General features: G+C 42.8%; 1 protein-coding gene and 4 long non-coding RNA genes across 13 annotated transcripts; 3 read left to right on the top strand and 2 right to left on the bottom strand.

The window, feature by feature from the left end:
• Positions 1-178767: 178767 nt before the first annotated feature.
• On the bottom strand, positions 178768-207275 carry LOC115075526. Of its 3 annotated transcripts, none has more exons than XR_003852548.1 (3): positions 207164-207275; positions 180933-181110; positions 178768-179233 (listed from the first exon to the last, which is right to left on the bottom strand). It is a non-coding gene; the product is annotated as an uncharacterized LOC115075526 (long non-coding RNA). The 3 variants fall into 3 exon arrangements; XR_003852547.1 differs by lacking the exon at positions 207164-207275 and adding an exon at positions 206980-207093; XR_003852546.1 differs by lacking the exon at positions 207164-207275 and adding an exon at positions 191452-191552.
• Positions 207276-289011: 81736 nt separating this feature from the next.
• On the top strand, positions 289012-310181 carry LOC115074671. 2 transcript variants are annotated; one of them, XR_003852309.1, is made up of 3 exons: positions 289012-289094; positions 292904-292982; positions 309803-310181. It is a non-coding gene; the product is annotated as an uncharacterized LOC115074671 (long non-coding RNA). The 2 variants fall into 2 exon arrangements; XR_003852310.1 differs by lacking the exon at positions 309803-310181 and adding an exon at positions 297320-297396.
• A 7705-nt stretch (positions 310182-317886) lies between these two features.
• On the bottom strand, positions 317887-867586 carry SEMA6D (semaphorin 6D). Of its 6 annotated transcripts, XM_029574820.1 has the most exons (21): positions 867517-867586; positions 672425-672505; positions 514723-514823; positions 340116-340273; positions 339638-339749; positions 338876-338936; positions 338724-338786; positions 338486-338587; positions 337041-337131; positions 333320-333439; positions 332733-332821; positions 331872-332089; positions 331612-331743; positions 330816-330971; positions 330564-330737; positions 325342-325482; positions 324912-324989; positions 324513-324571; positions 324093-324149; positions 323219-323386; positions 317887-321513 (listed from the first exon to the last, which is right to left on the bottom strand). In XM_029574820.1, the coding sequence occupies exons 4-21, from the start codon at positions 340222-340224 to the stop codon at positions 320198-320200; spliced, it is 3246 nt and encodes a 1081-aa protein (XP_029430680.1). In that variant the 5' UTR covers positions 340225-340273; positions 514723-514823; positions 672425-672505; positions 867517-867586; the 3' UTR covers positions 317887-320197. The 6 variants fall into 6 exon arrangements, with proteins under 6 accessions (XP_029430680.1, XP_029430681.1, XP_029430679.1 ...); XM_029574821.1 differs by lacking the exons at positions 514723-514823; positions 672425-672505; positions 867517-867586 and adding an exon at positions 367768-367789; XM_029574819.1 differs by lacking the exons at positions 514723-514823; positions 672425-672505; positions 867517-867586 and adding an exon at positions 367187-367485.
• LOC115074876 lies at positions 550737-589760 on the top strand. The gene is made up of 3 exons (XR_003852357.1): positions 550737-550810; positions 555078-555237; positions 588836-589760. It is a non-coding gene; the product is annotated as an uncharacterized LOC115074876 (long non-coding RNA).
• LOC115074875 lies at positions 862945-870344 on the top strand. Its single transcript, XR_003852356.1, has 2 exons — positions 862945-863090; positions 869333-870344. It is a non-coding gene; the product is annotated as an uncharacterized LOC115074875 (long non-coding RNA).
• Positions 870345-983606: the final 113262 nt, after the last annotated feature.

The raw sequence follows: 983606 nt of genomic DNA, 5'->3' as shown, positions 1-983606 counted from the left end.
CAGTATATAAAAACTGCAGATAGATAAATAAATAAATGTCACCCCTGCACACCATCTCTGACCGCAAATCCTTAGGTAAAGTTTCAGCTTCTCACACTGTAGTGTTGTTGGCTATAGTCCTGAATTTGAATTTGGATCTCCTGCTTCCAGACACTTTCCGCAGGCCTGAAGTGTTCCCCGTGAAGTAGATAGAAATGTTCACTTATTGCTTAGAACAAGGCCTTACATCAGTACTAGAAACTCGCGCATGCCGGCAGTCCCTTCCCCAGCACAGTGGCAAATGGCCACTGTACCGGCCGCCTCTATCCCTCCCCACCCCCCCCCCGGACTGTCCCTTTCCTTCAGCCCGGCGTAACGGGCCCCTTTGAAAATGTGCGCGGTGCGCGCAAGGCCCGGCCACACATTCAACTCCCGTGTTTTACGCGTGTGGCTGATTAAAAATTCGGCTGAAAGGTTCTACACGCTTTTGTGTCCCTGCGTTCAGTTCATTCTCTCTGTTCTATGCTTTGTCGTCACCTTTTTTCTCTCTCCCCCTCAGTATTTTATCATTCTTTCTTTCTGATCCTATATGCCATTTACTGTTATTTTCATTTTGCAAATTTTTTCACTAATATTTTACATAATTTATACATTTTCCAAACTGTTCACTTGTTGGCTTGAAAGGTGGAGAATGGTGAAATAAAAGCAACAAGTAGACTAGAGAAGTGGCAAAGGCAACTCATTTTTACCATTACTTATGTTTCATCAAAAACAAATGTTTTCCAGAATATAGCAAAGAAAGAATCTCTGCATCAGTGAAAGATGCAACACTCCAGCCAGGGTTTAATGCTGCTGGCAAGCCAACGCCATCATATAGCATCAAGAAGTACAGTGTGAAGCCCAGACTAACTTTCATTTAATAGATCAAACAATTCTTACCACATCCTTAATCCCAATGGACATGCCATTGCAGCTGAAATGCATGGGTTTTGTTTTTTTTAATGCAGTAATTATTATGTCAGAATCTAATTTGGGCTTTACCTCGTTCCTTATCAAAACTGTTCACTTTCAATTCTGTAACAAAAAAAAAAACCCAACTCCTAATATGGAACCAATCATCATGTAACTATAGCATGGGTTACTTTTCCCTATGTGCATCACCTTGCTCTTGTCCACGTTAAATTTCATCTGCCATTTGGATGCCCAGTCTTGAAAAGTTCTCCTGCAATTTATCTGCTTGTGATTTAACAACTCTGAATAATTTTGTGTCATCTGCAAATTTGATCTCCTCACTCGTCGCTCCCTTTTCCAGATCATATTTAAATATTTTAAAAAGCACCTGTTTACTCTTCTCCACTGAGAAAAATGACCATTTAGTCCTACTCTGCTATCTTTCAACCAGTTTGCAGTCCACAAAAGGCTATTGCCTTCTATCCCATGACTTTGTCAGATGTGTTCCGAAAATCCAAATTCACTAAATCTGCAGACTCACCTTTATCAATATGTTTATTAACCTCTTCAAAAAATGTAGAATGGTGAGGCAAGACTTCTCTTGTGTAAATCCATGCTAGCTTGTTCCATTAAACCATCTCTATCTATATTTTCTGGGCCGGATTTTAAAAGGGTTACGTGCATAAGTTATGCGCGTAACCCTTAAACCCCACCCACCCCCTGTGCGCCCCGAGCCTATTTTGCATAGGCTTGGCGGCGCGCGCAAGCCCCAGGACGCGCGTAAGTCCCGGAGTTTGCAAAAAGGGGTGGTCGGGGGCGTGGCCAGGGGGCATGGTGTTGGCTTGGGGGCATGTTCGGGGGCATGGGGGCGGTCTGGGGGCATGGCCGAGTGCCCCGACACAGCGGCCTGTGTCGGGGCCTGCCGCGACAGCAGACAGCCGGCGCGGGTAAGTTACGACTGCCCGGAGGCAGGCGTAGCTTCACGGATAAAGGTTAGTAAGGGGATTTAGGTAGGGCTGGGGGGTGGGTTAGATAGGGGAAGGGAGGGGAAGGTGGGGGAAGGTGGAAGGAAAGTTCCCTCCGAGGCTGCTCCGATTTTGGAGCGGCCTCGGAGGGAATGGGCAGCTCGCGCAGGGCTCGGTGCGCGCAAGTTGCACAAATGTGCACCCCCTTGCGTGCGCCGACCCCGTATCTTATAAAATCCGGTGTACTTTGTTTGCGCCTGGTGTGTGAACAAAAGTATGCATGCATGCTGTTTTTTAAAATGTACCCCTCTGTGATTTTGTTCTTTAGAATAGTTTCCACTATTTTCCCCCACACTAGTCAGGCTCATCAGTCTATAGTTTCCTGGATCACCCCTTGAGCCCTTTTTAAATATCAGGGTTATATTGGCCATCCAATCCTCAAGTGCAATGAACAAGTTTAATGATAGGTTGCAAATTATTAGTAATAGATCTGAAATTTCATTCTTATTTAATTCATATTTTTATATACTGACATTTGATCTCAATTGAGATATCACACCAGGTTACATTCAGGTACTGTAGGTATTTTTCTAACCCTAGAGGGCTTACAATCTAAGTTTGTACCTGAGGCAATGGAGGGTAAAGTGACTTGCCCAAGGTCACAAGGAGCAACAGCAGGACTCAAAGCCTGGTCTCCTGGTTTATAGTCCACTGCTCTAACCACTAGGCTATTCCTCCTCCCTTTCAAATCCTGGTGTGTATACCATCTGGTCTGGGCAATTTACCTTTGTTCAGTTTGTAAGTCTGCCCCACTACTACTTCCAGGTTCACCATGATTTGGTTTAATTCATCTGAATTATCACCCTTGAAAACTGTTTTTGGAACGGGTATCTCTCCAACATCCTCATTAGTAAACACCAAAGCAAAGAATTCATTTAGTCTTTCCCCAATGGCCTTAGCTTCTCTGAGTGCCCCTTTAACCCCTTGATCATCTAATGGTCCAACAATACAGGTGAAATTGAACTTAACAGCTCTTTGTGTGGATATCTTATATAGCAGCTAAACTTCAACAATTTATTACAGAGGTATTAAATTCTTTCCTTTCAGATTAATAGCAATTTACATATGTTATTGGAGAATACAGTAGTGGCTTTGTATGGCATAACTGGAAATGTTGCTTTTAGAATGTACATATGGTTGTGTTTATTAACAAAAAAATTAAAAAGTACTGCACTGTATAATCAAATTAGTTTGTTGACATCTAGGATTGTAATTCAGTAAATAGTGTGAATTAAAATCCACAAATGCTTTCATACAACAGGCAACATGCTCTGAGGGCACAAAAAAAGAATTATGTGGCAGATGGGAAACACCAATGAACCTTTCATTGGCCATCTGCCATCTTGAGAGTTGGCCAACAAGGTTTACTGCTGATACATAATGATTGAATACAAGGAGCAGCTCCACTTTGATTTTCTCTGCTTTTTTGCCATGTTTTCATGGACCTTTGAAATATTCATTGCTCTATTTCAATGCAGTATTCTCCTTTTGTGGTCCTTATAGGGGAGGCCCTAGCCAGGAATTATTTCTTCAAGCTCCCCTCAGTTTTGTATAACACAACAATGGCATTGCACATGTCCTATTAAAAGCAAGTCAGGTTTACTTGTTAACTGTTTTTTTTTTTTATTTTAGAAAGTCTTTTTCTATTTACAGCTGCAGGATATGGATTACTGATTGATTAACAGGAACACATTTGGGATTCTCTAGCATTCATCTTCGTAGCAAAAGTCATTGTGCATTTGTTCACACAGTCACTTGCAGCATGCTGATGTTATCTGCCTTTCTGTGTACAATATCGTGGTGTATTGCTACTGTTCAGAATGAAATGCGTCTGAGCTACCCTTTAACATTACTCCGTGTGTCTTTTTCTTCAAAAAGGACACACTAGTCAAGTGTCCTGAACTTTATATCATATCTGATTAAAAATCTTAACCAAGAGAGACTAAATGTGCTTCTAAATCTTACCCCTGAAGAGGGCATCTTGTACCTGTAGGTTGTGCTGGCGATAACTGGGGAGTATTTAAGGCTAACAGTATGTAAACAGTGACTGCCAAATGTAACAGGAGGTAGGGAAAACCATTCCGTGGTTGCGCCTAGAGAATACGTTTTAGTTTTGGTGCTGATAAATGCCTCGGGCTTCTTTCCTGGAAGTTGGTTTGGAGAGTCGTTGCACTTTGTGCCTGGGCTTGTTCAGACAGGCTAAGTTATTAATTAAAGCTAATTGGGTCATTAACTTTGTAACGTGAATTAGAATAGGTGAATCTTAATTTCTTTAACTCTAGTAAAAAAAAAAAAAAAAAAAAAGTGTCTAGGGTCCAAGTGCTATCGGAAATGCCTGAAGACATCTTGACTGCCCAGTCACACTCATTTACTTTTGGCAGGCCATCCTGTTGACCCTAGAGCCCACTATTACATTACGATGCTCACGGTCTGGCAGCGAGATGGAATACGATACTTTTGGCAGTTTACGTAATGAGGGAATAACATTAGTTGTGTGTTAATGTAATTTAGCCATTTGTACAATGTGCACGACCAACTTTTCTTAAGAATTGTATGATGATGAAAGGAAGGGCTCTGAGCTCAGCAAAATTCTGATTAACATTAAAGAGAACGGAGGGCAGAAGCGTAAGACAGTGTTGCGATTTTCCATGGTTTCGGAAGAAGCATCACACCTGAGCATTTTCTTTAGTACAGAAGTGTCACACTGCGATCCTCAAGGGCCACAGTGCACTGCCTCAGTTGAATGCAAATATATCTTGTGCACAGTCCTTATAGACTTCCTGAAGACCGGGCCAGTTTGTGGCCCTTGACGAATGCAGTTTGACGCCTTTGCTTTAATATGTTGCATGAATTAGTGGTTTTCCACCCAGTCCTTGAGTAACCCCTGGCTAGTCTGGTTTTCAGGATATCCACAATGAATATGGATGAAACAGATGTGCTTGTGTTGTCTCCATAGTATGAAAATATAATTACCTGGAGGCCCAATGGGGCTGCAGCAGACCCCATCGCACCATAGCCCGAGAAGGCGCAGAGCCTGGTGGGGTCCCAAAGAATGGGTCAGAAAGAGAGAGGAGGCCCTGAGAGAATGTTTGTGTGTATGAGTGTGTGAGAGAGCACCTGTGGGAGTGTGTGAGAGAGAGAGGGGTGCATGTGTATGTGAGAGTGAGAGCCTGTGTGTGTGAGAGAGAAAGAAGATGTGTCTATGTGTGAGCATGTATGTGTGTGAGAGAAAAACTGTGTGTGTGAGCATGTGTGTGTGTGTGTATGAAAAAGGGAAAAAGTATGTGCTTGAGAGCTTGGGTGTGTGCAAAGGACAGAGAGAGAGGGCGAGTTTGAGTAAGGAGGAAAGAACGTGTGTATAAGAGAGAGCATGTTCTTTTGAGTGAGTGTATGTGAGAGAAAACATGCTCCTGTGATTCAGCATGTGTGTGTGAGTGAGAGCATGTTCCTGTGATTGAGCATGTGTGTATAAGAGAGGTCATGTTCCTGTGATTGAGCGTGTGTATATGAGAGAGAGAGAATGGTTTTGTGACTGACCGTGTATATGTAGGTGTGTGTGTAAGGGAGAGAGAGCCTGTGTGTGTGAGAGAGAAAGCAGATGTGTTTGTGTGTGAGCATGTATGTGTGTGTGTATGAGAAAGGGAAAGAGTATGTGCTTGAGAGCTTGGGTGTGTGCGATAGAGAGAGGGTGTGTTTGGGTAAGGAGGAGAGAACATGTGTATGTAAGAGAGAGCATGTTCTTACGAGCGAGTGTATGTGAGTGGGTGTGAGAGAAAACATGCTCCTGTGATTCAACGTGTGTGTGAGCGAGAGCATGTTCCTGTGATTGAGCATGTGTGTATAAGAGAGGTCATGTTCCTGTGATTGAGCATGTGTATATGAGAGATAGAGCATGGTTCTGTGACTGACCATGTATATGTATGTATGTGTGTGTGTGTTTGAGAGAGAGAGAAAGAAAGAAGGAAGTTGGTGAGTAACAACCTTTACACGACAATCTTGGGCCATCTGGAAATCAAAATTTCCCAGGAATGGAGAGCAGAGAATTTTTTAAAATTCTTCATTAGTTTTAATTATTGGGTGTTATTTGTTGGGTCTGCAGTTTTGAAATATTTTATTGATTTTGGGAAATTATATTCATAAATATTTTTTCTTTCATTATTGGATGTACTACTCATCAATTGATTTGAAATATTCTTTATATTAGTATGGTTTTACTATTATGATTGGTGTTTTATATTTCTCGATTTTATTATTTTAAGGAATGGTGATGTTTTTGCATAGTTGCACTGCGTACAGAATCTGGTTTGTTGCAATTTCCAGTTCAGTTTTTGTCTGCATATTTCTATTTCTATTTTCTGGTCACTTTATTCTATATTTGATGAGGATCTGTCTGTGTTCTACATGTGTGACTGAGGTGAGGTATTCTGCTAGCCTATGGTTTCTGTGTACAGCTCTTAGCAGCCTGACTTCTGTTTTTGGAATGGGAGGTATATTGGTGTTTTAGGGCCTGGTGTAATATTTGCAGTTTTGCCTTTTCATAGGTAGGGTTTGCATGCTGGAAGTTAGTTCTTTTTCAGTATAGTAGGTTTACCAGATTGTAATGGTAATCCTGTTTCAAATCTCCTTGGATATGTTTGCACTATGTAAACCGTTATGATGGCTTTTCCGAATAACGGTATATAAAACTTTTCAAATAAATAAATAAATAAATAAACAAATTTACTCTTAACTTTCTGAGGGCCAAGTCTGCATCCAACTTGCTTTACAATAGGCCTAATACCATATGGGTTCCCAGAATCCTTTTTGCAGGGTTTTGTGGTTGGCATCACAGAAGTGCGTGTAAATATAATGTACATGTTGTAAATGATATTTTTACCTGAGATGACTGTACTTTGAATGTCCTTTTTCATGTAAGATTCCCTTTTTGGGCCAGAGAAGCAGTTAATATGAAATGTTAAAATAAATAAATGCATAATTATTAATTGTGTGTGAGTTGGGCTAGCCAGCTAGACTATAAGACTTGCCTAGGACACCTAATACCTTGTGCACCGACCCTGAGAGATTATGCCATCTCCCATTTCCCTCATCACCAGGGCGCAGATGCTGGGGGGAAGGTGGTAAGCAGGTGGTAGGGTTGCTGGGAGTGTGGCAAGATTGCCAGCTTCCTAGAAATATTATCACTGACACTCTATCTGACCCTCCTCTGGGTCCCCGATCTCTGTCTCCCCTAGGGGTTGTACCCTATAAAACCTTTGTCAGGCTTTCATTTTCAGTCTGGGAGTGGGACATTTCGGGTCCACCCCAGATCGTTTTTTAAAAAATTGTTTCCCGCCTTTCTTTTTTTTTTTTAATAAACCCCAGAACCTGCCCCAACCCTTCCCAGTTATTAAATATGGGACCCCCCCCCCCCCCCAGGACTCACCAAAAATCCCTGGGGGTCTTGTGTGGGACCTGGGAGCGACCTCCTGCTCCCAGGCCAGCGGCTGCCATGTGACAGAGGCAAAGGGCAGCCGGCGCCATTTTGACTAATGGCAGCCACAGGCCTGGGAGCAGGAGGTTGCTCCCGGGTCCCCTGCTAGACCCCCAGGGATTTTTGGTGAGTCCTGGGGGTCGGGAGGGGGGGGGGCTCCATATTTTAATTAATGGGAAGAATTGGGGTGGGTTCTGTTTTGGTTTTTTTAAGGTGCTTTTTTTTAAAACCCCTCAAAAAATGATAGGAAAAAACACATGAAATGTTGTGGTTTTTCCTTTTGGGTTTTTTAAATTCCCAAAATGCAATGAAATACAAAATATTGTTGGCAATTCCTATTTCATTGTAAACGAATTCCCACCCTTAGTGTCCCCCCTTTATTTTAAATAACTGGAAGGGCCAGACTTCATGGGAGCTCCCTCCCCTCCCCACTTGGCTCTCGTTTTGATTTGACCTACGTTGTACCTTGTGTCATCTCATCCCTCGCCTCAGGCAGCAGATTGCCTTGAGTCGCCCCTGCAGGGCAACACTAGCAGAGTTTACTAGTGTGGATGATTGAAGAAACAATAGTTGGAAACCTTTTGTGATCCTGCAAATGGAAGGTAAAGCATTTTATTGCCATCTGCTGTTGCTCTGGGGACCTTCTCTGTACTCTGCACATCTCTTCATAGCTACTTTAATAATGGTTCTAGTGGAATCACAATTCTTGATGTCAGTAGTAGCTACTTTATTTGACAGATATGGCTTTTGGAGTCTCATGGCAGAGAGAAGCCCAGGACCATTGTAATAATTTCTTGTTGCCAATTTCGTCCTGACAGTGATAATGATGTCCAGAAAAATACTGACCTCACTTGAGTGATCCATTTAGGCAGGGCTAGATTAAAGTGGAGAAAGGGTAATAGTTGAGGGTGTTTCAAATTCGAAAGGCAGTACAGTAGTAGGGCCTCATAACTTTAATACAGCTCTGCATTGAGAACAGTTGGCTGTCTCTGTGACCCCTCTGCTGGCACATATGACCACCATGAGAATTGAATGAAGTTAGTATCCATTGAAGAGGAACAAGAAATTTGATGAAATATTAAGAGAGAAAAAATGTCTGAAGACAAATGATTTTGGAATTTCCAATAAAAAAGCAGTCTACTTAGTTTAATAAAATGAAGCTACTCTGGTTGTCCCAAATTATAAAGGATATTTCAGTTGATATCAGGGCAGTAAGAACTCATCTAGGAATGTATGAGTTTTATGTAAAACTCATAATGTGGGTAATGGGCTGTTTTTATGCTGTATTCTTGTACTTTTTGATGCCAAAGAGATGCAGAGATTACAAGCATAGCACTCTCTGATATAACATATTATTATTCATTTTCTAAATGTGTGTTTTACAGATAAGGTATGTCGAGTGTTGTTGTTATAGCAAAAGAAACATGAATATATAATAATTATTTGGTCTTGATATTTTAATACATAGAAACATAGGAATATAATGGTACAAAAAGACTATACGGCCTATCTGTTCTGCCCATCCAAACAACTGCTCAACTGTACAATCTCTACCACTCCTTCAGAGATCCCCTGTATTTATTCCATGCTTTCTTGAATTCAGATACTGTCCTTGTCTCCACCACCTCCAGTGGGAGGCTGTTCCATGCATCTACCTCCTTTTCTATAAATGAATACTTCCTCATATTACTCCTGAGTTCATCCCCTTTCAACCCCATATCGTGACCCCCTTGTTCTAGAGTCTCCTTTCTCTTGAAGGAGGTCCACCTCTTGTGCATTAATCTCTTGGAGGAATTTAAATGTCTCTATCATATCTCCTGTATCTTGCTTGTCCTCTAAGATATAATTGTTTAGATCATTAAATCTGTCCCCATATGCTTTTTAACAAAGCCCACTGACCGTTTTAGTAGCCAACCTCTGGACCATGTCCATCTGGTTTATATCCTTTTGATGGTGCAGTCTCCAATATTGTGCACAGTATTCCAAGTGAGGTCTCACAAGGAACTTATACAGGACCATTTCTCTCCCTATGCACCCAAGCATCTGTCTGGCTTTTGCTGTTGCATTATTCAAACTGTTTGGCCACCTTGTGATCATCAGATACGATCACCTTCAGATCCCAGTCTTGCTTTATGCATAGAAGAATTTCCCCTCTTATACTGTACCATTTCCTTGGGTTATTGCAGCCCAAATTCATGATTTAGAAAAAAAAAATTTTTAATTTTTTATTTATGCATTTTTAATAAACAATTTTTCAAGAATTCACTTGAAAAGGAAATCAGAATAGACATGAGAACACAAATGAGAGACATTTAAATGAAGAAAATATTAACGTCATAATAAATCAAAGTCCTCAGACAATAGGAATCCAGACACTGTTCCAGGCAATTTTTAGAGTTTCAAAATGAAAACTCCAAATAATTAACAATGAAAAAAGCTTTCAAGGAACCATGTCTATTATAATAGCGTAATTCTTGCTAACTATGAAGTCAAACAGCTGTCGATGTAGGAGACATTTCTTCAGCAGGGGTCTGGTTGCTAAGAAAAAGAGAAAGCTGGGACAGTTGAAAAAATATACGAACTATCTCTATACTTTATAACATTTATATGGATATCACAAAAGAAAAAGACCACCCTGATTATAACACCCTAGGCCTCATTATAAGGAACTGCTTCCTCCTTTTCTGAGTTTGTCTGAAAACACTCTAACTTTAAATTGAAGAAAAGTTTCAGACCAATGCCTTAAAAACAATCTAAGCGTCCAGTCTCTGTCCGGTTCCAGCACAAAGGAGACAACCATAGTAATGCAGGTCTAGCCACGCACATCAAGAGGTCTCGAAAACTGCAGAAATACCCAAAGTGCTAGGTTCCATAATAAAGCTTGTTCTAGGACTTTCAAGACCTCCATTAAGTATCTTTTCCACATTCCCTTAGCGGAAGTAAGAGGAATTTGGTGGAAAATAATAGATCGTAATTTTCTGCTTCTAACAAGGTTCTCCAGATTTTCCACTCTGTTGGAAAGCATTTGATTTTCTTTCATTTAAGCTTCTTGCAGGAGCTTAATACTAACTACTCCTTGCTTCAGTATATCCATTTGTAGCCCTCAATTTACATTAACCATTTACAAAGTCTGCACACTAGTGTCCAAGTCAGAACATTTAAGAACCAAATGGTTCAACTGTGCAGTGATATTAGAATTTAAACTCTCACTTGCTTCCCAGATTGATTCCAAAGTGAAGGAAACTGGTCTTACCATTGGAGTACTCTTAGCAGCGTAAGAGCCCCCTGACTGAGCATGTCCCTCTTCAGGCTGCTACTGGCTTCTTTCGGTAAGAATAACCCCTGCACTGCTGGAGAACAACAAACTGGTTTTGGAGGCTACTTCTTGAGACACCGCGGTCTCTGCCTGGATCTCGGTGGCTTCGGCGTCATCGCCATGTGCCAGTTCCAATTGCGGGGTCTGGTCTTGAGCCTTTGCTGGATTAGCAAGGGCCATTCTCTCAGGCGGGGAGGCAGGAGAGAGAGTGAGTACTGCTTCCAGCGACTCCTCTCCCGATACCTTTGAAGTTACCCCAAGCACATGTGCATCCATCGGGCCAACATAGAAGTACTCCAGGAGGTCAGCAGAGACAACCCTCTCCTTGGCCTTTCATTTACAACTGGTATGAGGCATCATGAAGGTAATTATAGGAACAAACAGAAGTAGGAGTGCACCATGCAGGAATGCTCTGTCACCATCTTGGATTCCGATTCTGAATTTGTTTTAACGTTAAATCTTAATTCCAGACTTTTGATCATTCCTCAAGCTTTGCCAGATCCCTCCTTATATTTTCCACACCTTCTTGGATGTCTGCCTTTTTGGTATCATCTGCAAAAAAAACCAACCCTCTCCCAATTATCCTTCTGCAATATCACTTACAAAATTATTGCTGTCTTCTTTCTGAGTAATACATGAAGTTTAGAGAGTGCTGTATGTCAGACATCTTTATTTAGCAACTTTGAAAACTTCATCAACAGCACAAAAACAAATGCATGACTCAATATTCAACAATTTAGGAGCAGAAATAGGAAACGTATGTGCACCTACTATGTCTTATTTATTTATTTATTTATTTATTTATTTAACATTTTTCTATACCGGCATTCGTAGGACACATCATGTCGGTTTACAAGTAATTAAGAAAGGAAATTACAATGAACGGGGAAGGGGGCTAACTGGATAATATATAAAAGTACAGGTGAAGAGAGTCAACGAGCAGAGTTACAACTTTTGCATTCATGCTAGGGTTAGATATGCAAGTGAAATATATACAATGCTAAGGGGGCATGTGCACTTAAGAACTTAGCATATAGAACTTATTTACAGTATGAAGGAGGCAAGTGCACGTATGTACAGATAAATGCTGGTGCAGGGGGGAGGAAAAGAGGGAGGGAGCGGGAAGGGAGAGGAGAAAGGGAAAAGGAGCAGGGGGGTGTGGAGGGAAAACAGTGGTACAACTGAGCCAGGGTATTTTCAGGGAGAGCTTGCTTGTCTTGACTCTTGGATGTGCATTTCTTCAGAGAGGCACAGATATAGGAAGTCATATCTAGTGTATATTTTGAAAAGGAACAGATTGAGAAAAATCATGCTTCCACATTAGATACACTCTAAACTAGGGTGGGGAACTTTTTTTTTTCGATGATGTGGCCAGAGAAGGGAGTCGTCCTCCTTCGATGTAGCAAGGGTGGGTCCCTATCTAATGATGTGGCTGATCAATTATGTGAGAACCTCCAGTTGGAAGCTTCCACATCAGTCAGTTGCATCCAGAAGTGAGTGTGAGTGAAAGCACCCAGCGGGAATGAAAGCATAAGCTGAGTTAAATTATGCAATGAGCTGGAGGTACCACAGCCTTGTGTTAGACTATTGCAATATTGCATTCAGAAGCTAAAGGTGATAGAATGCAGACTTTGACTGACAGAATGAACAGACTATTTACCTCTCTCCTCTGGGAAAATTGACATTTCCTGCTATGCCATGTCTTTTTAATTTCCTTAGTTGTCAGTCAAATCCAGAAACACTTTATCAACTCACTCACCCTTTCCTTTGCTAAATCCATGCTGGCTTATCAAGTCCACATTACAATGGTCCGACATTGGCTTCAATACAATCATTCTAAGCTCTAAGCTTCAACAGCAAGAGGAAATGTGGAAAAAAGGATTCACACTCACAAAGAGGGGAGTAGCTGGCTTGTTACGGCGGTTACTACCCCAAATCAAATAAGCCTGATACTTCACTTTCAATGCATATACAGCATAGTTCTCTGATTCAACGGCAGGGGAGAAGAAAAGAGGGTTCGCACTCACAAAGCGGGGAGTAGCTGGCTTGTTACGGCGGTTACTACCCCAAACCAAATGTGCCTGATACTTCACTTTCGATGCACATCCAGCATGGCTCTCTGCTTCAACGGCATGGGAGAAGACTTATACGTCACGCATATCCAGCATAGCTCCCTGCTTCAACGGCAGGGGAGAAGAAAAACAACCAATAAGGGCTAATAACATAGTCTGGGTAAAACAAATAAGCATGGGTGCAGCTTGCTTATTGCGGCGGCTACTACCCCAAACTAATCAAGCTAGATATTTCACTTGGATGCAGCTCCATCACTGCTCTCTACATTAAAGGTGGGGATGGAAGGGAAATAGAACCAAGAGCTAAGAGAAACAGATAAGTATGAGAGAAAATATGTGTGAAGCTTGCTGGGCAGACTAGATGGGCCATTTGGTCTTCTTCTGCCGTCATTTCTATGTTTCTATGTTTCTATATTCTATCGCCAAATTAGAATTCTTTGTGATTTAACATATGCCATAGAGTAGAGGCAGGAATATATCCCTACAACTCCAACGGAGAAGCAATTTCATATCTTTAAATGGGAAACTGCCCAACCTAAAGGTTTGAATAAGGCCATCAAATGGGAAATGTTTTACTAGTGAGCTTTTTCTTTGAAGTTGTTCATTAGCATAATAAAGTTTCCAACATTTAATGGCCACATTTTAAAGGGAGTTTGCAGCTTCGTTCCGGATGTGACTTTAATATGGAGTTTTCTCTGGGTTCAGAAGGTACGATATAGCAGCAGCACTATGTTTGGGGTATTATTGCTTAAACTGATAAGTATAAATCTTTATAGCAATTTAGAATGATTATTCCATGGGATATTACTAATTCACAATTTTTGTTTTCTTGATAGTGGATTTTGGAAGCGTGCTGTTATAGAAACTTCAGTTGAAATAATGGACAATACTACCGTCTAAATGTTACTGTTTAAAGTCTGGTGAGTTTCATTGATATATTATGTATTTTATGCAAGTGTGAAAAAACGTTTTCATATCAAATTTTTGGGATCCTTTACAGATGGACAATATAGCATTGAGTTCATGATGTATGTTGGAAGATTCTTATAATTCAAATACAGCTACATGCTCACAAGCAATTGCTCTTACAAATAATAATAGCCCCTGATGAAGCCCGATGACAAAGGTCTTTGTTGGGACTACATGAAATTGAGTCAGGACAATTTGAAATTCACCTAAGACATACTACATGGTATTTTGTCAAGGAAAGCAGTGAGGAAGACTATTTATATTCTAAGCTTTGGTCTGTTGAAAATCTATTTTCTCTATTAAGGAGTGCAGTTGTATTCTTGAAGTTTGGATGGTCATTGAAAAGACAGTGCTGGGGAGGAGCCGGCTGTCGTGGTACACGTGGGCACCAACGACATAGGAAAATGTGGGAGGGAGGTTCTGGAAGCCAAATTTAGGCTCTTAGGTAGAAAGATTAAATCCAGAACCTCCAGGGTAGCATACTCTGAAATGCTCCCTGTTCCACGCGCAGGTCACCAGAGGCAGGCAGAGCTCCGGAGTCTCAATGCGTGGATGAGACGATGGTGCAAGGAAGAGGGATTCAGTTTTGTTAGGAACTGGGGAACCTTTTGGGGAAGGGGGAGTCTCTTCCGAAGGGATGGGCTCCACCTTAACTAGGGTGGAACCAGACTGCTGGCGCTAACCTTTAAAAAGGAGATAGAGCAGCTTTTAAACTAGAACAAAGGGGAAAGCCGACAGTCGCTCAGCAGCGCATGGTTCGGAGAGATGTATCTTTAAAGGATACTAATGATGCATTAGAATTAGGGCATCCCGACAGTGAGGTTCCAATAATTAGAAAAGTAGTCCAAGTGCCTGTAACTAAAAACTCACCTGAGCTAATAAATTCTAACTTATCCCTATCAATTAAAAAGCAGAATAAAAATACAAACAAAAAACAAACTTTGAAATGTTTGTATGCTAATGCCAGAAGTCTAAGAAGTAAGATGGGAGAATTAGAATGTATAGCAGTAAATGATGACATAGACTTAATTGGCATCTCAGAGACATGGTGGAAAGAGGATAACCAATGGGACAGTGCTATACCGGGGTACAAATTATATCGCAATGACAGAGAGGAGCAGTCGGGAGGAGGTGTGGCGCTTTATGTCCGGGATGGCATAGAGTCCAACAGGATAAACATCCTGCATGAGACTAAATACAAAATTGAATCTTTATGGGTAGAAATCCCTTGTGTATCAGGGAAGACTACAGTGATAGGGGTATACTACCGTCCACCTGGTCAAGATGGTGAGATGGACAGTGAAATGCTAAGAGAAATTAGGGAAGCTAACCAAATTGGTAGTGCAGTAATAATGGGAGACTTCAATTACCCCAATATAGACTGGGTAAATGTATCATCGGGTCACGCTAGAGAGATAACGTTCCTGGATGGAATAAATGATAGCTTTATGGAGCAATTGGTTCAGGAACCGACGAGAGAGGGAGCAATTTTAGATCTAATTCTCAGTGGAGCACAGGACTTGGTGAGAGAGGTAACAGTGGTGGGGCCGCTTGGCAATAGTGATCATAATATGATCAAATTTGATTTAATGACTGGAAAAGGAACAGTGTACAAATCCAAGGCTCTCGTGCTAAACTTTCAAAAGGGAAACTTTGATAAAATGAGAAAAATTGTTAGAAAAAAAACTGAAAGGAGCAGCTACAAAAGTAAAAAATGTCCAAGAGGCGTGGTCATTGTTAAAAAATACTATTCTAGAAGCACAGTCCAGATGTATTCCACACATTAAGAAAGGTGGAAAGAAGGCAAAACGATTAACGGCATGGTTAAAAGGGGAGGTGAAAGAAGCTATTTTAGCCAAAAGATCTTCATTCAAAAATTGGAAGAAGGATCCAACAGAAGAAAATAGGATAAAGCATAAACATTGGCAAGTTAAATGTAAGACATTGATAAGACAGGCTAAGAGAGAATTTGAAAAGAAGTTGGCTGTAGAGGCAAAAACTCACAGTAAAAACTTTTTTAAATATATCCGAAGCAGAAAGCCTGTGAGGGAGTCAGTTGGACCGTTAGATGATCGAGGGGTTAAAGGGGCACTTAGAGAAGATAAGGCCATCGCGGAAAGATTAAATGATTTCTTTGCTTCGGTGTTTACTGAAGAGGATGTTGGGGAGGTACCCGTAATGGAGAAGGTTTTCATGGGTAATGATTCAGATGGACTGAATCAAATCACGGTGAACCTAGAAGATGTGGTAGGCCTGATTGACAAACTGAAAAGTAGTAAATCACCTGGACCGGATGGTATACACCCCAGAGTTCTGAAGGAACTAAAAAATGAAATTTCAGACCTATTAGTAAAAATTTGTAACTTATCATTAAAATCATCCATTGTACCTGAAGACTGGAGGATAGCAAATGTAACCCCAATATTTAAAAAGGGCTCCAGGGGCGATCCGGGAAACTACAGACCGGTTAGCCTGACTTCAGTGCCAGGAAAAATAGTGGAAAGTGTTCTAAACATCAAAATCACAGAACATATAGAAAGACATGGTTTAATGGAACAAAGTCAGCATGGCTTTACCCAGGGCAAGTCTTGCCTCACAAATCTGCTTCACTTTTTTGAAGGAGTTAATAAACATGTGGATAAAGGTGAACCGGTAGATATAGTATACTTGGATTTTCAGAAGGCGTTTGACAAAGTTCCTCATGAGAGGCTTCTAGGAAAAGTAAAAAGTCATGGGATAGGTGGCGATGTCCTTTCGTGGATTGCAAACTGGCTAAAAGACAGGAAACAGAGAGTAGGATTAAATGGGCAATTTTCTCAGTGGAAGGGAGTGGACAGTGGAGTGCCTCAGGGATCTGTATTGGGACCCTTACTGTTCAATATATTTATAAATGATCTGGAAAGAAATACGACGAGTGAGATAATCAAATTTGCAGATGACACAAAATTGTTCAGAGTAGTTAAATCACAAGCAGATTGTGATAAATTACAGGAAGACCTTGTGAGACTGGAAAATTGGGCATCCAAATGGCAGATGAAATTTAATGTGGATAAGTGCAAGGTGATGCATATAGGGAAAAATAACCCATGCTATAATTACACGATGTTGGGTTCCATATTAGGTGCTACAACCCAAGAAAGAGATCTAGGTGTCATAGTGGATAACACATTGAAATCGTCGGTTCAGTGTGCTGCGGCAGTCAAAAAAGCAAACAGAATGTTGGGAATTATTAGAAAAGGAATGATGAATAAAACGGAAAATGTCATAATGCCTCTGTATCGCTCCATGGTGAGACCGCACCTTGAATACTGTGTACAATTCTGGTCGCCGCATCTCAAAAAAGATATAATTGCGATGGAGAAGGTACAGAGAAGGGCTACCAAAATGATAAGGGGAATGGAACGACTCCCCTATGAGGAAAGACTGAAGAGGTTAGGACTTTTCAGCTTGGAGAAGAGACGACTGAGGGGGGATATGATAGAGGTGTTTAAAATCATGAGAGGTCTAGAACGGGTAGATGTGAATCGGTTATTTACTCTTTCGGATAGTAGAAAGACTAGGGGACACTCCATGAAGTTAGCATGGGGCACATTTAAAACTAATCGGAGAAAGTTCTTTTTTACTCAACGCACAATTAAACTCTGGAATTTGTTGCCAGAGAATGTGGTTCGTGCAGTTAGTATAGCTGTGTTTAAAAAAGGATTGGATAAGTTCTTGGAGGAGAAGTCCATTACCTGCTATTAAGTTCACTTAGAGAATAGCCACTGCCATTAGCAATGGTTACATGGAATAGACTTAGTTTTTGGGTACTTGCCAGGTTCTTATGGCCTGGATTGGCCACTGTTGGAAACAGGATGCTGGGCTTGATGGACCCTTGGTCTGACCCAGTATGGCATTTTCTTATGTTCTTATGTTCTAAAGTATAGTCAAGAATATAATGTGAATACTGGCTATAATTCGAATCTGTATTTAGAGTGCGTTGGCATTGTATGTATGTGGTATGTATGAGTACATGTGTTTGGTTAAAGCATGTACAAGGTACAAGAAAAGCTTTAGTGATATAAGGGTGGAATCGTTCTGTTCAATATTAACATTTAAATTTGGGTACAATTGGAAATAAAATTGTATAATTTTCTGTGAATCTATAAGGTAAGCGCATTCTAGTTTATATTTTCTGCTTATCCACAGTTAGTGAGTAACGCAGTGTTCAGTATCTAATACAGTACTGTATGCCTATGACTATATATATATATATATATATATATATATATATATATATATATATGTGTGTAACTATCCTTTAGTGCTAGATAGAGCTCCTTGTCCTTTCAATGAGCTTCCTCTGCAGAGAAGAGAGTTAAGCTCTGTCAAATCTCCTGTTAGTGACCCTAGGAAGGTTACACAGTTAGCCTCCGGAATTCCCCTGTTATCCAGCTGGATTTTAGCTGGATAATGAGGTATCCAGCTAAACCTTAGTCAGATAAGTGCCCAAAATAGTCAAATGTTGGCATTTAGCCAGATAACTCACAAGTCATCTGACTAAATACTGCTGAATATGGACCACCAAGGTGCCCCCTACCACCAGTTCCACCTTCTCTTGTCATTTGACATATTTTGTACCCTGGTATCAGAGTGTCCCATTGGTTATCATCTTTCTGCTAGGTCTTTGAGATAGTAATTATGTCTGTATCTTCATTTAGTGGCATACAAGCTAACTAATCTTATTTTTCATACTTCGGGCATTTTGCATATAGACACCTAAATGTATTTTTGATATTCCTAGTTACTATCTACTCATTCTTAGCACTTGATCAGTTAATTTGGAATCATTCATATTTTTCTTCCTTGCATTTCTATTCACCTGAGCTCCCTCTGTTTTATCCGTACTCTATCAGAATACTCTATTTACCTAGATTTAATGCTATATTTATGAGATACCTCATTTCAAACCATGCAGTCTTCAGTGACTGTTGGCTTCTCCCAGGATCCAATTTAAAAACTGCTTTATTTCCCTTTTAATTGTTAGTGCCAGCAGCTGGGTCTCACTCTGGTTAAGTGGAGCCCAACCCTTCAGTACAGGCTCCTCCTTATTCAATGAGCTCCCTGGTTCCTGATAAAGCTAACACTCTCCTGTCTGCACCATTGTCTCATCGACATACTGAGATTCTAAAGCTCGGCCTGCCTTTGGGATTCTGCATGTGGACCTGGGAGCACTTCAGAGAATATTATCCTGGATGTTCTGGACTTTAGTCTTTTACCTAAGGGGGGGTCATTTATCAAAATGCAGTAAGGTGTTTTCACATGCGAAGCATATCCAAAAAAGAGGAGGAGGTAGGGGTTTGTGATGTCTCCTGAAAGGCCTGTTTTAGTAGGTTTGAAGCTGAGAGAGAGAGACTGACTGACTAGCCATAGTGTCCTCTCCCTAGATAGGTATATGTATCTCTATGGGAAGCCCACCTAGTAACTCGAGGTGAGGTTTAGGTATTAGTGTAGGGGGTTAGGGGCCACTTTGACATTCAACATGAGACGTACGAATAGAACAGTGGTCTCTTGTGAAGATTTGATGACCTTCGGAGAGAGGAAACTCACCCAAAGATGATATTTGTGCAAGGTTCTCTCAAACTAGCTTGATGGACACTCTACCTGGGTAACATCAAGCTCTTGATGGAGAGAACATTGCACAAATCTCATCTTTGGGTGAGTTTCCTCTCTCCGTAGGTCATCAAATCTTCACAAGAGACCACTGTTCTGTTCCTACATCTCACGTTGAATGTCAAAGTGGCCCCTAACCCCCTACACTAATACCTAAACCTCACCTCGAGTTACTAGGTGGGCCTTCCATAGGGATACAAATACCTATCTAGGGAGATGACAGTCTCGCTCTCGCCTGAGCTCTCTGGGACCATTAACAATGGTTCCCCAGTGGTTGAATGCAGGAAATACAACAGGTATGGCACTTATCACACAGTCTGAAAATGTTATCGCAATTTGCGCTAACTTAGCTCTTCACATAGGTAATTAGTGCAAATTGCAATAAACTATATTAGCAAAAAACACGCCCCTTCCCTATCGCATGCGATACTTATCACATTTTGATAAATCCAGGCCTAAATTTGGCATCCGGAACCTACCTTCTACATGTTTCTATGCTGTTGGTATCCACCACTCTTCCTTCTAAGCTGTGCGTGTGTGTGTGTGCTCACACACAGATCTTGAATCCTGTGCACATAGCAAAACATAGTGGGGCAGATTTTTAATCTTACGCGCGCGGGGTACATTTGTGCGCGCTACCCAGCGCGCACAAATGTACACCCAATTTTATAACATGCGCGCGCGCTATCGCGCGCATGTGATAAAATCCAGGGTCGGCACGTGCAAGGGGGTGCACACTTGTGCACCTTGCGTGCACCGAGCCCTAGGGGAGGCCCGATGGCTTTTCCTGTTCCCTCCGAGGCCGCTCCAAAATCCGAGCAGCCTCAGAGGGAACTTTCCTTTTGCTCCACCCCCTGCCCTATGTAAATCCCCCCCCTACCTTTATTGCAGGAGTTATGCCTGCCTCTGGCCGGCGCGCCAACCCCCAGCACAGCCGCTGTGCCGGAGGACTCGGGACCGCCCCCGGACCGCCGGCCCGGCCCCACCCCTGGCCCACCCCTTTTTCAAAGCCCCAGGACATATGCGCGTCCTGGGGCTTGCGCGCGCCCCCGAGCCTATGCAAAATAGACTCGGCGTGTGCAGGAGTAGGTTTTAAAGGGTTGCGCGCATAACCCTTTGAAAATCTACCCCAGTGTGTATAAGACATTCGGATGTTATTTGCATTATACTGGTTTGTAGTGCATGAATTTGAATTCAGCTTATAAAAGTTGCACAAAAGAGCATTTTTGTGCATATAGCCTTTCAAAAATTAGAGGCCACATGTACCACGACAGCTGTCTCTTCCCCCATCACTCTCTAAATCCTATCTAGGTGACATGTGAGGTTCATTACCTTTGCATCAGGCAAACGAGTTACCACATCCTCTCAGTCACCAGCAATCCAACAATCTACATTCCTGATGAATGTATCATCAATAAACACAACTGTCCTATCCCCATCCTATTGGCACATATCCCTGGAGATGCATCTTACTTGGAAGGCATGTCCTAGCTAGGGGATCATTTCCTGCCATTCCATTCTTGAAGACTTTGTCTGTCCAAAGCTGCCCAGAGGCTGCCAGACTGGAGGTGGATCTGCTCTGTTTTCCTGAAGGATTCCTCTATATTCTTCTCTGTCTGCCTCAGCTCCTCCAGGTTCACCATTCTAGCCTCTAAAGACCATGCTCATTCTCTGAGAGCTAGGAGCACTTTGCAGTGGTTGCACACATAAGACCTCACCCCAACAGGAGGATAATCATAAATGTGACACTCAGTGCAAAAGACCTGATAGCTTCCATTCCTCTGCTAGACTACTGTCTCCATCTTTTGTTTTTTTTTTTTTTTTCTTTAACGTGAGGGTGAATGCTTAGACTAAGCTTTTGATCCCTAAAATAACTGTGGGGCCTTAAAGTCAGGACTTTAACAATCTAAATGAATATAAAATGCTTGAAGTGGGGTTTGCCTACGGGGCCAGTGATGGTGAATACTTGCATGGCATCTGAATAGGCTGGAAGAAGGTCCAGGCACTGGCCTTCCAGCAGCGAGAAGAGAAGACGACAGAGAGGGCAACAGCTCACACAGGTCAGCACAGCCAGAAGACAGCAGCCCATGTAGGCTGGCAGACTGAGGAAAGAGCTGTGAAGGCTGCATCCATCTATATAGACTGGAGGAGGAACACAGCAGCAGTGGTAGGAGGGGGAAACAATAAGACGGGGGAGAGAGCTGAGGCTGGGCTGGAGGAAAGAGTACTGGGGTCATACTGGGAGGTGGGGAACAGAGTTGTAGGGTTTCAGCAGGTCGCAAAGAGGAGAGTGTGCTGGGGATTGGCCTGATGGGAGAGAGAAGAGAGTGCTGGGGTCAGGCTAGAGATAGGGGGAGCTGAGGGCAGATTGCTGGTCTTGGGCTGGTCAGAGGGGGAAGAGAGTCCTGGGGGTCAGGATTGAGGTGGGGGTGCAAGTATCCTTCATTAAATCTTCAGTGGGTCACCGCTAGCATGGATTGAATCTCACTAGCTTCCTATGGGTGCGGTACTGTTGGAATTCTACAGCTTAGAGCTTAACTTCAGGGCAGCTGCTGGGCAAAATGGTGCCATGGGGAAGGATTGCTTTTGGCACGTTCAGGGTGCATGATTCACAGAGTGATGTGGTGCACCTGGCTTGGTGGCCAGGGTTGGTCACCCTTCTTGCCCACCCCTTGCGATAGCATAGCCCCTCGAGCTTACTCCCTCTGACGCCAATCTCTTCTTGTAGCCCAACTCACAGCAGCTCAGTCTTCCTGAATATCTCCACTCAAGCAGGAGACTCTTGCACCGAGATATCAGTTTATACTATCAGATAGGCCTTAGTCCCTCCTACAGCCTGTCCTTTGAATGGGATTAAGTAACGCCCTCACACATCTCATAAAACAATCAGCAACAAACTCAAAACCTAGCTGAGGTACATGGTTTAACCTTTTTGTTAAAATCCTATGCAAAAGTAGCAAGCCCAGGCAAGCTCAAGCTTGTAATTCAAGCTAGCAAAACGTAATCTCTTATTTTAACCCTGGCTTTACATCCAAGCAAGAGAATAATGCTTTTCCTTTTAACTCTGGCTCTTCAAATCAATTGTAGGGAAACCTAACTTCTATGATCAAGTTAGAGAGCTGGAAGCCAAAAGAAGCAAAAGGAATCCTTAAATCCTCCTCCATATCCAGCTATTAATTCCAACCAGGGAAGTTTAACTTTTATGTGACGGGTCCCCTAAATCAGGTCCTGGTCCTTAGAAGTTTTTCTTGTGATAAATATTAACCTCTGCTTTTGTGTTATGGTGTTGTGTTATTGCGACAGAGGTTTATTACGAGGATTTGGTTTATATCTTTAAGGGGATTTTTAAAGGGAGACCTACAAGGCGGGAGCTTCCTTGTGGTTGTTTTGCAGATTTGCTAAATAACTGATTGGGAGTGGGTAGCTCTCGCCGCTTCTTGGTAGACAGCGGGTCTACAAGCTATGGAAAGCCGGTGAACCATTGTTGGGCTCTTGGGTAGTGCTCAGGGAAATGTGCAAAGCATACGACCTCATAAATCGGAACTCTTCTAGCTCAGTCCCCAAAGTCACCGCCTAAAATTGCTTTCCTCACTAGCAGGTACCACCTTATATCCTAAGGAATCTGTACAACTTGACAGAAATCTCACAATGGAACCCCAAATTTTAAAAGTAGTCAGGTTCTCCTTCCTGTATCTGTGTCAGATCTGCCAGCTACATAATTTCCTTGATAAACACAATCTGCTGTTGTAATCCATGCATTAATTACCAGCCGAATCGATTACTGCAATTCCTTATACAACCACATCTCACAATACAGTTTGAAGCGCATCCAGCTCCTACAGAGTACTGCAACCGATAAATATCAGGCCTATTCTACATCATCTTCACTGGCTCCCGGTAGGAAGCAGGATAAAATTTAAAACTCTGCGTTGTCTTCAAATGCTTGAATGAACAGGCCCCTGAATACCTCTCCCATCGTCTCTCCCCTTACACGTCCTCAAGGGAACTCTGGTCTGCCGAAATGGCTTTTCTTTCCTTTCCTCTCCTGACCACTGCCAGATTGTTCTGCTTTCGGCTGTTATGCACCAAATATTTGGAACAGGAACAAAGTTCCACTAACCCAGCGCCTGGAGCCAGGCGAGCTGAAGTTCAGGAAAGTAGCTAAGGCACGGCTTTTCAGACAGGCCTTCCTCCGAGGCCCACCTCTTCTACCCAACTTCCTGAGCCCCCAACAAGGGACTGTGTTATACACAACAGGGACACAACTGGGTCTTGAAACTATTCACAAATGGGTTATCTTATGCTGGAACTCAATGCTCCATTAACTGCAAATTCTGATTTGACTGTAAGCTGCTCTGTTTCCTCTGTTCATTTACATTTACTGTGTAATCCACCTTGAGATCAGCTTTGGGAAAAGGCAGAATATCAGATGCTCAGACATAATTATGACTGAAACGAATTCAGTGTGGGGAAGGAAGGAGGAGAGAGAGGAAGCCATTTTAATTCCATGAAGGAAGAGTATTTTCTTCTTCTTCTTGTAGCTATTAAATCAATGCTGGTAGGATCCGGTGAACCCTGATTAGGTCAGTGAGTTTTAATACTTTTTTATCTCTGACTGCTGGAAACCCCAGATTTAGAAAAGATGCACTTTCATGTTGACGCTGCCTTTGAGTGAGAGCCTCCTTTATCCCAAGGTGTGGGTTTCTGAAAGGCATCTATCAGCCACAGAAGAGAGGGGTTGAAGACTTTGGATTTAATGGGGTGCAGTCAGAGGGGGGTCTCGGGGGGGGGGGGGGGAGGGAAGAAATATGTTTAGTATTTAGTTCCATATCCAGCTTGGGAAATTCACTGCACAGAGGCGGGTGCGAGGCTGCAAAAGCAGCATCAGAGTCTCCATCAGTTTATGTGCCCCAAAGGGGGGGCTTCATTCTTAAAGCTTAGATAAACCTTGCTTTTATCTCCAGGTTGGAACAGTCACTAACACTGACGATAAAATATAGAAAGAGGGAGGAATTTAAGCAAGTTTGCCTTTGTTCACAGGAACCCAGCTCGCAGCTGCCAAAGCTGCCAGTGTCTCACTCCAGCAGAGGTGCTCGCCACTCAAGCAAAGAAACACTTCCTAGAACATGGAAGTTTATGATGCATAAATCTGAAGTTTTACAATTGGGAGCAAACTTTAAACTTCATTAATCCTTGCAAATGTAAAATCTTATCTGTGGGAAATCAGTATTTTTGGATAGCGACCAACTGGCTGTACTCCAGGGAGGCAGCTTTGGCAAGGCACCTGTAGATCCCAGTGTTATTCTTAATTCCAATTTGCAGCTCTGTAATTTCCAACTTTGCTAGCATTGCTTTAATAGACAAGCACTCTCAAGGCAAGGGAAGCTGACGAAGTAAAGTGTTTTTACAGATTTGCTTTTAATATTAATGTCTGTGCTCAGATATTATTGTACAGGATGCCTGTGTATAGGAGGCTGTTTATCGTACGCAGAGCTGATAGGTAGCAGTGAATGAACCACTATGTTAATGAGATCCAAAGTCATGGGAGTGTGGGCCTTTTACTGCATACATCACACTAACCAACTTAGGGGCCGATGCAATATCAAGCGCGGAAAGAGGACGCTGAAAAGTCAGTGCCCACTTTCCTAATGTGCGCATGGCGCCCGCAAGGGGGGGGGCGCCATGCAATACTCAAATTAGGGGGTCATGCTAGCAAGGAGGCGTTAGTTCGGCCGAGTTAAGCATCCATTTTCATTACTGGCAGACGGCATGTGATGAGCGCTACTACATTCACTCCGCGTCCGCGGGTTCAATAGGCGCTAATCCCCCTATTGCATTAGGGGGTGGATTAGCGCCTATTTAACCTGCGTTGGAGTGCGGGTTATACAGTGCACTGTATTGCATCGGCCCCTTAAAGTGCCAGTTAGCATGGAGAATACCTCTCCTCACCAACCCGATACCAAAAGAAATGGTCTCAGGGTACCACGTCCCCCAAAGACATGAAAGCCCCTCCAAGTCTTGCTGATCCACCTCCCTATCCAACCACCCCACCCAAAGATGTGAAATCCCCCTCTGATCCTCTCGCACCAAAAGAAAAAGCCAGCCGGCCCGCTCGAATGCTAACTCGTCACTCTGCTAGATACATTGAGAAACACCGCTAGGTGGTGCCATTTAGAGAGCAGCAGCACTGCTAACAGGCGGCTCTTGTATTCCCTCCTGCTCAAAGGCTGAGGGCACCTCTGGAACAAGGTAATCGATTGTACATAAGCTCAATGCACAATCAGGATTGCTTTCAGGGATCTTTTAGTCTTATAGTTAACCCTTCCCTTCCCTCCTAATTTGTAAATACTTCTCTGCCCATTCAAAATTTGTCTTTGCAGTCTGATCACCAGATTTGAATGCAAGTCCTGCATATGTTTTATGAAGACTGAGAAACAAACGGTGCAAATAACCAAACGACAATAAATAATATTGCTAGCCACTCTGCACAGACTTCGCTATTTGTTTGTGCTGTAGGTTAGGTACATGCAATTACTTTTCCCAAAATAAATGAAGCTGCAGAAAACTTATTAGCAGAAGGGACAGACTTAACATCTGGTCTGGTAGGGGTAATAGTTGTGTTCGCTGCTAATGTATTGTGTACAGTCTCTGGTACACTGATTCTGCAACCTTTTCCTTTTTCATACTTCTAATTCTACTGGGCCAATCTGTCCTTTTTTTGTTGTGGTATCATCTTTTTTTATTTCTCCTTAATGAAGATGTTTCTCCTGCTGCTGTGTTCTTATGTAAATGATAGGAGTTTTGGCACTTATGTTCATGCTCCATGCCTATTACTGCCTGCCATTTTTTTTGACACATTAGATTAACTTTCAGCCTCAGGCCAATCTGTCAGAGGAACCAGGGGATGTCTCCCGACGTGACAGGTTTGCCGGGGGGGGGGAGGGGGGGTGGTGCTGAGGTTTGAAACATGTTGGGTATTGAATCTAAGACAGAAGCAATATCTTCCCGCCGAAGAGAGCCACTACTGCTCCGGGTTGAACAGAAGTCACTGATGTAGGCTCAGATCGGAAAAATCTGCCCCAGTTGAAGTTGTGTTTGGTTGTAAATGATCTCACGCGGCACACAGGTGCTCCGTCATCTTTCCTGTCATGCAGCTTTCAGAAACTGAAGAGTCAAAGGAACAGCCTCTCCAAGAACATCAGAACATTAAGATTTTATAATGTTTCTTTTCACCGTGTTACTGGTCTGAGGACAGAAAACTGTTCTAATAATGACAACTGTTCTAATAATCTACTAGCAAACCGAAATTTCATCTTTCCTTGGGCAGGATGAAATGATATTTTGTAAAAATGGTAATGTTTTCTGCATTTCTAAGGTTGGTGAAGATCTGACTGTACCTGTAGGCTGAGAAACAGATAGTGGTCGTATTGAAGTAATCAACAAAGTCATAATTTATTTATTTTATTTAATTCTTTTCTATACTGACCTTCATGGTCATAACCATATCAGATCGGTTTACATAGAACAAGGGGGTATAACTTTAACAAACCATTTAACAACAAGGAGCAAAAAAAAAAAAAAAGTTACAATCAACAGGGTTGAATAACTTGGAGGCTAGAATAGCCAGAAAATAGGATAGGGGGACAGATGTTAACAAAGAACAATTGAGAATTAGGAGATTAAACGTATTAGGTACTTATTAGTAGGTTCCTGGTTGCATGATTGGCGAGGTATGGCTAAAGGCCATTTGTATGTTTCTGAGGGTTACGGGAAGGCTTGACGGAATAGCCAAGTCTTGAGTTTTTTCCTAAATGTTAGATGGCAGGGCTCCAGTCTAAGGTCTGTGGGGATGTTATTCCAGATGGTCGGGCCTGCTGTCAAGAACGCCCGGTCTTTAGTCGTAGTATGACGTGTAGCTTTGGTTGGAGGGGCTTGCAGGGTTCCTTTGTATGTTTCTCTGATGGGTCTGGTAGAGGTGTGGAGTCTGTGGGATTTCGAGGTCAAGCTGTAGTTGTTTGTGGACAGTTTTGTGTATTATGGTGAGGGATTTGTGTAGGATTCTGTAGTTTACTGGCAGCCAGTGTAGGTTCCGGAGGATTGGTGAGATGTGTTTTCCACGGTTGGTGTTCGTCAGGATTCTAGCCGCAGCGTTCTGCATCATCTGTAGAAGTTTGGTGGTAGAGGTGGGGAGTCCAAGGAGGAGGGCGTTACAATAGTCTGTTTTGGCAAAGAGCACGGATTGTAGGACTGTCCTGAAGTCATGGAAATAAAGGAGGGGTTTTAGCCTTTTTAAAACTTGAAGTTTATAGAAACAATCTTTGGTCGTGTTGTTGATAGCTTTCTTTAGGTTTAGGCGGTTGTCAAGGGTTACTCCGAGGTCTCTTACATGAGTGACCAGGATGTTGGGGGTGGGTCTGTGGGGGGAAGTTGTCGAGGTTGGAGGAGATGAGGAGGAGATGAGGAGGAGTTCGGTCTTGGCTGCATTAAGGACCAGGTTCAAACTGGTGAGAAGGTGGGTGATGGATTGAAGGCAGTTGTTCCAGAATGTGAGGGTTTTTGAGAAGGATTCAGTTATAGGAATCAGAATCTGCACGTCATCCACGTAGAGGCAGTGTATTAGGTTTAGATCTGTTAGCAGTTGGCAAAGGGGGAGGAGGTAAATATTGAGAAGGGTGGGTGATAAGGATGATCCTTGAGGTACACCTAGTGAAGATTTTATGATGGGTGATTCTTTATTGTTAATTTTGACTTTGAAACTTCTGTTGCTGAGGAAGGAGTTGAACCATCTGTGAACTGATCCTGAAAGGCCAATGTCTGAGAGGCAGTTAAGAAGGATGGTGTGGTTGACAGTGTCAAACGCCACCGAGATGTCTAGCAGGGCTAGTAAGAATGAGTGACCTTTGTCTAGGCCCATGAGGATATGGTCCGTTAGTGATATGAGGAGGGTTTCCGTGTTGCGAGATTTGCGGAAGCCGAATTGAGAAGGGTATAAGATTTTGTGTTCTTCCAGGTATTCTGAGAGCTGGGTATTGACCAGTTTCTCAGTGAGTTTGGCCAAAAACGGGAGATTGGAGATAGGGCGGAAGTTGGGTAGTTCTCTAGGATCTAAATTAGGTTTCTTGAGGAGGGGTTTGAGAGAAGCGGTTTTTAATCTGTCTGGGTAGATTCCTTGAGCTAGAGAGCAGTTTATGATGTTAGCCAATGGTCTGGAGATGGTGTCTGGGATAAGTAGCAGTAGTTTTGTTGGAATATTGTCTGCCGGGTGGCTGGATGGTTTCTGTTTCTTGAGTAAGGACTCAATCTCACTGGCTGATGTTAGTTCGAAAGTGTCGAAATTGGTTGTGTTGGAGGGAAGGAGAGCTAGGGTGTTCGATATCTTCTTCTGAAAGAATAGTGCAAGCTTGTTAGCCTTGGTTTGTGCCTGTTCGTCTGGGATAGTTGGGGGGGGGGGGGGTGTGTTTGTGATTTGGGAAACGTAAGAGAATAGCGCCTTGGCATCAAATTGGAGATCGTGGATTCTATTGGCATAGAAATCTCTTTATGACCGTAGAATGGAAGTCCTGTATAGGTGGAGGGTTCCTTTGTACGCTGATAGTGTTGCCGTGCTGGGGGCTTTGCGCCATTTGTTTTCATTGTGTCTGAGGTCTTGCTTCATCTGTTTAAGTTCAGGGGAGAACCAGGGTTGTTTTCCTTTTTGCGCTGGGTTAATTATTTTGATAACTGAGGGGCATAATTTATTTGCTGCTGCTTCTGTGATGTTGTGCCAGGATAGCAGGGCTGAGTTGGGGTTGGATACATCCAGGTTTGTAAGTTCCTTGGAAAAATGATCACTGAGCAAATTGGAAGCGCATGGTTTCCAAAAGTGTATGGTAGAATGGTGCCGTGGGGTGTTTGGGCGTTCTTTGGTGGTGAGGGTAGTGGATATCAGTGAGTGGTCAGATCAGGGGACTGGTGTGCAGTCCGGTGCAGTAGAGAGAGATAGGTTGGAGTTAATGAAAATAAGGTCTAGAGTATGTCCTGCTTTGTGGGTGGGTTTGTCGATGATTTGGTTAAGTCGCATAGCCCTGAGAGATGTGAGGAGGGCTTCACAGTTGGAGGAGCGAGGAGTGAGGAGTGGATGACTTTGCATATGTATTTTAGAGGTATTGGAGGTGGGAGCGGAATAAAGTGAGTTGGGGGGGGGGTGTTCCACCCTGCGCGTACTTTTAATCACACCTAGCGGATGCATTCCTGGGGGCATGCTTAGGTTGGGGGGAGGAAAATGACACCCATAGATTGCATCTGCAGCTCTCTTCTTGGTAGGGCCAATTTTTCTGCGTGGATTTTTTGGGCGCATATGGCAAAAACCAGTGGAAGCGAAGGATGTAATAATGGCAGTATATGCTAATTAAATACGTGCATAAAATACACACACACCAACCATACGCTCCAGTAATGCGCGCAGTAACTCGCACTAATGGCCCTATTAGTAAAACATGCAGACATCTGCGCAGAAACTCACGCAGACACCCATTGGCACGCGAACGCCTGCGATTGATTCTTGGGGCAAAAGCCTTTCTTTCTCAAAAAAATGAATAAATTAGTGGTCCAGAAGTTGATGTGAAGATGGGTAGAGCAATATCTAACTCCTTCATGATTGGACTCCGACCGCCGTCGAGCGCGTGACATGCAGATCGGTGATTCTGCCTCATTGAGAAGCTGCCTTCTCTCTATCCATTCCGTCCACCGCTTGGCTGACCTGCAACAGCATCAAAAGACCGGTCTCTACATCGACACTTTCACTTACCTCCTGCCCTGACCCAGGTGCTGAAAATCCCCGCACTAGCCTGATCTCCCTGCTAGCTGGCTCCCTGCATTGGCCATAAATAGATAATTGCCTTCGTTGCATGCCATTAACATGCACTCGCGCAGAAAAAATGCGGGTCTGTAAGCACACTTGTACGTGGTTTTTTTCCCCTTGCACAACACCTTTATTACATACCCATATAGGGCTTCGTGCGGGAAAATGCGCAAACAAACACATGCATAGGCATGCACAAACCCGTGGCAGCTTCAACACACCTTACTACGTCGGCCCTGATATTTTCCATGGATGAAGTCCTCGCACGAAAAGGAGGTGCAAAAGCACACCGGTGGCAAGTTTCCCAGGGCGAGCAAGCACGTCTGCTTTCACTTTCACACATGGTGCAAAGGCTGCAGATAAAAATGATTACAGCCGGGGACTTTGTGCCAGGACGAACCTGTTGGAAAATTGCCTCCCTAATGGGTTTGAAACTCAAATGGAATTCACTTCATGCTTGTTTGAGGGAGGGCAGGGACTGTACTCTTTAGAGCAGGGGTGGGCACTTCCGGTCCTCGAGGGCCACAAACCAGTCTGGTTTTCAGGATATCCCTAATGAACATGCATGAGAGAGATTTGCATGCACTCTGCCTCAGTTGTATGCAAATCTATGTCATGCATATTCATTAGGGATATCCTGAAAACCAGACTGGTTTGTGGCCCTCGAGGACCGGAAGTGCCCACCCCTGCTTTAGAGGATAAATAGCATTTGCACTTGGGCTAAACTAGACTGAAATACTGCTTTGAAATCACTATGACCAAGCTTTCCCTAATCTCAGAACTTGACAGCCGTAAGTCAGCGGAATATACGATTTTATTTAAATAAATAAATAAATAAAACCCCTCTTCCTCCACGGTGAATGACATGCTAGCATATAAATAATGGAGATAGTATAGCACTAAGATTTCACAGATCCTTGTGTTGAATGACCCCCCCCCAAAAAATTGAAGGTTTAGATCAAGCATTTCCACCTATTATTCATTATTTCTTAGAAAAAGGTTTCGGTCCCCTGACACAGACAGTGTTTCGCCACATGGACTGCGTCGGGAGGGACAGATGCCCGGAAAAACTGATATTAGTGTCAAGGGTGCTTAATGCATAAGTCAATGATCATATCCGGATATTCTAACAAGGGAAAACGTCGGAGTTGAAAAAGTGACGCTTCGCAGAGGGTTGTCCAAGAGACGAAAGCTTCCTGGTGCAGTGAACAAATGCTCACAAAGATTCCCGATAGGTTCTAATTATGAACGGCTTGCTGACCAGATCTGTTCACAGGGGGGAAACTCCAAAAAATTATTATATAATATGGAAGGCAACTGGAGCATGCACACACTGTGTCGTCGGCTTAAACCAAGAGCGAGATGCAAAAAATGCATGCCCACACTTCAGTCACCGCTCTGCCTCATTTTAGTATTGCTCCAAAGCATTCACAAAGCTCAACTCCATAGACTAGAAAGGAGAAAGAACAATATTCTTGTGCCACGATCAAGTGTGTTACATCTGCAGGCGTGGTGGAAAAGAAATGGAACGCTAGTTAGAGGAAAGCAAAGTAGCTTGGAAAGGAATATCCTCATTTGATAATTGTGCTCAGAACTCTTAAGGACTAATTAATGAGGACACCAAGAGGAGAAGATAAGTAGCCAACATGCAGCATCCATGAAAAACACCCTCAATCCAGGTTTCATTCAGAAAGCAGAGAGACCTTATCAATAAGCTACCACCTCTGAAGATTTCACAGGAAGCTAACGAACTGCTACCTGCACACACCTCACACCTGCTGCTTCAGGAAACCCAACTGATGACAGCCTGCGAGAGGCTCAAGCTCTCAAGCAGTGTCTATAGCTTTCACTGAGTGCATTGAAATGGTTTGTTTTTTTTTTTCTTTTTCTCTCCAAAACTGTTTGACATTTTAGGAGCCATTTTCAACACCATTTACATGCAGGAAACACTGGTTTATGGAGGTAAATAATGGGTTTAGGCACATAAAAAGCAGATCACCTGATTTCACACACAACTCTTATGTGCCCAGAAATAGGCATTTTGAGGGCAGAGTTGGCATGTACGCACATATTTAACTGGCACAAGTTCCATCCTGAAAACAGCAGGTGTAATTTTGTGTGAGTGAGCTTGCGCATCATTCAAAGCGGACTTGCATGCTTAAGTCCACTTTGAGAATTGGTGTAACTTGTGCGTATTTTTGCTGACTTCCTTATGTAGGCTGCATAAAAATGGTGCTTACATATTTTGTAGCTCCATGCTTTGCCAAGTTCAACAAACAAGTTGTAGGGGGCTCCCCTTTCATTGGGCTAGCTTAATCCATTTGTGGCTGGTTTTCGGGGTCGAGTGCTTAAAATAGCCAACTACGATTCACCTGCCTTTCTTAAGCTGATTTTCAGCTGCAGCCTAGGCGACTAGGGTAGGCTTACATCTAGCCAGCTAAATTTAGCAAACTAGATTTTAAGCCTGCAAAAGCTGTGCCTAGGGGGCCTCTTTACTAAAAGTTTTCTTCCATTCCATTCCTATGGCAAACATGCTTAGTAAATAGGGCCACTAGGTTTGGCCAATTAGTTGCCAAATGCTGGTGCTAACTTCCTTTCTCTGTTCCAGCCATGCCTACTTTCTAAAGTGACCACATGTGGCCTAGTGCAACTTAGGGGAAAGCAAAGTTTTACCCCATGGGATCTAGCCAGCTGACTAGATATCTTTGAGAACTAGCCATGTGTGATTAACTTTTGGAGAGCTGTGCTCCAGTGCCAAATAAGCCAGGGATGATGTTATCCCAATACTGAAGCAAATGGTAGGTGGCATTACACTGGCAGTGTGGAGGTGATTGTTTGCAAAACTGTAAAGAGCTGTATGCAAAACAATGAGGGGGCGAGGGGTGACACGATCCCAGAGAGACAGGGAATTAAAGGGAGACAAACTGCAGAATTTCCAGCTACAGATGTTTATGTATCTCTGGTAATGGGCAAGGAAATCACTCTTGAAAACTTGAATTGCATCCTTGCTTTCTTTTAAGACCAATTTGCTTGTTATTCAACTGTTTAAAAGCACTTTTCGAAAGCAACTTCATCTGTACTTTTTGACTCTTACAGCTATGAATGTTAGGATGATGCATGAGAAGTAATAGGGCTCCTTTGAAGTACAGAAAGACTCTGAGTATAAAGCCATCCAACAGTGTTGCTTTAGTAAACTATTTGTCAGCTGATAGCACTGCTGTAAGCAGGAAGACCTTCTGGGCTCATGAAAGCAATGCCGACGCTCGACTCGCAGGATCATGTGGGGCTTGTGAGCAAGATCAAGCCCAGCAGCTTGCAGGCTTTCCGCTGGATGCACAGGAATTATCTAAACTCCACATTCCTGCTAAACACAGAAAAAAAAAGTGCTAGGATGTAAGACCCAATGATCTTTTTCTGAGAGCTCCTCATGTGATTGTCTGCACTGTGAGAGAGTGTTACAGATGTGTGTGTAGGAGACACTAGCAGTACTGTTGCAAAACAGTGAAATTAAAAGAAACGTTTTAAAAATGGAACAGTCTCAACAGATCTCATATCCTATTTTAGTGTAGGCTCAGTCTTATCAAAACCAGAAATTAGAGTATCCCACATACTAAAAATTAAATGGTAGATAATTTTTAAACAAGAGGAGAAGTATTGAAGTTTGTGAAGTATTGTAATTGTATAAAGATCATCACTTCTCTAAATCCAAAGAGTGAAAGGGATTGAAATGGATAGAAAGCAAGTTTGCTTACCTATAAACAGGATTCTCTGAGAACAAGCAGCATAGTAGTCCTGACACATGGGTGACATCATCAGGTGGAGCCCAATGTGGAAAACTTAATCAGAGTTTCTAGAAACTTTGACTAGACACACTGGTCTGCTCCCTATCCAGGTCAGATGGCAAACCAGTCTCAGACTCCCTTGCCCATCATTGGAGCAAGGGTCTTCTGTATGCGTATCCTCTGATTCCCTTAGTGGTGAAGACTCTTTTGAAGCTTTGTGCGGACAGAGGGACACTAATTCTCATAGCCCCTCATTGGCCGAGACAGGTCTGGTTTCCACTCCTGCAAGAATTATCCATCCTGAAACTGATCAGTCTGGGGACTTCCCCGGATCTTATCACGCAAGATCAGGGCAGGCTGTGGCATCCCAGCCTCCAGGCCCTGTCGCTCACAGCCTGGATGTTGAAAGATGAATCCTGCAGCCACTTGATCTTTCTGAGGATGTGTCTCAGGTCCTGGTGGCTTCCAGAAAGCCTTCCACTAGAAAGTCCTATGGACTGAAGTGGAGGAGGTTTTCCGTGTGGTAAGAGCAGAAGGCCCTAGATCCATTTTCCTGTCGCATACAAAAGCTGCTTGACTACCTTCTATACCTTTCGAAGGCTGGCTTAAAAACCAACTTTGTCAGAGTTCATCTTAGTACGATTGGTTCATATCGCCACGGTGTAGATGGAATGCCTCTCTCTGTACAGCTTACAGTTGTACATTTCATGTGGGGCCTGCTTCAGTTGAAGCCGGAATCCCCTAGGGACTTCAGCGTGGTGTTGGCTCAGCTGATGAAAGCTCCTTTTGAGCTGCTGCGCACCTGTGACCTGAAGGTACCTGACCTGGAAGGTCATATTTTTGGTGGCGGCCACTTCAGCACGCTGGGTCAGCAAGCTCCAGGCCTTAGTGACTTATCCTCCTTATACTAAATTTTATCATGACAAGATGGTCTTGCGTACACACCCAAATTTCCTGCCTAAGGTGGTGATGGATTTCCATCTTAACCAGTCAATCATCCTACCAATTTTCTTTCCCAGGCCCCATTCACACCAAGGCGAATGCACACTGCACAGTTTGGACTACAAGTGAGCCTTAGCCTTCGACCTGGAGTGGACAGAAGCCTATAGACAGTCAACTAGCTTTTTATTTCTTTTGATAGGAATAGGATGGGCATTTCCATTGCCAGACACTATCCAATTGGCTAGCAGATTGCATCTTCTTCTATTATGCAGGCAGGACTGCATCTTGGGGGTCATGTCAAGGCTCATTCTGCCAGAGCCATGACAGTGTCGGTGGCCCACTTGCGAGCAGTTCCCGTGGAGGAAATCTGCAAGGCTGGGACATCACATCACATTACTGTCTGGAGAGGGATGGCCAACACAACAGTAGGTTCAGCCAGTCTGTGCTCCAGAGCCTGTTTGAGGTGAAGAACCCAACTCTTCCAACCTAAGACCATTGTTTGGGTTCAGGCTGTCTCTCCCTCTGTTACCATCAGCACTGGTGTTTTTGTGCCCGATGGCACCTGGTTAGGTGTTTGCTGGTCCCCTTTTGTGTTGGGAAGTAGCCTGCAGCTAAGGATTCACCCATGTGTGAGGACTACCATCCTGCTTGTCCTAGGAGAAAGCAGTGTTGCTTACCTATAACAGGTGTTCTCCAAGGACAGCAGGATGTTAGCCTTCACAAAACCTGCCCGCCACCCCATGAAGTTGGGTTTCTCCTATTTTTATTTTATCGTAATTCTATGTTATGAGACTGAAGAGGGGGGACCCCGTGTGGATGCGTTGTATAGGGCATACTCAGTGTGCCTAGTCAAAGTTTCTAGAAACTCTGCTTTCTCCATAGACAGCAGGATGAATTAGGCATTATGAGTGGGTGATGTCATCTGGCGGCGCTGACTTGGACCCAGCTCTCAGAGCTCAGTAAAGACTTTACTGAGCATGCACGGGAGTTCTACATGCACACACTGTCTTGTGAGCTCCACAGTTTCTACCAGAATCTTGTTTACAGGTAAGCAAACTTGTTTTCTCCGTTGACAAGCAGGCATGAATTAGTCGTTACCTGTGGAGATTCCCAAGCTGAGGGTTGTACAGCAGAAGCACTTACTAAGAAAACAACCCTGCCTCACCAGGTGGAGAGTTGTCTACTGGGTGAACAGGCTGTGCAGAGCTGCTTGTCCAAAATTGCTGTCTCCTCGGGACATGTCCAGACAGTAGTGGAATGTGAACAGACAACAAGTAGCAGCTTTGCAAACATCCTCGGTAGAAGTGGTCCTGAGATAAGCCACTAAAATCACTATGGCTCTCACTTCATGAACCTTGACAGAGTCTGTAATCTGTATGCCGGCCAGCATGTAATAGTGTGCTGTACAGTCCGCTAGCCAACTGAACAGAGTTTGTTTGGCAACTGCCCTTCCCAGTTTATTAGGATCCAATAACAGCAACAGTTGAGAAGCTTGATGCCAAGGTTGAGACCTTTTTAGGTAATACACCAGGGCTCTTTTACAGTTCAGTGAGTAGAGAGCCCATTTTCCTTTGTGCGTATATGGTCCTGGCATACTTATAGGAAGCACAATAGCTTGATTAATGTGAAACACTGATACCACTTTCGTAAAAAACTTTTTGTGAGTTTGTAGAAACCACAATTACAAAAAAAAATGAAGGTATGGTGAATATGAAACCAGAGCCTGTAGTTCACTTATTCTTTGTGCTGAATTGACAGGCACAGGAAACACTTTCCAGGTAAGAAGTTTCAAGTCTACTGACCCAAGAGTTACAAAAGAAGGTTTCATAAGTTGAGCTAGGACCACATCGAGGTCCCAAGGCACTGGGGGTTTTAAATGTCATAATCCTTTCATAAATTTTGATACCAGGATTTGGGGCGAGATTGGAGCTCCTTTCACATGCTGGTGGTATGCTGCAGTGGCATTGAGATGAATTGTGACAGAAGAGGTGTTAAAACCTGAGACCAAGAGGCAGAATAGTCAATGAAGCAAATCCCTGGGGAATATGAGATGAGAGGAAGGGGGTGAGAGAGGATCAGTTAGAGGATGCTAAAAGGGCTGTAGGAAATGAAAGACAGGCAATGGGCTGGGAAGGCTGAGAGAAGGAGGGGAGGAGGTAGAGAGAAAGATCAGCTGGAGTGTGGGGAGGGTGAGGAGGAGTGATTGTTGGAGGGGGTCTGCACACCTGATAATTTATTTTGTTCATCCTTTGGGAGTCAGGTGAATTTTCAAGTGCCAAAATGGGGCAACATTGGCTAAAAACTTGAAACCCTGATCTAGCTAGTGCTGCTGGTTTAACTTTTTTTTTTTTTTATGCTTTGTTATCATTTTGTCTCCCATTTGACTGAGTCCAAAGCCCCTGCTTATTCCATAGGCATTTTTGGAGGGATAAAATGTCAAAGAAGGAGCAACTTACAATGCAAGACGAGTCAAAATCTCTGTTCAGAAATGTGCTTATTGGAAGTTCTTCACTTTCTGACAGTTGCTGCCTGGTGCAGGCAGCAAATAAATATGAGCTCTTTTCATGGAGAGAAAAATAGGGCTGAGTAAATAATCCAGGAAACAGGTGGAAAATCGATTTCTGCACCTTCAAATAATTCTGCACCAATGAAATGAAAAACCACAGCAGAGAAGAACAAGCAGAACCCCTATCTCATTTTCTTTTTAATTAAATTATATATTCCTGATACATTTTTTAAGAAAATCAAGTTTTACATTTATTTAAATAGACTTTCAAATGTTTAAAGTTATTTAATATTTAATTTTTAATAATCTATTAAACTTGTGAATTATTTAAAATTAATTAAATATTCTGTGCAAATATGTGCAGATTTTAAATTGTCATAATTCTGATTTAATCTTTTCAGTTTTGCTAATTTAAAATACACATCTCTTCATTATGTACATATTTAATGCTAGTTTTTACTTTAAAAATTAGCTTAATTTTTTAAATAATTAAAATGTAGTTTATGGTTTGTTTTGCTTTTTCCACTTGGTTCTCTTAAAAACTGGCATTAAATTTTAAAGAATGCTTGTTTAGCAGAGTGAATTGAGAACTAATTGCCAAAGAGGTCAGATTATCACAGAATCCTAATGCTATGATAGGCGTTTGCATGGAACCATCGAGTCTCTTTAACTGCATTATTATTGCATAGAAAATTCTTGCCATGAATATTTCTGTGTTGAAGCTAGTGCTGGATCAACATTTGGCTTTGATTAACTGAAATCCAAATATTTGCCTTTGTCTGAATAGAAGTTTATATTTTGCATATGAAGTTAAATGCTCCTTAGGAAGATATAACTTTGAAAAATTGTCTGTGTTTTTTTGGGTGCCACACATGTTCCATTCTCAAAACATAGATTAAAAACAACGTATTTCTTTCTTCCTTTGATTTAAATTCTGCCTTTCAGGCACTTCAAGGTATCAGGTACTGGGTGGCATATTTGCATAGTAATAAAGGGGACAATGGGCAAATGGATCCATGGAAATATCCCTTTTGAAAATTGACCCTCTCTTATGTGCCTACAAAATACACGGGGTAAAGAATCCCCATGGCATCAGTCCCCCCAGGATTTTCAAAGGAAAACTCCTCTAAAACCTCAAAGATTACAGGTAACTGGAAAAAAAAAAAGAGAACTTGTTTCCTCATGAAGAAACTCTTTTCCTTTTTCTGTTCTCCTATACAACTCATTGACTTATTCCATAGTCACAGTGAGGACAAATTTTAAAGTCATTTATACAGGTAAATAGCAATGTATCCACATTAATTGGCTGTCTGAAAATGGCCTTCTTTTAATATGTCAGGGGTGGTAAAGATTGAACCTGTGGCCCCAGGTATTCAAGACTGGGAGAGCTTGTAGCAGAGCTACAAAGGCTGCTGGCTCAGTAGGGAATTGTCGTGCACTTATCGTTTGTATTAGAACGAGCTAGACACACCACTGCAAACTCCCATTGGACCAGTATTGGGTACGTCCCTAATTGAGGCTGGATATAAAGAGCCTTACACACCTTTGTTGGTCCAACAGTTTTCTTGGAGTTTGCTCTGAGAATTGTTTGTCTGGCTTGATTCCTGCCTGGTAAGTCCTGGTGGCCACTTGCACCCAAGGGCTCAACCTATGGGGAACGGTGGCTGCCGCAGGCCAAAGATCATAGTTTCTGTCTTCTGTGATACCTGGGCGCGTCAAAGCAAGCCTTGTGTCCAGGCTTGGTATCTTCCCAGCCTTGCCAAAGCAAGACCATGACACAATATAGCTAGAGTACATGTGTTGTTCAGCAATGCATTACTTATAGCTGCATTTAGAGGAGGAATTCCCAGGGCCATGATTTGGGTAGAATAAGAAAATGATGGATGTAATAAATGACTGCTTAATGGAGCAATTGGTTCAGGAACCAACAAGAGAGGGAGCTATTTTAGATTTAATTCTTAGTGGAACGCAGGATTTGATGAGACCGGTAACGGTGGTGGGGCCACTTGGCAACAGTGATCATAACATGATCAAATTTAAACTAATAACTGGAAGGGGGGGCAATAAGTAAATCTGCAGCTCTAACACTAAACTTTCAAAAGGGAAACTTTAATAAAATGAGGAAAATAGTTAGAAAAAAACTGAAAGGTGCAGCTGCAAAGGTTAAAAGTGTTCAACAGGCATGGACATTGTTTAAAATTACAATCCTAGAGGCGCAGTCCATATGTATTCCACACATTAAGAAAGGTGGAAGGAAGGCAAAACAATTACCGTCATGGTTAAAAGGTGAGGTGAAAGAGGCAATTTTAGCCAAAAAAATTCCTTCAAAAATTGGAAGAAGGATCCATCTGAAGAAAATAGGATAAAACATAAGCATTGTCAAGTTAAGTGTAAAACATTGATAAGACAGGTGAAGAGAGAATTTGAAATGAAGTTGGCCATAGAGGCAAAAACTCATAATAACAACTTTTTAAAATATATCTGAAGCAAGAAACCTGTGAGGGAGTCGGTTGGACCATTAGATGACCGAGGGGTTAAAGGGGCTCTTAGGGAAGATAAAGCCATTGCAGAAAGACTAAATGAATTCTTTGCTTCCGTGTTTACTAATGAGGATGTTGGGGAGATACCAGTTCTGGAGATGGTTTTCAGGGGTGATGAGTCAGACGAACTGAACAAAATCACTGTGTACCTGGAAGATGTAGTAGGCCAGATTGACAAACTAAAGAGTATCAAATCACCTGGACCAGATGGTATGCATCCTAGGGTACTGAAGGAACTAAAACATGAAATTTCTGATCTATTATTTAAAATTTGTAACCTGTCATTAAATCATCCATTGTACCTGAAGACTGGAGGGTGGCCAATGTAACCCCAATATTTAAAAAAGGCTCCAGGGGCGATCCGGGTAACTATAGACCAGTGAGCCTGACTTCAATGCCGGGAAAAATAGTGGAAACTATTCTCAAGATCAAAATCATAGCACATATAGAAAGACATGGTTTAATGGAACACAGTCAACATGGATTTACCCAAGGGAAGTCTTGCCTAACAAATCTTCTTCATTTTTTTGAAGGGGTTAATAAACATGTGGATAAAGGTGATCCGGTAGATGGTAGTGCATTTGGATTTTCAGAAGGCATTTGACAAAGTCCCTCATGAGAGGCTTTCTAAGAAAACTAAAAAGTCATGGGATAGGAGGCGATGTCCTTTCGTGGAATACAAACTGGTTAAAAGACAGGAAACAGAAAGTAGGATTAAATGGTCAATTTTCTCAGTGGAAAAGGGTAAACAGTGGAGTGCCTCAGGGATCTGTACTTGGACCAGTGCTTTTCAATATATATATAAATGATCTGGAAAGGAATACGTCGAGTGAGGTTATGAAATTTGCGGATGATACAAAATTATTCAGAGTAGTTAAATCGCAAGCGGATTGTAATACATTACAGGAGGACCTTGCAAGACTGGAAGATTGGGCATCCAAATGGCAGATGAAATTTAATGTGGACAAGTGCAAAGTGTTGCATATAGGGAAAAATAACCCTTGCTATAGTTACACGATGTTAGGTTCCATGTTAGCAACTACCACTCAGGAAAAAGATCTAGGCATCATAGTGGATAATACTTTAAAATCGTCAGCTCAGTGTGCTGCAACAGTCAAAAAAGCAAACAGAATGTTAGGAATTATTAGGAAGGGAATGGTTAATAAAACGGAAAATGTCATAATGCCTCTATATCACTCCATGGTGAGACCGCACCTTGAATACTGTGCACAGTTTTGGTCGCCGCATCTCAAAAAAGATATAGTTGCGATGGAGAAGGTACAGAGAAGGGCAACCAAAATGATAAAGGGGATGGAACAGATCCCCTATGAGGAAAGGCTGAAGAGGTTAGGGCTGTTCAGCTTGGAGAAGAGACGGCTGAGGGGGGATATGATAGAGGTCTTTAAGATCATGAGAGGTCTAGAACGAGTAGACGTGAATTGGTTATTTACACTTTCGAATAATAGAAGGACTAGGGGGCATTCCATGAAGTTAGCAAGTAGCACATTTAAGGCTAATCAGAGAAAATTATTTTTCACTCAATGCACAATAAAGCTCTGGAATTTGTTGCCAGAGGATGTGGTTAGTGCAGTTAGTGTAGCTGGGTTCAAAAGAGGTTTGGACAAGTTCTTGGAGGAGAAGTCCATTAATGGCTATTAATCAAGTTTACTTAGCCACTGCTATTAATTGCATCAGTAGCATGGGATCTTCTTAGTGTTTGGGTAATTGCCAAGTTCTTGTGGCCTGGATTGGCCACTGTTGGAAACAGGATGCTGGGCTTGATGGACCCTTGGTCTGACCCAGTATGGCATGTTCTTATGAAATGTATATGCAAACTTTCAATTTGGTGCAAAATCCATGGGTAAAAAAAAAAGTGTGTGTGTGTGAGGGGAGTTCAGCAAAAGATATTTCACTATTGGTTATGATTCACAGATAGGCTTTGAGAAATCAGCATTAATAGTTGGCCGCCATGGCCATAATTTGTCCCTTTCGACTGGTTACATTGTTTGTAAGTTAACATATATAAAAGTTAATTACAATGTTAAGAACTATTTACAATGTTAAATAAGACTATATTGATGTTATAATGTAAAACAGGAAGCGCCTTCTTCTTGAATACAGTTACAGTGTAAACCGATGTGATATTCCAAATTGAACACCGGTATATAAAAACTAATAAATAAAATAAATAAATAAACCTTATTTACTTGACACCTTTTGACTGAGAAAAAATGCGTATACATTATCCTTGCATATATTTCAAAATCCCGTGAGGGTGACGTGGACATGCTGAATTAAATTTGTGTTTTTGAAAGAAGATTTCTCCTGGTTAAGAGCAGATGTTACAATTCTGTTCCCTGTTGACATGAGAATGAGTCTTAAAAATACAAAACAACTTTTCTTTGATTCTGATGATGCAAAATTATTTATGAAGAAAACGTTGTCTGAAATGAATAATAATTTGTACTTCTCTGAAATCTCCTCAGAAACCTCTTTATTAGACTCGGTGCCAGATTAAATGATTTAATTAACATAACCTCAGTAGATATTTTAAAGAGTAAATAATTTGGGATATGTTAATGAAATTCTGCAGTTGTCTGCATGATGTGATATATGGCAGAAAGAATTTTCTCTTGCAAGAGCAACGCTTTTAAAATCTACCTGTAAGAGGAAAACTTTGAAACAGCCATGGGGACGCACATATATGTGCATATGCCAGCTCGTGTCCAGAGACACGTCCATTTCATAACTTAGGCTGGACGCGCGTACATGTACGCACAATTTTATATGGATGTGCACAGGTGCATGCAAATGCATCTACTGCGTAAGCTGGGGAAATTTTATAAGGGATGCGGGCCGACGCCATACCCTGTTTTCCCAGTTCGTTCCAAGTTCTCCCAGTTTAGGGATAGCACTTCCAACCCCCCCCCCTAATTTTATAGCCACCCTTCCCGCCTGTTAACTCCGACCCTTAAAACCCTGCTGCCTGGCCTTAAGTGTTTTTATTTTACTACTTACACATCCTCCATAGCAGAAGTAAAATTATGTGGCAGGGGACCCCGGCGCGTGCCTGTGCTTGTAAGTATTTGCATGCACGTATTTTGGCCGGGCTCTGACACCCCCACACTCCGCCTCTTTTTAGAAACTTTGTACTTGTGCATGCAGCGGGAGATATTCGCATCCATGGAAGGCTTATAAAATGTGCTCCGTGTGCGCCAGCCCAAATTGTGTGCATATCTTCTGCTTTTGGCGCCCGCAGGGCTTTTAAAATCTGCTTATTAGTATCCCAGGGCATGGGTTAAAGTTGGGTTGAATCAGAGGGCTCAGCAGAGGAGATACAGCCTTTGCCTCTTTACCATGCCTGCTACACTGTCTGCTTGGCTGTGTTTTTGTGTGTGGAACCCACAGAGACTGGTGCTTTGCTCACAAACTGGCATCAGACACTTTCTCATTCTGTGTGCCCCAAACGAGGGGTTACAATAAGAAAGAAAAAGGTGTTCCAGGAAAGAAAAGTACCTAAAAATGGTTTTGATTAGGCCAGGGGAAAGAAATTGGCCTAATGAGCATTAACATATAGCCTACCTAACCCACCAATATTAACTACACCACAAGATCTGTAATTAGCTTTATTGAAGGTGGGAGTTTATTATCGTCTTGCACACCATCACCAAAAAGTTAAGGGCCTCCACTACCTCCAACGCTCATCCCCCTAGTACTTTCCCCCTGATACTGCAAAAGCCTCCAGGATTTGTTGCCCTCACCCAATGGTACAGAAAAAGATTTTCAGGGCCTTTCCTCCCTCCCTAAGACCCAGGACTTGCTTTCCTTCTTGCCTGGCCTTGTGTTTTGAATTTGAATATTTTCCCCTTCTACTTGCCCCACAGTTTTGTGTAAATACAGTAGGTCTGGTGGTGGGGAGGGCAGTGCGTGGGGATAACAAAGCCCAGAGGACTTCTGTACCGGGTTGGAGAGGGGGGAAAAGGCCTGGCGGCCTGTAGTTGGATCAGTGACAGGGAAGTGGGCTGGTGTTCGGGCCCAGAGTCCCCCTTCTTTAGCGTCCTTTCACTTTGGGCCAGTTTACTGCAGGGAAGCCTGCACTGCTGAACACGGCAACGCTATCAAGGCCGTGCTCTCTTTAACTTGGGCTGTTTTTAACACCGCTGCATTCTGCATCTCATTAGTTTTGCACATTCCGCATTGAGATCTTCCGATAACGTCTGCAATCCACCGATTTGAATGCAGGCTAGAACACAGACCCCGAAATGCATCTAAAAAAAAAGTATATTTATTGCAAAATGATAGATATTTAGACTGAACTGTGTGAAGGAAAGCTATTTTGGTCCATCGTCTATAGCTTCTCCACTTGAGCTGGGATCAGTTGTATAAGATCGTTTGCGAGCTAGGACAAATCTGAGACATATACGACCTGACAAATGTGTCACATTTCGCTGGATGTCAATTGTAAAAGTATATTTGTCAGAGTTTTGAACTTCTTTTCTAAAAGCCTCAGCAGGAGGCCTTAGAAAGCCTTTCACCTAATGGCCTTTAATAAAGATTATCCGGCAGCCAAGATGCTACTAGCCCTGAAAGATTTAATAAATGCGTGGCTTATCTTCTGAGCTCTCATTCCCTCTCTCCACTAGTTTCTATATAAAAAAAAAAAAAAGCATCCTAACGTGACATTTTTTTTTTTAACCCTGTGTATCTGCTGGTGCATCATTTGGAAGGGAATGACAATATGAAATATCTAGTGGACAAATCTCACTGAACCTGTACTCAGGAACCTCTCAGCAACTTTAAAGGGAAGAACGCGTGCGGAATTATCTGCTGCGTTATAGACCCAAATGTTATGTCATCCCTGAATGTCATACCTTATTGTAACCGCACCCTGGTGTGCCTTGCTTGCATGGGTGGGGCCATAAAAGAATTTTTAAGTTCTTTGGGGCAGGGACCTTGGCTAGCTCTTCTTTGTGCCCCTTTTCCCAGGGTGTGGATCCTTTTGATTTGGGGAGAAATGTTTAGTTTCAGGGCCCGGTGTGGGGGTGACTGACTAACTTCCTTCCTGATATTGTGGAATTTTAGAAAGGCTAAGACCATCTAGTTATGGTTGTCTTGGGCCTATGTATCGGGTCAGCTACACAGAAGAGAGTATTACAGAACAGATAGCTGAGCTAAGCAATATGTGTTTTGTATCTGTCTATAGTCTGATTAAGAAATGAAAGATTAAATCATAACTGTCTGAAAATAAGAATTATTTTAAGCTTGCACCTGGGGTATTGGATCATAATGAAACTGCAATTGTTTCCCTTTTTGTAGGAGATAAAAATGTTTTTTTCTAGTTGAAAGAGTGAAAAACATCACATGATGCTCCATCTTGGATCTAAAATGGAGGATACGATCTAAGATGGAGAAAAGGGGCGTATTATAGCTTACATCATACTAATTACTAATTAGTATATTTTATATGAAGGAATAAATCTCCTGCCTGATTGGTTATATGAGGTGATGATGTCATAATAATATGATGCAAGGAAATGGGTAATTATGTATTCATTGGCTGTCTATGTGTTTAATGAAAATATAAAGTATATAACGAGTTGCCTGTGTAGGATAGGAAGAACAAACTGTTTTTTTAGATTTCTGTTAGAGTTGTTCATGAGACAAATACATCACCTAAAAGAGGAAGTTTTGGTTTCATGTCAGATTTTTTTGGTTAATGTCACTCTGCTAATTTAAGAGTTTGCTCCAAGACAAATTGGGACCTGGAGATCAGTTTTATTCTGAAGCCAGGAATTTGTAAAGGAAATAAGGGACTGGTTTCCTAATTCCTGCAATATATCCCTGGAGAGAGGGGTTAATTTCTGTCCTCGTGTAAGCTGCGTGCCCAAATAATCACAAGAACTCACTGTGGTGTTGTCCAAAATAAAGTCTTTACTGATCCAATGCTGATGGGTAATGACACAATAAAAATGATTCCAGCAACACAGGTTTCTCTGATTCTTTACAGTCTCTTTACCTCTATCTGTGCAGGAGTCTTACTTATAGGGCAGGGAGCTTACTGTCCACTCTCTTGGATTAGGTAAAATGGAGGTTCTAGAGGCAGAGTAACCTTAAACTGGTCAGGAACCCCTTCCATAAATGGCCAAAAATCCTGTCCATGCATAGAGAGTCCCAACCTCTCTCTCCCCAGAGTGAATACTCTGGATGGGCATCCTCGATGGTATTTACAGTTATTTTACTCATGATTAAAAGATCTTCAGGATCTTTCAGTTTCGCACAGTCCCAGTCTCTTCAAGATCCCTAGATGCAGGTAACGTACCCTGCTCCAAATGCAGGAAGGAAAGGGCAGCCAAAACAATCTTCCTCCTGGATCTTTAACTTAATTTTGGTTAAGGCAAAGGGACATTAACACTGGAGTTACTCCTCATAATGGGTCACCACTTCTGAAGGGCAGGTCTTTCCTATCCCTGGGTGTCCCAGACACAAGGTTCCCTGTGCCTTGAATCCAAGAAAGGTTCAGTGTCCAATAAGGCTCCTACCACAAAAAAGTCCAAAATGCCTGAAAACTGTGGGAGGGGGTGGAATCAAGATGGCTGCTTGCTAGGCTGCAGAGTTGCTGGTGTCTCTCATCTTGTTCAAACTTTTTCTTTACTATGGATCCGAAGAGGAAGGTGAAACCCAGGCAGTTCCTCTCCATACCTGCTGCTTGTCCTGTCAGCTGAATGTCAGAGACATGGAACGCAAGGTCCATTGTGGAGCCTAGCGAGGGAGCGCATGCACCATTGGATGTCAGTCTCAGCCCCATGGATCACGTCCCTCTACCTCAGCTGGGCAGTCTCGATGGAGCAGAATCGTAGCTGTGGCAGGAAAATGATGCAGCTGGATCTTCAATGGGGGGGCTGCTGCTGGAATAGTTTTGCTCGGTGTAGATTCCAGCAATATTGGAGGGATTACAGAGGCTTTACCATTAAGCCTCCCTATATCTGATACTGAGTCTGAGGTGATTTCTTCTGTTTCTTCCTCAAGTCGTCTCCCTCAACCCTTGGTAAGACCAGCTTTAATTACTATGAACTTGTTGTGGTCAGTGTTGGTGAGGGTGGAGTTAGCCGTTAATGCTTGAGCTCAGACATTAGTTTGCTTCAAGAAGTGCATTTCCAAAGACATCAAGGAATTGAGTTTAGAGTTGTGGTGGTTGAAAAACAAGTTGAAGAGATTCAACAATTGAGTACTGCTTTAATATAGGATAAAAACTTTATTCATAGGAAAATAGAACAACTCGAACATTTTTCAAGACGCCTAAATTTGCAGTTTCTAAGTTTCCCTAAAGTTCCTGGAATTCCTGTTAGAGATACACTCAAAAAGTATTTCATGGAAGTTCTTGGTTTGCCAGCTGATGCCTTTCCTCCGATTAATAAATCCTTCTTTCTACCTTTGCGTAGAAGAGATGAGAATGGCCATTTTATACCACCAGAAGCACCGTTTGGATGTTTCAGCTTTTTGGAGAGTTTAATGGAAGAGGCTGAGGACAGACAGACTCTGGTGGTGTCCTTCATTTTTGAACAGGGCTTGAATATGATTTTGAAACTATACTTTTGGAAAGCTAATGCTCTTTTTTATGGGAGCCGCATCTGGATATATCCAGACGTTGTCAAGTCTACTCAGGATAGAAGGAAACTTTTTCTTCAAATGCGTCAGGAAGTTTCTTTCTCTGGGTGCTACTTATTTACTTAGATGTGCATGCAAATGTATGGTAACATATGCTGGTAATAGATATCATTTCCTCCTTCCTGATCAGCTCCGATTTTTCTGGATCAGAAGAATCGCTCTCCTCAGTAATTAATGGTTGCGATCCTTAGTTAAATAATCCTATTATTGCAAGTTATAGCAAGTTTTCTTAAACAATTGTTTGCTTTGTAGCTCTCCCTTGCCTTACTGCTCCTCCCTCTCCACTTATTGTGGTCTCTGGCAATTGGAGGGGGACACGTCTTTTTCCTATTTTGATTTGTTTCTTATATTTTCATTAGATTTCTGTACGTCTGTCCTGCCTTTTCTTTGTCATGTTATAAAGCCTTTCTGGAGGACAGCTATTCCCAGACCCCCCCCACCACAAGAGGGTAGGGGCTGACATTTGAATGGTAACGCCCCCCCTCAAATGCTAACCTATCTTATCTGACATTTCCCAGGTCTTACTGATAACCGGACAGGATGGGCGGGTTATGTTATGCAGGCTGAAGCTTTTAAAGACTGCTGTGACAAAGAAAAATGCGGCATGCAGAATATAAAGTAATGAAATTACTTGAACTGCACTTTGATTATTGGGAGGTCCAGTACCGTCACTTTGTCAGAGAAGGTAGTTTATTCTCTTTATATAAAATATTGATATAAAAAATATAGATGAAATGCCAAGAATAGATACAGTATTATGCTCAGTGGAGTCTAGCAGGGATACCTATAAATAATATTCACCATCAATACTCTTCCTGGATAGGAATACAAAGTTATTTTTTCATATGTAACTGTTGATTTTAATGAACATCCATAGCAATGCTCATTTTGTTGTTGTCTTATTTGATTTTAATTTGACGTGATGCTCCTTTTCATTGTCAAGGGAGTGAGGAAAGTTGCTGTGTTGGAAATTACTATTTATTTGACATGAAATCAATGTGCTAATCACATTTCCAGATTGTTTGTAATACAATGTATATTCTTCATGATTAACTGCTTTTTATGTACTTTTTTCCCCTGACTGGGCCTTTACCAGTCAGTAATTTTTATGGGAGGACAGGGAATACTGTCTGGCTCATCTGAAATTCCAGCACTGCAGCACCAAACTGGATTAAAGATGATTTAAGACTTTTTCTCACACCGTCATAAAATCCCATACCATTATTTTATAGCACAACTTCCTCTAAACCATACTAGAAGAATCACATGTACCTGGCCTGATATCAATAACCCACAATTGTGTACATCTTTCATCCGATCACTGTAGGGTATACCTATGCTCAAAAATGATGCAGCTGCCAACTTCTAGAATCTGAGCACGCTAACTACCAACCAGCTGCAGTCATTTGGATGCAGAAGAGTAAGTACGCTCATTCTCCAAGTCAGCGGTTCTCAACCCGCTCCTCGAGGATCATCCCCCCTGAGAGATTTCCATGCACTGCCTCTACTGTATGCAAATGTATCTTAGGCATCTTCATTATAGATATCCAGAAAACCACACAAACTGAGTGGTGCCCACTGACCACTCGTCTAGGCCAAATCTCCCATTATTTTGCTATTTTGATGTATTGCCCACCTGTTTCAAAAAGAAATTTACCCAAGCTGGGATGCAGCATATTACGGTAGCTAAAGTATACAATCAGAGGTCCTATACGCAATACTATATTCTACAAATAAATCTTTTTTATTAAACACATTCAATATGAATCATCCTCCTCTAATACATAGGAACTCCTAGCTAGACAATAATTATTAAAAACCACTCACTCATTCGTTACCCCCAATCATACTTTCCACACACATACCATTCTCTAACTTATAAAATAATACCCCAACATGATTAATATATCAACAAATATCTTATGAGCATTTCACATAATAAACATCGCACTCCCTCTCAGTATATAATAGATAGAATATTATATGTCTATTTATATGTTCAATCACGGTAGCAGCATACAATCAAAGATCATTTATAGCAAAACAAATTCTAGTCAGAATGTGCACATGGAGGACCGGAAATAAACCTGCAGTAATGACTAAACGTAAAAAAGTAAATATCTCGCAAAACAGTAAGTTGCAGTAGCACATTTAAGGCAGTCAGGAAGGTGCCAGGCACTTTATCGCAGTCTGTTTAATTCTATTGCATGTGTAAGGGCAGATTTCAGCTGCTTTCTAGGGTGGAGGAAGTTATGGGTTTGGCATTAAAGGCCTGGTGGAATGGGGGTGGGTTTGGGGGCGTGGCCGAGTGCCCCGACGCGTGGCCGAGTGCCCCGACACAGCGGCCTGTGTAAGTTACAACTGCCCGGAGGCAGTAGTAACTTTTAAGATAAAGGTAGGGAGGGGGTTTAGATCGGGGGGGGGGGGGGAGTTCGGTAGGGGAACGGAGGGGAAGGTGCGAGGGGGTGAATGGAAAGTTCCCTCCGAAGCCGCTCCGATTTCGGAGCGGCCTCGGAGGGAACAGGCAGCACGCGCAGGGCTCGGCCCTCGCAAGGTGCACAAATGTGCACCCCCTTGCGCACGCCGGCCCCGGATTTTATAAGATACGTGCGGCTATGCACGTATCTTATAAAATCCCGCATACTTTTGTTTGCGCCTGGTGAGCGAACAAAAGTACGCATGCGCATAGATTTGTAAAATCTACCCCTAAGTGAACTTAATAGCAGGTAATGGACTTCTCCTCCAAGAACTTATCCAATCCTTTTTTAAACACAGCTATACTAACTGCACTAACCACATCCTCTGGCAACAAATTCCAAAGTTTAATTGTGCATTGAGTAAAAAAGAACTTTCTCCGATTAGTTTTAAATGTGCCCCATGCTAACTTCATGGAGTGCCCCCTAGTCTTTCTACTATCCAAAAGAGTAAATAACCGATTCACATCTACCCGTTCTAGACCTCTCATGATTTTAAACACCTCTATCATATCCCCCCTCAGCCGTCTCTTCTCCAAGCTGAAAAGTCCTAACCTCTTTAGTCTTTCCTCATAGGGGAGCTGTTTCATTCCCCTTATCATTTTGGTAGCTCTTCTCTGTACCTTCTCCATCGCAATTATATCTTTTTTGAGATGCGGCGACCAGAATTGTACAGAGTATTCAAGGTGTGGTGTCATCATGGGAGCGATACAGAGGCATTATGACATTTTCCGTTTTATTCACCATTCCCTTTCTAATAATTCCCAACATTCTGTTTGCTTTTTTGACTGCCGCAGCACACTGAACCGACGATTTCAATGTGTTATCCACTATGACGCCTAGATCTCTTTCTTGGGTTGTAGCACCTAATATGGAACCCAACATTGTGTAATTATAGTGTGGGTTATTTTTCCCTATATGCATCACCTTGCACTTATCCACATTAAATTTTATCTGCCATTTGGATGCCCAATTTTCCAGTCTCACAAGGTCTTCCTGCAATTTATCACAATCTGCTTGTTATTTAACTACTCTGAACAATTTTGTGTCATCTGCAAATTTGATTATCTCACTCGTCGTATTTCTTTCCAGATCATTTATACAAATCTTTGATTTTTCGCCTTGTAAGAACCCTTACCCTCTCATACTATCTCTACTTCCTTCCACTTAACTCTTCCCATTCTGTCCACCCTCTCTTTTTTCTCCCCTTTATCACCTTGAACCTTATCGCTTTAATTCCACAACCCTTACACTTTTAATTCTCTATTTTCATACCTCTTCACCTCCATTCTGACTTCTCTTTATTCTTAAACTAATATTCACTTTTTCTTAAGAAAGCCAAATTATATGATACTTACTATAGTTATGATATCTAATGATGTTCCTTATCACTCTGCTTTTGCTGAGATGTTAATTATAACACCAATGTTTTTACGTTTATATTCTGTTATTAAATGTTTTCATGTATGAAGTTGTTCAATGTACACCGGAGTGAAGGCTTCTCGCTATACTTCGGTATAAAAAAGAATCTAAATAAATAAAATAAATATTGAAAAGTAAGGGTCCCAATACAGATCCCTGAGGCACTCCACTGTCCACTCCCTTCCACTGAGAAAATTGTCCATTTAATCCTACTCTCTGTTTCCTGTCTTTTAGCCAGTTTGCAATCCACGAAAGGACATCGCCACCTATCCCATGACTTTTTACTTTTCCTAGAAGCCTCTCATGAGGAACTTTGTCAAACGCCTTCTGAAAATCCAAGTATACTACATCTACTGGTTCACCTTTATCCACATGTTTATTAACTCCTTCAAAAAAGTGAAGCAGATTTGTGAGGCAAGACTTGCCCTGGGTAAAGTCATGCTGACTTTGTTCCATTAAACCATGTCTTTCTATATGTTCTATGATTTTGATGTTTAGAACACTTTCCACTATTTTTCCTGGCACTGAAGTCAGGCTAACCAGTCTGTAGTTTCCTGGATCGCCCCTGGAGCCCTTTTTAAATTTTGGGGTTACATTTGCTAACTTCCAGTCTTCAGGTACAATGGATGATTTTAATGATAGGTTACAAATTTTTACTAATAGGTCTGAAATTTCATTTTTTAGTTCCTTCAGAACTCTGGGGTGTATACCATCCGGTCCAGGTGATTTACTACTCTTCAGTTTGTCAATCAGGCCTACCACATCTTCTAGGTTCACCGTGATTTGATTCAGTCCATTTGAATCATTACCCATGAAAACCTTCTCCATTATGGGTACCTCCCCAACATCTTCTTCAGTAAACACCGAAGCAAAGAAAGCATTTAATCTTTCTGCGATGTCTTATCTTCTCTAAGTGCCCCTTTAACCCCTCGATCATCTAACGGTCCAACTGACTCCCTCACAGGCTTTCTGCTTCGGATTTGGATTTAATGATTTGGATTTAATGCATATATATATATATATATATATATATAAGCGGATGTTGGGCCACAATCAGAAGGATGATGCTATGGCACATCTAAACAAATGTTTACGGGGGGGAGTGAATTGGTTGAGGGAGAATAGGTTGGTTTTAAACGCCTCAAAGACACAACTTTTGAAACTTGGGAATTGAGGAAATGAGGAGTGCCCTAAATTTAGGTCACTGGGAGTAACGTTAGATGAAAAATTGAACATGGAGAAGCAGATGGCACAAGTTGATAAAAGTACATTCTGGAAATTGAAAATGGTAAAACAATTGAAATCGTATTTGGATTTACAAGCCCTGTGCATAGTAGTATGTGCCTTAATGTTGAGTCATATAAACTACTGTAATGTCATCTATTTGGGATTACCAATTAAGTTAACACGAAAATTGCAGTTGATTCCAAATGCAGCGGAGAGGATAGTAACCAGGAGTTCGAGAAGGCCTCTAGCAATGCTATTACTTTGGTTGCCGGTGGAGGCATGATGCAAATTTAAACGTTTGAACCTGGCCTTTAAAATATTAAGAGGAAATGGTGCACTACTTTTGAAAAATAGTTTGAAATGGTACGAGGCAGGAAGAAATTTGCATTCTGTAGGGAACCATCCAGTGCAGTTGGTGCCATCTAAAAAGTTCTGTCATTTGGGACTGCTTAACAGATTTTTTTTTCAGCTACTGTTCCGATTTTGTGCCAGTCTTCCAATTGAAGCATAAATTGATACGAAATGATTCCGGAAGTGACTAAAAAAATGGATTATGTCTATAATATTTAATTGATCCCATAATGAGCATCTACAAACGGTTGATAAAATAGTTGCTAGAGTCTCCAAGTGCAATTTTTTAAAACAGTATTGAAGTGATTTGTTAGAAATAACTGTAACAAGTTTGAGAACGTAGGCACAGTAGTTGGCACAGATATGTAGTTGTTGTTTTATGTTATATTTTGTATTTTGCTTTATAATTGTACATCATTTTGGGCATTTTTAACAGTAAGGCGATTGCTAAATGCTATTAATAAATACATTTGTGAACTTTGTAGTTTCCTCAAGCTCGTATAATCTACAAATGTGACCTTAACTGCTTTAAAACTGGACATAAGAACATAAGAAATTGCCATGCTGGGTCAGACCAAGGGTCCATCAAGCCCAGCATCCTGTTTCCAACAGAGGCCAAAACCAGGCCACAAGAACCTGGCAATTACCCAAACACTAAGAAGATCCCATGCTACTGATGCAATTAATAGATAAATAAAAAAATAAATAAATAAATAAATAGCAGTGGCTATTCCCTAAGAAAACTTGATTAATAGCCGTTAATGGACTTCTTCTCCAAGAACTTATCCAAACCTTTTTTGAACCCAGCTACACTAACCACATCCTCTGGCAACAAATTCCAGAGCTTTATTGTGCGTTGAGTGAAAAATAATTTTCTCCGATTAGTCTTAAATGTGCTACTTGCTAACTTCATGGAATGCCCCCTAGTCCTTCTATTATTCGAAAGTGTAAATAACCGATTCACATCTACTCGTTCTAGACCTCTTATGATCTTAAAGACCTCAATCATATCCCCCCTCAGCCTTCTCTTCTCCAAGCTGAACAGCCCTAACCTCTTCAGCCTTTCCTCATAGGGGAGCTGTTCCATCCCCTTTATCATTTTGGTTGCCCTTCTCTCTACCTTCTCCATTGCAACTATATGTTTTTTGAGATGCGGCGACCAGAATTGTACACAGTATTCAAGGTGTGGTCTCCCCATGGAGCGATATAGAGGCATTATGACATTTTCCGTTTTATTAACCATTCCCTTCCTAATAATTCCTAACATTCTGTTTGCTTTTTTGACTGCTGCAGCACACTGAGCCGACGATTTTAAAGTATTATCCACTATGATGCCTAGATCTTTTTCCTGGGTGGTAGCTCCTAATATGGAACCTAACATCGTGTAACTACAGCAAGGGTTATTTTTCCCTATATGCAACACCTTGCAGTGTGACTGCAATCTGTATATAATGTATATATCTGTAAGATTCACAAATGTCTGTACGTCTTTTTGTGGGCACTTCTAGCTGCAATTAAGGGCTGAAATGTGGTGTACATATAGTAATGACGGCAGAAAAAGACCAAATGCCCAGCAAGTTTTTTATGGTAGTTACTGCCGCGCCATGCAGGTTACCCCCAAGCCTTATTTTAAGGGTAATAATATTAACAATCAAAACCAAGCAACTGTCAAACCCATAACAAAATTTCTGCTTGCATCATTTTTACAGGGTGAGCAGCCTTCCTGATCATTCAGACATTGCTGCTGCTTGAACATGCTTTGCTTTTGGATATGGCCATAGAAGCAGTCCTGTGCTTTTTTTCCTAACATCTTCATATCAGTACCCTGGACTGTAAAAGTCAGGGCCCAGTGTTGGCTGTCATCTGAATCTAATTCCCCTTTTTTTTTCTCCTGCCGTCAAAGCGGAGAGCGATGTTGCAGTAGCGTCAAAATCATGTAAGCTACTTGGTTAATGGTAGTAATCCTCATGCCGTTTGCTAGGGGTATTAGCTGCCGCTCCATTTAGGTTACCCCCATGCACTCTTTTCTTCATTTCCATCTCTAGCCTTTAGGGATCCACAGTGTTTGTCCCATGCCTTTTTGAATTCATTAATTATGGCCTAGTTTGATCTAAAATCTCAGAAAAGTGACATGGCTGGGGGTCCTGGGGTAATGTTCTCGCTATCATTTTCCCATCAGCAACAGAAAATATGAATTTGAAAAAGCTATGAGGTAGACAAATGAAAGGAAGAGCTTTGAATCCAGTCATAGCCGTCAGGGAGAGGGAAAGGAAAAGAAGACAGAAATCAAACAAGGAATATTGAAAGGAAGAACAATAAGGAGCCATTGAAGCACACAGACTTGCATGCACAAATGAAGCGTACAGAAGGGGAGAACAATAGAGAAACACAGAAGCATATTGTATTGTTAGGTAGCAAGGGTGAAGCTATTGTGGTCTATGGTATTTGAGATTTGATGATGTTAAGTCAATTCCTAGAAATAAAATTGTGTTTGATTAGTGTAATTTGCATGGCTAGGCTAGTTAACTAAAACATGTTTAAGTGAATTATTTAGCTGGGAGGTATCTCTGAGGATAAATTATAATGTAAAAGATAGCATGGAAACTTACTAGGCAATGCATGCAAACAAGCAGAGCATGGTTAGCCAGTGGGACTGTAGTTTGTGACTATCACTGTCGTAAGGCATTTTATAATTGACCAAACAATCAATTACTGCTGTACCAGAGAATGCTAAGAAGAAAAACAGACAGGGGCACGAAGAAAACCATATTCATCACAGAAATCCCCTGAAGAATGAAAGCCATTACAGAACTGTGTGTGGTGCTAGGGAGGACTATAATGGGCCTAGCAGATTAGTTCCCTGCACTGCATTTAGCTCTAATTTTCTTTAGGTTTGAAGAAATTCTCCCACATAAAATGACAATTACATATTTCTTCTTTATTATTTATTCTGTACATTATTCATTCAAACGATTTTACTTCTGGCACATTAATACCATTTGACAATGGTTGAATTATCTGAATTTCACTTTCATAATATTAGACTTTTTTCCATTAGTATTCATTTTTCTTCTCTTTCACGTTACTCCTTTATTCCTCAGTTTATTAAACTTAGTACATTATCTGCCATAGGAAATGTATGTTCCCAACTTGATTTTATAAATATTTCAGACAATTTTAAAATGAAAATTGTATTAGAAAGGTACAATACTGCTGGTACACCGAACTCTGCCAATATATTGCACAAATAGAATTCAAAAGGAAAGAAAAACCTCCCGAGGGGAAATGGCATGAGAGTGAGGCGCGCTGGAACTATACCGTCCACTCTTCATTTGAATGCATTGCAAATATAATGTTCATAATATTTTATTGCAATAAAAGGGCACAGCTGCTTCTACAGATGCATTATTTTTTTAAGCACAAAAGGCGTCTAAGAAAACCAAAAAGTCATGGATAGGAGGTGATGTTCTTATGTGGCTTGCAAACTGGTTAAAAGACAGGAAACAGAGAGTAGAATTAAATGGTCAGTTTTCTCAATGGAGAGAAGTAAACAGTGGGAGGGCCTCAGGGATCTGTACTTGGACCAGTGCTTTTCAATATATTTATAAATAATCTGGAAAGGGGTAAGACAAGTGAGGTGATCAAATTTGCGGATGACACAAAATTATTCAGATTAGTTAAATCTCAAGTGGGTTGTGATAAACTGCAGGAGGACTTTTAGGCCGATACAGTAAGGAGCGGTAGGAAGAGCTGCGTTAGTGCCGGGCGCACCCGCGGTTGCCGCACGCACAGTCCGGCTCACCTACCGCTCGATACTGTATTTAAATAGCTTGCAAATGCAAGCCGCGTCCAAGAAGCGTCCGTGAAGCGTTAGGCCCGTGCAACCCATTTTACTGTATAGAGCGCTATACAGTATCCTGGGTGCGCTGGCCTAACGCTTCACGGACACGCTGGTAGTGGACGGTTCTCATACGCTTGGGATTGCCAGTCCTCTCGCCCCTCCTCCCGAAGCAAGGCGCAGGGAGGAGGGGAGAGAGGACTGGTGAAACGACATGTAAAGTGTAAAGCAACGAAGCGACTTACTTTTCTTGCAGCCCTCCTCCGGAGATGGACATCGGCGAAGACGGACCGCGGTTCCCCTGCATCCCGGGGGCAGCCGGTGGCGAAAGTGGCCCCGCCGGTGAAGATGGACGCCTGCACGGGCGAAAGTGGCCCCTGTGCGTGCAATTGGGCCGCTCAAGGCGTGACATCACATGCCGTGACGCCAAACGTTGTGACGTCACGCCTTGAGCGGCCCAATTGCACGCACAGGGGCCGCTTTCGCCCGTGCAGGCATCCATCTTCGCCGGCAGCTGCCTCCGGGAGGCAGGGGAGCTGCGGTCCGTCTCCGCCGATGTCCGTCTTCGGAGGAGGAGGGCTGCAAGAAAAGTAAGTCGCTTCGTTGCTACTTTTTTCTTTTTTCGCTTTTTTTTTTCCGTTTTTCCGATTTTTTTTCCGCTTTCGTTGCTTCGGGAGGAGGGGAGAGAGGACTGGGGCTACCCCGGAGACCAGCACCCATGGACGCGGCCAGGGCAGGTGAGCGGGGACTGTGGGAAAGTTTGCCGCCTACCCTTACCCCTGCCTCTAACGCAGGGGTAAGGGTAGGCGGTAAGTTAGCAGGTTAAAAAAGCGATAGTCGGGGCGCCCGTTACTGTATGGGATGGAATAGCTAATTCGATCGTTTACATCTAATATACATGCTGCGGGTGGAAGGGGTTACCTGGTGATTTAAAGAGGCGGTAAGAATGGGTTAAAGGGGATAGTGTATCGCGGGTTGGACTAACGCGGCCGAAAAGTGAGTAGAAAGCGGGTTAGAAGCAGGGTAACCGCGGCCGCACTTTACTGTATTGACCTGTTTGTGAGGCTGGAAGATTGGGTGTCCAAATTGCAGATGAAATTTAATGTGGACAAGTGCAAGGTGTTGCATATAGGGAAAAATAGCCCATGCTGTAGTTACTCAATGTTAGGTTCCATATTAGGAGCGACCACCCAGGAAAAAGATCTAGGCGTCATAGTGGATAATACATTGAAATCATTGGCTCAGTGTGATGTGGTGATCAAAAAAGCAAACAGAATGTTAGGAATTATTAGGAAAGGAATGGAAAATGGTGGATGTCATAATGCCTCTGTATCGCCAAAAAGAGGCAATATTACCACAGCCATTGCTTACAACGGCTAAAATGCCATCTTGGTTTCTTAATCATTGCTTATTGAAGATAAGCAATCTGTTTGCACACAGAGATGTTCTGGAAGATGCTGCCCTGATTTCAAGGCACTCTGAATGGTGCAGGCTAAAATAAATGTTTGTTAGTAAAGAGATCATACATTTTTTTTTTCTTTAGGAATTTTCATTCTTGTTGTCATTTGAAGACAAACTCCCATGAAAGATATTTGTATTTTGATGGAGTTGTGTGCAACTTTTTGTAAATTTTGAAATGTATTCACCACTTTTTGTATTTATTAAGCATTGAATTTGTGAATTCTCCCCTGAAGAAGTTGTAATATGTGTAACATGTTGGGAGGAATATTTTTTATTTCTTTTTTTATGTGTGAGATTGGTGTTGTGTGTGGATGTGTATGTGTGGTGATTTTATGAGATTTGTGTATTCTTGATGGTTATTGGGTGCTTTAATTGGTGGATATAATTTTGTAGGTGGATATATTTTTGATACACTTGATATTTTTGTATAAACAAAATTTAATGTAAATTATTTTGTGTATATCGTTTCTTATATATGTTGATGTTGTATGATATATAATTTCTTTATTGCCATTTTTTTGAAAATGGATTTGCTCATGGATAGTGTACTCCATAGCAGTTAGAATCCTGTCAGTATAATAAGATCTTTCACCATGTGTTAATGCATAACAATCACATGGTATTTTATAGTCCTTCCATTCCTCACATCACTTGCTGATTTGCAGGCCACACTCGCCTGGTTGCAGGTCTCCTGAAATTGTATTAGCCTACAGATTCAAATTTTTATTCAGGTATTTTTCATAACCTCATTTTACTCTGACTGATATTAAACTGATCATTGATTTTTGCTGTGCTCAGCTGGCTGCAGTAGACTCGCTGGCAAGTTTTAGCAAAAAGAAGAGTTTGATTAAATATCTGCTTTAATCACCCTGGATAAAAGCAAGAAGAGGCTTTTGAGGAGAAGACATCTGACCCCTAACTCCCTCTATCTAAAGATAATAGCATACTCATATAAGAGCATTAGCCAACCTGATTTCTTCAGCCAAATCACATTTCTTTGTGATCTGCTCTTAAACTGAGATTTACTTCTACAGTTTGCTGGGACTGGGCCACTTGCAGTTTCCTGTCATGAGAATGGCCTTAGAATGTGGAGGCTTTTCTTCCTGCACGGCTCTATGGGGGACGCATCCTGCGCCTCTGAGAAGGACCTTCATAAGTTCTTCAGGGAAATGCGTGCGAGCAAGCCAACGCCATAAATAGGCTACCTGTCTGAGTCTTTCTGCACAATCCTCTGAAACATATCACTGCGAATCCCGTGTTCTCTTCAGATTTATTATTCTTCTGACTGATAAGGAACATTGCTTCTGTGAGTTTTCCCTGTGGCGGGAAAGATTTACTGATGCACTGAAAAACACACGAGCAGGTTGTCTTGCATTGGTGTGGCAGATGAACCTTGGATACCGGAGATAGCAACAATGATTCTGTAAAAAAAAAAAAAAAAACCACGAAGATGGCAGCACTCCAGGAATTTATAACCAAACAAAAACTGCTTTAGAATAATAATAATGATAGGGGTTTGAGTTAGGAAAGCTTCACCCATGTGATGCCAACGTGAAAAATGTTGTGAAAATGTATTCAGCTGGCTTGCATGTTTTGCAGTTTTATTAGTCACTGCTTCTGGTGCTTTCTCCACAGACTGCCGTGCCTCCTTTTCTGCTTTTTTGGTCACTGTGGGGGCAATGCTGAAGCCTTACTGGCAACCTGCAGGTTCGCGGGTACTTTATACTCATTCCAGCCGGTTTTCAGAGAGAGAGAGAGAGAGAGATGTTGCGAGTTTGGTGCTGTGTGGGGACCGCGGGTACGGAAATCCCCGTGGACTTTTTCACCTGCTTTTTATACCTGCGGAGGAATACGCGCCGAGATTACCGCATGCTTTGCTTTATTTGCCCTAACCCTGTCCCTGGCCCTTCCTCTCTTTCCCATGGTAAAAATGATACGGCTCTTTCTCGGCTCATTTCGGGGTAGTTTATAAAACGCGTGCGCACGGTTCCTGGCACACGCACACGGAAGTGCCGATTTTCTATGTGTGCATCGCTGCGCGCATGTTATAAAATACGATATCCATGTGCGTGTCCGATTTTTAATATCGGCGCACGTGCAGGCGGGGGAATTTTTTAAAGCGCGCGTAGCGATGCGATCAGGCCTTTGCCCAGTTCCCTCCCAGTCCGCTCCAATTAAGGAGCGGACTGAGAGGGAACTTCCCTACCCCCTAACTACCCTCCCTCCCTTTTCCACTCTCCACCATGACCCCTAAACCCCCACCTAACTACTCTTTTACTTTTTTTTTTCATTTTAAAACTTACCTGCTCCTTTGAGCAGAAGAAAGTTGCACACGCCATGCGCTTCCCCGCCCAGTCCCTTTTAAGGAGACCGGCATTTCGGCGCATATCGGGAGATACGCACGTGGCCGGGCCGGTTTTAAAATGCGCTCGGCCACACGCATATCCCCCCCCGGTTTTTGCGCACGATGAGCTTTGAAAGTTTGGGCTGATATGTTTCATTTTCGTTCTGGCTCCGCCCCCCCCCTCCCCCCACCCACACTGATGCAATTCACATGGATACTTCATCTTCCTAATTGTTTAACCGATGGTAAACACATGTTCGATATAAGAGAAAATCAAGAGAGGGCTCCAGCAGCCGTTTATAATGTAGATTTTTTTTTAACCGAGTCCTCTCTCCTGCGGCCTGCCTCGAGGAGCGGAGACGGCTGTTTGAATCTGACCTCGGTGCCTCTCGCCGCCTCCAGCGGCTCCTGCCTGCAGGGAAGGAGAGAACCCAGTTGTGTCCTGTGTGCTGAGAGGTAGGGGGTAAATGCTGGGATAGAGGGAGGGAGGGGGCAGGCCACAGGAAGAGGGCGCAGTTAATTTGCTGCAAGCAGGAGGAGGAAGGAGATCGAGCTTCTCCTAATCTTAGGTGGCCAACCTGAAAAGGAGGACCAAATGCAGGGTACAAATTTGTATCTATAATTAGCAGAAATTAATTTGAATGTGAAAACGTTTACATTACAAATGATTGCTATAATTTAAATCGAAAAACAACGTCCCATATTGGTAGAAGACTCTAACCAAGGAATGCAGATTACAACATATTTAGAATTCAGGTATGATAATTCCCTTCCTCAAAGAGCATTACCATCTGTGTGGGTTCCTTGCTCTATCTCCCTCCCTCCATAACCTTCTTACTAACCATGGAAGTAGGCTGCTCCTTCCTACCTCTCCCCCTCCCCTATTTGCCATTTCCTCTCTTCTCCCTTCTAAATCCCTCTCTCTCTCTCTTTCTCCCCTGCCCAGGTGAGAAAGGTGCCTCAACCACGCCCATCTCCAGCAGCAGATCCCCGCACCTCTCTCCCTGGCTAGCAGCAGGTGCAGGCCTCTCTCCCAGCACCAGGTCCCACTCTCCCAGCTGTCTCTCTATCCCCCTGCCCCAGCAGCAGATCCCCCACCCAGCACAGGTCGCTCTCTCTCTCTCTGACATACACTCACTTTCCCTCTGTTGTGTTGTTCCTCATGTAATCTTATCAGCAAGTACTGCCGCCTCGCCCCACCCTCCAGCCCACATCTGTAGCTTGCAAATTCTTACAGATAGTGACTTCCCCATCCCTCCTCTGTTACAATTCTCAGCAAAGAAGGTTTTCCCTGACTCAGCCCTCCCTTCCTGAGATTAAGCTTGCTTTCACCTTATTCATTCATTCATTCATTCATTCATTCATTCATTCAGGTCCACCTCCCTTTCCCATTGGCTGCCAGTGTCTCACACAGCCCTGCTGTCTTCCGGCCTTCCCACACACTGCCTGCCCTGAGGTGAGATTTTTTTTTGTTTTGACTGGGCAGGAGGGTAGGGCGCCGGACTCCCAGACAGGGGGGGGCAGAGAAAGGAGGTCACATGACCACCCTATCTCCACTGTCCTATACTCACAGCAGGACCTCAAGGGGGATGGACAGGAAGACTCACTCAGTCTTTGCTGATTGGCTATAGATAAGCAGGAAATGGAAGGTCTAGAGAAACAACAGTTGTCTATGGGAGGGAATAATGTCATACACAGCTGTGCTCCTGCACACTGTAGAGGGAACATTGACTACAATCAAGTGCAGGTTAAGTGTCAGGTCTAACTGCTGGTGGGTTTTGCAGTGGGGGCTGAAGTGTTCAGAGGAGAGAAGAGTGGGTGAGCTTGATTCCAGGGTCAGTAACTAGGCCCAGATTTAGGCATAGGCAACTGCCTAGGGTGCCAAAGTTTTGGGAAGAGGACCCTGATCTTGCTTACTTTTAAGGCCATGAGCTGGTGAGGTTTGGGGTCCTTCTGTGGCTCTCTGCCTATGGGTGCCAACATTTTAAATCTGGCCCTGCCAGTAGCACATCTGCAAGGAACCATTGAAAAGGGATTGCTGGAAACATGGAAGAATTCCTGCCTAACCATGCTCTGGCACCATCATGCTTCCTCTGCAACAAAATAGAAGCACTTTGCTTCAGAACTCAAACTGCTTGAGCTGCTTTTTGATGCCCTGACCTGACCTGTTGCTACTTCTAGACTGCACCTGAACCTCAGAAACCGAGATTATTCTTGGCCTCAAGCCCTGGGAGAGGCCAGTGTTTCTATGCCTTTGGGATTCCTGGTAACCTGACAGTAAATTAACTTGGGTCGGCTTTGAATTCCAACTTAATTTTGTTTTCTGCTTCGGAAACTGCCACATTTTGATTAAGTTTCTGTGAATATTGTTCATCATTTTTGTTCAGATTTTTTGTAATAAGGAAAATGAACTTGATTTTTCAAAATTAAGGGTCATTTAATAACATTTCTAGAAAAGATTGCAAATCAGATCATACAGGTTTTTTTTTCTGGGGATTAAAATGGACTGCTCTCACAGGGTAGGCAATGCTGGTCTTCCACAATGAATATGCATGAGGCAGTGCATGCAAATGCATATCATTAATGTTCAGTGTGAATATCTTGAAAATCTGACCATCTTGCAGCACTCAAGGGCCAGAGTTGCCTCTCCCTTTTCTATCAAGTGACCTTAGACCTCAGATTAGAAGTCACAGGTGGAGTGTCAAGTATTATATAAGAGCCTTCCTCTGTCTGTAGGTTCCCTTTGATTCCTATTTGCAAATGTTAGCAAGGTTCCTATGGTGATTATCCTAATTGACTCTGAGGGGTTTGAGCTGGCCAAATAAGAGTTGTTAGAGAGTCCTATTCTCTGTGGTTGAAGTGATCTTAGCTATGGAATAAGACAGACATCAAGTGGGAAGGTGTGGCAATTGGCATGGATATATGAATTAAATCCTTCTCAAATGTCAATATGGAAAGCCAGAATTCCCAGTATTAATAAATAATTCCATACTTGAACGGCAAGAACCAGATGATGTCTCAGGCCTTTTTTTCAACTGGGTCCCAAAGGCATAAAGAAGATAAAGTGACTTTGCCCAGTGGCAGAAGGGAATCTTGAACTCATGTCTAATGCCCTCCTCCTGAATCATAATTCAATACTGTTCCAGCAACAAAAGTTAGACACAACTTTTTCTGTCCCAAAACAGGTCTCCTGTATGAAGCAATTTAAATGAACTTACATGCTGCTCGGCATTACTTCCAACTTATCTGAACGTTGTTGAATAAACGACTTAGGTGATTCACATCTGTTATGCTCTACTCCTCAAGAAGGGAGGAGTTAGCAATCTGTTATGGATGTTGCTAGGGAGTAGCAATCTAGTTATGAACTGGCTGCTGAGGTGGGAGGAGTTAGCAATCTGTTATGCTCTACTCCTCAAGAAGGGAGGAGTTAACAATCTGTTAAGGTATAGACTGTGGAGTAGCAATCTGTTATGAATCTGTTGCTGAAGTCTCCTGATGGAGAAGGAGTAGCAATCTGTTACCAGCGGAGTGCTTGGAGAGGACACTCAGCTGTAGAGGAATGTAGAAAGGTGGATCCTTGGGCCAATGGCAGATGACTGCGCCCCCAGGAGGATATCCTGAGAGGGACCACCGGCTAGGCTTGGGTATGGAGACAGACACAGATAGTTCTTTTATTAGACAGGTTAGTAGAACCACCAGAGGTGGCAGTAGTGAGATGATATGCCCGGCAAGGCTGAAGTCCCTCAGGTACTGGAACAGCGATCCCAGGGTTGCTGAGCTGTAGAGAAACTATAGATAGTGAGTAGACAGGGTATGCTGTGTTCGTAGCCAGAACTAGATGACAAAACTCACAAAAGGTCTTAAGGAAGCTCAGTAGCTGGAAAGTGTTAGGCCCTCGAGGAGCGAGTACCTGGTTCCAGGGAAAGCTCTGAGAGAGCGATGGTAACGCACAAATGTCTGTATCTGCGATAGCATCCAGGCAGTAGAGAATCTTCAGAGTGTTCAGGAACATGGACCCTCGAGGAGCGAGTACCGGTTCTTATCTGCAATCTGAAATAAAGAAAAAGAGAGCGAGGCCCCAGAGGAACGGGTACCCCTGGTAAGTCCGAGGAGGCAGAGTAGCTTGGAACGAATCCGAATCCTTGCTAATTCGATTTGTTAGCAAATACTGAGACCTTTTATATTGGAAGCGAAAGACATCATCTCAGGTGGATGCCCCCGAGGTTCGCGCCCTTGCTGGTACATCAATTGGAGCACGATCGCACGCCCTACGTCATCAGGCAACATGGCGGATCCACAGCGTCGTGCCGGTCCGGGGATGCCGGAGGGAGACGGCATGAAGACGCCGCAGCAGCTAATTGTCCATCAGACCCGGAGGGAGTCGCCACAGAGGTAAAGAGGGCAGAGGACGTCGAGCAGCGACGGACGCAACAACGTCGTAGAAATCTCTTCTTGAAATGAAACTGTGTGTCCACCCTTGTGTCTGCCCCCACCCCTGCCAGTGTCTCGACACGCCGCGTCTGCTTCCGGGACCAGAGAGTTGTACGACGTAGTTTTCTTGTAGACGCCGCCTTGCTTGTCGACAGTGTTCAGATAAATTTGTGGGACAGAAACGTTTTTGTCTAACTTTTTGTGATTTTTAGACTTGTCACATACGTGTGTGACTGAAAAACTGTTTCTTTAAAAGAAAACTCATAAATAGAGCACTATATCACGGGCACGCATTTATAAATTCAAAGTGAAAACGGTACCTGCTTTCGTTGGAGTCTCAGCCATTATATGTGTGAGACCCTGTGCAGACACCAGAGTTTACTTAGCAACTCATCTGATCCCCAAGTTTGTATTCCCATATTCAAATCCAGCCTGAGACCCCACTTTTTTTTGAGGCTGCTCTTAAATCCTGAAGCTTGGTCTTCCACAATCATAGCCATGCTGGTTTTTCAACCACTTTTCTGTAGCAAATACATTTTCATAAGCATCTTCTTTGCCCTTTATGTGCATCTTTACTGGACTGTAAGAAGCAAGGAGCAATACCAGCAGTGCTATATAAATGATGAGTTCAATCTTTATATTAATGTAAAAAGAACAGTATAATAAAAATAAACAAGCAGAATATATAAATGTTAACTAGTAGTAGGAATGGTTTCTTGTGTCCCTTTTTAGGGTCAAAAACATAGTTACAAGGAATTGAACAGTCTAGGTTTTAGCTGTAATGTTAGTATGTAGACCTCTAGGTGGCAGCATCCCTCTGCTATATTTAAGACTGAAAGTCAAATTGTAGTTTCTGGAGTGGCTGGCAACTTAGATACAGTGATTGCCGGGAACCCTTTGCGCTTTTTTGGGGGGTGGGGGGAATGTATTATCTACTTAACAAGATGTTGTCAGAGTTGTAGAGTTCAACTTCCTAGTCGGCTGGCAATTTGTTCATATTTGCCTTCCAGGCATACAGAAACTAATTCTGAGTCCCACATGATACATGACATGTGGATAAGTCAATTGTTCCAGGGCACTACAGGCACCTGAGATGTACTCATGTCAGCCTGTTCTGTGAAGAGGAAGAAAAATCTCTTATCGCTTCATCAGTGATTTCAAATAACCTTTGAAACAATTGGACCTCGTCTGTGGTACTCTTTCATCACTGTCTCATTCATAAATTTATCTAACACCATCTAGACAAATTTTATATCTGTATATCCTGTAATATGTTCCCTTGAGGTTGTTCCATAGATTGATGATTTCTTTGAGGAAATAACAGTTTTAGCAATAACCTTGAATTTAACTTTTTTTTTTTGTGAGCTCTAGTTTTATCTTCCACTTAATTGATTTTGTTTGCTGCTATTGAATATTTTTGTCAGTATCAATCCTTCTTTAACGCTTTCCGTTAACCCTGTATATACCCAGCTTTCGTAGTCTTCTCTTATAGAGCTAATCAGCTGTCCAAGCAATAATTTTAGCTGCCCTTGGTCTCACGTTATGCCCTCTAGCACATCATTATATATTTTTCACAAGTATGTGAGGATAACTTTCAGATAACTATAGGCAATGGCATATACGCACGTATATGGCCACGTGTAGATCTACGATAGTATTTTATAACCCACTCATATAATATGCTCATGTAATATAAAATATGCAATTGATAAGACAGGCTAAGAGAGAATTTGAAAAGAAGTTGGCTGTAGAGGCAAAAACTCACAGTAAAAGTTGGCTGTAGAGGCAAAAACTCACAGTAAAAACTTTTTAAAATATATCCGAAGCAGAAAGCCTGTGAGGGAGTCAGTTGGACCGTTAGATGATCGAGGGGTTAAAGGGGCACTTAGAGAAGATAAGGCCATCGCGGACAGATTAAATGATTTCTTTGCTTCGGTGTTTACTGAAGAGGATGTTGGGGAGGTACCCGTAATGGAGAAGGTTTTCATGGGTAATGATTCAGATGGACTGAATCAAATCACGGTGAACCTAGAAGATGTGGTAGGCCTGATTGACAAACTGAAGAGTAGTAAATCACCTGGACTGGATGGTATACACCCCAGAGTTCTGAAGGAACTAAAAAATGAAATTTCAGACCTATTAGTAAAAATTTGTAACTTATCATTAAAATCATCCATTGTACCTGAAGACTGGAGGATAGCAAATGTAACCCCAATATTTAAAAAGGGCTCCAGGGGCGATCCGGGAAACTACAGACCGGTTAGCCTGACTTCAGTGCCAGGAAAAATAGTGGAAAGTGTTCTAAACATCAAAATCACAGAACATATAGAAAGACATGGTTTAATGGAACAAAGTCAGCATGGCTTTACCCAGGGCAAGTCTTGCCTCACAAATCTGCTTCACTTTTTTGAAGGAGTTAATAAACATGTGGATAAAGGTGAACCGGTAGATATAGTATACTTGGATTTTCAGAAGGCGTTTGACAAAGTTCCTCATGAGAGGCTTCTAGGAAAAGTAAAAAGTCATGGGATAGGTGGCGATGTCCTTTCGTGGATTGCAAACTGGCTAAAAGACAGGAAACAGAGAGTAGGATTAAATGGGCAATTTTCTCAGTGGAAGGGAGTGGACAGTGGAGTGCCTCAGGGATCTGTATTGGGACCCTTACTGTTCAATATATTTATAAATGATCTGGAAAGAAATACGACGAGTGAGATAATCAAATTTGCAGATGACACAAAATTGTTCAGAGTAGTTAAATCACAAGCAGATTGTGATAAATTGCAGGAAGACCTTGTGAGACTGGAAAATTGGGCATCCAAATGTCAGATGAAATTTAATGTGGATAAGTGCAAGGTGATGCATATAGGGAAAAATAACCCATGGTGTAGTTAGTCAATGTTAGGTTCCATATTAGGTGCTACAACCCAAGAAAGAGATCTAGGTGTCATAGTGGATAACACATTGAAATCGTCGGTTCAGTGTGCTGCGGCAGTCAAAAAAGCAAACAATGCTGGGAATTATTAGAAAGGGAATGGTGATTAAAACGGAAAATGTCATAATGCCTCTGTATCGCTCCATGGTGAGACCGCACCTTGAATACTGTGTACAATTCTGGTCGCCGCATCTCAAAAAAGATATAATTGCGATGGAGAAGGTACAGAGAAGGGCTACCAAAATGATAAGGGGAATGGAACAACTCCCCTATGAGGAAAGACTAAAGAGGTTAGGACTTTTCAGCTTGGAGAAGAGACGACTGAGGGGGGATATGATAGAGGTGTTTAAAATCATGAGAGGTCTAGAACAGGTAGATGTGAATCGGTTATTTACTCTTTTGGATAGTAGAAAGACTAGGGGACACTCCATGAAGTTAGCATGGGGCACATTTAAAACTAATCGGAGAAAGTTCTTTTTTACTCAACGCACAATTAAACTCTGGAATTTGTTGCCAGAGAATGTGGTTCGTGCAGTTAGTATAGCTGTGTTTAAAAAAGGATTGGATAAGTTCTTGGAGGAGAAGTCCATTACCTGCTATTAAGTTCACTTAGAGAATAGCCACTGCCATTAGCAATGGTTACATGGAATAGACTTAGTTTTTGGATACTTGCCAGGTTCTTATGGCCTGGATTGGCCACTGTTGGAAACAGGATGCTGGGCTTGATGGACCCTTGGTCTGACCCAGTATGGCATTTTCTTATGTTCTTATGCATATCTGTACCCTGGAATATAAGTATGTATGTATGCATATATGCAAATACAAGCAATGCTTTTCCTACCTGTTTTAAAAATATATGCACAGATATTGTATGAATGAAAATAAAGTAGGACTTATTCACATAATACCCGATTTATGCATGTAGGTTGGCCAATTTTAAAACATGCGTGCGTAATTGAAATTAACCAATTTACCAATTATTCCACCACTTGGCCCAATCCTCCAGGTCATCAAGAGCCTCCTAGTTCTTCAGCCTGAAGTGTCCCCAGTTCATTCAGACCTTCCACCCAGCTAGTGCTACACAATAAAAAAGTCTGATTATCAATTATTCAAGATAATTAGAAGGTGTAAAATCACATGAATAATTTGCCAAATGTATGCACATAAATATCTTTTAAAATAACAACTTACATGTGTAACTGTTGGGCCCGCCCTGGAGCACTCCTTCATCACCCCCTTTTTTACGCGCGTATATGTGCACGTGAAACATAAAGAACGTGTGCACATTTGACTTTTAGAAAATAGCGATAACGTGAGTATGGTCTACTTAAGCATGTCTGTGCTAATTTTTGTGCATGTAACGTTTTGAAAATTACCTCCTGAACTGCAAGCAACATTGCCCTGGGAGAGCCTGAACTCACCAGATCGTGGAAGATAAGCAGGGTCCGGCCTGGATAGTCCCTAGATGGCAAAATCCCCTGAAGATCAGGTGCTGTGCACTGCAGAACCCAGCAGCAAACCATTGCAGTTTCCTGCCAAGAATGCCATGATCGCCATGGTGGGGTTGTGATTGCTTGAGTCTGTAGCAAAGTACTTACTAGTGCAAGCTTCATTGTACCAGTGAAGATACTAAGTGCCTGAACTCTATTTTTTCCTTTCAGTTTTATTCCAGTATTATTTTACTCTTTATTTTTGAAATAGCAACATACAGTATAGACAAATCTTAAATAAAATAATTCTTAAGTGTGCACTCAAATACTAGATATAAAGAAGTGTATCTGGGGATAAAAAGTACAAGAGGTTCAAAGTGATAAAAAATGGTTGACCCGCGGTATGCGGGGAGGGCCCCCCTTAACCTGGCACTTGCTGGTGAGGGAGGCCCCCCTTCCCCCCCCACCCGACTTACCATATCGCCGCGGCAGCAGCGTTCCTGGAAGGAGGGGAGGCAATGACGCGCGTGCGGCACGCCGACGCTGGCTCGTCATCACATGGTGATGACGGCTTTGAGGGTATCGTGAGGCTGGGGTCACCAAGAAAAGCAGCGGCGAGCGCTGGGCCCGGCCTCTTTTCGCGGCCAGCGCTTGCATTTTGAGGAGCGAGGGGCTCATGAGGGGGATCGTGGAGGAGGCCCGAAACGCGATCCGAGCCGCCCAAGGACGATCCAGAGCCGGGAGAAGGCAGCAAAAATCGAGCAGGCACCTCAGAAGCCTACTAAGAGGACCCGGAGACCTGCACCAGAAATTTAAAGGCACAGGCAGCCTTTTGGAGCAACTTTCTATGCAGAGAGGAGCGGTAGCCCGGCGGCCACATGTGGAGCCCGAAACCATGATATTTACAAACTGTGAGTAAAAAAAAAAAAGTCCGTCATGCATTTTGTAGCAAGCATGGCAGGGGGAGGAGCAGCAAGAGCATGGGGGAGAGCAAGGCAGCAGAGGACCCCAGAAGCGCGGGAAACGCAGAAGGAACCATCCACAAACACGGGGGAGGGAGGAGGAAGAGCCGGAGGGAGACAGAGGCTGCAGGTCAGGAGCCAGAAGGGAGCAGGATCGGCTGTGAGGGCGCCGAAGGTGCAAAAAGGAAGGAATGGGAGCAGGCAGCAACCGACGTCAACCCCAAAGGAGCAAGGCAGCAATCAAGGAACAGCAGGAATGCAGTCGGAGGCGGGATGAGGGGGCCCACCACAGTGGGGTTGGCCCATGTGGCCCATGATGGGTCCAGGGGCCATGCCAGGCTCGGTCTTGGATTCGTCTGTGCAAGGTGGGCAGGAAGGAACCAGTACGATGCCCTGCCATGGCAAGCAGCAAGGTCACAGCCTTACCAGCAACATATGTACCCCCCATGGTGGCAGGTAATGCCGCCATGGTATACTGCAGCGCCTGGTGGAATGGCTTCACTGAGTGACAGAGACACTGGCACGGAGAGACTGAACGAGTCAGTGAGGAGAGGCAAACCAGTAAGGGCCGACAACCCAGAAGGAGAGTCGCTGTGAAGGGTAGTGACAGCGCCAAAACGGCACAGTAGATGGAAACTGGCGAAGAGGAAGCAAGTGCCGAGGAGGTCAGTGAAGTGGGAACACTCGGAGGCTCAGCGGGAATAGCGGCCGGGCCAGCGGCGGCAGCTGGAACGAGTGGAGGCGAGCAGAGAACAGACAGAGAAACAAAAGGCAAGGTTACTAAGAGGAAAAGGAAGGCAAGCGAAACCACCACTGGCTCGTCAGAGGATGACTCTGTCGGGAGCGAGACATCCAGGAGGACCTCGGTGCTACCCGAGCGAGTAGCAGGGAGCACGACAGCGGCAACAGCGCTGCCTACTTTAGCTGATTTATGGGAGAGTGTTGAGGGCATTGCGAAGCAAAATAAGGAGGAGAGAGTATATAGATATATTCTCAATATTGGAAGGCAGGAAAGGTGCAACAGAGAAAAAGAAAAAGGGAAAAAAGGAAAAAGGAGAAGTAAAGGTGCCTAAAAATATCATTAATTGGACCAGAGCGTATTTAAGAATGATTAGTGTCATAGGAAAGGAGGACCCGTCCCAGTACGCACCCATGCTTAGCTACGCAGACGCGATATTGGAGGCATGTAAAGAATATCAAGGCTGGTACTGGCTAAACTATGAAGAAACGTTTAGAGATAAGATGGAAGAAAAAAAAAACATGTCATGGGGGAGGACCTTGCAAGACTGGAAGATTGGGCATCCAAATGGCAGATGAAATTTAATGTGGACAAGTGCAAGGTGTTGCATATAGGGAAAAATAACCCTTGCTGTAGTTACACGATGTTAGGTTCCATATTAGGAGCTACCACCCAGGAAAAAGATCTAGGAGTCATAGTGGATAATACTTTAAAATCGTCAGCTCAGTGTGCTGCAGCAGTCAAAAAAGCAAATAGAATGTTAAGAATTATTAGGAAGGGAATGGTTAATAGAACGGAAAATGTCATAATGCCTCTGTATCGCACCATGGTGAGACCGCACCTTGAATACTGTGTACAATTCTGGTCGCCACAGATATAGTTGCGATGGAGAAGGCACAGAGAAGGGCAACCAAAATGATAAAGGGGATGGAACAGCTTCCCTATGAGGAAAGGCTGAAGAGGTTAGGGCTGTTCAGCTTGGAGAAGAGACGACTGAGGGGGGATATGATAGAGGTCTTTAAAATCATGAGAGGTCTTGAACGAGTAGATGTGACTCGGTTATTTACACTTTCAAATAATAGAAGGCTAGGGGCATTCCATGAAGTTAGCAAGTAGCACATTTAAGACTAATCGGAGAAAACTCTTTTTCACTCAACGCACAATAAAGCTATGGAATTTGTTGCCAGAGGATGTGGTTAGTGCAGTTAGTGTAGCTGGGTTCAAAAAAGGTTTGGATAAACCTTTTTTTCTTCCAGGGAGGAAGATTCAGAACCAATGTCAGGAAGTATTTCTTCACGGAGAGGGTGGTGGATGCCTGGAATGCCCTTCCGGAGGATGTGGTGAAGACCAGAACTGTGAAGGACTTCAAAGGGGCGTGGGATAAACACTGTGGATCCATAAAGTCAAGAAGCTGCCAATGAAGAGTGGGTGACTCGCCAGAATGATGGCTACTGCCTGGAGTCAATAACCTTATTAAATAAACATACACAGGCTTACGGTGACTCCAACATCGCTCTAAGCTTCAACAGCAAGAGGAAATGTGGAAAAAAGGATTCACACTCACAAAGAGGGGAGTAGCTGGCTTGTTACGGCGGTTACTACCCCAAATCAAATAAGCCTGATACTTCACTTTCAATGCATATACAGCAAAGTTCTCTGATTCAACGGCAGGGGAGAAGAAAAAAGGATTCACACTCACAAAGAGGGGAGTAGCTGGCTTGTTACGGCGGTTACTACCCCAAACCAAATGTGCCTGATACTTCACTTTCGATGCACATCCAGCATGGCTCTCTGCTTCAACGGCATGGGAGAAGACTTATACGTCACGCATATCCAGCATAGCTCCCTGCTTCAACGGCAGGGGAGAAGAAAAACAACCAATAAGGGCTAATAACATAGTCTGGGTAAAACAAATAAGCATGGGTGCAGCTTGCTTATTGCGGCGGCTACTACCCCTAACGAATCAAGCTAGATATTTCACTTGGATGCAGCTCCATCACTGCTCTCTACATTAAAGGTGGGGGTGGAAGGGAAATAGAACCAAGAGCTAAGAGAAACAGATAAGTATGAGAGAAAATATGTGTGAAGCTTGCTGGGCAGACTAGATGGGCCATTTGGTCTTCTTCTGCCGTCATTTCTATGTTTCTATGTTTCTATAAGTTCTTGGAGGAGAAGTCCATTAATGGCTATTAATCAATTTTACTTAGGGAATAGCCACTGCTATTAATTGCATCAGTAGCATGGGATCTTCTTAGTGTTTGGGTAATTGCCAGGTTCTTGTGGCCTGGTTTTGGCCTCTGTTGGAAACAGGATGCTGGGCTTGATGGACCCTTGGTTTGACCCAGCATGGCAATTTCTTATGTTCTTATGTTCTTACGGACACAGGATGTGGGTTTATGGTTGTGGCAGATGACCAGTAAGGCCATGGAAATAGGTGTGACACACAGAACAGGGAGGGCAGGTAATGGGCAATCAGCATCAGGGAGTAGTCAATGGGGGGAAAGTGGTAACAATAAGGTATGCTGGAGATTTAACAAGGCAGGATGCACCTTTCAAGAATGCAAATTTAAACATATCTGTTCCATGTGCGCCGCACCACACCCGGCAAGTAAGTGTACAAAGAAAGGCCCGGGGCCTGATGGGAGTTTCAGCGGAAGAGGAAAGCAATAAAGCTTTTGGCAAGGCACCTTCACCGGTGCAATTGGCAACTATCTCCAAATGGCTGGCAGAATACCCTAGACGAGCAGACGCTGCCAGGCTTAGGAAGGGTTTCCAATATGGTTTCAGCATACCCTTTCAGAAAAAAAATTAAGAACGCAAGCTTAGGAAATTCCTTTTCCGCAGTTAGGCACGCGGACATAGTTCGACAGAAGGTCAATAAAGAAATTGAAATGGGTAGAATGGCGGGTCCATTTGCGGACCCGCCGTTCCGGGATATGATGTTGTCACTGTTGGCGGTAGTGCCAAAGAAAGAACAGGGGGAGTTTAGACTGATACAGAACTTGTCATATCCACCGGGCGAGTCTGAGAATGATCATATGCTGGAAGAGGCATGTATGGTGCAATACGCATCCTTCGATGCGGCAATTGCTCTGGTATGGCAATGTGGGGAAGGAGCGTTAATGGCGAAGGCCGACATAAAGTCCGCTTTTAGATTGCTACCGGTGCAACCCGACAGTTTCCCACTATTAGGTTTCCAATTTGACGGTCGATACTACTTTGACAAATGTATGCCAATGGGATGTTCCGTATCTTGTGCATATTTCGAGATGTGTTATGAGCGCGACCTCCGTCAGCCGCTATGCTCTGAGGCACAGAGGTGCGGTCGTCTCTAAACAGGTTTGTGAGCCCTTGGGCCACGGCATGACCCAGGGAAGAACCCCAAGCCAAACCGTGGGAGGTGAGCTGGTGCGAGCATGGGTACATGGCAAGACATGGCAGATGCAAGGACTCGGGTGCAAGAGCTGACCCTCAACCGGACCTGCACACCCTGGACAACCAACAGCGCAATGTTGATTGATGAACAGTCCTCCGACCGTTCCAAGCCCTTTCGGACCTGCCGCTGGATAAGGCAATGGGCGGCAGGCCGGAACGAGGGTGAGGGCAGACAGAGTCCTTGGAACACAGAAGACTTGGGACTATGACTGATGCGAAGACATCACAGACGAGGGTCTGATGCAACTGCATCCCAAACAAGACGAGAAGCTGGGAAGGTAGACATTGGCACTGTCTCTCAGGGCGCCCTACATAGCCCATCTTCACAGGCGGACCCAATGGGCTGGTCACGGACCACCCCATCCCACTGTGAGCCTTACAAAGCCCGAGGAGGCTGGTCATGGACCACACTGGGAGCGGGACAAGTACATGAAGGAATCCAGCCAAGGCAGAACTTCGATGACGGAGCCGATGTCATCTGGAGAACCATAGGGGCTGGCAGGTCATGAAGCTCAGGAGCGCATGACAAGAGTCCACTGCTGGCATCTCCACAGCCAGAGACGTGTCACCCAGAGATCCACGGCCGGCAGACCAGAAGGCTCAAGAGCACAGGAGCAAAACATCAGGAAAGGCTGGAACACCAGGAAGGCTGAGACATGAGGAAGCCTGGACGAGGGACCTCTGGAACACGAAGACATGGAACACGAGAAGCATGGAGACAACAGTAGAGCAGAACATCAGGTACCGGGAACTTGAAGACATCTGAAGACAGAGGAACAAAGGACGTCAGGAACCTGAAGACGCTGAAGACCAGGACAATGAACATCTGGAACATGGAAACAGCTGAAGACAAAGACATCCGGACTCGGCCGACACCAGGACTGGAAACAAGGGACATGAAGACACTGAACATGAAGCCATCAAAGCAGAGGAAGACCTCGGAGGACCTGGACCGGTCTGAAGACACAGACGACTGTGGAACCCATTCTGAAGGCAACATCAGGACTGAGGAGAAGGAACATGAAGGCACTGAACACGAAGCCATCAATACAAGAGGAGACCACAGAGGACCTGGATCGATGGAGGAGCACAGACGACTGTGAGACTTAATCCGAAGGCAATAAGAGACTGACGAAGAATACCTTTTATAGGGCTGAAGCAGGAAGTCATCATTAGGTGGAGCCAGCAACACTTCCTGTGGCTGGCCCTTTAAATAGTATGAAGAGGCGCGCGTCGGGCCTAAAGGAAGGCTGGAGCAGAAAGCAGGACCCTGGACAGTGGCGCTCTCCTGCACTTCTCCGTGGAGACGGAGGAAACAGGCAGGCAGGCTTCAGGACTGCCTCCTGCCATCCAGCGAAAAACCCTAACATGACGATGCAGCTCCCTGCCGCGTAGGCCGACCCGGGGCGGCTCCAGGCCGTGAAGAGGAGGCAGGGAAGCACGGCCTCCAGGCCGCGGTTCTCAGCGGTGGCTCAGGGCCTCGGCAAGATGGCGCCGGCGGCGGCCCTGCCGCATAGGACCTGGCGTGATTATCGGGAAAGGCAGTTGCTCGGCGGGGCCGGTCCTGCCGAGCAGGATAGAAACTGCTGCGGCCTCCGGGCTGCAGGAGACGGGGTCAGCGGCGTCCTGCCGTGGGACGAGGCTCAGCTGGCAGCGTCCCCAGCTGCATGAAGAAAACCAGGTGAGATGCTTGCTCGCGGAGAGTAGCTCCGCGGGCAGGAATCATAACAGAGATGTTTAGCACATTCCTACATTGGGCACTCCAAAAAAGGGCGAGGAACAGCAATGTGGTCCATTACTTAGACGATTTTTTGTTCGTGGGACCGGCCAACAAGAACACTTGTGTGCGAACACTATCGACATTTCAAGAGATGGCAGAGGAGTTTGGGGGTCCTTTAGCACAGGAGAAGACAGAGGGCCCTGCGACTGTTTTGTCCTTTTTGGGAATAGAGATAGATACGCAGGCCATGACGTCGAGATTGCCAATTGAGAAAGTGCTCAAGTTACGGAACATACTCAGACAGACGTTAGCGTCAAAAAAGGTCACTTTAGCTAATATGCAATCAGCAATAGGAAGCATGAATTTCGCATGCCGGGTAATCCCCATGGGGAGGGCCTTTCTGAGGCAGTTAGCAGACACGACAAGGGGAGTGAGACGCCCTCACCACCATATTAGAATATCGCGACCAATAAGGGCAGAGATATTAATGTGGTTGGAGTTTTTGGACAGCTTTAATGGCATATCAATGTGGCAGGAAGAGACTGTTTCAAATCGGGACTTGGCCATATACATGGATGCGTCGGGAGGATGGGGGTTTGGGGCGTATTGTCAGGGCACCTGGTGCGCGGCCCCATGGCCGAAGGAATGGAGGGACAGGGGATTGGTAAAGAATATCACGTTCATGGAACTATTCCCTATACTGGTAGTGATCACAGTGTGGGCCCACAAGTTGCGCAACAAACGGATAGTGTTTTGGTGCGACAACCTGGCGGTAGTGACGGTGTTAAACAAACAGGCTGCCCGTTGTTCGCAGGTGGTGGAATTGTTGAGGGAAGTGGTGATACAAAGTCTGCGTTTGAACATGACCTTAAGGGCTAAGCACGTACCCAGTATCCATAATCAGGTGGCAGATTCACTTTCTAGGGCTAAGTGGGATCTTTTTCGCCAACAGGTGCCAGAGGCGGAACAGGAAGGAGTCCCAATACCAGACCATTTATGGCAGATTGGAACGAGACCGACCGGGGATTGCTGAGGGCATCCGTTGCCCCCGCGACATGGAAAGTCTACTGTAGGGGTTACGCAAGGGTGCAGGAATTCCTTCAGGGGCAAGGAGGAGCGATAGGGGTGATAGAAGCTAGACAGATAGTGTGGTTTATATCTGTTGGTACATAAGGATGCAGTCCCATTGACAAAGTTTCAGTTCGCAGCGGTCTTGCACAGGGTATTAGACAATATAGGGCTGGATCCTAAGGAGTATGGAATGCATTCGTTCAGAATAGGGGCCGCGACCAGCGCAGCGCAAGTGGGTCTGCCAATGGAAGCAATCCATAAGATTGGTAGATGGCAATCGGCAGTGGCCAATCGGTATGTGAGGCCGGAGTTTACGCAATTGGGTATCTAACTTGATTCGTTTCACCCGCAGGTCCGTGGAGGCAAAGGAAGATAGCATGGTTAAGAGGACATTCCTTCGTTCATTGGGCGGCCAGGAGGGTGCAGGAAAGACCATACAGCATGCATTTGGGCTTGGCTCCGTGGGGTGTCAGTCTGAAATGGATGGGAAGGTCAGGAATGAAATGGGAGCAGTTGTTATCGGATCTGTTGGGCAAATTGAGCACATTGCAACAGCCAGACGAAATAGTTATTCACCTAGGTGGTATCGATATAGGTGTGCATTCCGCCATGCAAATGGTAGAAATGATAAAGAGAGATCTCGCGATCCTGGGAGAGATGACTCCGGGAACAACCATAATATGGTTAGATATCATACCTAGGATTAAATGGCAGGGTAGTAAATTGTGGGCAGGGGCCGGAAAAAGATAAACAGGCAGGTCATCTTATGCGCCCAGAAGAAGGGTGTGCAACAAATAAGACACGAATGGGCAGATGAGCCATGTGTAGGCCTATATCGGTCGAATCAGATACTAGGGATGTGAATCGTTTTAGGACGATTAAAATTATCGTCCGATAATTTTAATATCGTCTTAAACCGTTATGGAACACAATACAATAGAGATTCTAACGATTTATCGTTATAAATCGTTAGAATCGTGAGCCGGCACACTAAAACCCCCTAAAACCCACCCCCGACCCTTTAAATTAAATCCCCCACCCTCCCGAACCCCCCCCCAATGACTTAAATAACCTGCGGGTCCAGCGGCGGTCCGGAACGGCAGCGGTCCGGAACGGGCTCCTGCTCCTGAATCTTGTTGTCTTCAGCCGGCGCCATTTTCCAAAATGGCGCCGAAAAATGGCGGCGGCCATAGACGAACACGATTGGACGGCAGGAGGTCCTTCCGGACCCCCGCTGGACTTTTGGCAAGTCTCGTGGGGGTCAGGAGGTCCCCCACAAGCTGGCCAAAAGTTCCTGGAGGTCCAGCGGGGGTCAGGGAGCGATTTCCCGCCGCGAATCGTTTTCGTACGGAAAATGGCGCCGGCAGGAGATCGACTGCAGGAGGTTGTTCAGCGAGGCGCCGGAACCCTCGCTGAACGACCTCCTGCAGTCGATCTCCTGCCGGCGCCATTTTCCGTACGAAAACGATTCGCGGCGGGAAATCGCTCCCTGACCCCCGCTGGACCTCCAGGAACTTTTGGCCAGCTTGTGGGGGGCCTCCTGACCCCCACGAGACTTGCCAAAAGTCCAGCGGGGGTCCGGAAGGACCTCCTGCCGTCCAATCGTGTTCGTCTATGGCCGCCGCCATTTTTCGGCGCCATTTTGGAAAATGGCGCCGGCTGAAGACAACAAGATTCAGGAGCAGGAGCCCGTTCCGGACCGCTGCCGTTCCGGACCGCCGCTGGACCCGCAGGTTATTTAAGTCATTTGGGGGGGTTCGGGAGGGTGGGGGATTTAATTTAAAGGGTCGGGGGTGGGTTTTAGGGGGTTTTAATGTGCCGGTTTTGCGATTTTTCGATTTTTCGATTTTTCACGATTTTTCATGATATTTTACCCCCCCAAACGGCAACAATACGATTCCCTCCCCCTCCCAGCCGAAATCGATCGTTAAGACGATCGAGGACACGATTCACATCCCTATCAGATACATCTATCCGGTGGGTTATGACTTATTCAACAACTCCAAATAGGAAGCGCCGAAGCGGGTATTCAATAAGTTTGGACCGCAGTAGTTGTGGAGGGTCTGGGACAAGTGAGGCACTGTCCCAGTCTGGTGGCGGGGGTTCCCGAGTCGCTAGGTAAATGGGAACCTTGAGGACGCGGTAAGGACAAACCGGAAGTCCTCAGGGAAGGAAGAGTGCGCATAGTTGGGCGTGGGCTGCCCGGAGGAATGGCCCCATGGCTTGAACACAGCGGGGGCCGGGAAGATGGTGGTGGACTGGCTTAACACGGCGGACGCTGGCACGAAGTCCGGATTACGATAGGGTTAAACGCACCCACGACTCGGGTACTGGTAATGTTTTATGTTAATGATTTAATAAATGCTGCGGCCTTGTTTTCACCAAACATAGAGTATGAGTAGTCTGTTGGGGATGTAAATTGGGACCAAGAGTCTGAGGGGGGGGGGAGGGGGAGTGGACACGAAGGTGCAAGCTGCCAATGTTAAAAATGGTCGACCTGCGGTATGTGGGGAGGGCCCCCCTTAACCTGGCGCTTGCCGACGAGGGAGGCCCCCCTTCCCCCCCCGACTTACCATATCGCTGCGGCGGCAGCATTCCTGGACCCCTCCCCTGGTAGGGGGAGGGGAGGCGATGACGTACGCTGCGTGGCGACACTGGCGCGTCATCGCGAGGCTGGGGTCACCAAGAAAAGCAGTGGCGAGCGCTGGGCCCAGCCTCTTTTCACGGCCAGCGCTCGCATTTCCTCCCTCCCACCCAACTAGGGAAAAGAGGAGTTACAAGGGGGAAGGGGGAAGGGGGAAGGGGCAAGGAAGGGCGGATGGGATTCATAGTTAGAAGTTAATGTTAGGAAGTAATAACATGAATGTATAATTTGTCGCAGATACAGGATGGCGGGGGTACCCAAGTCGCTAGGTAAATGGGAACCTTGAGGACGCAGTAAGGACAAACTGGAAGTCCTCAGGGAAGGAAGAGTGCGCATAGTTGGGCGTGGGCTGCCCGGAGGAATGGCCCCGTGGCTTGAACATGGCGGGGGGCTGGGAAGATGGTGGCGGACTGGCTTAACACGGCGGACACCGGCACAAAGCCTGGATTACAATAGGGTTAAACGCATCCACGACTCGGGTACTGGTAATGCTTTACGTTAATGATTTAATAAATGCTGCGGCCTTGTTTTCACCAAACATCGAGTATGAGTAGTCTGTTGAGGATGTAAATGGGGACCAAGAGTCCAAGGGGGGATGGGAAGGGGGAGCAGACACGAAGGCGCAAGCTGCCAATGTTAAGAGTAAATCTTTCACATCCTCTCCCAAGTTGTTCATATTTAAGGCAGTCTCCTTTGAGCAGATTTCTCTGTGCGAGCAATCTCAAAAAGCTGAGCGTGCCAGTTGGCAATAGTTTGTGAACTTTTCCAAAATTTAGCAAAAGTGAATCTAGTAACCAGCAGCATCTGAGAGATTAATATCTTCATTTTGACAGAGAAGCGTAGGCCTCCTCAATAATCTAGTAGTCCAAGCTCTGGAGATGGATCAGCCCTAAAACCAACTGAAAACTTTCTGAATGTAAACACTGGACAAGAGGACAGCACCTCCAGACATGTCTGGGAACCATGGAGCTCACATGTTTTTCAGCACAACGGACTGGCCCGATGATGAAAATTCTGAAAAACAGCAGGGAACCTATACATATGATGGAGATTATAAAATCCAAATGCCTGCGACATAGTGAAATTTGATGTGCTTCCTTCCATACTTGGTGCCGGTTATCAGTGTCAAGCTAGCTCAGGAGCTCTCTGTTCCATTTATCCGTAAGAGGTTCTATCTTGACAGTGACATAACGGTAGAACACAAGTGTCATCTGTTTATTCAATTTGCCCCATATATATTTGCAGAAATTGCTTTGTGTTTAAAGTTCCCTTTTCACAGGATTGTTTTTCCACTAAGTTTGGATTTTGATTTTGTCAGAGAATTTTTTATTTTTAGGTAGATTGGGAGGAAATTCTATACTTCCCATGTAAAGATAATCTAATTTGGTTAGAAGACAAAATTTGCCGTACATATTTTAAGACTGTTCTTCCCATTTACTTCCCATTTACTTCCCATCCTACTTGGCCTTCCCGCTTCATACACCAAACCGCTTCAGATGGTGCAAAATGCAGCTGCACGAATTCTGACAAATACCAGGAGAAGGGACCACATAACCCCTATTCTAAAGAACCTCCATTGGCTACCGATACACTTTAGAATAATATACAAGGCCATTCTCACCACATACAAAAACATCCACCAACTGGCTCCCATTGACCTACAGATCCCTCTCCGACTACACAATTCGTCAAGACCGACAAGAGATGCATACAAGGGTTCGCTACAGGTACCACCGCCCAAATCTACCAGACACAGCACACTAAGAGACCGAGCTTTCTCTACAGCCATCCCACCGTTATGGAACTCCATACCCTCAAATCTCAGAATAGAACCATGCATCTCAACCTTCAAAAAAAGACTAAAGACCTGGATATTCATACAAGCCTTCCCAGACGTCAATTGATCTAATACTTCCAAGCCACCCCTAATCTCCATCTACACTATGGTCGACCTTATCTCCTATCGTTTACTTGTGTAAATTAATAACCTGTCCTTTCTCTTCCTCTAAGCCAAGTTCTTATCACCTTGTTATATGTAACTGCCTTTTCAGCACCATTGTTATTGTTATGTTTACTTTGCACCCCTGTTTTATGTGAACCAGCATGATGTGACTGCTGTCTCGAATGCCGGTATATAAAAAAATCTAAATAAATAAATAAATAAATTTATTTAGTCATTTGTTAATCTAAATAAGGAGAATACAGAGATAATTTCAAACTACCTATTTGAACTGCTAGGCAGGTTGTAAATACAATTTAAAAACATACTGGGCCGGATTTTAAATGTCCTGCGCGAGTAAATCCGGCTGGATTTACGCGCACAGGGCCCTTGCGCGCCGGCGCGCCTATTTTGCATAGGCCGCCGGCGCGTGCAGAGCCCCGGGACACGCGTAAGTCCCGGGGCTTCGTAAAAGGGGTGTGTCGGGGGCGTTCCGAAAATTTCGCTGCATTTCGGGGGCGGGCCCGGAGGCGTGGTGCCGGCCCGGGGGCGTGGTCGAGGCCTCCGGACCAGCCCCCGGGTCGGGTGATGGCACGCCAACAGCCCGCTGGCGCGCGCAGATTTACGTCTGCTTTCAGCAGGCATAAATCTGCCAACAAAGGTAAGGGGGGGGGGGTTAGATAGGGCCGGGGGGGTGGGTTAGGTAGGGGAAGGTGGGGGGAGGGCAAAGGAAAGTTCCCTCTGAGGCCGCTCTGATTTCGGAGCGGCCTCGGAGGGAACAGGCAGCGCGCGCTGGGCTCGGCGCGCGCAGGTTGCACAAATGTGCACCCCCTTGCGTGCGCCGACCCCGGATTTTATAAGATACGCGTGGCTACGCGTGTATCTTATAAAATCCAGCGTACTTTTGTTCGCGCCAGGTGCGCGAACAAAAGTATGCGCTCGCGCAAAATTATAAAATCTACCCCACTTTGAATTGTCTGAATGAGAATGCTGAAAGTCTAAAAAATAAGATTGGAGACTTGGAATGTATGACATTGCACAAAGGTATAGAAATAATAGCCATCTAAGATACCTGGTGGAAGGAGGATAACCAATAGGACACTGGGATACCAAGGTACAAAATATATTGAAATGAAAGGCCAGATGAAATTGGTGGATAGATGATGATATATTTCTGGGATGGCATAGAGTCAAAAATGATAAAAGTTCTGTAGGAGATAAAATGTACTGTGGAATCTCTGTGGGTAGAAACTGCATGGGGTGTGATAGTGAAGAGTATAGCAGTGGGGGTTATTCTACCATCTGCCTGCCCAGGATGAAGAGACAGAAAGGGAAATGCTAACAGAAAGTTGGAAAACTAGCACATTAAGTCAAACAATAATAATAGGAGATTTCAATTACCCCATATTGATTGTGTCAGTGTCTCATCGGAACATGTTAGGGAGATAAAGTTTCTAGATGCTATAAATGACTTTTTCATGGAGCAGTTGTCCTGGAACCGATAAGAGGGGAAAATATTCAGGATCTCATTCTCACTGTAACACAGGATCTGGTGTGAGAGTTAACAGTAGTGGGGGTTACTTCACAATAGTGATCATAACAATCAAAGTTAACATGATCACTGAAGGGAGGACATTAAGGGAAGTTATTGCAGTAGTATTTAACTTTAAAAAGGGAAACTATTATAAAATGAGGAAATTAGAAAATACCCTAAAGGAGCAGTTGCAAAGTTTAAAAGTCTGTATGTAGCATAAATGGGTTTTAAAAACACCATCTAGAAAGCCCAGACTAGATGTATCCCATGCATTAAAAAAGGCAGAAAGACCAAATACCTGCCAACATGTTTAAATGGTGAGGTGAAAAAAGCTATTAAAGCCAAAAGGACATCTTTCAAAAACAGGAAGATGAATTCAAATGAAGAAAATAAGAAAGAGCATATGCTCTGGGAAGTTAGATATAAAGCATTATTACCAGTAATCTCTAACTTCTCATTCAGATCAGCTAATGTAACTGAGGATTGGAGGATGACCAACATAATGCTCAGTTTTAAAAAGGGCACCAGGGGTGTTCTGGGAAATTACAGACTGAAGAGCCTGATGTCGATGCCAGGCAAAAAGCTAGTCTAAAGAACATAAGAAATTGCCATGCTGGGTCAGACCAAGGGTCCATCAAGCCCAGCATCCTGTTTCCAACAGAGGCCAAACCAGGCCACATGAACCTGGCAATTACCCAAACACTAAGAAGATCCCATGCTACTGATGCAATTAATAGCAGTGGCTATTCCCTAAGTAAACTTGTTTAATAGCCATTAATGGACTTCTCCTCCAAGAACTTCTCCTCCAAGAACACAATTGCTAGCCATCTGGATAGACATAGACAAATGGGACAGAGCCAATATGGATTTAGCAAAGGGACGTCTTGCCTTATAAATCAGTTAGATTTTTTGGAAGGGGTTAATAAACATGGACAAAGGTGAGCCAGTTGATAAAGTATATCTGGATTTTATGAAGGCGTTTGACAGACTCGTGAAAGATTTATCAAGAAATTAAAAAGTCATGGTTTAGGAGTCCATGTCCTGTTGTGGATTTGTGACTGGATAAAGGATAGAAACAAAGTAGGACTGAATGGTCATTTCTCTGAGTGGGGAAAGGTAAACAGTGGCGTGTGTTAGGCTTTGTACTGGGATTGATCAAATTCACAGATGACACAAAATTATTCAGGATTGTCAGCTCACGAGCCAGCTGTGAGACTGGGGGACTGGTGTCTAAATAGCAGATGAAATTTAATGTGGACAAGTACAAAGTCATGCACATAGGGAGTAATAATCCAACCTATAGGTTTATGATGCTGGGTTTCATATTAGACTCCATACAGTAAAAGCAATCATTTGAAATCCTTGGCTCAGTGTGAGGCGGTGGTCAAAAAAGCAAATAGAATGTTAGGTATTGTTAGGAAAGGCGTAGAAAACGAAATGGGGGATATCATAATTGTCTCTGCATTGATCCATGGGGTGATCACACCTTGAGTATTGTGTATCGTTCTAGTTGCCCCAGCTCAGAAATGATATAAAGGAACTAGAAAAGGTGTAGAGGAAGGTGACCAAAATGATAAAGGGAATAAAACAGCACTCCTATGAGGAAAGGCTAAAAAGGTTAGGGCTTTTCAGCCTGGAGAAGTATAATAGAGGTCTATAAAATCTCAAGTGGGGTAGAAAGTTATTTACCCTTTCAAATAGTGTTAGGACCAGAAGACATTCTATGAAGTTAATAGGTAGCACAGTTAACACAAATTAGAGAAAATATTTTTTCATTCAGTGCACAATTAAACTGTGAAGTATGTTGCCAGAGGATGGGGTGAAAGCATTTACTGTAGTTAGGTTTGGGGCCAGTCAGTATGGTGGGATTACAGATTTAACTGAACAAATGGTGCGGAATATTGGCCTCCTAGTCTCTCTCAATCAGATATTTTCTTGAGCCTGTGTTTTCCATTTATTGTTATGTTTTTTAATTGGTTCACTTTTGTCACTCATGCATTAAAGACTTGGTTGAGTGGTTCCTATACCTGTCCTCGGGGACTCCCAGCCAGTCAGGTTTTCAGGATATCTGCCATTGTAACCTTCGAACATACATACATATTTCTATATATCCATGTGGTGTTTGCAGATTTTATAATGTTCAAGACTGCAAGCCCTTTCAGTTTCAGTCACTAATCCAATCAAGCATTAATATCGAAGTTACACAGCTCATTAACATATGGAATCATTCAGTTTTACTAGCATTGAATGGCTTAAGTTGCTCACAAAACACATAATCAGATAGATCACAGATTCATGCAATTGAGTTCATCTGCAATTTGCAAAGTGTGCTGAAATGTGTTATCAATATCAGCTCTAGTAAGTCCTTGCACAGCAAACAAAATCCTAACTCAAGTGTCCTACTTTGTTGCTGATGCAAAACATAAAATGATGAGGGAAGTTGTTGCTGCTGCTGCTTGTGTGGATGAGTCCCTTAAAAATCCTCTTGCCTCACTGGCACCATGCAAAACCAAAGTCCTTTTATACATTGCACCAGAGCAAAGTTAATTCTGGCGGGCTAGCAGGATCGGCAGACACCCCCTCCACATGCTCAGTACTAATTCATGTGAGATACACTGACTTAAACTTCATGAAGATAATTTTTAAACCTATTTGTGATAGAGCAGTTATGCATGGAAGTGGACATGCGGAGACTTACCCAAGTATTTTATATACTGTGCAGCGGGAGATGCACAGTTTTATAAAATAGCGCATAGTTCTGTTCTGAAAGTACACAAGTATATTTCAGTGCGCGCGAACATTTGCAATGCAATGAAAATGCATACTTTCTCTACCTATTTTATAAATATATGCATGTATATTATACGCAAAGAAAAAATATAACATGCACTGATATAAAAAAAAAATAAAAAGCTCTGATTTATATGCATAGGCAGGTATATTTTAAAAAATACATGCCTAGTTGAAATCACCAGTTTGCCAATACCTCTGTCAGTTCACCCAGTCCATCTCTAGTTCACCTGGACCAGGGCTTCTCAAACCTGTCCTGGGGACCCCACAGCCAGTCGGGTTTCCAGGATATCCGCAATGAATATGCATGCAATACATTTGCATACCATGGATACTCTGTATATGCAAATTTATCTCATGCATATTCATTGTGGATATCCTGAAAACCTGACTGGCTGTGGGGTCCCCAGGACAGGGTTGAGAAGCCCTGACCTAGACCCTCTAGTTCTTCACTCTGAATGTCACCAGTCAGGCCCAGTGCTACCAGATGTGCAAACCATGCAATTGCACAGTGCAGCACAATTGGTGGTGTAGCATTGGGAGCAGGGAGAGGCCCTTGGTGCTGCCGGTGGACCCGATCCCACCGACGGCAGAAGAAGCAGGAGACTTATGGTGCCGCTGGTGACCAGGCGGTATTCAGCACTTGCAGTGCTAGCACTTCCTGTATTCCCATCTTGTGTTGCACGAGATGGGAATACAGAAAGTGCTAGCACCACCAGAGTTGAATTACCGCGGGGCCAGCACATGAAGAGGAGATTCAGAATGGCTGTTCTCCACAAAGAAGAAGGTATGGGCTGGCAGCAGAAGTGGAGGAGGAATGACCCCTGGACCCTGACTGCCAGGTCTGCATGTGTGTGTGTGAGTGAATGGGAGGCTGCCTGTGATGGGTGTGTATGTGTGTGTGAATGGGAGGCTGCCTGAGATGGGTGTGTATGTGAATGGGAGGCTGCCTGGGAATAGTGTGTATGTGAATGGGAGCCTGCCTGGGATGGATATGTGTGTCTTTTTATGTGAATTGGGAGCCTTCCTGGGATGGGCAGTATGTGTGTGAGAATGGGAGCCTGCCTGGGGGGTGTATGTGTGTGTGTGTATGTGTGAGAGAGAGATGGGAGTCTGCTTATGTTGTGTGTATGTGTGTGTGTGTGTGTGTGTGTGCGAGAGAGAGAAACAGAGAGAGAAATAATGGGAATTGCCTGGGTTATGTGTGTTTGTGTGTGTGTATGAGAGAGAATGGGGGCTACAGATGGATTCTAGCCTGCCAGCAGCTGAAATGAAGTTGAAGGCCTAGGGCTGCTGGCAGATCCCAATCACAGAAGAGCTGGAGATGCCTGCGGGTTTGTCTGAGAGGGAGCATATGTGTGTATGAGTTTGTGTATGTGTATAAAAAAGATTGGAGAAAGTTTGTGCATCCCACTCCCACTAATCCACGACAATCTCAGCGTGACTGGAAATCAAAAGTTCTCAGGTATGGAGAGCGTGAATTTTTAAAATCCTTCTTAGTTTTATTTTTCAGGTGTTATTTGATGTGTCTGTTGTTTTGAAATATTTTATTGGTGTTTGGGACATTTTAAAAAACGTGTATATGAGTTTTTGATTATTTGATCTTTTATTCATCAGCTTTTTTTGAAATAATATTATTAGTATGTTTTTATTATTATGATTATGTATTTATTTTATTTCTTGATTTTATTGTTTGATGTTTGAGGAAAGGTGATGGTTCTGTTTTTCATTGTTGCACTGCATAGAGAATCTTGCTTCTTGCGGTTTCCTGATCAGTTTTTGTCTGTGTATTTGTATTTCTACTTTATCGTAGCTCTATTCTGTATTTGATGAGGGTCTGTTTCTGTTCTGCTTGTGTGATTGAGGTGAGGTATATTCCCAATAGGAAGTGTATTAGTGTATTCCGGCTTTCAGAGGCAGGAATACACTAATACACACCCAACACACATCACAATAGGCATAATACCATATGTGTTCCAAATGTCTTTTTTGCAGGTGTTTCTAGTTGGCATCACAGCAGTGCACATAAATATAATGTAAGTGATAATTTTACCCCAGAACACTGTACTTTGATATTTTTCATGTAAAATATAAATGCATAACTCTTAACTGTGTGTGTGGAATGGGGCTTGGGGGGGGGTGTTGTGCAAGGCTAAAAGGTTTGTCTACGGCACCTAATACCTTTGCACCAGCCATGGGTTTGGGGGGGGAGGTAGTGTCAGTTTTTAAAGTTTGTATCCCTGAAGAGAGCTGGGCTTTATTTTGGTGGACCTGGAACAGAGAATTGGGGGGGGGGGGGGGGGGGCAGCACAGGAATTTGCACGGAGCAGCAAAAAAGCTATCACCGGCCCTGCTTGTGATAGCTTTTTTGCTATCACAAGCAGGGCCGGTGTCAACCTCACCTGCAACCAAAATCTGCAGATGACAAACAAGTCTGCTTTCACTTGTGTTAGGTAATTAGCAGGTATAAAAGTGCACGAGTAAGTAGGGCTAATATATTCACATAAACCTCTTACAAATAGCAAGTTTGGCGTCTACCTCTTGACATCTTGACCCAGGGGAGAAAGACTGATACTTCACGCATATCCAGCATAGCTCTCTGCTTCAACAGCAGGGGTGAAAGTCTGATACTTCACTTTCAATGCATATCCAGCACAACTCTCTGCTTCAACGGCAGGGGGAATGAAGAAAGGTGGATCTATATACAGACAACAACCAACAAGGACTGAATTATTTAGTCTGGGTGGGCAGGTGGGTGTGGGTGTGGCTTGTTTATTGCGGCGGTTGCTACCCCTAACTAATTGAGCTAGATATTTCACTTAGATGCAGTTCCAACACTGCTCTCTCATTAATGATGGGGGTGGAAGGGAAATAGAACCAAAAGGTTACTAAGAGCCAAGAGTAACATAAGTATGAGGAAAAAAAAAAAGTGCAAAACTTGCTGGGCAGACTGGATGGACCGTTTGGTCTTCTTCTGCTGTCATTTCATTTTTTTTTTTTTAATTTTATTTTTAATCATTTATAATTACAGAGCAAGTCAACCAGCTCACTTACAGAGAAAATAGAAATGCTTTTATACATCCAAGTCAAAAGGAAATAAACCTAATAACAACAAATGATATCTTATCCTTTACAGTATAAAGCATTCCCCTTATTTAGAAATCTGATTCAGGGGGACAGAATATAGGAAGATATTAATACAACTAAACATTTGCAGAAACAGGCCATAATGTAGATAAATGACCATCCTTCTTATAAGATCCTGATTTATTTATTTATTTATTTTGGTTTTTTATATACCGGTCTTCTTGCATTAGATGCAAATCAAATCGGTTTACATTGAACAATTAAAACTTGCTTGAAAAAGCATTACATGTAACAAAGAACATCAAAACATGAAAACCTGTTGGAACAATAATAAAACACAGAGTTTGAATTGTTCATCTTTACCAGATGCCTTACAGGAAAACAAAAAATGGATTAAAAATTAAATAACATATGGAAGTATCGAGAGAAAATACTAAAAATCGAGAGAAAATACTAAAAAGTATCGAGAGAAAATACTAAAAACTAAAGACTAAAAACCTGGCTTTTCAAAAAAGCATTTCCAAGCATTGAATAAAACCTCCATTAAATAGCATAAACTCTTATTCTATAACTGGACCTAATACAAATCAACCAACCTTAAATTGACACTCATCAATACCTTCTGAGCTTTTATCATACCATTATCGTATTTATGCATCCGGTTATTTATGTACCGTCTCATAGTGATGTACCGCCACAGTTACTCACATATTCTGATTTAATCACTTTGCTACTCTATTACATTAATAGGCCAAAATGTAAATATTGCTCTGTACAATCTCTCCCCTTTTCCAGTTCCAAGTTGATTTCCCTGATTTTTTGTAACTTTCTCACATCCTTTATTTGATTCACTGTATTTATTCACTGTATTTAAAGTTCAAGGTTCTTATTGAGAACATTGTTTTAAGTTATGTTATGCTTTACACACTCTGTTAATTGTAAACCGGGTTGATGTGATGCCTGTCATGAAACTCGGTATAACAATAAATAAATAAATAAATAAATAAATAGATAGAGCATGGGAGCACTGAGTGAAAATTATGAGAGAGGAAGAGGAGAGGAGAGGTAAGGGGAAAAAGAACAGAGGGACCAGAAAGGTGGTTAAAAAAGGAAGGATTAGAGTGGGTGACTCGCCAGAATGATGGCTACTGCCTGGAGACAATACCTTTATTAAATAAACATACACATGCTTACTGTGACTCCAACATCGCTCTAAGCTTCAACAGCAAGAGGAAATGTGGAAAAAAGGATTCACACTCACAAAGAGGTGAGTAGCTGGCTTGTTACGGCGGTTACTTCCCCAAATCAAATAAGCCTGATACTTCACTTTCAATGCATATACAGCATAGTTCTCTGCTTCAACGGCAGGGGAGAAGAAAAACTGATACTTCACACATCCAGCAGAGCTCTCTGCTTCAACGGCAGGGGAGAAGAAAAGAGGGTTCGCACTCACAAAGCGGGGAGTAGCTGGCTTGTTACGGCGGTTACTACCCCAAACCAAATGTGCCTGATACTTCACTTTCGATGCATATCCAGCATGGCTCTCTGCTTCAACAGCATGGGAGAAGACTGATACTTCACGCATATCCAGCATAGCTCCCTGCTTCAACGGCAGGGGAGAAGAAAAACAACCAATAAGGGCTGTATAACATAGTCTAGGTAAAACAAATAAGCATGGGTGTAGCTTGCTTATTGGCAGGGGAGAAGAAAAACAACCGATAAGGGCTGTATAACATAGTCTGGGTAAAACAAATAAGCATGGGTGTAGCTTGCTTATTGCGGCAGCTACTACCCCTAACTAATCAAGCTAGATATTTCACTTGGATGCAGCTCCATCACTGCTCTCTACATTAAAGGTGGGGGTGGAAGGGAAATAGAACCAAGAGCTAAGAGAAACAGATAAGTGTGAGAGAAAAAATGTGTGAAGCTTGCTGGGCAGACTGGATGGGCCATTTGGTCTTCTTCTGCCGTCATTTCTATGTTTCTATGTTTCTATAAATTGTAAAAAGAAACAAGGGCTTTGATCCGGGGATAACTGTCACCTGTCTTGCATTCAAGAAGGATTTCAATTGCTCAGGATAAATAAAAATGTAACAATCTTTTGATGATTTTATAACACATTTACAGGGATATTTTAGTACATATGAGAAGCCAAGAGCAATTACATGAGATCTCATTGCGAGAAATGCCCGTCTCTTATCTTGAGTAACGGGAGCAAAATCTGGGAATGAACGAATCTTAGTTCCCCTAAATTGGAGATCAATATTTTTGAAATATCTTTTCATAATTTCCGTTATATCTTTCTCTATTATGAATAATACTAGAAGTGTAGCACATTCATAATACTCCGAGGCTGAATCTTCCAGAAACTTTGTCAAATTACCTTTTTCTGTATCAATTGGCTGTTTTTCTTTGTTTTTTGTAGATATAGGCAAAAAATATAATTTATTAACAGACGGTATTTCACCTTCCTTAAATTTCAACACCTCTTTAAAATAATTCTTGAGTGTAACATAAGGTAATCCGCCCACCATTTTCGGAAAATTTAAAAATCTTAAATTCAAATGTCTCGAGTAGTTCTCCATAAACTCTACTCTCCTGGAAATTACATTTAAATCCTTTATGATCTTCACATTACAATCTTGAATTTTTCCCGCCTCAATTTCAACTTTTTCCAGTCTTGGCTTCATCTCTTTAATCTGAGTGTCACAGACCACCAATTTGTGTTCCATTCCATCTAAATTATCTTGGAAATCCCCTATTGATTTTACCAAAGCCGTCATAATGTCCCAAATCGCCTCCAAAGTTATTTTGTCCAGCCTACCAGGCATCTGAAAATGGGGTCTCGAAATTGACTCACCCATTCCCTGCACTGGAGATAGTCCCGCCAGCATGACTTCCCTTCCAAGAGTATTCAGCACTCCTCCGGTTTCCTCCATCACCTCCTCCGAAATCGGAGTGGACGCCGGGGCCACAGCCAACGACTCATCGGCTCGTGCTGTCTCAAAGCCCGATGAGACTCGCTCCAGAGTGCTGGCGTCTTCTGCCCTCTGACCTCCTCCTGAATGGGTCGCATCTACCGCATCACAGCCCTGCGACTCGACTGCCAGGAGGCTCTTGGGAAGTGGAGTTATTCCAGGCTTATGCGGATCTGAGGGGGAGAGAGAAACTTCTCCAGGTAGAGCCAGTGCTTCCTCACCAAACTCCACAGTGGAGCCTTCACCTCCCATTTCAATAGTCCTTCCAGGTACGTATGAAGTTATTAATCGTTGAGTGGCCATAACTTCCGAATCTGAAGGAAAAATTCGGAGTTTGCCTTTTCTTTTTGCCGGCATAATAAGGAAATCTTAGAAACAAACGGAGCTCAACGAATACGTGTCTGGCTACGCCGCCATCTTGCCTCCTAGTAATCCAGCTGTCATTTCTATGTTTCTATGAATGCCCCTAGACTGCCCCTTTTCTTGAGCCAGTAAATGTGTGTGCAAAACCGAAAATACATGCATACTTTCAATGCTTATAAAATAGCATGTATGCATATACTTACCCCCGTAAATGCTAATTTTCTGTGCATAACCCGTTTGAAAATGTACTCACTTGAATGCATATTTTTTGTTAAACATATTCAACATTTAAACAATATAATTTGAAATGTTAAATGCCTAATAATAATAATAACTTGTGTTGACTCATTTTGCTCAAACAGCTACATAACAGTGGTTTGCATGACTTCAAATTCGAACAGCCTGCACTAATACAGAAACCTACAATATTGGTGGATATTCTCAATTGCAGTTTTCTGTAAAACAATTACAACTAATTCCCAGCTGAATTTTTAGTGACAGAAGATATGGAGGGCTGTGTACTTTAATAGCAAACAAATAATTTTTAGGTTTTGTGCCAGATTAGATGCCCCTGCATCTTAGGCTAGCAGGATCAGCAGACTCTTGCACATGCCTGGTGCTAGCCTGTAATTCCACAGCTCTTAAAATGACACAATTCAGTTTGCAGCCCTGCAGTGTCATGAGTAACACATCTTATGTAATTTTGTCTTGAATATGAATGAGATAAATTTGCATACAATGGAGGCAGTGTATGCAAATCCTTCATATGGCTATCATTGTGATTCTACCGATTGGATGGAGTTTCTCTAGGACAGGTTTGGTAATCACTGATTTAGGTTTAGTAGAGGGAGGTTAGAAATCAGAGCTCTGGAGACATGGATCTACTGACAAATAGTATCATTTTTCAATAGAACATTCTCAGTTCTAGCAATCAGAAGTCCTTATAGCATTGGTAGCCAACTCCGGTCCTCAAGTGCTACAGACAGGTCTGGTTTTCAGGTTGTTCACAATGAATATGCATGAGATAGATTTGCATGCCCTGCCTCTCTTGATTGCAAATCTATCTCATGTACATTTATTGTGGATATCCTGAAAACCCGGGTTGTTGTGGCTCTTGAGGCCCGGAGTTGGCCACTCCTGCTTTTATAGAGTATCTCATATTTTGTGACTGTTGGGGAATGAAATGCAGTGCTGATGGTAGGGTTGAGTGACAATTGCGATTGATCAAGTGTAAAGGAAAGAGGATTTAGAAATAATAGCAGCAAAAAAAAAAGTATCACTTTCCAAATCTCGGGGAGGGAAAGTATTGCTAATGTCTCATTAGTTGTAGAGGCTTTACTGGTACACAGCAGTCAGAGATTTATTTATTTATTTATTTATTTATTATTTTTGTTATACCGAGTTTCATGACAGATATCACATCAACCCGGTTTACAATTAACAATGTGTGTAAAGCATAGCGTAACGTATATTCCCAATAAACTGTGAAACTTTAAATACAGTGTATCAATACCGTGTGTGAGAAAGTTACAATAAAACAGGGAAAATTAACTTGGAGCTGGAATAGGGGGAAAAATTGAACAATGCAATATATACATTTCTTCCAATTAATGAAATAGTATAGTAGAGTAAATAAATAAGCCTATGTGGATACATGTGATGGTATATAAATAAGAGACGGTAAAATAAGTGATCAAGGGAATAAATAAGACACAGTAGTGCATGGAAAGATATGATAATAAAATGAAACGGTAGTGAGTAACCAAGAGAATAAATAAATAAGACACAGTAGTGCAAGGTAATGATATGATCATACTCAGCAGGTAAAGACGATAGTCCTCAGCAGGTAAAGATGAGTATAAGTTTATGGTAGGTGGATTCTTGATTAGATCCAGTTATTGTAAACAAGTTTATGAAGATGAGTAAGGGTTTTATTCAAGGCTTGGAAATGCTTTTTTAAAAAGCCAAGTTTTAAGTCTTTTCTTAAATGTTAGAGCGCATGGCTCCTGTCTCAAATCAGGAGGGATGGAGTTCCACAACGCTGGACCAGCTGACGAGAAGGCTCTGAGACTCAAGGCTTTATGTTGGAAGGTTTTGGCTTTTGGAATTTGGAGTGACTCTTTGTAGTATTCCCTGATGGGTCTGGTGGAGGTGTATTTTTTGAATGGTATTTGAGATGAGATGACCGGTTCAGATTTATGCTGTATTCTGCGCCAGTACCAACAGCGAGGCAAGAAGACTTTTGAACGATACTGTACTGTGAAGTTGACATAAATATTGGAGGATACGCAGGTTCTTTTACTTTCAAAGTGAATGGAAGGGGGAAAAAAAAGTAAAGGTGCTTTTTCTTTTTGTCACAACACAAGGCTTGATTTAATACTGATACACACATGTTAATTGCAGCAAGTTAAGGTCATTCATACTGCTCCTTAACTAAGAACTAACTGAACAGGAACAAAGAACTATACTCTGTAATCTTTTCTTAATGAAAGGTGCAGCCCTCTGTAATTGATGTCATGGAATGGAACATGTCGCCTTCTTGCTGTTCCAGCTTCTCCCCTAATTGTCGTCCTGTTAAGCAACCAAAGAAATCTTCCATCCATTGCTTCGTTCAATCTCTCTTTCTCTCTCTCTCAGTTTTGTTTGAGACTCATGGTACTGTTTTATCGCAGCGGTCTCCGTACTGGTGTTTTAGCCTTGACAATGTGTAGAAAGAAGGATGTTATTTTAGGGCTAGCAATAAGTGGCCGTCAGAGGTATAATGAAAACTGCGCAGGGCTCTCAATTGATCTCTCCACATATATTCTTTTTTTTTTTTTAACGCAACTTTCACATCAGCAAATGGATTTCTTTCTGTTCAGATAGAGTAGTCCGCTTTTTCATCTTAATTCTGCATCTCCTCAACATCTCAAACCAGTTCTACAGTATGCTAGCATCGCTGCACCCTTTCAAAATCCGAAGTTCTGAAATCGTGCGCTGTTTCCTGAGAGAAAGAGAGAAGAAAAGCATGTTTGTATGATTATCCCTGACTAAGCGGACAGATGTTTCTACTGGCAACACACATGGTAGCAGATATATGAATATTATTGCATTCTCTTATTAGGAAAGCCATGCTAGGATAAATGAAAGTCCTGTATCCTGTCTCCAGGTCCGTTGGAAGTACCCTTGCATATCCTAGGGGGGAGATTCAGTCCCTACTGATCATGCCGAAACCCTAATTGAACTACACTGGCTACCCATTGAACAAAGAATACAATACAAGATTTTATGCACCATACATAAATTAATACATGACGAAAAGGCAGAATGGCTGAACACAGCCCTTCACGTACACGTCCCTAATAGAAACCTGAGATCAGCAAACAAAGCACTGCTAACTATTCCCTCAGTAAAAACAGCTAGACTAACTCAAGTGAGGGATAGGGCCCTATCCCTAGCAGGACCTATAATATGGAACACCATGCCTTTAGAAATCAGAATGCAAAGAGACATCAAAGCATTCAGAAAAAGTTTAAAAACATGACTATTTAAGCAAGCATACCACAAAGGGAATGGAGAATAGGATCCAGGGAAATGTAGGATGCGGTCAGCAGAACTCCCCCCCCCACACACACACCCCATCTTACTCGAATTGTGTGTATTTTATTTTTATTATATTTCAACAACATAGGTCTAGATTTAAGTATTAATTTATCTTACAGCTGATATAGATAGAAGTAGACATGACTTATCACACCCACTAAGTAATATTTAATATGAAACAATGTTACAGTATTTGATGGCACCTGATTAGTTAATAGAATTTAACACATTTAAGCAACATGAAATTATGTGCCTTATTGTGAACCATTGTGACGGCATCTAGCTTAACGACGGAATAGAAAAGATTTTCAATAAATAAATAAATGCCCAGAAGTAAGAGGTGACAACCCTCCAAGTCTATCTGCCTAATAATTGTTAATGGATCTGTCCTCCAGAAACCTGAAGCATCTCTTATATGTGGATATATCTTCTAGCATCTCACTTGTGTGGAGACTAATGAAATGCTTCCCTAAATTTGTTTTAAATGTGCTACTAGTTTGTTTCATGTCATATTTCTTAGTCCTAGAATTATTTGAAAGAGTAAATAACTGTTCTTTATATACTTGTTTCACCTCCATCATCCCTACTCGGTCATCTCTTCCTCAGGCTGGAGATCCCTAACCTGTTGAGCCTTTCTTTATATGTGGACCCCTTTTATACCCTTTGTCATATCTGTTGCCCTTCTCTGTAAGGTACTTCTGCTAGCCCTGCTATATATTTTTTTGAGGTGGGAAGACCAGAACTGCACATAATACTCCAGAGACCATATGGTATCTGCAGTTTTGTTTTCTATTCCTTTCTGAATAATTTCCAACATTCTATTAGCTTTTTTGACCACTGAGGATTTCTGCGTGTTGACTCTTTCTTGAGTGCTAGCTCCTAATATAGAACCCCCACCCATGTCCTCACTAGGAAGGAGGGCACTGGGTGTGGGTCGATCTAGAGCAGGAGGGAAGATTCATTTCTAGGCCCTTGTTGTTTACACCTTTGGGCTCAAACAAGAGCAGTCTTCTTTTGATTGGTGTTACAACAAAAGTCTTTATCATAATAAAAACTTCTTCTGCCTTGATGATATGGCATGAGATACATTTGCAGTGAGACGAATCTGTGTTTTCCACTTATACACTCGCCACTCACCAGTCATACAAACATGATCCCCTTGCTTTTTTTTATGGCAGGATCTTGTGCTGGCTAGGCCTTGGGAGTCCCCGTGCCTCTCAGGAATTCCTGGTAGCCGTACTGCTCCTCCACAGGATTGCCGCCTCTCCTCTCCCTTTTGGGCAAGTACCATGTTGGTACGGATTCCTCATGTTGCATGGGCACCAGATTACACTGACTAGACAAACCAGTATAAAACTCATTCTCCCTGAAAACCTTTACTCCTTCTTGTCCTCAGCCTTAGGGCATTAATGTAGAAAGGGAACGGTAAACTTCAGACTTGCTTTATCCCCTGCGATTCTCTAGGAAGTAGAAAACCCACAGATGCCGGTAACTGGGTCCGCAATTGTTTCTGTGCCTCCCTGGCACAGAACCATACCACTGAGCCTTCTGGAAACTCTAGGGGAGAAGTCAATCCTCACAGGCACGATCTACTCTGGCACTCGCCAGGGGTGCTCTTACAAATGCATCGTACCACCTACTCTGTTCCAAACCATGTCCTTTAGTAAAAGGGTACAAGCAATCCTATGGGGTCCTGACATAGGAAGGGCAGTTTTCAAAGCCATTTCAATGGGCAAAAGGCGCTTTATTTGCAGAAATGGTCTTTTTGAAATTTGCTCATACAAAAAGTATGCGCATAGGGTGAGGTGTTACCTGGCATGGGGATAGGGAGGTGTAAATTTGCTCATGTAGTTTTTCTGGGATAATTTTCAAAGAGAGAGTATTCGAATGCCTTCCCTTTGAAAATCAGTGCTAAGTCTGTAGATAAAAGGCACCTGCAGACTTTGAACCAATGTGGACAATTTTAAAATTATCCCCATTGTTTGGATTATTTTTCCCTGTATATTCAGTATATATATTGATTATATTTGTCAATATTAAATTTCATCTGCAATTTAGATGCCAAGTTTCCCAGTCTCAGACGGGCATCCTGGAATTCCTCATAATCTGTTTGTGTTTTAACTACTTTGAATAATTTTGTGTAACTGCGGATTTTTGCCTTCTACAAGTTAGATCTCTCGCTTCTACAGATGTTGCTTAGCTTACTGCCTTAGAATTTTCTATGGGGTTAATATCCAGATAATTTGTCCTGAAGGGTTAGGGATTTAGCTGAAGAAACTGTGGGCTTTAAATTTCCCACCACTCTGACTGTCTCTGACTTATGCAGCTAACCATTTAGCTGGATAAAAGTTAGCTGGATAAGTTGGAGGCATTCCGTGATGGAGTTAAGTTAGCTGGATAATTTATCTGGTGAATTCCGATATTCAGTTAGCCAGATTAATTGACCCTGATTAACTCTGGTCATGCCAGAGAGCAGTCCTAAATTTAGATATGATACGTTGATATGGCTTATTAGGACTTTAGCCAGCTATTTTCAGTGCAGCTCTTAATCAAAAGGACTCCATTGAATATCTGCGACAATTTATCCAGATATCTGTATCCGGATAAATTATCCACTCACTGTGCTGCTGAATATTTACGTCAGTGACTTCTGACCTCAGTCAGGTCAATATTCAGTTGGCCGTTTAGTGGACAAGTTATCCGGCTAAAGTTATACTGGATATTCAGTGGGATAAATGTCCCATTGAATATCCTCGCTTAAATTTATCCAACTAACTATAGCCTTATAACTTTATACATAACCAGCGATATTCAAAAGAATATCTGGTTATGTTTAAAGTTATCCGGCTATGGTTAGCTAGATAACTTCATACTTAACCAACTATATTCACAAGAACATAAGAAGATAAGAATTGCCATACTGGGTCAGACCAAGGGTCCATCAAGCCCAGTATCCTGTTTCCAACAGTGGCCAATCCAGGTCACAAGTACCTGGCAAGTACCCAAGCATTAAATAAACCTCAAGCTACTATTGCTTATTAATTAACAGCAGCTTATGGATTTTTCCTCTGAAAACTTATTCAAACTTTTTTTTAAACCCAGTTACCCTAACTGCCATAATCATATCCTCTGGTAATGAATTCCAGAGCTTAACTACGCGCTGAGTGAAAAAGAATTTTCTTCGATTTGTTTTAACATAGCCGGTTAAATTACGTTCCTTTAAAAAACAAAACAAAACACATCGCAACCCCCGCCTCCCTCCCACCCAAGTTCCAAAGGCTCATTATGTCGAACTTGCCGCTCCCCTCCCCAAAACGGCCCATCTCACTGCTCCAAAAATGTTGGGGGGGGGCATGGGAATCCCCCCACCCCTCCTTTTATTTTAAGCGCACAATGTGCAGTCTCTATCCCCCCGCCCTACTGCCCACCCCAGCTCTTTCTCTTCTAGGCTCCCTCCTGCTCCCCCCCCCCCCCGTCCCTGTGCCTTTATTCATAGTAGCTGTTCTCCTGGTTATAGCAGTAGCCTCCTACCGTGATCTGGACCCGGCGCTTCCGTCATCGCTGTAGTACGCTTCTGCTGTTGCTAGGCTACTATGGTACACTTCCGTCAGAGTAACCTAAGCAGTGGCACGACGATGGAAGCAATTTTTCTGGGGTGGTGGTGGGGCAGGTGGGGGTTGGAGGAGACTGGGCAGGTCCCTGGTTGCCTTTCTTGGGGGATGGATGGTGCAGATGTTACGTGGCGGCCTCGAAAAGCCTTGCATTCTGTTAGAAACCAGTCGGAACGGCCTCTGAGGGCCTTGCATTCTGTTGAGAAGGGTTGTTTAGTGTGCCCTTGGGCCTCAGCCCGACCCCAGATGGATCCAGGACCGAACCGAGGGTTGACGCCATGTTCCACCATGGCTGACTGTCTTACCCTCTGCCAGGCCTGCAAGCTCCCAAGGCCAACAACAGGATGATGATGTTGGAATGTGAATGGTCCTCCGACCATTTCGAACCCTTTCGGACTTGCTGCCTGAAACAGCATGGAGCAGCAGGCCTGGCCTGAGGTCGAGGGCAGACGGGCCTTGACACGAAGACATGACAGCAGGATCGATGCAACGGAATCGTGGACGAAGACATGACACCAGGATCGATGCAACGGCATCGAGGATGAAGACATGACACCAGGATCGATGCAACGGCATTGCGGATGAAGACTTGACACCAAAGCTGATGCGAAGACATCACAGACCAGTGGTCGATGCGACGGCATCCGGGACCAGGCGATGCGATGACATCAGGAACAAGACATGATACCAAGAGTGATGCAACGGCATTCAGGATGAGACGAGGAACTGACGAAGTCCAGACTAGACGAGAAGCTGGGCGGAAGGACATTGGCACTGTCTCTCAGGGCGTCCTATTTAGCCCACCCGTGGGACTGAGTCGCGGACCACCCTGTCCCACTGCGCGCCCTACATAGCCCGAGGAGGCTGGTCATGGACCACGCTGGGAGCAGGACAAGCGCAGGGAAGGATCCAGTCAAAGCAGAACTCCAACAACGGAGCCGATGTCATCCGAAGCTCCACCAACGGCTGGCAGGACATGACGGCTCAGGAGCACAGGACACAAGTCCACCTGTAGGCTAGTCCACGCTCGGGCAAGACATCATCCGAGGGACCTCCGGCCTAACAGGTACCAGAAGGCTCAAGAGCACTGACGATGAAGACACAGGAGCAGGACATCAAGGAACCTGGAACATCAGGAAACGGAGGATCAAAGCGAGACACCAGGACACCTGGACAGGGACCTCAGGCAATGAAGACATAACTTGACATGGCGTGACAACAAGAACTCCATGGAGAAGACGAAGAAGACCTGACGGAGCTCTGGCAGGCAGGAGCCTCCAGAGTGAAGCAGCTCCGATGCAAGGCCAAGACTGACTGACGGAGCAGCCCTTTTATAGGGCTGGAGCAGGAAGTCCACTCCCTAGGTGGGGCCAGCATGCTTCCTGTGCCTGGCTCTTTAAATCTTGCAGAGAGGCCGGCACATAAGGAGCAGGAAGCAGGGCTGTGCAGGACCGTGGACAGCGGCCTGCACAGTGTCATCGTGTATAGAAGCAGGGCTGGCCTGAGGAGCAGGCCCGATGACCACAGCGGCTCCAGCCGCTGCAGGAGGCCCCGGGGGTGGCTCCAGCCGCTACTCGAGCCCGGGCTTGTGGCCTCTGTGCCGCGAAGAGGAGCTGATGTCGGTAGCGGCTCTGGCCGTGAAGAGGACGCTGGGAAGTCTGCGGCATCGGCCGCGGTGAAGATGACAACAGGGGTGAACTCCGGGCCGCGAGAGAGCAACAAAGTCCGCGACACCGGCCACATGGGCAGGCCCGACGGCGGCGTCCGTGCCGCGTCGGGGAAGAAGGAAAGCAGCGGCAGCATGGGGTGAGTGAGCCTGCTCGCGGGGGTACTCGGAGAAGGCCATTTTTAAAATGAAAACGCCTGACAATTTTCTGGTATTTTTGTTGAGTCCATTTTCAGTTTGTTTCATTTGGAATGAACTGAAAATGGCCTCATTCGTTGCATTTTTTTTGTATTCGCTTTTAAGGAGTGATATCCCTATTACTGCTACAGAATCCAAGGCTGGACTTACATTTGTCATGATTTGTAATCTGATTTAAAAGGCTTAGATTATTTCACCACCTCTCTATGAATTTTTACAGGTTTATCCCAGCAAACAGACTTTTTCTACCTTCAGCCAATCACAGTCACTTCTCACATTTCTTTCTTTTTTACTGTCTATTAAGAACATGAATTTGGGGATATTGTTTGTGTTACTTTCATGAATTCTTCCTGATGGGTATTAGGCTAGTCACATGAGGACTTAGCCATGTATCATTTTACCAGTAACATTTTTTTTTTAATTAATATTTTATTGACCATTAATATCCAGTAACATAACAATATAATATTACAATGCATAAATGGTTACAGATATAATAATATACATTGAACAGGTAAACAGGTAAGCAGTAACATTTTAACATTTTGTTTCTTCATTCTATGCTTGTTTGTCCTCCCTTTGCATGTCACACACTTCCTTACGTCCTTGTGTTCTTAGCTTTAAGATTTTGTGCAATCGAGGAACAAAAAAAGGAGTCTGGACTATCAGCTGGCAGGATTACGACACGCGATTTCCAGCTGGCTTCTAACTGTGGAGTAAGATTCTCCAAGCTGGTATCACATTGTTCCAAGTACCTACCATAAAGAAGCTTTTCCAAGTTATGAATTAAAGTCCAGGTGATTGGATAAACAAGCACTAACCAGTGCAGATTTATTCAGGGTTCAGCTAACGTGGGGAGACCACTGTGAGAGCAGTCCTATTCCTAGAAATCACTAAGGTTCCAGCCGGGCCTTTAAGGTGAAAGTGAAGTTCTTCTAAATCTTGTGCTGTTCCAGACTTACTTTCATGCCAGGCTTAGAGTCTATTAAATTTAAGTGCTGTCACACTATGTCTCTGCCAATGTACTTTACTGATTGAATGTTATTAGCACTAATGATAAAGTAGACATAATGAAAATGGTTATAATCGACACCTTTCTAAAAAAAAAAAAAAAATTATATCAAATGTAATCAAGGACTCCCTTTGCAGCCCAGCACCTCGCCTTACTAACACTCACACGCTTCTCTCGACACATGACATTTTTTCTGCTTCCTTTAGAACGGTAGATCTGGAAGCCTTAATGACAAAAATTATCTCTTGATTTCTCTATACAATCAAGTTTGTGAGAAATCAATTTCTTTTTCCTGGTAAAGTCCTTGAAAGGGCTTTATCCAAGTAATTTTTTTTTTTTCAATTTTAGTTGAGGTTTAAAAAAAATGAGGATATGGAACCAAATCGACTCTGAAAACAAGTGTTAGAGAAATGTCCAAATAGTTTTCTAAGTGTCCTTTGAGTTTCAGAGACCTAACAGGTGTGTTGTTAGATTGATGGCTGATGCATGTGTACGTGATCCTGTTTGATTTTGTAATAGCTACTAAATTGAGGAAGGCAGTATTCACAAACCATTTATGCAGTAAATGGCTGCTGACCCAGGTAAAAGGGCTTTTTGCAAACTGCCCGCCTTCCTCATGGATGAAAGTACACAATGCATGTACATTTACCCACATTAAGTGGAGGCGTTCCTAAGGGCTGGGCCGGCCTTTGCGTAGGACGAGCTGGGCTCTCACCCGGGGCACCGGAAGATAGGGCTGCCTCATACATTGTCAGCATCACCTGTTGGGCTAGTCAGTCAGTGGCCTAGGCACCAGCATTGATCATGGGCACCCAGTATAAGACAAGGTTTGAGGAAGCTAAGCTTCCCCAAAGCCTGGTTGGTTGATGATGCCTCTATGGGCCCCCTACCATGTGTACAGCTGTTAGGAGAAGTAGCTCTCAAGAGCAGGTCAGCTTCCTTTGTATAAGCCACAAGATTTTGGGATCTTGCAGTTAAAACCGAGCATCTGTTCCTTGCAGCAAAGGAAGCTGATGCGCTCTGTAGTGTCACTCCTGCCGGCTGTGATAGGCCTAAAAAAAAAGAGCGGGGATTACAGCCTCAGGGGAGAGGAAGACTGTGCATGCAGTGGTGAGAGGCAGGGAGAGAGAGATTGTAAATAAGGTGGAGGGAGAGACAAGACACAGGATAGGGGACATGAAGTGAGAGAGAGGATCCAGGATAGATGAATAGGCCTATATTGGGAGGAAGGGAAAGAGAGAAAGAGGACCACAGATACAAGGAGAGAGGACTAGAAAATGGAAAGGACTACAGTTGGTTGAACAGAGAGGGAGAGAGGACCATATTTGGGTGGAAGGAAGATTGAGACTCTGTAGAGGATTAGGGTTGGGGCAGGGAGAGTCAGAGGATAAGGGGATAGAGGGAGTTGGAGAGGGGATTAGGGATAGGAGAATGAAAACAAAGAAGGGACCTGAGATGGTAAAAGAAAGGGACTAGAGTCAGGAAAGAGAGTGACAGACAGGGAAGGAGCTTAATCTAGTGAGGGTAAGAGAGGCAGTAGCTGAGAGCAGGGGATGGCGTGATTACAGAGGATGGAGATGGGGGACTAGGGAGTTGGTGAAAGGCAGAAGAGGGAACTAGAAGACTGGGGAAGGAGTGAGAATGGGCAAATGGGGAGGAGATGAGAGAAGGGAAAAGGAGCTAGGATAGGGATGAGATTGGGAGACAGAAAGAAGGTAGGCAGGTGAGAGATGAAAACAGGAAGATTGTAAAGTCTGAGAAGGACAATGGGGTAAGAGATAGTGAGGTGTAACGGGAAGAAGGGAAGGAGGTGCAAACAAAAGATGCAAAGAAATGGCAAGGACAGAAGTAAAAAGATGGGTATAGGAGGGCTCAAAAGGAGATAGCTGGGGAGAGATTCAGCTCGGGGATAGTGGGGATGAGAGATTCAGAAAGGAGTCAGTAGTTGGGGGATAAGGACAATGAAGCTAGATCTTTGGAGATTGGTGAAGAGGGCTGAGAAGGGCAATGGAAGGGAGAGTTAGTGAGGTGAAAAGCTGGGGTGATGAGAACTGGAGAGAGAGAAGAATGGGTGAAATCTAGCTATGAATGAATAGCAAGGTAGGGAAATGAGATGAAATGAAAAGATCAGCCAGACATATAAGATTCTACCACTTCCACATGTAAAAATGTTATTACTAATGTAAATACCTATACCTAATGTTATTCTCTTTCTTTTCTTCTCTCCTCCCAGTTCTATTACCTTGTTATTTGTAACTGCTTCCTTCTACACAAATAGGTTATTGAATTGTTTACTGTACACCCCTGTTATATGTAAACCGGCATGATGTGTTTGCAACATGAATGCCGGTATATAAAAATTTTAAATAAATAAATAAATAAATAAATAAAATATATAGAGGAGGAAGGGAAGCAAACAGGAGGAGAAAGGGAAAAAACCAGAAAATTGAAAGGAGTCCCTGGAGAAGGAAAATAGAGAAGAGAAAAGCACTGAAAGCAGAAATAAAGACCAGGGTCAACCTAATTAGAAAAAATAAAATTCCCATATAGCAAAGGTAGAAAACAATTAATTTTAGATTTAGTGATTGGAATATATCAGCCTTGACATTTTTGATGTCTTTGTATTTTGCACAGTGTAGAAGAAATTGCATTTTTGTTTCTCTTTCTCCAGCAGTGCATTGCATACAGCTGGGTTTCCCAAACCTGTCTTGGGGACTCCACCTCCAGTTTGGTTGTCAGGATATCCACAATGAATATGCATGTGATAAATTAGCATATACTGGATTATATGTAGATTTATCTCATGCATATTCATTGTAGACATCCAGGAAACCATCCCAAGTACAAGTTTGTGAAACACTGCTGTATGCAGTGCACTACTGGAGAAATAAATAATGGAACAAAATAACCCTCCAGAAATGACCCAAAACAAACCAAATATTTTTTGCCTGCATACCCCTACTTATTTTACAGAGCTTAAGAAGTTTGCCAGGCTGAGGCCTACAGGCTTCAACATGCCCCCTATTCTTAACTAACATTAGGTGCTACAACCCAAGAAAGAGATCTAGGTGTCATAGTGGATAACACATTGAAATCGTCGGTGCAGTGTGCTGCGGCAGTCAAAAAAGCAAACAGAATGTTGGGAATTATTAGAAAAGGAATGGTGAATAAAACGGAAAATGTCATAATGCCTCTGTATCGCTCCATGGTGAGACCGCACCTTGAATACTGTGTACAATTCTGGTCGCCGCATCTCAAAAAAGATATAATTGCGATGGAGAAGGTACAGAGAAGGGCTACCAAAATGATAAGGGGAATGAAACAGCTCCCCTATGAGGAAAGACTAAAGAGGTTAGGACTTTTCAGCTTGGAGAAGAGACGGCTGAGGGGGGATATGATAGAGGTGTTTAAAATCATGAGAGGTCTAGAACGGGTAGATGTGAATCGGTTATTTACTCTTTCGGATAGTAGAAAGACTAGGGGGCACTCCATGAAGTTAGCATGGGGCACATTTAAAACTAATCGGAGAAAGTTCTTTTTTACTCAACGCACAATTAAACTCTGGAATTTGTTGCCAGAGGATGTGGTTAGTGCAGTTAGTATAGCTGTGTTTAAAAAAGGATTGGATAAGTTCTTGGAGGAGAAGTCCATTACCTGCTATTAAGTTCACTTAGAGAATAGCCACTGCCATTAGCAGTGGTTACATGGAATAGACTTAGTTTTTGGGTACTTGCCAGGTTCTTATGGCCTGGATTGGCCACTGTTGGAAACAGGATGCTAGGCTTGATGGACCCTTGGTCTGACCCAGTATGGCATTTTCTTATGTTCTTATGTTCTTATTTAGTATTTATAGTTTGCATACTTCCATAATATGATGTTTATTTTTCATATTTGGGCATGTATTGCTAATTTGTTTTTAGTCTGCCATTAAGTTATATTATATTTTTTTGCATTGATTTAAGTCAATAGTATATTGCATTACTCATATTTTGCCTTCATCTTCTGTAAAATCAATAAACACAAATAGCAAAATTGCATTTTAACATGGCAATTTTACCAGTACAGTTTATTGATTCATGCAAATAGATGAGTTAGGTTTAAGTTGGAGTCTGAAAAAGAGATTTCTTTTTTTTTTTTTACATTCATCTCAATATTTCTTTATTCCATTTTCTTAATGTCATGTTTATGTTGTGTCCATTTCATCTAAATTGGAATCAAAACAGAATCTGAGTGCACATGCTCCATGTCAAAAAAGAGAAAAGGCTTTCACCTAAAAAAGAATCCCATATGCCCTTGAAAAATGGAACCAAAACCTGCGAAGGAGGACAGTGGCTCTTATGTAATAATTTATTTATTTATTTATTTATTTTTAAATAAAACATCGTTTGCTTTTATCACTTGCTGTGGTCCCAGACTTTGGGGATTTTTTTTAAAATTTCATTTTGGCCTGGCGGTTTCATCTCTATTTGATATCCCACCTTCCACCTCACTTAGCCAAGTCATTGCAGCGGTAGCCTTCAGCTAGGAGGCACTCATCAGGGCTCCTGCCAGAAATCTGCACTGGTGGGATCCACTAGGGTTTTCCATTTTGAGATGACAGAGATTGCTGCCTCTGTGGTTTCCCCAGCCCTAGCTAACTTGGGGAGCATTTTTTTGGTTACTTTTGAGTCTCTGGCATCAGATGTTGCACCACTGTGCCCATATTTTTGTCAAGAATAACTGTTTAGTTTTGTTTGCCAGTTGGACATAAATTGGTTTCCTCTTGTATGAACAGTAGCTGAAACTTGAAAAGTATGTGTATATCTGAAATTGCTTGTATCCAGAATGTGTCACACTTAAATCATCTATATTTATCTATGTGGGCTAAATTTTGGGACTCATCTAGTGCAGCGGTGCTTTATACTAGATGAAATGACAGGATTTCACAGTCTGGCATGAGTTCAGGACAGCCGGGAGTGGAATCTGCATCTTACAGCAGCCTCTCTTACCCCTGTCAGCCACCTTTCTTTTCCCCTAATAGCCTCTCTCTCTTTCCTTCTTCCAGCTCCTCTCTCTTCTCTCAGCCTGACATCCTCCGACTGTCCCTTTCCCCCCTACTTATTGTCACTGCCACCCTGTCAGCCGCCATGGGCCAATCTTCTTGTCACCACCACCCCCATGTTGGCCCTGATATGCATTGTTGCATCCCCTGCGTGCACTACCGCCAGCCCACCAGCATCATGAGTGATCCTTTTCTGGGTGCATGGCAGGCAGGCAGACACTGGCTTTTATTATATCGGATTCTATTAAAAGAAAATGAAACCTGGAAGCGAGTTTGAGTTTATCTGTATGACCAATAAATTACATGCACTTAACCTTTGCACTGTTGCCAGTTGATGGAAACATAAGATGTCTTTTCTATTTAGCGCTGGTTACTTAGTATTTAAGGGATGTTTCATCTTATTTAAAAGTTGGATTTATTGAAAAATCCCTATGTGGGTGAGTGATGCTAAAACATATGCTATAAATAAAAAAGAAAATAGCTTCTTTAAAAGTTATAATGGTAATGTTTAAACAGGCACACAGGCACATAAGCACGCATTGGTTGGCCCATACCCAGGGACACGGCTAATTTATAACATATACATGTATATGTGTGCATGTTATAAAATAGCCTGGCCGCGCACACATGTGCATTGAATTTTAAGTGAGCGTGCACCTGTGTGCCCAAATCCTGCTTCTACCGTTTAAGTAGGGGCATTTTAAAAGGGACGTGTGCCAACGCATTTGCCAGTTTTACCTGTTCATTCCCAGTTCGCACAGTTAACAGTTCCAAATCCCCCTGGTTTGCTAGCCTGTACCCCCCTCCCCCCCCCCCCCCAGTTACCCCAGACTCTTTAAACCCCTCCAAAATAGCTTTTTTTTCTGTACTTACATGCCATCCATAGCAGAAGTAAAGTTACGTGGCAGGAGGCTTCAGCATGCGCCGAATCATGTAAGTATTTACGCACAAATTTCTGGTGAAAGTCCTGAAATGCCCATGTACAATCAATGGCCCACCCAGACTATGCCCCGCCCCTTTTTGAGAAGTTACGACATGTGTGTGCAGCAGCATTTATGCATGTATCTGTGTGGCTTTTAAAATCCGCTCAATGTGCGCGAGCCCAACATATTTGTGCATCCTCTATTTGGCATGTGCCAGGCTTTTAAAATTCACCTTTATTTGTTTTATGATATTAGCATTAACAGATCACAATAGCAGTCTTGTTCCTTCTCAAGAAGTGCTTGCAAGACTGGAAGATTGGGCATCAAAATGGCAGATGAAATTTAATGTGGACAAGTGCAAGGTGTTGCATATAGGGAAAAATAACCCTTGCTGTAGTTACACGATGTTAGGTTCCATATTAGGAGCTACCAACCAGGAAAATGATCTAGGCATCATAGTGGATAATACTTTAAAATTGTCGGCTCAGTGTGCTGCAGCAGTCAAAAAAGCAAACAGAATATTAGGAATTATTAGGAAGGGAATGGTTTAGAAAACGGAAAATGTCATAATGCCTCTATATCGCTCCATGGTGAGACCGCACCTTGAATACTGTGTACTATTCTGGTCGCCGCATCTCAAAAAAGATATAGTTACGATGGAGAAGGTACAGAGAAGGGCAACCAAAATGATAAAGGGGATAGAACAGCTCTCCTATGAGGAAAGGCTGAAGAGGTTAGGGCTGTTCAGCTTGGAGAAGAGATGGCTGAGGGGGGATATGATAGAGCTCTTTAAGATCATGAGAGGTTTTGAATGAGTAGATGTGAATTGGTTAATTACACTTTTGAATAATAGAAGGACTAGGGGTCATTCCATGAAGTTAGCAAGTAGCACATTTAAGACTAATCGGAGAAAATTCTTTTTCACTCAACGCACAATAAAGCTCTGGAATTTGTTGCCAGAGGATGTGGTTAGTGCAGTTGGTGTAGCTGGGTTCAAAAAAGGTTTGGATAAGTTATTGGAGAAGTCCATTAACGGCTATTTATCAAGTTTACTTAGGGAATAGCCACTGCTATTAATTGCATCAGTAGCATGGGATCTTCTTAGTGTTTGGGTAATTGCCAGGTTCTTGTGGCCTGGTTTGGCCTCTGTTGGAAATAGGATGCTGGGGTTGATGGACCCTTGGTCTGACCCAGCATGGCAATTTCTTATGTTCTTATGCTCTTAACTAGAGCTAGGTAAACTCTGGGAAAAAGTTCACAAACTGTGGGGCCAACGTGCTAAAACTGACCGTTAAGGTGGTGTTTATTACATATTCTAATGGCCAATGTCAATGCAAGCAAATAAGGCAGTCAGTAAAGTCCACTCAGGTATATTATGTAGTATGTAAATTAATCTGATATACAGTATATGGCACACAGAAATATCTGCAAGTGATATTAACTCTGCTGAAGTTTAAATGAGAATGTAGGAAAACCAGGGGAAATCTTAACAGTTCTAACAAGCAGATTCAATATCTGGACTTGTTTTTTATTCAGTAATGCACAAATTAATTTTACCTTTGAAAATATGGTTCTTAAATTAGGTAAGGCAAATAATCCTGTGATCAGGAATCGTAGTCTACAGCATGTGGTAAAAATAGGATCTTTTAAGTTAAGAAAACAACGTCATCTTAAGTATGTTTTAGAGCGTAACGACTTCAGATGCGTGAGCCAAGCCTTCATTTTTTCCATACTTGATTATTGCAATGCTCTCTACCTGGGTGCACCTAAATGTCAGTTAGGTGCTCTGCAGTTCTTACAGAATGCTGCAGCTCGTCTGCTCTCAGGCGCAATCATATTACACCCTTACTGAAATCTGTTCATTGGCGCCCAGCAACGTCCTGAGTGTAAAGCAGGTACGTTTGAAAGAAACCTGTAAGCGGGCCTTCTCTTTTGCTGCCCCAACCTCTGTAATAGCCTCCCCCTTTTTATTCATAGGACAGAGGATTTTAAGACTTTTAACAAGCTTTTAAAAACGTGCTTATTTCAGAAAGCATTTGCTAACTGTACATGAGAATTACCTAATGCTGTGCCTTGTACCCCCTATAATTTTCAGATGGTCCCTCACTGTTTTATGCATTGTTTACATGTTTGTGTCATTATTGTATTGTTTTACTTGTTATATTTTATGCCTTATTTACATGAATGTGTTTGTTATTGTGCTGTGTTTTATTTTGCTTTATTTTATGCTGATGGAATCCATCTAGAACAGTTTCTGGTAACAGGCGGAATACAAATTCTGCAAATAAATAGACAAAAAGCAACTTTTCCTGATATGGTATTGGAAGTAAATTGATGATAAAAAATATTCCATGTGTACATCAGTGTTAAAGAATATTTTTTTAAAAATTTAGTCTAGTTAAAAATCATTTAGTATTGTACTTTAAATTTTTGCATCAACATTTGTTTTACCATGACAATGCTTAGTTTATACGGTCCTTTTTTTTTGCCTCTCTTATAACTGACAAGCTTATTTGCTGTCTAATTGAAGCTTTACATTCATAACCACTGCACATTCCCTATGTGGCTATTCTGAACTCTCTACAGTTGCAATCTGTGGGAGAGATTGCCAAAAGGAGAGGGACTCTTCCAGACATTGTTAAGGTTAAGGGTGTTTTGGTGGATCCTTGGGTGCTGTGGGAGATGACCACACCCACGGGGAGGAGCCCCATGAGGAGCCACAGCACTGGGCTAGACTTGTAATGCACAAAACACAGTTAGTTCTTTATTAAACAGCTTGAAGAGAGCCACCAGAGTTGGCAGTAGTGAGGCAGTTTGGTAGTTGCAGTCTCATGAACCTCGGCAGAGGGAGCTCTTCTCTCCTTGATGATGATAGGAGGTTCCGCAGCAGGTTTCCCAGCTAGGAGATACTGTGGATGAGATAGACTGAGAGTTAGAGTACTCACTAGGGGTTTGCTGTTGGTATGCGATTCCACCAGGTATGTTGAAGAAGGTACAGGTACCAAGGCAGGGAGAGCAGGCCCTCGAGGAGCGAGAGCCTGTTCCCTGTAAGGCACCTGAAATAAAGCAGAGGGCCCCTGAGGAGCGGGTACCCAGCTTAGCAGTTACCCCAAAGGGCAGAGAGAAAGATTCCAGCGCCATCACGGAAGTGGCAGAGTAGCGTAGACAACGAATTCGAGTCCTTGCTAACTCAATGAGCTAGCAACCTAGTGAAGGTAAAATACCCGGATGGCGTGACGTCAGCATGAGGGAACGCCTTCAAGGTTTGCGCCAAGGGTGGTATAAAGACATGGGGTGCATGCACCCTAGTAGGTACCTGGGAGGAGCAATGGCGGAAGGCTGCACCATAGCCATTCCAGGGATGCCGGAGAGGTCGGCTTGTAGACGCTGTGGTAGCCATCTTTCCTAGGTAAGTGGGAGGAGCCGTGAATAAGGTGAGGCAAACGGGCGAAGCTGTCTAGCACCGACGAACGCAACAGACATATTTTGTCAAAATGTTAGTTTCATCTACACATTTGCATTATGGGCACATACAGTCAGCAGAAAATATACATTGAGAAACATGGATAGTAATTCGGCAAACTGGAATTGTTTTTCATTGTGAAGTGCAGGTTGTGATAGTATTTAAAGGGCCAACAGAAAATTGTAGTACATCAGTCACACAGATTCCCCCCACCCCACCCCTTTCAGATGTCACAAACCGTAGTCTAAACAAAACCTTATCGTGATTTGGGTATGAAATAGATCATGAGTGGCCAACTCCAGTTTTCAAGAGCCACACCCATGCCTGACTTTCAGGATATCCACAATGAATATGCATGAGATAAATTTGTATCGATGGAGGTAGTGCACGCAAATCTGTCTCATGCATATTCATTGTAGACATCCTGAAACCAGGACGGTTTGTGGCTCTTGAGGACCGGACTTGGCCATCCCTAAAATAAATCAATGAAACAGCTTAAAACTCTCCAGATGCGAAGGCACTTATGTGGTCTTTGGAGCTCATGTAGTATAAAAAAAACTTAAACATCTCACTTTCATAATGAGCTTCTACTAACCTTATTGATCCTGCAGAAAACTGGAGTCTTAGTAGGCTGAGAGAGTTTTTAAAGGGCCAACCAAAAAGATGTATTAGATTGTTCAGTTTTATAATTTCATTAATGCTTTCATTTATAATTGCAAGTGCATTCAAGGACTTGGAAGGGATTTTAGATGTAAAAATCCCAGACATTTCTATTAGTCATTCTAACTTTGAATCAGTATTCAACCAGAGAGGCAACTTCAGCCAGCTTCTGCTTTTATTGACTGTAATTTTATCTGCAGCCTGGGCTGCGGGTAATGTTCGCTGTGTCTCCTTTGATGTAATTTGAATTTGTCATTCCATTTAATACTTCATTTGCCACAGAGTAGGGACTGTTTAGATTACAGAGCTGTGTTTTCTGCTTTGTCGCAGAGGTGCGCCCCTGCTGTCTGACTTGGGTGGATGCACGCTTCTTCAAAGGGTGTTTTGCCGACATGAATTTCATCCTGTCTCACTTTGACGCCGGTGAAGCACAAAGTGACTTTCTTACCATTTCGGTCACATCATCTTTGGTGGCAGGTGGCTCCAGACCTGCCGCATCCTTCAGATCCATGGATACCACGTCCAGTGTTGTTCTTGCCTAGATTTCACAAGCTGGTTGAGCTCTGCCAAAAGAGTACCATGGAAGGATTGCTGTCTACTTCCAGACTAGACTGATTTATTTGCAAAACCTTTTAGTTTTCAATTAGATGGGAAAGTTGAAGCAAGGCCAAGTGGAGGAGCAAACTCCGATTTAGACAGTCCTACAAGACCCTCAATGCTATTTTATGTATTGTATGTCGCTGCCAGTCAGAGGATTTCATTAACTGTATACCTCTCTTTAGAATTTCTGTGATATTTTCATCATCAACCCACATCTATAAAAAATGTTTCTATCTTGCTTTTCAGAAACTTGGTTTACTCCTCAGATCGGTGGTCACGTACAATAAAACAAGTAAACTTTTGTCACAAATAAATGCAGAATTTTTCACTAAATGCATTTGTCTGTCTGGCATGTTAATCACTGATCTACCCATTTTCAAATTACTTTTCTGTTTTCACACATAACAACTGCCAGATTGTAATTAAATGCAGTGCAAGGTCATGCCATCTTAAGAAACACTGGTATACTTATTTGCATCTTATAATTGAGAAAATGCTTTGTGTAACATAACAAAGGACTCCAAAATAACATTCCTTCCACTTAATGTAATCATGTACGTTACAGGAGGCCATAGAGCCATCACCATGAAGTCACATGTCAGGGGTTATTTTCATAGGGATTTCATTGGGTAAAGTTGTGATTTTCCCACAGAAATGACCTATTAGAAAACTGTGTGACCAAGATGCATGCAAAAATTACAACACAGATGCACTATTTGTGATAATTTGTATGCCCATAGGGGAAAGGCATTCCAGAGGGTGGAATCTGGGCAGGGTTGGGACTTTACGTGCATGCCTTTGGATTTTAAAACAGATGCGCCTAAATTCTTTCAGCAAAGCTACATGCAATTCTATGTATGTAGCTTTGCTGAGATAATTTTCAAAGTGGATTGTATGTGCGTAAAAAAAAAAATCTGCTTTGGAAATTAGTGCAACTTATGTGCACATTTGTTGGTGTACTTAGGAATGATGTTACAAAATGACCCCGTAGGGCTGAATTTTCAAAGCTATTTATATGCGTATAAATGGCCGTTAGAAAATACTCTGGTACTCTACATGCATTACACGCAGGCTTTTACATAAATTGGTAGAGAGGAGTTCCTGGGAGGGGCAGAGTTAGAACTTAATGTCCATACTTTTATGATTTTAACAAGTTTGCATGCAAGCTTTTACCTGCACATGTTCTGCTCTCCGAAGAGGAGGTCTAACTGTAAGTAAGTTAATCGGTGTGCATACTGGGCAAGTTGTCTGAAAAATTTCAGAGCGGATTTATACGTGTCAGGTACACACAGATTTTACCTGAGCATGTGCAGGTGTAAAATTACCCTCCCTACATAAAATCCAGTCCACTTGAACTGGCGAGAATCCTCCTATTGAAGAAAGCGACCCACTAAAGCAGCAATACTCTTACGCTTTGCACTGATGCGTATTTACAGTATAGCTTAAAAAAAGTAACCAGGACAATATTGAAAAGTAAAATGAAATATGCTTTTGAATGTGAAAGTGCCTGCTGTTTGATTGCACGGTTCTGCTGTTCCGGGCTGGAATTACGCGCTTGATTAAAAAGCAGCAGCACCTTGTTAGCCAAAGAGCTTGCAGCAGGACTTTAAAAATTCCACACCGAGGCTTTCCTGTACAGATGCTGATTCGTGGGGTTTGGAATTGTGATGCCGTTCTCCAGCAATTATAGGCAGTCTGAGAAAAAACAGAAGCCTCCCTCTGAGAGAGCATGGATGGTTGTGGTTTGTGATGGATTGCACTTCTCGGATTGTGAAGCTTCGCACTCTGGGAGCCTGGGAAAACTGCTCTTAAGCAGGTACAGTTTCAAGACTTTTTTCCTGAGTCATTCCACCCACACCTGGGAGGAGAGCAGGCTCATTAAAAGGAGACCTGACAAGGGGATGTGGCAGACGGCTTCAAGGAGAAGGGAGAAATTGACTGCCAAGAACAAACTGTGGCAAGAAAGAAAAGCTGTTGCTTTCTGCCCTGCTTTCCTGCAGCTGGCACAGCCTCTCAGAGAGAACCTCGGTACGAGGGAGGCGTATCTTCAGACCAGCCTGCAGAGATGGCAACCTGTGCGCCTTGACGGACGCTTTTCCAGGTGGATATCCTGGTCAAAAGGGAAATGATTGACCAGTACCCTCTTTAGATAGGGTAAATCATGGATGAGCTGGAATTCGCCAGGCACAGTGAGGTCAAAGGGCTTCTGCTTAAAAGATCCAGGGACCCGGCTTGGTGAAATTTCCTTTGGGATGTTTTGGTAGGCATGCTCCCTGTATTTGGCCTGATAGAGACATTGTAGGGCAGGACTTCCCAAACATTTAGCCAGTGTGACCCCATTTTAGCAATTTAAAATTCACATGACCCCCCCCCCCCCCCAAAGGATTACCAAAACAAATGACCATGGGTGTGCTCCCTCTTCACCTTCTCACGCTCCCACGTTCCAGTTGATCCCCTCTCAACCCCCACCCTCTCTAGAGGTCCTCCTTTTAACCTCCTCTCCAGCAGACCCTCTTCTCTCAACTTCTGCTCCTCCCACCTCGCCAGCCCATCCCCTCTTTTCCATCCCCTCCAGCCATTTTCATATCCCCAGCTGATCTTCTCATTCATCTCCAATTCCTTTTTATAATCCCCAACTGTTCCTCTATCATCCCTTCTCTCTCACCTCATCCCGTCTTTCAAATCCCAACCTCACCTCCTCCCATCTTATATTCCCCTCAGCTGATTCTCTCTCCCCCTCTCTAACTCCTCTTACATTCCCCCAGTTGATTTTCTGTCAACCCCCCCTCTCTCACCCTCCACAGCCAGTCTCTCTCCATCTTATCGAATCCTCAAACCTCTCCTGCATCTCATCCCTCCCTTCAAATAACCCCTTCTCCAAACATCCCCCCCCTGCCTAGTCAGCAGTAATATTTCCCTTTGGGCACTGGGCCAAAGTGGATGATAACTGGTGGGAAGAGAGTGCAGGCTGATGAAAGGGGCAACATCTTTCTGTAGGATAGGTTCAGTGGTAGATGAGAAAAGAAAAGCAGTGGCTATCTCCACTAACCCATGCATACCCAGCCATCCCCTCCCCTCACGGTGATCTACAAGTGGCAGCAGCAATAGTAATGAAAGTCAGCCTGGGACTCTGGGTTTGTGCAAGCTCACGGGCCCTGCAGTGGCCCGATCCTTCCTCATGCAGGGCATCTTGTTACCAGAGGAACTCATGCAAGAGTAGTGACACTGAAGGCCTGTGAGTGTGTGCTGGCTCACAGGCTCTAGGCTGATTTCCACATTAATGCTGCTGAAGAGCACTGCCATTTGAGGTACTTTTGTGATCCCGTTTGAGGTCCCAACCCACAGTTTGTGAAGCCCTGTTCTAGGGCCATGGTGAAGAACGATGGACTCCCTGGGAAGCTAGACCAGATAATTTCAGCATCAGAGTGGCGATCATATTCCTACAATCAGGGTAACATTAAAGATATTTATTCAGACTTGTATTCCGCTACTTCCTCGATGTTCAAAGTGAAAAATAAAACACATACACAGATACCTTAATGCAGGGGTGGGCAATTCCGGTCCTCGAGGGCTGCAAACCAGTCAGGTTTTCAGGATATCCTTAATGAATATGCATGAGAGAGACCTGCATACACACTGCCTCAGTTGTATGCAAATCTATTTCATGCATATTCATTAGGGGTATCCTGAAAACCCGACTGGTTTGCAGCCCTCAAGGACCGGACTTGCCCACCCCTGCCTTAATGGGAAAGGGTGCCTGGGTCATCACTGGTCCTAGATGCTGGAAAGGCAGGCAGCTGGGATCTCCTGTCTGCTGAGTGCAGGAGACTAGAGAGTGTTGGGCATTGCAGCTGGAGCAGGCATGCCAAAAAAACAGCATTTTGCTCCCAAGTTGCAATGGCCAGCATTGTAAAGCCTGCAGACAGAGGGAATTGCCCTGGAGGGTTACTGTGACCTGGGGGGGGGGGGCTGTAAGATGAAAGCAGTTTATTTATTTATTTAAAAGTCTTATATACCGCTACCTACAAATATTGCTCAGAGCAGTTTACAGGGTGACATTCATAATTATCCATGGCAAAAATAAATCATATAATTACTGACTACTTGTAAAATGTACAGCTAATAAAATCAAAACAACTAATAAATAACACAATAATAAAACATTCATTGTCTGACACCATAGTCAAATAAGTTCCTGAGTAAGACGATCTTTCAAGTTAAAGCTGTAATAGCCAGGGAATATTAGGTGGAAAAGGCCTGTTTAAACAAATGAGTGTTTAAGTTTCTTTTAAATTCTTTTAAGGCAGGGCCATGTGCATAGACTCTGGCAGGGGATGCCAACGTTTTCTTCCAGCGATGGGGGGAAAAGCACGATTTTGGATTATATCACGCAGTTGCGCAGTGACATCATCAGCGTCTTTTTCCCAGAGCCATTCAGCTGTGTCCGTGCATTTCCTGGAAACTGTCTGAGCAGAGGCCATAATCTTTTTTTTTTTTTTTTTTTTTTTTTATTATAAAACTTGACATCGTACTGCAGCCAGGCTGAAGCCGATATTTTAAAGATCAGGAATTTTTTTTTTCGGGGGGAGGGAGGGGTTTGTCCTCTCGTCACTGTCCCTGGCCTTGTCCTGAGATATGACCGAAGTCTCGTCTTGCGCAGTGTCTAGGAGAGTGAATATCGAGGGGCTACCTGCACCCCACATCGTTTTCTTCCACTTCCTGTTAGTTGATGGAGCACAAGGGGGGGGGGGGTCATCTAAGCTTTTTCTTTTGTTTTTCAGCCTCCCCTTTTCTTTTTCTTTTTTTTTTGTGAGACCCACCCTTTGAGAGAGAGGGCTGGTATTTGTCTGTACCTCTCGAATCCTTGGACCGCACCCCATTTTCTGTCCTTCCTCATTTTTTTTCTCTCCCCCCCCCCTTCTTGTTTTTGAGACCCTTAAATGCAGAATGCACAAGTTTTAGAAACATTGGGATGCAGGAGCTGCATCCTGACTTGGGGGCTTGCTGGCCACACCAGTGGACCTGCTTTGCCCTCATGTGCACAGCATCGTTTGTTAAAAATTATATTTATTATTCATTAATGTTTTACTGTAAAAAAAAAAAAAAGCTAAAATAAAATTATATGAAGGAGAAGGAACTGGAGCAGCCTTTTTTTTTTTTTAAAGAAAATGATAACGCAGGTCCTATCCTTTTAAGAGGGAAGCTGGCCTCCCCCTTGTCCTTTTTATTTTATTTTATTTTTTTATTTTCATGGGCAGGCAGAAACGTGACTTGAAGTGCCACAGGCCCTATATACTCTTTAAAACATTTTTTTAGCAGGCGGGTGGCCAAAGAAGACGGAAGAGTCAGCCTTTTGTTTGGGGAGAGAAGATGCTGTGCTGATCTGTGGGCCAGGCTTTGCCACTCTTTTTTTCTTTTCTCTTTTTTTTTTTCTTTTTAGCTAGGGCTGAAGGAGCCGCAGGAAGTAAAGGATCAAGTCTGCTGGGGTTCTTGCAGTGCTGCAGGGGATGTTAAGCTGCGCGGGCCTGGACTGCCTCTCTTTTGTCCCAAGATTGCAGTTTGAAGCTGAAAATGGCTGCCAAGAACAAATAGCTGGAAGAAAGGAAGTTGGTTTTTTTTTTCTCCCTTTATCCCCGAGTTTGCCTTTCTGCAGCTACAACAACTTCATAGGGAGGGAGGTTTCTGGTGAGAAAAAGATTGCAACCTTTGTGCCTTCACTGGCTCCTATAAGTCTGAAAGAGCCCCGAGAGACTTATTGATATTGCTATACAGACTCTAGAAAGGGGAGAAACTGATTTATTTTCCAGTGGGGGATAATAGGATTTGTCTGACCCTTGGCAGTGAGAGACTAATGCTTCTATGTGCGTTAGTACTTGATTAGAATCAGGTTTTTATTCTGCTGCCTGGCTGTTGCATTTACATAAACCCTTCTATGGGATAATCCAAGATGGCCGCTGCATACTGCTAAGCCGAGCTTGGTTTAGATCCCAAACTTTGGCACATTCCTTCCTACGTGGTGAGGTTTTTATAGCCAGCCATATAGTCTCATGGAATAGCAGAAAGACAGGGTGAGAACTTACCTTCCTGTGTCTCCTTGCCAGTTTGAGATACTGTAGAGGCCTTTGCTATCCAGAAGGTAGCTGGTGCTGTGGGTTCCATGGATGTCCTACAGAGAGAATGAGATTAGTTCCTGCTTTTTCTGTTCCAGATTTTGAGACTTCAGCCTCTCTGGAGTTGCAAGTACCCAGGGATGATGCAAGGGTATTAGGCGCCCTAGGCAAACCTTCTGCCTTGTGTCGTCCTCCCCCACCCTCCCCAGTCCAGGCCCAGCTCCAGCCCCAACCTCATTCACTCTCAGGCCCCCTCTCTTACACACACTTAGGTTCCTTGTCTCATTCACGCACGTACCCTTACGCAGGCTCCCTCCCTCTCTCTCACACTATTGCACTCACATACACACACAAACAGGCGCCGCTCATGGTCCACCGAGTCTCTACTCATCTCAGCCGTGAGTAGAATGGGCTCTGCTTGCAGCCCCACTTGGCTGCTCTTTGTTGCCCCCTAATGGCTGGCGCCCTAGGCGACTGCCTAGTTTGCCTATTGGGATGCCCCAGCCCTGCAAGTAACCCTTAAATTGCTAGGTGCAGTAGCTTCTGGCACAATGTTAGCTGCGGCACTCTGTAGCAATGGAGAAAGTGCAAGTGGTTCCTGTTCTAAAGAGATGTGATAGAGCCCAGGATCCTGTCCATAGCAAGATCATTGGTTGGGACCAGTAATATTGGGGACACCCCTGCCTACTCAGTGTGGGCAACAGATGAGGGCAAGTGTATTCCTGAAGTGATGAAGACCACAAATGAGGATGTGATAAATGCATCTGATGTTCTTGATAGCTGAAGTGAGCTGGTGAAGACTATCCCTATGGTATCTGGAATTGTTGGAGCCAGGCAGACTTTGGTAATGTCCATGCTGCAGCACATTACGCCAGAAGAAACTTTGAAAGAAATTGACTAGACATGGATTTACATTGTGCTTATATTTTACTTCTTACCTGATGATTAATTTTAAGAATTTTGGTATTGTGTTTCATTGCCCATTTTAATCATTGTTATGGGTTTGCATTATGCTCATTTTTTCCATTCAATTATAATTTTAATTTACAACAAGAATAAACTTGTCAAGAAACAATATACAAAGAGGAAAAAACAGTTACACTTGATGTATGAAAAACATTAGCTCTCAATTCTAGGAAAGGAGAAAAACTAAACAAAATTGAAAGGAAATATAACATAAACTTATATAAGCAACAGTATAGTTTACAGAATCTGAAAAATCAATATCTCAGTGCCATATGCATATTTTAATTATTATTATTTTTTTTATGGTTACTTTTATTTCTAGCTGGTTTAGACTATTTGTGAATTTATTTTTATGATTTTTTTTTACCTTTTTCTATTTCTTTTTTTTTTTTTTTTTAATATATTTTCTGCTATTATTCTGCAGTGCCCCTATGTTCCCCCTTAAACCAGTGCAGGACCAGACTAGGTGCCTGTCCCCTTTAATTCCCCTTGTGAGAAAAAGCTCTGTAGGTGGGGCCCAACAGGGGAGGAATAAAAGCTGGGACCCAGGTGGGTTGGTTAGACCAGGCTCAGGTCTCCAGGAGGAAGGCAGCTCCTATAGAATACTGCTGTCCAAACACTGAGCTGTGCCAAAGTTGAACCATGAGTAATTGAGTACTCTGTTCTGAAGGGAAGAAAATCTACTAAACTGTAGATGACTGAAGATGTAATAAAAGGCTGGAGTCAGACTAGTTTGTGTCTCCAGGCCTGGGGACATATGGTGTAATGCATGGGATTTTTCTCCAGACCTAGACCAGAGGAAAACCCAGCCTCCAAAGAAAATTGTGTATGTGTGGCCTGCCAGAAGCAGTTTGGAGGCCAGTTGGTGGAAGAGAGAGGGAAATATCTGTTTGGAATACAGAAAGTTGGAAGAGGATCGGTGATTCTAAAATGAAGTACAGAGCACAGGAGTGCACAGAACATGGTTGCTTGTGAAAGGGTGTGGCTCAGAAGCTGCACTGAAGATTAAAAAAAGTTTCAGGTAGGGAGGAAACTGTGAATGGGCTTGGTTGCAGGGACAGCCAGAAAGTGGTAGGTTTGAACCGGTTCAAAAGAGAAGATTGCTGGAGGTAGATAGGGATTTAACAGTAGCAAGTTAATGTTGGCTATGCAGGCTTATTTTTAACCTTATCTTTTACATGAAAAAGAAAAGAGGAAGGAACACTGGTGCAGCAAGGCTGTGCTGAGCAAGGTGTGGCCCTGGAAAAGTTGTCAGAATGGGCTGTGAGTGTGATGAATGGGAACAGGGTGGAGCCCTCTTCCAGCAAGCAAGCTACTCTGCAGTTTGAGGTGTGCAGCCACAATAAAACCTGGAGTGAAGCAGCAACAGATGAAGCAAAAGCAGCCAGAATAATGGAGCAAGGGAACCCACTCCCAAGAGTCCAGGCCAGGCAAGAGAGTAAATACCTAGACTGGCTGGATAAGGAGTGCCACCAGTTCCTGGAGGAACTGGATGAATTGCTGGCAGAGATGTCCCATGAGGTGAGTGAGGTGTGGCAACAGTTTGAGATTTGTGCTATAGCTGGTCCTGAGGAAGACCATGTAGGGTGCCCAAACACTACCGGGAGTCCGGAGACAACTCTCATGAGAAGCCCAGAGAGAGAGGACATGTAAAGTGTGAAGGCTCACCGCCCGGGCTGTCCTGGTTGCCGTTCCTCTGTCTCTGGAACAGGCCTTTCCCAGAGCATAGATATCCCTGGAGTCCTTCAGCGGTCCGGAGCTCCCTGGGTTCCTGCCTCCACAGGCCCTGGTTTAGCTGGGCTTCTTGTGGTTCTCCTGGTATGGAGTTGGGGGGGAGAAGCAGTCCCCAAACCCCAAAGATGACAGAGAGAGAGAGAGATATTCCTCAAAGCATTTTATAAAGCAAAACAGCTAAATCCTTACATTTACATTCTTTACCTCCGGGGCTGAACAAATGACCCTGCCACCGCCCTCCAGCACTCCTGCTCCCTAACACACGTGCTGGAGCAAAGGTACCTTTTTAAGTCCCAAACCTCTCTGGTTCAACAGCAAACACCCCTGTCTTCCCGAGCACTTTTTCCCCTGTCTTCCTTTAGGGTACTCGGTATACGTTCCCCTTTTCTGTCTAGTCCGTATCCATGGGAGAGCTGGAAGATTCCTCTCCACCGGAACCTACCTCCATTTCCTCCTCCTCTTGCTCACTGGCCCTGGCTTTTTCTGGCCAGTCCCACCATGTAGGCACACCCTCTTCCTCTAGCTCCATAGGAGCACTTGTGTCTGACTCATTAGTCCCTGTGTCTGCCACCTGCTCGCCTCCAGCTCTCCCCATGGGTCAGGTGGTGGTTCTAAGAACCTGGGACTTGTAGTTTTTCTTAACCTCCACTGCACTCCCTGCTGTCTGGTCTTAGTATTACTTGCTGCCTTATGGTGTCTTGCCTGTTCCTGACCGCAGCAGTGCTGCACTGCATCACAAAAGGCAAGTGAGAGGTGCTGTGGAGGAGAACCCAAAGGAAGGAACCACGGAGTGCCAAGAGGGTGGAGCTGCGGAGACCTCAGCGAGTGAGGCTGTGGAGGAGCCAGCAACTGGTGTGGGCAAGTGGCTAGAGAGCACTGAGGAGACACCAGAGGAATCACCGATGGAGGGACCACAGCCAGTCCAAAAAGTTATGATGGGATGGAATTTGAACCTGGAGCCAGCAAGAGACTTAGTTAAAGGACTGGGGGTGAAGGTGGTACATTTGGGGGGGGGGGGGGTGGTAGGGTGAGCTGTGCTGACACTGAATTGTGAGTAATTGAGTACACTGTTCTGAAGGGAAGACAGTCTACTAAACTGTGTATGATTGAAAGTGTAATAAAGATAAGTATTGGAAATGTCAATAAAAATTGTTTAAACATAAAAGCTTGGAGTCAGACTAGTCTGTGTCTCCAGGCCTGGGGGATCACTGCTCATTCCCACATATACTTACTGATATCTGTCTTTGCAATTGTATCTTTTTTTATCCTTGATTTGTATCTTCTGTTTTCTGTTATGGTGGTGGTTTTTTTTAAATTTTATTTTATTGTTAGAATGTTTATTGCTGATCTATGTTTTATTGATTTTATGTTTTTATGTTCCTCACCCTAAGCTTTTTAAAGAAAAGCGTGTTAAACATAAATATTGATTAGTGAGACTGGAGCATAAGGAGATACTTTAAATAATAGAGATGTGATTCGGCCGAATCTTTTGGTTCTCCTTCGTTATCGGCCCGCCGCGGGAAATTTTGTTTCCCACGGTTTGGGCCAATTATTTTTCGGTTGTCCTGAACCAAAAAAACCCCCAAACACCCCAACCCTTCAGATTTAATTAATTACAATCCCCCCCCCCCCCAGACCCCCCCCCCCCAAAACTTGCCTAAAGTCCTTAGTGGTCCAGCAGGGGTCCCGGGAGCGATCTCCCGCTCTCGGGCCGTCAGCTGCCAGTAAACAAATGGCGCCGGTGGCCCTTTGCCCTTACCATGTGACAGGGGCTACGGTGCCATTGGCTGGTCTCTGTCACATGGTAGGAGCAATGGATGGCCAGCGCTATCTTAAAAAGGTGAAAGGAGATGCTATTCGGCGCATTACTGCAGACGATAATGTTAGTAATATTATCGCCGGCAGCAAAGACACCACCGACTCCTTCCCTCCCCCTAACTTGCATTCTATCGCATGTGAAAGGGCCCTTTTCACATGCGATAGAAACTTATCGCATGTGATACGGCCGTATCGTGTGTGATAAGCCTTTGATAAATGACCCCCTTAGTTTGCTATCTGAAAATATTGCAGGTGCAATAAATTTAACAAATGTTGCGCTGTCTCTGAAATTATCGTAATCCCAGGCCTTCTTCATGCAAAATGATAAATCTAGGTCTATAAGAGCACACATTCTGCTCCCAAGCTCCACAGTGGCCCCCACCTCCTCATGGCTTCTGTGTGGGAGGCAGGATCTGGGAGCAAAGTGCACACCCTCCAGGTTGTTGACACCACCACTGTTCAGTCTAGAAGCAGCCTTTCCTCCATAAGAAAACATCTGTGGTGGAGGGTGGCCTGCAGAAATGGTGGGGAGGAAGCTTTGCTGATGTGGAGGCTGGTGTTTGGCAGAATCCCAGGAATAATGTTGCAGTCTACAAGTCCTGACATCTGCTGGCTGCTGGCCTGCATTAATGAAAAGCGTCTAGGCCAGCCAAATATCAGGAAGTTGATAACTCTATACTCTGCAAAGAATGAGAAATAGGAAAAGCATTCTGTACAGCTGAGTTTCAAAAAGGTTTGAACAAGTTTCTGGAGGATGGGTCCATTAACAGTTATTAGACAGGCAAGTGTGGGGATTTCCACCTCTTATTTCTGGGAATAAATAACAAGGAAGGGATCTTGCATGTTACAAATACAGATAAATAAATAAGATCTGCTAGGTTATTACAGGATATGGGATTCGATGGACCATTGTTCTGTCACTGCATGCCATGTCTTCTTTTAAGCAGTTGGTGTAGAGGATGAAATTGAAAGGGAGTCTTCAGCAGACAAAATTGAATCCCAGCCCTTGCAGACTTATATACAGCTGTCAAATATCAAGCAGGTCCTGCCAGTACCTCATATAACTTCCTTAGGTGTCTTAGGCGAACCTTTATCGGGTACACTGCAAACCAGTGCAGAAAAAGGCTGTCATCAAAGACCAGGAGTAGCAGAGGCTCACCATTTTATAAGTCCTCAATAGGAATGTGAGAGGGAAGTCTGAATACTTCAGAGCACCATGGTGGAAGGGCAGCCTGTCTTAACCCAGAGAGGAGACAGCAAACCTGCAGCGACTGGCACCATCCAACTTTGATGAGGGACCTTGTCTGCATGGAATCCCAAACTATTGAGGCCCAGTGATCCCTGCTGAAAACTACCAATCCAACCCGTCATCTCAGCCCTCAAGAGGCACCCCAGAGGGTGTGGACCACAGCCCAGGGGACGGTTGGGCGACCCAGTAGGAGGGAGATCTATTTTGGGGAAGGAGAAGGAAGGCCACATCGACTCTGAAACCGACCTGCAGAGGCACAGGTTAAGGTTATAACTTTGCATGTTTGGGTGAAGGTTGCATGACCCTTTTCTGCAGACTTTACCCCAAATTTTCAAAGCAGACTTATGTTCATAAATTTTTGATTTGGAAATTCACAGGTAATTGCACCCGGTACATGCACAAATTAATTTGCAAAAAGTTTCACCTCCTCCTCAAGGCTGTTAACTTGTGTGGGAAACTTACTGGCAAACTTTAAAAATTCAAAATGTAGGTGCCTAAGTTTCAACCCTGCCCCTGGAACACCTCCCCCCAATTTGCATAAAAATAAGTGAGGACATTTACACACACACACACACACAGAGCCTGGCCTTTTTCTAACAGCCATTTATGTGCCAAAAATCTGGTTTTGTGGATATAAATGGCTTTCAAAATTCAGCCCCTGTCGGATTTTGTTTGGTTTTTTTTTTTCAATGTGCTGCTGCTTTGCAAGGCCCACTGCCTACCTCAGTCACATATATGGCTTTACCTCATGTCTTCAGTATATGATCTGCCTTGTCCTGACAAGTTTCAGTTATTGAGCAGCATTCGGTGTTCTTCCGTTGTCTTAACACTTTTTTATATGTAAAATGTTTCGTATATGTCTGCGCGGAAATAGTTAATTTTGCCTTTTTTTTCTTTCTGACTGAAATCTATTGTAATGGTTGCCAAAATAGTTTTCATAACTGACTTGTGCTCTATTTATAGATTTATTTATTTTTTAATTTAATTTATTTTATATTCCCTTGAAGCTAGGTAGAGAGTACAAATCAACTTCTCTTTTACCTTCTCTCTCTCTCTCGTGCTATTTAACACAGTCTGGATAACTTCTGAGTTATGTAGCTAAGGGCCAGATTTTCTAACCTACGCGCAGGCGAAGATTTATGCGTACAACCCGGCACGCACAAATCTATGCTCGATTTTATAACATGCGCGCGCATGTTATAAAATCCGGGGTCGGCACGCGCAAGGGGATGCACACTTGTGCACCTTGCACACGCCGAGCCCTAGGGGAGCCCTGATGGCTTTCCCTGTTCCCTCCAAGCCCCGGGACATATGCGCGTCCCGGGGCTTGCATGCGTCGCCAAGCCTATGCAAAATAGGCTCGGCGCGCGCAGGGAATGGGTTTTCGGGGTTACGCACGTAATATACGCATGTAACACTTTGAAAATCTGCCCCTAAATGTTTCTCAGTATGGACCTAAAAAATGGTTTTGCCTCTTAAATAAACATTTTATTTTGTTGTCGTCTGTGCATGACTTTTTTTTTTTTTTTTAAGTGAAGAAGCAACTTTTACTAAGTAGTTGCAGGTCATTTCTGGTCCACAAGATTTCCAAATATATCCTGCCCTCCTGAAGGTGCCCTTACAAATTTTAATCATTTCATCAAGGTAAACAGGGGCACCTGGCCACTGGATCCTGTAAAGAAAGTAAACATGAATCCATTAACCCAGCTCCACAACAACAACAAAAATGCATTAATAGAAAAACAAATCATCGCATATCCCTATGTACCTCTAGGTGTCATGATCTGCAAGCAAGGGCAGTCTCTCTCTCTGAAGACAATAGATCTGTGCTGGCTAGGCCCTAAATACCCTTCCTAGCTCTCATCCTGTCTGCCCATGGCAGGAGAGAGTTTCCGAGTTAAGTCTTTTTTTTTTTTTTTCCTCTCCTTTTCCTCCAGCAACCTGCTGTTTCTACTGCTGCAGCCCCAGCATGGCAGCTGCCTCCAGTCAGGTGAAAAAAGGGAACATTTTGAGATGTGGTCTTTTATACCTGCTGGGCCTCAGCGTGGAACGCCAGCCTTCAGATGGTGAGCAAAATTGTGCAATTAAATAAAAACCCCATGAAAACGATCATTTTTATTTTTTTTTCTTAGTGCAACTTAGTACCTACCAGAGGTATGTCTTGGCAGTTCATTATTTTTTTTTATTTATAAATATTTATATACCATCCTTCCAGAGTGATCAGGAAACGTACATAACAATTAAAAACATTCAAAATGACAGTAATACACCTTACTCAAGATACAGAAATAAACATCAATGAAAGTCTTGTTTAGTATCGAAGGCTAATTTAAACAGATGTGTTTTTAACTCACGTTTAAATGATTTAAAATCGGTAGTTAGCCTTCAGGCTTCCATAATTTAGGAGCAGCGACAGAAATAGCTCTGCCAAGAACCTCACTTAAGAGTGCACAGCGCAAAGACGGTATGTTATTAGACATTTTATTAAATGATTTCTGCAGTCTTTGTCGAACATATAAGTGTACAGCTGCTCCTAGCCTCTGTGTCATCATTAATGCTCTTATATATTACATAGAAACTTAGAAACATAGAAATGACGGCAGAAGAAGACCAAACAGCCCATCCAATCTGCCCAGCAAGTTTCGCACTTTTTGTTTCTCATACTTATCTGTTACTCTTGGCTCTTAGTAACCTTTTGGTTCTATTTCCCTTCCACCCCCACCATTAATGTAGAGAGCAGTGTTGGAACTGCATCTAAGTGAAATATCTAGCTTAATTAGTTAGGGGTAGTAACCGCTGCAATAAGCAAGCTATACCCATGCTTATTTGTTTACCCAGACTAAATAATTCAGTCCTTGTTGGTTGTTGTCTATATATAGATCCACTTTTCTTCATTCCCTCTGCTGTTGAAACAGAGTTATGCTGGATATGCATTGAAAGTGAAGTATCAGACTTTCTCCCCTGCCTTTGAAGCAGAGAGCTGTGCTGGATGTGTGTAAAGTATCAGACTTTCTCCCTGCCGTAGAAGCAGAGAGTTATGCTGGATATGCATTGTAAGTGAAGTATGAGACTTTCTCCCCTGCCGTTGAAGCAGAGAGCTATGCTGGATATGCATTGAAAGTGAAGTATCAGGCTTATTTGGTTTGAGGTAGTAACCGCCGTAACAAGCAAGCTACTCCCCGCTTTTTTGTGAATGCAATCCTTTTTTCCACGTTTCCTCTTGCCGTTGAAGCTTAGAGCAGTGTTGGAGTCGCATTAACCATGTGTATATTTATTGAATAAGGGTATTATCTCCAGGTAGTAGCCGTCATTCCCGCGAGCCACCCACTCTTCATTCATGTCCTCTAGACTTTATGGATCCACAGTGTTTATCCCACGCCCCTTTGAAGTCCTTCACAGATCTGGTCTTCACCACTTCCTCCGGAAGGGCATTCCAGGCATCCACCATCCTCTCCGTGAGTATTTTATATTGGATCCAATATTGTATAGGTAATCAGTGTAATGCAATTAACATTGGTGTGATCTGATCAAATTGGTTGCTACCAGTGAGAACACGAGCGGCTGCATTTTGCAGCAGTTGTGACCTTAAAGAACTAGCTGCTAATCTAAGAAATAAAGTGTTGCAGTAATCAATTTTTGGAAAGATGAATGTTTGTAAGACAGTTCAAAAGTCTTCAAATTCTAATATAGCCAGAAAGATGCTTGGCTGCATAGGGAGAAGAATGGTCAGCAGATAAAGGGAGGCAATATTGCCCCTGTGTAGATCCCTGGTGAGACCTCTCTTGGAATACTGTGCACAATTCTGGAGGCCGCACCTTTCGAAGGATATAAACTGGATTGAGTTGGACAAGAGGGTGTCTACTAAAATGGTTAGTGGTCTTCGTTCTAAAGCATATGGGGACAGACTTAAAGATCTAAACATGTATACCCTAGGGGAGAGGTGAGATAGAGGAGATATGATATAGATGTTCAAAATTAAAAGGTTTCCAAGCACAAGAGGTGAGCCTTTTTCAGTGGAAAGGAGGATTCATGAGATGAGGGTGAAAGGGGGTAGACTCAGGAATAATCTTAATAAATATTTCTTTACAGAGAGGGTGGTAGATGCATGGAACAGCCTCCCAGTGGAGGTGGTGGAGACAAAAACAGTAGCTGAATTCAAGAGAGCCTGGGATAAATACAGGGGATCTCTAAGGAAGTGATGCTAAATAGAGATGAGCTTCGTTTTTCTGGCTTGGGTCGGGTTTCGGTTCGGGCGCTTCATGGGAAAACTTGTTTTCCCACGGATCGTTTTTCACCAAAAACGAAACTGGAACCCGAACCCGAAACCAGAAAAATGAATAAAAAAAAACCAAGCCACGAATCAGGGAAAAAAAACCGCGAATCGGAAAAAAAAACCACACCAACCCTTCACATTTACTTTCTTATAACCCCCCCTCACCATCCTGATCCCTCCCCAAGACTTACTAGAAGTCCCTGGTGGTCCAGCGGGGTCCCGCAAGTGATCTCTCCCTCCATGCCGTCAGGCTGTCGGGCCTGCTATGACTCAAAATGGCGCCGATAGCCTTGCCCTTACAATATCACAGGGGCTACTGGTGCCATTGGTCAGCCCCTGTTACATGCTCCTGACCTCCCCAAGACTTGCCAAAAGTCCCTGGTGGTCCAGCGGGGGTCCGGAGCGAGATCCTGCACTCGGGCCGTCTGTTGCCGGTATTCAAAATGGCTCCATGTGACAGGGGCTGACCAATGGTGCTGGTAGCCCCTGTGACATCGTAAGGGCAAGGCTATCAGTGCCATTTTGAGTCATAGCAGGCCCGACAGCTCGACGGCATGGAGGGAGAGATTGCTCGCGGGACCCCGCTGGACCACCAGGGACTTTTATTAAGTCTTGGGGGGGGGGGGGGGTGTAAGAAAGTCAAATTTAAGGGTTGGGGTGGGTTTTTTTGTTTTGTTTTTTTTAAATAAATGTGCCCCTCCCCCCGCACTAACCCGAAAAATGAATTTTCCCCGAAGCTCGGGGAAAATCCGTTTCGTGGTTCAGGTTCCCCTGAACCACAACGAATTAGGCAATTTCAACGAAATTGCCTAATTCGTTATAAATGAATGTACATGTCTAATGCTAAACTAATTGGATGGATGGGCAGACTAGATGGGCCATATGGTCTTTTTCTGCCATCCTGTTTCTTTGTTTCTGTATTTCTATGTAAAGGTTTTAATCTGCTTTAATATATGCAATGTATAGTATTCAGATTTATTGTTCTAAAAGGTCAAGGGGGCGGGTTACTTATCATCTATAAAAATTCATGGAATATTAAATCTCAAAATGTTAGTGGGTCCTCACACCAGGAATTACTTTTGGTATATACTTCAGGTTTTTCTATCTGTTTGGTTTATTGTCCTCCCAAACTCTTACAGTCTAATCTTTCGTTGTTCTTTGAACAATTATTGTTAGCTAAGACTGATTTAAATAACATGTTGATTCTTGGTGACTTCAATTCACCTTTTAACCATGCTACTCAGTATAGTCAAGTTCAATTATTTCTTGACATCTTATCATCTTTAAGGTGGTCTCAATTGGTTGAAGCTTCTACTCAACGTATGGGGAATATATTAGATCTTGTTTTCATTAATACTTCAGCTAAGCTTTCAGCTTTGAATTCACTTAACATTAGTGATATACCCTGGTCTGACCATTCTTTAATTAAATTTATCGTGAAAAATTCTTCTGATGTAAGGAATTCTAGTAAGCCATTAACATATACAAAGCATCCATTCATAGATATTCTGAAATTTAAAGAGACTTTGGCTCCATTCTTTGATTCTCTTGTTTTTAATGATTTGGATTCCTATTTTGATAATTGGATGAAACATTTGATTTTTGTGCTTGATATCATAGCTCCTTTGAAACAGTTTACTTACAGAACAAATAAAGTCCAAACCATGGCTTACGTCATCACTACTTTCTTTACGCAAATTATTGTGAAGGAGCGAGCGAATTTGGGTTAAGAGACCTTCTTCTTTTAATGCAGCTGAATTTAGAACTTTGCTTAGAAAGTACCAGAATGAATCACTTAAGGCCAGAAAAGAATTTTTTGCTGTAAAAATCAAAGAACTAGAAAATCATCCTAAGGCCTTATTTCACTTAGTTCATAGATTAGTTCAGGATCATAAATCTGATATGACTTCTGTTGAATCTTTATCAGCGGACACTTTTGCCAAATACTTTTCTTTGAAAGTTGAGAACTTATCTCTGATCTTCAAGGATGTTAGTCCTTGGATTCATAATGCGATCGTGGACAAATTGTCAGTTTGGTCAACTTTTGAAGTTGTTTCCTCTTTGGAAATTTCCAACCTTGTTTCAAAGATGAATAATGTGTTTTGTCCACTAACTAATGTCTCTGTGTTAGTTTTCAAAGCTATCTTTGACATTTAAGTGTCTCTCTCTCATATATTGTTAATTCTTCACTTAGTACTGGTTTGCTTCCTAATTGTCTTAAAAAAGCTGTAGTTAAACCTTGGTTGAAAAAGCCTCAGTTAGACAGTTTTGATGTTGGAAATTATAGGCCTATTTCTTCCCTTCCCTTTGTAGCGAAAATTATTGAAAGCGCTGTTCTGCAACAACTTACAGACTTCCTGGGAAAAAACCAAAATTCTCATCAATTTGGTTTTCGCCAGTCTATGAGTACAGAATTGCTCCTCATCTTACTTATTGATACTCTAAAACGAGGACTCGATAATGGACAGCAATTTCTATTGGTTTCTCTGGACATCTCGTTGGCTTTCGACACTGTCGACCATGAGATCCTTCTTTTTCGAATGCGTGAATGTGGTATCAATGGCTCTGTTCTTGCTTGGTTTGCCAACTACCTTGAAGGTCTTTGTAATCCATTAGTTTCAATAATCAGCAGTTGTTAACCTGTCTGGAGTGCTGCAAGGTTTGGCGTTGTCCACTACGCTATTTAATATCTACTTTGCGCCTATTACTAAATTACTGACCAATGTTACAGATGGTTTTAAATTATATGCAGATGACATACAGTTTTTTTAAAATCAAAATCAGACCTTCTTGGCAAGAAACACTTGATCACCTTCATCTATGTTTAACTACTAACAAACAATGGCTAAATCAAAATAAGCTTTCTCTCAATACAAAAAAGACAGAGTTTTTACTCATACATCATCCTCATTCTGCACCTTACATAGACACCAATAGGTTGGATAATTCATCTTTTGTTTTGAAAAAACCTATTAAAAGTCTCGGCATCTTACTTGATGCTATGCTTTCATTCAAACCTCAGATTAAAGCCATTGTTAAATCTGGGTTTTTCAAATTACGTTTGCTTTCTGGTCTACGCCATTTGTTTAATTCTGATTTTCTTACCATAGTGCGAGCTATTATCTTTCCGCATTTAGACTATTGTAATAGTTTATTGTTAGGTCTACCTAAATCTAATCTTCAGCCATTACAATTACTACTTAACACTGCCGCTAGACTAGTGTCTTGTACTAAATGATTCAAATATATTACCCCTGTTCTGATTCACTTAAAATGGCTTTCAATTTCTGAACGTATTCATTATAAAATTGCAATGACTGTATATAAACTACTCAGTCCGGATTCTCCTCCCTGGGCAAATGCCCTTCTCAGGATTTACCAACCTACTCAGCAATTAAGATCATTACAACGTGGTTTACTAGATATGCCTTCTGTCCATCATGCCCATCTTGCTTTTACACAGGAAACCGCTTTCTCTGTAGCTGCTCCCTCTTTACCTTTTGAGGTTCGAATGCAGGAAAATCTGAAGAAATTTAGACTTTCCCTAAAAACTTCCTCCTTCAATGCTCTTGATGCAAGGTCTGGATTTCTATATGCTGATAGTTTCTGTTTTGTTTTAGAATCCAATGCTGTTGTATGTGATATTTTTGGTGTTTGTTTTTGATACTATTTTATGTATGTTTTATTGTAAATCGCCTAGGCAACAATTTTGTTGTGTTAAGCGATTAATACATTTTAATAAATGAAAATGAAATAATATGAGTGGACATTGATAATTTATTATCAAGGATTAATCCAAGATCTCAAACTGAATTAACCACAATGTTCTTGTTGGAAACAAAGCTGAAATCAGCGAACAGATGTTAATGTTTTCCTAGATAGAAATTAATAGGTCCATATTCAAATGCCATTTAGACGGATAACATAATATTATCCGTCTAAATGGCTTATCTGGGTACGTTGAGTGCTTATCTGGCTAAATTCTAGCCGGGTAACTAGTTTCCTGTCTAGAATTTAGCTGGATAAGATGGGCGCATTTTGGGAATGGTTAGGAGGTGTTCCGAGAGGAGCAGGGTTAGCCGCTTAAATTAACTGGCTGACTCCGATATCAGAATTAGCTGTTAATTTATGCGGCTAACTCTGGTTGGGCCATAGGGCTGTTCTAAAGTTAGCTTCTGGGGGAATTCTCTGAAAAAAATTTAAAATTCTGCACACAAAAACTTCAAAATTCTGCATACTTTATATTGGTTAAAATAACATTAATATACATGACAGTCTTTTAAGTAATTAATTTAAAATGTATTACAGAAAAAAGTTATTACTTAAAAAAGCAGAATTTTAAATATTTTGAGCAGAATTTCCATAGAAGTTCACTATAAGAGTGTCCCTTCCACTCTCTCCTTACTCCCCTGGCCACTTTGCCCTCTCAGGCCCCAACTCCTCCACCTGCCAGTATACCCCCCCCTCCCTCTCTAGGCTCAACTCCTTCCATGCTATCTCCACTCCCAGAGTTTGACCCCTCTCTCAGTACTGCCCCTCACACAGGCTCCCTCTGTCCTCACTCTCTCACACACACACCCTCATACAGGGTCCCTCTCTCTCTCGCACACATACATATTTGGTTATATACAGTGTATGTGTGTATATGTATATATATATATATATATATGATTATCCAGCAACTAGCCGAGCTGCTCAGCGTCTGAATATTGCCCCCATTATTTCAGTTTTGTTAACATTTTCCTCACTTCAGTGAGGAGTAACATATTATGGCATGGTATTTGCTATCATGGACACAGGGCCTTCATTTATCACATGTTTGATATGACAGGTCCTTAGTACACAGGTGATGTGTTTATCACATAGTAAACATGTTATTGCCTGGTTTGCCCTTACTGAGCTTTTAGAATTAAAGATATTAACCTGAATTACAGCGAAATGTATTTTTTTAGCCCTAATTTATTGGACTGGATGTGTTTCCTTGTCTGCCACCTGATAATTGTGTTCATTTACTAGCTGATTGTTGTTTCCACTGGCTGTTAATGGGGACGGTTTGTTTAGCCATTGGTGTCCAAGTGTAATTTTCAAGAACCGCAACCCAGTCTGTTTTTCAGGATTTCCACAATACACAAGATCTATTTGCATATAATGGAAGAAGTGCATGCAAATAGATCTCAAGCAATTCATAGTGGAAATACTGAAAACCTGGAGCTGGTATTACCATTAGGTGAACTTGGTGATTGCCGAGAGCACCAACATGGAGGGGGGCAGCAAAAATGCTGCATTGATGCAGGTGGAGTCATCTGGGGAATTTGGCTGGTGGGGTTTCTCAGGCCCCGCCAGCCAAAGATGAGTAGGAGCCCTGGCTTTAGAGTGGCGGGGATAGCAGGATTCTCCAGATCCACCAGCCAAAGCGGGGACAACTGCTCCCCACCATTCTACCTTCTCTGTGCCAGTATGCAAGCATGTTCAAAACTGAAAGCCGGCACTTCCTGATGCTGATCTTCTGCATCACGAAATCAGCAGCAAGAAGCGCCAGCCACAAGTCTTGAAAAAGGAATGCTCATGGTGTCTGTGGAGGGAAGCAGTGAGTTAGGCTTCTGCCACTTCTTTTCAGGCCGCAGCAATAGGATGAAGGGAAAGGGTGCAGAAGATTGGCTTCTGATGTGATGGGGCCCCAGAGCTATTGCTAGTAGGTAAGCTGTGGAGAGGAAGGCGCAAGGCTGAAGGTTCACCTCTAATGCCTACTACCCTGGCACCGGCCTTGAGGACCGAGTTTGTGCACTCTTGGTTAAACCCAACTCATGTAGACAGACGGGGCCAGATTTAAGATTTTTGGGACCTATGAATCTGTATCAGCAGGTAAGACCAGGCTTTTCTTTGGTGCTTTCAAAATTTGGCACATTAGTCAGTTGCCTTTGCCTAAATCCGGGCCTGCAGTCAATGTGCTTTTGGCTAGGATAAACTCTTACTAAAACAATAGTTTCAAAAGGGACTTTTTCCTTACAGTACATTTCACTTTAAGTATTGGTTGTTTTAAATTATTTCAATAGACATTTTGCAATCTAATTAAAAATAAGGTTACAAATAAAACAGAGGAACATCAGAAGACATAAGACATAAGAAAATGCCATACTGGGTCAGACCAAGGGTCCATCAAGCCCAGCATCCTGCTTCCAACAGTGGCCAATCCAGGCCACAAGAACCTGGCAAGTACCCAAAAACTAAGTCTATTCCATGTTACCATTGCTAATGGCAGTGGCTATTCTCTAAGTGAACTTAAACCACTACTAACTCAAAATGACTTCCGAACGATACTGCAGGCACTAATATTCTCCAGCACAGACTACTGCAATGCCCTTATGCTTGGACTACCAAATACGACACTAAGACGACTGCAAATACTACAGAACACAGCAGCTAGAATACTAACTGGAAAAAGAAGGCGGGACCATATAACTGAAACTCTAGCAGAGTTACATTGGCTACCAATTGAACACAGAATTAAATACAAAACCCTATGTATCATCCACAAACTAATTTATGATGAGAAATCAGATTGGCTAAACACAGCATTATGGGTACACACGCCACACAGGAATCTCCGATCAGCAAATAAAGCACTCCTAACCATTCCATCAGTTAAAACAGCAAGACTGACCCAAGTGAGAGAGAGAGCCCTATCACTAGCAGGACCCATAATCTGGAACACAATGCCTCCAGAGATCAGACTACAAAATAATCTAAAGACATTCAAGAAAAGTTTAAAAACATGGCTTTTTAAACAAGCATTTTACAAAGAGACAAAAGAATAGAGAGAAATTACTCAGGAAAAAACAGAAAGACACAGACACACAGTAAGTAGAACTTTACAATAGATTAGTCTATGAACTCTACACCACAACAAACATAACTATAATACTATGTGTGATAAAACTACCCGTGTAAGTACCTTGGTACAACTGGTCATGAACTATTTCGCGAAATGTCTATGTCTAATGATATATTGTAACCGAACCTTTAATGGCACCTGTTAGAATGTACTATAGTACGCTTTTCCCTTCATTAAATATGTGCCTACATGTAAACCGTTGCGATGGTATCTAACTTAGCAACGGTATAGAAATGTTTTTAAATAAATAAATAAATAAATAAATAAATAATAGCAGGTAATGGACTTCTCCTCCAAGAACTTATCCAATCCTTTTTTAAACACAGCTGTACTAACTGCACTAACCACATCCTCTGGCAACAAATTCCAGAGTTTAATTGTGCGTTGAGTAAAAAAGAACTTTCTCCGATTAGTTTTAAATGTGCCCCATGCTAACTTCATGGAGTGCCCCCTAGTCTTTCTACTATCCGAAAGAGTAAATAACCGATTCACATCTACCCGTTCTAGACCTCTCATGATTTTAAACACCTCTATCATATCCCCCCTCAGTCGTCTCTTCTCCAAGCTGAAAAGTCCCAACCTCTTAAGTCTTTCCTCATAGGGGAGTTGTTCCATTCCCCTTATCATTTTGGTAGCCCTTCTCTGTACCTTCTCCATCGCAATTATATCTTTTGGAGATGTGGCGACCAGAATTCAAGGTGCGGTCTCACAATGGAGCGATACAGAGGCATTATGACATTTTCCATTTTATTCACCATTCATGCTTGTCACTGATCCCATTATAATAGGCGCCCACACAGCAAAAACATACATGCACAATAAATCCTGATATTTGCATTATACTGGCTTATAGAGCACAAATGTGAACAGTTTATAAAAAGTTGCACAAAAGAAAATGTTTGTGCACAAAACCTGTCAAAAGTAGAGGGAAAATTGATGCTGTGTCAGACTAAGATCCATTGAATCCAACATCCTGTCTCTGACAGTGGCCAGTCCAGGTTGCAAGTACCCGGCAGATCCCAAAAAGTAGATCTATTTATTTCTTGTTACTTATTCCCAGGGATAGCAATAGCTTTCTTTAGTCTACCTGGCTAATAACGTGTTATGGACTTTACCTCCAGATCCTTGTCCGTGTCGTCTACAACAGACTCCACAGCCCGACAGTGCTCTGAGTGAAAAAGCACTTTCTATGTCTTGTTTTACGTCTGTTGGCTGTTAGTTTCATGGAGTGTCCCCTTGTTTTAGTCTTATTTGAAATGGAAAATAACCATCCTTTATTTATCCATTTCACCCCATTCAAGATTTTATAAACTTTGGTCATGTCCCCTCTCAGCCATCTCCTCTCCAAGCTGAAGAGTCCTAACCTGTGTAGCCTCTCATCACAGGAGAGCTTTTCCATCCCTTCCCAGTTTTGTCACCCTCCTCTGTGCCTTTTCTAGTTCTGCTATGTCTTTCTTGAGATGGGGCATCCAGAACCGCACATAATTACTCAAGGTGTGGTTACACCATGGCTCGATTCAGAAGCAATATGATATTTTCTGTTTTATTCTGCATTCCTTTTGGATTATTCCTAACATTCTATTTGATTTTTTTTGCCTGGCACCGCACACCGAGCTAAGGGTGTCACCGAATTGTCCATGAAGAGCCCAAATGTCCTTTTCCTGGGTGATGACTCCCAATACAGAACCCAGCATTCTGAACCTGTATTGGGAATTTTTTTCCCTATGTGCGTCACTTTGCACTTTTCCATATTGCATTTCATCTGGCATTCTGACGCCCAGTTTCTTAGTCTCACAAGGTCCTTCTGCATTGTTAACAATTTTGAGCAATTTTTTGTTTCATCTGCAAATCTGATCACTTCACTTGATCCCTTTTCCAGAACCCTGGGGTACTCCACTAATGACCATTTTTCCATTTGGAAACTGACCCTTTAGTTCTATGCTCCGTTTCCTGTCTTTTTAACCAGCTACCTATCCACAATCCTTCCATCCCATGACTTTTTAAAAATTTCCTGAGGAGTCTCTCTCTCTCATGGGGGGATTTTGTCAGATGCCTTCTGAAAATCCAGATGCGCTATATCCACAAGTTCAACTTTATCCACATGTTTGTTTGTTACCTTTACAAAATCTGAAAGATTGATAAGGCAAGATTACTATTTGCTAAAACTGTTGACCAGGAGTGGATTGGCCTACTGGGGCTTCGGGCACGCCCCTGTGGGCCGGTCAGAGCAGTCACGTGATAGTGGTGTTGATTGCAGCAGCCCCACGCCCACGGAGCCGCTGTGATTAGCACCCGGCCCGCAGCAGCTGTTCTGGCGGCGCAGGAGCCTCCACCGAGGCTCTCCGCTCATTTCAGCTTTTGTTTTCTTTTCCTGCGGCTGCAGCCTCAGGTCCATGGCTTCTCTCTTTTTTTTTCTTGTCTCCATGACCGCTGCCTGGCTGAATAGACCTGCATTTGTTTTTTAAATTTTTCCGCAGCATTGCTGAGCTCCTTGCTTCCCCCTCTTGCTACCACGGCAGCGGGAAATGCTCCCAAAGCCTTTCCTCACACCACCCTGTTGCTGTCTTTGCCTTGTGAGGCAGCCAGCAGAACTCTCACTGCTACATCACCTCAGCTGAAGGTCTCTGACTGATTTCTGCTGATAGCCCCCCCTTATGTTGGGTCCGTGGCAAAACAAATAGCCCTTCCCGCTGTATCGGGTCTTTTTACCTACCTCTTCCCAATTAGGCCATGTCTGTCTTTATGGCCAGTGATTTTATTTTTTTTTATGAATAGCTTCTACCATTTTGCCTGACACCAATATCTGGCTCACTGATCTAAAGTTTTTCAGATCACCCTTGGAGACCTTTTTAAAAACCAGTTTTACATTGGCCTTAGGAATTGTGATTATTTTCAAGGATAGACTACAGATTACTAGAAACACATTTACAGTTTCATATTTGAGTTCTTTTAGGACTCTGGGGTAGATGCCACCATTCCTGGTGAGTTTTAACTCTTTTTATATCTATGATATAACATCACAGCTATTTGTTTTAGTTGCTCGGAAAATAAAGCATAACATGCTGGGGTAGATTTTATAAATTTACGCAAGGGTGATCTAAAGTTTTTCAGATCACCCTTGGAGACCTTTTTAAAAACCAGTTTTACATTGGCCTTAGGAATTGTGATTATTTTCAAGGATAGACTACAGATTACTAGAAACACGTTTACAGTTTCATATTTGAGTTCTTTTAGGACTCTGGGGTAGATGCCACCATTCCTGGTGAGTTTTAACTCTTTTTATATCTATGATATAACATCACAGCACCAGGCGCAAACAAAAGTACGCTGGATTTTATAAAATCCAGGGTCGGCGTGCGCAAGTGGGTGCACATTTGTGCAACTTGCACGCGCCAAGCCCGGCGCGCGCTGCCTGTTCCCTCTGAGGCCACTCCGATTTGCGGCCTCGGAGGGAACTTTCTTTCCACCCCTCCGCACCTTCCCCTACCTAACCCAACCCCCCCAGCCGTATCTAAACCCCCCCTACCTTTGTTGGCAGATTTACGCCTGCAGAAAGCAGGTGTAAATCTGTGCGCGCCAGCAGGCTGCTGGCGCGCCATCACCCGACCCGGGGGCTGGTCCGGAGGCCTCGACCACGCCCCCGGGCCAGCGCCATGCCCCCGGTCCCACCCCAAACCGCCCCCGGACACGCCCCGGACACGCCCCATACCCCCGCCCCTTTTACGAAGCCCCAGGACTTACGCGCATCCCGGGGCTGTGCGCACGCCGGCGGCCTATGCAAAATAGGCGCGCTGGCACGCGAGTGCCCTGCGCGCGTAAATCCGGCCGGATTTACGGCCCTTAGGTTTGTCTGGTTTTATTAGCGAGGTGGCACTTCTTCCTGGAAAACAAAATGAATTCTAGATGGGAAACAATTAATAACAAATCTGCAGTTTCTACGGAGAACTTAAGTGTCATTATGAATATCAATAGAACTCAAGGTAGGAATTCCCAGACATCCAATCTAAATGTAATTTCTCTGTTTTTAAATGGCTCATACTTGTCTCCACGTTTAAATGCAACTTTTTGTAACTGTACCAGAGGACTAGGGAATATATTTTTTTTTTTAATGTTGCTTCTGAGATTTCTCATGTCCTGTTTAAAGTCTTCTGCATACATCTGTTTGCTCATATTTTCTGATCTCTTTATATGACCTATTCTGAACAAGGTAGTTAATAGCTATCTTTGTTTCTTTGTTACTTTGCTTATTTTAAGAGTTCAGTTTAATTAAAAATATGTGGACAAACTTCTTGAATGTATACATAGAGTGTGAACACTATTTCTCATTAAACCCAACAATGTAAATTATATAAGGTTTAAGTTATTTATACGAGGTAACCTTTTTTTGGGGGTGGGGGGGAGCATCGACCCCTTTTCAGTTTCCAAATGTTTTGCAGATCACCATGTGCTTCTGTTTAATTTTTACACACATTTATATGCTACATATGGCAAACTGATTAATGTAATAGCAAAGAAATAGAGGCATGTTCCAGAATCATTTTTGGGCGACATTAGTTGGTTGTGTTTGGTTTTTATACTACATCCCTTTGACTCTCAAGCAGTCTTTACAGAGTAACATGGCCCAGTTAGGTGGAGTATCTTCAATATTTAGATAATGTTCTACGTACTAATTTTCTTTTAGGCTGGCATGTATATTTTATGGTCCCTACTCAAGGTTGACATTACTAGTTCCCCTGTTTCTACAAGCTATTTATAAAGCTTTGCTCATTACAGTGTTTAAAAAAAAATTGAAAGTAATCCTTACTCTTAAAACAAATGGGTACAGGGATGGAGAAACATTTTTTTTTTAATCTAAACAGTTTCAAACTATTTGAGAAGCCAATATGTCTCCCTCTGTAACTATCTATCTATATCTAGCTACACAAACACACATACTCTAATATACACACACACACACACACACACTATATGTATATATATTTGGCCTGGTAGCTTCTTCCTGTTCCTTGGGGCTGCCGGTGGAATCAAAATCAGTCTTCCATGGGGCTGTGCTGCTATGAAGTTTTATTCTCTACTACCCCCCCCCCCCCTATTGTTATATCTCCTTCCCCACTCTACCCAGCCAGGGAGGGCAATAGCCTTTAACCCAGGGTCCACAAACCACAACTCCTTCTGGAACCTGAACCCTAAATCTGACTGTGAAGTGTTACCCTTGATGACTGACGAAGATCCTTTTCCCTAGAGGATGGGAGTGTTGCCTCCACAGCAGGCCCTGACAAGCCTAGGGAGCAGGAACGAGATCCGAGAATAGAACCAAAGTTTTCCCTCTGGCGACGCACAGCGGTCACCACTGGGCCAGAAGTGTGGCTACATGACTTCTTAATCATAGAAAATCCTCTTGTGAATATGACAAATTTCAAATTCATACAATGACATAATAAAAATGTAACACATAGTAAAATAGCTGCTGGCAGACTAAGGATCTCTCGCCTGCCTGTTTGCTCTTGCCTGCTCAGCCTGTCCTAGATCTCCAGTTACCTCCTTTTTATTTGTTTTTCTCTCTGTACTCTGTATCTGTCCCCAAAATGCTTGAAGTCTGTTTTTGTTTTTTTTGGTTTTTTTTATTGCTATCCTAGGAGCCAGCTCTGTGAACGTTTGAAAACCCCCAGTATTGTCTCTCCTGCACTCCTGGGGATCGGGAGCTGAAAGCTCCATGCTGCAGGGCTGCAAGAAAGAGGTGCAATCTGCTGGCTATATAATACACTGAGTTTGCTTTAAGTGCTAAGGCTTTTTTTCTTTACATTTACTATGCGTAAACAATTGTCCTTAGGAGCACCTTTTTCAAAATACATTTGAAGAAAATGCGTAACTTTTTTTTTACTGTTGATTCACATTGTTAATATACAAGTGCTGTAGCTGCTGCTTCTTGCCATTCTAACTGATAAGTGGCTAATAATTTTGTGCTCCAGATGTATGATTTTATTTTTTTTTGTTTTTACATTGAAGTGCAGTTTCCAAACCATTAACTGTTCTTCATTTTTTCAAGTCCCCTTTTCAGTTTTTCCACAGAGATCCAGGTTTGTAGCAAATACTTTTTGCAGAAATCATGCCATAACTTGGGTTAGTTAATAGGTACAGACAGTAATTTACTAATCAGAAGAAACAGCTTTATTACAGCAATTTTTTTTTAAATCTAGATTAAAACTTTTTAGCACAGCTAAAATAACCTAAGAAAAGACAGTGAGCCAGCCACAATTGTAAATGTGCTATTTGCATGTATGCTTTGTATGGTGATTACCTTCCATCTGCTCTGATTGAGGGCTCCTGAGGGCATGGAAAATAGAAATAACTGCAGTTAGCCACTGGCAATATGAAGTCTCACAAATAACACTGGGACCTCAATCATTTTTTTTTCTGAAGGAAAGGCAACATCAAAAAGGGCTTGAGATTTTGATATTTCTGAAAGAGAGCAAGTCCTTCCTTTCAAGGATTCTGTTGTATCATCTCCAATATATTAGCCGTGCATTGTCTCGAGATACATTTAGGAAGAGTCATTTGCTGTAATTAATTAGCAGAAATAGTGCCTGTTTTCCCCTTAGGCCTTCTTCATTTCAGAAGCGTGACCCTAGGTGGCCTTCTGCAGCTAAATATCTATGAAATATTGAAGCCTGATGGTCAAATTACTAAAATATCTTTTTTTGCTGGCTGACCTGCAGGATGATATATGCTTTCTCTTTTCCTACCACTATTTTGCTCTGAAAGTTGATCAGCAATTTTCATCCTTTTTTGTTCCCCCTCCATTTTTGCTGGGATGATATACGATTTTCCTATAAAACCAGAAGATTAGTATTTTTTTTTCTTTCTAAAGATGCCGCAAAGCATAACAGTGTTGGTGATCTGACATGCATGTAATGTGTTAGCTGCCTGAACTTATTTGGATGAGGATTGAATTTGCAGCATCGCACTGCTGAATCTGGAAGCCTCTGCTGGCTTTAGAGGCAGCATTCTGACTTCAAGTTATTAGCTTTTATGTATTCTCTCCCGTGGCCAGCTTTTCATAATCACATTTGCTGAATCTGGTATGCAGCATTGTTGGAGATCAAGACTGACATATGTGTTATTGTTGCATATGAGAAGTAATACATTTCTGTTCAAATCTTAAAGAAACAAAGATTTGCTAAATTTCCAAGCTTCCTTTGTCTAAAAGGTGCCGTTCTTAGACTCTGTAAAATATATGTAGCGGTTGTAACATTATCATGATTCTGTTAGCACTGATCTGCCACTTCATTTTTTGTGGATAGTAATGGCAACAGAATCCTCGGGGAGGCCACCGTGTTAATTTCTACCTATCTTTAATTCTGAGTTAACCCTGCTATATAGGACTACAGCCCTGGCTGCAACATAATATGGGCACACGTGACCACACTCGCTCGTCTCCCTTCACTCACGTCTCAATAACTTACCAACAGACAGAGTCGGGTTAAATAAGGCCGCAGCTTTATTAAATACACAGGCCCGAGCCATCAATTAACAATAAACATTAAACATTGCCTCCGGGTTTCAGCATCCGAGTACCCCGACATCCGCCGCTCCCCGGCAGGACGGTCGCTACCTGCCGTCCGGCTCACTGATCCGGCCTCACACCCCCGGTTCTCGCTCCCGCCGCTTGTTTGCAAGGAGCCGAACCCGGGTGGGCTCCCGCCGCCAGTCTTGCAAGGAGCCAGGCCCCCAGGGTCTCCCGCCACCATTGCTAGCAAGGAGCCCCCAACGTTGACAACGGCCCCCTGTTGTCAACCTCCGTCCCGTACTAGCTGAAACCCCATAGTCTAACAACAACAACAGTCTGGCTCGGGCCAACCGCCCCCCCCACTGCGACAACCAAAACAATGGCCCCACCCTTCCAACGCAGAGGGCGGGAGGGAGGGAACAAAATTCCCCAGCCACTCTCCGCCGCGCCGCCGCACGAGTCCGTTCGCCGCGCGCACGCCCCCTCGTTCCCCTAGCTTGTCCCCTCGTACGACTCCACCCCCCCCCTGCCGACCCAGCCCCTCATCCCCCTGGCAACCCTCCGATGTCCAATCCCCTGCCCTTCTCCGGCGTCCTTCCTAACGCCCCCCCCTCTCTGCCCGCATGCTGACCCTAACCTTATCGTGCCCCCGCTTACCCCCCCCCCTCTTCCCTTTCCTTTCCTCACCGTGGGCACGGGCCCACATTATCCCGCTCAACCGGAAACAAGTTCCGGTCGAGCTTCCATAATATGGGCACACGTGACCACACTCGCTCTTCTCCCTTCACTCACGTCTCAATAACTTACCAACAGACAGAGTCGGGTTAAATAAGGCCGCAGCTTTATTAAATACACAGGCCCGAGCCATCAATTAACAATAAACATTAAACATTGCCTCCGGGTTTCAGCATCCGAGTACCCCGACATCCGCCGCTCCCCGGCAGGACGGTCGCTACCTGCCGTCCGGCTCACTGATCCGGCCTCACACCCCCGGTTCTCGCTCCCGCCGCTTGTTTGCAAGGAGCCGAACCCGGGTGGGCTCCCGCCGCCAGTCTTGCAAGGAGCCAGGCCCCCAGAGTCTCCCGCCACCATTGCTAGCAAGGAGCCCCCAACGTTGACAACGGCCCCCTGTTGTCAACCTCCGTCCCGTACTAGCTGAAACCCCATAGTCTAACAACAACAACAGTCTGGCTCGGGCCAACTGCCATAGACACGGGCATCCCATGCCCGTGCCCCCCAAAGATGCGGCACCTAACACGGGAACAAGTCTTCAAGGACCTCCTGAATGGTTATCAGAAAGAGGTCAGTCCCCAGAAAGGACAGATGAACACCGTCCTCCCGGAACAACCCCGAGGCCTGCCCCCACGACCACTCGTGCCGGATATGCCGGCCCCCCAGACGGGCCAACCAGGACCCTATCTGCTGGTTGGCCTTCGACCGGCTCCTGCGCCACATGACCTGGTCCCCCAACGCCGGTCGCACAATAATGTCCGACCAACACAACACCGTGGTCGGCAGCAGAAGGGACACCGCCATCAAGTCCTTCCGGACTATACGAATGAAATGCCTCCCCGACATCGTACCCCAATCGTTGCCCCCCAAATGCACCACCAGGGCCCGCGGCGACCCCAGTCGCGCGCGCTCCCTGCGAACACAGGGGATCAACTCCCCCCAACTCATGCCCCGCCGCCCCAGCCAGTACACCCGCACCCCTCTGCTGGTCAAGTCCAAGTGTGGCCCGTAAGGTCGTCCGCAGGCATGTCTGTAGGCCCAGTGCACATACGAGTGCCCCAAGATCCATACGGACGTCCCTTCGGCCGCCGCACCTGCAAGGAAACAAGTGTTAGACTACTGCCAGGAGAACCCGGGCCCCGGGCGAATATACCCCTGGAACGCCTGCGACCTCCATCGCCCAATCCGCTGTATAACCCCCTCCTCCAGCCCCGCTTGCGCTGCCGCAGTGGCCGCTCCAATCCTGAAGGAATGCGTCCCAAACCTGCTCGCATCCAGCCCCACAACTCCCAAAGCCCGGCGCATTAACGCCTCGAACTGATAACGCGTCAACGGGCGCCGATCCTGGTGCACCAAAAATCCCGCCGGATCAAACGGTCGCACCTGGCAATAACTCACCGCGTTTGCCACCGGACACGTCCGCAAGCCGGGAACCGCCGAAAGCACCACCGCCATCCCCCTGCCCTGCTGGTCCGTTTTAGACCGCGGAATCCGGATCACCACCGAGCCACTGGTCACCACCACGTGACAGGCCAGCAATCCCAGGCTGTCCGCACTCCCCGCCGCCCTAGCCACCAACTCACTAACCCGAAAGGCGCCGAAAAAGGCGAACACAAACGCCACTCGAAACAGCAAGGTTTCGTACTCCGACGCACACAACCCCGCCAGCACATCCCAGAGCTGCACTAAAATATCATGCGTAATGGGTAATCTACCATCACAAGGGCGTCCCGCCATGCGCAACCAGCCCGCCAACATCCGCCGCACCACAAAGCGCCCTGAAGGGAACCCCCACCCATGAGCCCTCATAAAAAAGGAGAATCCCGCCAACTGTCTCCCCACGGCCGCCCGTGTGCGACCCCCCCCCTCCTGGCCCATACCACATAATGCGCCAAAGCCACGTCCGATACTGGTCCCCCCGTCCACCCCAATGTAGAAAAGAACCCCGCCACCCTTCTGGCGCCTCCTACATAACCTGACCATGTCGATGGGGCGAGCGAGGCCCGCAGCAAGTCCCATGCCTCAGGGCACCAAACCTCCAGAGGGAAGGCGGCACTGGAGCTCCACACAGGTCCGCCTCCGGCGCCAGTTCTCGGAACAACTCCCACTTGAAACGAGAAAGGGAGTCAGCCACACTATTGTCCACCCCCGGCACATGCCGGGCCCAAACAGTCACGTTGATCATCATGCAGCGTAATACCAGCTCCCGTAACAATTCGGACACCAACAAACACTGCGCCGCCCTCTTATTAATGACCTCAACAACTCCCTGATTATCGCACCAGAACACCACCCGCATGCCCCTAAGCCGCTCCCCCCAGACATGCAGGGCCACCACAATAGGAAACAATTCCAGAAACGTTATATTGCCCGTGACCCCCGCGATCGCCCAGTCTTCTGGCCAGCGGGCCGCACACCAAGCCCCTTGAAAGTACGCCCCGAACCCCACCGATCCCGCTGCGTCCGTCCACAACTCCAGCGTGTGATTGGACAGGGGACTCGACTGCCAAATGGCCTCCCCATTGAACCCTTGGAGAAACGTATCCCACAGCCGCAAGTCCACGCGCATTGGCGCCGTTATACGAATCCGATAGTGTCTCCGCCGAACCCCGGACATCGCGCGTGTCAGTCGCCGTAAAAACGCCCGACCCATCGGGATCACCCTACACGCGAAATTTAGACTCCCCACCAAAGACTGAAGTTCCACCAGCGACGTCTTAGACCGGTCCAGCACCGCTCGCACTGTCCCGCGCAACCTCTCCACCTTATCCCGCGGCAACCGCGACACCATCGCCTCGGGGTCTAGTTCTATCCCGAGGAACACCAGCCGAGTCCGAGGCCCCTCGGTCTTGTCCGCGGACAGCGGAATACCGAACTCCCGCGCCACCGACTGAAAGCATCCCAGGCTCCCCTGACACACACCCGACGACGCCCTCCCCACAAAAAGGAAGTCGTCCAAATAGTGCACGATATCCTCCGAACCCGTCCGCTGCGCCACCACCCAATGGAGGAAGGTACTGAACGCCTCGAAATACGCGCACGCAATCGAGCAGCCCATCGGCATGCACTTATCAAAGTAAAACTCACTTTGAAAGCGAAATCCCAGCAGATGAAAACTCCCCGGATGCACCGGCAGCAAACGAAACGCTGCTTCCACGTCAGCCTTCGCCATCAAAGCCCCACGGCCACAACGCCGCACCACCTGCACCGCCGAGTCGAAGGAAGAGTACCGCACCGCGCAGAACTCCCGCGGAATCCCGTCGTTCACCGAACGCCCCTCGGGGAACGAAAGGCTATGGATAAGCCGAAACTTCCCCACCTCCTTCTTGGGGATTATTGCCAACGGGGACAGCACCAGGTTAGGAAACGGCGCCTCCGCAAACGGCCCCGCGATCCGACCCAAATCGATCTCCCCCTGCAACTTCTCCCGTACCACCCGCACCAACCGCCGGACCGACGGACAATTCGCCCCCCCGCCCTCCACCCCCCCCTCTGGACACGGAATCCGGAAACCCGCTGTGAACCCCTCCCGCAACAAGGCAGCCACCCGCCCCTCCGGATACAATCTAAGCCAGGGGAGCATGGCCGCCACCCTCACAGGCGTGACGGCCAGCCGCGACAGACTACTTTCCGGAACCCTTAGCAGCGGGCGGGGGTCCCGCGCCCTCCGCTGGCCGCTTCCCACAGCGGACAGCGGGGTGACTCGCTCCGCAGATGGAACACGCATGCAAGTCCGGGAAGATGCAAGTGGTCCGGTTGTAACGCCAGCAAACATCGCTGCGTCCCGTACTCGGCCTGACCCCCCCCACCGCGGGCGTCCCGCTCCGAAAGGGCCGCGTCCCCCCTCCCCCCCCCCGCCGACACCCCCAGACCGGAAGCCCCCGGCGACACCTTGGCCGCCATCTGCGTGAGCCACAGCCCCACGTCCTGGGAACCCCAGGACGTGGGGCTGTTCTCCTCCATGCGATCGCGGAAGCGCTCGTCGTAGTTTAACCACGACCAGCCCTCGTACGTCTTACTCGCCGCCAAGATCCCATCCGCGTACGCCAGTAGCGGCCCGTACTGCGTAGGATCCCAATGCCCCACTACGCTGGCCAAGCGGAGGAACGAGCGCATCCAATTATGGATGTTGCGCGCCACCGCCTGCGAACCTCCCCCCGCCTGGGCACTCTTCTTGCGCCGCTTCTTCCCCTTTCGGCGCCCCCCTGCGCCCCTCCATCAATTGAAAAATATCTATGAATTGGCGCCGCCGGATCCGCCGCCGCAACGACCGAGGCACCTCCTCCCACAGTTCCGTAAGGGCCACAAGCGCAGGGGCGCCAGGCACCGCCGGCCCCTTGTCCGGAACAACCCCAGGCGCCCGCTCCCGCGAGGAGGACGAAGAGGACGACGACGAGGAACTGGACGACGACGAGTCCGAAGAGCTCCCCCGGTCCCGTCTCCGGCGCTTCCGACCCCTCCCCCTCCTACCCCCGCACCTCCCCCTGCGCCCCCCCATCCCCCCCGTGTCGGGAGCCACCCCTTCCCGCACGCCCCCAGGCAGACGCGGGAAAATAACAGACTCACCTGCCGCTCCGAGGTCCCCTAGGCCCGCTCCTGGCTCCGGGGTTCTCACCGCCGGTCCTGGCCGCCCGGCCCCAGGCGCCACGTTCCGCCAAGCCTCCCGACTGGACGACCCCGCTTCCGCAAGGTCCTCCTCCGCAGCCACCCCCTGTAACGACAGTACAGCCAGCGAGGGGGAGGGCGCCCAACCCGCCCCATCACTCCAGCCCTCTGCCGGACCGCAACCTGTCCCCCCCCCGCCCCCTGCCTGTAGAGCTATCCCCCCCAAGGCCCCCCCACTCTTCCCAACCAGCCCCCCTCAGCACCCCCGACCACCCCAAAACCCCAGAGTCATCCCCTGCACCCCCCGACCTGCTCCGGCCACCCCTCGCCCCCCCGCCCCCCGTAACACCCCCCCGCTGGGCTACCGCCCTCCTTTCCATGCCCCCACCCGCGGCCGCCACAACACGCTCTGCTGAGGCGACCGCCCCACTTGCACCTCCCCGGGTCCCCCGCCCCCGGCCTGCACCCGGCCGACCTACCCGCCGTCCGGGCCCTGGCCCCGCTCCCATACACACTCGTCCCGACCCCCGGCCACGCGGCTCCCCGCGCTCAATTGCCCCCCTCGCCCCCGCAGCTCCGACTCCACTCGGCCCGGCCAGGCCCCCCCGCTGCACCTCCTTGCCCCGGCCCCGCCCCCGCCCCCGCGATCGCGAGACCCGCGAACTGAGCCCACGGCCATGCCGTTCAGCCTCCGCCGCACCTCCCGGCCCCACGCCCCCACCGGCAGCAACGGCACCGGGGCGGTGCCCGCCGACTCCCCCACAGCACCCCGGGCCTCCGCAGCGGCGTCCCAGAAGCTCACCCGATCGAGCACCGCCAGGCCGTGCCGGTAAATCGCCAGACCGACGGACTCCTCCTCTGACTCCACGCCGGCCTCCTCCAGCTGTCCAGGTACCCACGCCGCCTCCTCGGACTCCGCGCCGCTCGGGTCATCGTCCGCTCGCTCCCGGGCCGCCATGTCACGCCGCTCCGCCGTAGCTCACTGCCGCGCCCCCAACACCGCCCGATTAGCGCCCCGGCCTACCCCCACGGACCGCAAATTCGCAACACCAACAAAATTCCCCAGCCACTCTCCGCTGCGCCGCCGCACGAGTCCGTTCGCCGCGCGCACGCCCCCTCGTTCCCCTAGCTTGTCCCCTCGTACGACTCCACCCCCCCCCCTGCCGACCCAGCCCCTCATCCCCCTGGCAACCCTCCGATGTCCAATCCCCTGCCCTTCTCCGGCGTCCTTCCTAACGCCCCCCCCTCTCTGCCCGCATGCTGACCCTAACCTTATCGTGCCCCCGCTTACCCCCCCCCCCTCTTCCCTTTCCTTTCCTCGCCGTGGGCACAGGCCCACATTATCCCGCTCAACCGGAAACAAGTTCCGGTCGAGCTTCCAAAACAATGATTAATATTTCCAGCAATTATTTCTTATTGACGTGTCAAGTCAATGGCAGGTTACAAAATTGTTTTGAAAATCTGATGGAAACATATTAATTGAAAATACAGATTCCACAGTGAAGGATGGGGGGCAACAGCTCACAAATATCAATACAGACTGCAAAGACACCAAATAAGACATTTGTACCGGTGTGGAACCAAAAGAGTCACTCGTTGTTAGCAGACTGGTGCTGGATGGCCATACACATCCCACTTCCAGGGAGATGGTTGAGCTGGGCAGCAGCAATCTGTTCAGATCCCAGAGGTGACCAAAACACAAATGGTCTCAGCACAAAACACACACTTCCGTTTTTGACAATTTATCTTATCTTGCCTGCTGTGCTCCTGCCTCAAGCGGGAATAAATATATTCTTGTCTGAGAGTTGCCAGAGGCCAATAAAAGGCAGGTACATATTTGGACAAATGAGTGCGTTTGTGGCCTGCCTATGGGGGGAGAGTGGGGTATTGGTGGGGCATCCTCTGCACAGTGCGGACCCTGACACACACACACACACACACACACACACACACACACGTGTATATATTTGTGTGTATATATATATACACACCGTATATTATGCTGCATCTGCTTTCACGACCATTTTTTCACCACTTGCTATTGTGGTTTTTGAGGCAAACGAATGCAACTGAAACTACCCTCACAAAGTAGAGTCATTTTTTGTGCATAGGTAAGCAAAATAAATCTTCCAGGGTTGTCATTTTTCCATTAATTTTGCAGCAGTTTTCAGCTGTGTGAAGGATTATATCTTTTTTGTGATACAAAGTTGCTACACTCAAAATTGTTTGTGCGGCTATTTACATCTTTTTTTTTTTTTTCTCTACTTCACTGGATGCGAGTAGGAATCCAGAACTGACATATCTCAAGCCCTTAGAATGCTAGGAAATGACAGATATATAGTTTGTTTCTACTCTTTTGCCATCTTCTTCCCTGTTAGCTAGTCAGACGGTAATTTCCATTTTTACAGGACTTTACATCCATTTTCTCATTTAATAATATAATTATGGAAAATAGATGAAGATATCTTAAATTACATAGTAACATAGTACATGAGTTCAGATAAAGAACCAACGGACCATTCAGTTTGCCCAGCAAGTTGCCTAGGGTAGCAACTGTTGCACCGTGCAGGTTATCCTATGCCTTCTGTTAAGGGTAGTAAGTGCTGCTCGGCGTTATATTACAATTTACTGTCTAATAACGCTTCAGGATTTTATTGGCAACTTGCAATACGATTGATTTGTGAATTTTTAAAATTCTAATTGCATTTTGACCATGAAGGTAAAACCACTGACCCAGACAACAGCATGCTGAAGAGCTGGCAGATGGGAACAGATTCTACCATTCCTAGAGCTGTAAAGTTCTGCGTAAGATGACCTATAAATAGCCCAGGATAGTTTTACAGAGACTGCAGCCAAGTTCAAGCTGGCATATTCCAGATGGAAAGATCATTGCATCTCAAGATAGTATAACAAAAGAGTTGGCAGTTCATAATAGTGTCCCTGCTGGGAGCAGGTGTCTTTAGTTTGACAAGACTGTATTTTATTCATTGGTGCTTGAAATGCACTTTGCTGTCAGTGGGTCATACAGTTCTGAATTTTTTTAAAGTGACTATTATAAGACTTTGGTAATGAGCTGGAGGTAGTGTGAACAATGACATGTGAAACTAATTGCTTATTTGCTTGTGTCACAATAATTCAACCATCTATCTTGACTGGAACCATACAGAGTCCATATATTTCCTGCCAATCCTCATTTCTATCCGGTGAAATGACTATATGAGCTCTGTTTGCTAAAGAACTCCAGAAGCACCATGTCGGTTAACTACTTCAGTCAGGTTGTGCCATGTACTCGGTGCAGCAGATGTAAGGGTTAAATTCGGTTGCAAGTGAGCCATGTCACCATGTGAGCAATCTGCCTTCACTTATTAGCATAAAGAGGTCTGCAAAATTGCAGTGCGGTTTATAATGCATCAAAAGAATTATTAATACCAACCAAAGTGCTGACTAGCCTCTTAAAATTAAATTAAGTCTAATGTGTTGTTAAAGTCTGTGCCTGTGGCTTACAAAGACCCAGATTGCAGACAGATGCCCAGGAGCCAGGGGGGCACAGGAAACCAGAAATGAATTTCTTGTTGAACTACATCCAGGCTGTTTTCAATTGCTTAGGCAATAAAAAATGTGACCTTGGCCACATAGGTAATGGGTTGAATTAGAAATTTGCTATCCTTGCATGACCTCATAAACTAGTCAAGCAGCGTATAACTACCCCTCGATGTGCATCTGATTTATCAGGCTTTTGGGTCGTGCTCTGCTTTCTTTAATCGATGAATCAGAAAGTGCTCATGGGATGAAGGGTATATTACTAGAATAAATAGGTTGCCTGTATATCTAATATGGCAGGAGTAAAAGTATTGACCAATTTCCTGTCTCTTGACCAGTAAAATAGAATATTGTTCGGAGAATTATCACTAATCATTGCATGAAGCTGATGTTACCTCTTGCCTCCTTCACGATTCTTCTTTCAGGCTGTGGGGAATATTTTCTGTTTTTTTTGCTTGAGTATCTCCTTTTACAACATTTGCTAGTAAGGATGCCCTTCTGAGGTCACAAAAAAGAATTCGGGTGAATTGATCCTTATTTGAATAAAGAAACAATATTTATTATTATATTGGCAAAGTCCAAAACAAAGAGCAAAAAAAAAAAAAAAAAAAAAGATTATTGCTGCAAATGAAAAAAAAGAAAACCCCCTAACAACTTATGGTGGAAAGTAATTATGAATTTAAAAAATAAAAAATAAAAAATGTGGCAAAACATGCATGGATTGAAGATGGTAAAACCCTATACTTCAGTGTGCACAGGGAAGTTTATTTATTTATTTGTTTGTTTATTTATTTATTTATTTATTTAAGTCTTTTCTATACCGTCGTTAAGTAGATTCCGTCACAACGGTTTACAATAGGGCACATAAAATAAGGATGCTGAAACATTAGTTTATACAGGTGCCATAACGGTCCGGTACATAGTTTTTTTAAAACAATATAATTGGTTTGTGATACAATACTGTCCGGAGTTTTTCTTTCGGAATTGAAAGCAATGCTAACTTTATAAGTGTCACTTTATCTTATAGTGATGGACGATAAGACAAAGTAATATAAAAATAAAATACAGCTGCACACATATTGATTGTGATGGTGTGTGTTGATTTTCATAATCAATGTTTTGGACACTAGCTTTGCTAGTTTTGGTTGCTATGTAGACATGGGGGTTTGGATTTAATGTTGTTTTTGTAAGAGTCATAAAGGAAAATGAAATGGCCTACTGCTGGCTGGAGGTAGCACAGGCCAGTATTTTACGTGGACTGTTATGGAGGGCAATGGTAGGAAAGGGATTGAAGGGTCAGGTAAAAGACGGGGAGGAGGTTAGAGGGGAAGCTGAGTTGAGTATGGGAATTTACATACTCCTCCACCTAAAGTGGAATAATTGCAGCTTGGCAGAATGGATAGGTCTTTTTCTGCTGTCCTTTACTATGTTACTTTGGATGTTGCTATGGTATAGTTTTGTATCTTTAGTGTGCTTGGTACTGCAGGTCTTATATAAAGCAATCAACTGAACATCAAAACGGCAATTTTCAGTGGCCTGTGGAGGGCTAAAGTCTGCAGGTATAAAACCTCTGATTTGTTTGTTTATTTGCAAACATTTAATATTTCTCTTTTTTCCAAGAACAGTCTCAAAGTGAATTACAATCAGTAGGAACTGGACTAACAGATACATTAGCAGTAACACGTATTATAGTGGCATGTGCATAAATGTGCTGGCACAGTGAATAGCACCACTCTATTAACAAGCAAGCTGGGAAAAGACCTGGTTGAACAAGCAAGCTTTTACTTTTTTTCTAGAAAGTGAGGTAGCACGGTTCAAGATGAAGGGGTAGTGGTTCCTCGTTCCAGACAAAGGCCTTTTGGGAAAACTGGAGATTTTTAGTGGTTGTGTAAGAAGTAAAAAAAAGAGAGAGAGGTATTCAGAGATCTGTGTATTCATATATCTGAAGACAAAGCAGAGGGCTTCAAATTTTATCCTGGTTTCTGTTGATAGCCAGTGCAATATGTATAGGATCGGCCTAATGTGATTGGTTGCTTTGGTCCTTTGACAGAATTCTGGCTTATTGGGCTTTTTTTGGCATGCCCTGATGGGCCAGTTAGGCTTGTCCTGGAGCAGGTGTCTGTTGCAGTGGCTCCATGCCCGCAGAGCCACTACAACTAGCACCAGCCCCAATAGTATCCCTTCTCCTACAGTGGGAGCCTCTCCCGAAGCTCTGTACCCACTGCTCTCCCCTTATTTTCCCCCCATCAGCTGCTGCGGTCTGCTTCTGCTGCTCTCTAGGCACCCTCTCCCTCCCACCATCACAGCAATGGCGGGAAACCACTTCTTCTCACCACCCTGCCTCTCTCTTGGCAGGAGTTAGCCAGCAAACCTTCCACTGCTGCCTCACCATCAGCTAAACGCCTTCCACTGCTCTCTGCCATTGGCCCCACCATCCTGTAGCTGTGGCAAAAACTTAAACCTCCTTGCCATAGCTTCAGGGTCTTCCAGCCCACCTCTTCCCATACCAAGGGATACCTTCTCCTGGAAACTGTGGAGCCCTGCCTGGATCCCCCCCGACTATGTAAGTAAAACATTTTAATTCAGATGTTATTGCTGCCACTAGTGTGTTACAGAAGGGGAGAAGAGTGTGCGAGGGAGTGAGTATATGTGCGAGCATGTTTGTGAGTGTGTGCAAGTGAGACAGTGGGAATGAATGTGAGCATATGTGTGAGCATAAGAGTATTTGATTCAGTGCACGTGTGCATGAGCATGAGTAAGTGTGAGTGAGTCAGTGAGTATTTGTATATGAAAGTGAGAGGGAGTTTGTGAGTGAATGAACGTTGTGAGTACGTGAGAGTGTAAGGGAATTATGTGTATGTTACTGTGTGTATATGAGAGAGGAGAAAGTTTGTGCACTCTTCCCGCTGCCCCTAGCTAATCCATGAGAATCTAAGGAAATAAAAAACTCCCAGGTACAGAGGGGGGGGGGGGGACTTTTTAAAATCTTCATTAGTTTTAATTATTGGGTAATATCATGTAGTTGCTGTTTTGAAATATTTTGTGGGTGTCTTGGAAATTTTTAAAAAAATTGCATTTTCAGTTCATCAGCTGTTTTGAAATATTTATTCCTTTTTTTTAGCATAGTTTTACTGTTATGATTGATGGTTTATATTTCTTAATTTTATTGTTTGTTTTATGATGAGTGGTGATGTTTCTGTTTTACCATTGCTGCACTGCATACTGAGCCTGGCTTGTGGTTTGCAGTTCAGTTTTTGTTTGCATATTTTTATTTTACGGCCTCTTTATTTTTTCTGTATTTGGTGAGGATCTGCTTGTGTTCTGCATGTGCGACTGAGATGAGGTATTCTGCTAGCGTATAGTTTCTGATAAGGGTTTATAGAAGCTTAGCTTGTTCTGTTTTCCCAATCAGAGGTGTATTGAGTTTTAGGGCCTGGTGTAATATTTGCAATGTTGCATTTTCATAGGTAGGGTTGTTACTGTTTGAATGCTGGCAGTTAGTGCTGTTTTGGCACACTACTTTACTGTATTATAATTGTGATCAGTGTACTCATGGCTTTCTGAACACCAAGCCCATACTCAACACACATTTCAAGAGGCCCAATACCATATGAGATCCAAGTGTCTTTTTTGCTTCCTTGCAGGGCTTTCTGTTTGGCATCATAGCAATGCATGCAAATATTATATACATGTTGATGTATCTGTTATTTTTACCTCAGAAGACTGAATGTCCTTTTAACGTAAAATCTGTTATTCTAAATGCATAATTTATGATTGTGTTTGTGGGGCCTGGGGGCACAAGGCTGTAAAGTTTGTCTAGGGTGCCTAACACCCTTGCACCAGCCCTGGCTGCATTGGTTCCACACGGGAAAGCAGGATTATATCTGGAGTTGTGCTGCTTTGGGGCAGTGGTTGGTCCCAGCCTTGGCTGCAGCAGTGATGTGTGCAGTCTTTGTCAGGGCTTAATTTTCTTCCTTTTAAGCCCTGAGGAAGCCAGCAGCATAGGTCTATTCTGGTCCCCCATCTTCTGGAGTACATATAAGGCAGAGCAGAGCCTGGGAAACCATAAATGCAGCAAACTCCACGTAGCGTACAGGAAATGGGAATGTGCCGTAGTGGAGGGATGGGAGGAGGATGCAGACGTGGAAGCAGGCTACCGACACAAAGTGGGAGGGGGGTGAGCCCAGAGGAAGTGCTTCTGCAGTGTTGGTGAGGCTCCTGTCTGAGCAGAGTCTTCTGGAGAATGAGAGAGTGACAAGAACGGGTGGGAATGGGAAAGGGAGGGGGCTGCTCGCAGGCTGGGGAAGGGCTAGCAACAAGCATTAACTTTACATAGTGATGAGGCACTGCTGGGGCGAGCACACGAGTCTCTCAGCACAACAGCAGAATGTATGAACCAGAATGTGACTGTGTGCATCTGAGAGAGTGTCTGTCAGTGTGTATGTGCCAATAAAGTTTCCCCAGTCTGAAAATGTGTGTGACTGCGCCTATGTGTATGCCAGTGTTAGACAGAGTGAGCATGTGTGTTCTGAGAGAGAGTCTGGCACACTGTGTGTAAGCCTGAGCCACTGGCTGGCCATGTGGTTGTCTCATTGCTCGGCAACTGGTTCAAGAGCTGATTGGTTAGCAAGAGACTTACACACCAGGCCAGTACTCCGGGATCTATCTAGCTCTGAGAAACGTAACCAAACTTGTAGGGAAGGGGTCCCCAACTGATTGCTTGGATGAAAGGAGGACTGCAGCTCTGTTTGCTCACCCCTGTTCTAGGGTATGCTGTACTTCTTAGTTATGTAGGTAAAATGTGAAATTCATGTTGGAGAATTTTTGATTCAGTTCTGCTAGACTCCAGGTCACATGATTGAGATGATGTAGTGGTCTTGGTGTGAGTCTGTGCATGAAAAATAGTCTTTCAGAATAAAGCTGGAACAGTTTGGAGCAGGACTGCACCTCCCTAGTCTGAGAGAGGTGGTGCAGGAAAGGCCTAAGTCAGAGGGAGATACGAGCAGCCCACTGCTAGTTCCCATGAAAGGAACCAGAGGTTAGCAGTTAGCGTGGAAGACACTCACTCACTCACTCACTCACTTTCCTGGGCTGACCATAGGAAGCAGTGCTGAAGAAGAGACAGTTTCAAATTTAATGTGGACAAGTGCAAGGTGTTGCATATAGGGAAAAATAACCCTAGCTATAGTTACACGATGTTAGGTTCCATATTAGGAGCTACACCCAGGAAAAAGATCTAGGCATCATAGTGGATAATACTTTAAAATCATCGGCTCAGGGTGCTGCAGCAGTCAAAAAAGCAAATAGAATGTTAAGAATTATTAGGAAGGGAATGGTTAATAGAACCGAAAATGTCATAATGCCTCTGTATCGCTCCATGGTGAGACCACACCTTGAATACTGTATACAATTCTGGTCGCCGCATCTCAAAAAAGATATAGTTGCGATGGAGAAGGTACAGAGAAGGGCAACCAAAATGATAAAGGGGATGGAACAGCTCCCCTATGAGGAAAGGCTGAAGAGGTTAGGGCTGTTCAGCTTGGAGAAGAGACGGCTGAGGGGGGATATGATAGAGGTCTTTAAGATCATGAGAAGTCTTGAACGAGTAGATGTGACTCGGTTATTTACACTTTCGAATAATAGAAGGACTAGGGAGCATTCCATGAAGTTAGCAAGTAGCACATTTAAGACTAATTGGTGAAAATTCTTTTTCACTCAAAGCACAATAAAGCTCTGGAATTTGTTGCCAGAGGATGTGGTTAGTGCAGTTAGTGTAGCTGGGTTCAAAAAAGGTTTGGATAAGTTCTTGGAGGAGAAGTCCATTAATGGCTATTAATCAATTTTACTTAGGGAATAGCCACTGCTATTAATTGCATCAGTAGTATGGGATCTTCTTAGTGTTTGGGTAATTGCCAGGTTCTTATGGCCTGGTTTGGCCTCTGTTGGAAACAGGATGCTGGGCTTGATGGACCCTTGTTCTGACCCAGCATGGCAATTTCTTATGTTCTTATGTTCAAAGAGAGGAGTTTGCTTCAAGTATAACTTTGAGGTTGTTGCCTAGAAATGTAAACCGATGTGATATGTAAAATTGAACACCGGTATATAAAAATAAATAAATAAATAAATAAATAGATAAATAAATAAATAAATAGAACTCAGTTTGAGGAGGGGCAAGCTCCTTATTAAAGGCAGCAGGAATGTAAGCCAAATACAGACATGTTAGGTGGAAGTTACCTTAATTGGCGTGGGTGTGGTTTCCACAAGCATTCATTGCTCACGGTTGGTGGGAAGCCTGGTTAGACTAGGATGGGAGATTGCTTGAAACTCTGACCTGGATTCTTCTCAAGCAATGTAAAAGAGCCCAGAGACAGCAGCGCAGTGGTTTGCACCTCTCTCTTCTTTGTGCCCAGGGCTGATGGGGGAAGCCCAGATGTTGAGCTGTCTAAAACTGTTGTCAGATGTAGGCTTCACACTGTGCTTAAGGGTTGAGTAATTAAAGAGAGAATGTTTTGAACTGAATTGCAACTTTCGGCGTGATTATTGGGTGCTGGAATGGTGCAAGGGTTTTGGAAACCTCAATAGGAGAACACAGTAAAGGGACAAGAGTCCAGTGCCAGGTTTTGTCTGGGTTTAAAGAGAGAACTAGTGGCACTGTGGTCAAGGACACAGTTAAGCTGAAAATATGGGAGTTCAGGCTCCTGCTCAGAGCCGCAGCTACTAAGGGAGGCCAGTGTTAGGCACAGGATAATAAGAATTAGCAGTGTGCCAAGGAATCCAAACCTCCCACCACCACCACCAGGCATTGTCACACCTGGAGTGTTTATCAAATAAGGGCAAATAGGAACTGGGATCCTTTTCCCCCTTAATCGTGTTGTGGGGAGTTCAAAGGCTCAAGAGTGAGAGAAGACCTTATGGATCCTAAGATCCACAGCATGAAAGTACCACTAACTCTAGAAATCAGCTCCACGGATGCCCTGAGACTTCACCCATCACAGTGATATATGTCTGAAGGGTTGGCTTGGCGTGTTTTGGGGAGTTGTCTAGGTATGTGCTGCACAGAAAACACACGGGGGAGTCAGATGCTCTGTGGGTCGGTTTCAAAAAAATCCCTTGGGCTGATATTTTCCTGCAATTCACCCCTGGTTGCAGCTGCTCCCAGGCACACTGTGAAAAATTGCTTAAATCGCGTAATCGGTTTTATGCATCTAAGTCCTTTTAAAAGTTATCCCCAAAGATTACCCTCAAATCACCAATAGCAGATGGTTATTAATGGTGAGTGTTTTTAACATAAATGTATTGTTTTGTGTTAAAACATTAAACCATCTCCCCAGAAATAGAAGTCAGTTTGTAAATCTGGCACCTTGGCAAGATTCATATTTCACTCTTTGCATTGCATACTAGATGTGTTCAGCTTAGTAATCTAATTCTGCATTGTCAACTTGATAAAAAAGATCAGTGGTGATTGCATCTTCAAAGATCATCACTGCCCATAGTTCAGGAATCAGAATGAGCTGTTTCTGTAGATTTTGTGATGTCTTAAGCAAATTATAAAATACAACTCAGTTTTCAGGAGCTCTGTTGATCCTCCAGGAATAAGCACAGTATAGTGCACATAACTTATTTTGATCTGCCAATGAGAAACAGACATGACATGCAAGCCAAAGAGAGAGCATGTGTGTGCATTAGTCTATTTTAAAATAGCAGCTTTGGCCCAGTGTTCCCTCATGCTGGCTACAAAATCCAAAGCTTCACTGAATATAGCATGATGTAATACCTATACTGTAGACAAGCTGAGGGCTCAGCTAATATCAGCAGTGCATGTTTAAGCAAGTCAAAGAAGGGCCACCAAGATGATGCATGAGAGACTGAGGGAGCTAAGGATGCACCCTTTAGATAGAAGAAGGGAAAGGTCAAATATGATACAAACAGTACCTAGCAGACTTCAATAAGGTACCAGAAGGTAGCATTTTCCATGTAATGAAAAAATCAGGGACAAGGGGGAAAGCTCAAAAGATACATGAAAATTGGCTTTTTCCCTGAGAGGGAACAGATCCTTGGAACAGACATCCAGCAGGGGTTCTAGGAGCTAAAACAGTAGCTGAATTCAAGCATTTATATGATAAACACAAAGGAACCTTAGAGTCAGCATGGAGGAGGGCAACCAAAATGATAAAGGGCATGGAACAGCTCCCCTATGAGGAAAGGCTAAAAAGATGAGGGCTGTTCAGCTTCAAAAAGAGACAGCTGAGGGGGGATATGATAGAGGTCTACAAAATCATGAAGGGACTTGAAGGGGTAAATGTGAATCAGTTATTTACTCTTTCAGATAATAGAAAGACTAGAGGGCACTCCATGAAGTTAGCAAGTAGCACATTTAAAACAAATCAGAGAAAATGTTTTTTACTCAATGCACACTTAAGCTCTGGAATTCATTGCCAGAAGATGTAGTTAATGCTTTTGGTATAGCTGGGTTTAAGAAAGGTTTGATATGTTTCTGGAGGAGAATTCTATAAACTGCTATTAATCAATAAGGAATAGCCACTGCTTGTTACCAGCATTAGTACCTTGGGATCTATTTAATGCTCGAGTACTTGCCAGGTTCTTATGTCTTGGATTAGACACGGTTGGAAACAGGATACTGGGCTTAATGGACCCTTGGTCTAACCCAGTATGGCATATCTTATGTTCCTAGGAAGACCACAGATCAATTAAGACCTGTGAAAAAAAGAGTAGGCAGGAACAAAGGATGAAGTGGGTGGACCAAGTAGTCCTTTTCTGCCAAAATCAGCTATGTTTTGGCAATGCTATTCATGCTGAAATAATTGAGGAAGTTAGCATAAACTTGTCTTGCATTATTTGGGAAGAATTCTTGGATTTTTTTTTCAGTTCATTCTCCATCCCCATTAAGGAGGAGTGGCCAAGTGGTAAGTGCAATGGGCTGAGAACAAGGAAAACACAGTTCAAATCTCATGTCCAACACTCACACTCCTTGTGACCATGGGTGAACATAAGAAATTGCCATGCTGGGTCAGACCAAGGGTCCATTAAGTCCAGCATCCTGTTTCCAACAGTGGCCAATCCAGGCTACAAGTACATGGCAAGTACCCAAACATTAAGCAGATTCAATGTTTCTAATGCCAGTAATAGCAGTGGCTATTCTCTAAGTCAGCATTATTAATAGCAGTTAATGGACTTCTCCTCCAAGAACTTATCCAAACCTGTTTTAAACCTAGCTTCACTAACTACTCTAACCACATCCTCTGGTAACAAATTCCAGAGCTTAATTGTGCATTGAGAGAATTTTCTCCAATTAGTTTTAAATGTGCTACTTGCTAACTTCATGGAGTGCCCCCCAGTCCTTCTATTATCCGACAGAGTAAATAACTGATTCACATTTACCCATTTTACACCTTTCATGATTTTATAGACCTCTATCGTATCCCCCCTCAGCCGTCTCTTCTCCAATCTGAACATCTCTAACCTCTTTGGCATTTCCTCATAGGTGAGCCATTCCATCCCCTTTATCATTTTGGTCAACCTTCTCTAGTGCAACTATATCTTTTTTTTTTTAGATGCAGCAACCAGAATTTACACAGTACTCAAGGTACAGTCTTACCATGGAGCAATACAGAGGCATTAAAAAATTTTCCATTTTATTCACCATTGCCTTCCTAATAATTCCTAACATTCTGTTTGCTTTTTTGCGGCACACTGAGCTAACGACTTCAATGTATTATCCACTAAAACGCTCAGTCAATATGCGTCTGCTTCCTTCAGATCATGACTGGAAGTCCTGAAATTTCATTTTTGAGTTCCTTCACAACCCTGAGGTGCATACCATCTGGTCCAGTTGATTTGCTACTCTTTAGTTTGTCAATCTGGCCTACTACATCTTCCAGGTTCACAGTGATTTGGTTCAGTTCATCTGACTCATCACCCCTGAAAACCATCTCTGGAACCAGTATCTCCCCAACATCTTCATTAGTAAACATAGAAGCAAAGAATTAATTTAAGGGCAGATTTTAAATGCTCGGCGCGCATAAATCCCGGCCTTTATGCACTTGGCAGGGCCTTACGCACGCCGGGCAAATCTTCCAAGAGACCCGGCCGCCCGCATAAAGGCCGGGACGCACTCAAGTGCCGGGGCTCTTGGAAGGGGTGGGCCGGAGGGCATGCTTTGGGTGGGGGGCAAGCCGGAGTGCACCATTGTTTGCTGTCCCGGAGCCTTGCATGCCGGCCAGGTGCTGGCGCATGTAAGTTACTTCAGGTTGGGCCCTGAAGTAGCTTGGAGAATCAAAGGTACAAAATTTAAAAAATTGATTCTAGAGGGTGGGGAGGAGAGGGGAAGGGAGGTTAGGGTAGGAAAGTTGCCTCCCAGTCCGCTCCTAAATTGGAGCGAACTGGGAGAGAACTGGGGAAGGCCCCGATGCGTCGCCGCATGAATGTCTACAAAAATGACCCCCTCCTTTGTGCGTGTTTCCACTGCCAATTTTATAACATGCGCGCACGGGCGCACGTATGTTATAAAATCACGCGTCCATGTGTGTGTGCAGTAGCACGCACACATGGACGCACGTGCATAGTTTTTAAAATTCTACCCCTTAGTCTTTCTGCAATGGCCTTATCTTCCCTAAGAGCCCCTTTAACCCCTCTGTCATCTAATGGTCCAACTGACTCCCTCACAAGTTTCCTGCTTTGAGTATATTTTTTAAAGTTTTTATTATGAGTTTTTGCCTCTATGGCCAACTTCATTTCAAATTCCCTCTTAGCCTGTCTTATCAATATTTTACACTTAACAATGCTTAGGCTTTTTCCTATTTTCTTCAGATGGATTCTTCCAATTTTTTAAGGATTTTTTTTTTTTTTTTGCTAAAATAGCTTCTTTCACGTCACCTTTTAACCATGCCAGTAATTGTTTTGTCTTCCTTTCACCTTTCTTAATGCATGGGATACATCTGGACTGCGTTTCTAAGATGGTAATTTTAAACAGTGTCCATGCCTGTTGTAGATTTTTAACCTTTACAGTTGCACTTTTCAGTTTTTTTCTATTTTACTCATTTTATCAAAGTTTCCCTTTTGAAAATTTAGTGTTAAAGCTGTAGATTTACAAATTGTCCCACTTCCAGTCATTAGATCAAATTTGATCATGTTATGATCACTATTGCTAAGTGGCCCCACCATTGTTACCTCTCTCACCTGTGTACCAATAAAAATTAGATCTAAAATTGCTCCCTCTCTTGTCTGTTCCTGAACCAGTTGCTGCAAGAAGCAGTTGTTTGTTCCATCCAGGAGCTTTACGTCTCTAGCATGTCCTGATGTTACATTTACCCAGTCAATATCTGGGTAATTGAAATCTCCCGTTATTTCTGCACTGCCAAATTGGTTAGCTTCCCTGATTTTTCTTAGCATTTTATCATCTGTCTCATCATTTTGGCCAGGTGAACGGTAGTATACGCCTATCACTATACTCTTATCCAACACACATGGGATATCTACCCATATAGATCTGCTGTGCATTTAGACTCTTGTATGATCATTATCCTGTTAGACTGTATGCCCTCCCAGACATAAAGCGCCAAACCCCACCAAGTTGATCCTCCCTATCATGGCGATATAGTTTGTACTCTGATCTAGCATCTTCCCATTGGTTATCCTTTAGGGATGTGCAGAGCAAAATTTTATGTTCATATTTTTTATGTCCGAAAGGGGGTCCCACTTGCGGCCAATATGGACATAAAAAAAATCCAATGAGTTGGGTATATGTACATATGTGCAAAAAAAAAAATTAAACCCCCTCACCCTCCTTAATCCCCCCCCCAGACTTACCACAACTCCCTGGTGATCGAGCGAGGAGTGAGGACGTCATTTCTGCAATCCTTGGCGAGAAGCATGTGACGTCGGTGGCACGTCGAGTGACGCGGCGTCACGTGATTCCCGGCTCGTTCGCGCCGGACGGCTCGTTCGGCCCAAAAAGAACTTTTGGCCAGCTTGGGGGGGCCTCCTGACTTTTTTAAGTCAACTTGCCGGGAATCACGTGACGTCGCGTCTGAGTGACGCGGCGCCACGTGATTCCCGGCTCGTTCGCGCCGGACGGCTCGTTCGGCCCAAAAAGAACTTTTGGCCAGCTTGGGGGGGCCTCCTGACCCCCTCAAGCTGGCCAAAAGTTCTTTTTGGGCCGAACGAGCCGTCCGGCGCGAACTTGCCGGGAATCACGTGACGTCGGCGTCACGTGATTCTCGGCTTGTTCGCGCCGAACGAGCCGTCCGGCGCGAACTTGCCGGGAATCACGTGACGTCGCGTCTGAGTGACGCGGCGCCACGTGATTCCCGGCTCGTTCGCGCCGGACGGCTCGTTCGGCCCAAAAAGAACTTTTGGCCAGCTTGGGGGGGTCAGGAGGCCCCCCCAAGCTGGCCAAAAGTTCTTTTTGGGCCGAACGAGCCGTCCGGCGCGAACGAGCCGGGAATCACGTGACGCCGGCGTCACTCGACGTGCCGCCGACGTCACATGCTTCTCGCCAAGGATTGCAGAAATGGCGTCCTCACTCCTCGCTCCATCACCAGGGAGTTGTGGTAAGTCGGGGGGGGGGGGGGATTAAGGAGGGTGAGGGGGTTTATATTTTTATTTTGGCTCAACAATCGCGATTTCCCACATATCGAACATATCTATGTTCGATATGTGGGAAATCCGATCGTTTATGTCGAATCAATTTTTTAAGTAAAAAAAAAATATGAGTTGCGTTTTACTAATGCGGTCAATCCGAATGCACACCCCTATTATCCTTCTCCCACCAGTCTATCTATCTCATCATTCACTGCTATACACTCTAACTCTCCCATCTTACTTCTTAGACTTCTGACATTGGCATACAGACATTTCAAAGTGTGTTTTTTGTTTGTGTTAACCTGCTTTTCAGTTGATAGGGATAATTTGAAATCCTTTAGCTCAGGTGATTCTTTACTTATAGGCACATGGACTAATTTTGCTTTTATTGGAACCTCTCTGTTAGGATGCCCTAACTCTCCTGTTTCATTGGTATCCTTCAAAGATACCTTCCTCCGAACCATGCACTGCTGAGTGACTGTTGGCTTTCCCCCTTGTTCTAGTTTAAAAGCTGCTCTACCTCCTTTTTAAAAGTTAGTGCTAGCTGCCTGGTTCCACTCTGGTTAAGGTAGAGCCCGTCCTTTCAGAAAAGTCTCCCCCTTCCCCAAAAGGTTGTCCACTTCCTTACAAAACTGAATCCCTCTTGCTTGCACCATCATCTCTTCCACACATTGAGACTCCAGAGCTCTGCCTGCCTCTGGGGACCTGTGCGTGGAACAGGAAGCATTTCAGAGAATGCCACCCTGGAGGTTCTGGATTTCAGCTTTCTACCAAAATCCTAATTCTGGCTTCCAGAACCTCCCTCCCACATTTTCCTGGGTCATTGGTACCCACATGTACCACGACAGCTGGCTCCTCCCCAGCACTGTCTAGAATCCTGTCTAGGTGACGCGTGAGGTCTGCCACTTTCACACAAGGCAGATGAGTGCTTGTTGGCTCGGGTACTCACTTAAAAGTGAATGGCTCGGGTACTCACTTAAAAGTGAATTTTTAAAGAGTTGCACATGTAGGGCCCGATATTGAAAGCACTTTTCGCGCTGGATAGCCGAATAGGTAGGCTATCCAATGCGCTACTTAGCCAGATAAGTTAATCGGATAAGTTAGATCAGCCAGAGAGCTGATCTAAGCTGGATTTAACTTATCTGCTAAGTAGCGCCTTGACCGCGGATATTCAGCGGCATAGCTTGTTGTTGTTGGCCTGTATTTGCCCAGTTTGATGGTCCTCCTCTTATAACTATGAGTTATACATTCAGCATAATACAATTAGGGGGTAATTTTCAAAAGGGTTACACATGTAAATGTAACTACTATTGTAGCAATTTTCAAAAGCCATTTACTGGAGTAAAGTGCACTTACACAAGTAAATCCTATGGACAATTCAATAGCATATATTATAGCAATTTTCAAAAGCCCACTTACTCAAGTAAAGTGCATTTACTCGAGTAAAACCCTGTTTTACTCGAGTAAATGCTTTTTAAAATCAGGCCCTTAATGATTAAAAAACTATTTGGAGATGGATTTTGATATTTTTATTTGAGCAGTGATCAATCCCATTCAACTTTGCTGTGTGGGTTTAATCTGTGACAGAATGCTCTAGAACGTGTTCCGGCTCCTTTTTGAAAACAAAGTGCTTGACTAGGACTGAAGTGGAGCAGCCAGTGCACTTGCCAGGATGGACTCTGCCTGCTGCTCCTCCTTAGTCTTCAGCCCCAGACTCAAGGCCTTCTCCTGATCCAGGAGACAATAACCTCCATAGGTTCCACCCATATCTGTGCCCCTCCCCCCTCCCCCCAAGGTCTTTCTATATATATTAAGCTAGGCTTCCCATACCTGATTTGGGGATCCCACAGTCAGTTGGGCTTTCAGGATATCCACAAAGAATATAGATGAGATATATTAGCATACATTGGAAACCCAATATTATGATTTATCTCAGGCATGTTCCTTGTAGATATCCTAAAAATCTGATTGGCTGTGGACAGGGCCATTGCAAGGGATAAGCAAGCAGGGCAACTGCCCTGGGCACTACACTGTCCTTTTGAGTCAATCTGAGAGTCAGCAAGCACAAATGCTCAAAAGAGAAGTGGGATGCTGAAAGCAACCCTTTCCCTGGGTAAAGATTTGTCCAATGGCTTTCCTGGCTGTGGGGTCCCCAGGATTGGCTGGAGAAGCCTTTCACATACATTGTGGCTGAATCATCCTCTTGGCAAATCCTCTAAATTTTGAGTGTGGTAAAAACTGGAACTGAAGCCAGATGGAGCTGGGGTTGTTTTTCACATCCATTTCATCTAGAAATTAAACCCTGCGTACCAGGTGTCATTTGTAGGCACATCTTGACATGCATTGAAATAAAGCTTTAACAGTAGCCATGATCCCTCTTAAAAGGAAACATAGTTTTGTTTCATTGTTAGCTTGTGTTTGGTGAATGTGAAATTATAGAATATGCTGGTTTGATGCCGTGTATTGCAATTTACATGCACGCTGATTGCTAAAACTGAAGGTGATTGCACACTGGAGCAGACAAGAGTTCTGCTGGTTGGTATCTTTCTCGTTATGCAGGTGTCATCTTTATTTCCTGTGGATAAAAAAAGCTACGGAGCAGGTGTGTGAACTAAGCTTTGATGACTAATGGGCTATAATTATTCTAATAATGAAAAATAAACATATTACGTCAAGAAGGAAGGGCCTGAGTTCAACCTCATTGACATATTTATTTGCAAAATTATGAAAACTATGAATAGATAATCATAATTATACTCCCTAAGCAGGCATGCCTGTTATGTGCCAAAGTTAAATCCAAGTGGGTTGATTAATATTTTCCAGTCAATCTTTGACATGCCGCACTGGACAGTTCAAGCAATTCAAAACAATAGCAATGTATGCATATTTTCTCCTTCTGAGCTCAAACTTTGGAGCTACCTGCAGAAAATAGGCAAAGTTTGATTATTTGTTTATGGCAGTCTTGTGGCTTTCATCATGACAATTTATTGAGAAGAGTGAATCACAAGGGAGATTTAGGGGCCTGTGTAATAAGCATTTTCCCCACAGATGTAAACTAGGGAAAACCCTTTGGTAAATCAGGTCCTTAGATTTGGGTGAAGGACATCTATCTGGAAGCAAAGGCAGGATGGTGCCTCTGTGTGAGAAGCATAACTCATATGATTTCAACATAATTAGATATAAAATACTAGGGTTAAGTTTGTCCTGTCCTTATATGGGGAATAAGCCTCTGGCCTACCATTTTCTTAACAACACACCAACATGCTTGACTATAACTCACTGGCAATGTCAATAGCAAATTGTAAATACTGGAGCCATGCCATCCTTACTTTTTTCTCCCAGTTACAGATTGCAGAGGTGTCATCTATCAGACTGTTGCTCAGCCGATTCTATGTCAGGTAGAACAGATTTATGCAGATTTGTTCTTCATTGAGAATTCTCCACACATCGCTGTATAATGCATACTTGTCTTCAGCGGCTGAGTTTTTTAGTTTGACGTAACCCACGCTGACTGCAGGTTTTATGCAAATTCACAGCTGGCATGTCACTTAGCTATCTTAATTCTTTTTTTTTTTTTTTTAATTTGAACATATTGATATGTATAGCACTTTAGTACAGTACTCAAGTGATTTTATTAATTATGTAATAACTAGGGTCACAACAGATTATGGCAGACGTGTTTGCTTACAGCAGATTTTGAATAGAGCAACCTTCAACAGATAGAATTTGTTTTAATTTAAAGCCTTTTGTAAATGTATTACACTCACCTTAGCAGGCCCTGTCTTCATTCTGACAGTCAATTTATTTAATTAGATTTCATCTGTAGGAATACTATGCATGTTTTTTTATTTCTAGAAAGTGTTGCTAACCCCCCAGGATCTTTTAAAACCAGATCAGTTATCTCATAGGGCCATCTCAGTGGTTGTGCATTTTTTAATATATAAAAAGAAATAAAAATAAGATTGTAAAGATCATTCAGCAAAACAGATTTTGTAACTAACAAAAAAAAAAATATCTGGGACCTAGGATTTAGCTCTATTCATTTTATAAACTTCAACTTTTTAATCCCAGGTCTGCAAACAGTCCAATTTCAAAAAAGGCACCTCTGAAGAAATGGGACTTGAGATGAGACGTAAAATCCAGCCCTAGGACACAACGAGATTCCAATACCCCATTCTCTACAAGAATGTTCTGTGTCATTGTCAGTGCACTGTCCCTAGCAGGGTTGCAAGGACATTTATTAATGGTCACTGAGAGCTGGGCGATGTTGTGCTTGTAAGAAGTAAAACAAGGAGAGAGACGAGATAGCAGCTCAATAATGATTGCATGATACAGGTATGATGTATTGCTGCTTGACCTTCACAAAGAAAACACCTTGGCAAAATCACACCTTCAGATACCTGAAAGGTATTAATGATACACAAACATCAAACCTTTTACCGCTGGAAAGGGAACTGTACAATTAGAGGTCATGATATGAAACTTTAAGGGGGATGATTCAGAACCAACATCAGGAAATATTTCTTCACAGAGAAAGTGGGTGGATGCATAGAATGCCCTCCCTGAAGAGGTGGTGAAGACAACAGTAATGGAAGTCAAAGGGCATGGGATAAACACTGCTGATCCCCAGGCTAGAGGATGGAAATGAAGACATGGGATACCTATGTTAACTTTAGGTTTAAAATGCTGCATGGGGGTAACCTGTATGGAGTGGTAGTTGCTACCGTAAGCAACTTGCTGGACAGGCTGGATGGACCGTTTGCTCTTTATCTGCCGTCATTTACTATGTTACACCCGTCTTGAAAGCCTTCTTGAAATTTCCGAATGCATTCATTTTGTACTTTAATTCCATGGGTTATGCTTAAGGCGGTTAAATGCCATGCAGTGATGCCCCAGTAATGCAGATGCTGTTGTTCCACATCCTCTAGATGGATGTGCTCTTCCGCTGCGGCGCAACGGTGCGTTCTCCGTATTCCATGCTGGATCTAAACGTAGTCACTTTGTCATTGGTGATTTTCTGCCGGGTCGTGGACCTGGAACCTTTTTCAGCTTGTTCTCTTTTCCCCATTGGGAAAAAGTGGAAGTGGGGTAGGCTGCCGCTGGCTCTGACCCGGTACTATTTGTTTTCTTTGAGTTTTTTTGTTTTTTTTTTTTGGGGGGGAGGTGTTTATAGAAAATTACCCCTGCATTTTATCATTACTGAACCCAGCTTGCATGGCTAATGCGTATGCCAGGATTATTATGTTTTTGTTTAGAAGCAGAAATGACCTGTCAGATGCCAGACATGAAGAATTTCTCTTGTTTTGTAAAGGGCTATTGTTAGAGCATTATTTATCATGTGGAGAGAAGCAGAGCGAAGGCTACCTCTTACGAACCATTGGAGATTTCCCAAGGGGAGGCCTTTAGTTACGTTTCAAATATTAACCTGCCTTGAGAAGCTGTTCTGCTTTAAAAATGGTCCTTCTTTCAAAGTACAAAATGCTTCTTGAACATCCAACAGTTAATTCTTTTTGTTAAAACAGACTCGGGCACTATGAGCATCTACAGCTGTGCGGATATGCAATCCTGTGTGGAGTTGTAGAGAGACAGATAGACAGATAAAATAAACTTGTCTGAAAAACATTTCATGTAGACATGACAGGTTAGCTACATGCCTGATAAAAGGATTATCCACTTCGTGTATCCCTTAGGCAACACTTACCATGCTAAGAATGGCTCTGGCATAATATTCCAGGGCAGACGAGGCCTCGCTAATGTACAGTTGCTCTGTGAGGATGAACAAAATTTGCATTTAATAGAGTGATTTACATCAAAAAGGGTGCAAAATGCATTTTTTGAACATCGGTTTTCTCCATTTCAGGTCTCTTTAAATCTTTTGTTCCATGTGAAAAGAGCCACTGAGGAGTGAAACACAAAATAAGAACGTGCAAAGAAATAATGCTTGGTTTTGGAGAAAATGGGAGCTTGACGAAGTGTTGTCAAGCCTACAATTTTGTGCGCAACAATTGCTGCTTTTTCATCGGTGTGTAATTAATTGGTGTGCTCTATGTCTGTTGAATCACTCACTGTCTCTTTCTTAACCAAAATGGCAGATATAGTGCCACACAGGTGTAGTTTCACGAGTGTTAGGAACTCAGCTGAAACACTCATATGCAAAGGCTCTAATAGTTATTTACAGTGTTTTCATTACAGGGAAAAATTAGGAAGACTATATTATCCGTACTATGGTAAATATGGCAGTGCAATCACTTACAGGTCGATACAGTAACGTGCGGTTGAAGATTTCCCGTCTGTAACGTGCTGGGAGCGCACAATACAGACGAGTAAGGCGATCCAGCGATACAGTCTACAGTTTCAAGCGTCCGTAGCGCTTCTTAAAATAGACACATAACCCTTTCCGCACGCAGCATGTATATGATGTGTAAATGAACGAATTAGCTGTATAATGAAGGAATTAGCTATTCCCCTCCGATACTGTAACGGGCGCTGATATTATCTCCTTAGTAACCCGCTGTTTTGCCGCGGCCTTAACGTGTTAGTTTACCGCCTCCCCCTAGTAGGTGTTAGGACTGTGAGTCTTGTAACAAATCCATCGACACCACTTAAGATACTCAAACACAATAAAAAACAATAAAAAAAAAAAAGCGATACAGAGATGATCGAGAAAATGTAATGCTGTGGGACACATAAAAACCTGTCAGAAAAAATTTTTTTTTTTAAATACCTGTCACTTTCCGAATCGTGCGGTCATCCAGGCAGCGGCGGGAGCCGGAGGGCCGCGTGGGTCCAGGCGGCCGGCGGCGGGAGCCGGGTGTTCGATCGAGGCCGCGGGCGGGTGGGCGCGTGTTCGATCGAGGCCGCGGGCGGGTGGGCGCCTGTTCATCCAGGCGGCAGGGGCGGGTGGGCGCGCGTTGGTTTCAGGCGGGCGGCAGCAGCGGCGGCGGGATCCGGTGGGCGGGTGGGCGCGTGTTCAATCGAGGCCGCGGGCGGGTGGGTGCCTGTTCATCCAGGCGGCGGGGGCGGGTGGGCGCGCGTTGGTTTCAGGCGGGCAGCGGCGGGATCCGGGGGGCGGGTGGGCGCGTGTTCAATCTAGGCCGCGGGCCGGGTCGCACAGGCGCGCATTCATTCAGGCGGAGGAAGCCGGCGGCGAAAGCGGCCTCCGGCAGCCCCCATCGGCAGTGAATGAATGCACGCCTGTGCGACCCGTGCGATTCGGTGCTCAAGGCAGTCACATGCCGTGACGTCACGCCTTGAGCGCCGAATCGCACGGGTCGCACAGGCGCGCATTCATTCACTGCCGGTGGGGCTGCCGGAGGCCGCTTTCGCCGCCGGCTTCCTCCGCCTGAATGAATGCGCGCCTGTGCGACCCGCCCGCGGCCTAGATTGAACACGGGCCCACCCGCCCCCCGGATCCCGCTGCCGCCGCCCGCCTGAAAACCAACGCGCGCCCACCCGCCCCCGCCGCCTGGATGAACAGGCGCCCACCCGCCCGCGGCCTCGATCGAACACACGCCCACCCGCACCCCCAGAATCCCCGCCGCCGCTGCCGCCGCCACGCCTAAAACCAACACGCGCCCACCCGCCCCCGCCGCCTGGATGAACAGGCGCCCACCCGCCCGCGGCCTCGATCGAACACCCGGCTCCCGCCGCCGGCCACCTGGACCCACGCGGCCCTCCGGCTCCCGCCGCTGCCTGGATGACCGCACGATTCGGAAAGTGACAGGTATTTAAAAATTTTTATTTTTTTTTATAACATTCAGGTTTTTACATATTTTTGGTTTTTGTTTTTTTACACTTGCTGGTGCCTGTCATTTGAAATGACATTTGAAATGACAGGTACCAGCGCACCCAGGTTACTGTATAGGCGCTGTATTAAGCGCCTATACAGTAAAATGGGTTGCGCGGGCCTAACTCTTCCCTAACGCTTCACAGCCGCGGCATGCATTTGCATGCAATTAGAAGAGAGTATCAGGCGCTAGGTCAAGAGAACTGTGCGTGCGGGGAGGAAGGGTGCGCCTGGCAATGCCGCACTCTTTCTGCCGCGGTTTTAGAGTATCGATCTGTTATTTAGCTTATGGTATTTACTGTTACAAGTTTAAGTGAGAGGGTTATAAGTAGTATTGTAAGAGGAATTAAAATGGCAGAGATATGTTGTGTTTTTTTATTTTTTTTTATGGTGGTGGTTGCCTGTTTCTGGCTGTTTGAGCTTCCAGGCCATTTGGAACTTTCCCCAACCCATTCATCTCCTTGCATAATAAGCAGGTTTTGAAGTTGAGGCACCTTAAACCTTTACTCATTAAAGCCAGGGGTTTTTTTTCTCTCCAACCGGGGACCCTCCTTCACCATCTATAAACTAGGCCATTGTTTTCTGTGCAACCTTAAACCCAACCATAGGTGTCCCTATTACACAACCCTCCCCCCCCCCCCCCCGAGATTTCCCCTATAAAGACAGTGACTGTGCAGCGCCCCAACCATTGTAAAACCCAAAGAGTAGAAACTGAACCTGGGGATCAAACTCAGGTTTTGTGGCAGGTCCAAGATCCGACAGTCATATAAAAAAAATCCTCCCCAAGAGCAAATACTCACTTATATGTGAGGGTTGATCATATGCAAATTAATAATTTATAAAGGTTTTTTTTACAGTAGACACTTTATACTACTTTTTTTAAATTTAGAAACTTCAGGAAATAATATTAAATAGTCTTGTGTATAAATTGACACTCTACATAAAATAAAAGATGGGATGGGATTAGCAATATGATTGGCTGGCTGCTTTCCAGCAGCCTTTTATAATTAATCAGATCCATCCCATGGCTCGGTATTTTTAGAAAATGAATGTATGTATTACCAACCCTGCAATCTGTAAATTATATGGTGCTATTCCTGACATCAGTGCATCTCTGTATAACTGTCTTATCTGCTGTGAATAAATACTTATGAAAATACTGTGACATTTTTATTGCAGTAACCATGCACAGTTAGAATAATGGATGCAAAGCTATTAATTACTAGCATATAAACTCTGAGATGAACCTACAGAAGTGTAATCACCACCGCTGCATCCGGTTTTTCAGACATTTTCTGCAGCTTTCATTGGAAAGTGTAAGTAACAGAAGTGAATGAGGAAAATAACAACATAAAATACCATTTAAACTATCATAAGCTAATAAATGTGTGTTAACAGAACTGCTATCGCATGTAAACAAGTTTGTGTCACGTTAACATTTGCGATACAATTAATGCACTTTAGCATATTGACCCCAGTGTCTTTATTTATTTGCTGAAGCCTGATATTTCACAGTTACACCATCAGCCCATTCTCTCAGGCACTAGGACAATCCAATCATATACACACCAGGCTGACCAAAACGCAATGTGACTCCTTCTGAGCTGTACAAGCTCAAGCTGCAAGCTCCCTAGGAAAAGGCTCTCCAGCTTTTACCTCTCAAGCTGGAATGGCAGCATTAAGCCTACCATGCTCTCCTTCTGATCGGCTACTGCTTCCACTCTGCGCCCTACCTGGCACTTTGGAACCCCGCCCCCTTTGGCAGTTCCTTGGCCCTTTGCTTATCAGTTCCTTCCCAACAGACATTTTTTCTGGTTAAACCACACTCTAATTGATTCTAGTTGTCTCCATAGCTTCCATTCCCTTGGAGCTACTTTACCTAACAGTCTTCTGATTACAGTGACATCACTTCCTGTCTCCTTTCCATTTTCCCCCTTTTCAGAATCTTCTGTTTCCCTGGTGGGCTCACTGCTCACATTTCAGAGGAGAAATATACGCTCCTTCACATTGAGTTACCCTTGCTATATCCTACATAGGGGTATCATATATATATATATATATATATATATATATATATATGAGAAAAATTCTCCAAAGCTACAGTAAGCATGTGGGACAGGGGATGATACTCTTGCTATATCCTACATAGGGGTAACTCAATGTCTGTAAGAACTATATTAAAATTAGTCTTTTTAAAATAATTTTCTACAACTTTGAGGACAATGAAGATTTGCAAACTGAAAGGTCTATTTTAAAAGCCCTAAGCACACCAAAGCCAGGAGATATGCATGTGTCTCAGGCCATGCGGATATGCGTGCGAATATGGATGTATCTCCCAGTACACGCACAAATCAAAAACTTAAAAAAAAAAAAAAAAAAGGGGTGGGGCATGAGCATGGTCTGGGCGGGACATGAGCGTTCCCGGAAGTTACTTTGAAATGTGTGCGTATATACACGCACAAGCTCGCGCCGGGGTCCCCTACCATGTAACTTTACTTCTGCTATAGACATTGTATAAGTATTAAAATAATAAAAACTAGGCAAGTCAACGGGGTTTTAAGGGTCAAGGGTAAAAGGGAGGCTAAATAATGGGGGGGGGGGGAGGAGGTTAGGAAATCTGAACTGGAAGCAAATGGGGAAAAGGGCTATTGCGTCGGCACTCGTATCTAATAAAATCTAATCTAATAAAATCCCCCCACTTACGCGGTAGAGCTGGCATTTGAATGTGCATGTCCATCTAAAATTGTGTACATGCGTACAGCTGATTTTATATCATACGCACATATACGCTTATATGTTATAAAGTGGTCGCGTCTCGGAGCGAGCGCCGGCATACGTGCGTACGTGTTCGGCCACGCGGCTGTTTGAAAGTTACTGTCCCCAGGCCTCATTTCATCATTTTCCGCATAGACACAGAATGGGAGAAAAGCCTTAGTGAATCAGGCCCTAAAATTGTGTTAAAGAACATATTTCTATAAAGCCAACATTTCAAGCTATAACATAATATCTAACATATCCATAGTTACATAGCAATAAGGGGGAAAATGTGTATTTTCCTATAAGCACAAAAGTTCTGGAAAATATAAAAGATGGACCAACTGAAATCACATTCTTACATGGAGACAAATTGCTTTTTAGACTTTCCACCAATTCTTAGTGGTAAATTGTCCTTAAATGATGATACTTCTATTTCACCTATAACCCTAACAATTTATATTTTTGCAATATAAATCATATCAAATATAAGTTAAATCATTTACTTTAATAGCTCTAGTAGAGGATACCAGCACTGGAATGTAAAAAAAATGTTTCATTTTTTTCATTTTGTGGTTGGTTTTTTTTTATATGGGTTGTGGTTTGTTTAATGTTTATTTTGGTTCACTACATTTGCTGAACTGAAACAAACATATTAACACCTCCATGGAAAAAGCATAAATAAATGGTCCCCCCCCCAGCCCATGTTTTGACCTTTTTTTTATGGGGGGTGGGGTCTCTGATGCAGAAAGGGTAAAGAATGGTCTTCAATTGCTCTTGCCCTGTTTGGTCCTGGTTTGAAAATGGCTGTATTACAAAATGGCTGGCTGACACCATTTTTTAACAGGGAGCTGGTGGGCCAGGAGGGACTGGCATCACTCTTATCTCTTTCTGCAATGAAGAGTCCCAAAGAAGTGATAAGCATAGTCTTGGGGAAGGGGGAATTTCTCTTGTTGGGATTTTCTTTTCATTAACTTTCTCAGATGAAAATGTAGACCCTCCTCCCTTGCTGGCTGTGCCTGTCAGGAAGGAACAGCCAGGACACTAATGATTAGTGATGCTGAGACTCCACCCAAAACATGGCTGCCAGTGATTAATGATGCCGAGACTCCTGGAGACAACTATAACATGGCTGCTTCAACTATGTCACTGCACTATGCTTCCTATCACATGACTCTAAGATGCCAATGAATGGAAGAACAGGATTTTGCAAGTGAGCCCTGGCTTTGTGGTAAGAAGACAGAGCGAAGGACAGAAAAGCTGGCTCTGTCTCAGCTGAAAGACATGCTAATTTCTGCAGGGATCCTGGCAGTAAGTCTCCTACTTCGATCGGGCATCTAAGATAAAACAATGCAGGATGAGCTGCAGAAGGAATTGCTGAGTCCCTGCAGTGGTCTGCTGGAAGCTGCTGCTGCTCGATTGCATCATTTCTAGACAGAAGAGCAAGGATAAAGGCTCCTGAGTGAAGATCAGTAAACTATCCAGCAGTCCTTGGGAGTGTGAGTAACACATGCACACACACACCATTGTGCTCCAATATTGTCTGCCACCTTCAGAAAGTCAAGGGCATGTCATGTGTCTAACTCCTATGGGTTAAAGAACATTAAGCATTGCAGTGTACATCCTTGGAGAGCCGGGTGGACAATTATATTTGTTTGTACATGAATAATACTGGGCCCAGTGATTGGTGTAGTGATATACCCTCAAGGGGTAATTTAAAGGTATACAAGGTTTTGGTACTAGTAAATTCAAAGGCGTACAGTGTCCATGGCTGATTATTCTAAATTACTGTAAAACTATTTGTACAGATTTATGGATTTTGCACCTGTACATGTGTTTAAACTTTTTATGCACAACTTCTAATACAGTTTTGGTTCATGCAATAATAAAGCAGTGTTTTATTTCAGTGTGTCTTTTGGGTCAAAAGGACAATTCCCCTCAGACATCTATTCCCAGAGAGGGTGATCCATCACTACACAGGCCACACCCCTGGGTGTGGCTACAAAACCTACAGGGTCAAGAAATGAAAATCCATAGGGGAAGACTCAGAACCAACATAAGGAAATATCTTTTCATAGAGAGGGTGGTGGATGCCTGGAATGCCCTTCCAGAAGAAGTGGTGAGGACGAAAATGGTAAACAAATTCAAAAGGGTATTGAATAAACACTGTGGATCCCTAAAGGCTTGAGCAGATGAAGAAGGAGAAAAGGGTGCATGGAGATAACCTGCACGGAATGGCAGTTAGTACCCTTAACCAGAAGGCATGGAGCCATTACTACCCTTAACTGATTAGTCTTAATGATTTGGACACAACTGCAGCATCGCTTTCTGCTATGATAGCGGGGCAGGGAAAAAGGGTATTGAATTCTGAAGACAGCCAACACTGGGCCCCATCTTTTATGGTTTGGGGTACTGATATGCTAAGATTGGCAATAAAGCTTGTGCGGCCAGTCCAAAAGCAAAGAACGTTAAAACAGTACTGCTGGAATTATCAGGAAGGCTGCTTATCATGTAAACATGTTGTAGTAATTTTGTTATCGGTTTGACAGTTGCTTGGTCTTGCTTGAAAGATTATTGTTCTTAACATAAGGCATGGGGGTAACGTGCACGGAGCAGCAGTAACTGCCCTTGGTGGACATTTGAGGGGTAACCTGCATGGAGTGGCAGTTGCTGCTATGGGAAGCTTGCTGGGCAGACTGGATGGACCATTTGGTCTTTTCTACTGGCAATACTATGTAAAAGTCAATGAAAAAAAAATGAATTTTGTTCTTTTTAAATTAAATTAAATTAAATTAAATGCAAGTGTTTAAATCCATGTTTTTCATTTCATTAAAAAACAAATGCACACCCGTACACTGGATAAGTCAATTAAAAACTAACAATAATATGCAACATGGAAGTCAGTTGGCACTTAACAATAAAACTTCTTGATGTATATCAGCTACAGTTCTTCAGTTGCTTGTTCTTGTTTTGTTTTTCACAGATATTGCTTGCACTGTTTCTTAATTGCATGTTCTTCACTTCTGTAGCCTGTAAAATGTCAGTCACAGTAAAAATAATTTAAAAATTACAGCAACATGATTAGTCATGCTTGCGACCTGCAGTCAACTTTCTGTGTTTCTATAGCCAACACACTTATCTTAAAAACATGGTAAAGAAAATAAGACCTTTTTCTTTCACAGTTTAAGCTGTGCATTGCTTATTTAGACAAGTTTCTTTTGGGGTTTATTTCATAATTCATTACTGGATAAAGCCCGGTATCCTCCACAAAAGGAAGTTGATTATATGGTTACACCAAATCAAATCGAAGACGCTAAACATCGATACTGTTAGTGAGATTTATGAATCTCTGGTATCATACTTAAGGGGGTCATTTATCAAAATGAGTTAGGGCGTTATCCCGGGTGGTAGAACACCTGTGATAATGCCCTAGCGCATGCAATAAATAGTATACCACATCGCAAAACGCGTATGCAGATTTGAAAATTGTATTCAAGTGGGAGGAGTTTGGGTGGAGTAAATGGAAATGAAGGCTGGTTAACATTGCATGCGATAATGTAATGCACACTATCGCGGGATTTAACACCATCCAGTTTCGAGAGGAGGGGAGAGAATGTGCCTCTGCAGAGGCCCATTGATTTTTGAACTTTTTATACCACTGTAAGAAGGGGCACTAGTAACGCAGGGTGAGGGAGTTCTGGGGGGTAATTTTACATGCACAGTCATACGTACAAACAGCACACAGTTACCATCAGTGGAGATTTTATGTGATTTGGAGGGATGAAAGGTGAAAGAAGAGTAGATTTGTATCATGCTCTCTCTACCTAGCTTGATTGTAACTAGGTAAATAGCATGTTTTAAAGTAAATCGGGTTTTATGCAAGCAGCTCCTACCTATTTTTTGCACATTAAAATACACTCGCTTATATTTTTTAAAGTGGTAGGAAAAATACACACATTCAGTACATTGAAATACTCACTTTCAATGCATTCACGCATAAGCATGCACATATGCGCATATGTTGGGGCATAGACAAACACACATTTTATAAAACGCACCTATCTAATACATGCAGGTTATAAAATACTACAGCAGGTCTTGGCGCACCCATATACACATGTATTTGCGGCCGTGCAGAGTTGTTTGAAAGTTATCTTCTAAGATCTTAGGGGGCGCAATTTTATAATTGTGCATGTTTTGGTAAAGCCTCTGCATGCCTTTCACGCACAAAACGTTACTCCAACTTTTTATAGCAAACTTAAAGTTCACTATGAAAATGCCTGGGTAATTGGTCTGGCACATACATAAATTAATTCGCACAAACTTAAATCTCCCCTTCAGAGGGCATAACTTGTGCGGGTTAACTTTAATATGAAAAGGTATGCACATTTATTTCAACGCCTTTCCAGTTTGCTCAAAAGCACGTGCGTAATTTTACATGCATTAAGTACCTGCCAGTTTTAGAAAGCCATTTGCACGCATACAGCCGTGCTTTATGTGTGGAAATGGCTTGGAAAATTAACCTCTTACTAACTTTCACTGAATCACAAGGTATTCATTCTCCACTTCTGGTGGTGCCAAAATCTACCGGGAAATTGTGGATACAGTGGGTACATAAGAGTACAATACACAGTCACCCTAATGATAAGGAGATAAATATCATTCTCTCATATGTGAGAATGATAAGGGGGGGGGGGGGGCAGGAATGAAAAAAAGAATTTGTTGCTACCTGTGTAATATGTGCAATATTTGATCCATTCTACAGAAAGCACCGGGACAGCTCCCTCGAGAATCTTCTAAACATGTTCACATTGATTATGTTGGTCCTTTACCCAGAACCTCTAGGGGTAATATGTAGCTTTTGGCAGTTGTTGACTCTTTCAGTCATTGGGTAGAGGCGTTTCCATCTAAAACATAAACAGCAGAAACCACAGCCTCAGTTCTCATTTGTCAACTGTTTTGTCATTGGAGCATACCAAAGATTATTGATTTTGCACATGAAAGATCATTTGTGCCTAATGTTATCAAATTGCTGTCCATTCCAGGCAGCTGGACAAGTTGAATGAACAAACAAACAAACAATCAAAACAAAACTAGTTAAAAGTTTAAATAGATCTGCTCCCAACTGGGATGTAGTACTGCCATTGACACTAATAAGGATCAGAGCCATAGAAAACAAAAGAATTGGCTTTGCTCCGTATGAAACACTATTAAGAAGGTCTATGCTCAGATGGCAAAACCTATTCTTGCCATTTTCACCGGAGGATCAGACAATCATCCTCACAGCAGAGTGGATGAAAAATTGTACAGAACATATATGAATTGTCTAAAAAGTAGTCTCTGCAAATTATTTCTCTGGAAAGTTGGTCTGCCAGAAGATGTGTACAGCTAATGCTTATCTCTGGGAACTGTAAATAGGCCAAGAGGTCAAGGTTGTATTCCAAGACCTCATATCCTCTTTGAGAACAAAGCAAGAATGGACCTTATACTATAATAGATATACAAGGTCCCTCTCAACACTGTGAAATGACCAGATAGCATACACTGGCTTATCACTCAGCTGAAAGCATACGGTGTACGTGCATATGAAAAGAGAAAAAAAGATTCAGAAATTGATTCAAAGGAAAGAAAAGCAGCAGAAGGCCAACTTTTCCAAGTATTAGTAAGGAGAGCGGTGTGAAATAAATTGAAATGTTTAAAACTATAGGAGACTGGAGTCAAAGGAAGACAATGATCACCGAGGGGCATGGTTTCTTAGAAAAGAAGACAAATTGTACGATACGGATAACATTATTTTTAGGTCGGATATTGTAGGTATATCTCTTGGAACTCCTCTTACTTCTGGAATCAAAATTTCTTTGCTAGAGGAAAGCATCTTGAGACATGACATCTTGCTGTGTAGCTTCTTAGGACTAAAAGTACATGCGACAGAAGGATCATATGACTACAGGGAGCCTTCTACTTAAATCTTCAGTAAACAAAGAGTACTTGCAAAGCTGCTCAATGATCAGAATTACCTGTCTATATGCATTCTTGTCTGACTGCAGACATTTAGAAAAACAAGGGTTGAAATGGACTTTAAAACGCAAGATTCAAGAGAAAAAGAGCTAGGAATGAATAATATAGCTCTGATTATAATACATAATTCAGACTTTAAAAAGCTGATGCAAAGGCTTGGAAAAAAAAAAAAAAGACAGGGACAGGAAGAAAAGGGCACTTATTCACCATCACCCTTCTGTGGACATCTGAGCAAAGCCAATACAAAACCCTGAACTGATTCTGCTAGAAGCTGCATCACCACCTCTGCTGCCAAGAGAAGGAGACAAATTCTGCAGGAAACTGAACATGCTTCAGGCACACCATATTGCTGTCTTAAGGTTTGAGAATTATCCTAAATAATCTTGGGAATAGTTTAGTTTGTAAAGTAGATAAAGCTTTGTAAAAGTGTTTAATTCCAAAGTTAACCTGATGTCAATTCAAAGCTTGCCAAGAACTGTTTAGTTATATGCAGTAATTTCTAAATTTGTATTTTTGGAAACTTTGACAAATGTTGTGCTTAATTGATAAAATAAAACAAATATTTCTCTAATTCTAGACAAACGATTGCAATCCTTGTTCTAGAGAGAGAACATGAATACAAGTTTGAGACAGGGTCGGTAACTTTCAATCCGACATATGGGCGCTCTTTGGCTCATGTGCGTCGGCGTGCGCCCAGATACGTGGCCATTTTATAACTTGCGTGTGTAAATGCTCGCTTGTCATAGAATAGCCTGATCATGCACATGTGTGTGCCCAGTTTTAAGTGGGTGCGCCCCTATGCATGTAAATACCGCTTCCACCACACAGGTCAGGGAATTTTAAAAGGGGTGCGCGGACATTCCCAGTTTTACCACTTTATCCACCAGTTCATCCAGTTAACATCTAGGTCCTCCAAATCCCCCCCCCCCCTGGTTTGATAGTCTGCACTCCCCCCAGTTACCCAACCTCTGAGAAAAGGCTCTTTCTTTTTATTTTTTAACTTACCCCTCGTCCCTAGCAGAAGTAAACTTACACAGCAGGGGATAAGGGTGTGCACAAAGACGTACACATATTTACACTTACGTCTCTTGGCCACACCCTGAAATGTTCATGTCCTGCTCAAACCACACCTCACCCCTTTTTGAAAACTTTTGAGATGTCCGTGCAGCGGGAGATACGCATGTATCTGGGCAGCTTTTCACAATTTGGTGGCCACACTCAAGCCCAACTTGTATGCGTATCTCCCGATTTTGGTACAGGCCAGGCTTTTAAAATTCACTTCTTAATTTCTCAGAGCTATGAAAATGAAATTACAACATGGTATTCCTGACTGTCTCATGATCATTTATGGCTAAACAATATTTATTTATTAATAGGGCTCCTGTCATTTCAGAATCAAGACACATATCCAGTTTTATTCATTGCACATTATGGGCCAGATTTTATAACATGCGCACGGACGTAGATTTGTTCGCGCAACCTGGCGCGAACAAATCTACGCCCAATTTTATAACATGCATGCGCAGCTGCGCGTATGTTATAAAATCCAGGGTCGGCGAGCGCAAGGGGGTGCACAATTGTGCAACTTGCACGCGCCAAGCAGCCTTCCTCCGTTTCCTCCGAGGCCACTCCAAAATTGGAGCGGCCTCGGAAGGAAATTTCCTTCTGCCCCACCGCACCTTCCCCTCCCTTCCCCTATCTAACCCGCCCCCCAGCCCTAACTAACCTCCCCCCGACCTTTGTTGGAGAAGTTACGCCTGCTGGCTCTCCATCCCCCGGCCCGATGGCTGTTCCGGAGGCCTCGTTCCCGCCTCTGGAAAGCCCCCGGGCCGGTGCCCCACCTACGGCCCCGCCCCCGGGACACCCATTTTTTCAAGCCCTGGGACTTACGCATGTCCCGGGGCTTGTGCGCGCCGTCGAGCCTATGCAAGATAGGCTCGGCGCATGCAGGGGGAGGCAGGGGTAGGTTTTCCGGGGTTGCGCGCGTATCTTACGCGCGCAACCCTTTGAAAATCTACCCCTATTTGCATTACCACTAGGTATTTCTGAACATCTGAGAACCAATTTGGAAAATATTATATTACTACTCTGAGAAATCAGCTTGCAAATTTAAATAAAGTGCCCACTTAGCAAATAGAACTAATTCTTGAATGTGGAAAACTTGTTGGCTCAATTAACAAACCACAACTTGATGCCGTTACTTGGTGGGACATATTTTTCAGATATTCTCAGACTGCCTCTACAGTCTGATGTCTTTGTTTAGCCCATTGTTATTCTAATCCTATTGCAAATGATTCTATTTGTATTTATGATTTGGCTATGGTGCTACTTATGTAGTTGTATAATGACATGCACCACGTATATACTCATTATTTTTTTAGATGGAACAGAATTATGTGTGCATAATTGAAATGATCAGTTTTCCAATTCCCCTCCTCCAGGTCATCGAGACCCTCCAACTCCCCCCCCCCCCCCAGATCTCCCACCCAGCTAATGCTACACAATAAACACATTTGATATCAATTCCTCAAGATAATTAGCAGGTGTAAAATTACAAAAAAGTTACCAAATGTAGCAACTTATGTATGCAACACTTGGCTCAGCCCTGGAATGCTCCAAGTTTGCCCGATATTTTCATGTGTATATGTGCGCACGAACCTATGCATGCATTTTTGATGTTTATAACACAGATTATGCATGTACAAGCTACTTATGTACATATATGATAATTTTTGCACACATAACTCTTTGAAAATTCACCCCAGATTGCATAAATAGCCTTTATACCATAACATGTAATAATTCATCTTGCCTTCATTTCTGAGTTTCCCTCCTCAGCATTCTGAGTTCGTCATCTGACTCTTGTCTGGACTGTAGGTAGTTTGAAACATGGGATTTTTGCAATTAAGTTGTCACAGGTGACTCTGCATTAGGTGAACTACTAACCGCAGATTCTCAGCTAATGTTGAGTATATGTACACACATTTTAGACATGTCATCTGCAAATCTTTTGCTCTTAGTGGTTCCTCGTTCCTGTGGGCCTTTATCTTTACCAGGTGTATAGTAATCAATTTACTAGATTTCTTATTAAATTACTTTCACATTTCAGTCTGTTTAATTGAAGTACCATCAGTGGACATGAAATTGTTCTTAAACCACCAAACCAATATGTCAGAGTTGACATGGTTACAGGTGGGGTCTTGCCGTTTACTGCTAAAGTGTTTCTTTTTGATGTTTTTCCTAATGTTGAATTTGTGGATACCTATCAGAATGTGTGGATATGCAAGATATTGCTTATGGGTAGGAAATGCATTTGGCTTGCCATCGAGCCTCCAACGTTCATACTTTGGAAGAATCAAGTTCATCAGCTTAGCACGTTCGAGAAATACATTGAAAAAATGGATGTCTTCAGAAAGAAGAGGGTCTTTTTATGTGCATGGTTTACTTCTGAACGATTTATTATTCTTTTTTTTGGACATTGGATCTCTGTGACTGATAGTTCCCCTATTGCTATGGTTACTTGGGGGAAGGGGGAGGGAAGCTGTCTGGGGTATTTACAAATTAAGGATTGCTTGTTCTGGATGTTGGACAGAGTCCACCATTGATTGATCCACTGATATGTATTTTGCTTGAAATAATTAAAAAAAAAAGATTTAAACTATAAAATGCAGTCAGAATCTAGTACAGTTTTTAGATATTTGATTACCTCAAAATTCTCCATCAAACATGTCAGTAATGCAGCCAACTCACAATATTGTGCAGAATTGGATCCACAACTATTCTAATATTGGATTGTTGTCCTCTAAGAGAACAGCTGCAAGATCTGGCAGCCAGCAGCCATGAAGAACTTGAAAAATAGAATAATGTTCAGTGTGATAAAATATTTAGGTTGGTTGCAATGGATAAAATTTATGGGGTCAGTTTTTAAAGGGTTTAGGTGCCTACATTTGTGAGTTAAGATCTTAAATTAGCCCTTTTGAAAATTTGCTAAGTTCCTAAATTTAGGATTCTTGTTTCAATTTAGATACCTAAAAAAGTAGCTATAGGAGTGGATTTAAGAAAAAAGTTAGGTGCTTACCACTGATTTTCAGCACTAGCACCTAACTTACCCCAAGATTCATCAAGCCACAATGTTTTCTCCCAGGAGGGGTCCCACTGTCGTGGGGGGTGCATTCGCAATAGTGGAGCCCCTCCCCTCAAAACAAACAGCCAAACACCGCGACACAAGGAATGTGGTGAGCGGCCTTTAATGCGATGGTGGCCCCAACCTCACAGGACCACTATCATCTTAAAAGGCCGCTGGCTGCCAAAAAAAGAAACCACGGGCAAATGGGGAGGTTTCAAGTGGGGCCGCCGATGAAGGCGGCCCCAACCCCCCAAAATAAAAATACGTTTAAAATATGTGTGCAGTGGTGGCCCCCCCCCCCAATATTCAAGCCCTCCAACCCCTGCATAATCAAAGCACCCCTCCCTCCTCCATTCTGGCCCCCATGATAGGCAAAGCCCCCTCTCTCCACTCCCTCAGCCCCCCCAAAGGAGCAGTCTTCTCCCTGGCCCCCTGACAAGCAAAGCCCCCCACCCCAACCCTCCTCCAGAGACCCCCTTATCTTATCATTAATACTGAATCAGGGACAGGTGCACTTTCGCACCCGTCCCGGTTGACGCCATTTCCAAGATGGTGCTGCCCTCACCTTGCCCCAGTCATGTGTCCTGGGGGTAAGGTCCGGGGATCAAATTCAGGGACCGGGAGTGGAGGGCTTTGTCTGTCAGGGGGCCAGGGGACAGAGGAAGAGGGGCTGCTTCTTTCAGGAGGCCAGGGTGGGGCTTGGACATTGGGGAAGCAGCAATGACCCCTGTTTACCCATATTTTTATTCTCTTTTTTCCCTGCTGCTTTAAATGTGCAGCGGGAGCCTTGGGACCCACGTTAGGGTCCTGGGCCTCCCGACACACATCTGACAATTACCAGGGATGTGGTGTTATTTTATTGCGACTATCTTCTCGGTCAGCTGTGATAAAATATTTGCATTCATTTGCCTAGTAATGATCTTCTTTGCATGCATGCAATTTGCATGAAAAGAAGGTCATTGCAATAGGGGAGGGTATCTGGGTAGGGACATTCAAAATATCACTTATATTGTGTGCTATACGGGATACAAAGCGTGTTAGAACCCTAATACAGCTTGTTGAATGATGCTGTTAGGGTCCTAAATCTAGGCAAATTAATAGCAGTCGTAAATTTAGAATCCTAAGGGCCTGATTTTCAACAGCATTTACATGCTTAAAACTGGGTTTAACTTATGCAAATGCATTTTATCCATGTAAGTGGGCTTTTGAAAATTGCTCACCATATGCCATAGAATTGTCCATAGGACTTACCCCATGTTAAGTGCACTTAATGCCGGTAAATGGTTTTTGAAAATTGCTATGATAGTATGTTATATTTACATGCATAAGTCCTTTGAAAGTTCACTTGTTTGGTTTTGGCTCCTAAGTTTAAGTAAATTTTCATCCTAGGGTAAATTGCATCCTAGGGTTCTGAAGGAACTCAAAAATGAAATTTCTGATCTATTAGTTAAAATTTGTAACCTGTCATTAAAATCATCCATTGTACCTGAAGACTGGAGGTGGCCAATGTAACCCCAATATTTAAAAAGGGCTCCAGGAGCGATCCGGGAAACTATAGACCAGTGAGCCTGACTTCAGTGCCGGGAAAAATAGTGGAAACTATTCTCAAGATCAAAATCGTAGAGCATATAGAAAGACATGGTTTAATGGAACAAAGTCACCATGGATTTACCCAAGGGAAGTCTTGCCCAGCAAATCTGCTTCACTTTTTTGAAGGGGTTAATAAACATGTGGATAAAGGTGAACCAGTAGATGTAGTATACTTGGATTTTCAGAAGGCGTTTGACAAAGTCCCTCATGAGAGGCTTCTACAAAAACTAAAAAGTCATGGGATAGGAGGCGATGTCCTTTCGTGGATTACAAACTGGTTAAAAGACAGGAAACAGAGAGTAGGATTAAATGGTCAATTTTCTCAGTGGAAAAGGGTAAACAGTGGAGTGCCTCAGGGATCTGTACTTGGACCGGTGCTTTTCAATATATATATAAATGATCTGGAAAGGAATACGACGAGTGAGGTTATCAAATTTGCAGATACAAAATTATTCAGAGTAGTTAAATCACAAGCAGACTGTGATACATTGCAGGAGGACCTCGCAAGACTTGAAGATTGGGCATCCAAATGGCAGATGAAATTTAATGTGGACAAGTGCAAGGTGTTGCATATAGGGAAAAATAACCGTTGCTGTAGTTACACGATGTTAGGTTCCATATTAGGAGCTACCACCCAGGAAAAAGATCTAGGCATCATAGTGGATAATACTTTAAAATCGTCAGCTCAGTGTGCTGCAGCAGTCAAAAAAGCAAACAGAATGTTAGGAATTATTAGGAAGGGAATGTTTAATAGAACAGAAAATGTCATAATGTCTCTATATCGCTCCATGGTGAGACCACACCTTGAATACTGTGCACAATTCTGGTCGCCGCATCTCAAAAAAGATACAGTTGCGATGGAGAAGGTACAGAGAAAGGGCAACCAAAATGATAAATGGGATGGAACAGCTTCCCTATGAGGAAAGGCTGAAGGCTGTTCAGCTTGGAGAAGAGACGGCTGAGGGGGGATATGATAGAGGACTTTAAGATCATGAGAGGTCTTGAACAAGTAGATGTGACTCGGTTATTTTCACTTTCGAATAATAGAAGGACTAGGGGGCATTCCATGAAGTTAGCAAGTAGCACATTTAAGACTAATCGGAGAAAATTATTTTTCACTCAATGCACAATAAAGCTCTGGAATTTGTTGCCAGAGGATGTGGTTAGTGCAGTTAGTGTAGCTGGGTTCAAAAAGGTTTTGGATAAGTTCTTGGAGGAGAAGTCCATTAATGGCTATTAATCAATTTTACTTAGGGAATAGCCACTGCTATTAATTGCATCAGTGGCATGGGATCTTCTTAGTGTTTGGGTAATTGCCAGGTTCTTGTGGCCTGGTTTGGCCTCTGTTGGAAACAGGATGCTGGGCTTGATGGACCCTTGGTCTGACCCAGCATGGCAATTTCTTATGTTCTTATGTTCAGCAGAATAAGACCTTAAGTTTCACAGAAAAAGGTGGCTTAACTTAGGGTCCCACTTTACAGTCTCATTGAATAAGCTGTGTTAGGCCATTTAACCTTTTTTCGCGCATTAAATGGCCTAACATGGGAATAACACAAGATATTTCAAATATCTCACATTCTTCCAGGCTCGGCACCACATATATTTAATGAACTAATTTGCACACAAATATATGTTAATGAGTTCATTACTACCCTAATTTATGCTAATCAAGTAATGCAGCTTGCCGAAAAGATTGCAAGCCACATTATTTGAGTAGAAATTAGCTACAACTCCTGAGTTGTAGCTAATTTCCTCTGGACATTAACACACATTCTGAGGCACCAGCGACCTAGCCTTAAAGGGACCACTCATTCCTGAGAACAGTCCTCCATATAGGAAACCCCTTCTGGGGGGGTCCGCTTCTACCCCCTGTCCCACCCTTCCATTACCCCTGCACTCAGCCTGTAGTTGAGGAAAGTTAAAACACTTTTTTAATGAAAGGCAGAAGCCATGCTCCTCTCCCTCTAACCCGGCCCCTTCACAGAAAAATCCAATCTTTGGAGACTGGGAGCCAGGACCCCCCCCCTTCTCCCTAGAAACCCCTTTTGTAGAAAACCCAAGGCCTTGGTTTTCCAGGGGACCACCCAGACCCCCACACCCAGACCACCTTATAGAAAAAAAACAACTTCCCTGTTCATTTAGTGGCCACTGGACCCCCCCTTACTCGAAAAAAGGTCATCTGTGGTGCAGTGGGGTCCCAGATCCACCTCCTGGGCCCAGGCAGCGGCCATTTTCCAAAACAGCACCATCTGGCCTTTGCCCCCAACCCCTGGGAAAAATACCGCAGCTTAGTGAATGAAATTTAGGAGCTCAGGCTTTTACTTTTTTAATATTGGACTCAATATTTTCTGCCTGTAGCATGAGTCCAGTCAGTTCGGATCCTGCCCGGAGATAATTTTCCCTCTGCAGTCACTTACAGAGGAGCGTGATGGCTCACAATATAAATGTCCTCCCTTACAGAAATGTACTGAAGTTTAGTGCCAGGGTATGTTTTTCACGAACACCCCTTTCCATTTCCACGGTGCTCGTTAACCTAGATACAAAAAAAACTCCAGACAGTTCTCTTGCCCTGCTTTCTGAATTAGGACAGCTCCCATGGTAGCAGTTCCCATCACTAGATAAGTCTCATCTGGATATGCCAGCCCTGGAGCAGACATCAGTGCTCCTTTCAATTTCTTCACCACTTAGGTATGTTTCTCTGTTCAGCTGTAAACCTTACCCTTTAAGCGAGTATACAGAGGTGCAGCTATCTCAGCAAAATCCCATCAATTGAGGTAAGAACTGGGAAAGGGTTTATTCAGTAGGCAGTTGCAATTTGCCAAATAAAGTAACTCAGTGCTTGTCAATATTTCTACCAGCACCTTCAGCAAAGTATTGTGGTTTTTTTTTTAGTCCACTTCAATATGTAGAAATAAGGTTGTAGATATCTTTTTTATTGGACCAACAATACATCTGTGACTAGCTTTCAAGACATATCCTTCCTTCATTAGGCCAGTGACTGCCCTCTGAAATGGTCACATGCAACCATGTCAATTTGCAAAGGTGAACTTTTTAACCTGCAGTCGGTACAACTCAGAGGTCATCATAACGCTCACTTTCTGAGGTAGACTGAATAAAAATTGTATCTAGATAGTGAATTACCCTTTCTCAGCAGGGAACCTTGTCAGGCACAGTTTTTTTTAAATGTGGGTATGGAAAATAGATGGAGAGTCCCTTTTTACCCCTGCAGCGTACTAGATCTCGCATGCTGCTGGCCTTTCCATTTGCCGTAAATGTCAGATTCTGTGCCACAGGCTCGTTCAGGTCCCATGCAGGATTTATTTTTAAAGAAGGTTAAAGAAAAACCTACACGTATATAAGCTTTCTTCACCACAGGGATTCAGAATCCAAATGCAAGCTCTCACAGGGCAAAGAGCCGGGATAGTTCACAGTAACAAGTTCATTGTGTCAGAGGACTCACAACAGGTAAGGGACTTCGAAATAGTCATAAGCAGATTCCATTTACAGTACTCACAAACTGTGCCAGTTCAAGCAAGATCAGAATATCCTCGTACTCTCGGGACGCAGAACTCCAAATATCAAGTAATTCAGTTCTACACCAAGCTTCACAGATCACAGTATCCAAAGTTCTGCAGCATGGCTCAGTTAGTACTCAGATTTCTGGGAACAACTTCCCTGTTCCCAGCAGCCCCCTTTTCTAGTCTCCAGACCAACGTGGTTCATCAGCAGTAGAGCCTATGTCTCTGCCAGCAGACTCAATACAAGATTTACTCCTTCCTATCGGCTTACTTTAATTAAGTGCCCTCCAGTGGCTCAGAGGGTGATGCACTGGCCTTGTTGGCCAAGATATCAGTTTGACACCCACCAGCCCCAGAGCAAAGACTGGATGATATTGACACTTCTCTGCTAGAGGCAGATTTCAAAAGCCATTAGGAGTATCCAGAACACTGAAAAGTTTACTAGCAAGATTCAGTTTAGAAATAATTTCTGGGTATGAAGCAACTACAGGTACCACAGCATTCAGGACAGGATAATTGTCAGGCACCAGAGAAAGCTCTGGAATGAGGATAAAGGGGGAGACTCAGGAGGAAACAAAGGAACTATTTTTTTTTTTATCAAGAGGGAGATGGATGCATGGAACAGCTTCCTAGTGGAGGTGGTAGAGACAAGGACAGTATCTGAATTCAAGAAAGCCTGGAACAAGTGCAGGGGATCTCTGAGGGTGTGGTAGGGATTGTAGAGCTTTTCTGCCACTTCTGTGTATTATCAGGTTTAATTATGGATCAAACTGGAGATGAGAAAGTAGACATTTTGTTCATTTTTGTTTTGTTTCATTTGCATAACAAAAGAAAATGAAATAAGAAATGTTGACATTTCCTATTTCATTTAAAATGAAAGAAAATCACTTCAGATTGCTTAGTTTAGCCTGACAAATGCTGCTGAGACTCACCATGCAAATAGTATAAATCAGTCCCCATACAATTTGATCTCTCTTGTCTGTCCTTCCTAGGCTTCACATTTTATCTTCCTATCAAAGTCAATTTTTATATGTTTTATTGTCATTTTTTTAAATAAAAGGTAGAGCTTGCATTTGGTTTGAAGTAAAACAGGAAAGTTTAATGAAATTTCCTGTTTCAATATGTTTTTAAAACAAAATGAAAGAAAAATGAACAACATTTGATCCATTTTTCTTTGTTTCGTTTTAAAAAGTTTTCATGACAACAGTCCCCTCTTCTTATCCCCACCTCCACTTACCACATTTTGATTTTTTTCACAGGTAGGAGCGATCCACAGTCCCTGCTGCCCTACTAGTGACATGCTTAGAAATGATACCACCAGTCTGAGGCCTGCACATTGTTAACATTTCTTCTGTACAAAAGGGTAGATGCCAGTGGTGATGAACAATAATAAATACTAGACAAGTAAGCTAGGCAAGAAATAAATAATGAATAAATAAATAAACATATATACACACAAGAAAGGGGTAAAATATACTATGATATTAAATATTAAATATGCATATTGGAAAATGCAAGGCCCACATTTTAAAACATTAAGGCCTGACATGGCTCTGTTTCGGCATTAATGTCTGCATCAGAGGTCAGCAGTCACCTGGAAAAGGCAGTATTCATGGATTATTTTCAGGAGCCACTCCTCACCTTCCACCAGTCCGCCTTATTCTCTCTCATTAGGTATGCTGTGTATATTACTTGGTTTTAGTTGAGAATTACGAATTGTCATATTAATGTTTATCTGCTCAGCGAATTTACTTCTTATTATCTTTTATTTTTATAGGTGTAATGGTTATCTGAATTTCCTTAAAAATTTGTGTTTTTTTAAGTAATGTACGAGGGTAAGTCAGTAAGTAAGTCACAAATCTCTCTACTAAGGTAATAAAACATATATCTGTAATGTTGTCATATTCCATAGATGGCAGCACCCTAGAAGTGCTTATGTACATAAAAAGTTATTTAAACTGTGCATGCGCAGGGGCTGTGTACACAAGGAAAATGGCTGCCATGTTGACAGATTGTACGGTCGAAGAACAACGTGCTGTCGTCCGATTTTTATGGGCTAAGGGCTTAGTGGCAAAAGACATTTATAAAGAAATGTATCCAGTATATGGAGAGAAATGTCTCTCGCGTAAAGCAATTTATAACTGGACCAATAAATTTGCACAAGGACATGCCAACGTGAATGACGAAACCAGACCTGGTCGACCTGTAGAGATTGTGACAGAGGCAACTGTGAAGTAGGTTGAAGAGATGGTTCGCGCTAACCAGAGGGTAACAATTGACGAAGTTGCCAAAGAAATTGGGTGTTCTTAACGGATTAGCATATTCCTTAGTGCACGATGCATTGAACTTTCGCAAAGCCTGTGCAAGATGGGTTCCCAAACAGCTGACCGAAGACAATAAGAACAACTGGATGGGTGTCTGTTTGAAAAATCTCTGCCATTATGCAAACGAAGGTGAATCAATGATGGCACGTATTGTTACTGGTGACGAGTCGTGGGTGCACCACTAGCAACCAGAAGCGAAACGCGATTCCATGCAGTGGAAGCATCCACTATCACCGACACCGAGAAAGTTCAAGCTTGTGCCTTCTGCAGGAAAGGTGATGTTGACTGTATTTTGGGACCGAGATGGGATACTCTTAACCAGTTTTCAGAAGCGTGGTGAATCTGTTAATTCGGCTTCCTACTGTGCTACTCTGTTAAAGCTTAAAGGAGCTATTCGTAGAAAACGCCCAGATCTGGAAAAAAGAGAAGTGCTGATTCTTCACGATAATGCCAGACCACACACTTCGAATGAGACTCGTCAGACAATTGCGAACCTGCACTGGGAAGTTCTTGAACATCCACCATACAGTCCGGATTTGGCACCCAGCGATTTTCACTTGTTTGGCAAACTGAAAAGCCATCTCGGTGGTAAACATTTCACCAGCGATGAAGAAGTGGAACAAGAGGTGAAGCGCTGGTTACGATGCCAGCCAAAAGACTTTTACGCAGAAGGTTTTGACGGACTTTTCAAACGCTGGGACAAATGTATAAATGTTCGCGGCGATTACGTTGAAAAGTAGTTGGTTTTTCCAGAAAAACTGTTTGTGACTATATTCTGTATATTTCACAGTAAATAATTCATCTTTTGCATTAAAATAAATTTCATGAAAATTAATCCCATGTATGTTTGTGACTTACTTATTGACTTACCCTCGTATAATGAGGGGTTTTTTTTCCTACTTTTTATTAAAACTGTATAAATCACCTAATTCAAGGCACAGGTGACTGTTGACCCCTGATGCAGACATTAATGTTGAAACATGGCCATGTCGGGTCTCGTGTTTTAATATGTGGGCCTTACATTTTAATATATGCATACTAATTATTATTTAGTAAAGTAGAATATTTTACCCCTTTCTTGTATATTTTTATATAGAATTAGTTATATGTTTATTTATTATTTATTTCTTGCACTGTGTACTTGTCGATTTTTTTGGGGTTCATTACCGTTAGCATCTATCCTTGCATTTGTTTCCGGTTTTGTACTTCTTTCTGTGTTCCAGACACCTGGGACAACTTTTGCCAGCCCTGGTAACCTACTTCTCTAGGCAGCTGCCTGCGCTGCATGCACAGGGGCGCCAATCCTGACTGTGGATGGCTTTCACTGCCACTGTGAACAACTTTCATTGCTGCTTTGCCTGCAGCATGCAAAAATGGAAGGCTGCAAAGCCTAGTGCTGTGAATCTGTCACCTTTCAAAAGCGCTTAAATATGTATCAGTGAAAGAAAGAAGGTGATATGAAAGTAGAGCAATTCATGAGGTCACTAAAATGGAAAGTGAGTTTTAGAATGCATAAAAATTATGTTGATTGTTCACCATGCAGTTACAATTAGTTTTCTGCATATCCTATAGCTAACCTAATGGTTAGACTAATGCACGTCAAACACATCATGTGCAACACAACTGGGGATGAATATAAGTTAGCCTTGCACCTGGAATTGCTGCTAAAGAATACCCATGCCTCATTTTCATGGCTGCTTTTAGTGTTTTCTGCTTCAAGGCCAATGAGGATGCTTTGAAGGAGTACAAAACACTGTACTCCTTCTTTTCAAAATCAGTTACTGTCATGGGATGGATGCCATCATGTCAAAAAAAACAACCCAGAGGCTGGCTTTCTGTTCCAGTGTATCCTTTGACAATGCTGCCTTTATTTATGCATGCTTATTTAGAGACTGCTTTCCTGCTCTGAGGATCATTATATCAAGTATCAATCAAAACAGTATCAAAATTCACAAAGTGACATTGAAGACCTGAGACAAAGCATAATCCCAAGTTGCGAAGGAGACCTTGATGAGATTGAATATGATTTCTTCACTTTCTAGAGCATTCTCTGTTAAAGATATAGAAAGTAAAATGCATTCGGTTCAGCTGTACATAATATCAAATATTCATGTTCTGCAAATCCATGCTTCCCAAATGTCATTGAAGAAATGAATTTTTTCTTCAGTCCCTTCGTTAAGGAAGTACTCTAGTCAAACTGACAAAGTCTGCTGGGTTAAAATGCTATCTGTGGGCTCTTAGGGCTAAAATATAGACATCATCAGAAGAAGAAAATTGCTTTTAAACTGAAAGCTGTTTTCTCTAAAAAAAAACAAACAAACAAACAAACAAAAAACAACACAAGTCAGTGCTTTCTTCCATGGTAGGGTTGCCAACTAGCTCCATGTCATAATGAATGGGCTACTCAAATTGTGGTTTTATCCCATTGCCGCAGTGACTTGTAGCTCTGATTTCCCTAAGAAAATCCATGCATGCATGCATGCATGCATTGCTTCAGTGTTTACTGAAGAGGATGTTGGGGAGATACCCGTATCAGAGAAGGTTTTCATGGGTAATGATTCAGATGGACTGAACCAAATCACGGTGAACCTAGAAGATGTGGTAGGCCTGATTGACAAACTGAAGAGTAGTAAATCACCTGGACCGGATGGTATACACACCAGGGTTCTGAAGGAACTAAAAAATGAAGTTTCAGACCTATTAATAAAAATTTGTAACCTATCATTAAAATCATCCATTGTGCCTGAAGACTGGAGGGTGGCTAATGTAACCCCAATATTTAAAAAGGGCTCCAGGGGCGATCCGGGAAACTACAGACCATTAGCCTGACTTCAGTGCCAGGAAAAATAGTGGAAAGTATTCTAAACATCACAATTACAGAACATATAGAAAGACATGGTTTAATGGAACAAAGTCAGCATGGCTTTACCCAAGGCAAGTCTTGCCTCACAAATCTGCTTCACTTTTTTGAAGGAGTTAATAAACATGTGGATAAAGGTGAACCGGTAGATGTAGTATATTTGGATTTTCAGAAGGCGTTTGACAAAGTTCCTCATGAGAGGCTTCTAGGAAAAGTAAAAAGTCATGGGATAGGTGGCGATGTCCTTTCGTGGATTGCAAACTGGCTAAAAGACAGGAAACAGAGAGTAGGATTAAATGGACAATTTTCTCAGTGGAAGGGAGTGGGCAGTGGAGTGCCTCAGGGATCTGTATTGGGACCCGTACTTTTCAATATTTATAAATGATCTGGAAAGAAATACGACAAGTGAGGTAATCAAATTTGCAGATGACACAAAATTGTTCAGAGTAGTTAAATCACAAGCAGATTGTGATAAATTGCAGGAAGACCTTGTGAGACTGGAAAATTGGGCATCCAAATGGCAGATGAAATATAATGTGGATAAGTGCAAGGTGATGCATATAGGGATTAGGGAAAAATAACCTATGCTATAGTTACACAATGTTAGGTTCCATATTAGGAGCTACCACCCAAGAAAGAGATCTAGGCGTCATAGTGGATAACACATTGAAAGCATCGGCTCAGTGTGCTGTGGCAGTCAAAAATGCAAACAGAATGTTGGGAACTATTAGAAAGGGAATGGTGAATAAAACGGAAAATGTCATAATCCCTCTATCACTCCATGGTGAGACTGCACCTTGAATACTGTGTACAATTCTGGTCACTGCATCTCAAAAAAGATATTGTTGCGATGGAGAAGGTACAGAGAAGGGCGACTAAAATAATAAAGGGAATGGAACAGCTCCCCTATGAGGAAAGACTAAAGTGGTTAGGACTTTTCAGCTTGGAGAAGAGACGGCTGAGGAGGGATATGAGAGAGGTGTTTAAAATCATGAGAGGTCTAGAACAGGTTAATGTGAATCAGTTATTTACTCTTTCGGATAATAGAAAGACTAGGGGACACTCCATGAAGTTAGCATGTAGCACATTTAAAACTAATCTGAGAAAGTTCTTTTTTACTCAACACACAATTAAACTCTGGAATTTGTTGCCAGAGGATGTGGTTAGTGCAGTTAGTGTAGCTGTGTTTAAAAAAGAATTGGATAAGTTCTTGGAGGAGAAGTCCATTACCTGCTATTAATTAAGTTGACTTAGAAAATAGCCACTGCTATTGCTAGCAACAGTAGCATGGAATAGACTTAGTTTTTGGGTACTTGCCAGGTTCTTATGGCCTGGATTGGCCACTGTTGGAAACAGGATGCTGGGCTTGATGGATCCTTGGTCTGACCCAGTATGACATGTTCTTATGTTCTTAACAGGGTAAAGCTAGACATAGGCCCAGTGGCAGCCTGGCATACAGATGCATTACATAGGACACCCCAACAGATTCTAGAAGGGGCAGAACTCTCTTGGTATGTTCCTAGTTCTGAATTTGGGATAAAATAGCTTTTTATTTCAATTATTTTGTCTCATTTTAGAGTACACAGAGTTGTATTGTAATGTTGATAAATGATTAAAAAAAACACAAACTCCAGGGAACGTCTTCCGTAAATGTGGCTAAATATACGTGCATTGTGGAACACTGTGCGCATTTCTGGCTGTATTATAGGACAGCAATTGTCAGACAGCCAATTTACATAATATAAAATAAAGTTTTGTTCACTTTGGTAAATATGTAAGTGACTTGGTAACAGGGAAGAGACGTGAGGAAGGAAGATAGGAAGGAGAAATAAGTGATGGAGAACTGGAGAAAATAATAAACCAAAACTTCCTCAAATTGCATTGGCAATTATATTTAATTTCTGCAGCTGTGAATATTTCTTGAGTCATATTCAGATGTCTGCTCTAGGGAACACTTTTTATCCAACAAAGGTCTTTCATTTACAGCAATATATTCTGTTTGTCTCTTGGTATTATCATTTCATTTTGTTTTGTTCCTTAAGATATATTTTCCTTCAAATCATGATACAGTCAATTGACATTTTTTAAATGCATAAACCAAGCAGGTTTACTAAGATTATCACTTCTTTAATTTTTCTAGAAGCAATAACGCTTTTAAAAAAGCAGTTTTAATCAATTCTGAAGCTTTACCTCTTTTGCATATGAATAACTAAAATGTATTTACTAAGATGTATAGACCACATACATTTAGCAAATAACCTGCTCAAATGCTGCTGGCAGCAGTCGACTCTTAGTTGTTTAAGTCAACATTATGTGCAATTAAGATATAAAAGTTTTTGTTTTAACCTAAAACACTTTCTACATTCTTTATTGCATATATAGTTATAAAAGAGTCCAAATTTACAATGGACTTCAGTTTTCTTAGAATTCTAGCATGTGTAAACAGATGCAAATTTCTTTTCATTTTTGCTCAGCCCAGTTGTTACAGCATAGTGCATTTTAGTACAACAGAAAGCAGTAATATATCCAGACTGTAAGCTTGTCACACTATCCTTGTATATTTGCTTTCTCTTTCAGGACACATTTTCTTTCAGTTAGTAGGGATGAACATTTTGGTTTTAAATAAAATGAAAAACACGATAAAACATCTGCATTAAATTTTGCTTTGTTTAAAAATGAAATAGTATGGGCAGCCAGGACCCTATGGCCTCCTCCCGCACCCGTTCTCCTTGCAACTAATACCCATAGCAATCAATAAAGTCCAACACAAGTACTGGAATCAAAAAGGCCTCAGCTTTATTAGAAAACATAACCACCACCAAGATCTACCTGAGCATCACAATTATAACATAGCCAAAAACTGCCCCAGTGGGCATTCACTAGTACTACTCCCCAGCAAGATGCATCAACCCCATGCTATCTGGCCTGTAGGCTACCAGCAGTGCCAGCCAACTCCCTTATGAGGCTCCCATTACATCCTAGGAAGGAGCCTCACACTGGATAAGTGGATATAACTGCAACCATTCACACCAGATCCCACAAGGTTCATAGGAGTCAACCGTCTAACCCCCGCCCCCCCCTGGCCAATCAGTCAGCACTGCCCAACCCACAACCTGCTTGAATATTCTGCCATAGGCACATGATGTTAAAACCTACCACATGCCCTCCCCCCAAAAAATGTGGTTTAAGATTCCCTAAGCAGTACATCTTCCAAGGCCTGTTGAAAAGCATTATTTAGCAAATCTTGGCCAATATCAGAAATGCACTCCATCTGCCCTGAACAACCTTGCACATTCATCCCAAGACCAAGCTTGCCTTATGTGCCCCCACCTCCGCCAAAAGCACAGGTATTATCCAATTTGCTGATTTACCTTAGCCAGATCCCAGTCCAAAATCACCTCATCTGACAATGAAGATCTTGGAATAATGTCTGACCAATAAATCTTGGTGTTGGATAACCATAACAATAGATACATCTTTTGAACTGCACCAATTAACTGATGGCATGTCCATTTTCCAAAATTGTTCCCATTGAGGTGCAACAGCAGTACATCAGGCCAGGACCAATACTGTATCAGCAAAGTAAGGAATGATAGCATGTTATCCCAGCACATCCCTTGTTGCCCAAACCAGTGCACCTTCACAACATGAAGTGCCATTCCCAAATGCGATCCATAGGGACATTGTTGAGTATGCCTATGTGTCCATAAAACGTATGAATGACCAATGATCTAGACACTCCTGTCCCCACACTGATCTAGAAAATGGAAAGATATTACCTGCCTGCAAACTCAAGAACACCCCCCATCTGAAATTATGGCTCGAAAGCCTCAGATTTCCAGTTTCCAATGTGGTGAATAACTCCTGGCAAACTTGACACTGTGATGAAATCGCTGCACCAGTCCTGAAAGAGCGAGTCCCAAAATGACTCTCCTCCAATCCCAAAGTCCCTAAGGTCCTATGCAATACCACAAAGAATTGTTATTTTGTAAGAAAGCTTCCATTTTCATGAACCAAAAATTGTACATTCCTGAAAGGTCGCATCGCCAGATATGCAGTCATGTTCTTAACCAGGCATGTCACCAAACCCTCCATAGCCTTCAAGATTAACCAAGCACCTGTAGCAGATTGATCCGTCTTGGAATGTTGAATCATCAGGCAGACCTTATCCATTTTCAGCATCATGTGCTCAAACAACAGACCTGAAGGCATCTGAACAAGTGCTGCCTTATCCACTATTTTCCCAATTTGAAAAGCACAAAAAAAAAAAAAGGTCAGCACAAATGCCACCTGAAACAAGTCTTGTATGCAGAAAGACAAATGGCTGGCAGGGCATCCCAAATATTGAGCAACATATGTGGTGGGTAACCTACCATCTGGCATGGCCACCGAACCCTTAGACCATCTAGCCAACAAATGCCTAACGAGGAAGTGACCTGCTGGACACCCCCATCCATGAGCTTTAATAAAAGTTATATTAGAACCTCTGATTACTAAAATACAAGAGGTAATTATGGTAGCAGGAATTCAGTGGGTGGCAGTATCTTGAAGATGTTGCTATTTGCAGATGATAATTTACTATGTTTATCTAATGTATTGGAGATACTACCTCATGTTAAAGATTTTTTTCTCAGTACAGTCGAGTCTCTGGATTCAAACTGAACTTGGATAAGACAGAGGCTCTAGATGTATTGGAGACCTTGCATATTAACTGGCCTGATTTTCCATTGAAAAGGGCTAAAGATCAAATAAAATACTTAGGGTTAAATATCCATAAAAGTCCACAACAATGGTATGCTCTTAACATAAATCCTATTATCAAGAACTTTCGGGAGAAGCTGGACGGCTGGAGATTGCTACTCATGACCTTTCAGGAATGGATAGCATTAGTGAAGATGATATTGGTGCAAAAATTACTTTTGTTTTACAAATGCTTCCCCTGGCTTTGCTTATGAAAGATGTACATTGGATAAATAAGATCTTTGCAGATTTCTTTTGGAGGGGGAAATGGGCAAGACTTCCTTATTGTACTTTGTTGACCCTTTAGGAAGAAAGGTGTATGAGTGTTCCAAAGTTTAGATTCTATAATCTGGCAGCTCATTTGAGAATATTAGGCGACTGGTCATTGGTAAGAAATTCATATACAGATTTAGAGTTAGATAAAGAGGTGGTGGCCCCCTTAAATTTTAAATATGTGTTTTATATTTCTTGGAAAGACCTTCAGAGATGAAATCTTCCCTGCTGATCAGACCAGTGTGCACGACTTGGCTTTATTTAAAGAAATCTATGCATTTGTCAGAACTTTTTTTTGCAGGAAATCCACAGTTAAAAGGTTGGTTCCATCCCACATCAAACAAATTTACACCAGATTGGATATTTAAAGATTTTATTGACAAGGCCACTCAAAAATTTCATTCGTTACAGCATTGCTGAGAAAAACTGGGCTTTGCTCATTCTCATTTTCCACTATATTTGCAGATAAAAACATTTATTATTCAGCAGTTGCACAAAACTCAATTTCCAATAGTAGCTTTATCCTTTAATGCTCCAATACATTTATACACAATTAATATAGGTTCCTTGTCTCAACTATATTGTTTTTTTTACACAGTGATCAACATGGAGCAAAGATGTATCTCTGGAAATAGATACTGAAGCTCTTAAGGGGTGTTATGGTTTAATGTATCACATTTTAGTTGTTTAATGTATCACATAACAGTCAATGTGATCCTACGTGAATTGCAACTCCATATATTTCATAGAATAGTTTTTGCACCTGCTTGGGTGCACTTAATGGGATTAATCCCGTTGGACAATTGTGTGCTATGCTCCACATGCCATGTTTTTTTCACTGACTGTGGGATTGCTCTTGGAGCAAAAGTTTTGGGGATTTAATATTTCATTCTTTATTGCTTATGATGGGCAAACCAATGCACGTCTCCTGCATTTTGTCTTCTGGATTTACTACCAGCCAGATCCTTCATGGGAAAGGGTCAGAAGCAATTTGTAGTTAAGGTTTGCAGTATTGTAAAAAGACGTATTCTCCTAGTTTGGTTAAGTCCAGTTCCGCCTAGCTTGGAGACATGGAAATATCAAATGTTGGATATGTTCATAATGGAATATAGAACTGTATATCGTAAAAAAAAAAATTGAGGCAGAAGAGGTTAAAGGGTATTTGGGGATCTTATTATCATGCCCTGCCTTCACAGATACAACAGCAATATTGTTTGTAAGTAGCCAGGCTACAGCCAGATATTTACATATTAATCTTACTCATCGCACATTTGCAAATTTTCTTTTCATTTATGGTCTAAATGTGCAGTGTTAAGTTTCCCTATTTTTTAATTCATTCATGTTTTGTAAACTTGTAGTGGATGCAGAGGGAATATGATTCATTTATGGTCGATAGAATAAACACCCTTTTGTGAATTTGGGGATGTTAATGTTTGTGGGGTTTGGTTCAGTGGGATATATGAAAATCTTTGTATTGTTCTAAATTTATGATTTGTTTATATCATACAATAAAGAAGAGTTTGAAAAAAATCCCGAAATGTGACCAGACACAGTAGCCCTAGAAAAACCCGCTGCCTTCTTGTAAGTAGCATAGTCCATCAAAAACTCCTTGGATAAGGGAATCCAGGACCACCCCTTAGAAAATAAACATTTTAAAATCTTCCCACACTTGTTAGTATATGCCGCCCAAGTTGAAGGTGCTGATGAAGCGCACAGCAGCCTCCATGCTTTGGGGCACCAAACTTCCAATGGGAATCTGGCACCATCGCGCCATACTGATCTGCTCTGGGTGCCAGCATCTGGAACAGCGCTTACTTGCAATGAGAAAGAGAATCCATTATTGTGTTATTATACTTGGGACGTGACACTCCCAAAATGTCATTTTAGGCTGCAAACCATGCCAAACAAATTCTTGCAAGTCCACGACCAGGACACGCTTTCCAGATTGTCTGTTAATAACCTGCACTACACCCAAAGTGTTGCACCAAAAGGACACTCCTATTTTGCAGTTTGTCGCCCCATATTGCCAAGTTTTAGAGAAAAACTCCAAGAAGGTGATATTCCTGGTAGTGCCTGCAACTACCCATATCTTGGGCCAAGAAGCTGTAGACTACAAGCCCTGAAAGTAAACTCCAAAACCAACACCATCTCCCGCAGCATCAGAAAAGAATTCCAAGTCACGGTTAGAAACTTGTTCCTCCTGCCAAGCAGATACGCCATTGAAATGGACTAAAAATGCTTCCTGGACTCTCAAATCTTCCTTAAGAACATAAGAACATAAGAAATTGCCATGCTGGGTCAGACCAAGGGTCCATCAAGCCCAGCATCCTGTTTCCAACAGAGGCCAAACCAGGCCACAAGAACCTGGCAAGTACCCAAACACTAAGAAGATCCCATGCCACTGATGCAATTAATAGCAGTGGTTATTCCCTAAGTAAACTTGATTAATAGCCGTTAATGGACTTCTCCTCCAAGATCTTATCCAAACCTTTTTTGAACCCAGCTACTCTAACTGCACTAACCACATCCTCTGGCAACAAATTCCAGGGCTTTATTGTGCGTTGAGTGAAAAAGAATTTTCTCCGATTAGTCTTAAATGTGCTACTTGCTAACTTCATGGAATGCCCCCTAGTCCTTCTATTATTCGAAAATGTAAATAACTGATTCACATCTATTCGTTCAAGACCTCCTTAATACACCGCATGATCGAATATGAGAAGCACTCCAGACACCAGACATTGCAGCTGAAAAGTATCACAAAAATACCCTCCTACCCATCAGCACCACTCACCCGTGATTGCATTTGTTGCAGCATAATTTTCTTAGCCTCTGCCCCCCCCCCCCCCCCAACAAAGGCCCAGTCCACCAGCTCCCTCAGTTTAACTACCTTGTTCTCCGGTAAACGAGAGATCATCTCGACAGGACCAGCTCTACACCAAAAAAGACAAAATGATTAACAGGCCCCTCAATCTTCTTCTGAGCAATAAGAATACCAACATCCCTGCCACATAAAAGAAACATTTCTGAACACAAAAAAAACTCATCCAAATAATGCACAATACACGATCCTGACACCTGGGCCATCACCCAATGCACAAATGTACTAAACATTTTAAAATAAGTGCACGCAACAGAACAGCCCATTGGCATACACTTAACAAAAAAATACTTCCTTTTAAACTGAAAACCAAACAAAGGAAAACTATCAGGGTGAACAGGCAACAATCAAAAAGCCGATTCAATATCCACCTTTGCCATTAAGGTGCCCCTGCCACATTGCCTAACCAATAGCACAGCAGAATCAAAGGAGGTGTAATGCACAACACTCCCTAGGGACAAAATCAGTAACTGAGCTCCCCTCAGGAAAAGCTACATTTCGAATATAATGGACTTTGCTAGGCCCCTTTTTGTGTACCACAGCCAACGGTGAAATTATCATACTCTGAAATGGAAGGTCATCAAAAGAGCCTGCAACTCTACCTCGCCGCAGCTCTTACATGCATGGGTGCATTTTTACATGCTCAACCTTTTTAAAATTCTCCTTAAAATTTGCAAATTGCCTGCAGAAAAATGGAAAGCAAACTGAAAATAAAAACCTTTGATTTTTTTTCATTTCATTTTGTTTTTCATTTTGATTTTTTTTTCCAGTTCTGGTTTTTTCTGGTTTATTTGAAAAAAAAAACCAAAACAAAAAAAAAATAAATTGAAAGGAACAGGAAGTGAATGGTTCTCTTAACCCCACCAATACAATCCAGCACCCACACTGCCAAAATTACGAAAATTGAAGGCCTTCCCCATCCCACCTACGTAAGTTATGTTTAAATAAAGAAAACCCTTGTCCTGTCTGTGGATTTCAGTGACCAAATGTGGCAGGAATGATCTCCAGGTTCTCCTCGGGCCCTAAGGCTGGCACCATTTTCTTGTATGGAGTAATCTGTAAGGACTCCTCAGGGCCTGCTGGCACCATTTTTAAATACCAAGTCATTGGGATAGGAGTAATATGGGATTGCTCCAGCTCCATTTGGACAGCTGTATTTATTTATTTGTAAATGGACATTGCGCCTATGTACAATGCTAGGCGGGTTACGATATACATACAAAATTCACTCCAGCTGTAATCTACAGATGGAGGAACAAGAGTTCAGGGGGGGCCTGGGGTTTTGGTGGCACATTTGCTGGATAGTATTGGCAGAAGGGGAGAGGGCAGCTGGTGGCTATATTTGAAAATGAAACGAAAGAAAAATAAACACAATTTTGTTTGGTTTTCTTTCATTTCAGTTTCAAAATGAAATGAAATGATAGCACATGCCTAATAATGAGCTCCCCTTCTGTGCAGTGGTAGTATATTGTACACGAAATAGTTTTATCCTTTTTGTAATAAATGAATTGTTAGAAGGGTGAACAGATTTAATCTCCAACAAGTAAGACCAGCAACAGCTCTTTATCATCATTTACTGCCTAAGATTGACTCTTTATTGTCCATCGCCCTGTGACTTAAAGAGAAACAGCTAATAGAACAGCTTGTTTTAGACTAAAACTCTGTCCAAGTACCTTTTATTCATACAGTTATATTGCTCTACCCAGGGGTGTGACCTGTACCGTAATGGATTCCCCCTCTGTGAAGATACGTCTGAGGGGAAATGTCCCCAAAAACCAGCAAAAACACTGAAATGAAACAACACTGCTTTCATTTGGGAGGAGATGAACTGCATTAAGGGCTATGCATAAAAGGTTAAACACATATACACAATACATCATCTGTAAACAATGCAGTTTTAAAATATTATGCTTCACATAAATAAATCATAATGGATGTGGTGCATCTCTATAGTTTTCTAGTACCAAGGCCTGGTTATACCTTTGAATTGCCAGTGAGCTCACTATATCTCAGGGGAATAATACTGCACAGGTCACTGGACCCAGTATTGTTCATGCATAAGCAAAGGCAATTACCCCCCTTCCCCCCCAGTTCCACCCAAGTAGTTTCTACAGTGCTGTGTCCCTTAACACATAGAAGTTTGCAGCCACATTTCTGTGCCCTCTGATTTTCTGAAAGTGTCCATCAGTATTGAAGCAGAAGCTAGTGTAGCTGTGATGAACAAACTGATTCTCCTTTCACCCATAGGACACGTTGATGGGGACCGGGGACTCAAAGGATAATGTTTAATAGCTCAAAACTAGATTCATTTGTAATCCATGTGGCTTTAATGGTGAAACAGATAAACATTGCCTTTTGTGTAATGGAGAATGTCACAATAGCTAGCATCTCAGAAGTTAACCAGAGACTACTCTCCCTCCTGCGGGAGTGTGTGTATCCAAGTACTTACTCCTCCCCAAGGCCTCAGGGTAATCTGCAAATTTCCAATTCCAGATTCTGAAATCTCTCTGCAACTATGCTGCCTAGAGATTAAGCGAGTCGTAGCTTCTTGCACTGCAGTTCCTTAGCCCTCTCACACTGTCTGGTCCCAGCTCTAATGTCTGGAGAATCAGCAACAACTTCCAGCCACTTACTATTTGTTCTCTGTATTTATCTGCCCTGCCTTAGTAGATTCCAGTGGAGATTGGTAAATTTTTCTCAGCTGAAGCAGAACCAGTTTATGTCTCTTTGCTCCTGTCTCTCAACTCCTTTTCTTTAGAAACCCAACAGGCACACTGAAAAAAAACAACTTCTCCTCTTATTGGTTCATAAAGTCAGGTGGCCTGAAGCATGGTGCAAGCTTATGATGCAATGATAGGTTAGAGCAGCCATGTTTAGTGGGTCGGCAGCAGTGAAGCACTAGTGCTCTCACATTTCTTCTGTGACAAGATTACAGAGCAAGGTAGGAGGGTACTACAATTATAATATGGAACACAAACAATAACCTTAAAATATAGCGTCACATTAACCTAGAATTCAGTTATGTATAGTTCCTATATATACATCAACCAAATGTAACTGCAGTGTATTCTAAATAATTAATGTTCAGAGAGAAAAATATTATTTGAAACTACCTTAGACGGACTTTCATACCATCCTCTACAAGTGTCGGGACCACTTTTATTGGTTACCCAATTTCGTCGCGTTAGGGTCTTCTTTAATCATCGGTCCAATTTACACACTCAAAGGCAAAAAGAATTTTTTTAAAAAGTTTTTTAAAATTTAAAGTAAAATGGAGATACTTCCTCTGTTAGGGCACAGCCTGACGCGATATCCCATTTCGCTTTCACTGCCTCAGGGGCTATCCTTGTTAATTTTTAAAGCCAGGAAGAGCTAGAAAAACTGAAAGTGGACAAAGCCATGGGGGCCTGATGAGGTTCATCCCAGGATACTGAGGGAACTCAGAGATGTGCTGGCATGTGCTGGCATGTGCTGTTCAATAGATCCCTAGAAACGGGAGTGGTGCCAAGTGATTGGAGAAGAGCGGTGGTTGTCCCGCTTCACAAGAGTGGGAGCAGAAAGGAGGCTGGAAACTACAGGCCGGTTAGCCTCACCTCGGTGGTGGGAAAATTAATGGAGACTCTGCTGAAGGAAAGGATAGTGAACTATCTACCGTCAAGTAGATTGCTGGACCCGAGGCAGCATGGATTCTCCAGGGGAAGGTCATGTCAGACAAATCTGATTGATTTTTGTGATTGGGTGACTAAAGAATTGGATCAATGAAGAGCATTTGATAAGATCTACTTGGATTTCAGCAAAGCTTATGATACAGTCCCCCATAGGAGGCTTGTGAATAAAATGAGAAGCTTGGGAGTGAGCACCAAGGTGGTGGCATGGATTACAAACTGGTTGACGGATAGAAGACAGCGTGTGATGGTGAATGGAACCTCCTCTGAAGAGAGGACAGTGTTAAGCAGAGTGCCGCAAGGATCAGTGTTGGGACCAGTCCTGTTCAATATATTTGTGAGCGACATTACGAAAGGAATAGAAGGCAAAGTTTGTCTATTTGCGGATGATACTAAGATCTGCAACAGAGTGGACATGCCAGAAGGAGTAGAGAGAAAGAAACATGATTTAAGGAAACTTGAACAATGGTTGAAGATATGGCAGCTGGGATTCAATGCCAAGAAGTGCAGAGTTTTGCATCTGGGGTGTGGTAATCCAAAAGAGCTGTATGTGATGGGGGGGTGAAGGCCTGTTGTGTACGGAGCAAGAGAGGGATCTTGGGGTGATAGTGTCTAGCGATCTGAAGATGGGAAAGCAATGTGACAAGGCGATAGCAAAAGCCAGAATAATGCTGGGCTGCATTGAGAGTGGAATAACCAGTAAGAAAAAGAGGTGATAATCCCCTTGTACAGGTCCTTAGTGACACCTCATCTGGAGTACTGTGTTCATTTCTGGAGACCATATTTCAAAAGGGACAGAGAAAGGATGGAGGTGGTCCAGAGAAGGGCGACCAAAATGGGTGGGGGGGGGGGGAGGTTTTCCATCAAATGACTTATGAGGAGAGGTTAAAGGACCTAAATATGTATACCCTAGAGGGGAGAAGGTGCGTGGGAGATATGATACAGACCTTCAGATACCTGAAAGTTTTTAATGATGCACAATTGACAAACCTTTTCCGTTAGAAAGAAATCAGTAGAACTAGGGGTCATGAAATGAAACTCCAGGGAGGACAACTCAGAATGAATGTCAGGAAATATTTCTTCACAGAGGGTGGTAGATGCCTGGAATGCCCTTCTGGAGGAGGTGCTGAAGACAAAAACAGAAAAATATTTCAAAGGGGCATGGGATAAACACTGTGTATCCCTTAAGGCTAGAGGATGGGAATGAAGAAAAGAGTGCATGGGGGTAACTTGCTAGTGTGGTGTTTACTACACTTAACCAATAAGCCTTCGTGATGTTGATGCAATACCATCATTGCTCTCTGCTTCAACAGCAGGGGTAAAGAGGAAAAGGGGAATTAGATTCAGACAGCAACCAACAAGGACATTGAATTGTACAGTCTGGGAAAACAAATAAGCTTGGGGGTAACTTGCTGATGCAGCAGTTACTACCCTTAACCAATAAGCCTGATACTTTGATGTAATTCCAACATTGCTCTCAGTAAAGAGGTAACGGGAAACTGGACTCAAACAGCAACCATCAAGGGCCCTGACTTTGATGATCTGGGAAACTGATAATTATAAAGGTGACTTGTATGGTGCAGTAGATACTACCATAAGCTTGCTGGACAGACTGGATGGATTGATTGGTCCTTTTCTGCCATCATTTCTCTGTTTGTATGTGAAGAAATATTATGTGATTTTGCTCCTGAGTCAACCCCTTTTGAGCCTCGTACTGTGAACTCTTATTCTAGAACATTCTTACAGGTTTGCTTCTTATGTAGTTTGGTGTAGACCCTGTACCATTTTGGTAATCTCTTTAAAGACTACCTCCATCCTATCTCTATCCTTTTGGAGGTGTCTTCTTCAGAAGTTGGACGCAATATCTTAGATGAGGTCTTGCCAGTGACCTGGTCATTCTTCTCTCTATGCACCCCAGCATCTCTCTGGCTCTGGTCACCTCCTTTTCACACTGATTTGCTACCTTTAAATCATCAGATATGATTACCGAGGTCTCTTTCCTGTTGGTGCATGTCAATACCTTACCCCCATCATGTATTGCTTGTTTGAATTTTTGCACCTCAAATGCATGATTCTGTGCTTTTTTTTTTTTTCCATTGAATTGTATCCAGTCCTCAGACTTTCTTAGATCACGTCTCCTTCTCTGTACGCCCTCAAGGGTGTCTACTCTGTGTCTTGCAGATCGTAGTACCATCTGCAAAGAAGGCAAACATTTTCTTGTATCCCCTCTGCAGTATCACTCACAAAGTTATTGAACAGAACTGGCCCTGTAGCACTTCATTAATCACATCTAGAATATTACTTTTGTACAATTCATATAACAAAGCACTGAACTAGTCTAAATTAGATGCATTCCTAGTTGCTGATAATATCACTGGGCACTGAGATGATGAAGATCCAAATTATCAATGACTATGTAAAACACTCTGAAGTAGACTGAACATGATGAAGTACCAACTTTCTTCAGTCTTAAAAGTATGCAACTATGCAGTCAAATTACTGAATTATTCTTTAAGGTCTCATGGCCACTTTAAAGCATGAAATCTGTTTGCAGCACATAAAAAAAAAAAAATAGCAAAACTCCTATATTTAGAAGAAAAAAACAAAATCATTCCATATCCCTATCATCAGAGGATTCCACCTACGAAAACAGCATACACAGGATATTCTATGCTTATTTACTCTCGCTATAAAACCAAACAGGTGACAAAATGCCCAATTAATTTTTAATTTAAAGATATGATTCAATTAAGTGATAGGTTACTCTGAGCACTCCTTTGTATCTTCAGCTATTCTAGTAAAACTAAAACGATTGCATTCTGTAGTAAGCTACCGTGATTGATAAACTGCCTGAGAGAAAAGTAATTGCTATTGGCAACCAAGAAATCTCAAAAGGTTATAAGCCTGCTCTCATAGCTGCTCCTTTTCCTCCCTACCCATATTCTACCTTCGGCAACACCTAATATAAGAGAAAGCTACTCATTCATCAAAAGGAAATGTCTTTACTAAGGTATCCTTTTTTCTCACCATAGTATTTTGGCATTCTAATATGTTTTTGTATGCCCTTGTTTGCCTCACTGTTTATTTTAACATTTTCATTTCTTCCCTTTTCATTCTACTGTCATACACATTATTGGATGGTCAGTACACATACAGTACATTAATAGAAAAGAGATGTAAGTAAGAATGAGCAGGTAAAAAGTGACGCATTTGTAATTAGCCCCCTCTACTGGTCTGAACAAAATTACAGATAAGATAAAGGCATCTAATAGGAGTTAATATGTGCAATAGAAGGTGCCTCTTTTGGATCAATATCTTCAAGTGGGTTTGTCTTGCACATAACAGGCAAATATAGGGTGATAATAGGGCTACAGCGGCAAATGACAATGCACAGTACAAAAGGTGTTCCTCCAAGATAGGAAGGACAGGTCCAAGGAGAGTGCTTTCAGAAAAGTTTCTTCCAAAATGTATTTGCACAGTGTCGTGTTCTTAAACCTCGCTGTTAATAAGACGGGATGAAACGCAGGTCCCCCGACATGGCATCGTGTTTGGCAAACTGCTGCATCGGGGAGGACTCACCTCTAAATAAACAAAATCAAAATGGTGCAATCAAGTGAACCTGGACTTTAAATCAGCAAAAACGGCAGCTTACCCTAAACGGCATAACAGCGTATTTCTATAGGAGAGGCGCAGTGAAACGTCACTCTGAGGACAGGGTAGTGACGAACCAAACCTTCCCCCCCATCCACCCACCCTTTGTAATAGCCTCTGCTTATATAACATTGGATTAAGATATGTAACTCCTGTTATAGCTTTTTAGTTTCCTGGTTTTCTGTCCTGAATGTTATTGTGTTGTGATTTTTATCTCTCAGTGCCTTCTGTTTTTCCCCGATAGATCCTTCTATAATCACATGACATTTTGGCACCTTTTTCAAGTTATCTGTTGGGCTCTTCACCACCCGGTCCAGAGTTTGTGTAGGCTGACTTGATTGCATCGTTTTGATTTTATTCTATGTTGTTTATTTAGATGTGAGTCCTCCCCGACGCGGCAGTTTGCAAAACAAGGCTCCGTGTCAGGGGACCTGCGGTTCATCTTTTTTCTTATAAACAGCGATGTTTAAGAATAAAATAAGATAAGAAGATAAGAACATGCCATACTGGGTCATCAAGCCCAGCATCCTGTTTCCAACAGTGGCCAATCCAGGCCATAAGAACCTGGCAAGTATCCAAAAACGAAGTCTATTCCATGTTACCATTGCTAGTATGACACTGTGCAAATACATTTTGGAAGAAAAGTTTCTGAAAATACTCTCCTTGGGCTTGCCTCTTCTGTTTTCTGAGGAACACCTTTTATACTGTGTATTTTGTCCTGCACGTACCATGACAGGAATAGACTTTACCCCTATGTCAGGGAATGTTAGGTACAATGTCAAGTTCTCAAATTTACTGCTAGCCCTTTTTTATTTTTAATACTTGCACTGTGCCAAAGAGGGCTTCCTTTTGCAACTCATAAATATAGGGGCCGATATTCAGCTACTGTTGGGCTAACTCGGCAGCACCACTGAATATACTCATCTATTTCATAGTTAGATAAATTTATCGATAGGTAAGCCAAAGAGCAGTCCTAGACTTTTTGGCTAATTAAAGAGAGATTTATCAAGTTGTGATGGGACTGTAATGCGCATTAAACAGAGTGTATAGTGAGATATAGGCCTGTCATGGTGATATTCGCAATACCGCACATAATATATTTCCATAAAATCTGCCCATTACAATTAGCTGCTTTGCATGCATTTGCGTGCATAAAATTGCATAATGCATGCAAAGCATTGAATACATAGTCAATTCAATATCAATAAAATAATCCGGTGACTTTGAAAATGTTCAGCCGCATTATTTCTATCTACAGCTGTTGTGAAAACATTATTCTAGTGTGAGAGAAATGAGATCCTAACACAGGTCTCAATGCTCCCGTGCTAGAATAAAAGGGTCGTGCGGCCCAACTCGATCCCCCACCAGAAAGTCAATCAAAAGTCACCGAGAGTCTTACTGGACCTCCCACCCACCCCGGAGCTGTCATTCAAAGTGGCTCTGCAAAAAAAACATTTACAGGGAAGACCCCCCCCCTGCCTGAAACCCTCTCTGGGGCAATAGAAGGCCTCCTCCTCCATTCTTGAAACTCCCTCACCCCCAAGAACTGCCCTCATTTTCATAAATATGAAATACCAGAAGGCTTCCCCCAACCCCCAAGAATCACCTGGTGGCCTAATGCCCCCACCCTGGACACTTCCAACCCCCCCCCCTACTTCAAAAGGTGCCATTGGTGGACAATGGAGGGCCCAAGGTGCCCCCTACCTCTATCCTGGTTGGTGTCATTTTCCAAAATCCAATCAACCTTTTCCCCTACCACGTGGAAAATGTCACCAGGAGGGAGGGGCAAAGGCCAGTCAGCACCATTTTGGAACATGGCGCTGACCAGGCTCAGGGCTGGGGGCATCCTGGGCCCTCCATTGCCCACCAAGTGCACTTTTCAAGGTAGAGGCAAGGGAGTTCCGGAGTGGGGGCATTAGGCCACAAGGTGATTACTTGGGGGTTGGGGGGGGGGGGGGAACCCTACTGGCCTTTCATACTTATGGAAAAGGGAGAATGGGGGGACTTTGAGCAGCAGCTCTTGGGGGTGGGAGGTTTCATGAAAGAAGGGGGGATCTACTATTGCCCAGGGGGTTTTGGCAGGGAGGCAGAGCATCGCTGTGTGGCAGATTCTTTAATTTTTTAAACTTTCTCAAATGGTGACCCTGGGGTGGGTGGGGGTGCTTAGTAAGACCTCTTCCAACTTTCAGTTATTTTGGGGGGTACTCAATTTGAGCCGCATGGCCCTGTAAAATGATGGCGGCCCCATATGTTGGGGTCTGCCATTGCGCGTTTTCTGGGCCTCAGCCACTTTCATTTGTCTCAGGGACTTTTTCTGCGAGACAAAAAAATGTAGTGATACTGCCGTGATATTTTGTTGAGGAGGGGCAAAATATTGCAGGACCACCCCCTCTGCAATATTGGGCCCCTGCCATGATAAGAAAATCACAGATTAGTGACTCTAGGCTAAACCAGATAACACTGAATATCCAGTTGGGTTAGCCAGACAATTGTTCCTGGCCCAGAATGCCTTGTCCCACCCCTTACTTAGCCGGGTAATGTTTTAAGTAAGAAATTATCTGGCTTAAGTGGTGGCCACTGTTCATGCCCAGATATTCAAACAGCGCCACTTAGGGCTGGATTTACTAATTCCACAAGGCATAGTGAATTCGGCGGTAACGGGGGGGGGGGGGGGGGGGCGGTCCTGCGACAGCCAGCAGCGATCGCACCTCCGCGGTGCAATCGCTGCCGGCGTCGTGCCAAATAACTACACCATAAAAGGTGTAGTTATTCGGCGCGAAACTGGCAGCGAAAATGCAGCGTACCTTTCGCATGTCAGCAAAGTCTTCGCGGCGTCAGCCCCGGTGCCACCCCGACTCCTCCTCTTCCGGGGCCGATGCCACCCGATCTTGGTATCACACGCGATAAGGGACTTTTTGTGTGCAAAAAGTCCCTTATCGCGTGCGATCCGCTTGGAAAATGACCCCCTTAGCCAGTTACGTTTATACTTAATCGGCTAAGTAGCACTGAATTTCGGGCCCATAGGCAGCATATCAAAGTGCACTAAGTTAACATAAGAAAATGCCATACTGGGTCAGACCAAGGGTCCATCAAGCCCAGCATCCTGTTTCCAAGAGTGGCCAATCCAGGCCATAAGAACCTGGCACGTACCCAAAAACTAAGTCCATTCCATGTAACCATTGCTAATGGCAGTGGCTATTCTCTAAGTGAACTTAATAGCAGGTAATGGACTTCTCCTCCAAGAACTTATCCAATCCTTTTTTAAACACAGCTATACTAACTGCACTAACCACATCCTCTGGCAACAAATTCCAGAGTTTAATTGTGCGTTGAGTAAAAAAGAACTTTCTCCGATTAGTTTTAAATGTGCCCCATGCTAACTTCATGGAGTGCCCCCTAGTCTTTCTACTATCCGAAAGAGTAAATAACCGATTCACATCTACCCGTTCTAGACCTCTCATGATTTTAAACATCTCTATCATATCCCCCCTCAGCCGTCTCTTCTCCAAGCTGAAAAGTCCTAACCTCTTTAGTCTTTCCTCATAGGGGAGTTGTTCCATTCCCCTTATCATTTTGGTAGCCCTTCTCTGTACCTTCTCCATCTTTATCATCTTTATCATCAGTCCAGTGGTACCCAAAACAAGTGAGACTATTTATGTTATCGTTCTGCCATATTTTTTCAGTTTGTAATTGCATTTCTTGCTACTTCATATTCTTTTGTTTCTCCACATAGAAAAGTCAGTACAGAATAGTCGTTTGGTAGTGATACTTCTGTTTGCAGTGCCATTCTTGTTTTCTCTTTTTATTTCTATATATGATTTTCTAACATTGAGCTTTTTATTATTTGGTAAGGGAATATCCCATATAATCCCAACTTCATTCTCTGCAATTCTGTTGGGGTCATGATCCGGTGTGTTTCTCTGATACTACCTTGTTATAGTGTTGACATAGGTTTCCAGTGGATGAGCTGTGCTTCCTTATTGTGCTTTTCTGTATACAGGCCTTCTGACATCAACACGCTGTAAACAGCCAGAAGATGAGAAACTGTCTCCAGTTGTGCACTACAGAAACTGCATTTGTCTGTTTTTCCAGTTTTCCCTATGCCTACTGTGAACTATTGTATACAGTCCATTGTCCTGTGCCACAATTATCAATCTATCATCCTTTGCTGTGCAAGAGTGTTTATGTGCATGTGTTTGGCAAGAGGATTGTGTTCGGTGCCATGTGTGTACCAGTAACACTTTTCTACAATAGTAAGCACAGCAGGGGTCTGATTCCACTCAAATTATTTTGACTTTTGGTAGGAGAAGAATGGAATAAAAACCCCTAAGAGCAATTGTCATGAAAGTAGGCATTCAGCAATAAAACTAAAATTGTCATGTCCTACTAGCGGTATTAGTATTGGTCTCTGCGTGAAAGACGACCTTTAACTACTAGGCAGCAACAGTTTGAAGCAGGGGTTTAAGATGGTTATTCTATCAGGATCACATCTCCCATGTTCCTCGGCACCTAGCTTGAGATAGGTGGGGCAGGAAAGGGCTGAGTCAGAGGGAGGCACTATCAGCCCACCAATAGGCTGCTAGTTCCCATAAAAGGAATCGGAGAGGAACAGCAGGAATGGATGGCACCTTGGCTAACCATGGAGTACAGTGCCGACGAGGGAGAGAGAGAGAGAGAGCCAGCTGGACATTCCAGTTTCTAAAGCTAAGTCTTTTCCCTGGAAAACATCAGGGAAATTGTTGCTACTTTTCTTGGGAATTTGAGAACCTGTGTAGGAAACAGCAGGTTGTTAGACTTTGGATTGATGTAATAGAAACACTGCAGAATGCTGGCTTTGATACTGCACAGCTCATAAGAACGCCAGAGAGTGACAGATCTAAGAGAAGAAAAATAGATAAAAACAAGGACAGAAGAAAGAAGGTCTAGTGTCAGTTTACTCAAACAACAGGAGACTGTAATCAAGCCCGTAGCCAATTTCAAGGAGAGGAGTTTTTGCTTTAAGTTTAAAATTCTTGACTAGAACATAGTTTGCGAGAGACAAGCTCAGTATTAGGGGCAGCAGGAAAGCCGAACCATATACACCCAGACATTTTAGGCTGAAGCTACCTTAACCTGTGCTGCATGTGTGTTAATTCATTAATTTTGTGGTTTGAAACCTGTAACGTTTGGAATACTGAATTCACGTAGTTAAAAGTTCAGCACTTTAGAATGTTGATGCTGTAAACCGAGGTGATCTAGTGATTCTCGCTTGGAAGGAAGGTATATAAAACCTCTAAATAAATAAATAAAGCTTAATTCATTTTGCTTTAGGTTTTTGAGAATCTGTGGCATTGGAACATTCAGAACCTTCAAGTTTTTGAAATGTGCCATCATTAATTGCCTGTAACTTGTGCTACAAGCCACCTATTTAGGACTCCTGGCTCTAAGGGTTATGCTAGCCAATCCTTTGCAAACTCTGGCATGGAATCCCCTTGATTTATGTAAAGCAGCCCAGTTTTAGCAGGACTATGACTTGCACTTTTCTCCTAGTGATTGGGACTAATTGGGAACTTAGAGGCTGAGCTACCTTAAGCAGTGCCTGTTTCAAACTGTTGTTACTGCTATGGTCAGTGTTAGCAGTTAATGAATAAAAAAAGGAAATTTGGAATTGAATTGTGGTTTTCTTTTGAGTCATTGAGGGCTGGAATGGTGCAAGGATTTTGGGAAACCGTAGTACAACATTAAGGGGTACATTTTTTTAAAAAAGCGCGAGCGCGTACTTTTGTTCGCGCACCAGGCGCGAACAAAAGTACGCCGGATTTCAATAGATATGCGCGTAGCCGCGCGCATCTTTTAAAATCCGGGGTCGGCGCGCGCAAGGGGGTGCACATTTGTGCACCTTGCGCACGCCAAGCCCTGCGCACGCTGCCTGTTCCCTCCGAAATTGGAGCGGCCTCAGAGGGAACTTTCCTTCCGCGACCCCCCAGCCCTACCTAAATCCCCCTCCTAACCTTTATCCAGGAAGTTATGCCTGCCTCCAGGCAGTCGTAACTTGCGCACGCCGAATGTCTGCTGGCGCGGCAGGCCCCGACACAGGCCGCTGTGTCGGGGCACTTGGCCTTGCCCCCGGACTGCCTCCACGTCCCTGAACACGCCCCCGAGCCGACACCACGCCCCCTGGCCGTGCCCCCGAACCGCCCCTTTTTGCAAGCCCCGGGACATACGCGCGCCGCCGAGCCTATGCAAAATAGGCTCGGCACGCGCAAGGGCAGATTTCCTCAGGTTACGCGCGTAGCCTTTGCAAATCTGCCCATAAGAGAATTGCCACAGAGAAACAAGAGTCTAGTTGCAGATTTCTTTTTTTGGTTAAAAGGGGGGATCCCCACACGGTTGTCAAAGAAACAGTTAAGCTGTAAATATTAGAATTCAGTTTCTTTTGCATAGGGCCTTACTTACTGACTTACGACAGTGCTAAACTCGTGACACCTACAGATAGACTTCATGAAACATTATGCAACCTGAATACCTATCTGCTCTGCCCACAGACCTTTCTACAAACATTGGTTCATCCAAATACATATTGTACCCTTTCTTTGTTTCCAGCAGGCCTCAGTCAATATGCTTACTCCTACTCAATCCTGCCGTAAGTCTGGGCCAGAATGCTGCTGGAGCTGTTTTGCCTCCGCAGCAATAGTTGAAAGTATGTGTATATGTGTTTCTTTAGTACACTGCTGCTCATTGCTTAGCTTAGGTTCTCTACATATTGTAGAACTAAACCTCCTTATTGGTGGTTGTTTAACGCTGAGCTTCTGATTGGATCTGTTTCTGTTTCTCTGTCTATGTTCTCTTGCTTCTTCCTATTGGCTGTTTCCCCTTGGAACCCCTGGGAGACCTCACTTCCAGCTGAAAGTTCAGTTTGGAACTGGCTCTTGACCAGCTTGCAGCTCTCCTGGATTCCCTGCAGACTCTTAGAAGCACCGCTCTTTTCACCTTGCTTCCTTGTCTCCTTACTTCCTTTCCCCTCCATCTGCTGGCTTCTGCTATCTACTGGTATTTACCGCATCCTCTCCTGCTGCAGTTGTCTGCCTTTGACTGAGCTGTCTCATCACAGCTATATAAGGTCCACTGTCTGTGCAGCTATCTTCAATACCATGCCTTTCGCAGTGAGTGTCAAATTGTTTTATCATTCAATAAATGTTTTGGTATTAAGATCTGAGTTCTTTCTGACTTTGGAAGTTAAAAAAAACAAGAGACCCTCAAGGAAGAGGTTTAACTTTCTGTTTAGGCTTGAAAGATAGGTCGTCAGGAGCTGAGGACAGAATAAGAGCCATACAGCTCCTGTTTCTTCCTATGGAAGCTATATTTTGACACTTTTAAATCTTTTTATAGCACTTGAAGGGTAGGGAGGAATATGGAAAAGTTAGCTTGAACATAGCCTCTCCTTTTACTCTAAAATTCTGTTATTGTCATTCTAAAAGAATGGGTAAACTTTCCCAGGTAAAAGCTGCTTTTAAGGACCAGTTCCACTTTTTTAACTTGGGATCATGATAACTATGAAATTTTACTACTGCAAAGTGCAAATTTAATGAAAAATTTTGAAAATGTGGATTCTTGTGAAAACATTTTCATATTCTAGCATGTCAGGATCATAGCTTGATAAGGCATTTCATTTCATTTCATTAATTAAAATTTATTAATCGCCTAACACTTAGAAAGGCCTAGGCGATATACAAAAATACATACATATTAAAACAAAAAACCATACAATACAGACGACAATTATTAGTTTCACAGAAACCAATACAACAGTACCAGATGTTATTAGTACATATAGTGTTATAAACATCTCTGCAATTCTATAAATAAAATCTCAGTAATGATGTATCGTTTTTGCTACAAAAGGCAGAATGATAATATTCATACTGCTTATTTACCATTAAATGCAGATTGGGATAGTGGAAAAAGAGCTAAGAGTGAAAACTAAAAATTTAAAGGTGAAATTTAAAAGCCCGACGCATGCCAAATTCGGGAGATGCGTGCACATGTAGGGCTTACACGTACCCGCTGTATTTCAGAAGCTGCCGAGGGAGGCAAGATGGCGGCCTAGTAGACGTTGCGTTGTCTTGTTGCTCCAGCCTTTGTTTCTCATTTATTTTTCTCTGCTGGAAATGCCTCCTAAAAGAAAAGCAAAGGTACGGGTCTTCCCTCCAGACCCTTCTCCTTTATCGGGACAGCAGGTTATTACTGTTTAACGACCTCCAGGGCAGCTCTTCAGGGAGCTGAGGATCCTGAATGTGTTTCGTGGCATGGGAGAGCCGCAAACCCCGGCAGACGAGGCGTCCCTGAGCCTGGACCTACGAGCCCTGCCGCGATGCACAGCAATGACGTGCTTAGCATGCCCGCGGCGGAGGGGTTGCTCGTTCTGTCTCCACCGCTTTTGCAGCATCGATCTTCCTTGCTTGAGATCAGTGGTGAGGCAGCTGAGAGCTCCAACTGTGGCTGGTTCACTGAATTTGGAGCCGGTGGTGAGATCTTCCTTGGCTGGCCCATCCCGGGAAGTTCAGATTACTGAAAGTGGCGACTCCTTTTCTATTCCATCGCACCCAGAATTGGTGATGCTTGAGCCCATTTGGGATCTGGTTGCTGGATTCAGGAGCACCTTAAAATCACTTAACTCCAAGATGGACCTTTTTTTTAAATCAAATTGCCATAAAAAAAATCTGGAGAATTACAGGAGCAAGTAGTTTCAACTAATTAAAAAAATGTCCAAAGTTGAGGATGCCATAAAATCTATCCAGAAGTTTAATGCTACTACTGTGAAAAACCGGAACACTCTTTCTAGACGTATTGAATTTCAGGAAAATAATATGAGACACTTAAATCTGCATCTCTTTAATTTCCCCAAAGTTTTAGGCAAAATTCCATATGTGGCCTTGAGGTACTTTCAAGAGATACTAGGATTTACGGTTGAGCAAATGCCATTAGTAAGTACTTGTTGTTTTATTCCTAAAAGAAATTCTGGATTTCCCTAAATATTGAAATTCAGTCTAACTTGACCAATTTCCTGGAAAATTCTATGCTGGAAGGAAATAGATAGGGGTATTTTGTTGGTCTCCTTTATTTCATCTGTGAGTAATGTGTAATTCCTTTAGAAAGTTCTCTTGTTTTATGGTCAATCCGTTAGGATTTTTCCTGATCTTGCTCAAGCTACACAAGTTAAGAGGAAAGGTTTTTTAGCTTTAAGGTAGGAAATTGTATCTTTAGGTTTCTCTTTTTTATACTTCGTTATCCTTGTAAAGTGCATTATCAAGAGAGGTTATGAATGATTCATTTTTTTTTTTGCCTGAGCAATTGAAATCCTTTTTGGAAGCCCGAAGGCTGGTAACCTCTTCCCCAGTGCCTTAAGTAATATACTGCTGGATGATATATAGAACTGCTGCTTTTTATCTATGTTAAAGCCGTTTCTTCCAGTTTATTATCATCTTCTGGTGCTCCCTTGATTTCTTAGCCGCCCTCTATTTTTTTTTTTTTAATGCTTGGGAGGATTGCATTATATTTTGGATTCTTAGTAATTCTGTATTTCTCTGTCTCTTATTTTTTTCATGTTTATGATTAATGCTGGAGTCCCTGTGTTTCTAAGGCAAAGAATTTTATCTTTGTATATCGAAAATTTATAAAAAAAAAAAAAAAAAAAGCCCACCTACATGCACTCGTATCTCCTGCTGCGTGCACATCTCACTCAGAATCGAAAAGGGATGTGGAAGGGGGGATGGGCATGCTGAGGTGAGGCCAAGCGAAGTGCGTGTGCCCAGTTTTAGTGCCGTGTAACTTTACTTCTGCTGTGGGGGAGGTGCAAGTGTAAAAATACAAAAAAACCCAACAAGCCACTCCTGAGGGTTTAAAGGGTCTGGGGGTAACTGGGGGCAGTGCAGGCTACTAAACCAGAGGGGTTTGGATGACCAGGCACTATACTGAGTGAACTGGTGGACAAACTGGTGAAACTGGTCTGGTCATCGACATGCACAGGTCATGAAATTCCCTGACTTACGCTGCCGAAGCCCAATTTGTGCAGTTGGGTGCGCCTGCTTGCAAACTTAGGTGCACGCATATGTGTGCCAAGGCTATTTTTATAATGTATATTGCACGTATGTTATAAAATCACCATGACATTATGCACCCGCGCGCCCCCTAGTTTGCAATAAGTTAGTAAGGAAAGCAGAGCCCCAAAATAACAACAAATTCTCACTTTTATTTCAGTCAATGTGTTGAAGGATATTGTACTTTCAATATATTTTAAAATGATGAACTTAACATAACAAAGAATGCAGAAATTGTAGAAGTTAAGTATTTGAAGTAAAATAAAATGATATGGTTTTCTACATAGAGATGGATAGAAAACTCTAAATTGCTTCTTATCAATATATGCAATATACCCGTGTATGAGAATCCCACAATGACTTTATTATTCCTACAACAGAATTAAGTTAATTCATGGGCAATCAATAATAACACATCTCTAAGGCCTGGTTCTTACTGTTGTGCAATATAGATATATATATATATATATATATATATATATACTTTGTTATATATATATGATGTGAAACAAACCATTTGGAAAATTACATCATACCTGGACAACGTCAGCATTGCATTTGCACCGCTAGTATTAGAAGACCTTTTAATATTTTTCTTCCACAGTCTTAGGAGGACGGTCATTTTGTGTGGTAATGCTAAGGCATCAGCCCTACCTTTCATTCATGTTCACTGCTTCATTCAAAAAGAGGGTTTCACGACCTTCTGCATCACAAATTATACTGTAATTGATTTTCTTTATGTTAACATGTGAGGCTCCAGAGAATGTCCTTCGTCCAATCGACCAAGAGTGTGCTGTGGCACCATCGGTAAAAGATGTGAAAGCATTTCAAGGCATAAGATGTAGCATTAGGAGCTTTTTATTAGCAGTTTTCCATTAGCCATATTTAATTATTTAATAGTGGTTGGGAGTTAAAGCAAAAAGGGTGTTGCATGCCATGTGTTATTTATACACATTTTTCAATATAATATGACTCTATATATCTTAGTGCACACACAGAAAAGCAACCATATATACAAGTTTGAATTCATTTAATGGAGAAAATTGCAGAAATAACTTGTGAAGAACCACCAAAAGTATAATCATAGTCTCTCTTCTCAATAATATCCAACACACCCATAGTGCAAGTAAGAACTTTTAACATTTTCCTGTAAATAAATAAAACTTCCCTTATGCAGTCTTATACAGTCCACAGACAGTGTTCGACATAACCCTGTTTCAAAATTCTGCTGCAGGTGCACCACTTGGATATAGACTGCACAAAATTGGGAAAATGGCAGCCATTTTGAACGTCCCTGATGAATGAAAAAATGCAGTGTTTAAAAAGAAAAACCACATCAGCTCTATCCAACCCACTACCAAAAAAGAATCACATTATTATATCAAAGAATTCCATTCTAATTTTCTATTTATCCCATGAGGCTCTACCATGCATAATTTAAAAATCTAAAATTGTTCCCTGAAGTTCAAAATACTCTGAACATCTTCCTGCCAATGTATTTGTACTTGATCAATAATAAACCATTTCAAGTGGTCACATGTTGAAGACATTGTAGCATCAGCAGGCCTTCCAAATACATCTGTTTCAAATGACTGTGATGTTTTGTGAGTCTTATTTTAAAAGGTCTTCTCTGCAAGTTGTTTCTGCAGAGTTTTTCCCCACTATATGACATCCCTTGAAGAATTCAAAATTGTAATTTTGGCTGATTTTCTTTGTGTGTATATTTGAGTACTAGTCTCATAAGAATATAAATTGCCATACTGGATCAGACCAAGGGTCTCTCAAGCCAATAGTGGCCAATCCAGGATTTCTTTTGTTGAAATGCATATCTTAGTGCAATAAAACACTAGCGGGTCAATTTTCAGTAGCTAACTGGCCAACAAAATTATCCAAATAAATATAGCTGGGATATTCTGTGACATAAGTGCATCAGTGAATGAATATACTCCACTATGTAAAAGTTAGCTGAATAAGTTTATCCAACTAAATTTAGGGCTACTCTTCAGCAGACCTAAAGTTAGCTGGATAGAGCACAGTAATGCTGGGTTAAGTATGTTCCACCCTGGAAAACCCCTGGACCACTACTCTGCATCTGTGGATATTGGATGTCCATCACAGATTCTCATTCAGACCTAGATTCATAATTTTGCTATAAATTTCGCATGAATAGCGCCTGCAATTTAAAAAAAAAAAAAAAGGGGGAGTGGTTAGGGAAATTTGAGATACCGCAACATGCGCTATTTTACCACTTCGCATAGATATTTTACCGCAATGTGCATTAAATTTATCGCACCTGCAATATGTTCACATTTTGGGCTACAGAGAGAGACTCTTTTTATAAGGTTTTTATGTAAGTCAACTATTTATACCACTGTAGGAGAGTCAACTAGTAACTCGAGGTGAGGTTTTGATGTTGGTCTTGCACAGTTAGAGGTATGAACAGCACAGTACACATCAGTGAAGCTTTGATGTGATTTGGAGTAAGGAAAGGTACACAAAGAGGAGATTTGTACATTGTACTCTCGACCTAGTTTGATGCAGTCTCTATCTAGCAGCTATCAAGCTAGGGAGAGAGTACATTGTGGTATAAATAGTTGACTAAGATGTGTACCATCCCAGAGTCTCTCTTTCTCTCTCTTTGCCACTCCACTCCACTCCTCTCCCCTAAACTCCTCCTGCCCGAAACAAGATTTGCGATATTTATCGCAAATCCCATTTTAGTCATAATGCCAGGAAAAAAGGTGTAGTTTATTTCTGGCATTATAATGTGCATTACGCTATCGCATGCAATGTTAAACAACCCTCATTTTCATAAACTCCGCCCAAACTCCTCCCTTTGACTAAATTTTAAAAATTTGCATACGCATCTCGCGATGCGTTATAGCATGCGTTAGGGCCTGCCAGTAGGAAGTCTTCACACATCCTGTGCAGAGTATGCCATAACTGGTCATGGCTACAGGTACCACTGCAGTCCCAAGATCCCAATTGGCGCTGCTGGCATCAGTGTGACTTAGTAAAGAGGAGATGATATGGATCTCGGAAGAGGATATCTCACTTCCAACACAGAGAGTCTCTTAGCCAATGGGAGCCCAGCTGTTAGAAGAATTTCTTTGCCTCTGCCAAATAATCTGTCAGCAATACTCTGTCAAAGTAATGTGCTGGATACGCCGAGAGCTGGACACCTGTTCAGAATTTCCAGTAAGGAGTTTGGGGGTGGGGGGGGGGGGGGGGGGGGGGGGAGGAAGGAGGGAGTCCTCCTGATGGCTGAATATATGTATTGTCTTTTATCATGGAGGGGGGTCAAGGAAGGATTCTTCTTGGGCCTCAGGCCTGCAACAATACTTACTGTATATTTTTTGGGTGGATTGGGAGTGTGTATATGCTCCTTGGGACAGTCTTGCTTTTGCTGTGGTGGGTTGGTGGTTTAGGCCAGGAGGCCCAATCAGCAATTATTTTTTTTTTTAAATAGCACTGCTTCACCAGCTATATCTTTTTTGAATATAGCTCTTTATCTGGAGAACTTCCAAATTATCCAGAAAATGCTTTGGGGATACATTGCCTCCCTCCTTGACTTTGAAACGAATTAAATGAATGAACTTCTGAACTGAACAAAACGAATTAAACAGGAAACCAGACCAAGATTTTTTTTCAATGTACACCTCTCGTAAACAGAGGAAATGCGCAGTCTTGTTGTCTGTTCTAACTTGTAAAGCCAAGAAGAAAAAAAAATAGCACGTGTGGTTTCATTGACTCAGACTAGCCTAGACTCAACTACTTTCTAAATTTTCCCTCCAACCATGTTTAACTTTGGCAAACTGCTGGAGTAGAAAATGGATTGGATGCTTTGCAAAGGTCTGCCCTGAGGTCTTCATAAAAATTAGTGGAAAACCTAGAGAGTACTCTCATGCACATGCTATCCGGTAAGACTTATTATACAGAATCTTACAGAAAATAGGCTCTAATGGAATAAGAATGGAGCAGAACAAATTGCCTTATTTCATATAATTGTTTTTGTAGAAATGTTGTTTTTTTTCTTTGAACCAAAAAGGAAATAAAGAGAAAAGAAATCTAAGTAAGGTGGGCAAATCAGTACATTTTTTCTTTAGGCAGAATCCTTGCTTGATCAAAGCATGGTGTTTATGGATTGATAAGTATCAGGCTTGTAGTAGGCCAGAAAGAAGTTGAATATAGGAAAGCGACAGATCAGTGGCATAGCTATGGTTGGGCCTGGGTGGGCCATGGCCTACCCACTTTACACTCAGGCCCACCCAATTTCTATTGCCATTAAGTTTCCCAGCGATGCAGGGTCAATATGAGTGCGGCCAGCACTTGTATACAGCAAGCTTCTTCCTTCAGCAGCAGCAGAACAAGAAAGCTGATAGCAGCAGTTAAAATCAGCATTGCGAACTGCAGGGAGGATCAGCATGGCCTAGGCCAGGAGGCGGGGATCAGCTTTCCCTGCACGAGCGTTTTGCTTCTGTGACCTATGCGGAAAGGTTCTTGTGGTCTGTGAGACTTGGCCTCGTGCCAGCCACTCAGAGAAAGGGAACACTGGGCTATAGCTGGCTTGTAAGGTTCCCTGCCTCCAGCCCTAGTGCATCTCTCATTCGCTGGGAATCTAGTGATTGGTGGAAGCCCCTCCCCTAATGGGGATCCGCTGTGCTTGCAACGAGAGAGGAGGAGGCCTATGTACCCCCTGCTTCGGAGTCCTCTTCCTCCACCTGGCAGCATGGCACACAGAAGCTTGGTGCCTCCCTGAAGTAGCAGCAGAGCCCCGAGTCGGGTGCAACCTGTAGGTGAGGAGTGGGAGCTGGTTGTGTGCATGATTGGGGATGGGATTGCATCTATGCATGATGAGGAGGAGAAGAAGCAGGAAACAGGCTGGAGCTGATCTGTTCCTGAAAGGAGTGTATTCTAGCCAGAGGTGCCCCTACTCCTGGTGGAGCATGCTGTTTATCATAAACATGGCTCTTTAAAAAAGCCTTCACTAAAGAGTGTGGAGGGTAGAGAATGAATTTACTCAATCCTACATTTAAGAAGTAATATCTCAAAGAGATAGTAACTCAATAATATACCTGGACTTGACCAACATTACTCAAATAACGATTTTATTTATGAAATTGTAACCAAACTTTATTGGCACCTGTTAGAATGTACGAAATCCTACATTTATTTACCTTAGTCTATGTGCCTATTTGTAAACCATTGCGATGGTAGATAACTTAGCGACGGTATAGAAAAGTTTTTAAATAAATAAATAATATAATATAATTTAACAAGAGGGTCTTGAAAGTCCCTTCTAGCAAATCATTTGGTGTGAGGCTGAGGTAACATAGCAAAAAAAAAAAAAGAGTCCAACTTCTAAACCCCAGAAACACTATTTTCTTGTGCAGAAGTTGGTTTCTTTTTTTTCCCCCATTATACTTTAAATAATTTTGTACAAAACGGCTTTTGAGAACTAAGATGGCAACTCCACGGTGCTGGATGAGGGGGGGGAGGGGAGGGAGGTGGTCCAAGGGTGGGATGAGTGTGAAGCTGTGGGGAATAGGGGTAAGGGTGAAGCTGCGGGAGCGGAGGGATTTGGGAGGGGTATGAGTGAAAGCAATAATGATAGGGTTGAAATGGGGCAGGGTACAGAGGATGAGACTCATCTTCCATGTCCCTCCCTTTCGCCAGCAGTCTCTCAAGTCTCAACCCTCGACCTCCCCACTAGGCTGGTGGGGATCTGGGTGGATGAATGTGAGTTTGTGTGGGGTGGGGGTCAGGGGAATGAATGTGAGACTGTAAGGGGTGGGGGTGCAGAGAGGGATGAGTGTGAGGCTGTGGTGATGGGGGGTCTGGGGGTGTGATTGTAAGGCTGGGGGAATGAGCGATACTGATAGAGGGGGTGAAAGTGAGACTGTTTGGGATGGGGTAGGGGAGAAGGAATAAGACTCTCATCGCGCATGCCCCTTCCTATTCCCAGCAGTCTTTCAAGTCTCAACCCCCACCAGGCTCTCTCTCTCCCTGGGGGAAGGAGGAGCATTGAGAGAGACTCCTGGGGACAGAAACTGAGACTTGAGACAGTTTATGGTGAAGGTAACTTGATTGGCAGGACAATTTGTACATGTGTGGTCAAAGTAATACACAAACGGGCCGATACAGTAAAGGCCACTCTCCTGTGCGCACGATTCAGTATGCAAATTAGGCCCGGCGGTAAAACAGGTAAAAGGAGGCGCTAGGGACACTAGCGCGTCCCTAGCGCCTCCTTTTGGACCGGAGCGGCAGCTGTCAGCGGGTTTGACAGCCAACGCTCAATTTTGCCGGCATTGGTTCTCGAGCCCGCTGACAGCCATGGGTTCAGAAACCGGACGCCGGCAAAATTGAGCGTCCGGTTTTTGACGCGCGAGCCGCAGGCCGACTTCAAATTTATTTATTTTTTTTTACTTTTGGTAACTTTCGGGACCTCTGACTTAATATCGCCATGATATTAAGTCGGAGGGTGCACAGAATAGCAGTTTTTGCTGCTTTTCTGTGCACTTTCCCGGTGCCCGAAGAAATTAGCGCCTACCTTTGGGTAGGCGCTAATTTCTGAAAGTAAAATGTGTGGCTTGGCTGCACAATTTCCTTTCTGAATCGCGCGGGAATACCTAATAGGGCCATCAACATGCATTTGCATGTTGCGGGCGCTATTAGGTTCGGGGGATTGGACGTGCGTTATCGGCCCCTTACTGAATAAGGGGTAACGCTAGCGCATCAAACGCGCGTCCAATCGAGGGTTAACACAATTCCCAGGTTCTGGTGCTGTTCCAGAATGCATCTAATCAAGATCACGTTTATGGCCTAGTGGCAGGATACAACATATTTTACTGCTATAATTGCTGTTTCTACTGCTTTTGTAGTAGGGAATGGATGCACTTTTGTAAGATGTTTTGTTTATTTTTTGTTGATGTATTTTTAGTTATTTTTTGCTTAGGGTTGTACTTATTTTTTGTTGTAAACTGCCTTGAGTCTCCTTTTGGTGAGAGCGGCGGTATATAAAAGTAAATGTTATGTCCTCCCAGGAGTTTTTCCTCCTCATTCTTCCTTTGGAAATGATTCATTTTCTCTTTCACTTTGGAAAATGTGCATCTTTGATATTTGTGCATTTTGCAGAGTACAGGAGAGAATGCATTTCTCTCTCACTGGTGTTGCTGTGCTGGCAGATCCTGGCTTTTGGGGGTTTCCAGTTCATCTTTTGTCCGCATATTTCTAATTTCTGATCACCTATTCTATATTTAGTAGGGTCTATTTGTGTTTTGCATGTTTCTGTGTAGGGATCTGTAGCAGTCCAGTCTGTTCTGATTCCCAAGCTACATCTCCCAATAGGAAGGCATTGGTTATCAGCCTTTCATGACTACTGTACCCCTTTCAAGAGTTTGTCTTCTGTACCTTGGGGTCACATAAATTACAAATTCATAGCAAATACCTATTCAAAAAGGTGTGTTAAGTGTTAACCTATCAAACACTCATTATTTAGTGTAGGCCTCATTATTTTTAGTGTTTTTTGGTGCTCTCCATCTCCCCAATTCTTGGTGCTCTCCATCTCCCCAATTCTGTACTCTCTCCCACTGCAACTGAGGAATAGCAGCAAAACAACCCCCATAAGTCACAAGACTCCGCCTCCCCCCCCCCCCGGGTCGAGGGCCCGACTCCTTCCTCTTGGTTTTCTGGGCCGCGAGCAGCACACGGCCCGCAGAATCTCCACCCCTCTTTGCCGTCGGTGCTCTAGGCCCGGGCCTGACTCACCCTAGTGCTTCCACCGGCCCTGGAAACGGGCCGTTAGCTCTTGTGAAATTCCATGGCTTCGTCCATCAGCTCCATAGTTTGATTTACATAATTTTGATTTTCCTATGAAGAAACTCCCGATATAATTCCACATACTGGACCATGCACAAAGTTTGAATATAATTCAAAATATCTGTAATATACAGTTTTTAGTGCATGCAAACATAACATTGGAGAATTACTATAGTCCTCAGCTCACTTTCTCAGTAGCTAAAGCACAACAAAGGCACCTCTTTGAGATGGACTGTGTTTTGATCATACCTTAGTCACAGACTTTGCTCACTGCGGGTCTTGCATCATTTGTCTGACCAATACAGACCTAGTAGTAGACTCTAACTTTTATAGCATGATGGGATGGCCAACATGATAAAATCAGTTGTTTATGAATATGTGGCTTATCATTGATGAATTTCTGCAGCACGTCCTCTGAGTCCTCCAGTTTTCTACAAGCATTAGAAAGGTCTATTTTTTCAGCCCAGTCTGAAAATTTGTTTAGCATTTAGTTGTGAATGAAATCATCTCTTTCTACTAAACATAAAAAGCTCTTTTGTCCTATGCACTATCAATCAGGGACATACAGATGGAGCATTGCATTCTACAGTCCTATTAATACCATGCAGAATACAAGGAGGCCCACAGACCAGCAATAGGGCCATAGGCTCTCCAGCATTGGTCTGAAAATCTATGGCAGCAAAACCACAAGACGGGAGTTTTTAGCTGATGCACATATAATAAGTGAAAAAGCAGCATCCATAAACATTTCACAGTACTAAAAATGAGCATTAAAAATATATTTATAAAGGGAGCATCATCAGTAAGAAGAGTTAACACATTTCATCAGTTATTAAGGATGTTCACTGGCTACCTGGTCACGCTAGAGTCAAGTATAAGGTAGTAATATTGACACACAAACTATTGTCAATTGAGTCGCTATCTTGAGTGATCGCAATGTTGCAGGTTCATGACGCGATTAGAACTTTGCACTCCTTACAAAAGGCCCTTCTGAATGTTCCCTCAACAAAAGTGGCCAGGTTATCTGAGGCCAGAGGCTGTGTGCGTTTTCAATTGCTGCACCCACTTTGTGAATTCTTTGCCTCACAAGCTGAGAGAGGTGGAGTGCTCAAAGATGTTTAAAACTTTTAAAAACTGAGTTATTTAAACTGGTATTCTGTTAATTTTAGTATGAGGATGTCTATTTTTATATTTTGTAACTGCTAATTTGATATTGCTAGTGTTTTATTTTTTTATTGCTCCATTTATGACACTCATTATCCTTTTCTGAATATCTGTTGACATCACCAATATGTGGAATGAGGAGGGAGGATGCACACTGAGCATGCTCACGTCATGACATCAGCTTGAACTAAAGACAAGAAGATAGACAGGCTTGCCACCTCTTCATATCACTTACCTGTCTCTTTTAAATATGCGCCAAAACATGCACACAGCCCTACCCCTCAATAGGGAAAAAGGAAAATAGAACTCAATAATTCTGGGTGAGAAACACTTACATCATCAGAGACATATAGATGTTAGTGAAGGCGTGATGATGGTAAAAAATGTGTGAAGATAAATTGGAGAATTTTGTTGTGAATTAGACTTTAAGTGTTTTTGGTTACAGTTCATTTTTGGTGAACACCCCACCAGAGTGGCCAGCGTTGTTCATTCAGTCAGAGGTGCCCTAAAGCAAGGACGTCCTCAGTGTGAGTAATGTGGAGAAAGCAAACCCTAAAGGAATTGAGAGACTCTGAGTTGGTCCCCACCTCTGTGAGCCTAGGGCCCCGGAGGTTGAGTCCTCCTTCCTGCCAGAAAGAACCCTGGCACCCTGGGGCAAGTAGATGGCGATGGTATAGGAAGAGGGAGATCTGAGAGAAAGTGTGCCCCTGCATTCCAGGGGTTACAGAAATCATTCCCCACATCCAATAAATGAATGCCCTTGTTCCTAAACCGATCTGAACAGTTATTATTTGCCCAGTCATATTGAATTCTGAAACTGCTCTGCTACATAACCCAAGATCCCACTTGCTTATTTATCTTACTCACATGGGTCCCCAACCTATGATGTTTTTACTTAGACCTTGGAATCACCTTAACCTCAATTGAGGAAACATTTGTAAAAATGAAGCAAAATCTTTCCTAAATGCTGCTATAAATTGCTTGCAAGTCCAATGTTCTAAATTATTGCTCCCCAAGTGCACAATTAATGCTTCTGGTGGACATCTTCTAAATTCCTTCTGCTAAAGAGGCAATAATTCATGCCATTTCATTCCCGACTTTGCAAACCACTTGCTAATGAAACCTTCTATATGCAAAGTGAGATGAAGGCCGAATGTCCTTATACTGGATCTCCTATATGCCCAGTGAATATAAGAGTGGCCTGTGATCCAGACACAACCTTTATACCGCTGCCTCCCACCTCCACAGACTGGTACATAGACAAGGATATTCCATCCTCATGCACTAAAAACTGCCTTCCTCATGTGTGCCTTGCCCTCAAAAAAGCCCATGCTACCAGACATGACAGTTCATTGATTATTTTTTGCAACACAACCCACCGTCCTCTACCTTCCTGATCAATTTTTGATTTAGGAATGAATAAGCTCACCACTTCCCGCTCTAAATAAACATTTTCTATTAACAATCCCGAATCACCTGATGATCTCTTGGACTCCACAACCAACTCTCCTACCCTAAATGTCCCCAAAAATGCAAATGCAATGGCTACTGTAAATATGACTTAAAAACTTGTGGCCAATGAACCAATAATCTCTGAAACAATTCATATGTAATTGGGTGTCTAATCCCAATAGGTTTCCGGGCCCCTCCTCCCCCCTCCCCCGGCCAAACTACACATAATCTCTTTAACTATGAAACTTAATCCTGGGTTCCGCCAATCCAAAGTTTTAATGAAAAAGAAAACCGTAATAATTACCTTTTGTGCCACCCTGGATAACCCAAACACCTTTGCCTATAAAATATATTGCACTAGTAGCTCATCCATTACTGACCCCTTAACCTAACCCCTTAGTACACTTCTTCTTTACCATGTGTATGCTGCCCAAGCCAATCACTGGAATATATCCCACTTAGAACCAGAGAGATGGTCAGCAATTGCATTGCCTATCCCAGAAACATACCTAACTTTGGCTGTTACATTTAATTGCAAGCAAAGCAACAAGCTCTCTCAACAAATCAGAAACTCAAGGACATTTAGTTACCTGCTTATTTATGACCTGTACTGTGCACAAATTGTCACACCAAAATATTACCTTTCTGTTGCTCAACTTATCACTACATGTAGTGAAGGCCATCACCAATGGGAATAACTCAAAAAAATGGAATATTTCTGGCAATCCCCACGTACAGGCATGCAGGCGGCCACTCCTGCGTACACCAGGCCCCTTGGCAATATACTCCAAATTCAATTCTCTCAACTACATCTGAAAAAAGGTTTAAATCCCTGCTTGACACTGCCTCTTTTTGGAACAAAGAAACCTCAATAGACTCCTCCAAAAAATCCTGCCATATCTTCAAATCCTCCTTTTTTTGTAACCCAAATGAAATGTCAATTTCTTCTTGCCCCCTTCATAGCTATGAGCAATGTCCCCAAAAACACACTTCCCATTGGGATGGCTCTGCAGGCAAAACTAAGACTACAAGCCAATGACTGAATTTGCTAAAGTGTTAATTTTTTTGCTTTTTCCAGCCCATCCCAAGAACTCTTAACTGCAACTTTTCCTATGGCAATCTAGATAACCTCTCCAGTTCTTTCCCTAAAAAAGTTAGACGCATGCCCGGCCCTTCCATTTTTTTTAAATGTGCAGTCGGAACACCAAACACGTCCACTACTGCTAAAAACCATCCAGCAATTTCTAACAAGCATCTTCCTTCGCTGAACAAAAAAAACAGGAAATCATCCAGATAATTTATGATATAATCATCCCACACATTGCACTTTTGCTATTCAGTGTAAAAATGTACTGAGCTTCTCAAACTAGGCACTTGAAATAGAGCACCCCATTGGCATGTATCTAGCAAAATAATATTGTCCTACAAAAGCGAAGCCCAGCAGCGGAAAACTTTCTGGATGCACTGACAGCAAATGAATGGCAGACTGTCTGTTGTCACTATTAAAGCCCTTTTCTCTGCTCTTCTTACTAAAGCCACAGAAGGCTCAAATGACGCATACTTCACAGAGCATAACTGTCTGGAACCACCATCATTCATAGACTTCCCGTCCACGTGGGATAAATAATTAAGGATCAGATGATATTTCCCATGTACCTTTTTTGGAATCTCCTCGAATGGTGGCCCTGAGAAAGGATCCATTATCCTTCCTTTTTAGTTCCCTCATCAGCTTGGCTGACCTGGTATCGCCTATCTCCCCCCCCCCCCCCCCCCCCCCTCTTTTTGGTCCAACAAAAGAAATTCTAAAATTCTCAGAAAATCCTTCCTGTAATACTTGCACATTCTCCTGATTGGGATAAAACTGGGTAAGGTTGCAGGACCCAAGGCAGCATAGATTCACCAGGGGAAGATCCTGTCAAACAAATCTGATTTATTTTTTTTTTGATTGGGTGGACTAGAGAAATGGATTGAGGAAGAGGGCTCAATGTGATCTACTTGGATTTCAGGAAAGCTTTTGATATGGTTCCACATAGGAGGCTTTTGAATAAAATGAGAAGCTTGGAAGTAAGCACCAAGGTGATGGCATTGATTACAAACTGGTTGACTGATAGGAGACAGCGTGTAATGGTAAATGGAACTTACTCTGAAGACAAAACTATGTTAAGTGGAGTGCCACAAGGATTGGTGTTGGGATCAGTTCTGTTCAATATCTTTGTGAGCAACATTGAGGAAGGGATAGAAGGTAAAGTTTGCTATTTATGAATGATACTAAGATCTGCAATAGAGTAAAGAGAATGAAAAGTGATTTAAGAAAGCTTGGTCAAATTTGGCAGCTGGGATTCAATGCTAAGAAGTGCAGAGTCATGCATCTGGGGAGTGGTAATCCAAAAGAGCTGTATGTGTTGGGAAGGGGACAAAAGACTGATGTGCATTGACCAAAACAGGGATCTTGGGGTAATAGTATCTGGTAATCCGAAGATGGCGAAGCAATGTGACAAGGTGCTAGCTAAAGCCAGAAGATTGCTGGGCTGCATAGAGCGAGGAATAACCAGTAAGAAAAAGGAGGTGATGATGCCCTTGTACAGGTCCTTGGTGAGGCCTCACCTGGAATATTGTGTTCAGTACTTCAAAAAGGATAGAGGTGGTCCAGAGAAGGACGACCAAAATGGTGTGGGCCAGTACTGGAAGACTTATAAGGAGAGGCTGAAAGATCTAAATATGCATATCCTGGAAGAGAGGAGATGCAGGGAAGACATGATACAGACCTTCTGATACCTGAAAGGTTTTAATGATGCATGAACTTCAAACCTTTTGCATTGGAAAGGAAACAGTGGAACTAGCGGTCACAAAATGAAACAACAAGGGGGACGACTCAGAACCAACATCAGGAAATATTTCTTCACGGAGAGGGTGGTCAGTGCTTTGAATGCCCTTGCGGTGGAGGTGATGAAGACAAAAACAGTCTGCCCCACCTCACGCTCTAAAACTGTGCTATCCCCCCCTCATTCTCACAGCATGAATTAGTGTTGGACTCACCCCTCTGCACTATTTTTTAATCTGCAATGTGCAGAATTTGGTTTGAGTAACAATATGAATGCAATTAGTTTGATTGATGCTACATGACAATAACAGCAGATAGTCTTCTTTTCTGAAATGTGCTGTTTTCTCCATAAGAACATAAGAAATAGCCATGCTGGGCCAAACCAAGGGTCCATCAAGCCCAGCATGCTGTTTCCAACAGAGGCCAAACCAGGCCACAAGAACCTGGCAATTACCCAAACACTAAGAAGATCCCATGCCACTGATGCAATTAATAGCAGTGGCTATTCCCTAAATAAACTTGATTAATAGTAGTTAATGGACTCCTCTTCCAAGAACTTATCCAAACCTTTTTTGAACCCAGCTACACTAACTGCACCAACCACATCCTCTGGCAACAAATTCCAGAGTTTTCTGAATACACTATCAGAACCTTTATCCACTCTCTCTTCTCCCCCCATTTATACTATTGCAACCTGCTGCTCGCAGGTCTCCCGGCAAGCCATCGTTCTTCACTACAATCCATCCAAAATTCAGCTGTGTGACTTATCTCTTGCCAAAGAGGTATAGCCATACAACCCCTCCTTCTGAAATCACTGCATTGGCTCTCTATCCGTTCCCACATTGAGTTCCAGCTCTTCTTACTCACCTGCAAGAGTGCTCACTACCTCTCCTCTCTTATCTTTCCCTACACCCCTCCTCATGCACTCCACTTATCAGACAAGTCACTCCTATCTATGCCTTTCTCCTCTACCGCCAATTCCCAACTCTGTGCTTTCCAGCTAGCTGCACTATGTTCTTGGAATAGACTTCCTGAACTGGTGCGTCATGCTCCCTCACTCGCTTTGCTTAAATCCTGTCTAAAAACCCACCTTTTTGAGGCTGCTTTTAAATCTTCCTTCAGCCTCATTAACTAATTTTAACCATTGTCTTACTATATCAAACTCCCCAAGTCTCTTTTGCCCTATATGTTTGTCTTTATTAGATTGTAAGCTGTAATTGAGCAGGAACTGTCTCTTATTTGTTTGTACAGCACTACCTAGTTTGAGTAGTGCTACAGAAATATTAAGGAGTAGTAGTAATAGTAATAACTGTTAATGTACTATGAAGCTACAGAGCACGGTTGATGAGATTTTTTGCACACAACTGATATGCTTGTGCACACCACCAAAACAAGACAGATGCTGATATGGAAAAAAAAAAGATGAAATAAAATATTGAAATGTGCATGTTCTTCCAAGTAGGATTTACCCTCTCTTGCCAAGTCTGTGAAAGTCTTGTGCACCGAGTGTTCTGTTCTCAGCAGCATACTTTGTACCATTACAAGTGGTGATGTTTCATCCAAAATAAAAAGAAGTGAAATTCCCTGAAATGTTTAGAAGAAACCTCACTTGTTTCATATATTGGCTAGAAAGTCTGTTTTTCATAGGCTGGTAGTTGAGGTCATCCTGTCTATGGTGTCTGGATATCAGCTTTGTGCTGCTTTGAGCCTCAGGGTACAAATTTGAATTGTCACATTTAGTATGTCTCATACTGGCATCTTTTTTTTTTTTTCAGTGTAAGTGAAGAATAATGCAGGGCCTTGTGCGAAGGAAAAGAAAAAAAAAGGGGAGAAAATAAAACTGCCTTATCACTGGCCACAAAATCTGCTTGCGGGTTTTTGTTTTTTTTTGTTTTTTTTTAATTCTGGCTTGTTTTTCTTGATTATAACCTCTAATCAAGGGAAAATACAAAATTCATTCAAAAAACAATGGTTGGCAGTGTTGAGAATTATAATGCAGTTAATTATTCCTGATACAGTATCAGACCTCTGTGGAGGATGTAAATGTCTGCTAACAATAGTCTAACAATCCAGAGCCACCCCAAGGCTTTCCAGCAATGAATGCATCCTTTTCAGACCCCTCTTTAGCAAAGCCTACCACAGTTTGCCCTCTGCCCCTCTACATTGTAATGTGCCATATCTGTTATGGCAGAGTTGAGTGGGTAGCTTTTAACACTGTTTGTTTTAAAGCTGCTGGATCCATTCCATGTTAAATGATTTAAGCTCTCTGAAGAAGATACAGTAAAGTAGCCTATGATAGTGCAATATAAAATTAGTGCTCAGACACACAATACAGTGTAATGCCTAGTGCAGTTAATGGTGGGGATAAGAGGTTTTTTCCTGCAAAATCAATCTAGTTATTAGAGTGAAAATATAGTTACAGTAAATATTTATCTACAGTATCTAAAAAAGAAACACTCACAGGCAGAATATATATATATTTATGGATGTTCCCTCCTTTCATACCCATAAGGATATATAAAGATCACTATATCTATTTGTAGATATAGATAGTAAAGGGAAACTTTTAAGTGTTTAATATATTTAGCCAATATGTTTCCCTTTAAATATATTGTTTAAACATTTTAGCATTCTCTTAGTTGTTACATTTGATGTCAAAAATAAGTAAATAGCATTCTTTGTCATAAAAGACAGAGGATCTCAGCACCCTATTAGACATCAGAGAGTATCAGATTGTGGAAGACAGAAATCATGACATATATTTTTCATTGGTAAGTTTTCATTTTCTGTGAGCCATGTTTGTTTGTTTGTTTGTTTGTTTATTTATTTATTTATTGGTTTTTATATACCACCGCTCATCAAAGATATCAGGTCGGTGTACATAGAACAAGAACTAGAACATACGCCAGGGCGTTAGACATTGAACAAATTAAAACTTATATAACAAGAAAAAAACAAGGTATTTAGCAAGTTTAAACTTAAGCCACATTTAAATAACAATTCAAAGTGTGGATAAAGTATGGTGTGGCAATATATAGTAAGGTATAGAATAAAGACAAGAACATGTTATAAACGTGATAAAATATGAGCATGTGATGAAAGAAATCATCTGTATTGCATCATGTTATGAAGGAGTTCATATGTGTGGGAACAAGAGTCTGGGCAGAGAAAAACCTGATAGTTAATAGCAGCAGATACGATATCTATGAAAACGGAGTGTTGAGAAGGGATAGACAAGGGTAGGGGGAGTAGAAACTGAGGAGAGGGAGAAGAAGGAACAGCAGATGGACAATAGAGAAGGAGAAGTGAAGAGTGAAGATGTGAGGTGAGAGGATAGATATTAGGTGCGGGTGAGAGGGAGGATATTAGGTGTAAGTGAGAGGGTAGAAATCAGGTGTAAGCTTGAGTGAAAAGCCATGTTTTGAGTTTTTGCTTGAAGATTTTGGGAGACAATTCTAGATGCAGATCAGTGGGCATTGAGTTCCATAGCGTGGGACCAGCTAGCGAGAGGGCTCGTACCTTGGTGGATGCGTAATTGTGTGTGTGTGTATGTGAGATAGATATAGATCTTTTCTAAAAGGAATGTTCCAACTCACAATGGGAGAGCTCAGTGTTTAGTGTGGATTTGTAGCTGCCCCATGTAGGAGGTGGAAAATAGTGTGCTCCCATGCTATGTAAACCGTAGCCACCATTTTACTGTGTGGAATCTTGACTTGATCATGTCCATGGATGGTTTTATTTTTAAGGAGGAAGGCCTCTGGGGTCTATAGGGTTGAGATATGAGTTCAGAGAGGAGACAAAGAGCTTTTACTCAGTTAAGAACCATGTTTTGGAAAATGTTCTTTTCTCTTGAGAGGGGAGTTTTTTCCACCTTCTTCATTTCATACTTTTGGTTCCCCAATGTGTAAAGTTTTTTTTTTTTTCCTCTTTTTTGCTTTTACTGAGTATCCTTTACTTAGGGACTCAGGTTTTTGTTAAGTATGCAAAGGAGAGGTGCCTTTCACTAAGAGACCCAAAGGAACATCAAAGGAGGGATGACACTGGAGTCATCCAAGTGGAGGAGTGTATTTGGGAACAAGGAGACTCTGTGGACCTATGTTGAGGTTCACTTTCTTCTCAAAGGAGATAAGAGGTGAAATACAGGTGCCCATTAGGTACCATGAGTAGTAAGAAGAAGGAAGAAGAGCTATAAGGGAGGTAGGAGAATTGGAACTATGCTTTGAGTAGCATCTAAAATGGAGTAGATACTGTATTTACCAACTATGGGGCGGATTTTCAGAGCCCTGCTCGCCTAAATCCGCCCAAATCCGAGCGGATTTAGGCGAGCAGGGCCCTGCGCGCCGGTGAGTCTATTTTACATAGGCCTACCGGCGCACGCAGAGCCCCGGGACTCGCGTAAGTCCCGGGGTTCTCAGAGGGGGGCGTGTCGGGGGCGGGCCCGGTCGTCGCAGCGTTTAGGGGGTGTGTCGGCAGCGTTTTGGGGGCGGGTATGGGGGCGTGGCTACGGCCCGGGGCGGTCCGAGGGCGTGGCCGCGCCCTCCGTACCCACCCCCAGGTCGTGTCCCGGCGTGCAAGAGGCCCGCTGGCGCGCGGGGATTTACGCCTCCCTCCGGGAGGCGTAAATCCCCCGACAAAGGTAAGGGGGGGGGCTTAGACAGGGCCGGGCGGGTGGGTTAGGTAGGGGAAGGGAGGGGAAGGTGAGGGGAGGGCAAAAGGAAGTTCCCTCTGAAGCCGCTCTGATTTCGGAGCGGCCTCGGAGGGAACGGGGGTAGGCTGCGCGGCTTGGCGCGCGCCGGCTATACAAAATCAATAGCCTTGCGCGCGCCGATCCAGGTTTTTAGCAGATACGCGCGGCTCCGCGCGTATCTACTAAAATCCAGCGTACTTTTGCTGGCGCCTGATGCGCCAGCAAAAGTAGGCCAATTCGCGCTATTTGAAAATCTACCTCTAAATGGGAGAGAAGTTCTCCACGAGCTCTAAACCATATAAAGGGGAAGAAGTGACAAATACAATTGGAATTGGCTTTATTATCCAAACTATTTTAAAGGAAGGTAAAGTCACAAATCTATTAAGAACTGAGAATGTAATATCAAGTTATGGACAATGAGAACTGTAAAGAACTTTCATCAATTTTTCCATTCATCAGCAAAAAATATGTTGGAAACCATTACAGCTTCCAGTGTGATTATTGCTGTTGTCTGTACAGATGTGATCATCCGTGCTGTATTCAAGAACTTTACAGTGGAGTTTGATTTAAAAGGCCTAGAAGAATAATCTCCCCCCCCCCCCCCAGCTCAGGGAATCTTGGAAATTCAGATGAAGTAACAACATGGGAAGGTGTAAACATTTAAGAGACTGTGTTTGAGGTATTGGTCCTGGGACCTTATCTGGGATTTTCTGCCCAGGGGTTACTTTCATTATGTCTGTCTGACTCTCTCTCTCTCTCTCGGGCAGGTGCTAATTTCTGAGCATAAAATGTGTGGATGGAGCACACATATTTTTTTATGGTATCTGGGGTGAATTACTAATAGCCTCATCAACATGCATTTGCATGTGATGAGCACTATTAGTTTCGGGGGGGGGGGGGGGGTTTAAGATGCATATGGACACACTAAACCCCTTAAGGGTAGATTTTAAAAAAATACGCGTGTATGTTATAAAATCCAGGCCAGCGCGGGGGGTGGCTGGAGATTTGGCCAGTTTATGCACAGCAACAAGATCGGGCTTCCGCCAGTTCCCTCCCAGTCCGCTCCCTACCCCCCTACCTACCTCCCTCCCTCCCTTTTTCCCTCTCTTCCCCGAGCCTACCTTTTAGTTTTCGCACCTAGGCCAGCAGGCTGTTGGCGCAATCCCCCGGCCCAGCGGCCTCCAGCTCCGCCCCGCCCCCAGGACCGCCACTTGATAGAGGCCTGGGTCTTGTGCGTGTAACCCCTGTTTTCCCTGCGCACAGGGGATTTAAAATGTAGCAGTTATTGTATAAGGGGTTGTGGACGTGCGTCCAAAACGCACGTCCAACCGCGTGTTAAACAGTATGCTCATCTGAGAGCACTCTACAGGATCGGCCTGCAAGAGTTTCAGATTTCAAATAATAACAAAACCAGTACTTCTCCTGAGCTCTGGGTTAAGTCATTCTTTTTCCCAGTATGAGCTGAGCTGTCTTAGTTTATTTTGCTCTGAAATGGTAAAAATTTATAAAATTGAAAAAATTTCCCAAGCTGAAATTGACCTTTTTATTCTGAGCAACATGCTTTAGGTTTATGAACATTAAAACTGAATGAAAAAAAAAATTGGTTTGTTTGATGTTGATAATTTGGAAAAACCTTTCACTTGGTACATTTCAAATGTTTTCCTTTGTTGCAGATTTGGAAACTGCCACTGCTCCTGACCTTCTATTGTACAGGAATAATTTTGAAAACCATTTTTATGCACGCAAATCACTGGACTAAATAGCCCAAGGCTGATTGTATATAAACGAAGACACACAACCCAGTTACATGCGTACCTTTCTGTGAACTGAGTAGAGGCATTTCGGGGGTGGAGTTGAAGCGGAGTTGGCACTTAATGCGCATAGAGGATAACTTTCAAACATCCATGTGGTCGATATATAGCCGCGCAGAGATCTAAAGTAGCATTTTATAACCCACAACTGATATGTGTGTATTATCAAAGACACATATGTCTACCTCCATCACAGCACATATATGAATGCTTATGCGCGAACACAGGTAATGCATGGAAAGTGAATATTTCAATACATTAAACGCATGTAGGTTTTTTTTTTTTTTTTACCAATTTAAAAAATGTGTTTGTATATTTTACACTCAAAAAAAAAAAAAGTAGGGTTTAGTAAAAGACAATTTATGCAGGGAAGTTGGTATATTTTAAAACATGCATGTGTAATTGAATTACCAGTTTTCCAATTCTTCTATCAGTTGGCTAAGTCCTTCTCCAGCTTATGGAGTCTCTTTGTTCTTCCTGCCTGAACTCTCCCCAATTCATCCAAGCCTCCTATCCAACCAATAATACACAACAGACAAGTTTGATATCAATTACACAAGATAATTAGTAGGTGTAAAATTACACAACTAAGTTGCCAAATGTATGCATATAAGTCTCTAATAAAATAGCAGATTACCTGCGTACCAGCTGGCCCTGCCTCGGAATACCCTTCGACTGTTTCTTTTTTCATGCGTGCATGTGCACGCGAAACCTAAAGTACACACCTAGGGGTGAATTTTAAAAGCCTGGTGCACGCCAAAGCTGAGAGATATATGGAGAAGTTGGGCCGGCGCGCACCGTGCGGATTTTAAAAGGTGGCTGCGTACGCATGTATCTCCCGGTGCATGCACAAAAAGTTTTTTTTCTGAAAAAGGGGCAGGGTGTGGTCTGGGCAGGGCATGGACGTTCCAGTATTTAGGAATGAAACCAGCGCGTAGATACTTATGTGCATAAGCGTGCGCCGGGGGTTCCTTACCGCGTAACTTTACTTCTGCTATGGATGGTGTGTGAATCCTGAAACAAAAAAACCTAGGCTGGTCAGCAAGGTTTTAAGGGTAAGGGGCTAAAACAAGGTAAAAGGGAGGCCATTTAACTAGGGGGCGTAGGAAGTCTTATCCTTTGCCTGGGCGAGCTGGGAACGAATTGGGGAAACTGTTAATTGTGTCCCCCCCACTTATGTGGTAGAGGTGGCATTTGTGTACACATGCGCGCGTCCATATAAAATTGTGTGCACGTGTATGCGAGCATAGCTTATTTTATACGATGCGGGCATATACGCCCATACGTTTATAATATCGCCGCATCCTTTGGCACGAGGTGGCATGCACGCAAACATGTGCTCCTGTGTGGCTTTTTCAAAACTACCGTCCTTGTTTCAATGTCTATAAAATAGCGATTCCACAAGCACACATTACCTATGCATACATATATGATCATTTTTACACACGTAACTCTTTGAAAATTCACCCCATGTGCGTCACAAACGTTTTGCCTTCTGAAGAGAAAGTATAACTTTATGCGGTGACTGCGTGCACCTAGTTGGCCAGTTAGCTGAGTATTTTCAAAACAAATGTACACGCGCAAGTTTGCTTTGAAAATACTCGGTAAAGGCTGCTTGTGCAATGTAAAATGTACATTTAAAAATGATCCGCCCCATGAATATTTTTGGAAGTGTTCCACAGTTCCTAAAGCCATGTTAAGTTTCACCAATAGTTGTTTTTTTTTTTATGGGAGGAAGCTGCTGGTTGGAGGCAACTCCAGATGTCATTCATGCCGTTTTTGGAGACATTTTGCCAGTAGCACCTCAGTATGTGTTAGTCGTAGAGGGTTTAGCAATATCGTAGTCCTACAGGTCTTATATGCTGCTTCCTATAGTCATACTTACCTCATTTTACCATTACCCCTTACTTCCTATAACATTTTCTCAAGTATGCTATTATTCCTGCTGAGTTCATGGCCCATCCATTGAACTTATTATCTCTTCACTTTTGACAGGAATCTCTTCATCCAGATGGGCTCTGTAGCAGGCTCCTTCACTAGTAATGCAGTCCTTCAAACTGATATTAAGTTGTCTCATAAGATACTTCATTTCAAAAGCTTTCATCTTGCTCTCTGCTGTATCCCCATGGGCCCCAAATGCTTTATAACAATATAATACAATCAGTAATATGAATGACTGGTTCATCCTACGGTTCTTTTTTGTTTAGGTGTTGCCAGTTTTGCTGCTTGGGATACTAGATTTTTTTTTTTAAGTGTTAGCAAGTAGCAGCTGGTATTCAGATGAAATGGTGTGATCACATCAACAAATTACCGGTTCTTAATGAAAGGAACAGCTGTGTGAAGAGTAGGCGCTAGTTGTTTTTTTTCTGGTGATAGATTTAGGATTTTGGCGCCCCTGGACCCTGTTGGTGTGTTGCCCCCATCAGTCTCCTCTTCCCTCCTCCCCCCCCCAAGATTGGACAACAGTGGGACAGAAGGTCTAAGACATAGTTCCCCCTAGTTTCCTGTGGCAGCTCAGGGTTAGATCCTGTGGCAAAAATTACAAAATTCAGAAGCAAATTGACAAACATTTCCATCTTCTATATTATATTATGAAACCAAAGTAGTTTTATACTGTATTTATTAGTATAATTTATATTATTTTTATTGGAAGGTAGAAATCTTCAACTAGCCTGCTACCCCCCTCCCCGGTGTACCTATTGACAAATCCAGGCGTGTCTCTCTCTCTCTCTCTCTCACTCTCTTTCACTCTCACTCTCTCTCTCTCCCTTTTGTTGGAATGATACTAATATGCTGCACACAGAGCAATTTAGGAAGCTCTCGATGGGAGGCTGGTCATGTGCCGAACAGAGATAATTTGTTCAATAGATTCTGATTCAGAAAACTTTATTGGTATGGCAATTTGTGCATGTGGTGCCAAAGGTTAGGGGATAAAGTTGGCGTGTAACTTTTAGTTGCAGACTTTACCCTGCATTTTGAAAGCAAACTTAGACGCATAAGTTTGCTTTGAAAATTTCCAAGTAAGTGCCCTGGCACATATACAAACAACTCACCTGAATAAGGTTATGCCTATTGTATCTAGGTCGTAACTTGCATGGGTTAACTTATGTGCATGTTTTTAAAAATAAATCTATAAGGTAAATTTTCAAGAGTTGCACATGCACAAATTAGCCCATATTTGTGTAAAGGCTTCTTTATAACCTTAAAAATACACGTGCAAGAAATGGAGTGCAAATAAATTTGCTCTTATCAAAAAAGGGGCTGGCTAGGGGCATTCAGGGATGGGGGCCAACATTTATGCGCATAACTTGCTATTTTATAACCTGCTAATGCATCATGTGTGTATGTTATCTGCGTATAGTTACACCTATTTATTTGGTGTAAGTGAGAATACAATTCTTTATAGCCAAATACTGGTTGGGTGAGAGGTCAGAATAAATGAGGGAGTTCAGGCTGAAAAACAAGGAGGGTCTTGATGACCTAGAGGTGAACCGATTGGTAATTTCCTTCACGCGCTCATGTTACAAAACCTGATGACTTGCATGTATGTGTAAAATCCAACAAGGGTTAAAGAGAATGGGGGTCATTTTCAAAGGAGTTACGCATGTAAATGTGACATACTATCGTAGCAATTTTCAAAAGCTATTTACTCGAGTAAAGTGCACTTACTTGAGTAAATCCTATGGACAATTCAATGGCATATATTGTAGCAATTTTGAAAAGCCCACTTACTTGAGTAAAGTGTATTTACTCGAGCAAAAACCAGTTTTGCTCGAGTAAATGCTTTTTAAAATCTACCCCAATATGGGGTAGATTTTCAGAGCCCTGCTCGCCTAAATCCGCCCAAAACCGGGCGGATTTAGGCGAGCAGGGCCCTGCGCGCCGGGAAGCCTATTTTACATAGGCCTCCCGGCGCGCGCAGAGCCCCGGGACTCGCGTAAGTCCCGGGGTTCTCGGAGGGGGGCGTGTCGGGGGGCGGGCCCGGTCGTCGCGGCGTTCCGGGGGCGTGACGGCAGCGTTTTGGGGGCGGGTACGGGGCGTGGCTACGGCCCGGAGGCGTGGCCGCGCCCTCCGTACCCGCCCCCAGGTCGCGGCCCGGCGCGCAGCAGGCCCGCTGGCGCGCGGGGATTTACGTCTCCCTCCGGGAGGCGTAAATCCCCCGACAAAGGTAAGGGGGGGGTGTAGACAGGGCCGGGCGGGTGGGTTAGGTAGGGGAAGGGAGGGGAAGGTGAGGGGAGGGCAAAGGAAGTTCCCTCCAAGGCCGCTCCGATTTCGGAGCGGCCTTGGAGGGAACGGGGGGAGGCAGCGCGGCTCGGCGCGCGCAGGCTATACAAAATCGATAGCCTTGCGCGCGCCGATCCAGGATTTTAGTGGATACGCGCGGCTCCGCGCGTATCTACTAAAATCCAGCGTACTTTTGCTTGAGTCTGATGCGCAAGCAAAAGTAGGCTGATCGCGCTTCTTTTAAAATCTACCCCTATGTGCATTAAATCTGCACATGCAAATGATTAAAATTAGGAGCACAAATACACACATATAGGAGATTTGCAACACATATCCGGATGCATTTTGACTTCTCTGGGTAAGTGGCAGCTTTTTGGGTTGATTTAAGCAGGCGCGAACAAAAGTACGCTGGATTTTATAAGATACGCGCGTAGCCGCAAGTATCTTATAAAATCCGGGGTCGGCGCGCGCAAGGGGGTGCACATTTGTGCAACCTGCGTGCGCCGAGCCCAGCGCGGCCTGCCTGTTCCCTCCGAGGCCGCTCCGATTTCGGAGCGGCCTCGGACTGAACTTTTCTTCGCCCTCCCCCCACCTTCCCCTACCTAACCCACCCCCCCCCAGCCCTATCTAAGCCCTCCCCCTAACTTTGCGCGCTTCTGCCGGCAGCCCTGCTCCGTCCTCCGGTCCCGGGGGCTGGTCTGGAGACCTCGACCACGCCCCTGGGCCGGCGCCACGCCCCCGGGCCCACCCCGGAAACGCCGTGGCATGCCCCCGAAATGCTGCGTCGTTTCGGGAACGCCCCCGGACACGCCCCCTCCCTCCCCTTTTCGAAAGCCCCGGGACTTACGCGCGTCCCGGGGCTTTACGTGCACCGGCGGCCTATGCCCCATTCTGTATAGTGTGTACACATTTACACACACAATACAAAGTAGTGAGCAATTTGTGCATGTGCGCCTATCTACGTACATTCATCATCAGCATACTCGTGCACAGATTAGTTATCATTCATGTGCGCAACTTTCAACTCCAGCCTAATTGTACTCCCCAGAGCACATCTCCCCAGTGTTCACAAAAAGTATGTGTGAAATCAGATTACGTAAATAATTTTTCACACACTGAGCCCTGGGCTATTTTAGAGCAGCCATTTAGGTGCATAAAATTATTTTTTGTATGGAAATGGCATTGAAAATTCATCCCAAAATGATTTCAGTAAGAAAAACAGTTTCACTATAATCAGATCTTCAGCTACAACTAGCTCATTGCTGGTGTACAGATGGTGATGGGAGGGTCCTGTGGCGGGCAGAGGCTTTTTGCTCAATAATTTTGGTTGTAAACAACCCCTCAGGTGTGATCAAGCATTTATTAAGAAGGTGGCGCTAAGCTGGTCTAGGAAAGAGGAGGCATAACGGAGTTTATGCAGTCACTAGAAAGACAGAGGTAGAATTAGCTGAGAGTTACCGCTATAAAAAACATGAGTGAAGGGGTAGGACAGACATGTAAAAAAAAGCAGGAGGATAAAGGTGGGCCAGCTGATCCACTGTATGTGGGTTTTAAGACGGCATTTGATAAAGTCCCCCATGCGAGACGCCTCTGAAAATTAAAAAGTCAGGTTCAGGAATAGGAAGCAAACAGTAGGACTACACGGTCAGTTTATAATCAGTTTTCCCAATAGAGAGAAGTAAAAATAGTGGCGTGCCCCAGGGATCTGTAACTGGGACCAGTACGGTTTCACTTATTCATTAACGTTTTGGAAAAAGGATCAATGAGCAACGCAAAATCTGCAGATGACACCAAATTATTCAAAGTAATTAAAACACAGGCAAACTTTGTGGAATTGCAGGAGGACCTTGTGAGAATGGGGAACTGAGCATCTAAATGGTAGATAAAATTCGCTACGGGCAAATGCAAAGTGATTCACATAGGGAAACATAATTCTAACTATGGGGTAGATTTTAAAAAGCATTTACTCGAGCAAAACTGGTTTTTGCTTGAGTAAATACACTTTACTCAAGTAAGTGGGCTTTTCAAAATTGCTACAATATATGCCATTGAATTGTCCATAGGATTTACTCAAGTAAGTGCACTTTACTCGAGTAAATAGCTTTTGAAAATTGCTACGATAGTATGTCACATTTACAAGCGTAACTCCTTTGAAAATGACCCCCTATATATATAGTTCCAAATTAGTAGTTACAAACCAGAAAAAGAATCTTGGAGTAATTGCTGACAATACACTGAAATCCTCAGCTCAGTGTGTAGCAATGATGGCAAAAGCAAACAGAAAGATAAGAAATATTTGGAAAAGAACAGAGACTATTCTAATGCCTCTGTACAAACCTATGGTGTGACCAGTGAGTGCTGTGTTCAGTTCGTGTCACTCTCATCTCAAAACTGATGTAGCAGAACTAGGAAAAGGTACAGTGAAAGGCAATCCATGGGATGAAATAACTCCCCTATAAAAGGTTTGACAGGTTAGGGCTTTTCATGTTGGAGAAGAGGCTACTGATGGGGATATGACAGAGGTGTGTAAAACCATAGGTGGTGAGGAACAAGTTCATAGGGAATGCTTATTTACCCTTTCAAAGAGTACTAGGGCTAGGCCTAGGAGATATTCCATTAAACTAACTGGCAGCAGATTTAGAACAAATTTTAGAACAAAGTAATTTTCAGTCAATGCATAATTAAGCTGTGGAATTTGTTGCTGGAAGATGTTGCTGGGTTTAAAAAGAATTTTGGACAAGTTTCTGGAGGACAGATCCATTAGCAGTTGTTAGTCACAGAGAGTTGGGGACTGCCATCCCTTACTTCTGGAAGGTGCAACAGGAAAAGGACTTCACCTTTAGAATTTCCTGGACGCTTGCTCTTGACCATGATTGGACACTGTTGGAGACAAGATGGTAGGCTCGATGGACGAATGATGTGACCCAGTCTGCTATGTTCTAAAGGAGAGAAAAAGAGGGAAAAAGTTGGCAGGAGAAAAAGGGCACCCTGTCATGCCACTTATTTTGTGGCTCACCAGCTATTACTGGTCTAAGTTCATTTTTAATTCTAATACCCACATATGACCTTAGGCGTGGTACCCAGGTTCTTGAATCTGTCTATGTATTTGTTATGTGTGCATTGCACGGAGGTTGAACTAGTTATTTCCAGCATTGATCATCATCATTTATCGCAGATTGTTGCAGATCGCTGTCGGTCCATCCGCCTGCCTGGAACTCTTTTAAAGCACCACTTATGGGAATCTTCCATGTTCCATTCTTTCCTCGGATTGCTTTTGATATTGATTTATTTGTTTAAGATCTTGTATTCCGCATCTTCCTCGCAAATAGAGTTCAGTGCAGATAACATGAAAACATAACATAAAAACAGCATTTTATATAACATAAAATCCAAGCAAGCAAACAACAATAAGCGAACAGAAACAGTAAAATCAAACATTATCCAAATGCTTCCTGGAACAATATAGCTTTCCCGGAGTTTCTCATTCACAAGACAGATCCACAGAAGTCCATATTCAGTAGGCTGGCGAGCAGCACATTTTTCTGAATAGCTTTAGTCAAATGTTGAGTGGGACACGTCTCCAGCAGAATATACTTAGTTGAAGTTATGCGGTAAATTTACCCAGATTAACTTGAAATCCAACTGGCTATATGCTGATTATCTCTAGTTAAGTTTAAAAAAAAAACAAAAACTTTGCAGGTGTCAGGCTCCATCCCCAACCTCCCTCCACCTCCAAAATAGTTTAAAATTCATCAATGCTATAAGAACATTATCTGGCATATTTGTTCTCTAGATTTAAACCCCTGCTTCTTTTTATGACTCCCTTGTTTTATTGTAACTGCATTCCTTAGCCTTCTCTTGTTTTAATGTTTTTTACTATTATTATTATTATTATTATTACTAAGATCAATGTTATTTTTTGCCTATTGTTCCCTATCCACTTGTTAATTGTAAACCGACATGATGCGATATTCATCGCGAATGCCGGTATAGAAAAACTTAAAATAAATAAAAAGAAATAAATAAAAGAAATAAAGAATAAAAAAAAATGTCAGGGCATAGTCCCAGCCACCAAAGGAGTGGAGGAGGGGCCTCGTGGTTGGAGCCGTAGGCTGAGAACCGGGGAAGCCAGGGTTCAAATCCTGCTGTCGCTCCTTGTGACCGTGGGCAGAGTTGCTTCATCCCCCATTTCCTCAGGTACAAACTTAGGGCTCTATATTTACAAAACACTTTTCCCATCAACTCCAAATAGGAGAAAACCTTTAGGGGTTCAGCTTCAGTAGGACGTTTTAGTGGACAAGTTATCCGGCTACAGGGAGCCGAATAGCTTGTCCCGTACATTCAGCGGGATAAACGTCCCGCTGAATATTCCTGCTTAAAGTTATCCGACTAACCATAGCTGGATGACTTTAAACATAACCAGATATTCTTCTTGAACATCGCCGGATATCTTTATAAAGTTCTCCGGCCTCGTGGGCCCGAATACCTTTGGACTTAACCGGATGTATTCAAAAAAAGAATATTATCCGGTTACGTTGTGCTCCCTTGAAAAAATAAAATCGCGGCCTGTGCTTCGCCTTCCTTCCGCCACCTGAGTTGCCAAGGCCCTATGGGGCTGAACTAGCCACCCCCCAAAACGGGCCGTTTAATGCACAGATTGAAATGTTTTGCCACTGGGGAGACCCCTGCCGCTCCCCCACCCCCCCTGCTCCGACGTACCCTTACAACTGTAAAATTTAAAAATCGTGAGTTATCCATCTAAATGGCTTTTAGGAAACAGGCCCCTTAGACTGGAAGCCCTTTGGGGGTAGGGAAATACCTACAGTATCTGAACGTAATCTGCTCTGAAGTGTTATGAACGACGGAATGTAAATTTAAAACTTAGCAGGCCATCACGGCCGGCCCGAGGCCCCCTCATCGGTTATTAAAAGGGCTGGCTCAGGGGAGGCATGGATTGGGCCTACGGCCTGAGAGACATTTTGTTTTCTTTTTGCTTAACCGGCTCTTAAGGATATAGCCGGTTAAAGGTATCTGGGTAAACACACGCTGATGACTCTAGGAAGAACTGACATTCATTGCTACCCAGCTGAGGTCTTCTTGCTGTATTTTATTTTTATCCGGCAAAGTTTTAGCTGTGCAGTGGCATGCCCAAGGTAAAACCTATCCGGCGTGCAGGGGAAGGGGGAGGAGACGAGAGATTTAATCCCCAGATTTCTCTAGCTAAGTCCCAAACTGGGCCTCAGACAAATCCTTTTAAATATGGACCAATTAATTCTTTTCCTAGACCTTCATCTCTCGCCATTCTTGTCTATTGCATTCTTTAACCGATTCAAAAATGTCGCTTCTGATGCCTGAATTCTGGCAACATCTTTTTTTTTATGTTAACCCATTTTTCAGATCCGTTGGCATAACTTTGTAAAATTGAATTGTTTCTTTTCTTTTTCCCTTTAATGCTCTATGGATTGTACGTAGACTGGAACAGATGTAATTAATTTGCTATGTCATTGTCATAACTGAAAATAATATCACAACTACGGTAATTAAAATGCAAAACTTGTTCAAGAGCCTAGTTATCAATGACAACTTGAGTTCTAATAGGACATTTTCCTTTAAAAACCATTGTCTTTGTTTTCTTGCACAGCATAAATGGCACAGGAAATTCATCATCATGGCTTTCTTTTTGCTTATTATAGCTTTGATGCATAAGTTTGCCAACTGATTGCTTGATGAAAGCCCTGAGAGCCAAGAACTTAGCATGATGTTCCTAAGCCATTGTCCTGGATAAATAAGACTGGAATTACTTTATTTGTGTCATTCTGCAATAAGTCGTAGAGTAGCCAGCCATATGTATGCAACCTAGATTTCTACCTTTTGTCAGCTGAAAGTGACTTCACAGGCTTTCCTTTTTTAGTGACACTAAAAGAGATACATATATATTACTGCATAGTTGGGTTGTAGAAATATGATGGCAGATAAAGACCATGCAGCCCATCTAGTCTGCCCAGTTATTCTTGTACAAGCATATAGCCCAGCTGCCAGCCCTAATGTGGGACCACTTGTGGAATGTCACTTCTTATGTAAGACAGTATTTCTTTCTTCTTTCTTTGTGCTCTGCCCTCTTGATTAGCCTGCAAGGTTCACTATTTAGGTCATACCCAGCACCGGTTCATTCCCATGCCTAACCAGAAACCTTTGTAATTATCTAAATAGCTACCAGCAGGGGCGGCTCAAGGCAATCTGCTGCCTGAGGCAAAGGATGAAATGCGCCCCCCCCCCCCCCATGGCCCGATGCAGGTGAAATCACTGAGGGCCAGGGCAGGGGGAAGGCAATGGAGGGTGAAGTGACTTGCCCAAGGTCACAAGGAATGGCAATAGGATCTGAACCCTGGCTTCCCTTGTTTGCAGCCCAATGCTCTAACCACTCAGTTTTTGGGCCTGTTAATTTTTTGTTCTCAGTTTTTGGCATCTGGGGGCACCAGAGAAATGTTTAATGGGGTAGGGTTGCCTTTGACTGCCCCACCTCCTGGGTCTAGAAAAAGAACTCCTCCATTCCCTATTGCCTGCCTCCCACCCTTCTCCAGGATCTGCCCCCTGGGGGTGTGAGAGGTTGGTGAATGCTGGGAGTCTGTGTCTGTGTGACGCACTCTCTCTTAGGGTGTACAAGGGTATTAGATGCTCTAGACAAACCTTACAGCCTTTCATTCCCCCCTCCCCTCCCCACATAATTAAAACTTATGCATTCTTTTCCATTTTAAAATGTAGTAACTTCCCAAGCTAAAAAGGCAGATTGCGTACGGAAAATAGACATTCAAAGTACAATCTTCTGAAGTAAAAATATCATTCACAACAACAAATATATTATACAGGCATACACTGCAAAAAAACACATTTCAATAATAGTTTCATAGACTTAATAAACTACCTTTCTCGTTGTAATCAAGACAATTTAATGGATCCCATATGGTATTAGGCCTATGGTAAAGTGCACTGGGTGTGGACTTGGCCCACAGAAAGCCAGGAATAAATCATAACTGCTAGCACGCAACCTATGAAAAAGCCCTAAACACCAATACACCTCCTATTAGGAAAACAGATTAAAGCCAGGTTGTTGTAAATCCCTACGCAGAAACTACATGCTAGCAGAATACCTAAAGCCTCAGTCATGGATAGACTCTCACCAAATATAGAATAAAGAGATCATAAAATATAAATTGAAGCGTGCAGACAAAAACTGAACTGGAAATCACAAGAAGCCAAACTCTGTAAGCAATGCAAACCCAATCAAGAAATTTAAAACATTAAACATACCAATAAAAAGAATGTCAAATCTGCTGATAAATTCAGCCAATTAAAACACGTATAAAATGTTTAAAATATTACCAAACACTAATACAATATTTCAAAACACAGATACATCACAACCAATAATTAAAACTAACAAGGATAAAAAAACATCTCCCACTCTCCGTACCTGGGAACTTTAGATTTCCAGTCCTCTTGAGATTGTCATAGATTGGAGGAGGGTGCACAGACTTTAACCTCTCTCACACACATATATACAGGTACTCTCACATACGCACACGTGTGTACAAGAACACTCTCTCATAGACACAAACATATACATACACACACAAACACCCTCTCATACAGACACTCCCACTCTCCTTCTCAAACACACACTCTCTTATACAGACACTCCCACCCTTCCTCTCATACAGTAACACACCCTCTCATAAAGACATCCACCCACACCTACCCTCCATCTCATGCACACACATCCACCCTTTCATATATACATACACACCCACTCCCTGTGATACTCACAGTCTCTCTCACACACAGGTACTCACTCTCACATGACAAGTCTCTTTCACATACACATTTTGGACCTTTTCTCTGGCTGCACAGCAAGGCCTCTTCTGCCTCGGGCTACAGGGAAAACACTGACTGCACCTCAGGTCCTTTCCTGCCGCCGGCTGCGGGGAAAATTCTGGCGGCACTGCAGTGACTCTTCTTTGGCTGCTGGATCATCCTTTTCCTGGCAGGAAGTGGGAACCCTGCCAGCACATCACAATTCCATGCTGCCGTAGGACCTTTCTTTTGCTGGTGGGGAGTGGAAACCCCACCAGCATGTCGCTGCTCCACACCACCAGCACTGCAGGTTTTCCTGCCACCAGAGTTTGCCTGAATGAAGGGTGAGGCGGCTGTGGCAGAAGGTTTCAGGGGTCAATTTTGCCATCTCAAAATCTTTCCACCTGAAACGGCCGCCTCACCCTGCCTCATTATAGAACCGCCCCTGGCTACCAAGACCAGCATGGCTGTTACCTGAACATCTGGATTTCTAGATCCTCTTTGGCCTTTTTGGAAGGTACCTTGCTACCACTAACCTGCCACGCTGACCTGGTTGACATTAGGAGGATTATGTAACCTGCCAAACAGACCCAGCTGTGCAAATGCGTGCATTTCTGCTAGGACTTCTAACTATTGCAGCCTGCAAAACAGAAACTTTAACACAAGAGCCCACAGTCAACAGATATGACCAGAGACTCCCACATATCACTTGTGCCATATCGAACTTAACATTCTATTGCAGGGGTGACAACTTCGGTCCTCGAGAGCCACAAGCAGGCCAGATTTTCAGGATATCCTCCATTGTCTGCAAATCTATCTAATGCATCTTCATTGTAGATTTCCTGAAAATCTGGCCTCTCTGTGGCTCTTGAGGCCCAGAGTTGGCTACCCCTGTTCTATTGTATCTCCTGTTCTGCTCAGGAAGGCTTTTTCTTTCTTCTTTCTTTTGCATCTGATTCAGGATCAGAGTTTGCAGAAGCAAAAAGTATTTCACTAGAGACATGGAAGTCCATACGGAAAGCAGTTTGTCCGGCTAAATCCTGGATTTAGGTGGACACAGAAAAACTGCAAGATTTAAAATCCTGCCGGTCTCACTGCCCTAGACTTATCCTAGTCCAGGGCAGGGTGGGGACATTCTGGGCGGGGCCAGTTATCTGGCAAATCAGCCAGATAAACTTATCTAGCTTACTTTTACCCAGCTGAGTTCATTCATTGGCACAGCCGTGCCACTGAATATCCCAGCAAAGGTAGCTTAGGTAGCTGGTGGCTGAAAATGGAGCTTATGATTTTTCTTGTTTCTGGAATTGACTGCTCACTCATTTACTTCAAATAGAGCTCCCGGCATGATGTCACTCAGAGAGCTCTAAATCCAGCTACATGAAAGAACATTTTGTAGATGGGGAAAAAAAAAGTAAAAGGGAGGAAAATGTGTTCACACTTGGCAGATGAACGGATGACAGCTCAGATTCCTTTGGGTTATATATTTTTAAGAGTGCTAAGAAGTTTTACTGCGATGACACCATTTATAATAGCAAAATGTCCCTCCTCCATTCATAGGGAAGGGGAGAGATCCTTCCATCTTTCTGAATTCCACTCTTTAAGACCATCTGCTTAGCCCTCTGGGGTGGCCTGGTGTAATACTGTGATGCTGCTGTACCCGTCAAGTGACTTTATTTCTGCAGGGAGGATGCCTGGCAATTCCTTCGTTTTAACTGTAATGTGCATAAGGCATTGGGGGTATTTTACATTCTTGAAATGAGCTTAGTCCACAATATCATGAGGGTTCCAGAAATAAAGCCAAACAGAATTCTAGTACAGCAGACATTAATGATATACTAATTTCTATGGTATGGTATAGAAAATAAAGAGAGTTCTATTTGTTTTTATTGCATGAGGCAAGAGACGTTATCCTTTTGTTCAATAGCTGCTCAGATTAAAAAAAACTAAGCCAAACTCAGCTGTCTGATGTAGTTATAGCTTTGGAGTTGACCTAGCATTTCGACAAATGGGGGGGAAATTCACATTTGTGTTGATGCCATTGGCCAGTTTTTTGCCTGAGGGCTCAAAGAGACAGCTTTGTATTGATTTTCAGGGTGAAAGGTATCTGCAGAGACACTGATTTATGGTGAACAGATCTATAATCTAATTCTTGGTTCAACATTTTTAATTACGGGATTGCTTTCGGGGTCACTAATCAAATTTCCAGATTTTATTGTTTTAACATTTGTTTGTAGACCACATTTGAGGATACATGATTCCATTTGGTCAGCTAGTCAAAAATTAATTTCTGTATCCTCTTTCAAAGGCTCTCAGTTATTTCACTGTGGAATATGGGAAGTTATGAAAAGGTTGCCCTTCACGTCTTATCTGTAATCAAAATGTGCGTGATCTTGCTTATCAGTACTGTGGCAATACTGATTTATATTGTAATTCTGAGAGAAAGTGAAAAGTTGTGTTGTGTTTGAAATATGTAAGAACTATAAATATTAAAAAGATATCTGCAGAAATATATCAGTTTGTTACAAAGTAAACAGAGAACCAGGTTGGAAATTGCATTATTGTATCCTTAATAGCTAGTCCATTTTCTACAATTTCTCAATATGTTTTCTCAGAGGACAAGTAGGATGGAAGTCCTCACACATGTGTGACATCATCAGATGCAGCCCGGCATGGAACTTTGATCTCAAAGAATCTAGAACTTTCAAATATGCCCTACTGAGCATGTGCAGCTATAGTTATTACCCTGCCCCATAGGCAGAGTCCCTCAGTTTCTTTTTTTCCGAGGAGGCATATGGTCGCGGGAGCTGTGTGTGTCACGGCATTCAGCTTTATTCTCTCCTCACAGTTTTTGTAATTGATTTCTTTTCTAGAGCTGCAGCTGTTTTCTTTCCCTTACCTTACAGTAGTTTTATTTTCTTTTTCCTCTTCTTTCCATTGTCTGCCAGCCGCATGGCAGGCCTTAGTCACTGGGGAGCCTGGCAGAGTCTGATACTATCCTTTATTAAATAAATACTGCACCTGCAGTTTAGTATCTGTGACCTCTCCTTACTCTGTTTTTGTACCTTTGTCAGGTGCTGGCAGGACTGACAGAATGCATGTAGGCCACTGAGCCTGGGGACTCACCTGAGTTTTACACGGGTAGGAGTTCCATCTTGTTTCACCGATCGATCGGTAATGATGGAGATTTGGACAGTGAAGAGATACTGGACCACACCGTTCCTGGGGAGGGGGGGAGAGCTCATCCTCCCGATATTCAAAGGAACTATCTCCATGGCCAGGAGCCCTGAAAGATGTAGCCTCCCCTCCTGCTTGCTTGTGATGGCAGTTCAGCCTCTTTGTGAGAGTGAGCAGGAGCCTGGGCAAGCAGCATTGCTGCTACACCTTCGATGCCATGCCCAGTAACGGTTGCCTATGCATACCCATGCCAGTGCACCCATGGTCTGACACATTGATATCAGGACAGCATTGGGGACCAGGTATGCCACTGAGCATGCGGTGGCTGCCCTCAATGCTACTGAGGTGCAGGGCTGCCATGGAGGTCATTGGGAGTGTTAGCCAGCTATGCTATTTGTTGCCACTCTCGATGATGTCGAGCACCATTGACGAGGCACTGGGATTGCCACTGAGTGCCCTGGTCACCCTTGATCATTGACTGCCAGGGCTCCTAAGAGCCTTCAAGTTCCACTGAAACCCTCGAGTGATGGGTTTCAGACCTTGGAAAGCATTGGGGTTGCCATTGACCCAAGGCACCCTGAAGCGCCAAGACATACAGGCACAGTGGTCCGGTGCCCTCAAGGTTCCTTTGTGTTGTCCAAACGAGGCACCGAGAGGCATTGTGCTGTCCCATTCCAGATTTACTCTCCCTATCATACTAGGAGTCTCTTTGGGGTAGCTCCCTGGTGAAGATTAGGGTTTTTCCCATCTGGGAGTCACCTTTTGATACCTGCTGAACTCAATGGGCACTTTTTGTGGAGGAGCACTATTTCCAGTCATTCTCGCCTGTGGGACCCTACCTCAGTGAAGAGGGTTCTAGTCCTTCTAATTGGCAAGTATGCCTTTCAACCTCTCACCATATCCATGGCTGAGGGAGTTGGGGGACACGGGACCATGCAACAAAGGTGTTACTCTTTGGTTGCTATGGCTTGCAAGCTATACTTCCCAGTTAGGGATAATCCTGTCTGCGGACAGGAGAGTCATGGTTCATGCAATGCTTGTTCCATTTACTGGATTGCGTGCTTCCTTGGGGGAAGTATATGTAATCATGGCTGAGTATTAATACTTACAAGGGTTTGCACTTGTGGCATCCCTGCATCCTGTCTCTTGGTGGAGTGTGTCTGGATTTCTTCCTTAGGGGATTCGCTCTCAGAGTTCTCAGCCAGCTTGGAACAGCTGAAATTATCTTTGGGGGGTAACATCCTTCTGGAATTGCAGTGAATTATTTACTTGGGATTGAGATATACAACCTAGCAACTTGTTCTTACCCCTGCAGTCCAGCTGTCTGCCTCCTTGTGTTCTTCATTTTTTTCCGACTTCCAGTTAGAATGTCGAGGGGAAGGGAAAAAAAGCTAGGGCATTCGTAGTATATCTTAGTGTTTACCTACACGGAAAGATACACCAATTTTTCCCTATTTTTTGCCAAGTTCTGGCCAGTACTGCCTTTAGATTTTCTCACTTCACTGGGTGGTCCAGGTGCCTTCCTGCTCACCTCAACTATCATGTAGACAGGATGGATAGCCCTGCCCTTGACAAGGTACAGTATGGGTGAGCTTCAGGCCTAACTGATCTCCCTGCTTGAGGGTTTGGGCTAGCGATCCCATTCAGGGATTGCCCCTCGTCCTCAGAAACTCCTGATGCTGTCCTGTGTGGTCAGCTATGTCTGTCACAGACCCTGCTATAGTTGCTGATTATTCTTCCAAGTATTGCTTAGGTTTTTCTGTCTCTTGTGCCTATCAGCCAAACATGGGGCACAGTTCTGAAGATGCCAGTGGACCGCATTTTCTTTCTGGGGAGCTCTTGGGCCCTGTTTGGTTTTTTGGTTGCCTTGAAACACAGAAGGAAACCATGCAGTCTTTGTCCGAGAGTTCTTCTCTTGTTTGCATTTCTAGACTTTTTTTCTGGTATCCAGGAGGTTCTAGACCTACTATCATTGTCAGGGTTTACTGAAACAAAACCCTGCTTGTAATGTTTTCCATGATGCAGGATATGTTTTTTGCTGGAATTCGCATCACTCCCCTGCCTTAGGCACCTCTGCTATGCATTGGGGTTTTGTGTCTCAGTTTTTTTATATGGTTTCTCTTTGTAGAACCCAGCTCTTTTCCCACCTAGACCCCTTTGTGGGTTGGCTGCCTCACAGGCAAAAGGGAGAGAGGTGGTGCTTTCAGCATGGTGCAATTTCCCACTTTGTCCATCTCAGACAGCCTATAGCTTGGGAATCATCCTGCTTGTTCTCAGAGAAAGCAGAGTTGCTTACCTTTAACAGGTGTTCTCCGAGGACAGCAGGATGTTAATCCTTACATAACCCACCTTTCTCCCCGGGATTTGGTTTCTCCATGTATGAGCTATATCATGGACTGAGAGACTGCCTAGGGGGCAGGGTGATAACTACAGCTGCACATGCTCAGTAGGGCATGTTTGAAAGTTCTAGAATTATTGAAACCAAATTCCTGGACCGGGCTTCGTTTGATGTCACCCATGTGTGAGGACTAACTTCCTGCTGTCCTCTGAGAACACCTCTGCTTTCCTTAACATCTTGCATTCTTCTAGATGCTTCAAAAGTCTAAAAATAGTTAAATATTTTAGGAAATAAGGAGGACAGAGCAAAAGTTATTAAATATGTTAAAACTGTGCAAGTCAATTAAAAGTGAATTTTAAAAGCCCAGCACATGCCAAAATCGGGAGATGCGCACATAAGTCAGGCTTATGCATACCCACTGAACTAAAAAAGGTGCCCAGATGCCCACACATCTCGCTGAGATTAAAATAGGGACATGGTCTGGGTGGGGGGTGGGCATTTTGGGGCATGACCAAGAGATGTACATGTAAATACTTACGTGCCCTGGTCTACTGCCACATAACGTCTGCTATGGAAGAGGTGTAACAAAACATAAAAGAAATTAGCCATTTCTGCCAGGTTTAAAGGGTCTGGGTTAACTGAGGGGGTGCGGGGGGAGTGCAGGCTAACAAACAGGAGGTTGAGAGAACCTAGCTCTTAACTGAACGAACTGGTGAAACTGGCAATGGTGTGGGCGCGTGGCCTTTACAAAATACCCTGACTGACACGGAAGAATCAGGATTTGCATGCCCAGACTCACGCCACTTAAAACTGGCACACATGTGTGCAGCCAAGCTATTTTATAACGTGCACACAAGTTATATAATGGGTGCGTATCTGGGTACGCGCTAATGTATGCTCCAAAGTGCACGCGTGCGCCGGTTTGAAAGTTACCATCTTTAGTTCTATGGTACTGCAATGTCCTTATTCAGCATTCAGACTCACTGACTTTGGAAACCAACTCCAAACAAGGTGCAAAAATGAATTGTCTTTGGTCACCCAGTGAATGCATTTAAAATGGAGTTCAAGTCAATTACTGTGCAAAAGTGAACCGAAGATGATTCCATAGTTACACCGTTAATCTGCAAGAAATGTTGGTGTTCAGAATCTTCGCTGACTTATATTCTCAGTTGGGCTTTCTAATCACTCTTGCATAGGGCAACTCTGTGCGTAGGTTTTGATGTATTTGCTGACCTGTTCAATCAGCTGAGAAAGGATAGGTGCTCCATCACTAGACCTAATCAAATACATAACTCTTGTTTCTTTTCCAATGTTTTCTGTACCTCCTGATTTCTCTCTTTCCCAATTGCTTCACCATAATAGAATTACATGTAGATCAAGGGGCCATTTACTTTGTTTTCAATATTCCCATGCAGCATTGCCTTCAGCCTCTTTGCTTTTAATGTAATGCAATGGCACATTTGGAATCTGAAACATTCATTGCTTGACGGGCTTGGTTTTTCTCTATCACTGACTCGTGTTTTAGGGTTTTAATATCTCAGGCATGGTGGCCCAGGAAATTTTCGTAAATGCTGATACAACTCTAGCAATTTCCCCTAATTTGATCTTGACAAAGAATGCTCTCTGAGATGGAGTTGGCTTCCTTTCTTTTCATCCAAACACTGGTAAACACAATTAGCCTCATTAACCTCTGTTTCTGCTGCATGATTGAAAATTAGCCTACAATCACTGGTTTGCTGGAAAACATACTTGTAATTAGTTGCTAACAATCTGATATAAAAAATGTCTTTCAGTTCCCCCAGTATCTCGGTAGATGCAGGAGTGCGTCCTGTCTGTTTAACATAGGAGAAAGCAGGGGACATTCTTTTAAAAATTATCTTATAAGATATATTTAAACACATTTTCATCCAGTGCTCACAGGGTGTGTTGGTTTATAAAGATGCTATCAACAGTTCAGCAATGTTCTAGTGAGCTTAATTCTCCCTGACTTTTTAGTATAGATATGAAAGTGTTTTTTGAACCAAATATTGCACAGCATCGTTCAATATTACCAAACTTGGAATAACCAGTCACTTATTCTGTAATACAAATGTAGGTTATCTTTCAGTTGAATAAGGTGATCACATATTTCTTTAACAAAATTTCCCCTATGGTTTCTTTTTCATTATAAGTGACTATTCTTTTTCTAACTGAAATGCTGCTACATTACACTATGGGGGTAATTTGCATAGGGGATTCGCTGTATAAAAATAGCATATGCATGCGTAAGTAGCATATATGTCTATATCTGCTATTTTATAAGCGTTAAGGGTCCATCTGCATTTCGGTTTCACAAATATGTTTTACCAGGGGAGGGAGGGGAAGAAACAGGCTAGGGGTGTTCTGGGGTGTGGTTGTCAAGTATGTGTGGTAATTACTGCTTTGTAAGAAATGTACATGTTTATGTTACCATACACTTTTATGCCAGCTAATTGATTATCACAAGTGAAATCGGACTGTCTGCATACTTTCAGAGAAAAAATATGCTGCATTTTATAAATTGTGTAGTTCCCACCACACGATTTATAAAATGCTGGCATTAATCTCTGCACATCCACTTGCATGCCAACTGCTTTGACAATTAAAGGCCACATTTTCAAAGCCCAACGCACGTAAAAACTGGGGTTTACGTGTGTGGCTGGGCCTTGCTCGCACAGCGCGCATTTTATAACAGGCCCAGCCAAACACGTAAACCCCAGTATGTACACAAGTGCTGGGCCCTGAAAAAGAGACGGGCTGGGGGGGGGCGTGGCCTGTGCAGGGCGGTGCAGGATGGAGGCCAGCTCGGACAGCAGCCATTAGCTGCTGTTCTGGGCAAGCGTACACCAGCAGCCAGCCGACGCGCATAACTTGCTTCTGCTCCAGAAGAGCAGTAAGTAATAAAATTAAAAATTTAGGGAAAGGTAGGTTAGGTTTAGGGGAAGAGGGAGGAAATGTAGGGAACTGGGGAAGGCCCGTTTCACCGCCATATTTTATGAAAATTTGCCCTCCTGCACGCGTGACCATCCGATTTTATAAAATGCGCGCGCCGGTGCACACATGTTATAAAATTGGTGCGTCCATGTGCGCGTACCCTGCTTTGAAAATCTACCCATAAGTTTGCAAGTTGGGTTCCAAACTAGTATTTGTTGTTGTTAATATAATCTGAATCATGGAGGCCTTTAGAGGGCAGTTTAGAAATTGGTGCTTTGCTTCCAGGAGCATGAGCTTACAAGCTTACTTTCAAAAGGAAGCTCCCAGCAGAATTTACCTTTGAAAATTTAGGTCTGGCCAGCAACACAGTTCCTTCTGTAGACTTTGCATCTGTTTTGTAGCAGGTCAACACTATAAAACAGGCATGGAGACTTAATAAAAATAAAACCACCATGCACTGTCTGTCAGCTCCTCCTCCCTCCATCCATTTGTGTCTTAGGTAAAAGTAAAGCATGAGCACTTTTGCCCATTGAGAGGGAGGGCATTTTTCAACCAATTATTTTATAGGCTAACTGGTTAGTTACCTGGAGAAACAGAAATTATCCTCCCCAAGCTTTTGGGTATAGCAGGATTCCGAGCAGGAACCTAGCTGTCTTGCTGTATTGCTTACAAATGATTCAATCAATCCTGATAGGATTATGGGCCTTTCCAGTTTTCCACTACTACTTCAGAGTAGGACACAGTGGTGGAGGTTGAGTAAGTCACCTCTCTCTGCAGAGAGGAAGCGTGTTGGGGACAAGAAGAGAGGTTACGGATGGGTAAAAGCAAGGAAAACCAGAAGTAAAGTGAAAATGACCAAAAAGGTCAAAAGAAAGGAAAATGAATGAAACAGGCATACCAAAGAGAATCGGGAAAAAATATGGGCAGCTAGGGGAAACGTATTGTTGCTGGAACGGAAGTCTGTTCATGACAGGTACAAACATTGTGCCTAAATGAGTGAACCAAAATATTGCCATCATGCCTTGGCAATGGTGGCCTTGTGGTTAGAGCTCCGGGCCGGGAACCAGGGAAACGAGGGTTTAAATCCCACTTCTCCCGCTGCCTCAGGTACCCACTTAAAGGTGAATTTTAAAAGCCCAGCGCGCACCAAAACTGGGAGATAGGCGCACAGGTCGGGCTGGCGTGCGCTGCGTGGATTTTAAAAGCCGCTTGTGTACGCACGTACTTGCCACTGCGTGCACAAATGAAAAGTTAAAAAAAAGGGGTGGGGTGGGGATGTGGTCTGGGCAGTGCACGGGTGTTCCTGGATTTTAACTTGAAATTAGCGCATAAATTCTTATATGCACTGGCGCGCCCCGGAGACCCCTGCCACTCTGGATGATGTGTAAGTTATAAAATAAAGACAAATAGATAGAGGGTGGGAGTTTTAAGGGTCGGGGCTAACAGGGGAGAAGGGAGGCTATTAAACATCATGGGACCCATGTTTTAAAGATTTGTGTACACGCTAAGGTGATTTAACATGCACCGAGAATAGTGGGATCAACACTAAGGATGTAGAATGCACACAGCAGGTATGTACTATAATTAGCATGGAATCACATGTAAATTGGTTATTATGTGTAAGTCATCTAATGAGGTCCTATTCATTTTATTTTATTCTTGTTTTATCTATTGTATTTTAAATATTTTCTGTACAGCGCTTGCACCATCTCCAGCTCCCTCTCGGCCTATCCTGTAAAGTGCGGCCGTGTTTACCCTGCTCCTAAGCCGCTTCTAACTCACGTTTCGGCCGCGTTAGCCCTTCCTGCGATCCCGAATCCCCTTTAACCTACTCCTACCGCGTCCTAAATTCCCCGGGTAACCCCTTCCGCCCGCGGCATGCATATTGCATGCAAACGAGCGAATTAGCGCGATATTGCATGCAAACGAGCCAATTAGCTATTCCCCTAGCATCCCGTAACCCGCGCCCCGACTAACGCTACCTTTCCCTGCCGTTTTGTCGCGCGTTTAACCTGCAAACTTACCGCCTACCCTGACCCAGGCGGTAGAGGCAGGGGTAAGGGTAGGTGGCAAGCTTTCCCCCAGCCCCCGCTCACCTGCCCCGGCCGCGATCATGGGTGCCGGTCTCCGTGGCAGCCCCAGTCCTCTCCCCTCCTCCAGAAGCCAAAAAAAAAAAAAAAAAAAGCGAAAAAAACGTTGCAGCCCCCCTCCGATGTCCGGACTGGGGCTGCCACGGAGACTGCAACGGCAAAGCGAGTTTTCAGTGTCCCCCCCCCTCTCGGAGCAGGGCGCGAAAAGCAGCCTTGCTCCGGGAGGGGGGGGGACACTGACAGCGGCGAAGCTTTCCCCCAGCCCGGACACCGGCAAAACTTGCTGTTTTGCAGCCATGAGCCACGAGCAGGAACGCGAAGATCTGGCTCCGATAGCTCCTCCCGACAAGATGGCCGCCTGCACGGGGAAAGGGTACAATTGGCCGCTGAAGACGTGACATCACGACATCACGTCTTGAGCGGCCAATTGTACTCTTTCCCCGTGCAGGCGGCCATCTTGTCGGGAGGAGCTATCGGAGCCAGATCTTCGCGTTCCTGCTCGTGGCTCATGGCTGCAAAACAGCAAGTTTTGCCGGTGTCCGGGCTGGGGGAAAGCTTCGCCGCTGTCAGTGTCCCCCCCCCTCCCGGAGCAAGGCTGCTTTTCGCGCCCTGCTCCGAGAGGGGGGGGGGACACTGAAAAGTCGTTTCGCCGTTGCTTCTGCGTTGCTTCGCCGCCGTCAGTGTCCCCCCCCCCTCCCGGAGCAAGGCTGCTTTTCGCTCCCTGCTCCGAGAGGAGGGGGGGGGGGACACTGACAGCGGCGAAGCAACTTACTTTTGCACCCGATCGGACCAGACTTCCTGGTATCTGTCATTTCAAATGACATTTGAAATGACAGATACCAGCGTGGCGTGAAGCCTTAGGCCCGCGCACCCAGGATCCTGTATAGGCGCTCTATCCAGTATCCTGGGTTGCGCGGGACTAAGGCTTTTCGGACGCGGCTTACATTTACATATAATTAGGCTTCAGGATCGAGCGGTAGGTGAGCTGCACTGTGCGGGCGGTAACCGCGGGTGCCGTAGGCACTAACGCAGCTCTTCCTACCGCTCGGTACTGGATCACCCTGAAAGTAGGTAGTCAGGTTAAGGATGTTCCCCTTACGGCAAGCTGCCACTTCTCCAAACAGTGCTAAACCTGACTTTACCTCTTTTCTTAATTATATTTTTTGCTGTTTATGGAGCCTGATTTATAAAATCGTTCTATTATAAACACAAGGGGCCTGATTCATTAAAGGTATTCTCCCATTCTCTGCCCATGAGGTAAGACCTTGATGAATCACGCCCAAAACAGAATAAAGCAATTAATCATTTCCAGTGTGTGTGTAAGAAGTAAACTGGGGCTTAGTGCTCAAGGGTAGAGATCCTTTGGATGCCTACCAGGAACCAATATATGATATCATTAAACTACATTTTGTTCTGGGAGGAAACATAATAGTAGTGCGAGGGTATAGCTCCCCTATGTGGAAGATATAAATACTCAGACCACCATCTTAGAGTGTGGATTTTTCTGCTCCTGGTTTTTCTGTTATTTAAATTCTGTTGCCTTCATGGAGACTACTATTTTGGGTGGGAGTTTCTTTCTACCCTCCCTATCCTCTTTTCCTATTTTTCTATTGACTATTTGAGTTCTGAGTACCCGTTAAATATGGACTCAATTAATTTATTTTCTATGCTTCAATGGGGGGAAGGGGGGGGGGGGGTCTGTTCATTGGAAAGGAACCTGTGGATCAGAATACATCAGAGGGATGTTTTACAGACAACCAGAGGAGAAGGAGGAGAGGGGAGAAAAGAGTTGGGATGGACCCCTGTAGGGCCCATGAATATCTACTGGAGATTTGGAGAAGAGGAGTATTATTCTGATGCTGGAAGGGTGAAGAGAATACTTGTTGGCATTTGGGTACTAAGAGGAAACTGTTGTACAAAAAGAGAAAACTACGTGGAGAGGTAGGAGATAAATGGCTATGTAAATGGATTTCACCTTTAATACTTCACCAGCTTTGGGAGGGGAGCACTAACTTGCCCTATGCCATTGGAGTGGGATAAACATCAGATTAAAGATTGAATCAACTGGCTTTATCATATTAACCTTAAGCAAGACTGTGGGAAGTCACAAATTTATTTAAAGCATTTGTACCATTCAGAATAAGAGAAAATATTTTTTTTTACTCAATGCATATTTAAGCTCTGGAATTTGTTGCCAGAAGATGTCGTGAAAGCTGTTAGTATAGCTGCATTTAAAAAAATATTTGGACACGTTCCTGGAGGAAAAGTCCATTAACAATTAAGGGAGAGTTGCAGAAATCAACTGCTTATTCTGGGGATAAGCAGCTTGGAATCTGTCTAACCCTTGGGATCCTGCCAGGTACTTGTGACCTGGATTGGCCACTGTTGGAAACACAATACTGAGCCTGAAGGACCCTTGGTCTGACCCAGTATGGCAAGCCTTATGTTCGTATATGAAGTTTCAGTGTATGATAGGCATGTGTGTTGTTTTTAAATATGAGTGAGGCCTGTGATGTTTTTAGTGGATATTATATATTGTATATGTGCCTTGGCATATTGCCAATGCACATCTCAAGTAGTTGGGTTCATATGAAATACACACACACACACACACATACACATATATAGATATTAGACATTTTTTTTAAAGATTTGAATGGTAAAAAAACTGTAAAATTTGTTTGCTCTCTTTTTTTTTTTCATTTTGCCTTCACTGTTGAAAGGCCATCAGTAGAGGGAAGGTCCTGGGCCATCTTTCAAACCATGGTATGCTCCATGATTTGTAAAAACAACAGCTGAAAAAACAACATGAATAAAAAATGGCAGCTGAATTGAAATAACTAACCAAACCAAATGTTTTTCTATCTACCTCCTTAATAGGCACTATGAATGCTTATTGTTACTGTTTCTTTTCTTCTTGGTACAAATCTAGCCAGCATTAAAAGAGATTAATGTGCTGAACAACTACATTTACAAATGCAGAAATCAGATTTCTTTTGCTACAGTTTTCTTCATAACTTTTTTTGGCAATTAAGCATGGGAAGGTCAGCTTACTATATCTGCTTCAAGCTACCTCACAAATTCACTGGAAGAAAGACAAAAATTCATTAAATATACATGAAATAAGAACGAAAATGATCGCCTGATAGCTGCTGCTTCTGTTCGTAAGGCCCTTTTCTCATAGTCAGTGCCCCTGGGAAAACGTCAGCTCTCTGCACAAAAATCTCCCATTTATTTTGATTTTCTAAATAAAGGAACCCAAATGTGCAGACATCTACATTTTTCACAACATGTTTATATGTCAGCAGCTGCAACTATGGACCTTAAAAGAATTGCAAGCAGGATCAGAATGAGACAGCAATCCAGAAAGGATCTGTAGTGGATGGCCTTTTGAAGAAGATAAAAGCCAGAAGTGAAGTCAAGAGCCTGGCCATAATTCCCAACATAAATGTGTTCATTTTAAAAAATGCTGAATGGATTCTCAACTTATGTAGTTTTCAGCATGTTTTGTTAGGGAAAATAGGTTGACTGGAGTTCATTACCAGGGACATTATATTTTGGCTGGTATTGCAATCCAGTTCCCCTCCAAATTCCAGAATTACATTGCTAAATAAGTGAAATTTCTTGATTTCCTGTTTCAGAACTTCCTGTCACAGAGTCTTATACACCGGTGCGACTAATATGTGGTGTGTTTGCTTCTCTCTCTCTCTCTCGTCCGTGCCTCTCCTGCCTTACAATGCGTCCATGCCTCTCACTCCTCAGTGCGGCCTCCCAACAGCCGCTCGGCCCTCAACTAGAACTCCTTCCCCTGGCTGCCGGCATGCTCAGCAGTCGCCCAGTACGCCTGATCCTCTTACAGGCCATCGCCATGGTTACCCTACCCATATACCGGTACGATTTATCTGTTGACGTTTTCCTGAAAAGGGCTGTTTAGAGAGGGGTATGACTTATACAAATAAAACCAGACACTGGCTAGGTAACTTTTCCATGAAAATGAGTTGCAAGGCGCATACATCGAAAAATGTGTAAGATCCTTTGTTTTTTTTCAGGCAGCAACCTTGTACCTCCTCCTTTAGGCTTCTCTTTCAAGCTGGCAACATGCCTTGGATTTGATAAGTGCCTAGAGAGTTCCTCCCCCCCCATTCCTCATCTTATATCCCCTGCTAGTTGGGTAATTACAGCGACATTCCTTGGCTGAGGAAGATGTAATGCATTAGGGCTTCTTTAGGTGCCATGGCCATCCTGGGCCACCAGATCGCACCATTGCACAATGACTATGAAGCTCTCTGCCCCGGGAGGGGGGGTATGAGCGCCGCCTGCCGTAGCATCTCCAGCCCTGGCCGAGCAGGGAAATGAATCCAGGTCCTTCCACTTGGCAGTGTGCTGTCCGGCTAACCAACCGCCTGGATCTATATTCAGGCAGCAACCAACAAGGACTGAATTACATAGTCTGGATAAACAGATAAGCATGGGTGTAGCTTGCTTATTGCGGTGATTAATACCCCTAAATAATTAAGCTATTTCACTTAGATGCAGTTCCAACACTGTTCTCTACATTAATGGTGGGGGTGGAAGGGAAATAGAATAAAAAAAGGTTACTAAGAGCCAAGAGTAACAGATAAGTATGAGAGAAAAAAATAAGTGTGAAAGCTTGCTGGGCAGACTGGATGGGCCGTTTGGTCTTCTTCTGCCGTTATTTCTATGTTTCTATGATCCAGTATTTGATTTATTTCTTTTTTTTTTTAATAATTGTGACTGAAATGGACGTAGACAATAAACTATTTTTGATTAGCTGATAATATACAGAGTTATCAAATTCAATGAAACAAAAATGAAAGTAGTCCAAAGAATAATTCAGTACGCTAGTTTATAATACAGAAATGGGGTATTTTCTTTTACTGATGAGCTCAGTAGATTGGTGGCTATGGTTATTCTCTTTCTGCAGACAAAAATCACTTTTATTACAAGCAATAACTTGTTTACTCTGTGTTGATGAGAGTATGATGATATTTTACAATATAATTTGGGAAACCCATTAGATGTTTTTCTTATATTTGTTCTTTCGCAAGGCTAGAAAACATAATAATGAGTATGCATAATAATACTGAGTAATAAAGACTTTCTGGATACATTTCTTTCTATGCTAACAAGAGCCATTAAAATATGCATTCTGATATTTCTAGTTGAGGGTTTCTGATGCCCTGTATATTACAAATATCAAGCAATATGAAACTGATCTTGCCTTCTAGCATCATTTGAGGCATGCTTGATGGGAATGTCTTCTGTTTCAAAGCAATCAGAGATATGTGTAGATCATGTAGTAAATACAAAACCCAGAGGTAATTCTAATATTTTTAGACGCATTTTATTTCCAGCTGGCAGAAGGTGAGCAATGAGAAAATTTAGCTTTTAACTAATTAATCCGTCCTTGAGACTTGCAAGGGGACCCAACCTACACCATCTCTCCCCCCCATGATTGGCAGCCAGCGTGCATGCGTAGGTTGCTACTCTCCGGAGCCTTAGTGCCACCAATCTGACTGAGCTGTCGTGTGCTCGCAGTCCCCGCGGCAGCCCCTCCCTCTTCTTCCAATGGGTTTACCCATAGGAGACGGGCATGGCGCTACCCCAGGGACTGCGTGCCACGCTTGCGGCGATGTTGCTGGAAGTAATACTCCAGAGGGGAGGTGCCCTGTACTGCCAGCTGTTGTTCAGCTGGTGCATGGACATATTTCATGGGATGAAGGAGGGGACTGCAGTCTTAATTCAAGAATTCCACTTGGTGTTTTGTGAGATTGCAAGTGATGTTCCCGAGGGCTGAGTTAATACAACGGTGCAGTTGTAGAAGGTCAGCAAAGCTCTCCTTGCATTCTCTCCTTTCGTGCCTTCGTCCTTTACTGTTTGCCTTCACAGTCAGCAGCCACTTGTTCCTCTGGTCTGGTTTCTGGGAATATGTTCAGATGAAAATGATTCATTTGTGCTGTGAAAGACTGATTAGTTTAGCTTTTCCTTTTTTTTTGTGCATGCTAATACTTTTGTGAGAAGAATGAGTCCATGTTGTGCAGTGATTCACCCAAACCCCCCTTACAGTAATTGCATAAAGGCCTCAGTTCAAGCCTTTTCTTCAGAAAGTGACAGAAGAGGGTGGCAGATGCCAGGCAGCTTCTAGCATCGTCCTTCTCCGTTCCACTGAGTCACAGTGCGGAAGTGACGTGCCAAGACATTGCAAGCCCCACTCCCAACAAATCGGTGAATGCAAAGGCAACCCTGAGCGTGCTCACATCCTTTTCACTTAACTGTAGGCTAAAATATGCACCGACTTTGTTTGTTTGTTTGTAGTGTTGACATTACGAAAGCTTCCTTCTAGCTGGCCCACAGGGGGACAGTAGTAAAGAAATGCAGCCTTCCAGAGGATAATTGGCAGAAATCCTCTGCAAGCATAAATGAATTCAATGTCTCGAGGAGCAGAAGGGGAGAACAATCTCCCTGAAAAGCCAGATAGAAAACATAAAACTATCAAACAAATATATTTGGATGTGCTTCCCCTAACTGTCCTGCTCTTTCTTAGATTGAATACAAAATCACATCTTTTCTATGCCTTCTGACCATGCAAAGTGTTAGTTATGCCTGAGTACCCAAAGTACTTGCCATGCTGCTGAGAGAAAATGTCACAGCTGGGACTAGAACCAGCAGCCTTCAGGGCTGGCAGCAGCCCTACCAGCCAAACGGAAGACTTCTCCATCCAAGTTGTGCTAATTCTCTCATCTTTCCTCAGCCACAGTGGTTATCTCTCACCACTAAAGGGAGTTCGGAATAAGGCTTGGTCTTTTCTCTGATGGCTCTTAGTGAAAGGGCCAATCAGTGGCCAGCAGTGAAGTCAAGAAGTGAATGCTATTTCAGTACAGCTGCCGGGCAGGAGGAGGTAAGCCGGGGTTTGGGGGGTTGGGAAGGAATGCTGTCAGGAGTGTGGCTCACAGTGGCTGGGCAGGAGGGAGTTCTCCAGTCAACTCCTTCTGGTTTTTGGATGGGTAGGGGAGAGAGAGAGGGAGATTTGCCCCTCTCTCTAGCCTCTTCTCCCGGTGAACTGCAAGTGGTTGGGGGTGGGGGGTGGGGGGGTCAGGAGTGAATTTAGGGGATGTGGGATCCAGAGGGAACAGGTGCCTTGGCCCCAGCCATTGCTTGGGTGGGTGGGTGGGTCTTCACTGCTCAACCCTCCTCTCCAGCCCACCTCTTTATTTTTTTGGATAGACTGAAGGGAGAGGGGATTCGGCCACAGTACCGTGAGAAGTTGTAACTTCTGCTCCGACCCAGGAGTTAAATTTCCCCTAGTAAAATAATCCTCGCTATGGTGTCTATCCTTGCATTGCAGGGTAATAGCTAATAAGCCCATTACCCTGCAATCTTTATGGAGACGGGCTTATCCTAGTGCACCTTCTTATTCCTTTGGTTGTTTTTTTTGGCACTAAAACCCGTGTTACATACCAGGGTTGTGTTAATGCCGAAAAGCCTGCATTAAACCAGGAGTAAAAATATTGCTAGGGTCAGCACTGCTTATTACATCAGCACCAAGGTAAATTACAAATTCAGGTACCGTAGATAATATATCCCTGCCTCAGAGGATTTACATTCTAAGGCCTAGCTTTATTAAGCTTTTTCTTCAGGTAAATCCAGGCTCTGTTTGTACCCTAGGCAGTGGTGAGTAAAGAACTTGCCTAAGGTCACGAGGAGCAGCAGTGGGAGGTGAACCGTGCTTTCTCTGGTTCACCTCCCACTTGGCTATGCCTGGACCTAAATGTGGTTTTCTCTTCCAGGATATCAGTCCTTCTTGCAATGCACGTGCTCCTTTCTGTGCAGTTCCCTAGTAGTTTGATGTGAAGAAACCGAGTTTTAAGAGCTTGAATATATTATTAATGCTTTGCTTATTAGAACATGGAAACTGAAGCATGTGCTCCTGCTGATGTGTAAGGGGAGATGATTTCCAGACGGGCTGATTTAGAGAAAAGTCAGTGGGTACTTATCACCAATGGATTTTGCACTAAATTTCAGCGAGAATGTAAGTACATACTTTTCCCTTTGAAATTTAATGTGGATGCACAGCATCTGCTTACTTTTGGACCTGTCTTTTGTGTAAGTAGGTTTTCCATGGAAAATAATCTGCCTGGACATGAAACACAATTGGCGCATGTTATTTTCTGATACTGTCCATAACGCAGCCTGGGTAAACGCTTCCCCTTCATGTGGGGCACTGTGGAATCCCTCACATACTTTTAGTCGACTGAGGGAAGACCATTTTCGGACATCCAGTTTACACATGGAAATCGCTGTTTCTCCCATGTAAATCACCGGACAGTGTGGGTCCGTTTTTTGTTTTACAACACAGGTGGCGGTGATTCATTCAAAGGCGAGGGTTCTGGACTTTATTTATTTACTAATTTAGTTAAAATATTTGTCCGATGCCTATATTGGACATGGCGAAGTACAAGCCAGTTAAATACATGAATGTCATAAAGCGACACAAAATAAAACAGGATTAATACCCTGCAGTATTCCTTCTGGGAAACTTAATTTGGTTAAGATGGGGGGAAATCACCTCAAGGGAATCAGAAGAGCAGTGGGCACAATTAAAAGAGATATTGTAAAAGCAATAGGAAGGTAAATAAAGACGAGAGGAAAAAGAGGCCACTGTGATTTTCTAAAGAAGTGACAGGAAAGGTGAAAAGAGAAGAAGGTTAGTGATCATAAACCACGAGGTATCACAGAAAGAGGAAGACAGGCAAACAAGATCTGGAGACACTAATGGGAAAACTAGGAGAGTGAAGGCCCAAATGGGTTCTACTTTTCAAATGTGCCCAGTGGGCTATCTGTTTTTGGAGAAGGAGAGGAGACGGGGGCGGAGGGTGGGTGTGTATGGTTGACCAGCGTTGCAGCTTCCTTTCATAGGGTTGTCTATGTAAGTGTTGGTGGTTGAAATTGGATTTGGAAATGCTAATTAGTATTTTAGTAGTCTAAAATCCCCCCCAGCATTGCCTGCACGCTCGGATCAGGAGCTTCACGAGAGAAGGGAAGTGAGTCTGTGGTTTTCTGCACTGCTGTTTCTGAGGGACTTACATTCACTATCAAGATGTGTACTGTGCACAGGCCTCAAATTTTAGGATTTTGTTGGATTATTGTGGATTCAGTCAAATAGTTATTGGCTCTGAACTACTAACTGCACCAAATAACTTATATTGGAAGAAATCTGAATTAATACCTTGGTCGGACCATAGGGCAATTTTCTTTTTCTTTAATGGGAATAAAAGGAGGAAGATTAAAATGAAGGCGGGTATGATGGGATATTGGGGGTGGGGAAAGGTAGATGCTGAAGGGTTGAATTCTTGTTTGGGGGAGAAGTTTTAGGGGGATTGGAGGGGGATTTAGAGGAGCAACTGCAGGGTAGGAATGACTCAATAACTATATGGTTTTAGATGACATTGCTCCTAAAAAATGGAATGTAATTAATAACCTGTAATGCCTTTTACCTCCAAGTGCTTCTGACCTAGCATTCCACTCTGCAGCATCCAAGGGCTGTGTATAGCACTTCCTGCACCAGGAGCCCCCCTTATAGGCCCTGCTACCGGGGCCCTGGCTGATGTCATTGCATCCTATTTAGCTATATAAGTGAATCCTCTGCTTCTAGCTAGCGCCTCAGCAACAGGTCTCCTGCTGTGCTCTTCTCTGCAGTATGTGGTGCCTTGCTGTGGTCCTGCCTTTGTCCAGCCCTGCCCTGCCATGTTCCAGTCTTGCTTTGCTATTCTTCTGCCCTGCCCTGCCTTGCCTTGCATCTCCTGTCAGCCTTTCCTTGGACTGTTCTTCTGTTGCTTCCCTGGATTGCCTTCTAACCTTGATTGATCTCTGCCTGCCTTGACCTCTTCCTCACCACTGACCTTGCTGGATCTCAGCCTGCCCTGACCTTTTGCCTAGATGTCATGGATCTCCTCCCCAAGTCCTGCTATGCTTAGAGCCAAAAAGCTCAACCCATGGGGGAAGAGGCTGTTACAAGTGAAGTCACCCTCCTACCCAGTGGCGTAGCTAGACAATTTGGCGCCCGGGGCAAGAGACTTCTTCGGCGCCCCCCTCCCTCCATCAAGATTCCAGTCTTAGTCATTTAAAAATATACATTTTCTAAAGGCTTAAAAAAAATAGCAAAACCATTTCAGATTGGAACTATTCTAGTCTTCATGCTTAAATTATGCTAAAAAAAAAACAAAACCTGGCATCAGTATCTTAAATTTGTGATTTTGCTGAGATGAACATTTTAAATAGTTTAATTTTTTTTGCTTTAGTATTTGTCTCTACCCACTTTGCTAAATTTTATTTTCTAGAAGAGGGATGCTTAACATTCAGTAATTTAATCTTTCATCCAACTTTTCAAAAGTTGCACTACCAGCACAAATTTTTTTTTTAAACTGGCAGATTCCTCTCTCACATACATACCGTGTATACACATACAGAAGCACCATTCCTTTCTCATACACACACACCGCTCCTTTCTCACATACACACAGAAGCACCCTTCCAATCCAAGGTTGAACAGCTGGTCTCTGGCGGCAGTTAGCAGACCGGTGTTCACTTCTTCGGCCCCCGCCAGCCTCAATTTTAATGTCTTTGGTCCCGGCCTGCCTCGATTTTAATGTCTTCGGCCCTCTTGGTCTCCGGCAGGGGCCGAAGACATTAAAATCGAGGCTGGCGGGGGCCGAAGAAAGGAAGATGGGCGCCGCCCAGTCGGCCCCTGCTTGAGGCTGGCTGGGAGGCGCCCATCTTCTTTGCTTTGGCCTCCGCCGCCGCCGGCCTCGATTTTAATTTATTCGGCCCTCGCCGGCCTTCGGGGGCCGGCTGTCTCCGGCGGAGGCCGAAGAAATTAAAATCGAGGCCGGCGGCGGCCGAAGAAAAGAAGATGGGCGCCTCCCAGCCAGCCCCCGCTTGAGGCTGGCTGGAAGGCGCCCATCTTCTTTTCTTCAGCCGCCGCCGGCCTCGATTTTAATTTCTCCAGCGGGGGCTGGCTGGGAGGTTCCCATCTTCATTTTTTCGGCCCGCGCGCTGATAGCTCACCTGGCTGATCTTCTTTTCTTCGGCTCCCGCCGGCCTCGATTTGTATTTCTTTGGCCCCTGCCGGCTTGGCGAAGGCGTTGAGGCTGGGCTGAAGAAGAGCCACGCGGTCGAGACCAGGTAGACCGGCCCACCGGGGGATGCCCGATCCCCCGATAGGTCAATCCGCCCCTGACCATTACTATAAATCTCTCATAACAAAACAAAAAAAAAAGACGATCTGCCAGTATTCAACAACACTTACATCTGGGCTTAAAATACTAATTTCTTTTTTTATTTAAATAGCTTTTTGGCGCCCCCTTAGACCCGGCACCCGGGGTGGCCGCCCACTCCTCGCTACACCACTGCTCCTACCATTCCAGCCTGTGGCTTGTCTGTTGCTGCTTGCAGGGGCATTGGTCCGTGTTCCACAAACGGGGTAGTATCAACTCCGCAATAATGCAAGGGTTCACATTCCCCTGAGCATGACAACCAGCCTTTTAGATGGCATGGGGAGGAGTTATGTAAGTTACACCGGAAGGTTGGAGGGTTGAAGAGGAGATGGAAGAGGCTACAGACGGTTACAGTAGTTAGGGACTGGAAGAAAGTTGCTAATAGGTAGAGGGTGTTAGTGGTGTTATGTAAGAAGGAGGCATTTTCTTGTGCAATAAAATCAGCTGATAATGCTACTAAGGATCTGTTTAGGGTGGTAGATAAACTTTTGGGTCAGAAGAAGAGAGAGACCCCAGTGGGTATGCTTTAGAATTTGTGAATTATTTTAGGGGGGAGATGAGTAGCCAGATATCTTTAGGTAAGTACCTTCAGTGGAATGTTTGTGCCGCTGAATATCTGGGTCAAGTTATCTGTCTCATTTTAGCCGGATAATTTGTTCGCTCGACAGCTTTCTGAATATTAGCCTCAAAGTAACCTGTCTGGGCTTTTCTCTTTTCTTCCCTGCCAATAAATTACATCTTTCGATCTTCTTCTCACTATGATACTGATACTACATTATTTCCTACTGCGATTTCTTCTGGAGTGGGCTGGCAGCGCAGAAACTGTAAATCTTTTGCATTCCATTGCAAGTATTGCCATTTTCCAAGTCAGTATGAAGCATTTGACATGTGCACCCTGGAAAATAACTCCTCACGCCCACTGTGTGTTCATACTGGATGCAAAACACATGATCAAAAGCGCTGAGTGTAGGAGGGCAGTGCTTCAGTGTCCGGTGCCTCTGGACTGAATATGGCTGGGATTAATAGGTGATACAGTACATCGGAACAATATGTCAGATGTGCTAATGCCTTCTAATGGCTCCTAAAGTCATTGTTAAGTCCTAGAATGTAATATTTATATCTAACAAGGGATTTGATGTAAAGCTACTCAGTAACATTTTATTCACCAAAGCCTTATGAAAAAAAAAAAAATCAATATTTTGTTTATGAAAAATATATAAGAGGGCTCAGGCATTAAATAAGAGCCGAAGAATGCCAAATGAATGGCAAAATGTTTAATGTGTATAAAAAAAGAGCAAAATGCCATGATATAGCATTTTTATGTTCAGATTTCACTGCAGTTTAATTACATCAAAGCGAGATGACTGACTTGTACTTTATGAGCTGTGGCTTGCACTTACACTGAAGCTCTGCTTTGTTCTTTTTAAATAATAGAATATAGTCATCACAGCTGTGTTGCTGTAAAAATACCACATTAAAAAGCATGAGGAATTAATATCGTGTCTCTGGCTAGATGGGACACAGTTGCTGGGGTGGTGGTTGCCTTAGATGCTGAAAAGGCCTTTGATAGGCTGCAATGGCCATTTATGCTCCTAGTGCTGGAGAAGTTTGGTCTTCCAAGGGCTGTACCGTTGTCCCATGGCTTAGGGTGCTAACAAACGGTCAGCGAGCCGCATTGTTTCCCATTTTGTGAGTCACATGGCAAGAGTGTCCTTTCTCACCCCTACTCTTTGATCTGGCCATTGAAATATTGGCCCTGAAGGTACAACTGCATCCGTATCGGGCTTTCAAATGTGTGAGGAAGAGTATGTTACAGCTTTATATGCAGCTGACATTCTCCTATTCCTACCATCTCTTAAGCGTTCTGGCCAGCGAGTCCTCAGCATCATTATGGAATATAGTCAGATGTCAGGATATAATGTCAACTTTTCAACAGAGGCAAATATTCTTGAATGCTTTATGCCCTTTAAATTGGCCAAGGAGGGTATTACTTATTTAGGGATTAAAATGACTAGGCATTTTTCAGCTCTCGATAGGCAAAGCTATGCACCTGTTCTTGACAAGATCCAGAGAGACTTTTGTGATTGGGATGACCATTTGCTATCCTGGTCGGGAAGGATAAATACTATCAAGATGGACATGCTTCCCCATTTAATTTACCTCTTTCAGCATACTCCCTGTTACTTACCAGATACCTTCTTTGCCAACATTAATCGGCTAGTTTCTAAATTTTTCTGGCGAGGAAACCGCCCTTGTATTAGACTTAGGACCCTATGGAGGCCTAAACAGAGGGGAGGAATGAGTCTTCCTAACTTGCAGGGTTATTGTTGGGTGGTGGAGTTATACGGTGCGATGGTTTGGTTGCACAGGGATTGTAATTCAGCAGGTTTCCCCTGGAATTGTATCGAGCTGGGGGCCTGGATCTCTTTTGCTTGCTTATAAAGCTCTCTGACTCAATGCATGTTAGGAGGGCGAGTAGAACATGTATTACTATTTCTCATACACTGAAGATTAAGGAAGGCTGTGGGTAAGAGGTTTAACCTCTCTAAGGGTCCAGTTTCACCTATCTCACTGCTGCAAAGGAATCCCCTTCTTTCAGTACACATTTTTTGTAAGGAAGCCACTGATTGGTGGAAATTGGGTTTAAAATTTCTAGGTCAGTTGTGGGAGGAAGAGGGTACTACTTTTCAGTCCTTTAATGACCTTCATGAGCATGAATTGGATAGGGGATCTCAGGAATACTACAAGAAACTTGTGAAGGCAACTGGGAAACATAAGGGCGAATTTTAAAAGCCCTACGCTTGGCAACTCCGGGAGATATGCACATAACTGGGATGCGCACTGCACAGACTTTAAGAGGCCCGCAGCCACGTGTGTATCTCCCAGTACGCGCATTGGAAAGGATTTTGCAAAAAGAGGCAGGGCATGGGCGGGCCTGGACAGAGCCATTAAGTGAGAGACACGCACAGGCGCGCGCCAGGATCCGATGACCGTGTAACGTGCTGCTGGTATGGACTGCGGGTAAGAAGTAAAATAAAGAAATCTAGGGTAGTCAGTGGGGTTTTAGGGGTCAGGGCTAGTAGGGTAAAAGGGAGGCAGGTTAGGTAGGGGGTTTAGGAAGTCTGCTCCTTTACAGGGGTGAATTGAGAGGGAACAAGGAAGTGGGCCCTACTGTGTCACCGCGCGCATCTACTAAAATCCCCCCACTTATGCACGAGACGGCATTCGTGCACACATGCACGTGTCGCTATAAAATTGTGAATGCATGTGTGCATGGGTAGTGTATTTCATAACATGCGCGCATGTTATAAAATTGGTGTGTCCATCTGTGCGTGACTCTATAATGAGTGGGGATGTCTATCCATCTATCCTTGAGCAGGCCTTTCTAAAAGAGGATGTTCCCAGGAAATGTATTTCTGCACTATACAAGGCTATTATGGAAAGCTTAATAGCTGATGGACCTTCTCTTCCTTGTGTGACAAAGTGGAACAGAGACTTTAATTTGAGGCTGGGAGACACAGACTGGAAATATCTTTGGCAAAGGGCTCATAAATTATCAATTTGCTGTAGAAGGGTTTAACTAATGGTTAAGTTATTACACCGTACCTATCATTATCCTCTGTTTTATATCAAATTCTCTTCTGGGTCTTCTCGATTATGTTGGAGAGGATGTGGTTTTGAGGGCACTTACACATGTGGTGGCAGTGCCCTCTGGTGGCTGTTTTCTGGAGTGGGTAGTATCTAATATTCTGAGGCTAGATCTGGTCCCTACTCCGGAGCTATGTTTATTGGGGCTATGGGCTGATAGAGGCCGCCCAACTTCAAAGCGTATTCTCGCAGATCACTTATTACATGCTGGGAGGTTTACCATAGCGCTTCTCTGGAAACAAGCCCCTAGCCTTGAGGCATGGCACGAGCAGATTCTCAACATCGCCTTGCTAGAGCAGCCGACGTACAAATTGAAACATAAGGACATATTGTATGATAAGATATGGCAACGTGATTAGGAATATTGGGAAAGGATTCGCACATGATTCTGTTTGAATGTTTTATTTACTGACCAGGTTTGGGTAATGCGGGGAGCCTTTATGTGCTTTGTGGTTAAAAATGGAATGTGTTTTTGTTCGGATTTAGCATGTACCATGCTACATCGGTTGCAATGTTTTTCTATTCGTGTTGTGCTGACTTTTTGGAAAATAAACAGTTTGGAAAAAAAAAAAAAAAAAGCACGAGGAGCTATGATGCAGCAAATAAAGTTCACCTAAATATAAAGCCACCATCTCTATAGAATGGTTCTTTATTAGAGGGGCTGGGAAGCAGCAAGCTTGTTTGCAGTAAAGATATTTTGCTCTATCAGAATCTGAAGGCTGTGTCATATAGGGCCAGATTTTAAAAGGCCTGGTGACGCGCGTAAAGCCCCGGGATGCGTGTAAGTCCCGGGGCTTGCAAAAAGGGACAGTCCGGAGGTGGGGAATGGGCAGGGCGGTCCAGGGGCGAGGCCATTGCTGCTGTGTCGAAGGATTGCGTGTCGGCAGGCTACTGGCGACGCAACTTGCGCCTGTCCGGAGACGGGCGCAAAAGGCACAATAAAACTTTTGGGGGGGGTTAGAGTAGGGCTGGGGGGGGGGGGGAAATGTTAGGGGAAGGGGTGGGAAGGTTAGGTTAGGGGGAAGTGAAGTTCCCTCACAGGCAGCTCCGATTTCGGAGCGGCCTAGGAGGGAACAGAGGAAGGAAGTGTGGCTCAGCACGTGCAAGGTGCCCATTTGTGCACTCCCTTGCCCGCACCGACCCCTGATTTTATAACTTGCGCGCGAAAGTTATAAAATCGGGTGTACATGTGCGCGTGCCGGGTAGCGGGCGCACATGTACACCCATGCCGTGTTAGACTGACAGGAGGCATTGATTTCAGCTTGTTACAGTTTGTGTTGTCCTAACAAAGACTGAAACCCCACTTTACTAAGGTTGCACAGAACCGAAATCAAAACCTCAAAATACTGGCAAGATTGTAAGATTTATTGGCTCCAACAGATGGGTCCCTATTATAGTGAAAGATGATGAAGACTGGCTTTCTACCTTGCAGGCATCCGTAGTCAATACTCAGAAATTAATCATGACAATTAATATGGTGAGAAGGAGAGCTGACAGGGCAATGTTCAACGCCCAGCATAGTCAAAAGGGACTGAAAGATTTCCCCAGAAGAAAAGCTGGACCTCGGTCTGGCACATTGTGGTGGGCTGAATCTGCAAACCACCTGATTGCATCACATTTTAGAAGCAGTGGAAGCAAACTGATGCACTTACAGGAATCGCTTAGAACCACCAGATCTTTTTTTTTATTATTTTGCAATACTGGTCCATTTGCATGATATGAAAATGATTTTGTGGAATTTCTTTCTTTTTTTTTTTTTGCAGTAAAGTCTAAGCAAAATCATGCACTTTTATTGGAAAAATAAAGAAAATTAACTATACCTGTCTTAGGTATAGTTAACATTCTCAGAAAATCGTCACTTTATGTGATTTTCTGTGCTTAAGTTTGCTATACCAAAATCAGTTCATGAGCTAATTTGCATGAATTTTCAGCTTATTGGTGATATTACATAATTTTTTTGCAAATGGCTTTTCAAATCCATTCCAAATGTAGAAAAAATGCAAATATTCACATATTAGAAACCATAAATGCAGTTACATGCATTATTTTTGAATTTGTGAAGAAATTTGCATTTGAGTACATTGGCCTAAAAAATCTTTCCCTTTGGCTTCCTTACTTATTATTCTGCTTATAACGGATGCTGCAGCTGGTTATAGTAGGACAGTCGGTACTTCAAGAAATATATTTAACTGTGTAGGCCAGCGTTATGTTTAGGTCATGATCTTCCAAAGGCTTTCACATATTGTGCTGCGTTTTGTTAATAATCTTCTCTAGCCTTGAGTCCCTGAATTAAAAGTTCTCAGCATGAAGCAGTAACCCATTCAACTGCACTCTATTGTTCCACAGAAATTGCTCCTGACCTCAAGTTGCGATTAAGAGCATCAATGGCTGTCAGCCTCACACATTTTATGGAGCATTTTACATATTGTATGGTTAAGTTTTGGTAGAAAAAAATGCCAATGTGAAAAAAATAGAGTTGTGTATTGTCTGTGCGATGTTTTAATTTATCAAACAGCACTGCGCAAATATTAAATTTTAATGCCAAGGGGATGGAATGAATGAAGGATACACGGTAGAGGACAAAATGAGTCAGCACAAATTAGTTTAATATGGAATGCAAGATACTTCACAATCAAGGAAACAGAGAAAATGTCAGCAATGAGGACAACAAGGTATAATGTCTGTTCCTTTCTTTTATTTACATTTTATTTTTATAAAGAATTTCAAAACTACATAAGGAAATCTTGGTAACATAGTAGTGAAAGAAGATAAAGACCAAAGGGTCCATCTATTTGCTGCTCTGTGCAGGTAACCCCCAGGTTTCTGTTAAGGATAGTAATTGCAGCTCTGCACAGGTTACCCCCATGCTTCTGTTGGTAGTAACGTCCATTCCGTGCGGGTTACCCCCATGCTTCTGTTAAGGGTAGTAACTTCCATTCCGTGCGGGTTACCCCCATGCTTCTGTTAAGGGCAGCAACTGCCGCTCCGTGCAGGTTACCCCCATGCTTCTGTTAAGGGTAGTAACTTCCATTCCGTGCAGGTTAGCCCCATGCTTCTGTTAAGGGTAGTAACTTCCATTCCGTGCAGGTTACCCCCATGCTTCTGTTAAGGGTAGTAATTTCCATTCCGTGCAGGTTAGCCCCCTGCTTCTGTTAAGGGTATAACTTCCATTCCGTGCAGGTTACCCCCCTGCTTCTGTTAAGGGTAGTAACTTCCAGTCCGTGCAGGTTACCCCATGCTTCTGTTAAGGGTAGAAACTGCTGCTCTGTGCAGGTAATCCCCATGTGAAAATGTTACACCATCCCTTTTTTCAAGCCTTTAAGGATCCACAGTGTTTGCCCTATGCCCTTCTGAATTCATTAACTGTTCTCGTCTTAAGCACCCCCTCTGAGAGGGCATTCCAAGCATCTACTACTCTCTCTGTGAAGAAAGATTTCTTGACATTGGTTCTGAGTCATCCTCCTGGAGTTTCATTTCGTGACCCCTAGTTCTTCTGTTTCCTTTCCAACGGAAAAAGTTTGAAGTTTGTGCATCATTAAAACCTATCTGAAAGTCTGTATCGTATCTCTCCTTCACCTCCTTTCGTCCAGGGTAGACATAGTCAGATCCGTCAGCCTCTCCTCATAAGTCTTCAACTGAAGATCCCACACCATTTTGGTTGCCCTTCTTTGTACTGACTCCATCTTGTCTCTATCTCTTTTTAGATAAGTCTCCAGAACTGATCACAGTACTCCTTGTGAGGTTAAACCAAGGACCTGTACAAGGGCATCATCACTTCCTTTTTCTTACTGGTTATTCCTCTCTCTATCCAGCCCAGCATTCTCTGGCTTTAATTATAGCTTTGTCACATTGCTTCACTGCTTTTAGATCATCAGACACTATCACCCCAAGGTTCCTTTCTTGGTCCCCAATCGTTCACCACCCATCACATACAGCTCTTTTGGATTACCGCACCCCCCAATGCATGACTCTGCACTTTTTGGCATTGAATTCCAGCTGCAAAGTCTTTGATCACTCTTCAAACTTTTTTAAATCACTTTTCATTCTCTCTTCTCCTTCAGGTGTGTTCACTCTGTTGCAGATCGTAGTATCTTCCACAAATAGATATAGCTTAACTTCTATCCCTTCCACAATGTTGGTCACAAAGATAATGAACAGAACTGATCCCAACACCGATCCCTGTGGCACTCCACTTAGCATCTCATGGTAAATAGGAGACAACTTCAGAGTAGATTCTAGCAGTCAACCAGTTTGTAATCCATGCTACCACCTTGGCGCTCACTCCCAAGTTTCTCATTTTAATCATAAGTCTTCTCTGCTGGACCATATCAAAAGCTTTGCTGAAATCCAAGTAGATCACATTGAGCAGTCTTCCTCGATCCAATTCTTTAGTCATCCAATCAAAAAAATCTATTAGATTTGTCTGACAGGACCTTCCCTTGGTGAATCCATGCTGCCTTGGGTCCAGCAACCCACACGATTGTAGATAGTTCATCATCCTTTCCTTCGGCAGCATCTTCATTAGTTTCCCACCACTGAGGTGAGATTAACTGGCCTGTAGTTTCCATTATTGCTCTTAATATCAATGGCTCCAGCTACAGCATATGATAGTAACTTTCATAGCGGCGTGCAGGCGCACATGTGCGTGCATTTGTTAGCCCACACCCAGGGGCATGGCCATTTTATAACATACAAGCATATATGTAGGCATGTTATAAAATAGCCTGACTGTGCACAATTTTTAGTGGACTCGTGCCTGTGGGTGAAAATGCTGCTTCTACCGCATAAGTGGGGGGATTTTAAAAGCCACATGTGCTGACGACATTGGCTATTTTCCCACTTCGTTCTCAGTTTGCCCAGTTAAGGGCAAACTGGGAATGAACCCCCCCTAGTTTAATATCCTCCCCATTAGCCCTGATCTTTAAAACCCTGCTGATGTGTCTAGAATGTTTTGTTTTACAATGTACATATCATCCGTAGCAGAAGTAAAATTACACAGGAAGGGACTCCGGCATGTGCCTGTATAAGTAAGTATGTACACACTAATTTCAAGTTGAATGCCCATGCCCAGCCCCACCCATGCCCCGCTCCTTTTTTGAACTTTTCATTTGTATGCGCAGCAGCAAATTGTTGCACTTGATCAGCCGCGGGTCTACCCCGCCACTCTTAATAGGGACTCTGGGCAGCGGGAGGACCAGCGACGACCCCCTGGCTTCAGGTGCGGCAGGCCGCCGCACACAATAGACCACACCACACCGGTAACACCGCTCAGCTGTGCGAGCATCTCTAGGCATGCACGCTTGAGTCTCGCCTCAATTTAAAGGGCCCACGGCGGGAAATCTCCTGCGGCGTCTACTGATGTCACCTAGGCTCAGCTAGACCTGCATTAGACGCCTCAGCAGTAGGTCGAACTCCTTAGAGTAGCTGGTTGCTTGTTCCTGACTCCTACTCTTGTCTTGTCTTCCCTCCGGATTGCTTCTTTGGCTTTGACCTCAGACCTCTTCTAGACTTCGCTTGATCGCTGCCTGCCTTGACTCCCAATACATCTTCTGGACTTGGCTCAGTTGCTGCCTTGACTCTGCTTACCGCCTGCCGTACAACTGTGGATTTCTTCTCAGCTGCTTGTCTCAGTCGTCGTAAGGATCACTGCCATCATAGACCCGCACCTAAGTCCAGTGAGCCCCGACACCCAAGGGCTCAACCTGCGAGGAATGAAGGCTGGTATTGGTGAAGGTCCTGTTGGGTCTCCGCTCTGGCCAGTTCCGCCTGCTGATGACTAGGAACTGTAGGGCTCCTCCCTGCAGGTAGCGTCAACCTCGTCTCGGTCCAAAGGTCCACCTTTGGAACACAAATATGCGCGTATCTGGACGGCTTTTAAAATCCGCTTGGCACATGCTGACCGGACTTGTGCACATATCTCCCAGTTTTGGCACGCAACAGGCTTTTAAAATTCACCATTATGGTTGTAGCGGAGAGGCAACCACATCTAGATGTAATTGAGGCCCCCTCTCCACATATACTATACAGGCAGAGGATTTCGAATTTCAGGGCTGAAGGAACAATCAGTACTCTGAGATAACAATATAGCTTCAGACACTGACCTAACAAAAGAAGATACCCATTGTTCCATAGGCCCAAAAGCAGAGGTCTATGACTTCATAGATGCCGGATTTTTCCCTTTTCTTTTCATGCCCATCTAAGAGTAGGAGAAAAGTCTTAATCTAAAGGTTTGTCCAAACCTGGAAAACTCAAAGCTAATCCATTCCTCTCCAAGGGGCACAGCCTTTTGACTCATGCCTTAGGCTGCATGCCTTGTACCTGGGTTCTCGTGAGGATTCAGGTCCCAGAATGATAACATCACCGGGAGTACCCCTCCCCTCTCCTCCCCCCATTCCTGTAGGAAAGGCTGCAAATGATCTTCCACAGCAAATTCCTGCCTGCAGCAGGACCTTCCATCTGCTCATTTCTAATGCTGTAAAGCAAAAACGGTGCCAGCTTTTGGGCCCGCCAGCACCATTTTGCAGCTAAGACCTGGTAGGATAGGAGCAACTGGACATCATCAATTCTGCCCTATTTGGACTACTACAACCCTACATATGGGGCAAGCTACTGCTTGAAGGGAGGGAAAGGCTGGAGAGAGAGTTAAGTTCAAAATTATGGCTGCTCTTAGGGTTTTTTCCCAAAATGAAAAAAACCCTAAAACAAAATGAAACTTGATATTTTCATTACATATTTCATTTCATTTGTAAACAAATGCATACCCCTGATTTGTATTGTAAGGTACCTAAGGAATTCAAGGGTTCCCTTTTAAAAAGGTTTTGACATTTTCTGTGTCGATGATACAATTTCTTTTGGAAAATTATTTAGAAATGGGACAGAGCCAAACTGTAAAATTCATGCCCCATTTTTATTTTTGGTTGAGGCAAAAGTACTATTATTTGTGCAGACTGGGCAGAAGAAATGATTCTCTGCAAACATTTGAAAGAAAAATCGCTTGCAGGAAAAGGCAGGGTCATGCAATTTCCCCATTAACAAAAACTGTGTTAGGTCAACTTTTTGAAGGGCTGAATGTGAAAACTGCAAGATATTTCACCCAAAATAAGCATCTGTCACTTTTTTTTTCCTGTTTCCTTGTTTTCTCACCAGGAGTGCTTACAATAACAGTAATATAATTGGATGCACACTGCGTCTTTGGCCTCTAGAGGTGGAGATGCAGTGTTAGATGTTATCTGATACATTTTCTTACAGAGTTCCCTATTATTTTTAGAAAATATGCAATTTCTATATTTGGAGAAAACCAAAGAGAGGATTTGGGTTTGTTTTTCATTTTGCACTGAACGACTGAAAGCTAATTACAAATAAAAGAATTTAGTAAAAAAAAAAAAAATCACCTGTAACTGTCGATCTTGTTATTGTAATTTAATTCTCTATAAAAATTGTGCTGCATTTCCTAAACTGTGGGCAGAAAGTTGAAATGAATTTTTAACTTGTTAAACTAAGCATGCCTATTATCTTCATAAGACTAATAGAGTTTCTCTTGTAGTTCTATCTGCTAATTGATAAAAAATCTCACTTCCAATCCATCTTATCTATTCTGCCTCACTAATACCATATTAAACAACAACATTCAGTTTTTAGTTCACTTGATTGAGCCTTGTGTGTGTCAGGTGACTGTTTCATTAACTTTGTGAATGATGCACTACTAGGACTAGTGCTGTCTTGTTGTTTATTCATGTCTATGTTTATGATGTAGGTCGCTTAGCATGGTTTGTCCAATATAAGCGGAATATAAAAACTGTTAAACAAATAAGATCCTTGACTTTGTAATCAATAGAAAGGCATGAAACTTCAGCATCTCTAGGGCTATTAGAGAGGTGCTAGGCCAGGGTGCATGGGAGTTGGAGATAACATGGAAACCATGCTCCAAGGAAACTATCCCATCTCCTTCCTCTGTGTGGATTCAGAGTCTTTCTCCACTTCTCTGTGCTGTAACTTGACACCCTGATCAATGCAGACTGGCTGAGGGAATGGTGGGAGGCCAAGAGGAAGATGGGAAAAGAGACTGGCATGATGCAGAGATAATTAAGGAGGCATCCCTGCAGCAATCACCATCTTTTCCTGCTCTGCTTCAGTGTGTTTCCGTCTCCCTCTCTCTCTCTCTCTCTTGTATTGTTGAAAAGGGTGTCTGGGCCTACAAATTTAGGGGGTCATTTACTAAGCCACACTATTTTCTGCATGGTATTTCCTGCCATGGTAAAATACCGTGGAGAAAAATGCTGTGAGATAAAAGGCCCCGAAAGCCATGCGACAGCAGCCCTTTCACACAGGACCTCTATCTTCTTAATGGGCCATAGTGGCCCAACATGTGAAAAACCCTGCCGGGAGTCTTGTGAGATCCCTGGCCCCCATCTCCAGCCATCTCTAGAGATGGCCTCTACGTATTAATAGTAAAAATAAAAGGTCACGTGGCATCCGCCCTTCCCCTTCACAATAGCACCCCTTTAAGTATTTAGGACCCCCAGCATCCAGACCACCCGCCAAGGTCAACTTGGATCCCCCCCCACCAGACCTCTCCAGGCACCTGAATACCCACCTTTCCAGCTCAACTCTTCCTGATCATAACTAAAGTTTCTCTGTTGGTCTAGTGAGACCTGGAGTGCACCCTAAACTCGTGGCTGGCTGCATTATTACTTGTGCCCATTATTATCTCCTGAACCATTTCCAGCAGCTAAACAATATCCTTGGTTACCCAGCTTTGTTTAGGATATAATTAGTTGTGATATGCTGGTCTTGCTGACATCCAGCATCCTAATAATAGACAAGATACAAATACAGACAGAAAATTAGATAGACAAGAAGAAAGGGAAAAGAAGGCCTCCATTAATACTCGTTCATTAAATAATTTGGACCCCATGTTGCTGGGAATCCTATATATAAGGAAAGAAACCAGGACTCAGGAGACTTATGTTTGGATAATTTGGTAGCTAATGGGGGAATTCAGCCATAACCACCATTGCTAATCAAGTTGCCCCAGGAAAGTGTTATATTCTTGATCTCAAGAAGTCTATAGTCTGGTATCATCATGATCTTCGACTGTCAAAACAACATGTCAGACAAGCAGAAAAGAAATGGAGGAAAGGGCCATCACTGGTTAATAGAGATTAGTGTAGGCAGTGTCAGCGAGAATATAAGGAATTGGTAAGGAAACAGCAAAAGAATTATTTTCAAAAGGCTCTTTCACTAGCTAAGAACCAACCTAACGAGGTTTCTAAGATAATTACCAGGCTAACCATTCCATCTTCTTAAATGAATATAGTGAATGTATCATGTTTGTAAGTTTTTTTGAAGGAAAAATAAGAGGTGTTTATTTAGGGGCCAGTAGAAACTCAGAATAATAAGCCACTGAACAAAAATTGCCCATGATTAGAGGCAATTTCTCATGTATCTGATTCCTTGGGAGCATTGGAGATGTTCCCAAAGGGTGGGAGGAAAATTGAGAAGTTTAAAGCATGGAAGTAGAAAAAAAGCATTGCAGGTGATGAGGCCCACCACTTGTTCCTTGGATCCAGCTCCTTCTAAGATTGTCATTCTTCTAGCATACAAAGCTAGTATTGAACTGGCCCATATAGTAAATCAATCGTGCTGTCACGGGAGTTTCCATTAAATATTAAATTAGCGACGATATGACCTATTTTGAAAAAAAGGAGGGCTGGTTCACTTACTTTTTTTTAAGAAAGCTGATAGGAAACCTCTGTTACTTCCAGCTTCAGACATTTGCGGATTGCAGAGGGATACTACATGAACCTCAGTCAGATTTCTAAGCAAGAGAGAGTACTGAAACAATTCTGGTAAGTCTTCCAAATATCATTAGAAGATGGGCCAACACTGAGATTATTATAATTATTAATATTATTAGATCTAACTGCCGCTTTCAACACTTTAGACCATGCTTTCTTATTCAATTGGCTGAGACGGATTGCATTAGAGGGGTTAGTACTGCAATGGTTCCAAACTTGTCATTAGGACAGATTTCCTAGACTGCTGAAATATGGAGAACCATAGGGGATATGTTTTGGCACAATTGTTATTCAATCTGTATATGTTCCCAGTAGCTGACCTTATACGTTCACTTGGCATTGATTGTTGTTTATTTGACGATGACATTCAGCTTATGGCCCAAATTGGAGAGGACTAGACTGGAGCTATGGGCAAAATGAATGCTTGTTTGTTGGCCCTAGCAAACTGGTTTGAGCAAAATAAATTGTGTCTGAATTCGACAAAGTCGAAGGTACTCTGGTTTAGTTGGAAAGACAGGCCCTTAAAAATTCATCTGACTGAGATGTTTACTTATTCCAAAAGACACAGTACTGAGTCAGGGAGTAAGGCTAGACTGCAAGTTGAATATGAAGGCCCAGGTGTCAGCTGTGACCCATTCAGCCTTCTTCTATCTTTGACAGCTTAGGTAGTTGTGACCTTCTCTTGCTTTATTTGATTTCAAAACAGTAGTTTGTCAGCTGATCATAAGCAGGTTAGATTACTGTAATAGTATTTATTAGAACCTGTCAGGCATGATTTTATGATTGAAGTTGATTAGGAATACAGCTACTCATTTGCTAATAGTAGCTAGGAAACATGATCACAATTCACACATCTTCCATAATTTACATTGACTGCCTGTTGAGTTGCACATTCAATTTAAAATGTTGGTTTTGATGATTAAATGTACCCATCTGGGCTTACCACATTATCAAGACAGAGTCATAAAAAATTATGAGCCAACAAGATCTTTGCGTTCCTTACAAAATGCCCTTTTAACTTTACCTATCAGCTTGGAGAAGAGACGGCTGAGGGGGGATATGATAGAGGTCTTTAAGTTCATGAGAGGTCTTGAACGAGTAGATGTGACTCGGTTATTTACACTTTCGAATAATAGAAGGACTAGGGGGCATTCCATGAAGTTAGCAAGTAGCACATTTAAGACTAATCGGAGAAAATTCTTTTTCACTCAATGCACAATAAAGCTCTGGAATTTGTTGCCAGAGAATGTGGCATAAGAACATAAGAAATTGCCATGCTGGGTCAGACCAAGGGTCCATCAAGCCCAGCATCCTGGGTTCAAAAAAGGTTTGGATAAGTTCTTGGAGGAGAAGTCCATTAACAGCTGTTAATCAAGTTTACTTAGGGAATAGCCACTGCTATTAGTAGCATGGGATCTTCTTAGTGTTTGGGTAATTGCCAGGTTCTTGTGGCCTGGTTTGGCCTTGTTGGAAACAGGACGCTGGGCTTGATGGACCCTTGGTCTGACCCAGCATGGCAATTTCTTATGTTCTAATGTAAGACATATCTATCCAATATATGACTTTCAGTTACTATGGACTGAAATTTTTAGAACAATCTGCCACTGGAGATTTAGACTGGAACCTAACAGTTTTGAAATCAGTAAAAACATGTCTTTTTTTTCTTTGGTTAATTGAGGTTTGGCTTACGAGCTGAGTATTTTATCCTTTGCAATAGTAACGTAGAGATAGATGAAGCTATTCAGTTATACAAGATGGGAGAATTGGAGCAGATCGGGACAGCTTAAATGGTGTCAGTGGATGATTTGGGAAGGGATGTATTATTGGATCAGTAATATTGTTGTGGTCTTGTGTGGTTTAGAATTAAGTGGTAGGGTGGGATGGATGGTATAGTTGTGTTGATTATTTACATGGGTGGAATGGTTGGGATGATCTTATGAATTTTATTGTAACACTCTTTGATGTTTTTTGGTGAGAAGTGTGAAATTAAATCTTATTAAATAAAATCTCGTTCAGGTGGTAATTTTAAAAAGAGGACTGATAATCAAAGAACCAAAAAGTAATAAAATAGGATTATATAACATGCAGTAATGATCTCACTCTGATATGAAATATCTTGGAAAACGTCAAATAATTAACAATTTAATAGTTATGAGTGACCTTCCTACTGCACTTCTCAGGCATGAATATTTTTGAATTCCTGATAGAAAGATGTGCTAAAGTATAATCATTGTTCTCTGTGAATTGTTCCACTGTTGAGAAAATGCACCATCAATAGTGACATACTTTTAAATATATTTTCTTTTGCAATAGACTTGAGGCACTTGGGCATGCAGACATACTCAGTCTTCTGCCAAGCTATCCTTGAATTTACCCCGACATTGCAATGTTTCGGATAAACATCCTTTTTCAGAAGATGAAAAATTCCTTTTGCGTCTCTATATTATATATCTTAGTTTATGATAGCATACCAGGATTTTCACCAGCTCTAGAAATGAGTCAGGGATGCATTTTATTTTTACTTGCAAAAGAAAATATATTTTAAAAATCTGTCACTATTGATGGTTCACGTTCTCAACAGTGGGACAATTCACATTGACCAATGATTATACTTTAGCACATCTCTCTATCAGGAATTCGAAAATATTCGTGCCTGAGAAGTGCAGTATGAAGGTCACTCCTAACTTTTAAATTGTTAATTATGTGACATTTTCCAAGATATTTCATATTAGAGTGAGATCATTATTGCAACTTTTACAAGAGTGCATGTGCACCCATATATGGAAACGCAGTCACATATGCAGGAATCATTTAAGGTCCAAGCAAATGTGTGCATATTATATAAAATAAACCTAGCGCGTGTATTATATAACGTACACCTAACGCTCCCAATTTTAAGTATTTCCATGAGCAACTGCTAGTTGCATATTTTCCTTAGGAATTGTCAGCACTTACATGCACATGTGAAGGAAATGACCAATTTTACCAGTTAGTCCACCAGTTTGCCCAGTCTATCTGTAGGTCACCCAGACCTCCCTGGTTCTATGTCCTGCACTGACTCCAGTTTATCCAGACCCCTCTCGCAGTCTGTATTTGGCTATAAATAGTTTCATTCAGGCTTACACCTGATAAATAGCAGAAGTAAACGTGGCATATGAGCCATACACTCACCGTGTTCGCAGGAGATAAAATCGCAACTTCTACGCATATATGTTAGCCCCACCCTGGAACACCCCTGACCTGCCCCAAATCTGCCCCTTTTTTACGCTAGCAAATATTTTCTTGCATCAGTGCTTGTGTGCGTATGTGCGAGGTTTTCCCCAGCGCAAATAAGTGATGCTTGCGCGCGCGTGCATCTGCCGTTTTATGCATGCTCGCCTCTTTTAAAATTCACCTTTCATGGTTTTATGTAACCCAAGTGTGCTTTACTGTTCCCCATCGGGGATTTGTTTCTTTCTCTCTCTCTCTCTCTCCAGCTCTATTCCCACATCTCCTCGTCAGACTCCATCTTGTCTGCTAAGATGGCGACTGCATAGCTTAATTAGCTGCTTAGCTTTCCTGAAGCCTCCCATGAATCCAGATAATAACAGCTTCCTCCTCTTATTTTGTCTCTCGCCAATATACACTTTTGCTACAAAATGGCAATTATCTCATGACATAAACTTGACAAGAACAACAATTTGTGTTTATGGAAATTACATAAAAACATAGTCTAAAGTGTAGTCTCACGTCTGAGAGACCTGAGATATCTCCGCACTGATCAGTTTGGATGTTTCTGACACTTTCTTTTTACATAATTTACATTCTGACTCTTCAGTCTCTGTTTTATACTTTCAGATATTTTTCATTTATTATTGCAGTTAAACCCTCTCAGACCTGCAAGAATTCCTACCGTGTCAGCTTCAAGGAGGCGTTCAGCAGGTGTTCCCTCCTTGCCAGGTAAGCTGCCTGGATCGCAATTTGCCCTGAGTGGAGGCTAGGGCCATTGCTAATCTGCCCAGCTGGCAGATGGAACGGTACCGGTGGGCCCCCGGAGGGCTGTGGGGCGAGGGCTGTGCACAGCCTCATTGGATGAGGGCATTCCAGCTGCTCCCATAGCTCGCCTGAAGGTGGTGAGCAGAAGCTGCCCAAATGGTCCAATGCCTGGTAATACTGTCTTGGCAACCGCTTTGATAGTTTCGCATGCTTTGGCTAGGGCACACATGTTGTTTCATGGTTGAATCATGTAATAAAGCTGTGGCCTATTTATCTAAGCATTCTGTTCTGTTCAACGGTCTGTGACCGAGGGGATTTTTTTTTTTTGGGGGGGGGGGGGGGGGGGGGGGGGTGGCAGTATCACCGAGCAGGGATGTGCAATCATTGAAATGACATAGGAAATATGCATCTCTTATGTTAGTTCTTGTTTTGAAATGGAATGACAGAAAAAATGAAAAAAAAAATGTTTCCTGTGATTTTATGTAGGATCTGCTTCGCATGGCTTTTCTAATCTAGGCAACTTTAAATAAATAAAGTATTTGCAGCTAGCACACACTGAAAACAAAAAAAATGAATTAGAAAGAAAATAAAACAAAAATCATTGCTTAGGAAATATATCCAGAGCCTTCCATTCCAGGAACATTTCCGGAATGGGAGGGTAGTTTGGGTAGAAGGAAGCAGGAAGGCTGCTTCCATGATGCCCTGTGAGCAGCGACTGGAGTGGTTTAGGTATTTCTCTCTGGGACCCCATGGGGCAGCGAGGAGCCTGGGGCTTCACTTATCGGTCCGTGGAAGAGAGAGGATCTCTTCAACTCAAGAATTTCAGACCACCAGAACTTGAGCCAGCAGCTATTTGATGGGCAAGGTGAGGAATTTCAGGAAGGACTTTTTGAGGCCAATATTCAAAAAGGCCTAGAATGGCTACTATCCAGCTAAAGTTAGCAGGATAAGTTATCTTGGATATTCAGGCATTCTGTTATAAGCAGCTCATATGTACTTTTAATTAAATAAATTCATTAAGTAAATGTCCCTGAATAAAGTTACCTGGGCTACATTTTAGCCAGATGGCGTTACACCTAACCGGCTGTCTTTTGAATATTGCCAAGTAGGTTTAAAGTTATCTGCCTACACATAGCTGGGATAATTTTAGAGTTAACCGACTTACAGGCCGATACAGTAGCGCACTGTTAACCCGCGTTTGGACGCGCGTTTTCGAAGTGCTAGCTTTACCCCTTATTCATTAAGGAGTAATAGCGTCTCGAAAACGCGCGGCCAACCCTCCTGAAACTAATAGCTCCTGCAACATGCAAATGCATGTTGATGGCCCTATTAGTTATTCTCACACGATTCAGTAAGTAAAATGTGCAGCCAAGCCGCAGAAAGGTAGGCGTTAATTTCTGCCGGCACCGGGAAAGTGTACAGAAAAGCAGTTTTTACTGCTTTTACTGCTTTTCGGTACACCCTCTGACTAAATATCACGGCGATATTAAGTCGGAGGTCCCAAAAGTAAAAAATAATTAAAAATAATAAAAAAAAATTTTTTTATATCAGCCCGTGGCTTGCGGGTTGAAAACCAGACGCTCAATTTTGCTGGCGTCCGGTTTCCGAACCCGTGGCTGTCAGCTGGTTTGAGAACCGACGCCGGCAAAATTGAGCGCCGGCTGTCAAACTCGCTGACAGCCGCCGCTCCTATCAATAAAGAGGCGCTAGGGACGCGCTACTGTCCCTAGCTCCTCTTTTTACCGCGGGCCCTCATTTGAATACTGAATCGCGCGCACAGGAGAATGGGCGCTCGCTCGCTGTCCCGCGACTTTTACTGTATCGGCCTGTTATTGAAAAGAATATAGCCGGTTAAGTGGCACAGTGTGGAAAAAAAAAAGCGATTCATGGGTCTGTTAGGGTGAATCGTAGCCCTCGGAAGAGCTGGTGACCTGAAACAAGGGGAAGCAGCCGAGAAGAAAACTGCTTCAGGTAGGGCCCCCTCGCCAAAGTCACGCCTCCACGTATCAAGGGATTGGCGAGGAACAGAAAGTTGTGTCCGCAGCTACCCGAAGGCTGACTCGTCCTTTTGGATTTGCTACCTGCCGAGCCATGAATTCCCAGATTCTTTGTGTCAAGACGTTGGTTCCAGTCTGTCACTGCTATCTTGCAGGTCCAAGTCTTTCAGTTCCTTCCTGCAGTTCTACCAGTGTCAGTATTTACTAATTCTGCTACTGCATGGGACCTGGTTTCCTGACCTGCAGTTCTGCCCTGCTTCTAGTACCTTCTTCCAGCCTTGCAACCTGCCTGCTGATTCTCGTTCCTGGCCTGCAGCCAAATTCTGGATCCAGTTCCACTCCAGCTCGTGTTCCCGCCCACTCCAAGATCCAGGTCTCTGCTTACCTGAGGGAAACTATAGACTCCTAAGTGTGTCCCAGCTGTCTAGTTGTACCTGACTCCATCTGCGCGCCAACACCCAGGGGTCAATCCCACCCAAGCCCATAAGTACCTAAAGAATGGTGACCTGACACACACCCTCAATCAATGTGTAAAAATTTGGGTCCGTGCTGGGCTGTGCACCCTCACACTCCAAATTCCTGCAAGAGCACTTGTGAAATAAAACAGGTAGGGGGTGAACTGGATGGCATCCCACCTCCTGTCTGTTTTGGCAAAATCATCAAGCAATGTTTCTTGCTCCTTCCCCCCCCCACCCCACCTGATCCTTAACCCTCCGACCTACCCTGTACCTTCCCCTATCATTTTCTTCTGCGGGATCGCGGCATGCTTGTTCCACCATCCAGGTGGCTTTCAGCGTTGCTATCAGAACAGCAACGCTGAAAGCCGCCGGGATCACTGCTGTCCTGGCTAGGGTTGCCCACTGTATCCGGTCCTGACTTTACCCCACTAGCACCAGAGCTTGCTAGTCTGTGCAGGAAATACGGTAAAACCAGGACTGGATCGACCTGTCCTGAAAATCTGGAATCAGTTGGCAACCCTAATTCTGGCCTAAGAAAGGAGTTTTGTGGAGGTGCCAGATGGGTGAGAGAGTTAGGGTTTTGTTTCGTGTCTAATTTAGATTCTACCTGTCGTGACTGGTCAAAGTGGATTACATTCAGGTACTGTAGGTATCTCCTTGCCCCCAGGGAGCAGGGTTGCGGTGGGGGGGAGAGGGTCAGAGGGGGCATTGCTTGAAGATTTTGCTGAATTGGGGAGGGCGTGGGGGAGGTCACCCAGTGGATCCCTTACCTGGTTTATTTTAAAAGTGCTCTTGGAGAGGCTGCGGGTGGGGCTGCTTTGCCCAGCATGGCCCATTTTTTGCATAGTGGCTGGGGATTTGGGAATCAGGTGACGCTCCTGTGCATCACATTTTCTTCCCACGGTCCCTTAACCAGTGAATATAGCCAGTTAAATTTTAAAGTGATACAAGATCACGTTTCTGGATAACTTTAGACCTCTTCCTGGGGACAGCTAGAGTTAGGGGAAAAACTTATTTGGCTAACTCCTAATGTCAGAGTTAGCCAGATAAGTATTCTGGCTAACTTATTCCTGCTTCAGAACAACCCAAAATGCCCATCACTTAGGGGCAGATTTTCAAAGGGGTACGCGCGTACCCCCCGAAAACCTGCCCCAAGCTCCCCCTGCGCACGCCAAGCGCAAGCCCCGGGACGCGCGTAAGTCCCGGGGCTTTGCTAGGGGGGAGTGTCGGGGGGGGGGGGGGTGTCGGGGGGCGGTGCGACATTTGGGGGCGTTTCCGGGGGGCATGTCGGGGGGTGTTCCGGGGGCGTGACTGAGGCCTCTGGACCAGCCCCCGGGTCGGGTGATGGCGCGCCAGCAGCCCATCGACGGGCAGACGTAACTTTTCAGACAAAGGTGGGGGGGGGGGGGGGGTTAGGGAGGGGAAGGTGCAAAGGTGCAGGGGGGTGGAAGGAAAGTTCCCTCTGAGGCCGCTTCCGATTTCGGAGTGGCCTCAGAGGGAACGGAGGCAGGCTGCGCGGCTCGGCGCACGCAAGCTGACGATTTTGTACAGCCTTGCGTGCGCCGACCCTGGATTTTAAAAGATATGCGCGGCTACGCGCATATCTTTTAAAATCGGCGTACTCTTGTTTGTGCCGGTCACGTGAACAAAAGTACGCGCAGGCGTACTTTTATAAATCTGCCCCTTAGCTAATTTATAGACGGATAATGACATAACTGGCTAAAACGTTATCCAGATGCTTGCTGAGGAAATTGAAAACTCTGCATTTAGCTGGATAAATTGTGTGAATTATCTGGCTAAATGCATTTGAATATTGGTCTCTCTTTTTTTTTTTTTCCCCTGGAAGAAAGCAGCGAACGTGGAGGAAGCATGGGGTGACCAGCGATTTGAAAAGGCTGAAGTAGCATAAAACTTTGTCTGCAGAAATGACTTTGAGGTTTTTGAAAGACCTGTAAACTGTTTCCAATTTTTTCTTCTGTCTTGTGGCTCTGTTTTGTATCATTTCTGCTATCTATTGAAATTGTGGCCATCTTTTTTCAGAAAATCTATTCTCTGGAATACAACTTTTGGAGTGGACTATTTTATTTTTGTGCACAATGTGACCCTCGTAATGGTCCTGCAGGTGTCTCTCTGTCCCCAATTCACAGCACCTTTGTTCTCCACTTTGCTTTAACTGGTTCAGTATTCCACAGGACTGGAACGTGTGGGCCTCCTCCCCTGGGGAGAGGGAGAGGTTTACAGAAATGGAAATGAACAAAATGTAACAGAGTTAAAAAAAAAAAAATGCATTGCCTGAACCTCTGAAGAATGGATCTGGGAGTGAGATAGCCAAAGCTGCATTAGCTCTAAGAGAGAGCGCCTGTATCTTTTTGATTAATTTTTTTTGCTGACCTGTAGAGCCTTCTGCAGGAAGGAAATGTAAACATAAAAACCCTTGAAGAAAGAGAACAGGGGAGAAAAGTAAAGGAGCAGTTTTGTTGAGCAGTGCCCAAGCTTATTGATTCCTGCATGGGGGAAAGGAACCAGTTTGGAGACAGATTGGAGGCTTGGCGAGGACAGGAAGCAGATCAGTGTAGCTGTGGCTAGTGAGAAAGAAAGTGGTTATTTTGCCAGAGAGCAAAAGGAATTGTTTGACCAAAAGACCCTTGCTCCTGGACAGTCATGGGCTGTGTTCTAACCCAGTGGGATAGATCTGGTAGAAAACGGGAAGCTGTGAAGGGAAGGGTGAGGTGAGCAAAAGGAGAAATTTGTGTGCAAGGAAATTTAGTTAAAAGTTAGTTATCAGCAGAGATGTGTGGAAAATTGTAACCTGCTGTAGTTAAAAGTTTGAGTGAAGAAAAAGCTTGGGAGAATAGACCAAAGGATTTGTTCAATCAGAGGCTGGCATTAAACCCAGAAACTGTAAAAGCGGACTGAAATGCAGTTTCAAATACTGGCTCTGCCAAGTACCCTGGCAGAGTGAACTGGCACAAAGGGCAGTTTTGAGACCTGTACAGTTTGTTTTTGGACTGGAACTAAATTTACTAGTTGAGGAGAAAAATAATTAAGGAAGATTTTTCTGCTAACTAAAGCTCTTCTTTGCTAGAGCTGTATACTAGTAAAATTGACATGTATATAACCAGAGAAAGAAAAGTAAATTTAAGTAATTGACAAAAATTAGATAAGGACATACATGCTGAGGTAGATTTTAAAAACATACGCTCGTGCGTACTTTTGTTCGCGCACCAGGCGCGAACAAAAGTACGCTGGATTTTATAAGATACGCGCGTAGCCGCGCGTATCTTATAAAATCCGGGGTCGGTGCGCGCAAGGGGGTGCACATTTGTACAATTTGTGCGCGCCGAGCCCTGCGCGCGCTGCCCGTTCCCTCCGAGGCCGCTCCGAAATCGGAGCGGCCTCGGAGGGAACTTTTTCTACCCTCCCGCACCTTCCCTTCCCTTCCCCTACCCTACCTAACCTACCCCCCCGGCCCTATCTAGACCCCCCCCTACCTTTATCGGAGAAGTTACTACTGCCTCCGGGCAGTAGTAACTTACGCGCGCCGGCACGGCAGACCCCGACACAGGCCGCTGTGTTGGAGCACTCGGCCACGCCCCCGGACTGCCCACATGCCCCCGGACACGCCCCGATCCCTAACTGCGCCCTCCCTGGCCACGCCCCCGACCGCCCCTTTTTGCAAGCCCCGGGACTTACGCGCGTCCCGGGGCTTGCGCACGCTGCCAAGCCTATGCAAAATAGGCTCGGCACATGCAGGGGGGGTTTGGGGTAGGTTTTCGGGGGGTATGTGCGTATCTTACACTCGTACCCCTTTGAAAATCTACCCCTTTATGTTTATTTTTTGATTAGCTAGTACATGACTCAGTCCAGTGGTTCCAGCGAATGAGGCATGCGCATGCCTAGATTCTGCCGGAAGATAACTCATGAATAGTGGAGTCTCTCTTTTTGATTTTCTAGTGGTACATGGACCAGAGGAACCGAGGATCAGAGGAACCAAAGATTTCAAGAAGAAAGTGTGCCTATGCACTCCAGCCTCACCGGCAAAGACTGCCAAACTGTCAGCTGTATCTTACGCAGCTGTCACGTTTCAGGCCAGAACCAGAGGGAAGCACAGACACAAATACACACAGAAAGACTCACGGACACAGGGAAATTGATGCACAGAATGAGGCATAAAGACTGACACAAGTTTAGTGCCCTTACATCTTGAGGGCTGAAGATAATTTATACTTACCTGGAGATTTTCTGAATAAGAACTGGAACCTGCAAGAGACAAAAAAGAAAAATATTCTTGCTTTAAGAAATTTGTACTACAAGTTTTACGTTAACTATTTGAACTGAAACTTAGCTGATTATTGTTTCCGTTGGTGAATCCATGTACCTGCAAGATAAAAGAAAAGGGAAAGTTAATATTTGAAGTTCTTTGAAAAACCTTAAAAGGGGAAAAGAAAGTAGTTAGTAGTGAAATATACTTACTTAGCTGTTGAGTATTTCACTTGAAGCTGATAAAGGTGTTCCTGGAAAACATTTAAAGAAATTTTACTTGTTACCAAAAGAAATGCCTTCAATTAGTGTTCTTTTAAAAAATAAATTCTATCAAAGCTGAGAATTTGAGCCAAGGTATCTATTACCGTGAATTAGCACCTTTTATATTTCAGAATTTTATTACTTCTCTCCCTTCCGGGGGGAAATCACTGGTATTGCTAATAATCACAATTCAGAGAAGAATTGTTCTTTTATGTGTGACTGCCACTGGAGGAAAAGGAGGAGGATTATTCAGTTTGGCCCCCATGGCTGTTCAAAAGCTCTCCCATTCCTGTTCTGTCCTATTAGGGAGAGGCGGTGTCGGGAATATTACGGTTGCGTAGGCTTCCCTTTGAGAGACCATTCCATTTCCTGTTCCTTGTTGTTTTCTCGCGAAGGTCTTTCAGATATTGTGAGTATCCCTTTTCATGCTTCTTCTTCCTTACTCTGAATACTTTTAATCCTGAGCATACACTGTGATAACCTGGATTGGAGCCGTGCATTAACCTGGCACCCTTTTTGGTGGCTCCCTCTTCCATGGAGCTGCAGCTGTCACTGCATTCTCTGTTGCCGTGTTGTACATTTTGACCATTTGACTTGGTCTTCTGTTTGAGCTCTCAAGGCCTGATTTACCTTTTCCCTATTCTGTTTCAATGGGGATATGGAAGGACGTTTAGTAAATCCAGACCCTAACGCTCGAATTTTCAATGGGCCCCGCGTGCAAATACCAGGGGATACGCCCGTGGTTGGGCCCTGCGCGCCAAGCGCATTTTAGAAAGGGCCCAGCTCGGCCCGGCCCTGATAGGCACAAAAGTGCCGGGCCAATGAAAAGGGGCGGGCCTGGGGGCGGGGTCTGGGCGGGCCTGAGGCAGACTGGGACAGCAGCCATTAGGCCCTGTCCCGAGGAAGTGTGCACCGGCAGCCGACCGGCGCGTGGAAGTTACTTCTGCTCTGAAGGAGCAGTGAGTATAAAAACAAACAAAAAAAAAATATCCTAGATAGGGAGGGGTTAGGGGTCGGGGAGGAGAGGAGAATGAAAAAGGGAGGAAGGGTCGGTAGGGATATAGGAAAGTTCCCTCCTAGTCTGCTCCTTAATTGAAGCAGACTGGGAGGGAACTGGGAGAGGCCATATTGCGTTGCCGCGCATTTCTTTACAAAATCCCTCCCCACGTTGTGCGCATGAATGTGAACCTGCCCGCATATGTGCGCACCGGTTATAAAATCGACCGTGTATGTGCATGCGGATATCGTATTTTATAACATGTCGGGGAGCCACTGAGCATTGGGATTCAGCGCCACTTGGATAAGACTGCGCAGAAAAACAGCTGACAAACATCACCGGGATAACGTTAGCAGGGTAAGTCAGCAGAAGACTGACCTGGCTACGCTCTGCTGAATATCTGAACACCAAATGGATGTCACTTCATGACCACAGGAGGATAATATAGAGACCTTCATACAATTTAGTGATAATAAATTCGCTCAGCGTTGCTCCACATTTACATGAAACGGGAACACCTCACTGCATTTAATTCATGGGTCTCAAACTACCGCATTGAAACTTTTTTTTTATTTCTTTGCTGCATATAAAAATAACCATAAAGTAAATATACTTTGTTTATCCTAGATAATTTGCTTTACTTATCTTAATATTGAGAGACCTTTTTATTATTTTCCCTGCAGCAAATATGCAGCAATAACATTTTTTTTTTTAAATGTTTCAGTGCGGTAGTTTCTGAAACCCATGATTAAACACAGTGGGGTACATTTTATAAAAAAGCGCAGGCGCGTACTTTTGTTCGCGCACCAGGCGCAAACAAAAGTATGCTGCATTTTATAAGATACGCGCCTAGCCGCGCGTATCTTATAAAATCCGGGATCGGCGCACGCAAGGGGGTGCACATTTGTGCACCTTGCGCGCGCCGAACCCTGCGCACACTGCCCGTTCCCTTCGAGGCCGCTCCGAAATCGGAGCGGCCTCGAAGGGAACTTTCCTTCCGCCTCCCCCCACCTTCCAATCCCTTCCCCTACCTAACCCACCCCCCCAGCCCTATCTATACTCCCCCCCCCCACCTTTATTCCCAAAGTTACGCCTGCTCAAGGCAGGCATAACTCACGCACGTGGACCAGCTGCCGGCGTGCCAGGTTCCGGTTCGGGGGCTGGTCCGGAGGCCGCTGTCACGCCCCCTGGAACGCCCTCGGGCCAGAACCACGCCCACAGCCACGTCCCCGGAACGCCCCTGGATGACTCACTACCGCGACATGCCCCCCCCCCCCCCCAGGAAAGCCCCGGGACTTATGCGCGTCCCGGGGCTTGCGCTCGGCGTGTGCAGGGGGGGGGTTACGTGCGTAACCCTTTGAAAATCTACCCCAGTGAGTTGTAAACGCCTTTTTGTTCCCATTTCATGTAAATGTGGAGCAATGCTGAGCGACTTGTTTATCGCTCATGAACATGAAGGTTTCTATATTATCCTTCTGTGGTCATGAAGTGACATCCATTTGGTTTTTGGGGTTGTTATATATTAATCTACCATTGTGAATTATGTGGTAATGTTTGGGTGACTGCTGAATATCTGGGCAGGTCACTTTCCTGCTCTTTGACCTGTGGAATATCAAACTCTTAAGAGTTTGATTTATTCAGCTTCCCCCGCCCCCTCCCATCATAGAAACAAATGGGGGAAAAAAATCCTTAGTAAATCAGGCCCTTCGTTTCTATTCCTTGGTCATTTTATTTTCCACTAGCACCAACCACTAGGCCAGAGTCTGACACTTCAGACTGCATCTTTTCCCAGAGGACTCCTTTTTCTGATATAACTTACTGCCAAGCAGCCTTCACTGCCGTCCCTGTGATTGTTGTTGTAGGGTAGCGTCTGCACAGATTCTCCTCAGGGCTGCCTCTCTCCTTAAGACTCTGCACACTCTGCTTGTTCCATTAGCAGGTTCACTGCTGCTGAGTGCAGAATAACTGACAATGTACAACCTGCTTGAATTCCCTATTCCTTTCTCTGCCATTTGCTGCTTTCTATTCCACTGTAAAGCTCCTGAAAATTGCTTTATAATAGGTTTTTGCCAGCTGCTACCTTCTGCTGAGTGCTTCATACTTTTCTAGAATTTTCCGACTAATCTGTGTAGTGAAGTTCAATATATTATAGCCAGATTTGGCTAGCATATATTTATTCTTTTCATTTCCACTTTCTGACTGGATAAGTTTGGACATCCTCTACACGTGTTTACTATAATGTCCTTTGGGCAGAACTCCCTGTTAACTAGATATTTCTTCAGAGAGCACAAGCTTTGCCTATGGTTTTGTTCGATGCTACTTGGTCTCGATATGTTTTGGTTTTTTTTTTCTTTATCTTTATGGGGGGGGGGGGGGTTTGCCCATTTTCTGCCCTCAGGAATGGTGTCTCTGCTCCTTACAAACATGAATTTTGGGGCCTCAACTGATCTGAGTGCCTTCAGTGTGACAGAGCTCTCACTTGACCTGGCCTTGGTACGGTGCCAGTGTGTCAAGAAGGAATTTCCCACTCCCCACTGGGAGTAGTTCTAGGGAGGTATAAAAAAAAAGCCTTTGCAATGCCACTGGTGAGAGAGAGAGAGAGGTATTGGCTCTGTCCCTCCACAGAGAGGGTTCTGAGAGAAAAGGATTCTAGGGGAGGGAAGTTCCTGGAAGAGAGAGGGTCCTCAAGAGCTGGGGACGAGCGTACTGGGAGGTGCCAGAGGAGAGCCATTCTATTTGGGAAAGTCTACCAGAGTCAGAGACTGATTCAGCTGCCAGGAGAGAGAGAGAGGACAAGACAAGGAGGCTCCTAAAGAAAAAAAAATTCATCTACCCACAAGGAACTGGGAGGGTCCAGGCTAGAAGGGGATAACTTTCCCATAAGAGCTTGCTGTGAGGAACTTATTGTGACTTTTCTGGATTGGTTTACTGCTGTTGACACCAGTTTCTCAGTAAAGACTTTGTTTTTGAGCAAAACACAAAGGAGAAAGCGTGGTCTGGTGTGTGTGTGTGTGTGAAGCTGGTGTGCAGAAGAGCCCCAGAGACGTAAAAACCCTAAAGACCAAATTTTCAAAGGCCTACGTGTGTGGCCGTGCCTTGCACGCACAGCGTACGTTTTATAACAGGCCCTGCCATGCACATAAACCCAAGTGCCGGGCCCTGGAAAAGGGGTGGGCGGAGGCATGGTCTGGGCGTGGAGGGATGGGAAGGGATGGAGGCCAGAGGAAGTGTAGGAAGGAGGGTAGGGAAGTTCCCCTCCCAGTCCGCTCCTTAATTGGAGTGGACTGGGAGGCAACTTGGGAAGGCCCGATTGCGTCACTGCATGTATTTAATGAAAATTTGCCTCCCCTGTGTGTGTTGCTTGCACATGTGCGCGCCACAGACCAATCAGTCTGTGCAGTAACTGCTTTTAAGGTGGCTGCCTTGTTATGCCTCCTATTTTCCCACATTCATATAAATAATTTTCAAATAATCTACATGAAGCTAAATCTAAAGCTATGATCGTTTACCAGAGGATTTATATGTTCATGTTTACGATTGACATTGTGTTCTATAGAAATCCTTGCACGTAATAATCAAGAGGCTGATATTCAAAGTGATTTATCCAGACAAGTTTTGAATTATCCAGATAAATGCTAAGGCTTCAATATCGTTGCCACTTATCCAGATAGATTTTATCCAGTTAAGTCATTTTCCAGATAAAATTTCTCCATGTTACTTGGAGCATTTAGGTGTGGGCGGGGGGAATTGACTGAGTTGAATAATATCCGGCTAACTCCGATAAATACATTATCTGAATATTTATTATTATTTTTTATTTAACATTTTTTATATACCGCAGTTCTAGCAACAATGTTGCTAATCACTTCGGTTTACAAGTAACTTTGGGATGACAAAACATATGTGTGTCTTACAGAGAACAGGAATATGAACTGGGAATGGTTAAGATAAATATATATAACTTCCAAACATTAAACATTAGATTATTATATGACATTTTCAACAATGAGTATGAGTCTAACATAAATAGCGGATTGCTTATATGTTATTTGGCTAAGACTAGACATGGTCAAGAGCAGAATCAAAGTTTTCCAGAAGCATATTCATTGATAATTTCAACTTCCCAACATGTGATAATCAAAGAACAGAGCCGGTTAAGATGGATAAAAATTGTGAGGTCCATCAGACTGCTAGCCACCTCTCTCCTCGCATACACCATTCTGAAAATAGTTGTGTGTGTTCTTTGGCATCACCAGTTCACTGACAATGATGCCAGTTCATCTAGACTAATTCACCCTTCACTAGTGCACATAGACACACACTAGCTCCTGACTCTGAGCTCCCACAGTTCATTTCGATCTCCCGCACAAAAAGTGCAGACAAAAGTCCAATGTCAATTAACAGGTGTAAAAGTATTCGGACAAGTTCAGTAATTTATACATGTATACATCTTTCAAAAAGCATACTTAAGGCCTGATTTTAAAAAGCATTTACATGCTTAAAATTGTGTTTTACACGTGTAAATGCACTTTATCTAAGTAAGTGGGCTTTGGAAAATTGCTACATTGAATTGTCCATAGGATTCATCCACTTAAGTGCATTTTGCTACAATAGTAGTTATATTTACATGTGTAAATCCTTTTAAAAATTCATCTAATTCTTCAGAACATTACCCCAGGATACTCCTAAACCACTCCTTTTATTACCCATTAAAATGTATGCACGATACTGCAAGTATTCAAATACTCATAAGGTTTATAAAATACTAGCGAAAAGTGCCTAGCGGTACTCAGGTAGACTGATCTAGAACAACCTGTGTGTGTGTACCTGTATGTGTGCACCTATGTGTTTCTGCATGTATATATGTGCCTGTGGGCATGGAAGCCTGTGCGTGTAGTTGCCTCTCCCTGTGTATATGGATACCTCTGCCTGTGTGTGTTTGGGGGAACGTGTGTGTGTGTGTGTCTGCCTCTGCGAATATGTGTGTTTGGCAGAAGGCCTGTGTGTATGTGTGTGGCTGCACCTGTATGTGTCTGCCTGTGCATGCATGTGTGAGCCTGTGTGCACATGCAAGCCAGTATGCGCAAGCCTGTGCACTCTTGTGTGTGTTTCCTAAAGTTTCAGCAAGCTTGTGCATACTTGAATGAGCTTGTGCATGCATGTATGCACTTCTGCAAGCTTGTATGTGCCTATATTTTTTTGTCCCTGTGTGTGGGAGCATGAGAGACAGAGCTTTACAGAGAATATTAGTGAACAGTACCTGACAAAAGCTTGAATTGTTTGGTCAATAACAGCATGTATGTGTGCCTGTGCCTATATGTGTGTGTGTGTGTGTGCCTCTGTGTGTGTGGAGGAGCATGTTCCTGTGTGTGTGTGTGTGTGCGCCTCTGCCTGTTTGTGTCTGTGTTTGGGGGAACCTGTGTGTATATGCCTTGTGTCATGATTTGAAGCTCCAAGGAGGAAGACTCAGAACTAATGTCAGGAAGTATTTCTTCATGGAGAGGGTGGTGGATGCCTGGAACGCCCTTCCGGAGGAAGTGGTGAAGACCAAAACTGTGAAGGACTTCAAAGGGGCGTGCATTAAACACTGTAGATCCATAAAGTCTAGAGGATGTGAGTGAAGAGAGGGTGGCTTGCGGGAATGACAGCTAATACCTGGAGATAATACCCTTATTCAATAGACATATACATGGTTAATGCGACTTCAACAGAGCTCTATGCTTCAACGGCAAGAGGAAATGTGGAAAAAAGGATTTGCATTCACAAAAAAGCGGGGAGTAGTTTGCTTGTTACGGCGGTTACTACCCCAAACCAAAGAAGCCTGATACTTCACTTTCAATGTATATCCAGTGTAGCTTTCTGCTTCAACAGCAGGGGGGAATGAAGAAAAGATGATTTTATATTCAGACAACAAACAACAAGGACTGAATTACACAGTCTGGGTAAACAAATAAGTATGGGTTTAGCTTGCTTGTTACAGCGGTTACTACCCCGAATCAATTAAGCCTGATACTTCACTTTCAATACATATCCAGAGTAGCTCTCTGCTTCAACAGCAGGGGGGATGAAGAAAAGTGGATTTGTATTCAGCTAAAACCAACAAGGACTGAATTTCACAGGCTGGGTAAACAAATAAGCGTGGGAGGAGCTTGCTTATTGCGGCGGTTACTACCCCTAACCAATTAAGCTAGATGCATCACTTATAAGCAGTTCCAACACTGCTCTCTACATTAATGGCGGGGGTGGAAGGGAAATAGAACCAAAAGGTTACTAAAGGCCAAGAGTAACAGATAAGTATGAGAAAAAAAAAGTGTGAAAGCTTGCTGGGCAGACTGGATGGGCCATTTGGTCTTCTTCTCCCGTCATTTCTATGTTTCTATGTGTGTGTCCAACAGGGCTTTGCCAACAGAGCATATTGTCTTTGCACAGTGCACCTTCCACTGTACTGGCACCATCTGGTGGCCACAGACAGACATGACAGTGTAACCGACCGACCAACACATATAGATCACAAATAGATCATATAAGCATGTACATGCTACTTATGAGTGTATATGCTATTTTTACATGAGGAACCCCCACATAAGACTTTAAAAATTACCTCCAGAGAGGTTGATATTCAGCACCACTTAGCCAGACAAATAAGAACTTATTCAACTAAGTGGCAGCAACTGGATATCTGGCTGTGATACTGGCCACCAGTTATCCAGAGAAGTACTTTTCCAGCTAAGAGGGTGGTGGGAAATGGGCATTTCAGGGAGAAGTTACTTATTTGGATAACTTACCGGATAAGTGCCGATATTTGGGCTTATCTGGTTAAGTGAATTGGGTAAGTTAGACTTACCTGGCTAGTTAGTAATTTTGTTTTGTGATATTCAGCAGCATATTCAATCCTGAGGGAGCATTGAGAGCAGAAGATTTTGCTGGTGGCTGTAGAAAATCAGTGAGTATCGCTTTACTGGGTAATTTTTGGACTTAAAGTTTGGTAAGAATTAGATTATGGAGTAATCTAATCTTTAGTTTGTGTACATCATTAAAAAAGAAATGTAGGTAATTCTATGTGTGTCTGCCTGTTAAAAAGAAAAAAAAGGTAGGTAACTTGCTTTGAAAATGTGTGAGTGAAGAATTGCCATAGACATAGTGTTTCCAACAGTAGCCAATCCAAGTCACTAGTACCTGGCAAGTACCAAAACATTAAATAAATCTCAAGTTACTATTGCTTACTAATTAATAGCAGTTTATGGATTCTTCCTCTAGGAACTTATCCAAACCTTTTTTAAACCCAGTTACACCAAGGGCCATATTTTAGTTGGTATGCACGGGCGTAGATTTGTGCGCGCAACCCGGCGTGCACAAATCTATGTCCAATTTTATAACATGTGTGCGGAGCCGTGCGCATGTTATAAAATCCGGGGTTGGCGCGCGCAAGGGGGTGCACACTTGTGCACCTTGTGTGCACTGAGCCCTAGGGGAGCCCCGATGGCTTTCCCCGTTCCCTCCGAGGCCGCTCCGAAATCGAAGCGGCCTCGGAGAGAACTTTCCTCCCGCCCCCCAGCCCTACCTAAATCACCCCCTACCTTTATTTCATAAGTTGCGTCTGCCTATGGGCAGGTGTAGGTTGTGCGCGCCGGCAGAATGCCGGCGCGTGATCCCCCAGCACAACTACTGTGCTGGAGGCCTCGGTCCCGACCCACCCCCTCCCCGCCCCTTTTTTCAAGCCCCGGGACATACGCGCGTCCCGGGGCTTGCGCCCATCGCCGAGTCTATGCAAAATAGCTCGGCGCGCGCAGGAGAGGGTTTTAAAGGTTTACGTGCGTAACCCTTTTAAAATCCGCCCCTAACTGTTGTAACCACATCCTCTGGCAATGAATTCCAGAGCTTAACTATGTGCTGAGTGAAAAAGAATTTTCTTCGATGTCTTTTAAATGAGCTACTTGCTAACTTCATAGAGTTCCCCCTAGTCCTTCTATTATCTGAGACAGTAAATAACCAATTTACATTAACCTGTTCAAGTCCTTTCATGATTTTGTGGACCTCCATCATATCCGCCCTCAGTCATCTCTTCTCCAAACTGAACAGCCCTAACTTCCTTAGCCTTTCCTCATAGGGCAGCCATTCCATTCTCCTTATCATTTTGGTTGCCCTTCTCTGCACTTTTTCCAGTGCAACTATATCTTTTTTGAGATGTGGTGACCAGAATTGTACACAGTATTCAAGATGTGGTCTCACCATGGAGTGACACAGAGGCATTATGACATCCATCATTTTATTTGCCATTCTCTTCTTAATAATTTCTAATGTTCTGTTTGCTTTTTTGATCGCCACAGCACACTGGGCCGATGATTTCAATGTATTATCCACTTTGACACCTAGATCTCTCTCCAGGTTGGTAACTCCTAAGATAGAACCTAACATTGGGTAACTACAGCATGGGTTATTTTTCCCTATATGCAACACCTTGCACTTGTCCACATTAAATTTCATCTGCCATTTGGAAGCCCAATCTTCCAGCCTCACAAGGTCATCACCACAATCCGCTTGAGATTTAACTACTCTGCATAATTTTGTATCATCTGCAAATTTGATCACCTCACTTGTCATATCCCTTTCCAGATCATTTATAAATATATTAAAAAGCACTGATCCCTGAGGCACTCCACTGTTTACATTTTCCCACTGTGAAAACTGACTATTTAATCCTATTCTCTGTTTCCTGTCTTTTAACCAGCTTGCAATCCACAAAAGAACATCACCTCCTATCCCATGCCTTTTTAGTTTTCTTCCTAATTTTTAATTTTTGTTGCAAAGACTACAGCAGTGGATCTGGCCATCTGAAGGGAAGATCTGCCAGCAGAAGCAGCTACCATGCCCCAGCAGGAGTCCAACAGCCTGGAAGATCTTCACTAAGGATACACAGTAGGATGCTTCACTGGCAATGTTGTTTGCATTGAACTGAACTGACTGAGCAGAAAATAAAGTCACAGATTTTCTCAATTTAGTGTGTCCTTAAGCAGCATTTATCAAAGACTTAATCAGAGTTGTCTACAATTTATATTTTTCTTGTTCTGTATCTCATATCAGTGTTAATCTGTCTGTATAGATATATTGTATTTTATGTATGTATGTATATGTGTGTGTGTGTGTGTGTGTGTGTATATATATATATGTGTGTGGGTGTGTGCAAAGATTCAAAACCATGTTATTTTGCTATTTCAATAAAACATTGTATTGAAACAATAACTGAATGTCATTGCTGCAGAGTATCAAAACCACATTTTGTGATAGATGTTTTTTTTCTCAGTACAATATTGGCAGCCAAGTAAAATCTTGAAGAACCCTGAAGAAATGTATTGCTATTGAAAGATTTAATTGTTTTCAGCCCTCACCCATGTGGAGAGCTCTCTGGGAAGGTCAAGGGGGTTGTATGAGCAGAAGCTGTGGATGGGGGGGGGGGGAGGGTCTATCTACTGCCGTGTTCTGTGTTCCTAAGGTTTGGTGATTTCAATCTCTCTTGTGGTGGTTTCCTTCATTTTATCCATGATCTGGGGGGGAGGGAGGGAATGTTTTTAAATAAATACATTGCAGGAGAAAAGGTATTTATCAGATGTGACAGAATAATGCAAGTCCGGCAGAGTTATAAATAATTGTTGGCAAAGTAGGAGTGGTATACGGGGTTGGAAAGGTTAATATGGGTTCATAATTACTTCCTATGCATCAATGTTGCCAGGATTTTCTTTCTGTAGAAACATTAAGGGGTCCATATTTAGCTGCAGTGTGGCTGTGCTAGAGGTGTATTACTGGTGTACGAGCAGCCGCGCTGCTGAATATACACGGCTATGTTACACAGAACCGGCTAACTTTGGTCGGGCCGAAGGGCTGTCCTAGAGTTAGCCAGATAAGTTACCCGGCTAACTCTGAATATCGGAGCTTACTCTGCTCCTTTCCGCAATGCTCCTGCCCAAGCTGGCTAAATTCTAGCCGGGTAACTAGAGGTATAATGAGTGACCCAGCTAGAATTTTGCCAGATACGGGCTGAACATAGCCGGGTAAGCCATTTAGACAGATAACTATTACGTTATCAGTCTCCAGTGTGTTTGAATATGGACCTCTAAAGTCCCAGTACAAAATATTTTTAATGTAAAAACCTTTCACCAAAATCTCACTCCTTATGAGACGGCTGCACTGTACTTCTCTGTCCTGGAGGGGGACAGCAGCTGGGCACAGGGAAGGTGGGCGGGGCCTCTTATTTTGGCATTGGGCTGCAGGACATCAGGAAGAAGCGGTTGGGTCTTAAGATTTTTTTTTTTTTTTTTTTAATAATGTTTTCAGATTTAAGGCTCTTTTGCAGTACCCAAATTTGATTGATTAGGTTATTTATTTATTTATTTTTATTTATTTAAATCTTTTTCTATACCGTCGTTAAGGTGGGTACTGTCACAACGGTTTACATAAAGGCACATAAAGTAATGCTATTGTAATCTTACATTTTACATGGGTGCCATACGGATCGGTAACATTTTTTTAAGCAAGATTAAATATTAAATGAGGTTGAAAAAACATGTCTAGTTCAATTCTATAGCAGTTTGAGTACAGGACTCATTCTCTAATTGTAGCTTTATCCTTTACTGCAGAGTTCACTTAAAAACTATAGTAATTACTGTTGTGTGGTTGGGTGTTTCTTGTTCGTACCATGCACTTCCCTGGTTTCATTCTCCCTTCTCTTTTTGAAAAGCTTGTTTAAAGAGCCAGGTTTTTAGGTTTTTCCTAAATGTTTTGTTTTCTCTTTGTAATCTTAACTCCAAGGGCATGGAGTTCCATAGTATGGGACCTGCTAATGATAGCAGTGAAAATCAGCACTAGCCACCTAACTTCCTCCCCTTGCCCTAACACCTGCCGCAGGATCAACCAGGATCAACCTCCTGGTGAAAATTAGGTGGCACAATCTAGCCATTTCACCAGTCAATTTTTAAAGACTTTGATCTTGCTGGCTAGCACTTTTTCTAGTGATTTTTTCGGTTGCAGCATATTTGGACTTTTTGTTTTGTGAATTATAGCAATTTTCAAAGCCATTTCAATGAGTAAAAAGTGCTTATTACACAGAAATGGGATCTTTGAAAACTGCTTGCCCTATCTGTTATGTAAAAATATATATAGTGCCAGTACACAGATACATTTGCATGGTGACATAAAAAGTTTATATATAAAGTCCAATCCCCACCTGAACTCTCACCCCTGAAATGCCTCTTCAGTAGTCATGGAAAAATATGCAGGTATTTTACCCCCCTGGCAATTTTATAAAACTGCATTTTTACATGCATAAATACCTTTAATTCTAAAAATATAATTGTTCCTAAAAACAGTGGTTTCTCCAAAAGGATTATTTGATTTGTGTTAGAATACCATCTGTTTTTGTTATAGTCCTTAGATGTTTTTTTGGTAAAATCTCTCTGGTAATTAGATGATGTTTGTTTGTCATGATGATTTTTTAATAATGTTCTATGCTTTTTATTATGGTCTTACTATTTTGTTGCTTTTTATTTTGTATGTGTATTATTATTTTGTTTGTAAACATTATTTTAAATACTACTGTAGTGTACACAGCTTCGGACAGCCCCTTGGAATTGGCAAGGCGGTTAACAAATGTTTTTAATCAGAGGTCTCCAAAATTTTCAAGGGGTCACATAGCAAATTTCAAATTGCCCTCAGTCTGCTGAGTGTGGAAAGGAGCGGGGCATACCTGGCCTTTTGGATGATTTTAGATGCTTGGGACTGGGATCCTGGGAGAGTGATAATAACGAGGTCCTTAGTTCAGCAGCTGTGCGGCTCGGGCCAGATAAATTTATCCAGCTAATTTAGCTTACATGCCGCTGAATATATCCATCTATCTTAAAGTTAGCCTGGTAGGTTTATCCAGCTAACTTTAAGACATGTCTGTTGGCTGACCAGAGTCAGCTGGATGTGCTTTCCGGATAACACTGAATATCAGAGTTAGCCAGATACCATAGGCTAATTCAACTCCTTCCCATTACATCCCCAGAATGCCCCTACCTTATCTGGTCAAAGTTTAGCTGGATAAAAAGTTATCCAGCTATTTAGACGAATAAGTGCACAAATTTTCATTTATCTGGATAACTTCTGAGTTATCCAGCTAAGGGGGTAATTTTCGTAGTGTATCGCACGCGAAAAGGGACTTTTTGCGTGCGATAGCTAGATCGGGGCGGAGTCGGCTCCGGAAGAGGAGTCATCGGGGCGGACGCGGCGGAAACTTCACTGGCGGCGAAAAGGTAAGAACCCTTTTCGCTGCCAGTAGCGCGACCAATACCACCTTTTACGATGGCGCTATTGGGTGCAAAAGCTGGCAGCGATAGCACCGCGGAGGTGCGATCGCCGCTGGGTTTCGCAGACCCGCCCCCCGCTTTGCCCCCCCCACCCCCCGTTACCGCCGGATTCTCTAAGGTCTGTGACCTTAGAAAATCCAGGCCTAAAATGTCTTTCAATATGAACTTCAATATTTTTAGATTTCTTGGAAGTTGGCAACCCTGCTCCCTGGCTTCCCCTTTCTCTGCATCTGCCTCCTGCCGTGTATGTATATGTGGCACACCCCTTCTCCTCCTCCCCTCCCATGTCATTCATTCTCCACTCTTTACTCTCACCACTTCTGTCTTCCAACTTCCTTCCATCTCATTCCCTCCTATCCCTTCTTTTCTCTTTCACCTCCTCCCTTTCCTTCTCTCACTTCTCTCCGCTATGGAGCCAGACGTCCGTCAGTATCTTGTTACAGTCGTCCACACAGCAGTACATAGTTCTGCATTAGAAATTAGGCATCTACAGCCCCATTAAACTCAGAAAAATCCACCCATCCGTGTTTGTATTCTGCATATAACAGTCTGCAACTGTCTGAGAATTTTCATTTTGGAAATCCAAAGCACTATTAGTCTAACCTGACTTTTGAAAAGATTTAAAAAAAAAAAAAAAAAAAAGAACTCTTAAGGATAATTTTAATGATCATTTTCACCTTCAGCTTAGGTTTGGAAAGGCAAATAATCAAATCCAAAATCTAAATCCCCATCTCTAAATGGTCTATGCAGTTTTAAAAGAGGTTCTTCTATGTTCTGCCTACCGGAAAAAAAACACTTAAGTCTTGCAAATATGGACTTGTTACTGCAATTTATGTAGTTTTGCCCTTACATCCTAATACAGATCAAACAGTTCAGTGTAGTAATGCTTTATCCGATTACCTTTTTTAAACCAAAACTAAACCTAACAGGCCCTTACTTTCAACAGATTTTTGCCATAGATATAAAACAACAAAAAAAAAGCCTTTTGAAAATATAGCTGAATATGCCTACGTTCAGAGTCTGTTTTCAGGTGCCAATTTTCCATAGCCTATGGTGTTGCAAGAGATGCACAGACCTAGTGACTCTGCAGGCCATGGGGTAGCTGGATTGAAACCAGCAGGCTACAACACCCCAGAAACCACCTGCATTAATACAGGCAGGTTAGTGGTGGCCAGATACTGTCCTTAGGTCCACAGGGATATAAGTGGTTGGATGTTCAAGCAGCAGCCTCACTAGTTGTTTTGGTAGTTCTTTAAATTATTACAAAGCTTTGTGGTAAGGGGCTGGGTCCATGATTAATTTATATATGTTCATCTAGCCAGATCGTAAAGAAACACAACAAAAATTCACCTGGACAAGCAGTGCTATCCTACAAGAGGCAGCTGGGATATATCCTTAACAGCGTGGACTTTTATAAGGGGGCAGGCTGGGTAGCTCAATTAGTCTTTTATCTGCTATCATCTACTATAAGGCTCATGTAATAACTTGCAAAATCTTTTCTCACGAGGGGTTACGCACCGAAAAGTGTGCAGTTTCAGAGTTTTCACCCATGTTTTTGCACATGTAGCTTCTTTTAATTTATTCTCAGATTTACATAAAACACATTCGTAATTTAAAAGATCAGATGGAAAAGAAAGAGAAATAGCAAAACTCTTTCCTGCACTAGTGAAAATCACAACCGAGGCCCACAACAAATGCCTGGAGGAACAGGAAAGATTTTAGGAGCTTCTTAAAAAGTCGTGATACACGTCAGTCCACAGAACAAATGGTAAGGGAGTCCCAAAGGACTGGACCCTGCCACAGAAAATATCCTCTCACGTGATCCAGATAAACGAATGAGGTGGTCTGATGGCACCTCCAAGAACCCCCGCTGAGAGGAATGAAGATGCCCGAGTAGGACTGTGAATATGTAAAGTTTGCAAACATAGGGGGTCATTTTTCAAAATGCGATAAGCCCTTAACGCATACGAAAACGCCTTATCGCATGCGAAAACGTGTTTACCGCATGCGATCGCACCATATTGTATGGTGCGATGCAAATTCCAAAAAATAGGAGGAGTGGGCTAGCCTGTAGATAGATAGAGAGAGAGAGCACGACTGGCCATAATATCATGGCCCATAGGTAGGTATTTGTATCCCTATGGTAGGCCCACCTAGTAACTCGAGGTGAGTATTAGGTAAGAGTGTAGGGGGTTAGGGGCCACTTTGACATTCTACGTGATACCTACAAACAGAACAGTGGTCTCTTGTGAAGATTTGCTGGCCTTCAGAGTGAGGAAACTCACTCCAAGATGAGATTTGGGCAAGGTTCTCTCAACCTAGCTTGATGAGTCCATCAAGCTAGGTTGAGAGAACCTAGCTTGAGTCCTTCAAGCTAGGTTGAGAGAACCTTGCCCAAATCTCATCTTGGAGTGAGTTTCCTCACTCCGAAGGCCAGCAAATCTTCACAAGAGACCACTGTTCTGTTTGTAGGTATCACGTAGAATGTCAAAGTGGCCCCTAACCCCCTACGCTCTTACCTAATCCCCACCTCGAGTTACTAGGTGGGCCTACCATAGGGATACAAATACCTACCTATGGGCCATGATATTATGGCCAGTCTCAGTCTCTCTCTCTCTCTCATTAAAAATGGTCCCCCAGTGGTTGAATGCAGGAAATACAACAGGTCTGGCACTTATCACAGAATCTGAAATAAGAACATAAGAAAATGCCATACTGGGTCAGACCAAGGGTCCATCAAGCCCAGCATCCTGTTTCCAACAGTGGCCAATCCAGGCCATAAGAACCTGGCAAGTACCCAAATTGGTATCACAATTTGTGCTAACTTAGCTCTTCACACAGGTAATTATTGCAATAAATGCTATATTAGCATAAAACACACCCCTTTTGCTATCACATGCAGTACTTATCGCATTTTGATAAATCCACCCCATAGTCTGCTACATGCGAAAGTTTGTTTACATTCATAAAGAATGAATTGCTGCAATGCAAAACCAGACAGTACAGATCATAATTTATGAATCAGTAGAAAACTGGCCTACCAAAACATCTTCACATGCTGGCTTTCCTAAAAAAATGTTAACTACACCTCAGTGTTTTTTTGTTTTTTTTTTATTCAGTAATGACCCTATTAATATAGTCCAAGGATGGAGAAAAGATAACACAATGTAATCCTAGTCATTCCTCCAGAAAAATATGGGGTACATTTTAAAACATTGCACGCGTAAGTTTCCTCCCAGTCCGCTCCAATTAAGGAGCGGACTGGGAGGGAACCTCCCTTCCCCTATCCTATATCCCCCCCCCAAATTTCTTGTCCTACCTTTTGCTCCTGCTTCTGAGCAAAACCCGCCCCTTTTACTAACCTCGGGACTTACACGCATGGTTGGGCCCTTTGAAAATTGACCTGGCACGAGTAAGACCCGGGTTTCACGCACGTAAGTCTTTTAAAATCCGCCCTTATATGTGCCAAATGTATTATTATTATTAAACAATGTGCGACAGGCAGCATTTTATAATTTATAAGAACACTTTTTTTTTACTCATCACTTAATTGAACTCTGAGAGGATGTGGTGAAGGTTGATGGTGTAGTTGGGTTTGAAAAAGGCTGGAGGAAAAATTCATAAACTAATATTAAAGTGGACTTGGGGAAATCCACTGCTTATCCCTGGGATAAGAATGGAATCTATCTACGCTTTGGGATCCTGTCAGGACCTGGGTTGGCCACTATTTGAAAGAGGATACTGGGCTTGATAGTCTGATCCGGTATGGAAAATTTTATATTCTGATGAAATGTAGTTATCTTTTTTTCTGGTCATCCTAGGAACAAATTTTCATGTGAAGTAGTCACTAACCGTTGGGAAATCCTGTGGATTAGTATAGCAGCCCCTGTGTCATTGCATGCCACTTTTCTACTAATTCGTAAATAATGAGGTGCTTTGCATGTTTTTCATTATTTATGAATTTAAACAAACTTTCAAGTGTAGCTGACTACCCACGACTGTTCTCAAATTGCATAATTTTCCACAAGAGGAGCTATTTGCCCGAAAGCACCGACATGTCACAGGTTTTGAGCATATCAGGGCATTTTCTCATGTTTTTCTGCATGCAGCTCCTCTTATTAAAACATTTCACAAGTTAGCATATGGGCCTCAGTGTTACAATAAGCACTGCCAAACTATCTAATCAAGCTACTCAGTGCTGGCTTTAACAATGAACAAAAAGTTTATTCTGCAGTTGGGAGTCAACAAGTAATCCATTTCTTTAAAATAATAAAAACAGTCTTCAATATTTCACTAGGTACATGGTTTATCATATGAAGGTAAACATTGAGGGAACCAAAAAGATTTACTGGACAGAGTAACCCCCTACCTCCCAACACAAACTATTTGAATTAGAGGAAAAACATACTTTAGATCTATTTCACTAGATTGTAAAAGTCAGCAGCAAATCGTCTTCCATGAGAGCTTTTAATGTTTTCCTTCCTAGGAAGCCCTTTTTTTAGATTTGCGGGCAATTAATTTGTTTTAGTTAATGAATTCAGAAATGGGCACGAGTCACTTGAATATTTTATTATGACTTTACATGCGGTGTTAAAAACCCCAAAGTACATAATTATTTACACATCCACAATACAAGTTTACAAGATATCTATACATGTTAAAGTACTCTAAAGAACAGTATAGAGCAACTTCATTTGAGGGTTACTTTTATGCCGTACCATTAAAAAAGATACAATCTGCGTTTACCTTTGCACAAATGGATAAAGCATTTTATTAAATCTAGAGGGTAGAGACTAGATTGAATGTTAGAAATTTCAACATAAATACTGATAGACCTCACATTACAATCTACAAGGCAGCACAATGTTACAAAAGGTTATCAAGGGTCACATCATTTTATTGTTCAGTGTTCCACAAGTCTGCACTCGGCAGATCTTAGGTTTATTAATATTTGTAACATGAATTCAAATCAGCCTCTTGTTTTAAATTGGAGGACTGAGGATATTTATTTGAATTAATCTGTAGTGGTTTTAGTTGCAAGACAGCAGTGTTTAAAAACCTAGTTCATAACTTTGGGTCTGGAGACTGTGGGAACAGCGCTCCTTACAAATACCCTCTTTACAAAAGAATCATTCTAGCGTTGCTCTACATTCTGTAATGGTGCTCCGGGTCTTCGGTAGATGCCATTGTCATCTTGCATCGGAAATCTTCATTGCTGCAGAACACCAGCTGAAAGTTGGAAGAGAGGGAGGTTTGCCTTATTAATGCATAAAACGTTCCTTCGCCTTGATTACGTTCTGCATTATGCTCAACAACAAGGTGGCAACGTATCATTTCAGAGCGAAGAGAGCCATCTGTGTTGAACATTGGCTGCAAGCGGATACTGTAAAACCTTAGAAGTGGCGTATACAACTTTAGCAGGTGCCATATCACCCTAGAAAACACATTTTGATTTCACATTAGAGTTGTGTTGAGCCTTCAGGAAGCTGGAGTGGAATGCTTAGCACGGGAGGTGGTTTAACGTTGCTGTCTTCCTCTGATTGCAGGCTGCCTTGATTTAGCAGGAACTGGTTCTTGCGCTTCATCTTTAGGGATACTTGTTGGAAAAGTTTACATCTGGCACTCAGGAAATTTGATGTGCGACGCTGAGAGCAATTGACAAATCATTGGATGTTTTCTCAGTCTCATGAATAAGGCACAAAATGCACAGATTCGGGTAAACTTGCACAGGTTATTTACAGAGTATCGTCATTGCCTGCATGACTTCAGAAAACATTCTTACATTACACAACATAAACACATTGATTGCACTACTTTTGAGTCTTTGCACGCATACACATACACGCATCTATTTCTGCCAGGTTAGTCTCTGTTTTTCCCTTGCTCTTGGAAGAAGTTTTAACATAAGGGTAGGAAATAATAAATGTGACTAAAATTAACCAAAGATGCGCCCTAAATCATTTTACAATTCCTTGCTGCCCTTAGTTTGAATTCAGAGTTGCTGTATAGTTAAAATGACAGGGGACTGAGGAAAATGGGGAAGCACAGCAAGATCCTCAAAATAGTTTCTAGTAGAGATGCAAGTTGGATAAATAGCAGCACAGTGTTGCTTTAGACACATTACATGCTCTAATGGGGCTACTAGTTAAGTCAACGTCATGGTCTGGAAGGCTTGAAGAAACATCTCCATTTCTCTCACAGATCTGAACCCTGTAAACGACTGTAGGAAGTTAACCATTTGTTCAGTCATGCTCACTGTAAACAATTCCAAACCATAAAGATGCAAAATGAGAATCTATAAGTGCATCCTAGTGTGTAGAATACAAACACACACACACAACACACACACATAATTTATTTGTGGCATACACAAAATGCCACATATGAAAAATGCTACAGTTGGGCCAGAAACTGAATTTCAGCAAGTTGGCTGTTAACCCAGAAATACAATGAGACATTACCATTTTCTGACATTTGTGCAAGAGGCAAGGTGAATGCATACATATTAAAATGTTCACATTTAATGGGAAGACTACACACAACTGCAGTCTAAAATGAAACCCATTTTTCAAGTATTTGCTTACAGATTAATCGGCGTCCAGTATCAGCTCTTTATAATGGTAAAGTAGCCCCAATGTGCTACACTTCTCCTTAGCTACAAACAAAAGAAATGTAATGACCAGCATTTTCCTTTCTTTCTAGTATGTACTGTATCGTACGCCTTGCAAGACAAGAAAAGATGTTGCTGAAGTAAAGACAGTTTCTTTGGCCACTTTGTTTTTGTTCGCTTTAAATTACATGAGCAAATCTGTCTTTAAGTTTCCCCTACAACATCATTTCAACCTGTACACCTCCCCAAGCACGCTTAGTAGCTGTATTTGCTTGGTTGTCTGACTGAAGTATTTTGAGGAACAAATGAGGGCTTTGGTGGCACATCAGGTTTTAGGGATGGTGTCCTCTTTATTCCTGTACGAGGAAGTGTTCCATGGCCCGTACAACTGCTCTGTCTAGATAACGAAGGTTGCGGATGGACAGTGACAGGAGTTCCTTGCATATAGTCCATCCTTGGGCCTGAAGCTGGAGGCAAGTATCCACCTCGGCTAATACTAGGCTGTCTTGATAACAAGACACCATTTGGTGAGTTTATATTTTTAGGAAGGGCAGATATCGAATGCCTTTGTGATGAATTTCGGTGATAGCTCCGTTGTCTTTCTAAAGATGTCATCGGTATGCTTGGTGTTGTAGGAACATCCACTCTTTTTGTTGGGCTGTTTCTTGGAAGGGTAGAGGAGGGAGAGTAGAGCGATGCCTCCCTGTTGGGAACTTTAGGTGGGATTTCCGACATGTTTCCCATTGCATCAAGCATTAAAGTCTGATGACCATTCTGCTGAGCCACTTGAATATCACCCAAAATTGCTTTAGGACTATTACTTGTTTCACTTAAATGTTTTAGAATGTCATTCAAAGTATTTCTAGAATCAACAGATCGTCTGTGGTCTCTTTTGCTTGATGGTTTTGCAAGAGACTGATCAATGTTTTGAATTTTTTTATCTGTTTTATGTGCATTTGAATTTGAGAAAGAAGTATTATAGTCATGAGTAGCATTTGGAAGAACAACAGCACTAGGGATGTGTGCGTGACTTAAAGGAGAATGTGGTGGAGGACTGGTAGGGAAAAACTGTGGACTTTTTAGATGGGGCTCCTTTCTTGAAACATTTATGTTGTTGTGTGCTTTTTCCCACTGGTTTTTGATTGGATGCAGACTCTTTTGATGAAGTACTGGGGTTGATTCAGGAGTTGGGAGTGCAGCTAGCTCTGGTGGCTGCCCTTGGCTATCCATCATCATGGCTTTAGTGTCACCACTGGGCGGCAAGTCTTTTCTATTAGGCAATAAATTTGTATACAGTTTGGGTGAATCAATGTTCTGTTGATATTCTTTTACGGGGCTATCAAATAATCCATTTAGTTTGGCAAAGCTTCCACTCGAATCTGTACACGACTGAGCAGATTCTGCATCTTTATGTATTTTTCTTGATTTCCGTACAAAGATATCTCTGTAACAATATACTGCCACTCCTGCAATAAAGGCTCCCAGGACAAAAGCAGCCAGCACACAGGTGATTAAGACATTCATGTGAACCATTTGATTGGAATCTCCTGACTGGACTTCCCACCTCACACCTGGAACAAACACACAGTGCTATATATTAGAGCACACAGACCTTTCATTGAATGCAAATTAAATAAATGACAGTGTTAAATGTGTACAAACAGTAATTCTAAAAGATGTGGCTCTTGCAAGAACATTGTTGATTAACAGGAATTTTGCCACTCACTAATGTGAATGATATAACTAAAAAAACTTCTGATAGTATTTCCTCTCAAGCTTATCAATAAAAGGGGAGAGTCTAAGATAGACAGCTCGTCCTATATTTGATTCTTCAAATAACGCTGCCAATGGAGGCATCTTACCAAGAAAAGTACTGGCTATAATTATGCATGCCCTTGTTTGTCCAGACTTTTTCACTCTCCTCAAAAGCTACCTCCCCACCTCCCCCCCCCCCCCCCAACCCCGAGCAAAAATATCAAATCATTTATTTCCATTAATGACTGCTGCTGAAAATTGAGGTTAAAAAAGTGCAAGCAGCTTCTACTAGCAATTAATAACTCGGGAAAGGATTTGTCGCTCAATTTCCTTCTTAACTCATAATTCAGTATCAAAAGGAGGATAGGATTATGCAAATATTGCCTAAAACTGTACGATGCATGCATGGTATTACACAACCCTCTTAATGCTTTGGAATGATTATGAAGTTTTACAATCTTTTCCAAGCAGCATGAACTTGATTAAAATGTCTTTATCATTCAAGGATTTTTATATTTTGTTCATGTAGTTTGCTACTTATCCTGTTCCTTAGCTACTTTGAAACCTATGCCCAGTTGCATAATTATGCGAAAGTTATGTGTCTGAAAATGTGTATTTCATATTCTAAAGTCAACGTATCATACACAGCAAACCCCAACATTTTAGACTGAAGCTAGAAGAAGAATAAATATTGGGTTAGTATCTACCTTTTGTCTTAATAGTTGAAGATTATTTAGTCTGTAAGCAACCACAGACATTTTACAGTTAAAGAAAGATTGAGTCCAGCACAGACCTAGGTAATTTGTTAACAGCGCATGCACCGTTTCCAGCTACCCTCAGAATCTGTTAAAGTGAAGAACTGTTAAAGTTAGATTTTACAAGCATTGGCTTTTGTTAGAGGCAAGGCCTTTGAACATTGTAACTGTTAAATGTTCAGGGTTATTGGCGTCAATGGCATTGTGCAGAAAACAAAAAAGAAAGGCAACAGTGAATGAAGAGAAAGAATGTCAAAATATGCCAAAATAAATACGCAAATCAAAATTACATTAACAAAACTGAAATCAACAAAAAGGAAAATTAATATGCACTGCCATAATGGCTGAATGGAAACCTGATATGACTTTTAGAAGTGGGTAATAATTTGATAGGCTTTTCCTAGACTCCTAAGATTTGCAACAATCAACTATTTAACAAAAGAAAAATGCAAATGCTATGTTATTACAGTAACAATAATCAAAATGGGCTAATATATAAATGCCTGTAGCTTACTGATTTGATGTAGAAATACAGTCTAATACAAATACTACAGAAAATGTTAACATTAGAATGACCATTTTTACATTTCCAGATGAAATGGGAAAAATTATGAAGCCTAAAATACAGCAAGTACCAAACTGCGAGCTACCTGCTATTTAAGCAAAGTGGGTAAGCTCCAGGTAGCTCCTGACTGCAAATGCTGAATGCTTCAGCTGCTGTTCAGGTTTCCATTCAGCTATAATTTGTTCCCTTTGAAGGCCTTACCCTTTGGGACACCTGCTATTGGGTCAATATAATCAGAAGTGTTTGGGTCATCTTGAACTACAAATTTCCGAGAGCCAGTCACTTTAGGTTTCCAGGAAGCAATCACTTTGGGTGACATGACTGAGACACTTGCCATTGTAGTAACAGAAGATGAGGATAACTTCGTGTCTATGGTGGCAAACAGATTATTATTAACGTGTGTTCATTCAAAGCCTTCCTTGCTCGTTTCTGGCATTTATCAGCTACTTAAGTTTAGTACCTAACACTGAAGAGCATTTGGGGCACTACAACAAATCTAAACACTTTTTTTTTTCCTGTGACAAGATCAATTCAAGAATAATGCATGACATTCTTAAGCATGGGAGTGGTCTACTGCAGCTCACATTCAAGTACATATTGTGGGGCTAGAAGGAATATTTTTAAAAACAGAAAACAGATATTTAAAAAAAAACCAAACAAAAAAAACCAAAACACATTTCTAAACCTGCCCAAGATGAATTAATTTCACTACACAGGAGAAGGAAGGTGAAATTGTGCCATCCATCTACACTAGATGACAAACGGGGGCATTTGCAATGCATGGGTTGGGAAAAAGTAAAGCTTTAAGGACTAGCGTGCTGTGAAGATGTCACATGTTAATTAGGTGCTTTAATAAAAGATGGGTTTCAATAAATGATGAACTGTTAACATGCGGCCACACAGAGGTGAAGTGCTGAGCAGGAGGAGGCTGGCTGTCTCGTCTACCAGTGGGCACATGAGTCAAAGCACAAAAAATGAAAGACCGCCAACTGTGCAAAATAAGGAAAAAAGGTCTGAAAATGCTAAACTGAAGGAAAGAAAAGATAATTAATTCAAAAAATTAAAAAAAACTAACCAGATGTTGGATCGCCAAATATTTTGTAATCTGGTGTAGTTGTAGTAGGCAAAATTTCTAAAAGAATTAAAGGAACAAGTAATCAGTGAAAAGTAACCAAAAGAAAGCAAAAGGTTATAAAACTCCGAATAGTTCAAAATAATAATAAAAAGAAATATTGTAGATTATAAAAAGAGATTACTTTGCTGCGGAACCCAACGTACTTTTAAGATGCCAGAGAAGCAAAGCACAGAACTGTGACGGTCGCAGAAGACCAAGTAGCTGAGCTTCCTGTTGTGCAAGTTATACAGGTTGCACGTGTACTGAGAGTATTCAGAGAAGAAAAACTATACAGTCAGACAAAAGGGCTTCCAAAAGCAAAATGTAGCCCAAAATTGCTGCTGCTGTGTTTTTGACATAGCAATAATAACCAAGTCTTACCATGGCAGTCTCCAAGATGTGCCGTGCTCCCATACTCTACATCTTGCTCATATCCTGTGCTGCATTGATATAAAACAAACAACCCTTGATTAGAAGCATTAGTGGAGCGAGAAAATGATGCATCTGCATCCGGTGTGAATTGGGAATTACAATATATATATATTTTTTTTTTTAGCAAAGATTTGAAACGGAATGATATTGCAAGAAAAAAAAAAAAGCAATCCTTTGCTTATTCTTAGTATAGGCAAGAGATGTAGACAATTTAGATAGAAAGCACTTGTGCACAATGAAATCTGCTTTGGTTCTGCTAGGCAGTTCACTCTTAGAACAGTAACGAGCTATAGAAATTTGCCTGCATGATAAATGAAATTTAGCGGATTAAACACATTTTGTACTTACAATGTTCCAGGCTTTACTCTGCTACATGACCCATGGTTTACCCAACCACAGTGTGGGTCTCGTGAAGCAATACAAGACCTGTTGTTTAAAAAAAAAAATGCAAACAACATTAAGCAAGAATGCTCATTGTTTTTGTCTTGGCTTTTTCAACTCCTGTCTTCTTTATCCCTTCAAAAAATTGTAAATTTTAGATTTGGGGTGCAGTTTGGACAAATGCTACTTCTCTACCATGTGATGTACTTTGGCTCTGATTTATAGTACCCCCAGCTATTAAAAACTCTTGGCATTATAATAAGCAGAGGTTGCCAGCTAAGGTAAAATGCTGCACCTCTGGAGACCCAACAAACGTGGGCCCTGCCTTGCTACGAATAACGGAGATTGCAATGCCCTCAAATTACAGGGATGGTTGAGAGTGCAAAATCAAACCTACTTTTTACATGATCCATAGCGCTCACAGCGGCTGACCGGAAGTCTAATAACACAGCTGGAAAATGCCACAAACAAAGCATGGTGATCGCGGTCCAGCTGAAGAGCAAGGACCTTTCTGTCCTCTTCACTGTCTCCAATGCACCTGTTTTAATGGCAATGATTTGAAGTTTTAGGTTTGCAGCAAAGTAGAACAACTAGAATAGTCTATGCGTTGCAACAAATAAGTGACTTGTCCATTAATTGTTCACAGAGAATGAAAAATCTGCAGTGCAAGGCAAGCAAAGAGCAACAAAATGCAGCATAGCCTAAGGACCTAGACAGCGATGCACAAATAAAACCATCTTAAAAGGAGCAAAAGCCATGCCATAGAACAATCTTTCCAGGTTTCTGGTTCTGTCCTCAGTTAGCAACAGGGATTTTAAGAGACAAATGCTCCGCAAAATGCTTTAGACGAGAGTAACATAGTAACACAGTAATGAATGCAGATAAAGACCAAATGGTCCATCCAATCTGCCCAGCAATTTGCTTAAGGTAGTAACTGCCGCTCCGTGCAGGTTACCCCCATGCAGAAATGTTACACCATCCCTTTCTGTAAGAGTTTAGGGATCTGCAATGTTTGTCCCGTGCCTTTCTGAATTCATTAACTGTTCTGGTCTTCACCACTTCTGGGAGGGCATTCCAGGTATCCACCACCCTCTCTGTGAAGAAATATTTCCTGATGTTGGTTCTGAATCATCCTCCTGGCCTTTCATATCGTGACCCCTAGTTCTACTGTTTCCGGCAGAAAAGGTTTGAAGTTTCTGCATTGTTAATACCCATTAGTTATCTGAAGGTCTGCATCCTATCTCCCCTGTACCTCCTCTCCTGGGTATACATATTTAGATCCTTCAGCCTCTCCCCGTAAGTCTTCTGAAACAGTCCCCACACCATTTTGGTCGCCTTCTTCTGGAACATTTACATCCTGTCTCTATCCTTTTTTGAGATTCGGTCTCCAGAACTGAACACACTACTCCAGGTGAGGCCTCATCAAGGATCGGTACAAGGGCATTATCACTTCCCTTTTCCTGCTAGTTACTCCTCTCTCTATGCAGCACAGCATCTTTCTGGCTTTAGCTACTGCCTTGTCACATTGCTTCACTGCCTTCAAATCGCCAGACACAAATCACCCCAAGCTCCCTCTCCTGGTCCCCCCCGGTCACATACAGATCTTCTAGATTACTGCACCCCGGGTACATGACTCTGCACGTCTTGGCACTGAATACTAGCTGCCAAATCTATGACCACTCGTGACGTGAAAGCGCACCTAGTAGTCAACTCTAGAGTAGGAATTTGGCAAGGAGAAGTACAGATTTAGCAATCAGTAATTATGGAAGTAGACAGTAGAAAGGAGATCCGAGATGACATTCATTATTTGTTTAAATATGAGGGGCCCTATCTAAATATAACTAGGGTGACCATTGAAAAATGAGTTTGTTTTTTTTTAACTTAAACTTCAAATAATCTGAGGGCTTTTTAAACCAGGGCTTCCCAAACTGTCCTGGGGACTCCCATAGCAAATCGGGTTTTCAGAATATCCACAAGAAATATACATGAGATAAATCTGCCTGCACTGGAGACCCAGTATATGCAAATTTGTCTCATGTATATTCATTGTGGAGATCCTGAATATCTGGCTAGCGGTGGCGTCCCCAGGAGAGGTCTGGGAAGCCCTGCTTTAGGCTACAGAATGCTGTTTAAGCCATGATAATCGTATGTCACTACATAATTTACGGCCTGATTTTAAAAGGGACACAAGCATAAAAAACGGGTGTTACGCGCATTTTAGAACAGGCCCCGCCACACGTGTAACCCCGGATATGTGCCATTAGCCGCTGTCCCGGGGACGTATGCGGGTTAGGTTAGGGGTCGGGGAGGAGAAGGAATGAGGTAGGAAGGGTAGGGTAGGGATAGGGAACGGGGGGGGGGGGGGGGGAGCCCGATTGTGTCGCTGCACATATTTTGATAAAATCTCCCCCTTCCCCCGCGAGTCACAGGCCGCCCACACGGCCATTGGATTTGATAACATGCTCACGCTGGCGTGCGCATGTTATAAAATTGGCGCTTCCTTGTGCACGCGCCGGGAACCACGCACGGGTCTTAAAATCAACTCTTTAATTCTTAACACATAATGTAATTCCATTTAAAAATGGTTACAATATGCCAATGGCAAATTCAAGTATTTAAGGTCTGCACGATAGTAGTCCCTTTATTTCAGGGATAGGCAGGTTCATTCTTGAAGTTCCACAAACGCTTGTCCACAAGTTTTCAGGACATCCACAATGAATATGCATGAGATCGATTTGAGTACAATGGAGGCAGTGCATGCAAATCTAACTCATGCATAGTCCTACTCTGAAAAGCAGACCTGTTTGTGGCCTTCCAGGACTGGAGTTGGCTACCCCAACTCTAAGTCATGGCAGGAGGCAGAAGACCTATTATTCCATTTGTCTTTAAGATATGGGGAGGAGCAATAATAAAACTGCTTGCATTGATTTAAAGTCCATGGATACTTTTTACATGGGGGCTTTCATCAATAATCAAAGTAAAAATATGCACCAGGAAAGAGTGCTTGCAGAAATCTGCACCTACTTTTTTCTATGGGTACTGTTTTCCTCGGAAATAAGGTGTGTAGATTTAAAATGCCTCCACACAATTTGAGTAAAATTGTGTACGTTGTAGAACACCTCAGGACATGTTTTACCTGCAGATATAGCTTTAAACATTGCCCTCATTGTGTTTGCTGTGGGCGTGCGCCTCAAATCATCTGCTCCTAATTTTCTCCCATTTCGTGTCTAGCAACTCTTGCTATTTGTAACTTATTGTTGTCCCAGTCTATTTAATTACAAAATTCAAGTTTCAAGTTTATTTAGGCTTATTACCTGCTACTATACAAGTACTCTTAATGAAGTACGATAATAAATGCATATAACAGAAACATAATAAAAAACAGAAAATAAAAATGTAAAGAAATCAAACAACAAAGACTTTTGCAAAACATTAATACAATACAGAAAATAAAATAGAACCAGGAAAGAATAAATATCCCAGATATTTAAAACCAGGAAAATGCTTGAGTACATTTAAATTTTTATTTTTTTTTTACCAGTTTTCTAAATCATTGTAGTCAGATATTTTTTGGGTCTCTAAAAGCAAACGGGTCCAAAAATACGGGAAAAAGCAAGCTTACTGGTAAGAACTCAAACTGACAATTTTTAGGGATGGCTCTGCTAGCAGGCCAATCTGTGATTAACAGAGCTGCTAGCTAGGAATATATCTGATCTGATCATGTACTCCCACAGATAATTAGATCCCCAAACCTCAAATGGATTTAAACACTAAAAGGTGAATTTTAAAAGCCGTAGTAGCACCAAAGCTGGGAGATATGCAGAGAAGTCCGGCCGGTGCACACTGCGTGGACTTTAAAAAGCACGCGAGCACGCATGCATCTCCTAGTACGTTCACAAATTTTCTTTTCACAAAAAGGGGCGGGTGTGGGCATTCCTAGATTTCTCAATGAAATCTGCATGTAAATGTTTACACGCTGGGTCCCCTAGCATGTAAATTTACTTCTGCTATGCATGGCATATAAATCCTGAAACAAAAAAATACTAGGCTAATCAGTGGGGTTTTACGGATGGGGTGAACAGGATAAAAGGTAGGTAGTTAACTAGGAAGTCCTATGCTTTACTGGGTGAACTGGGAACGAACTGGGGAAACTGGTAATTATATCGGCGCGCGTGTCTACTAAAATCCCCTCACTCACACAGTAGAGGCGGCATTTATATGCACATGCGGGCATCTATATAAAATTGTGTGCACACGTACGCACATATAGTATTTTATACCATGCGCGCATATAGTGCATATGTTATAAATTGGCTGCGTCCGTTGGTGCAAGCCAGTATCCACGCGTACATGTGCGCCCACACGGCTGTTTAAAAGTTACCGCCCCACACATAATTTGAAATTGTAACCGAAATTCAATTGCCAATGCAATTTTTTCTTTTAATACTGGGGTCATCCAGTTCCTAAAACCACATCCCAAGACTGCAGACATGGCAGAATTTTGGAACAACTGTAAACATTTAATGTGCTTTTTTGATAAACCAATAAAAAGAGAATTAAAATAGTCAAGTCTTGTAACTACTAACACAAGATATATTTTAATCAAATCAGTATCACGCAAAAATAGTCTCAGTAATCGTAAATAAGCAAATCTATCAAGTTGTTGTATTAATGTCCCTTCATCATCAACCAAAACACTAAATTATGCACTGCCTTTTGAATTGCAATAGCTGGAACTTTAGGAAAAGAAAAATGATCCGGTTGTAGATTTGCTGGCTTACCTGTTTTCACCATCTCAGTCTTTGCTGAATTCAGTTCTAGAAGATTAATACTAAAATCCAGTGGCTAAATAGCCAATAAACAAGCAGTCCTATGGTCCCTACCCAATAGGACATAAAGCTGCAAACCTTTGGTGTAGAAAATGGATCTAATATTCTAAGCTTGAATCAACTTCCCTAACGATCTAATATGAATGTTAAATAAAGGCAATATAATGGAGTGTCGTGGGAGAGAAGAGCAGTCACCTGCTATCACAGTTTGTGATCTGCAAGAAACCAAATAAACCTTGCAGACCCAAACTAGAGAATCACTGCAATAAAATACTATAATCAACAGTCTCAAAGGTGGGAGACATTTCCAATAACTCTAAGAGGATATCAATATTCTGATCCAACTGAAGGTGAAGGTTGTCAAGTAAAGCCAAGAGAGCTGCCTCTGATTGAAAAGGCTCAAGAAGATCGTATTCATATGAGAAACCCCACAACTGGACAAGAATGGTTTTTCAATTACCTTACAAATAATAATTATTATTATATACAGTTATAGCATGGAGACCATTTCTCATGAAATGGATTAGCGAAGGTACCCTGTGGTAAAAGCAGACTACATTACAGATCAAAGAATGTAGATACGAATAGTCTCGCTCCCTGCAATGTAACAGTTTTTGTTGTCTACATTGGGAAATGATAAAACGTTTTGGTGAGGGCATTCAAAATATATTAAAAACGTATTCTTTGCACATGTGGGCAGGAAAAACAGGTACACAAATAAAAAAAAAAAATAAAGTACAGCAACGTCATGGCTATTCTGGAAATTTGTTCTTGCAAAATGAATACCTACTTTGCATGATTGTAAGTATCAATCTCTTCCAGTAATACACTGTCATTCAGAGAAAAGGGATTGGTCTTTGCCAAGATTTTAAGTACTATTCCAGCTTCTGAGCCAACAAATATGACGGTGTAGTTTAGGTTGGGTCCAGCTGAATGGTCCACAGCAACTGCAGTCAACCTGTACCTAAACAAACAAAGCCATTGTTAGTTTTCCATCAGGAAAAAGACCCAGGAGTGTTGCAGGTGTGTTGGGATGGCCTACCTGACCCGTGTCTTCGTGAACCAGGGCTCCTCCGTGACAGATGGAACGGCAAAATCCATCAAAGGGTGGGATTTGATGAAGGCGAGGGTTTCATCAGGAAAATCAGTGGAGGTTTTGTATGCCTCTGCCAGACCATGTCTCGCACAGCATCCAGGTCTGAAACACAGCAATGCATCTTTCTTGTTATCAGTAGTTTAGCTGAAGACCCGGGCCAAGTGTTTGGAAAGAACAATGTGTAGCCTGAAAGTGATTTATTTCTAGTGTGAACTTGTATTCACCTGGATTTTATTTCACCACCACAGTGACATAAAATGTTACTTTTTTTTTTTTTTTTGCAAGCTTCTCTAAATTAACCTTTCCTTTAACTGCACTTATGTTCTGTTCATCACTAGAAACTTATCCAGCACCACTATGATGTATATGAAGCATGAATATAATACAAACAGGTAAGAAATGACCACAGGGAAGGGATTATAAAAAAAAAAAAGAGAGATGGACATAGTAAATCATGCACAAATCAATAAATCTAAATCAAAAAATATCAAACGTATAGGAAGTTTTAGATTAAAGGAGCAAAATACAGATGTCATATTGGAAGACAAGAGCTCAGAAACTTGTTAAATAAAACTATACGGTTATATTGTATTTGCATCTCATTTTAAAGCTTTGAATTATACTTCAAATACTATTCTATTTTATTTACCAGCAAGGGTTTAAACATACATTTTTTTTTTTACAATTAGATTGTTTCTGAGGACATTCTTATTGAATCACAAGTTAAACTTTGTTTTTTTACCTTGGCTTTGGTACCTTATCTTCGGGTACAGCTGTCCAAACAGAGTCTGGTGTCTTTTGTTCTTTGAACCTTCCTTTGAATACTTTTTCAATGTCATCCATACTGAAAGCACAAACTGCGGAACCTGGGATGCTGTCAAATAAGAAAAAAAACAAATAAAAGCATCAGGATGAGGATGCAGGTGACGGCAGCAGCACGGATTTTAGTTGCCACAAGCAAGTGGAGAGCTGCTTTTGATGCTGGGCTGCTCCATCTCTTACCTGTTAAGCTGGGTGGTGAATACCCCAACAACAGTGGGGATGCCATTGATTTCTATTATGTCTGTGATAGACTGAAGGACATCAAAGTAGAAAAACGAATCCCCGGGAACAGAGCAGTTGAGCCGTGCCTTTACGAATGATGTCCAGTGTTTTTCCAGCACTCTCTGGGAGCCACCCATGTCATTTTTACATATACGCGCCACACGGGAGTGCACGGCCTGCAAAGCACACAAAAGAGCCAAGAGGAAAGAAAATGTATTTTTAGCGTGGCTGGTAGAAGATCGAGGGGAATTTGCTTGGGAAAGGAAGGCGGCCAGAGTTTGCCTGCTTCTCTGGCTGATCAAGCACAGCATTCCTAGCCTGGCCCCTGCCTTTTTCAAAATCCCATTGTTAGCAAGATTTAAAGTCTTTAATTAACCATGTGTAAACGGCTTAATAACTTACTATGGAATATCCACGTTGCAGCCCAAGTATCATAAACTGCAATAGCGTGATTAAAATATTCATTAAGCTGAGGCATTGGAGAACCTCTTGTCAATACATTTTCTTTTTGGTCAAAAATAGATTCTTTGCAAATCTCTAAGGAAGCATTGAAGCTGCAGTGCGAAAAGATATCTGTAGAGTACTGTCTATTCACAACAAGACAGAGAAAAGGAAAAAGGTATTGAGGCTGGTGGCTCAAGTTACCACTTCACGCATTAGTAGGTTTTCATTAATAATTACCAGAATGAAAGCACAAATTGCTCATCGGTAGGCTGCAGTGGGCCAGTGTGTTCACTCTATCATCAATATCATTTCATTGAAGTCTAGGAAAGCATCTTAAATCTGCATGGCTCAGCTTACCTAGGCCATTGTACTCACCTTGCCTAAATTATTATGCTCTACGGCAATTTCTCGAAAGAAGAAATAAACATAGTTTCCATATTCTATGGCATGGAGGAAGTGCGGCTCTGTAACAGATTGGAGACAAAGTGTGTCATCTCAAGGAAATAAAAAGTCTAGAAATGCACAGACTGAAATATAAAGGATCTGCTCTTTCATTTTCTCCATATGGACCCAAAAAAAAAATCCCTCAAAAAATCCAGCCTAAAAGGTTGCACTTTGCTGCATGCAAACCAAAAAGAAGTGCGATATTCAGGAGATTTTACAAAGTCCCAATATGAGTGCATTCAAGCTTAGATTAACTTGAAGTCTTTAATGTCAGCTAATGGACTGTAAAAAGCCTCAAAGGATTTGTATTACAGTCCAGGTCTTTGTTAATATAGATTCAATCATTAACCTATTTAACAGAAAAAAATAAAATGTTTCATTTTAAATAAGAACCGTGATTCATCAGCTCACAATATTGGTTTTCTCCTTAAACCAAAAGAATTCTCAGCACATAGGAAGAAACATTATACAGGATAATATCTTTACTGATAAATATGAATTGATACTTATACAATTACCTTTTAGCCATTTAGAATCATATTTAATTGTTCTTAGAGCAAATCCATCTCCCATACTGCGATAGATAACTGCATCACTAGCTTGAAAATCTGCCATAGTTGCAGAATATAATTTCCCATCTAAAAGAGAAACCAAAAACTTGTATTACCCGACCACCCTAAATGCAGTAACATCTGCTCGCATAGATTTTTATCACGGGCCGATGCAATACAATACAAAGTGATCTCAAGGCATTTAAGAAAAGTTTAAAAACATGGCTTTTTAAACAGGCATTTTACAAGGAGACGGGAGAATAGAAATTATTCAGGAATAAGCAGATAAGCACCGACACACAGTACTTAGGACGATACAGTAGAGGAGTCTATGAACCCCACATCACAACTAGCATATTGATAACACTATGTATGATAAATTTACCCGTAAAAGTACTTTCAGTACACTCGGTCATGACCCACTTCTCTAAAAATTATTTTGTCTAATGATATATTGTAACCGAACCTTTGACGGCACCTGTTAGAATGTACTATAGTACACTGTTACCTACATTAAATATGTGCCTACATGTAAACCGTTGCGATGGTGTATAACTTAGCGACGGTATAGAAAAGATTTTAAATAAATAAAAATAAAATACGGTGTGCTCAGCCGAGCGCACTGTATAACCCGCATTCTGATGCGGGTTAAATAGGTGCTAATCCACCCCCTCACGCAAATGCATGTGAATGAGGCTATTACTCATTCACTCCGCATGCAAAAAAATAAATGGGCGTCTCAGACGCACATTTATCGCTCAGCTATTAACGCCTGCCTGGAGCAGGCAGGCGTTAAAACCCAAAAACTCGGCAGTCCTCTGAGTTATGAAGACCGACGCCGGTAAACTCGGTGTCCGTTTTCATTACTTGGCAGACGGCCAGTTATGAAAATCTACGCGGAGTTTACCGGCGTCGGTCTTCATAACCGGCAGCCGCGGTGGGATCGCGATAGCAAGGAGGCGCTAAAGGCCGCGCAAGCAACCCTAGCGTGACCCCCTAATTTGGATATTGCATGGTGCCCCCCTTGCGGGCGCCATGCACATATATGGAAAGCGGGCACTGTTTCTGCGCTTTATATTGCATCGGCCCCTTTGTTCTCTTCTATCATGCACTTTTGTCATCAAGAAAAGCCTCGAAGTAACTGCACTAAGAATGCAAGTGAAACAGGTGCAGCCGAATCTGTGCAAGCCAGCCCCCTGGAGATCCACACCAATGTATTGTGCAACAACCTCATTCCATTGGTGTGGAATTATCAGGGGCTGGCTTGCACAGATTCGGCTGCACCTGTTTTGCTTTGCAGTTATGGCAGCTGCGATCCTCCCATTCTTGATGGCCACCTAAATATAATCATTAAAAAAAAAACCAAAACATGCCAATGAGCACAGGCCGCACATTCAGGCCGATCCCGTAAAGTGCGCTCAGCTGAGCACACTGTTTAACCCGGGTTGGACGCAAATCCACAACCCCCTATACGATAAGGGGTTTAGCACGTCCATAACGCACGTCCAAACCTTCCTGAAACTAATAGCGCTCATCACATGCAAATGCATGTTGATGAGGCTATTAGTCATTCACATCCCGTAAAAAAAAAAAAGTGCGCTCAATCCACACATTTTTTGCTCAGAAATGTGTACAAAAAAGCAGAAAATACTGTTTTACTGTACATCCTCAGACTTAATATCGTGGTGATATTAAGTCAGGGGAAACCAAAGGTTAAAAAGAAAAAAAAAAGTGTGCCGGCAGTTCAGGTTAGGAAAACGGGTGCTCGAAAAATTAAGCGTCTGTTTTCCTAACCCACCAACAGCCACCTCTCCTGGGCTAAGGAGGTGCTAGGGGCACGGCAATTTCCCTAGCATCTCCTTTTAGCACGACCCCTCATTTGAATGCTGTATTGTGCGCCCAGGAGAGGGGGCTGTGCGCGCATTGAAAGAGCAGGCGCCAAAAATGGACACGCTTTTTTTAGCGCGTCCGACTGTATTGGCCTAATTGGTTGTTGGTCAGAAACATATTTGCCACAAGACTCTGCCTTCAGCCATAAGCTTTGAAACTGGCACCTGTTCCCTCATACAGGGGTCTTGCCTGTTGGGGGAAAAAATGGGCCAATCTGATTGACCCAATTGACTTTCTGAGGTGTGAATATCAACTCTTTGCTGGAGTCATGTGTTGGCCATGACTGGTCAATCCAAGCCTCTAAAAGCAGATGCAAGGCCCATAGATTTAACTCCGTCTAATTCTGTTCATTTGTACTGGTAATCTGATTATGGCAAAAAGTAGATTAGTCAACAGGTGTCCAACTCTGATACTGCAGGGCCACATACTGGTCAGGTTTTCAGGAGACCCTTAATAAATATGCATAAGATAAATTTGCATGCACACCATCTCTACTGTATGCAAATCTATCTCATGCAGGTTCACTAGGGATAACCAACAAAAACTGAACAGTTTTGCAGCCCTTGAGGACCTAAGCTGGACCCCCATGGTTTAGATCATGAACTGAGAGCTAAAGAAACAATATTTTTCTTCCTTCAGTTTGGATATGCTCTCAGCCTACTACGTTTTCATAGGTACTGGATTACGTTATTCTCATGGGAGCATGCTGCAATAAGTGAAATAAAATAATACAACTTATTTCTCATTATTATTATTATGGGAACCAATTACAGCTCGGAATGCTAGAAACCTTAACTGTGACTTTTTAACATATTAATTAAAGCCCAGCTAGCAGAGCAGCTCATTGTTTTTGTAAATCTTATAGAAAAGAAAAAATCAAAAGAGAAATACTGAACTCAATGTTACCTTTAGTGTCTTAAGTTACTTGTTGCTTCTCCCAACAAGATTACTTACTTGTGGATTTACCAATTGAGAAATTATGATTGCCTATTTTTTTTAAATTAATTTTCATACATTTTATATTATAATGTAAGAGTGGACAACTCCGGTCCTCAAGAGTCACAAACAGGCCTGGTTTTCAGGATGTCCATAATGAATATGCAGGAGACAGATTTGCATGCACTGCCTCCACTGAATGCAAATCTCTATCATGCATATTTATTGTGAGTACCCTGAAAACCAGGCCTGTTTGTGGCTCTTTGCTGGCCACAACTGTTGTAATGTTTTAATGTCATTGGGTTTTCTGAGAATGTAAGCTGAACTAGGTAACACAACAGGAAAGGATTAGTGCAGTGAAACTAATGAGATGGCTCCAAATGACTCTACTGATGATGTTTGGGGGTGGGGGCAGGGTGGGTGCTTTTCGCAAGGCCTGGAACCTGACCGATGCTCTGAGCTGCTGGTAGCGCAGAGTTCCTTTCCTTGCTGCTCGATGGTGCCGTCCAGCAGTTTCCCAGTTGAAACCAGCGCACTGCTGCAGAAGGAAGCTGGTCCCCATCACTGTCGGGCTCTGAGCCTTGCTACATAACACCACCCCCAAACACCATCTGCCCTATCATGTTCCAGTGCTGATTCACTGAACCAACCCTCTCCCGCTCTGCTCTTAATTACAACAAATCATTCCATGTTTTTATTTGAACAGGGCATCTGTGTCTCAACACCTAGTCCAGGCCTTTAAAAACTATTTGTATAAGTGCTGTAGCCTGACATGCATACAATGCTCCTGTGTTTTCTTTAACAGCCCTCTGGCACTTTTGATGTTATTAGTGTTGTCATTCATCATTGCAAAAGTTCATACCTGCAAATAGGGCAACATTGGTTTGTTTTGCATCAAATGGGCATCTTGCCAAACCACTAATTTCTTCACCATCAGACTCTAAGGTATTCAGCTGAAGAAGAGAAATAGCATTAAGTTTTACTCTATTAGAAATGTAAACCACAATTCTACATGTCTGTCCCTGACATGTCATTATGCCGTTAGAATCTCATTAGAAACGCAACCAAAATAGTAATCCAGGGCTGGTAATTTAACTGTGGGGAATGAGGAAATAAAGCACAGGTATGGCATACGCCAGTGACAGCCAACAGCTAATTTGGAATGCAGCTTTCAAAATGAATTATCCACAGACATTTCATAAAAGCAAAATCAGCACTGCATACTGGGGAGTGCCTTCCACTGGCAGTGGGACACACCTGGAATACATGATAAGGCACCAGGACAAAGGCTGAGTGACTCAGACCACAGGACAGATGTTAACATTGAAATGGATGTAACAGGATGGAAAAGCCTTTGTTCTGCCATCTGATTTCTTGTTTGTATTTTTTTTTCACCTGGCTATCACACAGACAAAATATCTGAAACACAGTACTGCCCAACTGGGTCTATGGACAACCAACATCCAAAACTATATGATGGAACAGGGTCAAACCTGTAATAACTATAATAGGCCTCGCTAATGGGTACGTTGGCCCTTAAAAGCTTACATGGACCCAATGTATAGTTATTACTACAGCTAAAATGTGCAAAGCCTGGATTAATCTAATCTAATCATACTGAAACATCTCGCACATTTTAAGAGAAAAATATTACAGATGAAAAGATTATTTTTCTTTATGGACTAGAGTCAGAGAAGCTATGCTTATTGATAGCCCATGAATCACAATGTCTCAACACAGCAACAAATCAAGATATAATGATTTGTGTATCAGCACTTACTTTAAATTATTGTAGCCTGTGTGCTGAGTACAGGGACACACAGCTCAGTAGCTGCCTAGCACTCGTGCATTAAACACTCAAGAGTGCCCTAAGCACAGCCCAACAATGGTGCCCCCTCGGCCCTTCCACTGCTGAACTGACAAAACATTAAGGCTCAATAAGTGCTGAAGGTGAAATTAGAGATTACATTTTCAGTTTTCTTCCAGGCTAGACCCCACTACCGTATTAAATATAAACTTTTTTTCTTAATGTTATTTATTTAACACTAAATAGCAGCAAGCAATATATGCAAATTATTTACTTATAACTAGAGGGCAACAGAAGAAAATGCACATTTTCAACACTGTGCCCCCCCTTGCTGCCCTATGCACGTGCTTTTTTTGCTTCATGGTTAATCCATGGCTGTATTTATTGAATATATATGACATTAGTTGATATAATCACATATTTATGAGTAAACAGAAAATCCCAGCCTTATGCTAGGGTCAAACCACTGCCCTCAGTATACAGACAAGGAGTGCACTTACCCTGTAGTATCTGCACATGGGATTAAAGGCGTTTGTACCACAGACAAAAACCATCTCATCATTTCTTGGAACAAAGACTTTAATAAAATTGTGGCACTCCTCCTTCAACCGAAAAAAAAAAAAAAGAACAAAAAACAAAACAAAACACAGTTGCATTAACCACAGACTTCACACATGGTATGGCTGTTTTAGCATATCCCCTGCTGTACATTCAGATTCCCCGTACGGCTATACTTACTTTGTGTTTTCCTTTCATAGCACAGTTTTTTCTGTCTGCCGGCCCCGACCGCCATGTCAGTTTCTGTTTAAATCAAAGCAGAACATTTATTTCTCATGCTGGAAAAAAAAAAACTGAATAAGAAATTAAATCACCTTCACCGTCTTTCTTACCTTGCTTGGAGTAACTTCTGCCTTTGGAACTTCATTTAAGTTTACAGTGTAAACCTGATCCCTGTTGGAAACCAGAGACAATGACATAAAAGTGGAACACAGAAAACAGAAAAATAATGAAATAAAAAAATGTGGTTTCCGCTTTGTCACATACACTGTAAAAAGGTCTGGGTTTTTTTTTGTTTTTTTTTTTAAGAGACTTGCCAGACAAAGGACAAGTCATGAAGTCGTTATAGATTTTCCTTTCTCTAGCTAGAGGAGGTCAACCCAGGGCAGCTTTTTCAATCAGGGGTGATATTTTCGGATACTGAAGGTGTGTTTCCAGCAGGCTGTATTCCACTCTTTTTCCATTACCTATTTTCGGAGCCTGGCACCGTGCATTTTATTACAACTTCAGGATATACATAGCCACATCAATCAGTATGCAAATACTTCAGGTGTGCTTGTATTCCTTCAGTATGTCACTCCAAAGCAAGGGTGACCTGAACCAGATCTTATTCGTGCTAGAATACGAACCCCCCTCCCCCCCCACAAACCCCAGCATGTTTGCTAATAAGATTTAGAACAAAAGCAGCAGAAATATAGCGCTACACAACCTCTCTCACACTTATGCCTACCCCATTCTGTGTGCATCTCCTAAAGGCCTGGGTTTAATTCACTAAATATAGCCATACTTTTTTTTTGGTAATGACCTGCACGCATTAGCACAACCCATAAGAGAAAAAGAATCTGAATCTAATAATCAGATTAAAGGAAAATTACCTGCCAGCAATATAAAGTGTGTCTCGAATTTTCAGCATCAGTTGGAAGTCCAAGCTGTGCTGAGAATCATTGCCTGAAGGGCGTCCTCTAAATACTGGATATTGCCTTGAATCTGCAAGTAAAAATGGGCTACGCCATCACTCAGGATTACAGAGCGAAAAAAATCAATAGGCGGCATTGATTAGCTGTATATACTAGGTGTAGAAGGGTTTAAACTAAATTCCTCTAGTAATGTCTTGAATTTAAATGAATAAAAGATGTCCAATGTCAGCAAATGTTATTTTTTTCCCTTGCTGAACTTATGTCAGACGTCGCAGATAACCAGTTTTAAAATGACTTAAGTTGTCCACAGAAATACCCCCAAAACAAAAGCCACAGGTAATGGAATTTACATTTTTAAACAATCCATATTTACGTGCAGCAACAAAAAGGTTGCTTTTAACACATTCGGAGGCTTTCAATCTACAACATTACTTACAATGATAGTCGACAATATTAATGGGCTCGTCGTCCTCGGGAAAGCTGACTGCCAGCGACCGGGATTCAATTAATAGCATCGTACAGGCCCAAAGCAGAAGGTGCCTCATGGTTGGCAAAATCGTTAATACTTCCTTCTGGGAAATACAGCAAGCCTACCTAGGAAACAAATGCGTTCATGAGATGTCAGTTGTGCGGATATTAAAATGAAAACAATTGCTGTTTTAACAGGCATCTGTGTAGGCTGTGATATCTTTCAAAGGATCAACACAGGCTGTCAAGACCACACAAGTCCTATGTGGCCCTGAAAGCTGAAGTTCAACATCATCTGTTCTGTTGGTATTGCAACTAATCGTTGACTAAGGTATCGCAACGAATGCTCCTTTGACATTGTATGGGAGTCGGCCACCTGTGTTATAAACTATGGGACCCACGCGCCCTTTGTCATTCATACCGCAACAGCAGCATGCTCGATGGTTAGGATGTGAGTGGCAAACTCCCACACATTTTCCAGGGAACAATGATCCCAATCTCTTACCAAACAACACAATAATCTCCAGTAGCCTAGGAAAAACAACGAAGCTGCTTGAAGCACTTAACATTCTGCATCTACTACTCAAGCGATCCATTTGAAATATTATCCACCTCTGGTTCTGGACATGCTCGGTATCTGTGAGCGTAATCATGTCTTTTTATTTTCTTTGATCGGGGGGTGGGTGGGGGCAGGGGGGCATCCATGCTTCAACAAACTTTTGGATAGGTTCATTTAGCAATAAAGAGCCGTTTTTCAAATTTAGAATCAAATATGTGGCAAACTATCCACATTTGTAGAGGCAACAGAATCATTTAGGAAGGCAGTCATAATACTCCTCTGGCATGCCAAGCACAGACATAGGAGCAAACGTGTTACAGGTACACAACGAAAACCACTGCTCTTACCAAACAAGAATTAGAGATTCTAAATGGGTTCATGAGAAACCACTGAATGGTCTTATCAATACCTCAAGGGGAAAGCTGGCTGCCCTCTGGCTTAGGAGATAGATATCTATTTTGCATATACTGGACCCAGTCATTAACTTGGAGTACACTGACCATGCCTCATCATGCTTCTCATGCGAGATAATCATTTGTTTGGTGAACAGGGTTCTTTCTTAGTACTCCTATACCAAGGAGAGGGTTTTCTCTATCACAGCAAAGGGGAATTATTAAGCCTTCAAGACGAAAGTAGATATAGCAAAGAAACCAATGTGTTGGACAGTCCAGTGTGACAAAAAACCCACGCTGCCAGCTCCATGTCTAAGGCAACTCCAGAGTTATGAGAAGCTTCCTGCTCATGGAAAATGTTTCTGCTGTATTAAATTGCTCTCCAGATCCCATACATTAATATTCAAAGGGACACTTTCAATGTTGGTCATACAGGAATCTGTGTTGCAGCAGAAGAGAGGTGGAAATGAAATTGATGATGCGGGCTCGGGCTGCTGAGTCTCTGTGGCTGGCTTCAATCCGTGTATTTTTCTACTGCACCTTGACTGTAAACGAGTGTCAGCTAGTGCTCGAGTTTCACATTTTCATGAAAAGGTTATTTAAAAATAAGAGTCAAAAGGCTAAAAGAAACTCAAGAAATAAGCTAACTGGTAACAAGTAACAATGGGAATTTAAAAAAAAAATATTTTTCAAATTGTGAAATTCTCATTTTATTAACTGACAGTATCCCTTTATTTTCTTTTTGAATGAATAAAAATAACTCATTTCCCTAGTGCCTCAATGTTCTCCCATCTATGCCAAACTGCTGAGAGTGGTCAAGGGTTGGGAATACAGAAGCTCAAACTTTCTTCATGCAAAGAATGTATAACGGTGCCATATGAGAGCAGTTAATACGTCAGACTGTCGCTGTAAAAGAAATATGCTGAAATTAACATTAGGGTTTCTAAGAAAAGCGTGTGTTCACTGAACTGCAGTCACCTACGTGTCTTGGGTGTGATATGAGGCACAAGGCCAAACCCTGCGGAAGTTCAACAGCTCTGGAGCACCTCGCCATTGCTGTAGAACGAGTCTATGGTAAAAAAAAAAAAAAAATTGTTCCGCCTCTGTTCTAAAAGTTCTTTTAGACTCTTTGGTTCTGTGGCACAACCAAAGGGAAACTTCTGCTTAGAATTCCTGGTAACTTATTATGCAGACAGGTAAACGAGATCACCTTGCTGAATAGTACCTGTTAGAGGCTGGAGCACACTAACCTATACAAGGGGTCCTTTCAGGGCAAGGTTTAAAATCAGGTGCCCACAGGCACTTGCAGGTAAAGGGGGGGGGGGGGGGGGGGGGGGGTTCCCCGGAAATAACCGGAGGGTTTGGAGGGGAGAGGGAGGAAATCCCCAGAAATCATTGGCAGAAGAGGAGGGCCAATGGCCCCCGCATGCTCCTAAGAACATAAGGCTTGCCACGCGGATCAGAACAAGGGTCCATCAAGCCCAGTATCCTGTTTCCAACAGTGGCTAAGCCAGGTGACAAGTACCTGGCAGGATCCCAAGGGGTAGATAGAGTCCAAGCTGCTTATCATAAGAATAAGCAGTGGATTTCTGCAACTTAACCTTAATTGCTAATAGACTTTTCCTCCAGGAGCTTGACTAAACCTTTTTTAAACGCAGCTATACTAATAGCTTTCAACACATCCTCTGGTAATGAATTCCAGAGCTTAATTATGCATGGAGTAAAAAAAATATTTTCTCTTATTAGTTTTAAATGTATTATCCAGTAACTTCATTGTGTGACCCCCTGGTCTTTGTACTTTTCGAAAGAGTAAAACAACTGATTAACGTTTACTCGTTCCATTCCACTCATTATTTTAAAGACCTCTATTATATCTCTCCTCAGCCATCTCTTTTCCAAGCTGAAGAGTCATAACCTCTTTAGCCTTTCTTCATAGGGGAATTGTTCATCCCCTTTATCATTTTGGTTGCCCTTCTCTGTACCTTTTCTAATTCTGCTATATCTTTTTTGAGATGTGATTACCAGGACTGCACACAATATTCAAGTTAAGGTCGCACCATGAAGTGATACAGAAGATTTATGATATTCTCTGCTTTATTCTCCATTCCTTTCCTAATAATCCCTAGCATTCTATTTGCTTTCTTGCCTGCTGTGCACACTGAGCAGAAGATTCCAACATATAATCAATGATGATGCCTAGATCGTTTTCCTGAGTGGTGACTCCTAATGTGGAGCCTTGCATTGTGTAGCTATAATTTGGATTTAACTTCCCTAAGTGCATCACTTTGTATTTGTCTACATTAAATTATTTGCCATTTACAATCCCAGTCTCCCAGTTTTGCAATATCCTCTTGAAATGTCTCACAATCCTCTTGTGATTTGACAATTTGAACAATTTTGTGTCATCGGCAAATTTGATCACCTCACTTGTTGTTCCCATTTCCAGGTCATTTATACATATATTAAAAAGCATCTGTCTCAGAACAGATTCCTGGGGCACTCCATTATTCACCTTTTTCCATTGGGAAAATGTACCATTTAGCCCAACTTTCTATTTTCTATCTTTTAACCGGTTGGCAATCCACAATAGGATAGTCCCACCTATCCCATGACTTCCTAATTTCCTAAGATGTCTCTCATGAGGGACTTTGTCAAATGCTTTCTGGAAATCCAGATACAGTATATCAACTGGCTCACCTTTATCCAAATGTTTATTTACACCTTCAAAAAAAATGTAGCAAATTTGTGAGGCAAGACTTCCCTTGGGTAAATCCATGTTGGCTTTATCCCATTAAACTATGCTTTATGATAGTTTCTACCATTTTTCCTGGCACAGATGTCATACTCATTGGTCTGTAATTTTCTAGATCACCCCTTGATCCTTTTCCCTTTTTAAAAATTGGCATTACAATAGCAACCTTCCAGTCTTATTGATAATTTACAAATTTCCAATAGCAGGTCTGCAATTTCATTTCTCAGTTCTTTCAGCACTCTGAAATGTATACCATCTAGTCCAGGTGATTTGCTACTCTTTATCAAATCTCAGTGAATCTCTTCCAGGTTCACTGAGATTTGTTTCAGTTCTTCTGAATAATCACCTTCTTTGCTATGGCTTTGTCATCCCTTTTACCCCTTGATCATCTAATGGTCCAAATGACTCCCTCGCAGGCTTTTTACCTCAAATGTACCTGAAAGTTTTTATTATGACTTTTTGCTTCCATGGCAAGCTTCTTTTCAAATTCTCTTTTTGCTGTCCTTATCAATGCTTTGCATCTGACTTGCCAGTGCTTATGCTGTTTCCTTCATTTGGATCCCTTTTCCATTTCTTGAACTATGTTGTTTTAGATATTATAGCCTCTCTATCCTCACCTTTCAACCATGCCAGTAGTCATTTAGCCTTCTTTCCACCTTTTATAATGTGTGGAATACATCTGTTGTGGGCTTCCAAGATGGTATTTTTAAACAACATCCATGCCTGAGCTAAACTCTTAACTTTTGCAGTTGCTCCTTTCAGTTTTTTCCTGACCATTTTCCTTATTTTATCATAATCACCTTTTTGAAAGTTAAATGCTGTCATTGTAGATTTCTTTTTTGTGCTCTCTCCAGTTATTAAGTCAAATTTGATAATGTTGTAATCGCTATTGCCAAGCGGCTCCAACACTGTTACCTCTTGCACCAAATCCTGTGTCCCACTAAGGACTAGGTCTAAAATAGTTTCCCCTCTTGTTGGTTCTTGTACCAGCTACTCCATGAAGCATTTATTTCATCTAGGAACTTTGCCTCTCTAGAATTTCCCAATGTAACATTCATCCAGTCATTACTGGAGTAATTGAAATCACCCATTATTATGGTGCTGCTGATTTTGTTATCTTTGCTAATTTCTTTTAGCATTTCATTGTCTGTTAGTTCATTCTGGCCAAGTGGATGGTTATACACCCCCACTACTAGTTTATTTTCTTTTTCATCTGGAATTTCTATCCATAAAGATTCAGTATTGCATTTTCTTTCCTACAGAACTTGTATCCTGTTTGACTCAATGTTCTCTTTAACATATAGTGCCACCCTCCTCCAATTTGATCCATACTATCATTTTGATATAATGTGTACCCTAGTATCACAGTGTCCCATTGGTTATCCTCCTTCTACCAGGTCTGTGAGATGCCAATTATATCTACCTCTACATCCAGTGCTATACACTCTAATTCTCCCGTCTTATTTTTTTAGACTTCTAGCATTTGTATTCAGACATTTCGAGGTTTGTTTCTTGTTTGTATTAACAACCTGCTCATCAGTTGACAGGGGTAATTTGGTCTCTTTCTGCACTTTATTTAAAGAAACCTGGTTCCCTTTGGCATTTACTGCAACCTCTCTACTGGGATGCCCTATTTTCCCTGCTCTCTTAGTATCCTTCAAAGATACATCATTCCAAACCCTGCGCTTCGGAGCGACTATTGGCTTTCCCCCATTATCCAGTTTAAAAGTTGCGCGATTTCCTTTCTAAAGGTTAGTGCCAACAACCTGGTTCCACTCTTATTCCCTCCCAGGTCTTCCCTTTACCCTCCCACCTCCAGAGATCAAGCGGTGGGCCTGCTGCCAGTTCTCTTCTACCGGGCCTGCAACAGCCATATTAACAACTTTAAGGAAGCTTGGCGTGGGGGAACTTTGAGCTGGCATGCATGTCAGAGGCCCTGTGGCCTCAGTCTGGTTTTCTTGTTAGCACAAAACCCATGTATGAGGCAGGCCTGCCTCAGGGCCTCTGATGTCAGTGCCGTCTCACAGGCCCTGTGCAAAGTTTCCGTGAAGTTGTTAATACGGCTGCTGCAGGCCAAGAAGAAGAAAATAGGCGGCAGGTCCGGATGGTGGAAAAGCAGTAGCTGGAGGCAGTTGTTTTGCGCCTAAATCTGGGCCTGGGTCCTTTGCTGTTGCTGGATTCCTTCATTTTGTGCTTCGAACGCAGAGCAACTGATTCTGAAACTTACTGTTGAGAAACACGGGTCCTTACACCTTGGCTGAATATTAAGCCACAATTCAGGTTTACAACTAAGCATCCTCCTTTGAAAAGAAGAAACCCGGGTTGGCCTGCTGGCTATGTGGTATAGTGCTGTGCACCGCCATGCACAAAGATCTTGGGTTTAATTCCCAGGCCAGGCTTCAGTTCCCTGGGCTGGCTGGAGCTAGAGATACAATGGAGGCCGCATCCACAGCCCCCGGAAGAGGTCCCATCCATTGCTCAACGGCGACAGCTAGTGGCCAGACTGGGCTCCACATGAGCTGTCTTCCAGAGAGGGCTGCAGTTTGTTGCCCCTGATCCAGGACTCTTACTGGCTGGACTAAGCTTCAAAACATCTGAAAATAACAATATATTTTTCTGTTTAGATTCTGCCTTTCATGACACTTCAAAGCTTGGGGGGGGGGGGGGGGAGGGAGGGGGCAGGAAGCAAACCCTGGGTAGTTGTGAATGATGTTCATAGTGCTGTAACCTGACAGGGGCTAATTCTGATTGAACTGTGAGCCAAAAAAGGAAACTTCAGGGCCAAAAGAAAAGAAGAAGAAACTTGATAATTATGTCATGTAACAATCCATTAACTATTCAAAATCGTCCTTTCAAATTTTAAAATTGTAATTCATCTGAATCCCCCTCATTCCATTTAATCCTTCACAGCTACAAAGTTGCCTCCTCATTCAGCACTCCTGAAAAATGCCAAAATGTCCCCATGAAAAAATCAGCAAGACATATGAGAAAGTCCAGTGGTCCACCTACCTAACAGATTTAAGCTTGTGCCTTCAGAATGCTACCATGCAAACACTGTAACATCAAACAGGCCACCAAAATTCCTTGCATACACACAAACACACACAAATACTTAAGCATTGTCTTCTCATATATATTTGTGTTTCTTTCCTGCTATTAACCACTTGCTCTAGAATAACCTTTATTTAACTGTCAAGTACCTCAGTTGCACCTGTCAAGGTCCATCTTATCCCTCCTGTACACTGTGGCCTTATCCCCCTGGCTTAGGCCACAATGTGCAGGAGGCTCGAGGCTGAATCTCTGGCTTGATGGGGTCAGCAGGAGCACACACCACAGAGGTGATGCTCCCAGTCGGGTCGAGGGATGGGCAATGGCTTGTGCCATGGCAGGGAACACAGCTGGCTACAGAGTGGTGCTGAGGGCAAGTAATACAAATGAAAGGATCTGATGCTGAGACTAGAAGCTGGACCAACACGGCCAACTCATGACGACGATCAAACAGCCAGCAGGACTTTTTGTTAAGATCTTCAATCAGTGTGTTCAAAAAGTGCAATGTCACGTCTACAGAGCTATCCAGCCTGCTTGGTTATTATGATATATCCTTTTCCATACAATGTTATTCTTTCAAGAGTTTATAGGTTTTTAGGTTGAGTCCCAATGACAAAGAAAATGAAATTGGCAGTAGATACTTTGTCTAGCCAGAGAACAGTAAATCTGGAGAAGCGCTGACCCTCAGTGACCTTAATTCTGACCTGTCTCAGTAGCATCCCAGGTGGCAGTTATATTTGAGGGAAAAGAGTGAGAACTCCTGCCTACTAAGAGCTAAGTTGACAACCTGACACTCATTTCCCTTCAAATATCAACCCGGCCTTGAACCGCGAGACTCAGAAGTAAAAAGGCCAGCCATTTATCCATTAAGCTATCTAAACATTTGTCCAGTTACTTCTGGCATTTCATCCATCACCTTGCAATCTCCTTCAGCAGATAATAAAAACAGTCTTATTAAGTTAAACAAACATACAAACGAAAGGGAGGAGAATGACAGGAATAATGAAACAAAATAGTGGTTTAAATCTAGCTCAAACAATAGATCTTTTTTTTCATAAATGTTACAGCATATTTAAAAAAAAACCAAAACATTATCTGCTATGACTTTTGCATAATTAACAGCATCAGACAAAGAAGCTACCTGTATGTAAACCCAGCCAAAGGTTCATGCCAGATTAGAAATAAAACCTCAGCCCACTGGTAATGCAGCTGCTAATCGCCCCTGCATTATTGCATTCATCATTCTCTCTTAAACTGAAAGCATAAAGTAACACTGACGGTTTTAAGAGCTTTCAGAAGACCTTAACGTGCTCCCATTACACAATCCCAACCCCATCCCTCCCAGTTTAAAACAGCTGAAAGAACAGAGCATTATAATGAAGACAAGCCTTGGGAACAGGAAGAAAACTCCAACTTGCCCATCCTGCACTTCCACCGTGCCCTCTCTCCATCACAGCTTCCACTCCTAGAAAGAGAAGCTTAATACTCAGTACGCCGCCGAGCAGCAAATGTGTCCGGGTAAAGTTACGTGTGGAACGTTTTCTGCATATTCAGTAGGCCTTACCTACAGAAGTCTCTTGTTGAATATCTGTGGATAACATTATGTTGCGGAACTTGACCTGATAAATTTAGGGCAACTAGGCAGATGCATGTAACTGGAGCTGGGGAGTGCTAAATATGTGTGCCCGCCCCCAGAAGGCCTATACTGATGCCCATTTTTGTGCATACAAAATTTATGTGGAGAGTGGCGGAAATATTAAAAACTTGGTTTTTGTGCACATAACTCAAAGTTAGCCAAAGGTTTTGAATTTGTCGTCGTTTTGACTATGCATTGCGTGCAGATTTTGTGTGCGCTTAAAATTCTATTTTATGTGCTGAAGTAAAAAATTGGAAGCATTTCATGCATAAAGTCCCACTACTTCCTTACCTCCACCTCCTCAGGCCCACAGGTGCTGAAAAGAAAAAAAAGAGGCAGCACTAACTAAAGATGCCAACTTCCTGCTTTTGTCCCATGCAAGTAGCTCTAAAGGGGAAAAAAAAAAAAAGTCAGCATCACTGGCCCATGCAAAAGTAGGAGGGCACCCCTGGCCTGCGACTAGTCCCTCATCCTGCCCCCTTCTGCGACAGGCACAAACCAATGATGCCTCCTATATTCGTGCAGGCCAATGATGCAGACTTTTTTTGACCCTCTTCGGTGCCAGCCGTGCAGAACAAAAGCAAGAAAGCGGTGTTTTCGATTTAGGCTGCCTTTTCAGCACCGGTGTTAGAGGAGGTGTGGAAAGAGCCGCACGAGGCCTGGAGGTCATGGATTGCCGATCTGCATCCTTGCCTCTGAGAAAGGTTTGATTCTTGTGCCTTGCTCGTGCCTTTGAAGTTTCGGAACGTCTCTCATCAGACTCCTCTCCCACTTGGCTCCTTCAACGTCATCTCATATGGTTCCTGGGATGCGTCCTGCACCATTCTGGTCGCCTTTCTCTGGACCACTTCCAGACAGTCTGTATCGTTTTGGCGTTACGACTGTCACCTCACCCAGGTGTGCTGCCCGTTACTCTCTGGAATCTTCACGGCCAGGTGGGCATCGAGTGCGCTGCTGTCGGCCGGTGCCTGCTCACAGTTCCTCAAAGCAGCCTCATCCCCCTCCCCCCCCCCCCCCCCGCGCGTTTCCAGTGTGGTAAAGGAGGAAGAGGGGGGCCTGCTGCTCAGTTCTATTCTGATGCGCAGCGCCTCGCACATCCCCGCTGGAGTACCAACCAGCGAGGAGGGGCAAGTGGCAGCTAGGGCAGCCATGGCCCTGATGGCAGATCAAGAACACCACTTGCAATCTGTGAACTGGCCAGAGGTATTCTTGAGGGCTGAACGAAGAATCAAAAAAAAAAAAAGCGTAGGAGTGGTTTTCAAATCTTGTTACAACTATTTGAAAGGGGACCCATCATATAAATATTAAAATACCTAGCAGGCTTCAATAAAAGAGCAGAAGGAAACATCTTCCACAGGACGACAGGCTCAAGGTCCCGAGGTCACCGTATGAAGCAGAAGGGGAGGGGGGGGGGGAGGTTCCAGAGGAATGTGTGACCCTACTTTTTCACTGAGAGCACGACAAACACCTGAAACAGATCCTGTGGAGGTGACAGGAGCCACAACAGTGGCAGAAATCAAGCACAGGCGATTTTCAAATAGGGATGTGCAGCCATCTTTTTTTTTTGTTTCGTTTTAATTTTTATTTCTGTTTTCATTGGAATTTTTTGTTTTGTTTCTTTTTCATGTGCACTAATTTTTTAGGTGCACATTAATTGAAATGAAACAAACAAACAACAAAAAAAAAAAAGAATACACATTCCTAGTTTCAAACGATCGGATTGGGATAAGGATCGTACACACTCGTTGCACGCATGCCTTCACTTTGAAACTTGCCATGGGTACAAAGCACATCAGATCCCTTGCCCCTGCTGCGGGCAGATTTTTGCTGGAAAAGTACGCGCATAGGAGGTAATTTTCAAGGGAGTTAAGCATGTAAATGTAACATACTTATTGTAGCAATTTAAGTGCACTTAACGCAGGTATTGGCACTTCAATGGCGCATGTTGCAGCAATTTTCAAAAGCACATTTACACAGGGAAAGTGCACTTTTGCATGTGTAAAACTCACGTTTTATGCGTGCAAATCCTTTCGTGTACTCGTCCTCTCCCACCCCAAGCACGTTCCCCGAGAACACCTCTTTCCAGTGTGGCTAAAAGGACAAGGTCTGGACATTCAGTCAGACTGAGGGAGGGCCATTATCAGACGGCCGATTAGCGCGGGTGAAATGCTTTTTTTTTTTTTTTTAACCGGCGCAAATTGCTTTGAAAAAAAAAAAGTTTCCTCTCACGATCCGAGGGGAGCGGAGTGAGGAAGACCACCACAGATCCAGCGAGACCTGCGATGGCAGTGGGCCGGCAAAAATACATGGCCCGAGCAGCTCTTTCCTGACCACGTCTTCCTCGTTTCTGTGTTGCCCTGTCGTACGGTTAAGATCCTGGTTGAGCGACAATAAACTATTCCTCTAATGGAGAAGCGGTGTCAAGTACACTTGCTTCTCCTCTTTATGATCCATCATCTTGAAGGTGATACAGCTCTCTGTAGTTTTGTTCTGTTTGTGAGAAGCAGAAAATAAGGTAATTGATACATATTGTACTTTCTGGGCTGCATTACATGTGGATTTTTATCTTATTGCTGCCTGGCTCCTGCCAACCCTTTCTTCTCAAGTGCTGTGAAAACCAAAACACCTTCTTCTTTTATAGTGACTTGTTTCATCCGCTGATCCTGAGAAATTCAGAGAGCATTCTAGGACGTGACGCTAATTGATTGTGAAAGAACAAGCAGCAGCTCTGTCACTTTAAAAACACTGCTTGGCTTGTTTCAAAGATGCTGCATTAACACCTCTTGATCTGTGTCAAAGCAAAAAAAAAAAAAACCAGGTTCAGTATTAAAGTGATGAAACCCTACTACAGAATATCTCAGCTTTGATCTTAATTAGCTTCTGGTATGGCGAGTTACACTTCAGTTGTTTGTCAGCTCTCAATATTAGACTTATTTCCCTCCCCTCCCCCGCTAGAGCGCCCAGACAGGACGCTTGAAAAAAAAAAAAAATGGCTTTTAAGGATGCTAATGCCCAGTGCCTGATTGGAGCCACTTTGAGGACTCGAAATTGACTTTGCGCAATGTGTTTTCAGGCAGCAAATAGAGATAAGCTGCTGTCCAGAAATTCATGATCATTTTATTTCCCTCTGTTTATCCCAACTGATTCGTAATGGTTAATTTTACTTCAGCTTGTGGGTCCCCTTCACCGAAGCAGTTCATAAATGTCCTCCGGCTGAAAAAGCCCATCTTCCAGAGCTGTGCGCCCAGCATCAAAACTGTTTTCTATTTTCTGTAGCATTTCAGCTCCAGCCATGGTACTTACTTTTTAAGAAATAAATGCCGACAGCCAAGAATTAAATGGAATCCAAAGGTTTATATTAAGGGCAACGCTGAAGACGGTTTGAAAGCACCTCTTCAGTGTAGGTGTCCTCCTCTGTACTGAAATCTTCCCTGGCAGTAAATCCTTGGGGGCAAAATAATAATAAAAAAAAACAAAACATCTTTGGGGGATCTTTTCTGGGCACTGTGCGGCTGACTGATATCTGACCCCCTTCACAGGCCCGTTAATCAGCAGGTCTGATAGCCCAACTCCCAATAGATTTTAGGGCGAAATCAACGCCAAATCTCAGGGGGTACAGTACCTAAGTAAAACATGGACTTGCAATGAAAAGATTACATGTCAGGGATGTGCTGCCTCCGAAGAATCCTAAAAGATCAGCTGGAAGGGGCTTGATTTAAAATGAAAACACACACGGGATGATGGAAGGTGGAAGATCCCTGACCGATTCGGCCAACAGGAAAATGAGATTGGCCGATCATATACTCAAGATGTTCCAATGGTAAACTAGCAAAAGAGACAGAGGAAAAGTGGAGAGAAACTGGGGTGATGATGACATAAAAAAACCCAAAAAACAGTCAAGATCTGCAAACACAGGCAAAGAAAAGATCGCAGCAAAACCCAGAAAGAACTGGCACAACATTGTATCAAAGGCGGCACTTGATGACAACGATGATCAACTCCAAAATAGATAATTAAATTTAAAAAATGGTTTTATGAAAAAAAAAAAAAGGATTTTGGAAAATGCTGAGTTTGTGAGCGGTACCAGATTAAGAGTGCCAGAATCTGAAGTCTTCCATTTATCCACAGGTACAGGAGAGCAATAGCACCGCAAGCTTCTTCACCCTCTCTTGCCAAGATGCCCTCTGGAGGAAGCGCCTCAGGACCGAGAGGGCATGGCTGTCTCCATGCTCGGGCAATCACTGGCCTGCCGGCTGAGACTGCCAAAATTTGTCAAGTCGCGTCATCTTGTGATTTTTCTTGCTTAAAGATGTAAATTTCTAGGCGCCCAGAGCAGTGTGTCAACATATCTGACTTCAGAAAAGACATCTTGAATTTCTGTTTCAGACAGAACTCCAGATTTCTGATGGTTAATTTACTTGACTTGATTAATCGCTTTTCTTCCATTAGCGAACAAAGCGATGTACATTAAAACCAGTAAATTGGGACGGTAACCTTTAAAGGTGCACACGTACGCACGCAGGCCGGCTCGCACCAAAGGACGTGGCCATTTTATACCGTACGTGCGTTTATGCACGCAGAGTGTAAAATAGGCTGAACACACACGTCCATGAGTGCACAATTTCAAATGCCGCCTCTACCGCACAAGTGGTGGAATTTTATAAGGGACGCGCCAACACAATTACCAGTTTCCCCAGTTCATTCCCAGTTCACCCAGGTAATGGGTAGGACTTCCTATCCCCCCTAGTTAAACTGCCTCCCTTTAACCCCGTTGACCAGCCTATTTTTTATTTATTTTATTACTTGCACGCCATCCAGAGCAGTAATAAAGTTACGCGGCAGGGGACCCTGGGGCGCGCTTGTGCGTGTAAGTACTTCCTTACACATTTCATGTTAAAGTCCCGGAACGCCCATGTCCCGCCCATGCCTGCACCCTGCTCTTTTTTCAAATTCTTATTTGTGCACGTAGCGGGAGATACGCGCATACGCGGGCGCCTTCTAAAATCCGTGCGGCGCACCCTGGTCCAACTTCTGCATGTATCTCCTGCCTTTGGCATGCATAGTGCTTTTAAAATGCACCAATACAAATTATAATATACACATACAATTTAGACAATTATACAATAACAGTAATAATTAACTGGACGGTAAGGACAGTTACGCCTGAAACATTTCGTGTCATGTTATTTCTTGTCATTTTGAGTTTTTCCAGCATTTCCTTTTTCATTAGTTTTAGGTTTCAGAAATAGTGAACACTAAATAGAAGGAAAAACATGACATTTATGTAATTTCCCTATCATTTCATTTTGAAAACAACATGAAATGACAGACAATGTCATTGCCATTATCTATGTCATTTCCCACAAATGCACATCCCTAAAATACAAACAGTTCAGACTCTGACAATAAGTATAGTGAAATTAGACAATGGCTGATTAGGCCAAAAAAAAACGTGAACATAGCCAGGATTTCCGTATGGAAGGCGTATTTTGCACACTTAAAGGAATTGGCTTCAGTGTGTCAGGGGTTTTGAAAAAAAAATATGTTCTTTATTTTCTTCTATCAAAATCCAGTAGGTGGGCGTTACTGCCATAGGGGCTGATGCAATTGTGTGCGCTGAAAGCGGGCACTGACTTTTCAGCATCCGCTTTTTTAACGTACGCATGGCGCCCGCAAGGGGGGCACCATGCAATATGGAAATTAGGGGGCGTATTAGTACAGAAATATGAAATATATTAGTACAGAAAAAACGGCTTTTCTATACTTCTTTTTTTTAAAGTAAAAAAAAATAAAATAAAATAACTCGGCAGACCACAGTGTTATGAAGACCGACACCGGTAAACTCGGCGTGGGTTTTCAGTACTGGCAGACAGGCAGGTTATGAAAACCGATGCAGAGTTTATATCTGAGCGATAAATGTGCATCTGAGACGCACATTTCTTTTTTTGAATGCGGAGTGAATGAGTAATAGCCTCATTCACATGCATTTGCATGTGATGAGCGCTATCCCATTCACTCCGCGTCGGACATGCGTTAAATAGGCGCTAATCCACCCCCTATTACATTAGGGGGTGGATTAGCGCCTATTTAACCCGCGTCAGAGTGCGGGTTAAACAGTGCGCTCAGCTGAGCGCACTGTATTGCATCGGCCCCACAGTGACAGGTTCTGGGTCCTGTAGCCTGTGCTGGCATCCATCTACCTCCTTTACATATCTACATAATAGCAAACTTCCATTTACCTGTAACAGAAACCAACAGGCAGGCGTTACTGCAGCAGACCCGGTTCTGAGCCCTGTGCGAGCGTCAGGATTTTGTCTCACCAGCAACCAAGCACTCTTCCACTGGCTTCACGATGTTACACTCCTTACTGCTGTACCAGCAACTACCCCCAGATACTTCCCCCACTCCCGGCTGCCGCACAAACTTCCTCTGCGACTCTCAAAATTAAAACGTGTGTGGAGAAAATCCCTTTGTGGTGAAGTATATCCTTAATAAATTTCAAGGACTCCCTTCTCCCAGCAATCCCTGTGCAAAAGCAACAATTCAGCGCCGGGAAAAAAAAAAAACATTAGAAATAAGAAGGTCTAAAATCTCTGGATTACTAAAATTTGAATCAGCCAGGCCTGCCCATACTTGCAGCAGAACTGAGAAAGACGACAACAAGAGTTTGACTTGGCTACGTTGGGGAGATATGTGTTGGGAGCAAACGTCAGGAGATTCGGGGGTTTGGTGGGGGGTTTTTTCCTCGTGATCAGAAATGAATATTCTGCCTGAAATTGATGATGTTCGTTTCTTGGCATGCAAAAATATTTGGAGCAAGTCATGCCCTGCACAGTAACCCTTAACTGGAGGTCTCTCTTTCAAATTCAAAAGGATGTAAGTACCTGCCACCCAAACATCGCTGCTGGAGGTAAGAGTAAGTGCTCAGCCGTCAGGAGCAGTCACGCAACTCTATTGTAAATCAGTGGAAGCTGAGCATCTCCCATTTTCTCTTCCCCTTTTTCTTCTCCTACTTCCTCCCTCTATGTCTAATTCATTTCATAGAAACGACGGCAGAAAAGGACCAGATGGGTCCATCCAGTCTGCCCAGCAAGCTCATGGCAGCATCTGCTGTGCCATGCAGGTTACCCCCATACCGATAAAGTCAGGGCCCACATTGGTGGCTGAATGAATCCAATTCCCCTGCGGCTGAAGCAGAGAGAATGATGGAGTTGCATCAACACAGCATGAAGGCTTATTGGTTAAAGGTAGTAACCGCCATACCAGCAAGTCACCCCCGCCATTCCCTCTACTCTGTCTTAGCTTTAGGCAGCTCTCCCAGCCTGCTCCTTCTTCCAAGTTTCCCTGGCCCTCTCTCTCCTCCCCTCCCCTTTGCACAGCCTTTTTCTTCTGCCTGGGCTTTTCTTGCCTCTCTGACTTGGCCTGAAGTTACTCGAAGGCCCTACTGGCAGGATAAAGGACAACTTGCCATTTGCTGGGATGGAGTGGGAGGAAAATCTGTGAACTGTGTTTTGTCCTACGTGCCCGATCTTACTGCTGTGGTAGAGGGGTGTACGGTGTGGTGCTTTTCTCCTGTGAAGAGTGTGCATGGGCAAGAAGACAGCAAGAACAATTACGAATTGTATGAGATCTAAAAGATACTAATGACTTGAAGACTGATTAAGGTGGCGAAGCTAATTAGTAAAGGAGATCTGTTGTCATTTTTTATTTTGAGGTCCATATTCAGAAACAATTAACAAGATAACTCAAAGTTATCCAGCCAAATGAATATCTGGGCACTTATCCAACTAAATTCTAGCTGGATAATAAGTCATCCGGCTAGAATTTGGGCAGATAAGTTAGAGGTGCTCTGGGGTCATAACTGAGAGGAGTTGAGTTACCTGGATATTCAGAGTTAGCCGAATAACTTATCTGGCTAACTCTGGGCGGCTCGTAGACCTGTCCTAAAGTCAGCCAGATAAATTTATCAGTCTGACTTTAAGACAGTCAGATATATATTCAGTGGCATGGCCACTGAATATATGGGCTAAGTTCGCCAGATAAGTTTAGTCCAGCTAACTAGTGGAGGCGCACAGCAGCTGAATATGGACCTCCCTATGGTTATTTATGATGCGTTTTTCTATTTACCTTTTGTACACCACTTTGGTTAATTCTGACCATTCAGAAAGACAGTTTATAAGTGATTAAATTAAGTTTAATCATTGGGGATACGGAAAAAGATGAGAGCGGCTGAATGAAGATGGTAGGCATGTGAGGCAGGGCTGTCAAGAGAGCTGTGAGGCAGGTTTGTTTTTCAAACACAGTCACAGAAACTTGCTCAGGCGAGGTGTGCGGTACCCTTCTTTCGGTGGAAGGGGCAGTTATTTATTTATATTTCCAGCATGGGCAGTCACTTTCAGCGTCATTCTTCATGGTGACTTGAGAAGCTGGAGCCATGTACCACAAAACCCCCTTTTCTGGATGTGTGCTGCATCCAAAAAGGGATGAGAAAAAAAAAAAAAAAAAGCGAGAGCATGCAAAATAAGACCTAAAAAGCATTCGGCAGCATGGAGCAGGGGCAGGGGCTTTGTGACGTGGGGTCTGCGATACTCCATAACAGCCCTCTAATCCAATTTTTCAACACTTAGGGCTGAATTTTCAAAGCCATTTCGCACATAAAACCCGTGAACAGCTGCTATACAATTGCCAGGGGCTCGCTGTGCGCAAAGGGACACACGTAACCTGATTGTGTGCGTCCTTTCACACGCGCTGGGCAGAGGTGCTTGGGTCTGGGGGGAGGGAGAAGGCAGGCCTAGGACTTTGTATTTTAAAAAGAATGCCCTTAGCTTCATGCACGAAAAAGCCCGCGTAACTCTGTGCAAGTGGGTTTGTGCCCTTAGCGGCCCTCAAAGCAAACGTCTACGCAAAAGCTAGCGTTGAAATTCCAAGGAAAAGTCTGCGAGCAGAAGGTAAGCACAGACTTCACCCTTGGCCACACAGTTATAAAAATACCCTCCCTATGTCACTTTTGACTTCTCAAGTCACTGTCAAATGTCCCTATAAATAATTCTTGATATCCCACAGAATCTGACAGAAATGAACCCCAAATGTGAAGTAGCCAAAGGGAGAGGCAGATGGGAGGCTTTCTGACAATTTTTTTTTTTTTTTAGACAGAACATTAAGCCATTTTAATATTAGACACAATAATTCAAGGGTAGTAACCCCAGGAAAGGACGTGGGACGATTCAGACTTTGCCAGGAAGGGTGAATCTCCCATATGCAGGCATTCACATGCTGAGCAAGCAAATTCAGTTGAGCGACGCAGCCTTTTCGGATGCATAAATCCGTTCTAGGCGGGAGAAACAAAACTGGCTAGCAACCAGATGGTTAAATGAAAAACAAACCGAGTCTATGTTTATTGTAAACAGGTCCAAAGAGGCAGGCCCTGGAGGAACTAAAAGCCCAAGAGCCAGCGAAGTGACCTGAGAACGGGATTTGCTTTTCAGGACCATGCCTTGCAGCGATACAAAAGTTTACTCACAAAAGCAGGCGCCAAGGGGGTCCGATTCAGTTCTTTCATGTGGCAACCCTGTGCATGGGCATCTCCGCCGCTGGAAACGGCAGAATTGGACAATCAGCCTAATCACATTGCCTATCCCCGGATATAGAATGCATCCTATATAAAGTCTCAACCGGCAGCTTGGTGATTTAAATTATGGATGAGTGCGAGGGGCTGCTGCTTATAAATAAACTTAGAACAGGCGTGCGGAGGAGGGAAAAATAAGTGCCAAGTTCTGAAAATAGGTAATGGCGGAATGCCTAATCAGGAAACGGAACCGGGGTCTTGAGCTCAAATAAAGCACAGGTAAAGTCAGGGCAATGGCCTCCCTCTAATGGGGGGAGACCTCTGTCCTCAGCGAAATGCCCTGACCGGGTCTCAGCCGGTCAGGGCTACAGGAAGGCTAATGTAGGCGATACTGAAGCTTCCCCGCACCGCTCTGCCTAAGAACTTAGCCACGTTCCCATCAGCTCAATATGCTACGGCCTAAAAAAACAAAATAAAACAAAAAAAAAACAAAACACAAACCCAAAGGCGAGACTGCAATAAATAGCAGCCTTCTAAAACTAAACTACTGGGCGTTTCCAGGTAGACCTGTATATTTTAATAACCCTGGGCCAAGGAAATGCATATTCCCTACACTTGTGCTGTACCATAGAGGATTATGTATTTATGACTTCAATAACTATAAAGATAAGCTCTTTTATGACTGTCCCCTGTCCCAACAATATAGATTTATACCTTTTATCCAAACAAGATAACAGTGCGCTTCACTATTACAGCGTGTCAGACACATCAGTGCAGACGATCTAGGGGTGAATGGCACAGCAGTGCATTTTCTGATATCTGGACCACCCCACAGCTTCTAAATAACAGCCAGGAGAAGGAATGATGTGATTATTTAAGCAACAGTGCTCACAGCAGTAGGCATCCTCATGAGATAATTGCTCATTCTGATATCTAGATGCCCTGTCTTATCTTAATTCATTTGAGTCCATTTTATAACACTGAAAAACGGCTGGGTAAAAGAGATACAGGAATGTCCCCACGATCACACAGAACTGGAGGGGGAAGGGTTCAGAATCTGCTTCCAAAATGATGCCCAATACTTAGTTTCACTGGTCCAAACTTCCTTTACGTTCTTTATTAGGAATTTCAATAAGGATGCAGAAGTGAGGGCATAATGTGGATTTTTCTTACCTAAAAAGGGATGCACTGCCTCTCTGTCCATTAAGCTTATTTTCCTAAGAAGATCAGATTGCTTTTGTCACTTTTAATAACAGACCTTTTAAGATCTGTGAGCTGGACAAGCCTACATTTCTGTTTATCACCGCTGCTGCGTCTGACCCTTCAATGCTAATAAGGAGAGGTCTCGTGGGAAATATCTGAAAGCTGGAACCTGAAAGGTGAGCAATTCTGACATTCAAAGGACACACGTGAGACCAAGCTAATCAAACAGAAGACAATTATACAAATTTCTCCATTTACTGAGCAGGGACAAAATGTACTGGCTATAAACTTCTCCTCCTCCTCCCATAATCTGCTTTTGGGGGTGTGGGGTTAGCGGGAGTACATGGTTAGTGTAGTTTTCTCGCTGGAGACGGCCCATTCACTGCATTCTCTCAACGCAGCCCTCTCTCTCTCTCTTCTTCACTCCCATCCACCCATCCCACTCAGGTGCAGTCCTTTCTCATCACCCCCTCCCCATCTCAGGTACGGTCCTCTTTCTCTATTCCATCCCCTCCCCAGCACCCCTCATAATCTCCTCTCTCCTTCCACCTCTCTGTACTCTCAGTTCTGTGGGATGGCAGTGGTCCTGCCGCTGCATTGCCTCTTTCTTGGGCAGCTGAAGTGTTCCTCATGGCCTGACTTAGCCATGCCTCTGGCTTTCTCTTTCTATGGGTGGTTCATGCTCCTTACGGGCCCGCTCTGCCACTCCCATTTCAGTAGGGGGCGGAGGGGTAGGCCTCATGGCTCACCTTCTGCAGCTTCCTACTGGCAGCAGTGGGGGGTGTTTTTGGCAGTTCTCAACGGCTGTGAAACAACTGGAATTTGTCAGTCCCCTGCACACAGCTACCATTTTATTAGCAGGACACGACAAAAAAAAAACAGTAATGACAAGCGTTCAGCTCTTTTTAGGCCTCATGCAAGGTCACTGACGTGGATGTTTGGTGCGGAGGAAAGAATGAGAGTCACCCACTCAAAAGTGATGAAGGCGTCCCAAAAGCTGGGGCTTTCCTGCCAATCTAGGAAGCTGTTGGGAATGTCGACTCCTAGACAATGTCGCAGCTCTGGGCTCTGTGTGGTAGCGCTGAGTAGTTAGTGTGGATGGGCAGACTAGCTGGCCCTATGGGCATTTTCTGCCGTCATGTGTCTATGTTGGTCATTACCCCTATTCAACAGGCAGAGGGCATTCGTTTAGCACACAGCCTCCAGCCTTCATTTTTCTTCAGACGAGTACGGTAAAAATATGAAAATTCCATTTCACATAACCTGCTAAAGACAAACCAATTTATAGCCTATTCTGAACCATCCAGGGTTTTTCTTTCTTTTTTTTTTCTTTTGCAGCATTGCCCTCAAGTGTAAAATCTCTTGCAGTCTTCAAATTGCCTAATCAAATGCAGACACCGTTCCAGTCACGCAAAGCTTTCCCATAATGGCAGACTAGTATTTCTTTCCAGCCCAGGACTGAACATTTGGGTTAGATTTTCCACTCTTTTGTAGTCTGTGCGCCTGCTTGCCACATACATAGCCTGTACGGCGGTGTTGCCAGTAGCGAAGTAAAATGAATGATTTGTTAAATAAAAGCAACGTTGCTATAAATAACTGCAAAGCCCACTGCACTTATCAACCGACATGCTTCAGTCGGCAGAACATGGACACTCTCCCATTTCTTTTCCCTTCAGCTCAAATATCGATGCAGGCGTGCACGGTTTTGGCAACAGCTGTTGGCAAAACCAAGCCAAAAAAAGAGTCTGGTGACGATCCGATTCTGCCTATGTCCCCCCCCCCAACCGAGGATCTGTGTCTGGGCAGGGGGCATGGAGAATTTCAGGGTGAGCAAGAGCCAAGTGACTTTTCCTCTAACCAATCAGACTGGGGGAGGGGGACAGATGGGAGGAGCTTCCTGCCTGGGGGTGGGCCCTCACCCCCCCTCGTTTCCAACCACACAGAGCTCTGTCTAAGTCAGACTTCCCTGGGGCCAGAGTTTTCCCCCTTTCATGGTTAATTTTTAACTCTCTTGTTTTATATTATTATCCCTTCGCTAGCTTTCTTTTCGCCTGGAACCATTTCAGGGGCAGGCAGCCAGACCACTTGGCAGCCACTGCTACCTTTAAGGTTGCTGCACAAACGCCCACCCGCTTTCCTCCCACCTCTTACCTAAACTCTCCTATTCAGCCGAGAGACTTAAGCCTGCTAGGTTATAACCAGCTTGATCTTTCCAAACTAAAAGCACAAGTCTCTGCAAAGCACTTTCTCTCATCCACCGTACACTGGCGTGTCCTGGAATAATCTGAGCCTTCTGCAGAGGTTGAGTTCCGTGACTGCACAATCACAGTTTTGACACTAACAATGTGTCTTTAATTACATTTTACAGTCCTAAGCAGAGTATCAGTGGGAAGGGTTTAATATACAGCAGGGTCACTAAGGGACGCTGAACCTTGGCCCTTATCTCTGTTTCAGAGAACAAACACTAACTTTATCGATCTGATTAACTGACTTACTATAAAAGTATCATTTTCTACTTAAACCTATTAAAACTGGTGGGGGGAAAAAAGCATCTGAGGTCACTATTAGATACTGCGTGTATTCTTTCCTGTTGCGTGTCAAAATAAAAAAAAACCACCACTGCGAGGAAGCAAGGAACCTGCCAAGTGTTTTCTGAAATGTTTGGCACTTTGGATTGCAGGGCAACAGCTCATCTAATTTTAATGCATTTTACATGCTGCAGCCTCATTTTTTTCCCCTCTGTTTTATTTTTACCAAACATACCGTACCTGTTTAAGCACACATCGTCAACTTCAGATTCTCTCTCTCTCTCTCTCTGTGAAGGATGGATCAATACTCAGGCTAAACGGATCCCTGTCCGTGGTGAACCTTGACCCGGCAAGCTCTCTTTCATTCTGAGCGGCAGTTTTGTGAGCAAACTAACTTTCCTGCAGGTGTGCCCACTGAGCGAGATCAGAGCAGGCCTAAGCTTGCCAAACAAAAGAAAACTTCCCGTTCTGGATGTTAACTTTCGTTACCCGGCCAGACAATGGTGCCAGTGGTGTGGAAGAAAAAATTGCTGTAGCCAGCTGTGCTGTTCACAGTCGGATGAGTCCTGTGCAGCTCCACATAGTTGTGCAGCCAGTAGCCTGTTGTGGCCAAGGACAGAATGATGGATGAGTTACACACAGTGTCCAAGTGGAAAGAAAGGCAGAAGTTCACTGCAGGGTTGTTAAAATGCTAATCTAGGTTAGTTAACAAAAGCCTAATGGATCAGAAGAGCTAGAGGAATAAACACATCCTCACATGTTATGTATGTGCACACTGCCAATTTCATCTCTGTGGTTACTCAAACATTTGGGCCTTTCTGCAGGTGAGGCACTCTTTAACAGCTTGGATTAAACTGAAATCAAGTCGTGCCATTTTAACCACGCTGCGACCGCCACCAGGAGGGGGGACGAGGAGGAGCATGCCAAGACAGATAAGGCCACAAAGCTATCGTAAAAACGTCAGAAGGCTGGCAACGTGATTTTCACCAAACATTTCTGCCTTGTGATGTGGGAACAAATCAGAACACATTTTCTTTTGAACTTAAACCTGGCAGTTATTCAGAGAACAAGTAACAACTTTATGGATGGCTTATGCGGAGTTTAACTGTAATTGTAGTGGGTTATCTAATGCATTATAAAAACCCGCTCCTCTGTCCTAATAGCAGTTTTGATGAAAGCAACGTTTCAACCGTTTGAGGTTGCAATTACAAGCAGTATGGTTAACGCTAAAGCTGACAATAACATATTTTTTGCCTATGTAAATACCCTCCCTGCTACACTTTTGTTCACTACACTTGGAGCATGTTATTACCTTATCCAGGGCGAGAATGCATGTTTACACTTCTTATGGGAAGAAATAACTACCTTTAGCAAGTAAAAACATGATCCTTTCTCTCCCTTTTTTGCAGTTACAGTAATACTCAGTTAGGACAGCTGCCACCTTCTTGAATAAAGCAGCACGGTTACCATGGTCAGTTCATTTGGATACACGGAAATAAAGAATAACAAACAAGCTGGAGGCGATACTTTTTGTAACTGGACCAAACTGATAGGTACTTAACATCATCTTTTGGAAGCCAGGATGAAAAAAAAAGGGAAGAACGAGCACGGTGATGGAATATTCATTTACTAATTGGGTTTAGAAACCACCTTGCCGCAAGACACTCAAAGTTTGCCCGTTTTCCAGGTCTGGTTATGGACAGAAGGAACACCGATCTAAGCGGAACGAGCTCCTCGAGCTCACAGAGAAACAGACCCGGGTGGATCTTCATTTGATTTTCTTGTTATGCATCTGCAGTTCTCCTGTTTTTCAAGCGAATGGTGACGGAGCTTCTATTCTGGCATACTTATACAGACGCCGCTAAACAAGTGATGCAGATTAGTGAGCTGAAAGCGTCACTTGTGTTACTGCTGTAACTACTAACAATTGTAACAGACCCCAGCTGTTTGCAGGCCCTGTCTCTTTCCCATCATGTAATACATTTCAAGGCAGTCTGGTCCGATACAGGAAGTCACGCCGAGCTCCCTGGAATAGTAATCATAATAGTATGTTACGGTTATTCCGCCTCCCAGTGGGCTGACATGTCTGCTTCTACAGTTCACCTAGCGGCCCCAGATCATCCAGACAAAAAAAAAAAAAAAAGAGAAAAATGGCTGGTGGGTCAAGTTAAAGGGGTACTAGCAGGAGCTGCACACCTCAGTACAGCTGGTATGTGAAGCTGCGATAAAGATTCCTGGCACATTTCCCTGCATGTTTAGAAAATAATCTCTGTTGTATTTCCATGAGAAAACAAGCAGAAGCAGGAACAGACTACAGAATAAGTGTGTTGAAGAAGGGGGAGGTTGGCGGGAGATAGCTCTGCGCAGACGAAAGCACAGAATATGCCGTCTGCTAACAGATTTCAAAGCCTCCGGGTTATGCTTTTAGCTGTGATCTTGAAACCAAATTCCACCTCCTTCATCCAAAATGCTAATGTAGCCTCCATGTGCTTTTTTTTTTTTTTTTGCTGAGCAGTATATCATTAGGTACTCTAAACTTTTAACATCTAAAGGTTGTAGGGCTAGACTTGAGCAATCTACCCCGTGAATTCGGTTCAGCCAAGCCAGTATAAATGTTTGTGCAATGTCTGCCAACAGCAGAATCTCCATGTCGCTCACAACACTAAACGTGATTATGTACAGCTCAATTAGATCCATACTGCTCCAGATGTGGCTAGGTTTATAGTCCGTGTACAGAAGACTAAGAGCCCATTCTCTTCCACCACAAAAGTGACGGCACCATCTCATACTGCGCTTCCTGTGAGCTGGACTCATCAAGAATACAAACAAGGAAGCCTTGAAAAATCCTCTTTAACAGTCTTTTCACCAGGGTGCTACAGGAGGATTAAAAATTCATTACAGGAATAAGAAAGAAAGTCTACAGGACTAAAGAAGAATGGGCACAATTAAGACGTAAATCCAAAGGAAAGTTGTCTTCTCTCTGGGATGTGAACACTTAAGATGAGTAAACTGAGATCATTTTGGTGATATTTTAGCCCAGGGGTTGTCAATGTCTTTTGGCAAAGTGCCAAAAAATGAAGCCACTGTGATAAATACATTTCCTCTTACCTGGCTTGTCTGTGTGTCTGTAAGCTCTAAGGGGAAGGGACAGTCTCTCTTATGTATCTGTGCAGCACTGCATTTGTCTAGCAGCACTACAGAAATGATAAGCTGGAGTAGCAACATCTCTCAAGGACATGGTGGCAGGATGACCCTCCCTCCGTCCCGTCCCCCCCCCCACACTTCTCAGTGTGTTCTGAAGCCAGGGGCAGCATCTGCCTATGAAATCCCAAGTCTGCCAGCTTACCTGACATACCACCTGCATCCTCTCTGTAACTTTCCAAAACTCGCAGGCAAGCAGGAGATTAGCAGAGCCAGCCTGTGAATCCTGTGCTGCGGGCAGAGAGGTGTGTTCATGTGCCACCATGTGGCATACATGCAGGGGAGGGGGGCTTGCCAATTCACATTTTAGCATTTGTTTCTGGAAAATAATTTAAGAAACCACCAGCCCAGCCTCCAAACCTAAATGCCAAGAAGTACATTCTATACATACATACTGCATGCATAACTGGCCCACTCAGCCTGCCCAGTTGTCTTCATCTCTGGTTTTCTATCACTACAAGGAGCTTATCAATTCCCAGATGTAAATGAACATCGGATTCCCCACCTCCCCATGTCTTGTACTCAACCGTTCAACCCTTTTCCTATCCCTGTCCTCTATACCTGTTCCAAGCAGGTTTAAATTCCACCTCCTCATGAGCATATAGCAGAGAAAAGCTGTGCATACAAGATGGCATAAGATGCAAACCAAGAGACCGAATGTACAACTATAGCAAGAATAAAGCTGCACGCATGATTAATGATAACTTGGATTTTTATCTCGCCTTTCCAAATAATACTCAAGGCAGTTTACAGTTTTATTAGTAAGAATGGGTGCCTGAGTTCAGCAAGGGAGAGAAAAAGTGACTAAGCCTCAATCACAAGGGGTGTCAGGAGGGGAGGGGGATGAGATGCATCACTATCAGTATTTCTGCAAGTAAAATACTAAAGTCACTACTGTATTGCCTGCAAAGTTTTAACGCCTTAGACTCCAGTTAAAATGACTACGCTCTACCTCTTACACAGCAGCTACCTGATGTGAAATTAGGCGTTTGGCTTTTCTCTCTTTAACGGTTTTAGATAGTCCACACTAAAGTTGGCCAGCAAAAGATAATAAGATGATAAGTGGGCCACCTAGAAATATCTCTCTGACCTTTCTGGTCTATTCAGGGTTTATAAATAATAAAAGAGCTTTTAAACCCTGGCCAATCAATGTGTAAAAGCTGCTGTATCAGTTTCTTAGGGCTGAAACAAAAACACACCACACACACACACAAAAGTTTATTCACGCTAGCTTAGACAAAAACACTGCTTTCATCATCCGAAAGAGTGGCGAGGATGGACAGATTCCAGCTCATTGCAAAGAAATAAGCGAGAACTGGCTACCTTATTTGTTTTCATCCATAATGTATGAGCAGACTGTAATATAGCTCCCTCTGTATCTCCAAGCACGGCTATTCTCGAGTATCGGGGGGAAACCAGCAATATTTTGCTAGCATCCTTAAGTGAATCCTAGCTAGGCACTAAAGTTATGGAAAGTTACTGAGCGTAAAGGGCTCAACAGCCAATGATGCCTCTTATTCCTTTCTCTGCACAAGCCCTGTCTACAAAACGCTGGATACTAATCCCTCTTAGCACAGATGGGCGGAGATATTCGTGAGTTTCTCAATAAAAAAAAAACCAAAAAAACTTTTAATAGACAAACGGCCTCGGACAGATGGAACAGCTAGGTAGATGGAAATGCAAGGAACCTGTAGGCTTATTGTTGCGATTTACCCACCTAGAGCTGCCCCCCCCCCCCCCCCCTCGTTCATCCCGAAGTTCCTCGGATTCACGCTGAACTTCGCAGCCCTCCCACTGCACGGGATCCTCATCCAGCTGCAGGCTGAAAGCCCCCAGGACCCCCACAGCAAGGGGGAGGGGGGGGGGCGCCTTGGCTGCTCTCCCCCGTCCCGCTCGCTTTAAGACCCAGAGGAAAGCTTTCCGATCCTCCAAGCTGCAGGCTCCCATCAAAAGGCACAGACCGAAGACAGCTCCCCCCCCCCCCGCAAACAAACAACGGGGCTCCGAGTGGCTGCAACTTGTCGATGAAACCTCTCCGGGCACGGGGCGGACGAGAGAGAGAAATCCCTGCCTGGAGTCCGCGCGCCTCTGCGGAAAGCCGGGCTGGCAGCAGGGCAAAGCGCTCCCCGGGCGGCGGCGGCGGCGCTTCGCTTACCTCAGGCGGGGAGCGGCAGGGAAGTGCCCCGGAGAATCCCCGCGCTTCCCCGGCGGGAGCCCGCGACGCGTACGATCCCTTCCAGCAGCTGGGACGGCGCAGGAGAAAAACAAACTGGAGCACGGCGGAGGCTGTAATTCGATCCATCGCCAGTCAATCCGTCAAAGGGAGCAGGAGGCTGCTTACCAATAAGCCAGCGCCAGCCTCGGGTCCCACCCCCATCGCTCAGGCAGCGAGATTTGGGGGCTGCTCCGCTTCTCCCTCCCCTCCCCTCTTTTGCTTTCAGGCTTTTTTTTTTTTTTTCCCTTCTGCTCCTGTTGCTGAGGCCCTGGGCTCGCTCTGACCCTCCGATGGCCTCTCCTCCACTCCACCCCCTCACGCTACAACTCCCAACCCGGCCGCCTTCGCTGCAGCCGAAGCCCCAGCGATGCGGGAGCAGCCTCCGCTCTCGGGCGCTGCGGCTCCGGTTTCAGACCACGCCGAGGACAAAACCCGCGCTGCCAAAGAGATAGGGGCAGCCACGTGCTCAGCCAAGTTCGCCCCCCCCCGCCTCCCTCTTTACTACCAGGCTCCTGCTTTACCTTGGCGCAACCATGAAGCAACAACGGCGGGGAGAGGCACCGTCAAACTGGGTTAGGGGCTTGCCTTAAAAAAACAAAACAACAGTGATCCCGGGTACAATTCTCATTTTTTCTTTTTTTTTTTCTTTTAATGAAAGTCATTTGGGACAGTGTTACCTTGTAGGCTTAATAGGTTTACAGACAGCTTTTAAGGTGAAATATTGCCTTAAGAAAAAAAAAAAGTGATTCTCTTGAGGAGAAATCTATTTTTTCGTGATCTATGAAAAAAAAAAAAATGTTAGAAAACAAAGATGTAATCTTGGAAATGAATTCCACGAAACAGCTTTGATATCCATTTTTTGGGTGAAGAATAGCACCCGGGCGCTAAAATATTCTGTGAAAAATGACACTGCCTCTTTAAAGAGAATTATTGTTTGCAGTGCTAGATTTTTATTTGTGATGAGAAAACACAGACTGTCACCCTGTAAATAATTTCGACCTTTAAGCAATGCAGAGCAATTTATAAAAAAAAACTTACAGGCAAGTTTTTCAAAATACAACCGTATACCCAAGGGGTAAGCTAAAAATATCCAAAAAGGTGTTTCCCCTCTAAAAAACAAAACAAATCCCTGTATTTTGCATAGTTTATGTTTATACAGTGCTCCCATACATGCCAGCTGCTAATTGATAAACGGAAACCCAAATATATTTAGTTGTTTTAAAGAAGCTCAGCGGTAACAAAGCCTATTTTTCAGGACATGTGCAAGTCCATGCGTATGTGTGGATCCAAAAACCTGCTACCCCTGTCAGAGTCCGCCCTATCTCTCTGACATTAGGAATGTGCAGAGCAAATATTTTCTTATAGTTTAGTCTCTCATTTCATTGGGCAATTTTTCTTTCTTTTTGTTTTGTTTCGTTTTTGACAAAGGTGGGCGATGGGGGTTTCCCTACTTTTTAAACAAAAGGGTTGAGGGTGGGATATATGAACAAGGGTTTTCCACAAATATTATGCCAGAGATGGTGGGGGAGTTGTGTTATTTCCCAATACCTAAAAAAGGGAAAAAGCCCGAGTAAAACCCTGGAGATCCCCTGCCCCATCCTTTGCTGCCCCTGCAGATGGCCAGACTTCCCCCCCAAAAATGAAATATTTGGAGAAAACTGTTCAAATGCCCTGCCCTCACCCCTCCCTTTAGTTTAAAAAAAAAAATAGCCCCCCCCCCCCTCCAGCTGTCAGACCTCCCATTGTCCACCCTGCCGAACCCACCCTGGTGGGCCTGGCAATGGTTCCTCAGTTACCAGCAGCCGCCATTTTCCAAAATGGCACTGACCTTTTGCCCCTAACATGTGACAGGGCAGCTACTGGCTGTACCTCTCCCTATTCATCCAGGCAAACTTCTGGCTTTTGCGGTTGCCTTTAGGATCAATGGTCACCCTCAGATCCCACTCTCATTTTGTGCACAGAAGAACTTCACCCCCTATTCTGTATTGTTTCCTTGGGTTTTTACAACGCGTATGCACGCCCTTGCATTTAATAGCATTAAATCTGAGCTGCTAAACTGTGGACCAGGGCTTCCGAAACCTGTCCTAAGGACCCTACAGGATATCCACGATGAATGTGCATGAGATAAATTTGTATGTACTGAGTTTCCATGGTATGCAAATTTATCTCATGCATATTCATCGTGGATATCCTGAACACTGGGGGGTCCCCCAGGACAGGTTTGGGAAGCCCTGCTGTGGACCATTCTTCAAGTTTCATTAGATTTTCCACAACTTCCATTTGGAAGAAAAAAAAAAAGCAAACCTTAACTGATAACCCTTCTGCAATGTTGTGTATGAAAATGCTGGACATAACCAGACTGAGGACTGGTCCCTGAGGCACACCACTGGTAACCCCCACTTTCCTAGGAGTGACCTTAGGGTCCACATCCAGGGTGGTCAGTTTGTTTGGAAGTCGCCTATGAGGAACCATGTCATAGGCCTTGCTGAAATCCAAGAACACTACATCTAGCGCTCTCCCCTGATCCAGCTCTCTGATCACGAAATAGATTAGATTCACAGTAGTGCACGTTGCTTGCTCACTGCCATAGGAAGCAGAAAGAGGTGCACTAGCACTGCAAGACAAGACAGGGCAGTGTCACTGACTAATAGCGACTGAGGTCCCATGATGCTTTGTAACTGACCATCTTTTACAAATAAAAAAAAATAAATTGCAATTCTGAGTGCGAGAGAGGGAATCCTGAGCCAGAATGTATTTAAACAGCTGCACAATTTGAACTGCTAAGGAAAGAAAGCAAGCAATATTACAGCCGATGGCCCTCTTCTCATACTCTGTACTTACGGACAGACAAGGGACATCACAGTGAGCAGAGACTGGAAACCCGGTGGTGGATTGAAATCACATGCACAGGGTGTCGAGGATGCATGCACACCTGAATGACGAAGAATTACTGTAAACTAAGAAGATGCAGTAGAAAGAAGAAGACGGACAAAGTGCCAAAAACATTTGCTGATGACACTGGCAGGAATCACAACTGGTGCATCTTGGAGCTAATTATTTCCAGGAGACTCTGCTACTTTTCAGTTTGGCTTCGTACCACAAAGATAATTCAGGGAATTTGCATCAGCGCGAGTGCCAGGAAGTGCGGCCTATCCCCATCTAAAACATGTTCAATATCTGTTCACGTTCCAAAGGAAAGGATGTCTGTATAAAGGTCAGAGGGAATCCAGTATCTGGGGATTATTTTTTCAGATTGCCTAGACAGAACGTGACTCAGCATTGGCTGTTTTTAATTAATTTATTTAAAATTATTTTTATCCCACCCCCTGCAAGGTTCAGGGCGGGTAACAAGAGTACGAGCATAAAATACAGGCGTAAATGCAAGCACACATAAAAAAAATACATGTTAAGGTACACTGCAAGGACAAGACGGCAAATGGGCCAAAACAAAATTAAAACAAGATAACAAAAGCTACGGCCAATAATTGATCCAGCCAGATGTACCAATTAAAGGGGCTGGATTTAACAGAAGTGAGAATAGACTTGCAATAGAATTACTACTTTGAAAATCAATGAACAAAAAGGCATGTTTTTTTTTAAGAGACTGCATGATATATTGTGAATGTATGGCTTGCAATATCATAGAGAGAAATAGCAAATAATCTTACAAGTGGTAGAGGAGAATCTCTTTCTTAAAAGAATAATTCTGAAATATTATTGTCTGTGCAGAATTTGTAAGATTATTCATATTCCCTTCCCTACAGGTGATTGCGGCACTTAAGGGATTTATGTACTTAAGCCCTAAACATTTTAAACTCAGCCCCATGTGTTTAGCTCCCACATCTCTCAGTCAGGGGTGAGGGGGATAGGGAACGAGCGAGGGGATCAGGGCACGGAGGCCCTTTGTATTTGACTTGGGGGAATGGGAGTCTGGATCAGGGAGCCGAAGCCCCTGTGCCTTTCATTAGTGGGGGGGGGGAGGGTTTGGTCAGGGAATGGAGGGCCCGCATCTTTCACAGAGAAGGGGGATCGAACCCGGGAGGCCTCCCGCTTGCACTCCGAGAGGTTAGGGGGGGAGGAAGATCAGGGCATGGAAGCCTCATAGCTTTCACTTAGAGGAGGGAGGATCTCGAGCCATGGAGGTCCCATGTCTTTCATTTACAGGGAGGGGGATTGGGGCCTATGGATCTTGCGTTAGCCTTCCTAGGCTAACATAAAAACTTAATTGGCCTCGGAGAGGTGTAGTTTTCTGCAGTATCAGCAGGTTAATGTAAATTGTGTCACTTTGTGATATTTATACTAACTGCTTTTAGTTATTCAGGAGCTGCTTCCCATACATTTCCATTAGTCTGTGTCATATCTGTGTTCATGCTAATATGGTCTAACACAGGGTTTTTGTTAGGGATGTGTTTTGAGGGGTTTATTTGTTTGTATTTGGTTCATTTAATACTTTTTTCAGTTTGGTTCGTTTGCCAAACTGAAAAGGCATTAAACCAGAAAAACACCACAAAACAAAAAACCTCTCGCCACTAAAACAAAACAAAACAAAAAAGACAGGCTTCCGGTGGCCCTGGCTAGCCTTCGTGGGCAAAAAATCTGCTTCAAGCTGGTCCCGGTGGCTAATCTCTGGACAGGGCCCAGCACTGGGCCTAGTTTCAGGCAGTGCCAAGGCCTAGCCCTGAGCTGGGCCCAGTGTTGAGGCCTAGCCCTGTGCAAAGGCCTTGCCCCATTCTGGGCCCAACACAGGGCCTGCCTAGAGTGAGCTAAGGTCAGGTCCTTGTCATATGCCACGGGCGGGGATCTCTCGCCCTGGCCCCCTCTTACCCCATTCTTGGATCCAGCAGTGAAATGGGCAGGTGAGATGCTCAGTTACTATTGCTTGAGTCCTGACACTTTAAAAAGGGCGCCCTCTGCCTGGGGATGGTGCTGAAGTGATGAGGTTCTGGTGCGCTCAGCGCCATTTTGTTGTAAGGATGTACACTTCTATGGCCTCACAACAAAACGACGCTGGCTGGAATGGAGGGGAAGAAGGTCCCACTCACCGTGCAACATGGCCATTTAGTAGCTGACCTAAAGTGCACTTGTGCTGGATTCTAACAGTGGATCACGCTTCTCCACAGCCGAAAGGAAGTTTTTCTACTGTTCCTTTCATCTTTTTTTCTTTTGAAACTTGTTTATTTCCCATCTGATCCACTCAACCCGAGATAGACAGTGTCAGTGTCCACGTGACAAAATTCTTGGAGAAAACGAGAACTCATCCAGTATCCAGCAGAAGCAGGTTAGAGGGAGAAGATGTGCTACCTATACATAGCTTATACCTGGCTAGTATACACCAGAGAATCAAGGCGGTATTTAACCGGTGCAAAAGAGAAACAGAGGATTGGAAGAAAAAAATATCCAAGTAAGCTACAGCATTATTCAGGTACCATTCACAAAGAAGTCTAAACTGGAGGGGGTATCTGCTTGTACAGAGTCCTGATGGTCCCTAAATTCCAGCTGGAATAGCTACATTTCAGAAAAAAATTAAAGGGGGGGGGGGCAGTAATAAAAAGGAGGGACTACACAGTTGCTGAGTCAAGGGTTTATTTCTGGATTGTAGATTTACCAAAGAAAAAGTGTATTATGTGCCAAATTCCTTTCATTGCCCAAGTGCTTCAGTAAAGACCAATCAAGTGTCACACTGATTGATGCACTGGTCCCAGGAGGATATCAATGCCCCCCCATCCTACCTCTGAGTGGATTGTGACGATGTATGTGACTTAGCCCCAATATCACAAAAGTGTGCCTGTGTCCGTGTCTGGAGGGTCTTGTGTCTTTGTGTGTGTATGGATGCCTCTGCCTGCCTGTGGTGGTGCTTGCACTGCAGGTGTATGTGTGTGTGCATGTGGGGGAGGGCCTGTGACTGTGTGTGTGTGCTTGTGTGAGCCTGTGTGCATGTGTTAACCTGTATGCATGTGGGAAGCAGTGTGGGAGCCTGTGCATGCTTTTGGGAACTTATGTGCACTTCTGCATTCTTGTGCAAGGTTGTGTGTGTTTGTGCATGGTTATTTGTGCTTATGTGTGTGTGTATGTGTATGTGGGAGCATGAGAGACAGGGATTCGCAGACAGAGCATATTAGCGAACATATTTCAGGGTTGCTTGGGTTGCCTGCTCAATAACAGCAGGTGTGTGCATGCACCTGAGGATGTGGGTGCCTCTGCCTGTGGGTTTCTCGGAGCATGTCTCCTGCGTGTGAGTTTGGAGAATCGTGTGTGTGTGTGTGCCTGTGTCTGCATTTGCATGTCTGGGTGTGTGTGCACCTATGTGCACGCGCCTGTGCTTATGGAAGTGGGTGCTTCTGTCTGTGTGTGCGGGCGGGTACATGTGCCTATGTGTGTGTGCCTGTGTGAATGTGTTTCTGTCTTATATGTGTATTTGCTTGTGTGCATGTCTCTGCCTGCATGTGCCTGTGTATGTGTACCAGTTCCTGTGTGTGTTTGGGGATGCCTGTGTATGTGTGTGTGCCTGTGTGAGCATGTGTTTGCCTGTCTGTGTGTAGTGTGTATGTTTGCCTGTGCGTGCATGCTGTTCCTGTGGGTGTGGGGCCTGTGCCTGTGCATAGATACCTCTGCCTGTGTTGGTATGTTTTTGGGGGAGCCAGTGTTTGTGTGGGTGCCTGTGTTTGTGCCTGTGTATGTGCGTGTGTATGTGTGTGTGTGTGACAGGGCTTTGCAAACAGAGCATATTGACTTTGCAATTTGCACCTTCCACTTTTCTGGGTGCCACCTGGTAGCCACAGACAGATACAAAATTCTGACCAACATGACCGACCAATACAAGCCTTTTATATAGATATAGTTTTTATTTACATATAGAGCCCAATTTTATAACAACCTGCCTTGAAAATTAACGGGACAGTGTGCATTTTTATGCAGCATAGATGCACACATTTATGCTTGCTAGAGGGCAGGTGTAAATGTCCGTGCAAACATTTATATGCACCTGTTCAAAAATCAAAAGACACGTGTAAAGGATTTCCCTGCCCTCGGGAATGTCCTTTTTCATTAGGCATAAAAATACGTGTGAAATTGCTTCCGTGCGTAATTGTACATGTACAGCACCCAGGGCGATTTTCAAAAAGCCCATCTACATATGTAAAATACAGTTTTATGTATGTAAATGCTTTTGAAAATTACCCCTATAGTTCTTTTTACTCTTTTTTTCCCCCCCATATCCTAACATATTATGATCATTTAGGTTATGAGCTAAGCAACACATATTATAATCTGTAAAAATTCCAGGAGAATGAATTTTCTTTTTTGGTGTGTTTTTAATATAGCAAAAACACAATGTAAACGAGCTTAGTTATTTTGAACGGTGCTAAGGACAAGAAAAATAAGTTATATGCATACGCAAACCAGCGTTTGTAGAAAGGGAGCTTCAGTGCAAAAAGTTTTCACACAATTACTGATAAGACACGAAAAATGACTTAAGGCATGATAAATCATTCTAGATGTGATAAGAGCCCCAGCTTTGTCATTCCTTATTTATTAAACTACAGGAGATTTAAATCACACATGAGTTTGGTTGCGACAGAAACTTTTTGCCCTTTAGTAAATAAAACCCATTTATGCAATGACATTGAGAATTACAAAATAGGAGGCGGAATGCCTTGCTGACATCCTAGTACAAGGGTAGCCAACCTTTCACACAGAATTGGAATGCACATTTTCAAAAGGGGGTCCCACCAGTCTCTCTCTCGCTCATCCTGTCCTCACCAGTCTCCCTCAATCCCCCCAGTGATCTCTCTTGCTCAATCTCCCCACCCAGTTCTCTCGCTGTCTTTCTCCCATCCTGTTCTCTCTCTCTCTGTTCTGCCACCCTGTTCCCTCCAGATTCTCTCTCAATTCCCCCATCCTGTTCTCATTTTTCATTCCTTCCATTGGACTCACTCTCATCCTGTTCCCATTAGTTTATCTCTCAATCCCTCCACCTTGTACCTATCATTCTCTCTCTCAGTCCTCTCATCCTACTCTCACCAGACTCTCTTCCCCTCTGCAGTTCAAGCATAGCACCCTCAAGCCCCAAAATAACCATGCTGGGGGCTCAGTGGTCCCAACATTATAATTTCTGCCTCACATCTTCTTGCCTCATCCTATGTATGTCACTGTCACCCTCTCTTTTTCCCTGCCCCCACCCTCTCTCCCTTCTCCTCTACCCTATGCCTAGCACCAACACCCCAGTCTTGCCTCGTTCTATCTTTTGCCCTGCTTCTCCTCTGTCTCCCTCTCTTCTCTAGTTTCTTTTCAGTCTCTTGCTTCTACGCTCTCGGCCATCACCATTTCCACATCTCACACCCGTTCCTGTCATCACTTCTCTATTTGCATGTCTCTCTCAAACCTTCCACACTTCTGGCTCTCTGACTTCTTCACCCCCAACATACCTCTGGCTCTCATACTCTCTCTTCCCATTACTGCTTATAGAAACATAGAAATGACGGCAGAAGACCAAATGGCCCATCCAGTCTGCCCAGCAAGCTTTCACACTTTTTTTTTCTCTCTCACATACTTATCTGTTTTTCTTGGCTCTTAGTAACCTTTTTTTATTCTATTTCCCTTCCACCCCCACCATTAATGTAGAGAGCAGTGTAGGAACTGTATCTAAGTGAAATAGCTTAATTAGTTAGGGGTATTAACCACCGCAATAAGCAAGCTACACCCATGCTTATCTGTTTATCCAGAATATGTAATTCAGTTCTTGTTGGTTGTTGCCTGAATATAGATCCACCTTTCTTCATTCCCCCTTGCTGTTGAAGCAGAGAGCCATGCTGGCTATGCATTGAAAGTGAAGTATCAGTCTTGCTCCCCTGCCATTGAAGCAGAGAGCTATGCTGGATATGCGTGAAGTGTCAAACTTTCTCCCCTGCTGTTGAAGCAGAGAGCTATGCTGGCTTTGCATTGAAAGTGAAGTATCAGTCTTGCTCCCCTGCCGTTGAAGCAGAGAGCTATGCTGGATATGTGTGAAGTGTCAGACTTTCTCCCCTGCCATTGAAGCAGAGAGCTATGCTGGATATGCATTGAAATATCAGGCTTATTTGGTTTGGGGTAGTAACCGCCGTAACAAGCAAGCTACCTCCCGCTTTTTTGTGAATGCAAATCTTTTTTTCCACATTTCCTCATTGCCGCTGAAGCTTAGAGCAATGTTGGAGTCGCATTAACCGTGTGTATGTTTATTGAATAAGGGTATTATCATCAGGTAGTAGCCGTTGTTTCCGTGAGCCACCCACTCTTCATTCACATCCTCTAGACTTTATGGATCCACAGTGTTTATCTCATGCCCCTTTGAAGTCCTTTACAGTTTTGGTCTTCACCACTTCCTCCGGAGAAATACTTCCTGACATTGGTTCTGAGTCTTCCTCCTTGGAGTTTTAAATCATGACCCCTGGTTCTGCTGATTTTTTTTCCAACGGAAAAGGTTTGTCGTTGTCTTTGGATCATTAAAATCTTTCAAGTATCTGAAAGTCTGTATCAAATCACCTCTGCTCCTCCTTTCCTCCAGGGTGTACATATTTAGATTCTTCAATCTTTCCTCATAAGTTATTCGATGAAGACCCTCCACCTTTTTGGTCGCCCTTCTCTGGACCGCCTCCATCCTGTCTCTGTCTCTTCGGAGATACGGTCTCCAGAACTGAACACAGTACTCCAGGTGAGGCCTCACTAAGGACCATCATTACTTCCCTTTTCTTACTCGATATTCCTCTCTCTATGCTTCTAGGCTGTTACCCTCCCTCTGCCCCCCTTCCTTTATCTATGGCTTTCTGTCACCCAACAAAGCCACCCCCCCTCCCTCCCACACCACTTCTGCTCTGCAACTCTCCTTCCTCTTTTACCACCCCCCTCTCTCATACATACTTCATCACCACCTCTGTCCCACCACCCAACCTGACACCATTCTGCCTCTTCCACTACCACCACCCCCCCTCCATTTCCACCTCTGACTTGCTTACATATACATCTTCTCTCCCAAGCTTTCCAACACCTCTAATGCAAATTTCCTCAATTCTTTCAAATCCCATCCCAGGTTCTTTCATGTCCCCTCAATGTCACCCCCACTATTTCACATGCAGTCCCCCTTCCCATATGGCTTTCATGCAACTCCATATCCTGGCCCCCTCTTCCTTCTTTACCTCCACCCAAGCCCTGGTCCCCTCACGTCTGCTGCAGAAGACATGCCAGCTTGGACTTTGTGGAGGAATACATTTCCGGACAGTCCAATTTGCATTGCTGACTTTCATTTCCTCTTCACCTCCCCTAGAGCTTTCAGCTACTCCTTGTGCTCTCCCCCCCCCAGCAATCATCCCTTTCCTTAATTCTTCCAACATTCACCCTTTTTTAATGTCACTCCCCTCAAGAAGCATTTGGCCCTCCCTTCCCCAGGCATTCAACTCCTCTTGCACCAGTCTTTCCCCAAGCATTATCACCTCTCATCTACCCCCTACATTCACCACTTCTCATGTTCCACCCCCACACTAAAACATTCACCCCCTTTCCTGTCAGCTGAATCCCAAGTCCTCAGAACACAATGAGGTGCTGGGCCTGGGGCATTGTTCCCTCCAGACAGCAGAACAGAAAAGAGCCCAATCTCCAGGTAGCAGGTGGTGTGGGGGTGGAAAGGATGGGGAAGGCTTGATCATGGAGTTGACCGGCTTTTCTCTGCTGTCCTGTTAGCTCCAGCTTCACCCCCTCCTCTCCTGTCCTCCAGTGCTGTTACTGGTTGCAGACAAGAGGGGAGATAAGCAGAGGAAAGACTCTGCTCCTTGCTCCAGCCCTCCCTACTGTTTCCACTGCAGTCAGCCGCACTGGGGGGGAAGGAAGGGAGGGGCTGGAGCAGGGAGCATAAAGGCTCCTCTCTGCTTGGTTTTGCTGTATGTGCTTCCTGTTCCTGCCCCTCCCATCCCCTCATGTCCCCATGGTAACTGCATACAGTTGCCATGGGGACGTGAGGGCAAGAGCCACATTTTGCACATAAACGAGCCACATGTTGGCCAACCCTGTCTTAGTCCAATGATATATGTCAGATACTTCAGCAGCCTCTGCTCCCTATCTAGCCCCCACTACCATTCTCTCCCCAATTTTATTTCAACAAGAAGGTTAGGTCTTACTTATACCAATTTAATCAGTTTAATTTATAGAAAGAATGCATTTTCATTTGCTTCCTCATCTGGGCTTAGATGTGGGTTTCTAAAGACAGCCAGACAGTGCTGCTCACCAGTAGGATTTCAAACAAGCAGCCTCCAGTTCAGCTCAAGATAATATTTGTCAAATTTGTACATGTTCTAGGCTCCTGTCATGGAGAAGATGCTGGGCCTGATACAGCTTGGAGAGCAGAGAGAAAAGATGGGAAGGTAAAAATCCATGTTCTCTATATTATTAAAATTACTATAATGGTATGGGGGAACACGACTGTCTCTTTCTCTCATTCTCTCTGAATATTTGTAGATTTAGATGTATAATAGTTGGTGTTTCCCACACCAGTATAGTAATGGGACATTTAAGTAAATGTTTTCGTAAAATGTCTGCGTTGATCTCTTCAGTGAAAGCCTCCCACATCAAATACCCCAGACGTGCCCCCCGGTTCACACTAGAGCTGAAAGAATTAAAACAAATTGGCAGAAATCTTGAATAGCCATGGTGAAAATAAAAAAAAAATCACAGCCTGTAGATGGCACCAGGTTATCTACCGTAAGGTCATTATAAAAGAAGGCTTGCATGAGACAAACAAACAAGTGAAAAAACTCATCCAGAGAATTATTCCTGACAATCAACAAGCTCCTGGGAACTTCGCCTTCTGGACATTTGAGACATCCTGTAAACAACTATCAAAATTCTTCACTGATAAAATGACATACATCTAAACAGCTGGACAGGACTACAGTAAAAAGCCCAGCACAGAGACAAGAGATTCCACCCTCTCACTCTATCAATATCCTTCTTACCAACCTTCAACTCATCGGTACCCTACTTACCAACCTCAAAGCTACTGCTTGCCAGGAAGATCCTTGCCCCTCCTAGACAATCAAGCAAGCCAAATCGCCAGACCATTAGCAGAGACCCATCTATCAGATTGCTTAAAAGAAGCAATTGTGAGACCTACGTTAAAGAAACCCAACCTAGAGCCTTGTGAACTGAACAACTACTGCCCAGTCTCTAACCTTCCTTTCTTAGGCAAGCTTATCAAAAAGGCAATGCTATCACAGTTATCTGCTCACCACAAACTGCCTGGATCCATCTCAGTTTGGCTTCAGACCTCACTACAGTACTGAAACTACTTTAGTGAGCCTGCTCAATGAATTATGACCGTCTGGACCATGGGCAAGGAGCCCTGCTAATATTCTTAGAACTCTCAGCAGCATTCAGTATGGCAGAGTACAAACTCTTAATCACTCAACTAAATGACCTAGAATTAGCAGGCTCAGCACTGGTTTTATATTCTTTCTCCATAATCACATCCATACTGATTATCTTGGGTCAGCGCTATCAAAGCCTCGTGCTCTTTCCTGTGGAGTACCGTAAGGTCCTGTCCTCTCATCAACCCTGTCCAATATTTCCCTGGCCCCCCTGGGCAAACACATCAGAGAGTATCAGATTTTATACTCCTCTCATATGCTGATGACATTCAGCTGCTGGTCCCACCGGGCCTGAACCATGATAGGACAATTGCCAGCTGCTTAGGAAAGATCTCTGACTGGCTGTACCAAAACAAACTAAGCTTAAATCCTCAAAAAGACAGAAGTACCATGACGACAGCGTTTAAACCGGCACGCGGGCGCACCCAGAGATGCAGCCATTTTCTAACATACGCACGTATATGCGCGCAGGTTCTGAAACAGCCTGACCACGTGAACATGTGGTCAGGCTGTTTCACGTGAACATGCGCATGCAATTTTAAGTGGGCGTGAGCCTGTGCACGCAAACGCCACTTCTACCACGTAAGTGGGGGGGATTTAAAAAGACACGTGCACCAACGCCTTTGGCTGTTTTCCCAGTTCGTAGTTAGTTTGCCCACTTAAAGTATAGGACTTTCAAACCCCCTAGTTTAATAGCCTCCCTTCTCCCCCGTTAGCCCCGACGTTTAAAACCCCGCTGATCTGCCTATATGTTTTTGTTTCACTGCTTACACATCATCCATAGCAGAAGCAAAGTGACGCGGCAGGGGACCCCGGCGCGCGACAGTGCGCACAAGTATTTACATGCAAATTTCAAGTTTGAATCCAGGAACGCCCATGCCCCACCCAAACCACGCCCATGCCCCTCCTCTGTTTTGAACTTTTCCTTTCTGCGCCAGCGGCAGGTACGCATATATCCGGGCAGCTTTTAAAATCTGCTCGGCGTGCGCAACAAGCCCAGCATGTTCATGCCTTCCCGGTGTGCGTCGGGCTTTTAAGATTCACCTTTATGGGCTGGGGAAGAAGATCTCAGTCATCCACACCCAAAAGTGACCCTTGAAAGGATAACTCTGTCCCTCAGCCCCCAAATCCAGAACCTAGGCTTCGTACTGGACTCTCTACTTACCAGCAAAGCCTAAATTCAAGCAATAACCAAAGCAGCCTTCTTTCACAGGGCTGGTGCTTCCAGTAGGCAAATTGGTGGTCACCTAGAGTGCCAAACGTATGGGAGGTGAGCAAAGCTCCTCCAGCACAGGGCCTAGAGGGGTGCTGTGGCGGAGCTAATGCCAGAGAAGGCGCACCGTGCTGGAGCTCCCACCAATGGGGGCGAGAGGTACATGACCAAAGCTTTGCCTAAGGTGCTAAGTACTCTTGCACTGGCCCTGTTTCTGCATCTTCGCCACCATATCTGTCCTTTCCTGGGTGCCACTGCTGACACTACTAGTATTATCATCCATGCCTATGTGATCTCCTGCCTGGACTACTTTGACTCGCGCTATCTGCATCGGGATCCCTAACAAACTAAATCATCATCCACAACTGAATGTAAACAAATTTGACAGAATGACTCCAGTTTTAAAAGCCCTGCTTGTTTCCCAGCACTCTGCACATCAAGTTTAACATTTTAGTTCTGGCTTACAAGACCTCAAAAGCTGTGCGTCTGCCTACTCAGCAGACCTTCCTGCCCACGGCATTCATTACCTCAGGCCCACCGTGTCATTCCAGCCTCTAAGGAACTAGACCTCATGGCACCAAGTACAGCCTTCTTAGGATCTGTTCTAACCCTTTGGCATCCTCTAACCAACGCCTTGCATCAGACTAGCCCCAGCTCTCCTGTCTTTCAGAAAACTACTGAACTCTTAGCTCTATGGAGCAGTGTTCAGTCCACATCTATAACATGAGCCCCTGTTCAGAACCACTGCAACCTGGAACACACTGTACCCTGATATATATATGTATATATATATAAATATATATATATATATATATATATATATATATAAATATATATATATACTCTGCTCCAAGCAGACCAATAAATCAAGCCCTGCTGTGCTTCACTCCCTGTTAGCACACGCTTTCGTGCACAGCTGCCTTGTGCACTTGCCTAGTTGCCGTACTCCTGTATTGCTCTTCTTATGTACTATTGGTAGCACTGTCCTTCATAGTATTTTATATACTGTATCTCACTGGATTTACTTGTTGTAGTTTCTCCTTAGAATAAACCTTAAACCGTTGCAACAGTTTGCTCTGAACTGTATTTATGTACTGAAATTGGCATTTTATGTACCGAAAAAATTGTTTTAAACTGTAATTGACTGTTTATTTTCTACATGCCGTATCTATGACAGACCCTAACCTACTGTAACACGCTTTGAACTGTCTTGTTTTGAGATGTGAAATTTAAATAAATGATGATGATAATGGTGTGGGGAAGATCTTTATCCTCCCACTAGAAATGATTTTTCAAATTAAAACTAGGTTTTCTTATAAATTTTAGACAGATATTTTACAGAAAACGCTCAATTAAATGTTGCATACAATTAATAACACAAACAAATCAAAGCTCTATACATTAAACAATTTAACCTATTTGGCAAATAAGACAAGGCATAACAACCTGGACATGAATTCTTTTCCATGCAGCTGTTTTGCTAAAGATGGTAGGTTTCAGTCAAAACACAGAATAAAGTGATGTGGTAACTGTATGGGTAATTGTAACTGGCAGTGGTAATTTTATTAAAAAAAAATAAAAAATGAAGAGAAAAGAATAAAGTACCAGGCTGGGGTCAGTGACAGTCTTCCCCTTCCTGTCCAGCTGCACTGGAGAAAAGGAAGCGAGTTCAAACAAATTCCAGATTAGTGACCGGTCCTGACCTGGCAGAAAATGACTGCTGCTGGTTTGCAAGAGTTATCCCCACTCCATCGGACCACTATAAAATGAGGTAAGGGCAGGAATGCCTGAACACACAAGTGTCTTGTTGGTTGGATTACAATATCAGTGTTTGAGAATCATAAATAGATTTAAGCAAAAGGATGGGTGGACAGGGAAATTGGATATGCCCTGGACACGCCTGGATGCCTTCCCAGCCATTACATTTGATAATGTTTATTGGTTTTAACATACGAGAGGCACTGAGACGAGTGAGAAAGAAGTAAACAACAGAATCTGCAGGTACAAAAATAATTTGTTTAGTAATAAATAGTAATATGTGGAGCAAAGAGTAAGCCCCTCTGTGTTACAAAGTGTTCTATTATTTTGAGGTTAAATGTAAGTAGCAGTTGAAGAAAGTTACTTGTAAGGGCCCTGCCCAAAAGTTTTTTGTTTGATGTAAACCGATACGATGTGCGAACGGCTATCGGTATAGAAGAGACTTTAAATAAATAAATAAACAAATAAATAATTAATAAACCGCCAAGACAACTCCGCTCTATGGACAAAGGTCTGTTAGAAATTCCCTCAGTCAGAATAGTAAGCTTTATTCGTAGTAGGGAACAGAGCCATGCCGCGTTAGAGTTATAGAGGAGGTTATGAACAATGGACAGGATTTTGGATGCGATGCGATGGGTAATGGGGAGCCAGTGAAGCTGTTGGTGTATTATGTTCTTTTCGTGGTTTGTGCCCCCACACAGGCTTTCCCAAGTTCACCTGCAATGCCCAGAGTCCAAAGAGTGACAAGAGTGACCCCCAGATACTCCTGCCCCGCTGGTGCCATATTTCAAAATGGTGCCGGCTTCCCCAGTTCTATTTTTAACATATAGCACCTGTGGGGCAGGAGAGACTGGGAATTGCTCCTGCGCCTCTCTGGACCTGGACATTGCAGATAAACTCGGGGGAGGGGTTTGGGTGGGTCTGGGAGAGTTAAGAGGTGTGGCAGAAAGCCAAGGGGGGAGGGCTTTTTTTAAAACAGGAAATGGGGGTTTTGGTTGTAGTTCTTGCTATTTCAAAAATACCCTGTGCCAAATCAAGCAAACAAGAAAAAAAGGACACAAAACCAACCCCTCCCCCAATAAAAATGAAACAACAAACCAAAAGGAAACCCTGCATACCTTTAATGGTTGTAAGGTTTGAAATCCCACCCGGCTGCATATGAATGTTTACTGACCATGATTGGCTCTTTGATTACTTGCTGTACCTGAATGTAATCTGCTTTCAAGTGGCTGACCACTTTCAAGTGGCTGACAAAAAGTGGAATATAAATAAAAAACTAAAGAAGATAAATATTTGTTTTTGCAATCTAAAGCATCAATACATTTTTACCTTTTAATATGAAACCCTTTTCAAATGCATGTTTACCCAGTATTGAATTAGCAGAACAAAATGACCTCAATATGAGCTTGAATTTCAACTCACCATAATTCTTGTGTACACCAATAGAAACAAGTTTATTCTTGCTCAACGTGACTCAAATAACGTGGTACCTTTCGGAAGGCAAACAGATGAGCTTCAGTCTGCACTAACTCAATTGTATGCAAACTTGCTTTATTTTCCATTTCATGTGGAAATCTACCAATGTACATTACTCGTTTTCCAAAGCAGGCTTATTACTTGCTACCCTCTCTGATTTTGCAATTTTATTTGATGTTTGATTAATTACGGATTGCATCCAATGAGACAATTCTTAAAATATATCAAGCTTATAAATCCAGGTTGGATTTATTTGGGGTATCAGAGTACCAATACACACATGATTATTGAAGCCCTTCAATTGCTTTAAATTCAAGATCAATTAAAATGAAAATGAACATTGGGTTATATTATACAGAGAGCTTTAAAATATACGATATAATTTTTGTCACCCTTGTATTAAATGAATGTCATTTTTCATGACCTCATCTCTGAAAATATAGACATGACGGATTTTTGTGATTTAGAGATTTCAATCTGATCGGCACTAGAGAAAATAAAAAAATCCAGAAATAGTTGTTCATAACTCTCTGGACATTGTACTGAAAGGAAGAATCTTATTTTAAAGTGAAAATGTACCTCTAAACAAATTGTACATTTTTCATCTCTGGTGGAACATTTTTGCTCATTTTAAACATGAATTTTCATTTGGTATAAAGTATATTTATAAAAATAAAGGTCAGTAATTTTCTAAAGGATTTACTCGCATAAACCTGGGCTTTATGCTCATAAATGGATTTTTTTTTTAATACTGCTACTTTTACATGCTTAATTCCTTTGAAATTTCACTGAATTTTCAAAGGGTCTTACATGCATAAGTGGGCTTTTGAAAATTACTATGATATATGCTACTTTTATGAGCATGACTCCTTTGAATATTCACTCCATAGTATGAAAAACAGTATTTTAATTATTTCAAGCAGGACTAATAAAGTAGATGGATTATCTTAAAACATTTTTTAGCAGCATTGCTGAAATTTTTTCTGCATTTCATTCTAAAACAGGGGTAGCCATCTCCAGTCCTCAAGAGTGAAAACCAGGTGCATGCTTGAGATAAATCTGATTTAACTGCCTCTACTCTATGCAAATATGTTTCACACATTTTCATTGTGGATATCCTGACAAAGTTGGCCACCCGTTCTGGAACTTGTAAATTGGCTCAGATTGTTACAGGTGACAAATTGTCACATCCAAAATGCTGGGGGAGGGTAATTTTGTATCACCAAGGATAACATGTGGCAGGTACAGTTTTCAAAATGAAATATGTAGAAGTTTGTTTTGAAAGTAGGCAAAAGTACATTCATAAACTCACCACACAAAGTTACATCTGTTCTTTGTAATGCATTAATAAGAATTTAAGCATATACTTTTTTCAATCAAATGTATGGGGGTAAATGCTAATTCCACCCCTCCAAGAATGCTTCTTTCTTGTGTGCGTAAAAGTTTCCATGAAAACAGGTGTTGCACATAATAAAAGGTTAATAAAGTAAAGTTGGACCTTAAAGGCGGCAGATTTTTAATGTAGACAGTACTCTGAATCGATCCTACAAAAATTTACTTTCCTAAAATTTACTTCCTATAACATATAGGGGCAGATTTTAAAAGGAGTGTGCGCAGTGTAAATGTGCATGTGCTACCCAGTGCGCGCACATGTACACCCGATTTTATAATTTGTGTGCGTGGACGCGCGCAAGGGGTGCACAATTGTGCACCTTGCATGCGCCGAGCCGCGCTGCCTACCTCCATTCCCTTCCCACTAACCTAACCTTCCCACCCCTTCCCACTAACCTAACCTTCCCCCCCCCCAGCCCTACTTTAACCCCCCCAAAATGTTTATCTTACCTTTTGTGACTGCCTCTGGGCAGGCGCAAGTTGCGCGCACTGGCAGCCTGCCAGCACGCGATCCTTCGACACAGCAGCAATGGCCGCTGTGTCGGAGGTCTCTGGCCCCGCCCCTTCCCCGCCCCCGGACTGCCCCTTTAATAAAGCCCCGGGACTTAAACGCGTCCCAGGACTTTAAGCGCATCACTGGGCCTTTTTAAAATAGGCCCGATGCGCGTAACCTTTTGAAAATCCGGCCCATAGTGAATAATTTTGCTTGAAATATTTGACCAGGTGACTTTTTCTGTGGTACTGTATTGAAACCTTTTTAGTTCCTGGATTTCTTTTCAGTTTGGGCTAGTGTAATTGGATTGATTTGTCGCGCATTCGTTTACAAGCACAAACCCCCTTGCAATTTTATAATAAGCAACTTACAAGCATAAATCTGTGTTTTATGATGGTAACTTTTAAACACGTGCAGGAGTGTGCACGATTGCCGGCTTGCACCCAAGGACTCGGCCGTTTTATAATCTACGTGCATGCATATATGCATGCATGGTATATAATAGGCTGAACACGTGCACGTGTGCACAATTTTAAGTAGGTGCATGGCTATGCGCACAAATTCCACTTCTGCCACATAAGTGGTGGGGTTTTAGTAGTCATGCGTGCCGATGCAATTACCAGTTTTCCCAGTTCTTTCCCAGTTCACCCCGCTAAGGGATAGGACTTCCTAACCCCCCTAGTTAAATTGCCTTCCTTTTACCCTGTTAACCCTGACCTTTGAAACCTCACTCACCTCTTTACTTTTTTTTGTTTTCGGACTTACACGCCATCCATAGCGGAAATAAAGTTACGCGGTAGGGGACTTCGGCACACGCTTGTAAGTATGTATGCACTGGTTTCATTGAGAAATCCAGGAACACCCACACCCCACCCCTTTTTTGCGAAAATGTTTGCACATAGGAGATATGCACGTATTCAGGTGCCTTATAAAATCCACGCGGCATGCGCCAGCCCAACTTGTGCGTGCATCTCCTGGTTTTGACCTACTATTAAGCAGATCTAACTTATCTGGTTAACTTAACCGGCTAAGGGCCTCATTTTCCAATATCGCATTGGTAACGCATTAGGGGGTGTTACCAATGCAAATGAGGCTTCTTTCGTGCAGTGGGGAAACATCGCGTGCGGCGATGTTTTCGCCATTCGCGAAAACATTAGCACCGCACGCAATGTTTTCCCAGTGTGTGATGATTCTTTCCATGTTTCATCGCAGTGCACGATATTTGCCGGTTTTTGCACTTCAATCATCGTGGGCCACGATAGTCCCAGACAGCCTGGTTCAGGCGCGGGGGGGGGGGGGGGGGGGGGGGAGAGAGAGAGAGAGAGAGAGAGAAAGAGAGAGAGCCTTACTATAGTGCCTGTGCCCTAGACAGGTATTTTAATCCCTATGGGAGGGCCACCTACTAACTCGGGGTGGGGATTAGGTATCAGCGTCGGGGGTTGGGGGCCACTTTTGCATTCCACATGAGACCTACGGAAAGAACAGTGGTCTCTAGTGAAGATTTGCTGGCCGTCGGAGTGAGGAAACTCACTCCAAGAGGAGAATTGGGCAACGTTCTCTCCACCTAGCTTGCTGGACACTCTACCTGGGCAACAACAAGCTAGGTGGAGAGAACGTTGCCCAAATCTCCTCTTGGAGTGAGTTTCCTCACTCCGACGGCCAGCAAATCTTCACTAGAGACCACTGTTCTTTCCGTAGGTCTCATGTGGAATGCGAAAGTGGCCCCCAACCCCCGACGCTGATACCTAATCCCCACCCCGAGTTAGTAGGTGGCCCTCCCATAGGGATTAAAATACCTGTCTAGGGCACAGGCACTATAGTAAGGCACGCTCGCTCTCTCTCTCTCTCTCTCTCTCTCTCTCTCTCTCTCTCTCTCTCTCTCTCTCTCTCTCTCGTGGATGGCGATAATCCTTTTCTGGCCCGTAGCGCAGTCCATAACGCAAATTTGAGGGTTGTAGTTATTAGCCGTGATAGCAGCCGTGCTAACACTGCGGCTGTTTCGCCGCACACGATAAACAGGTTCCCGCTTTACATATGCTCCGCCCCAACTCCGCCCCCTGAATACCAAATAACTAATTCGCAAATCGCGTTAACAGCTGTTAACGCGATTTGCGAATTTATCGCACGCAGTAAAGTGCTTGGAAAATGAGGCCCTAAGTTTGAATATCTCCACTTATCTGCCTACGTTAGCCGGATAAGTAGCTCCTCCATGAAATGCTCATTTCCTTGTCCTCTACTTATCTAGCTAAGTTCTTATCCAGATAAGTGGCAGCCACTAAATGTAGCCAGATATTCAGCCGCTGCCACTGAGCCAGATGAGTCCTTACTTATCCGGCTAAGTGATGCTGAATATCGACCTCATTGTTTCAACATGAATAAATGCTGGAATAAAAACAGAAATGCAGAAACAGAGAATTTAGAGGTCCTTATTCAGACACAATCCGGCTAGCAAAGTTAGCCTGATGAACTTATCCGGCTAACTTTGGAGGCGTATTCATAGTAAAACTGCACTATAGAATATAGCCAGCTATCTTAAAAGTTAGCCAGCTAACTATAACCACTAACTTTAGGGCAGCTCTTTGGAGCAACCAGACTAAACCGGTTAAGTCATCTGGCTAACTCTGAATATTGGAGTTAGCTGGTTAACTTGGCCAGCTAACTCAACTCCTCTGAGTTATGCCCCCAGAATGCCCCTATAATAGCCGGCTAGATTCTAGCCACCTAACTTATTAGGAAGCTAGAATTTAGCCAGATTTGTGCCCAAATATTCATTTAGCTGGCTGACTTTTGAGTTAGCCGGCTAAATGTTTTTGAATATGGCCCTAATAATGGCAGATAAGATCCATTAGACCCATCTAATCTGTCCAACATCATTCCTGGCCCAATGCCATAGAACACAGTTGATCTCTGGCTTTCCTCTCACTTCTTTGCAAATTGATGATCATCTGTACCTGTCCCATATTTTCTTGAATTCTTTTCCCTACGTCTTCCACTAGGAGGCCATTCCATGCATCCACCACCTTTCTATGAAGAAATATTTCTGATGCTGCTCCTGAGTCTATCCCTTTGGAACGTCATAATCAAAATACTAAAATATAAATTTGACTTTAGGTAGTTCCAATCATTCTAGATCATTCTTTCCCATGGAAAAGATTAGCATCTAGTGCATAATTTATATTTTTGAGGTAACTGAATGTCCCTGTCATCTCCCCTCTATGATAAACATGTTTAGGTCATTATGTTTCATGTCATATGGCTTTTGCAGTAGGCAAACTGATAACTAAAAAGTGAACAATATTTATTTTTGGCTATCACCTTGTATCCTATTGTACTGCAGTGGTTTTGAGTTTTCAAATCATGTTTGTCTGCCAACTTAGAAATTATGAACCATTATTGAATTGTTCTTTGACATTTATTCCATTAATTAGGCACACAACTGTCAAGAAGTTTCCGTCCTCATCACTGATATTACGGTGGTCTCCATGCTCTTTCAAATCTTAAGTGATTGCTATCATTTACATTATTCATGGTGTCCGGATCAACCTTGTCTTGCATTTTCTGTAGGACTTACTGCTTCTGTAAGAACTTCAGCAGCTGGTATGATACATTTTCCCCTTCAGTACATTTTGATTACAGTTTTCCTTAGTTTGAGTCATCTACTGGATCCAGAGATCATATTGGTATTCTCTAGCCCATATCTGGACAAAAGAAAAGTACCATGAAGTCACCTCTAAATCAAAGTTTATCCAACACTGTTTCATTGTAGCATACAGTATGGGTCTTGTTACTGAAAACACACACATTGATGTTATTTTTATGAGATACAAATCATCAAACATTTTTACATAAAAATCCTTAATTCCTATTGGAGAGTCGGCGGAAGGAGAGCTGTACTCTCCCGGGGAAACATCACTAAGCCCTCCGGACCCTAGAACGCCGGCACGAGCTTTGCCCCCAACGGTCGCTGGAGAAGCTGATTTGCAAACCGAGGAGGTTCGATGCAATCAGCTGAGTGGATCAGAAGGCGCCCGGACGGCTGGAGAGTCAGGAGGGATCCTGCAACCCCGTGCAGCTGAGACGCCAGGGAGAGCAGAGGAAATGGCGGCGGCTGTCCCCAGTACATCGGGAGAGCTGGAGAAAAGCATTGGACATGGGGTAAGAAAATCGCTCACCCAGCAATTTACTAAACCGGCGATAATAACCCTAGATAATATCTGGGATCTCATGACGAGGATGTCTACTAAGCTAGACAATCAGTCCTTACAACTTGATGAAATTTCAGCCAAAGTGGGGACACTTGAGAAAGACACGAGTCAGAAATTTATAGAACAAGATAATTCCATAAAACAAATAAATGAAGAAATAAAAAGCCTCCAAGCTACAAACGCTTTAATTGTAGCAGAAAGAATTTCAACATTGAGGAGGTTGGAGTCCATAGAAAATCATATGAGACACTTGAACTTGAGACTTTTGAATTTCCCGATTTTAATGGGAGAAATCCCACTTCTTTCATTTAAGAAATATGCAATGGAAGCTTTAAAAATTCCTCAGCAAGAGATTCCACCAGTTAAGAAATTGTTCTTTCTACCAAAGAAAACTAGCACTCCTTCAGTTGTTCCCCAACAAGGGCCAGATTTGCAAAATCTGACCGATTACCTTGAAAATTCTAATGTAGAAATAATAGATCGTGCAGTTCTCTTTGTTTCTTTCTTTGATGAAAATGCTATTTCTAAGATTATGAGGAATTATTTCAAAAATATCACTGAATTGTTTTGTGGGGGTCTTATTCGAATTTACCCAGACTTGGCAAAGTCTACGCAACAGCGTAGAAAAGAATTTCTCCAGATGAGACCTGAGACCTTAGCATTGGGGGGTAGTTTTAAGCTACGCTACCCATGTAAATACATCATAAAACTGGCCAGGAACACATATATTTTTTTTATACCAGATCAATTGAAGGCCTTCTTGTCTGGCAGGAGAATCCCCGATGAGAATATAGGGACGATAGAGAATTAGATGTGACAAGGGCACCTTATTGTATTTGATTTCCTTGTAAACTCCTTTAAATATTTCCTTTCTCTCTATATTTCCTATGAAACAAGAGTGTTCTAAATATTATGTTATTTTTGGATGTTAAAAGCCTGTGGAGGAATAAGACTCTACAGACTATTTGTTATCTTCTGTATCTCTTTTTTTTTCTGATACAAATTTTATTTGTATATTTGTTAAAAGATTATAAATAAAGAAAAAAAAATCCTTAATTCTATTTACTATTTATAAAGAAATACATCATTCTAAGCAATAGTAAGCATTGAAACACTTCTCATATCCAGAGAGTAGGAAATCAATAGGCTGGATGGTCTTTTTCTGCTGTCATCTTTCTAAAACTCAAGGCAATAAGGGCTCGGTTTATTTATTTAGAAAATATTTAGCAATCGCCATTCCTAAAGTCATGGCGATTTACAATTCAATGAAACAAGATGCTGGGCTTGATGGACCCTTGGTTTGACCCAGTATGGCATGCTCTTATGTTCTTACCAGAAAAATTAAAAATACAATATCTCAAAACAAATAAAATCTAAATTTTGAATAGAGAAAAAAAAATTAAAATTAACAATTTAGTTAATAAAACACAGCCATAAAAGTCCTGCCAAGCTGCTTTAGCTACTGTTTTCATGAAATACCTGTTGAAATAACCAAGGTTTTAATAACTATTTAGAAGCTTTTACTCTCAGTCACTGAGTGTATGTAAACTGGCAAAGTATTTCACAAAAAAGGAGCTGTGATAGATACTGTGGCGCTCTCTCACTTCTTCTAAGTGTGCCTGTGCTAAGCTTGCAAGTACCAACAAACCCTTAAGCCCAGATTTTAAAAGCCCAGTGCGTGCAAATTTTGATGTTTACGTGCGTGGCCTGGCCTTGCGCGCGACACACGCATTTTCTAAAGGTCCCGGCTGCTCGCGTAAACACCGATACACGTGCCGGGCCCTGAAAAAGGGGCAGGCAGGGGGCATGGTCTGGGTGGGGAGGAGCGGGGCAGTGGCTGGCCAGGACAGTGACCATTAGCCGTTGTCCCGGGGAAGCGCGCGCCGGCAGTCGGCTGGTGCGCGTAACTTACTTCTGCTCCGAAGGAGCAGAAGTAAGTTACGAAACAAAATAGAAAAAAAGACTACTTATAGTTAGTATAGGGGTTAGGGAGGAGAGATGAAGGGGAAGGAAGATTAGGCAGGGGGATAGGGAAGACCCCTCCCAGTCCGCTCCTTAATTGGAGCAGACTGGGAAGGAACCGGAGAAAGGCCCAATTGCGTTGCTGCGCGTCATTTGTAAAACATTCACCCCTCTCCTGCACGTACGGATTGTAAAATCCGACGCACATGTGCATGTGGCCACCAGATTTTATAACATGCTCGCGCCGGCGCGTGTACGTTATAAAATCAGCACATCTTTTAAAATCTACCCCTTATTGCATGAACTTAGTGAATGCTGCTGGGCATACATAGGTAAAGTCACACCTAATCATAAGATATATCTTCATTATTTCTTGTTTTAGGAATACGTGTCAGCTCTAAATTGAATAGGCAACCAATGCACTGCTGACAATATTGGGGTTATCTATTTGTACTTAGGAGTACCTGTTCACGTAAAGATGTAAAAGTTGTATCACGTTCCATGATTTTGCTGTTATACAGTACAATCATTCTGACTGCGATGAGTTTGCTTTAAGTGATTTTTGTCTTTTTCATGGGACCTTTCCCTCCATCCCCATATTCCTTGTACAATGAATCCTTTTGTGACATTTTCCCCTCATCTCCATCTACCCACTCATGACCCACCCAGTTGCCAAAAAAAGCCTCTGGTCAACAGTAGCAGTGTCAGGATACCCCAGGAAGAAATCTTTTATTGTTATGGGAGCAGGAGCTTCGCCAACTGGCAGCCCGCCAGCTGCCCGAAATTCTGCAGCCTGAAAGGACTTTGCCTTCAATCAAAGTGAGAAGGGCATTGAAAAGTTTTTGTGACTAAAGATTTCTTGTTCAGAGGCATTGTTTTGATCCTTTTTATTTTTCCTTGAAGTTATTCAGGGGTCAGCATACTAGCAAGTGTTAAATCTGGCATGGTGACATGGGTTACCTGCTGGTTTTAACACTGGCAGAACATCAGGTTTTACTGCCCAATATACCAAATTAATGATACGCACAATGAATGCAGTAACATTACCATGGCCATGTTGTAGGTAGCTCAATCATAGTACTTCAGACCGTGACATAAGAACATAAGAACATAACATACTGGGTCAGACCAAGGGTCCATCAAGCCCAGCATCCTGTTTCCAACAGTGGCCAATCCAGGCCATAAGAACCTGGCAAGTACCCAAGAACCTGGCAAGGTTTCCCCATCTGGCAGATTTCCACATCTTACCTGGTCCAAAGTGAAAGGGTCAGTAGTTAGTACAGGGTTAACCTCTACACCCCAGGACCTTTGAGTCCTCCTCGTCTTCAAGAAGCAGCTTATGCCATCAGACATTTGGATTCCATCACACCATCACCCTCCAACCCCAAGGAAGAGGCTTGGGCTATCAATTCCCGCCCCCCCCCCCCCCCCCCCCCCGAAGATAACTGGGCTAATAGGTTCCCATCTCCACCAGAACAGATGAGGCATCAATCCTCCAAAAAGTCCTATACCACCTCAGAAGTCGCATAGAGCTCTGTAGCTTGCAAACCATTTCCAAGCCCCCTGAGATGCTCTCTTATTTTCAACTAACCAGCAGGAGGGAACTAGTTGACCTGGATGCTATTTAGCGTTACTACTTAATCAGGCCATTAGCCTAAATTTTGTTTTCTGTGTCAGTTGCATGCACACTGCTTTTTCCCCATGGGCATGCAAATAATACACGTTGAAGGTGTTAGGTAACACCTGCATCAATACACATTCATGCTTGATAAATGTGGGCATTATTTTATTTTAAAATGTTGGTCTGTTTGTGTTAAAATGTTGAATGTCCTGTTATCTGCTGTGATCAGTAATTTACTGGAAGGTTGCAGAAAGTGTGGCCTTTAGTATAGAGGCCCCATGGGGATTTAAAATCTCAGGAGTGCTCTCTCCATCTCCTCATGACAATTTGCAGTTTATGCGAGCGCTGTGATTTAGTGGGTAGACCAGGGACTTCATTTTCCCAGCTTGTCCATGTTGTTTCTCGGTGATGGATTAAGTCCTTTCTACTCTGTGCCTCCATATAATTGCCTCATAAGCATAATTTTTATCTCCCCCATTTTCCACTTCAGCATCGGTTGTACAATTAACATTTACTGGAAAGAAGGTGCCCGGCCATCTGCCTTAGGAGGCTCTGTACGCTTCAGAGGAGTAAATGGTTGGAAAGTGCTTTGCAGCCCTGTTTGAATGATAGGTGTATATAAAGCCACATTTAGACTATAGTATGATGATTATTTTCATGGTATCAGCTGGGCATGTGCTTGTGGAAACACCTGTCTGTGATCTTCCAGAACACAATATACTGCATGAAATGACATAAAACATAGACCATTCTTGGTGAAATAGCCTTGACAACTCACAAACTGCTATTTCTAAAATCCTAATGAAGAAGTTGAGTTAGGTAAAATAAGGTCAATGTTGAGCAGTTTGTACCAACTTGCTTTCAGCTTCATAACCTAAGTTTTTTTTTTTAATTTGATATTTAATGATAGTGCTGCTAAGATTATATATACAGTATGTATGGTATACTGCTTCTAGCAAGCAATGGTGTATGTATGGTATACTGCTTCTAGCAAGCAATGGTGTTATGACTTTTGCTTTGTGAGAAAAGTTGAAATGGTAAAGATTATTTCTTATTGCCACCATTTTTTGTAAAATAAATATAAATGTTGACGCAAAATAAGATGAGTTCAGTGTTTAATAGCCAAGACAGGTCTCATTTTTAATATGTAGATAATTCATTAAATTTAAGGAAATATATATAACTGACTTGGTTTTTCATTTATTGGTTTACATATTATATATATATGTTTGTGTTTATTTATTTAGAGACCACATGTCTCAGTGGATTGGTATAGAAATCCAGACTGCTTCACATCTTTATCATGGGTTCAAATCTGGCTCAGGGAGATCATGAACAAAGGCCCTTAGCTTTTGAAAGCTGTTCAGTGGTCTATGTTAAGAAGGTAAGTAGTCTGTCCAGGGTCAGTTTTTGTTTTGCTTTGTTTTTTGAAGAAAACAACAATTACAACTAGCTGATGGTTTCAGCTGAGAAGCCAAGTCATAAGATGACTGGGGCACATTGACCGGCAAGCCCGAAGGAAGAATAATTGAATAGAGTAAACATATATTGCCAAGTCTTGCTGAGTATCTTTCCATGATGACCTTGTCGTAGCACATCTAGACCAACTTTCACTAAAGTGACCCCTACTCCTGAAGTATGGAAGGAAGCAAAAAGAAAAATCCATTCTGGCCATATGCTGCCCAGGATAAAAAGGTGCCCATCCTTGACCTTGACCCTAGGGCTAACAATAAAAGGCGTGATAGTACAGAATCGTCAAGTGAAGACAACATATTCCGGGGTGGTTCTGTTCATGGACCCAGTGAGGCAGGAGATAAACCACAGAAGTTAATAACAATTTTAAGAAGACTACAGTTTGATGGATCCCTGAAGATAAAAAGGAGGTAATGGTTATATTTCTTTACTGAAATCTTCAATAATTTGTTTTTTAAAGGAGATAATATACTACTATTTATGCATTAAAGTGAATAACCATCACAGCTAGTCCTAGTTGATAGTTTCAGATGAGAAGCTAAGGACTGAATGGCCATAGAGATTAAGGGGCTCATTTACTCACCCACGGTGATAAAATATTATGGGAAAAATACTGCCTGTAGTGCCTTAAAGGGGCTGATCAGCCCCAGTAACATCCCCCTCACCACCCCTAGAGGTGGCCAAAGCCAAAAAATGTTTTCAATTTTAGAAACCCTGGGTGCAGGCCCTGTCTCCAACCTCAACTCCTCCCATCTGACAAAAAATCTCCCTGGAGGCCAGCCCCCCCTACCCTAGCCTACACTTCCGACCCACCTTGGATTTACCAAACTTGCTCTGGTGGTCTAGTGGGAGCCTAGAGTGCTTTCTAGGGTCTAGACCTGGTGGCAGCCATTTTCCAAAATGGTGCTGGTTGCACTTATCACACAATAGTGCAAGGGCTAGATATTGGCAAACTGGCAATATTTTGAAAAATGGCCACTGCTGGGTCTGGAGCCTAGGGGATGCTAGGCTCCAGACACTAAATCACCAGGGCAAGTTTGGTAAGTTGGAAGAGGATCAGGAGGGTGGTTGGCTGGACTCCGGGGGTGTGACATTTGTCAAAGGGGTGGAGCCCTTGCCTGAAAGTTCTAAAATTGAAAACATTTTTTGGCAGCTTCAGCTACCTCCAGGGATGATGTGAGTGAGACAGGGTGTCTGCAGAGATTCTCAGGGTCTTATCCACCCAAAGGGGGACAAATTACTTGGGACTGATTGGCTCGGCCCCAGGAGCATTGGGATGTCCATTAGCTTCCTAATCCTCCTGGGGAAAGTTAGCCTCAAAAATCACAAACAGTGTAATTGATTCCAAGTTAGCTAAACATTCTTGAGCTGTAGGTAACTCAGAATCAAGTAGCATGGTTTGCGATTTTTGAGGCAAGCCACGTTATTTGATTTGCATGTATTAAGCTAGTAATGAGCTGATTAGCATGCATGTGCATGCTAATCTTCTCATTAGCATATCGACGGTGCTGGGAGCAGAATAACATGCATTATTTTCAATACTGCGCATTATCGCTGTGCTGGCCTGTTTACTGTGTGGTAAATGCCTAATGTATCTTTGTAAATGAACTCCTAAATTTTCCTTTCTGGTGCTGGCAGAAAAGGGCTAGGGAGCAATGAACAGGGAGTGTGGGGAAGCTTGGGCTTCTGCTGCCTGGGCAGTACTTATTGTAGATCTAAATGGAAGAATTAGTTTCCCGTATTGTCAATCTGGCACCAGTAATGAGCCCAAAAGCAAATCACTAGAACGTTGACAGACACAGTTAAAAAAAAAAAAAATAGCAGGCTTGATGATAATAACTAGCTTTGAAGATAATAGTTAAATGTCTTCACAAATGATGAAAACTTGCTAGCTTGAAGCTTTTATTTTTTTTTTTGCAAGATGTTTATCATTTATTAGCAAACACTGACTACAGTGGCATGAAAGATTTGCTGCCGGTATAGATTCTAACGAATGATCGGGTGGAGTAAAAACAGTTCATCTTTTGTTGCATTCCTACAGTTACAGTTTCTGCCGTTCCATTTTGATGATCATACATCTGGGCTCACAGTGCTTAGACTTGGCCTTAGGTTTTTCTCATTGGCAGAATATTCTATCTTCATTAGTTCAGAAGTCACAGATGGAGACAAAAGAGAATTTTAACAAGACTAGGTATTTTTTGTGCCTTACCATTATTGTTCCATGCACACACAATATCATCTGTCTCGATCCTTAAGAAGTCATTTCATTGTGCCCAAATAAGTGCAGATTTACTTTTCTAAACAATGCAGGCCACAGATCCCCACCCAAGGCTAATCTAGAGCCATGATAAATATTTCTGTATTAAAGCAGTTTGTATGGTTTTTTTTTTTTTCCTGAACTCAAGGGTCCTTTCTGTTTCGTGGGGCTCAAGCCGCAGCAGCCCAGTTGTTGCTTGGCTGTTTCTAGAGGCTGAGTGATATGGACTATGGCTTTCTGGAGCTTTGCTTTCTTCTGACCAGTGGGTGTCAATGTAGAGTAATACAGGAGCATTTTTCTCTTAATGGCTGTGTGCAAAGCTCACAGCACTGGCGGCTGAAAACTCAGAAGTCAGATTCAGGAAATGTACACGGGTCTCCTGGATGACAGGGCACAGTACCATCTGGGGGCTTTCAAGCTGAGAAAATGCTAACAGAATGTTTGAACTCCTGGTTCTCATAGGGGTAGATTTTATAAAGTTGCGCACACGCGTACTTTTGTTCGTGCTCCAGGCGCGAACAAGAGTACATGGGATTTCAATAGATACGCGCGTAGCCATGTGTATCCATTAAAATCTGGGGTCGGCGCACGCAAGGCTGCCCAAAATCGGCAGCCTGCGCGCGCCGAGCCGCGCAGCCAGCCTCCATTCCCTCCGACATCCCCCCACCTTCCCCTCCCTAACCCCCCCCCCCCCCCCCCGGCCCTATCTACACCCCCCCTACCTTTGTCGCGAAAGTTACGCCTGCTCAAGGCAGGCATAACTTGTGCGTGCCGGGCCGGCTGCCGGCGCACCATGTTCCGGTCCGGGGCTGGTCCGGAGGCCGCGGCCACGCCCCGGAACACCCCCGGGCCGGAACCATGCCCATGGCCCCGTCCACGGACGATGCGCCGGCCGCGTCACGCCCCCCGACACGCCCCTGATGACGCAACTGTTGCAACACCCCCCCGACATGCACCCCCCAGGTAAGCCCCGGGACTTACGCATGTCCCGGGGCTTTGTGCGTGCCGGAAGCCTATGCAAGATAGGCTCGGCGCATGCAGGGGGGGTTTGGGGTAGGTTTTTGGGGGTTACGCGCATAACCCTCTGAAAATCTACCCCATATTGCATAGGTAATTTAAGACCTAATGGAACATATAAGAGATATTATATGAATTATACTGGAATTCCTAGCTGTGCAGGCATTCAGCACTATTACATACTGTACTGCTACACTGGATTTGTGAAAATATATTACATCTGTAATTCATGGGTAAAGCTAAGGATTCACAAACTATGGCCCAAGGACTAGATGTAACATAAGAGCATAAGAAGTTGCTATACTGGGTCAGACTGAGGGTCCATGAAGCCCAAAATCCTGTTTCCAAAAGTGGCCAATCCAGGTTACAAGCACCTGGCAAGTACCCAAACATTAAATAGATCCCATGCTACTAATGCCAGTAATTGTAGTGGCTATTCCCTAAGTCAACTTGTTTAATAGCAATTTATGAACTTCTCCACCAGGAACTTATCCAAACCTTTTTAAAACCCAGCTACACTAATTTCCCTAACCATACCTTCAGCAATGAATTCCTGAGCTTAATTGTGCGTTGAGTGAAAAAGAATTGTCTCTGATTTGTTTTAAATGTGCTATTTGCTAACTTCATGGAATGCCCTTTGGTCCTTCTATAATCTGAAAGATTAAATAATGAATTCACATTTACCTGTTCTAGTCCTCTCATAATTTTATAAACCTCTATCATATCCCCCTCAGCCATCTCTTTTCTAAGCTGAGCAGCTCTATCCTCTTTAGCCTTTCCTCATAGAGGAGCCATTCCATCCCCTTTATCATTTTGGTCACTCTTCTCTGAACCTTCTCTAGTGCAAGTATATCTTTTTTGAGATATGGTGACCAGAAGTGCACACAGTACTCACGATACGGTGGATTTCATCCAGTCCTCAGCATGAAAGAAAAGGAGCTTGATCTGGCCCTCAGCAGAGATGGCAGAAGGAGCTCAATTTGGCGATGATGATGGGAGCATATTCCACCACTGCATACTTGAAGTCAGAAGTGCAAGAGGCAGCACATCAGAGTGGAGTGGGCAGGGTAAGCATTTCTAGCATTAGCACTGCTTGCATAGGTGGAGCCATTTGGAGCAAAGATAGTCTGCAAGTTGCCAGGAGGAGTTTTTGGCTGTTGAGAAGGGTAGCGCAAGCCATTGGGAGGAAGGTGCTAGCAGTACCAAGCCATGAGTTCTCGGGGCTGCTAGGGGCAGCCAGGTAAGGATGGTGATTCCTGGATCACCCCACCGTGCTGCTATCTCTTTGGAGCTGTGGGGGAGAGGGCAAGGATATCATTCACTAAAAGTGCCAGCTTCGGAGGTGCACGGTACAGAGATCCTCATTATTATATAACCCACCCCACATTAGAATCTCCAGAGGGAGTTATTTTTGCTCCTTCCACAAACTTGACATGTGAGACAGGAAAGGAAAGAGAAGGGAGGGGAATGAGGGTAAAAGAGAGAAGGGATGAGAAAGGACAAGGAAGTAAAGAAGAAGCAAGAGTGCAAATGCGTGAGACAGAAGAACCCCTTCCTTCCATCCATTCATCCACCCACTGCCCTAGGAGGGCAGATATTGGGGAAGGCAGGGAAGCAGGGGACACGGCTAGTGGAAGGGTGGCAGGGTTGCCAACTTTGGAGTAATCTAGAAATGTTATTACTGACACTCTATCTACCAAAGCCTTGCACACCTGGAAACTTTGCTCCCTGTTTCCTGCCTTCTCCAGCATTTCCAGTCACTGGAAGGTCCGGACATGCTGCCGCCTGTATCTCTTAACAACTCTGAAGGGGCTCTCCCCATTCCTCTTTCCCCTCCCCCTCTGGTTTAGCAAACTCAGAGAGATTAGATTTTAAGGGGCCAATATTCAAAAAAGCTGAGCTCCTAAATTTAGGCCTCTAAATCAGGTGCTTAAATTAGGCACCTATTTTCAGCTGAATGTAGGTGCCGGAGTTTTCAGCTGAAAATTCACATAAATATAGGTGCCTAAAAGTTAGCCCTGCTATTTATTTTCCTAGATTTAGGGTCCTAAATTAGGTGCCTAGTTCTGAAAAGCAGTGCTAAGCTCCTGTTTCCCCACCCTAACTCCGCCGCCTGTATTCACCCAATTTTTAGGAGACTAAATTTAGGAGCCTAATTAAACTAGGAGCCTAAATTAGGCATTCAGACTTAGTAAATTTTCAAAAGGTCCAATTTAGGAGCCTAACTGTAAATGTTAGGAGCCTAAAGCCTTTGAAAATTAGCCCCAATATGTTCTATGACTTTCTCTTGAAAAGCTTGAAGACCCCAGGCAAACTTAATGAGTCTTCACCCTCGACTCTAATTTGACTTCTCCCTGGCCATATCATAGAACATTTAATGGAGAATTGGCTCACTAAAGGGCCCAGACAGAGGTCAAAGAGGTAAAAATATTCCCGATGCCCTTTACACTAAAAGCTACAAAATAAGTTGTTTATTTATTTGTAACTTAAAGGGTACAGATTGTCAATAGTGCTACATACTTGCAGGTAAGCGTTTTGTCATGTCTTTTTGACTGAGTTTATCATCCTGAACTGCCACATCTGAAAGAACCGCTATGTGTCCAGTCACAAAGATACTAATATAGGGACAGTTAGAGGTCATATGCCAGGGGGCTGAAAACATCATTTAATCACATATCTAATAGGTCTAAGAACTCTAATTTAATTAATTTAATCAGCATTGCAAGCATTCCAGATGACTATGAATCAAAATAAGATGACAGTCGGAAGTGAACCTCTGTATTTTTGTGAACTGTTTCCCTGCACTCTGACCTCTATTATTGTGGCCTAGCTTCTCTGCATGCCTTCAGAACTCTGCAGCTCGCTACCTTTCCTTCTAATGTACGGGCAACACCTATCATATCCATATAAATCTATTTTTATTTTTAATTTATATCTAGAGGTTTGTTCATTGCATTTGGACTATGTCTTATTAGCAATTGTAGTCTACTCTAACAACGTGTACACTGTATGTTTTTTTTTTTTCCCATGCACACTACAATTGTACTGTTCTGTGCTTATTTGGTTTATGAAATAAGCAAGACTGATGAATGCCATATAGAGCTTGGAATGAAAGTGATTGCTTCCCAGGGCCTCTTTCCTGGTTGCTGTTTGCTTTCAGTCCTCATGGGCAGCCCACTACAGCTCTCCTCTTCCTCATGCAGCGGCTGTGTGATGCTCTGCAATATTCGTGCCAAGGGCAAAGGTGAGGCACTTCTCTGATTCCACACTTCCTCTCTGAATACGCTCAAGAAAGCGATGACTAGTTCACAGTCGTCCCCCCCCCCCCAAAAAAAAAAACCCAGGGGCCCCCGTGCTTTGGATGATCACAAGCTTTTCTGCGCCATGTTGGCTAATTGTTGTCTTCTAATGGGCACCCATGTTTGACTCTGATTATGGCGCATGCTCTGAATTCAGTCGGGTACTGCGACAACCTCATGTGCCCTGGTGGGGTGTGTTCCACATTATTCTTGGTGGAAAAGCAGAGGCTCTGTTTTCAAAAGCGAGTAAAGCAAATACTTGAGCAATTGGCCAAGCCGTGAGCTTATGGCCACTATTTGTCTGCTTAATATTATTAAGGACCTGATTCAGTAAAGCTTTCTCCCCCCCCCCCTATTCTGTGTCTATGTGGAAAAAGCTTAGAAATTAGGTTCTAAAGTGTGCAATCTTACTAGTGTATCTGCCCGATTTAATTCAGAAATTATACACCTATCAAACAAGAGGTGTGCAAACGATGACCAAAATAAGGGCTGAATCTAGACAACTGTTCATGCATTTGATTTCCTTACTTTGAAAAGCAGTGCAATGATGATGCCATAAAAGTGGTGCCTGATCCAGTCTTCCACCCAGGGTGCATGGGCTCAGACCTCCCAATGCCCTCTTGGTGACCAAGCTGTAGTGGCTTCATTACAATCCAATTTAATGCAGTATTATGTACAGTGTGCTTTGTGTATTCAAAACGTTTTGCTAACTCTCAGTAAAAATTACTCTAACCTGATACAGCTAATGCTTATTAATTCAGGATATCTGATCCATATTTTCAAGGAGTATTTTTTTTCAGCAAATTGTAATGTAAATGTTAGCGAGTGGAGGAATAGTGGGCTACGACCCAGGGAAAGTGATATTCAAATCCCATCGTTACTCCTTGTGACCTTGGGCAAGTCACTTTACCCTCCGTTGTCTCAGGTACAAAATTAGATTGTAAGCCCTGTGGGGAGAGGGAAATACCTAAGGTACCTGAATGTAATCTGCTTTGATGTACACTCTGAAGTGCCGAAAAGCAGAATATAAAAATCTAAATAAAATAAGATAGAAAAGCTGGGGTGTACAGAATTCTGTGGTTATTGGGCATGGCCATTGCTTTGCAAATAAGCTTTTCTATAGATCAATTATTTCAAGCAGATAGGATAAAATAGAACTCAAATCAATTTTGCTTCTAGTCACTGGTTTCCAATCCCATACATACAGTGTTTCTGTTCCAACTGCATTATCACTGCAATGCCTCTGTTTTGCTGTAATCCAGTTACATTTTTTTTTAAATAATTGCCTGTATTGAACAGCAGATATTCATATTTTGCAAATGAAGTGGGGCTTTTCAGTGCATAATAAATATAGTATTTTATTTATTAGGGACGTGCATTTGGATGATCCAAATGTGAAAAATGAGATAGATTAGTCAATTTTCAGTTCAGTTCGGGTCCAACCAAAACCGAAAGCGCACAGTCCTACTGAAAAATCCAAATCCTTTTTGGCTCATTTGGCTCAGTCCCATGAATGTCTATGGGAGAAGCAAAGTAATGCTTTTTTTTTTTCAGCTTGAAGCCAGACAGAGCGAAGCTGGTCAGGAATGGAATAAAGAAGGAAGCAGGACCAATCATGTTTCAGCATTTTGTCAAACAACAAATAAGAAAAAACCACCACCAACAAAAATGAGGTGAGGGAGATCTTCATATACCCACAGCAAAGCGGGAAATTCAGAGCATTGCAACTTATATATGGAATAGTCACTTTCGCTTTCATCGCTATACATGCTATGACAGCTTATTTAGTCATCGGTCTCCACAGACAAAAAAAATAATTAATTGCAAATAAAAGTGAGCCTACACATAACCATATGTTGCATATGTTTGTGGGGAAGAACTTATCGTAGTTGAAGATACTGCAGTTTTCTTTTCATGTACTGCCTGACGCGATCCACATTTTGTTCCCTTCATCAGGGGCAAAGTCCATAGATAATATGTGTGGTTCTGTAGTAGCTGAGTCTTCTCGCTTAATCCATACCCCACTTCTCTTTTGACAGCATTCTGTCAGTCAGCCTATCCCAGCTGCATGTATTGACTTCATGGTTTTTTTTTTGTTGAAAGTGAGACTAAGAGCATTTTGAGCAGTCATCATTTTGTTCAGTCATTCCTATGTTGGATATCAAAGAAGGAAGGCAGAGATTCTGAAGCTCTTTACTTCAAACTTCAGAGTAACAGAAAAGCTTATAAAAACTATTAATTTACAGGAGAAAGCAAAGTGTGATGCTAGAATTACAAACTAACATTGTGCCTAGCTGGTTTGAGGTGCTACCTATTAGCAGGATAAAGTATGCAATCTCTGTGACAGGGTTACTGTGTACATCATTAGGGTAAGTACAGCTAGTACTGTGCCAGTGTAAGAAAGATACAGAGAGCAAGTTTGTCTGTTTCTTGCAGAATGTGCACTTCAGTGACTTTGAAGCAGCCTCCTGCTTTCTCTGTGTAAAAGAGTTAGTATGACAGCGTACTAATTCTTGTATGTGTGACTGTTTGACTTATTTTCTTAAATGGTAACTTTCAAACAGCCAGGCGGGCCTATATGTATGCGCGTATTCCGGCTCGTGCGAATGAACACAGCCATTTTATAACATACATTTGTAAATGCATGCAAATGTATAAGACCGGTACTATGAGCGTACATGTACGCCCAATTTTATATGGGCACGTGCATGTGCACGCAAATGCCGACTCTACCGTGTAAGTGGGGGATTTTATTAAAGAAGCATACCGATGCAATTAGAGCTTTCCCCTAGTCCGTTCCCAGTTTGCCAAGGTAAAGGCTAGGACCTCCTAAATAACCTGCCTCCCTATACCCTTTTAGCCCCAATCCGTCAATCCTCGCTAATCAGTCTAGTTTTTTTTCATTGTATTAGTTACACACCATTCATAGCAGAAATAAAGATACGCGGAGAGGGACCCGGCACATGCTTGTGGACATAAATAGTTATGCACTGTTTTAATACTAAAATCCAGGAATGCCCATGCACCGTCCCTGTTTCCCAAAAAAATGTTGTGCGCATACTGGGAGATATGGACATACTCGCACGTTTTAAAAAAATCCACGCGGCACGTGCCGAACTCTTAAAATGTACCCCTTAGTGTAGATAGTCACTAAGAAGCATTATCAGTTCGCTCACTGTGCTGTTTGTGACAAAGATGACTGTCTGGTCTGCTGAGTGGGTGTCCACATTGGGGTGCTGTAGTGGGTGGAATTCAGGTGTACTAACATTGTAACACTAAAAGCCCCTGCCCACTAGTGATCTAGTTTAATAAATTCCATCATGTCATTGGCAAGAAGCAAATGTGGCAATGGGAAAGGAACAGAGAATGCCCTTCCGTTCAGAGAGAGCTGGGTCAGATGAAGAGCATAGGGTGAGGACCAGTAGACCCTCCTATCAAGCTCAGGAGGGCTTTTTTTTTTTTTTTTAAGAGGGGAAAATGAACTAGAGAGACAGGGTTGACTGAGGAAGTGAGACAGCAGCCATCTCCACTGTTAGCACGGACCGGGGGCAGAAAACGGCAGTCTCGGTGGAGAGTTGCTGCAGTGGTCGGAGGTGCGCTAGGAGTAGCAGGGCTTCAGCCGAACCCGGCACAGTGCTCAGCGCTCCATTCTGCCCGGTGTCTGCGGCAGGTCTTTGAGGATGAATCATGTGAGGGGTTCGAGGAATCAGAGAGGAAGGGATGCTGAAAGTCTAGCAGCTGAGGAAGGCTTGGAGAACTTAGTTACTGGATCATACCACTGTGTTGGTGACCTTCACCCCTTTCTTTATGCCTCGAAGTGTTCATTTGCTGTTTTTGCCCCTTTTTTTGGTGCCTTGGTGTCGTCAGGGCACGTTTTGTGCACCTTTGCTCCTCTCTCGGTGCTGCGGGCATGCATTTCACTGTTGGTGCTCAGGATTGTTCAAGGCAAAAATTTTCCATTTTCATTTTTTTTCCCAGGATTCTGTTTGTTTCATGTTTATTTTGGCTTGGTTCATTTGCCAAACTTAAATAAAGATAAAATAAAAAAAAAACAACTAAAAAATAAACCAAACCAAAAAGAAAGAGCCGACCCCTGCTCCCCCACAGCTTCCACCATGGCCCCCTGCATTCAGCAGCTCTCTCAGGATGGATAGCAGTGATCCTCGATCTCTCCTGGCCCACTGGCTGGGGTTAAAAAATGACACTGGTCTCAGCGCCAGCTGGTGCCAAGTTGTTTTAAAGCTGTAACGAAACATGTCCATAAAACAACTTGGAGCCAGCTGGCCCTGAGACTGGCACCATTTTTAAATCAGAACCAGCGGGGCAGAAGCAATTGGGGATTGCCCCTTTCATCCTCCAAGAGCTATGGAACAAGTAAGGGGGCAGCGAGGGCAGCGGTGGGTGGCATAAGTTAACTTTACATTTCTTGGCAAGTAGTGGATGCTATTTGCTAACAGCTTGCACTATTTCTTCAAATGACAAACCTGAACATTTTGGGGTTTTTAGGAGGCACTAGGGATTTGTTTTGTTTGAACGGAACTGATCCAAAAAGGACCTTTTTTTGCATCGGATTCTGCCTTCTTTTCAAACAAATGCACCCAGCTACTGCTCTGTCCCTTTCACGGTGCCTTGGGGCGTTTCTGCACTGTTGGTGCTACTTTAGCCCTTTCACACTGCTCTGGACTATTCATACCTCTGTTATTAATGCTCTTTGCCCCTCTTTTGGTGCCTTAAGGGTCTTCATTCCACTGTAGTCTGTGCCTTTTGTCCCCTTTTTGGTGTCTTTCAGTTTTCATAAGAACATAAGAAAATGCCATACTGGGTCAGACCAAAGGTCCATCAAGCCCAGCATCCTGTTTCCAACAGTGGCCAATCCAGGCCACAAGAACCTGGCAAGTACCCAAAAACCAAGTCCATTCCATGTAACCATTGCTAATGGCAGTGGCTATTCTCTAAGTGAACTTAATAGCAGGTAATGGACTTCTCCTCCAAGAACTTATCCAATCCTTTTTTAAACACCGCTATACTAACTGCACGAACCACATTCTCTGGCAACAATGCCACTGTTGGTGCTGCTTTGCCTCTCTCGCCATTTTTTGGGGTATTCATGCCACTGCTGACACCATTTTACCGCATTCTTAGTGTCTTGAGGTACTGTGCCCTCTACTGCCGATGCCTGCCTGCAACTGCAAGGTTTACTAAAACCCAACAGCTCGATTTTAAAAGGAGCACACGCGTAAAAACAGCGGGGGAGGGGGGGGGGGAATGCATGTGGATGGGCCTTGTGCTCGCCACACGCATTTTTGAAAGGGCCTGGCCACATGCGTAAACCATTTGACGCTATCCTGGGGAAGCCCGCACCAACAGCCAGCCGGCGTGTGGAGATTACTTCTGCTCCCGAGGAGCAGTAAGAAATCAGGCAAAAAAAAGTAATTAGCTAGGAAGGGGTTAGGGGTGAGGAAGGAGAGGGGAAAGGGTAGGAAGGTTAGATAGGGGTATAGGGAACTGGGAACCGCGTGCACATAGACGCACGTATACTCCTTTTAAAATCGACTCCCAAATGTTGAAAATCCCAAATGTTAGAGCTGAAAATAGGATGCATTGCTTCCCCCATTAACTGCAAAGGAAATGAATGAAATGACAATGAATTAAACAAATGAAATTGGGAACTGAAACAAACAAAAGGAATAAAAATGGCAAGTGAACCGAAATTTTTTTCTGTGCGCCCCTATTATCTCTTGCTCTATATGTAAATTTGCTACTTGTGTTGGTCACTGTTAGTCATGCTCCAAATGAAATATTTCTGCTGCCTTTTCAGGACATTGAATGATTGATTTTGTTTCCTCAGGGTGTACTTTCCATTTTCTGTGAAAAATGATATCTTAATAACCTTAATTGAAGATGAAATACAATAAAAATGATATTTTTTTGCAATTATTGTTGTTGTGCTAGTAGACCCTTGGGCCTACGATTGGCCAACCTGCAGGGAGGAGTCCAGCAGGTTTCCACTGTCGGCAGGCGGATCTGGACGAGGCAGCTACCCAACTGGAGCTTCGCCTATACCAGCCCTCGTTCCTCTCAGGTTGATTCCTTGGGTACCAGGGCCAGGACTTAGGGGATCTCTACTGATGGTGAAGGTGGTTGTCCTGGATACTAGGGTCAGAGCAAGCGACAGTCAAGTGCATCCGGTAGCAGGCAGTGGTCGGGGAAAATTGAGGTCAAGTATCTAGTGGCAAGCTGAGGTTAAACCAGGTATTCGTCTGAAGAGAAAGAGTGGATGGATAGGCAGGAAGCATCAGGCAAGGGGAAGCACAGGCAGATGAGGAACACTGAGGACAAGGTTGGGCTGAAAACAAGACGCTGAAGCAAAACGCTCTTCTCCAGGAGTAGAGGCAGTGAGGGAAGGCCAGGATGAGCCCTTTGTAGGGCTTGGAATCTGTCATCAGTGGGCACCGTAGTGCTTTTCCCTTGGAAGGTCCTTTAAAAGTCAGGAGGTCAGGTGCACATGTGCCTAAGGACACATGCGACTGGATGGGCCCAGCGGTGTCTTGTTGTATGTAGTGCTGATGGTGTTGGATCACGCTGGAACATGGTGTCTTGCTAGCGGCATCTCACCATCAGGCGATACACGCGTCCAGTACAGTGCGCTCCGTTGGAGCGCACTGTACTGGACGCGTGTTTTCCCTTACCCCTTATTCAGTAAGGGGCCAAAAACGCGCGTCCAATCCGCCGAACCTAATAGCGCCTACAACATGCAAATGCATGTTGATGGCCCTATTAGGTATTCCCGCGCGATACAGAAACTAAAATGTGCAGCCAAGCCGCACATTTTACTTTCAGAAATTAGCGCCTACCCAAAGGTAGGCGCTAATTTCTTCGGGCACCGGGAAAGTGCACAGAAAAGCACTTAAGTTGGAGGTCCTGAAACTTTCCAAATGTAAAAAAAAATTTGAAGTCGGCCGGCGGCTGGCTCGAGAACTGACGCCGGCAAAATTAAGCGTCGGCTGTCAAACCCGCTGACAGCTACTGCTCCGGTCCAAAAGGAGGCGCTAGGGACGCGCTAGTGTCCCTAGCGCCTCCTTTTGCCCGTTTTTACCGCCGGGCCTCATTTAAATACAGAATCACGAGCACAGGAGAGTGGCCTGTGCGCGCGCTGGGAGAGCGGGCGTTCGTCCGCTCTCCCGCAGACTTTACTGAATCGGCCCGCATGTCGGGGAACGGCCTGGAGACTGAGGTGAGAGCGGTGGTTCATGGGGGGGTTAGCTGATGGACTGCAACAGTTATTTATGGGTCAAAGAATCTTGATTTTTCCAGACCTTGCTAGATCAACTCAGGAAAGGTGAAAGGTGTTTTTGTGTATGCGCCAGGAGGCTAGGGCCCTTGGTGCATATTTTATAGTTTCATGCACCTGTAAATGTGTTGTTAAGTTTCAAAGTTTGAAGTTTCCTTTGAGTCTGCTCAATGTAACATTTTTCTCGATGTAAAGAAGTTCACTGGCGCCAGAGCAGATGATGGGGTTGTTGGGTGATTTTCTATGTTCTTTTTTTTTTTTTTTAATTCTGAATGATCTTTGTGGTTCCCCTTTCTAATTATTTTTTAAAACTTTTCCTTATTTTGCTCCTACTAGTGCCTGCGTCCCTCCTCCCTCCATTTTGTGAGCGCACGTAAAAGACTATGCTATTTTTCTCGATGCTTGAGACTCGTAGGTTTTTTCTTATATGATTGGTCTGCCTCTTTTGCTTGATAATGTTTGTCAAATTCTATAAATAATATTAAAAAAAGAAACTATTTTCTCAAAGATGGCAAGTTTCTGCATGTTTCACGTGTTTACATGATCATTGCCCAAGCTTTGTGCATGAAAAAGCACAGAAGCTAGATCCTGGTTTCAGACAGGAGCTGCCTATTTGAAAGGAGTGCTCTATGCAGCAGTGTATTTGTGAGGGTTACTACATACAGTTATTAAATAAAAGAGCAGCAAATGCACTTTTACCCACTGGGCGAGGTGTGCGCCCTGACTCAGCACATGTTCATCTATCTGCTGGTTAAAGTACACACACACTGAGTAACAACGTGCATACTTGCAACTGAATAGAGGAATGTTTCCAAGGGTGGGGTAGGTTAGGGAAGTGAATGTATGCATGGATATATATATATTTTTTGCCATTTCTGATGGTTCCTTACACTAGTGTTCTAATATTTTTTGCTTATAAAGCTTTACTTATTTCTCCTTATGCAAAAATATAATACCAAGTATCTACATTGCTTTTGGACTTTGTGGCCACATAACTCTCCTTGACTTCTATAAAGTAACCTTGCATTCATCTTTGGACATGGGATATGTTTGCCCAATGGATCCCTTTGTGATGCAGACTTAAAGCATTTCTGCTTCTCAAACCAGCTACCAAAGAGATAAGTTTATTATTTATTTATTTATTTATTTATTTATTTATTGAGTTTTGTATACCGTCATTCGGTAGAGCCATCATAACGGTTCACAGATTATGTATAATTAGTAGTTAAGGGTTTACAGCTTATGTATAACTTAGTAGTTACATAACAGTAAAAAATCAAGTGAACAGTACATATTTTTTTTCACAGTTGTGAAACAGTAAACCAGTGTTAACAACAGTAGATATGAAAATGTTTCAAGTTCAGAAAGTATTACTAGGTTGGAAGGGAGGGAGAGGAGGTTCAGGGTGGGGAGCAGGGAAAGAGGTTTATATATGCGAGTTCAGTTGAGAGTTGGGATTGTCAGAGGTCTGAGAGCCAGTGAGGAATTTGCGGAACATGAAAGTTTTTAGATCCTTTTTGAATGTTTTCAGGTTGTGCTGGGTTCTTAGTGCCTTAGGAAGAGTGTTCCAGAGTTTAGGAGAGGCGATGGAAAAAGCTCTCTCTCTTGTAGTTGTTAGATGTGCATCTCTGATGGGGGGGATGCTTAAGTATCCTGTTATTAGGCATTCATTTGGAACTTATCAATCTAAACCTGAGTCTCAGGCAAACAGAGGTACAGTAAGTGGCATAAAGGCTATTTGTTGACCCTCTGAGAAGAGCATAAGCAAAGCTGTAGCTAGCCTATGGCCAATATGGCCATGGCCGTAGGTGCCATCCAGCATGGGGCGCCACCACTCTTACAATGGGACTGAGAAGCTGCCTTCCTTCCTCCTGATACAACCCTTGGTCCCCCATGGGGGGCAGGGGAGGAAAAGATGAACTGTTGCAGCTGTTCTTAGTGCCCCTCTTCTCTTCAGGGCCCTCCTTGTAAACTGGGGCAAAAATACTAACAATGCCATCCATTGCAGCACCCTCCCTCCCTCTCTAGTCAGGAGATACTTTTTAAAATAACTTCTCCATTTACGATCCTACTTCCTGAATTTTGGCTCCCCCGGCTTCAGTGCCTCCATCTGCTCATTTACAATAGCAGCTCTGGAGACCTGAGGACCTTACCGGCATTCGGATCGCAGCTTCGTTGGCTTCCGAGCTTCAGTAATTGAAATGTTTCAGCGGAGCAGCAGCAGACTCGGCACTTCCGCGGTCCCACGTGAAATTGAGCACAGCGGAGAGAGTGCATGTGTGTGTGTGTGTGAGATTGAGTGTAGAAGACAGCGAGTGCACGTGTGCATGAGATTGAGCATAGCAGTGTGCGAGTGCATGTGTGTGTGTGTGTGTGCATGAGGTTGAACATGTTAGAGAGCGAGTGCACACGTGTGTATGCATGAAATTGAGCAAAACAGTGTGCGAGGGCATGCATTTGTGTGCGTGAGGTTGAACATGGCAGAAGTGAGTGCGTGTGTGTGTGCATGAGATTGAACATAGCAGTATGTGAGTGCATGTGTGTGCGTGTGAGGTTGAATATGGCAGAGAGCAAATGCGCACGTGTGAATGCATGACACTGAGCACAGCAGAGAGGGAGTATGTGTGTGTGTGTGTGTGTGTGTGTTGTATGCGTGCATGTGAGACTGAGCATGGCAAAGACAGAGTGTGTGCATGCATGAGATTGAATATGGGAGAAAGAAAGAAGAAAGTTTGTGTGCAACAAACTCCCTACTCCCCCCCCCCCCCCATGTTAAATCATGACAATATCAGGGCATCTGGAAATCAAGTTTCCAGGTATGGAAAATGGGATAAAAAAAAAAATCCTTATTAATTTTAATTACTGGATGTTATTTGATGTATCTACTGTTTTGAAATATTTTATTGGTGTTTGGAAAAGTTTTATGAATTTTTAATTATTGGCTGTTCTATTCATCAGCTGTTTTGAAATGTTTATTCTTTTTATTAGTTTGGTTTTACTATTAACACTGATGTTTTATATTTCTTGATTTTATTGTTTGTTTTATGATGAATGATAATATACTGTTTCTGTTTTTCCATTGTTGCACTGCATACAGCCTTGCTTGTTGTGGTTTCCAGTATAGTGTTTGCACATTTCTATTTATACTTTATGGTCTCTTATTCTGTACTTGAGATAGTTGCTAGGTTCTGTTGGTATGACCGAGGTGAGGGATTCTGCTAACTTGTAGTTTCTAATAGGGATGTGCATTTGTTTCATACATTTCATACGTTTCCTATGAAACGAATGCACATCTAATTGGCATGTAATGGGAAATGTATGAAACAAATTAAACAAATGAAACAAATGCACATCCCTAGTTTCTATATAGGGATCATCTGTAGTAGCTTGGCTTTTTCTGTTTTCCTAATAGAAGGTGTATTGGTGTTCTAGGACCTGGTATAATATTTTGCAAGCCAAATATGAGTTCTCCTTGTCTCTTTGATTTGTTTGACTACAATCATGTCAGTTCATATTGATGAAATTTGCTGTCCCAAATCTAAGGAAGAATTTTCCAAAACTTGAACTTGCTTTTCCAAATCCGCATGATTATTATTATTTTTTTTTTATCAAAGAGGATAATTGCCCTGAAATATAGTTAGCCAAGTCCACTATGGCTTCCCAAATAGATTCAAGGGAAGAAGAACTATGTCTCACCACTGTCAGGGTTGGCTGGAGCTGCTGTTGTCATTTTCCAGTTATTGATAAGATGAAATTCATGACAGCCAGGTTACAGTAACATAAAGAAATAGATGCTACTAGTGCAAAATAAATTGAGCGCTTTGGTACAGTATGTGGCTTTTAGTCAGCAAGCTAGTAAGTCAGTTACTTGTTATTGCGTGAAGTTCCACAATTGAGACATACGACAGGTGAATGGTATTAAGGAAGGCAGGTATAGATCACATTGCAAGGGATGATTGTATGAACTGAACACCTTAAAATCTGGTGAAAGAGCTAGGACTCATCATCACTATTTATTTATAGCCAGGGAGTTCAAAGCAAGTCACAGTTAACAATTAGTTCCTGCCATGCACTGCAATGGATTACAGAATTTCTGCTCCATGAGCCACAATACAATAGCAGGTATGTAATGAGGTAGGGTATATCCTATGTTCTCGGCTAGTTGTGGCTAGTTGACTTGAGGTTTCCCCTATCCTCCCTTTTCACACTCTGATTTCCTTTCACAAGTTACCTTACCCCATGGTTTGTGTATTTCAACACACACTACAGATCCCATTGATGTTATATTCAATTGTGTCCTACTCATGTCAAACTCAGGGTCTTTACCACTGAACTAAAGAAGCCGGTTCCACTCAAACAAATGGGTGAATGCTATCAGCTTTTACCTGGTTGTTCATTTCCATCCTCTTATTTATTTTGAGTTATATTCCACCTTTCAGCTGCTTCAAAGTGGATTACATTCAGGTACTGTCACCTCCACTCACCAGCTTAATTGTTCACACCAGGAGACAAGACTCAAAGGGATAAAGAGAATGGAGCATGCCCTAAGAGCAAATCTTGACTTCTTCAAGCAGTGCTTCCTCTGAATTACCTAATCATGTAGTTGGTTTAGGTTGAAAGAGGACCAAAGGCTCTATTTAGTCCAGCATTCTGCAGATTGCCTATCAATTTTGTCCCTGTGGTCATCCATAGCTACCTCCCAATATCTGTACCAGCTCACAATAAATAGCAGTACCAAATCATGAAAGGTCATCCTCTGTGAAATAAAAGCAAAAAGTCACAAAAGGGACATACACTGGACAAGGTATCTATATTAGGGAAGTGCATTCATTTGAAATGACATAGACAATGTCATTTTCAAAATAAAACAATAAAAAAAACATAAAGGGGCAGATTTTCAAAGGGGTATGTGCATAAGATACGCACGTACCTCCCAAAAACCTGCCCCAAGTTCCACCCTGCACGCTCCGCACCTATGTTGAATAGGCTTGGTGGTGCGCGCAAGCCCCGGGACGCACGTAAGTCCCGGGGCTTTCCTGGGGGGCGTGTCGGGGGCGTGTCACAGTGGCATTCCAGGGGCGGTGCCGCAGGCGTGGTTCCGGCCCGGGGGCATGGCTGTGGCCTCTGGATCAGCCCCCGGATCGGAACATGGCGCACCGGCAGCCGGCCCGGTGCGCGCAAGTTACGCCTGCCTCGGGCAGGTGTAACTTTTGCAATATAGGTAGGGGGGTTTAGATAGGGCTGGGGGGGGGGGTGGAGGGAACGGAGGCAGGATGTGCGGCTCGGTGCACGCAGACTGCTGATTTTGGACAGCCTTGCGCGCGCCAACCCCATATTTTAAAGGCTACGCGCATATCTATTAAAATCCGGCATACTCTTGTTTGCGCCTGGTGCGCTAAAAGTACGCATGGGTGTACTTTTTAAAAATCTACCCCACAGTGTGTTTTTTGTGTGCACTATTTAGAAGCATAAAACAAACAAAAAATGGGAAAACATTAACAACCACAAAAATCGACCCCAAACGACAAGACACGGTAGGACAGGACATGACATTTTTTCTCCTGCACACCCCTAATCTATATTACTGTGATAAAGGTGGCAACTTAAAGCGATTGCAAAGTTCTCAGACTGAGACTAATATCATCATCAACAACACAGGACTAAGGAAAGGGGAAGAAAAGGAGCTTTCTTCTACACAACTGTGAGCATTCTTCTCTCAGGGATCTAAAATCTGCAACTTCCAAAACCTCACTGAGACTAAGGGACCAACCTGTAAAGGAATCGTGCTGGTGCAAGGGATCTCTTTTGCTGGGTGCCAGGGCTTAAAATTTGTGGTGCTGCATAAATGGGGACAAACACTGTTTGCATTCTGGTTCTAGCACTATATAGTGCCAACAATAAACAGAATGGAATTGCATGTGCTTTCATTATACTGGGAGCTATCTTTGAATCCCATGAGAAAATGTTTTGCTTTTTAATCTTATTTATAGAATTTTGCAAACATTACCAAGCAAAGGAAGAGGAAAAACCTACAAGTCACAATCATCAAGGAAAATAGCATAATCTTCTACATTAGCTCACTAAAAAAGGGGAAAGGGAATCCAGGCACTAGTCGGAGCAAAATAAGGAAAAAGTTTTAAACAGAAATATGAACCAGAGAGATTATTCAAAATTTAAAAACAACATCTGCTCTGGCACCTGTGAGGCTTTCAGACCCATGGGCACACTGTAGCTGTGGATCTGAAGCTGATTTTCAGAGGAAAACTCTCCATAGAGTTTCCTTTTGAAAATTCAGGCCAGGAGGGGAATGCAAATACTTCTTACCCATTTATTTTTCATGTGTAGGGTGAAAGGGAACTTGTGGGTCAGTTGGCACCATTTTGGATTCTGGTGCCGGCAAGGCAGGAATGGCTGCTCCTGCACCTGGAAGGTAACTGGCTCCTTAAAAAAACTGGATAAGTGGGGATCAGAGGTGGTGGCCTTAATTTTCAACATATGTTGAGGGGAATGGCTAGAAGAGGGGTGGAGCTGTCTTTTCAGCATGGGTGAGGACCTATAGTGTGGTGGAGCTTTGCCTTGGGGCTTATTGTGGCTTTAAAAATCACACTGGTGCTGCCAAGAGCAACAAACATCTCTGTGCAAGCATGGGATTTAGTAAACTACACTACTTACCACAGTTTAGTAAACCTCATTGGAATTAACTTGTGGTAATAAACAGAGTGTTGATGCGACATTTTACTACAGCTTAGTAAATAGACCTTGCTCCATATTACAGACAGAGAGTGAGCGAGAAAGAATGTAAGAGAGAGAGAGAGTGAAAGTGTATTTGTATATGTATAAGAGAGAGTGTGTGACAGAAAATCTATGCGTATAGAATATGGCCAATAGTCAGCAGAGCTGTTGGTTTATCTTGCGGTTTTCCAACCCAGCAATCTGAATGCATGTTCTTGTACATAAAGAAAAATGGTTAAGTCAAGAAGGGGAAAATATATATCCATCCCTTTTAGATCCACCCCAGTGTATTCCTGTACAGCTATTAGTTTTGCCATCCCTAGGTATTAAAATTTCAAAGGGTCACTAAATGCATATAGCTAGAAGGAAACGACATTAGTTACACATTACCAGAACAAAACTAAATTAAGAAACAGCTCATTTCCTTTGTACATCAATATTTTACTCAGCCATAGCCTCAATGCCCATGCTCATAAAGCAGAATTAATCATTCATGTGCTAATGTACATCCATTATTTTGAAATCATTTCTTAAATAATCTTTTTTTTTTTTTTTTTGTGTGTGCTTGCGTGTGTGCTCAGATGTGCGATGTCTGTTTATCAGAGAGCGGCTAAAGTCACCAGAAATCAAAATGAAACATAAAAGCGTGATTTTCGGTAAATCAGCATCAGGAAAATTATCTGGCCATCAGAGCAGCAAGGATGTGTGCAGAAGGTGTGGCGTTAATAGTGATGGAAAACTGTGTACCTGGGTATAAAATATATATGGGAAGCTAATATTTATTTTTCTTATATATTTGGCTAGGCAGAGGAACCCATTTTTACTGTTTATAAAAATTGGGCTACGGCGAGCTCTCTTGGTCTTGAAATTGCATTAGTAGCTAGGCACATCATTTTGTCGTTAGGCACATCATTTCTGCTGTTTGAAGCCTAGCGTGAGCATGGGATTAAACAGGATTCTGCCTGCCCTCTTCGGAGAATTACTGAGTGGGCTTTGGTTTCAGAGGCTGTTGGAAAATGTCTTCCTGTTCCTTTCTACCTCGCAGACCCTCTAAAAGTGGGCAAGAGACCTCCAGGTGGAGGAGCTTATGGTGGGGGCTCAAGGGGGAGGAGAGGAATTTTATTATTTTGGTGGCTCTCAGGGTTTTTTTGTTGTTGTTGTTGACTTAACAAAAGTCAGTGAAATAAAAACCATTTTGGAAGGATATTTTTTTCCATTTCGTTTTGAAATGAAATGAAATGTGGCTTTTTGGTTGCATTTTTCATTTTGTTGAAAGGTGAATGCACATCCCTAGGAAAAGGTATGTGCACTCTTTGTCCCAATACAGACCATATAAAATCTGCCCCCATAATCCTTAGGGATACAGGATCTCATTATAAGTCAAAGACAACGTTCTCATAAAGGTGACTGGGACTGAAATAATAAGTGTGCATCATGTCTCTCTCATGCATTGATGGGTTTGCAGTTTTTTTGAAAAAACAATATTTGCCTCATTTGTGATCTGGACTCTGAGAATTCACTTCAGCACTGAATTGCAATTTTAGATTGCAGATCCCCAAACTTGGATCAGTCCACCACCACTGAAATGTAGGCCAACTTTGGTGTGCACGGTAGTGTTTAGCTTGCCTCACTCTTTGACAAATGAAGTCATGGAATTACATCGATGGAAAGGAAACATAAGGCCCATTGACTAAAGAGTCATTTAGAATCCTTTCACGTCTTTGTTGGCCATTCTGTCTGTACCCCATATCATCAGATATGACTTATTTTTGCACCTTTTTGAATGTGGCACTGATATAATGACAATGTAAGAGCATAAGCTAAAAGTCTTTATAAAATAATAAAAAAAAAAATCTCTTGAAAGCAATTTAAGGATAGAAAGGAATAAAGGAAGAGAACAGCCAGACAATAATAAGTATACAGTCCCTAAGGTCTAATCCTCACATCAGGGAAAGGGAATGTAAAACTCCAAAGCCTGCCTCGTTATAGATGAGCATTCTGTTACTTTTATTTATTTATTTATTTTAAAAAACTTTTATACCATCTTCTTGATTAAAAGATCATTCAAAGCTGTGTACAACCAGCAATCACAAAAACACAATAAAAAGCTTAAAAAAGTAGCCCCCGTTAAACAATAAAAACAATCACGTTAGGCATCCCTTTTCTGGGTTTTGTATTCTGCAGCAGAATTCTAAGCAAAGAGAGGACGATAGCCATTGGTCTGGTAGTTGTTTAGGTGATTGCAATGCTTGATGGTAAGACATGGGAGTGGAGGGATGGGGTGTAGGCTTGGCTGTTGGATTAAGTATGGGAATTTGTATGCTCATCTACCCAGCATGCTAGAGAACCAACGTGGAAGACAACCAAAACTGACTTGGACAGGGCGTGACATCCTACAAGACAGCTGGGATAGATCCTTAGAGGCAAACTTTCAATCCTCTCCGAGGTACAGCATTTGCGTGTGTAAGAAGAGGCGCAGAGATGAATGCTAATATTTAATAAACTGTGCAAGACGGGAACCTCACAGTTTATGATATGCTGCCTGTTAGGGGTGTGCATTCGTTTTGAACGCATATGTAAAACGCAACTTATTTTTTTTTTAAACTTAAAAAAGTGATGATGCGCAACGCATCGCGATTTTCAACTTATTCAACATAGCTATGTTGAATACGTTGAACCTAAATAAACACTTAAACCCCCCACCCTCCTGACCCCCCCAAGACTTACCAAAACTCCCTGGTGGTCCAGCGGGGAGTCAGGAAGCCATCCCTATATTCCTTTGCGAGGAGCACGTGACGCGGACGTCACTCCGACGTGTCGCCGACGTCACGTGCTCCTCGCAAAGGAATACAGGGATGGCTTCCTGACTCCCCGCTGGACCACCAGGGAGTTTTGGTAAGTCTTGGGGGGGGGGGGGATTAAGGAGGGTGAGGGGTTTAAATTTTTATTTAGGGAACCGGTGAATGTATGGACAGACCCTCAACTTATGGAATTCTCCATATGTCCATATTGAATGAAATCGACCCTCAACTTCAACTTATCAACTTATCAACGCAAACTTTTTGTCTGCACATCCCTGTCTGTTTCTGTTCCAAAAGTACATGCATGTATTTCAGAACGCACATATTATTTCCAATGGCAGAAAACCCATATTTTCTCTACCCATTTTTTATATACATGGAGCAGGTATTTTATAAAGTGTGAGTGAGTACTTAGAATCAGCAGTTCCCCAATACCTCCACCAGTTCACCCAGTCCTTCTCCAGTTCAACTAGACCCTCTAGCACATCACCCTGAATCCCCACTAGTTCACCCATACTTCCCACCCAAAAACTGCACACAACAGACAAGTCTGATTTCACTTGCGCAAGTCAATTAGTAAGTGTAAAAGGTATGAATAAGTTTGGTAAGGTATTAGGGATGTGAATCGTGTCCTCGATCGTCTTAACGATCGATTTCGGCTGGGAGGGGGAGGGAATCGTATTGTTGCCGTTTGGGGGGGTAAAATATCGTGAAAAATCGTTAAAAATCGAAAAATCGAAAAATCGAAAAACCGGCACATTAAAACCCCCTAAAACCCACCCCCGACCCTTTAAATTAAATCCCCCACCCTCCCGAACCCCCCCCAAATAACTTAAATAACCTGCGGGTCCAGCGGCGGTCCGGAACGGCAGCGGTCCGGAACGGGCTCCTGCTCCTGAATCTTGTCGTCTTCAGCCGGCGCCATTTTCCAAAATGGCGCCGAAAAATGGCGGCGGCCATAGACGAAAAAGATTGGACGGCAGGAGGTCCTTCCGGACCCCCGCTGGACTTTTGGCAAGTCTCGTGGGGGTCAGGAGGCCCCCCACAAGCTGGCCAAAAGTTCCTGGAGGTCCAGCGGGGGTCAGGGAGCGATTTCCCGCCGCGAATCGTTTTCGTACGGAAAATGGCGCCGGCAGGAGATCGACTGCAGGAGGTCGTTCAGCGAGGCGCCGGAACCCTCGCTGAACGACCTCCTGCAGTCGATCTCCTGCCGGCGCCATTTTCCGTACGAAAACGATTCGCGGCGGGAAATCGCTCCCTGACCCCCGCTGGACCTCCAGGAACTTTTGGCCAGCTTGTGGGGGGCCTCCTGACCCCCACGAGACTTGCCAAAAGTCCAGCGGGTGTCCGGAAGGACCTCCTGCCGTCCAATCTTTTTCGTCTATGGCCGCTGCCATTTTTCGGCGCCATTTTGGAAAATGGCGCCGGCTGAAGACGACAAGATTCAGGAGCAGGAGCCCGTTCCGGACCGCTGCCGTTCCGGACCGCCGCTGGACCCGCAGGTTATTTAAGTTATTGGGGGGGGGGGGTTCGGGAGGGTGGGGGATTTAATTTAAAGGGTCGGGGGTGGGTTTTAGGGGGTTTTAGTGTGCCGGCTCACGATTCTAACGATTTATAACGATAAATCGTTAGAATCTGTATTGTATTGTGTTCCATAACGGTTTAAGACGATATTAAAATTATCGGACGATAATTTTAATCGTCCTAAAACGATTCACATCCCTAAGGTATGCATGTATCTCTCTTATAAAATAGCAATACTGTGTGCATACCTCTGAACCTGACCTCCTCCTTTTTCTCCCCTGGTAAAACGTACCTGCAAAACCAAAGATATGCTTTTCTATAAACATGGAGAGTGCACGTGTATGTACACGCATACATGCTACTTACATGTGTATATACCGTTCTTACGCTTGGAAACCCTTTGAAAATTCACTCATTGGAGTTCAATATTCTTCACAGGAAACCCAGAAGAGAGCTCAGAAAAGAGGCATTTGATACTTTTAACCTCAAATCTTTTTACCTTCTCCTACAAACAAATATTAAGGGTATAATCTTTACTGTTAATTGCTATTATTAGCAGTCATGGAAAGAATTTGAAGAACTTCATTAATCTGAACTGTAAATTTCCAATACACTTTATAATCAGAGCACTTCAGCCTCCTCTGAGATGCGTAGTTCATAAATGCTTTCAGTGCTTACGCACTGCATGGCACTTTTGGAAGAGAAGAGGGCTGGAGAAACAGTTATTATTACTCAATTACCAAATTACAAGCCATGAGTCACTTTTGTAAATATGCTACAATCAACTTTGCTGTTAGTGAGGTGGTAAAAGAAATTAAGCAATTTTCCTTCATTTTTGAAACACAGAATGCTCTTTTTTGAGGATTATATCATAATTAGAAACTTCAGTTATATCCATGAAGGTGTCTGGTTTAAAAACAGATTAAAATAAAATGTTTATTTTTCTTCTTCTATAGCCTTCCAATTGTTTCATAAAGGAATTTAGCCAGCTCAGGGGTATTTTAAGTGTATGGAAGCCTTTGGCTGGCTATGCATAGTCTTTGTGTGCAACATTGTAGTATGCCTTGCTACAATGATATCTCAGACTCATAAGAAGTCCTGTTCTTCTGTAGGATACATGAATGAACTTGCAATAAAACACCACTGAGGACTGCAAAGATGGAAGCTGTTACTGCAGCATGGTGCCTTTTCGTATTTCATAGCTTAGTTAGAGAAACAGATCAATATATACTGAATGTATATGTATATATATATATATATATATGTTTTAATTTGTAGGGGAGGGGCCTGGAATGGAGATCCATCATTTCTTTTCAGATTTTTCCTCTTCTGAAGTCACTGCATTGGCTCCCTATCTTCTCTCGCATACAGTTCTAGCTCCTCTTTCTCATCTACCAGTGTCTTCACGCTGCAGCACCTCACTACCTCTCCTCTCTTATCTCTCGCTACACCCCGCCTTGTGCACTCCGCTCCTCGGATAAGTCACTCCTATCTGTGCCCTTCTCTTCTACTGCCAATTCCAGACTCCGTGCTTTCCACCTAGTTGTGCCTTGTGCTTGGAATAGTCTTCCTGAACTGGTGCGTCCTGCTCCCTCTCTTGCCATGTTTAAATCCCATCTAAAGACCCATATTTTTGAAACCGCTTTTAAATCTTATGTCTGATTGTCTGCTACTAACTTTCTTTACTTTTTTTTGTTTTTAACCATTGTCTTGCTTTATGACATACCCCAAGTCGCTTGTCCTGTATGCTTGTCTTATTAGATTGTAAGCTCTATTGAGCAGGGACTTTCTTTTTGTATGTTTGTATACAGGCCCGATGTGACCGGGTATGCATACCGTGCATTTACATGGAGCAGCACACCTGGGGAGGTGGCGGGCTGGAGGCAGTAGAAGAGACTGCGGGCCGCCAGCAGAGCCTAACCAGCCGGCAGCCAAAGAAGGAGAAGGCGCCAACAACTAAAGGAGAGGCCCCTCTTCTGAGTATGAGAATGCGTGCATGCATGCTCTCACACAGCCTCTGCTCCCTCCCCCCACAAGCAGGAAGATCGGTGGGCCATACAGCCCGAAGATAGCAGGAAGCCCGCGGGGCCATGGTGGAGCTCATCTAAAAGAGCTCTTTTTATCACTTATAAGGTCAAACATTCTTTAATGATGTCAGTTTTACAATGGATACCTCTGAATATGTCTGAAACAACACTCCCCTAACCCCAACCCACCCACCAAAAACTCACCCTGAATCAAAGTGCCCCCTTACAGTGGTCCATATATTGACTGTCAGGCTGAACCTTATAAAGAGTCTTTCTCTCTCTCTGTCCCTCTGTACCTAACAAGGAGCTGTGGTAGACATGCAACCCCTATACATAAATCTATGAGCTATCATTAAAATAAGATGACCTATAGGGTTTTCTTTGCAATTATCTTCTATGTATTGACTTGTAAACAAGGGGAATGGTTTTGCAATAAATAAGTGGACAGCAGCATTTCTACATAGCCAAGTCAACATGTTTACTTGAGGGAGGAAAAACTGAAACATGAATTTGTCACCTGCCACATCCCAACATCAGTTTTCTCTATTCCCCATGGTGGCTGTTTAACCTCTACTGATTCCTGAGGAAGAGGTGGCATCTCATGAGCTGCTCTTGGGTAGGACCCAGCCTAGGTCTGAAGCCAAATGAGAGCTGACCAATCAGAACTTCCCAGAGAACGTACCTTTTAAAGGGTAGATGTGAATCGGCTATTTACTCTTTCGGATAATAGAAAGACTAGGGGGCACTCCATGAAGTTAGCATGTGGCACATTTAAAACTAATCGGAGGAAGTTCATTTTTACTCAACGCACAATTAAACTCTGGAATTTGTTGCCAGAGGATGTGGTTAGTGCAGTTAGTATAGCTGTGTTTAAAAAAGGATTGGATAAGTTCTTGGAGGAGAAGTCCATTACCTGCTATTAAGTTCACTTAGAGAATAGCCACTGCCATTAGCAACAGTAACATGGAATAGACTTAGTTTTTGGGTATTTGCCAGGTTCTTATGGCCTGGATTGGCCACTGTTGGAGACAGGATGCTGGGCTTGATGGACCCTTGGTCTGACCCAGTATGGCATGTTCTTATGTTCTAAGCACCATACAGAAGAGCTATGCACATGTTTCTGGGAAGCAGATTGTGTTGTGATTTGTTGAAATGCTACATGAGGATGCTGCTTCTTGAACAGGGGCTTACCAGACAAAAATCTGAAACTCACAAACGTACATGACTTCCTGTGAAGATTCTAAAACTCCTTTTCCTCTTCTACTCAGGTTCCTTTGATAGTTATATTCACCCTTAATATGATCATACACCCTGGGAGCAATTTTCATACCTGGGGATACTCCAGGTTTCATCTGGGGATTCCAGGATTTCAAATCTCCTGCTCTGTGGAGACATCCGGAAAATCTCTAGGGGCTGGCCCCTCTCCTCCTGTTTATTTTATTTTGTTTTTTCTTTCTTTTCATTTATTTAAAATAAAAAAAAAAAACAGAACAAAACAAACAAACAACAAAGGAAATTTAAAAAATGAAGAAAAGAATGGAAGGAAAAACATCGAAGAAGAAAAAATTCCCTCCCACCCCTCCAACACTTTTACCATATTTTTCTATCTGTATTGCCGGAAATGGTATTTGTGCTTAGAAATGGCACCAGCAGACCAAGGCTGGCATCATTGTTAATTTCTTCCATACAGAATGGCACTGCTCTGGGTCTTGGTCTAGTTGGTGCCATTTTATATGGAATAAATTAAAAATGCCATTTCTAAGCCTTCTGTCAGTGGGGCAGGAGCGACCAGGGTCACTCTTCTCCTGAGAAGAAAGAAAAATATGGAAAGAGGGCTCAGGGTAGATCTGAAGCTTTGTTTTTTTCTCTTCTTTTTTTTTAATCAGTGGAAGAAAGTTTTAATATAAAAAAAACACACTCTGTTTCTTTTTCTTTTAAAAACGAACTGGAATGAAACGGGGAAATTTCGTGAAAAGTTTGACATTTCGTTTCAAAGCAACGCATATCCCTATTGTGGCTGTCACAGTGATGATCCGTGTCTTCCATACCTCAGCTCTCAGACAGCTCTGACAATATGTCAGGGGCAATTCGATTAGGCTGCAATTTATAAAGGTGCTTTTAGCCTGCATACATTGCCGCAGACTTTCTAAGGGAAAGCATGTGCATGGTTTCCCTTTGCAAATTCTTAGCCACAAATTACGAGGGCTAAGAGTGGCTATGGGCTTTGCACCTGTTATTTGTGCAGGAGGTTGATGGGGGTGGGGGGAAGGAGGGTGAAGGAGAGGCAAAATAGCCTGCTACGTGTGCTGTTTTCCTCCCTCCTCCTAAGCATGCCACTGAGAATGCCTCTTTTTAACCCAGCTAAGAGTACTTGTGCTATGAAAGCCCACACCTTCTTTTAGCTGGGTAGAGGAGAGCCATTTTTCCCACAAGTAAAATGCTATTTATCCAGGTACATAGAATTGAAAATTGCCCTCATGATGTGGTGGACTTGCGATGATGCTTGGGAGCCATGCATACAGTTCGTATAAAGTGCACTGCCAAATTTACATGCACCACCTCACTTCCTGCCAAGCAGGTAATACCACAGATCAGCGTGAAGCCAGAAAGGATCTCTTCTACTCCCTGAGCCTCAGAATAATATCCACATCATTTGCTCTTTATTGTTATGCTGGCGGAATGGGCCCTTTGTCTGCATCGCACATTCCAGTCAAGCCTACTGGAATTCTTTCCTAGGTATGGCTTCAAGTCACTCATTCCTAACTTGCCCACTTACAAGCAGCAATTGGCCTACCTAATTAACAAGCACGCGCTGCCAGTCAGATTACTAAGTACTGCTGAAACAAAAAGAAAGGATCAGCTGCTTTAGGATTAAGAATTATTGCAGCAAGCTGAAAGGTCATTCCAATCTGCAGAAACGAAAACGCATACAGCAAGGTAGAACAAACAGAAATGTGACGCCATAAGGAGAAATGCATATTTTTAAACTCGGAATCCATTGCAATCATTTACTTTTTCCCCCATTGCTTTCTGCTTACTGGTGCTACAACATTACAATTCATTGACTTATATTTATTAACTCGGCGTTTCTTTTACCATTTGCCACTGTGGGTGGCACCAGATTTTTCTGAATAGGAAAAGCATTTGCTGTGGAGGTGGAAGAATGATGAGAATATGATATTGGGGGTTGGGAAGGGATCACTTTTTTTTTTTTTTCAACATTGTTTTCTTTAAAAAGACCTTGCATGGAACATATCACTGCTGCAGATGCATCCTCCAAACACTGCAAGATCAGGCAACTGAATTTATACCTATTACATTGTTTCTCCTTATGCTGGCTTCGATAATGTTTTAACTTTTTAGTGGGTGCATCTTTCAGTAGCCTGGGTTATGAGCAAAGGGCGCCATATGTGCCATGAGCTTGGATACCACTGCCAAACTACATGAGAAGGCAGTACATTAGTAGCTTAAACTCCCAAAACAAGGTCCAGTATGTGAAGCTGCATCCACTCTAACTGAGGTGGATAGCCTTGGGTAGCCATTGTGCTTGCTAAAAAGTAAGGGTGGACTAATATCCTGTGTCACCTCATAAGATGGAATAGCCTGATCAATTGCTAGTCTTATGAAATGGGGCCTTCAATTCCTTTACTAGGTCTATGCTCATAAGATATGCATACTGGGTCAGACTAAAGGTCCATCAAGCCCAGTATCCTGTTTCCAATAGTGCTGTCAGAGACCTGGCTGTCAGAGAAGCCTAGGAAAGGTACGAGACCTGGCTGTCAGAGAAGCCTAGGTATAGTATGAGACCTGGCTGTCAGAGAAGCCTAGGTATGGTACGAGACCTGGCTGTCAGAGAAGCCTAGGTATAGTATGAGACCTGGCTGTCAGAGAAGCCTAGGTATGGTATGAGACCTGGCTGTCAGAGAAGCCTAGGTATAGTATGAGACCTGGCTGTCAGAGAAGCCTAGGTATGGTATGAGACCTGGCTGTCAGAGAAGCCTAGGTATGATATGAGACCTGGCTGTCAGAGAAGCCTAGGTATGATATGAGACCTGGCTGTCAGAGAAGCCTAGGTATGGTACGAGACCTGGCTGTCAGAGAAGCCTAGGTATGGTATGAGACCTGGCTGTCAGAGAAGCCTAGGTATGGTACAAGACCTGGCTGTCAGAGAAGCCTAGGTATAGTATGAGACCTGGCTGTCAGAGAAGCCTAGGTATAGTATGAGACCTGGCTGTCAGAGAAGCCTAGGTATGGTATGAGACCTGGCTGTCAGAGAAGCCTAGGTATGATATGAGACCTGGCTGTCAGAGAAGCCTAGGTATGGTACGAGACCTGGCTGTCAGAGAAGCCTAGGTATGGTACGAGACCTGGCTGTCAGAGAAGCCTAGGTATGGTATGAGACCTGGCTGTCAGAGAAGCCTAGGTATGGTATGAGACCTGGCTGTCAGAGAAGCCTAGGTATGGTATGAGACCTGGCTGTCAGAGAAGCCTAGGTATGGTACGAGACCTGGCTGCCAGAGAAGCCTAGGTATGGTATGAGACCTGGCTGCCAGAGAAGCCTAGGAAAGGTACGAGACCTGGCTGTCAGAGAAGCCTAGGTATGATATGAGACCTGGCTGTCAGAGAAGCCTAGGTATGGTACGAGACCTGGCTGCCAGAGAAGCCTAGGTATGGTATGAGACCTGGCTGTCAGAGAAGCCTAGGTATGGTATGAGACCTGGCTGTCAGAGAAGCCTAGGTATGATATGAGACCTGGCTGTCAGAGAAGCCTAGGTATGATATGAGACCTGGCTGTCAGAGAAGCCTAGGTATAGTATGAGACCTGGCTGTCAGAGAAGCCTAGGAATGGTATGAGACCTGGCTGTCAGAGAAGCCTAGGTATGGTACGAGACCTGGCTGTCAGAGAAGCCTAGGTATAGTATGAGACCTGGCTGTCAGAGAAGCCTAGGTATGGTATGAGACCTGGCTGTCAGAGAAGCCTAGGTATAGTATGAGACCTGGCTGTCAGAGAAGCCTAGGTATGGTATGAGACCTGGCTGTCAGAGAAGCCTAGGTATGGTATGAGACCTGGCTGTCAGAGAAGCCTAGGAAAGGTACGAGACCTGGCTGTCAGAGAAGCCTAGGTATGGTATGAGACCAGGCTGTCAGAGAAGCCTAGGTATGGTATGAGACCAGGCTGTCAGAGACCTGGCTGACAGAGAAGCCTAGGAAAGGTACGAGACCTGGCTGTCAGAGAAGCCTAGGTATGGTATGAGACCAGGCTGTCAGAGAAGCCTAGGTATAGTATGAGACCTGGCTGTCAGAGAAGCCTAGGTATAGTATGAGACCTGGCTGTCAGAGAAGCCTAGGTATGGTATGAGACCAGGCTGTCAGAGAAGCCTAGGTATGATATGAGACCTGGCTGTCAGAGAAGCCTAGGTATAGTATGAGACCTGGCTGTCAGAGAAGCCTAGGTATAGTATGAGACCTGGCTGTCAGAGAAGCCTAGGTATGGTATGAGACCTGGCTGTCAGAGAAGCCTAGGTATAGTATGAGACCTGGCTGTCAGAGAAGCCTAGGTATGGTACGAGACCTGGCTGTCAGAGAAGCCTAGGTATGGTATGAGACCTGGCTGTCAGAGAAGCCTAGGTATGGTATGAGACCTGGCTGTCAGAGAAGCCTAGGTATGGTATGAGACCTGGCTGTCAGAGAAGCCTAGGTATGATATGAGACCTGGCTGTCAGAGAAGCCTAGGTATGGTATGAGACCTGGCTGTCAGAGAAGCCTAGGTATGATATGAGACCTGGCTGTCAGAGAAGCCTAGGTATGGTATGAGACCTGGCTGTCAGAGAAGCCTAGGTATAGTATGAGACCTGGCTGTCAGAGAAGCCTAGGTATGGTATGAGACCTGGCTGTCAGAGAAGCCTAGGTATAGTATGAGACCTGGCTGTCAGAGAAGCCTAGGTATAGTATGAGACCTGGCTGTCAGAGAAGCCTAGGTATGGTACGAGACCTGGCTGTCAGAGAAGCCTAGGTATAGTATGAGACCTGGCTGTCAGAGAAGCCTAGGTATAGTATGAGACCTGGCTGTCAGAGAAGCCTAGGTATGATATGAGACCTGGCTGTCAGAGAAGCCTAGGTACGGTATGAGACCTGGCTGTCAGAGAAGCCTAGGTATGGTACGAGACCTGGGTGTCAGAGACCTGGTTGTCAGAGAAGCCTAGGTATGGTATGAGACCTGGCTGTCAGAGAAGCCTAGGTATGGTATGAGACCTGGCTGTCAGAGAAGCCTAGGTATGGTATGAGACCTGGCTGTCAGAGAAGCCTAGGTATGATATGAGACCTGGCTGTCAGAGAAGCCTAGGTATAGTATGAGACCTGGCTGTCAGAGAAGCCTAGGTATAGTATGAGACCTGGCTGTCAGAGAAGCCTAGGTATGATATGAGACCTGGCTGTCAGAGAAGCCTAGGTATGGTATGAGACCTGGCTGTCAGAGAAGCCTAGGTATGATATGAGACCTGGCTGTCAGAGAAGCCTAGGAAAGGTACGAGACCTGGCTGTCAGAGAAGCCTAGGTATAGTATGAGACCTGGCTGTCAGAGAAGCCTAGGTATGGTATGAGACCTGGCTGACAGAGAAGCCTAGGAAAGGTACGAGACCTGGCTCTCAGAGAAGCCTAGGTATAGTATGAGACCTGGCTGACAGAGAAGCCTAGGAAAGGTACGAGACCTGGCTGTCAGAGACCTGACTGTCAGAGAAGCCTAGGAATGGTACGAGACCTGGCTGTCAGAGAAGCCTAGGTATAGTATGAGACCTGGCTGTCAGAGAAGCCTAGGAATGGTACGAGACCTGGCTGTCAGAGAAGCCTAGGTATGGTACGAGACCTGGCTGTCAGAGAAGCCTAGGAATGGTACGAGACCTGGCTGTCAGAGAAGCCTAGGTATGGTACGAGACCTGGCTGTCAGAGAAGCCTAGGAATGGTACGAGACCTGGCTGTCAGAGAAGCCTAGGTATGGTACGAGACCTGGCTGTCAGAGAAGCCTAGGTATGGTATGAGACCTGGCTGTCAGAGAAGCCTAGGTATGGTATGAGACCTGGCTGTCAGAGAAGCCTAGGTATGGTATGAGACCTGGCTGTCAGAGAAGCCTAGGAATGGTACGAGACCTGGCTGTCAGAGAAGCCTAGGTATGGTATGAGACCTGGCTGTCAGAGAAGCCTAGGTATGGTACGAGACCTGGCTGTCAGAGACCTGACTGTCAGAGAAGCCTAGGAATGGTACGAGACCTGGCTGTCAGAGAAGCCTAGGTATGGTACGAGACCTGGCTGTCAGAGAAGCCTAGGTATGGTACGAGACCTGGCTGTCAGAGAAGCCTAGGTATGGTACGAGACCTGGCTGTCAGAGAAGCCTAGGAATGGTACGAGACCTGGCTGTCAGAGAAGCCTAGGTATGGTACGAGACCTGGCTGTCAGAGAAGCCTAGGTATGGTACGAGACCTGGCTGTCAGAGAAGCCTAGGTATGGTATGAGACCTGGCTGTCAGAGAAGCCTAGGTATGGTACGAGACCTGGCTGTCAGAGAAGCCTAGGTATGGTACGAGACCTGGCTGTCAGAGAAGCCTAGGTATAGTATGAGACATGGCTGTCAGAGAAGCCTAGGTATGATATGAGACCTGGCTGTCAGAGAAGCCTAGGTATAGTATGAGACATGGCTGTCAGAGAAGCCTAGGTATGATATGAGACCTGGCTGTCAGAGAAGCCTAGGTACGGTACGAGACCTGGCTGTCAGAGAAGCCTAGGTATGGTATTGAGACCTGGCTGTCAGAGAAGCCTAGGTACGGTACGAGACCTGGCTGTCAGAGAAGCCTAGGAATGGTACGAGACCTGGCTGTCAGAGAAGCCTAGGTATGGTACGAGACCTGGCTGTCAGAGAAGCCTAGGTAATGGTACGAGACCTGGCTGTCAGAGAAGCCTAGGTATGGTACGAGACCTGGCTGTCAGAGAAGCCTAGGTATGGTATGAGACCTGGCTGTCAGAGAAGCCTAGGTATGGTTTGAGACCTGGCTGTCAGAGAAGCCTAGGTATGGTATGAGACCTGGCTGTCAGAGAAGCCTAGGTATGGTATGAGACCTGGCTGTCAGAGAAGCCTAGGTATGGTATGAGACCTGGCTGTCAGAGAAGCCTAGGTATGGTATGAGACCTGGCTGTCAGAGAAGCCTAGGTATGGTATGAGACCTGGCTGTCAGAGAAGCCTAGGTATGGTATGAGACCTGGCTGTCAGAGAAGCCTAGGAATGGTACGAGACCTGGCTGTCAGAGAAGCCTAGGTATAGTATGAGACCTGGCTGTCAGAGAAGCCTAGGAATGGTACGAGACCTGGCTGTCAGAGAAGCCTAGGTATGGTTTGAGACCTGGCTGTCAGAGAAGCCTAGGTATGGTTTGAGACCTGGCTGTCAGAGAAGCCTAGGTATGGTACGAGACCTGGCTGTCAGAGAAGCCTAGGTATAGTATGAGACCTGGCTGTCAGAGAAGCCTAGGAATGGTATGAGACCTGGCTGTCAGAGAAGCCTAGGTATGATATGAGACCTGGCTGTCAGAGAAGCCTAGGTACGGTACGAGACCTGGCTGTCAGAGAAGCCTAGGAATGGTACGAGACCTGGCTGTCAGAGAAGCCTAGGTATAGTATGAGACCTGGCTGTCAGAGAAGCCTAGGAATGGTATGAGACCTGGCTGTCAGAGAAGCCTAGGTACGGTACGAGACCTGGCTGTCAGAGAAGCCTAGGTATGATATGAGACCTGGCTGTCAGAGAAGCCTAGGTATGATATGAGACCTGGCTGTCAGAGAAGCCTAGGTATGGTTTGAGACCTGGCTGTCAGAGAAGCCTAGGAATGGTACGAGACCTGGCTGTCAGAGAAGCCTAGGTATGGTTTGAGACCTGGCTGTCAGAGAAGCCTAGGTATGGTACGAGACCTGGCTGTCAGAGAAGCCTAGGTATGATATGAGACCTGGCTGTCAGAGAAGCCTAGGTATGATATGAGACCTGGCTGTCAGAGAAGCCTAGGTATGATATGAGACCTGGCTGTCAGAGAAGCCTAGGTATGATATGAGACCTGGCTGTCAGAGAAGCCTAGGTATGGTACGAGACCTGGCTGTCAGAGAAGCCTAGGTATGGTTTGAGACCTGGCTGTCAGAGAAGCCTAGGAATGGTACGAGACCTGGCTGTCAGAGAAGCCTAGGTATGATATGAGACCTGGCTGTCAGAGAAGCCTAGGTATGATATGAGACCTGGCTGTCAGAGAAGCCTAGGTATGCTACAAGACCTGGCTGTCAGAGAAGCCTAGGTATGGTTTGAGACCTGGCTGTCAGAGAAGCCTAGGTATGATATGAGACCTGGCTGTCAGAGAAGCCTAGGTATGCTACAAGACCTGGCTGTCAGAGAAGCCTAGGTATGGTTTGAGACCTGGCTGTCAGAGAAGCCTAGGAATGGTACGAGACCTGGCTGTCAGAGAAGCCTAGGTATGCTACAAGACCTGGCTGTCAGAGAAGCCTAGGTATGGTTTGAGACCTGGCTGTCAGAGAAGCCTAGGAATGGTTTGAGACCTGGCTGTCAGAGAAGCCTAGGAATGGTACGAGACCTGGCTGTCAGAGAAGCCTAGGTATGGTTTGAGACCTGGCTGTCAGAGAAGCCTAGGTATAGTATGAGACCTGGCTGTCAGAGAAGCCTAGGTATGGTACGAGACCTGGCTGTCAGAGAAGCCTAGGTATGATATGAGACCTGGCTGTCAGAGAAGCCTAGGTATGCTACGAGACCTGGCTGTCAGAGAAGCCTAGGTATGGTACGAGACCTGGCTGTCAGAGTGGCCTTGAAGCTCAAACAGTACCTTTGAATTACTTCAACCTTGGGAAGGCCTAGCAGGGTGATCCTGGACCTCAAAATCTGGGTACTTGCTGTCTTCCCGTTCTGCTCTTCTGTCTTTCTCTCCCACCTTCTTTCTCCTTCTCTTCCCTCCTGTTCCTTCTCTCCCTTTCCTCCTTTCTCCTTTTCTTCTGCCTGTCTCTCTCTCTCTCTCTCCCTCTTTCCATCTGTCAACTTTTCTTCTCTCTGCTTGCTGCAATATTTCTTACTGCAGCAGCCAAAATGCCTCCCTATTTTCCAACAACTTGCCTCTGGTCAGCAGGTGGCTTTTATAGCAGATGCAATCAGTGTCAACCTGTGGTCTGGAGTGGGTGATAAATTATTTGCCACAGCATGTGGTTGCTAATTAGCACATAGCTTAGTGAATAGGTTGATAATTTGCATAAGCTCATTATGTCTTCATTTGCACCTCATTATGCTCATTACCATATGCCTATCTGTTATGGTTTAACATTTGCTTGCTAAAGCATTAGCGGATGCCTTAACATGAACACTTTTAATGGATAGTATGTTATTTAGGATGCACGATAACTGTTAGCAACCTTTCACAAATCAGTCCTTCAATATTATATTGTCCTATTTTATCAGAGCAGATCTTATGAGAGCTAAAGTGCTAATTGTACTTTGCTGCTGGACATGTATCTTGTTAAGAATAAATTGCTTATATGAGGTTTGTTGTGCTTGACAGTATTTTTCATTTCATTTAGTTTTTTTTAGTTGTTTTTCATTTTGAAAGATGTTTATTTCAATTTATTTTATTTCAACCAAAGTAAACACTAACAGTAAACACTAACCCCCCCCCCCCCCCAAAAAAAAAAAACCCAACAAAGATTGAAAATAAATGAAGGGGAAAAAAAGGGACTGGGTATCCCTTCCCCTTCCAAAAGCTCCCTCTCAATGCCACTGAAATAAAAACAATTAACCCTCCCCCCAGGCCTTCCCCTATCCCTTCACTCTCCCCCTTCTGATGCAGCTTAGCCCATTCATAGGGTTCCTATAGTCCAAATGGAGCAGGAGTAGTCGTCAGCTCCTTCTGCCCCACTGGGCTCCAAGTTGAAAATGGCAATGGCCGACCTTGAGGCTGTCACCATTTTTTATGTTATACAGCTGAAGGCTGTACAACAAAATAGCCCCGCCCTCAGGGCTGGCTGGTGCCATTTTGAAATTGGGAGCCGGTGGATGAGAAGTGATTGAGGATTGCTCTTACTCCATTTGGACTACTGGAACCCCCAACAGATGGGGTGAGCTGTGCTGGAAGGAAGGAGGTGGGAGGGCGAGGGAAGGCCTGGTGGGAAGGGGTGGGGGCTATGCTTGTTTCATTTGCACGGCCCTGGGGGAGAGTGTTTTGGCAGTGGTGGGTTTTTGTTTCTGTTTCATTTTTAAATGACATATAATGAAAACAGAGAGTCTCACTGTGCACTGTGGTTTTTTTTTATGTCATTTGAAAATGAATTCTCAACCCTTAGTCATCAACAGTCACTAAGTATCGTCTTATTGCTGTGGTATTCGTAAATATTGTTTTATTTTTTACCTCAGGGGAAGAACAAGCAAATTCCTGCCCTGCCTTTGCTGTTCTCTGCTCTTTACACAGAATTTCCTTCCCTAAGAGACCTAAGGATGTTACTAAACTCCTACTGTGAAGAAAACCAAAAGATCTGCAGGGAGCAAAGCATTTTCTGAGATATCTTTCCTGGCCTTAGAATAGTATTTTCTCCCTCCCATTCTCAAATATATCTGGATTAAGCATAGTCTGTGTGTGTGTCCATCTTTCACCCTTATGTACATGGGGAGGGCAATTTTCAAAGAAATCTAGTCATTAAAACAAGTTAAAATTACAGATTACCCAATCGGAAAATTGTCCTCCTCAGCACGGGCTTCCAGTACTCATGTACTTTTAGTTGGATTGTGAATAGATGTTGTGGAGGCGTTTCGGTAAGGGTAGAAAAATTATGCACATATTTGACATTTGCAAAAGTAGGCATGCGATTTTACTCTCCTCGGTGAACTCAGTAAAAGAGCAGTGGGCAATTTTAGCATGTGTAATTACTACTAATTTTCAAAAAGAAACCGCCTGAGTTGGCATTAGGGGTATCTATGACAAACAATCTCATTTCATTTTGTTTTGGAGGAGGGTCATTTTTGTGTCATTAGAAATGTTACTTTGTTTTCTATTTTTAATGAGTGCCATTTGCCAATAGCTAATAAATGCTCAGGGACAGTAACTTTCAAACCGGTGCGAAGGTGCACATTTGTGCGCGTGCGTCAGCCTGTGCTCCAGGGATGCAGCCACATTATAAATGTGCGCAGGTTATAAAATAGTCTGGTCGCACATGTTTGCACCCAATTTTAAGTGGGTGTGCACAAATCCCACTTCTACCAGGTAAGTCAGGGTATTTTACAAGTGGTGCGTGCTGATGCCATTGCCAGTTAAACCAGTTCATCCCCAGTTTGTCCAGTGAAGGAGAGGGTCCTCCAAACCCCCTAGTTTAATAACCTTCACTCACCCCAGTTAGCCCTGACCCTTAAAACACTACAGATCTTCCTAATTTTTCTTTATTTTAGAATTTACACTTTCTCCATAGCAGCAAGGGATCACGGCATGCCCAGGCACGTAAGTATTTGCACACACATCTCTGGTTCATGCCCAAAAATGCCCATAACCCCTTCCCTTTTTGAAAACATTGAAGATGTATGTGCTGCTAGAATTACTTGCGTACCTGGGTGGCTTTTAAAATCCGCTCGGCGTGCGTGAGCCCAACTTATTTGTGCATCCGCTAATTATTAATGCACTGGCTGGGCTTTTAAAATTCAACTTTTAGTGCGCACTATTTGCAAACAGTTCATGCTAAAACTGGAAATGAAATAAAATTTCATTAATGTTTTTTTTTGTTTCATTTTGAAGCAACACAACACAAAACAACATTTCCTGATACATTCATGTCATTTCAAAACAAAAAGCACACATCAAGTTTACACCTAGGTAGGTCATTTGAAAATTGTTATCTGTATGTCCTCAAACATACTGTACAAGTGGAAATCAGTGGTTCAAAGGAGAATATACTTACCCATGGCACACTATGCAAAATCGTGCACACCAAATCACATTTAGTGCATGCAATTTGCAGATGTGTAAATGAGCCCTACAACTGCCGTAAATTGCATGCAATATTTTGCTATGCAGTTTTTACAGAAAATTGATTACACTTCTCTGAAGTGTAGTTAATTTTCTTGCAGTATTGGGTCTACAAAGCCATTACCACACAAAATGTATGGTTGTCTGCATAGGTAATGAGATACTTTGCAGAATTGTGTGACTCATTAGCTAATTTTGTATACGTTGTGCACAGAGTTTAGCAAATGCAAAATACATGCATTAAAACTGCAAGCAGTGCGTGTTGTACCATTTGCAAAAAAACAGCACACAATATTTTCTGTTTTAGTGTACGATAATATATTTGTAAAAATCGGCGTAACTTGGTAGTTCATTGGCCTCAAATTTGTGAAGAAAGAAAGGAATATCTTTTAAATAGCAGTTACTTCCACACTCTTCCTAACCTTTTGTAATCCAGCTTCAGGTGGCTGTCCAGTCATGAAGGGAAGAATAGAAATTGAAAATTAAATTAAAATTAAATTATTTTGGAGGCATTGCACAGTTTTTAAAGAAATAAATTACTGCCACATAACGGTTAACTGGAGTCCTGCCATCATTTTGTTTGTCCTTGCTAACCCTCATTAACCTACCATTATATCTGAATATATTCAAGCACTGTTCACTGGCATGACAAGAGGCGTCCAAAGCTGAAGCTCCGTAGGCTTTCTTATATGGCTACTGATTTAATCCTTATAATTCCGTTCATCTCCTTCATGCTCTTCAGACCTTCAATCAAACGTTAACCCATTGCTCTCTTCAAAGCCAGTTGTAGACGCACTGTTTGGCTGGCTTTTAGGTGTCATCATCTGTAAAAAGCTGTGAACGCCTTCTCTCTCTCTCTGAAGGCCTGAGAGTACTGCCTTCAAAATCACCGAGGAGTAGTGGACCTGAAGTCTACAAATCGAACCTGGGTTTGACCGCAGTGGTAGCACATGGTATTGTTGCATCAGTTATCAGACTAGGAGGCATTTGATCTTATTTTTGAATTTCATCTTCTCTTTTGGGTTCATATAAGTGCACCATATCAGACATGTCCCCTCAGAGACTCTGAGTTTTAGGAGTTAGGGTGAGCACAATGTGGCTAGCTTTCTCCCATAGTACCACATCAACCATTTGTTTCAAATGTCTGCGCTAGGTCTCAACTGTCAAAATAGACACAAGTTAATTTTATTTATTTAGATTTTTATATTCCACTTTTCACACCTTTTTCAGCACTTCAAAGTGGATTACATTCTGGTATTGTAGGTATTTCCCTCCTGTCCAGTTTGGAGGTGCTCATCTGAATCCAGGAATCTGGAGGTTTCACAGCAAGAAACAGCGACCATCTTGCTTCTGCTGTCTGAGAATACAGTTTTAGGGGCCTATGTACTGATAAACATTACAGCGGCGGGAGTTAATGCGCATTCCCTGCTGGTTTTACTCCTCACATTACAGTCAGCCTGTAACACCCAATGTACAAATCTAATTAGATGCTACTACTACTATTTATCTCTTCTGTAACGCTAATTGACACTGCAACCACACATAAGAGACCGTCCCTTCACCGTAGAGCTATGCAGCCCTTTCAACATGTACTCTGCATCTGCACAGACACTGCATTATTCCTTTATGCTAACCGACCCAAAGTGTCGTGGGAAATACCTCTCCTTCCATCCAGAGTGCAGGTCCCCCACACCAAAAGACTTCCCCTTCCTCTGGAAAAGTAGCAGGAGGAGGAGGACAGCCTACCACTGTCCCACTGCCTTCCTTCAGCTTTTCTCTTTCAACCACAAATACGAGATACTGAATACAAAATGTCAAGCTGAAGCTCAGCAGTTTGATTGGTGTGGCAGCGTGACGAAGCTAGGCCACACTACTCCTTCTCCAGCCAGCAAGTTGGGCTCGGGAAGGGACAAGAATCGGGTTGACCAGCCTGAGACCCATGCTTTGGGAGGGGGAGGGGGAGGTTCCTGCTTCAGTGCTATGCCCCTCCCCCTTCTCTCAGTAGGCACTGCTTCTTACCTGTGTCAGCTTTTTCCTCTGATGGCTTTGACCTGAACCACGCAGGGCTGGCAGGAGACCATGCAGCCCGTGTGCTTCAGACTTCAGATCAAAGCCACAGCCGTGGAGGCGGCAGCTGCAGGAAGGAATTTTACTGCTCTTGAACTCCTCCGGCTGTGGGAGGTGGGGATGGGAGCTTGTGTGGGGGGGAGGGGGTGAAGATTGGAAAGCATCATTTTAGGGGGACCCGCACCAGCTGGTTTGCCCCAAGTCTTGCACCTCGCTCGGGTCAGCAATGCCTGTCATTTTGCTGGAGCTGAGAACTGGGTGGGTGGCCATGTCCTGTAGGAAGGAGGCCTGAATACCTGAGGTGGGAAAGTCTTTTGAGAAAGGGATCCCTGCGGGTATAGTGAGAGGGATGTCTTCCAGTGAGCAGCCTGAACTCTGGGGTGGGCAATGGGTACAGATGGGGGCTTGGACCTGGTGGTCCTTTACTTGGTTCAGAGGTGAGGGAAGAGAAAGGACAGGGCAAAGTGAACCTCCTTAAGCCTTTTTGCACCACATTAATGCGACTCACCTCACGGTGGAAAACTAACTTGGGAGGCATAGTTGATTTTCTACTGTTAGATGACTACGTTCATTCAGCGTTAATGTCAAATGAGGGCATTATAATATTTTTATTACTCCACCCTCATTTGCATATGTGTTTGAGTTAGCAGCAGTGCATGTTGGGATAGCGCTAACAGTACTGCATTAAGGGAACAAGTACCTTGTTAGGGCCCGAGGACACAGGCGCTCACGTAGGCCGGTTACTACGTAAAACCCTACATTTGTATAGTAGTGTACTGAGGCTTTACATTTCTTTTACAGGGAGAGAAACAAAATAGCATTGCTCTGTGAACACAAGAACAATCTAGAAGTGTCAGATTACAAATCTAAGGCATTTCTTCTTCTTTTTTTTTTTTTTGAAAGGGTTTCCACCTGCTTCCTGAGAGTTCTCCATCCCCTCTTTTTTTTTTTCTTTTTTTCCTCTGAGTAACTGAATCCACCTCCCCTGCCAGCAAACGCTGCTATTTGTTTCCAGGCATGCGGATGTGCCACACAGAGAGGAAAGAGAAATAAAGGGCTGAGGTGTGCCGGTTCGCAACACATACAAGGCGCGAGCAGAGGAGCCTTTTCACATCATAATGTGCAGGCAGGCATTCCCGGCCTCATCAGGCGCACTGCGGGAAACCCAGAAATCCAATCTGTCTGGGGGAGGGGGGGGGGGCTTGGTGGCAGCACTGTGCAAGGCAGTGAGGAAGGTCTCCTGGTTCAATCCCTGGGCCAGGTCTTCTGCTCTCTGAGCTGGCTGGGACTGGGGATGCTGCAGAGGCAGTGCTCACAGCCAAGGGGGGTGGGGGGTGGGCATCCATAATGTAGGAGGAAAATCCCCAGCGAGCTACAACTGAAGTCTTCCAATGCCAGGATGCCAGCACGGGCTCTGACTGAGCTGGAAGTTCAAAGGAGCAGGAATAAACTACCAGCTCAAAAAAAATAAAATAGCCATCCAGTTACAAATGCAAAATGAGATCAGAACATAAGAACGTGCCATTCTGGGTAAGACCGAGGGTCCATCAAGCCCAACATCCTGTTTCCAACAGCGGCCACTCCAGGATACAAATTCCTGGAAAGGACTCAAACACTAAGTAGATCCCATGCTACTAATGCTTGTGGTGGCCATTCCCTATGTCAGCTTGACTAAGAACAGTTTATGGACTTCTCCAGGAAATTGTCCAAATGTTTTGTAAACCCAACCAAGCCATCTGCCTTAACCACATCCTCTGGCAATGAATTCCAGAGCTTAACTATGCACTGAGTAAAAAATAATTTTCTTCTATTTGTTTATTCCCTGATTCTTTGGGTGTTGTGTACCCTAAAATTAAATTTTTTTGACGTTCTCCTGAGCTTAGAAATAACATAAGCTGAGTTTGTGACAACCTACCATGGCCTAGGCCTATGCAAGGTTAAAGCTTTGGCCTGGGCTTAGGCTTCATTAGTGGATCCCCCCATACTGGATAAGTGGGGGCAGGGGAGGATCCTGGCATTTTTCCGTGTGGAAGGGTTGGGTGGTGGGGATTGGCAGCCTTGGGAGGTCCAGTTTTTTTAAATGAAACAAAATTTGTGAAAAAAATCACCCCAAAATGAAACAAAAAAAAAAACAACAAACAACAACAACATTTTTATCCCTATGTACCCCAACTTCAAATGCATTTTAAATGATAAACAGGTCTCATTTCTCAAAAATTGCAGGATGAAATTCCAGAGTAAGGGATTGGTGATGGAAAAAGTTCTTTCTATTGTCTCAACTAAATATGCAAGTTTTAAAGAGGGAACATCAAGAACATTTTGGCCAGAAGATCTTAGCAGGTGGGGTGTCTATAAAGTTTCAATAGAGAGCAAAAGATCTCATGTGCTTCTTAGCTCAAGGCCTTATGAATTAATACCAAAATCTTGATACTTATCCGGAAAGAAATCAAAAGCCAGTGAAGAGAAGCTAAAGCCAGTGTAATATGATCTCTCAGTTTGGCACCAGTTAAGATGATCTCAGCCACATTTTGGACTATTGGCCGGGCTTTGATGGAGGAAATTGGAAGGCCTAAATACACGGAATTGGCATAGTCCAAATAATTAAGCATAAACACCTGCAAAACAGAGTGAAAGTCACCCATTGATTAAAAAAAAAAAGTTTTAACTGCCCTGGAAAACCCAGATTAATTGATCCAGGAATAAAGTTTGAGGCTTCCAAAAGTACAAATGCATGATCATACTTAAGTCCTGTTCAAAAGCAAAAAAACCCAAAAGGTTTGCTCTTGGAGAAGTCCATTACCTGCTATTAATTAAGGGCCGGATTTTAAAAGGCCCCTGCGCGCACCGAGCCTATATTGCATAGGCTTCCGATGCGCGCAAAGCCCCGGGACGTGCGTAAGTCCCGGGGCTTTCTTGGGGTGGGCGTGTCGGGGGGCGTGACGCGGTCAGCGCATCATCCGGGGGCAGGGCCGCGGGCGTGGTTTCGGCCCGGGGACGTTCCGGGGGCTTGGCCGCGGCCTCCGGACCAGCCCCCGGACTGGAACATGGCGCGCGGCAGCCGGCCTGGCGCGTGCAAAGTTACACCTGCCTCGAGCAGGCGTAACTTGTGCGACAGAAGTAGGGGGGGTTAGATAGGGCCAGGGGGGTGGGTTAGGTAGGGGAAGGCAGGGGAAGGTGGGGGGAGGTGAAAGGAAAGTTCCCTCCAAGGCCGCTCCGATTTCGGAGCGGCCTTGGAGGGAATGGGCAGTGCGCGCAGGGTTCGGCGTGCGCAAGTTGCACAAATGTGCACCCCCTTGCACGCGCCGACCCCAGATTTTATAAGATACGCGCAGCTATGCGCGTATCTTATAAAATCCGGTGTACTTTTGTTCGCGCCTGGTGTGTGAACAAAAGTTTGCGCACGCGCTGTGTTTTAAAATGTACCTCTAAGTTGACTTAGAAAATAGCCACTGCTATTACTAGCAATAGTAACATGGAATAGGTTTAGTTTTTGGGTACTTGCCAGGTTCCTGTGGCCTGGAATGGCCACTGTTGAAACAGGATGCTGGGCTTGAAGGACCCTTGGTCTGACCCAGTATGGCATGTTCTTATGTTCTTAGCTATATTTCCAGAGAGGACTTTTCCAACAAAGCAGTCAAATTCAGACTGTCCAAAGTGGTCTGGACAGCTACATGTTCTTCTCTCTGGCTGCTCATACTTCCCCAACCAGGAAAGAAAAATACCTTACTCACAGGGGGTGAAGACTCAGTTGGAATATTGAGAACTTCAGAAAGATACTTCTTAAAGGTATCTCTAGGTGGAATATCAGGAATCTTGGAAAAGTTGAAAATCTTAAGGCTCAAGTAGTGCAATTCTCCAACTGCTCTACTTTCTGATGTAATTACCGTACATTTTGTCAGAGACCAAAGTAACATTCACTAATTTCACATCCTTGATATCTTTATTCAACAGTTCCAAATGCCCTTTGAAATCTCTTGTACGGGATTCATGATCATGGGAAGATTCTTCATGGATTGAGCTAGGGAATTAATGTCTGAAGAACATTTAGTAAGTGAAGAATCAAGTGCCACCAGAGCAGACTCTATATGGAGTCTATAGTCACCATCAGAGGCTTAGCTGGAAGAGATGCCCTGACCAGTGTTGATGAGGTCACCTAAGAGACAAATTTTCTCACAATCCCCAAAGGCACCTGACAAAGCCTGAAGCTCTCCTCATTTCCAGTCATTGGGAAATCGGCACACGTTGACTGTGAACTCCTTGGGCAGCCCACTCCTCCTGGACAGCACTTTCAACATCCAGCTGTGTCCAGGTCAGCAGCAGACTAGAGGGGAACGAGAGACCTGTTGCCAAGGCATCTCAAGAACTCTTCTGCTCAAGCTGACTGCAAGGCCAACCTCCTCCAAGTTGCAAGGTTCCTGTAGTACAAAATGGTCGATCTTCTGCAGCAATATGGATCCAGCAGCAATTTCAGAGGGGAAAAAAAACTATCACAACTTTCCTTTCCTTTTTAAAGGCTTATTGAAAGGTAATCCAAACACATGTAAAGTGACTGTTTGTTCTACTGCTCAAGCTGCCATCTTGCTTCCAAATCATTGGCAACTTTAACTTGAATTTTAACTTCTTCGGATCAATCTGGATAATTTTGACCAAGTCAAGATGCAAATATTCATCAATTAGCACTTAAAGGAGTGAATTTTCAAAGGAGTTACATAAAAATAGTATATATTGTGGCAATTTTCAAAAACCTACTTATGCACGTAAAACCAAGTTTTACGCATGTAAATCCTTTTGAAAACTACTTCCACAGTGTTTGAAAATCTGCACCATTTTGACATACATATGAACCAATCTACATGAACTGAGTTCAACAGATAGGCGGTTGGTCCCCTTTATTATGAAAGGTAGTGCCGTCTTCTTCTAAAGACAAGCTAAGGCTCTTTGGGGGTCACTACTCTCTAGCACAACTCAAATACCATGAAAATATTATAACAAACATACAAACTAAGACACATATTAGGAAACACTTTTACCAAATAATAAATTGTAGGTCCTTTTATTGAAACCTATTCAAATTGCACTAGTGGGAGAGACATAGCCCACATGCCAGACTGTTCATCCCTTCATCTCAGCTTTAATTGGGGTGAGGAAAAGTGCATGTATGCTCATAGGATCAGCCATAGTGGATTTGTACCTGCTTTGCCTGCTGACACATTTCAGGCTTGGCATACTTACATATACCAGCTCGTTTAACCCTTCCCACCTCTCCTCTCACCAAAAGCCAAATCTTCAGAAGTTTTTCTGTGCACAGAGCATTGAATTGAAAACAGTAATTCGGTTGCAAACACAGGCAGGGAAGAATTTAAAGAATGCAATCCTGGCAACTATTTTATCAATACTCGGAACAAATATCTCCGTGTAGGTAAGGCAGAATAACAAACCTGTTATTTTTTTTTTTTACACATTGCTTTTTCAAGGGCAAAAGAAATATGGTGAGAGGTGCTAAGTAATTTGGTGCATTTTTCATACCGATTTAAAAGAGAAAACCTTTTGTGAGAAAATAACCTAGGAAATAACTGTCAAAGCACGGTATCATGAGCAGGAACAAAATAATATCATGGCTTGAGTGAAAAAGAGTCATCTATGTGCACTTGTTACTGATAACCTTCCATAATTCACTCATGACTTGACTTTTCCTCCCTATTCCTGCACCAGTAGCCCATTAATAACTCAATGATAAATAATGCAATATTCCCTTTCTTCATGCACTTTCCCCCCCAATATATGCATATAAATATTTATGAGCCTCCATGCAACATACAAACTGATAGGTAACTTCTTTGCCACATGTCTAAGAACAGATTTCATTATTCCTCTCAGATAACGATTCGTAGAAGAGTAATAGTTTGCAGGCAGACACAGCCTGCCGATGATCTCATCAGCCCTTCCTTTCTCTGCATTTATTTTTCAGCATTGTTTCATATCCCCAGATATAGACTACCATTTTTATCATATGGCAGGAATTACTGCTCCTTTCAGTCATAATGTTAAGCACCCGAGACAATATTACTCTTCCTTCAGGTTCAAGAAATGTAAAATCCTTGGTCGGTCACCATTGCCTGCCTTAGAGGGATATAATGATGTGTGAGCCTGTGTGTGTATAAAATAGATAAAGAATACATCACAGTTACTCCTTAGATAAGGAGATTATATGCCCTGATCATCACTGCAACTCATGCTGCAAGTTCTAGGACCTGAAGCTTCCCCCTGCCTTTAATGGGTAACCATTATATATTCAATATGTGCCATTCAAGTCAACTCCTATTGTTGCTGTTTTGGTTCGGTTGCAGTTGTCAGAGTTCCTTTATGATAACATCAAGCAATCTGACAGCAATTCTCCTGAACTCTGTAAAATCAGTTAGAACTGATTGGTCAGAAAACCGTGTTTAAAGTTCTAAATACAAATAAACAGAAGACATCAGTGTTACATGTTAATCTTGAAATGAATACACTTTAACAGGCTAGTAAGGTGTAAAAGCAAATGTACTAACCTTGCCCAATATTGTCCTCTTGCTCTGTTTTTGGTATTTGAAAATTAACATCACTGCCACTAATTTGAGATCCAAATGTATATAGACATACACTCTACAGATTTGAAGCAGCAGTCCTGTATCTGTATATCACTGACTAGAATTAAGATAAGCTAAATGTATGAACTTAATTCCAATCTTGTAATTCTAAAGTGATCCTCAGTATTACTTGCCCCTGAAGGGGACTAGCAAGGTCAGCTCAGCACATTAAAAAGAGGGCTCTTGGCTTCCCACGATTCCACGGCCACTGGAAAGGGCCACAAAATCCAACCCTTGCCACAGAATTTGCCAGGATCTGTGGAATTGCTGTGAGAGACAGGGAGCCAAGCCAGGTCTGGGAGGTGGGGGGACTCAGTTATTTTAATGCAAACCACTTGGATAGTTTGTTTTTACATGCAGTATAGCAAGTCCAATAAAAAAACCAAAAATTAATAATAATATATAGCTCCCTTCCCCCTTCCCTGGCTCGTTGCCCTCATCCCACGTTGATCAGGGAACAAGAAGAGGAGAGAGGCGCCTCCTCCGACCACATCCTTCCCTCTGCCACCTGGGGGCCAATGGCTGCTTTGAACACACAGCAGTGCAGCGTCCTGCATGGTTCAAAACAGCAGGTGAGCCCGGGGCAGCAGAGGAGAGAGATGCGGCATAAGGTGCTGCTGCTTTTCGTCTCCTCCTTCAGGCCCAATCTGTGCTGTGGGTGGGGGGAGGAATGGGGACGGGATTTGGAAGGATAAAGTGGAGCTGGGGGTGTTGTGTGAAAGAGGGACTGGGAATAGGGCTGCGTTTGAAAAGTGAGTACGTGTGTATGGATTGTGCAGGTGGGGGTGGAGGAGTTCTGTAAACGAGGGGCCTGGGATCCAGAGGGTGTGTGAAGGAGGTGCTAGGAGGAGGGGTGCATGCATAGTGGCGCTTGGGATGAGACAGAGGTGGTGTCTAGGATGGGGAGAGGAAAGCAAAGAAAGAGGTGGGGGTAGAAAGGGAAAGGAGGAGGAGCAGGGTGGGGGATGGGAATGGGGAGGAGGGAGAGAGAGGATTGGGATGTGAGGGGGGAATCAGAGCTGGAGCCGGGGGAGATGCCTCCTCTTCTCTATCCAAATCCTCACCAAGATCCCAGAAGCTGCTTCTCCGGACTCCTGCAAATCTCCAGAACCTCTCTCCCCTCCCTTCCTTTTCACTCCCTTATTTGTGATCCTCATGCACTTCCTCTCCACCTTACTCTGATCTTCCCTCCTCTGCACTGATGCCTCAGATACCCCACCCATAAAACTCCCAAAAAAACAAAATAAACTATTTAGACACAAAGCAAGGTTGGAAAACTACTTTGTTTTAATTATGCAAAATAAATTGACATTATTCTATACGCAAAATTATTCATATTTATGCAAATTTAATGTATAATTTCTGTATATTCTTCTAACTCTTGCCAGAGAATCTAACCCTGGGCTGCTGCAGGAAACTATGGGTTGTGATTAAAACAAACAAAATATTTCTGATTTTTTATGGAGTTGGGGCTAGAGGCTTTGGAGATGGCATTACTGTTGGAAGATGGCAAGGCTCTGATGCAACATCTTATGAATTAAAAAGGAGGCTTGGTGGTAATTTTTAACTGATGAATTTTAATTTGTTGATTTTATGTTTGTTTATTTTGCTTTTTTGATGTGTTTGTTTTGTTTTTAACATTTTTTGCAAATTGCTTTAGGTGAATTTTTTGTGAACTTGGGAAGGTGATATAAAAAATAGAAAAGATATCTTCCTGGTAGCGGTTCAGTACCCTTTCTAAAACTAACCAGTGCTCTGCTTGGAACAATTTAATTGCAAAGTTAAATTACTGAAGCCATGACACAGAAAACACTGCTTTGTCTGAGCACAGGACATCCCACCTTGGACTAGAAATCTACTTTATGATTAGATTAATAGTGAGACAGATAAATGGGGGTTTGTGAAGAAAGATGAGACAGTCAATTACTACCCAATTAAAGCAGCAATTCTGCCTGCAGTCAGAAGTGGGAAATATTTTACCTATTTGGTTAGGAAGGGTAATTGACCACCTGGGAAGTTAGCCTCATGGATGTTGACTGAGTTTTTGGTTTTTTTTTCTTGCTTTTTATTTAAGAAAAATGTTTTGCAAATCAGATATTAAAAGCTGAAATGCTGCCAATAGCCCTGTCCATCTTTGCCGCTGGGGAATTTCATTAGACTTAATTTTCCAGGCAAGCCAAGTAAGGACAAATATTTCCCCCGACGCTACTGCTGTACTAAATGTTGCTCTGTTTGATTGTTTGTGGTCTCAGATGCTGTCTTGACAAGAAAGGAAGAGAGTTTCTTGCTGCTTTGTTTGTCCTGAGAATATGGCCGCATTTGAAGAGATGGCTGAAAGACATCAGTGATGTACAGTACAAGTAAATGCTCCCTTTATCTCACGGCATGCTTATCTGAAGGTTGCATTTTTTTTACCATGGGAATTCATGTTCATCAATCAAAGAAATGATACATTTAACTGAGCTTTCCAGCTTCTGCCCTAATTTTCACATGTAAAGTGACGCTGAAGCAAGCATTTTTCTGCTTTCTTTTCCTTCTGGTATTCATTAAACAGGCAATAGCTTATAAATCTATTTATCTTTCATGTATGATGAGATGAATTAATAACTGATCTCATTTGATGCTAATTTGTATGGCTTTATACATGTCACTAGTCAGACTGTGTAAGCTTCATTTAAGCCTTCCCATGAACATCTCTCTTCACCCCCTCCCCTCACCCTTCCACTCCCTATGGAGCACCAAATCTGGTCTGAGACTTAACAATGATGAAAGAGTCAGAAATATAATAGAGATTTAAAATAAAAACATGAGGGTTTCTTTTTTTTGTTTTTTAAATCCAAGACAATAGTGTTTTACTGGAACAGGGGGTCATGATATAATGTTTGCTGATGGAAAGGCTGGTACATAAACAGTACAGACTCCCAGGGGGAGATAATGAGGGCAAGTCTGGTATCAGAATACAAAAATGCTTGGAATAAGCACAGTTGCAAGGAGGTGAAGAGAATGCTAGAGGTGAGGTAGGCTCTTCAGTAATGCAGCTGGGCCCTATGGGTTGTATCTGACATCATATTTTATATTTCCTCTGGAATATCAGAGCGAAATGAAATTCAAAGTTTGTAGCTTGGCTACATAGAAACAGAGCATATGATGGCAGTTAAGGGCTGTAAGGTCCAACTTGTCTGCTCATAGATGGACTATGGATCTGATTTTTGTCTTGCTCTAAGGGGTTCTTATTCCATTTGGTAAAATCCTTACAAAGGATTCTGTGAATGACTTCAGGGCTAATTGATTGCAGATATATTGATGTTTCTGTGACCGTCTGCAGTATGCTGCTGGCCTCCTGGAAGGGGTTAATTAAGTTTATTTATATGGCAAAGAAGCAGACATAGAGTTTGGCTGCATTGATATAAAAGGGATGAATTAGCCTTGCAAACAAGTGAATTGGCTGTAAACATATGCTCAGCTGTTGCCGTTGAGTATCATATAAATCCCATTTATTTCTGGTCATATAAGGGGTGCCCTGAGGACCTGCGCTGTGTGGGTTGCTTGGGAAGCTGGAGTGTTAATGAAACCTCAAGCCGAAGTTGCCATTTTTTTTTTTTTTTTAGTAGAATCAAGATCATGTGGGAATCCAGCCAGGAAAGACCCTTTTGTAAGCTCCATGGCCAGAACCGTGGAAAAACAATTTATTTTAGCAGATTAGAGTCCATTGTGCTCAAGAATCTCTGAATTTCTTTGAATTCATCTCAAAGAGTTTGCGTCATTTCCCCCGTGTATAGTATTCACAGAGGCTGATATAAAATGGGACTTTCAATCAAGGTGTCACTGAATCTTTAGTCTTCTCTGTATCCTACTGGCTTCATTATGCTATGCCTTTTTAGTATCACAGAATAGAAACATGCATTTACTCTTCCATGAAGCTTATTACTGACTCCATTTTTAGAAATATGTGCAGGGCGGGGGTTCAGTTTCTTGAAACGCAAAAAAACATGCGACTATCGTGCCTATCTGAAGGACTGCATTTTGAAATGCCAAAACAATTATTTTCATCTTGAAACTTTCCTGTCATTGCCATGGAGAGAGAACTTATGGAATGACATTAAGCAAGGCTGGCCAGTGGTAGCGGGGTGCACTTGCCATGCAGAGATCCTGGGTTGGAGTTCCCCCCAGGGTCAGATCTTCTGTTCTCCAGCCAGGGCAGAGCCTTTGGAGGGAGGAGTCCTGGCGATCGCGCAAGGGTTGGTACCTCACGGTCAATCTCTGGGCCCATGATTGTGGGACCTTGGAAGGAGATCTGGTGCATTGTTCTCCCCCCCGGACTAAGAATTGTCACTGCAAAACAAAGATTGGGCTAAATGAGTTGGGAGGGAGTTATAAAATAGAGGATACAACTCCAGGTAGTCGCAAATGAAGGCTCATGGCAACATAGAATGATAGAGGCCAAGTTCCAACTGAGCAGGATGTTCCAAAGAACACAACGAAATAGTTAGGCATAAAAAAAAAGAGATATACTGCTTTCAGCAATAGTACAATAATCCTATACAAATGCCTTGAACAGAGAAATTCATGTTTCCCAGACTTAGATTTTTTTTCCTAAGATTATTGTAGATTTGTGTGACCTTATAACGATAAGGTGATTCAGTATGTATGGAAATTGTAACTCAACACTCTTTTGCATTGTGCAAAATATGCGACAGACAACTAATGGAATAGGCTCTGATTATCTTATATGCTATATTTCTGAATGTGAATAAAGTTATGCAAGGGGTTTAAATATGTATCTAAGCTAAAATATGCAAGTCGAGTAGAAAGAGAAAACAATTTAAGTGTCACAACCAGAGAAGATAATGCATTTACAGTAAGGTAATGATACCTGTCACGTTTATTGATAGTAGCTTGCCTCTGAGCAGTACTATCAATTGTTGGAATGCATTGCAGCGACCAGTCAGCAACAGTAGCTGGGTTCACTGCATCATGACTATTGATGGGCCATGTCACCACAGACCTCGGTAATAGTGATGGACAGTGTGGGTTTCTCTGGAACTATTGATGATCCTTAAATGAAATCGTTTCTGTGAGCAGTTATGCAAGATTTTATCAGCCTTTCAAATGGAAATGCTGCTCCCGCCCCCCCATGGGGAGAGATGCCGACGTTAGAGACCCGAAAGTGGTAGAGGTTTTCCAAGGTGGGCGAGATAGACGAGAGGAAGAGAGAGATTGCACTTTTGCCCTCTTGGAGATCTCCAACAGAACTTCTTCCTGTCTTTCAGCTACTTTCCCACCCTACCCTGTTCCTACCTCCTTCCTTCTTCTACCCTCCACATTTTGAAGCACAGCTTCTCACAGCTCTTCTGGTCATGTCTTCCTCCTCTGCTACTTTCCATCCAGCAGATGCTGCTGGTCTCTTTTTATGGCATCAGCAGAAATGGGGTCAGATGATCATTTTGGCGACTTTCCCTGTGGCTACCAGTATGGATTCCTCAGTCACTGCTGCTTTTATTCTATCAATTTCCATATTACGCTTTGTGACAGGTTCACGTCCCCGTGTGGGTCAGTAGGACAGTACAACCTTGCTTTGGAGATTTGGCACCTGAGCACTAGATAGTATGAGCTTTTTAAAAACATTTCTGAGACTTGTCCTTGCTGCTTCACCGACCTTTAACTTTTTTTTCTGGAGTATGTCCTAGAGCTGTGGAGGAAAGAAGAAAGGATTTGTGGACACGGCAGAGAACGGAACCCTCATTTAAATAAAGCTCTTAACGCTCGAGAAGGTAGCAGAGTTGGTGAACATTCTGATGCACCACACTCTCTGGCCCGGATTCTTAAACCAATATATTTTCTGCTTCCCCAGCATCCCTGATGTCTGCACTGAGGTCTCCTGATGGCAGGGAAGGCTTTTGCAAGCCTGTCTCCTGTCCTCGGGGGTTTTCCCTATTGTTGCTCTCCGTCTTCCTCGCTTATCCTGGTCGCTTCTCACTCCTGACTGACAGAATTCCCACATCTGGCTCTCATATGGTTACCCCATACAAACTTATGCTAAATCATGCATTCAATTCAAAGTTCTGCTTTAATACTGAACTTTTTTTTTTTTTTTACTTCATTTAACTGAAGTTAAGAATAGATTGGGTTAGTTACATTTGTTTTCTTATTAAAAAGTGTTGATTGCTCATTCTGTAGTATCATTGTTCTCTTTGTAATGCGAATAACCCATGGGGAGTACATTTTTGCACTTTCCATTGTTAAAAATGATTTTTAAAAAAAAATATATTCTTTAATAGCACAGGTACATCCATGGTTGTTTCTCGCATGAATGAAAGGCGTGGGAGTAGAGGAACTAACAGCCTGTGTCAATTTGTTGCTTATGCCAAGTAAACAAAGACCAGAACTTCAGTTACATCTAAATTACATTTCTAAGACACAATGAGCAAATCCACATTTTGCTCCAAAAAAAAAAAAAAAGAAAACAGTTTGTGTTTATTTCTTAAGGCTCAGGGATTATATTTTTGGAAGCATAATTAAGGGCTATTTATATGCTGCCACAGTTCCTTTTTTTAACAGCTTTGAATTGCTTTCCAGGGGAAGGACTGTGGGTTCAAACACCACCCAACAATCTGAGAACATAAAGTGACAAAATACTTCCCAATTCAGTTGGCACTGACAGCACAGGGCTGTTTTCTGTGAGATCTTCATCCAAGGCCAGATGTTTTCACAGGGTCATGTTATTGTGGAGCTTAGCAGCTTTCAGATGGTTGCAGCAAATCCCCCTGGAGAGTTTTCAGACGACTACAAAAGGACTCTCATTTGCATGTTAAAAGAGAGGCAGCCCTGTTTGATGGGCTCCCTTTCTTCATTTCCTTGCAGTTAGCCCCATATGTAAGATTTCCCCTGCAGATGGTGAGCTAATGGTGCATGGGAATTTCTCCTCAGCTGCAGTCACTGTTTGATTGCCACACAACAAATTAATTCTAGTGTTCAATATTTCTGTTGACGAATGGACAAGGTGAAATATCAGACGCTTTTCATCTGGTGAGGACAAATGTTTGCTGGTCATGACTTTTACAGAAGTCAGCTTTAATCTCTAGTCGTACCGTTCTTACATGGCTCAATTCTTTCAAATTCTTTTTGACCTTTGAAGACATACAGAGCTAAAAACCCAAACAGCAACTATCATAGACGCAGATATATGGGGGACATTTGTAACACTAAAAAGATATGTCATGTTGCTAAAAAGATAGAGAGAGAGAGCACACAGGAGAAGGAGCTACCATAGAAGCTTCATTAATAATCCTCCAACCACTGATCTGCCTACAAACACTCATTCACCCAAATATATATCTATGCATATTTTATTTGTCTCTAGAATCTCTCAGACCTAACTACTATATATACTTCTGGTTAAGGCTGGTGCAAGCCCAAGCCACAGTGCTGCCATAGTTGTGCTACTGCAATTATGTCCTGTGGCAGCAATTTTGACTCGTAAAACTTTTATATGCATGGGGGATAAATAGAAAGCCTGCCAGAATCAAATTGTCTATCAGATAACACCTTAGAAAATGAACAGACCTTCACGGTTTTTATGCACTGGCTAACGATCTCCTTGCAAAAGTTGATTTTAAAGGATTAGGGGCTCTTTTCCTATCAGAGATTGAAGAACTTGCCTTTTGAAAATAAAGTTGCCCTATCCTAGCACTTGTGGTAGCCTAGACAATATTCAAACCATCCTCCTTAGCCTATTCTAAACTTCCTTTTTCTTGAAAACCACACATTAGTCTTTTTCTCACACGCATTGTCACACCTCACACACTGACATACATGATTCTTATTTATCATGTATACTTATCTTGACTAGGCTGTAAACTCTATGGAGCAGGGACTGTCTCTTATGCGTATCTGCATATGTCTAGTAGCACTTTAAAAATGATAAACAGTAGTAGTTGTAGTACTTACGATTGTACTCTAAACACTTTCTATGTGCATGCAGACCTTCTAACACATATCAAATTCTCATCTTCTCCGATATGCAGCTGACATCCATAGACTATAGATCCCCAAGACTGTGGGAATATCATAAAACAAAAATGGTACTAGAACATAAGAAATTGCCATGCTGGGTCAGACCAAGGGTCCATCAAGCCCAGCATCCTGTTTCCAACAGAGGCCAAACCAGGCCACAAGAACCTGGCAATTACTCAAACACCAAGAAGATCCCATGCTACTGATGCAATTAATAGCAGTGGCTATTCTCTAAGTAAACTTGATTAATAGCCATTAATGGACTTCTCCTCCAAGAACTTATCTAAACCTTTTTTGAACCCAGCTACACTAACTGCACTAACCACATCCTCTGGCAACAAATTCCAGAGCTTAATTGTGCGTTGAGTGAAAATGAATTTTCTCTGATTAGTCTTAAATGTGCTACTTGCTAACTTCATGGAATACCCCCTAGTCCTTCTATTATTTGAATGTGTAAATAACTGATTCACATCTACTCGTTCAAGACCTCTCATGATCTTAAAGACCTCTATCATATCCCCCCTCAGCCATTTCTTCTCCAAGCTGAACAGCCCTAGTTCACTGATCAGCTAAATTAGCAAGCAGAACTCAATAAATATAAACTACTCCTAACTTTAATATCACTACTACATAGAGCAGGGCCGGTGCAAGGGTATTAGGTGCCCTAGTCGAACTTACTGCCTTGTGCCTGCCCCCTCCCACATCTTCTGCTCCCGGCTTGCTGAGTCTCTACTCCTCTCGGCCGTGAATGGGATGGGCTCTGCTCGCAGCCCCCACATGGCTGCTCTTTGACGCCCTCTAATGGCTGGCACCTTAGGTGACTGCCAGGTTTGCCTGTTGGGACATGCTGGCCCTGACATAGGGTCACAGCTCTATCACACAACTTACTGCTCATATATTTCACTTTCACCCCTGCCTTATTCTACATCCATCTATCTACACTTTCTAATTGTCTGGTCAGGTCATCAGTTATATCTCTTCTGGTATACATCAAGCAACAACTGATGCAAGACATTAACAGCATAGAAAAGATCTATTTACACCCCCCCCCCCCAAAACAAAATGTGGGTTGTGGCTCAAGCTCTGGGTCATGGTATCTTGTGTAACTGAGCTTTTAACAGGTACCACTGTCACTGCTCCTCCTCTTCCAGCTGGATGCAGTCATTAGGAGCTGAAGTCATTCTTCTGGCACAGTGCCAGCATGTGTTATACTCCAGGGATATGTAAACCTCAAAGGAGCCAATGCAAAAAATCAGCGCGAAAAACGGACCCACCCAGCACCTCTCCCGGACCCGAGACTGAATATTTAAATGAAGGGGGGGGTCACGCTACCACGGAGGCGCTAGGGACAAATGTGCGGTCCTAGCACCTCCTCGGCAGCGGGCGCCCAGGTCAGCGGGTTAGGAAAATGGATGCTCAGTTTTACGAGTGTCCCTTTTCCTAACCCCATCTCCAGCACACTTTTTTTTTTTTTTTTGTAAACCTTTTGGTTCCTCTGACTTAATAAGGTCACGATATTGCACTTTTTTTGGGCTTCTCAGAAATTTCTGAGCATAAAAATGCGCGGGTTGGGCGCACATTTTTTTTTGGGATGTGGGGAGAATAGCTAATAGTCTCATCAGCATGCATTTGCATGCGATGAGCTCTATTAGTTTTGCGGGGGGTTGGACATGCGTTTTGGATGCGCTAATCCCCTTATAGCATAATGGGTTGTGGATGCGCATCCAAAATTCGTGTCCAACCACAGATTAAACAACCCGCTTGGCTGAGCGCACTGTACTGCATCTGCCCCATGTATGCAAAGGGGATGAGCCATTTTATTTTTATTTTTATGGAATCTCCTCTAACTCCCGTATAGAAATCTGTTTATTTATTTTACACTTGCACCTTATAGCAGGTTACAATATAAATATCAGCTTCTGATCATGGCAGTTCTTTTCCTGCTAGGAATGAAAGATTTATTTTTTTCTATTCTTTTTCCTGTTCCTTCGGAGTCATCTGATTTTGGCCTCAGAAGTAGTTTGGAGCATATTTATTTAGATTTAGCTTCTGCCTTTAAATAAGGGGGCCAGGCTAAGCATTTTCCATTTTTGTTTTCTGAATCCTAGTCTGAGCTGACATCACGATAAGAGCCTGCTCAGCTGGTTTCCTCTGCCCAGCTCCAGACCTTAGTTTGTCAGGATTGTGACTCCACATATCAAAAAAAAAAAGGGATAATGCAGGGTCATGTAAATTGTAGCAAAGGAGGATTGCATAATTCTGAGAAGGCACTGGCCTAAAAAACCTTTGCAAATCTTTCCTGATATATGCAGACCCTCTGAGCCTTGGGTTTTTTTTTTTTTTAATATAGGTTGTAATTGTTTGCAATCGTCTAAATTGACAAAGTTTTGGTTTCATTGGGTTGGCTCAGGTGGGTTTTGGCAGGAATGCAGGAGCTGGGGTTTGAGAGAAGGGATTAGAAGGACGATGTCCTGGGGATTGTGTTGATTCTGATTTTGCATTTTGTTGGTTTAGTAGGGCAGGGTTGTTTTGTAATTTTTTTCCTGATGTTCAGGGCCTTGGCAAAGATTTGGTGACTGGTGAGGCAGTAGATAAGTAGTAAATGAAAATGAGCATCCTGCTTCGGGAAAGCCTGAGTTTTGGGGGAGTTAAAGCCCTTACTGATCCAAGAACACACAAATTGCATCTTTATTTTATTTATTCATTCTACATAGTCTGCAGTTTCCATCTAATATTCAGTGCAGATTACAGAAAACATACATAATATCTTGGAAAAGTAGTCCCTTTGCATGTTAATGTTTCACAGGAGCTTTGAACTCTGAAGTGAACATTGGACAGAAGGGCCTTAGTGGGAAAATCTGCTCCTAGAGAGAAGACAGAACCAGTGAACAAGTGACACCAGCTATGGCACAGAGGAACCATCAATCACAGTTGTATAAGCAGAGCCAGTAAATCTAGTCCATCTGTTGGTAGAACATTTGGGTGAATTCAGGAGGTAGAAAAACTTTGGGTGAAATTTGGCCCAGACAAAAGAAAATAAAAATAGAACTTCCTTTATATTTCATGTGCCAAGTGAAATTAGCTACTTATGAAAGCAGATTGTATTTAAGGGATTTTAATATAAATTAAGTTAATGATGACACATTGAAAATAGTACACTCAAAATCAGTCTGTAATAATAGGCTAGCAGATGTTGGCATTTTTATCATTAATTATACATTTCATTAACATATGATTATCGTCAAACATCATTTGACAGTAAAAATTGGTTCACACAGATTTAGCAAGAGAATATGAATCATGATGCATATCTGTTCTCTAATATTCTGACTAATAGTTGTGATACAGTATAATAACTTTAAAGCCTTTTGAATAAAGGTCAAAGGTAACCCTAAGCTATACATAGGGGATCTAAGTCGACGGAGAGAGGGCTGGTTTCTCTCAAAGTCTGCATTATTTTTAAAGCAACAGTAGCTATCACTCAGTATCAGCTCGCCTGCTGCATTACATTATTGTTCCCATATCCTTGGTATAGGGACCACATCTTTAATTTGCCCCCTGCGCGAGTCTCAGTAAAACTGAGTCGCGCTGGTGCCCCCCACTCTTGTGCTTCCTGGGGACCGACACGGGAACTGTGCAGGCGTACAGGCACTGCCCAGTGCAAACTTGCTGAGGGTCATTCGGAGGCAGATTAAAGCGGTGACTACAGTGCAGGTGGGAAGAGTTGGAAATGGGAGCAGGGGACCTCGCAACTCAAATTCCTGGGGCGCGGGCATTCTTCGCAATTTCTGCACTGTGAGGAGGCACAGAGTTCCCCCTTGCAGCAGGACTCCTGGATCCAAACTAGGGAACTGTACTGCTGCTGAGCCAAAGGAGCAGTTCCCCTAGCCGAGCAAGTACAGCAAGCCTATCTACTTCAAGGTCGGGCTTTCGTTTGTCACGATTGCAAAATATCTTCTTTCATTTCCATTTTCAAAACAAAACAAAAATAAAACCACTAAATCGCGTTCATTTTTTTGGTTTCCGTTCTTTAGAGAAAATAGCACTAGCAGCCAGCCCCCCGACTCCAAGCCCCTGCCCCCTTCCTGATGAAAAAAGCCCCCCTCCAACTTGGTGCCCCCCCCTGCAGGTTACTCTATCCCTCAGTCTTCAGGGGCAGGAGCGTGAGGAGGATCAGGAGGGCAGATGTGTGTGTGGGGGAGGGGGAGGGGGAGGGTTATGAACAAGTCTGAGGGAGGGGACTTTTTTCTTTTTTTGCTAAACTTTGCTGTCGAGACCCAGACCCTCCAATTTTCTTTTCATTTTGCTTCTTCCTTTCCTTTTTTTTTCTTTTTTTAAATTTTATTTTGCATACCTGAGACAAAATGAAGCAATCAAAACTGGAGAAAAAAAAGAACCAATCAAAAATCAAACAAACAAAGAAACAGAACAAATGGAAAATAATTCCGGGCACACTCCTAGTCTGTGTTGGTCGGGTTGTTAATTTCCATACCCTTATTAATCTGTCCTGTCACACAACTGAGGTATTAAAGAAGAAGTAATTCTGCTTTTAAAGTAAAAATAAACCATTAATCTTTGCTAGGACTGTGGGCAAACTAGCATGTCTTTACTAGATAATCTGATTAGAAGTAATGGAAATGCCAGCATGTTTAGGAAGAATAATTTACCCTCATCATCTTAATAAGCTGAATGTTTTACCTAGTGTGACAAAGCAGGCTTGCGAACGGGGAGCATAAAGAATGCCGAGGAAATACAAATACAGTTTTTGAATGTTTCTTTGCGACTTAATTAGAAATCCTAAATTAATTGTGCTTTGTTTCCTGAACACAGTAAGAATTCCTCCTTAAAGTGCTAATATTTCCTTTCTGCTGCTGATTATTACAGAATACCAGTCTTTCGGGCACGAAGCTGCTGTTTAACAATACGTGTCAGCCCCTGGGCTCAGGGGGAGGCTTACAGACCAGAGCAGGCCACCCCTAGGCCTTCTGGGGGTTGGGAGTTCTTCTTTTCACGGGCCCGTAGGGTTCTCCTCCGCTCATCGGTCCAGTCAGCACCAAGACACCACGCAGACGCCGAGATTGTTGCTCAAAAAATAAAAGCTGTTTTTACTGGCGCCGAGGATGGGCAACCCAATGGCCCAAAATGCTGCTAGGTTAGCGAATCACGCACCACCCTGCAAACAGTTAAAAAAAAAAAAAAAGGGTAGAGAAACCCAAACTCAACAGTATCAGCCGTCTCTCGACAGGTTTGCTCCCTGGGGCAGGGACCACCTCCTCACTGGGGGTCCTTTCCTCATATCTGTTTAGCAGGGCAGCTATCCCCTCCCCCCCCCCCCTTTCTTTCACTCGGCTGAGCTTCGGGCTGAGCTCCCTGTGGGTGGCTTCCTGAAAGACCGCCACTGAGGGCCAGGTCCTCCCTGAAACCTTGCCCCCTTCTCCTCCTCTCCTACTAAGACTCCAGGTTGGTGCACACTGGATTCCCAGGCTCTGAGACCTCCTTTCATCCCTTGTAAGGCCTGGCCGACCCTGTTCCCCAGGCCTTGCCACCTTCCCACGGCAGGAATGGCTCTGCCTCCCCCCCCCCCCCCTCTCTCGGAACCTTCCCTGTGACGTGATCGGGCCCACTGGTACCGCTCTGTGGGGAGATGGGTTCTCCATGCATTACAACTGCCCCCGGCATCACACGAGTGCAGGACTTTTGTGCAGGCTCCAATCGGGCAGTGCCCCACAGAGGCAGACTCTTGAGGCTGCTGGCGCTAACTTGCTGGCACAGCAGATCTGTTGAGCCCACTGTGGCCATAAAGGTTAAGGGCAACATTATTTATTTAATTATTTGTGTGGATTTATAAATGTCTGAATTGTTTTCCAACTTTTACAATAAAACTTTTGATAGTAAGGGGAAGAATTTGGGGTCTCCTTATAAATGTAAAAAGAATACATTTCCTGTAAGAAAATTTCGGTGAGAGAAGAATATCCGGATTAATAAATGTAAATGCCACATGAGAAATCTGAATTATCAGCAGTGTGAACGGACATTTTTTTTTTCATTTTCTTTTTTTTGTTCATTTGTTGTTTCTTTTGCTTCTTTTTGTTTAATTGAAAAACAAAAAATAAACAACAAAAAAATATTTAAAAATAAAAATGTCAGTCCAGTCAGATAAAAAAATTCTAAAATCCCTCAGCACCACTCCAAACTGCCTTCCCCTATTTTTCCTTTCTTCACGGGGCAGGAGTGATCCCCAGTCGCATTTGCCCCGCCAGCGGTATGCTTAGAAGTGGCCGGCTCATGGTCCTGTTGCTGACCGACAGCCTGGCCAGCCGATAGTGGGACCGGCAGCAATGGAACCAGCTGTGGGCCACAAGAGACCAGTATTGCCCCAGACTGCGGGGTGGAGGTGGTCTGAGCTATGGTCTATTCTTTCCATGGCCGGCCTTTGTTGGGGGTCATACAGCTGCCACTGGTACAGCCTTCTCCCGGTGCCTTTGTACCCCTGGTGCCCCTCTCCCCAGCTGACCTAACCAATATTAGGGTATTATCCCTGCTTGAGGGCCGGGATCTTTCCTGGGTGCGGTAACCTTTCCAGTCAGAGGGCGATATAGGTGTTTGACTGCTGCTTAAACTGCTTGTCAGTTCCTCTGGGGTGGGGGGTGGACCATGCCTAAATGTTAAGAAAAGCAGAGAGAGGGAATGTGGGGTTGCAACTACTACTGAACCTGCTTCCTAAAGGAATATATGTTAAAAACAAACAAATGTGAGCGTGTGTGTATTATCTATAGATATATTGTTATATATTTTTTTTCAACAGGTTTGTATGCCTGGAGTGGCGCTGGCTCTATCTCTTTCTATCTCCTATGATATGTTCCCATATATGGCAGCTGCAGCTTCTAGTGCTTGGGGTGATCCAAGCAAGCCCTATTACTCTTGCTACTCGGACACCGTGGCTGAGGAACTCCAAGCTGCGGGGGTAGGGGGACTGGTGGAATGTCTGAGTCAGGGAGGGCCCTGAACGATGACGTCTATGGCACAGCTGGGGTCTGTTTGTCACCTGGAATAGTCAGGAGAGAGGGATGCATCGACAGAGAATTTCTTTGAGCATGACTGGGGGGGGGGGGTCTGTGTGCCATCGGGAGTTGCTTGGACCCAGTATGGTAGCAGACCAGCAACCCCCGGTGCAGTCATGCTATAGTCTGGAGGGCAGGCAACCTTGCTTGAACATGGCCACCTGCCTGGTAGTGTCTAGCGAGAGATGACTCCCAGAGAGGATAGTAACCCTGCTTGCACGAGGTGGGCTGATGGCCCTGGAAATGATTATCCTCCTCCTAGATTGGTTCATCTCCCTTCCCCCTCCTCTTTACTAAGAGGGGGATTGGGTATATACGTACGCAGATAGGAGGGCTCGGGTGCCACTGCCTAGGCTAGATTCTTCTGTTAGGTCACTAATAAAGCACAGGGCTTGCCTATTTCCACTTGATCAAGCAGTGTCTGTGCACTGATTGCCTATTGTGTCATTCACTATGAAGGAGCTAAGGGCAAGCTCAGGATAAATCCAGGTTGTCCTGGTTATCAGCTACTTAGGGTAGAAGTTCTGGAAAATTAAATGCCTGGGCAGTAGATGCATTATTTCAAAAAGACACAGAGAAAACATATTTAAAACGTTATAGCATTCTCTAAAAGACATGGAAACATTATCAAAATGTTGTAAAAGTTGTGCAGGCAAACTGATTTGCCTATGCCTTAAATTTTGGACTTAATGTTTTTGTTTACTATTTCTGCTATGGGGTAAATTCTTAGAACATTCTGGCAAGCCTGTTTTGTGCAGACACATGTAAGCTACCTTTTAGATGTCAGTGAGAGCAGTGCTATCCTTCTGGGAGGAAAAAGGTGCTGGTACTCATATGCAAGGGACCACAGGGTAAATCAAGGAGGTGGAAGAGAAAGGGACTGGTGCTGAATATCACCACCTACCCCCTGAAAAAAAAGCCCTGTCAGTGAGAGAGTGTGTCCCTTCACTGTCAGCCACCATCTGGGTCTGATTTGTGTCTGAGCTGCACCTTAACTAGGCATCATCTTTTGTAACGGTGCAGCACTGACACTCAGACCTATCTGTGTCTGTTACCGGAGCCACTGAGTTCCTGTGGCTACTAGGTACTTCTGTGAATCAAACAGCTTTTACAACATTTTGATAATGTATCCATGTCTTTTAGAGAATGCTATAACGTTTTAAATATGTTTTCTCTGTATCTTTTTCTCCCTTTCACCTCCCTGAGGGCTACATGGGATGGGAACAAGGGGGAAGGCTTCTCTAAGGTTGAACCCTTCCTTGCATAGTCCTGCCAGATGGGATTATTACTCTGTTTGTCCATCCTCCTCCCACCATTCAGGGAATGGAACACAGCAAGGAAGCATCCACAGCTCGATGAACAAATGACCCACATTTGGGTCCCCGAAACTGTAGGTCACCATTCTATTGCCACAAGAACGGGACAAGAATCCTATGATCTGTGAATCTGAAATAATTCCATAACATAATGAGCTGCTAATGATAGATTATTGTGTCTTTCAAGAGTTATAATGGGGTTAATTTTCATATTTATACAGTGATGCTATTACTGTCTGTAGCAATTTAGTTGTAAGGCAACTGTCCTATCAAAGTTTTACTCTTGTGAGAATGACTCTTACCAAAAACCTGCCCACGGTTCTCCTATTTTAGACATATTATTGGGGGGGACGGGACCTTATAAACCATATGAAGTAATATAATAATACATAGCAAGGGGCAGGAAAAGCAAGTTATATAGGCATTTGTTCATAAAAGAATTAAAAAGGTAATAACATTTACAAACAGTATATTGTTTTATATCAAAAGCAAAAATGTCTATTTCATGTTAAGGCATGTCCATTATCTGCCTATGAATTTAATATTTTCCCCTATGCCTTACCCTTGAGATTTCTTATAAATTTCCAGGATAAAATTTGCATGCAGGCCATATTTCTTGTCTCCAAGCAGACTGCTGCAGCAGGCTGCTGATTTCTAAAAAAAAAACCAACCCAAAAACCTAAGCCTGAACACAGCGGTGGAAGCCTGACCTAGCTAAATCCATTCAGTACGCCAGGTTCACAGGTTGCTAGTGGCCGTTGTGGCAGCCTCGGATGCGGGCATTTAAGAAGAGAGTGCTACATCTTGGACTCATTGAAATGCCAATACCCATAATGCTGTGGGTTTGCACAGCTGCGATACGACTGTGATAAATCAACCTGATGAAGGACTGAAAAGTCTGGGCATTAGCATATGTGCAGTGACGTTACTGAAGTTCTGCGCGCCACTGTATAAATTACATCCATTCAATAAATGTTAGGCAAATATCATTCCTCTTGGAGTTTAATAGGACAGCATCTGGCACCTCTTAGATTATTGTAAGGAAACCTCACTTACTGTAGATAAAGGCGCATTTCCACCTGAAATAAGCTTTTTTTTATTTAGTTCTTTTGCAATATAATTGTTAGTCATAACATCTTTGCCTATTTCTGTTACTGCAGGATGCAAGCATAATTAAGATGGTTAATGATACGGATTGTCATCTGCGGGTCTTTGGATCCGAGCATGCTTAGTGTTGCAGTAATCATGCCTTCATGTGTATTCTCAGCCCAGTACTTTACGTCCCCGTCATTGTAATCAGAGCTGGCATGGTTTGTGTAAAGTACTCAAGGTTTTCTGATGCTCTTCCTTTTTAAATTTGATTTTGTAATTGATCTGAAGTACAGTTTGGACCCTTTTTTTCACAAGGTACCCATTACAGAAAGTTTGACTCTGCATATTCACTATAGATAACTCACTGCTCATCTTCATCACCATCATCTTCCTCTGCCACAGGTCAGGGAGCAGTACCTGCTCGGGCTTCCTCATTAGGAGTCCGCACAGAACATTTTTTCTTTTCATTTTGTTTACCTTTTTGGTTTTCTTTAATGCTTTGTTTACTTGGTTATTTCATTTTATTTAATTTATTTAAAACATAAAAAAAAACAAACAAATGAAATTTTTATCAAAAGGAATGAAAAAAACAAAACCACAAGAAATGTCGGGTTGGGGTCCTACCCCCTCTTCCCTCACTATGAAAGGAAACAACCCCCCCACCCCCACCCCAGACCCATTCCCCAGCCCCACCGACACCTGGACTCCCCTCCAGCTTCTTACTCCATCCATGTTTCCCCAGTCGCTCCTGCCCCTCTGGATCCATAATACAAAGTGGCACCGGCCAACCCGAGCCTGGCGCCATTTTGTAGGATAGCAGTAAACCAAAATGGTGCGGGCCTCAGGTTGGCTGGAGGTACTGGGAACTGCCCTTGCCCTCTGAAAACCCTTGGGTGGGGTTAAAGGCTGGTGGAAGCAGAGGGGAGGGTCTGTAGGCTAGGGAGGGATCCTGGGAGGTTTTTGTTTATTTCAGTGGCAGAGATGGGTCAACTTTTAAAATGAAACAAAATGAAAACAAACCAAATGTGCATCCTTTATTCTTTCGTTTCTTTTTTAAAACCAAGGGAAGCAAAATCGGAAATTTCACTGAAATTTCTTATTTTGTCTCCATGGAAAGTACATCCCTATTGTTTTATGGAATCACTGTCAGTCCATTTTTTCCAGGTTCTGCTTGGATCTCTTTTTGATCTAGGCAGGGCAGTCACTGGACAAAATGGTGCCCAGAACAAGGGTTGCGTTTGGAGTCCCCTTCTCTATGGGGCTTGTGTGTTCACAGGCTGACTCAAAAGCACGGTGTGGTGCATCCACAGTTTGACACCCAGGGCATTCACCCCTTGGGTGGCCCTACTACCAGGTCAATACTGAAGAGCTTCTTTTAGGAATCTTCCATGTTCCATTCCATTGTTGGTTATGATATCTGAGTTCTTCATTCAAAGAAGAGATATTTAGTCCTTTTCTTATCTCGTCATTTCTAATCCTATATTATTTATTGCATCTCTTAACCGATCTTAAAAATTAAATTTCTGCAACATCTTTAATATGCTTCAGGTCCAAAGAAAAGTGCTGGTGCTGGCAGTCAATTTTAGTGCACCCTATTGAAAAATAGTACACGGTAAAACAAAATAAATGAAACAAAATAAATAAAAACTAAACCAAACCAAACAACAAAACCAAACCAAATGAAACAAACCCACACTTACCCTTGGTTAGTATTTTAATACCTGCCCTACCTTGTAATATTGTTAAATCTATATTTATTTTAAATAAACTTATTGCATTAAGAGATCAACCCTACATATTAATTGGGCCAAGAGGAGCTCAGTGAGCAAGCCCTCTTCAAAAATGCAGCTCTGTTGTGCAAACCCATACGACAAATTATGGTGTGCCTTGAATCTTGAATGAAATCTTAATGAGAACATATTCCTGTCACTCCCAGAGGCTCATAATGCCTCTTTCTTTCTTCCTCTAACTGCTTCAAAATCATCTCCAATTGTGGAACATAAATACGTGGTTATATTCATTTGGCATGTTTAACAGTGGTAGAACTTTCCTGTCAATACATTTTTCTAACATGAGTATCTAGCCTGTTGATGGCTTCCTCTCCTTAATTGCTCTGCTTATTGCTTGGGCTTCTTCCAGAAATACAGTTGCTTCAAGGTCACTCAGTTTAAGTCTTCTAATGAGATCATTTTCATCTAACTCATCTTTCACTGTGATTGGCTAGCACCAGATTATTGTTCCTATGCAAATTTCTTTTTATGTACTGTGGAGTATCTCCAATTTATATTTATTTTCTGTATGTTAGATTATGATTATAATGCTTATTGTTCTGTGATTTTTGCCTTGGTCCACTTTGTCGGTACAGCAGCATAAAAATCAGTTAAATAAATAAATAGCTATATCTAGGTGAAGGGGCAATACCTGATCAGGTACTTACAAAGAAGGAAATGTGTTTTCAGTGTGCAGGTGGTATGGTGGCAGTCACCTGAGCTCCAAGGATCATCAGGCAATGTAGTGTAATATAAGAACAAAGCCAGAGAGAGATCACACAAAGGCCAGAACCCCGAACTTCAAAAGCCCCTACACTTTGTTAAAATAGGAGCATATCTTAAGGAGATTTTGTCACGGTGGGAAAAAAAAAATCTTTACGAACTGGAAGAACAGTGGGTTAGACTGAAAGGAGCTGCAGTCAGGGTGACAGTAACAAATCTGGTTAGGAAAGAAAACACAATTAATAGGAGAAACTGATGAGCATTTTTCAAAAGTGGCAGCCAAAAGCATTAGGGCAAAAAATAATAGCATTCAAAAGGTTTGAGATCTGAGAAAGGTGGGGAAAGGGAAGAAGATCTGGAGAAGCTGACGTAAACAAGGAAGGCAGTCAGGACAGCAAAGGCATGCAGAGAAGAAGAAAGTTAGCCAAGGCAGTAAAGCCAGTTGACAAGAACTGTTTTAGGTTCATCAGTGAGAGAAGGAAGCACACAGGCGGGAACTGTCCGATTGTGTGGAAGGGAACAGAAACACTAAACAAATATTTATGCTCAGTATTCATCGTAGGCACTAGAATGGGGTGGGCCGCCCAGGCCATGGCCCAACCAAATTTTGGTAGGGCAGCATAGCTAAGATTTGGGCACATTTTTTTTTTCTTCCGGTATCTGGTTACAGCAGTGGATCTCTGGTCCAATAGTGGGGGCAGGCAGCCATTCAAGCTACGGGACTTCCCGTGGTTCCCGCGTTCTTGTTGGTGCCCCCTGGTTCTGTTGGTGGCTCAGGCACAGGAGGAGGACACAGGGTCAGCAGCAAGTCACAAGCAGGAGGAGCTGTGCCTGCCACCTGCGTGGAGCTGCTACTTCTCACCCCAGTGAGTCTCACAGCGGCCGCAGCAGCCTCTGGCATAGGTAGAGTTATTGCTGTTTGAGTCTTTTGTACTACTGCACACGGTTTGATTTTTTTTTTAACTCTCTAATCTCACGATTAGCATTTTGTTAATAATAATCGTTCATTCTCTATGAGGGCATTTCTGTTAGTAAAACAGTTTTATGCGCAGGTATGGGATTCTGTGCATAAAAGTACATGCATAGTGCCAGTACATGCGTACTTTTATGCGCAGAGAGAGGAGACATTCCTAGAGGCGGAGTTCGATTTTGTGTGGAAATTCAGTGGAATAAATACCCTCACACATAGCGAGGGCAGGCCTGTCACACACATTTCTGACCTCATTTTCGAAGCTTTCCACTTGAAAAACTGATGTAAAGTCTGCAGGCAAGAAGTAGCAGCAGACTGTACACATCTGCGCATAGTTTGAAAGTTACCCTCTATACTGGGGTGGCCAACTCCGGTCCTCGAAAGCCACAAACAGGCAGGGTTTTCAGGATGTGCATCATGAGGGTGCATGAGATACATTTCCATACAATGGAGACACAGTGCATGCAAATCTAGCTCATGCATATTCATTGTGGATATCCTGAAAACCAGGCCGGTTTATGGCTCTTGCGGACCGGAGCTGGCCACCCCTATTCTATATGTATTATGGAAAGGAAGTATGCAAGAAAGAATGACATTAAGTGTAAATGTAAAGTGAAAAATAGGTTGTGGGAATTGGAGAGGGGTGGGGGAAGTGTCGATTAATTTGTTTGGCTCTCCCAGCCGCAAAGGTGTTCCACTCGCCTGGTGTTGGAGAAGGGCAAGGGTACACATAGTCGCAGCCTCCTGTTTCCTGCAGTAACTCAAGGGTAGAATCTGCAAGAAGAGCTAGAAACTCTGGGGCAACGTTTCTGAAATTATGTAGTATATTTGCATATATTTGCATATTAATAGTCATTTTATAACATATCTTGTGTGTCCATTTAATTTATATGGTTATTTTATTTTTTTTTGGGGGGGGGAAGGGATCTTAGTCATTGGTACTACAAAGGAGGAGGGGCCAGAGAATAAGGTTTAGGGAAGAGATTTATTTATTTATTTATTTATTTATTTGGATTTTTTTATATACCGATGTATAGCGTTCTGCCTTCACTCCGGTTTACAAGATAACAACATAATACATACATATAACTTAGAACCTTATTTAACATTCAATAACCTTATTTAACATATTAATTGACAATTTATATGAATAAGATATTCCTTAAAAGAGCTAGTAAATCAGTTCTTGTAATAGCATATAGACCTAAAATAACAATATAAGTGTAGAACAGGAGAAATGATTTTATCGGTGATAAGGGTCTGAAAAGGAGATCGTAGTATGTCGGGTGATGCAGGTAATGTCTAGGGAAAGGTTGGAAGAGGGACGAGAGGGGTGGGTTGGAGGGGGGAAGGGAGAGGGGAAGATGTGTTAATAGGGAGGGATCGTCGAGGTGTAATGGTTCAATATGGTTCAAGATGATCTGGAGGAAGAGGAAGGGAAGGAGGAGGGGCATGGCAGTCACTGGAGAAAATGGTGACCCAGGTAAGAGTTGTTTTCAGTGCCCCTTCCCTTTCAGGCTCATGTGCTCAGAGTCTCGCAGAAGGACTCAAAAGGGTGATGTGGCACTCCTCCTGCCTTCGTGCCCAGGGTGGTCTCCCTTCTTGCCCACCCCTTGCAGTGGTCATGGGGAGAATATCTCAGAGGAGGGAGATGTTGAAAGGATCTCAGGGATAAAGTGATAAGGGATGGAGGAGAGATACAGGGAATATTGGAGGACACTTAATTTATTTGATCCGTCACTGTCTGCCGATTGGTCCCTCCACTGTCACATGCCATTGAAAGGACCAATCCCCTTTCAAAAGGCTATCCTTCAGAATTCTGAAATGGGATTGGTCCTTTCACTGACATGTGTGACTGGAGAAACAGCCCTGCTGGAGGAGGTAAGAGCTTCTCTGGCAGGGGTTCCCAGGTGGGGAGAAGGAATTTAGAGGGCATTGGAGTTCAAACAGCTGATTTAATTTTTTTAGGAGGAGACAGTCTCAGACCAGAGCTGAACCTGGTATTTCCCTATCCCCAGAGGGATTACAAGTTTGTACCTGAGGCAAAGGAGGGTGAAGTGACTTAGCCAAGGTCACAAGGAGCAGCAGTGGGATCTGAACCCTGGTTTGTGGTTTATGGCCGATGCTACTCCTCCACTTAAGAGGTGGGAGGCTGGACCATGACTTGGACTGCCTGGGCAGCCCAGTCACACTTCATGAAAGGTATGAATGGTTTGGGGAATTTTTTTTTATTCGTGTGGGTTTTATTACATCTGCCCCTTCTGTTTCTTCATCTTGGCAAGATGGATGGTAGTATACACTCACTACTATACTATTATCTGTCACACATGGACTTTCTATCCAAAAGGATTCCACAGTGCATTTTGTTTCCTGCAGGATTTTTACCATCCTTTATATATAGTGCCACTCCTCCACCAGTTTGATCTGCCCTGTCAAGTCGATATAATTTATACCCTGGTATCACAGTGTTACATTGATTATTCTCCTTCCACCGCATCTCTGAAAGGTCTATAATGTCTATATCCTCACATGATGCCATACATTTTAACTCTCCAATTCAGACTTCTGGCATTTCAATACAGACATTTTAAAGTATGTTAACTTTATCTGTATCTTTATTTCTATCTGTCTTCACAAATTGCTTTCTAGTTATCAGCAAACAATGAGAAGAGAATGCCACTGACTGAAGCTCTGAGTCAGTAGGTCTTCAGTAATATGTACCCTGGTTTTCTTTGGAAGCTCAAGGGTAGATTCTGTGGCATGAGTTAGAAAATTCTGGGTACCATTTTTTAGATATTGTGATATTCTGTGGGATATTTGTTTAGATTTACAATGGGTGTACATTAATATTCATATAACAAACTTTTTTATTTTATATTTTCATAATCTAAATATTTCTTTATAAACAATTAAAACATTTTTCAATCATTGTTGATGCTGAATGTCTTATGTGTTCTTCATTTCTTTTCTATCAGTTTCTTCCTCTGTTATATTTTTAGATACTCTTATTTCAAGTTTCTTCGTTCTCCTTTTGTCTCCTTTCTTACTTTACTCTCTGTCACCATAACCTGATTCTTCTTCTGAATCTTATCTTCTCTTCATTCCCATTCAGTCTTTCCTTTTCTTTAGTCTTCTCCTCCAGTCCCTAATTTCCTTTTCCTCTACCTCCCATCCTGCTCATCTCTTCTTTCCCAGTCTCTCTCAATCTTCCTTACCCATCTTCAAATCCAATTTCTTCTCTCATCCCACCCACCTTCTCCCCTCATTCCCATGTCTCTATCTTCTTTTTCTTCCTTTCCCAGTTTCAGGTTATTTGTCTTCTCTTTTTCTTTAAGTTCTTTTTTTTAACACCCCTTCTCGCCCTGTCACTGATTTCCTCTCTTTTTTCTTTCCCTCCCTTAATTTTTTGTATCTACTTGTCTTTTAAAGTGATGCAGCAATCTCCTTCTTGTAGTGATAGCCAGGATCTGACCTGAGATAGAAAGGCTGCAGTGAGTGGCGTTGAAGAGCCAGCAGTCGGAAGACAGGATAGGTCTGTGGGAAAGAACCCAGCAGCCATGGAATTGAGCAGGCCCATCAGAGCAAGCCGGCAGTTCTGGGCCCACAGAGGGCTCATCAGAGTGGATCTACTTGAAAGAAGCAGCATCTGTGGGCTGGAGTTGGTCCACTGGAGGGAGCTGATGACAGTGTACAATAACAGGGCCTCTCAAGGTAGCAGGTGATTGCTTGCCAGAGTGCGTTGCATGAGGGAGCTGGTGGGTATGCATCAGAGATAGCCAGCAGCAGCAGTGGAGACAAGTGCTAACTGGGGAAATGAAGGGAGTTTGCCATAGCTCCACAGCAAGGAAAAAATTCTGCAGCATTTGCCACATCCATATAATTATGGTAAACTGGAGACTTTGGCTGTAACAGAATTCGTGTGGATGGAACTGTGTTCCAGGTTAAGGCAAAAGATGCAGAAAACATTTCTGGCTGCTTGCCTCATTTTGTATCATTTTGTGAGGGTACCGGCTGAACAGAATAGAACTTTTTCAGCATGAAATTTAGGAAGAATATTTAATGTACCAAAACTAATAATCATAGCAATTAGTGTTCCAAAGAAAGTTATTTCTAAATATACCTAATGGATGAAAAGAGGGAGAAGAAGCCATTAGCTAACACAATGGAAAAGCAGGACCCCTCTTTCAAGGAAACATACAGCTTGTCACTTTAAGGCAATATGTTCTATTGCATACAGTAGATGATAGTTTTGGCAGTTTAGATTCATCCCTAGAAACAAAGAAACATGGAAATGACGGCAGAAAAGGACCGATGGTCCATCCAGTCTGCCCAGCAAGCTTCCCATGGTGGCATCTGCCATGTATTAGTCAGTGCTGCTTGACGTGCTAAGCTTATAGACTTGGCCGAAGAAGCAGTCCTGTGTTTTTTCCTTAATGTCAGTGCATCAGTATCCCAAACTATATAAAAGTTAAGGCTCGTGTTGGTTGTCTCTGAATCCAAATTCTTCTTTCTTTCCACCCCCACCCCCCCTCCAGGCCTTTCATTAAGGGATATTCCTCTTCCCCACCTAGTGACCCTCCATCCTGTTCAGGAATTGGGACCCACTGCTGGCTTCTCTCTGGACACAAACGGGCTTGCTATCTCCCCACTTGGCAGTCACATAATATAAAGGCCATTCAGAAAGGCAGATCAGTTTATGAAGGAACATTGCGTTTAGCTATACTACCAAGCTTTGGGGAAGTCTGCTCAGCCTGTCTATCCAAAATGGTGGATCGGCAAATTTACATATGTCTGTCTTGTATTTCTTCCTCTTGTGAGGACATTTGGAAACTTGAGGGCAAATCATTGTTCTCCTCCGCAGATCAGCAAATCAGTAAAGTAAATTAGCTTACTTGATTTAATGAAGAAAAAGTAATTTCTTAAATAGACAATCCATTGACAGTAGCAGTCATTGCTGTCTTCTTACTCTAGAACTTAACACCATCCCCCGAGAATAAAGACACTCTGCTAAGATAACGCCTACTCACTATATAGATCTATCCCCAGGACTCAGTAATTCTTTGAAATACAATTCTTCATGCTTGCTATATCTAGGAGATGAGAGAAGCCACATGCTAAGAAAAAGACGGAAAGTCTTCCTAAATATATAGACAAAAATTTTCAAAGTCATTTTCTTGGGTAAAGAGGTATTTACACGGGTGAAATGACCTGACCCCCCAAAAATTGCCCTCCTCAAATGCAGCTAAAATTATGCACAGCTTCCATACTTTTAGCCATAGAAAGGGAAGTGTACCTGTGGGCATTTTTAGGTCAGGGGAAGAAAAACAACAGCTGTAAATTTGATTTCAAATGCACACATGCTACATTGCTTTCCTTCCGCTGCTCACACGAACAGCAGTTGAAACGTACATGGACAATTTAAACGTATGTACCCTTGCACTGGCTAATCTTCAAAAGGAAAAACTACAGGTTGTTATGCTCAGGAAATTTGCAATAAAGTACCTGTATGGAAAGCACTCACATAGTTTGCAACTATGCATGTTATGTGAAGACTGCCCCCTCCCCCCCCCCGCAAAGCAAATAGCAATTTACCCTGGTAATATAGCTGTCTGAAAACTTCCCTTCCTGCAGTGTCGCACTACCTGTGCTTTTAATTGAACTGAGTTGAGGCATTCCATGAATTGTGTTTTGGGAAGGTTCTGAAAATAACGCATTTAGGGGTGGTCACTTACTAAACAATGGTATTTTCCCCAGAGCGCTCCTTGATAATAAAAGCCAAAAATGGAATTTTGAAATGGAGTGACCTGATTGGCTAATGGTTAATCCCAGCTGCATTTCAATTTCAGTACTGTACGTAGGCTTGGTTCTAAAATCCTTTAATCATTAGTTAGTTCTTCCAAGGAATTCAATATTTCAAAATCTAATTAATGGCAAAGGCAAAACACAGTAAAAAACAACTGAACAACTTTGATCAATATATGTGACAGGGATATGCCACTCACTAATATTTGCTCCCACATATATTTTCCAGTAATGGGCAGTGAGAGGTTTCTTTTCAGGAATCCTCCCTCTGCTATAACCCCACCTTTTTAGAAAAGACTTGTGTAGGATATAAAAATCTCCATGAGCATGCTCAGTCTTTAGTGGGTTGATGGACTGCAGCAGCTAGAGATCATCCCTGGGTCTGAAGCAACTGAGAGATTGGAAGGAGATTGGAGAAGATAGGAGGAAGGGGTGCTATTGCAATTGAGAAGATTTTTTTGAGAATGATTGATCAATCCAGAGGGAAGGGCATCCCCCCAATATTCCAAAAGGCTGCAGCAAAAAATCTTTTTGCCCAGGCTACCTGTTAACACAGCCGGGGTAAGAAGAAGTTATGGTTTAAGAAGATAATCAAGAGACTTGAGGACACTTCTGAAACCTTTTTGGAGTACAGTTGAAGTTTTCTTGACTTGTTGGAACCTGTTAATAGAGTTTTGCACTTGGGGATATTTTTTCCATCTTGACCAACTTTTGTTGGAGCTGCACTCTAGTTATCCTACCTTCACTGGGGAGGATATTTTTGCTATGGATGAAGGTGCAAGAAAAGGGAGAATAATATAAGAACATAAGAAGTTCCCATACTGGATCAGATCGAGAGTCCATCAAACCCAGGATCCTATTTCCAACAGTGGCCAATCCAGGATACAAGTACCTGGCAAGTACCCAAACATGAAATAGATCCCATGCTACTAATGCCAGTAATAAGCAGTGGCTATTTCCTAAGTCAACGTGACTAATAGCAGTTTATGGATTTCTCCTCCAGGAATTTGTCCAAACATTTTTAAAACCCAGATAAGCTAACTGCTTTAAGCAAATCCTCTGGCAAAGAACTCCAAAGCTTAACTATGCATTGAGTTAAAAATAATTTTCTCCAATTGTTTTAAACGTTCCCCTAATCCTTATATTATCTGAAAGAGTAAACAACCGATTTACATTAACCTAATCCTTTCATATTTTTTTTAGACCTCCATCGTATTTCCCCTCAGCCATCTCTTCTCCATGCTGAACTGCCCTAACCTCTTTAACCTTTCTTCATAGGTGAGACATTCCATTCCTTTTATCATTTTGGTTGCCCTTCTCTGCAGTTTCTCCAGTGCAACTATATCTTTTTTGAGATGCGGTGACCAGAATTGTACACAGTATTCAATGCAAGGTATCACCATGGAGCGATACAGAGGCATTATGACATTCTTTGTTTTATTAACCATTCCCTTCCTAAAAATTCCTAACATTCTGTTTGTCTTTTAACCGCTGCAGCACACTGAGCCAACAATTTCAATGTATTGTCCACTATGATGACTAGATCTCTTTCCTGGGCCGTAACTCCTAACATGAAACCTAACATCATGTAACTACAGCATTGGTTATCTTTCTCTATAAACATCACCTTGCACTTGTCCACATTTCATCTGCCATTTGGACGCCCAATCTTCTAGTCTCACAAGGTCCTCCTGCAATTTATCACAATCCACTTGTGATTTAACTACTCTGAATAATTTTGTACCATCTGCAAATTTGATCACCTTACTCATCTTTCCCCTTTCCAGATAATGTATAAATATATTAAAAATCATCAGTGCAAGTACAGATCCCTGAGGCACACCACTGTTTACCTCTCTCCACTGTGAAATACTTATGCTTTTTCCTGTTTTCTTCAGATGGATTCTTCTTTCAATTTTTGAAGGAAGATTTTTTTGGCTAAAATAGCCTCTTTTACTTCACCTATTAGTCAAACTGGCAGGCGTTTGGCCTTTCTTCCACCTTTTTTAATGCGTGGAATACATTTGGACTGCGCTTCTGGTCACCTGTGCTCTGAATGGTTGTGGCTAGTGGCAGTGCAATTGTGAGGATCAAGGCTGGATTTAAAAGTCAGATGCCCAAAAATGACCAGAAAATTCAGGGAGGTAGGGGTAAGTTACCTTTCCCCTTAAAAATCATTGGAAGGGGAAGGGACTCCCAATGCTGCCCCTCCCAGATCTTCCCCTCCCCCCTTTCTCTTCTGGAGATCAACTGGGGGGGGGGGGGGTCTACCACATGTCCTTTTCTGCTGGGCCCTCAGCAGTAGGAGCAACAACATCCACAAAACTTTGGACCTGGAGCACGACACAGGCACCAAAGTGACATTACTTCAGCACCACTCAGGAGAGACAACCTTCATTTGTAAATGCATGGAGTCAAGGTAGGAGTGAGGGGGAGATCAGTTCTGCCCTTTTCAATGCGCCAGACCGTAATGGAAGGGGTAAGAGGGAGCAGGGGAGATTTTTTTTAGGAAGTAGGATGGGAGATATGGAGGAGCTTGGGGAGGCCCCAGCCAGGCTTGGCTAAGCCCAGCCGAGTAGGCCTGGGCCCCATGGGGATTTTGATTAACACAAGGAGGGTCAGAAGAGCCTGGTTAGGCCTCTGCTGGGTCTCGCCCAGGACCCGAGGTCTTGGGTTGAGGCGAGATGGGGTTATTTTTATTAGAGGCCATTTTTTTGTTTGTTCCATTTGAAACATTCATTCTGTTTTTGCATTTGTTTCAAATAAATGCACATCACTATTTAAAAGCAAACCAGAAAAAAGGTGGGCTTTTTGGCCAGATTTGAATATGGCCAGAGAGGGGCATCATGCACCATAATTGGTTTTCCAGCTGTTAACAATCAAGTTATGTACAAAATTTCAATTTTTCTGCTAAAATAGGCATGAGTACATCTCTAAACTCTCTTCACCACTGGTTTATTAAAAGATCCTTTCGAAGTAAAACAGCAGCTGTGTTTAGGATTATAAAAACCACCAACAGATTTCCTCCAAGCCTTTCTAGCCATAAATTTACCATTGCACATGTAAAGAGCTTCACCTCCGAGATGCTCTGAAGTGGTCTCCGTGTAGCTACAAGACATAGACATGCTTCTCACTAAATTAAATACTTTGCTGTGACTGTAACTGGAAGCAGGTTGTGGAGTTCCCTCCATTAAGGTCTTGTTTCACTTGCCTGAGTTTGCTAAAAACAATTACTGCAAAATAAATGAATCTTTCTGAAAGTTTTATCACATAAAACTTGGTTTAAATACACATAAACTATGTACCGTGACAAAATGTATGCAGGGAGGGTGATTTAAAAAGGCATGTCTGTGGGTAAAAAAACCAGTGCTTTACTCGCTGAAAAGGGCTTTTAGAAACTTGCCCGTCTGTTATGCACGTGGGGGAGGTGTCATGAGGGTGGAGTGCACGCTTTTGAATGTTCATGTAAATCTTCTCTGGAAAACCATCTGCAGCTGTAAATGCGTGCAAGTAATGTTTCTGAGACATAAGTGAAAGTAGAGACAAAATTAGTGTAAAGTAGAGATGTGAATCGTGTCCTCGATCGTCTTAACGATCGATTTCGGCTGGGAGGGGGAGGGAATCATATTGTTGCCGTTTGGGTGTGTAAAGTATCGTGAAAATCGTTAAAATCGTCAGCCGGCACACTAAAACCCCCTAAAACCCACCCCCGACCCTTTAAATTAAATCCCCCACCCTCCCGAACCCCCCCCAAATGCCTTAAATTACCTGGGGGTCCAGCGGCACACTAAAACCCCCTAAAACCCACCCGACCCTTTAAATTAAATCCCCCACCCTCCCGAACCCCCCCCCCAATGCCTTAAATTACCTGGGGGTCCGTAGCGGCAGTCCGTAGCTTAAATTACCTCCGTAGCCTTAAATTACCTCCGTAGCGGCGGTCCGTAGCTAAATCGGGGGAAGGGGGAGAGCAGGAAAACCGGCACGCTGAATCGTGTAGTCTTCAGCCGGCGCCATTTTGCAAAATGGCCACCGCAAAATGGCGGCGGCCATAGACCAAAACGATTCGACGCAGGAGGTCGTTCCGGACCCCCGCTGGACTTTTGGCAAGTCTTGTGGGGGTCAGGAGGCCCCCCCAAGCTGGCCAAAAGTTCCTGGGGGTCCAGCGGGGGTCCGGGAGCGATTTCCTGCTGCGAATCGTTTTCCGTACGGAAAATGGCGCCGGCAGGAGATCGACTGCAGGAGGTCGTTCAGCGAGGGTTCCGGACCCCCGCTGTGTTTTAGTGTGCCGCTGGACCCCCAGGTAATTTAAGGCATTGGGGGGGGGGGTTCGGGAGGGTGGGGGATTTAATTTAAAGGGTCGGGGGTGGGTTTTAGGGTGTTTTAATGTGCCGGTTTTCCTGCCCTCCCCCTTCCCCCGATTTACGATTTTTTTACGATAAATCGGGGGAATTGGTATTGTATCGTGGCCCTAACGATTTTTGACGATTTAAAATATATCGGACGATATTTTAAATCGTGAAAAAACGATTCACATCCCTAGTGTAAAGTCTGTGATGGTTACTTTCAAACTGGCGCGTGGGTGCACTTTGGAGCATGCGTGCCGGCACACTTGTGGCCATTTTGTAACTTGTGCGCACATGTTATAAAACAGACTGGCCACGTACAGATGTGCATACAATTTCAAGCGTGTGCACTCCCAAGCGTGTAAATCGGGTTTCTACCACATAAGTCAGGGTATTTTAAAACCGGCGTGCATCTACGCCAAGAACAGTTTCACCAGTTCATCCGGCAGTTCACCCAGTGTTGAGCTAAATCCTCCAAACCCCCCTAGTTTAATAACCTGCACTCCCCCCAGTTACCACAGACTCCTCCGACATGGCTGGGTTTTTTTGTTGTTTTTTTTTAAATTACCCCCATAATATTAGTGAATAAATATAGCTGCAGTGCTGGTTTTCTGTCTGTTTTATTATTCGCATTAGCTGAAAACATTTTTACCTAATAAAGTAGTAGTCACTTGGTGAAATACTAGTAGCTGAAGCTTTAGATTAAGGAAGGGGCCCACATTTATGTTCACACGCAGATGCACAGATGTTGAAAACATGCTGAACACGTTTAATTCTTATGATGGACAAATTGAATTTTGCAGATACTCCATGATTTTGGGAGTACCACGGCAGTACTGTTTAACATCTATCTATTGCCGATCTGTGAACTTTTATCTAGACTGGGTGTAGGCGTCTAGGCGATAGCATTTACATGGATGACATCCAGCTGTTTGTGCCTAAAACTGCCATATGGTTATGCACACTGGCTTTGGTGTCCATCTATCTGTCCACAATTAAACAGAGGCTCTATCATAATAAACTCGCCCTCAGCGTAGACAAAATGGTCATCTTGCCATCCCATTCTTTAGCACTGGAAGATCAAGGACGTACAGGGAGTGGTGGAGAGAGTACTGGACACACATGTTTTCAGATCTCTGTGCTCTCACTATTCTGCTATCGACTGCCAGAGTTTATGAATTATTCATGAGCAGGGCTCCATAAGAACACTGCATTTAAAAAAGGAACTTTTAAGAAAAAAAAATGTGCAAAAGATCAGCTAAAAATCACAAAAAAAAAAAAAAGATTTGCATTGGTTACAAACCATCAGGACTCGGGGAAGATCACCCATCAAGACAGATGCATGTGAATCCATATTGACACGAACCTTAATGTTTCAACTTTCACATCAGTTTGCAGCATGGTAATTACAAAAAATAAGTAAGGAACCAATGGAAGGCATAGCTTTGGGAATTCCTTCCGGCACAGATTTATAGAAAGGGGGTATGTAGGTGTGGGAAGGTTTTCAGTGAAGCTGTGTTGGGGGGATTTGGGTGTGTGTGTGTGTGTGGGAGGGGTGTAAGCAGGGTGTGTGTATAGAAGTGAGGAGGTCTTGGGTTATGTTTAGGTGAATAGATGATACAGACAGATATGCCTTTGTGTGTGTGTATGTGTGTGTGTGCAGGGGTTGTGTGAGTGTTTTGTTTTGGGGATGTGGGGGGATGTTTGGAAGTGTGGAGGATGAGTTTGAGGATATGGGTGTATGTATGTGTGTGGACTATAGTACTGTGAGATGTGAGTGTGTGTATGTGCGTGGTGTATATGTGTGTGTGGGGTGTTATGTATAGTACTGTGAGATGTGTGTGTGGGCAAATGGAAATGAGCATGGGATGTGTGTGGGTGTGTGTGTATTGTTTTGGGGATGTGGGGCTGTGTTTGGAAGTGTGGAGGATGAGTTTGAGGATATGGATGTGTGTGTGTGGATGTGTGTGGAGTATAGTACTGTGAGATGTATGTGTGTGGGGGGGTGGGAAAATGGAAGTGAGAGTGGGATGTGTGTGGGTGTTTGGGTGGATAGAAGATTGTGTGGATAAGTATTATGTTGTGTGGGGACCTATGGGGTGTTTTGCTTTTTGGGTGTATGGCAGCATTGTATGTAGGTAGGTGGAATGATTGTCAAGCATGTGTGTAGCATGGTGTGTATGTTTATGTTTATTCTTACTTGATTAATCACAATTATTACAAATGTAAAACAAAGTGATGTACAAATAAAATTAGTAAAACTAACAATTTTAAAATGGCAAAGACATAGCACAAAACATATACAAAAATAAAAAGGCAAACATTATATAATAAAATGATAAAAATCAAACCAAAATTCAAGTCAATATACATAAATAAGATAAAAATAAAATGAGTAAAACAATACAAAAGAATAAAATATAACCAGAAAAGCAGAGAATCAGGCCAGGTGTGAACAAAATGTGAGAAGGCATGTACAAACGAGTTCAGGTATATGGGTGAGTGGGGATTATATTTGTGTGGGTGAGGTTTGTGTGCATTTAGGATACATGTGGGGGTTCTGTGTGCGAGTGTATATATGGGGGTATGGGGTATACGTGGAGGTGTGTATAGGTTTGAGTATGTGTGGGGGGAGTGTATGTGTCTGTGTTTGGGTGAGTAGGTGTTAGTGGGGGTTTGTTTCTTTGGGTGTATGGCTGTGTGTGAGGGTTTTGTGTGGTTGTGGGGTTGCAGTCAGGGCACGTGTGTCTGTGTTTGTGCTGTGACTCGAGAAGTGTGAATGGATGTGGCTTGGAAGGCACATTTCTTCACCAGCCTTTACCAGCTTTTCCCTATTTCGGTCCTTGTGTGGGGAGTGTGGGTGTGGGTCCATGTAGGTATGAGAGGAGTATGGAGAAATGTAGGCATTTAGGAATACGTGGAATGTATGTTTGTGGTATGTTTGGAGAGAAGGTGGTTGTGAATGGAGTGAGTATGTGTGTGTGTGTGTTTGGGGGGAGGGGATTACATGTAAGTATGGGTGACTTTGTGGGGGAAGTGGTTGTGAAGATGTTTTTTGGTGCATCCTTCACCAGCTGCTTAAGTTGGTTGTTTTTTCCTTGCCTCTGGCTGCCTGTATTGCTCACGAGGATGGGGTTTCAAATTTGTTCAAGATATTCATATTTCTTTCTGCATGCCAAATTTGGTGAATTTCCTTTTTTTTTTGAGAGACTTATTGTGCCTAAGGATAGATGGACAGCCAGACAGACAAACAAACAGATGGACATCAATCTCTTTTATATAATTCTTTCTAACATTCCTTATGTTGGAAAGCATAAAAAGGATCTTTGTTACTATAAAGCTTTTTTTTTTTTGTCTAATCCAAAATATTCAGCACTTTCTACAGACTTCTGTAAGGAGTGGAACTGTGGTAGTTGTAAAAGCTAAAACAAAACTACAAGGCATTTAGAAAGCCTTGCAAACCCAGGCGTAGTGGCATTAGTTATCCTACTTAATTGGATCTATGGTGACAACTGTAATTATCAGAGATGAGATTCTACCAGCTGTAATTATATCCAATCTGAGCTTGGCTATTGAATTCACACCATAGTCCCTCCCTCACCATAAAAGCATGCTATGGAAAGCACAGAATTTCTTTCTTAATCGTGTTTATCATAACATATAGACTAAAAAAACAAGTGACAGCGAGGCTGGCCTAGTGGAGCAGTGGCATTGCTGTCCACTGCCACATGGAGAATCTGCAGTTCAATTCCTGAATCGGGCTTTTCCACTTCAGGTCAGCTGGGGCTGGAGATGTGGCAGAGGCAGCTTTCACAGCCCCTTGGCGGGGAGGGGAGGTTGAGTCATAGTCATCAGCAACAGTGACCCCCGGTGGCCACATTTAGAGACCACAATTGTGGGTTCTGGTAGGAGAGCTGATAAATGGCTCCCAGCTTCATGACTATTGCTTGCAGTGACCTGACTACTAACAGTGGAAGGGGCGGTTCTATTAAAATGAGGGGAACATGCCCAGATATTTGTGAATAAAGGTGCCAGAATCCCAGGACTGGTTCCGACTGAGCTGAAAGGATAAAGGAGGAAATACTGGGCTAAACAAGCTTGTTAATGTGAGCCAGCTTTGCCAACGAAAAGGAATTAATCTGCAAAGCTGCATGGCTATGTGGATCACTGAGATAAGCATGGTGTAGGAGAAAGGGAGTCTTAAGCTGTGTAATTTATTAGCTGGTTGGCCAGCATGGGTTCAGATACTTTTATGTTACTCCAACTGAGAAATGTCAATGCAGCATCTATAAATAATATTGATTTATAAACCACGCTAGGCAGCGATACGCTACCAATTCCTTATCAAGGGGATCTTGCCAGCTCTGCTCTGTGAGGCACTGCTTTTGATTCTTAAAATAATTTAACAAGAGGCTCCAGGGAAGCCTCGAAGCGTCCCTTTTAACCCACCATTGATGCCTGGAATATGGAAGTGGTTTGTTTTCATGGAACTTATTTTGAAAAGTCCATGGAACTGTTATTTCAAGGCATATGCTATGCATGTGGTACATCTTCCAAAAAAAAAAAAAATAAATAAAATAAAATAAAGGCAATAGGAAACTTGAAATCGTAGCCACAGACGTTTGCATTCAATGTGTGCAAACGTAAGCACAGATCTAATCACCAGAAGAAATTTTAGGGACAATGTTTATGAACTTGCAGGCCCAACAAGGGGATATCAAAGTTAAAGTAGATTTATTTAGCACGACAAAGGGCCCCTTTTCAATAAAGATTGTTTTCCGTAGGCAAAGAACGGGGGGAAAATCCTTTTTTTCAAAGAAGGCCTTAATATCATTAGAAAACCTTTGCCAAATTGGGCTCATTGTTAGCAGAAACAACAGTGGAGAGAAACAAGCATTCTTTGCACAATATATTGGTCTACACACAAATATTGCCAGCCAGTATTGTAAATCAAATTCCATTGACATTGTTAAATGCTGTTGGCTGCGCATATTATCCCAAAACAATGGCTGATGACAATTTAAAAAACTTAATTAAAGTACATGCAAGCAGTGCTGCAGACGCAGACAACCTGTTTTTGTTTAAATTTTCAAGACAGCATAAAATGACTATGCCAACCCCCCCCCCCCCGAGTATCTCTCTCAACTTATTTTCTCCTTCGCAGAGAGCTCTGATCCTCCCAAAAGGCTCTTTTCTTCTCCCCCTTCCCGCCCCCAGCTTCGGTTAGACTGCCCTGTACGAGATTTCGTGCCTTCAGTTCTTGTGCTCCAAAAATCTGGAACATGTTATCACCAACCCTATGCCTCCAGCTCTCTTACCTCGCTTTTAGGAAAAGAAAAAGCGAGGCATGGCTCTTTGGCCGCACCTTCCCTTAGAGATCCCTCGGCAGAGTCGCTCAGCCTTTCCGACCTATCTACCTGAACCGTCAAGTAATGATTGTGTGTTATGCACCCTGGCCTCTAAAAATGCCATTCCACCAATGTACTGTAACTTTTAGCGAAAACATCCTTTGCAACCCACCTTGAGGGCACTCGTGGAAAAAGGCAAAACATCAAATGTCTATCAAGCAGTCAGTCAATCAATCCATAAATGGGAGCTGCCTGCAGACAGAGAACAGTTCCTGTCAATTTCATGAAAGAACTACTAGGACTGGAAAATCAATGACAAAACTGGCTTTCTTCCTCACCTAAGGATGTGAGGATGCAGGTGTTGTGTTACGTTTCATTTCAGATCGCTGGATGCTCATTCAACACACTGAGCAGCACCAGAGCACCAAGTCATTCTGCAGAGTTGATAAGCCCACAGCACAACTGCACAAGGTTGGCCATAGGCGGGCAGGGCTCTTGCTGTAAGCAAGTGCCAATTCTAAGTATACAGAAGGCCAGCTCTTGGGACAGCTGAAATCATATGAATACTTAAGCACCCCCAGTGTTTCTCGGGATGCTGCTTTCAAGCAGTGCGGAAAGAAAAAGAGCGTCATTCCAAGTTGTGACACTGTCAACAGTGCGCTGAATCATTACGCTACGGAGCTGCATTCTTTCCTTAGTGCCTGGTTCTCCGACTCTCTGCTCGCTTCCATATACTGCCTTCTGACTTTTGTGAATCCAGCAGTTTGCTTCTCCTGGAAAGCAGGCTTCCTTTTTTTTTTTTTTTTTTTACTTCTCCAAGGAAACGTAGACCGCCCCTTCACAGAGTTTGAAGCGGTTCAGCATTTTTGTATTCTCATTGCACTCAATAAACCCTTGATATACTGTAACATTGAGATTAGCAGCACCTCAGAGCTTTACTCGCTGGTGGAATGGCATGAACTTCTGCAGCTTGTTTTAATTCTCTTTCAAAGAGAAGTGCTTTATAGGAGGGTAAATAAAAAGGTGAACAGGAAAAGAATACAGATTATACTTGCTCGCTCGGAAAGTGTTAATGCAATTTGTGACTACTGCATGTTTTATATAATTGCGTGTTGATCAATTTTCTTCTGAACATCCTTAGTTAGGAGCAAAACAATTTTGTTCTGTCCACATGCTTGGCGAGAGTACAAAATACGTCGGCATTCACAGCATAACTTGTTCCAAAAAAAAGTGAAAAACAAACTACAGGGGTAGGTTAGAATCCCCATATTTATTTCAAAATAGCCAAGACTATGTGTTTAGTTACATAGCATACCACATTTTTATTGGCTGGATATTTTGGAAAGAAATGTGCATGCAATTATGCCTCTCGCATTCATGTGGATAGTTATAGTAAGAAGGAATAGTGGTTAAGCATGCATTGCCCTATATTTGTCTTTTCAGCACAACTGCTATGTGTCTATGCAGGTCTTCTGCTCGTTACTGAACCCCCTTTAATAGATAGAGTACTTCATGTTTTGTTAACGAGAACACGCAAGTTTCCAGCGCCCTGCTCAAATGGAAAGTATTATACTGTTGGACAAGCCACTTTACCCTCCATTGCGTCAGGTACAAACTTAAGGGTAGATTTTAAACCAGTGCGCGCATGTTATAAAATACGTGGGCTGCGCGCACATACGCACTGGATTTTATATTCCGTGTACGTATGTGTGGGCGGCACGTGCAAGGGGGTAACATTTAGCAAATTTGCGCAACGAGATTGGGGCTCCCCCAGTTCCCTCCCCTAACCTCCTTCCCCTTCCCATCCTCTAAATCCCCCCTCCCCCTTTTTTTTTAACCTTTTATTCTTCACGTTACTTCAGGGCCCGACCAATTAAGGAGCAGACTGGGAGGGAGCTTCCCTACCCCCCCTCTTCCCCGTCCTTCCCACCCCTAAACCCTTTACCCTACCTTTTTTTTTAAATTTTGTTGCTTACTGCGCGTGCCATCAGTCCCTTCTCCGGTATAGCGGCAAATGGCCGCTGTACCGGCCACCTTCAGCCTTACCTCTCCCCGCTCCCCGGACCACCCCTGCCTGGCCCGGCACTTCTGCGCATAACAAGAGTCACATGCGCGGCCGGGCCCCTTCTAAAATGCGCGCTGTGCAAGCAGGGCCCAGCCACACATGTAACCCCCTGTATTTTACGGGCACGGGGCTCAGATGTTATTGAACCTACCACGTAGAGAGCACATCACACCTATCTTGCAGCAGCTTCACTGGCTACCAGTATCCCATCGCATCACCTATAAAATTCTGACAATTATCCATAACCTGTTATGCTCTATATTGAAAATCTACAAACCCACCAGACAGCTTCGATCCTTGGATAAATGTACACTAGAAATTCCATCAGTAAAAATTGCAAGTTTAGCATTAACTCGAAAGCGAGCCTTCTCCGTTGCGGGCCCGATCCTGTGGAACTCCCTCCCCGAACAAATCCGATTAACCGCAAATACCAAACAATTTAAGAAAGTTTTGACAACCTACCTTTTTACTACTGCTTACAACATTTAATAACTATTACCCTCTACCCCGGAGACTGTTTTGTTTTCCAGACTAAATTTTAATGTAAATGTGATGTATTTTATAATTGCTTGTTTTGTCGTTGAACTATGAATGTTTTTCTGTAAACCGCTTAGACGGTCAGACTACTGTCCTATTTTCCGGTATATAAAGACGTTTAAATAAATAAATACATAAAATGGCAGGGAGGCCATTGATTCTCCGGTGCTAACGATCGCCATTCTGTTTAGTCAGTGGTTCTTTGATGGGAGAATATTTTTACTTCCATTGGGCATTGCCTCCAGTGGGATATTTTGTAAATGCTCTATGCTGTCCATTTTTATGCCTAAAGTTAACTTGTTTTATGTTCTGTACTGGCTTTATGTTTTTGTATTGTAAGATATTGCTGTGCATGATTTATGCTGTTATCCACTCAGCATGGCTTGGGCCCTGAAAAAGTAGAATGCATAAGCTACACATAAATGATATTAAATTAAATAGTAATGGTATCAAATGGGTATCATGAACTTTGTATGCAAAGCACACAAAGAACCAGGGAATGTCCTGGCAATAGTTTACAATGGCCCTGTACAAGTAGTCAAGAGGACACATCAACCTTCCCATGAAGTGAAAGGTACTGAGTCCTAGCTTTAATTATGCATTACGGCGGATGTGTCCTGTGAGATTACTGTATATCCTCATAACATGTCACAAAGCCGTCCAGGTAAAATTTATTATCACAGCAAATGTGGTTAGGTTTAATCAGACACTTTGTAACATGCCATATGGTTAAAGTCTATAATAATAAAAAAAAAAAGATCCACAATGTTGCATATTCATCTCTGTAGCCAGATTCTTGGCTCCTAGAGATATGACCCAGATGTAAACACTCCAGTGTCATTTGGATTGAAAAATTGAATACAAAAAAAAAAAAAAAAAATCTGTGAATCTTTTCCTTGAAGTATCTTATCAGATAAAAGGAAACTTTTTGATTAAAAGATAAAATCTTAAATTAAATTTAGTTTATCTTCTTTTTTCGGCAGAAACTTTTGTTTATTGAACTCAGCTGTAGGGTGCTTTGTAGACGGTATTTAATTATCAAGCACTACATAGTGTTAAAAAAACCCCCCTGCAAAATATAAAGAAAGGGAACGTATGATGCCATGATATAGCAATGAAATAGAAACACTTTCTCTTAACACAACGTATAAGGGGATGGGAACACTTTTTTTTGTCCTGATATATTTTACATGATATTTAATAATTGTTATGCTTTTTTGCAATAAACGGTATGGTCAGAGCTACATTAAAAAATAATTTCTTGTAGCCACTGGTGTCGGTGACATATTCATTCAGTATAGATCTATTAATATATCGCTAGATATAGCCATAAGCATATGTTATGCTGTTATGGTGAGTGTCAACACAGAGATGCCCCGGGTTATACAGATTGATAGGGAATGAGATGGCTCAGCAGAGGACTTTAAGATTTTAAATAACAACATTTCCTTGGGAATCAATAAACAAAACAAAACAGAAACGTGGATCTCTATGATTTTGCTTGGTTGTCAGCTGAATCATGTAAAATAATTTTGTGAGTGCTGCTGGTTAAACTAAATTGCCAACTGACTGTAGTAACATCTGGATCCATTTTATCTCAGAGAAAGCCACAGAATTATGATTTTGTGTTGGAAATTGGAAGAAAACCTTTTTTTTTCCCGGGGGGGGGGGGGGGGGGGGGGAGGGGATTTCTTTCAGAATGGGTGGCGTCTGCCGGCAATTCACATTTGCAGGCTGTATGTCTCCAGGGACCTTCATTTTCGGTTTTTATGTGCTTCCCCCAAGAACGTATCAGTATTTATTAGAACCAACAAAAGCAGGAGACCACCATTGGGCTGGGGGCAGGGGAGGGAGAGTCCTCGTGTCCCACGGATTTTCTGCCATTTGGTTGGTTATAAAAAAGCACTGAAAAAATAAAATAAAAACTGAAACAAAGGTGCCTATGGAGCGTCCTCTCTATGGTGCTGGAAAAGCTGCGTACGGTGAACTGGGCTCCTTTGGAAAGGAAGCGCAGGTGCAGGAACGTTTCTGCTGAGGTGCAGGTGCAGCCAGGAACGTTTCTGCTGAGCCCTTAGTTCCTATGGCTTATATTGTGCTTCTTGCGATACACATTGGGCCTGATTTTAAAAAAGCATTTACATGCGTAAAACTGGGTTTTCCACATGCAAATGCACTTTGCTTGAGCGAGTGGGCTCTGGAAATTTGCTACAAAAGATGCCATTGAATTATCCACAGGATTCACTCACGTACATGCAACTTTACTCACGTCAATGGCTTCTGAAAATTGCTACCATACAGGGTCATTCATTAAAACGCGACGTGGCCTTATCGCACGAGATAACTACCACATCGCAATTTTAACATTTAAATGAGGAAAAGGGGAGGGGTTAGGGTGGAGTTTGGGCAGGGCTGGAAACATTTTCATTCCGGTACCGCTGCGGGCGATAATGTTTTGGACATTATCGCCCGCAGTAGCGCCAGAAATAACACCACCTTTCCCATTGGTGGTACGGGGGTGACAGTGTGAGCCGTGAGCAAAAACGCAGCGCTGCGATGCGGCGGGGTGCACACTATTGCCCCCTGTCCCTTTTCTGGCCACAGCTGATGAATCTAAGCCATAGTATGTTACATCTACGTGCATAGCTCCTTTGAAAATTACCTCCATTGGTTTTCTGCTGGTTTGGTAGGATGCATTGCGGAAACACAAACATCAAACCCTTTTTAAAAGTTTTTTTTACTTGTCCTCATTCCTTAATAACAAAGATAGCACCTTTTCCACATGCAGAAAATACGCTGCAGATCAATTCAAGTGCATGCAGTGTTTTTGCTGGTTGTCGTGGAATGCAGCTGCTAACTGACTGCATCATTCTTCAAAATGCGTTATGGCGCGAACGCAAATTTTTTCAAGGGGGGCAGGATTGGGGAGGAGTTTTGGGCAGGAATTAGTTAAATTAGGAGACATATTGCACCATGCAATAGCATAATGCATGCTATCGCATGGTCTTAATGCCAGAAATAACTACACCTTTTTCCCTGGCATTAAGCTGTGCGATATGCCCGAAATGGCCATAACACAATTTGCGATACATTTTTGGAATAGCATTTTGGCCATTTCTGGGGCTTAGAGAGGGGAGAGGGGAGAGGGGAGAAGAGAGAGAGAGAGAGAGAGAGAGAGAGAGAGAGAGAACCTCTGGGGAAGGCCTCACTGTGTGCACCTATTTAAATCTCTATAGGAGGGCCGCCTATAGAGGTCAAGGTGAGGTCAAGGTGAGGTGTTAGTGAGGTGAGGTCAAGGTGAGGTGTTAGTGGTGGTTTTGGGTTTAGGGGCCAGTTTCTCATGTAGAGTGAGACGTATGAACAGCAGAGTACATCTCGGTGAATATTTGACATCATTTGGAGTGAGGCAAGTCTAACAAAGATGAAATGTTGTCCTGCGTTCTCTCACCCTTTTATAAAACACAGGCTCAGGCATGGATCCTACGAAAAGAACTCACGTAAGCCCGCCCTTCCCCGCTATCTGCAGCCAGGCTGCCCTTCCCACCACAAAAGCCTCTAGCTAGCAGAAGTCACATTTTCCCATTTCTCTTCCCTCCCAGCCTTTTGTGTACTAGGACTGATTGGAAGCCAAGAGACATAGGAAAGCGCTCCAAACATGCAAGCACTCTGCTTAAATACAACAAAGTTGTTAAAAACTGCACTTCCTTCCCACACAGGGTCTCTTTAAAGTGACAAACATTTCCCCTTTTATAGAGTCCCTTCTAAAGCCACTTTATAAAAGAGGCAAAGCAAAACAACTGCCCTTTAAATGCAGAGGAAGGAAGCTCCTTCTTATGCCAGGTCATGCATGCGGCCCCTTTTAGCAGACTCAAAAGGGGAGAAAGCAATCAGTAAAGGGGCCCATTGTTTCTTCCCCTCTGTGAAATGTTCATTATCTGCTTTTCAGTCAGTTCAGAGAAGCAAAGTTATTTGCTACCTGAACTGCTTCAGGTGGACACTAGGACCTTTAACATTACTCATCATGCTTACGACAAGATGGATCCAGATAGTCCAAAATCACTTGCAAAATACTTTGTGCTGGATTTGCACTCATATAAATATTGCTCCTTCCAACTTTTCTTCTCCAAGGGTCGAGTGCAACAGACACCACTTTGCAGTAATTAGTACACGACAATGCATTATTCCATACAATTATTTGCAACATGCTACACAGAAACATCGTAACGGTTGGAAGAAGACGACCAAATGGTCCATCCAGCCTGCCCAGCAAACTGCTGCTCCATGATGACTATCCCCCAAGCCCTCTGTCAAGGGCAGCAGCTGCTGCTGTGTGCAGGTTACCCCCCCTTTCTGTTAGGGTAGCAACTGCCACACCATGCAGGTCATCCCCAAGCCTTAAGTTGAGGGTAATAATATTTACAATCAAAACCAAGCAACTGTCAAACCCCTAATAAAATGACTGTTTGCAACATTTTTATGGGGTGACAAGCCTTCTTGATCATTCAAACAATGCTGTTTGGACATACTTTGCTTTCGGACTTGGCGGTAGGATGCAGGGCTGTGCTACATAATGCCTTTTTCCCCAAATGTCTGCGCATCAGTATCCAGAACCGTAAAAGCTGGGGCTCAGCGTTGGCTGTCATCTGAATCCAATTCTCCCCACCATCAAAGCAGAGAGCTCATAAATAATTACTTTAAGCTACAACCTAGACTTGAATTTGTGGCCTCAATTGTGTGTGGCCACCCCGCTTTTATGCTAATCACTCCAAGCTTTATGTTAAGAGTAGAAACTGTTGCTCCATGCAGGTTACATCCAATCTCAAATGTTACACCTAAAGTTAATATAGGCTACCCAATTTCTTTATTCCCATTCTGTAGCCTCTAAGGATCCACAGTGCTTATCCCATGCCCTTTTGAATTCCATTATCATTCTCGTCTTCAGCACCATCTCTCAGAAGGCATTCCAAGTATTTATTTATTTAAAAGTTTTTATATACCACGAATTGGGCAGGGACCTGATCGTCTAGGCAGTTTGCAATACAAGATACATAATTAAAATAACAATACAATCAAAATCATAAAATACATCACATTTACAGCGCTGGCTAATTCCTACAAAATATATCTATTTTCTTTGAAGCAGCAGAGTTGTTTTCTATTAGAAATGTATATGAACAATTAACTGATTTTATAAGCAATGGTAAAAAGATAAGTTTTTAGGGATTTTTAAAATTCTTTTGTATTTGCTGTTAGTTGAATTTCTTCAGGATTGGAGTTCCAAAGAACTGGGCCTGTAACCGAGAAGGCTCGTTTGCGTGTTAATGCTAAACTTGCTATTTTTACAGATGGTACTTCCAAAATGCATTTGTCCATTGAACGAAGTTGCCTGGTTGTTAACAGTGAACAGAGCCATACTGAGTTAGAGTTATATAGTAGGTTGTGAATTTTGTATGTGATACGATATGATATTGGTAACCAGTGGAGATGTTGTAAAATTGGTGTAATATGGTCCCTGTGAGATAAATTAAACAATATCCGAGCTGTAGTGTTTTGAATAAGTTGAAGTGGGTGAATGGTGGATGTGGGTAAACCTAAATATAGAGAGTTGCAGTAATCTAGATTTGTCAGTGTTAGTGCCTGAGTGACCAATCGAAAATCCGATGGAAACAGCAAAGGTTTTAATTTTCTTAGCATTTGAAGTTTAAAAAAGGATTTCTTTACTAGAGCTGATATATTATTAGACATGGATAGTCTGGAATCAATGCGTGTGCCTAGGTTTTTAGCAAAGGATTTTATTGGTATTGCTTTACCTTCAAACGTGAAGTTCTTCGGGGGTTGATGAATTGAGTCAGGTACTGTAGATAGAAAAATTACTGTAGATACTGTGGATAGTAGAAAATTACTGTAGATAGTAGAAAGACTAGGGGGCACTCCATGAAGTTAGCATGGGGCACATTTAAAACTAATCGGAGAAAGTTCTTTTTTACTCAACGCACAATTAAACTCTGGAATTTGTTGTCAGAGGATGTGGTTAGTGCAGTCAGTATAGCTGTGTTTAAAAAAGGATTGGATAAGTTCTTGGAGGAGAAGTCCATTACCTGCTATTAAGTTCACCAAGAGAATAGCCACTGCCATTAGCAATGGTTACATGGAATAGACTTAGTTTTTGGGTACTTGCCAGGTTCTTGTGGCCTGGATTGGCCACTGTGGGAAACAGGATGCTGGGCTTGATGGACCCTTGGTCTGACCCAGTATGGCATTTTATTATGTTCTTAACTTTGTCTTTGAGGTATTTAATTTTATATATTATGAGACAACTAAGTATCCACCACCCTCTATGTGAAGAAATATTTTCTGATGTTGGTTCTCAGTCGACCCCCTTAGAGTTTCATATTGTGACCCCTAATTCTACAGTTTTCTTTCCAATGGAAAAGATTTGATATCTGTGCATCATTAAAGCCTTTCAGGTATCTGAAGGTCTTATAGAAACATAGAAACATAGAAATGACGGCAGAAGAAGACCGAATGGCCCATCCAGTCTGCCCAGCAAGCCTCACACATTTTTTCTCTCATTCTTATCTGTTACTCTTAGCTCCTTGTTCTATTCCCCTTCCACCCCCACCATTAATGTAGAGAGCAGTGATGGAGCTGCATGCAAGTGAAATATCTAGCTTGATTAGTTAGGGGTAGTAGGGGCAGTAACCGCCGCGATAAGCAAGCTACACCCATGCTTATTTGTTTTACCTAGACTATCTTCCCTGCACCTCCTCTCCTCCAGGGTATACATATTTAGATCCTTCCACATCTCCTCATAGTTTACCTAATACAAACCCCATACCATTTTGGTTGCCCTTCTCTGCACCGCTTTCATCCTGTCTCTTTTAGAGATATGGCCTCCAGAACTGAACACAATATGCCAAGTGAGGTCTCACCAAAGACCTGTACAAGGGCATTATCACCTCTTTTTTTCCTGCTAGTTATTCCTCTCTCTATGCAGCCCAGCATCCCTCTGGTTTTAGCCAACGCCTTGTCACAATGCTTTGATGCCTACAGATCTCCAGACACTATCAACCTTTCATGGTCCATGCACATAAGTCTTTCACTCCCTATCACATATGGTTCAACTGGATTACTGCACCCCCAAGTGCATGACTCTGCATTTCTTGGCATTGAATTCTAGGGATGTGAATCGTTTATCTGATGATTGAAAATATCGTCTGATATTTTCAATATCGTCAGATATCGGGGGGTCCCCGATAACAATAGCAAACCCCACGATTAATTTAGTGGGTTTTCTTATCGTTATGGGGGACGGGGGGACGGGAAGAAAGGACACAACCTAAAAACACAACCTGACCCTTTAAAATGAGTATGTTAGTATCCCCCCACCCTCCTGACCCCCCCCCCCCAAATTTTTAAATACCTGGTGGTCCAGCGGGGGTCCCGGGAGCATTCTCCCGTGCTCGGGCTGTCAGCTGCCACTAATCAAAATGGCGCCGATGGCCCTTTGCTCTTACCATGTGACAGGGGCTATCGGTGCCATTGGTCGGCCCCTGTCACATGGTAGGTGCACTGGATGGCCCGTGCCATTTTTAAAGATGGCGCCGGCCGTCCATTGCTCCTACCATGTGACAGGGACCAGCCAATGGCACGGATCCCCTGTCACATGCTAAGGGCAAAGGGCCATCGGCGCCATTTTGTTGACTGGCAGCCGATGGCCCGAGCGCAGGAGAATGCTCCCGGGACCCCTGCTGGACCAACAGGTACTTAAAAAGTTTTTGGGGGGTCCAGAGGGTGGGGGGATACTAACAAACTCATTTTAAAGAGTCGGCTGTATTTTTTGGTTATCGGCTCAGGCGCAGCCGATAAAAAAAACCCGATCGGACTGCAATTTCACGATGTGGATCCGAACTGGAATCCGAACCGATACCGGTTCCAATTCACATCTCTATTGAACCCTAGCTGCCAAACCTTCGACTGCTCTTCAAGCTTTCTTAAATTGTTTTTCATTCTCTCTACTCCTTTGGGTTTGTCCACTCTATTGCAGATCTTAGTATCATCTGCAGAAAAACAAGCTTTTCCCTTTAACCTCTCTGCAATGTCACTCATGATATTGAACAGAACCGGTCCTAAAACTGTTCCCAAAACTGATCCCAGGACACTACATTCATAGATTAAAGACTATATTTCTGTTATAGTCACATTCACTGTAGCTTCAGGGAATGCATCCTCTCCACCTTTCCTTTGGGGATCCTAGGTGCCTGGTTAGAAATGTATACCGGACTCCTAACACAGCTGGAACCTCACCACACACGTTGGGTATCTGTACCAAACACTATTAAACGAAAGAATGAATGAGTAACACTTTCCCTTTCATTTATGTTTCTAGAAAAGGGGACAAATAAAGAGGAAGAATGGAAAAAACGTTCTTACCATGAAGAAGAAAACAAAATGAGAGCACGACTGAACCTCTGGGAAAACATCTGTTAGATGTAGCAGAACTAATTTTAATTAAAAAATTCAGGCAATTTTTTCCAAACTGCCATGCATCTTTGAAGAGCCTTTGTGATATTTAAAGGACAACTTGTACATGACACTAGCGGTTGTTTTGGTCAATGCACTTCTGCAGGTTTTGTTCGATGGAAGAGAGAAAAGAAGTTAAAACCCATATGGTAGATCAGCTGCTGCTGTCCTAGTATTACAATACTTATACATCTTTCTTGATAACATGTAAGTTAATTTTTCTGACTCACTGTACTTCAATTTATAAAACCATTCTGCTTCTGTTGCTGCCATAGATAGTATTAGATAGGGGACATAGAATAACAGGACAAGATATGTTAACTTTCACCAGCCCTATTATATGATCCTTACAACTTTTCACTGGACTTAAAACTAATCATTTGAATGATACTGAAACACATTTTTTAATATTTCTGCCACAGGTTTACTAAAGCACCTTTTTCACAGTCTTACTAGGTTGAGAAACCTTTAGGGAGGGTAATATTCAAAAGTATTTTCATGGGTGAACCAGCACTTTGCCCGCCGAAATGGCTTTTATAAAGTTGTCCACCTGATAGGCAAATAAACTTACACAGATATGTCCTGTATGCGCGTACATTTATACAGATTGAGCGAAGGTGTTCCCAGGGACAGGGTTAGAGACGGGTTTGGACTTATGTGCATGCTTTTTGCATTTTATAATGTATGTGGGGAAAATTCCCCCAAACGCTTCTGTGTACATTTTAGCAGGTGTGACTGTATGCCGGCAGTTTTGCTGGGCTCATTTTCTAAGCAAACATTCTGAATACGCGTTTGCTTTGAAGATTAGTGTAGAATGAATGATTTTGCCAACTTTCTTATCTGGGTTCTTACAAAATTACTCACTAAGTATCTGATTCACTAACGGGCAGATTTTAAAAGCCCTGCTCGCGTAAATCCGCCCGGATTTATGCGAGCAGGGCCATGCGCGCCGGCGGCCTATTTTCTATAGGCCGCCGGCGCGCGCAGAGCCCCGGGACGCACGTAGGTCCCGGGGTTTTTCGAAGGGAGCGTGTCGGGGGCGGGACCGGATGACGCGGCGTTTCGGGGGCGGGGTGCGACGTTTCGAGGTCGGGACTGGGGGGCATGGCGCCGGCCCAGGGGCGTGGTCCAGGCCTCCGGACCAGCCCCCGGGTCGGAAGACGGCGTGCCAGCAGTCCGCTGGCGCGCGTAGATTTACGTCTGCTTCTAGCAGGCGTAAATCTAGGGACAAAGGTAAGGGGGGGTGGGTTAGGTAGAGGAAGGGAGGGGAAGGTGAGGGGAGGGCGAAAGAGAGTTCCCTCCGAGGCCGCTCCGATTTCGGAGCGGCCTCGGAGGGAATGGAGGCAGGCTGCGCGGATCGGCATGCGCAGGCTGTCCAAAATCGGCAGCCTTGCGCGCGCCGGTCCAGGATTTTAGAGGATACGCGCGGCTATGCGCGTATCTTATAAAATCCAGCGTACTTTTGTTTGCGCCTGCTGCACAAACAAAAGTACGTGATCGCGCTTATTTAAAAAATCTACCCCTAAGGGTTTTTCCCATAGGCACAAAATGGGAGAAAGGCTTTAATGTATTAAATATTAAATTGAAACAGTATACACATATACGATTATCCCAAATCATATAAATAGTAACCCCAACCCATCTCTCATTTAGAGTATATTACTGAACTATGTAACCGTAAAATATTGGCACACCATGGATAACTTAGAAACCTATTTCGTGCCGAAATGTAAACCGTTGTGATGGTTATATTACTAAACGACGGTATAGAAAATTTTTTAAATAAATAAATAATGAATCTGACCCTAAATGACTTGAGCTTTCAAAATTACAGTGGTCCCTTTTACAGATGTTACTGTAGGACTGAAAGAGAAGATGTTATATCGATGGCAGGGCTAGGCTATTCTGGTTGTTGAGTTCTGCATCAAAAGGTTGCACGCTATGTCAGATTAGCATGCACTAGCCTGTCAGATTTTCAGGATATCTACAATTAATATGCGTTAAATGTATTTGCATGCAATGAAGTGGTGCACGTAAATACATTTCATGAATATTCAGTGTGTGGATATCTTGAAAACCTGACCGGTTTGCGGTACTCAAAGACCAGATTTGTCTATCCCTTATCTAGAGGGTACTGAATGGCAGGATTTCCCATAATAGAAGTCATTAGGGCTATGCATGGCAATCATTTTTGTTTTCATTTTGTTTTTAGTTTATTTTCATTTTTTAAAGTTTTGTTTTGCATGATGTTTCATTATTTAATATTGGTTTCATTTTTACTGTGCACTAAATCAAATTAACTTGAAATAGTGCATGCTAACCTGAAATCATGCACCCTGTTTCACTTTACTGCACACTGAGTTAATGCCACTAAAAACAAACAAAAGAATTACATTTTGTGTACTTTATTGTCATTTCTTTTTTTTAAACGACATGAAATGATATAGACAATATTGCGTAGGTATGCACACATGGACGTGATGGTTTTATAATATTCATGTGTATATGCTCATATACGCATGTGTGTTATGAAATCGGCTATACGCGCGAACATGTGTGCACGATTTGATACTGACGCATGCATCTGTGCGCAAATGGTGACTCAAGCGTGTAAATGGGGGGACTTTTACTAGATACGCACACTGATGCAATTGCTTGTTTCCCCAGTTTGTTCCCAGTTCGACCCAGTAAAGAAGACTTCGTAAAGCACCTAGCTAACTTGCCTCCCTTTTACGTTATTAGCCCCAACCCTTAAAACTCCACTGACTAGCCTAGATTTTGTTTTTTTTTGTTACATGACTTACATGCCGGCCAGAGCAGAAGTAAAGTTATGTGGTAGGGGACCAAGGTGCGAGCTTGTACCTGTAAGTACTTACACGCTGACTTCATTTTACAGACTCAGCCCACCCGTGACCCACCCACGCCCTGCTGACCCCGCCCCTTTTTGGATATTTGTAATTTGGGCACGTAATGGGAGATATGTGCCTACTCACACGGGTTTTAAAATCCACGTGGTGTGTGCTGTCTCCAAGTTATGCGCATACCTCCAGGCTTTGGCGCATGTAGGGGTTTTAATATCTACCAGTATATAGTTTCAAATGAAAACACATCCCAAGAAGTCATCAGTATATGTCCAATGGAGAATGAATTGTCATCAGTTAGCGCTGTGCATTGAAAAACAGGACTGTGTGATGTCATTTTGCTTCAGATTTATATTGTTTCATTTTCTCATCTTTATCATTTGTTTTGTTTTGTTTGTTTCATTTTAGAGTCCTCTATAGTTTGGCAACAAGAGTATTTTTTTTTTTACAATATGCCACTCTTCCTGGGTTCGGTTCATGAGGGAACAAATTGCTTCCCCCATTTTTTTTAATGAATGTATTTATTACATTTTGTAAATAGCATATGCTGAATCACTTTAGCATACACTAAAATTACATACATACATGTCATAAAATAGATTTTATTCGTTTTTGAGTCATTTTGGATGAGAAATGTCACAAAGTGATATAAAAAATGTGGTTGATACAAAAGCTTAATTGGTGGAGGTTTTCAAACTGTTGTATACAGGGTGTTAAGGTAGAACATAAGAAGAAATGGAAGACTTGTAAACATATACACACACAAATTACCATCCCCAGTGCGGTTCACAAACCCAAAGAAATACCAGGATCATTCATATAAATAACCAATGAAATGGTATATGTCATCTGGTAGATGAAAAATCCCAAGAAACTAAACTTTTGAACCAGTGCGCAGTGCACTTGTGTGCATATTTGTCAGCCTGTGCCCAGGGACGTGGATATTTTATAACATACGCGCGTATATGCGCGCATGTTATAAAACAGCCTGACCGCGTGTGCATGTGCACTCAATTTTAAGTGGATGCACACCTGTGAGCACAAATGCCACGTCTACCGTGTAAGTGGGGGGATTTCAAAAGGCATGCATGCTGACGCCATTGCCAAGTTTTCCAGTTCATTCCCAGTTCACCCAGTTAAGGAATAGGACTTCCAAACTCTTCTAGTTTAATGGCCTGTTAGTCCTGACCTTTAAAACCCTGCAGATCTGTGTAGACTTTTTTGTTTTCTAACTTACATATTAGCCATTGCAGAAGTAAAGTTTTGCAGCAGAGGACCTGGAGCGTGCCAATCCGCGCAAGTATTTATGTGCAAATTTCCTGTTAAAATCCCAGAAAGCCCATGCCCCGCCCAGACTATGTCCCGCCCCTTTTTCAAATTTTCATCTGTGCACGCAGTAGCAAGTACGCGCGGATCCGGGTGGCTTTTAAAACCCGCTTGGTGTGTGCCGGCCCGACATAATTGGGCATCCCCTAATTTCGGCACATGTCAGGCTTTTAAAATTCACCTTAATATGTAGGAAATACAAAACAGGCCTTCCAAAACCAGATGAGCCATCATCTATACATTATATCCAACCCTAATACTAACACATTTTTGGGATAACACTTCTCCCAACCAGGACACTCAACATCTGACTTATCTGTGTTAGTCCATAAATGCAACTTTAAAAATGTTGCACAAAGAAAGTCATGAAATATATTCATCTATTAGACTAAAATTGAATGCACTGAACCAAGACATTGGATTCATGACGTATTATGGGAACCTCATAATATGCCAGAAACGGTCTGGTTTTCAGGATATCATTAATGAATATTATAGCTTTTCGAGAGCTGCCTCCATTGTATGCAGCTATATTGCATGCATATTCATTGTGAAATTCTGAAAACCAGACCTGTTTCTGGCACTCGAGGCCCGGAGTTGCCTACCCTTGCTCTAACACTAATTGTTCTCCTTCTTGATTCTAAATAATTCTCCACTGGACACTTCCTGTGAGAATTGTTTTGCGTATGTGACCTCTGTTTGAAAATTCCCATCCTTGATAACCTACACAGACATACAAACTTCCTTCTTGCAGCCCTAAAGTCACATCTGATAAATGGATCTGTGTGGTCTTGAAAGTTCATGAAGTCCATCATCATTTTTGTTGGTCTTTTAAAAAGCTATTACAACCTAGTAAGACTTTAGCTTGGTCCAGGATAAATACAGCTACTAGAACTGAACAATCACAGGCATGGCATACATTTTCCTCAGCAGGGAACTGGCATTCTTTGGAATTGCATATTTTTGTGACCGTACAAAAAATGTTGATATAGTAAATCCCCTTCCCCCTCACAGCTTACCAGTGTTGGCTTTATTAGATGTTCAGTTCAAAGCTGGGAAAGTCCTATCCTTCATTTTCCACGCAGCCACTAAAAGTCAGATGAAGAGTTTCATTTCACGGCACACGTAACCAGAAGAGGATTCACTCCTCATGGCTCTGGGTTAGAAGGGCACAATTTGACTTTCTACCTTGGATACTTCTTTCAGGTTTTATACATTTTCAAGACTTTGAATGAGTGTAGAGTCATGCAGGATTGGATTAGCTCTCAGCCCAAGCCAGAAGGCATTTAGTTTGCCTCCATTCTAGTGGACAAGCCAGAGGATGAGATCTGATCAGAAATGACTTGCAATGACCAGGAGTTTGTAATTATTTTGTGAATTAAAATATCCAGTCTGGCAATCCTATATTAACAATAATACTTTATTTTGTACTTTTTTTTAAAATTGATTTCCTCTTCTACTCCCTTCAATTATACTCAATAGCAGCAACAACAGAAATGCAAATGTTAGAGTACTAAATAATTATCATACATACCTGTGCAGCCTGCTTTACTATAACATAGCGCATTATGACATACGCAAGTCATTAAGTTACACTATGGTAAAATGCATCAGCCTTCCTAAATATTTTGGATAATTAAATAATCTAATGATACTGCTGTAAATCATCACTGGTTGATAGAGAATCTTTTTTTTTTAAGCTGCCTGTAACAAATTTTCTTTCTGGATACATTTCAGTGGCAGCCTCCAGCTGTAAGAGTGACCCTAATTCTGAGCGGCACAAACACACGAGCGACTCACCGCATCTCTCCAGCTCAGTCATCAGAATACTTTCCTAACAAAACAAGACATTATTTCCTTCCTGCTGCTCTCGGCGCAGTGTTAGATAGGAATATGATGTGTCTGTGTGGAACAGGGACAAAATCAAACCTTCCTCGACAAACCTGGCGCATCCAGAGACTGGCACACAAACCGTCTTAATTAACGGAGCCTGAGCAATCTGATGTAAAAGATTACAGTATCACTTTGGAGTTAGTTGGCAGGCAAAATTAATCTAAACTTGTAGATTGCCAGTTCTGCTTCCTGGTTGGGTCTACGTGTGGGTTAACACAGGAATATATGCATGCCATCAACAGGTACAGCCATGATCAAGTAAAAAAAAAACAGGCAAAACAACGGAAAACCCTACGCCCAATATTTGTGCTGCAAGGTAACCTGTGTACCACACTGTGTCAGGGCCTCATCAGATTCTGTTTGTGGGTTGGGAAGGGAGAGAACCTGACATATCCAGATGTACAACAAAGCACAGATCATGTACTGTTTATGCATCATCAGAAGAAAAATCACTCTGGGTCATAAAACAGCCCTGGCCTGCTGTAATGAACACTGGGATTGTAAGGGAAATCAGAATTGTTATTGTGGTTACTGTAACCTAAACGTTAGGATTTCAGAAGAGTAATTAGAGAGGCTACTGGTACTATATGTCGCGGTAATTTTACATAAAGAAGGCTGCAAATCACAATTCTGATTTATTTAGACCTGCAAATGCGTACATGCTTCCTTTCATCTAGATTTTCCCATTTATATGGAAGTGTACCGTGGTTTAAGTATCCAGGAGTGTTAAAGTTCTTTGCATACTTTGATTAACTTAAGCATTTTTTTTTGGGAAGTCAGGGCCTTTTTCAAGATTTTATACTGAAAAGGACCTTAACTGTAGAAACTGCTACAGGTGCCTTGCATATTACTGAGAAATCATCCTGACTTCTGGCTGCAAATTAAATTGGGTGATACTGTGAAATAATTTAGTTTAATTGCAATTTTCTGAAGAAATTCAAATCAAAGTGAAATCTTCTAAGAAATTATCATAGTCTTTGTATACTTGCAGATTTGCAGCTGGCTTAAAGAAAACCATTATAAATTGCAGGTTTAGTAGTAAAGCACATGAGACTACACAAGCATCATGCAGCTAACAGGTTATCATATCCACAGTGAATATGTATGAGATATATTTGCGTGCATTGTCTCCACTGTATGCAAATATATCTCATGCATATTCATTGTGATATCCTGAAAACAAGGACAGTTTGTGGCTCTCAAGGACTGAAATTGCCCAGCATTACTGTAGGGTTTTCTTGAATGTCATGCCAGCAGTGTAACAGTAATCCAATTTTAAAGAGGAAGATCTCTCAGAACCCCGGTGGGAAAAAAAAACCCCATAATGATAATGACATGTAAATAAGCAGCGTTGTTTATGGCTGTTCCAGTAAAAAATAGGAGATCCCTCAATATTAATTAGAGCTGCTTTTTGAGCCACAACCTGTAAATCATTATTGATAACCATGAAATCAGTAGCTGGAGAGGAATGTTTAAACCCTGTGGGAAGCTTGCAGACCTATGGATACTTTGTACCCATGGGCATACATGCAAATTTGGAAATTCAGGTAGCGCATTTGTACCTGTGCATGGCAGCAGGTGGAGAGTAGGTGCGAAGAGATACATTGTGTGTGGACATGGTGGAAGGAGGATAACCAATGGGACAGTGCTATATCGGGGTATAAATTATATCAGAAAGACAGAGAGGAGCACCCGGGAGGCGGTGTGGCGCTTTATGTCCGGGATGGCATAGAGTCCAACAGGATAAACATCCTGCATGAGACAAAATGCAAAATTGAATCTTTATGGGTAGAAATCCCTTGTGTGTCGGGGAAGACTATAGTGATAGGAGTATACTACCATCCACCTGGTCAAGATGGTGAGACGGACAGTGAAATGCTAAGAGAAATTAGGGAAGCTAACCAAATTGGTAGTGCGGTAATAATGGGAGACATCAATTACCCCAATATTGACTGGGTAACTGTATCATCGGGACACGCTAGAGAGATAACATTCCTGGATGGAATAAATGATAGCTTTATGGAGCAATTGGTTCAGGAACCGACGAGAGAGGGAGCAATTTTAGAGTGGAGCACAGGACTTGGTGAGAGAGGTAACGGTGGTGGGGCCGCTTGGCAATAGTGATCATAATATGGTCAAATTTGAATTAATGACTGGAAGAGGAACAGTATGCAAATCCACGGCTCTCATGCTAAACTTTCAAAAGGGAAACTTTGATAAAATGAGAAAAATTGTTAGAAAAAAACTGAAAGGAGCAGCTACAAAAGTAAAAAATGTGCAAGAGGCATGGTCATTGTTAAAAAATACCATTCTAGAAGCACAGTCCAGATGTATTCCACACATTAAGAAAGGTGGAAAGAAGGCAAAACGATTATCGGCATGGTTAAAAGGGGAGGTGAAAGAAGCTATTTTAGCCAAAAGATCTTCATTCAAAAATTGGAAGAAGGATCCAACAGAAGAAAATAGGATAATATATAAACATTGGCAAGTTAAATGTAAGACATTGATAAGACAGGCTAAGAGAGAATTTGAAAAGAAGTTGGCCATAGAGACAAAAACTCACAGTAAAAACTTTTTAAAATATATCCAAAGCAGAAAGCATGTGAGGGAGTCAGTTGGACTGTTAGATGATCGAGGGGTTAAAGGGGCACTTAGAGAAGATAAGCCATCACGGAAAGATTAAATGATTTCTTTGCTTTGGTGTTTACTGAAAAGGATGTTGGGGAGGTACCCGTACTGAAGAAGGTTTTCATGGGCAGTGATTCAGATGGATTGAATCAAATCACGGTGAACCTAGAAGATGTGGTAGACCTGATTGACAAACTGAAGAGTAGTATATCACCTGGACCGGATGGTATACACCCCAGAGTTCTGAAAGAACTAAAAAATGAAATTTCAGACCTATTAGTAAAAATTTGTAACCTATCATTAAAATCATCCATTGTACCTGAAGACCGGAGGATAGCTAATGTAACCCCAATATTTAAAAAGGGCTCCAGGGGCAATCCGGGAAACTACAGACCGGTTAGCCTGACTTCAGTGCCAGGAAAAATAGTGGAAAGTGTTCTAAACATCAAAATCACAGAACATATAGAAAGACATGGTTTAATGGAACAAAGTCAGCATGGCTTTACCCAAGGCAAGTCTTGGCTCACAAATCTGCTTCATTTTTTTGAAGGAGTTAATAAACATGTGGATAAAAGAGAACCGGTAGATGTAGTATACTTGGATTTTCAGAAGGCGTTTGACAAAGTTCCTCATGAGAGGCTTCCTGGAAAAGTAAAAAGTCATGGGATAGGTGGTGATGTCCTTTCGTGGATTGCAAACTGGCTAAAAGACAGGAAACAGAGAGTAGGATTAAATGGACAATTTTCTCAGTGGAAGGGAGTGGGTAGTGTAGTGCCTCAGGGATCTGTATTGGGACCCTTACTTTTCAATATATTTATAAATGATCTGGAAAGAAATACAACGAGTGAGATAATCAAATTTGCAGATGATACAAAATTGTTCAGAGTAGTTAAATCGCAAGCAGATTGTGATAAATTGCAGGAAGACCTTGTAAGACTGGAAAATTGGGCATCGAAATGGCAGATGAAATTTAATGTGGATAAGTGCAAGGTGATGCATATAGGGAAAAATAACCAATACTATAGTTACACAATGTTAGGTTCCATATTAGGTGCTACAACCCAAGAAAGAGATCTAGGCGTCATAGTGGATAACACATTGAAATAATCGGTTCAGTGTGCTGCGGCAGTCAAAAAAGCAAACAGAATGTTGGGAATTATTAGAAAGGGAATGGTGAATAAAATGGAAAATGTCATAATGCCTCTGTATCGCTCCATGGTGAGACCGCACCTTGAATACTGTGTACAATTCTGGTCGCCGCATCTCAAAAAAGATATAATTGCGATGGAGAAGGTACAGAGAAGGGCTACCAAAATGATAAGGGGAATGGAACAGCTCCCCTATGAGGAAAGACTAAAGAGGTTAGGACTTTTCAGCTTGGAGAAGAGCCGACTGAGGGGGGATATGATAGAGGTGTTTAAAATCATGAGAGGTCTAGAACGGGTAGATGTGAATCGGTTATTTACTCTTTTGGATAGTAGAAAGACTAGGGGGCACTCCATGAAGTTAGCATGTGGCACATTTAAAACTAATCGGAGAAAGTTCTTTTTTACTCAATGCACAATTAAACTCTGGAATTTGTTGCCAGAGGATGTGGTTAGTGCAGATATTATAGCTGTGTTTAAAAAAGGATTGGATAAGTTCTTGGAGGAGAAGTCCATTACCTGATATTAATTAAGTTGACTTAGAAAATAGCCACTGCTATTACTAGCAACGGTAACATGGAATAGTTTTAGTTTTTGGGTACTTGCCAGGTTCTTATGGCCTGGATTGGCCACTGTTGGAAACAGGATGCTGGGCTTGATGGACCCTTGGTCTGACCCAATATGGCATGTTCTTATGTTCTTATGTTCTCACTTGCATGACTTGATTCTGTTCCTTTTTTCACATGGGTAAACGATATGCACGCTGCTACCTGCTTTGAGGGGGGACAATTTTCTAAGGGTCTTGTCACACGGGTAAACACATGCCTTTACCCACATAAAATGTTTTCAACATTGTCCCCATACTAACTCAGTTAATGACTATAGAAAAAGATGATACTATTCCATCCAGTCTGCTCATTTGAATTTCATCCACTTGGGAAGTTGCGCATAAAAAATTCCCATATATAATCCAACCCCAACTCACTCTCCTCCCCCCACTTGTCTTGTCTTTTACTTGGTTTCTCAATCCTTTTCCCATCACTTCCCTCCACATCTGCTCCAAGTGTGCTCAGAATCTGTTATACCACTGGCCTCCACCAGCTCCACTGGAAGGTTACTTCAGGCCCTGTCATCTTCCTTTATGAGTCTTAAAAAACCAGCACTAAATCCAACACTCAGGTCCCCTTCCATGGTTTATTTCCAAGTTTTCTAATAATTCACGCAGCCACCAAGAATAGCAAAGCCATTGTCCAAAACATCTGGTCTCCCCATGCTCATTGATTTTCGGGTTTTAATCATTCAAATTTCTCACATGTTTTCTTGGAAGCCCAATGCAGTCATCCCACTACAGTTAGAGTCATAATCGCCTCTTCATGCAGATTACCCAATGCCTTCCTGAAAGCATTAAATGCTAGGGGCATAATGCCACTCTGTGTAGGCCACAGGGATCACAAATTCCAGTTTGCACTGCTTCTATGGCCTAAATACCACTCAGAAAGTGTCCTAAACAGCGGTTCTCCCTTCTACATGCACCACTTTGTGCTCTTCTCATATGTATTTTGCATGAATCCAGAAGGCCTGCTGCTCAACATATTAGTCTACCAGGATCTCCCAGAATTATTTCTTTCTTCTGATTTGTAATCTATACATCGTGAGCCAGGAGCCAAGAATCACAAATTGCAGTTTGCTAATTACAGCGTATGACCACAAACGCCCAAGCAAATTGTGGATCACTAATCTGAACGTCCATGGATAACATATATTACAATTTTGCAACCTCTGCTCTACAATTTGGGGAGGAAAGGAACTGGTCAGGGTTTCTTGACCAATATCGTAGGGACTTGTACTACGGTTACGTTTTCTGAACAATAAGTTATATTCTCCTCTGTTGAATGTTTGTGAAATTGGAAACTAAAGCAAATTTTACATTTGTTTATACTTATTATAAGGTTTCTAAACAAGCTATGCGACTCTTTTTACTCCGTTCTCTTGATATACTGTATTTTATGCAATAACATGATTTAGGTTGATAAAATACTGCAAATCAATAGTATTTGGTGAATTTTAAAAGCCCTGCACACTCCAAAACCATGAGATATGTGATTATCCTGAGCCGGCCTGCGCTGCATGGATATTAAAAGGCGCCTGAGTACGCGCATATCTCCCAGTATGTGCATAAAACCTTTTTGGGGCAGGGAGCCTGTGAAGGAGAGACACGCTGTGAGCGATCTCAGCATGTTTGGAGTAGCTGCGGCAAGAGAGGACGGAGGAAGGAAGCATACTTCCCCGCCTGATCCATCTTAACCCCGCCCACCTCTGACGACAACTTTGACCGACGGCCCCTATTTAAACCGGGGGGCTGTGGCGCACATGTACACGCGTTCAGCCTATTTTATACCATGTGTGCATATATGTGCATATATTATAAAATGGCTCCATCCTTTTGCACGAACCAGCATACACGCATGCATGTGTCCTTGTGCGCCGTTTTTAAAATTCACCTTTATTTGTCTGATAGCAGAGTAAGACCCAACAGATTAGAATGAGGAGATATTTTTGAATGCTTCTAGAAAATCGTATACAATTAATACAGGCATAGCAATTTTTAGGAAATATTTTTTCATTCTTTCATCCTTATAATTCAGACATGGTACAATATCCTTAATATAAAGGTGTTGATCACAACAATATTTTATCCCTGACCAGACTTAATACATTTTATACCTTTTGTGACTCTTAAAATATGCCACAATTAAAATAGCAAAAGGCTCCATTATTACATGTAATGTGCCAAAAACAGATGTGCCTTGTCTCATGAATTTGTAAATGAGCCTGAATCACAAGTAGGCTTATGGTATGCATATCAACTGCAAGAGAGCACTATGAAATAGAGGGTAATGGAATACAAAATGGTAAATAAAGCCAATTTATGAAATCTTTCATTCTATGAAGTCAAATGAAAAAAACAAACAAACCATGTTAAATTCCATGCTCACCAGGATCGATTCCCAGTTTTAGTGACAATGTATAAAATACTTTGCCTCAGATGTCCTATTCATAGGAAGGGCAATTTTCAAACAGACCGGATTGCGATACATCTGGATGGATATTGTATACCAGAAGATAACTTTCAAACTCATTTGGGTTACCTGATTTGCATGCCTAAGTGGATGCACAGAGATTTATCCCAGGTTGCTGTACAGTTTATAAAATACAGAGAGTAGTTCAGCTCTGAAAGTATGCGCCTATGTTTCAGTAACACATGAATATTTGAAATGGCATACAAGCGCTTACTTTCTCTACAAGAGATGTGCATGCGTTTTTGCCGAATTGGACAATTTCAACGAAACTGTCTAATTCAGCATGGTTCAGAGACTCGAAAAATGATTGGGCTTTTCCCGAAATTTCGTGAAAACTCATTTTTCGGGTTAGTGCGCGCTAACTCCCGTAGCGTGCGCTAACACTAAAATGTTAGCACGCACTAACCCGAAAAATGATTTTTCCTGAAAACAAAAAAGGCCTGAACCGCGGGAAAACAAAATTTCCTGCAGCGGGCGAAAACGAAGGACGATACGAAAATCAAAAACGATTCACATCTCTATTCTCTACCTATTTTGTAAAAATAATGTGTGAAAGAAATATCTTGCATGTCAAACCCCTGATTTATATGTGGCGGCAGGTATTTTTGTAAAATATGCACACATACTTGGCATTGCCAGTGTGCCGATCCCTCCACCAGTTCACCCAGTCCATCTCCACTTCACCCAGACCTCCCACCCAAAATAGCAGACAACAAGCGAGTCCAATTTCACTTGCCCAAATCAATCAGCAGGCATAAAATTGCGCAAATTAGTTGTACAATGGATTCACGTAAATCTCTTATAAAATAGCAATGTCCACGTGCATCTCTTTATCCTGTCCCCAAATGCTCCCTAGGCTGCCCCATTTTCCTGCTTCAACAAATGTGCATGCAAAGCCAAAACATATGACAAATGTGTGCAATTTTGATGCTTACAAAATACCATATAAGCGAATACAGACTCCTTATGTGCACATGTTCTAATTTTCCACATATAATCCCCTTTGAAAATTTACTCAGCAGATCTTACTGAGTATTTTCAAAGTAAATTTATATGCAAAAGTTCATTTGGTAAACACTCGGGTAATTGGCCAAGTATACCCACACATTCCCTCACTTAAAAAAGTCACGCCTATTTGGAGAGCGGAATTTGCACAGGTACACGTCCGCGCTAAGGGGTAGATTTAAAAAGGGTTGCAGGCGGCAAAATCGGGAGATATGCGAGTGACTCGCATGCGCACGGATTTTAAAAGGCCCGCGGTCACACGTGTGACTCCTGGTACACGGACAATAAAGTTTTGGCAAACAGGGCCGGGGAATGGGTTCGCTGGGTCTGCACTATGCAGTCGGTTACACGCACTAGCTCGTGCCGAGATCCCACAACCGCTCTGGGCTGTGTGTAAGCATCTACATTTTTTTTAAAAAAAGGCAGTTAGTGGGGTTTTAAGGGTCAGGGTTAGTAGGGTAAAAGGGAGGCTAGTTAGGTTAGGGGTTTAGGAAGTCCTCTCTTTTTCTGGGGCGAAATGGGAGGGAACTGGTAACCAGGCCCAATGCGTTGCCGCCTCTACTAAAATTCCCCCCACTTAAGCACTAGAAACGGCATTCGCGCGCACTTCGATATAAAATTGTGTGCGCGTGTACACACGGGTAGCCGATTTTATAACATGCGTGCATAAACGCGTGCATGTCATAAAACTGGCTTGTCCATGTGTGCACACTGGCAAATGCACGCACATGTGCGCACGCGTGTTACTGTGAAAGTTACCGCAATATTTTCTAAAATAAAAAAGTATGCATGTAAGTACTGAATCTGCCCCAACTTCAGCCCCTGGCATGCATCTGGCATAAAAGCTATGTGCGCAACCGGGTTACAAGCACTTAGCTCTGGGTTCGAAAATTACCTCCATCATGACTTCTCTAGCTAATTACCCACTGTCTGTTCAACAGGTTGAAAATAGTGCCTTTTCATTCCCATATACTGAGATGCTGCAGCAAACCCAGACTTCAAAATCTGGAAGCTATTTGGCAGGCATTCATGGATGCAGATTTGCAAGTCTTAGGGGCCTGGATGACACAGAAAAGGCCAGAAAAGCCTTTGACAGTCAGGCCCTTATTTTGATTTATCTGCTCCATATTCTGCACATCAGCTGTTCTTTGTTCTGCTTTGAGGTTACCTTGGGGTATGGCACATGTTCACTTTCTTACCCATCTCTTCTTCTTCTCCTTCATTTCGAGTATCTGATTGCTTCTGTAATTTTTATTTCTACTGGATTTTGTATTCACTAATGCCACATTATCACATATTAATAATAATGGTAATAATAGTGATATGTTAATTTCTCATTTCTTTTATTCTCCGTTATGTTAGGTGATTTAGCTTTTTATAAATCTTTTCTTCAGAAACAATGACACAGTTGTGGGATTTCTTGTGACAGATTGGTCAATTTGTGCATAATTTTGCTATGTATGCAGATTATCCTGTAGCAAAATTTCACAAAAAAGTTTCAATGAGTGTAGTTCTCTTTCTTGCAAAAACCGGCCTGCGAAGACACTTTTTGTGCACCAGTTTCCTCAAAATACATAACAAATGAGCTGCTTTGCATGATATGGGATTGCAGCAGCTCATTAATTATGAATTTGAATGCAATTTTGCAAGAAGCAGACTGTGCACTGAATTGCACTACTTGTGAATGTACATTATTTCAAAGCCAGGCTGTGCAGTAGAGATGTGAATCGGAAACGGAATCGGTTCGGATTCCGGTTCCGATTCACATGTGGGGTTTTTTCCATCGGGCCCGATCACGGTTTTGTTTATCGGCTGCGCCCGAGCCGATAAACAAAAAACCCACCCGACCCTTTAAAACTAATCCCTTTGCTTCCCCCACCCTCCTGACCCCCCAAAAAACATTTTACAGGTACCTGGTGGTCCAGTGGGGGTCCCGGGAGCGATCTCCCGCTCTCGGGCCGTCGGCTGCCACTAATAAAAATGGCGCCGATGGCCTTTGCCCTTACCATGTGACAGGGTATCCGTGCCTTTGGCCGGCCCCTGTCACATGAAGGGAGCACTGGATGACCCCCACTGGACCACCAGGTACCTGTAAAATGTTTTTGGGGAGGTCGGGAGGGTGGGGGAAGCAAAGGGATTAGTTTTAAAGGGTCGGGGTGGGTTTAGGAGTTATTTTTGTGTGCCGTTTTTCCCGCCCTCCCCCAAAATGATAAGATAACCCCCACGATCAATATCGTGGGGTCTTCCTATCGTTTCGGGGGAGCCCCCGATTTCTGACGATTTTGAAAATATCGAAGTATATTTTCAATCGTCCGAAGCCCGATTCACATCCCTACTGTGCAGGCTAAAGGACAAAATAGTGTGCGTAATCACAAATTACGGGCACTATTTTGCTTTTGCGTACATGAAGCACCATTTGTGAAATGTGTACTTTTGTACACTGGCTTTCGTTAAACTTATCCTCTAAGGCCTGGATTCATCATTCATGATGAATGCAGCGAAAATGGGGGGCGGGCCTGGGAAAGCCTGCAGCCTTCGCACCACCGCGGTGTCTTCGCTGCCGGCTTTCGCACCGAATAGTGCCACTGTGAAATGTGGTGCTATTTGGTGCGCTACTGCCGACGATAACCTTGGTAATGTTTTCGCCAGCAGTGAAGATACCGCCAACTCCTCCCTCTCCCCGCCCCCTCCCCTCCTCCTAATTAGCATTATATCGCATGCGAAATGTCCCTTTTCGCATGCGATATGGCCCTAACATACGCGATAAAGCTTTAGTGAATGACCCTATAAGTTTGTTATTAAGTATAAAGGAGTTAAAAATACTTTTTCAAGCCCTTCAAGCCCTTCTCCAACTGGAGTGTCACCAACTTAAGTCCACGATGCTTGACATGCAATCGATTATGGGGTTCTAACTGTTATTTTAGCCGTATCTTTGCTCACTTTTTATTTAGTGTGAAGGCTATTAAGGATTAGTGAATTGGATTGCCAAAATTAATGAGCTGCTGCAATGTAATATCATGCAAAGCAGCTCATTAATTATGAATTTAAAAGGTTTGGTAGGCTGGTTGTCACAGAACAAGATGCTTCGAAGTGTAGTTTATCTTTTTTCCAAAACTTTTTGCTGGCAATTTCATGCAAAAGTTTGCTTCAGAACTCATTTGCAAGAAATCCTATGGGTTAGAACATAACCCTCAATGTATTTTATATGTGTATGTTAATGTAAAACAAATTCAGAATGCTCTCCCTATTTGTGAACTGGCTTTGACTGTCATTATGTTTTGCTCTACTTTTCAAGCACAGTAGGGGGTAAGCATTTTTGGGATCCTCCCTTTGCTGGAGGCTTTAGGGGACTCGAACAATCCCCCAGAGCATGTAATTTGGGCCATGGCCTCTCCCCAAGAGGAGTGATCAGTAGGTGGTCTTTGCCATCTCCCAGTGGACTGACCAGGAGGAGAAAGAGTTTCTCTGCTTTGCAGTGGAGTTGACGTAAGGAGTTTTTGAGGATTTAGAGCCCCGCGACTTAGTAAGGGAGTGGGGCACAATGGGGGCGTGGACGGCAAGGGAGGCAATGCTAGGAGAGGGCTCGGGGGGGGGGGGGGGGCAGTGGCTGGTAGAAAAGGGGGAACCAGTTTGGGTGGATCACTTTCTCAGTCGGGTTGCCAGCAGAGACGCTATGGCTTTAACGGCCAGGTGTCAGTGACAGCTCCCTGGCTTATACGGCCAGGGGGTGTGCGCGCGTCTCAGCGGACTTACATGCTTATCACTAGGAAGTGGGGGGTGTTCGCTGGTCACATAAGTTAGTTATTAACTAGTAAAACAGCATAACAACTTATGTTAATGTGATTGCTATGTTATTTATTGCTGGTTATTCATTTTAATGGGCTGTGGCCATTTATTGTCCAACAAATAAATCTGTTATCGGATGGAGTTGTGTGAGTCTGCAATAATTGGGAAGGGTGGGTGGGTGGGGGTTGGACGCAGCCTTTACACTGCCCACATTGTGCTATTTTTGGATTTTGCGTGGAAGCTTTTCCTTACAGAAGGGACTCCCCCTGGCACCTGGCTGGCTTCGATTCTTTAGAGGATGCTGAGATTTTTGGACATCCCAGTTAGATTTTTTTGGATTTATTGGACTTTCAAGGTTAAGTGCTGCATCAAGGGGATTTTCATCTTTCCCCCGAAGTTTGTATGTTGGAATTGCAATGAGGATATCCTGCCTTTCACGGGGAAGGATTTTTTAAATTTTTACATGGAGATTGGTGCAGGGGACAGAAGAACATCAAAGAGGAAAGGTGTGTATAAGGAGACCATGGCTTTTCTTATACTGATTTTCCTCATGTTGTTTTGGATCTTTTCAATTCTTGCCTGGATTTGATTTTTAAACTGCATTTTTGTTGGACACCAGTTTGGGCTTAGAGACTCTTTCTTTCATCGGGATCATAAAACAGTGAGCGGAGAGTGTGCTGGTTTTTTTTTCTTTTCTTTTTCCCTCGTGTCTTTTTTTTCGAGCTCTTCTGAAGAACCCCTTGCACAGCAAGGAAGAAGAGTGGTCAGTGAGTGGCGTGAGGCGCCCATGGACATATCCATGCCAAGGGCCCAGGAAGTTAAGCTTCACCCCTGCCGAATGAACCCCGGCATGGTAACTTCCCGGACGCAGCACACCGCCCAAAGTGATTGGCTTTATTTTATTTTATTTTTTTATCCAGACTTATACTTACTGCTTCCAATCCTTTTTACATCGCATCTGCTCAGCAGTTAATGTTTCCTATTTCACATTGATTGGGCATTTTATGATACTGGTTACATTCTAATTATGCGAGTCCTATGGTGTTTTTCTTTAGCTGATCACTGTATTTATTCTAGCATTGATTACATATCTACTAAGGTATCATTTGAAAAATCAGAAGCGCCATCTTGTACATTCTTAGGGAGTTAAAATGCCTAATGTGAATCCCTTGACTGAAATCATCTCTGAGTATATTGTATCTATTTATGCTTTAAACATTATTTAGAAAAATCTTTGCAGTTATGCTATTGCTTTAAATATTGAAAGTTCTTTGTATGAGAGTCGTTCTGTGACGGGGGAAAATATCCTTCATGAAGAAAGGTCAATTTGTGTCATTATTCTTTTTTAAGCCTGGGAGTTTCCTCCTGCTCCTTTTGGCTTCTAATTCAAGTGGAACTGACTCTACTGGGGCACTGGCATTAAAAGTCTTCATATGCAGCAAGCCAGGTTGTTTACCCATCTCTCCTGTCCTTCTAGCCCAACCATCACAGCAACAGTTCTTGGTTTGGGTTGTAGATTGCAGCTGCATCCAAACATGGTGCATATGAACCTTGAACCTGGCCAGTAGGGGTCACTATGGCATAATGACTGAGACTTCCTCCTCTCCAGGAGTTGTGAACATTGCTTTTGCAGCAGGTACAGCTCTAGTTGTACCAAGAATTATAAGCAAAGTTTGGGAATCCACTCACATCTTTTGCAAGAAGTGCAGAGCACTGCGCCATGAGGCTATCCCCTTCCCTCCATCACTTTAAAGCAGCAGTACCTTCCACTCACTGCAGAACTGAAATTTGCAGTGAGTAGGAGGTTATGAAGAGATGGGAAATGTAAACATTTCAAGAGATCTATTTTTTTTTCTAAAGCAAACCTGTGAATTTAGATGGGAGCTACTGCTAAAGAATTAATTGGCCTCTGAAAATGGAAATTTCCCTTGCTCTCAATTCCTGTTCTAACACCTCCTACAGCAGTAAGAACTTGTAGAGTTACTACTGCTCAGGGAGTGTTGCAACCAGCATGATTTTTTTTTCATACTAGAAGCTGTCATGGGCCACAAGACTCTAGGTCTGCCTTCTTCTCCTCAGCAATCATTTATCTCAGTGTAGTCTGACTGCTTCTCCAGCACTGAAGTACTGTGAGATCACATCTCAACAGAGCAACATTATAGAAACCACATTATATAGACCAACAGGTACCATATAGACTTGTGGCCTTCAGATATATCATTGAAGAGATTGTCCTGTTTTCTGTTGGAATTAAAAGAACAGGAAGCAAGAGTAAAGACAATTCTCAGTTAATTACACTCTCCCATCAGTCAGAACCTATGAGATGTGGCACAGCAGTACTGTAGAAGAAGGAATTTATAGCAGACTGGAGAGCTCTTTTCCCAAATTCTACATCTGCTGATGCACATTTATTTGTAATATTTTGTGAAGGCATGAATGAAGCCCTAATGTGAAGAGCATAAGCTTTCTCTGCAGATGAGGTAGTGGCATGTGCTCTGAGGAAGCACAGAGACAATGGACTTTCTTGTAAGCCTCAGTGAGGAAATAGTTGTTTGGGAGGCTGGTAAAAAAGACCAACAGGAGGAATGCACGATGGCTCCAATCTGCTCAGACATGTTAATTTGTTCTTTTCTCAGCACTTAATGTTTCCTTGCTTTCTTATTCCTTTTTTGAACTTTTATGGCTAACAGGAAAAGGAAGATTCATCTTACCTCAGCTGAGAACTACCAGATGTCCATTCTCCTCTTGGACCTTCACTTCGGATCTGAACCTCAGCTCTGAGCTTCTATTGCCCTCTAAATGGTGATTTTTAAAAATAGTTTATGTGCATAAACCCCAGGTTATGTATGGGAATTGGCTTTAGAAAATTATCTGGGGAGTTGTGTGGAGAAAAGTGCGTTCTTAATGTGATGATGCATGTCCTTTTCCCTGCACTTATGGCAGGCATTCCAGGGGATGGAGTTGGGATGGGGAAAGCATTTTAGCGTATAATGTCAATTGTTAAAGTGTGCACCGGATGTGCTGGAGGTGTTGAGGGCCTCTGTGGGATTGCCAGCAGCTCTAGCTTCTGGGGATGAAACTGCAGAGTGCTGATCTGTCCTTCCAGGCAATGGGTGCGATGTCCCTTCATTTGAACCATCGGTGAGGCCCTTGGGTGTTGCAGATTTGGAATTGTGATTTACCACGAAGGCATTTTGGGATACTTAAGGCTGAATTTACAGGCCAAGATAATTTTGCTCTTACCTTTGTGAGGTTCCAGAGAAGTATAACTAACACTCCAAATTTCATTTCAAGTAAGCAAAAAAATACAAAATAAACTGCAAATGAAATACAAAAATCCCAAAACAAAATGAAAAATAAAATGAAATGAAAAATGTTAATAATTGTGTTATTCAATTTTTTAAATGAAGAGCAACCTGTGCTTAATGTTTTCTTAGAACTAAACAAATGCGTTGAATAACAGATTCACATTACATGGCTTTTACAAATTTTTAGTATTTTATTACTGTTTCAGAAGAGTCAACTTTGCAAAAATGTTAATGGCGCTTTGTAAAAAAACAAAACAAAACAAAAAAACCCCCAGAAAACGGACCGTAAACAGATAAAATGTTTTCACTAGGAAATCGCGAAATGTTCATACTTTTCTTGTTTTATGATAAATTCCATTATAATGATCCAGAGGCTTGCTCCTCTCAAGTTGTTTTTCAAACGTATCTTTTCTCCAGATGTCCTCGTTTTTTTTGAAAGAACAATGTTACCTATTGCTACGCTATAACCATGGCTGTGAGCAGAATGGTTTTGCCCAGTATTGCTGATCTGGTTGCATTTCCTCCAGAGACCTTTGCCCACTGTTGGCGTTCTGTCTTCTGGGCCTACCCCCTGTGAAACCCAGGTCTGATTCAAAGTCTCAAGATAACTGGACTTAGGCCGGGATTTTCTAAAGACGCACAGCTCTATGAATTGCGCGGTGCAGGGGAGTGGGGGGGGGGGGGGACAAAGCGGGGGGCGGGCCTGCGATAGCGGGCAGCGATCGCACCTACGCGGTGCGATCGCTGCCGGCTTTCGTACCCAATAGCGCTATCGTAAAAGGTGGTGCTATTGGGCACGAAATTGGAAGCGAAAAGGCTCCTTACCTTTTCGCCGTCTGCGCTTTCTTTGCGACATCCACCCCAACTCCTCCCCTTCCGGCTACTCCTCCCCGATCTAGCTACCGTGCGCTAGCTTTAGAAAATAACCCCCTTAGTTTGACAACACAGAAATTCACTCTGATTTCTAAAAGTATTCAGTTGCAGGTCCCAGATTTCTGCTTCTGAAGAAATCCGCTTTTGAATATTATTTAAAATAAAAAGTGCACACTTTTCTGATGGCAGTAAGTCCTGTGTGGCGCAGTGGAGACACGAAAAGGTGAATTTTTAAAAGCCCAGTCCACGCACCAGTTAGGGCAGTGCTTCTCAACCCAGTCCTCGGGGCACATCTTGCCAGTCAGGATATCCATAATGAATATGCATGAGATGGATTTGCATACAATGGAAGCAGCGCAGGCAAATCTATCTCATGCAGATTCACTGTGCAGATCCTAAAAACCTGACTGGTTAGGTGTGCCTTGAGGACTGGGTTGAAAAGTACTGAATTAGGGGATGCGTGAAGAAGCTGAGCTTCGCTGTGCCGACCGTATTTTCAAAAAGCACTCAGATACACGCGTAAATGCCACGGTGCGCGCACATCTCCAAAGTTCCCGAGAAGGGGCGTGGCGTGGGCGAGCTCTGGGCAGGGCAAGGGCATTTCGGGGCCTGGCCAAGAGATGTCCGCGTAAATACTCACACGCCCCAGCGCGCGCAGAGGTCCCCTGCCACGTGACGTTACTTCTCCTATAGATGACATGGAAGTTAAAAAAAAATAAAAGGATTGAGCCATTTTGGAGGGGTTTCAAAGGTCTGGGGTAACTGGGGGGAGTGTGGGCCGTCAAACCATGTCGAGGGTTGGAGGATCTATCTGTTAGCTGGGCGAACTGGTGGTCGGACTGGTAAACTGGGAATGGCGCGGGCGCGCACCCCTTTTAAAATCCCCCCATTTACGCGGTAGAAGTGGGAAATGCGCACGTGCTTAAAATCTGGCGCACATGTGCGCAGCCGGGCTGTTTTATAACACGCGTGCGTATACGTGCGCAAGTCACAAAATAGCCGCGTCCCTGGGTGCGGGCCGGTTTGAAAGTTGCCGACCCCGAGAGCAATAAAGCTCGTAAGTTATCTGTAGATTTGCAGCTAAAATCAAAATGAAGCCTCGCCACGTGAATCTAATAAGGAGCAACCTTTTCTCCTATGCATGAGGTATACTGCAAGCACACTGGTTCTCCTGACCTGCTTCCAGATGCTGATGAGGTAATATAAACTAGAGCAAGGAGATCTGCTCAAGCTTGTGAATTCCAATCTCATTTTCCCACTTAATCTCTGCGTGACCTTGGCCAAATCATTTTACCTCCCTGCCCTTCAGTTAACCTAAATGCAATTGGGTGTAGTTAAACAAATTGTGTTACAGAACTTTCTAGAGTACCTTTAATAATTATTGTTCCACTTCCCTTTGGATTCGGTCATTAATTCTTGCACCCTCAATCAGTAGCAAGATCTTCCAGCCTTGTGACGACTTGTTTGTGTCTGAAATAAAAAAAAAACAAAAAACAAAATTGTGAAGAATGTTGGAATCTTACATGCATGAAAGGCACCGTATGAACGGAAATGATAATGAATCCTTTTTCCGTGACAAAGGGCCTCACAAGTACCTGATAACCATTAGGCAACTCTCCACATAATGCAGACATTTTAGCTGAGGTTTTCCATCAGTAGTTAGTGTGGGTGTACCAGCACTATGAGACTTCACACTCCCTCTAAATTTATCCAAAAATGAGCACATTTTGCAGTATTATTGGAGCTAAAATAGTGCCTTTAATAAGAACATAGCAAATAATGACCTTTTTTTTTTTTTAAACCACAGATTAAAATCCTTGCAGGCCTTTAGATTATTTTGAATTGTTCTTTTATTCCAAGGCTGTGTATACTATAAGGAACATACAGCAAAACAGAAAGCTAGTACTGTTAAAATTAGCAATCCCATTCTTATAGAAAGTGGGATATAAAACTGTTCTCACTGGGAAATGAACCCGTGACCCTTTCAATGAAAGTAAGACTAAATTTATGAGACTTGGTAAGTCTAATGTATGGAACATAATGCAGGCTAACGTCTTTTGAAGGCGGCAAAGTCGTTGCCAGACCTAGAGTTGCAAGCTCACAAAAAAAAACAAACCAGACCATTCCTAGTAAAATATATTAATCTTGGGCTAGACAGTTACAGTATCCAGACTTTCCTGTCATTTTCCATAGCAGCCACTAAAAAAAAAGGATGACATGTTCATTCATTTAGTCTGTTGAGTTTCCCCAATATCATCATTAGCTCCCTTTTGAAAATACTCATCTGCACTTATGTTAATCGGAGTTCGAGAAAGTAAGTGGATCAGTTAAGCATAGCAGTGAGTCATCTCTCATAGCCACCTCAGCTATTCCCTTTATAAAAATGCTAATAGCACGTGTTGCATTAATAGGCAGTAGATATGAAAGTGAACTTGAAACCCTGCACTGATTTCCCAAACAACAACAAGAAAAAAAAGGGCAGCTTAGAATCAAATATTTGAAGTGGGGAGTACGTAAGCTCTAATGACAATATCAGCATTGCTTGATGAGGGCAGCACACAGTCACTGGTTCATCTATTCTAAAAATTGGAATCCAGTCTGATTAGAGCACATTTGGCATTCTGCCTTGGATTAGCCCGTTAATGCTGTGCTTATTCTAGCTGTGCTTAATGAATGCAGCACGCGTGCCTCGAGTTTTAAGCACAAGCTTAGCAACCCGCTTATCCTTGATTTTGTAAGCCAGACACTAACTCATAAAACTTATGGTTTCTTCAGCTTCTCATTTCTAGAAATACAATGGTATGCTAGCAGCGCCTGCCTCAAAAAAAAAAAAAATCAGTTTATGGATGCACATGCAAAAGTAATAGACTTCTTAAAACAATGGAGATTTGTTCACCCAAGTGCTGGACAACAAACAAGGCGTAATATCTCGTCTCGAAGTTTAAAAGAAACAAAACTCTATGACTCTGACACATATACAGGTCGATACTGTAAGACCGCGGGAGAGCGGACGAACGCCCGCTCTCCCAGCGCGCGCACCAGCCCTTCGCCGGTGCGGGCGATTCAGTATTTAAATGAGGTGATGCAGGAAAAACGGGGAAAAGGAGGCGCTAGGGACACTAGTGCGTCCCTAGCGCCTCCTTTTTGTCAGGAGCGGCGGCTGTCAGCGGGTTTGACAGCCGACGCTCAATTTTGCCGGCGTCGGTTCTCGAGCCCGCTGACAGCCACGGGCTCGGAAACTGGACGCCGGCAAAATTGAGCATCCGGTTTTCGGCCCGACAGCCGCGGGCCAAATTCAAATTTTTTTTTTTACTTTTTGGGACCTCCGACTTAATATCGCCATGATATTAAGTCGGAGGGTGCACAGAAAAGCAGTTTACTTTTTACTGCTTTTCTGTGCACTTTCCTGGTGCCGGAAGAAATTAGCGCCGACCTTTGGGTCGGCGCTAATTTCTTAGAGTAAAAAGTGCGGCTTGGCTGCACATTTTACTTACTGGATCCCGCGCGCATACCTAATAGGGCCATCAACATGCACTTGCATGTTGAGGGCGCTATTAGGTGCCGCGGGTGGGCCGCGTGTTTTCCTCCCCTTACTGAATAAGGGGTAAGGGAAAACACGCGTCCAGAGCAGGCTGACAGTGCGCTCCGACGGAGCACACTTTACTGTATCGACCTGATACTGTGTCTAGATGCTGATGATTTCTGAGTACTATATTCACTGACATGCCTTTACCATGTGCAGTGCTGAGTGGGAGCAAGCCAATTAACCCTTTCAACACTTAGGGACCCATCTCCCATCGACTGCTTTCAGGAAAATCTTTAGTGAGTAGGGTTCTTGTTGATATTTACTTTCTCTGAGAAAAAAGACGTGTGTTTAAAACAGTTTGTTCTTAGAAGCAGAGTAGTTTATTTACAACATAAAACAAATATTTGAGTAGCCAGCTGTTGAGAATAAACCATCAGATTGTATAGAAGGAAGGAGAGAAATAGGACATAGGACTATTACTTCCTGTGTTTAGGAAAGATGTAGCAAAATTAGCTGTTTAAATGCACAGCTTTCACCCTAAGTATGGAATAGTATTATAGAGGGGCAACAAGGGCAGGGGAGAAGAAGCAAGAATGTGACAAGAAAGAGTGAGGAAAATCCTAGTGGATGGTCAAACAAAAATAATTCGAAGAGCGTTTACATTTTTTTTTTTTAAATACAAGAGATACAGAACAGGAAGAGCATACCACAGTACAGTGTAAAAGTACAAATTAAAACTCTCTTCATTCTGCCGCCATTAGGTTAATGCAATCTTGATTAGCAGTCTGGAAAGGTCTGAACCCCAGTGTAATATATAGTAATTTTGATTTATTCATACCTTTCTGCAGGCAAAGCCCACACCCAATGCATTTTACAGCTGACTAAATCTAAGGGGAACGTGTGAACGTAATGTAACAGCTGTTCAATGTCTCACATCACACCGGTATAAGTTGAAAAGCAAATTATTCAAAGCTTCATAAAGGCTAACAGTTCATCAAGAGCACAACCCCACGACACGGGCCGTGTTTCGCCGGAGGGCTGTGTTGGGAGGGACATAGAGGTATCAACAGTGAGGCAATATTCAGTAGGCCATTTAGTGGACAAGTTGCCTGACTAAAGTTAGCTAGATAACTTGTCCCATATATTCAGCGGGATAAACGTCCCACTGAATATTCCGGCCTAGAGATATACGGCTACATATAGCTGGATAGCAAAAAAACCTAACCGGGTATGTTTGAATATGGCTGGGTACGTTTTTAGTGATTCGTCCTTGTGTGGCTGGATAATGTGCTACTTAACAGGATATCTGTAAAAGATATCCGGCTAAGAGGTGCGCCATTAAAGAATAAAAAGGCAAAGAAATGGGCCAGGGGGCAAACTCCTCCCTCTTCCCCCCCCCCCCCCAATAAAATATCTTATAAAGGCCCTTTGAGGCCATGCTCTCTTTTCAAACCTTTTAAATGGTTCCGCGACCTCTGTCCCGGCGTTTTATTAAATCTAATATCAGCCAGGCCCCTCTTCCCGCCCACAAGGATTTTTAATAAAATCTGCCTTCAGTGGTGCTGCTCCTGCCTCTAAGCTTTACAAGATGATTGGGTGATGAGTAAGCAAGGCTGGTTTATTTTACATTGCACATGCTACATGGATGTACTGCTGATCCTACACAGTATGTATTCTTTGTATGTGCTCTTTTCAGACATGTTGTACGTTTTTGGATGCAATGATAAGTGTAGTCGCCTTCCTTGCACTTCCTGCTTCAGATTTCTTCTTTTTCATAGATTTAAGATTGGTACCTCTTTGTCCCCTCCTGACGCAGCCCTCTGTGGACAGCCCTCCGTGTCGTGGGACTGTACTGCTGATGAACTGTTAGTCTCTACGAATAAATCACTTTTGAAACTTATACAGGTGTTACATTACGTTCACAGATCCCTCCTTAGGTGAACCTTTTTTGTATGTGTCACCCTTTTACTCCACATTTTATCTGCTACAATTAACCAAATAACATAACGTGCATGGCGTCAGTATATTAGCATAACATAATAAAATATAAATACAGCATCACAAATTATAAAATAACAAAATAAAATGCACATTTTGCTACAATGTTCTCATTATGTTGTCCTATTTAACTTTTTGAATACTCAAAAAATAATTTTTAAACAATTTTAAATAGTAAATATTTGGCAAAAAATCCCAACCTTGATGGATCTGTGGAAAAAAATTGCAACTGCCTACTGACATCACTTCCACATTTGTATGTCCTTCAAACAGTAGATTCAGAACAAGTTAAGTAGGTTTGAATAGGTAAGGTGCAGGTGACTGGGCTGCATGGTACTAGGAGCTGTACGTAGCAGAGAATTGGGGAAGAAAAGGGAGGCCTGGACAGAAGACATCAAGATTAGGAATCACATGGCAAATATAGTCTATATGGGGGACAATATTCAAAAGCCATTTAGATGGATAACTTCAAGTTATCCATCTAGATGGCAAGTTTTAGGATATTAAGCCAGATAAAAAAAGTGGCATTCCAGGGCATGACAAGGTTATACGGTTAACTTAGCCAATCTTCAACTATAACCAGCTAACCTATAGATCAGTGGTTCTCAACCCTGTCCTGGGGACCCCCCCAGCCAGTCGGGTTTTCAGGATATCCACAATGAATATGCATGAGAGAAAATTTGCATGTTATGGAGGCAGTGTATGCAAATTTTATCTCATGCATATTCATTGTGGATATCCTGAAAACCCGACTGGCTGGGGGGGTCCCCAGGACAGGGTTGAGAACCACTGCTATAGATGCATCAAGCCATGATGTTTTATTGCAGTAGGGGGCCCACTATTGTGGGGGGTGTCACCGCGATAATGGGCTCCACTCCCGAAAAAGCATTATGGCTGTATGATGTGGCCAAACCCCATGGGACAAAAGAATGTGGTGAGCGGCCCTTTAATGCAATGGCCGCCTCAACCTTACGGGACCGCCATCGCCTTACAGTGCCGTTGGCCCAAAAAAAAAACGTCACGTGCAAATGGGGAGGTTGAGCAGGGTTAGTGCTGACTCTCGTTTCAACCCAGGGCCGCCAGTCGAGGCATCCCCGATTTCCCCAAAATGTAAAAAAAAAAAAAAACCCAACCCAAAAAATGTCCCCTTCCTCCTTCCCTAAAGCACAAAAGTAAAATGCAGCTCCATCCTTTGATCCCGATTCTCCACCCCCAAGTGACATTGATGGCTCCTGTCCATTCCCCCAACCACCCAAGTGACAGTGTCAGCCCCGACAGTCCATAGCCCCCATCCTTCAAGTGACAGTGATTGCCCCTCCCCCTCCCCCACCCAAGTGATAGTGATGGCCCCGACAGTCCATACTCCTCCACCCCCCAAGTGACACTAAATGCCCACCTGATTAAAAAAAAAAAAAGGTCTCGGGTCCCACCCCACATCCTGGAAGGAAAAAAAAAGTAGTATCCTGGCCCCTACCCTGACACCACTCCAGCACCCCCGTACTTAAGAACTGATCCCGCATTGGGGCCAGGTGTACCCTTGCATCTGGCCTGATTGGCACCATTTTCCAAAATGGTGCCTTGGCCTTGCCCCAGCTATGTGACTGGGTTCGGACCTTGGCCATTTGGGGGGTGTGGGAAGGGTGGGAAGGGAATGGGGTCAGGACTACTTTTTTTTTTCTTTCTGGGGGAGGGTGGGAAGGGGGAGTAGGGTGGGGTAGGGCCCAGGAGGCCATCACTTCATATCTAATGCATTTCAAAAGATGCTATTTCATCATGGCTGACCACCTTCTCAGTTGGCCACGATAAAACATTTACGTCAAATTGACTAGTAATGACCCTCTTTGCATATGATTGGCATTATTCATGCATACAAATTGCATGCAAAGAAGATCATTGTAATAGGGGAGGGTATCTGGAGGGGAGATGCAAAATATCAAGTATATCGCGTGATGGAGCACTAACAAGACTTGATGCAGCACCCCTTAAGTTAGTTGGATAACTTTAGACCTGCTTCAGAGCTGGGCTATAGGTCTGAAACCAGTTGCCTACCTCCTTCCTCTCTCTTCCCACCTGACCTCCAAAGCTCTGAACCTGCCACCCCCTCCCCAAAGCGCCCCATCTCAATGTTAAAAAAATATTAGGACCGGTTGGTCTCTTTCCTTTTCACACTGCCCATTCCCAGTTCCTATTTATTTTAGGATATAATGTTCTGTCCAGGGCCCCCGCTCCTACCATCCAACCCGCTCCTTTCACTTCCAACCCCTCCCCTCCATTCCTTAAACTGGCACTTTCCTTAAGCCCGGATCGCGGTAATATCCTACCACGATATGGGCCCAGCACTTCTTGGGGGGTGGGGAGTTGAGGAAGAAGAATTGGATTCAGATGACAACCAACATAGGCCCTGACGTTTACGATCTGGGGTACTAATACTGATCCAAAGACATAAGGGAAAAAGCACAGGACTGCTTCTACGACCAAGTCCATAAGCATAGCACATCAAGCAGCACTCTCTGAATTTTATAAAAGGCTCATTAACCAGTAAAAATTTTATAAAAGGCTCATCAACCAGTAAAAATATTGCAAGCAGTGAATTTTTTATGGGTTATCATAAGGCTTGGGGATTACTGCATGGAGTGGCAGATGCTGCCCTTAAGAGAAACATGAGGGTAACCTGAAAGGCGCGGCACATACTACCATAAGAAGCTTGCTGGGCAGACTGGATGGATCCTTTGGTTCTGTTGTGCTGTCATTACTGTTACTATGTTAGGCTACTATAGTGGAAGGTATATTGTGAGACATGGTGTCCAGCACAAATATATGACAAGTTAGCACTAATCCCTGACTCAAGCGACATCTGCCACAACATTGCCATGTCTGATTCTCTCCAGTTGTGTTGATTGGAGTTTTCCATCTTGGCCTTATTCTTTTATAAGTATTTTTCCAGAATAATTTTTCAAAATATTTGTTGTATTTTTGAGAGTTTTGATAGCTTGGTGCAGTTCGCTAGTTTCTTAGGCAAAAGACTGGAGATTGGTTCATTACATCTTTATATCTGACACCACTTGAGTTTAACTTGAGATGAACCTGAGTTGAAGTCAATTTTATATAGTTTAATTATGCTAGTGGCTTTACCTTTTTCTTTGTTGTGATACATTTTTGGTATTGGCTTTGGGGTGCTTGTTTTTTGTTCATAGTTATTCTGGTAGAACCCCCCAGACCCAGCCTCTACTGGTTAGTATGGATGTAATCTCTTTGAATTCCCTGGTGTAAGCTTTCCAGGTTGCCAAAGCAATAGATCCTCACAGCAGTTCCATGCATCATCATTCCAAAGGGCAAAAGTATTTTGGTACTGGCTATCCCAGTCTGTGTAGCACCCAGTCAGAGGGTGATGCACTGGCACACCATGATCTTTGGAAGTAAACGCTGAACTCAGTAGTCCCTGCAGCATCAGAGAAAAGTTTCAAATCAGTGCTGGAAATAGGATAGGGGTCCAAACTGCCACCCCATAAAAGTCCTCCAAGAAATGAGACCTCAAGGTCAGAGTCCTCACTATTAGCCCTGGTGACATTGTTACAGTGTGGTTCCTTTTGTTGAGAGAATGAGTCACCAAAGGAACACTTGACCCATAGGTCAAACTACCAGTGGTAATAGTAATGGCAATTTATTTTTTGTTATACTTATTTTCAACAAGTCAATAAACCAGTTTACAATAAAAGCTTAAAATCATACAATATACACAATAAACATCATAAAACATCATATCGTACACATCATAACCATCATTAAATAAAATAATTCAAATTGAAAAAATATTCAGTTAAAAAGTTTTAAAAACCAACAAGTGATCAAACCTGACAAGAACCTAAGCAGCAATTAGTCAAAAACCTAACTAAACAACTATGATTTAATAAGTTTTCTAAACTTTAAATAATTTGTTTTGCAATTGAAATCTAGAAACAGAGAATTCCAGAGCATAGAAGCCTGAAACTGGAAAATTGTAAAGCTATTCTCTTCTAGTAAAATCTCACAAGGTGAAGATACCCTTAACAACACCTTTTATGATGATCTCAATAATCTTGCTGGTTTATAAGTAAACAGTAGGTTAGTCAGATAATCTGGTTTAGCATATGTAAGAGCTTTGTGACCTGGTGTTTAGGGGATCTGACCTGGTGATAGGTTCACTGTAATGGATTCTGAAACTGTCCCAAAAACCAATCTGCATGTCGTGGCTGCCTGTTTGTATGGGTAATACAGGAGCCATGTTTCCATTGCCTCCTAACACACCTGGGTGGGGCTCTAAATACCGGCAGATTTCTATTTCCCTAGGGTGGCTCCAGTTTTTTGCAACATTTAATAAAGGGGTTTACTTAAAGGTGAACTTAAATCCTTAATAAAGGGGTTTACTTAAAGGTGAATTTTAAAAGCCCAGTGTGTGCCAAAATTGGAAGATGTGCAGGCATGTAGGGCTTACATGCGCCCGCCATATTTTAAAAGCTACCTACATATGTGCGATTCTCTCGAAGTACGCACATCTCACTCAGAATCAAAACGAGGCATGGTATGGGCAGGGCGTGAGTGTCCTGAGGTGGGTAAAAGATGTGCTTGTAAATACTGACGTGCCTGTGCGCACGCCCAGGTCCAGTACTGCATAAGTTTACTTCTGCTATGGAGGAGGTGTAACTTAAAAAACAAAATAAAACAGTCATTTCTGATGTGTTTAAAGGGTTTGGGGTAACTGGGGCGAGCGCAGCTATTAAACCAGGTGGGGTTTGGGGACCTAACTCTCGACTGGATGACTTGGTGGAGGAACAGGTGAAACTGACAATGGTGTGGATGCATGCCGGTTATAAAATACCCCGACTTACGTGGTAGGAACACCATGTATGAGGCTAGGTGCGAGGACACCTAAAATTCTTCCCTTTCTGCTCCTTTCTACTCATTCTTTCAGATCTCTGGCCCTTCTCCCCCCTATTCATTCTCCCAGGGCTGACATGAGGCCTATTTGCCATCCTCAATCCTTTATGCCTTTTTACTCCTGCACCCATTCCTTTTGCCCACCAGCCCATTCTACATCTTAACCTTTCTCACCCCAATTGCACTCCTTGCACATCCACTAGCCCCCAGCCGCTCACACACTGCACTCCTGCCGCACTTACAATTGCTGTTTCCTGCCATTCAAATTCTAGAATTATTAGTGCCTAGATGGGTATAAACAGAGTCTCACACCTCACACATGCACACACTCAAAAGGTGCAATAGAAGGTACCAGAAAGGGTACTACAAATGTCACAAGGCTCCGAGAAGATCCCCATACTCCAACAAGCCTGATGACACCAAACAACTACCTGCCCTTTCCATAAACATTTTAAGCAAACCCTTCACTTCCTAGAGCAGCTAACTCAGTGGTATTTTTCTTAATAAAAATGTTAATCCTGTCAGGTCCAGTGGCAGGCTCTATCTTCCACGCTTTCCCAATGAGGAAAAGAAAGCAAGTTAAAAAGAAATGTTACAGATTGGTGACCTGGCAGAAAATCACCATTGCAGCCACTGTCTTCCTACTCCCTTCTCTCAGCGCTGACCCTGAGAGCACATGTAAAGTAGTCTTTTATCTGTTCCTGCCAATGGTGGAGGCCAAGACGCAGACCTTTGTTTGTGTGCATGTGTGCAAAGCAGTGTATGCAGGTCAGGCTTTACCACATCAATGGGGCTCTGCAAGGGACTGAACCCTGCCAAGTAGCTTTTTCTCTACACTTGCACTGTAGAGCAGAGTTTTAGAAAATCACACGTATATGCACATTTACACACCCACGCAAGGTTCCCATATAAAAAAAGAGTTATGTGAGTACTTGCGTGAATTTAGTGACTCAGCCCCTTGGTGTCTGGTTTTTGTTATTGTGTTCTGTGCTCCTAAAGTAACATTGAAAATAGCAGGATCTCATTCAATGAACAAGAGAATTCTCCAGTGTGTCTGTGCTTCTTTCCATAAATGCTCCCCCAGAACATCCAATATCAACCCATGGGCAAGGGAAGGCAGAATGGTTTTATGGTGGCTGTGGAAGTTATGGCTCGTGGAAAAAGTAGAAGAGGTGCAGGTTTTCTGCAGTTTAGCAGAACAGTTTTTATTGCTTTTTGTAGATTACTACTAAAATAATTTCTCTTCCCTCCCAAGATCCCTTTAAAAAAAAACCAAAAAAAAAACCCAACAAGATGGAAAGGTTCAAACACCAGTCTGTTTCCTTAACAAACTTATTTTAGTTTTGTTGCTCTGTTGGTGCTTCACAGCTCTCCCTGTGGCAGGCTTATTTACAATCTGGTGTAAGCACTGAGAAAGCACCTGTCCTAAAGAAAAGAAACTTTTTTAGAGAAGAGAAACAATGGCAGGTGCTCCCCAGAACTCCCTTCCTCCTTATTTGGTAAAGTGGGTGGGGGCTCTGGTCTCATAGACACATACTTTAATAAAGCAATCCTTCCACTTTTAATAGCTTAGAAGGGCAATAGGTTAAAAGAAATGTCTTGCAGCACATCTAGAACTGGAAAGTTCTAGAGGTTTCACTAAACCATCTCCGAGTTTCCCCCTCCCTAACTTTATGCTGCCCACCCCGAGCAGTTTCTCTGCGACTCAGTAAGGGGCCAGACAGAGACCCAATTAAATCTTGAGAACAGCTGTGAGAGGAAAAGTTAGACTCAGTGCACAAGAGGTTTTCTTTTCACCACTTGTGCCTAGAAGTATCATAGAGGCCCTGTGGTTCACTTCTCCACGGGAAAAAAATGGTTCAGAGGAACTGCTGCTTTAAATCCTCTTTCTTTCACTGTGGGTTGCGATCCTACTAGTAAATGCCTAACACCCAGAATGGAAATGTAAATCTTTAATTATGGGTATCTCTTCAATGGTAGAGCTCACTAAATCCCATTTAGCCATCTTAACATGTACTTAACAGCATAGTGCAGACTGCATTTGATAAACAGTAAACCACAAGTAAACCTAAATGAAAACCACTGAACTACTATTGGAAGGAAGATAAACATTCTTGCTCTTACACAACACTGTTTGAATGAGAAGATCAAGACTTTATGACATTTGTTTTGAGCCTTCATTGGTATCTCTCCATCTCTACTCTTTACAAGTCATGTCATATATTACGCATGTTCTGAGATCATGCGGCATCGTTATTAGCCTTTCCTGACAATCATAGTTTCTTTGTTTCTGAAACCAGTTGACATCACATCAACACATTCTTCATGGCCTCTTCCAAAGCATTTTCCAGAAGTAAGGTGCACATGAAGAGATAGCATTTGTCATTTAACCACTTCCTAATCACCTCCTTGTGCTTTAGCATTAAAATCTCAATGGTAGTTCAAAGGTTCTCACTATTTTCATTTCAGATGTAATAATACAAGCACATAGTAGTTGATGACAGAGAAGCACCAGTATGTTTATGGGAGTCATACTCCATCAGTTCAAAATAAGCTAGCAGGTAAAAGTAGGGAATGATGTTTGAATATACAAGTGACTCACAGACACATTACTGTGGTGGTGTGAACAGAGAAGCGAGAAGGAGGGCAGATGGTGTCATGTGCTAGCAGAGTGATAAGGAGGTGACAGAGAGACAGCCGGATTAGGTTAGGTTTATTCTTGTCTTTTTCTGGTGAAACAGGCCAGATGTTAAAGATAAGAATAAACCCAAACAGAGCCAAAATAGCACATCACAAAGAAGAGTAAGGCCACGTCTCCATGGGGCAACATTTTTGAGGACCAGACAACTGCATCAATGACCTTATGTCTTGGGATACTAGAAGGGAAATTTGGAACTATTCAAGGATGTAAGACATGAAAATGACCAGACCCTTCATAACAAATAAAATGTGGATTATTGTTGAAGGGACTTCTGTGGGAAAATATTGCTTTACCCGTAGAACCGGCTCTTTAGAAAATCGCATGACAGATACACGCGTTGAATTAGGCGCATACATTTTGTATGGAAGTGCTTTTATGCACATAGGGGAATGGGTGTTCCAGGGAGTGGAGTCTGAGAGGGGTTGGGATTTATGCATTTACTTTTAATTTTAAAATGTATGCATGTGAATTCTTCAGGCAAAACTGGCTGCACCAAATAGCAGATGCAATTGTGTGCCCACTGTATTTCCAAAATAGTTTTCAAAGTGAATGTATATGTGAAATTTGGGCACAAAATTATAAAATTCCCCCTTAAGTAAACAGAGACATGGGTTCTCTAGCTCGCTAGCAGATTAATTTGGTTACATCTGTGTCACCTCTTATCGCTCTGCTAACATATCACCCCCTTTTCTCTCTTCCTCTTACCACCGTTGTAATGTAATCTGTGATTCTCTTGTATATTCAGACTTCATCTTTTACCTCTATCTGCTCATTTCGTTTAAACTTGTTGAAAGGAGTGTAGTTTCCAAAAGTTAGTCAAGAATTGTATTGTTAGTTCAATAAAAAGGTATCAGCTTATTGATATTTTTTTGTTTGTTGACCTTTATATCTGCATACTGAGAAGTAAAATTGCATGCATCTATTTCCTTGCTTCAACAAGCACCGCAGGCATGAGCAGACCTGAAAGCATCTGAACTTGTTTCTAACAAGCCTGTTTCTGGCACCCGTTCATACTTTTTGATCACAAAAGGATGCATGAGCCAGTAACCCCAGCTGGCTCTGAATGCCCTTTATTAGATACTGTTTTGAAATAATCTAATTTTCAATGACTAAAATCAACAGTCTACAAAGCAGTTTACTAGAGAACTGAACTTTGCACCAGTTGCAAAATCCCTACCATAGTTGGCCTTCAATTGCATCCCAATTTAAGTTTCGGCTTGGTTGAAATTTGGCTTAGGATTGTTGTCTAGATTTCCAAGTTTCATTCCATTCAGTTACAAACAGGAATAATTTAACTTTTTGGCACAATGCCTCAAGATTGTCTTTGTTTACGTTCTCACCTCGGGTACCCAGATGTCATTAACTACTGGAGAAAATCTTAAAATCAACTGTAGAATGCTCAGTATGGTTAGTTGCAAGGCTTAATTTGTGGGGTAATGGCCTAGAACACACTTCTTTATAGGCAAGAGGCAGAGCAGTGGATCTTTCTGCTTCAGCCTTTTCCCACAGGCAGTCTGCAGGGAAGAGGAGGGGATGAGCCTGGAAAACACAGGGAAGAGAACAGCCACTGTTAGTGGGATATAGAATTGTAGATTGTCAGCATATAGGTAGAATTTCAAGTCTAGGTCTGTAGTAATTTGCACAGAGGCAGCATGTAGATATTAAATAGGGTCGTAGAGAGCACTGATCCTTGAACAATGCCTGTTGAGCATTGGAATGTCGGATACGTGATTGCTAAGTTTAACTTGGAAAGATCTATTTGTGAGGAATGAGGTGAACCAATTAAGTACATTTCCTTCGATCCCAATGTTTTTAACTGTTGGCAAAGTAGATTATGGTCAGCAGTATCAAAGGCTGCTATGAGAACAATCAGCACTAGGCAGTATGATACATTAGAGTCAAAGCCTCGTAGTATGGAGTCAGTTGGGGACTGTAGAACAATTTCCATTAGCAATTTTTCCGAAATCCAAATTGGTTAGGATACATGGTTTTATTGTCCTCTAGATGACACTCTAATTGGGTAAGCACTGCTTTTTCAATAATTTTTGAGATGAAGGTTAAGTTAGAGATTGGTCGGTAGCTGTCCCAATTGTCAGATCTTCCTAATTTATTCTTTAAGATTGGTTTTAAAACTGCTTGTTTTAGAGCATGGGGCATATGTCTTTCTGCAAGGGCAAGATTGACTATTGTTCTGGTTGTAGGGGTTATGATTTGGTTTATTTGTTTCAGTGAAGCGGCAGGTATCAGGTCAAGTGGATGAGAGTATCTGGTTTAGTTTAGTTATGATTTTGCTTATCTCCAGCTTCGAAACTGTGTCAAATGATGACCAGTTAACAGGTGCATTAAAGTAATCAGATGTGTTAATAAGGTAGGTATAGGTGATTTGCTGTTTCAACCTCTGGATTTTTCAGTTAATGCTGTAGCATAGTCATTACAAGAAGTTCTTGTGAAATTATTGTTCAAAGTTTGGCGTGCAGAAGGATCTTTTATTAGACTCTTAACTATTTCAAACAGAAGTTTAGAGTTGAAAACAACTCCATGTATTTTATTTGCATAATAGTCTTTTTTGGATTTATTCATTAGTGTTCTGTAGTTAGATAGGCATGATTTGTATCTTCTTAGAGATTCGTCTGTTTTTTCACCAAAGTTCTTCAAGTTTTCTGAGGTGGTTTTTTTGTTTCTTTCAGTTCTTCATTGTACCAAGGGTTCATTTTTTTGAGATTATCATAATTCTTGTTTGAAGTTTTGTTTTGGATTGGGCTGTACTTCTCTGCTATTTCCTTGATCATTTTTCCCCATGAATCAAATGCCTTATCACAGCTGTTTAGATTTAGGTTGTTGATTTTGGTTTCAAATGCATTAGTTAGTATTTCAGTTTTAATTTTCCTTCTGTATGTTTGAGAGATTTTGGTTTCAGGGCTAATCACTGAGTGTTTTTTGTAAATTACATCAGCTTTAATTAGATGGTGTTATGATTCCTGCCTGCGGAGCTACTCTCTGCGAGCAGGCCTCGCCACCTACCTGCCTGAGATGCTGCCAGCAGAGCCTAGTCCTGCGGCGGGATGCCTCCGCCACCTTTCTCCGCGGCCTGGGCGCTGCCCCCATCTTTGGCCCTGCGCTCCAGGGCTGAGTCTGCTGAGAGCTGTCCTTCGCGGCTGCCGTCATTGTTTCCATGGCCTGGAGGCCGCGGCCGACGCTGCCGCTCCTCCTTCACGGCAGGGAGCCGCTCCTGGGGTCCTCGCTGGGCAGAGAGGCTGCCTTTGCTTCTGCCTGCCTCCTCTGCCTTCTTCGCGGCCTGGTGCCACCATCGAGTTCTGCTCTTCTGTTGTTTCCATGCTTCCTGTGTTCCATCTCTCCGTGTTCCTGAGGTCCCCCATCCAGGCTTCCTCATGTCTCAGCCTTCCTGATGTTCCAGCCTTTCCTGATGTTTTGCTCCTGAGCTCTTGATCCATCTTGTTCTGCCGGCTCCTTGGATCTCCAGGTGACACTTCTCTGTCATTGGAGTTGCCAGCAGTGGATTCATGTCCTGCGCTCCCGAGCCTTCATGACCTGCCAGCCCTTGTGGTTCTCCAGATGACACCGGCTCCGTCATCGAAGTCCCGCCTCGGCTGGATTCTCTCCTGCACTTATCCCGCTCTCTGCGTGGTCCGTGACCAGCCTCTTCGGGCTGTGTAGGGTGCGCAGTGGTACAGGGTGGTCCGCGACCAGCCCATTGGGTCCACCCGTGAAGGTGGGCTGTGTAGGGTGCCTTGAGATACAGTGCCAATGTCTACCTTCTCAGCTTCTTGCCTCGTCTGTGATGTCGTCGCATCAGCCCTCGTCTGTGATGTCTTCGCATCAGCCCTCTTCTGTCATATCTTCGCCTTAGTCCAAGTCCAAAGTCTTCTGTGTTCTAAGGACTCCGTCTGCCCTCATCCTCTGTCTGGCCTGCCACCCATTGCCGTACCCAGCGGCAGGTCCAAAAGGGCTTGGAACGGTCGGAGGACTGTTCATCAATCAACATTGCGTTGTTGGTTGTCCGGGGTGTGCAGGTCCGGTTGAGGGTCAGACCTTGTTCCCTAGTCCTTGCCTCAGCCATGTTTTGCCTTGTTACCCATGCTCACACCAGCTCACCTCCCGCGGTGTGGCTTGGGGCTCCTTCCTGGGTCATGCCGTGGCCCAAGGGCTCACAACCCTGTTTGAGAGATGACCACGCCTCCGTGCCTCGGAGAGTAACGGCTGTCAGAGGTCGCGCTTGTAACAAATGGTGGTTGGACCAAGGAATTATTTTGTGCTTAGTATTTATATTGTAATTAGAATTTGTGAATATGAGGTCACGAGTATTGCCTGTTTTGTGGGTAGTTTCAGACACAGGTTGAGTCCATCCTAGGGCTTCCATTGCTTCTAGGAACATGTCGCAGGATGTGGATCTTGGAGAATCATTTACGTGAAGATTAAAATCTCCTAGTATTATTGTTGTCTCTGGTGTAGGGGATTCTTTTGTGAAAAGTTTAAGGGTGAGAAGTCCTTTTGGAGTAGGGCAGGAGAGCAGTATACCAATCCAATATTAATTTGTTTTGATTTTAGAATGGCTACTTCATAGGGAGGGTAGATTTCAGTTTTCTTTAGTGTTAATTTGAGTTCCTTTTTGCAGATTATTAGAAGGCTACCTCCGTTTCTTTTTTTGTTGTGGCAAATGGAATAGGTTGTAATTTGGATGTGATAGTTTAGTAATACATCATCCTTGCATTTAGCCAGGTTTCAGTTATGCAGAATATTGTTGCTAGTTGATCATTAATAATATCATTGATTAGTGAGATTTCTCTTGAAATAGATGATGAATGGCACTACTGCTCACAACTTTTAAACTTGTGCTAATTCAAACCCTTTTTGTGTCCATTACCAAGGGCTTAATTTCTGGCAGAACAACCCAGAATGGCATTCTGCCACCTCTTTTCTGAAACAGAACAGAACGAGTAATGGATCCTTCATGGCCCCCTAACCCTTGGAGGAAGCAGAGAAGAACAGAGTGTTGGAGTTGCTTACTTTGAGACGAGGGCAACCGCATGGCTTTGATTTGTATATATATATATATATGTGGGTGCATGTGAGAGAGAGAGCTCACAACTGACCCTAGTTTTACCCCTTTGCATGGGTCACACCTGGCCCTACCCATCTGGCTCCCTCTCCATAGTTTCACTTCCTTTTTTTCTACAAATTAAGCCATGGGTACTTGTCCATACTGCAAGTGTCACATGCTTTACTGATGATAAACGTGAGAAGGGTAGCTGGAGAGTGACACCTTCAGAAGTCAACAGGAAGCATATGCTGCTCTTTCCCTAGCATGTGCACTTGCAGTTAGGAAGAATCAAAGTTTCTCCATGCTTCCATTTGCACTAACATTTACTTTCCTGTTGTAAGACAAGTTTTTGGAAGAGGAATAAGGGAGAATCATAATACATGGTAGGAATATGCACAGCCATAAATTTAGTTTTCGGTTCGTCCATTTGGTTTTTGTTTTTGTTCATTTCTTTTTCATTTTTGGGGCTTTTCATTTTTTTGTTTATTCAGTTTTTATTTATTTTCAGCAAAGCATTGCAAATAGTGGGGCGGATTTTAAATGCCCTGCGCGCGTAAATCTGGCCGGATTTACGTGCGCAGGGCCCTCACGCGCCGGCGTGCCTATTTTGCATAGGCCGCCGGTGCGCGCAGAGCCCCAGGACGCGAGTAAGTCCCGGGGCTTTGTAAAAGGGGTATGTCGGGGGCGTGCCCGGAGCAACGCGGCGTTTTGGGGGCATGTCGCACATGACGCAGCATTTTGGGGGCGGCGACGCGGGCGTGGTTTAGGCCCGGGGGTGTTCTGGGGGCGTGGCCGCGGCCTCCGGACCAGCCCCCGGGACCGGAACACGGAGCGGGGCTGCCGGCCGACAAAGGTGGGGGGGGGGGGGGGGTTAGGTAGGGGAAGGGAAGGGAAGGTGCGGGGGAGGGTGAAGGAAAGTTCCCTCCGAGGCCGCTCCGATTTTGGAGCGGCCTCGGAGGGAACAGGCAGTGCTCGCTGGGCTCGGCGCACGCAGGTTGCACAAATGTGCACCCCCTTGCGCGCGCCGACCCCGGATTTTATAAGATACACGCAACTACGTGCGTAACTTATAAAATCCAGCGTACTTTTGTTCGCGCCTGGTGCGCGAACAAAAGTATGCGATCGCGCAAATTTTTAAAATCTACCCCAGTGTATGCTATTTGAAACAGTGCTCAATATTTGCAAAGCTTTGTTGAAAATGAATACAAACTAACAATTTTGTTTTTCTGGGGCCAAATTCATTTTGTTTGATATGAAATGATATGATATGATTTTTGTTTCAAAGGAATGCACATCCCTATTACACGGTCAAAAAGGAGGAGTTGCTCTGCAAAAGGAGGCCAAATTAGCATTTCTGAACTCCATAAAAATCACCCCAATTATTTGAATAATGTGGTGATCTCTTTCTATATAGAAATAAAATGTAAGCAATATCTATTTTCTTACAGAGAATAGAAATCATCTTTCTTTCTCAAGTCTAGGTCATTCCCAATGCTAACATGGCAACTACACTACTTTATCCAGGTCTATGTCTGTAAGAATGTGCAGAAAAGTCAAGATTTAAACTCAAACCAGTCATATTTCAGATTCACTGGATAAAATCTGCCAACATCTCTTCAGAAAAATATGAGGCAAATTGGACCAGATATGACACAAATTCGCAGATTAATGGGAATCCACATTGAATCTTCTCACTTGAGTGAATCAGGTAGAATTTTCCTGGATTCTTAGAATTAGATTTGACCTCTGAACTTCTTGGGTGTTTCAATGAAATAGTTTGTGCTGAGAATCACTTTGAACAGTGGATATTTCATGGCCATCTTGTTTCACTGGGACTCCAGTGAAACAAGACCCTTGTTGCTAGCTTCTGTACCATATCGACTTCCCATGCCAGGGAACAATCCATTCTTATTGAAGAACCTGCTTATTTTATCCCCAAATGTTCAGTCTGGTTTCTATGTTACTTTGCTCGAGCACAGCAGCTATGGACTAATGAGTCACCCCTGAAGAAGAAAAACCTTGAAACACAGCCACATCGGGTTCCTGTCTGACACTTTTCAAGTGGATTTCATGCTGCCGCTCTGTCAGCTAAGTACTTTTACTTGCATTTCTAAAAAAGAATAAAAGAAGTACATCTGGACATTTGAACTTTCAGTGAGAAGGAGGATCTGATGATTATATTGGGACACCATCACAAGGCTTATTATGAATGATTGCCATGTATGAAATACTCCCCTTATCACTTTATTCATTTCTGTCGATGAGCAGATGTTAATGTGATCAGAGTGAATTTTTATAGTGTACTATTTGGATCATTCCCCCTTTGATTGTGGCGGATTGTTTTGCCAGTAATGACAAAATATGTGAAATTGCAGCACCACCTCCCGTGTAGACGGCAGCTGTCACCTTCCCTCAGCCTCGTTTCTTGCAGATCAGTTGAACGTGGCTCATGGCTGTGTATCAGTAGCAGTATTTTGCTTCTGCCTACATTTGTCAGTGGTCTGGGATGAAAAAAAATCTGCTTTCTGTGAACCTTCATTTCATCCTAGCTCTACTCTTTATTCCTCTTTCACATGCTTTTAGGTTTTCTAGCCATATTCTGAATCTCTGAAATTTCCTGTCTTGACACTAATCTATTTGTCTCTATTTTTACAAAGTCTACTAAATCTTCTGTTCCTGAAATGTCAGCGTGCCACAATTATTCTAGTCAATTGTCACCCTTTACTTCTTAATTGTCTTGATTGCGCCACCTGCCTAATTTACAATTTTATTCTTCAAATTTCAGGAAAAGCAATCCTTTTTTTAAAGTTAGAAGCATTTATTCTAAAGCACATCTTTAGTTTGAAACCTCATGTAATCTGTGACTGGGAGGGCTTGTCAAACTCCAATTATTCTTAAAACCTGAATTAGTTTCATTTAGAAATTTCATAATACAGTAGGATCTCAATTATTGAACCACCTCTGTATCAAAATGCCCGGCATATTGCCTCTTTTATCTTAGTAATTATTATCAAATCCTGATTCTATAAACTCCACATCAGAAGATCAGATTTAAGGTTTCTGAAGGAGTTAAGTTAATTGAGGTCTGCCTGTAAAAGCAAAATCTTTCCAAGAAAAACATTCCCGGCTGGAAATACAAGCGACAGCTTCTTGTGTCCAGACATTACTATGATAAGGAAAGCAATAACCAGGGATAGTGAAAATGTACAAACCACAGAAACAGTAGAATTTGATGTTTTTATTTATTTATTTATTTATTTATTTATTGCATCTCCATTTTCTTTACTCCATATTTTGGTAAAGATTTAGCTTTTCCTGATAGTCTGCAGGAGATTCCAGCAAATAGCCTGACTATTCAGTTGGCGAGTACGCCCACAGTAATGGGAGCTTGAGCCCTTCTGTGTTGGGCAAAGCATAACAACATAAGGATTGGCAAATTGGGTCCAATGAAAGCTCTAAAATCCTGCTTCCAACAGTGGCAAGCAGCATGTGCTTAGACGGACTATATAAGAGAGAGGCAATATTATTATTGTTACTTTACTTACTATGCCGCAAGTCATCCAAAGAAGCCATGTGCTTTACAGATCAAAATGTATGCACAGAGTTGCCACCTTTCCAGTTTCTAGTAGTCATGATTTAAGGATGCTATAAACCCTGAGTGATATCCCTGACTGGTTTGGAAAATAACCTGCAAGTTTGTCTAGTCCCTTTTTATACCCAATTATATAATTTATCATTTTAGCTATAACTAATTGTATTTAGATGAATGCTGACCAAGATGGTGATTCCCTTCTGGTCCTACTAGATCTCTGTGCCACCTCACTGTCGATCACAAATTCCTGATAAAACGCTTGAGTGACTTTAGTATTGAAGGCACACTCTTTAAATGGTTTGGACCTTTCCTATGTAACAGGACTCAGTACCTAACTTGGGCCAATAAGTCATGCTCACCCATAAATCTCACCTGTGGAGTCCCACAGGGTTCAGTACCATTAGTAATCCTTTTCAACATTTACAGTCATCCAAATCTGTGATCTCATCCAGTACTCCAACATTGATTTCCACCTTTTTGCTAATGAAATCCAACTCTGCATCAAGATAGGATCAATCAATATCTCACAGCAGTAGCCCAATGGCTCCACAACCACAAACCCAACCTCCAACTCAAATCTCCTCTGGCTAAGCAGACAAGGACACCCCTTACTATCCTTGCATTTCTTATTGGGCACCACCCTACAACTGAAAGATTTAATGTAGAGGGTGGGAGTCTAACTGGACTACAACTTTACAGTGAAAACATCTCTCTCAAAGGAGGTAATGACCTGCTTTATGCACCTGCATTAGGTTCACCAACTTTGCAACTTTTTCGATAAATACAAGCTAGCCACCGTGATACATGCTCTAATCACCAGCTGGATTGACTATTGTAATTCTCTGCTTCACAGAAGCTCACAACACAAATGCCTCCAACTTCTATGGAGTACAGCTGCTAGACTTCTGGTAGGAGCCAAAGAATCAGACTTCAAAAGGCCTATCTTAAGGCGGTTACCCTGGCTCCCAGTTGAAAACAGAATTTTCGTGTTTTCAAGGGGAGTAGGTTTTATTCATGTTAACTGTTTTTACTTTTATAATTTGCAATTTCTTTTTTTTTCAGTTTGCTATTTGTTGGGATTTGATTTTTCTTACTTTTGTTTAACTAAGTACACTGATTTGGGTGGTTCCTATTGTAAGGACCAGGAATGCGATTTATAGATATTTAGAATAAATAAAGCTCTTGATTTAACCAACTTATCCTGCTAGATCCCTTTTAAAAATGACCTCTCAGGAGTGAATTTTCAAAGGAGTTCCATGTATAAATGTAGCATACATCATAGCAATTTTCAAAAGCCCATTTACATGTGTAAAATCTTTTGAAAATTCATCCCCATGGATCAAATTTTCAAAGTAATTATGTGCATAAAGGTAGCAATTTTCAAAAGTCCATTTTGGCACAAAGTCCATTTACATGTGTAAAATCCAATTTTGTGTGTGTAAATCCTTTTGAAAATTACCTCCATAGTGATTAATAGTTTCTTAGTTAGAGGTGCATATTCAGTAAGCCGGTGAGCTGCTAAAGTTTGCTGGATAACTTGTCCCAGATATTCAGTGGGATAAATGTCCCTCTGAAATCACTCACCTATGCCTTGATGAATCAGGCCAAACATATTAGCTGGCTAGCACTGATATTCACACAGTGCTATCTGGCTATATTTAAACCCCAAGAACACCTCTCTTTTTAGCCAAATAAGTTTTAGTCAAATAATGACTTGTCTAGTTAAAAAATTATCCATACGGCTGGAGACATATTTCATCCGCAGATTTATCCAGCTAAGTCCTGAACTTAGATAAACCCTTTTTAATATATGACCTATTTTTTTCTGCTCACCTTTCCTTCTTTGATATAATTCTATCATATCTCCTTTCAGATGAATCTTTTTCAAGTTAAGTTAAGAGACCTCGTTTTCTGAGTCTCTCCTAATATGAAAGTTGCTCCATAACCCCTAATAAGTTTTGTTGCCCTTTCTATGTCTTTTCTTCAAGTATTAAGCCCTTTTGGAGGTAGGGTGACTAGAACTGCACACATTATTGAAATTGTGGGTGCACCATGGATTTGTAGAATAGTATATTGATGTTTTGTTTGTTATGAACCTCTCTCCGAATGTTGTCTGATCCATTTTGTTATGAACCTCTCTCCGAATGTTGTCTCCATGTTTGTTATGAACCATGTTTGTTATGAACCTCTCTCCATGTTGTTATGAACCTCTCTCCGAATGTTGTCTGATCCATTTTCGACCCCGCTCAACTTTCACCTTATCTTCCCCTTATCGTGCTTTCTCGTCTCTTCTTTCCCTTTTCCCTCCCTCTGCTCTTAATGTAATTTCCACCTATTGTTTGTCAAACAGTATTATATAATGCCGTTCTGCTTTTCAAATTAATCATTTTTTTGTCAAAGTTCGTGTAAATATCCTTCTGCCTCCTAATCCCCCAAGCAGTATCTCGACCAGATGTTTCTGCCCATTGTAAATTATAGCCATGTTTATGTAGTTGTTTTATAGTTCCATAATCTCACAGTTACCGTTCAATGTAAAGGCTTCGCCTAAAAGTTATTAAGTTACTTGTAAACCGATGCGATGTGCAAACGGATGTCGGTATATAAAAGATTTTAAATAAATAAATAATAATTTCAAATACTCTAGTAGCCTTTTTAACAATGGTAGCACATGGGGCCAATATTTAGAGAGAACTATGCTCAAGGAATCTACGACCTCTTTCCTCGTTAATGTGTACAAGACATTTTAATTTTTTCTGTGTTCATTGTCTTCCACTTATCTATGTTGAAACTCATCTGCCACTTTATTGCCCATTGTCACTGGCCACTGCCAGTGACCCGTTCTGAACACCCTTCTGAATCGCCTGAAAGCAGCCTGGTGAAACACTAGCAGCAAACAGCAAATCAGTCCATTTCTCCACAGGCAGCAGCACAATACCAAGCTCCTCAGGCACTAGGGTACACATTTTGACAGTACTGGGGGTGTTTGTCTGTGGGGGAGGGGCCTTGGTTTCTTTTTGTTTTCTGGGGTATTTTTACATTTTTTTGGTTTTTCTTTCATTTCAGATAAACAAAATGAAATAAACCTCAAATTAAAAGAAAAAAACTAGAAAAAAAAATCAAAAGAAAATGAAAAAACGAATGAAAATAAAAGAGCACATTCCTAGAAAGGATTGCTTCTCTTGTCCTATGACAACTTAGGGGGGTCATTCTCTAATGCTATCACACGCAAAAAGGGACTTTTCCTGTGCGATAGCTATCTCGGGGTGGAGTCGGCCCCGGAAGAGGAGTAGTCGGGGCGGCACCGGGGCCGACGCTGCGGACACATCGCTGGCGGCAAAAGGTAAGATTCCTTATCGCCGCCAGTTTCGCCCCGAATAACTACACCTTTTATGGTGTACTTATTTGGCGCGAAAGACGGCAGCGATCGCACCGCGGAGGTGCGATCGCTGCCGGCTATCGCAGGACCACCCCCCGCTTTGCCCTCCCCCGCCCCCCGTTACAGCTGGATTCTCTAAGGTCTGTGACCTTAGAGAATCCAGGCCAAAGTTTCAATATGAATCTTTGTGGAAAGATTTTATAACAACTTGCTTCCCCTTATCCACAAACCTTTTGATACCCTCAAAGAAATCCAACAGATTAGAAAGACGTAACTTCCTGTTACAGAAGCCACGTGCTCCATCCCCAACTTATCATATTATATACGTGACAATTATTTTATATTTTTAGTATAGATGCTATAAATTTGTCTTGAAGTTGAACTGAAGTTAGGTTTAGTGCTCTGGAGCTTTTTTTAAATGGATGTTATACTGCCAACCCTCCAGTTCTCTGAGGCTGATTTTAGTGATAGTTTATATACCAATGTTAGTAGCTCTACAATTTCAAGTTCTTTTAGATGATAGGTCTTAAGCTCCAGTACGTCTTAAACTATTCTGTCCCATGGCTGGAAACTGCTCCTTCATCTGGAAAAGTTTATTTTATTTATTTCCTGATTCTTTGGGGGGTTTGCATCCTAAAATTGCATTTTCTTGACGTTCTCCTCAGTTTTCCTTTGAGCTTAGAGATAACCTAATTATTCTCATTTGGATGCTCCAGAGTTTTGCATTTCATATACTGGGGGCAAGGTTTACCTAAAATTACATTCATAGGGAAAGATTCAGTGCAGAAAAGAGGTGAGGACCCAATACTTTGCAATATATAATGTGAGTCACATAGAATGAAAATAATAAACTTTGCACAAAATATAAAGCAAGTTATCGTGGGTCCATGCTTGTTCTACTTTAGAGCATTATTACTAACAATGTAAAACAAGAAGTCTACGCAAATAGACTCCTCTGTTACACTGTAAACCGGTGTGATATGTCCGATGAACATCGGTATAAAAAAACAAACAAATAAATAAATAAAATAAATACTATGATGTTATAAAAGCAAGAATTTCTCATTACTATACAGAAGAAAGCCTATTTTAATTTCCTGGCTCTTTTGAATAAAACCATGAGAAAAACTGTAAACTTTACCACAATGAGAAAATGCCATCATGTATCATTAAACAGGCCAAAGTGCTGTTGCATTATAGCTGTATAGTTTGAAATTGTGCATGCTTAAGGAATTGTGAAATTTTACCTAGTAAAAGCAGCCATTTGATGTTTAATGCCATTAAAGGTTTGTTGAAATACATATACTTCCCAGCAGGTGAGCAGTGTTACCGAGAGAGTAATGCTATCCAACTTTCTGAGGGAAAAATACCATCAGTCATAAAGCAGCTCTGAGATTCTCTCTGATTTATGCTTTGCTTCCAGCTGCTTCCAAACCCTGTTGATTCTAATTAGAGAGCAGCTCGTGGCTCACAGATTAAAATCTAAGAGGAAGCTGTAACATGTATACTTTGCAAAAAGAATGGCAAAGGTCATCGGTGGAACCCTCAAAGCAGGCATCTATACCCATCGAACCGTGGCTACATTGGGTTACGGTGAAAAAAACCAGAAAGATGCCGATGATCTTGTGCGAAAAGAAATTAATTTTTTTTCAAATATTATGCATATAACTGCAGGGTTTAATTTGATGTAACCCGGCTCTGCCAGTCACTGAGTTCTCCTGAAATTCTAGCAGAGACCGTGAGATCCTCTCATGGCTGTAACTCCAGCTTTTGTGGGAAGGCTTGAGGGAACTACACATTTCTCTCAGTGCTTGTGATCTGGGTCATTTGCCCTCCTAAACAGCAGTCATCAGAAGGAGGTCTTTGCCACCCCCCTGGTGGATTGACCAGGAGGACAGAGGTTCTCTCTGCATTGCAGAGCAGGTGGCCTAAAGAGTAGATTTTGGGGAATTAAGGATTTTTGCTGCTCTGGGATTTTTGAATTTTGACCAGTTCCTGAAGGAAGGGAAACCCCAGGTGTCTGGAAGGGGCTGGGTTCAGTCTACTTTTTGGCCTTGGTTCAAAGATTGAAGCAAGGGTGAAGAGAGTAAAGGATGTTGAGATATTTGGATATTCCAGCAAGAGGTGGGGAAGTGATTGGCTTTGGAGGGCTAATTTACGAATTCAGGGATTTCTGTCACCTTTTCCCAGTTTTTGCAGGCTGGAACTACAACCGGGGTATCCTACCCTCAAGGGGAAGGATTGCTGGACATGGATGCTGGTGCAGGGGGAGAGAAGATCTCCAAGGGCAAGTAGGAAGGACAAAGAGACCATGGGTTTTTTTGACACTGATTTTTTTGTTGTTCCTTATCTTTTCAGTTCTTCCATGGATTCTTATTTTCAGATTAAAGTCCAGTTGGACTCAGACAATTTGTTTTTCTTTCCTTCCTTTTCCCATATGGTGAATGGACAGTGAGTGAGTGAGTGGAGTGGTTACTGGTAAATGGTTTTTTTTTCGGACATCTTTGCATCTGTTCCTGCATCTCCCTTGCCCAGCCAGTGTTAACAGTGGGAGTTAAGGACTGGATTTACTTGACCACATGAAGGGCCCAGAAAGTAAGCTCCTCCAAATGAGCCCTGGCAAAAGTAGCTCCCTGGATGAAGTTGAACAGTCAAATGGACGTCCCGCTACATAGCTTTTGAATTTGCAAAAAAAATAAAAAAAGGAAAAAAAATGTTAAAAAAATGAACAAACATAAATTATGGGCAATGATTAAAATGTTATGACAGTGAAATATATATTTTGAGAATGTCTAATATATGAACAGCATGTATCAAAACCCTCAAAATTAGCCCTATACATTGGAGTATGTTGTAAATCCACAATGCTTTTACTAAATGGAAGAGGCGCATATAACTGAGACAATCAGATCTCTTCTACATGTTGGGAATAATCTTTGCTCCATTATTATTTGTCTCTTTTTTTCTGAAACCCTATGAAACAGGGTTATACACACTTGTGTCTGAATACCTCAACAAAGGCTTGCTAGGAGCTATGATAAACTAGTGATTGGATAACAGGGGTTCATTTACTAAGCATGTTTCCCTTAAACACAGACAGGCCGATACAGTAGCAACGCGTAAAAAAAAGTCTGGCGCCCGCGCAGTTGACGCGCACACATTTTGGTTCGCAAACCACTCGATTCAGTATTCAAATTAGATGCAAATCCAAGCGGCGGCAAAGGAGCGTCAAAAGCGCCATACCTGTCATTTCAAATGTCATTTCAGCAGGTAAGTGGATGGTTCTTTTCTACAGACCCTGCATGGAGTCCGGGGCTGTTGCCCTGAGCATCCGGACATCCTTGATCGGAGGCTACCCCCAACCTTCCACGTCCAGGCGCTTAAGGACATGCAAGGACGTCCAGGTGTCTATGAAGGTCGGGGCCTCTGAGCATGGTCGCCCGGAAAGAGACGAGAACGCTGCCTTCCAATGTCCATGGCCGCTGCCTTGAGCACCCGCCCGGACGTCCAAGGTCAGGGCTTCCATTGAGGTGTCCATATCTCCGCTGGACCCCTGGAGCCTCAGGATGCCTAGAAGACGCCGGAGGAAGGCCTGGCACGGCTCCCATCTCTCTGGCGTCCGTAGAGGTGTCCATGTCTCCGCTGGACCCCCGGAGCCTCAGAGACGCCCAGAGATGGATGGTACTGTTGAACACATACCTCCTCCGGTCTTGCTGCAGGGTTCTCCTTGCTGCTGGGCTCCCCTGTTGGCCTCTCCAATCTGCCTTCTAGAATTCACTTGCCGAGCATGTCTTATTCTGTTTCTCAACCAAATGAAAAAGATCACCAGAGCCAATATATACAGGCTCCCCTATGAGGAAAGACTAAAAAGGTTAGGACTTTTCAGCTTGGAGAAGAGACGGCTGAGGGGGGGATATGATAGAGGTGTTTAAAATCATAAGAGGTCTAAAATGGGTAGATGTGAATCGGTTATTTTACTCTTTCGGATAATAGAAAGACTAGGGGGCACTCCATGAAGTTAGCATGTGGCACATTTAAAACTAATCGAAGAAAGTTCTTTTTTACTCAACGCACAATTAAACTCTGAAATTTGTTGCCGGAGGATGTGGTTAGTGCAGTTAGTATAGCTGTGTTTAAAAAAAGGATTGGATAAGTTCTTGGAGCAGAAGTCCATTACCTGCTATTAATTAAGTTGACTTAGAAAATAGCCACTGCTATTACTAGCAACGGTAACATGGAATAGACTTAGTTTTTGGGTACTTGCCAGGTTCTTATGGCCTGGATTGGCCACTGTTGGAAACAGGATGCTGGGCTTGATGGACCCTTGGTCTGACCCAGTATGGCATGTTCTTATATAGAGGTTAAAGATGCGGTAAATAAGCTGGTTAAGATGCGATAATTTGGGCGCGTGTTACTATATCGGGGGGAATAGCTAATCCGATAATTAACATACCATATACATGTGGCGGGTGGAAATGGATACGCGTCTTTTTTGGCAAGCGCTAAGGACACGTAAAAGCCGATACTGAATCACGCGTCCATCTTACGCGCTCAAAACATGCTTCCAAAGTGGGTTAAAAACCGCGCAACCATGGTTGCGCTTTACTGTATCGGCCCAAGAATGGGAAAAAACTTTTAGTAAATAAGCCCCTTAGATTGCATGCCCTATGGGGACAGGGAAATACCTCCAGTACCTGAATGTAACCTGCTTTGAAGCATCTGAAAGATGGAATGTGAAGTGGAGGAGTAGCTTAGTGGTTAGAACAGTGAGCTATAACCCAGAAAACCAGCGTTCAAATCCCGCTGTTGCTCCTTGTGACCTTGGGCAAGTCACTTTACCCTCCGTTGCCTCAGGTACAAACTTAGGGGGTTATTTTCTAAAGCTTTATCGCGTGCATAGGGACCTAACTCACGCGATAAGGCCATAATCACATGTGATATAATGCACATTATGGGGAGGGGAGGAGTTGGGGCGCGGAGTCGGCGGTGTCTTCGCTGCCGGCGATAATGTTACTAACATTATTGTTGGAAGTAGCGCACCAAATAGCACCACCTTTCACGATGGCGCTATTCATTGCAAAAACCAGCAGCCGGCGCACCGCCGTGGTGCGAAGGCTGCGGGCTTTTGCAAGCCTGCCCCCCTGCCCCCTGTTTTCGCTGAATTCATCATTCTGCAAAGAATGATCAATCCAGGCCTTAGATTGTAAGCCCTGTGGGGATAGGGAAATACCTACAGAACCTGAATGTAATCTGCTTTGATGTACACTATGAAGTGCAGAAAAGTGGAATTAAAAAAAATAAGTGAGGATAAATCTAAACTGCAATTTTTACCTGATGGGCTGTTCCAAGCTTAGTTTTTGATCTCAGAAAGATAAACACAACGGGCCAATGCTTGTAGAAATACAGACTTGGATCAAGCCACAGCTAATTAATTACCTTGAATTGGTTTACCTCCATAGACTAAAATATAGTTTAAACTGTTTATGCAAATCTACGATCATGGCTTCATTGAACAAAGAGGAAAATTGCAATGCATCACATAACATAAATGCAAGCCTATGGCACCTTAGGGAACTATGCATACTCTTAAAATTGCATTCCTGCAGAGGTTTTGATTGCTCTAATTTTTGCTGCCATATTTTCTTATGCTTAAGTTAGATTCTATTTTTGCTTTGCGATCCCATTCTTAACACTCGCTGCCTGGTGATGCTTTCCTATCAAGAGCACACAATTAGCATTTCAATTGATGCAACATGAAGATAACAGGAAACAATTATGCTGTTTAACAGTTGTTTTGATATGCAAATACAGTATCATAACATATTAAAATTCACTGTAGAACTGGGTTTCCATTTGCAGGCAGGATAGAAGAGGTGCTAATGCTTAGGTGGTGCAGTATTAGGTTTGGTATTCCCCATCACCATCAAAGCAAGTCAAGTCATTCATGATTCAGGGTATTAGGAGGCATGAGTTACAGGGCAAGATTAGCCAAAGTCTTTATAGTTTGGAATTGAAAGGTAGACTGAAGAGGATCAGATTGAAGCCTGGAGAAGCCCTAAAGGAACAGATGGATGCAGATAAGCTATTTTATGTGTTTACTTGTTCAATAAAAAACAAAAGGCCATGGAATGAAGGTGAATAAGGGGCCAACATCCAGGCAGTATTTCTTTGATATGTTCAGGGAATAAAAATAAAGAGAAATGAATCGGAACAAAGTGAACCCTGTTTACTGAATTGTTTCTCTCCTTTTGTGCCTGACAGAAAAGGTCCTCCATAAGCAGGGCTTGCTCTGCTGCAGTCCTATATAATCTGTATGGATCTGTACATAGAGAATACTCTGGGTGGATAAAGGAATCATTTTCAGTTAAATCAGATGACTAAGCGCCTGAAGTATTCTTTCATTTTATTTTGGCTCAGCAGTTCCCTCTTGCTTCTTTGGGACTAAGGACAATTGGAACTCACTATGCCATGATGACATAAGCTCGTATTCACAACCACTGGAGTGTTTTTTTTCCCCCCTTGTTGATATGCCTCTCTTACAACTAAGCCCAGCCACTGAAGCAACAGTCCTTGCCCAGGCATCGCAAACTGTGGCTTCCTCTGGATCCTTGCTAACATGGTCCCTGAGTCTAGCCACTAGGTGTTACCATTGAGCAATAGCTCAAATTCCTCCCCCGCCACCCCAGCAGGGGCTGTGAACGCTGACTCCACAGCATCTCAAGCCCTGGATGATCCAGGGAATAAAAGAGCTAACCCGAGGATTGTACCCAGATCTCCTGCATGTTAGTGCACACTGGGTGACCCATCGAAAATTAATTCTATTTATTGTACATAGAATCTAAAATGTCTATCACAAAACAATCAAAATAAAAGTCCGGCGTCTCTGAAATAAGAATTCATGCAGACTACCCTGATGTACTTCAATGTCACAAGGAACTTTTCAATTGCCTATGAATCATCTCTGTACATACCCCCTTTTATTCTGCTTCTGTGTAAACAGTCTGCATGTGTATCTATTGATGGCTAAGGTCAATGGGACTTTCTTGTTAATATATTTATATATAGGAGTCCTATCTGCTAAAAGAAGACATAGAGCTGTTATATTTACCACATTCATATTTGTGCACTGTAGCTGTGCATGGGCACTAGGGAAAGCTAGTCCATATCTGCACTCTTAACAGGCCAATGCAATATCCGCCTGGAAAACACGCGCTCCCATCCACCTCTCCCAGGCACGCGATGCAGTAGGCTAATGAGCCGCTGCGTTAAAAAGGAGGCACTAGGGGAAATTGTGTGTCCCTAGCCCCTCCTCAGCATTGGGCGGCCAGAAGAAATGTCTGTGCATGGGTTAGGAAAACGGCTGCTCATAAATAGGGCGTCCATTTTCCTAACCTGGCCACTGTCAAGACAATTCTTTTTTTCATGGTACCTCTTTCTGTGGTTCCTCTGACTTAATATCGCCACAATATTAAGTTGGACGAACCACAGAAAAGCAGCATTTTCTGCTTTTCTGTTAAACTTTTGGGGCTTCTCAAGACTTAATGCCAGCTCCAGGGCTAGCGTTGTTTTGAGGGTTAAAATATGCACATCGGGCGCACGGTTATTTTTTTACATAGGGGGGTACTAGCTAATAGCCTCATCAACATGGCATTTACATGTGATAAGCGCTATTAGCTATGCGCTGGTTTGGATGCGCTGATCCCTTTATTGCATCAGCGGTTATGGATGCGTGTCAAACCGCGGGTTGACCTGTGCGCTACCCCGAGCGCACAGCATTGAATCGCTCTATAAATTATTTGCTGCCTTGGTTTTCTATGTGAATCAGGAGTAACATAATCAAGACTCTTTCAGATGGTTCACTTTTTTTTATTTCTTCAAACCTGCCTTTTTTTTCCACATGGACACAGATAATTAGATATATTACTTCCTGCATAATAATCGGCCTTCTTTTTCTTTTATTTTGTTTTGCTAGGGGAAAGTAGAAAATTACTTATCACTGCGGAAATGCTAAAATATCCATTTAACAGATGTATTAGCTCTCAAGTTTCTGTAAAAATTTCACAGACCCAGTAAATTACCGACTGTGAGCAGATAAGAGAACAGTGCAATCTGGCTGGTACAGGAATGGATGTTCATTCTTCAAGTTGATAGAGGCGACCACATTCCATTAGAAACAAGTAGAGCTATTTTCGGAATTTCCACAGTACTGTTATCTCAGACATCCATGGGCCATGTTGGTCCATGAATTGATGCTCTGCAATATCAAGTGGTAAGGAGGCACAGATTTACATGTTATCAGCCCTTTGGCGGTAGGAGGGGGTCCCTTCCAAAGTTCAGAGGAATAAGTGAGGGTGGTCCTCTCTTGGCTGTACAGTCAGTTCAACAGCAGTGATGGACAGAGAGCAGTGGGGCTGGGATAGTACGGATGAGTACAGAAAAAAATTAATTTCCTTTTTTTTTTTTAAATTCAGGTTTTGGTTCATTTAATCTTTATTTTGGATTGTTTTGTTTGCTGTAATGAAATAAACATTAAGAGGTCCATATTTAGTCACTGTCCAGGTAGCAAAAGATAGCCAGATAAGTTTATCTGGCTAACTTTGGAGGCATATTCAATAATGCAGCTGCACTATTGAATATAGCCAGTTATCTCACTTTAGGGCAGCTTACTGGTCCGAACAAACTTAGCTGGAAAAGTTATCTGGCTAACTCTGAATATCAAAATTAGCTGGACAACTTAGCTGGCTAACTTAACTCCTCCCTGAAATGCCCCTAGGTTATCCAGCTAAATTTTAGCTAGATAATGAGATAGTCGCCTAAAACATAGCCAGCTAAGTGCCCAAATATTCATTTAGCCAGATAACTTCTGGATATCCATCTAAATGCTTCTGAATTTTAAATTAAAAAAGCCCAAAAGAAAAAAAAAATAAACAGAAATGGTCCCCACTCCATCTTGTAGGACCATGCTTTCCACTTCCATGGGGGTCTCTGATACATGGCCAGATTTCAGATTATAGATCAATAGGCAGAGGATGTGTGGCATTGTATTACGCCCCTGGAAATCAGAGAGGAGCAGGGCAGTCCCAGTTTCGGGTGCTTTCAGAATTTGGTGCCCTAGGCATGTGCCTATTTTGCCTATGACTAAATCCAGCCAAGCTCTGATATAGAAAGCGTTAGGAGTGATCCTATGGCCATTATAGAAAATGGTGCTGGCCTCAGGACTGGCCGGCACCATTTTTATACCACAAGCCAGAGGGGCAGGAGCGACTGGAGATCACTTCAGCTTCTTTTACATCAGATACCTCTGTGGAAGGGGAAGAATGGTCAGGAGGAGGTAAGGTAGGGTAGGGAGGCTTAGGGTAAAGCTTGTGTGTGTTTGTAATTTTGCATCTCCTAGGGGTTGTTTTTTTCAGTGACTTTCTCAAATGAAAGTCAATTAAAAACTTTTTTTTTTAATTTCACTTTTTTCATTTTGTTTAAAAACAAATGCATACCCCTATGGAACGGGTGCCATTTCTGCTTGGCTGTGCACCTTCAAGATGGCAGCTCGCTTCAGATTGCAGGTGCCTTTCGACACATGCCTTCTCTGCCTAATTGTAAATCCAGTTCTGGTGATAATAACAGCATTTTAAGTAAATAATATAAAAAAAGATGTACTAAACCCCTCCCCCCCAAAAACAAATTAAAATTTACTTTCTAAAATAATGCATTCACTGGATCAAATCAGATCTTGACAAAAACACTGAAAGGCTGGTCAGAGAGGATGAACAAACTGATACATAGCGATAATTGCCAGCACCGAAAGAATACCTTGAAAGATCACAATGGGATTAACTCTGACGCATTCAAATGCAAGTGGAACTCATTGTTCCTCATGGGACAATGGGCTCAGCTCCGGTTAAATGCAGAACAGTAAAGATGGCTCTTTGAAGGCTGCAACCCTTAGCTTTTCAGATAATGTTTGTCACTTTTGTGCTCTTTCTCTATTGGAATCTGACAGAGGTGATTAATACATCTAGATTATACTTCCAGGAAGAATCTATTTTTTCTTGTGTTCATATGTGTACATGATTTTATTTCATTATTGCTGCTTCAAGAAAATCATTACTACAGACCTATTCAATATAACCAGGTGGCAGCTCTGGCCCATTCAAGACTTGAACCTTTGGAAATAAAGAGAAATTTGTGTATGAAGGAGGTAATGCTGCCTAGTCAGGGGAAAGGAGCACATCTGCTGCTTTAAAGGCATCCTCTGCGTACATATGCACAGCATTGATGGGGGGGGAGCAGTTTTCAGCCCTTATTCAGTGCAACACTCAGTCAGCAGGAGGATTCCAATCACCTGGGTGATCATTTTTTTGATGAGAGCAGTAGGGTGGGCCTGGGATAAAATTTATTTATTTATTTATCTGGGCACATTTTGTAACCCCAGGATCTGAAAAACCTTGCTCCCTGTGAGGTACATTTTAACATCTATAATTAAACATACATAAACACAGACATGATCTTAAAATACTAACACATTATAATCCTTACACACAAAGACAGTGATAAGCTTAGGAATAAGATAAAAAAACAGTATTCCACTAGCCATAAAAAATAAAGCAAAAAACAGAAAACCCTTAACCTTTAACTGAAAGTTAAAGGATTAGAGGTACAGGTTATACCTTCAGTCCATTAACTGTCCTTCTGTAGATATCCCTGTGCAACATTTGCTAATGATATATAAATGGTAAGACATTTAGCAAAAAGCTACATGCTCATAAGTCTGCTGTTTTCATGCTTTCTAACCATAGGGACCTCAAAGGGTTTAGTAGCTATAAGGTGAATATTCAAACTGATATTTTCCATGATGACCTGTGGCGAGTACATCTGTTTGTCTGGAATATATCCAGAAAATCTTAGGTTAGGAATAAACAATTTCGAGCAGCAGCTGCCTGACTGTTAACCTTTACCAGATAACACTGCTAAATTGGGAAGAAAATATTTCTCTTGAAAGAGTGAACTGACTACTTCTTATGTGTACATTCTTAGGACCCTCAAAAAAACCCCAAACCTGCAGGCAAAATATGTTCAATAAATATACATTCCTCTTTAAGCCTTATTTTCCTAAGGCTGCACATTATTCCGTGCTAACCAAAAGATTGGGAAAGCAGATCCCCCTGTGGTAGCATTTTGTGGATTATTTATCTCAATTTTGCTTTGCAATTTATAATTACCTGAATAAACCCGTGGTTAATTTGGGGCTTAATGAATGGTTGCTTTAAGAAGATAACGGCAGATTATTTATTTGAGCTATATATTACTTGAATGGTAGAACAGAGGACTGTAGAGAAAAATTAGAGATCCTTGGGTCAGTGGTTCGATTGCAGTTTGAAGGAAACCTGTTAGATATTGAAATAATTAAATAAAGTCATGTACACATATTATTGAAACAAAATGGGCCATGCGTTGGTAATGGCTGAGTGCCAGTGTACAGGAGACCTAGGTTGGATTTCCAGCCTGGGTTTTACTCTTCAGACCGACAGGGATGATGAAGCTGCAGAGGCAGTTAGTTACAGGGCCCAAGGGAGAGGGTATTCTGGTCTTCACACAACAGCAGTGTCTGCTGATTAAAGAGTACATTTGTGTTGGGCTCCAGAGGGAACCATGCCTTTCAGATGTGATGTGCATGCATTTTGATTCATATGGGTAATTTATATGTGCAAAGTTTTTACGCATGTAAAGCAGAAATTGCAAACTGCATGCACTGATTGCAATATGTGTGTGCAAGTTGCTGAAAATGAGTAACCCCCAAAATGCTCTGACTTTTAGGAATGAGTTGAGTTGTTGTTTGCTTCATTCAAAACAAACTGAAAATTCATTTATTTATTGTGTTTTCCCCATTTATTTCAAATGAATGGACATCCCTAGAAACAAACCCAAAAAACCCCCCAAAATAGAAATGAATGATCAAACTGAATCAAAATAGTTTTTGTGCTGAAATGAATGAATGAAAAATTGAAAATGTATTATGTGCACATGCCTTAGACTCAGACAGAAGCCAAGACTGTGGCTATAATGACTAGGCTGAATGAGAGGGGATTAAAATGGATGGAAAAATCTGGTTAGTTGCAAATGAAGGCTCATTGTGCAATAGCACCTGTAGCTGTGAGCAATAATTAAGCTAGTAGCCGAAAGGAGCAGAAGGAAGCTGTTGGGATCAAACAAGTAGAGTTAAGGAATAGCCCACTAGTTAGAACAACAGGCTATAAACCAGGGTTCAAATCCTACTAATGATCCTTATGAAAGTGGGTAAGTCATTCTTTTGTGTTACTTGTAAAAAATAGAATAAAATGGGATAGGCTAAGGGGGGTGTCTGGTTTCAGGGTTCAGAAGAATGCGTGGTAGCTGCTATTTTGCAAGAGATATAGGCATACAAATTACCAAACTGATTCTTACATTTTTACATCTGTTAGCTGACTTGAACAAATGAAATCAGACTTGTCTGTTGTCTGCAGTTTATGGGTAGGAGGTGTGGGTGAACTGGTGGAGGTGCTATAGGGTCTAGGTAATCTGGAAAAGGACTGAACTAGTGTTTTCAAGTACATGCAAAGGTGAGGTGAAAGAGGCTATTTTAGCCAAAAGAATTTCTTTCAAAATTTGGAAAAAAAATCCATCTGAAGAAAATAGGAAAAAGCATAAACATTGGCAAGTTAAATGTAAAGCATTGATAAGGTGGGGTACAACAGAATTTGAAAATAAGCTGACTGTAGAGGCAAAAACTCATAATAAAACTTTAAAAAATATATCCTAAGCAGAAAGCTTAGGGAGTCGGTTGGACTGCTAGATGATCAAAGGGATAAAGGGGCACTTAGGAAAGATAAGGCCATTGCGGAAAGACTAAACAAATTCTTTGCTTTGGTGTTTACTGAAGAGGATATTAGGAAGATACCCATTCCAGAGACAGTTTTCAAGGGGGATGATTCAGAAGAATTGAAACAAATCACGGTAAAGTTGGAAGATGCAATAAGGCAAATTGACAAACTAAAGAGTAGCAAATCGCCCAGACCAGATGGATTCACTCCAAAGTTCTGAAAGAACTAAAAAATGAAACTGCAGAATTATTACTAGGAATTTGTGTAACCTGTCATTAAAATCGTCTATTGTACTTGAAGATTGGAAGGTGGCCAATGTAACCTCTATCTTTAAAAAAGGTTTCAGAGGTGATCTGGGAAACTATAGATGATGAGTCTGACTTCAGCTCCAGAAAACATTGTGGAAATTATTCTAAAGAACAAAATCATAGAACATATAGAAAGACTTGGAAGACCTTGCAAGATTGAGAGATTGGGCATCCAAATGGCAGATAAAATTTAATGTGGACAACTGCATAGTGATACACAATGTTGGGGTCCATATTAGGAGTTACCACACAGGAAAAGGATCTGGGCATCATAGTGAACAATACTTTGAATTCCTCAGTGCATGGCAGCTGTCAAAAAAGCAAACAGAATATTAGGAATTATTAGGAAAGTAATGGAGAATAAAATAGAGAATATCTGTATCACTCCAGATGTCTGGAGTACTGTGTGCAGTTCTAGTTATCACATCTCAAAATAGATATTGCATTGGAAAAGGGCAACCAATGCAATGAGGAAAGGCTAAAGAGGTTAGGGCTGTTCAGTTTTAAGAGATGGCTCAGGGGGTAAATGATAGAGGTCTATAAAATCATGAGTGGAATAGAATGGGTAAATGCAAATTGGTTATTTACTCTATCAAAAAATTCAAAGACTAGGAGACACTACATGAAGTTAGTAAGTAGCACATTCAAAACAAAGTGGATACAATTATTTTTCACTCAATGAACATTCAAGCTCTGAAATTCATTGACAGAGATTGCGGTTAAGGCAGTTAGTGTAGCTGGGTTTAAAAAAGATTTGGATAGTCCATAAACTGTTATTAACCAAGAAGACTTAAGGGCAAATTTTAAAAGTACTAAATGCTGTGAATCAGGGAGATATGTGCAAGGCTGGGGTGCACGTGGGCTGCATGGATTTTAAGAGGCCCGCAACCACGTGCATATCTCCTGGTATGCGAATTAGAAAGGTTTAAGAAAAAATGGGCGGGCTGGGGGGGTGGGGTCTGGTTGAGGCATGGGCAGGCCAGGACAGCACCATTAAGACAAAGTCCCTCATAAGCGCATGCCGGGATCCAATGGACCGCATAAATTGCTACTGCTATGGACTGCGGGTAAATATTAATATAAGGAAAACTAGGGTAGTCAGTGGGGTTTTAGGGGTCGGGGCTAATAGGGTAAAAGGGAGGCAGGTTAGGTAGGGGGTTTAGGAAGTCTACTCTTTTACTGGGACGGACTGAGAGGGAACTAGGAAATAGGGCCTAATGCATCGTCAACACATCTACTAAAATCCCCCCATTTATGCACGCGAGATGGCATTCACGTGCACATGTGCTCGCTGATATGAAATTGTATATGCGTGTGTGCATGGGTAGGGGATTTTATAATGTGTGAGCGTTTATGAGTGCGTGTTATAAAATCGACACATCCATGTGCGCGCACTGGCAACTGTGTGCACATGGACGCCTGTGCACGGCTCTTAAAATCTACCTTTTAGGGAATAGCCACTACTTATCACTGTGCAATTTACTGTTTGGGATCCTGCCAGGTACTCGCGACCTGGATTGGCCACTGTTGGAAACAGGATACTGGGCTTGATAGACCAATCGGTCTGACCCAGTATGGCTAGTCTTATGTTCAAGTATTTTCAAAATGGCAGATCTTCATGTATAAATTGGAGTTATTATACATACATTTTATATTTAATACCTAAAATATACAAGTATATATATTTATAAAATAGGTAGAGAAAGTATGCACTTTCTTGCATTGGAAATATTTGTACATACTGAAACTTGCACATGTACTTTTGGAGCAGAAATACACGACATTTTATAAATTGTGCAGTTCCTGCCATACAGTTTATGAAATACTAACACTAATCTCTGCATCTCCACTCACGTGGGTGAATGCTCTATTGTGGAGAGGTTTGAAGGTTTGAAAGTTAGGCTTTATGATTGTAAGCCCTCTGGGGATTGGGATATACCTACAATATCTGAATGTAATCCGCTTTGAAGTGTCATGGAAGGCAGAATATAAATTAAAGAAAGACACAGACAACATTTATCACTTTCTTTGCCAGTAAGAAAGCCTTTTTATTGGATGAAGCCCAAAGTTTTTTTTATGATTTAGCCAAAAAGAAAAAAAAAAAAAAAGAATATAGATGCATGCACTAAATCAGAATGTATTGCTAAAATCCTTAAAAGTGGAATTACACATAATACACCAAAACCAAATAATCTACCAAAAATAAGGTTTTGCCCCAATAATGTAAATAAAAACTCCCACCTTACATTTTATTATTGTTTTTGACTGTATTATTTTTATCATCAAAAATTCTATAAAGCTTAATCATTCCAAATAAGTTCTTCTGTAAAAATAGCTTCTTTGAAAAAACTTCTAAATCCAAAATAACTGTTGTCTCACAGAAATACTTTTCCCACTAAATAAACCTTTATACCTAAAAGAAAATTAAAAAAAAAAAAGTTTTCTTAAAAAAATGTTTATAGAAAGATTTGTGGTTTCATATTTGGTTTGTTACCACCCAGTAATCCATCCAATAGCAATGTGAAACCACAACCCTTTCCACAAACATTGGACCAAGTATAATCCTTAGATTCCAGGCTAGTTTGTGAATTGTGCTATTCTCATGTTGGTAGTGTTAATAATCTAGAAGCACTGGGTGATTCTCCAGTGAGAACCTCCTAGGATGGCTTATTCCTGTGGCCAGAACATCAAAGATTGGGGGGGGGGGGTATATTCATACCTGCCCCATTATTTGAACCAACACTTACAGCTTATACGGGGCATTCAGCATTTGGCAATTGCTTATTTTGCAGTCAAGGAGCAAGATGGCAAAATCCTCGGTCGAAACATTGGTTGAACTTCCTTGCTGATATTGATTGCAACTCGTCCTTTGTAATTTACTTTATAGTGTGGCCAAGCAATAAAGTATACATTGGGAAGACCTAGAGAAAAATTCACGTTCATTTTATTGAACACAGAAGTTGTCTGGCTGCGATGAGATCCCAAGCATCATTAGTACAGCACTGTTTGGATCTCGGTCATATTTTTGCATAATTAAATGGGGTATTTTGGAACATACCCCTCACTTACCAAGAGGAGGCAATCGCCAGTCCCATTTCAACTTCCGTGAACAATTTTGGATTTTTTTTTCCCTAAAAAACAGTTAACCCACAAGGTTTGAATCTGGAAGTAAACTTACTCTATTATTTAATGTTAATATTATTTTGACAATTTTTTCATTATTGTATTTATTTAGAAAGGCTTTATAGTGTTTCCTTCCAGGGTAAGCACTTTTTGGTGCCAATGTAGCACTTAGATACCGAATTTGAGTATGTGCTTGGTTTCTCTTGGATGCACTGACTGTTTTATGTCATTCGCAAGTACATTTTTGAATTAAACGCCTTTTGTGATTTTCAGAGCCAATGCAAAATTTTGAAGATATTATGAAATTGCTCTTGGAGACTTCAACAATGTTTATCTAAAACCCATTGATGCAGATTGCATTTTCGAAGCATGGACCCTTCTTGGAGTTTTTAATGAGTAGATCTGTCTGAAGATTCTGACAAGATAAGTAATTGTATGTGCATTTAGAAAGAAAAAAGTAATATGAGTGGACTGTATACTGAGACCATATGCTTAAGTATAAGGCAATTGAAGGTATCATAACCAGGAGTACCTAGTATGATGGTCTAATAATCTGGTTCAATACATCTGTTTGCAAATTGATAACCATGAAGGGGATAGCTTTTTCTTAGGAAGTCTGAACCTTTTCTCTCCAAATCTTTGGCTGTTTAGATTTTGTTATACGATACCTACATTATTTTCATTACAAGGTAGATGAGGAAAAGAAAACGACTGTAAGATATTATAATATTAGGAACATAATTCAGATCTGTTAAAATAATCTAAAAATGCATGTTTGTTTAAAATCATATTAGAGATATAAGAAACGGTCCTTTTCTTCTTGCACAAATGTGGGGAATCCTTGTAACATTGTACTTCGACTAACTCATCCACTCTATTTTAAAGGATAACTGGATCGTTTCCATGCTGCCTTCATAGATTAGCTGTAGATCTGAGACACGGTTACTTTAAAAGGCAACTTTTTCTGTTAGTTCTGAGTCAGTAAAAAACATTGCACACCAACAGATAACTCAGAATTAGAGATCCATTAGTATCCATAGAGCCTAGCACACTTTGTCTTATTCTTTGAGTCAAGCGATTCTCCTCCTTTCCCTGCCATTTCTCATCCCTGCATTTTGGCTCCTTCTTACTGTTGTCTGTAGCAGCAACCATCACTAGACTGGAATGTCACTGCCAGGTTTTCTTGACAGAGGCCTGCCAGGAAAAGCAGTAGGTTCAAGTAGCGTATGCTACTCCCAGTTCAAGTTCATGCTGCTGCTTCCCATAGATATTATGTTTTAAAACTTATAATCCATGCACACTTTGCTACATCTAGATTTATGCAGCTCATCAAAGTTAGAAAGAAATCCTTTGCTGCAGCTTGTTTAGTCTTGCAATGTATGCAGCACTGGAGTGCATTCACTGCACTTCAACGCGACTGGGGTGATTTGTGCTCTTTTGTTTTTTCTTTGCTGAGATCCACAAAATTGGTTATGCATTGGATTCAATGTTATTGCTCTTCAAAAAATCTGCATTGTCTTCAGTTACGCATGGTGATCATGCAGACTTTGGCATTGCAGAAACAGTCTCTAAAATGATGCAGAAGTGTGACGGAGAGGAATGATGCCATCGCTCACAGGTAGTGCAGAACAATTTTACTTCTAGAAGAATGAAAATGGCTTGTAAGGAAATCAGATTAATCAACATGGGACTGGTTTAATTTAAGGACCTTTTGCCAGCTCTCCGACAGGATAGTTTTCTTTTCAGTATTTTGCTTTGCTGCTTCAGATTTGCCAACACGGGGAATTGTAGGGTGGTTGGAAATCATTTGGCCTGCAATGCATGCTTAGTGACAGCATGTTATCTCTGCTGTCACTAAGCAGCAGGGAGCCCTGGTGCAGTACGATGCTTGGTAGATGCAGTGATGCAGAGGGCAGTGTCTCAGCAGGCATTGTGGGACATAAAACACAATTATCTTGTTGGCAGAAGGTATGGGATAGAGTGGTGTGAGGCAGGAGGAGTTTGGCATGCATCTTGGCATACAGTGTGCAGTGTAGATTGCAGTATCTAGACAGGCGGTCTTAGTGCTGAGTGCAGTACCTAGGTAGAGAGTGTGGATATGGAGTTCAATATCTTGGTAGGTAGTGTGGAGCAGAAGGATTCATGGAGTGCATTATAAAATCTTGGCATGTAGTGTGCAGACAGGCAGGATAGAGTACAGATAGTATCTTGGCAGGCAGAGAAGGGCAGAGTGAAATATCTTGGCAGGTGATACGGAGGGCTGTGTGGAATTTTGACTGGCAGTGTAGGGTACAGAGTATACCATGCTGGCTGGCAGGGTGGGGTGGAGAATGAAGAATAGAGTGCAGTATCTTGGCAGGTGGTACAGAATAGAGTGCCAAATCCTGGCAAGCAGTACAGGATGTAGAGTTCAGGAGCTTGACAGCAGAGCCATAACTAGCTAATTCAGTGCCTTGGGCAAGAAAGCTTATCTGTATGCCCCATCTCTCTGAGATCCTTGCTCCTCTCTCATGCCAGTCTTTCCACTCTGATCCACAGCCATGTTTCCTTTTCTCCCTCTTCCTGGCTTTTCATCCCCTGCTGGCCCACACTTTCATTACATTTGTTTTTCTATCCCTAAGAAGCTTTGAGCCCTAGATGGCTGCACCTCTTGCATACCCCTACTTACAGCCCTTCCTGACATGGGGCACAGTGAAATATCTTGGCAGGCAGGGTGTGGCGGTGTAGCAGTGTCTTGACTGCTGGTATGGAGCAGAAGCAGAATGTGAACTGGCAGTGCAGTGTATCGCAGCAGGTAGTGAGGGACAAAGAGTATAATGTTGTGGCATGTGGCATGGAGGTATAAAGCTAAGTATCTTGTCCAGAAGTTTAGGAATAGCATGCAAATACAATTATTTTCAGTCTCAGATATTTGAAGATCACTAGGCTGCTCCTTGCTGAGAGACCTGGATTGGCCAGACTGTTCAATGTGTTCAGAATTTCAGTGCCAGCCCCTGAAAGAATTGTTTCATAGTGCATCAGGAGCATACATTACAATACATGACTGAAATGAAGTGACTGGCATAGCTTATTTGGTAGTATTCTAATATTCTACATAATTTGTCTAAATGGTCTTTCAGTTTCTTCCCACCTCGTGCATTTTGCCTGTTTTGGTATTAGTGTTGAGATATGATGGCCATACTTTGAGAGTTTACACTCGTAGCCCATTGCGGCTTGTATGCCTATAAGTCAGGTGACTTATTTCTTTGCGCTGAAGACACATTCTTGTCCTTATTCAATAAAAAGTTTGTTTTTCATCAACACAGGATGGGGTGGGGGACAGAGAGAAAGATCTGAATAAGACCCTATGAGTCCTCTGTCAAGAATAGTTAAGATGAGAATGAGAAGCTCCATGTGTTTATCAGAGAGTAACCGGCCCCTTCTGACTGGTATGTTCAATTTGGCTATGAAAGAAATATCTGATTCGCACTTGCATATTATGAATTATATACTGCAAACTGTGGAAGATGCAAAAAAAAAATAAAAAAATTATATGCAATAGTAAATCTCTGCGGGACAGAGTTGAATATCACCAGGACCAACCTGATTATCTTTTTTGCAGGTTGAGAAAAACATGCAGTGGGCCAAAGAGCTCCAGATTATTCAGCCATTGACATGGCTCAGAAATCTTGCAGAATGGAAGCCTAAATGATTACAGCTGGTGAAGAGCAGTATAGAAACTGAAACCCAGCTTCCTCAAAGGCTCCGCTACAGTATTTATTGCTTTAAGGTTATGAATAAAGAGTCAATATTATCACTTTGGTTTCCTGCTATCCACGTGCAGATAATGAAACTTAAAGAAGCGAGGCATTGAAGTGGCAATGCGCCATCTTTCAAGCGAACATGGGCAGGCAATTTTCAAAACATTTTACCTGGATAAATAGCAGGTAAAATAGCCTGGCTGAAAACGACTCTCCGCTGCCGGCTAAAAGTACTTATGAACTCCCCCATCGTACTCACAAACAGATTTTTAGCCAGGTTAAGAAAAGGCATTTACCGTGGGCGTTTGTAAGTTGGGGAGGAAAGCAGCACGTGAATGTTTGATTTTCAATCGCATTCATGCAGTTATGCCCTGCTAGCCATCCACACAAACAGCAGGTGCAGACTACATTGGCACTTTTAGTGTGTGCACTTTGTGGCCGCTACTTTTCAAAGGGAAGCAATGTGGGTGGTTTCCCCCTTTGAAAAACTGACTGCAGTGGGCACAAGCTAAAAGTGCAAACAATGCAGGCTATTCAGCATTGTCCCCTTAAAGTGATAATGGCTTACTTGCCATCTGAACATATTAGTTTATGTAGGCAGAATTTTTTGATAAACATTGCAGAAGGCAAAAATGCCATGGTAAAGATAACCAGGGCCGTAGCTCCTGCAGGTGCATCAGACTGTCTGAACCGCAGGGAATTCTTGTAGCAATTGGCATATATCCAGGCAGGAATGGGAGAGAAAGCAGAAAATGCTAGAAGTGCTCATAGCATTCCCCTTTCAAGAATGGGACCAGAAGGAGGAAGAAAAGAAGTCATTTGGGACGGGATAAAAGAAAATATTTAACTATAATTAGTATGCTTGCTTTTTGCTTATGCATCATAATGTTTTCTTTTCCATCATTTGGATTGTATTTTAGGTATTCACCAGTTTTATTATTCTTCATTTTATGCACTGAGCATAAGCTGGGTTTATAGTGCTCTGGATTGCTATGCTTTGTTATTTTTTCTCTTCTATGATGATGGTTCCTTTTATTTTGGATTGCAGTGTTTATTTTATAGCTTTATGACAGATTTTACTTAGGCCGTGCGTTTTGTGGTGATCTGTTTTTATATTATTTTGATTGCTGTGTTTCATAGTTTTTATGCTATTGCACACCTCCTTGGAAAGGAGATAAAAAAAATCATTAAATTAAAAAGGACTGTAAAATGCAAAAGCTTTTGTTCTTATATAAAGTGCATCCGATAGCATCAGTAAATGAGCAAATGCATTAAAAAAAATTGCATGAAAGAGACTGTCGCTATCTGGACAATTTGCTATGTGAATGGCAAGGAAATATTGCAGCTAATTTTCCCAGCATAAACTGTGAGATTTTCAGGATGGTTTTCTAAGCTATAGTTCATCTTAACACTTCCAGCTTTATTTGTTTATTTAAAAATACTTCTATCCTGCTCCCCTGGCTTTAAACAGGTCACTCAAAGTGGTGCGCGATAAATCAGATACTAATAATAATAAATACTGTGACAGTCACTAACAGTAACATAATAGCTAAAACTCAGACTGAGACACCCAACAGCACACTACTGCCAGCTTCAGTATAACATTTCCCCGAATCAAGACCTGCCTTTCATTCCATCTCAGGGAAACAGCCAGGCCTTTACAAGGATAATCTTGTTCTAATCTGATCTAAGCTAGCAATTTGTGCTGCAGAGAGGGAGCAATAACTGAAAAAAAAGTCTTACGAATTCTAGCTTTCTTAACCATCCTGTGGGCAGTGCTAATAAAGCACCCTGGCTCAACCATAGCTGCCTGGCGAGGACCTGCCACGCTTAACTCATTTGGATCCAACTGCTTATTTCCTTTGAGAACCTGGATAAGACCAGGATCTTAACTGGATCGTGACATAGTACTATCGAGAGTCAATGCAATTAGGGTAGCAATAGTAAAGAAGGAGAACGTCTTGGACATCTAAAAATGGCTCTTGCAATTGTATTCTGGACTACCTGCAGCCTGTGTACTAGCCTTGCACTACTTCCATCCAATATCTGTGAAAACTATACTCACTCTCTGTACTTACATACTGTATGGTAAATTTTCAAAACATTACGGGTCTGATTTAAGAACATAAGAACATAAGAAATTGCCATGCTGGGTCAGACCAAGGGTCCATCAAGCCCAGCATCCAGTTTCCAACAGAGGCCAAAAGCCCGGCCACAAGAACCTGGCAATTACCCAAACACTAAGAAGAACCCATGCTACTGATGCAATTAATAGCAGTGGCTATTCCCTAAGTAAAATTGATTAATAGCCATTAATGGACTTCTCCTCCAAGAACTTATCCAAACCTTTTTTGAACCCAGCTACACTAACTGCACTAACCACATCCTCTGGCAACAAATTCCAGAGCTTTATTGTGCGTTGAGTGAAAAATAATTTTCTCCAATTAGTCTTAAATGTGTTACTTGCTAACTTCATGGAATGCCCCCTAGTCCTCCTATTATTCGAAAGTGTAAATAACCGAGTCACATCTACTCGTTCAAGACCTCTCATGATCTTAAAGACCTCTATCATATCCCCCCTCAGCCGTCTCTTCTCCAAGCTGAACAGCCCTAACCTCTTCAGCCTTTCCTCATAGGGGAGTTGTTCCATTCCCCTTTATCATTTTGGTTGCCCTTCTCTGTACCTTCTCCATCGCAACTATATCTTTTTTGAGATGCGGCGACCAGAATTGTACACAGTATTCAAGTAAAAAGCATTTACTCGAGTAAGTGGGCTTTTGAAAATTGCTATGATAGCATGGTACGTTTACTTGCATAATCCCTTTGAAAATGACCCCCCCTCGTGCACCTAAAAATTAGCATATACATGTGTAAATAACCTCTACTTACGTACTTTATATTTTATAACAGCTGAAAATACATGTATATTTTCACTTTTGCTTGCACATATACGTGTGTAAAAAAAGGGGGCCTGTCTAGGGGCATTCTGGGGCGGGGTCAGCACTTACTTGGACAAGTACACTTATGCACGTACATTTTCCAACTTAATGTACCTTTACACCCAATAAGTATCTGCATTGGCCTCTTCGTGCCAGTCTTGTTTATGCCCTTTGCTCCTCTTATGTACCTGTTACGTTGTTCGACCCCGGAGGCCAGGGTTGAGGGTACTACCCCCTTCTGCAGCGGGCCGTCAGCCCTAGAGGTGCCGAGGCAAGGGCGCACAGTGCGGCTGTTTTTTTTCGGGCCTGCTCCGAGGCCGAGAGGCCTTCCTCCGCGGCAGGGACGCTGATGTTGCCTGGATGTGCGTGACGATGACATCTTTAGTTTTAAAGCAGCCAGCGTGGGAAATACTCGGGTCCACCCCGGAAGTCACACACCTCTGCCCGGGTATATAGCCTATTCTTTATTGCTAACAAACTGAGTTAGCAAGGATCGTGAATGGATGGGAAGCCTCCAGTCTGAGCTACTCTGCCGCTTCCTTGCTGCCACAGGAAGCTCTCTCTGCCCTTCAGGGTAATTCTCTAACTTGGGTACCTGCTCCTCGGGGGCCCTTTGCTTTCTTTCAGGTGCCTATCTGGGATCAGGTTCTTGCTCCTCGAGGGCCTACTCTCCCTGGTTCGGTGCCTGTATACAACTACTTCTGCCTGCTGGGATCTCCACCTATACAGCTAACATCTTAGTGAGTAATCTAACGTTGTCAGTCTGTCTCATCTACAGCTCTGCTGCACTAGGAACCTGCATACGGTTCTCCCTATACCATCTCAGTGAGACGGGTCTCCTCTGCCGAGGGTCCCTGGACTGCTACCTCTGGATCACCTCACTACTACCACCTCTGGTGATATGACTCAGCTGTATAATAAAAGACAAATCTCTGTGTTTGTGTATCTCGAGTCTAGCCTGTAACTGTGGTTCCTCACGGGGCTCCTCCTCATGGGCGTGGTCATCTCCACAGTACCCAAGAATCCACTCAAACACCTCAAAACCATAACAGATTGCTAACTCCATGGATTCGGATCAGACTTTCGCACTTCAAGCCATTCCTGGCCTGGCCCAGAAGAGTCAGGAACAACAAAGGTTCCTTGAAGCATTATCTTCATCTGTAGACTGACTGATAGGGATGTGCAGAGGGACGCCATACGTTGCATTCGGGATTCGTATTCATCGGGGGGCAGATACGTTGCATTCGGCAAGGGGGGCCTCCGATACGTTTATACGTTAATTCTTATTCGTTTCCCGGCTAAAATTAAATTAACTACAACCCCCCACCCTTCTGACCTTCCCAAGACTTACCAAAACTTCCTGGTGGTCCAGCGGGGGGTCCAGGAGCCATCTCCTGCACTCACATCCTCGGCTGCTGGTATTCAAAATGGCGCCAATAGTCTTTGCTCTTACTATGTCACAGGGGCTACCGGTGCCATTGGTCAGCCCCTGTCACATGGTAGGAGCAATGGATGGCCGGCACCATCTTGTGCTCCTACCATGTGACAGGGGCTCACCAATGGCACCGGTAGCCCCTGTGACATAGTAAGGGCAAAGGCTATTGGCGCCATTTTAATTACTGGCAGCCGACGGCCTGAGTGCAGGAGATTGCTCCCGGACCCTCGCTGGACCACCAGGGACTTTTGGCAAGTCTTGGGGGACCATCCTGACTGCCACAATACTTGCCAAAAGTCCAGCGGGGGTCCGGGAGTGACCTCCTGTACACGGGCCGTTGGCTGCCAGTATTCAAAATGGCACCTGATAGCCTTTGCCCTCACTATGTCACAGGGGCTGACCGTCGGGGGCCCCTGATATGTTTATACGTTAATTCTTATTTATTTCCTGGCTAAAATTAAATTAACTACAACCCCCCACCCTCCTGACCCCCCCAAGACTTACCAAAAGTCCATGGTGGTCCAGCGGGGGTCCGGGAGCGATCTCCTGCACTCAGGCCGTCGGCTGCCAGAAATCAAAATGGCGCCAATAGCCTTTGCCATTACTTTGTCACAGGGGCTATCGGTGTCATTGGTCAGCCCCTGTCACATGGTAGGAGCACAAGATGGCGCCAGCCATCCATTGCTCCTACCATGTGGCAGGGGCTGACCAATGGCACTGGTAGCCCCTGTGACATAGTAGGTCAAAGGCTATTGGCGCCATTTTGAAAACCGGCAGCCGAGGGTTTGAGTGCAGGAGATGGCTCCTGGACCCCCACTGGGCCACCAGGGAGTTTTGGTAAGTCTTGGGGGGGGGGGGGGGGTGGTCAGGAGGGTGGGGGGTTTGTTTAAATTGGCTCCTTTAGACGGCCATATAATTCGGCGAAGATTCGTTGTATTCATGGGGAATCACAATATGTTTCGCTTCCCCACGAATACAACGAATATGGCCCTATACGTTGCGGATTACCAATTCGTAGGGAACGAATGCACACCCCTACCGACTGAATGCTCAACTGGATTCGCAAGCTGAAGATTTGAAAGTGTTCCAGTCACTCCCCGGTCTCCTTTAGAGGGTTCAGACCTCTGTTGAATTAGTAATGGCAGATGTCCATCGTTTGAAACTCCGCCAGGATCTTCTGAAGAAGTTAGACCTAACTTCTCCCATATCAATTGCTTCACCAGAGGCCTTTGGAACCCATCAAACTGTGATTTCACTATCTAATCCTCCTCCTTATTCTGGAGATCCTAAGCGCTATCGGGGTTCCTAAACCAGTGCCATATGCACTTTACCCTACAGCCATCGCTGTTCCCGAACGATTTGATTAAAACGACCTTTATTCTCTCCCTATTAGATGGCAAAGCCCTGGCTTGGGCTTCAACTTTATGGGAGTGCTCCGATCCTCTGCTATCTGACCTGCCTCAGTTTGTTTCCGCCTTCAAACAGGTATTCGAGGAACCCGGCAGGCTGGCAGCTATGGGTGTGGATCTCCTTCACCTTCGACAAGGCTCTTGAACCCTAAGTGAATATGCTATAGAATTCCACACTATGGCTACAGAATTGAAATGGCAGGGAAACAGTTTAAATACTAGAGATGTGAATCGTGTGATCGATCGTCTTAACGATCGATTTTGGCTGGGGGGGGAGGGAATCTGATCGTCCCGGTTTTGTTTTTTTTAAAATCGTTTAAATCGTAAATCGGGGGAGGGCGGGAAAACCGGCACACTAAAACAACCCTAAAACCCACCCCGACCCTTTAAAATAAATCCCCCACCCTCCCGAACCCCCCCAAAATGTTTTAAATTACCTGGGGTCCAGTGGGGGGGGGGGGGTCCCGGTGTGATCTTCCACTCTCGGGCCACTTTGGTTCCTGTCCCCCCGACGTCACGAGCACAGGAGATCGCTCCCGGACCCCCGCTGGACCCCCAGGGACTTTTGGCCAGTTTGGGGGGGCCTCCTGACCCCAACAAGACTTGACAAAAGTCCAGCGGGGGTCCAGTAGCGACCTCATGCACTAGGGCCGTATTGCAAAATGGCGCCGGTCGTATTGCCGTATTGCAAAATGGCGCCGGCCATACGCCCAAGCTGGGCAAAAGTCCCTGGGGGTCCAGCGGGGGTCCGGGAGCGATCTCCTGCGCTCGTGACGTCGGGGGACAGGAACCAAAATGGCGCCGGCGCTACCTTTGCCCTGATGACAGGGCAAAGGTAGCGCCGGCGCCATTTCTATTAACGCAGCCGTGGCCTGAGAGTGGAAGATCACACCGGGACCCCCCCACTGGACCCCAGGTAATTTAAAACATTTTGGGGGGGGGTTCGGGAGGGTGGGGGATTTATTTTAAAGGGTCAGGGTGGGTTTTAGGGTTGTTTTAGTGTGCCGGTTCTCCCTCCCTCCCCCTTCCCCTCCCCCGATTTACGATTTTTGATGATAAATCGGGGGAATTCCTATTGTATCGCGCCTCTAAAGATTTTTGACGATTTAAAATATATCAGATGATATTTTAAATTGTCAAAAAACGATTCACATCCCTGTTAAATACCATATTTTTAGAGGGCCTATCTCCACAGATTAAGGACGAACTACCTGCTCAGGAACTTCCCGCTGCTCTGGAGGGACTCATTAAACCTTACAGGGAGGATTGATCGGAGGTTGCAAGAATGGGAAGCCCATAAAAGGCGACAAGGGCATCTTTCGGACTCACTCTTTTGGCCCAAAGAACCTACCGAAGAACATATGCAACTGGGTTGGACCCAAGTTTCGGCGGCTGTGACCGTACCTTGCATTCAAGCAGTTTCCTCTGGTAATAGTGGACCTCCCGCTTCTCCACCTGTGCTCCAAGGGTTGATGCCACTTTGTCAAAGGTCGACCGAATTTATAACCCTCAGTCCTACTACAGGTTCACCACTCTTTCTTTTGCCTGCGTCAGTGGAACTGTCCACCACCAGGGTCTCCTCGCAGGCTCTGGTGGACTCAGGTGCTGGGGCAAACTTTATCCAGCAGGACCTTGTGGATTATTGTGGTCTCCTCACCTCGCTGGTGGAACCCCCATTGGTTCTCTCGTCCGTACATGGGAATCCCCTTCGGGTGAAGCCACACAAATCACTCAACAATTGTCATTAAGGATCGGAACGTATCACGTTGAGCACCTTTCCAAGGCTGTGAGCCCTATTATTCTAGGGTTCCCTTGGTTACAGAGACATCAGCCTCAATTCGACTGGTCTTCGTCTGATCAGATTCAGTGGGGACCTCACTGTGCTGGAACCTGCTTTGAAATTCCTGAACCATCTCGATCCACGAAGACGGCTTTGGAAATACCAGGAACAATACCTCCCCATGGGAGAGCCGAGTGGGATACCAGGAGGGCAGAATCTTCAGGTCTACTTAATTCAACTGATGCGTTGGCACAGTTAAAAGAACAGTTGAACCACAAGACTTCTAAGAACGAGGAACTAGTGAAGTCTCATGGACAAGCCACACAGGGCTTACTAGCCATACTAGCTTATAAGGAACAGGAGATCCAGCACTTACATGCTCTTTTGCAGCAGAAGAATGCTCGAGGGGATTCCACGCTATCATCATCATCAATCGTCCTGGACCCCGTAAATTCCGTGCAAGAGACATTGGAGAAACCTTCCTCCTTGAATACCACGGTGACATACAGCTTGGATTCCTATGATAGTGAACAAGATTGGATTACAGAGGATGAGGCGGACTGTACTATAGGTGACGACATCCTATCGGAGGGGGTCCTTGAAGAGGGGGTACTGTTAGGTTGTTCGACCCCGGAGGCCAGGGTCGAGCATACTCACCCCCCTCCACAGCAGGTCGTCAGCCCCGGAGGTGCCGAGGCAAGGGCACACAGCGCGGCTGTTTTTCTTCAGGCCTGCTCAGAGGCCGAGAGGCCTTCCTCCGCAGCAGGGATGCTGATTTCTGCCCGGGTATATATATAGCCTGCTCTTTATTGCTAACAAACCGAGTTAGCAAGGATTGTGAATGGATGGGAAGTCTCCAGTCTGAGCTACTCTGCTGCAGGAAGCTCTCTCTGCCCTTCAGGGTATTTCTCTAACTTGGGTACCCACTCCTCGGGGACCCTTTGCTTTCTTTCAGGTGCCTATCTGGGATCAGGTACTCGCTCCTCGAGGGCCTACTCTCCCTGGCTCAGTGCCTGTGTACAACTACTTCTGCCTGCTGGGACCTCCACCTATACAGCTACCATCTTAGTGAGTAATCTAACATTGTCAGTCTGTCTCATCTACAGCTCTGCTGCACTAGGAACCTGCATCCAGTTCTCCCTATACATTGCAGATGGGATAGAAGGTAAGGTTTGTCTTTTTGCAGATGACACTCTGCAAAAGAGTGGACACGCCGGAAGGAGTGGAGAGAATGAGACGGGATTTAAGGAAGCTGGAAGAGTGGTCAAAGATATGGCAGCTGAGATTCAATGCTACGAAGTGAATGAACTGTATTCGATGGGGGGAGAAAGGCTGATGTGCACAGAGCAGGAGAGAGACCTTGGAGTGATAGTGTCTAATGATCTGAAGTCGGCGAAACAATGTGACAAGGCGATAGCTAAAGCCAGAAGAATTCTGGGCTGCATAGAGAGAGGAATATCGAGTAAGAAAAGGGAAGTGATTATCCCCTTGTACAGGTTCTTGGTGAGGCCTTACCTCTCCAAAGAGACAGAGACAAGATGGAAGAGGTCCAGAGAAGGGCGACCAAAAAGGTAGAGGGTCTTCATCGAATGACTTATGAGGAGAGATTGAAGAATCTAAATATGTACACCTGGAGGAAAGGAGGAGCAGAGGTGATATGACTTGAAAGGTTTTAATGATCCAAAGACAATGACAAACCTTTTCCGTTGGAAAAAAATCAACAGAACTAGGGGTCACGATTTGAAGCTCCAGGGAGGATGACTCAGAACGAATGTCAGGAAGTATTTCTTCACGGAGAGGGTGGTGGATGCCTGAAATGCCCTTCCGGAGGAAGTGGTGAAGACCAGAACTGTGAAGGACTTCAAAGGGGTGTGGGATAAACACTGTGGATCCATAAAGTCTAGAGGATGTGAATGAACAGTGGGTGGCTCGCGGGAATGACGGCTACTACCTGGAGATAATACCCTTATTCAATAAACGTACACACGGTTAATGCGACTCCAACATTGCTCTAAGCTTCAACCGCAAGAGGAAATGTGGAAAAAAGGATTTGCATTCACAAACAAGCAGGGAGTAGCTTGCTTGTTACGGCGGTTACTACCCCAAACCAAATAAGCCTGATACTTCACTTTGAATGCATATCCAGCATAGCTCTCGGCTTCAATGGCAGGGGAGAAAGACTGATACTTCACGCATATCCAACATAGCTCTCTGCTTAAGCAAGCCTTCCCAGATCCTAACTGAATGACAGCAACATCTTATAAGAGACTTCACAATATAATGTAAATAGTTAAATCCTAACTGCTCGGTTATCTTACTCTAATTCCCTCCCCAGTTATATTAACCTTGTTGTAATGTAACTTTATGAACTCTTTGTACTTGTTAATGTTCCGTTCTGTGTTCACACCCCCTTGTTATATGTAAACCGGCATGATGTGATTCTTAAGCACGAATGCCGGTATAGAAAAACTCTAAATAAATAAATATCCAGCATAGCTCTCTGCTTCAGCGGCAGGGGAGAAAGTCTGATACTTCACGCATATCCAGGATAGCTCTCTGCTTCAACGGCAGGGGAGAAAGTCTGATACTTCACTTTCAATACATATCCAGCATAACTCTCTGCTTCAACGGCAGGGGGAATGAAGAATAGTGGATCTATATACAGACAACAACCAACAAGGACTGAATTACATAGTCTTGGTAAACAAATAAGCATGGGTGTAGCTTGCTTATTGCGGCGGTTACTACCCCTAACTAATTAAGCTAGATAGATGCAGTTCCAACACTGCTCTCTACATTAATGGTGGTGGTGGAAGGGAAATAGAACCAAAAGGTTACTAAGAGCCAAGAGTAACAGATAAGTATGAGAAAAAAAAAAGTGCAATACTTGCTGGGCAGTCTGGATGGGCCGTTTGGTCTTCTTCTGCCGTCATTTCTATGTTTCTATGTTTCTATACCATCTCAGTGAGACGGGTCTCCTCTGCCGAGGGTCCCTGGACTGCTACTGGACTGGACTGGATCACCTCACTACTGCCACCTCTGGTGGTATGTCTCAGCTGTATAATAAAAGACAAATCTCTGTTTGTGTGTCTCGAGTCTAGCCTGGTACTGTGGTTCCTCACGGGTTTCCTCCCCATGGGCGTGGTCATCTCCACAGTACCCAAACATCCACTCAAACACCTCAAAACCATAACAGTACCTTGAGGTGTTATGATTCCTCTACTTGGGTCGCTGTGCCCTTTCACAGTGCTTTAGCTGTTCATGCCACTTATGGTGCAATTTTGCACCAATCTTGCAAGTTTCACTAAATTTGAACAGAAAACCCCAATTATGGAGCACAAAATAGGATGCATTGCTTTTCCCATTGACGTTAATAGAAAACAAATAAATGTACGACATGAATAAACAAAAAAACCCAAAAAAACCAAAAACATTTTGTTTCAAATGAGTGAAAATAATTATGGAGGCAAATGAAACAAATTAATGAAGGGAAACAAGATTTTTTTCTCCACACATCCCTAGTGAATACTCTCCCCATAGGTAGTAAGCCTGTCACAAAGTTCAACTGCCTTGAAGTGAATTCTGCATGGATTGTTATCTCCACCCTTTCACTCAGTTTAGCTGGTTTTTTCCCCTTTAGATAATCTGGATTGCATGATCGAATCTAGCTCAGTACCTAAGATTGTTACCACCTGGCAGGGGACTTTCTCCTCTTTTTTTTCACCACTGGAATGCCAAACTCTATAATATTGATTGAAATGTTCTTACTAATTCCTGGCAAGCCTGAGTTCTTGCAGGCCCCAGAAGCAGGAAGTCATCCAGGCAGTGAATTACCCTTCTCCTGCCTGGTCTCTGTTCGGTTACCCAGTGTATGAATGAGCTGAATGTTTTGAAAATAAGCACAGGCCACGGACAAGCATTTGCCAAAATAACAATTTCTTCAAAATTGAAACCAAGCAGGCAAAAAGGACTGGTGGTGGATTGGGAGAAACCTGAAGGCTGATTTTGCTTCAGCTTTTGCCATTAATGCTCCCTGTTCCCAGTCCCTGATAACATCTATTGCTAAGTCTAATGATGCATATTGAACTGAACACAGAGCAGGATATACGCAGTCATTTACGCTGAGTCCTTCTGACCAAGAATAGTTATGAATCAGACTTTCTTAGGTATTTGTCCTGGACAGGAAGACAATGAGGTCTATGGGAGACAGAGGGCCGGGAATGGCCAAGTTATCCTACCCCAATGCTTTCTTCTTTGTTGGCTTTCTATGGGATCTGGACTTTTAGCAGAAAGGAAAATCCCCATTCTCTCTAGCTCGGGAGCAGTTTTGACCTTGGTAAGGAATCTGAAACTCTTGCAAAACCTTCCTACAGAGTTCTGGCTTCCGCTGTCTTGGGTAAAATTTTTGTTATGACTGACACAGGGAAAACTTTCATTCCAAGCCCAGATCTAGTTTCTATTTAGTAGCCTCCGGGTATCATCTGGTTCACCTTTGGAATCCGGCATTCCACTACTGGGTGATTACTCCTGCATGTCACATACTTGTGCCTATATTGTCCCATACTGAAGTACCTAAATAAACTAACTGGAGCCTTAGTGGCACTCTGTAAGCTCTGCTGCACTCCTCGCTAGTGCTTGAAATGGATTACCTGCTCCTTCTGCGAAGATACTAGTGGCGGATGATCCTTCTCTCCTCCTTCCATCAAAAAGAAAAAGGGCTATGTGGAGTAACGTTTTGAACTCTAATCTGCTGCATTACGAGAGAATCTTTGATCATAGTTCAGCCATGCCTATTTTGCTTAAGTTTTATGAACATGGATTATTATTTCAGAGCATTTGAATAAGATGGCACACAGCTCAGACCTTTCCTCTGCTAGTTAGCACATGAAAAATTAAAACCTAGTTATGTACTGTTGGGACACCCATTTGTTTTTCTGATCTTAGAAACCGTTTTATCCTTTTCTTCTTTGCTATCGTCTCATCTCAGTCCTGCAGAAAAAGGGAAGACATATCTATCTATTTTCTTTTCTTGACCTTTCTTTTTTTTGTTTCCCTGGGACATGCAAACTGAAAGGGGCCAGTGTGCAATGAGCTGGGTCTCCCGTTCTCTTGGATGACTGCTTTTGCGTCTGAAGGGGTGCCCTGCCCTGTCCCTCCTTACCTGAACCGTCACAGGCATAGTAATCTGAGAAGGGACTCGGAAGTGCCCCTCCTTCCAAATCGTCTCTGGGTTGGTTTTTCTAGTCATCTTAATATCGTAGCTCCTCTCCCATGATGACAGGGTAGTACTTAATATCGTAGCTCCTCTCCCATGATGACAGGGTAGTACTTAATATCGTAGCTCCTCTCCCATGATGACAGGGTAGTACTTAATATCGTAGCTTCTCTCCCATGATGACAGGGTAGTGCTTAATATCGTAGCTCCTCTCCCATGATGACAGGGTAGTACTTAATATCGTAGCTCCTCTCCCATGATGACAGGGTAGTGCTTAATATCGTAGCTCCTCTCCCATGATGACAGGGTAGTACTTAATATCGTAGCTCCTCTCCCATGATGACAGGGTAGTCTTAATATCGTAGCTCCTCTCCCATGATGACAGGGTAGTGCTTAATATCGTAGCTTCTCTCCCATGATGACAGGGTAGTGCTTAATATCGTAGCTCCTCTCCCATGATGACAGGGTAGTGCTTAATATCGTAGCTCCTCTCCCATGATGACAGGGTAGTGCTTAATATCGTAGCTCCTCTCCCATGATGACAGGGTAGTACTTAATATCGTAGCTCCTCTCCCATGATGACAGGGTAGTACTTAATATCGTAGCTCCTCTCCCATGATGACAGGGTAGTACTTAATATCGTAGCTTCTCTCCCATGATGACAGGGTAGTACTTAATATCGTAGCTTCTCTCCCATGATGACAGGGTAGTACTTAATATTGTAGCTCCTCTCCCATGATGACAGGGTAGTACTTAATATCGTAGCTTCTCTCCCATGATGACAGGGTAGTTTCTCTTTCAACATTAGGTAGTATACAGGATGTGCACACTTTGCACCTGCAATTGGTGAGGGTGGCCAAGCAAGGATAAAACAGCAGGAGTACATTTGAAAATTCAATGTCCACACACAGTTTTCTTCCCTCAAACCAAAACACGCCTGCAGGAATGAATATTTTTTTTCCAACAGCTAAAAGTATGCACTATGGAAGCCCATGTGGACGTTTAGTCACTCTGAGGAGGGCAATTTTCAGACAAGTCATTTTACCCAGGCCAATAGCTATTCACCTGTGCAACTGGCTTGGAAAATCCTCCTTGCTATGCAGAGTGAGGTCAATATCGAGAACTTTGGTTTGTGTAACATTTTGAATTTAATTGCACTAAAACTGAGTTTTCAGTATTTGCCCATGCCAATCGCATATATTCTATTTGGGTAATTTTCAAAAAGATTTACACGTGTAAATGTAACTATTATTGTAGCAATTTTCAAAAGCCATTTACTCGCATAAAGTGCCCTTATGTAGGTAAATCCTATGGACAATTCAATGGCATTCATTGTAAGCCATTTTTGAGTATGTAAATGTTTTTGGAAATCAGGCCCTTTTTTGCAAAACTGTTTGTGTGCACAATATTTATCAGGACCAAAAAAAAAAAAGGGGCATTAATGGAGGTGTTTTGGAGGCATGGGCTAAATTTTAGCTGGCGAGTGCACATACTGAATGCTCTCTGGTTAAATTATACAGACAAGTCTGGTCAGGATGTCACAGTCCTAACTTTACCTGGAGCTGGAGACTTGTGTGGAAATCCTGCTGGACTATAGACTAGAGATGTGAATCGGAACCAGAATCAGTTCGGATTTCAGTTCCGATTCACATCTCTATAGATGTGAATCGGAACCAGAATCGGTTCGGATTTCAGTTCCGATTCACATCTCTACTATAAACCATAATTAGTTCGTGGTGTAAACCATGAACACTACAGTAATATGTAGGCAAGCTTTATAAACTAGCAATATGTATTTAATCATTTAGAATTAGCTTTATCTGCAAAATTTTGGATACCATGTTCATTTGACAATTTCTTTTCAAACCTCAGCTAAGGTAATCCCAGCAGCAGATGTTGTCAGTAAAAGCATACATGAAAACTCAACTCACACTAACAACTGATAAGAATATTGCTTATTAAGTGTTTTTACTGTTACTTTTCCCAGAGCTATCTTGTGTGAGTAAATTGTAACATCCGAGATTAGAAATGCTCAAAGAGAACCATGTCATTAGACATTTCTGAGGTTAAAGCAGTCTTGATTTTAAATCAGTGTGACCTGGTCTCCAGTCTAGATTTTAAGATGGAAAAAACATGGAGGTCAATGTTTAGTAAGCCGACAAGTGGCAAAAAATAGTCTGGGAAAAGTGCCCCCTTTGCTCCCAGATCTTTGGGAATGTGGCTCATCTCTGGAGTTTGGAGTGGTAGGCTCGGAGGAGCTGGGGGCAGATAGAGAGGCAATGATTCACTGAGAATACTTCCTCCTTTTAACACTTGTAGAATGTAGGGGTTTCCCAACCTTTTGGGGAGCATGGACCCCTTTTCAACCTCCAAAAAATTTGCAAACCCAAACATGCATCTCTTTCATGTTTGCATTCAGTTAAATGCCATACGGAAAACTGATTAATCTAATAAGTAATAATATGCACTCCAGAATCATTTGTGATGTATACAGTTTAATATTAAATAAGGAATGCTTTCTCATATAAATTGTGCTCTCCCTTAACATTTCCCAGGATATTTTTTCTGCTTGTCGGGTTTACTAAATATCGACCTCTGTTTTTTTCTTTCCTTCTTAAAATCAAGACTGGAGACCAGATCGCAATGATTTGAAGCCAAGATTGTCCTAACCTCAGAAAAGTCAAACAACATGGTGCTTTGTCAGCATTGCTAACATCAGATACTACAGCAATTTACCCCTAAAAAATAGCTCTGGAAAAGTAACAGTAAAATCACTTAATAAGCAATATTCTTAACAGACGTTGTTAGTGTGAATTGAGTTTTCATGTATGCTTTTACTGACAACATCTGCTGCTGGGATTATTTCAGCTGGGTTTTGAAATGGAATTGTCAAATAAACAAAACAGTTTATCTGCAATATTTTGTATAATTCTAAATGATAAAATATATATTACTGCAGTGTTCATATAGATTTCATGGTCCTATACCAGAGTAAAACAAGTTATGCTTTGTAATGATTGCACCATTGAATCTTTTAGGAAAGACTTATTACTAAGTCTTTTCTAATTCTTCATTAATTACAGTTGGCTTTCTGTTTGTCTACAGTGCATCCTTTATACCGGGCATCTTTTGGAGAATAAGCCTATTATTTTTTTTTTTTTTTTTTTTAATCAATGGATGACTCAATAATTAGTTCCCTCTCCACTTTACCCCATCCAATTTAGCTGCCAATTATTGCATAGATAATCCAGTAGAGAACAGACAAATCAGTTTGCAGCTACACCCCAGCTAAGCGTATTCAGATGACTGGCAATGTAGGCTTGAGCCACCTGTAATAAAGAGTTATGTTCATTCCCAGCACATAATTCTTAGCCGCCTGGGGCAATAGGGATTAGGTTTAGTATGCTTATTTAGTGCAAAATGACTTAAGACTTCAAACAATTGTATATTCATGTGCACGACACTGCATGGCATATGCGGATATTTTATCAGCAGCAAAATGTGAGATTGAAACGTGTTGCTGAATCGCATGCAAAAAACCAAATGAACAATCTGAGGGCTAGACTTTCTTTTTAGGTAAATACTGCAAATTACAGGTACCTGTAAGGAAAAGGGGAGTCATCAGAGCTGTTGCAAAGTGTTTTGGGTAGTCTTTTACATGAAATATTTTGACAACAGTTGATGACCCAGGACTGAATCCCTTGGTACTTATGATTTGGAGTCAGGCTTTTGACCTAAAGAGTCATACCAATTCCAATCAATTGCCAAGAAATCAGTAAAACAAAGTTGTCAACTAACTCCAAGCTAATAGAGTAAGAACATAAGAACATAAGAAAATGCCATACTGGGTCAGACCAAGGGTCCATCAAGCCCAGCATCCTGTTTCCAACAGTGGCCAATCCAGGCCATAAGAACCTTTGCACCTGTTTTTATTTTCAAATTGCTTTCTCTAAACATGCTTGGATTATATAATCCTTTGTGGTTTTGTTTTTTTGGGTTTTTTTTTTACAAAACATGTTTACAAAGATGGGGATTAGAAAAAATCAGGATGGCATTAAAGTAACCCTGTGTTATGGCCACTGGCTGCGGCGGGCCGCGACTGGGACCAGGTGTCATGGCCGCCGGCCGTGGTGGTCCGCAACTGGGGCCAAAGACTTACCCGAGGTGTCGGGCTGCTTCTGGGGATCTCGCAGAGACAGGCAAGCCTCTTTAGCGTTGTCTTCGCAGCCGCTGCCGGGCCTGGCCGCATGGCTCCCTTCTCGGCCGGGCTGACTCCTCCCTCTCTGGCTCTGCTTAGAGCCGCGCGCGGCTGAAGTTCTGATTTAAAGGGGCCACGACAGGAAGTTGTCGTGGCTCCTCCTGAGGACTACTCCCCTAGTTTTAATATATAAGGCAAGGTCTGCTCCTCAGACCTTGCCTTGGTATTGTGACTTCAGGCCTGCTTAGTTCCGGTGTTCCTGATCCTTGCTGTTGGGTTTCTGGTTCCTGTTCCAGTTCTTCTGTGTTCTGTTTCTTCTCTCTCGTTGGATGGATTCTCTGGGCTTGACTCTTGGACTGGCTTCCGAACATTTCCCTGTCTTGACTTTGGACCGGCTTCTGACCATTCTCCTGGATTCACCTCTGGACTGGTTACTGACCATTCTCCTGGATTCACCTCTGGACCGGCTTCCGACTATTCTTATGACTTGGACTACTGGATTGGACTATGACCTGCTCGAGGCGCCAGCCGTCTGGATTCCTTGACCTGCAGGAGGTGCCTGCATCCAGACTACTTTCCGTCCTCTTCAAATCACCTAAGTCCAAGCGGCCGGGCTCCTACAGGCTTCTCCTGGGGGGACTACAGGCTTCCAGTGGCGAAGTACCGGTGTAACTGCCAGTCAACTAGGCCTCACCTTCCGATGGTAGGAACCTAAGAGGGTTGATTCTCTCATAGGTAGCGCTAACCCTACCTCGGACTAAGGGTCCACCTCCTGGTTTGTAACACCCTGATGTTCTGACTAGTTGACATTCTAGTAAAAACTGGATTCAAACAATTGCAGCTGGGTTAGACCTCTTAAAGAGAGGAAAAAAGACGAGCTGAAGAAAAAGACATTGAGATGGATTTTAAAAGCCTTGAGCGTGCCAAAACGGCCACATACATGTGCACGGGAGCTACGTAAATTTTTAATAGCCGGGAAGGAAGCACAGACATTCATGTATGTGCGCCCAGAAAAAGTAGGTGGAAAAGGGCATATGAGAGAGAGAGAGAACCTCTTTATAGGGCTCAGACTATATATGGACCATTGTAAGGGAGCACTTGGTACTTTGATTCGGGGTGAGTTTTTGGGGGTGGGTTGGGGTTAGGGGGGGTGATGTTACAGACACATTCAGAGGTATTTATTATAAAATTGACATAAGTAAAGAATTTTAGATCTTATAAGTGATGATAATTCTAACAAGAGGAGTTGATTTGTACACTGCAGCTATTCAGTGTACAATATTCAGAAATACCAGAGTTGCTGCTGAAGCAAGAGTTGGTGAGAGCAGGACTTTTCCTGGATAAAATTTTGGGTCTGTCTAACTTGATTTTTTATTTTTTTGCTTCCTTAGGAATGTGTTAGAGTTTTAAAATATATTATTTTTCTGTTTGAGAGTGTGATAGAGCTTTGAAGTATATTATTTGCTGTTTGAGAATGTGAGAATGTGATAACATTTTGAAAGCATACTATTTGACTGTTTGAGAGTGTGACAGAGTTGTTGCCTGATTTGTTGGTAGTTGAATAAGGGTTTATTTTTTGAAGTCAAGTATGAATCATCAAAGATGCTGGAGGAACAGTTGGACTTTTAATACAGATAGGAAGGCAAGGAAAGAATAAACCTCAGTCTTGGGGGAATTGCTGCTGAAGCAAAACTTAGTGAGAGCAGAACTTTGCTCTGGATAAAAACTAGGGTCTATCTAACTTACTAACCTATTTTCCTTGCTGAAAAAAATATGCTAGAACTTTGAAGAATATTATTTTCTATTTGAGACTTTGTTAGAGCTTTGTAGTATTTTTTTGCTGTCTGAGAGTGTGATAAAGATTTAAAAGCATACTATGTGAGAGTGCACAGAGGTGTTACCTGATTTGTTTTTCCCACTTAACGGCTCCAACTCCCAGCCTTCCTTTCTCAAATCTACATTTACAGTCAATTGCCCAATAGGGAGATGGGACAAAATGTATATAAAAGAAAACAACTAGTGTTTTGGAGAATTAAGTGAAAAATTAACTCTTCCTCAAGTTTAAAAAGAAATATTAGGTCAATTATAAGTCTTTGGCTATAATCACAAAACTCAAGTTAATTTAAGAACGTTTTAAAATAATAACTTAAAAGGATGCAGACAGCTGCCCAGCAATGAGATGGGGGCCACTTAGTCTTTTGCACTGAGTGCCATATACATATATATCTGCCTGATGGAGAAAGATTACAAGTTTGTGCCTAGCAATTAGGGAATGCGTCTCATCTCTGGAGGCTGGAGTAGTAGTCTTGGAGTTCAGGCAGATAGAGAGGCAATGACTCATTGAGTATATTTTCTCCTGTAATATGCTAGGGATTCCCAAAATTTGGGGAGCGTGGATCTCTTTTCAAACTCCAAAACGTTTGCAGACCCCCACATGCAGCTCTTTAATTTTTACATGCAGTATAATGCCATACTGAGAACTGATTAATGTAATAACAAATAATGATATGCATTCCAGAATCATTAGTAATGTATAAGACTTAATGTTAATTAAGGAATGCTTCCTCATATAACTCTGTGCTCTGAAAATGCTATGAATAGAAATTCCATGTGAGAAGGGAATGAGTACAATGGTATGAGTATCTTTCATCCATCTGACCAGGATGGTTGAAGAGAGGGGATCACTATTGAGAAAAGTAGGGGTGTCCAAATCCAGTCCTCAAGAGCCACAAACAAATCTGATTTTCAGGATATCCATAGCTAATATGCATGAGATAGATTTGCATATATTGGAGGCAGTGCTTGCAAATCTATCTCATGCATATTCATTGTGGATATCCTGAAAACCAGGCCTGTTTGTGGCTCTAGAGGACCGAAGTTGGCCACCCCTGCATTATGCACATTTTGCACTAGGCACTCTGCTTTGTACGCCAAACAATCTTTCACCACTTAATATGAGCACTAAATGACTGCACAGACTCTAAATTCAGACTGCATGTGCTCTGAATCTTCTCCTCCTCCCACAGATGAAAGTAAATAAACTCTATGGGCCAGATTTTAAAAACTACGCGCGGGCATAGATTTGTGCGCGCACAAATCTACGCCTGATTTTATAACATGTGCGCGCAGCCGCGCACATGTTATAAAATCCAGGGACGGCGTGCACAAGGGGGTGCACAATTGTGCAACTTGCGTGCGCCGAGCCACGCAGCCTTCCCCCGTTCACTCCGAGGCTGCTCCGAAATTGGAGAGGCCTCGGAGGGAACTTTCCTTCCTCCCCTCCACCTTCCCCTCCCTTCCCCTACCTAACTCGCCCCCCCAGCCCTACCTAAAACCCCCCTTACCTTTAATTTTTAAGTTGCGCCTGCCTCCGGTCAGGCGTAGGCTGTGCGCGCCAGCCAGCCAGCGATCCCGGGCACAGCGGCAAATGGCCGCTGTGCCTGGAGGCTCCGGCCCCGGGACATGCGCGCATTGCCGAGCCTATGCAAAATAGGCTCAGCGCGCGTAACCCTTTTAAAATCCGCCCCAAAGAATATAATGCAATACTACTGAATGAATATTATGAACTTTGAAATAGAAGAAATTTCCTTTATATATGTACAGCAATTGAATATTACATCAACAAGGTTATGGGTGCTATTCAGAAACTCAAAAGTCTTTGCAGCTACTAAAAATGTTTCAAAGTCCCAAAAATAGAACATCTGCAGTTCAAGTGAAAACAAGAGATCTCTAGTTGCTGTACCTTTCTTTTTCTTTCTTTAGGGAAACCACAGTTCTAATTTAGGTTATCTGATGTAACAGTTGATCTTATTTTTTTAGGATAACTAGCACACACGTTTCTGTGGGAAAACCCACAACTCAGCTTTTTCCAGGCTTGGAAGTCATTAACTCTGGACATTCCAAAAGTCTGTTCAGGTCAAGGTTGCTCAACCCTGTTTTTCTTCAGGGGAACAAGCCCTCTAATCCACTGCTGAAAATTCTAGTTCTCACTTCACACTAGCTTCTATCTTTTAGACACAGGAAACCTATAGATGGTGTGATTTCAATAGGTTACTTCAGTCTCTTAGGTTACAGAATCACTGAAAACAGAATATTAAGTAAAACTACTGCTGTAGCATTCAACTTCAAAAAGGGAGACTTTGATAAAATGAGAAAATGAATCAGGAAGGTCTAAAAATCTGCATGAGGCATGGATATTGTTTAAAAATATCATTTTGGAAGCCCAGATAAAATGTATTCCATGCATTAGAAAAGGAGGAGAGAAGACCAAATGACTGCCAGCATGGTTAAATGGTACCATGAATGAGGCTATTAAAGCCATAAAGGCATATTTTTCAAAGGAATTTTCTGTTCTAATGTTGGTTTTGATCTGTGCCATTATTTGGCCTATTTTATTTTCTATAATCAGTGTAATTTTTATTGTTTTATGTTGTTCAATTGTTTTTATGTGTAACTAAGTTATGATTCACTTAGAAAGATATCTTGTATAGGTAGAATATAAAACATTTAAAATAATATACATTAAAAAATGAAACCATGTCCAAATAAGGAGAATAAGAAAGAGTATAGACACTGGCAAGGTGGATATAAAACATTAAAATGGTAACTTTTAAAATGCGTGCGGGTAGACATGTGCACATGTTCAATGGCCAATGCCCAGGGATGTGGCCATTTTATAATATATGCACATACATGCGTGCATGTTATAAAATAGTCTGACCATGTGCACTTAATTTTAAGTGGATGCATGCCTGTGTGTGCAAATGCTGCTTCTATCACATAAGTGGATACATTTTATAAGGACATGCTCCGACACCATTACCAATTTTACCAGTTCATTCCCAGTTTATCCAGGTAAGGAATAGGACTTCCAAACTCCCTTAGCTTAATAGCCTCCCTTCTCCCTGTTAGCCCCAACCCTTAAAATCTCTCTAATCTGTCTATTTATCTTTATTTTATAACTTGCACGTCATCCATAGCCTGTGTGCGTAAACATTTGCGTGCTAATTTCAAGTTAAAATCCAAAAACACTCATGCCCCACCCACACCCCACCCCTTTTCTAAGTTTTCATTGTGCGTGTAGCGGCAAGTAAGTGTGTATCCAGCCGGCTTTTAAAATCTGCTTGACGTGCACTGGCCCAACATATTTGCGCATCCTCTGATGTCCATTACCTGCTATTAAAGAAGTTGACTTAGAAAATAGCCACTGCTATTACTAGCATCAGTAATATGGGATAGACGTCATTTTTGACTACTTTCCGGGTACTTGTAGCCTGGATTAGCCACTGTTGGAAACAGGATGCTGGGCTTGATGGACCCTTGGTCTGACCCAGTATGGCATGTTCTTATGTTCTTAATCCCAATATATGCAAGTAAGTCCTACTTTATTTTTGCATGTTTAATAGATGTGTATATTTTTTAAATTGGTAGGAAAAGTAAGTGAGGTAAATATATTGATATATGTTCTTTCAGTGCATTGCATGTATTCATTCATAAGCCTACATACAAATGTATCAAGCAGAGTAGAGGTATGTGTATTTAACAACATGCACCTATATCATACGTGTGGTTATAAAATAGTAGCATTTGCTCACAGCCATATATGTGTGGATATGCTACCACACACATTTGTTTGAAAGATATCCTCTTAAAGGTAAATTTTCAAATGTTGCATGAATAAATATTAGCACTTGCATGCAGAAAGTAGCATATATACAAGTGCATGCTATTTTAAAAACTGCAACATATATGCGTAAATCAGGGTCCAGGAGGAAATTTGCATGTGTAAAGGGGCGGGGGGGGGGGGGTGGCATGGGCATTTCGAGGAGGAGGATAACATTTACAAAAGTAAGTTGCTATTTTACAACCTGCCAAAGTGACGTGCATAAGTCCTTTACTTGCTTTTATTTACTCCTGCTCAATATCTGGTGTTAGTGATCGTAAACATCTTAAGTTAAAAAAATGACTGGATAGGGGGGTATGGATGAACTGGGGGAGGGGGGGACAACTTCAGGCTGAAGTGCCAGAAGGGTCTTCATGAGCTGCAGATGGACTGGCCAAACTAGTAGACTAATTGGTAAAACTGGTTATTTCATTGCTGCGCACATGTTAAAAAATCCCCGACTTATCCTTGTGAAAGCTGACTTATGGGGGTAAAAGCATCTAAATAATGTCAGAAAAATTTACTATCATATCCTTTTAAAATCTGGAGAACAAATACATGGGTATATCATTTGCACACACTTATCCAGCTATATTTTCATTTATCCGGTTAAATAGTAGCAGGTGCCACTTAGCTGAATAAGTCTGTAAAGCGCTACTTGTCCATCTAGCGCTTTTCAAACTTATCCAGATAACTGCTGCTACTTAGCTGGATAAATCAGCATTTATCTGAATAAGTCCAAACTCACATGGCTCATGGTTTTTACATGCGTAAGCATTTGTGCACGCATATCTACTCGTATTTTATAATCTGCGTATATCATTTCTGCACAGGTTCTAACAAGCAATGGTAAATTTGCATGCACGCATATCTATGTGTACATGGGTACATATGAGCAGTTTTGAAAGTTATCCTCTAAGTGTAGAGTGATGGCCAAAAAACAAATAGAACCGTAGGAATTATTCAGAAAGTAACAGAAAATAAAACTGGGACTATACGAATGCTTGTGTATCGATCCATGGTGATCTCACAGCTTGAATATTATGTGCAGATCTGGTCGCCACACCTCATAGAAGAACAAGAAAACATACAGAGAAGGGCAATAAAAACAGTAAAAGGGATGGACTGGCTCCCTTATAAAGAAAGATTAACAAGTCCGGGTTCTTCAGCTGAGAGAAGAGATGATTTAGAGGGGATGTGTCAAGTTTATAAAATTATATGTGTTATGGTCATTTACACTATCAAAGAGTACTAGGGCTAGGGGACACTTCCTAAAAGTAACAGATTGCAGATTTAAAACAAATCTAATAATGTATTTTTTTTTTTCAGTCAAAACACCATTCAGCTATGGAACTTGTTGCCAGAAAATATGGTTAAGGCTAGTAGTATAACTTACTTCAGAAAAGGTTTGGATACATTTCTGGAGGACAGGTCCATAAATAATTATTAGCCAGATAAACTTTACTTCCCCCACTTTTTATATGAAACAGGTGTCCTTGGGATAAGCAGTCTCTGACTGGCCACTGGCAGAGACAGGATGCTGGGCTTGAAGGACGATTGCTCTGACCCTGCATGGCAATGTCTTATCTTCTTAAGAGTAGCTAAACATAGCTGCCTAGTTTCACCAAACTGTGGCTGAAAATGGCCTTAATCTAGCTGGCTATGTTGGGCACCTACTGCCTGTTTGCAATGTCACCTCCATGCTCTGCAGCGTTCTTGCAACTCCATTGAAAATCACTGGACTGACTGGTCTATACATGGTATGACCTTGTTGTATATAGAGCAGGAGCATAGTAAAAAAAAAAAAGGGGGGGTGAGGAGTGGAATACAGTACTTTAAAATAGTATGATCAATATGTTCATTTGTGGATTGCATTGCATCAGAAAGCTTTTTTTTTTTTTTCCTTGACTCGGGCATGATAGAAAGTGATGTTTCCTATTGTGACAGGCTGTTGAAGAAGTGAACCCGATAAATGCCAGCCTCTTCATGTGAAAACCCAGTTTTTTTTTCTTTTAAGAGAGTTATTGACTTGCCTTTCAGATTTTTCAAAAGATGAAGCTGTCATCATTCACAGTGCATTTGATTTGTTGGTCATTTCGAACATGCGTAATTAAAATCAATTTACAGCTGCTCATAATTATCCTAGCAGGGTCTCTTTAGGCTCAGCCTACGCTGGAGAGAAGATTTAAATGGGCCAGCTTCCTCCTTTATAAAGTGTATTTGCTGAAATGCAACAAAAAAAAAATTGATGAAACAATGAATGAGACTGTTGCTGATTCAACACAGTGTGACAATAATGGTAAAATTGTGAACCAGGACATCAATAACATTGAGCTGGAAACTGAGTAGATAACTTTGGTGCATCTATGGCTAGTTTAGTTGTAATTTTCCATACAGCTGACAGTGCTAAAACACTTCCCAGGATCCATTATGCTCTCAAGGTTTCTGCTTGGGTGGAAATATTCTTTGTTTATAGTCTAATCCAAGACTGCTATGGGAAACTTTTTTTCTTTTTTTAGGGAGGGGGCAGGATGGGGGAGCAAGATTTTTACCCCCTAGATTCATCAAAATGTGATAATAACGCATGGATAACACCCGCGATAAGAAAAAGGTGTGTATTTAGGATAATTTTAGAAGCACTTCACATAGTGCGGTAAACATTTCATGCCCTGCAATACTTCCTATTATGCAGCTCAGAGAGAGAGAGAGAGAGAGAGAGAGAGAGAGAGAGAGAGAGAGAGGGATACTATCTATAAGGTCTTCATCATAGTCAAGTATTTATATGCCTAGAGAAGGGTCATCAAATAGCTTGAGGTGAGGTGTTGGTGGTGGTTTAGGGCCATCAGATAGTGTGCCTGCAGAAACGAATGGTGTGCAAATATGTACTCGGCACATATATACATGCACATAATTCGTTTCTGCATGCATACTATCCATTAGTCAGATATGTGTGTACTGCTAAAACAAATCAAACAAATAGACAACAAATGCACATGCCTAATGTCAATATGATAGGATGACGGCTTGAGCTTTCAGTGACTGGGTGGTGCCAGAGAGTAGGAAACAGCCTGACGTCCAGCTTCCAAGAAAAGGACCTCTAGAGAATAGAAAATACTGAGCTGGCTTACTTCAGTGACTTCTCCAACAAAAGGTCAGTTGACCTCACACATACAGGGTCTTTGGCATATTCCCTGGAGTTTCCTCCTCCTGTTTAGGCCCTCTTGCTCCTTCCTGGGCCTGGGCTGTTATTTCCTTCTCTAGGGAACTTCCCTCAGTCTTGGTTTACCATCTTGATAATGAGTCATATTTTTCCCGCTGACCTTTCTCCCATTTTTGTTCCTTGCTTTTTTCTATTTATTTATTGATTCTTTTATACCGTTAAATCAGAAACAAATCTGCCCAAAGCGGTATACAACATTCATACAAGAAAACATTATAGATACATAAAACCATATATTAAAATAATGAATCAGTTGTTAACAAATGAATAAAAACAATAACCCTCAGCAGGAATTACAAATCTTCATAAGCTTGTAATTAAAATAGCCAAACTTTTATTTTCTTCCTAATTTGTTTCCAACCTTGCTTCCTGGAGGACTGAATTCCAGAGATCTAGTTCTTCAACTAAAAACATACTTCTCCAATGAACCATCTTACTTACCTCCTGCCTAGAAGGGACAAAACAAAATACCTCTGAGAGCATAATTACGACCAGACGTAACACCTAATACCTTCCTGTAAATATTTTGCACCAACTCCATATACTGCCTTAAACATCAAGGACAAAATTTTAAACTGAGCATGCTTTCTACCGGCAACCAATGAGGTTGCTGTAATAGAGGTACAGCACTCATTCTTCTAGGATGCCTATAATTCAACCAGGCTGCCATATTTTTGACCACTTGCAGCCGTTGAATGCTCTTCTTTGGGAGCTCTACCAGTAAGGAATTCCAATAATCAAATAAAGGACATACAAAGGCCCGAGCAAGCACCCTATAAAAGCAAGAAATTGAGTACCGATCTTAACCTCCAAAGCTGTTTGAGTCTCAAAACAAATCTCTGTATAATGGAAGAGATATGAGGATCAAGGCTGAACAAATCAAACACTATCACCCCCAGATCTCTAACCTTATATTAAACACTGATAAATTCCCAGGACAAAATAAAATACATACTGAAAAGGAAGCTTTATAGTTATAAATAAAACACAGCTGTGAGAAAATATATTGCATTTTTTAAATTTTTCTGGTCTTACCTGAAACCTGTGTGCTTTTACTTACCTACTTAATAAAGTAAAAATAAATTAATTGTCTTGTCCTTTATGAATAAAGATTTTAGCCATTCTATATTAAACTTGTCCTAAACAAAGGGCCATATTCAAAAGCATTTGGCTGGATAACTCAGAAGTTATTGGCTAAATGAAGATTTGGGCACTTTCTGGCAAAATTCTAGCTGGATAATAAATTAACCTGCTACATTTTAGCTGGATAAGTTAGGGGCAGGCGCGGTTCTACAATGAGGCAGGGTGAGGCAGCTGCTTCAGGTGGTAGAATTTTGAGGTGGCAGAAAATGCTGCTGTGGCATCCACCTCACATTGCCTTATTATAACTGAAGGGAGGAGGATTGCTGCCACCAGAGGCCAGGCTGGCAGCAGCTGAAGGGAGGAGGGATGCCGCTGCCAGAGGCTATGCTAGCGGCGGCGACTAAAGGGAGGATGGATGGAGGGCAGGGAGAGCAGGGGAGCACCATCTCATCCCTCATCTCATGTGGCAGATTGCCTTGAGCCGCCCCTTATTAGGGGTGTTCCAGGGGAGTAACTGGGAGGAATTGAGTAAGCCAGATAAATTATCCTGGCTAACTCCAATATTCAGAGTTAGGGCTAACTAGCCAAGCCTCACTATAAGAACATAAGAAAATGCCATACTGGGTCAGACCAAGGGTCCATCAAGCCCAGCATCCTGTTTCCAACAGTGGCCAATCCAGGCCATAAGAACCTGGCAGGTTCCCAAAAACTAAGTCTATTCCATGTTACCATTGCTAATGGCAGTGGCTATTCTTTAGGTGAACTTAATAGCAGGTAATGGACTTCTCCTCCAAGAACTTATCCAATCCTTTTTTAAACACAGCTATACTAACTGCACTAACCACATCCTCTGGCAACAAATTCCAGAGTTTAATTGTGCGTTGAGTAAAAAAGAACTTTCTCCGATTAGTTTTAAATGTGCCTCATGCTAACTTCATGGAGTGCCCCCTAGTCTTTCTACTATCCGAAAGAGTAAATAACTGATTCACATCTACCCGTTCTAGACCTCTCATGATTTTAAACACCTCTATCATATCCCCCCTCAGTCGTCTCTTCTCCAAGCTGAAAAGTCCTAACCTCTTTAGTCTTTCCTCATAGGGGAGCTGTTCCATTCCCCTTATCATTTTGGTTGCCCTTCTCTGTACCTTCTCCATCGCAATTATATCTTTTTTGAGATGCGGCGACCAGAATTGTACACAGTATTCAAGGTGCGGTCTCACCATGGAGCGATACAGAGGCATTATGACATTTTCCGTTTTATTCGCCATTCCCTTTCTAATAATTCCCAACATTCTGTTTGCTTTTTTGACTGCCGCAGCACACTGAACTGACGATTTCAATGTGTTATCTACTATGACACCTAGATCTCTTTCTTGGGTTGTAGCACCTAATATGGAACCCAACATTATAGCATGGGTTATTTTTCCCTATATGCATCACCTTGCACTTATCCACATTAAATTTCATCTGCCATTTGGATGCCCAATTTTCCAGTCTCACAAGGTCTTCCTGCAATTTATCACAATCTGCTTGTGACTTAACTACTCTGAACAATTTTGTGTCATCTGCAAATTTGATTATCTCACTCGTCATATTTCTTTCCAGATCATTTATAAATATATTGAAAAGTAAGGGTCCCAATACAGATCCCTGAGGCACTCCACTGCCCACTCCCTTCCACTGAGAAAATTGTCCATTTAATCCTACTCTCTGTTTCCTGTCTTTTAGCCAGTTTGCAATCCATGAAAGGACATCGCCACCTATCCCATGACTTTTTACTTTTCCTAGAAGCCTCTCATGAGGAACTTTGTCAAACGCCTTCTGAAAATCCAAGTATACTATATCTACTGGTTCACCTTTATCCACATGTTTATTAACTCCTTCAAAAAAGTGAAGCAGATTTGTGAGGCAAGACTGGCCCTGGGTAAAGCCATGCTGACTTTGTTCCATTAAACCATGTCTTTCTATATGTTCTGTGATTTTGATGTTTAGAACACTTTCCACTATTTTTCCTGGCACTGAAGTCAGGCTAACCGGTCTGTAGTTTCCCGGACCTCTTAGTAACAGAACACATCTAGCAGGGCTTTTACCTTCTCCTGTGCATCCTGGCTGTCAGAGCGATTGGGCCTCTCCTCTATAATCTTAATCTCTTTCCTTTCTCCTTTTGAACCTCTGGGATTTGGAACTGGAATACTGATCCTCCAACTCCCATGGTCTCCAGGGAGTGGCAATTACTACCCTTAACAGAACACATGGGGGTAACCTGCATGAAGTGGCAGTTACTCACTTAACAGTACACATGGGAGTAAGCTGCATGGAGTGGCAGTTACTACCCTTAACAGAACACATGGGGTACCCTGCACAGTGTAGGGTGCAGGGTAAGCTGCACATAGCGGCAGTTACTACCCTTAACAGAACACATGGGGGTAACCTGCATGAAGTGGCAGTTACTACCCTTAACAGAATGCATGGGAGTAACCTGCACAGAGCGGCAGTTGCTGCCATAGGCAGATTGCTGGGCAGACCGGATGGACCATTTTGTCTTTATCTGCTGTTATTGCTATTTTACTCCTGGTTTCCAGCTCCAACTCCCAGGGCCCGCTATTCTCTTAAAGTGATCTACCTGGTTTGTTATCTATTACTGTCTCCCCGGGTGGTGCCCTATGGTTCCTGGGCTGTGTGTAGAGGTTCGTCTCTTAACCTGCAAATTACCAGCTCTATCTAGTAGCACCTTACCATGCAGGATAGAATTCATAATAATAGGCTCTGCAGTGTTGCATCAGGAATGAGCAGACTAGAGGGACCTTGAGGCCATTACCTGTAGTCATTTTCTATATTTCTAATTAGAATTTGGAATTGTAGATCCTTCATTTCATTTGCTTTGCAACTAGATGTTTATGGGAAGAATTTATTTTCCCTAAAGCATCTCTGAAGACCGGAGGCTGAATTAAGATATTTTGTAGAGCTCCTGAAGTCTTCAAAACTACTGGGCATAGCTGCTCACATGGTCGTCATCTGGAATGCCTGCCTTTCTTTTTGTGGTTTGAGAGATGTGTATAAAGAACAGGGATTTTGAGTTGGGAGCTGAGGAGTTGGCCATTCAGTATCTACTTGGGTCAATTTTCTATAACTCTCAACAGGGACCTTTTTATTTGGGGAGGGGGTTTGGGGGGGGGGGGAGGAAGAGGTGGGGAGTGGTCTTTAAAAGAGAGCAGGTGATATACCCTGAAGCAGGCTCTCTTCTTTCAAGCAAGTGAAAGATCTGAGCCACATGTAATTTAAAGTCAAGCATGTTCAATCTTGTTTATGTTCAAATCAAATAGTGTTACCGGTTTAATTCTATTTTACAGGTTTGCAGTCCTGGAACAGGCATCATCTACGAACTATTGCCCAGAGGCCTCTCTTTAATCCATATCTTCACTGGATACAAACTCTTCAACACTGATGTACCATCAGACATGTAAAATGGCTTAACAGATTAAATCCCTCTAAGAAGCTTAACAGGATAAAGGCCTGAATTTATTCAAATGTCTAATTCAAAGTATACTTCTAAATAGTATAATAGTCTAATGATAATGTTTTCCATCTGCCTTACTCCTCCTGTTCAAGTCATTGTATAGTCATAAATAGGCTGACATTTGCTTCACATTTTGGGGCTTTAAATACAATCATTCTTTGTTTGGAACAACCAGAATCAAATGATACATGTTGTGGTGCTATTTAGTTACAGTCAAGGGAAAAAAAAAAAGGTTATTACAAGTTAATGCAGCTGTCCTTTATGTGATAAATAACTCTGAGTCTGTATGGCTGAGGACAGTGCCAGCTCATACAGGCCCCGTTCTGATGGATTGTTAATTTTCTACCAGTTGGGAAAGGCTACATGCAATGTAAGAACAAAACAGAGGGAGTATGCTGAAGACCATGGATCAAAACACAGCATACAACCTTTGTGTGTGAATAAAATTCATTCTATTTCCTCCCCATTCCCTATGATGTGCTGTTATTACAGGACTGTTTCATTTTTTTTTCTTTAATGGATAAATAAAAATGTATTATAGCTATTATGATGCCCAAAGCCTGAATGGAAAAGCCGATTAATGCTGGGATGAAGGATGAAGGGTACTGAAGCTTTTCTGTTGTTATTATAGTGAACAGGACCTGTGTTATAAATGCTTTAAGGGCCTGCCTTATTAAGGCTTTTCTCCCATTCTGTGCCTATAGGGGGAAAAAGGCTTAATAAATCAAGCCCTAAATGTTATAACATCACTATTATGTCACCGCTATTAATGCTACCTAAAATTGTCTACTACATTGTATTTCTTCATGGTAATATTTCATAAAATAAAATCAAGCATTTCTAAGCATGTGATATGCAAGTCATTTTTTTTTATCTGTTATTATAGGCAATGTTTATCTACTGAAGTATAAACAGGGCAATGAGAGTTGTTAACTGAACACTATGACATATATAATCAATAAGCAGCATTAATCTTTTTTGGGCATTAAGTAAGGAAATGCTAAGCAATATTTATTTTCTAGTGCAGCAGTATAACATTTGTAGTCTCTTCCTATATTGTACAGTTTCAGTTACAGACACATTGCACATTGCATCTCAAGGTCTGAAACTTTAAGGGCTGAGTCAGTGCATAGGCTTGACCAAGTCTGTAGCAAATTTAGATTGACATCGTCCAGCTGATCATCAAAATCTAGAGGATTCTGAGCCCAGTGCTCACAGCTGGTAAAATCTGTTGAAATGGCCTGCATTCCATTTCTAAAATGTGTATATCTTGGAATTAACTCTGACTATGTACATTTCCCTTCCCCCCATTTTCCAGAGATACTTATGATCTGTGTAAATTTATAGCACATATTTATGCAGATGAAATCTCTCGGCTTTCTTTCCTATGCTAATTTCTATCAACTCAAAGATTCCTCCCCACTTCCTTCTCAGTCTTTCATCCATGCATACTCATTAGCTTCCCTCTATTTCTTGCTATTCCTCATTTATGTATGAAAATTATGTAACTTTAAAACAACATCTGATCTCCTGTGAGGTAACAGATTGGATTAATGCAGAAAATGTAAACCAGGAATTATTGTCATTTTTGCCACCTCTGGCACTTGCTCACACATATCCTCAACTCATCTGCCCCACCTCCATCTCTTACCATTTCTGTCTCTATCAACCCCCTCCTATCAGTTGTTTTTCATGGAATGTCCCCTAGATCTAGTATCATTTGAAAAAGTAAATGACTGGTTCCTATTAACCTGTTCATACCAGCCATGATTTTATAAATCTCTATCATATCCCTTGCATCTTCCCCAAGCTGAAAAGCCCTAACATGTTTAGCTTTTCTTCATAAGGGAGCCATTCCATACTGTTATGGTCTGAACTGCACGCAGTACCCAAATGGGTACATTTTCAAAGGGGTTGTGCATGAAAAATTAGCATGTATGCATGTAAGTAGCTGGTATTTGCATATATGCTATTTTATAAACATCAAAAGTAGGTGTGTATTTTTGGTTTTGCACGCATATTTAATTGTGCAAAATAGAGTGTTCCAGAGTGGGCCCAGAAGGTATCGGGCGGATTTTAAAAGCCCTGCTCGCGTAAATCCAACTGGATTTACGCGAGCAGGGCCTTGCGCGCCAGCGGCCTATTTTGCATAGGCCGCTGGCGCGTGCAGAGCCCCGGGACGCACGTAGGTCCCGGGGTTTTTCGAAGGGGGCGTGTCGGGGGCGGGACTGGATGGCGCGGCGTTTCGGGGGTGGGGCGCAGCGCTTCAGGGGCGGGACCGGGGGCGTGGCGCCAGCCCAGGGGCGTGGTCCAGGCCTCCGGACCAGCCCCCGGGTCGGAAGACGGCACGCCAGCAGTCCGCTGGCACGCGTAGATTTACGTCTGCTTCTCGCAGGCGTAAATCTAGGGACAAAGGTAAGGGGGGGGTTTAGATAGGGCCGGGGGGTGGGTTAGGTAGGGAAAGGGAGGGTTAGGGAGGGGAAGGTGAGGGGAGGGCGAAAGAAAGTTCCCTCCGAGGCCGCTCCGATTTCGGAGCGGCCTCGGAGGGAACGGAGGCAGGCTGCGCGGCGCGCGCAGGCTGCCCAAAATCGGCAGCCTTGCGCGCGCCGATCCAGGATTTTAGAGGATACGCGCGGCTATGCGCGTATCTTATAAAATCCTGCATACTTTTGTTTGCGCCTGCAAGTGTCGCATTTTTTAAAAAAATCTACCCCTATGTGTGGAAGTTGCTATTTTATAAGAGATTTACATGCATACATTAGCCAACTTACAATTGTTTCTTGTCTTATTTTTGGGTAGTAAGTTTGGGTGGACCGACGGGAATTCAGGGTGATCTAGTTGTAGGGTATTTGTGAACTGGGGATGGATTAGGTGAACTGCAGAGGTATGAACAAACTGGTGATTTTGCATACACACATAAATCAGGTTTTTACTTGTAATGTTTTATTATTTTCATGTGTAAAATATATGCAATGTTTATAAAATAGGTAGAGAAAATATGTGCTTTGCAAATATTTGCATGTACTGAAACGTACGTGCATACTTTCAGAGCAGGACTCCGTTGTATTTTAAAAAATGTGTGGGAACTCACTATAATACTAGGATAAATTTCTGCAAATTCATTTACACGCACAAATCCAGTCATGCTAATAGATTTGAAAGTTATTCTCTATGTGTTCATACCATGGAGTTATGCTAACACAATGATATTCTCAGTTTTATGCTTTATTCCTTTCTAAATAATTCCCAACATTCTATTTGTTTTTTTTGTCTGCTGCTGCACACTGAACTGGGGATTTTAATATATTGGCCATGATGACGTCAAAGTCCTTTAACTTGTTTGCAACTTTTTATTTTTAATTCAGAAAAATGTTATTGAATTAAAGAATATAAAAACCAGAACAATACAAAGCTTGGAATACTTTCAAGAGAAACAGACATACCCTAAAAGACAAGCAAAATACAAGAAGAAATGTATAACCATCATAAAGAGTCAATATACCTTTGCGCAGACCACCAGACTTTAGAAATTATAAAAGCTCTGCTAGTTTTCCTGGTGGCTGCTAGTTCATACTTATGTAGGAAACATACAGTATTCCACGAAAAATTAACATTTAGCATAGAACAATCCTTCTAACATTCCAAAATATTTTGGCAAGCAATAGAAAGTAAAATATCCATGAGCTTCCTAGGAACAAAAGAAAGGGAATCATAAAATAAGATAGATTTCAAGATTACAACAGAGTATGAAATGGGAACCTGCAAGCTAAGAATCTTACTAATAATTTGCCAGGCACTTTGCTAGAAAATTTGCACATTAGGACAATAAAAGAGATTATGATCCAAATCCCCTCAACAGCCATATAAACCCTACAGAGATGAAACAAAGGGGATTAATACTGTGCAACTTGACCAGGGTCCACAGCACTCACTGAGCAAGAAAAAAGATTATGACACAAGTCGAAAGCGAGCAACAAACCACCTTTCTCCAAAAATACTCCCACTGACGTCTAGATAAGGTAACTTGTAACTCATGTTCCCACACCTATTTTTCACACCCCTACACTTGGTACCCTGACCTAGCCTTAATACTTTACCAAAACTCAGATACTGCATGCCCTAGAGAAAGTGTGTTTTGACATACACTAACTGGGTTGGGTGATGTGGGAGAGATAAGGGGTGAAATGGAGGAAGTACCAAATTGCACATGTACGAGTTATTAAAAGGAAAAGGAATGATTGTATTTACGATGCAACTCCTGGCGAGACAGAAACTGGCCACCACCTAGAACATGAGCAATAGACTGGACACCTTTAAAAAAAAAACCCAAAAACAAGGTAACCAACATATGGGTTTGTTATCAATTTTGAATACAGAGCTATTCCACAAAGGAATACATTTGGAGTTGACCCATTTATTTCACATTAACTTTTCAAGTAAACACAAAGCTGAATAAGGAGAAAAGGTTATAGGGTTATCACAAAACTTTACTGGAAAAACAAAAGCAGGAAAATATAACAAAGTTAAGGAAACAACCATCCATCTTTCAAGTACTAACCAAGCTGGGGCATCATCTTCAGTTTCCTCCAGAGAAACTCAGCTAAAATTCTATCAACTGTTTTGTAAAACTGGCAAGAAAATAACATTGGTAACATACCCAAAGGATATAGAATGAAAGGAACAAAAGATATTTTAATGGATTCTAGCCTTTCCCACTTATGTTCTTATAAAGGAGATGATTAATTTACAAAACATGTATGTGGTATATCAACTGATTAGCATTATCTTAAATTGGACTCCAAATCACTATTGAACCAAACACCTATGAAACTTCATACCTTTGGATTTCCATTGAAAGGGGTATAATTGAAACATGGATTTGCAACAATACACATTCAGAGGTATAACCTATTTAGACCAGTTAATTTTATAACTTGAGAAGCTACCAAAATGGTTTATCAACTGCAGCAGATTAGAACAGTTTCCTCCGGAAAAGAAAGATATATCAAAATGTCATCTGCATATATAGAAATTTATAGTCAGGGAGGATAACTTTAAAAGACTTGCATGCATGCCCATATCCGCATGTCTATTGCCCTTTTCTGATCTACCCATGTAATTCTTCCCTGCAACATTTGTGCGTATGTAAAAAAAAAAATATGCATGAATAAATGTTCAAGTTAGCAGGATAAGTTCCAATTTATCCAGCTAAGTGGCTTTTTCAACAGTCCACCAGTTTGCCCGGTCCTTCTCCCGGTCATCGAGACTCTCCTAGCTCTTCAGCTTGAACTCTTCCCACCCACTCCAGTTCACCCAGACCTCCCATCCAGTCAATGTTTCTCAATAAAGACATCTTAAATCATTTACACCAGATAATGAGATGTAAATATATGCGAAAAAGTTGCCAAATCTACATAAGTCTCTTATGAACTACACATTACACACAAATATTGGCCCCACCCTGGAATGCTTCTAAACTACCATTTTTTACATGTTTATAATTATGTATGAACGCTATTTGCACATGTATATTTGAAGTTTATAAAAACCCCTATATGCAAGTAGATGTTATTTACATACATATGCTAATTTTTACATGTGTAACATTTTGAAAAAGTCACCTTATCGTTATCAATCTGCACTCCTGAAATTTGAAGCTTTTGTCGATGGCAATGGCTAAAGCTAACTTAAAAAGAAGGTGTGAAATGGAGTAGCCTTGACTAATGCCATGAGCCAACTGAAAAGAAGAGAGTAAATTGTTAGACAGCCTAGTTGTAGGGTTGCTATATAGACGGCCAGATTTTAAAGCTTACGTGCTGGCATAGATTTATGTGCCCAACCCAGCGTGCACAAATCTATGCCCGATTTTATATCATGCGCGCGCAGCCACGCACTTGTTATAAAATCCGGGGTTGGCACACGCAAAGGGGTGCACCTTGCGTGTCGAGCCCTAGCAGAGCCCCCGATGGCTTTCCCTGTTCCCTGCGAGACCGCTCCAAAATCGGAGCAGCCTCGGAGGGAACTTTCCTTCTGCCCCCCCCACCTTTTCCTCCCTTCCCCTACTCTCCTACCTAACCCGCCCTCCAGCCCTATCTAAACCCCCCTCACCTTTGTTCGTGAAGTTGCGCCTGACTCTGGGCAGGTGTAGGTTGCGCATGCCAGCCTAGTGCTGGCATGCGAGCCCCGGCACGACCTCCTACGCGTGCCGAGCCTATGCAAAATAGGCTCGGCACGCGTAGGAGGGTTTTTAAAGGGTTACGTGCGTAACCCTTTTAAAATCTGCCCGAATATGCGGACCACATGTATAAAACTAGGACCAAAACCTGTTCACTCTAGAACTCTAAATAAGTATTTCTATTCCAAAAGATCAAAAGCTTTCTCTGAATCTAAGGAGATAAGGATAACAGAGAATTTAACAAATTTAGGGGGTTATTTTTCAAAGCGTTATTGCGTGTGTTAGGGCCTTTTCGCATGCGATATAATGCAAATTAGCTGGAGGGAAGGAGTCAGGGCAGTGGCACTATTCACGCGAAAGGCTGCAGCAGGCTCCGGTGCTTCTGCTGAAATTGCACCGCCATGGTGCGAATGGCTGCGACCTTTCGCAGGCCCGCCCCCTTTGCCCCGCCCCCTTTTTCACGGGATTCATCATTCTGCGAAGAATAATGAAACCAGCCCTTAGTTTTGTACCATAAGTGGCATAAAAAAATGAGTATTATCAGATGAGTATCTACCAAACATAGACTAGTTTGATCAATATGGATTAATTTTTCAATCTAGAAGCTAAAATTTCTGCATAGATCTCTCAGTCCACATTGATGAGTGAAACTGGCCTCTAATTTTAAACTTCATGTGGATCATGACCAGATTTCTCAAGTACTACCACTGAGGCCTCTGAGAAAGTGCAAGCCATACTACTAGTAGCACAAATTGCTGGTAAAGCTTAGGAAGGCACAGGTTTAGTGAAGAAGCAAACATTCTAAAAAATTCAGTGGTAAAACCATCATTACCCAATGAACTGCGGGCTTGAAGAGAGTGGATGGCTACAGAAATCTTTAATTCTGTTATCAGCCCTTCCAATGCAGTACTTTCCTGGTTATATAGGGATGGCTCTGCGAAGGATGTTAAAAATGTGGAACACTTCTGCAATGTATCAGAGACCTCCTTTAATAGGCATTAGGCAAGTCTATCAGTGTCCAATCAGAATTTTGTTAGTGGCTGTACATATAGTTTAACATGCTCTTTGGTTTTCTTCCCTTTGAGAAGCCCAGACAGCATATGACCAGCCTTCTTTTATCAGAATAGCAACTTGTTTTCTGCATGAAGATGGAATGGCCAGCCCTTTGATTAAGCAGAGTTGCATCGGTATTTTAGTTTCTGCAATTGCTTGAGTGAAGCATACGAAAAAGCCCATTTACACATGCCTTCTAAACACTTTATCTGCATTTCTAACTGGGCCAAATCAGCATTGTGTAATTTGTTATGTTTGGCCATATAATTAATAATAAATTCTCTTAAAAAGTAGCTTTAAGAGCATCCCACGTCACTCCATAGGGGAGTACACACAGATCATTAAATTTAAAATACTCTTCAGTAGCCTGCTGAATGCCTACCACAAGCTCCCCATCCTCCAATAAAGAATTATTAAATTTACATTGTGATGGCCCAAACACAGACAGCAGGATAAAGAACACTGAAACCTCAGCATGGCCAGAGATTAAGATATTCCCTACTTTAGCTGCAGCCAAAGAGGGATTAAACCATTAGACATCAGAAAATAGTCAATTCTAGAAAAAGATTGATGTGCATGGGGGGAAAAAAGTGAATTCTTTACTTTTAGGGTTATAAAGTCTTCAAGGGTGAGAAAATGCTCCTAATGTTATCAGTTCTTTGATCACTTGCACAGATTTAGAGGTAGTCAGCCTTGCACAGGTTTGTTTATCCATTATCAGATCCAAAGGCTGATTAATATCTCAACAATAAGAGGAGTATCACCTGAAGAGATAACAAATATCATGAAAGTTATCTGGATTATCTGAGGGGGGCATATGCCCATTAAGAATTATCACTCGCAATTGTTCAGTGAATACATTAATTTTTACCAACTACCCTGCGTGTCTGAAAATTGGGATACAACTTGAATATGAGAGGATTTGTTAATCAAAGTAGTGCCAAGGTGGTGGCATAGACTACAAACTGGTTGACTGATAAGAGACAGCATGTAATGGTAAATGGAACCTACTCTGAAGAGAGAACAGTGTTACGTGGAGTGCCATAAGGACTGGTTTTGGGACCAGTTCTGTTCAGTATCTTTGTGAGCGACATTGTGGAAGGGATAGAAGGTAAAGTTTGTCTATTTGCAGATGATGCTAAGATCTGCAACAGAGTGGATATGCATGAAGGAGAGAATGAAATGTGATTTAAGAAAGCTTGGTCGAAGTCTTAGCAGCTGGGATTCAATGCCAAGAAGTGCAGAGTCATGCATCTGGGATGCTGTAAACAAAAAGAGCTGTATATGATCAGGGGTGAAAGACTGATGTGCACAGACCAAGAGAGGGATGTTGGGGTAATAGTGTTTGGCAATATGAAGATGGTGAAGCAATGTGACAAGGTGATGGCTAAAGCCAGAATAATGATGGGCTGCATAGAGAGAGGAATAACCAGTAACAAAAAGGAGGTGCTAATGCCTTTGTACAGGTCCTTGGTGAAGCCTCTCCTGAAAAACTGTGTTCAGTTCTGGAGCCTGTATTTCAAAAAGGATAGACACAGGATGGAAGTGGTCCAGAGAAGGGCGACCAAAATGGTATGGGGTCTCTATTGGAAGACATACAAGGAGAGCCTGAAGGATCTAAATATGTATACCCTGGAAGAGAGGGTGTGCACACAATCAGATCAAAAGTACAATTAGATTCCAATATCACATAACTACAAACATACAAAGGAATCAACAAAATACATGCATCTTTATTAACAATATTTCAAATATCACTCCTACCTGTTACAAATACAGCTCATCATGGCTCATTTACATCTTAAAATCCAATGTACCAAAATATAAAACTATAATCCAATCTACACACACAAAATACACACCCATATCATTCAAATCTCCATCACTCATCTCTTAACTTTTCCCTTTACCAAACCAGATCCAATATGTTTCACCCTGTAGGGCTTCTTAGGGGAACAAACGTCAATAAAATTTTAACTTTATATATAAACTAGGGATGTGAATCGTTTTTTGACGATTTAAAATATCGTCCGATATATTTTAAATCGTCAAAAATCATTAGGGCCACGATACAATACCAATTCCCCCGATTTATCATCAAAAAATCGTAAATCGGGGGAAGGGGGAGGGCAGGAAAACCGGCACACTAAAACACCCTAAAACCCACCCCCGACCCTTTAAATTAAATTCCCCACCCTCCCAAACCCCCCCCCCCAAATGCCTTAAATTAACTGGGGGTCCAGCGGCGGTCCAGAATGGTCTCCTGCAATTGAATCGTGTTGTCTTCAGCCGGCGCCATTCTGCGCCGCCATTTTGCAAAATGGCGGCGCAAAATGGCGGCGGCCATAGACCAACACGATTCGACTGCAGGAGGTCGTTCCGGACCCCCGCTGGACTTTTGGCAAGTCTTGTGGGGGTCAGGAGGCCCCCCCAAGCTGGCCAAAAGTCCCTGGGGGTCCAGCGGGGGTCCGGGAGCGATCTCCTGCTGCGAATCGTTTTCCGTACGGAAAATGGCGCCGGCAGGAGATCGACTGCAGGAGGTCGTTCAGCCGGGGTCCGGAACCCTGGCTGAATGACCTCCTGCAGTCGATCTCCTGCCGGCGCCATTTTCCGTACGGAAAACGATTCGCAGCAGGAGATCGCTCCCGGACCCCCGCTGGACCCCCAGGTGCTAAAACCCCCTAAAACCCACCCCCAACCCTTTAAATTAAATCCCCCACCCTCCCGAACCCCCCCCCAAATGCCTTAAATTACCTGGGGGTCCAGCGGCGGTCCGGAACGGCCTCCTGCAATTGAATCGTGTTGTCTTCAGCCGGCGCCATTCTGCGCCGCCATTTTGCAAAATGGCGGCGCAAAATGGCGGCGGCCATAGACCAACACGATTCGACTGCAGGAGGTCGTTCCGGACCCCCGCTGGACTTTTGGCAAGTCTTGTGGGGGTCAGGAGGCCCCCCCAAGCTGGCCAAAAGTCCCTGGGGGTCCAGCGGGGGTCCGGGAGCGATCTCCTGCTGCGAATCGTTTTCCGTACGGAAAATGGCGCCGGCAGGAGATCGACTGCAGGAGGTCGTTCAGCCGGGGTTCCGGACCCTAGCTTGATGTTACCAAGGTCGAGAGTCCATCAAGCTAGGTGGAGAGAACATTGCACAAATCTCATCTTTGAGTGAGTTTCCTCTCTCCGAAGGTCATCAAATCTTCACAAGAGACCACTGTTCTGTTCCTACATCTCACGTTGAATGTCAAAGTGGCCCCTAACCCCCTACACTAATACCTAAACCTCACCTCGACTCTCTCTCGTAAACCCAGTTAACGGGGCTTTTCGCATGCAATAGAGAATAAATATTTCAAAACAGCTGACAAATAGGACAGCCAATAATTTAAAACTCATATACATATTTTTAAAAATTTGTAAAACACCAATTTAATATTTCAAAACAGCACACATCAAATAATGCCCAAAAAATAAAACTAAGGATTTAAAAAAAAAAACCCTGTTTTCCATACCTGGGAACTTTTGATTCTAGTCACCTGAGATTGTCATAGTTTAGTTGGGGTGTGTGTACAAACTTTCTCATCTCTCATAAATTCTGTCTTTAGCACACACATATTCATTCTCTCACATACTCTCACAAATGCACACTCTCTTTCAGGCTCACTTACAAGATCACTGACTTATGCTCATTCACAAGTATGCTCTCTCACACTCACACATGCTCACTGCTCTACAACACAATAAACACTTGTACTACAAGGTACAGATTGAAAAAAAAAATTAACTGCTAAAGATCCTGACACAGAAACTACACATTATTGGAAGACCTCACCTCTGTCCCACATGCAAAACACTGACCCTCACCAAATACAAAATAATTAATCACAAATTACAAAGAGAAATGTGGAAACAAAAGCTAAACTGGAACCCCCAAAAAGTCAGATTCTGCCTGCAGTATAACATCAGAGAAAGAAAAACAATTGTGTTTTTCCTGTAGTATAAAAAATAGAAATTTCTTAAAAATGACACAGAGAAAATAAAATTCTTTCTACTTCCCATCTCTGAGAAACAGAATGAACATCAATCTCACGCTCTCACCGCCCCCTGTCTCCAGCAGTTTTGCTCTCCCATTCTCTCTAGTCCCCAGAAATCAAGTCCCTCAATCCCTCTCTCAACACCCAGGGTCCCATCTGTTTCTCTGAACCAGGGCCTCTCCTCAAGTCCCGACCCCAGCTGACACTCACGGACCTCCTGCAGCTCGACTCAGAAGCTGCAATCCTAAAACAGCTCGACAGATAATAATCTCAGCTTGCCAGCACAGCAGCTTCTTCCCCATCTGCTCCGAGTGGGCATAGACCATGCAGCCCCCTGAATGGCCCACAGTCCCAGGTTCCAGCACTCCTGCTGCAGCTTTTCACAGGGAACAGAAGGAGGGAACCTTCTTTCAGTTAAAGCAAGGTCCTGCCTTCTGCCCCAAGTTGTGTTGCTGCCGTGCTGACTCTGAGTGACTGCCCATGATGATGGATCTGGGCTGCCGCCTATCTCCTTGATTGGCCACCATCTTTTCCGCTCCTCATTGGCTTCCTCTAAGGCTACCGTAGGCTGCTTCTTCCAGTACTCAATGGCCACATGGATGATTGAGAGCCTAGGCAGTAGGAAAAAATGCAATTTATTCTTATTATATTCCAACCAATTTGCTATAGTGGATAGGCAGTTATTAAGTTTAAGAATTGCACCAGCCTGATTATGCACAGTGGTAACCCATAACAGAATGCCATCAGAAAAATTAGTTGACATTTACCTCACATTCCGATATGATTGGGATGATTGAGGTAAGGTAAGCATTAAAAAGAAGAGTGGAGAAAACAGAAACCAGGGAATACCTCAAGGCTAGGACAGGTTCTCCCTCATAATAGAAACATAGAAATGACGGCAGAAAAAGACCAAACGGCCCATCCAGTCTGCCCAGCAAGCTTTCGCACTTTTTTTTTCTCTCATACTTATCTGTTACTCTTGGCTCTTAGTAACCTTTTTTTTATTCTATTTCCCTTCCACCCCCGCCATTATATAGAGACCAGTGTTGGAACTGCATCTAAGTGAAATAGCTTAATTAGTTAGGGGTATTAACCACAGCAATAAGCAAGCTACACCCATGCTTATCTGTTTATCCAGACTATGTAATTCAGTCCGTGTTGGTTGTTGCCTGAATATAGATCCACGTTTCTTCATCCCCCCTGCCGTTGAAGCAGAGAGCTATGCTGGATATGCGTGAAGTGTCAAACTTTCTCCCCTGCCATTGAAGCAGAGAGCTATGCTTTATATGCATTGAAAGTGAAGTATCAGGCTTATTTGGTTTGGGGTAGTAACCGCCGTAACAAGCAAGCTACTCCCCGCTTTTTTGTGAATGCAAATCCTTTTTTCCACATTTCCTCATTGCCGCTGAAGCTTAGAGCAATGTTGGAATCACCTAAACCGTGTGTATGTTTATTGAATAAGGGCATTATCACCAGGTAGTAGCCGTCGTTCCTGTGAGCCACCCACTCTTCAGGTAATATTGCCTGAGTTCTTTTTAAAAAATTTTTTTTAAACATATCTTTATTAGGTCAGCATAGGTTAATACAAGAACAAACCAAGAAACAGAACCAAAAGTCAATCTGAGAATAGACAGTAAATAAATCCATACAACTAACATGACTTACTGCTGACCTTTTACATCAATACTGCCTGAGTTCTGTCAGTAAGAAACGATCATATCCAAATCAGAACAGTTCCCCAATTGCAGTGTCTCTAGCCAAGATAAAACCAATATGTGATCCAAGTGTGACAAATGCTGCTGACAGATCAAGGAATGCCAAAATAGAATCGTCACCTCTGCCGGCTGCCATCCAGATGTTATTAGTAATGGAAACCAAGACTGCCTCATTCCCATGCCTCTTGTGAAGCCCTGATTGGTATGACTGAATAATAGTACTGGCCTTATTCCAATATTTCAGCAACTGCCTGACACTTTCTCTGTACCACCTTGGTTCAGTGATGAGTTAATAAGATGCACCAAAACTGGGGCAAAAACATTCCTCCCCGCTTTCACAAACTTTGAGGGCAAAGGATGAAAAGAGCAGTCTCCAACCTACATCTCTTTCAGAATAACCATGATCTGATCTTACCAGTTACTCGTACCAAATCCATAAAAAAATCAGTCTCCTAAGCTACACTCTCTAGATTAATTATTCAACATGCTTAATCATAGTATATTTCATTATAGCAAAGTAAAAGCAGAAACATTTGTAATGTTATAACAAAAAGTACTAAACCACACAGATGAACTTCATTTTATAATAATAATTTCCAAGGAATAAAATCTGTTTCTAATATCTAACTTCCAGGAATGGCACATCCTTAAGGTTGCTTTAGAACCACTGAAGGAAAAGTGGTGATATGTTAGCTTGATTTTACCTTCTGGAAGCATTGACGGGAATGCCAATTGTTGCATTCAATATTATATATTCTCAATAAAAACATGGAAAAAGGTAGCAGTTAAGGACCCATGAAGCCCATCTACTCTTTCCATTCTCAGGCTTAACCTTCACATTCTTGCAGATAAGGATCTACTGTTCTTATCCCATGCATTCCTGAATTCGTTTAATGTTTTTGTCTCCATCACCTCCTCTGACTGTAGATAATGCATTGCAGACAAATATTTCCTTATGATACACCTGAGTCTAGTCCCTTTGAGCCTCATATCATGACTTCTTACTCTAGGCTCCCAGTGGCCAAGAAGGCTTCTGGAAATGGAAAACCCCTAACTTCGAGCAGTACGAAACTGCCAGGCAAAAAAGACAATAATAAATACATAAACAAATGAATGAACAGAAATTCATCAACATACAAATCAAGAGATTAAAAGTACATGCAGTTCTTCTTGCAATATCAAGCACAATGCTTACAAGCTCCTTTATTATTCCTTTTCATTCTTTGTGAATCAAGGAGACATCCCAAAAGACATATCAGATACCTCTAAAGAAAAGGGCAACACCTCAGTGTTCAAGGATAAATTCAGATATCAAACACCAGTGCAAACAAAGGCAGCACATGATAAAGAGGGATGGTAGGAAAACGTCTTTACAGAGTGAGAGAGTGGCAGCAGAAGCTTTTGAACCTTGTATGGAGTCGCAGTGGGGGATTCTCAGAAGTTGGCAGGCTCTGGTGTACAGTATCCTAAAATGGAATACCGGATTAACTTCTTTAAATGACGTTGAGAACGGTTTCCATTCATTCTATTTTTCATTCTCAAAGCAATTATAATCATAAGAAGGAATGCAAGCTGTGCTGTTTCCTGTTGCCTTTATATGATTTTTTTTTGCCACCCAAAAAGAGTAATCAGAATTTTAAAACCTCAAGGTATTGAACTATTTAGCAATGTGTATTTTGATTGGCTTCCACATCAATCCTTACAGGTCACTTAGGCAGTCAGCAGAGCAAAGAGAACAGGAATAGATAGCAAATCAGATAAAGAGCAGTGACATGGTCAAGGTGCTACAGTTTTCATAGAAATATAGAACATGTTACATAAGAACATAAGATATGTCCATCAAGCCCAGTATCCTGTCTCCAACAGTGGCTGATCCAAGTCACAAGTACCTGTCAAGTACCCAAACATTAAATAGATCCCATGCTAATAATTCTGGCAAAAATCAGTGGCTATTCCCTATTGATTAATAGCAGTTTATGGACTTTTCCTCCATGGATTTATCCAAACCTTTTTTAAACCCAGCTATACTAACTGCCTTAACCACATCCTCTGGCAATGAATTCCAGAACTTAGTTGTGCATTGCATGAAAAAGGATTTTCTCTGATTTGTTTTAAATGTACTACTTGCTAACTTCATGGAGTGCCCCCTAGTCCTTGTATTATTCAAAAGAGTAAATAACCGTTTCATATTTACCCTTTCAAGGGGGTCATTCATCAAATTGTGTTAGGGCCCTAACGCCCGCAATAATGCCATAACACCCATGATAAATAATGCATCATGAAATGCATATGCAAATTTTAAAATGTTTCCAAATGGGAAGAGTTAGGGTGGAGTAAATTAAAATGAGGGGTACTTAGCATTGCAATAGCATAATTCATGTTTTTGCGAGTTTTAACGCGATATGTCCGAAAAAGGATTTGTGATAAAAATTGCAAATTCTGTTTCAAGAGGAGAAGGAGAGGGAGAGGGAGGGAGGGAGAGAGGAAGAGAAAGCCTCTAAGGAGGCTCACATATTAGTCAACTATTTATACTACTGTAAGAGGGGGAACTAGTATCTTGGGTTGAGGTTTTGGTGGTGGACTTGGTTTTGAGGGGCAGTTTTACATGCGCAGTCAGAGGTACGAAGAGCATGGTACATAACAGTGAAGATTTGATGTGATTTGGAGTGAGGAAAGGTACACAAAGAGGAGATTTGTACATTGTACTCTCAAACTAGCTTGATAGCAGCTAGGTAGAGAGTGCATCAAACTAGGTTGAGAGTACGTTGCACAAATCTCATCTTTGTATAGGTTTCCTCACTCCGAATCACATCAAATATTCACTGATGTGTACCATGCTGTTCGTGCCTCTGACTGTGCATGCAAAATTGCCCCCCCCCCCAAAATTTAGGCCACCACCAAAACCTCACCCCGAGTTTCTAGTTGCCCTCCTGCAGTGGTATAAATAGTTTACTTATATGAGAACCTTATAAAGAGGATCTCTCTCTCTCTCTAGCCAGGAGCAGCCCGAAACATAGAAAATCCTGAAATTTATAGCAAAATGATAAATCTAGGTCCAAGTTCTTTCATGTTTTTGGCAGATAAAGAACACAACTAAGAAATTTGACTCTGCAAAAATATTGCCTTCAAAGATGATATCTCAAAACAAAGAAAGAACCAGTGGAAACAAGTTTAATAATGGGAAGAACTTAAAAGATATGTAAGGCTGTCAGCAAGCTGGAAACAAGTGCAAGACCACTTTTAAGATGGTAGCCTGGACCTCTCAATCATTCACCCATATGTACATTTGCAGCAGATGATGGAAAAAATCTCCCCCCCCCAACCCCGTGCAAAGTTTGAGAAATTTGGGATAATACACAAAATCGTAATTCATCAAATGTGTGTCCCAATTCCAAAAATTGTTCTACTAAAGGCGTGGATAAAGACCATAGGCCCATCCAGTCTGCCCATTCATACCTCCGGCTTAGCTTTACAATCCCGTTTTCATATCTCTTGTTTGCATATTTCATAAAATAACAAATAATCCTGTACAATGTCTAGGACTGAGTATGTGATTTATTCATCTAAGCCAACATATTGTAATTGCTAGCTTTATTAATAGTAATACGGACTAGATTGATAACATTATTAACTACTCAAGATAAATACCATATCTAATTTTATCTCAGGGAAAAGTGACAATAAAGATAATGTTGACACTTCAGAATCATCATGTAACAGAGAACATTATCAAATATTTCAAGAATGAGTTATCATACAAAAGTAGCAACATCAACATTCCCCAGTCATAAAAGCTGAACAATAAACAAGTTGCACATTAATAAATTACAACAATGATTTGTGAAATTAAGTCAACATTTTTGAAGCTGGGTCTTTTGGCAATGGTAATAGAAATGGGTAGCAATTTTATTTAATATACCAATTTTGTAAAACAATCATTTGAACTCACAGTACTGTGAAGGCTACCTTCTAGGAAACTAAACACTCCTGTAATTTTTGATGAGGTGGATTTCGGATAACAAAGCTTCCATACCATATGAAGGGCTTGCTTTGCTATATCCAGTTTAATTAAGCACATGGGATGGCAGTGCAAAAATTCAATCAAGTCACCACCACCATGACTGAATCATTGCTATTGAAAATGGTTCTTACTATTTGCTTTCTGACAGTCAGTTGTGAGCGGAATAAAAGATGATACCAAGATGATGGCCAAGTCAGTGTGCTAGCTGTTGGTGTGCAAAAGCTGCAACAGATGGACCAGAACTCATGCTGACTCACAGATTCTTCATACATTCTCATACAAACCTTGCCCTCAGCCTAGTGTAACACAGCTGACTCTGGAGAATTCCTATTACTATAGCTTGCCAAAAATAGATATTCCTCTATGTGTTACTTTCCTTGCTTAATTCAGGAACTAGTTTTTAAGTTGAAAAGAACAAATTGATTTTGCGAAGCCATTGAGTTGAAGCCATTCATCCTAGTCTGTGGGCAAATAAGGCAGAGTGAAAACAACACAATGGGGTCATGGAAGGGCTCTTTAACTCTTTCGAGGCAAGACAGAAGATGGAGAATCATATTGCCTTTTTGTGCTTTAGCAGACAGATGTTTTTCTCATTGTTGAATTTTAAATCAAAGAACCCTGTGTGGATGTGAGGTAATAGCAAATTGAAAATAATTGTTGTGATGGAATTTCCAAGTTGAGTCATTGTCCTTTCAAATTAGCTTTTTTTTTTTTTTTTTTAGTTGTATGGACTATTTAAAGTAGCTAATATATTTTTAAAATCTGCATATTTCATAGGAGATATGAACTCGATGGGGTTTTTTTTGTGCAATTTTAGTTATCTAAAATTAAATAGAGTGGATAATCCATAGAACTATGCAAATGTTTTCTGTAAGAAAATACCTCCCCATGTTGGTAGCTATTGCTTTGTGTCATAATATTGGAATTAGAAGGAGTCTCTCTCTATTACAGTTGAAATATCTTGCAAAGGCTTCGCAAGCTGAGGTGGAAATGTACATTTCTGTAAGGTTTAGGACTTATTTGTTTTGTCTGCAAAGGATATTGCAAATGAAATGGCTTAATGTTTGTCAGCTCTGGCAACTGTGCATTTCATGCTAGCATGCCAAATGTGAAAGAAGGAAAATGACCAGAATAAGTGCAATGTCACTGAAAGTTTCAGTACCTGACTGATTTTGTGCTGTTACACACATCTCTAATGTGCAATCAATATCCTTGATATTGTATAATTGGAAGTTGGCTCTATCATGAATAGTGTAACATATTCTCATAGTAATGATGGCAGAAAAGGACCCGATGGCCCATCCAGTCTGCCCAGCAAGCTTCTTATGGTATTATCTGCTGCCCCATACAGGATATGTCATGTTTTTCTCAAAAGAAGCTGTGCAGTTACCCCTAAGCCTTATGATAAGAGTAGTAATATTTACAATCAATTAAAGCCATGCAACTGTCAAATCCATAAATTGCTGCTAGCAACATTTTTACTGGGTGAGGAGCCTTCTTGATAATTCAGACAATGTTGCTTGACATTCTTTGCTCTGGGACTGCTAAGATGTTATCAGGCCTTCCAGCTGATATTCATTGCTAGTAGTGTGCAATTTGCAATTTTGCATGTGCTTCATGATATTACTGAATTAGCAGCATTGGTCTGTTTCTTTTAGATTGTGCTACAGAGTTGATCAAGGAAAGATGGTTTGGTATAGGGCTTTGTACAGAAAAGCATTTGTTTGTTTTTTGTTTTGTTTCCAGTTTATTTAGTTTTTTTTTATATATTTCAAATTTAGGATCGTAAATTGGCCCTTTTGAAAACTTACTAGGGCTGTGAGGCTAAATTTAGGCTCCTAGTTTCACTAAATATAGGATTCAAAAAAGTGGGTGGTTACAGGGGTGGAATTTGGGTGGGGAGACAAAGTGAGCAGATAACTGAGAGATGCAAGACTCACTTTACTTAATTCCCCAAATTCTTCCCCAATTCCTTTTTCCACGCTTCCCCACAAATTAACAGACATCTTTATTTTGGTAAAATAAAGGCCGCAGTTTATTATCAAGACCCGAGCCCACCAATTTACATGCAATACAACATTCCCCCCCCCCTCTTGTAACATTTCAACTGTGCCCCCCACCTCTTCCAGTGGTAGGGCTCCCTCTAACATCACCTTTGAGCATCGGCCCCCCTCTTGCTCATTGGCAATCTCGTGCAGCAGCCCCCCCCCCCCCCACGCTACACAAGATTCCCCCCCCTTTTCAACTTTTAACAATACAATAAAAATTCAACAACATTTGGGCTCGGGTATTCCGCCCACTGCGACAAATTCCACAACACTTCATCATAACATACAATGTCACACTGCTGCTGGGCGGGCGGGAAAGCCTCGACCTGCCACCTCAGCCATTCCTCACCGACTGAGCGCGCAACCCCCTAACATTGTTCCTCATACTTCCCTTAACCAATCCCTGCCTCCCCTTTTAAATTTCTCTCATCCTATTGGCCTTTACCTCCTCCCTACCCCCTTTTCTACCTATCTTAACCTAACTGCTCATTCCCGTCGCTCGCTTGTCTCCAGTTATATTTGCAGCGCGAGACAAGCTCGCCCTGCTTCACCTTAGCACTGATTTTCAGAACTGGGCACTTAATTTAGGTGCCTAAATCTAGGCAAAAGAATAACAATCCTACATTTAGGACCCTAACTTTTAGGATTTTAAATTTATGTGAATTTTCAGCTGATAACTTAGAGACTGATGAGGAAAAAAAGCTAAGCTCTTAAATTTAGGAACTTATTTTCAAAATGCCATCTGGATAAAACTATATCATGCTGTGATCGGAGATAGACAAATTCTTTTCTGTTCTACATTTTAATTATTTTGTTCTATGTATTCATATTTTGTTTCTCTACCTCTGGAATCATGAATTTATCAGCCTTGTTTTTTTTAACTGGTACAGCATTTGAAAATTAATTCTTATTAGTTTGATTCACTAGAAAATTGTTTTCTTTAATTCTTACCACTTGGTCTGACAAAAATTGTTACTTTCAGTCTGCCTATCAAACAGCCTCCAGAAAGAAAACATTCCTACAGGTGCACCCTACAATGAATATATTAACAGACTGTGATTGCACTGCTATCAAATTTCATTTAATTATGTGGTCATTTACAACTGTAATTTGAGTATTTTTATGCAAAAAGTTTACAAATATTATAAAATTTACACTTAATAGAGCATAAAAGATGATAAGCTGTGATTATACTATAGCTGGCAGCATGGAAACTTGGTTGGAGGGTACTCCTTCACATGAATTCTAGCATTAAGCAAAAGCATTGTATATGGATACTATTATACATCTGTATCTATAGTTCTCTATATATTTTGAGAGAGAGAGAGTAATTTTGTAACATCGCAGGTTACTTATGCAACAGCTATGCACTGAGGAGGTAATTTTAAAAGCACTTACGTGTGTAAATGTAACATACCATCATAGCAATTCTAAAAAGCCATTAACACACATAGGGGTAGATTTTCAAAGAGATATGCGCGTAACCCCTGAAAACCTACCCCTGTGCGCGCCGAGCCCATTTTGCGTGCACAAGTCCCGGGACGTGCGTATATTCCCGGGGCTTTAAAAAATGGGCGGTCCGGGGGCGGGGCGACAGTCCGGGGGCGTTCCCGAGTCCTCCAGCACAGCGGCCATGCTAGAGGTTTGTGTGCTGGCAGCTGGCCGGCAGGCGCAACTCCTGAAAAAAGAGTAGGGGGGGATTTAGTTAGGGCTGGGGGGTGGGTTAGAAAGGGGAAGGGAGGGAAAGGTGTGGGGGGGAATCGAAAAAAAAGTTCCCTCCAAGGCAGCTCTGATTTCGGAGCTGCCTTGAAGGGAACGGGGAAAGCCATCGGGGCTCCCCTTGGGCTCAGCGCACACAAGGTGCACAAGTGTGCACCCCCTTGAGTGCGCCAACCCCAGATTTTATAACATGCGCGCGGCAGCGCGTGCATGTTATAAAATCGGGTGTACATTTGTGCGCTCCGGGTAGCCGCATAAATGTACCCCGCACACGTAATATTTAAAATCGGCCCCATAAAGTGCACTTGCACGTGAAGATCCTATGGACAATTCAATTTTCTAAAGCCCGCTTACACAGGTAAAGTGCATTTACATATGTAAAACCCAGTTTTAAGTGTGTAATGCTTTTGAAAATCATGCCCTAGGTGTGTATATTGTACACATGACTAAGTAGGATTTGTATAAAACCTGATTTACATGCATAAGTCAGCCAGTTTTCCTGATTCCTCCACTAGTTGGCTCAGTCTTTCTCTGGGTCATCAAGACCCTCCTGATTTTTTAAACTGAGCTCCCCCCCCCTCGTTCATCCAGACCTCCAGCCAATAGTACCCAATAATCAGGTCTGATACCAATTATACAAGATCAAACCCCACTGCCGCTCCCCTTGTGACCTTGGGCAAGTCACTTTACCCTCCACTGCTGCAGGTAGAAAATTTGACCTAGATTTATCATTTTGTTATAAATTTCACAAGAATACCACCTGCATAATTATGTTATTTTTCACATCACAAGATGAGAAGTGTAGAGAGACAGAGGTAGAGACAGAGACAGATAGACTCTTTATAAGGCTCTCATATTAGTCAACTATTTATACCACTGTAGGAGGGTCAACTAATAACTTGAGGTGAGGTTTGGTGGTGGTCTAGGGTTTGGGGGGCAGTTTTACATGCACAGTCAGAGGGACGAACAACAAAATACACATCAGAAAAGATTTGATGTGATTTGGAGTGAGGAAAAGTACACAAAGATGAGATTTGTACAATGTACTCTCAACCTAGCTTGATGCACTCTCTACCTAGCAACGTTAAACACCCCTCATTTTCATAAACACATCCCTTTTGTCTAAATTTGCAGAATTTGCATATGCATCTCCGCAATAACGCCCTAATGCAATTTGAAAAATGACCTGTTAGATTGTGAGTCCTCTGGGGACAGGATAATAACCTGCACTACCTGAACGAAATCTGCTTTGAAGTGGCTGAAAGGCAGAATATAAAATAAATAAATAAATAAAATGCAGGTGTAAAATTACGTGAGGTTGCCAAATGTACATGTGTAAGTCTTCTATAAAATATCAACTTATGGGGCAGATTTTAAAATCTGCGCGCGGGGTACATTTGTGTGCGCTACCCGGCACGCACAAATGTACACCCAATTTTATAACATGGGCGCTGCCGTGAGCATATTATAAAATCCGGGGTTAGCGCGCGCAAGGGGGTGCACACTTGTGCACCTTGCGAGCGCTGAACCCTAGGGGATCCCCAGTGTCTATCCCCATTCCCTCCCTCGGAGGGAACCTTTCTTCCACTCCCCCCACCTTCCCCTCCCTTCCCCTATCTAACCCACCCCACAGACCTACCTAAATCCCTCCCCACCTTGTTTCAATTATTTACGCCTGCCTCTGGCAGGCGTATCTTGTGCGTGCCGGCCAGCTGCCAGTGCGCCATCCCCCGGCACAGCGGCTGTGCCGGAGGCCTCGGTCCTGCCCCCAGACCGCCCCGGACCGGCACCACGCCCATGACCCCGCCCCTCTTCCTGCCCCTTTTTCAAAGCCCCGGGACATACACGCGTCCCGGGGCTTGCGCGCACCACCGAGCCTATGCAAAATAGGCTCGGCGCACGCAGGAGCAGGTTTTCGTGGTTACGCACGTAACCCTTTGAAAATCTTCCCCTATGTGCATAACTGTTCTCCCTGCCTCAGAATGCTTCTAAGTTGCCCCTTTTTTTGCACATTTATATGTATGTGAAGCTTAAAATATGTGCATAGATTTGTTTATAAAATACAGTTGCTTGAGTAAAAGCTACTTATGTGCGAATATGCTAATTTTACGTGCATAAATGCTTTGAAAACTCACCCTATAGTACTTTTCTAAATAATGCATCAGTGACTAACTTGAATAATGAATCAGCATTTTTATCTCGTAATAAGGTAAGGTTCCTATAACAACGGCATAATCTTTGTTACTGTCTATGATAATACTTAAAGACATTTTTAAAGATGGCGCCGGCCATCCAGTGCTCCCTCCATGTGACAGGGGCTGGCCAATGGCCTGGATACTCTGTCACATGGTAAGGGCAAAGGCCATCGGCGCCATTTTGATTAGTGGCAGCCGATGGCCCGAGAGCGGGAGATCGCTCCCGGGACCCCCACTGGACCACCAGGTACTTGTAAAATGTTTTTTTGGGGGTCGGGAGGGTGGGGGAAGCAAAGGGATTAACTTTAAAGGGTCGGGTGGGTATTTTGTTTATCGGCTCGGGCGCAGCCGATAAACAAAACCGCGATCGGGCCCGATGAAAAAAACCCCACATGTGAATCCGAACCGGAATCCGAACCGATTCCGGTTCCGATTCACATCTCTAGTAATTATTAAGCAGCACATTTAAAACTAATAAGAGAAAATATTTTTTACTCAACACATAATTAAGCTCTGGAATTTGTTGTCAGAGGATGTGGTGAAAGCTGTTAGTGTAGCTGTGTTTAAAAAGGTTTGGCTAAGTTCCTAGAGGAAAAGTCTATAAACCATTATTATGGGTGGAGTTGCAAAAATCCACTGCTTATCCTGGAGCTAAGCAGCTTGGAATATATCTACCCTTTGGGATCCTGACAGGTACCTGGATGGGCCTCTGTTGGAAACAGGATACCTTTCGACCCATTATGGTAAATCTTATGTTCTCATGTCATTTTTATTGCATGCCACATAGAAAGTCAATAATAAAATAACATCAGCACTTATAAATTGTTAGGATTACCATTGATATGTATTGGTAGGTACTAGTATTCGCTTTTATTATAGCAACAAATGCCCATTTGGGTATTGGTTATCTGAGTAGATTGTGGTGCCAATTTGAATTATGTTTGGATGGTGAAAGATGATAATTTATGATCCTGGCAAAAACTTGTAACCTTTCGTCAGCTATTCTACTGTTGCCAGGACAACAAGTAACATAAGCAGATGTAGATCTTTTTGGGAGACACAAAGCAGGTTGGCAATAACATTTTCATTGTTTGCTGAAGCTGTCAGGAAATTTAGTCCTCTATGTTTGTTTATGTTTCAATTTTATTTTCTTAGATTTAAATTTCTTTTGTTCACAGAAGAAACCAGGATACAAAGGACTGATAAAAGTAATTCCAACAAGACTTCTGTGCCCAATTCCTAGCCCCAGGAACTTGCAAGATCAGATATCATATTCCACAATCTTTTCCTTGTTTTCAGAGCATCTACTTAACCATGGACTCAAAATAAAGATGCAAGAAGTCTTTGGGCTGTTCCAGACTAAAAATGCACTCCACATAGACCTTCTTACCGTTATGTGTCTCTGTTTTAGATAATATTCTGCTCATTCACTGGCTGATTGGACTCTTACTCCAATACATGACTGTGAAGAGCAAGTTTGGAATTCGCATGGATTTAGTTGGGCAACCTGCCAACAACTACAAGTGCTGTCTTCTTTGAAAGTGGAAAATGAAAATCATAGAAGCTCTGCTCTTTTTTTATTTTTAGCAAAACAATGTAGATTACAGCAAGCTCCTTGGAAACATCTACATATATACAAAGGAGGCCTATGAATTAAAACGTAGCATGCATGCTAAGGACGTTTAGTGCACACTAAAAAAAAAAAAAAAGCATGTTATGCATAGGGAGGGCAATTTTCCAAGGGACTTCTGCAGGTAAAACAGTATTTTACTCATGCAAATGGCCTTTTACAAAATTGCCTCTTCTTCCAAAAAGGAAATCAAAATTATGAATCTCTCCCAACAGCCACTCACAAATTTTTTATCAGAATAAATTTTTCCCAATAATGTAGAACATCAAATTTAACTACTTATTTTACTTACTTACTTTGAGTGGGAATCATATTGCACTTTTTTGGGTTTTTTTTTCTTTTACAAAATTGCCCACACGATGGAGTAAACTTATGTGCATGTATTATTTACACTTGTAAGTTTACACAGACTGAGTGGAGGCGTTGCCTGGTGTGGAATTGGGGAAGGGTTTGCACTTAAGTACATAATTTTGAAAATTCAAATGTATGCATGTACATACTGGCAAAAATGTATATGCAGCAAATAGCAGGTCTAAATGTGTGCAAGTGAATTCAGTAGGATAAGTTTCATAGTGAATTACGTGTGTATGTAAAACCACTTTGAAAATTGGTATAACTTACACAAGTATTCGCCATGTAATTTAGGAACAATGTTACAAAATTACCCCTAACTGCTTTTGTGCACACTAAATCAGGGGCAGAAGATTTTAGCATATAAGCACTAAAATTAGCATGTATGTACCTTTAAATGAAGGGACAACACATGTAAAAGAGGCATTAACATATGCAGGAGAAATAGCATGGTATGCTCTTCTCCACACAGTATTTACTGTGCAGTCACTAAATCCAAAAATTTTGTCTACTTGACCAAGGGGCAGATTTTTAAAAAATACGCGAGCGCGTACTTTTGTTCGCGCACCAGGCGCGAACAAAAGTACGCTGGATTTTATAAGATACGCACATAGCCGCGCGTATCTTATAAAATCCGGGGTCGGCTCGCGCAAGGGGGTGCACATTTGTGCAACCTGTGCGCGCCGAGCCCAGCGCGGCCTGCCTGTTTCCTCCGAGGCCGCTCCAATTCTGGAGCGGCCTCGGAGGGAACTTTTCTTCGCCTTCCCCCCACCTTCCCCTCCCTTCTCCTACCTAACCCACCCCCCCGGCCCTATCTAAACCCCCCCCCTTACCTTTGTCGGCAAAGTTACGCCTGCTTTCAGCAGGCGTAACTTTGCGTGCGTCGCCGGCAGCCTCGCTCCGTCCTCCAGTCCGAGGGGCGTGGTCCCGAGGCCTCGACTATGCCCCCGGGCCGGCGCCACGCCCTCAGACCCGCCCCCGAAACGCCACGGCACGCCCCCGAAATGCCGCATCGTTTCGGGGACGCCCCCAGACACGCCCCCTCCCTCCCCTTTTAGAAAGCCCCGGGACTTACGCGCGCCGGTGGCCTATGCAAAATAGGCGCGCCAGCGCGCGCAGCCCTTTTAAAATCCGCCCCCAAGTGTTTACTTTTTTAGCTCAGTTACCAGTAAGCAATATTCTGCCTGAAAGATGAAGGTGATATAACAGTCCAGAAGGCTTTTATTGTGTCTAATAATTTCACAAGATTGTACAGACTGGCATGATTCTCATGATCACTGCTATTACAGATGTGAGTTTTTAGGCCAAACCATGGGAGATATTCTAAGTCTTCTCCTAGACCAGCAGTTTGGGCATTGAAGGCTTTTCTTTCAAGTCAGGCTGGCAGCCAGTAGAAGCAGTCTCTGGAACAGGCAAAGGTCGGAGGCTGGCGGCAAGCAGGAGCGGAGCCGGGCACAAGCTGAGGTCAATGGCAGGTGGCAGGCAGAAGCGGAGTCAGGAACGAGCTGAGGTCAATGGCAGGCGGCAGGCAGAAGCGGAGTCAGGAACGAGCTGAGGTCAACCGGAATGCAGAACAGAAGAAGCGCAACTAAGAACTACTAACAGTAGCGACCCTTGTTGCAAGGCAATGAGAAGGCAGGCGAACGCCGGTTAAATCAGGCTTGGGGCGTGGCGTCGTTAACCCAGGCGGGGCCAGACTTCCGGCGGCCATGCGTCCATAATGCGCATTCTTGCGCACGCGAGCGTGGCAGCAGCGAGATGATCCGGCAATGGCGGACGCCCTGAAGGCCTAGTGGAGCCGCGGGAGTGGCGTTCCCCCCATTGGAGGTGAGCACCAAGCACAGCAGATAGAGGGGTAGCGGTGGAGACCGCAACATAAAAGTATATTTTTTTAGCAATAGGGTAACAGAGGACAAAGATCTTTGCTGTCATTCACATTGTTAGTGCAGCCAAAAGCAACAATATATGTACTGAGGCTTCAGGTTGAACAGTGATCTGGGCTTCAAAAGCTTCTTTGAGCGCACTAGTTATTTTAGTTTGAGTACAAAGATCTTTTCTTTCATCTTTGAGGCCCTGGCAAACTATGTAATCTAGTCCTCACAGGGCCTAAACTACAGGGTGCTTGTAGAAGGGGTAGATATACTGAATCTCATACATTATTTATTAGACAATTGAAGGGTGTCTCAATCTCACATGCAAAGAGACCCTCTTCTTGTACATTGAAGCCTCTCTGGTAAAGTTGGACTTCAGTCTGATGAGGGATCTAGGAAGCAGGGGCAATCTTTTGCCTGAGTCAGGACCCCAGAGGTAGCAGTGGGGGCAAGGCCGATGCAAGAGTATTTGGTGCTCTGGGTGAACCTTCTGTCATGCACTTTTCACCCCCAACTTACCTACTGGCAGCAGCTCCAGCACAGCGCTCCCTTTTTTGGCAGTATTGGCTCTCCCAAGCCAGACCTTGTACTGGTCAGATTTTGCACCCCAAAAGTTTTGTGTTCTAAGCAACCACCTAGTTTGCTTAATAGAAGCAACGTCCTCAGTAGGGGTAGAGAATAGGAGGAGGAAGTTGGAGATCCAAGAGGTGAAGGAATTTGAGGCCTGGCAGGGGTGTAGGTGTAGGAGTTACTAAAGGCAAATTGGAGTTGAGATGCTAAAACGAAGCTGGGATTGAGATGGGGAAAATAAAGCAGAGAAGTGAAGGGATGAGGGGATGACAGAGGCTAAGAGGGAAACTGGAAAGGGCACTGAGGTAAATGAGAGAGACTTGGTAGGGGTGTAACGAGGGAAAGAGGGAAGAGTGGAGGAGCGGACAAATGACTGATGACTGAGGGGGATAGAATGGTCTGGGTAGTGGGTACTGCACAGAAAGACAAAAAGACCATTCATAAATAAGTATACACACACATATACACACTTACTTTAAAGAATGCCTTTGCAAATTGTGCACCATGGAGTACATTTTTCTAATCTTATTTTCATATGGGATTAAAGAATTACAATTTAAATAAAACAAAAGAAAGCTAAATATTTTGCCTTTCATTTGTATAGCTCTCATCACTTTCAGTTGTATACCCTGAACACACCAATTTAAAACTCTCAGCCTCTGGCCTTCAGTCTAATTCACTGGGGCAGTAAATCTCACTGTTTGGGATGGACCAAACTTGCTATCTCTGGAGAGGGAGTTGGACCAGACAATAGAAGCCTCATGAGTTGGGCATCCAGATTACAGAAACTCGCACTCAGGTCTGACTTGTCCTTCCCTGGAACTCTCTGTTCTTTTCCCGTCCTCTCCTGGGATTCATTAGCTCTCTCACTTCTCCCCTCAGCACTACCAAGGCACTCTATGTACTGACCTTATTATGATCCTGGTTTGAAGTTAGGAGTTGATGCCAGGAAAGAAAGAAAATCGAGCATGCTCAGTTAAGCCTACACACATGCTGTTTAGGTTTCCTAACACTACAAAACATCCTCATGCTTTTTAACAATTGCATTTTTTGATAAACCTTGCATGAAAAATGAATAGCATTGAAACCAACTTTCTTTTTAACTTAGGAATATCCATGCTCACCAGCAGCCCTTCTCATATGGAGCCAAAGGCCAGTTAATGCTGAATGAAGTCATCAGGGCCAGCTATAAGGAAAGCTGAAGTCTTAGTATTACATTGATTCACCAGAAGAATCCCATACTCTTGGATCATAAACTGCCCTGAAATATGCAAAATAGACCCAAAGGTATGCTAGAGTACATCAAGTTCACCACGAAAATGTGGCAAACTATACTCCATCTGAACTACGAAGATGTTCAATATGTTAATTCCAACATTAGGATCCAGCAAGGAATATTTCAGGGAGATTTTTCATCACCAGCTTTGTTCTGTCTGACAAAGCCACAAACCCACTTCATGAATGCCCACAGAAAATTTACAGGAGAGGAGGGGAGCAATAATTAAGAGGGAAGTTCAGAAACAGTAACAAAAAATTATTTGTTATTAAAATCTGGGGGGAAAGCTGGAAGAAATGACCTTCCTTTGCCTCCCCACAGCCACCCTCACCCAGGCTCTCATGAGTTATTTTCTCAAGTCATTGGGCTTTGGATTCAGCCTTAACATCAGTGATACCAATGGTGCACAATTAACATTGCACCTACTATTTGTAGAAGATTTGAAGCTTTGATCATCATTTTGCAGCACACCCTTGAGTCGTGAAGATCTCAGAAGACAACAGGCTGTGCCAAGGTGATCTTTATTGGAGGAAGTTAAACCAGAGCCAAAAATATTTCTTTGACTGAAGAGTGTAATATAAAGCAATTCATATAGGAAAGCATATTTAAATACATATATAATACATATGTAAGGTATAGGAAAGCATATATAAATATAGTGGCTAGGCACGGATGAAGATACAACAATCCCATCATAAAACACAGAATGAAAACATCAGTAAAGATTACTGCAGGAATCCAGAACTAATATTGGAGAGTGACTGAACAGCATGGAATAAGAAAAAAGCCATTACTGGACTTGCAAGTTCTGTACTGTGATGCAGCTTTGGAATTATAGACTGGTCCCAGAAAGACCTCAATCAGTTGAACCAAAGAACAAGAAAACTCTTCCATTTTCACTGTATGCCAAGACTACACATCCCAAAAGCTGAAGGAGGTATGGGATTTATAGAAATAGATTACACATAGAGAACTATTAAAGGTTAATTTTAAAAGCCCTACATGCACCAAAGCCAGGAGATGTGTCTGTTGGGCCAGCATGTGCCATGCAGATTTTAGAAGTGCAAAAGTACGTGTGTATTTCCCAATATGTGCACAAGTCAAAATGTTCAAAAAGGGGCTGTGCATGGGCATGGTCTGGGCATGACATGGGCATTCCGGGAAGTTGCCTTGAAATGTGCGCATATTTATGTGCACAAGTGCGTGCCAGGGTCCCCTACTATGTAACTTTACTACTGCTATGGATGGCGAGTAAGTATTAAAGTAAAAAAAACTAGGCGAGTCAGCGGGATTTTAAGGGTCAGGATTAAAAGGATAAAAGGAAGGCTACATAAGAGGGGGGTTTAGGAAGTCCTATCAGTTAACTGGGCGAACTGGGAACGAACTGGGAAAAGGGCTATTGCATCAGTGCATGTTGTTTTGGCATTTGCGCGCGTCCATATAAAATTGTGCGTACATGTGTGTGTGCACAGCTGATTTTATACCATGCTCACATATATGCGCATTTGTTATAAAATAGCCGTGTTCATTCACTTGAGCCGGCATTCGCTCGTAGATGTACGCCCGTGCTACTGTTTAAAAGTTACCGCCTTAAAGTGTACCTTGCTTCAAGCATACTTAGAAGTATCAATAGATCCAAATACAAAAAAAATATGCAAGTAATTTGGCCACAGACAATTTTCATGATCATACTTAGACAAGCGCTCTAAAGAATAGAAAGAAATAGGCAAGAACCCAGCAGGGCTGGATGCACAAACAAGTGGCAGCTGCACGCTTATAGGGCCAGATTTTCAAAGCGATACGTGTGTACCCCTTAAAAACCTGCCCGAAGTTCCCTCTGCGCGCGCCCCAGGATGCGCGTAAGTCCAGGGGCTTTCCTGGGGGGGGGGGTTGGGCGGGTTGCGGCAGCGCGTCATTTGGGGGCAGGGCCGTGGGCATGGTTCCGGCCCAGGGGCATTTCGGGGGCATGGCCGAGGCCTCCGAAACAGCTCCCAGGCCTGGGAATCGCCTGCCGGTGGCCGGCCCGGCAGGCGTAACTTGTGCAACAAAGGTAGGGGGGGTTTAGGTAGGGCTGGGGGGGTGGGTTAGGTAGGGGAAGGGAGGGGAAGGTGCGGGGGGGGGGGGGGGGGATGGAAGGAAAAGTTCCCTCGGAGGAATGGAGGCAGGCTGTGTGGCTCGGCGCGCGCAGGCTGCCGATTTTGCACAGCCTTGCGCAAGCCGATTCCGGATTTTAACAGATACGCACACCTACACGTGCATCTATTAAAATCCCGTGTACTTTTGTTTGCGCCTGGTGCACAAACAAAAGTACGCGTGTGCGCAAATTTGTAAAATCTACCCCATAGTATCCTACAGAGTCTTTATTCAAAATGGCACAGCACAGGCCTGAGGCTTGCATCATTTAGTTCTTTGGAGATACAACAAAAAAATGGTGCAAGTCTTATGGTCAGTCAGTGCCATTTTGAGTAAGGACCTGGTGGGGCAGAAGCTCCTGCCACATTTGGATTTCTAAAGACCCAGAGACGGCATAAGATGGGTCCAGAGGAGGTGGGGGGCGGGGCGGGGGGTGCAGGTGAAAACGCAGGTAGACCCGGATGGGGACTTTAATTTTTTTTTAATCTTTTTTGAGGTGCCAGTGCATTTCTATTGGCAGCTGGAGGATAGGCATGGCTCTCTTTTTTTTGTTGTTGTTTTTCATTCACTTTTTTTTATTCTTTTATATTTGTTTCATTTCAAATAAATGAAATGAAATAAATATAAAAGAATAAAAACCTAAAACAAAATGAAACCAAATATAAAAAATGTAAGTTAGCAACCCTAGAAAGGAATAAAAGAGCCATTCTCCTGAAGAATAATGTAGGAACACAATATACTTTGTCTATGCAATTTAACTTGCTTTACTTTCATTGCCTGAGGCCAACTTTATAGATGCTGATAAGGGCTGCCATGATGCTTTCTGACAGCACGGCATATAGCAGTTGTGATTCGGAAAACGGATCTTATGTCTCATCTTAGGGCTACTTTCTCTCCAGTATCTGTGCAAGCGCCATCCTTGAAGAGAAGCAGCAAGCTATGCTTCATAACTACGTTTTGTAAACCATTCTTGGAGCTTACGTGGCACTGGTTTTGGAAAGAGCTATGTCTGGATGAGATTTGAAAGGGGCAAATGACACTTCCTTGAAAGGTGGAAAATGTCATGAAAAAAAAAAATCGGGCTTTACTGACTCATTAATCTTCTATTATAAAATAGATGTTCTATGCAGGGATGCTTAGGTATGAAAATGCCTACTACAGCGAGTTACATCTCTTTGATGCTCTTGTGCACTTTCACTTTCATCTTGGAATCTATTTTGAATAGATGCCATCAACAGAGAAATGCACTATAGAAACAGAAATACAAAGGTTTTACAAAACTATTATTGTGTGTGTCAGTCCTCAGGCATATAAAGATGTTTCTTCCACTAGTTCTTTGATGCAAGTCAAATTACTATTTTAATATATAAATAAATTGGTTTTGCAATATTTGTTTTGCTTAGTCAGGATGTTTTAAGCTATGGGTACTGTAAGCTATTGCTATCTTAATAATTAATAATAAATAAATAAATAACTAGTTTACAAACATACAGGCCAATACAATATGGTGCGCTCGGCCAAGTGCACCGTTTAACACACGTTTGGACGTGTGTTTTTGACGTGCTCCCATTACTCCTTATGCTGTAAGGCAGGGGTCAGGAACCTTTTTGGCTGAGAGAGCCATAAACGCCACATATTTTAAAATGTAATTCCATGAGAGCCATACAATATGTTTAAAACTAAATACAAGTAAATGTGTGCATTTTATGTAAGATCACACTTTTAAAGTACAATAAGTCTCTGAAAATATTACACCAGGCCTTAAGACACCAATACATCTCCTATTAGGAAAACGGACCAAGTCAGGCTGCTATAGAGTCCTACACAGAAACTACACGCCAGCAGAAAACCTCACCTGAATCACGTGCTGTCCCTCACCTAACATAGAATAAAGAGACCAAAACGCATAACAAGAAGCATGCAGACAAAAACTGAATTGGAAACTGCAACAAGCCAGAGTCTCCGTATGCAGTGTAACAAAGGAAAAAAGAAACATCACACATCCTTATAAAACAAATCAAGAAATATAAAATCATCAGCAGTAAAACTGTACTAACAAAAAGAACATATTTCGAAACAGCTGATGAGTGGAATATCCAATAATTAAAAACTCATATAAAACATTTCCAGATACCAACAAAATATTTCAAAATAGCAGACACAAAGATCCAGTAATGAAAAATAATAAGGATACAAAAATTTTTTTGCTCTGCATACCTGGGAACGTTTGATATCCAGGTGTCCTGAGATTGTTCTGAATTAGCAGGAGGTGGGGTGGTTTGCTTGGAACTTTCTCCTCTCTCAGTCACATACCAGCGCTCTCTCTCACACTGGCTCTCAATGACACACCTATACACACATGCTCTCAGTCAATCACATATACAAATGTTTTTTCTCTCTCACTTATATAGGCTCTTAATTACACATTTACACACATGCTGTCTATCTTTTCACGCTTACACACACACAGGCTTTCAATCACATAAATACATGCTGTCTTTTTCTCTCACACACAGACTCTCATTCACATGCTTACAAACATGTCCTCTCTTTCTCTCATTTACACACAGGCTCTCAATCACATACTCACATGCTCCCTCACCTAAATCAGCTCTCAATCACACAGACACACATGGTCTCTCTCTCTCATTTAAACACAGGCTCTCAATCACATACTCACATGCTCCATCACCTAAACCAGCTGTCAATCAGACACAGACACACATGATCTCTCTCTTACTTATACACACAGGCTCTTAATCATACATACACATGATCTCTCTCTCACACAAAGGATCTCAATCATACACACATACTCTTTCAAACAAACAGGTTTTCAATTACAAACTTACACATACAGGGTCCCAATGGTAAACTTACATTCATGCTCTCTCTCTCACAGGCAGGATCTCAATCACAGACATACTCTCTTTCACATATACAGGCTCTCAATCATTCACATACATGCAATCTCTCACTCACACACACAGGATCTCAAACACACATGCTTGCTCGCTCATTCACTCTCTCTCTCCCCCCCCCCCGGGAACTCGTGGCAGCAGCAGCCACCTCCCAACGCTAACCTCCTTCATTTTCAGCCCTCGCGGAGGCGAAGGCGGAGTCCCATCGGCCGCGGTTGAAGATTTTCATTTTCCTCCGAGCCGCGCTGCAGTCTTCTTCCCGTCGGGCCGCGGGAAGAAGAGGAAGAGGAAGTGGAGAGCATCGGGTGCCTGCGCGGGAAGAAGAGAGCACCGGCGTGCTCTCTTCTTCCCGCGGCCCGGAAGAGGAAGTGGAGAGCATCGGGTGCCTGCGCGGAAGAAGAGACCACGCTAGTGTGATCTCTTCTTCCCGCGCAGGCACCCGATGCTCTCCACTTCCTCTTCCGGGCCGCGGGGGGGGGGGGGGGAGGAGAAGAGAGCACGCCGGTGCCGCTGACTCCAGCTGTCCTGCCGCGTTCCGCCCGGGCTGACAGCATTTTAAGCCCGGGCGGCGGAGGACCGGGGAGCAGCTGGGTCAGCGGGGAACCGCGAAGTATGGCGACACTTGTCTGCGAGCCAGATGCAGCCCTCAAAAGAGCCATATCTGGCTCGCGAGCCATGGGTTCCCGACCCCTGCTGTAAGGGGTAATAGTGCATGCAAAATCACGCGGCCAACCCCCTAAAACTAATAGCGCTCATCACATGCAGATGCATGTTGATGAGCCTATTAGTTATTCGCCTGGAATACTGCCCAAGGGCAGGCGTTAATTTAGAGAGCACCGGGAAAAGTGTATAGAAAAGCAGAAAAAACTGCTTTTCTGTACACCCTCCGACTGAATAGCATAGCGATATTAAGTTGGAGGCACCAAAAAAAAAAAAAAAATCTTGGTTCGACAACAGAGGCCGGCAAAATTAAGCGTCGGTTGCCGGACCTGCTGACAGCAGACTTTTCCGCTAATAAGGAGGCACTAGGCAAGCGCTATTGTCCCTAGTGCCTCCTTATTAGCTCGCGGCCTAATTTAAATAGAGAATTGCATGCCCAGGAGAGGTGCCTGGGTGCGCACCTGGAGAGCAGGCGTTCAACCTGGAGCGCCGGCTCTCCCGCACCTTTTATTAAATTGGCCTGTATGAGTGTTATATTCAAAAGCATTTGTCTGGGTAGCTTTTGGATTTACTCCAGCAAACCCCGAGTTTTAAATGTTCTGTCCTGTCAAACAACGAAAATTTCCCCAGGTAAAATTTAGCCAGATAAAAGGAAGCAGGATGGGGGAATGTTTCAAGGGTGGAGATTAACTTTAGCCAGGTAGTGCTGATTAAGTGCCACCAGGCTAAAGTTAGCCAGATAAATCCCCAGATAAGTCCTGCTGAATATCCTGGCTAATGTCACCTGGATAATTTTCCTCAGTTAACTTCCTGCTTGCCGCACTGGGTCGCCTTGAGTATGTCCGTGCTTATAAAGATACTACAGAATAGCACTCTTTTTAAAATGTGTGTGCTGTGTGATATTAGTTATTCTCAAAAAAGCTGACCATTTGCTTCTGATTTCTACCTCTGATTGATCAGCTATCTTGACGTTAAAATGGTAGAATTCATCATCGTGAATGGCATCACAGAGGCACTCTGGCAAATACAACACCCACAAAGTCCTGATGGTAGAAGGAGTTAATTTAACTTTTCTTTCACAAAAAGCTATTTCATATGACATAATTAAAATACAGAATGGTTGTCTGTTAGATGTAGCATTTATTTTCACTTGTGAATTATTTAAACACTTTGCCTCATGTATGATCAATAAACACCAGCATATAAATCTATAAAATATGTGTTGGAGGCATATACTTTGTATAAAATATCGATGGAAGCACATTTTCTGATTCCTCTCGTATTAATCAGAATCAAGAGGTCTGTTGTTCATCTACATGAGGGATACTTTATCCTTTGTAGTTCAAAATGACTTTTATTAGCCTTCTTCCTGAACCAAAACTTACCCGATCTTCAAATATATACTATCTGTATAGTTTGTGTTTGAAGATCAGGTGATTATGTGGATAAAAAAATACAGACATGTAATTTGTCATATCCAATAGAGGAATAAGGTACATGGGTTGGCTCTGTGGGTAAGTGAAACTTCAATGTAGGCGTGCAGTTTTCTGTTTCTACCAAGTTATGCTCCCAAGAATATATATTTTACTGCAGTGTAAACTATATACATTGTGAAGCTACCTGCATGCTTTCAGCCCAGCTGAAAATCTTTGGCACATTCAAACCATTCTGTTCACTTAATCCCTGAGTCTACCCACATAGTTGCTGACTAAGGCTTTGAAAATGTACTCCTTCAGTCTTAGTCAGCTTGATAATATAACGGTAAACAATTTCAGGGTCACAGTGGGTGAAGTCTTCTCCCCTAAACACTGTACGTAGTATGAAGGCGATAGTTTTATCTTTGGCATTTTTCAGGCATCGTTTCCATCATGCACAGTAGAGATGTGAATCGTGTCCTCGATCGTCTTAACGATCGATTTCGGCTGGGAGGGGGAGGGAATCGTATTGTTGCCGTTTGGGTGTTTAAAGTATCGTGAAAATCGTGAGCCGGCACACTAAAACCCCCTAAAACCCACCCGACCCTTTAAATTAAATCCCCCACCCTCCCGAACCCCCCCAAATGCCTTAAATTACCTGGGGGTCCAGCGGCGGTCAGGAACGGCAGCGGTCAGGAACGGCCTCCTGCAATTGAATCGTGTTGTCTTCAGCCGGCGCCATTTTTCAAAATGGCGGCGCAAAATGGCTGCGGCCATAGACCAACACGATTCGACTGCAGGAGGTCGTTCCGGACCCCCGCTGGACTTTTGGCAAGTCTTGTGGGGGTCAGGAGGCCCCCCCCAAGCTGGCCAAAAGTCCCTGGGGGTCCAGCGGGGGTCCGGAAAACGATCTCCTGCCGCGAATCGTTTTCCGTACGGAAAATGGCGCCGGTCATACGTGTATGGCCGGCGCCATTTTCTGTACGGAAAACGATTCGCGGCAGGAGATCGTTTTCCAGACCCCCGCTGGACCCCCAGGGACTTTTGGCCAGCTTGGGGGGGCCTCCTGACCCCCACAAGACTTGCCAAAAGTCCAGCGGGGGTCCGGAACGACCTCCTGCAGTCGAATCGTGTTGGTCTATGGCCGCCGCCATTTTGCGCCGCCATTTTGCGCCGCCATTTTGAAAAATGGCGCCGGCTGAAGACAACACGATTCAATTGCAGGAGGCCGTTCCGGACCGCTGCCGTTCCGGACCGCCGCTGGACCCCCAGGTAATTTAAGGCATTTGGGGGGGGTTCGGGAGGGTGGGGGATTTAATTTAAAGGGTCGGGGGTGTGTTTTAGGGGGTTTTAGTGTGCCGGTTTTCCTGCCCTCCCCCTTCCCCCGATTTACGATTTTTTGACGATAAATCGGGGGAATTGGTATTGTATCGTGGCCCTAACGATTTTTGACGATTTAAAATATATCGGACGATATTTTAAATCGTCAAAAAACGATTCACATCCCTAATGCACAGGACTCACCAAAATCAGGATGAAAAGTAATGTAGAAGGTAGTTCTAAAAAAACAGGTAAAGGGCCAGTTTTCTAGCTCTTGCCGGAGATTTTTAAATATCAGGTCAGTAGTTTCACTGGCTCTGTTTCTATATCTTGGCATCTTGACTGAGGTTGAGATGGAAATCTAGTCTTCATAAAGCTGCATTCCTCCACCAACTAAGAAATATAACAGTATCAAGCTAGTCAATCCATGAATGCCAAAATAATAAAACTGCGGCTCTCTCATCATTTCTAAAAACTATTGCCAGCTTGGAAACTGGGATATTAGATGAGCCTGGTCTAATTTATCTTAATTCAACACATACTGATTACTGTATAGTATACTACTGTTAATAATGAATTGAAACCTTCATGCATGTTTTTTAATCATTATTATTGTCATTCACTAAGGTATTTTCTAAGTTTTGTAGAATTCCATAAGGGATTTTGGAAGGCACTTTCTTATCTATTAACGGGGTTATTGCTTTTTTTTTTTTCCTAATATCAAGACTTGAAAGGACATAGTTGACATTTAAATATTCTGTCCAATGCTGGATTTACAAAAGTCAACAGTTGGTCTTTTTTCCAGGAACGCTCTATATTATGTAAGATAGAAAAACATGGCATACATATTGACAGGGGCATTGTTCATGATGGACACTGAGAAAAGTAGGGTCATAAGGCCACTGCACTATCCAGCCTATAAGGAACAATGCATCTAGTGTTCCTGCATTTGTGATCAGACAAATGTTAGCCAATCTTTTCAATAATCCCTAGCTTGCCATATGATACGGTATAAACTAGTTGTATGCCTCACATGCTCTCACAGAGCACAAACAAAATATTTGCAATCAAACTAAATGATTGTAAGATTTATAATTTAAGGCTGTGAACTAAAAAATAACAACCATAGACTTCAGTTTTCACTTTGAAAGCCTTAATTCAATGAAGCGTTTTTTCGTAGGTACATTATTGGAGAAAACAACTATTTTGAATAGGATCTTGAACTCAGTCTATCTGAAGGCTTTATTTCAAAGGCATCGCCTAGTGGTTAGAACAATGGGCTTCAAACAAGTGTTCAAATCCTGCTTTCTCTCTGGCATGCACTGTGACATGTCACTTTGGAGGCAACAATCAAAACTGCCCACGCTGGGGCAAATTCCACGGGTGGCTTTACCTATGGGGTTTGCACCAGCAATCAAAAGCCCATACAGGCTTTTGCTTTATTGCCCCCCAGAAAAATGACTCACAAAGATCATACCTGCTGTCAATATGTTTAATTTATCCATCAGAGACTATGCAGGGAGGTTTGGATAATCAAATCTACATGCTTTCTCTCTGTCTCTTCTCTTCTCTTCTCCACCCCCATAGCCCTTGGACCACTTTCATGTTGTGTGCATAATTTAACCCTCTGACAAGTTGGCAGGGCCGGTGGAAGCACTAGGGGGTAGATTTTCAAAGGGGTACGCACGTATGATACGTGCGTACCCCCCGAAAACCTACCCCAAAACCCCCCTGCGCGCGCCGAGCCTATTTTGCATAGGCTCGGCGGCGCGCAAGCCCCGGGATGCGCGTAAGTCCCGGGGCTTGCATGGAGGGGCGTGTCGGGGGGCGTGCCGCGAGTGACGTGGCGTTTCGGGGGCGGGCCGCGAGTGACGCAGCATTTTGGGGGCGGTGCTGCGGGTGTGGTTTCGGCCCGGGGGCATTCTGGGGGCGTGGCCACGGCCTTCGGACCAGCCCCCGGACCGGAACACGGAGCGGGGCAGCCGGCCCGGCGCGCGCAAAGGTGGGGGGGGATTTAGATAGGGCCGGGGGGTGGGTTAGGAAAGTGGGGGGAGGGCGAAGGAAAGTTCCCTCCGAGGCCGCTCCGATTTCGGAGCGGCCTCGGAGGGAACAGGCAACGCGCGCCGGGCTCGGCGCGCACAGGTTGCACAAATGTACACCCCCTTGCGCGCGCCTGGTGCGCGAACAAAAGTACGCCCTTGCGCAATTTATAAAATCCGGCCCTAGGTGAGCTAGGCCTGGGCCTAGGGCGCTGACCAGTAGGGGGCGCCACCGCCGCTTGCAAGCCATGTCTGTGAGCGGTGGTGGCAAAGGGCAGTGGGGATTCAAATCTCCACTCCTCTTAGTTGCCGCCACTCATAGGAAGTAGGCAGGGGCAGTCGTTCAAAATTCTGCCCAGCCCCCACATCACCCTGCCTTCCCCTCATTGTGCCATCCTCCTGACCCCTCCCCCAAGACTCACGAAAACCCCTGGCGGTCCAGCGGGGGGTGCGGGAGCGATCTTCCGCTCTCGGGACATCGGCTGCCACTAACCAAAATGGCGCAGGTGGCCTTTAGCCCTTGCCACATGGTAAGGGCTAAAGGCCCTTACCATGTGGCAGCTGGTCCACAAGGGGTTTCTGTGAATCTTAGTGGGGGGCCAGGAGGGTGGGAGGTTATTTTATTTAAATTGGGGGGGGGGCAGCACAGGGGCTGGGGGAGCGGCATGTGGTCTCTGCCTCAGGTGGCACATTGCCTTGAGCCGCCCCTGGAGGTAGGAGTCGGGACTGCGACCGGGGGCAGGGCAGGGCGGGGTGTCAGTGTGTCCAGGAGGATGACTGGGAGGAGGTATTGGCACGACCGTGGGGGGGGGGGGGGGAGAGGCAGCACAAGGCAGAAGGTGCCTAGGGCGCCAAATCCCCTTGCATCAGACCTACAAGTTGGCCAAAATCCCCATCCCCATCTTCTTTTGCCTCAGGTACCTACTTAGAATGTAAGCTCTTTATCATACCTGAAAAATGTTGTAAACTACTTTGTACTAAAACTGGAAAGGTAGTCAAAAATATGAAAAATATAATTATTTTATATATGTTGGGGGCCATTTTCAAAGGAATTTTCTACAGGTAAATGGATGTTTTCCCATCAAGAAAGCTTCTTTCAATATTGCCCTCCTCCCAGTGCAGGGAAAAAAGGCAGTGTTAGGGGCTGGGCTGTTTCCAGGACCATCCCAGCAAAGTGCATGCAGAAAGTTTATTTTTAACTCCCTATGCATACTGCCAAGCAAGGAGTCTGCACCTACAAACTCTGTGGGTACCTACGCACCTATAGTCCTCACCAGGCAAAAGATTTTCAAAGGGAAACCCTGCAGGGAGTTTTCCTTTGAAAATGAATTTGAAGACCCAGTTTACAAAGTAAAAGCAGGCCTCAGTCTCCACTGGAGAACTTAAAATTGAGTTGTTTCATTTTTAAGTGATGGAAACAATTATTTGTTTTCCTTTTCATTTCATTTCTTAACTTTATTTGTTTAAAATCATTTATCTTCCACCTTACTCAGGCAACTAGTTCAGTAGAAACTTCTACTCCTCATGTCATTTCAATCTATTGTTTAGGGAATAGATTGTCTTTTAGGTTTGCATATTATGCTTACTGCAAGTTCCTTCCTCTGAGTGCTGTGAGATTTTGCAACGCATAGAAGAGGTTCATTTGCAGATACCACCTGTAGTTTATATCGGTAAAACATTAGCATTGGAACAACCTTTTAATAGATATAATGAGGACAGAAATGGTGTCAAAAATAAAGCAGCCAAAGGCACAGGGAATCCTAAGCTATGAGAAAACAAGGATGGACCCATCAATGAAACCATAGTCTTGCAGCAGGTAGGGAAAATGGACCGACTGCATGGAGATAAATCCATTTCCTGGGTTTCTATAGAGGGATTATGAGTCATTAAAATTACAGTTCATTTTTAGGTGTTTTTGTTTGCTATTTCTGTTCTGTTTTATGTAATTGAAAACTAAAGTTAAGAAAAAAGTTATAGGTGATATTTTATTTTGGACTAACTTAAAAGCATTTGTTATTAGGAGCTACGCTTCCTTAGAGAATGAGCTATTTTTCTTTGTTAAGCTTGCTATACCTCTTGCATGAAACAAATCACAGGGTTGCCAAAATTGAAGATGATGTTGCTCAAATATACTAGTAAATTGCAGGTTGAATTACAATGGGAGTATGGTGGTGTTTGTTTTCAAAGAGGTCCATATTGACAGCTAGCTAGATAAACTTATCTGGCTAACTTAGGCCATCAGTCTGTGCGGAATGATGAAGACTGTGCTAAAAGGGGCGGGGGGTGAAGGAGGGGGTGGGTGGCGATAGCCCGCAGCCGATGGTACCACGGTGGTGCAATTTCGCCTGCTGCGGTGCAGCCGGCTGCAAGCTATCATGGGTATAGCGGCACCGTAAAAGGTGGTGCTATTCCCCGCACTACTGCCCGCACTACTGCCAGCGACTCCTTCCCTCCCCCTAATTTTAATGTTAGCACCGTGAAAAGGCCTTTTTCGCGTGTGATAAGGGCCTTATCACGTGCGTTATTAACACACGCGATAAGTGCTTAGAAAATAACCCCCTTAGTCCAGATATTCAGCAGAATGGCTGCGCCACTGAATATACCCAGTTAACTTTAAAGTAAACTTTAGACATGCTCAATAGCAGGTCTAACTTATCAATATCACTACTTATCTGGCTTACACCTAGATTCATCGAAATCCTATAATTTCGCATGGATAACGCCCGCAATAAGAAAAAGGGGCTGTAGTTATGATAATTTTAGAATTATTGCATTTCTTATAAGTAGTTTACTGCAATATAGGTGGGGGAGGGGGGTTAGGCTTTTGGGGCCAGTTTACTAGCAGAGTGAGATGTATGAACAGCACAGTAGACCTCAGTGAAGATAGTCACTAGCTTGATAGAACTCAACACCACCACCAAAACCTCACCTCGAGTTAATAGCTGGCCCTCCTATACTGCTATAAATATTTGACTACTATGAAGGCCTTATAAAGAATCTCTCTCTCTCTCTTATACAGTTTGCAATCATTAGTGCTAATTGTGTTACGGCCATATCACAGACCTTAACACCAGGAAAAAAGGTGTAGTTATGCTATCGCACAGTGCAATAATGCCTTCATTTTCAATAATCCCGCCCCTTTGAAAAATTTGCATTTGTACCATGTGCTACCATAACTATTGCATGCGTTATGGCGTTAACACATTTTGATGAATGACGCTGTAAGTTAGCCAAATAAGTAGTTCCTTCCCATTACACACCCATCATGTCTGCCACTTAGCTGCTAACTACTTAACTGGGTAAGTAATTATCTGGCTAAGTGGTGGCTGCTGAGCATGGCCAGATATACAGATGCTGCCACTTGGCTGGCTAAGTCGAAATTTATTCACCAAAGTGGCTCTGAACGTCTACCTGAAAGCTGCAGAGAGCTGTAAAGTAAAAGGTGAGGGTGTGTGTGTGGGGGTGTGTGAAGCTAGTTTGAAGCTTCTCCATCATCATGCAGCATCCCAGGAACATGGCTGAACTTCCTGCAGCTCATGAGCCCTTTTATAGGCCCTGCTATTTGGACTTCCTGTAACACGCCCTTATGACATCACATCCTGCCTAGTATAAAGGAAGCTCAGAACTACCACTCAGTTCCTCTGCAACAGATCTCTTGCTCTCTCTGCAGTGCTAGTTACTTCAGCATGTTCCTGCCTTATTCCTGGTTTTGTTCCTGCCCTGCCTTGTTGCAGCCTTGTCCTCTCTTGTCTGTCCTGTTGTTGTTTCTCCCCCTGGACTGATTTCTCTTTGCCTTGACCTCATCCTGGACCTTTGCTTTGCCTTATTCTTTGCCTGCTTTGACCTCAGCCCAGCTACTGACTTTGCTCATTCCTACCCAGCCCGGAAAGTGCTGCCAGCCAACAGAACCCGTGGGCTCAATTCAAAGAGAAGGTGGCTGGTCAGGCAGAAGATCTTGTTTTGGTGGCATATCAGCTGCTGCCTGTTAAGGCTTATCTTGCGCTTGCACAGGATAGGCTGTATAAACTGTACAGTAGCCCAAGGGCTCACTACCCTCGCCTTGTCACAAATGGCTGAGGGTGATAAAATTGAGGGAGAAAAAACAGAAGCCAAAGCCACAAGAGGACTATGTCTGAGAGTGGGTGAGGAAATATAATAGTCCTTTAGGGAAGCGATCTTGCAAAGTTGCAAATGTACAATGATTCATTGCATAGTTATTTTGTCCCGCTAATTCAATAGTTAGAATAATACTGCATAAAATGCCACAGTAGGGGGCAAATTTCAAAACAACAAGGTCACTTGTAAAGTCTGTGGGTACTTTAACCCATGAACTTTACAGTGTTTCTCAACGGGACAGGACATGCATATTTTCCTTTAGAGAATACCTCCTACAGAGGTTTGCACCTGTGGATACTTTTCCCCTTGCAAACAACTTCCCTGTCCTAACCCCACTCTTGGGAACACCTGCACTCAGTGTGGGTAAAAGTCCATCCTGTGGGGAACAACTGGCAGGGAGCGGGGTCAGCTCTCAGCCAGCCGATCCATGTGGGTGAACAGGCCAGGAAAATGCTTATGACAACTGCCCTCGTTATTACTTTGTGCACTGTGTATGAACTGGTTGGCCATTGGCCATATCTTTTCCTTTTATGGGTTTTATGAAACTTACTTAACAAAACTGTATAATAATCTAGACTCTTATTAATGCAGTAAATTCCCTTATTTTAAATTCCCTTTGCATACAGATTAAAATCGCCTCTGCTTCCCTGAGGATGTCCCTGTCTTTGTATTAAAACTAATCTTCTTCTCCCTTTATCTAATAATGCTCTCGAAATTGTGCAAGGCTGAAACATTTTTTAAAAATCAGGTCAGATTTGAATGTTACATAAGGAGTATATTTTACAATGCCATTTTCAAAAACCCTTTTAGGTTTTTAGCTATGTCCCTGGGTCTTATGATGGCTGATCTTCATTTCTCTATGAGTGAGTTGAATGGTGTGCACATAAATAAATAAATAATACCACATATATTAACTATATCCCTCCCCCTCCTTGTGGTTTAAACTTCCTGAAATGTTATTCTAGTCAATGTATGCACTTATCAAAGGCTTGCCAAATGTTGCATTGTAGCACTAACATGAATTTTTAAAATAGTCAATACATCAACTTAAAAATAATCTATTTTTATGTTCATAAGGCTCAAACATATGCAAAAATTACTGTCTTATCCCTTTTGCCAACTGTGTGTCAGGTGCTTACCCTGGGTGTACTGAAACCTCTGTCTCTTTCAGGTTCTAAGCTTAACTTTCTTTAAAGTTAGGGTCCCATATTGTGGAATACCCTACCAGAACTAGTGCGATTACTAGAGATGTGAATCGGAATCGGTTCGGTTCCGGTTCCGATTCAAATCTTATAATTTTTATCGTCCGGCCCGATTGGTTTTTTGTTTATCGGCTGCGCCCGATCCGATAAACAAAAAATCCACCCTGACCCTTTAAAACTGACCCCTTAGCCTCCCCCACCCTCCCGACCCTCCCCAAAACGTTTTAAAATTACCTGGTGGTCCAGTGGGGGCGCAGGGAGCAATCTCCTGCTCTTGGGCCGTCGGCTGCGCTAATAAAAATGGCGCTGATGGCCCTTTGCCCTTACCATGTGACAGGGTATCCGTGTCATTGGCTGGCCCCTGTCACATGGTAGGAGCACTGGATGGCCGGTGCCATCTTTAAAAATGGCGCGGGCATGGCCGGCGCCATTTTATAAATGGCACGGGCATGGCCGGCGCCATCGTTCAGTGGGGGTTCCGGACCCCGCTGAACGACCTCCTGCAGTCGATCTCCTGCCGGCGCCATTTTCCGTACGGAAAACGATTTGCGGCAGGAAATCGCTCCCGGACCCCCGCTGGACCCCCAGGGACTTTTGGCCAGCTTGGGGGGGCCTCCTGACCCCCACAAGACTTGCCAAAAGTCCAGCGGGGGTCCGGAACGACCTCCTGCAGTCGAATCGTGTTGGTCTATGGCCGCCGCCATTTTGCGCCACCATTTTGCAAAATGGCGGCGCAGAATGGCGCCGGCTGAAGACAACATGATTCAATTGCAGGAGACCGTTCCGGACCGCCGCTGGACCCCCAGGTAATTTAGGGCATTTGGGGGGGGGGGTTCGGGAGGGTGAGGGATTTAATTTAAAGGGTCGGGGGTGGGTTTTAGGGTGTTTTAGTGTGCCGGTTTTCCTGCCCTCCCCCTTCCCCCAATTTAGCTACAGACCGCCGCTGGACCCCCAGGTAATTTAAGGCATTTGGGGGGGTTCGGGAGGGTGGGGGATTTAATTTAAAGGGTCGGGGGTGGGTTTTAGGGTGTTTTAGTGTGCCGGTTCACGATTTTAACGATTTTCATGATACTCTAAACACCCAAACGGCGACGATACGATTCCCTCCCCCTCCCAGCCGAAATCGATCGTTAAGACGATCGAGGACACGATTCACATCTCTAACCTGCAATAACATCTTAGACTGAAGGGAGCCTTAGAGATTAGGAACAAGGGCTCTCGTGGAGCGAGTACCGGTTCCTGTCTGTAATAGGACTCACTGTGTTTACGTCTGCGATCGCCTCCAGGCAATAGGAGTCTTCGGGAACATAGGCCCTTTAGGAGCGAGTATCAGATCCCATCCAACAATCTGAAATCAAGAAGAGAGAGAGCAGAGCCCCTGAGGAGTGGGTACTCCTGGTAAGTTTGAAAAGGACGAGCAATGGAGAAAGATTTCCCCTTGCTGACTCGGATCGTAGTTGCAAGTAGCGTGGACTGCTGAAGCAAGTCCCGTTGGAGTTCCTTGCTAACTCGTTTGTAGTTAGCAAACAAAGACCTTTTAAACTGAAAACGGATGACGTCACTACGGGGGGATGCCCCCGAGGTTCGCACCCTTGCTGGTACAGAGTCTGGAGCCCGCACGCGTGTGCCCTTACATCATCAGGAACATGGTGGATCTGTAGCGTCAAGCCAGCCCGGGGATTCAGGGACCGAGAGGCGGGGAGAAGCCGCGGCTGCATCTGTCCGTCTGAGCCGAAGGGAGTCGCCACAAAAGTAGAGAGGGTGGAGCGAGGGCGAGAATAGGCACGAACGCAACAGCATCAGAATAGGGGTGTAGCCAAAAACAGAAGAAACCTCATTGGTGGCAGTGGTACAAAGATATTGCATGATTTCCTGAATGCTGCTCATCCCCACGAGGTGCTACCATGAACCCCTCATTCACCCTCCCTGCTCCTGAAGAATGGAAGGATCGTGGCCTTGCAATGCGGGCTGCTTCCTCCATCTGATGTCATAATTTAGGCACCGGAAGCCAGGAGGGTGGAAGCAGCCCGCGCTGCAAGTCTGCGATCCTTCCATTTTTCAGGAGCAGGGAGGGTGAATGAGGGGATTGCGTTAGCATCCCATGAGGGTGAGCAGCATTCAGGAACTCAGGCACCTGCAGTGAGTAAGGGGATTGTGGATGATGTATGGTTGGGGAACAAGATTTCTGGGGAGTAAGGGGGCTGGGAGGGGAAAGGAGGCTGGGGAGCAAGACTGCTGGAGGGCTGGGAGGGGAGGGCCTGCTGGGGCGTGGGTTTTCTAGTATGGGAGAGAGAGCTGGAAAGCAAGACTGATGGGGAGTAGGGGGTCTGGGTGGGGAGAGGGGGCTGGAAATTAAGACTCTTGGGGAGTGTGGTGTCTTGGAGAGGAGAGGGGGCCAAGAGTGCTGGGGAGTGGGGGGAAGGGGGGGAAGGGGAGCAAGGCTATGTGGGAGCATGTGCATGGGAGAGTTGAGAGAGAGAGCATGTGTGTGGAAGAATGAGATTGAGAGAAAGCATGCATGTATATATTCATGTGGGAGACAGAGCGGGAGCATATGTGTGGGACTCTACTTCCACTCTGTCTGCTAATCCATGACAATTTGAGGGTTTCTGGAAATGAAAAGTTCCCAGATATGGATAACTGGCGATTTTTTAAATCCTTATTAGTTCTAATTATTGGGTGTTATTTGATGTATTTGAAATATTTTATTGATGTTTGGAAAATTTTTATGTGCGTTTTTAATTATTGAATGCTATTCTATTCATTAGTTTTGAATTATTCTTTTTATTGGTATGGTTTTACTAATTTTGTTTTATGAGAAATGGTAATGTTTCTGTTTTTCATTGTTGCAGTTCATATAGAATTTAGTTTGTTGTGGTTTCCAGTTCAGTTTTTGCCTGTACATTTCTATTTATATTTTATGGTCTCTTTATTCTGTATTTGAGGGTCTACCTGTGTTTGGCATATATGACTGAGTAATGTATTTCAATATTGTGTAGTTTTAGAGATCTATAGCAGCTTGGCTTGTTCTGTTTTCCTAATAGGGGGTATATTGTTGTTTTAGGTCTGGTGTAATATTTGCAGTGTTAACTTTCATAGGTAGAATTGTTACTGTTTGAATGCTGGCAGTTAGTGTTGTTTTGATACAGAAAGTTTATTGCATTGTAGTTATGTTTTTTTTTGTTGCTCTCTGAGGGTCATACCCATGCCCAAGATATAGTACAGTAGGCCTAATACCATATGAGTTCCAAGTGTCTCTTGCAGGGTTTTCTGGTTTGCAGGGTTTTCTGGGTGGTACCACAGCAGTGCATGTAAATATAATATTTATATTGTAAGTGATATTTTTACCTCAGAAGACTGTGCTTTGAATGTCCTTTTTCATGTAAAATCTATTATTATAAATGCATAATTTTTAATTGGGTGTGAGGAGGGTGTGATGGGGTGGAGGGTACAAGGCTGTGAGGTTTTCCTAGGGCACCTAATACCCTTGCACTGGCCATGGGCATTGCTGTACAAACATTTAACAAAGTTTCCCAACTCATAGTGTTATGTGTTGTATAATGAGCAAGGGCGCAGTTTTTCACTTGGCTATAGGCGCCACATTGCCTGGCCATGGCTCTGATCTTCTGTACTAATATTAGGTACTTCACATCAGCAAGCCAGTACTCACAACCAGGTCTAACGCTAAACATAATCAAATCCAGATAATCACAAGTAGGTTCAATTCCGATCCTCTGAATACTCGTATAAATCCAAGTATCCAGTACTTCACTTTGAGAATCACAGAGCTCGCTCTCCATGTCCAGCAACACAACTAAGTAGTCATCAAGCTGTTAGGAATATCTTCTCTGTTCTCACCAATCCCTTTTCTAGGACTGAGAACCAGTCCAGTTTCCCAGGGGCAGGATCACCAGCTCTGTCAGCAGGTTGAATATAAAGTCCTCAGATATAGCTCATCTTATTTTTATCGGTGTCCTCCAGTGACTCCAGAAGGCCAAGTAAGGCATCTTAGCCAGCCAAGCCTTACACCCCAAAATGTCAGGGTTGACATTTTGGGGTCCATTCTGTAAAATTTGCTCTAAAATATTTTTAGTGTGCATATCCTAAAAAGCCTAGGGCCAGATTTTCAAAGGGTTACGCACGTAACCACTCCTGTGCGTGTTGAGCCTGGTTTGCATAGGCCCGGCGATGCGCTCAAGCCCCGGGATGTGCATATGTCCCAGGGCTTTGTGAAAGGGGTGGGGCGGGATCGAGGCCTCCGGCACAGCGTCCATGTCGGGGGATTGTGTGCTGGCACTTGGCCGGCAGGCGCAACTTATTAAACAAAGGTGTGTGGGGGGGGGGGGGGTTTAGATAGAGCTGGGGGGCAGGTTAGGTAGGGGAAGGGAGAGGAAGATGGGGGGGAAGAAGGAAAGTTCCCTCCGAGGCCACTCCAATTTTGGAGCGGCCCGGAGGGAACGGGGAAAACCATTGGGGCTCCCCTAGGGCTCAGCGCATGCAAGGTGCATAAGTGTGCACCCCCTTGCATGCTCCGACCCCGGATTTTATAACATGCGCGCAGCTGTACGCACATGTTATAAAATCGGGCATACCTCTTAAAATCCGGCTCTTAATGTGCAAATATCATTTAACAAGTGATGCAAAAAGATTTAATATGTGCATGGTAAAAATGTCCTTGATAGTATGCTCACACTATTATCATGTAGAAAAACCCAAAAATGCATTGACTAATTAGTGTGAACATGTTACTTGCTGAGAGGAAGTTAAACAGGTAATCACATTAAATTGAGCATGCTTAATTTTCCTTTCCTCTTGGGTTCTCCTGCTTACTTCCAAAGGATATACAGGTAAGTCTGACATAAGGGGTTGTTTGTCAGTGCAATGAGAAGAAATGGGAGAGCTAATTATAGAGGAGCTGAAAGGACAGCAGTTTTAAGGGAGCAGAAAATTGTCATGCATGCATGTTAGATCCCTCTGTCTTCTGAGCCAGTAAGAGTTTTCAATGAGTGGTATTAGAGGACATGGCAGGGGACAGAAGTAAGCCTAGAAGGGGTAACAAGAAGAAATCTGACTGTTTTGATTCAGAAGGACACTAACATCTGACCCTTACCCTTTCTACAATCACCCTGTGATGAAGGCACCAAAATGGTTGTACTACTCAGCCTGCCAATACCACAATGCTCACAGAAATGAGCTATGTACTCAAAGCAAAGCAAGTGGTCAGCTCTCAGAAGCATGTGAGTCTCAGATTGCAGTTCAGCCTTAAATGTCTGAATGTCCACAGTGATCTTTGGCCATATTAACAATGTCAATGGCAGCAAAGACCTTCATTCTGTGGTAATCAGTTACTTGGAAATACTTTGCCTTGCCTTGGGAGATTTATATTTGAAGTGTTCAGGTTTATGTCACTGTGTCTCCTCTGTCACCTCCTTATCTCTATTAATCTTGCTTCCTCTTATATGTCTTCATCTCTTGCTGGTGGCTTGTGAAAACTATATTTTTATATTTAGCTGGTTAGAAGGATTGGGGAGGGTCCACTGGCTATTCAATTGACCTGGGGGGATTCTCACCTCAAAAAAGGATCCTGCTTTAGTGACTAATCAGGAAGTGGGGCTGGTTTCAGTATCTTTGAGACTGTCTACTTACACATCACTGTGAAACCCCTGTGCCTTGCACATTGTGGGGTAGATTTACAAACAGCGCGAATTGGCGTAGTTTTGCTGGCGCATCAGGCGCAAGCAAAAGTACGCGGGATTTTAGTAGATACGCGCATAGCCGCGCAAATCCTGGATTGGCGTGCGCAAGGCTATCGATTCTGTATAGCCGGCATACGCCGAGCCGCGCAGCCTACCCCCGTTCCCTCCGAGGCCGCTCCAAAATCAGAGCAGCCTCGGAGGGAACTTTCTTTTGCCCTCCCCTCCCCTCACCTTCCCCTCCCTTCCCCTACCTAACCCACCCGCCCGGCCCTGTCTAAACCCCCCCCTTACCTTTGTCGGGGGATTTACGCCTCCCGGAGGGAGACGTAAATCCCCGCGCGCCGCCGGGACGCGACCTGGGGGCGGGTACGGAGGGCGCGGCCACGCCCCCGGACCGCCCCGGGCTGTAACCATGCCCCCGGGCCCGCCCCCAAAACGCTGCCGACACGCCCCCAAAACGCCGCGCCGACCGGGCCCACCCCCGACATGCCCCCGACACGCCCCCCTCGCCAAACCCTGGGACTTATGTGAGTCCCGGGTCTGCGCGTGCCAGTGCGCCTATTGAACATAGGCGCACTGGCATGCAGGGCCCTGCTCGCCTAAATCCGCCTGGATTTGGGCGGATTTAGGCGAGCAGGGCTCTTAAAATCCGCCCCTGTATTTTTTGACTGTTCTCCTCCATGACCAGACTTAGGCCTGGATTTACTAACACCACTGGGTTCTCTGAATCCTGCAGTACAGGGGGGCAGAGGGGCAAAATGGGGGGGGGGGGGGCAGCGAGCGCACCTCCACTGTGCGCTCGCTGCCGGCGTCGTGCTGAATAACTACACCATAAAAGGTATAGTTATTCAGCACGAAATAGGCAGTGATACAGAAGCTTACCATTTCGCTGTCAGCGCCGTCTTCGCGGCGTCCGTCCCGGTGCTGCCCCGACTCCTCCTCTTTCTGTCTTGTCGACGCCCACATTTAGTGATCACGCGCGATCGCTTTAGTAAATGACCCCCCTCAGCCAGATAAGTTATCCGGCTAAAATATTGGCTAACTTAACTCCACCCCATAATGCCTCTGGAATGCCTCCATATTATCTGGCTATAGAGTTAGCCAGATAAATCAGAACTGGTCAGAACCATGGGAAACTGAAAACCAGCGGTTTGTCCTAAACTTAGTCAAACAAACTGTCTGAAAATTGACCCCTTTGAGTTCCAACAAATACAACAGTTCTCCTTTCCATTTTTAACCCTCTCTCAACCACCTATCCCTTACTATTACTACTACTATTTATCATTTCTAAAGTACTTCTAGACAGCCACAGCAAAGTTTTAACCACAGTGAGAGAGGGAAATTTTCAGAAAGCCGATTAACACAGGAAATGCTTTTTACACATGAAAATAACTTTGAAAATTGGCCTCTAAAACAAAACAGGGAAGAGTTATAAAAGACTTCTAAATTTATGCTAGCAAGAACACTAAAATTGCCTAGCGATTAATGGATCAATTTTCAAAAGTCTGTAGAGTAAGATAACCAAATTATTTTACCTGCTTATCTTGAGCCAATATTTTTAGCCAGACAAAATTAATTTAACTAGATTTAGGGGCTGCTATTTTTGTGACTGGAGTGGTCCAGCTATTTAGTTGGATGGTGCTGAAAATGCATGCTGTTAAATCTAAAACCAGCTCCAGGAAAGCCTCTAATCCTGCCCCTTCATGTTGCACTTTTAAATTTGTATTCATTGTGCATTTAGCTGGAGAAATTTAGCAAGTCAGAGGGGTGAGGGAATTTTTGACCACAAAGATTTAACTGACTATCAAATCGCGACAACACCCTAATGCACGCTATAACTACCGAACGTAATGGTAAAATTAAAATGAGGGAAAGAAATGGAGTTAGGGAGGACTTTGGGCGGGGTTAAGTGTAACGAGGTGCTGGTACTGCTGCAGGCGATAATGCTTTGGATATTATCACCGGCAGTAGCACCGGATTTAACACCATCTTTTCTATTGGTGCTATGGTGGCGACAGAGTGCGGTGCAGCTGCAAATGCGGCAGGCAAGAACCCACGCCACAATGTGGCCACTGGCTCAGTATCACCCCTCCACCCCTTTTCTTTTCATGACTCATCATTCCACTATAATTATAGTCGAATAATGAATCCCAGGGTAAATTTAGTAGTTAGCTGGTTGAATCTTTTGAACTTCTGCCCTTAAGCTAATAATGGGGAAAATGTTCATACTTTCCACAAAGACAATATATACTTTTATCCCATAAGCTTTGTACCAAGTCTCATTTAAAGTACATGTGTACTTTTGCTTTAAAACTCGCCACAGGTACAAAGTACATGTGGTTATTCCTGCTTTTCCTATGGGTAGAATTTTGCAAGAAAAGTATGTGTGTAGAACTGAATATGAAATCTGAGGTCAATATTCCATGCTCCTAGACTGCCCTATTTGTATGCATGTACATGTGCATGTGAAAGTGAAAATCCATGCATATTTTTCACTTTACAGAGTATGCAAGTAGGGGGCTACTTACACGTGTATCTGCTAATTTTTACATGCATAAAGTTTTAAAGATTCGTCCCAAGCCCTCTTATTTACAATGGAGTGGTATCTATTTCACTACCAAATGTACTTCTGCCAAAAAATTATTGGTAATTCTCTATTCTCTTCTTCAGTGAATACCCAAGAAAAATCTATGGTTAGATTTCTATTTTTGTCTTGTTAGCCTCCGTGCGTTCTTCCTTTCCTCTTCTCAGGCTTACTGTCCCACCTCTGTGCTTCCTCCTTTCACGGACATACCTAAGAGAGGTCTTGCCACCTCACTTCACCACCTTTGCTTGCACTCTCAACCACTGTCTTGACTGCCTTCCCTGCTTATTCACTTTTATCAGATATACTTCTCTTTCCGAGATCTCTTTTTCTTTTTGAATGCTAATCATTCCGCCCTTGCTTTTCAACCACCTCTTTGGAAAATCAGGCTGGTCTCTTTTAGCTTATACTTTTGTTTACTTTCCTTACTATAACTCCTTTTAGTTTAGCTCACTCTTCAGATAGTTAGCCTCCTTCCTAGCTTACTAATTGACCTTCCACTGTTGGCACTTCCAAGTATTCCAAATAAATTCAGCGGTTAAGGCTGTTGCTTTTTATGTCATGAGACCCTGAGCTATGGTTCTTTGCAGACTAAAGTGAGTGCAACAATCTCCATTCAGGAAGCAGTGAGATGTGTGTCTAGGTACTGTACAGCACTATAGAGACAAAAGTCCACTTATCTACTGAGCCGCTTAGCTACAGTGTCTTAGCTACAGTGGCTTCATTGTTTTATAAAGGCTAATTTGAGCCTGAGAAAAATAAAGTTTAAAGGGAGAGAGAATTCCATGAAATGTGTTAATTGCCACATCCATTCAGAGTTAGGTACTCATTATGAGACTGGAACTGGATGTTCAATAAAACTTATTTCGATGCTAGCACAAGGATATCTCTCTGGCAAGATTTCCTTTCCCCCTTCCTCTTTGTGGACAGTCCAGAATTTTTCTGCATCAAGGGAGAACTGAACTCCTGCTCAGGCTGCAATCCCCTGTTGAGTAGCGAGAGCAGTAGCAGTGGATCTGGATCCTGCTATTGACCTAAGATAACGGCTCTCAGGATTTTATTTTAGGCTTTAACATACAAGCTATCTTTATTTTTTTTTAGAGAGGACTTTTTTTTGTCTGCTACTAATGATGAGCGATACATTGAGATCAGTTTTCAAAAAACTATAAAATGAATAACTGATCTGACTAAAGAGACCAGGATTAATTATCAGGGATATTCAGCAGGATAAACTTCACACTGAATATTCACAAATATAATTATCTGGGAATACCTACTTGGATAAATTTGAAAGCTAACCAACCAGTGGAAGCTATGTTCAAATATCACTGTTTGGGTTTCAAAGTTATCCAGGGACGTAAAAACCTTGTGGTCCTTCTAGCTCTATCTCCAGCACACCATCCCAGTGAAACAGATGTCTGATCTTTCTGGCTGATCCCCACTGTGTCCGAGCCCTCAAAATAGTTCCAAAATGTTGTGGGCCTATAGGCCTGAAAAGCTTCCCTCCCTCCCCTGAATTGACAAAATATAATAAGAAGGAAGCCCCCCCCCTCTAGAAGCTCACCCTCCCCTCTCTTCTTCATCCACCCAACCCGATCCCTCCTGATCCCAACAAGAAGCCCCCAAACGCTTCACTACTGTCGGGAGCTCGAAACAATCATTCCGACGTTATTCAAAATTGAGCATTTATCTGGATGACTCATAAGTTATGCAGATAAATTCCTTTGAATATCAAACTTATTATGTCTTAGCTCAACCCTTCGGTGTAGCAGAATTTTACTTGATATTCTTGTGAATGTTGGCTGCTTTGCTTTTCAAAGGAAGCAATGTACAGTGTGCAAGCATTTAGACCAGTGGGCTTAGCCTACTGAAGTGAGACTCGGTGTCTGACACCGATAATATGACTTTTTAAATGCAACATCTCTTCCCATGCCAGGTGGAATGGATGCTAAAACTTAATACATTTTTTAAATTGAAAAGTAATTGCAATTTGATTAGATTATTGTTGCCATGAAGTCTATACATGATCGCAACATTTCTGCTTTAGACAGACCAGTGCCATAGCTGCTACATAATGTAGCAAACTCAGCTGTGGCTGTTGGCAAAAGTACTAAGGGACCGAGGTAGGGAAATAATTGTAATTTAGGATCATGGTCCAAAATCTTGTTTTTCAACCCATAGGATTTTACTATGGGCAGGGTTTATCAGATCACAATCCAAGATCACGATAACAAGATTCCTTAAAATCGAGGTAAAAAAAAATGGCTAAGACATTGATCATTCATGAGAACCTCTCCTTCAGCCTCCTGCTCAATGACATTTTCATTCATTTATGCTAATGGCAAAATCAATTGAGTGCATCTAAATCTAACCCTTCAGGTTCTAAATCTCTGCCCATTAAAATAGTTATAACTGGAAATCTGCTCAATAGAGAAAACTTAAGTATTAAAATTTCATAAACAACACATAGAACGCTCGAAGCTTTGTAACCTTGCCATCTCTAAATAAGGTCATACAGATTTTTGCAAAAAAAAAAAAAAGGTCTTTTGCCTTTGCAAAGATTTTTATTGAATAGGGCCAACAGACCTAGGAAATATTTCTCAACATTATACCACCAAGATCAGGCGAGAAAAGATGAATATATGAGATAATAGTGGTGAGATTCTGCATAGAAGAAGACTGTTTGAAGGAGGAATCAGAAATTAACTTGTTCATTTAGAACCTTATATTCATGCATGCCGGTATTGGCATACCCTGGGTTTTTATCATAGTCTTATGAAACCAGCAACCTTCCAACTGAATGTGGTGTGCATAATACGGGGCTTGAATTCTGTATTTTTCACCAGCTGCAGACAATCTGGAAAATGGTGCTTGTAAGGCAAAATGCCAAATGGGCGTGGTAGCAAACAAATCAGCCACTCCAGCAGCTCCTTTGGCTCTGAGTTATGTGGCCACATAGCTAGATTGCTTTTGACAAAGCATTTATCTGTCATTCTTACTGTTTGTTTGAAATTACAGAGAAGGGATAATTTAATGGGAAAACTAGCAAATACACTCTGCCTACCAGTTTTTCTGTCATTTTGGTCAACTTTTACAGTCTCTAATGGCATGCTGGGTGTGAAATACAGTAGAGAGCATGTTTGGGTTTTCTTATTTAAAGAGCTAAACAAACTGCCAATTGAAATGCAATCTTAGAAAGCTCTAGAATATTATAGATCTTAAACTAATTAAGTTTTCCATTGGTTATCAGGAATTTACTTTGACTTCTTTCATCACTAGTATGAAAAAGTTCTTCTGATAGTGTTTGCAGCTTTCATAGAAACATAGAAACATAGAAATGACGGCAGAAGAAGACCAAACGGCCCATCCAGTCTGCCCAGCAAGCTTCACACATTTTTTTTCTTTCATTTATCAAATGAGATGTGGATGCAGAATTTCACCTTTGATTTTGATTTTAACTTGTGTTAAGTAAAGTCTGAGGTAATTGATTTGAAATTTTTTCAGTTTAAAGCAACTCTGTGTAGCCTTTAATACTTCACTATGTTACATGATTAGATTATGAAATGTCCAATTGCTTATGTAACCTGTTGTGTGTAGGTTGATTTTCTGCCCCTGAGCAAACAGGAATAGCAGTGGTTTATATTATAACTAGAGATGTGAATCGGAACCGGAATTGGTTCGGATTCCGGTTCCGATTCACATCGTGTTTTTTTTTTTCGTCCGGCCCGATCGCGGTTTTGTTTATCGGCTGCGCCCGAGCCAATAAACAAAAAACCCACCCCCGACCCTTTAAAACTAATCCCTTAGCTTCCCCCACCTTCCCAACCCCCTCAAAAACATTTTACAGGTACCTGGTGGTCCAGTAGGGGTCCCAGGAGCAATTTCCCGCTCTCGGGCCGTTGGCTGCCACTAATAAAAATGGCGCCGATGGCCTTTGCCCTTACGATGTGACAGGGTATCCGTGCCATTGACCGGGTCCTGTCACATGGAGGGAGCACTGGATGGCCGATGCCATCTTTAAAAATGGCGTGGGCCATCCAGTGCTCCTACCATGTGACAGGGGCCGGCCAATGGCACGGATACCCTGTCACATGGTAAGGGCAAAGGGCCATCGGCACCATTTTGATATGGGGGTGGGGGGAGCCAGCCACATATTTTGTTTTACAAAGTTACAAGATTTTTTTTTCTGTTTCTTTTCTTTTGCAGGTCTTTTTTTTTCCTTATTTTGTTTGGGTTTTTTTTTTATTTCAAATAAATGAAAAGATACAAACAGCAAAACAAAGTTGGTTCTCAGCCTTCTCATATATATATATATATATATATATATATATGTTAAGTCTGATTTTAAATACTTTTAGCAAGAATCAATGTATTTCGTTATTTATATATTTCTTTGATTTATACATTTTTATAATCTGGAAATCCAAAAAGATCAGTGCAGCGTACAATGGAACAGATAAAGGGATGAATTTTCAAAGAGACTGGGGCGGCTGCCAAGCCCTGTGATTGAGCGCTGCCGGCAACGGATAAATCATGGCGATACGGCTGCCCCAAACCCCCTTTTCCCCCACTGACTTGGTTATCTGGGGGGGGGGGGGGGTTTGGCAACATTTCTCGACTGCCCTGCCTTTCCTTCCCCCCTTTTCTTACGCAGGACTTAACTGTGGCGGGTTTTCATCCCTTCGAGGGGGGGGGGGGAGTTCTCCCAGCTTCCTGGTTGGCGGGTCATCCACATGGCGGCACCGCCCCTTCCAGGTTGATCCCAGCAGGCTGCATGGAAGGTCGTGACATCATGGCCGGCTGGTCCAGCGTGCCATCACATTGGCTGGCCACCTGGTAGAGAGGAGGAGATACTTGGGCCGGCATGTCGTCTCTGGGCAGCTGACTTGGGTGGCGCCTCATTGGCCAGCTGCCCAAGGGGCATTGGGGGGGGGGTTGCCAATCACCATTTAAAAGGGAGAGGAGGCCATTTCTCTCCCCTTTTGGATCAGCATCCCCCCCCCTCTGTCAATTGGGGCAATTTCCTGCCTGCCCTCCCTATGCTGTTAAAGTGTTCTGAGTTAGATATTCGATGTTGGGAATAGCGATGTTATTTTTATGTAAAGAATGTATAATTGTTCCAGTGGGTGTCTGAGCCTCGGGGGAGGGAGAGAGAGAGATAAATAGGGGGTAGATCCTGACAGCTCAGGATAGGGACATGTCGTCTTCTGAGCTTCGGCTCTAGCCCGTTATAAGGCCTTGCGATGCCTGGGGCACAGGAGCGGCCCTCAGGGTGCATGGTTGATGGCCCTGGTGATCAGCTCTAGGGTGTAGGACTGGTGCAGGATCTCAGCAAAGAAAGGGGCGGTGATAAGTTAGGAGGCTCAGCACCTAACCCTGTGTGTACTGGGATTGTTATAATGAAGCTGCAGCCACATAGGTTTTCCAAATCGAACAACCGACTCTTGTTTATTGTGTCCTGCACAGAGGTGGGGCGCCCCACAGCCTGTGCTTGGGCAGGGGGAAGGAAGTGAGGGGGGGGCGCACCATGGCCTGTGCTCGGGCAGGGGGAAGTTAGGGGGATCGGCCGGCTGACTGATGCCTCGGTTGACGCATGTAAAAATGAGCGTATACATGCATAAGAAGCCTGCACTTGTGTAATTATTATTTCATAAATATCGAGAGTGCATGTGTGCTTTACATTTTGGGCGCACATATGTGTGCGTATAAAAGCTGCAGTCTAGGGGCATTCCAGGGCGGGGCCAGGTTACACATGGAAGTTACTGTTTTAAAAGACACGCATGCATATTTGGCAACTTTTTAATTTTACACCTGCTAATTATATGACATAATTGTTGATTGTAGTATTGACTGGGTGGGAGGTCTGGGTGACCTGGGGGGCTCAGGCTGGTCTCGATGACCTGGAAAAGGACTGGGTGAACTGGTGGAGTAATTGGTAAACTGGTTAATTTCAGTTATGTGCACGCTTCAACATGTGCTGACTAACATGCGTACATCAGGTTTCATGCGAGTAAATCCTACTTTATTTTCATGCAGCAAATATGTCCGTGTATATTTTTGAAAAAGAAAAAGAAAGGGTACGCGTGCGTTCAATGCATTGCGATATTTGCTTTCAATGCACTGCATGTACTCATGCATAAGTATACATACACTTGTGAGCTCTGGGGTAAAGATGCGCGTATTTTAGAGTATGTGTATATGATATGTGCGGGTGAGAAAACATTATCATAGATCTACACGCGACCCATATACACTTGTATATGTCACCACGCATTGCTGTTTGACAGTTACTCTCATAATGCCGAATTCAGATATAGCAAGAAATATTTGTTATATGATAAAAAGCACCAAATTATCAAGTTAAAACTTGCAAAGTGTTTCCATTTAATAACATTCTTTAAATATTACTTCAAAGGTACTGTTTTGATGAGTTACAAATACCCATTGGTATTTTTTGACCAAAGAAACCTAACTTAACTCTCCCCATCTTAATTATTGGCTTTCCATAATCAGTCCTGCAAAACAGGAAAATGAATGCAGGTACAATCAAGTCAGTCCCATTTTCTGCTTAATTAAAGAGTTATAGAAATTCTTGCACTGTGTTTCGATTTGTTTGGTTTGATCAAATCAAGTACACCCACAGGGGCGGATTTTCAGAGCCCTGCTCGCGTAAATCCGCCCAAAACCGGGCGGATTTAAGCGAGCAGGGCCCTGCGCGCCGGGAAGCCTATTTTACATAGGCCTCCCGGCGCGCGCAGAGCCCCGGGACTCGCGTAAGTCCCGGGGTTCTCCGAGGGGGGCGTGTCGGGGGGGCGGGCCCGGTCGTCGCGGCGTTTCGGGGGCGTGTCGGCAGCATTTTGGGGGCGGGTACGGGGGCGTGGCTACGGCCCGGGGCGGTCCGGGGGTGTGGCTGCGCCCTCCGTACCCGCCCCCAGGTCGCGGCCTGGCGCGCAGGAGGCCCGCTGGCGCATGGGGATTTACGCCTCCCGGAGGGAGGCGTAAATCCCCCGACAAAGGTAAGGGGGGGGTTTAGACAGGGCCGGGCGGGTGGGTTAGGTAGGGGAAGGGAGGGGAAGGTGAGGGGAGGGAAAGGAAAGTTCCCTCCGAGGCCGCTCCGATTTCGGAGCGGCCTTGGAGGGAACGGGGGTAGGCTGCGCGGCTTGGCGCGCGCCGGCTATACAAAATCGATAGCCTTGCGCGCGCCGATCCAGGTTTTTAGCAGATATGCGCGGCTCCGCGCGTATCTACTAAAATCCAGCGTACTTTTGTTTGCGCCTGGAGCGCAAACAAAAGTAGGCTATTCGCGCGCCTTTTAAAATCCGCCCCACAGTGCGGCCCCAAATTTCAGTCACTGGCTCGACTTTACTCCACTGCATGTGTGTCTGAATATTGACAAAAGATTGAACAGTAATACTTCTTCGAGACCCTTTTGGCTAAATGAACTGAAGGACACATCAAACACAGCAGAAATCCCACATATTACTTTTTTTTTTTTTTTTTAATCAAAGTCCAACTTTGATGTGGTTTTGTTGTAGCAAAATCAAAGTGAAGCAATTGAACTGAAGTCGTTTGTCTTACAAGCTGGTATATTGCTATTATCTCTGGAGCATTTTGGGTATTTGCTAGAAACCCCCCACCCAACAACAACCAATAATTACAGAATGTAATGCTGTTCAGAGGTGAAAATGAGAAATTCCTTTAAATCTGTAATTATCTGATAGCTTTATGCAGTAATCTTATGACGGCTCTTCGGAGTTAGAATAATTTTTATTCTTTGTATGTCCCAGCTCATCTTTTTTCCAACAGATATCAGGATGGTTTAACCTTTTCCCTGACCTTATGCTAATGGTCTAAATTGCATTAATCTGAAAAAAATAGATTTTCCATTAGAGAGGAGGACCAGTTTTCTTGAGAACATAAACCAGAGTGGAATATGTCTTAATCCTTCATCTCTGATTCATTTAGTACAATGTTTTTAGAAAATGCAAATGTGAAAAAGTAGCTCTGTTTTTTGTTTTTTTTTAAGGGATCTTCTAAGATGCTGCAAAGGCCACACCCCTCCCCCCTGACCTTGGGGACAGGGGGGAGGGGTGTGGCCCTGACTCCTACCTCTGGGGGCAGGGACCACATGCCCCCCCCCCCACCCCCTGTGCTACCCTCCCAAATTTAAATAAAATAACCCCTCCACCTTCCCAACCCCCCCAAGACTCACAAAAACTCCTGGTAATCCAGCGGGGGCTGGGAGTGATCTGCCGCTCCTGGGTCATCGGCTGCCACTAACTAAAATGGCGCTGGTGGCCTTTAGCCCTTACCATGTTACAGGGGCTACCGGTGCCATTGGCCAGCCCGTGTCACATGGTAGGGGCAATGGTTGACCAGCGTCAACTAGCTAAAAATATGTAATGTGGAAGGTAATTGCCTCCAATGATAAGGAAGGTAATTTTCAAATGCATTTTATTACGGTGTTGGGTGAATATCTCTTGTAACGGTTGGTTTGTATCCTAGGTATGAGTTGTCACATAGCGTCACGATAGCAAGAGCGGTGGTGATGGATTCTATATGATGCATTTTGGATGTGGCTGGTGCCGCTTTTATGAGGTGTGTAGTCTATTATCCATCAGTCTTCTGTGTTTGTTAGTAGAAGTAAGTATTATAATAAGTTATATGTTTGAATATGTATTTTGCAATTAATATTTTGTAAACATTTTGTTTATAAAGGGATGAAATGCAATAAATAAACAAATAAATATACACTGTGAAAAATTTGTATTGTGTGTATAAACACTGAAACCCGATTTGCTTATTGGCTCATTTACAAATTAATATAGAGTTGCATGATTTAGTAGATGCGATTCCCATTACTGATGTATTATTTTATAAGGTACACAGGTAAATGCATGCAGGTTACCAAATTAAGTGGGTGCATGCTTGGCGCGCATATCCCGCTTCTACCGCGTAAGTGGGGCAATTTTAAAAGAAACATGTGCTGATGTCATTGCCCAGTTTCCAAGTTTGCTCCCAGTTCGCCCAGTTAAGGGACAGGACTTCCAAACCCCGCCTGGTCTAATAGCCCTCCTTCCCCCCCATTAGCCCCGACCCTTAAAACGCCACTGATCTGTTTAGTTTTTTTTTTGTTTCATGACTTACACTCCATTCACAGCAGAAGAAAAGTTTTGCGGCAGGGGACTGCTGCACGCGCCTGTGCGCACAAGCATTTACACGCAAATTTCAAGGTGAAATCCAGGAACGCTCACGCCCTGCTCAGACCGCACCCCCCACGCCCCGCCCCCTTTTTCGGAACCTTTCATTTGTGCGTGCAGCGGGAGGTACGCACATACCCGAGCGGCTTTTAAAATCCGCTTGGCACACGCCGGCCCAACATATTCGTGCATCCCCTGACTGATGTGCACATCAGGCTTTTAAAATTCACCCTTTTTGAGTTCTCTCTTTTTATGGTGCTTCTTACTCACTAAAATAACACCATAACCAATGTAATGTTAATAATTAGTCTTCAGAATCTAGAGAAGAGAATTTATCAGACTATTTTGTTTTCTGACTGGCAGTTTTCTCCTGTTCCTTTAGGCTTTCAGCTCAGTCAAAACCTGGCCTCTGTTGGGTTATGATGCTCTTAGCCTTCACTTACAAATACCTGGGGCTTTCCCCCTGATTTTATATTCCCTTCCCAAAAGAGCTCAAACATAGTAGAGAAGTGGCACAGGGGTTACAGTACGGATGGGCATCTGCAAAATATTTGGTTCAGTTCATTATTCATTGTTTTTTTTTTTGGGGGGGGGGAGAAAGGGCATGTTGTTTTGGTTTGTTTAATGTTTTTTTTGGGGGGGGGAGTATTAATTATTTTTCCAAACTGATAAAAACATTAAAAAACAAACACAAAAATAAGAAAAACAAAACAAACTGAATTGATTAAATAAGAGGCCAGACCTCCCATGGCCCCAACAACCTAACTGCCCTGCCAAAAATTAACCCAGGGCCCAGTCCTGCCCAGCTTGGCCTTCCCAGGCCCTGCTAGAGCCTTCTAGGCCACTCTGACCCCCAACCTAACCACAAAAGGCATCCAGGCTGGAGTCCAGGGACACGGCTTGGGCCAGGCAGAGCCTCCTCGAGGTCATCCCAGCTCCCCCTGTTTAAGTTTGCTGGAAGAAGAGAGCTTGCTCCCTGGTCCCACTCACTGCTTTCCCTGGGTTCTTTGGAAAAACCTAATTTAAGGTGGACCAGGCATCTAGCCTGGTCCACCACCAATAAATAGGGGAACACTAGGGGCACTGCCTCATAGGTAGGAAATGCATTATGTGGGCCCAAATGCCTCATTAAATCCCCATTTTCACCTCTTTTTGGTCTTTTGTATGACCTCTGTTCCAGCTTTCAATAAACAATATTTTTATTTGCTGGCCTGCCCATACAGATCTTTGCATCATCCTCATTTCTGGCCTCAATGTGAGTGAATTGGCCCCTTTAATGTTTCCTTTTGTACAAAATAGCAGTACCAAAATGATGCACATTCTTTTGCTCTTCACAACTTATTTTTTGCTTTTCTTTTTCTTTGCGATAACCTACAGTAGGCAATAAATCACGGCTCACTGGGTATCGTAAATAACCCCCTTTTATATTCACATGGTAGACATTTCCCCATTACCCAGCAGGATTCAATTGTACTGGCAGTCAATTATTAGGCCATTTTAGAACTGAGAAGGTTTAACATCCCTTTCTCTCCACTTTGTATCTTTTAAAAACACCCTTGCATGATTCCCGTCTCAGAAAAAATAAGAGTTACTTTAGGCAATTCCTCAGTAGCATGAATGTCATTTTGTAATTCTGATGCATTTTCTAAGTCTTATCTCAGGTAAAGTGCTATATAAAATGCTAAATACCAAACATTTTATATTGTTTTCCTTTATATTCAAAGCAAATCAATTAGGGGTTCTTTAATGCATAATGCTACCTTTTCCAGGATATGCAGTAAATCTAATTAAGAACTCGGAAAAAGAAACCTCAGGCACATTAGAACAGTAGAATATACATTTAGCATTTTGAGAAGCCAAACACAGATTATGTAGTACTTTAAAGGATAAAATTGGAATTTGCTGAATAAAATAAAAACATTTTAACTTACAGGAAAATCGATAAACCAATTTGCTCACTGTGTTAGAGAATATTTCAAAGTAATACATCAAGGCAAACATTAGTTTATTAAAAAAATTGTTTACTTCCAAAATTGATTCAATTATCTTTTTTTTTTTTTTTGCTGTGTTTTATTTTTCTTTGACATAACATCTAAAGTTTTAACTGTATGTTTCTTTGATGAGGACCAGAGATGTCATTGCCTAATGTCTCAGGTGCATTGTCAAATATATTTACTACTGTGGATGTACTTTGACAAAGGATACAAAGAGCCAAAACTTGCACAATTATCAAAGATTAAATAATTTTCATAATATGATGGGTAATTTGCTAGAAACTTCATAGCCAGGAAACTACAACAGAATGTGAATCTGAAAATAAATGATTTGATTTCCAGTTTAAGTGCTGGTACAAAGATTAGCGTTGGAATTTTCATAGCTAAAGGGAGTAAAACATTTGTGGTAATCATTTTGTTTGAATCTGAACAAAGTAAGGACCACATTCAAGGAATATAGATCTTTAAATGTTTCACTTTTCCAATATTTCTTCTGCTCCTGCCCAGCTGGGTTGATCTTTCAAAATGGCACTAGCCAGCCCTGAGGCTGCTGCCATTTTGCTGTACAGATGTGCAGAGGTATAGAGGAACTTCCATTCAACAAAATGGTGCTGGCACGATTTTGAAAGATCAATTTGGTGGGCCAGGAGTGCCCAGGGATCACTCCTTTGGCTTTCAGAGACCCTAGAAAAGGGTAAGATGGGTGCAGGCCGGCCTGTGGGGATCTTTAATTTTTTAAAATGTGGCAGTGTTGGGGGCGGGGGGGGGGTTTCTATTGGGGGAGCAGGGGCCTTGGATCTATTTTCTTTCTTTTTTTAATTTTGTCTTTTGTTTTTTTTTACTGTGCAGGGTCTCCTAAATTTGGTCCCTGTCCTTATAGACCTGCACTTTGCTTAGGTTGCATAGTGAGACCCAGGACAATAATGCACAAGTGACTGTTAAAATTGTGCCTCACGCTTGCCTACGCTGCCCAACCTGCTAGCTACAGAGAACAAGAAAAAAAAAAAAGACAAGCTAAAGAACTGTTTGTGTGTTTGACCTTTATACCAAACAGTCCCTGCAAAAGCCAGCAACTGCAGGGTTAACCATGTGAAGAGAAGAGAGAGAAAACCTCTCCCCAGACAAGCTGATGTATCTGGGCTGCATGAGGAGGACTTCTAAGGGTGGCCAGCTAATGAGAGCTCACTAGAACCAGGAAGCTAGTGAGGGATTGGCTGATTTATCAGTGGTGTACAATATAAAAAACACCGCAGGCTTATAAGCTTGTTGGTTGGTTGTTTGTTTTTTTGTTTTGTTTTGTTTTACAGGGTTGTGGGGTAAAGAGTTGCTTGATCTGGGAGCTGGCAGACTCATGTGAGCAGAAGAGAAGACAGAGGAAAAAAAACCCTGCATTCCAGAGAGGAAAAGATGGGGAAGGAGTGAGGCAGCCAGAGAGTGGAATATCATCCCTGGATAGTGAAGCTAGGAGCCTGTTGAGGAACCTCCCTGCTGAGAAAGAGATCGGATAAGTGCGATCAGGTTTCCCAAATGCTATTGTGAGACAGAGAATCTGCTCTTATTGTTTAATGCAACAAAACCCAGAGAGAGAGAGAGAGAGAGGAAAAAAAATGCCATAGCTCTCTAAACTCCCTGTGTTAGTCTGCTTACAAGCCAATCTGGTTGTTCGTCTGATCCCTGAGGCCAGTGTGTGATTAAAGGCTGCAGTAAAGAGCTCCATCAAAGCTTGCCTGATCCAGGGTTACAAGACATTAGACTTAACTGCAAAAAACCCTTGGATCCTGACCGTACTATACAGATTTACTTCCACCAAAGGTCACAACATAAAAGTGCACCAACAGCACTGAAAATCTTATATAAGATATTGACAGTTTTGCGCACTTAGTATATACTAGATTGTTCAGAATTTGAAGAGTTTCCCTTTCCTTTCACCAGCACTGCCCAAGATATATTATCTGTATTGCCATTAAAACACAGAAATATATATATATATATATATAACATCACTTCCATAGACCTGTGGTGCCTCTAGAATCTATACATACATATATAGAAAAGTATTAACTGTATGTCTTTACGCTGCATTAATACCATTCGGGCCGATACAGTAAAATCGCGGGCGAGTGGCCACTCTCCTGTGCGCGCAATACAGTATTTAAATTTATTAAAATTAGGGCCGGCGGTAAAAAGAGGCGCTAGGGACTCTAGCGCATACCTGGAGCCTCTTTTTTGATAGGAGCGGCGGCTGTCAGCGAGTTTGATAGCCGACGCTCAATTTTGCCGGCGTCGGTTCTCAAACCCGCTGACAGCCACGGGTTCGGAAACCGGACGCCGGCAAAATTAAGCGTCCGGTTTTCAACCCGCGAGCCTATTTCAATTTTTTTTTTTTTACTTTTTTTTTTTAACTTTCGGGACCTCCAACTTAATATCGCCGTGATATTAAGTCGGAGGGTGCACAGAAAAGCAGTTTTTACTGCTTTTCTGTGCACTTTCCCGGTGCTGGCAGAAATTAGCGCCTATCTTTGGGTAGGCACTAATTTCTTAAAGTAAAATGTGCAGCTTGGCTGCACATTTTATTAACTGTATCGCACGGGAATACCTAATAGGGCCATCAACATGCATTTGCATGTTGCGGGCGCTATTAGGTTCGGGGGGGGGGGGGGGGGGGTTGGACGTGCGTTTTGGACGCGCTATTACCCCTTACTGAATAAGGGGTAAAGCTAGCGCGTCCAAAACGCACGTCCAATCGCGGGGTAACAGTGCGCTCCACCGGAGCGCACTGTACTGTATAGGCCTGCCAGTTCTTACCCACTGTTTTCCCCCAGTTTACTCAGATTGATTGTTGTAAAAGTATTAAAAGTTGTTTTGTGTGCTGGTTATCTGTGGTATCTTTCTCTATGGAAGCAGGAGTTAGAAAAGAAAAGAGAAGGGAACGTAGACTGCTGTTGGGCATGGGACTTATTTTCCCCACTTGCTATACCATAACCCACAACCCCCACCTTGTTCTCCTCTACCCCTCCCAGGATAGGTGGGGGCTCTTCTGTTGTAGCGTCCCCTCCCTTGCAGGTAAGTTCTTGGTATTACCTGAGGGAGGCACTATATTTCATCTTGTGATTTTATTTTGTTTTGAAAAAACAAAATAAAATCACAAATAAAATGAAAAAAAAAATAATGAAAAGGGAAAAAACAAACAAGAAAGGAAATTAAAAAAAAATGTAAATGCCCACCCATACCAACAGCCCATTAACAAAACAAACAAGAAAGGAAATTAAAAAAAAATGTAAACGCCCACCCATACCAACAGCCCATTAACAAAACAAACAAGAAAGGAAATTAAAAAAAATGTAAACGCCCACCCATACCAACAGCCCATTAACAAAACAAACAAGAAAGGAAATTAAAAAAAAAAGAAACGCCCACCCATACCAACAGCCAATTAAACAAAACAAACAAGAAAGGAAATTAAAAAAAAAATGTAAAACAGCCCACCCATACCAACAGCCCATTAACAAAACAAACAAGAAAGGAAATTTAAAAAATGTAAACGACGCCACCCCTAACAACAGCCCATTAACAAACAAACAAGAAAGGAAATTAAAAAAAAAGTAAACGCCCACCCATACCAACAGCCAGTAACAACAACAAACAAGAAAGGAATTAAAAAAAAAGTAAACGCCCACCCATACCAACAGCCCATTAACAAAACAACAAGAAAGGAAAATAAAAAAAAAGTAAACGCCCACCCATACCAACAGCCCATTAACAAACAAACAAGAAAGGAAATTAAAAAGAAAGTAAACGCCCACCCATACCAACAGCCCATTACAAAACAAACAAGAAAGGAATTAAAAAAAAATGTAAACGCCCACCCATACCAAACGCCCATTAACCACAAACAAACAAGAAAGGAAATTAAAAAAAAAGTAAATGCCACCCATACCAACAGCCCATTAACAAAACAAACAAGAAGGAAATTAAAAAAATATGTAAACGCCCACCCATACCAACCCCCATTAACAAACAAACAACAAGAAGGAAATTAAAAAAAAGTAAATGCCCACCCATAACCAACAGCCCATTAGAAAACAAACAAGAAAGGAAATTAAAAAAAAATGTACAACGCCCACCACATACCACAGCCCATTAACAAAACAAACAAGAAAGGAAATTTAAAAAAAATGTAACGCCCACCCATACCAACAGCCCATTAACAAAACAAACAAGAAAGGAAATTAAAAAAAAATGTAAACGCCCACCCATACCACAGCCCATTAACAAAACAAACAAGAAAGGAAATTTAAAAAAATGTAAACGCCCACCCATACCAACAGCCCATTAACAAAACAAACAAGAAAGGAAATTAAAAAAAAATGTAAAACGGCCCACCATACCAACAGCCCATTATCAAAACAAACAAGAAAGGAAATTAAAAAAAAATGTAAACGCCCACCCATACCAACGCCCATTAACAAAACAAACAAGAAAGTGAAATTAAAAAAAAATGTAAACGCCCACCCATACCAACAGCCCATTAACAAAACAAACAAGAAAGGAAATTAAAAAAAATGTAAACGCCCACCCATACAACAGCCCATTAACAAAACAAAACAAGAAAAGGAAATTAAAAAAAAAATGTTAAACGCCCACCCATACCAACAGCCCATTCACAAAACAAACAAGAAAGGAAATTAAAAAAAAATGTAAACGCCCACCCATACCAACAAGCCCATAACAAAACAAACAAGAAAGGAAATTTAAAAAAAATGTAACGCCCACCCATACCAACAGCCCATTAACAAAACAAACAAGAAAGGAAATTAAAAAAAATGTAAACGCCCACCCATACCAACAGCCCATTAACAAAACAAACAAGAAAGGAAATTAAAAAAAAAGTAAACGCCCACCCATACCAACAGCCCATTACAAAACAAACAAGAAAGGAAATTAAAAAAAAGTAAACGCCCACCCATACCAACAGCCCATTAACAAAACAAACAAGAAAGGAATTAAAAAAAAAGTAAACGCCCACCCATACCAACAGCCCATTAACAAAACAACAAGAAAGGAAATTAAAAGAAAGTAAATGCCCACCCTAACCAACAGCCCATTAACAAAACAAACAAGAAAGAAATTAAAAAAATATGTAAAACGGCCCACCCATACCAACAGCCCATTAACAAAACAAACAAGAAGGAAATTAAAAAAAAAGTAAATGCCCACCCATACCAACAGCCCATTAAGAAAACAAACAAGAAAAGGAAATTAAAAAAAAAATGTAAACGCCCACCCATACCAACAGCCCATTAACAAAACAAACAAGAAAGGAAATTAAAAAAAGTGTAAAACGCCCACCTACCAACAGCCCATTAACAAAACAACAAGAAAGGAATTAAAAAAAAATGTAAACGCCCACCCATACCACAGCCCTTAACAAACAAACAAGAAAGGAAATTTAAAAAAAAATGTAAACGCCCACCCATACCAACAGCCCATTAACAACAACAAACAAGAAAGGAAATTAAAAAAAATGTAAACGCCCACCCATACCAAACAGCCCATTATCAAAACAAACAGAAAGGAAATTAAAAAAAAATGTAAAACGCCCACCCATACCAACAGCCCATTAACAAAACAAACAAGAAAGGAAATTAAAAAAAAATGTAAACGCCCACCCATACCAACAGCCCATTAACAAAACAAAACAAGAAAGGAAATTAAAAAAAATGTAACGCCCACCCATACCAACAGCCCATTAACAAAACAAACAAGAAAGGAAATTAAAAAAAAAATTGTAAAAACGCCCACCCATACCAACAGCCCATTAGACAAAACAAACAAGAAAGGAATTAAAAAAAAAAATGTAAACGCCCACCCATACCAACAGCCCTTAACAAAAACAAACAAGAAAGGAAATTAAAAAAAAAATGTAAACGCCCACCCATACCAACAGCCCATTACAAAAACAAACAAGAAGAGGAATTAAAAAAAAATGTAAACGCCCACCCATACCAACAGCCCATTAACAAAACAAACAAGAAAGGAAATTAAAAAAAAAAGTAAACGCCCACCCTAACCACAGCCCATTAACAAAACAACAAGAAGGAAATTAAAAAAAAAAGTAAGACGCCCACCCATACCACAGCCCATTAACAAAACAAACAAGAAAGGAATTAAAAAAAAAAGTAAACGCCACCCATACCAACAGCCCATTAACAAAACAAACAAGAAAGGAAATTAAAAAGAAAGTAAACGCCCACCCATACCAACAGCCCATTAACAAAACAAACAAGAAAGGAAATTAAAAAAAAATGTAAACGCCCACCCATACCAACAGCCCATTAACAAAACAAACAAGAAAGGAAATTAAAAAAAAAGTAAATGCCCACCCATACCAACAGCCCATTAACAAAACAAACAAGAAAGGAAATTAAAAAAAAAGTAAACGCCCACCCATACCAACAGCCCATTAACAAAACAAACAAGAAAGGAAATTAAAAAAATATGTAAACGCCCACCCATACCAACAGCCCATTAACAAAACAAACAAGAAAGGAAATTAAAAAAAAAGTAAATGCCCACCCATACCAACAGCCCATTAACAAAACAAACAAGAAAGGAAATTAAAAAAAAGTAAACGCCCACCCATACCAACAGCCCATTACAAAAACAACAGAAAGGAAATTAAAAAAAAATGTAAACGCCCACCCATACCAACAGCCCATTAACAAGCATTTCATTTTTAACGGCGGGCCACTAGCAAAGGGCCAAGACAAAGGGGAAGAGTGTTTTGTTTCAGGGGGGTCTTGTCTTAGGGGTTTTGAGTAGGGATTGGATTGTTTTACTGGTGTTCTGATTGTTCTGTAAACTACTTTTGGGAGAGCAGATTGTTGATAGTGTTAGAATGGAATTGCAGGGGAGGGAGCAAAATTTCAGTGATATGGGGACTCGGTAGATATGATTATTACCCAAAATGTCAGATGAGAAGGGATTCTCATGGCATTCCTCTTCAGGTATACCCAAAGACCAATGTCCTTACTTCTGTTGCTTTCATACTTTTTAATAGGGACCGCCTCTCTCTATCTATGATCTACATCAGTGTCTGCTCTGTTAGCAGCAAAGGAGGTATTATTTTTGCTTTACTTGTAGATGACTGGCCCGATACGCTGATCTTAACTGAAACATGGTATTCGGAAGCAGATGAGGTATCTCAATTGTGTACAGAGAGCTATTGCTATTTTCATTATGCTAGAGTTGGGTGGAAGGAGGGATGATCTGATTTATAAGGACGAGTTAGCTGTAAAGCATCTGGGCCGTCATCTGGGGCATGGGGCTGAAAGTTTGCTAGTGGATTTTTTGAGTTAGGCCATTGGGCTTGTATATTGTTTGCCTGGGTCTGGTGGAAAACGTTTGACGGAGGTAGCTGATTTTGTCACCTCCCTTCGTCTTTGATTCAAAAGGCTATTAAAAATAGGGCATTTTAATGCACATTTGGATGAGGATTCCCCTAAACTTATTTGATCATTTCTCTTGACTACAGTAGATCTTGGAATGGCCGAAGTGGTCAATGGTCCTATACATCAAGTAGGCAATATCTTGGAACTATTGCTGGTGTCTGAAAGTTTTGCTAGGCAAGCAATTACAGATCTCAGAATTCTGCTAATATTATGGTCTGATCATTTTTTGTTTTATTTCAAATTTCATTCCCTAAAAGTTAATTTGTTCCCTTCAGAGGAACGGTAACTTTCAAATCAGCAAGCAGGCACACATATACATGTGTATATGGGCACGTGGCCAGATCGAGGCAATTTTATCTCCTGTGCGCACATACACACACGTGTTATAAAATAGCCCTGGCACACGTCTGCATGTTCCGAATTTTAAGCTTGTGCATGCACAGCTGCTTAAGTCAACATTGGGATGCATAAGTGAGGGAATTTTATAACAGATGTGTGCCCAGGTCATGACCAGTTTCACCAGTTCATCCACAGGTTACCCAATCTAGAGCTAAGTCCTCTAACCCCCCCCCCCAGTTCTTTAGCTTGCACTCCCCTCAGTTAACCCTGACCCCTCAATCACTTCATAGATGCCTGGAAATAGTTTTTTAAAGACTTACACCTCCTCCATAGCAGAAGTACATTTGCACTCAAATATACCTGGTCGGTGAGCCCAGACACAAAGCTTCTTGCACTCATATCTCTTGGCCCTGCCCCAGGACACCCATGCTCCACCCACATTCTGCCCCTTTTTTCCCCCCCAATGCGAGATATTTGCGCATTGGTGTTTGTGCGCCCATGTTGGTGGCTTATAAAATTGGGTAGACATGCTAGATGCACACACATCTCCCAAATTTGGCACACACCCGGATTTTAGAATTCACCTTTAAGTGATTATCCCAAGTTTTATTAGGGGGCTATTGATGTGGCACAGTTTGAGCAAGAATGGGTAAGTGCATATCATAGGCTTTGTTTTGATTCTGCTTCAGCACTTACCAATTCCCTATCCAGACTGCAGCTCCTTAAAAAGTAATAAATAAAAATGAAAAAGAGTATGTCAAGTTCCTTGATTTAACTCTTTACTGATTAGTCAGAAACAGGAAATGTGCCTGGTGGATCAGAGATGGTAGAAGGACTGCACTGTTCAACTTAAGCTTGAATATCAAGCTAGTAGGGTTAGTTATATTTATTTATTTATTTAGGATTTTTATATACCGACATTCTCGATACAAATATCGAATCAGGTCGATTTCCATAGAACAAAACAGTAGCGGTTAAGGCGTTACATTAAACAGAGTTTCTGAACATAAGAACATAAATATTAAATAGACAACAATAACTCATCAAAATAACGTGAATAAATGTAGGGAATAGCTAAAAAAGAGGGTAGGCTAAATTGTGATATACAGGTAACAGAGAACAGTGTTGATGGGCATAAACATGAGTAATGCATGAGCTAAAGAACTAATGCATCAACAAAGGCGTCTTTCAAAACAAGTGGGCTGTCCAGATAAGGCATGAGTTTGACAGAACACATAAAGAGTTTTATGTATAGCAGCTCCAGAGCTCATTTAATTGACTGTTGAGCTGTTTAGCATGATTAACCAGCTCTTCAAGCCACCATCAGGCCCATCATATGCTAAAAATTTTGATTCTGATGGCTTTGCTGATTTTGGTATGTAAAAAGTTCAAGATTTACAGACCAGTATGGTTGGAAAAGGGAATCATGGTTAGTTTCAACTTGAGAATCCAGCCAGCATTGCTCACCGAAAACTCAGTAAAAATGACCTTTATCCTTTCTCTCTCCTTGATGGCAAGGCCATGGCCTGGGCTTCCCCATTCTGGGAATGCTCTGATCCGATCCTCCAGAATCCACACCAGTTCATCACAGTTTTTAAAACAGCCTTTGATGAATCTGGGTGCCTGGCCACCTCTGGTTTCAACCTCCTTCACTCTGCTAGAGCACCCAGACTCTAGTGGACTATGACATACAGTTCCGGACCCTGGCCACTGAGCTGAATTGAAGGGAAGACTATCTTCGCACTGTCTTCCTGGAGGTCTTATTCTCCAGGATAAAGAATGAGCTGGTATACAAATTTCCTGCCGATGTCAACCTCATGAGCCTGGATTTTGCTGCCTAGTTTGCCTAACGGAAGCACTGGCCCTGCATGTTACAATTATTCTGGGTGTAAAATAAATGCACATACTTTTATAAAATGTTTATGCATTTTCCTGCTTACAAACATGCGCATACTGAAACGTATGCATATACCTTTGTGGCAGGAATACATGACATTTTCTAAACTGTGGGGCTTCCACCACATGGTTCATAAAATATTGCTGTCACTTTAGATGACATGTATATACATCAGTGCTGACTTATGCAGACTATTGACAATTACTCTCTGTAATTTTTGTAGCCTTATTTTGAAAGATCTGGTCCTTGTTAGTATGAACAAATCAATTTTTTCTCATATTTATTTAAATACATTTTATATACCACCTATCAATTACTAAGTGGTTTACAATAATATATTCATAATTAATACAATAAAGATAATACACACATTTATACAAACATAAAATAAAAACAAAAAACAAAATTAATATTTTCTCTGGAACTTCTGGGTAAAAATGAGTAAATATTGCTTTTAATATTCTCTTGTTACAGAGTGTACTGTTCTCTCACCACGGTAAGTGATCTCAGCTGCTGTCTTGTGCTCTAGCTTGCAATGTTCATTTAAGATCACCTTCACAGATTCATTTGTGTTCTTCCAATTAGCTCCCAATTTTGGATGTATCAAACAGCTTAATTTGACCTGAACCAAGCAGATTTCAGCCTGGTTTGAGTTCTATAAAACTTGTGGACAATGGGGGTAGATCTGTATCAGATTTTTGTAAAAATGTCATGAACCAATTTGACAAACCAGTAGGTCTTTGGCAAGTTTGATTATTTGATTTGCAAAATCTTTTAAAGATATTCATATATTACCATTCCCTCATTTTTTCAAGCCTATTGTAAGTTAAAATTCCTTCTTGTTAATGCAATTCATTCTATTAAAAAGAATCTATGACAAGAAACTCTGCTTTTGGATGCTAATTGCTTATGTCTTTCAGTCATCCGTACAGCATGTGAAGGAAACACTTTGAAGAATTAAAAAATGCCTTTCAAAGTCATAAATCTTTTACGGGCATGGTTATGTGAGAACAACGAAAAGAGAGGTGCATTCAGCATATGCAGTTAGATGGTTTACAGGAGTAAAATTGCAAAAATTAAATTTAGATGGCCTTAATTAAAAAAAAAGGAGATCCAGCTTAACATGGACATTCATCACCTACTTATTTGAATCAGATTTTGCCTGCAGGAAACATAATAATGCCTTGAATACAAAAGCTGTATAAAGGCGGAAATGAAGTGTGAAAGCATGGTCAAATAAAGAAATGCAGTCAAGAGGAACACTCTCCCAGTCTCCCTCTTCAGTTGCATAAAAAAGCTAATTGTTTCTGGAAGTAATAACAATAGCAGAGTTGCGTTGACTGTCTTAAAGGCTTTTTTTCTCTACTGAGCTCTCGAAAGTCACTTGCAGATACAGTAAAGCGTGCTCTGCTGAGCGCATTGTTTAACACGGAGTTGGACACATATCCACAACCCCTTATACCATAAGGGGTTTTGCGTGTCCAAAAAACGCATCCAACCCCCCCCCCCCCCCCCGAAACTAATAGCAAATGCATGTTGATGAGGCTATTAGCTATTGGCCCCAAATACAAAAAAAAATAAAAAATGCGAGCCCGATCCACATATTTGTACATTCAGAAATTAACGCCAGCCCAGAGCAGGAAAACAGATGCATGTAAAATTGAGCATCCATTTTCCTAACCCACTGACAGGTACCTCTCCTGGGTGCCTGCTGCCAAAGAGGTGCTAGGGGCACACAACTGTCCCTAGCATCTTCTTTTAGCGTGACTCCTCATTTAAATATTGTATCATGCGCTCAGGAGAGGTGGCTGGGCGTGAGTTAGGAAAGCAGGCGCTCAACACTGAGTGCCCATTTTCTGCATGACTTTACTGTATCGGCCTGATAGTGGTTTTTTTGGTTTTTGTTAGCCATAAAGGATAATTGTAGATGTTGGTTTTAGATTTGGCTAATAATAACATCTGTGGCATTGTAAGCCGCCCACATCCATCCCAAAAACTATACCTAAGCTTAGTCACTCTCTTTGGATGTGATTCAGCAAATGTTTTTTGGCCTCCTGGAGGATGAATAGTGAACACCTCTCTTTGACTAGATATTATCATATATAACTTGTTATTGGAGACATATTTGGCAAAAAGATAAAATATTCTCTCTGGTTGAGTAAAGAAATTTGGACCATGCAGGTAGGGAGACTACCCTACCCATGCCATTACTGCCTGGCATTCTGCCCACAATCACCCAATCACTCAAATACACCTGTGGGGTAGATTTTCAAAAAGGGCGCCCTCGCGTACTTTTGTAGGCGCATCAGGCGCAAACAAAAGTACGCTGGATTTTAGTAGATACGCGCGTAGCAGCGCGTATCTGCTAAAATCCTGGATCGGCGCGCGCAAGGCTACCGATTTTGTGTAGCTGGTGCTCGCCGAGCCGCGCAGCCTACCTCCGTTCCCTCCGAGGCCGCTCCGAAATCGGAGCGGCCTCGGAGGGAATTCGCTAACACCCTCCCCTCACCTTCCCCTCCCTTCCTCTACCTAACCCACCCCCCCGGCCCTGTCTAAACCCCACCCCCCTACCTTTGTTGGGGGATTTACGCCTCCCAGAGGGAGAAGTAAATCCCCGTGCGCCAGCGGGCTGCTGGCGCGCCTAGACGCAACCCGGGGGCGGTTCCGGAGGGCGTGGCCATGCCCCCAGGGCCAGCCCCCGAAATGCCGCGTCCCGCCCCGAAAATGGCGCGCCGCTCGGTCCCGCCCCCGACACGCCCCCGACATGCCCACCTCGGAAAACCCCGGGACTTACGCGAGTCCCGGGGCTCTGCGCGCGCCGGCAGGCCTATGTAAAATAGGCGCACCGGCGCGCAAGGCCCTGCTCGCGTAAATCTGGGTGGATTTACGCGAGCAGGGCTCTTAAAATCTGCCCCAATGTCTTTTATTTACCTTTGATAGTCCTCAGACCTGAATGTATATATCCCTGCTCAAAGTTGGCATAAGACTGAACATGGCGCTGATGCATCCCTGGAGCCTCACACCATGACATTTTGCTAGAGCATTCTTTCCTATGAAAAATGTTGTTTGCTTCTTGAGTATTATTTATACCTTTCAGATATTTGAATTTCTCTATCTTTTCCTTCCTTCTTTCCTCTATGGTATACATATTTAAATCCTTAAAGGTAAGGGAGAAAAGGGTAGCATTCATAAACTACAAGAAATCACAGAAATAGGAAGACAGGTGACAATATCTGGATAAATTAATAGAAGCTGGAAAAGTAGTCAGGAATGCATAAAAATTCAAATAGAATAAAAAATAGCCAATACTGTAAAATGGGGGATAAGACTTTTTCTTAGATATGCTAATGATAGAAGGAAGTATAAAAGTGGAATTGTGAGACTCAGACGTGAAGGGAAGGAATATGTAGAGGCTGATGAGGAAAAAGCAAAAAAGCTTAACAAAGATTTCTGTTCAATGTTCACTGTGGAAGAATCTGGAGCCAGGACCACATAAAATGAACACAAATAAGATTTGAAGTGAGGTACACCTCAATCGATTTTCAGAAAAGTGCATTCATGAGGAGCTAACTAAACTTAAAGTAGATAAGGTAATGGGGTCGGATGGGATATATCCAAGGGTAGCAAGGGAATTTAGAGATGTCCTGACAACTTCACTGGCTGACCTTTTTAATGCTTCTTTAGAATCTGGAGTAGCCCCAGAGTACTGGAAACAGGCGGATGTGGTTCCTATTCATAAAAGTGAAAGCAAGGAGGAAGCTGGGAACTATAGACCAGTTAGCCTGACCTCTGTGGAGAACAAACTAATGTAACTGCTGCTAAAACAGAGGAAAATGCAATTTTTGGAATCCAATGGATTGCAGGATCTAAAGCAGCATGGTTTTACCAGAGGTAAATCTTGTCAGATGGATCTGATCATTTTCTTTGATTGGATGACCAGAGAGTTGGATCAAGGTAGAGCACTAGACGTAGTGTACTTGGATTTCAGCAAGGCTGACACGGTTCCTCGTAGAAGACTTTTAAATAAATTGAGTGTCCTTGGTGTGGAATCTAGAAAGACTGACTTGGGTTAGAAACTGACTGAATGGGAGGTGACACAGGGTAGTGGTAAATGGAGTTTTCTCTGAGGAGGGGGGCTTTTCTAGCGGTGTGCCTCAGGGACTGGTCCTTGAACTGGTATTATTCAATATTTTTGTGAGTGACATAACTGAAGGATTGTTGGGGAAAGTGTCTTTAACAGGGTGGTCAATCAGGAAGGTGTGGAAAATATGAGGAGGGACTAGCGAAGCTTGAGGAATGGTCTGGCAGCTAAATTTAATGCAAACAAATGCAGAGTAATAATGCATTTAGGATGCAAAAACCCAAGAAAAAGTTACAGTATTGGGAATGATATTTTTCTAAGCACAAAGGAAGAGTGGAATCTGGGGGGTGATTGTATCTGATGATGGCCAAACAGGTGGATAAAGTGAAGGTAAAAGCCAGAAAGATGCTTGATTGTATAAGGAAAGCAAAAATCAGCAAAAAAAAGGGAGATGATACTGCCCTTCTATTGTTCCCTGGTGAGACCTCACTTGAAATACTGTGTACAATTCTGGAGACTGCACTTTCAAAAGGATATAAACAGGATGGAGCTGGTCTAAAGGATGGCTACTAAAATGGTCAGTGGTCTTCATTCTAAAACATATGGGGATAGACAAAGATGAAATAGGGGAGATATAACAGAGAGTCAGTCAAATATCTTAAAGGTTTCCATGCACAGGAGGTCAGCCTCTTTCAACAGAAAAGAGGCTCTAGAACAAGGGGTCATGTGATGAGGATGAAAGGGAGTAGACTCAGGAATAATCTTAGGAAATATTTCTTTTCAGAGAGGGTGATAGATATGTGGAATATCCTCCCAGTGGAGATGGTGGAGAGAAAAATAGTATTTGAATTCATGAAAGCATGGGATGAATACAGGGGATTTCTAAGAGGATGATGGGGATTATAAAGCTATATGGGTGGACTAGATGGTCCATATGGTCTTTTTATTCCGACATGTTTCTAATCTCATATGGTTTTTGGTATAGATCCTGTATTATTTTGGTAGCCTTTCATTGGATCAACTCAATTCTCTCTCTATAATTTTGAATACCGCCAGAAATAGACACATGAAATGAACTTTGACCTGTCAGTTGTTATGTGGTGTGAGTGGTGTAAAGGATAGATGTGAGTGATCTATGTCAGTATCCTAGCCCCACATAGTACTATGCGTTGTCATTGTGAGTGTGAAATACTTAACAATATAGATATTTATGTATTTACTTATTTATTTTTACTTTTATTATATTGTATGACAGTTCAGCATTAGGCCAATATTCTAAGCCAGGGGTCAGGAACCTATGGCTCGGGAGCCAGATATGGCTCTTTTGATGGCTGCATCTGGCTCGCAGTAAAAATCTAACAAAAACCCCCACCCTCCTGACGCCCCCCAAGACCTCCAAAATTAATTTACTACAACCCCCACCCTCCTGACCTCCCCAAGACCTGCCAAAAGTCCCTGGTGGTCCAGCGGGGGTCCAGGAGCGGTCCGGGAGCAATCTCCTGGACTTGGGCTGGACCACCAGGGACTTTTGGCAGGTCTTGGGGGGGTCAGGAGGGTGGGGGTTGTAGTAAATTAATTTTGGAGGTCTTGGGGGGCGTCAGGAGGGTGGGGGTTTTTGTTAGATTTTTACTTTTTTATTAAAGATTTGTCTGCGAGCCCTGGACCCCCGCTGGATCACCAGGGACTTTTGGCAGGTCTTGGGGGGGGGGGGGGTTTAGGAGGATGGGGGGGTTGTAGTAAACTAATTTGGCAGGTCTTGGGGGCATCAGGAGAGTAGGGGGTTGTAGTAAATTAATTTGGTAGGTCTTGGGGGACTCAGGAGGGTGGGGGGTTGTAGTTAGTATGGCTCTCACGGAATTACATTTTAAAATATGTGGCATTCATGGCTCTCTCAGCCAAAAAGGTTCCCGACCCCTGTTCTAAGCCATATAGCTAAATAACTCTGAAGTTATCCTACTAAATGGAAAGTTTTGAATATCCCCAATATTTATCCAGTCAATATCCAGCTAAATGTTTGGCAAATACGTTAGGGGCATTTTTGGGGGTAGGGTTAGGTGAGCTAAATAATTTATCCAGCTAACTCCAATATTTAGAGTTAGCCAAATAAGTTTCTTAGCTAACTCAAGATGTGGCTACTAGCCGGTCTAAAGTTATCCGGCCTCGTGTGGTTGGATAACTTTAGCCTTAACCAGTTCTATTCAAAAGAGCCAGTTAAGTGGCAGAAAGGCTTTAGAAAAGAAAAGATGTGCATGGGTCTAGCTGCTCAAAGCTGATCCTCCCCCCACTCACTGTAAAAAAAAAGAAAAGAAAAGAGGTCTATTGAGTCATAGCCCACTCCTACACCTACCCTTGCCTCCAAACGCTTCCAAGTGCAATTAGAAAAATAAAAGAAATCAGAGGGTGGCACCAGTCTCACTGCTCCCACCTCCCCATCTGTCAAAGTCATTGAAGGATGTCCACCTCTTCTCCCTCCCATTCCCACCCTATTCCTCCCACACACCTCTTAAACTGCCCTACCCACTACTGTCAGAGCTATGCTGGAAGCACTCAAAGCCAGATAACTTAGGCCAGGATTCATCATTCTTTGCAGAATGATGAATCCTGCGAAAATGGGGGGCAGGCCTGTGAAAGCCCACAGCCTTCGCACCATAGCGGTGCGCCGGCTGCTGGCTTTTGCACCGAATAGCGCCACCATGAAAGGTGGCGCAATTCGGCACGCTTCTGCCGACGATAATGTTAGTAACATTATCACTGGCAGCGAAGACACTGCCGACTCCTCCCCTCCCCCTAATTTGCATGATATTGCATGCGAAAAGGCCCTTTTCGCATGTGATAGAGGCTTATTGCACGCGATACAGTCGTATCGCATACGATAAGCCTTTGATAAATGACCCCTTTAGTCAGTTACAGCTGAAAATTGGATGAGTTAGTTGGATAATTTAGGTCCACCCTGGAAAGTCCGTGGAATGCCTCTTTTTTTAATCTGGCTAAATTATAGCCAGATAATGATATATCCGGCTATAATTTACCTGGATAAGTGGTCCAATATTTAAAAAGTTGTCATTTAGATGGATAACTTTTGCGTTATCCAGCTAAAAGGCTCTGAATATGGATCTCAACATATCACGGAAGAAAATGCAGACTTTTAGCTATATTGAGGGTTGGCAATTTTCAGACAGCTGATTCATCTGGATAAAATGTTTTTCACCTGTACAAATTGCTTTAAAAACTGCCCTCCCTGTATATAATTATGACTATTTTATTCTATTCACAGTTTACTGTGATTTGAAATGCAGATGTTAGTGGTTATGTATGACAAGCTGACTGGGGACTGAACATTTCTGGGAACAGTCTAGCACAGCTTTATATAAATCTTGCCATTATAACATTAAACAAAAATAAAAATTAAAAAATTTGCAGTAAAATAAGGATATACACAGTATGCACCCTTATTTTATAGAAGGCTGTATATGATAGATTGAGCTAGCTCTATTATGCTGGTGAACATCAAGTATGATTAATCGGAAACTGCAGGACCTGTAGCAGGAAACAGAATAGTACCGGAAAAGTCAGTTGTGTTTTTTAGCACACCTTAGTTTCAGAATTTTAGGAAGAAATCTAATCTATTCCTTTTGATGTTTTAAAGTCAATTTTATATCTATCTTTCTATCTATAGCTCTTTCTATCTATTCATAGATAGATATAGATATTTTTATTTTTCTTTCTTCTAGCATCATTTAGTTTAGAAGTTGGTGTACTGGTGACAATCCACTTGGTTTCTTTTTTATTGTGTTATGAAACACAATTTCTTTGTTTGTCTCCAGCCTGAAAGCAACCATTAATAGCTAGAATACAGAATTCAGTCCCCAATCAAGGCACGGGAAGAGTAAATTTTGCATAAGTCCGCTTTGAAAGTTTGCAAATTGTCCCAGAAGGCATATATAAACATATGCACAGTAAGTCATATCTGTTCTGAAGCAGCTGCAACTTTCTGCATGTACACTTATGTGCATACCTTAAATGTACTGAATGGGGTTAAAAGGGGGTTAAAAGCTTAGTTTTTGGGTTCTTATGGCCTGGATTGGCCACTGTTGGAAACAGGATGCTGGGCTTGATGGACCCTTGGTCTGACCCAGTATGGCATTTTCTTATGTTCTTTTCCCATCCCCCAACTCCACCCCTGAATAGCAACCGCGATTGTGGGGATAAGTTCACATGTATGAGTCATGCATGTACCTTTCCCCACACAACCCTTCCCAGGATAATTTTCAAAAGTCAATTTGCAAGTATAAACTGGGGTTTATACGCAGACATCTTTTGAAAATGTATTTTATTTTATTCGTCAATATTTATAAGCCACCAATGCCATAGCCCTAGGTGGTGGATAAAACATACATAATCAATAAAAACAATAAACAAGCGATTAAAAAAATCAAACAAAATTAACAGTAACTCAGCATCACAAAATCTGTCTGTAAAAGTACGCTGTGAGAGCTGGCTACAAAAAAAGCTTTCCTAAATAAATAATTTATAGCAATTCTTTGAAGCTGTTAGTAAAAGATATGAGGCACAGCCCCTGAGGAAGGAAGGTCCATATTAACAGGGCCACAAAGGAACATGCATGCTCCCTGGTCTTAGCAAGACGAGCCTGATGGGTAGAAGGAAAGACCAATAACCCTTCTTGAGAGGATCGTAGTCATCTTAAGGGTTTATAAACCTGGAATATGGCATTCTCCCATGTGAAGGAGTTCAGTGCCAGCAACTTATGTCTTATGTATCAGCATTGCCACCTTCCGGGTTATGCGCAACTAGAGGCACAGCCAATGAAATTCAAATTACCCCCTAAAAGGATAATTGTAATGGATAGCTTCAGCTTCTAAAAATTAGGCCAACAAATTCATTCTGCTCAAAACATATGGGCACATTTTCAAAAGGTTACGCGCGCCGGCCCTATTTTCAAAAGGCCCGGCAACGTGCGTAAAGCCCTGGGATGTGAGTAAGTCCCGGGGCTTGCAAATAGGGGAGGGGTGGGATGGGGTCAGAGGCTCCCGGCACAGTGGCCATTTGCCGCTCGGCTCGGCACGCGCAACTTACTTCAGCCCCAGGGCTGAAGTAAGTTTTAAAACAAAAGAAAAAAGAAGAAAAAGGTAGGGGGAAAGGGCAGGAAGGTAGGGGAAGGGAAGGTGGGGTAGGGAAGTTCCGTCCGAGGCCTTTCTGATTTTAGAGCGGCCTGGGAGGGAACAGGGGAAGGCAGTGCGGCTTGGTGCGGGGTCGACGCGCGCCGACCCCCGATTGTATAACATGTTCGCGCCTGCGCGCGCATGTTATAAAATCACGAGTACATGTGTGCGCGCCGGGTAGTGCGCGCAAGTTTTAAAATCTACCCCTTAGTGTTTAATAGGGATGTTTGTTTGTTTTAAAACAAATGGCAATCCAAATTGTAGCATTTTTTATTTCCGTTCAATTTTACCTCAAACTGAATACACAATGCCCCCGCCCCCCCCCCCATCATGAAAACTATTTGGCTCATTTGTATGGAAAATAGTACACATGTTTGCAAATAGTGTGAAATATTTTTTGAAATGAATAAAAATGAAAAAAAACCAAAAAAACCCAACAAAAAGAAAAAGATCAGAAAAACGAACCTAAACAATAACAATTTCTCAGCACAATACCGCTGCTTGATAATATTTCAAAGCTGTTTACTGTTCCAGCATTGGACCTTACCTATAGGGTAAATGTGAAGCTCCTTGGGTGAATGGCACCAGCAGTCCCATAAAAAACTTGTCGGAGTTCAAATGGGTGACTCTGCCAAAAGACAGAAAAAAATATTCAGAATAAAGAATGATATATGTTAGGCCTCACTTACTAAGCTTTTCCCTATAGGAAGAAAATGGGGAAAAAAAACCTCCTTAGTAAATCAAGCTGATAATTACTTAAAATTGGTCTTTGCTGAAGTGCATGGGTATCTTGCTTTAAAACTGCTAGGAGCAGGCTTAATTAGAAGATTGCTAATGTGGATCTGAACGCAAGGTAATGATATACTGTAATTTTTCATGTAGTGGAGGGCTATTGCTCTCTGCATGGTTTTTGTAGTGAGGACACATCCCTTCATGAACCCACCACAACAAGAAGCATTATCACTGCCCTGCATGGAATAATTCTAATCCACTGCATTAGTCAGGAAGGTGAATGCAAAAGGAAAAACAGTGACCAATGAAGAAATAAAAAAACATATTCTTAGGGGTAATCTTTTTTTTTTTTTTTTTTTTTAAGAGGGTAATATTATTTCACAAATCTTAGAGATTCACAGGGCCAATTTTCTTCAGCTTTGGTGGTTGTAGCAGCACTGTGAAACCAAGGTACTGCAGCAGCTGCCGTCAGCTGAAGGAACTGGCACTGCCAGCAACTCATCCCCCACTGGGTACCGAGTCTTGAGAAATAATAACTTATGAAAGTCATCAACCCAGTAGATTCATAGACATGTTGACCTTACTTTGAACTACTGATAAATGGCCACCATTCTAAAATACAGGAAAAAATAAGTGCAGAGAACTTTATTGGTCCACATTCAAAGTTTCATTTATGAAGATTCACAATTTCAAAAGTGGCAAACTCCACTGTATGGGGCGGATTTTAAGAGCCCTGCTCGCCTAAATCCGCCCAAATCCGGGCGGATTTAGGCGAGCAGGGCCCTGCGCGCCGGTGAGCCTATTTTACATAGGCCTACCGGCACGCGCAGAGCCCCGGGGCTCGCGTAAGTCCCAGGGTTTTCTGAGGGGGGCGTGTCGGGGGCGGGCCCGAACCGCACGGCATTTTCGGGGCGTGTCGGGAGCGTTCCGGGGGCGGGCCCGGGGGCGTGGCTACGGCCCGGGGCGGCCCGGGGGTGTGGCCGCGCCCTCCGGACCCGCCCCCAGGTCGCGTCCCGGCACGCTAGCAGCCCGCTGGCGCGCGGGGATTTACGTCTCCCTCCGGGAGGCGTAAATCCCCCGACAAAGGTAAGGGGGGGTTTAGACAGGGCCGGGCGGGTGGGTTAGGTAGGGGAAGGGAGGGGAAGGTGAGGGGAGGGCAAAAGAAAGTTCCCTCCGAGGCTGCTCCGATTTCGGAGCGGCCTCGGAGGGAACGGGGGTAGGCTGCGTGGCTCGGCGCACGCCGGCTATACGGAATTGATAGCCTTGCGTGCGCCGATCCAGGATTTGCGCGGCTACGCGCGTATCTACTAAAATCCCGCGTACTTTTGCTGGCGCCTGATGCGCCAGCAAAAGTACGCCAAATCGCGCGGTTTGAAAATCTACCCCTATATATGTAAATTCTTGAAAAATCATTGTCCCTCCTGACGCAGCCTTACAGCGAAACACGTGGTCCGTGTCGGGGGACCCTTACAGATATACAGAGGAGTTTGCCGCTTTTGAAATTATGAATCTTTTTCTAAATGAAACTTTGAATGTGGACCAATAAAGTTCTCTGCACTTATTTTCCTGTATATTATTGCCGCTGAGTGCAGTAACAGCTCTTTTCTGTTTTTTTGTGGATTTGCACCGTTCTAAAATGACATGTGAGTTTTTGGAAAAATAATATTCAAAACAAGCAATAGAGTTTTAGCAAGTTACTTGTGTGCTTTTACGGAGACAAAAATCTGTGATGACCAGGGCATTTCATTGAAGTTAAAGCATGCCCTGTCAATAGGAAGAGTAGGCTAAATGCAAAGCTCAATACCTTTACCTACCTGGATAGAGAATTAACTAATGGGGTTTTCCCCCCTAATATATTTATAAAATGAAAACATTTGACACTAATGTCTCCTAACATTCTGTGAAAGAAGATATTTCTAGTGAACAAGCAGACTGCTTGCAATGAAACTGAACATCCAAACTAGTATAAAATACAAAATGCTGTAATGATATTTGGATCAGAGAGCGGAAATCAGTATATCAAAACATTGATGGTTAGAACACAAGTTTACATACAACTCATTTTTGCTGGATGAACCATGTGTTTGGGCAATATGGCCTTTTGGAAGCTTTGCCAATAAACACCAAACTACTTCTATCGCTTACTAGATAAAACAGGAGTACCAAAAATAGAAGCTTGAAGTATTCTGGAAGTGCATTACTCAATCCAGAAATAATGTCTGGTATCATTTAGCGGGAATTAGGGATGCAGGGCTTTCAAGAGCTCTTAAACCAGCAAAGGCAGCAATCTTTGAGGACCTAAATGTAGTTAAACAAACAATTCTTTCATTTTTAAGTCTTTAAAGACCTCCTACAATAGGGGTGACCATCTCCAGTCCTCAAGAGCCACAAACCAGGCCAGGTTTTCAGGATATCTATAATGAATATGCATGAGAAAGATCTGCATACAGTAGATAGAGGCAGCACATGCAGATCTATCTCATGAATATTTATTGTGGATATCCCGAAAACGAGACCTGTTTGTGGCTGAGGACAGGAGTTGGCTACCCCTATACTTCAGCAATGAATAAGGAGGTACCATTCATGCCAGTATTCAATTTTACTTGACATCATAAGTTATATAAAGTACAAGAAATCAAACTTTAATGTTCACCTACAAGTTAAAACAGTCTCTAGTGAACTGTTTAATTTTTTGCAATCTTATATTTGAATTAAATGCAGAAATGATGTCACTTCACAGTAAGTTTTGTATCTATACAGTATGACCAATGTATTCTTATCAGAGGATAACACTGAAGCTTATTTAAATATGTCCTTAGGTCTATCCGTACATTTTGGGTTTGATTTTCAAAATGACATATGCATCTAAAACCCTGTGTAAGTGATGTTTTGAAAATCAATCAGGACCCAGTAAGTGTAAAATTACACACATAAATCAGTTTGGCGTGCAGGGGCATGCAGGGAGGGTGTGAACTTCTAGTGGAGAAGCCATTAACATGCGTACTTTCGATTTGCTGAAGTATGCATGCAAAACTACACGCCAACATTTACACCTTCTTGGGACCAGGTGTAAACGTGTGTGTTTGTGTGTGTGTGCATGCATGCATGCGCACTTCAGCACTGGTACTGCGTGCACCTGGGAATTTGCAAACTGGATTTATGTGCATAAGTCTGCTTTGAAAATTTGGCCTAAAGTCTGCATGAACTTTGTACACATAACCTTTACCCCTATGTGGGGTGCTGAAAATTACCCACAGTAATTCGAAGATTAGCAGAGGCATAGCCGTGAATTATCCAAGAATACTCTCTGCATAGCAGAAACATGCACGTACAATGGCCTCATATGTAGATGACTATCCAGAGTTATTTCTGCTGTGAAATACACACACAAAAATAAAAATTCAGTGGTTTGCCTACAGATATGGCAAATTGCACCATCTTTTTGAAAATTAAAAAGTAGGACAAAATTCACATTGATATGGATTATTAACATTACAGCAGAGCTTAGTGACATCTATGGGAAGACGTACATTCTTTTCCACCTTCCCTTCAGGAAGCTGTTTTTCATTCATACCTTCTCTACAACAAGAGAAATATTCCTTTCACACATTCCCTGCCAGAACACCTACCTTACCATTCCCTTTTGTAATATCACATATCTCCTCCCAAAGTATCCCACAAAAGTGACTTTATAAAGAGAATGTGCAGGAATGAATGAATGAAACTTGAAATGGGAACACAAAGATGACCCTTGGGGGCAGCAATCAAAAGATTTTGTATTCCAGTAAACTCATGTTTATCTGCGTAGAAATGTTCATTCTCATGCCACGTCCCACCCTTGTATGTGGGTATAGTGTGCATACGTTTACTCACCCAGAGAACGGGCTGCAGTTAGGTTGGGGGAGGGAAGGTATGCACAGAACCTTTATTTTTGAATCTCCGAATGTACTTTCATGGACATACTTTGCATCTGCTTGCCTTCAGGCGCAAAGTACGCGGGTACAAGCGCCCGCCTCTTGTGTACGCCAGCCACATTTTCAAAGGGAAGCTGCGCGAGGAGCAAAAATGAGCTGGCGGGGCACAGGACTGCCAGCTCTACAGGAAATATGAACGTTGCCCTCATAATGTCATTATGGGTACAGAGAACTTCTGACTTTTTGGCCTGACAAAACAAAATATGTGGAATATTGAATCAAGTATTAGGGAAATGTCCTTTTCCGCTTTCTGAAGGCTGCTCTTATATTCTGGCTACCGATGAAGTATTTCATCCCACTGCAAGCTCTTCATTGTGCCTCACCCCCTGTATTTTGCACTTTGGAGTGGGAACATCCTTTTCATTGGATTCTCCTCTTCCCTGTTGGCATTTATTTAGGCATCCGTGCTATCTAGATTCCACTGATGCATCTCCTTTGTGTCTTATTTCCAGGTCCTTTTGTTTTTCAGTTTTTCCTGGTGTCGCTATACTTAGCAATGCTAGTAGCCTATGCTTCCAGCACTGCTCTCATAGCAACGGTGAAAGTAGCCAGGATTGCATTAGAACACAACGATCCTGACAGCAGGCCCAAATTTCTAAAGGTACTGGTTTGGGTGGAAGGAGTAGGTCTGGGTGTGGTTAGGGGGGAAGGAGAAGAGGGGCACTTTGGAGCATTTTCTGAGAAACTGAAGAGGCAGCAGGGGAGGGGGAAGACCAACCTGCAGAGCCTACCACATATTTTTGTGTCTTCCAAAGGTTTGTGGGGGTGGTAGAGTTGCCAACCTTTTCACAGACCATGGCTGGACACTTGAAACAGGGGGTAGTGGTGTTTATTCCCTCCCTCTCTTTTCCATACATTTGCATATTATTTTATATCATGTGACTTGGAACCCATATATTAATGCCTATTATAACAATATGTTGGGTATAGGCTTGGCCTTAAAAAGCCATGAGTATACTAAATATAGTAAACTTATCATACCAAAATAGGACTAATTGCCAGCACTCAAATAGTAATAATCTTATCAAAAACAACAATGCAAATATTATTCCAAGCCCTATAACACCAATACACCTCCTATTAAGAAAAAAGAACAGGCCAAGCTGTTGTAGATTCCTACACATAAGCTACATGCTAGCAGAATATCCCCCCTCAGTCACACAGGCAAAACACAGACAGACCTTCAGCAAATATAGAATAAAGAGACCATAAAATTTAAACAGAAACATGCAAACAAAAATTGTACTGGAAACCCCAAAAAGCCGGACTCTGTATGCAGTGCAATAATGGAAAAACAGGAATATCACCATTTCTCATAAAACATCAAATAATAAAATCAAGAAATATAAAGCATGAATCCTAATAGTAAACCAATTCTGATAAAAATAATTAATAATTCCAAACATCTGATAAATAGAACATCCAATAATTATTTAAACTTAAAAAATATTTATAAAATTTCCGAAACACTAACACAATATTTCAAATCAGCAGACCCATCAAATAACACCTATAAATAAAATTAATAAAGATTTTAAAACCTTCTGCTATCCGTACCTGGGAACGTTTGATTTCCAGTCATCCCACAATTGTCATGGATTATTGGGGGATGGGAAGAGGTGAAGGGGACACACACTTTCTCCTCTTTCTCATATACACACACATATATTCTCTCATACACTCACAGTCCCTCTCTCTCACATGGACGGACACACTGACAACATATACACACATGCTCCCTGACCCTCTCTAACATACGCCCTCACATGTTCTATCACATACACACTCCCTCTCACATACATTCTCCCTCTCACACATATGCTCTGACATGCTCTCACTGACACACACATGCTATATAAATTACTGTTATAATGCGCAAGGGTGACACCTGTAGTTGAGATTCAGGATGCATGCAGACTGGATTCCAGGAATGCCCTCTAGTTTTTTCCACTCTGCTAACTACTGTTGCTATGGTGGGTAGGGGTAGAGTATAAAAAAAGGAGAGATGGTGCTGATTAGGAGATTCATGGACTGTGGCATCTTGACTTTGGGTCTCCCGTTATAAATGGCAGTGAGAGAGGTTGAGGCAGGTGATTCAGCTGTGAAAGTGGTCTAACCAGGCCAAAAAATGATATATATCATAACAGGTTTACAATTTGCCTCACATTTTCTCATGGAGATACCTGGAAGAAAGTTAATTACTCTGAGAAGGGCATACTTTCTCCTCCAGAAACACAAGAATCATGTTCATGCAAATCATATCTTAATGATGTGTAACACCTTTAGAGAACAGTCTTTGTGCACTTGTTTTAGAAATGCTGTAAAGGATAAGGTAATCAGTTAAAACCAGGAATTAAGTCAACCATTTTTCTCTTTTGTTATATAAAAATAGTCACAATATTTTCCTGAAATCTTGCTGTGTTTTTTTCTGTCCTAATATATAAGGGCCTATGCACTAAAGCGAAGTATATATGCCAAGGATGTTTAGAGTGCACAAATAATAATGTGCTATGCACAAAGGGCCTAACATTGAGTTACAGCTTTTATTTTTTGTTTGTTATGATTGTTTGATATTGTATTCATTTTGTGTTATGTGTCTGTTTTTTATGGATGTTTTATTTATAAAATGATTTTGTAGCTTTTGCTGATTATGTGGTATATAAGTTTATTAGGTATATTAAATAAATAGACATGCATAGTAAACTGATATGAAAAGATGTTAGCATTGTGTGTTAATATTAGGATATGCACATATAAATGAAGGAATGGCAGATGCGAATGAGACCATAGTAGATGCTAAATAGCATGGTATGCTCTCTTTAATGTACTATTTAACTCATATTTGCTAAGGTTTCAAAGATAACACCTATCTTGGACCAGTTAATTTTTTTAGCTATCAGGATGACTTTGGGGTTTACTGATGGAGGAGATAATACAGATATTGTGTAAGATGTGGAGTAGAAGACAGGGGAGAGACAGAGGAAAAGAAGAGAACAAGAAATAGAGGAGACACTAAAACATACTAGAGCACTTCCAAAAAATTTCCACATTTATTTAGGTAAGAAAATGTATTTTGAAGCCAAAAGTTCACCAATGGCAAATATATTTCAGACATTGTTGTACATGTAACTTCACCATTAAAGGCCTATCCCAATCAAATGCAATGACTGTTCTAAAACGTTGCACTGCATGCATTCTATATCCTGCATGGATAGATGTTGCAGTGGAGAAAGGACTGCGGCCATTGAGCATAAGTCCCTCCAAGTAGGCACTGGGTTGGAACTAGGAAGGACTTCAATTCTCCTGGGTCTCCCAGCATCTACCATAAAACCACTCCAGATGCTCCAAAATGCGGCGGCGAGAATCCTGACGAACACTAACAGGAGAGATCACATTACGCCCATACTCAAGGACCTGCATTGGCTCCCAGTTAATTTTAGAATCCTTCACAAATCTCTTACTATTATTCACAAAAGCATCCACCATCAGGTCCCCCTTGACCTGCAATTCCCACTCAAACTACACATCACGGCTAGACCTATTAGGGAAGCTTATAAGGGATCTCTACACGCCCCTCCAAACAAAGCTGTGCACCGATCAACTATCAGAGAATGGGCATTTTCGACAGCTGGTCCTTCTATCTGGAATGCCATCCCTCCGGACCTACGACAGGAATCTTGTCTTCTGACTTTAAAAAAAAACAAACTCAAGACATGGTTGTTCGGTCAAGCCTTCCCTTGATCCTATACTTTCACTGCTATAGCATAGCCATGACACAGACTAAATGTAGGCCTCCCAAGTCTCTACCACTTACATAACTGTAATTAGTTATCTAATTCCTCCCCCCTGCTTTTCCAGCCCCCAGTTGTATTCCCTTGTTTTATTGTAACTTTCTCTCCTTCTAGTTATAGTTTATTGTGGACTGTTATTAAGATCTTTGTTCACTGTAAACCGATTTGATTTGTATCATGAAAGTTGGTAAAAAAAAAGCCTTAAATAAGTAAATAAGTAAATAAATAAATAAATATATGAGGCATTTTCTTACCATCCAATGTTGGATGCTCCTGTACAGCCTTTCTACCTTTGATCCAAGATCCTTTAAAATGACTGCTCCTGAATGGTGTGGATAAACTGGACACTGTTGAACATTTAAACTTTCTTTGCTGGAGTGTAAAATGGACATTTCTGTCATGGATGTGCTTAGACTATCTAAAACCCACTGCAGGCGATTTGAAGCTTCGGTATTAACAGATGCCATCATGCTGTTGTTAGCTCAATACTGCAGAGTGGTCAGAGTACAGCTAGAAAAGAAATAAATGACGATGATGATGATGCTGGTGACCTTTTGACCCAGGGCTGACAGATTTGTCTTCAAGGTATCAACGGGTTGAATGCTCTGGAACTCACTAGGCCTCTTCTGATATCAGTCCTTCTCATCATTGGTAGACATATGATGTGAGTGATTTTTGTCTATTCGCTTCATTTACCTCCTCTCCTGGGTTCCAGATACTCTCCTGTCTTTGCCCTCAGCACCGATGACCAGCTTCATGTGCCAGGTTACCATTTATACAGTTTGGAATAAGAGGGGCCTGAGCCATGAGGAAAACAACACTGCACATACTCAGTTTAACATATACAGTTGTGATCATAAGTTTACATACCCCTGGCAGAATTTGTAAGATGTGTATCATTTTAAGAAAGCATGAATGAGCAGACAAAACATGTCTGTTATTTTTAATGTGTTTCAAATTAAACTATTTTATGCATCACAGAATAGCACAATCATTAAACCATAGCAATAAAGGAAATAATAAAATGGTCCTATCCAAACCTTACAAACCCAAAGCCCAAACACCACTATATTCTGACGACTAAATACTCACAAAACAACCAAAAAGTCTCTTAGTAGACAATTTTTTATATATATTTTTTCACCGCTCCAACCCACTTTTTTTTAAAAATATATATCTTGTTTCTATTTTTATCTATTCAAACCTTTACATACTCTTGAATGTTTGGACTGATAATATACACTCAGGTTAACACACTCAGGTTAAGATGGCAATGAAGGGTAGATATCCACATCTGTGCCTTGTTTGTAATTAGTGTCCGTGAATGAGTTTCTTAGCTTTTGAGAAACCCTTGTGCATTTCATCCAAGGCTGCACTGCCTTTGGTGGTTACTGAAGCGTAGGGAAAGCAAAGAACTGTCAAAGGATCTACAAGCAAAAGTAGTTCAACTTTATAAATCAGGAAAAGGATATAAAAAGATAACCAAAGATTTGAAAATGCCAATCAGTACTATTCAAACTCTAATCAAGAAGTAGAAAATTATGGGTTTGGTTAATACCAAGCCAGACCAAGAGCGATTTCAGATACAACTGCCAGGAAAATTTGTTGGTATGCAAAGATTAACCCACAAGCAACTTCTACTGAAATACAAGCTTCTCCAAAACAAAGTGGTGTGGGTGTTTCAGCACGCACAATAACGAGATACTCGAACAAAAGTAGGCTGCATGTTAGAGATGCCAGAATATAGCTATTGCTGTACCAATGCCATAAAACAGCCTGCTTGCAATTAGAGAAGAGCTTAGTTTTTCCATGTCGGGTTGGATTTCGGTTCGGGCGCTTCGTTGAAAAATTTTGTTTTTCCGTGGTTTGTTTTTTGGCGGCACGAATAAGAGGAAACGAGTCGAAAAATGAGTCAGAAAAAAAACACCCCAACCCTTCAATTTTACTTTATTACAACCCCCCCCCCCCCCCACCATCCCGATCATTCCCCAAGACTTACTAAAAGCCCTGGTGGTCCAGCGGGGTCCCACGAGCGATGTCTCCCTCTCGGGCTGTCGGGCCTACCATGAATCAAAATGGCACCGGTGCCCTTTGCCCTTACTATGTTACAGGAACTACCAGTGCCATCGGTTGGCCCCTGTCACATGGTAGGAGCAATGGACAGCCAAAGGTCCCTGGTGGTCCAGCGGGGGTCCTGGAGCAATCTCCTGCACTTGGGCCATCGGCTGCCAGTATTCAAAATGGCGCCGATAGCCTTTGCCCTTACTAAGTCACAGGGGCTACCAGTGCCATTGGTCAGCCCCTGTCACATGGTAGGAGCACAAGATGGCGCCGGCCGTCCATTGCTTCTACCATGTGACAGGGGCTGACCAATGGCACCGGTAGCCCCTGTGACATAGTAAGGGCAAAGGGCACCAGCACCATTTTGATTCATGGCAGGCCCAACAGCCCAAGAGGGAGTCATCGCTTTTAGTAAGTCTTGGGAAGGGATCGGGATGGTGGGGGGGGGGTTGTAGTAAAGTAAAATTGAAGGGTTGGGGTGTTTTGTTTTTTTTTAAATAAATGTGCCCCTCCCCCCGCACTAACCCGAAAAATGAATTTTCCCTGAAGTTCGGGGAAAATCCATTTCTGGGTTCGGGTCCCCCGAACCACGACGAATAAGGCAATTTTGTTGAAATTGCCTAATTTGTGATAAAAGAATGCACATCTCTACTTGCAATATGCCAAACAGCACCTAGAGAAACCTCAAAACTTCCAAAACACAATAATTTGAAGTGACGAGATCAAAATTGAACTTTATAAACCATAAACGCCATATTTGAAGAGGAGGAACCATTTCTACCATAAAGCAATAGGGTGGCTCTCTGCTGTTTTCTGGGGGTGTGAGCTACAGCAGTATAGTCAACACTGATGGCAGGATGAATGCAGCATCTCATCAGAAAATATTGGAGAATTTGCATTCATCAGCCAGGAAGCTGCACATGGGACGCACTTGGACTTTCCAACATGACGATGATTCCAAACATAAGGCCAAGTTGACCCTTCAGCGGCTGCATCAAAAGAAAGTGAAGGTTCTGGAGTGGCCATTAGTGTCCTGACCTCAACATCATTGAGCCACTTTGGGGTGAACTCAAAGATGCAGTTCATGCTAAACAACTAAGGAATTTACAGGAGCTGGAGGCTTTTTGCCAAGGAATGGGCAGCTTTACCATATGAGAAAATAAAGGGCCTCATTTACAACTATCACAAAAGATACACGATATTAAGAACTAAGGGTATGTAAACTTTTGAACAGGACCATTTTATTATTTCCTTTATTGCTATGGTTTGTTTAATAATTGTGCTATTCTGTGATGCATAAATAGTTTAATTTGAAACACATTAAATATAACAGGCGTGTTTTGTCTGATCAGCCTCATGCTATTTAGCATTCAGATGCTATTAACGCATGCACACTAATGGCGTTCTCATGCAATTGAGACTATTTTTTAGCAGGTTTGCTAAATTTATTTATTTATTTAAAAGCTTTTTTTATACCGATGTTAGTAGCTACGTCGTATCAGTTTACAGCAGTACCGAAGTTTGAAAATTACATTAAACAGGTAATAAGGATGGGATTACATAGGAACAAAGAGGTAGCATGGAGTTGAGAGACAAGAGCAACAGGCTGCTTGAGTTAACAAGTAAAAATAAATTGAAAACATAACTTTATACAAGTTTCAGGTTAAGTACTGATGCATCAAGAGTTAAGAGTGCAGAGGATCTATGCGGGTTAAGCCTGTTTAAAGAGCCAAGTCTTTAAGTTAATTCTAAATGTAATGATACAAGGTTCAAGCCGGAGGTTTGTGGGTAGTGAGTTCCAATAGGTAGGCCCAGCGATGGAAAGGGCTCGGGCCCTCGTGGAGGTGAGGTGCGCCTTCTTGAGGGAAGGCGCATGGAGGTTTCCTTTATTGGTTGCTCTGGTGGGGTAACTAGAGAGTGTGAAGCGGAATGGCTCATCAAGCCAGTTGGAGTTATGTGTATAGAGGGATTCATGTCTAAAGGTAAGAGTTTTATAGAGGATGCGTGAGGGGATTGGGAGCCAGTGAAGGTCTTTAAGGATGGGAGTGATGTGGTCAAATTTACAGGCATTAGAGATGGTTCTTGCTACAGCATTCTGAAGCATTTGAAGTGGTTTTATGGTGGAATAGGGGAGACCTGGGAAGAGGGAGTTGCAGTAGTCCATTTTAGATGTGAGTGTGGCTTGGATGATGGTACAGAAGTCATTGGTGTGGAGTAAGGGTTTTAATTTTTTCATCACGTTGAGTTTAAAGAAACCTTCCTTGAGAATTGTATTGATGTGTTTTTTTAGGTTCAATTGATGGTTGATCAGAACCTTGAGGTTTCGAGCATAATGTTGAGCAGAGATGGCACTATACGCCGGGTTGTTTGCAATGAGGGGTTTGGGAGGATGGTGTTGTGAGATGAGGAGCAGCTCCATTTTGGAGGTGTTTAAGGCTAGGTGTAGATTTATGAGCAGGGTGTTAATGGCAGCAAGGCATTTCCCTCAGCGTTTTAGGGAATCAGATAAAGAGTCATGAATGGGTATGATGATTTGGACATCATCGGCATAAAGGTAAAATTTGAGGCCAAGGTCTGAAAAGAGCTGGCAGAGGGGTATAAGGTAGATGTTGAATAGGGTGGATGAGAGGGAAGAACCTTGAGGGACTCCTTGGGTTAGGGCATAGTGAGAGGATTCAGCATTGCCTATCTTGACTGAGAATTGTCTATTCGATAGGTAGGATGTGAACCACTGGAGGGCTGAACCTGAGAGGCCTATGTCAGATAGTCAGGTGAGGAGGTGCTTGTGGCTTATAGTATCAAATGCAGTGGAAATTAGGGGTGTGCATTTGTTCCCTACGAATTGGCAATCTGCAACGTATAGGGACATATTTGTTGTATTCGTGGGGAAGCGAAACGTATCGCGATTCCCCACGAATACAACAAATCTTCGCCGAATTATTCGGCCGTCTAAAGGAGCCAATTTAAACACACCCCCCACCCTCCTGACCCCCCAAGACTTACCAAAACTCCATGGTGGTCCAGTGGGGGGTCCGGGAGCCATCTCCTGCACTCACACCCTCGGCTGCCGGTTTCAAACTGGCACCGATAGCCTTTGACCTACTATGTCACAGGGGTTACCTGTGCCATTGGTCAGCCCCTGTCACATGGTAGGAGCAATGGATGACTGGCGCCATCTTGTGGTCCATTTTGATTACTGGCAGCCGACGGCCTGAGTGCAGGAGATCGCTCCCGGACCCCCGCTGGACCACCAGGGACTTTTGGCAAGTCTTGGGGGACCCTTCTGACCCCCACAAGACTTTCCAAAAGTCCAGCGGGGGTCAGACCGGTGCCATGGTCAGCCCTGTCACATGGTTAGGAGCACAAGATGGTGCCGGCCATCCATTGCTCCTACCATGTGCCGAATGCAACGTATCTGCCCCCCCGATGAATACGAATCCTGAATACAATGTATGGCGTCCCTCTGCACATCCCTAGCGGAAATGTCAAGGAGGGCAAGGATCTAGCAGTGACCTTGGTCCATGTCTCTGATGAGGTGGTCAGTGAGAGCGAGTAAGAGGGTTTCAGTGTTGAGATGCTTGCAAAAACCGAATTGTGAGGTGTGGTGTAAGTTGTTATTTTCAAGGTAGTCTGTTAATTGGGAGTTGACTACCTTTTCCATGATTTTAGAGATAAATGGGAGGTTTGAGATGGGGCGGAAATTGGCTGGAGTCTAGTGATGGGGTCTAGCGATGTTTTTTTGAGCAAGGGTTTGACTACTGCATGCTTAAGTGTGTCTGGGACTGTGCCAGAAGAGAGGGAGCAGTTGATGTCAGCTAATGGTTTGGCTATGGTGTTAGGGATTGCAAGGTGAGCTTTAGGTGTTTGTAGGGTAGGATGCAGGTTTGATCTTTTTGAGGATAGATTCAATTTCCTTGGAGTAGGTGAGGTCAAGGGAGTCAAAGGTGGCAGCAGTGGGGCAAGGGCCCGAGGGGATGGTATGGGGGGTAGGGGGGAATCTGAGGAGGATGTTTGCTATTTTTTATGGAAGTAGAGTGCTAGGTCTTCACATTTGCTACTAGCTTCATTGTTGGGGATGGGGGGATGGGAGGACTTGGTGAGGTCAGCAATGTAGGAGAAAAGGGCTTTAGGGTTGTATGTGTATTCATGTATTTTAGAGGCGTAAAAATCACATTTGGCCTTGAGTGTGGAGAGTCTGTAGCAATGGAGAGTAGATTTGCAGCTGGTTGCATTATGAGGAGAGGGGTCTTTACGCCAGGTTCTCTCTTTTTGTCTGAGATTATTTTTCATTTTTTTAACTCAGCAGTGTACCAAGGTTTTAGATTTTTTGAGGAGGGATTCAGCTCACGTCTGGTGATTGGGCATAAGTTATTTGCAATGTCGAAGGTGAGGTTGCTCCACGAGGTAAGCGCAGCATCAGGGTTGGTGAAGTCGAGTTTGGACAGAGAGCTGGAAAAGGTTGAGATAAGGTCCTCGCTGGGGCAGGATTTTCTGAAAACAATGGTGGTATTTGCAGCAGGGTTGTACAATGTTGGTGTATTTATGGAGAGTAGGGTTTTGATGAGGGAGTAGTCCGACCATGGGACAGGGGTGCATGAGGGTGTGTTGGTGTAGTGGAAGCGGGAATTAATAAAAATAAGATCTAGGGTGTGCCCGGCTTTATGGGTGGGTGAAGAAATGATTTGTTTGAAGCCAATGGCATTGATGAGTGAATTGAGAGAAGTTTCACAAGATGATGAAAGGGGGGAGGCGTCTACGTGGAGATTGAAATCTCCTAATATGATGGCAAGGGCTTCGATGTTGATGTTATCAGAGACGAATTCAATGAGGGGGACGGGTTAAGTTCTAGAAGGCCAGGGGGGAGTAGACAAAGCAGATTTGAAGCTCAGGGGATTTGTACAGGCCTATCTCGAATTTGGGAGGGGTGTCAATGTTCACGGGTTTGAGCCTTATGTGCTTTTTAACTGCTAAAAGGAGGACTCCGCCTCATTTCTTGGGTCTCGGGATGGTGAAAAGATCATAAGAGAGAGTTGATTGAGAAGGACAATGTCTGACTCTTTGAGCCAGGTTTCTGTGATGGCGCAGATTTATGGCTTGCAGTCAATTAGTAGGTCATTAAGGATTGTGGTTTTTTGGTGAGTGATTGAGCAGTGAAGAGAATTATGGATAGAGTTGTGAGTCCTAGTAGCTGTGTCAAGGGGGAGATGTGAATGGGGAGTAGGGACTTGCGATGGGCAGATGTGTTGTTATGGGGGAGGAAAAGGGGTCTGCGGAAGGGTAGTGAATACGGGGGATTGGGTAGCTTGCCATTATGAGGAGAGAAAAGGGGACAGTAATGCTAGCAACGAAATTTGGCCGATGCAGGGAGGGGGTTGGAGGAGGGAGTGGAGAAGGGGGATGGGGCAAAGGCTACTGGGAGCAGTGTCAGCTGAGATATGGAGGAGGTCAAATTAACTATGAGTAAATGGAATATCTTAGGAACAGCCACTATAGCAATGAGGTAAGAGCAATGCAACAGAGGTATAACAGTATTACATACGCAAGGAGGAAAGCATACAATCGTGGTGCAACAATGGTGTGGCGACTAAGGTTGCAGTTAACAGTTAGCAGTGAAAAGCAGGCTACCACAGGGCTTTACATTTAAGCTGGGAGACCTTTAGGGAAGGCGCATGCGGAGGTAGTAAGGATAAGCACGGATGCTATTGTCATTCCATGAAGATATGTTATGACTTTTAAATGTTGTTTTAGTGTGGACATAAGGAAGGCAATTTTCAATAGTGGGGTGTATTTAAAAAGTGCTGCTCGTGTGGGAGTAAAAAAAAAGGGGCAGAGTTGGAAGATATCAGGAGTGTTCTGGGGCAGAGTGAAAATGTGCATATGTAAATTAATATTTTAAATCCAGTGGCCACAGTGTGCGGCGGGCTGTAAGTGATGCCCTTTTACTTCTGCTCTTGATGAGGTATAAATCTCGGTAAATCTCTATTTAGGCCTTAACGATTGGGTGAGGGGTCTGGATCAATTGAGAAGGAGTGCAAGCTGAAGAACCAGAGGGGTCTGGATGACCTCAAGAAGGACTGGGCAAACTGGTGGACAATTGGTAAAAGTGGGAATGTCCCTCCTGTGAGCATACTTTTTCCTTTGTGCGTTAAAGCCGACAAAGTCCTAAGGAAGATACATAAAATACGTCTCCTCAAGTAACCACTTGAAATTAGGGGCACACGTACATGGGGTAGATGCATTTTAAATCATATACCTGCAATTGCACGTACAATTTAAAATTCTGGAGTATGAGTGCTTGCAAGCCCATACGCACATGTATGGGTACCCACATGTTCGTTTTTAACGTTACCATCAGTATGCATAACACAGCTCACACATGCATAAGTAGATGCACCTACATTTACAACTGTACTTTCTAAACTATACAGTGGGAGCTGCACAGTTTATAAAATACTGCATATCACTGCCCTAAAAGTATATGCATATCTTTCAGTTCCTGCACATTATTTTTAATGGGGACATCAGCATAATTTATACACCTATTTTATAAAAAGTAAGCACATATATTTTATAACTAGGGAGCCCAATTTTCAGTAGTTAGCATAAATCATCAAATGTGTGCGATAAGTGAGTCCATGGAGATTTATGATAGTCATTTAGAAACTGTGCTGCGGGCGCTGCACAATTTATAAAATACTGCATATTTCTGCCTCAAAGGCATGTCGATATGTTTCAGTATGCGCGTGTATTAGTAATATAGGAAAATACTTTACCCATTTTATAAAATTACGTACATATATTTTATGCATTTAATAATTGTAACATATGGATAACAATTCATGGAGGCAGGGATTTTATAAAGAATGCACATACTCCACTAATGGAAATGCTCACTTGTGCCTGTACTTGAAATCCCCAGTTTGCCAACACTTCCACTAGTTCACCCAGGCCCAGGGTCGGCTTGCCCTATCGGGGGATCGGGTATCCCCCGGTGGGCCGGTCGCTCTAGTCACGTGGTCTGCCGAGCGAGGCTGTGACAGAGCCACACTCGGCAGACCACGTGGTATCTCCTGGGCCGGCCTGGGCGGCGAATCCCCGGGCCGGTTGTCATCGGGAATCCGCCCTTGCCCAGGCTCCTCCAGCACTTCATCCTGACCCCTCATCACTTAATACAGACCTCCCACCCAAAACTTGCAGACATAAGACTATTGCATTTTCACTTCTGTGACTCAGTTAGTAGGGGTAAAATTGTACAGACAAGTTCAGTAATGTATGGACATATACTACCACTTAAAAGCTAGAGACCTGTGTGCAAACTTCCAAGCCCTACCCTGAAACACCCTAATAAACCCCTTTTTTCTCTTTTAAAATTTATACATAACACTGCAAGTATGCATGTGCTTGCAAAGTTTCCAAAAAAAGCATGTGTGTCAATTTTATGCATGGAAGCTAGGTATGGGCCTTCATTTTTAATGACATGGGCAATTGGCTATTAGGGATGTGAACCGGGCTTCGGATGATTGAAAATATCGTCAATATTTTCAAAATCGTCAGAAATCGGGGGCTTCCCCAAAACGATAGGAAAACCCCACTATATTGATCGTGGGAGGTTCCCTTATCATTTTGGGGGAGGGCGGGAAAAACAGCACACAAAAATAACCCCTAAACCCACCCCAACCCTTTAAAACTAACCCCTTAGCTTCCCCCACCCTCCCGACCCCCCAAAAAACATTTTACAGGTACCTGGTGGTCCAGTGGGGGTCCTGGGAGAGATCTCCCACTCCGGGCCGTCCTCCCGCTCCTGGGCCGTCAGCTGCCACTAATCAAAATGGCGCCGATGGCCCTTTGCCCTTACCATGTGACAGGATATCCATGCCATTGGCTGGACCCTGTCACATGGTAGGAGCACTGGATGGCCGGCACCATCTTGTGTTCCTACCATGTGACAGGGGCTGACCAATGGCACTGGTAGCCCCTGTGACATAGTAAGGGCAAAGGCTATCGGCGCCATTTTGATTACTGGCAGCCGATGGCCTGAGTGCAGGAGATCGCTCCCAGACCCCCACTGGACCACCAGGGGCTTTTGGCAAGTCTTGGGGGACCCTTCTGACCCCCACAAGACTTGCCAAAAGTCCAGCGGAGGTCCGGGAGCGACCTCCTGCACTCGGACCGTCGGCTGCCAGTATTCAAAATGGCGCCGATAGCCTTTGCCCTTACTATGTCACAGGGGCTACCAGTGCCATTGGTCAGCCCCTGTCACATGGTAGAAGCACAAGATGGCGCCGTCCATCAGTGCTCCTACAATGTGACAGGGTCCAGCCAATTGCACGGATACTCTGTCACATGGTAAGGGCAAAGGGCCATCGGCGCCATTTTGATTATTGGCAGCCGATGGCCTGGGAGCGGGAGGGCGGCCCGGAGTGGGAGATCGCTCCCGGGACCCCCACTGGACCACCAGGTACCTATAAAAAGTTTTTTTGGGGGGTCGGGAGGGTGGGGGAAGCTAAGGGGTTAGTTTTAAAGGGTCGGGTGGGTTTTTTGTTTATCGGCTCGGGAGCAGCCGATAAACAAAACCGCGATCGGGCCCGATACAAAAAAACCCAGATGTGAATCGGAACCGGAATCCAAACCGATTCCGGTTCCGATTCACATCTCTATTGGCTATTTCATTTCATTCTAAACTGAAACGATACAAACATTCACATTTTTTTTAAATTACTTTTTTGTTTAGTGCAGACTATTTCAATTTGGTACACACTATTTTGATTTAGTGCAAACTATTTGAGTTAGTGCACACTTCTACAACTCAAAGGTGAATTTTAAAAGCCTGAAACATGCATTAATTAGGGGCTCTGCAAGTATGTTGAGCTTGCGCGCACCGAGTAGATTTTAAAAGCTGCTCAGATATGCGCATAAATGCCGCAGCATGCACACTCTCTACTTCCTCCAACACCCTATACAAAAATTTTAGACGACAAGCCAAATTTAATAGCAGCGACTTCATTAGCAGGTGTAAAAGCATGCATGCAAATTTAAAGCTGTACATGCATTCTCCATTTAAAAAATACATAAATGTGTGTGTACTTCCAAACTACACCTCGTAACGCCATCAAAATGCCCTCTTTGTACAGCAAACCTTTTCCGCGTAGTAAGAACAGTACGTGCTATACTCCCTCCTTTTTGAAAATCTGCTTACCATACACAAGAGGCAACTTACAGGCACATATACTGATTTTACAAGCACAACCCTTCTGTAAATCTTTGAATAGTACCTCATAAGTATTTTAGCATTTGCACACTATAAAACGTTTAGTACATCAGTCCCATAATTGTTCTTTATAAGACCATTACTGTGACATACAGCATAAACCGACGGGTGAGTGTATCAATCTAATACAATAAACTTCTTTATTAAATCAAACATTTTTTTAAAACTTGTATTATCAGATATCACAAAGTTTAAAGACAGCATAACATATTGTGCTTAGCTTGATGAGGAGTTGATAAGCTCGGCCTGAAATATGTGATGAAATTATACGGCAGTTTTTGAAGCGGTAATCAAGTTATAGCAAGTTGTCCAAAAAACTCATTTTGCTGGAAATTAGCTTAAGGTTGAGTGAGGGATTTTGGTGTTTGGTGGTTTGTGTTGGCGAAGAATTGTTAAGTAGATGTTCCCTAAAACAGCCTTGTGTATGAGGCAAAACTTGGGCGCTTGACGGTAATTGGCAGGGTAGCCCCACTTCAAGCTGGAAGATTATTCTGGATGATTAATCTCCTATAATTGAAAATCGGAGTTAAAAAGATTTGGAACAGATTTGATATATGATGTAGAAACTTAACTGCTTAAGTGTAAAACCTGTGGGGTTTTTTGGGTTTATGATACCTCTTGGGCTAGAAAATGTTTTGGGTAATTTGAATTTTAATAATATGTGTGGGTTTGATGTGATGCACATTTTTTGGATGAAGAAGTACTTCAGGTATGGATGTGTGAATGAATGTATTTTATTGGTGGGGAAGATTTAGGTAATGTATTTAATCAATTTTTGCTGATGTATTTAAAAACGGTTGTAATAGAGCTTGTGTAAAAGAATATGTTATCCTGTATTTAAATTTTGTGATATTTGATCATAAATGTTTAAAAAAAATCAATTTAATAAAAAATCAATTTATTGTAATAGATTAATAAACTAACCTCTAGGTTTATGCTGTATATTTCTTTTGGGGAAGTATATAACCAGATTGTTTTGCCATTAATGTGACATGCCATCTATACAGTTACATATATGTTTCCATACTTCAGAACTATATCCAAAAGCAAGCTGTTCTATCATCAGGATGCCTTCCTTATCAACTGAATACCATTTTACTACAGACTGATTTTATTTTTAATTAACATGGTACCATAAGTGAATTCAGAGGCTGGATGTTTCCTTGCATGAAAATAAGCACAGTATAAATCCCCTACTTATAGTTTCCTCATCTTATCACATTTAATTATATGTTTCATTAAATTAATAAATGCATTTCATTGCATTTAATGTGCTCACACGGCTATTTTGCTAGGTAAACTCATTTGAAACCAATTATAACTAACAGAGTGTTTACTATTTGATGATTCAGTTATCAACTTTCAGATAAAACCCTGGCAAATGGACAGCACTATTACAGAGGAAAGGTGAACCATGAGTGACCATGCTGTGATCTGAATTAGGAGAAAAGTCTATAGAGTCATTTTCAATTCTTGTTGATGCCAGTTCATAGTAAAAGCAGTCTCTTTGTTGCAGTGGTGGTAAATGAATATAGCTGACCTTTTTTAATTCAGCATTTTTGTATGAGGTTAAAATCTACAGTCACAGGAGAAAATGTTTAATTTAAATCACTCCAGATGATACATATTTTCAAGGAAGAAGGTCCATGACTTTTTAAACAGTAGAGTTATTACCTCTTGAAAAGCAACATTTTGAAAATGTTTCATCTTGTTAGCCATACATGACTTTTTTGACATCATGAATTGTGACAAGTTCACCACTACAGTTTACAGTTTTATAGTTTATTAAAATGTTTTAATCGCCAGGAATACAAGATTCTGGGCGATGTACAATAGAACATACATAATTAAAACCATAAAATAAAATAAAACACCATAAAATAAAACACAAATAAAACATACAATATAACTGCTCATTCTGCCAGCTCTTAGGCATTTATAAGAAGCATCCCAATTAGCCAAAAGCAAATTAAACAGATAAGTCTTGAGTCCTGCTTGGAATGTTTTAGTATCTGTCCCAATTCTACAGGTAAGAAAGTCCAGAACTGTAGAGCGGCAATGGAGAAGGTTCTTTCCCTTGTCTCATGAAGCTGTGCTTGTTTATAGGTTGGAACTTCAAGCAGACCTCTACTCTGAGATCTTAAATTATGAGTTGGAATATAAACCTTCAACAAGGCATTAACCTAGGGAAATGAATTAATTTGGAGTAAATGATAGACCATAACAGACACCTTATAATTCAGTCTCCACTGAAAGGGAAGCCAATGTAGATTGAAAAGGATTGGTGAAATGTGTTCACAACTGCATATACCAGTCTGGCAGCCACATTTTGTAAAAGTTGAAGAGGTTTCAAAGCAACAGCTGGAAGACCCAAGTCAAGGGATATATGGTAAAATACATATTGAGTTACAAATATTCTGTTGAGGGTAGTATAATAGTTGCCTCTCGTTATCCCTATCTATATATATTATATTGGCCTAGACTGATGCATAGAATATGAGTTGTTATAGGAATGTGCAGTGGGAAAATTATTCTGGTTCATTTCATAGAGCACCTCCATTTGTTTCATTAGTTTCAAATGAAAAAAAAAATTGTTTGTTTTATTTCTTCATTTGTTTACCATTACAGTTAATGTGAGAAACAATACAGCCTATTTTAGGCTCCTATATTGGGATTTTCTAATCATTTGTAATGACATTGATGGGTAGACATCATCAAAAGGGGGAAGGCATACCAATGCTTCAAGACTATGCCAAGGTGGCACTAAAAGTTGCATGAAGAGCCCAAGAACCTGCAGTGGGGCAAAACACTACTAGCGAAAGCAGGAGTTCTCCAAAGCACTGTCAGAGGAGCAGAAGAGCAGCAAGGCTGGACAGATCATCCCAAAGCATCAAAAGTGAGGCGAGGCACCAAAATAGTGGTATGAGCCCCTCAAGACTATACAAGAGGAGTAAAGTAGCACCAAGTGTGACATGAAGAGCTCAAGGCACCATGAAGAGGGAACAAAGCACAAGAAGAGGCAGAAAACCCCCAAGGCAATGATAGAGGGTGAAGAGAGTGAAAGTAGCATGAAGACCCCAAAATCGTCATGAGAGGCACAAAGTTGGTCTTTTCTGGAGGCTAGGATGCCACTTCCTCCTCTCCTGTAGAGTCATAGTGTTGCTCTTTGAACCATGTGGTTCTAAGCATGCGAATCAGGTCCTAGCAGGGGAGGAGGAAGGAAGTGCCTGATCAGCTACAAGGCTTTCTTCTTCCTCCTCCTCCTCCTCCTTTAGGATAGAAGCAGGTGAGTTAAAAGATGTAGAGGGGGAGCTGTCCTATTCACACCAATGCTTTTCCATGAAGGAAAAGAGACTGCGGCCACCAATATTTTTATTATGAGGATCCCTGGCCTTTTCTATGCCATGGTAGTTGTTTCTTAAGCTCATGGGGGTTGGGAACCCCAATGGGCTATGTCATCACTGCTCTGCCACATTTATGCATGAGAGGAGATCTCAGCATGACAGCATGATGCTCCTGATGCAATAAATCAGTTGGCACTGTGTGCCAATAAAAATGCTCTTGCATCCACTCATAGCCATATTCTGAAGGCATTCAAAAACTGGAACTGTCTGCTCCTCTTTCATTTCCGGGAGTGAAATACCCCATCTGCAGTATTCTGTCTGTGTACACCATAATCTTAAATCTGGCCCTGGGTATACCTTGAGGGCTGAGTTGAAGGAAGAATGATATCAAAAGCCCAAGGAGAGATGCAGCAAGCATGCAAAGCAATGAGATGGCTAGGGCAAGACCAAGATTCGGCAAATACCATAAGGGAAGGGGATTTGAAAAGAACCTTGAATACAGCAGAAGTGGGAGATTCCTGTTTCAGTAGAAGCAATGTGGTTGATCCTGTCAATAGACTAGAATATGCTTCTGTTCAAACAATAAAGATCAAGCCATATCTGTGTTCTGTATACATGATCGGTGCAATATAATGGGGAATAACTCATTAAGCCAGTTATGATTCCATCTGTTGCTTGTTTAACTGTGGTGACTGATGAAGACTGTCTTGCGGGATAGTTGAAGAACTGACCCGTGAGACATATGTAATCCTTTGTTTTGGACTGTCATTGTTTCTAAGGGCACACAAAAGAGTTTATAACTGGGGCTGTCTTCACAACTCTGTTTCCCTTTGCCTTTGTCCGCAAGGTGTGGGTTCTTTCTATGGGGATGAAGGCAGATCTTCTTGGCCCAGGCAGTAGTGAATTTCCATTTGTGTGTGTTACCATAGCTCTTCAGAACATGTACATTTACAAACCAGACTGAACTCATTGGTGGGTATTCAAATTAAAGTTTACTGTGACTTCTCTCAAAAGAATCATTAAGCCCAAAATATAAAGTGTCACTTTATATCCAGTGTTCTCAGCTGTACAAGAGCCAGGATTTAAATATTTCTCTCTCTGTGGATGTGTCTCTCAGGCTGGGGCTTGAAATAGGTTTATCCTCCAGGGAGTGGAATAACTGTCTCAATTGCTCTGGGGTTGTCCTAACCATGATTGGATCCCCTAACCAATACCTGAGGTCAACGAAGAACCCTGAACTCCAATTATCCCAGGGTGGAAAATCTATTTGGCATTCTCCAGGTGACTCTCTCTCCTCTTCTCTCCCTTTGACTCCTGTACAAAAGATAGGTTCAGAGCTTCCTGGAGGAAAGGTCTACTACTGAAAGGAATCCTTATAGCTTCCAGTTCAGGGTAAGGAAGGGTGACAGAAAAATACTTCCCACTTGGTGGAAAACTCAATCTTTGACTGAAACACTTTTTTTCTCTCTGCACAGTCACTGCAACCTCCTCTTGAAATGGGTGAAGAGGTAACAGTTCTCTCCTGACCAACTGGACAGGGGATTCTGCCTGCCAGAAGGCTCAGGTCAAACTGTAAAACTCAGAAAAACTGCAAAAATCCTTCTGCTTCTCTCTCTCTCTTACCTCTAGTGCACTTTTGGGGACCTGGCAGGGCAATGTCTCTCCGTTCAGTGCTAAGCTGGGGGCATAACTTTGAGAGTGCACTGAAATCACTTTCTCCCTCAAATTCAAATCTACACTGCCACACTCTAATTTGGGCTAACCACCCTCATAGACTAAGAGACCACCAATCACAGGCAAAGCTCAGGGGGAGGTACTGTATAAGAATGATGTCTTCCTCTAAGCTGTTATAATCCTAATGGCAATAGGAGTTAGGGCCATTTAGTGGCTGACCAGAGGTTTGCCACACATAGGGTGGGGAATTAAAAACAGCATAAAGGCATTAAAGACCTAAGGAATGCAGTGCAGGGATTTGCAAACAGCACAAATGTGTTTAAACTCCCAAGGCTTGGAATGTGGTCAATTGCAAGCAGCACAAAGGCATCTAAATCCCAAAGGCATAGAATGTGGTCCATTGCAAACAGCACAAAGGTGTCCAAACCACCAAGGCATACAGTGTGAGGACAAAACACTTCAGTGGAAGAATTTGTTTGGGATTATAGAAGGGTAGAACAAAATGAAGAACCATGAAGAGAAACTTGCATTTGATTTCTCGCATTTTTTTCTGGGGACAAAACACCACAGAATAACCGACAGTAGAGATGTGAATCGTGTGCCAGATCATCTTAACGATCAGATTCGGCTGGGGGGGGGGGGGGAATCTGATCGTTAAGATATGTGAATTGGAATCATTTCCGATTCCAATTCACATCGCTAATTTTTTTTTAGGGAGGCCTGCGCCGCTAAAAAAAAAAAAACCCACCCGACCCTTAAATCAACCCCCCCAAAACCTTTTAAAATTACCTGGTGGTCCAGGGGGGCCTCGGGGGGCCTCATAGAGAGATCCAGGGGGGCCTCGGGGAGAGGAGAGATCCAGGGGGGCCTCGGGGAAAGATTTCCCATTCCCAGACATCAGCTGTTCTAAAAAAAAAAACGGCGCCGATGCCCCTTTGCCCTTACCATGTGACAGGGTATCCGTGCCATTGGCACCGGCCAACTTTACTCATCAGCCCCTATTATAGAGTATAGTATAATAGGAGCTGATGTGACAGGGGCCGGCCAATGGCATGGATACCCTGTCACATGGTAAGGGCAAAGGGGCATCGGCGCCATTTTTTTTTTAGAACAGCTGATGCCTGGGAACAGGAAATCTTTCCCCGAGGCCCCCCTGGATCTCTCCTCTCCCCGAGGCCCCCCTGGATCTCTCCCCGAGGCCCCCCTGGACCACCAGGTAATTTTAAGAGGTTTTGGGGGGGTCAGGAGGGGGGGGGTCGATTTAAAGGGTCGGGTGGGTTTTTGTTTTTTTTAGCGGCGAGGGCCTCCCTAAAAAAAAAGGGTCAGGAGGGTGGGGGAGGCTAAGGGGGGTCGATTTAAAGGGTCGGTGTTTTTTTTTTTTTTTCGGGCCATCGGCGCCATTTTAATTAGTGGCAGCCAAAATGGCGCCGATGGCCCGAGAGCGGGAGATCGCGCCGGGACCCCCCCCACTGGACCACCAGGTAACTTAACATTTTGGGGGGGTTCGGGAGGGTGGGGGAGGGTAAGGAATTGGTTTTAAAGGGTCGGGGTGGGTTTAGGTGTTGTTTTGGTGTGCCGGTTTTCCTGCCCTCCCCCAAATAATTCCCGTGCCCTATTTAACGATACAATACAAATGCCCCTGACGATAAATCGGGGGCATTTGTATTGTATCGTGCACTCTAATGATTTAGAACGATTTTAAAATTATCTGACGATAATTTTAATCGTTCAAAAACAATTCACATCCCTAACCGACAGCCAAACAAACAGGATGGTAGAATAAGCTGAGATCCAAAAAGCAAGCAACATAGAGGCACCAAAACTCCCATGCTGGTACATAACAGGCATGGCAGGTAGGCATATTAACAGCATATTAACAGCAAGCCTTTCCGGACACAACTCAATGACACAATCCAATAACTCCTAAATCACCTTGCCGTTTGTTTATAACATTTATCTATTTTGTATACTACATTTAAATTGTATATTGTTTAACCATTTTCTATCCTCTTTTCTATTTTTCCTACTCCAAGTTTGGCCACCTTGTTAAATGTAACTGTACCTTCTGTCACCACAGTTCTAGTTCTTTGTTCTTAAGTTCTATGTATTTTATTGCACCCCCATTCTATGTAAACCAGCAAGATATGTTTTCATGATTGCCGGTATATAAAAACTCTAAATAAAATAAATAAAATAAAAAAAGTGGTATATCAGTGGCATTGCAGATAGGTACAGCAGTAGCAGCAAGACCCCTAAGGTGGTACATTTGGGGCATGGCAAGTAGACAGAGCAGTAGCAACAAGACTTCTAAGGTGGTATATCAGGACATGGCAGGTAGTTGGAACAATAACAGTAAGACCCCCTAAGATGGTATATAAGGGGCATGGCAGGTAGGCATGAGGCAGCAAGACCTTTAAGGTGGTACATCTGGAACATGGCAGGTAGGCAGAGCAATAGCAGTAAGACCCCTAAGGTGGTACATCTGGGCATGAAAGATAGGCAGAGCTGTAGCAGTAAACCCCCTAAGATGGTATATTTGGAGCATGTCAGGTAAGCAGAGTGATCAGAAAGATCCCAAAGGTGGTATATCTGGGGCATGACTTATAGGCAGAGTGGCAACAAGGCCTTCAAGGTGCTTTCATTCATCTTGCCACTTGCATGGAAATTCTGGAAACCTAAGGAAAGGTAAATGTTCCAGTAGACCAGCTTTTCCATCAATAATGTTGCCAGCCTTAAATGATGAGGGCTGACAATGTCCCTTGCCATTGAAAAGACACATTCCCTCAGCACACTGGTTGATGGGTAGGAAAAATATTGCTAGCCACCTTGGCTAGGTCTGGCCAGACTACAGACTTGTGTGCCCAATATGCCAGAGTATCTGTATCCATCTCATCGATGGGGGTCTGTGAGATAGCATTTCAAACATTTCTGTTGCAGCCTCCTTTGCTGGGTTGGACTGAGGATCTTTTTGCCAGCCATTTTAGCTATGGCCCATGTCAGGAGAGATGATTCTTTTCAGGCAACATGTCTTTGGCATATTGAGTTGGGGAGGGAGTAATAGTGACAGGGTGCTGCTCCTGCTTGCACTACTTTTTTAGGTGGCCACTCTTTCCTGTGTTACATACCCACTGTGCCTTGGCCTCTACTTCTAGAATTCTTGGTCTCATGCCCTAGCTATCAGCATCTTCTTCATGAATATGAGATGCTGGGACTGGAGAGTGACACTCCCTTTCACAAAATATAGCAAGCATGTATATATTGTTTTCTGTCAGAAGTTTCATTCTCCATTACACCTACTACTGCAAGGAACCCAGAAACTGCAATACTTCTGCTTCCACTGCCTCTTGCTCATGGAAGCCCTCTAAGAATTCTTCCATAATATTTAGTATAGGGATGACCCCACCCAAGGTGGTACTTCTGGAATTCAGATCCTCTGTGGTCCTTGGGCCCCAGCCCCAGGGCATCCCTCACTGCATGTCCCTGCCTCAGCCAGGTTCTACCAGTTTGCCATCAGGGAGTGATGATTGTGCGTAGCTTTTATGCTGGTCTATATATCACTGGTGAAATGTATACTACTCCCCTTAGCCAGCTGCAACTTATAAAAAGGAAATAGAGCTTCTTGCACATGCTCACAGTTTACAATGAGAGGATATCAGCATCACTTGATCCAGATAGCAACTATAGGCTAGATTAGAAAGATGCTTCAATGTGATTTGTCTTCTGTGTGATTTGCTTGCCAATTTGTTCTGATTCATCTCTGACAAGGCTGTGAGTTCACAAAAGACAGTGTTGCTAAGTTACCTGCAGAGCAGATTCATAGACTTGAATGGGAATCAAATGAGACGAAGACTATTCCTTTCATTTGTGGTATCCCTTCTTTTCCTTTGGGGGACCAGGAATAAAACAAATATGGTCTTATTCATTGTGTTTTATCCATTTGTTTCAAACAAATGCATATCCCTCTTGTATAACAAAGAATCTAATGAACTATTTATGCTTCATTACATCAAGTAAAAAAAAAAAACCAACAAACCAAAATAATAGTGGGGTAGCAGGGTACTTATATTATTCTAATAAATATTTTAAGAGGCAAGATTTCAGAAAGAGGTTATAGTTAGGAAAGTACATTAGTTGACTGAAAAGCTTGCCTCTTAAAACATTCATTAGTTTAAAAAAGGTATCATCTCTCTGTAAGTACTTTCTTGTTTTATTTTTTAAAGCAAATTGTCCTTTTGGCAGCTTAACATGAGGTGCCCTTTGTACTTTCTATCCTTAAGTTAAAAACAGTTTTTACTCTTCTCTGCAAGTAATTCCAACATGAAAATCATAAACTTAATTGTTTTGGTGTTCTGAATGGTGTTCATAAAGCCAATACACACTGACGCATTCAGTGGAGGAGTTTCATAGTTAGGGAAGTCACTTTACCCTCCTTTGCCTCAGGAACAAACTTACAGGGTTATTTATCAAAATGCATTAGGGCATTATTGCAATCACCTGCAATCAAGCTAGGTAGAGAGAACATGGTACAAATCTACTCATCTTCCAATTTTCATCACTCCAAATCACATAACATCTTCACTATTGATAACTGTTCTGTTCATATTTATGACTGTGCATGTAAAACTGCCCCCCCAAAACCCACCCCACCCTGAGTTACTAGTGCCCACTCTTACAGTGGTAAAAATAGTCAACTTTTTTGTGAGCCTCTACAGAGGCTGTCTCTCTCTCTTTTTTGTTTGCTCGCCAGAGGCCAAACCGCCATTTGCGATAAAAAACTTTTCAGCTGGTAAATGGCTGAGGTAGATTACTCGGTGTGCGATGTGAAAATAACATACGGTGGGATAATGGTATTGCTCATTGCGGTAAATACCTATGCGATGTGGTATCAGGAAAATTTGCCTAGTCGTGCTCCTTTTTTCTTTTTTTTATTGCAGGTGCTATTTTTGCTATATTTATAGGAAAATGATGAATCTAGGTCTTAGATTGTAAGTCCTTTGGAGATAGGGAAATATCTACAGTACCTGAGTGGAATCTGCTTTGAAGGCCAAAAAGCAGAATTAAAAAAAAATTCATAGTGGAAAATTATTGATTTCTCTTGAGATTTTAAAGATCTCTAAATGTAATATTTCCTCTGGTATTTAGCTTTGGATAATGTAATTCACTGTCAATTTAACTTCTCCCTTGGTAGCAATAGTATTCTGCTATAAGATTCAATATTAGTTAACATTTCCACAAACACGATTACCATAATTCTCTCTCTCATCATTGCCTTTTATTATTCATCTTGAGCAGGGGTAATTATTAAGGGGCTAATTAATAAATCCATTAAAAAATATATCCCCTATATTCAGAGGATATTTATATACCAACTCAAGATAAAGTTAGCATTAGTCCAAAAGTACTTTCAGAGTTATTTGCTATACTGATTATACTGTATTTAGACCTGACAAGCTATGGTAATGGAGTCTATAAGTTAAATACAATATTTATCTACCTTTATTCTTGAGCTGTCCATATCACGGGGCTGATTCCTTCTGTGGGAGTCAGTCTCGGTTACTTTTACCTGAACAAACATGGCAGCTAGGATGAAGGATTAAAATAAGTACTATAGAAGAAATAATTCCTCATCAACTTTACAATCTAACATAAAACTAACTGCACAGCTTGGCTTTGAATATATAGGTTTATAGGGAGATTAAAGAAATTAGAATAGAAAATACATGAATTAAGGGGACAGTACATTTTGTAATACCATTGTACACTGTCAAAACTAATTATACAATAAGACAGCAGGGTATGTATTATGTAAGCAATAATGCACAACAGGGTGTGCATAAAACTAATTCACTGCAAGCATGCTTTTATCACTTGGGAAGTGCAGAGAATTAGCTTAATGCACATCCTGGAGTGTGTTACTGCACTTATAAAATGTTCTGAAAAGCCTTGTCTTTGGCTAGTGCCTCAACAGGTAGAGAAGAAAGTTTACCACAGTTGAAATTGCTTTCCACATTACTGTGTAAATGAAGAGTGCTACTAGCTATTTTATAAGGCACAGTAGCATAGACTTGAGTGTGTTTACATAGGTAAAAGTCTTGAGGCCAAGTGCTATCAAAACACCCTAGTTTATAAACATAGATGCATACATTTTATGTGCAAAATAATATCACTTTGAAAATTCTTACTTCCACGTGTACTTGGAATCACCAGTTCACCTATACCTCCATCAGTCCACCCAGTCTTTCTCCAATTCAGCTAGACCCTCTAGCACTTCACCCTCCCACTCAAAAACTGCAGACAACATGCTACTCCGAGATCATTTGCATGAGTCAATTAGGTGTAAAAGTGTAAAAAATATGTTTGGTAATGTATATGCATATACCTCTTACAAAATACCACTTACTGCGCAAACTTCTGACCCCTTCTCCTAGATTGCCCCTTTTTTCCCCGCAGTTAAAAATGTACAGATGAAACTGAAAATACGCATGTATTCTTGATGCCTATAAAATTGCCTATATGTGCGAACATGCTACTTATGTGCGTATATACTGTTTATACGCACAGGATGCCTTTGAAAATTCACTCCACAGGATTCAATACTATAACAGAGGGATACGACAAGGTGTAACCAAAATCATTATGTACATTTCAAAAGGTTTATACATAGATTGTGCCATCCATTCACCTGTTTCCAACTGCAGTGGTTTCACTCAGCAAAGAAAGAGTAATTTTGTCAAATTTGAATGGGTTTTTATGTTGGTTATTGCAAAATATTCTCATTGAAGCAAGGGCAAACTCAATGCAACTAGAGATATCTTAGGCACAGGATAATAACATAAGTCACTGGGAATGTGCTTGAATAGTTTTAAATGGCTGTACTAATACAGTCCTCTGACATGCATATTAAATCCTTATTTCTGGCAGCTCAGCATAGGTCTTTTCCTCATACCTAAAGAAAGGTCATTTGGGGAGCAATTTTCACACCGTTTGTATTGGGATATCGTCCGTAGATTATAGTCTTTGCACCAGTTTTCAAAGTAAAGTTTTAGGTATATTTTGCTTTGAAATCTGCCATGGGAGCAGAGTATCCATGGATATTTGCCCTTGCTTTTTCTGTAGGCAAGTTTTTCATGGAAAATAATGTGTGTGGAATTGAAAATGCCTGCTGTAAATGTGGCTATAAGTGGAACCATCCTTTGTACTTTTAGCCACACTGAGGGAGAACAATTATCAGACAGCTGCTTTACCCATGCAAATCACTATTGACCTGTATCAATGGCTTTGAAAATTGTTCTTACATTGTATTTACATAGTTGTAAAACAAGAGAACTTTCAGGCTCAGATTTAAGCAGGCGATAATTATAGTAAAAAATTCAGTAATATGGGGCATACGGGACACCTCGGCTTCCCTCCTATTCTCCCAGCACCCTAAAAACACACAATATACCACATAATGAATTTAAACGTGCCACATTTATTGGCTACAAGACATGATCATGACTTGAGCTCACTGAACAAGGTTAACAATAATGTTCACAGCCTATCATGCAGGTTCAATGCGATGTACAACAATAATAAGAGAAAACTAACAAATAATATAAATAACAGCAATCACAGAAAAATTAAATACAATCAATAAAGTATATATGCATATTACAATTATACCTATTAATATGTAAACGACTCCTCAGAGACAAAATAACAATACAGAATGAGTCAAAGATTAACTGCAGAGCTAACTAAAATGATGCAAATAAATTGAAAACTATAAACATTAAGGAAAGTCTTCCATAAAACTCTCAAACTGAAAATCCTAAAATTAAAACCGTCATCATAAAGGGCAGCTATTAACAACTTATTCTCACCAAATTCCTGAGTTTCCAAAAAAGCTTCTATTGGACTAATTAAGGACAAATTTTGGAGAACCAAGGGAATCACTTCAAAAATTTTGTTAAATGCCTTCCTTGTCACATGCTCCTTCAACAGGCCTAAACCCGAGGAGATCCCTAACAGAGTTCTGGTGGGAGGGCATTCCAGAGAATCGGTGCTATACATTAGAAGGCTTGTGTTCATGTCCTGACCAGCTGGCAGATCCTGACCGAAGGGACACAGAGCAGGATGTCATTACTAGATTGTAAATTACATTCAGAAATGAACTGCTTAACTTTCCCAGGCAGATACGGAGGTCCGATTCCATGTAGGACTTTAAAGGTTAAGCAAATAACCTTGAATTATGTTCTCTCCAATATAGTGGAGAGAATGGCAGAGATACATACATTTCCTTGCACTGCTACCTGTAACCGCTCTTGCAGCTGTATTTGAGATCAACTGGGAGTTATGTAAAGTTTTCAAAGGCAAACCAAAATAGCCTAATAAACTATAGTTGACATCACCAGAGCATGTAAAACTGTCTTAAGTTGGAGAGTCAAACCTAGTGTTGGCTCAAGGTAATCTGCTGCCTGAGATGAGGGATGAGATTGTGCTCCTCCTCCACCCCTAAGAGAGCAAAGAGGGCCAAGGAGGTTCCCCTCGTTGTCTGGCCCTTTTGGTGATTTGAAATGCTGCAGAAGAGGGAAGGCACAGGGCAGAGGAGTGGCAGATAGGAGTGTCAATGATAATACTTATAGGAAGTTGGCAAATCTGCCATTCTCCCAGGAACCCTACCACCTGCCTCCTACATTTTATCCAGCATTTGCATCCTGAAGAAGTGGGAGATGAGTGAATGGTGGCATTTATGTGTGGCACATGCTCTCCAGGTCAGAACAAGGGTACTAGGTACCCTAGACAGAGCCTTGCTCACCCTCCCTCCCGTCACCCCACACAATAACAAATTATGCATTTATAATAGATTTTTTTTTATAATTTCTTTATTTGATTTTACAATATGATAGAAATCAGAAAAAACCAGAATATATAATAGATTTTACATGAAAAAGGAGATCCATAATGTTCTGCAGTAAAAATATCACACCAATATGTATATTATTTATACTTGCACTGATGTGGTGCCAACCAGAAAACCCTGCAAAAAAGAAACTTGGAGCCCATTGGTATTAGGCCTATTGTAAAATGCATTCGATGTGGGCTTGGCCTTCAGAAAGTCGTCATATCAAAACCACACTAAATGCCAGAAATCAAACAGTAACAGTCCTCCTTATGCTGCCTAGGTCTATTCAATGGAAACATTTCCCTATTGTGTGCCCAAATTTAGACTCCTTAATTCACAAAGCGCCCACATTTAGATGCCTTAAAGGTCAGGCAAGTTATAGTAGATGCGCATGAGGTGCTCCTCAGCTAGCAAAATTAACATTCATTTACATCTCATATACACATTATTTTATTCAAATAGCTACACTCACAAGATATAATACCACAGATTCAATCCACTTACTGTCTAATGATGTAGGGCACAAACGTTCATTGAATTATTTATTTTAATGATAATTTTTAATTTGTTCTTATTTTGGTTTATTATGTGTGTTCGGTTGGATACCGCTTTTATTTTTATCCATTATGTATGTTTGGTTGTAAACCGTTTTGATTAATTCTTTGAATTGTAAAGGCGGTATATAAACATTTTTAAATAAATAAATAAATAAAATAAATAAATAGTAATATGGCAAGTTGCCCCCGTTATTCTGGCTTGGCTCAAGTAATTACAGTATACATTGGTAAGTGTATACCTGCTGTATGTTTTCTATGTTAATAAAATGGCAGGCTACATATTTTCCAGCAGCACACTGACCACGTCTTTGTTGGCGAGGCAAGGTATGGAAAGGGGGAGGGTGGGGATCCATCCTAGCTGCACCTGCTCTGGCCTGTTCTCCTTGGTTTCGTTGGTAACAGTGTTTAGTCGCCTAGCCAGTTTTGAACCTATTTCTCATTTTATGAGGTTCCCAATCATTCTGCTTGTGGTCCTTTGCACTTTTATTTTTGCAGATTTTACTAGCTCCACTTCTCTAGCAATCTATTTTTTCAGTCCTTCGCTTGGTCTAAGCAAGTTAGCTCTGGGAAACAATTCCAATGGAGGGCAGATTGTCATCTTATATAACATTATTAACCTGAGGTTTATAGTGAGAAATCTAATGTTGTATTACTGTATTTCTGCTCTGTTTAGTCTGTCCCCTTTGCTCCTATTCAGTATAAATATGAATAGCCAAAACAATATCAAAAACATCTGTGTGTGTGTGTGTGTGCGCGTACATATATATAGAGAGAGAGGGAGAGAAAGGGATCTATCTATATCTATCTATCAGCTCTATATACATCTAGTAGTGCTATAGAAATGATAAGTAGTACAAATAGTAGTAATTTCAGGAATGTAGGGTGACTGCTTTAATTGATAATGCACCAGAAAATCTGCTGCCATGTGACTCAAAAACAAATTAAGTGCATGCTAATTATTTAAATAGGAGGGATAATGATCTTCAAAGCTCATATCCCAATATGCATTAAAGTGCATTAACATTCTCATGGCCATGTAGTTATGAGAAAATTACAAAATCTCACCGGGGTGGAGAATTGCTGGGGAAAAAAATGATTTTGCCAGACCTGCATCAAAAGGGCCACAATGTTAACATCTTTAGCAACCCCTCTGACATACAAAAGGCAATTTGGATGCAGATTGCTCTCCTGCATCCACGACCCAATCAGCCTGGAATACCCCTGCTGCTCCCCCAAAGCACAACAATGTGGCTGCCCAGAAGCCTATCAGATCCTCCTAGTTCCCCCTGTTCCTGCTGTCTTAATACTGTGAAAATCACACCAATTCACTGTTACCTCTAGCTTTGTGCATCTGCAGGTCAAGGTAAAAAGCAGGAATAAGTGGGCACCCTTTTGACACATGGAAGTAAATAGCCCTCTTGCTGTCAGAGAGATGGGGAAGCAGTTCAGGAGGCCTGGGCCATGGGGAGATGTGAGGTGTGGGCAGCCTTGTGACAGATAGTCCAAGTTTTGACTGTGAATTTCAGTAAGACGGGCAGGATAGAATTGGGAAGAGAAGCAAAAATTACACTGTACTTCATGTACACAACATATTGCCTCTCTAGGAAAAAATAGCAAAAATCATATTAAAAATGCATTTCCTAAATCCTCCAGGACATAAGAGTTCAAAGGAAAACATTTACCACCTATCTGGTATCAGTTATTACACACGGAACACTGATCTACAGCCAAAATGCTTCCAAAATGAATGGAGTCCAACTTTACTAGATCTGGTTCACTGAGAATGAGAACGATGCTTAAAATTGTTGATTGGCTTTAGTTTTCAAGATCTGCTACTGGGTCAGTACATACGACCTCTGATTTAGGAATTTTGGAGGATAAGTGAGTTAACAAGAGAAAGGATCTCAAATTAAACCAGAGCCTCCCAATCTGGCCACCAGATGTCCCTCAGTCCTTCCCACCTGGAGACTCTGGATTGGATGCCTGAACAGTATTTAGCCCAGCCATGTTACTACACTGTGGGGTTCAGTTTGAGGAAGCAGTCAAAGCGTAAAGATGTAATATTTCCACACTCTAGAGGGGCCTCCCAGCTTCACCCAAAGGAATTTATTTTAGAAGTGACATCTCCCAGTGTACTCCCTGGTGAAACCTCCCTCCAGCCACTGGGAGAATTTGTACAATTGAGATCACCATGGGCTCCACCCAGAGGTTTGGTAAAAGGATACCTACCTACCCAAAATTAAACCTGTACCATCAGTCAGATGTAAATTCACACTTTTGGATAATGGACTTTAATTTATGAGTATCAATCAGTAAACTTTTATTTAACAGCCAGACCTGGTCCTGTCTGAGTTATTACAGCCTCTCACATCATGGGAAACACCAAATGACTACACACAAACTGAGGTTTTTTTTTCTCATTGTCTGGGTCACAAGTGAAAGCTTAACCCAATAAAAATTAACCCCCTCCCCCCCCAAGGGATTGAGAGTCGAATGGGGGATGTAATATGCTAGCCGGAGCAGCCCCTGAAGAAATAAATTAGTTATGTGCCCTAGGAGCCACAATCCTCTAAAAAAGTGGTTACATATACATTTTTGACTGAATCTATGACTAAATCTATAACTGGGTTTGGACAGTACTTGCATTTTGGGCACAACAATGAATGATGCAACATGCGTATTACGCATTACATGCATTATGTTATTCCTAGACAACATGGAAGGAAAGTGTTCAGAATCCAGCACTTGTTGATTCAAGGAAGATTTTGTTACCACCCTTACACATCAAGCTGGATCTGATGAAGAACTTTGTCAAGGCCATGGACAAAATTTAAAGCAGCCTTAAAGTACTTTGGTGGTAAATTTCCAAGGTTAATTGAACCTAAGATAAAGGAATGTGTCTTTGTTGGCCTTCAGATTCGTGAACTTCTTTGAGCGCCCTATGGCTCGCTGGAGGACAGGATCACAGTGTGGACTCCAGATTTCCTCTTGCACAACTTTATTCTTCACACATGAAGCATACCTTGCAGTACGTCAGCAAAACAACTTCAGTAGGTCAGTTAATGTTATAAGGAGCTGCCTTCTCCTTCTCCCCAGGGCCTGTCTTGCTCTCCTCTGAGCCTAGGCTTTATTCCTGCTCAGAGGAGACGCCCTGCACCCAGAATGCTCTGTGTATGGTGGACTGGGTCCAGACTGCTGGGGCCAGTCTATTAAGGTGTTCTTAGGGTTTCCATAGAGTCCTCTGCCGCAATGCATTTAACCGTGAATTGCATGGCAAGGAAATGCAATGTGGAAATTTTCAAGCTGGCGAGCGGGCACACTTTTTTGGGTTTTTTTAGCTACACCTCCTCCATAGCAGAAGTAAGGTTATGCAGCAGAGGACCTGGGCATGAGCCGAGGAGCATAAGTATTTGCACACGCATCTCTTGTCCACATCCCGTAACCCTCATGCCCCACCCACACCATGCCCCTTTTTGATTCTGAGTGTTCATGCTGTGGGAGATACGCGTGCATATAGGTGTCTTTCAAAATACGGCGGGCATGTGTAAGCACTACATGTCTGCGCATCTCCCGACTATGGTACATGCCAGGCTTTTAAAATTCACCTTTAAATGGAACATCTCTTGTCACTGTCCAGCAATAGTCTGCAAGCATTGATGGGTTCCATTTAACCCTGATACCATTTTTCCATTGCTGCAATTGTAAACCTCTCCCATATACAGGAGGGGGGCCACAAAACTAACTCCACCTCTCAGCTGTGTGTTTAGGGACCGACACATGTAATGCACCCATAAAACTAAAGGGTCTCCCAGGGATAGGGAGGAGAGGCTGGAGCAGAGAATAGAGTAATAAGTGATAACATAAAACCCACCTTATGTAGCTACAGCAATTATTGCATATAAAATCAGTGCATGCACAGTTACACAGCACATTAGGATTCTTATACTCTATAGCAAACACAGACAAATGGCATTATAGTAAAAAAAGAAAGAAGATTTTATTAACATGGAAAAGTGGGGAAAATCAGGTTGCAAGATATAAAAGAAAAATCACTAGCCCTTCTCTGTATTGGAGATGTGAATCGGAACCGGGATCTGTTCGGATTCCGGTTCCGATTCACATGTGGTGTTTTTTTCATCGGCTCCGCCCGAGCCGATAAACAAAAAACCCACCCCGACCCTTTAAATCTAATCCCTTTGCTTCCCCCACCCTCCCGACCCCCCCAAAAACATTTTACAGGTACCTGGTGGTCCAGTGGGGGTCCCGGGAGCGATCTCCCGCTCTCGGGCCGTCGGCTGCCACTAATAAAAATGGCACCGATGGCCTTTGCCCTTACCATGTGACAGGGTATCCGTGCCTTGTGGCAGACAATTACTAGGAGTTGGTGGGAAACCTCCTCAAAGTATACAACAAAAGGCTTTGCTGCAATAATTTCCTAATGCTATCTTTTTTGTACTCTCATCTAAATTTGCTTTCCTCCAAAATGCGGAGCAGTGAGTGATGTGCATAACATCTGGCCATAGTTTAGGTGGGAGTTTGAAATATTTTGCAAGTCAACTGAGCTGCAAGTCTAGGAGTACCTCTTCAAGATATACCGAGTGGTTAGATGTAAGAAGTCACTAAAGATACATTTTTTGCACTCCCATCTATATTTTGTTTCCACTAAACTGTGGAGCAGTGGGTAATGTCTACACAAATACTTATGCACCCTGGAGCGTGCCCAGGTCCTCTGCTGCGTAACTTTGTTCTGCTTTGCATGAGGTTAACTGTAAAAAACAAAAAAAACCCATATATTTCGGAGGGGTTTAAAGGGTAAATGGGGGAGGGGGGGGGGTGGGGGATGAGACTGTTAAACCAGAGGGGTTTGGAGGGCCTAGCTTGGCAATGGGCGAACTAGTGAAACTGGTCATGGTGTGGACACGCGCCAATTTTAAAATTCCCTGATTTACATGGTAAATTGTGGCTTTCTCTATCCTTGTGCCCCCAAGGGCTGCTGCTTTTCCCTTCCTGAGGGGTGCAGTAAAAAGCAACCCACTGCCTTCCTTCGGCTGCATGACTTTGCACAGACTATGTGCCAGCGTGAGGTCTTAGCAAGTAAGTATACCCTGAGAAACGAACCGTAGGTTCCGTCACAGCCACCAGGGAAACATTACAGGACCCAACTGATAGATACCTTAACTTACTGAAGCCTAGGTGATGATATATATAGATATGCAAATCTCAAAATGTATAGCATTCCCCATCTCCAAGGAAGCCAGTCTGTTGGTTCTGTAAAAAATGCTTCTCATGTGTACAGGTGTTCCTGAATACACTGCAGCTGTTCTAGTCATTTAACATATGGTGACAGAATATCCTGCTTTTCTCATTTGGCTTCCGATGTATCTATCCTGATGGAAAGAAATACCAGATAAGCAAAGAATGGTCAACAAAAAAAAGTTGTAGGTGGACTAACTTAATATATTTCTTACTTTTTGTTCCATGCTATTTTTGCAGTTTAGCATGTACTAAAACCATTTAGCTGTGCTAAAATGCAGAAACAAAAAATACTGAAAAAAGTCAAGATGGAAGCTGGCAAAAATTGAAACAACAAATATTGTGATTTCCCTATCATTTAAAATTGGTAATATATCCCTCTTCCCTCCATAAGAAAATGCATTGTACCAAGTCTATTACTATCCAGTGCTGTGAACTCAAGTCATAGTCAGGAAAAGAGAATGTACTCTCGGTCTCTGAACAAAAGAAAAAGGGAGGGCATATAAGAAGCCTTGCTGAAAGGCACATAAATATTTCTTTTCTCTTAGTCTTCTCTGCTCCTTGTGTTTACAATTCTGTCAATGTGCCTGGGGTCTGCAGCATTGATTTATTGTGTTCAAAAGTAGACAGTAACAGTGTGTGTGTGTGTGTGTGTATATATATATATATATATATATATATATATATATATGTATATATTTTTAAATATTTAAATGTGGATTTTGCAAACCACTTTATCAGTTATTTCAAAACTAGTGCTATTGTACCCTGACGATAGCTTTCATAACACATGACTAATTCAATGCTTGACTGCCGAATTAAAAAATCAACTTCATACTTTAGTGGATAAATCAAAGTACTGAAGCCTTGCAGTAGTAGAATTATAAAACTGAGAAGTTGTTCTCTAGAGAATTTACTCATTTCAGTGAAACTGAATAATAAATTATTAGGAACAAAGTAATGTGATTCTCTGTAAGTATTTGGATTATGTGCAGGAAAATCTTTTGTGTGTGTGTGTGTGTGTGTGTGTGTGTGTGTGTGTGTGTGGTGTGTTGGAGAAACCAACTGAAATATGGCACTGAATAAGATTTTCACGTTGTCTGGGAGGGCTCGTTTATCCACTTTTAGCAAGCTATTCATAAAAAAGAATAACAGCTGCACATAACTCAAATGAATAGTTTTGGTTTACAGATTAACATTTTGGTTTACTGCAGCTGTAATTTAAGGAGTAGCTAGTACGTTGCTGGAAAGCTGCACACAAGTTGTGGGCATTCGCTCATGGAGCCACTGGGAGAACAGTATGCAAGAGCCAACTGTAGTGGTCAGCATTTCTGTTACAAAACTGGCCCTGACATTCGATTCCTTTATGCATAAGTCACATTGTAATGCAGATTGCAGCTGTTTATTTCTTGGCGGCCAAACATCCAACTGAATTAATCATGAAAAAAAAAAAAAATAACAGGTCCTGCCGGAGGAAGGAGCAGCACCAATGAAACAATGGAAATTAAGATATGTCTGTCTGATGCTCAAACAACATTAGAATCAGAAACTGGCTGCAAATAGAATTCAGATTAGGCAGCCATAATTTCATGTCTCTTTAATTGCTTTTCAGTACTTCATAGAGTTGACAACAACTGATCGAGTATTGAATGTGTGTTTAATTTTTTTAAAGGCAGGATTTTTCTGTATTAGGTGCTATATTCTCTCTTAGAAAGTAGTTTTAGTTACCAATTTTATATAATACTCATTTTATTCCTTTATGCTTTATAGACTATGAGGAAAGACTAAAGAGGTTAGGACTTTTCAGCTTGGAGAAGAGACGGCTGAGGGGGGATATGATAGAGGTGTTTAAAATCATGAGAGGTCTAGAACAGGTAGATATGGATCGGTTATTTACTCTTTCAGATAATAGACTAGGGGGCACTCCATGAAGTTAGCATGTGGCACATTTAAAACTAATCGGAGAAAGTTCTTTTTCACTCAACGCACAATTAAACTCTGGAATTTGTTGCAAGAGGATGTGGTTAGTGCAGTTAGTAAAGCTGTGTTGAAAAAAGGATTGGATAAGTTCTTGGAGGAGAAGTCCATTACCTGCTATTAATTAAGTTGACTTAGAAAATAGCCACTGCTATTACTAGCAACAGTATCATGGAATAGACTTAGTTTTTGGGTACTTGCCAGGTTTTTATGGCCTGGATTGGCCACTGTTGGAAACAGGATGCTGGGCTTTGTGGACCCTTGGTCTGACCCAGCATGGCATGTTCTTATGACTGCAGTTATCTATTCAAACTCCTCCCTTAATATATCGGGAAGCTTTGACATTAGTTCTGCTCTGAAATAACTGTACTATGGAGTGTTTTACCACTTTTCACATGTAAGATACAACTGTGTCTACAATGCGGAGTACACATCTACCACAAATAAGACACCAAATGTTTTCCATAGCAGGTCCCAAGTTGTGGAATTCTCTACCAGAGATGTTACATATAATAATAGAAAGAAAGAGTTTCAAATGTGAACTGAAGACATGGCTTTTCAAAAAGGCATTTGATTTAACTTAAAATATCAATATGTAGATAACTTCACTATAAAAAATCATAAATAATGTTGGTAGAATGAGCCATAACTAGTGAGCGATGTAAAGTGTATTATGATACCTTACTAATATGTGAATGTTATTGAAATAGAACTTATGTATTACAAATTGCAACTACTGTCCTAGCCCCTACTTAACATGTATTTGATGTTGTGCTGACCTAGAATATGTATTTGTTAGTGTATTGATCTAGAATATGAATGTTGACCCAGACTATGAATGTTGCTTTTGTAAACCGTTGTGATCTTCTTTTGGAACAACGGTATATAAAATGCCCAAATAAATAAATAAATCGATCTCATACTATTCAACCACTCCACTGGTTACAGCTTATGGGATTTTATGATATCCTGGGACAAATGACTGCTTCCTTATTCTTTGTCAGAAGTTTGACATGGTCCAAAAACGGAAGGAAAGAAGAAGAGATGCTCCATTAATACTCTCTACTCTGCCTGTAGTCATACTTACACACATATTCATCTGGCTGCCTTCAGACATGAAGGTATTTACTGCTTCTCTGGGTTACTAGAAGTCTGGGTTAGAGCATAGCCACAGCTGTTCAGTTTCCATTATTTCCTAAGGGGGTGATTTTGACATTTTTAAAGCTTTTTTTGAAGGTAATTTTCAAAGGGATTTTTGTGGGTAAAGTAGTGCTTTACTTGCAGAACCGGCTCTGTAAAAAATTCTCTGAGGGCTTATCTGGCTAAGTAGCAGTGGCTGAATATCCAGCTCTGCTAAATGGCTGCCACTTAGTCATATAACTAGTTTTCTGGTGAAATAGTTAGCCAGCTATGTATCGGGTGGGGCAAGGGCATTCTGGGGAGGAGCTGACTTCGGCTTAGACTCATCAAAATGCTATCACTATAGCAGAAATAGCACCCCTGCTAAAAAGGGGGCATAGTTAGGATAGTTTCCTTTGTTCCGCATTGCATAGGTAATTACTGCTAAGCATGCTACGTTATGTCTTGTGATGGGTCAGCACGTTGCCCGTCATTTTACGTGACATGCGTTGATTTATGCGTGGTGTGTTATTTTTCTGGTTTATATATACCAGCTTCCTAACCCTGCCTCTTTCAGGGTGTGTCTAGGTTTTGGTTAGAGGAGAGGAGGGGTTGGTTTAGGTAGTTGGTTGGTGTAGGAGATTTGTAATATCTGAGTACATTGTCTTGTTCTTTTCTGATCTCATCTGTTTCCCCTTTATCTTTGTCTTTATCTATGTGTGAAAATTTTTGTCAGTTTATCACATTTGTTTGTCTGTCTTTTTGTGTGAAGGAGTTAGGAAGAGGGGTATTGGTGGGGTTGGTGTAGAGGAGTGAGGAGGAGTGAGGAAGAGTAGTGGTGGTGGTGGTGGCAGTGTAGCGGAGTGAGGAGGAGTAGTGGTGGTGGTGGTGGCGGCAGTGTAGCGGAGTGAGGAGGAGTAGTGGTGGTGGTGGTGGCAGTGTAGCGGAGTGAGCAGGAGTGGTGGTGGTGTGCAGGAATGAGGAGGATGGAGTATGAGATGTAGGGGGAGAGAGGAGAGGCATGAGGAAAGGAGGGGGAGGAAAGGAGGAGGGAGGTGGAGGGCAGGAGTGCTAGGGAAAAGAGGGACAGGGTCAGGAGTACAGATAGGGAGGGGTGAAGGAATAGGGGGTGGTAGGAGGGGGAAGGGGATAGGCAGGCGAGTTCAGTGGGAGGAAGAAAGGCTAGGGATAGACTTAAGCCTGGATTTTAAAAGGGCTTCGCATGTAAATTTTGGGGTTTTTGCATGTGGCTGGGCCTTGCGCATGCTGCATGCTTTTTACGCACGTGAATCTCAGTACACGCAGAAGTGCTGGCCGAGGGAAGCCTGGGGGGCGTGGTCTGGGTGGGGATGGGTAGGGCAGGGGGGTGGGCCGGGACAGTGCTATTCAACGCTGTCCCGGGAAAGTGCACACCGGCAGCCCACCAGCGTGCAGAGTTTGCTTCTGCTCTCGAGGAGCAGTAAGTAATCTAACAAAAAAAAGGAAGTAGCTAGTAAGGGGTTAGGGGTCGGGGAGGAGAGGAGAGGAGAGGAGAGGGGAAAAGGTAGGAAGGTTAGGTAGGAGTATAGGGAAGTTCCCTCCCAGTCCGCTCCTTAATTGGGTCCATTTTCAGCTTATTTGTATTGCTACTGGGTACTTTTGGTTACCCATCTAATTTTTCAGATTGAAAATACTGGATTGTTATTTTTCAATTCAAAAATTTGATCTGGAAAATGAACTAAGCTACCAATTCTATTTAGCTAGTATGACTGTTATGATTTTATACTCATGCATAGTACAGTATCATGAGGCCTCCACATAATTGGATCAATTTCAAAGATTCACTTTATTAAATATGATCATACTATATATTTTAAATGAAAGCATAGAGCAGACGTGTCATATTTGGCTTTGAATTGCATTGGGTATAGAGAAAACTAGACATAACACAACTGTTTTGCATTTAAATAGAATATTGAAGCAAGCATAAATAGAAAGAATACTGATTCTGTTACGCTGACCTTCACCAAACAAAAAAAAAGTAAAACTATTGCTTGAATAAGAGCCTAGTTATGCCATCTATCTACTAAATAACATGCACACATACACGGTTTCAAAAGTACATCAATACATCAACATATACAGAAAACAAAGGCAAGATGTATCCAAAGCCCTTTAATTATTCAAAAAGTATTTTAATCAAATTTTAAAATAATCATAACTGTAAACAAAAAATTGAATCACATAAAATTTTGCACAAAATATTCAAAAAATTTCAAAACCCCACTCCTGCCACTCTAATCACATCACAAAAAATAAGCAAGATAAAATAAACAAATGAAACAAAAATAATACAGTTAAGGACCAAAACAGACAATGCAATGCAAACATATATAAAACACATAAACCTAAAAAACCCCAAATATGAACCACCACCTGGTGTTGTACCATCCCTGAAAAACAATTCACCCCACCTATTACCACTTCAAAAATCCATTTCTTTCTTATAGTGAAAAATCATTAAAAAGAAAATTGAAATTTGAAGACAACAAAATTACAGATGCAGTCAAAACATCATCCAGTCTGTAATCACTCAAAGGACATTGGGGTAGATTTTAAATACTTGCGCGATCGCGTACTTTTGTTCGTGCACCAGGCGCGAACAAAAGTAGGCTGGATTTTATAAGATACGCGCGTAGCCGCGCGTATCTTATAAAATCCGAGGTCGGCGCGCGCAAGGCTGCGCAAAATCGGCAGCCTGCGTGTGCCGAGCCGCGCAGCCTGCCTCTGTTCCCTCCGAGGCCGCTCTGATTTCGGAGCGGCCTCGGAGAGAACTTTCCTTCGCCCTCCCCCCACCTCCCCCCACCTTCCCCTACCTAAACCCCCCCTTTACCTTTGTTGGCAAAGTTACGCCTGCTGAAAGCAGGCGTAACATTGCGCGCGCCGGCCGGCAGCCCCGCTTCGTCCTCCGGTCCCGGGGGCTGGTCTGGAGGCCTCGACCACGCCCCCGGGCCGGCGCCACGCCCCTGGGCCCGCCCCCGAAACGCTGTGTCGTTTCGGGAACACCCCAGACACGCCCCCTCCTGCCCCTTTTCGAAAGCCCTGGGAGTTACGTGCGTCCCGGGGCTTTACGCGCGCTGGCGGCCTATGCAAAATAGGCGCGCCAGCGAGCGAGGGCCCTGCGCGCGTAAATCCAGAAGGATTTACCCGCGCAGGCCTTTTAAAATCTGCCCCTAAGAGTTCACACAGAATTCAATGGAAAAATATATAAAAGATTAAAGGCATAGCAATGGGGGCCACAATGGCCCCTGATATCGTATGTCTATCATGTTGCTTCGTTTGAGAATGTTTGTGTCTATCCTTCTTGTTTTTAGTCACATATACCTCTTTGGTTGAGATTGATTAATTACCTATTACTAATATGAAGAGATAATAAATAACAAGTTATTGACTGCACAGAGAGTATCACCAATGAAAGCAAAGGTATGTCAGCAAGCCGAGAAGATTTTAGATCTAACTCTTATGGAAGCGTTTGAGCTAGAGCAGACAACCCAGTCTTCTCAATCATTCATTCCAAGATCAAAGTGCTATAATATACACGGTTTTTTTTTCAAACTTTTTTTTGTATGCACTTAAAAATTTAATGCCACAATATATCATATAGGTATTGCAGAGAGACCCACAAACATTTTTCTCAAAAACATCTCACTGTGGTTTATGTTCATGGGTCTCTGCAACATCTAAATGATTTATTGTAAAAAAAAACAAAACTGTGTTTATTATAGCACTTTTATTATGGGATGAATGAGCTCAAACACTTCTATAAGAGTTAGACCTAGGGACAATAATTTTTAAACTGGCAACTATACCTGTGTACATGTGCACATGACTTTATATTGATACATGCATGTGCATGCAAATGCCGCCTCAATCACATAAGTGTGGGAGATTTTAGTAGATTCACGCACTGAAGCAATTACCTGTTTCCCCAGTTCATTCCCAGTTTGCCCCAGTAAAGGAGAGGACTTATTAACCCCCCTAGTTAACTTGCCTCTCATTAGCCCCGGCCCTTAAATCCCTGCTGGCTAGACTAGTTTTTATTATTTTATTATTTACACGCCATCCATAGCAGAAGTAAAGTTATGCGGCAGGGGAACTTGGCGCGAGCTTGTTTGTGTAAATACTTATGGGCAGACTTCTTGTTACAGACTTGGCCCGCCCATGCCCTGCTTATGCCCCACCCCTTTTTTGAACTTTTTCAATTTGTGCATATATCAGGGGACATGTGCACTCACAAAGGGCCGGATTTTAAAAGCCCTGCGCACGTAAATCCAGCCAGATTTACGCGTGCAGGGCACTCACACGCCTATTTTGCATAGGTTGCCGGTGCGCGCATAGCCCTGGTATGCGCGTAAGTCCCGGGGCTTCGTAAAAGGGGCGGGAGGGGGTGTGTCCGGGGGCATGTCTGGGGTCAGGGGGCGGTTCAGGGTGGGACTGGGGGTGTGGCGCCGGCCTGGGGGTGTGGTCGAGGCCTCCGGACCAGCCCCTGGGTTGGGTGATGGTGCGCCAGCAGCCCGCTGGCGCGCGCCAATTTACACCTGCTTTCAGCAGGCGTAAATCTGCCAACAAAGGTAGGGGGGGTTTAGATAGGGCCGGGGGGGGTGGGTTAGGTAGGGGAAGGGAGGGGAAGGGGAGGGGAGGCGGAAGGAAAGTTCCCTCCGAGGCCGCTCCGATTTCGGAACGGCCTCAGAGGAAACAGGCAGCGCGCGCCGGGCTCGGCGTGCGCAGGTTGCACAAATGTGCACCCACTTGTGTGCGTCAACCCCGGATTTTATAAGATACGCGCGTATCTTATAAAATCCAGCGTACTTTTGTTCGTGCCTGGTGCACGAACAAAAGTACGTGCGCGCGTAAATTTATAAAATCTACCCCACAGTTTTTAAAATCCATGCGGCGTATGCTGGGCTGAATCATGCACGTATCTCCTGGCTTTGGCGTGCATTGTTTTAAATCTGCTAGTTAACTTTTGTAGCTGCACCTTTCATTTTTTCTATCTTCCTCATTTTATCCGTCTCCCTTTTGAAAGTTTAGTGCTAGAAATGCAGATTTACTTATTGTCGTCCTTTCAGTCATTATTTCAAATTGGATCCTGTTATGATCACTATTGCCAAGTGGCCTCACCTCCATTGCCTCTCTCTCCAAATCCTGCATTCCACTAAGAATTAGATCTAAAATAGAACTCTCGTTGGTTCCTGAACCAATGCTCCATGAAGCAGTCATTTATTCCATCCAGGAACTTTACATGTCTAGCATGTCCTGTTGTTAAATTTTCCCAGTCAATATTGGGATAAATGAAATCTTCCATTATTATTGCATTGCCAAATTGGTAAGCTTCCCTCATTTCTCAGCATTTTCTCGGTCTTATCATTTTGGCCAGGTGGATGGTAGTATACTCCTATCACTATTCTCTTCCCCAACACACATTTTATTTATTTAAAAAATCTTATATACCACACCCTAAAAGAGTATTGCCTGGGGCAGTTTACATAATCACATTCTTAATATAAAAACAAATACAAAATTCAATTACAAACAGAAAACAAAAATAAAAACTTTAAATAATCACGTGTCCTGCTTTTGTACAGTGCATCCAGTGTTATATACAGCATAGTATACAAATAATCACGGTGTTCAGACTAACATAAATAAACGGGAGAATCATTATTCTGTAATCCTGTTTAGGTAACAAAAGCCTTTTTAAATAGAAAAGTTTTAAAATTTCTTTAAATTCTTTTAAACTGTTCATCATTTTTAGTGACTCGGGTAGCACATTCCATAGATTAGGATCTGCAATGGAAAATACACGTTTCGTAGTAATATCTAACCTGAGCACTTTTAGCACAGGGACATCCAGAGGATTTTTGTCTGAAGTCCGCAGTTGTCTGGTAGGTTTATAAAATCAAAGGGAAGTACATAGCCAAACTGATGAATTACTGCAGAGTAAATTGAAAATCATAACTAATATCTTTTTTTAAAATTTGAAATGCATTTGGTAACCAATGTAATGAAGACAGGAGAGGGGTTATAGGTTCATGATGGGACTTATTTGTTAGACTAAGAGCGTCTGAGTTTTAAATCAGCTGCAACATGAGATTTCTACCCATAAAGATTTTACTGGGCATATAGGGGTAGATTTTGAAAGCAGCGCACGCAGCACACACACATGTACGCCCAATTTTATAACATGCGCGCGTATGTTATAAAATCCGGGGTTGGCGCGCAAGGGGGTGCACAATTGTGCACCTTGCGCGTGCCAAGCCCACTCCGAGCCGCGCTGCCTTACCCTGTTCCCTCCCAGGCCGCTCCGAAATCGGAGGGAACTTTCCTACCCTCTCCACCCCACCTTCCCTTCCCCTACTTTCCCTGCCCTTTCCCCCCTACCTTTGATGATTTCTTTTTTTTTTGTTTTAAAACTTACTTCAGCCCTGGGGCTGAAGTAAGTTGCGCACGCCGGCTGACTACCGGTGCACGATCCCCGGCCCAGCGGCCGTGCAGAGGCTTCTGGCCACGCTCCGCCACGCCCCCCAGACCACCCCCTCCCCGCCCCTTTTGTAAAGCCCCGGGACGCGTGTTCATAGTCTCTTGCAGGATCTTTATCATGTTGAGCTCTATCATCCCAAACATAAAACGCCACCCCGCCCCCAGGTTGATTCACTCTATCATTGCTCTTTACTGGTGCTTACTAGGAGTATTGCACAGATAATTTTTTTCATTTAGTTTTTTATTTATTTTGTTGTTATTTAAAAAGCAACACCAAACAAAGAAACAAACAACAACAAAAAAAAACCAACAAAAAAAAGTCTGCCTCGTTCCCCCCCCCCCCCCCCAAAAAAAAATATTCGAAGGACCTCCCAATTCCTAGCCACCCACCCTCAAACCTTCTTAATTGTAGATATTCGTCACAGGGCAGGAGTGATCCCCAGTGTCATTTTTTTTTCTTCCATACTAAATAGCGCCACCCTGGGCCTGGCCTTCACCATTTCATAGGGCAAAAATAACAATGGAGCCAGCAGACCAACTCCATTGCTAATCTTTCCATACAAAATGGCACCTGCCAGGCCCAGGCCTAGGCCTCTGGTACCATTTTTAATTGACTGAGGATCACTCCTGCCCTGTGAAGAACATCAGCATGGTAAAAGGGTTCCGAGGTGTGTGTTGGGGGGGGGGGGGGGGGGGAAATTATGGCACAGGGGAGTTTGGGGAGGGAGTTGGCAGCATACTTTTTAAAACCAAAGGAATGAAAATAAACAAAATTTCATGAATTTTTCTTTTGTTTTCTTTTAGAAACAAAACTGGGCATTTTGTTCAAGTTTTCCGTTTTGTTTCATATGAATGCACATCCTTAGGGCTATGGAACCAGTTGCGGCTGCCTCCTCGAGTGCTACTGACGACTGAAAGCTATAAATGAGGGAAAACCCGTAAGGCTTACTGCAACCCAGATGATATAAGAAGTCCAGGGGAGGGACTGAGTGGGCAGATAAAGACCTTGCTCACCCTTTGTCGTTACACTTGACTTGCTGTCAGGATGATCAATTTTATATCTGTAGCAGGGCCTCTTTCATGTTGGCTGATGCTTTAGACCTGGACTTAAGTTTCCCTTTTTTATGAGAACTGCAAACTGTTCTCTAACATCTAACATCTCTCTTACACCATTTCATGATCTCCCTGCTCATGATGCTTAGGTGCAGGTGATGGCCGGGTACAGAGGAGATCAGAAATGGGTAATGTTTTTCCTGTAATATATGTGTTTTACTGTATCTTTTCTCTTTACTTCTTTATCTAGCCCCCCCCCCTCCCCCTTCTACTTTTTGTAGTTTAAAGTCAATTATTCCTACTGTGCAGTCAGATGTGTAGTAGTAATCTTACTTATATGAAACCCAAAGGGCAGAGAGGCAAGGTAATGTCTGCCTTCAAGATGTCTTGAACGATACCTCTATCCATCCAGGCCCTGGAATCAGATTACTGTTTAGGCTAAAAGAAATATGCTCCAGCCAAGGAATTACTCTGCCTAATTGCCTGTCTGCAAAGGAAGTAATATTATTTTAAACCAATAGAATGAATGTGCAAGTGTATTAAAGCACAGGGAAAAAAAAATCCCTTTGCATGCTGTGTGTTTAATGACTGATAAACAATCCTAAGGATGTAAATGTTATTTTTCCTGTTGCCAATACATTAGTGCTGAGATTGGCACTAGCATATTCAACTGAATGGTCTCCTTGATTTGCTTTTCCTGGACTGCACCCTCTTATGAACAAAACACTAAGTGACATTAATGTGTCATCAATGTAAACTGCTGTTCTAATGATAAATTACTGCAATCTTTTTGTCAGCATGAGGCACACAGCAGGATACCTAAATTCTTTCTGGCTATATTATAATCGTCATATCTTTAACAATAATTTTTGCATCAAAAAGGTTCAAGATTTTACAACTTTTATATTTGTTTTCCCACTTTGTTTAACATAACTGCATTAATGCATATCTGTTTTACATCAAAAAACCTGAACCTCAAATGGTTTTTCATTTCTACAACAAAACACGAATTTATACAAAATGCATTACTAAGAGTTTTCATCTATCCCATCATCTGCTGCATGTTATCTTCTTTGCTTTGTAATTTCACCATGATAGCAAACAGGAGCCGTGGCAACAGGTTATATATCAAGGGATCAAAAAATACATAGCACATTATTGGCTTTCCTTCAGAGTTCTGGAAACAGACGCACTAGGTATGAATGAAGAAGAAAATTATGTCAAAGACTGGAGCTCTCAGAAAAAATACTATTTTGTCATTTTTGTCTATGTAATCTTGTAATGCAATCTATTGAAGTAGTGGACAAACACAATAATGCATCTGAGAGTTCCACTGGTCTCTACAGAACTGCCTATGGGCAGCCACAGACATTGCTGTGGGCACCTGTCATATTTCAGCTGTTTTGATGGTACTGATACGACAAAGATGCAGCAATTTTGCAGAAAAGATTTTCAAAGTTTAAAACATAGTCAAAAGTAGTAATTATAACTTGACTGATTGCTCAAAGCTTGGATAAAGCAGAGTGTTCACCTCTGCTTTCAAATGAACATCTAGGGGTCAGGCCCGGCGCCACCGGATGTGCAAACCGTGCAATTGGACAGGGCGGCACAACCGGTGGGGCGGCATCAAGAGCAGAGAGAGGGGATCCATGGTGCCACTGGTGGACCTGATCCCACCTGCGGCAGAAGAGGAGTCCTGTGGTGCTGCTTGTGGACCTGATCCAACCTGTGGCAGAAGATTATCTGTGGTGCCACCGGTGGACCCGATCCCACCGGCAGCAGAAGAGGAGGAGGCCTGCGGTGCCGCCGATGGACCTGATCCCACTGGAGGCAGAAGAAAGAGGTCCATGCTGTCTAGAAAAAGCAGCACGGCCCCGCCGAAATCAACGGTGTAGTCAGCACTGCCTTAGTAAGTGGAGGAAACAGTGCAGCCCCGCCAGAATCAGCAGTGCTGCCAGCAGGGCTGCGCTGTTTTTCCACTTACTAAGGCAGCGATGACCGCGTCATCAATTTTGGCAAGGCCGCGCTGCTGAGGGGGGAGAGGAGCACACCCTGCAGAAAGTAATCCAATGCCCCATGGCCAGAAGTTGTTCCCTTGGCCATGGGGGCTGAAGGAGGAGACTCTGCTGCTGCTGCCTGCTAAGTTAAGGGAAGTGAGTGAGAGAGAGCATGTATGCTTGTGTGTGAGAGAGAGCATGTGTGTGTATGAGAGGGAGCATAGGGAGCATGTGTGTGCACAACTACCCGAGTTACTGTCTGCCTGATAATCCATGACAATTTCAGAGCATCTGGAAATAAGAAATTCCCAGGTATGGAGAGCGTGAATTTTTAAAATCCTTCTTAGTTTTATTTTTCAGGTGTTATTTGATGTGTCTGCTGTTTTGAAATATTTTATTGGTGTTTGGGACATTTTAAAAAAACCTTGTATATGAGCTTTTAATTATTTGATCTTTTATTCATCAGTTTTTAAATAATATTATTAGTATGTTTTTAGTATTACGATTAATATGTATGTATTTTATTTCTTGATTTTATTGTTTGATGTTTGAGGAATGGTGATGGCTCTGTTTTTTTCATTGTTGCACTGCATAGAGTGTCTGGCTTCTTGTGGTTTCAGTTCAGTTTTTATCTGCACGTTTGTATTTCTACTTTATGGTTATTCTATTCTGTATTTGGTGAGGGTCTATTTATGTTCTGCATGTGTGACTGAGGTGAAGCATTTTTCTAATAGGAAGTGTATTAGTATAGTAAGGCTTTCAGAGGGTCAAGCCCACACCCAACACACATCATAATAGGCCTAATACCATATGTATTCCAAATATCTTTTTTGCAGGGATTTCTAGTTGGTATTACAGGAGTGCATGTAAATATAATGTAAGTGATATTTTTACCCCAGAACACTGTACTTTGATATTTTTCATGTTAAATATAAATAAATACATAACTCTTGTGAGTGTGGAATGGGGCAGCGGGTGGGGGGGCATTATGCAAGGCTATAAGGTTCATCTACGGCACCTAATGGCTTGGGGGGGTGGGGGTGGGGAAGAGATGGTGTCAGTTTTTAAAGTTTGTATCATTGAAGGGAGCTGGGTGTTTTTTGGTGGACCTGGGACAGAGATTGAATGAATGGCGGGGGGAGGGGGGGAAGCACAGTAATTGTTTGTACAGAGTGGATTTTAAAAGCCGCCCGAGTACTTGCCGCTACGCACACAAATGAAAAGTTTGAAAAAGGGGCGGGGGGGGGGGTGTTCTGGGCAGGGCATGGGTGTTCCTGGATTTTAACATGAAATTAGCGCATAAATATTTATGCACACAGGCACACACCAGGGTCCCCTGCCGCGTAACTTTATTTCTGCTATGGATAACGTGTAAGTTATAAAATTAAGATAAATAGACAGATTGGCGGGGTTTTAACGGTCAGGGCTAACAGGGGAGAAGGGGGGCTATTAAACAAGGGGGTTTGGAAGTTCTTTTCCTTACTTGGGTGAACTGGGAACAAACTGGGAAAACTGGTAATGGCAGCGTGTGTCTCTTAAAATTCCCCCACGTACGTGGTAGAAATGGCATTTGTGCGCATAGGTGCGCATTTCACTTAAAATTGCGCGCACATGGAGAGTGCAGCTAGAGAGAACCTCAGCTGTGAAGGATTTGACCAGAGGGACTGCCGGAACGACTTCAACATCATTTGCCCGTTGAGGGTTTGACACGCCCCCCCCCCCACCATGACGTCATCCAGCCGGGACGTCTACCGGCATAAAACCAGGGGCCTGCGGTGCAAAACCCGGGAGTGCAGCTGGAGAGAATCTCACCTGTGAAGGATTTGGCCAGAGGGACTGCCGGAACGACTTCAACATCATTTGCCTGGCAAGTGTTTGACACGCCCCCCCCCACCATGACGTCATCCAGCCGGGACGTCTACCGGCATAAAACCAGGGGTCTGCGGTGCAAAACCCGGGAGTGCAGCTGGAGAGAGCCTCACCTGTGAGGGATTTGGCCAGAGGGACTGCCGGAATGACTTCAACATCATTTGCCTGGCAAGTGTTTGACACGCCCCCCCCCCCCACCATGACGTCATCCAGCCGGGACGTCTACCGGCATAAAACCAGGGGTCTGCGGTGCAAAACCCGGGAGTGCAGCTGGAGAGAGCCTCACCTGTGAGGGATTTGGCCAGAGGGACTGCCGGAATGACTTCAACATCATTTGCCTGGCAAGTGTTTGACACACCCCCCCCCCCCCACCATGACGTCATCCAGCCGGGACATCTACCGGCATAAAACCAGGGGTCTGCGGTGCAAAACCCGGGAGTGCAGCTGGAGAGAGCCTCACCTGTGAGGGATTTGGCCAGAGGGACTGCCGGAATGACTTCAACATCATTTGCCTGGCAAGTGTTTGACACGCCCCCCCCCCGCCACCATGACGTCATCCAGCCGGGACGTCTACCGGCATAAAACCAGGGGCCTGCGGCGCACTGAGTTCATCTCTCTCAGTCGGGAAGAGCCCAAAACTTTAACATACATGGGCAGAAAAAGGAAAATAAAATTGTTTCCCTCGATTCCATCTACGTCTACGGTAAGGGGTCCTATGGACACACACATTATTCAAACTGTAAATTCGGATTCTTTAAACCCCAATCTGGAAGTTTTCTTTTCATCAGGTTCCATATGGAGTCCTGGCCAGCATTCATCACCTCAAAACTTAGAACTTGTGACTAATATTGAAATAGAAAATTCAAATGTGTTATCAGTAATAGAATCTCCTAGTGATAAAATTGATGATTTCGAAGTTTTTTGCCATAAGTGGGAGGTTGGAAACTCCCACTTATGGCATAAACTCCAACATAAACAACTACTGATATGATGGATAATAAAAATGTAGAAATATCTGACTTAAGAGATATAACTTTAATTGATGTATGGAGATCTGTAAAAAATATGGAAAAATTATTAGCCCAGGCTATGGCTCAATTTGGTTCCTCTAGTACTGAGACAAAGAATAAGCTCCAGGAGCATACTGATCGCTTAAATAAATTAGAAAGTCAAAGTATGATAAATGATCAACATATTACTAATTTACAAATGGCAAGTACATCGTTTGTTAAAGATAGCCTTGTGACACAGAGACAGCTTGAAAGTCTCGAAAATGGGATGAGAGTCAAAAATCTCTGCTTTTTAAATTTTCCTGTCACAAGGCTGTTATCAGCAACTGAATTGCTCCGAAAATATCTAGGAGAAATATTGCAAATATCAACTAGTAAAGATATATTGATCCCTAAAATATTTTATGTTCCTCGAACCCGAGTTAACAATGGTGTTCAAGAAGAAGATTTTGATGTGGTACAAGGAGTTAGCCTAACATCTTTTTTGGAAGCATCAATAGATGAAATTCCAACAAGGGCTATACTTCTAGCTACCTTTGCGTGCGAAACAGATAAAAATCTTGTTTTACAAAAATACTTCAAAAATAAAGATTTTTTGTTTTGTAGAGGGAAAATTCAGATTTTTCCTGATGTTGCAAAAAGTACTCAGGCGAGAAGGAAAGAATATTTGTTGCTAAAAGAAAGAGTCTTAGCCTTGGGCACAATGTTTTTATTAAAATTCCCATGCAGGTGTTGTGTAACACTTGTTAGGAATAAATTCATATTCTATGAACTGCCACATTTGGAAACTTTTCTTCTTGACAAAGAATCCAGTAAATAAAGTTGTGTTAATATTTGCAATTTAAAAGGGTTATGAGATTTGATGAATAATAATAGATTGATATCTCTCATTGATATATTTATGATGATGTAATGTGATAATTTTCCCGTTATAACACTCCCCAAAATGAGAACTAAAAGAATTGTAACAGATTGGGTTTTATTTGATGTATTTTATTTTCCTTAATTGTAACATGGCTGTTACTGTTTGCAATTTCTTATGTTTTTATTGATGTAAAACATTGATAAATTCAATAAACTATAAATAAAAAAATAAAAAATAAAAAAAATTGCACGCACATATGCACGCAGTCAGGCTATTTTATAATATACATGCATATAAGCACGCATGTTAGAAAATGGTTGAGTCCCTGGGCGCAGGCCAATGAAGTTGCGCACATGTGCGCCCATGCACCTGTTTAAACGTTACCTTCTTAGCCTATATATTCAGCAGCACATAGCGCTAGTGCTGAATATATCCAACTATTTTAAAGTTAGCCAGATAAATTTATCTGGCTAACTTTAGGACGTGTATATTAGGGATGTGCTTCGTTTTCGGCCCGCCGTGGGAAATCTCGTATTTCCCGCTGTTCGAGCCTTTAAAATTCGGGGAAATTGCCTAATTTGTCCTGGACGAATGCACATCCTAGTGTATAATGGGTCGACCAGAGTTAGCTGGAATAGCCAGATAGCTTAGCCAGCTAAATCAACTCCTCCCAGTGATACCTCCAGTATGCTCCTGACTTATTTGGCCAAATTTTAGCTAGATAAAAAGTTATCCAGCTAGAATTTAGTGGAAAAAGTGCCCAAATGTTCATTTAGCCAGATAACCTCTGGGTTACCTGCCTAAATGCTTCTGAATATGGAACTTCTAAAGTTCAGCTTCATCTGAACATATGCAAGTGTTTGCATTCATTCTTTCATTGCAAAATAGTTCCGGGTTAATGATGTCAGAATATCCTTTCAGTTTTCGTGTAGCCTTTTTGGTACTTTTCACATTATTCCTGGTATAAAAAGCAGAAGATGGGACAAGTATGGATTGTAAAAGTATAAACCTAGAGGTCCATATTCAAAAGGGTTTGGCCGGCTAACAGGGTGATTCATCAAGCCGCACTAGGGCTCTAACACACATTATATCACATATATCGTGCAATATACATGATATCTTTCATCTCTCCACCCAGATATCCTCCCCTATTACAATGACCTTCTTTGCTTGGGATTTACATGCATGAATTAATGTAAATGCATGCAAAAAAGGGCATGTATCGTCAATTTGATGTTAATATTTTATCGCGGCTGACTGAGTAGGTAGCCACGATAAAATAACACCACCTCATTGAAATGCATTAGATGTGTGGCTGGAGGCCCGGGACCCTAAAGCAGGTCCAGAGGCTCCTGCTTCACATTTAAAGCGGCAGAAAAACATGAGCTAGGACAGCAGTGAGTGGGCATCAGTCCTGCCCTTTAGATCCCAGGAAAACCCACATTAAGGGGTAAGTTATTTATTTAACTTTATACCGACTTTCAAATTAATATCAAGGCGGTTAACAATGATTAGAATTTGCAGTAGCAAAATTCATAAAAACCAAAGCTCGTAAAACAGGTAACTCACTAAAAATTACATAGTTGATTCAAATATAATAATAAGCTAAAATAAATAAAATCCATTAAATTAAAAAAACTTAAAAACATAAAAACAAAATAGAAGTCTTAAAAACCTAAATTTTACCATTTAAGCCCTTCTAGCTACACCTCTATCTTTAACCTGGCCTAAACCTCGGCAGTTATTGTCATGTTTTACGCCTTATTATCCCTCTGAACCCTTAGTATCTCCTTTTAATATCCCATTAGCAAAATAAGAGAAAGAAGGAATCAGTTGGCCTCATTAAAAGCCCGCTGAAAAAGCCAGGTCTTAATCTGGCAGGGTCCTCCCTAGCCCTAGCAATTTTTCCAGAGGGTGAGGAGGAGTCAGTGGGGCCTTGGGAGGCCCCAACTGGGCTCAGCTAAGCCCAGCCATGTAGACCCAGGCACTGAGTCTTCTTTTGAGGGGCAGGAGGAGGGGTCAAAGAGGGTCAGGGGTGCCTTGGCTAGCTTTCTTGGGGGCAAGAGGGGTTTGAAGGTCTTGGAGAGGCCAACTTTAGTTTGTTTTGGGGAATTTTGGCAGGTTTAAATGTTTTGTTTTTGGTTCAGTAAATGAACCGAACTGAGAAAACATTACGAGGTTAATTTTAAAAGGAGCACGTGCGCACACATAGATGTGCCGATTTTTTAACATGCGCGCATTGGCATGCGCATGTTATAAAATACAGGTCCCGATGCCGAATTTTCATGTCTCCACGATCACAGGCAAGCGGTGGCCTGCTCCTTTGGAGCAGCAGTAGACTCTGCGCACTGGCCGGCTGCCAGCGCGTGCTTCCCCAGGACAGCAGCTAATGGCGCTGTCCTGGCCTACCCCACGCCCCGCCCTTCCCTGCCCAGACCACAGCCCCGGGCTGCCCTTTCAGCAGGCCTGGCACCTGTACGCGTATTGGGGATTACGCGTGTGGCCGGGCTTGTTGTAAAATGCGCACAGCGCGTGCAAGGCCCGGCCACACGCGAACCCCCAAAATTTACGCGTGTCCAGCTTTTAAAACCTGTCCTTAGATGAAGTAAAAAATGAAAAATAAAGAGAAATGAATTAATGAACCAAAATGAAAATTTTGGGCCTGCACATCCCTAATGTCAATTGTAACAAAACCATAGTTCTTTGGCAATCAATTACTGGAAATACATTTGACTTGAGCAGAGAAAAGTGGATTTAATTTTGAAATGCTCAAGTGTCTCTCCTCTGCACTTCCTTCTCTCCATTATTCTTTCCCTCTCCACCTTATCTCTCCTGTCTTACTGATACCCTGTAAAACTTTCTTTTCACACTGTTGGGAGTTGAGGGAAGGACTTGAAAGGGCCCCACTGAGTATTCACTTGCCCATGGGAGAACCCCCTTCATGGTAGACTCCATGCTTGTGGGACTAGCCATTTAGAAGGGCTGCCATGGACAGATATTCAAATGTCAAGAGATGAAAAGGAGGAAGCTTCAGCCTGCCAGATAGACCCAGTTTCTAATTCTTCTGATCACTTTTTTTTTTTTTTTGCAGCTAAGGATTCTCTGCCTTATCCCAAGTATTGAAAAGGGCATGGGATAAGCACAGAGAATTCTTAATTGCAAAATGGTTAAAAGATAGCAGAATAATTAGCAACTGGGTCTCTTTTGGCAGTCTACAGTTTCCTCCTCTTCCTTCAGCTCCTTCACATACATTATAGGCATGCGTGCTTTTGGTCCAATTTTTCCTCTTTAGGCCCTCTCTACTCTCCTTTGACTTTCTCTTCTGGAGAATAATAGGTTCCCCACTTCTCTCTGGAATAACAAGCAGCCACGTGTGTCAAGCTTCCTTGCATAATCCATAGAAGCCAGTAAGAAGTATCAAGAGAAAGAGAAAAAGAAAACTGAGCCTACACAGATTAGCATGGTCATGCTATTTAGCTTCCCTTTGGTAAATAGCAGACTCACATTACTTTAACAGCAGTCTGAGGCAGATATTAAATAGCAGCCATCTACCAAGTGCTCACAAAATAGCATGGAAAGTGAGCATACTATGTTATTTAGCGTGCCTTCAATAACCCCTCATTTGCATATGATTCTCATTTGAATGTGTGGACATGCAATTGTTTTGCATGCTTATACTAATATCTTCTAGGATCCTTTTAACATTCAAGTAAACTCTCTCTGCATAGCTCAATATTTTTATCATGCATATGAAGGTCTTAACATTCATATTCAAATTCATTGCAAAGGTCCCTTCTCCTTATCATTTTTCTTATTTTATAATATAATCTAACAACAGGAAACCAAAAAGCAAAGCTCATGCAGGGGACTTAAAATAAGCAGTTCAGTATTGTTTGGATGCCATTTGAATTAACATCTCATTTCCAGGACTTACATATCTACTAATTTATCCACAGTCATGCCATGACTGTTTTTGAAGGATTGCACTGTCAGATCAATGAGACAAAGGGATAAGAACATGACATCTTTATTGGGTTGTCGCATGGAGATTGGTGCTGCCCACGGAAAATCTAAACCTTTACTATCTTTACTCAAAGAAGAGTCTAACATTTTCTCTTCTGTCATTCATATTTCCCAAATAGGATGATGATGAATTTAAAATCTCTTATTCTTATTTATCTTTAATATAGGATTCAAACACTGATATGTTCTGTCCTTTGAATACTTCTTTTCTGTGCCAGTGACATTAATGGTAAGGAAACAATGTGGCTTGTAAATGCTTTCATGACGCACAGACGTGTTCTCTTTAACCAGCATGTGAAGCAGCCATATTAAATTATAGCCACTTTATAGTCTTTATCACTGATGAAAAACACATTCTTGGAGGCAAATCACAGCTTCTTAATGAGAACAAAAATCCAATTTTTAGGTAAAATGAAGGATCCAATATTAAGATGAGTGAAATATAATAACATCTGCAAGAAAGTCTAAACAAACTATACAAAAGAATAAAAAAAAATTAAATCACACACCCCCCCGAAAAAAAACCCCTGAACCACGGGAAAAACGAAATTCCCACGGGGGGGGCCCCGAAATAAAGCCCAACATGATAAAGCAACCTGAAGCACATCTCTAGTGTAAGCTTTACTCTGGGATGTTGCTGGTCTCTGAACTATGATATGAGTCAGCCTATTTGCATAATGATAGACATATTTACTCAATCATATTTGTTATTTAGTTTACTGTGGGGTGAATTTTCAAAAAGTTATGCACATAAAACATAGCATATATGCACGTTAAGTACCCTCCACACGTTTATTCCATATTTTATAAAAATAAATATACGGGTATTTTCATTTTTGTGCACACACGTACACATGTAAAAATGGGTTGATCTAGGGGTATTCTGAGATGTGGCCAAACATTCACATGCATAACTTGCTATTTTAAAAGACACACACTTAGATTTGCCAACTAGCTCCCATAATTTTACACCTGCTATTTATCTGGTGCAAGTTATATTAAAGTTGTTTATTGTGTGGTACTGGGTGGGAACTAAGGGTGAAATGGGCAAGTTCAGAGAGAAGAACAAGTAGGATCTTGATGACCTGGTGGACAAATTGGTAAAACTGGTAATGTCTTTGACAGGTGTATGTTTTAAAATACACTGAGTTATGCATGTAAATCCCAGTAGATGCAAGTAAGTCCTACTTTATTTTTACACATAAAATATACACTCATACATTTTTACAATAGGTAGGAAAATTATGCACATTCAATGTACTGATATATGTTCGTTCAATGCCTTGCATGTATTTGCTTGTAAGCCTACATATACATGTATGTTGTGGGTTAGAGATCTGTGTCTTTTATAAAATGCACATATCTCATGCACGTGGATTATAAAATACTAGTGTCAATCTGTGTGCGGGCATTTACACGTGACTTTGTCACTGTGTTCATTTCTTTGAAAGTTATACTCCCTGCATCTGAAATAGTTAGGATTATTGCTTTATAGACATGAGTTTTGGTGTAAGCTAGGGATGTGCAATCATTTTTCCTGAATTAGGCAATTTCAACGAAAATTTCGGGAGAACCGAAAAATAATTGAAGATTTTTTCCAAAATTTCGTTAAAAATTCATTTTTCAGGTTAGTGCGCACTAACGGGAGTTAGTGCATGCTAATTCCTGTTAGCACACACTAACTTCCAATAGTGCGCACCAACATGGCAGAGTTAGCACGCACTAACCCGAAAATCAGGGCCCCTGAAAAAAAAAAAAACCCCCGAACCATGGGAAAAACAAAATTCCCATGGGTGGGCCCCGAAATGAAGCCCGACATGATAAAGCAACCTGAAGCACATCTCTAGTGTAAGCTTTACTCTGGAATGTTGCTGGTCTCTGAACTATTTCTTGGAAAGCCATAGCTTTTTAACTTCATTTTTGCTGTTTTTAATTTCAATATGTGGGTTTTTATTGATGATTGTGACCACCACATCGCAAAATAGAATCTCAAGTAAAACAAGTATATGCAACCAGTGAACTGGAGTTCAGTAAAACTGAAAGAGGTTAAAGAACGTGCCTTGTTATAAAAACTTCTGTTTATGAGCACATTTTACTTACATGAAAGCTGCTTTCTTAAAGGCCTAAGGTGTACTCTCCCATGGGAAAAAAAATCATTTTTTAATAAGAATAATCACTGTTATCTCTTCTAAAGAGTTATCTTTTTTTCTTTCAATTATTTCTTTATTACATTTTTCATGTATATACAATGCAAAAAAGAAAAATAGATGACTTGTCACAAAAATGACAAAAAAGAAAAAAGAAACAATTTTAGCAAGCAACAACTGAAATAAGTCTCTATACAGCCCACATATAATTTAACCAAAGGAAATAGTTCTAAAGAGTTTTGTACTAAAATGGCACTGTATTAGACTGAAAAGAAGACCCACATGACTGAACATTGGCAAATATGTCATTTTAAAATTATTATTATTAGCCCATACTTTGCACAATGCCAGTCTGTACTTTCACTATAAGAAAACTATTTCAAATGTTAAGAGACTACATTGTAAAGTTTATGGAAAAATTAACTCTACAGTAGCCATAACAATAGATTTACAATAAATATGAAGAAAAAGTAAATAAGACAAAAACAAACTTTTTTTTTAAGGTTGGAAGACTTTATGCTATATGCATGTGGAAATGAAAATAATGGATTTTCTAATGGATTTTCTTCTACAAATGATTTATTTAAAAATAAATAAAAGCACATAGAGCTGTGGAAAAATGCCAGCACAAGAACAATTCCCTTAGAAACAGTAAACAAAGAGCCGTTATCAGTGGAAACACAGTCCTAAAAGCTGGTGGAAACTGACCAACTAATATTTCATGAATTAGGTCTTTAATCTACTTCTTGCAGAGAATTTCAGTTGGTCTGCACAATACAAGCTCTTAAGATTTGGCATTCGTAATAGTCAGCTTAACTTTAATGTCTTAAATGCTAGGGGAATAAAAATGAATCAGTGTCACAGTCTAGAACAGATGAACTCCTGCAGTTTCATATAGAAATTCTATGGCTCTGGCATAATCTCAGGTATTTCCATTCATCTACCCAAGTATCTCATACATTAGCTTTTTTTGGATGGGGTGGCCAAGTCAGAGACCCTGGCTGCTCAAGGTATCTCGGGTGCAAGGCCCGGCCTCAGAGCTGCCCATGCTTGCTACATGGCAGCTGGTTAGCTGCAGGAACAATTATGGGACAGGTGCTCAGCTGTGAGGAGCAAGGGAGTATGAGGGGTTGAGGGCTCTACTAAGAAACAGATTAGGGATGTGCGAAGCCCAAACCTATCGGTTCAGGCTTCGTTTTTGGCCCACACTAACAATGATCCCAGAACTAAGCTGTGACCAACAGACCTTTCCTTGGCCATAGCATGTAACTAGGTTCCAGCATGCAGCCTCACTAATGAAAGAAAGGGCAGGATGGCAAGGACATCTGTTCTAGGGATGTGCATTCATCCAGGACGAATTAGGCAATTTCAACCAAATTGCCTAATTCGTCCTGGATCAGGGAGCACAAAATCCGAAGGGATTTTTCCCGAAATTTCGTGAAAAATTCATTTCGGGTTTAGTGCGCACTAACATAACAATTTTTCGTTAGCGCACACTAAAGAGATTTTGCACTCCCCGGTCCAGGACAAATTAGGCAATTTGGTTGAAATTTGGTTGAAATTCCCTAATTTAGTTGAAATTGCCTAATGCTGATGTGGCAATATCTGGTTTGGGGGTGCAGCAGCATTTGGGGAAGTTTTCAGGAGCAGCAGAAGAGTGCAGTGCTGTGCTCAGGGCCAGTGCAAGAGTATTTGGCATCCTAGGCAAACCTTCGGTCACAACTTACCTATTGGTAGCAGCTCAACCATAGTGTTCCCTCCTACCAGCTCTGGTACAGCACCCTCTGGGCCTTGTGCTGGCAGGATTTTTCTGCCCCCATAATTATAGTACTCTAGGTGACCGCATAGTTTGCTTAATAGAAAGAATACCACAACTAACTAAAAAATACATACAACGATGACCCTGACACCTAATACTAACCCTCATGAAAGACACCGACACCTGGTCAAGATCCTCTTCAACAAATCACTAAAAAGCATGATCTATCTCACGTTCTTCCTCATAAATGCTCAAACCCTCACAAAAAAATTCATGCTTATATCAGACATCATTCAAGAAAAAACCCCCCACTTCATCGCAGTGACCGAAACCTGGTTTAAAAATACGGACCATGTAATCACAAACCAAATAACAACTCATACGACTTATTCTCAATTCCCAGAAAATCCCGCAGAGGAGGTGGATTACTACTAATCATAAAAAAGCATTTCACTATGAAACCGATCCCACACACACACCCATGGCAATATGAAATAACCATCTTCGACTCAGAAAATCTGCAAATATGCATAGTCTACTGCCCCCCCAGACTTCTGGACAATGACATATCCCCCCTCAGAGAATTCTTCATAACAACCATCAGCCTCAAAAAACCCACAATTATACTCGGGGATTTTAACCTCCATATGGACATCTCCCCACTATCCCAGACTTGCCAAACCCTGTTGGACGTTCTATCCACCCTCAGCTTCATTCAACATGTGAAAAGCCAAACACACAAAGCTGGTCACAGTCTTGACCTGATTTTCACAAACGACAATTTCTTCACAAACACAACAATATTCTATACCCCAGTCCCATGGTCTGACCACTATCTCCTTCACTGCAAGACCCAAGCCAACATAAACAACAAGAACAAAACTAATAAAACCTACACTTTCAAATACAGACCACCTTTCCAACCAGATCTTCTACAACAAGAACTTGAAAACATAAGAACATAAGAAAATGCCATACTGGGTCAGACCAAGGGTCCATCAAGCCCAGCATCCTGTTTCTAACAGTGGCCAATCCAGGCCATAAGAACATGGCAAGTACCCAAAAACTAAGTCTATTCCATGTTACCATTGCTAATGGCAGTGGCTATTCTCTAAGTGAACTTAATAGCAGGTGATGGACTTCTCCTCCAAGGACTTATCCAATCCTTTTTTGAACACAGCTATACTAAGTGCACTAACCACCTCTTCTGGCAACAAATTCCAGAGTTTAATTATGCATTGAGTAAAAAAGAACTTTCTCCAATTAGTTTTAAATGTGCCCCATGCTAACTTCATGGAGTGCCCCCTAGTCTTTCTACTATCCAAAAGAGTAAATAACTGATTCACATCTACCCGTTATAGACCTCTCATAATTTTAAACATCTCTATCATATCCCCCCTTAGCCGTCTCTTCTCCAAGCTGAAAAGTCCTAACCTCGTTAGTCTTTCCTCATAGGGGAGCTGTTCTATTCCCCTTATCATTTTGGTAGCCCTTCTCTGTACCTTCTCTATCGCAATTATATCTTTTTTGATATGCGGCAACCAGAATTGTACACAGTATTCAAGGTGCAGTCTTACCATGGAGCGATACAGAGGCATTATAATATTTTCCGTTTTATTCACCATTCCCTTTCTAATAATTCCCAACATTCTGTTTGCTTCTTTGACTGCCACAGCACACTGAACCGACGATTTCAATGTGTTATCCACTATGATGCCTAGATCTCTTTCTTGGGTTGTAGCACTTAATATGGAACACAACATTGTGTAATTATAGCATGGGTTATTTTTCCCTATATGCATCACCTTACACTTATCCACATTAAATTTCATCTGCCATTTGGATGCCCAATTTTCCAGTCTCACAAGGTCTTCCTGCAATTTATCACAATCTGCTTGTGATTTAACTACTCTGAACAATTTTGTGTCATCTGCAAATTTGATTATCTCACTCGTCGTATTTCTTTCCAGATCATTTATAAATATATTGAAAAGTAAGGGTCCCAATACAGATCCCTGAGACACTCCACTGTCCTCTCCCTTCCACTGAGAAAATTGTCCATTTAATCCTACTCTCTGTTTCCTGTCTTTTAGCCAGTTTGCAATCCACGAAAGGACATCGCCACCTATCCCATGACTTTTTACTTTTCCTAGAAGCCTCTCATGAGGAACTTTGTCAAACGCCTTCTGAAAATCCAAGTATACTACATCTACCAGTTCACCTTTATCCACATGTTTATTAACTCCTTCAAAAAAGTGAAGCAGATTTGTGAGGCAAGACTTGCCTTGGGTAAAGCCATGCTGACATTGTTCCATTAAACCATGTCTTTCTATATGTTCTGTTGACGAGTTATTATTATTATTATAGTCTATATAATATTTAAATTTGTATTATTTATTTATATTTTTATATGATATGTTATATGTTACTCATATGTTAAGAAACGCTGTTTAATGTAACGCCTTTATTGCGACAGTTTTGTTCCATGTAAACCGACCTGATTCGATACTTGTATTGAGAATGCCGGTATATAAAAAATCCGAAATAAATATAAATAAATAAATGTTCTGTGATTTTATTATTATTATTAGGGATGTGAATCGTTTTTTGATGATTTAAAATATCGTCCGATATATTTTAAATCGTCAAAAATCGTTAGAGCAGCGATACAATAACAATTCCCCCGATTTATCGTCAAAAAATCGTAAATCGGGGGGAATAGGTCTCCCAGATAACACACTTCACTCACTTCAACTGATCCAAAACGCAGCAGCACGTATCTTAACAAACTCTTCCATAAAAAATCACATCACTCCGATACTTCAATCATTACATTGGTTACCAATTAAATACAGAATACAATTCAAGATCCTGTCCATTATACACTCTCTCATCTACACTCCTAATTCAATTACCTTATGTTCCATTCTCCGGATTTACAAACCCACCAGACATCTAAGATCACTGGACAAAAACCTCTTAGACATCCCATCACCACGACAGGCCCGTCTTGACATCACCAGAAAAAGATCATTCTCTGTCATTGGACCAATCTTATGGAACGCATTACCAGACTTTTTAAGATCCATATCCAACTCCAAACACTTCAAAAAATCCCTAAAAACACATTTATTTCAATGGCCGGCGCCATTTTGCGCAATGGCGCCGGCCGTAGACAACACGATTCGACTGCAGGAGGTCATTCCGGACCCCTGCTGGACTTTTGGCAAGTCTTGTGGGGGTCAGGAGGCCCCCCCAAGCTGGCCAAAAGTCCCTGGGGGTCCAGCGGGGGTCCGGGAGCGATCTCCTGCCGCGAATCGTTTTTCCGTACGGAAAAACCAAAGGTAGCGCCGGCGCCATTTCTACAAGCACCGGAGGTCCGAGAGTAAAGATCACACCGGGACCCTTCCTCTGGACCCCAGGTAATTTAAGGCATTTTGGGGGGGTTCGGGAGGGTGGGGGATTTATTTAATTGTACTAGACTACCAAAATGGAAAAGCAACATAAGCAATATGATTTTTAACTATAAAATAAGTCAAAATGCTATAGACAGTAGTAAAGAGCAGGACAAGATGTCTAAAGGGTGCACCATATATTCCCAGTAGGAAGATACTACATTACTTGGAATATATGTACACAGTAAGAACAAATAGAAATTAAACATGTTCACATTCAGTTCAGAAATTCTGGGATAGAATGTTTGGCAATTGCTTTTGCTCTCAGAAACCGTTCTTTAATAGCTTTAAGGCAAATTTTAAAAGCCCTATGTGCGCCAAAGCCAGGAGATATGCGTAGAAGTGGGGCTGGCGCACGCCGCACAGATTTTAAAAAGCGCACGAGTACACGCATATCTCCCGGTATGCACACAAACATTTTTTTGTAAAAAAGGGATGGGAAATGGGCATGGTTTGGGTAGGGCTTGGGCATTCCTAGATTTCTCAATGAAATCTGAGCATTAAGTCTTTATGTACACAAGCATGATCCAGGATCCCCTATCGTGTAACGTTACTTCTGCTATGGATAGGGTGTAAGTCCTGAAATGAATTTAAAAAGATGGTCAAAACCTTTTTATTTAATGATGCATACAATTACAGTACTATCACTTAAATGATTACCCTGATTTATCCATATCCGTTTGATACCTGCTAACCAAGAATTACTTTATTTTGTTTATTTTATTATGTATGTGAATAATGTTTTATGCTTTATATTTAAATTTGTTCTATTGTGTATGTAAACTTGTAAACCGCCTAGACGGACACGTAAGTGACCCCACGTGCGGTATATAAAAAAACTTTTAAATAAATAAATAAATAAATATAAAGAGTTTAGCAGGGTTTTAAGGGTTAGGGCTAACAGGATAAAAGGCGAGCTAGTTAACTAGGGGGGCTAGGAAGTCCTATCCTTTAACCTGTGAGAACTGTGAATGAACTAGAGAAACTGGTAATTGCGTTGGCGCACATGTCTACTAAAATCCCCCCACTTATGCGGTAGAGTCATTCGCCCGCACATGCTTGTCCATGTAAAATTGTGTGCGCATGTAAGCGGGTACAGCCTATGTTATACCATATGCGTTTGTTATATAATGGCTGCATCCATTGGAGCGAGCCGGCGTACGTGCGTACAAGTATGCCCACCGGCTGTTTCAAAGTTATCGATTTTATACTTAAGAACAAATCTTTTTCTCTTTGTGGTAAAATTCTTAGTTCTACTGAAGGCTTCCAGGTCATCAAGATAAAGGTCACATCTGTCTGAAAGGGTGACTTGAAGATAAGCTATAGGACATCCTGGTGAACTGAATTCAGACTTAAATTTGTAAAACAAAGTCTGGTGTTTATTTCGTTCTTCAGGCCAATAGTTTCCTTCTGTTTCTTTGGGCTTCTAGCTGAATAGGTGACTATGATGCCATTAGTCTTCCTTTGCAACTACCCTAGGGTTTTTCTCTTCCCATTTTTAAGCCCTGTCCTGTCTAGCCCAGCTACTGCAGTAGCAATTCTCGGCAAACCACAGTTTCTCCGGGACACACTCTGAGACTGGCCAGCAGGTGTTGCCATTTTGCAATGGCTAGGACTCTTTCCTAAAAACTCTGAGCACTAAATGTGGTGTTTATAATTGCTTCCTTTAAGCATACTTCAATTAAAAGGCAGCATTTCCATGGTAATCCTATACATTTGTTGTTCTATTGAATATAAAATGCCTCTAGGGCTTTCTGGCTGCTGAGTCTGCTCCATATGACTAGCATCCTTTGACTAGGTCAGCTTTAAGAACTAAGAAGTAGATATTCAGAAGCCATTTAGATGGATAACTGAAGAGTTATCCATCTAAATGGCTACCCAGCAATATTCATCACCTATATGCACATGTTGGGGGCATTCCAGGGGTGGGCAGGAGGCGTTTCCAGGTGGAGCATTGTTAGCCAGCGGCTGCTTAACCTATGCGGCTAACTCTAGTCAGGCCACAGAACTGCCCTAAAGTTAGGCAATTAGACATAACCAGCTAACTTTAAGATAGTCGGGTATATTCAGTGGTGTGCCCACTGAAAATAGACCCTAAATAACCATTTTCATTGCAAGTAAGTCCTTTCTTTTATCTCCTTGTAGACCTCAAATTCTGGAAACATTCACCCTTTACATTTCTTAGGAAATTCCACCTAATTATAAAATTGTGTTAAACAGTTCTAGGATGAGGTTCTTTAAGCTGTATAGCTTATGATTTAATAGCCTTCCTAATTTGCAATGACTGCATTTTTAACCTATCCACCTACCGGTAATTATTGACATGTGCGTCTGTAACACTTACCATTGCAACTTGTAATTGACAATCACACTTTATTGAACTTACACATATATTTGTTTGCTAAAGCACTTACCAAACTATTTGTGCAAGAAAACACCATGCTTTTCAGGCAATTTAAATATCTAACTAAGATATTTTATGGGCTGATATAAACCCAAATAATTTTGTCTATTAATTAACTTGAATGTATGAAAGAAAAATCATAATATTGTAAGGAATTATTTTCATTTTTCATCACAAGGACACAATAGCAATTTGACTTATTTTTATTTTTTTAAATAGTTCTATGAATTTACTGCTTGGCCATTTACTAATTATAACAAACTCTAGGATTTACTTTAAAGATTTCCAGCTCATTTCTTTTGGACTGAAGGCAACTGGCCTTCAGTTTCATGCCACACTCCAAGAGTAGGATGTCAGTCATTTTTAATATGTGTGTAGGCATGCTCAAGAATACAGATTAGAGATGAGTTCATCACAAAATCCACCTGATCAATATAGTAAGCGAGTAGTAAGCAAATACAAATCATTGGCCCATCCATTCTACCAAGTTATTCTGGTGCACACTGTTAATATATCCAAGCTGCCAGCTTGACTGCCAGTTACCACTCCTTATCCAAAGTCAGTTTCTATTGTCTTGCTCCTTGGTTCCTGGCCATTCTAGGTGGATGAGCATATGAGCTCCCATACATAACTGAACACCCCTTAGACCACCAATCTCTTTCAAGTTTTATAAATAATCTTAACAGCTAACAAACCTAGTTAAGCTATTGTCTAAACATTTGGTCACCAAGGTTCTATGGCCTTGTTGGATGGTACCTGGCCACCACCAACCTGGCAGCATCAACTTAGTTGGTTTTTGTAGTTTTGTTGGTTCCAACTCGGCTACCCCATGGTCAGTGGTGTTGCTAGATCATTCTTTCTTTTTTCCTTATAATTTGGATATTCAACTATGGGCAGAGTTCTTGGATCACAGTCACTGATTTGTGATAATAAAAACCCAAGAAATCCAAGGAATAAATGAAACAGTCTCTGATTTATTGAGTTCTTATTACTGTAACCTTTGTGGATAGGGTGTGTGGGGTCATGATTTCTTAGCCCACCTCTATCATATATTAGCAGTGTTTTGCATACTTAGAAGCAAACATTCCTTGACTAGGCTCTTGCAACGTTTATGAGCTCATCTTTTGCCTCCTCACCAATTTGGAAGCTATATTTTATTTGGCAATATTCTAAGGCCTTTCCTAGTTCAACCCTGATTTTACACTGCACAAACAGAACAGTGCTGGCATAAGGTGCTTTATGACTGAGGGTGATTGTTCAGTTTCTGAAAAGAGAGGCAGGAAATTCTTGTTTAACCTGTGATTAGAATTTTTAAAATGTTTAAGGCATTAAAAAAAGTTGGGCTTGCTTTATGAAATATTAGTATGATCCATGCTGAGTCATTCAAATTGTCTAAAAAGAGTGTCTCATGAGTGGACCAGATTCAAACTACTCTTCCCGACTTTATGGAAGTAGTCCAATCCACTACATCCTAAAAAGCATCAACGGCATCCACAAGTGCCATATTAATGTGCTATGGCTTCCTGATCACATGCTTCACTGCTCTGGCTTTACATGTTTTTTTTTTGAAGAGGGATTTCTTTATCAATCTCCCTTTTTATATGTTCCCTTCTGAAACATAGGTAGCTAGACATCATGCATTTCATTCACATCTATTTACCTTCACAAATTCTTTTTCCAAGGCTGTATATTCTCCATATTACACCACAATTGTTTGTTGGTAATATATACTTTGCATGTTCCTTTTATACAATCAGTTGGGCAAATAACTCAATGTAGGAACATGAGATATATTTGATGGCATTGAATTTTGTATTCTAACACTCTCCTAGGTCCTAGTTGATGTTTGCGCACGTTCCTGCATCTATGTAAACCTCATGATCATATATAATAAAACGACTATTCTGATCTGAACAGGGCGGACTTTTGTATTGCTTGACCTGTAGATACAAAAGTCCCTGGGAATAGTATAGAACAGTAATAGAACTAAGAAAGAAGAATAATCCAGTCATTCTTTACACAGTCCAAAAATTCAACACCTCTCGGGTTTACTGTTAAGCTATTGCAGTTTCTGCTACGTACAGGACAAAATAACTCTTATTAATACATTCTCTTAAGTGACTTTACTTGCAGTTGCTGCTGACTTCAGATTCTAGGTGTAATTGCATACAAATTTGTTTGCAGTTATTTTTCTGCCTAGCAGCTAAGAAATCAAAGGAAAATTGCATTACAGAATCAGTTCCATCTAATGGCTTTCATGAAATAGTACTTCTTTGATGCTCCAACTGCTTATAGAGGTTTTTCATAATGAAGAATGGACAGCTGCACTCGTTTGGACTTCCAATGTTCAAAGTAATTTAATACCAACTGCCTTTCCCTGAAAGCCTTCTAAAACTTCTACAGATCCAAATTCAATTACCTGAGCAGAAACTAATCAGTGGTTGATCCAATGTTTTGTTAGTACCCAAGCAACTGCTCAAAGCAAAAAAAAAAAAAAAAGTTCCTTTCCAGACATTTCCATCCTAGAGGGATATCTAAAAATGTAAGAAGTCAGACTGAAAGCTGTCAGTGGTAACCTGCCCCGCCATTCATAAGCCTGCCTGCTGCCACAGCTGAAAAAGAAAGAGTGTAAGGGGGGAGACTATGCCCAAGCAGATTCAGAGGAGCAGAGCAACTACAAAAGCAGGGGGCAAGGAAGGACTTTAAAAGAGATTCTCTGCTGCTGACAGCTGATAAACGGGAGCACATCACCTCTACTTTGCAGTTACTTTTATTGTCATTTAAAACATAATTTCATCTCTAAGTTTCTGACGGCCGTAAAACTCCTTGGCAGAGAGAGAGAGAGAGAGAGAGAGAGAGAGAGAGAAGTCAGTTTTCCTTCTGCAAAGTCCATTTTGAGCAAGACTTTGCTCCGGGAGCTGTCAGTGCCAGCAGATTAGACTGATAAACAACCTCCTATCCTAAGGGAAACCAGAAGGTTGTGCGGCGTGTTTCAGCTGCTTTCAAATGTTTCGGTATATTTCACTTAATAAAGAAAAAAAAAAAAAGAATGCCACCCCCACATTAAGTTTATAACATTATAGAAACAATTCCTGCCGTGTTGGACAGGTACTGGATGGGTGGGGTAAGTATTGCGGCCCCCATTTTGAATCTCTCCGCCGGGTACCCTGCTGTCTTTCCAGCACGTTCTGCCACTGAGAAAGGCCGCTGCATAGCAGGTGCATTACCACCTCATGGGAAACAGCACAGAGCAATGCGACAGCTTAAGGTTCCGAGTTCTGACTACAATTGTTGGCCTTGACAGATTTTTTTCTTTAGAAGTATTCTCCCTTTTTTTTTTTTTAAAGTACGATTCATAATAGCAGTAATATCCTCTATGTCAGCCATTTCCTGTTCTTCATTGTCCAGCTAAGTCATGTATTTAAAGAGAAACCAAGGTCATTCTTCCAGTCATCCATTTATTCTTAGAAAATGTCCTTCTTCTGATCGGTAATTACTGCTTCAGTAATGCTGCCGGCTGCCACACTCCCACTTATGGACAGCTACTGGATCTAGTCTATAACCTACTACTAGAGGCTTTCTTTGCCTTACTCTGCTTTGTTTATTATTTTGGAAGTATAGTTTTTTTTCACTTTTAGGTACAGGGAATCCCAGTTGCCCTATCTCAAAGCACAGTTTCCGGTGGTAAACATCTCATAACATTGCATACAATGATGCCAGTTTTCAAAGGCTTTAGGAACCTAAGAGGTTCTTTTATCAAAATGCGTTAGGGTATTATCGCGCGCATTAGGGCCCAAATGCCCGCCATAAATACCACATCGCAAATTGCGTATGCAAATTTTTCATTTGTATTCAAGTGGGAGGACTTTGGCTGGAGTAAATGTAAATGAGGGTCAGTTAGCATGGCGTGTGATAGAGTAACGCAGGTTTTAATGACACCTTTTTCCTGTGCGTTGTGCCTGCGTTACTGGAGGAAAACATTTTTATCGCAGTTCAGGGAGAGAGAGAGCATCTGTGGAGGCAAACTTATATCTGAATTTTTATATCACTGTAAGAGGGGGCATTATGAACTCGGGGTGAGGTTTGAGTTGATTTTAGGGGGTAGTTTTACATGCACAGTCATACGTCGAATAGCACAGTTACCAGTTGAACTCTGGAATTCATTGCCAGAGGATGTGGTGAAAGCTATTGGTGTGGCTGGGCTTTACAAAGGTTTAAACAAGTTCCTGGAAGAAAAGTTCATAAACCATCATTAAGGTGGATTTGAGGAAATCCACTGCTTATCCCTGGGATAATCAGCATGGAATCTATTGACCTTTTGATATCCTGCGAGGTGCTTGTGATTTGGACTGGCAACTCTTGGAAACAGGATACTAGGCTTGATGGACCTTTGGTCTGACCCAGTATGGAAAACTGTATGTTCGTATGTGGTGCACCTGGGTCTCAGCAGGGAGGTAGAGTGGCAGCAAGGATTTCAAGCAGGCCCAGGATTTCAAGCAGGCCCAGGAGAGGTGCCCAAGCAGGCACCTCTCCTGGGTGCATGATTCTTTACTTAAATTAGGGCCCGTGATAATAAGGAGGTGCTAGGGACACTAAAACATCCCTAGCGCCTTATTGGTGGAAGTGGCGGCTGTCAGCGGGTCTGACAGCTGACGCTTAATTTTACCGGTGTCGGTTGTCAAACCCACTGACATCCACGGGTTTGAAAAACGGACCCCGGCAAAGTTTAGTGTCCATTTTCTAACCCACGGGCAGATTTTTTTTTTTAATTTTTGGGGCCTCCGACTTAATCTCGCTATGATTTTAAGTTGGAGGGTGTACAGAAAAGCAGTTTTATCTGCTTTTCTGTACACTTGCCTGGTGCCGTTTGAAATTAACGCAGGCAGGCATTAATTTCTGAGAGTAAAGTGTGGCTTGGCTGCACATTTTACTTTCTGTATTGCGGGTGATTAACTAATAGGCTCATCAAAATGCATTTGCATGTAATGAGCGCTATTAGTTTCGGGGGGGGGGGGGGGGGGGTTGGCCACATGTTTTCCACGTGCTGTTACCCCTTACAGTATAAAGAGTAATAATAGGGATGTGAATCGGGCTTTGAACGATTGAAAATATCGGACGATATTTTCAAAATCGTCAGAAATCGGGGGCTCCCAATAAGAGAACCCCACGATTTTGTTCCTGGGGTTCTCTTATCATTTTGGGGGAGGGCGGGAAAAACGGCACACCAAAACAATCCCTAAACCCACCCCGACCCTTTAAAACTGTTCCCTTAGCTTCCCCCACCCTCCCAAACCCCCCCAAAACTTTTTACAAGTACCTGGTGGTCCAGTGGGGGTCCCGGGAGCCATCTCCCGCTCTTGGGCCATCGGCTGCCACTAATCAAAATGGCGCAGATGGCCCTTTGCCCTTACCATGTGACAGGGTATCCGTGCCATTGGCTGGCTCCTGTCACATGGTAGGAGCACTGGATGGCCCGCGCCATTTTTAAAGATGGCGCTGTCCGTCCATTACTCCTACCATGTGACAGGGCCTGGCCAATGGCACGGATACCCTGTCACATGGTAAGGGCAAAGGGCCATCGGCGCCATTTTTATTAGTGGCAGCCGACGGCTCCGAGAGCGGGAGATCGCTCCCGGGACTTCCACTGGACCACCAGGTACTTGTAAAAAGTTTTGGAGGGGTTCAGGAGGGTGGAGAAAGCTAAGGGAACAGTTTTAAAGGGTTGGGTGGGTTTTTTTGTTTATCGGCTCGGGCGCAGCCGATAAACAAAACCGCGATCGGGCCGCACAAAAAAAAATTAACGATGTGAATCGGAACCGGAATTGGAACCGATTCCGGTTCCGATTCACATCTCTAGGTAATAATAGTGCGTCAAAAATGTGCAGCCAAACGGGGGCTAAACGGTGCGCTCAGCTGAGCGCACCATTCTGTATTGGCCTGACGGTGCTTTCCGTCATCTTACCACTCACATGGAAATTCTGGAAATTAAGCAAAGGCAGATTGATTTTCAAAAAGACCTGCTTTTCTATTAACTCTGGCACCGGTTTTGAGTGACATTGAGAAGACACATTCGCTGGGAACACTGGCTAGTGTCAGTAAAGATAGAGCTGAACCACTGTGGCTAAGTCTGGCCAGACTGTTGACTTGTGTGCCCAATTTGTCAGCACATTTGTGTCCATGTCCTTGATGGGCCTCGTCGAGACAGCGCATCACAGAAATTTGCGCTGGGTTTATCCTTTGCTGTGGTGGGTCAAGAATCTCTCTTTCCAACTTCTTTAGCTAAGGTCTGTATCACGTGACATGGTTCTTCGCAGGCAACATGGCTTTGGTGTACTGAGGTGGGAGAGGAAGTGGTAGCTGACAGTGTGATGGTCCTGCTTGCACAACTCTTTGAGGCAGATACTCTCCCACTGTGCCTCTGCCTCTGGAGCTCTTGTTCAGACACTTTAGCTGCCAGTGTCTCCTTCATGAATGTGAGACTCTAGGACTCCCTTTCACCCATGGATCACAGTGTAGCAAGCATGAGTGTATTCTTCTGCGGGATAGGCTACAGTCTCTTTTGTACCTGCTGTTGCTGCAAGGAGTCCAGAAACTGCAACATCTTTGCTTCCAATCCCTTTTGCTTCTGGAAGCCCTCTAACTTTTCCACTAGAATATTTACTTCAGGGTGGCACTTCTGGAACTCCGATCCTCTATGGAATCCTTGAAGGACTTCACGATTTGTACCAGCAGCTGCCTCATCACTACCTTTGTCTAAAAATGTTACCAGTGCCATCTCCTTTCTGAGGTCTTTCATTCCATCCTTCCTATTTCTAGAAGACTTTTCACCTTACTAAAAACTCATAGTTCTATATTAATTGAGGGAGATAGAATGCTTCTCACATGCAGGCAATTGGAGTTGCAAATTATAACTCAGAAAATATCTGACCCAACAGATTGTGGTTTATAAACCCCTTTTGGTGACTCTCACAAATCACATCCCAGTGTATTGACAGCTGAATATGAACTCTCTCTCTCTCTCTCTAGCTCTCCAGATCAGCTAATTAAACATTAAAATATTGTGAAGTTAGATAAAATACATTATTTTTTAAACTGAACTAAAATGTGAATTCTTATTAACTTTGTTTGCTCAGTTAAAGGGAAAGAGTGAACTAAGCAGAGGGTAACAATGCAGATAATACTTTATACTGCAGGATGGTGGGAAAGAGAGGAAATAATTTGAAAAACTAAATGCCCAGAGAAATCAGCTCATCTCAATCCATCGGCAAAATCCCCTCTCTCTCATTTATGCCCTTCTTGGGTCCTAATTTCTTGAAAGAATCCCCCTTCCCTCCCCCTCCCCCTCTCCCAATACCCCTTATAGCGATCTTTATTCCAAAAATAATTTAATTAAGGAACAGTCTGGCCTGGTGGATCAGTGGCAATGTTGTACCCTCCTATGCGGAAGACTTGGGTGTAATTCCCAATTCTGGTCTTCTGCTCCCTTGCCAGCTGGGGATGGGGGTAGCTGCAAAGGCCATGGAGGGAGGGAGTGCCAGATATTGGGTAATGATGACACTTATTGGCTGAACTTAGGTTCCGGAAGGAGCCCTGGTGCATAGATCCCCTTTGAGGTCGGTCACTTGCAATGACTTGTAGTTGCCATGTTAGTCGGCTTAGCTAGGTAAAACTAAGGGTCAACAAAGAAGTTGTTGGTGATATTAGTGTGATTTGCTTTTGTTTTAAACAACAAGAAAACGTCAACAAAATAAGCTGTTTTGTTTCATGTTATTCTAAATTGAAACAAAACAAATGCTAATGAAGTTTGTTTTATTTTGTTTTCCATTTTTAACGCTTGCTTTCAGAAAAACTGCCCATTGACTAGTTTGAAGCTGGAATAAGTGGGAGGGGCCTAATCTGTGTGGTGTCAGTGTACTTAAGGATGCACAGTCTGGGTGCCAGCCCCTTCCTTCCACCATGCCATCTCCACAGCTTCAATCCCTCTCATCCTCCCAACTTGCATTATAGAGGATAGACAGTAACAGATAGATAAGAACATAAGAAATTGCCATGCTGGGTCAGACCAAGGGTCCATCAAGCCCAGCATCCTGTTTCCAACAGAGGCCAAACCAGGCAACCAGAACCTGGCAAGTACCCAAACACTAAGAAGATCCCATGCTACTGATGCCATTAATAGCAGAGGCCATTCCCTAAGTCAACTTGATTAATAGCAGTGAATGGACTTCTCCAAGAACTTCTCCAAGCCTTTTTTTAAACCCAGCTACACTAACTGCACTAACCACATCCTCTGGCAACAAATTCCAGAGCTTAATTGTATACTGAGTGAAAAAGAATTTTCTCCGATTAGTCTTAAATATGATTCCATAGTTTGCTCAACTTTCTACATATGTTCATTTAAGTTCATTGTTGTGGCTTTAGGGTTTCAGTGTGTCCTAGTGGTGTAGGGGCCAGAAATAAATGTGGAAAGATCTAGAGGCACAGTAGGGGTCTGTTTGTCACTTGAGATCCTGTAGCCACATTATGGCGACAGAGTGGTTGGCCCCTGATGGGGCTGTAGTAGGGCTCTTAGGACTGGTAGCTCTGCTTACATGGGGTGGACTGTCAGGTAATGCCAGAAGAACCATGGATTTGCTTGCTCGTGGCAGGTCCTCTTGGGCCAAAACTTAATATCGATTTTTCTTTACATAATGCACATTCATTTTAAACAAATCCACATGCCTAATACATATTTTGTTTAGCATTTTATTATCTGAGTCATTTATTGTTCCAAAACAGTTTATGTACTAAAACATCCAAAGAATTACTTTTTTCAGCATTTGAGTATTAAAATTGGAAGCTGCATTATTGTCCTATTCTTCACTGCTTTTGTATGAGAAACACAGGGAGCTATCATTTGGGGTTTTTTTTCCCATCTTTTGTAAATGGAAATGGAGATGAAAGATGAGTGTGTGTCATTTCAGTTACAATGGGATCATAGGATATCATATCAGGATATCAGAACAAATACAGCAAAGTGTTTTGATTAGAAAAAGCTGAACATCTTTGACCTATGGCCGTCCTAGACAGAAGCAAAGTTAATTTCAGTTTACATTTTCAGGCACTGGACTCAAGAAGAAATTCCTTGCTGTGTTCCTCCAATCATGCAGATTCTGATTAAGCTGGGAAAAGTCAGGAAGGATCATTTTCAAACAAATGCATGAACCGGTATATATGCATTTATATAACCACAAGCAGATGTACGCTAGTATTTTAAAACCTCCACGTATGATATATCATAACTTTACAATCTAATGTGCTGGTATAAGTGATTATTGTGTAGTACTGACTGGGTAGGAGGTCTGGGTAAACTGGGGGGAGCTCAGGCTGAAAAGCCTGGAAGGTCTCAATGATCTGGAGAAGGACTGGGCGAACTGGTGGATTAATTGGTAAAACTGACGCACGCATGTTTTAAAATACATTGACATGCACATAAATTGAATAAGTCCTATTTTATTTTTGCACCTATAATATACGCACGTATATTTTTAAAATAGGTAGGAAAAGTGCATGCTTTCAATGCATTCATATACGTTCTTTCAATGCATTGCATGTGTTTGTGCAAAAGTCTACATACTAGGGATGTGAATCGGGCTTCGGACAATTGAAAATATCGTACGATATTTTCAACATCGTCAGAAATCGGGGGCTTCCCCAAAACGATAGGAAAACCCCACGATATTGTTCGTGGGGGTTCTCTTATCGTTTTGGGGGAGGGCAGGAAAAACGGCACACAAAAATAACCCCTAAACCCACCCCGACCATTTAAAACTAATCCCTTAGCTTCCTCCACCCTCCTGACCCCCCCTAAAACTTTTTACAGGTATCTGGTAGTCCAGTGGGGGTCCCGGGAGCAATCTCCCGCTTCCGGGCCGTTGGCTGCCACTAATCAAAATGGTGCACCATTTTTAAAGATGGCACCGGCCATCCAGTGCTCCCTCCATGTGACAGGGGCCGACCAATGGCATGGATACCCTGTCACATGGTAAGGGCAAAGGCCATCGGCACCATTTTGATTAGTGGCAGCCAACGGCCCGAGAGCAGGAGATCACTCCCGGGACCCCCACTGGACCACCAGGTACCTGTAAAATGTTTTTTTGGGGGGGTCAGGAGGGTGGGGGAAGCTAAGGGATTAGTTTTAAAGGGTCAGGGTTTTTTGTTTATCGGCTCGGGCGCAGCCGATAAACAAAACCGCGATCGGGCCGGACGAAAAAAAAACAACACGATGTGAATCCGAACCGGAATCCGAACCGAATTCCGGTTCCGATTCACATCTCTATTACATACAAATGTATACTGACGAGTAGAAATATGCGTATTACATAAACCATACTTTTTTCTCTTCCTCTCCATTGTTGCGGAATGGGTTACCTTTACAAGTAAGAGCAGAGAGAGACTTGATTAAGTTCAAGAGGAAACTAAAGATCTGGCTGATGTCTAGAGAATAAGATGTGGAAGGTATGAGTTTATTGAGACGCTGAAGAGGAGATCATAATATTTCAGTAATTAGAGTCTTTTTGGATTGGGCCCTTTTGTCCTCTATGTTGAAGTTGGTCAGTACATAAATAGGATATTGTATTGTACTGCTGTATGTTTTATGTAGTATATTTTGGTTTTATGTTGTACATCGCTTTGTGCAATTTACCAAAATCTGTAAAGTGATTCATAAATATTTTTAAATATATAAATAAATGAATAAATACATATTTGGCAGATGCAAATTATTAATTTATTTATTACAATTATAAATCGCTTTCCAGTTTTTACAATAAAATCTTCAAAGCGATGTGCAATAGAATTTAAAACAAAACACAAAATAAACATAATAAACAATGCATAGAATACCATTACAGGAAAATACTCCAGAGACAAAGCATACATTCCTACTGCTGGTTCCAGATTAGAATAATCATAATTTATAACCTGGAAATCATCAGCCAGGTCTTCAATTTACAGTGAAACTGCATTAAATTATTCTCGTCCCTTATGGACAAAGAAAGATCATCATATATGGACAAAAAAAGATCATTGTAAAACAAGACTTTGTCTCTGTTATTTTTTGCTGGTTGTAATGTAAACCGAAGTGATAATTAATCTTGTTAATTGAACCTCGGTATATAAAAAGTTATAAATAATAAATAAATAAATATAGTTTGGGCATAGTCATAAAGAATGCTCTATTTTGCAACTTAACATGCCAAAAAGCTCTTATTGGTGGAAGTGGAAGCCAATGGCAATATTGTGGATATACGTCTCTGATTGAATATTTCCAACACAGTCTTTGAGACGTATATGGAGGACAGGTACCATGCAAGATCTTAAACACGAGCACCAATCGTTTGACCCTACATCGTAACCTCACAGCTAAACAATGCAATTTTACTAAATGTGTGTATATATGCACGCGAAGGTGAAAATATCCTTGTATTTTGAACTTTTATAAAATACAAAATATGCGAGTAGGCTACCTATACAACTATATGCTAACTTTTATATGCATAACAATTGCCTCTTCCCTCAATGAAGCAAAAAGTACACACGTGGCTTCACAACACACATATTTAGCCAGGCTGGAAGGGGAAAAAACTTGGGGGCAGAGTTAGTATGGAGATGGGAAAAGATGAGTGAGTTCATTTTTAACTTTCCATGAGTATTTTCTCACATGGACTTTGAACCTGCAGCAAAAGAGGTGCAAAGTCCATAGGTACTTTTGTACCTACAGTACACGCTGGCCCACAATTTCAAAGGGAAGCTCAACAGTGAATATTCCTTTGAAAATTTGCTTTCAGGTACTGGTTTTGCAACCTCTCCAGCTACTTTCAAAATTGCCCATTAAATGCTCGAGGTCAAATATTTCAAACGTATCAGAGTTCAATTTATTTAGATCTTTTAAAAATGTAATTGTTATAAACGTTCTTCCAAAGCATGGTTCTAAAAGGGCTGAGTGTAAGTTAGATTCAGTAATTGCTACTTTGCAAATAGCAGTAAGTCATAGTTTGTATTCAGCCATTAGCTGCATCAGTATTCTTATTATACTAATCATTTACCATGCATTTCTATGTGACCATTAGAAAAGAGACATCAACTAATATCTGTAATTGTTCACCATTCATTAAATAGAGTGCTAATTAAAAATGCAACTAGGACTGTGATCTTTGACTTTATATTGTTTTGTACTCAGTGAGAAATCTACCAGGCTTGCTAATTAGGAGTCTGACCTTAATTAAGCAATACTTTCAAATAACCCCAATATCTGAGCTTTCATATTGAGGAGTAAATAGAAAATCATCTAATACTAGTAACAGTATCAAGCATAATTTTGTACAATTATGTTTCATACAACATAAATTAACGCATGATCCCAGGAGGCCGTGGTTTGTCTCCTTGCTTCTGAAATTTCAGTGCTAGCTACAATTTATTTATTTATTTTTAACTTTTATATTCAGACATTCCTGTATAGCATACAAATCACACCGGTTTACAATGAAACAATAACATTGCATGAGAGCGTTACATAGAACAGATAACAATGCGTGAACTTTGAACAGAAAACCTCGCAAATGTGCGTAACGTTGAAAATAAGAGGGAGACGTTGAAAATAAAACAAGGGAGAAACAAGTAACTAGATAGGATGTGGGCTTGAAGTAATCAGTAGAGCTATGCGATTTTACTCAAAATGGTTGATGGGTACTTAGTCAAAACTTGAAAAACATGAAAACTTGAAATAATTAGTAAACACCATAAAGCAAGTTGAGCTCATGGAGAAATATCATTCTGGCAGAAGGGTGTGGAAAAAACTTCCAAGGCATGGCCAAGGATCATAAATAGAAGTGCGTATCTGAAGGTGATCTGAGACTTAGGACAGGGACTGGGGTCCTGCACTAGGGGAACTTGACGTACATGGAGCATTACACTCATAGTAGAGTATAATGTCTTTGCCCACAACTTTATTTCAACTAACTCCATTTATATTCCTAAATTTCAACTAAATTAGTATCATTCCTAGTCACTTGGTTAGATTTATGTGCAAGAGGAAATGAGAAACATTTGCCTTGGTAAACTGACTAACGTTGTGCCGCAGTGGCTGATTCCATTTTGCAAGGCAAAAAATGCGCGATGGTGCTGGCCTTGAACTGCCAGTGCCCTTCACAATAGCAGCAGCTGGGGGGCAGGAGTGAGCAGGGATTGCTGCTACCTCGAGGAGAGATTTTCAACAAGAAGCTTAGAAAGACCATGGAGAATGAGTGGGTAGGATGAGTGGAGGTCCCAAGAGTGGGGAAGGGGGAGTGACGGCAGTGATGGCCTTATTTTCCTTTCAGTGAAAGAAATGAAAACCACCATTCTGATGTTTTTTCTTTCATTTGACTTTAAAAACAGAATGAAATGAAATGTGGAAATGTTGTTAATTTCATTTCCAAAGATTGTGCATCCTTAGTGTTGAGTCAATGCATTGCACAGCAAAAAGATTGAGTAAAATTCCAAACTTTGTTCCAGATGCTGGCTCTTTCCTTAACAAATTGCACAAGATATTAGGGCATACTATTCCTGTGTACTTTATAATATAATATATTTTATAATCGTGTATCTAAAACAAACGTAAAGAGCTCTTGGGGGAAAGGTGATGGAATTTTGGTATGATGACCCAAATGGGCCATCCAAACAGCCCAGTAGAGATTCATCCTCTTTTTGTGGATATCCATGTAAATTTGTACAGAGGGACATGGGAAAAATAGTTGTTTTGTTTTGTTTTTTTCATTTCCATTTTTTTAAATTCAGGATTTAATTTGTTTGAAGTTTATTTACGTTTGTGAGCTGAACAAAAAAAAACAAAAAAAGATATGGTCCCTTTAACTCTAAGGGCTGTGCTTAGCTTACTCCTTCCATGGAAGTTTCGATGAAGAAAGGAGCAGGCATCATCCCCAGTCTTATGCTTTATGGCTAAAAAGCAAAATGGAAACAGCCGGTGTCATTTATAGTCCAGGAGCCAGTAGGACAGGAGCTCCTGCCCCTTGCTTCACCAGAAACCCCCATGGTGATCTGGCGGGGAGGGAAGGGGGAAGCTTGGGGGAAGTAAATTATGCTCCTCTTTGGGGTTTTTTTCATTGACTTTCTGAAATGAAAGTCAATGAAATTTCAGGGGATTTGTTTTGATTCCTTTTTAAATGAAATAAAATTAAATGTGAGGAGTTTGTCACATTTTTCATTCTATTTTAAAAACAAATGCATAACCCCATAAATTCTCAAATGCAACTCAACACCAGCTCCCCCCTTTGGGTCTTCCACTCATTCTCTGACTTTCCTCTCATGTGTGTCCCATTCATGGCCAAAATCCATCACAGTGTTGGTCTCCCCATGCCATAATGCAGTCCTATCTCTGCCACTCTGTGCAGGTTACCCCCAGGTTTTCTTGAAGTCCTCATGCATCAATCATACTTTTGCTGTTTAGATTGGAACTGGATGCTTTCTACCCATGCATTCTGTGTAAAGTTTATACTGAACAGGTTAAAAAAAAGTGAGACAACCATCAGCGTGATGAGGATGGTCAACTTTACTCTCACTGCCAACAGTAAATATCCTAGAGCAATCCCAAATTACACAGTGTAAGAAGCTGGGTTTCCATCATTTTCTCTTTAATTTGGGTGGAAGCATTCTTCAAAGGCTGCAGGCCCATCTGTTTGTGGTAGCCCAGCTTTTCTGATGTGCATGTGTACCTTCCACACTGCAGTGCTAGTAATAGTTTAAAATATGCCTCTGCTTCCACAAAAAAAGAAACCCAAAAATAATTTGCTCCACTTAAACTCAAAAAATAAATTGTCTCCTCTCATCAAGTGGTGCAAATTTGGTGAAATACATAACTCATTGTTTTTGTTTTGTGAAATATTGCTAAGGAGGAGGTCAATATTCAAAGTCATTTACATACAGATATCTCACAAGTTATCCATCTAAGTAGCAAGTTTATGAATATTGAGCCACTTATCTGACTAGATTTTAGCCGGACAAGTCATTATCTAGCTAAAGTCTAGCCGGATAAAAAAAAACCAGACGTTCTGGGGGGCCTTTCGAGGAGGGGTAAAGTTATCCGTTATTTCAGTTATAAAGTTACTTCAGTTCTATCCGGCTCTTTCAGAGCAGGTCTAACGTTATCTGGCCTCGTGTGGTTGGATAACTTAGCTACTTAACTGGATACCTTCAAAGGGGATCTCTTTTGCAAAATAAACAAATAAACATAATCGCTGCCCTCTGGGCCCAATTCCCACCCCATTGCTACAAATCAAACCCCCTCCCCCCCAATCCCTCCAAATTTAAAAAGAGAGCAATTATTGGTGCAGGTTCTCCAGCCCTCCCAGCTCCCTACCTGCTAAATACTGGAGTGCGCTTGTACGCGTATGTTTTTACGAACTGGTTTTATTTAGAAACCCAGAAATGCCCATGCCCAGCCCAAAACATGCCCACACCTCACTCTTTTTTCAAAAACTACATTTTGGGGCAGATTTTATAAAACTACTCACGCGTGAACAAAAGTACGCCGGATTTCAATAGATACGCGCGTATCTGTTAAAATCCGGGGTCGGCGCGTGCAAGGCTGCCAAAAATCGGCAGCCTGCGCGTGCCAAGCCGCGCAGCCTGCCTCCGTTCCCTCCACCCCCCCCCCCGCACCTTCCCCTCCCTTCCCCTATCTAACCCACTCCCCCGGCCCTATCTAAACCCCAATACCTTTGTTGCACAAGTTACGCCTGCCCGAGGCAGGCGTAAGTTGCGCGCACCGGGCCAGTCGCCGGCGCGCCATGGTCCGGTCTGGGCGCTGGTCCGGGGGCCGTGGCCACGCCCCCGACACGCCCCCGATGACATGCCGATCGTGACACACCCCCTGACACGCCCCCCAGGAAAGCAGCGGGACTTATGCGCGTCCCGGGGCTTTGCGCGTGCCGGCAGCCTATGCAAGATAGGCTCGGCGCGTGCAGGGGGGGTTTGGGGTAGGTTTTCGGGGGTTACACGTGTAACCCTTTGAAAATCTACCCCTTTGTGCGCACAGCGGGAGATGTGCATGTATCCGGGAGCCTTTTAAAATCCACTCGGTGCGGGCTGGCCTGACATATTCGCGCGTCTCCTGGGTTTGGGGCATGCCAGGCTTTTAAAATTCACCTTATAGCATATACTTCCAGGGTTATTACCAGAGTAAAACTGGAATTGTCCGGAATTGGATAAAAGAAGGAGTAGGGGGCACTCCATGACGTTAGCAAGTGGCACATTTAAAACTAATCGGAGAAAATTCTTTTTCACTCAACGCAGAACTAAGTTCTAGAATTTGTTGCCAGAGGATGTGGTTAGTATAGTTAATATAGCTGGGTTTAAAAAAGTTTTCGATAAGTTCTTGGAGAAGAAATCCATTAACTGCTATTAATAAAGTTGTCTTAGAGAATAGCCACTGCTATTACTGGCATCTGTAGCATAGGATAGACTTAGGCGTAGATTTTAAAAGGAGTGCATGCGGAGTGCGAGCATGTATACCCGATTTTATAACTTGCGCGCGTAGGTGCACGCAAGTTATAAAATCAGGGGTCGGCGCGCACAAGGGGGTGCACAATTGTGCACCCCCCTTATGCGCGCCGAGCCGCCTTCCCCTGTTCCCTTTCCCCTAACCTGACCTTCCTATCCCTTCCCCTAACCTTTCCTCCCCGTAGCCCTACTCTAACACCCCCCAAAATTTTTATTTTACCTTTTGCGCCTGCCCAGAGGCGCCTGCCTGCCGGCACAAGATCCTTGTGTCGGAGGCCTCTGGCCCTGCTCCCCACCCCGGACTACTCCGCCCCCGGTCAGCCCCTTTTGTAAAGCCCCGGGACTTAGACTCATCCCGGGGCTTTACACGTGTCGCCAGGCCTTTTTAAAATAGGCCCGGCGCATGTAACACTTTTAAAATCCTGCCCTTAGTGTTTGGGTACTTGCCAGGTACTTGCAGCCTGGATTGGCCACTGCTGGAAACAAAATGCTGGGCTTGATGGACCCTTTGTGACCCAGCATGGCAATTTTTTATATTCTTAATTGCAGTGAACTACAATACTAGGTTTCAAAACAGAACCACAATTCAGGTACTATGTGTGTGTGAGGGTTTTTGGGGGAGGGTAGCAGTGTGGAGGGGTGCGGGAAGTGGAAAGGAAGGAATTTTTTTTTTTTTTAGTATTTAGTGGGGAGGGAGCAGGGAGGGCCAGTGTTGATAATTGCTTTATTTTTATATTTGGAGGGGATTGGGGGCATTGTCCTGGCAAGCAGGGGATTTTGATTTGTGGTGGTGGGATGGCAATTTTGCAAAGGAGTGCCACTTATTCGGTTATTTTTTGAAGATATTCAGTTAAGTAGCTAGTTATCTGGCCGCACAAAAGCTGGCCAGTTAGTTTTAAAGTTATCCAGCTAAAGGTAGTCTGATAACTTTAGGTGAGTACAGTAAACGAAATGCTGAATATCCTGCTAACTTTAGCTGGATAACTTGTCCTCTCACCTGCTTATTAGTTCTGATTGCTAATCCGGAATGAGGCTCTGAAGTAAGATCAGTGGTATGGCTGCATTAGACTTCCAAGAAGGTACTGGAGTAAAGTGCATTGAGTAAACATGGTTGAAACCCAACACTCAGGGAGCATGTGGAGACCAAATGTTTTAGACAATGGCTTCCCCTAGTTTTGGGGGCTGTGTGGATTAATAGAAAACTTGAATGTCAGGGGCCCTGTGTGTTGGATTTATTATTGATCTTAGAATCAAAGAGGAAGTTGCCGAGGCCTGAACTGGCTTATTGTGGAAGATACTGGAGGCCAATGGTTTAACAGATTCCGGTCCCACTTGGGATGGATATGGAGGGCGGTGATGGGGGAAAAAAGCTTGGGAAATCATATAAGAGACAAGATGTGAGAGAGAAAAGTTCAACTAATTTTCCCAGTGGATTTTGAAGAAACCAGATTTATTTTTATTGTTGTTTTTAAATCAAACTCAAACCAGGGGCCCAATTCACTGAGCAATATCCCCATAGACACAGAATGGAAGAAAAGCCTTAGTAAATCAGGGCCCTTTGATCTTTTTTTTTATGCCTTCGAAACTGGTACTGCCTAAACTTTAATATCTAAACAGAATGTTGTGACTTTTATGTAAGCAAGTGTTCTAGCCTGTGTTGTGCCTCTCCCAGTATAGATCCTTCTGATCATCGACGTGATCAAGTGCCATCTCCAGTATGAAAGCTGGAAGCTGTGGTGCACCTGTTATATCTACACCCAGCTTTCCCTTCCATTTTCCTCATGTTTCCAAATCTGTACCAGACTGGTCTGTGATGTTCTGTATCGCTTTTGCCCTCTGTCATGTCCTTTACTACTAGATTAGCTAAGTTTCCACCAGAACCTTTGAGGTAGATTTTAAAAGCCCAGTGCTTGCCAAAATCGTGAGATGCGCACACAAGTCGGTCTCGCACCTGCTCACCAAATTTTTAAAGCTGCCCAGATGCGCGAATATCTTCCGCAGCGCACACATCTCACTTCAATTCAAAAAGGGGCGGAGCATGGGGTATTTTGGGGTGTGGCTGAGAGATGAATACTTACGCGCCTGGTCTCATGCACAGATCCACTGCCACAGAACTTTAGTTCTGCTAAGGAGGAGGAGAAACTTAAAAAATAAAAGAAATTAGCCATTCTTGCTGAGCTTAAAGGGTCTGGAGTAACTGGGAGGGGGAGGGGGGGGGTGCAGGCTAACAAACCAGGGGGGTTTGGAGGATGTAGCTCTTAACTGGGCGAACTGGTAAAACTGGCAGTGATGTGGGCTTACACTGAATATAACATACCCTGACTTATGCAGTAGTATCAGGATTTACAAACGGGCCGATACAGTACAGTGCGCTCCGACAGACACACTAGCGTTACCCCTTATTCAGTAAGGGGCCGAAAACGGATGTCCAACCCTCCGAACCTAATGGCGCCCGCAACATGCAAATGCATGTTGATGGCCCTATTAGGTATTCCCATGCGATTCAGAAAACAAAATGTGCAGCCAAGCCGCACATTTTGCTTTCAGAAATTAGCGCCTACTCAAAGGTAGGCGCTAATTTCTTCGGGCACCAGGAAAGTACACAGAAAAGCAGTAAAAACTCTGACTATCATGGCGATATTAAGTCGGAGGTCGCAAAAGCTACCAAAAGTTAAAAAAAAAAAAAAAATTGAAGGCCCGCAGGTCGAAAACCAGACGCTCAATTTTGCCGGCATCCGGTTTCCGAACCCGTGGCTGTCAGCGGGCTCGAGAACCGACGCCAGCAAAATTGAGTGTCGGTTGTCAAACCCGCTGACAGCCGCCGCTCCGGTCCAAAAGGAGGCGCTAGGGAGGCGCTAGTGTCCCTAGCGCCTCCTTTTGCCTGTTTTTACCGCTGGGCCTAATTTGCATAGTGAATCGCGCACACAGGAAAGTGGCCTGTGCGCACGCCGGGGGAGCAGGCGTTTACCCGCTCTCCCGTGGACTTTACTGTATTGGCCCAATAGCTAGGTGCACCCACTAAAAATTGGTCACACATGTGCGTGCACTCAGGGTATTCTATAACATGCCTGCAAGTTATAAAACTGCCGCATAATCTGGAGCATATGCTGACGCACACAGGCAAAAATGTACCTGCGCGCTGCCTGGAAAGTTTCCGTCCCCGAATACACAGCGCATCTCATTTTCCTTTAGAACAGGTCTTCTACCAGGGTTCTTCTACCTCCCTCCAACCTCATGCACTTGGAGCCATTTTGAATTATGTCTGTACTCCAAAATAGCAATGGCCACAAGTCAGCTGGCACCATTTTCGATTAAGGCACCGGTGGGTCAGGAGCAACTGGAGATGGATCCTTCCCCTTTTTAGCAATGGATGGGGTAAGACCTGCAGGAATGGAGAGTCAGGAGAGCAACAGAGGGGGTGGCAGGAGAAAGAGGATGGGGCGTGGACCTCTCAATTTTTTATTTCATTCTGTCTTTTAGTTTGTTGTTTCTTTCATTTCAAATCAATGAAATGAAACAAAACGAGAAACAAAATGAAAACAAATGCTCTGAGCACACCTCTAATGGCCTTCCAGCCTTCAAATGCATGCATGCATGCATTCTCTTCACTAGCAGTACCTGTTTCACGTCTGCATGCAAATACAGTGGCCTTTTCTTTTGCTTCAAATCAAAGTTCCATAAAATCATGTTTTGTTCTCCCAATTCTTCTTTGTTCCCAGAGCTAACATAGTAAATGAAGGCAGATAAAGACTAAAATGGCCCATGTAGCCCGCCCAGCAAGGTGTTTAGGGTTATTATAACTGCCACTCCCGCACCTTCTTTTTAGGGTGCAACCACACAGAAAAAGACTAAACCCATTTGAGGGTAACTTATCATAAGAAAGCTTTTTCCCCCCAAAGAGTAGTTCTGGAATATTGTAATTTTGCGTTTATAAGAACCACATTTTTTCCTTTTGACTTGGAGGCATTACTGCCACACAATAAATAACAAATTATACAATTTGATATGCTACTGTATGACTTAATGAGCACTGTTCCTCATATGGGCAAAAACTCATTAAATAGGTCTTGGTATTCTTCTGAGGCTCAATTTGATTTGAGACCGGGGAGAGAGCAGAGGAGCAGCATGGGCCAGGCTCATGCTGCAGACATCCAGTGAGGGCAGATGACAAAGGAACAGCACCAGGTGCAATATTTTACTGAAACTCAGCAGCTGGGGAATCAGCCTGAACCCAGGAGAGAGTGGGAGGAGAAAGTGTGTCTGGAGCAAGAAAGGAGAACGAATTAAAGTAATATAGAAGTCCTTCCAGGCACCGATTCTTACAGTAAGAAGTGAGTCTTTGTATGGCTCAGTGAGTCTGATCATAGCTGTATCCACCTGTCAGTTTCCGTATAGTGGGAACAAGAAACCAAATTTCAGACCATGTGAATACCCAGAGTCTTTTTTCTCTGTGAAATATAATAGCTTTCATACAGCAATATTTAGTTGGAAAACTTGTGTTCATAAGCTAGCAGTAAAGCTACCATGGCTAAGTCCTATTCTTATACAAAATAATATTACAGGACTGATAGCTGGGATTCCTAGAATTAAAGGAAAACTATTGGAATGCTTCTACCCATAGAAAGCTAGCAGAATACTGGGAATAAAACAAATTGCAAATTTACAAACAAACAAGTATCTTCATACTTTCCATTCCTTTCTTCACTTAAGCTTGTAATAAATTCAAGGAAATTGATTTCCAGCTTAAGGAAAATATATCAGGCTCCATGTGCACGGATTACAGGCTTAGGGCGTTGCCATTTTTTGTGTCTATGGGATAGGACCTAGAGGTTTACTTGAAATAACCAACAAGCAAAGGAAGACATGTGTTAGGAATCATTGAGAGCACAAGAGATCTTATCCCCACACATTAATAAAACCATGCATGTGACTGAATGTGCTTTCAAAAAAATAACAAATGCAAAATAATTCTTCATAAAAAATGTGTCATCTTTCGGGTTTCCTTTGGGTAGGCTCAGTGTAACAGGTTCTATAGGACAACATTTAGCCAGGCAACCTAAATTTTGTTGCCCGTAATTTATCAGTTCATCTTAGCTAATAAAAGTGGCCAAGATGTTGCAGACTCTGATCCACTAACATCTAAATTCTACTGCTGCTGTTTTTGAGAACTAGAGGTCCAGTATCTTGGGATATTCAGGATTTGCTGGATAGCAACCATATTCAATGTGAGTATTGGAGAACTATTCAGGACACTTAAAAAGACATTTGTTGCATTGCAAAAAAGATGTTCAGGGTACAAAGACGGTAGAGCCATTACAGATGCTCCAAAAGTGCCCTCTACTCCACCTGTGACCTGATCCATAAAGGATTATTCACCCACATACATAATGTGCTTTTTATCTGCCATCCAGGAAAAATGGAAGGGGATGCTGGCAGACATGTTGGGTAAGGGAACCTGTTCTATGAAGTGGCCGTTACCATTTTGGGTTTGGCTGATGTTTCTCAGGGACAGCTAATTTATTGATAGAGTACAGTAGAATGGCAATGGCCGTAGTGGTGCGAGGCTTTTAGAGACCATTTAGTATAGACAGCTGCTTAACAAGCAGCCATGCTCAAGGATAGGCACCCTTTTTGCTGGGGGGCTGTGCCACAAGATCCGGGTAGCACCCTAGTTAGGGTGTTTGCACCAGCTTATGCCAGCATGGATGAGAGTGGTAATCCCTCCCTCTTCCTTTCAGATGGATACGTCCGGCTATTGATCCAGGAGAATTCCCGGGTTTTTAATTTAAAAAAAAAACCAAACAAACAGGGAAATGGAACACATACAGAATTTCAGTTTCTCACGTTTTCTTTCCTTTGCTTCCAGCTTTTGTGTCACAAGCTAGGCGCTACAGCAAATTACTCAAATAGCTCCAAAGAGGTGTGGCATGTCTGTCGCTCATAAGGGCTCGCAGCCATGTATGCGTGCTAGTAAGTCCTGGAGATCAACTCCAAGGACAGAGGCGGCAGGGGCAGGGAGAGCAGGAAAGGCTAACCCATCCTCCAAACCGGTGACGTGAGGGGGTAAAACATACATAGAAACATAGAAATGATGGCAGAAGAAGACCAAATGGTCCATCCAGTCTACCCAGAAAGCTTTCACTTTTTCCCCCCATACTTATCTGTTACTCTTGTCCCTTGTAAGTGACTTATTTTGTTCTATTTCCCTTCCACCCCCGCCATCGATCTATTTCCCTTCCACCCCCGCCATCAATGTAATTAGCAGTGCTGGAGCTGCATCTAAGTGAAGTATCTAGCTAATTGTTTAGGGATAGTAACCGCCGTCATAGCAAGCTACTCCCACGCATATTTATCCAGCCTTTTGAAGCAGAGAACAATGCTGGATATGCATTGAAAGTGAAGTATCAGGCTTATTTGGTTTGGGGTAGTAACTGCTGTATCAAGCAAGCTACTCCGCTGCTTTTTTGTGGATGCAAATCCTTTTTTTTCACATTTCCTCTTGCCGTTGAAGCATAGAGCAACGTTGGAGTCACATTAACCATGTGTATGTTTATTGAATTAGGATATTAATCTCCAGGTAGTAGCCGTCATTCCCGCAAGCCGCCCCCATGCCTCTTCACTTCATTCACATCCTCTAGGCTTTATGGATCCACAGTGTTTATCCCTCACCTCTTTGAAATCCTTCACAGTTCTGGTCTTCACCACTTCCTCTGGAAGGGCGTTCCAGGCATCCACCACCCTCTCCGTGAAGAAATACTTCCTGACATTGGTTCTGAGTCTTCCTCCCTGGAGTTTTAAATCGTAACCCCCTGGATCTGCTGATTTTTTTGCAACGGAAAAGGTTTGTTGTTGTCTTTGGATCATTAAAACCTTTCAAGTATCTGAAAGCCGTATCATATCACCTCTGCTCCTCCTTTCCTCCAGGGTGTACATATTTAGATTCTTCAATCTCCCCTCATAAATCATTTGATGAAGACCCTCCACCTTTTTGGGCACCCTTCTCTGTACCGCCTCCATCCTGTCTCTGTCCCTACGGAGATACGGTCTCCAGAACTGAACACAGTACTCCAGGTGAGGCCTCACTAAGGACCTGTACAAGGGGATAACCACATGCCTTTTCTTACTCGATATTCCTCTCTCCAAGTCCTTGCAAGACTTGAAGACTGGGCATCCAAATGGCAGATGAAATTTAATGTGGACAAGTGCAAGTTGTTGCATATAGGGAAAAATAACCGTTGCTGTAGTTACACGATGTTAGGTTCCATATTAGGAGCTACCACCCAGGAAAAAGATCTAGGCATCATAGTGGATAATACTTTAAAATCGTCAGCTCAGTGTGCTGCAGCAGTCAAAAAACAAATAGAATGTTAGGAATTATTAGGAAGGGAATGGTTAATAGAACGGAAAATGTCATAATGCCTCTATATCGCTCCATGGTGAGACCACACCTTGAATACTGTGTACAATTCTGGTCGCCGCATCTCAAAAAAGATATAGCGATGGAGAAGGTACAGAGAAGGGCAACCAAAATGATAAAGGGGATGGAACAGCTTCCCTATGAGGAAAGGCTGAAGAGATTAGGGCTGTTCAGCTTGGAGAAGAGACGGCTGAGGGGGGATATAATAGAGGTCTTTAAGATCATGAGAGGTCTTGAACGAGTAGATGTGACTCGGTTATTTTCACTTTCGAATAATAGAAGGACTAGGGGGCATTCCATGAAGTTAGCAAGTAGCACATTTAAGACTAATCAGAGAAAATTTCTTTTCACTCAACGCATAATAAAGCTCTGGAATTTGTTGCCAGAGGATGTGGTTAGTGCAGTTAGTGTAGCTGGGTTCAAAAAAGGTTTGGATAAGTCTTTGGAGGAGAAGTCCATTAATGGCTATTAATCAATTTTACTTAGGGAATAGCCACTTGCTATTAATTGCATCAGTAGCATGGGATCTTCTTAGTGTTTTGGGTAATTGCCAGGTTCTTGTGGCCTGGTTTTGGCCTCTGTTGGAAACAGGATGCTGGGCTTGATGGACCCTTGGTCTGACCCAGCATGGCAATTTCTTATGTTCTTTGTTCTCTATGCAGCCCAGCATTCTTCTAGCTTTAGCTATTGCCTTGTCACATTGTTTCACCAACTTCAGATCATTAGACACCTATCTCCCCAGGTCTCAATCTGCTTGAGATTTAACTACTCTGCATAACCTTGTGTCATTCGCAAATTTGATCACCTTACTCATTGTACCCCCTTTCCAGATCATTATAAATATATAAAAGCACCGGCCCAAGTACAGATCCCTGAGGCACCCTACTGTTTACATTTTTCCACTGTGAAAAATGACCATTTAATCCTACTCTCTGTTTCCTGTTCTTTAACCAACTTGCAATCCACAAAAGGACATCACCTCCTATCCCATGACTTTTTAGTTTTATTAGAAACCTCTCATGCAGGACTGTCGAACGCCTTCTGAAAATCCAAATACACCATATCTACTGGTTCACCTTTGTCCACATGAAGAACTGTTGCTATTTTGGGAAACAGCCAAAGCTGTTTTAAGAGGGGTTATTATCACATATGTGGCATGTAAAAAACAAATACTGGCTCAAGAAATTTTGCATCTGGAGCAGCAGCTGCAAAGAGATAAACATATGTTAAATAGTAGCCCTACAGGAGAAACTAAGACACAATATTTTGCCACACAGGCGAGATTAAATAAACTTATACATCAGAAAACTAAAAAAGGACTCTTATTCTACAAGCATAAATTCTTTCATTATGGTAATAAGCCAGGCCGCATGTTGGGGAATTTAGTAAAAAACAAATCAGGATTGCATTATATTACAGCCATGAAGAATACTTTGGGGGTTAACTAATTCCACCAAACAGATTAGAAATATTTTTTATAAGTATTACATGGACTTGTATGCAGCTGAAAATAGAGAGGTTGCTGACATCCATAGATATTTAGAAGAAGTCTCTTTACCAAAATTGACACCCGACCAACTGCAGGTCTTGAATGCTCTGGTATGTAAACAGGAGGTATGATTGGCTATTCATCAGATTTGAATCTCTGGGGCCAGATGGGCTTCCAGAGGAGTGGTATAAAATACTGATAGGTGAAGTTTGTAACCCATTGAGAATGTTTTTCAGGCTCTTTCAGAAGCTGACAAATGCTTTTCAAGTTGAATAGAGAGATGATTATTGCTCTCCCTAAACCAGGAAGAGATCCCACTATTCCAGAGGCATATCGCCCAATATCTTTAACTATGATATAAAACTGTTAGCCAAAATTATGGTGGATTGTTTGGTGGGTTGGTGATGGGGGAATAGGTGAGTTTTGTAAAGGGTAAGGTTCCAGTGATGAATATGAGGAAGGTATGGATGACAATTGATCAGGGGAGGAGGCAAAAATTACAATCGCTACTTATCAGTTTTGACACTGAGAAGGCATGTGACAGGGTGGACTGGACCTTCTTGTTTAGAGATGGAGCCCTTGTGTTGGGCAGATGCTATATGAAACATAAGTCCTAGTAGAAATGCAGACAACCACACAGTTGGGTCAGTCTTGCAGGCTCCAAATCCAGTAATAATGCACCACAGAATAACCAGTTAAAGTCAGTGGGCACCATTTAACCAGTTAAGTCACTTATCCAGTTAAGTATTTAGCCAGATATGTCAGGGACAGGGACAGAATTATTCGATTATTGTGTGGAAATTAATGGGAATATATGCAGTAATGTCATCTTAAAGTGATATGTCTGTCCCTGAAGAAGCCCTTTAAAGAAATTTGGGCGAAACGAAGATCTTTGTAGGAACTATGGACAATTAAGAGTGATGGAATATCATTTATGAAAAAGTTTAAATTATATTGTTTGGAATTTGTTTGTAATTATTATAATATTTATGTAATGTATCAATGTATATAATTTCATTGATTTGTACTGATGAATATGTAAAATACATTTGTTGTTTTTATAAAGGGTGAGAGAGTGTGAGTTAGTAAGATTTGAAATGTTAGTCAGGTTGTTAAATAATGTTAAATAAATATAAATAATAAAATATTGTATGAAGTTTGTCTTCCTGTGTTTTGTTGTATATTCGATTGAAGAAGACTGGTTAAAAAATTTTCCTGTTTTTTATTATACCATAGGGACAGGGAATGGGTATAAAGGGAAGGAGTTGAGTTAGTGGATAAGTTATCGGGCTAACTCCAATATTCAGAGTTAACTGGATAACTTATCCAGCTAACTCTGGTCAGGCCATGAGGCTGTCCAAAAGTTAGCCAGATAAACTGATCTGGCTAACTTTAAGATAGTCGGGTATATTCAGCAATGTTGCCATACCACTAAATATCCTGGCTAATAGGGAAGGGGTTGGGCGGGGTAAAATAAATTGAGGGGCAATATCACACGGTTGTTACAACCGGAAATAACTACACACCTTTTTCCTGGCGTTAAGCTGTGCTATATGCCTGAAATGGCCATTATGCAATTTGGTTAAAGATTGTAAATTGCATTTCGGTCACTTCTGGGCTTGGGGGAAAGGGAGAGGGGAGAGGGAAATAGAGAGAGAGCCTCTGGTGAAGCCTTCACAGATTTCAGCTATTTATATCTCTATAGGAGGGGCCAGCTAATATCTCGAAGTGGTGGTTTAGGGGCCAGTTTTACATGCAGAGTGAGATGTATGAACAGCACAGTACACCTCGGTGAAGATTTGACATCATTTGGAGTGAGGAAAGCCACACAAAGTTGAGATTTCAACTATGTTATCTCGCCCTAGCTTGATAGTACCCTGTTATAGAGTCCATCAAGCTAGGGCTCGTTGACACATACCATAAAAGTCAGGCCCCTGAGCTGAAGATTTCAAGATCTTTTAGTTGGTCTTTTTCCTGGATGGTGACTTCTAGTATGGAACCCAGCACTGTGTACCTGTAATTGCTGATGCGGCCCTTAACCAATAAGCCTGATATTTTGATGCAACTTCAACTTTTCTCTCTGCTTCAATGGCAAGGCATAACGGGAAATTGGATTTAAACAGCAACCAATGAGGCCCCGGACTTTTACAGTCTGGGGAACTGATAACCATGGGGGTAATCTACACGGCGCAGCAGATACTACTATGAGCTTACTGGGCAGACTGGATGGACCATTTGGTCCTTTTCTGCTGTCATTTCCATGTTTCTATATGTGAGGCGGCAGTCAAAAAAGCAAATAGAACTATAGGAATTATTTGGAAAGGAATAGAAAACACAACTGAGAATATAATAATGCCTTTGTACAGATCCACGGTGTGACTATACCTTGAGTATTGAGTGTAGTTCTGGTTGCCCCATCTTAAAAAAATCATAGTGGACATAGAAGAGGTACAGAGAAGGATAACAAAAAAGATAAAGGGGATAGAAAAAGCTCCCTTATGGAGAAAGACTGAACAGATTAGGGCTCTTTAGTCTGGAGAAGAGACGACAGAGAGAATATGACTGAGATTTATAAAATCACATGTGAGGTGCAACAGGTAAATAGGGAATGGTTATAAAAATACAAATACAAGGCAACAAAACAAGTGGTAGGTGACACCTTTTTATTAGACTAATTTTAATACATCTGTGATTGGCATTTGAGAGCTGTGTTCCCATCAATAAGTCACTGCAGGATGAACTATAAATATAGATACTCCAAGCTGCTAAGTCTTCAAGTAGATGAATTATATCATAATTTAATATTTTTATTTTCATTTAAATAACAAAGAGTATGGATGATGATAGGTAGAAGAGGTCCTAGTTCCCCCTTTCCATGACCATATCAAAAATCTTTTGAAACTATAACCTCCAGAGTTAGATTTGAAGATTGGGGGCAAAATTAGTTGGGGGTTGTTTTTTTTTTTTTTTGTTTTTTTTTTGTAATACAATTTTTATTGAGTGATCCTCAGACACAATATGAAACTTTGCCGATAACAGACAAGCAAACATAATACAGCAAACGATATTGATGACACAAATCACAGAACCATGAGGAAACACTCCTCAATTTTCCCCCTTCCAGATATCTATAACTGTGTCTAAGACATCTCTAGAGCCACCCTAGAGAATACTCATGTCGCCAACAAACTAGGAGAGGCTGCACTCTGATACCTCCCCCAGTCTGACATATTGAACAACTATAGCGGGCTAGCTCTGCTTAAACAAGAAGGAACAGGAGTCCAGTATGCTTATCCCCAAACCCTCACCCTCTCCAAACCTCTTTTTGTTTTTTTTAAATAGTACATAAGGTCTACAAGTATCCGTTTTCTTGTGGTTTTTTTTTTTTTTCAAAAGCACATCTTTTGTCTTTAAGATTTTGTCTCTTGCAACTTCTGGAAAGGAAAAAAGAAAAATGTGTGAGAGGAAAGACTTGTGCACAAAGTGCTGCAGGACTTTTGCCTCTATGGACAAAACTTAAAGCCTGATGTTTTAAGGCCTACAGATCAGTTTGTTGGCATTTGGGATTGTTTTTTTGCCCTAATTCTGATGCATCATGTTTATGATTTGAAGTCATGACATAACTTGAAAATTTGTGAAGAATTTAGTTACAATTTTATTAGCACACAAGAAAGCTGATGCACTAATTCAAATGTGTGGAAAACTTTACAAATGGTACTTCATGCGCTAAAACGCCAAATAGTATGCATTATTTGCATAACACTCACTATCTGGTGTTTATTTATTGACATTTGATATTCCACTTTTTACCATGAGTTGTCCCACAGCCAATAACAATAAATTTAAAGTAGGTTACAATAGCATTAGATCAACAGATAATATTGATTGTGCATCTATATATTTAAAGACAGATTCATAGTTAGCTCTCTAGTTGTTGCTATGGATATAGGGATACTTCTGTGGTAGCCAAGTTATTGGACAGGAAGTCTCTATTGGGAATGCTTAACTGGAAAGCCTTTTTCCTGAAGATGAGGTAGCAGGCAAAGAACCATTTGTGAAGTTTTCCATGTTTCCATTGAATAGAATTTTGCACGTAGCTTTCCCTGTGCAAAATCTTCTTCAAATTAATTCTTAATGAGCTACAAAATAATGAAAAGCAGCTCATTAACTATTAGAACCTAAAAGTGGTTCATGGGCAAATTCTGCAAGAAGGAAAAACTACACCTCTATGAGGTATAGTTATTTTTTGTAAAATTTCCTGCACAGTTTTTCTATCAATCTTATAATTGCACATAATGCCTAGTAGACAAATTGTGAATGCTATTTCAAAACTAGCATGCATAGGTTTTGTTTTTTTTTTGGTGCATTAGTAAATCAGCTGCAATAAATGAATTTTAAAAGATATGCAAATGCATCCTCCTGCTTTATTAATAGTCAGTTCGTCTCCACACCTTTCAACAATGTTTGCTCTACATTTTCAGTGACTTCCTGCAGAAGAAAGAGGCATTTGGCAGTGTATTCCTTGATAATTCTTATAACCTTCATTCCAAGGAGAAAAGTACAATATAAAAGGAGTGCACATGGCTTGGGCCTTAACAATATCACTCTGAGTTTGCTACAGCAGTTCACCAGACTGACAGATAGTGGCACAGAATCACCACCTGAAAACTAGTTTTTGAAACCTTATATAAATGCCTCATTTGATCCATTAATAATGAAACACAGGGTGAGAACGTTATAAAAAAAAATCTTCAAGTGTCATTTTAAAATGAAAGTTGAGGATGGAAAGGCATGAAAGATATAGAAATTAGGAAAGAGTGGTTACTGTTTCTGTTCTCTTATTCTCATATAAACTTGGCACCTGATTAATACTCTAACTATGATACTGATTGTCTTGTCTCTATCAATTGCAAGAATAGCCAGGTTATAGAAATGCCAAATGCTCACATTCATGCTATGTGAACCTTAATTAAGACAGTATTTCCTAATCTAGACTGAAGTCCTCCAACCAATGCAGCACTACAGAAATAGCAAAATGGCTGCCTCCCTAAAAGTACTCATAAACTCTACAACTTATTTTGAAGCCACCAGGCACATGCACGTGTTGCAGGAATCTATTTATAGGATCCCCCTTTCCCTACTAAACAGTAAGTTGCCTTAGTGAGGAATAATCAGATTTCCTACTAAAAAGAATGTTTCAGGGAACAAAGAGGAAGTTGTAGTGTTGATATTCTGCCAGTAGGTAGCCATACAGAACCTTAGTCAAAACAGTGTAGTCTAAGCTTTCTCCTGGTGAGGGAAGGGTCCTGAGGAATTAGCGGTTCCTCAGGAACTGCAAAGAAGGAAGCTCCTTAATTAAGAGAAGAGCTATGTCCTAGAGTCTTCTGCTCTTCTGCAGGAAGTCACTGAAAATGTAGAGCAAACATTGTTGAAAGGTGTCTTCTGCTCTTCTGCAGGAAGTCACTGAAAATGTAGAGCAAACATTGTTGAAAGGTGTGGAGACTAGGGATGTGAATCGTGTGCCATATCGTCTTAACGATTGAAATCGTGTGGCAGGAGAAGAAAATCGTGTTTGGCACAATTATTTCGTTGAAAATCGTTAAAAATCGTTTTTTCCGATTAGTGCGCACTAACGGGAGTTAGTGCGCACTAACAGAAATTGATACAATTTGACACTTTTCAGGTCAGTTAAGGTCAGTTTAGGAATGAATATGGATTCCTATTGGCTGCCCTCTTATTTATTCATGTTACCAAGGTTCCCACTGACAGTATATGGGGGATGGGAAATGGAAACAGTTGGTAGCTTGACAAAAAAAGTAATGTTATCAGTCAATGTGACTAGAACTTGTGCCCTAACTCTGATACCAGGGGTGTTGTGATCTTCCTGCACACAGTGCCCTAACCCTGGCACCAGGGGTGTTGTGATCTCCATGTACACACAGTGCCCTATCCCTATTAATACCAGGAGTGTTGTGATCTTCCTGCACACAGTGCCCTAACCATGGCACCAGGGGTGTTGTGATCTTCATGCACACAGTGCCCTATCCCTATTAATACCAGGAGTGTTGTGATCTTCCTGCACACAGTGCCCTAACCCTGGCACCAGGGGTGTTGTGATCTTCCTGCACACAGTGCCCTATCCCTATTAATACCAGGAGTGTTTTGATCTTCCTGCACACAGTGCCCTATCCCTATTAATACCAGGAGTGTTGTGATCTTCCTGCACACAGTGCCCTAACCCTGATACCAGTGGTGTTGTGATCTTCCTGCACACAGTGCCCTAACCCTGGCACCAGGGGTGTTGTGATCTTCCTGCACACAGTGCCCTAACCCTGGCACCAGGGGTGTTGTGATCTTCATGTACACACAGTGCCCTATCCCTATTAATACCAGGAGTGTTGTGATCTTCCTGCACACAGTGCCCTAACCCTGGCACCAGGGGTGTTGTGATCTTCCTGCACACAGTGCCCTATCCCTATTAATACCAGGAGTGTTGTGATCTCCAGACTGGCTGGGAGCAGGGATGCAGCTCTCCATGGATTACAGGGACAGGTAGCCCCGGACTGCCTGGGAGCAGGGATGCAGCTCTGCATGGATTACAGGGACAGGCAGCCCCAGACTGGCTGGGAGCAGGGATGCAGCTCTGCATGGATTACTGGGACAGGCAGCCCCAGACTGGCTGGGAGCAGGGATGCAGCTCTGCATGGATTACAGGGACAGACAGCCCCAGACTGGCTGGGAGCAGGGATACAGCTCTGCATGGATGACTGGGACAGGCAGCCCCAGACTGGATGGGAGCAGGGAAGCAGCTCTGCATGAATTACTGGGACAGGCAGCCCCAGACTGGCTGGGAGCAGGGATGCAGCGCTGCATGGATTACAGGGACAGGCAGCCCCAGACTGGCTGGGAGCAGGGCTGCAGCCCTCCATGGATGACTGGGACAGGCAGCCCCAGACTGGCTGGGAGCAGGGATGCAGCTCTCCATGATCCGTGATCTGGTGGCCAGTGTGGCTACTTAAAAAATACACTTACCAACAATCAATTACCACATATATTTGAACTGTATAGTTCCAGCCAGGACCACCTTTCTAAAATGCACAGTGATTGGCAAATTCAACATGCACTAGCATTTCACATGCCTGCTAACAAAAATAATAAACAAACAAGTTCTAGTACATGAGTGATGATCATCACGTTACTTTTTTTGACAAGCTTCCAACTGTTTCCATTTCACATCCCCCCAACCATTACCTCAGTGGGAACCTTGGTAACATCAATAGATAAGAGCACAGCCAGCCAATAGGAATACATATTCATTCCTAAGTGACCTTTACTGACCTGGGAAGTGTCAACAATTTGTATCATTTTCTGTTGGTGTTCGTGAGTTTCCAGTTCCATTTCCCATCCCCCCAACCATCACCTCAGTGTGAACCTTGGTAACATCAATAGATAAGAGGGCAGCCAGCCAATAGAAATACATATTCATTCCTAACTGACCTTCAGTGACCTGGAAAGTGTCAATTTGTATCATTTTCTGTTAGTGCGCACTAATGGGAGTTAGTGCGCACTAACTCCCGTTAGTGCGCACTAACACGATTTAACGATTTTTAACGATAAATCGTTAGAATTTCTATTGTATCGTGTTCTATAACGATTTAAGACGATATTAACATTATCGGACGATAATTTTAATCGTTGAAAAACGATTCACAACCCTAGTGGAGACGAACTGACTATTAATAAAGCAGGAGGATGCATTTGCATATCTTTTAAAATTCATTTATTGCAGCTGATTTACTAATGCACAAAAAAAACCCAAACCTATGCATGCTAGTTTTGAAATAGCATTCACAATTTGATCTGATCGACCCACAATTTGATCTGATCGACCCAGCTAGAAATAAAAAGCAACCTTGGTATACCATCAAGTTAAAAGCCATGAAATCCAGTCTCAGAAAACTGGAGAGAAAAAAGCCTACAGAGAGGGAAAACCGAGTTTCCTTGAAACAGTGAGATCCAAAAAGAAAGGGCGTCAGCCTTATTGCTCAGCAAGTTTGGAGGGGAATCTAAACTATATGTAAAACCTTTTTAAAAAGGGTGAAGAAACTAAGATAAGGGGATGGAGCTTGTCGGCCCCGAAGAGCATAGCCTAGAATTGGATTTAATTGCTCTCTTTCAGAACCTGATCTCAAGATGAATTAGAGATTCCTGCCCCTAAGTGCTTACAATCCAAATTTGTATCATTTACAAATTCAAGAAAGGAGTAAAGAAATGACCTGTTTGATAAAAGGTTTTCCTATAACTTGAAATCTGTCCTTTATGCTCAAGAAATTTGAAAACTTTAACCAGACTGTCTTTTGTAAATATGTTTCCTTATTACTTATCTTAAACTAAAGAAACTCTGAGAACTAGAGACATTCAGATTTTTTTTTCATTTTGTTTGTTTTGTTTTCTTGGGTGGGGGTGGAGGTTTGTTTAGTTTGCTTCATTTAATTTTTTCATTGGGTTATTTTTTTAGTGCCTGTCAACTTCCAATTTCATATACTAATATGTTTTAGTGTGTGTGTGGCTCAGTCCCTAAATTCTGTTCCTGTGCCATTAAAAATCTGTCCCTTACCTTGTTTTTGGTAATGTTATGATTAATCTGTATGACATTGTTTCTAACGCTTTCACTTTAAGTGTGAGTAGAGAGACCTCTGGGGGGAGTAAAAACTGGTGCTCAGAGTAGGAGAGTGTGATTTGGGGAGTTCTAGTGATTCTGCAGTCCGGAAGGGTCCTTCATCACCATGGACAGCAAATGATAAGCTTATAGGCATTAGCCAAAAGGGCAACTGGGGGGACTCTGAACCGTTACTACAGATTTTGGGAGATCCTATGACCTTATCCAGAGTTATGTCTGAGACAAATTCAGTGGTGGGATGTGAGTACTAATGAGCTATTTGTCTTAAAAATGTCTAATAGAACAAGGAGGTTTGGAGAAGGAGATTACAAAATGTTTGCTAGAGGAAGAAGACATGCAAAGTGTATTTGTTTTTGTTGCTGCTGCTTATCTTATTTCTTGTGAATTCACAGCTGGTACTCCAGAAGAATAAAAGATTATGATTTTGAAATATAACCCACTGAGTGATACTCTATCTGTTAAAACCCATGGTTGTGGGTTTCAGATGCGAGCTTGCCATCTTAAAAGAGGGAAGTTGGAAGATTTTGGGATAAGGAATTCAGACAGATGATCACGTGGAAAAAGACTAATTTTGGAATTTTCTGTGCCTGGCATGAGTAAATATTGCCCTTAGCTTCTGGACCAGGTCCAGTACACCATCTACCTGATCAAATTGTATTTTGAACCCACCATAGCTGATGCCATGGGGTCCAAAGGGGGCAGAAGCAATCCCCTGTATCTGTTGCCCTATCATAACTGCACTGCAGCTGATTGTAGGCTAGGGCGATTTTGGTGTATGGCCTTGGATTATGGCACTGGCAGCGCAAGAGAGCTTTGGAGTTCTTACTGCTCACTTTAAGTTCAATTTTAAAACCAGCACGTGCAAATGGACACGCCCATTTTATAACATGCGCGAGTGCTGACTCGTGTGCGCAAGGGGGGGGGAATTTTACTGCGTGCGTGCGACGACGCGATAGGGCCTTTCCCCAGTTCCCTCCCAGTCCGCTCCAATAAACGAGCAGACTGGGAAGGAACTTCCTTAACCCCCTAGCTAACCTCACTCCTTTTTCCCCTATCTGCCCAGACCCCTACAATTCCTCTAAGTAACCTAATATTTTTTGTATTTTAACTTACCTGTTCTGCTGGGCAGCAGCAGATTGTGCGTGCCAGTCTGATCCCAGTGCACGCTGTCCCGGCCCCCCCATGCCCCCCATCCACATCCCACCCCCGGACCGCCCCGCTTTTGGAAGCCGGTTCTTCGGCATGTACTGGGAGATACGGGCGTGGCCAATAGCCTTTGAAAAGGCCTGCGGCACACGCGCGGCCTGGCCACACGCGTATCTCCCAGTTTCAACATGCACCGGCCTTTTAGGCCGTTTGGGTCCTACAGTGTCAGTCATGGGGTATATATACAGGGAGTTCTAGGAAGGATGGGGCAAACCTAGGTGGCTTTAAACATAGAAACATAGAAACATAGAAATTACGGCAGAAGAAGACCAAATGGCCCATCCAGTCTGCCCAGCAAGCTTCACACACTTTTTTCTCTCATACTTATCTGTTTCTCTTAGCTCTTGGTTCTATTTCCTTTCCACCCCCACCATTAATGTAGAAAGCAGTGATGGAGCTGCATCCAAGTGAATATCTAGCTGATAAGTTAGGGGTAGTAGGGGTAGTAACCGCCGCAATAAGCAAGCTACACCCATGCTTATTTGTTTTACTCAGACTATGTTATACAGCCCTTATTGGTTGTTTATCTTCTCCCCTGCCGTTGAAGCAGGGAGCTATGCTGGATATGCTTGAGGTATCAGTTTATTCTTCTCCCATGCTGTTGAAGCAGAGAGCCATGCTGGATATGCATCGAAAGTGAAGTATCAGGCACATTTGGTTTGGGGGTAGTAACCGCCGTAACAAGCCAGCTACTCCCCGCTTTGTGAGTGTGAACCCTTTTTTCTTCTCCCCTGCCGTTGAAGCAGGGAGCTATGCTGGATATGCGTGAAGTATCAGTTTTTTTCTTCTCCCCTGCCGTTGAAGCAGAGAACTATGCTGTATATGCATAGAAATAGAAGTAACAGGCTTATTTGGTTTGGGGTAGTAACCGCCGTAACAAGCCAGCTACTCCCCCCTTTGTGAGTGCAGATCCTTTATTCCACATTTCCTCTTGCTGTTGAAGCTAGAACGATGTTGGAGTCACAGTAAGCATGTGTACGTTTATTGAATAAGGGTATTGTCTCCAGGCAGTAGCCATCATTCTGGCGAGTCACCCACTCTTCATTGGCGGCCTCTTGACTTTATGGATCCACAGTGTTTATCCCACGCCCCTTTGAAGTCCTTCACAGTTCTGGTCTTCACCACATCCTCCGGAAGGGCATTCCAGGCATCCACCACCCTCTCCGTGAAGAAATACTTCCTAACATTGGTTCTGAACCTTCCTCCCTGGAGCTTCAAATCGTGACCCCTGGTTCTGCTGATTTTTTTCCTACGGAAAAGGTTTGTCGTTGTCTTTGGATCATTAAAACCTTTCAAGTATCTGAAAGTCTGTATCATATCGCCTCTGCTCCTCCTTTCCTCCAGGGTGTACATATTTAGATTCTTCAATCTCTCCTCGTACGTCATCCGATGAAGATCCTCCACCTTCCTGGTCGCCCTTCTCTGTACCGCTTCCATCTTGTCTTTGTCTTTTTGTAGATACGGTCTCCAGAACTGAACACAGTACTCCAGGTGAGGCCTCACCAAGGACCTGTACAAGGGAATAATCACTTCCCTTTTCTTACTCGATATTCCTCTCTCTATGCAGCCCAGCATTCTTCTGGCTTTTGCTATAGCCTTGTCGCATTGTTTCGCAGACTTCATATCATTAGACACTATCACCCCAAGGTCCCTCTCCTGCTCCGTGCACATCAGCCTTTTCCCCCCCATCGAATACAGTTCATTCGGGTTTCCACTCCCCATATGTATGACTTTGCACTTCTTGGCATTGAATCTCAGCTGCCATATCTTCGACCACTCTTCCAGTTTCCTTAGATCCCGTCTCATTCTCTCCACTCCTTCCGGCGTGTCCACTCTGTTGCAGATCTTAGTGTCATCCGCGAAAAGACAAACCTTGCCTTCTATCCCGTCCGCAATGTCGCTCACAAAGATATTGAACAGGACCGGTCCCAACACCGATCCTTGCGGTACACCACTTAAAACCGCTCTCTCTTCAGAGAAGGTTCCATTTACCATCACACATTGTCTTCTGTCCGTCAACCAATTTGCAATCCAGGTCACCACCTCGGCACTCACTCCCAAGCTTCTCGTTTTATTCACCAGTCTCCTGTGCGGAACCGTGTCAAAAGCTTTGCTGAAATCCAAGTATATGATATCGAGCGCTCTTCCTCGATCCAATTCCTTGGTTACCCAGTCAAAAAAGTCAATCAGATTTGTCTGACAGGATCTTCCCCTGGTGAATCCATGTTGCCTCTGGTCCATCAATTCTCCGGACTGTAGATAGTTCACTATTCTCTCTTTCAGCAGTGACTCCATTACTTTTCCCACCACCGAAGTGAGGCTGACCAGTCTGTAGTTGCCAGCCTCCTCCCTGTTCCCACTCTTGTGAAGCGGGACCACCACCGCTCTTCTCCAATCACTCGGCACCACTCCCGTTTCTAGGGATCTATTGAACAGGTCACACAGTGGAGCCGCCAGAACATCTCTGAGCTCCCTCAATATCCTTGGATGAATCCTATCAGGCCCCATGGCTTTGTCCACTTTCAGGTTCTTTAGCTCTTCCCACACATTTTCTACTGTAAAAGGATTTTCATCTATTCCACTTCCCACCAGTTTTTTGTTGTGTAGAGATGGTCCTTCTCCAGGGTCTTCTTTAGTGAACACACAGCTGAAGTATTCGTTTAATATTTCTGCCATTTCTTCGTCTCCCTCCACACATTGATCATTACCACCTTTCAATTTCACTATACCACTTTGGATCTTTCTCTTTTCGCTGATGTATCTGAAAAATGTTTTGTCTCCATTTTTTATCTCCTTGGCAATCCTCTCTTCCGCTTGACTTTTTGCCAACTTGATTAATTTCTTTGTCTCCCTCAGTTGAATCAGATATTCTTCTTTGTGTTCCTCCCTTTGGGATCTTTTATATATCTTGAATGCTGTTCTTTTAGCTTTAATTTTGTCAGCCACCTCCTTTGAGAACCAGATAGGTTTCAATTTTCTTTTGCTTTTCTTTACATTTCTAACGTATAGAGCAGTTGCCTTGGTGATTGCTCCTTTTAGATTGGTCCACTGCTGATCCACATCTCTCTCGTTCTCCCATCCTTTAAGTTCTTCCTCCAGGTACTTCCCCATTTCCTCAAAGTTAATTAAAAAAATTCCCATTTCCTCAAACTCAATTAAAAAAATTGGTGGGGGGATGCTGGCTGCAATTGTAAACAAAACAAAACAAAAATGAAATGAAATTAGAAAATGCTACTGGAATTTCCTATTTCGTTTTAACTGAAAGCACATCCCTATTGGGAACCATAAATATGGTGTCCTATGTGTTATTACTGGCAAGTGAAAGGAAGGCTGTGAAGAATGCCTGCTTGTCTCCACCCAGAAGAATTGCCTCCCCCTACCGAAGAACCAGGAATCCCAGTGCTACAAATGGTTTTTGGGAATGACCGACTGAGCACGGTAGCTACATATGGGGGAAAGATTTTTGACAGTCAAATTTATCCAGTTGCACTGTAGCAACACAGCGCTCTTCCTTCTGAAAAAGTTCAGAACTGCAATAATTAGCAGAGCAAAGATCAGAAAACAATGCAGGAGGAGAGGCCTTACTGCACTCTGAACTTTCATATAAATACCGCTCATATGAATATTTATTATTCAAGTTATGCTCATGGTGCGGCACTGTTTCATACATTTTAACTGGTGGCAACCTTTCCCAAAGAGGAGAGTGTTGCTTTCCCCCTGACCCGTTTAACACTGCACCTCCTGCAGAGCAGCTACTGAAGGTATCCTTCCGCTAGTCTGGAACATTTTGTGTCTGCTGTTTAAAACCAGGGAGCACGGAAACAAAGACGAAGCATTAAGCTACAGGCAGGACCATCAGAAAACTGAAAGAGCCATGTTTACTTTCTTTGGTCTATAATTTATTAGGTTGAATGGCAAGAGCACAAAGCTATTTTTGCTTATCTGGCAATCTTTCCATTTTTTTTGTCTCCTTTTCTCCAAGGAACTTATTTACATGAAAAAAGGAAGAAAATAATGACTGTACAACACTGGCCAACAGCAAATGTTGGCACCATGAAGACAATTCCCTTTGTTTGCAGAACATGTTGGTACTACATCAACAGACGCCAACACCCACCTATAATCAGTTTCCAAATGGTCTGCAGGCAAATGGTTTAGGGATGGAAACCATTCATCTGCATGTCAAAGCTGGTTGAACTAAATGGGTATTCTGAAATGCAGGCATTCCAATATTTAGTTGGGCGAGTATTTGAAATATATGACCATCTAGACAGGCCATTATGAAAAGAAGGACAGAAGAACAAGAAACATGAGGTCCTTTTAACTAGGGATGTGCTTTCATTTTGAAAAAGAAACAAAAGAGAAACAAATTAGAATGCAATTCATTTTTCTTTCATTTCATTTTCAAAAAACAGCCAGCCCTGCTCCCTCCCCCCGCATCCTCACCTCTACACCAAAAGCAAAAAGCAGTGCCACCAAAGTTCAAATGAAAGCCCCCTCAGGCTTGCCTCCAGGGCCAGCTCGCCCCTCACTGCATCTCACCCCATTCATGGGGGTCTGAAGGCACAGGGGTGATCTCCAGTTACTTGTGCCCCACTGCTGTCATATCTCAAAACGGAGCTGGCTGACCTCGGGCCAGTGCCACTTTGAACTACAGCCTGAAGCTCCCAAATGGCACCGGCCTTGGGCCAGCCGGCGCCATTTTGAAATATGGATCTGGCAGGGCAGGAACGACGGGGGAATCACGCCTGTCCCTTTGGATTCCATGGATAGGGTAAGATATAGGAAGGAGGGTCCAGGGGGAAGGAGAGAAGGGAATCCTGGGGGAGGGAGCTTTTATTTTCACTTTGGTGAAATGTTTTGGGTTGGTTTTTTTTTTAGTACATGCTATTGTATAACAGCAAACACTAGAAAAACAAAATGAAATGAAAGTTAAATTCCCAGAAAATGACACACCTTTCCTCCCCCCAGGAACAAAATGAATACAAATGGGGGAAAAAATCAGCACCCCCCCCCCAATTAATGTTAACCACTGTCTTATTTCCCACTTAAAAGTGAATCACCGTTTAACAAGAGAAACAATTGCAGCCCCTACCAATCCTTCTTCCTGCTCCAGTCATTCATTTTCATGGGCACCAGGAAGAGGCATTGCTTCCTCAACCTTGTGTCTTGTGCTGTATCATGTTACCAGTAACATTTCCCCAAATCAGATATTTTCCTGTTGATGCTTATATAACTCAGTTGGGATTTCCGCAGTGAAGACTTATTCTGTCATCCTTGATTCACTGCAATTAGAATTTTAATCCACCCTTACTGTACTACATATAAATACATACCCCTGAGCACTGAATAGCTTTGGAATAGCATTGCGAGAGTCATTTCCTATGCAAAAGTTAATACATGCATTTCATTGTGTTACAATTTGAGTAGATGAGAGAGCAAATGTTATAATCTGTGCTCAAACTGCTGGTCAAGCCCTCCTGGATAGCATCAGCTTGGGGCTCTGTATTGCTATTCATTTGTGGCCCCACTTAGTGCTGCATTAACCTAGAGAAGAACCCCCCCCTCCCTCACAGGCAGTCTTTTCAATTTTAAATTAACAAAGTGTCAAACACCTAATACTTGAAGACAAATATTTGAAATCCATTACAGAGTGATCACAATTCTACTCAAGTAAGCTACAGTTTGACTTCTGCTGAGCTTCTGAGTTTACCTATCATTTACCCACTGTCCATTTTCTAAGAAATGTACAGGGCTCCAGCCACTAAAACTATTTTTTCTTCCATAGGCACAGAATGAGAAAACAAGGTCCTTCTTGAATAAGACTCAATAGGCAGAAGTTGGCAGCTAAACAATAGCCGGGGAAAATGAAAATAAAATGTACTTGTGAGGCGAGCAATTTCCAAGAATGAAAATACGGATTGAATCACTAGCCAGTCTGCCTTGCCAGTTCTGTTTTTTCATGCACGGGACACAATTTATCCCCATAGCTTGTAGATAATGGGGTCGATTTTCAAAAACACGCACATGTCCTTGTGTGCGTGGTTCCCGGCACGCGCACATGATCGTGCTGATTTTCTAACATGCACGTGGCGACGTGCACATGTTATAACATACAATTCCAACGTGCACATGCATATTGGCCGCGCATGTGCAGGCGGGTGTCGTGTCACGTGCACAAAGGGGGGGGGATTTAAAAAAAATATGCGTGGCGACGCAAGTAGGCCTTTCCCAGTTCCCTCCCAGTCTTCTCCAATTAAGGAGCGGACTGGGAGAAAACTTCCCTCTAACTACCCTTCTTACCTTTTCCCCTCTCCTCCCCGATCCCTATCCCCCTACTTAGCTAGCCCCAATTTTTTTGTTTTATAACTTACTGCTCCTTCCGAGCAGAAAGTACTTCTGCACGCTGGCTGGCTGCTGGCTCATGCTTCTCCAGACAGGGCCTAATGGCCGCTGTCCCGGTTGGCCCCCGTCCCTCCCAGACCCCGCCCCCAGCTCGCCCTTTTTGGATGGCCCGGCACTTCTGCGCGTACCGGGAGAAACATGCACGGCCAGGCCATTTCTAAAATGCGTTTGACGCATGTGCGGCCTTTAGAAAATTCGGCGAAAAGATGCTCAGCTAATTATTTTAAAATCTGGTTTGAATCTTCAAACTAGACCCATCATTATTCCCATACTCTCACCATAATGAGAAATTATGGTGATTATCAAAGAGGTAGGTTCAATCCAGTGGGCTCAAAAACTCAGTATGTTACTTAGAGTGAAATACTACAGTATATTTGTCAAGAAAAAACAAGTACTCAATATATACAATAAGTTAAAAATGCCACTTAACTGGCACATAGTTCATATTGTTTCCATCTTATATCCAAGACCTTCATCAGGACAAAGAAGAAAATCTTTTAGATTACAAAAAGCATTTTGTCCTCAGATTTCAGGACTTGTTTCCGGATTGTAGTGCTACTGACTGCTTTAACTCCCTGCAGGACCTGATAGGCAGCTGCCGTGGGCCTATGTGACTCCCTTGCAGACTCTGCAGGAAGTTGCAGCCCTGCTGGGAATAAATGGGGGGGATTTATTTGTTTTTGAGCCAAGCCTCTCATTAAGGGGAAAAAAAACCCCTTTAATTCAAAAGTACTACATTTTAGAGCTATATACCTCAGGTATTGTTTTAACCTGGTTTTATTTTATTTTATTTTATTTTTGCCAGTCGGCTTGAAATGTATTTTTATGAAAGAGTAAGTATAAGGTCACACAAAATACACTTTTGGTCATAACTGCAACTTTACTGATGGTAGGCCATCTTAGATCCTTAACACAAAAGCCCCACTACCTCGGAAATCTGAGGAAAATACACAAAGTGTCCAAAACAACCACAATATTCCCCAGTATAATTTTTAATGCTTTCAATTAAATTCGCTATTAGATTTGTTGGACCTTCATGAATACAACTTGAAAAGATCAACAAGCTGTGTGTCCCTTTGGTCCACTTTTTCTTTTATTTTATTCTCCTTTAACGTTAAAGAAATGAAAAAATAAAAAAATGAAAAAATGAACGTTAAAGGAGAATAAAATAAAAGTAAAAGTAGACCAAAGGGACACACAGCTTGTTGATCTTTTCAAGTTGTATTCATGAAGGTCCAACAAATCTAATAGCGAATTTAATTGAAAGCATTAAAAATTATACTGGGGAATATTGTGGTTTTTTGGACATCTTAGATCCTTAACATGCGTGCACTGCTCACTTGAAATAGCTTCTTTCAAACTCACGAGGAACATTCTGGGGTGAAAGAAGCATTTCATTATCAAAAAAGTCCATAATGATTAAACATGTCCTCATGAGATAAAGAATGACCTAATCTTGGAGGTGTTATACAGACTGAGACTCATTAAAGTAACTTGTGTGTGTATATATCTTTGTCTCTCTTTCTTTCCCTCATCATTCATACTCCCATAAATTGAACTGTACGTTGCATGAAGAGACAGTGGTGGATTACAGCTACTGAATGCTACCAAAGCTCCCATCCAAAATTAAGCAAACAAAAAGTGAAAGTGCCATAAAACAGACACCAAAAACTGATAAGGGTTTCACAATAATTTAAACAAACACCTTTATTTTATTTTTTATTTGCAGTTTTTTTAATATACCGACATTTGTTTAGTAACTTCACATCGGTTTACATAGAACATAAACTTGCAACCGTGCTACAAAACAAGAAGTGGGCAGCGGAGCTTTACAGATAAAAATTAACTTAGGGGAGATAACAAATTAACTGAAGGGAGAGAGGCAGGGGAGGGGGGAGGAAAACAAGATATGAAATTAACTGTGTGTATACATAGGATAAATAAGATAAAATATATACAAAATGATACAAATTAGATTGAGATATTAATGAGCTTACATGAACAATGCAATATCGTGGAAAAATATATGATGATATAAAATCAGCTGTGCACATGCCGGCTCTACCATGTAAGTGGGGGGATTTTATTAGATACGGACGTCAACGTAATGGCCCTTTTTGCCCAGTTCGCCCAGTTAACAGATTGGATTTCCTAATCCCCCTATTATTTAGTCTCCCTTTTACCCTTTTAACCCTGTCCCTTAAAACCCCATTGACTCACCTCGTTTTTTAATTTTAATATGTACATGCAGTCCATAGCAGAAGTAAAGTTACATGATAGGGGACCCCGGCGTGCGCGTGTACATGTAAATACTTGCATGCACATTTCAAAGTAACTTCCTGGAACACCCACGTCCCGGCCCATGCTCTGCCCAGACCATTCCCATGCTCTGCCCCTTTTTTTTTTTAAAGTTTTTGATTTGTACACATACCGGGAGGTACGCGCATACTTGCACGCTTTTTCAAATCTGCACAGCGCGCGCCGAGACACGCGCGTATCTCCTGGCTTTGGCACACATAGGGCTTTTAAAATCAACCTTTCAAAGAGAAACTCTGGGTTTAACTGGCTATTTTTGGGAGTTAGGAAGTTAAGTGTTGTTTTAAACATTTTTTCCCTACTGACTAGCTAAATTTAGTCACTTAAATTCATAACTCTGTAATCATAAAGTGGAAAAAAAAAGACAACAGCAGGACCATGTTTAGGCAGAACACCTTATTCAGTGGATTGCTGATCAGGACTGGCTTTTGGGGCATGAGATCCGTGTGGTCGCCCAAGGACACAAGCACTGGGATCACCAGTGCCCCTTCCCCATACAGCATTTGGACTTTATGCTTATATATTCATTCAAAGTTAATATTTTATTTACAAAGTTACTATTGTACTGTTTTTAAATGAATGTGATTCTAATTATGTTTCTATTTCATTATGTAGAAGTTTATTATTTATTAATCATTTTCTAGTAAAACTGTTTGCTTATATTTAAAAATGTTGTATTCACATTAATTGGTTAAATAATTGTTTGTCCCCTCCACTTTTAGTATCTATAGAAAACTACCAAATTGTAGGGAATATAAATTAAACTTTTTTTGTATCAGACTCGACATTACATTTCAAGGGTGCAATTCAGATTGCAAACACAGAAAATCTTCTTTTACTGGGCCTGTGGAGATCCCCATCATCCAATGGAAGGTTTGTATGTAAACTCACATTGGGACTTTGTGGATAAGTAGAATATTGCACCAAAATGTCGTGAATATGGATTACGATTGGCAACTCTGCTACACAGTATTTACGCATTCGTTTCTGAAGGGGAGTCCAATAAGACAGAGTTTACTGAAATGCTTTTACTAATTACAAAAATCCAATCTGCTAAACATTAGAATCCCAGATCAGATTGGATATTTTGCCATTTTTTCCTTGATTTCAGCACATTACTTTTTCTTTTTGTTTATTTGGGTTTTTTTCAATTGGGGATCACAGTCTGATCAATCCCACCCACAGGAGGTAGGGTTTAGGACAGTGATTCATGAATTCATGAATATGATAACCGTGCTCCAAGAATTTTAGAATCATCTCATCCTCGGTTAGACTGCACGTGCTCACCAATAAGCATGAAAGCAAAGCTCCAGGTTTACTTGATGGCCTGCACTGATTCTTCTGCTTGTGCTGAATTCCTGATTTCAATCTAATGTGAAAAATTTAGTTGTCCTTCCTTGTTTCAAGCCACTGACAGATTACAGGTAGACAAGCTTAGGGAAATCCTTTTTTTTTTTCCTTAGAAATTTATTTATTTATTTTTAGGGTCAGACATTTATTTATTTAATAAAAAAAATTTATCTACTGATTTTTTAATAAATAAATTAAATATTTATTTAATAAATACATTTTTAGATTCCGACATTTATTTATTTATTTACATGCAAAAGGATGTGTGCTGGCTGATGCCATTGCTACCTGCTCTTTTGTGTTCTATCGCTCAATGGAAGAAAAAAAAAAGTTCTCCAGTCAGAAGAAATAAATAATTCATATATATTAACCTCTCAAATACCTGCACAGAATCCTTTGTGGCTTAAATGGTTAGCAGGCTGTGTGTGAGAAATGGTGTTTATCATTTATTTAATACGCATTGCCACAGCCTGAGGAAGAACATTTTAAAAGTAATGTCAACAGAGAAAGGCTCACACTCCGAGTCAGCTACCTAACCTTGTATTTTTCCCTTAGGCAAAAAGCCTCTGTGAATTCATTCAAGGCCAATCTATTATTCAAGCAAGGGGCTGGCCATCATAAATGCAATATGAAAGAAGCTGCTGCCTTTGCAAGATACGAAATATCATGCATGTCTAATAACCAGTGGTTTCATTTGAAGGTGGCGACTGGTGAGTGTTCCCATTTAAAAGTACCTAGCAGCAAAAGTTTAAATCAGGAAGTCAGAAAGGAATTCAATTGCACCTTTTCAGAAGCTGACTTTCACTTCTCAACTAAAAACCTTGAAATGCCTCAGTTGTGATTTACAGACCAGGTACAGTATGTGGGGGTTTTTATTAATCGTTTTTTCAAAGACTTGCAAACTGAAATCTTACTGAAAAAGGAAGAAAAAGATGATTTGCAGCCACCTATGTACTCTGAATCATACAATTAAGCGCACAAGTGCTGGGCCTGCTGAAAGAGGTGGCCTGGGGGTGTGGTCTGGGCGGGAAGGGGCAGGGTGGGGGGGGACAGTGCCAGTCGCCGCTGTCCCGCGGGGAAGTGCGCGCTTACAGCTGGCCGGTGCGCAGAGTCTAGCAGCAAGGTAAAAAAACAAAAAAATGATTAAAGCTAGGAAAAGGAGAGTGCAATAATGCAGATGAGTAAGTGGGAAGGAGCCTTGGGGGGTTGGATCAGGGCCCTAGAGCCTCTTGATCAGGATGTCGCTTGCTGAGGGCTTGGCAGCTCAGGCCACCACTTTATTCTGCATGGGGGCAGGGCTGGAAGAGAGATCAGGCCATCGCTTTATTTCTGTTCTTGGGGAGCTCTCAGGGAAAGAGAGAATTTGGCTGCCAGGGGCCTTCCCTGAAGTCTCAGGGGGAGAGGGGGAATCAAACCACTGGTGACATTCTTTGAAGGTTCTGGTTGGTGGATCGGAGCCCTCTTTAGTGCTGCCATTGCTGCAGCCAACCCTGGGTCTTACATTACGGCTGGTTACCGCTGGCAATGCTGACACGTTGCTCACAAATCTGGTTTCAACAGTAAATTTATGAAAGGATTTATGCTTTTTAGAAACTGGGTGTTTAAATTTCAGCTATTGTCTCATTTTTAAAACAGGCAGGAAAAATATGCGCGTTTAATGCATTGATATACATGGTTTCAATGCACTGCATGTATTTGCAAGTAAGCATATATTTGCGTGTATGTTGCTGGGTAGAGATACACATATTTTATAAAATGTGTGTTATGATATGTTTGGGTTATAAAATACTTGTGTATATATGTTCACAGCCATACACACGTGTACATGCCATTGCACACGTTTGTTTGAAACAGTGGTGTAGCCACGGGTGGGCAGTTGCCCACCCAACCAGAAGAGGCCTGTTAAAGCAATGCCATTGCGGGAATCCCATCCCCGCCACGGCGAAAAGGAGGGCCGGCGTTACAAGGCCATCATGGGATCCCATCCCCAAGAGAGCAAAATGGAGAGCCGGAGCTGCAAGGCCAGGCCCGGTGCGACCGAATTTGCATGGCACACCCGGGGTGGTGGTGGGCCAGTGGCAGTAGGGGCTGCGGGTTGCTGGTGGAGCCTAACCAGTCAGTTGCCCACAGCCTTGCCTGCTGCCATAAGGCCCACTGATCTTCCTGCTTGGGGGGGGGGGGGGGGGAGGAGGGAGCAGAAGCTATGCACGCCCACATATAGCTTCCACTCCCTCCCCCTCCTACCCCAATCAGGAAGATCGGTGGTCCATATGGCCCGAAGACAGCAGGAGGCCCTCAGGGCCGTAGTGGAGCTCATCTCACCATGGTCTGATAGTAACAAGAGACCATGATGTGTGTAAGCTTGTATGTATATGTGAATGAGTGAGAGCCTGCCTCAGGCAGGCGTAACTTTTGCTGCAAAGGTAGGGGGGATTTAGTTAGGGATGGGGGGTGGGTTAGATAGGGGAAGGGAGGGGAAGCCGGAAAAAAGTTCCCTCCAAGGCCGCTCCGATTTTGGAGCGGCCTTGGAGTAAACAGGGAAAGCCATCAGGGCTCCCCTTGGGCTCGGCACGCGCAAGGTGCACTGCGCTCGCCGACCCTGGATTTTATAACATGCGTGTGGCAGCGCGCGCATGTTATAAAATTGGGCATAGATTTGTTCGCGCCAGGTTGTGCGAACAAATCTATGCCCGCTCATAAGATTTAAAATCTGGCCCAATGTGAGCTTGTGTGGGGGGAGAGAACATATGAGAGTGAGAGCTTGTATGTGTGAGGGAGTCTGTGAGAGAAAGTGTATGTGTGTGAGTGTGAGTGAGGAAAGGAAGAAGACAGAAGGAGAAGAGAGACACTGAAAAGGAATTAGAAAATGTGTGACAAGGGAAAAATGGGAAAAAAGAGACCAGGTCCTACTGATTAGAAAAATACAAAGATCAGACATCAAAGGTAAAACAAATATATATATATATATTTTGAGATTTTAGCAATTTGAATATGCCATCTTTAGGAATATGCATTTCTTATATTTTTGTATCTTGCTCTTCAGTATTCCACTCTTCAGAGTCTAGTTTCTCAGGCTTTCTATTTTGGTTTTATCTGAATGTTTCTGTTTCTAATTTATTTATTTTATTTATTTATTTAGAAGTTTTATATACTGATGAACGTTGGGAACATCTCATCGGTTCACATTAAACAAAAGTCAGCAACAAGCGCTTTATTGTGAAACAAAGAACATGTGACATTTGTACTCACATGTTCTTTGTAGACATTTGTAGTCTCTTATTTCTATATTAGGTAAGGGTTGGTCTCTGTTTTGCCTGTGTGTGTGTGTGACTAAAGTGCAGTATTTCTGCTCGCATGTAGTTTCTCTGTAGTAGTTCAGCTTGTTCTGTTATTCCATTAAGTGATGTATTAATGTTCTTGGGCCTGGTGAAGCATTTACATTGCTGCTTTTTCATAAGGTTGCTGTTATTTGAATCCTGAGAGTCAGTGCTGTGACTGAACAGTATGGCAAGGTTCTAGATGTCTCTTTCTTTGCAAGAGTTTGTGTTACTTCACAAAATAGCAGTGGAGGGATATTTTTTGCTGAAGTGACACCAGAATTTGAAATATTTTTCATGTTAGTTGTAATGTGAATTGTCCTAGCTCCGCTCTTCACCTGTTCTGATGATTAATGATATTTTATCGTAGGTATGAAGATTTCTGGATTTCTGCAAAGAGGATTCATGAAAGAATACATTCATTTTTGTTTTAGTACATTATAGATTGAATCTGATTGTTTTCTTTGCTTTTTACATGTTATACTATGCACTGCAATAAATATAAAAGTAATTAATACAGATTAATAAAGAATTTTTAATGCTGGTAAGTGCTGGAAATAATTGAAGTAAAATATTTTAAAGCTTCATGCATGATGTATAATGGCTGCTGCAAACTACTTAGAAAGCCATTGTAGGGTGCAGAGTATGGCATTATTTATCAATAAGAATACAATTAGTAGGTCTCAGACCTGCATGCCTACAGCCCACCCATGTTAACCTTGTGCCCACCCAAAAAATCAATTCTGGTTACGCCACTGGTTTAAAAGTTATCTTCCCTGACTGTAAGCCCTCTGGGAACTGGGAAATATATTCAGTACCTAAATGAAATCTGCTTTAAACTGGCTGACCAGTTACAAAATACGGAATATAAAATAATTTTTTTTAAAAAAGGGAAATACTTGCAAAGACAATGCAAAATTCATGATTTATTTAGCATCTTTGTAGGACTATCCCTTTCAAGTGCAGCATTTATGAATTGGACCAACGTTCATAGTGCTTTCTGACTGAAGTTTTTACTTCAAGAATTTGGGGCTTTTTTGCTGTGGACTTTTTTCCTTTCTGGAAGAAATTTCCCTGGGCAAAGAAGGTACCTTTAAAATCTGTGCTCTCAAACCGATATGTGTGGTTTTTGTGCTTTGTTTTGCCAAAATCCTAAATCCAACCTACAGCATTGTAATATTCCCATAATATGAAGAGTCACATCTACTCCTTATCATTTCTATAGTGCTGCTAGACGTAGGACTTTTACAGTTGTAAAATCTCTCAGCAGCGAAGGGGTTACTTTATATCTGAAAAAGCAGTAGGTAATGCAGGCTGAATATCTGAGTTTCCTCAATGTATAGGAGACTTTATAGATTTTGCAAGAAGTATTTTTTTTCCCATGGAAAAGCTAATATATCCAGTGGGCGAGAAATGAACCTTTGTTAAAGGACTCCTTGGAATCCCGCCAATGGAAGAATGCTCAGTACACAATTCAATTAAAAGTGTTCAATACTCGGTCGTTATCTAGTAATGCCGGGCATCAGCTAATCAAAAGAGGAAAAGGATAAAGGGGAACTAGATGAGCAGTTACAGAAGTAATCAGTTTGGTTTGCTGTCTGGTATCAGAGTGATTAGTGAGAATATTAAGCCAAAGAAGCTGAAGTGGACAAAAGGAAGATGAAGCTGATCACTAACAGAAAAACAAAAAGAACAAAAGATGATTCTTGGATTGCTATTGAATCAATGAATTAGTCCTCGGGGGAGGGGGGGGGACACAACCCTCTGCCTCCTCCAACCCTGTGTCCAATCTAGCAGTCATTCAGGGAAATGAGAAGTGCATCTGACTTGATAGCTTCAGTGATCAATAAGGCATACAGGTCTGAAGCTGAAGGTTATGCTGGAGAAGACTGTCAAAAGAAAAAAAGAGGGAACTCAGTTCTTTGATGTTTGCAAATTGTCTGAGGAAGAAAGAGTGCCAAAACTTCTCAGTGTAGCTGAAAAACATGTATGAATGTATGAAATACTGTTTAATAAGATGAAGAAAAAAAAAAAGCAGTGAGAAACATAACGCTCGAAGGAAATCAGGCATCAGAAAGGACCATGGGGATCTCATCTGCATAAGTGCAAGAGTATATTTCTGACATGAGCATGCATTTTTAAGTAACTAAGGTCTATGCACTAACTCATGTTACAATTTGTGTCTAACACACGTCGTGCACCTATTTTACCATAAGATGTACAACAACAATGAGATGCGGACTGCTGCCACGTTAAAATGGACACATTAAACAGAACGTGGTCATTGTAATGTGCAGCCCATGTTTACCAAGTTGGAGAAGTGGGCTCAGTTAGCATGAGCTGCAGGGAACTTGATGTGGTTTGGAGGGATGGCCACCAACACAAGGCCTCTCTGCCACCCCCTAACCAATCGCCAACAGAAATACATTCTCTGCACACACGCATCCCTCTATAAACGTTCACCCGGCCCTTACAGATATTTTGCCTCAAAAGGCCCTCACAAATTCACCTCCCACCCAGCCCAGAACAAGGCTATGGAAATCCATGCATCTGAGGGTGAATTCTGGAGGCTTGTGCAGGTCAGAATGCCAGCAGTGCCATTTTGTATTTGGTGCCACAGCCAACAAAGATTTGGGATACTTTCTTGCAAGTGAACGGGAATCTGGAGGAGGGTGGAGGTTTTGAGGCTCCATTTGAAGATTTGGAGGTGGAGACTTTGGATGCCTGGATTTCTGTTCTGGAGAAAGTAGGGGGATGGATTTGGGAAGGATTTAGAGACATAATTTCCTTCAGAGGAGTTGGGGAGGATGAGGGTTTGAGAGGGCCCCGGAGATGCAATTTGCATTGTGAGGAGAAGGGCGATGTAGGCCAAATTTCTGTTGGGAAATGGCAGGAGGTTACAGATAGAGGGGGCTTGTGTAATAGAATCCTGTACAGTGTTAATATCTAAGAAATCCATTCTTACATATATAGCTATAGATAGATTGATTGATTAATCTTTACTAGTGAAAACTGGCATTGCTCAGGTTGTCTGGTCCATAACAGTTATAAATGTTAAAATCAAACAAACGTGAAAACACTAAATATTATTTTACTTTGTTAAGTAATTAACAGAAAGCTTAGGTTCACTAAACTTAGGTGCTCCATAAACTACATTGTCAGTATATTAGATGTCTCTTGCTGCCCAACTGTAGATAGCGCTAAATAGGAATAGTTATAGAAGAAGATTTGGACAAGTTCCTGGAGGAGAAGTCCATAAACTATTATTAACCAAGTAGACTTAGGGAATGGCCACTATTACCGAGCAGTAGCAGCATGGGATCTGTTTTTTACTGTTCTCTTCTTGCCAGGTTCTTGTGACCTGTATTGGCCACTGTTGGAAACAGGATACTGGGCTTCATGGATCCTCGGTCTGACCTACTGTGGCAATTCTTGTTCTTAAGCCTGAAAAACACTGGTTCCAATACAGATCCCTGGGGCGCTGCGCTATTTACCATCCTCCACTGAGAGAACTGACCAGTTAGTCTTACTCTCTTGTTTCCTATTTTTTAACCAGTTAACAATCCAGAATATTTTACTCCACCCCAGAATGCCCCTCGGAACTGCTTATTTTTATCAGCTAAATGTTAGATGAATTATGTTATATGGCTATAATTTAGCCAGACAAATGCCCCTAATATTCAAAAGCTGTCATTTATCCAGATAACTGACAAGTTATCAGGCTACATGCCTTTGACTGTTGTTGACCCCTAAATGGATGCATCTTGTGGCATTCAGAGATGGATGGAGTAACAAATTTTGCAGTTACTTCACTTGGTTTTTGAATCAATGAGGAAAAGGACAAGTTGGTGCCATATTTCCACATCTGAAGACCATAAAAATCCTAATACCCCCCTCCCCCCCACATACACACACAAAAAAGAAAGAATTGAAACCAAACAATCACTTAGGAAAAAATCATGACAGAATGTCAGGGCAGGGTAGAGATACCAGAACAGGGCTGAGGTTCATTGGAGGAGTACTGTGAGGGAGCTGCATTACTGCAGCCTGTGTGCCACCTATTCTGTCAAGTCCATGAACCATTATGAGCCGGGAAAGCCATTGTTTACTCTTGGAAGTGAGCAACAAGGAATGAATCTATTCTTTGAGATCTGTCGGGTACTTGTGACCCGGATTGTCCACCATTTCAGACAGGATGCGGGACCCAATGGACCTTTAGTCTGACTCCGCATGACATATGTGATGTTCTTATTGACTGAGGACGGCAGTGTCCAGTGCTGTCTCTCTAGCTCCCTTTACAAGTACTAGAGATGTGAATCGGAACCAGAATCAGTTCGGTTCCGGTTCCGATTCAAATCGTGCATTTTTTTTCATCCTGCCCGATCGTTTTGTTTTGGGGGTTTTTTTTTATCGGCTGCGCCCAATCCGATAAACAAAAAACCCACCCCGACCCTTTAAAACTGCTCCCTTAGCCTCCACCACCCTCCCGACCCCCCCAACAATGTTTTAAAATTACCTGGTGGTTCAGCGGGGGTCCCAGGAGCTTTAAAAATGGTGCCGGACGTCCAGTGCTCCTACCATGTGACAGGGGCTGGCCAATAGCACGGTTACCCTGTCACATGGTAAGGGCAAAGGGCCATCAGTGCCATTTTTATTAGTGGCAGCCGACGGCCCGAGAGCAGGAGATCGCTCCCGGGGCCCACTGGACCACCAGTTAATTTTAAAACATTTTGGGGAGGGGATCGGGAGGGTGGTGGAGGCTAAGGGAGCGCTTTTAAAGGGTTGGGTGGGTATTTTGTTTATCGGCCGACAGCCCGAGCGTGAGAGAGAGGGTGGTGGAGGCTAAGGGAGCAGTTTTAAAGGGTCAGGATGGGTTTTTAGGTTGTGTCCTAACTCCCGTTAGTGTGCACTAACCCGATTAATGATTTTTTCACGATAAATCGGTGGAATTTCTATTGTATTGTCAAAAAACGATTCAAATCCCTAACAAGTACTAAATTCACTACTAGCAGTGAGGCCCATATTCAAGCGCTTTGGTCCAGCAAACTCTGGCACTTATTTATTTGTATGTGCCAGAGAAAAACTCTGCGATTTGAAAATCTTGCTGGTTTGACTGCTTCTGACATAGCTGGATAAGTTTTTAGTCGAGCAATCCGGAGTGGAGTGGCATTATCCAGCTATGTATCGGCTCGATACTGTAAGACCGCGGTAGAAAGAGTGCAGCATTGCCAGGCGCACCCTTCCTCCCCGCACGCACAGTTCTCTTCACTTAGCGCCCGATACTCTCTTCTAATTGCATGCAAATGCATGCTGCGACTGTGAAGCGTTAGGGAAGGGTTATGCCAGCGCAACCCATTTTACTGTATAGGCGCTTAATACAGCGCCTATACAGTAACCTGGGTGCACTGGTACCTGTCATTTCAAATGTCATTTCAAATGACATTTGAAATGACAGGCACCAGGAAGTGTAAAAAAAAACCAAAAAACCAAAAATATGTAAAAACCTGAGTGTTATAAAAAAAAATTTTTTTTAAATACCTGTCACTTTCGTGCGGTCATCCAGGCAGTGGCGGGAGCCGGAGGGCCGTGTGGGTCCAGGCGGCCGGCAGGCGGCGGTGGGAGCCGGGTGTTTGATCGAGGCCGCGGGCGGGTAGGCACGTGTTTGATCGGGCGGGCGGCGGCAGCGGCGGCGGGATCCGGGGGGCGGGTGGGCGTGTGTTCAAACGAGGCCGCGGGCGGGTGGGTGCCTGTTCGATCGGGCGGGCGGCGGCATCCGGGGGGCAGGTGGGCGCGTGTTCAAACGAGGCCGGGTCGCACAGGCGCGCATTAATTCAGGCGGAGGGAGCCGGCGGCGAAAGCGGCCTCCGGCAACCCCCACCGGCAGTGAATGAATGCGCGCCTGTGCGACCCGTGCGATTCGGTGCTCAAGGCAGTCACATGACGTCACGCCTTGAGCGCCGAATCGCACGGGTCGCACAGGCGCGCATTCATTCACTACCGGTGGGGGTTGCCGGAGGCCGCTTTCGCCGCCGGCTCCCTCCGCCTGAATTAATGCGCGCCTGTGCGACCCGGCCTCGTTTGAACACGCGCCCACCCGCCCCCCGGATCCCGCCGCCCACCCGATCGAACAGGCGCCCACCTGCCCGCGGCCTCGTTTGAACACGCGCCCACCCGCCCCCCGGATCCTGCCGCCGCTGCCCGCCCGATCGAACACGCGCCTACCCGCCCGCGGCCTCGATCGAACACCCGGCTCCCGCTGCCGCCTGCCGGCCGCCTGGACCCACACGGCCCTCCGGCTCCCGCCGCTGCCTGGATGACCGCACAAAAGTGACAGGTATTTAAACATTTTTTTTTCTGACAGGTTTTTATGTGTCCCACAGCATTACATTTTCTCGCTCATCTCTGTATCGCTTTTTTTTTTTAATTTTTTTTAATTGTGTTTTATTGTGTTTGAGTATCTTAAGTGGTGTCGATGGATTTGTTACTAGACTCACAGTCCTAACACCTACTAGGGGGAGGCGGTAAACTAACACGTTAAGGCCGCGGCAAAACAGCGGGTTACTAAGGAGATAATATCAGCGCCCATTACAGTATCGGAGGGGAATAGCTAATTCCTTCATTATACAGCTAATTCGTTCATTTACACATCATATACATGCTGCGTGCGGAAAGGGTTATGTGTCTATTTTAAGAAGCGCTAAGGACGCATGAAACTGGAGACTGTATCGCTGGTTCGCCTTACTCATCTGTATTGTGCGCTCCCAGCACGTTACAGACGGGAAATCTTCAACTGCACGTTACTGTATCGAGCCGTTAGCCAGATAAAAAGCAGTCCTAAAATTTGCCAGATACGTTTATCCAGCCAACTTCCTAGCCACCCAATGGCTGAAAGTGGACCTTGATGTATTGCTTCTAGGGAAAGCTATTGTATAGCACTGTGGACACTAATTAGCATAATATTAATAAACTAATCTTAGAGCCATAGTAATCAAATAAATTCAAAGTTGCTTGGTAGGGCTTAATCTGTTGCTACTCGCAATCCTTCCTGAATATTTCTCTGTTCCTTTCCTTTATAAGGTAACAATACAATTGATATCTGAGCTTCTTGTATAGTCTGGATACATTTCGGAAGCTCTTCATTTCTTTCTCATTGACTTCCTTCACAAATTACAGCGATCATGTTACCTTCTTCCTCTTTCTCTGTAGTGATAAGCTTCTTTGTTGCATACACCTTTTTTTGAAATTCTAACATAGGGAATATATGCGCAAAATGAATTAACCTGAGCTATTTGCATGCACATTATTATTACCATCAGTTACCTGACAGTAACACAGACATACATACTCACAGACACACAGGCCCACATACACACAGGTTCTCACACATACATAGGCACAGAGAAACAGGCTCTCACACATACACAGACACACAGGTGCTTAGACACACACATACAGGTTTCCACTCTCACACACATACATGCATACAGGGAACCTTCACCAGGCACCTCTAAACCCCTTTTAAGCTGCCATGGGATGGACTCCGCGGCAGCACTCTCTTTTTTTGGCCACTGCAGGATGGAAACTGAGGACCTCTTCTTCTGGTGTCAGGCAGCCTAATTGCATGAGCCTGAGCCCACCCATGTTTATGCCACTGTTGATTTGTATCCAGGTATGTTAGCTGGCTTCCTTAGGATTGCCTTCAAGTGGTTCTAAAGTTATCCAGCTGGGTGTGGTTGGATAACTTTAAGCTTAACAAGCTATACTCAAAAGAATATAGTTGCTTAATGAGCACATACTGAGTGCACCTTTTAATCGAAAATTTATCTTGATTTAGTTACATACAGGTTCTTAGAGACATCTGTGCATAATTTCCTATAGAAATATGTAGAAATAAGGGTCAGTAAACAAGCTGTTGGTGATACCTTTTAATTGACTAACTCAGTACATCTATGACTAGCTTCCAAGAGATATCTTCCCCTCTTTAAATTAGTGCTATAGAAGTGTAATGAATGACTCACGAATATAGCCACAAAGACAATGACAGAATTCAGACATGTTTTGGACCGATAGAGAGAGTGGTAGTAAGATCAAAGGTTTGAAATAACCAGAGACTGGGTAAGGGTTGTGGCGACACAGAAGACAGGGTGACCAGGTACGTCATAAACTAGTGTTTACCTTATTTATTTATTTTACAGGTTCTTCTATACCACCCACATTGGGGTTTTGTGCTGGGCGGTTTACAGTGTCAAAATAAAAGCAAGCATATTCTTAAAGCAATGAGCATGAGCATAGGAGGCTGGAGAAAAGCTTAACAAGTGAAAGAGCAAGCTGTTGGCAGTTGCCCTCCACTGATCTGCTCTCAGATTGATCCAGTTTACTGTATACTGAGAAACTTTTGTCCTTCCTTCCCACCTAAGAAACCATGCCACCCAAGGTTCCACTCCAATAAAAAACAGCAGACTATTTCAGTGTTAACAAATAAGGTATAGACATTTGCAAGTGGCTACTTCATTACCTGTAGCAGAGACCCTAAAATATGTGAAAGAGTGATTCACAGAGAATATGATAGCAGAGGACTAAACAAGGCATCGATTCCCCAGCTGCAGTAACTCAAGAGTAATGAGCCAGGAAGGAAGAGTCAGCAGTCTCTAAAAGTCTGTTTCATATGAACACAGAGAGAGGGGAGTAGGAAAAGCTGTGAGCAGGAATGTTGCAGGTTTCTGCTATGGAAAAAGGCAAGACAACTGGAAAATGTTTGCTTAATCTCATCATAAAGAGAAGTTTTCTGCAGGTTTGTGTCATGAGAATTTGTGGTTGTTGGGTTTGTGTGCTTCAAGATGGCAGTGCATATGCACTGGAGGGACATGGCATGCACTAAGTGCAAACAGCATATGTTAATTGTCAATAGTGTGCATTATTTGTAAATAGCATGCACTGATTGCCGATAGTATGTGTTCTTTGCAGACAGCACATGCTATATGTAATTAGTACATGCTATTGATAATTAGTTGTGCTATATCCCTCCAGTGCATGCACACAGCAAATGCTAGCTAACCATTTATTAAAACTTATTAAATGCCTAACACAAAAAGGTCTAGGTGATTTACAACATACGTACATAATATCATTAAACAACAACATGCCAAAAAAAAAAACCAAACACCACATCAAGTTTCATAGAAACCACAATCTCAACAATATTATGTAAACCCTTAATACAATTGTATTCAGACAAAGATAAATCCTAAATCATACCTAAAAAAGGTATACAAATCTGTCATAGTCATAGATTCTAGAAAATAAGGTAAGTTGAGTTGGCATGTTTGGCAGGAGCTCCTCAGCTTGCCCTGGAGTAAGAGTATGGGAGGTTAGGGAACATGAGGAACCCACATTTTTTGGAAGTAAGTTGGAGAGCATGATTCTTGACATGGGAGTCAAGTTCAGAATTGCTTTTTTTGGGGGGAGGTGGGTGTTGAGAGAGAGAGAGAGAGCGTTATGTCAGGGAGGATGGGGGGGAACCCTATACAAACCATAATATTGTACCCCATCATTTTTATGAGCTTTTCTGCTACCATACTGTGACTATGACAATAATGTGCAGTGGAGTCCTATGCCCAGGAACCTGGTAAAGAGAAACCTTAGATCTGACTGGCTAAGGTTAACACTAAATTAGGGAGATTTAATTGGAGTTTGTGCATTTTGCTTTGCTTCCCCTCGTTTGTTAGCTGGGAAAGGAGCTCCCTAAAAAAATCAGACTATATCGAATATCCCCAGGTCCACTTTGTCAATTGGGAAACCAACACTGATATTTGAGCACCCAAAATTTACATTGTGGTTTCTTGGCCGCCTCATGGGAAGTGGGAGTTAGGATGGTCAGGAAGGGATCCTTTCTCATACCACTCTATTGTGCACACTGCAGTAATTCACCTGATTAGTTTTGTTTCTCCTCAGATCAATGACGACTTCCATTCAGTCCACTGGAACACTGGTCCCACTTTCCCCAAAGACCTGTTTTTCTTCACTTCCGCAGAAATAATTTTTTTTGAGTTTTGAAAATAGCAACTGTCGAGATGCAACTAATTTTAGAAAAAAAATGTCATAAAATCTAAAAACTCTATCTAATTGCCTTTGAGAGAAGTGACATTTTGAAATGGGATACGCTGTATGCCTCTACTCATAACATTGTGTCAAAATCCACAGGGATTTCCTCTTTCCTTCTCCCCCCCTCCTGCAATTTAAATGCTCTACCAACTCTTAGCACTCAACAGGCACTTAGCGGTATCAGAATGCCCCTTGGGTTCCTCCAGCATCTGTAATATCATCGAGCGTTCAATGGATGAATTAGAGTTAGCTGAACAAAAGCAGATAGCCAAGATGGCAAATTCTAGCTACTTAATTCTTTTCAGTCCCTAAAAGGCAGTATCAGCTTTGGAAAGCGCAGTGCAATACTGAAACACACACATATATATATCTAGCTAATATTTGTTACAGTATAGAAAGAGTGAAAATGTTGCATAAAATTAGCAGAGTTTATATGTATACCCGTTTATTGCTGAATGCCCTTGCTTTTCTGATTTAGGTTTTTCCTTCTTACTGCTCCTCAATTATAGTCTTCCCAGCTCTCTTTTACTTTATTGTCATACCTGATATTCATCAGAGAAACAATTGCAGCAAGCAAACAAACTAGCAAAATTTCAATGAAAACAAAAAATGACAAAACAAATATTGCAGAAAAGATGTGAAAACTAAAGGGTTTGTAATTTGTTGCATCTGCACATTTAGAGTCACCGTCTGCCTAGGAGTTCATGTTTTTCCAGATTTCTGCAGAGTTTTACAGTCATGGTCCATGGGGTACATGACTTTTTTTAGGGCTTGGGGATTTTAGCTTTGAAACCAAAGTAGTAAAGCAACGAAACCTAAAGCCTAAGACTGCAAAGAATTTGAGGACCTATAAATGTTCCAGTGCAAAGAAGTAACCTTTGGGATAAACAGGGAAGTCCCATGGTTTTTATTGTTAGGGAAAGGTTCTATGGTCTTCAGTCACATATCGGTTAATGTAAGGAATAGGCTATGAACTGTTTACCTCTATTGCACATTAGTAAGGGATGAGTAATATTGATTAGATTACTATTTTGTCAAATGGTAAAATGTGTTGTATCTGGGTCATATCTATCTCTGATATGATAATACTGTGTTTTTAACTTCTCAGTCCTCCACCTAGCTACAGTAGGTTGAAAGTCAGAAAGGAGGCAGCAGATCGCAGAGGTTATGCCTTTCAGGCAGTTCAAGATTGTTCAAGGTAAAGTTATAAATAGGGGAGATTACATTATAGAAAAGTCTGGAGTGTGATTCAAAGTTGACAACACAATATTTGGTGATAAGGAGAAAAATAACTTGGAAACATGGCAGAGTTTATTGCTTCTGTTCCACCATTTGAGAATGGTGGAACAGGACAGCCCCCTGAACAGGTGCATGGCAGGCCACTATGCTCATCTTGCCTCTGATACTGCTACTTCTTCCAGGCCCTCCTAAGGCATGCATGCACCCAACATTGCTCCTCTTAAAGGGCCTGCAGCAGGAAAATGCCAGCTGAGCCTAATGATGACAACACCAACAAAAGCCTATAAAAGGCCAGCACAGCAGCACCTCCTTTGCTTGGCAACAGGTCAACTACTGCATAATAGAACAAGCTGTTTCAGTGTTCTTGGTCCTGAGTCCCTCATCTTCGTTTCTGAGTTCTTGGTCCTTCTCTTCATCTTGTGGTCAGTCTTCAGTTATTTGTCGTGTCTTCATCCTATGGTCAGTCTTCTGTTCTTCAGTGTCTTCTCCTGCCCAATTGTGCTGCTTCTTGCCTCCCTATCCATCCCGTTTTCCCTCAGACGGATCTTTGGTTTTGACTTCAGCTTGACACTCTTCTGTGATTAAACTCTGCCTGTCACTGACCATAGCCTGACTCATGAACACACCTGAACTCCGCCTGCCCCTGACAACTGCTTGGCTCTTGACCACGCGTGACTTCTGCCAACCACTAACACTGCCTGATTCTTGACCACGTCTGAACGCTGCCTATCTCAACCACCGCCTGTATCCAGTCAGCTCCGGACTCTGACCTGCAATCCGACCTTCTCTATGGATCTCTAGTTCATCAGTAAAGGCTCCCATCTAAGACCTGCTGGCCCTGGCACCCGAGGATTCAACCTAAGGGGAACAAGGGCTGGTATAGGTGAAGCTCCAGTTGGGCCTCTGCCACAGCCAGCTCTGCCAGCCGACGATGGGGACCTGCAGGCTCCTCCCTGAAGGCTGCACCAACTTCGCAGGTAGACCTTGTGAGACTGGAAAACTGGGCATAAAAATGGCAAATGAAATTTAATGTGGATAAGTGCAAGGTGATGCATATAGGGAAAAATAGCCCATGCTATAGTTACACAATTTTAGGTTCCATATGAGGTGCTACTACCCAAGAAAGAGATCTAGGCATCATAGTGGATAACACATTGAAATCATCGGTTCAGTGTGCTGCGGCAGTCAAAAAAGCAAACAGAATGTTGGGAATTATTAGAAAGGGAATGGGGAATAAAACGGAAAATATCATAATGCCTCTGTATCGCTCCATGGTGAGACCGCACCTTGAATACTGTGTACAATTCTGGTCGCCACATCTCAAAAAAGATGTAATTGCGATGGAGAAGGTACAGAGAAGGACTACCAAAATGATAAGGGGAATGGAACAGCTCCCCTATGAGGAAAGACTAATGAGGTTAGGACTTTTCAGCTTGGAGAAGAGACGACTGAGGGGGGATATGATAGAGATGTTTAAAATCATGAGAGGTCTAGAACGGGTAGATGTGAATCGGTTATTTACTCTTTCGGATAATAGAAAGACTAGGGGGCTCTCCATGAAGTTAGCATGTGGCACATTTAAAACTAATCGGAGAAAGTTATTTTTAACTCAACGCACAATTAAACTCTGGAATTTGTTGCCAGAGGATGTGGTTAGTGCAGTTAGTATAGCTGTGTTTAAAAAAGGATTGGATAAGTTCTTGGAGGAGAAGTCCATTACCTGCTATTAATTAAGTTGACTTAGAAAATAGCCTCTATTATTACTAGCAACAGTAACATGGAATAGACTTAGTTTTTGGGTACTTGCCAGGTTCTTATGGCCTGGATTGGCCACTGTTGGAAACAGGATGCTGGGCTTGATGGACCCTTGGTCTGACCCAGTATGGCAACTTCTTATGTTCTCATGTCCGCCACAGCCCAAGGGTCCACACCAGCAACAATGTCTATTGAAGAGGAGGGAAAAGCCTCCAAAAGCTCTTCTTCTATATTATGCTGCAGTTCAAGTTTGTGATATCTATGATAATTTCACAGATGCTGAGAAAACCACATATATAACATGTAAAGCAGCTTTAACTACACATTTTTCAACAGGAATAAATGTCACGCATACACAGTTTATTTTTCCATCAGCAAAACAAATCACCCCTGAATCTATAGATGCGTATGTGACCAGAATACAGTTAGTTCGTACCTGCAATTTCACTGATGTTGAAGCAGAAATTTAATCTGTTGAAGCAGATAATACTAGGTTGCACTATTTTTCTAAAATCATGGGTCTCCACAAAGATTACAACAATGTAAACTTACAAATGCTATCAATACAAGTCAAATGCTTGTGTCTCAGAATATGCCACAGAGGTAGATACAAAAACTAATGATTTAAATTCCATTCACCTGGATTCTTCAGAGATGCAATGTGGAGTGTCAAACCAGTCATCACATTATTCATCTGAATATACACAGCAAATGATCCCAGAATAAAAAAAATTGTTTTGGTTGAAACTAATTATATTTACATTGTTGAACAGATAAATTAGACTTCATCATCTACAGTAACTTAACAACTCTGTGGTTCAGAAAGCACTTCCTTATTGACATTGGTGTTTCTGTATATTTACAGAAGCACCAGCATGCTTCTGTAATGCACTTGAAAACAAATCATATCATTTCTTATGCAGAGAACCAGCCTTTAACTACCCACAGGCACAAATTTTCACTCATGGTAGCATCACACCATTAACACTACAAAATACTTTTCTGGATAATCTCATGTTTCAAGATCTCACCGTTCCTGCTGTCTGTTAAGCAATTTCAGCAAATGTGTACAACTCGGGTCTTTGTTTCAGGATATTCACAATGAATATGCATGAGATAGATCCGCATAGAATGGTTGCAGCCTATGCAAATTTATCTCAAATGTATTCATTGTGGATATCCTGAAAACATGACCTGTATGTGGCTCTTGGGGACTGGAATTGATTACCTCTGAACAGCTTGAATTGGTCAAACTTGTAGATAACTTCAAGCGGGAGTGGCCAACTCTGGTTTTTGAGAGCCACAAACGGGCCTGGTTTTCAGGATATTTAAAATGAATATGCATGGAGGAGGTGCATGCAAATCTATCTCCTGCATCTTCATCATGGATATCCTGACAACCTGGCCTGTTTGTGGCTTTTGAGGACTGGAGTTTGCCACCCCAATTTACAGCATTCTAAGAAAATCTACCTTTATATTCAGATCCAAAATATTCTACAAGAATATGATAGACTGTTTCATAGATCTGGTAAATTAAAGCACAAATTCATCTACATATTGGTTTAATTGTCAATACCACTTATTCCAATATCTCAACCAGATTGCCGCAATTTCATGTATACCAGCAAATAGAAAGAATTAGAACATCTAGAACAATTGTATATCCTAGAAAATAAAATGTGGTAGTTCTAAAATCTAAAGAACCAGATGCCATTTGTCTTCGTGGAGATATGCACTGACCAAATTAATTCATTCTAAGAGAATATCATACATCATTTACAACTGATGATATAATTCCAGATTAACTGAAGCAGTTTGTTTTAGCAAGTTAGATTTGAATAAAGGATATTATCAATTAGAGCTGGATGAAGGCTTGCAATATATTACCACACACTTAACATATGTTAGACTTAGATGATACAAAACATCTTTTCTTTGTATTTCATTTGCAGCTGAAATTTGCCAGGATTTGATCCAATGCAATGTGATCCAATCCCAATGCCATGAACTGCAGTGGTGATATTTTATTTATTTTATTTATTTATTTAAAGGTTTTTATATACCGATAGCCGTTTGCACATCGTATCGGTTTACAGAAAACTAAAACTTTTTGACAGTGTCATTAAACAGAATTTTTTGGCACTGCCATTACATAGAACAGTAACTTTGCATACAATAGAAAAACATCAGCAAACAGAAACTGGGTAACTATTTACAGGGAACGATGGTTCCTAAATTGGGAGCAGATGAAGGAAAAATTAACAAGCGTACATTGTGAAGGTAATACATGTAATGTGAAGGTAATACATGTAAAGCACTGTAAATATATAATGAAATAAACGGGGAGAAGGGAGTTGAGAGAAAAGTCAGCAGAAGCACATTGTAAATGGTGATACAAGGAATGCATTATACACCGCTAGGGGGGACATCAGGAGGATGGTTGTTGAGGGAGGGGTAGGCCTGTAAGAATAGCCAGGTTTTTAGCTTTTTTTTGAATTTGGGAGTAGATGTTTCGGTGCACAAGTCTGGGGGCATAGAGTTCCACAGGGTGGGGCCGGCCAGGGAGAAGGCTCTGTTCATTGTGGAAATAAGTTTAGTGGATTTGATAGAGGGGGTACGGAGTCTAGTCCATGAGCTAACTCCAGGGTGGGTGGAAGTACTAGTAGGACTATGCGGCCATCTAGAGCAGGGTTTCCTAACCCTCTCCTAACCCAGTCAGATTTTCAGGATTGCCACAATGACTATGCATGAGATAGGTTTGCAGAGTGTGTAAATGCAAGCTAATATATCAGTAATAATAAGTAAAACATAATGCCCCTTACCAAATCCCTAGTTAAGGAAAAGGGATCCAGCAGAAAATTAAGACAACAACTTAGAAAAAGAAACAACATAAATCAAAGAAACAGAACAAAATTAATATAAAACCATTTCAGCAAGAGTATTCTCTGGGGCTATCGTAGGAACAGTAATGCTCCCATTATCCAAAAAAGATGTCGCCTGACTAGGCTCAAAGAAAACATATCTAGTACCAGATATCTTAATCAAACCTTTCACAGGATATCTCAAAAAATATTCCCCACCCCAACTTAGAGCAGACTCACACATCTGAAGGAAAGATCGTCTTCTACTACTCTGAGTTTGTTTGCAAAGATCTGGAAAAATCCAGAACTTTTGTTCCATTAAGGTAATCTCTTTCTTTCTAAAGTAAAGCTTCAGAATAAGATCTTGGTCTGCCTCAAAAACATAAGAAATTAACAGAGTAGCACACTGCTTCACCTCCTACGTAGATTGCTCAGGAAACTCCACAAACTCCACTAGGTCCAAACTGTCTGCAGATACGAGAGAAATATTTGCCAATACATCTACCTCCTCTTCCTTTTTCTTGAATGGTAAACTAAAAATTCTATTCAAGGGAGGTAGAACATTTTCTGATATATGTAATACGTCCATCATAAACTTCTTGAAGTGTTTCTTGGAACCAATTAGGGAAGTTCGTGGAAATATGAAAATCCTCAAGTTGAGACATCTCCATCTATTTTTCCACAATCTCTAATCTTCTTTATACAGCTGAACTGTTTCCAACACAACCGTCAACTGGGATTCCAACTCCTGGAACTGACCAACATGGTCAGCAACATTAGTCTCCAAAATAGATATCTGCCCCTTTACAATCTCCAATGAAATAGAAAAAATCATCAATTCTTTTACCTACAGTGTTGCGATCCCCCCTGCTGCTGCGCTACAGGAGGTCTCTTACCTTCCCCCAGAGGCCGCTTTGAAGCCAGGGCCTCGCCTGTGTTCCATCCGGGACTTGCTCCAGGGCCTGAGTGGCCTAGCTGTGCCTGTGGCTTGCATGCCTCAGCGTTTGGACTTCCTGTTGGGCGACGCCCTTCCCTAGGGGCTGGCCCGCAGCTCTCTACCCTAGTTATAGGACCAGCGGTGGGCGGTCCTGGCAAGCTCCTCCCAGGGAGTTGCCTTCTACCTCCAGTATTTAAGGACTGTCTGTTCATTTGCACCGGGCCTTCGGATTGTGCATTACAGTTGTCTGTAACCTTGCCGATCCAGGTCCTCCATGTTTCCTGATGTCTGCCTTGATGTGTTTCCTGATGTCTGATCCTGAAGCTGCCTGATCCTGATCCAGTTCCGCTTGTTCTGTCCTACGTCCTGTCTGGCTCCTGAGCCTTCTGGCCTGTTGGGCCCTGGAGTGGCCAACAGGAGGGATTTGTCCCCTGGGCTCTGGAGCTTCCCTGCCTGCCAGCCGTAAGGACTTCGGATGTGAGTATCCCAGCATCGGAGTTCCTGTTCGCCTGGAGTTTCCCTGCACCCTCCTTCTCAGCGTGGTCCGCGACCAGCCTTCCTGGGCTGTGTAGGGCGCGTCTGGGACAGGGTGGTCCGCGACTCAGTCCCACGGGTGGGCTGAGTACGGCGCCCTGATGGACAGTGCCATGTTTCCGTCCAGCCTTGTCTACAGTGTCTGCTTCAGCCCCCGTCTGACGTCTTCTGTATAAGGACTCTGTCTGCCCTCGCCTCTGTCCGGCCTGCTGCCCATTGCTGTTCCCTGCGGCAGGTCAGAAAGGGCCAGGAACAGTCGGAGGACCGTTCATTAGTCAACTTCCCCGTGTTGGCTACCATGGGCATGCAGGTTCGGCTGAGGGCCGGACTCCCTGCTTCTGTTCCTGCCTGCTCAGCTCACCTCCCACGGTGTGGCCTTGGGCTCCTCCTGGGGTCCTGCCATGGCCCAAGGGCTCACCACCCGCCCGAGACGACCGCGACCGCGCGCGCTCGTAACATACAGTTCCTTCAAGCACCATAATAGCCTGCCATATGTTCTTTAGTCCAATGTCAGCTGGTCTCTCCAGGGCCAAGGTCCATGGAACTTCAGGAAACTGTTGAGACAGCAGGGAAACGCCTTTCTTTCCTGAGTTTCCCAGTACCTGTTTCCTTCCACAGTGATGTCCTCCTCTCTCAGGCTGCAAGAACACTTTTATTATAATATATTGTACACCACTTTGACCAGATTCTCTCTGATTTAGTGGTATAAAAATAATGAGAAATAAATAAAATAAATAAATAAAACTCTTTTTGGTCCAAACAACTGGGGTGACCACCACCATCATGAGATTTCCTCCTTCACCTCAAAACATGCTTGCAACATGAAGGGCATAGATCTCAGACATCTCCCCTTTGGCTCCAATTGATGATCCCCCACTGCCTGAATCTGAAGCTTCCATAAATAAATGGCATTTGGAATTAAGGATATTTCAGCCTCAGGCAGGCCTGGCACCGTTCCCTCTGCATCACCTACAATGAGGCATGATCCTCTATGTAGGAGAAAAGGTAGCCAGAGGAACTCCATGCAGTTTTCCTTTACTCAATTATTTTCAGGAAAATATTTTTCAAAAAGCAATTCAAGCAATGGCGAGAGGTTAAGCGCATTTCACTCTCTAATTGCCATCTTGGATCCCCTCATGGCAGGGGATTGTTGGGTAATGTTTGATGTGCCTACTGTTTTTGCAATATTTTACTGGTATTTGGAAAATTTGTATGAATTTTAAAATATTGGCTGTTATTCTATTAATCAGTTGTTTTGAAATATTTATTTTTTAATCAGTATGGTTTTACTTCTATTGATTATTTATATTTCTGGATTTTATTGTTGTTTTATGAGGAATGATGATGTTTCTGTTTTTCAATTGTTACTCTACATAAAGTTTGCCTTCTTGTGGATTCCAGTTCAGTTTTCACCTGCACATTTCTATTTAAGATTTCTTTATTCGATGATTGTCTGTATTCTGCATGTGTGACTTGAGGTGAAGTATTCTGCTAGCGTGTAGTTTCTGTATCGGGATCTATAACAGCCTTGCTTTTTCTGCTTTCCTAATAGGCATTATGTTTTCTGGTGGTGACAGGCCACCAAGATTGATTACACTTACTTCTGCCCCACCACAGACCTGGGAGCACTGCTGTGACACAGCCAGACCATTTCTTCACCCAGCTTCTGGCCTTTACCCTTCAGGAGCCATCTGGCATGGCCCACCAAGCTGATGACTGCTGTTCTGGCAGATTTCCATTATGTGTGAGGGCATAGCAGGAAAGTCCCCACGGCACCCTCTGATGACATCATGGACTCTTCCTAGTTAAGACTCCACAGGGCACTCCCAAGGTACATCAGCATATCAGGGGGCATATGATAGAGGTCTTTAAAATTATGAGAAGTCTTGAATGAGAAGATGTGAATTGGTTATTTACATTTTTGGATAATAGAAGGACTAGGGGGCATTCCATGAAGTTAGCAAGTAGCACATTTAAGACTAATCAGAGAAGATTATTTTTCACTCAATGCACAATAAAGCTCTGGAATTTGTTGCCAGAGGATGTGGTTAGTGCAGTTAGTGTAGCTGGCTTCAAAAAAGGTTTGGATAAGTTCTTTGAGGAGAAGTCCATTAACTGCTATTAATCAAGTTTACTTAGGGATTAGCCACTGCTATTAATTGCATCAGTAGCATGGGATCTTATTAGTGTTTGGGTAATTGACAGCTTCTTGTGGCCTGGTTTGGCCTCTTTTGGAAACAGGATGCTGGGCTTGATGGACCCTTGGTCTGACCCAGCATGGCAATTTCTTATGTTCTTATGTCTCCTGATATGCATTTGTTTTTCCGTGCTCGTTGCTTGTGTTCCTGAGTACCTGTCTTCTTGTTCTGTGTTCCTGCATTCCTGGCTTGTTCCCGCTCCCTGCCTTGCCCCCGTCTTCTCGTGTAATACCTAGTCTTGTTTGGGCCTTGTCTTTGTCCTGTCTTCCTTGGCTTGCCTTCTCAGATTCTGACCTAGGCTCAGACCTTCACCATTCCTTGATTGCTGCCTGGGACCTGATCTTCTCCTTTGGACCTGACCCTGCCTTGTTTGCTGCCTGCCCTGGCCTCTGGCCTGTCATCTGGTATTCACTGTCTGCTGCCTGCCCCGATCACTAAACCGCATTCTGGTATCTGTGTCTGCCACCTGCCCAGACTCTCACCTGGCCTTGGACTATCTCTCCCGACCACTCTAGGGACTTATCTAAGACCTACCAGCCACTAGAACATGAGAGCTCAGCTGGCAGGGGAGGCAGCATGTATAGGTGAAGCACCACCCTGTCTCATCACAGGGCACGTCCACAAGCAGTCAGTGTGGGACTAGTGGGTTCAACTGCTAAGTGGCGCCAGCCACCAAGTTGTTACTATAGGAGGAGAATTGGTATATTAAGGCCTGGTGTAAGTTTTTCGGTGTTGCTTTTCATAGGTAGAGATGTTATCATTTAAGTGCTAGCAATTATTGCAGTTTACTCATGGCTTTCTGAGGGCCAAGCCCACATACAACAAACATTACAATAGACTGCATACCCATTGCAAGTGTCGTTTTTACTTTTTATGCAGGTTTTTCTGACTGGTATCATAACAGCGCAGGCAAATATAATATACATGTTGTGATATTTTAACATCAGAAGACTGTACTTTGAATGTTCTTTTTCATATAAAATGATTATAAATGCATAATTTGTAATTGAGTCTGAAGAGGGTGTGAATGGGGTGGGGGGATAGGCTGTAATTTTCTCCTATGGAGCCTAATACCCTTGCTCTAGCCCTGGATTACTTGACAAGAGCATGATGATATACTTAAGGTTGTCCTTCAAGCTCTAGATTTGAACAGCTTGTCTCTCAATAAGGAGAAATGTGACTTTCTTTGACCACACTCAAATTCTTTGTTCACATTTTCTCTTCTTAGGATCTTAGCTCAGATCCTACAAAAATCACAGTTTTGCCAGAAATATCTCAGCCTCAAACTACAGCAGATGTTAAATCTTTATTTGATCTTGAAAGTTACTGAGCTCTGTTTATTCAAGATTTTGCAAACAGCAGCACGCTGTTGAGACACAACAATGTTCCATTCTAATGGGCATCAGCTTATGCCAAGTCATTTGCCAATACGAAATTAAATGAAAATAAGGACTTGTTTCTGATATCAACAATTCTATTTGAAGCAGGAGAATGGCTGCTATCATGTTTGTAGGTCATAGGTCACTACAGTGCAGTTCCACACCCGGCCCTGGGGAGAACTCCTGCATTATTGACATTCAACAGGTCAGTTATTAAGATGAATTTTTCAGAACTAGCTTGACAGACTCACTTGGAAGATGCTGACATTTGATAGCAAGATGCTCAAACAAAACTGGAAGCTACAGAAGACACAGATGCTAAAATACAAGCAATGCCTTCTGATTGGCAGCAAGGAGATTTGGAATTGGCATCACAAACATATGACCTGCAAACATGATAACAGGCATTCTCTTGACTCTGAATTGTTGATATCAAGTATCTGCAGAGTGAGAGGACCAAGATGACTGTCAGAATCAAAACTTTATTTTCTTTTCAAAATAGTCTGAATGGCTTTCAGAAGGGAAAAGGAAGTCCATGTGAAGGTTAACATGGTGTATATGTATATTAGTTCATCTGCTCAATGATGCAAGTAGGTTTTTTTTAATGCAATGTCCATACCTAGTGAAGAACAGATCAGGAGAACTGGCAGGTAGCATATATATAGCCATGCATAATCAGAGGTATGAACAGCCCAGTAGACAAATCACATCAAATCTTTACTGATGTCTACAGGGCTGTTCATACTTCTGACTGTGCATGTAAAACTGCCCCCCCCCCCAAAACCTCACCCCGAGTTAGTAGTTGCTCCTCTTACAGTGGTATAAATAGTTTAATTATATGAAAGCCTTATAAAGAGTCTATCTCTCTCACTGTCACTCTCTCTTCAGCAACAACCCAAAAAGTGTTCAGCTTTCAAAGTGAAAATATCACAGGTGCAATAAATTTAACGCAACTATGTATGCAGTAAAATAGCACATGTTGCAGTACCTGGAAGATTACCCATAACCATGCCCCTTTTTTTTTTATCACAGGCGCTATTCTTGCAAAATTTATAGCAAAATGATGAATTTAGGCCTATAAGACTTAAAATATGGAACAGACAATGCAATTTTTTTTGTTGACCATGAAGGGTGAGGGTGAGACTAAGCATGTAATAACCATTTAAATAAGAAGGCACCACCTATACGGAGAGATTTACATATTAAGGCCATTACCTTGAGTTGTGCCCATATTGCCTCTGGCAACCATGGAGTTCCATTAGTCGCTGACTAATGAGGTCAGAATGGCAAAAATCAGTGATCAGCTGGACTGCAGTTTTTGACATTATATAAAGGACAATACATGATAGAAAAGTGTGCTGTATGATTCAAAGTTGACAACATAACACAATACAAGCTATAATTAGCCAAGCGACACAGAGGTAAAATAATATGATAAATGTGAAAGTCACTTCTGCGTGAAATGCAATGCAGAAACGTTTACAGCGTTGGCAACAATTTCATACATTTGCTGTGGCACCCAGGAGCTTTTCCTACACCATGCACTTGTCACTATTGAGGCTTTAACCATAACACAGTAGGAAGTATTTCATCAAACAAACACATTTCTAATTTCACACAGCAACCGCCATGACTGATGTTAACTCTTTATTGCCCATGTTGGAGAGGGAGACTGCATGTTACCCAAGGAAGAACACCAAGGAAACTGCATCTTCTACCTCTGAATTCCCAGAGGTAAAACTTGCTGCTAAGTTGTTACATCTCCCCCTACCTGAGTTTCCTGAAGACTCCATTAGAGGCATGCTTATGTATCATTATGAAAATTACAGCAGCTAGAAATGTTTCAGGCGCCTTTGATCGGCTCTTTAATGGTTGAGAGACGACTATGGGTAAACAGACAGTCATGTACAGTTGCAAAATGTTCTTTTCATTTTCATTGTTTAAAGAACAGAATTAAATCTTCTTGCAGAAAATGTGTTTGCACCTGGTTGAGTAAACTTACTCATGTTCCAGCATATGACACAGATAAGCTCTGTCGCATAATTCAGTGATCCTACACTACATGATTTTACTATCCAGCCATGCCAGTTGCAGTGTTCTGTTAAGAGCTACATTGCAGCATGAAGGTTCCCACTGAAAATTAAAACATCTTTCTCTCCTCTTCAGAGGCCATCCATTTCCCTTCAAAGATAAAAGAAAAAGGGAGCCCCAAATACTGATTGCACCAGCCCTTGGTGGTGGATTATTTGTTTACAGTCCACCACGGGGACTCTGTTGTGTGGAACTTAACTTCATTGCATTATGGACCAGCAGTTCTCAGGCCAGTTCTCAGAGACTGCACAGCCATTCTGGTTGTCGGGGACATCCACACTGAATATATGCATGAGATTTATTTGCAAATGAAGGAACCAGTTGCATTCAGCACATCAGAGACTCAATGACAAACTGCAAGCAATTCTACAACCAGGTGCTGCTCCCATCAATATTTTTAAATTTAAATACAGCAGGTAGTTTCTGCTTCTCCTTAATAGGGAAGATAAGGGATCTTTGAAGTTGAGAGGTAGGTGTTTTAATTTTCACTGGGAACATCAAAACTTTAATTTAGCACTTATCAGTGCACTGCAAGGAGCATGACTAGATAGTAAAATCATGTAGTAAGATTACTGAAGTATGAGACAGGGTTAAGAATCAGGTAATCACTGTACAGGACTCAAAGAGAAGATCTGATCATAATGGCTTTCTTCTTCCTGTCTGAAGTCTTTCAGCCTGCTCAGGAAGCCAATTTCAAATATTCTGGTAGGTGCACTCTTATTCTGAGAATGCTTTCAAATTATCTTTTACGAGAATGGGGGCCAGGCAGGACAGGGAAAAAATCTTATTGTAGATAGAAGAAGAATATTTTACTTTTTTTTTTTTCTTAAATCAAATGTTATTGAACTGAATATCAACAAACACAGAGTCCATTGACAGACAGCAATTAATTTTCTATCTGAGGGGGTCCATGGTCCACAGTGAATCAGCCGAATCTTAATAGCAACTTGTCTGGTCCTTGACTCCACCATTTCACTTTCAGGACTTATTGTTATGTTTCCTTATTAATCAGCTCTTCTGGAAGTCAGTTCTTATATTTTGACATTTTTTGGAATCAAATGTGTTCATATGTGTTTATCATAGCCCCTGTTTTTGAAAAATGTCCTTCCCTATAGCCACCCTTCAGCTGTTTGTGTGATAATCTTTCTTGGTATTTTTCTGTGTGATGCATGGGGTTCAGATAAGGATCAACATAACAGTGCCCTGATTTATAGCAGTGGGAATGATTAAACAGCCAAACTTAAAAAAACAAAAACAAACTATAACACTCCAAGGAATGAAATAAAATAATAATGAAAAAGAAAAAGTTAATAATTCCGTTTGCCAAAAAAGATTTTGGCACATACCTTTTGCTTACATAAGATTTATTACTTAGTTAAGCCTGCATGCTACATGCAGACTCAGTAGCCATCACATAAAAACTTACATTTCAGCAAGCATTATATAAATTCCTAAGAACCACTGCATAAATGTATCTTATTTGTTTTCAGAACTTTAAGCTTTGGAAGCAGGATGCATGCAGTAATACGACAGAGCATCTCTGATGGATCAGATGTGAGTGATATCAGAGTCAGGTGCTTGCAGGGGGTTTGTTGGCATGACAAGGACACTGACAATCACACCAAACCCCAGTCACATTAGGCATCATTTTTCACAGCTTTTTAAACAAAGCACCATTTACATTAGCCTTAAATAGAATACAGAATAGCTGTCTTTTTGATGTAGAATCTTTTGTTGCATTCAAGGTGGGGGGGGGAAAGGGTTTACAACTAGCCTATGGTTATGCTTCAAGGTTTCTAGTAATATCTTCCCCTCAGTGAGAATGAAATATTTATTGAATGGTGCAACCTCATGTATTACATTTATATTGGAGAGCTAGAAAAAGACAGTCTTTTATAAAACAGAAGGAAGAAAAACAGCTGTGCAAGGTGTGCATAATGACAGCCCTAGAAAGGAGTAAGCAATGGAGCTAGATCAAGAGAAGCGAGGCCAGCAGGTTTTCTGGGGTAGGGTTCTGGGAATAGGTCGGGTCTAGAACTGCAAACCACTTCCACTGCAGCCAGTTCAGAAGAGGCAGAGGTACTGGGAACAGGCCCTGCTGGAAAAGGAAGACCGGGCCAGAATTTCACCAGGAGAGAACTCAATGCTATAGATTCCTAAGGCAAGGTCTCGTTAGGCTGGAGCTACCTGTCTTAATCCTGGTACATCTGCAGAGGGCTAGGAATATTATGGAGCATGAGGAGATAACCCTACGTGAGAGCCTATTAAGACTGTTTTCTAGACAAAAAAATGCTATTGGCTTTGCAAATTTCTATTTATTTATTTATCCATACTTAATTTTTTACCTTTTGAGAAACACCAAAGTGAATTACAATCAAACAACAGATAGAAAAAAATGATGTAAAACATCACATAAGATAAAAAATAAAAAATCATATAGTGACAGAAAGACTCAGAAGGGCCACATTACATGTAGCTAGGCACATTCCTGGCTCTGAGCTTGGTTTGCCTGGGAATGCGTTTGGAGTTCTTAAAGAGACAGTATCTGGATTTTGAAGCCAACAGTTGCAAATACAGAGCCTATCGGATTGTAAGTCTGACAGTGGCAGACACTCTAGAAGGGACTCTAGCACGCCAGGAGCATCTGCTCTTCCTGACAATTGTATTCAGGCTCTTTCTAGGGACTTTGCCTCTGTAGCCTGATGTAAGCAATCAATAAATTTGATAAGGATACAAAAGGAAACATGATAATGGAAATACCATGAGTGGGGCAAGCTAATTATAAGCCCATCTCAATCTTTTTAGATAGCAATTCCATGCAGTTCTTTTTAAAGTACACATATTTTAAATCTATCACTGGTACATGAATTGTACAATTTAGAATTAAAAGTTTCCACTTGTGCTTTAAAAGATGAATTTTAAAAGCCTGGCGCATGCCAAAACCGGGAGATATGCACATAAGTAGAGCCAGCGCACACCGAGCAGATTTTAAAAGCCACCAGGATACGCACTTTCTTGCCCCCGCGTGCACAAACAAAAAGTTCGAAAAAGGGGCGGGGCATGGGTGTTTCTGGATTCTAACTTGAAATTAGCGTAAATATATTTACACGCACTGTCGCACGCCAGGGTCCCCTGCCATAAACTTTACTTCTGCTATAGATGACGGGTAAGTTGTAAAACAAAAAATTCTAGGCAGATCAGTGGGGTTTTAAAAGTCGGCACTAACAGGGGAAAAGGGAGGCTATTAAACTAGGGGGGGTTTGGAAGTCCTATCCCTTACCTGGGCAAACTGAGAATGAAATGGAAAAATTGGTAATGGTGTCTTTTAAAATCCCCCTCTCCCCTTACAAGATAGAAGTGGCATTGGCGCACACAGGCATGTATCCACTTAAAATCACGTGCACATGGTCAGACTGTTTTACGTGCATATCTGTGCATATGTCATAAAGTGGATGTGTGCCCGCGTGCTGGCTTAAAAGTTACCGTCCAAGCAGTTTCACTGCCACTTCTCTGTGAAACCATTGTTTGGATAAGTCATGAGGAAGAACTGCTGCCAAGTTGAAGGCAAAGCATGGAGTCACACAGGAATCAATTTAGCAAAGCTCTGCTACAAATGCAAATGCCTGTCCCAGTTTTCCTTAGGCGCTTGCTTCCTATCAAAAAGACTAGAATATTTTTGTTGGTGAATATGGGGTAAATTTTTTGCATCAGAGCCAACATTTAAGAAATCGGCCCCACACTGTTGCGTATTCAAATAAATCCAACTTGTTTTATTTCCATTCCCAAAGCAACGTTGTGTCCAATCAGCTCTATTCAACTAAGGTAAATGAATTCTGTAGGGGAAAAAAAAAAAAAAAAAGAACCCTCATGGCATAAGCCTCTGCAACAACAGAAAGCTAAGACCTAAATAATGAATGGGATTCTTGCTTAATGGAGTTTTGAGTCTGAAATGTTTGTGAAAGCATTTACTAATTTTGTTTCTGCAGTGCACACTCTGGCATTGTTCAATACAGAGCAAAAGTCTATATATAATGGGGTAGATTTTCAAAGAAGCGCGCGCACATGTACGCCCAATTTTATAACAGGCGCGTGCATGTTATAAAATCAGGGGTCGGTGCGCGCAAGGGGGTGCACAATTATGCACCTTGCGCACGCCGGGCCGCGCTGCCTTCCCCCGTTCCCTTCCCCCTAGCCTGTCTTTCCCACCCCTAGCCCTACTCTAAACCCCCCCCCCCCCCCCCCCCGTCCTTTGTCTTACCTTTTGCGCCTGCCTCTGGGCAGGCTGCCGGCACGCGATCCTCCGACACAGCGGCAATGGCCACTCTGTCGGAGGCCTCTAGCCCCGCTCCCTCCCCTGGACTGCCCAGCCCTGCCCCGCCCCTTTTGTAAAGCCCCGGGGCTTTCACGCGTCCCGGGGCTTTATGCGCAGCGCCGGGCCTTTTTAAAATAGACCCGGCGCGCATAACCTTTTTAAAATGCAGCCCAATGTGACGACAAATTGTCAGGACTCATTCATTCACAAGAACGAGCACTCAAAGCTCCCAGACTGCATAAGCCTTCTTCCTGAACAGAGGGGAAGGTGAGGTGATATTTGGTATTCACAGCAACCAAAGGCGGAGACCCCCTTCACTGCAGCTTGCCCATCAGCTTATGCTATGCACCTGGCTAGACCTGTGAGAATAGTACCAAAGCACATCTTTCTTTTATATATATTCACTCTCCTGTAGTTGAGAGAATGATTTCTCGAAGCCCTTCAGCTCTGTGTTCACTGCTCAAGAGATGCTCCTGTAAGATTTTTGGACTTCATAAATCACTGAAAAGAACTTTCCCCAATTAACCATTTAAAAAAAAAAAAAAAAACAAAAACAACTTTTCTGTCTAGATTATAAAACTACTCCTTGTTCCGCTTTTTCTTTATTTGTGATAAATCTTTCGATGCATTCCCTATAAACACATAAGTTGTATTTTAAACGGCACCCAAGGGACACCCAGTTTTATAAAATCACTTGTATTATTTCATTATTTCTGGTTGTGCTAATAAACTGTAAAACCGAAAGAGAATTTGGAAAATAACACTCGTTACATATGACGACACAGTATGCACATACTGAAACATTTCTATCTTACACGAATCTTGTTTAGAAAACCAACTTATTTTAATGATAGATAGTGTGATTCACTCAATTTGAGGTGAATTGACAAAGCCAGATGAAAACAAAATGTGAATCAGATCTGGAGCATAGATTGCAAAGATGGGTAAATAGCAGTGAACTGGGTGATAATGAGCACAAAATAAGTCACTTGAGGCTGAGTCGATTCTGAGCTGCGGACTGCATTATCAGCCTCATTATAATATGCCTGACCCTCATTATACCTTTTCTGACAAGCAAAGTTGCTTGGGTGATGTCAGTTCCTCAGAGAAAAAGGCAAGGAAACCACACTGAACAAATGCAGGCCATGACATCAGCATGAACTAAGACCAAGAAGGCAAAAACACTTGTCCAAACTTCAATTTCCACATCACCTTGTTTATATGCTTGTTGCAACACTTATTTGTCCTCGTTCTGTAGGATTTAATGGGGAAACCCTATCACTCATACACACACACACACACACTCTCTCTCTCTCTCTCTCTCACACACACACACACACACACACACACACACACCCCCCACTTATAAGAAAGAACTCCACGAATGCCTAACAAGATGCTGCTCTTGAACAATTACTGGAACGAAAGGCCAGCATGTGTCTAATAAAAGGTCCATGAACACCTTTTACCATCTACATTTTCATTAATTTCCATCCTTAATTCACAGCTGTCTTGTCCACGAGGGAAAAGTATTCCTGGATCCTTGGCCAAGCAGACCTTTTGCGCACACGCACAAAGGAATCCTCAGTTCTTCCGTTAGCGTCAAGGTCTCTCCAACTCACAACCACCTTCCACAGAGCATCGAGGTTAGGGTGCGCTGGGCATTGGAGCCTCATCTGACATGCACGAAGGTTACGTCTCCGCGTCACCTAGCAGTCATGCCAGAACAGAAAGAAGTCTGCCTTCATGTGTCCCACTCCTGCACGTCCTATACCACCTTCTGCATCGCATTCATTATGCATAAGAGGACAGCGGCCTCTGCCATAGAATGCCCTGCTCGCTTCCTGCTTTCACTGATCTGAACAGGAAGGCATGCCAGCACACATTTAGGGAACCCTGCGACTTAAAAGTGAATGGACATATCTAGAGGCCAAAGAATGGCTGTTGGCAATGGGGCTTTTTTCCTCTTCTCAAAAGGCTGTGGGCTTATGCTTAAAACAGAGCACAGAATTCCTGTACGATGCACTTAAGGTAATACAAAGAAATGTGTCCTTTTAAGTGATGATTACACACTACCCTACCTGTGCTGCTGAATATAGTGGGGTTCGTTTTCAAAGGATTTAAACACATAAAACTGTGTGCTCATGTGATGCTTTGAAAAGTAACTGGTGGGTGGTGGGCATGAAAGTAAGCGTGAAACTCGATTTCGTAAGAACATTTACCCACATTTGTGGAAGGCATTTTGGGAGGTGGAGCTGGGGTGGAAAAAGCATTTATGTGCATACTTTTAATTTTGCAAAAGTATGCATATAAATCTATATGCACAAAGTTACACTTTCTCAGGAGCAAGTTTAACTTTATATCCACATGTGTTGGGACAACTCACAAATTTCAAAGGGCACATGCACATGAGTCCACTTTAAAAATTCAAGCTACAATCCACAGGTACACAAAGTATTGGCAGACTTTATCCCAACGTTGGCTGTTGAAAAATTCCCTTTCCTATAAACATTCATTCATTGCCTGACTGAGAGCCAAGTATTACCAGTGTCCCAGCCCAGTACCAGCTGGTCCTTGGATGAGACAGGTAGGTCCTCTTCCCAACTCCAATATTTATGGCATATACCGTCTCCTACTTTTTTGTGTGAGAAAGGGGAGTCCACACACTTTCTTGGTGGGTCCAAAGAGTGTTGCCAGAACAGAATCATGTCTGTTCTGGCAACACTAAAAAAACTCAAACCCCTTCTTCACGCTCAGGATTTTTGAACAGTCCTACAATCAATAATCTCTTCAAAACTCGACTACTGCAATACAATGCTCCTTGGCCTTCCCGAAACCACCATCAGACCTCTTCAGGTTCTGCAAAATGCCACTGCTAGGACCATTACAAACATAAAAAAATGCAACCACATCACACCCACAGTAAAAGAACTTCACTGGCTCCCCATTAGACAGAGAATCCAATATAAAGCCCTCAAAAAAATAAACAACAATGAAATTAACTGGCTAAACACTGCTATACTCCCATACTCCACACAGAGAAACCTCAGGTCTTCAGACACTGGCCTCCTCACCATTCCCTACTCCAAAACTGCACACCTCACCTCCACCCGCAAACGAGCCATATCAGTAGCGGGCCCAACACTGTGGAACTCCCTCCCACCCCCGCTCAGAAATGAACCTTCCACCCAAGCCTTCAAAAAACAACTCAAAACATGGCTATTCAGAAAAGCCTTCCCGCCAGATACTTAACCCCCTCCCCGAGTTCAACATTCACTCTAAAATGAAGCCTTCCCGCCAGATACTTAGCTCCATCCCCGGTTTCAACGCCGACTTCTAAATAAATCTCCCCACCTGCCCACTCTCCCACTGGTGAACCCCCCTCTGCTCACACTCTCCCCGATCTAATCCCCCCCATCTCCCCCCCTGTTTCGTTCCTCCCTACCCCCCTCCACTCATCAGAAGCCTCCCTAAGCCTCTACCTAAACCCTAGCCAATCTTTTCTTCCCAAGCAATGCTGTCTTGTCATATTAGAAATGTTTCTCTCTAGCTCTAATACAAGTTTCCTCGTTACAATGTAAAATGTTATAATTTACAAACTACCTCATTACAATGTAAAATGTTATTTTATTAATATATTATAAATGTTATTATAAATTCTATTATAAAAGTGATTATATTAATGTATTATAACTGTTACAATATATACTCATCTTTAGATATTAGACAAGTTACCATGTTACAATGTAAAATAGGCAGATCTTGTGCTATTCGCTCAGTTATATGTAAACCGATGTGATATCTCGATCGAATGTCGGTATATAAAAGCAATAAACAAACAAACAAATAAATAAATAAATGTCTTTTCTTTACACTAATTGTTTACTTTGCATTTCTTGGACTTAGTTGACTGGGTATCTTTTTATGGTGTTTTTTCAATCCAACCCAGACCCCATTATCAGCCTGCCCCTCAGACACTAGAAGGTTACAGTGGAGGGGAAAAAGGTGCCCCATCAGTTGATGAAGGTCCCTCAGGGCTAAGAGGGCCCGATAGGACCACCTATCGCTGTCTGAAGAGATTCAGTTCATGAGTACTTCCCTGACATACCTGCCTTTGTACAGTACAGTCCCTTGTCTATGTGCATGAGCAAGGATCTTTATAAGTGATGTGTTTATATTCCACTTGTTGGCACGTCAAAGGGGATTACATTTAGGTAATGTAATAAAGTGGTGTGGTACCTAGTGTGTTCTCCTGTCTTGCCTGTGTGTGTGTGTGTATCATTTGCTCAAGCTCTTTTGCAGTTCCATGTGCCCTCCTTTTGTTCTTCTCTCTCTGTGTGTTTGTGTGCTGCAGATTTTTTTTCCTTTCTGTACTTTGGACATGGTCATTTACTGCAATGTTTGCCAACCTTTTCAAGCACAAGTCACACCTACATTTACAAAATTGTGAGGCACAGCAACCTGCATGGAGTAGTCAGTGAGGATATGGAGAACACTCGTATCACCAAAAGAAGACTTAGAGAAGCACCAAAAGCCCTACCAGTCTCTCTTCTACCAAATTTTCTAACAAAGGAAGAGAGGAAGCAAAAATGCATATCGACTCATCACAATGGACCAGATCCCTCTCTATATAAGTGTAGGATAAGTTTAAAATTATTGTGGTGCAGGCAGCTGCCAACCAAGTTAGTTATCTTGGCCGCCATATGTGGCTGCTAGAGCTCCTTCACTGCTGCTACTCCCAGCATTCAGGATAAGTCACATCCGGTGCTCAGTGCAAGCTTTCCCCATCTCACTAAAAGGAGAAGGCTCAGGATGGGGAAGGTGAGGAGGTGCTATGAGCAATGTGTGTGCTGCACAAAGCAGGGACCAGCTATCCATGCCCCGAGACTGCCCACTAATTACCACACTCTGGGCTTATGCTGCAGCTAGGAAGAGGTATGCATGTCATGATCACACATGTTCTCACAAAGGAGCTCCTATATGTTTAAATGCCACAACCATTATCTCTTGTTGTTGCAAGGTGCTGAGAGCAGAGCACAGCCTCTGGCCTGGATTTGAGCATCAGGCAGGGTGATTTTTCTGTGGCACACCTGATCAGGTCTAAAGGCACACTGGTTGGGAAACTCTGCTCGATTGCATGCACTAGAAGGGCACAGTCTGTTTTCAGCACTCCCCGAGTAGTTTTTGTCATGCTGTTTGTCTTTGTCTTTCTAGGTTATACTGTGGGTCTGCTCTCATCTGTGCATTCTGCTTGCCCATTCTTTTCTCATACCACCCCGTGTATCTATCTTCCCACTTCTCTTTTCCCCTGACCTTCGAAGGCCCTGTGTCTTCCAGACCAGGCCTGGTTCAAGTAGATTAAGGAATGATAATAAGCATGTATCCCTTGAGCTTTGCTCGGGAGCGGAGGAGATTACTCCCATTGCAGGTCCAAAGGATGCTTTGCGCTTGCTGCTTTCTGTGCGGTTTGTAATGAATCCTGACCCAGTGCCCTTTTTTCTCTTATTCAGCCTCTTCCTGACAATGCTTCTGCTCTGTCTCCTGAGGTAAGAGTTGAAGGAGGAGGAGGCTAATAGGGGACCATCAAATCCACCCCATGTTTTATTGTTAATTTCAATGTTCTGTGATGTTTCTGACTACTTTCAGTGATGTGTTGGCGTGTGAGCACCTGTGCAGGTTGTACATATGTGAGAGTGACTGTGAGGACAATGGATGAATGCTGGAAGCGGGGTGTGTGACTGTGTGTGATTAGTAAAATGTGTTGAGATGGTTGCATAGCAGATAGGGTCTGCCAAAAACGACTTCTTATAAGAAAAGTGACGTGGTGATCCTAGTATTGCTTCTTTAAAAGAGAATGAAATAAAACTAAAACAGGATGTTTCCTCTCTGTTTTCCTGAAAATATTTTCTGATTCTATTCCATTGGTAATGAAGACAGAGGAAAAGGAAATTGGATGGCACAATTCCCATGATTTTCCATGGGAGGAAAATAAAATAAAACATACTGTATACATTTCTTCCCATTAGAAATCTTAGCAGCTAATATAGAAACATAGAATATTATAGCGGATAAGGATCTCATAGGTCTTATTAACCCATCTAGTCTGCCTAACTCCATTCCTTGATGTTTGCTTTTCTTCTCACTTCATTCTAACCAGGAATCCTCTGTGCTTATCCCATAATTTCTTGATTTTTTTTTCACTGTTCCATAAGCAGGAGTAAAATCTATTTTGGGTAGATGCTTCAGGGAGGTGAACCAAAGCCATGCATATAAATGATAGGGATGTGAATCGGGCTTCGGACGATTGAAAATATCGTTGATATTTTCAAAATCGTCAGAAATCGGGGGGCCCCCCAAAACGATAGGAAAACCCCACAATATTGATCGTGGGGGTTCTCTTATCGTTTTGGGGGAGGGCGGGAAAAACGGCACACAAAAATAACCCCTAAACCCACCCCGACCCTTTAAAACCAACCCCTTAGCTTCCCCCACCCTCCCAATGCCCCCAAAAACATTTTACAGGTACCTGGTGGTCCAGTGGGGGTCCCGGGAGCGATCTCCCGCTCCGGGCCGTTGGCTGCCACTAATCAAAATGGCGCCGATGGCCCTTTGCCCTTACCATGTGACAGGGTATCCGTGCCATTAGCCAGACCCTGTCACATGGTAGGAGCACTGGATGGCCGGCGCCATCTTGTGCTCCTACCATGTAACAGAGGCTGACCAATGGCACCGGTAGCCCCTGTGACATAGTAAGGACAAAGGCTATCGGCGCCATTTTGATTACTGGCAGCCGATGGTCCGAGTGCAGGAGATCACTCCCGGACCCCCACTGGACCACCAGGGGCTTTTGGCAAGTCTTGGGGGACCCTCCTGACCCCCACAATACTTGCCAAAAGTCCAGCGGGGGTCCAGGAGCGACCTCCTGCACTCGGACCATCAGCTGCCAGTATTCAAAATGGCGCCGATAGCCTTTGCCCTTACTATGTAACAGGGGCTACCGGTGCCATTGGTCAGCCCCTGTCACATGGTAGGAGCACAAGATGGCGCCGGCCATCCAGTGCTCCTACCATGTGACAGGGTCCGGCCAATGGCACGGATACCCTGTCACATGGTAAGGGCAAAGGGCCATCGGCACCATTTTGATTAGTGGCAGCCGACGGCCCGGGAGCGGGAGGATGGCCCAGAGCGGGAGATCGCTCCCGGGACCCCCACTGGACCACCAGGTACCTGTAAAAAGTTTTTTTTTGGGGGGGGGGGGTCGGGAGGGTGGGGGAAGCTAAGGGGTTAGTTTTAAAGGGTCGGGTGGGTTTTTTGTTTATCGGCTCGGGCGCAGCCGATAAACAAAACCACGATCAGGCCCAATGCAAAAAAACCCACATGTGAATCGGAACCGGAATCCGAACCGATTCCGGTTCCAATTCACATCTCTAATAAATGAATGAAGAACTAGGGATGTGCAGAGGGACGCCATACGTTGCATTCAGGATTCATATTCGTCGGGGGGCAGATACGTTGCATTCGGCAAGGGGGGCCACCGATACGTTCATGCATTAATTCTTATTCGTTTCCCGGCTAAAATTGAATTAACTACAACCCTCCTGACCCCTCCAAGACTTACCAAAAGTCCCTGGTGGTCCAGCGGGGGTCTGGGAGCGATCTCCTGCACTCAGGCCGTTGGCTGCCAGTATTCAAAATGGTGCCGATAGCCTTTGCCCTCACTATGTCACAGGGGCCGACCAATGGCACCGGTAGCCCCTGTGACATAGTGCGGTCAAAGGCTATCGGCGCCATTTTGAATACCGGCAGCCAAGGGTGTGAGTGCAGGAGAATGCTCCCGGACCCCCCGCTGGATCACCAGGGAGTTTTGGTAAGTCTTGGGGCGGGGGGGGGGGGGTCAGGAGAGTGCGGGATTTGTTTAAATTCGCTCCTTTAGACGGCCGAATAATTTGTTGTATTCGTGGGGAATCGCGATACGTTTTGCTTCCCCATGAATACAACGAATATGGCCCTATATGTAGGAAATGAATGCACTCCCCTATGAAGAACCATTTGAGGCAGAGCAGAACTCAATGATGGAGAATATAGGCTGGTTATATCTCCTACACACGTAAATTTTTGGGGGCCCATCTGAGTAAATTCAAGAGTGTCCCTAAACAGGACAAACAGTGCCTGAATATCCCCCAATATTTTGACATTGTTCCCCAGTTGGAGGCCCAGTGCTCTGGGGGTGAATCAACCCCAAGCAAGCAGTTCCTCCCAAGCAATGGGAATCAATTTTACCTTTATTTTAAGAGACATGCTGCCTTTCCTTTCCTCTTCATCTGTCAGCAAGCTCTACTTCAACTCAAGAAGAACTGACTGAAGAAACACTGGTGCTAAAAATGCTGCCAATATAAATATGTAGCACAGAAGCATGGAGGAAGCATGAGGCAGTATCTGTGGAGCATTAATGCAAGCTCTTCTATTTCCTGTGTCTTCTAGTACACCATGTGCATACATAGGACCTTCTTATGCTCATTAAATCAAGACCTTGCTCACTGTCCGCCTTAACGCATGTGATAAGCACCATAACGCATAGTGCGACACACATTTTTAAAAGGGGAGGGATTGGGGAGGAGTCGGGGGTGGGATTTCCAAAAAAGTGGGCTGGCTTTGTGAAGCCATAACGCACAATATTGCAGTTTTAATGCCAAAAATAACTACACCTTTTTGAATTGCGTTAAGCTGTGCAATATCACATGTTATGCCCATAACGCAATTTACGATTTTTTCCAAATTCTGTTTTGGGCATTTTTAGGCTGGGGAAGGGTTTGGGGGGGGGGGGGGGGGAGAGAGAGAGAGAAAGAGAAAGAGAAAGAGACAGACAGACAGACAGACAGACTCTGGGGTGGCATCATAGTAAGCAGCTATTTATGCTACTATAACTATTAACTCGAGCTGAGGTTTAGGTAGTAGTGTAGGGGTTAGGGGCCACTTTTACATGCAGAGTGAGACGTACAAACAGAACAGTATACACTTGTGAAGATCTGATGTCCTTTGGAGTGAGGAAACTTACACAAAGATGAGATTTTTACAATGTTCTCTGAACCTATCTTGATGTTACCCAGGTAGAGAGTCCATCAAGCTAGGGAGGAGTTTTGGCGGGGTTTATGAAAATGAGGGGCAATATCACACCATGCAATAGCATAACATCGCACGGTTTTAAAACCGGAAATAACTACACCTTTTTTCCTGGCGTTAAGCTATGCAATATGAACGAAACAGCTGTAATGTAATTTGCGATACATTTTTCAAATTGAATTTTGGCCATTTCTGGGCTTGGGAGGGAGGGAGAGAGAGAGATAGAACCTCTGGGGAGGCCTTCACAGTATGCAACTATTTATATGCATATAGGAGGGGCAGCTACTAGCTCAAGGTGAGGTGTTGGTGGTGGTTTAGGGCCAGGTTTTCATGCATACTGAGATGTACGAACAGTTCAGTACACCTCGGTGAAGATTTGATGTCATTTGGAGTGAGGAAAGTCTCACAAAGATGAAATTTTGTAGGCAGTATTGTGGGGTGTGAAAAGTTTACCATGCTATGTTACGGAAAATTACCCTAAACATGCCCCTTTTCCTTATTGTGGGCATTAGGCCTGCGATATTACAGCATTTTGATGAATCTAGGGGGCAGTGTGCAAAGCAGATGTTTTGTAATTGTGTTATTGGGGAAAGGTTATATATATTTTGTGATTGTATTATATTAGTATTATGATGTATTTTAATATGTTGTATTTTGTTTGACGGGAAACCTATTGCAATTAGCTGAGAAGGAGTGTTGTTATATGCTGTATTGATGCGTTGTACTACCTTGATGCAAACCACTTTGGGTTCCTGTTTGGAAAAAGGGGCAACATATAAACAGAAATAGAAATTGAATGCTCTGATAACCACATATATTTATAATACAATGATTAATATCAAAGGAATAGGATTATACAGTATTCCTTAAGGTTTCCCCAAAACATTTTCATAATTATTGCTTTCCTCTATCTTGCTAGGGGCAATGTTGTAATTTCAAAATGACATTTAAATTAATAATCACAAGAAAAGAAAAAATTTTGTGCAGCCCTTAGGACTTTTATTTGCTATTGGCAATCAAAAAAACATTTTAAACTACGCCTGGCACGTCTAGACAAAAAACATCATTGTCTGAAACAGGCTGAAAGTTGTTAAACACACATCCAAACTGACTTCCTGCCGCAAACATCCCAGAACATTACTGTATTAATCAAACTGGATTTAATTCTGATTGCATTAAGTTTTATAGATATCATCATTCAGGAGCCCAGGACTTAAAACATTTTATATGCATTCATCGGAGCTGGAAAAGCCAAGGTTTCTAGTCATTTCCAAGCTACTTTAGAAGATTTATGATAACTTATTTTGTGAGGTCTTTCTATTCAGCTATATTTTTATAGTTCACCAAAGTGTCCTTGACTTATCTGTAAATAAGAAACCATTGATCATCAGCTTTCTATTTTAGCTTCTATGCTGGAATAGTGGTGGTATAAAAAAGATTAGAGGTTTGGTTAAATGTAAAACATATTCCATTTTTCATTGGGAAGCAAACCTATAGAGCAAGTACAATATTTGAAAGATATTTTGCAATAAACATGCCACTTCCAATTTGATTTGCTCCCGACAGAAACAAAAGCTTCCATGTGCACTATCAAAATGATATTTTCCTTATTACAGTCTCCTCCTCCTTCTCCCCCATAAGTAAGAAAACAAATGAAAGAATATTAAATTCTTTTTTTGACTAAGGTGACCAGACTGTTACAAATGCCCAGCAATGTTTTACATTATATAGGAACTGCATTTTCAGAAACATTTCTCATTGCAAAAGTGATCCTGAATTTATATACCTGAGGTTATTCACTACCTCCAGATTGCAGGAGCTCAGAATGTTTACAGCATTAGGAGCATGCGTTATTGACCAAGGTAACATATTACTACAGCTTAAGATCTTATTACGTATAGTAAATCATGTTGTTGCAGTTGATGAAATGCACCCCATGCTCAGTTATGAGAAAGATAGAAGACTATTTGCATGTAAGTATTGGATGCTTAATCAAAAACCATAGCCATTCAAAATATGGTACTGCATTAACCTACAAAACTATCATCTCATTGGGGAGCTACCACATCTGGATTGCTATTTTGTAAAAGCCATTTTAGAATTAGCCTCTCGTGTATAATATTAAGGTATACATAGGGTCCTTCATTCTCAGTTTAACCAGATTTTCACCAATAGATTCCGAGGTTTTAAAAAAAGATGAAAATCAGTGTAGACCTAATTTCAAAACCATGGCTGCAGGCCTGCAATGTTTTCCAGCATCTCTTTACCTAGAAACTTGAGAGGCATGCAAAGGAACTGGGATTGACCGTATATACAATCAAAACGTGCAGGAGCAGCATGCATATGCAGCCACAGCCGCATGCCCTCACCGCAGGAAGAAGAAGGAAGTTGCCCATGGAGGAGGGGAACCAGTTCTACCGCCAGAGCTGGAGCCACCACTGGTGTTGTACCGGGGGAGGGAGGCCAGAGCTGCTGCAGCTGCTTGGAAGAGAGGCCAAGGTAACCACCGGAACTGCCAGAGTAACCACTGGAGGGCGCCCTAGAGTTGCCAAAGCTGTGACTGGATCCACTGCTGAGTGAGAAGGTAAAGGGAACTGTGCCCTTCTAGGAGGGGGGGGGGAGGAGAAAAGAGAAGGGGACATGGAGGAGTGAAGGAAAAAAAAGGGGAAGGAAGAGGTAAGGCACTGGTTGAAGGAGAAAGAGGACAGGAGAAATGCTAGTATGAGGGGGAGACACTGGGGTAAGAAGGGGAAAGGTTGAATGGATAGGTGCTAGAAGAGGGGCAGGATTCAGAGGAAGTGTTGGGAGAGAAAAAAGGGAAGAAGCAGGGAGAGCATTAAAATACTCAACTAGCCCTGTCAATTACTTTTAAAGTTAAGTGGCCCTACTCTAGGATCCTAATCTACTTAGTAATTTACTCTTTACTTTCCTGGCTTCTGTCTATCAAAATAAACTCTGATATTTACCCAGAAAAATGACATTTGTTTTTTTCCCCACTGAATTTCTTATTGTAATAAGCATAGATTCCTGGGAAAGGGGGGGGGGGGGAGGGGGATTACAATAAAAAGCAAAAAGGAAGGCCTGTAGGTATGCTTGAGAAAATCAATTCAGAAGACATGCAATCCTGTCCTGCCGAAACCTAAATGCAAAAGCGCCACCAAGGTGCAAGGGCTCTGATTTATCAAAGTCTTTTCTGATAGACACAGGATGGAAAAGAAAAGGCTTAGTGAACCAGGCTCTAAATGTTCCTACAGAAAAGAAATGCTGAGGTAAAACCAAGACACTTATTTTCAAGCCGGAGAACATGTTCATGTCATAAGTCAGTATTGTATTGATATTTTTCATGATTAATGTCAAAGGAATAGAACATCATCATAGGCTAATACTACCTTGCTGTAATATCAATGTTGAAAGCTTTAGCAGAAAAATATGTTGGTGTTATTTGCCAGTATCCTGTCTGAGTGTTCTACTCTAATGATTAAGCACTGCACATTGATGCATAAAAACGAAATAAAAGAAAAGAATGGAGGATCAGCCAGGCCTGAGTGTGATCGGGGCGGCAGCTGCCTACCCTGCCATTACTGAAGCCTTCTGTTCCCTGATTGACTCAGATTGTACAGTGCTTGTCCACAGCCACAACCAGCAAAGAATTCCTTGCAAACTAATGAGCATTTTTTTTTTAATAAAACTAGGGGACTATTTTAAATGCTGCTACATTTTTGCTATGGCAAAATAATATCAAAATAAGTTGTTTTTTTAAACTGGCTGAAACACATTCTATCCGATAGACTGGAATAGAATTTCTTACTTTTACCAACTGATGTTAATAATTCAGAGCAAAAGGCCTTTAGTGAATATTACAGTGACGTAGTTGGACCGCGACTGGGAATGCTGATGTACCTGCAACCACGGTAGCTTGTCCTAATGGTGGCTCTAACCCTCATCCTTCCAAGTGACTCCATACCCTGAGTCATCCATCTCCCCAAGATGACATAAGGGATCCAAGCCCTTTTCTCCTCCCCCACCCCCATCTACCCCATGAAATGATGTCTGGGCTGGTAACTTTAAAACAAGTGCGTGAGCACACATACACTGGAATTTTAAATTCTGCATGCAAGATTTGAAATACGCCTATCGTGCATATGTGTGCTCCTAATTTTAAGCAGCTACATGAGCTATCGTAGTTCGGGTTATCACCCTTAGGATTTTTTCGGATTTAAAGCACGCAGGTAAGCAGATTTTAAAACATGCTTGCATGAAGGACGCTCCCAGTTTTACCTATTAGTCCACCAGTTTTTGCCCGAGGTCATCCAGACCCCTCTGGTTCTTCAGCTTGCATGCCCCTCTGTTTACCCAGACCCCTCATCCAGTGGTTTTTGACCTAAAATGAGTTTTCTTCAGACCTACACTTCATCAAGGGCAGAAGTAAACATGCGAGGCTAACAGTGTGGTGTAGCTGCCGGATTTAAAATATGGATTTACCCGGGTAAATGTTGGCCCCGCCCTGGAGCGCCCCGACGCCACCCTTTTTCCCGTGAGTTGCGTTGCTTGCGCGCGTGCATATACGCACATGATTGGGCCCTGTTTAAAAATATGAATCACTTGCGCTCGGCCCAGATACTTGCGTGTATGTGCCTTTTAACGCAGGAACTCTTTTAAAATTCACTCCAAAGGGTGAGAGAGATTCCGCTCCTGTTCTTTGCAGAGGAACATGGTGCTGGTTGATCCAGTGCTCCCCTTTGTCCTGTATACGCACACAGCATAGTGGCAAGTGCACCAGCGCAATTGTCCTTAGTGAAATGAGCGGGGGCAGGAGGAAGTGGGGATCTCTCCTGCCAAATTAGAGTCCAATTTTATAACAGCCCTAATTTTCAAAGCAGACATTCACATGCAAGTCCATTTTGAAAATTAGCAGGAAGACGCAGGGCTGGTGGAAGCATATTTAGCACCCCAGGCAAACCTTTGGTCATTCACCCTTCCCTTTCCCCAGTTTAAATACTGGTGGCAGTGGTTCTGATACTGCACCGCTCTAGATCTCACATTGTTAGGATTTTGCCATCCCCAAAATCTTGATGCTGTAGGCAACTGTCTAGTTTGTCTAATGAAAGCATCGTCCCTGGGAACACGAGTCCATTCATGCCTGCTAGAAAGCAAGAGTTAATGTCCCTGTAAACATTTAGGCTCATATTTGTAAAAATTGGAAGTACATGCGAATTAGATTTCCCTGCCCACCCAACTCCACCCGCAGGAATGCCCCTTTGCAGTACGTGTACAATTATGCACAAAATTGCTTCCATTTTTGGTAAAATTTTATTTATATTCCACCTTTCAGGTGCTTCAAAGTGGATTACTTTCAGGCACTGTGAGTGCTTCCATGCACACTTTTACGAATACAACCCCCAGGTCAATTTCAAAAAGCCCATTTACGCATTTAAAAGACAGTTTTATGTGCGTATATGAAAATTACCTCCTTAATGAATATTGTTGAGTTAATTTAAGAGCATGAAGACTATAGGACATGCCATATTAAGTGAAAGCAATGGTCCATCGAGCCCAGCATCCTGTTTCCAACACTGGTCAGTCCAAATATATCTACTGTAACACTTCAAATGCAGTGCAAAAAGCGATTAGTCAGCAATGCTATAGTTTTTTATTGTATTTTATTTGTTGGTCATATCAAGTTTATAAATTTGTAAAGCTTGGGTGGCTATTGTTTAAAGCCTATAATAAAGAATACAAATGTCAAGGAAACAGAATGGGATAATGGAGCTTATATGCTTTTCCACACCTTTCCCCTTGACATGGCTATGTTTGTTGAAACATTGAGGCATCAGTGTTTTTTTTTGGGGGGGGGGCGTTTTTTCAGACTTTGGTAAGAAATTTGCAGGTTATTCTTTATTGTGCACTGTGCTGGTATCGAGGCGGTATTATTCAAATTAGGGGAAGGGGAGGAGTGTGGGCGGAGTTATCTCCCGGCAGCGCTGTGGGCGATAAGGTTTTTCACATTATCGCCGGCAGCACCACAGGAAATAACTCCACTTTTTTCCCGTGGCGCTAAGGGAGCGACAGTGTGCGGTGCAGCTGCAGCTTGGCGGCCGGCTGTCCACTATCGCCCCCCCCCCATCCCGGCCCTTTTTTTTTTTCATGACACATCATTCTGCTATGAATCTAGGAGTTGGTTTGATGCACTGGCTGCCACCAGGAGGTCTATGATTATGGTATGTTAACATCTGCACCTGAACCTTAGTGCAGCTACTACTACTAATCACCACTTCTATAGCACTACTCAACGTATGTGATGCTGTACAAAAACACAAAATGATAACTGGCCAGCCGGAGCTATTTTTTCAAGGACAGCACAGGACCCAGAGCCTAGGAAGTACTCTGGACCCCACTAGACCTCCAGGACTTAACAGATATGACTGGGTAATTTGGACAAAATTGTGGGGTTGAGAAGAGGAAGGGTCCTGCCCCGCACATTTACATTTTTTTTTTTTACATTTTCTTGTTTTGGGGTCGCATCTAGGAGGCAGCAGAGGAATGGGTGGGTGGGACAAGGGGTTCAAAAGACCCCTTGTTTTCTTTAGGCTTTGGGATGGGGGGGGGGGGGAAGGAGTGACCTGTGAGCCATTCTGACCTATTAACAAGATTGTGAGCCCCCAGGCTGAAGGACCACCCTCATGCAGAATTTGTGGGGCAACAAACCTGAAGTATTTTACTGCCGAGGAAAATACCACATGGCTTCTTAAGCTGCAGTACAGATCTAGTAAACTGGGGGAATATACCATGACTTTGTACGAGAGTCAGTGGAGGGTGAGGTGACTTGCCTAAGATCACAAACAGTGTCAGTGGGAGACGTGGGATTTTGAATCCTGACTTCCCTGGTCCTTGGCCTCCTCCTCGACCCACCAGGCTACCCCTCCACTATTAGTTATTGCCTTTCCTTGCCCTTACTACCACATCCACAATAAATGAGATCTCCCAACTCCCAGCCATTTAAGGTGGACCACCTACTGGTGCTATTTTTCCTTCTCCTGTTTGCTTTCAGCTGGAGTGTGTAGACATTGTGCTGTGTTGTCTCTCATGCTAGGCAACTTTCTCATACATTTCAATAAAAGAATTTCAGGCCAAAAAGATTACTCATTAGCAATGTGCTTTCGCAGCATGTTAGAGTAACTGGAGGAAATGTGACCGAGATGACGGCTGCTTGAAGAGGCAGAGATTTTTTGTAGGAGAGCAGACAGTGCGAAATTTAGACTGAATAGACTGCAGCCATATCATCTTATGGCACTGCACCAAATATCTCCCTCTTGCCTGCAACCATCCCTTTGAATTCACATTACACTGCAATGGCGTGTCCTGGTGGCTCTTTCTTCCTCTCCCTCTACACTAAAATAAAACTTTTGATTGACAAAGAGTGTTGGCACTTGGGCAGAGATTTCAGAAGCTGATGCTACTTGCCAGCAGCTAGCATGTCATCCTCTCGGCAGATCTCTTGATTTATTCTACCATTCGCGTGCCTTCCTTTTTCTGTCCGACAAGAAAGTTGCAAAATCTAATCAGCCTGCAATTTAATTCATGCCATGAATCTTGTGAAGTGTGGTATTTTTTGTTTTTTTTTTTAACAATTCCCTGAGAAATGCTGGCCATTTTTTTCAGGCGCTCATGACTGCAGATCCTCCAGGAGATCCAGATTGACAGAAAGACAAGTGAAGTGCATTGTTATTTCTTTTTTAAATAACAATGCACCTCCAAACAGGCAAGAACATTGCAAGGCTATCTGCAATCAAGTACACATTTGGTATTTCTAAGGCTTTCAGTACTATATTATCAACTAGCAGTGATTTGGGGACCTATGTTGTAAGCATTTCCCCCCATAGACATAAAATGGAAAAATAACTTTAATACATCAGACCCAAAATTATCTGTGTTAGCTTTTTTTTTTTTTGTTAGATGGTGAAGTTAATTACATTGATTGAGAACCCCTCAAGGGAATGTATAATCTGTACAGGACATATGTTGTCGTGAGTCAGTATTTCAAATGCTTATAGCAAACAGTTTTGCTATGTACTCTGAATGATTTAATATATTTATTTTGCATGGCTTTGTATATAGATTGTGATCTACTAAAAGCATCCAAAGAAAATTTCACTTATTGTGCACTGCACTGTACTTTAGGGATGTGCAGCAGGGACGGATACGTTCGATTTGGTAGTCGTATTCGTCGGGACCCAAATCCGTTACATCCGTTTTCGGGGGACCCTGATTCATCCAATAGTTACATATGGTATTCATTTCCCATTAAAGTTAAAAAAAAGACCCCATCCCAACCCTTTAAATTTAATTAACTACAACCCCCCCCACCCTCCTGACCCCCCAAGACTTGCCAAAAGTCCCTGGTGGTCCAGCAGGGGTCCTGGAGCCTTCTCCTGCACTCGGGCCTTCGGCTGCCAGTATTCAAAATGGCACCGATAGCCTTTGCCCTTACTATGTCACAGGGGCTACCGGTGCCATTGGTTGGCCCCTGTCACATGGTAGGAGCACAAGATGGCGCCGGCCGTCCATTGCTCCTACCATGTGACAGGGGCCAACCAATGGCACCGGTAGCCCCTGTGACACAGTAAGGGCAAAGGCTATCGGCGCCATTTTGAATACTGGCAGCCGACAGCCCAAGTGCAGGAGATCGCTCCAGGACCCCCGCTGGACCACCAGGGACTTTTGGCAAGTCTTGGGGGGGGGGGGGTCAGGAGGGTGGGGGTTTTATTCATTAGTGATACGTTGCATTCGTGGGGGTTCGCCATACTTTTCGGAACCCCACGAATGCAACGAATAGGGACCTGTACGTTGCGGATTGCGCATTCGTTCAAAACGAATGCACATCCCTAAAAATATGGAGTGACATCTCTAATATTTATCCACTATTACCAACATTTAAGAACCTTTAAAGTACAGTAGGGATGTGCATTCGTTTTTCACGAATTAGACAATGTCAACAATATTGTCTAATTCATCATGGTTCGGTAGTGCCGATATACGAAGCATTTTTTGACGAAATTTCGGCAAAATTCATATTTCGTGTTAGTGAGTACTAAAGAACAGATCTTAAAACCTGCGTGCAGGCATAGATTTGTTCGCACAACCCGGCGCAAACAAATCTACGCCTGATTTTATAACATGTGCGCGCAGCCATGCATGTTATAAAATCCAGGGTCAGCGCACGCAAGGGGGTGCACAATTGTGCAACTTGCTCACACCGAGCCACGCAGCCTTCCTCCGTTCCCTCCGAGGCCACTCCAAAATCGGAGCGGCCTCGGAGGGAACTTTCCTTCTGCCTCCCCCCACCTTCTCCCACCTTCCCCTACCTAACCTACCCCCCAGCCCTACCTAAACCCCTCCTTACCTTTGTTCCAAAAGTTACGCCTACCTGAGGCAGGCGTAACTTGTGCACGCCAGCCAGCTGCCGGCGCGCCATGCCCCAGCACAGGCCGCTATGTCGGAGCACTCGGCCATGCCCCCGGACTGCTGTCACGCCCCCGGCCATGCCCTCGGACCGCCCCTTTTTCGAAGCCCTGGGACATACGTGCATCCCGGGGTTTGCTCGGCGTGCGCAGAGGCAGCTTGGGGCAGCTTTTTGGGGGTTACGCGCGTATGTTATGCACGTAACCCTTTGAAAATCTGCCCCTAAGGGAGTTACTGCGCACTGCATATCTCTTAGTGCGCAGTAATACCAATTAGTGTGCGCTGTTTTTCTAGATAACAAACTCCTCTGAATTGATACTTTTTAATTTTTAAGTTGCATTTTTTAGTGTGCACTAACATTAGTTACAGCGCACTACTTCATAGTGCGCTGTAAGTTTTATTAGGACGCACAAACTAACCTGTTAGTGTGCACTAACGGGCCTTAATGCGCATTAACATCTAGCTAGCGCGCACTATCTCGTTCAGTGTACTGCACACCAATGCTGCAGTTGTGCGCACTAACTGGTTCTTAGTGCGCAGTAAGGCCCATTAGTGCACACTAACGCACTTCGTTGAAAATTGCTGGAAAAAACAAACAAACCATGGGTAAACGAAATTTCCGCGGAGCACCCGATCCAAAGCCCGAACTGATAGCGTTAAACGAAGCACATCTCTAATATTTTTGCAGTTTTAACTTTTTTCAGCAGAGAGTCTCTGCATTGTCAGACATTTTAAGAATCACATCTCACAGAATAGGGCAGCCTGATTCATAATAACAGGATTGTGTCAAATAACATTAAAAAAAAATGGACCATTTGGACAAAAAATGTATGTGGTGCAGGACTTTTAGAAACCTTTTATTGCCCTGGGACAGAATATCCATTAGATGCCCCCGCCCTTTTAAAATGTGAAGGTTAAACAGTTCAACATTATTCATTACAAATTTGTTAGGTTTACAAGATATTGTAACTTAATTGATGTATTTTTGCACTTCTACTACTACTACTACCAATAAACATTTACATAGAGATACAAGATGTACCCGGTGCGCACAGACATAGAAGGCTTAGGTGAACAAGAAGAAAAACTGGGTGGAGGGAGTTGCACTGCCCACTACCTCACTGCTCGTTTTGCCCCTTCCTCCCAAAGGCTTCATCAATCCATCAACCCTACCTAATTCCTCACCGCCCTCCTAACCCCATCACAATTCCTTCTCCTCCCTAGCCCCCCAGTATCACCCCCTGTTTTTGCTATCCTTTTCCCAGCACAATCTCTTTCCTTCACTCAGCCTCCTCACCCCCGGCATGATCCCCTGACCTAACTTCCCCTCACAATCTTGGGACCTCTCACATCTCCCCCCCCCCCCAGTCCTCATTTCCTGCCCCCAGCTTGATCCCATATACTTACACCCTTCAAACTCCTCCGTTGATTGACAGTGCATATTTCCTACTTTACTGGCCCCACTAGATCTCGCCTGCTCGCACCCTGTCCTCCTCTTACTTTACCCTGGGTATGGCTTTAGGGAAATTTTTCAACATGGATGCCATAAAAAATGCAGGGAAGCTGTTTAAAGGATATTAAATGCATACCATAAAATTAACATGTGCTACTTGCATGGAGGTAAAGGGTTTAATTCATACACATTCTTTTTGGTTTTTGCAGGGCAAATAGTAGAAAAAAACATGGCGGTCAGCCATCATAAAGTAAGAGATTTAGGAGATATTTTGCAATGAAAGAAAATATTTCTCATGACCTACTAAAAGACATTTAGGCCTGGATTCTCTAAGGTCTGCGACCTTAGAGAATCCGGCGGTAATGGGGGGGCGGTCCTGCGATCGCTGCCGGCTTCCGCGCCGAATATCTACACCATAAAAGGTGTAGTTATTTGGCGCGAAACTGGTGGCAATAAGGAATCTTATCTTTCACCGCCAGCGATGTGTCCGCAGCGTCGTCCCCAGTGCCGCCCCGACTCCTCCTCTTCCGGGGCCGACTCCGCCCTGACTCTGCCCCGAGTTAGCTATTGCACGTGAAAAGGGACTTTTCTCGTGCAATAGAGTTAGAGAATGACCCCCTTAGCGTGCATGGGAGGAAGAACCCATCACAGATGCTCCACTAATGCCATCCAGTCCATACACAGGCCTACCTACAAATATAAATTCACTTAATTGCATAAATACCTTTTATTCACCTCAGATTTGAATATATTTACTCCTGATGATATGTCTGGTTGCAATATTACCTCAGCTACATAACTCCTCATAGCATCCTGTAGGAGTAATTTTGACATTTTTTAAACTTTTTTTTTTTTATGATGGGGGAAATAGGAAATCTACCTGCTTTTACTTAATCAGGTAATATCTACAGAAAATGTAAAGGCCCTTGCTGTATTTTTATACACTGGCTAAAATTTCTAGTGCAAATGTTTTAAAGGGCCATGACTATTTTCCCATAGAAACTCTCCTTTAGAAACCACTTTGGCCTATCCATTACCCACAATATAACATTCATGTCCTCTCTTATCCTAATCTAAGCCTCCCTTTCATTCACTACATTGCACCTTCTCTCTCACACACACACACACACACTCTCTTATTCTGTTAAATCTTACACACTCACATTTGTACTCCATTCACTTTCTATATGCATGGACTCTTTCTCATCTCTGCCTTTCATCTTCTTTATCGCATAGCACATATCCGTGGTAATGTTGAATCCCAAGGACTCTAGGAAGAACAGGATACTGTATTGTCATGTAACATAAATCACTCACATTGAAGACTTATCACACTATTTTAGACCATCAATTTTCTAATACACAAGCTAATGCTAAGCATATATCAATCACACCCTCCTTTACATTACACCTGCAACAGATCAGCTTCCAATTCACTGCTCATAGCTGTTTTACTACCATACCCAACACTTCTGTACATATGGCATGAAAATATAACAGATTTATTTATAGGGGAAAAAGAAAAGCTATAACAGATGATTGTATGACCGCAGACTCTTGTTCAACCAAAAGGTATGTTTGTGTATTACAGTGGGGTACAGTTTGTTGTGTGCCCTGTTGGACAGTGGAAGGCTGAGGACGCCTGTGCTTATCTGAGGCAGATGAACGCCTCACTCCCTCTTTCACTACTCTTTCCGTGCAAGGTTGTTCTTTATGTGGCCGCTCTGAACTATCTCAGCTCCTTATCCTGGGGAGGTATGAATACTAAAGTTTATTTTAGATAAATACAAATTAACAACACAACTCAAGTTACAAAGCATAGAACCAAATCACAATTACAAGCAAAAAAATAAAAACACAAAAACCTTGGAACATGAGGACTATAAGGTCCATCTAGTCTGTCCAATTGAATTCTTGATGCATTGCCCCAGATGATCTCTGTCTTCCCCATCAGTTCTTTACAAATCAGAATCCTCTTGGGCTTATCAAATGCTTTCTTGAAATCTATTACAGTTTTTGTCTCTACCACCTTTACTGGGTGGTTGTTCTATGCATCCACCATCTTTTCCTGTAAATGTATTTATGAAACTGAGATTTCTTGGATCTTCTATTATATTTTGTACATCGCTTTGGGTGATAAAACATTTTTATCTGGAAATATTTTGTGAAGATTATTGTAGAATATACATAAAACGAGAAACACAAATAAAAAAAATAAAAAAACAATGGGGGTGATTATCAAGGAGATATCCACGGCTAAATTAGATCTTACCCACAAAAAAAAAAACAGCTTTGAAAATTGCCTTCCTCCTCACTGGGGAAAGGTACACATGCTTTCAACTGAACATCCCACATACTTCTCTCCATGGGGGAAAGGGATGGAGCTGGGGGATGGCCTGGGATGGGAAAGCTGAGATATACACAGGGATTTCATTTTGAGATTCCCATATACTTTGCATGTGCATGTGCATAGTATACGGATTTAAAATAAATCCCTGAGGCAATGATGCTACAAATTTTCAAAGGAAATTCCATGAGGAGGTGTACAGGCTATGCAGAGTGTGTGTGTGTGTGTGTGTGTGTGTGGGGGGGGGGGGGGGATAGCTATCTGCATGTACCTTTTTTCATTTCTTTGTAAGGATGGTACTAATTACCTTATTGGTTTTTGTATGCTTTCTTTCTTTCATGCCATTTATTGTTTTATCTACATGTAATGTTTCTCTGTATATAATAGCTTATATAATTTTAAAAAAGATAATACAATATATTCATATGTTGTTGTATTTCAAGGGATTGGTTTCTTTCATTGTACTTCTGCTGCTGAGGCAGTGAAAACAAGAAATGTTGTGTTTATTTTTTGTGGGGGAGGGAAGGGCATCCACATGAGGCTTCTCTGTATAGAATTCTCTTGAATTTTCTTCTAATTATGGCAGCGTTTCTTTCCATGTGAATCAAAGATTTGCATTTTTCATTTCACCTAAGAATTCTGATGGACCTGGGTTGCCTAAGTTGTTTGTATCGTACTAAGATGAGGAAGCGTGGGAAAGTGTTTGTAATTCATGCGGACATCACAGTTGAAGCATGCCAACTGCCTTTCCCCCGCTTAGCTGCGGATATTGATAAAGCCAGAAGAGAGATTCAGCAGAGGTTGGGCAGTGGGAGGGGTGTGGGGTTTTAGAAAATGCGCTCTCAGATTAAAATCTCCTGTTCCCTCTTGGACTCTTGCCCCTTTTCTATATTACATCTCCTTTGGAATGATTTTCTAGAGTCATTACAACTAGAGGTGAATCTTTCTTTGGAGGGAGGAAAAGTCCCAAAGGATTTTTTAAAAAGCAGTGCTTAGACCGGTGGTTAAAAAGCATAACTTAGTTACAGAGCTCCCATGTAATTTTTGCCCTATATTCAAATCTGATATCTTTGGGTAAACTTCTAGAAAATTCGGTCTATAGTCAATTTAAGGATTTTCTTGAGGACATTGCTATTTTGCACTCCTGTCAATGCGGTTTGGATTAAAACATGTACTAAACCTTTACTCCTCTTAAGAACATAAGAACATAAGAAAATGCCATACTGGGTCAGACCAAGGGTCCATCAAGCCCAGCATCCTGTTTCCAACAGTGGCCAATCCAGGCCATAAGAACCTGGCAAGTACCCAAAAACTAAGTCTATTCCATGTAACCATTGCTAATGGCAGTGGCTATTCTCTAAGTGAACTTAATAGCAGGTAATGGACTTCTCCTCCAAGAACTTATCCAATCCTTTTTTAAACACAGCTATACTAACTGCATGAACCACATTCTCTGGCAACAAATTCCAGAGTTTAATTGTGCGTTGAGTAAAAAAGAACTTTCTCCGATTAGTTTTAAATGTGCCCCATGCTAACTTCATGGAGTGTCCCCTAGTCTTTCTACTATCCGAAAGAGTAAATAACTGATTCACATCTACCCGTTCTAGACCTCTCATGATTTTAAACACCTCTATCATATCCCCCCTCAGTCGTCTCTTCTCCAAGCTGAAAAGTCCTAACCTCTTTAGTCTTTCCTCATAGGGGAGTTGTTCCATTCCCCTTATCATTTTGGTAGCCCTTCTCTGTACCTTCTCCATCGCAATTATATCTTTTTTGAGATGCGGTGACCAGAATTGTACACAGTATTCAAGGTGCGGTCTCACCATGGAGCGATACAGAGGCATTATGACATTTTCCGTTTTATTCATCATTCCTTTTCTAATAATTCCCAACATTCTGTTTGCTTTTTTGACTGCCGCAGCACACTGAACCGACGATTTCAATGTGTTATCTACTATGACACCTAGATCTCTTTCTTGGGTTGTAGCACCTAATATGGAACCCAACATCGTGTAATTATAGCATGGGTTATTTTTCCCTATATGCATCACCTTGCACTTATCCACATTAAATTTCATCTGCCATTTGGATGCCCAATTTTCCAGTCTCACAAGGTCTTCCTGGAATTTATCACAATCTGCTTGTGATTTAACTACTCTGAATAATTTTGTGTCATCTGCAAATTTGATTATCTCACTCGTCGTATTTCTTTCCAGATCATTTATAAATATATTGAACAGTAAGGGTCCCAATACAGATCCCTGAGGCACTCCACTGTCCACTCCCTTCCACTGAGAAAATTGCCCATTTAATCCTACTCTCTGTTTCCTGTCTTTTAGCCAGTTTGCAATCCACGAAAGGACCTCGCCACCTATCCCATGACTTTTTACTTTTCCTAGAAGCCTCTCATGAGGAACTTTGTCAAACGCCTTCTGAAAATCCAAGTATACTATATCTACCGGTTCACCTTTATCCACATGTTTATTAACTCCTTCAAAAAAGTGAAGCAGATTTGTGAGGCAAGACTTGCACTCTGGTGGTTGCTCTTTTTCCCGATGTATTTTCAGCCTTTGACACCATCTCACATATGGTACTGGTGGACAGGCTTGAGGCTCTAGGGCTTGGAGGAAAAGTTCTCTCCTGGTTCTAATCAGATCTGGATTCTAGAATACAAGTTGTTGAGTGTGGTGATCTTGCATCTAATCCATTTGTGCTCCCTTCAGGGGTGCCACAAGGATCAATCCTTTTGTCTGCTCTTTTTAATGTGTATGTACAACATTTACATTTCTTACTCAAAGAGAATTCAATTACCTTTAGAGTCTAGGCTGATGATATTCAGCTTCCCCCCCCCCCCCCCTAATAAACAAGAATTTAAATTTGGCCTTAAATGAAATCGAAGATAAACGTTCTTTAATTCCATCACGGATGATGTTTAATCATCTCAGGTTAAATCTTGAGAAGACTGAGGCAATTTGCTTCTCTAGAAATTCTAATTTTACATCAGTGAATAACCTCAGCTCTTTCTCTTTTTCGGGAACTACAGTTTAAGGATGTGATCCGCAATTTGGGCTTCTTGTTTAATACTCATCTTACTTTTAAACCTGAACTCTCTCAGGTTTTATGGTCTGGTTATCATAAACATCACATGCCATGCCACTTAAAATTTATAACCTGATCAATCAGATTTTCAAGGAGTAGTGCAAGCCTTCCTGCTCCCAGTAATTGATTACTGCAACTCTTTATTTATTGGGCTCCAAATTCTTCCATTTGTGCTCTTCAGATCTACAAAACTCTGCAGTGTCCTTAATTACTCCTATCTTAAAAGAGCTTCATTGACTTCCTGTAAAGCAGTGATCTGAATTCAAATTAATTTCAATGACTTTTAAAATCATAAAACAGGAAGGCCCAGATTACCTCTCATCTGTCCTTAAACTTCATCAACCTACTCATGACTTACGTTCACAAGGAAAATTTCTTTTAGATGTCCCCTTGGTTAAGAAAGCACAACTGAAGGATACTCACTGTAGAGCCTTTTTTTGGTCAACGGCCCTACTCTTTGGAATTTACTACCGGATTCACTTGGAGTGCTTAATGATATAAAAATTTTTCATAAACAGCTGTAGTCACTACTCTATCAACCAGCCTTTTTGTAATGTAAAATTCTATCATGTTTAATAGCTTATGTTTTATTGCTTTAAATTATATCATTTGTTTTATTTGTTTTAATTATTGTAATCTGCCTATCAATGGGACCCATAATAAGCGGAATATAAATGATTTTAAATAAATAAGTGGTGGTAAAGTGATGAGGGGTCCATGCATATTGTAATGAAGCTGATAGTATATTATATGATTCTGAGAGGGCTCTAGATGATAAATCGGTTTATAGAGGGTTTACTCTGTTGTCTCAAGACATGCAGGGCCTCTGAGATGCGTGCTTAGCATAAGATCTGGTCATTTCTATTGGTAGAAATTGACAAACAATGTTCATTTAGAAATATTTCTTTCATAAATTTAGATGAGCCAAGCCAAAACTCTTCTTGAATGGTTCTGAATCGCTACAACAATATTCTGCAATGGTTCAGTTTGAAAGAAAAAAAATCCCTTTCTTGAAGACCATACTATTATACAGTGGAAATATCCCCATGCTTTGAAAACCATGGCGGCTAGCATTACAGTGTCTCTCATCCGTGTTTCTCAAACATAAAAGTGCACTATATTCAAAGAATATTGGTAGAAGGCTCTGAATTATTCCTCTCTCTTCATTTTTAGAAAAGGTAATTATAACATTTTCAAGCTCTTTGACCATGCTTCAAGGCATCAAGAAAATTCATTTGACACTGAACTGTCTACTACTTCAGAAAGTAATGGCAATACTTCTAGTCATCATGTCAAAGTGAATACTCATCTGTTAAAAATTCAAAACAAAAACACAGCAGATAAAAGGAAAGCTATTGCCTGGGTTTCTTAAAACACAACAAGCATAAAAGTAATACTTTTTCTCTGGTACAAGAAATAGAAACACAGTATCCATTTGAAAGTAAATTTCAAAGTCTAAGGGGGCCGATGTAATAAGCTGCTAGACCTGCTACGGTTTTTTTTATGTGGTATTCCACGTGTTTTTCCGCATTAATCTTATGCGTCTATGTAATAACACGGTTAGCGCAAAAAAAGGCACGCACAAACCCACTCAATAAGCCGTGGCTGGTGTGAGTCCATGCTAATGCCATGCAAAGGAGGCAATTAACTATTCATGGGCAATGCAGAAACCCATGCTGGCGTTAATGCAGGTTTTTAGTGCTTGGGTTAGCACAGGAATTATGTGTAAGCGCCTTTCTGGAGGTTGAAAAATGAAGCAGCAGAAGCCAGAAGAGAGATTGGAGAGGGAACAGGCACATGTCAGGAATGCTGAATGCTTTTGTATCCCCATCCAAATCTCTGCTGCATTTTCCTCGCTCACCAGCATCCGCCATCATAGCTCCCATGTGGTCGGTGACAGTTCATGAAGGGGTTAGACATTGCTCTACCCATCTTCAGTCCCACTCCCAGACCACTAACTCATTTCTGTCTTATGAAAAGGGAAGGCTTTCAACTGAGAATAAATCACGGGTCACCACATTAATGCAGGTTTATGGGTGGTATATTGCCTTAGGCCTTCAGCACGCATTGTAGTGCTCATATCTGTGCGGATATTTCTTCTGCATGGATTTACTACATGTATCTCATTTGCATATCATCCCTTTATTACATCTTGTGGAAGCGCCTGCTTTTGCCACACATGCTATAAAAAAAATATACGCGCTGATAAATAGCATTGATTTCACTGCGGGTCTTCTTATTACATCAGCCCTTAAGTGGCCGAGTCTCTAAGGAGCATACAAAAAATTATATTGTATATGCTAAAATTTGTTTTAGTGTGTACCCTAAAATTGACATTTCTGGCTGATTAACTAAGTTAATGATATGCACAGCATGTACATGGTAAAAGGCACTCATTAAAGGGTCTTTTGGCATGAGCAGACTTTGCACATCAAACTCCCCCATACTAACTGACCCAAAATACAATGTCTGATTACCACAGTAGATCTCTAACAACCAACAAGAAAAAAGAAGTCCATTTGAGGGCCAGTCAAATGTCACTTATTCCTTCAATGAATCAAAGGCCCTTCTGGAGCCCAATGAGAGCCCCAGTTTGATACAATGAAAGGTCCCTTCAAGGGCAATCTCTCACATTTCTCACCTCTCTAATACAAGAAAAGGCCCCAGAGGGGGGCTAGGTGAATACCGACAATCCCCTGCTAGTCCTCCAGAACAATAATTTGCCATTCTGGAAGTCCCCTCAGTTTCAGGGCCGGGTTTAAGTTGAGTGTGACAATAGGCAATGAGGGGGAGGAGGGGAAGGGGATGCCTCCAATCACACTTAATCAAATCTTCCTCTCTCAAGAAAGCATCCTCCTCTCCCCTCTTAACTTCTAACTCCCAACAACAGCCCAGCAGCAGCAACTAGAGAATTTCCGTATGGGGCCTCCTGCATCCATCGTGTGCCTATAGGCCCTGCGGTGCCCCAACTTTTTCTCATGCACAGGATGCCTGTTACCATGGAAACCCATGCAAGGGGAGAGTGCAAAAATAGACAATGGAGAGGATTTGTTTCCAGGTTTTCCTGTCAAAGAAGCTTATGACTAGTAAAAAGACTCCTAGATCTCCACTATCCAGTTGGTTCCTAGCTAAATCATTAGGCTAGGATTTTGTAGTTTGAAGTCCATGCCTGCAGGCACCTCCATAGAGAGACTTGTCTGGATTGGTCAGCAGTGCACGATAAAAGCAGGAGCAATGTGGTTTGGGTTTTTGGTTTGGTATTTTGAGATGCTGTTTTGAGTCTGCTGGAGTATTCCCCATTTGTTGGGCTCCACAGCCTTGTACATGGGAAGAGGTGGGGTTTGTTTGTTTGGTTTTTTTTTCCAGTTTTGGAGCATGAAGGAGAATTGCCAGAGAAATTTCTCATGCTAGGCACCCAGTCTGGAATTAAGGAAAAAGACTTTACCCTGGCCAGCACCCCACAGTCTGGAAGGGATTGTCTTGGAGGGGTGGAAAAGTTTTTTGGGTTTTTTTTTTTTTTGTGAGAGTTTTATTTTTTTGGATCCTGCTCCTCACTGAGGAGGGAGGTCAAGAAAAGGTGCTGTGATTCCACCCAGCTAAGGAGGGACAGCAGAGACCTGGCAAAGATACCAAGAAGAGGAGAGAAGTTCTGCAGAGAATTGTGTGCTTGGTGTTTTGGGGGCAAGTTTTGCAAACAGTTCCTGCTCACAGAGAAGAAGGTGAGCTTTTGGATTTTGAACATTTTTTAGACTTACTGCCACAGAAGTCCAGCTTTGACCATAAGAGAAAGAGAGAGGAGATCCCAGCCCCACTAGGAGCCTACTCTCTGTCACTGCACAGTTAACCACTGGTGAAGATTTAATGTGATTTGATCAAGCTAGGTAGAGAGAACTTGGTACAAATCTACTCTTCTTTTACCTTTCATCCCTCCAAATCACATTAAATCTTCATCGATGGTAACTGTGCTGTTTGTTAGAATGATTGTGCATGTAAAACTGCCCCCCAAAACCCACCCTCAAAGCTCACCCTGAGTTACTAGTTCCCTTTCTTACAATGGTATAAATAGTTCAAAAAACAGTGAGCCTCCAGAGAGGTTCTCTCTCTCTCTCGCGCACGCACCAACAGCATGGGACTTCTCAGCTTGTGATATGAAAATATTACGAGGCGATAAATTTAATGAGCATTGCATTAAAATAGCTATGCAATGCAGTTCCAGGAAAATTACTCTAACTACGCCCCTTTTTTTTTATTGTAAACACTATTTCTGCTATATTTATAGCAGTTTGATGAATCTAGGCCTTTGTTACTAGCCTTGTGACTTTGGAGGGGTTGATTCTACCAACTGAACAGCATTAAGACTAGTTATTTCCAGCAAGGTTGTAAGCACCATTTGGAGCACAACTTTGTTCAATAGTGGAACAAAGTTGTGCTTATCTGATGATCTTAAGGTGGCCAAACATGTAGATAAAGTGACATTAAAAGCCAAAAAGATGCTTGGCTGTATAAAGAGGAATGGTCAGCAAAAAAGGGAGGTGATATTGCCCCTGTATAGGTCCCTGGTGAGACCTCACTTGGAATAGTGTGTACATTTCTGGAGACCGCACCTTCAAATGGATATAAACAGGATGGAATTGGTCCAGAAAGTTGCTACTAAAATGATCAGTGGTCTTCGTTGTAAAGCATATGGGGATAGACTTAAAGATCTAAACATGTATACCCTGGAGCAGTGGTTCTCAACCCTGTCCTGGGGACCCCCCCAGTCAGTCGGGTTTTCAGGATATCCACAATGAATATGCATGTGAGAAAATTTGCATGTTATGGAGGCAGTGTATGCAAATTTTCTCTCATGCATATTCATTGTGGATATCCTGAAAACCCGACTGGCTGGGGGGGTCCCCAGGACAGGGTTGAGAACCACTGCCCTAGAGGAAAGGTGAGATAGAGGAGGTATGAGAGAAACATTCAAATATCTCAAAGGTTTCCATGCACAGGAGGCAAACCTTTTTGAATGGAAAGGAGGATCTAGAACGAGGGGTCATGAGATGAGGGTGAAAGGGGGTAGACTCAGGAGTAATCTTAGGAAATATTTCTTTACAGAGAGGGTGGTGGATATGTGGAACAGCCTCCCAGTGGAGGTGGTGGCATCAAAAACAGTATCTGAATTCAAGAAAGCATGGGATAAATACAGGGGATCACTAAGGGGGTGATGGGCATTATAATGCTAAATTAATTGGATGGATGGGCCATATAATCTTTTTCTGCCATCATATTTGTATGTTAAGAGAAAAGCTCCAAATAAATGCATGCCAGGGAAAAGTTTTGTTTGCTGATAATCTCTATTGTTTAAAAGCCCTCTTCCCACCCCCTCCCCACCCACCTCAGAGCTTGTTCTTCTTATGTAGTCTTGCTAGGGTACATAATTACAGTAAGTGGTAACAAGGCATTTAGCAAATCTGTATCCTATTAAAGGTGTTTCACATCAAAGCAAATTAACAAAATGACTATTATTCAGTATAATAACTGTGGTGCCTTTATCTTAAGGCAAACCATCTGGAGGTTTAGAGCTGGCCTTCTTTGTTTAAAGCTCTCTACAATGAAATTGGAGATGATTCTTCTTAAAGCAGAATTACCTACAATTAAAAGGACTAAGCAGGAATCAGCAACCAACAAAAAATCCTCCCCCACTTTACAGCATTCATAAATCCTGCCTCACTCCCACAAAAGATTCAGAAACCCAAAAACAGTGGGCTCTGATAGGATATTTAGATTTATATTCCACTTTTTTTTTCAGCACTTCAAAGTGGATTACATTCAGATACTTTAGATATTTCCCTATCCCCAGAGGGCTTACAATCTAAGTTTGTACCTGAGGCAATGGAGAATAAAGTGACTTGCCCAAGGTCACAAGGAGTGACAGTGGGACTCAAACGCTGGTCTCCTGGTTCATAGCCTGCTGCTCTAACCACTAGGCTACTCCTTCAGACACAGAGACACATATTTTCGCAAATGATACCCATACAAAATGGCTTTTTTTGTATTGGTAAATTAAGATGCTGTAGTAATGAACACTGAAATAGTATCTGAGGGAAAGAAGATACTCAATGCACACAGAAATCCTATAACAAGGAGAAAGCTCCTTGTGCTGGGATACTTGGTGATCAGAGGTGCTAATTTGGGAACTCATTTTGAGGGAAACCCAAGTTAAATGCCTTCCTGGATCCTCAGCTGGTAGAAATGCAAGCCAGAACATCAGTGCAATTAAAGAAGAATGTAAGGACTCTAAAAACAATGTTATCATCCATCTGGGGACCAAGACTATTGCCTTTTCAGAAGTTTTATCTGTTCAAGGAAAGAGGAAGAAAAGGCTAAACCATATAGACAACTTCAATACTGGGCTTAAAACCTGGTGTGAGGAAGAAGGTTTTTGAATATACTGGGGGCTAGGCTCATGTGTGGAACAGTAAAAGGCTATGTGGTAAAGGTAGTCTACATCTGTCTGTGGCAGGAATAAAGGATCCTAAGTGAGAAATTCAGATCACATGTCCTAAGGCATTTAAACTAGGAGGACAGGAGTGGCAGAAGGAAGGTGGAATGTTGCTCCCAACAAATACAGGAACTGCGTGGAGAAATTAACAAAAATCAGCTCAATAGTCCTTAAACAAAAGGCCAAAAAGGTAACCAGGAAGAGCAGCAAGCAGAGTAAGAAAGGCTAGAACGCTATGAGCACAAATGCTCATAGTCTGGACAATATAATTCCAGATCTGCAGGTCCTAATGGTGGAGGTGGACTTGGATATTCTTGCTATTAGGGAAATATGGATCAAGGAGCCTCAGGAATGGGTTACAGCCATACCAGGCTATAGCTAGTTCAGAAAAGATAGAGATGACAGAAATGGGGGAGGCTTATTACGTCAAAAACAATATCCAAGCAACTGAAATGCAGGGGGCATGGGGAAAGGAAGAAGCGTTGTGGGCTGCCTTAAAAAAGATCATGACACTTCCATTTACAGCGGTGTGGTCTCTACAGGCCTCTGAATCAAAGAAAAGAACTGGCTAGAGATCTGGCTGAAGACTTCCAAAAGGTGGGAAGGAAGAGAAAAGTGTTGCTCAGTGGAGATACTGATCTGCTTGATGTGCGGAGTATCCCTGCTGCAGAATCTGCAAGAAGCACAGGGACTGTAGATGGTCCTTTATGAGGATCTGCACAGACAAATAATGATGGAAGCCATGAGGGGAAGAGTGATACTGGTCCTGGTACTCACAAATGGAGATAGCACCTCTGATGGCCAGGTAGGTGCCTGCCTGGGTACCAATGATCATCAGGGAAAGAAAAGCACACAAAGATCAAAGTCCAAAATTTCAAAAATACAGACTTTGGTAAAATGGCAACATACCTTGAAGAGGAGCTAGAAGGCTGGGAGGGGACAGGTGATATGGAGAAACAATAGGCCAAATTAAAAGGAGCTGTAACAAAGGCAACACATCTTTATGTAAAAACAGTAAATAAAAGGAAGAGAAAAGAAGGCGGCTAAGAAAATAAAGGCAAACAGATCAGCATTCAAAGTGTACAAAGGAACTAAAAAATATGAACACAAAGAAGAATACCTGGTGAAGTTGAAGGAAATGAGGAAAGGAACCAGGATAGCAAAAGCTCCACTGGAAAAAAAAAGATTACCAAAGCTACAGAGCGGTGACAAGGCATTTTTCATATACATCAGAGAAAGGAGGAAGGCCAGAGGAGGCATTGTAAGATTCAAAGGAGCAAGGTGTGGAGAAAGATGAAGAAATAGCAGTTAAACAAATACTTTGGTTCAGTTTTCACTAAGAGAGACATTGGAGAAGGACTTTTGCTTGTTGGCAAGAATACGATGAGAATGGAGTAGGTGCGTCCTCATTTTCAGAAGAAAGTATTTGGGTGGAACTGGGAAACTGAAAGTGATCAAGGCTATGCGTCCAGAAGAGAGATACATCCCAGGATGCTGAGAAGCGATGGCAGACCCGCTGAAGGACCTGTTCCAAAGATCCTTGGAAACTGGAGTAGTACCACAGGATTGGTGAAGGGTGGATGTGGTCTTGCTTTACAAAAGTGGTAGCAGGGAGGAAGCTGGAAACTACAGGCCAATTAGCCTTACTTCAGTTGTGAAAAAATTAATGGAAAGACTGCTAAAAGAAAGAATATCAAACTGCCTATAATCCAGTGGGTTACAGGATTCAAGGCAACATTAGAGAAAGATCCTCTCAAACAAATCATATTTTTGATTGGGTGATTGAAGAATTAGATCAAGGAAGATCATTTTGTGGATTTTTAGCAAGGCTTTTGATATATTCCTGCATAGGAGGCTTATGAATAAAATGAGAAGCTGGGGACTGGATTCCAAGGTAATGGAATGGATTAGAAATTGGCTGTCTGACAGACATCAATGAGTAGTGATAAATCCAACTGATTCTGAAGGTGGAAGAGTGCTAAGTGGAGTTTTTCAAAGATCAGTGTTCTAGGAATGGTTCAGTTCAATATCTTTGCAAGTGATATTGCAGAGGAACAGAAAGTAGTTTGTCTTTTTGCAGGTGACACTAAGATTTGCAACAGAGTGGACACACCTGATAGAATACAGGGAATAAGAAGAGGCCTAAGAAAGCTTGAGGAGTGGTCTGAGGTTTGGTAGCTGGGATTCAATGCCCGTAGATGCAGAGTCATGCATCTGGGGTATGGCAATCCAAAGGAATTGTACGTGATGGGAAGCAAAAGACTGATGTGCACGGACCGGAAAAGAGACCTCGGGGATAGAGTGTCTGACGATCTGAAGGAGGCAAAGCAATGTGACAAGGCATTGGCTAAGGCTAGAAGGATGCTGGGCTGCATAGAAAGAGACATAACCAGCTAGAAAAAGGAAGTGAGGCCCCACCTGGAGTACTGTGTTCAGTTCTAGAGACCATATCTAAAAAAGGATAAGGATAGAATGGAAGCAGTCCAGAGAAAGGCAACCAAAACAGTATGGGGTCTGTATAGAAAGACTTATGAGATGAGATTGAAGGACTTATATAAGTATTCCTGGAGGAGATATGATACAAACAGGGCAGATACGATACAAACTTTCAGAAACCTGAAAGGAATTAATGATACACAAAAATCAAATATTTTCTGATGGAAAGAAGTTGTACAACTAAGGGTCACAATATGAAACTTCATTGAGGGAAGACTCAGGAAATACTTCTTCATGGGTGGTAGGATGCATGGAATATCCTCTTGGAAGAGATGATGAAGACAAGGATGGAAGCAGAATTCAAAAGGATGTGGAATAAACACAGAGGATCCCGTGCTGATTAGAGAACAGAAAGGAAGAAATGGGGTAACTTCTGTTTCCTCTAGGAGGTCCATATTGAGCCGCTGTGTGATAAACTCAGCCATGCCACCGAATATATCTGGCTATCTTAAAGTTAACCAGAGAACTTTATCTGGCTAACTTTAGGACAGCCCTACAGGCTGACCAGAGTTATCCAGATAAGTTAGCCGACTAACTGTGAAAATTGGAGATAGCAAGATAACTTATCAAGCTAACTCAGCTCCTCCCAGTTACACCCCCAGAATGCCCCTAATTTATCTGGCTAAATTCTAGCCAGATAACTACTGATCCAAAATTACGAATTTAGATGTATACCTTTTGAGTTATCCGTCTAAATGGCTTTTGAATAAGGACCTCCTAAAGTTTATGCTTCTTCTTGGGGATAACCTGCAAGGAACAGCAGTTACTATCCTTAATAGATGGCTTGGGGGTCGTCTTCAAGGAGTGGCAGTTACTACTCTAAAAAAAAATAAACTTGCTAGACAGACTGGATGGGCCATGTTGGTCTTCTTTATCTGCGCCATTTGCTATATTACTAAGCGGCTGGGCATGGCAAGGCCTGTCAGCACACAGCGGCTGCAGGAGACCCTGCAACTCCTGCAGCCAATGCGGGTTGAATGTCTCCTTTGCTGCTGTATATGTTTGCCATTTAAGACCTGCGCCATGGCAACAGTGATAGCGGCACTCTAGAGCCTATAAAAGCTTGGTGCCAGAGGCAGTTGCCCATGCCAGCCATCCCTAAATTCAGGACAACTCAGCCTATGCCAGCAGTAGGAAATGGAGAAAGAAACCTCCTGCTGGTACTGCCGCTGCGTGCTGAGTTTTGCAGCCTAGTGATGCTTCTTTATTTTCATATTGTTCTGTGGAGACATTTGGCATGCAGCAGTGATGCCAGAGGGATGGTTCTCCATTGTGTCCTGTTGGTGGAAACTGAGGATGGCTCTCTGGAATGATAAATTATGATTCGGAATGGGTGGGCGGAGTGTTCAGCTGGGCCCCTGGAGTGCATTTTTCTTGTACTGGAGGAGAGGGTTTTGACTCGGGTAATTCTCAAGGACATGGTCTCCATTCATGTTAGCTAACAGTCATTTAACATCTACCTCTGGCACAGTACTAAATTTACCAGGGCCTAATGGCACTTAGTGATTAGACTGATAAATATTTATAAATCCATTATCACTCTATATGCATAATTTGCATGCTTATATATACTCAATTTGGTATGTATATGCATGCCCGTTTTAGCATGGGTTTTCACCAGCACTAAATTGTGACTGGGCTGCTATTGTAAGTGTTGGCAACCCTTAGTGACTCAGCGCCTATGTGTTGTCCACGGTTTATAAGTAGGGTGAAATATAATCTCCCAGAATTTATGGTGAATTAGATACTGACATGCGATGTGCTTTAACAGCAAAAAAAAAAAAAAAAACCAAGGTGACGAAGAAAAGAATTCTATTGAAAATCAGAGAAATAAACCAGTACTGACAAGACTCAAAGGTGCACACATCATGCAACCTAATAAGTTCTGGAAACCGCCTACTCAGTTATCCTGAAACATGCTTCAGAGTAACAACAGTCCAAGAGTGATACAGCATAGGGGGAGTGATTCAGACGGCAAAAGAAGAAGTGACTGATTTTTCTCCCTATTTATTTAGTGCTGCATAAAATATTTTGACTGTATAATGGCAGCAGATTCCATAGTCAGTCTGTAAACTCCTCCATCCCTGCTCCTGACTGGCGTTTCAGAGTTATTCTGCCAACTCTTTGGGCAGCCACCCATTTGTTTGTCTAAGGTAACGCCTGCAATTGTGCACCTTCCTTTGGGTTCCTCTTCGTATTCATCTGTAACATTACACCCAACTTAAGCCATCCACTTCCTTCTTCCTTTGGTGTTTCCCTTCCCTCTCTTGCCATGTGACCCCACCACCTGTTTATCCTGTATGCTTCCCCTTCTCATCTCTCTTCCCATACCTTATGCAACCCACTCGATCCCTTCACTCACATTGCTCCCTCTCATTTTCTTCTCCTCTAATAGCTCCCATTTCCCTCACAATTACTATTTATTTGCTCCCCCCCCCCCCGGTTCATACATTCTTAGTACCCTAAAACCCTCGTAGCTACAAACCACTTGCTCACAATTTTCCTTTCAGCCCTTCTAGCACTTTGCATCTCTCTCTCAGTGCCGCAGCTTTTGTTTCTCTCTTTTGCCACAACACATCCCTACACTCGTGGCCCCCCCCCCTCCACTCTGCCATCTCAAAGCCTAACATTCCCCCTTGCCTACACCCACCCTCTTCCTAAATGTCCCCATTCTTTAACTATTTGTCACTCCACTACCAGCCTCACAGATGGACTCAGTCCGAAGAGCACCTGCGGGCACAAAGTGAGACAACTTTATTAATACTCCTTTTGTCCACATTTTATGCTGGAAGGGTATTATTCCTTTCTTTCCCCAACATACGAAAGCTACATGTAGAAGCAATTGTGCAGTGTGTGGGGCCTCTAAGCAGGCCCAGATTCATGCAGAGACAAGTGCCTGGCTGGCACCACATTTTTATGGGTACTGTCATGCCGGTATTGGGTCTGCTGCTGTGGCACTGGGCCCAGAGCAGCAGTCGGAGAAATTCAGCGTGGAGCCTCCTGCAGCTCCCTGCCCCTTGCATGAATTTCCATGGTAGCAGGAAGGCCATGCAGGGGGGGTGGGAGGGGACAGATGCCTCAGAGCTTGTAAATGTGCAATGGCTGAAGGAGGCACGCTGCTGGATTACTGCTGCTGTGGGGCCAGCACTGGGTCCTAGAGGAAGGGGAGGATTGAGAAGGTGCAATCGAGGGTGGAGGTATCATTTGCTTAAATCCAGCCCTGGCTCTACGAAAGTCTTTCTTTCAGAAAGATACCATACATGTATTGGCAAAGTTTTTGCACCTTCAGTCCAGAACTTCCTGTCTGATTTATGTACCTGAGGTGCTGGGAGCCATTGTTTTTTAAACTCACTTTTTTGAATTGTGAATTCTAGGATACAGTCATTCCGCTCATGACGACATCAATACTTGGTACATGCTCAGGTGCATCCCTCCATCCTATTATAAAATGGTCATGTTTGTACCAGGGAGAAAGGCGGCAAGTAAAGCAGACCTCAGAGGTCTTGTAAGTCCTTCTGAATCACAAATGATCAGGTACATCAGCCCTGTTTTTAAATTTAGAATGTGATGTAAAACATAATCCCTGTGCATGTTGGTCACCACCTGAATTCAGCAGAGTAGGTGCACCTTTTTCCAATGGACAAATCTGCTTCAAAGAGGTTCATATAAATATAACAAAACAAAAACCGCTCGTTTGCTGGAGAGTCCTGCATGCGTTACCTCCTCACCAGCAAATAAAATCTCAGTACAAAGATGCATAGCAGTAAAGGTCAACACACGAGTTGTAGGTGGCACCGTTCTAGTGGATTAAATATATTTTTTTATTAATTTTTGAGAGCTGCACGTCTTTCATCAGGTCAATTTTTTTTTTTTTTGTGTTGACTTGAAGAAGGGAGCACAGCTCTCACAAGCTAGTCACAAGTGAATTAAGTTAGTCCAATAAAAAGATATCATCTACGACTTGCTTGTTGACCTTCATTTCTCTGGATCCAGATGGACTGACAAACTAACTACAGTACTTTCTTAAAGCATGAAGATCAAACATTTATCTGTACTATACCATTAATTGTAATAGCATTTATGAGCAGTGTGCATTTTTTTAACCTTATTTATCTAATGGGATTTAATTCAGTTTTCTTCCATAACCACAATGGTCTATGTACCAGAAAATCCTATATAAATAAATCCATACATAGATAGAGATTACATAGATGGTGATTTTATTTATACCTATCGTAAGATATTCCTTAGCAATAAAAACAAAATGACTTTTTATCATTATTTATTACTTCTACTCTTTCTGGAACATTAGAACATAAGATTTGTCTGGATACAGCTACAGCTTGGCTTTGACACAATAATTTATCAACTTAACTTCCTACACAATGCTCCCATAAATTATAACGCAGCAACAATTATCTTTCCAACACGGATGCTTCACCAAAAGTCAGTTGCAATGTCTACATTTATCACTACCCAATGCAACATGGACACACGAGTGGAATATTTCCAGATCCCTTTCACTTATTTGTTTTGCATATTGATATGTAAAGCGAGGCGCTGGATTGCTGATATTTACAGTAAGTAACACTCCCTTTCCAATTAATGTATTTATTTATTAAGTTTTCTATACCGTCACTAGAACATACCATCGCAATGGTTTACAATAATGCAGTTAGGACAGTGCAAAGTCAGGGGGGATTCTCCAAGCTTTGCCCTCATTTTGTACAACTTGACCTTTCCCCCCTGTGTGCTCTGCCCTGGATTCTTTTGCCAGATTTAATAAAAGCTGCTGGCCTTGCGGCATTCCCACACTTCTCAACAGAAAGTTCTATAATCTGAACACGTCGGATGCACTTAAACACAAATTTACAGGACAGCAATAGACCAACAACCAAAGCTTTAGACCTTGTGGTGAACTTGTTTCAAAACAGCTTTTGAAATAGTTAATTCATAATCTAAATATGCTGCTTTAGTAAATGTTTGGGGCATATTTGTTTATTTGGGGCCAAAAAAAAGTATATATAGTTTTGGTCCCAAATATTTTAAACAAATAACTGCTGTTTGATGAATTCACAGTTTCTTAGAATGGATACTATGCTTTGCTATCACTGTCATGCTGCTTATCTCAGCACAGACTATTGCAATGAATGGACCCATTGATAAAGCTGGCATACTAAAGAGCATTTATTAATGTTTTGATTAATTCAAACATTTGTACTTGTTCAGTCAAAAGTAAAATATGTTAAATGAATGAGCTATCTTCTGTAAATAGATCAGACTATGTATTAGCACGTGCTCTGGTGGTTGTTCCCCCAATTCATTTGCACCATAGAGTCACTTCTTGCTCCATATAACATGTTCTCCCTGTGTATATAATTTTGTAAATTACAAGGTGTCCATTTTCTTTGGCAAAACAATCCGAAAACAGATTTGCAATCTGTAGCTGCCAATCTTTCTACAGGTGCTAGACAGTAAAACAGCTCCTTGCTTCATGCAGAAGGCAAAACTCATTAAGCAATGCATAAGGAAAGGCTACAGTGCAAAAGTAGCCATGGTCTCCCAAGGCTATGAAACCTTATAATTCATCCTACTAGGTTTCCACATGCTTTTTAATGCAGGATTTTGTGGCACATTTCATCAAGTCTGTGCTTCTTTAAACCTAGTACAGTTGAGTTACTTTATAATTGGCTAGCATGGTATACAATATACAATTAAAAAAAAAAAGCAGTGTATTTCAAATCTGTGCTGCAAAGGAATTTGTTAATGCAATTATTTCTATGTACTCAACAAACTAGTAGACCTCACACTAAACAGAAAACTAGATTTCACCTTGTTTTAGTCCCCAGCTACTTCCAAGAGGGTGTGCATTGATTTAACACTTGAAAACAATTAACTGGGAGCAGAGGTAATAAACAATATAAACTGATCAGTGTTAAATACAATAAACACAGTCTTTCATGATAAAAAGGACATTAACAGCAGATTTAGATTACAATAGACAGAATTAAAAGAGTGACAGGCAAAAAGCTACTGTAAACCACAGAAAAAAAACAAACTGGAGTCAGAAAAGTAGATTTTAAAAATTGACTTACTGAGAGGAGAGTAGCATGTTAGCAAATTCAGAAACCTCCTCTCGCCCCCCACCCCAAGTATTATCCTTCAAAAATCTTTATCATGATTAAGCATCCTCAGAATAAACTACATACCATGTTCAAATAACAGGCTCACCAGCACCATCATCAATTCTCTCCACCTCCCTCCCCCATTGGAGAGGTGCTTGCAGGCTTGCTCCTAGGGACTCGAGGCTCCTGACTTCAGCAGGTTCCTGCACTTAGTGACCCCACTGAGAACTATCCAACTATGCACCACATCTAGGGTTCTTCGGTCAGCTGCATCCAGTGAGATTTACACCCAGCATCACTTGAAGACTAGAACATTGTTAGGGATGCCAATTATTGTAAAAGACGTGTCTCTATCATTGGCGCATTCATCCAAAATGAATATACGTAAAAGCTGAATATGTAATTTATAACAAAGGCATTGTACCCAGCTATGGAAGTGCAGTTTGATTACTATATGCATATGCAGATAACGTGTTCCAAAGACTTCATAGATGTAATGTAAGAATGTATGGGTTATTTGTATAAATTTTACTCTTCCAAGCAATTCGAAAAACTGTAACAAGAGAGCATTCATGACACTCTTGATCTGGTTACTGTGTCTCAGCACCTGATTCTCACTGCTTTGGAGGAACAACAATGAACTGAAGAGGAGAGCCAAGCTGATTATTTTTCAGAGCAAGCTGACCCTCTGCTGGTTTTACCCCATTGCATAAACTGATTTAGTTCTGATTTAGTTCTGCAAGGTGATAAAACCAGGAGGAAAAATAAATGAAGCCAGTGGATAACCAAAACAGAAAAACCCAACTAGCCAGCAGCCCATGCCAACATTAAAGCATCTTTCTACTCAGTAAATATACATACGTGAATCATTGTTTTCTATCACTCAGCCATAACACAACAGTTCCACTAGCTAGCATGCCTCTCAAAGGGATCTTCCTTCTCATACACCACCACTCTGATCTGCTCCCATAAGAGGACCCCCCCCTCTCCCTTTAGTCAACCACAAGCAACATTACCACTAGTCTGTGAGACCCTCTCACCAGAGGAATCTCTCCTCCTACCAGTCATAGCAACAATGGGCAATAATAACACCATTCTGTGATTTGTTCCAAGAGACAATTGCTCGTCCTACCTAGTGTCAATAATCACATCCACAGTACTAGTCTGTGATCTGCTTTCATAAGACATGGCCTTACTTCTTAATTAGTCATTAGCCCACTCTGTAACCTGTTCCACAAGAGAGAGAGAGAGAGAGAGACTGAGCCTACCAAAACAAAGGGACAGAGCAACTCCAATACCTGCTATCAAGGGAGATATTATAATGCCTCTTCGTAAAGCAGCAGAGCACATTTTTAAGGCAATGTAGTTTTCAACTGAAACAAAACCATCGAGGTTCTTTTTGTTGTGCATTTTATGGGAATTCTGAGGTGAGAGTAAAGTTTAGGGCTGTGCATTCATTTAAAACAAAATGGGAAATTGTACTAAATTTTCCCATTTTGTTTCAATTCATTTTTGTTTTAAATGAAACGAAGGCAAAACAAACACAATGTTATTCATTTTCATTTGAAAAATTTTTTACCACTGCCATTGTCGCCAAAAAATAAAAACCCTTCCAGGCCCCCTTCTGGATCCCTCCCCTCATCTCCCTCTTACCATAATTGTTCTTTCTCTGTGGCTCCCGCTAAACCAGTAAATGTGCTTAGAAATGGTGCTGGCAGATAGAGGCAGGCCGGTGACATTGTTAATTCATTCCATACTTAACTGTGCCAACCAGGCCCAGACACCATTTTGTATGGCACCATTGTGTATGGATGAAATTAACGATGCTGCCAGAATCAGTTCGCTGGCTCCATTTCTTAAGAAAACCACCAGCGGGCAAGAGCAACTGGGGGATCACTCCTGCCCCATGAAGAAAGAAAAAATATGGGAAGAGGATTCCAGGAGGTGAGGGGGGCAGGGGGGGGGGGAATTGAAGGTGAAGGCCCGGGATGGGTTTTTTTCTTCTCCAATAGGGCATGACATTTTTTTTGTTTTTGTTCTTCCTTTTTTCTTTTTTTTTTAATTGTGTTTGTTTCATGCATTCATTTTAAATAAATGAAAAGAAACAAGAACAAAATGAAAAAAAAAAGAAAAAAAGTCAGTGCACACCCCTGGAAATATTCTGAAAGCATTTCCTACTTGTAAATCAGGGCACTGCTGTGCAAACTTTCACCACCACCCCCTCCTCTTCCCCCCATGCAGCCATCAAAGTGATGCATACATAGAGAGTACCAACACAGCATCAAAAGCTAAGAAGTGATAAGGAAGGAAGGCGATTTCTGAAAAAAAACAGGGGTGTTTTCACTAGAAAAGGCACAGGCATCGCATTCCAAAAAAACTGAAAAGCAAAATACAAGAAGTAGGAAATATTGGAAAACAAACACAAATCCTTCCCCTGCCATACTTCATCTGCTCTTAGGAAGACCAACAGAAGAGCAACTTAGAAAGGCGGCCAATAACAGCCAAGTTGATATTTTGAAGGCTCTGCCGTACCCTGCTGCCTTAAGCAGCGACAAGTCGTGGTCCCAGTCTGTGTGACCCGTCTTTGCAAGAGATAACCCCCCACTCTCCTTACCCAGTTACGAGCACTAGCCCCACCCCGAACATTGATCTACAAGAGAACCCCCCCCCCCCCCCCCCCCTCCTCAGCTACAGGGGCCAAAATTACCTGCTCTTCTTGTCTTCCTTGAAAATGAAATCCCCCCCATTCAACCCAGGCGCAGTCAACACTATGTACCCCAAGTAATTCTCTCTAAGTACTCAAAAAAAACCCCAAAACCAGGAGTCTTTTATTTCAGGGGCACGCTCCTTCCCCTCTCCCCCCCCCCCCCCCAATACAAAGAAAGCCATTAATGTCTGCAGCCCCAGGTAAAGTGACAAGCCCAAGCTCTCTGCACAGCCTAAGCGCCAGTAGAAAAGCCACTGCCAGCACACACTATCTTTTGCATTTACTGCCCCCTGTGCACTTTTCCTTTCAAATGGTCTTTGTCTTGATTCACTTACTCCCTGCTAAGATTTTCAGAGTTTTTGTGTGTGTGTGTGGGGGGGGGGGGTGGCGGATGCTCCATTGTAATCTGCTTTGAAGGGCAGAATAAAACACCATGCTGGCGAAAATCAGATTAGAATGAGTTAATATTATACTGCCCTGATCTCCTGACAAAATCCTTGCCTTAAATCTGATAAAGTATTGTAAGCTTCTACAGGACACTGCTGCACGGTGCCAAATAATACATAGCAGCCCCGCTAACCTGACCGGCTATATATCCCAGGATCTGTGCTAAGAATTTCAATAATAATAATAAAAAAAAATTACTCATAGATGCTGCAGACGAACATAGCACGGAGAAACTGCTACCCGGTACCTAAGAGCGAAGTGATGTATGAGAGGAAAGACAAGGCAGCCCCTGGACCAAGGAGGCAAGCTTCAGTACCCCCTCCCCCGGCTCGGTGACAAGGACGTGACCACTTACTTCTAGCTGATCTCTAAGGGAAAGGCAGCCAGGCTCTCTCGCCGGGACCTGCAGATGTTGCTGGCGCAGCTTCACCCCCCTCCCCGAGCTCAGGATGCTCGCGCTTGAAGTGAGAGAGCGCGGCACCCTCCGTCCGTCCGTCTGTTCCTCCCTCTCGCTCTGTCTCCCCTTCCTCTTCTCTCACACCCTCTCGCTCGCTCTCCATCGCTTCCTGTCACTCCCTGCTGCCCCCTCCTTTATACATCGCTCTCACGCCTTCAAGTCTCTCCTTCCCCATCCCTGGCAGTGCTTTTCACTTTCGCTCTGCAGCCCCTCTCCCACACGCTCTCTCTCTGCCCCTTCTAGATTGCCCTTCCTCCCCTCTTTGTGCCGTTTGCCTCGCCCGGCTTTGTGTGCTCATCGCCCTCCATCCCACGTTAGTCCTTCCTCCCGTTTCTCTCCATATTGCATGGATTTGCATGCTCCTTCCCCTCTCTACCTCTCCTTTTTGGGCATATTTTCAGAGGATTCCCCTGAGCACCTTTCTTTGTCTGCCTCCAGGTCTCTCCAACACATTTATTCTCTTTACCGTAACAGGATCCAGGGGGGGAGTTGTGGGTTTCATTCTACCTTGCTCTTAAGTTTGAGGACTCATTCATTATAAGGGGGTGGGGGTGGGTAACGAACCTCAGGATGGTTCCTACATCTAGGGGAATACTTCCCTCCTTCTAACACCTCATCCCCCCCCCCCCCACCCCCACCCCCCGATGCCGCCCATGACTGGCGATCGATAACTACAAAAGTGAGTAGCTGCGCTTTAGGAAGAAAATCCGACACATCTCTCTATCTATTTGATGTTAAAGTGTACTCAAAAGACAGAAGGGTGGGAAAAGGATAAGGAGGAAATGAAATAGGCAAAGAAAAAAAATAAAAAAGCACGGCTTAAAATTGTTTGCTTTTAAGCAGCCACTATTTTTTTTTTTTTTTTTAATTTCTCAAGATTTTTTGACAGTAAAAAAAAAAAAAACCCCAAAAACGTAAAAGGCAGCGGAGGGAGCCGCGGTGAGCGCCGCCACTGCATGGCAGCGGTTTGTTTACAGCAGGAGGCTGCCGGAGGAGCCGCAGTCCCGCCGTGCGCGCTCCCGGGTCCTGGGGCTGCAGACCGTGTCTGCCGGGGGAGGGGAGATGTGGGCCCAAGGGAAGGCTGCAAACAAACAAACAAATAAATAAATAAAGCAAACTGCAAGCAAAACGCTGGGCTGAGGGGCGGCGTCTCCCCGGACAAAGGTCAGTTGCTTTTGGCCATGGGCGTTACATGTTGCCGAACTTTTCCCAGTGGCTTTTCTTCCTGGCTGATGACCCTGCATGGTGGGGGGTTTATTATTTGAAGAGGCTTTTCTGTCTGTAGTGTCCTGCATCCTGCTGCCCTGAACAGTCCAGCGGTCGGAGCCCCCGGCTCTAAGTAAAGTCCTCGCTTCAGTGCTGCTGTCTCTCGCTCACATGCATATCCTCGGATTAGTTGAAAGTTTTGAATTACAAGCGTGCGTTCAGAAGGAGAAGGCCCCCCCCCTTGCCCACCTGATGAGAGGAGGGGGAGGGGCTCATTTCCTCCAGACTCAGGGTGAGGGGAAAGCTCTGGGTTGGGGGTCTGCAGGTGGAGGCTGACCATGGAGCAAGGTAAGCGACATGCGGTCCCCCTGGGCTTTCCCCACTTGGCAGCCTTGCCTATTCCGTGCCCCCCCCCCCTTGGCTAACCCTGCCTCCCATTGTCCTCTCCCCCTCGGGGATTCCCCCATTTGTCCTCCCTTGGGGGCTCCCTTGATATTCCCCGCCCTCCTCCTCTGGCCAGCATCTTGTCTTCCCCTGCTGAGATTTTCGGAGCTGAGAGTAGTGGCCCGGCATCTTCCCTCCGCCCTACATCCAACGTTGAGCCCTCCATGCTGTGGCTCAACTCTCTGAGGCCGCCCCCCCCCACTAATCCTGATCCCACTCCTCTCCATGGGTGCTCCTGGGCCCAGAGGGGCTCCAGTCAGGCACAGTAGCCGCCAGCATGCATCCAGCCCTGAGCTGGATGACCATGTGGTTGAGCCTCCCCTGCAAGCCTGTGCAGCGTCTCTCACTCCTGCCTTCTCAAGCTCAATTTCAGCTCCTAGCTCTGCAGCCTGAACTGCAAGTTTTCTTGCAGCCCTTTTCCCCACTACACACATGGCTGCCTCTGGTGTCCCAGCAGTCTGGAGCTCAGGCAACAGGGAGAGCTCATCTCACATTGTCACAGAAGCGACAGCCAGCTCTACCCCTCTGACCCAGCTTCCCCTGGGTCCTAGCACTACCTAAGTGCGTGGGAGAGCTGTGGCAATGAAGGATACAGTGCTACAATACCGTGAGTAGCTGGGATGTGAGCACGAGCCTCTTATCAGCAGCCTTTAATGGCCTCAGCCGTGCCCCTGAACTGAGGAGGTGCCCGGGGGTGGGGGCGCAGGATATAGTATTGCCTCTATATAGTCCTATGGAGCTGGATTCCACAATTTCCTTATACCTCATGCCCCCTTGTAGCCCCAGTGGCTGGATGGGATAATGGGGGTGGGGGGAAGGGGCAAGCGGGGTCACAACTGTAGCACCCCCGCAGCAGCATGTGAAAAATAGTGGAAATGCAGGGCCTGTAACCTCTGCTCTCCCACCCACAGGAGCCCTGACATCACTGAGAAAGCCACCTTGGCTTGCTGATCTGGCATGGGCAGCCATCCTGTCCCAAATTCAGACTTTGCTATTCCTTTGGCAAAGGGTAAATTGGAGGGCCCTGCCATGGCGCTAACATTTTTTGGGACAGATTTAGATTCAGTAGAGATGGTGTCTTGCATACCCAGCAACAAGCTTGGAGAGCTACGGAGTCTGGTACAGACAGTGGGGGCACCAAAATAGTTGACCTTAGGGCAGATGCAATCCCTGATTGGCCATCTAAAGTTTGCATGCAGAGTGGTCCCCCTGGGCAGGGTGTTCCTGCGCAGAATGGCTGTCTCCATGGTGGGAGTTCAGCAGCATCATCACCACATCAGGATATCATAATGTATTCGGGATGACCTGCAGATTTGGGGGTCCTTTGTAAGGGTGTACAATGGGGATCTCCATCTGGTAGGTGCCACTGATATCCAGCAAGGATTTGGAGCTGTTCTCGGATGCATCAACGGGGAAAGGTTTTGGTGTCTACTTCCAGGGGGCATGGTGTGCGGCACCCTGGCCCACAAGCTAGTTTGAAGCAGGTGTGACTAAGAACGTCACCTTCTTGGAATTATTCTCGATTGTATTAGCCCTAGCTTTATAGGGCTCCAAAATTGGCCATCCAGAGGGTGGTGTTCTGGTGAGACAACCTGGGCATGGTGGAGGTGATCAACAAGCAGGCACCTAAGTGCAGGCTGATTACCACATTACTCAGGGAATTTGTGCTTTGGTGTTTAAATCTGAAAATGACTGTTTGGACTTGGCATGCTCCGGGGAAAAGAAATAGTTTATCTGATGCTCTTTCTTGCTTTAAGTGGTCTCTTTTCAGGCAGCTGGCTTCCGGAACAGACAGGCAGGGTACACCAGTACTGGAGGACCTTTGGCACTTTGGGAAGATGCAATATGGGACTTACTGAGTAGAGTGGTATCCCCAGTGACAAAGAAAGTGTCCAAGCAAGGATTCAACGTCATGTATGGTTTCCTAAGGGAGCAGGGATAGGAACAGGAACAGGTGCCGGAGGAAGCACTGGTAGATTACATCATGCAGGCTAGGAGACAGGGTTCAGCCAAAGGAACAGTCACCATCCAAGTGACCGGTTTCATCTTTTTCACAAAAATGTAGGGCTGGGGTGACCCATGCAGAAGTTATTGATGGGCTGGCCAAACAAAAAACCCTACTGGGATGGCAGGTGCCCAGTCACACATGAAATACCATGCCAGCTTTGGGAGGAGGCACCAGCAAGTTGCCAGTCTGCATTTGAAGCAATGATCTTCTGCCTGACCTTCTCCCTAACATTCTTTGAGGCTCTGCACATTGATGAACTTGTGGCATCGGCAAAGAATGACTGTGATGACACTGATTTACCGGCAAGCAATGTGGTATTAATGGACGGAAAGGTGCAGCTAAGGGTGCACAAGTCCAAGACCGACCAAAAGGGTAAAGGGGCAAAGTTGATGCTGAGGGCAACCTCTGCTATCACATGCCCGGTGAGCAATCTAAGGGCATGCCAGGCTTGCTGACCTAGGTGCGTAACCCATTTCGGTTCCCCCTGATTAGGTTTCAGTTTACAGCAGCTTTCAGAAAGACGTTGCTAGCTCTGTCTCTGGACCCAAGCACCTTTGGTACTCACTCCTTCAGAATAGGAGCAGCATTGGCGGCTGCTCACTGGGATATGCCAAAGGCAGCCATATAGAGAATTGGCAGGTGGAAGTCCTTGGCACACACAGCTTATGCGCACGAGCACGGCACACCGATACTCAGTTCTTATTAGCCTTTATGTAATATTTGTGCTTCAAATGCAGGGAGTGCACTGACAGTGGTTGTGTGGATGGTTGGACATTCCTTCAAGGTTAGAGCAGAAAAGAGGGCTCAGAGCCAGGTATACGGAGAGCACCTCGGGCTGGCATCAAGAGGTATCTGTAGGAAGTGCTGTAGCATGTGGTGGTCACAACTTCTGCCAGTGATGATGCAGCGAGCTTGGTGGCAATGATTTTGGCAGGATGGCACCCCCTGGAACATTAAAAAGGGACCTGGCTTCGCTACGTGCAGCTTACCCAGGGGTACAGTTTGTTTGGTCGACTATTAGTCCATGACCAAAGTGGGGCTCATGAAAACCAGTAGACAGATCCAGGAAGGTCAACAAGTAAGTCAGTGACTTTATTTAGTGGCGGGTTGCCATTCGGCATGAGCTAATGACTTTGGACTTTTCCACTTGGATGGGGTTCATCTATCTGACACTGGAAATGGCATTTTTTTTTTTTAATATGACACTGCAAGACACAATAGAAAGGGTTTTGAGATGCTGATAATAATGCCTCAGCTTTAGTTGGGGGTCTGGGGCAAGGGAAGGTCAAGCCCTCAATGCCCTCAGACTGTGGTGGGTACCTGAGCCAGTGTGTGCCTGGAGGAGTAGCCTGGCAAGGCTGATATAAATGCTGAGCAGCCAGCAGGGGCCGGAGTCATGGCTGCCTGGAGGGCGGTGGCATGGGGGTGTGGGCTGGTCCCGGTTGGTAGGCTGTAGGGTAGCGGAGGAAGAAGAGGGCTCCACAGGTGGAGAAATTGGAACTGGCTCGGAGCCCATAATGGAAAACATGTAAATAATATGCAAGAAAGCTGCAGCCCTGTTATACCAACAGACAAAGTGTGGTGTGGTGTTTGGTGGAGGGTCTCAATGGGGACGGGTGGGATGAAAAGGGAACTTACAGCTGCCTAAGTTAATTCAGAGCCAGTCAGAGGTTTCACACAACACAGCACAGAGATGATAGTTCAATCAGAGGAAGCTAATAAAAAAAAAAAAAAAGCCAAGAGAAATGCTTTGAGATATGGGGGATTTGCTTCTTTTTTAAATTTTGGATCTGCTCCTTTAGGCTTCTGCTTAATGGGAACCAGGTGGTCTGCCTAGTCACTGACCAACTCATTTTTCAACCATAAGCCTTCCTTCCCAACTACCTGGGATTTTTCCCCATTTGTAACCTCCTTTTTCTCACCCCAACTCACCATTTAATCCAGCCATGGCAGAGATAGTCTTCTTCAAGCTCCTTCTGGAACTTAGGATTTCCATCTTACCCCAGGTCAAGGGAACAGGAAGTTCTAGTGCTGGGCTTCGCCCCATTGCATGCATGGAGTTGTAGTTCTGATTTTCTTAGGGAAATCAATGGTAAAAAAAATATCAGAACTATAGCCCCATGCATGCTTTGGGGTAAACCCAGAACTGGGTCAGCCAGTTTGGTTTGACCCGGGGTGAACTGGAACTGGGTATGCATGCATCTGGAGTCATTGCTTTGCATCGGCTCGGCCTCTCTCCCCTCAGACTAAGGGACAGTAAACGCTACCTCTGCCACATCCCTAGCCTCACCTGGTCCACCGGGCTCTGGGTTCTGGATTCGGAGTCGTGTCCGGATCTCTTGCATGGCAGCACACAGCACAGCCGTGAAGCCATCTGAATAGACCAAGATCTGGGTTTTCTTTTTGATGCACATTACTAAAGGAATGACCATTTGCTTGCCCATACCATACAAGGCTGGATTACTCAGCTGATCATTTCACTCTCGGTTTCATGGGGTTTCCTAGCCTGTGTTCTGAATAATTCAATGTCTGCTTTGCAGCCAGAGATCTCATGAGTCTGTGACTCCTCCAGCAGTTTCATCCTATCAAGCTGCAGCCATAGCTGTGTGATACAGAAAAGCTCCATCCCCTTCCAAAATACCCTGACAACTAAGCCAGGAAATCATCTGAAAATGATCCCTGTTTCAGCACGTTCACTTTTCCCATAGTATCAGCCCCAACCGTGTCCCATGCACTGTTTTTTGTCTATGAAAATACAACCACCTGAATTCTTATAAGGGGTGTGAAAAATATATTTTAGCTCCTTAGGGCATTGATTCTCAGATTGGGAGCTGCAGGATGAATCATGGGGGCTGATGGACCTTTAATTGTGGTGTGTTATACTGCAATTTCATAAAGCTAATTTTTATCAGTTTGGGGGTGGGGGAAGAGGGAAGGGAGGCAGGCAAGGAGCGTTAGAAGTATTACAGATAAGAAAAAGGAGGACACAGGCTGAAAACCTGGGCTGTTTATTTATTTAGGGAGACTGGATAAGTAAGTAAAATAAATAAAAGATGAAATAAATAAATAACAATAAAATAAATAAATGAAGTGCCACCCTGATATCAAAATTGTAATTATGGTTTTATTTCATTGTTATTTAAAAAAAAAAAAAAAAAAAAAAAAGAAAGAAACAAAAAAAAAACCATATTTGCTGCCATGTGTGCTATCTTGTTGACTACAATCAGTTGTTTTTGGAAGCCACTGGAGCCAGAATCACAAAGCTTGAGACAGCACTAAAAATACATTTTTGGAAAGCTGTTAGGAGGCTTTTTCAGGCAGCAAAGCCGCCAGCTAGTAAGCTCCTGTGCCATTCCCTTGCTAAAAAAATCACCTTTATTTATCCAACAGTCACACAGACAATATGACAAATTCCCAACATGTTTCACAGTGAAAAATCACTTCCTCAGGGGGTTGAGAGAGGCTTTTTTTTTTCAGGCAGTAAAGCTGAAAGTTTGAAAGCCTTATACGGTTAGGCACTAATTTTTTCTCTGGAAGTAAAAGAAACAGAACACAGTTGTGATTTGCATGAATGCAAACAGATGGAACGGAGAAAGTTCTGTTTAGAAATGTGTGAACTTTTTTTTTTTTCTTTTTAGTGAAAATGGCAAAACCTAGGCTTTTCCTGTCTGTGGGGAAAATGAGTCGAAAATGTCTGCTTCTCCCAAATGTTTTTCTTCACAGGCATGGCTTTTTTTTTATTTTGCAGGACAGAGATGAAAACTAGCAACATTCAGCTATCCTGCTGCATTTGTAACCTTCCCCCTCTCTATTTTCTAGATGTTAATGAAAAAAAACCCCCAAAAACAGCGAAACATTGAAGAACTGGCAAATTTAGCCATTTTCTACTTTTCATGCGATGTTGTTCAGGACCATTCATGCCTACACTAATTACATGCAGAATCTTCACATTTTGCAGCTTTTGTGTGAGATCTTTCATAAAATAAGATCTCTACTTATTTTATTTATTTATTTATTTAGATTTATATTCCACTTTTTGCACTTTTTTCAGCACTTCAAAGTGAATTACATTCAGGTACTGTATTTCCGCTGCCAAAACAAAGCCTAGAATGGTTCTTGGCAACCCTACCAAGAACCATCCCCAGATGACACCCCCCAGCAACACCAGCATCCTGAACGTGTCTGAACCTGTTGGATCTTGGTCAGGCCATTCTATTACTTCAACAGATGTCTACCTGGAAAGACCAAGTGCTGTGGGCTGCACAAGGAAAGAGCAAACCATTACAACATCTTGCCAAGAAAACAAGTGACAAGAAGAAGTAGCCTAATGGAGCAATGGGCTTAGAACCAGGGAAACCCTGGGTTCAGATTCCACTTCTCCCACAGACTACTTGTGACCTTGGGCAGGTCACAGATTGCAAGATCTTTGGGAGCAGCATCCTGAATTCTACTGCTGTAAGCCGCCTTGAGCATCATATGAGAAGGGAAAATGTGATGGGCTATGGATGCCCAAGTCTTCAGATATAGATAAAGTACACATCATCACCACCGCTGAAGTCATGATGTTTGGTCCTAGAAGTATGGCAGTTCTATTCTCTGTGTTTTCTGAGGTCAAACATGAGTTGGTGTTGCTATTGAAAGAGGACCAATATGATCACTTGAATGTCGAAAGCAACGTCAAAGAGATGATAATAACAGTTTGCAGAAAAATGTTTATACATTGCTGTTTGCCAATTGTTATAAAGTTTGGTTTCAGTCACTATTGCTTGTTTTCTTTTGGGATGGGTTGGCGTATTTCCACATTTATTGTAGATATCACACCACAATGTCTTTGCCTGACTTTTATTTAAAACAAAATGTGAAAGCAATGAATTACTTGCCCATTTCGTTTTGAAAGAACGCTTTTAGATATGGAGCGATGCTTAGGGCATGAGAATCTTTGCCCTCCATATTAATAACCCTGAGCTTTACTGCCAAATGTGTGCACATTTTTTTGTGTGCAGACTTCAAATGCAGAAAAGATTTCTGTGTACAAAAAATGTATACACAAACCTTTATTAAACTGTGTGCATGAATTAGCATGCCTCCATTTAAAACCCATGATAACAAAGGCCATTATTCACCTGTTCAAAGAGGCACATAGGCTTAACTCATGGCTTCTTAACGTTGTAAATTTAACTTCTGATCAGAGCTGGAGTAAAGTTACTTGGGCTAATGTTAGCCTATGAAGCTGAACCCAAAGTTTATGGTGTGGGGTCCTTCATGCAGAATTTACGTGCATGAAATATGATTTGTGCCCAAATCACATTTTCTGTATATAAAATATTTTATGTTTAGAGAATATGCTTTGTACACAGAATTGTTTTTTGTGCACAAATTGTACATATAAATCTTGTTTTTTTATACAGAAGATACTATTTGTGCATATCAAATGTATTTTCTTTGCAGAAAACATCTTTTCTGTACAGACATTGTATTTTATGCATACTAAGAATGCCTTCTGCACACGTGTGTTGGGTTAGTGCACTTTTTAAAAATCTTGATGCATAGCAGACCATTAGCTTAGTACATCGGGTATTAACTCATTGAGGTGCAGATATTTTTTTCGAGAAAGCAGGCCTGTGAAGACATCTTCACTGAATTCTGAGCTATAGAAAAGCTTTGCATGATACTGCGTCACAGTACTCATTAACCCAGAATTCTAGTACCTGTAGCACACTAAGGGGGTCATTTTCTAAAGCTTATCGCGTGCGATAAACCGTTATCGCACGCGAAAAGTCCCTTTCACGGTGGCGCTATTGGGTGCGAAAGCTGGCAGCGATAACATCGCGGTGGTGCGATGGCTGCCGGCTTTCACAGGCCCACCCCTGTTTTCGCTGGATTCACTATTCTGCGATAGAATGGTGAATCCAGGCCTAAGCGCGGAAGATTACCGTTTGCAAAGGAAGAGCAAAGTGATTTCACGAAAGGGGGAGCTGTGAGAAAAAAAAGCACAAAATGCAGAAATGTTGGCATTTTTGTGCATTGTGGGGCATTTGCACATTTTTTTTTTGCATGAAGCCCCCCCTTTTCTGAAATCACTGCCAGTTCAGTTCATCAGCCTCAAGATACCATGGCACTTGATTTATTGCAACTGCATGCTCTTTGCAGACTAGCATCTTGCCTGGTTTTCTTTTTCTTTGCCTCTCTTAGAGAAGAACATAACGAGAAGATAAAATTATTGGAAGGAAGCCAAAATCTGTCAAGGAAAAGAAAACATTAGAAAAAGGGAAAAATGTATCAAGTTGTAAAACAGTGATTATCCTTGAAACTTACCAGTGTTATGAAACAGATTGATTATACAGTTTTACAGCTGTCCAATATGTTCAGGTAGAATGGAAGTTATGTGATTTAGTTGTTGCTATGACAAGGCTCTATGACTGGTGAGTAATAGGGAACAAAATCCCTTTACCAGGTCAGGCATCAGAGCACAGATTTTGTCATTTATTGGATGTAAATAATACCTGAACTTGTTCATAGGTTTTAAACTCTTCCCATTTTTGGTTGACAAACTCTTCTTCAAAGCAGCACCGCGATCGAATGCTAGCAAAAACAAATCTCAACTAAGTTGTTTTTTTTGCGTCTGCTGATTCCCTTTCTGTTTCCTCTGCTGTCTCAACTTACTTTGGTTGCTAAGTTGTCAGTGGCTAAAATGTGCATTGGTGATGGCAGTATACTCTGTTTTTCTTAAAGAAAGTCTTTCCCTGGTAATAATTTTTCAGCTGTCCCCATTCTGTCAATACGCGAGGGGATGGTGTTAAGAAATGTTTCTGATACCAAACAGCGCTTCGACACGCAGGTTTGATTAAAGCTGTAATTAAGGCCTCTTAGGTTTTTCTGTGATTCTGTCGCTGCGGCAACTGCCACGAAATTTGTTTCCTGTTGAGGGTGGTGCCTTGCGCACGCCGCAGACCCAATGATTGAGATTCCGCTACTGCAAAAACCCCCCTCAGCCATCACCATTGCCCCCCCCCCCCTACACCCCCGCTAACCTCTGCTAGTGCTGCCGCTTCCTTTCTTGCTGACTTCAGGCTGCCAGAATGTCAAAAAATTGCGCCAAAGAATTTTTACACCCTTGTCACAGAATCTCCGCTTGAGTTGCTGTAGAAAACTAGAGATTTTGGCTATGATGGTGCAAGCTTCTAGATAAAAGGAGCTTTCATAAAGTTCCAATTGTATTTTGACTCAAAAATGGTAACTAAAGAGGAAATGTGGGGGGCAGGGGGGGGATGGTAAAAGGATTGTTCCTACAAACAATTAAACAATACTGATATTGTAAGATGGCACACCCCTTGGCATGCAATTTGATCAGTGAAATCCTTTTGAGTTCATTAAGACCTCAACAGCAGTGGTATGATTGCATCGTAGGGATACATACTCATTTGAAACGAATTAGGAAATAGGGATGTGTATTTGTTTAAAATGAAACTGCAAAACATGCTGATTAATTATCATTCATTTCATTTGCAAGGGGGCCCCCAAATGAAACAAATCTTATTTGTTTGTTTTGTTTTAAACTAAAGATCCGGGGCTAGGCCTAGGCTCGAAGCCGGGGCCTCGCCTAGGGCATAGGTTGAGGCCCAAAGCAGCAGACATGGCCTAGGCTCAAGCGAAATGCCAGGGTCTTGGTGGAGGCAAGGACCGATGCTGGGGCCTTTAACAAGACCCCCAAAAATTAAACAAAAAAAAGCAAAACCTTACCTTATCTGTTAGGTATCCAATGAAGACCAGGACCCAACACCAAGGCCTCAACCTAGGCTGGGGCCCAGGCCCGATGCCATGACCCAACCTGGAGGCAGGGTCCTGATGCCAGGGCCTTGGCCCTGACCCAGGCCCGATGCCAGGGCCTTGGCCAGGAGGCCTGGGCCTTGGCCGAAGATCAGGCCCAGGCCTCAGAGCCTCTTCTTGGTCCTCTTCATTGTTTGGCAATTGCCATACATCAAAATGGTGCCATCTGCTGAAGGGAATACTCCAGAGTTAATTAACTCTGGCATGACCCAAGCAGACGATATCATATGGCTTGCAAGTGCCGAAGAATGAAAAGGACCAAGAAGTGTCTCCAAGGCTTGGGTCTGACATTGGGCCAAGGCCCAGGCATCAGGACCCAGCCTCCTGGCCAAGACCCTGGCATCAGGCCTGGGTTCAGGCCTCAGCCCTGGCACCTGGACCTAACCTCTGGGCTGGTTTGCAGTGTCAGGCCTGGGTCCAAGCCTAGGTCTCAGTGTCGGGACCCAGCCTCTGGGTCGGTTTGTGGCATCAGGCCTAGGTCCAGGTCCTGGCGCAGGCTGAGGCACAGGCATTTGAGCCCAACATCCAGGTCAGGCCGAAGCTTTGGCATTGAATAGGGCAAGGTCGCGGCGACCTACTGCGCCTTTGGCCTATGCAAGGTTGAGGCTTCAGCCTGGGCCTAGGCCAAAGCTGGCAGATTCCCACTGGACCGGGTAAGTGGGGGCTGATGGGATCATGGCTTTGCCTTTTTTTCAAGCAGTTGGAAGGCCCCTGGTTGCCTTGTTTTTGTTTCTGGCCTTTTTTTTTTTATTGTTTGATTTGTTTTCTTCTTATGAATGAAAATGAATCAAACAATCCATATCATTTTCTAGAAAAAAAAAGTGAACAACATTTCATTTTTCATCATTTCTGTTGATTTACCTGTGCTATTTGCAAAAAGCATGCTCTAAAAACAAATAACAAAATAAAAATGAAATGAATCACAATAAAGATTGGCATGAAATGATCAAAATTAAAAAAAAGATAAATAAAAAATGCAAAAAAAAAAAAAAGTGTTTTGTTTTATCAGGCCTTCAAAGAAGTATTCTGGTAGCCTGCATGGAGCAGCAGTTTTAATCCTAAACAGAAGCGACATGATTACAAAGCACATCCAAGAAAGCATGGAGCAACAGTTACAACACTAACTAAGCAGCAGTGGGCTTCCAAGAGGACTGCATGTCTTGCATGGAGAGATCATGGTTAAAACCCAAACTTCAATTGAGAATGGGAAGGATGGAATTACAATAGCCTCATTGACCTTGGTGGCTGTGGGGATAATTAGTAAGAGAAGAAGGCCTGGGTGGAGCTTGAATATTGGTTGTGTTAAGAAGCAAAGTTCAAAATGGCAAAGGCCTGAAATGGCCTACTAATGAGGGTGCATGAGGCTATGCTTGGGGCAAATGCAAAGGGCAGTAGTGGGAAGAAGGTCAAGAGTTTGCATAAAATAGGGGCGAGCAGGTATTGGGTTGCAAATAGGAAATGATGTATGCATTAGAGATGTGCTTCAGGTACAAATTTCATGTCGGGCTTCATTTCGGGGGCCCCCCCCCCATGGGAATTTCGTTTTCCCGCGGTTAGGGTTTTTTGTTCAGGGGCTCCGATTTTGGGGTTAGTGCGCAATATCAGGAGTTAGTGCGCACTAACTCAAAAATGAATTTTTTCCAAAATTTCGGAAATAATTCAATCGTTTTTCGGTTCTCCCGAAGCATTCCAAATTAGGCAATATCGTTGACGTTGCCTAATTCGGGAAAAACAATTGCACATCCCTAGTATGCATCTTCCTAAAATGAACAAATCTCAAATGAGCAGACTGAATGGACCATTTTGGTCTTATACGCCATCATTTATGTGCTCCTGTGTTACAATATATTGCCCATTATACATTTTTTAAACAAGTCAAAAGATTTTTTTTTTAATTGTATTTTTGACCTAGCAATTTCCTTCTTTTCCTCCTCTTCTTTTGGACTTCTATTTCAAATGGAACAACCTCTAATGGACAACAGCACTATGAACCTTAACTTGGATCTTAGTTTTGCTAATAACCTAGCCAAATTATTGCAGTGCCAGTCCGTGGTCAAGAGTCACAGACCATCCCTTTTCTCTGGAAATCATACCCTACTTCCAGTCAGTAGATGTTACAATTGAGTAATAGCTGGGATGCCTTTCTCCCCCCTTGGGGCTGGGAAGCGAAAACCAGGCCCAGGAATCAAACCCTGGGATCTCCACACTGCCATTGAGCCACCAGACCAGTCCATAGTAAATGTTGTCTGAAGCATAAATCATGCTTATATTTTCTCATGTTTTAGTACTTAACAAGTATACAATAGAAAAAAGATCTATCAACTGTTGCATGCAGCTCCAGCGGACATATACTATACAATCCTTGTTTCGCTAGTGGATTGGAGATTTTTTTTTCAAAGATTCAAGTTTATACCTTGGGAACTAAACAGAGTAGTTTGCTATTGGGCACAAAAGCAGGATAACCTTTCCTTCTTCAGTTTACTCTCCTTATCTCTATTATATTACCATCCTCACATTCTTCTCTTCATTATCTCTTAAATTTCCTTCACTTTATTTTTATCACTTCTCAACCTCTCCTCTTCATTCTCCAGCTACCAGTTCATTCACATACTTATAAAATTAAGCAAATCCTTTTTTTAAAAAAATCAACCCAAATATATCAATTACAATCATCTTATTTTCATACCTAATTTATAAAATGAAATATAAATATACAAAGTTATGGTAATACCACATAAAGTAAGCTGTTATAACAGGGTTATCCAGAGGGTGTGTTTTTGATGAAAAGAAAATAGGAAATGTCAAATGCATTTCCTATTTCCTTTTGAAAATGAAATTTAAAAAAATTGTTCGTTTTGATTTTGCATGTTCATATTTTGGTGAATGAACATGCAAAAAGCCTTTTTCAGATCCCCTTCTCCCACCCTCTGAATCCCGCTGGACCCCGAGCCAAGCCTCCCCAAATCTAACCACAACATAGCCCGGGTCCAAATGAGGCAAGAGTAATCCCCGGCTGCTCCTGCCTTGCCAATGCTGTTCTGCAAAGTGGTACCAAGTGACTGGGTCAGCCAGCATCCTTTTGAAGTACAGCACCAGTAGGGAAGGAGCAACTGGGGATTGCCTCTATTCTGTTTGGACCCTGGTAAAGGTTCAGGAGAGGGGGACCAGGGGATCCAGGCAAGTAGGAGGTGATGTTTCTTAAAAGCTTTCTCTCATTCAGTAGACAGGACACAGGAGTATAGACCAAACACCATTTTGTATTGTTTTGTTTTTTTCCTCTCTTTTTTTTTTTCATTTCAAATAAATGAAATAAAAAAAAAAAAACCACCAAATAAATGAAAAATTCCTTGAAACAAAAACCCAAAATGAAACAAAATATTTTTCTGTCTTCGCCCATAGGGGTAGATTTTATAAAAGTACGCCCGCGCGTACTTTTGTTCACGCACCAGGTGCAAACAAAAGTATGCCGGATTTTAATAGATACGCGCGTAGCCGCACGTATCTTTTAAAATCCAGGGTCGGCACGCGCAAGGCTGCGCAAAATCGGCAGCCTTCGCACGCTGAGCCGCACAGCCTGCCTCCGTTTCCTCCGAGGCCGCTCCAAAATTGGAGCGGCCTCGGAGGGAACTTTTCTTCCACCACCCGAGAGGCGGGTTAGTTAGGGGAAGGGCGGGGAAGGTGCGGGGGGCACCTTCCCCGCCCTTCCCCTAACTAACCCGCCTCTCGGCCCTAACTAATTCCCCCCCTACCTTTATTGCGAAAGTTATGCCTGCCCAAGGGAGAATCTCCCCTTACACGTTTTCAGGCAGCCCCAGTAGTAAAAAAGTTAAAAAAAAAAAATTATGAAAATGTTGCATCCTATCCCTGGTCCCTCACCCTTCCTCCCAATCTCCACTCACTTTTTTTTTTTTTTAATTACCTCCCTGGACCTCCTACCCACACCTCTCCTCCCTCCCTGCATTACCTTAAGGTCCTTGGTGGTCTAATGCAGATGGCTACATGCAAAATTTGCCCCATCACATGATGGGGCAAAAGTATTAAATCGGCTGGCCAGGGCCACTTTAAAACTGGTGGTACTGAATGTGGAGCCTTAGCGGGTACGCTGGGCCCCACTAGACCACCAGAGATCTTAAGTTAATGCAAGTGGTGGAATTGAGGGGCAGAGTAGGAGGTCCATGGTAGACATTTTTTTGCCAAAAGGGGGTTGAGATTTGGAAGGAAGGAGGAGGGGCCAGGGATAGTACCTGACATTTTCATTGTTATTTTTTTTTACTATTCCTACTGAGGTCACCTGATGAGGTGGCGGGAGAGGGTTTGAGACAGTGTTTCACAAGCATAGGGAGGAAGTCATATTTGGGCCACTTGGACTTCTTAACATGATGGTGGCCATTAATCACTGGCTGTGGGGCTACTAGAGGTAGTTTCCATGCTATTTTTTCCAGCAGTCATTTTCCACCAGGCAAATTGCTGCAAGATTTACAGTGCTGCAGTACCAATTAATATAACTTTGTGAAGCCCGGTGGCAATTTTCCCATGGCTTAGTAAATATAGGGGTAGAATTTAAAAGGAGCGTGTGCGGCGTACATGTGCGCGCGCTACCCGGCGCACACATGTACGCCTGATTTTATAACTTGCGCGCGCAGGCAGGCGTAAGTTTCGTCTGCCGGCACGCGATCCTTCCATACAGCGGCAATGGCGCTGTGTCGGAGACCTCCAGCCTTGCCCCCGCCCATGGACCGCCCTGCCCCCAGACCGCCTGTTTAGTAAAGCCCCAGGACTTACACGCATCCCGGGGCTTTACGCGCGTCACCGGGCCTTTTTAAAATAGGCCCGGTGATGCGCGTAAGCTTTTTAAAATCCGGCCCATACTTTTTAAGAGTGTTAGCCTTCTGGTGAGGGGAGCTACCCCCGTAGTAGAGATTTGCATTTGTTCAATTTGTTTCTGGAGAGTTGTGTGAATACATTTTTTTATGTGTCTAGAATTTGATTTTATGCACCTGAAACAGCACTTATGTGCATAAACTTCCAAAAACAAATGGAAATGACGGAAGTCCCCCAAACTGCCTGAAAAAAATAACATGTACTGAATCAAAAAATGTTTTGACTGCACATTATCACCTTCCTTAAACTTGGTTTTGAAAAGGTGAGTAATAAAATCCAAATCCAGCTACTTGAGAATGGCTCCCAGCTCTGAATTTTTATAACTTCACCCAGCTGAAGCACAGAAGGTAAAGGCCTGCAAACATAAACACCTGCCAGATGGTGAGTGAGGCTTGGAAATGTTCTCTCCCCCCACGCCTTTCTTTTTCTCTGTGTGTTTTAGAGCACCCAAAAGGAAAGTTTTGCTAAAAGCAGGTTTCCAGCTAGTGCAGGGGTGGCCAACTCCAGTCCTTGAAAGCCTCAAACAGGCCTGGGTTTCAGAATATCCACAATGAATATGTATAAGATAGATTTGCATGCATTGCCTCTGTTGCATGCAAATCTATAAGAACATAAGAAATTGCCATGCTGGGTCAGACCAAGGGTCCATCAAGCCCAGCATCCTGTTTCCAACAGAGGCCAATCCAGGCCATAAGAACCTGGCAAGTACCCAAACACTAAGAAGATCCCATGCTACTGATGCAATTAATAGCAGTGGTTATTCCCTAAGTAAACTTGATTAATAGCCGTTAATGGACTTCTCCTCCAAGAACTTATCCAAACCTTTTTTGAACCCAGCTACACTAACTGCACTAACCACATCCTCTGGCAACAAATTCCAGAGCTTTATTGTGCGTTGAGTGAAAAATAATTTTCTCCAATTAGTCTTAAATGTGCTACTTGCTAACTTCATGGAATGCCCCCTAGTCCTTCTATTATTCGAAAGTGAAAATAACAGAGTCACATCTACTCGTTCAAGACCTCTCATGATCTTAAAGACCTCTATCATATCCCCCCTCAGCTGTCTCTTCTCCAAGCTGAACAGCCCTAACCTCTTCAGCCTTTCCTTATAGGGGAGCTCTTCTATCCCCTTTATCATTTTGGTTGCCCTTCTATCTGATATGGTGCCCTTCTATCTGATATGGTGGTATGTGATATCTTCCATCTTATATAAAGAAAGACATGTTAGTGTTAGTCCACTTGAATGCAAGGAAATAAAGAATAATAACCACGTAAACACGGATTCTCTGCTAGCTGGTTATTTGGATACACTTGCCTGATTTCTCAAATGGGTGGCATGCCTGCTGTGGCAACCAGTAGGACAGAGCATCACAAACCTGTCCTACTGATCCAACAGCCACTGCCAGTCAGATTTTCAGGCTTTCCACAAAGAATAATACATATGAGAAAAATGTGTTAAATACTAGTCTGGGATCTTGCGGACCATTTTGAAGTAGTTGATGTGTTTGCTCTTCAGAAGTTTTTGGAAGTTATTTTTTTATCCTCTCTCCGCTGATGCAGGTATTTACCGAAACATCAGCTGATGTGCTGTTCTCCAGCTATTATGAGATGCCATTATGAATGCTGCCGTCTGGTGAGAATGCTGAAGGCAACATTGTATCTCTGTTCTTGTTGAATACAGATTCTTGATTGGTCAGGCTTTCTGGTTAAACTATAGAGCACATTTTTGTGTTTATTTTAGTCACTTAGGCCGGGATTTTCTAACGACGCACAGCTCTATGAATCGCGCGGTGCAGGGGGGCAGGCCTGCGATAGCCGGCAGCGATCGCACCTCCGCGGTGTGATCGCTGCCAGCTTTCGCACCCAATAGCACCATCGTAAAAGGTGGTGCTATTGGGCGCGAAATTGGAAGCGAAAAGGCTCCTTACCTTTTTGCCATCTGCGCTGTCTTCACGGCGTCCGCCCCGGTGCCGCCCCAACTCCTCCCCTTTCGGTGGCTACTCCTCCCCGATCTAGCTATCGCATGCGAAAAGCGACTTCTCGCATGCGAAGTCCCTTTTTACGTGCGCTAGCTTTAGAAAACAACCCCCTAAATATTCTACACAGTTGTCATAAAGCCTATGCTTCCAGAGCTAAAACTAAACAAAATCAAGCTAGAAAGAGTGAAAAAAGAATAGTAATTATGAGTAACTTTTCTGTCCCGTGGACTGTACAGAACATCTGTTTGTGAGCTTGGTCTTTTCTAAAGCACAGTAGGAAGATTATGAAGTTAGCCAGATAAGTTTTCCTGGAAACTCAATAGGATAAATGTCATGCTGAATATCCCCAAAAACTATCTGAATAACTTTGAAACCTAATCAGATAGCTTTGAATATCCTTAAGAATTATTTTTTTTAAATATTTGGGTATGTGATTCTCTGATGATATAGTGTACCAGAAATTACAGATATTTGCTGTATTTTATACTAAATTGCAGTCTGTCTTCTCTGCTACCGATAAATTGCTATCATGGGTAGGCAAGATTTTCTTAGGGTTTAATAATTTAGTGACTGTTTTGTGTTGATATCTAGAACTTAACATCTTTCCTTACGTAAAGTGTATATATAATTTTTTTTCTACCTAGTTAATGAGAGCATGCAGCTGTTTTAAAATTATGGTAAATTAAGAACCTTTGAGTAAGAGTAATTTACATGATTCAAACACAGATGTTTTGTACCAAATTATCCTTCACCTATCGAAAATCCAGTTTCAAGATAATTAAAAGTTTTAGAAATGGCAATTAAATGAAAGACCCAACTGTTTTACTGGAGTTAAGTCCAATTTGTTGTAGAAGTAAAGCAGAGTGCATTATAATTGATTGCATACATGATTGAAATTCTATTTTTCTTTTTCTAGCATGGGTGTTTTTTTATAGGCATGAGAATTATTTCTATTCCACCTTTCAGCCACTTTGAAAGCAGATTACATTCAGGAACAATGGTTATTACCCAGTCCAAAAAGGACTCACAATCTCAGTTTGTTCTTGAGACATCAGAGACTGAAGCATCTTGCCCAAGGTCACAAGGAGTGGCCATAGGATTTGAATCTGAGCTTCTCTTGCTTATAGCCCACTCATCTAACCACTAGGCTGCTCCTCTACTTCAGTAGCTATTTAGTATTTAAAACCAAGAATTCGCTGCCAAGCATAACTGGCCACAAAACAAGTGTTTATTTTTTAAATTAGGACTGTTCTTTGTTTACTATAAAAAAAAACAGGTTCATGTGCTCCCTAAAATGTAACCAAAATAAAAGATCAGAAATGAAAATAAAAGTATATGCATAATTTTCTGGTACATCCAAATTGGTAAGTTGTGTATATTGATGCAAAGGCCATTCTTTAAGCTTGAGGCAATGACTAAGCGAGAAAAGCAAATGATAGTAATAACCAGGATTTATGTCACTTAACCTGTATATGAAGCAATCTGATTAGTGCCCCCTTTCAGTCATGTTGAAGTCCTTCAGTATTATGGGACAAAAGTATAATTAATGCAGGGGTCCCCAAACCTGTCCTGGAGGGCCACCAGCCAGTTGGGTTTTTGGGATATCCTCAATGAATATGCATGAGAGAAAATGTGCATGCACTGCCTCCATACCATGTAAATTTTCTCTCATGCATATTCATTGAGGATATCCCAAAAACCCAACTGGCTGGTGGCCCTCCAGGACAGGTTTGGGGACCACTGAATTAATGCATAGAAATAAATGTTAACAAAAACCTCAACAAACAAAAAAGCAAATAGAATGTTAGGAATTATTAGGAAGGGAATGGTTAATAGAACGGAAAATGTCATAATGCCTCTGTATCGCTCCATGGTGAGACCACACCTTGAATACTGTATACAATTCTGGTCGCCGCATCTCAAAAAAGATATAGTTGCGATGGAGAAGGTACAGAGAAGGGCAACCAAAATGATAAAGGGGATGGAACAGCTCCCCTATGAGGAAAGGCTGAAGAGGTTAGGGCTGTTCAGCTTGGAGAAGAGACGGCTGAGGGGGGATATGATAGAGGTCTTTAAGATCATGAGAGGTCTTGAACGAGTAGATGTGACTCGGTTATTTACACTTTTGAATAATAGAAGGACTAGGGGGCATTCCATGAAGTTAGCAAATAACACATTTCAGACTAATCGGAGAAAATTCTTTTTCACTCAACGCACAATAAAGCTCTGGAATTTGTTGCCAGAGGATGTGGTTAGTGCAGTTAGTGTAGCTGGGTTCAAAAAAGGTTTGGATAAGTTCTTGGAGGAGAAGTCCATTAATGGCTATTAATCAATTATACTTAGGGAATAGCCACTGCTATTAATTGCATCAGTAGTATGGGTTCTTCTTAGTGTTTGGGTAATTGCCAGGTTCTTGTGGCCTGGTTTTTGGCCTCTGTTGGAAACAGGATGCTGGGCTTGATGGACCCTTGGTCTGACCCAGCATGGCAATTTCTTATGGTTCTTATGGCTTAAGGTAAGTCCAATAAAAAGGTATAATTGAATACAGTTCTTGATTAGTTCTGAGGAACTATCACTTCCTTCCTCCGGTCAGAACAGAAGGAGCACAAGCAGACTCTAGGTCAGGTTGCTCATTTGCTTTCTGATATGGTGGTATGTGATATCTTCCATCTTATATAAAGAAAGACATGTTAGTGTTAGTCCACTTGAATGCAAGGAAATAAAGAATAACAAAAAAATAATCAAAACAAAAAAACTACCTTTCCATTGGATTAAATACATTTCTTGACCAGCTTTTGAGAGCTATTACTCCCTTTCTCAGGTTAGGGGTGTGCTTTCATTTTTAAACAAAATGAAAAAGGCAATGAAGCAATCACGTTTCATTTAACAATAAACCCCTCCCCCCCCCCCCCAACACACATATTTGTGAAAGTCAATGGAAAACCCCAGAAGACATGAAATCCCAACCCCTTCCCCTCACCTCCCTATCTACACCTCCCCCTTCATTGGAGGTTTCCAGTAATGAAAGGGACAGAAGTGATCCCTAGTCACTTCCAACCCACCAGCTCCCATTCAATAATGATGCCAGTACCATTCTGTTTATGATCATAAAGCACACATACAGGCATACAACCAAATGGCACTTTTTTTGTTTTTTTTTACATTTAATGTTTGTTCTTTGTGTCATTTCAGCTAATGAACAAACTGAAATAATCATTTAATGAGGTTAAAAGACAGGAAACAGAGGGCAGGACTAAATGGTAAGTTTTCCAACTGGAGAAAGGTCATTAGTTGAGGAGCAGAGGCACACGTTCTGGGATCTGTGCTGTTTAACATATTCATAAATGATCAGGAAAAGGGAATGGAGAGTGCGGTGATGGAATCTGCAGATGACCCAAAATTATTCAAAGCTGTTAAAACAGCAGCAGGTTACGAAGAGCTTCAGAAGGACCTCGCAAGACCGGAAGACTGGGCATCTGAATGGCAGATGAAATTTAATGTGGTAAAGTGCTCAGCGATGCCCATTGAGAAAAATAATCCCAACAAGAAGTACCCAGGGCTGGGTTCCATATTTGGAGTCACCACGCTGGAAAAGAACCTTGGAGCCCTTGTGGACAATACATTGAATTCCTCAGTTTAGTGTGTGGTGGTGGTGGTTAAAAAAAAAAAGCAACTACTGTAGAATGTTAGGAATCGTCCAGAAAGGAATAAAGAATAATTGTGTAAAATATCGTATTGAGTCTGTATCAATCCATGCTGCATCTGCAGGTCTGGTCACGCCACCTCAAAAAAGACTTAGCAGAAGGGCAACAAAAATGATAAAGGGGATGGAAGGGTCTCGTATCATGACAGGTTTTGCAGGTTAGGGCTCTTCATCTTGGAACAGAAATGACTGAGAGGAAAGATTTCAGAAGTTTAGAAAATCATGAGTGGAATGGGATGGGTAATTAATACTAAAAAAGGAGACACTCCATGAAACTAGCAAGCAACAGATTTAAAAACAAACTATAGGGAGAATGTTTTCACTCAGCATTCAGTCAAGCTGTGGAATCTGTTGCCAGAAGACATAGTCAAGGTGACAAGTCTAGATGGGTTTAAAAGAGGTTTGGACAAGTTTCTGAGTTAAAGTCCATAAAATATTACTAGCCAGGCAGGCTAAAGAGAGCCATTGCTATCCCTGGGAGGGAGTGACAAGAAACAATCTACTTTTTGAGATCTTACAGCCCAGCCTGTCCACTGTCAGAAACTGGGCTTGATAGATCTTGGTTTGACTCAGTGTAAATAGGGTAAACAAAATTTAAATAAATACCTGCCCAGTTGTTGCTGAGTCCACGGGAGCCTGGGGAGCAGCCAGAGAGAGTCCAGAAGTGCCGTGATGATTTTTTTTTTTTTTTTTTTTAATAGCTAAATGCCACTCAGTGTGCCACACTGCAGCAGCAATGCTGGGAATGCTGCCTCTGCCAGCTTAAGCCAGCAGACAGTGTCAGGGTTGTAATCAAAGAACCAGCAGGATTACACTGCAGGCCAAGGGGTCCTCACAGACTTGGGACAGTGATGTCAGCCAGAGGCTGCCGACATAGTGCCTGTAGGAAAATTAAAATTTAAAAGGTGATTAAAACCTGTCAGAAACTGGGGTTTGGTGGTGGTGGTCACCAGGTGAGATCATATAAATATGGATTTAACCTTTGGTTTGGGAAAAAAATGTTTATTACGTAAGTTAAAAATATAATTATCTGTAAAAATGTTAAAATAGCTAATATGGTCATGAAAAGATACATACTAAAAACAAACTAGCAATAAACAACAGGGTCATTACAAAATCCATGATAGATCCATAGAAGTTCAAGGAGGATTTCTGTGCATCCTCAGCGATTTTGCAGAGATTTGAGAAAGCCAGTGCTTACCCCTGGGTGTAAGATACAAGATATATATCAACTATTGGGGATCTGCCTGTACTTATGACCTGGACTGGCTGCTGTTGGAAACAGGATGCCAGGCTCAATGGACTTCGGTCTGACCCAGCGTGGCACTTCTTGTGGCCATATGTTGTGGCAAAATAATCTGAATACGTTTTTTCCAACAGATCTTGCAAATCCTATGGATTTCTTCTGAAATGAAACAGATTGAAATGCAATTCATTTCATTCCACAAATCCAAATGAGGTACACGAAAATTAAGGTTAAATATGAGAAAGTATTGCACTTATTTTGAAATATGGCATGTGGACATTTCTATGTTTCTATGTTTTAATAACAGAATCTCACTCTTAAAGGAATAGCATTACCAAAGTTGTATTTAAATAATTCAGTTGTCAGTTGATACAATCAAAATTTATTAACAGATCTATTTGTGTTCAGATTTTTTCATTGTGTGTTTGACATGTTTGAAAGATTTTTCCTGCTTAACTTATCCCACTATTATGTATCAATGTAAACAGATTGAACTGACTTTTGTCTGAACCATATGCAGGCGTCACTCTGGATATATGTAAAGCTTAAATACAGGGCACACAGCCCAAGAGAGGATTCAAGAAAGAAGAGGGTCTTTTTTAATATGAGGTGCAGGCATAATAAAAAAAAACACACAATATTTCTCACCCCTGCAAAACATAACAATATAAGATGTAGATATATTAGGACAGTAAACAAAAGAGACCAAAAAGAGGAAATGACAGAGCTAAGAAACAGATAATTTTATTGTTTTAGGAATTTAGATAGGCCTGTTGCTTTAAGGCCCTTTTTTTCTTCTCTCCAGTAAGCAGGAAAAGTTTCCTTGAGTTCGTAGTTCACATGTATAATTGACATATTTAATAAGAAGACCGTCATTGAGAGGCGGCCTCAGTTCTGTTTCCTGTCATTAAATAAAGACTGAAGCTGCAAAGAATTTAGCTCCCAAGCTCTCTTTTTTTGCACCCCTATCTACCTACAAGAAAGCAAATTGTCTGTGCTTCTAAGATAGGAGGTGGTGGAAGGTAAACATCTGACACAGCCTGGCAGTGCTACCTGATACAGTCCTGGCTGGTAGGGATGTGAATGGTTTTTAAACGATTAAAATTATCGTCAGATAATTTTAAAATCGTCCAAAATCGTTAGAGTGCACGATACAATACAAATGCCCCCGATTTATTGTCAGGGGCATTTGTATTGTATCATTAAATAGGGTGCGGGAAAACTGTCACACCAAAAAAACCCTAAAACCCACCCCGAACCTTTAGAACAAATCCCCCCCCCCTCCCGAACCCCCCCCAAAATGTTTTAAATTACCTGGGGTCCAGTGGGGGGGTCCCGACGCGATCTCCAGCTCTCTGGCCATGACTGCGTTGAGAGAAATGGCGCCGGTGGCCCTTTGCCCTTATCATGTGACAGGGCAAAGGTAGCGCCGGCGCCATTTTGGTTCCTGGGTCCCGACGTCACGCATGCAGGAGATCGCCCCCGGACCCCCACTGGACCCCCAGGGACTTTTGGCCAGCTTGGGGGGCCTCCTGACCCCCACAAGACTTGCCAAAAGTCCAGCTGGGGTCCAGGAGCGTCCTCCTGCGTGCGGGCCGTATTGCCAATCTTCAAAATGGTGCCGGCGCTACCTTTGCCCTCACTATGTCATACGGGCGCAGGAGGACGCTCCTGGACCCCAGCTGGACTTTTGGCAAGTCTTGTGGGGGTCAGGAGGCCCCCCAAGCTGGCCAAAAGTCCCTGGGGGTCCAGTGGGGGTCCGGGGGTGATCTCCTGCATGCGTGACGTCGGGACCCAGGAACCAAAATGGCGCCGGCGCTACCTTTGCCCTGTCACATGATAAGGGCAAAGGGCCACCGGCGCCATTTCTCTCAACGCAGTCGTGGCCAGAGAGAGGGAGATCACGTCGGGACCCCCCCCACTGGACCCCAGGTAATTTAAAACATTTTGGGGGGGGTTCGGGAGGGTGGGGGATTTGTTCTAAAGGTTCGGGGTGGGTTTTAGGGTTTTTTTGGTGTGCCGGTTTTCCCGCCCTCCCCCGATTTACGATTTTTAACGATTTAAAAAAAAAAAAAAAAAAACAAGACAATAAGATTTCCCTCCCCCCCCCAGCCAAAATCGATCGTTAAGACGATCGATCACACGATTCACACCCCTACTGGCTGGTCCTCCCGTTTCGGGACTCTTCCGTACGTGCCTCTGGGGTGCTTGAGCCCCTCCTTTTCGTATGGCACACAGTGGGGAGTCTAGTCCTCCGTGTGCCCATGCTGTTTAGGCTCATTGCTTGCAGTGGGGTTCTCTACCCTTTCCCTCCCTTCCATAGGTGATGGGGCGCTTCAGCTGTTCTTCTTACAACTGTGCACAACGGTGCTTCCACTCCAGGCCCCTCTGACACATGGGTCCCTGACGTTGCTGGAGCTGTGGAGGTATCTTCTATACCACTGGTCTGCTCTTCTCTTGTAATTCTCTTGTTGCTATAGATTTTGTATTCTTGTTCTTTAGCAAGCACTGAAGCTGTCTGAAGTGATGTCTGCTTTTCCTGAGAGTACAGCAGACTGTGGGACAGGAATAATTTATTGGAAGAGATTTATTGAGAAAGATTGGGTTAGAGTACTTCAGTTCTCAAACTAATGATTTCTTTTAAAACATGAAGGCTCTTTAGACCTTTCACATTAAAATATATCTTTTCAGTCTAGATAACTTGAGTGTGATGTTTGGAGCCATCTAATAATGGACTGAGAGTTTAACGGGCATTGTGTATTTAGTTACTGTAGGTATAGAAGAATTAAATAACTCCAGATGTGGTAATACACACTATTCAAAAATAGCTCTTGCCATTCTTAGGACATGAATAGACGTATGGGGTGATGTTATGCCAACTTAGTCAAACTGGTTTGGTTGTAGGATTATGTATTGCTGGAGAATGGGGATCATGAGGGGAGGTGCCTTTTGCTGGGAGATTCAGTGGGAGCAGCTTCACAAAAGAATAAAGAGCATTAGCATTTGAGCATGGAAAGCAGTTCCAGAAAGAGACCTTTACAAACCTCCCATAGATGCCCTGAAGATCAGATCTCATTGTGCAGTCAATGAATGAGCACATAAGAATTCATTGGGTCTCTTCACTGGTTCCCCTTTCTTCAGCTTGTCCTTATCCATTTTTAGGTGTTTATACCCTTGCTTTGGAAATGGAACCACTAAGCAATCATTGTCATGTCTGATGGTTCCCAGATGATTTGAGTTCTGATCACTTATCTTCAATGCAGGCAATTTTTATGTAAAGAACTGCTATCGGCTATAATGAATCAGATGGCAATTTTAAAGTCTTTCTGCATTAATAGCCTTTCTACTGCATTTAAGCATCATGTCCCTTCCATGCTGAGACAAATGTGACACTGCTATTATAAGTCTCAACCACTTTAAATGGTGATACCATCCATTTTTCAAAATTGTAATTGCCCAATGTGATACATCATTTCAATTTATTACTGGTATCCGACAAATATACCTTAAAAGTGCCAAGTCAGAAATCTGTGCTATCAAGGTCACTCAGCCATTGGCTTATAATTTGGCATAGCTTCATGCACTCATTAAAAAATACAGTGGCATAAACACCCCAAAACACCGAGTGAGGGGTATGGAGCCAGACCAGTGGCAATAACAACTCAAGACACAGAATGAGGAGTGAGGCAGCACCCAAAAGAGAGTCAGGGCACGAGGAGCAGGCAGGGTATCAGACAATTGCAACAGATCACAGTGGACAGAGGCTTTCAGTGTGTTAGAATACAGACACAGAAACAGCAGATAAGTCAATCGATCACTTTCATCATAAACAATACATGGTGAGTGAACTGATGATACTTACTGAATGACTGTGTACACTAAGAAAATAAGTCAAACACATACGAATCAGAACATTGTCACACTGACTCTTTTACACAGAGAAAGCAGGCAGCTACTTCTAGGTCACTGCAGTACCAAAAAAACTCAATATGCTGCAAAAAAACAGACAAATAATCTCCCTGTATGCATCTTTCCTGCAGCTACTGGTTCAGTGTCAGATGTAGTGGTAACCTTACCCTGATGATACTCAGTAACTGTCTCACAGAGATTATCATCTTTCTCTTGTTAGTAGATAACATCTTTCTCCTTTTACTAGATAACTCTAACATGTTGCTTTCTCCTGTAAACTGTATATTTTCTAATCTTTTCTTCACTCAAAGTTGTGAAGAAAGCACAAGTTTCAGCACTTTTCAACCAGCCTATCCCAGCTGGCAGCTGCAAGTCATGACTTTGTTTTTTAAGGTTAAAGTGAAACAAAAATGATGATGCCATGACAAGCAGCTGCAAGCTGGAATAGGCTAGTTGAAAAAGTGAAGAAAAATGAGTGGTCCTATTCCTTTCTTTTCCCATCCACAACTGGCTCCAATCTGACTGACTTGATGTACAAAAAATGCATAGACTTCCCCCATAGACTTTAATGGAATTGAACCAAATGAGTTGAAATGGATTCAGATTTTTCAGGGTAAACCATTTCAGTTTAGTTGACCCACACTGAACCAAAAATCAACTCAAAGGGGGGGGGGGGGGGGGGTTACCCGGGCCGGTACGGGCATCACAATCCGGGCAGCAGTTGACTGGCACCTTGGGTGGCACAAGGCAGGGGTGTGTGGTATGCCGAAGGCCAGGGGTCACCTTGCTTGGGGAGAAGGCAGGGGGCCTGGGTTCAAGGATGCCTTGCTCAGTGGTTACGGCAGGCAGCAGAAGGGTGGTGCAGTATGGATTTTGGGAAGAACCCTATTGGCTCGGGTACCAGTTTGTATTATTTGTTAATAAAGCTGTGGCCTTTTTTAATCCAGTATCTGTGTTGGTGTTTATTATTACAATTGTATTAAAGAATGTACCCATGTATGTACATGAGTCAACCCGAGGAGATAGACGGTAGGGGGATGGGGGAGGTAGGGACGCAGGCGGGACGACACTACAGTCACGGCTGCTAGTGTTATAGATTTAATAAAAATTGCACACATTTATTTATAGATATTTTCCTTTTTTTTCAATTGCTTTCCCATGTCCTGTGGCTGATGTTGTCATTTAGGCACTTACAATGTGGTCCCAGTACATGTTTACTGTGAAGAGAAGCTCACTTAAATTTGCAACAGTGGGAGTGAAAAAGCCAGAGAAGCCTTCAAAAGCTTTGACAAAATGTTCTCTAGAATTAAAACAGAAAAGCACTGGGGGTATGTATTTTATTTCCTCTGTTAACTCAATTATTAAAATCAAATATTTAGCATTGTTGCTTTGTAGGACAGACTTGGTATAATTACTACAGTATTATTCACTTGACTAGGGATCACCAAAATCAATAATAACTGATTTGTGCAAGATGCTCTCAGGGAATTAATTTATAAGTACAAAATAAAATTTCTCATTTAAGAAGCTAAATGGTTGCATGTGCAACATATGTTGGCCATGTTCCCTGCCGTCAATTACACGGAAATTCTTTGACCTGATTTTTTAGATGATGATGAAAGAATGTTTCATAGATTATATGCAAAAGTCCAGGAGGAAAGGTCAGCTACTTCTTGTATGTACCTTAGCGATGTAGAATATAGATGGATCAGTATATAGTACCGGTAATTCATGCAATATCCTCCCAAAACATTCATAGTTCTGTGAGTGGCCACTAGTCACAATTGCAGCCTTGATGATTGGCACAGCTGCTTACAAGCTGCTTTAATTCATTCCTTTATCCACAATTTTCATACAATGCTCAGCGATTCAATTAGGTGCCTACATTTAAAGAATTGCTTAGCCGAACTTAAGCACCTACGTTTTTGGCTGAAAATTCTCCTAAATTTAGGATTGCAACTCATTTGCTTAGATTTAAGAACCTAAGGGGGTCATTCTCTAATGCTATTGCACGCGAAAAGGGACTAGCTCGGGGCGGAGTCGGCCCTGGAAGAAGAGGAGTTGGACCGGCACCGGGGGCTGATGCTGCGGATACATCGCTGGCGGCAAAAGGTAAGATTCCTCCGCCCCCCCCAGATGACAAACGAGGTGGGGAGAGAGATGCCACTATGGGTCAGTTTCGCGCCAAATAACTATCGCAGGATCGCCCACCCCCCCCCACCCCCCGTTACCGCCGGATTCTCTAAGGTCTGTGACCTTAAAGAATCCAGGCCTAAATCAGAGTTCTAGCACTGAAAATCAGTGCTAGGCACCTAACTTTTATCCTTGCCCTAACTCTACTCTATAGCTGCTCATTTTTTAGGCACTCTATTTAAGGAACGAGGTGAAAATTGGTGTCTAAATTTATGTCCTAAGCCCTAGTCAATTTTCAAAGGCAAATTTAGGTTCCTAATAAACCCAGGGGGTTTAAATCCTTTGAAAATTGATCTTTGTGTAACTGAATGTCTTTAGACATAATAAATTCTGAATACCTATAAAACTGCAGGGCCTATCTTCCACAGATGCCGCATCCTTTCAGTACAGAATGGCCAAGATAGAAACTAATTTTAGGCCTGATTTTAAAAAGCATTTAGATGCTAAAAACTGGGGTTTACTCAAGTTAATGCACATTACTCGAGTAAATGGGCTTTTAAAAATTGCTACAATATAGGCCAGATTTTAAAAGCTCTATGCACGTAAATCCAGCCTATTCCCGGACGCGTGTAAGTCCCGGGGCTTGCAAAAAGGGGTAGGGAGGGGGCGGGCAGTCCAGGGGGCCGGGCAGGTCGGGGTCAGAGGCCTCCGACACAGCGGCCATTTCAGAAGAGGGCCTTAACATAATATACACAGGGGTGAATTTTCAAAGAGTTACATAAAAGTTAGCATATATGTGCATAAAACTACATACACACTATTTTACAAACATCCAATGTACGCACTTATTTTCGCTTTTGCATGCACATCTACATACATAGAAAAGGGGTGGTTTAGAGCAGGGCCAAGAGGTACATGCATAAGTGGCTATTTTATGAGAGACTCATGTGAGTATGTATGGTAATTTATTCGTGCAAGTTTACACCTGCTAATTATCTTGCGCAATTGTTATCAGATGGGTCTGTTGTCAATTATTGGGTGTGCGGGAGGTCTGGGTGAACTGGGAGGAACTGAATCCGAAGAACCAGAAGGGCCCCGATGACCTGGAGCACTGGTGAACTGATGGAGGAATCAGAAAAATGATCATTTCAATTATGCATTTAAGTTTTAAAATATACAAATCTGAGCGCATAAATCAGGGCTTTACACAAGCAAGTTGTATTTTTTTTTGTGTAAAATCTACACATTTATGTTTCTAAAATCAGTAGGAAAAGTATGTTCTTTCAATGCATTGCAGGTATCCATGCATAAGCATATATACACGTATATGTTGGGGGTAGACATATGCGGATATTATAATCTATGCATTCCTAATACATACAGGCTATAAAATACTGTAGTAGTTCTCCACACATATATGGAGCCACACAGAGTTGTTTAAAAGTTATCCTCCCTGTGTTTAAAAAATAAAAATAGATAAGCATAAAAATGTATCTCATACAAACCTAATGCTAATCCCATCCCCTACTCTCACTAATAATAAGAACAAAAATCATATCAATAGAATCAAATTTGAAATACAATTCATGGCGTCATACTATGTCATCGACTCACTCCCCAGCCTTAAATGGCTATCACAGCTCCAGTTCCCTGGTCACTCCCAAAGGGGCGACCATCTTAGATTTGCCCCTTTCTGAGCAACTTGCTTCCACAGGTGGGTTGCTTAAGGCATCTCTCCTCCACCCCCCCCCCCCAGATGACAAGCGAGGTGGGGGGGGGGGGGAGAGAGATGCCACTATGGGCCAGCCACTAGTCAGAACAGCTGAAGAATTCAGCCGCATGCTCTACTAAGAATTACTACAAATGCTCTACAAGACAAAGGTACTAATTTACTTGTCCAGCCTTAGACAAGTTCCCTTGATATATAGTCAAGAGTTGAAGTCTTTTTGCCATTCTTAATCTATATTAGAGCAGACAAATACAAATGTTTCCTGCAGCAACTGCTAATAAGTAGGTAGTTGAAAGAAATAAAAAGCATGACAGAAAATAAGATTGGAGAGATAGAATGTATGGCATTAATTGAAGGTATTGACATAGGGACGGTAACTTTCATACTGGCACGCGGGCGCAAATGTGTGCACATACGTCGCCCCGCACCCAGGGATGTGGCTTTTTTTAAATAACATGCACGCATATATGTGCGCATGTTAAAACCTGTCCACCCGCACACGCATGCTGAATTTTACGTGGGCGCGCGCCTGTGCATGCAAATTCTTCTTCTAGGGGCGGATTTTAAAAAGCATTTACATGCGTAAATCTGGGTTTTACGCATGTAAATGCACTTTACTCGAGTAAGTGGGCTTTTGAAAATTGCTACAATATATGCCATTGAATCGTCCATAGGATTTATTCGCATAAGTGCACTTTACGTGAGTAAATGGCTTTTGAAAATTGCTACAATAGTAGTTACATTTATGCGCGTAACTCCTTTGAAAATTACCCCCATACTGCGTAAGTGGGGGGATTTTAAAAGGGACAAGCGCCGATGCATTGCCAGTTTTATCAATTTGTTTCTAGTTTGCTCAGTTAACAAATAGATCCTCCAACCTCTCCCTGGTTTGATAGCCTGTGCATCCCCCAGTTAACCCAGACCCTTTAAAACCCCCCAATATGGCTCGTTATTTTATTTTTTGGATTTAAATGTCATCCATAACAGAAGTAAATTTAAACACGGGAGGGGGCCTTAGTGCATGCTGGAATGCATAAGTATTTCCATGCAAATTTCTGGTTCAAGACCCAAAAAACCCATGTATCGTAATTGTGTGCCCAGACCATGCCCACGCCCCGCCCCTTTTTGAGAAGTTTTGAGGTGTGCGTGCAGTGGCATTTATGCACTTATCCGGGCAGCTTTTAAAATCCGCTCAGCGTGCTCAAGCCCAACATATTCGCGAAATTTCCTAATTAATGTGCTTGTTGGGCTTTTAAAATTCACCTTAATATGTATCTCAGAGACTGGATGAAAAGAGGATAATTGATGGGACACTGTAATTCCATGGTACAAACTATATCAAAGGGACAGGGCAGACCAAGCTGATGGAGGTTTGGCACTATCTGTCTCATAAGGTCAGAACTAAAGCAGAGGCAAGGCAGGATGCATTGCTTATCTCATTACATATGATTGATTATAGCCTTCGATTATATTAATCATATCTTATTCTTGAAATGTTTGCAAGGCTTAAAGGATAACTTTTAAAAGAATTGTGAGCCTACCCATAATCGCGCACATATGGGTTCACATACACATGCACATAAATGTTATATTGTGCGTGCAATATAAAATGCACATAGCTTTTGCATGCACATTGCGTGTGGATGTTGTATGTACATTTACATGTGGTGTTTTTGTCCACGCAAAACTTTGCACATGTATGATACATATGTACACTTCCACAACATGCAACGTCCGATTCTTCTGGTGCAGGTTAATTCTGCGTCACCACCAGCAAGCCAAACCTCACCACCAGGGATGTCATCCAACTGGCATCCCTGGGGGTGGATCATGAAAGGGAGCCAATTCCCGCTCTGGGAGTGAGGATGAACTCCCGGAAGGAGAAGCAGGCCTGGAAAGCCCTGCCACGTGCTTTTGACCATGGAGCATCGTACTCATGTGGGGTAAGTAGACTGTGGCAAGTAGGGATCAGGGCTGCTTAGGGTGTGCATGAGGGATCCAGATTTTGCCCCTATCGTGTGATGGGGCAAAGTCAGATTTACACCATTTTCCAAAATGGCGTTGACTGGCCTGGAGCTAGGGGGTACTCCGGGCCACCGCTGACCTACCAATATTGCATCTGTGAGGTGCTGAAGGTGGGATGGGGGCCTTCTAGACCACCAGCTCCTTTTTAAGGGGGAGAGGGTGGTCTCACTAGATACCACGGATGAGGAAGGGGGCTGGAGGTTGTCTGCTGTGGGATTTGAAAGAAGGTGTTCATGTGGATGGAGGGGTTATTTTAACAAAAGGGGAGGGATTTGTGAAAGGGGGCAGGCCATTGTCATGCAATTCTAAGTTGTCTTTTTTTATTATTTTGGGTCTGTGCTGCTTCAAGAGGTGGCAGGGGTAGGGGCGAGGAGGTGCAAGTGTCTCAGAAGACCCTCAGGGATACATTGAACATTTGGATTTTTTTTTGGGGGGGGGTGATTTTCATGCCTCTTGGCCCTTTAAATCAATGGCAGCCTTTGCAAAGTGAGCTGCTGTTGCGTGTTTTGGGGCCCCTGCCGTGATATTGTCTCTCATGGAGTTTTATAGTGAGCTAAAATATTGTCAGGAACCCACCACGATATTTTGTCAGAGAGGGACTAAATATAACAGGGACACCCCCCCCCCCCCAAGCGATATTTCACCCCTCCTGCAATAAAATATTGCAGCTTTATAAATTTCCTCTTAAGATTATTATGGTTAGAAAGACTTGGAAGTATTAGTTTACACCTTTATTTTAAGTCATTTCGGGCCTGATTTGCTAAAGCTTTTTTGCCATTCTGTGTCTATGGGAAAAATGCTTATTAAATGAGGACCTTAGTTTACTGTAATTTCTTATATTTTGGATGCACAGTCAAGAAGTTTATATGTCTCCAACTATCCGGCTGCAAAGCTTTTATTTGGAGCAAAAAAGAAATGATTGAGGTTCATTTTTAATTAAGCTGCATTGGCTCCCAGTCATTTATGAAAATAAATTCACTTGCATACTGGGCTCTTTATAGCCCCTTTACTTAGCCAATTGCTTTTTAGCATATCAGCAGACTCAACTTCTTTGCTCATCACAGCAGGAGCTATTGAAGGTTTCCTCACCAACTGAAATACGATTAAAACTAACATGAAAAATGGCATTTAGCTATGTGGCCCAGCCCCACTAAAGGAACACCTTGCCAATTTCCTTAAGGAAAGAAGTAAACTATTTCAAGTTTCATAAAGATTTAAACATAAGAACATAAGAAATTGCCATGCTGGGTCAGACCAAGGGTCCATCAAGCCCAGCATCCTGTTTCCAAAAGAGGCCAAACCAGGCCACAAGAACCTGGCAATTACCCAAATACTAAGAAGATCCCATTCTACTGATGCAATTAATAGCAGTGGCTATTCCCTAAGTAAACTTGATTAATAGCAGTTACTGGACTTCTCCTCCAAGAACTTATCCAAACCTTTTTTGAACCCAGATACACTAACTGCACTAACCACATCCTCTGGCAACAAATTCCAGAGCTTTATTGTGTGTTGAGTGAAAAAGAATTTTCTCTGATTAGTCTTAAATGTGTTACTTGCTAACTTCATGGAATGCCCCCTAGTCCTTCTATTATTCGAAAGTGTAAAAAACCGAGTCACATCTACTCGTTCAAGACCTCTCATGATCTTAAAGACCTCTATCATATCCCCCCTCAGCCGTCTCTTCTCCAAGCTGAACAGCCCTAATCTCTTCAGCCTTTCCTCATAGGGGAGCTGTTCCATCCCCTTTATCATTTTGGTTGCCCTTCTCTGTACCTTCTCCATCGCAACTATATCTTTTTTGAGATGTGGCAACCAGAATTGTATACAGTATTCAATGTGCAGTCTCACCATGGAGCGATATAGAGGCATTATGACATTTTCTGTTTTATTAACCATTCCGTTCCTAATAATTCCTAACATTCTGTTTGCTTTTTTTGACTGCTGCAGCACACTGAGTCGATGATTTTAAAGTATTAATCACTATGATGCCTAGATCTTTTTCCTGGGTGGTAGCTCCTAATATGGAACATAACATCGTGTAACTACAGCAAGGGTTATTTTTCCCTATATGCAACACCTTGCACTTGTCCACATTAAATTTCATCTGCCATTTGGATGCCCAATTTTCCAGTCTTGCAAGGTCCTCCTGTAATGTATCACAATCCGCTTGTGATTTAACTACTCTGAATAATTTTGTATCATCCGCAAATTTGTGTTGTGTCCGTCAGTTCCTGCCACTCTCTCCGCCCTCCTCACCTCTTTGGCGCCTCCCTCTTCATCCGCGGGAAGATTGGCTGTTGCGGCATCTTCCTGCGGTGGTCCTCCGGCGTCCCTGGACCGGCTCCACGCTGCTGACCGCCATGTTTCCTGGAGGCCTAGAGGCGCGCGAGTGGCGTGGCCCCGACTGAAGTACCGGCGCTGGCGCAAACCTTGGGGGCATCCCCTGAAGATGACATCACCCGCAATGGATATTTAAGGTCTTAGAATTTACTAACACATCAATTTAGCAAGGATACAGGGAGGAGGAATAGCCTAGTGGTTAGAGCAGTGGACTATGAACCAGGAGACAAGGGTTCGAGTCCTGCTGTCACTCCTTGTGATCTTGGACAAGTCACTTTACCCTCCATTGCCTCAGAGTACAAAAACTTAGATTGCAAGCCCTCTGGGGATAGAGAAAATACCTCCAATACCTGAATGTAAACCGGTGTGATATCTCAATTGAGATCGAATGTCGGTATATAAAAATAATAAATAAATAAATACAGATAAGGAATGACAACGGATTTGGATTCGTTCTACCTAAACTACTCTGCCTCCTCAGACTAACTAGGGGTACCTGCTCCTCGGGGGTCTCGTTCTCTCTCTTACTTTGTAGATTGCAGTCTGGAATCGGTACTCGCTCCTTGAGGGCCCTTGTTCCCAGACTTCTTCAAATTCTCTTCTGCCTGGAAGTCAGCACTGCCTACTACATCTGTGAGTTCCATCGCTCTCTCAGAGCTTTCCCTGGAACCAGGTACTCGCTCCTTGAGGGCCTATACATTCCAGCTCCTGGGCTTCTATGAGACATTGTGTGAGTCTTACCATCAGGTTCGGTACATGAACTCTGCTTACCCTGCCTACTCACTATATTTCAGCTTCTCTACAGCTCAGCCTCCAGGGATCGCTGTTCCAGCTTCTGATGGACTACAGCCCAGCCGGGAATTCCAGCTCACTACTTCTACCTCTGGTGGTTCAGTATACTGTCTAATAAAAGAACTAGTGTGTGTCTGTTTCCATACTCTGAGACTGACTGGTGGTCTTTCCCGAGGGTGTGGTCATCTGCCACTGGTCCAAGGATCCACCCACAATCCTAAATACTACAGATTGCTAACTCCTATCTGATTACTCCTCCCATCAGATAGCAGTTTCATTACAGATTGCTAACTCCTCACGGAGAACACATCAATTTGATAACCTCACTTGTCGTATTCCTTTCCAGGTGTTTTATATATATATTGAAAAGCACCGGTCCAAGTACAGATCCCTGAGGCACTCTACTGTTTACCCTTTTCCACTGAGAAAATTGACCATTTAATCCTACTCTCTGTTTCCTGTCTTTTAACCAGTTTGTAATCCATGAAAGGACATCATCTCCTATCCCTGAACAAGACTTTCCTCTTTATGCCAGCTTATGGAGATTTTCTGCTACTAAACAATATTTTATCCTTGGTTTTATTTGTTCTTAAGGAACAGTTTTAACATGTTTTCATTTTTTGTACTATTTTTTTATTGGTTTATACTGTATTTATTGAATGTGTTGTATATGTGATTGTTTTACTGTTTTATTGTACATTTTGAATAAGAGTATTGACTGGTGGTGTATCAAGTTTAATAAATAATGATAATAATAATATTTTAAAGATGACAAAGTCAAACAGGATAAAAGTTCAACAGGAAAAAACTGCACTATGGATAGAAATTCCATGTGTAATGGGGGAGAGTATAGCAGTGGAGATATACCATCAGCTGCTAGCCAGGATGAATAGATAGGCTGTGAAATGCTGAGATTAGACAGACTAATAAAGTTAGCAACACAGTAATAATGGGAGATTTCAATTGCCTCAGTATTTATTTTTTTATTTTTATTTAAGTATTTTTATATACCGCAGCTCATTGGCAAACATCACCTCGGTTTACAATGAACATTAAGTGAGCAACAGGCTTTACAATCCAACATATTTAAGAAAGGATACAATAGCTGATAACATTCAAATTATAGTATAATAAAAAACCCAACTAGAATTAGCTAGGGCGTATAGTACTGGGGATCAACTTAAAGGAACATGATTAACAGTACAGAAATTTTTTAGGTCCATATTAGTCATATTGCAGGAAGATAGGACACCATGGGGTGTTTAGCGTAATTGAAAGTAACTGATTGGAATGAGAAGAAAGTATTATATACATTTCATAAAATAATTTAATATGAAGAGTAAGGGTCATAAATTGTAGGCTCGTTTAAACAGGTATGTTTTTAAATTCTGTTTAAATTTCTGATTAGGTAAGTGTCTGATTAGGACATGCTAAGGAAGTAAAGTTCCTAGATTCCATAAAAGACTGCTTCATAGAACAGCTGATCTTGCAGATGACAAGAGGGGGAACTAGTTCTCAGTAGAATGCAGGACCTGAAACAAGGGGTAAAGGTGTTGGAAACACTTTGCAATTACCTGATGGATCCTTCTAGAAAGAAAATAAATGTCAGGACAGTAACTCACCCCCTAGATCAAATGAACAAAGATGCTCAGTCAGAATCTTGTATCTTATGGTGTTGGATGCAGCACGTATTTCTAAAAAGTTGAAAAACAATGCATAACCTTTATCTAGCTCACGTCTGAGTGAATCTAATAATGATATCAATAAAGTCTCAGTGCCATTTCTTTTATGGAAGCCATACTGGAAAGAGCTCAGTACCTTCTGTTCCTCCATTGTCCTCAAGTTGACACACAAGCTACTCCTTCATCTGATGGGTCTGCAAACTGGATAGCTAGTTAGTGGGAAAGGTATGATGGTATGGTTCTCAACAGACTATGCAGGATGAATGATCAAAGGTCAATGGAATTAGCTATATGGGCCTGATGTGGGATATCTCTGATGGCAGTAATTCTGTTGAAAACGTCATGTTGAAGGTATCTGAGCTCTTCAAGTCTGACATGATGTATATGGGACTTTTTGAAACAGGGAAGATGACCATTTTGTAGTAAGGTCCTGAGCTCCTGGAAGAAGTATGCGACCCCACCTGTGAGGGTTTCCAGACAGTCAGGACATGGAACAGTGAGTAAAAGGTGTTGGAAATCTGTTAGAAATCTGCTAAGGAGTTAGCAATCTGTTAAGGTTCTCCGTGAGGAGTAGCAATCTGTTATCTCTATTAAGAAAGCTGGGCGTTATATGGGAGGAGCAATCAGAATGAATGGCTCCTCCCAGAAGGAGGAGTCAGCTATCTTGTAGTGTCTCAGATTCTATTATATTCTGCTATGCTGGTAGTTAGCAAACTGTTATGAATCTGAGATAGTAGTGGTGAATCCCTGGGCCGGTGGCAGATGACCACGCCCCCGGGAGGATATCCCAAGAAGGACCACCGGCTAGGCTTGAGTATGGAGACAGACACACATTAGTTCTTTTATTAAACAGGTTTTGGAAACCACCAGGGGTGGCAGTAGTGAGCTGATATGCCCGGCAGGGCTGTAGTCCCTCAGGCACTGGAAAAGCGATCCAGGATGGCTGAGCTGTTGAGAAACTGTAGAAAGTGAGTAGGTAGAGTAGACAAGGTTCATGAAGAAACATAGAAACATAGAAATGACGGCAGAAGAAGACCAAATGGCCCATCCAGTCTGCCCAGCAAGCTTCCCTCATACTTATCTGTTTCTCTTAGCTCTTGGTTCTATTTCCCTTCCACCCCCACCACCAATGCAGAGAGTGGCGATGGAGCTGCATCCAAGTGAAATATCTAGCTTGATTAGTTAGAGGTAGTAGGGGTAGTAACCGCCGCAATAAGCAAGCTACACCCATGCTTATTTGTTTTTACCCAGATTATGTTATACAGCCCTTATTGGTTGTTTATCTTCTCCCCTGCCGTTGAAGCAGGGAGCTATGCTGGATATGCGTGAGGTATCAGTTTTTTTCTTCTCCCCTGCCGTTGAAGCAGAGAGCTATGCTGGATATGCATCGAAAGTGAAGTATCAGGCACATTTGGTTTGGGGTAGTAACCACCGTAACAAGCCAGCTACTCCCCACTTTGTGAGTGTGAATCCTTTTTTCTTCTCCCCTGCCGTTGAAGTTATGCTGGATATGCGTGAAGTATCAGTTTTTCTTTTCCCCTGCCGTTGAAGCAGAGAGCTATGCTGGAAATTCGTGATGTATCAGCCTTTCTCCCATGCCGTTGAAGCAGAGAGTCATGCTGGATATGCGTCGAGAGTGAAGTATCAGGTACATTTGGTTTGGGGTAGTAACCGCCGTAATAAGCCAGCTACTCCCCGCTTTGTGAGTGCGAACCCTTTTTTCTTCTCCCCTGCCGTTTAAGCAGAGAGCTCTGCTGGATGTGTGAAGTAACAGTTTTTCTTCTCCCCTGCCGTTGAAGCAGAGAACTATGCTGGATATGCATTGAAAGTGAAGTATAAGAATGGAGTGATCAAGCTAGTTGAAAGGCATCAGGAATAGAGGAAGGTGGAGGTAGTAATTTGGTTATTTGGTTTGGGGTAGTAACCGCCGTAACAAGCCAGCTACTCCCGTCTTTGTGAGTGCAAATCCTTTTTTCCACATTTCCTCTTGCTGTTGAAGCTTAGAGTGATGTTGGAGTCACAGTAACCATGTGTATGTTTATTGAATAAGGGTATTATCTCCAGGCAGTAGCCATCATTCTGGCGAGAACTAGATGACAAAACTCACATAAGGTCTCAAGGAAGCTCAGGAGCTGGAAACGTTTAGGCCCTCAAGGAGCGAGTACTTGGTTCCAGGGAAAGCTCTGAGAGAGCGATGGTAACTCACAATTGTTTGTAGCAGTGATAGCTTCCAGGCAGTAGAGAATCTTCAGAGTGTCCAGGAACATGGGCCCTCGAGGAGCGAGTACCGGTTCCTATCTATAATCTGAAAATAAAGAAAACAGCGAGGCCCCAAGGAGCGGGTACCTCTGGTAAGTCCGAGGAGGCAGAGTAGCTTGGAGGAAACGTAACCAAATCCGTATCCAAATCTTCTCCTTGCTAACTCAGTTAAATGGTGAATTAGAGACCTTTAAATATTGGAAGCAGATAACGTCATCTCAGGTGGATGCCCCTGAGGTTTGCTCCCTTGTTGGTACTTCAATCAGAGCGCGCATGCCCTAGGTCATCAGGCAACATGGCAGATCTGCAAGGTCGAGCCGGTCCGGGGATGCCGGAGGGAGATGCCATGGAGACGCCACGGCAGCCAACCGTGCATCAGACCTGGAGGGAGTCGCCACAGAGGTAAAGAGGGCGGAGTGATGGCGTCGAGCAGCGACGGATGCAACAAAAGGTGATCTATTGAACACATACACTTAAGACTAAATTGAGCCCTACTATATGATCCCTCGGGAACAGAAAGGATTCACTGAGTAGTAACTTCTATGAGAGGAAGCATCCATTAGAGATTGAATAAGAAGATCCATTCCTTGAGAAATCTGGAGAGAAACCACAGACTTTAAAATCCTGGAGCTCTACTCTTAATAGCATATCTGAAGTATGAGAACCATTATCCCAAAGCTCCAAATTAAAGTAAAAAAAAGAAAAAAATAGGAGAAAGATTGTAAAGGAGAGGGTTGTGTATAATCTATGATTTCAGAAAGACTGGGATAAGCAATATGCTTTAAAATCCTTAAACTCTTTCGTGAGAAAGCTATCTGGAATGGAAGTAAGATAAAGTACTTGATAAGAACATAAGAACATAAGAAATGCCATACTGGGTCAGACCAAGGGTCCATCAAGCCCAGCATCCTGTTTCCAACAGTGGCCAATCCAGGCCATAAGAACCTGGCAAGTACCCAAAAACTAAGTCCATTCCATGTAACCATTGCTAATGGCAGTGGCTATTCTCTAAGGGGTAGATTTTAAAAAGCATTTACTCGAGCAAAACTGGTTTTTGCTCGAGTAAATACACTTTACTCAAGTAAGTGGGCTTTTCAAAATTGCTACAATATATGCCATTGAATTGTCCATAGGATTATCTCAAGTAAGTGCACTTTACTCGAGTAAATAGCTTTTGAAAATTGCTACGATAGTATGTCACATTTACATGCGTAACTCCTTTGAAAATGACCCCCTAAGTGAACTTAATAGCAGGTAATGGACTTCTCCTCCAAGAACTTATCCAATCCTTTTTTAAACACAGCTATACTAACTGCACTAACCACATTCGCTGGCAACAAATTCCAGAGTTTAATTGTGCGTTGATCTCTGTATTGGAGCTTTGAATTTGAATCCATTTGCTTAGCAAGAGAAGTAAAAGCTGTATACACTCAAACTGTGCCTATGGAGCAGCAAATGAATACTTTCATCTGTAAATAAAATTCAGACCAGTTTTGGAACCACATTTTTTGGAGCTGTTGGCAGTCATTTCAGGTCCTGACTAATACAAATCTGTACTGCCGCAGCAAGGATTTGGTCACCTGTAATACCGAGTACTTTCACCCAAGATCCACTACACCAGTAGTTAAACCACACTTTAAAGAAATCATACATCCATTCAGGACATTCCTGCTGAGTGACGGCTTATGCATGTTTTGGCTTTGTTTTTTTCTTTCTTGCATTTTTCTCTTGTAAACCACCTTAATGTACATTATGTGGCAATATAGTAAGCCAATAAATGAAATTAGATTGTTCTTGTAACTTATAGACTATTTTTTAAATGTGAAGTTCTAGCCTTAATTAAAATTGCATTAATATGCAGTGATAAATCATTATTCACATGGCCTAGAATGGCATATTTGCAAAGTATAGTTAGGTTTAATTCAGGTCTTTTAGCCTGTTTCTGCCTCAGACCCACCCACTGTTACCTCTGTTCCCCATCTGTTCCCTCTTATGCTTTGTCTACCATTCTTAACAGTCCTTTATGACTAGCAGCAGGGGAACAGTTGTATTCCTGTTTGTTTAAATAAAAATAGCTAATTGGGCATTTATTATTTGTGTAGCAGAACCTAGATAAACAATTTTAATTTCTATATAAAGTTAATTGATTTATATAACTAATTAAATTGGACCATCGTCCATTCTCCTGATCTAGGTTCAGGGCTGCCGGAAGCATAAGGTGTGGTAGGCAGTGGCCTAGGGCACCAGAAGTGGGCAGGGTGGCAGAGTAGCCAGTAAGGGTGGCAGTTTTGAAAGGTTGGACGAGAGGAAAAGCAGCGCGGGTGAGGCATGGAGCTGGAGGGCATTTTCCATTTATGGGTGTGTATATTTTTGAAAAGCTGGGGCTCTTTGTGTGTGTGTGAGAGAGAGAGAGAGAGAGAGAGAGAGATCATGAGCATGCAAGATCACATGATGTTATCATCACCTAGGGCGGCTGGACACCCTTCTACTGGCACCATCTACATTCACCTCATTATTTCAAAGTGAAAGGAAGATGAAATAGCTGTCTTCTGTTGCTTGAGTATCTTTACTATTTTTTAATATTAGAATTTTGAAATAACAACCAAGACAAATCTTGAACAGATTAATGAATAGAGAACCAACAAACATCAACATTAATATAATAAAAATGAAACTTATTCTTTATTACATAAACAGAGAAGAAAAAGAAACTTAATGGTTGTGAAACTGCAGAGTGACAAAACTATAAGCCATCAGTCTTCCACTAAGGAGGAATCCCTTGGACATGATGTCATCTGACTCTGTTATGAAGAAATTAAACTGAGCAATTTTCACTCCTTTAAATTTAACAACACATTTACATGGGAAATTCAACCAAAACAGGCCTCTCCATTGCAATGCCTCATGTCTCAATAATAAGAATTTCTTTGTTTTTGATTGCATAACTTTAGCCACATCAGGAAAGATATTCATTTTAAAGTCTAAAAAGGGGACAGATCTATTATGAAAAAACAACTTTAATACAAAAATCCCTGTTTGAATCCAACAAAAATGTAGGTGCTGGAGTAGCTAGACAAACCTCTTCAGACGATGAATTTTCTAGGAAATCTGTTAAATTCAGGACATCCATTGGTTCATGCACAACAGAATCTTTTTGAGAGACTGTCTTCCTAGAAATAATTCTTTAACATTTATAAAACTGGTACTGATATTTTTTTTCTCAGAAAGTTAATCAGCCCAATGTTTTTATTTCTCACAACATTTTCCAAGGCTTCAATCTTATTTTGTAACAGTAAATGACCTTTTGATAAAGTCCCAATGTTATCTTGAATTGCAGTAATCTCCAGTTCTAAATCCTCAATCTTAGAAGTAAGCTGAGTAATATCTCTTTGGCAGCTTTGTAATAAAACGGATTGAACTTCTTGTTGCAACATAAACTGTACCAGTTGGGAAGACAGCACAGTTGTATTTGATGGCTTCACCAAAACAAATTTATACTAGATCAACTGCCCTAAAGTACCTGAGTATCATTGTTTACAGAGTTAGCCATCACTGATTAATTCTCAGCCCTGACACAGGCATTCCAATGGTCTGGTACCTACCAGCCCACCTGTACATATATTGTCTATTGTTAATTTATATTTTTCAGATATCCACTTGTACATATATTGTTTATTGTTAATTTATATTTCGAATGTTCCTATAAAATCTCTCCTCTATCCTTCTTACTGCTGTCCTCTCTCCTCCTTCATTGCTGCTCCCCCTTCCCCTTCCCTGTTTATTGTATTTCACTCTCTTGTTAATTTGTAACAATGTAAACTGGCATGATGTTCCGACGAATGCCGGCATATAAAAATCAACAAATAAATAAATAAATAAATAGATAAATTCATTTCTTTCTTTGTTGATGTCCCAAGGTTCCGGCTATGTTGGAGGCATACAGTTTTCCAGGGACTAAGATCTCTCCACCAAGGGAGTTGTTTAGTGAACCTTCTCCCAATATGGCTCCCAATGGCACTTCCACCCTCAGCAATGCAGGTCCATGAGGCCCCATTACAGATGTAGAAGAGTCCTCAGGAAAAGAGTGTGCTTTTCCCTTCTGTTTCCTCATGGAACCTCAAAATAATAGATTCAAGGAAACAAATTGACATTCAAGAACACTCACAGTGAGATGTAGCTTCAGGTGGCCATCTTGCTCCCCCCCCCCCCCCCAAGGCACCCCATCAAGAACCCTTATTTTAAACTACCTTGTTTTGCTACATTAAGAAATATGTTTTTGAGATTTAGAAATGAAAATCAAAATAATAATTCCTGCCTACACAAAATGAATAAATTGCCTGCTGCATTCACAGGATCGATACAGAAATGTGGATCTGGGCTATACTTGTCCTGGGCTTTAGAATGATGAAACCAGTACCATCTGCATATCAAATCTTGTTGAGGGCACTTTGCAACTAGAATTGGCCATTTCTGTTATTGACCTTAACTAGAATTGTCTTGCTAATGTTCCAGATCTTACTCTCTCAAGTAGATACTCATAATATTGATGGGTATCACTGTACATAGAGGTGCTTCCATTATCATATCATCTGATTTTAGATAATGTGGAGAATGAAATATAGAGGCAACAACAAAGCCATATGCATTACACAGGAAACAGCTAGAAACTGATTGAGTTTTAGAACCCAGATCATGGAATACACTGAAGTTAATTTATTTTTGATACAGGTGGTGGATCGATGCAAGAGCTGCAGAATGACTGTAAAGTACAGTAAGGCTGTGTAGATTAATCCTACTAGGTTCACTCACCTATGGATTCATTGCTCAAATTTTGTTTGTGACATAGCTTTATCCATTCCTTAATAAGAATGATATACACATTAAGAAAGGTGGAAGGAAGACCAAATGATTGCCAGTATGGTTAAAAGGTGAGGAGAAAGAGACTATTTTAGCCAAAAGATCTTCCTTCAAATATTGGAAGAAGGATCCATTTCATGAAAATAGGAAAAAGCTTAAGCATTGGTATGTAAAACATTGATAAGACAGGATGAAAGAGAATTTGAAAAGAAGAGATCGAATGTCGGTATATAAAAATAATAAATAAATAAATAAATAAGTTGGCCATAGAAGCAAAAACTCATAATAAAAACTTTTTAAAATATATCCAAAGCAGGAAACCTGGAGGAAGTCAGTTGAACTGTTAGATGATCGAAGGTTTAAAAGAACACTTAGAGAAGATAAGGTCTTCAAGGAAAGACTAAAACAATTCTTTGCTTCAGTGTTTACTGAGCAGGATGTTGGGGAGATACCCATTCCAGAGACGGTTTTCAAGGGTGATGATTCAAATGAACTGACCCAAATTATGGTGAACCTGGAAGACGTAGGCCAGATTGACAAACTGAAGAGTAGCAAATCTCCTGGATAGTATACATCCCAGGGTTCTGAAAGAACTAAAAAATGAAATTTCAAACCTATTACAAGTAATTTGTAACCTGAGGACTGGAAAGTGGCCAATGTAACCCCGATATTTAAAAAGGGCTCAAAAGGTGATCCAGGAAACTATAGGCTGGTGAGCCTTACTTCAATGCTGGGAAAAATCATAGAAACTGTTGTAAAGAATAAAATAAAAAACCATATAGATAGATATGATTTAATGGGACACAGCTAGCATAGATTTACCCAAGGGAAGGCTTTCCTCACAAATCTGCTTCATTTTTTTGAAGGGATGAATAAAGGTGAACCGGTAGATGTGGTGTATTTGGATTTTCAGAAGGTGTTTGACAAAGTCCCTCATGAGAGGCTTCTAAGAAAAATAAAAAAGTCATGGAATAGGAGGAGATGTCCTTTTGTAGATTTCAAACTGGTTAAAAGACAGGAAACAGTTTTCACAGTGGAGAAAGATAAACAGTGGATCCTCAGGGATCTGTACATGGATTGGTGCTTTTTAATATATTTATAAATGATCTGGAAAGAGGTACGAGTGAGGTGGTCAACTTTGCAGATTACACAGAAAATTATTCGGAGTACATAAATCACAAGCGGATTGTGATAAATTGCAGGAAGCTGGAAATTTGGGCATCCACATGGCAGATGAAATATAATGTGGATAAGTGCAAGGTGATGCATATTAGAGATGTGCATCATTTTTTGTGTTCGTGTCATTCTTCATTTTTCAGCCGCCATGGAAAATGTTGTTTTTTTTCAGTTCGGGTCTTTTTTTTCACGAAAAATCGATTTTTAGTTAGTGCACGCTAACTCCCAGTTAGTGCGCGCTAACTCCCCGTTAGTGCGCGCTAACTCCTGTTAGCGCACACTAACAAAAACCATTAGATTTTGTTAGTTTTTGTTAGTGCGCGCTAACAGGACTTAGCGCGCACTAACGGGGAGTTAGCACGCACTGACTCCCGTTAGTGCGCACTAATCGGAAAAACGAATTTTTGCGAAAAAACAGGAAAATCCTGATTTTTTTCGGGCTCCCTGAAACATGCCGAATTGGACAATTTAATTGCAATTTTCCAATTCGGCAAAAACGAATGCACATCTCTAATGTGCATTCTAATGTGCATTCGTAAAGGGGAGGAGGAATAGCCTAGTGGTTAGAGTACTGGACTGTGGACCAGGAGACCAAGGTTCAAGTCCCGCTATCGCTCCTTGTGACCTTGGGCAAGTCACTTTACCCTACATTGCCTCAGGTACAAAAACTTAGATTGTAAGCCCTCTGGGGATAGAGAAATACCTACAGTACCTGAATGTAAACCGGTGTGATATCTCAATTGAGATGAATGTCGGTATATAAAAATAAGAAATAAATAATGCATATAGGGAAAAATATTACATTGAAATTGTTAGCTCAGTGTGCTGTGGCAGTCAAAAAAACAAACAGAATGTTAAGAAATATTACTAAGGGAATGGCAAATAAAACGGAGAATGTCATAATGTCTCTGTATCACTCAATGGTTAGACTGCACCTTGAGTACTGTGTGCAATTCTGGTCACCATATCTCAAAAAAGATATAGTTGCACTGAAGAAAGTACAGAGAAAGGCGACCCAAATGATAAAAGAGGAAAGAGATTAGGGCTGTTCCGCTTGGAGATGAGATGGCTGAGGGGGGATATGAAAGAAGTCTACAAAATCATAAAAGGACTTAAACAGTTATTTACTCTTTCAAATAATACCAGGAGGCACTCCATTAAGGGGTGGCATCAAGACCGGAAGAGGAGGAGTCGGGCAGCCCTGGGGCGGATGCCGCGAAGACAGCGTGGACGGCAAAAAGGTAAGGAGCCTTTTTGCTGCCTATTTCGCGCCCAATAGCACCACTTTTTATGATGGCGCTATTGGGTACGAAAGCCGGCAGCGATTGCACTGCAGAGGTGCGATCGCTGCCGGCTATCGCAGGCCTGCCCCCTGCTTCGCCCCCCCCCCACCCCCCCTGCACCGCGCGATTCACGATGCCACAGTAGGTTAGAAAATCTAGGCCTAAGGGCCTCATTTTCTAAGTGGCTCGCACGCAATAAGGGACCTTTCGCATGCGAAAAGTCCCTTATCGTGTGCGATACCAGGATGGGGGCGGAGTCGGGGTGGAGGCGGCCCCGGAAGAGGAGGAGTTGGGGCGTCACCGAGGCCAACTCTGCGACGATGGCGCGCACAGTGAAAAGGTAAGTGCCTTTTCGCTGCCTATTTCGCTCCCAATAGCTACACCTCCTATGGTGGCGCTATTGGGTGCGAAACCGGCAGCGATCACACCGTGACGGTGCGATCACTGCCGGCTAGCGCAAGCCCGCCCCCTGTTTCGGCCCCCCACCCCTCATCTTCTAAAGTATCACAGGCCTGCGATACTTTAGAAAATGAGGCCCTAAGTTAGCAAGTAGCACATTTAAAACAAATCAGAGAAAATTCTTTTTCACTCAACACACAAGGACTGGAATTCATTGTCAGAGGATGTGGTTAAGGCAATAGTGTAGTGGGGTTTAAAAAAGATTTGGATAAGTTCCTGGAGAAGTCCATAAACTGCTGTTAATCAATAAGAAATAGCCACTGCTTGTTGCCATCATTAGTAGCTTGGGATCTGTTAATGTTTGGGTACTTGCCAGGTACTTGTCACTTGGATTGCCACTGATGGAGACAGGATTAGGGATGTGAATCGTTTTAGGATGATTAAAATTATCGTCCGATAATTTTAATATCGTCTTAAACCGTTATGGAACACAATACAATACAGATTCTAACGATTTATCGTTATAAATCGTTAGAATCGTGAGCCGGCACACTAAAACCCCCTAAAACCCACCCCCGACCCTTTAAATTAAATCCCCCACCCTCCCGAACCCCCCCCCCCCAAATAACTTAAATAACCTGCGGGTCCAGCGGCGGTCCGGAACGGCAGCGGTCCGGAACGGGCTCCTGCTCTGAATCTTGTCGTCTTCAGCCGGCGCCATTTTCCAAAATGGCGCCGAAAATGGCGGCGGCCATAGACGAAAAAGATTGGACGGCAGGAGGTCCTTCCGGACCCCCGCTGGACTTTTGGCAAGTCTCGTGGAGGTCAGGAGGCCCCCCACAAGCTGGCCAAAAGTTCCTGGAGGTCCAGCGGGGGTCAGGGAGCGATTTCCCGCCGCGAATCGTTTTCGTACGGAAAATGGCGCCGGCAGGAGATCGACTGCAGGAGGTCGTTCAGCGAGGGTTCCGGCGCCTCGCTGAACGACCTCCTGCAGTCGATCTCCTGCCGGCGCCATTTTCCGTACGAAAACGATTCGCGGCGGGAAATCGCTCCCTGACCCCCGCTGGACCTCCAGGAACTTTTGGCCAGCTTGTGGGGGGCCTCCTGACCCCCACGAGACTTGCCAAAAGTCCAGCGGGGGTCCGGAAGGACCTCCTGCCGTCCAATCTTTTTCGTCTATGGCCGCCGCCATTTTCGGCGCCATTTTGGAAAATGGCGCCGGCTGAAGACGACAAGATTCAGAGCAGGAGCCCGTTCCGGACCGCTGCCGTTCCGGACCGCCGCTGGACCCGCAGGTTATTTAAGTTATTTGGTGGGGGATTTAATTTAAAGGGTCGGGGGTGGGTTTTAGGGGGTTTTAATGTGCCGATTTTTCGATTTTTCGATTTTTAACGATTTTTCACGATATTTTACCCCCCCAAACGGCAACAATACGATTCCCTCCCCCTCCCAGCCGAAATCGATCGTTAAGACGATCGAGGACACGATTCACATCCCTAGACAGGATACTGGACTTGATGTTCCCTTGGTCTGATCCAGTATGGCATATATTTTGTTCTTATATGCTTATGTTGTACTTGGTAAATACTTAGAAATTCCAGATGTATATTGGAGTCAGATTAAATTTAATCAAACAGTTCCATGCTACAATGAATGTTTTCACTGCCCCTTTTTTATATTTTCACATTCAAGAACAGATTTGTAGCTGAATGGAATGCCAACAAAAAATGGCCATGCAGATTAAATGAGAACATGGGGACCCAACAGTTTTGAAAAGATATATTTGGCATCTATATGTATAATACACTTAAGTCTTTGCAAGTGGTGTCTGTCTATTGGGGCCAGCAGTGTGCACATGTGTATGTCTAGTGATATGCGTGGCTGTGGTGGCCTTGTGGGCTGAAAGGAGGCTCAGCCTTTGGCATCCAACTCACATGGACAGAAGATGGCGAGGAACTGGTGGTGCAGGTCAGCATGGGCTGATAGATGCGGACAGCTGCGATGACTAGACTGGCCCACATAGATAGGAAGAGAGAGAGTGGCAGTGGGGGAGGGAAGGCAGAGGGAATAGGACAGCAGAGCAGATGGGCTGCAGCAGCGAGTACTAGGGGTAGGCAGGTAGGGGGGATGGAAAGGGAGAGGGTTTATGCAGGTTGGTAAATAACTACTAATTGCCCTACAAATGTTTCATGCGTATCAGCTAGTACAGCTGTAATGACTAATTCAGCTATGGTTGTCACCAAAGAAATATGGTGAAGTAAATCTGAAAGAATACCCTCAAAACCTGGTGAGTACAAGTCTCTGTATGTGTGAATCTAGCTAATTCTATTAAAGGTTCATTCTGACTTTATTGATTGTGCTAAATTAGCTTTGATTCTTAACATTCAGCTTTACTATCCAGTTAATTAAAAAAAAAAAAACACCTACCATTTTGCCTCTGAAATCATTGCTCCCTTCTTTATTTAAAAATAAAGTGCCATGTATAAGTATTTTGTTTTTTACTACGTCAAAATATGTCAGTATACTGTGAAAAGTAAAAAAACCTTGCATAGTAGCCACTTTTAGGTTACTAGTGTAACTTTTATCTGAACATTTAAAATACATTTTGTATATACATTTTTGTCTAAGTGTAATTGCAATCAGTATGCAATTGGTTTGTCTTATGCATGCTTTAACTGCCTTTTTGTTGAAATTAGAAATATTTATTTTTATTTAGTTAAAATATTTGTATCCATTGCCCTCCAAAGTTCAGGGCAGGTTAGGGTTGTGCACTCATACAATAAGTTTATACAGAATATATAAAACAAAAAGTAAAACAGACACAAGTGTCTAATGATAATAAGAAACCAGTCAATCCAGTGCTTGTTTAAAATGTATTTTTAAAATATTTTGGGCATTTTATGCATCTGATCTCAACTGACAAAGAATTCCATATTGATAGCCTTGCAGTTGAGAAGGCTCTTTCCTGAATTGTTGCAAGATAAGCATGGCGAGTAGAGGGGATGTCAAGATCACAACACTCACGGTATCAGGGTTAGGGCACTGCGTGCAGGAAGATCACAACACTCCCAGTATCAGGGATATGGCACTGAGTGCAGGAAGATCACAACACCCCTGGTATCAGGGATAGGGCACTGCATGCAGGAAGATCACAACACTCCCGGTATCAGGGTTAGGGCACTGTGTGCAGGAAGATCACAACACTCCCAGTACCAGGGATATGGCACTGAGTGCAGGAAGATCACAACACCCCTAGTATCAGGGATAGGGCACTGCATGCAGGAAGATCACAACACTCCCGGTATCAGGGTTAGGGCACTGTGTGCAGGAAGATCACAACACCCCTGGTATCAGGGTTAGGGCACTGTGTGCAGGAAGATCACAACACTCCTGGTATCAGGGATAGGGCACTGCATGCAGGAAGATCACAACACTCCCAGTATCAGGGATAGGGCACAAGTTCTAGTCATATTGACTGATCACATTACTTTTTTTTGTCAAGCTACCAACTGTTTCCATTTCCCATCCCCCATATATTGTCAGTGGGAACCTTGGTAACATGAATAAATAAGAGGGCAGCCAATAGGAATACATATTCATTCCTAAACTGACCTTAACTGACCTGAAAAGTATCAAATTGTATCATTTTCTGTTAGTGCACACTAACAATGGTTAGTGCGCGCTAACTTCCTGTTAGCGTGCACTAACTCCCGTTTGTGCGCACTAATTGGAAAAACCGATTTTTTAACTAAAAAATCGTGCCAAACACAATTTTCTTCTCCTGCCAGACGATTTTGATCGTTAAGACGATCGGGCACACGATTCACATCCCTAATGTCAAGTAGTGTCTGTGATGACGAGCATAGTATTTTGGGTGATGTGTATTAGGGATGTGAATCGTGTCCTCGATCGTCTTAACGATCGATTTCGGCTGGGAGGGGGAGGGAATCGTATTGTTGCCGTTTGGGGGGGTAAAATATCGTGAAAAATCGTGAAAAATCGTGAAAAATCTAAAAATCTAAAAATCTAAAAATCGCAAAACCGGCACATTAAAACCCCCTAAAACCCACCCCTGACCCTTTAAATTAAATCCCCCACCCTCCTGAACCCCCCCCAAATGAGTTAAATAACCTGCGGGTCCAGCGGCGGTCCGGAACGGGCTCCTGCTCCTGAATCTTGTTGTCTTCAGCCGGCGCTATTTTCCAAAATGGCGGCGAAAAATGGCGGCGGCCATAGACGAACACGATTGGACGGCAGGAGGTCCTTCCGGACCCCCGCTGGACTTTTGGCAAGTCTCGTGGGGGTCAGGAGGCCCCCCACAAGCTGGCCAAAAGTTCCTGGAGGTCCAGCGGGGGTCAGGGAGCGATTTCCCGCCGCGAATCGTTTTCGTACGGAAAATGGCGCCGGCAGGAGATCGACTGCAGGAGGTCGTTCAGCGAGGGTTCCGGCGCCTCGCTGAACAACCTCCTGCAGTCGATCTCCTGCCGGCGCCATTTTCCGTACGAAAACGATTCGCGGCGGGAAATCGCTCCCTGACCCCCGCTGGACCTCCAGGAACTTTTGGCCAGCTTGTGGGGGGCCTCCTGACCCCCACGAGACTTGCCAAAAGTCCAGCGGGGGTCCGGAAGGACCTCCTGCCGTCCAATCGTGTTCGTCTATGGCCGCCGCCATTTTTCGGCGCCATTTTGGAAAATGGCGCCGGCTGAAGACAACAAGATTCAGGAGCAGGAGCCCGTTCCGGACCGCTGCCGTTCCGGACCGCCGCTGGACCCGCAGGTTATTTAACTCATTTGGGGGGGGTTCGGGAGGGTGGGGGATTTAATTTAAAGGGTCGGGGGTGGGTTTTAGGGGGTTTTAGTGTGCCGGCTCACGATTCTAACGATTTATAACGATAAATCGTTAGAATCTCTATTGTATTGTGTTCCATAACGGTTTAAGACGATATTAAAATTATCGGACGATAATTTTAATCGTCCTAAAACGATTCACATCCCTAATGTGTATATTAACTTAAGGGTGGAACAGATCCAGGATAAAGTTATATTGTTGAGTAGATTATTCATTACAAACTTGCTGGTAGCCAATATAATTTGCATTTTGAACCAGCTGCAATGATTTTATTGAATATTGAAGAAGACCTGCTTAGAGAGAGTTACAGTAATCAAGGGTGGGATGAATTAATACCTGTAGAACTGACCGGAAGTCGGAGGGTTCTAAAAATGGTTTCAAGTGTCTAATTAATGTAAATTTTGCAAATATTGTTCATACCATAGCTTTGATTGCTCATGGTTAAGACAGTCAAGAATGATGCCCAGATTTCAGGCTTCTGTACTGATCGGAAATGATTGAGATTCAAATGTCAAAATGTTTGGAATTTGATCATTTTGTTTTTGATTAAGAATAAGAATTTCAGTTTTTTAAATGTTTAGTTGTAGTCTATTATGTGACAACCAGCTTTTGACAGTTGTAAGGCATAGAGAAATGAAACGAGAAGTGACAAACCATGAAGAGTTTAGTGTAAAAATACCTGAATATCATCAGGATAGATTCATTAGGAGAGGTCCAAGGTAGACAAGAGTTGACAGAGCGGTGCAAGATATATATTAAAAAGAACAGCAGATAAGGCGGAACCCTGGGGCATACCAGTGAGGACAGGACGTGGGGAAGAAGAAGCAGAACCGATTGCTACTTGCTGGTATCAATTATATAAAAAAGAACTGGAGCGAGTATAAACAGAGCCAGAAATTCCTATGCTGGAGAGGCGAGAGAGAAGAAATGTGTGATTAATGAAATCAAATGAGGCTGTAATGTCAAGAAAGATGAATATGTAAGAAGTGCCAGAGTCAAACCTTTGATGAAAGATATCTGTATTAGAGAGAAGGAGGGTCTCGGTACTAAGAAACTTTCTAAAGCCAAATTGGTATTGGTCTAGGATGTGATTGTCTTCGAGGTATTGTGATAATTGTTTCAGACTGCAGCTTCAATGATTTTGGCTAAAAATGGTAGTGAAGAAATGGGGTGGTAATTAAAGAAATCTGAGGGGGTCTGCATTAGGGTGTTTTTAGGATGGATTTGAATGAGGCTTGCTTACGTCTAGCTGGAGGTTGTCCAGAGGAGAGAGAGAGATTGAGAATATGGGCAATATTAGAGGTGATTACATGACGTGAGACCTTCAGCAGTGCAGTTGGGCAGGGATTGAGATGGCAGGAAGATGAGGACAGATCATAAATGATTTGCATTATTTCAACTTGTGAAAGTTGGTCAAAGGTAGTCCAGTTGGATGTGGGATCGGTATTAAGGTATGTTGGAGTGATATATCCTGCAGGGAGGGTCTCACAGATTTTCAATATTTTGTTATTAAAAAAAAAGCCACAAATGCATTGCAGAGATTTTGGGGGCGAGAGGGAGTCCGGGTAAGGGTTTTTATTAGGAGGGGATGTGATAAGATGTTTTACAATATAACTCTTTGTGGTTGTTCATAGATGCCTTGATGTGACTTGTAAAGTTGTCTTTTTTTTTCAGAATCAATGGTGGTTCTATAATGTGAGAGCTTACTTTGTATGCAGCAAGGTGTTCTAGGAAAGGGGTGTTTTCTCCATTTCTTTTCAGCTCAATGGAGCAGCTATTTAAGTGCTTTTGAAGATGAATTGTACCATGGCGTTTGATGACTACAATAGGGGACATATAGTTTAAGGGAGGCCAACGGCATTTGTGAGTTTTTCAATGGTCTGGTGCCACACTTCAGTTGTTTCATTCAGGGAGGTTAGAGAAAGAATTTCCATTAAAGAGACGCTGGCCACTTTAAGACCAGGCAGAGGACACCAGAGGCTTTAACATCTTGCTCCAGTCGCTACCTGCCTGCCTGCCTGCTGATACCCTGGCTCCTGCTGGTCCTTTCACCACCTTGGGACTTCTCCCCGACTGGCTCTTGAAACGTGGACACATCAAAATCGTTTGCTTAAATGTATCTGATTCGATGTGTCCATGAGTTCAAGATGGGATGGGATACATTATTCTGCGTATTAGGTGTGGTAATTAACCCTACTGTTGCCTTGGTCAAGAAATGGTCAGATCAAGGTACATGATGAGTACTGAGGTTAGCCAAGTTAAGTGAAAAAACAGTAGGGTTAATGAAATTAGGTCAAGTACATGGCCAGCATAGTGTGTAGGGTAATGGATAATCTGTTCCCACCCATGTGTCCATGGTATCCGAAATTAAATCACAGGCATGGGAGTGCAGTCTGCTATTAATATGTACATTTAAGTCCCCTAAAACAATAGTTTTGGATGTCAGTAGTGAGACAATTGAAAATTTCAATCAAAGGTGAGCCGCTGTGAGCAAGTGCTCCCAGAGGGCAGTAAATCAGCACAATATTAGTGCTAGCAGATATAAGCATCTTGACTTCAAATGGGGAAGAGATGTTAACAATATTACAAATCAAAATAAAATTTTTTTTATAGAAAATACTGCTAGGTCACCCCATCTACATTGGTTACTAGATTGGAAATGAGAAGAATAGTCTGGCAGGCAGCATTTATTTAATATGGCAGTGTCATTTCCCATTGTCCAGGTTTTAGCAAGGCAAAGGAAGTCAGTTATGAATAATCAGAGATTTCTTTGAGATTGATTAAGCATTGATCAAAATCAGTGTAAATGCGGTCGAAACTGTTAGTCATTTTAAAGGCTTTAATGGTATATTGATGCGAGCTGACCTGGCTCGGTCAGTACTTCAAGCACATCAGGATGGAATTAGGACAAAGTGGCCACGTCCAGTGATAGTGGAGATCTCCAACATGGGCCCCAGGCTTGAAGATAGGTGTAGAGAAGTAAAACACAGAGAGATCAATATTCAAAAGCCATTTAGTTGGATAACTCACAAAAAAGGTGCATTTCAGGGGCATTCCGGGAAGGGGTTGAGTTATCCAGTGAACCTATCTGAATATTGGTGGAGGTACCAGGAGCAGGGCAGATGGTCCCTTGCTCCCATCAATAAAAAAGAAGGTATCGAGGTGTATTGGGTGGGTCAGGGGAAGGGGGCGTGGTGCCGCAATGTTGTTAAGCCATGCGGGTGGGTAGGTGGGTGGAAGCCTGATTTTTGAAAACACGGGGATGGGAGGTCTCGGTAACATTTAAAGCATTGGGGGGGGGGGGGGGGCACACAAGGCCGAATAACTAAAAACCGACCTGGCTATTTTAAAATATAGCCAGATAACTTTAAGCTTGTACTTTCAGCAGGATCAACTGAATATATGGGACAAGGTATCCGGCTAACTTTAGCCAGACTACTTGTCCACTAAACTGCGTATTGAATATTGGCCTCAAAATGAATAGAGGTCCCACGAAGGGGTGCACAAAGTACGCATGCCCCTCCAGCATGGGCGACTCCGGTCTCTTCTGCCTGGTCTTATACTGGCCAGGGTTCCCGGATGATGTCAGTGGGGGTGGGACAAAGGGTGCCTGCACCGCAGCAGCAGAGCTATCGCCAGAGAAGCAGAAAGCCGGTCGGGTGAAAGTCCCAAGGTGGTGAAAGGATCAAATAAAGCCAGGGAATCAGTAGGCAGGGAGGCAGGCGGGCAACAACTGGAGCAAAGTGTTAGACTCTGGCATTCTTTGCCTTGACTTATAGTGGCCGGCACCCGGGATAATGTCAGCAGGGGTTGGGATGAACAGCGTCTGCACGGGTGGCAGCAGAACCATCACCAGAGAATCAGTGAGTCAACTGAGGAAAAGTCCCGAGGTGGTGAATGGACCAACAGGAGCCAGAGAATCAGCAGGCAGCCAGGCATTTTGCACACTGATCTGGTTTATGCAAAGGACTGGAAAGCAAATGTAACTTGACTAATTGCACATTAAGTCTTTTGAAAGTAAAGTCCTCACTGATATATTTTTTATTAAATTGTATCTCTTGGTATCTGTAGGGAACCCCTTACTGACACCAGTTCTAGGGAAGGCCTCCTCTGTGCCATACCCTCAGTACTGCTGGTTGGTCAGTAGGGGACATCACTCTGGCAGTCGCTACCCTCCCTCCTTCCCTGGGCCTCAGCATGCCACTTCCGTGGTGTGCCACAGGTCCAGCCCAATCTTACAAGGTCATTAACTGTCTGGCACCATTCATTAATACCTAAATATTTTCTATGTAGAACAAAATATTTTCTATGTAGAACAAAACTCTAAACACAAAAATGCACGCGATATCAGCACTTGCTTTTGTTTCTGGAGTGAAAGCTGAAATAAAAATAAACAGAATATTTCTTGATCTCCAAATTGAGAAAACAGAAAGCAATTTGAAGAAGATGGAAGAAATATGGTTATGAGACATGAATAAGATGGGTTTAGGGACTTAGAAATAATAGGATTCTTAACTCACTCTGTTTAATTTTCATCAGGGGTGTCATCCTTCACCTTAAAAGATGAAGAGAAGCTGTAATGGAACTGTCTCCAGAAAAGTCAACTTCTCACCTTATTTATAAGCAAATATGCTGTTTTTCTCATCACTTCGGGGCCTGTGCACTAAAGCTGAGCATGCATGCTAAGGCTGTTTAGTGTGCACACTAACCTGCAAAACCATTCTCCAGACATGTTAACAGGTACGTGCTAATAGTGAGGCCCTGGCAGACTGTGTCATCTGATAAAATACCAACAGGAGAAGCTACAGAATCCACACCTTATAAAACTGTGCACAGATGTTAGAGGGGGACTTAATATATTGTTAATATCTTCCACACCCTAAAAGATTCTAAAAGGACATTTCCGTAAGTATGCAGTTCTTTATGGGGGTAATTTTGTAACAGCCTGCGGGTTCCCTAAATTGGAGGGGTGAGGTATCATATAAGGGTGCCAAATTGTCAATATCTGGCTGTCACTGCAAGAAAAGACAGGGAGCCGGAAACTTAATGTACATGCACGGAATGTGTTTTCAATGGCCTGTTCATTATGTTATTCATTTTATTTGAACATGCCTGATGGTTTTCCTTTCAGTAATTTGTTCAACGATACAGTGTCGCTGCTAGTCCAGGGTAATCCTAATTCATAGAAATCCCATGGTTTTTTTGGACTTGGATTAGCCAGTTCAACAGATGTTACCACTGGCCCCTCTGTTAGATCAGTTGATTGAGTGGTGGTGCCCTATCTTGAGCTGTTATTGGTTAGTTCTCAAGTCGGTGTCACTTTTATTGGGGGGGGGGGGTGTAATTTTCAAAGGCATTTCTGCAGGTCTAACAGTGCTTTACCCTTGGAAATGGCCTGTTATAAAATTGCTTGCCCCATATGCAGATAAACTTATTTGCATATGTTCTACATGGGCATAAGTTCATCTGGACTGAGTGGAGGCATTCCTAAAGGTGGAGTTTGGGGAAGGGTTTGCACTTACATCCATACTTCTGGATTTTCAAAAGTATGCATGCAAATGTCCTCTAAAATTTCCCGCTCACAAATTAGCAGGGGTAACTGTGTACAGGTAGTTTTAGTGGGATAATTTTCAAAGCAAACTTGCACGCATAGGTTCCCCTTGAAAATTGGCGTGCTTTATGCATGCATTTGCCTACTTTCTTATGAGGGCTGTTAAGATTACCCCCTTAAATGTTTAGAATTATTCCCCAGGATCATTTTAAATCAGGAGACAAGCATCTGTTTGAAGATATTTCAAAGTTTGTTCCACACTCTGTTGTTTGACAATAAGATCACTTTGATATGACGCAAGCATTGATTCATTTCTGTTTCATGTTGCAGTTTTTCACAGTCAAACCGCTGAAGGTCTCTGAGGCAGGCAGATAAATTGCCAAAGTACTGGCATTGTACATTGTCTCTTTGGGGAATATTCCCCATCACAGGATACGTGGCTGCTGCTGCTCTTGTCATTATGTTATTTGATATGAATATATTACATTGCTATAACCTGTTTTTATTGGATCAGTTCAATGAAAGAACTGTCTTTACATAAATGCATTGATACTTTGAGGACACCAATGATTTTATGTGCATTGCAAAATTTCGAAAAATATAAAAGTAAATGGTTATAGCCACATGTGTTGTCAAATTTTCATGCAGGAGCAGCCAGGTATTGACCATTTGGAACCCTTTTATGATACATAAATCTTTTGAATGTTTTGTGTGTGTGTAAATCTCTCTTTGATGTTGGTATAGATTATGTCATCCAGCCATTGTAGGGTCTCCAGTACAGGGTGCTTGGAGAAGGGGGAATGGTCAGAGACCAGACCCTTCTGAGGTGCCTTATGTAGTGATGAGAGCAGTTTTGGTTTATACTTTAAATTTTCTTTTAGGGTTTTAAATGGGGGGGGGGGGTAGTTTTGAGGCATGGGAAGGTCATGTGAGTTTGGATTTTCTGTTTTATAAGATGATGTATACTGCATTGGGCAGGTCTTTATATCTGTTATTGTGGTATATAAGCCATAAATGAAATGAGAGAGGATGGCCAGATTCCTCCCCAGGTTCCCACTTCCATGCTGTTTTCTCTCCCCAGCCACATTCTGTCACACCCCACTTTTAAGACCCTTAGGGCCTCATTTTCTAAAGTATCGCAGGCCTGCGATACTTTAGAAGATGAGGGGCGGGGGGCTGAAACGGGGGGCGGGCCTGCGCTAGCCGGCAGCGATCGCACCGTTGCGGTGTGATCGCTGTCGGTTTCGCACCCAATAGCGCCACCATAGGAGGTGTAGCTATTGGGAGTGAAATAGGCAGCGAAAAGGCACTTACCTTTTCTCTGTGTGCGCCGTCGTCGTGGAGTCGGCCCTGGTGACGCCCCGACTCCTCCTCTTCTGAGGCCGACTCCGCCCCGACTCTGCCCCCATCCTGGTATCGCGTGCGAGCCGCTTAGAAAATGAGGCCCTTAGTGATATAGAACACAAATGGCCAGAAAAAGGCACTCAGATCTGGAATTCTGGTAGATATAGTATACTTGGATTTTCAGAAGGCGTTTGACAAAGTTCCTCATGAGAGGCTTCTAGGAAAAGTAAAAAGTCATGGGATAGGTGGCAATGTCCTTTCGTGGATTGCAAACTGGCTAAAAGACAGGAAACAGAGAGTAGGATTAAATGGGCAATTTTCTCAGTGGAAGGGAGTGGACAGTGGAGTGCCTCAGGGATCTGTATTGGGACCCTTACTTTTCAATATATTTATAAATGATCTGGAAAGAAATACGACGAGTGAGATAATCAAATTTGCAGATGACACAAAATTGTTCAGAGTAGTTAAATCACAAGCAGATTGTGATAAATTGCAGGAAGACCTTGTGAGACTGGAAAATTGGGCATCCAAATGGCAGATGAAATTTAATGTGGATAAGTGCAAGGTGATGCATATAGGGAAAAATAACCCATGCTATAATTACATAATGTTGGGTTCCATATTAGGTGCTACAACCCAAGAAAGAGATCTAGGTGTCATAGTGGATAACACATTGAAATCGTCGGTACAGTGTGCTGCGGCAGTCAAAAAAGCAAACAGAATGTTGGGAATTATTAGAAAGGGAATGGTGAATAAAACGGAAAATGTCATAATGCCTCTGTATCGCTCCATGGTGAGACCGCACCTTGAATACTGTGTACAATTCTGGTCGCCACATCTCAAAAAAGATATAATTGCGATGGAGAAGGTACAGAGAAGGGCTACCAAAATGATAAGGGGAATGGAACAGCTCCCCTATGAGGAAAGACTAAAGAGGTTAGGACTTTTCAGCTTGGAGAAGAGACGACTGAGGGGGGATATGATAGAGGTGTTTAAAATCATGAGAGGTCTAGAACGGGTAGATGGGAATCGGTTATTTACTCTTTCGGATAGTAGAAAGACTAGGGGGCACTCCATGAAGTTAGCATGGGGCACATTTAAAACTAATCGGAGAAAGTTCTTTTTTACTCAACACACAATTAAACTCTGAAATTTGTTGCCAGAGGATGTGGTTGGTGCAGTTAGTATAGCTGTGTTTAAAAAAGGATTGGATAAGGTCTTGGAGGAGAAGTCCATTACCTGCTATTAAGTTCACTTAGGGGTAGATTTTCAAAAAACGCGAATAGGCGTACTTTTGCTGGTGCCTGATGCGCCAGCAAAAGTACGCTGGATTTTAGTAGATACGCGCGGAGCCGCGCGTATCCACTAAAATCCTGGATCGGTGCGCGCAAGGCTATGAATTCTGTATAGCTGGCGCGCGCCGAGCCACGCTGCCTACCCCCGTTCCCTCCAAGGCCGCTCCGAAATCGGAGTGGCCTTGGAGGGAATCCTCTAACGCCCTCCCCTCATCTTCCCCTCCCTTCCTCTATCTAACCCACCTGCCCGGCCCTGTCTACACCCCCCCCTTACCTTTCTCCGGGGATTTACGCCTCCCGGAGGGAGAAGTAAATCCCCGCGCGCCATAGGGCCTCTTGCGCGCCGGGCCGCGACCTGGGGCGGGTACGGAGGGTGCGGCCACGCCCCCGGACTGCCCCGGGCCGTAGCCACGCCCCCGTACCCGCCCCCAAAACGCTGCCGACACGCCCCCGAAACACCGCGACGACCGGGCCCACCCCTGACACGAGCCCGACACGCCCCCCTCGGAGAACCCCGGGACTTACGCGAGTCCCGGGGCTCTGCGCGCGCCGGTAGGCCTATGTAAAATAGGCTCACCGGCGCGCAGGGCCCTGCTCGCCTAAATCCGCCCGGTTTTGGGCGGATTTAGGCGAGCAGGGCTCTGAAAATCCGCCCCTATGAGAATAGCCACTGCCATTAGCAATGGTAACATGGAATAGACTTAGTGTTTGGGTAATTGCCAGGTTCTTATGGCCTGGATTGGCCACTGTTGGAAACAGGATGCTGGGCTTGATGGACCCTTGGACTGACCCAGTATGGCATTTTCTTATGTTCTTATGTTCTCCATTCTCTTTTAGCTTCCTCACCTGAGGTCAAATAGCTCTCTCAGCACTGAGGGGGGTCTCTTTATTCTCCTCTAATTTACTCTCCTGGGGTCCCTTAGCTCCCTCTGTATTATGTGCTGACCTTACATTGATCCAGTTTTGAAATTAGACTTTAGAACCAAGAAGATTATATTGGGTTGGTTGCTGCAGAGTTTCAATTATTTTGGGAAATTAATAATTTGGGCCTTTTTTTGGAGGGGGGGAGTTTAGTTTTTGGGGTTAGTTTATATTCGGATATGTTTTATTTTGTTTGGTTTGGGCTTGTGGTTTTTGTTGTAAATTCTTTATGAATTCTATTGTTTTTATTTATTTTGGTGAATGTGGACTGCGTTTTTAATGTTATTTTGAGACTATTTTTTAATGTAAATTGCCATGATGCCTATGGGTAATAAATAGTGTTGCATGGATTGTTTTTTTTTTCAAACTTAATTTTGTTATAAGGCTTAATATATCACCATTTATTTGTATTCCAACTCTCATTTTCAGAGCCTCAACATATTTTGAAATGTCTCAACAAGTTTATACAGTATTCCAGTGTCATTTAAAGTTCAGTGGTAGAGTTGGATTAAGGAAGATTGTGCATGACCTTAATATATAAAAATATTCTATAAGCAGAAAGAAACAAAACAGTGCTGCAGTGAGACTAGTAAGTATAGCAACCAAGAAATTCTTGAGTGAGGTAATAGCCAGGACAGAGCTGAGGTGGGCAAAGTTGGCTAGTATGCAGGATGGAGGACCAATCAAGGTGAAGCTGCTTTGCTCCTGATAATTCTCCTTGGGGGTCTTGTTACCACTCAGCTTCCTGCCATAACCCAGACTCTGCTCATTAGGGGTCCTGCTGCCACTCTACCTAATTATTATGCTCCTGACACTGCACTTCCTGACATTCTTCCTGGCTCCAGTACCCATTATGCTACACCTTCATGGTCTTGCTGCCATCCGTGCCCCTAATACTATACCTTGGAAAGCTTACTGCCACGCTGCCTTGCTATACTTTCATGCTATACCTTGGAGATCTTTCTGTCCCCTTAGCTATTCCTTGGTGGTCTTGTTGCACCTTGGAGTGATCTTGCCATTGTGGGTGGCTGATTTGCACCTCTTATGGTGCTTTGGGGTGTTTATGCTACTCCTTTGGTGGCTTTTTCCTTCTATCAGTGCCTGGGTTTTTTTCTGCATTTTTACTGCTTTTCCCCCTTTTATGGCTCCTTAGGTTATTCATGCCACTCTTGGGGCCACTTTATCAATTTTGTGCTGCCTTTTGAAGCTGTGGTAGCATAGTAGGTTAAAAGAAGGGTTATGGGTGAGGATGGCATCGGAGAGGACTCCAAAGAAGTTGGCACCCTACGTTTCCAAGCTTCGAGTAACCATAAGCTAAAATTTGCACCCTCTCCACTGGCCAGCAACATCAAGAAGTGGACTTACGTTATATACAAAGTGCATTCAATGCAACCTGGAGGGATAGAGAAAACCCCCCAACACCTTATATCTATCTGAATGATGAGTCTTTTGAACCAGCAGAAAACCTGAAAGAAAACACATTAAAGAGAAATTTGAGAAAAGAATTGTATTCAAATGTATATTCTATGAGACCGAGTATATTATTATTATTATTATTATTATTATTCTTATTAATAATAGCATTTATATACCGACGTACGTTGGGAACATCTCGTCGGTTTACAAACAACAAAATTAGCAACAGGCTTTACAGGGAACAGGAAACTGAATGAACAAATAATGATAGGAATAAAGAGAACTTATGAAACAAAAGAACTAGAGGGAAAATGGGGGGCCAGGGAGGGGGGGGAGGAGAAGGGGGCACGGAAGGGGTAAGGGGAGCAGAAATTGAATATGTTTAACATCATATATTTACAAGGCGGCAGTAAAAACATGTTATATACAAAATAAGTACAGGGTGCGAACAGATTGCATTATCATAGGTTACTGGGGTTAGACTGACAAATTGCAAATTTGGGATGGAGAGAAGGCAAGGATGTTAAATAACTTGGGGGAAGAAACAATCTACAGATAACACAGAAATTTATCTGACTATTCTGTAAAATATTGTTGTGATCTAGAAAAACAAGAAAAAAATTAAGTACAATGGTTTTAGAATTGGAGCTCCACATTTTATGGGGAAATACCTTAATTGAGAGTTTAATCTGACATACTTTCAAGGAGGTTGTTCGGTATTGAGAGTTTCCATGCTGCCAGCTAAGAAAGAAAAACTGTAAAATAAACATTAATTTTTTTTGGCAATTGTTCACTTTCATTTAAAATGATTCATACTTATCCCAGTTGTTCAAGCCAACCTGCAGGAAAGTGCATGGATGAGTGGGCGTTATCACCAACAGTAAACCCATTAGCATGCAAACACCTAATGCCAACATCAGGTTCTTCTCTTACACTCACATCATCTGGCAACCACTTTGGTCAGCATAGCGGGAAGGGGACCCACACCCCTATGCCATAAAGGGGGAATAAATGGTGATTCCATGAATCATAAGGTAAGTTATGAAAAGTGGGAAACATCTTGGCGTGAGGTTGGGAAGAGGCAGCAAAGGGGCTGTGTTCTGCCTTGGGGATCCATAATGGTGAAAGGGGTGAGGGGGGATCCTTTCCTGCAAGCGGCATCGGGTTGACTCAGGAAGATCCAGCCCTTAGACAACAGGGATAGAATTTGTTTCTGTCAAGCCAGCCATCCGTGAGGAATCTTGGCCCCAGAGTAGGATTCTTTAACATTCTTGTGCAGGTCTGAAGAGTTAGAGGCCCAACTCCTAATAAGAGAAGAGTCCTGTGTTGTTTGGAAAGTGACTTAAGAAACTGTGTTTGCTTTTTTGTGAATGTTTGAATTCAAGAAACTGTTTCCTGTCTTGATTTTCTATTTTGGATTGTCTCCATTTTTATATGATGAACTTTTAATTATTTTCAGTAAAACCCAGTTTTCCATTTGGAGCACCATACCTAGAGTTTGGACTGTATTTTTCAAAGCTTGAGCCCCTTTAGGGCTCTACAGGTTTATCCTGTCCCCATCATACAACCTGTGTCCTTAACTTTGCAATGAGTGGATCAGGCCTCTGCAGGGCTTGAACATGTGACCTGCTAGTAAAAGGCGGTGGTACATGTAATAATATTAGATTTTATTTGTTGTATTAAAACATAAACGGGCCGATACAGTACAGTGCGCTCCGACGGAGCGCACTGTTATCCCACATTTGGATGCACGTTTTGGATGCGCAAGCTTTACTCCTTATTCAGTAAGGGGTAATAGTGCGTCCAAAACGCGCATCCAACCCCCCCGAACCTGATAGCACCTGCAACATGCAAATGCATGTTGATGGCCCTATTAGGTATTCCCGCGCGATTCAGTAAGTAAAATGTGCAGCCAAGCCGTACATTTTACTTTCAGAAATTAGCGCCTACCCAAAGGTAGGCGCTAATTTCTCTGGGCACCGGGAAAGTGCACAGAAAAGCAGTAAAAACTGCTTTTCTGTGCACCCTCCGACTTAATATCATGGCAATATTAAGCGGGAAGTCCCGAAAGTTTAAAAAAGTAAAAAAAAAAATTGAAATAGGCCCGCGGCTCGCGGGTTGAAAACCAGATGCTCAATTTTGCCGGTGTCTGGTTTCCGAACCCGTGGCTATCAGCGGGCTCAAGACCTGACGCCGGCAAAATTGAGCGTTGGCTGTCAAACCCGCTGACAGCCGCCGCTCCTGTCCGAAAAGAGGCGCTAGGGACGCGCTAGTGTCCCTAGTGCCTCTTTTTACCGCCGGGCCTAATTTAAATAATTTTTTTTACTGTATCGTGCGCACAGGAGAGTGGCCTGTGCGTGTGCTGGGAGAGCGGGCGCTCGCCCGCTCTCCCTTGTTTTTTACTGTATCGGCCCGAAAGTGAGCTCTAGTGCTCTATGACACTTAGGTATTACAAATTATGAAATCTGATAAAATGTATGTAGGGATTATCTCATGAGGCAGGCATGCTAATCTCTTCTACAGATAGTCCATTTAAGGTTGACGTAATGGAGTTACTGTACATTTCTGAGTTTGCTGAAGAAGGTTCATTCGAATTTCCATGGTGATCAACACAGCCCTTTTCTTTGCTAGCCAGGAATAAAGTATTCAGCGTCTCTGGCACATTTAGAAAGTGCCTACACTTGTAATTTGAACTGTGCAAATCTTTTGTTTCTCTAATTTTATCCTTCAACCTTTCATCATCCATTTTCCAGGACTGGGTCTTCTTGCAGTATCATCCAGGACCCCTTTTGAAAGGAGCTTTAAAATAGGCTCTGGTCCTAATTTATCAAAGGCTTTTCCCACAGGCACAGAAAGTGCACTTGCATGCACTGGGCACATGGGAACGGAGGCACACAAAAGGTTGAATTCGCATAAGCTTGGAACTTCTAAAGCAGTAATGCCAACCATCAAGGCTTCAGCCTCAGCTACTGACCATTTATGATCTTTGATAAGCATTCATAATTCAATTCGATTTTTAAAAAATATCATATTCAATCATTTCAAGCTTGCAACATGGGTCTACATTTGTAAATGAGTGGTTTTGAAAACTATGAATGGAAATGCAAATTTGGGAGGGGGGTTTGCAGGGGAATGATCTAGCCCAAGGAAGGGAGATGGAACAGGGTTTGGAGGTATGAGGAAGGAAAACATGTTTCCAGCAGCTAGAAAAGCTGACCTGAAGAGAGAAGATTAAAACACAAAAGATTTATTTCCCTGCAAGCTCTTCGTCCCTGTTGATATTTACTGTAGTCTTTAAAGGGGCAATTTTCAAGATTATTTTCAGAGGTGACTTTAGCCAGCTATGTTTTAGCCGGCAAAGTTTGAGTGCATTTTCAGTCACAACCTAATTGGCTAGGTTGCAGCTGAAAAATGTCCTAAATCAAGTCAGCCACTAACTAAGGGGGTCATTTTCAAAAGGGATCGCACATGAAAAGGAACTTTTCGCACGCGGGGCGGGTTCTGGGCGGCGTCCGCACCGAAAAGGGAGGAGTTGGGGCAGCACCGGGGCAGATGCCGCGAAGACGTCGCTGACGGCGGAAAGGTAAGGGCCCTTTTCGCCACCAGTTTCGCGCCCAATAGCACCACCTTTTACGATGGAGCTTTCGCAGGCCCGCCCCCCGCTTCGCCACCCCGACCCCCGTTATCGCAAGATTTTCTAAGGTCTGTGACCTTAGAAAATCCAGGCCTAAGCCAGCTAGTGCAGAAAATTACCATTAGCTGGCTAAGTTACCTCTCCAGACCCAACTACATTTCTTGGACTATCCAGAATTTAAGCAGCAAAATATAGCCACCTAGTTTCACTAGCAATGGTAAATTTTCAAAGGACCAAACTAGCCTCCTAACTCTATAGTTAGGCAGCGAGATAATCTTAAACTATTCCCCTAAAAACATAGTACTAGCACCTTCCTTCTTGAGGGAGGGAATCATTGACGCAGGGTAGCAGACAGAGATATATCAGTGCAATATAATGTACATTATTCTATTAAGTTCTATTATTGAATTTTATTTTGTTTTATTTTTAATTGTTTTAATTATGAATGTGATACTGTAATTCACAGAATATAAGATGTTAAATGAATGAATGAATGAATGAATTGCTTAGTTTTAAAGATCATTGTATTATGAATGTTTATGGAAACTGTGAATAATAATAGTTAATTAATATTGAAGCCTTTAGGATTGGTTGTACTACTCAATAGAGATGTGAATCGTGTGATCGATCGTCTTAACGATCGATTTCGGCTGGGGGGGGGAGGGAATCGGATCGTCGCGGTTTTGTTTTTGTAAATATCGAGTAAATCGTAAATCGGGGGAGGGCGGGAAAACTGGCACACTAAAACATCCCTAAAACCCACCCCGACCCTTTAAAATAAATCCCCCACCCTCCCGAACCCCCCCAAAATGCCTTAAATTACCTGGGGTCCAGAGCGGGGGTCCCGGTGTGATCTTTTACTCTCGGTCCTGCGGTGCGTTGTAGAAATGGCGCCAGCGATACCTTTGCCCTGTCATATGACAGGTCAAAGGTAGCGCCGGCGCCATTTTGTTTTTTGTCCCCCGACGTCAGGAGCGTAGGAGATCGCTCCCGGACCTCCGCTGGACCCCCAGGGACTTTTGGCCAGCTTGGGGGGCCTCCTGACCCCCACAAGACTTGCCAAAAGTCCAGCGGGGGTCCGGGAGCGACCTCCTGCACTCGAATCGTTTTGCCGTACGGCCGGCGCCATTTTGCGTAAAATGGCGCCGGCCGTACGGCAACACGATTCCCGGTCATCTCCCTTGGTCAAACCCCCCCCCCCGGTCATCTCCCTTGTATCTTCCTACAGCGAAAGCCAAAAGAGAGAATTCATTGATTTCCTGAGTGACCCTTCCCCCCCCGGTCACTTCCCTTGTATCTTCCTACAGCAAAAGCCAAAAGAGAGAATTCATTGATTTCCTGAGTGACCCTTCCCCCCCCCCCCGGTCACTTCCCTTGTATCTTCCTACAGCGAAAGCCAAAAGAGAGAATTCATTGATTTCCTGAGTGTCCCTTCCCCCCCGGTCATCTCCCTTGTATCTTCCTACAGCGAAAGCCAAAAGAGAGAATTCATTGATTTCCTGAGTGACCCTTCCCCCCCGGTCATCTCCCTTGATAGGCGGATTGGCCTATCAAGCGACCGGCCCACCGGGCTTCCCCCGGTGGGCCGGTCGCTCCCATCACGTGATTTTTTTTTTTTTTAAACTTCCCGGGCGCAGGGAGGCTCATACGGCGCAGCGACAGGCACATCGGCAGGGCCATGGTGAGGCTCACGTCACCACGGCCGAAGAAAAAGATCACATTTAAGCACGCTGATGCTCCTCCTCCTTCCTGCCCACGCGGCTCCGGCAACGTTTACTTCCGGGGCCGCACAGGCAGGAAGGAGGAGGAGCATCAGCGTGTGCAGAAGAGGAGCAGCACTTATAGGCCGCCTCGAATTCCAAGTCGCAGCAGCCCGAGAAGAGGAAGAGGCCCGGTAGCAGGGCCGACGTGGCCCGAGAAGATCAGGGCCACTGCAGAGCCCATCCTGTGGCGACCTGTGAAGAGGAGGCCCAGAGGTGAGAGAGAGGCTGAGGATCTGTAGAGGGTGTGTGTATGAGATGAGTTGAGAGATTGTGTGTGAGAGTGAGGACCTGAATGTTTGCAGAGACAGCGTGTGAGAGAGACAGCATGTGACAGTGAGAGCCTGTGTGTATGAATGATTGTATGAGTCAGAGCCTGTGACAGTGAGAGCCTGTGCTTGAGCAAGACAGCATGTGGGAGTGAGAGAGCCTGTATGTATGTGAGAATGAGACAGCATGTGCCAGTGAGAGACTGTGTGTATGAATGATTGTATGAGTCAGAGCCTGTGACAGTGAGAGCCTGTGCTTGAGCAAGACAGCATGTGGGAGTGAGAGAGCCTGTGTGTGTGAGAATGAGACAGCATGTGCCAGTGAGAGACTGTGTGTATGAATGATTGTGTGAGAGAGAGCATGTGAGTGTGAGAGCCTGTGTGAGTGTGCGAGAGAGAAATGCATGTGAGAATGAGAACCTGACTGTGTGTTTGAGGGAAGAAGATGGAGAGAAAAGAAACAGAAAAAAAGACAATATAAAAGGAATTGGCAAAAAAAAAAATAAGAAAGGGAAGGTGGAAAAAAAAAAAAAAGCCTGTGACCAACCAATTAGAAAACTAAACCAGCCAGCAAAGGTAGTGATTGGCACATGTAATCTTTGGGAATGTGCAAGAGTAGCACTTCTCTATGTGGATCTCACAATGTACGAGATCAACATGGAGAAACTGGAAGCCCACGGGGCCTGCACAGAGGAGGCAGCAGAATGGGCTTCAGTGTCAGTAGCAGCAATCGGCACCTCCCCAATAGCCATGCAGCAGCAGTGACAGTGGCAGCAGAGGAATGAGAGAGGTTCCGAGGTTGCTGGCAAAAGAGAGGGGGGTCTGCCTTTAGTGTGTGCATGTGTATGAATGGGACTCTGCCTGGGGGTGCATGGGTGCCTGCCTGGGGGTCTGTGTGTGTGAGAATGAATGGGTGCATGCCTGGGGGATGGGGAGGGAGTGGGGTGAAAATGAATGGGAGTCTGCTTGGGGGGTCAGAGTGTGTGTGTGAGAATGACTGGGAGCTTGCCTGGGTGTGTATGTTTGTGTGTATGTGAGGGAGCCAGTGAGTGTGAGAGCATGAGTGTGTATGAGAAAATCCAAGGGAGTAAGAGTTTGTATGTGGAAGGGGAGAGAGTGTCTTAGATCCTGAGAGTGTGTCAGTGTCAGTGAGAGTGAGAGGTTATGGTGGATATAAGAGCATGAATGTGTATGTATGTGACAGTGTATGTGTAAGAGAGAATGGATCTGTGAGTATGTGTGTGAGAGAGAGGATAACCTCCTAATCCTCTACAATATCAGGGTGACTGGAAATCAAGAGCACCCATGAATGGACGGCAGGGGCTTTTTAAAATCCTTATTAGTTTTAATTATTGAATATTATTTGATGTCTGCCGTTTTTGAAATATTTTATTGGTGTTATATACAAATTTTTGAAAATTTCCCTGAGTTAAATTACTGGAGGTTCTATTCATCAGCAGTTTTGAAATATATATTTTTAGTAAGATTTTCCTATTGTGATGTTTTATAGTTCTTGATTTTATTGTTTGATGTTTTATGAGGAATGATGGTATTTTCTGTTTTTCCATTGCTGCATTACATACAGTCTAACTTGTTGTGATTTCCAGTTCAGTTTGTCTGTGCATTTCTGTGTATATTTTATGGTCCCTTTATTCTGTATTTGGTGACTCACCAAATTGTATGTGTAATTGGGTACCCATGGGCCAATATGGAGAAAAATCCCCCGGGCCACTATTTTCCCACAATCCGCCTCTGAGCACGGGGAAACCCATGTTTGGGACACCCAGGGATAGGTAAGACCTGTCCTTAGAGGTGGTGACCCACTGCAAGAAACTTTGGAGTTAATATCAGTTTGCGGATAAAAAGACATTTTTGTTAGAAGATCTGAGAGGAAGATTTTGTCTGCCCCTTCTTCCTACCCTGATAAAGGAACTTTGGAAACTGCAAGCTCCAGAGGATCCCTTTCCAACTTGGATTCCTGAAAAGTGAGTGAGACCGAGAAGGTGAATAAGACCAGATTTGACCTCAGAAGACTCACTTGGAGTTTTCAGCCCTGGGAAGAAAGATAATTGGGAATACCATGCAGAGATTGTGTGATACATGTTTGATCAGCTGGAAGGGGATTTTCATTTCAATAAGGATATCCCTGCCCACTTGGAACCTGATAATTCAAGCCCTGGGGGGTTTGCTTTTCCCTTGCTCCTGGACCACAGTAAAAGACCCTTGCAAAGACAGAAAGGGAAAGAACTGTAACAGCCACCTGTGGAAATGCAAGGATTTAAGTTGAACGGTGCCATCTGATTACCCATCAGTAAACGCTTTGATTTTGGACACTCAACCCAAAGTCTCTGTGTATTCTTTCTGGCACCTACAGCATTCACAGTGGGGTAGAGTTTCAAATAGCGCAAATTGGCCTACTTTTGCTGGCGCATCAGGCGCAAGCAAAAGTACGCTGGATTTTAATAGATACGTGCGGAGCCGCGCGTATCTGCTAAAAACCTGGATCGGCGCGCGCAAGGCTATTGATTTTGTATAGCCGGCGCGCGCCGAGCCGCGCAGCCTACCCCCGTTCCCTCCGAGGCCGCTCCGAAATTGGAGCGGCCTCGGAGGGAACTTCCTTTTGCCCTCCCCTCACTTTCCCCTCCCTTCCCCTACCTAACCCACCCACCCGGCCCTGTCTAAGCCCCCCCCTTACCTTTGTCGGGGATTTACGCCTCCCTCCGGGAGGCGTAAATCCCCGCGCACCAGCGGGCCTCTTGCGCGCCGGGACGCGACTTGGGGGCGGGTACGGAGGGCGCGGCCACGCCCCCATACCCGCCCCCAAAACGCTGCCGACACGCCCCCTAAACGCCGCGACGACCGGGCCCGCCCCGACACGCCCCCGACACGCCCCCCTCGGAGAACCCCGGGACTTACGCGAGTCCCGGGGCTCTGCGCGCGCCGGTCGGCCTATGTAAAATAGGCTCACCGGTGCGCAGGGCCCTGCTCGCCTAAATCCGCCCGGATTTGGGCGGATTTAGGCGAGCAGGGCTCTGAAAATCCGCCCCAGTGTGGGGAAAACTTGCACTTATCCTAGGAACACAAATAAGAGTCGTCCCTATGACACTGGGCCCTGAAAGTAAAACTTTCCCCCTACCTACAAAGGATCCAGCCCTGGGGGAAAGAGGGACAGTGAGAAAGTTAGCCTGTGCTAGCCCCGAAGAGACAAATTATTTTATGGCCCCCTTCAGTTGGCAGTCCGCACCCGAGGATAGAGTTACAATAAATAGCACATGCTAAAAAACATTCTACCTTTCTAGCATGTGCTATCCGTGAAAACAAAACAATACACACCCAAACTTTCATGAGGTTTGGTGCCATTTCGGTTTGGAAAGACAATGAAATGACAAAAGAAATGACTAAGAAAATGGTTTTTGTTATGTCATTTCTATCATCTACATGTCTCTACGAGGATGTCTCTCACAATAATACCAGCAAAATACTGCTCTTGGTTGGAAATATGGCTGTCTAGTTATGTACCCCTGTGCAGGTACTAGCTCTCATTTGGCCCTTAATGCATGAGGGCTGAAAGTTTCATTGCTTTAAATTATGTCTCCACGCAAACCCAGGGTGGACTTTCCTGAAATCCAGCCCCTGGATTTCATGGTCGATACTGCATGAATTTGCAGGGCAGAAATTTACCCCTTCTGAATAGTCAGCAGGTGAGAGTATTGCGTCCATCGGTCTCAGACGGCTTCGAACCTTGTGCCTCACCTTTTTTTCTGCTCTCCCCGCTAGCCTTGGGAAGATGGCTACCGCCGTGTCCCCGGAACGGCTAAGGCAAAGTCTCACGCCATGTTTCTCCTAAGGACCTCCCAGGGTGCACGCGTGCACACCACCCACGTCTTTGTCCACATCATGGCGGGAACCTCGGGGGCGTCCCCCTTGAGTGACATCACGCCATCCGGGTATTTAGCCTACGCTTGTTTGCTAGCTCATTGAGTTAGCAAGGATTGGATTCGTCCGGTCTAAGCTACTCTGCCGCTGGAAGCCCTCTCTGCCCTTCGGGGTAATCTCTAACCTGGGTACCCGCTCCTTGGGGGCCCTTTGCTTTCTTTCAGGTGCCTTACTGGGATCAGGTACTCCCTCCTCGAGGGCCTGCTCTTCCTGCCTCGGTGCCTATATCATCCACTTCTGCCTGGTGGAATCGTCAACCTTACAGCTACCATCTAGTGAGTAATCTAATTCTCAGTCTGTCTCATCTACAGCTCTGCCATGCTGGGAAACCTATTCCTGGATCTCCCTATACCATCTTGGTGAGATGGGTTCCCTCTGCCGAGGGTCCCGGGACTGCTACCTCTGGATCACCTCACTACTGCCACCTCTGGTGGTATATATCAGCTGTACAATAAAAGACAAAACTCTGTGTTTGTGTGTCCTGAGTCTAGCCCAGTACTGTGGCGCCCCACGGGGCTCCTCCCCATGGGCGTGGTCAACTTCCACAGTACCCAAGAATCCACTCAAACACCTCAAAACCATAAAAGAGAGCATGGTAATTTTTAGCAGAAATAGAGCAAATAGCAAGCAGTTTATTTCCTCCAGAATTTTTATTTTATTTTTCTGGTTACAGTTTATCACAGAAACTTAAACCATTCCAATATAATCTGACATGTTGATCCTGTTGTTGCTACAAAGAAAGTATTACTGGAAGGGTATGCGAGTAGCTAGGTAGCCTTCCAGAAGTACAGTTTCAAAGATAAGAGCATCTGGATCTGAAACTGCTTGGTGATAGCAAAGCTCTGATCCAGTGATAGAAGGCCCACTAACTATTTTAATTAAGACTCTTAATCTGAATATTTTCAGCACCTCTATTAAGTGTTCCTTTTTGCTTCCATTCAGATTTTCTTAATCTTAATTTTTGCATTAGATGCTGGTACACTGTCTGCCTCATTATGCTAAAGAAAATGAAGAGCGCTATTAACATGCTGAACAGTCTACGAGATGTTCTGATACAGACTGTCATTCATTTTTATGAGTTGGTTGTCAGTGTGTGCAGCAATAAAGTTATAATTCCTTGCTGACAGTGTGTGATGCCTAGTGTTGCTGTGCAACCCTTATTAAAATTTCAATAATTGTAAATCAAAGGAAAGTAAATATGACTTTTATGAAATGGGGTCTTCAGAAAGTCAACAAGTACAAAGTGGCAAAATGGAGGAAAAAGGTGTTCTGCCTGTATTCCCTATCCAAACACAGAAGCCTGTATTTTGCTGTTTTACCCATGTAAGTAGTTTTTAAATATTATATGAGGATTATGTACTCATGCACATCTGCAATGCAGATACTTCTACCTGTCTATGTTTGGAGGTGTTCCTAGGGTGAGGTTTGGGAGGGGGCAAAGGGGATATTGATATGGGTAGTTTTAAAAAATAAAAAATACTCATGTAAGCTGAGCTGACAAAAAAAAAATACCTCCAGAAAAAGTAGGTACAGCTGTGTGTGGGAACTTTTCCATAGGCAATAATCAAAGCAAAACTATCCATGTATCTTTACTTTGATTATTTTGGTAAATCCTATAGCAGTCCTGGGGGAATTCTGTGCTACTGCAGAGCACAGAATTTGCGTAGAATTCCCTTCAAGCACAGAATTTCCATTTTCTGTGCAGAATTTGACAAAAATGGAGCAAGCCCTGGCATGCCGCAAGCAGAGCTTGTCCTACTTGCAGGGAAGATATAGCAGGCCCCGGCATACCGCAAGTGGAGCCCGTCCTGCTCGTGGTGAAGATGAACTTGCCTGGGTGAGTGTGAGACTGTATGTAGAGATGTCTGTGTGTGTGTGTGTGTGTGTGTGTGTAAGACTGCGAGCCTGGAGGAAGGGGGATGACAGCAGGTGTGGGTGCCAGAGAGAGCATGTGCATGAGCATGAGTGCCAGAGACAGGGAGCCTATGTGGAGAGATTGTGAAGGAGAGTGTATATGTGTGAGAGATTGGGTGCTGGTATATGTGAAAAAAGGATTGTGTGTATGTCAGGGAGTGAGGGTGTTTATGAGAGAGGGAGCCTGTGTGAGGGTTTGTGTATGTATGAGAAAGAGAGCCTGTGTGAAGGGATATGAAAAAGAGACATAGGTAGCCTGTGTGATGGTGTATGCATGAGAAAGGGAGCCTGTGTGAGTGTGTGTGCAAGAGAGAGAGAGAGGGAGCCATGCTGACATCACTCGCCGGAGAGAGGTGGGGGCCAGGGGCAGCTCTAGGCAACCCGGGGGGGGGGGGGGTCCTTGACGATGTGGGGAGGCATCTCTCTTCCCGTTGGGGCATTTGAAGGTGGATAAGCAGACTAGGGGTGGATACTGCCATGCATGGAGTGGAACTGAGGAACGTTAGACTTGCCCATCGCTTTGCTCCTGCTCCCCGTGTGGGAGGACGAGCTTCATTCCCGCTCTCCCACCCTATCCTCTGTCTGCAGTTAGTACTTACTTCCATGTTAGAAAGTTATTGTTGTGTTATCTTTATGTTGTCGCAGCTTTGGAGGGTGGGGTATCCAAGCAAGATAGAGGGGGGTCATTGTTTAAGGGGGACAGTGAATGGTATCACTGGTATGCTTTAACTAGATGTTAGGGCCTGTCTGCTGTCAGGCCGGGTGGCCCCGCTTTGACAGTAGACCAGATGACCCGTTCATGTGGGTTGTCACCTTGCTTGTGTGTGGTAGGCTGACTGGAGCACCCATGAGGAATAAGTGCCTCTCACGAGGTCAGGCTTTGCTTGGCAGTGGCGAGGCCTGGAGCCCGATAATAGTGCACCCGCACCAGTAGCATATTTTGGATGAAAGAAGGTGTTTGTCATTCAGACAAACACCTTCTTTCATCCGTCCACAGACATCTCTTCTTCATACAGACTTCTCACCAGTTGTATCCAGTCACAATCAAATATTGCTCAGACTAAACCTCTTCCGGAACCTCATTCATCATGTTCACACACAACATCCCAATCATCTACAACCAGAGGAGAATCTCCTTACCTAACTCCACAAACGTCTTACAAAAAAGAATTATTCCAATCATGACGTCTCCTTTGAACCAACTTCTAGGCCTCACGCTACTCTCAGTAACACTCCTCAATGCACAATCTTTAACTAAAAAGACACACATCCTCAATGATTACCTCCTGGACTCCAACCCAGACATCTGTGCCATCACAGAAACCTGGTTAAAAAACTCGGACATTGCCTTAACCAACCAACTACCTATCCAGTTATATGACATCTTCACCTTCCATAGACACAAAAAAAGAGGAGGCGGACTTCTTCTAGCCTCCAAGAAAGAACTCAGACTGACCGCTCACACCATCAAGACTGAATCCAAATTGGAACTAGGATTAGTCAAGTCAAAACTTATACAAATTCTGTTAGTCTACGCTCCTCCTGGAGTTTTAGAAACCGACCCTTCACCCCTCATAGAATCCATAGCAAAACATATTAACTTAGACCTACCAACTATGATTATGGGTGATTTCAACCTCCATACAGACGCTATACCGCGATCTGCGAACTGCGAAGCCTTCCTCACCACCCTCACTGCTATGGGATTCTCTCAGACTATCAACAGCCCCACACACAAAGCTGGTCACATCCTGGATTTAATATTCATTAACTCTAAATTCACATGCACGGTTGATCCCACATGTACCCCAATCCCTTGGTCAGATCATTTCTTGATAGAATCATCCTTCTCCACATACAAACAGACTCGCACCTCTCCGCACCTTTCCACCATTCAATTCAGGAAATCATGTCCATCTGATATACTCAGCGAGCAGCTCTCCAAGGAACTCTCCAACCTGGACCTGTCTAATCCCGACTCAGCCCTATCTTCCTGGCAAACAATTACTGAAGCAGTCGCAAACAAATGGTGCCCAATAACCTCCAAAACAATCAATCCAAAAAAAAGGGGGAATCAACCTTGGTTCAGCACCGAACTAAAACAGATGAAACAGGACTTACGCCATAAAGAAAATAGATGGCGAAAAACCCCCAACTCAACTACCCTTTCAGCATACAAGGGTTTCTTACATCGCTATAGGACCTGCATACTACAAAAAAAAAAAAGGAATATTACGCCAACAAAATACACCACTACCAGTATGACGCCCAGGCCCTATTTGCTTACGTAACACAAATAACTAAATCAACCCCGCCACCTATTCCAGACGAACAAGCTCTATCCAAGGCTAATGAACTCGCCTCATTTTTTCAACTGAAGATCCTAAATACTCTCGCCCTCCTTCCTCCTAATACAACACCTCTCAAATCAGATGAGAATTTCAATTTGTTCGCTAAACCTAGGTTGGACAGCTTCGAATTAATCTCCACCAAAGAGATTGAATCCATTCTAAAAAGACAGAAACCATCTAGTCATCCGGCTGATAATATCCCATCAAGACTCCTGCTGCTTATTCCAGACACGATCTCAGGACCTCTAACAAATATTATTAACAGCCTTCTAACTCAAGGAAGCTACCCAGACAGCCTAAAAACTGCTTCTCTTAAGCCCCTCCTCAAGAAACACAATCTAGACCCTAATGTACTAGCCAACTTTAGACCCATCTCCAATCTACCATTCGTTGCCAAACTTACAGAGAAACTGGTAAACACCCAGCTTTCAGAATATCTAGAGGACCATAAGATCCTATACCCCTTGCAATATGGCTTCCGGAAATCACGCAACACGGAGACCCTCCTCATTTCGCTTACAGACCATATTATAATGGGATTAGACAAAGGACATTCCTTCTTATTAGTTCTGTTAGACATTTCGGCGGCATTTGACACAGTCAACCACACCATCCTCCTGGATCGCCTTGAGGATATCGGCATCTCCGGATCAGCCCACAACTGGTTCAGGTCCTTTCTCAGCAATAGGACTTTTAAAGTCAAAATCAATAACAAGGAGTCACCTCTAACAAAATCTTCCCTTGGCGTACCACAAGGATCCTCCTTATCTCCAACCCTCTTTAATATATACCTCCTCCCCCTCTGCCAACTACTGACAGACCTCAACCTAATTCACTATCTGTACGCAGATGATGTACAGATTCTAATCCCAATATCAGAATCCATCTCTAAAGCTCTCACCTACTGGAATAACTGTCTTCTATCCATTACTAATCTACTCAACAGCTTAAACTTGGTCCTCAACGCCTCAAAGACGGAACTTCTCTTCATCTCTTCAAATGAAAACAATCTTCCTCCACCTTCACCGCACAATGCTCACATCACCTGTACGCACGTTAGAGACCTTGGGGTAATAATAGACAATCGTCTAAACCTTAAAAAAATGGTCAACACAACTACCAAAGACAGTTTCTTCAGACTACAGGTTTTGAAACGACTGAGACCACTCTTATTTTTCCAAGACTTCAGGACAGTCCTCCAGGCTCTTCTGTTCGCCAAAATAGATTACTGCAGTGCCCTCTTTCTAGGCCTCCCTAAATCTACCACCAAACCACTGCAGATGTTACAAAATGCGGCAGCGAGACTGCTGACCAACACCAGCCGCGGTGAACACATCTCCCCCGTCCTCAGAAACCTACATTGGTTACCAGTAAATCTCAGAATCCTGTACAAATCTATTACCCTAATACACAAAACCATCCATCAGCAACTCCAACTCGACCTGGATATCCCTTTCAAACTCCACTCCTCTAACAGACCAACGAGAGATATCCACAAAGGCACTCTGAAATTTCCCCCTACTAAAGCCACTCGCCTCTCTACGACCAAAGACAGAGCTTTTTCAATTGCAGGCCCAGCTATCTGGAACAATATCCCAGCAAATCTCAGATTGGAACCCTGCCTCTTAACCTTCAGAAAAAGACTAAAGACGTGGCTCTTTCACCAAGCCTTCCCAGATCCACCGGATAATCACTAGTTTGAGCCTCACTTCTTACAAGGACCTTGACACACTTCCTCCTGAACAATGGACACTGGCATTTCCTGGTTAAAGCATATGCTCTAACCCGTTAAATTATTCGTATCATGTTATATTTATTCTACCTGCCTCTATCTTCCTTCCAGCTTGTCTTTAAGCCTCCAAGTTTTCCATACCTTGTTGATTGTAACTTTGACTTATTCCTTTTCCTTTGTTATCTATTATTTACCAGAATTGTTACCTCAGTTTTTACCCTTTGTTAAAATGTAAACCGATCCGATATGGTTATCTACTATGAAGGTCGGTATAGAAAACTGCTAAATAAATAAATAAAAAATATATTATGCCTTGGGTACCTAAGTCATTTTTTTAACCAGTCTATATATTAATAAACCTGTGTTGACTTAGTGTGTGTGGTCTTACTATGTGTGGCATTAATTCTCCCCCACACCTTGCGAATAATTAGTCACGACTGCCCAGGTTATTGCAAAGATTATTAAAGACAGTATGTTTATTGCAAACTAGTATGCTCTTAAAGTAAATTTTCAAAGTCACAATTCATTATTTCTCTACATTTTTTGTAAAATAAAATTAAACAATGAAAAATGGTGCTTGCATAAGTATTCAACCCCTTCAGACTAGTACTTGATAGAACCACCTTTTGCTACAATAACAGCTTTAAGTCTGTTGGAGTAAGTTTCTACCAGCTTTCTACACTGGGAGTGATTTTTGCCCATTATTCCTTACAGATTTGTTCCAGGTCATTCAGGTTGGTTGGATGACGCTTATGGACTGCAATTTTCAAATAGTGCCACAGATTCTCGATGGGATTGAGATCTGGACTTTGACTTGGCCATTGTAGAACATTCACCTTTTTGTTGTTCAGCCACTCCTGTGTTGCTTTGGCCTTGTGCTTGGGATCATTGTCCTGCTAAAAGGTGAACTTTCTCCCAAGTTTTAGTTTTTTAGCATCCTGAAGCAGTTTCTCTTGCAGTATCTCCCTGTATGTTGCACCATCCATCCGTCCTTCAATTTTATCAAGATGCCCAGTCCCTGCTGAGGAAAAGCATCTCCACAACATGATGCTGCCACCCCCATACTTTACTACTGGGTTAGTGTTTGCTGAGGAATGGGCAGTGTTAGGTTTGCACCACACACAGCGTTTTGAATTTTGCCAAAAAGTTTCACTTTCGTCTCATCTGACCACAAAACCTTATCCCACATTTTAACTGAGACACTGATGCTTTTTGGCAAACTCCCAATGTGCTTTGATGAGCTTTTTCTTCAGTAATGGCTTCTTTCTAGCCACCATCCCATGTAGGTCAGTTGTATGCAGAGCTCTTGATATGGTTGACTGATGCACCTCCACTCCACTCCTGTCTCAGCCACTGAACTCTGTAGTTCCTTCAAAGTGATTGTTGGCCTCTCTGTGGCTTCCCTCACAAGTCTCCTTCTTGCTCTGACACTGAGTTTTGAGGGAAGGCCTTGTCTAGGCAGTGTCTGGGGGATATAATTCAGCTTCCATTTCTTCACAGTTGCTCCAGCAGGGCTTACTGGGAGATCCAAGCATATGGGATATTATTTTGTAGCCTTTTCCTATCTTGTGCATGTCTATAATTTTAATTTCTTTAGAATGTTCTTTGGTTTTCATTTTCACAACTTTTCTTCAGATTCATGGTCTGACTAATGGTACTGGAATTAGGGGGTCTTTTATCCAGAAAAGCTGACCTTTTTTAATGATTCACAGGCAGAGAAGCCAATTGTAAGCCAATTGGTAGGTCAATATCTTTTATCTGTGTAAATTTGGAGCTTCCACGGCACAGGGACTGAATACTTATGCAAGTAGCATTTTTCAGTTTTAATTTTATTTTACAAAAAATGAAGAGAAATAATGAATTGTGACTTTGAACATTTACTTTAAGAGCATACTGGTTTGCAATAAACATACTGTGTGGAGCGATCTGTGTAAGTGTAATTTGTAATCCACCCAAATCTGCTGAATTTTTACGGGGTCGAATACTTTTGGAAGCCTGGAAATGGGAACAGCAAGTGAGGGGATCTAATTTGCTGATGACACAAAATTATTCAAAGTTGTTAAATCACAAGAGGACCTTGCAAAACTGGGAGACTGGGCATGCAAATGGCAAATGAAATTTAATGTAAACAAGTGCAAAGTGATGTACTTATGGAAGAGTAACCCAAATTATATCTGCACAATGCAAGATTCTAAATTAGGAGTCACCATTCAGGAAAATAATCTAGGCATTATCATTGATAATATGTTGAAATCTTCTGCTCAGTGTGCAGCAGCAGCAGCCAAGAAAGCAAATAGAATGCTAGTAATTATTAAGAAAGGAATGGAGAATAAAACAGAGAATATCATAATGCCTCTGTATCGCTCCATGGTGCGACCTCTTCTTGAGTATTGTGTGCAGTTCTGGTCATCACATCTCAAAAAAGATATAGCAGAATTAGAAAAGATACAGAGAAGGGTGACTAGAATGTTAAAGAGAATGGAACAGCTCCCCTGTGAGGAAAGGCTAAAGAGGTTAGGACTCTTCAGCTTGGAGAAGAGACAGCTGAGGGGAGATATGATAGAAATTTATAAAATAATGAGTAGAATCAGTTGTTTATTCTTTGAAAAAGTATAAAGACTAGGGGACACATAATAAAGTTACTAGGTAATACATTTCAAATGAATAAGAGAAAATATTTTTTTACTCAATGCATAACTAAGCTCTGGAATTCGTTGCCAGAAGATGTAGTGAAAGCTGTAGCTGTGTTTAAAAATGGTTTGGACAGGTTCCTGGAGAAAACTCCATAAACCATTATTAAGGTGGAGTTGCAATACAGATATCCACTGTTTATTCTTGGGATAAGTAGCTTGGAATATATCCAACCTTTGGGATCCTGGCAGGTACTTGTGACCTGGCTTGGAAACTGGATACTGGGCTTGATAGACCCTTGGTCTGACCCAATATGACAAGTCTAATGTTCCTCCAGGAACTTGTCCAAACCTTTTTGAAACCAAGCTATGCTAACTGCTTTAACCACATCCTCTGGCAATGAATTCTATAGTTTAAGTGTGTATTAATTGAAAAAGAATTTTCTCTGATTTGTTTTGAACATGCTACTTATTAACTGAATGAATTATCTCCCAGTCTTTATATTTTTTGAAAGAGTAAATAACCAATTTACTCTTCATGTTCCATTCATGATTTTATAGCCCTCTATTATCCCTCCCTCCCCCTCAGCTATCTTTTCTCCAAGCTGAACAGTCCTAATCATTTTAGCCTTTCCACATAGGGGAGCCATTCCATCCCATTTATCATTTTGGTCACCTTTTTCTGTACCTTTTCCAAAGCAACCATATCTTTTTTTGAGATGTGGAGACCAGAATTGCACTCAGTACTCCAGGTGCGGACTCACCATGGAGGAATTATGACATTCTCCATTTTATTCTCCTTTCCTAATAATTCCTAATATTCTGTTTGCTTTTTTGATGGCTGCCACACACTGAGCCAAGAATTTCAAAGAATTGTCCACTATGACACCCAGATGCTTTTCCTGGGTGGTAACTCCTAATATGGAATCTAACATTATGTAACTACAGCGAGGGTTAGTTTTCCCTATGTGCATCACTTTGCACTTGCCCACATTAAATTTCATCTGTAATTTGGATGCCCAATCTTCCAGTTGCATAAGGTCCTCTTGCAATTTTCCACAATACACTTGTGAATTACCAACTTTAAATAATTTAGTGATCTCTGCAAATTTTATCACCTCTCTATTTGCTCTTCTTTCCACATCATTTATAAATATATTAAAAAGCACTGGTCGCAGTACAGATCCATGAGGCACTCCTATGTTTCCCTTCTCTACTGAGAAAACTGACCAATTAGTCCTATACTCTGTTTCCTAATTTTTAACCATTTTGCAATCCACAATAAGATATTACCTCCTATCCCCCATGACTTCAACATTTTCTCAGAATTCTCTGATGGGGCACTTTGTCAAAAGCCTTCTGAAATTCCAAATGTATTATATCCACTGGCTCCCTTTATCCATATGTTTATTAACCCCTTGAAAAGAATGTAGCTGATTGGTCAAGCAAGATTTTCCTCTGTCCCATTAAACCATATCTTTCTATATGTTCTGTGATTTTGTTCTTTAGATTAGTTTCCATAATTATTTTGAAAACAGAAATCAGACTCACCAGTCTATAGTTTCCTGGATCACCCCTGGAGCCCTTCTTAAAGATTGGGATTAAACTGGCCACCCTCCAATCTTCAGGTACAATGGATGATTTTAATGATAGGTAGGGATGTGAATCATATTTTGATGATTTAAAATATCGTCCGATATTTTTAAAATCATCATTAATCATTAAAGAGTGTGATACAATAGAAATTCCACCAATTTATCGTGAAAAAATCGTTAATCGGGTTAGTGCACACTAACGGGAGTTAGGACACAACCTAAAAACCCACCCCGACCCTTTAAAACTGCTCCCTTAGCTTCCACCACCCTCCCGCCCCCCAAAAAACATTTTAAAATTACCTGGTGGTCCAGCGGGGGTCCTGGGAGCGTTCTCTAAAGATGGCGCTGGCCGTCCAGTGCTCCTACCATGTGACAGGGGCCAGCCAATGGCAGGTTACCCTGTCACATGGTAAGGGGAAAGGGCCATCGGCGCCATTTTTATTAGTGGCAGCCGACGGCTCAAGAGCAGGAGATCGCTCCTGGGACCCACTGGACCAACAGGTAATTTTAAAACATTTGGGGGGGGGGTCGGGAGGGTGGGGGAAGCTAAGGGGTTAGTTTTAAAGGGTCTGGTGGGTTTTTTGTTTATCGGCTCGGGCGCAGCCGATAAAAAAAACCGTGATCGGGCCCGATGGAAAACCCCCCACATGTGAATCGGAACTGGAATCCGAACCGATTCTGGTTCCGATTCACATCTCTAGTGGCCAATGTAACCTCAACATTTAAAAAGGATTCCAGAGGCCATCTGGGAAACTATAGACCAGTGAGCCTGACTTCAGTGTCAGGAAAAATTATGGAAACTATTTTAAAGATCAAAATCACAGAGCATATAGAAAGACATGGTTTAATGGAAAACAGCCAGCATGGATTTATAGTTTATATATAGTTTATAGTTTATTGATTTTCTAAACCGTCACATCAGCCGTAGCCTTCACAATGGTGTACAATTATAATTTATCATAAGAAATACAATAGATTTTTTAAAAAAGATAACAGCTAAAAATATTTAAGAGGAAGCACAAAGATAAATTAGCTGTTAAAAATTATGCCATAGTAGTAAAATTTAAAATAAACACAATAAAATTCTTAAACAAGTATAATAAAACAACTATCAAATCATGTATAGATATTTAAAAATTAAAAGGGAAAAGTAAGAGCAGGTTAGAGAGCTTCTATTGCACATTTTGGGCCAGATTTTAAAATTTATGCACGGGTGTAGATTTGTTTGCGCAACCCAGCGCAAACAAATCTACGCCTGATTTTATAACATGCGCGCGCTGCCGCACGCATGTTATAAAATCCAGGGTCAGCGCACACAAGGGGAGCGGCCTTGGAGGGAACTTTTTCTCCAGCCCCCCCCCCCCCCCACCTTCCCCTCCCTTCCCTTATCTAACCCACCCCCCAGCCCTAACTAAATCCCCCCTACCTTTGTTGAAAAACCTCCACCTGCCCAAGGCAGGCGTAAATTGCGCGCACCGGCGCTGTGCCGGAGCACTTGACCCTGCCCCCGGATCGCCACCATGCCCCCAGCCACGCCCACGGACTGCCCCCCATCTTCCACCATGCCCCCCAGTCACGCCCCCAGACCACCCCTTTTTGCAAGCCCCGGGACATATGCGCGTCCTGGGGCTTGCATGTGCCGCTGAGCCTATTTTGCCTGTACATGTAGAGAGCGAGCATGGAAATGAGAGAGAGACTGATGTGTGTGTAACAGAGAGAAAGTGATTATGGGATTGAGAAGTCTGTGGATGTGAAGAGAGTGAGCATGGGAGTGAGAAACCTGGGTGTGTGTGAGACTCAGCATGGGAGGGAGAAGCCTGTATATCTGAAAGAGAACATGGGAGTGGGAAGCCTGTGTGTGTATGCATGAGAGAGATCAGGTGACTGGTGTGTGTATGTGTGTGTGTGTGTGTATGTGTGAGAGAGGGAGAGAAAGAAAGTGATTATGGGAATGAGAAGCCTGTGCATATGAAGAGTGAGCATGGGAGTGAGAAACCTGGGTGTGTGTGAGACACAGCATGGGAGTGAGAATCCTGTATATCTGAAAGAGGACATGGGAGTGGGAAGCCTGTGTGTGTATGCATGAGAGAGGTCAGGTGACTGGTGTGTGTGTGTGTGTGTGTATGTGTGTGTGTGAGAAAGAAAGTGATTATGGGAATGAGAAGCCTGTGCATGTGGAGAGAACAAGCATGGGAGTGAGAGACTGGTGAGTGTGTGTGTGACAGAGAAAGTGATTATGAGAGTGAGAAGCCCATATATGTAAGTAGAACATGGGAGTGGGAAGCCTGTGTGTATGTATGGCATGAGAGAAACTATTCAGGAAAGTGACTGGTGTGTGTGTGTGTGTGTGTGTGTGTGTGTGTGTGTGTCAAAGACTGGGAGATGATTGGTGTGTGAGAGACAGAAACTGGTCATGGGGGCATGACTGGTATGGTGTGTGTGTGTGAGAGACATGGGCAGTAAGGAAGAGGACCATGAGTATAGAGCTTAGCTTCTACTGCTGCTTCTGGTGTGTGCCACGGCCTGCATGGAAGGGGAGTAGGAGAGCTGCTGGAGGGGGTAAGTAAAGGTGGCTTTTTAAGTTTACTTTTCTTGATTGACTGCCATTTTAATTATTTAATATTATGTGATATCTGCTTTTTTGAAATATTTTATTGGTGTTTGGAGAATGTTTAATGGTTTTTATGAGTTTTTAATTGTTGGATGCTTTTCTGTTCATAGCTGTTTTGAAACATTTATTCTGCTTATTAGTATAGTGTTACAATTATTTCAGTGTGGGGATCTATAGCTGCTTGCTAGTTCTATTTTCCTAATAAGAGGTGCATTGGGTTTTAGGGCCTGATTTAATATTTGTAGTGTTGCCTTTTCATAGATAGGGTTGCTCCTGTTTGACTGTATTCCATAATACAGGTGTAACTGTGTGCGGATTAGTTTATGGTCATTACTACAGATCCTGGGAGTATGTTAGGTCGGTTCTGTGTCTATTACCGAGATGAGATATTTTACTAGCATGTAAGCATTTGTATCAGTCTTATTTGTTGTGTTTTCTCAAGAGGACATGAATTGGTGGTAAACTGCTGTCTTTTCATAAGTAGGGTATTGATCCTGGAAGTAGAAGGAGTTTGAGTTGCTGTTACTGAGATGACACCAGAACCAGAATATCTTTTTTGTAGGATGAGTTGTATGGGGAATGTCATAATTCTGCTTTACATCCATTATTGTGGGTCAGGGGGGTTCCCGTGGATGTAAACTGTACTTTTGCATCTAGCCCCATGACGATCATGGGTTCAGTCCTGTGAGAACCATCTGTCAGGTGTGTCCCGACAGAAAAAAGGTTGAGAACCACTGACTTAGAGAATAGCCACTGCTATTACTGGCTTCAGTAGCATGACATTTACTTAGTATTTGGGTACTTGCCAGGTACTTGTAGCCTGGATTGGCCACTGTTGGAAATAGGATGCTGGGCTTGATGGACCCTTGGTCTGACCCAGTATAGCAATTTCTTATGTTCTTATACCATCTGGTCCATGCGATTGCTACTCTTATATTTGTCAATCTGTCTTATTATTATTATATCTTCCAGCTTCACCATAATTTGTTTCATTTCTTCTGGATCATCACCATTGAATACAGTTTCTGGCGTAGATATCTCCCCAACATCTTCTTCAATAAACACCAAAGCAAAGAATTAATTTAGTCTTTCTGCAATGGCCTTAACTTCCCTAAATGCTCCTTTAATCCCTTGATCATATATATATATATAAATATAAGGGTAAAAGTTACATTTGATTGATGAAACTGCTTTGTAATGTCTATTTTCTAATCTGTTTTGTAATGGCCTGGTTAAAGCACAGGTGTAAAATAGCAATTTTTTATAAAAAATAAAATGCATAAAAAAAGAATGAACATTTTTTTCTGGCATGATAGCATGAAAACATGTCAGGTTATGCTTGGGACACTGCAGTATTTCTAGGGTATTGTCTATTGAGCCTTTAGGTCTTTGATCCTATACTCTATGTAAACCTGATGCATTACACAAGAACCAGATATGGCATTCTCTATCATGCTACCCTGTCAGATCATCTCATTACTAGTCTACATCTTATTGCTCCTTTCCTGTCTGTGTTTTCATCTTCAAATGGAACAACAGAGCAATATGCAGGTGCTCAGACAAGGATGTAGTCAGTGCAGAGACAATGACAAGGACCAGAACACAAGAAATGGCTCAGCATTCGCCTGGATGCACTCCTTCTGCAGTATTAATGTCAAATGAGAAAATGCAACAAGATTTGTGCGCTTAGGAGCACAGCTACATACAGTGATGACACGAAGGATAAGAAGACACAGAATGGCTCAGCTCACCATCATCCAAAAGTGAAAGCACTCACCATGATACGTCACCATTCATTAAATATCCATACAAATGTTGTGTAAAATGGAGTGGAATTATTCATAAATGGCTCATTTGACTAGAACAGTGCTTTCAACCAAGAGCCTTTTGTTCTAATCACTGTGTTCCACTCAAACTGGCAAAGTGTGCATATTTTTGGCTGTTTTTAAATTTGCAATTAAAACTGTGCATGCAATAGCTATTAAGGACTCAGAGTCCCATACAATGAAACTTGCGGACTTATCTTGGAACCCTTGGAATTCTTTGCAGTGGCATTATTTAATCAGCTTACCATAAGACATTGGCAGGGACATGAAATAAAATCCAAATATCTTTCCTACATTATAGTAAACAGCAGAAATGCATTCCTTGCTTTTACTGTGTGGCTGTAGGATTTTAGCTTTAGTCTTGCTGTCTTATGATAGCCTTAACTATACTAATTTATTATTGTCAAATATTTTCATTGTTTTTCTGCCAAAGCTAGTTTGTATCAGATTGTTAATCATATAATGTCCATGATTAGATTATATTTTTTAATAAAATAAACTCAATTTCTGTTAGAAATTTGAAGCTGTGACACAAGTGATGCATGTCATAGTAGATCTAATATGTTTATCATGATTAATAATGATTTGTAAAAGCAATAACACATGACAAGTTGTACATTAAAATAATTTGTTATATGCCTCAAATGTGTTTCTCTGCATGACTTCAACTCCCAAGAGCAAATTATCTTAATACAAACTCTGCAGTATGTTAATACGCTTGTAAAGTATTCTAAAATGTCTTACTATTGGTCAGTGCAATAACATGAGGTTTTCCCCTATATCGGGGGTAGCAAACTTCAGTCCTCAAGAGCCTCAAACAAGCCTGATTTTTCAGGATATCCATGATGAATTTGCATGGCAAATATTTACATACAACGGAACAGTGCATGCAAATCGATCTCATGCATATTCATTAGCTGGTTGATTATGGGTGCTAAAGTCAGGAGATACATGTGTGACTCAGCCTGGGGTGCGCTGCGCGGATTTTAAAAACTGTGTGGGTACGCGTGTATCTCCCAGTACATGCATAAAAATTTTTTATGAAAAGGGACAGGGCATGGGCATGATCTGAATAGGGCATGAGTAGGACATGGGCGGGCAGGGACTGCACCATGAACTCGGCATGTAAGTAGTTATGCGCACAAGCACACGCCGGGGTTCCTTTCCGCGTAACTTTACTTCTGCTATGGACGGCGTGTAAGTGGTGTAACAAACAAAACAAGGCTAGTCAGTGGGGATTTAAGGCTCAGGACTACTAAGGTAAAAGGGAGGAGCTAGGGGGTAAGTCCTCTCCTTTACTGGGGTGAACTGGGAAAAAGCCTATTGCGTCGCCACACCTTCCTACTAAAATTCCCCCCACTTACGCGCTCGAGATGGCTTTCACGTGCACATGCGCACGCCAATATAAAATCGTACTCTCATGTACACGTGGATAGCCAATTTTATAACACATGCGCCTATATTATAAAATCGGCGCGACTATCTGTGTGCAACAGCAAATGTGCACATTTTTATTTATTTATTTATTTATTTTATTTTATATACCGGCAGCCGTTTGCACATCGTGCCGGTTTACAGATAACTTACAACCAAGGATATAGGCAAAGCCTTTACAAGGAACAGTTTGTAACATAAACTCAGTAACATAGCAATAAACAAGATAAATAAATAGGGGAGGGAGGGATATGGGTAGACGAGACAAAGGAGGGGGTGGGGGGAGGGTGAAGAAGGATACATAAGGAAAAGATATGTACAGGGGTTTGAGGAAAAAGTGATAAGCACATAGATTATATACAAAGTAGTATAAGCGCAGAGGAGCAATGATTGAGGGGGAAAGGCGTTTGTACTAACTAACATGTGCGCGGGTCTTAAATTTTACTACTATGAATATCCTGAAAACCTGGCCTATTTGTGCCACCCCTGCCTGATATCATAAATGGATTTTTCAATGCATCAAATACATTTCCAACACAAATTATTGTATGGATGTTTTATTTATGTATTTCAGCCTTTAAACTGTTTTTTCCATATTACTATGTCCATGGTGGATGTACAAGAGTAAACATAGGGACAGAAACTTTCAATGCAGCACACGAGCACACATGTGTGTGCACATTCATCGGCCCACGCCCAGTAATATACGCACTTATTTTATTTATTTATTTATTTATTTATTTATTTATTTATATACCGGCATTCATGAACAGGTCACATCATGTCGGTTTACATAGAAACAAGGGGTGCAATGAACAGTAGAACTAAACTAGTGCAAGGGGGATGCAGTTACAAAAAACTAGGGGTATAATAACTGGGAGAGAGAAAAATATGCAATATTATAATATTGCAAAAATATGCAATGTGCACTTATATGTGCACATTGTTATAAAATAGCCTGACCGTGTGCAATTTTAAGTGGACATGTGACTGGGCGTGCAAGTTCCTCTTCAACAGCATAAGTAAGGGATTTTAAAAGCCATGTTCCCAACGCCATTGGCCATTGGTCATCCCAATTAAGGGATGGTACTTTCAAAGCCCCCCAGGTTAATAGCCTCCCTTCTCCCCTTTTAGCCCCGACCTTTAAAACCCTGCTGTTCTGCCTAGAATTTTTTGTTTTACAACTTACACGTTATCTATTGTAGAAGTAAAGTAATGCGGCAGGGGATCCCGGCACGCACCAGTGCACACAAATATGTACGTGCAAATTATAGGTTTCAATCCCAGAACACACATGTCACGCCCCGCACTGCCCCTTTTTGAAAATGTTTCATTTGTGAGCACAGCGGCATGTATGCGCATATCCAGCTGGCTTTTAAAATCCGCTCAATGCGCACCTGCCCAACATACTCACACATCCCCTAATTTTGGTGCACGTTGGACTTTTCAAATTCACCTTTATGTAACAATCCTAAAAGACATCAAAAGTAGAAGAAGTATCCCTTTATCCTTCCTTCTTTTGTCCAATCCTTCCCTTTTAAAAACATAGGTACATATCACTTTGAGACAGCATTTCACAATATTAAAAAAATCATAACTGACCTTTAAAAATTGCAGAAGAATTTACATTGCCACTCTGCGATTCATTAATAATGCTGCATCTTTTTATTTCTACCCATGTTCACAGTAATGAGGCTGCTATTTAAAAGGGTTCAGCGGAGTCATTTTTGGAGTTACCCGGACAAACCCCAAGTTTTAAATTTCCCTTCCTACTGACAGGTGAAATTTTCCCTGGGTGAGTCATTTCCCAGGTAAAATAACAGCATAAAAAGGGGCAGGATGGGAGGGGGGGTTGTGCATTCTGGGGACAAGGTTTAATTTTAGCCTGGTAGCATTGATATTGAGCACTGCCTGGATAAAGTTGGCCACGTGGATCACTTTTCCTGGGTAAAGTCTCACTAAATATCCCAGCTAGTACTTCCCACTCTCCACGCTGCTCAATATGAACCTCTAAATCTTTCTATGTGAGCTAATTAGTGATCTATAGATAATATGATAAGAATGTTTTATTTATTTTTTATTTATTTATAGATTTTTTTTTTTATACCGGAGTACGTAAGTAACATCACCTCGGTTTACATTCAAACAGTAATTCAGCATTGCGCTTTACAATGAAAAGATATCCAGCATAAGTTGTGTTCTGAAAATAAGCAATTCACTTTGGGGATATGCATTTTGATACCACAATCAAATAGCACATGTTTAATGGGAAACACCAGTGCTAAGGGAGATGGCATTTTTAAATTTCTCATCAGTGTTTTATTGTCACTCTTGTGAACCCAGTAGGGGAGTAAGAGAAAGGGAGTGAGGGAGCTCTGAAAATTTTATTAAACATAAATGTTTTAAAAAATGATTTAAAAAATGCTTCCAATGAAATTAAAATATAACAAAGACTTCTTGTTAAAGACAGCTGCTACATCACCACTTAAATTACCAGTTCACTTTCTATTTATTTATTTATTTTATTTATTTAACATATTTATATACCGTTTTACCAATCAAAGATTGAACAAAGCGGTTAACAATCATAAAATCAAAATAGTATGAAATTAAAATAAAATATAAAGATAGAATAAAAAATACAAATAATATTTTGATCAATAAAAATTAAAATTCTCTAAAAGAGTAGCACTAAATGTTATGTTATAAAAACAAAAAGAGAGAAACCTGAGATAGATAAATACTACACTCGACAATATTCTCTAGGTTATTCCACTATTATGCATGTTCTAAGCTCCCAAAAGCTTCCTTAAACAAGTAGGTTTTTAAAGCTTTTTTAAACTCCTTTCTAATTCTATTATGTATTTCTCTCAAGTCATCTGTTAAAGCATTCCTGGCAAGAGCAAAATCAGAAGCAGCCTGCATTTCAAACAGGATCAAGCATACTTTATTGGTGTTAAGAAGAAGACCCCTTGGGGGTCTGATTGTAGCCTCTTATCTAAGAATCTGTGCTAGTGGAATTCTTTGCCAATTTTGGCCTCTAAGGGGGTCATTTTCAATAGCGTTCGCATGCGAAAAGGGACTTTTCGAATGCAATAGGGTGATCGGGGAGGAGTTGGCCCCGGAAGAGGAGGAGTCGGGGCGGCACCGGGGCCGACGCTGTGGAGACATCGCTGGCGGCAAAAGGTAAGGACCCTTATCGCCGCCAGTTTCGCGCCGAATAACTACACCTTTTATGGTGTAGTTATTTGGTGCGAAAAGCCGGCAGCCAGTGCACCGCAGTGGTGCGATGGCTGCCGGCTTTCGCAGGCCTGTCCCTCGTTTCGCCCCCCCCCCCCCCCCCCCGCCTCCCGGTACCACGTGATTCACTATTCTCTGTGAGAATAGTGAATCCAGGACTAAGTAACCACTGAAACAAAGAAATGCAAGCGCAACCTTAAGACGTGGTTATTTCAAAGTGGCTACAACCTAACAAACTTTTCTGAAATCAGTACTTGCCCCTTCATGAACAGACTCGTCATGAACCGAACTAAAGAAAACACCTCATTACTTTCCAATTCATCCTACTTTCCTCTCTCTACCCCTTTCTTATTATCCCACCGGCACCCTTTGTTAAAAAAAACTACCTCATCCCTGTTTCCTCACCTCCTCCCCTGACCTCCTTAGTAAATGTATATGTATCTTGCTAAAATGTATGATTTATGAACACATCTAGTGAATGTAACTGTCTACCTATGATATTTACGTCATGATGTAAACCGTTGTGATCTTCACTTGGGACGATGGTATATAAAATGGCCAAATAAATAATAAATAAACAAATAATACCTTTACTGGGAGGCAGTCCCACACATCCACTACTCTTTCTGTGAAGATATAGTTCCTTATGTTAGTCCTGAGTCTACTCACTTTGAACTTCATCACATCCTCTCTTTCTCAAGAACTTTTCCATTGAAAAACTGTCTGCTTCTTATGCTTTTAATTCCCTTGAAGAATTTGAATGTCTTTTTTTCCACATCTCACTCCTACCTTTTAGGATAGACACTGCCATCTATCTGTGGGACTCTTTCAGGCACTATTTTTTTTCAGTAAACAAAAATATTACGGTCACCCTTAATCCAATCCTCGTTTTCACCTCTTAGTCTTGAAATCCTATCTCTGCATATCATCCTTTCACTAGTATCTAAAAAAATGGAATTATCATGTATTACTGCCTTAACTATCTTTTCCTCATTTCCTGTCCTATCTTCCCTGCTTCCCTCAGGATCCCCAGATATTTTTTTTCCTGACCTCCTCTTTGTGTGATAATTTCTCCTGTCTGAAAGCTGATTTGTTTTGCCTTTTATTTTTTTTAGCCAGATTTTTTAAAAATACTGGTCTTGCATTCCTCTTACTTGTATATTAAAAACAGGAATGACATAAATAAATTAACATGTGCTGGGTCTCCAAACAAACTCAAGAAACAACCCCGAGTACTCACATGAAAATTATTACCATTAAATATCATTTTATCAAACAGTTTTATTATGGCTAAAAAATGAGACAAATGTTAAGCCCACTGGCTGTTTATAACAGTACATTACAAAAATCCATGTGGCAATATGTTTTCATAAGCTTTGTAATATTTGCTTTACATACCTTAAGAAACATCGCGGGACTCAGCCTTGTTCCGGGTTTTGTGTTCCATTGTGGCCTTTTTGAAAATCTGTTTTTAGATAGGATAAACACTCAGAATAAAATCTATGAGAACTCTAACCTAGTAAAGAGATTGATGCTGTATCTACAGTTTGCCTTTGTGCATATCTACTTACAAGGTATTATGTCTTCTAAATAATTTGTTTTTTTAATTGATTTGAAATATTTCTAAGTTTGTTTTAGTTCATCTTTATACTCATGGGTGTGATTTCATTCTCTCCCCCACCCCTCCTTGAGGAAGCCATTACTGGTGAAAATTAAAGGTCTTTGATAGGATACGAGGAATTTGTATGCTGAAAATCAGGTACTAAGCAGAGGAATGAAGACGTCCTTTTATACACCATATTATAAGCACTACAGATGGTTTTGGGATTTAATACAGATTGCTTTGAGATTTTGTCCCACTCTTTGGAATGGTATCGGCTTCATCTTGAGGTATTTTTAGCCTCAGCAACAGACCTTACTAATTTTGTAGCTTGTTTAGATTAATTTATATGAAATTGAGTTTAGGTGTGTATGTTTCACAGTGTCATCTTTGTCTTTGAATTTGTACTTATATAAAAAACATTTTGTACTTATTTAATACAGGTTTATCTAAATAAATATACATTTTAATTGATTGTAATTTGAAATGATGCATAGTGTTCTAGTTTTTCTGAATACAGTATATATTTATATATAGTTATATAAAGCTATCTAGCTAACTTAATGGGAATATTCAGCGGCGTGGCCACTGAATGTCCTTGGCTATCTTAAAGTTAGTCAGATAAGCATATCTGGCCAACTTTAGGACAGCCCTATGGCGTGTCCAGAGTTATCCTCATAAGTTAAATGGCTAACTCTGTTTCACCCGGAAACCCCTGCTGCCCACCCCTGGAATGCCCCCAACTTGTGTGGCTAAATTCAAACCACATAAGTCATTATGCGGTTAGAATTTAGCTGCATACGGCTTTGAATATAGCCGGGTAGCCATTTAGATGGATAACTTTTCAATTATCTGTCTAAATGGCTTTTGAATATTGACCTCATATATATAGGGGCGGATTTTCAAAGGGTTACGAGCGTAACCCTTTAAAACCCCTGTTGCGTGCGCCGAGCCTATTTTGCATAGGCTTGGCGATGCGCACAAACCCCGGGATGAGCGTATGTCCCGGGGCTTTGAAAAAGGGGTGGGAAGGGGGCGGGGGCGTGGGCGGGATCGAGGTCTCTGGAATAGCGGCTGTGCCAGGGGAATCGTGCGCCAGCAGCTGGCCATCAGGCGTAAATAGGACAACAAAGGTGGGGGGAGATTTAGGTAGGGCTGGGGGGCAGGTTAGATACTATAGATAGGGGAAGGGAGGGGAAGGTGAGGGGGAGCGGAGGGAACGGGGAAAGCCATCAGGGCTCCCCTAGGGCTCAGCGCGCACAAGGTGCAAATGTGCACCCCCTTGCGCACGCTGACCCCGGATTTTATAACATGCGCGCGCATGTTATAAAATCGGGCGTAGATTTGTGCATGCCAGGTTGCGCGCACAAATCTACGCGCTCGTGTAATTCTGAATATCCGGCCCATACTGTGGGGCGGATTTTCATACTCCGCGAATAGGCCTACTTTTGTTTGCGCTTCAGGCGCAAACAAAAGTACGCTGGATTTTAGTAGATACACGCGGAGCCGCGCGTATCTGCTAAAAACCTGGATCGGCGCGCGCAAGGCTATCGATTTTGTATAACCGGCGCGCGCCGAGCCGCGCAGCCTACCCCCGTTTCCTCCGAGGCCGCTCCGAAATCAGAGCGGCCTCGGAGGGAACTTCCTTTTGCCCTCCCCTCACCTTCCCCTCCCTTCCCCTACCTAACCCACCCACCCGGCCCTGTCTAAGCCCCCACCTTACCTTTGTCGGGGGATTTACGCCTCCCGGAGGGAGGCGTAAATCCCCGCACACCAGCGGGCCTCTTGCGCGCCGGGCCGCGACCTGGGGGCGGGTACGGAGGGCACGGCCATGCCCCCGGACCGCCCCGGGCTGTAGCCACGCCCCCCACACCCGCCCCCAAAACGCTGCCGACACGCCCCGAAAACGCCGCGACGACCGGGACCGCCCCCCGACACGCCCCCCTCGGAGAACCCCTGGACTTACGCGAGTCCCAGGGCTCTGCGCGCGCCGGTAGGCCTATGTAAAATAGGCGCACCGGCGCGCAGGGCCCTGCTCGCGTAAATCCGGGCGGATTTACGCGAGCAGGGCTCTTAAAATCCGCCCCTGTGTGTATATATATATATATATATATATATATATTTTGGGGTAGATTTTCAAACAAGGCGCGTTGGCGTACTTTTGTTGGCGCTCCAGGCGCAAACAAAAGTACGCGGGATTTTAGTAGATACGCGCGGGGGCGTGTCGGGGGCCCGCCCCCGACACGCCCCCGACACGCCCCCGACACGCCCCCCTCGGAGAACCCCGGGACTTACGCGAGTCCCGGGGCTCTGCGCGCGCCGGTAGGCCTATGTAAAATAGGCTCACTGGCGCGCAGGGCCCTGCTCGCCTAAATCCGCCCGGTTTTGGGCGGATTTAGGCGAGCAGGGCTATGAAAATCCGCCCCATATTTTTTTTTTTTGCTTTTACAAAAGTTGCTTTTATTTTAGTGTACTCTTCTTTTACTTCACATCGATCTTTCCTTAAGGCAGCCTTCCATTTTCACAGAGTTGGTACTCTTCAATCCCCAGATTCTGACCTTTGCATGTTTCCTTCTGCATTTGCTCTTAAATACCAATCTGTCTGATGATCATTGGACCTCAGGTGACCACCTGCTGTGGCATTGGTTCTCTTTTCCCATTTGTAAGCACCATGTTCAGAATTGCACCCTTCCCTTATGAATTCAATAAAGGTTTGCTTTAGAGCCATACCCTTGTTGGGAGTCCAGGATTTCCCTGCCTCTTATGGACCCTGCAGCAAAGACACTCCAGTTACTTAATACCTGACATTAAAATCTCCTACCAGGATTGCAATCTTATGGATGTCTTTGACCACATTTCTGTCTAACTCTTCTGCCTATGTTGGGAATCTGTAAATTACGCTTGGGTAAATGGAAGTGCCATTTCTCCTTTCTAAAATAATCCACAATGCGTTTTTCCTTACACACTTTAATGTTTTTTTACATTAAGAGCTATTACTCCCCGTGCCTACCTTGTCCTCCTCTGATAAATTATAGCCTGCCATAGCTATATCCCCATCATGTAACTCATTACACTATATGATCTTAGTGATAGCAACAATATCTAGAACTGCTTCTGTCATTCAGAAGTCTGGGATTTTATCATTTCTACACAAAGCCTTCCAGATATTGCTTTGTCTCTTGTCTTTCCTCTGCATATTCTCCTTCCTATCCTCCTTGCACACCCTGTTCTTAATGAATGGCTTTATTTATTTGGTTTTATATGTGGGATTCCCTTAGCTTATTTTATTTTCTGGGATTGGCATCCTAATCCGACCAGGTTCTAACCACCATCCTCATCATCTAATTTAAACTTTTAGTGTAAGAGCATAAGATATTAGAGATGTGAATCGTGTGCCAGATCGTCTTAACGATCAGATTCGGCTGGGGGGAGGGGGGGAATCTGATCGTTAAGATATGTGAATTGGAATCGTTTCCGATTCCAATTCACATCGCTAATTTTTTTTTTAGGGAGGCCCGCGCCCCAAAATAAAAACAACCCACCCGACCCTTTAAATCGACCCGACCCTCCCGACCCCCCAAAAACCTTTTAAAATTACCTGGTGGTCCAGGGGGGCCTCGGGGAGAGATCCAGGGGGGCCTCGGGGAGAGGAGAGATCCAGGGGGGCCTCGGGGAAAGATTTCCCGTTCCCAGGCATCAGCTGTTCTAAAAAACAAAATGGCGCCGATGCCCCTTTGCCCTTACCATGTGACAGGGTATCCATGCCATTGGCCGGCCCCTGTCACATGGTAGGAGCACTGGATGGCCGGCGCCATCTTTAAAGATGGCGCCGGCCATCTTTACTCATCAGCCCTATAGTATAATAATGTGAAATCATCTGATGTGAAAAATATAAAATAGGTATTTATTAGATAAACTGTGGAAAAATGCCACTTCCCTAGTACTCTCTCACCTCTCCTTTGCCTCTCCTGAATTCTCTACTTTTTTTCTGTGCCTTTTCCATGCTAATGATTCCTCAGCTGCACAAATGTATGCATTTGATTCAACTGGAAAGGGTTCCTAATAAGTACCTGTGCCGTGAAAACACTGGAAAATAAACACCTAAATTTACAACTTATAGTCACCTAAAATCAGAAGCCCTAATTATGATGTCTCTCTGCCTCACAATCCTAAGAATGCATTTTGTATACAGAGTCTGCTAGCTGTAGATCTTAGTTGGGATTTAAGAGTTATGTCTCCCTCCAGTCCTCCCCCCACATCTATTCTTCTGATGAGTCCAACACCAGAAGGAATTTCCTCCTCTTATGGACCCCATTGCCACTGTTTGTGAGTTCTCCACTTTCACTCTGTCTTTAAAATACATGACTCAGTAGAACTTTCTTTAACTAAGAATTCCATGAAGGAGTTGTGAGTAGGGGTGTGCACAGAAAACATTTTATTCAGGCCACTTCATTTATTTCGTTCCTTTTTTGGTGTGTTTTTAAATTGTATTTCGGTTCTTTTTGTTACTTTTTGCACGTTTTTACATGCACAAGCTGTACTTTATGTACATAAGCACAATGTTACTCATGTAAAAAGTGTTGCATGTAAGTAAATGTGATGAAACTATTGAAATGACTGCACATCCTTATTGTGCAGCAGTTTTGATTGGGAGAGGGGATCTCTGACTCAGGCCACATCCTACCTGATCCCACTCTAATTCATCTGATCCTCAGTTTCAGGATCCTCTGTGGTAGTGAAAGCACACTTAGTAGACTCTGGATTTAGGGTAGACCCTTTAATTCTGGACAATTCTTTCTTGGACTGAGCAATAAAGATGTGCATTAATTTGAAACGATTAAGGAATCGAAACCGAAAATTGTCATTTTTGATTTGGATAATTTCAAAATGAAACAAATCTCACCTGCCTATGAAAACCCCCAAAATGTTTGCATATTTTCATTTTGGGAAATTGTGTGTAGCATTAGCAAATAGCATGCACTATTTGGCACGAAAAACAAATGTGGTCCCCATCACTAATCTGGGGCCAGTGCCTATCCAGATGGAGCCTTCCTAAGCCCCTCTGACCCATCATTCCTGCCAATAAGCCAGGGCCCAGGCTTACTCATCTGGGTTGAACCAGGCAAACCGGGGCCTCCCCAGGCCCTCGGACTCCCCTGCCCCCCTTAAATGAACCAGAGTTGGGGACTTTTAGTCTATACTTACTCCTTCTATGAGGGTCCTACAGCAAGCAAGAGGCAGGAATAATACCTACTCATTCCTATCCTGCTATAGTCTCTTTAAAAAATGGTGCCAGCGGGTCCTGAGACTGCCACCAAAGTGACATCAAAATGGCACCAGTCTCAGATTCATACAAGAAAATGGCAGTGGCCGACATGGAGACAGGCGCCATTTTGATGTTACTCTGGCTACTGAAACAATCTTCATTCTAAGTCCAGAGAATTGCACACTGCTAGGGCAACACTGCAGCCTCCAGAAGGTCTCTCTAAAAACTGCTGCCCCATCATTAATGAACTGCACCACTCCCACCATTTCCAGTACCTTTATATGTATCCCAATAAAATGAAGGTCTTTGCAAAACTTTCTTACTATTTACCTCATGTAATGTCCAGGAAAGGATGTATAATAAGTACAAAGTCTGACTGCTTCCCTTGATGTTCAAAGTTACAGAAAAATGCCATCTCCTTCACTTGTGCATAAAAATATATATATTCTAAAGGGACTCTTTTTCATTCCATGCCTATGGAAAAACATCTTTATTGAATAAGACCCTCAGACTCTTTAAGGAAGGCAGGAATTCATTTTCCCTTAATTATATTTGTTCGTGCTGCCAACATTTTTTTTATTGTTGTAAGCTTGTTTTTTGGCTACTGCTTCAATTTGTGTTATTTATTCCCACATTAACTTTCTTTTATTACAAGCAAAAGAAATTGAAAAAGTACATATGTCAAAAAGAAGAGATAGAATTATCTCAGAATAGAGTCATGTAAGTGGAGAGTTTTTGAACTGCCATGGTCAGCATGTGCAAATAAATTATTAGCTGAGGAAAGCCTGCAGAGCCATGAACAATATGTCTGCTTTCACAAAGCACTGAGCAAGAAAACAGCCTCATAACTGGGGCGAGACAGAGGATGCAACAGCTGGTGATGCTGGCTATGGAATAGATAAAAGATGGAGGGACTGCTGAATCTAAGAAACCCCTCGTATTTTATGGATATTCCCTTGGAAGTCTTCCAGTAGCCCTCGGGAAGTAACTGCAACACGTTACATTGAGAAGATTTTCCCTGTTGCCTCCTGAAAGTTAACCTCCAGGCACTAGAAAATGTCGCCACCAGAACCATCATAAGGCGGGAAAAAGTGGGAACACTTCATTGGCTCCGTATTTTGCTATGCATCAAGTTCAAAACCCTGAAGCCAATATTTAAAGGCATTTATCCGGATAACATTAGAGTTAATCAGATTAAGGTCTACTTTTGAATATCAGAGGCATTTATCCAACTAAATGTTAGCCGGATAAAATTTAGATGGATGATCTAGGGGCATTTCAGTGATGTTCCAGAGAGGAGCACAGATAACAGGATAACTTATTTGACTAACTCAGATATTTAGAGTTATTTGGCTATGCTAGATATCAGTGGCAGGAGGTTTAAGTTATTTATTTATTTATTTATTTATTTGCTTTTATGTACCGACATTCAACATGTGTTATCACATCGGTTTACATGGAAACAAGATAAGTGGGTTACATTGTAACAGGGTGTGGAACTTAGAGAACATAATGGGGGAGAGTAATTTAACAAGCTATTAAAGGATAACTTTATCTTATTATCATCATTTAGGTATATAGAAGCTTAACATTCTGCGTTAATTGGGTTTCAAAATATGGCGAGTCTGTGGGGGTGGAGGGGGTGTGAGGGGAAAGGAGGAGGGAAGGGTGGTGGGGTGGGGAATGGGAGGGAGTGAGATGAGTGTTGGTGGTCCTTAGTATGTTGCGAAGGCTTTTTGGAAGAGCCTTGTTTTTAGCTTCTTTTTGAAGGTTTGTGTTTATCACCTGTTAAGCTGTTGTTTGTCAGGAGTCTCTCATTAAACAATAAAACATCTGCATATTTCTTTGCCAAAAGAGAGTATAAAACAAGAAAACAATAAGTTCACAAACATAAGATCCTTCCTGGTTTACATTTGCACTGCAGGATGATATAGCCAAAATAAGTAGTAATACTGTTTTACCCTTAACCAGGAGTCTGTAGAGGAGACCCAAAAACCAGCTTGAAATACTGCAGTTTGTTCAGGCCCCTATAAAATGCTGCTCCCAGGGACACATTGATTCATGGACCTCTTCATTCATTTTGGAGGGCACAAATTAAATAATATGGGCAGTTGGGCACATTCATTACATTTAACCCATTCATTTCAAACAAATGAACATCTCTGTTTCTTATAGTGCATTTGTTTACTAAAAGACAAAGCCTTGAGAAAGATGAATATGACAGTGAAAAAGAAGAGAGAGCATTATTTGTATTATTTCTGCATTTCCAATATCTCTGTTAGCCTAGATGCCTTAACATCAAAAACCATTTTTCTGATAATTACTTCTCTGTATGACTTTGAGAAAGTCCTGATTTTTTGAGTACCATTTTTTAGGAACTCCCAGTCTTACCATCTTGAAGTTCAGGACACTGAAAGATCCTTAAAATGACAGCATAGGAAAATACACTGCAAAGTAAACTAAAAGTGGAAGAAAATATAATTCTGGATTTTAAATGGCCTGAGCGTGTAAAACCGGGTGTTTACGCTCATGGTCGGGCCTTGCGCGTGCCGCATGCATTTTAAAATGGGCCCGGCCACGCGTATAAACCCCAGTCCATGCACAAGTGCCAGGCCTCTCTGAAGGAGTGGGCCGGATCTGGGAAAGGAGGGGCAGGGGGTGAGCTGGGAAGGCGTCATTGTACCGATGACTTGTGTGCTGGCAGCTGGCCGGCACGCGCAACTTCAGCTCCAGCCCTGGAGTAAGTTCAAAAACAAAAGAAAAAGGATAGATAGGAAGAGTTTGGGGGGGGGGGGGGGGGGGGAGGAGGAGAGGAGAGAGGAAGAGGGAGGAAGTTTAGGTAGGGGGTAGGGAAGTTCTGTCCCAGTCCGTTTCTTAATTGGAGTGGACTGGGAGAGAACAGGGGAAGGCCTGATTTTGTTGCTGTGTGCAGTGCATGGATTTTATAACATGCACGTGCTGGTGCGCGCATGTTAAAATCCACGCGTCCATGTGCATGCGCTGGGAACTGCGCGTATATGGACACGCACACGCACCTTTTGAAATCTATCCCATAATTTTTATTTCTCTCTTACCGCTCTGAGAAGTGATAAAAAAATCAAGCCTTCATGGGTAAACTTCTGCTAAACTATAAGGATGTGCTTTTGTTTAAAATGACATAGATAGTATCAAAGAAACAAAAAATATTCCTCCTACCCTCAAATTTGAAAATACTCGTATATAGACGCTAAAATAATAATGACCATCATAATAGGCATTATCGATTTATGTTATTACATTTAGTACTCTGCCTTATTTCTAATCATAGGTCATATTGTAACCATAGTTCTATTTATTTTATCATTTTTTCCCTTTTGCATATAAAATTCATAAACCCATATCTTTCTTCTCCACAAACATTACTTCTCTTATTGCAAGTTGAAGCCACAAAAAGAAGGACTTATCTTAAGTTCTTGAGATTTTTTTCAAAACTTCAACAGGCACCGTAAGCACCAACAAGATGCCATGATGGAAAAACCAACACCAGTCCAAATCCAACACAGGTCAGTGTTTCAAACTACGATAGTTCTTCTTCAAGGGACAACCATACTATGTATGTTTGGTCAACGTTTATTAAAAATTGCTGGCATTCAACAGGAGACTTCCTGCCTTAACATAAAAAGCATAGTATGGAAGTCCCTTGAGGAAGAACTATCATAGTTTGAAATGCAGAACCTCGTTGGACTTGGACTATTGTAATATTTAAATGGGCTGCCATGGTAAAAAGGAAACACCAGGGGAAATTTTGCGCCCCTAGTGCCTCCTTGGCAGCAGATGCCCTGGAGAGGTGGCTGTCAGAGGGTTAGACACTTAGTTTTATGTTTGCACAGCCATGAGTTAAGAAAATGGATGCTTGTTAATTGAATGTCCCTTTTCCTAACCTGACAGCAGGCACACTTTTTTAAAATTTATTTTTTTTAAGGTTTTTCCTTTTTTGGTTCCTTCGACTTAATATCACCACAATATTAAGCTGGAGGAACTACAGAAAAGCAGTATTTCCTGCTTTTCTGTAAATGTTTTGGGCTCCTCAAGAATTAACATCTGCTCCGGGGCAGGCATTCATTTTTGAGGGGAAAAATGTGCGTGTCGGTGTTTTGTATCGGGGGGTTATGGTCCCACATCCATAATCCATGTCCAGTCATGTGTTGGACCATGTGCTGTGACCAGCGCATGGTATGGCATCGTTCTGATTTCCTTACTCAATTTTTATTTATTTCATAAGATTTGATTGCGCGCTTCTTGCTATAGGCATCAAAGCATGATACAGTCCCTAAGAAAAGCAGAATTACAGCCCCAAGCATGTTATGATGTAAAACCAGGAAGGACTCAGATTTTCTTCCTGGCATAGAATCATAGGATCATGTTGGGGCAATATTCATCAACTGAGTAGCTCGGCTAGTTATCTGGCTAACTGGCAGGGTATATTCAGTGGCACAGCTAATTAGTTATCTAGTTAGAATTTAGCCAGTTAAGTTGCAGGCATTCTGTGGTGGGCAGAAGGCATATTGGGGAGAAGAAGAGTAAATTGGATGTGCTTATCCAGCTAACTTTAGGAAAGGTCAGCTGCACAAGCAGAGTTAGCTGGATAAGTTAACCAACTACTCTGAATATCAGAGTTAGCTGGTTAACTTATCCAACTAACTCTGCTCCTCCCTGATATACCTCCTACGCATCCCATAATGCCTGTGAATTATCTGGCTAAATTCTAGCTGAATAACTAATTATCTAGTACGCATGTGCATTTGTTGCTCCATTTGTTTGATTTGTTTTGGCGATGTGCATGTATTTCACAAATGGATAGTATGTGTGCAGAAATGAATGATGTACATATATGACGCGCTGAGTATATATATGCACCATTCATTTCTGTGTGCACACGATCCATGCATAAGATAGGTGCAAAAGGCCTAAATGAATCAAACGAATGGAACAACGAATGCACATGCCTATTATATGGCTAGAGTTTAGTTGGATAATTTCTAAATATGCTAGTTTTGCCATTTAGATGGATAACTTTTCAGTTATCTGACTAAATGGCTTTGAATATCAACTTCCTTAGTTTTAAAGAAAAGTAAATCACGATCGGTAGTAAATGAATATTTTCCTATCAGCATTTTGTCTTTAGTTATGTCCGCATATGCAAGGAACAGGCAGTACTCTGAAAATTACTGAATAGACATAAATATGACCTGATTGTCAACAATTTCAGACAAATTAATCCCTGGGGCATCATATGCTGATTTGACTTGCATTATGAAGTCACCTAAGGCAATTTATTCCAACTAAAAAATAATAATGTTTCTATTATTATTAGGAGAAGATTGATAGAACACAAATTCTCAAATCAATCTGTATACTAGTAAATAGGCATGTGCAGAGGCAAAATTTGTATTTCTGTTTGTCAATTTGTTTCATAGGTCACTTCCATTCATTTGATTCTTTCAAATGAAAAAAAATGTATTATTTGCTTTATTTGTTAATTTGTTTACCATTAAATAGAGGAAGCACTGCAACCTATTTTGGGCTCTAGAATTGGGAGGAGGGCTTATCAATTCTAATAAAACTTGTGGGAAGACATCATCAGAAGGGGAAAAGAATGCCAAGGCACCTAGACTGTGGCAAAGAGGTGGCAAAGACACCTCTTTGCCACATGTCATGAATAGCCTAAGGCACCGTAAAGGGGCAAAGAGGTGCCTCTAACAGAAGGAGTTCTATAAGGAACTGTGTGAGGAGCAAAGAAGAAGCAATAGTTGAAAAATACCCTAAGGCTTCAAAGAAGGACACCAACAACAAAGGCATGAACCTTTGAAGGCAGCACAAAAGGCAAAGTGGTATCAAGTGTAGAATCAATATCCTAAGGTGCTATGAAGGAGAAACAAAGCAGAAAAGGTGGCAGGAATAGCCCCAAGGCACCAATAAAGGGACAAAGCAGCACAAAAATGTGGCATAAAGATCTCAAAGCACCATAATAGTTGAAGAGCAGCCCCCACAGGGGCAAGAACATCAAGGCATAGAGTCTGGGGTATCACAGTAAAGTAGAGTGAAGAGGTAAGTAACGTAGAGGTAGCTACAAAACCCTCAATGTGCAAAGTGTGAATTTTGCAGCAATTCTGAGTAGAAGAAAAAAACTTCTAAGCATAGAATAAGTGGTACAGCAGCAAGACAGAGTGGAATGGGAGATGTCTGTCTTCCTGTTGAAGTACTTGCCACTTGTCAGATTTAGTAAAAGAGAATGATTTATTATCAGTATCATTTTTGTGACATTTTATTATATACCTTATTAGAAATTGATATTGCTGATGGGTGGAATTTTGGGTTTCTTGTGAAATTTGCTTTCCAACCTAAACTCTTCTCACAATTAGAACATGATAATGGTTTCTCATCAGTGTTGCTTTCCTGGCAATTTGTGAAGCTTGCTTTATTAAGAAAGCTTTTCCCATATTCTGTAGCTGAACACAGTCTCTTCCCTTTTCTGGTGCTGCATTAGTTCTCTCTTCCTTCTGAAACATTTTCCATATTCAGACATGTGAAAAGTCTCTCCTGTGCATGTTTTATGTTGTGCCTGCTTTTCTTTCTTCTGATTTAAGGTTTTATTATAATCTGTGTGAGGTCAATCTTCAAAGCCATTTAGACTCACAAGTTATCTTTAAAAATAGAAAGGTGTTAAATATAGAGCCATTTATATAGCTAGATTTTAGCCAGATAAAAGGCATTCTAGGGCATTTCAAGAAGGAATGTAGTTATCTGGCTAAATTAGCTGATTTTAAACTATAACTGGTTAAGTTAACCAGCCTTTTGTGGCTATATAACTAGCGACTTAACTAGATATCTTCAGTTATCTAGTTAAATAGCATTTTTATAATAATAATAATAATTCTCTCCTTCTTTCTCCAAAATTTCAGATAATGTCCTATTGATACATGTGCTTTCCACTCCCTAATCCCTTCAAACATGGAAAATAATTTGTTAGGTCCATGTCAGCCTCCCACAACCTCTTTCCAAGTTTTGAAAAAAAATATTTAATTAAGGGCCCCCCACAATCACCCCCACTCACCTGAAGTGAAAGTCATGCCTCTACCTCCCAGATCTCTCCAGACCTCTCCCCCATCCCTCCTGATATCTAACAGTCCCTGCCAGGGGCAAGGGACACATTTACCAACTCTCAGTGCACTTCAGGAGAAATCAGCATTGGATGCATAAGTTACTCACTATTTATGCTTCGATCAGTACTAAAAGTGAAGATACCATCCCAGTAGCTCAGTGGCAGTGCTGTGCACTGCCATGTGGAAGGTCCTCACTTTGATCTCCAAGCCTGGTCTTCTATTCCCGGGCTCACCTGGGTCTGGTGATGCTGTGGCGGGACTATACTTCTGCCCCTACTCCCTCCCATCACTCATTGCTCGAAGGTAAAATCTAGTGGCCGATTCCAGGATTGTAGGATTGAGCCCTGGTGATTGGCCCCTAGCCAGGACCATTGTTGCAATGACTAGACTAGGTACATTTGTGTTGAGGCTGAAGCATATAAAATAGGGAAACATCCCTGGGTAGTTGCAAATGAAGGCTCATGGCATCAGAATCCCAGTCCTGGTTTTAATTGAGCTAGAAGGAAAAAGGAGCAGGAGGAGATTGGGTAAAGCAAATAAAAAATAAAATACGTTCACCTATGCTGTTGAAGAAGGACATATATATTTTTTCTTATGTTGTTAACTAATGTAAGTGTGACACAGATTTTGAGGAGATAGCTCCTAAGTGAAAAATACATTGAAAATATTTATATTTTTATAAGTAGAACTATGAAAATGAAGGATCAGATGCAATACTGGGATAGTTAATAAAAAAATCTGTTTTGCAAAACTTTAACTCAGGATGATATTATTACTTCCAACATTGCATAATGAGTCAATGTCCCATATGATACTGACCTACAGTATTGTACTTAAAGTTACATGGCATAACATTTCTTAGACCCTTAGATATATTCTCTTGTTTACAATATATCTGTTCTGTGTCAATGTTGTTTAGAGCTCTGCAAGGAAATTTGTTGCCCTTGAGCAAAGAGATTCGGTATAAAACGTTTGTCAATGAAGAATGTTATTAATCATAATCAATAAAGATCTGAAGACATATTGGGCTTGATATTGATAGCATATTTAGCGCTAGATATTTTTATTTATTTATTTTAAACCTTTTCTATACCATTGCTCAATGGTGTACCATCACAACGGTTTACATATAGGCACAAAATAGGTTTGGTTGGTTTCTAAGTTATCCATAGGGTGCCAATATTATACGGTTACATAGATCAATAATATATTCTAAATGATAAGTGGATTGGGGTTACTATTTGTCTGATTAATGAGATAATCATATGAGAATACTGTTTTAATTTAATATTTAATTATGAATAAAATAATAAAATAATCAGTTCAGTTTTTTACAGGTGACATTCGCCTGAATATTTTGTTGTTATTCAGCATCCTCACTGTGAAATGCTTTTTTGTAGAGCCAGATTTTTAGATAGTTGGATAAGTAGGACTTATCAGACTAAGTGATGGCTGTTGAATACCTGGCTATGTTCAGCGGCCGCCACTTAACTGGATAAGTAGCCAGATAGTCAATGGTTGGGGAATGGGTGGATCAGGGCAGCACTACTTATCTGGTTATCTTAACCCAATAAGTGCCTATATTCAGCTTTATCTGTTTAGGTTAATGAGATTATCTCATTATCTGTTTAGGTTAATGAGATTATCTCATGCATATGGGGAACGGAAATCCAAATGAACTGTATTCGATGGGGGGGGGGGGGGGGGGGGGGGGGGGGGGAAGGCTGATGTGCACGGAGCAGGAGAGGGACCTTGGGGTGATAGTGTCTAATGATATGAAGTCTGCGAAACAATGCGACAAGGTGATAGCAAAAGCCAGAAGAATGCTGGGCTGCATAGAGAGAGGAATATCGAGTAAGAAAAGGGAAGTGATTATTCCCTTGTACAGGTCCTTGGTGAGGCCTAACCTGGAGTACTGTGACAGTTCTGGAGACCGTATCTACAAAGAGACAAAGACAAGATGGAAGCAGTACAGAGAAGGGCGACCAAGAAGGTGGAGGATCTTCATCGGATGACGTACGAGGAGAGATTGAAGAATCTAAATATGTACTCCCTGGAGGAAAGGAGGAGCAGGGATGATATGATTCAGACTTTCAGATACTTGAAAAACTTTAATGATCCAAAGACAACGACAAACCTTTTCCGTCTGAAAAAAATCAGCAGAACCAGAGGTCACGAGCTGAGGCTCCGGGGAGGAAGACTAAGAACCAATGTCAGGAAGTATTTCTTCACGGAAAGGGTGGTGGATGCCTGGAATGTCCTTCCAGAGGAAGTGGTGAAGTCTAAAACTGTGAAAGACTTCAAAGGGGCGTGGGATAAATACTGTGGATCCATCAAGTCTAATGGGCGTAAATATAGAGGAGGCGGTAAAACACTGCAAGGAGCGGCAGTAGCCACAGAGGCATTCAAGGAACGGGATGCCAGTGGCCAGTAGTTGGTGTTCCACCTTCAGGCAGCAAAACACTGCACGGAGCGGCAGTAGCCACAGAGGCATTCACGGAGCGGGATGCCAGTGGCCAGTGGTTTGTGTTCCACCTTCACGGAGCGGAAGGATGGAGGGCTGCCATCTCCAAAAAAAAACCAAAAAACAAATAAACAAAACAACAAAAAACAAAAAACAAACAAACAAAACAGAGGTGGGTAAGAGTACGGGGCAGGGGTGTGGCCGCTTGTTGCGGCGGTTGCTACCCCTGATTGAGTTGGATGTTCACTGGGATGCGGATACAGCGCTGCTCTCTGCATTGGTGGAGGGGTGGAAGGGAATTGGGGCCGGAGGGTGCTGGAAGCCAATAGTGATGGGTGGGAGGGAGAAAAAGGGGTGGAAGATAAAAAAAAAAAATGGATAAACTGCGTAGCTTGCTGGGCAGACTGGATAGACCGTTTGGTCTTCTTCTGCCGTCATTTCTATGTTTCTATATGTTAACCGAAGAATGTGGTTCGTGCAGTTAGTATAGCTGTGTTTAAAAAAGGATTGGATAAGTTCTTGGAGGAGAAGTCCATTACCTGCTATTAAGTTCACTTAGAAAATAGCCACTGCCATTAGCAATGGTTACATGGAATAGACTTAGTTTTTGGGTACTTGCCAGGTTCTTATGGCCTGGATTGGCCACTGTTGGAAACAGGATGCTGGGCTTGATGGACCCTTGGTCTGACCCAGTATGGCATTTTCTTATGTTCTTATGTTCTTAAGTTAGACCTGCTCAATAGCAGTTATCTTGATATATTTTTTCAGGATAGCTAGAACCTATCTGATTATATTCAGCAGCATAGCCATATTGCTGAATATCCCTTTTAAGTTATCAGTATACTAAATATCCAGATAACTTAGATAACCAGATATCTTTGAATATTGAGCCCATTATAAGTAGGGCTGGGCATTCATTTGAAATGAAAATGGAAATCTGGACAAATGAGCCTGTTTTTGTTTGGTATCAAAAATAAAAAATTTTAGTTTTCATTCGTTTTCGGCAAAATATTACAAAGCGTGAGGACTATTTCAAATAGTGTGGACTATGAAGTAAAATTTAAGACCCACGCCAGTTTGCTGGCACGCGCACATTGATGCACCAATTTTATAACATATGAGTATATATGTACTTATATGTGTGTGTTTTATAAAATCACCTATCCACATGTACGTGTGTACGATTTTATATTGATAAGCGCATGTGTGCGCAAATGCCGTCTCAAGCACATAAGTGGCAGGAATTTTAGTAGGTATGCTTGGTGACTCAATAGGCCTTTTTCCCCAGTTTGCTCCCAGTTCACTCCAGTAAAGGTTCTCCTGCAATTTATCACAATTCACTTGTGATTTAACTACTCTGAATAGTTTTGTATCATCTGCAAATTTGATAACCTCACTCATCGTATTCCTTTCTAGATCATTTATAAATATATTGAAAAGCACCGGTCCAAGTACAGATCCCTGAGGCACTCCACTGTTTACCCTTTTCCTGCCTTTTAACCTGTTTATAATCCAGGAAAGGACATCACCCCCTATCCCATGATTTTTTAGTTTTCTTAGAAGCCTCTCATGAGGGACTTTGTCAAATGCATTCTGAAAATCCAAATACTGTACATCTACCGGTTCACCTTTATCAACATGTTTATTGACCCCTTCAAAAAATGAAGCAGATTTGTAAGTCAAGGCTTCCTTTGGGTAAATCCGTGTTGACTATGCTCCATAAAACCATACCTTTTGATATGTTCTGTGATTTTTATTTTTAGAATAGTTTCCACTATTTTTCCCAGTACTGAAGTCATGTTCACTGGTCTTCTATAGTTTCCCAGATCACCCCTGGAGTCCTTTTAAAATATTGGTGTTACATTGGCCACCATCCAGTCTTCAGGTACAATGGATGAGTTTAATAATAAGTTACAAATTGTAACTAATAGATCTGAGATTTAAATTTGAGTTCCTTTAGAACCCTGAGATGCATACCATTTGGTCCAGGTGATTTGCTACTCTTTCATTTGTCAATATGGACTACTACATCTTTCTTATTTATTTATTTATTTATTTATTTATTTAATGGTTTTTATATACCGGCGTTCAACCAAGGATATCACGTCGGTTTACAGTAAAACAAGTTCACAGTGATTTGGTTCAGTTCATCTGACTCATCACCCTTGAAAACCATCTCGGGAACTGGTATCTCCCAAATATCCTCATTAGTAAACAGAAAAGCATTTAGTCTTTCTGCAATGGCCTTATCTTCCCTAAGTGCCCCTTTAACCCCTTGGACATCTAACGGTCCAACCGACTCCCTCACAGGTTTCTTACCTCATATATTTTTAAAAGATTTTATTATGAGTTGTTGCCAATGTGGCCAACTTCATTTCAAATTCTCTTCACCTGTCTTATCAGTGTTTTACACTTATCTTGACAATGCTTATGCTTTTTTCTGGCCTGCCCATGTCCCACCCAAGCCCTGCCCAGACCACGCCCCGCCCAGACCACGCCCCTTTAACAGAAAACTTTAATGTATGTATGCACCAGGAGACATGCGTGTGGCCGCGGCCTTTTAAAATCTACGTGGCGTGTGCGAGTCCGAGTCACACGTGTACCTCCCAGTTTTGGTGCACACAAGCCTTTGAAAATTAACCAGTATTTCTATTACTTTGCCAAAACAAATGTAAACTAAAAAAAACAGAAAAGATTAAAGAACCCAAAAAACAAAAATAAAATTACACAAACAACAGAAACAGCATTTTTGGCCATGCTCATCCCTAGTAATTAAGTGTACTGGAATGGGACATGACATCCTGTTTATGTCTACTGTAATTATGAGTAGGACATTGGTTGTCTATAGCCATAATGAGTAAGTTAGTAAATTAGAATGAGTAAATTACCATCCCCTATTATGTAGAACATTTATTATAAAACTTGCAATATAACAAGACTTGTCCTACATTCTTCTGATTGTTGTATGATACTGTACTGCAATCATTTTCATGCATTCAAGTGTGAGTCATTACTAAAGGCTAGAGTTGGCTTCTAGAACTTTTTCTTCCTGCCAAGAGCCCATGTCTGCACTGAGTAACAAATCTATTGAAAGAAAATTGCCTTTTCTACGCATTCATATTCTAGTTCTGAACCATATAATTTTCTGACAGTCACTGTGTATAAAAATTATTACTATGTGATCTACACATAAAAAGAATTTTTAACAACTGGAAAGGAACTTTAGGCCTAACATATATGTATGAAATAATAAAAAAACCAAACAAAAGAAAATTTAATATGCTGTAATAGTGATATTTATTTATTAAATTTATCTACTGCATAATCAGTACAAATACAAAAAAGTGGATCACAACTTTACATATAAAGTAAAAACTCAAATCAAAACATCAACAAAATAAAGAAAAATAAAATCTGCTTGTTAATCACCCTCCCCTATCAAGCTGCAGCTGAAATGCATCTCCCTCACATCCTATATTAAGAATGAAAAATAAACCTCTTTGTGAAACCGTTGTGAGACAAGTTCTTTCCTCATCAATGTTTGTTCAAATACATTAAAAAGTCACTAGTAGTGAAGGTCTGTTTGTCTCAGTTGGAGTTTACAATGTGATCATAGTGCTCTTGATGAAGCTGTATGCGAAACAACGGCCTCTTTTGGGCTTAGATCATAATTAATATGACCATTAACCCTTTAGCTACATACTTGCAATTCAAAAAGATTTAAAAAAAATGTCTTGTCTGACCCGCACATGATGGAGCTGTCTGGGTGGCCCGTGCACAGCAGGGCACACCATCTGGCTTGCTGATGGGTTGTCAATTAGTGCGTTATTGCAAGACAAGGTTAAAAAATTGGCAACATTCAGAATTTCCTTATTTTCTTGGTTTGTAACAAAATGTTTTAACCATTTTATAAACTTGGAATAATTAACCTCATTCCTAATAAAATCTAGGAGGCAGTTCCAGACTTGAGGTGTTACTGATGAAAAGGTCCGCTTCCATCCCGTACCAGATTTGAATTTATGCCCAAATGAAACTCTAGCCAAGGCCCTTGAGAAGCTCTACAGGCCCAATCAGGCTTATGCCATGCTAATTTTGATGACAAATACCTTGGCATATCCACCTTCATACATCGAAAAGTAAGGGACAACAATTTGAACAGCCCATTCTGCAACTGGAAACCAGTGTAGTTACACTAACAGTGGACACACCTTCTTCTGCCTAGATTTTCGACACACCATTCTTGCGGCACTATTGTCAACAAGTTGTAATTTCCTTATTAAAGTATTAGGGAACCCTACCAAAAGGGTGGTACAGTAATCCAACACCTCAGTAACAAGTGCAAGGACCAAAATTTTAACTGCAGAATCATCCAAGAAATGTTTTAACAGACATATTCTCTTTTAATTGAAAACATGCCTTCTTACAAATCTGAGCTACAAAAACACTCAGAAAGCTGAGTGAAAAGCAACCCCAAGGATTTTGGCTTTAGATGAAATAGGAATTTCTATGTCACCCAAAGATGGCTTAATTGGCCACACCATAGCTTCTTAAAGATATTCCTAATGCCCAAAATCTCCATTTTTGATTTATTAAACACTAGTTGATTAGATTTTAGCCAACTTAAAATCCTACCCAGACAGATATTTAATCGACAAACTACTTCTTCCAGGTCTTGATCCACTGGAATCAAGAACTGGATATCATCGGCATATACATTAGGGATGTGAATCGTTTTTTGACGATTTAAAACAATCGTCAGATATATTTTAAATCATCAAAAATTGTTAAGAGTCGCAATACAATAGAAATTCCCCCGATTTATCATGAAAAATCGTAAATCGGGGGAGGGCGGGGAAAACCGGCACACCAAAAAAACCCCTAAACCCACCCCGACCCTATAAAACGAATCCCTTACCTTCCCCCACCCTCCCAAACCCCCCCAAAGCTTTTTACGAGTACCTGGTGGTCCAGTGGGGGCGTGGGGATCGATCTCCCGCTCTCGGTGCATCGGAGCCATTTTGGCTGCCACTCAAAAATGGCGCCGATGGCCCGATAAAAAAAAAACCCACCCGACCCTTTAAAAATGACCCCTTAGCTTCCCCCACCCTCCTGATCCCCCCAAAACATTTTAAAATTACCTGGTGGTCTAGTGGTGGTCCCGGGAGTGATCTCCCGTTCTCGGGCCGTCGGCTGCCACTCATAAAGATGGTGCTGATGGCCCTTTGCCCTTACCATGTGACAGGGTATCCATGCCATTGGCCGGCCCCTGTCACATGGTAGGAGCACTGGCTGGCCGGCGCCATCTTTAAAGATGGCCGCCGCTGTATTTAAAATTGGCCGCCGCCGTAAAGATGGCGCAGGCCATCCAGTGCTCCTACCATGTGACAGGAGCCGGCCAATGGCACGGATACCCTGTCACACGGTAAGGGCAAAGGGCCATCGGCGCCGTCTTTATGAGTGGCAGCCGACGGCCCGAGAACGGGAGATCACTCCCGGGACCACCACTAGACCACCAGGTAAATTTAAAATGTTTTGGGGGGCTCGGGAGGGTGGGGGAAGCTAAGGGGTCATTTTTAAAGGGTCGGGTGGGTTTTTTTTTTTAGCGGGCCATCGGTGCCATTTTTGAGTGACAGCCATAATGGCGCCGATGGACCGAGAGCGGGAGATCGGTCCCCGTGCCCCCACTGGACTACCAGGTACTCGTAAAAAGCTTTGGGGGGGGGGGTTCGGGAGGGTGGGGGAAGGTAAGGGGTTAAATTTTAAAGGGTCGGGCCTCACTAAAAATAACAATGTGAATCAGAACCAATTCCGATTCATATCACCCACATCACCCACGATCAGATTTTTTCCCACGTCTAGCCGAACCCGATCGTTAAGACGATCGGGTACACGATTCACATCTCTAATATACATAGCCTCTGACATCCAGTGCTTGAAACCAACTCATCAGTGATCATACAAAAATAATGAACAAAAGAGGCAATAGACATGGACCCTGAGGCATTCTCATCTTCACCATTTCCTCTGAAGAGCATTCCTTTCCAATTTGGATGCACTGAACATGATCATTTAAGAATGAGCAGATCCAGTCCAAAATTTTGTCCCCTAAGCCTGTCGGCATCTATCAACCATAATATCAAAATCTACCAAATCACAGAAACATAGAAATGATGGCAGAAAAGGACCAAATGGACCATCCAGTCTGCCTAGCAAGCTTCTTAAGTGTTCTGATTTGGAAGGTGGACCCTTGATCCGGCGATGAGGGTAGCTCTGTCGTCGGAAGGTGAGGCCAATCACAAAGGTCGCTGGAGAGACTCAATGACGATCTGGATGCAGGCGCCTCCTGCAGGTCGTTTAATCCAGATAGCTGGCGCCTCCAGCAGGTCATGGAAATAGAAGCTGGCGCCTCCAGCAGGTTGTGGAAATAGAAGCTGGTGCCTCCAGCAGGTCGTGAGAGCAAAGGAACCAACAGCCAGTCCAGGGATCAAGAGCCAGAACACGTCGCAGCCAGTCCAAGGGTCGGGAGCCAGAAAGAACCACAACCACAGAAAGAAGGCTCAGACCTTGCCTTAAATAGTATACAGCAGATGAAGTCAGCAGGAAGGAACCCCCCTAACTTCCTGTAGCGGTTCCTTTAAGGCCAGGCTCTTGCCACCCGCGTGGCCCTAAGAGGTTTCAGGGGGCGTGGATTAGCCGCGTCGAGAGGACGCCACAGCCATCTTGGAGAGCAGTAGCGCTGCCACGGAGGCGGGCTGCCGATGCCGGCCCCAGCGTCTGTGCCTGGCCCTGCCGCGAAGGTGAGTGACCGGCCCCCGGTCGCGGTTTGCTGTGGCCGGCGGTCACAACAGTACCCCCTCCTTTAGTCCTCCCCCTAGAAGGCTTGGGCTTTCCAGGGTGACTGATGTGGAAATTTTTGAGGAGATCCTTGTCCAAGATGTTCGTGGCAGGCTCCCACGAATTCTCCTCTGGGCCGAATCCCTCCCAAGCCAAGATACTCCCATTTACGACCTCGCCTACGAACATCAAGAACCTCTCGAACTTGATAAGTATCTTCTTCTGCCCTCAATGGAGACGAAACAGGAACCTTCCGAGAGGGCCAGTTGAGGAGTAACGGCTTCAAGAGGGAAACGCGAAATGAGTTTTGAATGCGTAGGGTAGCCGGGAGGCGTAATTGATAAGTCACTGGACGTAATTGTTTGATTACCGGGAAAGGCCTGATGTACTGAGGAGCTAGGCGCATCGAGGTAACCCGTAGCCGAATATATCTGGTACTGAGCCAGACCTTATCTCCAGGGCAAAAACATGATGCTGGTCTCCGATGTGGGTCGGCGAATTTCTTAGCGGTCAGTGCCGCTCTCTGTAACATTTGTTGGGTACGTGTCCAAAGTTTTTCAAAGTGGGTGGTGGTGAGCTGGGCCGCCGGAGAGGAGACAGGCAGAGGTAGCGGTACTGGTGGAGCAGGTTGTTGACCAAAGACAATTTGAAATGGAGAGGACCCAGTTGAAGTACAAGAATGGAAATTGTGGGAAAATTCTGCCCAAGGCAGTAAAGCCGCCCAGTCATCCTGTTGGGTGTTGACGTAAGAGCGCAGGAATTGTTTCAGAGCTCGATTAGTTCTCTCTGCCTGCCCGTTGGCCTGGGGGTGGAAAGCCGTGGTGAAGTCCAGTGCAATCTGAAACTTGGTACAGAGACTTCGCCAATATCGAGCCGTGAATTGAGACCCACGATCGGAGGTGATGTGCTGGGGTATTCCATGGAGGCGAAAAATATGTGTCATAAATAGCTGTGCCAATTGGGGAGTGGAGGGAAGGGCGGGCAGTGGTGTAAAGTGAACAATTTTTGAGAATCTGTCAACCTCTACCCATATTACCGTATGTCCCTCAGAGGCTGGGAGGTCGACAATAAAGTCAGTGGAGGTGTGTGTCCATGGTCTAGTGGGCGTTGGAAGTGGTTGCAACTGACCCCAGGGTTTCCCTGTAGGGTTCTTGTGCTGCGCACAAACAGGGAAAGAATCAACATATGCTCGAATGTCCTTGTGCATCCCCGGCCACCAATAGTGTTGCTGAAGCAGATCCTGCGTTCGTCTATGGCCTGGATGCCCAGCCAACTGAGAGTCATGTCCCCATTTTAAAACTTTAATGCGGAGCCTCTTGGGTACCACTGTCTTGCCGATAGGAACCGTGAAGGTCGTCGAAAGAATGACACGGGCCGAGTCGATAATGTGCTGTAAAGGTTCTTCTGCGTCTTCAGAGATAAATGATCGTGATAGTGCATCGGCTTTAATGTTCTTGCTTGCTGGTTGGTATCTTAATTCAAAGTCGAAACGTGTAAAAAATAACGCCCAGCGGGCTTGATGCGGGTTCAGACGATGGGCTTGTTGCAAATATGTCAGGTTTTTGTGATCTGTAAAAACTGTGATCCGGTGTTGAGCTCCCTCTAACCACTGACGCCACTCTTCGAATGCAAGTTTGATGGCTAACAACTCTTTATCGCCAATGGAATAATTGCGTTCCGCCGGGGAAAATTTCTTTGAAAAATAGGAACAAGGATGAAATTTCCCACCTGCATCATTCTGCCTCAGAACTGCTCCAACCCCCTCTGTAGAAGCATCCACTTTCACCGTGAACGGACATCTGGGATCTGGGTGGCGGAGACAGGGTTGCCGTAAGAAAGCATCCTTGAGAGTTTGGAATGCTTCTATAGCTTCTACCGGCCAAATTTTGATGTTAACCCCCTTACATGTTAGAGCAGCTAGCGGTGCAGTCAGTTTAGAAAAATTCTTGATGAACTGACGACAATAGTTAGCAAAACCTAGGAAACATTGGAGAGCTCGTAGACCATTGGGTTGAGGCCATTCTTGTATACATTTTACTTTGGTCGGATCCATTTGGAAACCTTGTCTTGAGATAATATATCCTAAAAAAGGTAATGATTCCGCTTCAAAGATGCATTTCTCCAGTTTAGCATATAAACAATGTTCCCTTAGTCATTGCAAAACTTGTGTCACATGTTGACGATGCAACTGTAGGTCCCTGGAAAAAAATAGAATATCATCGAGATAAACAATCACACAGATATATAATAAATCTTGAAAAATCTCATTAATAAAATGTTGAATGACAGCAGGAACATTCGTTAATCCAAAGGGCATAACTAGATATTCATAATGTCCATCTCTGGTGTTGAATGCCATTTTCCACTCGTCTCCTTCCCGAATCCGAACTAGGTAATAAGCCCCTCGCAAGTCCAATTTGGAGAATATTTGAGCTCCTTGCAGACGATCAAACAGCTCAGCAATAAGAGGTAGGGGATAACGATCCTTGATGGTGATAGTGTTGAGTCCATGAAAGTCAATACAAGGATGTAACATCCCATCCTTCTTTTCAACAAAAAAAAAACCAGCCCCGCCGGGGAGGTGGATTGACAGATGAACCCCTTCTGTATATTGTCCTGGATGTATTCCGACATCGCCTGCATCTCCGCAGCAGATAAAGGATAAACCCTACCACGTGGTGGTGTGGATCCTGGAACCAATCTAATAGCGCAGTCAAATTCTCTATGCGGAGGTAAGATATCCGCGGCCTCTTTGGAAGAAACATCGGCGAATTGTTCGTATTGAGGGGGTAGCTTCTGTAGTACAGAGGTGCAGACGAAACCGGAATCAGAAGGAGGTCTCTGTAAGCAGGTCCCATGGCATCCGGACCCCTATTGGGTAAGTCTTAAAGATGTCCAGTCAAATTGCGGGTTATGGCGTTGCAGCCAGGGAATACCGAGAACTACTGGATGAATGGCTTTCTGAGGACATAGAAGATGATTTGTTCAATATTGAGCTTTCCAGAAAAAAATTGAAGAAGCTTAAACTTCATTGAATTCAGCTTTCAAGAAAAACATTTGGAGAAGCAGTACTCCTGGGGATTCAGCTCAAGGTATTTGATGTTTGTAGCCCATGGACCTGGTTCACCTTTCTGCCTTGCAGACTATTCCCTGGCTTAGCTCAACGCCTTTCAGAACAGCAAGAATCCTTGGAGAAACTTACTGCAGCTTTTCACCAGCTTCATATGCAAGAAAACCAGTTCGGGAGCCAGGAATCAGACACCAGATGCCAAAACCAGGGACGGAAGCAGAAGCCGGAGTTGAAGAACGAAGCAAGGTCAGGAGCCAGGAATCAGACGTCAGGAAAACGCAGGAACTGGGAAGCAGGAAGCATAACTAGCTCCTCCGAAGAGTCAACCTCTTGCAAGGCACTGGCTAGCTGTGGCTGCCAGGTTTAAATAACCCGGCAGCGTCTGACGTCAGCAGGGAGGCGTCCTCTGTTTTCCCATGCTGGCCCCTTTAAATGGAGAGTCCCTTCGTGTGCGCGCGCCTAGGGGGTGGGGCCAGCAGCGGATCGCCAGCAGCGTCTCCCTCGCAGGGGGGACGGCGCAGTAGGTCGTGTCTCAGGCCTGGGCGGCCGCTCTCGGGTTCGGCGGGCCGGAGGGGGGCTCCCGCGGACAGAGTGGACTGGGTGGTGAGTGGAGATCCCGGGGCATGACCCGGGATTGCAACAGAGGGTGTATGTGTGAGAGGGAGGGATGAGTAACAGATGGAGGAGTAAAAGAAAGTGAATGGAAGGAGGAGCAGAGGAGTGAGATGAAAGGGAGGGGTGAGTGGGGGAAATGAGAAGGAGCAGAGGGGCTAAATGTAAGAATGAAAGGAATGGGGATAGAGGAGTAAGAGTGAAGGAAGGGGTGTATGAGGGAGAGCAAGGAGAGGAGGGAGGGTGGAAGAGGAGGGGGTGTGACGGGGACAGGTATGTGAGAGGGAGGGGAGAAGTATAAGTAAGCATGAAGAGAGGGAGAGGAGAGATGAATGAGAGGGAAAGGAGGGGTGAGGGGGAGAGGAGGGAGTATTTGAGAGAGGGGAGGAGAGGGTTGAAAGTAAGAATCAAGGGATGAAGGGGAGATGGAAGTAAGAGAGAAGGAAGGGATGAGTGGGAGGGGAAGACAGGGGAGAAGTGAGGGAAGGGAATTGACAGAGATGGGAAAGGAGGGGATGAAGTGAGCTATACATACATTCATAGGCACGCGCCCATACATTCACACTCACCTTAGGGGGCAGATGCAGGGGCAAGGTTCCCAAGGGTGTGGCACATTATAACTGACACGCATGAGAACTGCTCCCCCTGCTTTTTCTCTTTCTAGTGTAATGGTAGCTTTTCACCCTTACCAAATATTTCCCTTATTTCCATCTGTGGGGAGATTTTTGCATTTTCAGATCCTCCCTAGAAGTTGGCCATTCCCTTGTTTTGGGATTGGTTAAGCTCCCCTTTAAAAACTGGGTCAAGCATGCGCAAGATGTATTGGGCATGTAGTTTTGATTTTGGAAGGATTGGAGCTGTTTGCTGGTGATCCCAGTGAGTCCCATGGCCCTCAATTTTGGGATAAGAGGGATAAATCCTATTTATTTATTTATTTATTTATTTATTTATTTATTTAATATACCGACATTCAATCGAGATATCACATCGGTTTCCAGGTAACTAAGAGAATAGGGCGAGATCTGCCCTATTTTACATTATAACATGATAACAATTATAACATGGTAACAATTATAACAGAAATACATGGAACAATAAAATTATAGCATATAACATATTTACATTTATGTGCTCTCATGAAATTAAAGGGGTTTTCTCTTTTAGAAAGAAGAGAGGTTTTTTTGCCTTATAGAGAGTTGGGCCTGCTATTTTTTGATCTGGCCAGCCTGGAAGGGAGGCCCTCTTTCTGGAAGGAGCAGGACTGAGAGTGCATGTCTGTCTACCAGTCAAGTGGATTGAAGAAAACTGATTGCCATTTTTTCCTATTTTTGAGGGCAGAATTGCTTTGGTCTTCACCTTCCTACCCCATCTTTTGAATCACTATTTATCCCTTTTGAACCACATTGAAAAGGGCAGAGGTAGATAAAGAGACTATAATACTAGGCATTATTTTATGTCTTATGATGATGTTTTTTGCCATTCTTGCATGGATTTTATTCTTTAAATTGCAGTAAACATTGTTTGTTTGAACACCTCTCCTAGTCTATTGCCTGATTTGTTATTCCTCCTTCTTGAGAACCTGACTGAAGAGAGCTTCCTACAGGAATACCATTGGAACAGTGACTGTGTGGAAGAGACACCTCCAGAGGTTTGGTCCTCCTCCCCATGGGTGGAATCCCGAGATCCAAGCTCAGAAGCCTGATGTTTCAGAAGATTAGAAGTGCGGAAAGATGATATTGACCCTGGGACTAGCTGTGACCCTCATATTAGGGACTCTTAAATCAAGAGGGGCTTATACCAGCATTTCAAATGAATGAAAGGGCAAAACATTACATATTCCCCTCAAGCTCACCACAGAAATATCTGAGGGGGAGGCCTCATCCTAGATCAGCAAAATCTGAGGGTCCCCCCCAGGCCCAGACCTCTCCGTGATTTGCAATGTCTTATGTCAACCATCCTCTGAAAAGTTTGGGCACTCTTGCATTATAGCAACTGATAATGCTCATCTCTATTTTGCAGAAGTCAGAAGCCCCATGAAATGGACCGATGCAACTTAATTAATGGAATTGCTGCTAAAGCAGAAGACAGTGCAGTTTCTGGAATCCTTGGAGTACAGCATCCAAGAAAGTATGATTTTTCCAGGGATAGGTCTTTTCAAACTAATTTAATCAATTTCCTTGACTGGGTGACCAGAGAGTTAGTTCAGGGAAGAGCACTAGATGTGCTGTACTTGGATTATAGCAAGGCTTTTGACACAGTTCCACATAAGTGACTTATAAATAAACTGGTCTACAAAGTACTGTCTATAAAGTGAGTGTCTGGGTTAGAAACTGGTGAAGTAGAAGGTGATAAAGGGAAGTGGTAAATGGAATTCACTCTGTGAAAGGAGAATAAGGATCAGTCCTTATTCTGGCTCTGTTCAATATTTTTGTAAGTGATTTTGCAGAAGAGCCATCATGAAAAGTTTGCATTGGGGAAATGAATGATTGCCCTGGATGACCAGC

This window comes from Rhinatrema bivittatum, chromosome 13 (assembly GCF_901001135.1).
Source record: "Rhinatrema bivittatum chromosome 13, aRhiBiv1.1, whole genome shotgun sequence".
NCBI lineage: Eukaryota > Metazoa > Chordata > Amphibia > Gymnophiona > Rhinatrematidae > Rhinatrema > Rhinatrema bivittatum.
This window is presented reverse-complemented; position numbering and strand designations above follow the sequence as displayed.

Bases quoted from the DNA above. Each gene is read 5' to 3' on its own strand.
- SEMA6D (XM_029574820.1), bottom strand. From the start codon at position 340,224: ATGAGGCACCTTCTGCTTTGGGCCTGTACGATGCTATTAATTGAATCC. The intron at 338,937-339,637 runs GTAATTTTCCTT...GGTTTCCAACAG, and splicing joins ACACTTTATATTGCTGGCAG to GGATCAGGTTTACACTGTAA. The intron at 324,150-324,512 runs GTAAGACTTGGT...TAATTCTTTTAG, and splicing joins ACATCTTGGAGACTGCCATG to AAATTTTGCCTACTACAACT.